Below are 809089 nucleotides of genomic sequence, written 5' to 3'. Positions count from 1 at the left end.
TTAATTTCTTTCAAAATGTTTTGCCGGTATTTCTCGTCGTATGAATGATGTTTGTGAAAGGTTACTTGAAACATCTATTCGGTATAATAATTATTTTCAAGTAAGTACAACTTAGTTATTTCAGTTCACAAGTAAACAAATTACTGAGACATTATCTGTTGTACTTAGTTTCCACTGTAAACTATTAAAACTATGTAATTCAGTTATGCCTGGTTGCACCAACAGATCTTAAGCTCCAGCTTAGCTAAGCTCTACTTATAGATAGGGCCTCCTTGAGTATCACTTACGTTGCACCATAATTTTAGATTCTTACCTTATTATCAATTATATCTATTATTATATTATGGTATTCTTATTGCAATATATTATAATTATATTATATTAATTCTTATGATATTCTTGACTTAAGCTTAAGTTCTGTTGGTGCAACCGGGCATTAAAAGCCTCAGCAATACTCAGCATTCAACACATTTAAACCTTACTAAATACATAATACTAGTTCAGTTAAAAGATGCGTCTTTATGTTAAAAGATGTGTAATTCGTTTAAAATTATGCAATCGGTATTTCAATACATTTCAAAAGAAAATAATTTTAGTAAACAAATAGTAAATACATAAGTACCTACTATTAGGTTGGATTATTTTAAATACTGTAAATCACAATCACAAACGAGTTCTTATTATTATCTGTTATTATTCCGTAGTGCGTACGATGTTGCCAGTTTACTAAAATTTCCAAACATTAAAATACAGGTATATGGAAAACAATGTTAACTTTTTTTTTGGAAACGGTTAACTTTAGAAAAAAATGGTATAGGACTTTTTTGTTCCAAATTGTGTATTCTCTCCATACCTTAAAGGAACGCACTATTTTCTGGGACACCCTGTAGACAATGTGAAAACGGCGGGTTCGTTAGAAGAAATATTCCCATGAGCATTTTTTGCATAATAACATTCGTGAGACACCGAAGAATAAGGTTCAAGAGGTCGCCCAGGGGAAAAGTGGTCCAATTTTTTTTAACAATTTTTTTTAATCAAATTGATAAAATCAATATTTTCGGCCCGGACAATTTTTTTTAGATTTTTTGGACCATTATGGACAGAAAAGGTCTCTTGTAATTTTTCTCTTAAGTTGATCGTGTTCGAGTTATAGTCGAGGCATTGATGGATTGAAGTGTCGATTTTTTTGCAGTAAGACGGATTTTAATGCGGATTGGTGCGTTGGATTCGTGAGGATGTCAGGAAATTTTGTGAACTAATGTAATGAATAAGAAATCTCAAATTGCATTGGTGCATAAGGAAAATGTATTTCAAAAATGCATTTCGGTAAATAGTGCGAAAAATTGGCTCAATTTTCTTACTCGAGGGGTTTTTGGGATCGCTGCAAACGAATATGAGGTCGGCGAGAGTGTGCAAACTACCTGGTGCCTGCAGCGGGTGTAATAAATGTCTTCCTCTGGAGTATTATGGTAATTTGTTAAATAATTGGCTCAAACTTGTAACCCGGGGGGTTTTTGGGGTCGCTGAAAATGAATATGAGATCGGCGACAGTGTGCAAAGTACCTGGTGCCTGCAGCGGGTGTAATAAACGTCTTCCTCTGGAGTGTTATGGTAATTTATCATATAATTAGTTTAAACTCGTTACTCGGGGGTTTTTGGGATAACCTATTTTCTTCGATGTAACTATAGTGATCGAAAAAGGTGGTTTTTGAAAATATTCTTATTTAGGCGCGATTCGATTGAGGGTAAAATTGTACATAAATCTGCGCGCCTGCGCAGACAGTATGTACACAGACAGTATGTAGTTCATTGCCAATCTTTCAAGATAGGTATGTATGTATCTGTAACCGTGCAAATAAGTCATTAAAAGAATATATTAGTGTTTTTAGGAAATGTATTATTTATTATAATTCTTGTGTTTTTGGATTTGTGTTTCTCTGTAGTAAAATATTAAAATATTATATAAGCATAATATTTTTACACTATATGTCGCCCTGTTGTGTAATTATATCCGAAACTTACATGTCAATTACAAGGACCTCGCTGGAGTAGTTGGTAATGCGTTAGCTCTGAGATTGGAATGACGCGGGTTCAAATCCTGGGCGATTCATATTTTTTTTATTTTTGGTTGTTTTAATAACAATTTTTTGAAAGTGGTAGATAAGAAAGTTAGTTTGATTTTTAAATAAAATACAAATAACCTGTTAAGTATATTTACTTCGTTTAAATTACCTATTATATAATAGAAGAATATCTTCTTACGTCCGTACAAAGTACACACACACATTCTTTTTTTATTATAAATAAACATAAATCGGTTAGCATTATTTGGACTCCATCGCACGTGGGTAACTGGAAGTCTGGAAAAACAACTGGAATAAAACAAACTCAAAACTCCATACTATTCAACCCAGAATACCTGCCTTAAAAATACCAGCACTTTGTAGAAGGGACAAAGTTGTCATGAGAAGACTAAGAATTGGACATTGCCGTCTTAGACATGAAGACCAAACCACCACTCTTAGTGATAATAGTAACTTTAATAATGTGATAATGTTTCTCAAAGACTCTCGCCATATACCTAAATGTTGTTTTTTATCATTTTGCTGATATTGTAATTTCTTAATTTAAATTCTTAATTTTCTTAATTCTTGTAATTTAAACATATTGTAAACCTTACTTTTGTAACCGTGTCAATAGCCTGCGTTGCTGAGACACGTTAATTTAAATAAAAAAAAAATATTTTTTACACTTCTTTATAATAAATTATTTAAATAACAGGTAAACAAAACAAGAAAAAAAAACGTGTAATGGAGATCCTGAAAAAAATAATCATGTTTTTTATATTAAATTAGAATTTAGTCGCTGCGATATTTATTTTCAGTGACCCCAAAGACCCCCAAGTAACAAGTTTGGGCCAATTATTTAACAAATTACCATAATAGTCCAGAGGAAGACGTTTATTACACCTGCAGGCACCAGGTAGTTTGCACACTCTCGCCGACCTCATATTCATTTTCAGCGACACCAAAAACCCCCCGAGTAATGAGTTTAAGCCAATTGTATGATAAATTACCACAATACTCCATAGGAAGACGTTTATTACACCCGCTGCAGGCACCAGGTAGTTTGCACACTTTTGCCGACCTCATATTCGTTTTCAGCGACCCCAAAAACCCCCCGAGTAAGAAAATTGAGTCAATTTTTCCCACTATTTACCGAGTTGAAAATTTTTAATAATTGCCTATTTCAAAATGCACTTTTGAAATGCATTTTTCTTATGCACAAATGCAATTTCAGATTTCTTATTTATTATATTAATTCACAAAATTTCCTGACATTCTCACGAATCCAATGCACCAAACTGCATTAAAATCCGTCTTACTGCGTCAAAAATCGACAGTAAGGCATTTTTTTGTGCTTCAATGCCTCGACTATTATAAGCAATTTAAAATTTGAAAAACGCAAAAATAGCCATTTTTAAGACTTAATAACTCGGTTAAAGATTATTATTATGGAAGTCAGAAAGTGACTAAATCAAATTTAAAGCCTCCCCTTCATGATCCTGAAGAAATTTGTGTCATTAATTTATTACTAAGCTGTTATTTTTATTTATTAATAATGAGCGGTAAGATCGTATTGACGCGCCTGTAAATGTGAATACGAGTGAGATGCTGAATGGCATCTCTTTCGCACTCATCATGGACGGCCGCCTAATACGTGCATATCGCTCATTATTTTTACTTAAAAATAACAGCTTAGTAATCAAATCTGTACCATCCGTGAATAAGTGGATAAGTCAAATTTTCGTAAAAACAAGATATCTCAATATTGAAATAGTTTTCTTTCAATTCCGTCAGGTGAATAAATGAGTAATTCAAATATGCAATAGCTTACTTGGTAGAAGCCCGTGAATATTTGGATTTGACGATTTATTAGGTATCAGAACAGGTATATCGACTTATCTAATATTGAAGTTTTAAATATTTGTTTGAAATAATGTATCTTAACTTGACCATCCGGGTACATAATATTCAGTCTGTGAATAACTAGGTATGCAGAAATACCCACTTGGGCACGTTGCATTTTGCTTTATTTTTCTCGGTATATTCAAATTACCTGTTTATCAATATAACAAAATAGTAGGGGGTTTTACATTTGAATCGGCAGTAACTAGATATTCAAGTCAAGTCTAGTCCGTCAGGACAAGAAAAGATTCCTACAAGACACAGGAAAAAGATCAAGACCATGTTTCAGTGGAAAACAAGCCAAATAGTACAGAAAAAAAGAAGAAACAGGGAAGGACACGAAAGCAAAGACAAGAAAGTAAAGAACTCAGAAATGCTGGTAAAAGTTACACTACTGAAAAAGGAAAGGTCGTAAAACCTAGAAATATCAGACCATTAAAAGCATGTCGTATGAAATGTAATGAAAGGTTTTCAGATGAAGACCGGGGTAAATGTTTTCAAAATTATTGGAACTTGGGAAGTCGGAATAGAACGGCGGCTAACTATATTGCTTCTCTAATTAACATTAATCCAAAGAAAACAGAAAAGCTAGGACCAAGAAAAAAATATAGAGAATGTTCATATAAATATAGCGACATTATTGCTGGCATACAAAAGCCAATTTGTAAAACTTGCCTCATTGCAACCCTTGGCGAAACTAAAGGATTTATTGAGGTAGTGGGTGAAAAGAAAAAAAATGCATTTTCTGGAATTATTTCTCCTGATAGACGTGGAATTGCGCCATCAGGTAATAAACTCTCTGCGGAAGAAATTCAAAATGCCAAAGATCACATTTTGTCATTTTCTAAATACGAGAGCCACTATTGCAGAAATAGGACATATAAAAAGTACGTGTCTAGTGACTTATTTATTGCTAAAATGTATGACATGTACAAAAAAACAGTAGACAAACCCGTTTCATTAACGTTGTACAAGAACTGCTTCTACAGTTTGTACCAAACACATTGCCTCAAATCACAGATAAGCTTCTACCAATTAGTAAGGAGAAAAAAAAGACCTACTTGATCTTTTGCCGCTCATCGATGAAGTTTTTCATAACTTTTACCGAAATTTGTCCACTACAGATATGCAAGACTTGGACCCTGATTTGGAAGAGTTTGATGCAGATAATAGAGAGTTATTGCCAACGTCTTTTAAGTCGACCTGTAATAAAAGATCCTTTATTTTGACATATAAGCATGCGCAGTATTGCGTCTTTTATTTTTGTCTTTTAATAAAATACAGGCCGCCTGTATTTAAGGAAAATTAGAGGACACCTTTATTTTAATAAAAGTTCCGTTATTTTGACATAACGTGTCAAAAATGTGAAGAAAGTTCTAACTTCACTTGTATTTTGAATTTATCTTGTCGCTTCTTTGGATTGATAATTTATGTATTGTGGGATTGATATTTGATTAATCTTTCATCATTAAAGTTGTATGTTGGGTTTTATTAAAAACAACTCTAAGTAATATTCTGAGATATAGATTATTGATGTTTTGACCCAAACGAATATAGAAAAGAACATTTTATTGAAGCTTGAGTTATTACAAGAAGTTGTAAAAAGGAATATTACGTAAATAATTTTAAATTGTTACTAATTACAATGATCAGACTTAAAATATCAGTAACTCATTTATTAAACTCAATATATTTTACATTTTTCTATAGAAATAAATATTTATTGAAGATATAAGAGACTGAAGATATAAGATCAATAAATTTTAATGAAAGTTAGGATTTGTTAAAATTCTAGATTCAAAATAGAGTTCTATTCAACAGATATATAACAACAGGTTAACAAAATAAAACAAAGGTTCAAGTATTTATTTTTGAAAATTTAATCTTTTATAGATTAGAATTTATAAAGTTTTTAATCAAAAGTATTAATACACTTTCATTTTCATGCCATCTTCTTCTTTTGGTTCTTATCCGTTTCGAATGTTGGAAATCATATAGCAATCGTAACCTTGCTAGCTGCGATTCGAAACAGTTCCATTAAAATTCTCCCTCTACCAGGTCTTCGCTTACCTTTGACTGTACCTTGCAATATGTACTGCAGCAGGGAGTAACGGTGCTGATTTATCATATGTGTCCCAGATACTGCAGTTTTATGCGTTTAATGGTAAACACAATCTCCAATTCCTTCTTCATTCCTCCTTGTTCGTGATCCATTTCATGCCATCAGTATTTGTTTATTTAAACATTGCCAAAAAAATTAATAAAAACCAGCATAAAGCTTAATTGTTCTATTATCTTTTTGTATATCGGGAAGTTTATCTGACAGATTAGAGGTCTTTTCATTTTCAGATAACTAATTATTGGGAAGTTTATATAACAGTATCCTTAGTATCTGTCTTTTCAGCTCCGGATAACTAGTTAACGGGAAGTTTTTCTCTGTCAGATATCTATTAGTATCTAATCTGTCAGATAAACTTCCTGATAACTAGTTATCCAGAGGTGAAAAGAAAGAAAGAGAGGGCCATAATGGATAAAAGATCAAACGCCAATAGCATGTATGTATATATTTATAAATTTATTATTTAAAACCTGCTAATGATCATAAAATACTTAAAATCAGTCACCAATATAATCTTTATATAAATTTATTAACAAACTGCAGGCCAATAAAAATAAAATTAGTTTAAGCGCTAGCTTTAAATGTCGAACAATAATTTTAAACAAACACACACACACAATTTAGTCGCATTAGATTAGCTCCTGGTTGAAAATGTACTGCCACAGCTTCTATATCAATATCAACAGCACACTCATTTGCCAGTATTTCAACGTTTTCTCTATTATGTACTACTGCAATATGTAAAACTGAACAAGCTGATATTATTCTTTGAATAAAAGGTAACTTGCATCTCATTACATATGGTAAAATGGGAAATCTCTTCACAATACCAAATGTTCTTTCAGTAACAATTCTTGAAGGGATTTGTGATGGATTATAAAAACACAACTTCTGTCTGAAAATTCTGGAATGGTGTCATTCGGTAGTTGTAGTTGAGGAATGGATATCCACTATTCCCTAATAATATATTCTCCAGAAATTCCCCATTACATATACCCATAATGCAAAAGTATTTAAAAACTCCTAAAATAGTATTTCCAATTTATTGCACTTCCATATTATTGAACGATGAGTATTATGGGATATATTATGTTGTTCTCTAAACATCTTTAAATGACAAAATAATTAAATTTAACGGTTTACTCTTCAATTATCTTATTTTAATTTATATCGACAAATGGAATTTTATAGGTTATTTTTTTTATATTTACAAAAATATTTCATGTCATTTGTCAAAATAAAAGATTCTTTAACTGCGTTTGCAATACCACTCTTTTAGACCCGTCCTGTATTTGTCCTTTATTAAAGTATCCTGTAATAAAGGATCCTTTATTTGCCGGTGGCAATAACTCTCTAATCAGTAGTTTTTTAGTTTCTTTTTCCGATTAACGTTGATGTTACTTTTTATAAAGAAATAAAGTATAAAAAAATGTTGAATTTTTTGTACTGAAAATTTACACTTAGTACAATAAGTCGGTAACTCAATAAGACCACAGAAATTTGGCGTGAATAAGTGGGTAAGTTAGATTTCTTTTAAAGTAAGTGACATGCTCAAAGCTCATAATTATGTACGTCATTCGTTGCATGATTACCCACCAATTTCTACGAAAACGAAACTGAACTTAAATTTTTTATTCTTCAAAACTAATAAAATGTTTAAAATGGCCATACTGAAAAGTTTGTATTTTTGATTTATCGACTTATTCACAGATGGTACAGAAATAATGACAAAAATTTCTTCAGGATCTTGTAGGGGGGGCTTTAAACTTTGATTTAGTCAGTTTCTGACTTTCATAGTAATAACTTTTAACCGAGTTATTAAGCATTGAAAATCGCCATTTTTCGTTTTTTTTTTTCAATTTTAAAATGCTTCTACCTCGAAAACTATCAACTTTAGAGAAAAATTATAAGAGACCTTTTTTATCCAGAATAGTCCAAAATACCTAAAAAAATATTGATGGCCCGGCCAAAAATATTGATTTTTGTAATTTGTTTAAAAAAATTGTTAAAAAAAATTTGGACCACTTTTCGCATGGGCGACTTCTTGAATCTTATTCTGGAATGTCTCACGAATGTTATTATGCAAAAAAATCTCGTGGGAGTATTTTCTCCAAGTTTTCGCCTTGTCTATTAATATGCATGTAGAAATTAAATAATTTAACTAATAATAATTAATAATAATTCCATTTAATTTATTCTTGTTATCTGCTACTCTTTCTGATTATTTCTGAAAGAATGGCAGACTTGGTACACTTTGGTTTCTCTACTTATTGATGTCTGATGTGTATTTTCTCTTCTAGTCTTTGGATATAAAATCAACTCCTCTCCCTTCGGGAACCCCAAGCCGTCTACATCACCGGTGATGCCACTACAAAGCCGACAACAGGATGCATCCAGCAGCTATCCACCATCCGCAGTTGCGGCAGGCAGACTCGCCAGACAACCAATAAACTAGAGCTGCAGTGACCTGAGGGCACAATATCTAGCCCAGGTTGAAAAGGCACCAGCTGTATCATCCGACATCAAGAAGTTACCATCGAACCAATACCAAAAGGCATAAGTATAATCCAGAATTGTTAGTTTTTGGCAAGAGTCTAAATATATATGTTATTGCATTTAATAAGTCATATTTTATTATATCTTTATGGAAAAATAAACATGATTAGTTAAAATATTGTTTTGTTTGCTTTCAATCCATATCTTTATTGTTCATATTTTTGATTAGGACAAGACGAACAGATACCTTGGGATTCTGAGCTAGGCCAGAGTAAGCAATAGGTATCGTGGATGATTCAAATATTATTGTACAGAACAAGTAAAAACTTCGTTCGTATAATGGTACAAAAAGTTTATTGAAAAACTATTAAAAAGTCATCCAAAAAGATTCAGAAAACGTTTTCGATCTAGATCAGATCATTTTCAGTGTGTTCTGCTTAGTAGATGAAACTAGCAACCTTATAGAATAGGTGACATCGAGAAATATGATTTACATTTCCAAAAACTGATGTTAGTAGCGACTCTTAAGTCGATGTTAAAAGATAAATTTAAGAGTGCTCAAAGGGCAACATGATTCACTGCTCGATGATAACGTGTGGTTCTTGCCAGTTCAATGGACACAGACCAACAGTCCATTTATGACAGATAACAAGATGGCGGCCTCCACAAAACGATACTTCAAAAACAAAGGCGCCGACGAGAGTCTCAGTACTGTTTGATATATACAGGGTGATTGATTCGTGGGGTAAAGCTCAATAGATCCGCTATAGTAATAGATAGCAATAAAAGTTAATAACAAAAATTTTAGCCACCTTTGAGCTTCACATTACAAAATTAGTTAGAATGTTACAGGGTGTTCGATAACACAGTGGCAGATCAAAGGACACCGCACACATCTTATGAAAAATATAATGTCACTCAAATTCAATAAAATTTATACGAATATATTCGTTTTAAATTAACGGTCAATTCTTATCATTGCGCCAACTCTTAATTATGTTTAATTACGGCTCAAATTGCAAATACAGTTTATCGAAATCACATTTTTGAAGTTCATAAAAATGTGATTTACAATCACTATTACTCTGGGTGCTATTCAAAACAGCTAAAACCCCGCTGGGCCTTAGCGGATTAGTGAAACTAAACCGCTGATTTATGGAGTACAGATAATTTGGGTATTTTAAAATATTTTTTCTCTCTCTAACTTATGTACGTACCCATTTGATTTCAGATTTATTTATATCAATTTCTGCTCTTATTATTGAAAATTCAGAGTTGGTGCAATGATAAGATTTGACCGTTAATTTGAAACGAATCTATTCATGTAAATTTTATTGAATTTGAGTGACATTATATTTTCCATAAGATGTGTGCGGTGTCCTTTATGTTTTTTTAAATAGAACACCCTATATTTTATTTTAAATTCGAAATCCTGTTAACTTCTCCATCACAAAAATATAAGGATATGTTATGTTATACAGGGTATTTACAAAGTTATAACCAATTTTATATGAAAGTCGTAACAAGTTCAACTCCCTGTATAAATAAAAATAAGCAAAACAGCAATGGTTTATTAATGCCACATTTTTTTTCATATTGTCAAAATTTTCAAGAATGATTGATACTGCTAATTTTCTTTATATCAAATACAGGGTGAGTCAAAACGCAAGTACATTATTTTCTAAGTAATTTTAAATGGAACACCCTGTATTTTATATCACTATTGAAAAGTGCCATTACCGTACTTTAGTTTTTAGATAATATTCCCTATGTCCAAATTTATTTTCATTTTTCAATGGACCAGTAGAATGGCCACCCAAATCACCAGAATTGGCCTGATTTTTTTGGGGTTACGTTATTAATGAAGTTTATAAAATACCTCCAACAACAAGGGATGCTATGAAAAATAGAATACAAAGTGTATTTCGATATGTTAATTTACAAATGCTACGTAGAGTAAGTAGCTCATTCAATGATCGTTTTTAGGCGTGCATAGATGTGTTAGGAGGTAATTTTGAACACCTTATGTAATTAAATATTAAAAATATTTTATTAAAACTAACTTCTAATTTTCTCAAACATGTTTTTTTTGCAAAATGTATTACTGATAAAATATTTTTTCTACAATCGAGTTGAAAAGGCAATCTTTAGCACTCCATACGAGCGTTAAAAATGCTACTTTAAGGCACTAGTGCTTTAAAAATTTTATGGCACTGCAGTTCGTATTGACCGTATAGGCAATTTTGATGTAATGTCAAAAAAATATAAAAATGGAATGTCAGTCAAGTTCAAGTAAAAGTTTTTGTAGATATTGTCCTGTAATTACGTTTGTAGAAAAAATACTGTATGATATGCGTGTTAGAAAGTACATGTTTAAGGCACTCATGTGAACTGCAGAACTCGCTTCGCTCACTATGCAAACTTTTACATGCGTGCCTTAAACGTGTACTTTTAACACGCATATCATAAATAACTATTTCGTTCTTTATTTGTTACATTATTACATTTACATACAAAAGTAGTGTTTAATTGTCTTCACAAAATGTTGTATTTTATGTTTGTGTGTTTTTTTTTGTGAAATTTATTACTAATTTTCTTTTTTATTTGTTACATTTACATAAAAAGTAGTTTTTAATTGTCTCAAAAATGTTGCATGTTGTGGTTGCGTTTTTTTTGTAAAATGTATTACTAATAAATTATTTTTATTTCTTTATTTGCTACATTGTTACATTGATTACCGGATTGATAATCAGTAATCGTCAATTGTCAATTCAGTCATGGCTTGCTTAAAATTTAGATAAATTTAGTCACCTAAAATAATTTGCTCTGAAAAATGAAAATATCTTGAAAAGTAATAAATTTGGACATAGGGAATGTTATATAAAAATTAAAGTACGGTAATATTAATTTTCAATAATGATATAAAATACAGTGTGTTCCATTTAACATTACTGAGAAAATAATGTACTTGCGTTTTGACTCGCCCTGTATTTGATATAAAGAAAATTAGCAATGTCAATAATTCTTGAAAATTTTGGCAATATAAAAAAATATTGCATTAATAAACCATTGCTGATGTGCTTATTTTTATTTATACAGGGAGTTGAACTTATTACGATTTTCATAAAAAATTGGTTATAGTAAATACCCTGTATAAGATAACAAACCTTTATATTTTTGTGATGAAGAAGTTAACAGGATTTCGAAAATAAAATAAAATATAGGGTGTTCCATTTAAAAAAAAACATAAGTTTGGTCTGCCACTGTGTTATCGAACAACCTGTAACATTTTTTTTCTCTGATTCTGGCCTTGGTTTAGAACTAGAACCTTTAGCCACGTAATTGTATAACTTATCACTAAGTCAGGTGTAATGTGTAGTGTATGTGTGTTGAGTAAGTGTCTTGTTACTTTGCAAAGTCGACGTCATTGTCTTTGCAAAGAGACGCTAATTGTATCCGAACGTCTGCGGTCCCTCCGCTGAGAGCCTGTAACATTCTAATTAATTTTGTAATGTGAAGCTCAAAGTTGACTAAAATTTTTGTTATTAACTTTTACTGCTATCTATTACTATAGCGGATCTATTGAGCTTTACCCCACTAATCAATCACCCTGTATTACTGGGCGAACAATAAGGAGAACTGCAGAAAAAGTCTAAACTTGGAACGAAGAAATAAGACGGTAACAAAATAATTACTGTAACAACAAATATTTACCACATCTCATCCCATGACCAAAAGAGGATACAATACGATATTTCGTAACTTTCTGTTACCATATTGTATCTTTCTTACCATTGTGTTCTTCCTTCTTTTAATCACCTCAACGTGCATTACTCTGTCCACACAGCATATTTTAACATCTTTCCGTAGTACCTGGTCTCAAATGCTCTTAATCACAAATTTCCATCTTTAACGTCCAGGTCTCCATTTCATAGAGTAGCACGGAAAATGCATAGAGGCGACAAAGTGAATTTAAATAACAAAAATTATCGTATAAAAATTAATCCATCGTCCAGCAATAACTTATGAAAAAGAAACATGGACATTATTCAAAAGAGAGGAAAGCAAAATTCAGATCGTAGAAATGTAGTATCGTAGATCGTACAAAGAGAAAGAAATTACATAGTTCCCAAATTACAGACGGGCTTAAATTGAATCTATTCTTGAGTTTACTGAGATATGACAATAGACAATTGAGCTGGAGGGGTCACTTGGTAGGGATGTATGACCAAAGACAAATTAAAAACGTTTATCATTAAAAAAACACAGTCATCAATATCAAAGGAAAATGCGAAAGATCAAGAGCAACCTAAATATTTAGTAACATGGGAGTAATATAGAATAAGCGAAAAACAATGGCACAAAATAGAAAGGACTAGAAGAAATTTGTACATGGTCAAAATTTAAACAAAATTTACCCCTCCTCTATCCCGTCGATTTGTATACAGAGTGGGCCAAAGAAAAGAGTCCATCTCAATATTTGGCAGTATTTATTAGATTTTAAGGAAATGACGAAACAGGTCGATTTTTGATCTAAGGGGGACACATTTTATCGGTACATACATCTGTCATTTGTCAACCCCCTCCCTTTCATTTCCCCCATAGGGAATAGGGTTTGTGTGCTAGCTCATTTGAAAGGTATTTCAATTCTCTTTTCAGTAATATAAACATTAACATAATTATTCATACAGTGTCAAATAGTTTTTTTTTTAAATTAAATTAATTGACACAAAAAGAAGAATGTACATAATTTATTTAATTCAAAATACATTCTAATGTTGTCACAAAATAGAAAAAAAAATGTTGTTTGATAAATAAACATTGCTTTTTGCTTAATTCCAATGTTCAAGCTGCCACCCATCTGCCTCTTGGTAGGTTGAATATTGAATTTAAGCAACAATGTTTATTTATCAAATAAACATGTATTCTGTTTTCTGTCAGCAGTAGAATGTATTTTGAGCTAAATAAATTACATACATTCTTCTTTTTGCGTCAATTCATTTAATTCAAAATAATTTTTAATACTGAATAGAAAATTGAATAAACTTTCAAATGAGCTAGCACACGACCCCTATTTCCTATTTCAAAATAAGGGGTGGGAAATGTGGAAGGGAGGGGGTTGACAAATGACAGATGGATGTACCGTAAAAATGTATCCCCCTTAGATCAAAAATCGACCTGTTTAGCCATTTCCTTAAAATCTAATAAATAGTGCCAAATATCGAAGTGGACTCTTTTCTTTGGCCCACTCTGTATATAAGTATTCACTTTTTAAAAAATACAAATGTACTAGGTGACTCACGCAAGCCTGGCATAGTTCATAAGCTTTATTTTTAATGAAACACCCTGTATATCGTCATATTTTTAAAAGCTCTTTAACAACCTGATCTAAACGAATGGTAGGGAGCCCAAGAGGGGATTTTTGCAGTTACACGAGCGCGTCGAATTATCACATGGGGAGAAACCTTGTACCCCGTAAATGTACCCTATGGCAATAGACAAAAAAGATGCAAATAATTCCTTCACGTTCCCCTAAATGTACTAACTATGAATGGATAGACACTTTTTTGCAAAATATCACCCCATATTCAGCAGATCAGGAAGTAAAGGATTTAGTAGATAACGCAGATGTTCAAAATGATTAATTTAATTGTCCTTTGAAATTTACGGAACTACAATTTGCATTAAAAAAAAGACAAGAATACAGATCCAGGTATGGATCAAGTTACATACGATATGATATGGAATTTACCAACTGTCGGTAAATTATTTATTTTAGAAATTTTTAATGATATTTGGTTATTCAACGCCGTCATTGAGGAAAGGAAAAATGTTGTAGTTGTACCAATCCCCAAACCACAGAAAAATCCCAACCTTGCAGAATCTTATCGGCCCATTTCCTTATTATCCTGTGTTATGAAAACTTTTGAACGGATTATTAAGCACTGGTTAGAATTTCATTTGACTAGCATTGCTTTTTTTCAATTAGAACAATTTAGTTTTAAAAAAGGGTTTAGTACTATTGACGCAGTATCTTATTTAACAACAGACATTAAGTTGTTTTTCAAATAACTATTACTTAGGTGCTGCATTTCTCGATATAAAGGTGCCTACGATGCAATTAATATCATTATGTTAAGAGAAAAATTGCTTCAGGCAGATGTTCCTTCAAGAGTGTGTAATGTCTTATTATACAGTGAGCACGTAAAGGTTGGAATAAATTCATTTTCTCGACAATGGACGATTTTGGAAAAAAATCCCAAAACAGGTCAATTTTTATTTTTAAAATGCGACTTTTTGGCATATGTATCATACTAGTGACGTCACCCATCTGGGCGTGATGACGTCATCTTAAAATTTTTTAAATGAGAATTGGGGTCGTGTGATAGCTCATTTTAAAGGTAATTTAATTCTCTATTCAATAATATAAACATTAACATATTTATTTATACAGAGTGTCCAAAACAAATTTTTTTGAATTAAATTTATTGACATAAAAAGAAGAATGTGTGTAATTTATTTAACTCACAATACATTTTACTGCTATCAAAAAACAGGAAGTAATGTTTATTTGCCAAATAAATATTGGTTTTTGCTTAAATTCAATATCAAAGCCGCCACCCACCTTCTTCTGGACAGTTTGAACATTTAGTTTAAGCAAAAAACAATGAATATTTTTCAAATAAACATTTTTTTTGGTTTCTGAGAGCAGTAAAATGTATTTTGGATTAAATAAATTACATGCATTCTTCTTTTTGTCAATAAATTAAATTAAAAATATGTTTTCTTGGACACCCTGTACAAATAATTATGTAAATGTTTATATTACTGAATAGAGAATTAAATTACCTTTCAAATGAGCTATCACACGACCCCTATTCCCATTTAAAAAAATAATCGATGACGTCATCACGCCCAGATGGATGACGTCACTAGTATGATATGTATGCCAAAAAGTCGTAATTTAAAAATAAAAATTGACCTGTTTCGGGATTTTTCTCCAAAATCGTCCATTCTCGAGAAAATGAATTTATTCCAACCTCTACGTGCTCACTGTATAATCTTCTCACACAAAGAAAAGTTTAAGTAAGGTCGAATAACAATTCTATAATAGGTACCAGACGATCATCCACAGGTTTACCACAGGGTTCTGTTATCTCTCCCCTTTTGTTTAATATTTTTACAAAAGAAATACACGATGGGATTAATAATTATAATATTATACAGTACGCTGATGATTTTGTCATTTATAACACTAATAAAAATTAGAAGCAGGCATAACTGAGCTCACGTCACATATACAGCTAATTACTTTGAAATTTGAATCGTTAGGTTTTTCCTTAACCCCTCAAAAATCTAATGTTACCATCTTTACAAGACATAATCTGCCAAATACTGATAATATTAATGTAAATGGTACACTATACCCAGTATCAAATAAGGTAACTTATATTGGAATTATTCTTGACATGAAGCTTAGCTTAGTCTGGGCTGATTATCGGAGAATAGGCCATTTTTGGGAAAAGTTATTTACCAGCAATTTTATTGCTGGAATCGAATCTTATGATTGTATATATTAATAATATAGATATGCAAAGTCCGCAGATACTGTGCTACTTATTTTATAAACAAAATGGCGCCCGAAAATCGTGTTTTTTTCAATTTTTGCTCTATAACTCCAAAGATTTTAACTTTAGACCAAAAACACTCAAATAAAAATTCACCGCAATTAAATTCTGCATAGAGACGTGTTTTTTCCGATTTACTTCGACGAAAACTTTCCCCGGAAAAAGCGGGGTTTTCCAATAAAATCTTTAATTTTCAACTAAACTTTTAGATAAGTAGTTGTTAATCAATAATTAAATAACTTAGTAATGTAAAAGCCCTTTCTGTATGTATTATAATTCCAGAAGGCGATGGAAATTGAATGAACAGTTTAGCAACAATTGAAATGTTAATTAAAAATTTACGGTCACTATAATAACGATAATAATTATGATGCATAAGAATAACTATGATTTTTTCATAAAAAGACACTATACCTATCTAATGTACTTTACAGAATTGAAATTGGACTATTTAAGCGGCCTCAGGAATATTTTAAAATTATAAACAATTTTTTTGCTTATAAAAAATAGAATATCTTGGGAAATATTAAACTAAACTAAATAGTGAAAACTGTATTCGAAAGACAGCGGCAGGATGCTTCTTTTAAAGAAAAAACGTTTAATTATGACGAGTGGTTCCTGAGATACAACCGTTCAAAGTTGGCCGAAATTTACGGCAAAGATATAAACAATAGGATCATAGAACCCTTTCCTTTTTATTTTTATCCTCTTTCTCCACCATATATTATTATAATAAAAACTATCGATAATACGTGTGAAAATTGCCAAAAATAGCAAAATTCCAATCAAAAATTAGGTTGGAGAAAATGTAACCCTCAAAGTTCAAAATCGGTACACGTTAAAAAAAATGCCTTTTCTCGGCTTCCCATGGAGCAATTTCCTTCATTCTTTTTTTGTTCCCAAGTAACTCGAGTAGAGCCATCGAACTAACGTATTATTAAATGTCAAACTTGCTTTTGTTTTGTTATAATAAATTTATTTATTTATTATAACACAATATTTTAATTTGTTTAAATAAAAATTGTTTAAATAATTATACAGCTTTCAAATGAGAATATTTATGTTTTTAACTTTAAAAGGTACACTTGTAGTAAGTTTATCTAAGAAAAAGCCTACAACTGGAAAAAATATGTAATTTTCTGTTCTTATAAATAAATTAATCTATTAGCGTCTCTTTGTAAAGACAATGACGTCGACTTTGCAAAGTAACAAGACACTTACTCAACACACACACTACACATTACTCCCCTGACTTATAAGTGATAAGTTATACAATTACGTGGCTAAAGGTTCTAGTTCTAAACCAAAGCCAGAATCAGAAAAAAAAAATTAATCTATTATGACAAAACAAAAGCAAGTTTGACATTTAATAATGCATTAGTTCGATTGCTCTACTCGAGTTATTAGGGAACAAAAAAAGAATGAAGGAAATTGCTCCATGGGAAGCCGCGAAAATGCATTTTGTTAACGTCTACCGATTTTGAACTTTGAGGATTACATTTTTTCTAACCTAATTTTTGATTGGAATTTTGCTATTTTTGGCAATTTTCACACGTATTATCGATAGTTTTTATTATAATAATATATGTTATGAGGATTTTAAAGATATGAAAAATGGTGCGGAGAAAGAGGACAAAAATAAAAGGTGATGGTTTAAAAATTATAATCCTATTGTTTATATCTTTGCCGTAAATTCCGGTCAACTTTGACCGATTGTATCTCAGGAACTACTCGTCATAATTAAACGTTTTTTCTTTTAAAAGAAGCGTTCTGCCACTTTCTTTCGAATACAGTTTTCACTATTTAATTTAGTTTAATATTTCCCGAGATATTTTATTTGTTTGTAAACCAAAAAATTGTTTATAATTTTAAAATAATCCCGAGACCGCCTAAATAGTCCAATTTCAATTCTGTAGAGTACATTAGATAGGTATAGTGTCCTTTTATGAAAAAATCATAGCTATTTTTATGCATCATAATTATTGTCGTTATTATAGTGACCGTAAATTTTTAATTAACATTTTAATTGTTACTAAACTGTTCATTCAATAATTTCCATAGACTTCTGGAATTATGATATATACGGAAAGGTCTTTTAGGTTACCAAGTTATTTAATTATTGGTTTACAACTACTTATCTAAAAGTTTAGTTGAAAATTAAAGATTTTGTTGGAAGAACCCGCTTTTTTTGGGGAAATTTTTCGTCGAAGTAAATCGAAAAAAAAAACGTCTCTATGCAGAATTTAATTGCGGTGAATTTTTATTTGGGTATTTTTGGTCTAAAGTTAAAATCTTTGGAGTTAGAAAGCAAAAATTGAAAAAAACACGATTTTCGGGCGCCATTTTGTTTATAAAAAAAGTAGCACACTATCTGCGGACTTTGCATATCTATATTAATAAAACATACAATAATAAGATTCGATTTCAGCAATAAAATTGCTGGTAAATAACTTTTTCTTGTATTTTGCTAATTAGCCCAGAGTAGCTGGAAACCATTAATTTATACAAAAAATAGGTACAATCAAAATGTTTAAAAGGTATAAATTTTTTAAAATTCATAAGAAGAACTTGGTGGGGAACAGATCCACAATCGTGTTTAACTTTCTACAAAGCCTTTATTAGGTCCATCCTGGATTACGGATGTACGTTGTATGGATCAGCCAGTCCTTATACCCTAAAACAATTGGAAATAATTCAAAATACTTTCATAAGACTCTGTTTGGGTGCAATGTGTTCAACGCCTGTAAAACCATTTCGGATTGAAGCACTTGAACCACAATTATTTTTGCGGAGGGAATGGTTGTCAGAAAAATTTATTATTAAGTCTTCTTTTAAAAATCCTACTCTGTTACATAAAATAGCTTTATTAAATAACCACGATTTAACAAACAAATATTGGTCAAAAAAACCTTCTCCTCCATTATGTATGGCTTTTAGAAATACAAGTCTTCACAGTAGTGCTTTAAAAAGACCTATTTCAGTCGATAAATCTGAATACTATTAGTTACTGGTTATCTGGCAACATGTAGAAGTTTGGATCAAAGAAAAGTACTTGTAGTCTAGGATTTTTTTCCTGGCTATCCAATGGCGACCTTTACTTTAACTTTGACCTTCAACGGCCCAAGTAGCAATTTTTCGACGCATTGGTTGTCAGTACAAACAAATGCACTGTATATAACGTTGCCACAGTGGACTTTCAGTTGTTTCGGCCAACGACCCCTAACCCGTCTGACATTACGATGTTACAACGTTAATGCTGGTCACTCACTTACGGATATCGAAGAGGCCATGGCATGCAGGCCAGGACCGAAGGCCGTTATTTGAGTAGTTAAGTTAATGAACTGCAGTTGAGACGCCACACACATGCAGTTTTGTGATCGAACGTGCCAACGCCTTTACGAAAACTGCGTGTATGTGGTGATTTTAGCTTCAATTAACCGCCTGTCAGTCGCTCGGCCTCTTCGATATCCGTAAGTGAGTGGCCACAGTAAGTAATATCTTTAGTTATATGGGCAACTAAGTTATTACTATTGTGACAACTACATATCACAGTTAAGTTTTTTCAACAATCGCAACTACTTAAAAACGTTATAATGCTAAACTAATTTACGCCCATGGGTTTTCTGGCCGACTAGGTAGTTGTCTCTCACGACCCCAGGGCCTTTTATAGTTCTATAGATGTGTGACACGTTTACGGCAACTTCAGGAGCAAAAAAAGAATTTACTTTATAACCTTAGTTTTTTCTTATTATTTTATATTTTATTTTTCTGGAAATTTTCGATTTATTTAACAACCTGTTTATTTGTTTTTTATTAGCTGGTTTCTCCATTGTCCATTGTTTTATCAGTAGATTTGATAAGCTTAAATCTTTGTATCAGCTTTGCTAGACAGGGTTGCCAGGCCAGTTCTTACTCTTTCAGTATTATATCCGTTGCAAGATAATTTGGCTGAAACTCCGACAAAATATGTACTTTTTGTACATATTTTGTCTGAATTCCATCCGAATTATCTTGCAGCGGATAGTAGTTTTGCTTTCAAAAAATCAATAGAAATCAGTAGATTCTTTTTAATAAATACATACAAATAAATACAGTAAAATCTGTGTTAACGGTTACCTGTCAAAATCGCCCGGTTTCATAATCAACTTAAAGTAAACATTAAGTAAAGTTCACTTTAAAGTTGACATTTACCCATATATGAATTGTGATAAAGGTAGGTACCAACTTACTTAAAATTTAAAAAACTGATTATGAAACCGAGCATTGCAATCATTTTGAAAATTCTCCAAACCAATTATATGAAGATCCACAAGGAAGAATTTCCTGTAGCTGGCTGTATACCATTAATTACAAGTAAAATTTAATAAAAAATTTTGGTCCTGGTAAAAGGTATATTATTTTTAAAAGCCCTATAGGGCTACAAACATCGAACAAAACGTTTTCGCTCTAAAAAGAGCATCATCAGTGTTGCAAGAACATGGTGAGCCAACCAAAAAATACGAAGGTGAAAGCCTTTCAAAAATGGACTAAAAGTCACATCAAAATGCTAACATAGCAAATTCCAAAGGATGGATATAATCCCAAAGGATACGGCCCTAGGATAACATATGACTCCCACACGTTGTAAGTGGGTCAAATGTAACAAATTAGGTCATTATGTTACAAGAGCTGACAGGCAACTGATGTGACTTTTAGTCCATTTTTGAAAGGCTTTGACCTTCGTATTTTTTGGTTGGCTCACCATGTTCTTGCAACACTGATGATGCTCTTTTTAGAGCGAAAACGTTTTGTTCGATGTTTGTAGCCCTATAGGGCTTTTTAAAATAATATACCCGTTACCAGGACCAAATTTTTTTTTTAAATTTTACTAATTATATGAAGATCTCCTTATTTAGATCTGGTATTTACCAGTTTCATTTCTCTGTCCATCTATTATCATCATCTACGTCCTGAATCTTATTTTCGGTAATGACATTGGGAAATTGTAACAAAATTTCTGAAAATTAATTTAGAAATGGGGTGAATACTATTAAAAAGCAAATTTTATTTTAGTGATAACAAAATATTGAAATATACCAAACATCTAATAAAAAACATTGCCTACTAGAATTTTTTAAATAATATCAAAAATATACCAAAACAGTAGATATCTACTAAATGTGGCAACGCTGTTAAGGAGAATGATGCACTTCAATTGCACTGGTCACATGACCTCTGTCACCCAATAAGAGGGTGCGTTCTAAAGTGGTTGGGATAGTCGGTCCAGGCCGTGTTTGGTCGGCGATTGGACTTCTCGGTTGTCTCATCCGTCTATGGTTGGTAATAAGGTATATTTTAAGTAATATTAGTAATGTTGTTTAATGCACCATTTTGGTTTTTTTGGGATGTAAAGAAAATAAAAACACAAAATATAAAAAATGCAGGCATTTTCTAATACCTTTAAAAGCACCATCAATACATTAAATTTATACAAAACATCTTTAACATAAATTCTGGCTTTTATATTAAAATTATATTTTTTAAATTTACATATTTTTTGTTAAAAAGGTGATAAAAAATGAGCGCGTGTGTTTTTTAAAGGTGGAATATCCATATTTGACGGTAATCTGAGATGCGTTTATAAATTTCACATCAGGTAATTTTGTTTAAGTCCTTATTTATGTATTTATATAAATTTAAATACCTGATATGATGTCAAAATAGTTTACTTTTTATATAGGTAAAAAAACATAACCAGTCCGACTCTTTGAGCAACCATTGCACGCAGGCACTTTTTATAGTCGCTTCAGTTGTCTTATGCAACGCTTAAGGTTGCCTAGGCAACGTCAAGACAACTCAAAAATCGTCCACCAAATTAGTGCAGAATTGGGTCGTCTTCTAGGCAATAACAACGTTGTAACAAAACGTTGCCACGCGGTAGACAACGTTGTCGCGTCGACAAATTGCTACTTGGGGGACGTCATCTTCTAGAGTTTTGAGGGTTTTTGGCATTAAATTTACATAAACATATTACTTATGAGTTTTTTGGATCGCTAAATACGAATATGCCATCAGAATTGACCATAGGAGCACGCGGTGGCCAGGGCCACTGCAAGGGAAGTCATCTTCTAGAGTTTCGATGGTTTTCGGCATTTAATTGATGCAAATGAATTACTGGAGGGTTTTTTGAGGTCGCTAAACACGAATATGCCACCAGAATCGACTCCCTGAGCACCTGGTTTCCAAGGTCAATGAAAGGGGCTCCTGGAGTTTCGAAGGTCTTCGGTACTACATTGATGCAAACGGATTACTCATAGGTTTTTGGAATTACTGAACACGAATACCCCATCAGAACAGACATCGGAGTACCTGGTGACTAAGGCATTCATGCTTTAGAGATTCGAGAGCTTTCGGCATTAAATTAATGCAGATGGGTATTACTCATGGGTTTTTGAGGATGCTGAACACAAATACGCCATCAGAACAGACACTGGGGTACCTGGTGACTAAGGCACGTCATCTTCTGGGGTTTTGAGAGTTTTCGGTACTAAATTAATGCAAGCGGATTACTTGTGTGTTTTTGGGGTTGCTGAACACGAATATGACTTACTTAGATAAAAGACTCTGGAATATCTAGTGACCACGATGAATAACACTATCAAAATAAAATATAGTAAATCGATCTTAAAATAAATGAAGGAAAAACATTGTCAGATATAAATTGATTTTATATTTATAAATAATTAAAACAATTGAATAGCACAACATAGTTATTTTAATAAAAATCTACAAATAGCAAAAACACTTTTCACCAATTTGTACGCTTTCTTTGAACAGTAACTCAGAAAACCTCCGAGTACTCTGTGTGTACCATTCCGTTTGCATCAATTTAGTACCGAAAACTCTCGAAACTCCAGAAGATGAAGTGCCAGCAACTCCAAAAAGCCATGAGTAATCCATTCTTATCAATTAAATGCCGAAATCTCTCGAAACTCAAGAATATGAATAACCTTAGACACCAGGTGCTCCGTGGGTTGGATCTGATGGCGTATTAGCATCCAGCTACCCCAAAAAGCCATGAGTAATCCGTTTTTATCAATTTAATACCGAAAACCCTAGAAACTCCAGAAGATGGAGTGCGGTTGGCACAATGTGATTCGTGGGTGGGAGCTGATAGTGTATGCATGTTCAGCAACCCCAAAAACCTAAGAGTAATCCATTTGATTGAAAACTCCAGAAGATAACCTGTCTTAGGCACCAGGTGCTCCACGTATTTGTGTCCAGCAACCCCAAAAACCTATAACTAATCCTTTTGTATTAAAGACCCTCGAAACTCCAAGAGTCCGTTTCATTGACCTTGGAAAACAGGTGCTCTGGGAGCCGGTTCTGGTGGCATTTTCGTGTTTAGCGACCTCAAAAAACGGTTATGTCCAATTCTCAACCTTCGAATGACTGCTTTTTCTTTTCTAGTCATAGTTGGGAGTTCAAATATATTGACAGTCTGCCGGATCTCGTGTAATGTGCTTTTGATTGTATTCCAGTGGATTTGCCAAGCGATATGTTGTTGCTGCTTAAACATCTGCTTTAAATCACTACGGATTTAAACATGTACTTTTGAGTGCTGACCATTTAGGGTAGAGGCTAGTTCGGCGACGTGATCTCCTTTTTCATTACCGGGGATGCCGATATGAAATGGTATCCAGATGATAGTAACAACTACGCCTTGAGAAGCAAGTGTACTATAGATGTTATGGATTTCGTGAACTAAAAGATGTTGAACATATAAACTTTTTATGGAGAACAGTGATGATAAGGAATCTGTGCATATTGCTTGGTTTTTACTATCGATTTCTAAGGATTTAAAAGCTTCTAATATCGCGTATAATTCTCCAGTATATACCATGCATACATCTGGTAATAAAAATGATTTTATTGTGTTATCAACTGTGGTAACAGCACATCCAGTTCCTATTTCACTTTTGGAAGCATCTGTGTATACAATTTTTTGGAATTGGTTCTTTTCTATGATTTCCTGAAAGTATTGCCTTATTACAATGCTCGGAGTTTCGTGTTTGTTGTAGGCCAACAAAGAAGTATTTAAATGTAGGATTGATCTGCTCCAAGGAAGGGTAGCTGGAATTGGATATGGAAGTGTTTTGGTAAGATCGATGGCATTTCTTGGTTGATTTCTGGATTTCAATAATTGATTGGATCGTTCTCAGTAAATCCGAGAGAGGTTTTGAATTTCCTTTTAGTTTGTTAATATGCTCTTTATAAGTTAGTCTACTATCAAAAGTTAAATCAAGTATTTTGTAGTGTGTTACAGTTTGCAATGGAATTTCGTTGAGATATACAATAGAATTTTGGCTACAAGGTCTTCTGCTAAATCGAATTAATTTTAATTTGGAAGATGATAGTATTAATCCTGTATTTTTAGCCCATTCGTTAAGTTGATTTACGGCGGTTTGCAGTACTTTACATGTGGTGGTTGTATTTTTTCCTTGACAATATAGAATAATATCATCCGCATACATTACATATTTGACTGGTAGACAAACACTCGAACATATATCATTTATTATTGCGACAATAAACAAGGTTGTACTGAGTACAAAATCTTGTGGGACTCCATTATATTGCGGGTATGTTGCAGATATTTCACCGTTTACTTTTACCTTGAAAGTTCTTTTTTTAAGGTTCTGTATGAAGAAATAAATATTGCCTGTAATATTGTATTGAAGAAGCTTTTGAAGAATGGCTGGTCGTTAAATGTTATCGAAGGCTCCTTCTATATCAAAAGCGGTAGCGATAACATTTTGTTTATTCGAAAATGCGGTAGCTATTTGTGTTTGCAGTAACACTAAATTATCAAGTGTAGAACGGTGGCGTCTGAAGCCAGAGTGGGCTTCGTTAATTATAGCATATTATTTTTCTAGAACCCAGGTTAGTCTTAAGTTAATCATTTTCTCGAGAAGTTTGCATGACGAGCGGGTTAGTGAAATTTCTTAGTAAGCAATATTCTATTGTACAGATTTAGAAGTTTTGCAAGGCTGGAATTAGATAAATTTTTTAAAAATATGTATGGAATATTATCTGGCCCAGCAGTGGAGTTTTTATAAGACGCTGGAGCTACTGTTAATAGTGTAAAAGGAAAGTTGATAGCGGCTATATCATGTCTACTAATTTGAGGAGTGTGAGAAGTTACCGAATTTTGCTCATTTAGATTTTGGTTATGCTCGAGTTCAATTCTAAATTTCAGTGCAAAACTTTCAGCCGTAATATGCGAAATTGTTTGGTTATCTGTAATTACTTTTCCTTCCTGTGTAATTGCTGGGATTTTTGGTGAAGATTTCTGTAGTTTCATTTGTTTTATTTTTTTCCACAACTGTGTTGGAGATTTATCACTGGTAAGAGTGGAAACAAAATTTTGTCAGGAATCTTTCTTACTTTTTTTAACAACATATTTAGCTTTAGCTTTTAGTCTTTTGAAGCAAATCAGGTTTTCTTAACTTCTCTTTCTTCGATATCTGTTAAGAGCAGTTTTACATTCTTGCACTATTTGTTCGCATTCTGGATTCCACCATGGTACAGCCTTTTTAGAGGGGCAGATTGTTATTTTCTGGACATGAGTTTCTGCAGCCATGATAATGCAATTATTAAAAAGAGTTATTGTCTCGTCAATATCTTCAGACTCTTGTACTAATGATAGTAGGTTTTCGGCACTACTTTTGAAATGATTCCAGTCTGCTTTAGCAATATTCCACTTAGTGACGGTGCAATGTTTTTTATGACCATTTGTTATGACTATCGGGAAATGATTACTATCGTATAGGCCATAGGCTATTTAACGTATACCATGAGAGTGAATCAGCCAACTTGGGATCACACATTATACTTAAGTCAATAGAGGAGTAAGTTCCTAATACGATATTTAAATATGTGTTAGCTCCACTGTTCATCAAACAAGCATTATTGAAACTCAATACGGTTTCTATGATTTTTCCACTTCCGAAAGTTTTCTTGGAGCCCCACATAGTATTATTGGCGTTAAAGTCTCCGACTAGTATAAATGGGCTAGGTAGTTGGCGGACTAAATCATCTACCTCGGTTTCAGTGAGGTTATAATTAGGTGGAATATAAATACTGCATATAGTTATTTTATCAGGACACTAGAGAGTTACTGCTATAGCCTCCAAATTAGTGGTTAGGATGTGATGCAAAGAAAATAAATCGTTAGACACGTAAATAGAGATTCCTCCACTTGCTCTAGTAAATGTTTTTCGAAGAAAATGGTAACCTTCAAAGTTTTTAAGCCCTCGATTATGAGAGTCTTTAAGATTAGTTTCTTGAAAGCAAGTATATCGGCTTGTGTATTGTTGATTAGCTGTTGTATGCGTTCTAAGCGAGGGTAAAACCCATCGCAATAGGGAACTTGCATAATTTTTTAAATTCGAAAAAAATGTTATAAATCACAACAGAACATAATTTAAAACATGTATCAAAGATAAAAAAAGTTTTGTTTGTCTTTCGTTTGGCCCCTAAAGACGATTAAAAATTCAAATTAAAACAGGTGGTCCAAAACGCATAGTGACGTCATATAGTTGTGCACGTACATTCTGCACCAACAAAGTAAACAAAATTGGATATAATTTTAAATTAGACACTATAAACGTCAGTAGAAAATACAGTTATGTAACGTCACAAGCGTTTTTGATCGTTTGAACTATTTTACATTGGCTAAGGGTTCTTCTAAACCAAGGCCAGACAACAGAAAAAATATATAGATTTTAAATTATCTTCTAAGTTATTATGAGGTTTTACCGAGTGAAAGTTTGGAAATATTACTTTTAAAGGAAACTGAATAATATTACGTAATAAAAAAATGTGTAAGTTCCCTTATAGGTTTGGCATTCGTTTTGACACTGACACTAAGTTTTATAAATATATTTGATAATTTATATTTCTGATATATTTGAGTGTTTTTAAGATATATTTTTTAAAATGACCGAAGAGGGTTTTTGTAAAGGGCAGTCTGATAACTTACCTATAGTTGATATGTGTATGGTGGCTACATATTTTCAAAAGAGTGAAAATTTTTCCGTCGGAGAAGTTCGGGGAGTTAAAGACGATAAGTAAGTACATATGTTATGTATATTATACTCCCATTATACCTACTAATTTTATACTGTGATTTTATTCTGATTATTATTCTCATAAGTATTTAACGATAAAACTTAGTAGGTACACACTTCCTATTAAGTATAGTGATCAAAAAATGTCATTACAATATAAATATTTTCCCATATTTCGCGACGATGCTGTGGCCAAATACCCAAGTAGGTGGAGGCCAATAAACTAAAGAAGAAGAAGAAGAATATACTTACATATAACCCTCCCACATCACTGATATAACCATATAAAAAACTAATGTAAAACTATGTGACGTCACGGGCCGTCTGAACTACTTTAAAATAAAGAAGACTTTAAATTTGTATTTCTAAGTTATTATGAGTTTTTGAAGCGGGAAATTTTGGAAATCTCATTTTATACAAAACTGAACATTATTATGTAATAAAAAAAAATGTGCAAGTTCCCCATTCCACTGAACTAGCGTGAAAGTAATGGCTTTAGGTAGTCAAGGAAGAGTCTGAGAGACAATCGTTATTATCACTGATTGATTGAGATATTGTACTTTCTATTTCTGTGTTATCTATATTTAACTGTTTTTTATTTTCTTAGTGACTCGTGTGAATCTATTTTTCGTTGTTCTGCCTTCAATTGAGGGGTATATTTTTGACATATCGTCAAGGAGTGCCTGGACATTTTGAGTGAACTCCTGTGCTTCGTGCAAGGGGTTATCACTGCCGAATGTATTTTCAAGGAAGGTTAGGAAATTTTCAACAGGAAGGGAAAATGATGAAAAGATTTTGGATAGTGTAAATTGTGGAATTTGTTAATTTAGACTTATCGGGGGAGTCTTCCTTAGATCTTTTGGCTTTATGCTTAGTGGGAACAATTACATTTGGTGTGGGCATTTCACTGATTATAGTGGGTGTATTTTTAGAAGTTTGTGTTTCTAAAGAGCTTGTATCACTGATGTCAGAACGACTTCGTTTCTGACTGGTGGATGGGGGAAGAAAATCAATATTTGGGGTTATGGAAGTAATGGGAACATCGACTGTAATTATTTGTTGACTAAGATCTAGATTATTTGTTGGATTTGATAGTGTGTCATTATTTGATATTGGGGAAGTGGGGATGGGAAGAAACGATTGTACATTTAGGGAAGGATTTCTAGGAGAATTTTGACAATTATTTGTTGTGTGACCGTGTTGTTTGCATAGAAAACATACCATTTTATCCGTAGAGAGAAATATTCTGTGAGAGTTGTTGTCAAAAGGGATTATTATTGAAGTTTGGAGCTCAAAGTTTTCTGTGGATGGAGTGATATATACTTGTTTTCTGAAACTCATGATATGGGTAAATACATCACCGGGGATTCCAGCTTTTAGATATGACACTGGTGACGCGAGTTGTAGACCTAGATCCTTAAGATGTTGTTCTATGATGTCGTGTGGAATTGATGGACAAATGTTGGAGATTATAAGCCTTTTAGCTGGGGTTACTAGTCTCCGTACTGGTAGTTCAACTATATTTATTTTAATTGTAGGATGTTCAGTAATAATTTGATCAAACAAGCTCAGAATTTGTTAGGTATAGATACAGATTCTGTTATTGGAAATTCTTGAGGCGAAGCAGATGTTTTTTGGATTAACAATATTACCTATGGCCTTGACATAGTCGAGTAGTACTAAATTTGGTCCTGCATGAATTAAAATAGCTTCGGTCTTCTTGGGATACTTCGGAAGTGGTTTAGTCATAGTAGCAGTTGCATATGAACTAGTAAGATTACTGGAAGAATTGGGTCTAGAGATGGTGTTGCTAACAGTGGAGGAACATTGATTTAAATTGTTACGCATGTAGTCAAAAGTAACTTGAATTTTTATTTTTATTAACGCTTTGGATGTCTGGAAATAAGTGATACATCGCTGTAATACTGGTTGCCTAACCGTTGGGCGGAATAGCAACAATGAAAAACTATTGACAGTTTGACACTGAGTGTGTTATAGTTGGAAGATTATTAAGTAAAAAATCTCTTACTGACCTAAGCTACAGCTTGTTCTTGATGACCAACACTTAACACAATTGTTATTAGTCACTATTTGAGCAAAAAATAATTTTAATAACTAGTATTTAGAGTGATAATTACAAACGTCACTAATTTACAGATCGATACATACACGTTCTGACGTTAGTTTGACAGTCGAATGTAATTTAAATTTGTTTAAAAAGCAACATCTCAGCATTTTCTATATTTTTTTTAAAGAAGCACAAAAATAATTTTATTTTTTCTTTTATTCTACTTATGTACTCGTATTTACTACCAATTTGGCATCGTCTTGAAAAGTGGCATCTGTATATCGATGTCACTTTACATTACCTTAATAACTTTTTCCTGTACTTGTTATAGGAAGTCTGATCAACTCGTTAGTTAGAGATTTGATTCCCTGATATTACTTTAAAATATCAGATTGATCCAAATAATAGCCTAGTGAAAATATTATATTATATATATTTAGTTCAATATTTTACCTTTTTGTATACACGTGAAAGGTATATCCCACTTTCATTAACAATCATTTTGGCATCAAAAAAATGGCATCGCTGTTGAATACATTTTCCACAACGAAATGGGCAATTATTTGAGAATGTAGGTATATGTTACAGTTTATGTGACAAATCCGGTAAGTATTAATAGTAACCTAGCAGTTGGTCAATGTTATTAATAATGCCTTTATAATTAGAATTACTGGCTATTATTAATACTTTCCTAAAATTCTGATTAATGTAATAAAAACGCATTTTGGCTTCACTCTTGTTTATTTATGAAATTTGATAATAAAGTTAAACAGTTAAACAGAATTTATTAATAAAAAATCTCAAGTAGACACCTTATAAGTAAAAACAAACTCATGCACACGTATTAGGCTTTAAGTTACTAGATTATAATTACTTGTTTTTATAGGAAAGTCTCTTGTGGTACTTAGAATTACAAAGAGCGCTTAATTTTTTGCGTTTGCAGCGTTTTTAATTGCATTGGCCACTACAATTGCAGTGGCGGAATCCTTGGTTGCATAAATTCGAATCTTTACAATCGCGTTCACTGAGACTTATCACTTAATTTAGGCGCTTCATTGACTGAAATAGGTGTTTCCGTGGAGGTGGTAAATTCGTTTCTGGCATGAAGTTGGTTTAAGATGCCATGACTATTGCCTAGCTTGTATAGCTTTTCATCTATAACTGAAATAATAATGGCAATAATGTTTCGGCTATCGACCTTAGCTCTATCATCTTCTGGAATTCGCACTTTAATACTTTGTGACCTACTTTTTCAACAGGAAATCTATCATTAGAATGCTTTAACATTCTGTCAGATGCTTTTACAAGTGACTGTTTAGCAATATCCCGAGTCTCCTGAATATTCTTTTGAAGTTTTGTCTATTGCTGTGCTATCTTATTCGTCTCTCTCATTTTCTTTAACGCCAATACTGGCATTGTCTTCCTCATTGACAGCAGTTATCGCACACGTATTATGTTCGATTGGGCTGTTAAGTGTTAACTGTATCTTCAACATGTACTGTTGAGTTACATTGTTTATTTAAATTTGTTAAATGTATTTGTTAAATGTAAGTAATAGATTATGGCAAATTAGTTAATAAATTGTAAAAATAGATTTAGTAGTTTAGTAAAAAATGTAAAAATATAAAAAAATATCTGTAATCCCATCAGGAAAAACGACCTGGATTAGTCACTAGAGGCCAGGTAATATGTATAAACAATAAATAAATAAAAAAATAAAATGTTGAGTTACATATTATACGTGTTGATCTCCGCAGTGATTAATAAATCTCCCTACACTCTGCAAGCTTCTACGCACTTAACGGTATTGAAATTTATCACATTTACCGTTCCAATCCGGGATATATTAATAATTACCGGTCGATGTGATTAATTCTGGCATATTTATTACTTTTACCTAGCTATTCGGTTTGTATTAATAGTAACCAGCAATTATTAATAATTTCCAATTAATCATACTTAGCGCAACATTTATATTGTCTTCATCAATAAATCATTCTGGTTTGATGTTGTGTTTAAAAGGAAGGCAATACGATATATTGGTCCAATTGGTTGAATCGTGACTTACAGCGCATCAAATGATACGATTTAACAAACAGAATATGTCACAAATAAGTCAAATACAGCAGTATATCAAAAGGGCTTTAGTGATGTATCTTCCTATTGTCCTTGTCCTATTGGACCAATCGTGACGTCTAGCACCTCAGATGATATGATTTAAATAACAGAATACGATGACATAGCGAAATCAAATAGGTGCTGTTACCTCAAATAATCGGATTGAACCAATAGAATACAATGATACAGAAAAATAAAATAAAGCAATATGTCAAAAAGGCCTTAGTTACGTATTTTCGCTTCTACTTGTGCAATCGTGACATAAAGCACCCTAAACCATAGGATTTGACAAATGGAATACAATGGCACGTAAATAAAATAATATAGCAATATATCAAATGCAATACATCAAAACCGGAATTAAATATTCGATCTCAACTTCTCACAGCACGTAATAGTTATTTTCCTAACTGGTGCGGAAAGTGATACTTTTACGCACGAGACTGCCGTTGACCCGAACGACGCGATAGCGGAGTTCGGACAAGCAGTCGAGTGCAGGGAAGACACTTTCCTCATGAGTTAGGAACAATATTTTTTCTAGAGCCGTACGTTTGGAAAAAAGCCACAACAAATAGAGTTATATCAATTTTTACTTAGGAGTGAAAATACACAAATTAATTCTTTGAAAAGGTTGTCAGAACCAATTTTTTAATATAATTGGTTACCATGACGACTATATTGGTTTCCATGACGACGATTCAAAACCTTTGTTATTGTCTACTGATTTGACTTTTTAATATCATGTCAAAATAATTCTATTTCAACGAATTATCAGTAGTAATTGCACAAGAGCTCTAAAATTTTATATTAATTTTAGAGATCTAGTGCTATTTGTTGCGATTATTTTATGAATTAAACTGTTCAACACCAAAATTTTATTGTAATTTATTTATGTAAGTACAAATTAGTACAATTAAACACATAGTTGTTATAAATATTTTACGGTTGAAAGTCATCACTTCTATAAATTTTAAAACTAATTGTCATTAATATCACTGAATGTATTTTTTCGTAGCAACGAAGGGCATCTGACGTAATATACTTGACGACGGGAAATTATCAAAAATTATCGGGTATAATATCACAAGAGAGTGAGAATAAATTGAAAATAATGCGACAGTTTTTCGAAAATTTGTTATCTGGCAATAGACACGAGAGCCCGCAGGGTTCGAGTGGCTATTGCCCAATGACAACAAATTTGAGTAAAAATGAAGCAATATTTTCTTATTTATTCTTACTGTCGTGTGATATTCCTAAGATTATTTTTTAATACGTATATTATGGATATTTTCTTAAATGTGACAGTTGTCAAAAGTAGGAAACTGGTTGCCATTAAGCAGAAACAATCTACTTAAAAAAATTCGATCGGTAATTTTCTACCGTAGATAATTCTCAGTAGTAATTGCACAAGAGCTCTAAAATTATCGAATTTTTCCCGAGTGACACTTTGACAGTTTTAATTTCACGACCCGAAGGGGAGTGAAATTATGTCAAAGTGTCACGAGGGCAACAATCCGATAATAATTTTAGAGATCGAGTGCAATTTTCTGCGATTATTTCATGAATTTAATTTAATAATAATAATTTAATTTTTCTGTTTAAAACCAAAAATGTATTATAATTTATTTATGTAAGTACAAATTAGTACAATTAAGGCTATGGGTACATAATTCGCAAATATTTTACGGCTATCCCTACCTTTTCTGTCTTCACATGGCAAATTACGTGTAGTAAAATTCACACTGGTATGGATATGTACATATTACTAGAATGTCATTCTACTTGACAATGTCATAACTAGCTTAAAGAGATGGCTTTTGAATATTCTTGGATAACTGTTATTTTTTGTATAATTGCAAATTATTAATTCAGTTAATAAATGTGATAATTTTTTCACTAGCTATGTATTCAGTGATTGTAATAATTTATATGTACCTACAACAAAAACTAATACTCAATCGAGAAAAGAGGAAAAGTGTTAAAGTGATATTTTATTAATATATTGTTACTATGGAACGTTTACAATTTTGAACATCTTTAACAACAAAATACTTGGATCACAGAATATATCTTGATGTATTCTCTGCTTCTATCTTCCATAAATATTTCACAATAAATAACTTTTTATAAAGTTCACCTCTTAAATCAATTATTTATCAAATACACTATACAGTGATGAGGGCGCTATTAACCGGCAAAATAGCACAAAAGATGGAAAACGTATTAAGTTGTGAGATGAAAAGAAATGAAACTAGTCGAGTTGGGAAATTTAGCGATATTAACCTAAAAAATTACTTTATATTGATTGTTTCCCACCTTTAGACGTATCGGAGGAGTTTAGCAACTGCCACTGTCCCAGTGACAGTTTTAGTAGACATACTCCACTGATACGTGTAAAGGTGGGAAACAAACAATAATGTAAATTTATATGTTAATGTCGCTAAATCTACCAGCTCGGCTAGTTTTATTTTTTTTTATCTCACAACTGAATACGTTTTCCATCTTTTGCGCTATTTTGCCGGTTATTAGCACGCTCACCACTGTATATCAATATTATTTAATCAACAAATAAAAATATTCCCGATTCATGTCAAATAATAATTTAAAATTGTCACTGATTGTCAGTGTCTGACTGACAATATTCTATTCGACTGAGTGCGATGTATGACAAAGATAGATTTGGAAAATATTACCACGGACATTGTGTTATTTTTATCGAATCCTGAAAAAACCAATAAATATTTTTGAAAAATCTAAATGCAGAATGAAAGACTAAATTATTACCGAGGGCCGAAAGTCCCTTAGAATAAATAAAAAGTTTATTTTGAATGAGATATTTGAAATTAAAAATAACACTAAATTTTCTCTTAGTTTTTCACCCCTGTAACTTATTAAAATAAACATTATAGAAGTTCTCAGGGACTTTCGGCTCTCGCTAATAACGTAATCTTTCATTGTGCGTTTAAATTTTAAAAAAATACTTATTAGTTTTCTCAGGATTCGAAAAAAATGAATCCCCATTTGAATAGCATTGCAGCCTAAAAAACGTACCGATCCTTTTAAACACACAGTTGTTATAAATATTTGACGGTTGAAAATCATCACTTTTATAACTTTTAAAACATTAATTGTCATTGTTGTCACTGAATGTATTTTTTCGTAGCAACGAAGGGCATCTGACGTAATATACTTGACGACGGGATATTATCAAAAATTATCACTTTAATTTTTATTTCTGTAGCTTTCTATTGGTCAAAATCTCCTATGAATAAATTAATCAGTATAATTTTAATCTGATTGGACAGAATTAAACAGGTGATCAAATATCTTACTATATGATTGGAAGTTAAAATCATTAAAAAATAATCAGCTTGATTTAGATTTCTGTAGCTTTCTATTGGTCAGAATCTCCTATGAATGAAATAATCGCGTTAATTTCACTAAAACATGAAGAAAATAAGATACATGTGAAATAAATTAGTAAATCATATCTAACTATTAGTTTATTGCACGTATTATAATGTATTATACAGTGAGCACGTAAAGGTTGGAATAAATTCATTTTCTCGAGAACGGACGATTTTGGAAAAAAATACTGAAACAGGTCAATTTTTATTTTTAAATTACGACTTTTTGACATATATATTATACTAGTGACGTTATCCATCTGGGCGTGATGACGTCATCGTTGATTTTTTTAAATGAAAATAGGGATCGTGTGATAGCTCATTTGAAAGGTAATTCAATTCTCTATTCAGTAATATAAACATTAACATAATTTTTTATACAGGGCGCCTAAAAAAAATTTTTTGAATTAAATTTATTAACATAAAAAGAAGAATGTGTGTAATTTATTTAATTCAAAATTCATTTTACTGTTATCAGAAAACAGGAAAAAATGTTTAATTGGCAGATAAATACTGTTTTTTGCTTAAATTAAATATTAAAGCAGCCACCCACCAGCCTCGTGAGAGTTTAGACATTTAATTTAAGCGAAAAGCCATGATTATTTTTCAAATAAACATTTTTCTGTTTTCTGAGAGCAGTCAAATGTATTTTGAGTTAAATAAATTGCATACATTCTTCTTTTTATGTCAATAAATTTAATCCAAAAAAATTTTTTTTGGACACCCTGTATAAATAATTATGTTAATGTTTATATTACTGAATAGAGAATTGAATTACCTTTCAAATGAGCTATCACACGATCCCTATGCTCATTTAAAAAAATCATCGATGACGTCATCACGCGCAGATGGGTGACGTCACTAGTATGATATATATGCCAAAAGGTCGTAATTTAAAAATAAAAATTGACCTGTTTTGGGATTTTTTTCCAAAATCGTCCATTCTCAAGAAAATGAATTTATTCCAACCTTTACGTGCTCACTGTATATACAGAGAGAGTCTGTAATTTGGAATAAATTCAATATCTCAAATACTAATTGTTTTTTTTTTAAATTCTTAGACCCGTCGATTAGTATTTCAAATTGTCCTTTTTGACATACAATAATAATGTATACAGGGTGTCCCAATTTAGAGATATGACGTCATCGTTGATTTTCTTAAATGGCAACACTGTCATTTTGATAGCTATTTTGATAGGGTGTGTAAAGTTATACACAACTGCAAAATATCAATTTTTTATTCTCTATCATTTTCAAGATAATAGAAAATAACCAAGTTATGTCTGTAATTTGGAATAAATTCAATAATAAAAATACTAATTGTTTTTTGAAAAATACTCAGACCCGTCGATTAGTAATTTAAATTGTCATTTTTGACATAAAATAATAATGTATACAGGGTGTCCCAATTTAGAGATATGACGTTATCGTTGATTTTCTTAAATGGCAACACTGTCATTTTGATAGCTATTTTGATAGAGTGTGTAAAGTTATACACAACTTCAAAATTTCAAATTTTTATTCCCTACCAATTACAAGATAATAAAAAATAAAATAATGAAAAACAAGTAATCAAATAATAATTGAATTTAATTATTTCAAATAAGCAAATGCTCATAACGTTGGCCATTGACAATTTGACAATAGTTGAAGGCAACATTATGAGTATTTGCTTAATTGAAATAATTAAATTCAATTATTATTTGATTACTTGTTTTTCATAACTTTGTTATTTTTTATTATCTTGTAAATGGTAGGGAATAAAAATTTGAAATTTTGCAGTTGTGTATAACTTTACACACCCTATCAAAATAGCTATCAAAATGACAGTGTTGCCATTTAAAAAAAATCAGCGATGACGTCATATCTCTAAATTGGGACACCCTGTATACATTATTATTGTATGTCAAAAATTATAATTTGAAATACTAATCGATGGCTCTGAGTACTTTTCAGAAAAACAATTATTATTTTAATTATGGAATTTATTCCAAATTACAGACATAACTTGGTTATTTTCTATTATCTTTTAAATGGTAGAGAATAAAAATTTGATATTTTGCAGTTGTGTATAACTTTACACACCCTATCAAAATAGCTATCAAAATGACAGTGTTGACATTTAAGAAAATCAACGATGACGTCATATATCTAAATTGGGACACCCTGTATACATTATTATTGTATGTCAAAAAGGACAATTCGAAATACTAATCGACGGGTCTGAGCATTTTTCAAAAAAACAATTAGTATTTGAGATATAGAATTTATTCCAAATTACAGACTCTCTCTGTATATGGACCGTTCACTCTTGTTAGAGTATAGGTCGCTCAAATACTATGAGCTCTTTTAATCCATTTCACGCGGTGGATTAGTCCGCAGTGTCCTTTAGGTCATCGTTCATAGGTTGTGATGTTTTTTTGCCTTCTCTACTATCTTCTTCCACTCACTCCGGTCCTGAATCTTTTCACTCCAGTTTGCAATTACCATCTTTGATATATCGTCTAGCAGTTGATCTTCCCATCTTATTTTTGGTCTTCCTCTTGGTCTATTTGTTACTGGTCTCCAGTTCACTATCTTCCTGATCAGTTCTTCTACCCCTCTTCTTTGTGTGTGTCCAAACCATCTGAGTCTTTGTGCTTTAATGAATTTTACTATATCTCCTCCTTCAGTTATATTTATTATTTCATGGTTCATGAGCCTTCTATATTCCCCTGTTTCTGTCATCACTGGGCCATGTATTCTTCTCAAAATTTTTCTCTCAATTATTCTTAACTTTTCTTAGTCTTTTTTCGTAAGGCACATTACTTCTGCTCCATAGGCTATCACTGGTCTAATTGCTGCTGTATATATTTTTGATTTTGTTTTTTTGCTCAGGTTTTTGTCCTTGAGTAGTCGGTGGTATTTCCAATATACTCTATTACCTGCTTTAATTCTTTCGTTGATCTCTATACTCCTTCCGTTTTTGCCGTCGACCATCATCCCCAGGTATTTGAAGCAATCTACTCTCTGGAATGTATTTTCACCTATCTTTATTTCTGTTATTCTGTTTACATTGTCTCTTGTGCTTATAAGGTATTTTGTTTTATTCTGATTGATTATTAATCCTCTCGTCTTTGCTTCTCTTACAAGAGTTAAAAGTGCCTCTTCTAGTCTTTTTTTATCTCGTGCTATCAGTCCTAGGTCATCCGCATATCCTATGATCTGTGTTGAGCTTTGAATAATTGTCTTTTTCAGGCCTGTGTCCATAATTACTCCTTCTAGAGCGATATTGAATAGTGTTGTTGACAGACTGTCTCCTTGTCTTACCCCAAGTTCTATTTTGATGTCGCTTGTATCTCCCTCATTTGTTTTAACTTTTGCTGTTGATCTTTCATTGTCATTCTAGTTAGTCTTATTACTTTTGCCGGTATCTCCATTTTTTTCATTTCTTTTAGTAATTGTTGTCTGTATATGATGTCTAAGGCCTGTTGGAAATCGATGTATGTGTAATTCTACGTCATGTTCATAGCTTTTTTCAATTGTTTGTGTTAGGACGTGTATTGCATCTATTGTTGATCTTCCTTTTCTAAAGCTCTGTTGGTATGATCCTATAATTTTTTCTGTGTATTGATTTAGTCGGTTTCTTATAATTGTGGTCAATATCTTATACGTTGTATTTAGTAGCATAATTGCTCTGTAGTTGCAGCACTTAGTTGGATCTCCTTTCTTAAAGATTGGTGTGATATGCCCATTTTTCCATTCTATGGGCATGCTTTCGTCCTTCCAAATTGTAACCATTAACTTGTGCATTCGCTTCGTGAGCTCCTCTCCTCCGTTGATGATCAGTTCGTTGTTGATTTCATCTGGCCCTGGCTTTTTGTTTACTTTTAGTTGTTTTAGTACCTCCATGAATTCCTGATAAGTAGGTGCACCTTCCTTTTCATCTCTGTTATCTCTTATATCCTCATCCTCTGCCTTGTTGTTGTTTTTGTATAGGTTCGTGAAATGTTTTTCCCAATCTTTTTTGTTTATTTTTGTGACAGTTTTTTTGGTGTTGTATTGTTGTTTTATGTATTCGAACAATTTCTTGTTGTCTTTATTATTCGATTCTAATTCTCGCATTTGTTCAATGATCCATGTGTTCTTCTTTCTTCTATAGAGTTTCAATGCTTCTTGTTTTTCTTTTCTATATTGGTCCAATTGTTCCTGTTCGGCACTCTGTAGCCATTTGTTTCTTGCGAGGTGCTTCAATTGACTTTTTTGGTGACATTCGTCATCAAACCATTCTTTCGATTCTTTGTTTTTTTGGAATCCTATTATTTGTTCTGCTGTCTCTATTCTGCTGTTCTTAATGTTTTTCCATTCCTCTTCTATTTCTATGTTCTCGTACCTGCCCAGTCTCTGTTCCAGTTGTTCTGTATATTGTTGCTTTTTTTCTTGCGTTTTCAGTTTGGCTATATTCCATTTCCTCCTTTTTCTTTCCTTATGATTATTTGCTTTGATTATTTTCATCTTAAGTTTTGCTATCAACAATATGTGATCAGTGTCCGCATTTGACCCTCTATATGACCTTACGTCTTGTACTATTTGTGTCCACTTTTTCGAAATTAGAATATGATCTATTTGGTTTCCATCCATTCTTCCTGGTATCATCCATGTTATTTTGTGTTCTTTTTTATGTTTATGCCTAGTACTAACTATATATGTGTTTGTTGCTGCTGCTAGGTTGCAGATTTTCCCTCCATTGTCGTTCGTAGTGTCATGAATGGTTTCTTTGCCCGCTATATTACTATTATAGTCCTCCTTTCCGATCTTTGCATTGAAGTCACCCAATATTATTAATATATCATTCCTCGGAATATTTTCACAGGTTTCTTCCAGGATGTCGTAGAATTCTGCTTTATCTTCTTGGCTTGCTTCTTCCGTGGGTGCATAGCAATTGACTATCGAGGTGTTGGCTTGTTTATTTTCTATTCTTATGTAAGATATCCTTCCATTAACTGCTTTGAATTCTATCACTTTTTCCCTCATTTTTTTGTTCACCATAAATGCCGTACCATTGGTTCCCTGTTTGTTTTCTCCCGCATAGTATATGCTAAAGTTTTTCTTCTCAATTTTTCCTTCTTTCTTCCATCGTATTTCTTGTAGGGCTAGGATTTCTAGTTCGTATTTTTTCATTTCAAGGGCTATTTCTTGCATCTTACCTACTTACTTACTTACTTTCCGTGTCCGGAACACCAACAACTTTAAATTCTGTATTTCCAATGGTTGGCCACATAGATGGCCCTGTCATTTGCTATAATTAAGTCTTGTTCTGTGCAGGTCTCTCTCATCTCTGTGCATGATAGTAGATGCCGGCTGGTCTGAACCGCGCCACAGTCGCAGGTATCCCCATTTTTTCAGGTTACTAGCACAACGTGAAACGCCGGTTCTTAGTCTGTTTAGCGCTTTCCAAGTCGGATACGGTAAATTGTGTCCAGCAGCCATTTTCTCCGAGGGAGGAAAATGTGTCGCGGTAGTTGACGCTTGCCATAGGTGTATTCGGCGCGTCTCTGGCGCTTCGGGGTTGGATCTTGATGTTTTCAGGAAGCTTTTCCGAGATCTTAGTCTGCTTGGCTGAGTTTGGTGGTCATATAAGGGGTGTCTTCGGTCCGTCTCCTGCTTTTTCCGTTCTACCTCTGACGTGACCTTCCTCCTGATTGGTGGTGGAGCAATTCCAGCAATGGGGTATACCTCTTCGATAGGTGTCGGTTTCAGGCAACCCGATATTATACGGACCGTTTCATTTAGAGCCACGTCGACGTTCTTTGCGTGAGCAGAGTTTGCCCATACTGGTGCTCCAAGCTCCGCGGCCGAAAAATATAATGCCAAGGTAGAAGTGCGGAGAGTGTGTGGTTGTGCTCCCCATTTTGTATTAGTTAGCTTGCGGATGATATTATTTCTGGCACTTACTTTCTTCTTGACATCTTGACAGTGGTATCGGTAAGAGAGAGTTCTATCCAGACGGACGTCAATGTATTTTGGCGTCTTGTTGTGTTCCAGCATCTGACCACGCCATTCCACCTCCAGCGACCTTCGGGCATGCTTGTTTCTCAGGTGGAAAGCACATACCTGGGTTTTTGTGGGATTGGGTTTCAGATGGTTTTTATCATAGTATAGAGCTAAGTCTCCCAGGGCATCTGTCAGTTTCACTTCGACTTCATTGAAGGTTCTTCCCTGAGCTGCCACCGCTGTATCATCAGCGTAAATAAATTGCCTTGTTTGTTGGTGTATGGGTTGGTCGTTGGTGTATATGTTGTATAGAAACGGCGCGAGGACACTTCCCTGTGGTAGCCCATTTTTTTGGTCCCTCCACCGACTGTTCTTGGACTGGAGCGTTACGTAGAAGCGTCTATTCTGGAGGAGACATTTCACTAACCTTGTTAGTCGGAAATCCTTTGTAGTTTCGTAGAGTTTTGCGAGTAGCCGTTGATGGTTAACTGTATCATAGGCGGCAGTTAGGTCTATGAACGCTACTCCTGTTATTTCCTTCCGTTCAAAACCATCTTCAATATGTTGGTTGGGTGAGATTAAGAATTTGACTGCAGCAGCACTTTCCGGGCCTGAATCCTGCTTGTTCTGGAATAATTTTAGTCTCCACATATTCTGCGATCCGGTTCAGTATCATTCTTTCAAAGGCCTTGAAAAGGTGGCACAAGAGAGATACAGGTCTAAAACTCTTTGTATCCGCCGGATCCTTCCCTGGTTTTAAGAGGGCTACCACTCTAGCTTTTCTCCAGATTTTGGGGATTTGTAATGTACGGATGCAGCAATTCATCATTTTTACGAGCCACTCTACGGTTTTTAGTCCAAAGTTCTTTATTTGCTCTGTTCGTATGTCGTCCAGGCCAGCCGCTTTATTATCTTTCATTTGATGGATCGCGCCTCTCATCTCCTCTAGACAAAAAGAGGTACCTAGAACATCTCTTTCTTCGTCGATATTCCGTTGAGCTCTCACCTTGTTCTTTCTTGATGTCGTCTTACTGTTCATTAGAAGATGATGGGCTATCTGATCGGGTGTGACTTCTGTCATGTTGACTGCCGGAGCAGCGGGATCGTTGCCAAGATTCCGAATCAGCTTCCAGGCACGTCTGCTGTTTTGTTTCATGTCCAGACTCGTGACCAGCTTGCACCACCTTTCCGTTCTGTTGGCGGATATCGCATGTAACATTTCCTCCCCAGCCTGTATTGTTGCTTCCGAGAAAGGGTCTTCTTCATATAGCTGTTCGTATCTTTTAAGTAGGGGTTTAGATTCTTCATTGAGCCCCGCTATGTACTCAGTTCGACAACCTCTAGGGATAAATTTCTGTGATACTTGCTTTACGATTTCTACAAATTTATCGTATGAATCAGGGCAAGGTTCTAGCTGGGAAACTTCTTGATCCAATGTTTCAGAGAATTTTTCCCATTTTGCTTTAGTAAAGTTGAACCTTCTCTTGAAAGGAACAATTTCGTATCTGATTGCCGCGTTGGAAAGACAAATTATCGGTCTGTGCTGTGTCTTTGGGAGGGCGCTTCCAACGATTTTTGTCACCTGGTCTCCAATTCTGTCGCTGACAAATATATTGTCTGGGTTGTAGCGCCATCTTCCGCTGTTGAACGACGCAGGCTGCTTTGGATCGTGAATAGGTTTTAGGTTCATGCTTTCAGCCCATTTTTCTAGTTCTTCGCCATTGGAATCTGTTTCGTTGTAACCCCACGCGACACTGTGACAGTTGAAGTCACCCAGTACGAATTTGATTTGCTGTGATTGAAAGTTATTCGGTTCCTCAAAAACAAAGTCAGCGTTTGGTGGTTTGTAGATTGACGTTACTGTACAGGAGTTTATCTCCACTGTGAGGATCTCGATGTCATTTTGATCTGTTAGAGATGTGGATGCTACGTCGATATCTGGTCTGACGAAGACTGCGCTACCATATTGGTCGTGTGGTCTCTCCAGTATAAGCTTCATACCCCGAATCCTTGGTCTGCGGCTTGCAGTACCTCTATGGGTTTCTTGAACCAGTAGAACATCGACACCATGTTCTCTGCACATATTAGACAATAGATCTTCTTTATCTCCTGATAGTCCTTCAATATTAATTGAGGTCGTCATCAAAAATGGCCTTGATAAAGACCGTTTTGATTTTGATTGCATCTGTGTTGTTGGTGCACCGGTGTTGAAAGGATTAGCCGACATTACTCGTTTCCAGGGGACGCCCGATTGTATTCACAAGTGATCACAATCTACGTGGAGGCTCCTTTCATGTCCCCCTACAGCTAGCATGGTTCTAATATTCCAAGATCCCATTCTAATGGGGTTCGTTCTTTTCTTCTTATTGAGATTCTTTCTTTCTTTTGTGTGCGTTATTTTGTTTTCGTTAACCGTTTGCATTGCCGAGTCTGTTTCCAGTGGTACTATCTTTTGATTTTCATCAGCTAGTTTTTTGGGAATGTTTCTACTTTACCGTCTTTTCTCCATCTCCATTTTTCATTACCATCCACGGTTAATCCATTGTAGTCCCTTTTAACATTTCTCCCCATGTCTCTTAATTCCTTACACTTTGCTCCTATTTCTTTCTGAATATTTCTTTCTAAGACTGTCATATCTTAGCTTATGAAAATCTTCTCCCCTTTGATATGTCTCAATTTACTTTTCTTCTTCATTACCTTATTTTTTCTTCTATATTTCCCATTTTCAATGGACAAGATCTGTCTCCCAGTTTAACTGCTTTCTTTATTTTTGTGTTCTCTTCCAAGTGCTGTTTGATGAAGTTTGTCATTTTTTCTTTTAGTTCAGCTTCATCATTCGCATCTATTTTGAGACCCGTTATTACTAGGTTGTTTTGCTTCATTTCTTTTTCACACCGTTCTACCCTAATTTCCAAAATATTTAGCTTCTTCTTTGTTTCCTCGAGTTCTGTCTTTACCATATTGTTTTCTTTCTTTTCATCTCTAAAAACCTTGTTTTCTTCCCTCGTTTGTCTAATTTCATTCAAAACTTGTTTCAGTCAGCTATTTGTTGTTTCTTGTTCTGTGTCCATTGTTTTCTCCATGTCTTCCGTTTTTCCCTTTGCGATTTGCAGATTTTTTGTTGGGTTTGGGGGAGATACTGATTCTCTGTCTTTTCTCTTGCGATATTCGATCAGCGGCTCGACTCGTCCCTTTCCAGCTCCAGCTTTATTAATTTTTTTTTACCTATGTAATATAATATGCCTAGTTTAAATTACGTACCTACCTACTATTTTTTAAATATATACAGATTTTAGAACTACTAGTTTACCAAACAACCGCGAAAAGGGTTAATTTCGGACTATCTCCGCGGAAAATTAACCCCTATCGGTTCTCAGTATGTTTTTATTTATTTTTTTTGTATTATCTATTCTCTATTTTTTTTGTTTATATTTCTCATGTAATCTTACAAAAAAGTTCTAATGATTGAAATTTTACTAACCGTTCCTTTGGAGCGTTGAATCCCACCTTTATATCTCCGCCAACACTTACAAGGTAAAGGTATTCTCCTTTTCATGAACATTTTTCAGTGCGTCACAAATTATAGAAAAAAAGGTAAGTCCGTGATAATACACATTTATGACATTTATTCTAACGTGACATTTTAGTTAAATCTGACAGTTGTCAAATTTTATTTTCAATTTGGAATAAAACCAAATCAATTGTGTCTATTGCATTTATAAAATGGTATTTTCTTTCATTTGTATAGTCTTATAAATTGTACAGATTATATTGATAATATTATTATTTTATTTAATAAATAATTCTTTTTTGATTATGGCGCCATCTATCGACAACTAGAATAATCACCGAACTAGAATAATTACCGAAGTATTCCCAGACGTGCCTTTTTTTCTGTCACATACAATTTAATGCGTTAGAGAGAAATCGAAAAACTGTGACGCACTGAAAGATGATCATGAGAAAAAGAATAGAATGTTTTGACACAAAAGTACTAAGTTTTATCACTATTCACTAATTACTAATTGTGTGTAATGTTTTTTGCCGAACAAAAACACTATTAAAAATACATAGATCTTTCTTAGGACGGTAACAGGAACCCTTGCACTTTCATAAACGTCCCATTTTCGTAAAATTGATAATATTAGATAATAATAAAACTCACGTTTTTGAACGCATTCAAATAAAATAAATAAATGTTTTTCTCGGATAGCTTGTTAACAGGTTTGTTTATCACAACTTTTTCGTAGAACCGTCCGCTTCGGCTGCTAATTGACGACTCTCCATTGACTCTCCGGTTGAAAGTCATCACTTCTATAAATTTTAAAACTAATTGTCATTGATATCACTGAATGTATTTTTTCGTAGCAACGAAGGGCATCTGGCGTAATATACTTGACGACGGGAAATTATCAAAATTTATCGGGTATAATATCACAAGAGAGTGAGAATAAATTGAAAATAATGCGACAGTTTTTCGAAAATTTGTTATCTGGCAATAGACACGAGAGCCCGCAGGGTTCGATTGGCTATTGCCCAATGACAACAAATTTGAGTAAAAATGAAGCAATATTTTCTTATTTATTCTTACTGTCGTGTGATATTCCTAAGATTATTTTTTAATAGGTATATTATGGATATTTTCTTAAATGTGACAGTTGTCAAAAGTAGGAAACTGGTTCCCATTAAACAGAAACAATCTACTTAAAAAAATTCGATCGGTAATTTTCTACCGTAGATAATTCTCAGTAGTAATTACACAAGAGCTCTAAAATTATCGAATTTTTCCCGAGTGACACTTTGACAGTTTTAATTTCACGACCCGAAGGGGAGTGAAATTATGTCAAAGTGTCACGAGGGCAACAATCCGATAATAATTTTAGAGATCGAGTGCAATTTTCTGCGATTATTTCATGAATTTAATTTAATAATAATAATTTAATTTTTCTGTTTAAAACCAAAAATGTATTATAATTTATTTATGTAAGTACAAATTAGTACAATTAAGGCTATGGGTACATAATTCGCAAATATTTTACGGCTATCCCTACCTTTTCTGTCTTCACATGGCAAATTACGTGTAGTAAAATTCACACTGGTATGGATATGTACATATTACTAGAATGTCATTCTACTTGACAATGTCATAACTAGCTTAAAGAGATGGCTTTTGAATGTTCTTTTTTTTTTTCTATTTTTAATGTTTATTAGGCAATCTGTTATAACATATAACAATAGGCAAATTTTATCTGAGAAATAATTACATGAAGAGATTGTGACCAGCGCCTTGAATGTTCTTGGATAACTGTTTTTTTTTGTATAATTGCAAATCATTAATTCAGTTAATAAATGTGATAATTTTTTCACTAGCTATGTATTCAGTGATTGTAATAATTTATATGTACCTACAACAAAAACTAATACTCAATCGAGAAAAGAGGAAAAGTGTTAAAGTGATTTTTTAATAATATATTGTTACTATGGAACGTTTACAATTTTGAACATCTTTAACAACAAAATACTTGGATCACAGAATATATCTTGATGTATTCTCTGCTTCTATCGTCCATAAATAATTCACAATAAATAACTTTTTATAAAGTTCACCTCTTAAATCAATTATTTATCAAATACACTATACAGTGATGAGCGCGCTATTAACCGGCAAAATAGCACAAAAGATGGAAAACGTATTAAGTTGTGAGATGAAAAGAAATGAAACTAGTCGAGTTGGGAAATTTAGCGATATTAACCTAAAAAATTACTTTATATTGATTGTTTCCCACCTTTAGAGGTATCGGAGGAGTTTAGCAACTGCCACTGTCACAGTGACAGTTTTAGTAGACATACTCCACTGATACGTGTAAAGGTGGGAAACAAACAATAATGTAAATTTATATGTTAATGTCGCTAAATCTACCAGCTCGGCTAGTTTTATTTCTTTTTATCTCACAACTGAATACGTTTTCCATCTTTTGCGCTATTTTGCCGGTTATTAGCACGCTCACCACTGTATATCAATATTATTTAATCAACAAATAAAAATATTCCCGATTCATGTCAAATAATAATTTAAAATTGTCACTGATTGTCAGTGTCTGACTGACAATATTCTATACGGACATTGTGTTATTTTTATCGTATCCTGAAAAAACCAATAAATATTTTCGAAAAATCTAAATGCAGAATGAAAGACTAAATTATTACCGAGGGCCGAAAGTCCCTTAGAATAAATAAAAAGTTTATTTTGAATGAGATATTTGAAATTAAAAATAACACTAAATTTTCTCTTAGTTTTTCACCCCTGTAACTTATTAAAATAAACATTATAGAAGTTCTCAGGGACTTTCGGCTCTCGCTAATAACGTAATCTTTCATTGTGCGTTTAAATTTTTTAAAAATACTTATTAGTTTTCTCAGGATTCGAAAAAAAAAATGAATCCCCATTTGAATAGCATTGCAGCCAAAAAAACGTACCGATCCTCTTAAACACACAGTTGTTATAAATATTTGACGGTTGAAAATCATCACTTTTATAACTTTTAAAACATTAATTGTCATTGTTGTCACTGAATGTATTTTTTCGTAGCAACGAAGGGCATCTGACGTAATATACTTGACGACGGGATATTATCAAAAATTATCACTTTAATTTTTATTTCTGTAGCTTTCTATTGGTCAAAATCTCCTATGAATAAATTAATCAGTATAATTTTAATCTGATTGGACAGAATTAAACAGGTGATCAAATATCTTACTATATGATTTGAAGTTAAAATCATTAAAAAATAATCAGCTTGATTTAGATTTCTGTAGCTTTCTATTGGTCAGAATCTCCTATGAATGAAATAATCGCGTTAATTTCACTAAAACATGAAGAAAATAAGATACATGTGAAATAAATTAGTAAATCATATCTAACTATTAGTTTATTGCACGTATTATAATGTATTACAATGCCATATTACAAGGTATTCCACTTTCCCGCACGCCGTGCGGAAAAGTGCAACTTTCGGAAACGAAATGCGTGCGTGAAAGTGGCTGTTGTAGCACGGCCGTAGAAAATAGTATATTGTGCAACAAGTGCAGAAAGGTACTAATTTCTCACGAGTTTGAAAAGTTGCGGTACGAGCGCAAGCGAGTGCCGCAATTCAAACGAGTGAGAAATTACCTTTCTGCACGTGTTTCACACTATACTTTTTCTACAAGCACAGTTTTTCCTAAAAATAAAAATCACAATTTCCAAACGACGATTAATTATAATAGGTACATATGTGATAAATTTTAAACTGTATTTAATTAATACCTACTAATCAATTTAAATTCCTTATACCTAAATAAATTGCACAGAAATCAGTTAAAAAATTAATACACTGCCTTAATTTGTTTAAATTTAAACAATTATTACACATTATTGACATTATATTTATGCAGTCACGGATTTACACAAAACCTTCTTCATTCGACGTCTCTTGCACAGGTTGCTAAATCCTTATTGGTTATTTGATAATTATAAAATGTTTAATAAGAATATACTTGTAAAATAAAACAGTTGTAACATCCATAATTTAGTTTCTATGCTATAGTTAAATATAATAATTGTCTTATAGGTTATATATTTGTCTAAAGTTTAACCACGGATGTAAACAGAATATAACGTTACTCAGAATGCGGTAGTCCACGGATGTAAACAGAATATAACGTTACTCAGAATGAGGTAGTCAACTGTGCAGAAAAGAACTTTGCGGCACAGAAACGTCACTTTGCGGCACAGAAACGTCACTTTTCTGCACACTAATGTCAAATATCTTATACTGTGAGAAAATATCAAGTTTGCTAACATAAAACCGTGCAGAAAAGTGCACTTTGAATAGTGGTTGTAGAAAAAGTATATTTTTCTGTTACTATAAATATGTGGTACTTACGGTTGCAACATTTTAACCGGAAGTGATGTAAAAACAGGATGCGTACATTTGCTCTCATCTTTCCTAAGTATGTCACGCACGGGGGTCTAAACTATAATATATTATAGATTTATTCGCGCAGCATACCCCGAACGTATCCTGAACTCACCCAGAGGGAGAACGCCTGGTTCTGGGCATGCTGCATCTGCAATAAAAAATGTGGATTCCTATTTAAGATTTTAAAGTTACCCCCACCTCACCTCCAGGGGGTGGAGTGGGGGATCGTGTTTGGTGTTATTCGATAGATTTTTGAAAAATATTGAACACGTATTTTTCGATCCCATGTTCATTCCGCGAAATATTCGACCCTTCCGCTACTTTTGGGAGACACTATATAAAAATATAATTTATTAAAATAAAAAAAGTATATGGGTGGTGGGGAATAGGACGCGATTGTCAGCATTGGAACCCACAATAAAAAAACTGGCCACACCTATGAGCACAAGTTTCGTGTATTAGCGCATTCATAACGAAAGAAACAACATTGAAAAAATTGTGAAAAATTTCTGATTTTTCCCGATTTTTTCCTGCTGTTTACAGAAATTAAAGTACTTAAAATTCTCTACTAATATCACTTTTATTTTTTTTTTCAGACGAGCCGTTCGGTCTTAAATTCGAGTTCAAAATGCGAAATTTTCAGAGGTTTCTGCAATACTCACTTTTTAGGCGAGAGAAATGTTAAAAATTTATTCGTCTATTAAAAAAAAGAAGGAATGGTTGTCAGAGAAACGAGTCAACATTAGTGATTGCAAAAAGACAAAAGATTTTTATTGAATTATTTATATATGGTTTTTCATTGAAAGTGTTAAGGCTGCTCATCTGGCTGCTGAGAAAATCCTTGTAGACCATTATTCCTACATGCGATCAGTAGTTGTGATCCTACTTCTGCATTGTTTAATCAGGGGAAACTGAAATTTCTTAAAGTCCTGCAGAAGAACACAGACTTGCAACCAACTTTGAGCCTTTCAAAGACCCTAATGCATATCAAGATGAGATTGTCACAGCAGGAAACATGTTTGTCATTGCTCTATATGGAAAAAAAGAGACCAGTCTGAATGATTTGTGATACAGACAATACGTATCTTTGACATACAAACATAAGACCAATATTTCCTCATTACACCCTATCGAGAGCTGCTGCACGAGAACATTCACTGAGAGTTTACTATCAGGCGCAGCACTGATTATCCTTATATCAAGCCACACCTGACGAGCCACAAAAAGATCCAAGTGTTGGGAACAAACTAAAAGTGGTCTCATCCCAGTGCCAACCACTTTATTTCATGTAAATGTAAAATGGTCTGCCAACGGAATTCTGGATGCCCCTGGAAGACATCTCTGACATATACGTAGAAGAAACTAAAGAAAGAGAAAGAGGTATGTAGAATCTCTCACAAGTTATTATGTAGTCATTCATCTTTCCTTGATATCTGATCACCACTGGTCAGTATCTCACCACCTTTTTTATTTTATAGGAAAACGAGCCCTGACGCTGACGATGGAGCAATCAGACCGTGAGTCAGAACACCATGCCATCGAAAAACCTCAGCACAATGCGGAAGGTATGTTTAATCTCACAATTTATATTGCAATCCTCATCTCTCCTTTAGAACTTACACCACCTCTTTTATTTTCCAGAACAAGCAGAATATGAATCGGGATCTATAGATCGTCTCCCGAGAGCTACAGCCAGGATCTTCAAAAAGACAACGGCTCATATGATTTTGTATTAAACAACATTTCGTATTATACAGGGTGGGCCAAAGAAAACAGTTCACCTCGATATTTCTTCTTCTTCTTGACTGGCTTTACAACTCGAGGTGAGTCTTCGCCGCATCCACTATGGCCCTCCATCGTCTGCGATCTTGCGCTTCGATTTGCCATTGCTGTACCCCAATCCTAGATAGATCGGTTTCAACATCATCCTTCCATCTTTTTCTGGGACGGCCCACTGATCTTCTACCGTCTGGTCTCTCGAAGAACACTGTCTTTAGCACTCTGTCTTCCTCTGATCTTACTACATGACCTGCCCATCTTATCCGATTAGCTTTTATATGTCTGACGATGTTTTCAATACCATATAGAGTCACCAATTCAGCATTGCGGCGCCTTCTCCACTCTCCTGTCAATTCATCTCTTTGAGGACCAAATATCATTCTGAGGACTTTCCTTTCAAATATCAGCAATTTATTTATTTCTCGCTGATATAGAGTCCATGTTTCACTCCCATATGTAACAACTGGGCGAATATTTGATATGTACAGTCTTAATTTAGATTGTCTTTTCAGCAGCTTAGATCTTAATAATGATGATAGGGAGTATAATGCTCTATTTCCCGCAGCTATTCTTGCTGAGACCTCTTTTTCTATGTGATTGTCCTCTGTGATTACTGCTCCCAGATATTTAAACTTTTTTACTACTTCAAAGTTGTGGTCATTAATAGTTACGTTCTGCCTAACTCTTGGTCTTGGATTTTTGGTCACCAGCATATATTTCGTCTTCTCTTCATTTATTCGAAGGCCCAGGTTACCTGTTTCCTCCTCGAGCTGTGAAAACACCTCCCTTACGTCTCTTGTAGAATGTGCGACTGCATCTAGATCATCGGCAAAGGCCAACAATAGTTTTGATCCTCGATTTGCGAATCCCCCTGTTAGTTCAGACGATATTTTACTTATTGCGTATTCTAAAGCCAAATTGAATAGCAATGGTGATAAAGGGTCTCCTTGTCTAAGCCCTGATGTTATACTAAATGGCATCGATGTTCTGTTTCCTATCTTTACCTGTGCATATGAGTCTGCCACGCACATTTGAGTGAGATGCACTAATTTTCTTGGTATTCCCATTTCTAGCATTGCTAGCCATAGTCTGCTTCTTTTTATCGAGTCATATGCTTGCTGGAAATCTACGAAGATTTGGTGTACATCTCGGTTGATTCCCAGTTTTTTTCTAATATTTGTCGGATGGTAAATATTTGATCTATTGTTGACCTTCCACTTCGAAAGCCGCATTGGTAGTCGCCTAGAATATCTTCCGAATACGGAGTGAGTCTCTTTATTAAGATAATTGATAGAATCTTATACGCTGTACTAATAAGCGATATGCCTCTGTAGTTTCGGAATTGCTCTTTATTTCCCTTCTTATGTATGGGTATTATAACGCTTCCATTCCATTCTCTAGGCATTTTCTGCTGTTGCCATACTCTGAGAATAATGTCATACAATTTTTGATGTAAAACGTTTCCTCCTTTTTTATCAATTCTCCATTTATACCATCATTTCCTGGTGCTTTGTGATCTTTAAGAGATGCTATTGCATTCTTTACTTCTTGGAGTGTTGGAGGTGGTATTTCCACATCTGCAGAATGAAATTTAGTCTCTGATTCCTCCATCTCACTTTCAATATTTAGTAAATTCCGGAAGTATTCCTTCCATCGCTCTACGATTTCTGTTTCCATCATTATCAGTTCACCTGCTTCATTTCTCATAGCTTGTGTTACCCCAACATTTCCACCTTGTCTGACTGTCTTCACTTCCCTAAAGAATTTTCTTATTTGATTCCTCTCGCCACTTATTTCCATTACTCGTATTTGCTGTTCTATGTAGCTTCTCTTTTTAGTTCTGAGTAGTTGCCTTGTGTGTGCCCTCGTTCTGTGAAAAACTGCTTTGTTCTCATCTGTAGGGTTTTGTAGCATTTTCATTCTTTTGTGAGTTTTTCTTTCTAGCATTTCTTCGCATTGTTTGTCAAACCATTTCTGTTTTGGGCGAGTCCTCTTTTTCCCAATGGTTTCTTTCGCTGCTTGTTCTATCACTGATGCCACTCGCTGCCATGCATCTCCTAGGTCTACATTTTGGACTTCCTCTCCCAGCAATTGAAATCTGTTGCTTATGGCTACTTGGTACTCCAGTTCTTTATTTGGTGTTTGAAGAGCTTCTATGTCCCATCTTTCTCTTTGTTCTTGTTGCTCCATCTTCTGTACTGATATTTGTGTTCTCAACTTTGATTTTACAAGAAAATGATCACTATCGCTGTCAGCTCCCCTCATACTTCGTGTATTAATAATGATACTAGAGTGTCTTGCATCAATGAGGACATGATCTATTTGGTTACGTGTTCTTCCATCATTTGACACCCATGTGACCTTGTAAATGTCCTTTCTTTCAAATTGGGTGAATTTAATGATCATGTTATTAGATATTGCGAATTGTCGATATTTGGCCATATTTATTAGATTTTAACAAAATGCCAAAACAGGTCGATTTTTATTTTTAAATTACAATTTATTGATATATATATATTTCATACAAGTGACGTCATCCATCTGGGAGTGATGACGTAATCGATGATATTTTTAAATGGGAATAGGGATCATGTGGTAATTCATTTGAAATGGTGTTCAATTCTCTATTCAGTAATGTAAACATTAATATCATTATTTATAAAGGGTGGCCGAAAAATATTCCGGATTCTATTGCTGTCAGAAAATAAAAAAAATGTTTATTTGGCAAATAGGCATTGCTTTTCGCTTAAATTAAATGTTCAATCTGCCAAGAGGTAGATGGGAGGCTCTTTGTGATTTAATTTAAGCAAAAAGAAATGTTTATTTGTGAAATAAACATTTTTTTTTCTATTTTTTTGAAAGTTGTACAATGTATTATTAAATAGTTAATAAATTACATAATTACATACATTCTTCTTTTTGCGTCAATTAATTTAATTAAAAAAAAATTTTTGGTCACCCTGTATAAATAATGATAATGTTTATATCTTGAATGGGTTGCATGTGAGAGTTCATTTTAAATGAAGTAAAAGTCAGACTTACTCTCAATCTTTATTATAACTTCCGACGACCGGTTTCGCTCTTTAAAATAAAAAAAGAGCGAAACCGGTCGTCGGAAGTTATAATAAAGATTGAGAGATAATGTTTATATTACGGAGTGAATAATTAAACACCCTTTAAAGGAGCTACCACATTCCCATTTAAAAAAATCATCGATTACGTCATCACTCTTAGATGGATGACGTCACTAGTATGAAATATATGCCAAACATTGCAAAATAAAAATAAAAATCGACCTGTTTCGACATTTTCTTAAAACCTTATAACTACTGCCGAATATCGAGGTGGACTCTTTTCTTTGGCACACCTTGTATAGAATTTATAATATTAATAATAACGATATTTTCTACTACAAGGTGACAAACCTCGGTCAAGAAACAATCGGCTACCGACAACAGCTGTATGCCGAATTTTGCAGGACGTACCCAGATATTCAAGTATCGGAGCAACGAGTATCAGACCAATACCGGGTAATTATAAGAAACAACCTTATCCCAGAGACTAGACGCAATATCATCAGAAGCGAAGTCGAACGGGAGATTCATAACGATGTTGTAATTGAAGATCAAATCCCCAATGAAGTTCATGAGCAGATTCCTGAGCTTGCCATACAAGAAACTCAACCTGACAATACAGAGCAGGAAAACAAAGAGCTACATGATAACCTAGTAAGCGAAATAGCACGTGCTGTACAAGAGTTTAATGGAACCAACCCACTTAGCAGACCACCGCTACCACGAATAAACTCTTGTAAGAGACTAGGTGTGCTGTTATAAATTGTGAACACTGAAGTCCTACCCAATTATGTAGTAGAAACCCACACATTAGAGTATCTGCACATGCTAGTCTACTGTGCAGCAACAGCAATTGCTAATGTAATGGGCATTAAGATCAGAACACGACGGGGTACTAATAATGGAAGGACTGGTAGCAGAACTGCACCCTGGGAAAAAAGACTGCTCGGAAAGATTGAATTGCTGCGTAGGGATATTGGTCAAGTCACAGAATATATACGAGGTATAAGAAGTACAAGAGTAATCAGGAGAGCTGAAGAAATAATACGGAACACTGCAAGACACTCAAGATACGATCCAGAAAACAACACAGCCCAACAGTGCCTGGATACATTAAAACAAAGACTCTCAGTTTATTCAGGACGACTAAGAAGGTACAAAGTGAGTAACAGTCGAAAATCCGACAATGCCCTTTTTGAGACTGCTGAGAAGGTGTTCTATCGAAAACTCAATTCCACCGTAGAAAATCTCGATAAGTCTTACCCAAGCCAAGAAGAAATTCATGAGTTTTGGGGAAATCAACTTTCCACACCAGCTGCTCTTAACAACAATGCTGGATAGATAGAAGATACGACACAGAACTGCCAACACTACACTACTACTCTCTACGAACCCTTCACCACTGAAGAAGTCTCAAATATCATCAAAGAGCTTCATAACTGAAAATCTCCTGGACCAGACGGAGTTCAAAACTTTTGGCTCAAGAAGTTTTGTAGTGCTCATGAATGCTTATCAACACTAATTAATCATGTTATTTCTAATCCGCAGGATATACCATCATTCCTAACTCAGGGAACCACTTATTTAATACCGAAGGATCAAAATAACACCCAAGATCCAGCAAAATACCGCCCAATTACTTGCCTTCCAACTTTGTATAAATTGGTCACATCCTGTGTAGCCCGGCGTATCTACCAACACTGTGCTCTGAACAATATCATAGAGCCTCAACAGAAAGGATGCGCTAAGGGTTCCATGGGTTGCAAAGAACAACTTATCATCGACTCAGTCATTTCTAATCAAGCATATTCCAAAAAGAGGAATCTATTTACTGCTTTTATTGATTACAAGAAGGCCTTTGATTCAGTGCCGCATGAATGGCTTGTAGATATATTGACAATATATAAAGTCGATGATAATATAGTGACCTTTTTACAACATATAATGACAGAGTGGAAAACTAGAATTCACCTTCAAATACCTTGTGAAAGTAACATCGAAACTGAAAATATCGTAATCAGCCGGGGCCTGTTTCAAGGAGATTCGTTGAGTCCTCTGTGGTTCTGTCTAGCTATGAACCCACTATCTCAGCTATTGAACTCTACAGATGCAGGTTTTAGCATCAAAAATAACAACAATGTGGTGGCGAAGCTTAATCATTTATTGTACATGGATGATTTGAAATTAATGGCTTCCACTCGAAACCAACTCGACGAGATGCTAAAAACTGTAGAAACTTTTTCTAATGATATTAGTATGCACTTCGGACTAGATAAGTGCCGTATTTTAAATATAGTCAGAGGAAAAGTACAACCCGGAGGATTCGATATGCAAAATGACCAGAACATCGAGGCCATGGGTGAAAACGATATGTATAAATATCTTGGAGTAAAGCAAGCGCGGAAAATTGACTATAAACAAATGAAAACAGAGATAACTACTGAGTTTATACGAAGGGTAAAACAGCTGCTTCGCTCACACCTTAACAGTAGAAATTTGTTTAAGGCACTAAACAATTACGCATGTTCCGCGCTTAGCTACTCATTTGGTATTGTTAAGTGGACAAAAACAGATATAGAAGCTCTTCAGCGAAAAGTACGAACACACCTCACAAAGGCACAAAAACACCATCCTAAAAGTGCAGTAGAAAGAACAACATTACCACGGAATATAGGAGGAAGAGGACTTATGGATATAGGTGAGCAATTAGATAAACAAATTGCTAATTCAAGAAGTTATTTTCAGATGCAGGCTGAGACATCTACTCTACATCGCGCTATCTGCGCAGTAGATGACACAACACCGATCAAACTGAGGGAACCAGAAATGCGCATAAACCACCTTACTAAGGAAGAAAAAGTGCGCGCCTGGATGGGTAAACCTCTGCACGGGCGACATCCCAATGAGGTCAGCCAAGATTATGTCGACAATATAGCGTCCAACTACTGGTTGACATCAGGAAAGATGTTCCCTGAGACGGAGGGTTCATTACTGGCCATTCAGGATCAGGTTATACCAACCAGAAATTACCTGAATTATAGCATCAAAGAGCCTCAGGTTCAAAACGACAGATGCCGATATGGATGTCAAGCCCAAGAAACCATCCAACATCTTACAGGGGGCTGCCAGGCATTTGCTGCAACTGAATACATGGAACGGCATGACGCAGTGGGAAAAATCCTTCATCAAGAGATAGCTATCAAGCTGGGACTTCTCCAAACAGACCATCTACCGTATTATCAATACGTCCCTGAGAGTATGCTTGAGGATGGCAACTACAAGCTATACTGGGACCGCACTGTGCTCACAGACCAAACAGTGGCACATAATAGACCAGATCTAGTACTAGTTAATAAATTAACAAGACAAACAACACTAATTGATGTGGCGATACCTAACAACAATAATCTACGTAGTAAATTTACTGAAAAGATCGCCAAGTACAGAGATCTAGAAATTCAAATACGAAGGCAATGGAGAATGCAAAGTACCCAGACGATATATACAGAGAGAGTCTGTAATTTGGAATAAATTCAATATCTCAAATACTAATTGTTTTTTTGAAAAATGCTAAGACCTGTCGATTAGTATTTGAAATTGTCGTTTTTGACATAAAATAATCATGTATACAGGGTGTCCCAATTTAGAGATATGACGTCATCGTTGATTTTCTTAAATGGCAACACTGTCATTTTGATAGCTATTTTGAAAGGGTGTGTAAAGTTATACACAACTGCAAAATATCAAATTTTTATTCTCTACCATTTACAAGAAGAATTTACATTCTCTACCATTTACTAGAAAATAACAAAGTTATGTCTGTAATTTGGAATAAATTCAATAATTAAAATACTAATTTTTTTTTAAAAAAATGCTCAGAACCGTCAATTAGTATTTCAAATTGTCATTTTTGACATACAATAATAATGTATACAGGGTGTCCCAATTTAGAGATATGACGTCATCATTGATTTTCTTAAATGGCAGCACTGTCATTTTGATAACTACTTTGATAGGGTGTGTAAAATTATACACAACTGCAAAATTTCAAATTTTTATTCTCTACCATTTACAAGATAATAAAAAATAACAAATTTATGAAAAGCAAGTAATCAAATAATAATTTAATTTAATTATTTCAATTAAGCAAATGCTCATAACGTTGTCCATTGACAATTTGATAATAACTCAGGGCAACATTATGAGTATTTGCTTAATTGAAATAATTAAATTCAATTATTATTTAATTACTTGTTTTTCATCACTTTGTTATTTTCTATTATCTTGTAAATGGTAGAGACTAAAAATTTGATATTTTGCAATTGTGTATAACTTTACACACCATATCAAAATAGCTATCAAAACGACAGTGTTGCCATTTAAGAAAATCAACGATGACGTCGTATCTCTAAATTGGGACACCCTGTATACATTATTATTGTATGTGAAAAAGAACAATTTGAAATAATAATGGACGGGTCTGAGCATTTTTCAAAAAAACAGTGAGTATTTGAGATACTGAATTTATTCCAAATTACAGACTCTCTCTGTATATATATAACCGGTTCTATAGCGTTCTACGCCTTCCGGTACCCAATCGCCAATCCTGTCGATCTAGCCAGTCATTTTCTTGAAGATTTCTTTCTGACATGGCTTTTGTAATTCCTTGTTTCCAGGAGGTCGGTGGCCTTCCACTTTTCCGTGTTTCTGGCGGTATCCATCTCATTGTAATTTTTGGTAATCTTTCATCTCCCATTCGTTGGACGTGTCCATACCAAGTACCAAGTTTCGTTGTACCTCGTCCACTATTGTTTTCTGCTTACCTACTTTTTCTCTGATCTGTTCATTTCGAACATGGTCCCATCTCGATATTCTGGCAGATCTTCTAAAAAAATCCATTTCAGTAGTAAGCAGCTTATTTTCGGATTTTTTTGTCATTTGCCTCACTTCGGAGCCATACGTTAAAATTGGTTTCAGAATAGCGTCGTACATCCTCATTTTTGTATTTAAATTTATGTTATGTTGCCATAAGACAGGGTTTAGGGCTCTAGTAACCTTTCTAGCCTTCGTCACTCTATCATCTATACTGGGTTCCGTTCTTCCACTATTTGTTAATTTAATCCCTAGATATATTGATGTGATCTTGATTATTGATATGAGATAATATTCTTATATGTCACTTAATTTAATCAATGTATTAATACTAATCCAATTAATTAACCAGATCACATATCAATATGTTTTCAATCTCAGGGCGAATTATAAATTAATTACTTACTTCCGTGGCTTCTAAATATTTCTTAATGGTTCCTAATCGGGATAGAAAAGAAAAGAGTAAAAAAAATACACATATGGGTCACAATTATAATCAAAATATTTTTTATTTTATTTAAAAGGCAATCAATGCTTAATATTTGCTATTTCTTATTATTCTTAAACATAACATTTACAAATGGGAATCTTATTTCCTTTTGGTTTTCAATTGAAAGTTTTTATTAACATTTAACTATTAGGAGTTATTAGGAACAACTCTATTTAAGTTTGATGAAGCTTTTCTGATATTATTGATTATGTTATTCAATTTTTTATGTGGAATTTAATACGAAAAACCCATACATTCATGTCCAAACAAATGAGACTGACCTTTTCCTGGTGAACTGAAAATGTCCTCACACAAGACCCTTTCCTGCTATCCTTGGCTGCGATCAAACCTCGTCCTGGCTTCCAGTGATGTTCTCCTTTGAAAAACTAGCTCGAATAGCTCTCGTTCCTGCTTTTGTCGTGATGCTGTGTTCTACCCTTTTCGAAACTGCTATCAGCTACCGGGACACTCTGGGCTCAAGGAGGTTCTTTTACTCTCGACCTGGCCTACTTCTCGTTCCACGATAGATACTCCACACTCACGGAACTACATCGGCTTTCTCACTCTCCGTACACTACCGTCTACTACTCGACTTCACTTCTCGACAGCTCAAAACATTCTGATCTCACTTTCTCATCCATTCCCCTACTTTCTAAATATCCCTTCCAGATTCACAAATCAATCTTCCACCACCAACTCTCATTCGTAATATTCCTCAAAACCAATTTTTAATCTTTCTAAATATGCTTAATGGATTTCAAAAGAAAATATTTAATTCCCATTCTAAAATACTTTCTAACTATTTACAAATTTTAATGACCTATTCTCTCTTTCAAATGAGTCTTATTTAGCATAGGCTAATGATCGAAACCTTCCGCGAAAAACGATAATGAACTATCATCTATTTCACTGAGTTTTATTTAGCATAGGCTAATGATCGACCTTCCGAGAAGAACGATAATGGTACGCGTCATTCACTTTGTTTATCTAAGCACATTGTTCCGAGTTTCGTACGCTTATTCTAATCACTTCTTAAAATTAAATATAACAATTTGTTGTATACAGGTTGTTCTAAATTTATATGCCCGAGGTTGAGAAAATTAAAAATATTTTATATTAAAGTGAATTTTGTTTATAATTATCAAATTTTAATTTTTATATCAAATAGAAATATAACAAATCCCCGCCTTGTATTCGATAAAATTTATCTGCATTTTTAAATAAATTTTCTCGAGGCAAAACCAACTCCCTGTATATTTCTTTACTTTAATCTACGTCTTATACCCCTTCTTCTTGTATTACTCTAATTAGTCCCACCTGTAGAGTAATTGTTTCCTTATTTTCAGTGTCCTCATCCTGTGTTAGAGTGTCGGCTATTATGTTGTCTTTCCCTTTTTCCCATATTAATCTTCTGTCTTTTTCCTCAGATTTTTCACATACTTTTATCGTGTATTCTGCATCCTCGTTTTCATATGCCTCCTCTTCAAATGCCACTGTTTCGATCATATCTTTTTCGCTTTCATTTTTTTGCTTTATTTCTTCTTCTCCTGAGCTCGTCTCTTCTTTTGAGGAATCCCAGGTTTCCTTTGTTTCTTATACTCTCAAATTTTCTTCTTCTGGGCTCAACTCTTCTTTTGAGGAGCCACAGGTTTCATTTTCTTTTGTCTTTTTCTGACTTTTTCTCCCTTTTCTTCTTTGTCCTTGCTTCGTTGCCAAATTCATTTCCACTGTTTGTTCTTTACCTGATTCGTCCGTATTTTGTTTCTCCTGTTCCTTGTCCTGTTCTTCTTCTTTTTCTTCCGTTAGATTCATCGTATTATTTTTAAAATCTATCACTATATGTTTTTCTGCCAATTCGTCAACTCCTACTATCATGTCATGTGACATGTTTGGCATTATTACACATTGTAGTGCATACATCTTCTTACCCAGTCGTACCATTACTCGTATGCCTTCATTTATAGTTGCCAATGTCCGTTTGTTTGCGCCCACTAAATTTACCCTAGGTATTTTGTAAATTAAATTTGTTAAGTTAACTTCTTCTATTAGTTTTCTGTTGACCAATGTTATTTCAGATCCAGTGTCTATCATAATTTTAATTGGTTTCTCGTTGATAAATCCATCCACAAATTTTAAATTAACTCCATTTTTCTTTTCGTTGTTTCTTGCCAATTTAATAAACTCCTTGGGGTTACAAAAGATTCCTGTTTGATTTTTGGTTTTTAGTGAGCGCCGTCGTGAAAAAACGCCGGTTGCTCATCGTTGTTTATATTTTCGTCATAATGTCTCTCTCCGTCATATCCATCTGTCTGGGTATTATTTACTTCTCTTCTATTTTCTCTTGGTCTGTCGGATCTGTTTCGGTTTTCTTGATATCCCTGTTCATTTTGTCTACCATTATTTCTGTTTTCTTGATTTGAGCGTGTGGTGTTTCTATTCTGGTATTCTCGATTTCTGTCCTCATTCCATTGCCTATTTCTTTGTTCATAATTTCCTCTTCCGTTGTCTCTATTTTCGTTTTCCCTTCTGGGATTAAAATCTCGTCTTGTATAGTCCCTCCTATTTTGATTTCTATCTCTGTAATCCTGTGTTTCTCGGGGCCTGTAATCTTCTCGCGACCTTCTTGATTTTGTTTCTCTTACACGTAATTCTCTTATTTGTAGGAATTGGCATAAACTATCTATGTCTTTGTAGTTTTGCAATGTGATATGGTCTTCCAGCGTTTCTTCGAAATGTCTTGCAATCAGTTCGACTAATTGTTCCGATGAGTAATTATATTGTAAATGTTTTGCGTTATAGTAAATTTGTAATGCATATGTCCTTTCTGATATACCCATCCTATCATTGTATTTCCCATTTTGCAATTCCTTGTTAATTTCCAATTGTTGGACTTTTCCCCAGAAATAATTCAAAAATTTTTGTTCAAATTGTTGCCAACTGTCAAATTCTTCTTCTTTGCAATCGAACCATAGGCTTGCTTCATTTTTGAGATGGTTTCTGATAGTTTCTTTTGCTGTTTCGAAATTTCCGATGTGCTGTATTTTCTTTTTCAGGCTATTTATGAACGGCACTGGGTGTAATCTTCTTACATCCCCGCCAAACCTTATCTTCACGTCATCTGTGCTATGTATAACCATTTCTCTTCTTTCTCCAACATTTTGTTGCGTCCGGTTTTCGGTGACTTGTTTTTCTATTTCTGTGATTCTTTTTTCCACTTCTTCTCTGTCTACTTGAATAGCATTTTCCAACTTATTTTCCAAATTTTCTAGTTCCTTTTTCTGGCCATTCGTTGACTCCTTTATTTTATCTTGAATTTTCATTTCATACTTTTCTATGCGTTCCTCCATTTTCTTGTTGTTCTCTTCTATGGCTTGTTTTGTTTCCTTCTGATTTTCTTGCATTATTCTTTTTGTTTCATCCATTTTTTGATCCAATTTTTGTTGTGTTTCATCCATTTTTCGTTGTGTTTCCTCCATTTTTTGATCCACTTTATCCATTTTCTTTGATGTTTCTTCCTGATTTTTCTCCATTGTTTGTTTTGTTTCTCTTTGATTGTCATCCAGTTTTTGTTGTGTTTCATCCATTTTCTGTTCCATTCTTTGTGACTGGAGTTGCATCATTTGTAATAATTTATCTATTCCTGATAATTCTTGCTGTTCTGATGCCATGATTGTCGTGTCTAAAATATCTTCTTGGTCTGAATGTTCTTTTTGTTTTTTGTTATCCTTGCTTTGGCTTCTTGTCACAGACATTTGTTTTCAAGAAGTATTATCCCCGCCAAATATGAAATTTTACTAGTATGTTACCAATACGACTTTTTTTTTACCCAAATATTATAAATTGTCAATAAATATATCAAATGTAAATATCGTAAAAATAAAATATTAAATCAGTTATGTAAAATTTGTACCTAAAGAGATCTAAAATTTTATGTTATCAAATGTAAGTATCTCACTTTTTACCACAGGCATATAAATTTTCAAATACCGGCTTTACTCTTTCTATCCTTCAAATTTGCCACTAGAAATACTTTACAATGCCCCACGTTGGGCGCCAGTTGATGTGATCTTGATTATTGATATGAGATAATATTCTTATATGTCACTTAATTTAATCAATGTATTAATACTAATCCAATTAATTAACCAGATCACATATCAATATGTTTTCAATCTCAGGGCGAATTATAAATTAATTACTTACTTCCGTGGCTTCTAAATATTTCTTAATGGTTCCTAATCGGGATAGAAAAGAAAAGAGTAAAAAAAAATACACATATGGGTCACAATTATAATCAAAATATTTTTTATTTTATTTAAAAGGCAATCAATGCTTAATATTTGCTATTTCTTATTATTCTTAAACATAACATTTACAAATGGGAATCTTATTTCCTTTTGGTTTTCAATTGAAAGTTTTTATTAACATTTAACTATTAGGAGTTATTAGGAACAACTCTATTTAAGTTTGATGAAGCTTTTCTGATATTATTGATTATGTTATTCAATTTTTTATGTGGAATTTAATACGAAAAACCCATACATTCATGTCCAAACAAATGCGACTGACCTTTTCCTGGTGAACTGAAAATGTCCTCACACAAGACCCTTTCCTGCTATCCTTGGCTGCGATCAAACCTCGTCCTGGCTTCCAGTGATGTTCTCCTTTGAAAAACTAGCTCGAATAGCTCTCGTTCCTGCTTTTGTCGTGATGCTGTGTTCTACCCTTTTCGAAACTGCTATCAGCTACCGGGACACTCTGGGCTCAAGGAGGTTCTTTTACTCTCGACCTGGCCTACTTCTCGTTCCACGATAGATACTCCACACTCACGGAACTACATCGGCTTTCTCACTCTCCGTACACTACCGTCTACTACTCGACTTCACTTCTCGACAGCTCAAAACATTCTGATCTCACTTTCTCATCCATTCCCCTACTTTCTAAATATCCCTTCCAGATTCACAAATCAATCTTCCACCACCAACTCTCATTCGTAATATTCCTCAAAACCAATTTTTAATCTTTCTAAATATGCTTAATGGATTTCAAAAGAAAATATTTAATTCCCATTCTAAAATACTTTCTAACTATTTACAAATTTTAATGACCTATTCTCTCTTTCAAATGAGTCTTATTTAGCATAGGCTAATGATCGAAACCTTCCGCGAAAAACGATAATGAACTATCATCTATTTCACTGAGTTTTATTTAGCATAGGCTAATGATCGACCTTCCGAGAAGAACGATAATGGTACGCGTCATTCACTTTGTTTATCTAAGCACATTGTTCCGAGTTTCGTACGCTTATTCTAATCACTTCTTAAAATTAAATATAACAATTTGTTGTATACAGGTTGTTCTAAATTTATATGCCCGAGGTTGAGAAAATTAAAAATATTTTATATTAAAGTGAATTTTGTTTATAATTATCAAATTTTAATTTTTATATCAAATAGAAATATAACAATATATACTCTGTACAACCCCTGATGTAGTCACTTCCGTCAAGATCTAGGTCCTCCTGTTGTATTTGGTTACCGATGTGTAGATATTGTGTTTTCCTTATGTTTACCTCTAAACCCCATTTCCTGTATTCTTCCATCAATTTTCTGGTCATATATTCTAAGTCTTCCTTATCTTGGGCAACTACCACCTGGTCGTCTGCGTAATTCAAAGTGTATAATGTTATGTCTCCGATTGGTATACCCATACCACTGCATTTCTGCTTCCAAAGTCTGAGAGCACCGTCGGTATATATATTGAAAAGAATGGGAGATAAGCAGCACCCTTGTTTAAGGCCTTTTGTTACTTGGAAGCTAGATGACAGATGGTTACCTCTCTTTACCCTTGACATAGAATCTTTATAGAGGCATTGTATGGCTTTGATGACAGTTGCAGATATGTGTGTATTGTCCAAAACCTCCCACAATTTTTTCACGGGCACTGTGTCGATTATTATGTCTACTACTGGAGTCATTCCGAAGACCCTCCTCGAAAGCATAAAAAAGCTGGGTCTGAATGAACATCTTTATAAGACTATGCAGAACAGGGCCGTGCGGTGCTATGATGCGGTGAGGCAGCCGCATCAGGCGGCATCACAAGGGGGGCGGCATAATCAGTAGAATCAAAATACAAATTGAGCCATTCAATAATTAAAAATATATATATGAGCAAGTGTCAGCCGAAAATATTTAACTGGTGAAGGTTTAACAGAACTTATTTTGACAAATTTGAAAAAATTAGGACAAGGCTATGATAACGGGGTTAATACGAACGGAATAAGAAAGGGTGTGCAAAACAGAATATTTGAAAAATATCCGAGGGCATTTTATGTGCCCTGCGCATGCCACCTTAATAATAAATGACGAAGCGTCTTTTTCTACAGAAACAACAACCTTTTTTTGTATTATACAAGAACTGTACACTTTCTGGTTTTACAAAGCGTTGGGAAGTTCTGAAAAAAAAAACAAAGTTTCACAACTAACACTAAAACCGTTGAGTACTTCTAGATGGTTAAGTCGAATACATGCATTGAAACCTCAAGATTTCAATTTTGTGAAATATATAATGCCTTATTCGAAATAATAGAAGACGTCAACAATGATTCAGAAACTAAAGTCAAAGCACGAGGATTAGTAAAAAATATTAAAAATTATAAATTTATATGCCGTGTAGTTCTTTGGAATGATATTTTATGTCATATAAATTCAGTCGAATATATGTTGCAACATGTAACTATAAATTTGTCAGATTGTGTAAAAATGTTGGAAAAACTATGGAAAAAATAAAAATTTACTGACAATTTGGCTATAAACAAATGAAAATTAGCGATAATGAAATTGCAGAAAATCTTGTAAATAAGTTCCAAATTTCCTGCTGAAAATGAATATTGAGGCAAAAGAAAAATGCGTCAATTTGATCTATGGATCAGCCCTCAACAGAGGAAGATAAATTTAAAGTAAATTTTTTAATCTATATTTTAGACAATTCCTTTAATTATTTGATTGATCGATTTTCGCTTTTAGAAACTCATAATAAAAATTTTAAATTGTTATATGATATTTTTAAATTGAGGGAAATATAAGAAAAGGGAAAAAGGAAAGATGATAAAATAAATACTAGAAAAATACTAGAACATCTTCATTCAATACTTTTCATAGCAAAAGAATCAGATATAGAGGCAAATGATTTTCTAGAAGAATTATTGCATGATTTATCCCAAATGATACCATACTCCATGAAACCTTTAGAGGTTTTGAACTATTTGTGCCAAAATATCCTAATTTTTTTATACCCAAATATAGTTGTATCACTAAGGGCCGGTATTATCTGTCCCGATTAAACCCCGACTAGAGAAATTTTGTCATGCGAGGTGCAGAAAGTACCGGTCCTAAGAATTTTATTAACACTCTCTGTCTCGGTAGCTTGGGGAAAGAAGTTTTTCAAAACAAAAAATGATTAAAAACTATTTACGAACAACAAAACTAAACTAAAAAAATTAGCACTTATTTCGATAGAGTCCTCACTAGCTGCTACTTTAGACTACACCAATCTGATTGACGAGTTTGCCAAAATTAAAATCATAAGGATAAAATTGTAATTTTCATAAATGTTAATACATATTTCATTTAATTTAAAGTATGTTTTGTTTTTAAAATAAAAGTTTTCGTTCATTTTGTGTAATTTCATTTAATAAAAATAAATGCTAGTATGTATTAAGTTTCAATAATATTTAGGGGGCGGCATTTCGAAGACTTGCGTCATATTGAAAAGATATACCGCTCTGATGCAGAAAGCTGTACTACTCGCGACGGCCAGATGCGTACGAAAATTTCTGGGGGATACACCTGCATTCCAAGTCACCTAGGGCTCGATAACACGGGAAGAGTCCCACCAGAGCTCAATCCTTTTGATACCGTAGGTATCTGGGATGACTCAATTTTCCCCTTAGAGGGAGTGTGAGCCGTATGGCTAAATCTGGACGATATTTTAAGATTAATTTCTAGTCCTACCTTTTGTGATACTGAATTTGTATAATTTCAATTTTTTTTTAATTACTAGGGCAGAAAACTAGGAGAATTTTATCAAATGACAGCATTCTAACAAAAAATAATATTTTGGAATGTAAAAAGTGGGTTTTGCAGAGATCTTTAAAAATTGCCAATTTTCAACCCGCACCTTAGACTGAACGGTTCGTTTGAAAAAAAAACTAAATATATAGTGATATTTGTAGAGAGTTGTAAGTACTTTAATTTCTGTTAACAGACCATTTACTAAAATTTAATAGTTTTCGAGATTTAAGCAAAAATGTTTCGGTAAAAGCCGAAATTTTTCGTCTTTTTAGCGATTTTTTTAATGTTGAGTCACGAAATTTTTTCAGCAAACCTCATATTCGGATTCAACACCCCAAAATACATGTAGAATGACAGAAATCAGAACTACCCCAACACTTTCCCACTAGGAGACTCCTAGAGTACAAATTGACTGAATTAATAGAAATTTTTAAAACATAAAACCCTATACACACTACTTTGGGTTTAGTCGCTGATACAATATTTTTATCTATGAGTGTATGTAAAGAAAATATGTGAAATACGACCTGTATTCCCACCACAGCCAGAATCAGTAGTGATCATATCTGTCTTTACCGGATATCTGACTCATATAATACTCGCCCCGGAAAACCATACCATGATAAGTTTCTATATCCAGTTGTGTTTTTACAAAAATGAAGCATGCATTGCAAATGTAAGTAAATAACATATTTTTTTATTTACTGCTTTATCAATAAAAAAAAATATTTTTCATACATGTTTGTCATATTCGGTTCTCTTTTTTAGAATAAGTTTTGAAACATAGTATCTAATTATAACGATTAAAACACTTTTAAAAATTCTCTGATTACTATTGTTGGTTTATCTTTTGCGCATCTTTTTAATCTCACATCCACTTCTCTTCTCAATGAGGTTCTCTCAATAATTAAATAGTGTTAAAAAAGCTCTAAAATAGTAGAAAAAGAAAGCCAAATTGCGAATATCATTTACAAATAAAACTGTTGTTATAGAAGATAAATTTTAATATGAATTGTCACTGTCATTTACTTGAATTGATTTCTTCTTCTAAAGGTGCCTGTCTCTTGAGATGTTTGGCGACCATTCTGATCCATCTTATTATATTCACAGCAGCTCGAAATAGATCAGTTGACGTTAGACCAGTCCACTTTCGTGACCTTAGACAAGGTTGACCAGCCAGGATATACATCTACGTCTAGGGTTTCTCTTGCCTTGAATTCTCGTGTTGTAGACATTGTAAAAGTCGATATTTATTTTTACGCATAATGTGGCCGAAGTATCCCAAATTTTCTGTTCTTTACGGTGTTAATAATTTCTTTGGTTTCTTAGACTTTGGAGGATAGTTACCTATGTTAGTTGTGTGGATTATGTATGAGACCCTCAACGTCGGTAGCACAACATTTCAAATGCCTCCAATCGTTTTATGGCATCTTATGTAAGAGTCCAGCTTTCTACTATCTTTTGATTCGTCCAAGGCCTCTCTAAAGATGTCTACAGAGTATACGTTGTTAAATAATGCTGGTGATAGTGTGCAGCCCAGTCTAACTCCTTTTTCGATTGTGAAGACCTCGGGCAGTTTATTTTCGAATTGCACTGTTGCATTTTGTTGGAGATATAAGTTTGAGGTTAGTGTTATATCCTTACCATTGAGTACAGATGTTTTTAGGATAACGATTATTTTTCCATGTGGTACTTTATCAAATGCCTTCTCAAAATCAATGAAATATGTATACACATAGCAGTTGACATCCTTGGCTCTCTATATTAAAATTTGTAAACTGAAGAGTACTTTATTCTTTTTTAATCCTGCTCTAAATTCAAATTGAACTTCACACAGGTGTTCTTCTAATTTGGTGTATATGCAAGAGTGAATGATGGCAGTAAGTACTTTAAGGGCATAGGCGCAAAGTGTCGCTTCAATCTGTTTTAATTGCATTCACTTTTTGCGAATCCTGAGAGACTAATAATTATTTTTAAAAGATTTAAACGCAGAATCCTTTTTCTTCTTCTTCTTCTTCTTCTTCTTTTATATAGGCAGTACTGCCTGTTTTTCTTCAACGGTGCCTTTTATTCTGTCCCTAAATTGTCATTCCATCTTTTCCTTGGGCGTCCTATACTTCTCCTGCCTAACGGTGACTTGTCCCTGGCTATTCTTACTATTAGACGAAGAGGCAGCGCTGAAAAATCTATTTGAATTTACTAAAGCTAGATTTTTCACAGTTGATTACTGTGAGTGTGTAGAGAAACATACTGCAGTCGGTCAAACGAAACGTAGAACAGGGGTTACTGAGAGGGTATCAAAGTTGCTTTTCTACGAAGGTAATTATTTCCATTTACTAAGGCTGAAAATCAGTACACACATTCTAAATTAAATATAAATAAAAGTTATTATAGTCGGTCAGCTGTATGACGGGACAGAGCCGGTCGGTCGGCCCCAATAGTCGATTGAGGAAATGAAGTATTTTGGCTCTCCATTTTTTCGTCCAGCATGGATTTACTTGGAATTTTTACAGAAGGTAGGGAATAGTCCAAGGATCATTTTCTATATCATGCCGCTATCATACGCTAAAACCTTGGGGGTGGTTCCCACCCCATCTCGGGTTTGGGAATTTTTTATTACATTTTAACCATGTAATTCGATGGAAAAAATGATTCTAAGAAAAAAATGTTTTTTACATTTTCTTCGTAAAACTAATAGTTTTTGAGTTATTCGCGCTTGAAAATAACAGTTTTTCGACGAAAAAATCGACTTTTTTAGAGGGTTTTTTGAGAGTACCTCGAAAAATATGCATTTAATCAAAAAAACTGTGGATATCGAAATTATATCTTTTAGTAACAAAAACCAAATTCTTTTCCTATAATATCTTTAAGACCAATACAAACCGAGGTATGGCATGTTTAAGGTTAGCTTTTTTCGTCAAATGCACAATTTGAAATATTCAAAACCAAATAATGGGAAAAATTTGCATTTTTCGAGGAAAACTTAAATAATCTTTTTTCAAGTATACAATTAGACCTTTCCAAAAAAAAATAATAAAAAGTTTCTTGCATGAAAATTAAGCGACTTGCAAAAAATGTCGGTACCTGCTTTTCTCTAGGAAAAAATCAGTGAAAACAACCACCTACCTACCTTCCTAATTCAAAATTGGTCTTCAACTTTCTGTAGTTCCTTTTATATTTACATTATCAATACACTTAAGAAGTTTGACCTATTTAAAATGCCTAATTTTGGAAAAATTGGAGTTTAAAAAATTTTTTTTTTTGCAATTTGGTATTTTTCACTTTTTACTTCAAAATATCTCCGAAAATACTAAAGATATAAAAAAAATTATAAACTACTAAATTGTAGCTTTCTTAATGAATAAAATTACTCTGTGCATAGATTTTCATTACAGTGAATAGTAAGCCAGATATAGCTATTTAAAACCTCTATTTACCAGCAAACACCCCCTCATTCGAGCCTTTTAAACCCGCCCCAATTAAAAACTAAGGTACCTTACGGAATTTAATTTACACAGTCTTATAGCTCTTTAAAAATCCCACAAAATCATTTTTGAGGGGTCTCATTACTGAGAGGGTATCAAAGTTGCTTTCCTACGAAGGTAATTAAATCCATTTACTAAGGCTGAAAATCAGTACACAGTTAGATATAATATTTTTCTAAAATTAGGAAGAAAAAAGGAACTACAGAAAGGTGAAGACCAATTTTAAATTAGGAAGGTAGAGGGTTGTATTCACTGATTTTTTCGTAGAGAAAAGCAGGTACCGACATTTTTTTCTGATTTTAAGTCGCTTAATTTTCATGCTAGAAACTTTTTATTATTTTTTGAAAGGTCTAATTATATACTTGAAAAAAGATTATTTAAGTTTTCCTCGAAAAATGCAAATTTTCCCATTATTTGGCTTTGAATATTTAAAATATGCATTTGACGAAAAAAGCTAACTTTTAACATGCCGTATGTCGGTTTGTATTGGTCTTAAAGATATTATTGGACCAGAATTTGGTTTGTGTTACTAAAAGATACAATTTTGATATGTACAGTTTTTTTGATTAAATGCATATTTTTCGAGGTATTCTCAAAAAAAAGTCGATTTTTTCGTCGAAAAACTGTTATTTTCAAGCGCGAATAACTCGAAAATTATTAGTTTTACGAAGAAAATGTAAAATTTTTTTTTTCTAGGAATCACTTTTTCCATCGAATTATATGGTTAAAATGTAATAAAAAATTTCCACCCCCGAGATGGGGTGGCAACCACCCCCAAGGTTGTAGCGTATGATAGCTGCATGATATAGAAAATGATCCTTAGACTGTTCCCTACTTTCTGTGAAAATTTTAAGTAAATCCATGCTGGACGAAAAAATTGCGAGCCAAAATGCTTCATTTCCTCAATCGACTATTGGGGCCGACCGACCGGCTCTGTCCCGTCATACAGCTGACCGACTATAATAACTTTTATTTATATTTAATTTAGAATGTGTGTACTGATTTTCAGCCTTAGTAAATGGAAATAATTACCTTCGTAGGAAAGCAACTTTGATACCCTCTCAGTAACTCCTGTTCTACGTTTCGCTTGACCGACCGCAGTATGTTTCTCTACACACTCACAGTAATGAACTGTGAAAAATCTAGCTTTAGTAAATTCAAATAGATTTTCCAGCGCTGCCTCTCCGTCTATATCCTTGCTTCAGACATCCTGCATATGTGCTCATTCCACTCTTCTTTTCTGTTCTTTACCCAGATATTTATATTGTCTACCCCACATATGCGTCTGATTTCCTCACTTCTTACCCTATCCTGTAGTCCTTTTCCAGCAATACTTCTTAAGATCTTCATTTCGTTGGTTTCCAGATGTCTTCGCGTTTTGCTTGTATCTGGTCTTGTTTCGGCCGTGTAAGTCATAACTGGCCTAATAACTGACTTATATATTCGGGCCTTTGTTTCCAATCTTAGGGTATTTGTTTTTCCAAATTGTGTCGTTTAGGCATCCGGCCGTTCTACTGGCTTTAATTATTTGGTCTTCTACCTCTTCTTCGACATTGTTGTCGGCTGATAGATTAATTCCCAGATATTTGCAAGTCATTACTTGTTGTATAATTTGATTGTCTAACTCCAATTTGCATCTTATTGGTTCTTTGGCAATTACTAAGGTTTTGGTTTTTTGGGCTGATATTTTCATATTCATTTCTTTTGCGTAAGGCAGAATTAAAGATTGCGTTATTACCGAGGGCAGCATTTAAATAGCACTGGACCAAGATTTTGCCTACCTCCTTAAGTACATGGGTCAGAACTGACTTGATTTAATTTATTTTACTACTATGAGGGATAAAACTCACTTATCCTAAGTAACAAATCTTTGATGTGAAACAATTTGTTTTCATTTCGCCTTCGTCTTCAAATCACATGGAACAGAATCGTCCTTGCCTTCTTATTCTTTAAGTGATGTCTCTCAATTGGAGGTGGGATATCCTCATCACTATCTCTACTTTATATACCGCTGATCTGAAAAGTTCTGTGGAACTACATTTAAACCAGTGCCTTAAATTTTTCAACCATGACACTCTCCTTCTTCCTATAGTCCTACCTCCTCTTATTTTTCCCTGTATTACAGAGTTTCATACCGCTGTCCGATCATTCGTGTCCCATATATTGTAACTTTTTATTTTTATTGTGTTGATTAGTTTATATCGACGGTTGAAAGGCAAAAGTTACCAAACGCCAATTTGGGCGATATTGACATATATATATATATATATATATATATATATATATATATATATATATATATATATATATATATATATATATATATATATATATATATATATATATATATATATATATATATATAAATGTAAAAAGTGAGTGAGGAGAAAATCTCACTGTAATTGAGGTTATCAGTCAAGGAGAAATAAAAAATGATCAAACTATTTCAATCTTTTTAATAGAATACGTTTCGTGCAGTATTCCTGCACTTCATCAGTTCTAAAATGATTGTGAAGTTAACATAAAGATGTAAAAAACAATGTCATAACAATGGTTTTTGACGTTATAAACTTAGTAGCTAAAAAATACATTAAAATTTCTTATGCTAAAGTAAAAAGCCAAAAAAGTCACAAAACTAAAAGTTTCAAAGTTACAATTACAAAAATTGGTTGAACCATGAGGCCAGGAGAAGAAAAAAAATTGTTTCCCATTTGATAGAGTTAGAATAATCAATTTAACACAATTATTTGCTGTAATGTGGAAAAGATAAAAAAACACCAAAAAAGTTTTAGGTAAAAAACAACCGTTGGTTCACAGATAATGATGAAACGGCATGCGACTCTAACAAAATACTGGATGTGTTTTAAATCAAAATTCTCATCCAACCCCCTTCGGTAACCTTCTAAGTATAGCATGAAAAGTATAGAGCTAATATTACGAGCACTTTAAAAATGGAAGTAAAGCATGTTGTCACCAAACGCCTCCAAATGAAGAACGTATCGTTTAAAAAATGACAATACTGTTGAAAAGTAACGGATTTACATTTAAACTGCAGCGAAATAATCTAATCTAATTTGATGGTATCTAGTTTTAGGTGAAATCCATGAACCTAAAATAGGTTAGGATTAATTAAATGTTAGTTATAAAAAAATACTGAATTACTTGCCTCATGATAGTAGGTTACTAACCACCAGACATGGAGTTAGTATGCCATGTTGGAAACAGAAGTTGGGATGAAATGAAAATAGGAAACTCTCATTACCAAACCAAATATCGGAGGTTCGTAGGTGGGAACTTTTTGGATGAAATAAAAACATAGGTTTTAGGCCATGCTTTGAACGGAATTATTCATGAACAATAATTTGGAATTTCAATAACTGACTGGGATTATGGGTTGTTAAGAAGTAAGGAGTGATATATAATGCTGAGATTGTCTATATCTGTGCGTTTATTCATGGAATCTTTCTCTCTTAATATGTGAGTCATCTCTAAAAAGGTTCTTTTATAAAAATTAGATTCTGAGCCTAAGGATTTGATGTTATCAAAATCTATTTGATGATTCAGTGAAATAGAATGTGAGCTAAGGGCACAAGAATGCTTGTTACATCTAATATCGCTTTTATGTGACGTCACGCGAGATTTCAAAGTTCTTTTTGTGTGGCCAATATATTTCAAATGACAATCTTTACAAGGGATGTTGTAAACTACATTAGATTTCTCCCAAATATCTATCGGTGTTTTAGTACGAGAAAAAAGGTTACCGACTGTTTTACAATTCTTAATACCAATTTTGGTGGATAACGGTTTAAATAATTTCGTAAGTTTCTCAGTTAGATGTGGGAAATAAGGTAAGGAGCAGTATCTTTGAGGGGACACAGATGTGGACACTTCATCCCTTTCATCAAATTAGATTAGATTATTTCGCTGCAGTTTAAATGTAAATCCGTTACTTTTCAACAGTATTGTCATTTTTTAAACGATACGTTCTTCATTTGGAGGCGTTTGGTGACAACATGCTTTACTTTCATTTTTAAAGTGCTCGTAATATTAGCTCTATACTTTTCATGCTATACTTAGAAGGTTACCGAAGGGGGTTGGATGAGAATTTTGATTTAAAACACATCCAGTATTTTGTTAGAGTCGCATGCCGTTTCATCATTATCTGTGAACCAACGGTTGTTTTTTACCTAAAACTTTTTTGGTGTTTTTTTATCTTTTCCACATTACAGCAAATAATTGTGTTAAATTGATTATTCTAACTCTATCAAATGGGAAACAATTTTTTTTCTTCTCCTGGCCTCATGGTTCAACCAATTTTTGTAATTGTAACTTTGAAACTTTTAGTTTTGTGACTTTTTTGGCTTTTTACTTTAGCATAAGAAATTTTAATGTATTTTTTAGCTACTAAGTTTATAACGTCAAAAACCATTGTTATGACATTGTTTTTTACATCTTTATGTTAACTTCACAATCATTTTAGAACTGATGAAGTGCAGGAATACTGCACGAAACGTATTCCATTAAAAGGATTGAAATAGTTTGATCATTTTTTATTTCTCCTTGACTGATAACCTCAATTACAGTGAGATTTTCTCCTCACTCACTTTTTACATTTAAATATTATACAGTCGTACTCCTTGATATATATATATATATAAATCCTACCATCATTGCTGCATCCTTTTACCATAGGTATGTTTGTGCGTCCACTCGAAAAATTGATGTATATCTATATTTTATAACATTGTTGGCTATCCTGCAACCATGGCTACTTCGGCATCAACTCAGTTTTCTATATACTCTAAGAATAATGGAGATGATTTTTACTTTCACTGCGATATCAATTTTGCATCCACATATTTTGCTATCGTTGAAACGTCCGAATATACCATATTACAGCATGCCGGCATTTCTGTGTCCGCAACGGGTATCATTGTTCATAGGAAAGCTATTTCTGCGTCCGCAACGTTGCCACTATCAAATACCTCGGTCCAGTTTATCATTTCATTTTGATGTGATCCTAAATGCTACCTGTACCCTGTTAGAACATGTCCGTGTAGAAAAGGTCATCTTATTTTCTCAAGGTTGTTTGCTAGATAATGAGTGGCAAGGTACAATACAAAGCATGCATTGTTTTGGAAAAATTCAAACAAACTTATATTTTTCTAAAATTTTTTTTTGTTAGTTTATATACATGTTATGGTAAAAAGTTCTTTTCAAAGATTTAGCCGCTAATTGTTTATTAATTGTTTAAATAATAACAATTTTTGTGTATAAATTATTTTAGAAACAAGTAAGTGGACTTCGTAAGTCCTAGCTTTTCACCCAAAGTAATCGAAAGTAGAAATGGAAGTCGATATTTGAACTCTTCGTGTAACTTTGCGTCGATTAATATACGATTTTACTAATTTTGAGTTATCTTTATTTACACTCATATCATATTTTATGTGACTTTAAAACAGTACTTACGATTGCTTAACTCTAAAACCGAAGTCCTGTATCAAATTTCTCATCTTTACTACTATCCTTGGCTTATAAGCTTTCATTCGACACCTTATTTGTCATTCCATCTGTATTAATAATGGAGGAGTTGTATTCGCGGAGGGACGGACCGACGGACAGACAGTCATGAAACCGAAAGTATATATTTGTTCTCGTTTTTAGAAGGCGCGTCGAATAATATATCACTTGTACTATTCCGGTGACTTTAAAACAGTACTTCCGGTCGAATTTTTAAAACCGGAAGTCCTAAGTCAAATTTCTCACCTTTAGTACCATCCTTGGATTATAAGCTTTCATTTGACACCTCATTTGTCAGTCTACCTGGTATAGTGACGAGCAGTCTTATTCGCGGTAGGACGGATAGACGGACAGACAGACTAGGTTAAATTTCTCACCTTGATTACCATCCTTCCAGGGCCGCCGCCATAAACAAAAGTAAGGGTCAAAATCTTTAACTCGATTTTCTATTCTAGAAATTAATGAAAAAACAAGAAAAATTTATGTTTAATAATCATCATAAGTGATTTATTTTCTGTTAACATTTCTGTTACCATTTTAACTAAACGTAAAATTTTGGATTGTCGTACAGTATTGTAAAATTTATTAATTGAGACGGATTTGTGTTATTTTAAGCTGTAATTATCCTCGGGGGTCGACGGATCCTTCGTTTACAAGCTATCATTTGACACCTCATCTGTAATTCTACCTGGTATACTGACGGAGGAATTGTGTTCGCAGACAGACAGAAGGATGTGTAATATAATTCTATGATTTCACATTTTTTTAAATGGATGAAAACAATGTGGTTGAATTCATTAATTTACTTTGATAAAATATGTTTCTATTTTGTTTTTGATTATCCTGAATCCGAATATGGCATTACAATTTGAAAATTTAAAAATTTTGAGCTACATATTATAAAGTATGTCTGCGTAACTAGGAACCATATGGGAAACTTTTTTATTACCAATCATACGAAAAAAAGTTAGGTATTCTTCATAAAATTCTCTGCATAGTCTAAAATCTAAAACTCAACCATCAGATATAAAATTTTATCAATTTTATACAATGTGTGTCAAAAATCAGAATCAACAATTTCAGAATATCAAAAATTGTTACTATGAAAAGTTGTTTGTAATTAAAAACTATGTTTTAATGTGCAATTACATCCTTCAAATTGAAAAAAAAATTGCAAACTTTTCTCAAATTACGGAGTCTTAACATCATTTTATTTCAATTATGATAGATAACTATTTTATTATCAATTTTACGAAAAAAGTTATTCTTCATAAAATACTCTAACTTGTCTAAAATCTAAGATGCAACCATCATATATCAGACTTTTTAAATTTAATACGAGGTATGTAAAAAAAATTTTCGTCAAAGGTTATGTTTGGTCGTAACTAATATATGGGGTAGAAGTTTGGACTCTAAAAGTAAAAAATTGGAGGCATTCGAAATGTGGCTATATAGGTGTATTCTGAAAATAGGACTGTAAAAGTCTCAAACGAAGAAGTGTTAAGAAGAATTGGACATGGCAAGAAGCTTATGAACACAACTAAAATAAGAAAAACATCGTATTTGGGCCATATACTTCGTAACGATAAATACTCTCTGCTACACGTCATAATGCAAGGAAGAGTAGAGGGGGAAAAAGGCTTGGAAAGAAAGAAGAAATCTTGGCTGAGGAATATCAGAGATTGGACTAACCTCAGTGTTGAACAGATATTTCATGTTGCAAAAGACAGAGAAGCGTTTAAAAAAGTGACCGCCAATCTTCGTTAGAAGACGGAACAAGAAGAATGTAAAAAAATATGAATTTCGCTTAACAGTTAAGTACTTTTATAGTTCACCATAATTGAATATTTAACCATAGTTTTTAATTCCAAACAACTTTTCTTAATAACCATTTTCGATATTCTTCTTCTTCTTCATGTGCCTTGTCCGTTGCGGACGTTGGCTATCATCATAGCAATTTTAATCTTGTTTTCGGCGTTTCTGAATAACTCGATCCATGTTGATCCACTCGTTCCAGTTGGACTATATGATATTTATCATGTCTCATAATATGACCGAGGTAGTGAAGGTTCCGTTTCTTAATTGTGAAAGAGATTTCTTTTTGTTTTCCCATTCGGCGCAATACATTTACGTTGGTGGTGTAAGTCGTCCAGGATATTTTGAGGAGACGTCAATACACCCACATTTCGAATGCCTCTAACTTCCTTATTAATGTCTCCGTTAGTGTCCATGCCTCTGCTCCATACAGCAAGACTGGAAATACATAGCATTTTAGCAGCCGTATTTTTAGTGGGAGAGATATGTCGGAATTGGTGCCTATATTTCTCATGCTGTTAAATGTTGCTCTGGCCTTGTCAATTCTAGATCGTATTTCTGTTGTTTGATCCCATTTCGAGTTGAAGACTGTTCCAAGGTATATATTTATACGAGGCAACGTGTTCAATTGATTGGTTTTTTATTTTCAATTGTCTGGCAGGTTTTTGAGTTTTGCTGACCAGCATCCATTTTGTTTTATTTATGTTGAGGTTAAGTCCTTTTTCTTCACTCGCTCTTTGTACCCTGTCCATAAGATACTGTAGTTCATCGATACTACTGGCAAGTACGACTGTATCGTCCGCATATCGGATGTTATTTGTCAATTCTCCATTGATTTTTATGCCTTCGTTTTCTGCATCCAGTGCTTTTTTAAAAAATTGTTCGGAGTAAATATTAAAAAGGAGAGGGGAGAGAACACATCCCTGTCGCACACCTTTCCTGATATCAATGCTCTCTATGGACGCATTGCCGACTTTTACCCTGGCTGTCTGATTCCAGTAGAGACTTGTCACAATCCGGATGTCCTTATCATCAATTCCTATATTTTGTAGAATTTCAATTAGTTGGTCATGTCTTACATTGTCAAAGGCCTTCGAGTAATCTATAAAGCACATGTAGATATCCTTGTTCATATCTCTACACCTCTGTACTAATGTTTGCAGATAAAACACTGCCATTTTGTGCCCAAAGCGTTCCTAAAACCAATTTGTGACTCGTTGATTTCCGCTTCACACTTGTTGTAGATTCTGTTATATATGATTTTGGTGAAGACTTGGTGATATGTGAAATATTTTCGATATTGTGAAATATAAAGGTACTTTACTGTTGAGCGAAATTCACATTTTTTTTACATACCTCGTATAAAATAATAAAATCTGATATCTCATGGTTGCATCTTAGATTATATACAATGCGAAGCATTTTATAAAAAACGAGGGATATAAACAGATTAGAAGCCTTCGAAATGTGGCTTTATCGCCGTGTCCTAAAGATACTATGGACAGAGAAAGTCACAAATGTAGATGTCCTTAAAATAATCAACCAAGAGCGCCACCTTTTCGAAAACATCAAGAAAAAGGAAAACGGCGTATTTGGGTCACATCATGCAAAACGAAAAAAAACCAGTTCCTTCAACTTATAATCCAGGGCAAATTGAAGGCAAGAAAGGAATAGGACGCAAGAAAATGTCCTGGCTCCGAAATATAAGGCAATGGACAGGGATTAACGACATAAAATATCTGATACGCATTGCAAGAAACAGAGAGTTAATGGAAAATGTGATCGCTAACATCCATTAGTGGATTTGCATCTAAAGAAGAAGAAGAGGAAAACTGCATGTGGATTCGGCGGCGAACTTCTTTTATATTTTATCGTTTCATTATTCCACCTTCAGCCAAAGTGAAGACGAAAGTTTCGCCGAAGGTTTTTTGCTGAAGATTATGCTGGCCGAAGCTGGCCGAAATCGATTAATCGGTCAGTCTCTAAAGGTTTCTTCTATCCAAGGAATTACATGAAATAAAGGAAATAATTTTCTGAACATTCTGAACGACTTCTTAGAATGTGCTTAGCATCTAGCAATTTTTTTCCATTCTCTTTTTTTAGCTTTTTCGTGGCGTATATGGTGTGAGACGTAATATTGTTCTTGAAAACTAATCCAGTGTTATTAGACTTCTCTAAATTTTCTGGACACAATAATACCTATATTACATATAATCTTTATTACCGGTGAAACATATCGATTTAAAGTAAAATATTTTCTTAGTGGTTTTCATAACATGCCTTCATCAGAGTCTACATCCGATTTATCAGGGATACGGTCTTGAACATTTGAGCATATTATTTCATTATTCGTTACAAAACTGTCATTCATTGAAACGGAAAGTAAAATAAAAAAATGTACCTATCAGTAAACATAATTGAACGCATCGTTTTCTTATAAAAACGCAAATGTTTTAAAGAATGCATTATTTTTCCTTATAAAAACAATTTTAACCCGCGAGTAGTTGCGCGGTGAGATAGAATCTCAATTTTTATCCTTTTTCGCGATAACTTGATGAAAAATTTTTCAATTTGGAAAAAAATTCGTAAGTGCCTCGAGGAAGGGTGTAGTAATGCGTACGAATTTTTTTTCTTCTTCTTCTTTTTGTGGAATTTATGGCTTTGGGGAGAGCCAATTAGGTTTAACCCGCGAGTAGTCGCGCCGTTAGATAGAATCTCACATTTCATCCTTTTTCGTAATACAGTAAAACCTGTCAGTAACGGCCACTAAAAATGAAAGAACTATTGGCCGATATAGAAAGGTGGCCGCTATTGTCAGTTTTTGTAGTCTACATATAATTGGTTTGGGAAATTTTTAAACTGGCCGGAGTGGCCGATATTGGCAGGTGGCCGTTAACACAGGTTTTACTGTACACTAAAATTTGTCAGCAACGGCCACTAAAAATGAAAGAACTATTGGCCGATATAGAAAGGTGGACGGTATTGCCAGTTTTTGTAGTCTACATAATATAATTGGTTTGGGAAATTTTTAAACTGGCCGTTAGGACAGGTGGCCGATGTTGGCAGGTGGCCGTTAACACACGTTTTACTGTACAGTAAAATTTGTCAGTAACGGCCACTAAAAATGAAAGAACTATTGGCCGATATAGAAAGGTGGACGGTATTGACAGTTTTTGTAGTCTACATAATATAATTGGTTTGAGAAATTTTTAAACTGGCCGTTAGGACAGGTGGCCGATGTTGGCAGGTGGCCGTTAACACAGGTTTTTTTAATAAAATTGTTAGAAATATATATTTTCAATATAAAAAGTAGATAAAAATAGTACAAAATAAAAATTTGTTTTAAATTCGTATTTTGAGATAGAATCTCACACGCGACTATCGACGTTACAGAAGTGAGCGCGACTACTCCAGGGTTAATTTGTACTTATTGAACTTATTTTTTTTAGCAAAGGCCTACCTGAGTTCTGTGATGACAATATTTCATTTTCGTTATCCATTTCTTCCGTTGATCCAATATCGACATTTAAAATACTTGTATAACGGTATTTCAGACGGTTACCAATGTTGCCAAATTGAGAAGACGCAGAATAATCGAAAGAATGAAAATAATATTCACCAATGAATTATACTCGATTGGTTCATGCGCCTCCTGAAGGAGATATCTTGAACTAATGTATACACAAACATTTCATGTTAATATTATTGTTGCGTCACTTAAAATCCTCAATAAGTTTTTTGCTGTGTATCACAACTCTATGAAAATTGGCCACATTACTTGTTTGGATTACTAGTGCCCCCTTATATTACCTAAGAGAAATTAGTAACGACCGTTACCGAAATATAAGCGATTGTAATACTGCGTCCGTATATTGACGCAACAATGCGGTGGATGCAGCATTACATGCAAAAACATAAATGTATGGACGCATCAATGTCTGGAAGATGTATATATATATATATATATATATATATATATATATATATATATATATATATATATATATATATATATATATATATATATATATTAGGGTGGATCGAAAAACGGGTTTTTTCTGTTATACAATTCTAATAGCACGGAAAACTTGCGCATAGACGTCATTAAAAAGGGAAAAATAATAAAAAAAATTTTTTTTCAAATTTGAAATCGCGCAGAAGGCATAAAGTTACAAAAAAAGACAAAATACCGGTAATTTTCAAAAACACGTAAAATTACAAAAAAAAGTCTGTTTTCGTTCTAATAGTGAAAAAAGTGTTGTCAAGAGTGTCCTTAATGCATACAAAAGATAATTAGACCCATTCCCGTTTAACTGAATTCGCGCAAAAAGCATAAAATTGCAGGTTGTTTCGTAAAATAACGATATTTCATTATTTTCGACGATTTTTAAACATGTGCCAAAACCATACAAATTGTATTTTTAATTTGTAATAGTGTAAAAACTATTAAAAATAGTTTTCCTAATCCATAAAAAATACTTTCGGACCTATTATTCCTTAACTGTATTCGCGCAATAGGTCTAAAGTGTAGTATACGTAAGTTGTACAGTCCCGTAAAAACGCGGTTTTCCATATCTGATGAGTGTTTTTTAACACATTAAGGTTTGTAATAAGACTATAACAAGTGATTTACAAACAAATTTATTAGCCAACACATCATATTGCAGCTCTCAGCTCATTTCAACATTTAATCTGTGCTGAAATGACCCAGGACTCACGACGAGGACGTGGCTGCAAGGCGAGGCCCACCCCCACCCTACCCAACCAACCAACCAGGGTGAATGTTATTTACAATACTTACAGTAATTATTTACTCTGTACTATGTATGTATTTGTTGTAGGCAAAAGGTTATTTACATAGAAGCCCCTTTAAATTCTGACTTTGAATTAAATGTGGGCATCAGTTGCCTTGATTTTAAAGTATAGCCCGAATATATCCATCTCGATTTTCAAGCCCGCACAATTTTTCTGCTGCCTCTATAACCAGTTTTACACACCTCTCAACTGACTGGGTGTGGGTGTGGCATGGGAATTTGAGGTATTTAAGCTCTGGTAAAATTTTGTCTTTCAATAAAGAAGTAATATGTGCAGTTGGTATCTTGGACAGTTGTGGCGGTGGTGTTAACTTACAGATTGACCAATCAATAAGTTCGGTATAGTCGTTTGCACTAAAATTTATTGAAGGTATTTTAAAGTCCCTAACGCATCCTTCAGCTGATGGCTCATTACTGGATTTTAGGATCCTCCTGTAGCCAAGTTCCCTAATGTGTGGTCTTTCATCCATTATGATAGCCAACATCATTTTTTCAGGGTGGCAGAAGAATGCGTTCCTTTGAACTACTGGATCAAGGATTTTCTTGATATTGTCCGGTAGATGTCTGGTTGTTTTAATACCTTCAAAATATGCCTCGGTCCATCTTTCACAGTGTAGTTTTTCTTTATATCACACCAAACAGGTGCATATGTCTTCACTATGTAATTTGCAAGAGTCTGTAACTCAATTGTTGGAGTAGTTTGGGAGACAAACAATCTTAAAACCCGGTTAGCACAGGTTAGCCAACCAGAGTGACTGATGCGTCCAGGATTCTTAGCAGCCAATTCTGGATTACAGATTCCTGTGTTGACCGCTCTGACAATATCTAGGAGTTACTGCTGATCTTTACTCAGATCGGTTTTAGTGATATCAATGACTTCTTCTGATTGGATCGGCCCAAAATCTAAAACAGGGAGTTTCTCACAGCCATGGAGTTGTTTTCCAATTGGACCGCTGAATGAAACTGGTCCTGTTGTCGTTCCATCCAAGTGATCAAACAAATGCCTATAAGGTAACTCGTTGAAATGTAGCAAGCAGATAAACCATTGTAAAGGACGACGACACTTAACTTCAATGTTATGTACAACACCGCTTTGTTATCCAGTGTTTGTGACTGTTCCATCACATCCGATGGCCTCTACTGCACTTATACCAAATTCCTTCCTTTCTAAGTGTTCGTAAATACTGTATGCAATTTCATTGGCGGTCCCTTTCTTTGGTGTGACATGACCAGTGTATTTACCACCTGGCTCACTGATCAAGTAGTAACGTGTGCGAGTTCAACTACGGGTGGGCGAGTCCACTCGGTGCCGGCGAAGGGGAATAAGCATTATTCTTTTGCGCGAATACAGTTAAGGAATATCAGGTCTGAAAGTATTTTTTATGGATTAGGAAAACAATTTTGAATGGTTTTCATACTATTACAAATTAAAAATACAAATGGTATGGTTTTGGAATATGTCTAAAAATCGTCAAAAATAATGCAATATCGTTATTTTACGAAACAACCTGCAACTTTAGGCTTTTTGCGCGAATTCAGATAAACGGGAACAGGTCTAATTATTTTTTGTATGCATTAAGGACACTCTTGACAACACTTTTTTCACTATTAGAACGAAAACAGACTTTTTTTTGTAATTTTACGTGTTTTTGAAAATTACCGGTATTTTGTCTTTTTTTGTAACTTTAGGCCTTCTGCGCGATTTCAAATTTGAAAAAAAAATTTTTTTATTATTTTTCCCTTTATAATGACGTCTATGTGCAAGTTTTCCGTGCTATTAGAATTGTATAACAGAAAAAACCCGTTTTTCGATCCACCCTAATATATATATATATATAATCACTGAAATCAGAAAATTTTTCTGCGTCGATTGGTTGTATCCTCATGCAGCTACGATGAATTTTTTGTCGCTTGGTTACTTAAAATAATTGACATTTTTAACAATTTTCGGCGACCAAGCGACTAGAATTTTGTAAATTTCAGAACAACTTTCATTTGGTACCTCTTCCATTTTAATCATTTACAGTTAGTAAGTTTTTATTAGATTGTATTTTAAATGTTTGGGCGCGTAGTGATTTTTTACAAACAATATCTAAAGTTTTTAAAATGCTTAAGAAATTTTACCCTACCCGAAAATTCTGTTTTTGTCATTTATTACTTTTTTTCGCACATTAATTGAATACCATTTTTGTTTAGTTAATTATATCGAGATGTAACTTTCTTAAAAAAGATCAATAGTTCCTTCTTTCTACCGAAAATAGGTCGAAGTTGTCGCTTGGTAATAATTTACCTGCCTTTTTTTTATGTTTTTGTTGCTTAGATATAAAGTGTTGCTTAGATATAAAAAAGGAAATTTTAAAAGGAAGTTTATCATTATTGCACTTAACCTGTATTGCCGTTTGGAAGGGCTCCAAATCATAGTTTGATTTGTAGTTAGTAACAGAATACCGGCAATGTGCTTCGAAATTGTGGAATAGCTAAAATTGATATTTTTTACTATTGGGTATTACTATTATAACTTATTTTTGAATCAACAGTATTGTTTTATTAATATAATGGAGAGTAGAAAACGAATACATAACATCCTAAACCTAGCTTTGGCAAGAGCAGGGGCATCTACGAAAGATTTACCTTCGGTAAGTACCCATATTTATAATATTTTAGTGTTTCTTATACTATATTAGTATTTGGTGTTACTAACTTTTTCTTCTTTAAGTGCCGTCTCCTAATCGGAGGTTGGATATCATCATCACTATATTCTATCTACAGCTGCTCTGAGGAGTTCTATGGAACTGCATTTAAACCAGTCCCTTAAATTCTTCAACCATGACACTCTTCTTCTTCCTATACTCCCTCCGCCTCTTATATGTCCCTGTATTATCAGTATGCCAAGAAATCAGTAAATATTTCAAATAAGAAATTTATACATTTCACTGATCATGCATGTCGTATGGATAAAGACGAGACGATTCAAAGTAAGGCCTGTTATTAGGATGATAATTACGGTAAATTATATTTTTTAGTTTTCTAGTTCAACCATTTTACCTGTTACAAAACATGAAAATACAAATATAATCTCAGAGCTGTTATACTCAAATCTAAAGGGGAGATCATCAAATAAAGAAATTTTCAATAAAAACGAAAAGTTTCGACTAAATCGAATATTATATGCTGTTGGGAAATTAATCGTAGAAAATATAGTCCTCGTCATATTTCTATAAAAGAAATTTTTCGCAGGTACAGGAAGGGCTACGTTCCGCAAAAACCACAAATTACCCCCTTTAAAGGGGTGAAAAGAAGGTTTCCGGGGCGAAATTTTTTAAGAAAAAGTTAGTCTCATAATAAGCACCCCTTGATATACCAGAAAAAAAAATAAAACCGGACTTGTGTCCATTTTGCAAGGTTCAACCTCTGTTTCCTTCAATAGTAATAGTTTCTGCTATTAGTATTGTGTCATCGGCTTATCTAATTTCACAAATGGGTAGGCCATTTATTTTTATGCCTGCTACTTCATCTTCTAATGCTTTTTTGAATATTTTTTCTGAGTATGCATTAAACAGTGATGGCGACAAGACACATCCCTGTCTAACGCCTCTTTTGATTTTTATTTTATTGGTGTTTAAATTATTTATTCTTATGACAGCTTTTTGTTCATAATACAGATTATTTATTATTCTTATATCCCGTGTGTCGATGTTCTTTCTTCTCATTAGTTTTATTAACGGATTATGTTTCAACGTATCGAATGCCTTGTTATAATCTAGGAAGCAGACAGATGTCCTGGTTTACATCTAAACATCTGTATTAGCACATTTACTGCAAATAATGCTTCTCTGGTTCCTTGAGCATTTCTAAATCCGAACTGAGTTTGTCCAATGTCTTGTTCTAACTTTTTGTATATTCTACGATGAATACTTAATCTTTAGAAATACTTTGAGTATATGGCACATTAGACTGATGGTACGGTGTTCGCAACATTGTCTGGCGTTTCTATTTTTCGGTATAGTCACGAATGTTGATAGAAGCCATTATTTAGGTAATATACTTGTTCTGTGTATGATATTAAATAATTCGACAATTACATGTATATTGCGGTCGGCTACAAGTTGCAATATTTTTGTCGGTATTTCGTCCGGTCCTACAGCTTTCCCAGTTTTCAGTTCTTTAATGGTGTGTTTTACTTCACTTTCTGTTATTTTTGGTCCATTTTCTTCAACGAAATATTCGTTATCTATTGTGTCTCGGTTGTCGTTAAACAGCTGATCTATATACTTTGTCCATACCATCAATTTGTTTTCTGTATCCATTACTATGTCTCCCTTTTCATCAACTAGTATATTTTGTTTATATTCTGGTTTTCTAGTTAATTATTTTATTTTCCTGTGTACATTAAAGCTGTCATGTTTATGTTGTAGCGTTTCTATTTCATCACATTTTTCTTTTAACCAATTTTCTTTTGCTATGCGAATTTGTCGCCGTATTTCGTTTTGTGTTTGCTGGTATAACGATTTATTTTTGTCCTTATATGCTCTTCTTTTGTTCATTAAGTTTAGTATTTCGTCTGTCACCCAATCTTTTTTCTTTTCTGTGGGTTTGCGTAGCTACTTTTTTGAAGGTTCTATTAAGTCAGCCTTTATTTTTTCTCAGTTTTGTTGATTTTTCTTCATTGTATTCCCCCTCAATCGGTACGGTATTTAGAAGTTCGTTGATTCTTTCTTTGATATTTTTTAAACAAAAACTGGAGCCCGCCAAAGCATTTCTGTTTTTTACGGCGCCACTGTGCCGTAACAGTTACTTACACAAAAATAATGCATAGAACCTTATTTGTAGATAAAATAGTGGTCTTTAATTCTGTATAAGTTTTGTTTTATAAAAATGCATAGGAAATGAGAAAATCGTAAAAACATGCCCTAAAAAGAATAGGGGTAGTTTCTGCAGTTTATGTTTTTTCAAGGATAGGGGTAGTTTCCGCAGGGATGTTGCAATAATCAAATACATTTATGAAAAACCCTATTGATTGAGTAAATGTCCATATGGGTCAAAAAACAAAAAAAAAATTTTCAACCTCCCTTTATTTATTTTTTTTGGCTACAGGATTCCAAGAAAATCACATTTTTTATCAATTTTTTTTATTTTGGGGCGGTGCGGGGAAAATATGGGGATGCATTATACAAATTTGTAAATATCACTAGTACATGGATAATAGCTGAAAGTTTTTTTACTCTAGCACAGGCGGTTCAGATGGTATAAAAAGGGTTTTTTATAAAATGTAACACCCTGTAATTAAAAAAAATTGCAATTGCCCTTAAATGAAACCTATACTAAAAAATCAGCCACTTATTTCTGATTAATCGCCGCAGGGTGTCTTCTTAATTTTCAGTACAGTTAGGGAAAAATAATTTTTTTTGCGCCACCCCCGCTAAACGGTGGCTGATAGACATATGCTGTTGGGAAATAAATAGTAGAAAATATAGTCTTCTTCATTTTACTATTAAATAATTTTTTTGCAAAACGTACAGGAAGGGCTATGTTTCGTAAAAACCACAAATTACCCCCTTTAAAGGGATGAAAAGAGGGGTTCCGGGGCGAAAATTTTTAAAAAAGTTGGTCTCATAATAAGCACCCCTTGATATACCAGAAAAAAAACGGACTTGTATCCATTTTGCGAGGTTGAACCTCTGTTTCCTACATTTATATAAAGTTGTTTAATTATAATAATTATCTAGGTTTTACAGCGCACCAAACTTGACCAGATTCTCGAATGCACATAGGGATACAATAAAAACAAAACATTAGGCTTACTTTTCTATCTATGTATTTTTTATTCATTTAGTTTATTATGATTTTAAAATTTCTCTTCTATTATTAAACTATTTTTGACCTTTGTCAAAAGGCCCAAGTAATTGTTTGAGGACAAATTCGCCGGTCCAGAAGAAGAATGGCGCAACCGCAAAATGCAAAATTCTTCAGAAGAACAAGAAAACGATTTTTCAATATTTAAAATAGGGATTAAATAAAGAGTAATCGTCCAGGAGCATCGGTATGGCGTTTTTTTTGACAACGATGGGTTTTATTTTTATCGATATTGGTTCGAATTTCATTATGTTAATTGCATCCCCTCATTTTTAAACCTACCTACGGTTGCGTCATTATGCATCTCAAACAAGGTCTAACATAGAGCGTGTTTCAATAACGACTCAACTACCCCATAGTAGGCTATTAATTATGTATTTTAGAAAGGAACTACAACGTTAACGGGGTTTTATTGTTTCATATAGTCAATGGACTTCTAAATATGAAAAACCCGCGGAGTGCTACCATTTAAAGTGGTGCGTTTTTGAGAAAGGGGTGAATTAGTCCCTAGGCACAGGGCGAAATAGGGTGAGTTATATGCACCTTTGGTACAAACACGTCTAAAGGAAAATTGTTCCAGGTTAAATTTACTATCGAAACGTCACATTTTAAAGTCAAAAATATTTATTTTTACAAAAATATATTCAAAAGAAAAGCTGGAAAAAAACAAGAACGATAGCAATTTTGTTTTTTGCCCCATAACTTTTTTCCACTGGGATATAGGTATAGACATTGCTTTACAGAAAAAGAAATTCCACTCTTCCTCTTTAAAATGGCGTTTAGCAGCAGTCTCTATGATTTACAGTTTTCACAATCTGATTTTTCAAAGTTCGCCACTCACAGCGATTTTGGCCCATTTTCCTTGTTACTTCTCAAACATTGTTCTGTAACTTTTTTCTACGTATCTTTAGGTATATCCAATGTTACATGTAATAGGAAGAAAAGTCAATTATCTTTAAAATGGTCTATTGTAGAAGGCTGTATGACTATTTTAAGCAAGATAATATGGTTGTTCAAAATTTTATACTTTGATGATACTGAATGATTTTTGCTATATTTTACGATTATTTTTAAATTTCTCATTATAACTTTTTTATTGTATAATTAAGTATATACATTGTACCATAAAAAAAAGCTTATTTTCTTTACTTTAAAATGGTGTATTGTAAAAAATTCGAGGACCATTTTTAAACAAGATATGCTTTTTCAAAAATGTGACGTATACCTACACATGTAATAAGTCCCACTAAGTTGGAGCCATATGGAAAACTTTTTTATTATTAACTTTATGAAAAAAATTATTCCTTATAAAATGCTCTGCATAGTCTAAAACCTGAGGTGCAATCATCAGATATAAAATTTTATCAATAGTGTACGAGAATGTTAAAAAATGTGAATTTCGCTCAAGAGTAAAGTACCTTTATATTTCACAATATCGAGAAATTTTATTAAGAAAAGTTATTTGGAATTAAAAATTATGTTATAATATGCAATTATATTCTTTTAATTAAAAATATTTAAAAAATTTTTAAATTGTTCTCAAATTGCGGATACACTTGGATATCCTACCGATGTTTTGTTTAAAAATAGTCCTGGAATTTTTTGCAATACACCATTTTAAAGTAAAGAAAACAAGCTTTTTTTATTCCACAATGTATATACCTAAATATGCAAGAAAAAATTCATAATGAGAAATTTAAAAAATTATTGAAAATCATCAAAAATTACTAAAAGTATAAAAACTTGAAAAAGCATTACTTGCTTAAATAGAGCCGTATAACCTTATAAAGTAGACCATTTTAAAGGTAATTGACTTCTTTTTCTACTAAATGTACCATTGCATATACCTATAAATACGTAGAAAAAAGTTACAGAACAATGTTTGCGAAATAATGGGGAAAATGGCCCAAAAATGCTGTGAGCGGCGAAATTTGAAAAATCCTAATTTGGAAACTATAAATCCTGGAGACTTTTACTAAACTCCATTTTAAAGAGGAAGGATGGAAGTTATTTTTTGCTAAAGCAATGTTGACCTATATCCCTGTGGAAAAGAGTTATGGGACAAAACACAAAATTGCTTTCTTTCGTGTTATTTTCTTGCTTCTCTTTTGAATATATTTTTGTAAACAAAAATATTTTTGACTTTAAAATGTGATATTTCCATAGTAAATCTAACCAGGAACAATTTTCCTGTAGACGTGTTTGTATCAAAAGCGCATAGAACTCACCCTAATTCACCCTGTGCCTAGGGACTAATTCACCCCTTTCTCAAAAACGCACCCATTTAAATGGTAGCACTTCGCGGTTTTTTCAAAAATAGAGGTCCATTGACCATAAGAGATAATAAAATCCCGTTAACGTTGTAGTTCCTTTTAGCTCTCTTATTTTGAACATAATCAATAGCCTATAGTAGTGGCTCAGCAGATTGTAATAGTTCTGTCGTTTTTGTATCATCTGTACATAGTATTTTAGAAGTTAATTACGAAATAAACAGGAATTGACAAAATTTGCAGTTACGTCATTCTTCTTTTGTACCGGACTGAACTGAACATCTGCCTGCTATTACTGTTATTATTATAATTGGGCCATGTTAAACAAAAAGCAACCAACCCTCAATTTGTAAATTAAGGGAAAATTAACTTTTTATGTTTTTCTAAATATTTAATTTTCCGTCGTATTTTTTTAAACGATAACTTCACTAATCGATAGTTTAATTTTAGAGCAATTTTATCATAGTAGTATCAAAATTATCCTAATAATTTTTTACAAACAAAATAGCCATATTGAGGGTTGGTTTCTTTTTGCTGTTGGAAATATATCTAATAAAATGCAATCTGCAAAATCCAACCAACCCACAAAATCCATGAATAAAACCGAATAATTTCAGTCAACTCAGTAATATCATACAGTAGAATTTCTACTATTAAACATAATATCAATACAAATAAAAAATATGCGATAATCAGTCAAAACAACAAACCATAATATTTAAAAAGTAAGATAAACATAGCCTTAATCCTAAAACTTACCATTTTCTGAAATTTCCCGAGCCGCTTTAATTATTTTAACAGTTCTTGATTTAAACATATTTTTCGCATTAAAGATTCAAAGATTTCTTCATAATATAATATAAACACTTCATAATATAAACACAACAAATATTTTAATATTTAAGCACGAAGTAATATTGGTTAGTACCTACATGTAAAAACAAAAAGATGCAACATTCCAGGAACCATAATCGGTATAACAATACCAACCCACTTGGCTGGTACTTTTCGACAGTGCAATGTAATAATATGTTCAGTCCAGTGATACACACAAACAATCCAAGAGGGTTGGTTGTCTTATGCGAAATCTTAAGTGAACTATTATTAAACAGAAATAATTTGGAGTAGTATTTTTCATGGTTTAATTTTTAGAATGGCTTGGTTGCTTTTTACACAATGTAGAATACACATTTTTAAAGCGACATGTGACATTACCTTGTTTTCCTCAAAAATGTGGGTTGGTTGCTTTTTGCATAACAAGGCCCAATTTATCCTTGGTGGCACAGCAGTCGGTTCCTCTCTGCTAAACTTATTATGTAGATAATACTATTGAGAGTCTTGTGGGTAAAATTTATATTTTTGTGATTAGATAACTTTGACTTTTTTGTAAGCGTGCATCATGAGTGGTGGTTATTTTATTTGTAAGATACCTCTGGGCAAAATTATTTGTCAGTGGAAAAGTCAAGCCATCTTTACTCAGTGTTGTTGGCGAACGTTTTTTCGTCTCTTTATATGGCGGAAATAAAGACGATTCTCTGGAAACCCTGAGATACAAACGATTCGCTAAAACAGTGCCAAAAAATGCATTTAATCTCTTCTCACTTCCTCCAACACAAGATGCAGTCCGTTTCCACAGACTCCGAGTGTATCACCAGATTCAGTCATGGCTCGGTAAACATTTTAATCCATAAAATTGGGGCTGGAAAAGCACGGAAAATTTTTGGAAACCAATCCAAACTTCCAAGCCTCCAGTACCCCCCAACTTATTAAATTCATCTTTTGCAGGTGCAATGGAAACTGGAAGTGCGTGTGGTTGCCGAACATCAGACCTCAAATGTTTAACATTGTGTTTCCATCGCGGTGGTGGTGAAAGCTGCAGCAACATCGTGGACATATCAATATTAATTATTGAAAAAAATAAATTGGTAGATGAATTACCGACAATGACGTCAACTCTAACTCTCGTTATACCACAAAACTTCACCTAGGATACTTATTCAGATCTTGACTCGCAGTCTGGACCATAGAAAAAAATGAAAAAATAATAACTATGATAGATCTTTTTTAACATATAAAAATAAAAAAAAGAATGTGGGTGTACTTTGTACGCACGTAAGAAATTATACTTCTATTATAATATAATTTAAACGAAATAAATATACCTACTTAACAGTTACAATACAAAAAATTAACAATAGTTATCAAAAATGAACCAAAACTTTACAATGCCAAATATTAAAAAAAAAAAGAAAAAAGTATGAATCGTCCAGGATTTGAACCCGCAATCTCGCGATTTTTTTATCTCTGGTCCAATGCTCTACCAGCAAGGCCATCAAGCCGCATGCTAGTTACCTTTCAGATATACATAATTATACATCACGGTGACAAGTGAAATATAAAAATAGATGTTTTATTATTATTTTACGCCCAAGGAAGACAAATCCAAAGACACAAAATTATAATAGAAAACCTTTTAAACCACCTTTTTCAAATTGCGCAAGTTGTATTATTAATATTAATGTTAATAATTGAAATATAAATATTTTGACGTTTCACAATTTGACAATTCACTTTTAACTGCAGTGCCTTAAAAATTTTAAAGCACTAGTGCCTTAAAGTAGCATTTTTAACGCTCCTATGGAGTCCTAAAAATTGTATTTTTAACACGTTTGTAAAAAAATATATTTAAAAACACTAATATATTCTTTCCACACCTTTTCTGGACTGATACATACATAAATTAAAACATTTTGAAGTATAACAAATGAAAAAGGTCAAAAATAGCTTAATAATAGCATAGGAATCTTAAAATCATAATAAATAAATATATAGATAAAAAGTAAGCCTAACGTTTTGTTTTTATTTTATTCCTATGAGCATTCGAGAATCTAGTCAAGTTTGGATCGCTGTAAAACCTAGATAAATAAATAAAATTAACAACTTTATAGCGAAAATTGTACGTTGAAAAATCCTCTACAAAATAGCTATGATGTTATTGTATTGTGAAATGAACGAAAAAAAAGTTATAACCACCAAAAGGAAACTTGTTACAAAATTTTTTTTAGTTTTGTTTATAACTTTTTTGTTGGTCACTTGACGACAAAAAGTAATGGAAATAAAATTGTAGAACATTTAATTTGCTACATTTTATCTGTAATTCAATTTTCTGTAGGGTTGCTAGTTTACGAGATACAGCGCGAACTTTGCACCCCTTTTTCCAAGATGGCGGCCGGGGGACAAGAGTGACGACCTCAAAAAACTTGATTAAGCTTCTACTAAGCCCCCATACAAATAAAGAAGATTTCCCCCCATTTTGCCCCCATCCAATGGAAAATTGCGGAAATTATCCTTATACAAAAATCAGGAAAACCTCCAAATGAGCCCACTTCATATCGACCAATTAGTTTAATGCCAGTAATGTCTAAGATCATGGAAAAAATAATAGAAAAAAGACTTCTACAAATACTAACAGATTTGGCTTTAGGAAAGAGCATGGTACCGTCGAACAAGTTCACAGAGTGGTCAACGTTATAAATAAAACCTTTGAAGAAAAAAGTTACTGTTCAGCAGCATTCCTCGATGTTAGCCAGGCTTTTGATAAAGTTTGGCATCAAGGACTGTTGTAAAAACTGAAAAAGAACTTACCAGAGAAACTATATACACTCCTTAAGTCGTATTTATCAGAAAGATACTTTCGAGTGAAGTTTGAGTCAGCCTATACAAAACTATATCCCATCAGATCAGGGGTACCGCAAGGAAGCGTTCTGGGACCACAACTGTATCTGATTTACACAGCCGACTTACCCACAAATCGTGATACAACGACCACCACCTTTGCAGACGATACTGCAAACCTAGCAGTACACAAAAATCTCGTCGAAGCTGCTGCAAAACTCCAGAGAGTATTAAATCAAATAAATACTTGGGCACAAAATTGGAGAATTAAATTGAATGAACAAAAATCAAACCATATTGTTTTTACAAAATGTCACGGTGAATCACCTACAGTAACAATAAATAATAAGGTAATTCCCTCAGTTACCTCTGTAAAATATCTGGGCATGCACTTGGACAGGGGATTAACCTGGAGAACCCATATATGGAACAAACGGAAACAACTGGGCATAAAATTTAGTAAGCATTATTAGCTTCTAGGGCGTAAGTCTAAGCTCACGACAAGAAATAAACTGCTAGTCTACAACACAATATTCAAATCAGTATGGGCTGCAGCTCTGGGGAACAGCATCCAAGTCGAATGTATCCATAATTGAGAGATTCCAGTCCAAGGTGTTACGTTCAATAATCGATGCTCCGTGGTTTGTTACTAATAGGGATATTTACAATGATCTGGAAACGAAAACCGTCAGTGAAGTGATAGTGGAGTTAAGTGCAAAATACATCGTACGTCTTGAAAGCCACGCGAATGTGCTTGCAATTAGTTTGTTAGACAACAGTCAGGAAACAAAACGGTTAAAGGAGAGAGACACCATTGGATTTACCGCACAGACATTAACATTGTTACAGTAGCTAAGTTAATATATTTGTGTAATACAGTAATTTAATATTATCTCTATAGAGATGTGTGGCGCTGGTCACAATCTCTCTTCATGTCATTATTTCTCAAATAAAATGTGCCTATTGTTATATGTTATAACAGCTTGCCTAATAAACATATAAAAAAAAATTGCCCCCATTTCAATGGACTAAGGGAGATTTTCAAGATCTTTTTACTAAAATAAAGGGATCAGCTTTATTTTGAGGGTTATTTTTTTAAGTTTTTTTGCAAGAAACTTTTGTTAAAAATAAAAAACAAAGATCTTTTTAATCTCTTATACTTACATCTACTTTTTTAAAAAACTTTTCCCGAAAAGTGCTTAACGTTTGGTTATTTCACGTTGAAATACTCGATTTGCAATTTGACGAATAAGAAAGTATTTTTCATGAGCTACAACTTTGCATTTTCTGGGTTTGTAGACTTCGTTAGTACACAATTTTTGTCTATGTTTTATAAGCTATACAATTTCGATAAAATATTTACATTTTGATTTTTTTTGGCGAAATAGTTATTTTCCGAACTAGTGCGGAAAGTGATACCTTCACGCACGAGACTGCCGTTGACCCGAACGACGCGATAGCGGAGTTCGGGCAAGCAGTCGAGTGCGGGGAAGACACTTTCCGCATGAGATAGGAACAATATTTTTCTAGGGCCGTACGTTTGGAAAAAAAAGCCACAAAAATAGAGTTATATCAATTTTTACTTAGGAGTGAAAATACACAAATTAATTCTTTGACAAGGTTGTCATAACCAAACTTTCAATATAACGGGTTACCACGACGACGATATTGGTTTCCATGACGACGATTCAAAACCATTGTAATTGTCTACTGATCTGACTTTTAAATATTATGTCAAAATAATTTTATGTCATCGAATTATCGCGCTAGTTTCATTAAAACATAAACACAATAAAATAAATTTGAAATAAATTAGTAAATAATATCTAAATATTAGTTTATTGCGTGTGTCATAATATATTATAATGCGATATTACAAGGTATTTTACTTTCCCGCACGCCGTGCGGGAAAGTGCAACTTTATCGACAAAATTATCGACTTACATAAAAAACTCCATAGAACGAAAGTGGCTTATAATAATTAGTCAATTTATCCCTTCCCGGACTTATGTTAGATGCACGTTTTTTTACCCACGAGAAGGGGTGACTGTCAGCCCCTAGTGGAGGGTAATTAGAACCTAAATCCAAATTTTCATGCAATTCAGAGTTGATCCTGAAAATTACACTACATAACGGTTATTTACTGGGCTAAAATATGTCCACAAACTACATAATTCCGCCCATACTCGATCGAAAAATCCTCGTTTGTGTCAAACAAGTAATATCTCAATAAGATCTCAATGATGTGAGATTGGCACTACCTACAAACCTACATATTATTTGTATACGTACATACAAATACAAGTAATTCGACTTCGTAAGTCCTAAGTTTTCACTCTTCACCCAAAGTAATCGAAAGCAGAACTGGAAGCCGATATTTCAACTCTTCGTTGTAACTTTGCGTCGATTGATATATACGATGTTACCAATTTTGAGTCGTTTTTATTAAATTTTGGTCATCATTGTTACAGAAATGACTTCAAAACCGGAACTAAAGATTTAAACTCGACTTTTCAATACGCTTGATCTGTTACATGTACTATTGTTGTGACTATAATATGCACTTCTGGTTAGAACTTCTTGGTTAGATCTTGCTAAGATACGTCGAATGATATATTGCGTATACTATTTCGGTGACTTTAAAACAGTACTTACGGTTCCAACTCTAAAACCGAAAGTCCGATGTCCAATTTATCATCTTTAATACCATTCTTGGGTTATAAGCTTTCATTCAAGGCCTCATTTATTTGTCAGTCTACCTGGTATAATGACGGAGGAGTTATATTCGCGGTCGGACGGACAGACGGACAAACAGCCTAGGTCAAATTTCTCAACTTTAGTACCATCCTTGGATTATAAGCTTTCATTTGACACCTCATTTGTCATTCTACCTGGTATAATGACGGAGGAGTTGTGTTTATGGACAGACAGACAGACGGATGTGAATAACTCAACGTTTTCACATTTTTTCAAAATAGTTGAAAACAATAAATATATCTTAAAATGTATTTAATTGGATTTTTAACTTCTATAATATTAATATTGTTTCAGAATATTGGGATTGCTGATTACTTTGCTAGTTAATGCTGATGATGCTAATGATGTCTTTATTATTGGCAATAACTTTTGTTTGACAAATGGCACATCAGCTATATATTTTACAGACAATAAGGGAGATCAAGGTAAGAATTTTATTTTTTTTTCACTATTATTAAAGTATCTACCAGCTATGATGTTCTTACTATCGCATTGACAAACTTCCAGACTGCTAGTCCAGAGAAATAAGGTTTTTGTCGGGACACTTGAGCAGCCAGGTTGCAAATGGGTTTTTTTGGTACTATATACCTAATACATTCTAAATACAAAAATGCCCGTCACAGTTCGGACGAGAATTTTAGTTATTAACAAATAAGGGCCAAAAATCACGATACAATGAGAACGAAGATATGGTCAACAGCGTGACCAAGTCTCGCCCGTTCTGCGGAGTGACGTCAGTGGAGAGTGGCGTTCTTAAAATACAAGGAAGAACTGCTTTAATTTCGTCAGTTTAAATGTTTTTATTATTTTTTTTACAATGAATGTGATATTAAACGCCGGATTAAGTATTTTTTGGGGCCGGGAACTAAATAGCAAGGGAGCCCATCGTTCATTAAGAACTGGTGATATTAAATCAAGGCTTTGGTATTTAAAACTAATTAATGTAAAAGTCTGCTGAGATTATTAAAAACTTCTTTTATTAGCGGATACAGCATGATTTTATTTCGATTATATTACAAATAAATAAAAGTAGTTTTATGTATCATGTACATGTACATATTTACATTTTATTGACATTTAAAATTAGAAATTAAACATCGTAATATTTTTAAATGGTACCTACATACATTATTAAAATAAGTCCATACAATTCACAAAAATATGAGGGGTAAAAACACTGATTATAATGATAAATATAATCAGCCTATGTAACAAAAACCTTGTCACATATGTAACAACATTTTTTTTAAGTCTTTGCAATAATTATATGGTCACTTGTTATAATAATATATGTTTTCGTACTTCAAAACAAATGAGGTATTTAGTACTTTTGGCTGTTTTTTAAATGCAAAATTATTAATTGGAAAAATTGAATTTTCAAGAATATTTAAGCGAAGAAAACAAATGGGTCAAAAATCAAAACTCGCCGTTGAATATAAACTGCTTCTGCATAAATCTATGATACAACTAATTTGGACCTATAGTGTTCTCTGGGGTTGTTCAAAGCCATCAAATATCAAGATAAAATAAAGAGTCCAGTCAAAAATATTGAGAATGATATATTCAACGCGCCCTGGTATGTAAGCAATAAAACCCTACACAAGGATTCAGCTACACCTTTGGTAGAGGAAGAAATTCAAAGAATCACAAAGAACTACTTTGATGGACTGAGAAGTCATTCAAATGATGAAGAGAGACTGCTAAACGCGCCTCCCGGATTGCAACTGACCAACAGACCTAATCAATTAAATTTATGATCTAATGTATTTGGGCCCATCCATTGCAATGATGGTTCATGGAGAATTAAAATGAACTACCAGCTAGATAAACTAATGCAAAGCCCAGATATTGTAAGAATTGTAAAGTCACAAAGAGTAAACTAGTTTCGTCACTTGGAAAGAATACTAGATAATCGATCTGTAAAAGTAATCAAGAAATGGAAGCAAAAGGAAATAGAACAAGAGGAAGACCCTATAAAAGATGGATAGACAACATAGGGAAAGATCTTAAAACCATGAACGTTAGGCAGTGGCGAAGGAAAGCATCTGACAGGGCAGAATGGAAGAACATTGTTAAAGAGGAAAAAACTCACAGAGTTATAACTTTAGTATGGTTCTGATTAATATTCGTTCTATAAGAAATAAAACTGACGAATTGTTTTTGTTTCTAGAGGAATTAGGATTTCCCCAGATAGTTGCTGTTACAGAACACTGGCTTGCAGTCAACGAGCCTTTTTTTGTAGAGAAATATACCACAATTGCTAGGTATGATCGTCCAAACTCAGCTCATGGAGGCACCCTAATTCTTTCTGCAAACAATGATTTTTCTCTGATAACAAAATATGACTTTTTGTTGAATGAAGCCTTCTTTGAATTTTCCTTAGTTTTTAATAAAAATCTTAATCTTTACATTATTTGCATCTATAGATCACCTGACTCTTCCGTGGGACTATTTTTTCAGAACCTGCTAAATTTGTTAGATGACTTGCCTCACAAAAGCAGAAAAATTCAATTGCACGTTAATTCTCCTACAAGGATTACAAAAACTACATCTACCATAATTGATTATATTGTCTCCGATTTCTCACCCCTTGATGTTTGCTCTACAGTTATTAATGCGGAACTATCGGATCATGAAGCAGTATATACGAAATTTAACATCTTCAGCAAACCCTCCTTGAAAACCCGACGTTTAGGTAGGATTTTTTCCGCTCGGAATTTTCATAAATTTCAAAATTTATGTTTAACTTCTGACTGGCATTTTCCTTCTACGGACGTGGACTATAATTTCAGCGATTTTTTGGAGAAGCTTGTTTGTATCTTCAATAAGGCATTTCCTTTAATTACGATTAAGCCAAAACGTCGCAAACCCTGGACTACCAAAGGTATCCGCATATCAGCAAAAAATATGCGTTTACTACTTTATATCAAGAAATTTACTACCAACGTCGCTGTCACTCAATATATCACCAATTACACAGTCACATACCTAAAACTCATCAAATGAGCTAAAAAAGCCAACTATCAAAATCGTCTGGGAAGCTCCAAAAATGTTGCAAAAGAAACTTGGTCCATAATAAACGATCTTCGAAATAAAACCCACGCAGTTCAAACATTTGCCCTTCCAGACCCTGAAAATCTAAACGAATACTTCATTAACGTGAGTAAAAATATAACATCAACTATTCAGTCTCAACAAGATCCCATTTCCTATCTCCCTAACTCAGAAATTGTCTCGAATTCATTCTTTATAAGACCAATCTATAAATCTGAATTGATCCAAACGATCAATAGTATCAAAAGCAAATCATCTTGTAGTACTGATGGACTATCCATAAAAATCTTCTCAAATCTCACAGATAATGTGTTAGAACTCCTCGTGTCACTAATTAATGATTCCTTTGAAAACGGTAAATTTCCAGAGTGCCTAAAGACAGCCATTATTATTCCTCTTCATAAAGGTGGCGAAAAATCTAATGCCTGCAACTATAGACCTATTGCCCTACTACCGGTACTCTCCAAAATTATTGAGAGGCTCATAAAAACCCGACTTTTATCACAAAATCAGTTCGGCTTCTTAACTAATAAATTTACAACTGATGCCATGTTTTCTGTACTTCACGAGGTTTACCAAGCACTAAACAATAATCTTTATACTACCACTGTTTTCTGTGACTATTCCAAAGCTTTTGATTGTGTAAATCACAACATTTTGATTAAAAAACTTAATTACTATGGAATTCGAGGTATTTCCTTGAATTGGTTCAAATCTTACTTAGATAATAGGAAACAATTGGTTAGAGCAAATGATACTGACTCTAGTCTCAAAAACATTATATGTGGAGTACCACAAGGTTCAGTATTGGGTCCTCTATTTTTCCTGATCTTTATAAATGACATCACTAATTTAAAAATCGATGGAAAAATTTTTCTTTTTGCTGATGATACCAGTATCACTTGGAGCAACTCAACTATTGCAACTCTTCATGCAACTATAACTTCTGATCTTCTTACGATAAAAACCTGGTCTGACTCTAATTTACTCTCCTTTAACGTGGATAAAACGGTAGCATTATCATATAAAGGTGCTCTTCAACCCCTGCTTGTGAATAGCAGCCAGATCTCTACCGTTGATTCTGTAAAATTTCTTGGTATTCTTTTAGACAGCAACCTCAAATGGTCCCTTCATATCGATTTGTTAAGTAAGAAACTCGCCTCGGCCTGCTATGCCATAATATCTGTTTCGAAGGAACTCAATTTAGCATCTTCTAAAATAACATATTTTTCTTTATTCGAGTCTCATCTTCGATATGGTCTTCCTTTTTGGGGGTCTAGTACAGCTGCCCAATTTGATGTTATTTTCAAATTACAAAAAAGAGCAATAAGATATCTGTTTGGCCTCAGAAGAACAACCCATTGCAGAAGTTACTTTAAAGATTACGAAATTTTAACTCTTCCATCTTTGTATATTTTAGAAACTGTTTGCTTAATTCGTAAACACATGCATGTCTTTCCAGCAAGGCCTCATCATGACTACTCCACCAGAAATTCAACTTTTGATGTCTATTTACCGATCCCGTCTTCTGAGTTAGTAAAGAAATCTATACTATATTCCGCAAAAAAACTATACAACCATCTCCCTTTACAACTCAAATCTGCAACATCCTTTCTCAAGTTCCGTAAAATGACAAAAGCTCATTTATCTAAAAGACCATATTATTCAGTAGAAGTTTCTTAATGACTAACTAAGAAATCACAGTAATGTACAAGTAACTAAAGTGTATTTATATATATTTGGGTGTCACATACAGCAGCTTAAACTTATTAGTTTCTTTGTTTGTGTTTTATTATATTATGTTGTATGTTCAATTTTGCAATTTATAGTAATTTTGCAATATATTGGTTTTTGTTTTTTTACTTCACTTTTTTAACTTGTTTATATTTTTTTTATTGACGATTTATCTAATTTTATAAAATTGTATTTGTTATTGTTATGTATATCTTTTTCGTGAATCTATGTTAAGCTTTGTCCATAAAATTGTATAATTTTCAGTGACAATAAAGCATATTTCTATAGAGCTAATAGAAGAAGAAGGGGACTATCTAATGTAAAAAATTAATAGGAGGGTTGTCATTGGGCAGCTTCTTCCTCATGTATTTACCACTTAAACTATTTACTTATAGCTTCGATGAAGCAGATTGTAAATTAAAATATGTAGCTAATATAAAAAATAAAAAGTCGTCTATTTATTAAAAAAAGATTACAATATTATTTTTGTAATGCAAAAGGTAAATGTAATGTAGGTACTGCATCTTCTTTTAAAGAACGGCGATTTTTAGAAGACACTCCCATAAGTTCATATTGCAAATCCCTCGTGAAACTATCTGCAGTAAAATGTTTTGAACAAATCCTTCCATTTTTAGGAAGAAACTGGTCCTTTCGTTTACATGCATCTACCCAAATTTTTGCCATCTTTGGATCGTTTGGAAACCGAAAAAACAGAATGTTTTTGTGAACCGTTTTACTTTGGTTGTCACTATTGCATAGAGCTATTGAACACCTCATCTTTAAATAACGAAAAGAGTATCTTTCGCTTACAAAAATTCAATGGTAAACCTACACTACACTAATAAATACTAGTTCGATAATCGAAAGTTTTAAAAACACACAATTACACTATTTAAACCTCTTAAAACACAAGAAAACATTCAAAATAAAAGCAAATGACACCTTCTTACGGCAATAAGCGTGCTAGATTAAAGCCAGATTAAGTTTTCACTCTCCACTTACGTCACAACGTCACACCATATAAACACGCCCACTTCACCGTCATCCGCATGATTATATCTTCTGTATTCTTTGTATCATGGTCAAAAATGGCAGTTTTTTCCTTTAAATCACTACAGGTAAAAATAGGGTTATTAAATATCTTATTTAGAGTATTCATCTTTTAGTAGATGAGCAAAGGTGTAAAATGGCAGTTTTTGAATTTTGATCCGATCATTTGTTGCTTCGCTAATTTCAAAAAAAGACTAAAATTTCGAAAATAAAAAATTTGCTATAACTTTTGCGAAAATGAACTTAAGACTTTAATATTGCACGAAAAGTTGAGTCAACCAGTACATATAATGCCCTAAAAATTATTTCAAGATTATTCGGCTATTAGTTTAAATTTTATTCAATTTGTTTATCCCAAAGAGCTTTTTGTTTGCAATGTTATTGTTTAGAAAATAATAACTATACAGCAATTCTGTGGAAACCTCTTGAAAGAAGAATACTTATGTTTTCTAAATGTTTAAAAAAATCAATAAAAAGTCATTTTTATCATTCTGAAAACATTTTACTAAAGTAAAGTCATTTTTGGCTCTTAAACAATTTGAATAACTTTGTTAATATTGACTGTAGAGTGTAGAGTAAATCTACTTTGGGATTTCAAATATTTTTACACAAATTTTAAAAAAAACTTTTGGCGTAGGTTAATTACAGTCGAATTCAGCCATTTTTATTATTTAATTCACAGTTACTTCTGTGTACATAAAATTTTCCTGTAACAGTGCTAGTTACCACACTCCTCCGAAACGGCTTAACCGATTTTTATTAAATTTTACACATATATCCTGTAGGACTGAAAATAGGTTTTAACCTATTTTTAATACCCATAACTGGTAAGGGGAGTTGCCACCCTGAGATTTTTTTTTTATTTTTTTGGACAAAATTGTCTATATAAATTTTTTATTACGTAGCATTAAAAAATATATATAACCCTTAATTTTCATCCTTCCATCCCCAACCACTATTTCTTAATAGCCATCTATATATTTACATCTATAAAATTCTCCTGCCGCAGAGTTAGTTGCCATACTTCTCCGAGACTGCTTGACCGATTTTTATGAGATTATATATGCATATTCGGTAGGTCTTAGAATCGGTCGTAATCGATTTTTCATATCACTGAGTGATAAAGGGGATTCCCCCTAACATTTTGTAATGTTTGGTAGGGGTATGTATACATGTATATACACCGTTCTTAGGCTTCAACGCCCTTCAGTAGGGATCTCTGGGGGAGTATCACCGAGCCGCAAGCCCTTATCCCTTGCCGTACTGCTCCCTCATAGGTCGATCAGATGCCTGCATATTCCAGTCTAAGCGCCAGATTCATATTTAGAATTTTATACTGACGCGTTAGCCTTTTTGTTTTTCCGATGGCTTGGCTTGGGCTTGAACTCTCGTACCTCACGGCGAAGTGTAGTTCGGGTCAGCCGCTAGTCGCACTGAGCTATCCGATCCGATCGGGTATGTATACATAACGTACTCTAAAGGACTACAAGTACATGCAATTTAAAAAAATTATGATCAAAATCCATCAACAACCTTCGGAGATATTAATCGCAGCATATGTTTGAAGAATCAATTTCATTTTTTGAGTGCACGGATTTTAATATTTCCCCTCCACCGACCACGAATCGATTTCGTTAGGACGTCATTTTTAAAGCTTTATGTACCACTCTGATTAAGATCAAAGTTTACTCAAATTTTTACACATAAACTATATACCTTTATCTTCAAAATGGCGCTAGTTAGGTTGCTTAATTATTATAAACATAGTAGCTGTGAATTAAATACAAAAAAGTGGATAACTTTGACCGTAATTAACCTAGGGACAAAGTTTATTCTTGAAAATTCGTGTAAAATACCAGCTTTTCAAATCTCAAAGCAGTTTTAACCTACAGTCAATATTAACAAAGTTATTCAAATTGTTTATAAGCCAAAAATGACTCTTCTTTAGTAAAATGTTTTCGGTATGATTAAAATGACTTTTTATTGATTTTTTTAAATACGTTGAAAACATAACTATTTTACTTTCATGTGGTTTCCACAGAATTGCTATATCATTATAATTTTTTGAACAATAACATTACAAAAAAAAAAGCTCTTAGGGATAAACAAATTGAATCAAATTTAAACTAGAAAGTCGTAAGGTCATTTTCGCAAAAGTTATAGCCAATTTTTTATTTTCGAAATTTTAGTTTTATTTTGAAATTTCCGAAGCAACAAATGATCGGACCAAAATTCAAAAACTGCCATTTTACACCTTTGGTCATCTACTAAAAGAAGGATCCTATTAGTAAGATATTTAATTACCCTATTTTTACATGTAGCGATTTAAACGAAAAAACTGCCATTTTTGACCCTTATTTGTTAATAACTAAAATTCTAGTCCGAACTGTGACGGGCATTTTTGTATTTATAATGTATTATGTACCTATATAGTACCCAAAAAACCCATTTGCAACATGGCGGCTTAAGTGTCCCGAACATGGTATATTTTTGCTTTATTTACCTGGTGTATGCCGTCGCTCCTGGGTTTGGCTAGTCAATCCTCAGGTCTGACTAACGGTCTTAGTCAAACCCCGAAATAAATTCCATTATCTGGATTTAACTGAAGTGTTTTTAGTCAAACGTAGGAGTGCGTAACGTTTTAGTCAAATTTCGAATGAGAAATAATCTTAAAAGTCAAAGTTTTCATCATAACAAAAATATTTATAAATATTTTTAAAAGACATTTAATTGAAAACTTATTGGACCATTTTTCGGGTAATACTTTTATGACGTCTAAAAATTGCAAGCCAGATGGATGCTGAAGCGATGAAGACAAGAGGGAATTCTAAAACTTGCAATTTACTACCCCGTCTTTCAGCGTGGTAAATTCCAACGGAATGGACCTATGTTACTCAAAGGAGTAATACTAATATAAAATAAAAATGCTGCAAAATACCGAAACGGAGACAAAATGGTTATTAACCCGGCACCTGCCACATGGCTTTGCAAGGCGCCAACTGCCACGTGGTGTGCTCACAGCACCCCTTAAAAATTTTATGTGATCTACTTCTTTTGAAAACAAAATAATGTGTTGAGTAACACAAGAATATAAATAAACATGTTTTATTAACTTATTAGCCACTAATATGTCATAAAAGTTAAAAAATAAAATGAAAAAGGTGTTATAAGCAAATTAGCAAGTACCAAGCCATGATAAATGAAGTCAAGTAAAATATCTAAAAAAATTAAGATTTAGTAAGTATAGAGTCTATATTAATAATTTAAATCAGTTATTTCAATAAAAAATGTAAATTTGACCTGTTTATCAAAAAAAATTTAAAATTTAAAGTGCCAGATGATGACACCCCAATTCGACTTTAGAGCTATAAGTTCAGAATGACACTAAATAACCACTTCAAACACTAACACATATATGCTATATAATATTATAGAAAGCTATTATGACGCACAGCTCGGTTACCAAACTTGAAATACCAAATATTTGATAAAAATGGGTTATGGGGTGCTGGTAGCACCCCACGTGGCAGGTGCCGGGTTAATAGAGACAGAAATAGATAGTGATGAGCGAGACTGGTCATGGTCTTGCTGCAAGACCAAGACCAAGACCGCCTTTTGGTTTGCAAGACCAAGACCAAGACCAGGTATTCAAGACCAAGACCAAGACCAAGACCGAACCTTGCAAGACTACGCAAGACGAAGACCAACCTGCAAGACTCTTGCAGTTTTTTGCGAAATTGGTTTTTTATTATTTAACTTTATTTTTTAGTTCAATAATACATATATACTGACATTGTAATAAACCTTAAACAATATCGAATTTTTAAAATACATACTATTTTGGTTATATTTTTGTCGTTTTGATTAAGTCAAACGGTTTGCATTTTATCAACCTTCGAAGTGTCCAGAAGGCAAGTTTTCACACGGCGACAGTTCAAGGACAATTATTGAAATTACTTGTAATACAAAAAAATGTAATTATAGATAGGGTAATCCATTTAAAAAAATACCATTAAAAACGTTATTTATGTAACAGTAGTTTTCGCTTTTTTGTCTAATAAAAATACTGACACTTATTTATTCTTTTCGCATAATCGAGGAAAAATGTTAAATTTAAAATGAATACCAAAAAATATCATAATAGATTTTAAAAAGGGATTCACAATGCTGTGAAAGCATTGTGGCCTGAATAAAAAATAACTGGTTGTCGATTGTAATGTGTCAAGCTTGGTATCGCAAGATCCAAAGCCTAGGTTCAGTTTCTGAATATAATGACAAAAATTCCGAACTGGGAAATTTTTAAAATTATTTTTTGGATTAATTTTTACAATCAACGAAAGTTGGAAGTTGAATTATTTGTGAAAATCCCGGATGACAAACGCGTAAAGAATTTTACTGATTTCATAATTGAAAACTATTTGGAAGAATCTAGGTTTCCCCAGAAAGGGCCAGTAATACAAATAGTATGTGCCGCATTTGAAATGCGAATCATTTCAGTGTGTTTTAAATTCTAGTTTTTACTACCCACATCCGAATATTTTCAACTTTTTAAATGTCATAATGGGTATTCAATTAAAAAATATGTGAAAATAAAAAGTGCGAATAACTCGTGCTACGAGAGCAATGTAGTTTAAATAAAATTAAAGAACTGCAAGATAACAAATTACAGAATTAAGCGTTTATAACTCCCCATTAGGTTTAGTTATTATGTTATAGTATTAGGTCTATAAATAGGTATGGTAAATATGTACGTATTTACTAACAATTATGTTTTAGTTAGTTTATAAAAATAGTTAATTATATTAAATAAAGTAAAAAATATTTGATTTTTGTGTTCTCTTAAAAAAATTTAATTTCTTATGTTCTTAAATTTGACCCTCGCCTCGTAGAATAAATACTACAGTGTTTGAGTGAAAGCCATATTTGTTTCTAATTGGAACTTAAAAGCTAAAAATATTGAAATTTTTTTGAGTGATACTGGATTCTTCGGAAAATGATTTTCTTTAGTTTTTCTATTTTCAGTTATTCTCTATTATGAACAGTTTCCGAGATATCGAGCTTTGTCACACTATACAGCCACCCTGTATATGCAGAATGTTTACTAAGTATGTGTACAAACTTTATAGGTTAAACGTTCATATGAACTGAAAATAATTTTTTTTTTATGAGAAATCAGTGTTCATGTTCGATACATCATTTCAATAGGAATTTTACATCTGATTAAAATTGAAGGTTTTTTTAAATTTTTTCTACACATAAAAACACAGTTTTGCTTTTGCCTTGTATACAGGGTGAGGCAGATAAAGGGCCTATTAGAAATATTTCGAGAACTAAAGCTAACAGAATCATGAAAATTGGAATACAAGGGTTTTGAGGTATAAACTATTTAATGAAAATATTTTGGTCTCTTTGCTACTTCCGGTTATACCGGAAGTTGATTGTAACTTCGTATTTTTAAATAGGACACCCTATATATTTTTACATTTATGGATTCTCCTCGATTTCTTCTTTCTTAAAATATAAGGTTTTGTAATATTATACAGGGTAGGTTAAAAGATAATTACGTTTTCTTATTAATTTCGTAGCAACATTCACATCCTGTATGATTATAGTAGTTTGACATAATAAACTCTGTTAATGTTCAAATGATTTTTAATATAGTCTAATATTGTTAAGAGTTATTGGTATAGTTAAATTTTTCATTTTAGTATACAGGGTTGGTCGAAACTCGGAATGAGTATTTTCTGAGTCTTCTTAAATGGAACACCCTGTATTTTATTATTGTAAAGAAATGTTATTTTATGGTACTTTTTAATTTATTAAGCATTCCCTATACCTAACTGCTGTAATTCGTGAGTTATTGGTGATTCAAGTCAAACATTAATTGCAACACAAAATAGGTGACATTGTATTAGGTTGGCCGTGAAAATATTCAATCACAAAAATTTTTTGGAAATAAATACATATTAATCTAGACTTATACTTAAAATTGCCAATAATGGTTAAGCTATCAAAATACCATCGAAGTTAAGATTGTTGGTGCGATTAACAATTAAGCACAAATTAAAGCAGTTAGGTATAGGGAATGCTTAAGAAGTAAAAAATTACCATGGAATATCATTTCATTACCATACTAAAATATAGGGTGTTCCATTTAGGAAAACTCAAAAAATACCCATTCCGAGTTTCGACCCACCCTGTATACTAAAATTAAAAATTTAGCTACACTAATAATTGTTAACAAAAGTAGACTATATTAAAAATCATTTGAACATAAATAGAGTTTATTATGTCAAACTATTACAATCCTACTGAAACCTCTATACTCTGGGTATAGAGATTTTTGAAGAGAAGAACTGACAAAAGATGGGGAAAAATAAATGAGAAGAGATTTAAGACGAAAAGAAGAGAGGCTTAGCTCAGGAAAAAAATTTAAAGGGCAGAGAGACACTAAATCTCAAGTGAGTATTCGGGCTTGCTTCAATACACCGAATATTGGCTTTAGAGATATAAAAAAAGATTTGATAATGAAATGATAGTAACTAGGAAGAAAATGAGACCTGTTAATACAAAAATGAAGGAAAATAGATAAGAATGCTAGAGATAAAATAATATCGAGGTACAACAAAGAAAGAAGAAGAAAAAAGGGTGCCAACTCGAACGAACAACTCGGCTCTCGGAACCAAGAAGTTGGAAAGGTTCGTGATTTTTTTGAAGTAACGAACGACAGGAACTCAATGACACTAGTTACAGCCACCTGAAATACAAAATATTAAATTCTAAACTTGTCTTGCTATATTATATACTGGTAATACAGACTGAAATAAAACATCAACCTTACTAATAACAAATATATTAACAATGAATGTTAAATATTAACAATTTACATATAGCGCAACGTAATAACAGTGATAGTGGATGGGGAAAAGATTAAATAGGACCGCAAAGGCCACTTAACAAGCAATTATCCACTATCACTGGCCAAACAAAGGTATTAATATCAAAATCCAAATCAAAAGTCCGTCAGAATAGCACTAAGTCCTTACAACTAAAAATTTAGTAATTATTTCCTAAATTGAACTAGCCTCGAGTGAGATAGGTACACGACAAGAACAGCTACGGTTGCAAAAAAAATGTATCTCACCTAGCAAAATTACTTATATAAATGAGTTATATAAATGAGTGAGTCAGTGACTCTATATACAATGTAAAAACCTACAAGACATATTCCCTATTTTAAAACCTCGACAAAATTTTACCCCCGATTCCCTATTAAATTTTAAGATACAATAATTTATAGTTATTATTAAAAGGAAGACCTGATTTTATTTATTTAAGCAAATTACTAATTATATAGAACCAAAGAAAGAAAAAACAACGACCTAAAACCTATCTATCACGAAAATATGTACCACTTAGTTCACCTGATTGTATGCATACAATAAGTTTACACAGTAACAAATCTAGATTACCCAAAGTAAATAATAAAAGTAAATAAGAACTTATCTTGTACAACAGCCGATGGTTAAAAAAAATGAAAGTCCTTAGGAAAAATCCTTTTGGCACAACAAAGCTAGTTGGCTGCTGTGGTGGGTAAGTCTTATTGGAGAATCCTGGATGTTGTCAACTCAGGTAGTGGTTTTCTTCAACAAAAACAGCACACTCTATGAGTGAACCATGGCAAAGTTGCTAATAATACTGCTGGTACATACTTCAAGTGAGGTAAGGTAACTAAATGACTAAACCACTAATTGACTACGTGGCTAAGTTACTGAATGAGTATGTGACGGAATCTAAAATAAAGTTTATCAAGTTTAATTATATTCTTAATAACAGTATGTATACAGTACAAGTTCACTGCCCTGAGATCCAAAACAAAAAACTCAGGTTAGGTATGTGTCATTTCAAAATTTATGAAGTTACTTCAGTGTGACATGACAGACTTGCGCGAAGCATGAACATGCGCAGAGTGCAGAAGGCTGTATAATACTTGTGGAAATTTTTTTGTATAAAAAAAAACGGCAAAAAGCATAATGGTAGCACTTGAAATAAATTGAAATTTAAATGTAACAATAAAATTTATGACCTTGACTGACTGTACCTTTGCAAATGGGAATGAATATCATTATTATAATATGAATTATATATAAATGTAGGTGGTAAATCAATCTAACGAAATACCTGACTACAATGATGTATTGAATATTACAAGGAAGAAATGCGAGATATAATATAAATGCATTATGTACTTATAGCCCAGTAAATGAACGGGAAATTCGGCGATACTGTGTGATTTTCAGGGGCAACTCCGAATTGCATGAAAATTTGGATTTAGGTTCTACTTACCCTCCACTTCAAAGTTGAAATTGTGCCGTTGGTTGCTTTTACTTGGGGGGTGACAGTCAACCCTTCTCAGAGGTGAAAAAACATACGTTCAAGATAAGACCGGAAATGGATCAATTGACTGATTTTAAGCAACTTTTGTTCTATAGAGTTTTTTTGCGTATGTCAATACTTTTCGAGTTATTTGCTGACTGAAAATGTTGATTTTTCGACAAAAAAACTACGTTTTTAGACGATTTTTCGCAAATAACTCAAAAAGTAAATATTTTATCAAAAAAAATATTCTTAGCAGAAATGTAGCTTATAAAAAACCCAAAAAATGGTGTATCAGTAAAGTCTATCAATTAAATAAAAATAAAGTTGTAGCTCATGAAAAATACGTTCTTATTCGTCTAATTCCAAATCGAATATTTCAAGGTGAAATCACCGAAAAATTAAGCACTTTTTGGGAAAAATCCATTTAAACTTTTTTAAAGTGTTTATAAAAAGCTTTGATTTAATTGTTAACAAAAGTATTAGCATTAAAAATAAGCGAGTTACGCTCAAAATAAAGTTGGCCCTCTTTTTTTTTTGTAAAAAATCATGAAAATCTCGCCCCTCAAATGAAATTAATCGCTACCGCTTTACAAACAATTTACTTACCTATCTATTTTTTATATGATATGTCAGTCTCACCGGTTTAAAGTGTTTATTTTTGATAGGGTTATAATTGAGAAAGCTTGAATGGGTCACTAATCACGAGTGTATGCAAATTTTGAACAGCCATATCTTAACCAGTTTTTGTCTTGCGGAGAAACAAAATGAAACTAGCATATTTATAATAGCAAAACCTACATTTTTTTGCTCTTTAAGATTTTTCTTATCACTAATAAGTTTTAAGTTATTTTGAAAAAATGAAATTTTTAAAAAATTTTTAGAATTTTTTTTTTACTATAAAACCAAATGTTTTTAAAAATAAGCACTTCAAACCAATCAAACTTACAGATCATATAAACAATACACATACAGTTAATATAATATATTATATAATAATATATAATACACATACAGTTAATATATTATATTAACTGTATGTGTATTGTTTATATGATCTGTAAGTTTGATTGGTTTGAAGTGCTTATTTTTAAAAAAATTTGTTTTTATAGTAAAAAAAAATTTCTAAAAATTTACATATTATGTAGATGGTAAAAGCCAAACGACTAATTTCATTTAGGGTGCTAAATAGAGTGAGGTTCTCACGATTTTTTTTACCAAAAAAGGGCCAACTTTTTTTTTTAGTGTAACTCGTTTATTTTTGACGCTGTAAACTTTTGTAAAAAACAGATAATAAGCTTTTTTTCGATACTTTAAAAATGTTGATAAGGTTTTCCCGAAAACGCTTCTTTCTTCGGTGATTTCGCGTTGAATAATTCGATTTGGAATTAGACGAATAAGAACGTATTTTTCATGACTTACAACTTTGCTTCTACTCAATTTGTAGACTTTACTGGTACACCATTTTTTTCGTTTTCTTATAGGTTACACTTTTGCTAAAAATATTTTTTTCGATAAAATAACTTTTTGAGTTATTTGGGAAAAACGGTCTGAAATCGTAGTTTTTTTTGTCGAATAATCAACATTTTAAATCGAGAATAACTCGAAAAGTATTGACTTAAGTAAAAAACTTTATAGAACAAAAGGTGCTTAAAATAAGTCAATTTATCCATTTCAAGCCTTATTTTAAAAACGCGTTTTTCACCCCCCGAGAAGGGATAAATGTCACCCTCCAAGTAAAAGCAACCAACGGCACAAATTCAACTTTGAAGTGGAGGCTAAGTAGAACCTAAATCCAAATTTTCATACAATTCGGAGTTGCCCCTGGAAATTACACTCCAAAACGGTCATTTATTGGGCTATTACTGAAACAGCGGACACGTCGCGTTGCCGGCAAATATAATTCTTTTATATGAATATGTTTCCAGATATATTTAAGTTTGATTTATTAGTTTTCCCACATGTATTGGGCGTTCGATTTCCTTTTAGTTAGATTTCATTTTGTTTCAATTCCGTCACAAACAATGAGAACAAATTCTCAAACGTGCCCGCGGCGAGTATACTGACCACACTAACTAAAGTCTCTCGCTTACGGGTTTTGCGTAGCGCAAAGCAAGTCCGAGGAGCGACCTCTGTTGGTTGCTCGGTAGCCATAGGCGGGCGGAGCCAAATTCTTGAAGGGCAACGGGTAACCGTTACAATACACTACAGGGTGTGAATATTGCTACGAAATTAATAAGAAAACGTAATTATCTTTTAACCTACCCTGTACAATGTTACAAAACGTTATATTTTAAGAAAGAAGAAATCGAGGAGAACCGAAAAATATAAAAATATACAGGGTGTCCCATTTAAAAAAACGAAGTTATAAGCCACTTCCGGTATAACCGGAAGTACCAAAGCGATGAAAATTGTTTCATTAAATAGATCAGGATTCAAAACCCCCTTATTCCAATTTTCATAATTCAGTTGCCTTTAGTTCTCGAGATATTTCTAATAGGCCCTTTATCTGCCTCACCCTATATAAGTATGTATAATTAAATAAAGCGCGTATTTCCTTCAAATAAAATAAAATGTAACTAATATAATACCTTTTTCTTTTTTTTCTTTTTTTTCACTTTTTTTTTCTTTTATATCATATGCTATTGAATGTATAAAAAGCAGGTTGTGTCTCAATTCAAATTGAAATTTGAAAATAAACCTTTATATTGGAAACATACTAATGAAATAATTAGGTGAATGTATAATGTTAAAATTGGTATCCGTTTGAAACTACATTCTACATTCTTTTAAAATTTGAAAGCAAAAAATATAGTTTCATTCTTCACATTTTTATTTATTTCAATGTACATTTTATTTGAAATTGTTTGGTTCAAATTATTACTACCAAAAAAGCAAGACCAGCAAGACTCTTGCAGCAAGACCAAGACCAAGAACAAGACCGGCTAGTGCAAGAACAAGACCAAGACCAAGACTGCCTTTTAGCTGCAAGGCCAAGACCAAGACCAAGCTTGAAAGAACAAGACCCAGACCAAGACTAGCCTGGTCTTGGTCTTGTTCTTATTTTGCTCATCACTAGAAATAGATAAGAGTCAAAAAGAAATTCTGAAACCAACCATATACAAAAAGAAACAATGGATGACCGAGAAAATCTTAGATTTAATGGAAGAAAGACGTCAATATAAAAACAAAGATAATCAAATGTACAAACATGTGGATAAACAAATAAAATCCAAAAGTAAGCAGGCAAAAGACAATGTTCAGAAATAGAAGAACATCAGAAAAGGCATGATAGTTTTAACACACATAAAAAAATTAAAGAAGTAACTCAGAACAACAGAAAAAGAAAACCGGGAATAGTAAAAATTACAAATGATATACTTGTGTTGATTACTAACGAAAAATTAAAGAGAGGGGCAGAATTCATAAACGGATTGTTTAAAGAAAATAGAAAAGAGCAGATGGAAGTCGAAGTAGAAGATGATGATATTATGGTTTTAAAGATATTAAAAAAGGAAATTAAATCAGCATTAAAAAGCAGCAAAAAGGGTAAATCAGTAGGTCCAGACCAACTCCTAGTAGAAAGCTTAAAATGCATAAATGATGAAAAATCTGACATTTGCCCTCATTTTCGGCTGTAAAAAACACTTTATTGTACTGAAGGAAGAATTTTACTTTACCTGCCGCGATTAATCAAATTAACCGAGATTGAATGTGAGTGGTCGATGACAGTAATCGAATGGCGAGTATTTGAGTGGACTTAAAATTTATTTCCTTTAATTATTAAAAATATTTCACAAAAAGTGAAATTCTGTAGTATTTTGCATTTTTGTAATTATATTCATATAAAATAAACTAAAACTTTACCGATTTAGTAATTATATATTTAATATTGATAACTATCGATTAAAAATCGAAAGCGTCTATGACGTCTAAAATTTAAAAAGTTTTTAAATTGTAAGTTGCAAGTAAGTGGTAAAACCAATAATAAATTATGTTAGCAAATATTATTTTATATCAATAAAACATATCTTAACCGATTATCAAATATTAGCAAGAAACCCATTATGAACGCCCAGTACGGCACAGCCCGGCACGGCACAGCACAGTCCGGCACGTCCAAAAACCCATTTGTAACGGCCGGCACCGGAAAAATGATCATATATTTTAAAAACTATCGTAAAATAAAAGTTTTTAAAAGACATAAACTACACAATTTTAATGAATATACATCATGTTAAAAAAACGAATTCATGGTTAAAAGATAATGTACGTACCTGTCCATTGATCAAAATTTTCGGATATTTGTACCTATGTATTGTCCTTTTTCTTAGGATCATGATAACTTGAGTTCGATGCATCATACAAAAATGGGTATTCTCTGACACTCTCAATAAAAAGCTCTTCCATATTATTTTATTTCAAAAGAAACAACGCGCTTTCAATTATTAAATCAACAATATATCTGCTTATTACCAACAATTATGACGCACTGGCGCCGACTGGCCGTTCAGGCCGTTCGACTTCAACGGATTTTAAGCAAGAAACCCATTATGAACGGCCGGCACAGCACAGCCCGGCCCGGCACAGGACAGTCCAAATTCATTTGTATAGTTTTAAATGCAACGTAACCCATTATGAGCGGCCGGCTCGGCCCGGCACAGGCCAGCACGCAAACGGAACGGCCAAAATTCTCCGAGGAGAATAAAATCCGTTGAAGTCGAACGGCCAGTCGGGGCCAGTGCGTCATAATTGTTGGTAATAAGCAGATATATTGTTGATTTTTTAATTGAAAGAGCGTTGTTTCTTTTAAAATAAAATAATATGGAAGAACTTTTCATTGAGAGTGTCAGAGAATACCCATTTTTGTATGATGCATCGGACTCAAGTTATCATGATAGTAAGAAAAAGGACAATACATGGGTACAAATATCCGAAAATTTTGATTAATGGGCAGGTACATACGTACATTATCTTTTAACCATAAATTCGTTTTTTTAACATGATGCATATTCATTAAAATTGTGTAGTTTATGTCTTTTAAAAACTTTTATTTTACGATAGTTTTTAAAATATATGATCATTTTTCCGGTGCCGTGCCGTGCCGGCCGTTACAAATGGGTTTTTGGACGTGCCGGCCTGTGCTGTGCCGTGCCGGGCTGTCCCGTGCCGGGCGTTCATAATGGGTTTCTTGCTATTAGGATTGAAAACTACTTCATCTTTCAATTGCCAGATGACGCTAGTCACCTAATACCTTCACTTTGGTTGCAATGGGTGGGAAAAACTCTCGGCGCTAGTCAGTTAGGGTATAGAGAACAGTGCCTACGTTCTTTCCGATGAGGCTCCAATAAGAGCCGAAAATCGCGATTCATCGGACTGGACTGCGCTCCGTATTCTAATTGAAAAGTAAGATTGTTTTGCCTTCGCATTGCAACTAAATAAAAATGGTATACATTTTTAGTTTATAGTCGTATTACTCCCTAGAGTAACCAGGTGTATTTTCCGTTGGAACTTTACCAAGCTGCAGACGGGGATGTGAACTGCATAGTGTAGAATTCTTTTCCTTTGTCTTCACTGCAGCATCCATTTGGCTTGCAAATTGTAGAAGCCTTGGAGGTGTCACCAGGGAAATGTACCAATAAGTTTTCAATTTAAAAATATTTTAGTAATATTTTTAATATTTTCAATATTAATAATTTTACTATTAGGATTGAAAACTACTTCATCTTTCAATTGCCAGATGACGCTAGTCACCTAATACCTTCACTTTGGTTGCAATGGGTGGGAAAAATTCTCAGCGCTAGTCAGTTAGGGTATGGAGAACAGTGCCTACGTTCTTTCCGATGAGGCTCCAATAAGAGCCGAAAATCGCGATTCAGAGGACTGGACTGCGCTCCGTATTCTAATTGAAAAGTAAGATTGTTTTGCCTTCGCATTGCAACTAAATAAAAATGGTATACATTTTTATTTTAAAAAATATTTCTTTGTTTTTTCCACAGCACACTACATACCTTTCCTTAATTTCCTTTACCGGTGACAGTAACAGTTATGTTTAAAATTTACACGTTTGTTAAGATATGTATCTCGAGATAGAAAAAGGGTATCAACATGCGGTTTTCGCTATTCTGTTGCTAATTTGATCTTATTTTGTAATACAGGATTAAAAATGCATTCGTGTATTTAATATTTTCTTAAGAAAACTAGATTTCTGAAAATAATTAAATAACGCCTCCTATAAAACTGCTTAGCTACACCATGAAAATGTGGGAGAGAGTAATTGATAGACGGATACGTGAAGAGACCGACATATCCGAGAATCAATTTGGCTTCATGCAGGGCAGATCAACAACAGACGCAATTTTCATTATAAGGCAGTTGATGGAAAAATACAGGAGTAAAGAAAGAAACGCTCATATGGTATTCATTGATCTTGAGAAAGCATATGATAGAGTTCCTCGAGAGATTCTGTGGTGGGCACTCAATAAGAAAGGAGTCCCTGGTGCATATGTAAAGATCGTGAGGGATATGTATGAGGGAGTAACGACTAGTGTTAGGACAGGTGTGGGAGAGACTGATAACTTTCATGTGAAAGTAGGATTGCACCAAGGCTCGATGCTTAATCCGTATTTATACTCATTCGTTTTGGACCAGATAACAGCGAAACTACAGGGTAACATTACATGGTACTTAATGTATGCTGATGATGTCGTGTTAGTAGGAAATAGTGAAAGAGACTTAGAACAAAAACTGGAACAGTGGACACGAGCTCTGATGGAAAAAGGTTTAAAACTTAGTAGGACAAAGACAGAGTATTTGGAATGTTCATTTAAAGATGGAGTTACTACAAATAAAATGGTATCTTTGGATTGTGAACTGACTGTAAAAAGCAATAGTTTTAAGTATCCGGGATCGGTATTACAGAGTAATGGAGAAATAGATGGAGATACATGCAGTAGAATTAGGGCTGGATGGATGAAGTGGAAGAAAGCGAGTGGTGTGTTGTGTGACAGAAAAGTTCCAATGAAGCTGAAAGGAAAATTCTATAAAACAGCCATAAGACCGGCTATGATGTACGGAACTGAATTTTGGGCAGTGAAAAAGAAAGAGGAACAACGAAGGCATGTGGCGGAGATGAGAATGCTTAGATGGATGAGTGGAGTGACAAAAAAGGATAAAATTAAAAATGAGTATATTAGGGGAAGTCTAGGTTTGGCACCAATTGATGCCAAAATGAGAAAGCATAGATTGAGATGATGGTTTTGTTATGTTCAACGTTGAGACGTTAATCATCCAATAAGAAGAGTAGCTGACGTGCAGATTCCTGGAAGGAGTAGGAGAGAAAAACCAAAGAAGACGTGGGGGGGGCAGACGATTAGGTAGGACATGTTGGTAAAGGGGATGAATATTGATATGACCCAGGATAGAATTGTGTGGAGAAATGCAATTAGGGAAGCCGACCCCGCATAGGGATAAGGCAAGGAGAATGATGATGATGAATTAAATAGCGCCTCCTAGCTGGCATATTACTTAATAGGCTGTTTCGAAATTTTAACTCTTACATTCACGAAAAAGAGCTGTTTTCAACAAAACCGAGTTTGCAAAATTCGATTTAGCCGAACCGGACTTACAGCCATTTTTTCATAACAAGGATTCCACTCACCCCCACCTCTTATTTGCAAAGGTAGACTTCAACTTGTGAAATCAAATATGCGCAGAATGTTATGAAGAATACGATGATCGGATTTCCAGTGCCCTTTCATTAGTCAAATTTTGTAAAATTTTGATTTTTTAATTTTTGATATTCAATTACGCCCTCTAGCGGTGAACCTACAATTACGAAAATAATTTCCAGGCTTCTCCCGAGGCAACTTTTGTTATAAATATTTTTTTCTCAAAGCTGTACTATAAACGGTTCCTGAGATATGGCCGAGAGCCATTCTTATTGGGACGCACATTCTTTTTTTAATATCATCATTTCTAGTGATAGTTGCACACTTTATTGTAATTTATAAGTCTGGCAAGGCCAAGAGCAACATTAAATTTTATATATCCCGTAATCTACTTACAAATGTAGTATTCTTGAAAAACTGTTACTGGATCATGATACTATGACAAGAAGATAAATCAATGCGCATGATGGTCTTGCATCCTTATCGCTCACTGTGACGTAAACCAGAGACAACTTTCCTAGCGCCAAGTTGAATTATTTATTTGTGTTCATGTTCATTCGTGTTAATACAATAGTTATCTCCCACGTGTTGCTTCAAAACGTATTGAATTAGATTTTTGTTTATTCGTTTATGTAGTAATAACTTTTATATTATATAGTTATATAAATTTTGTGGTGAAAACGTTCAGTTTACTGTGTTAATATCACCTAATTTATTTATCGAACGCAAGTTTTCTCGGCTATCTGTACCTACTTTATAAATAAGACTAATTTTTGTTTACCATGTATTGTGCAGTGGTGGGTTGTTTAAACAATAACAATAAAAAAGTAAAACTTTTTCGAAGTGTCGTTTTTTCGTGTTTCCTAGAGACAAACACATACGTAAACCAAGTGTTTTCAGCGAGACAAATTTAATGTAGATACCGCGAGAATAATATGCTCAAAACATTTTACAGAAGCTGACTATTGTTTAAAAGAAAAACTATTGGGATTACCTGACAAACAAGTGGAAGTTAAGAGTTGATGCAATACCTTCTCTTCATTTAACAAAGACTCCAAGTGCTAAAACATCGATTAAAAATACACGCAAAAGAAGAATAGCGATAAAAAATGTATTAAAAAACATGTATTTTGATTTTGTACATAATTTAACGACAGACAAAATGTTTCTATAGATTATAGATACTAATGGCCATTTTAATAGAACTCTGAATTCGAAGTAACACTTTATTTTTGATAGCTCCATAAATAACTCATTTTGGATGTATTCTTTACTACGAATATGGTAATGAAATGTGTTCTTTATATATTATTTACCTTTTATTACAGAGAAAAAACAAATGAACTACAACCTGAAATGTCAAATGTGTCAATCAGATTGCAAAACAAGCAGTAGAAGAAACTTGCGACACAAAATTTAGGGATATCGCTACTCAAATTGTACCTATTTTTAAAATCTAGGAATGTACATAATACATATTTGTTATGATCTACTTAAAAACTATACCCCATTCCACGAATATACGACCCTCTTGGATTATCGCGACAACGAATATTTTACTGTGCAAAATATGAAGAACGAAAGTAAATTGAAAATTATATTGTTGTTTATTGGAGTAATTATTATAGCAAACTACTTTCGTACTTCTTTTGTTGCACACTAAAATATTCGTTGTCGCGATAATCCAAAACAGTCGTATATTCGTGGAATACACAATATTTAATTTCAGTGAAAACGACATAGTCAAAAAGCCATGTAACAAATAGAGAATTTGCAAACTGAAAATAAAAAATTGAAATAACTTCTTAGTAGAGAGAAGGAGAAAAAAAGTAATTCTTGAAAGAATTTTTACTAAAGGGCAGTTAAAAAAATTAAAAACTAAAAAACAAATTAAGTGGTCAATTGAAGATATTGCTTCAGCAATTTCTTTGCACGCTGCAGGGGCAAGGTCCTATCGTTTATTAAAAAAAAAGAGGCTACCCTGTTCCAGCTGTAGGAACGTTAAGATGATGGGATTCCGGAAGCTTGGGTTTACTTGGGTAAACCACGTTTCTGATGGTGGTTTACTAAAACCAACCCTGGGATTTGTAACTAAATGTAGTGAACTGGAACATATTTTTCGTACTTATAATCGCAGAACATTACAAATTAGTAGGTAAACATTATCTGAAAAACCTATTATAGTGCGGCCGATATGTGAAACAATTGCACATTTAATGATACAAGCGTATAATTTGGACCACATATACTACACATATAAAGGTTCAAATTTAGATATGAGGCCATCTCAGATTTTGCATGCTACAAAAATGGCGGGCATTCAAAATGGCGACTATACCTGTGTGTTTAATAGTACCATAACTTTTGAACGAAAAGTCCGATTTCAACCAAATTTGGTACCTATATAGGTTATTTTTTTATATTACAAGATGGATGTGGTGAACCAGAAGACTCTGTTTACCATAAGTTGTGTTTTAACTGGTTGTTTATGTAAAAATATGTGTTTTTTTCAATTTTTTCCCTCTGTATATATTCATTTTTCAAAAAGGTAGTACCGCATTTGAAAACAGCGTAAAAATATTTTGTAGAAAATATATTGAACATTTTAGTTATGTTAATTACCATTTAATAAATGCATAACTTATCTTCACGTGTACCTATGTGTGGCAGATTCGTGCAAATATTATAAGAATTATTGTGCATTTAATCGTAGAAGCATATAATTTGGACCACATATACTACACACATCAAGGTTCAAATTTAGATATAAGGCCATCTCAGATTTTACTTTTTACAAAAATGGCGTGCAATCAAAATGGCGACTATACATATGTGACTAATAGCACGATAACTTTTGAACGAAAAGTCCGATTTCAACCAAATTTGGTATATTAGTTCTTCTTTTGATGTGTAAGACCAAAATCTTGAACCGGCAGAATCGATTTACCAGAAGTTGTGTTTTTCCTGATTTTTATGTAAACACATGTTGTTTTTTTAATAATCTTTCACCCTGTATCTATTAATTTTTCAAAAAGTTAATACCGGCGTTGAAAAGAGCGCAAAAAATTTTTAGGCAATATTTTGATTTCTTTAGTTATGTTAATTACCAATTAATAAATGCATAACGTATCTTCACATGTACCTATGAACCTATGTGCGGCAGATTCGTGCAAATAATATAAGAATTATTGTGCATTTGATTCAAATTTAGATATGTGGCCATCTCAGATTTTGTCTTTTACAAAAATGGCGGGCATTCAAAATGAATCTGACGCACACAGGTACATGTGAAGATACGTTAAACATTTATTAAATCGTAATTAACATAAACAAAAAGTTCAAAATCTTTCGTAAACATTGTTTTTACACTCTTTTCAATGACGGTATTACCTTTTTGAAAAATTATTATATATAGAGTGAAAGAATTGAAAAAAACAACAGAGTTTTACAGAAAAAACAGTAAAAACACAACTTCTGGAAAACCGATTCTTCCGGTTCAAGACCTCGATCTTATTCATCAAAAAAAGAACCTTGATGCCAAATTTGGCTGAAATCGGACTTTTCGTTCAAAAGCTATCGTGCTATTACTCACATATGTATAGCCGCCATTTTGAATGCTCGCCATTTTTGTAAAAGGCAAAATCTGAGATGACCTCATATCAAATTTGAACTTTTGTATCTGTAGTAGTATATGTGGTCCAAATTATATGCTTCTACCGTTAAATTCACAATAATTCTTATAATATTTGCACGAATTTGCCACACATAGATACATGTGAAGATACGTTATGCATTTTTTAAATGGTAATTAACATAACTAAAAAGTTCAAAATATTTTCTAAAACATATTCTTACGCTCTTTGCAATGGTGGTATAACCATTTTGAAAAATTAATATGTACAGGGTGAAAAAATTGAAAATAAATTATTTACATAATATAAAATAGTCTTACATAAAAAACCAGGAAAAACACAACTTCTGGAAAACCGATTCTTCCAGTTAACGACATAGATCTTATAAATCACAAAAAAAACCTATGTACCAAATTTGGTTGAAATGGGACTTTTCATTCAAAAGATATCGTGCTATTAGTCACATATCTACAGTCGCCCATTTTGAATGACCGCCATTTTTGTAAAAGGCAAAATCTGAGATGGCCTCACATCTAAATTTGAACCTTTATATGTGCAGTATATGTGGCCCAATTTATATGCTTGTATCATTAAATGTGCAATTCTTATATTTGCACGAATCCGCCGCACTATTAAAGCCTCAAAACAATAAATCACAGTGACAACGTAAAATTACTTTTTTTAGATGTAAAATGTATTTTAAAATAAGGATGCTAAATAAAAATATTAAAGATAATTATAATATACACAAGAGAAAAATCATACAAATTGTCAAATAATATCATAAATAAATAAATAATAATAAATAATATTCATAAAGTCTGAAGTATGACACGCTTTTCGTTTATTTTTCAAATTATTTACGTTTTATCGGCTTTGTGTAATATTTAATTTATGTCTTACAGCTTTATTTATTTTGTTTGTAATGTACACAATCAAATCGTAGATTCATATATTTCTATAATTAATTTTACAAATTAATTATGCATTTTCAAACCACGTATTCACATAAAGTAACTAGTTATGAATTCTTAGTGCAACATATGGCATCAAGGGCCACTCACCGCTAACAGTTCAAGTTTCAAGTTAATATTCATTTATAGTAATAAAACAGCGTTGCCATTTGATTCATCCTCAAAATAAGTTACACACAAGTTTCCTGGTTTAGTCTCGCAGTGACGTCATGCGCCAGTCGATTGAATTTAGAATTGCAAGTGTGTATATCTTCCTGTCATAGTATCATGTTACTGGATAGATTACAACTACTTACATTTTTGCCAACAAAATATTTGAGAAATCTGTACCTATCTTAATCCTACATATTACAAAGTCATTTTTGTATTTGAGTAGTATCGCTAAATATCGAGAGGTAAAAAGACTGAATAGCAGGTACAATAATTAAAAGCACAATAGATTTACAATAGATTACTTTCTATCTGTACCGGAAACTTAACCACACCATTCAAATATAAATGACTTTGTAATAAACTTAACACCCTCAGCGCCACGGCTAGTTCACAAAAATTTAGTTCTGGGCCAAAATGTTTTTTTGAATGAATAGAGTTTTTTATGTTATTTTAGAGCGACTGAAGTAATTTTTTTATTTATTTGCAGTTTATTTTTGTATTTTTCAAGTGTGTATCATTTTCGATACACTGGCCTAACATAAAGTTTTTCGAAGACTTTCGCGTAAGGGCCATGTGTATCAAAAAAGATACACAACTTGTTTTTAATATGTTTTTATTTCTTTTCAAGTTCTGACTGACCAACTTCTTTGGTTAGAACATTAACCATTCTACAAACACGAGTGTTCGCCTATAAAGATAAACAATTCGATAAAAACAAGAGTGCTGGAAAGTAAAAAACAATTCTACGAACAAAATAGTGTTATTGTGTACGTGTAAAGTACTTTAGTTGTGCTTTTACTGATTTAGTAGACTTTGATTAAGATGTATTATTTCTCAAGTGACGACTCTGAAAATGATGGAGACTTTGAACCGGATTTAGATTCAAGCAATGATAGCAACACCGATGACAGTGACCAATGTAATCAGCCGTCAACTTCCAGAAAGCGACACTATTCTTCTCCAGAACCTAATCGGGATGGCCAAAATTCTCAACGGCAGAATGAAGATAATCAGATATATTCAGAAACTGAATGGGTAAAACAAAAGATACAAAATAATGTCTTGGCCCATGCCCACTCACGATGATCCCCCGGCTATTGAAGTTACAGTACCGTGGTCCGGTATGAAAGAAATTTATGCAGGAATTCTAGCAGATGCCGACCCCATAGATTACTTTGAATTATTTGTGACTCCTGACATTATAACGAAGATATAGGAACAGACCAACTTGTATGCAACGCAATATCTTTTATCCACAGATATTTCTGATCAATCACGACTACATGGGTGGAAACCAGTAACTGTCGAGGAAATACGTTCCTTCTTAGCACTTATTGGTTGGATGGGTTTGGTGAAGCTGCCTTCTATACGAGATTATTGGAAAAGCCATATATTATACAATATACCTTTAGCACGCACAGTGATGGCCAGAAATCGCTTTGAAATTATTCTCAAATTTATACACTTTCCTGATAATGAAACTTCAAACAAAGAAGATAGATTGTATAAAGTTCGCGAAGTTATCGATATGTTTATCAGTAACTATCAGAAGGTTTTTACCCCGAGAGAGAAAATTTGTGTTGATGAGTCTCTAGTTGCTTGGAGAGGCAGGATGCTCTTCCGGCAGTATATCCCAAACAAGGCCGCAAAGTATGGCATCAAAATTTTTAAACTTTGTACTGAAAAAGGTTATACATGGAACCTTCTGGTTTATTGCGGCAAATCGAAAAACACTGAATCCGAAGTGTCAGAAAATACAGTTATGATTTTAGCCAAAGATCTCTTGGGCGGTGGTAGAACATTATATACTGACAGTTATTATACCAGTATACCTCTGGCTTATCGACTGAGGAAGAACAACACCCATTTGGTGGGGACAATTAGAGCAAATAGGAAATACATGCCAAAAGACGTGATGTGTGCCAAACTAAGACGAGGAGATTTCTCAGCCAAACAAACAGATGACGGGATTGTTGTTTTGAAATAACGTGATAAGAGAGATGTTCGAATGTTGTCAACAAAGTCCTCGGCATTGAAAACGCTCCCTAATGAAAGTCGAACGGGACGAACTATTCAGAAACCAATATGTATTTTTGACTATAACAATGGTAAGTCGTCCATTGATGTTAGTGATCAAATGGCTACGTATTCCTCTGCATTACGGCGGTGCACGAAATGGTACAGAAAACTTATGTTCGAAATTATTTGGGGGACGAGTTTGGTCAATGCTCATTTCCTGTATAACCAGAACACTATCCGTAAGAAGCTTACTATAACGGAATTTCGTGAACATGTTCTAACTTCAATGCTTGTAAAATGTTCTACACAAAACGTCACTATTGCTGGCCCACCTGGAACCATAAAACAAGATGTGCATCATCTAGTGACAAATGTCCAAGATGGCAAGAAAATCAGAGGGCGTTGTTCGGAGTGTTACAAGAAATACGGAAGGAAAGGAGTAAAAAAATGCCGAAGGAAAAATTGTGAGAGCATCTCAAGTAAACACCAAATGTTCTGTGTGTGACATCATTATTTGTAAAAAATGTTATAATGCAACGCACTAAATATCAAATCAATTTTTTCTAGTTTCATACATATTATATCTTTATTTTTATTTTAAGAATTTGTATATTTTTATTCTTTCTTTCAGAATAAATATAATTTTTATGAAGTGAAAACTCGTCGTTTATACCCCGTTTAGGCTTAAGCCTCTTCAGGGTGAAGGTTCCTCCTTTTCAGGAGTGTGGGAGATTGCGTGAGATTGCGTCGATGATGTGGAGAAGCAGAATTGCTAGTGGATTGGGTTAAGAAGGTGGTTTTAGCGCAGAAGCTGTAGGAGCGAAAGATAGAAATTGCCATGCTCAGCAAGCGACCAGTCAGTGAGGGGGTTCCAAATCTGTCACCTTAGAGGAACGGCTCTTAGATCAGCGTGTGGGGATGCAGTTATTTATCTGCGATACATTAGGGGAGTTTGTTCAAGTATTTCGTAGTACTCATCGGGAAGTTCGTTTCTGGCCAATTGTAGAAGATTGGCCGGAGGGAATGGAACTTTGTTTTTGGGAGTCCCGGTGAGTATATGCCCTCGCCGATTGCAAGGGGTGATTAGGACATTTTTAGCCCTTTGGTTGTTACCATTAATCGTTCGTATGACATATTTGTTGCTGAGAGAACGGATTCTCTCATTTATGGGGGGTAGTTTAGCGAGTGGGTGTACCAATACCGACGGATATCTCCAATGCTTCCTGAGGCACTTTCTGAGAATTCTACGCTCGCATCTGAGGATTTTGTTAGTATAATGTTGTTTTAGCGAAGCATAAAGGAGCGCTCTGTAGTCGATAATGGGCCTTATGAAGGTTTTATAGGTGTGCAGGAGAGTCTTGCTCGATGTACCTCCGAACGTTCCAGATAACGCTCCAAGGAGTTTAGCTTTGTTTCTTACCCTGTTTAGGGTGTGTTGGATGTCGATGTTCCAGTTGAGTGTCCTGCCAAAGTGGACTCCCAAGTAGACCACCGACGGACGATATTCAAGAGCTTCTCCTTGAAGGGTTATTCTGGTTGTTTCGTACCTAGCACTGCGAGGGTGTCTGAAGGCAATCATTTGTGTTTTGGCTGGGTTGAGGGTGACTCTCCATTTATTGCACCACCTCACTACCTTGTCTAATAGAGTTTGGGCCCTATCGAAGGCAGAGGGTCGCCCTAGCGTGCCTCGCGCAGTGCCTGCAGTGAGCAGTGCAGTATCGTCGGCGTAAAGTAGGATTGACTCAGTTCGATTAATGGGATGGGGGATGTCACTGTTGTACGCTGTGTATAGTATAGGAGCTAATATGGATCCTTGTGGCACTCCTGCTTGAGGAGTAAATGGGGTGGATAATTGGTTAGCGACTTTGTCGCGAATTGTTCGATTTGAGAGATAGGAATGAATAAGTTTGATAAATGTTATAGGCAGTCCAAATCGGTGGAGTTTTTCGACCAGGCCTGGGTGCCAGACCTGGTCGAAGGCCTTTTGGACGTCTAGGAAGATGCCTATAGCATATTTTCTATGCTCATTAATGGTTTGGGAAATGAAGGTGGCCGCTTCAATCAATGCGTTTTGTGTGGAATGTTCAGCTCTGAATCCAAATTGAAAACTGGGGAGAATGTGGTTTGTCTCTAGGAATTCTACGAGTCTCTCCTTGAGGATTCTCTCGTAGACTTTACCTAGAGTGTTAAGAAGAGAAATAGGTCTGTAGGATTCTGTGCTGGTAGGTGGTTTCCTAGGTTTAGGAATCATGACTCTGTTGGCTACTTTCCATGAAGTTGGAAAATAGCACAACCTGAGACATGCATTGATTGTGTTTGTAAGCAGGGGTATAATACTCTCTGGAAGTTTTTTGAGGCACCTTCTGTGGATACCATCTGGGCCAGGAGATGTGTTTTTTCCTATGTTACACATCTGCCTGACGGTTTCCTCCTCCATAGGAGCCACCATCGGATGAGGGTAGGCTGCCATGTGTTGGGGGTTTTGGAGTATTTCTTCCACTCTCCTTTCGACATTGCGTCTGTGTCGCTCGTTGAAGTTTGGGTTGTTGGGTGAGACGAAGGCTGTTTGGAGAGAGCTTTTAAAAGCTTCGGCCTTATCTAGTGGATTATTAAGGATGACGTTATTGACTACAAGATGTGAATGATGTTTAGATTTTTGTTTCGTTAGGATTTTGAACTTGTTCCAGAATTTACTCCCTTCTCTATAGTCCAGCTGAGAAGTAACATGCCTCCACTGAGCTTGTTTCAGCCTGTTGACCTCCAGCCTGATGGACGCTGAGAGTCGGTTGTATTCTGTTTTGATGAGGGGGTCTCGATATCTTTTATACTCTCTGATTAGTCGTCGCTTTGTTTTGATGTTAGCGATTATTCTGGGAGGTAGAGTTGGAGTAAAAAGATTGTATCGAGTTACTGGAATTGCTAAGGATGAGGCCTCCCGTAGAAGGCTCTCGATTTTAGAGATTCCTGTGTCAACTTCGTTGATGGTTGACATATTACCTAACTGAGGAATGTTATGATCGATATAGTCTTGGAATAGTTCCCAATTAGCTTTACGATAATCTTCACTATATATGACAGGTCTTATTTGCGGAGGTTCTGTGAAGTTAGTTTTAACTAACAAAGGAAGGTGGTCAGAGGTTATTGAGTCAGCAATGAAGCATTCATCGTCGAACATGCCCAGCACATTATCTGTGCAGAGGATATGGTCGACGATGGACATTCCAGCCGGCCCAAAAAACGTGACTTCGGAGTTGGTGATTCTGGATATTGGCAGATCAAGAAGTAGGTTTGAGAGCATTCTGCCAGCTGGATTTATTGTACTATCACCGAATTGGGTATGCCTGCAATTAAGATCGCCCATTAACACTGCTGAGTTGAGTGTGTAAAAATACTCTAACAGCAGGTTGGAAAGGGGTTGATTTGGATGCTTGTAATAGGAGATTATCGTAATTTTGATGTTATTTTGTACGTATATGTCAACTGCCAGGAAATCCAGGTCTGGAAATTGGATGTGGGGGGGGGGGGAAGGATGTGTGGGGAGGTGGGTATGCTGTTATGTATCAGCAAGCCGTTTCCACGGCTGACCTGGCTTTTGTGTAGGTGATATGAGGTATAGCCTGTAAAGTTAGGCGTGGTTTTGGACAGGGTATCGGTGAGGGATAGGATTTGTATGTTATTGTCAAAGAGCATTTGCTTAATTAAAGCTCTCTTTCTACCAATACCCTGACAGTTGACTGTACCCAATACACAGTTGAATGTGACTTATTTTGTTTAGCGGATGGGAACAAAGGTTATTTCTAACCCTTTGTTCTTAGGATGAGGTACCATACGGTGACCAAAGTAAGTTTCACAGAGTTGAGATGCGAACTTGCCAATGGAGTCTCTTCTGTCAGGAAGGACGTTGAGCAATCACCATGCTAGGTGATGATTTCCATCACCATTTTCGCATCCTCTGTTAGGTTGGCTGAGGGAACCTTTCTCTCAGCAACAATAGGTTTTAGCTCCTTATAAGAAGCAGCGGTTCCTGCCTTTTGGGGCAACTCGGATGCCAGGCAGGGTGTTTGCCCTTGCAATTCGGGCATGTAGGGTTAGATTGAGTAGGACACTCGGTGGACTTGTGCTCGCCACTGCCGCAATAAGGGCAAGTCACTTGTCTTTTGGTGCACTCCGCGATTTCATGGCCGCTTTTACAGCAACGGCTGCAATATTTGGTTACTGGGCGGACGAAATTAGGATTCCTTGGTGCCTCGCAAGGTCTGACCAGCCCGTCGATGATGATGCCGCTGGACAGTGCACTCTTGAAGTGCACCTCGGAATCGAGGAATAGCCGGACTAGCCTCGTAGGTTTGTCGAATTGTCTGGAGACGATTCGACGAAGTTTATTGAAAGGGAAATTGATTTCTTTGAGGCTTTGGCTTAAATCCTCTTCTGTGATATCTAGGTCGATGTCTGTGATGACTAATTGAAAGTCGGATAATTTAGTGGACGAATTTGGTTTGGTATTGTGGGACTGAGTAGGAGGTGAGTTTTTCAACTCTATAGCAATACTTGGGTCGCCAGTGCGTGCTTGTAACCTTCTGGTTACTTCCTTGAGGTCAACCGATTGGTTGGTCTCAAGGTACGCGATCTTGTCTTTAAAGACAAGTCTAATGTTGACCATGACACCCCTCAGAAGCTCGTGGGTATTAACCAGCAGAAAGAGCTTCCTCTGGGTGTCATAGGTTACTGGAATATTGATGATTTTGTAGTAAAAACGTTTTTCAGGCTGACTGGCTTCCTTCGCATTTGTCGAGGTCTGAGGGACCTCATTGACAGTAGTGGCAGGAAGGTTTGTTGAAGAAGAAGTTGAGGGTATTTGGGAATCGCCAGAGTGCGTCCGAGTGCTTTTCTTGGCTTTTTTGGAGGATTTACTTGATTTGGTTTTAGCTTGCTTAGGCAAACTAGTAGGTGTTTTTGACCCAGAACGAGTTCTAGGCCTAGAAGGTTTAGAAGGTGACTTCTTTGGAGATTTTGTTTCCTTGGATTTCCCCCTAGAGGTTGCGGCATCTCTTGATGGAGATTCCTCTTGAATGGGAGGGAGGGTAGGAAACACATCATTGTATTTGAAATCAAAATCTAGATCAATGAGTGGAGAAGATGCACGTGAACTGGTTCCAACCTCCGATGGTGTTGGAACTTTTTCATGGAGCATTTTGAAAATGCGTGGTAGTGCATTCGGGTATTTTTCATATGCCGAACACAAAGTTTGTGAGAGGTTTTGGAGGAATTTTTCCTCCTCGTCGACTGGTTCGCTTTCACTTTGCATGGTCTCTTGAGACGGGGTAGCCCCCTGAGACGATGGAGTCTCCATCTCAGGGGCCTGGATTATCTCGTGAGGCTTGCGCCTATATGGGGGGAGAATAGTTACGAAGAGCGGATATTTTTTTTATCTTTTCCTGCTAGCCGGTGGCAGACTCACCTAATACCGGCGACGAGAGAACCTCGTCAGGCTCGAAGAAGTCTTGTCCTTCGCAGGATGAGATTTAGCGCTCGCTAGGCGCCTACGACCCACGCGACCTATCTATGGACACCCTCGAGGGACGTCTAGAAGCAGCAAGCTGCCCCCAGACCACTACCCACGAAGATGACCAGACGTACACCCAGAACTCACCAGTTTGCTTTGAGATGCCTCCTATTTACTTGTCAGCGACCGTTACTTCCAACAGTTACAATGTAACAGTCCCAAGCAACGGCCACCTCTAGTGGTATTTTTGTAGGTGGATTCGTTATTGGTTAATTCAGGTGTTGTTAGCCTCTTCTGGCTAAATGGCTTTTTGGTATGGCTGTTTTCGCTGTCTTCGACTATCTTCTATAGCTTTTGTCTTCTACTAGCCTACTCTTGAGAGAGTGTGAGCTCAGTGACCCTCTTCTTTCGGCTATTCGATGTAGACTCGTTATAATTTTTATAACACATTTGAGTATATAAATAAAAACAATAATAATATCTAAATATTAACTGATTATTGCAAAAATGGGTTCAAATAGTTATGTACTGCAATAACATTTTTCATATGAATTTCTAGTTACATACAACCTATCTTTCATGTCTAAGGCCAAACCCAGTTATACCAGGAAATTGGCTTAGGCCATAACATTATTCTCTACATATAAAAACTGAAGAAACTGTGTTCTTTTAGGAGACACAACAGATCGAACACAACGAACCATGTGTATCTTTTTCAGTACACAGCGTTGAGGACAGTGTGTATCTAAAAGGATACACTGGCGCTGAGGGTGTTAAGTATAAATTTTAGCGGCAATATTTGATGGCGACTATACTTTAGTGATTAGTATATCACTATTTTTAATAACGGTGTTTTATCGTTAATAAAAATATTTCTTTTGATTTTAGAGACCAAGATATATCCAGATCCTCCAAAGTCACCAATTAACTGTGATTCTAAAACCAAGGAATGTAATCGGAATTGGAATATTTTGAACTGGGAGAGAAGGGATTCGTATATAACTTTTTCTCCTTCAATTATAACCGATAGACGATGGGAAAGTAAGTTTATTGTTATTTAGGTATGTTAACACTAACTTATACGTACTATATCAAAAGTGTTAGGTGACGTTTTATATTTTATCCTGGTTTATTTTTATCTGAAACTGAAGATTCAAAAATTTAAGACGACTAAAAATTTTGAGTTTATCAACATATTTTGCCACATTTTCAGTTTTAGTTTTGACTCAAATGATTGTAGATAATTCCAAATTCAACTTTTATTCATATTTTGTTAAGAAATGAAAAAACCTATAGGTTGCAAAATCTAGACCTGAAAAAATTAAAAGAAAATAAACAAATGTACAAGAAAAAGATCAAATATCTCTACGATTTGCTAACGATAATGCTCAATAAGAATGAACTCGTAACTAAAGTAATTGACGACATGAATGATATTTGAACCCTTTCCAGTAAAAATTATTTTTGGGTTTCGAAGTTTGGGTTTCGATGGTAGTCGTATCACCCGTATGAGAAGTAAAAATATTAAAGTAATATGCAATATATGTGGTAACACTGATGACAAATTCGAAGCTTTGAAAGAATTTTTTACAAATCTTATTGAAAATAAAATGCAAGAATTGGAAAGAAAATGGGCTACAATTAATTCATCGCTAACATCAGAGGCTCATGAATATATAATTCAGGAGGCAGTTGACCGCATAAACCATTCACATAATATAATTCTACATAATGTCCCAGAAACCAATGTCTTCTCTGGAAGGCAAAAATAAAGTAGATGAAATATTAATGTCAATACAAGGTAATGATGGGAACCAATTCAATTCATTTAAACTGAATTGTAACGTTCTAACAAAGCACGTCTGATTGAAGTGACTTTTTCATCACCATTTCATGCTAAGTTTATTTTACGTAAGAAGAAAAAATTAGCACACTCAACAATTTCTACTTCTGATGGTGAAACACCTACACAAAGAGCTAAGTTAAACGAACTTAGCAACGAGCTGAACCATAAAATGGATAATGGAGAAAATTATCTGACTATTAAGTTTATCAGAGGCATACCCACCATTGTAAAGAAACAGTTAAACTGAATATTATCCAACAGATCCACCATTGTAAAGAAACAGTTAAACTGAATATTATCCAACAGATCCAGGACATCTGATCTAGGCCATCGAGAACTTCCCAGCTACTATCTAAATGTTCGCGGATTAAATAGCAAAGTTCATTTGTTTAATCGTAATATAAGTGACCGTGACCCGTCAAAATGGCCCAGTCAAAACAGCCCCGTCAAAATAGCACCTCAAAATAGCCCGGATACAAAATAGCCTCGACAAAATAGTCCGTAAACAAAATATCCCCGACAAAATAGATCGCACACAAAATAGTCCCGGTCAAGACAGCCCCGGCTAAAACAGCCCCGGCGAAAACACCCCCAATAAAATGTTTTACCTTTTCACAAGGAAAAAGTTTTCCAGTAGTTTGCTGTATACCATGTAATACAAAAAACAGTAAATCCTTTATAAAAGGTATATATTTAAAATCCCTAAAAAGGGCTACATCACAATCGCATAAGTCATTTGCTACCAGACTTTTACCATGTAATCAAGTCAAACCACAGCTCAGATGTTACCTGGGGCATAATATTAAAATATTTTAAACACCCATGCTTTAATTGGCATTTTTAACCGATGTTTCCTTAATGGACCACTTATACAGGGCTTTGACCCACATATTTTTTGTTAAACTATATCTTGTTGGTTAGCATGTAAACTTCACGTAAGCACTGATGATGACTGGTAAACCAGTTGAAAACTAGTTATGTGATTGTGATGTAGCCCTGTTTAGGGATTTTAAATATATAACTTTTATAAAGGATTTACTGCATTTTTTTAACTTTTATTATTTTAAATCACTATTCTAATTAAGAAATAAGCCACAATTTAACTTAAAAAAATTATTTTATTAACGTTTCGACTTCCACTCCGTACGTCGTTGTCAAAATACACAATATTAATAAATTTTAAACAAAAATGTTGTTGCTTAGTAAAAAAATCTTCTAAAAATTTAATTTAATCTGACTCATTCCTATCGGCAATTCATACATATATTAGGTATACATTTTAAAGTAGACGACTTTAAAATAATATTGCCAATATTTATGAGTTGCGTTCCTGGGACGATTTTATTGAAATATAGTTCATTCGGATTACATGAAATCAACTTTAACTTAAGAAAATCCGTCACAAAACAATCATAGCATGTGATCCGTCTTTAAAAAGACAACCACACGCAATGGTAATAACAGTAAAATTCTCGTGTTAGTGATTCCACAGTAAATCACGAGGAAAAACCAGGAATTTTTTTTCCTGGTTTCTCCTAACAGAAAACACAGGGTTCGAGTTCTCTGAAAAGACCATTTTTATTTAATGTAGTTAAGATAAACATCTGAATACAGGATAATTACCATTTCCGAAAAAATGTATTTTTAAGGGATTATTTCATAATGAATTCTAAAGGGGGCTTTTTTGTCGGGACTATTTTGTCGGGGCTATTTTGTGGGCGAGCTATTGTTTCGTGGCTATTTTGTCTGCAGGCTATTTTGTCGGAGCTGTTTTGTGTGTGGGATATTATGTCGGGGCTATTTTGTCGGAGCTTTTTCGACGGGGCTATTTTGACGGGGTACCATAAGTGACAGTGATCATGGTACAAAGACGCCAGGTACGATAGCCGGAATATCCGAAATTCGGATGAGTTCGCGCATGACGTCACAATGAGAGTGACTTTAAATATTCCCCATTTAAAACATTAGCGCTCGGAACACAATTAGTCTTAAATTGGTCATAAAGAGTCATTTTAATAGATTAATTTAATTTCTGTTTAACTATTTAGGATTTATTGAAATGTAGGCATTTTATTATTTTGATTTAAAAAATTAATTAACAATACAATGAACAAAAATAAATTTCTAAAATAAATTTGTGATGTATATTCAATTTTTTTTTGTATTAGTCGCTTTTTAAATAAATTTTACGAGCTTGTTTTTGACTGGCTTGTCTTATTTGGGGCCAGTGTTAAGGAGGGGATCGAGCCATGGGCGTACATATAAAAATTTGTAGGGGGGCTAGACTTGAAGATATTGCACATTACATTTTGTATACTTTGGATGACAATATATAGTTTAAATCACCCGAAAAGCCATGGGGGCCACGGGCCCCCCTACCCATATGTATGGGCGCCTATGAATCGAGCCTTCATTTAGTTGCACGTAAACAGATGAAAATAATTAATTATTATTGGTGTAAAACAAAATCACAAAACAAATAAAACACAAGACTAAGTTACAATTTTCTTTAATTTTTTCATATTTTCTTTAAGTGTTAAGTTTAATTTCTTAATCTTAAAATACAGACCGAAAAAACAGGTGTTTGGTTTTGTAATCACATTCAATCTTTTCAGACAAATCAATAAGTATTTGCAAATAATTTTTCCCTGACTTTAACTGAAGTCCAGACCCATTAAAATTATTAAATATAGTATCCAATTGAAGCATTTTTACCACCAATTCTTCTGGAGGTTTCTTTAGGCCTCCTTCGGAGACTTGGTCAATCCACGTGTAAATGGAAGATATTTAATTACCCAATTTTTAACTGTACCGATTTAAACGAAAAAACTGCCATTTTTGACCCTTATTTGTTAATAACTAAATTTCTCGTCCGAACTGTGACGGAAATTTTTGTACATAATCGAGAGTTATCAAGTAACTCTATGAGAATACGGTAACGTTATAAATACATGTAAAGTATACAGTAAAATAGCGTTACCGTATTCTCCTAGGGTTACTTGATAACTCTCGAATAAGGTATTAGGTATATAGTACCCAAAAAATCCATTTGCAACCTGGCTGCTTAAGTGTCCCTACAAAAATCTTATTTCTCTGGAATAAAATGGCAGTAAGTATGTACATGTGGCAGTATCTAAATAGGTATTTACCTTTTTCATTGTCCAATGCCCAGCGAGGGTTGAGTCACTGTAAGATGATATTTATTTTTTATCTAATAACGTCCAGTCGGAACTATTGATAACTGATACGTATTTATGTCAGAATTTTATTTTGCGATAGGGCAAACATTTGATGAATAAATAATTATTACTTTGGTCTTCAATATAAAATACTTACCACAGCAATTTTGAAATTTGAACTATTTAGCGTAGGAAAATATTGAGTAGGTACATACCGACATATATAGCGTAAATTGTAATTAAGAACATTGGATATAATTTATATAGTATATCAAATCATCAATATTATACATAATTATATAGTTATCCATCTTTAAATTTCAATCATTTCTGTAAAATTCAATAATTTGTCGACCGAATGAAATTTCAGAACTAATTTGTACATTATTTATTTATTAACGGCATCCATTTACAAAAGTTTTAAGAAAGCTGTACTTTTTTTTTATTTTTATTTATCCGCATCAACCACTCGGGTTATTAGCGGTACATTTATAATACAAAATAGATAGACCAAAAGATACAGTTTTAGAATATAAGAATGACAAAAATATGGAAATTATTTAGAGTTTACAAAGAAAAAAAGAAATGAATCGTAATTTGTTATACAGTTTACAATGATTTACAAAAGATAAAACTTCATTGAATTTTGTGACCAGTGCTTCTTTCAGGCTGTTGGGTATCTTGAATATTGTTTTCGCTGAAGTGTATTCTGGACATTCTATTATTATATGGTTAATTGTGAGAGGTATTTGGCATCTTTGGCAGATTGGTGGCGGTTCCTTGGAGATTAAGTGGCTGTGGGTAAGTCGTGTGTGTCCGAGCCGGAGTCTGCTGATAATTACTTGGTCTTTTCTTTTTGGTGGCATAGGAAGATTTTTTGAAGATACGTCTGGTTTAATGGTTTTCAGATTTGTGTTTGGATACATGGAGAAACAGCATAATGATACCAATGTTCAAAAAAGGAGACAAAGAAGACCCCAACAATTATAGAGGTATAAATCTACTAAACACCGCACTTAAGCTAACCACAAAAGTCCTAACCAACAAAATCAATAAACTAACAACTTTATCAGATGAACAACAAGGATTCAGATCCGGAAGATCCTGCGTAGACGCCGTATTTGTACTGAGACAAATCACAGAAAAGGCCATTGAGTACAATAAACCAGCATATCTATGTTTTATAGACCTGACAAAAGCTTTCGATCGCATCCAAGTCGAAGACGTCTTACATTTACTGTATGGAAGAAACATACCAATCAATATTATACAAACCATCGAAAACATCTACTTTCATAATCGAATACAGGCAAAGATAAATGGAAAACTAACGCAGTTTATACCAGTACAAAGTGGAGTCAGACAAGGTGACTCATTAAGCCCACTGCTCTTTAATATAATAATGGACGAAATAATAGAAGCAGTACGTAAAGGTCGTGGTTACAGAATGGGGAAAAAAGAAATCAAAGTATTGTGTTATGCAGACGACGCCGCATTAATCGCCGAGACAGAAGACGATCTCCAAAGATTAACACACATCTTTAATACAACAGCCAAGAAATACAATATGATAATATCAGCAGAAAAAACCAAATGTATGACAACATCTAAATACCCACTACGATGTAAAATCGAAATTGATGGGAAAATAATAAAGCAGGAAGCAAGGTTTAGATATCTGGGAATTGATATAACCAGTTACGGAGATGTTGAAGAGGAAGTACGACAACAAAGCTTAAAAGCAAGTAAAGCGGCGGGATCTCTTAATGACACAATCTGGAAGAACAAACACTTAAGACAAGACACAAAAGCAAGAATCTATAAAGCAGCAATTAGACCTATATTAACATACACGGCGGAGACAAGGCCTGACACATCTAAAACGAGACGACTACTAGAAACAACAGAGATGAAAATACTCCGACGAATATCAGGGAAAAGTCTGTTGGATAGGGAGAGGAGCGAAAACATAAGAAGATCATGCAATATAGAAGACATAAATGGATGGGTGACAAAACGGAAACAGGAGTGGAACGAACACATTAGTAGAATGGCAGAGGATAGGATAGTGCGAATAGCACGAGATAAGTCACCAAATGGACGAAGAAGTATTGGCAGACCAAGAAAAAGGTGGTGCGATAACCTAAACAATTTAGGAGGATAATATTGAAGAAGAAACAGGCTTTAAAGCCTACATACAAGAAGGAAGAAGAAGAAGAAGATTTGTGTTTGTTTGATCCCATATTTCTTGTCAGATTTTGTTTACATGATTCTTGAATAAAGGTTTAGTGTCAGAGATTGGTATGCCTGCTGTAGTCGGAATGTTCACATTGTTTATCGCTTCGAACGCTGTTTTGTCTGCTAACTAATTACCAGTTATTCCTACATGGGATGGGACCCACATAAATGAGATGGTTTTCCCAGAAAATTGGAGCTGATGCAACGCGTCTTTAATTAGAAATAGATTGATGTGGGTAGGGTAAACATGTTTGATGGCCTGTAGAGAACTTAGTGAATCTGATAATATTAGTATTTGGTTTTCATTTGTATTTTTACAATGATTTAGTGTGTCAAGTATTCCTTGAAGTTCTGCAGTATAAATACTGCAGCCATCAGATAATCTAGTGGCGGAAATTACGTTTTCTGATACAGTAGCAGCAGCTATTCCGTTGCAACTTTTGGAGGCATCGGTAAAGAAAAGTTTGTAAGAAGAGTATTTGAGTAAATTTGTATGATATTGAAGCCTGATCTCAGCAGGGGTGTGTGAATGTTTGTTAGAATTATGTAAGGAGAGGTCTACTATTGGTAAAGAAACTGTCCAGGGGGGTGTCTGATATTTTTTTATGGATGCTAAGGTGTTTTGATTGATGCTATACGGTAATCGTTTAATACGTTCGTAAAATTGTATTGCCTTGGTGGTGTAATTTCTGTATTGTTCCGGTGGTTCTTCCGATACTAAACTTTGAAAGGTATTTTCCTTTGCGTTTAGAATTTTTGAATTGTAGCATAGTGATAGGTATTGTCTTCTGAGGTATAATGGTATTTCTCCTGCTAGAACTTGAAGGCTTCTTATTGGAGTAGTTCTAAAGGCTCCAAAGATTAGTCGTAAAGATGTGGTTTGAATGATATCCAGTTTTTTTTAGTTGATTTTTGTTTGCTGTTTCATAACACATGCATCCGTAGTCGAGCTTGCTTCTTATTAAAGTTTGATATAGCTTTAGGAGAATTCTAGTGTCTGAACCCCATTTATGATTGGATAACACTCTTAGTAAATTTATTCGTTGTTGACAGGATTGAATTAAATTGTTGATATGTGAAGTCCATGTGAGTTGTGAGTCAAATACTATACCTAAAAATTTGACTTCACGGACTTGTTTCAGAGAGTATCCATTTAGACACAGGTTTAAGTTGTATTCCTCTCTTCTTTTGTCAAAGATTATTACTTTAGTCTTCTCAGTTGAAAATGTTAAACCAGTCTCTAACGACCACTTTTCCAGGCTGTTTAATGTTCTTTGTAGAATTTGCCTAGCTAAACCTATATTTTTACTTTTAACATATATTACTAGATCATCAGCATAAATACTAGCTTTTACAGGAAGTTCTATGTAGTTTGTTATATTATTAATTGCGATTAGGAATAATATTGGGCTTAAGGCCGATCCTTGAGGAATTCCATTATGGAGTGATTTCGATGTTGATATGAATCCATTGGTTTTTACTTGTATGGACCTGTTTTGAAGAAAATTTTTGGTAAAAGCGAGAAAATTACCATCTATTTTCCAGTTTTTCATCATTTTGAGAATATAATGCGTCCATGTCGTGTCGGAAGCTTTTTTAATGTCAAAAAATATTGCGATTACTTTTTGTTGTTTTGTAAATGCTTTATGAATTTCCGATTCTAGTGCGACAATGTTATCAGTTGTCGATCTGTCTGAACGGTATCCGCTTTGTATTGGAGTAAAAAGGTTTCTGTTTTCCAAGTGCCATTTCAGTCTTTTACTTAATATTCTCTCCATTGCTTTGTATATATTACTGGTGAGCGATATTGGACGATATGAGGTTGGTAAGTTTTTTGGCTTATTTATTTTTAGAAATGGAATTATAATTGCTTGACGCATTGAAGGGAACTTTTTATTTGTGTAAATATTGTTAAAGATGTCGACTAAAATTTTCTTTGCCGATTCCGGTAATTTCTCAATAAATATAGTTGGAATATCATCAGGTCCTGGAGAAGTTTTTTTAGCATTACTTAGGCTTTCGTTAAGCTCGTCTAGTGTAATAGGCATATTGAGAGGGCATAAAATATCTTCTATTTCGATGTGTGACAATTCGTATTTTTCTTTGTGTTTTAAGAAAATAGAGTTATATTGGTCATTGCTTGAATGTAATTGATAGTGATCTGCTAAGATTTCTACAATTTCTAGTTTATTTGAAGTAATTAAGTTATCTGTAGTAATGGTGTCGATATGATTAACTTTGTTTGAGCCTTTTATTTTCCTTATTTTCTGCCATATATCACTTATTGGTGTAGATGAATTTATTGACGAGACATAATCGGTCCAGCTTTCTTTCTTAGATTTTTTGATTAGAAATCTGGATCTGGCTCTTAAGGCTCTAAATCTAGCTAAGTTGACTTCGGAATTGTGCTTTTTAAATATATTAAATGAATGTTTTGTTTGTTTCAAAGAAGTCTCTATTTCGATATTCCACCAGGGTATGGGTGTTTTAGTGGTTGCTTTAGTTTTTCCAATCGCTTCTCTTGCTGAATCAACTATAACATTATTAAAATTTGTTATTGTTGTGTCTACATCTTCTAATATTTTGAAGTCTTCCATTCGTGCAGTTACTAAACTAATGTACTTTTTCCAATCTGCTGACTTTAATTTCCATGTTTCATATGGTTTTGTATTAATTTTTGCGTCTTTAATATGAGTGATTAAAATTGGTAGATGGTCGCTGTCATATAAGTGTGAAAGCGTATTCCACTCAAATAGTGGTGCTAAAGTTGAATCGCTGAGGGATAAATCAATGGTTGAAAACGTGCCATTGTATGCGTTGAAACGGGTAGGCATTCCCGTATTTAATAGTACTAGTTTGAGGTTGTTAATTATTTCCAATAGAGTTTTGCCATTTTTGTCAGTTTTTTCAGATCCCCAAGATTCGTTATGACAGTTTGTGTCAGCCAGAATTAATTTAGGAGATGGAATTTGTTCTATCACTTTTTGTAGTTCTAGGAGTATGGATTCGTCTGGATGTGGTAAATATATACACCAAATGTTGATTTTGAAATGATGAAGTATTGACACTGCAACCGCTTCTAAATTTGTGTTTATCGGAATTTCTTTGGACTCTATAGTAGATTTCACAAAGATACCTACACCACCGCTAGCTATCTGCTGCACCGGTCTACATTTAGTGTAAGATGTATAGTTTTTTTAAATTTACTTTATTATTAGAAAGTCGCGTTTCTTGTAAACATATTACTAAAGGTGAAAATTCATTGATTAGTATTTTTAAGTTTTCGATATGGATGTAGAAGCCATTTAAATTCCATTGAACTATGAATTTGTTATTGAATAGGGTTACAGTCGCTTTCTTCCTCAGTAACAGAAGAGTAGTTGTCTGTTCCGTTTATCTTTTTTAAAATCCTTGAAATATTGTTTTTAAGGCGTCGGTCGTTTGCGTTTGCGTGCACCATTTGCAATTCAGCGCTAAGTCCTTCTAGGTCATTAGTATAATCCTTTGATATTGTTTCAGGCAATTTGGAGCCTATAGCATTTGTAATATAGTTACATAGTTCTGTATATTTTAGTGGGTAAAGAGTAGTGGCTGACGATAAAATGGCTTCTATAGGTTTCATTGAGGTTTCGATGTTAAATGCTTTTTTTATTCTTTTGGGTGCAGATTGCTTTGGAGCTGGAAGTATTATTTTTTGATTTTCTGACTCTATTATTTCAGGAGATGTTGAAATTTGTCTTTTGATAGAAGTATGTGCTACTATGTTGGTAGTATTAGATGATGATTCAGATAGGTTTTGTGAGTTGGAGGAGGCACTTGGTGGTGGTGGGTTGGTTATAGAAGTAGGAGGAGTACTGGATTGATGAGCAGTTGGAGACTCTGATGTAATGGATTTTTGATTTATTGGATAATTTTCTGTTTCAGAAATATTAACATTCATAGGTTGAGATAACTGGTCAATATTTTGTTCATTAATTGATTCAGTAGTGCAGTTTTCATCTTTATGCCCTATGGTATTACATTTAGAGCAATTTAGACCATCTAAGGAAAGATAAATTCTGTAAGCGGTGTTGTCGTGAGATATTAGAAGTGAATTTGGGAGAGACTTATTAATTGTTGGAGAAACAAATACTTGACGCCTAAAGCTCAATATATGACTGTATTCAGATTCAGGCATGCCAACTTTTAAAAATGTTATTTTAAACACTGCAGTAAGCTCCAATTTTTTAAGCTCTTCTTCGATTATAGTATTTGGAATACTGGGACAGACACCTGATATCACTAGTCGGCTTGCAGGAGTAATTAATCTTCTGATCTCTATGTCGTTTCCTTGTATTGAAACGGATTTGTGATTATGTAGTAAATTTTCTACGATTGTGGTGTTACTAAGATAGATACATACTCGGTTGTTTGAGATTCTGGACGCGAAGATGATATTTTTTGGTTGTACTAAAGTTCCTATTGCTGTTATGTTTTCATGTATTTTTATGTCTGGTACAGATGACAAAACGACTGCTTGTTGCTTGGTGGGGAAGTTAAACTTCGTTACGGCGTTGGAATAAGTAATTGTTGAAGATGTTGAAGAGGTAGTTTGTGTTGATAGTGGTTTGGTATGAGTTAAATTATCGCTATCCATTTTTAATTTTTGCTTTCTTCATTTGAAGGAAATTTTCTAGAGCCGCTCCTGACTTAATTTAAATAAGCCGGTTATTCGGCGTTTTTATTTTAAATAAAAATGGATTTTCTGTTGGTTAGGTTTCAGCAATATTCTTTAAGAAATGGTTTGATATGGTCGAAATGAAAATTGTACTTACAATTTTTCTTCTCTGTACTTAAAAACCACTTTAAACTTCACTCTTATTACAAACTTGTTTTCTAATTATTGGTATAAACCAACAAAAAACACGTTTAATCGGAGCTGAAATGTATCGATACTTTTATAACGAGTTCCAGGGCCGGAGTCCAAAGCTGTACTTTATAAACAATAAATTTTAAACTATCAAACATCTCAGAATTATAAACTACAACAAACTTATTTTAAGATACCCTTCAGTTGTTTTTTAAATAAACTAATTTTGGAGACAATACATTAAGGGGTAAATAATAATTCTTTCACTCTAACAAGCCTACTAATCAACTTAAATCTCACAAAAATCTCCTCAAAAGCTAAAAAATCGATAAAACTCCTATATAAACATATGTATTCCAACAGCGGCTACTCTCATTGTGACGTCGACAGAACGCGATCAGCTGATAGTCACATGCGCAATATCGTACTTGGCGTTTTTGTACCATGCGACAGTGATTACTATCTAATCTCTTTAAGTAAAACTCGGCTACACATTAATGTATCGAACTCTGAATTATTTCCTGATAATTAAATTGTTTCCGTTATAATTCCCGTTAATTGAGTTACTTATTGTTAAATCTCAAATTAAATATAAGAAATTTTATGTACTCGTAATTTATTTACCAGACAAACTGAGTTTACAAGAATTTGAATATTTTTGAGTGCTTGATACAACTTGATTATTTACATAACGATGTCTTAGTGTTAGGTGATTTTATCGTCCCCAAATTTATAGAAAATGACACTTCCGATGATAAAACTTCTATAATTTTAAGTTTCTTGCACTCTTTTGGTCTTGATAAATTTAACGGGATTGTTAATTACTTAGGTAGATTACTAGGTAACTTTTTGCCTGCAAAGTACACATTCCCTTTAGTCTATGAAGATGTCCACCACCTAGCTCTTATAATTAGCATTGCGAATATTTTTGTAAAGGAGTCTAGGTTTAGGTTTGGTTCTGACCAGGTAACTTACAATTATTTTAAAAAAGCAATTTTTTGTGATTTATTTAGGGAATTGTATGCAACGGATTGGGCTTTTCTCGATGACGCTCAAGTTGATAAAGTTGTACACATTTTTTATAATATAATTCTTCTCTTATTCAATAAGTATGTTCCTGTCTACAAAAACTTCAGCCACAAATATCTACTATTTGCTGTATCAAACTAAGATTTAAGTACAGGAAAAAATTTAGACAATAATATAAAAACCAAACTGATCTGAGTGAATTTCAGCGCTTAAGACATCTTTCAAAACTAAAACTTAAATTTGCATACAATGAATACCTACATTGAAAATATACAATCATCCATTTCTGTAAACCCTAGAAAATTTTGGTCATATATGTAAATGCTAAAAATAACACTTTACGAATTCCTGGTGAAATGAAATATCAAGGCATTGCTACTTCTGAACCACAAAATATCGTTGATATCTTTGCTGAATACTTAAATGACGTTTATCAAGCAGCTAATATAGTAACTAGCAATAATGTCATAGTGGTCAACATTGAATGTCTAAATTTTTCTCCTGTTCAAGAAACTAAAATAGTTTATGAACTATTTATAGTTTAAGAATAGTTTCTTGAACTTGACTAGCCAGCAAAAAATTTAAAAATAAGATGACTTATGGACCTGATAAAATACTTGAATACTTTATTAAATATTGCATAGGTTCTTAAGCCATTATTAAAAATTTTCAATTTGTGTTACATAAACAGTATCCAAGTATCTGGAAGGTATTAATATCTGGAAGGAATAAAGGTGTGATTAGGTATGACGTTCTAGATGTCTTCTTCTTCTCCTTCTTCTTCTTCTTCTTCTTCTTCTACTTCTTCTTCTTCTTCTTCTTCTTCTACTACTTCTTCTTCTTCTTATATTATGCCTATTGGCTTGTTCTTAACCGATTCTGAGCTTGTATTCGTCGCTGTGATGACTGCCAGCTATCTTGCCACCTTTTAAAGGGCCTTCCTATTGGTCTCTTGTCTGTTGACTTCGAATCTCTCGCTATACGGGCTATTCTCATCACATCCTGATTCCACTCTCCTCTTCTCTGTCTTCCACACCGTACTGTGTCTTGAATGTTACAGAGATCTCTTATTCTGTCGTTCGGTATTCTGTCTCTCAGTGTTTTCCCAGTTATTGATCTTAACAATCAACTATTTTTAATGGAAAATAAATCACAATTCTACTAAAAAACTGATTTTATTAACGTTTCGACTTCCAAATCGGATACCGTTGTTAAAATACAAAAATATTAATAAATTAAACAAAAATATTGTTGCTCAGTACAAAATTCTTCTAATAATTTATTTAGTCTGACCCATTTATATCGGCAATTCGGACATATATTATAAATTTTAAAGTAGAAAATTTTTTAATTAAATTAATTGACACAAAAAGAAGAATGTATGTAATTTATTTAATTTAAAATACATTCTACTGCTGTCAGAAAACAGAAATAAATGTTTATTGAACAAATAAACATTACTTTTCACTTAAATTCAATGTTCATACTGCCAAGAGGCAGATGGGTGGCAGCTTGAACATTGAATTTAAGTGAAAAGTAATATTTATCTGTTTAATATACATTTATTTCTGTTTTCTGACAACAGTAGAATGTATTTTGAAATAAATAAATTACATGCATTCCTCTTTTTGTGTCAATTAATTTATTTAAATTTTTTTTGGACACCCTGTATAAGTAATCATGTTAATGTTTATATTACTGAATAGGGAATTGAATAACCTTTCAAATGAGCTAGCACTCGACCCCTATTCCCATTTAAAAGAATTGGCGATTACGTCATCACGCCCAAATTGATGACGTCACTAGTACGATATATACAGTGAGCACGTAAAGGTTGGAATAAATTCATTTTCTCGAGAATGGACGATTTTGGAAAAAAATCCTGAAATAGGTCAATTTTTATTTTTAAATTACTTTTTGACATATATATTATACTAGTGACGTCATCCATCTGGGCGTGATGACGTCATCGATGATTTTTTTAAATGAAAATAGGGTTCATGTGATAGCTCATTTGAAAGGTAATTCAATTCTCTATATCAGTAATATAATCATTAACATAATTATTTATACAGGGCGTCCAAAAAAATTGTTTTGAATTAAATCTATTGACATAAAAAGAAGAATGCGTGTAATTTATTTAATTCAAAATTCATTTTCCTGCTATCAGAAAACAGGAAAAAATGTTTATTTGGCAGTTAAATATTGTTTTTTGCTTAAATTCAATATTAAAGCAGCCACCCACCAGCCTCGTGACAGTTTAAACATTTAATTTAAGCGAAAAGCCATGATTATTTTTCAAATAAACATTTTTTTCTGTTTTCTGAGAGCAGTAAAATATATTTTGAATTAAATAAATTACATACATTCTTCTTTTTATGTCAATAAATTTAATCCAAAAAAAATTTTTTTGGGCACCCTGTATAAATAATTATTCTAATGTTTATATTACTGAATAGAGAATTAAATTACCTTTTAAATGAGCTATCACACGACCCCTATTCTCATTTAAAAAAATCATCGATGACGTCATCACGCGCAGATGGGTGACGTCAGTGGTATGATATATATGCCAAAAAGTCGTAATTTAAAAATAAAAATTGACCTGTTTTGCGATTTTCTTCCAAAATGGTCCATTCTCGAGAGAATGAATTTATTCCAACCTTTACATGCTCACTGTATATATATGTCAAAAAATCATAATTTAAAAATCGAATAACTTTTGTATTTAATATTTTTTTCTAATTTTGTAAATAAAACAGTTTACAGAGGGGTCAAAATATAGTTAATAACCCTGTACATATGCTATTTTAAATTATAAATAATATTAATAATACATAGATATATAAATAATACTAAAATATAAAATATGTACTAGGTAACTTGATATGTTATTGACTTACAATCGTGATGTTTTCTAGATATTTACTTCCTCTTTTAGTGTGGGTTACCACATCCAACTGCATTCTACCGAGGAATTTCGACATAATTGATTTCATTTAGCATAATTAGAGCAGCTTCTTTGATTTGTCGCTTTTTATTATCTGTTTCTTTCAGGACAATGCTTGAATCTCTCCACTGAACTCTATGTTCATTATTCCATGCGTGTTGACATTTTTGGGATCTATCAAATTCTCTATTTTTAATATAAGACATGTTCACTTATTCTAAAGTTTAATGGTCTTGATGTTTCACCTAAATAAAATTGTTCGCATTCACAAGGTATTTTATAAATGTATAAAGATAAGGATATAAACACCCAATAGCGTTAAGGTATTTATTGATAGAACCGACACTAGGGTAATTCTACCCCGGGAGTACTTCCGAACACTGACTAATTACTGATACGCGATTAGCTAAAGACTGATGTAGACTCCTTTTCTAGGCCCCAGGACTTAGTTTTATAGAAGCTTAAATTGGGTCATTGATGACGTGAGGCCCGCGTGATTTGTATATCTAATTAAGGTAAATAATTCTACTTTTGTCAGCACTTTCGTGTCATTTCCAAATTATATTGTTGATAATTGACCAATTTGGATCTAAACTAATAATCTACGTGTGTGAATATAAAAACAAATAAATTCGTGCAATCTACTGGGTGATATAATTATTCTGTTCAATATCGGATATGAATTCTGAATATTTGTTATTGGACATACTGCCCGCCGGAAAAGCGGTCCCAAGTGTCAGTGTTCGAAGTTTACAAGTATAACATAAACATAAGATATAATAAGTATATTTCTAATATTACAACATAAATAGTTTATTAATAAATAGTTTAAGAATAATCAATATTTCTCCAACTGTTAACTTAGCTTTCAACGTCCGACTCTATATTTAGATCAAAATTGGGACTATTAGATGAAAAGGTGTTGAGAGGGATGTCGACTTTGGAAGTCGACGGGGAGTCGTCTTTCCGGTTACGAGCTAATGTAGGTACCTCGTGTTCGGGTTTCTGACTTAGGGCCGGTTGTTCGAACGCTAATCAACAATGATCATTATTAAATATTTAATTACTGTCACCAAAACTGTCAATGTCAACTTTGTTTGGGTTGCTGAAAACATAATTAATTACAATTATGAGATTTATTATTAATTATGTTAATAATTATTGTTATATTAATTGATTATAGTCTCAGAATTGTAATTAATTATGTTTTAACAATGGACATTGACAGTAATTAATTATTTGATAATGATCATTGTTGATTAGCGTTCGAACAACCGGTCCTAAGTGTTTTAACTGAGCGACATTTTCGTGTAACAGGACAGTATTTCCACAATATGAGCAGATAAATCACCACTGTCGAAGTAATGACCCCGGTGGCCGTTAAATAAGCCCATTGTGATTCGTGTATCTTTCGCCAAGGCGTATGCGCGACTTCTTGCTCCAGACTCTCTTCTTCCAATAGTATAGTACGGAACTCATCTCCTTGTGTGTTAATGTGTGTGGGTTGAGTCGTACTTAACTTACGTCGTGTCATCGTCAGCAACTGCGCTACGGGAGTGATCGGAGTCTTTAGGTAACTGGTTATCGCTGTCTCCACTCCACTGCTAGTGGGGAGTAGTGTAATGTTTTTCGTTTGGGCGATGCATCGGGGCGAGGGTTTCAGAAATGTGACTCGCTCCAGAACTCTTTCGTTTCGATTTCCATCACAGATAATGGACAGGTGTATCGGAATCGGTGTGATTATTAACCAGAGGTTGGGTGTACCCATCTTACTCCACTGAGCTTGATGTATTGCCCGGGTAACCACTGGACATGTGCTATTCTTAGATCGCTCATAAATTTCTTACAGAATACAGTTTGGTTTGGTATCCATGTTCATTACAGCCGTTGGGGAGCACGCAATCTGTGCCCGTGCCAACTGTAAGCATCTTGCTTTATCTTCTGCGGTCAATTCGAAGTAGTGGAGAGTGTTATAATCTACAATCAGTAGATTTCTTGGGGCGACAAATCAATGCAACACTGACCCTCGACCTTAAGTGGTATCGCGGTGACCTTGAGCATGTTGTAATTATTTCTCCCTGTCACTATGAAGTAGCCGATGACCTTTATATATTTGTCGTCATGGCTAACCTCCGTTTCTATAATGGGTTGTCGTCGTATTTCCACTCCTTGTGGTAGTATCTTCCCTGCTCTTTCTATTAACTTGGCTATTTGACCCGGCTTTATTATATCAATGAAATATCCGTGGTTGTAGTGAAGGTTTAATATTCCCTCGTAAAATTGAATATATTCGTTTATGAACTCCGTAACTTGTAATGCTATAGTTTGTATTCGTAACGTGCTATATTCGGTTTCTAATCTTTGTGATTTGTCCTCTACTTCGTTGAGACCTCTAGATATATCTTGTAGACCGGTTGTTAGTGCCTTTTGGAACTTATTCAGTTGTTCATTTATCCTCATCTCCGTGTGGTTTATTGACGTTATTGTCTCTAACATTATCTTTGCCTGATGCTGTGACCCCTTTATCAATTCTCTCTGGTTTTTGTCTAGTGTCTCAATGTCACTATAGGCTTCGTCGTTCACTCCAAATATTGGAGTGAACCAGGTTAATATTGTGCCTAATATTCCTCTTTTTTCTCTTCCTTTTATTTCTACTGTCAACGCCTCACTTACTGACTCCGCCTTCCTTCGTCCTTCCTCTAACTTCCCTATTATCTCTTTACAGTTTACGATTTTTGTCTCTTGACACAGATCCTGTATGCATTCTATCATACTTCCTATCAGTTGATGCTCCTTTTGAACTCTTCCTTTTTCGATTAGCACTTTTATTCGGAATGTTCCCCGGTCTATGTAAACCTCTCCAAGGTCTTCTGTAAATAACCCTGGTTCCGGATTGTATATTTTATACAGTTCTGCATTCATGGGTTTTAATAGTGTTAAAAACATTATTGCGATTAGTATTTTCTTCCATCTTGATCCTGATGAATTCTTTGGTTTTTCCTGTTTCTCTTCTTCCAATTTTATCAGCTTATGTATAGGCCTTTTTGTTATTTTCCCGTTTGCCTTTCTCACTGACACTACTCTGGTTAATCCCTCCGCTCCAGGGTGTGTTTCTATTACCCTTGCTAATGGCCATCTACCTGGAGGTGTATCCTCTTCCTTAATTATGACTATTACTTCTTTTTCTATGTTTGGGTGCGTTTTATGCCATTTATTCCTTTGTTGTAACTGTTGCAGGTACTCTTGCCTCCAAATCTTCCAGAAATCTCTTTTTATTTTTTCCAATATTCGCCACCTTGCTGGCATCTTCAAATACGTCGTGAGCTCTTCTTCCCGATTCGGTGATACGATTTCTTTCCCTATAAGGAAATGAGCTGGTGTAATTGCTATTTTCCCTTCTGGGTCTTCTGATGATCCACATAATGGTCTCGAATTCATACAGGCTTCTATTTGTGTTAGCACCGTACTCAGTTCTTCATATGTTAATACTGTTTCCCCTATGATTCTTTTCAAATGATATTTCATTATTCGCACTGCGCTTTCCCACAATCCTCCGAAGTGTGGCGCATATGCTGGTATGACATGCCACTGGGTGCCTAGTGCAACTAATCCTTGTTTTATCTCGTCCTCTATGTTTTGATTTTCCTTTTTTAGTATATTTGCCGTTCCTACGAATGTGGTTCCGTTATCACTGTAAATGTTGATGCACTGTCCTCTGTGTGCCGTAAATCTTTTGAATGCCGCAATAAATGCATCCGTAGACATATCACTTACTACCTCGAGATGTACTGCCTTTGTTGACAGACACACAAATACTGCAATGTATCCTTTATAACTCCTTTGTCCTCTGCCTTTCGTAGTACTTATTTTTATCGGCCCGGTATAATCTATCCCTGTATTCGTAAAGGGATGACTCGGGTTCACTCTGTCCTCCGGCAGGTCTCCCATTAACTGTTGTGCTACTTGTCCTTTATACCTCCTACACTTTATACATTTAGTTAATTGATTTTTCACGGTTCTTCTTCCGTTTATTATCCAATATTTCCTCTTTATGTACTGTAATGTCTGTTGTAGTCCGCTATGTATATTTCTTGTATGACTCTCCGATATAATTAATTTTGTTAGTGCACTGTCCTTAGGTAAAATTATAGGATGTTTTTCCGCGTACTGTAGCTTCGTGTGCCTCAGCCTTCCGGTGACTCTTAGAATCCCTTGTTTATCCAGGAATGGTACCAATGATGCTAATTTGTTATTCCTGTCTAGTTGCTGTTTCTTCTCCAGCTTATTGATTTCTTGCTTGAAGTTGTTGAGCTGTGTGAGCTTTATCACTTTTAACAATGTTTCCTCTAATTCTCGGACTGTAAGTTGTCCTTGATTTTTGTCCTTTCTGCAGTTGTTTGCAAATCTCATGCAATATGATACTACTCTTCTCATTCTTTCTAAATTCGAGAATCTCTCGCATATGTCCTCCTTTATCGTTACCATGTGCGCCGTTACTTTCGTTTTGACTTCCTCCTCATTTGTTTCAGGTATATCCTCTACCGTTAGCCTAAGTGCTTGTTTACTCGTCAGCCTAAGCAGAGTTATGTCCCTTCCACCATAACTCTGCTTCTAATAACTCTGATGCGGTACTTCCACGTGAGAGGATGTCCGTTGGGTTTTCTTTCGTATCCACTTTATGCCAATTTTCTGGTCCAATAACTCCTTTTATCTCCTCTACTCTGTTGGCGACGAACATTTTCCATCTTTTTGATGATCCCTTTATCCAAGCCAGGGTTATTGTTGAGTCCGACCAAGCATATATTGCCATGTTCTCCCTGTTCAATGCTTGTAGGGTTTTCTTCATTAAATTTGCTAATAGTACCGCGGCACACAATTCCAATCTTGGTAATGTCGTTTTCCCTTTCAATGGTGCGACTTTAGATTTTGCTATCACTAGATTCGTTTTAATTTCCGGGTCTAACACCCTTGAATAAATTACCGCTCCATATCCTTTCAGAGACGCATCTGCGAATCCATGTAGTTCTACTCTGCTTGTTTTATTTAAATTGTTCCACCTGGGTAATATTATTTTCTCAAGATTTATTAATTGTGCCTGATATGCTTTCCACCGGCTTTGTTGCGTGCTAGTTAATTCTTTATCCCAACTGGTCTTTTGCTCCCAAAGTTCTTGTATGAACATTTTCGTCTGAATTACTACTGGTGCTATCCATCCTAATGGGTCATATAGTTTTGCTACTTCTGACAGTATGTGTCTTTTTGTTATTTTCTTTGTCGTCGTTATTTCTATCTTGAATCTGATTGTATCTTCTTTAGGTGACCAATGTATTCCTAACGTCTTTCGTATTTCTTCTTGCTTGAATGCTTTTGAGTCTACATTCCTCATTTCTTCCGGTACGTTTTCCATTATTTTTTCTTCGTTGCTCAACCATTTTCTAAGTGTAAATCCACCTTTCTTGAAAATTTGCATTAGTCCCTTTTGGGCTGCTTCTGCTTCTTTTAACGTCTCCGCTCCTCCTAGTATATCGTCTACATACATATTTTCTTTTATTATTTTCGATGCTGTAGGGAAATTCCCTCCTTCATCCTCTTGTAATTGTTGTATTGTTCTTAACGCTAAAAATGGTACTGCGGCCGTGCCGTATGTCACCGTCTTCAATTTATATTCTTGCACTGGATCCTTTGTGTCCTTTCTCCAGAGTATTTTTTGATACATTTGGTCTTCTTCTGCCATTCTGATCTGTCTAAACATTTTCTCCAGATCCGCTGAGTATGCTACCTTATGGGATCTCCATCTAAATAGTATATCTGTCAAATCCTGTTGTAATTTTGGCCCCGTGTGCATAATATCATTCAAGCTTACTGTTGATGAGATTTTACTTGATGCATCAAACACGGCTCTTATTTTTGTTGTAGTACTGTCCTCCTTTCTCACTGGATGGTGAGGTAGGTAGTAACCGCCTCCCTGGTTTTCCGCTATTGCCATATGACCTTGGTTTTCATAATCTTCCATGAATTGTCTGTAATTCGCTTCTAACTGTTTGTCTTTTGTAAACGTCCTTTCTAGTTGCATCAATCTGGCGAATGCCTGCTGCTTAGATTCTCCTAACTTTGTGACGTCTTCCTTAAACGGAATTCTCACTTCGTATCTCCCTTCTTCATTTCTTTTTACTGTCTGTCGATACATTTCTTCACATTCTTGCTCTTCTACTGATAAACTTGTTTCTTGATTCACTTCTTCTAATTCCCAGAATTTCTTTATTTGTATGTCCATTTCTTGTCTGGATATCATACAGCATACTTCTGCTTTTGTAGTCTCCCTTTCTCGTGCTATCCCCGAAACTATCCATCCTAGTTTGGTGTTTTGACTTAGGAGTCCATTACTTATTCTGTGCATCCCTTCTGTCAATATGTAACTATATTCTTTTACTCCTAGCAGTAAGTCTATTTTTCCTACCCTGTAGTATCTTGGGTCTGCCAGTAGTACATTCTTCTCGTTATAGTCCTGTAGGATTATGTCCTGTTCCGGTAAATCCCTTGTTATTTTCGGTAGTACCAGTGCCTCTATTTCCATGTCGAAGTCACTTTGGTAATGATTTCCGATCAAAAGTTTCATACTCCAGTTGGCTGTCTTTTCCCCTGACGAGCCTATTCCGGATATGGTCGCCTGTATTGGCTGCCTTTTTGTTCCTAGCTCCGTCGCCGCTTGTTCCGTTATAAATGCACATTGTGACCCTTGGTCTATCAATGCTCTCATTATGTGAGAGATAAATTCGTGCAATCTACTGGGTGATATAATTATTCTGTTCAATATCGGATATGAATTCTGAATATTTGTTATTGGACAATAAATACAATTCTTTGTTCTTTCTTTTTCACTGTCAGGTTTAGTTTTAGATAGAATAGATCTCAATGTGTTTGTTATTTTGAATGTTGTTGAAATGTTGAATTTATTTCCTATTGTTTTAAGTTTCTCAGATAGTCCTTTTATATATGGTATTGATATTTTTCTCCTATTATTTCTTGTGAATGTCATAAGATCCCGTTCTAAGTTGTTCTGTTCCATTCGATCCAATCTTGACAATTTCTTATTTATAAACGATAAAGGATAATCATTTTTAATAAAGCAGATGTTAACAATAATTATTGTTTTTCTCCTAAGAATGAATTTTCGTTAGAACAAGTAAGTTTGGCTCTATCAAAAAATTAAAGAAGATATATCAAAAAAGAAGCAGATAGTAAAAAGAGAAAAATGAAAGAAGCGGCTCTTATGCTAAATGAAACAAATTGTGTCTCAAATTCTTCGGTAGAATGCAGTAGGATGTGGTTACCCATACTAAAAGAGGAAGTCAACAGAAAGAATATACCACGATTAGTAAGTCAATTACATGTCGAGTTGGTACATATTTTATATTTTAGTATTATTTATAAGATATCTATGTATTTTTAATATTACGTATAATTTAAACTAATATGTACACATTAAGGTCAGAATTTGGTATTAGTTTTCAGAGTAAACTAAAGTAAGATCGAATACTTATGATGTCGGGATAGTATCACGAGGTTTTTTCTTGGTTTTCCCTTGTGATTTACTAAGTATAGAATCTCTAACGCGAGAATTTTACTGTCACTGTTGCATGTGGTTGTCTTGTTAAAGACAGATCACATGCTATGATTTTTTTGTGGCGGTTATTCTTGAGTTGGGGTTGATTTCATGTAATCGAATGAACTATTTTTCAGTAAAGTCGTCCCAGGAACGCAACTAATAACTACTGGCAATATTATTTTAAAGTCTTCTACTTTGTAGTATAATAAAAATGTATAACATATGTCTGAATTGCCGATATAAATGAGTCAGACTAAATAAATTATTAGAAGAATTTTTTACTAAGCAACAACATTTTTGTTTAATTCATTAATATTTTTTGTATTTTGACAACGGCATCGGATTTGGACGTCGAAACGTTAATAAAATCATTTTTTTAGTAAAATTGTGGTATATTTCCCATTAAAAATAGTTAATTACAAAAATGCCACATGAAAATAGTTTCAGAACAAGATTGATCTTAACGTTCTCATTTCTGATGTTCTCAGTATCCTCTTGGTTTCTGCTGTGTCACATCTTGTTTCTATCGCGTCATGATCGGTATTACACATGATTTATATATGCGTACTTTCCCTTCCAGCCCCATAATTTATTTCTCCAAATAACATCCCTCAGGCATCCTGACACGTAATTGGCTTTATTTGCTTGCTTTCGGCCGCTCTCTTCTCAATTAGTTCGTTGTTAATTTACTAATTTGCATCTTATGGGTTCCCTTGACACTACCAGGGATTTTATCGTAGCTGTTGATATTTTCATGTTGTAGTTCTTCGCCGCTGTATTGAAAATTCTAGATTCTTAAATTCTATTATTCGCCACTGTTCTAGACCTCACCAGACATAAAAGTAAACAGTGCAACAAGCAACAAGTGGAGGTTCCAGGACTGTATTAGCTCAGTATACCCGTGTGTCTAGTAGGTTACGTTATAAAAAGTTTTAAAATTAGTTTATCGGACTGGCTATCTGATACCCAATTTTTGTCTGTCATTGCTATATTTGTATATAGGGTCCTTCAATCTATCACTTGTTATCCGTGTCCCAAATTTTGTAATCGCAAAATATAACCTGCCATATAGTCCGTTCTTTAACGGTAAAATATTGCAAAACCTCTAAATTTTAAAGAACCGCTTGGATTGACATGAAATTTGGCATACACATAGCTAACAAGTCAAAGAAAAAAAGTGATATTGTGCCGATATGTGCTTTTGCCCTGGGGGTGGTTTTCACCCCCTCTTGAGGGTGAAAAAATATTCGTCCAAAGAAAGTCAAGAAAAGGATAAACTGGCTAATTTTAAGTAACTTTTGTTCTATAGAGTTTTTTCACTAAGTCAATACTTTTCGAGTTATTTGGCAGTGAATATGTTCATTTTTTCAACAAAATAACCACGCTTTTAGACGGTTTTTCGCAAATAACTCAAATAGTAAGTATTTTGTCGAAAAAACATTGTTAACAAAAATATAGCCTGTAAAAAATTTAAAAAAATGGTGTATACATCACGTCTCTACACCTAGTAGAAGCAGAGTTATAGCTAATGAAAAATAGGTTCATATTCGTCAAATTCCAAATGGAATACTTTAACGTGAAATAACCAAAGATGGGGAAAACATTTCGGGGAAAACTCATTACAACTTATATAAAGTGTTTAAAAAAGCTTCATTTTTGTTTCATAAAAAAATTTCTAGCATCAAAATTAAACAATTACGCTCAAAATTAAGTCCCTTTTGGTTTTGGTAAAAAAATCGAGAATATCACCCCCTAATTAGTATCTTAAATGAACTTAATTGTTACGACTTCACAAGTTTCTTGACACATGTATATATGGTTTATATGATCTCTAAGTTTCATCAGTTCAAAGTCCTTATTATTGAAAGGGCTGTAGTTGAAAGGGGTTGAACGAGTCACTGATCACGAATGTATGCCAATTTAGAAACACCAAATCTTAATCAATTTTTGTCTAGCAGAAAAACAAAAAAATACATGATATTCAGAAAAGCAAATCTGACTTTTTTTGTTTTACAAGATTTTTGGTATCTCTAACAGTTATTTTGAAAAAAAGCATATTTTTCAAAATTTAAATTTTTAAAAATTTTACTTTGAAACCAAATTTTTTCAAAAATAAGCACTTTAAATCGATGAAACTTACAGATCATATAAACACAACATAAGTAAAATAATTTGTGGAGCGGTAACGATTTATTTCATTTAAGTTGCTAATTAGGGGTTGGTCTTCCCGATTTTTTTTTGCAAAGCAAAAGGGACTAACTTTATTTTGAGCGTAACTTGCTTAAATTTAATGCTAGAAACTTTTTGTAAAAACAGAAATAAAGCATTTTTAAAACACTTTAAAAAAGTTATAATGGGGTTTCTCCAAAAAGTGCTTAGTTTTTTGGATATTTCACGGCGAAATATTCTATTTGAAATTTGGTGAGTATGAATCTATTTTTCATTGGCTATAACTCTGATTTTATGAAATCCAGAGACCTAATGCGTACACCATTTTTTTAAATTTTTTATAAGCTATATTTTTGCTAAGAACGTTTTTTTCGAGAAAATACTTACTTTTTGGTTTACTTGCCAAAAACCGTCTAAAAATGTGGTTATTTTGTTGAAAAATGAACATATTTACTCGCAAATAACTCGAAAAGTGTTGATTTGGCGAAAAAGCTCCATAGAACAAAAGTTACTTAAAATTAGTCAGTTTTCCCATTTCCGGACTTATTTTGGACATATATTTTTTCACCCCCAAGAGGGGGTGAAAGTCACCCCCAGGGCAAAAGCACACATCGGCACAATATCACTTTTTTTCCTTGACATGTAAGCTATACGCATGCCAAATTTCATGTCAATCCAAACGGTTCTTTAAAATTTAGAGCAAAAACCGTGAAAGAATGGACTAATAAAACATACATATTTACGTTGTCGAACTAACGAAACGAGGCTGTAAATTTGTCGGACAAGAGATCGACAATCTTTAGTAATTAATTATCCGCTGTGAGCTCGTTATACTTAAAAGGCTCGGGGATACTTAAAAGTTCGTGAGCATCAGTAGTGACAAATCAATGAACTTTTGCTGGAAATTTGACATACATGCCAAAGTGATTCATTTAAAACATTGAAATTAAAAAACATTAATAGGAAAAAATATTAGTTGGCCAATTTTACTTCAAATACCTATTTGTAGTATTTTTAACTTTTAAATATGTACTGAAATTTGTTTTTTTCACACTTTATAATGGGTAGCGAGAAAGTATGGAAACACGGTGATTTCTCGGAAACCGCTCAAACGATTTTTATAAATTTTGGTGGGTAGGGGTGTCCTAATGCGGCCAATATTATAGTGGTAATTACATTGTTTTCAAATCTTTCGTTTTTCTAGAAATATAATGAACTTTCTTATTTTAAATAGAACATCTTGTATATTTTTTGCGTTTTGAAGTCCTTAAGAAATACATACATACATTTTTCATGTTATGTTCCCTATACCTAAATGCCATAATTTCGGAGTTAAATATTGCTATATTTATTAAAAAAAAATTTTAACAATTTATAAAAATCAATTTTTTCGGCCCAGGTAGACATTATTTTAGGTTCTTTGGATCATTGGGAACAAAAAAGGTCTTTTGTAATTTTCCTCAAAAGTTTATCATTTCCGAGTTATAAACAATTTAAAACTGAAAAAAAAAAATCGAAAAATGACGATTTTCAAGGTTCAAAAACACAAGTAAAAAAATCATTTTTAAAAGTACGATGTACCCAAAATTCAAGCTCAAACCTTGTTCTATCAGATCTCTATAACAATTTTTGGCATATTTTATTATAAAACATTGTTTTTTTTAATTGTTAATAAATCTCATATGCGAGGACGGGCTATCGGGCTGCATTAACAACTAAAAAATAATATTTTAGAATGAAATAGGACCGAATCACTAATCGGCATCTGATAAAATTAGGTTTAAACTTGAATTTAGGCACTTCATAGTTTCAAAAATAATATTTTTTACTTATGTTTTTGAACCCAGAAAATCGTCATTTTTCGATTTTTTTCAGCTTTAATATGTTTATAACTCGGAAACGATTAACTTGTGAGGAAAATTACAAAAGCCCTTTTTTGTTCCCAATGACCCAAAGAACCTAAAATAATATCTATCCGGTCAAAAAAAATAAATTTGTACAATTAGTTTAAATTTTTTTTTAATAAATGTAGCAATAACTCCGAAATTATAGCATTTAGGTATAGGAAACATAATATGAAAAATAATCAGTGTTTCTTAGGGACTTCAAAACGCAAAAAATATACAGGGTGTTCCATTTAAAATAAGAAAGTTCATTAGATTTCCAGAAAAACGGAAGATTTGACAACAATGTAATTTCCACTATAATATCGGTTGTATTAGAATACCCTTACCCACCAAAATTTATAACAATCGTTCTAGCGGTTTCCAAGAAATTACCGTGTTTCCATACTTTCTCGGTATCCTGTATAATTTATCTATGAATCCAAGCGATATCTGCACGATAATTGTGAAAGTATCGGAAGTAGGAAAGAAGGAAATTAATATTTAACGTCAAAATGTTAAGTAGAATCTTTAAAAAAAGAATGTGTGTGTACTTTGTACGCACGTAAGAAGTTAAACTTCTAATTATTAAACTAATTTTAATACTTACTAATTTCCAAAAATTTTTATTAAAACAATACGAAAAATTAAAAAAATAAAAGAATAAAACACGCGCAAACACATTGAAAAATAAAACCAAAGAAATTATTTCTGAACAATTGTTGAGAAAATTTTAACTAAATACGTATTTTCTGAAAAAAAATGTAATAAATATACTTACAATCATAAAATGCATAAAAAAATAAAAAAAAAAAATAAAAAAAATACAAATTTCCAGTGGGAATTGAACCTGCGTCTATCACGTTTAGATTATTTTGAACTCAACCCACGCAGAATTTAACTACCGAGACATTGTGAATGACGTGGGAAGGTATACCTAGCAACTAAATGTTTTAAATTTTTTTTGACAGTTTGTTGCTTATTCTGTTAGTTTAATCAATTAAGTTTGATCCTTTTGGAATTAAAATACGACAACATATAAACTAAAAAAGCAATATATTAGATGGAGTTTTTGGTTGGTTTATGTAAATCAAAGCATAACCTACTAACTAAAAATAGGTAGGTACATTTTCCAAATAGGTATTTACCTAATTTTTAATTTTTTATTACAATACTGAAACATTTAAAATAAGGTACGTACCTGTTGCTTTTAAAAACCATTTAAAGAGTCACTACAATAATTATTATAAACTTGCTTTTTGTCTGTCCTCACAACAATAAAAACTAATATACACAACATTTTGTTTATCCAGAATCTCCATTTGAACAATTATTGACAGATGATTTTACACACCCAATCAGATCCCGTATAACATTTCATACCATACTGTCAGTGTGCGCATGCGCCCAGTAAAAAAAATTACTTAGTCGTTTCTAAAGAAGTATAACTTTAAAAATAATCATAATCAATCATAAATTTTGTAATTACTGATATTAACCATCGATTACAATCTAACTGCTTCCTTGCGTTGTAAATATTACACGATAAGAATTAAATAATAAGTTTGAAATTTCCAGCCGAAGTTGCACTAGTAATCCGCTAGTTGGCGATACCAGCGAAGCTCACAGCGAATAAGTACTTTAAATTATTGATAATTAAGAGTTTTTTAATAACAAAACCGTACCGCGCTAGAGTGACATCTTGAAGATGTCGGACTCGACGATTGTGCCCTCTCTTTTGTCCGACAAAAATAATTGATTTTATTTTAACGTAGGTATAATCTTTTGACTAAAACTAAAAATTACAGTTTTGCAATAACAAAACATAACAGCGCTAGACCTACAGGTTTAGGCGTGGTGCGTGCGAAAACGCTTCCAACCTGCATTATCAAATTTTTCAGAAAGTGGTAGACTCGCTCAAACGAAGCAGTTAAAATAATTTTTAAGACCTTTGTAAAAATTTTCAAAAAAGGACGATGTACTGTGGTACTGTGGACTATTATGTTAAATCATACCTGGTACCAGTGGCGTAGCTGAAGATTGGGGCCCCCCGCCACAATTTTTGTGGGCCCCCTTATTATAAACATAACGACACAAAATCATAGGCGTAACCAGGGGGGGTTGGGGGTTATAACCCGACCCAATTTGGATGTACTTTGAGCTTAACACCATTACTATTCCATACCCCCAGAGACCATCCAGTAGTTGTAACCCCTCCCCCACCCCCCTAGGATCATCGTGATTACACAGTTGCACCAAATTACTTACAGTATAATTACTAAAATATGTGTAAAAGGCAATATTTGACCTTTCTTTAATAAGTCTTCATCCGTTAGTGTTAATCGATTTTTTGGGAATAGACATGAAAACCTATTATACATGCCTCTTAATCCGAAAAACCTATTATGTAGTAAGTTGTTGCAATATTATATCTAAATTTACATTTAAAACATTAACTTCAAAACTTTTTTTACTAGGTATAAGTTATTTTTTCATCACAGCTTTTCATCGCAGCTTTCATCGCATCGTAAAATTTTTTTTATACGTTTTATTCATTTATTTTTAAATTCTGGTATACCTAATACCCGACTATTCTGCTATTCCTGCCGCTTCTGCTAAAGTTTCGGAAAACGAATTTCTCATTTCTCGAAGATTAGTATAAGTTTTTTCAAAAAGTTGAAGGGCGACCGTTAACTCTGCCTGTTCAGAATGCAAAAGTTTTGATGTTAGATTAAGTTGAGTATTTTAGATTGAATTGTAATGTTAACAGCAAATTCAAAATTATTCATATGCTCTAATAATGGATTAGCTTCTAATTTTTCATCGTTTTTTTATATAGCAATGAAATTTTCGTTAAAGATTTCATTACTTGTCGGAATGCTCGACGCAAAGCCGTAACAGCATCATGTCTGGTTGACCACCGGGTTTCAAATAACCTTTTAAGTGTTGGCAAACGCGATGAATCCAAAGTCATAATAGTACATAGTACATCCCATCTTTTAATACTTGCGCTAAAAAATATATAATCTCTTAATCATATCGTAAAAAAACCAACTCTTGTTAGGGACGGTCACAAACTCGAGCTTAGCTCGGCTCGGCTCGTTTGACAAGCCGGCTTGTCTCTTGCGAGCCGAGCCGAGCTGAATTCGAAACGGGCCGAGCTTTCCTCAAAGAGCTTGTCAATATTTTAGCTAATGCTTAATACTTTTTTTAATTCATTTATTTCTGCTACAACTGATACTTTTGTTTGAGAATAAGTAATTCAAACTACAAAATATTTATGTTTTAATATATCTACATGTGTGTTCGTAAAATATGTAATAAGTTCCTACCGGCTCGAAATATTCGAGTCGAGCAGACACGAGCCACAAGCTTATCCGGCAGCTCGAAGTTAAAGCCGAGTTTCTATCTCGAGCTCGGCTCGATTCCGAGCCGAGGTTAAGTTGTCAAAAGCTCGGCTCGGCTAAAGCCCATCCCTAACTCCTGTACACCAGCAACGGCATCATTCAACACTAGGTTCAGATTATGGGATGCACAATGAACATAGAAAGCTGTTTTTTCAATGTCAGTTATGCGCCTTTGTACGCCTGAATATACGTACACCACTCATATCGCTTGCCCTAGCATACCGCTTTGTTCTGCAGTTGTGTACGGGAAGGTGCTTTGATTGTATAAATTTTAAAATTTTATTTACAAGACCGCACCGCCTGCAATTTGGTCCAAACTGCGAATAAATCCCAAAAAACTTTCAACGTCTTCTGTTTTGGAAGGTAAATGGTAAATTATTGTCATTGCAAGTTAGTTTTACATAACGGAAAACAAAACAAAACTAAGCTGATCGTGTTTTGAAATATCTTGAGTGGTATCAAGAATTATTGAATAAAAACAACTTATTGATCAATTTGTTTTCAGTTTCTTGAGCCAGCAAATTTATAACTTCGTCTTGTATTTGGGGGCTCAAGTTATTGTTTTTATCGATTAATTTAGCTGAAACAGGATCATATTGACCTAGTAAAAAAACCACCGACAAAAAATTACCTTTTTGGGATTTGCTTTCATCTAACTAAACTACCAACATGTCCACGAAACGCTAAATTGCACCCGGAAGGGTAAGTGTTACGTCAATTATCCGCTTCATTACTTCCTTCCAAATTCCCTATTTTAATGCTTATTAGGAAAATATGTTTTGGTCCCTAATTTAAAGAAAGTAGAAGTATGAAGCTTAAAGGCTTTAAGGGGCCCCTCCTAACGTCGGGGCCCCCAACCTTGCGGGCAATGCCGGCCTGTCAGCTACGCCACTGCCTGGTACGAACCTTGTAACGAAGAACCTCTATGGGAGTCAGATATAAAAACAATCGCATAGAATGTATCAGCTTCCAAGACATATTGGTATTAAATTTCATTACAATGTGGCCAGCAGTTTTTGCAAAATCGTAAAAATATGTAAATTGTTTTTTGTCCAACGCCCTTCATCTGAAAAAACGGATGGCGTTACAACAATTTTGAAATTAAACAAACCCCAATTATTTTACAGTTTTTACCTATATTAGAGAGGATTTTAACGAGTTTTTTGAAATAATCTGTATAATAAAATTAACACGATATTCAGTGGCGGCTCCTGATTTTTTCAATAGGGGAGGCTATACCTAACTGTAAATTATCTAGACAAATTTACACAAGCAAAAAAAAATCCGCCAAAAAATCTAATTTAAGGCCCCATTTTTTTGACCATTTTTTATGTACATTTTATAATATCATCATAATTCATAATTATTTCATAATATCATATCATTTTAAAAATAGTTAGTATAATTGTAAAAGTGTATTACCAAAGTTTGTGTCGTTTATTTGTTAACAATTTAATTTAATTTAATTCTATCTCTGTAAGTAGATATGCATATCAAAATAAATACAGATTTGAAGTTTTGCAGTCCATACAGGTTGAAGGTTTGCATTGTTTAAGATACTCAACTGAATTTTTTTAATTTTAAAAGCGGCTTACTCTGCGAATGCAAAAACACGGTAAATTAGCGATATTTTGCTTTGCATTACAGATATCGGAAAAAGTTATTTAAACAAGTTGTTCCAAATATTATTCTAATACCACATACCAAATTTCATCACAAAATTTGCACTTTTAGTTTTTTCATTATTTGTAGTCAGGATCCTAAAATCCGCAGAGGAGGCTACTGGACGAAAAATCCTACTTGCCCGATCTCCGGGCTGCGTGTGCATTAAGCGATGTGCACCTCTAAGGAGACTGGTAGTCTGGGCTGATTATCGGAGAATAGGCCATTTTTGGGAAAAGTTATTTACCAGCAATTTTATTGCTGGAATCGAATTATAAGATCCTATATATTAATAATATAGGTATGCAAAGTCCTCAGATAGTGTGCTACTTTTTTATAAACAAAATGGCGCACGAAAATCGTGTTTTTTTCAATTATTGCTCTATAACTCCGAAGATTTTAACTTTACAACAAAAATACTCAAATAAAAATTCACCGTGATTAAATTCTGCATAGAGACGCGTTTTTCCCGATCTGCTCTGACGAAAATTTTCCTCGGAAAATGCGGGTTTTCCCAACAATATCTTTAATTTTCAAATAAAGTTTTAGATAAGTAATTATCTACCAATAATTAAATAATTTGGTGACTTAAAAGCCTTTTTGGTTTAGATTATATTTCCAGAAGATGATAAAAATTAAGCGAATATTTTAGCAACAATTCAATTGTTAATTAATAATTTACAGTCGCAATAATAACCAAAATAATTATGATACACTGATCAAGCTTTGAAATCTTATAAAGATGAGATGCCTATTTAATATTTTGTCGACAAAATATGAATTTTTTATTTTTTTGCATAATCTTTAAATGTTTAAAAAAAAATAGTTATAAACAAATTAACGTTTCTCAGAAAGTTTTTATTATATTATAATTTTAAAAAATAGCTAAAATGCGCATTTTAAATATCTTTAAAATGAATGCTTTAAAACTTTTTTGCTACCATTTGTAAAAAAGTTATGAAACAGCAAAATAAACATACGATTACTACTGTGTTCATAATTTTTTTTTTAATTCTTTCAAAGCGTAGAAGTGAGTTTAAAGTACAAGCTAATTATTTACAAAAAAATATCGATTATCAGTTTAATGGCTATATTTTAATTAAAGATTATAGATATATTTTTTTGTAATTTACACGCGCGAAAGTAGAGTAACACAGTACTGTAGCTAAAATTTTCACTCGGAGCGACGGCTGGCCGCGTGATGTACACTTTTAATAATTAATGCATGCTGCGTGTCAGTCGCTTCGAGTGAACATTTTAGCTCCGACTCTGTATCAGGCCTACGTTTGCGCTAAAAATTACAAAAAAAAAGTATTTTTAATCTTTGATTAAAATATAACCATTGCACTAATTTTTGACATTCTTTGTGAGTAATTAGGTTGTACCATAGACTCACTTTTAAGCTTTGAAACAATTAAAACAAATTATAAACAACGGAGATTTCATATATTTACTTTGCTGTTTCATAACTTTTTTGCAAATGGTTGAAAATTTTTTTTAAAGCATTCATTTTCAAGACCTATGAAATACGCATTTTAAATATTTTTTTAAATTAGAGTATAATAAACAATTTCTGAGAAATGTTAATTTGTTTATAACAATTTTTTTTAAACATTTAAAGATTATGCAAAAAAATGAAAAATTTATATTTTGTCGACAAAATATTAAATAGGCATCACACTTTTATAATCTTTCTAAGTTTGATCAATGTCTCATGATTATTTTGGTTGTTATTGCGACTGTAAATTGTTAATTAACAATTGAATTGTTGCTAAAATATTAGTTTTATTTTCACCGGCTTCTGAATTTATAACCTATAACAAGAAAGCTTTTATTTCACCAAGCTATATAATTATTGATAAATAATTACTGGCCCAAAAAATGTATTTGAAAATTCGAGATTTTGTTGGGAAAACCCACATTTTCTGAGGAAAATTTTCGTCGGAGCAAATCGGGAAAAATATGCCTCTATGCAGAATTAAATTGGGGTGAATTTTTATTTGAGTGTTTTTGGTGTAAAGTTAAAATCTTCGGAGTTATAGAGCAATAATTGAAAAAAATACGATTTGTCGGCCCCATTTTGTTTATAAAAAAAGTAGCACACTATATGCGGACTTTGCATACCTATATTAATAATATATAGGATCTTATAATTCGATTCCAGCAATAAAATTGCTGGTAAATAACCTTTCTTTGTACTTTACTAATTAGACCAGCGTATTATAACTATTTTTTTCTAAAATTTAAAGATTAGGCAAAAAAAAAATTATATTTTGTCGATAAAATATTAAATAAGCATCTCATCTTTATAATCTTTATAAGTTTGATCAATGTATCATGATTATTTTGTTTATTATTGCGATCGTAATTTGTTAATTAACAATTGAATTGTTGCTAAAATATTCGTTTAGTTTTCACCGGCTTCTGGAATTACAATCTATACCAAGAAAGCTTTGATGCCACTAAGTTATTTAATTATTGATTAATAATTACTTACCTAAAACTTTATTTGAAAATTAGAGTTTTTGTTAGGAAAACCCGCGTTTTGCGAGGAAAATTTTCGTCGGAGCAAATCGTGAAAAACATATCTCTATGCAGAATTTAATTGCGGTGAATTTTTATTAAGGTATTTTGGTTGTAAAGTTAAAATCTTTGGACTTATAGAGCAATAATTGAAAAAAATACGATTTGTCGGCGCCATTTTGTTTATAAAAAAAGTAGCACACTATCTGCGGACTTTGCATATCTATAATATAGATATGCAGATATAATATAGATATTAATAATATTATTATTAATATATAGGATCTTATAATTCGATTCCAGCAATAAAATTGCTGGTAAATAACTTTTCCATGAATTTTGCTAATTAGCCCAGAGTATGGGTAGACCAGGACATTTAGTACTAAAAACACCCGAATAAATAAATTTTTAAATACAGCACCTAGAAACTTGCAGTTTTTTGCAATATGTTCAGGATGACGTCAGGAAAAAAGTCTACTATTCAAAAATGGGTGGAAATGCATAATTGCACTGTAAAATGCATCCAAAATTGCATAAATACAAAAATAAAGTCAAAATCAGTATACTAAGGAACATAATTTATTATTTTGGGGGGTTTTTGGGGTCACTGAATACGATTACGCCATCAGAACTGATCCCTGGATCACCTGGTGCCCAAGGTCACGGCAAGAGACATCATCTTCTGGAGTTTCGATAGTTTTCGGCATTAAATCGATGCAAACAGATTACTCATAGGTTTTAGGGGTGGCTAAATAAGAATATGATATCAGAATTGACCTCCGGAATACCTGCTGCCAAGGGTCGCTACTAAGGCACGTCATCTTCTGGAGTTTCGAGGGATTTCGGCACTAAATTGATGTAACTGAACTACTCGGGGGGGTTTTTGAGGTGATTTAACACGAAGATGTCATTAGGATAGACCTTAGGATCACCTGGTGCCCAAGGCCACGGTAAGGGACGTCATCTTCTGGAGTTTAGAGGGCTTTCGGTATCAAATTGATGCAAATGGATTACTTACGGGTTTTTGAGGTCGCTAAACACGAATATGCCATCAACACCGACTTCCTGTGCACTTGGAGCCCAAGCTCATTGCAAGGGGGGTCCTCTTCTGGAGTTTGAGAGATTTCGGCATTAAATTGATAAAAATGGATTACTCGGGGGTTTTTGAGTCGTTAAACACGAATATGCCATCAAAACAGACCTCTTGATCACCTGGTGCCCAAGGTCACTGCAATGGACGTCATTTTCTAGAATTTCGAGGGCTTTCGGTATTAGATTGATGCAAACGGATTACTTACGTGTTTTTGTGGTTGCTAAACATGAGTATGATATCAGAATTGAACTCCGGAATATCTGGTGACCAGGATCGCTACTAGGGCACGTCATCTTCTGAAGTTTCGAGTATTTTCGGCATAAAATGGATGCAAATGGATTACTCGGCGAGTTCTTAAGGTCGCTAAATACGAATATGCCATCAGAACCGAATCCCGGAGAACCTGGTGCCCAAGGTTATTGCTAGGTGCGTCATCTTCTAGAGATTCGAGAGTCTTCGGTACTAAATTGATGTAAACGGATTACTCATAGGTTTTTGGAGTTGTTGAACGCGAATACGCCATCAGATCTCACCCTCGGAGCACCGGGTGCCTAATGCAGGTCATCTTCTGTAGTTCCAAGGGTATTCGGCATTTAATTGATACAAACGGATTATTTACTAATCCGATTTTGGCGTTCTTGAACACGATTGCGTCAACAGAAGAGAAACCAGAGCACCTGGTACCTAGGGCACGTCATCTTCTGGAGTTTTGAGGGTTTTCGGTACTTAATTGATGCAAATGGATTACTAATGGGTTTTTGGGGTTTCTAATCATAAATACGCCGTCAGAACAGACACCTGAGCACCTGGTGCCTAAGGCAAACGGATTACTCTTGAGTTTTTGGGGTTGCTGAATATGAATATGCCATCAGACCCAACCCACGCAGCATCTGCTACTTAAGGTAGGTCATCTTCTAGAGTTTTGAGTGTTTTCGGTACTAAATTGATGAAAACGAATTACTCATGGGTTTTTCAGGTACCTGAACACGAAAACGCCATCAGAAGAGACACCGAAGCACCTGGTGCCTAAAGCACGTTGTCTTTTGGAGTTTCGGGAGTTTTCGGTACTAAATTGATGAAAAATGGATTAAATTTTGGTTTTGGGGTTGTTGAACACGGTTATGGCTTACATGAGGAATTCTAGAGTATCTAGTGAATACGGTAATCACTAATAATGTCATCGCATTATAAAACTCATGTAAAAAAATTAATTAGATCAACATAGTACAGTTCGTATTCCGTAAACCCAAAAACATATGAGGAATTCGTTTACATCAATTTAGTACCAAAATTTTTCTAAACTCCATGATATACCTTAGGCACCAGGTGCTCCGGTGTTTGTTCTGACGACGTATTTGTCTTCAGCAACCCCAAAAACCAATGAGTAATTCGTTTGAATCTATTTAATACCGAAAACACTCGAAACTCCAGCGGATAACGTGCCTTAGGCCCAGATGCTCCGGTATCTCTTCTGATGGCGTATTTGTGTTTAGCAACCACAAAAACCCGTGAGTAATCTGTTTGCATCAATTTAATACCGAAAGCACTCGAAACTCCAAAAGATGACGTCCCTTGCTGTGACCTTGGGCATCAGGTGATCTATAGGTCCGTTCTGATGGCATATTCGTGTTTAACCACCTCAAAAACCCCCGAATAGTCCAGTTGCATCAATTTAGTGCCGTAATCCCTCGAAACTCCAGAAGATGACGTGCCTTTGTAGCGACCCTGGGCACCAGGTACTCCGTAGGTCAATTATGATGGCATATTAGTACTTAGTGACCCCTAAAACCCGTAAGTAATCCGTTTTGCATCGATTTAATGCCGAAAACCATCGAAACTCCAGAAGATGACGTCTCTTGTCGTGACCTTGGGCACCAGGTGATCCGGGGATCAGTTCTGATGGCGTAATCGTCTTCAGTGACCCCAAAAACCCCCCAAATAATAAATTTTGTTCCCTAGTATAGGTACTGATTTTGACTTTATTTTTATATTAATGCACTTTTTGATGCATTTTATGCACTTTACAGTGCAATTATGCATTTCCACTCATTTTTGAATAGTAGACTTTTTTCCTGAAGTCATCCTGAACATAATGCAAAAAACTGCAAGTCTCTAGGTGCTGTATTTAAAAATTTATTTATTTTGTGCTAAATGCCCTGGTCTAGGGTCTCCTTAAATAAACCATCCTTAAACGCTGCTGGGCTACGCGGAGCATTAGCAAGTGAGATTTTCCGGCCAACAGCCTCCTCTGCGATTTTAGGATCCCGACTACAAATAATGAAAAAACTAAAAGTGCGGATTTAGTGCTGAAATTTGGTTACGTGGGGTTAGAATATTATTTGGAACAACTTTTTCAAATAACTTTTTGCGATGTCTCGAACGCGAAGTAAAATATCAAAGTAAACAAAACGGTGTAGCGTGTGTAAAAAATTTATGGGGAACTAAGCCTCCCTTGCCTCCTCTGACCAGCCGCCACTGACGATATTGCATTTTGTTAACAATTTTCGTCTAAACAATTGTTTTACTTTTAAGGTTTTCCTACAATAATAACACAACGATCTGAAGATAACAAAAACTATTATTATAAAGAAGTGGACGATATAGACGATAACATATCTATCGCATTTTCAGTAAAAGCAAAATTTGAAAGTCATATTTTTTTATGCGATTCAGCAATAACGTCAAATTGTTACTGGATAATGCTTGGAGGAAGCAGTGGAACAGTTTCAGCTATTCGAAAATGCTCAACAAATCCTGTTCCTGTATCTTTAAAAAATTATGCTGAGGGTTCTTGTAAATTAAATCATAATCCTATTAAGGTAAAGAAATAATTTGTGATGTTTTTTAGTATAGTTAATATTAAATTATGATAATTTGAAATTGATTCAAATCGATGGCTATGATTGTATTATTATTTTTTGAAGTTATACTTCTTTAGGCGCGATTGGGAGTGAATATTTATTATTCTGCGCTCGCGCACACCGACAGTATGGCGTTAGTTGCTAAATCTTTCAAGTTATGTATAAATATATAAGTGCAAAAAAGGCGCCAAAAAAATATATTAGTGTTTTTAGTAAATATATTTATTATAATTTTTGTGTCTTTGGATTGGTCTTCCTCGGGAGTAAGATATATATTAGTAAAACATCTATATTTATTATACTTCACTTCGTCTGTTTGTTACCGTGAATTTTCATTATGTCCGATGCTATCTGAACAGAGAGCTCGTAGAGTTATTGGTATAGCATTCGGCTAGAGATCGAGAGGTCTTGGGTTCAAATCCGGACCATTCCTCTTCTTTTTTTTATTTTTGGAAAGTGGTAAGCATTAAAATTAGTTTACTATTTAACTAAAATAAAAATAAACTGTTTAAAGTATATTTATTTCATTGAAATCATATAATAGAAGTATCACTTCTTACGTGCGTACAAAGTACACACACATTCTTTTTTTATTTAGAACATCGCATCGACCAAATTGCCATTAGAGACCAATTAATGGATTACATTACAATTACATTACAATTAGGTTTATTAAATTTTGTAGTACTTATTAATGTCTTTCAAAAAATGTAGAATACTGTGAAAGTTACAGTCTGCACCCAGAGCTTCTAGAAGTGTTACTGGTATCTTTTTGTTATTTCGTTGATTATTATAGAGACGACATTCACATAATATACAGTCGGAAAAATGAAAGAATACCCATGAACGATCATATCAATCACATATTTTATATTTATTTTGCTGTTTTTTTTTCATAAACAACAAACGAGAGAGATAGATTATTAGATAATAATCTGAATAATATGTGATTGATGTGATCGGTCATGGGTATTCTTTCATTTTTCCGACTGTACGTTTTATTGTTTTAGAAGTTTCACACCGCGACGATTCGCACTTTTTAATTAAATAATCATGCTTTAGCCTAGTATGAGTATGACCGAGCCTGAGGCGCGTTAGTATTTTCTTAGCTGCTCGAAGTGGACAAAACATTCCATTTATCTATGCTGGGTTTCACTTGTTTTAATTCTGAATTTGACGCACTCCATTTATTTTTCTACAGATTTAATATTGATTTTCTTTATATAGACAAGGCGAAAACGGCGGGTTCGTTGGAAAAAATATACCCATGAGATTTTTTTACATAATCATATTCCTGAGACACCCCAGAATAAGGTGCAAGAAGTCGCCCACGCGAAAAGTGGTCCATTTTTTTTTAACAATTTTTTTGTAATCAAATTGCAAAAATCAATATTTTCGGCCTGGACAACTTTTTTTTAGATTTTTCGGACCATTCCGGACAGAAAAGGTCTCTTATAATTTTCTCTAAAGTTGGTCGTGTTCGAGTTATAAGCAATTTAAAATTTGAAAAACGCGAAAATGGCCATTTTTAAGACTTAATAACTTAATAACGTTAAAAATTATTATTATGAAAGTCAGAAAAAGACTAAATCAAAGTTTAAAGTCGCCGCTACATGATCCTGAAGAAATCTGTGTCATTGATTTACTACTAAGCTGTTATTTTTAATTAATAACAATGAGCGGTTAGATCGTATTGACGCGGCTGTAAATGTGAGTGAGAGTAAGATGCACAATTGGACTGCTGGAATGGCTTCTCTCTAGCACTCAGCATTTACAGCCGCCGCACACGTGCATGGCGCTTATTATTAGTACTTAAAAATAACAGCTTAGTAATGAAATAATGACAAAAATTTCTTTAGGATCTTGTAGGGGGGCTTTAAACTTTGATTTAGTCATATATTGACTATAATAAGAAAAACGCGAAAATAGCCATTTTTAAGACTTAATAACTAGGTTAAAAATGATTATTATTATTATGAAAGTCACAAAGTGACTAAATTAAATTTAAAACCCCTCCATCATGATCCTGAAGAAATTTGTGTCATTAATTTATTACTAAGCTGTTATTTTTAATTATTAATAATGAGTGGTAGGATCGTATTGACACGGCTGTAAATGTGAGTGCGAGTGAGATGCGCCATTTGACTGCCTGAATGGCATCCCTTTCGCACTCATCATGGACGGCCGCCTAATACATGCACGGCGCTCATTATTTTTACTTAAAATAACAGCCTCATTATTTTTACTTAAAAATAACAGCTTAGTAATCAAATAATGACAAAAATTTCTTCGGAATCTTGTAGGGAGGGTTTTAAACTTTGACACAGTTACTTTCTGACTTTCATAGTAATAACTTTTAACCGAGTTATTAAGCCTTGAAGACCGCCATTTTTCGTTTTTTTTTTTCAATTTTAAAATGCTTTTACCTCGAAAACGACTAACTTTAGAGAAAAATTATAGGAAACCTTTTTTATCCAGAATGGTCGAGAAAAGCTAAAAAAAATTATTCCGGCCAAAAATATTGATTTTTGCAATTTGATTAAAAAAATTGTTAAAAAAAATTTGGACCACTTTTCGCGTGGGCGCGAAATCTTATTCTTGAATCTTATTCTAGAATGTTTCACGAATGTGATTATGCAAAAAAATCTCATGGGAATATTTTCTACAAAGAACCCGCCGTTTTCGCCTTTTCTACGTTTTTATATTCGTTGATACCGATGTGCTTACAATTTCGGAAACATCACTCACTATCGCGTCTTTCGCACTAATAGTCGAATTAGTAACGAAAGGCACCAAAATAAGAAAGGCAACAAAAGGCAATTTCGTTGCCTTTTATTCCTATATGAGATAGAATCCAGATGAAACTTATCTCATTTTGATTGATATGAGCTTGATGAAGGACAGCCTTAATTCCTTTTTCGCGGATTTTTAGAAACAGTTGCCGGATGCTTTGTATGGCATCTGAACATGCTGAACAGACTCACTATAGTCTGGGCAGGTTATCGGAGAATAGGCCATTTTTGGGAAAAGTTATTTACCAGCAATTTTATTGCTGGAATCGAATCTTATCAGTGTATAAATTAATAATATAGGTATGCAAAGTCGGCAGATAGTGTGCTACTTTTTTTATAAACAAAATGGCGCCCGAAAATCGTGTTTTTTTTCATTTTTTGCTCTATAACTCCGAAGATTTTAACTTTACACCAAAAACACCCAAATAAAAATTCACCGTAATTAAATTCTGCATAGAGGCGGGTTTTTCCCGATTTATTTCGACAAAAATTTTCTCCGGAAAATGCGGGAATTTCCAACAAAATCTTTAATTTTCAACTAAAATTTTAGATAAGTAATTGTTTATCAGTAATTTAATAACTGGGTAATATAAAAGCCCTTTTCGTATATATTATAATTCCAAAAGCCCATGGAAATTGAATGAACAGTTTAACAACAATTGAATTGTTAATTAAAAATTTACGGTCGCTATAATAACCAAAATAATTATGATACATAAGAATAACTATGATTTTTGTATAAAAAAATACCGTACCTATCTAGTGTTCTTTACAGAATTGAAATTGGACTATTTACGAGGCCTCAGGAATATTTTAAAATTATAAACAATTTTTTGGCTTATAAACAAATAGAATATCTCGGAAAATATTAAATTAAATTAAATCATGAAAACGGTATCGGAAAAAAAGCGGCCGGACGCTTCTTCTAAAAGAAAAAACGTTTAATTTTGATAAGCGTTTCCTGAGACACAATCGGTAAATTTGACCGGCATTTACGGCAAAGTTATAAACTATAGGATCATAATTTTCGAACCATCACCTTTTTATTTTTATCCTCTTTCTCTACACCCATTTTCATATCTTTAAAATACTCACAACATATATTATTATAATAATAACTATCAATATTACGAATGAAAATTGCCAAAAATAGCAAAATTCCAATCAAAAATTGTATTGGAGAAAATGTAATCTCTAAGTTACAAATCGGTATACTTTAAAAAAATACATTTTTTCGGCTTCCCATGAAGCAATTTTCTTCATTTTTTTTGTTCCCAAGTAACTCGAGTAGAGCCATCCAACTAACGCATTATCAAATGTCAAAGTTGCTTTTGTTTTGTTATAATAAATTAATTTATTTATTAGAACAAAAATTTTTAATTTGTTTAAACAAAGATTGGTTAAATAATTATACAGCTTTCAAATGAGAATATTTGTGTTTTAACGTTAAAAGGTACACTTGTGGAATGTTTATCTAAAAAAAGTCTACAACTGGAAAAAATATTGAAAAAAATATGTAGTTTTCTTTTCTTATAAATAAATTAATCTATTATAAAAAAACAAAAGCAAGTTTGACATTAAATGATGTTAGCGTTAGTTAGATGGCTCTACTCGAGTTACTTGGGAAAAAAAAAGAATGAAGGAAATTGCTACATGGGAAGCCGAGAAAATGCATTTATTTAACGTATTTATACCGATTTTGAACTTCGAGATTACATTTTCTTCAATCTAAGTTTTGATTGGAATTTTGCGTGAAGTGAAAATTTTTGGAAATTTTCACTCGTAATATCGATAGTTTTTATTATAATAATATATGGTGGAGAAAGAGGATAAAAATAAAAAGGAAAGGGTTCTATGATCCTATTGTTTATATCTTTGCCGTAAATGCCGGTCAACTTTTACCGATTGTATCTCAGGAACCGCTCATCACAATTTAACGTTTTTTCTTTTAAAAGAAGCGTCCTGCCGCTTTTTTCCAATATCGTTTTCATAGTTTAATTTAATTTAATATATCCCGAGATATTCTATACGTTTATAAGCCAAAAAATTGTTTATAATTTTAAAATATTCCTGAGGCCGCTTAACCTTTGGAGTACGATTATTTGACTTACTTAGATTACGATGATGGGTCAAGCGTGACCCATTCTCATTTTATTTATAAGGATGTTTTAAATAGTCATTAATCAGTATCTTTAATTAAAAAAAAAACAAACAAACATAACAATTATAATCCTAAATTATTGTATTTAAATTTTTTAAGATGGTTCCCATGGGCATACACTAGTTCGCTCCGGCGGCCATATTTTAATACCTTACAGAAAAAGGGCATAGGTAAATTCGCTCCGGCCATATATTTGAATAAGTATACCCGAATAAGTATACCCGTAAACAGAGACATCTACGATTTACGTGTACGTACAAACATATTGAAAATATTCTTCGAAATCCGAAGACCGGGTCAGGACGGACCCGGCATCATAGATGTTACGTAGAGGAAAAACTAATTTGGATGTTCACGAATTATATACGAAAAAATAGATTGAAACAAATAAGGAGAACTTACGATCAATCGGATTTGTAAAAAAATTATTTCATAAAATATTAAGAATTTATACAAAAATCATTTTTTTATATTTTTTTATTTTTTTATACAAAATATTTTTGTATACAAAAATCATAGTTATTCTTATGTATCATATTTATTGTGGTTATTATAGCGACTGTAAATTTTCAATTAACAATTCAATTGTTGCTAAACTGTTCATTCAATTTTCATGGGCTTCTGGAATTATAATCTACACGAAAAGGGCTTATATATTACCCAGTTATTTAATTATTATTGATAAACAATTACTTATCTAAAATTTTAGTTGAAAATTAAAGAAATCGGTAAAAACACGTCTCTATGCAGAATTTAATTACGGTGAATTTTTATTTGAGTGTTTTTGGTGTAAAGTCAAAATCTTTGGAGTTATAGAGCAAAAATTGAAAAAAACACGATTTGCGGGCGCCATTTTGTTTATAAAAAAAATAGCACACTATCTGCGTACTTTGCATACCTATATTATTAATGTACACAATCATAAGATTGATTCCAGCAATAAAATTGCTGGTAAATAACTTTTCCTTGTATTTTGCTAATTAGCCCAGAAGCCCAGAGTACTAAGTGAGTCTGTTCAGATAATAATATATTTGCCGTTTATGGTCAGATTGGCTAGTTCTATGGCGCGATAGAGAGCATATAGTTCAGCTGTATTACATTAGGTAGTTTGAACTTAAGAGGATCGGTACGTATTTTCGGCTGCAATGCTATTCAAATGGGGATTAATTTTTTTCGAATCCTGAGAAAACTAATAAGTATTTTTGAAAAATTTAAACGCAGAATGAAAGATTACGTTATTAGCGAGGGCCGAAAGTCCCTGAGAACTTCTATAATGTTTATTTTAATAAGTTACAGGGGTGAAAAACTAAGAGAAAATTTAGTGTGATTTTTAATTTCAAATATATCATTCAAAATAAACTTTTTATTTATTCTAAGGGACTTTCGGCCCTCGGTAATAATTTAGTCTTTCATTCTGCGTTTAAATTTTTCAAAAATATTTATTGGTTTTTTCAGGATTTGAAAAAAATGAACACAATGCGTGGCAATATTTTCCAAATCTATCTTTGTTTTACAACGCACTCCGCCGAATATAATATTGTCAGCATATATTGTCAGTCAGACACTGACAATCAGTGACAATTTTAAATATTTGACATTGCATCGGAAATATGTTGAGTTATTGATTAAATATTATTGATATATAGTGTATTTGATAAATAATTGATTTAAGACGTGAACTTAATAAAAAGTTATTTATTGTGTATAATTTGTGAAAGATCCAAGCAGAGAATACATTAGGATAATATATTCTGTGATCCAAGTATTTTGTTGTTAAAGATGTTCAAAATTGTAAGCGTTCCATAACAATATATTATTAAAAAATCACTTTAACACTTTTCCTCTTTTCTCGATTGAGTATTAGTCTTTGTTGTACAAATAAATTATTACAATCACTGAATACATAGTTAGTGAAAAACTTATCACTTTTATTAACTGAATAATAATTTGCAATTATAAAAATAACAGTTATCCAAGAACATTCAAAACCCATCTCTTTAAATTAATGATGACATTTTCAAGTAGAATGACATTCTAGTAATGTTTACATATCCATACCAGTGTGAATTTTACTACACGTAATTTGCCGTGTAAAGACAGAAAAAGTAGGGATACACGTAAAATATTTGCGAATTATGTACCCATAGCCTTAAAAACCTTCTCTGGAGTTACTACAGATGCTCCCATACCTTCAGTTGTTTTTTAACCATCAGTATATATCTAGGTATGATTTTTATAACGACTAAGGATTTTTCTAAAATGGGAAATAATAATTAAATCATGATTAGTGGAGTTTTTGTCAAATGACGTAAGCTCAATACGCATAATAATTTAGAAGTACAAATTTAAAGTCTTCTGTATTTTAAAATAGTTCAAACGACCCGTGACGGCACATAGTTTTACTAGATTGTTATGTTTATGGATATATTTAGGATTCTTCTTCTCCTTCTTTAGTTTATCGGCCTCCACCTACCTGGGTATTTGGCCAGTTCATCGTCGCGGAATAAAGGGAAAATATTTATATTCTAATGGCATTTATCGTATGTCATTGTAATAATATATACCAGTTTGTTGAGATTGGAGTTTGATACAGTTTTTGAAGGAAATGAAAGAAGATTTACTATGGAAAATAGAATCATTTTGTAAAAGTACAAGTTTTCTATGAATAGTTCAAACGATCAAAAACACTTGTAACGTCACATAACTGTATTTGCTACTGACGTTTATAATGTCTAATTTAAAATTATATACAATTATTGTGTTTACTTTATTTTTGCGGAATGTAAACATATAGCCTGATGACGTCACGATCCATTTTGAGCTGGCTGGTATAATTTGAATTTTTAATTGTCTTTAGGAGCCAAACGAAAGACAAACAAAACTTTTTTTTTTATATATGTTTTAAATTATGTTCTGTTGTGATTTATAACATTTTTTTCGAATTTAAAATTTTATGCAAGTTCCCTATTCAACTTTCTATCAAAAGTAACTATGTAATAGTAGTTTCAGTGGATCTTTTTGTTGTAGTGTTTGCTAACATAGATGCAATGAGATTGGTGTACTGACTTTAGAAGACTATACAGGGTGTCCCGAAAAGATTGGTCATAAATTATACCACACATTCTGGGGTCAAAAATAGTTCGACTGAATTTAACTTACCTTAGTACAAATGTGCTCATAAAAAAAGTTACAGCCCTTTGAAGTTATAAAATGAAAATCGATTTTTTTCAATATATCGAAAACTATTAGAGATATTTTATTGAAAATGGACATGTATCGTTCTTATTTCAGGAACATATTAAAACAAAATTATGTGAAATTTGTCCACCCCATAAAAATTTTATGGGGGGTTTGTTCCCTTAAATCCCCCCAAACTTTTGTGTACGTTCCAATTAATTCATTATTGTGGTACCATTAGTTAATCATAATGTTTGTAAAACTTTTTTGCCTCTTTCTATTTTTTCGATAAACCAGTTTTTATCGAGATGCGGCTTACTTTTTAATATATTTACATAAAAATTTTATGGGGGTTCTGTCCCCTTAAACCCCCCAAATGTTTGTGTGCGTTCCAATTAAACTATTATTTTGGTACCATTAGTTAAACACAGTGCTTTTAAAACTTTTTTGCCTCATAGTCTTTTTTTGGTAAGTCACATCTCATCGAGATGTGGCTTCTTTTTCAAAATATACCTAAAAATGTAAATTATAAATAAATTTTCAGATTATTAACAGGTCTCTATAATCGTACTTATCCATATACAAATATGTGGTGGATTTGACAAATATTCAAAATATCTCGATAAACAGTGGCTTATCGAAAAAGTACTAGGAGGCAAAAAAGTTTTAAAAACATTGTGTTTCACTAATGGTGCCACAATAATAATTTAATTGCAACGTACACAAAAGTTTGGGGGGTTTAAGGGAACAAAACCCCCATAAAATTTTTATGGGGTGCACAAATTTCACTTTAATTTTTATTTAAGATGTTGCTGCCATAAGAATGCCACATGTCCATTTTCAATAAAAAATCTCTAAGAGTTTTCGATATATTGAAAAAAAATCGATTTTTATTTCGTAACTTTCAAAGGGCAGTAATTTTTTTTGTGTGCACTATTGTATATAGGTAAGTGAGGTTCAATCAACCTATTTTTGAAACCAGAATCTGTGGTATAATTTATGACCAATCTTTTTGGGACACCCTGTATATTTAGTTTTAGTAGTTGAAAAGACAAATCCAGTTTCCTATAACCATTTTTCAATATCTAATAAGAAGTCCTGTGCAAGTTGTGAGAGGTTGGTTATGTTTTTGTTTTACCACTTTTTTACCTACTTTTACCTACTTTTTTTTTGGTTAAGTTTTTGCAATTGTGTTTACTTTGTTTTTGCGGAATGTAAACATATGGCCTGATGACCTCACGATCCATTTTGAGCTGGCTGGTATAATTTGAATTTTTAATTGTCTTTAGGAGCCAAACGAAAGACAAACAATAGCTATTTGTATAACAAGGGAGGAAAGTGTTACTTTTCCTCCCGAGAATGAAGTTTACTGCCCGACGCATAGCGGAGGGCAGTAATCATTCAAGGGAGGAAAAGGCACTTTACTCCCATGTTATACATATGGTTTTTCCACCTTCCTCATATAACAAGTCATTTTTTCATTTTTACTTAATTTATTTATGTAACTAACCAACAAAATTTATTAGAATTAAAACTAACAAGTAGGTACAATATAACTGTCAACTGTCAATAATAAGTCAAATTATTAATGTAAACATTGTTAAATCAAAATAACAATTTACTGTTTTTTACCATTCTGCAAAACACAGGGTGTTTTATAAATAAACGTTAAAATGTATAGACACTTCGTAATAGAAAATAGATATTGTACAGGGCGTCAATAAGTTATATTTCATGAATGAAATACCATGACGTCACTTTTACTTTTCCTCCCTAGGGAGGAAAAATATTTTCCTCCCTAGGGAGGAAAAGTACAACTTTGCTCCCTACAATCAGGTCCGGAAAATTAGACTTTCGGTAGAGGTAGGTGGAAAAAGTTTTTTTTTGATATATGTTTTAAATTATGTTCTGTTGTGATTTATAACGTTTTTTTTCGAATTTAAAATTTTATGCAAGTTCCCTATTCAACTTTCTATCAAAAGTAACTATGTAATAGTAGTTTCAGTGGATCTTTTTGTTGTAGTGTTTGCTAACATAGATGCAATGACATTGGTGTACTGACTTTAGAAGACTATATACAGGGTGTCCCGAAAAGATTGGTCATAAATTATACCACACATTCTGGGGTCAAAAATAGTTCGATTGAACTTAACTTACCTCAGTACAAATGTGCTCATAAAAAAGTTACAGCCCTTTGAAGTTATAAAATAAAAATCGATTTTTTTCATTATATCGAAAACTATTAGAGATATTTTATTGAAAATGGACCTTTAACATTATTATTTCAGGAACATCTTAAAACAAAATTATGTGAAATTTGTCCACCCCATAAAAATTTTATGGGGGGTTTGTTCCCTTATACCCCCCAAGCTTTTGTGTACGTTCCAATTAATTCATTATTGTGGTACCATTAGTTAATCACAATGTTTGTAAAACTTATTTGTCTCTTTGTATTTTTTCGATAAGCCTATTTTTATCGAGATGCGGCTTACTTTTTAAGATATTTACATAAAAATTTTATGGGGGTTCTGTCCCCTTAAACCCCCCAAATGTTTGTGTGCGTTCCAATTAAACTATTATGTTGGTACCATTAGTTAAACACAGTGCTTTTAAAACTTTTTTGCCTCCTAGTCTTTTTCTGGTCAGTCACATCTCATCGAGATGTGGCTTCTTTTTCAAAATATACCTAAAAATGTAAATTATAAATAAATTTTCAGATTATTAACAGGTTTCTATAATCGTACTTAACCATATACAAATATGTGGTGGATTCGACAAATATTCAAAATATCTCGATAAACAGTGGCTTATCGAAAAAGTAATAGGAGGCAAAAACGTTTTAAAAACATTGTGTTTCACTAATGGTGCCACAATAATAATTTAATTGCAACGTACAAAAAAGTTTGGGGGGGTTTAATTGAACAAAACCCCCATAAAATTTTTATGGGGTGCACAAATTTCACTTTAATTTTTATTTAAGATGTTGCGGCCATAAGAATGCCACATGTCCATTTTCAATAAAAAATCTCTAAGAGTTTTCGATATATTGAAAAAAAATCGATTTTTATTTCGTAACTTCAAAGGGCAGTAACTTTTTTTGTGTGCACTATTGTATATAGGCAAGTGAGGTTCAATCAACCTATTTTTGACCCCAGAATCTGTGGTATAATTTATGACCAATCTTTTTGGGACACCCTGTATATTTAGTTTTAGTTGTTGAAAAGACAAATCCAGTTTCCTATAACCATTTTTTCAATATCTAGTAAGAAGTTCTGTGCAAGTTGTGAGAGGTTAGTTAAGTTTTTGCTTTTGCCGAATATTACGAAATCGTCAGATATGGGCCTTTAAGTGGGAGTCTTAAATTTTTTAGAACATCATTTATGGCAATTTTAAATATAGTAGGACTTATAACAGATTCCTGAGGAATCCCATTTTCTAATTCCGATTCTAACGACAAGTTATCATTTACTCGAACTTTCCATACACTTTTCATATAAGAAGTTTTTTATAAATACAAGATAGTGTCCTTTAATTTCTATATCGTTCAATAAGCTGATTATACGGTGGCGCCAAGTTGTATCAAAGGCTCTTTCAATATCGAAGAATATTGCAATACAGCTTATTAAGAGAGAAGAGAGACGTCTTCATGTTCACAGCTTTCTAGGTCTATAATATTGTCTAGACTTGATCCGTTCTGTCACTTTTAGACCGGTCTAGTTAGACTCAAAAATAGGAGTGAGGTTACAATAATTACCATCAAGCTGAAAATTGGCAGGATTGTTCAAAATACCATCATAAATGAAATCTAAAAAGTCCTCATAAATCCAACGCGAGCTAAAAAATTTACGCGGGGTCAAAGGTCACCAAATATGGTTTTTAGCGATTTTTAGCGAAACGATGTTTTATCATAAAATTAGTTTTAACAAAAAATGTAGATTAGATAATTATCTATAAAAAATATTTTAATACTTCGTAAGAGCCAACGTTTTTGAGATACAACGATTCAAAGAGTTGAAAGAGTTCTAATCGTCATAATATGTATTAAATACACCACGTATATACATCACTGAAGCTCTATTACAAGTAAACATAATATTCCAGCGGTCAACTTAACTTATATTACACATGATAGCCAGAAGTGCCAACAAAAAAATCTTTACGAAGTGAATGTAACGCGAAAATAATAAGAATTATTATTTCAATTTTACGGCTTATTCCCAACAAAAATAGTAAATTGATATGACAAAGTATTAACTTATAATAATTCTTCTTACTTATTCAATTTCTAAAGATGGGTTTTGTCGGAATAAACACGTCCTATCGGTACGTCGGCTAATCTTATAACCCTACCTATTCTTTTCTCAGAAGGGTTTGAACATAGTAATGAAAGCCAACTTTCTAGCCAAAATGTTTATTGCTAAGTACTCATAAACATTTCAATGTACAATAAACTTCATGCAAATTTAGTTTGTTTACTATTATGCAAATTACACCGATATATTCCTGGGTGGCGAAATCCTTCAGGTAGATGACGTCCTCGAGGTATTAATTAGTCTTGAGTACTACTGCGGATTGAAAGTGTTAAACCTATTAACTTGAATGTGCTGAAGTTTAAAAAAAAATTAATTCAACTCCACAAGAAGTTATTTCCAACGAAATTAGCTTTCTTCTCTCTATGCCTAAAAAACTACGTGCTTAGATAAGTTTCGATATGCATGTTTCTTAAAAATACTCGAAATAAAAAACAAGTGCAATTATCTTCTCTTCCTCCAACCTCAGCGGCTTCTCATCAACATCTTTTTCCGGTATTTTACCAAGTTCAAGTGTTGCTTGTTTATCAGCTAGTTCCAAAAGACTGGGGATGGAAATTAAAATTCAAATTTTATTCCCACCTGCGCGCTGCACCGGAAAAACTCCTGAACACAATTTTTTGCAACTGTGAAAAGGGATGTAGCCCTAAATGTGGTTGCAAAAAAGTTTTGTTCGGTAGCATGCACTAATTGTCAAAACCGGTCGTGCTCCAATGTTGAATCAACAACAATTGAGGATTCATTTGATTCTATCGAGGAGCCATGCGATGTGTCAATATCGGGGCAATTTACTTGCACCCAGGATGAACAAGAAGAAGAAGAACAAGAAGAAAAGGAACTAGAACGTGAAGAAGAAGTAGAAGTACAAGGAAAAGAGGAAGCAGAATTATTAGAAAATTATGAATTAGTTGGAAAAATTTCCTTTTTTTTAATTTATACCGCTTTTTATAACTTTTATGATTCTAAACCCTTGCCAATATCAATTATTCAATAGATCCAATTAAACACAATAATAACAGATCCGTGGAATAGGCCTGCTGGGGAAACGACGTTTAAAAATGCGCTAAGTACACTACAAAGGTGGAAGGAAACGAGTGCGCATATTGGAATAGGCATACTGGGGAAACGACGTTAAAAAAACGCGCTAAGTACACTACAAAGCATTCATCCATTTTGATGCAAAACAAAATTCTAGTTTTATTTTAAAAGATTTTTCCATAATATTTGCTAAATTTGAAGTAAACGCGTCACAAAAGTTTAACTTTGATACAGGTTAAATTTTGAAACTCTTTTGTGGCGCATTTACTTCAAATTTAGCAAATATTAGGTATGGAAAAAATTTTTAAAAACTAGAATTTTGTTTTTCATCAAAATGAAAATACATTTTCGCGCCACGTAATATTCATATCAGATCTTTTGTGGCTGGAATATTTTATGTGCCACTCATTTTTACGGCGTTTAGCGGATTTTTATTCTTGTATCAGGAGTTTTTCAAAGTTATTTATAAATTAAATGTATGAATTTGAATGCATCGTTCCTCTATTACTCGTTAAACTTTATAAATGGTCACCTTTGTTGCATTATCTCCCAAATGATCTAGTGTCCATCGAATGTACACTAGATTTTTTTCTATTCGAAATAGATTGAAAAAAATATTGAGATGGCCGGTAAATGAAGTCGGATTGCCCGTTGCCAGATCAAATTTAGCGTCGTAACCACTACAACTACATAAGCCATTTCGGAAATAATCGTTAATTGGATTATACTTTTGTAGCTTAGTCACTTCTAAACGGCTTAACCGATTTTGATTAGTAAACATGAGTTTGAAACGTATTGACCAGTAGTATCTGATGGATCTAAGGTCAACTGAAGTTATTACAGGAATTATTGAGCTTGGGAAACCGTTTTTTCCGCAGGAAATAGATTTGATCATACTTATGAAGCCTAGAACTTAAAAATTTGAATTTTCCCAGATATGACGTATACATTGTTAGATTTCTCTCGAGTACTTCTACAAACGCTCAGTTATTGGCGCAATTCGTAGGTTGAAATTTTGAGTAATTGTCGAAAAACCAAAATTTTCAAAGTTTAATTTTTCAGTTTTTCAGCTATACTGAGCCCTGTGTATGTCTGATCCTAACAGCTTAGACACCATTTGAAAGCTTAACTCAACACTATTGACTTGCGGTTGTCCTATCTCTTTATGATCCGAAGATATATACCCCCAAAAAATACGCCGTTTTGTACCTACCAAGTCCTATAGCTGGCTTATGGGTGGTTAAAAGTGACAAACTACACCGGCTCTGAATCGGCCATGACCCCCTATTCAAACACAGAAAAAAAAAATTCAAATCGATTTAACTTTTAAACACACATACAGTAGGGAAAATGAAAGAATACCCATGAACGAACATATAAAACAGGCTGTATTTTCCTGTCACCGTGTCACACAAAAAATTGGCCAGCGCAAGTACATGTAATAATTATTATTACATGTATGTACTTGCGCTGGGCAATTTTCTTTGTGATACGGTGACAGAAAAATACAGCGTGTTTTATATGTTGGTTCATGGGTATTCTTTCATATTTCCGACTGTACATACATACATATCCACAAACATTTTCCCTTTTTTAAATAAAAATTGAGTCATATTTCTGAGCTCGGTAACTTTTGAATGGTATAACCGATTTTCAAAATTAGACATGCGTTGGAAAGATAATGATCAGTACCATTAGAATCCGCAAAGGTCGGACTTAAATTTTTGAATTTTTTGGGGTTTTGGGGACGAGAACGAAAAACAGACCCTAAATAGAAAGGGCCGTAAAATCCACACCCTTGGACCAAAATTGATGGTTTCCATAAGAATGGGTGAGTCTTTTCCTGAACTTTAAGATGAGACTTGGCCCATCTTTCAATTCAGTCAGATTTAGAAAATCGAAAATTTCGTGTATATACAGGGTGAGGCAAATAAAGAGCCTATTAGAAATATCTCGAGAACTAAAGGCAACACAATCATGAAAATTTAAATTAAGGGATTTTGAAGAGTCATCTGTTTAATGAAAATATTTTCATCTATTTGCTACTTCCGGTTATACCGGAAGTTGCTTATAACTTCGTATATTTTTACATTTTTGGATTCTCTTCGATGTCTTCTTTCTTAAAATATGAGGTTTTGTAATGTTATACAGGGTATTTTAAAAGATAATTACGTTTCTTTATTAATGTTGTAGCAACATTCACACCTTGTAGAATTGTAGTAGTTTGACATATAAAATTCTATTTACGTTCAAATGATTTTAAATTTACTCTACTATTGTTATGAAACGTTAGTATAGCTAAATTTTTAATTTTAATATACAGGGTTGGTCGAAACTCGGAATGAGTATTTTCTGAGTTTTCTTAAATGGAACACCCTATATTTTAGTATTGTAATGAAATGATATTTTATGATACTTTTTTATTTCTTAAGCATTCCCTATACCTAACTGCTTTAATTTGTGCTTAATTGTTAATCGCACCAACAATCTTAACTACGTAGGTATTTTGATAGCTAAACAATTATAGTATAGTACAGTTGATCCAAATGAATCCAAAGTTGATCCAAAGTGAAAGTTATCCATCAACACCAAATTGTTCTATATGGTCCACACAATGTCCAGAAAAAAGTCACACCATTTTGAGCGTCGGGTTTGGGGAGGAGAGGGGGGAGAAATCGGTAAATTCGTAGTTTTTTACGTTTTTCGACAATATTTCTAAAACTATGCGGTTTAGCATGAACAACCCTCTATACAAAATTGTTCTACATTAAATTTGAAATAGAAATAAAAAAGGCCCTATGCATAATATTTCTAAAATGAATGGTTCCAAAGTTACGGAGGTAGTATAATATAACTGGTCCAAAAAAAGGCCTAACCCAAACAGCCAAAGTAAAAGTTTTCCTCTAACACCAAATTGTTCTGTATGGTCCACATATTGTTCAGTAAAATGTAACACCATTTTGAGCATCCGGTTTGGGGGGAGATTGGGGAGAAGTCGGAAAATTAGTAGTTTTTTTTACGTTTTTCGTCAATATTTCTAAAACTATGCTTTAGCGTAAACAATGTTAGGTACAAAAATGTTCTAGGAGAAATTTAAAACAAAAATGTTCTATACACAATTGTTATAAAATCAACGGTTCCAGAGTTACGGAGGGTGAAAATTCAAGGTATTCGATACTTTTTACATTTTTTGGGCAATGTATGGTATAACTATGCCGAAAACCCAGACATCCAAAGTGAAAGTTATCCTCCAACACCAAATTGTTCTATATGGTCCACATAATGTTCAGAAAAAAGTCACACCATTTTGAGCGTCGGATTTGGGGGGGGGAGAGGGGGAGAAATCAGTAAATATAAAAAGTATCGAAAACCTCCACTTTTCACCCTCCGTAACTCTGGAACCGTTGAACTCTAGAACATTCTTTACGCTAATGCATAGTTTTAGAATTATTGAGGAAAAACGTAAAAAAACTAATAATTTACTGATTTCTCGCCCATCTCTTCCCCAAACCGGACGCTTAAAATGGTGTAACTTTTTACTGAACAATATGTGGACCATATAGAACAATTTTGTGTTAAAGGAAAACTTTTACTTTGGATGTCTGGGTTAGGCCCAGTGTAACCCAATACTCTGGGTATTGGGATTTGGAAGAACTGATGAAAGAGGGGGAAAATAGAAGAGAAAAGATTTCAGATAAAATGAAGGACGGCTTAGCTCAGAGGAACCAATTAAGACGGAGAGACACAAACTCTCAAGTGGGGGTTCGGGCTAGCTTTATTACACAGAATACTGGCTTTGAAATATGGAAACAAATGAATTTCCTGAAATACAAAAAAATCAAGAATTACCTTGTATTGCTATATTATATACTGGTAGTAGGAACTGAAAGAAAAGGAAAGATAGTAACAACAGATATATTTATAATAAATGATTTCAAAAAACAGTGTAAATATAAATAGTTTGATAAATATACATAAACATTATAATATCACATTATAATATCAATAATTTAACAGTACTGGTGCGCGTGGTAATGGGTATAACAAGACACCACTAATAAATACAAAAAAAATGATACACCACTACTGGACCAAATGACAAGGTATTAGAAATAAAACTGTTCAGTGTCCGTGTGAAAGCATAAGTCTAGTATAAGGTTAGTAACCGAATAATCCTGGGACTTGCAAGTGTCCCGACAACTAAAGTACCAGATCTATAGATACTGGGAAATATAAATACAAAACAAGATATGAGTCGATTCCAAAGACTCTTTAGTGAATCCTATTTAAGAAAAAAAACTTGAACAATAAACTTTGTTTTCATTGAAACCCTCAAGTATTTAACTTTAATTATTTCTTCCCTTGCGTACTTTTAAATTGATGTATTTTTAACTATTATTAGCCATTACCTACTTAATTATTATCTAAAATGCTACTATATTTAAAAAAATTACCTGTACCTGATTCATATGCATATAAAACAGTTACCCAGTATAACATTTGGTGTAAACGTGAACCACAATCAATACATTGATATAACAAAAAAAGAAAATATAAACAAAAACTTAACTTATCAAATAGCTACTCCAACGAAAACTAAGTCCTTTTAGGGTGTTTCCTCCAGGCATTTCAAAATTCAAAAGAAACGTGTGGAAGGCTGTTGGGCAGGAAGCAAAACTGCTGTGGTGTTCATAGTCCTAGGAAGTCAGGTAATGGTCTCGAACACAATTGCACCAATATAGGTAAATGGTTAAACAAGGTACATCAATCCACAAGTGTTAGGTGGATGGCTAAACAAGGTACATCAATCCACAAGGGGTAGGTGGTGAGTCTACAATCAAAATAACGTTTAAGAAATCTATGGCATTCTCATAGCAGCAGTTATAACCCCACCCATCCATTACACTTGTCCAAAGCAAACATTACTATACAAAAGTTCAATTAAATAATTCAAAATAAATAAATAAACATCTTGGTTAGGTCTTGTCAATTCAATGACTTAAAAGACACATGCGCATTTGCATGCGTCTGCGTGTTAAACGTTGAAACTTTTGTCCATCGTGAAGAAGAAAAAAGTTAAAGAAAAACCATAATGATGTACAAAAAATTTACAAGTGGAATGGTATTTTGACAATAAAAACTCTTGTTTTATCCTGTTCCTAACAAAATGGTTCTCGTTAATATAATATAAACTATGAATTTATGCTGTCTTCTAATAAAATAAAAGAAACGAGATATGTATTTTTATAGAGATAGCAGCCTGGATTTTATCCAAAAATAAATATGTATGCGACTAATTAGGTACGTACTTGAACTTAAAAGCGCAGCGAGCAACAGAGGGCAAAAACGGCTTAATTTATCCTATTTAATTGGCTGGATTCCCTTATGTATGTGTTTATTTCACTGTTGGCTATTACTGTCGATAACATTGACTTCTTATTTCATTGGAGGAATACAATTTATTCTTTCCACGTGTTTTCCGTTCAAACTCACCACCGCTAGGTGCTGCGCTTTCGACTTTCGACAGCAAGACTCTGAAACCTACTGATAGTCTAAGAGCTAGTGAACCCTCCGACTAACGGTCGTCCTGTAAGGCTAGAAATTTTTCTAGTGATAATTCATAGCACACCAAGGCTAAAAACCATGACCTGGCAGGCCTCAGCGGTGCACGTGTATCTACCAGGTGAATCGAAAAGTGCAAATTTAGGGGGTAAAATAAACTTTCTCCTGTAAGGTTTAAATTTAAGTATGTGTTTGAATAAGTCATTTAGAAGAAATGTGTACAATGACAGGCGATTCTGAAGAGCATAAGACCTTGCCAGGCGAGGGGAAAGATTAGGGTTTTTTCCTAAAATTATTCTTTTTGCATCGAACAAATTTTTTTCAGGTTTTTTGAATCGTTCCAAATAGAAAAGCTCTTTAGTGATTTTTCTCTTAAGTTAATAGTTTTTGTTATATAAGCGATTGAAAATTTTGAAAATTGCGAAATCGGCCATTTTTAACCCTAAATCGGACATTTATCTAAAAATTTCAAAGTTCCCAAGGTACGTCGATATTCTTTAAACATTGATTGATGAAATCCCAAAGAGTTTTTTGCAATACAATATCGGAAACACCTTTGGTTTTTAATTGCTAATCAAGCGGGAGCAACACTGTAGTATAAGGGAGGACGTTTGAGTTGGCATAAATTCATTATCTCGAGAATGGGCAAATTTCAAGAGAAATCCTCAGACAGGTCGATTTTTATTTTTAAATTAGGACTTTTTGGCATATATATAATACTAGTGACGTCATCCATCTGAGCGTGATGACGTAATCGATGATTTTTTTAAATGAGAGTAGGGGTTGTGTGATAGCTCATTTGAAAGGTTATTTAATTCTCTATTCAATAATATAAACATTAACATAATTATTTATACAGGGTGTACAAAAAAAATTTTTTTTATTAAATTAACTTTGATTAAATTTGACAAATAGAAGAAATTTTTTTTTGTACACCCTGTATAAATAATTATGTTAATGTTTATATTAATGAATAGAGAATTAAATAACCTTTCAAATGAGCTATCACACAACCCCTACTCTCATTTAAAAAAATCATCGATTACGTCATCACGCTCAGATGGATGACGTCACTAGTATTATATATATGCCAAAAAGTCCTAAATCAAAAATAAAAATCGACCTGTCTGAGGATTTCTCTTGAAATTTGCCCATTCTCGAGATAATGAATTTATGCAAACTCAAACGTCCTCACTTATACTACAGTGACGCGCCCGCTTGATTAGCAATTACAAAAACAAAGGGGTTTTCGATATTTTATTGCAAATAACTCTTCGGGATTTCATCAATCAATGTTTAAAGAATATCTACGTACCTTGGCAACATTGAAATTTTTAGATAAATGTCCGATTTAGGGTTAAAAATGGCCGATTTCGCAATTTTCAAAATGTTCAATCGCTTATATTATAACAAAAACTATTAACTTAAGAGAAAAATCACTAAAGATCTTTTTTGTTTGTAATGATTCAAAAAACCTGAAAAAAATTTGTTCGATGCAAAAAGAATAATTTCAGGAAACACCCCTAATCTTTCCCCTCGCCTGGCAAGGTCTTATGCCCTTCAGAATCGCCTGTCATTTTACACATTTCTTCTAAATGACTTACTCAAACACATACTTAAATTTAAACCTTACAGGAGAAAGTTTATTTTACCCCCTAAATTTGCACTTTTCGATTCACCTGGTAGATACACCTGCACCGCTGAGGCCTGCCAGGTCATGGTTTTTAGCCTTGGTGTGCTATGAATTATCACTAGAAAAATTTCTAGCCTTACAGGACGACCGTTAGTCGGAGGATTCACTAGCTCTTAGACTATGAAGATTTCGTTTGATTCCGTCTTCGTTTTTACGAAGATCATGCGCTGAGGTGTCAAAGCGGGTTTTGTCCAAAATTGGGAACCCAGTGGCGTTCCAAAATAGAATTGGTTAGGGATCGGTGAATGTACTGAATTTAAAGGGCCAGTAGCGTTACCGCTACACCAGGTTTTTTGGACCAATTATACTATACTTCCTCCGTAACTTTGGAACCGTTCATTTTAGAAGGGTTATGCATAAAATATTTTTTATTTCAAATTTAATGTAGCACAATTTTGTATAGAAGGTTGTTCATGCTAAACCGCATAGTTTTAGAAATATTGACGAATAACGTAAAAAACTACGAATTTACCGATTTCTCCCCCCTCTCCCCCCAAACCCGACGCTCAAAATGGTGTGACTTTTTTCTGAACATTATGTGGACCAAATAGAACAATTTGGTGTTGGAGGATAACTTTCACTTTGGATGTCTGGGTTTGGGTCTAACTATACCATACTATTATTAGTAAAAGACATCGCACACATCTTATGGAAAATATAATGTCACTCAAATTCAATAAAATTTATACGAATAGATTCGTTTTAAATTAACGGTCAAATCTTATCATTGCGCCAACTCTATATTTTCAATAATAAGAGCAGAAATTGATATAAATAAATCTGAAATCAAATGGGTACGTGCATAAGTTAGAGAGAGAAAAATATTTTAAAACACCCAAATTGTCGGTACTCCATAAATCAGCGGATTAGTTTCACTAATCCGCTTAGGCCCAGCGGGGGTTTTAACCTCTTTTGAATAGCAACCAGAGCAATAGTGATGGTAACTGACACTTTTACTGACTCAAAAAATGTGATTTCGATAAACTTTAATTGCAATTTGCGCCGTAATTATACGTAATTAAGAGTTGGCGCGATGATAAGATTTGACCGTTACTTTAAAACGAATCTATTCGTATAAGTTTTATTGAATTTGAGTGACATTATATTTTCCATAAGATGTGTGCGATGTCCTTTAAGCATCAGTCTGGATGTATTTATTTCTGAAAAGCTATTTGTGATTGAATATTTTCACGGCCAACCTAATAAAATTTTACGTATTTTTTGTTGTAATTGATGTTTAGCTTGAATCACCAATAACTCACAAATTAAAGCAGTTAGGTATAGGGAATACTTATAAAATAAAAAAGTACCATTAAATATCATTTCATTACGATAATAAAATACAGGGTGTTCCATTTAAGAAAACTCAGAAAATATTCATTCCGAGTTTCGAGCAACCCTGTATACTAAAATTTCAAAATTAGCTATACTAATGATTCGTATGAATAATAGACTATATTAGAAATCATTTGAACGTAAGCAGAGTTTTTAATGTCAAACTATTACAATTCTACAGGGTGTGAATATTGCTACGAAATTAATAAAAAACGTAAATATCTCTTAAAATACCCTGTTTAATATTACAAAACCTCATATTTTAAGAAAGAAGATATTGAGGAGAATCCAAAAATGTAAAAATATATTGGGTGACCCATTAAAAAAACGAAGTTATAAGCAACTTCCGGTATAACCGGAAGTTGCATAGAGATGAAAATATTTTCATTTAATAGATCATCCTTCAAAACCCCTTTATTCTAATTTTGATGATTGTGTTGCCTTTAGTTCTAGAGATATTTCTAATAGGCCAGTTATCTGCCTCACCCTATATAGCGTCGCGTGTAGGGGGTTGTTGGTGTGCGATACTGGCGAGAACTACCGTTCTCTGGTAATACACTATGTGTTCTTGATAAACATTAAGTAGTATGATATATTTATAATATTTTTTTAACATAGTATGTACATTAGCTGTAATGAGTAGGTAAATAAGAAGTAAAAACGCTGGACGGAAGGGCCGCCCGAGAACTTTATCGTACCGATCTATTATCGTTATGGTACTAGATACTGGCATTCTATAAAAATAACAAAGTTACTCGTTATTTTGATATTTTAGAATTTCAAATTAGTTCATGTTTCTGAGAAATTAATAGTTTACATTATTTACATTTCATTCTATTTCGATTATGCCAGTCAAGATATTATCTCCGAATTATCTCCTACTGCATGGATTTTAAGGAAATTTTGGGAGTAGCCCAATCTCCTAATTCAAAGTCAATCCTATATACTATGGCGCTTTTATCATGGGGGCGGTTCCCACCACTTCTCAGGGGTCAAATATTTTTATTTTCGAATTACATGGAGAAAAAGGAAGATTTTTAAGAAAATTTAAAAATTCATTCTATAATTTGATCACATTTTCTACAAAAACTTTAAACTCGTTCAACTTTTTGAAAGTAGAAGTAACACTATATTAAAAGGTATTGCAAAAGAAAAACAATACATTTAAATTATGTTGGATGGGGAGTTAAATGTATATACTTTTCATTTTTCCTTAAAGTACATTAGTCATATATTTTTTTACACCATATCTCACTTAATTTCTATGTAACCGACATTTAACGGTGCTCGTTTTAAACCCCTTTTCAAACACTACAAAAGGTGTTGGTAGCATTATACACCTAAAACCTACCGTTCCTCTGTTATTTTCAGTTGAATACACCAATTTGAGCATGCACCAAAAAACAAACTATTTTCACCTACCATATCTCTTTTTGTATTATAAATAGAACATTTACGAAGGAACGAATCTCTTTATTATTTATAATCTAAATAATGTTTTATATAGTGTTTTTAGTTCGATGCATAGTTTTTAAGGTATTCACAAAAAATCCGTCCGAAAAGGTGTCATTTTTCAATGAAAATGGCCAATTTTCAACTACGCATAATTCAAAAAGTATTGAGTTCTCAAAAAAAAAGTATAGACCAGTTTTTGCTTAGACATAGGTTCTTTAGCCACTTCCGTGCTTATTTTGACCAACAAATTTTCCACCCCCTTGAAGAAGTGGTAACCGCCCCAAGATAAAAGCGCCATAGTATATAGGGTAGATTTTGTTTCTTGAGCTATTCCCTACTTACTGTGAAAATATCAAGTACATCAATGTAGTAGGATGGAATTCGGAGCCAAATACCCTCATTGACTGCCCTACAATAATGCTTTGCTATGATCGCGTGAGAGAGGACACACTTAAGATTATAGCAAAATTTCTATATACCGTAACTTTTCGAGTTTTTGACGTACAGCAACGAATTTTATGTCATTGGAAAGTTAATTTTGCATTCTTTCAAAATATGTGAAAATATACAGGGCGCATCTAAAAAATTAAGATTTTTTATTCATTTTCGGTTCAACCGGAAGCCATATTTTTGGTAAAATTTATTGTGATAATAGATAATAAAGTACCATATATGTCTGCAAAATTTAAAATTTAAGTTTCTATTATGAAGGAAGTTACGGGCACTCAAACATTTTTTTATAAAAAATTCATAACTCGCCTCCTATAGGGAGTTAAGAAATCTGACTAATGTCATTCAATTTACCTCTAGGATATTAAAAACATATCAAAAATTAAAAAAATTCCTTGGAACCATTTTTGAGAAAATCTAGTTCAAATTTATGTAAAATTTTGACCCCTTAATTATAGGCAACCCGTAACTTTTTCTGAAAAACGATAACATTCTTCTTATAGCCCCATCTTTAGGCCATATAACGACGTTTTCAAATTAAACTTATCTTAAACAAGTTTTTAGATAGGTAGCGAAATGTGTCAGGTGGGCGGTCGGCCATGTTGGCCGCCATTTTGAATTTGGAAATGTCAAATTCCGTATTTTTATTTACCTATCGATGAGCTTACTTTGAGTTGAATTTCATTCATGTCGGTAAAAATTTGCAAAAATGGGCCCTAAATAACCCCCCTATTTCGGCCCCCCTTTGAGAGGTTTTTTTTAAAAGCTTAGTTTCTCGACAAAATTCTCTTAAACTTACTCATACCGAATTTCATCAAAATCGATCCGGTAGTTTTTGCTGGGCGGTGGCGACATACGTACGTACGTACATACGTACGTATTGTACGTACGTACGTACGTACGTAAATACTTCCGACATGTTTTTTTTATTTGCTTTTTAGACTCAGCGGGACTCAAAACGTCGAAAAAAAGTGAAATCTGAAAAAAAAATTTTTGCACGATCCTATAACTTTATCTATTATACTATACTACGTATATAGTACGATAAAGTAAAAATGGTAATATTATTATAATAACCATGTTTCACTAATTGGCAATATATTTTTAATACATTTACTTTTGATTGAAACTGGCTGAATGACTATAGTCCAAGTAAAAAAAAAACATACAAGACATAGTACGATGAGGAAGACAGAGAACACAAGAGTAGAATCAGCGTGTGACGAGAATGGACAGCGAGAGAATGGCCCGTATAGCCAGAGATTCAAAGCCAACAGGCAAGAGACCAATAGGAAGAGGTAACGTTAATTTGTAAAATTCGTTCCTCTATTTGCGTATGTGCAAGCAATGTCATATTGAATTTCGTGCCAAAATTTAAATCATGTGCAGTGGACCGATCACGGCTAAGAAAAATATAACAAATAATATTATTATTTCTTCCCCTACGAGATTTCATACTTTCATATAGTCCATGTGGTGAGACCGCTCCCGCCTGAAAAAAGTTTCTGATTCGGTTTCTTTGTGGAATCCTATTCAAAAATGTCCCCTTTAAACAAATCTGAAAGGTGCCGGGCGGAATTTTTGGGCAGAAATTGTTTAAATAATTTTTTAAACAAATACAAAAGATCATGTTTTTTGCTCTGGAATATATCTAGGGTGCTCGGTAAAAAGAGTATAAGTCAAAAATGGTCAAAATATTATTTTTGCAGAATAAGACTATAAAGGACTATATCTTTACCTTGGTATCAATAGAAGAGGTCAATATGCTAATATAAATTAAATAAAATTAATTGGTCTTTTTAGTACAACTACTTAAATGAACTTTAACTTGGTAAAAACAGTTTATGTCAACTTATACTGTTTATACACTTCGAGTTTGTGAACTATTCTTGGCTCTAATAGTACATGTCGACATATGTACTGTTTTGACCATTGATACTGAATAATATCCAAGTAAGGCGGTCGACTTATACTAAGACGATCGCTTTCAGATACGTGTGTCAAGCTTACTAAGCAAATATTACTCTTTTCTGTACGAGATTTTCAAGAAACAACTGATAACTATTCGCGTTTGGCTGATAACTAAACCGTGGGAATTTTACCAATTAAAGATTACACCTAATAGGGACAGCGAGAATAAGTAATACTAACTTCTTACGTAGGTTTAATTTGATAAAAATAGATGAGTAAGTGGTTTATTTTCTGGAACACTGTGCAATATGGGTGACCGTAACAAACGTGTTGCATATATTGTTAGCCTTATAGGCTCCGAACCACCTAAAACCACTAGAAAAAGGACCTTGGATCCGAATAAAGAAAAAGTTCGCAAAGTGGCTATTGTTTTTCATTTAAAGGTGAATGGCGCTAGAATTCAAGTTTGTAAAAAATGTTTTATGAACACATTTGACAAGACAAATATGTTTATTACACTGGCTCTTGCAAATAGGGATTCAAATATTTCAGGGAGAATAACTGATGACCAACGTGGTCGTGATCCTTCTGCTACAAGCATAATGAAGAAAAAATTAATGCAGTGAAGTCCCACATAAATTCTTTTCTCCTATATGAATCTCATTATACTCGACGAGAAAGTAGTAGATTGTATTTGCCATGCCATCTTAATCTTAAGATAATGTACAAATTATACTGTGAAGAAAATGAATCACCTGCCTGTAGACCTATCTATGAAAGAGAGTTCCATAAAATGAACATTTCATTTAAAAAACCTAAAGTAGATACGTGCCATAAATGTGATGTGCTGAGTAATAAACTCAAAGTTACTGAAAGCGAAGATGGTAAAACTAAAATAAAAGATGAGATAAGTATTCATCACACTGCTGCAGACAATGCATATGTTATGAAGAGCAACGATACAGAAAAAGCAGAATGTGGTAGTACTTTTAGATGCCTCAGTTTTGACTTGCAAACTTGTCTCCCAACTCCATATGTAAATTCCTCTGTTGCCTTTTACAAAAGACAGTTATGGACATACAACCTACCTACATATTCATGAGAATGGAGAAGGAAGTGTGGCATGTTACATGTTGCACGAAGGTGAAGGAGGCCGGGGAGGTAACAATATAGCTACATGTATTTATAAAGAATTAATATCACTAACACCACATGTTTCCAAAGTAACCCTGTACTCGGACACATGCGGTGGTCAGAACAAAAATTTACATGTTGCTATGATATTTTTAGTAGCAATGCAAAATATCTTAGAAGTTATTGACCATAAATTCATGGTGAGTGGGCACAGTCATATGGAGTGTGATATTGATCATGGATTGATCGAAAAGCAAAAAAAAACGGTGAAGTGTTCCAATAAACCATCCTCACGACTGGTATCAGCTTGTGAGAACTACAGGAAAAAAGAAGAAATTCAATGTTGTAGAACTTTACCATGGTGATTTCTTAAATTTTTCAGATCTTTTGAAAAGTAGCTGTCTCATGCGTAAAAAAGATACAAGAGGAAATCTTTTCAACTGGTTTGATGTGAAATAATTTCGTTATACAAGAGAAAATGGAATTATTGTTTATAAAACATCACTTGATGAAAAAGAGAAATTTCTGACGCTAAGTGTACTACGTAGAGGACAAACTAAAGCTAGGTTGGTACCCAGCAATTTGTATAAAAGCACTCTTGCTATAGCAGTGCAGAAGAAAAAGGATATTGAATCTTTTTCCTCTGATAAGTCCAGTATTTCACGACTTTTATAAAAATTTAAAGACAACTTATGCTGCTGATGTGATTCCAGATGATGAAGATTCATCTGACGCAGAGTAATACTTTTCTCCGTTACCATTATTCCTATGTTTTTGTATTGTTTTTTTAATAAATATTGCATAAATATGTTTTTGTTTATTTATTTTTTAATAAACAACAGCTTTTTTGGGCTGAACAAAATAGTATAAGTCATCTGGTACGTGTGGTCCAAATAATAGAAGTCACATTTTTTTTTGTAATTTCCATTTATTAAAAAAAAAAGATATACCATCTTCAAGATTAATGTTTACAAAGTAAAATAGGTAAATATAACAATTCTGTGTACTACGATTTAGGAGATATGACAATTAATTAGCTTCAGAACAAAATTATTTTTCGTTTTTTGCTTCTCCTGAAAAGTTGACTCAATTGACTTATACTTCTTTTAACGAGCACCCTAGATATATTTTTAGATTTTTTGGGTCAATCTAAACAAGAAAGGTATCTTGTAATTTTTCTCAGAAATTGATAGTTTTGGAGTTATAGGCGATTTAAAATCTGAAAATTGCGAAAATACGCATTTTCGAGGCTTAAAAACTCATATTTAAATTAGTATTTTTGAGGTCGCCAGATATTTAGATTGAACACTAAATATTCAGATTTACGATTCTGAAGAGTGATCGCGTCTAACTTTAATTTATACCGTTGTGTTTTAATTGTTAAATATGCGTCTTTATCCGATCTTTTTGCTGGTGCGGCGAGCTCCATTTCAAAAATCTCATATTTTCCTCCCAAAAATATTTTTTCTAGATTCTTTGGGACATTCTAAATAAAATAAGTATCCTGACATTTTTCTCAAAAGTTAACAGTTTTTAAGTTATAAGCGATTTAGTCCGTTCTTTAACGGTAAAATATTGCAAAACCTCTAAATTTTAAGGAACCGCTTGGATTGACATGAAATTTGGCATACACATAGCTAACAAGTCAAAGAAAAAAAGGGATATTGTGCCGATATGTGCTTTTGCCCTGGGGGTGGTTTTCACCCCCTGTTGGGGGTGAAAAAATATTCGTCCAAAGAAAGTCAGGAAATGGATAAACTGGCTAATTTTAAGTAACTTTTGTTCTATAGAGTTTTTCCACTAAGTCAATACTTTACGAGTTATTTGGCAGTGAATATGTTCATTTTTTCAACAAAATAACCACGCTTTTAGACGGTTTTTCGGAAATAACTCAATTAGTAAGTATTGTGCCGAAAAAACATTTTTAGCAAAAATATAGCTTGTAAAATATTTAAAAAAATGGTGTATACATCACGTCTCTACACCTAGCAGAAGCAGAGATATATCTAATAAAAAATAGGTTCATATTCGTCAAATTCCAAATGGAATACTTTAACGTGAAATAACCAAAAATGAAGCACATTTTGGGGAAAACTAATTACAACTTATTTAAAGTGTTTAAAAAAACCTTCATTTTTGTTTTATAAAAAAATTTCTAGCATCAAAATTAAACAAGTTACGCTCAAAATAAAGTTAGTCCCTTTTGGTTTTGGTAAAAAAATCGAGAAAATCACCCTCTAATTAGTATCTTAAATAAACTTAATCGTTACGACTTCACAAGTTTCTTGACTCGTGTATATATTGTTTATAATCATATTATGATCTGTAAGTTTCATCGGTTCAAAGTCCTTATTATTGAAAGGGCTGTAGTTAAAAGGGGTTGAACGAGTCACTGATCACGAATGTATGCAAATTTAGAAACACCAAATCTTAATCAATTTTTGTCTAACAGAAAAACAAAAAAAATCGTGATATTCAGAAAAGCAAATTTGACTTTTTTTGTTTTTCGAGATTTTTGGTATCTCTAACAATTTTTAAGTTATTTTGAAAAAAAGCACATTTTTCAAAATTTAAATTTTTAAAAATTTTACTTTGAAACCAAATTTTTTCAAAAATAAGCACTTTGAATCAATGAAACTCACAGATCATATAAACACAACATAAGTAAAATAATTTGTGGAGCGGTAACGATTAATTTCATTTAAGTTGCTAATTAGGGGTTGGTCTTCCCGATTTTTTTTTTGCAAAAACAAAAGGGACCAACTTTATTTTGAGCGTAACTTGCTTAAATTTAATGCTAGAAATTCTTTGTAAAAACAGAAATAAAGCTTTTTTTAAACACTTTAAAAAAGTTATAATGGGTTTTCCCCAAAAAGTGCTTAATTTTTTTGATATTTCACGTCCAAATATTCTATTTGAAATTTGGTAAATATGAATATATTTTTCATTGGCTATTACTCTGGTTCTATGAGATCCAGAGACCTAACGCGTACACCATTTTTTTTACTTTTTTATGAGCTATATTTTTGCTAAGAACGTTTTTTTCGACAAAATACTTACTTTTTGAGTTATTTGCGAAAAATCGTCTAAAAATGTGGTTATTTTGTTGAAAAATGAACATATTCAATTGCAAATAAAACGAAAAGTATTGACTTGGCGAAAAAGCTCTATAGAACAAAAGTTACTTAAAATTTTACCCAGTTTTACCCAGTCAGTTTACCCATTTCCGGACTTATTTTGGACATATATTTTTTCACCCAAATTGGGGGTGAAAGTCACCCCCAGGGCAAAAGCACACATCGGCACAATATCACTTTTTTCATTGACATGTAAGCTATACGCATGCCAAATTTCATGTCAATCCAAGCGGTTCTTTAAAATTTAGAGCAAAAACCGTGAAAGAATGGACTAATTTAAAATCCAAAACATGACAAAAAACGCATTTTTGGATTTTAAATCGCGTATAACATTAAAACTATTAACTTTTGAGAAAAATGTCAAGAAACTTATTTTATTTAGAATGTCCCAGAGAATCTAGAAAAAATATTTTTTGGATGAAAATAGAAGATTTTTGAAACGGAGCGCGCCGCACCTGCAAAAAAATCGGATAAACACGCATATTTAACAATTAAAAAATAACAGTATAAATTAAAGTTAGACGCGATTAAATATAAATTAACGAAGCTCTTCAGAATCTTGAAGCTGAATATCTAGTCTTCAATTTAAGTATCTGGCAACCTCAAAAATATTAATTTAAATATGAGTTTTTAAGCCTCGAAAATGCGTATTTTCGCATTTTTCAGATTTTAAATCGCCTATAACTCGAAAACTATCAATTTCTGAGAAAATTTACAGGATACCTTTCTTGTTCAGAATGACCCACAAAACTCAAAAATATATGTTCCGGAGCAAAAAACCGTGATCTTTTGTTTTTGTTTAAAAAAATTGTTTAAACAATTTCTGCCCTAAAATTCCGCCCGGCACCCTTCAGATTTGTTTAAAGGGGACATTTTTGAATAGGAATCCACAAAGAAACTGAATCTGAAATTTTTCCAGACGGGAGCGGTCTCACCACATGGACTAATAGTATCTAATTGTGCTTTTAAATAAATGTTAGGGTAGATTTTAATTACATTATTTATCTTTTAAATACGTGGTACAAACAGATGAAACAAGTTTAAACTATAAAAGATAGGTTAGGTTAAATAATATAATATTTTCAAATTTCAAATAGATTGGATAAGTAGATATGAATTAAAATGGACCGATGCCAACGGAAAAGACGGTATTATTTTATCAGATTGGACACTTTACTACACATTTATTTTAGAGTGTAGTGTACTTAAAGTGCAATTAAAACAATTGATGGATTCCATGGTTACTTGGTGGAAATTCATGTCTACCAATAAACACAAAACTTTTGTTTTCAGTCTTCCTACAAGATTTATTTAAAATATTTGTTGGTGTTAGTTCTGAAAGCTGGTGTTATTCCTTTCTTTTATGTGTTTGGCTACCTACATATTTGTTGATATCTTACCTGTAGGTATATGTGATAGAGCAGAAGGTAGGTGCTGGGTTTTTCTGTGATAATGGGAAGACTAATTTCAGGGCTTTTTTTATGCAGTTTTTGATTTTATATTTTGTTGTTTGTTCCTTGTACCAATTGTTTACTGCTATTTGTTGAATGATGTACAATTCTATCTTGAAGTTATTTATGGCATGGGTATTTCTGTCAGTGTATGTAACATATGTAGGCTGCCAATAAGTTTTTTTAGCCCTTCTCATTTGTTTAGAACTTCTGTTCATAATGTCGTATATTAATATTATACATGGATTATACGAACTATGAAAAGCTCGAACCAAATGTGAAGAGTTGAAAAGTCCTATTTATGTTGTATGATGGGATGATGAAATGTGTCAGTATTTTGTATTAGATCAAAAAATAGCAAGTTGCCCGAATCATCCATTGTAAATCAAAAACAGGGCTTTTGAGATATTAGACTTTGGGCATCCATTTATCCAACGCCATAATAGCCATGAGGAAAAGGACCAGAAGAAGAGAACAATACTTTGGGTAACTTGCTACTTTTTTATCTAATACAAAATACTGACACAATTCATCATCCGTCCAATCCTAACTATTAGGGTGGCTATTAGAGCCACCTCAGAAAATTTTACTTTTGTTTAATAATGGTATATACATTTTTTCTTTATACGATCCACGTTGCCTTTGAAACTTTTGAAATGGATTGTATGTTCCTGTTGGAGTGATTAGTGTTGAACAATAAAGTTTTTATTCCTGCTAATATTTTCCTTGGTGAGATGTCTTTGGCCTTTCCCATGATGTTCTGGTACCACTAGTGTAACGAACGTGCAATTTTTACTAAATTCTCAAAGTCCATTCTAAATGGAAACTCTCAAAGTCAATAACTCTAAACACCAAGAATACAAAATAAGAGGCACACGAGTACGAGTTGCAAGCTAGCTGGGCAGCACTGACAAACAATGTCATCTGAGTCACGCATTGCCACACACACGTTACCACTATTGTCAGACTATTATTTATTGCATTCATTAAGTGCAACAAGACAGTCAAATGGAAACAAACATATTAATACAGGGTGTAACAAAAATACAGGTCATAAATTTAATCGCATATTCTAGGACCAAAAATAGTTCGATTGAACCTAACTTACCTTAGTACAAATGTGCACGGAAAAAAAGTTACAGCCCTTTGAAGTTACAAAATGAAAATCGATTTTTTCCAATATATCGAAAACTATTAGATGTTTTTTATTGAAAATGGACACGTGGTATTTGTATGGCAGTAGTATTTTAAGAAAAAATTATAATGAAATTTGGACGCCCCATAAAAATTTTATGAGGGTTTGGTTCCTTTAAACTCCCCCAAACTTTTGTGTACGTTCCAATTTAATTATCATTGTAGAGCCATTAGTTAAACACAAGTTTTTAAAAACTTTTTTGTCTCTTAGTACTTTTTTCAAAAGTCAGTTTTTATCGAGATATTTGAATATTTGTCAAATCCACCACATATTTGTATATGGTAAAGTACGGTTATGGAGACTTGGTAATAATATGAAAATTTAATTATGATTTACATTTTTAAGTATATTTTGAACCATATTAAATAAGAAGCCACATCTCGATAAAAGATGCTTTATCAAAAAAATACAAAGAGGCAAAAAAGTTTTAAACACACTGTGTTTAACTAATGGTACCGCAGTAATAGTTTAATTGGAACGTTCACAAACATTTGGGGGATTTAAAGGAACAAAACCCTCATAAAATTTTTATGTAAACATATTAAAAAAGAAGCCGCAACTCGATAAGAACTGCCTTATCGAAAAAATACTAAGAGGCAAAAAAGTTTTAAAAATATTGAATTTAACTAATGGCACCACAATAATAATTTATTTGGAGCGGACACAAAAGTTTGGGGGGTTTCAGGGAACAAAACCCCCATAAAATTTTTATGGGGTGCACAAATTTCAGTACAATTTTTCTTTAAGATGTTCTTTCCATAAGAATGCTACATGTCCATTTTCAACAAAAAACCTCTATAGTTTTCGATATATTCAAAAAAATCGATATTCATTTTGTAACTTCAAAGGGCTGTAACTTCTTTTGTGTGCATATTTGTACTGAGGTAAGTTAGGTTCATTCGAACTATTTTTGGTCCCAGAATATGTGGTTTAATTTATGACCTGTATTTTTGTTACACTCTGTATATTATACACCTCAATGATATACCCTTTCTCTAAAACATGGAATTTTACTAGGTGGCTCTAATAATTTGATCACCCACTGTATGTTACATAGACTGACAGAAATATCCATGTCATAAATAACTTCTAGATAGAAGATAGAATTGTACATCATGCAACAAATATGTAGCAGTAAACAATGGGTACAAGGAACAAACAATTAACAGAATCTAAAATCAAAAACTGCATAAAAAAGCCCTGCGATTAGTCTTCCCATTATCACAGAAATAACCCAGTACCTATCTTCTGTTCTATCACAGGTAAGATATCAACAAATATGTAGCCAAACACATAAAAAGAAAGGAATAACACCAGCTTTCAGAACTAACAACAACTTAAAGAAATATTTTAAATTAATCTTGTGGGAAGATTGAAAACAAAAGCTTTGTGTTTATTGTTAGACATGAATTTCCACCAAGTAACCATCGAATCCATCAATTGTTTTAATTACACTTTAAGCACACTACACTCTAAAGTAAATGTGTAGTAAAGTGTCCAATCTGATATAGTTATTTTCCTAACAAGTGCAGAAAGTCATTATTTTCCGCACGTGACTGCAGTTTGCCGAACGACGCCAAGCGGGAGTTCGGCAAGCAGTCGAGTGCGGAAAAGAGACTTTCTGCAAGAGTTAGGAACAATATTTTTTCTAAGAGTATTTAAAAAATTACCAAATCTTAATCAATTAATTTAATTAATATGAAAAAATATATATATATATATATATATATATATATATATTTATGCACAGATATCAAAGTGAGGTCCTGACATTACGCGCACTTAGTGAGGACCGGTAGAAAACGTAGACATAATCGTTTCATCTCTTCATAGTGACCTTGACAAGTAAATAGCAATTAAAAAATGACCAGTATACACAAAAAAAATTACGTGTATTTGTCCCGTATTGTTCAAGTATATTGCCACCCAAGTGAGGCCATTATACCCAGCTATTAAAGCGAGACTGTATATAATTTTTTGTTATGCGCACAAAGTGAGGACAACTTTACGTGTATATTTTCTTACAGCTCATCAAGTGAGGACCATACAGTGTTGTCGGTAAATATGAGATTAGTCGTTTCTACCGACGTTTCCTGTTTCAGTCACTTGTAGTTATAAGAAGGATGTGGACGATTTGTTCTTGCTCGTACTGTTTGTTAATTTTATTTACAGGCAAAACACTTATTTGATTTCAGCTCCACTAAACTAACAAAAATAAAACTAACAAAATAAAGATAAACAAATTAATAACTTTAATACCTACAGGGTGTTTGGTAAAGAATGGGCCATAGCTTTACCTTAGATTCCTGTGAGCACTAAATAGGTCGATTTAAGCTAACTTACCTTAGTAGAAAAGCTGATATTAACCTAAATACAAGGTGTCAAAGTTAAACTTTTATTTTATTTATTTTTGAATATTTCCTGACAGGCATGGGACAACAACACGAAATTTGGTAAGTGGTGCTCTTATTGTATAATCTACTAAATTATGTGAAACAAACGTTTCTGGCTACTACCAGAGGCGTACGACAGAGAACATGGATGGTCGACCCTTCCCAAATTCTACGCCACTGGCGGAATTGCTATTTTAGTGCAATTCTTTGATTCTCCAACACTTTTTATGTAAAAAACATACTCTTCATTCGTAACGACAAAGCCATTAGTTTTCGAGATATTTAACGACAAAATAAGGGTGCCTTTTCATTTTTAAGTTCAAATATCTCGAAAACTCATGACTTTATCGTTACGAATGAAGAGTATATTATTTGCATATAAAGTATTAGAGAATCTAAAAATTATGCTAAAATAGCAGTTTTTCAGTGGCGTAGAATGTCAACCATTCACTTTCCCCTGTCGTAGGCCTCTGGTATTAACCACAAACGATTACTTAACATAATTTAGTAGGGTGTACAGTACCTACACTTTCTGTCAAGTACCATAAGGACATGTCAAATAGTTTTTAAAGTTTTAAATAAAGAATAAATTATTTAAAAAAATACTTTAAAATAATTTGACATCCATGTGATACTTGGCAGAAAGTGTAGGCACTGTACACCCTACTAAATTATGTTGAATAATCGTTTCTGGCTAATACCAGAGGCGTACGACAGGGGAAAGTGAATGGTTGACCCTTCCCAAATTCTACGCCACTGATGAAACTGCTATTTTAGCATAATTTTTAGATTCTGCAATACTTTCTCTGCAAATAATATACTTTTCATTCGTAACGGTAAAGTCATGAGTTTTCGAGATATTTGAAGTTAAAAATGAAAAGGCACACTTATTTTGGTTAATGTTTTATGCTCCTTCGTTTTACCTTCAAATATCTCAAAAACTAATGGATTTGTATAATAAAGTATTGGAGAATCAAAAAATTGCACTAAAATATCAATTCCGCGAGTGGCGTAGAATTTGGGAAGGGTCAACCATTCACGTTCTGCCGTCGGACGCCTCTGGTAGTAGCCAGAAACGTTCTTTTAAACATAATTTAGTAGATTGTACAATACCAGCACCATATACCAAATTTCGTGTTGTTGTCCCATACCTGTCAGGAAATATTCAAAAATAAATAAAATATAAAAGTTTAACTTTGACTTTCGGTGATTAACAACTTTTTTACCAAGGTAAGTTAGCCTAAATCGACCTATTCTAAGCTCAGGAATCTGAGGTTAAGTTATGGCCCATTCTTTACCAAACACCCTGTATATTCAATTAGATATAGATATGCACTAGTTTGATGTTAAATGTATAGTTATAAACCGCATTGTAATAGTGGTAGGGGAGCCCAAGCAGGGATTTTTGCAGTTACTCGAACGGGTCGAGCGAAACTTGGTACCCTGCAGATGTACCTCTACCGCATATTGGCTGTTAACACAGGGATGTTCGTTAAGAAGGATGTTCCGAAAAAATAAATCTATCCTTAAAAATACTCGAAATGTCAGATTAAGATAAGGTAAGTTCAGTACAAGCAAAAGAGTGTATATTTCAAAAATCTGATGATTTGAGCGGGGCGTAAGGAAATGGATGAGTCAAAAACTTTCACAAAAAAAGCGAATATTTCGCGAAGTGAACATCAGATCGAAAAACTAAAGAATACGTCTTCACTATTTTTCAAAAATCTATCAAATTAACATGACCCCCCCACGGAAAGGGGTGGGGGGTAAATTTAAAATTTTAAATACAAACCCCGCGATATTTCGCAAAATGAACATCAGATCGAAAAACTGCAAAATACACTTTCAAAGTTTTATTGAAAAATCTATCGGATGGTATCAAACACGACCCCCAACGGAGGTGAGGTGGGGGGTTACTCTAAAATCTTAAATGGGACCCCCAAATTTGTATTGCAGATTTGGATTCTTTGCGTAAAAATAAGCAACTTTTATTCGAGACATTTTTTCGAATTATGGATAGATGGCGCTATAATCGGAAAAAACGATTACCTATTGGAAATGGAAAAGTAAATTAAAAAATGGAAACTAAAGTGGAAAAATTTTTTTGGTTTTAGGACCTAATAGTCACAACCCAATTAGTCCTCATAACGCTCGAGTGACTGCAAATTTAGCATACTTTGCTCCCCCCCTATAGATTGCAACATTGTCTATAGACATGAATGCAGTAACAATAAATAAATAAATCGGAGATCCACACCCCGGATTTGAACTCGAAACCTCTGGTTTACGAATCCGAGGTCTACTCACTAGGTTATCGCTCTTATACAACAATGTTTCCTGTAACGTGGTTATATACTATTAACAGTAACTTCTTATAATACATAGACTCAAGTTTCTGAATATTTTTAATTGGCTTATTACACCAATCTAGTATGTATTTAGACCACAAACTTCAATAATATCATATTTAAAATATATTTTAGACAATAAAATGTAGTTTACTGTAAACTTATGCGATATAAATTTTGACAATGTCAAGTAATTTTATTTAGGTAGGTACCTAATAAACGTCAAAATCCTAGCTACCTATTGGTAGGGGAGCCCAAGCGGACAGCGGAGATTTTTGCAGTAACTTGAGCGCGTCAGATTATCACATGGGGAGATACCTGGTACCCTGTAGATGTATCTCTACCACACATTGGCTCTAAACACAGCGGTGTTCGTTAAGGGGGGCCGAAAAAAAAAATGTATCCTTAGAAAAACTCGAAATCATCAGATTACGATAAGGTAAGTTAACTACATGCAAAACAGTTTATATTTCAAAAATCTGACGATTTGGGCGGGGCGTAAGGAAATGGGTGAGTCACAAAGTTTCACAAGAAAAAAGCGAATATTTCGCTTAAATATTTGTCATAAATCTATCTAATGATACCAAACACGACTCCCCACGGAGAGGGGTGGGGGTAAAATTTAAATTTTTAATACGAAAAAGCTTAAAAATACACTTATTCGATATGTTTGAAAAATCTATAGAATGGCACCAAACACGACCCCAACGGAGATTGGGTTGGAGGGTTACTTAAAATTTTAAATAGGAGCCCCCATTTTTTATTGCAGATTCGGATTCCTTACGTACAATAAGTAACTTTTATTTGAAACAATAATTCTCCACTAAAACGGAAAACTACTTAATTTTTTTTGGTTTTAGAACCTACTCTTCACAACCCAATAGGTCCCCTAAGCGCTCGAGTGACTGCACATTTAGCATTCTTTCCTCCACTACTATATTATATGTAGTTTCATTTTTTAACTAGTGAAAAAAAGTAATACAATAAACTCGCTCTTAACGGACACCTCTCTTCGCCGGACAACTCCTCTGTACGGACGATTTTTAAAACAAAAATCATTCGACAATATGCGAACCTGTACTTTTTAACTCCTTTCAACGGACACTCTCAACAACGGACGCGGACAATAAATAATGGTACAAATGCGGACAGTAAAAAAATTTTTATCCAAATATTTTACATTATATTATGTTATAGAACTATGTACCTAGATTTACTATTTCAAATCAATACAGATGTCCATGATGAGTGATATTTGATATTACAAATGTTTAGGTTATCGGCACCAAGTAATAAAAGTTTGATGTTTCCGCTTCACATTAACAAACTGTACTGTATTAAGCAAAGCAAGTGAAATAATAAATATTACTAATGTCCTGTGTCAGCCGATGAAAAGAATGCCGATATGTACCAGGAACATTAAATTTTATAATAACGTTGTGTTTTGTCTAGAATACAATTTTAACGGAAATAGCAGATGAAGCATATTCAAAAATTCAAGTTAATTTTTGTTATTTTCCGATTAAGTTTCGCAATAGATTTTATCTGAACATCGAGCTATATAAAATTAAAGTAACTGAAATAATTTTAGTTTTAAAGGTTTTGCAACGTAAATAACATGGCGTCCACCAAAACCACCCTTTCTTTTAACTTGGTAAATAGACTGATATCTGTCAAAATATTCACGGGTTTTCGGATTAACGCCGAAATCATTCTACCGAGAATAAATTTTGTTAGAAACCTGGTTATAGGGGAAATAAAGAATCTTATTATTATTATAAATATATCTGATTTAGTGCCTATTTTATTGCTAAATATGCCTAATTTAAAGCATCCCTCACACAATACCGATCTCACTCCCCTGGATTCACAAAAATTGAAAATATGTAATTTAGTTTTAAGAGCAATACACACATGCGTCTTTCGTTGTTAATTTCTTGAAATACATAGTTGCTGTGTCTTTTATGAATGCACCTCCTTCCAAACCTATTGTAGCTTAAGTATAAAGCTAAAATATTTTTTGTTTTATTTTGGAAAAGAGTGAAGCAGTAAATTGAATTATTTTCCTTTTATGGACTGCAACGATGAGTAATAAAGACCATATTATGTATTATTTTATTTGGGAAAAGTTCACAATTTAAATTTAAATAAATAAGGAATAAATTAAATTAATTTGACGTTTCAACTTCCATTTCACTTGTTTAATATTGCAACGATTTTTTTTATTCGGGGAAAATGCCAAATGTTTTATTTTTCCAGCAATGTTTATTAAGCAAGTAGTTAGCAGCAGATACTTCAAATTCTAAACTGAATGCAGTACAGAGTACAGTTCTTTAAATTATTTATTAAATTATGCAAGAGATTAATTAATTGCAGATATGCGTCGTTCGGTTGTGTGTCTCGAGATGGAGAATTGCGAAACAACTTTATGCAATGCATTATTTGGATCCAAAAGTATGTATTTACCTACATCTTTCAAGTTTTTTTAATCAACTCTACTCTCCACACTCCGGACGGGTGATTTTTACGAACAATATTCCAGGAAATAAACAAAACTGGCGTCAAAATTGAATGTAGTTTATTTAAATTTGATTTTAGAGAAGCAAGTTTATTTGGAATTTGGTGGACAGAGGTGTAACCAGGATGATCCTTGGGGGGGGGGGGGGGGGTTACAACTACTTGATGGTCTCTGGGGGGTATGGAATAGTAATTGTGTTAAGCGTATACAGCTCAAAGTACATCCAAATGGGGGGTTATTATAACCCCAAACCCCCCCTGGTTACGCCTATGTTGGTGGATACTGACTTTTAGAAAACTGAGGAAGATTGATTTCATAATATCGACGTAAATTGCTAACTTTATAATTTTTGACCATAGGATTACAAATAACATAATGATTTTCCGTTATTGTCAATAAACATGAAATTCTTTTCCCACTCATTATTAGAATTTGTATTTCCTTGCTCGTATTTCCTTTTGTAATTCTGATCTCTGTCGTCTTATTTTTAAGAAAACTGAAAATAAATTAAGTAAAAAATTTAGAAATTACAAAGTGTCATATTTCCTTATACAAGAAAAAAATAGTAAAATATATAACTTCTTCATCCATTTGCCTATTCGTCAAATAGTTCATCGATTAAAATTTATTTGAACTATTTAGAATGGGAAATAAGCCACAATATTATTAAAAAATGATTTTTATTAACGTTTCGACGCCCAAATCGGGTGCCGTTGTCAAAATACAAAATACTATATAGTATTTTGTATTTTGACAACGGCACCCGATTTGGGCGTTGAAACGTTAATAAAAATCATTTTTTAATAATATTGTGGCTTATTTCCCATTCTAAATAGTTAAAATTGTAAAAATGCCACAAGAAAATAGCTTCAGAACAACATTAAAAAATTTATTTGATAAAAATTAATGAAACATAAAATATGAAACAAATCATTTATAGCTTTCCAAAGTTGCCAAAAATTCAAGATTACAATATCATTGTTTTTTAAACAATGTTATTTCTAACAAGTGTGATAAATCAATCTATACTGATAAGTGACTTTCATTCATACCGCGCCGCCCACTGTTTATTGCAGTTTTTGATGACTGAGGCAGTTCGTTCGAGACGAAAAAATGTATCTTACTACACACAACCTTGGCTTGATTCGTATTTCTTGTCAGCAATTTTAAACACATTTTCTACGCAATATCTAATATTTTTTTAAAATAATATAAATATAGCACAAAACTGAAAAGGAACTTGATAGTACATAAATATATATCGAGAGGCACAAAGAATCCTAAGAGCCGCTTTAAAGAACCTAAGTAAAATGTCAAATTAATATGCAGAATCCAAGTTTTATACGATTTATGCATCTGCTTTTGCAAATAAAAGTTTACCCGTGTAATCTGCATCTATCTAAGTTCCAAAGAGCTCTCAAGAAAACTAAATACGTAATACTAAAGTAAAAATTGGTAATTATAATTTATGATGACATTCTACTACGCTTTTTAAAATCTATTATTTCGTTGTATTTGACGTTCAGCTCATACATGCTTCGGTAATACAGAGTGAAATTGCAAAATACGGAACTAAACTTACGTCAAAAATAATGATGCTCAAAAAGCTTAAACAAATATCTAACAATGTCAACTATGATAATAATATATAGGTACTGGATGTTATTATATTTTAGAAGACAAATTCTCATAAAAGCAGCAGATACCTATTCCAGAACTATCTCCAACGATGAAAATAAGGTGAAGAAATATCTAACTGGATTTATTTGTTATACTATGATAAAGTAAAATGTTCTTTATGTAAAGAAGTGTGTACATATTTGTATCAGGTGAGGATGGGGTAGTTTTTAAAGGTTGGTCAATTTAGCAATTACTTACAATAAAATATGTCGCCAATATGGGCTCTGTACCTCTTTTCCTAGCCGAGATATAGGATGGGTGTTGTTAGCTTTACCGTACAGTCAGCGGCACCCACTGTTTCTCGGAAAGGGTTACAGCAATATTTTTGTCTTTCCGTAACAAATTAGCAATAAATTAAAAATTAATTCCTTGGAGTTGAATTTTAGAGTTTCATCATTTTTTCGGGGGTGAGTTTTACGCTTGGGGATGATGGGGTAGTTTTTCTGAATTGGTTGATATACCAATCAAGAGCAATTGATTAGCAATAAAATATGCCGCTAAAATGGGCCCTCTTCTCCTTTTCATTGCCGAGATATAGGTTGGGTGCTGCTAGCTTTACCGTAAAGCTAGCAGCACCGGAAATGGCTACAGCAATAAATATTTTCTTTCCGTAATAAATTAGCAATTAATTCCTTGGGGTTGAATTTTCGATTTTCATCATCTTTCCGGGGGTGAGTTTTACGTTAGGGGATGATAGGGTAGTTTTTGGGAATTGGTTAATATACCAATCAAGAGCAATTAATTAGCAATAAAATATGCCTTTAAAATGGGCCCTCTACTCCTTTTCATTGCCGAGATATAGGTTGGGTGCTGTTAGCTTTACCGTAAAGATAGCAGCAACCACTGTTTCTCGGAAACGGCTACAGCAATAAATTTTTTCTTTTCGTAATAAATTAGCAATAAATTAGTAATTAATTCCATGCTAATGAATTTTCGGATTTCCTTATTTTTTCGGGGGTGGGTTTTGCGCTAAGGGATGATGGGGTAGTTTTTCGGGATTGGTTAATATACCAATCAAGAGCAATTAATTAGCAATAAAATATGCCGTTAAAATGGGCCCTCTATTCCTTTTCATTGCCGAGATATAGGTTGGGTCCTGCTAGCTTTACCGTAAAGCTAGCAGCACCCACTGTTTCTCGGAAACGGCTACAGAAATAAATTTTTTCTTTCCGTAATAAATTAGCAATAAATTAGTAATTAATTCCCTGCTATTCAATTTTCGGATTTCCTCATTTTTTCGGGGGTGAGTTTTGCGCTAAGGGATGATGGGGTAGTTTTTCGGGATTGGTTAATATACCAATCAAGAGCAATTAATTAGCAATAAAATATGCCGTTAAAATGGGCCCTCTACTCCTTTTCATTGCCGAGATATAGGTTGGGTGCTGCTAGCTTTACCGTAAAGCTAGCAGCACCCACTGTTTCTCGGAAACGGCTACAGCAATAAATTTTTTCTTTGCGTAATAAATTAGCAATAAATTAGCAATAAAATATAGTCTTAGTCTGAATTCGGCCTTATAAAGTGGTGCTGCTGACTTTACAGACATAAAAATTAGTCTGATATTTAATTTTAAATATATCATTCAAAGAAACTTTTTGTTTATTATAAGGGACTTTCTGCCCTCGGCAATAATGTAGACTTTTATTCTGCGTTTAAATTTTTAAAAAATACCTATTAATATTCTCAGGATTCGAAAAAAATAAATGCGTTTAAAAAGAGTTCGACCGAAATTTTGGGCCTAAGCTCTCAAAAAGGATTAAAGTAGGTATTATACATTTTTGTACTGTTTGAATTTATTACGCGACGATCCACTGTTTTAAAGATTGGCTGAACGATGTTGCCAGTTGTATGGTCCTCACTATGTGTATCGTAAGTTATTCAACAGAGCATAGAATATACATGGTTAGAAAATATACGCCAAAGTCAGCGCCTCTATGCGGAAAATGTCTGAACTAAAAATTGATGTGGACCATACAAAATGAGGTCCAACTTTTTTTTGTAAAAAAACAGTGTTTGCTATCAGTACATGTCTAAGAAAAAGTCTTACATTGATTGACAAAGTGAGGTCCGTATACTGGACCTCACTTTGTATAGGACCTCACTTCAACCGCAGTTTCTTTTGATATGTGGCTCACTTCATACGCTGGGAGTAAATATATATATATATATATATATATATATATATATATATATATATATATATATATATATATATATATATATATATATATATATATATATATATATATATATATATATATATATATATATATATATATATATATATATATAATCGGTTCATAACGTTCTACGACGTCTTCCGATTCCCAATCGCCATTGCTCTCGATCGTAGCACATGTCTTCGTTCAAGCCTCTTTCTCCGATTTCCCTATGGATTCCTTCTATCCAGCTTTTCCTAGGTCTTCCTCTCTTCCGCCGTCCTTTTGGTGCCCATCGTAGCACTTGCTTGGGTAATCTGTCTTCTTCCATACGTTGTACGTGGCCAAACCATCTTAGTTGCTTTGTTTTTATATCGTCCATTATTGTATGCTTTACATCCATTATCTCCAATATTCCTGTATTTCTGATTTTTTGTATTCTTGATATACCAGCAGATCTTCTCCAGAAGTCCATTTCAGTTGTTCTGAGCATATTTTCGGATTTTTCTTTAAGTGGCCAAACTTCGCTGCTGTATGTTATAATGCTCTTAACAATGCTGTTATAGATGTTACGTTTATTTTCTTTGGAGATACTTTGGTCCCATAGGATTTTGTTCAATAATGCGATAGCTTTCCTTCCTTGTGTGCACCTTTCTTGGATATTCTTGTCCAACGTTCCATCTTGTGTAATTGTAAGACCCAAGTATTTATATTCCTGACAGTGATTAATAGTTATTTCATTTTCCAACGCTAGATCCTGCTGTATACCTCCAACGCACATATATTCCGTTTTCTTGGTATTCACTTCTAAACCCCAGTTCCGGTACTCTTCTATGATTTTTCGGGTCATATATTCAATATCGTGATAATCCTGGGCCATAAGAATCTGATCATCCGCAAATCATAGAGTGTATAGCATGTTATCATCATTTAGCGGTATACCCATATTCTTACATTTCCTTTTCCAGGATTTCAAAACTTGCTCCAAATATATTTTAAATAGTGTCGGCGATAGACAGCTGTTTAAGACCCTTATTCACTTCAAATCCTGACGAGATTTCCTTGCCTAGCTTAACTTTTGCTATATTATGTTGGTATAGATTTTTTACAGCTTTAATGAGGTTCAGACTGATGTTAGTTTTTTCGAGGGCTTCCCAAAGTTTACTTTGTGGTACAGTATCGTATGCTTTTTTTAAGTCTATGTACACTAAATGCAGTTCTTGATTGTAGGCTATTTGTTTGTCTATTAACTGTGTTACACAATATAGGTGGTCAGTGGTGGATCTGCCAGCGCGGAAACCGGCTTGCTCTTCGGCCTCTAAGTCCTTGTATTCTTCTTCTATTTTATTTTTGATAATTTTTCCGTAAACTCTGCTGATGGTGCTTGTGACAGGTATTCCCCGGTAATTATCGCATATATTTTTACTGCCTTTCTTGTGTATTGTAGAAATTACAGACAATTGCCATTCTTTTGGTATGACTTCGCCATTCATACATCTATTAAATAGATCTCTTAGGTATTCATACAGGGTGTTGCTACCGTATTTGAGCAGTTCTGGTGCTATGTCGCCAGGCCCTGTCGCTTTTCTATTTTTTAGGGATTTGCATGCATTTCGTACTTCTTCCAGTCTTAACCGAATCGGTGAGCCACTGACAATGACATTGAAACTTTCGTGATCTTCGTTTTTAATAAAATCTTCTCTATTTTCTACTAGTAACTGCTTGAAATAGCCATCCCACTTTTCCAGAGTAATCGGTGTTATTATATCCCTTTTGGTATCTGTTCTCAACGTTTTAAGGAATTTCCAGCTCTCTGTGTTTCTTGTCCCCCCTATATAGGCGTTAAGTTGATTGCACTTGTTTGTCCACGTTTCGTTTTTCTTCTGTGTGATTTTTTTCCGCACTCTTGCTTGTGCTGCTTTGTATAAAACCTTATCGGAATCTTTCTGTGTACTCATATATTTCCGGTACTTTTCTCTCTTATCGTCTATTTCGGTGGCTATTTCTAAGTCCCACCAGTATGGTTTATTTCTTATGTTGTCTTTGTATTCCCCCAATGCCTCATATGCAGCTTCGTGTATACATTGTGTTATATGTGTATGAAGATGTTCCGTATTTATAAATGTATATTGTCCTTTCAGTTTCTCGTCCAGTCGCTTTTCGTATAACGTTCTTATGCTTGTTTGTTGTAAGCTTTCTAGGTTGTATTTCTTTTTTGGTTCCAATTTGTTTCCTCCTTGTTCTCGTGGATTTAGATTTTTTTGAGATTTCATTCCGGGGAACAGTACTTCCGCTTTTAGAAGATGATGGTCACTGCCGCATGTTGCTCCTCTATAAACCCTTACATCGTTAATTTTCATTCGACTCCGTTGTTTTATCAAAAGATAATCAATTATACTTTTCTGGTTCATAGTAGGTTGGGTCCGAGTATATTTATGAATGCATCTATGCTGGAAGAAGCCGTTCATAATTCTTAAATTGTTCTGTTTACAGATGTTAATTATTCTTGTTCCATTATTGTTGAGTACTTCCTCGCCGTATCTGCCTACTACGTCATCCTGTTTTTTAGTGCCTGTTCTGCCATTTAGGTCTCCTAATAATATAATTTCTCTGGCATTTCCTATTTTGACGATTTCATCGTTGAGCTGTTCATAGAACTCATCTTTGTTAGCTACCAGTGCGTCCTCGTTTACACCATATACTCCCAAAATAGTTATTCTATAGCCATATATGTTCATGTTGACCTTTATCATTCTTTCATTTATTCCTTCCCACGATGTTATGTGCTTTCTTAATGTTCTGCGTATGAAGATCGATATTCCTTGTTGAGCTCTTATGTGTACATACACATACACAATATGAAAATACATACACAAATTAATTCTTTGACAAGGTTGTCAAAACCAAACTTTCAATATAATTAGTTAGCATGACGACGATCTTGGTTTCCATGACGATGATTCAAAACGACTGTTTTTCGTTGGCATCGGTCCATTTTAATTCGTATCTACTTATCTAATATATTTGAAAATACATATTATCATTTAACCTAACCTATTTTTATAGTTTAGACTTGCTTCATCTGTTTCTATCACATATCTAAAAGATAAATAATTTAATTGAAATCTACAGTAACATTTGTTTAAAAGCGCATTTAGATATTATGAATACTATGAAAGTATGAAATCTAGTAGTTGAAGAAAGAATAATTTTTTTTTAGCCGTGATAGGTCCACTGCACATGAGCACATGATTTAAATTTTGGCACGAAATTCAATATGACATTGCTTGCACATGCGAAAATAAAGGAACGAATTGGACAAATTAACGTCTCCTAATAGGGCTTTTCATTCACAGTCATTTGTTTCGAGCTTCTGTCATGTGTCACATAATATTAATATATCTACGTCATACGTTATTGGTATATAACAATGATACAAACTAGAGACGTATGACGTAGATATATTAATATTATGTGACACATGACAGAAGCTCGAAACAAATGGCAATCGATGAAAAGCCCTATAGGAAGACCCTTTAAAAGGTGGGGAGATAGCTGTCAGTCAACATCACAGATACGAATACAAGCTCTCAAAATCGGTTAAGAACAGGTCAAGAGGCCTAATATAAGAAGAAGGATATTATCTGGACCCGCACTAGTCTCTTTAAATGTGTTTTTCTACAAACGTGTTAAAAATGCAATTTTTAGCACTTTTTTAAGACACTGTAGTTAAAAGTGAATTGTCAAATTGTGAAACGTCAAAATATTTATATTTCATTTATTAACATTAATATTAATAGTACAACTTGCGCAATTTGAAAAAGATGGTTTAAAAGGTTTTTTTTAATTTAATTTAAACTGTATTTTTGCATTTTTAACACGTTTGTAGAAAAAACAAGTTTATGTAACGGTATAATATTTTCGCTAAGAATTTTTAGACATTCCCCTCGAGTGTAAACAACCAGTTCTACCTTTTAAGGGTCATAGGTTTCATGGTTTCAGCAATTAACAAAAATATTGTATTTTATAAATTTATAACGTTTGTACAAAAAAATATTGTATGACATACGTGTTAAAAAGTACATTTTTGAGCCACTCATGTGAATTGCAGAATGAGCGAAGCGAAACTTTCACATGCGTACCTTAAAATTGTACTTTTAACACTTATATCAAATAATTATTAATGCATATGTGTATTCATTTAGATTAAATTTGGAGTTTAAAGTATCTGTGTCATCTTCTTCTTCTTCTTTAGGTGTAGTGTCTCTATTCAGACGTTGGTCGTCATCATGTTTACATTTTTCTGAATCCTCTCTCTATCGGCTGCTGCGCGAAATAATTCTTCTACTGTGCAGCCACACCATTGTCTAATATTACGCAGCCATGAAAGTTTCTTTCTACCAATCCATCTCTTTCCCTCCACTTTTCCTTGTATTATAAGACGAAGCAGATGGTATTTAGGTGCTCGAATTATAAGGTCGAAGTATTCTGTTTTTCTCCTCTTTATGATGCTTATGAGCAGACGTTCTAAATTAATCATTTGAAGAACATCTTCATTAGAAGTGTGCAAAGCCCACGATATCTGTAGGATTCGTCGATAACACAACAATTCGAATGCTTCTATTTTGTTTAGCATTGTGGTTTTTAACGTCCATGTCTCACAACCATACAATAGAATAGACCACACATAAAATTTGAGGACCTTCTTTCGAATATTCATCGACAGGTTTCTGTTGCATAAAACTGGTTTCCAGGTGATAAAATCCTTCCGTGATATTTCGATCCTAGTTATTATCTCTTCATCAGAGTCACAATTTACATTTAACCAGCCAAGGTACTTGCCAAGGTACTTGAAATGATTCACTCGTTATAACTCCTCTCCATCAAGGGAGAGGAGTTATGTGTCATCTTTGTGTCATCTACAAAGTGTATAATTACATTGCATTCTTCGTTCTGTTTAAAATTAATAAAATTTTTATTATAATTACTTGTATTAGATCTATTGTTATACGTACATATTAGCAAATTCTTCTCCTATTTCTAGGTCATGTGTGATTACTTACTTACTTACTTACTTAGTCCTAAGCCTTTCTACCTTTAGGTGTAAGGCTGGTGGAGTTGAGTTTGGCATTGTAGTCTCCATGCTTTCCGATCTTGCGTTAGGTTTCTTGCACTTTCCAATGTCAATCCCTTCTTCTCGACTTCTTTTCTGATTTCATCTACCCACATAACTCTTGGTCTTCCTCTTTTGTTTTTCCCGTGCACTCTTGTTTCAAACACTCGTTTTGTTAGCTTCTCGTTCGACATTCTACACACGTGCCCGAACCAACTAAGTTGTCCATCTACTATTTTTTCATTGATTGGTTCTAGTTTTGGGTTTTGTCTAATTGTTTCGTTTCGTATTTTGTCTGTCCTCTTTCTGTTTGCTATTTTCCTCAGGAACCTCATTTCCATAGCACTGATTGTGTATTTTTGTCTCCCCGTCAATTTCCATGTCTCGCTGCTATACATGATTGTTGGTCTAACTACTGATTTAACGACTGCCGTTTTTACTTTCTCCGGTATCTCTTTTTTCCCCAAAAATGTTTTTCCATGGTGTTAAATAAGCTTCCTGTTCGTCCCATTCTCTCGTTCATTTCCATGTCTTGTTTACCATTTGATTCGATTATTACTCCTAGGTATTTAAAATATTCCCTGTGTGTCTTCCTCGTATTTGAAATTATCATTGTTTTTGTTTTCTCTGTATTAATTTTCATATTTATGTTTGATAGTTCTTCTTCTAGGATTTCAAGATTGTTCTGTAAGTCTTCTCTATTTTCTGCTATCAATACCATGTCGTCTGCAAATAGTAGCTCCGATGGTTGAGTCTGTTTCATTTGCCAGTATCCTAATGTTAGTTTTCTCATCCTTCTCTTGGTTTTCTTTATCGCTTCATCCAGTACCACTGAGAATAGCAGTGGACTCAGCACGCATCCCTGTTTGACGCCTTGACTTGTAGTAAATTCTCTGGATTCCTCGTTATTGGTTCTTACTGTATTTGAATTATTTTTGTACATATCCTTTATTATTCCTATTATGTGTCTGTCGACTCTCCTTTCTTTTAGTGTCTTCCATACGTCCTTCCTTTGGATTCTGTCAAACGCCTTTTCCAGGTCAATGAAGCACATATGTATCTCTCCATTCTTCTTGATTACCTTCTCACTTACTTGTCTTAATGTGAATATTAGGTCTTGCGTGCTTCTGTCCTTCCTGAATCCACACTGTGTGTCTTCCATAGTTGTTTCTATTTGGGTTTTTATTCTGGTCTCTATTCTTTTTGCGAATACCTTCCCAGGAAAACTTGATATGGTGATATCTCGGTAATTATTACAGTTTCTCTTGCCTCCCTTTTTGTGTATTATTAATATGTCTTTCTTCCAGTCCTTTGGTAATTCTGCTCTATTTATGATATTATTCATTAGTTCTTTCATGCTATCCATTCCCTCTGTCCCCATGAATTTTATCATTTCCGGGATGACATGATCTTTGCCTGGTGCTTTGCCCAATTTTACTCTTTTTACTGCTTTCTCTAATTCCTCTCTTGTTATGGATTCCACTTATTGTTCTCCATTCCTTTCTTGTATCTCCCCTATGTTGTCCGTGTCTGCATGAGTTAGCTCTTTGAAATGTTCTCTCCATCTTTCCATTATTTGTTTTTCTTCTGTTAGTACGTTTCCATTCTTGTGTTTTATATTCGGCATCATGTGCTCTTTCTTTTGTCTGAGTTGTTTTAATGCGCCGTAGAAGAGTTTTTGGTTTTCCCTATAATTTTTTGTCATCTTTTGTCCAAATCTCTTCCATGACCTTTCCTTTCCTGCTTTCACCGCTATTTTCACCTCTTTCTTTTTTTCTTTATGTCTCGTAATCTTCCGGGTGTTTTGTGCTTAGGTATCTCTTCCATTTGTCTTTTTTGTTCTTCATTTTCTCTTGTATTTCTTCCGTCCACCATTCCGTTCTCCTCATGTTAGTATTTGCTATTTTTGTTTTCCCGCAAGTTTCCTCAGCTGCTTTGATTATGCTGGTTTTTAGATATTCCCATTTTTCTTCTATATTTGTATTTTTTGCCCTACCTTTCAAAGTATTATCTAATTTTTATTGGAATTTATTCTTATATCTCTCCTCTTTTAATTTCTAACTTTTTATTTTTCCTTTACTACCTTTCTTCTCTTTTCTTCTTTTTCCTCTGTTGTTCTCATTCTCATTATTACTAGACGGTGGTCACTGCCAATCTCTGAGCCTCTTTTTACTTTCGTATCCTGTACTCTTTTCCATTTGTTGCTGCTTACCAAAAAGTAGTCTATGATTGATTTTTCGTTTCTGCTGTCTTGTACTCTCGTGTATTTGTGTACTTCTTTATGTTTAAATTTGGTATTTGTTATAACTAGTTTGTTCTCCATACATATTTCTATTATTCTTTCACCATTTCTGTTAAGTATTTCTTCTTTCTTTTCCCATGCACTCGTTTATTCCGCTGTTGTTGTTTCCGACTCTACCGTTTAGATCTTCCATTACAATTATGTTTTCTTCCCCATTATCAATTTGCATTTGGATCTCCTCGAAAAATTTATCTTTCTCTTTCTTTCTTGAATCTTCATTTATATATTTCTATTTTTTGTCTTATCATTTCTTCTACCAGTTCTTCCTCTTTTCCATTGATGCTTCTCACATTCCATGTTCCCATTTTTATCTCTCCTTTTTTCTGCAATCTAGCTTTCCCCTTCTTTTTATTTTCATCGTTGTTTACCTTTGCATCATCTTTTTCCCTATCGCTTTTCCCATTTATTGCCTTGGTCGTCATTGTTGTGGGTCCGGTCTCATTATTTTCTATTAGTTTTTTGGAGTCCTTTTCACGATATTTCTGTGAGTTTGTATAAGTTTCTCTTTATTATGGTCACATTTCCACTCCTTCCCATTGATCTCCAGTTTCATATATCCTATTTTCGTAGTATTACCTTTGTCTTTTTCTTCTTTTGCCATTTTCCTAATTTTTTCTTGTATTTCCCTTTCCTTTCTTGTTAAATCTGATTCTATATACACCTTTTGTCCCTGTAGATTGTTCAGTTTTCCTTTGTTTTTTAGTACACTTAGCTTATCCGTTAGGTTTTCCATTTCTGCTAAAAAGATTTGGTCTCCGATCTTCACCGTTCCTCTCAGTTTAACCTGTAATTTCAGATTTCTTCCTATGAAGTGTTCTACTGACTCCTTTACTGGCTTTCCGTCGGTAGGATCCAGTGTTAGGCCCTTTACTACTATATTATTTCTCCGTCTACCTTTTTCCAATTGTTCTATTCTTTTGTTTGCCATTTTTAAACCTTCTTCCAATTTTTCGATTTTTTCTTTTAGCTCCTTAATATATTCCATCGTTTCCTTTTGATCTTTCCTTATGGTTCTTATTTCTGCCATCATTTCATCATTTTTCCACATAACTTCCCGCATCATTTTTATCATCTCTTCATTTGTGTCGTTGATTTTATTCGGTGTTCGTCTCGTCATGTTACTCTTTTCAAAATATAATTTATTTTCTTTATATTTTTTCTTCTTAGATTCTTCGTCGCTACTATCAGTGATTACTTTATTATCTTTATATATAAGATGGTATTCCAGATATTTTTTGACGTTCTTCCACATTCCCTATTTCAGACATAGGTGTCCTGTTGTTTATACTGGACACAAATTGTGCCCACAATTTTTTTTCTAAGTGTTTATTGTCAGCTTTAAGTTTTTGAAATTCTATTTTATTGTTAGGCGTTCTATATATTTTGTATTATTTTTGTTAAACGCTTTTTTGGAAGCTTCGACCGATGCCTTACATTGTTCATTCCACCAAGGAACTGGTTTAAGTGTAATAATAAATGAAGTTTTCTTAATTGCTACCTCCGCTGCATCTAAGATGATGTTGAAGAAAGTTTCTATGTCTGTTAACATTGTTGGATATTTTACAGTTTGTTATATGTTCCTCTATGATATCTTCAAATAATTTCCAATTGGCTTCATTGGTTTTCTACTTAGCGGTGTGCTTTTCAATTTTGGGCTTGAACATGTTATTTGTAATTAATATTGGATAATGATAACTGTTATAAGTGTAGTCTAAACTGTTCCATGTCATTAATGCAGAGAAGTTATCCACTATCGCTATGTCCAACGGCGTTCATTCCTCTGCTTGTATATTGAATCTTGTAGGACTTCCATAATACAATAGTGATAATGTTGTACTGATCTATTAATTCTTCAATAATAAGTCCTCTTTTGCCATCACAATGCAGAATAGAATAGAATAGAAATATGTTTTATTGTCACTGAAAATTATACAAATTTTATGGACAAAGCTTAATATAAAGTCAGAAAAAATAAATAAATAATAACAATAACAAATACAATTTTCTGAAATTTGATAAATCGTCAATATAAAAAAATACAAGTTAATAAAATAAAGAAAAAAAAACAAAATCGATATATTGCAACAATTAATAGAAATTGAAAAGTGAACATACAACAAAGTAAACTACAAACATAGGAACAAATAAATTTAAGCTGCTGCATGTGACACCCAAATATAGATTATAAGTTTTGTTACTTGTACTTACTGTAATTTCTTAGTTAGTCATTAAAAAAGTCTTCTACTGAATAATATGGTCTTTTAGATAGATGAGCTTTTGTCATTTTACGGAACTTGGGGAAATATGTTACAGATTTGAGTTGTAAAGAGAAATGGTTGTATAGTTTTTTTGCGAAATATAATATACATTTCTTTACCAACTCAGAGGACGGGATCGGTAAATAGACATCAAAAGTTGATTTTCTGGTGGAGTAGTCATGATGAGGCCTTGCTGGAAAGACATGCATGTGTTTACGAATTAAGCAAACAGTTTCTAAAATATATAAATATGGAAGGGTTAAGTTACCGTGATCTTTGAAGTAACTCCTGCAATGCGTTGTTCTTCTTGAGGCCAAACAGATACCTTATTGCTCTTTTTTGTAATTTAAAAATAACATCTAATCGGGCAGCTGTACTAGAACCCCAAAAAGGAAGACCATATCGAAGATGAGACTCGAACAAAGAAAAATATGTTAGTTTAGAAGATGCTTAATTGAGTTCTTTCGAAACAGATCTTATAGCATAGCAGGCTGATGCGAGTTTCTTAGTTTATTACGTAACAAATCGATACGAAGGGACCATTTGAGGTTGCTGTCTAAAAAAATACCAAGAAATTTTACAGAATCAACGGTAGAGATCTGGCTGTTATTAACAAGCAGGGGTTGAAAAGCATTTTTATAGGATAATGCTACTGTCTTATCCACGTTAAAAGAGAGTAAATTAGAATCAGACCAGGTTTTTATCGTAAGCAAATCAGAAGTTATAGTTGCATGAAGAGATGTAATAGATGAGTTGCTCCAAGTGATACTGGTATCATCAGCAAAAAGAAAAATGTTTCCATCGATTTTTAAATTAGTGATGTCATTTATAAAGATGAGGAACAGTAGCGGACCCAATACTGAACCTTGTGGTACTCCACATACAATATTTTTGAGACTAGAGTCAGTATCATTTGCTCTAACAAGTTGTTTCCTATTATTCAAGTATGATTGGAACCAATTTAAAGAAATACCTCGAATTCCATAGAAATTTAGTTTTTTAATCAATACGTCATTAATCAATACAATCAAAAGCTTTGGCATAGTCGCAGAAAACAGTGGCAGTATAAAGATTATTGTTTAGTGCTTGGTAAACCTCATGTAGTACAGAAAACATGGCATCGGTGGTACATTTATTAGTTAAAAAGCCGAGCTGATTCTGTGATAAAATGTTGTTATCAAGGATAAAGGACATAAAGTCGAGTTTTAATGAGTCGCTCAATAATTTTGTAGAGTACCGGTAGTAAGGCAATAGGTCTAAAGTTGCAGGCATCAGATTTTTCACCACCCATCAGATTTTTCACCACCCTTATAAAGAGGAATAATAATGGCTGTCTTTAGGCACTCTGGAAATTTACCTTTTTCGAACGAATCATTCATTAGTGAGACGAGGATTTCCAACACATTTTCTGTAAGATTAGAGAAAATTTTTATAGATAGTCCATCAGTACTACAGGATGATTTGCTTTTGATACTATTGATTGTTTGGATCAGTTCAGAGTTATCGACTAGTCTTAAAAAGAATGAATTTGAGACCTTTCTTGAATTAGGGAGATAGGAAATGGGATCTTTTTGCGGCAGAATAGTTGATGTTATATTTGTACTCACCTTAATGAAGTATTTGTTTAGATTTTCAGGGTCTGGAAGGGCAAATGTTTGAACTGTGTGAGTTCTATTTCGAAGATCGTTTATTATGGACCAAGTTTCTTTTGTAACACTTTTAGAGCTTCCCAGACGATTTTGATACATAGTAGGCGTTTTTAGCTGATTTGATGGGTTTTAGATAGATTACCCTGTAGTTGGTAATATATTAAGTGACAGAGACGTTGGTAGCAAATTTCTTGATATACAATAGTGAGCGCATATTTTTGGCTGATATGCGGATACCTCTGCTAGCCCAGGGTTTGTGATGTTTTGGCTTAATTGAAATTAAAAGAAATACCTTATTGAAGATAGAGACAAGCTTTTCTAAAAAATCGTTGAAATTATAGTCCACATCCGCGGAAGGAAAATGCCACTCAGAAGTAAAGCATAAATTTTGAAATTTATGAAAATTCTGAGCGGAAAAAATCCTACTAAACGTCGGGTTTTCGAGGAGTGTTTGCTGAAGATGTTAAACTTCGTAAATACTGCTTCATGATCTGACAATCCCGCATTAATTTGTAGAGCAGACATCAAGAGGTGACAAATCTGAGACAGTATAGTCAATTATGGTAGATAAAATTTTTGTAATCCTTGTAGGAGAATTAACGTGCATTGAGAGACCATACGATTCAAATATGTTGACCAAGGACTTTTGGGTAGCACAAGCAGCATCATAAATTAATGTTGAAGTCCCCGCATAGAATTTTTTTGCTTCTATGAGGCAAGTCATCTAACAAATTTCGCAGGTTCTGAAAAAATAGTTCCACAGGAGAGTCAGGTGATCTATAGATGCAAATAATGTAAAGATTAAGATTTTTATTATAAACTAAGGAAAACTCAAAGAGGGCTTCATTCAACAGAAAATCATATTTTGTTATCAGAGAAAAATCATTATTTCTAGAAAGAATTAGGGTGCCTCCATGAGCTGAACTTGGACGATCATACCTTAGCAATTGTAATATACAGGGTGTAACAAAAATACAGGTCATAAATTAAATCACATATTCTTGGACCAAAAATAGTTCGAATGAACCTAACTTACCTTAGTACAAATATGCACATAAAAAAAGTTATAGCCCTTTGAAGTTACAAAATGAAAATCGATTTTTTCGGATATATCGAAAAATATTAGAGATTTTTTATTGAAAATGGATATGTGGCATTCTTATGGCAGGAGTATCTTAAAGAAAAATTATAGTGAAATTTGTGCTCCCCATAAAAATTTTATGGGGGTTTTGTTCCCTTAAACCCCCCCAAACTTTTCTGTACGGTCCAACTAAATTATTATTGTGGTACCATTAGTTAAATAAAATATTTTTAAAACTTTTTTGGCTCTTAGTATTTTTTCGATAAGGCAGTTTTTATCGAGTTGCGGCTTCTTTTTTAATATGTTTACATAAACATTTTATGGGGGTTTTGTTCCTTTAAACCCCCCAAATGTTTGTGTACGCTCGAATTAAACTATTACTGCGACACCATTAGTTAAACAAAATGTTTTTAAAACTTTTTTGCCTCTTTGTATTTTTTCGAGAAGGCAACTTTTATCGAGATATGGCTTCTTTTTTAATACGGTTCAAAATATACCTAAAAATGTAAATCATACATAAATTTTCATATTATTACCAGGTCTCCATAAACGTACTTAACCATATACAAATATGTGGTGGATTTGACAAATATTCAAAATATCTCGATAAAAACTGACTTTTCGAAAAAGTACTAAGAGCCAAAAAAGTTTTAAAAATATTGTGTTTAATTAATGGTACTACAATAATAATTTAATTGGAACGTACACAAAAGTTTGGGGGGTTTAAAGGAACTAAACCCCCATAAAATTTTTATAGGGTGTCCAAATTTCACTATAATTTTTTCTTAAGATTCTACTGTTACAAGAATGCCATATGTCCATTTTCAATAAAAAATCTTTAATAGTTTTCGATATATTGGAAAAAATCGATTTTCATTTTGTAACTTCAAAGGGCTATAACTTTTTTATGTGCATATTTGTACTAAGGTAAGTTAGGTTCATTCGAACTATTTTTGGTCCCAAAATTTGTGATCAAATTTATGAATTGTATTTTCGTTACACCCTGTATTTCTCTACAAAAAAAGGCTCGTTGACTTCAAGCCAGTAACCGCAACTATCGGGGGAAATCCTAGTTCCTCCAGAAACAAAAATAATTCGTCAGTTTTATTTCTTATAGAACGAATATTAATCAGAACCATACTAAAGTTGTCATCACTAAAATTATTCGAGGTTTCTAGTTCCTCAGAACACGTCGTATTATTTAAAAATTTCGTCTTTTAGAGCTAGTGGAATAATAATTTAGGTGACATTCCCTTGACTTTTTTTGATGTATGATTCTTTCTGAACTAAGAAAAGACCTAAAATCAGCAAGATCAGCTTCCACTTCAGCTGGACCAATTCCATAGTCGTCATTAAATTCTAGAAGAATTTTTCTTAGTTTCTCAGTCTTGGTAGGTAGTCCTTCGGAAGCCAACAATAGTTTTACACTGGTGTTGGTATATCCATCATAAAATACTGAGGCAGGCTGGTCGTGTAGAAAAGCAAGATGTAGCTTAATTGCTTTTAAGATATTCGGTTCCCTTAATCTTGCTAGAAGATATCCACTGTTCGAGTTATTAGTTAATCTAACTCTTGGTGGTGTTAAAGGATTAAAATTTATGGATGGTTCCAAAGTATCTATCTTAATGGAATTAATCTGGGAACGGAACGGATCTTAAATTTGCAAATTTCGATGGCCTGCTTGTCAGTAAGTATGTTTTCAACTTCATTTTTGTTTTTACTTGGAATGGTAATTGGATTTTCCAACTAACTGGGCTTCTGATGTTCTTCGGTTTCATATTTGCCTCAGATGAAGTTGATGGCTCGGAGCATGAGGATTCTGTAGACCATTTAATGTTTACACCAGGTGGCCAAATTTCCTTATTAAATAATAAGTCAATAGATGTTTTAGACTTAATACCTATTTTGAATGAGGACCCAGTTGCGTTGTTGGCATCTTCAAGAAGGGCATAACATCTTATAAATTCCTTGATACCTAGCTTCTCGTTAATGTAGTGGACTACTTGAATATGAGTGTAAATTGGGCTTAAGTTGCTAATAACGACAAGGTGACATTTATCTTCTGCACCTTTTGATTTTTTGACTGGACTAGCTTCGAAATGTTGAGTGTCTTCAGTTTGGGTACTTGAAGTGGCATACACTATGTTTCTCTTCGATACATCTTTCTTCGTTAGTATAGCAGGTAGTTTGTTTGAAAGATTACTCATTTGATTAGATATTTCACTTATGTTTAGAGAGCCTTTCTAATCCCAATTTTATCTCAGATGAATTCGAATCTTGGACTTGTACTCTTGTAAGCATTAAAATGAACCCCAAGTACTCTTGTAAGCATTAAAATCACCTATTAAAACACGTGGAGATGATATTTGCCTCACTTGGTTAAGTAGATCCTGTTTATCAATTTGTTGACCTGGATGTATTAAATCGTGCAAATATTATTTTTTTTGGTGGTCCCTTCTAGAGAAAGGCTACAGCTTCTAAATGCGTTTGTGGGGGAAACCTACTTGCGGTTAAATTGTCATTTACAAGGATTGTCACTTCACCACCTATTCTTTGGTTTACTTTTTTTTTAAATTAACATTATGTTAAGGGACAAACAGTGAGACAAAGGATATCTGGTGAATATTCTGAATGTGTAGAATTTTTAACATAGGTAAGTTATTTACGCCAGTTAAGGGGAGCAAGAATAGGATATTACCTCCTAATTCTATCCTACTGCATGGATTTTAATGAAATTTTGGGCCTAGCCCCTACTTATCACCTAATTCAAAGTCTACCCTATGCCGATGTGTGCTTTTATCTTAAGGGTGGTTCCCACCCTTCTGAGGGGTGGAAAATTTTTTGGTTAAAATTATCACGGAATTCGCTAGAGCACGGAATTCTAAGCAAAAACTGTTCCATAATTTTTTTTTGAAAACTCAATACTTTCTGAGTTATTCGTGTTTGAAAATTGACCATTTTCATTGAAACATACCTTTTCGAAAGGGTTTTTGCGAATACTTTAAAAACTATGCATCTAACTAAAAAAACTATATTCAACATCTTTGTAAGTTATAAAAAAACAGACACTTGCCTCCATAACTCTTCTAGTTATAATACAAAAGGAGATATGGTAGGTGAAAATAATTTGTTTTTTGGTACATTCTCAAATTGGTGTATTTAACTTGAAATAACAGAGAAACGGTCAATTTTAAATGTATAATGCTACCAATACCTAATGTAGTGCTTGAAAAGATCTTTAAACTAAGCTATATTAAAGGTCCATTACAATAAAACTAAACGAGATAATGTTGTTCTGAAGCTATTTTCTTGTGGCATTTTTATAATAAAGTATATTCAAATTGGAAATAAGCCACAATTTTACCTAAAAATGATTTTATTAACGTTTCGACGCCCAAGTCGGGTGTCGTTGTCAAAATACAAAATAATACTAAATAAATAAAAATGTTGTTGCTAAGTAAAAAATTCTTCTAATAATTTATTTAATCTGACTCATTTATATCGGCAATTCAGACACGTATTATACATTTTAAAGTAGACCACTTTAAAATGATATTGCCAATATTGACGAGTTGCGTTCCTGGGACGACTTTACTAAAAGATAGTTCATTCGATTACATGAAATCAATCCCAACTCAAGAATATCCGCCACAAAAAATCATAGCATGTGATCTGTCTTTAAAAAGACAACCAAATGCAACGGTGGCACTGAAATTCTCGCGTTAGAGATTCCATAGTAAATCACGAGGGAAAACCAGGAAAAACCTCGTGATACTATCCCGACATCGTAAGTATTTGGGTTTACATTTAGTTTACTCTCAAAACTAATACCAAATTCTGACTTGATATTTTAAATTTTAAATATGTACTAACTCGATATGTTACTGATTTACTAAATGTGGTATTTTCTTTCTATTGACTTCCTCCTTTAATATGGGTAACCACATCCTACTGCATTCTACCGAGGAATTTGCGACACAATTGGTTTCATTTAGCATAATTAGAGCCGCCTCTTTGATTTTTCTCTTGTTACTATCTGCTTAGGACTATACTTGAATCTCTCCACTGAACTTTATGTTCATTATCCCATGCGTGTTGACATATTTGCGATCTATCAAATTCTCTATTTTTTGTATAAGACTGATGTTTATTTACTCTAACGTCTAATGGTCTTGACGTTTCACCTATATAAAATTGTTCGCATTCACAAGGTATTTTATAAATACAATTCTTTGTTCTTTCTTGTTCACTGTTAGGTTTAGTTTTAGATAGAATAGATCTCAATGTGTTTGTTGTTTTGAATGATGTTGATATGTTGAATTTATTTCCTATTGTTTTAAGTTTCTCGGATAGTCCTTTTACATATGGTATTGATATTTTCCTCGTATTATTTCTTGTGAATGTTGTAGGATCCCGTTCTAAGTTGTTCTGTTCCATTCGATCCAATCTTGACAATTCCTTATTTATAAACGATATGGGATAATCATTTTTTAATAAAACAGATGTTAACAATTGTTTTTCTTCTAAAAATGAATTTTCGTTAGAACAAGTAATTTTGGCTCTATCATATAAGAATTTAATGATTCCCTTTTTAACGTTGATGTTATGATTTGATTTGTAATTGAGATATCTGTTGGTGTGTGTTGGTTTTCTATACACTTGAGTCTCATATCCAGTATCCTTCTTTGAGACCAAAACATCGAGGAAAGGTAGGGTGTTATTGTATTCCTTTTCCATTGTAAACTTTATTGTCTCTTCTTGATCGTTTATAATATTCAGGAACGTATCCAACAATTCCGATCTATGAGGCCATATGGAAAACACATCATCTACATATCTCCACCATACTGTGGGTTTTAAATTTTGTTTAGAAATGATATTAGTTTCGAAATCCTCCATAAATATATTAGCCAATAATGGAGATAAAGAAGAGCCCATTGCGAGACCAAAATTTTGTTTATAGAATTCATTATTTAGTTGAAAATAGGTATTATTAGTACATAATGTCAATAACTCCATTATAGCTGATACATTTAGTCTTGTCCTAGTTGCTAATGTATTATCATTTTCTAATTTCGTTTTGATTATGTTTAAAGTTTTATCTAATGGCACATTTGTAAATAAACTGTTTATGTCAAAACTTACTAAAATATTATTTGGATTAAATTCAATATTTGATAATTTGTTTAAAAAATGTTGTGTATTTTTTATAAATGTGTCATTATTATTTGCAAATGGTTTTATAATATTTAATAAAAATTTTGATAGTTCACTGCAAGGAGAATTGATGGTACTACAAATAGGTCTAAGTGGAATATTTACTTTGTGAATTTTCGGTACTCCATAAAAATGTGGTGTCTTACTGTAATGAGGTGTCATTAATTTTCTTTGATAGTACGTTAGGTCATTTTTAAATTTGAATAAAGTTCTATAGATTTTGTTTTCTAGTGTCTTCGTTGGATCCTTCGTTAATTTGGTATAAGGTCCATTTGTAATTAGATCTGTAATTTTGTCCTCATATTGTACTTTATCCATTATTACAGTTGCATTTCCTTTATCCGCTGGTAGGATTGTTATGGAGTCATCATTTTTTAAAGTTTTTAAAGCTTTCATTTCCTCTTTGCTGATGTTCTGTTAATTTTATTAGATTTTTCCAATTCAAGTTTGCATAGTACCCTATATTGTTCTTTTTCATGAGTTGGTAAACACTGGGATATTTTTTCCACTGCGCTAATTATGTCTAATTTTGGAATAAATGGATGAGTGACAGCATAGTTTAAACCTTTTGACAATACCAAATTTTCCGTTGCATTTAAATGTCTATTTGATAGATTGACAACTGTCGCTAATATGTCATTATTTCTATTTAGCTTATCAAAAGTATGTATACTATTTTGTTCTAAAAGAATATTAAATTTATTTAAATGTATATTTCTTTGTTTCTGATATGAATTTTGATAAATTATGTGTAAACTAAAAATAATTCGATCAAAATCAGAATTTGATATCATTCCGTAAAGCAAATCTTCAATACTTACGATGTCTTGTTCAATAAAAAATAAATTTGATCTATGAAATTGTAACCTTTCCCGGATCATTGACACACTGGCTCTATGTAAAATATTTTGGAGTCTTCTGCTTGAGTATGCTGGTCGTAACCTCAAGCCTTTTGGTATTAAATTGTTGTCTCTACATCGTCTTAAAAATTTAATTGAATTTTGACAGTGTGCCAATTTCTCGTACAAAGTTTCCAATCTCCTAAAATTTTGACAAACGCTAGGCCCATACCGGTTTCTTAATGTTGTTCTGAAGCTATTTTCTTGTGGCATTTTTATAATCAAGTATATTCAAATGGGAAATAAGCCACAATTTTACCTAAAAATGATTTTATTAACGTTTCGACGCCCAAGTCGGGTGTCGTTGTCAAAATACAAAATAATACTAAATAAATAAAAATGTTGTTGCTAAGTAAAAAATTCTTCTAATAATTTATTTAATCTGACTCATTTATATCGGCAATTCAGACACGTATTATACATTTTAAAGTAGACCACTTTAAAATGATATTGCCAATATTGACGAGTTGCGTTCCTGGGACGACTTTACTAAAAGATAGTTCATTCGATTACATGAAATCAATCCCAACTCAAGAATATCCGCCACAAAAAATCATAGCATGTGATCTGTCTTTAAAAAGACAACCAAATGCAACGGTGGCACTGAAATTCTCGCGTTTGAGATTCCATAGTAAATCACGAGGGAAAACCAGGAAAAACCTCGTGATACTATCCCGACATCGTAAGTATTTGGGTTTACATTTAGTTTACTCTCAAAACTAATACCAAATTCTGACTTGATATTTTAAATTTTAAATATGTACTAACTCGATATGTTACTGATTTACTAATTGTGGTATTTTCTTTCTATTGACTTCCTCCTTTAATATGGGTAACCACATCCTACTGCATTCTACCGAGGAATTTCGATATAAATGAGTCAGATTAAATAAATTATTAGAAGAATTTTTTACTAAGCAACAACATTTTTATTTATTTAGTATTATTTTGTATTTTGACAACGACACCCCACTTGGGCGTCGAAACGTTAATAAAATCATTTTTAGGTAAAATTGTGGCTTATTTCCCATTTGAATATACTTGATTAAACGAGATAATGCTGCAAACAATATTGATAACTAATGTGTTTTAAGAAAAAATGACAAGTAATTTTAACCCCGATCCACAAAAATGTAAATGCATCGTTTTCCTTCTACAGTACCTTTTACTGTAGTGTTATTTCTATGTTGTTGAAAAAAAGATCAAACTATGGAGAGTATTTTTAAATTTTCTTAAAAATCTTCCTTTTTCTCCATGTAACTTGAAAATGATAAGAGATACAGTAATGAAAAATAAAAATGAAATTTTTATCTGAAAAACCCTACATTTTTGTATGGTAACTTTTTTCTTATCTCTTATCATTTTCGAGTTATATGGAAAAAAAAGAAGATTTTTAAGAAAATTTAAAAATGCGCCCTATAATTTGATCTTATTTTTTTTAAACATTCATTTTAAACCAGTCCAACTTTTTAAACATATAAATAACAATATAATAAAAAGTATTGTAGAAGGAAACCGATGTATTTAAATTCTGATGGATAAGGGGTTAAATATACTTCTCATTTCTTCTTAAAATACATGAATCATCAACTTTTTTGCAGAATATCTCGCTTAGTTTGTATGTAATCTACATTTAGTATAGCTCATTTTAAAGACCTTTTCAAGCACTACAAAACTTGTAAGTACCATTATACATCTAAAATTAACTGTTTCTCTGTTATTTCAAGTTAAATACACCGATTTGAGCATGCAAAAAAAAACAAACTATTTTACCTACCATATCCCTCTTTATATTTAAACTAGAAGATTTATGAAGGAACTAATCTCTTTGTTTTTTTATAACCTACAGAAATATTTTATATAGTTTTTTGTTAGATGTATGGTTTTTAAGGTATTCACAAAAATCCGTCCGAAAAGGTGTCATTTTTCAACTAAAATTGCCAATTTTCAACCATGAATAACTCAAAAAGTATTGAGTTGTCAATACATAATTATTATTATAGAACAGTTTTTGCTTGAAATTAGGTTCTCTAGCCTCTTACGTGGCTATTTTAACCAAAACATTTTTCACTCCCGAGAAGGGGTGGGAACCACTCCCAAGATAAAAGCGCACATTGGCATAGGGTAGACTTTGTTTCATGAGCTATTCCCTACTTGCTGTGAAAATATCAAGTAAATCGATGTAATAGGATGGAATTCGGAACCCAATTATTATTATTATTATTATTATACAATAATATCGAGCCAAAGCAGAGCTTATATGGCTCAAAGTACAAAAATAATTGTAGGTCTTAAACTAAATAATATAACATAAAACAAATTCTTACAAAATAAAAATTAAATTAAAGTAAATATTCAAAAGAACTGGTTTTCATAAAAGTTGTTACAACAATAGCAAATTAAAAAAGATACAAAAACTAGAAAGTAAGTATACCTAAAAATTACAATTTTTTTTCTCATAAAAAAACATAAAATATATCCTTATATTTTACAACAACTATTTTAACAAAAATTGGTAACATTACACATACAATGTCCAGTTAGTTCTTATCAAACCTGTTTCTGAAACTATTTAAGCTAATAGCCCCTACGATGTCATCACTTAAACTGTTCCATTTATCAAAAACTCGATTTACCAAAAAGTTTTGCCTTACAGTAGTTTTAAAAGGTTCCTTTTTCAATTTATAGTGATGACCTCGTAGTTTAGCATCTTCGCTGATATTAAAAAAATTCGATGTTCCCCAAAATTCTCCCCTAAGAATTCTGTAAGTACATATTAAATCACCTCTCTCTCTTCTATGAGTCAATGGAGACAACTTAAGCTTTCTTAATCGAGTTTCATAGCTTAATTTTGCATAATTAAAAGGTAGCTTAGTAGCTCTTCGTTGTACTCCTTCTAATAAATTAATATCTCTTTGTAAATTAGGTGACCAAACAGATACCGCAAATTCCAGGTGAGGTCTGACATAACTTTTATAGAGTTTCAAAAACAAGTCTGGAGACATTCTAGGAAAAGCTTTTGATATGAGGTATAAAGCAGAGTTAGCTTTACCGACTACTTTTGCTGTTTGAGTAGACCAACTTAACGTTTGGTTGACCGTAACGCCCAAATCATTAACTTCCTGTACCGATTTCAGAGGAACTACATCCAAAAAATATGTTATATGTGGATTGTTATATCCACATTGAACAACACAACACTTACGCGAATTTAATGGAATAGCCCATTTCATGCTCCATTCTGATAGCTGATTAAGGTCACTCTGAAGAGTATTAACAATATCGGGACAGTAATATAACTTTAAATCGTCGGCATATGAAACTGATTTTGACTGCCATCCGCACGTTAAATCAGATACGTACAACAAAAACAGAATAGGCCCTAATATAGATCCCTGAGGGACACCACTGGCTACCGCACGTGGAACACTGCAGTCATTTTCCACTTTGACCGAAAAAGTTCTTTCAGAGAGGAAGTTTTCTAACCACAATAGCAACTCACCACGCACGCCGTAATGTTCTAGCTTCAGCATTAATTTTTGTATGGGTACCTTATCAAATGCACGGGAAAAATCTATATAAATAATGTCAATCGGTTCATATCGGTCCAAAGATAAAGTCCATTCATTAAGAGAGTGAAGAAGGTTGCTAGTTACAGAACGGTTCGGCAGAAATCCGTGTTGAGAGACTGGAATAACATTATGCTCTAACCAAAAGGATATTAATTTATTAGCTATTAATTTTTCCATTATTTTAACTGATGTTGGTGGAACTGTTACTGGGCGATAATTAGACGAAAGGAGTTTATTTCCACTTTTATATATCTGTGTTACTATACCAGATTTCCATGAAGCTGGTATTGAATTTGTTTGCAAAGATTTGGCCAATAAAGCTGCCATTGGAGCCGCTAGACTATCTGCACAATTATGATATAACAATGGTGAAATCTTTTCCGATCCAGGAGACGCAGTAGTCTTTAAAGAACATAATACCTCTCTAACCAATTCAGTAGAGATGTCAATTGTTGATAAACTCTCCATTATTCTATCAGTAGTGGGCAAACCTGAAAACGCAGCATCCGTGTCAACTGTAAAAGCAGTGGAAAAAGTCTCAGAAAATAACTCACAAACCTCTTCTTTTAAACATATTTCGCCATTAGATTTTTCTAATAAAGGAATACCAGTTTTTGTACAGAATTTTGATCTAACGTATTTGTAAAAAGATTTGGGACCTCTGGAGCTAACTCTGTTTTCATAATTACTTCTCGATAATCTCAACTCCTTTGTCAATCTATTGGAAAATTGTCTATGTGTAAGTATGTTTTCTTCCGATGGATTTTTTCTTACCCTTTTCCATAAAATGTTTTTTTCTTTAGTCATTGCGATCAGTCGGTTATCGATCCAAGGGCTTCTGGGATTAGTCCTAATAGTGTACTTTGAAGAACATTTATCAATACCTTTATATATAATTTCTTTATAGTTATTCCAAGAATCATTACATGAACAATTATCTAAATCCGGCCAAATTACTTCTCTAAAATAGTGATTTAATTTAACATAATCTATTTTACTAAACTCCTTAATAATTTTTTCATTAATTGCTCCAGTAATGTCCAATTGAGCTTGTGTCTGAAGAACTACATGGTCCGAAATACCTATTGGTGAAAGATAATGAATTTCACTGATAAGTTCTTCCTCATTAGTGATTATCAAATCTAAAATCGAAGGTGTATTACCTTGACGATATCTAGTAGGTTCTTTTACCAATTGGTTTAGATTGGTTTGAAAAAATAAATTGTAAAATGGAACACTCGGATTATCTCCAATAAGCGGAGTTTGAACTGGCCATTTTAAATCCTTAAAATTGAAATCTCCACAAATGATTAAATTTTCTTTTTCTCTACTACATTTTTCAATAAATTCACACATTGATTTGGTAAGAGTAAAAGAAATGTTTGGTTTATAGATAACAAGGAGGTGCAAAACAACTTTATTAGGAAAGATAATTTTAAACATAAGAGATTCTATACCTTCCAGATTATGACTTACAGTACTTATCTTAGATTTTTTAAAGAAGGTCTCCTGAAAGTAGACACATACTCCGCCACCTACACGATCAATGCGATCTTTACGATAAATTGAATAGCCATTAAGTTTTACAAAAGAATTAGGTATTCTGGGACTTAACCAGGATTCTGTTACAGCAAAAATATGAATATCGGGATTAGAAGATGAAAATGACAAAACATCAGCGAACTTAGCATGTAAAGAAGCAATATTAGTATAAAAAATATTTATTGTTGTCAACTTTATTCGTTTTTTGCGGTGGGTTGTTGGTTAGTACTAACAATGGTTGGAATCTTATTAATATACCTTATCGTTAGATCCTTATCTAGTATTTTTCGTTTTTACAGTTCCTCTCGCACTTTATGTAAATAGTTAATCTGATATTTAGTTAAATCATCCTTTAAAACAACTCTAGAAAATTGGGTACCTAGCAACCTCTTCTTATTTCGTAACATAAACAAAGGACTATCATTATCTAAAAATTTAACTTTTACTGGCCTAGGCTTATTATTGCTAACTTTTCCAATTCTAAAAACGGACGCAAATGAAGGATTTCGCGGTTTTATTGTATCTATAATCGTGGAAACTGTGAATACATCCTCCGCCTCCTTATCATCACCTTCTGGTTCTGGTAGATTATACAAAATTAGGTTAAACGATTTCTGATGACGAGCAATTGATTCCTGAACACAGTCCTCGAACTCCATTGGGCTAGTTCTCGAAGACTGTTCCAAAACCTCAAGACGCTCCTCAGTCGATGCAAATCTATCTGACAACTTAGAAATTAGATCAGTCAATTTATTGAACTTATCTTCGAATGTACAGCAACCGTTACAGACGATTCTTAGTGACTTTGATTTTGCCCTAGTTATTCTTATAACCTCCTCCTGTGCAATATCTAGACATTGAATATGAATCGGTAAATTGCACGACATACAATTAAGCGTATTCTTATTGTCAACAATCGACAACTTACAATTTGGACATTTGTTCATCTTTATTGGGATTCTGAAACTTGACTGGCCTAATATGTGATTACTGGTAATGACTTCTAAAATTCCGGTTCTATAAGGTACAGGTACAAGTACGACTATAGCAGATAATTATTGTTTTTATAATAATATCACTTGATACTTATATGTACAGTCGTAAATAATTGAAGAAACCACAATAAATATACTTGGGATGAACTCACCCTTTTACTGTAATATGCGTTTCTTATCACTTATTACTTTTGATTACTCCAATATTAATTTTAATTGAAAAAAAAAACACTCTTTTTACGAGAATTATACACAGCGATATAAATACGTTCAATCGCTTTAACGACCTTTTAACGATCCTCTCATTGACTGCCCTAATTATTGTATCTGTCTATATTCCATTGAATAATTGATTTAAACGACGCCATTTTTAATTTCTATTTGTAAAATAGTTTTAATTTAATTAGTATTCGTACCCCCTCTGTGGCTCAGTGGTAAGAGCGCCTACCTTTGGATCGAAAGATCCGAATGGTCGTGAGTTCTAATCTCACCAGGGTCAGAAATTTTTCGTTTATTATATAATAAATTAACAAATGAAAATAGTTTCTGTCCTTGTGGGATCGGTACTCATCGGAGGGACCGCAGACGTTCGGATACAATAGGCGTCTCTTTGCAAAGACAATGACGTCGACTTTGCAAAGTAACAAGACATATACTCAACACACACACTACACATGACAGCAGGTACCTAACTGTAAAAATTCATTGTACCTACCATGCCAATAGCCATTAGTTGTCGAGGCATTAGCTAAATAAAAAAAAATAAGATTCGTGATCTGTGTCATGTAAAATGTCATTTTCTTTGTTGGTAGATGGAAGTTCGCGAGTGAGGTGTTGTGTTATTCTTTTTTTAACTTTGGTAGGTATGTACATTTGATTTTGAGAGATTTATGTATTTGTTATAATATGAGCATATAAGATAGTAAGCATTACTATACTTACGTGCATAGAAATCGACCCACTTAAAAATTTGGTCATTTGATGTCTAATATTTCCTAAACCTGTTGGCCGATTTAAGTGATTTTTTTAACATCTTATAGCCTGATTTTTTAGCAATACCACTGTAATAACAATGTTGCTAAAGAGTTAAATTTTCATTGTATACCGGGTGTACCAATCAAACTGTGTTTTTTCTCAAAGTTCGCATCACCCTGTGGAATATTCTAGCATTCCTAAAATACTGAAATTAAAACCAAACTACAGCCTCTGGTTTTCTTAACATTCTGTTTTTTGATTCATTAGTTTATGTTGGATAATAAAAAAGTTAGGTACCTTAACAACTAGACATGTTCTTCATCAATAAACGGTGTTTCTAAATAAGTGCGACAAACTTTAAGGGGTAATTCTGCATGAAAAAATAATGACCGTTTGCATCATAAACGTATGTCTGCAAATGTTACGTTTACGAGATACGGGATGTTGAATTTTTTCTTACAAACTGACGATTTATTTATTGCTTTAATACCAGTTGAGGTATGCAAATGAAATGTGGTGGGTTTTAAGACGTAGTGATTGCACATTATTTGACATACAATTAACAATTTAATATTCACCATTAGCGCGCATACGTGTAATATGACCGATCATATTACCCGTATGCACGCTAATGGTGAATATAAAATTCTTAATTTTATGTCAAAAAATCCGCAATAACTATCTCTTAAAACTCACCAAATTTCATTCGCATATCTCAACTGGTTTTAAAGAAATAAATAAATCGTCAGTTTATAAGAAAAATTCAACATCCCGTATCTCGGAAACGAAACATTTGCGGACATTCGTTTATAAAGCCAACTTTCATTATGTTTTCATGCGGAATTACCCCTTAAAGTTTGTCGTACTTATTTAGAAACACCGTGTATTCATGAAGAACATTTCTAGTTGTTAAAGTACCTAACTTTTTTATTATTCAACATAAACAAGTATAAACAAGTAATAGTTACAAGAATAAAAAACCACTAAACGCCGTAAAAATGAGTGGCGCATACAATATTCCAGCTACAAAAGATCTGACATGAATATTATGTGGCGCGAAAATGTACTGTCATTTTGATGCAAAACAAAATTCTAGTTTTATTTTAAAATACTTTTCCATAATATTTGCTAAATTTGAAGTAAACGCGACACAAAAGTGTAACTTTGATACAGTTTGAATTTTGAAACTCTTTTGTGGCGCGTTTACTTCAAATTTAGCAAATATTATGGAAAAATCTTTTAAAATAAAACTAGAATTTTGTTTTGCATCAAAATGAAAATACATTTTCGTGCCACGTAATATTCATATCAGATCTTTTGTAGCTGGAATATTGTATGCGCCACTCATTTTTACGGCGTTTAGCGGTTTTTATTCTTGTATCAGGGGTTTTTCAAAGTTATTTATAAACTAAATTTATGAAGTTGAATGCAATGTTCCTCTATTACTCGTTAAGCTTTATAAATGGTCACCTTTGTTGCATTATCTCCCAAATAATCTAGTGTCCATCGAATGTATACTAGATTTTTTTCTATTCCAAATAGATTAAAAAAAATATTGAGATAACCGGTAAATGAAGTCGGATTGCCCGTTGCCAGATCAAATTTAGCGTCGTAACCACTACAACTACATAAGCCATTTCGGGAATAATCGTTAATTGGATGATACTTTTGTAGCTTAATAACTTCTAAACGGCTTAACCGATTTTGATCAGTAAACATGAGTTTGAAACGTATTGACCAGTAGTATCTGATGGGTCTAAGGTCAAGTACGATAACTGAAGCTATTACAGGAATTATTGAGCTTAAAAAACCGTTTTTCCCATAGGAAATAGATTTGATCATACTTATGAAGCCTATAACTTAAAAATTCGAATTTTCCGGGATATAACGTATACACCGTTCTAGAGTCGTTCTACAAACGCTCAGTTATTGACGCAATTCGTAGGTTGAAATTTTGAGTAATTGTCGAAAAACCAAAATTTTCAAAGTTTAATTTTTCAATTTTTTCGGCTATTGAGCCGTGTGTATGTCTGATCCTGACGGCTTAAACAATATTTAAAAGCTTAACTCAACACTATTGATCTGATGTGTTTGCGGTTGTCCTGTCTCTTTTTGATCCGAAGATATGTGCCCCCAAAAAATATGCCGTTTTGTACCTACCAAGTCCTATAGCTAGCTTATGGGTGGTCAAAAGTCACAAACTACACCGGTTCTGAATCGGCCCTGACCCCCTCTTCAAACACAGAAAAAAAATTCAAATCGATTTAACTTTTAAACACACATACATACATACATATCCACAAACATTTTCCCTTTTTTAAATAAAAATTGAGTCATATTTCTGAGGTCGGTAACTTTTGAATGGTATAACCGATTTTCAAAATTAGACATGCGTTGGAAAGGTAATGATCAGTACTATTAGAAGCCGCAAATTTCGGACTTAAATTTTTTAAGTTTTTGGAAGTTTTGGGGACGAGAACGAAAAACAGACCCTAAATAAAAAGGGCCGTAAAATCCACACCCTAGGACTAAAATGGATGGTTGACATATGAATAGCTGAGTGTTTTCCTGAACTTTAAAATGGGACTTGGCCCATCTTTCAATTCAGTCAGATTTAGAAAATCGAAAATTTCGTGTATATATAGTGTCGCGTGTATTGGGTCTTGGTATGCGCCACTGGCGAGAACTGCCGTTCTCTGGTAATAGTAGCGATCATATCTGGAGAACCCTGAACATAAATTGGTCGGGACTAAGGATAAATAGTATGTTCTTTATCGGTGAAATATTGCAAAACCTTTAAATTTTAAAAACCGCTTAGGTTGTCAAACAAAAAAGTGATATTGTACCCACTGTGTTTCGACATGCACGTTTGATCCGTGAGAAACGGATTTCGGCGTTCGCGCAAACTAGAAATACCCACAACCCGACTTGGGTAAAATAGATTACCCAAGTAGGGTTATGGGTAATATGCTTTTGCTCAATCTCCGTTGAACGTGTTTATTTCGGCAATTGAGTACTTCTGTGTATACACAACGCCTTCTGGACATTTCGCTTCGGCCAATGTCCGAATGAAATGCTTCCACGACGTGGGTAATTCACGTTGACCACATCGCGAATTGACTAAAAATTTCGGACATTGTCCGAATGCGGAGTTTGAATATGTATACTAATAATATAAAATTATTTTAGGACAATCCTCTGGACGAAAATAATTGGAAACATTTTGTTATCCAGAAATTTAGAAGTCGATTACGATTACTTATATACAGGGGTAAAAAAGATGGCTTAACTCCTTACTTGTTTCTAGATGATCAGTATTACATAATACCAAAAAAATTATTTGTCCATTACAAAGTTAAGACTGGTCACGCCCTTTGGAAATTTCATAAGTGTAAGTTATTTACTCATCATTTCTCTTTTTTCCATTACAGACAACAACTTTACAATATTTTAAATTTAAAACTTATTCATTCTAGGGTATGCTGTACCAAATTGCAAAATATATCTTAACAACATTAAAAAGGCTCTATTGTTTCTTTGATTATTGAAGTTTTTTTTTGAAAGGATAGAAGCAATTTTCTCTTAAGTATAAGTAAAAATATATCTTCTTTTTCTAGTGCTGTGTCGATTAATGAAAGTTAGCTATTCATCATCATCATCATCAGTAGCTCGACAACCCTTTTTGGGTCCTGGCTTATTCTAGGATTTTCCGCCATTCTGTTCTGTTCCTTGCTTTGTTCTTCCAGTGGGTAATCTCAAGTGTTTTCAGATCTTGCTTTACTTGTTCCATGTATCTAAGTTTGGGTCTTCCCTTTGACCTTCTTCCTACTGGTGTTTCGTCTCCAACATTCGTTCAACATGGCCCATCCAGCGCAGACTTCCGATGTTTATGGATGTTATGACGTCGGGTTAGTTGTATGCTGCGTATAGTTCAAAATTATATCTTCTGTGCCATACGTCATTTTCTTTCACCCCTTTATATATGTGTCTAAGGATTTTTCATCCAAACGTACTTAATACTCGTAAGTTCTCATCGCTTTTCGACCGTGTCCATGTCTCTGATCCATATTATAAGGACCGGTTTTATCAGGGTTTTGTATATTTTGCATTTGGTTTTTCTCGTGATGTTGTTAAGGCGGAGACAGATATCCGCGCCGCAAACTCCGTGCCGTGTGTGCGCCGCGCGTTCGTGGCGCGGTTATTGTTCGTTAAAATTTTTCATTTTGACGATCCAGAGGAAACTTACGAACGTTTAGTAATTGTAGATAATCATGTCTCTGTCCTGTACTTCTACTACATCTTATTTTGGTATTATTCTGAAACTATTTTCTTGTGTCATCTTATGCAATTTACTATTTTATGTGGAATAAGCCACAGTTTGGGAACATTTCGGGAACTACTTTTTCGCTTCCTGACAACAAAAATATAATGGTAGGGGAGCCCAAGCGGGGATTTTTGCAGTTACTCGAGCGCGTCAGATTATCATATGGGGAGAAACGTGGTACCCTGCAGATGTACCTCCACCATATATTGGCTCTTAACACAGGGGAGTTCGTTCAGGGGGGCCCGAAAAAAAATCTATCCTTAAAATATTCGAAATTGTCAGATTAAGATAAAGTAAGTTAAGTACATGCAAAAGAGTCTATATTTCAAAAATATGACGATTTGAGCGGGGCGTACGGAAATGGGTGAGTCAAAAAGTTTCACAAAAAAAAAAGCGAATATTTCGCGAAATGAACGTCAGATTGAAAAACTAAAAACTACGTGTTCAATATTTTTCAAAAATCTATCGAAAATTACCAAACTTGACCCCCCACGGAAAGGGGTGGGGGGTAAATTTAAAATTTTAAATACAAATCCCGCGATCTTTCGCAAAATAAACATCATATCGAAAAACTGCAAAATACACTTTATCAGTGTTTTTGAAAAATCTATCGAATGGTTCCAAACACGACCCCACACGGAGGTGAGGTGGGGGGTTACTTTAAAATCTTAAATGGTAGACCCCGTTTCTTATTGCAGATTTGGATTATTTGTATAAAAATAAACAACTTTTATTCGATTGAAGGAAACGCGTTTTCACTTATATATTTTTTTTAATAAATTTTATAAAAATTACCAATATCTTATTAGATTAGAATCGTTTTGTACTTTTTTATATAATATTTTTTGTTTTTCTAGAATTTAAACTTTTTTAGTAATTAAGATCTAAAGGCGGAGATACATATGCGCTCTGCTCGGTGTGCGAGCCGCTCGCGCGCAGCGTATTCGTCAGATTAGTACGTGTTTTCAAGTGACGCACAAACGGCACGCACACTGCGCACCACGATCTAAATTCTGTCGGTTTTTCAACAAACGCTTTGATGGTTCGCAATACGTATTTGGACGGGTTTGCGAGTGGTTTGTTGGTTTTGGCGCGCATGAGTTGAATATTTGTTAGTAATGGAATGGTCGGAACTGTCGGAAGGAAATTGATGTTTACCGTGGAAAATCATTATTGTGGGATCCTCAATAAAGAACCATTTAATTTAAAGAAACAACTTAAATCCGATCTGAACGGAAATAGAAGCTGAAAGAAAAAAATGTACATGCGGACCTTTTTAAAAAATGTTAGTTCATTGTTGTACTAAAAATAACATGTATTAAAAATAAGATTTACTATTTTATTTGGGCATAAGCCACAATTCGAGTTTGAAATCAAGTTTACTTGACCTTTCGACTTTCACTTCGCAAATAGTTATCAATATCAAAAAAACATTCATAAGCAGATATATATTATGTGTCACCGGAAAGCGAAATAGGTAACGCACAACTTGGAGAACCTATAGTTTTCTAACTTCGTGTCTGGTGAAGCAACGCAGTTGAAACAAGCGGATATATTATAATTGTGTCACCGGAAAGCGAAAAAGGTAAGGCACAACTTGGAAGATCCAATAGTTTTCTAACTTCACTTCTGGTGAAGCAACAGAGTTGGAACAAGCAGATATATTATAATTGGGTCACCGGAAAGCCAAAAAGGTAACGCACAACTTGGAAGACCCAATAGTTTTCTAACTTCGCTTCTGGTGAAGCAACGTAGTTGGAACAAGCATATATATTATAATTGGGTCACCGGAAAACGAAAAAGGTAACGCACAACTTGGAAGAGCCTATAGTTTCCTAACTTCGCTTCTGGTGAAGCAACGGAGTTGGAACAAGTACATATGTTATAATTGTGTCGTCGGAAAGCGAAAAAGGTAACGCACATCTTGGAAGAGCCTATAGTTTCCTAACTTCGCTTCTGGTGAAGCAACTGAGTTGGAACAAGCAGATATATTATAATTGGGTCACCGGAAAGCGAAAAAGTTAACACAGGGCTTGGAAGAACCTATAGTTCTCTAATTTTGTTTCTAGTGAAGCTACGCAGTTGAAACAAGCAGATACATGACAATTGTGTCACCGGAAAACGAAAAAGGTATCGCATGACTTGGAAATACCTATAGTTCTCTAATTTTGTTTCTGGTTGTAGGAACAAGCAGATATATTATGGTAGGGGAGCAAAGTATGCTAAATGTGCAGTCACTCGAGCGCTTTGGGGACCTATTGGGTTGTGATTATTAGGTCCTAAAACCAAAAAAGTTAAGTAGAATTTTCCATTTTAGTGGGGACTTCCCATTTTTTAATTTAATTTTCCATTTCCAACAATCTTTTTTCCGATTATAGCGCCATCTATCCATAATTCAAAAAAATGTTTCGAATAAAATTTGTTTATTTTTATACAAACAATCCAAATCTGCAATAAGAAACGGGGTCTACCATTTAAGATTTTAAAGTAACCCCCCACCTCACCTCCGTGGGGGGTCGTGTTTGGAACCATTCGATAGATTTTTCAAAAACATTGATAAAGTTTATTTTGCAGTTTTTCGATATGATGTTTATTTTGCGAAAGATCGCGGGATTTGCATTTAAAATTTTAAATTTACCCCCCACCCCTCTCCGTGGGGGGTCAAGTTTGGTATTTTTCGATAGATTTTTGAAAAATATTGAACACGTAGTATTTAGTTTCTCAATCTGACGTTCATTTCGCGAAATATTCGCTTTTTTTTTGTGAAACTTTTTGACTCACCCATTTCCGTACGCCCCGCTCAAATCGTCATATTTTTGAAATATAGGCTCTTTTGCATGTACTTAACTTACCTTATCTTAATCTGACAATTTCGAATATTTTAAGGATAGATTTTTTTTCGGGCCCCCCTGAACGAACTCCCCTGTGTTAAGAGCCAATATATGGTGGAGGTACATCTGCAGGGTACCACGTTTCTCCCCATATGATAATCTGACGCGCTCGAGTAACTGCAAAAATCCCCGCTTGGGCTCCCCTACCATTATATTTGTGTTGCCAGGAAGCGAAAAAGGTAGTTCCCGAAATGTTCCCAAACTGTGGCTTATTTCACATAAAATAGTAAATTGCATAAGATGACACAAGAAAATAGTTTCAGAACAATACCAAAATAAGATGTAGTAGAAGTACAGGACAGAGACATGATTATCTACAATTACTAAACGTTCGTAAGTTTCCTCTGAATCGTCAAAATAAAAAATTTAAACGAACAATAACCGCGCCACGAACGCGCGGCGCACACACGGCGCGGAGTTCGCGGCGCGGATATCTGTCTCCGCCTTTAGATTTTTAATGAGTTCATTATATGTTTTATTAGCAATATGTATTCTTCTCTTAAGTTCTTCGCTGATATTGTTATCTATGGTAACTAGTGAACCTAGATATGTAAAATTTTTTACGCTTTCGATGTTATAGTCTGCTATTGTCAGATTCTGTAGGTTTCTTTGTCTTTTGTAGAACATTCCTACTCCAGCGAATTGGAATATTGTTATCTAATATTTTATTGTTTCATGATACAGATTCCAGAAATCTGGAAGCGTGTACCAAACTATGTTATTAGTATTTTTTTGGGTTTCCCTATAATTTATAATAAAATTACTTCTGAGAGAATTTTAATGTCATGATTTTGTGTGGTTGTCTTTTTAGACAAATAACAGGATAGTATGACAAGCATTCTCAAGCTCCAACATAAGATGAAAGTAATGAAGACACAATAGATTTCTACGAGCAACTTAAAGATAAAGATGTTTATGAAAACGCACCCAACAACGATATTATGATGATTATATAAGACTTCAATCCCAAGCTTGGAAAAGAGGAAAATAATAGAGGGAAGCGTTCAAGTATTACGTATCGCGATTTTTGACCGCCCCCTACGTAACGCACTGTAATGAGCGTTTAACTATTATGTAACGCAATTTTTGACCCCCCACTACGTAACGCACTGTAATGATCGTTTAACTATTACGTAACGCAATTTTCACCCCCCGTTCTCAACCTGTGTTAGGTAATACTTGAACGGCCCCGAAGATATAGCGATAGACACAAAACTATGGAATTTAGCTTTGGCGACAAATACACTTATTGCCAGTACACAATTAATGTAAAAAGCAACATAAAAGAACATGACTATTCCCAGTCGGTCAAGGAAAAGGTAACCAGATAAATCATGTACTTATTTTAAACAAATCGCTAGGACTACCTAACACAATATGTCAGATCAAGATGACATCAAGTATTTAAAAATAGCTGCGCCCATTCTTTCGTAAACAACGGTTTTGTACTTTTCTTTTTTAGATTTTGTATGTTATATTTAATTATGTTTTGCTTAATCGTTTTCTTCCTAAACTACCACGTCAATTATCTACAATAAATGAGCAATTTTGACTTCGACAATTTTACTTTTCCAAGTCCACTTTGTAGTATTTTTTTTTTTTTCGAAAAGTGGCTTTGGCAGGGCAAATTAGCCAGACTTGTTTGTGATTGATTGCAGATTCATAGTCATAAATTTCTTATAAACATAAGTACATTCTACAATATTATTTTTATAGATACATTGGTACATTGTGTAGCTTTTTTTTTATTTTGTTTTTTTTTTTAAATTATTTTACTGTTTTTTTAATATATATTTTAATTTGTGCGAAACACTTTTTTCTTTTTTTTTTCTATTTTTTTTATTTTTGTTTCTATTTTTTTTTTCTTTTTTTTTTATTTATTATTTTTTTGTTATTATTTTATTATGTGTTTTTTTATGTATTATTATTTTTTTTTATTTTTTCAAACCACATTAACAAATTATGCCTATTATATTACGTTTACAACTTGTATTTACATAATTTAACATGTTTATAAATGAGATAAAGAATTTCCATATCATTTGTAAATATTAAAGTATTAAGGTTTATTGGGAAAAGACATTTTAAATATTTTAATTCCTTATAAAGGTCGTTTATGTTATTTATGTTTAAATGACATTCTAATATGACATGTGTTAGATCTCCGATTTTGCCACAAGTACAATTGGGAGTATCTGCCAAGGCGATCCTATGCATGTAAGATGGCGTAAGAGCATGATTGGCTCTCAACCGATTAATGGTCTTTATAAAATGTCTGTTATATTCTGTGTAAAACCATCTTTTTGAGAATATCCTAGGGTTACAATGAGCAAAATTTGAGCCAGTATTACTTTGTAGTAGTTTGGTGTATTGTATATCTATAATATGGTACATCGTGCTCTAGTAAACTGATTAACTGCAATTATCTATTATCTCAAAACGTTTTTGTTAAGTGCTGATGTGGACATTATAGAAATGTATTAGAAATTGTTTTTAAAATATTTTGTCTACGAGCGTGCAAAAATGTCTACTTTCGCGGACGCGTTTTAGTTTAGAAAGTTTTACTTTTCCGCACGCGTGTCACTTTTCCGCACGCGTTTTACTTTTCCGCACGCGTTTTACTTTTCCGCACGCGTGTTAATTTAGATATGTTAATATGGCCTTAAAGTAATTATTATAATACATGCAATAGTAATATGTAGATATTATTTACTAACTTATTTTAAATATATTTTATTGCGTTCATGTTCTAATGAAATTAACGCGAGAATTCGATAAAATATAGTATATTGTGCAACAAGTGCAGAAAGGTACTAATTTCTCACGAGTTTGAAAAGTTGCGGTACGAGCGCAAGCGAGTGCCGCAATTCAAACGAGTGAGAAATTACCTTTCTGCACGTGTTTCACACTATACTTTTTCTACAAGCACAGTTTTTCCTAAAAATAAAAATCACAATTTCCAAACGACGATTAATTATAATAGGTACCTATGTGATAAATTTTAAACTGTATTTAATTAATACCTACTAATCAATTTAAATTCCTTATACCTAAATAAATTGCACAGAAATCAGTTTAAAAATTAATGCACTGCCTTAATTTGTTTAAATTTAAACAATTATTACACATTATTGACATTATATTTATGCACTCACGGATTTACACAAAACCTACTTCATTCGACGTCTCTTGCACAGGTTGCTAAATCCTTATTGGTTATTTGATAATTATAAAATGTTTAATAAGAATAAAATTGTAAAATAAAACAGTTGTAACATCCATAATTTAGCTTCTATGCTATAGTTAAATGTAATAATTGTCTTATAGGTTATATATTTGTCTAAAGTTTAACCACGGATGTAAACAGAATATAACGTTACTCAGAATGCGGTAGTCCACGGATGTAAACAGAATATAACGTTACTCAGAATGAGGTAGTCAACTGTGCAGAAAGAACTTTGCGGCACAGAAACGTCACTTTGCGGCACAGAAACGTCACTTTTCTGCACACTAATGTCAAATATCTTATACTGTGAGAAAATATCAAGTTTGCTAACATAAAACCGTGCAGAAAAGTGCACTTTGAATAGTGGTTGTAGAAAAAAATAATTTTGACATAATATTCGAAAGACAAATCAGTAGACAATAACAGTGGTTTTGAATCGTCGTCATGGAAACCAAGATCGTCGTCAAGCTAACCAATTATGCTGAAAGTTTGGTTTTGACAACCTTGTCAAAGAATTAATTTGTGTATGTATTTTCATATTAATTAAATTAATTGATAAAAATTTGTTCATTTTTTAAAGACTCGTAAAAAAATATTGTTCCTAACGCTTGCAGAAAGTCTCATTTCCGCACTCGACTGCTTGCCGAACTCCCGCTTCGCGTCGTTCGGCAAACTGCAGTCGCGTGAGGAAAAGTATGTCTTTCTGCACTTGTTAGGAAAATAACTATTTTCTACAACCGTGTTAAAAATGCAATTTTTAGCACTCCATACGAGCGTTAAAAAAGCTCTTTAAGGCACTATAGCCCAGTAAATGAACGGGAAATCCGGCGATACCGTGTAATTCTCAGGGGCAACTCCGAATTGCATGAAAATTTGGATTTAGGTTCTACTTACCCTCCACTTCAAAGTTGAAATTGTTCCGTTGGTTGCTTTTAGTTGGGGGGTGACAGCCACCCCTTCTTGGGGGTGAAAAAACATACGTTCAAGATAAGACCGCAAATAGATAAATTGACTGATTTTAAGCAACTTTTGTTCTATAGAGTTTTTTACTTAAGTCAACACTTTTCGAGTTATTTGCCATTGAAAATGTTGATTTTTCGACAAAAAAACTACGTTTTCAGACGGTTTTTCGCAAATAACTCAAAAACTAAATATTTTATCGAAAAAAATATCCTTAGCAAAAGTGTAGCTTATAAGAAACCATAAAAAATGGTGTATCAGTAAAGTCTATCAATCAAATAAAAACAAAGTTGTGGCTCATGAAAAATACGTTCTTATTCGTATAATTCCAAATCGAATATTTCAAGGTGAAATCACCGAAAAATTAAGCACTTTTCGGGAAAAACCCATTTAAACTTTTTTAAAGTGTTTATAAAAAGCTTTGTTTTAATTGTTAACAAAAGTTTTAGCATTAAAAATAAGCGAGTTACGCTCAAAATAAAGTTGGCCCTCTTTTTTTTTGTAAAACATCATGAAAATCTCGCCGTGTTTAGCTCCCCAAATGAAATTAATCGCTACCGCTTTACAAACAATTTACTTACCTATCTATTTTTTATATGATCTGTCAGTCTCACCGGTTTAAAGTGTTTATTTTTGAAAGGGTTATAATTGAGAAAGCTTGAATGGGTCACTAATCACGAGTGTATGCCAATTTTGAACAGCCATATCTTAACCAATTTTTGTCTTACGGAGAAACAAAATAAAACTAGCATATTTATAATAGCAAAACCTACATTTTTTACTGTCTAAGATTTTTTTATCACTAATACTTTTTAAGCTATTTTGAAAAAATGAAATTTTTCAAAAATTTTTAGAAAAATTGTTTTTACTATAAAACCAATTGTTTTCACTTTAAACCAATCAAACTTACAGATCATATAAACAATACACATAGAGTTAAAGTAAATGGTAAAGCCAAACGATTAATTTCATTTAGGGTGCTAAATAGAGGGAGGTTTTCACGATTTTTTTTACCAAAAAAAGGGGCCAACTTTTTTTTCAGTGTAACTCGTTTAGTTTTGATGCTATAAACTTTTGTAAAAAACAAATAATAAGCCTTTTTCGATACTTTAAAAATGTTAATAAGGTTTTCCCGAAAAATGCTTCTTTCTTCCGTGATTTCGCGTTGAATTATTCTTCATGAGCTACAACTTTGCTTCTACTCAATTTGTAGACTTTACTGGTACACCATTTTTTTCGTTTTTTTATAGGCTACACTTTTACTAAAAGTATTTTTTTCGATCAAATATTTACTTTTTGAGTTATTTGGGAAAAACGGTCTGAAAACGTAGTTTTTTGTCGAAAAATCAACATTTTAAATCGCGAATAACTCGAAAAGTATTGGCTTACGTAAAAAACTTTATAAAACAAAAGGTGCTTAAAATAAGTCAGTTTATCCATTTCCGGCCTTATTTTAAACACGCGTATTTTACCCCCCGAGAAGGGGTAAATGTCACCCCCCAAGTAAAAGCAACCAACGGCACAAATTCAACTTTGAAGTGGAGGGTAAGTAGAACCTAAATCCAAATTTTCATGCAATTCCGAGTTGTCCCTGGAAATTACACTCCAAAACGGTCATTTATTGGGCTACTAGTGCTTTAAAAATTTTATGGCACTGCAGTTCGTATTGACCGTATAGGCAATTTTGATGTAATGTCAAAAAAATATAAAAATGGAATGTCAGTCAAGTTCAAGTAAAAGTTTTTGTAGATATTGTCCTGTAATTACGTTTGTAGAAAAAATATTGCATGATATGCGTGTTAAAAAGTACATTTTAAGGCACTCATGTGAATTGCAGAACTCGCTTCGCTCATTCTGCAAACTTTCACATGCGTGCCTTAAACGTGTACTTTTAACACTTATATCATAAATAACTATTTAATTAAGTTTAATCTACTTAATAACGTTTATTCTGCTCTAAAATGACATTAAACTGAATGGAATACAAATTAACGTAATTGACTTATTGCTGATAGAATTAAAAAATTGAAATCTCTCATAAAATAAAAAAATATGTAAATTTTTTTTGTAGATTGGAGAGTAAATGTAAATAGACAAATAGTAGGTCCATAAATGAACGTGAAATACGGTAATAGTTAAAGTCAATACGCTAATCTGAGACAATACTCTCTAGTGACGTTGGTAATTTTTTTTTGTGAGAAGTTAGGTTGCTAGACGGCACTGGAAATTAGTACACAACCAAACATACCTGCTCATAGCCAATATTATTATTAGTAAACAGACATAAATAACATAAACCTTACGCCAATCAATAATTATTTATTTATACCATTGTAATGTATTGATAACAATTGAGAAAATTATTCATTGTACAAAATAAAAATATTTTGCAGAAACAAATTCTGCAAAATTTTATTAGTTTAGTATACACTTCCTCTATTTCGAATAATTCTTTTTTTTTTAATCAAAAATTAAGTTGGTCTGAACAGTTAATAGTGTGAGATAGGAAGTTTTGTGTTGAATGTTTCCTATTCCGAGTGTGTCAAAATGAATCTTCGCTGAGCGAATTCAGTATACGGTGTAATTCTCCGTGTCACTACCGAATCGCATGAAAATTTTGATATAGGAAAAATCAAACAATAAGAAATGCACGTAATTTTCCCCTTGAAGGCCTGCATCGTACCAAAAAAAAGTTGATTATTAGCAAGCTGAAAATTTGTGAACGGTGTCTAGTCGGACAAACTTTGATGTATATTTATGGGAACACTGGAACACAGGAAGTTTTAATTATAGAACAGTTTAAAAATTCAGAACATCAGATTTAATTACGAAAACGCCGCATGTAAATTACTCGTCAAAAGTTAAGGATATAGAAAATTATGCTTATTTTCATATTTGATTTTTTAGTGAACAGATTAACGAATTTCGATATTTTTTTGATTATTTCCGATTTTTCTTTAGTATTTACAAAGTTGCGCAAAGGTTTACTCAAACTCCTTTTTTTATACCGGGTGTCTCAATAAGAATGGCTCTCGGCCATATCTCAGGAAACGTTTATACTACAGCATTGGGAAAAAAAATTTCTAACAAAAGTTGCCCCGAGAAAAGCCTGGAAATTATTTTCATAATTGTAAGTCCACCGCTAGAGGGCGTAATTGAATATCAAAAATTAAAAAATCAAAATTTTACAAAATTTGCCTCATGAAAGGGCACTGGAAATCCAATCATCGTATTCTTCATACAATTCTGTAAATATTTTACTTTACAAGTTTAAGTCTACCTGTGCAAATAAGAGGTGGGGGTGAGTGGGAACCTTGTTATGAAAAAATCACTGTAAGTCCGGTTCTGCTTAATCGATTTTTACAAACTTGGTCTTGTTGAAAACAGCTCTTTTTCGTCAATGTGATAGTTATAATTTGGAAACAGCCTAATACGTAATATGCCGGCTAGAAGGCGCTATTTATTTTTTTTTAGAAATCTAGTTTTCTTTGGAAAATATTAAATAGAAGTATGTATTTTTTTTCCTTTATTACAAAATTAGACCAAATTAGCAACAGAATACCGACAACTGCATGTCGATACCTTTTTGTCTATCTCGAGATATCTTAAGAAACGTGTAAATTTTAAACATAACTGTTGCTGTCATATAAGTGGAAATATATAGAAGCACGTAGTGTGCTATGGAAAAAAAACAAAGGAACATTGTCCAGATGTCACCGTATATAATGAATCAAAACAACAATAAGACAAATAACACTATAAAATATAACAAAAAAAGAGTGTGTGTAATTTGTACGCGAGGAAGAAGTTATACTTCTATTATTATGATTTTAACGAAATAAATATATTTTAAACAGTTTAATTTAATTTTTATTTAAATATTACACTAACATTAATATTTAAAATAATACCAAAAATAGCGTTAATATGTAAATTTTTATGAATTGTTGCCTCCGCGCATTTGCTTTTCTCTCGATGAATCGTAGAAAATGTAAAAACGTCAGATTTTCTACACAAATTTTTAATTTTTATTTCATTATATTTTAATATCAATTATCCTATTCACAACTAAGATAAATACATAACTGTTATTCACCGGTAAACTAAGTTAGGAAATCAAAGTGGAAACAAGTAGTGTGCTATGGAAAAAAATAGAACTATTAGAAGTATTAACTTCAAAAAGTCATAATGTGTCAAATTATGTGTCAAATCAGTAAAACATAAAAATTTGTTCATTGATGGTTTGTTGCGGTTTGTTTCTATTAAATTTTATATAAAATTTATACAGAGTGAAATTCAAGATGATTCTTGCAAACTAAGAAGCATTTGACATGATTCTTTTAATGCATAAGAAATGCAACTGTTGAGGCTAGAATATATGCAATGAAATATCCCCAAAGACGTCACCCCAGTAGTAGAGTTTTCATATTTTGTTTTGAATTATTATATACGGTGACATCTGGAAAATGTTTTTTTCCATAGCACACTACTTGCTTCTATATATTTCCACTTATATGACAGCAACAGTTATGTTTAAATTTACACGTTTCTTAAGATATCTCGAGATAGAAAATAGTTTATTGTGCAACAAGTGCAGAAAGATACTAATTTCTCACTTGTTTGAAAAGTTGCGGTACGAGCGCAAGCGAGTGCCGCAATTCAAACGAGTGAGAAATTATCTTTCTGCACGTGTTTCACACTATACTTTTTCTACAAACACAGTTTTTAATTATAATAGGTACCTATGTGATAAATTTTAAACTGTATTTAATTAATACCTACTAATCAATTTAAATTTCTTATACCTAAATAAATTGCACAGAAATCAGTTAAAAGTTAATGCACTGCCTTAATTTGTTTAAATTTAAACAATTACTTACACAAAATCTACTTCATTCGACGTCTCTTGCACAGGTTGCTAAATCCTTATTGGTTATTTGATAATTATAAAATGTTTAATAAGAATAAAATTGTAAAATAAAACAGTTGTAACATCCATAATTTAGTTTCTATGCTATAGTTAAATATAATAATTGTCTTATAGGTTATATATTTGTCTAAAGTTTAACCACGGATGTAAACAGAATATAACGTTACTCAGAATAAGGTAGTCAACTGTGCAGAAAAGAACTTTGCGGCACAGAAACGTCACTTTTCTGCACACTAATGTCAAATATCTTATACTGTGAGAAAATATCAAGTTTGCTAACATAAAACCGTGCAGAAAAGTGCACTTTGAATAGTGGTTGTAGAAAAAATGTATAGACATGCGGTTTTCGGCATTCTGTTGATAATTTGGTCTAATTTTGCAATACAGGAAAGAAATACATACTTGTATTTAATATTTTCCAAAGAAAACTAGATTTCTAAAAAGAAAATAAATAGCGCCTTCTAGCCGGCATATTACGTAATTGACTGTTTGCAAATTATAACTATTACATTGACGAAAAAGAGCTGTTTTCAACAAGACCAAGTTTGCAAAAATCGATTAAGCAGAACCGGACTTACAGCGATTTTTTCATAACAAGGTTCCCACTCACCCCCACCTCTTATTTGCACAGGTAGACTTAAACTTGTGAAATAAAATATGCGCCGAATTTTATGAAGAATACGATAATCGGATTTCCAGTGACCTTTCATTAGGCAAATTTTGTAAAATTTTGATTTTTTAATTTTTGATATTCAATTACGCCCTCTAGCGGTGGACTTACAATTATGAAAATAATTTCCAGGCTTTTCGCGAGGCAACTTTTGTTATAAAATTTTTTTCCCAAAGCTGTACTATAAACGGTTCCTGAGATATGGCCGAGCGCCATTCTTATTGGGACACCCGGTACTTATACCGGATCGAAGAAAATAAATGTTTTCCTTATGTTAAGCTTGACACACCTTGTAGGACGAGGGCGAGGTAAAAATGTTAGTAGATATCGGGATATTATTATAGTCTTATGTTTTATGAACATTTTGGTTTTTGAACGTCCCTGATATCTTTAGAAACAAAGAAGATATGTGGTTTTACTCTTTAACATGTGTTTTAACTGAAAGTAAACTAAATTAACAATAAAAAATAACAGTTAACACAACTTTAAAAACAGAAATGCACATAAGGTAAACAGTTCTTTTCGATATCTATAAGAGTTACTTGTCGACCAGAACCCGGATTCCGTGCACTGTAGATATCTACACCTCGCTTTCTATCGATGTCAATTTTCGTAAAAATATTTGAATTTTTAGCTTTAATTGAATTATTTTCTAGTTTTGCTAGGTTATACTCTAATTGATGCTGAAGTGACACTTAGTAAAACAAGAAAATATTTGAATTAAAACTAAAAATTCAAATATATTGACATTAATAGAAAGCGATCGGCGCGATGTCAATATATTTTAATTTTTAGTTTTAATTCAAATATTTTCTTGTTTTACTAAGTGTCACTTCAACATCAATTAGAGTATAACCTAGTAAAACTAGAAAATAATTCAATTAAAGCTAAAAATTCAAATATTTTAATGAAAATTGACATCGATAGAAAGCGACGTTTAGATATCTACAGTGCACGGAATCCAGGGCCAGGTAAGCGGTATGCACAGCGCAATATAAGATATATGAAATTTTTTAATGGAGGCTCTGTGACGTTTTAGGGTGGGATTTCCTTGAGAATAAGTACGGATTTGGTATCTACATGAGGCTCTTTAAATAGCGAGAGATACATTAGACAGATTTTTTTTAAACACTCGGTTCCTTTCGCACTATACCTATTTAGGAAATAATTTCATCTTAGCGGTATGATAAGACATGGCCTCCTCACGTATCGAATGTCGTCAGTTAAAACATATGTTAAAGACTAAAACCGTCTAGTTTTTGAAGTTATACTTCTTTACGATCGAGAGTGAAATTTTATAATGCCGGGCGCATGCGCACACAGACAGTATGTAGTTCGTTGCTATTCTTTCAATATATGTATGTATCAGTGCTGTCAGCGCAAATAAGTCATTAAAAGGTTGTATTAGTGTTTTTAGTAAATGTATTATTTATTATAATTTTCGTGTCTTTGGATTTGTCTTCCTCGGGAATAAAATATTTTATAATAATAGTAAGTATATTTAAAGTATTTTTATATACTTCACTATTAAATTTGTCAGTATGTATGAGAAATATTTTAACCTGTCAAAGCAAAAGGAATATAGCTCAGTGGTAAAGCGTGTGACCCGGGATCGAGAAGTCCCGGTTTCAAATCCCGGACGATTCATATTCTTTTTTTTTATTTTTGGTATCGTTTTAATAAAAAAAAATTAAAAGTGGTAGGTAGGAAAGTTAGTTTAATATTTAAATAAAATACAAATAACCTGTTAAGTATATTCATTTCTTTGAAATTATATAATAGAAGTATAACTTCTTACGTGCGTACAAATTACACACACATTCTTTTTTTGTTAATAAAGATATCAGAGAGATTAAAAAAAAAATTACAGGCACTCGTGGGAGTGCCGACAGAAGTGAAAACTTTTTATAGTATATAAATTACGAGCTCAATGCTTTTAACCCATCCTAAAAGAAGTGCTATACCTATACCATATATACGATATACGCGATGCGTATATGCCCTATGCTATTTGTGTATACATACACATAATTTATATATGTATAAAATTTATTTCAGCGAAGTGATGACGGTCGCAAATTCAATATTTTTCACCATCCAAGAAGTGCTCAACGTCCCTAAAGAAATTTTCAATTTAAAAAACTATTTCGTCGAATTGATAACGATCGCTAATTTACTATAGGTCTGTGTGTGTGTGTGTGTGTGTGTGTGTGTGTGTGTGTGTGTGTGTGTGTGTGTGTGTGTGTGTGTGTGTGTGTGTGTGTGTGTGTGTGTGTGTGTGTGTGTGTGTGTGTGTGTGTGTGTGTGTGTGTGTGTGTGTGTGTGTGTGTGTGTGTGTGTGTGTGTGTGTGTGTGTGTGTGTGTGTGTGTGTGTGTGTGTGTGTGTGTGTGTGTGTGTGTGTGTGTGTGTGTGTGTGTGTGTGTGTGTGTGTGTGTGTGTGTGTGTGTGTGTGTGTGTGTGTGTGTGTGTGTGTGTGTGTGTGTGTGTGTGTGTGTGTGTGTGTGTGTGTGTGTGTGTGTGTGTGTGTGTGTGTGTGTGTGTGTGTGTGTGTGTGTGTGTGTGTGTGTGTGTGTGTGTGTGTGTGTGTGTGTGTGTGTGTGTGTGTGTGTGTGTGTGTGTGTGTGTGTGTGTGTGTGTGTGTGTGTGTGTGTGTGTGTGTGTGTGTGTGTGTGTGTGTGTGTGTGTGTGTGTGTGTGTGTGTGTGTGTGTGTGTGTGTGTGTGTGTGTGTGTGTGTGTGTGTGTGTGTGTGTGTGTGTGTGTGTGTGTGTGTGTGTGTGTGTGTGTGTGTGTGTGTGTGTGTGTGTGTGTGTGTGTGTGTGTGTGTGTGTGTGTGTGTGTGTGTGTGTGTGTGTGTGTGTGTGTGTGTGTGTGTGTGTGTGTGTGTGTGTGTGTGTGTGTGTGTGTGTGTGTGTGTGTGTGTGTGTGTGTGTGTGTGTGTGTGTGTGTGTGTGTGTGTGTGTGTGTGTGTGTGTGTGTGTGTGTGTGTGTGTGTGTGTGTGTGTGTGTGTGTGTGTGTGTGTGTGTGTGTGTGTGTGTGTGTGTGTGTGTGTGTGTGTGTGTGTGTGTGTGTGTGTGTGTGTGTGTGTGTGTGTGTGTGTGTGTGTGTGTGTGTGTGTGTGTGTGTGTGTGTGTGTGTGTGTGTGTGTGTGTGTGTGTGTGTGTGTGTGTGTGTGTGTGTGTGTGTGTGTGTGTGTGTGTGTGTGTGTGTGTGTGTGTGTGTGTGTGTGTGTGTGTGAAAAAATGGCTTGGATGCGAGTCCGTTAGCCACAGATTTTTATTTTATTTTTACCTCAATTTATTAGTTTTGTTATATTTATACGTATTTCACTTAAATGATTATATTTGTTTCTTTCAAGTAGTTTATGAGTAATTTAAATATTTCCATTTTGTGACAACTTAGTAGATATTCTATACTAATTGGAAAATGAACTTGAGTTTGTCGTAAATTGTAATATAATTGATTATAGGTTATTTATATACTATAGGTCTGGATCCCGCGTGTTGAAAACAGCTCTTTTTCGTCAATGTAATAGTTATAATTTGCAAACAGTCTATTACGGAATATGCCGGCTAGAAGGCGCTATTTATTTTCTTTTTAGAAATCTAGTTTTCTTTGGAAAATATTAAATACAAGTATGTATTTCTTTCCTGTATTGCAAAATTAGACCAAATTATCAACAGAATGCCGAAAACCGCATGTCTATACATTTTTTCTACAACCACTATTCAAAGTGCACTTTTCTGCACGGTTTTATGTTAGCAAACTTGATATTTTCTCACAGTAGGTATAAGATATTTGACATTGGTGTGCAGAAAAGTGACGTTTCTGTGCCGCAAAGTTCTTTTCTGCACAGTTGACTACCTTATTCTGAGTAACGTTATATTCTGTTTACATCCGTGGACTACCGCATTCTGAGTAACGTTATATTCTGTTTACATCCGTGGTTAAACTTTAGACAAATATATAACCTATAAGACAATTATTATATTTAACTATAGCATAGAAACTAAATTATGGATAAAATTTAATAAAAAATTTTGGTCTTGGTAAAAGGTATATTATTTTAAAAAGCCCGATAGGGCTACAAACATCGAACAGAACGTTTTCGCTCTAAAAAGAGCATCATCAGTGTTGCAAGAACATGGTGAGCCAACCAAAAAATACGAAGGTCAAAGCCTTTCAAAAATGGACTAAAAGTCACATCAAAATGCTAACATAGCAAATTCCAAAGGATGGATATAATCCCTAAGGATATGGCCCTAGGATAACATATGACTCCCACACGTTGTAAGTGGGTCAAAGGTAACAAATTAGGTCATTATGTTACAAGAGCTGACAGGCAACTAAGATATGAGATATCAAAAGCGAATCTGTCTGATGCTTTTGATATCTCATATCTTAGTTGCCTGTCAGCTCTTGTAACATAATGACCTAATTTGTTACCTTTGACCCACTTACAACGTGTGGGAGTCATATGTTATCCTAGGGCCATATCCTTAGGGATTATATCCATCCTTTGGAATTTGCTATGTTAGCATTTTGATGTGACTTTTAGTCCATTTTTGAAAGGCTTTGACCTTCGTATTTTTTGGTTGGCTCACCATGTTCTTGCAACACTGATGATGCTCTTTTTAGAGCGAAAACGTTCTGTTCGATGTTCGAAAACGTTCTGTTCGATGTTTGTAGCCCTATCGGGCTTTTTAAAATAATATACCTTTTACCAAGACCAAAATTTTTTATTAAATTTTACTTGTAATTAATGGTATACAGCCAGCTACAGGAAATTCTTCCTAGTGGAAATTATGGATGTTACAACTGGTTTATTTTACAATTTTATTCTTATTAAACATTTTATAATTATCAAATAACCAATAAGGATTTAGCAACCTCTGCAAGAGACGTCGAATGAAGTAGATTTTGTGTAAATCCGTGACTGCATAAAAATAATGTCAATAATGTGTAATAATTGTTTAAATTTAAACAAATTAAGGCAGTGCATTAATTTTTAACTGATTTCTGTGCAATTTATTTAGGTATAAGGAATTTAAATTGATTAGTAGGTATTAATTAAATACAGTTTAAAATTTGTCACATAGGTACCTATTATAATTAATCGTCGTTTGGAAATTGTGATTTTTATTTTTAGGAAAAACTGTGTTTGTACAAAAAGTATAGTGTGAAACACGTGCAGAAAGATAATTTCTCACTCGTTTGAATTGCGGCACTCGCTTGCTCTCGTACCGCAACTTTTCAAACAAGTGAGAAATTAGTATCTTTCTGCACTTGTTGCACAATAAACTGTTTTCTATTTCGAGATATCTTAAGAAACGTGTAAATTTTAAACATAACTGTTGCTGTCATATAAGTGGAAATATAGCTATGTGTGTGTGTGTGTGTGTGTGTGTGTGTGTGTGTGTGTGTGTGTGTGTGTGTGTGTGTGTGTGTGTGTGTGTGTGTGTGTGTGTGTGTGTGTGTGTGTGTGTGTGTGTGTGTGTGTGTGTGTGTGTGTGTGTGTGTGTGTGTGTGTGTGTGTGTGTGTGTGTGTGTGTGTGTGTGTGTGTGTGTGTGTGTGTGTGTGTGTGTGTGTGTGTGTGTGTGTGTGTGTGTGTGTGTGTGTGTGTGTGTGTGTGTGTGTGTGTGTGTGTGTGTGTGTGTGTGTGTGTGTGTGTGTGTGTGTGTGTGTGTGTGTGTGTGTGTGTGTGTGTGTGTGTGTGTGTGTGTGTGTGTGTGTGTGTGTGTGTGTGTGTGTGTGTGTGTGTGTGTGTGTGTGTGTGTGTGTGTGTGTGTGTGTGTGTGTGTGTGTGTGTGTGTGTGTGTGTGTGTGTGTGTGTGTGTGTGTGTGTGTGTGTGTGTGTGTGTGTGTGTGTGTGTGTGTGTGTGTGTGTGTGTGTGTGTGTGTGTGTGTGTGTGTGTGTGTGTGTGTGTGTGTGTGTGTGTGTGTGTGTGTGTGTGTGTGTGTGTGTGTGTGTGTGTGTGTGTGTGTGTGTGTGTGTGTGTGTGTGTGTGTGTGTGTGTGTGTGTGTGTGTGTGTGTGTGTGTGTGTGTGTGTGTGTGTGTGTGTGTGTGTGTGTGTGTGTGTGTGTGTGTGTGTGTGTGTGTGTGTGTGTGTGTGTGTGTGTGTGTGTGTGTGTGTGTGTGTGTGTGTGTGTGTGTGTGTGTGTGTGTGTGTGTGTGTGTGTGTGTGTGTGTGTGTGTGTGTGTGTGTGTGTGTGTGTGTGTGTGTGTGTGTGTGTGTGTGTGTGTGTGTGTGTGTGTGTGTGTGTGTGTGTGTGTGTGTGTGTGTGTGTGTGTGTGTGTGTGTGTGTGTGTGTGTGTGTGTGTGTGTGTGTGTGTGTGTGTGTGTGTGTGTGTGTGTGTGTGTGTGTGTGTGTGTGTGTGTGTGTGTGTGTGTGTGTGTGTGTGTGTGTGTGTGTGTGTGTGTGTGTGTGTGTGTGTGTGTGTGTGTGTGTGTGTGTGTGTGTGTGTGTGTGTGTGTGTGTGTGTGTGTGTGTGTGTGTGTGTGTGTGTGTGTGTGTGTGTGTGTGTGTGTGTGTGTGTGTGTGTGTGTGTGTGTGTGTGTGTGTGTGTGTGTGTGTGTGTGTGTGTGTGTGTGTGTGTGTGTGTGTGTGTGTGTGTGTGTGTGTGTGTGTGTGTGTGTGTGTGTGTGTGTGTGTGTGTGTGTGTGTGTGTGTGTGTGTGTGTGTGTGTGTGTGTGTGTGTGTGTGTGTGTGTGTGTGTGTGTGTGTGTGAAAAAATGGCTTGGATGCGAGTCCGTTAGCCACAGATTTTTATTTTATTTTTACCTCAATTTATTAGTTTTGTTATATTTATACGTATTTCACTTAAATGATTATATTTGTTTCTTTCAAGTAGTTTATGAGTAATTTAAATATTTCCATTTTGTGACAACTTAGTAGATATTCTATACTAATTGGAAAATGAACTTGAGTTTGTCGTAAATTGTAATATAATTGATTATAGGTTATTTATATACTATAGGTCTGGATCCCGCGTGTTGAAAACAGCTCTTTTTCGTCAATGTAATAGTTATAATTTGCAAACAGTCTATTACGGAATATGCCGGCTAGAAGGCGCTATTTATTTTCTTTTTAGAAATCTAGTTTTCTTTGGAAAATATTAAATACAAGTATGTATTTCTTTCCTGTATTGCAAAATTAGACCAAATTATCAACAGAATGCCGAAAACCGCATGTCTATACATTTTTTCTACAACCACTATTCAAAGTGCACTTTTCTGCACGGTTTTATGTTAGCAAACTTGATATTTTCTCACAGTAGGTATAAGATATTTGACATTGGTGTGCAGAAAAGTGACGTTTCTGTGCCGCAAAGTTCTTTTCTGCACAGTTGACTACCTTATTCTGAGTAACGTTATATTCTGTTTACATCCGTGGACTACCGCATTCTGAGTAACGTTATATTCTGTTTACATCCGTGGTTAAACTTTAGACAAATATATAACCTATAAGACAATTATTATATTTAACTATAGCATAGAAACTAAATTATGGATGTTACAACTGGTTTATTTTACAATTTTATTCTTATTAAACATTTTATAATTATCAAATAACCAATAAGGATTTAGCAACCTCTGCAAGAGACGTCGAATGAAGTAGATTTTGTGTAAATCCGTGACTGCATAAAAATAATGTCAATAATGTGTAATAATTGTTTAAATTTAAACAAATTAAGGCAGTGCATTAATTTTTAACTGATTTCTGTGCAATTTATTTAGGTATAAGGAATTTAAATTGATTAGTAGGTATTAATTAAATACAGTTTAAAATTTGTCACATAGGTACCTATTATAATTAATCGTCGTTTGGAAATTGTGATTTTTATTTTTAGGAAAAACTGTGTTTGTACAAAAAGTATAGTGTGAAACACGTGCAGAAAGATAATTTCTCACTCGTTTGAATTGCGGCACTCGCTTGCTCTCGTACCGCAACTTTTCAAACAAGTGAGAAATTAGTATCTTTCTGCACTTGTTGCACAATAAACTGTTTTCTATTTCGAGATATCTTAAGAAACGTGTAAATTTTAAACATAACTGTTGCTGTCATATAAGTGGAAATATATAGAAGCAAGTAGTGTGCTATGGAAAAAAACATTTTCCAGATGTCACCGTATATAATAAATCAAAACAAAATATGAAAACTCTACTACTGGGGTGACGTCTTTGGGGATATTTCATTGCATATATTCTAGCCTCAACAGTTGCATTTCTTATGCATTCAAAGAATCATGTCAAATGCTTCTTAGTTTGCAAGAATCATCTTGAATTTCACTCTGTATAAATTTTATATAAAATTTAATAGAAACAAACCGCAACAAACCATCAATGAACAAATTTTTATGTTTTACTGATTTCACACATAATTTGACACATTATGACTTTTTGAAGTTAATACTTCTAATAGTTCTATTTTTTTCTATAGCACACTACTTGTTTCCACTTTGACTTCCTAACTTAGTTTACCGGTGACAATAACAGTTATGTATTTATCTTAGTTGGGAATAGGATAATTGATATTAAAATATAATGAAATAAAAATTAAAAATTTGTGTAGAAAATTTGACGTTTTTACATTTTCTACGATTCATCGAGAGAAAAGCAAATGCGCGGAGGCAACAATTCATAAAAATTTACATATTAACGCTATTTTTGGTATTATTTTAAATATTAATGTTAGTGTAATATTTAAATAAAAATAAAATTAAACTGTTTAAAATATATTTATTTCGTTAAAATCATAATAATAGAAGTATAACTTCTTCCTCGCGTACAAATTACACACACTCTTTTTTTTGTTATATTTTATAGTGTTATTTGTCTTATTGTTGTTTTGATTCATTATATACGGTGACATCTGGACAATGCTCCTTTGTTTTTTTCCATAGCACACTACGTGCTTCTATATATTTCCACTTATATGACAGCAACAGTTATGTTTAAAATTTACACGTTTCTTAAGATATCTCGAGATACACAAAAAAGTATCGACATGCAGTTGTCGGTATTCTGTTGCTAATTTGATCTAATTTTGTAATACAGGAAAAAAATACATACTTCTATTTAATATTTTCCAAAGAAAACTAGATTTCTAAAAAAAAATAAATAGCGCCTTCTAGCCGGCATATTACGTAATAGGCTGTTTCCAAATTATAACTATCACATTGACGAAAAAGAGCTGTTTTCAACAAGACCAAGTTTGTAAAAATCGATTAAGCAGAACCGGACTTACAGTGATTTTTTCATAACAAGGTTCCCACTCACCCCCACCTCTTATTTGCACAGGTAGACTTTAACTTGTAAAGTAAAATATTTACAGAATTGTATGAAGAATACGATGATTGGATTTCCAGTGCCCTTCCATGAGGCAATTTTTGTAAAATTTTGATTTTTTAATTTTTGATATTCAATTACGCCCTCTAGCGGTGGACTTACAATTATGAAAATAATTTCCAGGCTTTTCTCGGGGCAACTTTTGTTATAATTTTTTTTTCCCAAAGCTGTAGTATAAACGTTTCCTGAGATATGGCCGAGAGCCATTCTTATTGGGACACCCGGTATAAAAACGGAGTTTGAGTAAACCTTTGCGCAACTTTGTAAATACTAAAGAAAAATCGGAAATAATCAAAAAAATATCGAAATTCGTTAATCTGTTCACTAAAAAATCAAATATGAAAATAAGCATAATTTTCTATATCCCTAACTTTTGACGAGTAATTTACATGCGGTGTTTTCGTAATTAAATCTGATGTTCTGAATTTTTAAACTGTTCTATAATTAAAACTTCCTGTGTTCCAGTGTTCCCATACATATACATCAAAGTTTGTCCGACTAGACACCGTTAACAAATTTTCAGCTTGCTAATAATCAACTTTTTTTTGGTACGATCCAGGCCTTCAAGGGGAAAATTACGTGCATTTCTTATTGTTTGATTTTTCCTATATCAAAATTTTCATGCGATTCGGTAGTGACACGGAGAATTACACCGTATACTGAATTCGCTCAGCGAAGATTCATTTTGACACACTCGGAATAGGAAACATTCAACACAAAACTTCCTATCTCACACTATTAACTGTTCAGGCCAACTTAATTTTTGATTAAAAAAAAAAAAAAAAAAGAATTATTCGAAATAGAGGAAGTGTATACTAAACTAATAAAATTTTGCAGAATTTGTTTCTGCAAAATATTTTTATTTTGTACAATGAATAATTTTCTCAATTGTTATCAATACATTACAATGGTATAAATAAATAATTATTGATTGGCGTAAGGTTTATGTTATTTATGTCTGTTTACTAATAATAATATTGGCTATGAGCAGGTATGTTTGGTTGTGTACTAATTGCCAGTGCCGTCTAGCAACCTAACTTCTCACAAAAAAAAATTACCAACGTCACTAGACAGTATTGTCTCAGATTAGCGTATTGACTTTAACTATTACCGTATTTCACATTCATTTATGGACCTACTATTTGTCTATTTACATTTACTCTCCAATCTACAAAAAAAATTTACATATTTTTTTATTTTATGGGAGATTTCAATTTTTGAATTCTATCAGCAATAAGTCAATTACGTTAATTTGTATTCCATTCAGTTTAATGTCATTTTAGAGCAGAATAAACGTTATTAAGTAGATTAAACTTAATTAAATAGTTATTTATGATATAAGTGTTAAAAGTACACGTTTAAGGCACGCATGTGAAAGTTTGCAGAATGAGCGAAGCGAGTTCTGCAATTCACATGAGTGCCTTAAAATGTACTTTTTAACACGCATATCATGCAATATTTTTTCTACAAACGTAATTACAGGACAATATCTACAAAAACTTTTACTTGAACTTGACTGACATTCCATTTTTATATTTTTTTGACATTACATCAAAATTGCCTATACGGTCAATACGAACTGCAGTGCCATAAAATTTTTAAAGCACTAGTAGCCCAATAAATGACCGTTTTGGAGTGTAATTTCCAGGGGCAACTCGGAATTGCATGAAAATTTGGATTTAGGTTCTACTTACCCTCCAATTCAAAGTTGAATTTGTGCCGTTGGTTGCTTTTACTTGGGGGGTGACATTTACCTCTTCTCAGGGGTAAAATACGCGTGTTTAAAATGAGGCCGGAAATGGATAAACTGACTTATTTTAAGCACCTTTTGTTCTATAAAGTTTTTTACGTAAGCCAATACTTTTCGAGTTATTCGCGATTTAAAATGTTGATTTTTCGACAAAAAACTACGTTTTCAGACCGTTTTTCCCAAATAACTCAAAAAGTAAATATTTGATCGAAAAAAATACTTTTAGTAAAAGTGTAGCCTATAAAAAAACGAAAAAAATGGTGTACCAGTAAAGTCTACAAATTGAGTAGAAGCAAAGTTGTAGCTCATGAAGAATAATTCAACGCGAAATCACGGAAGAAAGAAGCATTTTTCGGGAAAACCTTATTAACATTTTTAAAGTATCGAAAAAGGTTTATTATTTGTTTTTTACAAAAGTTTATAGCATCAAAACTAAACGAGTTACACTGAAAAAAAGTTGGCCCCTTTTTTTGGTAAAAAAAATCGTGAAAACCTCCCTCTATTTAGCACCCTAAATGAAATTAATCGTTTGGCTTTACCATTTATTTTAACTCTATGTGTATTGTTTATATGATCTGTAAGTTTGATTGGTTTAAAGTGAAAACAATTGGTTTTATAGTAAAAAAAATTTTTCTAAAAATTTTTGAAAAATTTCATTTTTTCAAAATAGCTTAAAAAGTATTAGTGATAAAAAAAATCTTAGACAGTAAAAAATGTAGGTTTTGCTATTATAAATATGCTAGTTTTATTTTGTTTCTCTGTAAGACAAAAATTGGTTAAGATATGGCTGTTCAAAATTTGCATACACTCGTGATTAGTGACCCATTCAAGCTTTCTCAATTATAACCCTTTCAAAAATAAACACTTTAAACCGGTGAGACTGACAGATCATATAAAAAATAGATGGGTAAGTAAATTGTTTGTAAAGCGGTAGCGATTAATTTCATTTGGGGAGCTAAACACGGCGAGATTTTCATGATGTTTTACAAAAAAAAAAGAGGGCCAACTTTATTTTGAGCGTAACTCGCTTATTTTTAATGCTAAAACTTTTGTTAGCAATTAAAACAAAGCTTTTTATAAACACTTTAAAAAAGTTTAAATGGGTTTTTCCCGAAAAGTGCTTAATTTTTCGGTGATTTCACCTTGAAATATTCGATTTGGAATTATACGAATAAGAACGTATTTTTCATGAGCCATAATCAATTTATTTTCGTTGCCTGTAGCAGCAACGAACTTCCGCAGTCGAAGTCTTTCCAGCTTAAAATCCTGCTCGTCAATTTCGTCAGATGCGTAGTCTAGATTGCATTCAGTGTTGTCTGGATCTAATAACATAACCGGCATTAGATAAGCAAACTTATCCGTTAAATTCTGTAGCTGTTGAAAATGCTCACGAATTTCTACAATAACTCTATCTAACGAAGAAAACAGCTTTCGTCTCAAATCATTTTCACAAGACAAGTTAGCATCTCTAGTTCCGTCATCAAAAATAGGTTTTTTGCTATGCGCCTCCGAGGTTTTATAGAAACTTCAAGTTTTTCACACATATTTTTTGCATAACCTACAGCGCCATTTACCCATTCCTCTCTTTTCTCTGTCAATATCATCTGCAAAGCATTTACTTTCTGAGCGCACAATCTTATGTCAAGTCCCTTTGTTTGTAAATATTTTTGTGCATCATTCACTTCATGTAGCACCGGTTGCCACAGACCCAATAAATAAAGAAAGGAAAATGGCTGCATCGAAACTAGTAAAGCACCTGCATCTGTCCTAGTGTTTAAGCTTTCACCTGCCTCTGTCAGTTTTTCCAAAGTGACGAGAATGTCTTTGTAATGATGCCATGTCACATTTACGGCATCGCCTCTTACACTCCACCGCGTGTCTTGAATCCTTTTGCCTGTAGCTGCTATCAGAACTTCCCAACGATGTGTCGATGAGGAAAAAAAGAATAGCAACGTTCTAAAGTGCAAAAAAAAAGTTACTGAATCCACCTCAACTGATTTAATACGGGGAATTCCCTAGAGACATTTCCCACAAGTCAGTATAGACGTTGTTGCCAGTCGCTACACAATATCATTCAAAGAAACGAAATTCCCCGAATTCTTCACAAAATAAGTAATGAAAAATTCCGTGCTCCTTTCAGTAGGTCTGAATTTGTAGTTGCGATAAAAATATAAAATGGTTCAAATATTTATAAAATATTTTTTAATATTTATTGTTAAATTTTGCCGCTCCCTAAAAAGTGCCGCCCGGGGCGAGCTGCCCCTGCCGCCCCCACCTCGCTACGCCACTGGGAAGAATATGTAGGTGATATTATCTGTAGAATTTTCTTATTGATTTGAGTTATCCATTTTTAATAATCATTATTTGTTTGCAAGAAATTGGAGTACGGTCCTGGCAAACCTCCGTAAATCACTGTAGAACCAGTTTCCCTCCTCGTTCTATATTTTGTAGGATATTTTTGTTTACGTTTGGATATAATATTGATACATATAAGTAAAAACTGTTATGGTTTAAACTTAGTTATTGGTTTGGTTTGTTTATTTTTTGGTACTAGACTACCGTATTACTATTGAAAGAATTAATTTTTGGTATTTCACTAGTTATTTAATGTATTGTCACAGCTCGATTTTAAAACAAGTATTAGCTACTATGTTCAGAGTTGGACTCCCGAAAAAACTGCATATAATAAAAGTTACTTAAAATTAGTCAGTTGTTTATCTATTTCCGAACATATTTTGAACGCATGCCTTTTCACTGCTGAGAAGAAGTAGCTTTCACCCCCCAAGTAAAAGCAACCCTGGGCTTAATTCCAAAAGTAAAGTAGAGAGTAAGAGGTACCTAAAACCAAATTTTGAAAAAATTATACTCCAAATCGCTCATTTACTGGCCATAAAATCAATCTTAAAAATTTAACGACGTAATAAAAAAGACGAGAAATTCAAACAAGAAAAAGATGCCCTTTATTAATATAAAGAAGTCTACAGGAGAAATAGTTCAGTGGATAATAGAAAATAAACAATATTTTATAACAAAAAATAAATAAAATAACAAGCTGAAAATGAGAGCATTATCATAACGAAAACTTTGTTTATATACGTATTTAAATTCATAATATGTAAAATTGCTATTACGAAAAGTTGTTTAGAATTAAAAATTATGTTTTAATGTGCAAATATATCATTCTAATTTAAATGTTGTGAACTACACTGCGCGTCATAGAAAACGGGCACCCCAAAAAGTGGGTAATTTTTCATGTCTCGTATCTCGTAAACCTGTGGTCCGCTTTAAGTAATTTTTTCAATATCTTATAGCTTTATTCTTTAACAATATCGCTGTTTATAGTAATAATGTTGTTACTAAACAGGTAAATTTTCATTGTATACCTACCGGGTGTACCAATCAAACTGTGTTTTTTTCTCAAAGTTTGCAACACCCTGTGAAATATTCTAGCATTTATAAAACACTGAAATTAAAGCCCTACAATAGCCTCAGGTTTTCTTAACATTCTGTTTCATGATTCATTCGCTTATGTTGGATAGTACAAAAGTTATTAGGTACTTTAATAATTAGACATGGTCTTTATCAGTACAGGGTGTTCCTAAATGCGAGAACCAGTGCGACAAACTTTAAGGGGTAATTCTGCATTAAAAAATAATGACAGTTTGCTCTACAATCGTATGCCCGCAAATGCTTCGTTGCCGAGATATGGGATGTTGAATTTTTTCTTACAAACTGACGATTTATTGATTGCTTAAAAATTGTTTGAGATATGCAAATAAAATTTGGTGGGTTTCATGACGTAGTTATTGCACATTTTTTGACATACAATTAAAAATTTTATATTCACCATTGGCGTGCATACGTGAATATAAAATTCTTAATTGCATGTCAAAAAATGCGCAATAACTATTTCTTAAAATCCACCAAATTTAGTTTGCATATCTCAACCGGTTTTAATGCAATAAATAAATAGTCAGTTTGTAACAAAAAATTCAACATCCTGTATCTCAGAGGCGAAGCACTTGCGGACATATGTTTATAAAGCAAATGGTCATTATTTTTGCATGCAGAATTACCCCTTAAAGTTTGTCGTACTTATTTAGAAACACCCTGTACTGATGAAGAACATGGCTTGTTGTTAAAGTACCTAACTTTTGTATTATCCAATATAAGCGAATGTATCAATAAACAGAATGTTAAGAGAACCTGAGGCAATAGTTGTATCTTAATTTCAGTATTTTATAAATTCTAGAATATGCCACAGGTTGTTGCAAACTTTGAGGAAAAAACACAGTTTGATTCGTACACCCGGTATACAATCAAAATTTACGTGTTTAGCAACAATATTATTACAGCGATATTGTTAAAGAATAAAGCTATAAGATATTGAAAAAATTACTTAAATCGGAAGACAGGTTTAGGAGACACTTGACATCAAACATGATCCATTTTCTGGGGTGCCCGTTTTCTATGAAGCGCAGTGTATAAAGTTGCTTTACTCGAAATTCATATTTTTTATATACCGCGTATAAAATTAATAAAATTTGATTCGTGATAGTTGCATCATAAATCTTAGACCAAGAAGAGCTTTTTATGAAGAATAACTTTTCTTCGTCAAATTAAAAATACAAGATTTATAAATGAAAATGATGTTGGTATCCCTAATTTGAGAAAATTCGTCAAATATTATAATTTTTTATTCCAAACAACATTTTAAGAACAATTTTCAAATATTGTGAAATACATAATACATAAAGATACTTTTTACTGATGAACTGTAGTAGTACTTATGGAACAGTCTATTTATCATTAAAGGGGAGGCCGTATACTTACTCGTACAAAACTTTTGAAAGTTATTAATACATTATTGCTTTCAAAATATACTCAAATTGTATTTTTATACATTTATTACACATAGTATTTTATATAATAATTAAATCACTATAAAATATCATTTATATTTTATTAATAGCTAAATAATTTAAAATTTAGTTTGACATTCACGAAGTGTCAAACTCAAATGTAAATAATAACATTTGCTTTGCTTAACAAATTCAGATTAAAAAACAAGCTGAAAATGCGAGCATTGTCATAACGAAAACTTTGTATATTTACGTATTTTAATTCATAATATAGAAAATTTCTATTATGAAAAGTAGTTTAAAATTAATAATTATGTTTTAATGTGCAATTATAGCATTCTAATTTAAATGTTATGAACTATAAAGGTAATTTAATCTTGATCGAAATTCATATGTTTTATATACCTCGTATAAAATAAATAAAATTTTATACAAGGTGTCCCAAAAGTAGTGGAACGGTCGAATATTTCGCGAACTAAACATCGGATCGAAAAACTGAAAAATACGTGTTCAATAATTTTCAAAAATATATCCAATAACACCAAACACTACACCCCCTGGAGGTGGGGTGGGGGGTAACTTTAAAATCTCAAATGAAAACCCCTAGATTTTCTTGCAGATTTGGATTCGTTACGCAAAAGTACGCAACTTTTATTCAAGACATTTTTTTGAACTGTGGGTAGATGGCGCTATAATTGGGAAAAACGATTTATTCTGTTACCATAGGTAAATTATAGAAACGGTCTAATATCTCGAGAAATACACTTCCAAATGAGAAATTTTTTTTAATACTTTTCGAAAACCTATCGAATAACACTAAACATGACCCTCCAACCCACCCCGCAGGTGGGGTGGGGGGTAACTTTAAAATATTAAATAGCAACCCCCACTTTTTATTACAGATTCGGATTTGTCATGAAAAACTAAGCAACATTTATTCGAAACATTTTTTGAGAATTGTTGATAGATGGCGCTTTAATTGGAAAAATACGATTTATTAGCGCCATCTATCAGCATTTTTAAAAAATGTTTCGAATAACTGTTGCTTAATTTTTCATGACGAATGCGAATCTGCAATAAAAAGTGGGGTTGCTATTTAAGATTTTAAAGTTACCCCCCACCCCACCTCCAGGGGGTGGGTTGGAGGGTCATGTTTAGTGTTTATCGATAGGTTTTCGAAAAATATTAAAAACCTGTTTTTTGGTTTCTTATTTGGACGTGTATTTCTCGAGATATTAGACCGTTTCTATAATTTACCTATGGTATCAGGATAAATCGTTTTTCCCAATTATAGCGCCATCTATCCACAGTTCGAAAAAATGTCTTGGATAAAAGTTGCTTACTTTTACGTAACGAATCCAAATCTGCAAGAAAAACTAGGGGTTTCCATTTAAGATTTTAAAGTTACCCCCCACCCCACCTCCAGGGGGTGTAGTGGGAGTTGGTGTTTGGTGTCATTGGATAGATTTTTGAAAATGATTGAACATGTATTTTTCAGTTTTTCCATCCGATGTTTAGTTCGCGAAATATTCGACCGTTCCCCTACTTTTGGGACACCCTATATATGATGGTTGCATCATAAATCTTAAAACATGAAGAGCTTTTTATGAAGAATAACTTTTATTTGTTAAATTAAAAATAAAAGAGTTATAAATGAAAATGTTCTTGGTATCCATAATTTGAGAAAAATCTTCAAATATTTTTTTCCATTAGAAGGATGTACCGGGTGTCCCAATAAGAATGGCTCTCGGCCATATCTCAGGAACCGTTTATAGTAGAGCTTTGAAATAAAAATTTTTATAACAAAAGTTGCCTCAGGAAAAGCCTGGAAATTATTTTCATAATTGTGGGTCCACCGCTAGAGGGCGTAATTGAATATCAAAAATAAAAAAATCAAAATTTTACAAAATTTTCCTAATGAAGGGGCACTGGAAATCCGATGATTGTATTCTTCATCAAATTCTGCGCATATTTAATTTAACAAGTTTAACTCTACCTTTGCAAATAAGAGGTGGGGGTGAGTGGGAACCTTGTTATGAAAAAATGGCTGTAAGTCCGGTTCTGCTAAATCAAATTTTAAAAACTGGGTCTTGTTAAAGACAGATCTTTTTCTTAAATGTAAGCGTGATAATTTTGAACCATCCTAATAAGTAATAAGCCAGCTGGAAGGCGTTATTTAATTTTTTTTCAGAAATCTAGTTTTCTTTGGAAAATATTAAATACAAGTATGCATTTTTAATCATACTTTATAAAATTAGATTAAATTAGCAATAGAATAGCGAAACCCGCATGACGATACCTTTTTTCTATCTCAAGATATCTCGAGAAACGTGTAAATTTTATACATAACTGTTACTATCACCGGTAAGCTAAGTTAATGAAAAGTAGTGTGCTGTGGAAAAAAAACAAAATAATATTTTCCAGATGTCAACGTATAAAAATATAATTAATTAAAACAACAATATAAAGAGAGACAATACTATTAAAATTAAATATAACACAGAACAAGAAGAACTACTTAGTGACGACCTAAATATTCAAATTGTTGCCCATCATACACTACTCTAGGATACATTATCCAGAGAATACTAAACGCCATTCAAAGCATATCGAAAGCAGAAATTGAGACTGCTGTTCAATCTACTCTTGAAAGAGTAAATGTTTGCAACGAAAATGATGGGCAAAAATTTAAACGTTTATGTCATCACTAAATAGTTGTTTTTATTTCTTTGTAATAGGGCTTTTCAACGCTTCTCATTTGTTTCGAGCCTCTGTCATATGCCGTAAAATCCGTGTATAATATTAATATACGAGATATGAACGAGGCTCGAAACAAATGAGAAGCGTTGAAAAGACCTAATATGCGTTGACAGCTGGAAAATGTTTCTTTGTTGTTTCCATAGCACACTACTTTTAATTAATTTCATTTACCGGTGACAGTAACAGTTATGTTTTTAAATTTACACGTTTTGTAAGATATCTCCAGATAGAAAAAAGGTATTAATATGCGGTTTTCGCTATTCTGTTGCTAATTTTGTCTAATTTTGTAATATGGTATTAAAAATGCATGTTTGTATTTAATATTTTCCAAGGAACACTAGATTTCTGAAAAAAATTAAATAACGCCTTCTAGCTGGCATATTACTCAGTAAGTTGGTTGGAAATCATAACTTTCACATTGACGAAAAAGATCTGTCTTCAACAAGACCAAGTTTGCAAAATTTGATTAAGCAGAACCGGACTCACAGCCAGTTTTTCATAACAAGGTCCCCACTCACCCCCACCTCTTATTTCCAAAGGTAGACCTAAACTTGTCAAATCAAATATGCGTAGAATTTTATGAAGAATACTACGATCGCATTTCCAGTGCCCCTTCATTAGGAAAATTTTCTAAAATTTAGATTTTTTAATTTTTGATATTCAATTACGCCCTCTAGCGGTGGTCCCACAGTTATGAAAATAATTTCCAGGCTTTTCCTGAGGCAACTTTTGTTATAAAATTTTTTATTTCAAAGCTCTACTATAAACGGTTCCTGAGATATGGCCGAGAGCCATTCTTATTGGGACACCCGGTACACAGACACAATATTGGCTAGTGATTTTAGTCAATAATTTTGCGAATTCGACAAAAAATAATTTCTAAATCGTTAATAATTATTACTAAATAATTACTAACTTTGCCAATTTCGGCAAAATTCTCAAAAAACAAAAAAAAAAATACCTTCTACAATCACTAGCCAGTTGTGTCGAGCATGCCCCGCTAACTCTAATAAAAAACATGTAATCGTATTTATTTTCCTTCCGTTTAGTCAGAGGCGCTGATGTCGGCATTGTGATTGGTGGAACATGACTTTTGACAAATCCTGCGCTATCTGTGAATCTGTAATCTGTGTTCGTGTTCGTTCGTTCGTTGTCGGTTGTCGTTCACTTATTTTATATGGTCGGTTATAGGGCTTTTCATTCACAGTCATTTGTTTCGAGCTTCTGTCATGTGTCACATAATATTAATATATCTAAGTCATACGTTATTGATATAACCAATGATACAAACCAAAGACGTATGACGTAGATATAATAATATTATGTGACACATGACAGAAGCTCGAAAGAAATGACAATCGATGAAAAGCCCTATATGATGTGTTTGGTGTTTGTGTTTAGTTTGTGTCACCATAAAAAGCTGATATTCAGTCGTGTTTTTTGATATTTTTATTATTTCATAATCGAGTACCTTTTTAAAGGTAAATTTTTCTGATTGTAGGTACTGTTTATCCAACAGTTTTAAAATACACATTTTATTTCGCGTTTTGTTGTTGGGTCTAATGGCCGATCAGCTGTTGTGTGCAGCCGATAAATTCAACAAGTAAATATATATTTAATCGAAATTAAATACTCATATTTCTATGTAAAATGTCACATTGTATAAATAAATAATTAAGAAACAAAAGTTGTTTGTGTTTTACCTTTATTGTCCACTTGAATAAAATAATATTAAATATTGGAAGTACCGTATGGAGGCTATGGTGTACCTAGCGTGGAGGCTAGATAACGCTACCCTTCCTATCCAATCAACAGCAAGAACGTTTAAAATTTCACACCTATCATGTCGAAGCTACAGACCACTTATGTGGAGGCCAGATTTGTAGTATCCTTCCAATTTTCCAGGTGCTGAAATACGTGACATATTTTTTGAAGGGTAAGATCGCATTCTACCAAATCACACAACACTTTTTTCTATGGTGTCGAGTTAAATGGAACAGTCCATTTATACTAAAGGGGAGGCCGTATTTATACTGGTATAAACCTTTTTAAAACTGTTAATAAATTATTGCTTTTAAAATATTTATACTCAAATTGTATTTTTGAACATCTTATTTATTTTATATAATAATTAAATTCACTATCAAATGTCATTGATGTTTTATTAATACTTAATTTAAAATTTAGTTTGACATTCACGAAGTGTCAAACTCAAATGTAAATAACATATGCTTGGCAAATCGAGATTTAAAAAAAGTAGCCTACTTCCTAATCAACCATTTGAGCTGACGTTTAGTACGTCTGTAGGAGATAACCGGATTGTGACGTCACATTTTAGACTTTGAGGTCGATTATCTCGAAGACGCAGACGGTTAGATATATCGAAATGCCGTTTTCAGATTTGGATTCAGAAGGTAAAACTACATAAGAATCCATCGATACACCTGCTCTAAGTATTGCAGGAGCGGCAACGCAATAACACACACACTTTTGCAAATTTATAAACGAAAAGTTTTCGTTGAAAAAAAGTAGCCTACTTCCTAATCAAAGATTTCAGCTGACGTTTAGTGCGTGGTAGGAAATACCCGGATTGTGACGTCACATTTTAGATTTTGAAGTCGATTATCTCAAAAATGGTTAGAGCTATCGAAATTTCGTTTTCAGATTTGGATTCAGAAGACAAAACTACATACGAATCCATCGATACATCTGCTCTAAGTATTGCAGGAGCGGCAACGCAATAACACACAGACCTTTGCAAATTTATAAACGAAAAGTTTTCGTTGAAAATTTTAGAATATTGTTAATAATTGTTTTATGTATATATTTTCAGACTATAATTTCGAAAGCAAAGGTGAAGGTGTACTGTCCAGTCCGCCCTTTCAGGTACCAAATGGAATTATCTGTATATCGATGTTTGTGAAAACTTCTTCTAAAGGAACGTTATCGATACAAGTTAAAGATAGAAATGCACTCAATGCAATGGACACAAGAGAACTAAATACTAATGTAAGTAAGAAATTGTTTTTATACTCTATGGAATTCTATATTTATGATACATTTAGGTGGACAGGTCATAGGTACTAGAGGTTAAAAATTGTTGTCACTCGAGTTACTGATTTTTGGTATAACTGTTGGAAGTCAAACAATTCTCTAACCAAATTTTTTCGTTGGCTACTCGTCCCTCACGATCCGTGCGTTTTATAGAGTCCGATCCTGTTCTGGAATTCTCTACGCCGGCCCATAAAGAGCATATATGGATATAAATAAATCTAAAATCAAATGGAAATGTACTTGTGTCAAAGAGAGATATTCTAATGCGGTACTCCATAAATCATTCTGAGGGATTAAGGCAGAGGCTTACTCTTATCTTAGCTTCTTGTTATTGATAATAAAGTAGGTATAATTTGGTCAGTCGTATTTCCTCTAATCCTCTTATGTCATGCTGAGTAAACCCTTGTGAATAGCCACTAGACTAATATTATGTATGAATGACAGTTTTATGAACTTCAAAATGTGATTTCGCTAAATTTTAACTACAATTAACGCTGTATTAATAATAATAATTATTCAGAATTGGCGCAATGACATGAAATTCTTTAAGTTAGGAGACCAATCTATTCATGTAAATTTTATTTCCTCTGAGTGACATTAAATTTTCCATCATATGTATGCGGTGTCCTTTAGAATATATTACCAACCGGTTACAATTTCGTTTTCTTGTGTTATTTTTGGCCGCGAGTAAAATAATCAATTTCAATTTTAAGCCATATTTTTCAACCATTGGAAATGCAGCTCAGAAGATAACTATCAATTTCTTTTAAAGGTAGCCCTTTTCCATAATGCTCATAATTTTTTCTTTTAAACAACTTTGCACTAGATACATGTTTTTTTAAAAGCAAACTGATCCTTAACTTAATCTATAATATTATCGCAGGCTGCTCTTGAAGATAAATTAAAGTTCTCTTTATTTTGTACCCGGTTCTTCGGCACCCTCGATTCTTACATATTTTCGTTTAGGGTACGAACAGAACAAGTGGGTAATGATGTTGATTATAGTTACTTTCGAGTATTCGTTACAAATCGTTACTTTTGTATAAAGTAATAATTTAAAGTATTCGTTACTTTGATTACTTTTGTATTTGAGTACTGGCAATATTATCGAGAATCGCATTTCTAGGTACATATTTTGTATTAGTATTAGTAGGATACTTTGATTACTATGATTACTCTTGAATTTGAGTACCTACCGGCAATCATATCGAGAATCGCATTTCTCAGTATTTCGTATAAATATAAGATCCGATATAGATATAACGACCTAAGTCTAGTGCCGACCACTGGACTGGTAACACGCGTGCGAGCGGAGCGGAGCAGAGAAGCAGCGAAGAGAAGCCAACGAGTAGTGGGGATTGCTCGGCTGGGGACTTATTAGTCCTACCTTGAATGTAAGCGAGGTAACAGTTGAGCGTTTTGACTCTCCGAGGCGAGAAGACGCGGACGACAAGAAGCCAGACGGTGAAAGGGTTGTTTTCGGCTAGCAGGAATTCTCATTCCATCACGAATGTAAGCGTGATAGCGAAACCGTAACACTTTTTCGCCTTAGGCAAGAAGGTGAGGCAAAAGCCGTTCGTCTGGATGTGGTGAAACTTAGGGAATTTCTATTGAGTTCTCTGAGACGCCACAACTAGAGATCGGCTAGCGGAAAAAGAAATAGCGGGCTCGACGAGAGCCCGCTACGGGATATCTACTGTGCCTCCGTAAGGGAAGGGTGTAGTTTAAAACACTGCACCTCGACACTGCAGGGTGTAGCTTTTGAGAACCTACATTGATGCAGCCCCGGCCCCTAGGTCAGTAGATCGAGAAACTCAAGTGGAACCCGTACTCAGTTCTGTCTGGGTACGTGAACAACCGCGCTTGGTGCAGGGAGCCAACCCTGAAGTCGAGCTGGCGTCGGGCCAGTCGGCAGAAAAAAAGGCTTCATCCAAAATTAGGACCGTTCGCCCCCAACCCCAGACGATTGATCGAGCTAGGTCTCGATCACGCCCCCGATCCATGGCGCAATCCCCGCCAATCTATGAGAGCTCACGCAAAGTGGGCTCAAACCTGTTTCAGGAATTAAGTTCCGACACCGATGACTGCTCATCCATGGATGAAAATGGGTTCAAGAAACCTAGAAGCGAGAGGAAGAAGGAGAAATCCAAAAAGAAGAAAGAGGAGAAATCGAAGAACGACGCAGAAGCGAAGAAGGACGGAGAAAATCCAATAGCAGAGCCCATGGATGATGAGGCAGAGCAGGCAGTCAGAGGCACCACCAAACGAGCGAAACCGAAAGAGAGTGAAGCCGACGAAAACAAGAAAGAGAAGGTACTCAAGACGAATGAGCAAGAAGAGATGAGGAAAATGCTAGAGGCGATGACGGCAGAGAGAGACCAACAAAGAGCCGAAAACGAGAAACTAAGGATCGTAATCCAAGAACAAAAGGAACAGATGAAGGAAATGTCAACCCGATTGAAGGATCTGATAGATCAACAAAAAACAACGTCAGAACAACTAAAAATGATGACAGCACTCTTACAAAATCTCCAACAGAAGCCAGTCTCTGAAGTCGAGAAATCGCAGCCAATCCCTGAAGCCAAAAAGTCACCCGCAGAGGAGAGACTAAGGAAAATCCGAGAGGCACCAAAAAATAAAGAAGATTTCCCAAAACTGAAGACACCCATCTCAAAAGACGAGACGACATCATGGGAAAACCAAGCAAGAAACGCCATGAGAGCTGCTTCACCCCCACCAGAAGACTCCTTCAACCTACCCCGAGGAAACGCCCCACCAATGCATCCATCTACGAGCACGGGTGGAGATGCGCCTGCCGCACGGCATCCCAAGGATTCAGAGTCGAACCAAATGGAGACGAACCAACAAGAAGAAGCTGCCGCGTTACCTGAACAACAGTTAACCCGTCAACGTAAGCCGCCTGTAATTAAATTACAGAGCGTGAGCGAGACAGGGGCTATCCTCAGTATAGCCCAGAAACAAGGCGTAATCACGACAAATAAGATCTCCAGAAGCGGAAGGGAAACCCTCATCCAGGCGAAAAGCCCGGAAGATTATCGAAAGATGACCCACATTATTGAGGATTACGCAAAGAACATGACCCTAAAAGATCCCAAGAAGAGACTACAATGGATAGCCTTCCCATTCGAGGAAGAAGTAAAACCTAAAATGGTAATAAGAGGGCTACCAACGAATACCAAAGAGGAAGAGATCAAGAACGACATGGCAGATCAATATAACATTGACTGCCAAGCAGCAAAGAATATGTCAACAAGAGCCGGCCCAAGAAGACAGCTACCTATGTTCGTCATAACTCTGGATCAGGGGGACGTCGAGGCGGCGAGGCGCATAACCAACCTGTGCCACATGAAGGTCGTGGTAGAGGATCTCCGAAAAGCGACAGGACCCACGCAGTGTTTCAACTGCCAAGGCTACCACCACGCCCAGAACGCGTGCCACAAGGACCCCAGGTGTGTCAAATGCGGTGAGGATCACCCCACTAAGATGTGCAAAAGGGCCAAAGAAGTTAAAGCTGCATGCGCCAACTGTAAAGGCAGCCATCCAGCCAGCTACAGAGGATGCCTTAGATGCCCTACGTGGGGAAGACCCCCACCAAGGAGGCCGCAACAACAACAACCACAGGCAAGAAGACCACAAGCCACCGGCACCACCTACGCCCAGGCCACGCAGAACAACCAACATACATAGTCAGAATAGTGACTAGGGTAGTTAGAGAAGTTATACAAGGCATCAGGGAAGCGCAGAAGTAATGCTGACAGAAAGTCGTTTGAGGATAGGCTCCTGGAATCCGGGCGGTATATCAACGAACCAAAACATCATGGATGAAATCGCCAATAGATATGAGATGGACATCGATAAGCCAGTGTTTATCGAGATATTTTGAATATTTGTCGAATCCACCACATATTAATTTGTATATGGTTAAGTACGAGACCAGTTAATAATCTGAAACTTTATTTATAATTTACATTTTTAGGTATATTTTTAAAAAGAAGCTACATCTCGATAAAAGGTGACTTATGGAAAAAGACTAAGAGGCAGAAGTTTTAAAAACACTGTGTTTAACTAATGGTACCACAATAATAGATTAATTGGAACGTACACAAACATTTGGGGGGTTTAAAGGAACAAAACCCCCATAAATTTTTTACGTAAATATATTGAAAAAGAAGCCGCATCTCGCTAAAAACTGGCTTATCGAAAAAATACTAGGAGGCAAAAAAGTTTTAAAAACGTCGTGTTTAACTAATGGTACCCCAATGATAAATTAATTGGAACGTACACAAAAGTTGGGGGGGGGGGGGGGGTTTAAGGGAACAAAATTCCCATAGTCTTTTTATGGGGTGGAAAAATTTCGCTATAATTTTGTTTTAAGATTTTCCTGCCTTAATAATTATACATGTCCATTTTTAATGGTTTTCAATATATTGAAAAAAAAACAACAATGACAATAAATAGAGTAGTAAGGACGGCGAGAGACGGTTCCCCAATAGGAAGACGATCAGTGGAAAGACAACGAAAACGATGGAATGACAACTTACTGGAGGCACATTGAAAAACAGACAGAGTAATGTCTATATAAAAAGAAGAAGAAGAAGAAAAAAATCGATTTTCATTTTGTAACTTCAAAGGGCTGTAACTTTTTTTATGAGCACTTTTTTTGTATTAAGTATATACCCTAATAACACAAAACATTCCAGGAATGTTCCTAGAAGGTACACACAGGACATTGAAAACATTCCTGGAATGTCCCCAAAAGCACACGAGCGTCCCTGGAAAGTCCCAGGAAAGTGCTGTGTCAGCATTTTAAACATTCCTTGAATGTCTTGTTGGAACATTCCATGAATGTCTACGAATGTTCTTTGAACATTCACAGTATATTGTTTAGACTGAATGTCTTGTTGAAGCATTCCATGAATGTTCTTAGGACATTCAAAGTATATTTTTTAGACATTCTCTGAAATATATCGTCAGTGATGTGACAATACCTCCTATATGTCTTGAGTTTTGCAGGAGACGAAAAACATTTTTTACGGTCACCTCCTGTTTTCATACGTAAGTTTTGACTTGTTTTGTAGTAAATAGATAGTTGAATTTACTACAAAACAAATCAAAAAATATATGAAAACACGAGGTGGCCCAAACAAGTTTTTCATCTCCTACAAAATTCATGAAAAAGCAGATAGGAGGTATTGTCACATCACCGACGATATACCAGAAGTACAGTAGGAAAAATGAAAGAATACCCATGAACGAACATATAAAACACGCTGTATTTTCCGTCACCGTGTCACACAAAAAACTGGTCAGCACAAGTACATGTAATAATTATTGTTACTTGCACTGGACAATTTTCTTTGTGACACGGTGACAGGAAAATACAGCGTGTTTTATATGTTCATTCATAGGTATTCTTTCATTTTTCCGACTGTATATGTAGCCATACCAAATAATACATCCTTGATAAATATAAACATTTTTATTGCACAAAATCTTGTCATATATTTTTTTCCATAATCATCACTACGATGACGATTCATTGTATTGAATTGTTCATTAGAATTACAATCTGGTCATAACTCTGACCAATGAGCAATTTTAATTTAACCTAAATTACTACTGTTCCTTAAAATGAAGAGCTTACCCATAGCGTCTCTTATCTAATCTAACAGGCACACAAGCACTATGCTCTGCTTTTCTAACCGCACTATTCTAACATACACATGCACACAAGCATTATGCTCTGCTTTTCACTATCACTCAAACTAGTTCAAAAGGCTTTGTCCTCTTCAATCTTCTAGTTTGCCCAGTAGTATCCAGGAGCTGGATTTCCTCAATATTCTTGTAGGTACTTACGAAGTTGTTGCTTGTGACTTCCAACTTTAAAAACAAATCCAGCTGTAAAATATTTATGTGCCTGAAGGCTTTTGTATGCTTTCATCTATAATATCTATAATAGTAATTTGGTGGAATGCGCTTTATGGTAAAATCCAATTCTGACTGAATTGTATATTATGGATTTAAATCCCCAATTATTTTCAGCTTCAATAAATATCTAAAACAATAAAAGAAATAATGTTATTGCTTGCAAAATTCATCAATATTGATAAATATCAGAGAAAAATTAACACTGATAAAAATTGTTAGCCCTACCTTTCTCCAAACATCTGTTGTCTCCAATAATAATTTCCTTAAATAATCACTTTGCAGTGTGGTAAAGTTTATAAAGTTCACAAAATACAGCAAACGAAATCAAAATGAATCCAAAATATGACAATAAACAGTGAAATGATGAAAGGAAATGATATTACAAACATAACCTCTGTAACGTAACCTGTATGCCATGCCAACCAGAACCAGAAGTCACGTGGTTTGGATTGCCTAAATACATATACACGCGCAGCAAATTTGAAAATGAATGCAAATTGAATAGTAAATGGCCTCTCTTAAAATATAGGACATTGGTAGTATGTCCATAGAATGTCTTGTGGTAACATTCCACGAATAACTTAATCAGATATTCACCGAATGTTCCTTGAATGTCCAGTACATTCAAACATTAATAGAACTTTGATAGTACATTCCTGGAATGTTTTGTGTTGTGAGGGTATCTCTGTATAATGGATAAAAATTAAATGATATGTAATTGTTCTGTCATTGCAGCTCCACAATATTAGTAATCTCGAGTAATCGGTTTGCATCAATTAAGTGCCAAAAACAAACCCCCGAAACTCTAGGTGACGTACCTTAGCAGTAACCCTGGGCACCCAGGTGCTTAGGAGGTCGGTTCTGATTGCAAATTCGTATTCAGTGACCCCAAATACCCCGAAATAAGAAAATCTGGCCCTTAATATATCGATTTTAACATGTTTATGCATTTTTCGATTCGTTTTAAACACGTTGAAATGTAATAATGCATTTCCACCTATTTTTATATTGTAGACTTTTTCCCAGACGTTATATTAATCCTAAATGCAATGCAAAAAGTTGCAAGTCTCTATGTATGTACCTACTATATTTAAAAATAGATTTATTCCTATGTTTTTATTTATTTTTTTATTTGTTAACGGACCTTGCCTACTTTTAGTACAATTTAAGTGTTAAATGCCCTGGTCTAATAAAAACAATGCCATACCTAAATGTAAAATTAAAGTTGATGATCATAGTCTAGAAATATTATCATTTCTACATATTTTTCGGTCAATCTAAGCTATTTTTTCCAGGTCTAATAAGAATAGTGTGTATTTATTATTCAAATCTAATGTGTTGCATTTTTATTTTCAAAAGAACTAACATCTGTGAAATTCTGTGAATTATCTACCTCGACAAATCGTATAGACATCTGTTTCTGGGTGCATGCTTTGTTAAATGATATACCTCCCTCTGTTTCAGCTACTTCTCAGCGCCCTGTAATCCTGTAAAACTCTTCATAGCCTTCGCCCTTCATAGATAAAATTTTAGTTAACTGTACTGATACCTAACACTCGTGGAATACCGGTCCAACTCCGATATCAACCGATATCAACTGAGTAGATACAATACTCAAAATCAAAATAGGTACTCGCTCTGATACGATTGGTACGAAGTATCGAAGTAATCAGAATAATCAAAGTAACGATTTGCCTCTCTGTATACTAATCGTTCCTATCGAATTACTCAAAATTGTGGATACTGAATCTATTGACCCTCTTTTGGATTAATTTAACACCATATAATATATAACAGGTATAATACCTAAAGAATGGCTCCAATCGACATTTATACTGCTACCCAAAAAAGTCAATGCAAAGGAGTGCAATGAACATCGCACCATAGCCTTAATGAGTCATGTCTTGAAATTGTTTTTAAAAGTGATTCACAATAGAATACATAAGAAATTAGACGAAGGCGTAAGTGATACACAAATGGGATTTAGAAAAGGTCTGGGAACACGGGACGCACCGTTTGCAGTAAATGTTCTTTCGCAAAGATCCCTAGATATGAATCAGGAAGTATATGCCTGTTTCATTGATTTTGAGAAGGCATTTGACAAAATGCAGCATAATCGTCTCAAAGAAATTTTGTTAAATAAAAACATAGACAGTAGAGACATTAGAATTATATGTAACCTCTATTGGAATCAGACAGCAAAAGTGAAATTTGAAAATGAACTGACTGAGGATATCCAGATTCGTCGTGGGGTGCGCCAAGGGTGTATTTTATCACCATTGTTATTTAATTTATATAGTGAAGCCATCTCAGAATTAGCGTTGGCCGAAGTCAATGAGGGCCTAATAATAAACGGTGAGCCACTTAATAATATAAGATATGCTGACGATACCGTACTTTTAGTGGGAACACTAGAAGAATTGCAACACCTTGCTCAACAACTAAATATACATTGCAACGATTATGGACTAAAAATAAATTTGAAGAAAACCAAGTTCATGGTATTTACAAAAGCACAAAACATCAGAGTTAGACTAGTACTGGATAATACAGAAATTGAGCAAATATCTTCGTACAAATATCTTGGAGCATGGATCACAGAAGATACTGATCAGACAAAAAAATAAGATGCCGCATTAAAATTGCACGATCCATTTTTAACAGAATGAGGAAACTTTTCTGTAATCGCAATATCAATATAACGCTCCGGATAAGAATGCTTCGTTGTTATATTTTCTCCACCCTTTTGTATGGGGTTGAGGCATGGACACTAAAAAAACCAACATTAAAAACCTGGAAGCATTCGAAATGTGGTGTTATAGACGTATTCTGAAAATATCATGGACAGATCGTAAAACAAACGCACAAGTGCTCGAACAACTAGGAAAACAATGCGAAGTTTTAAATTCCATAAAGATCAGGAAGTTGGAATACTTGGGGCACATCATAAGAGGTGAAAAATACGAACTATTAAGGAATATAATGCAGGGCAAAATCAAAGGCAGAAGAAGCGTAGGAAGACGTAAAATCTCGTGGCTACGCAATCTCCGTCAATGGTTTGGATGCAGCTCAATTGAACTATTCCGGCGCGTAACCAACAAAATTATAATTGCCAGAATGATTTCCAATCTCCGATAGGAGCGGCACTTTAAGAAGAAGATAGTAATCGTTACTTTCGGTATTCGTAAGTAACGAGTTAGTCCATTCTTTCACGGTTTTTGCTCTAAATTTTAAAGAACCGCTTGGATTCTCCTGAAATTTGGCATACCTATAGCTTACATGTCAAAGAAAAAAAGTGATATTGTGCCGATGTGTGCTTTTGCCCTGGGGGTGATTTTCACCCCCTATTGGGGGTGGAAAAATGTATGTCCAAAATAAGTCCGGAAATGGGTAAACTGACTAATTTTAAGTAACTTTTGTTCTATAGAGCTTTTTCGCCAAGTCAACACTTTTCGAGTTATTTGCGAGTGAATATGTTCATTTTTAGACAAAATAACCACATTTTTAGACGGTTTTTCGCAAATAACTCAAAAAGTAAGTATTTTGTCGAAAAAAGGTCCTCAGAAAAAATATAGCCTACAAAAAAGTAAAAAAAAATTGTGTACTCGTTAGGTCTCTGGATCTCGTTAGGTCTCAGAACCAGAGTTATAGCCAATGAAAAATAGATTCATATTCACCAAATTTCAAATAGAATATTTCGACGTGAAATATCCAAAAAATTAAGCACTTTTTGGGGAAAACCCATTATAACTTTTTTAAAGTGTTTAAAAAAAGCTTTATTTCGGTTTTTACAAAAAGTTTCTAGCATTAAATTTAAGAAAGTTACGCTCAAAATAAAGTTGGTCCCTTTTGTTATTGCAAAAAAAAAATCGGGAAGACCACCCCCTAATTAGCAACTTAAATAAATTAATCGTTACCGCTCCACAAATTATTATGTTGTGTTTATATGATCTGTAAGCTTCATCGATTCAAAGTGCTTATTTTTGAAAAAATTAGGTTTCAAAATAAAATTTTTAAAAATTTAAATTTTGAAAAATATGCTTTTTTTCAAAATAGCTTAAAAATTGTTAGAGGTACCAAAAATCTCAAAAAACAAAAAAGTCAGATTTGCTTTTCTGAATATCATGTATTTTTTTGTTTTTCTGTTAGACAAAAATTGATTAAGATTTGGTGTTTCTAAATTTGCATACATTTGTGATCAGTGACTCGTTCAACCTCTTTTAACTAGAGCCCTTTCAATAATAAGGACTTTGAACCGATGAAACTTACAGATCATATAAACAGGGACGCGCCGTCCATATGGGCAAGGTCGTGCGGCGCACGACGGCGCCAAGGCGTTAAAGGCGCCCTTTGACTCGGCAAAGTTAAATAAATATCCAACTCAAAACTAAATATTTTTGAAGCAAAAAAACATTGCAAAAAATAACTAATGCCCGGTTGCACCAACAGATCTTAAGCTTAAGTCGAGAATATCATAAGAATTAATATAATATAATTATAATATATTACAATAAGAATACAATAATATAATACTAGATATAATTGATAATAAGGTAAGAATCTAAAATTATGGTGCAACGTAAGTGATACTCAAGGAGGCCCTAGCTATAAGTAAAGCTTAGCTAAGCTGGAGCTTAAGATCTCTTGTTGCAACCAGGCATTAGTCCACTCATTCCCAAACACTACTATTTCGTTACGTATATTATTAACTATTCTGTAGCTTCAGCCGTTCTAGCTAAGCGTTTATTTGAAAAACAACACATGTCCATTTTTCGAAAATTCGACTTTATGTATTGTTCTTATAGAATAGTAGTTTATTTCTCCAGTTCACACATTTGGTTCACATTGCATAGAAAATTTTGATAGTTTTAGAAAAACAACAGATGTCCATGCGGTTTTTTGTAAAAACAACACTTATCCCATCCTAGTCAACGGTAGTTGTAAGTGTGAATGATCTTATCCTTAAATTTATCAGTTGTGTGCATTCTTTGATAGTAATAATGTGAAGTTTGTTTCTTTTGTATTAGAAATATAGTTCAGCATAACAGAAACTATATGTACCTATAGTCCGTTCTTTAACGGTAAAATATTGCAAAATCTCTAAATTTTAAAGAACCGCTTGGATTGACATGAAATTTGGCATACACATAGCTAACAAGTCAAAGAAAAAAAGTGATATTGTGCCGATATGTGCTTTTGCCCTGGGGGGGGGGGGGTGAAAAATATTCATCCAAAGAAAGTCAGGAAATGGATAAACTGGCTAATTTTAAGTAACTTTTGTTCTATAGAGTTTTTTCACCAAGTCAATACTTTTCGAGTTATTTGGCAGTGAATATGTTCATTTTTTCAACAAAATTACCACGCTTTTAGACGGTTTTTCGCAAATAACTCAAATAGTAAGTATTTTGTCGAAAAAACATTCTTAGCAAAAATATAGCCTGTAAAATTTTTTAAAAATGGTGTATATATCACGTCTCTACACCTAGCAGAAACAGAGTTATAGCTAATGAAAAATAGGTTCATATTCGTCAAATTTCAAATGGGATACTTTAACGTGAAATAACCAAAAATGAAGCACATTTCGGGGAAAACTCATTACAACTTATTTAAAGTGTTTAAAAAAAGCTTCATTTTTGCTTTTTAAAAAATTTTTAATTTAGCATCAAAATTAAACAAGTTACGCTCAAAATAAAGTTAGTCACTTTTGGTTTTGGTAAAAAAATCGAGAAAATCACCCCCTAATTAGTATCTTAAATGAACTTAATCGTTACGACTTCACAAGTTTCTTAACTCGTGTATATGTTGTTTATATGATCTGTAAGTTTCATTGGTTCAAAGTCCTTATTATTGAAGGGGCTGTAGTTAAAAGGGGTTGAACGAGTCACTGATCACGAATGTATGCAAATTTAGAAACACCAAATCTTTAATCAATTTTTGTCTAACAGAAAAACAAAAAAATACCTGATATTCAGAAAAGCAAATCTGACTTTTTTTTGTTTTTCGAGATTTTTGGTATCTCTAACAATTTTTAAGTTATTTTGAAAAAAGCATATTTTTCAAAATTTAAATTTTTAAAAATTTTACTTTGAAACCAAATATTTTCAAAAATAAGCACTTTGAATCGATGAAGCTTACAAATCATATAAACACAACATAAGTAAAATAATTTGTGGAGCGGTAACGATTAATTTCATTTAAGTTGCTAATTAGGGGGTGGTCTTCCCGATTTTTTTTTGCAAAAACAAAAGGGACCAACTTTATTTTGAGCGTAACTTGCTTAAATTTAATGCTAGAAACTTTTTGTAAAAACAGAAATAAATCTTTATTTAAACACTTTAAACAAGTTATAATGGGGTTTCCCCAAAAAGTGCTTAATTTTTTGGATATTTCACGTCGAAATATTCTATTTGAAATTTAGTGAATATGAATCTATTTTTCATTGGATATAACTCTGGTTCTACAAGATCCAGAGACCTAACGCGTACACCATTTTTTTACTTTTTTATAAGCTATATTTTTGCTAAGAACGTTTTTTTCGACAAGATACTTACTTTTTGAGTTATTTGCGAAAAACCGTCTAAAAATGTGGTTTTTTTGTTGAAAAATGAACATATTCACTCGCAAATAACTCGAAAAGTGTTGACTTGGCGAAAAAGCTCTATAGAACAAAAGTTACTTAAAATTAGTCAGTTTACCCATTTCCCGACATATTTTGGACATATATTTTTTCACCCCCAAGAGGGGGTGACTTTCATCCCCAGGGAAAAAGCACACATCGGCACAATATCACTTTTTTTCTTTGACATTATAGCTGTGTGTATGCCAAATTTCATGTCAATCCAAGCGGTTCTTTAAAATTTAGAGCAAAAACCGTGAAAGAATGGACTACTATACAACACAATACCTCTCTATTTTCGAATATATTTTGGTAAGTTTGTACAATTATTTTGATATCCACATTTCTTCCAATGAATGTCTTAATAAAAGTAAGATTTGAAATAAATTAAAGCTGGGCAGTTTTACTTGATTTTCCAAAATTTTCATTTTTGGACAAGTGTTGTGTTTCAAATAAATGCTTCAATTACTTAAGATCTAGAATGGGTCAGGAACGGCTAGAAAATCTTAGTATTATTTCTACAGAATCTGAGTTTTTAAAGGACCTTAATAATGAAAATCTAATTAATGAATTTGTCAAAGGTAAAGCAAGAAAAGTTCAATTTCTATAAGAAATATCCGTTGGTTTTCATCATAATAAGTACATTTGTTTAAAAAATCGGAATATAAATATGTTTCATTTTTTGATCTTCAATCTTTTTTAATAAGTTTAAGTAATGCTGTATAACTTTAACATACATAGTTTTTATTCTGTTCTGTTTTATTATGCAGTATAGTTTAAAAAAATTATTTTTAACAACTACTACACTACTAGAAACAACAGAGATGAAAGTACTTCGACGAATATCAGGCAAAAGTCTGTTGGATAGTGAGAGAAGCGAAAACTTTAAAAGATCATGCAATGTAGAAGACATAAAATGGATGGGTGACAAAGCGGAAACAGGAGTGGAACACATTAGTAGAATGGCAGAGCATAGGATAGTACGAATAGCACGAGATAAGTCACCAAATTGACGAAGAATTATTGGCAGACCAAGAAAAAGATGGTGCGATAATCTAAACAATTTAGGAGACAAATATTGAAGAATAAACATGCTTTAAAGTCTCCATACAAGAAGGAAGAAGAATATATTATTTTCTATAACAGTACTGTGTACTTATTATTTCCTTAAAAAAAATCTGGGTAGACGTAGAAAAAATTTCATAGTTTTCCACGTTGAAATGTGAAGGAGTGATTGATATTTCTACCCTGGTAATTTTGATAAAGGCGCTTATCAATATTTTGCACGACGGCGCCGAAGTTACTTGGCGCGTCCCTGCATATAAACAATATATAAACGAGTCAAGAAACTTGTGAAGTCGTAACGATTAAGTTTATTTAAGATACTAATTAGGGGGTGATTTTCTCGATTTTTTTACCAAAACCAAAAGGGACTAACTTTATTTTGAGCGTAACTTGTTTAATTTTGATGCTAGAAATTTTTTTCATAAAAAAAATGAAGCTTTTTTTAAACGCTTTAAATAAGTTGTAATGAGTTTTCCCCGAAATGTGCTTCATTTTTGGTTATTTCACGTTAAGGTATTCAATTTGGAATTTGACGAATATGAACCTATTTTTCATTAGCTATAACTCTGCTTCTACTAGGTGTAGAGACGTGATTTATACACCATTTTTTTTTAATTTTTTACAGGCTATATTTTTGCTACGAATATTTTTTCGACAAAATACTTACTATTTGAGTTATTTGCGAAAAACCGTCTAAATGCGTGGTTATTTTGTTGAAAAAATTAACATATTCCCTGCCAAATTTTTTTTATTTATTAAATAAACAATGCAACTAATCTTAAGACTAACCAGCATTTTACATTTAACTTAATCTACTACTGTACTGTCCTAGGTATTCCCAACGGTTCACCTTAGAATTTAATAATTATTGTTGCACACATCACGGTTGTGGCTAGGTTCACTGTCCGAATTTAAACTGACACTGACATTTTTATAGATTTATCACTAGGGAGCGGATTTTATGCTAAATGCATATTGCATGCATATTTCGCATATTTGAGAACTTTACTAAATTTTGCATATTTTTAAAGAAACATGCATATTTTGTGCCTATTTAAAAACATTTAAGTCCAAAAAAAATTTTAATTAAAAATTTTTTAATTCGACACAAAATATTTCCCCGCTCAGGCTGTCGTATTATCTATTAATTCGAGAACTACCTGAAGAGAGACGGCTCATTCACTGCCTTTCATTTTTTCTTAGAAAATACCCGATCTTTACACAAAGTACTTGTTATAGTGCTTATAGTACGCCGTTATAAAATGATTGTAGGATAAAGATGGTTAAAGTGATGAAGGATGGTTCGGAAATCCGAATTTTATTTACTTTTATTATATTTAGTAGCTACCTATAACTCTGGTAATTCTTTTAAATCCTCTATTGTTAAGAGAATTTACACATTTAACCATAGTTTTACGATTTTCTAACGGAAATTAACAAGTTATTTTAAATACACCCAATTACTTCTATTGATGTTGAAAGGAGTTTTTCAAGTTATAAAAATATTTTATCTGATCAAAGAATATGTTTCCTCGTAGAGAATTTGGAAAAACACATTGTAGTGAATTATAATCGAAGATATATTTATAGTGATATTGTTGTTTTATTTTAAATAGGTAACTATTGGTAGCAGGTTTTGTAAAAACTGTGAATAAATTGCATATACAAAAAAAAGATTTTATTTGAAAGATAATAAATAAGATTGCCGCCCCCTATAAAAGAACCCCCTAGAATAGAATAGAACAGAAAATTTGTGGTTTCTCGAAATGCGCATTTTTTGAATTTTTGTGCATATCTTGCGCATATTTCGTAATTTTTTACCGCATATATATGCGCGTATTTCATCAAAATTGATCGCATATAAATCCGCTCCCTATTTATCACTATCACACAAGTTCAAGAGGTTTGGTGCGTTTGAGCCTGCGGACTAGGTTTTAATTATCTAAAAGTTCTAACACTTCCCTGTTTGTATGGTTGTGGAGTCGTTTTTCGTGACGCTTGGCAATCTTCTTTATTTCTTCTTTGATTGTTGCTATACGAAGTTCCCGATGTAGGTCTTTGTTGCGGATATACCATGGAGCGTTGCCTATGTTTCTTAGTATTCGGTTTTGGACTCTTTGAAGGCAAGCATAGTTACTCTCACTAGTACAGCTCCATAACTGTAGACCATAGGACCATACTGGTTGGAGCATTTGTTTGTAAACTAATACTTTGTTTTTGATTGTAAGTTGTGAGCTTCTACCTAATAACCAATATAACTTCTTGTACTTCAGTTTTAGTTCTTCGGTTTTCTTTCTGATATGTTCCTGCCACTTTAATTTGCTATCCAAATGTAGCCCTAGATATTTAACTGTTTTCTTGTACGGAACGATTTTATTGTTTATTCTAACTGGGTGACTATTTATTTTTTTGTAGGTGAAATCGATATGGGCAGATTTCCCTTCATTGATTTTTATGCGCCATTTATTATTCCAGGTGTTTATTTTGTTTACTGCATTTTGCAGGTGTCTAGTTGTTTCTTCGAATGTTTCACCGACTGCTAGTATTGCAGTGTCGTCTGCAAATGTTGCCAGTTTAATATTTTCTGTAACAGGTACGTCACAAGTATATAATAAATATAGTATGGGTCCCAGAACACTGCCCTGTGGGATTCCTGCTTTAATTGGCCGTAATTCTAAATATTCGCCTTCCTGTTTAACTCTAAAAGTTCTATCTTCCAAATATGATTGTATTAGATGTACACATTGGATGGGAAGATATCTTTTTAATTTTAGTAACAAGCCTCTGTGCCACACTTTGTCAAATGCTTTTGCTATGTCTAGAAAAATAGCTGAGCATATTTTATTCTCCTTCAGAGATCTCTCTATAATATCTGTTATTCGATGAATTTGGTCTATTGTTGAATGTTTATTGCGAAATCCAAATTGGTGGGAAGGAACCATTTTCGCTGTGGTCGAGTATAGGTTGCATTCGTGCTAGCAATATCCTCTCAAATAGTTTGGATAAAATTGGTAGCAGAGATATTGGTCTGTATGATTCTACCTTGCTGGTTGGTTTCCCTGGTTTGGGAATCATGATTAATTCAGATGTTTTCCACGTTATTGCTACATATTGCAACCTAAATACTGCATTTATAAGGTTTGTGACTTTTACGATGGCCTTTCTAGGTAATTGTTGTAGTATTTCTCCTGTTATTAAGTCAAATCCTGGAGCCTTTTTGGGATTGATATTGTTTTTGATTACGTTGGTAACCTCTTTAGGAGTAGTAGGCTTTATTATGTCTGATCAGTATTGTTCAAATCAATTTCAGTGCGTTCATCATCTTCGTTTTCGGCTTGATGATTATTTCCCATTTCGTTATTTTGGAAAACATTTTCCAAGTATAAAGCGAAAAGATTTGCTTTTTGTTTCATTTTCATGTTCCATTTTCTTTTCTAATCGGCGGAATCTGTTGCGTTGGTCTATTTATTCTTTTTGTACATTTCCACAACGAGTAGTCAGTGGTTTGGTCATCTGTCAGATCATTTAGGTATTGGTTTACTGATTCATTTTTAATTAAATCTATTTCCCTTCTTAACTGTTTTGTGAGGTTGTTTAATACATTTTTAGTTTCTGCAGTTCTGATTTTTTGCCAAGTCTTCCTGGCTTTTCTTTTTCTTTGCACCAGTTCTCGAATTTCTTTGGGATAATTTTGTCCTTTGGTTTTTCTTATAATTTGTTTGGTGTTATTCCAAGCTGCTTGTTGTATATTTATGGTTAGTGTCTCTGTTTCTTCATCAAGTTGTTCATTCGTTTTTATTGGTACATTAAGCTCAATTCTGTCACTTAACTCCTGTCTAAAGCTAGCCCAGTCCGTTCTCTTATTGGTCAATGTTGGGTTATTTTCTCTTAGTATTATATACTCACTGATTGTGAGTAGTATTAGAGAGTGATCAGAACTGGGACCATCAACTTCTTCTATTTTCATAAAATTTGTTGAAATTTTTCTTGAAATGAAAAAGTCAATTAAGTCTGGTATTTTATTTTGATCAGTGGGCCAATATGTTGATTTTCCAGTTGAGTGCCATTTGCCGTTTATCTTTTCTATTGCTGCATGTAGTTCTCTACCCTTTGTATTGGTTAACCTTGAACCCCATACAGTGTTTTTAGCATGAAAGTCTGCACCAATAATAAATTTTTCTCCAAGCGTGTTAAGCAAATGGACATAATTTTCTTTTTTTAGATTGTGTTTGGGTGGAAAATATGCAGCTGCTATTGTTACTTCATATTTTTTTGTTTTGACACTTATACTAGCTGCCTGGATGGCTTCAGTCTCTATATTTTCTCTTTCGAAGTGAATTAGATTATTCTTAACGATTATTGCTGCTCCTCTACTAGCTGTGTTTCTAGGGTGAAGAGCTTGATATATTTGGTATCCTCTCAGTTTAATATATGTTTGTTTAGTGAAGTGTGTCTCTGATATTAAACATATATCGATTTTTTGGTTATTTAAGGTAAACAGCATCTCCTACTGATGTTGCAAGAGGCCGTTTGCGTTCCAATGTAATATTCTTAACTCTTCCGCCATTTTATCGTCTTCTAGTTTCTATGCTATTTAATCTTTCTAGGATTTTGTTATTGAATTCTTCTTGATTGTTCATGCGTTCTATTAGTATGTGTAGCATGTTTGATATCGAATTGAGATCATTCTCTACTGGTTGTTTTGGCTCGTTAGAGACTATTTGGGCATATGTTTGGTTTTGGTTAACCTCTCTTGGATGGATTTGCGTAGGATTCTCCATGTCTGCTGCCTTGTTTTGTAGTTTGGTTGTAGGTCTCTGTTTGTTCCGTTATTTTTGAAGAGATATAGCAGTGGTGCAACCTCTATAACTAGCTGGGTGGGCACCACCACAGTGTACGCATTTGGGTTCTTTATCTTGTGGCTTCTTACAATCTTTTGTTAAATGTTTCCCGATGCATTTTACGCATCTCGGTTCTCTTCTGCAATAATTTTGTGTATGTCCGTACTCTTGACACCGTTTACATTGTGGAATCAAATTCGGTTTTCTGAAAGCTTCTATCGTCCCTTTCATGTTTAAAATTTCATACACTTTTTTTGTATTTTCCTCTTTACTAAAAGTAAGTGCAAAAAGTGGCAGTGGCGATTTGTCCTTTCCTCTTAGTAATTGGGTTACGTTTTCTATTTTATATTCCTTATTTTTTAGGTCTTCCGTTATGTTCTTAACTTGGCAAGTTTGATGCAATTTTCTTGCAACCACTTTTAGAGGTCTATTTTGTTTATCTTCAAACGAATACCATTCGAGATTTGTGTCATTTAGTGTCTTGGTTAGGTTTCTGTAGCTATTTTCGTCTTTGACATTAATTTTTATATTTCCACCTGCAAGCATGCTAGTTTGATAAGATATTTGCTTACCTGATAAGTGGCTGACTAGGGTGTCGTATTTTTCCAATTTGTTTATAATAACTGGTGGTGGTTTACGTGCCGTTTGTGTCTCGTCTGGTTTACTTCTCTGTTGGTGGGAGTGGGGCTGTACTTCCTTTGGGGAGTTGCTTATCTTCCTTTTTTTTTGAATTTTGGACTCGAATCCATTCCGCTTCTTTACTCAGTTCTTCGTCGTCTGTGCGATATTCTATATCTTCATTGTGCTGTTGTTTTTCTTCGCCTGTCTTCTTTTGTAGGGTATCTATTTGGATTTTCATTTGTTGTATGACGATATGTAGATTTTCTCTTTCTTGTTTTTCCTGTAACCAGGCGTCGTATAACATCTGCTCATTTTGACTTCTGGCTTGATTCTCAGTAAAGAGCACTTGATTTTGTTGAAAAAGTAATGTTTCCCTTGATGTTGTCGGTAGGGAAACCATATTGTCTTTTTCCATATTTCAGTACACCCATCTCACACTATGGCCGAGATTGCCTGGACTATTCCAGGCCATATATTCCATGAAATATTTAGCAGTGTAACTATTTATTTGTGCAGATAAAACTTTTGTATCTTATCACAGTTGAATTTTAATTTTGCAAATAAAAACTTTCTAACTTTAATAACAATCGGTTTTTAATTATCACCTTAATTACTGTAATTATGGCTTAATTCATTTGCTAACGATACGATGTGATGTTTACTTGTCGAAAGCCAAATGAATATTGTCCCTGCCAAATAACTCGAAAAGTATTGACTTAGTGAAAAAACTCTATAGAATTAAACTTACTTAAAATTAGCCAGTTTATCCCTTTCCTGACTTTCTTTGGACGAACATTTTTTCACCCCCTCTTGGGGGTGAAAACCACCCCCAGGGCAAAAGCACATATCGGCACAATATCACTTTTTTTGTTTGACTTGTTAGCTATGTGTATGCCAAATTTCATGTCAATCCAAGCGGTTCTTTAAAATTTAGAGGTTTTGCAATATTTTACCGTTAAAGAACGGACTAAGTACTTTGTAACGAATAGTTACTTTTTCAACATCACTACAAGTGGGTCGCGGTGGATGCGTCGATGTCGACAGCAAATATTATCAAGGAGGTTATCTGCGCTGCTTAGTCGAATTAAGACCACTGTCAAGTGAAGTAGTTTCATGAAATTTGAATGACAAAAAGATTGTGCTTTTGCGATATTCTCATTTGTATTTATTACCTGGGCCTCGATTTTTGACCCTTCGCTTCGTTATCGATCATTCGCTATCTGTACACTAAACAGATACGAAGGGAATACGTTCGATAACAAAGCGAAGGGTCAAAAATCGAGGCCCTGTCGTTCCAAGTTGAGTTCATATCTTCCTTCGCTCCTTTTCAAGAATATGCCTATTACCATGTGGCCTGTGTCTTCCTCCAGTCATTCACTACAATATGTTAGTCTTACACTGATGTCGACATCGACCGCGACCTCGACCTCCACCTTCACCGCGACCCACTTGTTCTGTTCGTACCCTAATTATTACGGTACGAAGAGAGGTCGCGATAGCAGTCGATGTCGACGTCCATGTAAAACAAACACATTGTAGTTAATGGAAGAGAACAGAGTAGGTAAGTCGTGGTTGAGGTTTAGCGCGATGCCATCCAGCAGGTCTACATCGATGCTTTTGAAAATCAAATAGGTTTGTTTTTACATGGATGCCTACTGCGATGCTTCCATGTGTTCATTTCATTTTCTAATGTGATTCATGTGATTCAGTTCATTTTTTAATTTCAAGTGCTAACTATGGAGGAGGATCTGATAGCAAATGTGCAGCTCACTTCCGTATTGTTGGACAAGATTCGGATGCACTGTTGGGTATATTACCTGTCAGTCACCATTTGATGACAGCTGACATTTCATCACTATAATCACTTACTGACACAACATCGCAAAAGCAGAATCCTTTTGTCATACTACTTCACTTGATAGTGGTCCTAGCTAGATTAAGCAGCGCAAGTAATCTCCTTGCTATGTTCTGTCGACATCGAGCGCGACTTAACTAGTAGCATCCACCGCGACCTCCACCTTCGCCGCGATCCACTTGTTCTGTTTGTACCCTAGGGTATAGACCAGGGGTCGGCAACCACACTACAGGAAAGAGCTACTAAAAAAAATCCCAAGCACCAAAGATCTACCTTGTTTTAAAAACCTTTATTATAGACGTACACTTAAGAGAACAGGAAGTAAAAACTAAACATGGTGAAAAAAAATACATACGTATTTTGTTTTAATGGGATGATTGACAGTCCATCATGTCTGTTATTTTTTTAACATCCGGTTGGTAGTTTGTTATTCCTAGTCTAATACACGAGTCCAAATGTTCATCCGTTAGTCGGTTTCTGTATTTGTTTTTAATGAACTTCATGTTTGAAAACGTTGATTCACAAAGGTAGGTGGAACAAAAAAGGGCACTAATTTTCAAAGCAACATTGACTAGGATTTGGTGTCTGTTTGGACACTAGACACCAACAATTTTCTTTTCCGTCAACGCTCTTCAAACACAAATCATTCTGCAGTGTGACTATTTCTAATTCAGTCTCTGGTCTGCTTTCGCTGAAATGCTGTTCGATGGTTTGGGATAAGCTTTCTGCATCGAGGGGCATGTACGGATAAGATACAAACTGAGCAATCGCTTTAATTTTGTTGAAGTCACTAAATCGGGTATCGAATTCATGCGTCAGTCTGCTCAACATTTCTATATGCCCCTCTCCTGTGTAAGGTTGAACGTTTACTACTTATTTTTCGATTACTTCTTTTAAACAAGGAAAATGTTTTAAATTTCCTTCCAGTAGATTTTTTCCCATAGTTCAAGTTTCGCAATGAATGACTTCGGAAATCATTTGAAGAATACTTTTTTCTTTACCCTGAAGCTGCAAATTTAGTTCATTCAGCTTTCCTATGACATCGGTCAAGATTCCAAAATCTCTCAACCATGCGGGTTCTTCTAATGTTGAGTAGTCTTCTTTACGCTCCTTAAGAAAAGCGATTAAAGCTGGTAGGAGCTCATAAAAGCGCCGAAGAATCTTCCCCTTGCTTAACCAGCGTATCTCTGCATGCAGAAGCAATTCTCCGTATTCTAGATTCATTTCTGCAATTAGAGTTCGGAACTGTCTTCTCTGCACAGCATGAGCTCTTACTTGGTTTACAAGTTTAACAACGACTTTCATAACATTGTCGGCATTTAAAAATTTACCACAAAGTGCTTGCTGATGCACGATGCAGTGGCATGTTAAAAAATTTGGAAACGTGTCATCTTTGCGGCAAAGGGCAATGAATCCGTTATGCACTCCAGTAAACGCTGGGGCTCCGTCAGTTATAATGCCAACCAGTTTCTGAAGTGGAATGTTTTCAGAGATAAAATAATCTTGAACGAAAGAAAATATGTCTTCACCTCGAGTCCGCCCTTTTAAAGGAATAATTTTAACAAGTTCTTCCTTAGCAGTCAAATAATCGAATATCATTCTGACAAATATGGCTAGTTGGGACGTATCACTAGTATCTGTGGACTCGTCAAATTGTAAGGAGAAGTAAATACATCGCTGTAAGTCCGTCTTCATCTGGGAAACAACATCTTCTGACATATTTTCCACTTGTCTTACGGTTCGCGCTGAAAGCTGGAGGGAGTTTATAGCCGACATTATTTCGTATTTATTTTTAAAACCTTCAAATAGGCAGCTTGCAGCTTCTACAAAACATTCCTTGATGTACTCGCCATCTTCAAAGGGTTTCTTCTTTTTGACACTAACTTGAGACACTTTGTAAGACGCTAGAGCGGTGGCTTTAGTTTTATCGCTGACTTGATTTTCGGATAATTTCGTGGACCATCGGATAGTTTTCGGATTGAACAATTTTTTGTATAATTTTGGATAATTCAAGGGTCTATCTATCTACTTTATATATGTTTATATAATATGTTATATTTTTTATTTTATTTGATTCGCACGACGAGCGACTCGAACTAAGGTTAAGATCGACTGGTCGATCGCGATCGACCTGTTGCCGACCCGTGGTATAAACCTTCATTTTCTTATGAGATCGCACACACCAAGAATGTGTCACTCGTTCACCCTCGCGACTTATCATCGCGGTTTATAGCGATGCTAATGCCAAAACAAAATAGTTTGTTTTACATCGCGATCGAGCTGCTGATCGCGTGGTAAATTAGAATTTATTAGTGGTTTTTAAACCACGTGATATTCGCCGGAGATACGGCTGGTATATTTATTCATTTCTTGTTGTAATCAGGTTGCGATAAGTTTTGGTTATATGGAAACCGCAAAGAACACTGAAGGGAAGGTATCTTCGGTATGCTCTGCCCGTCATCGATGTAAACCTCGATAGCGATCGCGATCTACATCGCGCTCATCCATGTATCTTCGGCATGTTCATACCCTTACATTGATGTCCACATCGACCGCGACCTCGACCTCCACCTTCACCGCGACCCACTTGTTCTGTTCGTACCCTTACAGGGGGTAAGTACGCTATTACTGTCGTTAATAACTATTTTTTAAAATCTGTTAATAGCATATTTAACACAGTTCGTTTCAATTATCTGCAGTTAGTTAAACAGTGTGTCAATAAGTGGCTGTATTTTGTAAAAGAAATCTAACCAATTAGACCAGGGCATTTAGCACTAAAAACACTGTAATAAACTGATTTTTAATACAGCACCTCAAGTCTACAATGGAGAAATGGGTGGAAATGCATAAGTATATTTACAGTGCGTAAAATACATCCCAATGTGCATGCAATTTTTGAGGCCATCTCGAGTTTTATCAAATTATGTCAAAATCAGTATATATTATAGTCCAGATTTTGTTACTTGGGGGTTGTTGTGGTCGTCTGCACCCGGAGCACCTGATGCGTAGGGTTATTTCTAATGCACGTTATGTTCTAGAGTTTTGAGGGTTTCCGGCCCTATATATTATATATCAGCAATTAACTAAAACAAAACCGTTATGTAGAGTAGTACTTAAACTTATTTTATAAATTTTTTTTTATAAAGATATATACTTATTTTGACAAATTTAGGAACTACAAAAACAAATACACGGGTCGACATAAAAACTATTAATATTTTGAGATAAGAACGGTAGGTATCAGGTAGGTATCAATAGTCAATCATATTCAGTTCAAACATGGCTTTATTTATCCTACCATCTTTGTTAATTTTTTCTTTTTGTATATGAAATATGAATTATTTATCTGTATAATATTAAGTCACACAATATACATTGTTTAGCTAAAACACGAAGAAAAATGCAACCAATGTAAAATATTATCAATGTAAAACGTTATTTTATACCTACTAACTTATTCAGTTTTCGGCAATAAAATTTCTTAACCGTTAAGATGTTTCTTTTAGACTAACTAATATTTCTTTATGACAAATAAATGAACAGAAAACATCCTCAGCATAGCACACGCCATGTTTGACATAACGTTTAATTGTAGGATTGTATATAGGAGACGATATATTCAAGAAACCTAATATTATAGTTTATACATAAGTCTACACATTTTTATAAAGGTACTTACCTGTATTATACAGTTCTACCATTTATGGAAGCCCCTAGTTGGTTAATAGCTCCTTTCAATATTGTTCTGAAACTTTATATTATATGATTCTCTCCGAGGTGGAAGTCGAAACGTCAATAAAATCATTTTTAAGTCAAATTGTGGCTTATCTCCCAGTTATAATAAGATCCTTTCTTTCAGAGTTGTCCATCATTATAGATATCTAAAATGCATATAAAGGTAATATTATGTTTCTTTTAGAATTACATATTCGGATATTAACAATATTATTATTACATCTTAAATTAATCAATTTACTTTTATTTAATACCTATGTACATACCTTCAAACTATCCCTTAGATTTTAAAGAAAACCAACAAATCCAAAATCCATCTATGAAAATGAACTAATGCCAGGCCATCTTGCCAAACACTGAGATTAAATCACAAATAGTGAATAATGGTTACTGCGCAATTCTTTTGTGGAAGAAAATCTCTTTGCAAGTAACATTTCGGCATTGATGATAAAGTTTTTATTTAATAACCAGTTACTACATAGGGTATTTCTGAAGAATTATTTCTTGTGATTTAAAATATTTATTTGATTGCAAGAAAATTTATTGTTCACAAATATAAATATGGATTAACTTAACATATATTTCTTATACTTCAAAATATTTGTAGTTTTCAATTTAAGAAACAAAAACTGTAGGATCAGAAAATTAAATTGTAACCATTACCTAATGCATTTCTTAGTATTGGAGAAATTATCTGTTAGAAATTATTGAGTTGTGTTTAAAAAACTCGTTTCTTTATATGTGAAGCGGTATGTTTAAGTTAATATGATATGGTAACTTTTAAGACAGATAGCTCAAAGAAATTAGTGTTTTAGGAGAAAAGAAATTGTTCTCTCGGTGTACGAAAACGTCCCATGTATTTTGCTGGACAGAATTTCCAATTGATTTGTTACCACTTCATTAAACTCTCATACAAAATTCAGACTGTTATTTATCATTAACTGGCCATTTTAATAAGCCCGACACGTAGAACATGTCAAATTACAGGAATTATGACATGTGATAAATAGCAGTCTAATTTTTGCATTAGAGTTTAACAAAAGGGTAACAAATCAATTGGAAGTTTTGTCTAACAAAACTCATGGGGCGTTTTCATAGTCTGGCGATCCAAATTTTTAACCTGTTCCACAATTAAAATCCCTGTTCTAATGTTCCCGTACATCAAAGTTTGTCCGACTAGACACCGTAAAGTCATTAACAAATTTTCAGCTTACTATTATTTAACTTTTTTTGGTACGCGGGAGCCACGCCTAGTACATGCAAAATGCACATAAACTGTTCAAATCCTTGATTAAAAAAAAACAAAGAGTTTTTTTTTAAGAACAAACAATATTATTTTACTTGGTTGTTCAATAAATTTTGCGGTTTTCTAAGAGCGGACGTTGCTAATAGCCTAATTTTTATTGTTAAATAATTAATTTATTTAGTATCGACGCGACGTGTCCAATATTTTTTACACTGAAACCAATCAATTATTTTATACCAGCGATTGAATATTTATTTATGAATGATTTAAAAGCAAAGGAAATTTATGAACGAATGTTGAAAGTGTATAAAGACTATTTGCCTTCAATTAGTACAGTAGAAATATGGGTTGCTGAATTTAAACGTGGGCGTACAAACCTTGACGTTCATCTACGTCAAGGACTTCCAAAAACAGCAATAACACTAGAAATCGTAGAAAATATACAGGATGTATTGGAAATTCGTCGAGTGACTGAAAAAGATTTAGTACAAGCCCTACGCATCTCATTGGGCGGCGTAAGCAATATTTTGACTGAAATATTGGGTTTCAGAAAGCTGTATTCACAATGGGTGTCGCATTCGTTAACAACAGAACAAAATTCGAATGCGACTTTCTCAGAAGCATCTAGAGCGTATTCTAAAGGATAAAGCAGATAGTATTTATCACTCTGTATAAAGGTATATTTAAGTCTTCGTGAAGTGTTTGATTAGTTACATACCATGGTGCATCCACTATTGATCTTAGAACTTTAGACTGAAATCTTTGGATGATAGATATTCAGTGATGTTGACTTTGCACAGCCCCAGAGATGTAGTCCGTAGTACCAAATTGGTTTGAGTATTGCTTTGTATAGAAGAATTTTGTTTTGGATGTTGAGTTTTGATCTGCGTCCAAGGAGCCAATACATTTGCCGAAATTTCAAGTCTAGTCTTCTTTTGGTCTGTATACAAACAAAAGTGAACAAAAGTTACTTAAAATTAGTCAGTTTACCCATTTCCGGACTTGTTTTGGACATATATTTTTTCACCCCCTAGAGGGGGTGAACGTCACCCCCAGGGCAAAAGCACACATCGGCACAATATCACTTTTTTTCTTTGACATGTAAGCTATGCGTATGCCAAATTTCATGTTAATCCAAGCGATTCTTTAAAATTTAGAGCAAAAACCGTGAAAGAATGGACTATTATTTGTAAAGAAAACTAGGAGAAATTTATCAAATGGCAGTTTCTAATAAAAAATAAGGTTTTGGAATGTAAAAGTGGGTTTTGCCGAGACCGTTAAAAATTGGCAATTTTCAACTTATACTTTGGATCGAACGGTTCGTCTGAAAAAAAAAAGTAAATAGTGATATTTGTAGATAATTTTAAGAACTTTAATTTCTGTTAACAGACAATTTACTAAAAGTTAATAGTTTTCAAAATTTGAGCAAAAAAGCGGCAGAAAGCTGAAATTTTTCGCGATGTTTTCAATGTTCCGGCAAGGAATTTTATCCGCAAACCTCATGTTCGGATTCAGCAGCCCAAAATCCACATATAATGAAAGAAATCAGAACTACCCCAAAATTTGCCTAGTCAAAACACAATTTTATTGAATCATAGCTACCTTAGGAAGCATCTTCGGACTAGGCCAGTGGTCGGCAAACTTTTTAGTCAAAGAGCCAAATATGAACATTACAACAATTTAAAAAAAAATTGGTAGCCAAATCTGCTTGCACAGCAAACTTTTATTACGCTAAATAAAACTATAGCATCTAGTCAGTCGGTGAAGATAGTGAAAAATGCTTCCAGCGATATTCCAGAAATAAAAGAACCACATATTCTACATCAAAAAGTATTTGACCAAAAAAATGTTTAAACTCCTAGTCCCATCCATAACCCCCCAAAAAATTTAAATGTGTTCTTTCGGCTTTTGGCGATATATATCTTCGTTTCTAATCATCGTAGAAACTTCTATTTTCTTTCGTTTTGTAGGGTTTTATTTCCTACAACACTGTATTTTTTACAAAATTTTTGGTGCAAAATCCATTTTTTTTTAAATGTTGATATGTAGAACCGAAAAGGGAAAGAAAATCAAACGTGAGCTATTTAAGCTGATCATAAGAATCAGAAATTTTATTCCAAGTGATGAAAATGATCATGTCTTCTTTCTCCAGGTCGTTCAAAGCAGACCACTTATTGTGTGTGAATATTTTTTCTTTTCCAATATTTCCAATGTAATACAAAGACGTTCGCATTTAAAGCGCCATACCTCCTTGTTGAAGTTATACTTCTTTACCGGCGATAGAGGGTGATTTTTTTATATCTTAAAACCTATCAGCCCGGCGCATGCGCATTATAACTTTGTTCTGATTGGATGTTCAAATGACATGTCAAAAATTATACGATATGGCAGCTGTGGTTTGGAGGTAAAGGTAAAGGTAAACAAATGTATAATATATTAGTTTTATTGTTGTGAGGACAGAAACAAAAAAGTTTATAATATTGTAGTGACTTTTAAATAGTTTTTAAAAGCAACAGGTACGTAATAATTGTTAATGTATCATGGGTATAAACCTACCTATTTGATCTGCCAAAATACATAGTATGTAATACTTTTATTTATATAATTTGATTACCATCAAAATTTCTATCAATATTCACCTAATATATTGTTTTTTTTTACTCTATGTTTTGTTGTATTTTTTCAATTCTAAATCATTTCAATTCAAAATTAAAATAATTTGATCAATTTTCAAAATATCAAAATATCACAAGTTTAATCCGTTTAGTTAGTCGATCTTCGTAAATAATGACACATAGTGTCCGTGGCTAAGCGGAGAAGGCGAATGAATTCCAATACCAACCGCTCTTATCAGCGCTGGTTCGAGTCCCAAAAAAAATTTCTTTTTTGTTTTTTTTTTTTAATACATTTTATGATTGTAAGTATTTTATTATATAATTGTATTTTCAGAAAATACGTATTTAGTTAAAAAAATTTTCGACAATTAATGTTCAGACATCATTTGTGGCTTGTTTAATGTGTTTGTGTGTGTTTTATTCTTTTATTCTTTTAATTTTTGGCACTGTTCTAATAAAAATGTTTGAGAAGTAGTAAGTATAAATTAGTTTAATATTTAAACAAAATATAAATAAAAAGTATATTAATTTCGTTTAAATCATATAATAGAAGTATAACTTCTTACGTGCGTACAAAGTACACACACATTCTTTTTTTTTTTAAATCCAGAAATTGTATTTGAAAGTTATTAATGCCAATTTCAAAAGGAGAAAATTTCAACTCGGTTGTTGTTGCATTAAGAGGATTTTGACAAATGCTAATGTTTGTAAGTTTGATAAAAGCTATTTTTAAGGAAAATATTATTGTGCTTTTCGTGGATATTTGTGCCAGAGTCGCACCTAAGGAGCCAAAGAGCCACATGCGGCTCAGGAGCCGCACTTTGCCGACCACTGGACTAGGCGAATTGGGTTAAATTATGTTAAAATTATCTGAGGAATCTCCGGTCTTCGTTTGTCGGAGGAGTTTCTGGACACCCTGTATAACTAATTAAACCAATGTCTCTTTAATTATTATTAGTCATTTTTAGAATACGTGGCAAGAGGTTGGGATGATTATAAAAGATGATAATAAGGAGAATAAATTATATCAAGTAAATTTTGTTCATTACGCGAGTGAAGAAGATACTTGTGCAGTTGATGGTATTAGGGAATGCAATGAAATAGGTATATATGATTTTTAATATATAAATAGATTACCCTTTTCTCGACACCTCACGGTAGAAGAAAACCGGATTATACAGGGTGTAACAAAAATACAGGTCATAAAATAGTTCGAATGAACCTAACTTACCTTAGTACAAATATGGACATAAAAAAAGTTACAGCCCTTTGAAGTTACAAAATGAAAATCGATTTTCTCGAATATATCGGAAACTATTAGAGATTTTTTTATTGAAAATAGGCATGTGGCATTCTTATGGCAGGAACATCTTAAAGAAACATTATAGTGAAATATGTGCACCCCGTAAAAATTGTATCGGGTTTTGTTCCTTTAACCCCCCCCCCCCACACTTTTGTGTACGTGCCAATTAATTTATTATTGTGGTACTATTAGTTAAATTCAATAATTTCAAAACTTTTTGCCTCTTAGTATTTTTTCGATAAGGCAGTTTTTATCGAGATGCGGCTTCTTTTTTAATACGTTTACAAACAAAATTTATGGAGGTTTTGTGCCTTTAAAGCCCCCAAATGTTTATGTACATTCCAATTAAACTATTATTGCGGTACTATTAGTTAAACGAAATCTTTTTAAAACTTTTTTGCCTCTTTGTATTTTTCGATAAGGCACCTTTTATCGAGATGTGGCTTCTTTTTATATGGTTCAAAATATACTTAAAAATGTAAATCATAAATAAATTTTCATATTATTACCAAGTGTCCATAATCGTACTTAACCATATACAAATATGTGGCGGATTTGACAAATATTCAAAATATCTCAAAAAAAACTGATTTTTAGAAAAAGTACTGGGATTCAAAAAAGGTTTTAAAACATTGTGTTTAACTAATGGTACTATAATAATAATTAAATTACGACGTATACAAAAGTTTGGGGGGTGTAAAGAAACAAAACCCCCATAAAATTTTTGAGGGGTTTCCAAATTCCACTATAATTTTTTCTTAAGATACTACTACCATAATAATGCCACATGTGCATTTTCAATAAAAAAAGCTCTAATAGTTTTCGATATACATATTGGGAAATATCGATTTTCATTTTGTAAATTCAAAGGGCTGTAACTTTTTTTATGTGCACATTTGTACTAAGGTAAGTCAGGTTCAATCAAACTATTTTTGGTCCCAGAATATGTGAATAAATTTATTTTTTTTATACATTTATTAGGCAATCTGTTATAACATATAAGAATAGGCACATTTTATCTGAGAAATAATGACATGAACAGATTGTGACCAGCGCCACACATCTCTATAGAGATAATATTAAATAACTGTATTACATAATATACTAACTTAGCTACTGTAACAATATTAATGTCTGTGCGGTAAATCTAATGGTATAGTATTTTTACTACAAAAACGTTATTACGTAGGTCAAAATTTTTGACGTAAGAGTCAACTGTCAAAACATTAGAATGTGACTTTTCATTATTGCTATGTTTATTATAAATACGGCAATAATGAAAAGTCACATTCTAATGTTTTGACAGTTCTCTTACGTCAAAAATTTTGACCTACGTAATAACGTTTTTGTAGTAAAAATACTATATCTGTCTCTTTAACCGTTTTGTTTCCTGACTGTTGTCTAACACATTAATTGCAAGCACATTCGCGTGGCTTTCAAGACGTACGATGTATTTTGCACTTAACTCAACTATCACTTCACTGACGGTTTTCGTTTCCAGATCATTGTAAATATCTGTATTTTTGTTACACCCTGTATATATGTTACAGTTCAAGTTGATTCTCAGTTAGAGTTGACTTTTCCTAGTTCGAGTCAACTCCAACTGAAACGAGCAGTAAAAGTTGATTTGAAAAATTTAAATCAACTTTTACTAGTTGAAGTTGACTCTTCCTAACCCTTGTTAGTAAAAGTAGATTATACAATTTATACGAGTATAATCTCACGTGCATTTTTGATGAGTGTGCGTCTCTTTGTTTTGACCGTTTCAACTACTTATTAGTCCAGGCTCTAACGTCGGCGTCGCCCCCGTTAGGTAAATTATTCTGATTCGATTTTTTTGCACAAACTTACTCAAACAAATACATCCTTATAACAAATATACAGTGTCAAATATACAAATTCACAAAAATAATTCTTATCTTACCTCATATTATGTATAAGTTTTTATTGTGTGAAAATTGTAAATATAGATAGCAGTACATGTAGTGTTTAAAGTTTGCCTGAAGTAATAATGTATTTTAAATGGGATTTACTTTTTCGCACTGTTTTTAGCACACTTTCATATAATCAAATATCCTTAACTTTGGGCTCGTCATGGTGATGACATGTGAGCAATAAATTACAAAAAAAAGTTTTGACAGTTTTGTGGTTTGACAGAAGTTTGAATTTTTAAATGTAAAAGTTCTAAAAAATTGTAAAATAGGAATATATTCCAGTGACGAAGAGTTGCAGTTTTTTTATTTGCTTTTTGGTAGATAAAATATTGTATGAAACTGTGCGTGAAGTACCTTTTGCACACTTAGGCGATGTATAGCACTCGGCCCGCTCGTGCTCTAAACATCGCGTGCGTGTGAAAAATGCATACTTCACGAACTGTTTTATAAATAACTAAGTATATCTTTCCGCACAAATTTTTTTGGATTATTTTGGTCATTCGAAGCAAAAAAGGCCTCTTGTAATTTTTCTCTAAAATTGATAGTTTTCGAGTTATACGCGATTTAAAATTTGAAAAATGCGATTTGACCATTTTTATGGCTTAATAACTCAATTAAAAACTATTATTATGAAAGTCAGAAAGTCACCTAATCAAAGTTTAAAGCCCCCCCTACAAGATCCTGAAGAAATTTTTGATATTATTTTATTAAATACTAAGCTGTTATTTTTAATTATCAACAATAAGCGCTAAAAGCGTATTGAGGCGGCCGTAAATGAGAGTGCGAGTAAGATCCTCCATTCCGACCGTCCAATGGTGCATCTCAGTCGCACTCACATTGACAGCCGCCTCAATACGCTCCTAGCGCTCATTGTTAATAATTAAAATTAACAGCTTAGTAATACAATAATGACAAATATTTCTTCAGTACCTTATAGGGTGGTCGTTAAAATTTTATTTGGTGACTTTCTGACTTTTTATAATAATAATTTTTAACTGAGTTATTAAGCCTTGAAAATGGTCATTTTCGCATTTTTCAAATTTTAAATCGCGTATAACTCGAGAACAATAAATTTTACAGAAAAATCACAAAAGACCTCTTTTGCTCCGACGGACCCAAATGATGTAAAAAAAATGTCCGAATTTAATTTTTTTTTGTGAATTTGTTTAAAAAAAATCTTTAAACAATTTTTCGATTACGGTACCAAATGACACAATGTGGATTCGTTATAAGGACCTCTTTTTGAGTAAGTTTGTGCAAAAGATTCGAACTGGAATAATTTACCTAACGGGGGCGACGATACAGCCTGGACTAAAAATATCACGATTTGAACATAATATACAGTAACATGTAATTTCTAGAATCAATTGGTTGTGTGAATCAACTTTTACTAAATGGCATTGGGAAGAGTATACTTTAACTAGTTGGAGTCTACTTTTACTAGTATATGTTGAATAAAAATCTTCATTTTATATTTATAATCAATTTTTACTAAAACCAGCCGTTTGAGTCGACTCGAACTAGGAAAAGTCAACTCCAACTGGATAATCAACTTGAACTGTAACATATATAAATAGATTACCCAGTAATAAACAATACTCCTAGAATATTTTTTATATAATTTTTGTTGTAGTGTTTATAAAGCCAATTAATACGGAAAATCAGTATTACTTACGGAAAAAATCAAACAGGACAGAACTTTTTACAATTTTATTAATAAGGGAGTCAATATAGCACGAAAACATGCATTGTTTCGGAATAATCCAAACGAGCTTATATTTTTAGGCAACAAGCTTAGACTGTTTTTGTTAGGTTATATATCGCACCTCCGCTGAAAGAGTGTCATAACTCAAAAAAATTTAAAATCAGTTTTATTACACCAACAATTTAATAAAACTATAAACTCCTATCTCACAAAGTGTCACGTCAATGTGTATTTATCGTTAGATGATACTAGTGTCATTATAGGATTATTCAAAGTCAACGACACACCGAACACAAACAGTGTCACATATCGACTTGTCCAAAGAATTTGTCCGTCTAAGATGTGTATAAAGCGTCGTTTGTCGAGTTAAGACAGTATAAGTGATTACTTTATTCAAAACAATCTGCGTATGTGCTTGAAAAAAGTGACATATTTAACACTTATTTATCTTTCATTTGAAATATTTGTCACATATCGACTTGTCCAAAGAATTTGTCCGTCTGATGTGTATAAAGCGTCGTTTGTCGAGTTAAGACAGTATATGTGATTACTTTATTCAAAACAATCTGCGTATGTGCTTAAAAAAGTGACATATTTATCACTTATTTATCTTTCATTTGCAATAATTTGTGTTTAATGTTGTTACTTGTATTTAAACTTATATCATTAAAAAGTATGTTAAGCAGATAATAATAATGATATTGTTACACTTCTTGTAAATATCTTTATTGAACTCGAACAGAAATTACAATACTTTAACAAACTGAAAATTGCAAATTTCAAAATCTGAATTCCAACTGAAACTGTAAAATGTCAAACACATATGTTTATATAGATTTCTGGCATTCTGGACGTCACCAGACATTTCTGGGTTATTCTTCTTCTTCTTCTTCAGTTTATTGGCCTCCACCTACTTGGGTATTTGGCCAGCTCATCGTCTCGGAACAAGGGAAAAATCCCTTATTCACTTACAATTTGGAGTTAGTACATTGTACAATTTGTTTCTTCTTCTTCTTCATCTTTTTCTTCTTCTTCTTTAGTTAACTAGAAATTTTGGTTGGTGTGGGACAAACATGACAAGATAAAAAAATTTCACGCTGCAACCTCTCTTTCCTTGTCTAAGGGGGCAACTGTCTATCAATACACAATGTTCTTTTTCTTCTTTGATTTAGGAGAAATTTTGAGTTGGCATGGGACAAATACAAAAACTGAACTTTTTTTTTCCAACGACATTAAACTTTACTCTCTCAAGGGCAACTGCCGACTACTACACAATCTTATTCTTCTACTTCTTTTTTAGTTTACTGGCAATTTTGAGTTGGCATGGGACAAATTCAACAAAGACACAAACTTTGCTCTCAGAGCAACAATTTCTGGGTTATTCCATGACATCCAGAACATTGTCGTACGTGACTACTTCTTCTTTTACGTCAAGGGACTATTTCTATGTAGGATCAATCTACGGAACTGCCATAACACTGCTCCCTCCTTTATAGTTATTCGCCTCGAATAACTGGTCTATCAGGGTCTGGTTGAAGCCAACAGGGTGGATCAGTTCCATGATATGGGGCTAATCTCTCGATATGAACTACCTTGGGTTTACTTCTAGCTGAAAACTGGATGCGGTAGACTAGATCATTTATTTTCTTCAAGACGGTGTACGGCGTACGGGCCTTCCCAGTTTCGTTGAAGTTTCGGACAAAGTCCTTTCTTGCGTGTGGGATTGTATAACTATACTGGGTCATCTCTTTCAAAAATTGTCCCAGTAGCATGCATATTGAGCCTGGACTTAGCTCTATCACTTTGAAGCTTCAAACCTTTACGAGCAAATTCGTAGGCTTTTTCCAATATTTCTTTTAAGTTTTCAACGTAGGTCAAGGATGAAGGTTCTTCTTCGCAGGGAGGCAATCTTCCGAAAGTAAGATCTTGAGGAAGCTTTATTTCTCTTCCGGTGATCATCATCAATGGAGAGTAACCAGTTGCTTCATGTTCGGAACTTCTGTAGGCTAACAAGAACAGAGGAATTAGGGTATCCCAATCTTTTTGATTATCAGCAACAAACATTGAAATATATTGACAAATAGTTATATTATGTCTTTCGATCATTCCGTCTGATTGTGGATGGAGAGGCGTAGTTCAAGTTTTCTTAATACCCAAGATTTTCATTAATTCTTGCCGTAATTCTGATTCAAAATTTCGACCTTCATCAGAATGCAACTCTGAAGGGACTCCATGTCTTAATACGACGTGTGTTATAAATGCTTCTGCTACTGTAGTCGCTTCTTGATTAGGAAGGGGTGAAATTTCAGGCAATTTGGAAAAATAATCTATTGCAACCATTAAGTACTTGTTTCCTCTCTCTGTCAGCGGGAGTGGACCGAGAATATCTACTGAAAGCCGTTCAAAAGGCTCTCCGGAAAGATATTGTGCCATTTTACCACGACTTCTTGTTCTAGGGCCTTTTCTACCGTTATATAAATCGTATTTCTTACACCAAGCTTCTACATCTCGGCGACAATTTATCCAATAAAATCTGTCTCGAATTCTGGCCAGTGTTCTTTTTACTCCAAAATGTCCTCCAGACAGGCTGCTATGAAGTTCTTGCAACACACTTTTAATGTGTGATTTTATACGTACTCCATCGGGACTTTCCCACTTCCGATATAACAGACCATTCGAAAAATATAGAGATTCCCATTGAGCCCAGTACGCCTTTATAGTTCCACTGTATTTGGATATTTCCGGCCAAATAGGGCGTACTCCATTTTTAACCCATTCTCTTATGACTCTTAAGTCATTATCTTTCTTTTGACTCTTCTTAATGTTTTCCAGGGAAGTCTGATCATTATCTCCATCCTGTTCAACCGTAGTCATGCAGAGACTTACTTCTTCGGAAACACTCTCTTTTTCTTCAAGTCTTTTACAGTACTGACATTGTCGTTCAAAACAGGGTCGTCTAGAAAGAATATCGGCATTGTTGTGGAGACGCCCTTTTCGATGTACTATGTCGAAGTTATACTGTTGGAGTTTCTCTATCCATTCAGCCACTTGTCCTTCTGGCTTTTTAAAATTTATTAGCCACTGCAAAGCACTATGGTCAGTTCTGATTGTAAAATTTCTGTTATAAAGGAAGGTATGAAAATGCTCAAGGGCTTTTATGATAGCGAAGAGCTATTGTTTTACTAAAATATGCAATACCTTTTTCTTCGCCTTCCTGTTCTTGTGATAATACGGCGCCAATACCATGCTGAGATGCGTCACAATCCAACAGAAATTTTCCATCTTCTCGTGGATAGGCTAGGATAGGTGCTGTTGTAAGTCGTTTTTTTTTAAATCTACGAAGGCATTTTGACAATCCGCTGTCAGTCCAGTCAAATTCAATATTGTTTTCGGTTAGTCAATGAAGGGGCTTAGCGATGCGGCCAAAATCTTTAATAAATTTTCGGTAATATGAACAGAGTCCAAGAAAACTTCTGATCTCTTTTTTATTTCCTGGTTTGGGCCAATCTTTAATAACTGAAATCTTCTCTGGGTCAGTTTTAATTCCTTATGCTGAAACAATTTGTCCTAGATAGTACGCCTCTCTTTGAAATAGTGAACATTTCTTATAATTTAGCGTCAAATTGGCGTTTATCAATCCGTCAAATACCTCCTTTAAGTTTTTAAGATGGTCATCAAATGATTTGGAATCATTATATCATCAAGGTATACTAGACATGTTTTCCAGGTAAGTCCCTTAAAACCATCTCCATCAGACGTTCAAACGTTGCTGGAGCATTACAAAGAGCAAATGGTAGAACCTGGAACCTATAGAGACCACGGCCAGTTGAAAAATCTGTTTTGTCTCGATCATCAGGATGTATTTCTACTTGCCAGTAGCCGCTTTTTAAATCTAATGTTGAAAACCATTTAGCACCTGATAAAGTGTTTAGTGTATCATCTATTCGTGGCAATGGATAACTGTCTTTTTGTGTAACTTGGTTTAATCTTCTGTAGTCTACAGAAAAATGAGTAGATCCGTCTTTCTTAGTTACTAAGACTACTGGTGAACACCAGGGGTCCGAAGCTTTTTCGATGATATCGGAGTTTTATCATATCTTGTGTTATGTTTTCAACTTCTTTTTGTCTAGCAAACGGTAATCTCCGTGGGGCTTGACAAATTGGTCTTGCATCTCCAGTATCAATTCTATGTTGAACTAAACTAGTACGCCCTGTAGCTTTATCTGATTCAAAAATGTCGTAGTTCTCATTTATAAATTCATTAACTTTTGCTAATTCTTCAGTTGTGATAAACATTTTTATGATCAACAAGTGATCAACAAGTGATCAACATTTTTAAATAATTGTTTCGCGAGGTTAGCGTCAACTTGGTAACTTAGAGCTGTATTCATTTTAAAATATTTTTCACACTTGATTACTTTTTCTATTGGCGTCCATAATGCTATTTGTTGTTCCTTCTTCAATTTAAAAGGCTTTTTAAACAAATTAGCAATTCTTACTGGAATCGTCTCATCTACGTTAACGAGGCATCTAGCTATCAAGATTCCGTCATTAACAAGTTCCTCGCTTTCCACAACGCCAAAATGTAGACCTTCAGGTTTTTGACTCAATCTCGCCAGGACGATATTTTCAGAATTTTGAGGAATTACTGTATCTTCGGTCACTATAACTCTTACTTGAGGTATCGAGTCTGTAAAATTTAGGACAATTTCTTCATTCTCAATAAACAAAATTTTATTTTGATGATCTGTGATAAATTTGTTCTGCATAATATCATCCCAAGAACGCATTCATCTTTAATATCAGCTACAAGACAGAGGTGTTTTATCAAGGTGTTACCAATCTGTATGGTTGCCGTTATTTTTCCATGAATTGGAATAGTGTGACCTGAAGATGTCTCAAGAACTAAGTTTGTTTTAGTTGGCTGTAATTTTTTCTTTAGAAGTCCGGTACGAATAAACGATTTTGTTGCACCGGTATCAATAATAAAGGTGCATTTTTGATTGTCAACGTGGCCCTTAAATAATAAATTCTGTTCATTTTTATTAAAAGTATAACTGCGAATTTGGGGGCTTTCGTTAGATACAGCCGACCCGCCCTTTAGTGTCGACTTTTATTCGTTTCTCTTGTCAGTGCTTGGACATCTGTGGTCAGTTGTGGGGGATCGATTCCTTAGATACCTATCTCTACTAGTATTTCTTATAGGACTATGTGATGGGCTTCTGGATGTCGATCTAGGCGATCTTCTGACCTCGGTATTTGGTTCTTTGCTTGACTGGGATCGGCTTCTGCAATTATTTTGGAAATGTCCCATTCTTCCGCAGTTAAAACATCTTCTGTTTTCATTTCGAGGTCTTTGTTGAACATTTTGTAGTATGCTTAAAATTTGGGATAAAATAGGTTGTTGATTATCTGAGGTTGTGACTTCTTCGTTTTCTCTAGATCTTATTTCTTTTAATTTTGAGCGAGATCTGGAAATACTTTTTGCCGCTTCAAACTCCTGAGCTGAGATTAGTGTTCCATTTAGTGTGTTGTGGTGTTGTAATCGTAGAGCCTGCTGCATTTCGATATCATGTAGTCCATCTATGAAAGCCTGTATCCCAATTTGTCCCAGAAAATCTTTAGGTGCCTGAGGGTACGCTAAATGCAATAATCTTTTTATATCGGCTTCGAACTCTTGCAGGCTTTCGTTATGTTTTTGATACCTAACTTTAGATGCTGCTGGCCATATCTTGTCTCTAAAGCTTGTACGAGCGACATATAACTAACTGCATCCAATCAGCCATTTCTTTCTCGGTCCATCCATTTGCTCTGGCTGTAGCTTCAAATTGGAAACGATACGTTTCCCATGCTGTTTGGCCATCGAAAGTAGGTGGTTTTAAAAGTCTGGTTATTCTAATTGCTGGTTCAACTATGTAATTTGATGAAGCTGTCTGTTCTGGTTCGATATTAGTTACTGAAATAATATTGGGCAAAGAATCTTGGGTATTAATCTTTCTATCTAATTCAACTATATGTCTTTCTAAATTAAATTTAAAATCGTTTTGTTGTTGTTTTATTTTTTCTAAATCGTCTTGTTGCCGTACTAGCCTATGGTCTAAATAATTTTTTTGTTCATCTATTTTGTTTGTTAAATCAGTCTTTAATTCGTTTTGTTGCTGTACTAGTATATTTTCAAAATGGTTTTGTTGTTCCTCTAATCTCTAATCTATCTATTCTACTAGTAATTTGACTTCCTCTAAAGTAAAGTTTTCGTTAAGTTGAAATAAACTATTTATTATTTCTACCTCTACTTGTCTACGCCTCTCCTCCTCTTCTTGTCCAAGCTTTTTCTCTTCTTACCTGCGCTTTTCTTAATTTTCTTTCTCTTCTTGCCTACGTTTTTCCTTCACCTCCCTACGCTGCTCCTTTTCCTCTTCCATTTTCAAAAACCATGCTGGTGGTCCCGACGTATCCATTTTTTTCTAATTTAGAGGATCTTGTATTTACCATAAACAATTATTCTCAAAATCTTCTTTAATATCTCTTGAATCCCACCGCTGTCGCCAATGTCACACTTCTTGTAAATATCTTTATTGAACTCGAACACAAATTACAATACTTTAACAACCTGATAACTGCAAACTTCAAAATCTGAATTCCAACTGAAACTTTAAAATGTCAAACACATATGTTTATATAGATTTCTGGCATTTTGGACGTCACCAGACATTTCTGGGTTATTTCATGACATCCAGTACATTCTCGTACGTGACTACTTCTTCTTTTACGTCAAGGGACTTTTTCTATGTAGGATCAATCTACGGAACTGTCATAACAATACTGTATTCTGTACTGCAAGTGTTACTTTTGATAAATACTATTTCGTAAATTTTTCGTTATGTTATCTGTATAGTGTCACAACTCAAAAAAACATTTTTTTTAAATATTTTTAATACATTTAATGCGCTATTTTATAGAGCTTCAAAAACCATTGTAATTAACTAAAATACTTATTATTCTACATAATTTTAATAATTTTTGAATTAAACCCGAAAACCCGTCGTTTTTTCGAAACTTTGCTTTTTTTTTGACTTATGACACTTTTTGAGCAGAGGTGGGATATATTTTAAAGTAAAAAGTTCTACTCACAGATTTTCCGCTAATTGTTCATTAATTATTTAAACAATAACAATTGTTTTATATAAATAATTTTAAAAATATCTTTGAAATCATAACTTAACTTTGATCAAATATGTTTCTATGTTGTTTTTAATTATGCCGAATCCGAATATTTGGCAATACAACTTGAAAATTCTTATACATTATGTCTGTGTAGCTAGGAACCATATGGGAAACTTTTTTATTATCAGTTTTACGAAAAAGAGTTACTCTGTAGGACTGTTTGAACAGATTCTGTTCAAACTTGAGTAATGCCGTCTTAAAGTGGTAGTAATTCTGTAAAACTACGATGTTTTCAAAAACTACATTTTTTGAGACGTCGTATACAGTCGAACCCGCTTATTAGAGTACCGCTTATAGGAATATCCCGGTTTAAGAGATAGAATTCTGAGGTCCCGAAACGTTTCTATTTACTCCTTAATAAATTTAACTGCTTATAGGAATACGTTTTTGTAAAATGGTACCGCTTATTAGAATATATTTTTCAAGTAACCAAAAACTTTTTATGTACAATTTCCCACGAATTTGAATGATTTCTGGTTTATAGGACCTATCGATAATAAACACTTAATTACGGGCACCAATTCTAACCTCCGCCAAATATTTACCGATCATAAACTAGGTACTTTTTCATTTGTGTAAATATTCTTATTGCTCACCCACCACCCACGTCGTTGTCTGTTTAGATTTTTAGAAACAGTTAATTTAGAAATCATAACCGCTTTATAATATGTATTAAATGAAGTTTTCTGGAGGGTAAAACCAATGTCAATTTTTTAATTATTATATTTTAAAGCAACAAGTGACTAATATTTTAGCTAACAAAAAAAAATTAGTCTCAGATTACCGATTATTTTTCCAGAAAAAAAGGAAGTCTGTTGTATGTATGGTAATAAGAAAATATGTGTAGGTACCTATATCTACATACTTATTATTGCATACATTTCATACCTACTTATTTGTGTATGTATGCAGAGATAATGTAGTTTGGTGTTTTAATGAAATAAGCAATAGTTATACTAGGTACTATTATTATTGCGTGACCCGTCAAAATAGCCCGGTCAAAACAGCCCCGTCAAAAAAGCCCCGTCAAAATCGCCCCAACACAAAATAGCCTCGACAAAATAGCCCACAAACAAAATAGCCCCGACAAAATAGATCGCACACAAAATAGCCCCGGTCAAAACAGCCCCGGCTAAAATAGCCCCGGCTAAAACAGCCTCTTATAAACAATTACATAATTATTTATACAAGGCGTCCAAAAACTTTTTTTTAATTTAAATTATTTGACAAAAAGGAAGAATGTATTTAAATTATTTAATTTAAAATGCATTTTACTGTTGCAAAACAGAAAAAAATGTTTATATCATAAATTAACATTGATTTTCGCTTAACTTAAATGTTCAAACTTCCAAGAGGCAAGAAAGACAGGACTCGAGTTCTCTGAAAAGACAATTTTTATTTAATGTGGTTAAAATAAACATCTGAATAGAGGATAATTACCATTTCCGAAAAAATGTATTTTTAAGGAATTATTTCATGATGAATTCTGAAGGGAGCTTTTTTTTCGGGGCTATTTTGTCGGGGCTATTTTGTCGGCGGGGTATTATTCCGCGGCTATTTTGTCTGCAGGCTATTTTGTCGGAGCTATTTTGTGTGCGGGATATTATGTCGGGGCTATTTTGTCGGGGCTTTTTTGACGGGGCTATTTTGACGGGGTACCGTATTATTGACATAAAAAGAAATAAAACCATATACATGTACATCACGTATGTATGTACATGTACATACATAGTATGTGGGTTGTACTATTATGACGTATATTCAGTACATTCATTTCTACTAGCCACCACTGATCGGTTATTAGAATATCCCGGTTATAGGAATATTTTTGTTTGGCATGAAGGCTATTCCAATAAGCGGGTTCGACTGTATTTTGAATTGAGTTTTTAAGATTTATTTTGAATGAAACAACATTTAGTAAAAGTTTGAAAGGTAAGTTTTGCAAATTTGAGAGTTTCATAGGTAAAATTGTAATTATAACCATAAGATTGCCTAATTGTTCTTCATTTATGTTCAATTTGTAAAATTTCATTAGATCCATTAGTTAAAGAATTATATTAAAACAACTCAAACGTGCGTTGTTTGTGAGAAAGGTGACTTTGGGGTTATAAATAAAAAATTATAGAAGCTATAGATATAATTTTAGAAAAATCTCTATATAAGGTTTTTTTTTGTAAAATTTTATGAATTTTTCTATGGTCAAGTCAGTTTTTTTCCAAGATTTATATTTTTTGAGTTATTTAGAAAAAAAAACTAGTTTCGCAGTTTATTTGTTTAATAAAAAATGAGGCACCCACCCTAAAAATGAAAAATGAACATGAGAAAAACAAAAATAATGACAAACACAGATAACCCGAGACGTGTAATTATAAATGGCACAGAGATAGAAAAAGTCCACGAATATATCTATGGGTGGTGCGAATAAACACATAAGTCAAAAAGAGCAACTTTTCAGGAAAACGTAAAAACTGATTAATTCCTACATTATGAGGCATCCGTTCATCAAATTTTATAACTTAACGTGATTTAATGTATCACATATATCTTGTAGAAAATAAATTACAAATATACATTTTTTCATGAGTTTTGATTGACTTATTCCAGTTGTCACCCACATTGAGTATAAAAAAATGACATGTGTTTTTTCACAATAAATGAAATATAACAAATTAACCAAAAATAATGTAATATTCTAAAGTAATCAAGAACAAAATCATCAAATTAACAATGCATTTTACAGAAAGTCCATATTTATGTTAAAAGGCATTTATACACATCAGTTGTTACCATCTTCATCAAATTCTTCTACATCGGGATCGGTTAATGTTGACTTTGAAGAAGACGGCAATTGTCTATAAAAATCATGAAAAACAGGTGGAATGTAGTCAAGTAGTGCCAAAAAATCCATTTTCTTTTCTTCAGAAATGGGCAATGGCATGTTTGTAATATGTGGAACATTGCTTCCTTCATCTAGCCATTTTTAAGCTGCGTTAATGCGTAAAAATGATATTTGTTGGTATGGTTACTGGTATGGTACTGAAAACATCATACAGGTTGCCATTTAAAGTCATTCTTTGCTACATCCTTCTTTCTTTTTACAAGTGGGCCTTTTAACATAGCTGAGAATGTTAAAAAGTCGGTCTGGGTCATTTCGACAACGGTAAACCTTGGTCCGCAAGAGCGGACCAATTGATACCAATCATAAGGATGACTGATTAAAGTATTGGTTTTTTTCTTTCTATAATAGCATGGTCACCATCCACTTTCATATGGGAATACCCAGAAACCATAAATTTATGTCCTATAACAGCGGTTCCCAACCTTTTTTCACTGCCGTACCCCTTGAGATAAATGTATTTCAAATTGTACCCCCAAGAAAAAAAAGTTGCAAGAACATTAATCATGGAAAGTAAATATTTAAGTTTTTTTTTATCTTTTATTTGACAATAAAGTTATTGTTCCAAAACTAGGCTTATATATGTTTCTAGTAAACTTAGTAAATTCTAAATACCAACTGTAAAAAATAATAACAAAGTAAATACAATATTTCTTATCACAAAAATCTACTAGAATTAGCAAATAACTTTATTGAAAAAAAAGAAATCAAAATTATTCTTAAAACAAGTCAAAACTGTTTTAGTGTGACCCTTGGGCCTGTTTTGTTGCACATAATATTTTGAAATCAATATCAAAGGTTGATAAATACACTCTTAAATCAGGACTTGCATTTAGCTTATTCCTATACTTATTCTTAATGAAAGCATAGGAAGAGAACGATCTCTCAACTAGTTCTGTGTTTGTAAAAGGAAGTAAAACCAGAAGGGCTTTTGTGGCTAAGGGTCCATATTCATCCCTAATGCTCACCCAGAATTGTCCAAGGGGTTTCTTCTTGATCTCAGATTTCAAGGAGGAGTCACTTAAAAGTTCTAGGAGCTTTTCCATCTCATGAACGGTCAATGTAGCAGTCTTGACGTTTTCTTCATTGAAAGGATCTGCAATCCAGTTCTCTCCGTCACCTCGTTTAGGAAAATACTTTCTAAAAGAGTCCTTCAGGTTTGTCAAATGTGTCACTATTTGATGTTTCACTTTGTCAGATATGGGCAGATTATTGCCACTCAAGAAATCATGAAGCGTGCCAAAAACTTCAGCTTGATTGTTTTGAATACAGGTTTTCCAAAAATCAATTTTCTTCAGCATGGATTCAATTTTATCAGCAACTTTGAATACTGTAATTGAGTTGTTCTGTAACTCTAAGTTGAGTTTATTGATCTGAGAAAAAATGTCAGCTAAATATGCAAGCTTTTGAAGCCAGTCACTATCATGAAACTTGGAGGCTAAATAAAAAGGATGCTCTTCAAAAAATACTTGCAGTTCATGTCTGAGCTCAAAAAGTCTTGTAAGAACCTTCCCGCGAGATAGCCACCTTAGTTCCTTGTGCAAAAGCAACGTGGAGTGAATGCCACCCATACCTTCACAAAGCACTTTGAACAGTCTGGAGTTTGTTGCATTGGCTTTAACAAAGTTGACTACTTTAACTGCTTCATTGAGAACATCATTCAAAGAAGACGGCAACTGTTTGGCTGCAAGACTCTGTCTGTGGATGCAAGAATGGCTCCATGCTACGTGGGGGGCCACTTCTTTTACGCGCCCTTGAAGACCGATATATATGCCAGACATTGATTTTCCTCCGTCAGTGCATATACCACACAATTTACCCCAGTCTATTTCTTTTTCACAGAAGTAGCTATAAATCACATTGAACACATCTTCCCCTGTAGTACGCTCAGTTAATGCATGGCACAGCAACAGATTTTCTTCAAACTCCTTGTTGGGATTTACATACCTTGCATTAACAAGTAAGATTGTTAGGGCAGCAATGTCCGTACTTTCATCAACTTGGATGGAAAAAAAATCACTGTCTTTTAATTGCTGAACCACTTTTTTTTCAATGTACTTAGAAATGTCTTGAATTCGCCGTGAAACTTTGTTGTTTGACAGCGGGATGGAGTTCACCTTACGAACAAAGTCCTGACCAAACATACACTGAACAGCATCTTTTATACAAGGGGCTATCAAATCCTCACCTATTGTGTGGTTTTTACCACTTTTTGCAATATGGTAGCTAATTTTGAAAGAGGTTTCCACAGCATTTTCATTATCTCTATTAACTGATGAGAAATAAGAAGAAACCACGCCATCTTTCCCATAATTTTTTGAAAGTCGTTCAAAATAGGTAATTTCTTTATTTTGGTGCTGGGCGTGTTTGGATTCAAGGTGGCGCAAAAGTAAGGAAGGTTTCATGCTACCATTACCTAAAACTTCTCCACAAACAACACATAGTGGGTTTTTACTTTCCTCCTCTCCAGTAAACGAAAAGCCATATTTCAAGTACTCATTTGAATATTTTCGTTTCTTTGAGGAAGTTCCAGTACTAGTACTAGATTTCTGAGGTTTACTATCACTGGTACTCACACAAGAAGAATGTTCTGCTGCTGAGTCCCGGGACGTACTAGGCTTACTAAGCACCTGACTTGCCGTATCAGTCTGATTTGTTTTAAACGATCCAGTTTTTAACCACTTTTCCATCTTCTTGATTACAGTTAAATCGTTTACAAATCAGTCAAAAACTAACACGCACAATAAGCAAGTAAAAAGTAAACTGAACATAAAATCACGTAATGATTTATTACGTAACGTACGACAAACACATAAAGTCCGCCATTACCAAATATTTTCGGCGTACCCCCAACCAGGTCGTTGCGTACCCCAAGGGGTACGCGTACCCCAGGTTGGGAACCGCTGTCCTATAACATCAAGATTTTGGAACTTTTGTAAGGTTAACGTTAACATCGCAGTCACAAATCAATTTTTGTTGTGTCCCCTGCAAGTATCTGAGTATATGATTACTTTTTAATAGTAGGGGTTTGAATATGGTTGTAAAGACATGACGCAATTTTGTTGGCTCCACGAGCTGCGATAGTCTCATACCACATGTAGCAAAATGACTTATCTGTTGTATTATCATGGATTGTTAAATTATACGTCCATAGCTGACGCTTATAGAATGAAATGGAATTAGTTAAAAATCGAGTAGCAAGGCACTGTTGTAAAGCCATCGTCAAGCAGCTAATATCTTCATTGGCTTTTGCTAGTTCTTTATCTTTTTGTTTTTGTTTGTAAGTCTCATCTGCCAAAAATAAGTGATAGTACTAATCATTCTCAGCAAGGTCCAGTTTCAATTTAAATTTATCGCATTCGTCACATATGTCTGCTTTTCTCTTTTTAATTGTCAAGTTTAAATGGTCAAATTCTAAGAGTAAATACACACAAGTCAGACTTATGTTTATATTCACAACAAATTGATATAGGCGTAAGAACACATAAGTCGACTTATGTGATAATACACTATCATTATTATTTCAGTTTGACTGATATGGATTTTCACAGTCATTTTTCATAGAGATATAATAAGTTTTTGACTTATATCATTTTACACAACCACGGGTAAGCATGGTTAGAAGAAGGATATGACTTAAATTTATTTTCATTTTTTGACTTATGTGCTTACTCCCACCACCCATAGATATCTACCTAGGCCAAATCCTGAAACTTGACAAAGAAAACCAAAGTGCTGAAATTACTAGGAGAGCATGGGCAGAATTTGGAAAACTTAGCTGGATACTTAAAAACCGCAAAATACCCCAATACTTGAGGAGCAAAGTGTTCAACCAGTGCATCCTTCCTATCATGACATATGGATGTCAAACGTGGACCCTAACCAAGGCAAATATGAATAAACTAGCCACAACAGAAAGAGCAATGGAAAGAGTAATGTTAGGTAAGTATACGACTAGTCCAGTCGGGTTAGACGAATAGCAGGCCTAACCTTGCATTAGTAGCTGCCCCAAATTTTATTTTTCTAATCTTTAGGGAGGGTTGATATTAGTATAAATTTAAAATCTCTACTGAATTCCACCGTTGCGTTAGCCGCCATCTTGATTTTAAACGAGAACCGTTTTTGCTCAATATCTCCGCCATTTTCAATTTTTTGACAAAAAGTGTAGAAACTGAAATTGTTGAAAATGCGATTTTATATAATTTTATTTATTATAATTTTTTTCGTGCGGTCGATATTTTCCGAGTTATGAGGGGAAAATAGTGACAGTTCGAGCATAATTACTGAATTATTGAATTATCTCGTTTATTATTAGTTTTACAACAAATATGTACCTATACAAAAATAAAGAGAATTAAATTCTACACAATTTTGGTTTCTTTCATTTTTTTGCTAAAATTAATATTTAAGGTAGTACGTATGCGGTAATGGCGCGAGCGTAAGACCGGATTGATTTTATAGTAATTGTTTTTGTTCAATATCTACGCCATTTTCAACTAAAATTGTTCAAAATATAATTTCCTACAATTTCTTTTTAACAATTTTTTTCATGCCGTTGATATTTTCCGAGTTACATGGGAAAATAGTAAAAAGTTGTGGGGGAAGCATAATTATTGAATTATATCCTTTAGGAGAGATCAATAGTAGTGTAAATTTAAAATCTCGACTGAATTCCGCGGTTGCATTAGCCGCCATATTGATTTTAAATGAGAACGGTTGTTGCTTAATATCTCCGCCATTTTCAAGTTTTCGACATAAATGGTGGGAAAGAAAATTGTTGGAAATGCAATTTCCTACAATTTCTTTGGCACAATTTTTTTATACGATCAATATTCTTCGAGTTAAGGGGGGAAATAATGGAAGCGGAGGGGAAGCATAATTATTGAATTGACTCATTTATTATTAGCTTTACGACATAATTGTACATAAACAAAAATAAAGAGAATTATATTTTATACAATTTTTGAAACTTCCATTGAAACGTCAACCAAAACTAAGTATATAAAAGACATAAAAAGACATTATATGCATTAAGTTCACTTAATTTTATTAAATAACGGGTTTTATTGGTTGAATTTGTCGGTCGATATTTTAAGTTTTATGTCAGCTAATATATCGTGATGTTTCAACAATTTTTTTTAATTTTGGACCCTGTTGGGGGGAATTTTCCCATTTCCCCCCCTTGTAGACCCGCCACTGGTTCTCTCGAAAAATTGTAGTAAATCGTAATTGCAACAATTTCAGTTCTTACACTTTTAGTCGAAAAGTTGAAAATGGCGAAGATATTGAACAAAAACCATTGCTACAAAATCAATCGGGTCTTACGCTCGCACTTTTACCACGTACGCACTACCTTAAATATTGATTTTATCAAAAAAATGAATGGCATCAAAATTGTACAAAATTTAATTCTCCTAATTTTTGTATACGCTGTGAGCTCGTACGTAGAGGGGATATTTACAAATTCGCGAGCGCCAGTAGTGGCAAGTCTGTAAACGTTTACCGGAAATTTGACATAAATGTCAAAGTGATTAATTTAAAATTAAAAGTAAAAACATTAATTATAAAAAATATTAGTTGGTCAAAGCCACGGTTCTTAGACATTACTACGGTAGCCTAAATCGACTAACCAATGAACATTAAGGGTGAGATTACGTCACGAGAGTTTACTGTCATTTGAATCGTAATATGATTTTTTTCGAATCCTGAGGAAACCAAGTATTTTAGAAAAATTTAAACGCAGGATGCAAGATTACATTATTACCGAGGGCGGAAAGCCCCTTAGAATAAACAAGCAGATTATATTGAATGAAATATTTGAAATTAAATATCACACTTCTCTTTCATTTTCAGCCCTGTAACTTATTAAAATAAACATTATAGAAGTTTTCAGGGACTTTCAGCCCTCGGTAATAATGTAGTCTTTCATTCTGAGTTTAAATTTTTCAAAAATATTTATTAGTTTTCTCAGGATTCGAAAAAAATGAATACAATTAAAACACATTGGGAATTTTGACATGCGTCAAGGTTTTGCATTAACTCAATGTAAAATTCTGAACTGTTGAATTCCAGCTTCCCTAATAATTATTTTACATCAAAAGACATTAGAAACTATTTGAAGAGGATTGAAATCTGTATTGGAAATAACTGTTAAAATTGGTCTACGTAATTAAACATATCCAAAAATTTTGTAAAAATGTAATACATTTTAGTTTTCAGCCCAAACTTAGGCCACACACAATGCAATAATCTTCACATTTTTGAACTGTCAATATTTTTATTTTATCATCTATTGTTTAAAAACAATACAGTTGATAAAATACCCTCAGTTGCGGAGAAAGGATTAATAATAAAGATTTTTTTATTCAGTCAATGGTGTGAGCACTGTCAGTTAAATAGTAACGTGTGGCCTTACTATTACACGTATACCTATTGTGGCAAATGTATCATATTTTTCAAAATTTTGGAATGCATTTAAATCGTAGAACAATTTTAACTTTTGATTTGAATACAGATTTTAATTCTCTACAAGTATTATCTCATGACTTTTGATGTAGAATAATTAGGGAAGCAGGAATTCAACAATTCAGAATTTTACATTGAGTTTCCTATGGCCCTTTTTACGATTCACCACCCGGTATAAGATAAAATGTGTACTATTTGTCTTATTATTTCATAATAACACAAATAATACACATATATACACAATAACACACATTCAATGATCGAAAATAATTTAAAAATATGGGAATGTAAACTCTTGTGACGTAAGGTCAAAAATATAAGTCTCCCCACCACCGTCGGACAAGACAACCGTAATAAAGTCTAATAACCGTGGGTCAAAGCTGTGGTATATATTTTTACCTTAAATATACTTACGTTTTAAATACTGAATTTATGTTTTTTATAATGTTCCGTAATATCGTTGATTGAAATAAACGGTAATCTTAGCGCCATCTACACGATAATTGTGAATGTATCCGAAGTAGGAAATTCATATTTTATCAATAGAACGTCAAAATGATTAGAAAAATCTTAAAAAAATCGATTACAATTTAATTACTTTTTTGCGTTGTAAATATTAAGCGATAACAATTAAATAATAAATTTAAATATTACCGGTGAAAGTTGAATTAGTAATCCGCCAGGAGCGCCACCAGCGAAGCTCAGAGCCTATACGCTCTGAGCTTCGCTGGTGTCGCTCCTAGCGGTTACTAATTCAACTTTTACCGGTAATTTTTAAATTTATTATTTAATTGTTATCGCTTAATATTTACAACGCAAAAAAGTAATTAAATTGTAATCGATTTTTTTAAGATTTTTCTAATCATTTTGACGTTCTATTGATAAAATATCAATTTCTTACTTCGGATACTTTGACAATAATTGTGTAGATGGCGCTAAGATTATAATAGATTATTTATAATTAGATATTACGGAACATTAAAAAAACTTAAATTCAGTATTTAAAACGTAAGTATATTTAAGGTAAAAATATATACCACAGCTTTGACCAACTAATATTGTTTATAATTAATGTTTTTAATTTTAATTTTAAATTAATCACTTTGACATTTATGTCAAATTTCCAGTAAAAGTTTACAAACTTGTCACTACTGGCGTTCGCGAATTTGTAAATATCCCCTCTACGTACGAGCTCACAGCGTATAGGTATATATTTGTTGTAAAGCTAATAATAAACGAGATCATTCAATAATTAAATAATTATGCTAAAACTGTCACTATTTTCCCCTCATAACTCGGAAAATATCGACCGCACGAAAAAAATTATAATAAATGAAATTATAGAAAATCATATTTTCAACAATTTCAGTTTATACACTTTTTGTCATAAAATTGAAAATGGCGGAGATATTGAGCAAAAACGGTTCTCGTTTAAAATCAAGATGGCGGCTAACGCAACGGTGGAATTCAGTCGAGATTTTAAATTTATACTAATATCGACCCTCCCTAAAGATTAAAAAAATAAAATTTGGGGCAGCTCCTAATGCAAGGTCAAATGCTATCCCGACTGGGCTAGACAATCAGATAAAAAGAGAAACGATTGGGTAATATCAAAAACAAAAGTCGAGGACATAACAACAAAAGTTGCCAAATTTAAATGGAGCTTCGCAGGCCACACTGCTAGACAAAAATACCAACGTTGGAATGCAGCAATACAACATTGGAGACCTTACCAAAGTAAACGACCGAGAGGAAAACCACAGATGAGGTGCGTTGATGGTATTAAAAGAGTACCCGGAACAAATTGGAAATATGTTGCTCAGGATAGAGATCGAAGAGAAGAAGAAGAAGAAACTTCTGGAGTACAACTTTTTAATATCTTGTTTCTTAAACATTTCTTAATCAGATTTAAAAAGTTCTATCTTGTTTGATTTTTTCCGAAGTCAAAATCTATATTGACTCCCCTATATCTGTATACCAACAAGCCTTATTGGTTTATTTGAATTTATTGTTTATCCGACACCTGAAAGGGCATAAGGAAGGAGAAAAAGAAAGAATTTATTATTTAGTTAACGTTTTACCTTACCTTGGTTAAGTGTAGGCGCAAAATGTCGGACCAATGCTTTTTAAATGCATTAATTTTTTTCGCATCCTTCGAAAACTACTAATTATTTTTGGAAACGCAGAATAAAAGATTATTACCGAGGGCCGAAAGTCCCTTAAAATAGACCAAAAGTTTCTTTTGAATGAGATATTAGTCTGGGCAGATGCATGTAGGAGATATTAGTCTGGGCATGTAATCTATTTAATTCAAAATACTTTCTACTGCTGTCACAAAACAAAAAAAAATGTTTTTGATAAATAAGCATTGTTTAATAAATAAGCATAAATAAGCAATGTTCAAGCTGCCACCCATCTGCCTCTTGGTAGGTTGAATATTGAATTTAAGCGAAAAACAATATTTATTTGTCAAAGAAACATTTTTCTCTTTTTTGTGTCAGTAGTAGAATGCATTTTGTGTTAAATAAATTGCATACATTCTTCTTTTTGTGTCAATTAATTTAATTCAAAATAAATTTTCTTGGACAGCCTGTATAAATAATTATGTCAATGTTAACATTACTGCATAGAGAATTGAATAACCTTTTAAATGAGGTAGCAAACGACCACTATTCCCTATTTAAAAATAAGGGGTGGGGGAAATGGAAGGGAGGGAGTTGACAAATGACAGATGTATGTACCGTAAAAATGTGTCCATCTTAGATAAAAAATCGACCTGTTTCTTCATTTCCTTAAAATCTAATAAATAGTGCCAAATAACGAGGTGGACTGTTTTCTTTGGCCCACTCTGTATATATCTAATGTACTTTACCTAATTGAAATTGTACTGTTTAAGCGGCCTTAGGAATATTTTAAAATTTTAAACAATTTTTTGGCTTATAAACAAATAACGGTTTCGGCAACTATTAAATTAAATTAAATTATGAAAACGGTATTGGAAAGAACGCGGCAGGACGGACGCTCCTTTTTAAAGAAAAAACGTTTAATTGCGGTGAGTTTTTCCTGAGATATAACCGATCAAAATTGACCTCATGTACGGTGAAGATATAAACAATAGGATGGTAATTTCTAAAACGTCACCTTTTTATTTCGGTCCTCTTTGTCCACACAAATTTTCAATGTTTAAAAGACTCATAATATATAAAAATCCATAAGGAAAAATTTCCTGTAGCTGGCTGTATACCATTAATTACAAGAATTGAAGAAAAATATCTTCTGTGTAAGAGGTATATTTATTTGAAAACCCCAATAAAGGGCCACATTAACAATCAGAACGTTTTCGCTTTAAAAAGAGCCTGATCAGTGTTCTAAGCCTAAAATAAGTATAAACCATGAAAACAAGAGTAAAAAATTTAAAGGTTGACCAAGATAAAAATTAGGTTATACTTACAAGATCTACATGCTAAGCCACCAAAAATGCATGCGTTAAAACCCTTAAAATGCCGACTAAAAGCCTTACATTGGCGTGTTTTATATTAAACCCTGGCGATGGGTGTATTAAAACTGCAGAAAATATGAGGCTCTTTAGGATTTGGTTATGCTTGCAGCCCCCAGGGTGACGATTAATGGACTTCTTCCATGGAACTCCCGCAGCACGCGCCAAGCCTACGGTACCATCAAAGATCACGAGAAGTTCGGAAATTGGGAGTACTTTCAATGTTGAAGGTTTTAAGCGAAGTCGTAGAGTCGTACCTTTTTTGGCCTAAAGGTACTTAACGGAGCATATCGATTTATATACGATGCGCAAAGCGAATTCGGCACTTGTGGATAATGTAAATTGATATGAAGCATTTATTTAAATTAGAAGACACACAAGGTTATTCTGCATCATCTTTACAGGGGGCAGACAAAAGTAACTAAATATACCTAATTATTAAATTATCAAATCTTATTCTACCCGAAATAAATAAATGAATGATTAAATTAATATAAAATAAATAAGGATTCCCGAACACTGGGTGAAATTTAAAAAGATAGATATACCTCAAAGCATCATATGACTATACCACGAGCATGTGGGTGGTTGAGTTGATTTCTCTGTCTTCACAAAGAGAAAGGTGAAAGCCAACTGATTACAGGTGACAAGTGTGAAAGCGTTTCTGACTAATGACAGCACGAGACAGACAGTGTGACATGAAGTTTTGTGAACTGATATGTAGTTAGGTACTAGCCACTAGTTATAAAGATTATTATTTGTGGTAAAATTCAATAATAACAACAAACATCATGTGCTGAGATTACAAGTATTCCCTGTTAAGCTAACAAGAATAATATACGGAGTGAAAATAACGTTATTTAAAACCAATTGTCAACGGGGTTCAAATAAGTGTATTACAAAGGATAGGCAACCGACCATACATGCGATATTTTAAAATAAAGATATTATTTTGTTTTAATAGTTATAAAAAGAATAATTTGCCCATATGATCAAATGCATTTAGGGCGGAGAAAATAAGTAGATTTTTTTTTTATTTTTTTAAACTATTAAACATGATGAGGGCAATGTCTAGGATGAAGTTGAAATTGCCATAAGTATGTAGTTATTTGACCTAAAACACAAAGATAGGTGATGTACCTAGCTGAATGAAATGACCTTTGGTGTAAAGTTAAAATCTTTGGAGTTATAGAGCCATAATTAAAAAAACAGATTTTAGGGCGCCATTTTGTTTATAAGTAGCAAGTAGCACACTATCTGCGGACTTTGCATACTTAAATTATTAATATATAGAATCATAAGGTTCGATTCTAGCAATAAAATTGCTGGTAAATAACTTTTCCATGTATTTTGCTAATTAGCCCAGAGTATAATATTTGAAATTAAAAATCACACCAAATTTTATCTTTTTTTTACCCCTTTAATTTATTAAGAAAAACATTATAGAACTTTTCAGGGACTTTCCGCCCTGGGTAAGAATGAAATTATTTTTTTTAATTTGTCAAAAATATTATTTTTCTACGAGCGTGCAAAAATGTCTACTTTCGCGCACGCGTTTTAGTTTAGAAAGTTTTACTTTTCCGCACGCGTGTTATTTTCCGCAGGCGTTTTACTTTTCCGCACGCCTGTTAATTTAGATATGTTAATATGGCCTTAAAGTAATTATAATACATGCAATAAACTAATATTTAGATAATATTTACCAATTTATTTCAAATATATCTTTTTGTGTTCATGTTTTAATGAAATTAACGCGAGAATTCGATGAAATAAAATAATTTTGACATAATATTCGAAAGTCAAATCAGTAGACAATAACAGGTTTTGAATCGTCGTCATGGAAACCAAGATCGTCGTCATGCTAACCAATTATGCTGAAAGTTTGGTTTGACAACCTTGTCAAAGAATTATGTGTATGTATTTTCATATTAATTAAATTAATTGATTAAGATTTGCTCATTTTTTTAAAGACTTGTAGAAAAAATATTGTTCCTAACGCTTGCACAAAGTCTCTTTTCCGCACTCGACTGCTTGCCGAACTCCCGCTTCGCGTCGTTCGGCAAACTGCAGTCGCGTGCGGAAAAGTATGACTTTCTGCACTTTTTAGGAAAATAACTATAGTTTTCTCGGGATTCGAAAAAAAAAATGAATGCATTTGACAAGTATTGCCCTGAATTTTGTATCTACGCACTTAACGTAAGCACATTATGTAATTTATTAATCTTACTATTATTTTAGAATATCGATATATTAAACATGAAGAAGGTGGCAGTTTAAGTTGTCAACGATTAGAAGATCCATTAACTGTGACAATAAAAAAGCTAACACCTACTACAAACAAAGGTAAATTTTATTCTGAAATTATTTTCAGGTGTAATTTCTTTTACTAACCTTTTAATTGAAAATATATTTATTTTGACATTATAAATCAAATTGTGGATAATTTGGTTTTCTATGTACTGTTATAATGTGAGTTAAAATATTACATCAACTATTTTGCCAAAACAAGATCCCATTGCCTATCTCCCTAATTCAAGAAAGGTCTCGAATTCATTTTTTATAAAACCAGTCGATAAATCTGAACTGATCCAAACAATCAATAGTATCAAAAGCAAATCTTCCTGTAGTACTGATGGTCTATCGATAAAAATTTTTTCTAATCTCCCAGAAAATGTGTTAGAAGTCCTTACCTCACTAATTAATGATTCCTTTGAGAAAGGTAAATTTCCAGAGTGCCTGAAGACAGCCATCATTATTCCTCTTCATAAGGGTGGTGAAATATCTAATACCTGCAATTATAGACCTATTGCACTACTACCGGTACTCTCCAAAATTATTGAGAGACTCATAACAGCCCGACTTATGTCCTTTCTAGTAGTTGAAAACAACATTTGTTAAATATTTAAAGGCAAATTCAGAATTTAATACATTTATTCTAATATCTAGGTACACATGTCTTTCTATCACGAAATACTATAATCGACTGACTCATTAAATACTTCAATATCCATATTCGGGCATCTATGCTGTTTGTCAGAACATCCATTTCTTTTAGTCATCCGTCAGGGCCGGCGTAGAAAATATTCTTTACAGTCGGTCACGCTTCCCTTATCCACGTCCTCGTGGATCCGATGCCACTGATTTACCTAGATCATAAAAAACATGTTAACTTTAAAAGACAAGACTATGAAATAAATAAGACACATGCCATATTAATAATGGGACTACTATCTAATAATTTTACATTAAATCTAACAGGAGTCATCCATCCAGTTCATCTTAAGTTGGACCTGAAATATTAGCTTAAGATCTACAGCTAGTAAATTTCTTTTAAAAAAAACATGCTACACCCATAGTAAGAAAACAACTCTTATAAGTTCGCTTCTAAATTATGCAATAAGAAAGCAACTCTCATAAGTTCGATTCTTTAGTAAATTATATTAAAAACAACATGCAATAGGTAAACATGCTATACTAATAGCAAGACAACAACTCTAAGAGTTGTAAGATAAGAGTATAAGACCATAAGAGTACAAGACTTATAAGTTCGCCTCTAAAATATGCAATACCTGCAATAAGAAAACAACTCTTATAAGTTCGCCTCATTAGTAAATTCCATTAAGCAAAACATGCAATAGGTACCTATAGTAAGAAAACAGCTCTTATAAGTTCGTTTCTTTAGAACTTGCCCTCTCCAAACCCCTTACCATGGGTTGGAAGAGCCGTGGTCTACGAGCTAGTTTCTTATACTTTTGTGGTCAACCACCTTAAGAGATCCGTTTCGTTAGGACCCTTATAAGTTCGTTTCTTTAGAACTCGCCTAGGACTCTTTAAGAACTCGTTTCGTAAGAGTTCTGTTGCTAGCTATCTTCGAGATCCGTTTCGTTATGACTCTTATAAGTTCATTTCGTTAGAACTCTTGTAGCTAGCTAACGTGTGATCCAAAATTATTGCCATCACAGGTGGCTCTAAATTACAGAGATAGCTATACAATGCATGTCTATTCTTAATTCAGATATATTTTCCAGTTTGCGTCAACTTTGCAGTGTACGTCAACTTAACAAGAAAAGTTTGGTTATGTAGATGTTGGCGATGGACATATACAGCATCTTGTTTGAGTGTATTTATTATTGTTACTTATAATTTCATTAATTCTTTTTATTTTTGACTTAAGTTCTGTGTTAAAGGTTTTGACTAATTTTTTTATGTTTTATAATATTAATCAAAATTAATTGATAAACCAATGATATAAATTCAGATTAAAACAAGACATACGTAATTTTTTTGTACAGCTAGCCCTGATCACAATAATTGTGGATCGCTCGTTATCTTGGAGATCCGTTTCGTTAGGATCCAAATCCCCTTTGGATTCAGAACTGACGTCAGTATTGAAAGGTTTCATCTTATCGTTAGATGACACACCTTCATTTTTCTTTTGAGATCTCACGGAACCTTGAGGATCCTCGATTACGTAACGATCATGATCTAAAACCCTTTTTAATGATATAAGGATCAGGTAATTAGGGAGTCATTCGTTTGACGTCCTCTTGAATTCTTCGTTGAATTCAATCACTTTGTCAAATGTTTGCTTTTATTTGACCTGGTTTGCATCAGTCATTCGTTTGACGTCCGCTTGAATTCTTCGTTGAATTCATTCACTTTGTCAAAGGTTTGCTTTTATTTGACCTGGTTTGGATCAGTCATTCGTTTGACGTCCGCTTGAATTCTTCGTTGAATTCAATCACTTTGTCAAATGTTTGCTTTTATTTGACCTGGTTTGCATCAGTCATTCGTTTGACGTCCGCTTGAATTCTTCGTTGAATTCATTCACTTTGTCAAAGGTTTGCTTTTATTTGACCTGGTTTGGATCAGTCATTCGTTTGACGTCCTCTTGAATTCTTCGTTGAATTCAATCACTTTGTCAAATGTTTGCTTTTATTTGACCTGGTTTGCATCAGTCATTCGTTTGACGTCCGCTTGAATTCTTCGTCGAATTTAATCACTTTGTCAAATGTTTGCTTATATTTGACCTGGTTTGGATCAGTCATTCGTTTGACGTCCGCTTGAATTATTCGTTGAATTCAATCACTTTGTCAAATGTTTGCTTTTATTTGACCAGGTTTGCATCAGTAATTCGTTTGACGTCCGCACATATTTTCGATAGATCGCCCCGGTCTGCCTCCTGTAATGACACTTTGTTGGCCAGAACAGCATCGGCTATACCTCTTGGTTAGTAACCCAACATTACTTCGTAGGGCGTTTTTTTTTGTGGTTGAATTCTTCGTTGAATTCAATCCCCAATTTGGAACGAATTCATCTCAAGTAATCTCGTCTTCACTGCAGGATGATAAAGAAGCTACTATTGTACAATTATACCTTTCCACTTGTCCGTTTACTTTAGGAGCAGCAGTGGAATTCAGAACATGTTTTATATTAAGTGATGTACAATAATCCTTGAATCGTTGGGAAGTATAGCAAAAACCTCCATCGCTAATTATTCTTCGCTACACCAAAGTTTTCAATTGCACTTTTCAAAAAAGTAATCACCGGGGTAACTTTGGTGGACTGCACAGCCTTCATAAAAAAAAGAACTTAGTGAAAGCATCGACGATGACAATGAGATAAGAGTTCCTTCGTTTTGACTTTACAAATGGACCTAGATGATCTCTATGCAGTGTATCAAAAGGTACTGCAACCTTCTCAATAGAATGCACAAGTCCAGGTTTTTGCTTTTCACCAGGTTCCTTATTATATAAGCCTTCTGAAGTTTTTCGATATAGTCGATTGTTTACAATGCAGTAGTTTTGATGGATATCTTTTTCTTCCTTATCTGATGGAGATTTTGACAGCAGATCTATGATAGTGTTGCATCTTTCATCTTTTAATTGGGCATGTAAGATCCAATCTTCTTGATCGATGTTCACAAGGTTTATCTTAACCGTGAGTGCCTCCTCTGGAATTTTTGCGACAGTATCTCTGCTTAGAGCATGTGGCATTTTCGTACCTGGACGGTATTCAATGTCCAAAGTAAATTCTTGAATGGTTAACCACCATCTTTCAATTCTGGGAATTATATCTCTTTTGGTCAATGTGTTCCGCACTACATTACAATCTGTAACCACCTTAAAATGGATTTCGATGAGATAAATTCGAAAATGTAATGAATTTACTACTACCATGGTTTCTAACTCCAGATTGTAAACAGCAAGGACAGGCCTCGAAGTCAATTTATTCTTGAGGGTTTCGAAAGCACACGTTGTTCGTCATCCCATACAAATTTGACATCTTTTTTCGTGAGAAGTGTCAAAAGTCTTGCGATCGTGGCAAAGTCCTTTACATATTTTCTGAAGTAACTTGACAAACCCAAAAATTGGCGTGTAGTGTCGACATCAACAGGTTCTGGAAATCGTTCAATTGCTTCTGTTTTCAGCTGTAAAGTCGTGAAATACATACAATCTTTTAATTTTTCTAAGAACTCGTCTGCACGTGGAAGTGGAAATCGATCCTTAACAGTCTTCGAATTCAATGCACGATAATCTACACACATTCGATTTTCTCCATTTTTCTTTTGGACTAATAGCATCGGACTTGAATAAGGTGAACTAGATCCTTGAATTACTCCATTAGCCTGTAAATCATCTACGATAGTATGTACAACTTTTCGTTCATTGTAAGACAAACCATAAGGACGATACACGACAGGACGATCATCAGTAAGATGGATTTGCATTTTAAGAATATCTGTTTTACCCAATTCACTAATGTTTTGTGAAAAACAACACCTAAATTGATTCGGTAAGTCAAGGAGCTTTACTGCTTACTCCTCAGATAAATTTGAATTACATAACACATAATTTTTGGAAAACAAACAAAAATTGTGTAAAGAACGGGTCATTATACTAACATCAGTAGAAACACTTTTATCTTCAACACAATCAACACCTCTAGCTACAATTTGAGTTTCACTTACGTCAACTAAGGTGAGATGTATTCAAATTATTGTACCCTGTTCTAGCCAATCCTCTCAACCTGATTTACATGTGGAATATCATAGCAGTTCGTTCCAGTCACTAATAGATCCCAACATCCCAAAAAAAAATTCAGGAATGCACTCCGGCTCCACAAATGTTCCATTAACCGCATCGTTTGGTTGTGCTTGGTGCTGGATGAGCCCTTTTTGACTAGTAACTCTAATCTATCGAGTCTATCACTAACATACATTTCGAGTAGTGGAGGAGTGTTGAGACTCTTTTACTTGCTGAAGCTACCCGAACGATGTTCGTTTCTCTAGATTTGGGAATCTTGGAACTTGTCTGATGATGTAAATGATATTGTCGGTTTTATCTTGTAATCATAGTCGTTACTACTACTGCTAGATTCGGATGTTGAACTTGAACTTAGTCTGGATCCTTTCCTTCAACCCATTGCTTTTGTTTCCTTTTTATATACTATACTCATATAATAATATATACCTACTTATATTCATGCTTTTCAAATAAAATTGCGAAGTTAAATTGAGAGAAGGTTGTTGCTACACGTTGAACAATGAACAACCTCTCGAACTTAAATAATGCAATATAAGCTCAATACTACACGTTGAATAGCTTATACAGAGCGTTCACCAATCAACCAGACATACCACTTCGAAGGAAGCGCCAAAATGGGCAACACTGTCTATTATTCCACTATAGTATCGATGCGTAATCGTCCATCGACGGACTTAAACAAATAATACTTTAGGTTCTGAAATTACTAATCTACAATGAGTAGGTGACGTAATATGGTTGTTAAATTACCGGCAAGTGGGTAAATAAACCGGTTGCTCAAATTCCTCAAACATTTATTACCAAACATTTAAAATTAATTTTTAACTGTTAAAGATGTTCAAAACTCATCTACTCGATAGTAACAGTATGTTATTAAAATCGCTTTATAAATTTTTCTCTTTTCTCGATTATTAGTTTTTATTGCATAGTATATAAATTATCGTAATGACTGAATAAATAATTAATTTAAAATAATGCTATTAATGTAAATTAATAAATAATTCACGCAATTAACAAGTAATGATTTAAAAGAATATTCAAAAACTAAAGCCATAGTCACCGCTATTTTAAAAATGACATTGACACTCTACGACTATACCGTCTACACTCTAAATATTTATAAATGCATGTGTATAAATTATAACAATAACGCATACCTTATTAAATGTGGAAAAACCGGCAGTGCTCACACCTCAAGCGCGCATATCTAATTGAAACCCAAACGCAGTGTATATTCTTATAAATATTTTAATCTATTTTAAATTTAAATCTCGAAATATAAATATTACTAAACGTCGAATAGTTTATATCTCCCTATAGATATTTTAATCTATTTCAAATTCAAATACCAAAATATAAGTCTATTATCTACACTTTGAATAGCTTATAAAAATATAATACATTATTAATATAATAAAATTGTGAAGTTAATAAAAGAGAAGTCTGTTGCTACACGTTGAACAGTTTCTCAAACTTAAATAAGGTAATATAAGCTTAATACTACACGTTGATTAGCTTATATACTATCCTTATAAATATTTTAACTTATTTTGAAATCAAATCGCGAAATATAAGTCTATAATCTACACTTTGAATAGTTTATAAATATATTCCGGTAAATATTTTAACCTTTTTCAAAATCAAATCGCGAAATATCAGTCTATTAGCTACACTTTGAATAGCTTATAAAAATATTCCGATAAATATTTTAATCTTTTTCAAAATCAAATCGCGAAATATGTCTATTAACTACACTTTGAATAGCTTATACATCACGATAAATATTTTAATATCTATTAAATAAACTATCTGATAAATACATACAGTTCAATCCTCTTAACCCCATCAGACACAAGTTCGAAGTTCCAACAGACATCCTGTCATAAAAAATATGTGGTACAATGTACATCATTGGCAAAGAAACAGCACAAATTGATCCAAAAACAACTCATAAAAACACCCAGGTGATTCACCGTACTTTAAATATTATTTACACGTCGCATTTAGTGCAAATTCCGGATAAAATTCCACGTAAAACACTTTAACGTAACAACACTTCACAAGTTCACTTCTTGCAGGAAAATTCCATTGCTATTTTTGTCACTTTCGAAACATTCACATACGATTATACTATTACTGTGTTTTTAAACAAATATCACTATTAAATAAGTATAAATATAACTTAACACTTGTTATAGCACATGGATAATATCCTACCGCTGCTTTGTTAAATATTTAAAGGCAAATTCAGAATTTAATACATTTATTCTAATATCTAGGTACACATGTCTTTCTATCACGAAATACTATAATCGACTGACTCATTAAATACTTCAATATCCATATTCGGGCATCTATGCTGTTTGTCAGAACATCCATTTCTTTTAGTCATCCGTCAGGGCCGGCGTAGAAAATATTCTTTACACATTTTATCACAAAATCAGTTCGGCTTTTTAAATAATAAATGCACCACTGATGCCATCTTTTCTGTACTACATGAGGTTTATCAAGCAATGAACAATAATCTTTACACTGCCACCGTTTTTTTGTGACTACGTCAAAGCTTTTGATTGTGTAAATCATAACATTTTAATAAAAAAACTAAATTTCTACGAAATTCGAGGTATTTCTTTAGATTGGTTCCAATCTTACTTGGAGGAAACAACTGGTTAGAGCAAATGATACAGACTCTAGTCTCAAAAACATTGTATGTGAAACATTGTAGTGGGGTACCTCAAGGTTCAGTATTGGGTCCTCTACTTTTCCTTATCTTTATTAATGACATCACTAGTTTAAAAATCGATGGAAAAGTCTTTCTTTTTGCTGATGATACCAGTATCATTTGGAGCAACTCAAATATTGCAACTCTTCATGCTACTATAACTTCTACAATAAAAACCTGGTCTGACTCTAATTTACTCTCGTTTAACGTAGATAAAACAGTAGCATTGTCTTATAAAGGAGTCCTTCAACCCTTACCTCTTAATAACAGCCAGATCAGTACCGTTGATTCTGTAAAATTTCTTGGTATTTTTTTAGACAGTAACCTTAAATGGTCCCACCATATCGATTTGTTAAGGAAGAAACTATCCTCAGCTTGCTATGCTATACGATCTGTTTCGAATGAACTCAATTTAGCATCTTCTAAAATAACATATTTTTCTTTGTTCAAGTCATATCTTCGTTATGGTCTTCCTTTTTGGGGTTCTGGTACAGCTGCCCAATTCGATGTTATTTTCAAATTACAAAAAAGAGCAATTAGATATCTGTTTGGCATCAGAAGAACAACACATTGCAGAAGTTACTTCAAAGATCACGGAATTTTAACCCTTCCCTCTTTGTATATTTTAGAAACTGTTTGCTTAATTCGTAAATATCTACATGTCTTTCCACCAAGACCTAATCATGACTACTTCACGAGAAATTCTACGTTTGACGTCTATATGCCGACCCCGTCCTCTGAGTTAGTAAAGAAATTTATATTATATTCCGCAAAAAAAAACTTTACAACCATCTCCCTCTACGTTGTTCTGAAGCTATTTTCTAGTGGCATTTTTACAATTTTAACTATTTATAATGGGAAATAAGCCACAATATTATTAAAAAATGATTTTTATTAACGTTTTGACGCCCAAATCGGGTGCCGTTGTCAAAATACAAAATACTACTGAAAAAATAAAAAAATAAAACGTTAATAAAAATCATTTATTAATAATATTGTGGCTTATTTCCCATTATAAATAGTTAAAATCTCCCTCTACAACTTAAATCTGCAACATCTTTCCCCAAATTCCGTAAACTGACAAAAGCCTACCTATCTGAAAGACCATATTATTCAGTAGATTTTCTTAATCAATAACTAAGAAATTACAGTACCCTTTGCACAAGTAGTATTTTTATTATCATTTTTTGTCTATATTTGGCTGTCATATGCAGCAGCTTAACTTTTAAACTTATTAATTACTAGGTAGACTATGAATTTGCAATTTACTTAAATTTTGCACTTGATTATTTCTGTTTAACTTCATTATTATTGTTATTATTGTAAATATATTGACGATTTATGTAATTTTAGTACATTGGATTGTTATTGTTTTGTTTTCTTGACTTTTTATAAGCTTTGTCGATAAAATTGTGCAATTTTTCATGACAATAAAGCACATTTCTATTCTATTCTATTCTATTCTATTCTATTCTATTCTATTCTATTCTATTCTATTCTATTCTATTCTATTCTATTCTATTCTATTCTATTCTATAAAACTGTCTTTACTAATTTATTATTTATGTTTTTAGGCACTAAGTTTAATGTTGAAATTACTTATATTTATTTTTAGACACTAACTTCTAAACAAATGAATGACACTGAATTTATATCTTTTATTTTACAAACTACGATATCTAATTTATTTATTACACCAAAACTAACAATTTACTTACATAATTACAAATTTGACTTATCTACTTTAAATACACATAATACATTTCAAAACCCGATCACAACGTAATAATATTCTCGCGTCGAAAATATTAACTGACTCCGTCTCACACGATCCGTGCTTATAAAGAGTTGTGTACGGTTCTGAACTTTTCCATGCCAACACATTCAAGTAAACAACTTGATCCGTACAGTGCTTGAAGAAATAGAAGGGATCCCGTTATCTCTCGTCTAACGGGCGGTTCAGGGCCGAACTCAGTGAGAAATTCATAACATTGCCCCCTCCTCAAGAGATGGTTCCTCCTGGAACTTGGTCGGAACTCGAACTGGGTGCTGGTATCGGCAACTGGGCCCTCTTTTACAACTTTCAGTTGTATGAAAGTGGCAGACGACGGTCTTTGCTCCGCACCAGTAACTATGCGGATTGCAACAGACTAACACTTGGACCACGGTGTCTTTAAAAATTTCTTCCACCATATTGCGGATATTTCTCCAGTCTAATTGGCGGCATTCTAACTTTCTCATGGCTAACTTTTACGCGCCGAACTCCAACACGTGCTCTCTCAATTGGAATAATGCATCCCATACATCTTGGTAGGTAGGTTGGTCATGGACAGTGTCTTTTGTTACCAGATAGAATAGGTAACGTGATGCATTTTGGAGTTTCAATGCTTTGCCGGGAGCTAGCAGTTGGCATTGAAGTTCTGCAACTCGACCAAACTTCCTTCGAAAGGCGGATGCCAACCCCCGTGCGTCTTTGATACTGGCCGGGATGGTATGGGCCAGTGAATAGTCATCGGGAAGTGCAAGTAGTTCTCGCTTTTCTTCAGTGGTAACACCATATCTCGCTTTACCGGTACCTCCATAGGCCCCCATGAACTCGTCAAACGTGAGATCAGGTATTTCTCGAACTTGATTTACTTCCCCTTCTTCATCTGCGTCGTCGTCTCCCTGGTACGGCGCCAACCGGTTATGGTGGACTATCATCGGCTTTCCCCTAGGAATCTTGCTTATTCGGTAGATAACGTCATTAATTTTCTTGACAATGAGGTACGGGTCTTCCCAGAACTGCTGCAACTTGGGAGAACAACCTGTTCGCTTCTTTGGATTATAAAGCGAGACTTTGTCGTTCTCCTTGAAACATCCCTACTCGGCTTGGGTATCGTATCGTTTCTTCATTCGGTCGCTAGCGTTCTGAAGATGGGAACGGACCAACTCCTGTATATCGTCCATCCTTCTTCGCAATTCATTCACATAATCCTCACCAGCCACATTTTCTCCAGGTCGACATCCAAACTCTAAATCACAGGGTAGACGCATCTCGCCTCCAAATAGGACTTTTGCTGGTGTTTGGCCCGTTGATTCATTAACAGCGGATCCATACCATCTTTGTCAAATACTTGCCGATTGTCTTATTCATACGCTCCACCATTCCATCCGATTGCGGGCGATAGGCCGTGGTTCTTGTCTTCTTCATGCCTAGTTTATCACAGATTCCCTGAAATAGATCGCTCTCAATGTTCCTTTCTTGATCACTATGGATCTCCAGGGCCACTCCAAATCGGCTGATACAGTCTTTAATTAGCACATCTGCAATAGTGGCGGCCTTCTGGTCCGGAATTGTGTAGACCTCAACCCATTTCGTGAAGTGATCCATTACGACCAACATGTATTTGCATCCATTTTCACTTTCTGGAAATTGCCCGTCAATATCCAAAGCTATTATTTCAAACGGACTTCCAACATTGTATTGTCTCATAGGAGCCTTTCTTTTCCGATAGGGTCCGTTACTTGTAGCACAGGTAGTACATTTCTTACACCAGTCCTTTTCTACATTTCTTTACATCGTCGGAACTATTCATCCAATTAAATCGTTCCCGAATTCTGTGAAGGGTTGGTTTTCTTTACACCAAAATGCCCTCCTGATGTCGTGTAGCTGACGAAGTGCTTCGGCTACTCTGCTCTTTGGAATCACCAACTGTGTTTTCCTCGCTGAACCATCATCATTTTCCATTACTCGTTTAAGCAAGCTGTCTTCCAAGATAAATGAGTCCTACTGGGCCCAATACGTCTTAACTGCTGAGCCTAGACTTGATATTTCTTGCCAAGATGGTCGAAGATTTTCTTCTTTCCATTTTCGAATCTTCTGTAAAACTGGATCTTTCTCTTGCTCTTCCTTGATCTTGGTAGGCGTCCACTCGTCGTTGACCACGTTATCCTTAGTACTGCTGTTTCCTTCGACTCTGTTTTGTTGCAATGGGAACACTCTGCTGGGCACAGCCTTCTAGATAGAGAATCGGCGTTCCTGTGGCTAACTCCGGCTCGATGCTTAATCTCGAAATCATATTCTTAAAGTCGTTTAATCCATCTGGCTATCTGATCCTCTGTTCTTAAACTGCATTAACCATTTAAGGGCGGCATGGTCGGTTAGGATTAGAATCTTTCTTCCATAGAGGTATTGATAGAAGCGTTCCACTAATTTTACTACTGCTAGAAGTTCTCTTCTTGTAACGCAGTAATTTCGTTTAGGTTTTGAAAGCACTTTACTAAAATATCCCAGAACTCGTTCCTGTCCTCCTTAAATCTGAGACAGCACTCCTCTAATTCCCATATTACTTGCATCCGTATCTAAGATGAACTATCCTTCTGGCAGTGGATACCCTAGTATTGGCGCTGTAATTAAATGCCTCTTCAAGGTTTCAAAGGCCGTTTGGCAGTCTCCATCCCAGCAATAATCCCTTGCTTCCTTTGTAAGTCGCGTTAATGGCTTAGCGATATCTGCAACCTTCTTAATGAATCTCCGGTAGTAAGTACATAGTCCCAGAAAACTTCTCACTTAATGTTTATCAGCTGGTTCAGGCCATTCCTTAATGGAATCGATTTTTCCTTTATCCACGGCCACTCCTTCTTTGCTGACTATATGACCTAAATAATTGACTTTAGTTTGAAATAGCTGGCATTTCTTGGGGTTAACATTAACTGGCAGCTTTAAATCGATTAAAAACGTCTTCTAAATTCTTCAGGTGGTCTTCAAACGTCTACCTCAAAACGATTATATCGTCTAAATACACCAGGCACGTTTTCCAAGATTACCCTCTCAACACATTTTCCATAAGCCTCTCAAATATCAGGAGCATTACAGAGTCCAAACGGTATAACGTTGAATTCTTATAATCCAGATCCTGAAGTGAAGGCCATCTTCTCCTTGTCCACTGGATCAATTTCTACCTGCCAATGTCCAGACTTCAAGTCCAACGTAGAAAACAACTTGCTTCCAGCCAATGTGTCCAACGTGTCGTCGATCCGAGGCAGAGGATAACTATCTTTCTTGGTAACATTATTCAACAAACGGTAGTCTACACAGAACCTCGCAGTTCCATCTTTCTTCTTGACCAGGACCACCGGAGAGACCCGTGGGCTCGTAGAAGGTTCTATCACCCCGTCTTTCTTCATTTCTTGAACAATCCATTCAGCTTCCTCTCTCTTCGCCTGTGGTAATCGTCGAGCTGTTTGACGAATTAGCCTGGCGGTACCAGTGTCAATTCTATATTTGACGAATGTCGTTCTTCCTGTCTTTCCTCCTTTCAGTACCAATATGTCACGATATTGCCGAAGAAATTCCCTTAATTTCCTTTTCTCCACTTGGTTTAGAGACTGGCCTCCAACTGCAACCATTTGGTCGAACTTGTCGTTGGAATTATCTGATGTTGTCGTCTGGCGGATTATGGACGTCACTGGTACATAAGTTGTTACTATTGTCTCCCTCTTGATGGTCACCGGGTAGTCATTGACATTAATCAATCTCACGGGAATTTCTTTAGCAGAAGTAACCAATTCCTTTCCAGTTATGATTCCTCGGCCAACCTCCTCGTCGTGGTTCCAACGCTCCATCATAACAGGTGTTCCTTCTTCTACAATTCCCTGTAGCCGCGCTACGATGATCGTTTCACTCCTCGCAGGCACAACTGTATCTTCTTTAATGGCTGCTAGCACAGTGATGTCAGCATGTTGATGAAGAAATACCTCCTCGTTGCCAACTTTGATTACTCTGCTCTTAAAATCCAATTGAAATCCATGCAAACTCATTACGTCCATTCCTAATATAACATCTTCTTCGATGTCTGCAACTATGACAGTATGGACGAACTTTTCTGCTTCAATCCCTAAGTGTATCTGGATTTCTTCGTGGATGTTGGCATTTTCACCTGTGGCAGTTCGCAGTCGCAACCGCGTTGGTAAGAGCTTTTTACGACTGTTTATAACTGACGGTCGTATAATGGTCCTGGTCGCTCCGGTATCCACCAACAATGTATACTTTTTACCATTTATTTCTCCATCTACATATACACTATTTTCACGACATTTCAAAGAAGCTATTAGTATAAGAGGGTCTTTGGAAAACTTGGGGGTCGAAGCTGCCCCCCTAAGGCCGACTTGTTCTAGTTTTCCTGCTGGTGAGTTTCTTGATTGCTATTGTACCTAGGGTACTTTCATGAACTCCGTACGTGTCCCATTTCACCACAATTCCAGCACCTTATGGTCTTTGTTTTCTTGGATGCAATGTCTTTCATTATATTAACAAGCTGGTCAAGTTTGTCCTCATCCTGTTCCTCTTTCACAGTCCTAACTTTACTGTATCAACCAGAGGCTTGGGTAGCTGATTCGTATTCGAGGGCGGACAAAACATCGACCAGCGTCTTGTGACGAGCTAATCGCACTGTTCTTTGCATTTCATGATCACGAAGACCATAAATGAATGTTTGAACAGCCAACTTTTCCATCATGTCTTCGGGAACTATCGGCCGTGGCTCCAATTTGTGTTTGGTTTCATTAGCTTCATTATCGCAGTGTTATTTGCATTTCATGATCACGAAGGCCATAAATGAATCAGTTTGAACAGCGAACTTTCCCATCATGTCTTCGGGAACTATCGGCTGTGGCTCCAATTTGTATTTGGTTTCATTATCTTTAATGTCTGTTAAGATGGGTTCCATCCCTTTGTCTACTTTTTCCGTTTCCTCCATTTTCTTTTCCATTTCTTTGATCTTTTCTTCAAAAGTATATTTTAGGGATGATATCTTGTCGTCAAAATCAGAGCTGACTTTAGAGATGCTAGCAGAGATCTCGTTAGTCATCTTGCTTTCAAGGGATGAAATATCACCCGAAACTTTCAAAATCTCACTAGAAACTTTATGTTCTAATGATGTTGTATCCGCCGAAACTTTGTTGTCTAACGATGTAATGTCTCCAGAAACTTTGTTCTCTAACGATGAAATGTCTGTCGAAACTTTCGCAATCTCCCCAGAAACTTGAGAGATTTCACCAAAAACCTTGTTCTCTAACGATGTAATGTCTGTCGATACTTTCGAAATTGACGAGATCATAGCAGCATGCTTGTCTTCAAACAAATAGGTTTCTGGATATTCGTTCTGGATCTGCGTTCTTTAGACGTTCGAGTAGATCAGCCTTTTTCCCAGTAGTGTCCATGTCTCTCTCTTCTTACTCGTTGCGTAGCTCCTTAACGAGCAGATCAGTAATTTTTTCCTTATGCTTTGAAGACATCGTCTCACACTTTATTTATTACGATTTATGATACGACTCGGCCAGCGAGTCTTATTCATTCTTTTAACGTGCCCGAACCATGTCAGCTGTCTCTTTTCAATATCGTCCATTATAGTTTTTTCCACCTTCATACGTTCTCTAATTGTTTCATTTATTTTTAAAGATTCCAAACTGTATTTACGCGAATTTAGGTTAATTTTATTTATTTAAAATATTCCCACTTCTGATCACCACTGTTATAAAACTGTCTTTACTATTTTATTATTTATGTTTTTAGGCACTAAGTTTAATGTTGAATTTACTTATATTTATTTTTAGACACTAACTTCTAAACAAATGAATGACACTGAATTCATATCTTTTATTTTACAAACTACGATACCTAATTTATTTATTACACCAAAACTAACAATTTACTTACATAATTACAAATTTGACTTATCTACTTTAAATACACATAATACATTTCAAAACCCGATCACAACGTAACAATATTCTCGTGTCGAAAATATTAACTGACTCCGTCTCACACGATCCGTGCTTATAAAGAGTTGTGTACGGTTCTGGACTTTTCATGCCAACACATTCAAGTAAACAACTTGATCCGTACGGTTCTCGAAGAAATGGAAGGGATCCCGTTATCTCTCGTCTAACGGGCGGGTCAGGGCCGGACTCAGTGAGAAATTTATAACAGTACACTGCGCGTCAGAGAAAACGGGCACCCCAAAAAATGGGTCACTTTTGATGTCTCGTATCTTCTAAACCTGTTGTCCGATTTAAGTCATTTTTTAAATATGTTATATCCTTGTTTTTTAACAATTGCTGTTCGTGTGTTTTGCTAAACTCGAGAATGGCTGGACCAATTCGGTTAATTTTGATGTTGAATTATTTGTAGAAGTTCAGGGAAGGTTTATACGGTTTTATATAGTAATCACCAAAATGTTTACATTTATATGTATAAAATGCTCCTTTTACAGTGTTTGTTGCCATACTCCTCCGAAACGACTTTACCGATTTTTATGAAATTTGGCAGGTATATTCGCCCGGACTGGGAGTAGGTTGTTATCTATATTTCATACCCGTACGGCATAAGGGCGGTTGCCCCGCTGATATTTTTTTCTTTTTTTCGGACAAACTCTTTTTTTTTAGTTTTATATGATGTGGAACGAAAATATAGATACAACCCTAAATGTTCACTTTTCTATCACTAACCGTTATTTTTTTGATGGCCATTTAAATATTTTACGTCTATATAAACAAAAGAAAGTCGTGTTAGTTACCAACACATAACTGGAGAACGACTGAATAGATTTTTATAAAATTTTCCACGTATATTTGACCGGACTGAGAATAGGTTGTTATTTATTTTTCATATCCCTACGTAATAACGGGGGCTGCCCCCTAATATATTTTTTTATTTTTTTTTTGGCAACATCTTTTTTCTTAATATTGTGTGATGTGGAAGGGAAAGGTAAATACAACCCTAAATTTTCACTTTTTTAATAAAAATCAATTGCTGTTCGTGTGTCTCGCTAAAACTCGAGAATGGCTGGAACGATTTGGCTAATTTTGATGTTGAATTATTTGTAAAATTTCAGGGAAGGTTTATACGGTTTTGTATAGTCATTTTAGTAGCCACCAAAATTTTTACATCTATATGTATAAAATGCTCCTTTTACAGTGTTTGTTGCCATATATATATATATATATATATATATATATATATATATATATATATATATATATATATATATATATATATATATAATGGATTTCTACGGCTGTCGCCGCCTCTCCATACCCAGCTTCCAATTTTTTCTATCGTAACACGTGTCTTCATCTAATTGCCTCGAATCCATTGCGTCCTGAATATTGTCCCTCCAGCTTCTCCGTGGTCGTCCCCTTCTTCTTCCCTCCGGTGGGACCCACTCTAATATTTTTCTCGGCCAGCGAGTCTCATTCATTCTTTTAACGTGCCCGAACCATGTCAGCTGTCTCTTTTCAATATCGTCCATTATAGTTTTTTCCACCTTCATACGTTCTCTAATTGTTTCATTTCTTACATGTTCTAATCTGGAAACCTGACATCTTCTCCTCAAGAAGTCCATTTCTGTACTAAGTAGCTTCTTTTTATTTCTTGCACTTATGTCCCAAAATTCTGCACCGTAGATTGTAGCGCTCTTCATTATACTTTCATATATTCTTTTCTTTGTTTCCTTCCTGATATCTTTGTCCCATAAAATTGAATTGAGGGATCTAGTGATGCTTCTACCTTTATTGATCCTGTGTTGTATTTCATCTTCACTATTTCCTCGTTTGTTAAATATAGCTCCCAAATATTTGCATTGTTTCACACCAACAATATGTCCTTGTTCCAATGGTAGGTTTTCAATGTCTTCGTTTCCCACTATGAAGTATTCTGACTTATCCATATTTATTACTAATCCTGCCTGTTGGTAATGCTCATTTAGCTTCCGTATCATATAGCTTAAGTCATCTTGATCTTGGGCTATTACAACTTGATCGTCCGCAAAGTATAATGTAAATAGGGAGTCATCTCCCACTTTCAGTCCCATCGGTTTTACTGCTTTTGTCCACCTCTGTAAGGATTGGTCAAGGTATATTTTAAAGAGAGTGCTAGATAGACAACATCCTTGTCGGAGGCCTTTTGAAGTATTAAATGCCTCAGTGAAATTTTTGCCGTTTTTGATTCTGGTGTTAGTGGTCTCATACAACATTCTAGTTGCTTGTATGAGTTTTCCATCGATACCGATGTCTTTCATTGAATTCCATAGTTCTATAATGGGGACACTATCATAGGCTTTTTCTAGGTCGATAAGAGCGATGTGGGTTTCCTGATTTCTTTGTATTCTTTTTTCTAGTGCTATTTTTAAAGTGAAGAGATTGTCTACCGTTGAACGTCCCGCACGAAAACCAGCTTGTTCTTCAGCTTGCTTTCCTTGAATTTCTTGTTCTATTTCATTTCTTAATAGCCTGGAGTATAATCTTCCAATGGTGCTGATGACTGCAATTCCCCTATAGTTTTTGGGGTTATTTTTAGGTCCCTTCTTATGTATGGGAGCAATATGTGATGTTAGCCATTCATCTGGTACTTTTTCTCCATTCAGGCATCTTTCTAAAAGATTTTTAAGCATATCCCATAGTTTGGGTGGTCCATATTTTATTAATTCAGGATTAATTCCTCCAGCTCCGGGTGCTTTCCGGGATTTCATATTTTTAATAGCTTCTTCCACTTTGGTTTTATCTAGTTGTATTTCGTGTTCACTCTGTATATCATTCTCTTTTTCTTGTATTTTTGTTATGTATTGTGGTCGTTTTTCTACCAATAATTCCTTAAAATGTTGTTCCCATTCGGCATCAGATATACTCTTAATTGTGTGTCCACCTTTATGTGATGTTCTGACATTCTTTATCATCTTCCATGCTTCTGAACTCCTAGTTCCTCCTAATTGTTGATCTATGTATTCACATTTTTTGATCCAGGTTGCGTTTTTTCTTTTAATCACTTCTCTTTTTACTTCTCTATTTAGGTCCCTGTATTGTTGTTGAATCTCAACGTTTTCCTGATTTTGTAGACGTTGTAGGTGAAGTTGTTTTTTCTTCTCTATTTTCTCTTCGATATCTTTATCCCACCATTCTGGTTTCTTTCCGTTTTCTAAGTTTCCTAGTGCTTCTTGTGCTGCTTGTTTTATGCATGCTTTTATGTGATTATATTCTTCTTGGGTTGTTCTTTGTTCTTGACTTAGTTTCTGTTCAAGTCTGTTACGGTACAGATATTGTGTACTTTCATGTTGTAAGCTATTAATATTATATTTTTCTATTTCTGGATCATATGAATTCCTCTTGTGTTCTTTTTCTTCGGAGTTATTTTGTTTTGGTATAAATGGAACATAAATTTTACCGATTACTAAGCAGTGGTCTGATCCGCAATCAGCCCCTCTAAATTTTGCATTTTGTCTCGAGATTAGATAGTCAATGATTGACTTAAGTCCACGTGTATGTTGGTACCAAGTAAATTTATGGATGTCCTTATGTTCAAAGAATGTGTTGTATATTTTAAGTTCATACTCCTCGCATAGATTGATCAACCTTATCCCATTGTCGTTAATTCTTTCTTCTCCATATTTTCCCACTACATTACTGTGGTCTTGTTTGCCTACTCTGGCATTTAAATCTCCTGCTATAATCAATTCGTGCGTATTCGGAACCTGTTCTATTTGATCTTTTAATATTTCTTCAAAATTGTCTTTTACTGCTATCTGGGCATCGTCATTGGGAGCATATACCCCTAGGATTGTAATCGTTCTTCCTCTAATTGAGAGGGTCAGTTTTATTATTCTTTCGTTTATAGCATCCCATGATTGTATTTGGTTTTTCCATCGTTTGTTAATCATTACTGATATCCCTGCTTTCGCTCTTTCACTTTTTAATACTCCCGTGTAGCAGTGTATATAATTCCTAAGATCTTCACAGGCGTTTCCCTTCTTCTTTGTTTCCGAGAGGATAATCAGGTCCAAGTTTCTTTTTTCTACTTCCATAAGAATTTCTCTTTGTTTATTTCTAATTCCTTGTATATTCCAAAAACCAATATTCAATGTCCATTTTCGTTGCCGTGTTCGTCTTTGATTAAAACTGTCCCGTTTCCGAGGCCAATTTCTGGGTGTTTTAGCTTTTGTTTATTTTTTTACGGGTGAAGGGTTGCTGGCCCTACGACCTAACCCTCCTCCTTTTTCCAGGCTTGGGACCGGCAAAAATGACCGTCAAGCTACTCAATCCACCCAACAATCATTCCAGGCGGAGTTGATTTGTTGCCATACTCCTCCTAAACGGCTTTACCGATTTTTATGAAATTTGGCAGGTATATTCGACCGGACTGGGAGTATGTGTTACCTATATTTCATACCCGTACCTCGTAAGGGGATTTCCCATGACACCATAATTCTCACAATAATGACGTGAAAAATACGAAATTAAGTAGGTTAACAAATTTCATCGAAGAAAAGTGCAACTGTTTAACTTTTGGACTTAAATTGGGCAAAATATGAGTTTTTTAATCTTTCGAAACTTTCCAAAAATATCTCTAAATCGAACTTTTCTGACCAACGGCAAGCAGGAGAAAAGTTCTGAACACACGAAAAGAACGAGCAGCAAATTAAAAATTTTTATTAAATTTTAATTAATTTTGTTTAATTTTATTTAATTTAAGTATGTATCTTATTTATTTTCGTTTATTTTATTTCATTTTTTAATTTTATTATTTTTTGTAATTTATTTATTATTTTTATATAAGTTTATTCAGTTTTATTTGTTTTTACTTACTTTTATTCAATTTAATGAAATTTTATTTAGTTTTATTTCATTTTATTTAATGATATTTAATTTTAATTTAATTTTATTTTGATTAATCAACACCTATATAGTTGGACAACCCCGAACTCAATAATAAATACAGGGTTGTTTTGAATGTAAATAAAATAAAGCTGTTATATTCATTATAAGATAAACAAATTTAAGATTGTGACTGTTGCACTACAAACTTTATTTTGTTACTTCGAACTAAACTTTATTACTTCAAAAATCATGTGTAATTCATTAAAAATAATAATAAAAACTCATTCACATCGAGCATTTTTTGTTTATTAATTAAGCAATTCCTTTTGTGTATTTTAAGTTTATTGTTTACAAAAGTTTGTTTTATCTATTGAGGCAGTACGAAGTATGCCGAAGTCAGCTAGTGTATAATACATATTTACGTATACACATACATATGTATTATACCTACTATTCGCGGTGTGAAAGTACTTGGAAGGGATACGCGAAACGATCGTGCGCGAATAGCGGAGAAATATTGCAACTTTCTTAAATAATTCATATTGTCAACTGAAATTGTCAAATTGACGTACATTTCATACCTATTGTCATTTAAGAAGAAAAATTATATATTGCTTCACAATATTGATATGATATGCAATTATTATATAAAGGTAAATTTAATTAATTTTATTTTACTTGCAATACTGCATTTTAATAACAAATTTTATTTACTACATACAATTGTTTACCTTTGAATAACACAACCTAAATCTTAATTTTTCTTCTTATTATTTTTTTTGGACTATGGCCTTGACAATTATCCAGTAACCAGGACCATATGATTGGCCAATATAATTAAAAGTGCGAATAAAAGTTCAGAGCGTAGAAATAGGTGTCGCTTTTCCGAACTTGCACGGTCCCAATAAAAAGATAACAGGAAAAATAAATCTTTCATTATGAGTCTCTCTTTCGTCATACAGAGTTTCCGTTAAGTGATTTACGATAACGCTATTTTGATAAAACCTCAAAAATTCAACTTGTGTAATAGAAAATCATAGCACGGATAATCCGCAGCACGGATAACCCGCACCCGGATAATCGGTGTTCTACTGTACTATCAAAAACAATCATTTTTATACATAGGCGCGAAATGTTGCCAAGTCAGTGACGTTCGATTTCTTGTTATAAAAAATCGATTTTTAGTAGTTCCAATGTGACACAAAATCTAGGCACGGGATAAAAAAAAGTTTATTTAAAGAAAGTGTATTTTTTTGTCTTTCTTAATGGCAGTACAGGCTCCTTTTTTCAATATTTTATTTAGTTATAGAGTAATTTTCACATACTAACATATTTCTGAAATTGGGCTCTGTACCGCCATTCTTTATTATATTACGAATATCTGTGCCAAATATCTCGACAAAATATTCAAAATTAGGACCGCAATCTTGGAACGCGTTTGTTGCTACCTGTTGATCGTTATATCGAAATATTAACACTTTAAATTTTCTTGTATTTTCTTGTAGTTTTTTTTTTAATTGGGGCACCATACGTTGTAAATCATCTTTACTTTGAGAGATTATTATTGCATCGTCTGCATAGCAGATTATTTTAAGTTGTTTCTTTCCCATCTGGTATCCTTTTTTAGTTCTTACTGTTCTTTATTATTTCATACATGATCAGGTTGAAAAATAGATAACTTAGGGAAACCCCTCATCATTCAGCCTATACTTGTCCACTGCTAAACGTAGACCTCCCGTAGTTAACCCCACAAATCAAGGGCGGATCCAGGACCGATTTTCGGGAGGGGCCACGAACTATTTTGGGGAGGGATACCGGGCGGTAATTTTTAAAAATTAGGGTTACAATGATGAGTTTAAAGGCACTTTTCACACACTTTTGAGTGCCATAAAGACATTCAAAATTTATCGTTACCAAAGTATGTATTAATAAAGTCAGTACCGATTCCTACACATTTCTTCGGATCCAAGTGCAGTTCTTTCAACAAGTTTAATACTTATTTTTCCCAATGCTTCTCCTACCAGGCCAATTATTTTTGTTCTCATAAGCGTCAATCAACTTGACAAAGTCTTCGCGAATGTTGTTATTGTGTATGTATCTCAAATTTAAAGAAAGCTGTTCCACGTGGATTACGTCGGTACTAGTTTCTTTAAATATGACAGAGTAATAATTTGCACTTTGAGCCTGATTCATTATTTGTTCAATTATTTCTTCATTACACCATGTTATCAATAATTAATTTTGACTGGTGCTATTAATTTATGTTGCTCAGGAAGATGCTGTAAATAGGTGTTGTTTAAGTCTTATCTTTTGATGCGACTTTAAACCTGAACAATTCCCCTCACTACTAATTCCAGCACCTTCGTCCAGAAGCAGAAGGCCATCATCACGATGGCCTCTTAGAGGAATATTTTGTCAACCTAAAGAACACTATAGACTCTACTATTTGTCGTCCTTTCTCTATTTTCCTATATATCTGTTTAGACCTCTGAGAGTCTATCTGGTTACTGACTGACTTTTGCGGGTTGCGATAACTTTGTAGAAAATCTAGCCCAACCTGAACGCACTCCTTGTGATATGAGGTTTTTTCATGGGTGTGTATGGTGATAGATGCTAAAGGTTTCGTGACAAGGCTTTGGTCTGTAATCTCTTTATTCTGACCATATTTCTCATTAGAAAAATAAAACGCAGTGCTTGCAGAACAATCCCTTCTGCATGTGCGAAATACCAACCAATTCCTTTGTTCCAAGTGCTGGTGAACCAAGTAACGCTTCATTTCGTTTTTATTCTTTGTGTGTACAGAATATGGAAATTGATACAATTTTGATGGCTGTCAAGGTCAAGGTCGTTCTAACATTTTGATTGACAAAACATTCTATGTCATTATTGAAGTTTCCGTTACTGCTTGAGTTAAATTTTAGTCCAGAAGACATATTATGTACTTAGCCCCTGTTTTGTACATATACATATGTTTGAAACTAAAAACATTTGAACTGCAAATATTTAAAGTTATATATTTTTTTTTATTCTCGGAGGGAGCCATGGCCCCCATGGCCCCCTCGAACCAATTCCAATTGTCACAAATTCCTGTCCTAAGCTGCTTGCATCCAATTTTGGTATATCCGCTTCAGGTCATCCCCTAGTCTTATTTCATTGCCAGCTTCAATTGGGTAAGTTTGTTCTTCTTCTACTGCATAATATTAAGAAAAACATTAAGGCTATGGGTACATAATTCGCAAATATTTTACGTGTATCCCTACTTTATCTGTCTTTACACGGCAAATTACGTGTAGTAAAATTCACACTGGTATGGATATGTAAACATTACTAGAATGTCATTCTACTTGAAAATGTCATCATTAATTTAAAGAGATGGCTTTTGAATGTTCTTGGATAACTGTTATTTTTATAATTGCAAATTATTAATTCAGTTAATAAATGTGATAATTTTTTCACTAACTATGTATTCAGTGATTGTAATAATTTATTTGAACAACAAAAACTAATACTCAATCGAGAAAAGAGGAAAAGTGATTTTTTTAATAATATATTGTTATGGAACGCTTACAATTTTGAACATCTTTAACAACAAAATACTTGGATCACAGAATATATTATCCTGATGTATTCTCTGCTTGGATCTTCCACAAATAATACACAATAAATAACTTTTTATTCAGTTCACGTATTAAATCAATTATTTATCAAATACACTATATATCAATAATATTTAATCAATATTTCAAAAATATTTCCGATGCAATGTCAAATATTTAAAATTCTCACTGATTGTCAGTGTCTGACTGACAATATATGCTGACAATATAATATTCGGCTGAGTGCGTTGTAAGACAAAGATAGATTTGGAAAATATTGCCACGGCATTGTGTTCATTTTTTTCAAATCCTGAAAAAACCAATAAATATTTTTGAGAAATTTAAACGCAGAATGAAAGACTAAATTATTACCGAAAGCCGAAAGTCCCTTAGAATAAATAAAAAGTTTATTTTGAATGAGATATTTGAAATTAAAAATCACACTACATTTTCTCTTAGTTTTTCACCCCTGTAACTTATTAAAATAAACATTATAGAAGTTCTCAGGGACCTTCGGCCCTCGCTAATAACGTAATCTTTCATTCTGCGTTTAAATTTTTTAAAAATACGTATTAGTTTTCTTAGGATTCGAAAAAAAATGAATCCCCATTTGAATAGCATTGCAGCCGAAAATACGTACTGATCCACTTAAGAGATCCACAAAAGAGTGAAAACAGCAGAATGGTGATCTGGTGATAAGGTACTAGTCACAACAGTAAAATAGTTATCTGCTGCCTAAAAAAAAGATACAGTGGTAAGTGAAAAACTTCCATAGAGGTACTAATGCACCAACGAACTGAGGAAGAATAAAATGAAATCAACTTATTTTAAGTTTATTTTTTTACTACCCGGTTGTATAACAATTATTTCATATATTGTGTTTATCAACAGGACATAGAAAGTTTTTTTGAAGGGAAAACTTCTTTAGGGACGTTGAGCGATTTTTGGATAGGGGAAAAACATTGAATTCGCGACCGTCATCGCGACCGTCATTTCAACCGTCATCGCTTATGCTATATATTATTTGTATGTATATATGTATAATTAATTATGCTACATATTGTATAAAAGTATTTAAATTTAAAATAAATGTAAAACCTATTTTTGGATGGGGAAAAAGGATTAATTTCGCGACCGTCATCGCGACCGTCATCTCTTCGACGAAATAAATTTTGTACGTATATTATTTATTGAAGTGAAAACTTCTTTAGGGACGTTGTGCACTTTTTGGATGGAAAAATGTATTAAATTGGCGACCGTCATCGCTTCGAAGAAATAAATTTTTGAAGTGAAAACTTCTTGAGGGACGTCGTGCACTTTTTGGATGGGGAAAATATTAAATTAGCGACCGTCATCGCTTCGACGAAATAAATTTTTGAAGTGAAAATTTCTTTAGGGGCGTTGTGCACTTTTTAGATGGGAAAAAAAGAATTGAATTAGCGACTGTCATCGCGACCGTCATCGATTCGGCAAAATCAATTTTTGGAGTGAAAACTTATTTTGGGGACGTTGTGCACTTTTTAGACGGGGAAAAAGTATTAAATTAGCGACAGTCATCGCTTCGGCGAAATACATTTTTAAAGTGAAAACTTCTTTAGGGACGTTGTGCACTTTTTGGATAGGGAAAAAGTATTGAATTAGCGACTGTCATCGCGACCGTCATCGATTCGGCGAAATCAATTTTTGTAGTAAAAACTTCTTTTGGGGACGTTGTGCACTTTTTAGACGGGGAAAAAGTATTGAATTAGCGACCGTCATTACTTCGACGAAATAAATTTTTAAACTGAAAACTTCTTTATGGACGTTGTGCACTTTTTGAATGGGAAAAAGTATTAAATTAGGGACCGTCATCGCGACCGTCATCACTTCGATTAAATTGATTTTTAAAATGAAAACTTCTTGAGGGACGTTGTGCACTTTTTGGATGGGGAACAATTATTAAATAAGCGACCGTCATCGCTTCGACGAAATAAATATTTGAAGGGAAAACTTCTTGAAGGACGTTGTGCACTTTGTGGATGGGGAAAACGTATTAAGTTAGCGATTGTCATCGCTTCGACGAAATAAATTTTTGAATTGAAAATTTGTTTAGGGACGTTGTGCACTTTTTGGATGGGAAAAAGTATTAAATTAGCTACCGTCATCGCAACCATAATCGCTTCGACGAAATAAATATTTGAAGTAAAAACTTCTTGAGGGACGTTGTGTAGTTTTTTAATGGGGAAAAAGTATTAAATTAGCGACCGTCATCGCTTCGACGAAATAAATTTTGTACTTATATAAATTACGTGTATGTATACATAAATAGCATAGGGCTAAGGGTATACGCATCGCATATATAATATAGGTATAGCACTTCTTTTTGGATGGAGAAAAAGCATTGAGCTCGTCATCTGCTTACTATAAGAAGTTTTCACTTCTGTCGGCACTCCCACCAGTGCCTTCAATTTTTTTTTATAAATTCTTAGCTTTTAAGGATACTTTTTTTTAGAAACAAACTGCAGTGAATCAACATTTGGAGAGAACTGTATTCCATGTGGTATATTTGGTGAACCGTACTGTAAATCATTTAACTATTGTGAATTGAGGACCCTGAAATGCTTCTGTACTGCAGGTTACCAGAATGATAACTGTGAAGGTAAGGTGGTATAAAATAATAAATATTAATACTTGCTTCATACTAAAATTGGGATGTAAGTTTTGCTTCTTGAAATAAAACATTTTTCAGTTTGGTTTAAGAATCCCATATTTCTTTTTTTGTTTGAAAGTTTTATATAGAGCATTTAGCGTTAGAGAAAAAGACCATACGGAATCATTAAATTTGTATGCTATTCGTCAACCTACGGAAAGCTTACGATAGCGTTAATCTGAAGAAACTGTGAAAATCAATGGAAAGTACGAATGTGGCGACACGTTTCAATTATTATTTTGCTATTTTTTTAAATTACCGCTTTTAAATATTAACTTTCCTTTCTAAACGAAATAATATGGGTCATTTAAAATGCACATGTGTTTTGGCTCCTAAATTACAAAACCAGAATGTATAAAATTAATAGCTTTTTCATGGGAAACACAAATTTCATAATAGATTACTGTACCAGATTAGCCACCCTTTTTATGTCAACTTCTTAAAAACCACAAAAATGTTTTCAGTTTTTAAAACGCAGATCTAATAAATTGTCGCCTATCTGGCCATATGGTAGAACACCAGACAGATTAGTGTTTGTCGTCTAGTTTCGGTGGATATACAGCCCCCAGTCAGTTCACACAACCCAGCAGGCGTCGGTCGGTCATAAAACCCTCGATGGGCAAAACAACAACAAACCCTTACGAGATATAAGCAAAACACGTTTTTTTACCAATAATAAAGAAGTATATTATTGACATTTGTTTGCGTTTTATTCTAATTTTATTAAAGTGTTTCCGTCAACAGCAACGGAACATTGGTGACCCCGTGAATAAATAAAACGACGCGAACTTTTAAAAATAGTGTTAGTAATATACTTTTACCGGTTAAAACAGTGAATAGTGAAAATGACGGACGGTGCCAATAACAGTGCTTCTGGAGTTGATCGGATTTCAGTTAAAATCCCACCGTTCTGGGCCAACGATCCCGAAATTAGGTTCTTGCAAGTAGAAAACTAATTTACACTTGCAAACATTACAAGTGATCCAAAAAAATTCAACTATATAGTTGCTAATCTCGAAACAGCTTACATATCAGAAGTTAGGGACGTCATTGTGTCACCACCAGCTACAGAGTGGTATGTAAAATTAAAATCAGAATTAATTAAGAGACCTAGTGCATCTCAACAACAAAAAATTAAAAGACTACTTGAGCATAAAGAATTGGGCGTCAGAAAACCTTCCCAATTGTTACGACATTTAGAGTCTTTAGCAGGCACAGCGGTACCAGACAATATTATAATATCTTTGTGGTTTGGTAGACTGCCATAGACCGTATCCTAGAGACAGAAGCTACAACAGGGAACGTAATAGTGACATATATTGGTATCACTACCGTTTTGGTGACAGGGCGCAAAAGTGTACACCTCCATGCAAGCATCAGGAAAACATTGCGGGCAGTCGGTAAGTACGGCATCCGATCCATGCCCAGAGTCTCGCCGCCTTTTCGTAACAGACTATGCAACCAAAAAACAATTTTTAATCGATATTGGTGCCGATTTGTGCGTTTTTCGACGAAAATATGTACGGGGTGCGCGCGAAAAGACTACATACGAACTATACGCGGCCAATGACACTAAGATCGCGACATACGGTTATGTGAACTTGACTTTAAATATCGGATTAAGGCGTGATTTTACGTCGCGATTCGTAGTGGCGGACATTTCAAAGCCTATCAGAGCTGATTTTCTTTCTCATTTCGCTGTCCTAGTGGACATTGCTAACCAGTGCTTATTAGACAGTACGACAACCCTTTGAACAAAGGGACTCGTTAAAGATTGTTTCGATAGCAGCGTAAACACTATCGCGGAAGTGTCGCGTTACCATGAACTTTTAATACGATTTCCGGAAATCACGCGAGCCGCCAATATCGTGAAAGACATTCAGCATCAAACTAAGCACCACATCGATACAACACCAGGTCCACCCGTTTTTTTCTAAGCCGCGACGATTAGCACCTGACAAATTGCAATGGGCTAAAAAAGAGTTCGAAAATCTTCTACGACTAGGCATCATAAGACCATCAAAAAGTAACTGGTCTACTCCACTACTTACATATGATCCCGAAGAAAGGTGAGAAATGGAGATTGTCGACGTCTAAACCAAAGGACAGTTCCAGATCGATATTCAATTCCGCACATCGAAGATTTCGGTCAGTCGCTAGCTAGTAAGACAATCTTCTCTACAATAGATTTAATTAAAGCATACAACCAGATGCCAGTAGCCACCGAAGACATACCAAAGACCTCCGTTACCACACAATTTGGGCTGTACGAATATTTATATATGCCTTTTGGTTTACGAAACGCAGGATGCGTTTCATAGATGAGATTTTACGTGGTCTAGATTTCGCCTACGCCTACATCGATGACAGTCTCATTGCGTCAGAATCCGAACAGCAGCATATGTCGCATTTAGAAGAAATTTTCAAAAGGCTTAAGCAGTTTGGCGTTGTTATAAACCCAGCAACGTGTCAATTCGGCAAAAACGAGATTAGCTTTTTAGGATATACAGTATCAGATGAAGGACTCAAACCTCCCCAAGAAAAAGTAGCAGCTGTACAAAATCTCACTCATCCAAAAACAGTGAAAGACCTACGCAGATTTTTATTTATGTTAAACTTCTACTGAAGGTTAAGAGAGAAAACATCGTGAAGGTAAGGAGAGAGGTTAAGAAAGAAAACATCGTTACAAATAAAGAAAATACGGTTTTATGAACAAAACGTAAGTTTATACTGTGGCATATCAACATCTACAGCCAGACCATTTGTACCGAAACCACTCCGTATGGCAATTTCTCGCACCATTCATAACCTAGCACATCACGGAATCAACAGTTCTGTGAAGATGATCACACAGCGATATGTTTGGCCTTCCATTAAATAAGATGTGAGGAAATGGACTCGAGCGTGTCTACAGTGCCAAAAATCAAAAATATCGCGCCACATTGTTTCACCTACTGGAAGTTTTCTACCACCTTCCAGACGATTCGAACACGTCCACATAGACATTATAGTAATGCCGATTTCAGAAGGAAACAGATAGTGTCTAACATGTGTCGATCGTTTCACACGTTGGCCAGAAGTTTTTACAGTGCCTAATCAAGAAGCAGACACAGTAGCTAGAACATTTTTTTTCTGGTTGGATAGCATGTTTTCTTCTCATCTCTCTCATATCTTCAAATCAATCTGCAAATTAACTCGAACAACCCATTTAAGGACAACCGCCTATCATCCTCAAGCAAATGGTATAGTAGAAAGGTTTCATCGACAGTTAAAAGCAGCAATTCGATACCATGAGAATATCCGATGGACCGAAAGCCTACCTTCAGTGTTACTGGGCATACAAGCAGCGTGCAGAGAAGATTTAGGTACTTCATTCGCCAAACTCGTTTATGGAGAACCATTCTGTTTGTCAAATGAACTATTTTTTTCGTCGCAAAGAAACACCGACAACAGTGCTCACATTTATTTAAACACTTCGAAACCATTTCAAAAATCTCCGTCATAAGCAACCGTCGCAACATGGGTCCAAAATCACCTTTATATTCAAAGACATGAAGACCACCTATCACCTTTTCGTCCGCCGTGGTACAACCAAAAGCATCTTAGGAAACCCATATCACGGTCCTTTTCCAGTTATTAAGCGAGGAAACAAGACTTTTGTCGTCCGTGTAAATGGAAAAGAAGTAACAATTTCCATAGACAGATTGAAACCTACGTACGAGCTTTACGAAAATATCCATCACGAGCCAGGGAAAATGACAGTGTCCAGTAAAATGAACACAGACAATGACAACAGCAGACCGAAGAGAAAAACAAGATTCACTGGAAGATACCAAGCAAGTGTCGATTAAAACATTTTTTAGTGAATTCAGTGATTTTTTTCCTAGTATAAACATTGCGTTGTGTTTTCTTTTATTTTAAATTTTAATTATATGTATATATGTATTATCTACCGTCTTATATTCTCAAAAGGGAGTGTTGTGGCTACACGTTTCAATTATTATTTTATTATTTTTTTTAATTGCTAATTTTAAATATTAACTTTCCTTTATACACGAAATTATATGGGTCATTTAAAATTCACATGTGTTTTCGCTCCTAAATTACAAAACCAGAATGTATAAAATTAATGACTTTTTCATGGGAAACACAAATTCCATAATATATTACGGAAATAGACTAGCCACCCTCTTCATGTCAACTTCTTAAAAACCACAGAAATGTTTTCAGTTTTTAAAACGTCAGATCTAATAAATGGGCCATATGCTAGAACACCAGACATATTAGTGTTTGTGGTCTAGTTTCAGTCGATATACAGCCCTCAGTCGGTTCACACAACCCAGCAGGAGTCGGTCGATCATAAAACCCTCGCTGGGCAAAACAACAACAAACTCTTTCGAGATATAAGCAAAACACTTTTTTTACCAAAAGTAAATAAACATATTATTGACAGTTGTTTGCGTTTTATTCTAATTTTATTTAAGTGTTTCCGTCAACACCAATGGAACACGAATATTATAAGAATTAATAAAAGCCGTCATAATACTATGCTACATTCCATGTCAAATCACTCAGACAGAAACTTTTGGCTATCCGATTTGTCTGAAACATGTTGTATAGCTTCTGTTTACCGTAAAAAATTTAACCCGGCACTGGTCGCTATATGAGATTTTCTCTCATGGTTTCAGAAAATTGCGCACAACTATTTTTCTGGGAAAGTGGACTCGTCCACTCAGATAGTGACTCAGTTGACTTAGTATCACCAGATTGCTGAGTCAGTGCGCTTTATGTGAGATATTCTCTCATCGCGCGACCACCCACGCCACCAACTGTGTATAAAAATTAATTTTATTTTGGCACTTACAACCTGAAATAATTTTATAATATAAGAAAAGGCGCCGTGGATGTGGCCGATGAAACCCTATTCCATTTCACGGGTTAGTTGTAGATGGCCACTTACCATATATTTTTCAATATTAAATTTTGGCGGCATTACCAGTCACATTATATACACTGTGTCCGTAAAGTATGGAACAAATTCTTTTTTAGCTAAACAGACCATTTTAAGAAATAATCCTTAAACACATTGATTTTTGATTTTAGTTTACCGTATTTTAAAATAATATTTTAATATACAGGGTGAATTACTTTTGAGTAATGACGTCACCGTCATTTTTTTTAAATGGAACACCCCCATTTTGTCTCAATTTTCGGATTACTCTAGCTGAGCTGATTCCAAAAATGTATCACTTGTTGATTCAAATTGGTACAGGGTGGACAAAAATACAATAGTTTTGTGTGTGCTCATAAAATAAGGCGTTAGTAAAATTAACAATATCAGGTCACCAGATTTCAATCCTTTGGATTATTTTATGTGGGGCCATCTGAAGAATGTTGTGTATCAAACGAAACCAGCAAATATTAAAGAATTAAAACAGAGAATTCTGACAGCAATAAACAATATTTCTCAAGACACAACAAACAAGGTTCAACAAGAATTTGTACAACGTTTGGGTTGCTGTCAAATACAGCAAGGGCTGCAGTTCGAACATTTATAAAGTCATGTATTTCATCATATTCTGTCCGCTAGACAATAAGTATTTTTGATAATATTGTTAATTTAACTAACGCGTTACTTTATGAACACACACAAAACTATTGTATTTTTGTCCACCCTGTACCAATTTGAATCAACATGTGATACAATTTTTGGAATCAGCTCAGCTAGAGTGATCCGAAAATTGAAACAAAATGGGGGTGTTCCATTTAAAAAAAATGACGGTGACGTCATTACTCGAAAGTAATTCACCCTGTATATTAGAATAATATTTTAAAATACGGCAAATTTTTTTTTATATGGCCTTGGCATAGCCAATTAGCCAGAATACGGCAAATTAAAATCAAAAACCGACGTGTTTCAGGATTATTTCTTAAAATGCTCTGTTTAGCTAAAAAATAATTTGTTCCATACTTTACGGACAAAGTGTATAAAGATAATAATAATAATGCAGAAGAACGTCGTGTCCTTTTAAAGGAACTGGCTTTATCGTTAATAAAACCTCATCTTATAAATCGTTGGACAATTTGAAACTTAACTTTAAGCCTTCTGAATTATATTGCAAGAAATGCCAAAATAACATTACCGAACTCATCACGACCTGAACCATCGGATATTCAGTTTTGTTTATTTTGCCCTTGTTGCAAAAATAGAAAAGTAAAAAAAATGTAATTCTTGTCATCAACCAATTTGTCCAGAGCGTTCTTGTTATACTTGTGTTAAGTGCGGTGCCGTAAATTATAAAGATACGGAGATTGATTAATATTGGTTTAATCCCGATCATTTTTTTGCATTTTATTATATTATTATCTATATTATGTTATATTATCAGCTAAGAAAAAAAGTTTAAAAGCTGTTTTAAAAATTTTATTTTGTAAAAAAAGGCAAAAGTTGGATATGTGAAAGAAAATCTCACGCGCGACCACTCGCGTACTAGCCTACCTAGCGACCAATGCTGGGTTAAGCTCAAAAAGTCTTCCTTTTTTCTCAAAATACCATTTTAAACGATTTTACAGTGGTTTGGTATTTATTTAAACTTTGCATTTCTTATCGTAAATATCAATGGAAAAAATAATGTTTTAATAGTAAATGTAATTATAAGCCATAATAACAAGTTATTTTTATTCAGAACATATTTTTGATCAAATTTTTAGTGTAGAAAACGTTAAAATACCGTTTTTTTTACATTTTCCTCCATTCCCAAAATACATGGCCTTTGATTTGGCTGAAAATTTGCCAAAAGATCACCAAAATATAGTACTAATACTCCGGTCAACTTATACATCCGAGGGTACAAGTTAAAAATTGGCAGGATTGTTCAAAATACCATCATAAATGAAATCTAAACAGTCCTCATAAATCCGACCCGAGTTAAAAAATTTACGCGTGGTCAAAGGTCACCAAATATAGTTTTTAGCGATTTTCAGCGAAACGGTAAGTTGTATCATAAAATTAGTTCTAACAAAAAATGTAGATTAGATAATTATCTATAAAAAATGTCTTATTACTTTTTTTCCTAAGAGCCACCGTTTTTGAGATACAACGATTCAAAAACTTGTAATCGTCATAATTTGCGCACACGTTTCCGCACCACCTTTTCGCGTTTTTTAACGTGGTTTCTCCAGTAGGCCTATTCCACGGATCTGTTATGATTCTGTTTAATTTGAAGCTATTGAATAATTGATATTCATCATCATCATCATCAGACCATACTCGTCCACTGCTGAACATAGGCCTCCTCGAAAAACTTCCATTCAGATCTATCCTGCACTGCTGCAATCCAGTTGGTACAAATCCTCTTTATGTCGTCAGTCCATCTTGTGGGTGGTCTTCCCGGGTTTCGTCTTTTCGCTCTCGGTCTCCATTCCAAGATTTTTTTGGTCCACCTATCATCTCTCATTCTAGCGACGTATCCTGCCCAGTTCCATTTAATTTTGGCTATGTGTTTTATTATGTTTTCTACACCTCTTCTTCTATTAATTTCTTCGTTTCTTACCCTATCTCTTAACGTTATGCCCAACAATGATCTTTCCATTCTACGTTGCGTCAATTGTAGTTTTCGTGCAGATGTCCTTGTTAGGGTAAGTGTCTCTGCGTCATATGTAAGAACAGGCAGGACACATTGATTAAAGGCTCTTCTTTTTAAGCTGATAGGTATATCACCTTTAAAAATATCACGTAGTCTTCCATATGCTGTCCATCCCAGAGTTATTCTTCTTAGCAGCTCAGCAGTTTGATTGTCTCTGCTAATTTTTACCGTATGTCCAAGGTATATGTAGCTGTCAACAACTTCAATTTCGACGTCTTCTACCTTTAAAGGATGGCTCGGAACTAAATTTGTCATCATTTTGGTCTTTTGGTAATTAATATTTAGACCTACTTTACGTGCTGCATCGCGGAGTTCATTCAACATATCATTGGCAGTTTTTAGGTCATCTGAAATCAGAACAATATCATCTGCGAATCGTAGATGACTGTGCATCTCACCATCGATATTTATTCCTTTATTTTCCCATTCCAGTGATTTCAAAGCATGTTCAAGTACAGTAATGAATAACTGAAGTACAGGCTACATAGTATCTCCCTGTCGAATACCTCTCCTGATATATATCTTATTGGTAGGACCGTGCAGATTTATAGTTGTTGTAGCATTTCTGTATATATTTTCTATAATATTGGTGTACCTATGATATCATAGGTACACCAATTGATATTGGCAAGGGATAAAAATGATAAAAGTTTTAAAAAGCGGTATAAATTAAAAAAAAAGGGAAATTTATCCAACTGCTTCATAATTTTCTAATACTTCTGCTTTCTCTTCTCCTTGTTCTTCTTCTTCTTCTTTTTCACCTTCTAGTTCTTCTTGTTCTTCTTCTTCTTGTTCATCCTGAGTGCAAGTAAATTGCCAAAATAAGGACACATCGCATGGCTCCTCGATAGAATCAAATGAATCCTCAATTGTTGGTGATTCAACATTGGAGCACGACCGGTTTTGACAATTAGTGCATCTTCTTCTTCTTCATGTGCTCTAAGAAGGTAGCCAACCATCACGGCCATTCGCACTTTCGATACCGCTGCTCTAAAGAGATCAGCAGAAGTGCAATTAAACCAAGCTCTCAAATTGTTTAACCAGGAGATGCGTCTTCTTCCGCGAATCCTTCTATCCTGTATTCTTCCTTGTATTATTAGTGCATGCTACCGAACAAAACAAACCAACTTCTTTTGCAGGTGGGAGTAAAGTAGTAAAGTTTAAATTGGTTCTAATGAACTGTCGACTAATTTCCATCCCCAGTCTTTTGGATCTAGCTGATAACCAAGCCACACTTGAACTTGGTAATATACTCGAAAAAGATGTTGATGAGCAGCCACTAAGGTTGGAAGATGACAAGATAATTGCAGTTGTTTTTTATTTCGAGTATTTTTAAAGAAACCTGCATATCGAAACTTATCTAAGCACGTAGTTTTTTTAGGCGCTCCATACATAGAGAGAAGAAAGCTAATTCCGTTGGAAATAACTTCTTGTGGAGTTAAATTAGTTTTTTTTAAACTTCAGCACATTTAAGTAAAATTAGGTTTAACACGTATATTCACTCCGGAGTAGTACTTAAGACTAATTAATACCTCGACGGTGTCATCAACCTGAAGGATTTGGCTACCCAGGAAGATAACGGTGTAATTTGCATAATAATAAACAAACTAAATTTGCATAAAGTTTTTTGTATATTGAAATGTTTATTAGTACTTAGCAATAAACGTTTTGCCTAGACAGTTGGCTTTCATTATTGTATTCAAACCCTTCTGAGACAAGAATAGGTAGGGTGATTAGATTAGCCGACGTACCTATATAACGTGTTTATTCCGGCAAAACACATCTCATCTTTACAAATTGAATAAGACGCATAAGTAAGAATAATTATTATAAGTTAATACTTTGTCATATCAATTTACTATTTTTGTTGGGAATAAGCCGTAAAAACGAACGCATTAGATAAATAGTTGGAATCAAACGAACAATTACAGATCACTTAACAAAATAAATTATCTGGTTCGGGCATGTACAAATAATGAATGAACAACGAATACCAAAGGAAATACTAAAATGGCAACCAGAAGGAAAGAGAAAAACGAGGTAGGCCGAGAAGAATGTGGAGTAAAGCAATAGACAAAGATATGAGAGAAAGAAACAAGAAACAACCGGGCAATGGAAATTAGAAGTCAGAAAATGGCGGAGAACGTTATAAAATGTAGTAGTAATTTAGTGTTAGCCATTTTTTTCTATATTTCTCGAAAAAAGTTCATATTTGGAGTTGTATGTAAAAACGACAGATGCTTAGTATCTCACTCAGAGATCGACAAACAAACGAAGCAACCCGAAATAAAACAACAGTAAGGGACGCCGTGGAACAAGCAGCTAAATTAAAATGGAAATCGGCTGAACACAACGAACGTCTCGAAAATGGTACTTCTTCTTCTACGGCACTACAGCCCAAATTGAGCCTTGGCCTCCTTTATTTTTTGCCTCCACCCTTGCCTGTCTGTGGCTGCTCTTCTCCATATAGTGCAGTGACTGAAGGTTTTCACCTCCGATTTCGTTGAACCTCCATCGATTTTCATGAAAATTTGTGAGTAATTAGAGGATACCTCAAGGAACAAAGGTGATGTGATGCCAACTTGCGCTTTTACCATGGGGGTGGATGCCACCCCTTCTCGGGGAAGGAAATTATTTTATTAAAAATAATACCATAAGTCGATAGAGGGACAAATTATAAGCAAAATTTGTTATATAAAGTTATTAAAATAGATCAACACTTTTTGAGTTATTAAAGATTTTATTTTTTCGTAAAAAAATGCATGTTTTAAATCGGTTTTTCACGTATAAATCAAAAACTGTAAGCTTTTACAAAAAAGTTATTATTACTGAAATTGAAGATAATAAAAAACTGAATACATTCCTCTCATAAAACACTAAACTAATGTTAGTTAAAAGTGAGTTATTGGCAATTGAATGTGTATTATTTTCGACGAGTACTCAATTCTAAGTATTCAAGTTTAAATAATGGGAAAACGATGCAATGTATAAAATATTCCTGTTAAACATTTGCCAAAGTACTTTGGAATACCTATTAAATGAGCTTCAGAACAAGGTAATAGCGTCAAAATTAAGCAAGTTATAATGAAAATAAAAGAACCGTTTCGAATTTTTTAGGAAAAAGTGAAAAATAAAGCAACGCCATTTCCACACAAATTAAAATTTATATTATTCCTTACAAGAACTTCTTTATATTAGCATAAGTAATGTTTTAGATAATTTTGACCTGTATAGAATGCATATTTTTGAAAAAAAGATATAATTTAAAAAAATCATAATTTTTAAAATTATTATAATTCTCATATTCTTTTGATAATAACTCCAAAAATACTCAATACATGTAAAAAATTATATTTAACCAAATTTTAGTATTTTTTGTGCCAATTATTTTACCTGTTTTACTATTTCTATAGGGTAAAAAATAACCGAGATAGAAACGTTTAAATCTTAAATTTTGCTGTGGGAACCATGCAACAGGTGGGAACCATGCAACAGGGGTCATTTAACCTTTTATTTTTAAAAAAGTAAGGAGTTTAAAAGATTAGGTTTAACGTGGTTAAATAGCACTTGGAATTAGCTTTCAAATAGTTTTTAGGTGAACCCGATATCGTAAACACGAACGGAGTTATTAAAAAAAACACTAACATTTTTTGGAAAAATGTTAGGATAAATTTTGAAAAAATTTTGGAGCATAAATTTTAACGCTATCAACATGTCCATGGGCTCATTTTATAGATATTTTTAAGTACTTTGGCAAATATTTAATAAGTTTATGTTATAAATTGCATCAATTTTCCGTTATTTCAGCTTGAATACTTAGAGTTTTTTACTCGCCGAAAAAAATATACATTCAATTACCTATAACTCACTTTTAGTTAACACTAAAACGTTTTTATAGTAAGGGGTTTATTTAATTTTTTATTAGCTTCAATTTTGATAATAATAACTTTTTTTGTAAAAACTTACACTTTTTGATTTATTGATGAAAAATTGGTTAAAAACATGCATTTTTCTCAAGAAAAATTAAAATCTTTGATCTTTAATAACTCAAAAAGTTTTGATTTATTTTAATAACTTTATATAACAAATTTTGCTTGAAATTTATCCCTTTATCGAATTATGGGGTTATTTTTAATAAAATAATTTTCACCCCCGAGAAGGGGTGGCATCCACCCCCAGGGTAAAAACGCAAGTTGGCACCATGTCACCTTTGTTCCTTGAAATATCATCTAACCACTCACCAATTTTCATGCAAATCGATGGAGGTTCAACGAAATCGGAGGTACTAGATAATCCACCTTCAGTGACTCCACTAATACACGGACTCCTAAAAAGGCTTGTGCGGACGCTGTTTACTGTGTCTTCCCAGCGCTTTCGTGGCTTCCCAACCTTTCTCTTTCCTTGCATTCTAGCATTCAGTGCTCGTTTTGGTAGCCTATCCTCTCCCATTCTTATCACATGTCCGGCCCATTGCAATCTTTGTTTTCTAAGGAAATCAATCTTTGTATTTCTGAAAATGGTACACGGAACAAAAAAGGTGGAAACTGGCGACCGTACGAAGCGAAGAGACCAAGAGGAAAACCTCAAAAGCGCTAGAGCGACATCAAAAGAATCGCAGGACCAATGTGAAAACGCCTCTTATACAACAGGGATGAATGGTGAGAAATGGGAGAGGCCTTTATTCGACATTTAGAATAGAAAAAAGGCTATACAAAAAAATGTAAGAAAGAGCAATCCAGAAAAGATGCTTACAGAATAATGATAAAAAGACCGCGGCACTTAAAGACTACCGACAGAAGTAAATTCTTCTTATAGCGCGTTATTACTATATGAGGACAATGAAATTTTGTCTACTTATTACTGAATTGTTAGTATTTTTTAAACTAACGCCACATATTTAAGTATGTCGAAGCGAAGATCGGTGGGATATGCGCATTTTATCAATGAAATTTGATATTTTAAGACATTCCAGAAGCCGCTACAGATAAAATGTTTTAAGAACCTATTAATCATTCAGAATTACTTGACGGGTATTAGTACAGTTAAAATAATTGAGACGATAACCGGACAATAATGATTTAATGAGTAAAATTTAAAGTTTTTTTTTTACTTTAATGACAAAAAAAGCAAGCCCATTAGCAGAACCCAATAAAAAATTATTTTGCACATCATATTTGAAACATTATTTGGTTGAAAAATCTCATTTTTGTTGGCAAAAAAATATATTAATTTGTTTGGAGTAAATTACAGTTGTGTTTATCTTAAAAACGATATGTTACTATCAACATTCACACAGTGTTGCCAAACTGAATTTTGTTATTTTGAGTGGAAATTTTCCCAGCGATCTCCGAGGGTACAACTTTAAAATGTGTATGTTTGTATAGCGTTAACAGGCCTTTTAGCCCCATTTACCTCTAAAATATAAAAAAAATTAATTTTAGAAATTTTTAAAAATTATTAAATAAATATAGAATTATTTGCATTTTCATTCTTATATCTGTATTTACCTTAAATTATTTTATTTTAATTATCATTATATTTCATTAGAATGGATTAAAAATAACAAAAAATTTCTCCTAGACGAGGAATCAAACTACAGACATTCGCGTGACGAGTAAAAAAAGTAAAAAGACATGAAGATAGCCACGGTTTTAGAGACGTCATGTCAATCCAAAAGAGTGTAATATCTGTTTGTATGTGTAAATAATAGGGGAGCAAAGTATGCTAAATGTGCAGTCACTCGAGCGCTTTGGGGAACTATTGGGTTGGGATTATTAGGTCCTAAAACCAAAAAAAGTAAAATTTTCCATTTTAGTGGGGACTTTCAATTTTTTAATTTAAATTTCCATTTCCAACAATCACTTTTTCGGATTATAGTGCTATCTATCCATAATTCGAAAAAATATTTCGAATGAAAGTTGCTTATTTTTACGCAAAGAATCCAAATCTGCAATGAAAAATGGGGGCTCCCATTTACGATTTTGACGTAACCCCCCACCCCCGTGTGGGGTCGTGTTTAGTATGAATGGTCGAAGCGAAGATCGGTGTGATATGTGCATTTTATCAATGAAACTCGATAATTTTAAGATATTCCAGAAGCCGCTACAGATAAAATGTTTTAACAACCTATTAATCATGCAGAATTACTCGACGGTTATTAGTACAGTTAAAATGATTAAGACGATAACCGGACAATAATGATTTAATTAGTGAAAATTAGTTTTTTTTACTTTAATGACAACAAAAAGCAAGCTCATTAGCAGAACCCAATTAAAAATTATTTTGCACATCATATTTGAAACAATATTTGCTTGAAAAATCTCATTTTTGTTGGCAAAAAAAATTTATTAATTTGTTTGGACTAAATTACAGTTGTGCTTATCTTAAAAAGGATATGTTACTGTCAACTTTCACACAGTGTTGCCAAACTGAATTTTGATATTTTGGGTGTAAATTTTTTCCACGGATCTCCGAGGGTACAATACCACTCGATAGATTTTTCAAAAATATTGAATAAGTGCATTTTGCAGTTTTTCGATCTGATGTTTATTTTGCGAAATATCGCGGGATTTGTATTTAAAATTTTAAATTTACCCCCAACCCTCTCCGTGGGGGATCATGTTTGGTATCTTTCGATAGATTTTTTAAAGATATTGAACACGTAGTTTTTAGTTTTTCGATCTGACGTTTATTTCGCAAAATATTTGCTTTTTTTTGACTCGCCCATTTCCCCCGCTCAAATCGTCAGATTTTCGAAATATACACTCTTTTGCATCTACTTAACTTACCTTATCTTAATCTGACAATTTCCAGTATTTTTAAGGATAGATTTTTTTTTGTGTCCTCCTGAACGAACTTCCCTGTGTTAAGAGCCAATATATTATACAGATACATCTGCAGGGTACCACGTTTCCCCCCATATGATAATCTGACGCGCTCGAGTAACTGCAAAAATCCCCGCTTGGGCTCCCCTACCATAACATTGTTGTTTCCTTTCCGTTAAAATAAACCAAATTTCACTAAAAATGTTTGTATATTACAGAGTGCCCAGATAAGTTTTATGGACATGGATGTAAAAAGTTTAGTCGTTGCAAAATATGGGATAAATATAGTAATATTAATGGATATTGTTCCAAAGGATATTGTGAATATCCTTATATTGGTAACAGGTGCCAGGATGGTAAGTGTTCTGCATATTATACTTGAAGCATTATTAGATTAAGACATCTCATTTTTGGTGGTAAACAATATATTGATTTGTCTGTACTAAATGTAGTACTCGTTTGAATCTACCCATATTATAGTGGAATAATAAGCAATATTTTAGAGCTTCCTTCACTGCGGTATATCTAATTAAAAAGTAAACGCTCTGTGTCTCCCACTCAATACCAAGTGAAGTGTATTGTGTTAAAATTTTATTTATATTTACCAATATACTTTTGTTTTTAGTTGAATTCCCGTTTTTTCTAAATCCTCCCACGATATATAAAGTTACTACAAGAGGATTTACCATTGTACAAGATAATTTAACGAGGGAAGGATATGCTGAATCTTACCATTTTCAGTATTCGGAAGCTGGCAAGGTAATTTTAACTGATAGTAATAAGTACACTAAAAACTTAAAGCATTGTTGTTGATTGTTATTTATTTAAGTAATATCGGTCAACAAACAATACTACTATGTTCTTCGTCTTCTTTCAGTACCCTGTCCGATTATATAGAACGTTGGCGATTATATTGGCAATACCAGCTTTGTTTGCGCTAGCTCTAAACAGATACTCGCAGATATTTCGCACTGTTGATACCACTAAAGAGATTTTGGAACCAAAATGTTCTTCTTCGGACTGGGCCCCTTCTTACGGCGACTTGTCCTATATTATGGGGTGTAGAAGGTTATAGCTCTCTGGATATCTCATTATATAACCTACATATTGTTACTTTCAAATTTTTATGTTTTTTAAAAGGGTAAACCCTGTAGTAGGCTGTATACCTTTGTTAAAACAACGTAGAATGAAGTAAACACTTCTGTTGTATATAGGTATATAAATTTATTAAAAAAATTTTAAAATTCATCCACAAGGGAGTGGTTGTACAAAACGTTTTCGGTCAAACTGACCATCCTCAGTGTAAACCTGGAAATAAGTGAACCACTTAGATTGAAATGCAAAAGGGTGAAATTTTGACAGTTAAAAAAAGAAAATGTGGTTACTTACGTCCAGTGTACAAGTAATTGAAACTAGCCACTTGAATAGGTGTAAAACCTCAAAATAACATTATTGCTACATTATGAGCTGCATTATTATATAGCTCATAATGTAGCAATAACGTTATTTTGAGGTTTTACACCTATTCAAGTGGCTAGTTTCAATTACTTGTACACTGGACGTAAGTAACCACATTTTCTTTTTTTAACTGTCAAAATTTCACCCTTTTGCATTTCAATCTAAGTGGTTCACTTATTTCCAGGTTTACACTGAGGATGGTCAGTTTGACCGAAAACGTTTTGTACAACCACTCCCTTGTGGAGGAATTTTAAAAAATTTTTAATAAATTTATATACCTATATACAACAGAAGTGTTTACTTCATTCTACGTTGTTTTATGTTTTTGTTATTTCGGTCCTTTTTTCATTCGATGTTAAACTATTTCAACGTTTATTCGATCAATCCGACTTATCCGTAATATTCGTCGATATATCCACATCTCAAAGACCTCCAATTTTTGAAGTTATACTTCTTTACGGGCGTAATGACGGTGAAATTTTATATGGTAAAACCTAGCGACCGGGCGCATGCGCATTATAACTTTGTTCTGATTGGATGTTCAAATGACATGACAAAAAGTATCCAATATGGCAGCTGTGGCACAGTGGTTTGGTTATAATGTATGCTTGTTGCGTTTTAAAATTTGTAGGAAGAGAAACAACAAACAAAAAGTTAGTTAATGGTTATACTGCCTTTTTAAATAGTTTTCATATTATATTTTTGGACTTACTTGCATAGAAGAGATGATTGTTGCATGCCAATGTGAAAGCTCATCAAACTGTAACTAGTATGAGTGCCGCAGATCTCGCTTATTCAAAGCTAAAGCTGCATTATTATATAGCTCATAATGTAGCAATAATGTTATTTTGAGGTTTTACACCTATTCAAGTGGCTAGTTTCAATTACTTGTACACTGGACGTAAGTAACCACATTTTCTTTTTTTAACTGTCAAAATTTCACCCTTTTGCATTTCAATCTAAGTGGTTCACTTATTTCCAGGTTTACACTGAGGATGGTCAGTTTGACCGAAAACGTTTTGTACAACCACTCCCTTGTGGATGAATTTTAAAAATTTTTTAATAAATTTATATACCTATATACAACAGAAGTGTTTACTTCATTCTACGTTGTTTTATGTTTTTGTTATTTCGGTCCTTTTTTCATTCGATGTAAAACTATTTCAACGTTTATTCGATCAATCCGACTTATCCGTAATATTCGTCGGTATATCCACATCTCAAAGACCTCCAATTTTTGAAGTTATACTTATTTACGGGCGTAATGACGGTGAAATTTTATATGGTAAAACCTAGCGACCGGGCGCATGCGCATTATAACTTTGTTCTGATTGGATGTTCAAATGACATGACAAAAATTATCCAATATGGCAGCTGTGGCACAGTGGTTTGGTTATAATGTATGCTTGTTGTGTTTTAAAATTTGTAGGAAGAGAAACAACAAACAAAAAGTTAGTTAATGGTTATACTGCCTTTTTAAATAGTTTTCATATTATATTTTTGGACTTATTTGCATATAAGAGATGATTGTTGCATGCCAATGTGAAAGCTCATCAAACTGTAACTAGTATGAGTGCCGCAGATCTCGCTTATTCAAAGCTAAAGAATCTTTCACTGGTAAGGGTTTTATAAATAGTTGATCAAATTTTGTTATGATATTTGAACATAGCAACTTGGCACGACGCAAGTGATTGCGAAATTTATTAGTCGTTATACGGGCTCCGATACCTACCTTGAACCTACCAAAATACATAAGTAGTATGTAATACTTTTATTTACATAATTTGATTACCATCAAAATTTCTATCAATATTCACCTAATATATTGTTTTGTTACTCTACGTTTTGTTGTATTTTTTCAATTCTAAATCATTTCAATTCAAAATCAAAATAATTTGATTTACATAAATTAAAAATGTCAAAAGGTTAATCTGTTTAGTTAGACGATCTTCGCACATAATGACAAGCTGTCTCTGTGGCGAAGTTTTAATGCGAGTGAATCCCAATACAATGCAAATACCAGCCGCGTGGTAAGTTGGTTCGAATCCCAATAGAAACTTTTATTTTTTTATTTTTTTTTTATACATTTAATGATTGTAAGTATATTTATTATATAATTTTATTTTCAGAAAATACGTATTTAGTTAAAAATTTTTCCGACAATTAATGTTCAAAAATCATTTGTGGCATTTTTAATGTGTTTGTGTGTGTTTTATTTTTTTATTATTTTAATTTTTGGCACTGTTTTAATAAAAATGTTTGAGAAGTAGTAAGTATAAATTAATTTAATATTTAAATAAAATATAAATAAAAAGTATATTAATTTCGTTTATAATCATATACATAATCATATAATAGAAGTATAACTTCTTACGTGCGTACAAAGTACACACACATTCTTTTTTTATTAGTATATCTGTAAGGGTCCAGCTCTTCATGCCATACAGCAATGTGGAGAATATGTAGCAACGGCTTAATCTGATTATAAGGCTTACTGTAATGCCTCTATTAATAAGAATTTTATTTAGTTTATTGAAGGCGGCTCTGGGTTTTCTAATGAGTATTCTTATTTCTTTATTTATATCCCAATTATCGTTAACGGTGGCGCTCTAATAGGCGCCAACTTCATTCCATACGCTCTGATGTTCATTGTTGGTAACTCCATTTTGCTGACAACCATAAGTTTTGTCTTAAGAGTATTAAGTTTCATAAATATAAAAATATTAAGAGAGACGCCGTCAGGAAGACAGGGAGTTATAAAAAATAAATTAAAGTGACAAAAGAAGACATGATTACAGAAATTGAAGTTAAAAAAATTGAAGCTAGATTCAAATTTAAAATGAAATTAAAGTGAGATCTAGTGAAGAAAAGATGTGATGGTCGTGGTTTTTATTATTTTCTTTGTGACGCTGATGATCGATTGTGCACCAAAATTTGGTAATAAGTAAAGTAGGTAGGTCATGACGTAACTAAGTAAAATATCCAGGGGCGGAACGCTGCGTAGCCGACAAAGGGGTGGGGGCAGGGGTGCATATAAAAATTATAAGTGGTTTTTTGTAACGTTCGAGGTAGCACACCAAAATTTGGGAATAAGTAGACCATGACATAACTAAGTAAAATCCTAGAGGCGGAAACCATAGTGGGGGACGAGGGTAGTTATAAGAGGTCAAAATCGCGGTTTTTATTATTTTTTTTTTGTGACGCTTATAATCGAGATGGTGCACCAAACTTGGGAATAAGTAGGTCGTGACGTAACTAAGCAAAATCTCAAGGAGCGGAATGTAGCGAGGCCGACAAAGGGGTGGGGGCAAAGGGAATATAAAAATTAAAAGCGGTTTTTTGTGACGTTCGTGATCGAGATAGAGCACCATAATTTGGGAATAAGTAGATCAGGGCATAACTAAGTAAAATCTCCAGGGTCGAAAAGCTGCATGGGGGACAAATAGGTGGGGGCAGAAATGAATATAAAAATTATATGGGGTTTTTTTGTGACGTTCGTGATCGAGATAGTACATCAAACTTATGGAATAACTAGATCATGACATAACTAAGTAAAATCTGCAGTGGCGGAACGCTGCTTGGCAGACAAAGAGGTGGTGGGCAGGGGTGAATATAAAAATATAAAGGGTTTTTTGTCCCATTAGTGTCCCATGGCATTAGTGATCGAGATAGTGTACCAAAATTTGGGAAAAAGTGGGTCATGACGTAACTAAGCAAAATCTCTAGGGACGGAACGCTGCTTGGCGGACAAATGTTTGGGGGTAGGGGTGAATATAAAAATTATATAAAATGGTGTATGGTAAAATGGTAAAATGGAATATAAAAGGTGTTTTGTGTGACCTCAGTGACCAAGATAGTGCACTAAAATTTGAGAATAAGTAGTATTTCCAAGAGATTTGTGTCGGAACTAATCCAAGCGGAAGATTCCGCAGGAATTTCAAAATTTAATTTGAGGAGGAAAATTTAAATATAGCTTAAACTATTTATATACAATGTTTTTAAATTTGTACATTTTTAAGAGAAATTACCCCACCTAGCTGCACGCCATTTTGGATTTTGATTATAGATATTTATATGAATCAATTGTGCAAGTTGCGGACACATTCTCGACGACAAGCATCACCCAAAAGGTTTGCATATTGACCTATGCCCACCACTCGTCCCCCCACGCAGCATTACGTCCCTGGAAATTTTGCTTAGTTACGTCATGATCTACTTATTCCCAAATTTTGGTGCATTATCTCGATCACGAACGTCACAGAAAACCTCTTATAATTTTTATATTCACCCCTGCCCCTACCCCTGTGTCCCCCACACAGCGTTCCGCCCCTGGAGATTTTGCTTCGTTGCGTCATGATCTACTTATTCCCAAATTTTGGTGCACTATCTCGATCAACAACGTCACGAAAAAAATAATAAAAACCGCAATTTTGACCCCTTATAACTACCCTCGTCCCCCACTCTGGTTTCCGGCCGTTGGGAAAAATCATGTACACAACCAAATCAACATATCCCCGTATAGTTTGTCCATATTACTTCTCACGAGCAAAATCCGCTTCTATCTCCCCGATTACAATGATTCTTCAATGGCCTACGCAATGTAGACCTCCAGCAAATATTACGACTAGGAAGAGAACGCTACCAAATATTGAAGAAAACCATTGTTGCCGCCTTGGAATATGAAGCTGTCAACAATAATTTGTCTCACCATCAACGCGAAGTCCATAAAGTAAGAGATGTTGCCGAAGTGTAAGAAGACGACCGAAATACTTTATACCGGGTATGGGCTATCCAATTTGGAAAAGCATTTCGGTCCAATATGTTTGATATAGTCAGTAATTTGTTATTTTTTAATCATAAATTTGCAATATCTCGGCCTCTAATGGATTTTAATCTTTCAAAATGTGTTTGGTTCGGTTTTTTTAAAGAAATTAAGCATGATTTGAAAAAGGGTATATCTTTATTAGTTTATCAGTTATAAGCATTAAAACAATTAAATAGTTACAAAGAAATTCCCTTCCAAAAATTCGGTTTATCATGTTGAAGATTCGGATTCAGAGGGTTAAAATACATAAAAGTCGGTTATAAATTTTAATGAACCTCAATCGGTAACGAAACCCCCTTTGATCCTAGACTATTAATACAACGTAAACATTTACAGGAAGACTGGAAAAGAATCAATCCAGATATTTCTGTTGACATTTCCCAAGCAGTAGAAGTCTATAATGGTGATATTTCTATAGAGCCTGATACAGAATATATAGTGAGAGCCATCCTTAAGAAGGAGAAGGGGGGGAAATCTTTGAGGTCAAAATCTAATACGACTGCAAATGTCTTAACTGGATGCATTGGTAAGTATAAAAATGTAATATAACCGCAATGAGTGCATTCTTTTAAATTTTAACTCGCGATCACCCGCACTGTGAAATATTAAAGGACAATTTAGATTTTTTTTTATAACTATCTTCTTCTTATTTTAGTGCCGACTCCACTAATGAAGGTTGGCTATAACCATTGCAAATTCGTCTGTATCTTCTGCTTTTCTAAAAAGCGTCTGTGTGTTCATCCCTGTCCAGTCGCGAATGTTTTTCAGTCAGGATATTTGTCGTCTACCAGGAACCTTTTTTTCTTCGATTTTACCTTTCATAATCAGCTGTAGTAACTCTTATTTATCATTTCTAAATCATCATCATCATCAGGGCTTTTCATTCCGGGTGGAATGTTTGCCGCCCTTACTTAGAGCTCTCTGATTCGCTTATTGCGGTGAATTACTCCGCATTCCACTTATATGTTGTCAAAGTTTGTTTTTACTCTGGGCTAATTAGCAAAATTCATGGAAAAGTTATTTACCAGCAATTTTATTGCTGGAATCTAATTATAAGATCCTATATATTAATAATATAGGTATGCAAAGTCTGCAGATAGTGTGCTACTTTTTTTATAAACAAAATGGCGCCGACAAATCGTATTTTTTTTCAATTATTGCTCTATAACTCCGAAGATTTTAACTTTACAACAAAAACACCTTAATAAAAATTCACCGCAATTAAATTCTGCATAGAGATATGTTTTTCACGATTTGCTCCGACGAAAATTTTCCTCGGAAAATGCGGGTTTTCCTAACAAAAACTCTAATTTTCAAATAAAGTTTTAGGTAAGTAGTTATTAATCAATAATTAAATAACTTAGTGACATCAAAGCTTTCTTGGTATAGATTGTAATTCCAGAAGCCGGTGAAAATTAAACGAATATTTTAGCAACAATTCAATTGTTAATTAACAAATTACGATCGCAATAATAACCAAAATAATCATGATACATTGATCAAACTTATAAAGATTATAAAGATGAGATGCTTATTTAATATTTTATCGACAAAATATAAATTTTTCTTTTTTTTTGCATTATTTTTAAATTTTGAAAAAAAAAAAATAGTTATAATACGCTGGTCTAATTAGTAAAGTACAAAGAAAGGTTATTTACCAGCAATTTTATTGCTGAAATCGAATTATAGGATCCTATATATTATTAATATAGGTATGCAAAGTCCGCATATAGTGTGCTACTTTTTTATAAACAAAATGGCGCACGAAAATCGTATTTTTTTCAATTATTGCTCTATAACTCCGAAGATTTTAATTTTACACCTAAAACACTCAAATAAAAATTCACCTCAATTTAATTCTACATAGGGGCATGTTTTCCCCGATTTGCTCCGACGAAAATTTTCCTCGGAAAATGTGGGTTTTCCCAACAAAATCTCGAATTTTCAAATAAATTTTTTGGGCCAGTAATTATTTATCAATAATTATATAGCTTGGTGAAATAAAAGCTTTCTTGTTATAGATTATAAATTCAGAAGCCAGTGCAAATGAAACGAATATTTTAGCAACAATTCAATTATTAATTAACAATTTACAGTCGCAATAACAACCAAAATAATCATGAGACATTGATCAAACTTAGAAAGAATATAAAGGTGTGATTCCTATTTATTATTTTGTCGACAAAATATAAATTTTTCATTTTTTTGCATAATCTTTAAATGTTTAAAAAAAATTGTTATAAACAAATTAACATTTCTCAGAAACTGTTTATTATATTCTAATTTTAAAAAATACTTAAAATGCGTATTTCATAGGTCTTGAAAATGAATGCTTTAAAAAATTTTTCCAACCATTTGCAGAAAAGTTATGAAACAGCAAAATAAATATACGAATTCTCCGTTGTTTATAATTTGTTTTAATTGTTTCAAAGCTTAAAAGTGAGTCTATGGTACAGTCTAATTACTCACAAAGAATGTCAAAAATTAGTGCAACGGTTATATTTTAATCAAAGATTAAAAATACTTTTTTTTGTAATTTTTAGCGCGAAAGTAGGCTTGATACAGAGCCGGAGTTAAAATGTTCACTCGAAGCGACTGACACGCTTAAACTCGCGCGAGTTGTGTATGTGGGCGGGTAGCTACGGTACTGTATTATTCTACTTTCGCGCGTGTAAATTACAAAAAAATATATTTATAATCTTTAATTAAAACATAACCATTAAACTGATAATCGATATTTTTTTCTAAATAATTAGCTTGTACTTTAAACTCACTTCTACGCTTTGAAAGAATTAAAAAAAAAATATAAACACCTTAGTAATCGTATGTTTACTTTGCTGTTTCATAACTTTTTTGCAAATGGTTGCAAAAAAGTTTTAAGGCATTTATTTTCAAGATATTTGAAATGCGCATTTTAATTATTTTTTTAAATTATAATATAATAAAAACTTTCTGAGAAACGTTAATTTGTTTATAGCTATTTTTTTTAAACATTTAAAGATTATGCAAAAAAATAAAAAATTCATATTTTGTCGACAAAATGTTAAATAGGCATCTCATCTTTATAAGATTTCAAAGTTTGATCAGTGTATCACAATTATTTTGGTTATTATTGCGACTGTAAATTATTAATTAACAATTGAATTGTTGCTAAAATATTCATTTAATTTTCACCAGCTTCTGGAACTATAATCTAAACCAAGAAGGCTTTTTATTCACCAAATTATTTAATTATGGGTAAATAATTACTTATCTAAAAGTTTATTTGAAAATTAAAGATTTTGTTGGGACAACCCGCATTTTCCGAGGAAAATTTTCGTCGGGGCAGATCAGAAAAAGCAAGTCTCTATGCAGAATTTAATCACGGTGAATTTTTATTTGGGTGTCTTTGTTGTAAAGTTAAAATCTTCGGAGTTATAGAGCAAAAATTGAAAAAAACACAATTTTCGGGCGCCATTTTGTTTATAAAAAAAGTAGCACACTATCTGAGGACTTTGCATACCTATATTATTAATATATAGGATCTTATAATTCGATTTCAGCAATAAAATTGCTGGTAAATAACTTTTCCCAAAAATGGCATATTCTCCGATAATCAGCCCAGACTATTTATGACTTGGCTTTCGTTACAATTTTCTTACACTCATTTCGATATGTGCATAGTTCCCTCCAGTTTCCCACTTCCAGAATTTTAATATCTCTCATGACCTGGTCCTCCCATCTCTCTCTGGCATCATTTCTAAATATATGCCCCAAATTTGCTGTTTTCTCTTTTTAATGGTGGTTAAAAGTTGTCTCTGTCTCCTCCCATCCAGTAAAACATCATTTCGTTCGTAATATGATCGGTCCACAGTATTTTACATCTAAACTACATTACATCTAAAAAGCTTCCAGCTTTCTCATTAATTCAACATTAATAGTCCAAGCTTCGACACCATAAAGAAGAATAGAGTGGATATAACATTTTACCATGCGATATCGGATTTGCAGTTTGAGTATTTGGTTACTCAGAATTTTCCTCATCTTCAAAAAGGCTACTCTGGATTGTTCTATTCTTGATCGAATTTCCAATTTCGGATTTAGATCTTCTGTAATCCAGACTTCTAAGTGTTTCATTGTGTCCACTTGTTCGATGTCTTTATTTTTTATCTGAATCCTTGTTACGACTTTACCCCTCTTACTGATCAAGTGATCACCATGGTTTTTGTTTTCTTTTTATATATTGTTAAACCAAACTGTTCCCCAGTATCATAAATTGTATTGAGTTGCGTCTGCAGGTCTTTGTCACTTTCAGCGATCATGACTGTATCGTCGGCACAACGGATGTTGTTTATATTTTCACCAATTAGCTTGATACCTTGTGGACTGTTTTCAAGTGCTTGTGTAAATAACTCTGTAAAAAATGGTAATGGTGAAAGTACACAGGCCTGTCTCACTTCTCTACTTATCTGTTGCGCATCCGTGCTATTTTCATCTAATGTTACAACAGTCTGTTGGTTCCAGTAGAGATTTCTCACTATGTTAGTGTCATTTTTGTTGAGTCCTTTTCGCTTTAGACATTCCATACGAATGTATGTTTAACTTTCTCGAAAGCTTTCTCATAGTCTATAAATACAACGAAAAGATCATCTTGTTGGTCTCGACATTTTTTGGCAAGAGTTGTGAAACCATACAGAGCTTCTACTCGGCCGAAGCCCCTGCGAAAGCCAAACTGTTTATTACTCATAATTCACACTTTCTGAATATTCTTGCATGTAATATCCTGGAATTTGACCTCGGTTGTTCAGTTGTAAGTCATCAGCAGTGTGTGTTTCCTGAACTGTGGCTATGTCAATGCTATGTTTTGCAAGGAGTTTGCTGATGTATTCGCTCCTGCTTCTGCTAATACCTTCAATGTTTATTCGGCATACTCGGATTGTTGGTCCAATTGTCAGATGATTCTGAGAAGAACCGTTTTTTGTTTGTTGTATGGTTGTGCTGCAATGTGTTCGCCAGGAGATCTGAAAGATGGTCTGGCGGTTGGATGTTACTGCTCATTTAGCGTTACCCAGGGTGCACCACGAGTAGGCGAGACAGCTATGCACCCCAGAGCTAGAAGTGCAGATATACGACAGAGATAAAAGGTGGACAACATTAATAACTGGGCGAAAAACAGAAGAGTACAATGAAACGATTACATAAGCCGAATCACATTAAACAGAGTAGTATGGACAGCGAGTAACTGTTCCCCAATAGGAAGACGATCAGTGCGAAGACCACGAAAACGATGTAATGACAACTTACTGGAGGCACATTTAAAAACAGACAGAGTCATGTCGACAAAGAAAAATATGAAAAAGAAGAAGTTGTATGAGAGTGATAATAACATTTCTGTATAATTTTTACAAGAATCTACAGGTCGAGCAAGTCTCGTAAATTTCACGATTGCGAGCCACGCTTCACGCAACCGTGTTTGCGTACTTGTGTTTCGAGTTGCGTGGTCGTGCGGAGTTATAATTACCAATTCGCGCAATCGTACTTGAGACGCTGTGTCAGGTGAGGTGTTTGAAAATTTGTGTAACTTGATTGCTTGATTCTGTGGTGTGAAGGTGGTTAAACTTTTGTTTTATTTTTTTTTTGTTTTGTTTGTTGTTGTTGTTGCGAATATATCGCAGAAAGTTTTTAGATGAAGTAATTGTATGATGAAGATAACACAGAAAATACAAGAGGGCAGCATACTTTGCAAAACAACTGTTACAATTTGAAATCAACAATTTGTTAAGTTGTTGTCTTGCAGGTAAAAAAAGTGACTTTTTAAAAAATTATATCTTGGAAACTAAAAACTATTTTTATTTATAATTGAAACATGTAAAAGTATAGTACTCTCAAAAAAATTTCAGCCAAAAATATTCATTTTTGTAGAGTTGACTGCAATTTTTCGACAACAGCCCTTTTTTGCCGTGAGCAGCATAACAAGTCCAGTCTCATCTGAAATCAAAGTTTCTTGTAGTTTATACCTCTGGCTAGTGAATGAACAAAGGATTTTTTATTAGATGAGGTCATTTTTGTTTTATAAAAAAAACTACTTTAAAAATGAGAAAAATTGGGGTCAAAAATGTGTTTAAACTTATGTAAAATCTTCAAATTTCATTTTTTTTAATTCCTTCGTTCATATTCTAGCCAGAGGTATAAACTACAAGAAACTTTTTGATTTCAGATGAGACTGGACTTAGTTATGCTGCCAACGCAAAAAAACTTAAACTCTACAAAAATGAATATTTTTGGCTGAAACTTTTTTTGAGACTACCTTAAGTACTATACTTTTACATGTTCCAATTATAAATAAAAATAAATTTTAGTTTTCGAGATATAATTTTTTTAAAAAGTCACTTTTTTTACCCACAAGACCTATGTAACCCCTTAAAAAAATGTTTGGAAGAATATGTTTGATGGCCAAGATGCATACATATATTTAGAAGGAAAGTTCCTGATTTCTGTAGTATAATACATAATACCGAAGAGGAAGTAGCCCTAAGCGCCGGACTCCACTTGCGATTTGTAGTTGTGAAGATTGAACACATTCTTTCAAATAGAAGTCAATCCATGATTATTTAGTCACAAATGGATTGACTTGTATTTGAAACAATGTGTTCAATCTTCCTGATTACAAATCGCAAGTGGAGTGCGGCGGTAATAACACCAAAATATTCCATATAGGTCCATAGAAGGTACACAGACATTGAAAAATTCCTGGAATATCCCCGAAAACATGTTCCCTGAACATCCCAGGAAAATCCTGTGTCAGCATTTTAAACATTACCTGAATGTCTTATTGGAACATTCCATGAATGTCCACGAATGTTCTCTGGACATTCAAAATATATTTTGTAGACATTCCCTGGATATACCAGAAATACAGTGATGAGCGCTCTAATAACCGGCAAACTAGCACAAAAGATGTATTAAGTAGTGAGATAAAAAGACATGAAACTAGTCGAGCTGGGAAATTTAGCGATATTAACTTATACATTTAGATTGTATTGATTGTGTACCACCTTCAGACGTATCAGACGAGTTTGGAAACTACCACTGTCACTGTGACAGTTTTAGTTGACATACTCCTCCGATATGTGTAAAGGTGGGATCAATATAACGTAAATTTAAAGGTTAATTTCGCTAAATTTCCCAGCTCGACTAGTTTCATTTCTTTTTATCTCACAACTAAATATGTTGCCCATATTTTGCCGGTTATTAGGGCACTCATCACTGTACATCCTTGCTGATGTGACAATACCTCTTATCTGTTTTTTCATGAGTTTTGTATGAGAGATGGAAAAACATGTTTTAAGGTCACCTCCTGTGTTCATATGTAAGTTTTGACTTGTTTTGTAGTTCATAGATAGTTTAATTTACTACAAAGCAAGTCAAAAAATATCATATGAAAACAGGAGGTGACCCTAAGACAAGTTTTTAGTCTCTCTTACAAAACTCATGAAAAAACAGATAGGATGTATTATTACATCACTGACGATATGTGGCCAAACCAAATAATACATCCTTGATAAATATAAACATTTTTATTGAACAAAATCTTTTCATACATTTTTTTAATGCAATTTACTGATATTCCTAAATATTTCAAAAAAATTTGTCACATTTGCTTTGTAAACCTTTCTTTTGCCTTTCATAGCCACATATTCCGTTTCCTTCCTGGTTTTTTGTAGACCACTTCTCTCAGCTGATTCTAAAAAAAATAAAATAAATGGTAATTTTTCTATCCTTTACAATTAACAATCAGAAGAAATATTATTATATGCATAATAATAATAGGTTTGTTCTAGCATCAGTTTGAAACCATCAGCGAATAGTGGACCAGCGCGAGTAGAGGGGATCGCACTGGTGACTGTATTATGTTCTTTTACTGACCAACTGTTTGCTGATGGTTTTTGACTAGTTTGACTGTTTGCTAGAACAAACCTAATAATAATGAATATTTTGTACTTTGACAATGACATCTGATGTGGAAGTCAAAACATTAATAAAATTATTTTTTCAAGTTAACTTTCACATGCGCGTCTTAAAATTGTACTTTTAATACTTATATCATAAATAACTATTAAAACTAGCTTAAGAGGAAACAGTATCGATCAACAGGTAGCGAAAATGTGTTCCAAGGTTGCGGCTGTAATTTTGAATATTTTTTCAAGATATTTGGCACACATATTCGTAATATAAGAAAGAATGGCGGTACAGAGCCCAATTTGAAAAATATATTAATATGTGGAAATTACTCTGTAATTAAATACAATATAAAAAAACGAGCTTGTACCGCCATTAAGAAGAACAAAAAAATACACTTTTTTCAAATACAACTTTTTTATCCGATTTTGTGTTATTTTGGAACTACTAAAATTTTTTATTTCATTAGTAGTTCCAAAATTACACAAAATCTAGGCATCGAATAAAAAAGTTTATTTGAAGAAAGTGTATTTTTTTGTTCTTCTTAATGGCGGTACAGGCTCGTTTTTTAAATATTGTATAATTACAGAGTAATTTCCACATATTAATATATTTTTCAAATTGGGCTCTGTACCGCCATTCTTTATTATTTTACGAATACGTGTGCCAAATGCCTCGAAAAACTATTCAAAATGACAGTGACAATCTTGGAACACGTTTTGGCTACCTGTTTATCGCTACTGTATTACCTTAAAACATTGTAATTTGCTAAACCAGTATATTTTACTCTACTACTACTCTACTAGCTACCTCATTTTCCACTGTTTCTAAAGACTTGTTTACATGGGTAGAGTTTTGAGGAGAGTAGAGTAGTGGTAGTACTCTACCAAAAATGGCTTGATACCATTCACATGAGGAGAGTACAAGTATAGTACCGATGCTAGTATAGTGAAACCGATTTTTGTATTTTTAAACACTCTTGATTATAAGTGCACCTTAAATTCTTAATTTTTTGCTTAAGCTTGTTTACTCCAAAGCCCCCTTTGCCATTCTTTCGACGATTTCATCCTCCGCAGCTTGCTGCAAACTTTTATTTCTGTAGTATACACTACCTAAATTCCATAAACACTGGTATTCGCCATATTATAGCTCTACAAGTTTTAAAGTTTCATCTTCGGTGAACTTCATTTTCACTATTTACACAAAACACAATTCCAGCCAGAATGACAGCGCCCCCATGTACTCTCCTACCTACTCTATTCTGCCATAATTGAGCGTGTTCCATGGGTAGAGTGTGCAGCCGAGTAGACATTTTGGCAGTAGTGGTGGTCATAGAGTAGTTACTTTGCCATAGGTTGCTAGTCACTCTACTTTAACTCCAACTATACACTCTACCAGCTATTCTACTGTGCTGAGCATTTTTACAGGTAGAGTTACTCTACTCTATCAAGTACTTGCATCATTACTCTACCCGTGTAAACAAGTCTTAAATCTACTGAATGAAAATCTACTTAATCTTAATCTACTCTTAATGAAAAATGTCTAAAATCATTTACCCACCTAGTATTATTGTAGAATTTAAGACAGTCCAGTGCCTTATAAATAATTTCAATATGAATATTTTTCCCTTTAATTCTCCTTTGATACCACTCCATTTTAGATTTTGGGGAACTTATTTCATTGTGTTTATAGACCATATTTATTGAAGGAACCCAATCTGGAGATTGTTATTATCGATTAAGTCGGCTGGTTTTCCTATAAGATTAAAATGTTAACATCTTCAAAAATCGTTACTGTTGTAATTGTAACTTACCAGATATAAAATGATTACAGCAGACAGGACAGGAAAATTTTCATTTCGCTAGTAAAACCTGTACATTGTATTGCATTTAACCATTGTTGTCTCTCAGATACCTTATTTAGTTCAGTTTAAAAGTGAACTTTATCTTGACTTTATCACAATTACTTTGCATTTCACACTTCAAAGAACAACACCAATGAAGCATATTATCTTTCTAAATTAATACTTCCAGAGAACATGTTAAATTAATCTTTGTACAACACAAAATTACAAAGAAATACAACTAAAATTATCTAAAACTCATTAAGAACAGATAGAATAAGATTTATCTTTTACACCCAGTAGCCATATTGACATACATATTGATTTAATTTTGAAAACGATTATATTTAAATTTGGTAAATATAACTCCGCACGACCACGCAACTCGAAACACAAGTACGCAAACACGGTTGCGTGAAGCGTGGCTCGCAATCGTGAAATTTACGAGACTTGCTCGACCTGTAGATTCTTGTATAATTTTTGCATTGTGCGACTACTCACTTTAACAGTCAAATACGAACTCTAGTACTAAATCGTTAGAGAATAGTTGGTCGATATTTGCTAGTCTGCGCTCCCTTCACCAACCTGACTGTTTAGTTGGCTCTGCATGCGCATTAACTATCGGCAGATAAAAAGTTTGACTTAACGTTCCCGAAAACGGAGTCGGATAAGCCGAACTGAACCGACTACAAACACAACCAGATTGTAGATCTTTCGATGTATACGCGGTATGGATGGTACGAATAGATTATTATAAGTATTTTAAAAGTTTAAAACTTCTTAAAATCTTAAAGTTTTAAAAGTATTTAAAACATTGTTTATTTTAAATCATTGTTCGCTATCACCTAATATATTATTCTGAAGGTATTTCTTTGTGGCATTTATGTAATTTATTATTCTAAACGGGAAATAAGCCACAATTTAACTTAAACAATGTAGACGAGGGCGTTTAGCACAAAATAAATAAATTTTTAAATACAGCACCTAGAGACTTGCAGTTTTTTGCATTATATTTAGGATGACGTCAGAAAAAAAGTCTACTATTCAAAAATAGGTGGAAATCCTTGTTTCGCCTTTTTAAGTATGTTAACCTATTATGTCTCTGTTCTAACAAATCTTTTTCTAAGAATCACTATCATGTGATTGTAACCATTTTTTTTGGCCTTTTGTATTTTAGTTTTTATTTGTCTCGATCTGAAACTTGTACATTATTTTGTTGTTGTTCTTTGTTGTTCTTTCTTCGATAAGTTGCAGTATAGTGTCATTCATCTAAATCTTTCTCTTCTCTTTCTTTTCTATTGCATGTTCTTCTCTGATCTTGTTATTAAAGATTTTACATATATTTTATTACATACACTATTATTTTCACTTTTATATAAGCTACTTATATTTTTGCTAAGAATATTTTTTTCAATAAAATAAATACTTACTTTTTGAATTATTTGCGAAACACCGTCCAAAAATATGTTTTTCTTTTGTTAAAAATGAACATATTCACTCGCAAATAACTCAAAAAGCACCTACCTATTGACTTAGTAAAAAAACTCTATAGAACAAAAGTTGTTTAGAATATTAATAAATCATTTTATCCAATACCGGACTTATTTTAAATGTATATTTTTCACCTCCGAGAAGAGGGAATTCCCCTCCACTTTTGTAAAATGGAGGGAATGTAGAACTGTAAACTTTTTCTTCTATAATCATAGACAATTTCAACTACCTATTCCCAAATTTTCATCCTTCCTTTATTTTTTTTGGTCAGATTGTTCTTTGATCGGGCTATGTAGCAAATAAAGAAAGACAAATAATTTATTAGTAATAATTTTACAAAAAAAAAAAAACACAACCACAACTTTTGAAACACTTAAAAACTACTTTTGTTGTATGTAAACGTCTGATGTGGAAGTGGAAACGTTAATAAAATAATTTTTCAAGTTATCTTTCATCTTTCATTTTTTTTGGGTCAGATTGTTCTTTGATCGGGCTATGTAGCAAATAAAGAAAAACAAATAATTTATTAGTAATAAATTTTACAAAAAAAACACAACCACTACTTTTGAAACACTTAAAAACTACTTTTGTATGTAAATGTAACAAATAAATAAAGAAAAATAATTTATTCGTTATAAATTTTACAAAAAAAAAACACAATCACAACATACAACATTTTTTAAACACTTAAACATTTTCTGAAAACAGTTATTAAAAACTACTTTTATATGTAAACGTCCGAAGTGGAAGTGGAAACGTTAATACAATCATTGTTTAAGTTAAATTGTGGCTTATTTCCCATTTAGAATAATAAATTACATAAATGCCACAAAGAAATACCTTCAGAATAATATATTAGGTAATAATGAACAATGATTTAAAATAAACAATACTTTTAAAGTTTATAAGATTTTTAGAAGTTTTAAACTTTTAAAATACTTATAATAATCCATCCGCCCTATTCATACCGCGTATACATCGAAAGATCGACAATCGACAATCTGGCTGTAGTTGTTGCCTTGTATTCTTGTTCTCATGATCATTTTTCAGTGCGTCACATTTTTCGATTTCTCTCTAATGCATTAAGTTAGATGAGACGGAAAAAGCGGTAGCTCCGTGATTAAACACAAAAATAATGCAGCATTACAATGGTTATATACATAAGATATCTATTCCTAACCTACGTTTGATTCGTTGATATTTAGAATGCACGTTTTTTCTAGCCAATCAAATACACGTATTACGAACATTTGACGAAAACTTCGTCCATTTTGGCCATTTTTTAGAAGTGTCAAAGAGTCAAGTGACGGTTATTATTCAGTAGGGTGGAACGAAAAAGTTCAAAAAAATAAAAGATAAGAAAAATTCTTGTGGCTATCGTTTAAAAGTTGTGTCAGGTGATGAAAACAATTGGTGCGACAGCATTTTAAAATAAAAACATATCTTGAGGTTCCATATTGGATTTGAAAAATGAAAAAACAAAAAAATTATTTTTGTCGAAAAAATCAATATGGCTCTGATCAAATTTCAATGATCGTGTTTTACCAACTAAGTGTGACATTCTAAAGTGCTTTCTCTTTATTCGTAATGAACTTAAGTTGACAAATAATAATAAAGATCCATCTATCGCCGACGTATTGAATGCCGTTGCAACGAAAGTAGAACAAATATGAATAAAAGCTTCTATTCCAACATTATCGCATAAGTGCATTCAAGATATGATTAAAAATATTTATAGAGAGTGTCAAAATCTCAAGCGGTACACAAAAACTCAGTAAGAATCTGATTCATAAATAGAAAAGATTTGCCAGATTCGAAAGGAGTGTAAACTGTGTGTGTGTACTTATGATAAAATCAAGAAAGTACCACAAAATGAGCGAGTTTTTCTTCAAGATCAACAATTCTGTTGAAAAACTACAACTGGACCAGTAGATATTGCAGCATCTGCAGCAATAAGGAAGAAAATGGAAAAAACCATGAAAGCAAAGGCAAGTTCTCAAAAATATAATACTGACGAAATTGTTCTTAAAGCATGTACCGTTAATTCCTCTAATTCTTTCATAAGTAGCAGGTTGTCTGATCAAATTCTTCTGATGCAGATGATCATGAAGAAGAATTCATTGCTCCTTTGTCAACAGTTAGTCGAACTATCTACGTCACAAATGCTGCGGCACTTCACTTCAATGGCTAGTGTGCTTATTTCATTGCAATGAGCTACCTCTACGTCATTTAATTCAACAGTTACAGTTGAGTCCGGGAATCTTTACCCATACGTCACCATTTAAAGCATACGAAATAAGTCGATGATAAGTCGGAAATTGAAATTTACTAAACTCAACAGCAAGTGACAATGAGCGACTTAGTGTTGCGTTTAGTAAATTTCAATTTCCGACTTATCATCGACTTATTTCGTATGCTTTAAATGATGACGCACGGGTAAAGATTCCCGGACTCAACTGTAGATGGACGCACCAGTGGACCACTTGGTTTTTCAGGGCCAATAGGGAAATTATTCATAATTTCTACCAGTTGACCAAAGAAAAATTGTCGATGCCATTATCCAAAGGAATGCTTATTTTGCCCATCCCGAAAATGTATTACTCGGTATGATGATAGATGAACGAAAACATATACGGGAGCTAGGACTACGCAGAGTGCCGAAAGCTAGAGAAAGTCAGAAAGAGAAAAAGATCCGGAGATCCAAAATACCAACATTAAATTTTAATGCTGCATATTATAATGACTTAATTTCTATTTCTGGATTCAAAGTTACGGCTCCTCCTTTGCTAAAACATATTTCCAATGAAGATGTAAGGCAGTGGTTCCCAACCTTTTTCGGCCTACCGCCCATTTTTCCAAAAACAAAATACTTAACGCCCCCCTTAAAAAACTCTTCCATTCTTAAAATTAGTAACGCACTTTCATTCACAATTGTTTTACCTTTTTGGGGTCAAAGGCTATCTTAAATATGATTCGACGGCCCCTTAACTAATCCAAGCAACAACAAATTAAAAAAAAATGTTTTATTCAAAAATACAGTATTCATGTATTAATCAAACTTTAACTTAAATACATATCATAAAAAACAATAAAATAATAATATAACATTTTTAATGAGAAGGCAGAGCTTGATGTAATGATAGTAATCTGTCAATATTTGGTTCCATACTTATCAGCAATCTTAAATCACCGCGCTCCACTATGAACAGTCTATTTCTCTTCTTTGTTAATAAATTGCTGACTATGCTAAATCCTCTTTCGGCTAAATACGATGAAGAAAAGGCAATGAAAAACTTCTTTGATGCAGCCCATAAAGCTGGATATAATACTGAAATTTGACATTGCAGCCAAAATTCTTGATATCCATTTTTAAATTTCACTTTTAACTCTTCATTTGTTGACAATTCTATCAATTCCTCCTGTAGTGATAATTCTGCTGTTTCTAAACTTGAGAACGGTTCTAGCACCCAATCTGGAATAATCAAACCAAGGATATCCTGAAATCTATTTCTAAAATCTTCTTGAACTGCTTCCAAGTGCTGGCAATATACCAGAATGTCTTCATCATTTGTCTCCACAGAGGAAAGATTTTGAAACTGATGAAATTGTCTCTGACCCAAATTTTGCCTATACAAATTAAGTTTTGACACGAACGAGGAAATAGTTCCTTTTGCTTTGATCAAATTCAAATTATCACCTTGTAGCTGTAGGTTTGTTTCATTAAATTTATCGTATAAATCAGTTAAATAAGCAATATCGCTCTTAAATTTTAATAAATTGTCTCTCAAAGAATCATCTTTGCTTTCAAAAAACTCTAAAACTGAGTCAAAGAGATCATAAAATCTTTTAGACAGGTACCCTTCGAAAGCCGTCGAACTTCTGTGTGAAACAATAAACGATTAAAATTCTCGTCGTTTTCATCACACAGTTTTCTAAACAATCTATCATTGAGAGCACTGCTTCTGATCTTGTTAACTGCAGTAATTACATATTGTAGTGAACAATGAAGGCGATCACTAAGATTTTTTGCAACTAAATGCTGTCTGTGAATTACACAATGCACGGCGAGTATATTTGGTACCGCTTTTTTCAAATATGCTATCAGTCCGCGGTGTCGTCCAACCATTGCCGGAGCACCATCTGTAGCAACAGTTATGACATTTTCCAGAGGTATACCTTTATCTGTAAAATAGTGTTCCAGAACATCAAATATCGATTTGCCTTTAGTATCTGTTTCCAGTGTTTTTACAAATAACAGTTCTTGACAGATTTTTTCACTTTTTATGAAGCGAACGTACGCAAGAAGTAAAGACTCATTGTTTGGCAGAGTTGATTCATTAAGCTGTAAAGAAAACTCAGTAGTCTTTAAATAATCAGTTAGAGAACGCTCCACATCCTCAGTCATTTCGTCAATTCGTCTCTGTACCGTATTATTGCTTAATGGAATTTTTTTAATAATATCAAATGCCGGCTGGTGCAGTACAGTCCGCAAAACTTCACTTACAGCTGGCAGTATTAATTCTTCGCCAATAGTATGGGGTTTTCCTGATTTAGCTATAAGTAAGGAAATGTTATAAGAAGCACGTAGCCCATCATCGTCTTGCTTTGATGCTGCTGAAAAGATACTAGCTAAAGTTGGACGTTTGAAATGTTGTTTTTTGAGCATTTCAAAATATGATAAATTTCTGACTTTTCTGTCGGGATGTATTTTGGTCAAATGTTCTTGTAATAGTGAAGGTTTTATGGCTTCATTTGAGAAAACTCTCTGGCAAATTAAACACATTGGTAATGCCTTATTAGAAGGCGACTGAATAAAACCATACTTCAAATATTCGACATTGTATTGTCTGCACTTTTTCTTTGGATCGGACATACTGTAGGTATATCTGTAAAAATAAATATGCTGTAGCCACCGCTTTGATAATTTTAAATAATAAACTTTTAAATATTTTTTTAGTTAGCAAAATCAATATTTCAGAGTGGCGGAATATCCAAGCAAGTAATCGAGAAATTTAAAACATGCCACGAGTAAATAAATATACACTGAGAGAAGAATTTGAGGAAAAATTACAAAACAACTTATTAAAAATTACCATACTGTACACATATTATAAAAATAACTTTATATTCAGTAAATAGTTTATTTTTGGCAGTCTATGATCAGATTACTATTCAGTATAGGAAATTTTATTAAGATTTTTTGTACTTTTTCCCCAATTCTTCTCTCAGTGTAGGTAGGTCCTAATTAACTTTTTACTTTGATCCAGTTTGTGCAAGTTGGTACTTTTTGAATATTTTACAATAACTATACATATAAGGAAACAAATTTAGATTTATTACATTTTTACAAATACCTCGTAAATTTCGATAGGGAAAAATAATAAAGAATTATAGTAAGTGATATAAATGCCACGTAGATACTTACCTTTGTGACAAATATGTATTACAATAAAATATATTTCTAATAAATGCACTGCAACTTTCTGCAAATAACACACAGAAAATTCACCACCCTGCTTTAGCGAAACAATCTCGAATGATTAAGTTATGCCTGACCATGCCGCTGCGCGAAGGAGGAGCCAAAATTCACTTAAAGCAGAAAGGTTCTACTCGAAGTGGAATTATACTAACCAAACTGAAACGTTCGACTGCAACGTCGAAATTGTTGCAGTGTTGGACTGAGTGATAAATAAAAAATTGCACGGTGCATAACCAAAATGCATTTTGTGCATTTCGTTTATATTTTCGGATTCACCTTCTCTATTTCTGTGTGAGAAGCGAAAAGCAAAGTTGTTAGAAGCAAAGAAGCAATGAGTTACTTTAGGGGGGCGGCAGCTGTTCCTCAACGCCCCCCAAATTTTCCTTGGACCCAAAAAGCCCCCTTATCTCTCTTCAACGCCCACCGGTGGGCGGTACCGCCCCCGTTGGGAACCACTGATGTAAGGGATATGATTGATTCTGGCAATTACAACAACATAGAGGTCTTAAACTGCCCTTGTCATACAAAATCCGTGGAAAGAACTGTTAAGTTGGTAACTGAAGCATCAGCTGCTGTTTGTGGACCAGAATCAAGGGATGGCATTATTCGTTCAAGGTTGCAGTTTAGAAATATTATGCCGTTTTTTAACACAAAATCAGACTACCAATCTTAAAATGTATATTGTATCATAATAAAATTATTTAGATTCAAAGAACTGATAAAAAAATTAATTTTTTAAATTTTATTTTTTTTTTGTTATTCCCAAAAATTTAAATTTAATATGGAACCTGAAGATAGGGTCCAATACAAAAAAGATTTCTTACAGTTTTATTATACATAAAAACACAACTTTTTCGCACTAGCCCCATAAAAAATAACGACTTCGAATTTTTCGTTCCACCCCATTATTCAGGTCAGTATTTTGTGTACCTGTCATTTTGAAATTTCGAATTCGACTTCCCTTGTGTTTCACAACGTTTTTGTGCATTATTTTGTGTTTTGGTTTAGAATTTAGTTCGTTAAAAGTTGGTTTTGTATTTTGGTTTAGAATTTAGTTCGTTAGAATAAATATATTCTAATACTCCAGGTAATTATGCAAGAAAAAGATCCATAGTAAGGAGACGTAACTCATGGTTGAAGAACCTTAGGAACTGGTTTGGATGTAATAACAATGAATTATTTAGAGCCGCGGTTTCAAAAATAAAGATCGCTCTGATGATTGCCAACTTTTGAAGCGGAGACAGCACCTAGAGAAGAAGATAAAAACACAGTTTATGGATAGTTTTGTGTAATTTTTTAATGTTTCCATATTTATAAATGTAATTAATATTGTTTACTTTTTAATTTTATTCCCCTTTATAAAAAATACCTACATGTTAACATGTGTAAAAATCAAATCTACTAAATTACTAATTAGTTTAATTCCACAAGCTTTTCACCTATAGCTAAGTACGATTCTTGCATCTGTCAGATTCGTCAATAATTGCATGAAATAAGTCTCGACACACCCAGTACAGTCTATGACGTCATAATTAATGACGCACTGAAAAATGATCACGAGAACAAGAATAGTCGCTTTAGTTCGGCTTGTCCGACTCCGTTTTCGGGAACGTTAAGTAAAAGTTTGCAGTCTGCAGGGGCTCTTAGGTTGACTGTAACAGTCAACTACTGTGGCTACTGTTAGTTCTATGAAAGGAAGACCTTTCTGCAGTATGCCGAATTAGGTATGTTTAAGATTCTATTTAATCCCTGCGAAAACCGGTCTCTTGCAGGATGAGAAGTGGTCCTACTGCAGATGATGGAGAAGTTAAACCTTTTTTTTATTAATTTTATTTTCTTTGATTATTTTTTATTCTTTCTATATATTATACAGGGTGTCCCGAAAAGATTGTTCATAAATTATACCGCAGATTCTGGGGTCAAAAATAGGTTGATTTAACCTCATTTACCTATATAGTATATACAATAGTGCACAAAAAAAGTCCCTACAGCCCTCTGAAGTTACAAAATGAAAATCGATATTTTTTTCATATATTGAAAACACTTAAAGATTTTTTATTGAAAATGGACATGTGACACTCTTATGGCAGCAACATCTTAAAAAAATTAAAGTGAAATTTGTGCACCCCATAAACCTTTTATGGGGGTTTGGTTCTATTAAACCCCCCAAACTTTTGTGTACGTTCTAATTCAATCATTATTGTGGCACCATTAGTTAAACTTAATGTTTTTAAAACTTTTTTGCCTCTTAGTACTTTTTTCGATAAGCCAATGTTTATCGGGATATTTTGAATATTTGTCGAATCCATCGCATACCAGTATAGGGTTAGGAACGAGTATAGAGACCTGTTAATATTCTGAAGATTTATTATTTATAATTAAGATCTTAGGTATATTTTGAAAAAGAAGCCACATCTCGATAAAAGGTGACTTAATAAAAAAAGACTAATGTCAAGTTGCACCAACAACAAATAAATCAATAAAACATTTCCCTAAAGACCAATAAGGAGATCGAACATACAGTAGAGCACCTAAACTTAGTTATACAACAAGCTGCCTGGGACTCAACAACACCCAGCAACAATGAAATGAAGAGTGAATACACTTCAATGTCAATAAGAGAGAAAATAGCCCAGAAAAGAAAACTCAGAAAACAGTGGCAAGCACCTAGAGCACCACAAACAAAAACGCAGTTGAACAATGCTGTTAAGGAGCTAAAAGAAATGATAGCAACAGAAAAGAGTCTACAATTCAGTGAACACATAAAACAACAAGATACAACTGAACAAACAAACTACTCCCTATGGAAGGCTATTAAAAAATTAAAAAGACCCCAATACAATATTCCACCATTAAAAAAAGAGCAAGGCGGATGGTTTAAAACACCAAAGGAAAAAGCAGAGACATTTGCAAACCACCTAAGAACTGTGTTTATTCCCAATGAAACAACTAATCCATACCAAGAGGAAACAATAAACCAAGCAATTGAAGAATCATACCAGCTAGAATTACCAGAAAAAAGATTCAAAAAAAGTGAAATATAGGCCACAATAAAATTCAATACAACCCTAAAAAAGCTCCAGGGTACGACCTAATCACAGGACCAATATTACAAGAACTGCTCGAAATAGGATATACATACCTAACACAATTATTTATGTAATTCAATCATGAAAATCAGCTATTTCCCGCAACAATGGAAAATAGCCAAATAACACCCATTTTAAAACAAGGCAAACCACCTGAAAGGGTAGAATCATACCGGCCCATCAGTCTACTACCTGTGCTATCCAAAGTGTTCGAAAAACTTTTATTAACAAGACTAACACCTCTACTAGAAGACAAGGGAATAATTCCATCTCACCAATTTGGATTCAGGCAGAAACATTCTACCATTCAACAAGTACTTTTTTTTTATTTATTTAACATGCTCTACAGGCCTTGGAGGCCTAGGGCTTTACAACTTAACAATAACAATTTTACATAATACAAATGACAATATATACTAATGTCTTATATTTATTATATAATTTGATTTAATGTCTATGTAAAAATTGCTGCACTATGTTTCTCCACTGTATCCTGTTTTTCGCTTTCTCTTTCCAGTCTGTAATTTCCATCGATCCTATATCTTCTTGAAACTTTTCGTGCCATCTTTTTCTTGGTCTACCTCGTCTCCTTGTCCCAACTGGTTTTCTTAATAGTATCTTCTTTGGCATTCTTGACCTATCCATCCTCTCGACATGACCTGCCCACCTGATTCTTTGTGCCTTTGTGTATCTTGTTACAGTTGGTTCCTTGTAAAGCATCCTTAATTCTTGATTAGATCTTCTTTGCCAACCATCTGCCGTATTTTTTCCCCCGAAAATAGTCCTCAGTACCTTGCGTTCCCATCTCTCTATCATTTCTTCTTCTGTTTTGTTTAGTACCCATGTTTCACATCCGTAGGTGACTGTTGCTCTTATTACAGTTTGGTATATTCTAATTTTCGTCTTTCTTGATACATAATTTGACTTTAATAATTTTTTTAAACTGCCGACCTTTCGGTTACCTTTAGCTATCCTGTGCTTTAGTTCGTTTTGCTCGTGTCCTTTTTCATCTATAATGGCACCTAGATATGTAAAGTGATTTACTCGTTTAAATTTATATTCTTTTCCATCGAACGCTGTTAACTTTAGCATATCTACAGGTTCTCTTTCTGTGTTGCCTAGCACCATATACTTCGTCTTTTCTTCATTTATTTCTAGGCCGAATTTTTTTGCCTCTCTGACCAATCTTCTCATGATTTTCTTTAATTCGGTATTAGTTTTTGCTAGCAGTGTAAGGTCGTCGGCGTAGGCCATGCATTGGTGTTCGTTACGGTAGATCGTTTCTTGTGTTTCTATTCTGCTGTTCCTTACAATTGTTTCCAAAACTAGGTTAAATAACACAGTTGATAGAGGGTCACCTTGTCTAAGTCCTTTTTTGACTATAAACTCTTCCGATTTGTGACTGTTCTACACTATTTCGTTAGATGTCATATTTAAGGTAATTCTTATTAACTTGATTAGTTTTTCTGGTATTTCCATTTGCCGTAGGGCTTCATACATTTTTTTCTATTAATTTTGTCATAGGCCTGCTTAAAATCTATGAATAGTGCATATAAAACCATTTTATGTTCGTAGCAGCTTGTTTGGATTTCTTTTATGTTAAATATTTGCTCTGTCGTCGATCTATTGTTTCTAAAGCCTGCTTGGTATTCTCCTATTAGTTTCTCTGCGTATACCTCTAATCTTTCTCTTACAATCCTAGCAAATATCTTATAGCACACGTCCAGCAAAGCAATACCCCTGTAATTCTGCACCATCGTTGCATCCCCTTTTTATGTAATGGGATTATCCAGGCTCTGGCCCACTCTTCAGGAATCTTTTCTTCTTTCCATGTAAGTTCTATCAGTTCATACACCTTTTCCAGTAGTTTTCTTCCCCCTGCTTTCAGCATTTCTGCACTTATTTCATTTGGACCTGGACTTTTATTGTTTTTCAATTTGCTTACAACTCTTTGCACTTCGTCTTTGGTTGGTTCGGCTATTCTTATATCTGCACCCTCTGTTCTGTCTTCGTCCTCTCCCTGATCTTCATCATCACTGTTTAGTAACGTTTCGAAATACATTTTCCATTCTTTCATAACTTTTCCCGGCTCACTTACTAGCTCTCCTTCTATGGTCTTTATGTAGCTTGTTTTGCTTTGGTAACCTTTTTCTACTTTTTTTACCTCTTGATAAAATGATCTTATTTCATTGTTTTTAAATTTTTCTTCTATCTCCTGCAACTTTTTTTCATTGAATTCTCTCTTTTTCTTCCTGCAACTTTTCTTTAACTGTTTTCGTACGTGGTTATACTCTTCTCTGTTTTTGTCGTTAGGGTTGGTCAACATACGTATTCTTAACTTTTTCTTCTCTTCTGATAGCTCTACACACTCCCTATCAAACCACTCCTTAGTTCTTGTCTGTTTTTTAATTCTGGGTATCAATTTTCTGCTTACTTCTTTTGTAATGTGTTTTATTTGTTCCCATCTTTCTTCTACATCTGTGGCTTCATTCTTTGTTTCCAAAAACAATTTTTCTATTTCTTCTTGATACTTTTGCCTGGTTGTTTCTTTTTTCAGTTCAGCTACTTCGTATGATTTTGTTCTTTTTGCATCCTTTTTTACAACTATTTTTTCTTCTACTTCACTTTTACATTCAATTTTTACTAAAAAATGGTCTGAACTGCAGTCTGCTCCTCTCATACTTCTGACATTTGTAATAAATTCCGTGTGTCGTTTTTCTATCATTACATGATCAATTTGGTTAACGGTTTTTCCGTCCGGAGATGTCCACGTACCCTTATGTATCTCTTTCCGCTGTAGCTGTGTACTTCTTACCACCATATTTTTTTCCATTGCAAAACTTATCAGTCTCTGTCCGTTGTCATTTGACTCGTCGTGTTTGCTATGCTTTCCTACTGTATTTCTGTAGATTGCCTCTTTCCCCACTTTTGCATTTACGTCTCCCATTATAATTTTGACGTCATGTTTCGGTATCCTTTCATATTCCATCTCCATTTTTTCATTATATATGTCTTTTATCTCTTCATCTTTTTCTTCGGTAGGGGCGTGTACATTTAAAATGCTTATATTTCTTTTTTTTCCTTTTAGTCGTATATAACACATCCTCTCCGATATGGGATTAAAACTCATAATATTTTCTTTTAGACCTTTTCTTATAATAAAACCTGTTCCCAACATCCTATCTGCTCCTCCACTTTTGAAAAAAACCACATTTACTAATTCCGATATTTCTGACCTCAATTGTTTTGTTTCTTGTACCGCTACAATATCCAATTTATATCTTCCTACTTCTTTTACTAATTCCTTCATGGCTCCTTCCTCATAGGTGCCGCGTACATTCCATGTTGCCATTCTTATTTTCTCTTTTTTCCTTTTTTCCACTCTTCTTTTTTCTTTACCCATTTCTTTACCTTTTTCATCATTCTCTACGGAGTCAGACTTTTGATCTCTTGGCTTTTCTGTCTTATGGTTTTGTTTTGCCTCGTTATCTTGTTTATACTTCGTATTATCATTTTCCAATCTCATGTACTTGTCCGTTGCTTTAGTCGTTATAATTATTGGAGTCTTTTCTGCATTCCTTTTTAGTTTTTTGGGAGTCCTCTCTGGCTGTTATGTGTGCTTTCTGTCAGTTTACCATTATCCTTATCCCATTTCATATATTTTCCATTAATATTTAGCTTCATATACCCTATTTTTGCTGTATTACCCTTATCTTTTTCCTCCTTCGCTATTTTCCTAATTATAGCCTGTATTTCTCTTTCCATTTTTGTCATGTCAGACTCTATATATACTCCTTGTCCTGTTATGTTTCTAAGTTTACTTTTGTTCCTTAATACCGAGATTTTATCCGTCATATTTTCCATTTCTGCCAGAAATGATTTATCACCAATTTTATTTCCTTCCCTCAGTTTAACCTTTAGTTGCAGATTTGCTTCAATAAACTGTTCTAGTTTTTGTTTAGTAGACCTGTTATCATTGCTATCGAAAGTTAATCCTTTAATTATTATGTTCTTTTTTCTTTTATCCTTCTCAATTCGTTCTATTCTGTCATTTGCTTCATTGAGTCGTTTTTCTAACTCCTTATTCTTTTTCTCCAGCTGTCTGACACAATCCAATGTTTCTTGTTGCTCTCTGCGCAAGTTTTTTATTTCCATCATCATATCTTCATTTCTTGACATAATTGTCTGCATCATTTGTATAATCTGTTCATTTTGGTTATCACTCTTAGTCGGTGTTCTCCTCGTTACCTTGCTTTTTCTGAATAAATCTTCCGCATCGTACCCATCCCTACTTCTCTTATTCCCGTTCTCTTCGCTGCTGCTTTCATACTCCACTCTTGCCGGTTCCGTCTTCTTAATTGCTCCACCTCCACCACTGGCCATTTTTAAGGATTATATTAATTTGTGAATTTATTTATCAATAATTATGTAGTTAAAAATCTAATTGTTTACTTTTTATTTTGTTGGGTATCGATTAGTTGTTTTTGGTGTTTTTGTGGATTATCCGTCACCCAGCGCGCAGCGCCAGGATTCCTAGTGTCTAATGTATAATATGTTGCCTATTAATTGGTGCTAATTATACTCGCAAATGAGGCCTTTGGAATGTGTATGCAATTACTATACAGGTCTAGTGTAAAATGTGTTGCCTATCGACCAGCGCCAAAAATTACCCACAATTCAACCTTGCGGATGAGTAATTTCTACCAATCGACGTCACAACACCTTATATTCACAAAATTTCTTAACTTTTCGTCCTTATTCGATGGTTTATTTGTTCACTAACACTCTCACTAATAAGTTTTAATATTAACTTTTTCCCTAAAACACTTTTGCAAATTAAAAAGCTCGTTACTATCCGAAATACGGAGAAAATAGCGGAGCAAATAATTTGCAATGTTTATCGATACAGTGGCGTTCTCGAGTCTCATTTTTACAAGTCTCAACGAGTCTCAACAAGTACACCGAATAGTAAACAGAATCCATAAATACCTCGAAGCATCCACATATAGCTCCGCCCTGTTAATAGATATAGGACAAGCGTTTGACAACGTATGGCACCAGGGGTTGCTCTATAAGCTGAGGAGTTGTTTGCCTCTAAATTATTACACACTACTAAAATCATACCTTACAAATAGACGCTTTAGAGTCAAATACGACAATGAAATATCAGAACTCCAACCCATAACAGCGGGTGTCCCTCAGGGAAGTGTACTGGGTCCTGTCCTGTACCTACTCTACACTGCCGAACTTCCAACATCACCTGCCACAACAACAGCTACATTTGCAGATGATACTGCGATCTTATACTCCAACAAGAATCCAAACATCGCATCAGAGTTACTACAAAATAACATAACTGAAGTCGAAAAATGGTTACAAAAATGTAGAATTAAACCAAATGAACAAAAGTCGATACATGTAACATTTACAACCCGTAGAGGAACCTGTCCACCTGTATGTATTAACCGCAAACAAATACCACAAAAAGATGATGTAAAGTACTTTGGGATTCACCTGGATAGAAAACTGACCTGAAAAAAACACATATTTTTCAAACGAAAACAACTGGGACATAAAGTGGCTAATAGGAAAACAATCCCAGTTATCAACACAAAATAAATTACTCCTATACAAAGCGGTGTTGAAACCAATTTGGACCTATGGAATAGAACTGTGGGGAACAGCCGCAAATTCCAATATAGAAATTATACAAAGGTTCCAATCCAAAATATTAAGGATGATTTTAAATATACCGTGGTATATCACCAACAACGCCATACATCGAGATGCAGAGGTAACTCATGTAAAGGAAGAAATTACATATCGAATAAAAAAATACAAGGACCGATTGGGGGAACACCCAAACCACCTAGCAAGGAACTTGATGCAAATGTGTAGAGTGCGCAGGTTAAAACGTAAAGTGACTAGTGATCTAGTGTGAGCTAAAAACAAGTGTAGTGCTGATTCATGTTTTCCCACAACCAATAATAGTTTAGTAGACTAACATTAAGAGCGGCATATTAATGGGTATGTTCGCCACATGTCAATAGTTTAGTCGCCATAAATATTACTTAATGCTTATTACTTTGTAAAAAACGGCAGATTGTAATAAATTAGGATGTCAATATAAAAAAATAAAAAAAATGCGTTATAGTAATGTTCAATAAACAAATAAGCAAATATGGTTCTGATATAAAAAAATTCTCTCCCTTCTGACAAATGATTCGACTAATCTTTTTGTTTCTTCACTTCCTCTTTTTCCGGATTGCGTGGTCCTCGATGCTCCTACCGTACTCTCTGGATGTTGCGAAAAGGTCCCTCTCGTCCACACTGCTTCCACAACAACACACAGGAACTTGCTCAAATTCTCTGACTCAATTTTCTCCTTGCTCGATATCTTGTGCAAATAGATATCAATCAGCTACTCGTTCTAGACAAAACAAAGGAATCTCCCTCGGACCAGGAATATTAACTTTTCAACCGGTCGACGATTTGGTTTTAACTTGATTCTGCTCGCAAAGGCCGATCACAACACTATACACTGATTTCTCACTCTTGAAAATTGGACTGCTCTCATCAGATATCAATTATACAGTGACCCTCTCTTCTCTCGCAAATTCCAACTCCAACTTTCTTATCCCTTCTACCGTTCTTTTCCACCCAATCAAAAACAAGCCTCTCTCAAAACCTTTCCTACCCATTTCTCAAGAACCAAATATTTTTCTATATAACTTTCCAATTTGTCAAATTTTAAGAAATATCATAATTAGATTTCCACATACCACTTCTACCTCTAAAAACTAAAATAAAGTGTTTACAATCATTAACCTTCCCGGAAACCTTTTAAAGAAATTATTGTTCTTGCCAAACGGTATGTCCACTGTCTAATCCCGAAATTGTTTGTTTAGTGTACCAATTCATTTCGTCGAATCATTATCAATAATCGTTTTCACTTTCCCGAAACACTGTCTAATAGCTAAATTAGATTGGGATGAGAATCTATGATCTAATGGTCTTTGATATTTTAATTTTCTTTTTAAATGATGAACTATAATTTTTTTGAATTTAAGAAAAAAAAAACAATTCTACAACAGTATATACATACATACATTGTAAATCCCAAATCATGATTTCCATTACACATTGTAAATTATGATTCTGGAGTGCTCCTAGTAGCATTTAACGTGTCTTGATTTGTTTATTTCTACTGCATTTTGATTGTAAATTTAGTATAGCTTTTAAACCAAAACGTTTGATTTGTTTTACTATAAAGTCGTTAAAGACTTTGGCTTTCGTATTTTTCCTTTGTTTATTACCCTGTTTAGCTATTGTGTATTCAAGGAGCTGGTAATATTAGCTGGTTCTACCTCTTCTTTTCTATTTTTTTTCTGGTACTTATTTTGGAAAGTTTTTGTTGAAGTCATCTGTTTTCTATCAGCTGGTTAGATGTTTAATTGGCACTTACAGACACACGGTCTAGAAAATATGTACGATGGCGGTTTAACTCACGAGAACGCTTCAAGCTGGATGGCATCTTCTGATGTAGAATCTCCAGCTTTCTTTTTTAGCAGCTGATACTGCATTAATTAGTTTTGACACGACTCAATAAACACCTTCTAGAACTAGGTTGTCTTGAATTCTATTTTATAATCGACCGATATTCTGATGATATTTATTAATATTTTTTATTCGTACAGCATTAAAATGTTTGAAATATAATGTAAAGCCTTTTGATTTTCTGAAAATAACAGTATTTATTCTAACCACAAAAGTTTGATTCTTATTTTATTTTTTAGATCTGACTGAAAACGAGATTCGCATTACTCCTGAAAACACCACAGCGCACATAGAACTACTCGTAAGTTGAATCAATTTAAAACATATATGTAATAGTATAGTATCTACCCCTTTCGTTAATGATTACTGAATAGAGTTTGGTATTTTCACTTTTACGTTAAAATAAATTATACTAGTAATAGCCCAGTAAATGAACGGGAAATTCGGCGATACCGTGTAATTTTCAGGGGCAGCTCCGAATTGCATGAAAATTTGGATTTAGGTTCAACTTACCCACCACTTCAAAGTTGAATTTGTGCCGTTGGTTGCTTTTACTTGGGGGGTGACAGTCACCCCTTCTCGGGGGCGAAAAAAGATACGTTAAAGATAAGACCGGAAATGGATAAATTGACTGATTTTAAGCAACTTTTATTCTATAGAGTTTTTTACGTAAGTCAATACTTTTCGAGTTATTTGCCATTGAAAATGTTGATTTTTCGACAAAAAAACTACGTTTTCAGACGGTTTTTCGCAAATAACTCAAAAAGTAAATATTTTATCGAAAAAAATATCCTTAGCAAAAGTGTAGCTTATAAAAAACCGAAAGAAAAGGTGTATCAGTAAAGTCTATCAATCAAATAAAAACAAAGTTGTAGCTCATGAAAAATACATTCTTATTCGTCTAATTCCAACTCGAATATTTCAAGGTGAAATCACCGAAAAATTAAGCACTTTTCGGGAAAAATCTTTTTTAAAGTGTTTATAAAAAGCTTTGTTTTAATTGTTAACAAAAGTCTTAGCATTAAAAATAAGCGAGTTACGCTCAAAATAAAGTTGGCCCTCTTTTTTTTTGTGAAAAATCATGAAAATCTCGCCGTGTTTAGCTCCTCAAGTAAAATTAATCGCTACCGCTTTACAAACAATTTACTTTTCTATCTATTTTTTATATGATCTGTCAGTCTCACCGGTTTAAAGTGTGTATTTTTGAAAGGGTTATAATTGAAAAAGCTTGACTGGGCCACTAATCACGAGTGTATGCAAATTTTGAACAGCCATATCTTAACCAATTTTTGTCTTACGGAGAAACAAAATGAAACTAGCATATTTATAATAGCAAAACCTACATTTTTTTTACTCTTTAAGATTTTTCTTATCACTAATACTGTTTAAGTTATTTTGAAAAAATGAAATTTTTCAAAAATTTTTAGAAAAATTTTTTTTACTATAAAACCAAATGTTTTCAAAAATAAGCAATTCAAACCAATGAAACTTACAGATCATATAAACAATACCCATACAGTTAAAATAGATGGTAAAGCCAAACGATTAATTTCATTTAGGGTGCTAAATAGAGGGAGGTTTTCACGATTTTTTTTACGAAAAAAAAAGGGGCCAACTTTTTTTCAGTGTAACTCGTTTATTTTTGATGCTGTAAACTTTTGTAAAAAACAAATAATAAGCTTTTTTTCGATACTTTAAAAATGTTAATAAGGTTTTCCCGAAAAACCCTTCTTTCTTCGGTGATTTCGCGATGAATTATTCGATTTGGAATTGGACGAATAAGCACGTATTTTTCATGAGCTACAACTTTGCTTCTACTTAATTTGTAGACTTTACTGGTACACCATTTTTTTCGTTTTTTTTATAGGCTACACTCTTGATAAAAATAGTTTTTCGATAAAATATTTACTTTTTGAGTTATTTGGGAAAAACGGTCTGAAAACGTAGTTTTTTTGTGGAAAAATCAACATTTTAAATCGCGAATAACTCGAAAAGTATTGACTTACTTAAGAAACTTTATAGAACAAAAGGTGCTTAAAATGAGTAAATTTATTCATTTCCGACCTTATTTTAAACACGCGTTTTTCACCCCCGGAGAAGGGGTAAATGTCACCCCACAAGTAAAAGCAACCAACGGCACAAATTCAACTTTGAAGTGGAGGGTAAGTAGAACCTAAATCCAAATTTTCATGCAATTCGAAGTTGCCCCTGGAAATTACACTCCAAAACGGACATTTATTGGGCTATAATTGTTACGTTAAAAATCAAAAATCTACTTAAACTCAACACTCCGGGTCATAAAAATTAACTTCATTAAGAACCATGAATCTCCAAGCGGATTCTCTTTACTTAGGAAAATTCCCTCGTAGGTTCAAAATCAATACACACCCCAATAAATAATCTATTGTAGAAGCATTGTGGACAAACTCACTTCTATCCAATCGACAAAAAACCTAAACCACATTGAGATAGAAATTAAGAGTCTATTATGACATTACTTCCTCGGGCAGTTCAATTATTATTTGTTGGGTAAGAGGACATTCTGGAATATTAGGAAATGAAGAAGTCGACAAATTAGCTAAATCTGCCGCATTAACCAAACGAAACATAAACAACATACTTCTACCCGTAACCGATATGGATAATATCAGTAAAAACAATTGCAAAACAAATTGGCAACGTTTGTACAACCAAAGTACAACGGGAATAAATTTTAGAAATTGCCAACCCCTAATTCCCAATGAGAGATGGTTTAAAAATGAGTCCAATAGGTTATTTAGAAAAACATTAAATAGAATAAGATCAAATCACGCACTAACCCCAGCATACAAACACAGCATAGGTATCAGTGACAACCCATATTGCGCCTGTGGTGGAATTGGAGATCTACAGCACCTCATATTGGAGTGTGAACAGTACAGACAAAATATTGAAATAATATATGAAGAGTTAGTTGATCTAAATTGCCCTTTACCTATTAATTTAAATGAAATTATTTTTTCAAATAATAAGCAGACGTTAAAATGTCTTTGGCACATTTCATGTCAAATCACTTAGGCAAAAAATTTTGGATCTCCGATTTGTCTGAAAATTTGTATATAGCTTCTGCGGGACGTAAAAATAAGATATTTAAGGTCAAAAAATCTTTTTTTCTCAAAATGTTATTTTATGCGATTTTACAGTGATTTGGTGTTTATTTAAACAAATTTGCATTTTCTGTCGTAAAGTATCAATGAAAAACAAAATATTTTAATAGAAAGGACTCAAAAATGTCATTATATGGCATTATAACAAGTTATTTTCAATCAAAACAAGTTTTTGATCAAATTTTATAGTGTAAAAAACCTTAACATACCGTTTTTTACATTTTCCTCCATTCCCAAAATACGTCATCATCGATTTGGCTGAAAATTTGCCCATAGATAGCCAAAAGATAGGACTTTAAGTGGTTAGAAGGATTTGAATTATATTACAATACCAAAAAAGTTATATGCAGTAGAATCAGACTCAAAAGTATATATTAGTCCAGTCGGGATAGCATTTGACCTTGAATGCCGAGCTGCCCAAAATTTTATTTTTCTGATCTTTAGGGTAGTCAATAGTAGCCTAAATTTAAAATCACGAATGAATTCCTCCGTTACGTTAGCTGCCATCTTGATTTTAAAGGAGAACCTGTTTTGCTCAATATCTCCGCCATTTTTAACTTTTCGACAAAAATGGTAGGAACTGAAATTATTCCAAATAAATCGTATTTACAATTATTACAATTTCTTTTTAACAATTTTTGTCGTGAGGTCGATATTTTCGAGTTAATTGTACTTACATTAGACGCTTATATTTTTGACTATAATATTGCATGTAACTTTTTTGGTATTGTAATATAATTCAAATCCTACTCACCACTTAAAGTTCTATTTTTTGTCTATCTGTGGGCAAATTTTTAGCCAAATCGATTATGATGTATTTTGGGAATGTAGGAAAATGTAAAAAACGGTATTTTAACGTTTTCTACACTATAACATTTGATCAAAAGCTTGTTTTGAATCAAAGTAACTTGTTATAATGCCATATAATGACATTTTTGAGTCCCTTCTATTAAAATATTATGTTTTCCATTGATACTTTACGATAGAAAATGCAAAGTTGTATAAATAAACACCAAATCACTGTAAAGAGAGAAAAGAAAGAAATTTTGAGAAAAAAGAAGAAGAAGATTTTTTAACCTTAAATATCTTATTTTTACGTCCCGCAGAAGCTATATACCAATTTTCAGACAAATCGGAGGTCCAAAATTTTATTTGTTTCAAAATTGAGTGATTTGAAATGGAATGACCCCTTTACAAATATGTAACGTCCTGTAAATTTAAATTTTAAATAGGCTTAGGTAATAAAATTAAAAATAATTGTAAGCATATCACACAAAATTGAAAAATGTATCCATGAATATTATAACACACTGTAAATTTAGAATATAAGTAGGCTTAGATGATTAAATTAATTGTTATTGTAATACCATACAAAAAACAAATAGTCTGGCTAATTAGCTAAGCCAAATAGTCCTGTCGCCAGGGGGGGTACAACGGCCTCGTTAATTCGGATGGACTTACCCAAATTTTTTTTATGTATTTTGACCCGTAGAACACGAATTTTTTGGGTAACAGTTGATCCGGATGTCGATAAGATTGTTATAGACCAAGAACTTGAGGAATCAAATAACAGCGATTTTTGGCAAAACAAAACAATATTTTGTATTTTTTGGGTCATTTTAAGCAAAAAATATTTCTACAAGTTTTTTAGTAGGATGCACAGTTTTCGAGATAAACGCGGTTGAACTTTCAAAAAATCGAAAAACTGCAATTTTTAAACCCGAATAACTTTTGATTAAAAAATAAAATAGCAATTCTGCTTAGCGCCTTTGAAAGTTCAAGTCAAATTATGTCGGTTTTGATTATTTGCATTGCTAAAAATTTATTGTGTTATTGCTAAACAAAGCTACAAACAACTAGTGCGTGAGTGATGTTTCTATGATTTCTCATTTAAAATCGAACGAGTAGGTAGAATAGGTACTAGTGCAATCAAGACTATTTCTACGTTACATGCGTTAAAACGCATGTAAAAGCACGGGAAACCCTACGTGTTTATAGCTTTGTTAAACAATAAAAAAATAAATTTTTACCAATGCAAATAATCAAAACCGATATAATTTGACTTAAACTTTCAAATGCGGTAAGCAGACTTGCTATTTTATTTTTTAATCAAAAGTTATTCGGGTTCAAAAATTGCAATTTTTCGATTTTTTTAAAGTTCAACCGCGTTTATCTCGAAAACTGTGCATCCTACGAAAAAACTTGTAGAAATATTTTTTACTTAAAATGGCCCAAAAAATACAAAATATTGTTTTGTTTTGCCAAAAATCGCTGTTATTTGATTCCTCAAGTTCTTGGTCTATAACAATCTTATCGACATCCGGATCAACTGTTACCCAAAAAATTCGTGTTCTACGGGTCAAAATACATAAAAAAACTTGAGTAAGTCCATCTGAATTAACGAGGCCGTTGTACCCCCCCTGGCGACAGGACTAAAAGCCATTATAAAATAAAAAAAAAATAATCTATTAATGCCATGTATTAATTTACCAACCTAGGAATACCTCCAGGTATCTAAACACGCACTTGATATCAAAACACATCCGAAAACATAATATTTATGGTTCATGGGTGGTCAGTGGCGTAGCTAGCATGGGTGACACCCGGGTGCATCTAAACATTCCGTATATGTATTTGGAACCTAGGAGTTTTCTATTGGTTCGTTGCAGCACGCGGTAATATTTTAACCAATGGCGGCGAGGTTCCAAACGCATATACGGAATGTTATTCGGTCCCAAATTCATATACGGAATGTTAAATATTCGTACCCCGAAAAAGATAAGTTTTTATTGGAGTCTGTTAAAAGGAGATTGATTTTAAAATACTTGTTGCTGTAGTATTAAATAAAAATAAAACAATTATAGTATTTGGAATGTTATTTGGTACGAAATAGGTAAAGAGAAGGAAGTTGAACTTACAAGTAAAAAAAGAAAACTACAGTACCTCGGACATGTGATGCGGGGCGAGAAGTATCGCATCCTCCGACTCATAATGCAGGGAAAAATAGATGGCAGAAGAAGTATCGGCAGAAGACGAATTTCATGGCTGAAGAACCTCAGAGAATGGTTTGGATGCAGCTCAAAACAACTGTTTAGAGCTACTGCCTCAAAAATTAAAATAGCTATGATGATTGCCAACCTCCGTAGCGGAGATGGCACCTGAAGAAGAAGAAGAAGAAGTATTTGGAATGTTATTTGGTGCGAAATTCATATACGGTATGTTAAATATTCGTAGAACAAAAAGACGATAAAACCAGTTAAAATGAGACTAGTTTTTAATAGTATATTATGTAACGAGCATTTAATGATGGTCGTTATGAAGCGAGTATAAGGGATAAAACCAGCCGCCTAGCGGCGAGTTTCGTATAGAGTGCGAGCGTCATAATGATAATTAAATGCAAGTTGTATACACGATTTTTTCTATGATCATTCACAAAAAAAAATATATTCAAATTTATTAATTTTGTAACGCAAACAAATTAAGTAGTTTGTCAGTTTGACAGTTTGTTTACATATTGAGAACTGTCAAAGCGTATGTATTTGACTCGCCATTAGTTATTGCGCGTGTGCCACCTTTATCGCGAATATCATATCGCGATTCTATTGGTTAAAAATCTGTATATTAATGAAAATCTCTATCATAATGAAGTTCATTATAATACAGGTAGTGACATCATAATTGATATTATATTTATTATAGTATGAGAACAGAAAAAATATTGTTAATGTATTATTAAAGATCCACAAGAAAAAAGGTTTTCCTGTAGTTGGCTGTATACCATATAATACAAAAAAACGAATAAAGTCCTTTATAAAAGGTATATGTTTAAAATCCCTATGCAGGGCTACATCACAGAACTAGTTTTCAATTGGTTGACCAATCATTATCAGTGCTTTCCTAAAATGAATTTAACCTGATAAAATGATGCAAAGGTTTTAAAATTTTGACGGTTAAAAAAAGTTGTAGGTTATACTCATGTGACCTTACCATGCTAACCACCAAAATATAATATTACAAATTTTATTTACATATATTACATAATTACAAATATTTTGATGGTTAGCATGTAAGATCACGTGAGTATAACCTACAACCTTTTTTGACCGTAGTCAAAATTTTAAAACCTCTGCACCATTTTATAACGTTATATTCATTTTAGGAAAGCACTGATGATGATTGGTCAAACAATCGAAAACTAGTTCTGTGATGTAGCCCTTTTTAGGGATTTTAAATATAGATCTTTTATAAAGGACTTTATTCGTTTTTTGTATTATATGGTATACAGCCAACTACAGGAAAACCTTATTCCTTGTGGATCTTTCTATTGTGATTTTTCTATTCTCATACTATAATATATCAATTATGATGTCACTACCTGTATCATAATGAACTAGAAAAAATTGTGTATATAACTTACATTTAATTATCATTATGACACTCGTACTCTATACGAAACTCGCTTCATAATGACCATCATTAAATGCTCCTTGCACAATATACTATTAAAAACCAGTCTCATTTTAACTGGCTTTAATAAAAATCGTCTTTTTGTCCTGCGAATATTTATCATATCGTATATGACTTTCGCACGAGATAACATTCCAAATACTATAATTGTTTTATTTATATTTAATAATACAGTAACAAATATTTTAAAATCAATCCCCTTCTAACAGACTCTAATAAAAACTTATCTTTTTCGGTGTACGAATATTTAACATTCCGTATATGAATTTGGGACCGAATAACATTCCGTATATGCGTTTGGAACCTCGCCGCCTATTGGTTAACATATTACCGTGTGCTGCAACGAACCAATAGAAAACTCCTAGGTTCCAAATACATATACGGAATGTTTAGATGCCACCCGGGTCATCGATGGTGTCACCCCGAATTCTAAAAATAAAGATTGTTAAAATCACTAGCGCTAGGGTATAAGGTGCCCGTCTGCAAAACTAGCGTAGGTGCCTTTCTGTTTTGTTTTTAACCCTATAGTGAGCAATAATTTGTATTGTAATAAAAAAAACATTTTTAATTGCATTATGGTATAAACTTATGCTTAAAAATAATAAAAAAATCTAACTTTCAAAAAAACTTTAATTTTTTGAAAAATCTTGTTGTATCATATGTGATAATGTGATACATAGCGGAAATTTTTACAAAACAAATTTCAATAGATTATTATTAAGTATAATATGTTATAACAACTAAATAACTAAATTGAATGGAATTTATGATAACAATTATTATTTTTGTTCAGGCAAAGATGTAGTTCACATTTTGAACATTGAATATACGGAAAAGAAGTACACTTTGGCATCTTGCATCTCTGCTATTTTTTTGCTTTTTTTGCTATTTCTTTTTCAAGATCTGATGGCCTTCCTCTCTTCACCAAACGATTACTTCCAATGTTGCATAAGCAATATGCTACTTCAGCCCGAAATTCGGCAAGTTTCATACAGTTCTCTGTCTCGTTTTCTCTGCAACATCGACGGTAAAGAAGCCAAGAATTTACAAGCGTCATATCAAGAAGATGATAGAATAGCCTCATATACCACTTTTTGGATTTAATTTTGATTTTGTAGCGCCCAATGAGGTTATTTATAAGATCCGCCCCTCCCATATGTTGGTTATATTACTGAACCAACTTAGGGCATTCAATATTGATTTTTTGCTTTCTTCTTCTATCAAGTCTGTCAACATTTCCTTTCGGCTATTCTCCAGAATCTGTTGACAACAAACAAACAGTCTTGTTGTCTCTCCAGGCCACTGACGATATTTCCACACCTTCAAAGTCACAAACATACTCAGATGGCAACTTACAGGTGGGAATACGGTTTCGTCTTACAGTGCCTTTGTTAGCAAGATAACGGAGTAAAGGAAATGACGTATAATAGTTATCAAAGTAAACAATATAAATCTGATTGTCCGGGATAATCCTAGATAATCTGACAATTACATTGGAACTTGCTCCTAGGTCTGCTTCATATACCCGACGATTATCTTCTATCGTTTTCTGTACCAGTGTATATTTCGAAATTGTAGGAATATCCACTAACACCGCATAAAACGAAAAGTTTGTATCCCCACTTGTGGGGTTTGGCAGGCATGTATTGTTTTATATAGTGTCTTCCTTTTAAGGCACACATCTGCTCATCTACTGAAAGATTTTGTTCCAATGGTATGCTTTGGAATTTGTTATTCAAATGATCGACAAGGGGCCGTAATTTATGAAGACGATCTCGATCCACATCATTTTGATCCAAACTCATATTGTCGTTGAAATGTATACATTTCCTGATAAATTCGAATTTTTTCTCACCCATTACGTTTTTTATTTGCGGATAGCCTAGGCTAGGGAATTGGACCAATAACTACGACAATTAGGCGTGTGAACTAGGGACATATACATAAATGCAAATTCCTAGGTATTGATTTATATCTGCGGTGGTCAGTCAGTCCATCAGGTTTACTCGGATCCTTGTGAATAACGTAGGTATTGGACTCTGATAGAATTTTTTCGATCAACTCATTGTCAAAAAAGTAGTTGAAAAAAGCATACGGTTTTGACAAATCCATTATAGCATTAGGAAGTTGTATTTCCTCTAAAAGTCTTCGCTACTTCATCAATGGATAGGTTTTTTTTCTTCCACACTATATTTCTGATTCGAGTAGTGATTAGTTCAACCTCCACATTAACATTGACGATAGTTGGCTCCTCAATAGGTTCTATTGGTTGGTTTGGAAACTCTGTGACAATAACCCCTTCAAACTCTACTGATAAGCTTTGAATATCAATATTCTCATCAGGATCTAAGTTGGTCTCATCTCTAAAACATTCTTCAGAGTCGCTATTTTCCAAGTCGTCATCACTGTTCCAAAAATTTGCTGCTAACTCCTCTAATTCACGCTCCGACAAATGTTTTTTACCATACATAATGACCCTGTAACAAACGCAATGTATCAGATCTGATACAACCGTAAAAAGAGGCAAATTTTGAAGAAATTACTCGTAAAACTATAAATTAGCTCGATCTATATTCATATTACTTACCTTCTAAACAAAGTTCATGCAGCCAAAATAAAAGAATTACGAAAAGACGAATAATAGACCTGTCGCCAGGGGGAGTACAACGGCCTCCTTAATTCAGATGGACTTACCCACGATTTTTTTATGTACTTTGACCCATAGAACACGAATTTTTTGGGTAACAGTCTATCCGGATGTCGATAAAATTGTTATAAACAAAGAACTTGAGGAATCACATAACAGTGATTTTTCGCAAAACAAAACATTTTTTGTACTTTTTGGGCCATTTTAAGCAAAAAATGATTTTACAAGTTTTTTCGTAGGATGCATAGTTTTCGACATAAACGCGGTTCAACTTTCAAAAAATCGAAAAATTGCAATATTTTTGCACCCGATTAACTTTTGATTAAAAAATAAAATAGCAATTCTGCTTACTGCTTACTGCTAACAAAAGTTCATGTCAAAGTCTATCGGTTTTGATTATTTGCATTGCTAAAAATTAAGTTTTTATTTGTTAAACAAAGCCATAAACACATGCGTTTTAAGGTGATACAGTAGCGATCAACAGGTAGCCAAAACGCGTTCCAAGATTGCGGCTGTAATTTTGAATATTTTTTCGAGATATTTGGCACACGTATTCGTAATATACTAAAGAATGGTGGTACAAAGCCCAATTTGAAAAATATATTAATATGTGGAAATTACTCTGTAATTAAGTACAATATTAAAAAAACGAGCCTGTACCGCCATTAAGAAGAACAAAAAAATACACTTTCTTCAAATAAACTTTTTTATTCGATGCCTAGATTTTGTGTAATTTTGGAACTACTAAAATTTTTTATTTCATTAGTAGTTCCAAAATGACACAAAATCTAGGCATCGGATAAAAAAGTTTATTTGAAGAAAGTGTATTTTTTTGTTCTTCTTAATGGCGGTACAGGCTCGTTTTTTTAATATTGTACTTAATTACAGAGTAATTTCCACATATTAATATATTTTTCAAATTGTGCTCTGCACCGCCATTATTTATTATATTACAAATACGTGTGCCAAATATCTCGAAAAAATATTCTAAATTACAGCCGCAATCTTGGAACGCGTTTTCGCTACCTGTTGATCGCTACTGTTTCCTCTTAATGTACTTAATCTACGTAGAAATTAGGGATGGCGATTTTTGATAAAACACCGGTTTTCGGTTATACCGGTTTTTTGCTTATGGTTTAACTTAGCGGTTATAACCGGCCAAAAAACCGGTTTTTGGAAAAACCGGTTTTCGTTTTTTTTTTAATCCAATAGGTTACAAAGTTACATTTACAATACACTTTAGTTTGCGATATTCCATTCGACTTAATATCAATATGATCAAAATTAGTACTATCGAAAGAACACGTATTACTGTTAACACGTTTGTATATTTGTAGAATAGGTACATTTTAACTCATTTAATACTTCCTTTATGAATGTATCCTTTTGAAAACGTAGCGAAATTCTTGGAGATTCGTATTCGTAATCAGTAATTCGATATTCATAGTCAGAGCATTATTTTTGGTAATCAGGAAAAGTCATTCACCCACTCTCAATGTCAAGAGTTAAGTGTGAAAAATAGATGATGTTTGCGTCTTATTCAACCAGATCACTTCTTATGTAAATATTACGATTACAAATACCTTTTCAAGGAAATATTATAATAAAACTTAATAATTGTTTCTGGCTGATGCGCGATTGCACTTTCAGTTTGCTTCTGTATTTTATAAAATAAAATTTTAATTATGGTTTTGTTTGGAATAATTACTTGATAATAATAATTATGATTGGGATCGAAAATAATACCTAACCTAATCCTAATCACCGTAAAAACCTAATAACCGGTTTTTACTTTAAAAAGAAAAAACCGGTTATAACCGGGACAAAAAAACCGATAAAACCGATTATTGCGAAGTATAAAAACCGGTTTTAGGTTTAAACCGGTAGGTTTTTCCCATCCCTAGTAGATATTATATGTATGCGAGCCTACTCGTTCGATTTCAAATGAGAAATGTATTGAAAACATCATTCAATCACTATGCGTTTGTAGCTTTGTTTAACAATAAAAAATTAATTTTTAGCAATGAAAGTAATCAAAACCGATAGAATTTGACTTGAACTTTCAAATGCGGTAAGCAGAATTGCTATTTTATTTTTCAATCAAAAGTTATTCGGGTTCAAAAATTGCAATTTTTCGATTTTTTGAAAGTTCAACCGCGTTTATGTCGAAAACTATGCATCCTACGAAAAAACCTAAAAAATAATTTTTTGCTTAGAATGGCCCAAAAAATACAAAAATATGTTTTGTTTTGCGAAAAATCGCTGTTATGTGATTCCTCAAGTTCTTTGTTTATAACAATCTTATCGACATCCGGATCGACTGTTACTCAAAAAATTCGTGTTCTACGGGTCAAAATACATAAAAAAACTTAGGTAAGTCCATCTAAATTAAGGAGGCCGTTGTACCCCCACTGGCGACAGGACTATAAAAACCAACCAAAATCTGAAGAGCTACAACATGTGCTCAACGTGAATAGGCACTTGCCAGACAACTAACAAAATTCACGCGCGAACTAAAACGATTGCCGGGTATGTAACCCTATTTCCTAGTACGTAAGGACGTATCAGACTTAATACGAAGCGCAGCGATGGTTTTAAACACACACAATCTAAGGAAGCGATTATTTAAATAGGTTGTAGCAGATCTGCTACATTGCGCAGTATAGAGGTAATTAGTATTTTGTATAATACCATCCAGAAAAAGCTCATTTTGGAGCTCTCCAATCTCCAAGCAGGCGCGCCCGCCTGCAGTGCATCCCTTGCAGGCCCGTTATCGCTGGCCCTGGATAAAATAAACCAAAATCCGATAAACGTGTGTTTTGAATAATGAAAAAATTAAGAATTATAGTTAATGAATCTGCAGTAAATAGTATATCATCATCATCATCACCATCTAGCCGTTATCGTCCACTGCTGAACATAGGCCTCCTCTAAGTTTCTCCACGTCTACCACCATCTAGTTCCCGGCAGTTCTATATAACAGTTTATTTACTTTTTTGGTTTACATTATGTAAATGAATTAAATTTTTTTTTCTAGCTCTAGATACACAAATGGTCATTAACAATTTTAATACGACCATTAAGTTTGGGTGAGATTACATGAAATCCCATTCCACAGTGAATTTGAAAAAGTCTCCAGCTAAACATTTAGATGCTGTAATATTTGCCACTGGTAAAAGTCTTCTGAGCCTTGGTATTTCTAGCAGGAGGTCTGCTTCTGATACCTCTTCATGGTAAAAGTCGCAAAATGTTGAAACAGCTAATTTCAACTGTTCACTGTGGGTGAAAAGCAAAGTTTGTGTCTGCACAACCTCGAACAATGAAATCATATGAATGCACTTTGATCTGGTTTCGAGTTCAACATTGAATAGGTCAAAACATTCCAACATATCTATTTGACGTTCGGCTCGAAGTTTAAGTCCTATATCGGTAGATAACGATAGGAAGAATAAGAAAACGAGCACAGAAAGAGAAAGAAGAAGGAAAGAATGTAAAAATTGGTTTCCAGAAACTGACAGTAAACGACGAAGTCTGGAAGTGGAACGCCAAGGTGAACCGCTTTGAGGTGAAGCAAAGTTCAAAAAACTAAAAACGGTATGTAACAGTAAAACGACCGAGGCAACGATTAAGGCAAATGAGAAAGATATACGCAAAATAAACTTTGGAACTTGGAATGTGAGAGGGACATATGCTGCAGGCAATCTGAAAGAACTAGTAAGAGAAGTCAAGAAATATAAATTGGACTTGCTTGCAGTACAAGAAACCAAATAATTAGGAACTGAAATAGTGGATGTAGAGGGCACAATCTTTTTTAAAAGTGGTGGAAAAGACAGAACCAGAGGAACAGGTTTCATACTACAGGAAAACTTGAAATCAAGGGTAATAGCTTTTAAGCCTATATCTGACAGACTGTGTTCTTTAAGAATGAAAGGGGAAAGAAGAAATATAAGTATTATAAATGTGCATGCTCCCAAATAGGATGCGGATGAAGATGAGAAAGACATGTTCCATGAGCAATTAGAGGAGGAATACGAAAAAACACCGAAATACGATATGAAAATAATAATGGGTGATTTCAACTCAAAGATTGGAAAAGAAAATATATATGAGAACATAGTAGGGAAACATAGCAAACATGACATAACAAATAATAACGGGCACCGAGCAGTATGTTTTACAATGGAGAGAAATATGGTAATAAGAAGTACACAACTCCGCCGGAAGGAAATTCACAAAGGGACATGGAAGTCGCCCGACGGAAAAACAATTACCCAAATAGATCATGTAGTAATAGATAAAATGGACATGAATTTTATATCAAAAATAAAAACCATGAGAGGAGCAGAATGAAATTCAGACCATTACCTAGTAAGAGTGACATGCATGAGAAACTTGGGTGCGACCGGGAAGGGAAAAAGGAAAAGAACGGAAGGTAAGAGAAAATACAATTCGACCCTATTGAAAAGTGAAGAAGTAAAAGATAAATATAAAGAGAAAATAGAAATAGAACTGGCAACATGCGCACAAGAAATGGAAATCGAAGAAAGATGGGAGAAAGTAAAAGCATCAGTAATGAAGGCAAATGAGGCAGTTCTAAACAGTACAGTGAGAAAAGGAAAAGTAAATGACTGGTATGATGAAGAATGTGAAAAAGCAGCTGAAGCAGTTAGGAGAGCTAGACAAATAATGCTATTAAAAGAAAATGAGAATAACAGAAATGTGTATATAGGGACGCAAGAAGGGAAATGAAAAGACAATGTAGGAGAAAGAAGAGAATATCCAAAGAAGATAAGCTAAAGGAAATTGAAGAAAAATTTCAAACTAAATAAATAAGGTCATTTTACCAAGAGGTTAAAAGAATGGACAAAGGATATCAGAGCCGAAGCATCTATATTAAGAATGAAGAAGGATTACTAATAAGTGAAACAGCGCAGGTGCTAGCAAGATGGAAAAATTATTTTGAAGAGCTATTAAATAATATTGAAGAGGACGAGATGGACATAACACAGAACATGGAAGAAAACGATACGATAGTGGGGACGCCAACAAAACAAGAGGAAATGAAAATAATCAGCCAACTTAAAAACAACAAAAGTCCAGGAGCGACAGAAATAATAGCTGAAATGTTAAAGGCCGGAGGAGAACAACAAGATAATAGCACAATGCATACGTGGAAGACTGAACGAATACATGGAGGATACTGTGGGAGAGTACCAGGCAGGCTTTCGATCCAACCGTAAGGTAACAGACCAGATTTTCACGCTAAAAGAATTACAAGCAAATTGCTATGAGTACAAAACGACCCTGTATGCGCTGTTCGTAGATTTCAAACAGGCATATGATCGTATAAATAGAAAAGAAATGTATCGTGCTCTGAAACAACTACAAATCCCCAAAAAATTGATTAGCTTGATTGAAATGACGTTGGCAAAAACGAAAAGCGAAGTAGTGTGGAAAGACATCTCAGAGGACTTCGAAATCAAACAAGGACTCAGGCAGGGTGACCCGATGTCAACCACGTTGTTCAATCTTGTTCTTGAAGTAATAATGAGGAATTGCAGCATAAAAATGGAAGAAACCATATTTAAAAACGAACATCAATGTATTGCTTTTGCGGATGATCTAACAATATTAGCAAAATCAAAGAAAGAATTGAAAAGAATTGTGAAAAAGATAGAAAAAGAAGCAAATAGGTTTGGTCTAAAGATAAATGAAAAGAAAACTAAATACATGATAATGGATGATACACAGCAAGACAATGAAGAGTTTATAAAAATACAAGGGGAGAAAGATTACATATACAGTTTTGACAGAGTGGAAGAGTTTACTTACCTTGGTGTGAAAGTAAAGGAAAATGGACATGAAGATAAAGAAATAGAATCCAGAATTACAAAATAGCTGAAATGTTAAAGGCAGGAGGAGATCAACAAGATAATAGCACAATGCATACGTGGAAGACTGAACGAATACATGGAGGATACTGTGGGAGAGTACCAGGCAGGCTTTCGATCCAACCGTAAGGTAACAGACCAGATTTTCACGCTAAAAGAATTACAAGCAAATTGCTATGAGTACAAAACGACCCTGTATGCGCTGTTCGTAGATTTCAAACAGGCATATGATCGTATAAATAGAAAAGAAATGTACCGTGCTCTGAAACAACTACAAATCCCCAAAAAATTGATTAGCTTGATTGAAATGACGTTGGCAAAAACGAAAAGTGAAGTAGTGTGGAAAGACATCTCAGAGGACTTCGAAATCAAACAAGGACTCAGGCAGGGTGACCCGATGTCAACCACGTTGTTCAATCTTGTTCTTGAAGTAATAATGAGGAATTGCAGCATAAAAATGGAAGAAACCATATTTAAAAACGAACATCAATGTATTGCTTTTGCGGATGATCTAACAATATTAGCAAAATCAAAGAAAGAATTGAAAAGCATTGTGAAAAAGATAGAAAAAGAAGCAAATAGGTTTGGTCTAAAGATAAATGAAAAGAAAACTAAATACATGATAATGGGTGATACACAGCAAGACAATGAAGAGTTTATAAAAATACAAGGGGAGAAAGATTATATATACAGTTTTGACAGAGTGGAAGAGTTTACTTACCTTGGTGTGAAAGTAAAGGAAAATGGACATGAAGATAAAGAAATATAATCCAGAATTACAAAAGGCAACCAGAAATACGGAATGCTGAGATCCTTAATGAAGTCGAAGTTTGTTTCAAGAAAAACAAAAGAAAGAATTTACAAGACAGTGATTAGAGCTACGGTTGTATATGGAGCTGAATTATGGGTTTTAAGAAAGCTAGATGAAGAAAGATTAGAAAGATGGGAGAGGAAAATTCTCCGATCAATTTACGGCGGCATAAATACACAAATGGGATGGAGAACAAGGACAAATAAAGAGTTGGAGGAGCTGTATACGGAACCAAAAATCACCGCAATAATAAAGGCGCATAGAATAAGATGGCTGGGACATGTGCAAAGATTGGAAAATCATAGAATGACCAGGATGATATTGAACAGGAAACCAGTAGGGAAAAAAGGAAAGGAAGACCCCGTAAAAGATGGTTTGACAGCGTCCAAACAGATTTACGAGAATTAAAAATAGATAACTAGAGAAACAAGGTATTAGACCGAAAAGAATGGAGAGGAGTGGTAAGAAGAGCGCAAGAGAAATTGTAACAGAAGAATGTGCCATGAATTGTAAAATGAGAGCTATATATATGTATATATTTATATGATGTATTTTTTAAATAGACAAATTAATATTGTATATTGTAGATATGTATAGTAAAAAAAAAAATGTAATTGTGTTTTTCACGCCCACGGCCTACATGGCCTGTTGAGCAAAATAAATATATATCGGTAGATAACTCACCATCCATTCATTTTTGACGTCAAATTCGTTTTTCGGTTCAAATGTTGTCGTCCTCATATTTTGTCGTGGCAAAATCTATGTATTGCTTCATTTATAATATGACTACGTTTTTCTTTAATACTAAGACGAAATTCGAAAAAAAAAACAAAAAAAAAAAAAAAAAAAAAGACGAAATTCCCGTATTTTGGTCGCCGATTGATCAACGGTTATGACTTTACTTTGCAATTCAATTTGACAGAAATTTATTTCTCTTAGTACATCATTCCAAAAAAAGACAACAAATAAATGTGAAATTACAGACAGTGGGCATATGGTTATGTGTAGCACCTCTGGTATATAAATTTTCTTGTTGGTGACATAATTCCTCAATTGCAGCAACAACACTATAAAAATGTTTTGCCAATAGGTACTTTAACTGCAGCCAGCATAGTGAGCGGTGACTAAGCACTCCAACGCGTTGTGGAAAGTCGTTTGATGCTTTACTGTTTTTAATAAGCACTTCCCAGCAGCTAATGAAAACAAATAAAAAAAATTAAAAATTGCTTCTGTAATTTCGAAAAATTTGACACAAGATGTGTTTTGTTCAAAAGAGTGCTGGCCACATAAATTAATTAAATGACCAATAGATCCGACAAAAATAGTCTTTTTGATTTTTTATTTAATAATAGCTTGTATTCCTCCATGTACGCCGCTCATAGCAGCTGCATTATATATTATCGTATATACCTGTCAACGGCACTTCATAATATTTCTAAACCATCAATTTCAAGCTTCTTGAGAATTTCGTTACTTAGATTAACTGTTTTTTTTCCTATTAACGGAAACAATCCAAAAAATATCTCTTTGATCTGGACTTTCTCGGTTTCGCGTGTTCACAAAATTATATCGAATTGTATTTAGATTGTTAAGTGAGTAACGTCACAAATTAACGATTCGTTCTTTTGTGATCTGGTCTCTCGGGTGTCACCCGTAAACGGGTGACACCCGGGGCGGACCGCCACATCCGCCTTACCCTAGCTACGCCCCTGTGGGTGATTCAAATTTTATCTCTGCTTTTTGCTGAATTGTTAATAATTTTAATGTCAGACTGGTATTATATTATTTGACAAATATTGATATGATTTCGAAGTCAGTTAAGTATGATGTAATGCCCAAGGCGTTATTTTAAAAAAATATCACCCTAGGGCATCAAAATTAAATAACCAGTTAAATACGGTCAGGTTGACAAATAAAAACCCAAGTAAAACTATGGTTACCACAATTACGTTACGACTAGTGCTGGTAAATGTACTTATTTGAAAACTAATTATTTCAAAATTCATTAAATTTTTTTGCATATAGAGAATAATTTAGTCGGACATTAAACGTTGAAGGCACCACAGGAATTATATATAAGAGCACTTTCAGTCAACGTTTATCCCTCGGGCCATAGGCCCTCGGTATACAGGGTGAGTCACCTCTAACGGGACGGAAGATTACAGCGAAATGGTAAAAGATTTAAAAAAAAATTTAAATTAGTAGTTTGTAAGTTCATAAAATCTACAGTTTAAAATTATTTAGAAATATACCGGGTGTGCCAATAAATGGCGGCTTATCAAAGTTATATTTTTTCTTATGAAACATCCTATATTTTATTGCATTTTTTAATTGTCCGCAAAAATAAGGTATAGTTTCATACGGCTTCCCTATACCTATGTACAGAGTGTTCTGAGTTATGGTGACTTTTCTTAAAATGTAAAGTTTTAAAAGAAGGCTTATTCTCAAGTTATTTAAGAGATTATAGTCTAAGAGCTAGTGAGCCCTCCGACTAACGGTCGTCCTGTAAGGCTAGAAATTTGTCTAGTGATAATTCATAGTACACCAAGGCTAAAAACCATGACCTGGCAGGCATCAGCGGTGCACGTGTATCTACCAGGTGAATCGAAAGTGCAAATTTAGGGGGTAAAATAAACTTTCTCCTGTAAGGTTTAAATTTAAGTATGTGTTTGAGTAAGTCATTTAGAGGAAATGTGTACAATGACAGGCGATTCTGAAGAGCATAAGACCTTGCCAAGCAAGGGGAAAGATTAGCGGTTTTTCCTAAAATTATTTTTTTTGCATCGAACTAATTTTTTTTTAAAATCCACAAGGAAAAGAAAAAGTTTTCCTGTAGTTGGCTGTATACCATCAATCACAAAATTGGAAAGAAATCCTTTGTAAAAGGTATAAAATTTTGTTTTATTAAAAATCCCTTAAAAGGGCTACATCACAACAAAACGTTTTCGATTTTTATAAAAAATCATCATCAGTGTTCGATCTAAAAATAAGTATAACCGATTTAATGAATATAAAGTTATTATTTAAATTTTGACAAAGGTTAGAGCAAGTTGGTTATACTTACAAAGTGGATGCTAGCTGAGCCACAAAAGAAAAATATCTGGGTAAAAACCCTTTACATAAAATAAAGATGCCTTAAAAGTGCATACTTCAATAAAAAGGCCTGTGATGGTCACATGGCAAACAGGATAATGCCCTAAGGTAAATTATACAGGTTTCCCAACACGTGGGATCCAAATTGAGTTGATCACATTTCAATGACTTAATGGCAACTGAATGCGAAATGAGTGATGTTTCTGAAAGGTGTCAAAAGACAGATGGACAACGTGACGTGGAATTTACCCTGTATTACGACAGCCAACTAATTGTTAGTAAAATATTTAATGAAAATTTACATAGTAATAATAAACATCAACAAAGTTGTGGCTATAATTACATTTTAAGTAAGTACCTTGAATATGTAAGATGAACGTGGAGTATGAAATGATTTTTATAATGAGAATTAGCCAGAATCTATGCAGCCATCTATACATAATTCAAAGGTTGATGAATTCGGTTCCTATTCAAATTGAAGTAAGTCCAACTGTGCTGTTGAAAATTTAATTTACTATGAATTATAAGGAGTGTTTGGTTTAATTGTACCAATGGCAGAGTAAATTAGAGAGTATGTAGTAAATGGAAGTTTGATATTAAAGTAGTGTTGAAATTAAGATAAGTTGTATGAGTCACAGGAGGAAACTGATATGATATAATGATATGTGAATTAATTGGTTAAGGTACCTGAGTGTTGGTATTGGAAGTGAAGAAGAATATCAATTGAACTAATAACCTGGCAAAAGTATGAGGTCCTTTTATGTAACATAGGCATCTAGGACTAAACATGTTTATGAAATAGGGATTTTTTCTATTTTTTATTTTTTATACCAAGTTATCGAGTTGAATTGAAAAGGTTTAAAACTGGATGGATGTATGAAGGTGTATTGGAAAACAAGCAATATGTGTAAAATTAGAAGGTAGTGAATAATTTGTGATTTGATATCAGAATTGTTTACTGTAATGAGGTGTGATGAAAAAGGCTGGGCGCCCCAGAAACCCAGCGCCCAGACTTTTTCATCACACCTCATTACAGTAAACAAATCTGATATCAAATCACAAATTATTCACTACCTTCTAATTTTACACATATTGCTTGTTTTCCAATACACCTTCATACATCCATCCAGTTTTAAACCTTTTCAATTCAACTCGATAACTTGGTATAAAAAATAAAAAATAGAAAAAATCCCTATTTCATAAACATGTTTAGTCCTAGATGCCTATGTTACATAAAAGGACCTCATACTTTTGCCAGGTTATTAGTTCAATTGATATTCTTTTTCACTTCCAATACCAACACTCAGGTACCTTAACCAATTAATTCACATATCATTATATCATATCAGTTTCCTCCTGTGACTCATACAACTTATCTTAATTTCAACACTACTTTAATATCAAACTTCCATTTACTACAGACTCTCTAATTTACTCTGCCATTGGTACAATTAAACCAAACACTCCTTTTAATTCATAGTAAATTAAATTTGCAACAGCACAGTTGGACTTACTTCAATTTGAATAGGAACCGAATTCATCAACCTTTGAATTATGTATAGATGGCTGCATAGATTCTGGCTAATTCTCATTATAAAAATCATTTCATACTCCACGTTCATCTTACATATTCAAGGTACTTACTTAAATGTAATTATAGCCACAACTTTGTTGATGTTTGTTATTACTATGTAAATTTTCATTAAATATTTTACTAACAATTAGTTGGCTGTCATAATACAGGGTAAATTCCACGTCACGTTGTCCATCTGTCTTTTGACACCTTTCAGAAACATCACTCATTTCGCATTCAGTTGCCATTAAGTCATTGAAATGTGATCAACTCAATTTGGATCCCACGTGTTGGGAAACCTGTATACTTTACCTTAGGGCATTATCCTGTTTGCCATGTGACCATCACAGGCCTTTTTATTGAAGTATGCACTTTTAAGGCATCTATATTTTATGTAAAGGGTTTTTACCCAGATATTTTTCTTTTGTGGGTCAGCTAGCATCCAGTTTGTAAGTATAACCAACTTACTCTAACCTTTGTCAAAATTTAAATAATAACTTGATATTCATTAAATCGGTTATACTTATTTTTAGATCGAACACTGATGATGATTTTTTATAAAAATCGAAAACGTTTTGTTGTGATGTAGCCCTTTTAAGGGATTTTTAATAAAACAAAATTTTATACCTTTTAAAAAGGATTTCTTTCCAATTTTTTAATTTTTTTTAGGTTTTTTGAATCATTCCAAACAGAAAAGGTCTCTAGTGATTTTTCTCTTAAGTTAATAATTTTTGTTATACAGGGTGTCCCGAAAAGATTGGTCATAAATTATACCACAGATTCTAGGGTCAAAAATAGGTTGATTGAACCTCACTTACCTATATACAATAGTGCACACAAAATAAGTTACAACCCTTTGAAGTTACAAAATTAAAATCGATATTTTTTCATATGTCGAAAACTCTTAGAGATTTTTTTTTGAAAATGGACATGTGGCATTCTTATGGCAGCATCATCTTAAAAAAAAATTTAAGTGAAATTTGAGCACTCCATAAAATTTTTAGGGGGGTTTTGTTCCCTTAAACCCCCCCAAACTTTTGTGTACATTCCAATTAAATTATTATTGTGGCAGCATTAGTTAAACACAATGTTATTAAAACTTTTTTGCCTTAAGTACTTTTTCGATAAGCCAGTGTTTATCGAGATATTTTGAATATTTGTCGAATCCACCACATATTTGTATATGGTTAAGTACGATTATAGAGACCTGTTGATAATCTGAAAATTTATTTATAATTTACATTTTTAGGTATATTTTGAAAAAGAAGCCACATCTCGATAAAAGGTGACTTATCAAAAAAAGATTAAGAGGCAAAAAAGTTTTAAAAAGACTGTGTTTAACTAATGGGACCACAACAATAGTTTAATTGGAACGTACACAAACATTTGGGGGGTTTAAAGGAACAAAACCCCCATACAGTTTTTATGTAAATATATTAAAAAAGAAGCCGCATCTCGATAACAACTCGCTTATCGAAAAAATACTAAGAGGTAAAAAAGTTTTAGAAATGTTGTGTTTAACTAATGGTACAACAATAATGAATTAATTGGAACGTAGACAAAAGTTTGGGGGGGGGTATAAGGGAACAAAACCCCCATAAAATTTTTATGGTGTGGACAAATATCACTATAATTTTATTTTAAGATGTTCTTGCTATAAAAATGATACATGCCCATTTTCAATAAAAAATCTCTAATAGTTTTCGATATATTGAAAAAAATCGATTTTCATTTTGTAACTTCAAAGGGCTGTAACTTTTTTTATGAGCACATTTGTACTAAGGTAAGTTAAGTTCAATCGAACTCTTTTTGAGTCCAGAATGTGTGGTATAATTTATGACCAATCTTTTCGGGACACCCTGTATAAGCGATTGAAAATTTTGAAAATGGCGAAATCGGCCATTTTTAACCCAAAATCGGACATTTATCTAAAAATTTCAAAGTTGCCAAGGTAGGTAGATATTCTTTAAACATTGATTGATGAAATCTCAAAGAGTTTTTTGCAATACAATATCGGAAACCCCTTTGTTTTTTAATTGCTGATCAAGCGGGCGCGACACTGTAGTATAAGTGAGGACGTTTGAGTTGGCATAAATTCATTATCTCGAGAATGGGCAAATTTCAAGAGAAATCCTCAGACAGGTTGATTTTTACTTTTAAATTAGGACTTTTTGGCATATATATAATACTAGTGACGTCATCCATCTGAGCGTGATGACGTAATCGATGATTTTTTTAAATGAGAGTAGGAGTTGTGTGATAGCTCATTTGAAAGGTTATTTAATTCTCTATTCAGTAATATAAACATTAACATACTTATTTATACAGGGTGTACAAAAAATGTTTCTTCTATTTGTCAAATTTAATCAAAGCTAATTTAATGAAAAAAAAATTTTTTGTACACCCTGTATAAATAATTATGTTAATGTTTATATTACTGAATAGAGAATTAAATACCCTTTCAAATGAGATATCACACAACCCCTACTCTCATTTAAAAAAATCATCGATAACGTCATCACGCTCAGATGGATGACGTCACTAGTATTATATATATGCCAAAAAGTCCTAATTTAAAAATAAAAATCGACCTATCTGAGGATTTCTCTTGAGATTTGCCCATTCTCGAGATAATGAATTTATGCCAACTCAAACGTCCTCACTTATACTACAGTGTCGCGCACTCTTGATAAGCAATTAAAAAACAAAGGGGTTTCCGATATTGTATTGCAAAAAACTCTTTGAGATTTCATCAATCAATGTTTAAAGAATATCTACCTGCCTTGGCAACTTTGAAATATTTAGATAAATGTCCGATTTAATGTTAAAAATGGCCAATTTCGCAATTTTCAAAATTTTCAATCGCTTATGTAACAAAAACTATTATCTTAAGAGAAAAATCAGTAAAGACCTTTTCTGTTTGGAATGATTCAAAAAACCTAAAAAAAATTTGTTCGAGGCAAAAAAATAATTTTTATATTTATTTTTATAATTATTTTTAATAAGGTCTTATGCTCTTCAGAATCGCCTGTCATTGTACACATTTCTTCTAAATTACTTACTCAAACACATACTTAAATTTAAACCTTACAGGAGAAAGTTTATTTTACCCCCTAAATTTGCACTTTTCCATTCACCTGGTAGATACACGTGCACCGCTGATGCCTGCCAGGTCATGGTTTTTAGCCTTGGTGTGCTAAATCATGAATTATCACTAGACAAATTTATAGCCTTACAGGACGACCGTTAGTCGGAGGGTTCACTAGCTCTTAGACTATTATGAAAAAAATACTTTTACATCGAAATAGTTGGATATTGGTTGAATGTACTCCATGATTAATTATTACACAATTATTTACAGGTTGTTCAACATTTACAGTTTCATTACTGGATTATTCAATGTGTCATATGATGCATATTTTAAATAGAACACCATGTATATTCATACACCATTTACTAAACGGAGTCACCTCTTTCGAATGGTATATGGATGTCCTATACCTAGGTCTAATAGTTTTTGCGTAATTTACAATTATTTAAATTCTTAATCTGTAAATCGAGTTTATAACAAAAGATGTATCTCATTGTGTGACATCTTCATTTTATGACAGTACGGTCTGGTAATTATCACAAATATAAATATCCGTGTATGATATTCAAATTTAATTGTTCCTTAAAATGAATAATCACGTTATCTACGAAATAGTAGACATGGTACTTTGCATTGGGGAGTATTTGCAAAATTGTATCTTACCTTCTTAAGTTTACGCTAAAAGTATCCTGATAGAAGACACCCAAAAAAGGACGTTTTTGAGAGATTTCAATAGATTCCGTGCTACTGGTAATGTTGCATACGGAAAGTTAAATAAAAATAAACCATTTATTTGTAATGACGTCAAGGAGCTTGATGTCCTGCTTTCTGTCAAGGAAAACCCAAATACTAGCAAAGAAAAAAATTTCGGGTGAATTGTAAATCAGTCAAACGACTGTTAGAATACTTAAAACCACTATTATCCGTTTAAAACTCAACTACACCAGTATTAGACCAAACAGAATTATGATAAATATTTAACTTATCGTTTATGGACTTTAGACTTTATAGAAGATCCTGAATTTTTTTAATGTATTGTATACAGACCAATATGCCTACTTTTCATAATAATCGTCTAGTATATAGACATAATTTTCATTTCATTATGATACAGTAAACAAATGTTTATTTTGTACAGTTTAAAAATCAAGAGTGACTATAAATATTATTATTAAAATCAATTTACCGTTTAAGAAAATTGGAAATTACGCAAAAACTATGACTCCTAGTTATAGAACATCCCTATACCATTCGAAAGAGGAATATGTGCTTAGTATAATAATTGATTAATATACATTGTGTTTTATTTAAAATAAGCATCCTATGACACACTAAATAATCCAGTAATGAAACTGTACATTTTGAACACCCTGTGAATAAATGTGTAATAATCAATCTTGGAATACCTTCATTATAAAATAATTACCAGACCGTACTCTCATAAGGTGACAATGTCATACAATGCCATTAATTAACTACATCTTTTGTTTTAATCCGTTCCGACGCGCATCTAAACATTCCGTATATGTATTTGGACCATAGGAGTTTTCTATTGGTTCGTTGCAGCACGCGGTAATATTTTAACCAATAGGCGGCGAGGTTAAAGATGCATATACGGAATGTTAGTCGGTCCCAAATTCATATACGGAATGTTAAATATCGCACACCGAAAAAGATAAGTTTTTTTAGAGTCTTTTAAAAGGAGATTAATTTTTAAATACTTGTTACTCTATTATTAAATAAAAATAAAACAATTATAGTATTTCGAATGTTATTTGGTGCGAAATTCATATGCAGAATGTTAATTATTCGTAGACCAAAAAATGGGACTTTTTATTAATCAGTTAAAGGAGACTGATTTTAGAATACCTATTTTAATAATGTATTATTAAAGAAAAATAAAACAATGATTAGGTACCTATTTGGTGCGAAATTCATAAATGGGATGGTATATATTTGAGAGACATATTTCTTTATTTGACTATTAGTAAGGTTTCGCTTTCTCAGAATTTTTAATGGCTTGCACGTGTTGTTAAGTATGTTTAGATCTGTTTCAGCTGTGTTGTAAGTGTGTGTGATTATATTCAGATGAATATAATGTTATAAAATGGTGCAAAGGTTTTAAAATTTTGATTACGGTTAAAAAAAGTTGTAGGTTATACTCACGTGATCTTACATGCTAACCACCAAAATATTTGTAATTATATAATATATGTAAATAAAATTTGTAATATTATATTTTGATGGTTAGCATGGTAAGGTCATGTGAGTATAACCTACAACTTTTTTTAACCGTAGTCAAAATTTTTTAAAATCTTTGCATCATTGTATCAGGTTATATTCATTTTAGGAAGGCACTGATAATGATTGGTCAACCAATCGAAAACTAGTTCTGTGATGTAGCCCTTTTTAGGGATTTTAAATAAATACCTTTTATAAAGGACTTCATTCGTTTTTTTGTATTATTAAATAATTAAAGAGAAATAACACAATACAATAGGAAATAAAACAAAATATATTTACAGAAATAATACAGTAACAAGTATTTTAAAATCAATCTCCATTTAAAAGACTCTAAAAAAACTTATCTTTTTCGGTGTACGATATTTAACATTCCGTATATGAATTTAGGACCGACTAACATTCCGTATATGCATTTGGAACCTCGCCGCCTATTGGTTAAAATATTACCGCGTGCTGCAACGAACCAATAGAAAACTCCTATGGTCCAAATACATATACGGAATGTTTAGATGCTTCCGGCGCCATTTACATCTTTAACCCTGTTTCAAGTAACTGGTGTCGATGTACACTAGCCCAGGGGGACCGACGGCTTAACGTGCTCGCCGAGGCATGGTGAGACGGCTCGTGTCATTATTGGAAATGAAAATGGTTTGTCTTTGGCAGGGCTCGAACCCACGTGTACTGGCGTATGAGGCCAGCGATTATGCCGTTACTCCACGACCGCTCATCTTTTGTTTTAAAATCGATTTACAGATTAAGAATTTAAATAATTGGAAATTACGCAAAAACTATGAGACCTAGATATAGGACATCCATATACCATTCGAAAGAGGTAAAATTGTTTAGTATAATTATTTATGAATATACATGGTGTTCCTTTTAAAATAAGAATTATATGACACATTGAACAATCCAATAATAAAACTGTAAATTTTGAACACCCTGTAAATAAATGTGTAATAATTAATCATGAAATACATTCAACGAATATCCAAATATTTAGATGTAAAAGTAATTTTTTTATAATTTCTTAAATAAATTGAGAATAAGCCTTCTTCTAAAACTACATTTTAAGAAAAGTCAACATAACTCAGAACACTTTGTACATAAGTATAGGGAATCCTTATGAAACTGTATCTTATTTTTTGCGGACAATTAAAAAATGCAATAAAATATAGAGTATTCCGTAAGAAAAAATATAAGCCGCCATTTATTGAGACACCCTGTATATTTCAAAATAATTTTAAAATGTAGATTTTATTAACTTACAAACTACTAATTTAAAAATTTTTTCAGATCTTTTACCATTTCGCTGTAATCTTCCGTCCCGTTATTGGTGACTCCCCCTGTATACACCATTGACCTCAAGCGTTATTATTCTGATTATTTCATTCATAAGAGATTCTGACAAATAGAAAGCTACAGAAATCTGAATTAAATCCATAATTTTTGATAATCTCCCGTCGTTAAGTATATTACGTCAGATGCCCTTCGTTGCTACGAAAAAATACATTCAGTGACAATAATGATAATTAATGTTTTAAAAATTATAAAAGTGATGACTTTCAATCGTCAAATATTTATAAAAACTGTGTGTTTAATGGTACTTACATAAATAAATTACAATAAAATTTTGGTTTTAAACAGTTCTATTCATGAAATAATCGCAACAAATTGCACTCGATCTCTGAAATTAATATAGAATTTTTGCTCTCGTGACACTTTGACATAATTTCACTCGCCTTCGGCTCGTGAAATTAAAACTGTCAAAGTGTCACTTGTACAATTACTACTGATAATACCCTTGGTACCTTAATAACTATAATATCTACTCTACACATTTTAGTTCTTTAATTCAAAAATCCCAATTTTTCGATTCGATTCTATCTGATTCAATTTTATTGAATTTTATTTAATTCTATTTAGTTTTATTTATAGATGAGATAAAATAGGTAAAAAAGGAATATGTAAAAGAAGACAGCTGACAAAAAAATATGACTGGTACTACACAACATTGAAAAAAGTAAATATAGATATCCACCGATCAATCCGAAACGTTATCTTCTTCTTTTGGTGCCTATTCGTTTCGACTATTGGCAATCATTTCTGGCTATAAAATTATTTTATTACCCGATGCTTTATAAAGATTAGTTGTTGTTGTGGAGAACCATTTCCTCAGGTTCTCTAACCATGATATTCTTCTTCTCCCAATTCCTCGGTTTCCGAATACTTTTCCTTGAAGGATTACCTTCAGTAATCTGTATTTAGTGCCCTTTCTCAATATGTGTCCGAGATATTTTAACTTTCTCCTTTTAACAGTATACATCACCTCCCTTTCTTTCCCCATTCTTCGTAATACGGTCTCGTTGATTATCTTGTCCGTCCATGATATCCTTAGGATTCGCCTGTATAGCCATATCCCGAAGGCGTCAAGTTTTTCTCCATCGCGTACAAGTGTGCGTCCAAGATTCAACTCCGTAATATAACATTGAGAAGATATAACATCGTAGGAGCTTTACTTTTATCTCCAGATTAAGGTTGTTACTTTGAAAGAGTTTGTCCATGTTTAGTACGTTCTTTAAAGGTAAAATATTGCAAAACCTCTAAATTTTAAAGAACCGCTTGGATTGACGTGAAATTTGGCATACACATAGCTAACCAGTCAAAGAAAAATAATGATATTGTGCCGATATGTGCTTTTGCCCTGGGGTGGTTTTTACCCCCTCTTGGGGGTGAAAAAATAGTTGTCCAAAGTAAGTCCGGAAATGGATAAACTGACTAATTTTAAGTAACTTTTGTTCTATAGAGTTTTTTCACTAAGTCAATACTTTTCGAATTATTTGCCAGTGAATATGTTCATTTTTTCAACAAAATAAACACGCTTTTAGACGGTTTTTCGCAAATAACTCAAATAGTAAGTATTTTGTCGAAAAAACATTCGTAGCAAAAATATATCCTGTAAAAATTTTTAAAAAATGGTGTATATATCACGTCTATATGCCTAGTAGAAGCAGAGTTTTTTTTTTGAAAAATTTCTTTGGCAGAGCCAATTAGCCAGACGTTTCTGATTGATTGCAGATTCAGTCATAAATTTCTTATAACATAAGTACATTCTGCAATTTTATTTTTATAGATACATTGGTACATTGTGTAGCTTTTTTTTATTTTGTGTTTTTTTTAATTAATTTACTGCGTTTTTTTTTAATATATATTTTAATTTGTGCAAAACACTTTTTTTTAACTTTTTTTTTATTCTTTTTTATTTTTGTTCCTTTTTTTTCTTTTTTTTTGTTTATTATTTTTTTGTTATTATTTTATTTTGTGTTTTTTTTAATATTATTTTTTTTTATTTTTTTAATTTTTTCAAACCACATTAACAAATTATGCCTATTTATTACATATTACGTTTACAACTTGTATTTACATAATTTAACATGTTTATAAATGAGATGAAGAATTTCCATATCATTTGTAAATATTAAAATATTTAGGTTTATTGGGAAAAAACATTTTAAATCTTTTAATTCCTTATAAAGGTCGTTTATGTTATTTATGTTTAAATGACTGTTGAAATTACAACATACTTTTGTTTCCCCTGTATACTTAAATTCTACCAAATGAATAAAATCTCGGTTACACACAACCAACGGGAACTATTATAATAAAACATAATTAGTCAAAGCCCCTTATTGATTCATAAAAATATAAAATCCATTTTAGTACCATATTCGTCAAAACCATGAACAATCATTTCCTTTTCTTTGGTAGTAAAAAATGAGTTAATATCTACACATGTCCCATTCAGTAAATTAAAATTAGGTCTCGTTCGCTTTTTCCGTAAATCGACATAAAATAAGGGGAATTTAAAAACACTCTCATCTCAATCGCCAAACAGAACACACACACATTCTTTCACTTTCACGCATTTTTAAATCATAAAGACAGTCTCTATTTTATAGTGCGATTTAATTAAGTTAAATAAGTTGTACGGTAAATTAGTGTAATATTAAACATTCTCGCTTTATAAATAAAGTTTAGTTTGCATCTGGTGCTTTAATTTGGGTATTGGTGACAGTTTACCAGTAGCAGAAATCGACTCATTCTTATGTGTGGAAATTAATTACAAGATCCGCACATAATTTGGTACCCCTGGTGGGACACACACAGACACAGGAGAGCTGAATCCCGAGTCTTCTCTCAAGAATTCATGGTACCCCTGGCATAGGCAGTCAGAAGCTGTTATCACCTACAACCACTGTATAGCTGCTACCACCCCCAGGAGGCAGACAACCAGAGGCATCTTTCTTCTCATCGGAAGTGCTCATATTCAAAAGTTTTACTCAAGGTAACTTTCGAACTATTATTATTAACAGTTCTGCATACGCTCGAATTTTTATTCGCTCAATTATTATTAATATTGTATCGTTTTATTGTTTGCATTATACTCCCATTTTATTCGCTACTTTTTATTAATATTTTTTCTCTTTTACACTCATAATTATTTTTTACACTTTCTTCATTTATCTTTATTTACTGTTATTTCACTTACATATCATATTTTCGCATATATCGCACTGATAAATCTCTCTTTAGTTACCTATTACACAACAATTTTTGTATAATTTCACATTAGTGCAGTGCAATAAACCTTTTGAGTGAACTTTTCCCCTCATTATCGTTATATTTTGTCTAAATTAAAATGGATCAATTAAAGAGAGAAAAATCAACAACCAAATCAGCCATAACTCGCGTATTAACTTGGATCACTAAGTATCTTGATGCTCAAACAAACTCCTTTGAAATAGACGTCAGAAACTCAATGCTAATTAGCTCTTTTAATAATTATAATCAAATTTGCGATAATATTGAATCATTAGAAGGTGGCGATTTGGTTGCTGAAAACAGAGACGAAGTCGAAACTAATTATTGTTCTGCCATGGCAAGATTAGAAAACAAATTACACAGTCTTGCTCAGTCTCAATTCAACTTATCTCTGGCTTCTGAACGTTACCCTTTTATTCCCTCAAACGTAAAGTTGCCCCCCATATCAGTCCCCACTTTCCACGGGGAGTACTCCAAATGGGTTTCCTTTTACCAATTATTTACCTCTCTCATCACGGATAATCAGTCCATCTCAAATGCTCAAAAACTAATCTACTTAAAATCTGCTCTTCTTGGTGAACCCCTGACTCTTATCGAATCTCTCGAAATCACAAACGATAATTTTGACTTAGCACTAGACATTTTAAAGAAAAAATATAGTAACGATTTGGCAATTATCAACTCTCACATTAACTCTATCGTTGACTACCCTTTTTTCTCTAAAAGTAACCGTCAAACACTAAGTGAGTTCATAAATGAGTCTAAAAAGCATGTTGACTCACTGAAGTTATTAAATGTGCCTGTAAAAACTTGGGATTTAATTTTAATTAATATTTTATCTCGCAAATTAGACTTTGCTTCAAAACGCTATTACGGAGAAAGAAGAAATCGCAGCTCTCAGCCAACATTAACCGAATTTTTCGATATTCTTAACGAACGCTGCAATATTTTATCTGATTTAACTCATCTCCCTGAATCTAAAAGGGATTCACACTCACAAAAATCCCACTTAGCCTTTCTCCCTGAACCTAACAGGGAACCACATTCGCAAAAAGCTCACACTAAAACACACTTTACCTCTCTACATTCAAATACCTCACAATCTACGCAGCAAACTTATACTCACCCCAAGTGTTCATATTGTAATGCCTTCTCACACAGAATATATTCTTGTCGGCAATTTTTAGCTCTATCTCATGATGAGAAACATAATTTTATTCGCTCAACAAAAATGTGCTCTAATTGTTTGGGCACTAAACACTCTCACAATGACTGTATTTCTAGAGGTTGTTCAATTTGCAACCGAAGGCATCATAGTCTCCTTCACCAAGATTCTTCTGAGCAAAATCGCAACCCTTCTGCCCCACGCTTTCAAACTCAATACAATACACGTTCTAATGTGAATTATCCCAAACATTCCACTCAGAAAGACATCGCTAACAACAATGTCAGAAACGAAGATATTAATGAATCTCGTAACGTGCAACGTACCTCACCAAATTCTCTACCATCCAATAGTTCAGAAGGCACTCAAATTAACTCTCATAGGCCTTCACATCATGCCCCAATCAATGACAACACCCATAGCTCATCATTAAGTGCTATGAGCGACACTTTAACTAATTCGTATGTCCTTCTCGCCACTGTAAAATTCACTCTGTTCACGAAATCAGGTAAAACTATTCAAGTTAAAGGTTTATTGGATAGCGGAAGCCAGAACTCTTTCATCACTAAAAGTCTGGTAAACAAACTTAATTGCGAAACATACGCAAGGACTTTACAAATTTCTGGAATATATCAAAGCCCGATCACTTCAAATCTCACTGCCAAAATTACTCTCTTTTCTGATCAGTCAGACAACCAACTTACTTTGAACTGTGCGATCATTCCGATAATAACTTGTAAATTACCTCAAACGAACATTTCTCTAAGTAGCATACATATTCCCGAACACCTCAATTTGGCAGATGATAAGTTCTTTGAATCTTCCGATATTGACATTTTAATTGGCGCGGACAAATATTATGAAATTCTTCAACCTGGTCACTTTAAATTAGGAACAAATCTACCAGTTCTCTTTAATACCATCTTTGGATGGGTGATCGCAGGAAATTTTCCCATTAATTCTCGCTCCCAAGAAAATTTAACTCTTTCGGTACAAACAACCGAAATTCTTCCCAATGATAATGATTCTCGTCTTGATGTAGTCCTTGCTAAGTTTTGGGAAACTGAAGAATGCCCCACCACTAAAAAACTGTCCGAAGAAGACGAACTGGCTGAACTCAACTTCACAACTTGTCATAAAATTCTGGAAAATGGTCGCTTTCAGGTTGATTTACCGTTGAAGTCCCCTTCCGAGCATCTTAAACTCGGCAATTCATTTTATGTAGCAAAGAAACGATTTGAGTTACTTGAAAGAAGATTCAAAAGCAACCCTACGCTCTTTAATGAATAAACCTCCTTTGTGTGGGTGGTCGATTAAGTAACGCTAATATAGCTGATCAACAAAAGTATCCCATACTACTACCCGCTAATTCTCTTGTCACTACTCTATTACTCTCCCACGAACACAATCGTTTGGGACACGCTGGACCTCAGACTACTCTATCAAATGTTAGGCTAAAATATTGGCCTTTAAATGGTTTACGAACTATCAAAAAAATCGTAAATAATTGCCACATATGCTTTAGGTTTCGTGCCAAACCTTTGCAACAAATTATGGGTGCTTTGCCCAGACTAAGAGTCACCCCTTCTCGTCCATTTCAGAATGTTGGATGCGACTTTGGTGGACCTCTCTTTATAAAATCCTCCAATTTACGCAAGGCAAAGTTGATAAAGTCTTATATATGTGTATTTGTTTGCTTAGCTACAAAAGCCGTGCATATAGAATTAGTATCTTCCCTTTCCAGTGAACACTTTCTACTTTCCCTAAATAGATTTTTATCACGCCGAGGACTTCCTTCATTGATATACAGCGATAATGCTACAAATTTCACTGGATCCAAAAATCAACTCCGAGATTTGTATAACCTGTTCAAAACCCCTTCTTTTACAAAAGATTTACAGAATTTCACCAAGGAACATTTCATAGAATGGAAATTTATTCCTCCCCATAGTCCCCATTGGGGAGGTATTTGGGAGGCTGCCATTAAGAGTGCCAAATACCATCTCCGCCGCATTTTCGGTAATGCCCACTTCACGTTCGAAGAACTCAGCACCATCCTCTCACAAATTGAAGCAATTCTTAATTCGCGACCGCTATGCCCCTTATCAAATGATCCCTCAGACTCACAATGTCTTACTCCTGGACATTTTCTTATAGGGGAGAATCTTACTTCTTATCCTGAAAAGACATTGATTGATCTACCCGTTAATAGATTAAATTTTTTCCAACGATGCACTAAGATCCAGCAATCCTTTTGGAAGCGCTGGTCCGTTGAATACCTAAGTAGGTTACATAGTAGACCCAAATGGTCCCAAGTACGATCTGATGTCAAGGAGAATGATCTTGTTTTATTAAGAACCGATAATTCTCCTCCTCTGAATTGGCCCACTGCCAGGGTAATTAAATTAATGCCTGGCTCTGACGGCAGAGTAAGGGTCGTAAAATTAAAAACATCAACGGGCGAATTAATTCGTCCTATCACTAAATTATATATACTACCACAATAGTTTTTCAATTTCCTTAATCATCTCTCCCCTTGTTTTATAATTCTCTATCTTTAGCTCTTTATCGTTTCACAACCACATAATTTCCCATTTCCCGTGGGGGCCCAGTTATGTTGAAATTACAACATACTTTTGTTTCCCCTGTATACTTAAATTCTACCAAATGAATAAAATCTCGGTTACACACAACCAACGGGAACTATTATAATAAAACATAATTAGTCAAAGCCCCTTATTGATTCATAAAAATATAAAATCCATTTTAGTACCATATTCGTCAAAACCATGAACAATCATTTCCTTTTCTTTGGTAGTAAAAAATGAGTTAATATCTACACATGTCCCATTCAGTAAATTAAAATTAGGTCTCGTTCGCTTTTTCCGTAAATCGACATAAAATAAGGGGAATTTAAAAACACTCTCATCTCAATCGCCAAACATAACACACACACATTCTTTCACTTTCACGCATTTTTAAATCATAAAGACAGTCTCTATTTTATAGTGCGATTTAATTAAGTTAAATAAGTTGTACGGTAAATTAGTGTAATATTAAACATTCTCGCTTTATAACTAAAGTTTAGTTTGCATCTGGTGCTTTAATTTGGGTATTGGTGACAGTTTACCAGTAGCAGAAATCGACTCATTCTTATGTGTGGAAATTAATTACAAGATCCGCACAGACATTCTAATATGACATGTGTTAGATCTCCGATTTTGCCACAAGTACAATTGGGAGTATCTGCCAAGCCGATTCTATGCATGTAAGATGGCCTAAGAGCATGATTGGCTCTCAACCGATTAATGGTCTTTATAAAATGTCTGTTATATTTTGCGTAAAACCATCTTTTTGAGAATATCCTAGGGTTACAATGAGCAAAATTTGAGCCAGTATTACATTCTCTGTAATGTAATTGCCAAGCAAGGTTATAGCTAATGAAAGTTTAGAAGCAGAGTTATAGCTAATAAAAAATATGTTCATATTCGTCAAATTCCAATTGGAATACTTTAATGTGAAATAACCAAAAATGAAGTACATTTCGGAAAAACTCATTACAACTAATTTAAATTGGTAAAAAAAGCTTCGTTTTGATTTATAAAAAAAATTCTAGCATCAAAAGTAAACAAGATACGCTCAAAATAAAGTTAGTCCCTTTTTTTTTGGTAAAAGAATCGGGAAAATCACCCCCTAATTAGTATCTCAAATGAACTTAATCGTTACGACTTCACCAGTTTCTTGACTCGTGTACGTATTGTTTATATGATCTGCAAGCTTCGCCGGTTCAAAATCCTTATTTTTGAAAGGGCTGTAGTTAAAATGGGTTGAAAGAGTCACTGATCAGGAATGTATGCAAATTTAGAAACACCAAATCTTAATCATTTTTGTCCAACAGAAAAACAAAAAAATACGTGATATTTAGAAAAGCAATGCTGACTTTCTTTGTTTTTCGAGATTTTTGGTATCTCTACCAATTTTTAAATCATTTTAAAAAGAGCATACTTTTCAAATTTAAAATTTATAAAAATTTTATATTTAAACCAAATTTTTTCAAAAATATGCACTTTGAATCGATGAAACTTACATCATATAAACAAAACGTAAGTAAAATAATTTGTGGAGCGATAGCGATTAATTTCATTTAAGTTGCTAATTAGGGGGTGGTCTTCCCAATTTTTTTTGGCAAAACTAAAGGGACCAACTTTATTTTGAGTGTAACTTGCATAAGTTTACGGCCAGAAACTTTTTATAAAAACAGAAATAAAGCTTTTTTTAAACACTTTAAAAAAGTTAAAATGGGTTTTCCCCAAAAAGTGCTTAATTTTTTGGATATTTCATGTCGAAGTATTCTATTTGAAATTTGGTGAATACGAATCTATTTTCATTGGCTATAACTCTGGTTCTACGAGGTCCAGAGACCTAACGTGTACACCATTTTTTTTTTTTACTTTATTACAGGCTATATTTTTGTTAAGAACGTTTTTTCCGACAAAATACTTACTTTTTGAGTTATTTGCAAAAAACCGTCTAAAAATGTGGGTATTTTGTTGAAAAATGAACATATTCACTCGCAAATAACTCGAAAATGTTGATTTGGCGAAAAAGCTCTATAGAACAAAAGTTACTTAAAATTAGTCAGTTTACCCATTTCCGGACTTATTTTGGACATAGATTTTTTCACCCAAAAAAGGGGGTGAAAGTCACCTCCAGGGCAAAAGCACACATCGGCACAATATCACTTTTTTCTTTGACATGTAAGCTATGCGTATGACAAATTTCAGGTCAATCCAAGCGGTTCTTCAAAATTTAGAGCAAAAACCGTGAAAGAATGAAATGTACTTGCACTCCTGGCCTTCTCTATTCTACATTTTATTTCTTGTGAGTGATCCCATTGTTTGTTTACTATTGTTCCAAGATAGGTATACTATTTTACTCGGTCCACTGGTGTATTCACACACACACACACACACACACACACACACACACACACACACACACACACACACACACACACACACACACACACACACACACACACACACACACACACACACACACACACACACACACACACACACACACACACACACACACACACACACACACACACACACACACACACACACACACACACACACACACACACACACACACACACACACACACACACACACACACACACACACACACACACACACACACACACACACACACACACACACACACACACACACACACACACACACACACACACACACACACACACACACACACACACACACACACACACACACACACACACACACACACACACACACACACACACACACACACACACACACACACACACACACACACACACACACACACACACACACACACACACACACACACACACACACACACACACACACACACACACACACACACACACACACACACACACACACACACACACACACACACACACACACACACACACACACACACACACACACACACACACACACACACACACACACACACACACACACACACACACACACACACACACACACACACACACACACACACACACACACACACACACACACACACACACACACACACACACACACACACACACACACACACACACACACACACACACACACACACACACACACACACACACACACACACACACACACACACACACACACACACACACACACACACACACACACACACACACACACACACACACACACACACACACACACACACACACACACACACACACACACACACACACACACACACACACACACACACACACACACACACACACACACACACACACACACACACACACACACACACACACACACACACACACACACACACACACACACACACACACACACACACACACACACACACACACACACACACACACACACACACACACACACACACACACACACACATACACACACACACACACACATACACACACACACACACACACACACACACACACACACACACACACACACACACACACACACACACACACACACACACACACACACACACACACACACACACACACACACACACACACACACACACACACACACACACACACACACACACACACACACACACACACACACACACACACACACACACACACACACACACACACACACACACACACACACACACACACACACACACACACACACACACACACACACACACACACACACACACACACACACACACACACACACACACACACACACACACACACACACACACACACACACACACACACACACACACACACACACACACACACACACACACACACACACACACACACACACACACACACACACACACACACACACACACACACACACACACACACACACACACACACACACACACACACACACACACACACACACACACACACACACACACACACACACACACACACACACACACACACACACACACACACACACACACACACACACACACACACACACACACACACACACACACACACACACACACACACACACACACACACACACACACACACACACACACACACACACACACACACACACACACACACACACACACACACACACACACACACACACACACACACACACACACACACACACACACACACACACACACACACACACACACACACACACACACACACACACACACACACACACACACACACACACACACACACACACACACACACACACACACACACACACACACACACACACACACACACACACACACACACACACACACACACACACACACACACACACACACACACACACACACACACACACACACACACACACACACACACACACACACACACACACACACACACACACACACACACACACACACACACACACACACACACACACACACACACACACACACACACACACACACACACACACACACACACACACACACACACACACACACACACACACTCACACACATTTTCTTTTAATTTGGTATCATATTTGATGTTAATTTGCAAGAGCCTTCTCATCATTTCAAATAATAGACTAAGAGCCGCTATAGGTGAAAATTCTTAATCATTTTAGGCACGACGAGACCCTATAACTTAAATAGTAGAACCTAAAAGAAAACGTTTGAGCACTGTGCCGTCACTTTTCAGTGGCACATGCGTCTACAGTGGCGCATCAAACTTTCCACTTATGGACGGGATACATAAATTAAAAAATACGCTCCCTCATTACCAGAATTTAATTTTTTTCATTTTTTTAAGTTTTATGTGATTAAGACATAAGATTCATCGTAATTTTAACCCACCACCCTCTTCCCCCTTCCCCCCCATCAAAAACTTTATTTTTCGATTTTATTTTTTTTTGGTGGGATGCAATCAATTTTAAAATTTCAAAAAAATTACACGCATAGTTAAGGCTTTTATAAAACACTTCTATTTTTTATAGACCTGTAGGTTGAATGTACATAACCTCAAAAAAATTTTAAAATTTTTTTTTTTTGAAAAAAAGTATATAACTTTTTTTTGGGGATAGCTGCAGATCTAATTTTTTCTTAGTCTTGTGTATTTTATCAAACACTATATTTCTAATTTTTTTCAGATTTTTCTGTAACGTTAGTCACCTTCAAAAATCCAAAAAACTGTTTTTTAAGGGGGTTTTGGGGGGTTTGAACGTGTTTTTCTGATTTTTAAATATTCTAAAGAACTTAGTTATTTCAAGTTACATATAACCTATAAAAACAAAATTGATTTGATATATTATGAAGTCTATAAAAGAGGGAAAATCCCCCAAAACCCCCCAAAAAACAGTTTTTCGGATTTTTGAAGGTGGGGAGACTTACGGAAAAATCTGAAAAAAATTAAAAATATAGTGTTTGATAAAACACACAAGATTAAGAAAAAATTAGACCTGCAGCTATTCCTCAAAAAAAGTTATATGCTTTTTTGAAAAAAAAAATTTGTTTTAATTTTTTGAGGTTATGTACACTCTACCTATGGGTCTATAAAAAATAGGCATGTTTTATAAAAGCCTCAACTATGCGTGTTAATTTTTTGAAATTTTAAAATTTATTGCATCCCACCAAAAAAAATAAAAACGAAAAATGAAGTTTTTGATGTTGGGGGCAGGGGGAAGGGGGTGGTGGGTAAAATCACGATGAATCCTATTGTTAATCACATAGAACTTAAAAAAATAAAAAAAATTTAATTCTGTTAGTAAGTTCTGTTAACTTTTAATTTATTTATCCCGTCCATAAGTGGAAAGTTTGATGCGCCACTGTCGACGCATGTGCCACTGAAAAGTGACGGCACAGTATTCAAACGTTTTCTTTTAGGTTCTACTATTTAAGTTATAGGGTCCCATCGTGCCTAAAATGATTAAGAAATTTCACCTATAGCGGCTCTTAGTCTATAAGGGGAGTGTATTACACAGGTTTATGTCCTATTTATAATTTTGTACTTAAGGTTGTTATAAAAATTGTATTGGTTTTACTTTAAATATTTCAAATATTCAATTGTAGGTTTAATGAAGATTTATTTTGATTTCCAGTTTTCCAGCGATCATTGCCAATATCAAAAATATCAAGTGAAGGTGGACAATGGGGAATACAAATATATAACTTCTTCTTTAGATGTTGACAATTTTCATGTTAAAAACTTAAAGCCCTATACTCCACATACATTTTATGTGAAATACACTTCAAATAGCAAAAATGCACTGATTATAAAAAAAGATTTTATGACTAGACAAGCAAGTAAGTAAATTTAAAGTATATTAATTTATTAAACTACACGCATAAGATAAATACTGTATGTCAGCGTTTTCAGAGCATCTAAAAAATCATCGTAATCCCGAGCGTCGTACATAATGTGCAGCCCCTCATCAATTATTCTTGAAAATAAATGCCTAAATAATTTATTATTATTCCACAGTAGTGGTTCCACAGTAGAAGAATTATTGCGCGCAGCAGTCGATAGATAAGGGTTTCAGGAAATTATAAACATGATAACGGCCAAGGTCTGACAGTGTTTGACTACCTGCTTTAGCTTTTGCTATTGCTACTTTCGCTTGCTTTTTGGCGACCATACGGTTTTGAAGCTCTATGTCCGAACCATTTTCTTGCAGATTTTTGTATAATTTTCTCTTCTCTTTATTTCTTCTTATACTTCGTCTGACCACCACCAAGGCTCTTTATCCTCAAACTTCTTTCCTGGCGTGTTCCAAAGTTTCAATAGGTGGTTTCCAATCTCTAATGGTGGTGGTGATGTTCCTCCAAATTAGATTAAAGCTTTCTTTCATGTTCCAGCACATTATTTTTGGCATCCTTGCCCTGAATTCTCGTCAAACGTATTAGAACAAAAACAATGATATCATCCAAATGGTAAAAAACATAAGACTCAAATTCAGAAACGAAGTTTGAATCTACCAACCTTCGTTGGGTTTATACTGAATTAGATAATCCAAAAGGACCTAAAGAAATTGAAGCGATCACTACGTCCAATCACAGCAAAAGCAGTCCTCTTTCGTGAAGTAGGGTCCAAAGTAATCTGCCAAAAATCTTTTCTAAGATCAATCGAACTGATATATTTTACACCTCGAAGCAAGGATAATACACCATCAATATTAAACACAGAATAAGCATCGTGACGAGTAACTTTGCTGAAAATTCTGCAATCGAAATAATCAAATTAGCCAGATTTCTTTTGACAAGGAGGACTGGAGAGCACCAAGGATTGATAAAATTCAACAACTCTAAGACGCCATATTTCTTCAAACACGTCATTTAAAATGACTAAGAATAATGTGATCAGCAAATTGTCACTTGCTGAATCCACAATAGTGGATGCCAAGTTGTCACTCCAGGTATATAATACGAAGGTATTACCTTGGCTAAAACCTTTACCAAGGCAAATTTTTTCGTTGCCTTTATCGGGTTTTTCGTCTTCATTGAATTTGATGTGAAATGTGGCCTGTTCATAAATGTTTTTAATGGGTGTAGTGTACTACGTGAGTCTATTCGAGCAACCCATAGGGCTGATAAAAAGGATCAAGTTTCAATACTATCGAAAACCTTGTAAAAGTCAAATTATATTATATAAAGGTACATTATATTCCGTGGTTTTTTCTACCAGTATTCTGATGGTTTGTAAGTGATCATTAGTATCAAACCCTTTTCCAAATCCCGCCTGTTCAACTGGTTGATATAAATCAAGTGTTTGTGTTATACGGTTGGTTATTATTATTGATAACAATTTGAATAAGTGTGACAACAAACTTATAGCTCTGTAGTTTTCAATATTAGTAGTGTCTCCTTTCTTGTGCAAACGTATTATTTCGGCGTTTTTCCACAGGCTGGGTATATTTTTTTTCTGTTACACTTATTCAGCAAGACTTCCACAACCTCTACAACGATGTTGATGCCTTTTTAACATTTCAGACGTTATACGATTCTCGTCAGAAGCTTTTTTGTTTTTCATTTGCTGTAATGTAGACTATGGTGACTACATACAATCTTAGGTAGACCAAAATGAGAAAGATGTTCCTTAAATTTACTAATGGCGGTTGAGCACCAATACTCCTCGTAGTAAAAGATTTAATCCACAAAAAACCCATTTTAAACTATTTTACAAAAAATAGTTCCATATAAATTACTAAAAAAGTCTTCGGAATAGCACTGTGGTTAAGGCGCGTACACATCTGGCGAACGCATGTGGCCGAAGCCTTGCGACCAAACGCCTTCGGTAAATGTGTACGCCCCAACAAACGGTAGCAAAAGTGTCGAACGTCGTCGCAATTTTGTTTTGATTGTCAAATTTGGAATCATGGAATATAAAAATTCTTCTAGTTTAAAACTTATTGGTTTATATCGGGAGCGGGAAATTTTATGAAATCCAGTGCATACATATTACAAAATAAAATAAAGGAAATGGATGCCTGGAACGACATCAGCAAAATTATGGAAGGCGATACAGGGGAGATCAAAAAGAAAATTGGAATCATTATTAACGCCATGCCGACGTGAGAAATGAAAACAAAATATCTCTTTTAAAACTGGTTCAGGAACCGACTCACTTTTTAAGTCTAGCTGGTTTGCTTTTGGAAAATTTTGAAAAAGCCCCCCGTATTCCATTTCAGCTTTTGGATCATTAAATAAGTAGACAAATATCCCTCTATACCGACTTCTGCTTTTGAACAATGATGTCCACCAGCGCCGTTTTCGTCGTCCTTGGGGAGGTCTTTCACTGCCTCGGCCTCCGCCTCAAAAATAATAAAATACGACGCCCTTGCAATAATTATAACCTCATTTGATGTAATATTTACAATTAACATCAAATAAATAACTGCCGCGCCACGAATCGCCAAAAATACCCGCGAAACTGAACGAATGAGTGCAAACGAATTCGTTCGCTGTAATGTGGACGAAAGACCAAATTTTTCATCAAACGCCGAAAACATAGTAGTCCAGAAAGCCACTGCGCATCCGCTAGGGAAAATATTCTAATTCGGATTTTTTGCACAATCTTACTCAAAAAGGACTCCTTTTAACAAATTTGCATGTTGCCAGGACCAAAAGGTGGTCAAAAATTTTTTAAACGTTTTTTTTTTGTTTTTTTCCTAAGATTATTTTTTTTGCATGGAAAAAAGCTTTTTAGGTTTTTTGGATCATTCCAAACAGAAAAGGTCTTTAGTGACTTTTCTCTAAAAATGATAGTTTTGCGAAATCGGCCATTTTTAACCCTCAAAAACTATGTGAAAACTGAAAATTTAAATGTTGCTAAAGTAGGTAGATATTCTTTAAACATCTATTGATGAAATCCCGAAGAGTTTTTTGCAATACAATATTCAAAACTACTTTGTTTTTTAATTGCTATTCAAGCGTGCGAGACACTATTTTCCACCGACAGTATGGTGCAAATGAAAGGAATAAATTCGTTATTTCGTTAACTGGCGACTTTCAGGAAAAATCCCGAAACAGGTCGATTTTTATTTTTAAGTTGTGATATTGTGGCATATATGGTATACTAGTGACGTCATCCATCTGAGCGTGATGACGTAATCGAAGATTTTTTTAAATGAGAATAGGGGTCGTGTGCTAGCTCATTTGAAAGGGTCTTCAATTTTCTATTCATTAATATAAACATTTATATAATTATTTATACTTCTTCTACTTCTTCTACTTCTACTTCTTTTTTTGTCAAATAATTTAATTTAATAAAAAATTTTTGGACACCCTGTATAAATAATTATGTAAATGTTTACATTGCTGAATAGAGAATTGAAGAACCTTTCAAATGAGCTACCACACGACCCCTATTCTCATTTAAATAAATCATAGATTACGTCATCACGCCCAGACGGATGACGTCACCAGTATACCATATATGCCACAATATCATAACTTAAAAATAAAAATCTACCTGTTTCGGGTTTTTTCCTTGAAGTCGCCGGTTTACGAAATAACGAATTTATTCCTTTCATTTGCACCATACTGTATACACATGCAACGGTGTCGCGCACGCGTGATTAGCAATTAAAAAACAAAGGAGTTTTGAATACTGTATTGCAAAAAACTTGAATTGGGATACACAGCATCTCAGTAAACATCATATTAAAAATAAACCTTTTAATAATTAAACGCCCGTGGTAATGGTTGTTTTAATAAATACGATTAACCTAGTTTTTCCATCGATGCATGCTAGTATTTGATACAAGGTCGAGTTGCAATAATATTCAGTGGGTGTTTATTAACAGTCAGCACTTTGAATCACGGTCACCTCGGCTTACCAAAACAGTAAATAAACAATAACCGACTTTAATTATATTTTTACGAGAACAGATACATCAATTAGCAGTTGAGATTCGACGGGGTAACATCGATTTCAAGTAAATAATATACCACCAGTTACTTTCTGTGATATATTCAACGTGTAAATAAATGTCTTAACAACGAACTATATTTACTACATCAACCCTCATAGTCGGGGTAACCACCCCTAAGTATCCAGGGTGGCTCAGAAGACAGGAGCCACCATATGGCGATCCAAGACCAGGGAAGAACTCAGGACTGGTAAACTGGAACAAGGATGGGAGGAAAGTCGTCCAAGGATGAACTCCAGGAGAATGGAGTAGTGAACAACAACTTTATCGTCAAGAGTAAGGACGTCAAACCCGATACGGAGCTGAAGGTGCTGCTTTACATAATTACGGCTGTTCTGATTCTTAGATTGGCGTGGTCATTATGGAAGGCCCACAGAAGGAACCTCAAAAGGAACATTCATCGTGGACTGGCGAGATCTACAGCGAACACAGACGTGTAAAAGTGGTGAGTCCATACTATCTATTTTTATGGTATTTCCTGATTCGTATAATATAAAGTATAAAGTACAAAGTAATATTAACGTAATTATCATTTAAGACGCACATTACCTTTTAAGTTTTACCTATTTTTACTTAATTATTCTATTTTAATTTCCTTATGACACCAATATTTATCAAAATATACAGAATTTTTTAACCCTGATATTAGTTATTATAGGACGTAATGATACACTTTATTTGATACTGGTTTTTATATGATTTTTTTATATATTTACCAACATATTTTATCTTTGGGCTGATTTTTATCCATTTATTATTTGACTACTGATTTTTTATTACATTTTTATTGGCTAAGCAGTAGACCCCTTTTTAATGGTGATTTATATTGATTGATATAATGATTTTTTATTGCAATTTACTATATTTTTTACTAATTTTGACATAATATTTTTCATATATATTTACTATACCTCGTAAGACTGTCAAATTTATGCGTTCGTTACGGGTACAGGAATAAGAAAATTATGAATAAATGAGTAGCAACAAAGTTACTTGGGAAGATTTCATCAAAATAGTTGAGGAGATTACGCAAGAAGTAACAAGACAAAGTAGAAGGGTCTTGAAGAAGAAAGTACCTAAATCTAAAGATATACAAGAAGAAGTAACGACACAGCTAATTAAATTGTATAACAAATTCACACATTTAACGAAGAAAAATTGGGAAGCGCTATCGGACAAACAAAGAGAAGCGTGCAACAAATATTTCGGAAAAATAAGAGACAAAGTTATACGCTCATTTCAAGCTGTAAACTTAAGGACAGTAGTTCCAAGTTCAATACACCAACTAATCGACAAGGAAATAGAGGAAGAACAAAGCGACGAAGAAGTAGAAGAGGAAAAAAGTGACGAGGAGATAGAGGAAAAAATTGACGAGGAAATAAAAGAGGGAAAAAGCGACATAAAACAAGAAAAAAATATTAAACATGGCTCTGACAATCAACGAATTTTTGAATATTGCAAGCAAGGTATTGCCCAACGAGTTTGATGGAAGCGCAGGGAAATTACAACCATTTTTAGACGCATTAGAGTTACTTGGAAAAATAGCAGAAGTACATGAAGAAACAGCAATAACATTAATAAAAACAAGATTGACTAATAAGGCTAGAAATCTGATAACTACAGAGGATACGATCCCACTTATAGCAGCGGCACTGAAGAAGGAATTAAGAGGTGACAATCCGAAAACGATAATAGACAAGTTAGCAAAGAAAAGGCAAGGAAACAAAGATGCAGCAGTGTACGCATCCGAAGTAGAGGAATTAGCGGTACAGTTAAAGGTAGCATACATAGCGGAAGGAATGCCATTGGAGCTAGCGAAAAAATACACAACGGAAACAGTTGTAGCAACAATAAAGCGAAACGTTAATACGGATAGAGCAAAGTTAATACTGGAGGCAGGTAATTTCACAACACCGCAGGAAGTAGTATCTAAATTTTTATCGATTGATACGACAGAGGAGAACACACAGGGAAGAGTGTTCAATTATAGGACGAATTATGAAAATAGGAGAGGACAACAGCAATACCGAAGAGGATACCACAACAAATACGACAGAGGAAGAAGAAATAACTTCGGACAACGGAACGGAGGAGAAGAAACAGGAAACCAACGGAATTATTCCAACAGAGGATATAGACAATTCAACAACCAAACATACAGAGGAAACCAGAGAGGAGGACGAAACAGAAACGTAAGGCTACTTGAGTTAGAAGACAGCCAAGAGGAACCAGAAAACCAGCAGTTGGGGTTTTGAATGAACGAAACAAGGAAAGTACACAGTCAGAAGTGGAATATAATATTTACAACTTCGACTTAAACCTAACGAATTTTGTACGAATGAAAACAGGAATCCTAGAAAACACAAATACCTTTATCATAGACACAGGAGCTGATATTTCAATACTGAAATGTTCACAAGATTTTATGAAGGAACATGTGAAACCAAACACAAAAGCGAAAATAAAAGGAGTAACTAAAGGAGAATTACAAACAATGGGAGAAGTTGAAACAACGCTAGAAGTAAAAGGATCTCGATTTGAGCATATCTTTCAATTAGTGGAACCTAGCTTTCCTATTCCAATCGACGGAATCATTGGGAGAGACTTTATTTCAAATTTTCAATGCATACTAGACTACGCTAACCTTAAAATGCACATTAAAGAGGACAACGATTGTTACATTAGTACAAACATTTTGGATAATATAGATAATGACACGATAATAATACCGCCTAGATGTGAAATTTACAGAATCGTAAAAATTTTTCAAACGCTGAAGAACGACAGGATAGTGGAACAACAAGAAATACAACCAGGAATATTCATAGCGAGAGCAATTATTTCAAGTAATAATCCGTACATCAAAATTTTGAACACAACCTACGAAACAGTAAAAGTAGATACAAACGAAATCAAAACATTAGACATTAAATTATTCAACATATATAGACTGATCAACGACAGCAAGGATAGGAAAAAGGAATTACGGGAATCATTGAAGTTAGACATTCCAGAATACATACGCGATAAGTTAGTATCTTTATGTGAAGATTATTCAGATATATTCGCCCTAAGGCATGACATGCTAACATGTAACAACTTCTACGAGCAGAAACTCAGAGTTAAAGACCAAACTCCGGTATACATTAAAAACTATAGGACACCTCATGCACAAACAGAGGAATTAAACCGGCAAGTGCAAAAACTGAGAGACCAAGGAATAATAGAACCGTCTACATCAGAATACAACAGCCCAGTACTACTGGTACCGAAAAAGGCGATAGATGGAAATAAAGCATGGAGATTATGCATAGATTTTAGACAACTGAACAAGAAAATAGTCACAGACAAATTTCCTTTACCAAGGATAGACTCGATACTAGATCAACTAGGAAGAGCAAAATGGTTTTCAGTTATAGACTTATAGCCGGTTTCCGAAACGTTATTCAAATCTCCGATCATCTAATCGGCTGTCAGATTTGATCAACTGTTAACCAGTGATGGGTTTCTCAAACGCCAATTATTGTAAAATTACACGATCATAGATCATGTAATCGATGATCTGACATACAATTTGTTATCGATACTGTCACAATTGACTGTTATCCTTCAAAATTTCAATTATATTAACCTCTAAATCCAAACTTGTATCTTTGTATCTCTAAAGGTGCATTCTCTCTTACGTACTGTCACTTTTGTTTGGAGCAAGAATTGAATGATAGCATTTTAAAAATGAGGCTAGATAATTTCAAAAAGAATAAAACGCATTAAATTTATGTTATGAGATTTGGAGATATAAAACAGTTTATTTATGATCTATAATATTTTATACTCATATTTTTATTTTTGGTCTATATAATTACTTTTTGTATTTAATTTTAATTTATTTACCGGCTGTTTTATTGTCTTCAAAGTTAGCTGCTATAATTTCACACACGTTTTCCCTCTTATTTACATCGCTATTATCATTATGTTCTGCTTTTTAGAGCTCTGGCCTCTCAAAAAATAGCTCTATGAGTCTAGCATCGTTGTTATCTTACATTTTTAAACGAAAAAAATATAAATTATATAATCAAATATACAAAAATATCCGAGATATCCATGTTCTGCAAGTTAAATAAATTTTTTAAATTATTTCTTCCATAAAAAAACTTATGTTTATTGAATAATATGATTTATCTCATTTATATATGTGTTATTTGACAATTTTTTCCCGGTATTTGTTAATAACAGTAATTAAAAAACTAAAAAAACTCTTAACAGCCCGTTAATCGACGGATAATCTCATATTAGGTACATTTTTACCGCCGTTTGACAAGCGAAACTGGTTAATCGACCTTTCAGAGACTCAAAATACTTATGATCGGCTGTTAACAAGCGATTAATCTTCTGTCAGGTGATCTACTGTTGTTAAAACTAGTTTGTTTGACGTTTCTGACGCATTTAATCCATTGTTAATCGTCGATTACATAATTTTTGAGATGATCATCCTTTCGGAAACCGGGCGTTAATGTCAGGTTTTCATCAGATACCATTAGAAAAATCATCGAGAAAATACACATCGTTTAGTACAGAAAATGGAGCATTTCGATTTACCAGATTACCTTTTGGATTAAATGTAAGCCCAAATAGCTTTTCAAGGATGATGTCAATAGCATTTTCGGGATTAACACCGGACAAAGCATTTCTTTACATGGACGATATAGTAGTGATAGGAATATCTGAAAAACATCACCTAGACAACCTGAAAAAGACATTCGAGACATGTCGAAAATTCAATTTGAAACTTAACCCAGGAAAATGTCAATTTTTTAGAAGAGAAGTAACATATTTAGGACATGATCTTTCTCGGGAAGGAGTATCACCAGACAAAGCGAAATATGCAACGATTGAACAATACCCGACACCTAAGACAGCGGAAGAAACAAAAAGATTAGTAGCATTTTGTAACTATTATAGACGTTTTATTCAAAATTTTGCTGAAATATGCAGACCACTCAACAGATTATCAAGAAAAGGAGTAGAATTTTTTTGGTCAGAAGAATGTGAAAAAGCATTCAATAAGCTTAAATCATCTCTGATGAAGCCACCGATCCTAAAATATCCAGATTTCAATAAACAATTCATCCTAACAACAGACGCATCCAACGAGAGTTGTTCAGCAATTTTAAGTCAAGATTATAACGGAATAGACCTACCTATAGCATACGCATCAAGAAGTTTTAATAAAGGAGAATGTAATAAACCTATAATCGTTAAGGAATTACTAGCGATTCATTGGGGAATTAATCATTTCAAATGTTATTTATATGGAGCACCAACATTTTTAGTAAAAACGGATCATAAACCACTCACACATTTATTCGCAATGAAAGAACCAACTTCGAAACTTACAAGAATCAGATTAGATTTAGAGGAATACGATTTCGAAATAGAATACATAACAGGGAAAAATAACTATGCAGATAGTCTTTCAAGAATAACATTACATCAACTAAAGAACCTATACATAGACAATACCCATATATTAGCTATAACACGAGCTCAAGCAAGAGAAAATAAGAAGGAAGCAAGGCAAACGAAGGCAGAAAGCGAACTCGCACTACAGCCAGAAGCCCACAAACAGACAGTAAGAAATAGGTCTGGATCCCGCGTATGAAAAAAAAGTTGATTAATAGCAAGCTGAAAATTTGTTAATAGGTTAAGGGTGTCTAGTCGGATAAACTTTGATATGTGGGAACACTGAAACAGCGGCAGTTTTAATTGTGGAACAGGTTACAAATTTGGGACGGTCAGACCACGAAAACGGCACATATATTTTGTCCGACAGAATAGACTTAAACTCTCCGAACAGAGATTAAACTCTCATGCAAAAATCAGACTGCTATTTATCACCTGTCATAATTCCTGTCATTTGAAATATTCTACATGTTCCACTCATTAAAACGCCCATTTGGTGACAAATAGCAGTGTGATTTTTGCATGAGAGTTTAATCTCTGTTCGGAGAGTTTAAGTCTATTCTGTCGGACAAAATAAATTTGCCGTTTTCGTGGTCTGACCGTTCCAAATTTTTAACCTGTTCCACAATTAAAACTACCCCTGTTCCAGTGTTCCCATTTATCAAAGTTTATCCGATTAGACACCCTTAAGCTATTAACAAATTTTCAGCTTGCTATTAATCAACTTTTTTTTCATACGCGGGATCCAGACCTAAAAGGTACTAAATAATTTAGAGGCGCATAGACTACCAATTTTGTCTTTTGGAGCAGAACTAATCTCACCAAGGCTGAGCATTAGGGTCAAAAACAAAATAAAGTGCAGCAAGAGCATAGCCACAGGATTCAATCGTTTCGATTTAAACCCAATGTTGGCACAGCTTGATAAGCTGGCGGTAGAGAATGCAGTACGTAAAGTAAAAATGGTAGGGGAGCAAAGTATGCTAAATGTGCAGTCACTCGAGCGCTTTGGGGACCTATTGGGTTGTGAAGAGTAGGTCCTAAAACCAAAAAAAGTTAAGTAAAGTTTTCCATTTTAGTGGGCGCTTGCCATTTTTAAATTTAATTTTCCATTTCCAACAATCGCTTTTTCCGATTATAACGCCATCTATCCATAATTCGAAAAAATGTTTCGAATAAAAGTTACTTATTTTTACGTAAGGAATCCAAATCTGCAATAAAAAATGAGGGCTCCTATTTAAGATTTTAAAGTAACCCCCCACCCCACATCCATGTGGGGTCGTGTTTGGTACCATTCGATAGATTTTTCAAAAATATTGAATAAGTGTCTTTTAAAGTTTTTCGATCTGATGTTCATTTCGCGAAATATTCCGGGATTCGTATTTAAAATATTAAATTTACCCCCCACCCCTCTCCGTGGGAAGTAGTGTTTGGTATCATTCGATAGATTTTTAAAAAATATTGGGCATATATTTTTTAGTTTTTCGATCTGTCATTCATTTCGCGAAATATTCGCTTTTTTCTTGTGAAACTTTGGGACTCACCCATTTCCTTACGCCAGGCTCAAATCGTCAGATTTTTGAAATATACACTCTTTTGCATGTACTTAACTTACCTTATCTTAATCTGACAATTTCGAGTTTTTTTAAGGATAGATTTTTTTTTTCGGGCCCCCCTTAACGAACTCCCCTGTGTTAAGAGCCAATATATGGTAGAGGTACATCTGCAGGGTACCAGGTTTCTCCCATATGCTAATCTGACGCGCTCGAGTAACTGCAAAAATCCCCGCTTGGGCTCCCCTACCAAAATATACGTAAACGATATTATTTTTAAAGTGTGCACAATTGAGGAATTTATTAAACAAGGAAACAAAATATTAAAGAATGTTGAAATATACATATGTGAAGTACCAGAAACAATAGAAGAAGACAAAGAAAAACACAGGCTAATAGAAGAATATCACAATCATCCGATGTTTGGAGGACACGTAGGAAATAACAGACTCATAAAGAAGCTAAAAGCAAGATTTAGATGGAAAAATTTGGAAAAAGACGTAAGAAAATACGTTAAACAATGCCATAAATGTCAAATTAATAAACCGAATAGAACACATGTCAAAGAAGACGTGATATCGGACACTTCTTCGAAACCAGAGGACACAGAATACATAGATACGATAGGTCAATTCACTAGAAGCAATGCAAGCAAGGAAGACAAAAAAGAGCGGCAAGAAGAAAATAAGCCCAAAACAACATCACAACACTTTAAAATAGGAGACCTAGTCCTGGTAAAAAGGGAAGAGAATGGTAAGTTTGATAGTCTTTATGTAGGCCCTTTCACAATAACAGAGGTAAATAATGTTAATTGTAAGATCAGATCGGAAAACAATAAAATCAAGGAAATACATACGAATAGATTATATGCTTACAATCCGAGAACACCGTGAGTGACAAGTGAAACGGGAACAGTCTAGATAACGAACATTTTCACTTTTATTTTTTGTATCTAATTAGTATTTATAGGAAAAATGTATATATTGTACTTCGTAAAACGCAGCAAGTAATTAGTGGTACTATTAGAAAAATTTTCTTCCTTTTCCGTAGTCGGAAAATTTTCGGGGGAAGGGGAAGATGAATTGGGATACACAGCATCTCAGTAAACATCATATTAAAAATAAACCTTTTAATAATTAAACGCCCGTGGTAATGGTTGTTTTAATAAATACGATTAACCTAGTTTTTCCATCGATGCATGCTAGTATTTGATACAAGGTCGAGTTGCAATAATATTCAGTGGGTGTTTATTAACAGTCAGCACTTTGAATCACGGTCACCTCGGCTTACCAAAACAGTAAATAAACAATAACCGACTTTAATTATATTTTTACGAGAACAGATAAATCAATTAGCAGTTGAGATTCGACGGGGTAACATCGATTTCAAGTAAATAATATACCACCAGTTACTTTCTGTGATATATTTAACGTGTAAATAAATGTCTTAACAACGAACTATATTTAATACATCAACCCTCATAGTCGGGGTAACCACCCCTAAGTATCCAGGGTGGCTCAGAAGACAGGAGCCACCATAAACTTTTCGAGATTTTATCAATCGATGTTTAAAGGATATCTACCTACCTTGGCAACATTCAAATTTTAAGTTTTTCACATATTTTTTGAAGGTTAAAAATGGCTGATTTCGCAATTTTTCAATTTTTAATCGCTTATATGTCAAAAACTATCATTTTTAGAGAAAAGTCACTAAAGACCTTTTCTGTTTGGAATGATCCAAAAAACCTAAAAAAACTTTGTTCCATGCAAAAAAAAAATAATTTAAAATTAAAAAATAATTAGAATATTTTTGCTAGCGGATGCACAGTGGCTTTCTGGACTATAGAATGAATTCGGTTGAATAGTGCAGTTACTGAAGGAGGATATGAGCTATTAGCTGCGATTTCGTTGAACCTCCATCGATTTGCATGAAAATTGGTGAGTGGTTAGAGGATATCTCAAGGAACACAGGTAACATGGTGCCAACTTGCGCTTTTACCCTGGGGGTGGATGTCACCTCTTCTCGGGGGTGAAAATTATTTTATTAAGAATAACCCCATAATTCGATAGAGCGACAAATTCTAAGCAAAATTTACCATATAAAGTTATTTAAATAAATCAAAGCTTTTTGAGTTATTAAAGATCATAGATTTTAATTTGTCATGAGAAAAATGCATGTTTTTAACCGATTTTTCACAAATAACTCAAAAGCTATAAGTTTTTACTAAAAAGTTGTTATTACCAAAATTGAAGCTAATAAAAAACTAAATAAACTCCTTACTAGAAAAATCTTTTAGTGTTAACATAAAGTGAGTTATAGGTAATTGAACGTATATTTTTTTCGGCGAGTACCCAAATCTAAGTAGTCAAGCTTAAATAACGGGAAAATGATGCATTTTGCAACATAAACTTATTAAGGCGATACAGTAGCGATCAACAGGTAGCCAAAACGCGTTCCAAGATTGCGGCTGTAGTTTTGAATATTTTTTCGAGCTATTTGGCACACGTATTCGTAATATAATAAAGAATGGCGCTACAAATCCCAATTTGAAAAATATATTAATATGTGGAAATTACTCTGTAATTAAATACAGTATTAAAAAAACGAGCCTGTACCGCCAATAAGAAGAACAAAAAAATACAATTTCTTTAAATAAACTTTTTTATCCGATGCCTAGATTTTGTGTCATTTTGGAACTAGGTACTAATGAAATAAAAAATTTTCGTAGTTCCAAAATGACACAAAATCTAGGCATCGGATAAAAAAGTTTATTTGGAGAAAGTGTATTTTTTTGTTCTTCTTAATGGCGGTACAGGCTCGTTTTTTTTAATATTGTATTTAATTACAGAATAATTTCCACATATTAATATATTTTTCAAATTGGGCTCCGTACCGCCATTCTTTATTATATTACGAATACGTGTGCCAAATATCTCGAAAAAATATTCAAAATTACAGCCGCAATCTTGGAGCGCGTTTTCGCTACCTGTTGATCGCTACTGTTTCCCCTTAAACACTTGTCAAGAAACAGATGTACTTAGAAATATCCTATCAACTGAGTACCCGCTCGAGTCGACGGCATTAAAATTTATGCTCCAAAAAGTTTTCAAAATTTATCTTTTAAAAATTTTTCCAAAAATGTTATTGTTTTTTTTTTAATAACTCCGGTAATTTTTATGATATCAGGTTCAACTAAAATCCATTTGAAAGCTAATTGCAACGGCAATTAAAATGAGTTAAATTTAATCTTTTAAACCCCTTACTTTTTTAAAAATATCTGGCTAAATGGCCTGATTACATAGTTCTCGCAGCAAAATTTAAGATTCAAACGTTTCTATCTCGGTTATTTTTTACCCTACAGAAATAGTAAAAACGGTAAAATATTCGATACAAAAAAAAACTAAAATTTGGTTTTATATCATTTTTTACGTATATTGAGTATTTTTGGAGTTATTATCAAAAGAATATGAAAACAACGATAATTTTAAAAATTCTGATTTTTTAAATTACATCTTTTTTTCAACAATATGCATTCTAAACCGGTCAAAATTATTAAAATAATTACTTATGCTAATAAATAAATTCTTTTAAGGGTTACTATAAATTTTAATATTTGTGGAAATGTCATATGTTTTATTTTTCACTTTTTCCTAAAAGATTCGAAAAAGTTCTCTTATTTTCATCATTACTTGCTTAATTTTGATGCTGTTAATTTCGTCTGGAGCTCATTTGATAGGTATTCCAAAGTTTGATAGGTATTCCGAAGTGTTTAAAAGATATATTTTATAAATTGCGTTTTCCCGTTATTTAAGCTTGAATACTTAGATTTGAGTACTCGTCGAAAAAAATATACATTCAATTTCTCATAACTCACTTTGGGTTAACATCAGTTTAGTTCTTTAAGTGAGGAGTGTATTCAATTTTTTATTGTCTTCAATTTTAGTAATAATAACTTTTTTGAAAAACCTTATAGTTTTTGAGTTATACGTGAAAAACAGCTTTAAAACAGGCATTTTGTTAGGAAAAAATAAAAATTTTGATCTTTAATAACTCAAAAAGTATTGATTTATATTAATAACATTATATAGCTAATTTTGCTTAAGATTTGTCCCTCTATCGACTTATAGTATTATTTTTATTAAAATAATTTTCACCCCCGAGAACGGGTGGCATCCACCCCCAGGGTAAAAGCGCAAGTTGGCATCATGTCATCTTTATTCCTTGTGGTATCCTCTAACTACTCACCAATTTTCATGAAAATCAATGAAGGTTCAACGAAATCGGAGGTGAAAACCTTCAGTGACTGCACTAGAAGGGCTTCGGTCACATGCGTTCGCCAGATGTGTACGCGCCTTTATGTGCCACATAACGGCACGGGGTGTAGCAGAGCAGACTTTGGGAATCAAAGCAGACTGGTCTAGAGTTTAACCGGCAAAATAACGCAAAAGATGGAATACATAGTACACTGTGAAATAAAAAGAGATGAAACTAGCAGATGTGAAAATTATCGATATAAACGTATAAAATAACATTACATTACATAGTGTCCCAACTTTAGACGTCTGTGACAGGAGTATTTTTATGAAATTCTCCTGTCACACTGACAGTTGTCATAATCCTCCGATACGTCTTAAGGTAGGAAACTATGTAATGTAATGTTAATTTATACGTTTATATCGATTGTTTCATTCATAGAGATACTGACTGGCCAATAGAAAGCTACAAGAATAAAAATTACAGCGGGAATTATTTTCGATAATTTGCCATCTTCAAGTATTACGTTAGATGCCCTTCGTTGCTATGCAAAAATGAACATTCAGTAATATTAGTGACAATTAATGTTTTACAACTTGTCAAATAGTGGAGTCACTGAAGATGGATATGAGCTATTACCTCCGATTTCGTTGAACCTCCATCGATTTGCATGAAAATTAGTGAGTGGTTAGAGGATATCTCAAGAAACAAAGATGACATGGTGCCAACTTGCGCTTTTACCCTGGGGGTGGATACCACCCCTTCTCGGGGGTGAAAAATATTTTATTAAAAATAACCCCATAATTCGATAGAGGGACAAATTTCAAGCAAAATTTGGTATATAAAGTTATTAAAATAAATCAAAACTTTTTGAGTTATTAAAGATCAAAGATTTACCTTACTAGAAAAACCTTTAACCCCTTACTAGAAAAACCTTTTAATATTAACTAAAAGTGAGTTATAGGTAATTGAATGTATATTTTTTTCGGCAAATAAAAACTCTAAGTAACTATTCAAGCTGAAATAACGGGAAATTGATGCATTTTATAACATACATTTATTAAACATTTGTCAAAGTACTTAAAAATATCTATCAAATGAGCCCCTGAACATGTTGATAGCGTTAAAATTTATGCTCCAAATTATTTTCAAAATTTATCTTTTAAAAATTTTTCCAAAAAATGTTATTTTTTTTTTAATAACTCCATTCGTGTTTACGATATCAGGTTCATCTAAAAACTGTTTAAAAGTTAATTCCAAGTGCTATTTAAAAACGTTGAACTTAATCTTTTAGACCCCTTACTTTTTTAAAAATAAAAGGTTAAATGACGCCGGTTGCATGGTTCCCACAGCAAAATTTTAGATTTAAACGTGTCCATCTCGGTTATTTTTTACCCTATGGAATGAGTAAGACAAGTAAAATATTTGGCACAGATAAAACTAAAATTTGCTTATATATAATTTTTTACGTATATCGAGTATTTTTGGAGTTATTATCAAAAGAATATGAGAATTACAAAAAATTTTAAAAAGTACGATTTCTTTAAATTATACCTTTTTTTCAAAAATATGCGTTCTAAACCGGTAAAAATTATTAAAAACATTACTTATGCTAATATAAAGAAGTTCTTTTAAGGATTACTATATATTTTAATTTTTCTGGAAATAGAGTATGTTTTATTTTTCACTTTTTCCACGAAAAAGTTCGAAACGGTTCTTTTATTTTAATTATAACTTGCTTACTTTTGACGCTATTACCTTGTTCTCAAGCTCATTTGATAGATATTTGGAAGTACTTTGACCAATGTTTAGCAGAAATATTTTATACATTGCATCGTTTTCCCGTTATTTAAGCTTGAATAGTTAGATTTGAGTATTCGTCGAAAATAATACACATTCAATTGCCAATAACTCACTTTGAACTAACATCAGTTTAGTTCTTGATGTGAGGAATGTATTCAATTTTTTATTGTCTTCAATTTCAGTAATAATAACTTTTTTGTAAAAGATTATAGTTTTTGATTTATACGTGAAAAAGCTATTTAAAACATGCATTTTTTTATGAAAAAATAAAATCTTTGGTCTTTAATAACTCAAAAAGTGTTGATTTATTTTAATAACTTTTTATAACAAACTTTGCTTATAATTTGTCATTCTATCGATTTATGGTATTATTTTTAATAAAACAATTTTCACCCCCGAAAAGGGGTGGCATCCACCCCCAGGGTAAAAGCGCAAGTTGGCATCATGTCACCTTTGTTCCTTGAGGTATCCTCTAATTACTCACCAATTTTCATGAACATCGATGAAGGTTCAACGAAATCGGAGGTGAAAACCTGCAGTGACTGCACTAAAAGAGAATACCATGAACAGATTTAGCAAATATTCAGGCGAAGATATCAATAAAATTTTAAAAAACTCTAACATGAAGTAAAAACCACTTTTATGTAATTGGTATATTTATTAAAATTTAAAAGTCCCAATGGATTGAATAAAATGTGTCCAATTCAGAACGTTTTCGGACCTATCGGTCCATCATCAGTGAATCTACAATAAAATAAGTAATCCCACTATTAAAATTGAAAGATGGTTGAAATTTTGAAAGTTAAAAAATGTGGTTATGATTACTTACTTGAATAATTGCTAAATAGCCCCAGAACCAAACAATGGTTGAATTTATAATTCGATTTACATTATGTCAAAGTAATATGAAAAAGGCTAAACGCCGATGTTAAAAGATATAACCTCCGGGAACATGGTGAAACTGACTCCGACTGACATTGACAGTAGAGAAAAAGGTTGTCGATTTTCAAAGGTTTTTAACAAAAGGTCATGATCCAAAACATTGATAATATGATAAAGATTTTAATTTCTGAAAATTCTAACATTTAAATCTATTGTTTTTTTGAAAAGAGAATTGTGTTTTACAATTTTTTTTAAATATAAAATTATTTTAATTTGACTGTATACTATAAAATTAAATTAATCCAATTAATTAAATGGGAAGTATGAGCTGCTATTAATAATGATAAAAAAGGTAAAACAGATGATGGTGAGAGAGGAGAAAGAATAAATTGTAGATTTGAATATTATTATACAAAGGAATTGACAGGTTGGCAAAGCTATTTATATCTATATTGTATTGGTGGTTGTATACAGGGTGAGGCAGATAACTGGCCTATTAGAAATATCTCGAGAACTAAAAGCAACAGAATCATGAAAATTGGAATACAGGGGTTTTGAAGGATGATCTATTAAATGAAAATATTTTCATCTCTTTTCAGCTTCCGGTTATACCGGAAGTTGCTTGTAACTTCGTTTTTTTAAATGGGACACCCTGTATATTTTTACATTTCTGGATTCTCTTCGATGTCTTCTTTCTAAAAATATGAGGTTTTGTAATGTTTTACAGGGTATTTTAAAAGATAATTACGTTTTTTTTATTAATTTCGTAGCAATATTCATACCCTGTAGAATTGTAGTAGTTTGACATCTAAAACTCTACTTACGTTCAAATGATTTTTAATATAGTCTACTATTGTTAAGAATCATTAGTAGGTATAGCCACATTTTTAATTTTAGTATACAGGGTTGGTCGAAACTCGGAATGAGTATTTTCTGAGTTTTCTTAAATGGAACACCCTCTATTTTAGTATTGTAATGAAATGATATTTTATGGTACTTTTTGATTTCTTAAGCATTCCCTATACCTAACTGCTTTAATTTGTGCTTAATTGTTAATCGCACTAATAATCTTAACTACGTAGGTATTTTGATAGCTAAACCATTATTGGTAATTTTAAGGATCAGTCTGGATTAATATGTATTTATTTCGGAAAAATTATTTGTGATTGAATATTTTCACGGCAAACCTAATAAAATTAAATGCACAAATTAAAGCAGTTAGGTATAGGGAATACTTATAAAATAAAAAAGTACCATGACATATAATTTCATTACAATACTAAAATACAGGGTGTTCCATTTAAGAAAACTCAGAAAATATTCATTCCGAGTTTCGACCAACCCTGTATACTAAAATTTCAAAATTAGCTATACTAATGATTCTTAACAATAGTAGACTATATTAAAAATCACTTGAACGTAAGCAGAGTTTTTAATGTCAAACTATTACAATTCTACAGGGTGTGAATTTTGCTACGAAATTAATAAAAAAACGTAAATATCTCTTAAAATACCCTGTATAATATTACAAAATCTCATATTCTAAGAAAGAAGATATTGAGGAGAATCCAAAAATGTAAAAATATACAGGGTGTCCCGTTTAAAAAAACGAAGTTATAAGCAACTTCCGGTATAACCGGAAGTAGCAAAGAGATGAAAATATTTTCATGAATTCAAACCCCTTTATTCGAATTTTCATGATTCTGTTGCCTTTAGTTCTCGAGATATTTCTAATAGGCCAGTTATCTGCCTCACCCTATATGTAAAAGGACAAAATTATTATTTTTATTTAAATGTAAATGGAAATTGATAAAATAATGGATTGGAGTTACGATACAGTCAATATAATAGTATGTAATATGTAAATGATGAAAATTGTAATTATTATGAGATATTTTTAAAATTTTGAGAGAATTTTTCTGACAAAGTGGTTGTATGTGAAATTGAAGATAAAGAATTGTATGATTATAGTCGAGTCCAGTTGATACAAAAATGAAATTAAAATGAAATTGATATTGAAAAATGTACTGAATAAAATAAAATTAGTAAAACCAAAGTAAGAAAACGAATATTGATATAATTGAATAATTGTAATAGTAATGGGTCTGAATGTGAGAACTGAAATTAAGTGATGAAATGTTAATTGGAGAGGTAAAATATATTTGGAGACAGTCAAAGACAAAAAGTAGAGGACTGTGGTGTAAGGTAGAAGGAAAAGTGTAATAGGGGAAAGAAAGGGATTGAGAAAAGATGGGGTGTGGATTTAAAAAAAAATAAAACACAATTCTCTTTTCAAAAAAACAATAGATTTAAATGTTAGACATTTTCAGATATTAAAATCGTTATCATATTATCAATGTTTTAGATCATGACCTTTTGTTAAAAACCTTTGAAAATCGACTACCTTTTTCTCTACTGTCAATGTCACTCCAAACAATTCCTTACAAACTTTTGACACTTGTTATTCAATGTTGGCCTAAGATGGTTGTTTTAGTTTCCTGGTAGGGTTTTACCATGTTCCCGGAAGTTATACCTTTTAACATCGGCGTTTAGCCTTTTCAATATTACTTTGACCTAATGTAAATCGAATTATAAATTCCACCATTGTTTGGTTCTGGGGCTATTTAGCAAGTATTCAAGTAAGTAATCATAACCACATTTTTTAACTTTCAAAATTTCAACCATCTTTCAATTTTAATAGTGGGATTACTTATTTCATTGTCGATTCACTGATGATGGACCGATAGGTCTGAAAACGTTCTGAATTGGACACATTTTATCCAATCCATTGGGATTTTTAAATTTTAATAAATATACCAATTACATAGAAGTGGTTTTTACTTCATGTTAGAGTTTTTTAACTAAACTGCGCGTCATGGAAAACGGGCACCCTAAAAAGTGGGTCATTTTTGATGTCGCCTATCTCCTTAACCTGTTGTCCGATTTAAGTGATTTTTTGAATATGTTATAGCCCTATTCTTTGTCAATATCCCTGTAATAATATTTTTACTAAACAGTTAATTTTCATTGTATACCGGGTGTAAGAATCAAACTGTGTTTTTTTCTCAAAGTTCGCAACACCCTGTGGAATATTCTAGCATTTATAAAATACTGAAATGAAATCCCGGCTATAGCCTCAAGTTTTATGAACATTCTGTTTTTTGATTCATTCTCTTATGTTGGATAATACAAAAGTTACGTACTTTAACAGCTAGTCATGTCATTCATCAGTATAGGTTGTTTGTAAATAAGTGCGACAAACTTTAAGGGGCAATTGTGCATGAAAAAATAATGACCGTTTGTTTTATAAACTTATGTCCGCAAATGCTTCGTTTACGAGATACGGGATGTTAAATTTTTTTTACACACTGACGATTTACCGGTTGAGATATGCAACTGAAATTTGGTAGGTTTTAAGATAGTTATTGCGAATTTTTTGACTTGCAATCAAGAATTTTATATTCACTATTGACGTGCATATGGGTAATATGACCAATCATATTACCCGTATGCACGCCAATGGTGAATATGAAATTCTTAATTGTATGTCAAAAAATGTGCAATAACTACGTCTTAAAACCCACCAAATTTCATTTGCATATCTCAACCGGTTTTAAAGCAATAAATAAATCGTCAGTTTGTAAGAAAAAATTCAACATCCCGTATCTCACAAACGAAGCACTTGCGGACATACGATTATAAGGCAAACTGACATTATTTTTTAATTCAGAATTACCCCTTAAAGTTTGTCGCACTTGTTTAGAAACACCCTGTACTGAAAAAGAGCATGGCTAATTGTTAAAGTACCTAACTTTTGTATTATCCAACATAAGCGAATGAATCAAAAAACAAAATGTTGAGAAAACTTAAGGCTATAGTTGAGTTTTAATTTCAGTATTTTATAAATGCTAGGATATTCCACAGGGTGTTGCGAATTTTGAGAAAAAAACACAGTTTGATTCGTACACCCGGTATAAAATGAAAATGTACCTGTTTAGCAAAAATATTATTACAGAGATATTGACAAAGAACAAAGCTATAACATATTCAAAAAAACCACTTAAATCGGACAACAGGTTTGGGAGATACGTAACCTCAAAAATTACCCATTTTTTAGGGTGTCCGTTTTCTATGACGCGCAGTGTAAATGGTATACAGCCAACCTAGGTTTTAGTTTAACAAAAATATTAGTTAAAATGATTTAAAAAACAGTTTTATTCATGAAATATTCTTATCGAATTAATCTCTAGCCCATAAAAATTACCGATTTGTTGTGCCCTGACACTTTGACATAATTTCGCTCCCCTTCAGGTCGTGAAATTAAAACTGTCAAAGTATCACTCAGGATACAAATCGATAATTTTAAAGCTCTCGTGTAATTACTACTGATAATTTCAACCTCTACTAGTTTCATCTCTTTTTACTTCACAATATATTATGTTTTCCATCTTTTTGCGTTATTAGCGCGCTCATCACTGTATATTAGGGTGGAACGAAAAAAATGTTTTTATAATTTCAATGTGTAATAGTGATAGAAAGTTGTCTATAGCCATTGTTAAGCCACAAATAAGATATTTTTCCAAACAAAATATTTTTAGAGGTGCCGCAAAAGGGTTCAAAGTTAGACTTTTTAGTTAAATGTTGTGAATTTTGATAATTGTGTTATTGTAATGTCTTAATTCCTATTTGAAATGATAAATACACACTCTAAAACTACCCTTTCACGATAAATTCAACAATCCAATATTTATGTTTACTGAAACTGGCAAAGTTTGAACTTGAATTCCACATTTATTATAGAAATATTTAATAGTAAATATTTCTTTCATTCCTTAATATAATTGAACATTCTAACTATACTAGAAGAGCACATTTTAATAGTAGAGGAACCTGGATCACTTTTCCTATGGCATATAACTCCTGCTTCCGGAACAGGTGAAGTTATAAAAGATAGCATAATGGAGCATTTTCAAGGTGACAATAATTCTTTGAACATTTCCAATATAACAGCTGTCGGATGTGATGAAACTGCCACTAACACTGGTGTTAACAATGGCGTAATTACTTTAATAGAAAAAAAAACCTAAATAAGCCTCTGAAGTAGCTGATTTTTTTGTTCTATACCAATGAATTGCCTTTGCGTCATTTGTTTTGCAAATTGGATGGAAAACTAAAGACCCTAATGAATTTGGAGGGCTTTCAGGCAAAGAACTTGAAATCTGTAACCAGCTTTCTGTGGTTAATTTCGTTCCCATACAAAATAACCTCCCTATTCTAGAGATTAAGGATGATCTAAAAACAGATCAAAAATATTTACTTGAAATGTGCAAAGCAATATTAAGTGGTGTGTGCCCTTCTGATCTTTCTTTAAAAACCCCTGGGAAATTATCTCATCCACGATGGCTTAAGTTGGGCAATCGCCTTCTTCGGTTATATGTTGCAACAGAGAATCCTTCAAATAATCTGGAAACTTTAATTATGTGTGTGATGAAAGTGTATGCCCCAGTCTGTTTTCATATTAAACTAAAACCATTTTGTGTAAATTTTCACGTTATATTTGTGAGGAACATCTCCAAATAAATTATCCAGTAATTCAAAGGAACAGTTATTTCTCTCACCCATAAAATTTGCTTCTCTCCATGTTATGTGACTAGAGAAAACACACAAGAGAGCTAGGTCTGCAGCGACTTTTGAAGGCAAGATGGGAACTCATAAATGGTGTAAGGAAGTTTGTTGTTCCGAAGTTTAACTTTAATGCCAATGACTACATTGATATAATTAACTGGGCGGAAGAACAAATTACTGAGCCTCCTGTGACAAAACATATAACTGACGAGGACTTAAAAAAGTATATAAGTGAAGCAAGAAACCCTAGTGGTCAGGTGCAGTGTGTGGAATTTCCGTATTTTCCCTGTCATACACCGGCAGTGAAAGGAGTCATAAAGCTCCTGACTGAGTCATCTCTTGGTGTCTCTGGTCTTGAAGCAGAAATAGCTTTGTTAGAGCAAAGACTGCTTCCCAAAAGATTATGCCCAAATTTGAGACGAGAAAAAACAATTTATTTAATTATCAAGATGAATATTGTAACTAATCTTATAGCAATGTGTACATATAGCAATGATAGCAATGTTAACTGTTATTAGAAACAATATTTGACTAAAAATATTAGCTACGGCACCAGGTTAAATATATAAAATATTTGAAATTTTCTGTATTCCCTCTAAAAAACCTATCTTTTCAAAGCTCTTGCGGCACCTCAAGATGTAAACCTAGAACAAAATTATTTTGTAGTTTTATTGTAGACATCATAAGGCAACTTTCGAGTGCTATTAGAAAGTTGTTCGAAAAAAAAAATTGTTTTCCTATCCTTTCGTTCCACCCTACTGTATATGTTACAGTTCAAGTTGATTCTCAGTTCGAGTTGATTTTTCCTAGTTCGAGTCAACTCCAACTGAAACGAGCAGTAAAAGTTGATTTGAAAAATTTAAATCAACTTTTACTAGTTGGAGTTGAGTATTCCTGAATCGATTCAGTAAATGTTGATTGTATGAGTATAATCTCACGTGCTTTTTTGATGACTGCGTCTTTTTGTTTTGACCGTCTCATCTACTTATTGCAGTACTTATCATGATTTGCATGTATAGGCCAGTAAATGGAGCTGAAAAATGGCAAAACCTCGCAATTTTTTTGTCCAGCATCGATTTGTACAAAAATTTTGGGATTAGGCTCATTTTACCCTTTAGTTCATTTTCTATATTGATCCGTTGTACGCTTTTGGTTTTTTAAGGGTTATAACTACCTCTAATTGTAAAAAAATTATAAAATAGCATTTTAAACTTTAATACGATCAACATTTGGTTTTTATTAGTTAAATAATGATTGTTTTATGCTTTAAGATATAGTATCACAATATTTCAACTCTTAAAACCACCCTTGTTGGACGGTGGGAGGGATATATTTTATTTTTAAACTCCAATTTTTCTAAATTTTAAACAGGTCAAACTTCTTGGTTGTATTGATGATACATATATAAAAAGAATTACATACGTACACACACCGGCAAAATTAGCCGAACACGTTAAAAATGGGACATATTTGATGTCGCAAATTTCCTAAACCAGTGGTCCGATTTGAGTGGTTCTTTTAGTATGTTATAGCCTTATTATTTAAGAATATCGTTGTAATAATATTGTTGCTAGACAGGTAAATATCATTTTATACCGGGTGGAACAATGATACTGTGTTTTTTTCTTAAAGTTCGGAACACCCTGTGGAACATTCTAGCACATATAAAATATTGAAATTAAAACTCAATTATAGCCTTAGGCTTTCTTAATAGTTTTTTTTATTCATTTGCTTATATTGACACATAAAAAAGTTATGTGCTTTAACAACTAACCATGTTTTTCATCAATACATCCTCATAGTAGGGGAGGAAAGTATGCTAAATTTGCAGTTACCGGAGCGTTATGGGGACCTATTGGATTGTAAAGAGTGAACCAAAAAAAGTTAAGTTAAGTTTTCCATACAGGGTGGAACTCTCCATTTTTTAATTTAATTTTCCATTTCCACCAATCGTTTTTTCTGATTATAGAGCCATTTATCCATAATTGGAAAAAATGTTGCGAATAAAAGTAACTTATTTTTACGTCAAGAATCCAAATCTGCAATAAAAATTGGGGGCTCCTGTTTAAGATTTTAAAATAACCCACCACCCCACCTCCATGGGGGTTCGTGTTTGGTGCCATTCGATAGATTTTTGAAAAATATTGAATACGTGTATTTTAGTTTTACAATCTGATGTTCATTTCGCGAAATATCGCTGGGTTCGTATTGAAAATTTTTAATTTACCCCCCACCCCTCTCTGTGGGGTATCATGTTTAGTATTATTCGATAGAGTTTTGAAAAATATTGAACACGCATTTTTCACGCGTTTTTCGATCTGACGTTCATTTCGCGAAATATTCGCTTTTTTTGTGAAACTTTGTGACTCGCCCATTTCCTTACGCCCCGCTCAAATCGTCAGATTTTTGAAATATACATTGTTTTGCATGTACTTAACTTATCTTAACCTGACAATTTCGAGCTTTTTTAAGGATAGATTTTTTTTTCGGGCCTCCTTTAACGAATTCCCCTGTGTTAAAAGCCAATATATGGTAGAGGTACATCTGCAGGCTACCAAGTTTCTCCCCATATGATAATCTGACGCGCTCGAGTAACTGCAAGAATCCCCGCTTGGGCTCCCCTACCAATACACTATTTTCTATGTACTTAACTTACCTTATCTTCATCTGACGATTTCGAGTTTTTAGAAGAATAGATTTTTTTCGGTCTCCCCTTAATGAATTCCCCGCTGATAAGAACCAATATATGGTATAGGTACATTTACAGGGTACAATATTTCTCCACATGTGATAATCTGACGCGCTCGAGTAACTGCAAAAATCCCCGCTTGGGCTCCCCTACCTGCTTAGTTTAATAAACAAGCCTAAAGTAATTTAATAAAAATAAATAAATTAGGTACTAAGCGATGTAAGCGATGTCACAATGACGACCTCCCGTGGATTTCAGCTGAACTAGCTTCGAGGGGGGTTTTAATGTCAAACGCTGAGCGCACATGCATTTGAATCAAGTATGTAATTAGACCAGGGCACTGATTCTAATTCATTTCGACAGTCGCAATTTCATTTCGACACCGCTATGACAGCCGCAGAGTATAGCGATTCTTATTCATTTCGATATTAGTTACAACTGGGGATATTAACCTTATCATGTTGAGACTGCTCAGAATTTGGGTTGGCGCTCCGGTTTATTGGAATTTGTTAACGAGAATAGTCTGGGAAAATTATCGAAAAAATGCAATTTTTGGGAAAAATTATTTACCAGCTATTTTATTGCTAAAATCGAATCTTAAGATTGCATATATTAGTAATATGGGGTATGACAAGTCCGCAGAAAGTGTGTTATTTTATTTATAAACAAATTAGCACTCCTAAATCTTCTTTTTTTTTCAATTAGTGGTCTGTAACTCCTAAAATTTTTCCTTTCGAGCCAAAAACACTCAAATAAAAATTCACCCTAATTTAGTTCTGCACAAAGTTATTTTTTTTCCGATTTCCTTCAAAAAAATTTTACTCAGAAAATCCGAGTTTTCCCAAAAAATCTGCAATTTTCAATTAAAATTTTAGGGAAGTACCTAATTATTTATCAATAATTAAATAATTGATGACATGAAAGATTTATTATAGTAGATTATACAGAGGGGCTAAATTATGGAATAAATTCATTTCTTTAAAACGGACGATTTTGGAGCAAAATCCCGAAAGAGGTCGATTTTTATTTTTAAATTACAATTTTTTGGCATATATTTCATACTAGTGACGTCATCCATCTGTGCGTGATGACGTAATCGATAATTTTGTTAATGGTAATAGGGGTCGTGTGGTAGGTCATTTGAAAGGGCGTTCAATTCTCTATTCAGTAATATAAACATTAATATCATTAGGTATTTATACAGGGTTGCCAAAAAAATTTTTTTGAATTAAATTAATTGGCGCAAAAAGAAGAATGTATGTAATTTATTTAACTCAAAATACATTGTACTGCTGTCAGAAAATAGAAAAAAAGGTTTATTTCACAAATAAACATTTCTTTTCGCTTAAATTAAATCACAAACAGCCTCCCTCCTACCTATTGGCAGTTTGAACATTTAATTTAAGCTAAAAGCAATATTTGCAAAATAAACATTTTTTCTATTTTCTGACAGCAATAGAATGTATTTTGAGTTTAATAAATTACATGTATTCTTCTTCTTGCGCCAATTAATTTAATTCAAAAAATTTTTTGGCCTCCCTGTATAAATAATGATATTAATGTTTATAATACTAAATAGAGAATTGAACGCATTTGTAAATGAGCTACAACACGAACCCCTATTCCTATTTAAAAAAAATAATCGATTACGTCATCACGCTCGGATGGATGACGTCACTAGTTTGAAATATATGCCAAGAAATTTAATTTAAAAATAAAAATCGACCTGTTTCGGGATTTTTCTCTAAAATCGTCCATTTTAGAGAAAATGAATTTATTCCATAATTTAGCCCCTCTCTGTATATCAGGAGACCGGCGACAATCTAACCAATAGTTTAGCAATAATTAAAATGTTAATTAAAAAATTTCGATCGAAATAATAACCAGCAAGATTATGATACACCAGAATAACTATGATTTTCGTATAAAAAAGCACTATACCTATTCAACGTACCTTACAGGATTGAAATTGGACCATTTGAGCGGTTTCAGGAATGTTATAAAGAATCAATTTTTTGGCTTATAAACAAATAGAACCCCTCAGAAAATATTAGATTAAATTAAATTAAGTTAACGCTGTTGAAAAGGGCACGGCTTCTGTGTCCTTTTCGAAGAAAAACAAATTGAATTGCGAGGACTGATCCCAGGTACAGCCGGTCAAATTTGACCGGCATTTGCGACCGAGTTATAAACAACAGGATTTTAATCTTTGAACCATTAGATCCCTTTTAATTCCGGTCCTCTTTGTACATACAAATTTTCATATCTTCAAGATACTCATAACAAAAAAGATTTATGTCACTGTCACCAAATTATTTAATTATTGATAAATAATTACTTCCCTCAAATTTTAGTTGAAAATTAAAGATTTTGTTTGGAAAACCCGAATTTTCCGAGGAAAATTTCCGTCGAAGGAAATTGGAATAAATTATCAATGTGCAGAATTAAATTACTGTCAATTTTTATGTGAGTGTTTAGGTTTAAAGTTAAAATTTTCGGAGTTATAGAGCAATAATATAAAAAAAGATTTCGGAGCGCTAATTTGTTTATAAACAAAATAGCACACTTTCTGTGGACTTTGCACGTCTATATTACTAATATAGGAAACCTTAAGATTTGATTTCAGCATGTCCAGCAATAAAATAGCTGGTAATTAATTTTCCTTGTTTTTTACTAATTTTCCCAGATTATTACCTTACATCTTTCATTGAGTTGATGATTCATGTTGTGGACATTCTCAATTATTATATTTCTAATTTAATACTATTCTATCTAATTCCTCAAAACAAGCAAATTTCAATTAAACCCAGCTATATTATAATACCTTTTGCTTTAGTTTTCCTTGCAAGAAATAAACAAAACACATCTAAACTAAACCTAACCTCGCTTTTGGCCATTCATTCATCTCCGTGTCAAATAATTTCGACAGTCGAAATTATAATATCAACATCCTTTTTAAAGTCGCTATTAATTTCGATAGTCGCTATTTCATGACCGTCACTTCGTTAGTTCAACTAAAATCCACAAGGCTCGCACAATCGCATTTCAACCGTCGCCATATTGAAAGCGACTTGTTTTTGGTCGAAATTTGATTTAGAATCAGGGCCCAGGGCGCATCTGTAAAAATATTAGTACATTTGGACGTTGAGAGGTGACTCAAATTTTTTTGCAGAAATTGCTTGAAAATAAATCAAATAATAATATTTGAGTTATCCTCCCTCTCAAAAAGGTCCGGAACATTGTTTAAATAATCAAAATGTCAAAAATTGAAGGAAAAATTGGATTTTTTTCTTCGTTTTTTGATTATAACTTTAAAAGTATTCATTTCCGAGAAAAGTTGTATTGACATAAAAGTTGCATATTTAAATTTCCTACAATACAGAGTTAGCTAAAAATTTAAACAATAGTCACCCTAGTTGCAAACTAGCAATAATTGCGAAAAAACCATACAAAAACAAGTACAATGGAACCTCGATAACTCGGATTAATCGGGACCGCGGCCGATCCGGGTTATCGAAAATCCGGGTTAGCCGGAGAGCATTGTAAAAATTAATAAAATACGGTATACTTATAGATAAAGTCCGTTATAATTAAAATAACATGAAATATATATGCACAGTACACATCTAACTTACCTATTATAGTTGTATATTGTATAGAGTATAGTATAGACCGGAATGGGACGTTTCGATGCCGCCGGTTCATCGCCGGCCGTTTCGATGCCGCCGGTTCATCGCCAGTCCATTTCATCGCCGTCATATCTCGCATTTCCTAGAATTCCTAATTAATACTAAAAATAACTAATAATTGTAACTGTCGAAAATTCGGAAATATATCAGATATCCATTAACTGAGTGGCGATGAATCGGCCGGCATCGGCATCGAACTGGCGGCATCGAAACGGCGGCGATGAAACGTCCTAGACCCGTATAGACAGTATAGATAGAGTATTGTTCATTTCTAGGTAAAAAAAACTCAGTCAGTTTCGGTTGTATCAATTTCGTCTGCCATTGAACGATGTTTTGTTATTTAAGAACAGTGGCTCTTTCATTGTTTAAAGTTTAAAAGACCATTGTTCTAAAAATAATTTTTTAAAAGACAGTTGAAAATAAATAAAGGAATAAAAGGTGCCTGTTGTTTGCGATAGCCCGATAATGGATAATGATCTGCCGCCATGTGCCATGAGTTATTTTTATGGTATAGTTCAAATTACATACACAAATACCCATTATCTCTCAAATATTATATTATGGTCCAAGCCAAGTTTTATCAATGAAACTCGATATTTTTAAGACATTCCAGAAGCGGCTACAGATAAAATGTTTTAACATAATACATACATTTTTATTGTTGAAATGTTTGTCTGATGAAAATCGGTCCGGGTTAACCGGACTTCCGGGTTATCGGGGGCCGACTTATCGAGGTTCCACTGTATTCGCATTTTACGTTTTTCAACCATTTATGCTAGACTTAGGACCTTCATATTTCACCCTGAAAAACTTTATGATACAGTAAAATAATACTATAAATTTCATTAAGATCGGTTCAATAGATTTTGCAAAATAAATTTTGCAATCCAGCTTTCGTAAAAAAAATTCATTTTTTCAAAATGTTACAGGACTGAAAATAAAGCAGATAACAAGTTTAAAATTTTTTTACATATAGAAGTGTACTGTACCTTTCATTCGCCATTTTGCAAAATTAAAATCGATTAACACCACGGCGTCAGGAATTTTTTTAAATAAACATTAATTCTTGGTTCTACGCGCAGGACAACGGATAGTTTGCTCTGATTGGGCATTCCAATGACCTTTGATAATGATTGATACATTTTAATTTTTATTACATTTCGATATAAATAAATAAATTTATTTATTGCAAAATAAAAACACATACTCTATCCTTTGAAATAAAACTTTTATTAGCAAAAACTTTCTTTGTTCATATATTTTAACTTAAATAATAAAAGTTTATTATTTTTAAACATATGCAATTGTTTAAACAATATTTCACAAACAATAATAAAATTAGTTTGATTTTTGTGGAATTAAAATATTAAAATACAACAAAAATAGAGTAAGAAAATAATATATTAGATAAAGATTGGAAGAAATTTTGGCGGAAATCAACTTGTGTGAATCGAACACCGCTGTCCTGCGCGTAGCACCAAAAATTATTGTTTATTTCAAAAATTTTCTGACGCCGTGGTAATTAATCGATTTTAATTTTGAAAATTGCAAATGAAAGGTACAGTACACTTCTATAAGCAAAATAAATTTCAACTTGCTATCTGCTTTATTTTCAGTCCTGTAGCATTTTGAAAAAATGAATTTTTTTTGCGAAAGCTGGATTGCAAAATTTATTTTGCAAAATCTATTGAACCGATCTTAATGAAATTTATAGTGTTGCTTTACTGTATCATAGAGTTCTTCTGGGTGAAATATGAAGGTCCTAAGTGTAGCATAAATGGTTGAAAAACGTAAAATGCGAATACTTGTTTTTGTACCTCATAACGCCATTTTAGTGTACAATAATACATTGATATATGTTATTGTACTTGTTATCAAATTAGCTTATAGAATATGTAATTCTGATTGTTAATAAATGCTTACAAAAAAAAAAACTCGTTTTTGTATGGTTTTTTCGCAATTATTGCTAGTTTGCACCTAGGGTGACTATTGTTTAAATTTTTAACTAACTCTATGTTGTAGGAAATTTAAATACGCAACTTTTATGTCAATACAACTTTTCTCGGAAATGAATACTTTTAAAGTTATAATCAAAAAACGAAGAAAAAAATCCAATTTTTCCTTCAATTTTTGACATTTTGATTATTTAAACAATGTTCCGGACCTTTTTGAGAGGGAGGATAACTCAAATATTATTATTTGATTTATTTTCAAGCAATTTCTGCAAAAAAATTTGAGTCACCTCTCAACGTCCATCTCAAAACAGATGCGCCCTGGACTAAATATTCAGTATTTATTTTGCATGTTTTTTTTACAAATTTTATATACAACATCGACGCCAACATTTAATGATTTTACCAACTTTTCGATTGGTAACAATTTGACATCTAAACACACCTTTAAATTTAAATGAACAATTGAATGCTCCACACCATAACGGCCGGTTTCACAAGTCGAAGTTAACTTGTGGTTAAGAGATAACCAGAAGTTACCCCGAAATATGTGTTTCACAATATCAGGTCAACGGCGAAGTTGTGGTTAACCGACAGAATTTTTAACCAGAGCTTGGAGTGATGGTTAAGCTCTTAACCAGAGGTTATCCTAACCTAATTTCGTTTTATTGACAGGACAGAGTGTATACACGTAAATTATTAATTACAGATATAAATTTATATGATGTACTTAAATGCGTTTAGCATTTCAGCGGCCAATAATTGTTCGATTTTTAAATGATTTGCTTCCTGGGGTAATTATTAATACATACTATAGTCTCTTGCTTGCTTCATGTTTTTATATTAACAATTTAATTTTAACAATATTGGCGAAAGACCTCAAAACAAATATTCTTAAACAAAACTTAAAATGTATAATGTGCATGTAATATACAGTGTGTGTACTTTAGTTGGCCACGTATGGGAAGCATTTTTAATATTAATTTTACGAAAAAAAGATACTTCAAAAAAGTTTTGCATAGTAATTTTTATGGTCCAAAATCTAAGATGCAACCATCATGTATCAAATTTTATTAATCCCATAGGAGGTATGTTAAAATATATGAATTTTTAAAGCAAGCAAGGTAGCAAGAATCAACATCAAAAATATGATTATCCAAATCAACCACAAGTCTGACTGAATATCCTAACCACACATATACACACATTTATTTTTCCTTAATCAGCAAAATAAACTCCACAACTAAATATAAAATCCTTAAAAAATATATACAACAAATTAATAGTCATAAAGAAATATAACAATTTATTGAATTTATCCTAATAAAAATCAATGGAAACTCATCTGACTGATCAGCTGATTTGATAATTCTTCCATAAAAATGTTATTTCTGGTGATCATTGTCCATAATTTCCTACCAACATAAGAAAAATAAAACAAAACTTACGGTCAACTAACCATGATTGAATCTGTGGTTGTGAAACAGCAACTGTCAGTTAGACTGTGGGTAAAGGTTAGTTGACCGCTAGGGTTAACCACAGATTGTGAAACCGGCCGTAAGAGTTTTAAATGTCAAAATGTCAAATTAATTTTTTATTTGAGTTGTATTTTACATTTTGTAGTTTTTTTATCTGTTAATTGTAGTCCTTTTATCTTTTATCTTTTATCTTTTATAAGTTATTTTGTTTGAGTTTGTTGCAAGTGACTATTTTTTATTTGTTTTAAACAATGGTGTTCTAATTGCAAAAAACAAGTACAAATGGGTGATTTAATACCGACTGATATTGCTTGGGCCGCAACAATGGTCGAAAATGGTAGAACATACAGGGAAGTCGCTGCAATATTTGGTAAATCATTATCAACTATCCATCATTGCGTAAGTCGTTGGAGACAAACCGGGGAGTATGTAAGAAGAAGGGGGCAAGGTAGAAAACGTTTAAGCACGGTTGTAGATGATCGATTTATAACGTTGCAAACATTACGCAATAGACGTCAAACGTCAGCTCAAACCAAAAACCTGTTACAAAATTTTCGTGGAGCTACCATAAGTGAGCGCACAGTAAGAAGGAGACTTAAAGAAGCCGGTCTCAAGTCATGTGTGCCAATAAAAGCTCCCAGACTCCAGATATACCATCGTGTAGCGCGACTACAATTTGGTCGAGTATATCAAAATTGGAATGATAACCAGTGGAGTCAAATTCTATTTACGGAGGAGAGCCGTTTCTGTGTAAATTTCATCGACGGTAGAGAAAGATTGTATCGACGACAAGGAGAACGAAATGCCCATTTCAATTATACTAGGACCGTACCTTTTGGTGGAGGTTCAATTATGGTGTGGGGTGGTATATGTTTGGGAGCACGAACAGAGTTAGTGGTGATTGATGGTGGAGCATTAACAGCAGATAGGTATATCAGGGACATTCTCCATGTGGTACCTTTTGCACCATACATTGGAGACAATTTTATGTTAATGCAGGATAATGCGCGCCCAGACATCGCAGGCTGTGTAAGAGACTTTTTATCAGAAGTGGGTATAACAACAATGGATTGGCCAGAGTGTTCCCCAGACCTAAACCCAATAGAGCATGTATGGGACATGCTAGGCAGAAAACTGAGGGCACGGGTTCCTGCTGTTTTAAACAGAGAGGAAGTCAGAATAGCCTTGATTGAGGAATGGGCGAGACTGCCACAAAAACTGATTGATAACGTTATCAGAAGTATGACAAGAAGAATGACTGCAGTTGTAAGGGCTCGTGGGGGAAACACACGCTATTAAAGCAAAAAAAATGCATAAAAATATCATTTAAGTTCAAATTGTAGAATATAGTTTACTTTACTTTACTTAATCAGTAGACCCATTAGTACCTTTCGGTGTAGGGCCATTTATAATACAATTCATTAAATAACAATTCAATAAATTACAATATTTTACAATCTTCTGAATTGTCCTAGCTCTTAACGAACTTTCTCCATTCCTTCCTATTGGATGCCATCTGTGTTGCTTCCTGCCAAGTCTTACCCTTACTCTGCAGTATCTGCGAAATGTCACTGTTCCATTCTTTGATGGGCCTTCCTCTTCTATTCTTACCTATTGGTTTGGCTTCCCACACTCTTTTCACTTGTCTATCATTGTCCATCCGGGTTAGATGTCCGAACCATGCCAATTTTTTCTTCTTGATTGAGTCGAGTATCGGCTTGATTTTGAGTCTTTCTCTTATTTCTTCATTTCTGATTCTATCTGTTCTTTTTACTCCTATCGTTCTTCTGAGGTATTTCATCTCTGCTGCCTGTATTCTGCTCTGGTGTCTTTTGTTTAATATCCAATTTTCTGCTCCATATGTCACCGTAGGTCTATATATTGTTTTGTATATTGTCATCTTGGTCTTTGTTGATATTTCTTTGTTATTAAGGAATCCTCTATTTAGTGCTTCGAATAGTTTTCCTGTGTTTTCCATTCTGTTGTTAAGATCGTCCTCTATGTCTCCTTTGTTGTTGATTACTGTTCCTAAGTATTTGTATGAATTTGTCTGTATTAATTGATGTTGGTCTATCATTATTTCTATTTGATCTTCCGTCCCTTGTTTCCTTGATATTTTCATTATCTGAGTCTTCTCTTTGTTTACGTTTAAGTTGTATTTGCTTGCTTCTAGGTTCCATTTCTCTAAGTTGTATTTCAGTTTTTCTACTGTTTCCGCAATTAGTACTATGTCGTCTGCAAATATACATATCTCAGCGTTTATCATTTGCATTCTGTTCCAACCGATGCAGTATTTCTTGAAAGTTTTCTTACATTCTTTCACTATCTCATCTATTACATTTATGAATAGCACTGGGCTGAGACTTCCCCCTTGTCTAACTCCTTGAGTTGTTTCAAATGGTTCTGACTGTATATTTAACATTCTTACTGTATTTGTTGTTTTCATGTATATACTCTTTGTTGCTTCTATCAGTTCTTCGCTTACTTCCTTCTTCTTTAGGCTTTCCCATATATCTTTTCTTTTGACTGAGTCGAAGGCTTTTTCCATGTCTATAAAGCTCAGGTATATTTCTCTATTTTTCTTTAATGCTTTTTCTATTACTTGTTGCATGGTAAATATATGGTCTTGTGTGTTGTGTCCTTTCCTGAATCCACTTTGTACGTCCTCTAATTTATGTTCTATTTCTTTTCTGATTTTCCTTTCTATTATGGTTTCGTATACTTTTGCTGCTACACATAGTAGTGATATACCTCTATAGTTCTTACAGTCTCTTGTGTTTCCTTTTTTGTATATAGGTATAATTACTGCATTTGTCCATTCTCTGGGTATTACTTTTCTCTTCCATATTAGGTTATATATGTATAACAATTTTTCTTTTGCTTTTATTCCTATATATTTCATCATTTCTGGTGCTACTTCATCGCTTCCTGGTGCTTTTCCAATCTTTATCTTTCTTATTGCTTCTTCTAGTTCTTCTTTTTCTATAGTTTCTGGATTTTCCGTGTTTCTTATGGATACTCTCTTTATGTGGCTTTCCTTCTCCATTGTGTTCACTTGATTTCCATTCAGTAACAGCTGGAAATGTTCCCTCCATCTTTCCATTATTGTTTTATCGTCATTTATTATTATTCCTTCCTTGTTCATTATTTGTTTCAGTTTCGTTTCTTTGTTGCTTCTTAGGTTTTTCAGTGTTCTATAAAATAATTTTACGTTTTCTGTGCTGTTTTCTTCCATTTTTTCTCCAAATTTTTCCCAACTTTTCTTTTTCTCTTTCCTAACTATCTCTTTAACTTTTGTTCTTTTTCTCTTATAATTTTCATATTTTTGTTGTGTTTTGTCTTGTATGTATTCTTTCCATAATTTCTTCTTTTCTTTTATTTCTCTTTTCACTTCATCGTTCCACCAAGACGTTCGTTTCCCTCTGTTGTTATTTCTTGTGGTTCCACATATTGATTTAGCTGTTTTTATCATCGCATTTTTAAATTTTCCCCATTCTTCTTCTATTGTTTCTGTTATTATATGTTCATTGTCTATTTCTTTCTCTAGCCCTTCTGTGTATCTTATTTTCGTTGTTTCTTCCCTTAGTTTATAAATTTTTATTATTTCTTTGTGTTCTCTGTTTATGTTCTCATTTCTTTTTATTTCTTTTCTTTTGCTTTGAGAATATAGTTAATGTGTTAAAATCCGTATTTTGTTTGATTCTCACATCTTTGTGTTTTATTTCTTCTTAAACAGATTTCATATTGTACTACCATTGTAATACAAATTCAAAATACTTCACCAATGTGTATTATGATGTTACCTAAACAATATTATCAATACATAGACTAGAGAGAAAATACTTAAATTTTATGGTTCTTCCTTAAAAAGCCGGTGTGGGTATTAAAATTGTTAATTTCTCATAGCCCAGTTTAGGATTCTTTATTAAACTGAGCAGAAAATGATGGTAGGGGAGTCCAAGCGGGGATTTTTGCAGTTACTCGAGCGCGTCAGAGTTATTGATGGAAAACATGGCTAGTTGTTAACGCACATAACTTTTTTATTATCCAACATAAGCAAATAGTGAGAAACCTTGTACACTGTAAATGTACCTATACCATAATATTGGTTCTTAATACAGGGGAGTTTGTTAAGGAGGGTCCGAAAAAAATCTATCCTTAGAAAAATTCGAAATCGTCAGATTAAGATAATGTAAGTTAAGGACATCCAAAATAGTGTATATTTAAAAAATCTGACGAGTTGAGCGGGGCCTAAGAAAATGGGCGAGTCACAAAGTTTCACAAAAAAGCGAATATTTCACGAAATGAACGTCAGATCGAAAAACTAAAAGATACGTGTTGAATATTTTTCAAAAATCTATCGAATGATATCAAAAACGGAAAGGGATGAGGGGTAAATTAAAAATTTTAGATACGAACCCTGCGATATTTCGCAAAATGAACATCAGATCGAAAAACTGCAAAATACACGTATTCAATATTTTTGAAAAATATCGAATGGCACCAAACACGAGCCCCCACAGAGGTGGAGTGGATAAAATCTTAAATAGGAGCCTCCAATTTTTGTTGCAGATTTGGATTCTTTACGTAAAAATAAGCAACATTTTTTCGAATTATGGATAGATAGCGCTATAATCGGAAAAAAACGATTGTTACAAATGGAAAATTAAATTAAAAAATGAAAAGTCCCCCACTTTATGGAAAACTTAACTTAACCTTGTTCTAGTTTTAGCATATACTCTGCACAATCCAATAGGTCCCCATGACGCTTGAGTAACTGCAAATTTAGCATACTTTCCTCCCCTACTATGACGATTTCGTGATGAAATACATGGATAGTTGCTAACGCACATAACTTTTTTATTATTCCACATAAGTAAATGAGTCAAAAAGGAAAACGTTAAGAAAGTCTAAGACTACAACTGAGTTTTAATTTTAATATTTTACATATGCTAGAATATTCCACAGGGTGTTCCAAACTTTAAGAAAAAAACACAGTATGATTGGCACACCCGGTATAAAATGATATTTAACTGTCTAGCAACAATAATATCACAAGGATATTCCTAAATAATAAGGCTATAACATACTAAAAGAATCACTCAAATCGGACCACTGGTTTAGGAAATTCACGACATCAAACATGTCCCATTTTTAACGTGTTCGGCTAATTTTGCCGGTATATATATATATATATATATATATATATATATAAGATGTAGATCTTTGAAACACACTCAGTGAACCAAAGATCCAAGGTTATTGGTTTAACGACCACTCGTACGAAATCAAATAGATGAAATAGAGAATGTGGAAAAATCCCCTTACGAACAATTCACACATCCACCATTTCGGGGATGTATATATATATATATATATATATATATATATATATATATATATATATATATATATATATATATATATATATCAATCGGTTTTAAATCGTCTTGTGACGTTGTCCGATGCCTAATTGCCATGACACTCTATCATCCCATTGGCCCTCTCTAAGATCTCTTGCGCTCATCGCCTTCGTTACTCCCTCTCTCCAAGATTTCTTGGGTCTTCCTCTCTTTCTGCGGCTTGGTGGTACCCATTGCATAATTATTTTAGGGAGTCTTGAGTTATCCATCCTCTGGACGTGTCTGTACCATATCAGCTGTTTTCTTTCTATGTCTGTTGTTAGAGACCCGTCAACCCCCATTCGCTGTCTTATCTCATCATTACGTATTCTCTCTCTGCGTGACACTCCTACTGATCTTCTAAAAGCGTCCATTTCTACTGCCTCCAGTTTTCTTCTGTTGTTTTCGGTTATCCGTCAAGTTTCTGCTCTGTACAATAGACTGCTTTTAATAAGAGATTCGTAGATATTGTGTTTTCTTCTTTTTCCTATTTCATGACTCCACAGTACGCTGTTTAGACAACCTATTGTTTTTCTGGATTGTGTTATTCTTCTCTTTATTTCTTCATCATCTTTCCCCGTTGTGTGAAAAACGATTCCTAGGTATGTGTAATGGTCGCATGGCATGATGATTTCATTATTTTCTAATGTGATGTTTGATAGTTCGGTACCTATTGGCAGGTATTTTGTTTTTTCTGTATTAATTTCTAGTCCCCACTTTCTATATTCTTTTTGTAATTTCCTTGCCATGTACTCTAGATCATCTTTATCGTTTGCTGTAACAACCTGGTCATCAGCAAACTGCAATGTGTATAAGCAAATCTCTCCAAGGTCTACCTCCATGCCTCTGCATTTTCGTTTTCACTCTTTCAATGCTTTTGCAACATATATTTTAAATAAGGTCGGTGATATACAACACCCCTGACGTAGACCTTTATTAATTAGGAAGCTTTGCGATAATCTGTTTCCAGTTTTTATTTGTGATGTTGACCCTTCATACAAATTTCTTAAGGTTTTATTAAGGTGACACTAATATTCGTCTGTCGTAACACGTCCCAGAGTTTGTTTAGAGGAACTGTATCGTACGCCTTCTGCAAGTCAATAAACATGAGGTGGGTTTCTTGATTTGTGCTTAATTTTTTTTCTATTATTTGTTTGAGGCAGAAGATATTATCAGTACAGCTTCTTCCTGTTCGAAAACCGGATTGTTCTTCTTCCTCTTGGTCTTTGTACTCCTTCTCAATGCGGTCTCTAATTATTCGTCCATACAAACGGCTGAATGTACTAGTGACTGATATCCCTCTATAGTTTTCACATTTAAGCTTATCTCCTTTCTTATGGATCGACGAAATATAAGCAATTTTCCACTCGTCGGGTACGGGAGAACCATTTATAAATTGATTTATGCACCAAGTGACGGTTTTAAACCATTTTTGTTATCCACATTTTATTAGTTCGGCTGGGATATCCCCTGTATCCCCTGTATTTTTCAGTTCTTTTATAGCTTTTCTAATTTATGTCACTTGTATTGTTATATCTTCTCCTTCAATGTTAACCTCTGTTGGTGATTGAGTTAAGTATTCGTCCCTATTTTCTGTCAGTAGTTCCTCATGGTACTTTTCTCATTTTTGTGTGGATATTAATTGAATGTTTGTGCTCTTCCTTTTGTTAGTTCTTATTTTACTGAGGAACTTCCATGTTTCTGTACATTTTCTGCCTCCCAGGTAGGTATTAATTTCCTGGCACTTCTTATCCCACATTTCTCTTTTTGCTTTTACTGTTGTCCTTCTTGTTATTCTTTTGAGTGCCAGGTATTCATCTCTATCTTTTTGTTGTGTACTGCTCAGCCATCTGATATACGCTTGCTTTTTCTCTTCTACGAGTGCTTCTATTTCTTTGTTCCACCATAGTTTTTCACTTTGTCTTTGAGTGTTAGAGCCGAGTGCTTCTTCTGCAGCTTTTTTAACGCTAACGACTACGTTTTTATATACCTCCTCTACTGTTGATATTTCAGTTATATTCATTAGTTTGCCATCCAGTCTTTGTTGATATAGTATCCTTGTATTCTCTTGGGTCAAACTATCCAAATTATAACTTCTTTTTTTGAAAGTTTCTTCTTGTTGGGGTTGACAATTTGATGTTTGATTACAATTTGGGGGGGTTGACAATGTTTGATTATGTGTTATTTTATATCTAAATGGACAGGTTACTTTTGATTTTACGACATAATGATCTGAACCGCATGTTATTCCTCTGTATGCTCTTGTGTCCTGTACTTGCAAAGTAGTATTTTGTTTTATGATGATGTAGTCTATAATTGATTTTAAATTTCTTGTAGTTTGGGTCCAGGTGTACTTGTGTACATCTCTATGTTTAAAAAATCCATTGGTTATTTTTAATTGATGGTTTTCACATATTTCAATTAGCCTCTCACCATTATCATTCTGGTTTATTTCTCCGTAGGGACCTACCACCTTATTGTCCACTTTACGACCCACTCTACTGTTCAGGTCTCCCATAACTACCAATTCTCTTCTATTTCCAATTTTCATAATTTCGTCGTTAACTTTAGCAAAGAACTCATCTTTGTTATTGTAAGGTTCATCATCACTGATTGCATAAATCCCAAGTATCGTAATAGGTGTTTCTTTTATCTTTATGTTTACTCTTATTATATTTTCGTTTATTGCTTCAAAGTCAGTGATTTTATGTTTATGTTTTTTGTGTATTAGAACGGATAATCCTCTTTTCGCTCTCTCGTGTTTTGAAACTCCGCTGAATATATGTACATAATTGTTTACTTTTTCTATACCTATTCCTTTCTTCTTTGTTTCGGTTAAGACAACTATATCCATATCTAGTTTTTTAATTTCTTCAGTTATTTCTTCCATCTTTCCGCTGATACTCTGCACATTCCAGGTGCCAATGTTCATAATCCTTTTCCGTCGCCGAAGTCGTTTATTATTTAATCCGTCCGAGATTCCGAGGCAATCTTAAGGCTTTTTGGTATTTTTCTAATTTTTACAAGTGACAGGGAACCAGCCTGACGTCTTAACCCCCTACCTGGAGGACCGGGTAATTTGTAATTAAGATTTTCTTCCTTTAGATTTGTTGTCTTACAGGACTAAAGAGCCCAATCTGCTCCTTTTCTTTCGCCGTCGATGTTTCTTCGCCAACCAGAATCCACAACTGCCCATTTTAGATCAGACTCTGCAGTAGTATGCCAAAAAACAGGCCTGCCACTTCCGCCATTGACGCCGAACCGAAGATCCTCTTCTACGCCGTCTCTGCCGTTGTGGTCTTCACCCGTATCCCTGGGCAGGAGTCCGCGTTATACCCCACAGAACTGGGTCACTACCTGAACTTCGCCACCTGTTCACTCCTGCCTACTGAAGTGAGAGGTGCCCACCCCCGCGTACCCGTAGGAATTACCCATGTGAGTGTTAGAGAAGATGGCTCTAAGTGCCGGCGCAAATTGAACCTAAGCGAACACAACCTGGCACCGGCGGGACGGGTGGCGAATTTACAAAACCTATACCATTTCAGTCATGGCAGCGACTGAATTCGAATAGGGTTTGTATGCAGAATATTAGTTACATATCCTATACCATTTCAGTCATGGCAGCGACTGAACTCGAGTAGATTTTGTATGCAGAATATTAGTTACACATCCTATGCCATTTCGGTCCAGAAATTAACTGTAATGGTGTAGGATTTGAAACCGAAATTTTTTATTATTATTGAGCAAATGTCTATACTGTTTCAGTCATGTAAGTAAAACTAATCAAATATTTACTTAGTGCATTTATTATTATATCATAAAATTTAGATATGTTTTGAAAATTAAAACTAATAATATATATTTCGATAATATTAAAAATTAAAAACAAATTAGTAATTACTAATGTACGAATATATGTATACAGTATGTCCCTGTAAGTTGGAACCATATGGAAAACAGGTCGATTTTTATTTTTAAATTATAATTTTTTGGCATATATTTCATAGGTACTAGTGACGTCGTCCATCTGAGCGTGATAACGTAATCGATGATTTTTTTTAAATAGGAATATGGGTCGTGTGGCACCTCATTTGAAAGGGTGTTCAATTATCTATTCAGTAATATAAACACAAATATCACTATTTATACAGGGTGGCCAAAAAAACAATTTTTGAATTATATTAATTGACGAAAAAAGAAGAATGTATGCAATTTATTTCAATCAAAATACTTCCTATCGCTGTCAGAAAATAGAAAAACTGTTTATTTGGCAAATAAACACTGGTTTTTGGCTTAAATTAAATGTTCAAACTCCCAAGAGTTACGTGGGACCGTGGGAGGCTGTTTGTGATTTAATTTAAGCAAGACGGAATGTTTATTTGTGAAATAAATATTTTTTTTTCTATTTATTGATAGCAGTAAAATGTATTTTGAGTTAAATAAATTACATACATTCTTCTTTTTGCGTCAATTAATTTAATTAAAAAATTATTTTTTTGGTCACCTTGTATACATAATGATATTATTGTTTATATTACTGAACAGAGAATTGTACACACTTTCAAATTAGTTGCCACACGATCCCTATTCCCATTTAACAAAATCAACTATTACGTTATCACGCTTAGATGGATGACGTCACTAGTATGAAATATATGCCAAAAAATTGTAATTTAAAAATAAAATCGACCTGTTTCGGGATTTTTTCCCAAGTCGTCCATTTTAGATAAAATGAATTTATTCCGTTAGCCCTCTCTGTATAAAGATCCTTTACTCTTGACAGAAATTCATATTTTTTGACATCTCTCATATACTATTAATAGAACTTAATATCAGATGATTGCATCTTCGGTTTTAGACCATGCAGAACTTTTTATGAAGAATATCTTTTTTGCGTAAAATCGTTAATAAAAAATTTTTCCATATGGTTCCAACTTACAGGGATATACTGTATACATTCATACATTAGTACTTATTCATTTGTTTTTAATTTTTAATATTATCCAAATATATACTATTCATTTTAATTTTCAAAACATATCTAAATTTCATGATATAATAATAAATACACTTAGTAAATATTTGATTAGTTTTACGTACATGACTGAAACAGTATAGACATTTGCTCAATAATAATCAAAAATTTCGTTTGCAAATCCTACACCAATACAGTTAATTTCTGGACCGAAATAGTATAGGATATGTAACTAATATTCTGCATACAAACCCTATTCGAACTCAGTCGCTGCCATGACTGAAATGGTATAGGATATGTAACTAATATTATGCATACAAACCCTATTCGAATTCAGTCGCTACCATGACTGAGATGGTATAGGTTTTGTAAATTCGCGGACGGCGACCTGTGTAGTTATTTTTCTAGCGCACCGCATATTGTTCACAACAAAACCCAACCGTTGGCTGTCTCTGCAACGAATAGAGGGACGGACATAATCAGTGCGGACGTGTAACGGTTACTTTTGATACCGGGTCTCAGTGGTAGATACTGAGTACAAATACTGATTACAAAATACTGATGTATCTGTATCTGATGTGTTTCATAGATTATAACAAGGCCTTTGATAAAGTGCGGCATGATCATCTAATCAGACTCCTGGCAGAAAAGAATTTAGATAAACGAGATATCCGACTAATAGCAAATATGTACTATAATCAGAAAGCAGTAGTGAGAGTAGAGAATAATACCACTGAAGAAATTGAAATAAAGCGAGGTGTGAGACAAGGGTGTATACTGTCACCATCCCTGTTTAATCTCTATTTCGAAGACTTAACGAATAGAACACTCTCTGAGCAATCCATAGGTATTAAAATAAATGGTGTTAGATTAAAAAATCTGAGATTTGCCGACGACACCAGAAAACTGTGTTTCGATGACAAACGTTCGCATGTGTAGACCTGGCACTGTATTCACTGATATAGGATGCGCAGAACTCTCTACGCAACTCGCCGGTGCCAGGTTGTGTCTGGCTTAGGATCAATTTGCGCCGGCACTAACTCTACATGGGCCGAGTTAATGAACATGTGTGATCCCATGCTCAAAAGCAATATTAGTTTTACAAATTACAGAAGTCCGAAGATCAATTTTAATTAGGTGGGTAGTTAGGGAGTTGTTTCCACTGAATTTTCGTAGAACAACTAGGTACCGACTTATTTTGATCGTAAGTCGCTCAATTTTTATGCTAGAAACTTTTTTTTTGAATGGTCTAATTATATACATGAAACAATATTCTTTTCCTCGAAAAATGCAAAGTTTTTCTGTTATTTGGTTTTGAATATTTCAAATTACGCATTTGACGAAAAAAGCTAAGCTTTAACATGCCATATCTCAGTTTCTATTGGTTGTAGAAAAATTAAAAAAAAAGGATTTTGTTTGTGTTTCTAAAAGATACAATTTTAAAGCTACAGTTTTTTTATTAAATCTATATGTTTTGAGTTACTCTCAAAAAACCCTCTAAAAAGTCGATTTTTTCGTCAAAAAACTTACTTTCAACCGCTATAACTCGAAAAATATTAGTTTTACGAAGAAAACGTAAGAAACATGTTTTTGTTAAAATTACACATTCCATCGATTTCCATGGTTAAAATGTAATAAAAAATTCCCGCCCCCGAGATGGGGTGGCAACCACCCCTAAGGTTTTAGCGTAGAGCGACATGATTTAGAAAATGATCCTTGGGTTATTCCCTATCTTTTGTGAAAAGTTCAAGTAAATCCATGTTAGACGAAAAAATTGCGAGCCAAAATGCTTCATTTTCTGGCCCAATCTCTTACTGAAACCAGCCGTTTGAGTTGACTCGAACTAGAAATAGTCAACTCCAACTGGATAATCAACTTGAACTGTAACATACATATCAAATCACGGTTGACTCCACTTTTTATTTTATTAATTTAATATTTTAGCGCTTATAAACAGTAAGGAATTATACATTTTTCTGATGGCATTTTATTTTAAAATTTTTAGAACCATCAGAAATTACAAACTATAAATCCAGTGCTACATCCACAACAGTTTCCTTGTCATGGGAAAAACCGGATAAAGCAAATGGTATTATATCTGGTTATGTAATAAGATATAAAGTAAGTATTGTAGCATATAAATGGTAAATGTAATGAAATAAACGTAACTGAATCACAAAAATTATAATTAACGGGTTTTGAAGAATGAAATGGGCCATGAAAATATTTTTTCTACGACCGTTTAATAACATGCTCATTATTCGCTATTTTTTAATAGATAATAGCACCCATTACTTTACCCGTGAGTAATAGTTCATTACTCAGGGGCTGAAGTTACTCACGGATCATTACTCACGGGCTGAAGCTAGATTCAAGTGGCCCATGCCACTTTTAAGAGGATCGGTACGTATTTTCGGCTGCAATGCTATTTAAATGGGGATTCATTTTTTTCGAATCCTGAGAAAAGTAATAAGTATTTTTGAAAAATTTAAACGCAGAATGGAAGATCACGTTATTAGCGAGGGCCGAAAGTCCCTGAGAGCTTCTATAATGTTTATTTTAATAAGTTACAGGGGTAAAAAACTAAGAGAAAATTTAGTGTGATTTTTAATTTCAAATATATTATTCAAAACAAACTTTTTATTTATTCTAAGGGACTTTCGGCCCTCGGTAATAATTTAGTCTTTCATTCTGCGTTTAAATTTTTCAAAAATATTTATTGGTTTTTTCAGGATTCGAAAAAAATAAACACAATGCCGTGGTAATATTTTCCAAATCTATCTTTGTCTTACAACGCACTCAGCCGAATATAATATTGTCAGCATATATTGTCAGTCAGACACTGACAATCAGTGACAATTTTAAATATTTGACATTGCATCGGGAATATGTTGAGTTATTGATTAAATATTATTGAAATATAGTGTATTTGATAAATAATTGATTTAAGACGTGAACTTAATAAAAAGTTATTTATTGTGTATTATTTGTGGAAGATCCAAACAGAGAATACATCAGGATAATATATTCGGTGATCCAAGTATTTTGTTGTAAAAGATGTTCAAAATTGTAAGCGTTCCATAACAATATATTATTAAAAAATCACTTTAACACTTTTCTTCTTTTCTCGATTGAGTATTAGTCTTTGTTGTACAAATAAATTATTACAATCACTGAATATATAGTTAGTGAAAAAATTATCACATTTATTAACTGAATTAATAATTTCCAATTATAAAAATAACAGTTATCCAAGAACATTCAAAACCCATCTCTTTAAATTAATAATGACATTTTCAAGTAGAATGACATTCTAGTAATATCAATACCAGTGTGAATTTTACTACACGTAATTTGCCGTGTAAAGACAGAAAAAGTAGGGATACACGTAAAATATTTGCGAATTATGTACCCATAGCCTTAATATTAATCGTATATAAACTGCAAATAAAATTACTTAGACTTGTTTATTTAAGGTGATACGGTAGCGATCAACAGGTAGCCAAAACGCGCTCCAAGACTGCCGCTGTAATTTTGAATATTTTTTCGAGATACTTGGCACACGTATTCGTAATATAATAAAGAATATAGGTACAGAGCCCAATTTGAAAAATATATTAATATGTGGAAATTACTCTGTAATTAAATACAATATTAAAAAAAGGAGCCTGTACCGCCATTAAGAAGAACAAAAAATACACTTTCTTCAAATAAACTTTTTTATCCGATGCCTAGATTTTGTGTCATTTTGGAACTACTAATGAAATAAAAAATTTTAGTAGTTCCAAAATGACACAAAATCTAACAAAATCTAGGCATCGGATAAAAAAATTTATTTGAAGAAAGTGAATTTTTTTGTTCTTCTTAATGGCGGTACAGGCTCGTTTTTTTAATATTGTATTTAATTACAGAGTAATTTCCACATATTAATATATTTTTCAAATTGGGCTTTGTACCGCCATTCTTTATTATATTACGGATACGTGTGCCAAATATCTCGAAAAAATAATATTTAAAATTAGAGCCGCAATCTTGGAACGCGTTTTCGCTACCTGTTGATCGCTACTGTTTCCTCTTAATACAATAATAATTATTGTAATTTATATCAATAAGTAACTTTGAAAATTTTTAAAGAAATTTTAACTGTAACAGTGACAGTATATTTTTACGTTTAGGTATATCTTGTTTACTAAAAATTTTGACGTTTATCATTTATTTTAGTTACAGTGACATTAGCTCATTTTGTTTGTGTTAATTGTTGGAATTTATAACTAATATTGTGTTTATTTTCAACGAAAACTTTTCGTTTATAAATTCGCAAAGTGTGTGTTATTGCGTCGCCGCTCCTGCAATACTCAGATCAGATTTATCGATGGATTCTTATGTAGTTTCTTCTTCTGAATCCAAATCTGAAAACGGCATTTCGATATCTCCAACCGTCTCACAGTGGTGAATTTCGCCGAAAACCTGGCCGAAATGCAAAAATTTAAGTTTATATATTCCCGGAAATTTTATATGAACCTTGTTTAGTAGGTTTCTGAGTATCATAAACGGCCGTTACGGTAGAACAATAAAAGCAGTTCACATATTTACATTAGTGCAAAGTTGGGATTGAACGACAACGGACCGAATAAAATTTAAGTGTGTTATACAATTGAGGTATTGTTCGGATTTAATTTAAAACTATAGACGTGTATTATTTTGTTATTTTATAGTGGATACTATTTCTGGGGGTAAGTGGAGTATTTTAATATACTTTTTAGATTTTTTTTCCTAAAGTAAACTTTATTTACAACGTATTTACAAAATAGTGGCAAGAATTTTCAATATTTTTCTGTTTTCCAAGTTTTAAAAAGGGAAAAGTAAAAAAGTCAGCCTTGGTCAGAAAAGATTTTTTGCGTAATAAATAGTTCAATATGTATATAAATAATCCCCAACAAAATCACCTGCAGCAAGTTGCAACCTTAGCGGAATTTTTCATTCAAAAAAAATATAACATGCTTCAGACTTTCTACATTAAGAGACTTTAATGTTATGGTTAGTTAATAAAGTAAGAACAAAATATGAAGCATCTTATCCAGTAAATGTACAGTTCTTTTTAAACAAGAGCCGCCGTTTTTTTTAGTTTTTTTTGCTTTCTTCTTCTTTTTCTTAATCTTTCAGTCATTTTCCGTTATGTATAGGCCTATCTGTTTGCATTCTTATGTATATTATTTTTTAATAATTTTGGTCGTGTGAGACTTTTTTAAAAAATGACATGCATAAACGAAACTTTGTATTAAGAACCCAAAAATTGCTAGGTCAACTTTTAATACATCTAATTTTTTGTAAATGGATCCGATTAATTATAATTATTTATTGCAGGTTTAAAATGACGCATATTGTTTTTACCAGAAATGAAATGGTTGAATTTCTAAGAAATTGTCCATTTAAAAGTTTTAAAGGCAAATATGATTACCTGTGCCAAAAAGTGAATATATCCATGAAAAGTGACGAACTATCTGAAGATTCGATGAAAAAATTGGAAAATTTTATTAAGCAGTATAAAACTAAGTGGGATTTATCATCGAGATCTTATCAGAGATTCTGTAAAAAAAATCAAACTTGGCTAGAAACTACTCTGGAATTCTCTGCGAATATCAGTAAAACTTCTCATGGGAGACCACAGCTAGATTTTTCTTCATCAAGTGAACGATCAAAAAGAAGGAAAACAGAAAATGTTCGTTCCAAATTGAGTTCCCAAGAACTAACATATGCAGCCCAAATGCAGTTTAGAGCTAAAGGTGAGGTAGATACAGCAATTGTAATGAAAGATATTGCTTTTACTAGTCCAACTCGGGCAAAGAAATATAAAGAAGCTTACAGTAATGCTAAACAAAACATTAAAATATTGACTTCAGATGAGGCGTTATCGATGGTGGTTGAGGGGAAATTAACAAAATCTCAGTATAACCTCATTAGAAATACCGCCAGAGAGCACAACAGTAATATGTACCCCAATTATGAGGCAATTATATCAGCCAAAACTAAGTGCTATCCTGATAATCTACATATCACTGAATCCGTTGCTGAAGTTTCTTTGCAAAACTTATTAGATCATACAGTGTCTCGACTATTTCTTAGTATTGAGGAAGTTACTGAATATTTGAAGCCTAAGGTATTGAAAACCCTTTACCTTATCACAAAATGGGGTTGTGATGGAAGTTCTGGTATGAGTGAATACAAGCAAAAATTTTCAGATTCCAATGTATCTGATAGTAATATTTTTCTCACTTCTATTGTTCCTATACAATTAATATCAGGTAATCCTAAAATAAAAGGAAATGTTGTTTTATGGCACAACCCTCGTCCATCATCTCCAAGATACTGTAGGCCAATCCGCGTGCAATTTCTTCATGAAACGACATACTCTACAATTCAAGAAGGGAAATATATTGAAAACCAAATATCGCGGCTACAACCCACATCAGTTACGATCAACAACTGTAAGATAATTGTTAACCATGAACTAGTATTTACAATGATAGATGGGAAGGTGTGCAATGCAGTATCTGAAAATTCATCAACACAAAAGTGCTATTTGTGTGGTCTTTCATCAAAAAATTTTAATAACATTGAGTTAGTTATGAAAACTCAAGTAATAAATAAAGAACATCTACAATTTGGATTATCCTCGTTACATGCTTGGATTCGCTTCTTCGAGTGTATTCTCCATTTGGCTTACAAACTTGTCATTCGTAAATGGCAAGCTCGTGGCAAAGAAGATAAACAAAAGGTTGCTGAAAATAAGAAAAAGATTCAAGAAGCATTTAGACAGGAAATGGGTTTATTGGTTGATAAACCAAAACCAGGATATGGCAGCTCAAATGATGGCAATACTGCTCGACGATTTTTTGGTGATCCCGAAACTTCTTCAAAAATCACTGGGGTCAACAAGGATCTTATTTCCCGTTTTAAAGTGATTTTAGCAACAATTTCTTCTGGGCACAAGATAAAAGTAGAACCATTTAAAATTTACTGTCTGGACACTGCTACAAGATTTACGGAACTGTATCCCTGGTATAATATGCCAACCACAGTTCACAAAATATTGATTCATAGTGCTGAAATTATTTCATATGCCATTTTACCGATTGGCCAACTTGGAGAGGAAGCCCAAGAAGCACGCAACAAGGATATTAAAAGGTATCGAGAGAGCTTCTCTAGAAAATTTTCTAGACAGAAAAATATGGAGGATGTTTTCCATCGCCTTTTGATATCCTCAGATCCCTATATTTCTAACTTAAGAAAACTAATCCCCAAGGAATTTAGTAAATATCCTGCTGAAGTAATACATTTCTTGGAAGAGCCTAATGTTAACCGGGAACTTGCAGATGAAACATCCACTTCTGACACACAGTAAATAAACATTTGTTTGAGCATGATATTAACACTGTAATTTCAAAAAATTAAAATTTATTTGATACATTAAAAATAGGTAATTTTTAATTATTTAAAAATCCCTACAAAACTGTAATAATAATATTATGTTCAAAGTAAATTTCAAATGAAATATAAAAACGGGACATTCTGTATATATACATTTTCAAAACTAAAAGAATATTCTTTTATGAAGGTATATATCTATACTAGGTAGGTACTATATATATATATATATATATATATATATATATATATATATATATATATATATATATATATATATATATATATATATATATATAGGTACATAATATATAATATAATATAATACTTTGCAAACACAAAAACAGATTCAGTAATTAGACAAGAACAAAAGTTTGGGACGCTCTGTATACTGCAGATATTTCAAAAACACAATGCATCGTACCTTTACTTAATCTGCATTAAATTAGCTTTCAAACAGTATATAAATTTTAAAAATCCGTTTGGTAGTTATGGAGAAAAAGATTTTGGCCATGTTTTCGGCGAAATTCACCACTGTGCGTCTTGAGATAATCGAATTCAAAGTCTAAAATGTGACTTCACAATCCATTTATTTTCTGCCGACACACTAAACGTCAGCTGAAATCGTTGCTACTAAGTAGGCTAGTTTTTAATCTCGATTTGTTAAGCACAGCATAGGTTATTTACATTTAACAAAACCCAAAAAACGGGCATGAGGGGCCCACATCCTCGAGCGCCGAGTCACCGAACTGGACATAGCCCAGTTCTGGACATAACCCGGCGCCCGAGCAAGCAAAACAGATCGAAGATAAGTCACTAGAGATAGCGGGAATAGAGCGCCTCACGCTGGCCTGCATTGATCGGGGTAGGATTTCATATGGGAGTCCGTGTACCCAAGACTCCCATATGATGAGCACTTTGCTGATTGAGAGCCCCTATAGAGCATCAGAGTGCTATCGGGGGGTAAGTGGATGGTCTGGAGCATTGAAGCGGGGTGGAGCGATTCCTGCTTACGGGAGTTAATCCTCCTCGACTTAATGAATTGTATCAGCCGAATGTCATTGTCTAGGGGTAAGCAAGTCTCTCAGGCTGGGTTAAATCATTATGCTTGATTGCTTGTTTGGTTATTTACATTTGAGTTTGACACTTGGTGAATGTCAAACTAAATTTTAAATTAAGTATTAATAAAATATCAATGACATTTGATAGTGAATTTAATTATTATATAAAATAAATCTGTGGCTTGGTCTAAAAGGGCCAATGTCAATATTTCACTTTTTTGTACAGCTTTGTTTAAAATTTAATATTGACAAAATAAAACGAAAAAAATTGACATTGGCCATTTTAACACTGAGCCACAGTATGTAACTTAAAATGGTCAATGTCAATTTTTTACGTTTTGTTTTGTCAATATAAAACTTTAAATAAAGCTGTACAAAAAATAGTGGAGTCACTGAAGGTTTTCACCTCCGATTTCGTTGAACCTTCATCGATTTTCATGAAAATTGGTAAGTAGTTAGAAGATACTTCAAGGAACAAAGGTGACATGATGTTAACTTGCGCTTTTACCCTGGGGGTGGTTGCCACCCCTTCTCGCGGGTGAAATTTTTTTATTAAAAATAATACCAGAAATCGATAGAAGGGCAACTTCTAAGCAAAATTTGTGATATAAAATTATTAACATAAATCAATACTTTTTGAGTTATTAAATATCAAAGATTTTATTTTTTCTTAAAAAAATGCATGTTTTAAAGCTGTTTTTCACGTATTACTCAAAACTATAAGCTTTTGTAAAAAAGCTATTATTACCAAAATTAAAGATAATAAAAAATTTAATACACTCCCTACTTAAAGAACTAAACTAATGTTATTTTAAAGTGAGTTATGGGTAATTGAATGTATATTTTTTTAGACGAGTACTCAAATCTAAGTATTCAAGCTTACATAACGGGATAACGATGCATTTTATAGAATATACTTGTTAAGCACTTGTCAAGTACTTCGGAATACCTATCAAATGAGCTTCAGTAGAAGTTAATGGCATCAAAATTAAGCAAGTTATGATGAAAATAAGAGAACCCTTTCGATTTTTTTAGGAAAAAGTTAAAAACTAAGCATACGCCATTTCCGCAAAAATTAAAATTTGTACTAATCCTCACAAGAATTTCTTTATCTTATCATAGTTAATTATTTCAACAAATTTGACCGGTTTAGAATGCATATTTTTGAAAAAAAGGTATAATTTAAAAAAATCAGAATTTTTAGCATTATCGTACTTTTCATTTTCTTTTGATAATAACTCCAAAAATACTCAATATACGTAAAAAATAATAAATAACTAAATTTTAGTTTTTTCTGCAACAAATACTTTACCCATTTTACTATTTTCGTAGAGTAAAAAATAACCGAGATAGAAACGTTTAAAATTTCAATTTTGCTGCGAGAACCATGTAATCGGGGCCATTTAACCTTTAATTTTTAAAAAAGTAAGAGGTATAAATGACTATTTTGACGTTTTTTAATAGCTCTTGGAATAAAATTTTAACCAGTTATTAGATGAACTTGCTACTTTAAAATTTAACGGAGTTATTTACAAAAAAACAATAACATTTTTTAGAAAATTTTTTAAAAAATACATTTTGAAACATTTTTGGTGCATAAACTTTAATGCTATCAACTTGTTCAAGCACTTATTTGATATATATTTCAATGAACTTTGACAAATGTTTAATAAGTTTATGTTATAAAATGCATCATTTTCCCGGTATTCAAGCTTGAATACTTAAATTTGGGTACTTGACGAAAGAAATATACATTCAATAACCTATAACTCACTTTTAGTTAACACTGAAAGGTTTTTATAGTAAGGAATTTATTTGATTTTTTATTAGCCTCAATTTTGAAAATAATAACTTTTTTGTTAAAACTTATAGTTTTTGAGTTATTTATGAAAAATCGGTTAAAAACATGCATTTTTCTCACGAAAAATTAAAATCTTTGATCTTTAATAACTCAAAAAGTTTTGATTTATTTTAATAACTTTATATAACAAATTTTGCTTATAATTTGTCGCTCTATCGAATTGTGGGGTTATTTTTTATAAAATAATTTTCACCCCTGAGGAGGGGTGGCATCCACCCCCAGGGTAAAAGCGCAAGTTGGCACCATGTCACCTTTGTTCCTTGAGATATCCTCTAACCACTCACCAATTTTCGTGCAAATCGATGGAGGTTCAACGAAATCGGAGGTAATAGCTCATATTCACCTTCAGTGACTGCACTAAAAGTGAAATATTGACATTGGCCCTTTTAGAACCAAGCCACAGAAATAAGATGTTCAAAAATACAATTTGAGTATATTTTAAAAGCAATAATTTATTAACAGCTTTAAAAAGGTTTATACGAGCTACCATTTCATAATAAATGTACTGTTCCACTTGTAATGAAATGAAAATTGTTATTATAGTCGGTTCGCTAAACTCAACACAACTGACTAGTGATTTTAGTAGGTAATTTTTTTGTTTTTTGCAAATTTTGCCAAAATTGGCAAAATTACTAATTATTTAGTACTAATTAACTATTTAGTAATTATTTTTTTTTTGACAAATTGGCAAAATTATTGATTAAAATCACTAGCCAGTTGTGTCTGAGCGAACCGACTATATGAAATAATATTGTTTGGAATAAAAAATTATGGTCTGATATGTGCAATTACATCCTTCTAATGGAAAACAATATTTGAAGATTTTTCTCAAATTATGGATACCAACATTTTCATTTATAACTCTTTTATTTTTAATTTGACGAAGAAAAGTTAGTCTTCATAAAAAGCTCTTCATGTTCTAAGATTTATGATGCAACCATCATATGTATTATTCTGATCTACTTTGACTAATTAATCAATTAATTATCTCATTAATCAAACAAATCAAACATAAATAAATTGGAAATCTCAGGGCTAAATTATGCTATCAATACTTATTTTCGTGGCTTTAAAATAATTCTCAGTGGCTTGCTAATAGGGATAAATAAAAGAGAATAAAATAATACACATATGAATTTCAATTGGAAATTATAAAAGTCGTTTATTTTATCAAACGGAAATAAATGTTTATTATTGCAAATTTTATTTATTCTTCTATCTTTATTTTATCTAACAATTATGAAAATAGGAATCTTATTTCTATTTGTCTCCAAATTTGTTTTTTAAATAATTAACTATGAATCTCTTCATCTCTGCTATACAGGATGTTCTACCTGTTCAAATTTTTTTGATATAAAAAAAATTATTTTATCAATATTATTGTATATAACAAAATCAACTGTAATGATTTATAAGTAACCAAATTCATTGAGGTTTGATGATTTTATAATAGTGAAATGTGTAGTTCAATATGCACTGTGGTATTTAATACTCAAAACCATCCATTCATGTCTCAACAAAAAAATAAAACTGACCTTTGCTGATGATTCGACAATGTCTTCACACAAAACACGTTTCCTTCTTTGATGGTATTGCGATCCAAAGAAACTCGTCCACGTTTTCCAATAATGTTACTGCTTCTCTGCAAACTCGTTCTCCCTTTCCTGACTATGCCTCGTACCGTACTCCTTCCGGCTTTCTCCTGATGCAGTATTCCAACTTTTTTGAAACACTTAAACAAACACTGGATACTTTAGACTCAAGGAGTTATATCATCTCTCGACTTGGCCTATTACTCGTTCCACGATATGATGCTTGTCACCTTTCCAAAACCTAACCGGCGTTTTACTTTTTTGTACACTACAATCAAACTGGACTCCTCCTTTCGATCCAACAAAACACACTGACCCACTCTCCTCATTCATTTTCATCCTTCCAAATCGTTCCCCTCCAGAATTAATTTTCCAACCAATCAAAACAACTTTCAATCATGTCTTATTTACCAAAAAACTCTTTCCTTTTTCTAAACATGTCTTTATGGATTTCCAAGAAAAAATAATATTATGACTATTTTAATTCTATTTTCTACAATTCTACACTAATCATATTTTTATCTAAGTTTAAGAATCTTAATACACAGGTATATTTTAGCTGTCTATTATGTATCGTGAGGCTAATGAATTTCCTACCCGCATATCTTGAAAAACTTAATGACCTATTCTTTTGTTTAATAAAATATATTGTCTGTGGTTTTGATAAACAGTTCAAAGAACACCTTCTTAAACCATCACCCTAATTGCTTACTTAAATGCATTGCTCATGGGGCTAGTAAACACTTCTGCGAAAACACTTTCTTAAAAACTAGCTGTAACTATTGTTACAAAATTTGTCTTGTACAGGGTGTTCAAAATTTATATGCTCGTGATTGAGAAATATGAAAATTTTTATTTTAATTTGAATTGTATATATAAATATAGTCTTTTATTTCTTATGTCAAATAGGAATATAACAGTATATAAATTGTTGTTCTGAAGCTATTTCCTTGTGGCATTTTTATGATTAATTATTTATATGGGAAATAAGCCACAATTAAAATGAAAAAATAATTTTATTAACGTTTCGACGCCCAAATCGGGTGACGTTGTCAAAATACAAAATATTACTAAAATAAACAAAAATGTTGTTGCTAAGCAAATAATCACATGCTATAATTTTTTTGTGACGGATATTCTTGAGTTGGGGTTAATTTCATGTAATCGAATGAACTATCTTTCAGTAAGTCGTCCCAGGAACGCAACTCATAAATATTGGCAACATCATTTTAAAGTCTTCTACTTTAAAATGTATAATATATGTCTGAGTTGCCAATATAAATGAGTCAGATTAAATAAATTATTACAAGAATTTTTTACTTAGCAACAAAATTTTTGTTTATTTTAGTAATATTTTGTATTTTGACAACGGCACCCGATTTGGGCGTCGAAACGTTAATAAAATTATTTTTTCATTTTAATTGTGGCTTATTTCCCATATAAATAATTAAGTATATAAAATTTTATTAATTTTATACGAGGTAGTATATAAAAAATATGAATTTCGGTCAAGAGTAAAGTACCTTTATAGTTCATAACATTTAAATTTTTTTTTTGAGGCCTTGGCCGAGCCAATTAGCCAGATATTTTGTTATTTTAAAAACAAACAAATTTGATTTTTCAATCAGAGGAATTTTTTCTGTATTTCTAACTCTAAATACATAACAAACTAACATTATTATCTACAATTATTATCTAAATAATACTCTGTTTTGGTTGTTCATTTTTTTTTTGTATTTTTTTTGCATTTTTTTTATATTGTTAATTTGTTTTTTTTTATTAATTTTTTTATTATTTTTTATAAATTGTTTTTTTTTACTACGCTAAGACGTAAACCCGATTCATCCTCGCGGAGGTTTACATCTTCTTAGTTTTTTTTTTGCATTTTTTATTTTTTTTGTTTTTTTTTTTTGCATTTTTTATTTTTTTTTTGTTTTTTTTTCTTTTCTTTTTCTCTTTTTTTTTTGTTCTTTTCTTTTTTCAATTATAATATACAATAATTACTTAAATCTACAGGATTTAAAACAAAATAACAACAAAACAAACATGTTTGTTTTGTTTTAACAAAAATGCCTGCTTTGTTTTAACAAAATTTCTTAAATACAGGGTAAATTTTATTGCTACAATCTATATTTACAATTTTTGATATGTTCGTAAATTGTTTTTAATATATTAATCTCTTCAGAAAAAATCAAATTGTTCAGGTAGACGGGAAGTGGAATTTTTAATATATTAAGATTATCATAAAATTTGTTTATATTTACTGATTGATGTGAACATTCGAGGAGAATATGTAGTAGATTACCTTCTTTTCCACACTCACAGTTAGGTGACTCTGTGAGACCCAGACTGTACATATGAAGGGGGGTAAGAGCATGATTACATCTCAATCTATTTATAACTCTTATGAAATGGCGATTTGATACAGAATGAAACCATCTTTTAATGGGAATTTCAGGTCGCATTTGTTTGTAATTACTACCAGTTCTCGTGTTTCGATAATACCTTTGCCAATTTTCTTTTTGGTGTCGTCTACTAATAATATCAATATCCGAAATGGGTAGTAAGTTCATGGGAAGTTCTTCGCCTATTTCTAGGGCGGATTTGGCTAGCCTGTCTACTATTTCGTTACCCCTAATGCCTGCGTGTCCCTTTATCCATGATATAATGATGTTTTTTCCTAAATTTGCAATTTTATTATAAAGAGTCATAATTTCCAGTTCTATATGATTGATATAATTAATTCTATATGATTGATATACATTTAAATTAGAATGATATAATTGCACATTAAAACATAATTATTAATTCTAAACAACTTTTCATAATAGCAATTTTCCATATGAATTAAAATACGCAAATAAACAAAGTTTTCGTTATGATAATGCTCGGATTTTCAGCTTGTTTAAGTTATATTGTTTTAAATATGTTAAATATAACATATTAGAGTGTGTCCACGGATGGGGTGCCCAAGAGGAAAAACTTTTTTATTTTAAATTTTAGCGAAAAATGTCGTACTTTTTAAAAAGTTTTGCTAACTTATTTATTTATTTAGCGTATGGCAATTTGATACACCACACATATGTTATAGTCTAACATCTAATGTATTAATATATTCAATCGACGCTGGTGTTGCAGAGGCGAAGTCCAGAGGATCTCCATCATACTTCCTCCGAGGGCATTCGGCAATCATATGCTGGATGGTCTGTTTCTCGGCGCCGCAGTCGCACTCAGCAGAGGTTCTCATTTTCCATTTATAAAGGGAATCTGCGCAGACTCCATGACCCGTTCTTATCCTGTTAAGAGTTGACCATGATTTTCGGGGGAGGTCAAAACCTGGTGGAGTTTCTGTGATGCATGGTGTGTTTCTCATTATTAGGTTCGGTCTGTCGCTCTGCATGTTCTTCCACTGGGAGTTCATTTGGAAATTGTTGGAACTCAAGTTTATTGCATCTCTAGTCGGAGGTTTTCTGGAGCGCAATCGATGTGAGTTAGCGTCGGCGACATATGTGTGTATAGGTAACTGCGGGTTGTTAAGCAGCTTTTGGAATTCTCTAAGCAGAGCATGCTGACGACGAAGGTTAGGTGGAGGTATGTGGCTCAGTAGTGGAAGCCACTCCACAGGTGTAGACTTGATCGTTCCAGATATGAGACGCATGGCGACATTGAGCTGAGTATCTATAATTTTTGTGTGAACGCTGTTCAGCCAAACAGGGGAGCAGTATTCAGCTGCGGAGTATACGAGTCCAAGGGCTGAACACCGAAGTGTACTTGCTGTTGAACCCCATGTAGTCCCGCAAAGCTTCTGTATGATGTTGTTACGGGTTCTCAGCTTTGCTGCGGTGTTCTCAAGATGTTTCTTAAAGGAGAGTGTTCTGTCCAGGGTGACGCCGAGGTACTTGGGATTATAGTTGTGCGTGAGCAGTTGGTTATCAATGTACACTTTAAGTTTTGTGTGGGCCATATTGTTGTTCAGGTGAAAACAGCTAACCTCGGTTTTTTTGGGGTTAGGTTTAAGTCTCCATTGTTTAAAGTACTTAACCAGGCGTTCCAGATCTTCCGTTAGGATTGCCTCGGAGTTTTGTATTAAGGAGTTTTGAGTTGCAAGTGCCCAGTCGTCTGCATATCCAAATTTTTTAGATCTGGTAGGGGGCATATCAGCTATATACATACTAAATAGCAGCGGTGCAAGTACGGAGCCCTGGGGGAGGCCGTTGTTAAGCGTTCTCTGTTTGCTCACTGTAGTTCCCATGGTTACACGAAAGTTTCTACTGCTCAGCATAGTATTTATGAGTCGGGCGGTTGCTTTGCAGGGGATTATTTTCAGGAGCTTATAGATGAGGCCATCTTTCCAAACCGTGTCATATGCAGCCGATAAATCGATGAATGCCACAGACGTCTTCAGTTTTCTTTGGTAACCTGCCTCTATGTAGGTAGTTATAGAGAGCACTTGGTCAGTGGTGCTTGGTTGAGGCCTGAATCCTGCTTGTTCAATTGGTATTTTTTGAAGTAGCTTTGGGCCGATTCTGTTCAGGACCAGTCTTTCGAGTAGCTTGTAAGCTGAACTGAGTAAAGCGATGGGGCGGTAGCTCGCTGGGTTGTCTGTTGGTTTTCCAGGTTTTAGAATGGCTATGATTTTTGTTTGTTTAAAGATGTTTGGTAGGTTACCTGTTTTGAGTATATCTGTATAGAATTTAGACAACCAGGTTTTTGCAAATTTCCCACAATGGATCAGGAATTCGGGAGGTATACCATCTGTACCAGGAGCTTTGTTAGGTTTAATGTCTTTAATGGCGTTTGACACTTCTTCTGGAGTGAACGGTGCGGAGTACTCTGTATCTGATGGACAGGCAGCTTTTAGATGTTTAAGCTCCCTTTTTATAGTAGTGGTAAACTTTTTATCACATGCTCCTCTGGAGGTGGCAACTATATGTGATGCAATTTTATTAGGGTTGAAGTCGTGGATTTGTCGTGTTGTCAGTTTGTCACTTCCGAGTTTTCTTAGGAGCGACCACGCTTTACGGCTAGACTTTTTGAAATCTAACGATTCGACTTCATTTGTCCATTTCTTCCTTCTTGCTACATCAAGGCTCAGGAGAAGTTCGTCCGCAATGTCACTTTCACCGGTTTCAAAATATTCTTCGTAGAGGTTTTGGCTTTCCTCACTCCATCCTGGTATTGACATTATTGCTTTAAGTGAGACCTGGTTGAACAAGGATGTGTCCAGTCTAGAGTTGTTTCCTGATCAATACGATGTGTATAGAAAGGATCGAAAATTTGATGTTGTAGATAAAACCACTGGGGGAGGCGTCTTATTAGCGCTGAAGACGGAGATTAAATCGTCTGTTATCGATGTATCCACATACGATCTACAGTTTCCCCTAATCGATATGTTAGCTGTAAAATGTTGTGTTGGTTATAGAAAATTTTATGTTTTAGTTCTTTATATTATTGATAAGTTAAGTTCTGAAGACTTCGAATACTTTTTTGAATGTTTAGAACAACTGGATATATTTAATGAAACCATTGTTATATTAGGTGACTTCAATGTACCCAAGTTTGTAGATCAAAGCAGATTAGATATAAAAACATCAACTGTATTAGATTTTTTAAGTTTATTTAATTTAGTTCAATACAATGATGTGCCTAATAACTTAGGTCGTTTGTTGGATTTAGTAATGTCATCAGAGAAATGTGATATTATTCATGATGATTCTTCACTGGTTAAAGAAGATGGTCATCATCCTGCACTTATGATAAGGATTAATAATTTGGGAAAAAAGGAAATTAGGTTTTTACCAAATTCTAATTCGAAAATGTATAATTTTCGGAAAGCAAATTTCACTTCTCTGTATTCTGAACTATTACAAACTAATTGGGACTTTTTAGATAATTACAATGATGTAAATATAGCATTAAAGCAATTTTATAATATATTGTATACAATAGTTGATAGATATGTTCCGGTATACAAAAATTATAAACATAAGTATCCAAATTGGTATCACTCAGATATTATTAAAAATATTAAACTCAAAGCCAAAAACCGTCAAAAGTATAGAAAAACAGGAAACGAAATATATCACATAGAATTTAAAAGATTGCGCAAAGTTATTAAACAGCAAATTAAAACTGCATATAACAATTACATTGAAAACATTCAAGACAGTATTACCATTGAAACAAAATCATTTTGGTCTTATGTACATACTAAAAATAAGTCATCGCGAATTCCAGGTGAAATGTGCTATGAGGGAAATACTTTTGATAATTCCCAGGATATTGTCAACGCTTTTAAAACATTTTTTGAAAAAGTATATGTATCTACTGAAAATAATGAACCAGAGGACATCAGCGTTCAGGGTTTTAATTTACCAACCATTAATTTTTTGAAATTTGAAGAAAATGAAATTCTGGAAGCTATTAAAAGATTAAAAAATAAAATGACGACTGGTCCAGATAATATTCCAGCATTTCTAGTTAAAGATTGTACACGAATATTTGTCAAACCGCTTCAAAAACTGTTTAACTTGTCTTTGGAAACTGGAAAATATCCTGAAATATGGAAAGAGTCAAAAGTATGTCCTATATTTAAAAATGGAGTTAAATCTGATATATCTAATTACAGACCTGTCTCTCTGTTGTGTAACTTCTCAAGGATTTTCGAGATTGTTCTGTATAATCGTATATATCCGTGTGTTCGCGGCTATATTGCACCTTTTCAACACGGATTCATAGATAAACGATCTACCGTCACAAACCTGGTAGTGATGACACAATTTATTTCTGAATTATTAGATGAACAAGGACAAATTGATGTCGTATATACAGATTTCTCGAAGGCATTTGATAAGGTGGTTCATCCGTATTTATTATCCAAGTTATCAAATTTAGGATTTTCTGTTAATTTAATTAAATTCTTTGGTAGTTATTTAATAGGAAGGAGACAGTATGTATTCTATAATGGCTTTAAGTCAGATTTAATTCTGTCTAAGTCTGGTGTTCCGCAAGGCTCCAATCTAGGACCGTTATTATTTTTACTTTATATTAATGATTTGTTTCAAGAAATTAACTGTAAAAAATTGTGTTTTGCGGACGACTTGAAAATTTTCTGTAAGATCGACACTATTGGCGATTGTTTAGAACTTCAGCGTAACTTAACTGCTATTGATACATGGTGTACTAATAACAAACTACTATTAAATTCTGCAAAATGTAAAGTAGTGAGTTTTTGCAGGAAATTGACGACAGTTAACTTTAACTATATAATTCAGAACTCTGTTTTGGAAAAATGTAATAGCCTCAAAGACTTAGGTGTCATTTTTGACTGCAAGTTAACTTTCAATTTGCATATTGAACAAAAAGTTTCTGAAGCTATGAGAATGTACGGTTTCATTATTAGGAATTGCAGAAACTTCACCAACATAACACCAATAAAATTATTATACTATTCTCTAGTACGTCCAAAATTAGAATATTGCAGTTTAGTTTGGTATCCTATATATAATTGTTATACAAAAGATATTGAAAAAGTACAGAGAAAACTTATAAAATATCTGATATTTAAAATTGATGGAATCTATCCTAACCGTGGATGTGATAATAATACATTATGTTGTAGAGTTGACATGGTTAGTTTAGAATTAAGGAGAGAAATTAGTTCATTAACATTTTTGTATAAATTATTACATAACAGTATTGACTGTAGTGATTTATTAGCACAAATTAATTTAAATGTTCCTCGAGTTAGATCTAGATCAAACGTTTTATTTAAGTGTCCAAGAGCAAGAACAAATATATTAGTTAAATCGCCTCTTTTTGTCATGTGTAAGAATTATAATAGTATTTGCAATCATTGTGATATTTTTTCGTGCTCACTTAATGATTTGTTAAAAATGGCTTCTCTTTACTTAGATTAGGTCTCTACTATTACTTTGTAGATGTTATACTAATGAATTATGTGATTATTTTTTTTCTGTATTTGTCCTATAAATGGGAAACTGTTGGGCAATAAAGCTATTATTATTATTATTATTATTATTATTATTATGTATTGCTTACGATGGCCCCTGGGAATGTGTTTCTTTGCTGTAGCAATTATTGCCCCTCTAAACCTTTCATAATTTTTGTATGTTGGTGGAATCCATCGTAGGATTTTATCGAGTTCGTTGGTAAAGGCGGGCCAGTTACCTTTGTTAAAGTTCCAGCGTGGTCGTGGAATGGTTGTGACTAGTGGGATTTGGATACCAATCTCAATAATGATCGGCCTGTGCTGGCTATGCGGGAAGTCATGAAGTACTCTTCTCTTGGTTGGTAAGGGGTAGCTTTTCTGGTTTTTGCTCACAAAACATAAATCTGGATTGTACTCTTGTTTCCATGCCGCCGATTTAAAAGTGCCCCGGTCTTTGGCATCGAAGACGTGATGCAGGTGGTTACTCTCTGCCCAGTCTAGCAGAGTCTCCCCATTTTCATCGTTATTTCTGTATTTCCATTCTTGATGATGGCTGTTAAAATCACCTAAATAGATGGCGGGATGGGGCCTTATGTCTATGACGTGGCTTGGCCATGTAATACTTGGGGGTTTATAAACATTTGTCACTTCCATTTCACCTATTTTGGTAACGGTCAAATGTATATTATCTTGCATGGTGGCAGATATGAGGTGAGCGTTTTCTACGGAGTTTTTTACGTAGTTGGCGGTACCATAAGCATGGTGATAGGTTGCTCCCAGAAGATCATAGCCTGGAATTTTGCCTCTACTTGCGAGTTGTTGTTCGTTCGCAGCATGGGTTTCCTGTATGACTACCAGGTCGATGTCGTTAGAAAGTAGTATGTTTGACAGCATTTCGCTTTTGGATCGACTAATGCCTTCAATATTTATCTGACAAATCCGGACAATGGGTCCCAGAGTTCTAGTCGCTTGGTTCTCATAAGAACCATTTCTTGGTTGGGCGTTCATGTTTGCAGTTGTGTATTGGCCAGGAGATCGTTAGATAGTTTGGCCGCCTGTTCGTTCTAGCTCATTTAGTGTTAACCAGAGGGCACGTGCAGAATTCTTCTGCGGACGCGAGCTAGTTTACCCTCCGATGCTACCCTGCTAACTTTAAAACCCCATGATTAATTATTTGTATGGGAAATAAGCCACAATTAAAATGAAAAAAATAATTTTATTAACGTTTCGACGCCCAAATCGGGTGCCGTTGTCAAAATACAAAATATTACTAAAATAAACTAAAGTGTTGTTGCTAAGCAAAAAAATTCTTCTAATAATTTATTTAATCTCACTCATTTATATTGGCAATTCAGACATATATTATACATTTTAAAGTAGAAGACTTTAAAATGATATTGCCAATATTTATGAGTTGCGTTCCTGGGACGACTTACTGAAAGATAGTTCATTCGATTACATGAAATTAACCCCAACTCAAGAATATCCGTCATAAAAAATTATAGCATGTGATATGTCTTTAAAAAGACAACCAAATGCAACGACAGTAAAATTCTCGCGTTAGAGACTTCATAGTAAATCACAAGGGAAAACCAGGAAAAACCTGTGATACTATCCCGACATCGTAAGTATTTGGTCTTACATTAATTTACTCTCAAAAAATAATACCAAATTCTGACTTGTAACATGTTTAAATTATAAATAATATTAATAATACTAGATATATAAGTAATACTAAAATATAAAATATGTACTAGCTCGATATTATTGACTTACTAATCTTGGTATTTTCTTTCTATTGACTTCCTCTTTCAGTATGGGTAACCACATCCTACTGCATTCTACCGAGGAATTTGCGACACAATTGGTTTCATTTAGCATAATTAGAGCCGCTTCTTTGATTTTTCTCTTTTTACTATCTGATTCTTTCAGGACTATACTTGAATCTCTCCACTGAACTCTATGTTCATTATCCCATGCGTGTTGACATATCTGAGATCTCTCAAATTCTCTATTTTTAATATAAGATTGATGTTCATTTATTCTAACGTCTAATGGTCTTGATGTCTCACCTAAATAAAATTGTTCGCATTCACAAGGTATTTTATAAATGCAATTCTTTGTTCTTTCTTGATCATTGTTAGGTTTAGTTTTAGATAGAATAGATCTCAATGTGTTTGTTGTTTTGAATGTTGTTGAAATGTTGAATTTATTTCCTATTGTTTTAAGTTTCTCGGATAGTCCTTTTATATATGGTATTGATATTTTCCTCGTATTATTTCTGGTGAATGTTGTAGGATCCCGTTCTAAGTTGTTCTGTTCCATTCGATCCAATCTTGACAATTCCTTATTTATAAACGATAAAGGATAATCATTTTTTAATAAAACAGATGTTAACAATTGTTTTTCTGCTAAAAATCTAAAACTAAACCTAACAATGATCAAGAAAGAACAAAGAATTGCATTTATAAAATACCTTGTGAATGCGAACAATTTTATTTAGGTGAGACATCAAGACCATTAGACGTTAGAATAAATGAACATCAATCTTATATTAAAAATAGAGAATTTGAGAGATCTCAGATATGTCAACACGCATGGGATAATGAACATAGAGTTCAGTGGAGAGATTCAAGTATAGTCCTGAAAGAATCAGATAGTAAAAAGAGAAAAATCAAAGAAGCGGCTCTAATTATGCTAAATGAAACCAATTGTGTCGCAAATTCCTCGGTAGAATGCAGTAGGATGTGGTTACCCATACTGAAAGAGGAAGTCAATAGAAAGAAAATACCAAGATTAGTAAGTCAATAATATCGAGCTAGTACATATTTTATATTTTAGTATTACTTATATATCTAGTATTATTAATATTATTTATAATTTAAACATGTTACAAGTCAGAATTTGGTATTATTTTTTGAGAGTAAATTAATGTAAGACCAAATACTTACGATGTCGGGATAGTATCACAGGTTTTTCCTGGTTTTCCCTTGTGATTTACTATGAAGTCTCTAACGCGAGAATTTTACTGTCGTTGCATTTGGTTGTCTTTTTAAAGACATATCACATGCTATAATTTTTTATGACGGATATTCTTGAGTTGGGGTTAATTTCATGTAATCGAATGAACTATCTTTCAGTAAGTCGTCCCAGGAACGCAACTCATAAATATTGGCAATATCATTTTAAAGTCTTCTACTTTAAAATGTATAATATATGTCTGAATTGCCAATATAAATGAGTGAGATTAAATAAATTATTAGAAGAATTTTTTTGCTTAGCAACAACACTTTAGTTTATTTTAGTAATATTTTGTATTTTGACAACGGCACCCGATTTGGGCGTCGAAACGTTAATAAAATTATTTTTTTCATTTTAATTGTGGCTTATTTCCCATACAAATAATTAATCATAAAAATGCCACAAGGAAATAGCTTCAGAACAACATTAAAACCCCATAAAACGAAATCAAATTCAAGTTTTACAAAACCTGCTTAATTTTGTAGCAAATTTTGTGTAAATCTCTATAAAATTTGGCACTAAGTTCGAAATCTTAAAAATAATCTAGCGTTGCTAACTACAATGTAGCTGAATAACTGTCATCTCCGATACATAATTTAATTAAATTTGCGATAAGATCTTTTAAATAAGATAATGTTAACCATCCAACAAATAATTTATATTGAAAAGTGTTATGGAATTGAAGCTGTTTCGTACCGACATGCGATTAAAACATTCAATGAAAAATATCGAGATGTACTTGTTTCGCGGAATGGATTGAAGAAACTGATATTCAAGAAAGAAATTCAATGAGACAGGATCTGTTGAAAACAGAAAAACAGACAATTATACTGCCACACTAATTTAAGATATTTTTATATAATAGAAGTATAATTATTATTACTTCTTACCTTTTATTTATTTTTATATTAGGTCGAAATATTTCATATCCTTTATTAGAATACGGGATTATAATGAAATATTGCTAAAATATAACAAAATGATAAATTTTGCATCTTATTTTTGATGTTTTTGTTGCAATGACAATTGATATTGACATAATAAAATGTGCGAGGTTGCGAATTTTTGTCGTAGCTTTAACTCAGTTTCGAATATTGATGGGAATTTTAATCAAAATATTGATAAGAGTTGACAAAAAGGAAATAGTATATCCGCAGTACAGCAGTGGGAGCACGCCAAATAGAATTCTATTTTGCTGACGTCACAAAATAGAATTTCATAATGGGAGAATCGACGGTTGCTAGGCAACGTGACGTCACTAAAATAGAATTCTATATGGCGTGCTACCGCACCAGTTGTAAAAAAACAATGGATTTTAGGGTTACATGATATTATATTAAAAAGGGGGGTATATAATTTACTTAAAAAGTAGAAAAGGCGAGGTATTAGTGGATATTATTAAACGACGCGTCCGGGAAGGAACAGAAATTTGGACAGATCAGCGGAAAAGTTACTCCAATTAAAAAATAATGTGGCTATATTCACAAAAACTGTGTATAGTATATTGATCAGTTTATGTAGAATTCATTATATGACAGCGATTCTAAAGATATATTTGAATATAGTAGAAGCCATTAACCAGAAATATAAATGATTCGACGCCCGTAGGGCGCCGGGGTCTATTGTTCAATGCAGACGGCCGTAGGACGTCTACGTGTATTGCTCCGTAGGAGCAATATACCCACATGTTTTATCTTAATTAATTTTGTTTAGGTAAGGTTGGGTTTAGTTAGGTTTGGTTAGGTTAGGTTTGGTTTGGTTAGGTTTCGTTATGTTAGCTTAGATTCCCTCAATGAGCCGTGAGATAACCTACCGATTCAGGGTTGCCATATGAAATTTCTGGATCTTCCTAGACGGAAGCTTTAATGTCCCCTGGAAATCCCTAACCCAATTCACAAGCACAGAACATACAATTGTTTACTATTCCGTCTATGATACAACAAAAAGAAGAAGGAATTATCATCATCAGCTTTCAATCTCAACAAAAAAAGAAGAAGATGTCATTGTCAGATGTCAATCTCAACAAAAAAGAAGAAAACGTCATTGTCAGCTGTCACTGTCAACAAAAAAGAAAAAAATGTCATTGTCAGCTGTCAATATCAACAAAAAAAGAAGAAAATATCATTGTTAGCTGTCAACGTCAACAAAAAAAAGAAGAAATTGTCATTGTCAGCTGTCAATCTCAACAAAAAAAGAAGAAAATGTCATTGTCAGCTGTCAATGTCAACAAAAAAAGAAGAAAATGTCATTGTCAGCTGTGAATGTCAACAAAAAAGAAGAAACTGTCGTTACCATTTGTCAGCTGTCAATGTCAAGAAAAAAAAAAAGAAATTGTCATTGTCAGCTGTCAATGTCAATTTGTAAGACAACATTAAACGTATTGTTAAATTTGAATTCTATTTTTCATTTTAATTCTACTTTTAGTGTTTTAATCTATAAAACTATGAAGAATATTGTGCTTTAAATTTTTAATTTGAGTATGCAGAAATCTAGAAACAATATAATAATCGACATCTGCAATAGTATTTTGATGTGTATTAAACTGTATGTATCGATCTGTAAATTTGTGCCGAAACTTGTAATTATTACTGTAAATACTAGTTATTAAAATTAGTTTTGTCTCAAATAGTGACTAATAACAATTGTGTTATGTGTTAATCATCAAGAACAAGCTGTAAATTCGGTCAGTAAGAGATGTTTTACTTAATAATCTTCCAACTTAAACATATTCAGTGTCAAACTGTCAATAGTTTTTCACTGTTGCTATCATGTCCCAACGGAAGCCAACGTTTAGGCAACCGGTATTGCGGTGATGTATCCAAGGTTATCACTTATTTCCAGACATCCAAAGCGTTAATACAAACAAATTCAAGTTACTTTTGACTACATCAGTAACAATTTAAATCAATGTTCCCCAACTGTTAGCAACACCATGTCTGGACCCAATTCTTCCAGTAATCTTACTAGTTCATATGAAACTGCTATTATGACTAAACAACGTCCGAAGTATCCCAAGAAGACCGAAGCAATTTTATAATTAGTTGTACGTCTCTATAGTATCCAATTATTGAATATCCATTTTTTTTTCTTCATAATTTTTACCTAATGTTATTTAAGATTTAGAAATTAACTGTTATAATAATTAGTTTTAAGTCCTTATTGTAATTAATTATTGTATAACCAATATTGTTTGTGTCAATGGCCATTGCTGCCGAGACACATAAATTTAAATAAAAAAAAATTCGTTTTTTATTTAAACTAATGGATATTTCGCAAAAAATTTTTTTGATAATGGCTTAAAATAATGTATATTTGCATATTTTTCACAAAAATTTCCCGGATTCCTGTGGCAGCTTAATCGTCCGGCACCAAAGATCGAAAACAACGTATAATGATGCAGCTACTGCCCTAGCTATGTAGTCTAGTCAGTAAGGGAAAATCCAAAGATAAGTTTACGAAAAAGAGCAGCGGAAGTTGGCTTTAGCTAAAGTCACTTACAGAAAATATTCGAGCAAAACAATATTCATCCCTTCAAACCAAAATTTCTTCACACCTTACAATATTGTGATTATGACATGAGGCTTGACTTTTGTGCAATCATTGGTGAAAAACTTATGAATGACCGCTTCTTTCACTACAATATTCTATTTTCCACGTTATATTGAAGTCTTTGTTGAACGCTTAGCATTGTCGAAAAAAATGACAATTCACAAATTATTTACCGGAGTTGACAGTTACTAAGCTACATTGTAGCTTAGCAACACTAGATTATTGTTACGATTTCGAACTTAGTGCCAAAATTTATAGGGATTTATATAAAATTGGCTACAAAATTAGGCAGGTTTCGAAAAACTTGTAATATTATTTCGTTTTATGGGCTTTTAGAACAAGAAAAGCTTTTCATCAAAAATGACATTTTTTGCTTAAATTGAAAATAAAAACCTTTTTTATCTTGGGCACCCCATCCGTGGACATACTGTATATGTAGAGTTATACAGTATGTCCCTGTAAGTTGTATCCATATGGAAAACTTTTTTATTATTAATTTTACGAAAAAAAGTTATTCTTCATAAAAAGCTCTGCATGGTCCAAAACCTAAGATTCAACCATCAGATATCAAATTTTATGAATATTATACGAGGTATGTCAAAAAGTTTGAATTTCACTCAAGAGAAAAGTAGCTTTATTTTTCACAATATTGAAAATTGCTATTATGAAAAGTTGTTTGGAATTAAAAACTATATTCTAATATGCAATTACATCCTTCTAATTGAGAAAACAAATTTTTGAAAAATTATGGACAACTAACAATATTTTCAGTCATTTTAATTCTAATAACTCTTTTACTATTAATTTTACGAAAAAAGTAATTCGTAATAAAAAGTTCTGCATGGTTTAAAATAATCTAAAACCTAAAATACAACCATCTTATGTTAATTTTATACGAGGTGTGTCAAAAAAGATAAATTTAGATTAAAAGTAAAGTACCTTTATAGTTCAAAATATTTCAATAAGAAGGATGTAATTACATACTGAAACATGGTTTTTAATTCTTAATAACTTTTCATAACAACAATTTTCGATATTGTGAAAAATAAAGGTATTTTACTCTTGAGCCACATTCATATTTTTGACATACCTTGTATAAAATTGATAAAATTTGAGGTAAGATGGTTGTATTCTAAGTTTCAGACCATGCAGAACTTTTTATTAAGAATCAGTTTTTTTGTAAAATTAATAATAAAAGAGTTATCAGAATTAAAATAACTGAAAATAAAGTAAGTTATCCATAATTTTTCAAAAAATAAATTTTCAATTAGAAAGATGTAATTGCATATTAGAATATAGTTTTTAATTCCAAACAACTTTTCATAATAGCAATTTTCAATATTGTGAAAAATAAAGCTACTTTACTCTTGAGTAAAATTCAAACTTTTTGACATACCTCGTATAATATTCATAAAATTTTATATCTGATGGTTGAATCTTAGGTTTTGGACCATGCAGAGCTTTTTATGAAGAATGACATTTTTTCGTAAAATTAATAATAAAAAAGTTTTCCATATGGATACAACTTACAGGGACATACTGTATAATTGTATTATGATATAGTTAAATGTAAATGTACATTATAATTTTATGAAATACGTCCACCAATAATAGCCATTTCTTATTAATTAGATTCATTAACAGTGGGTAAACATTTACGCTTATAATGTTTCGAAAACAAATAGAACTTGAATTGACTATTTCTTGTTGTATTTTTACAATACATAAAAATTTGGTAATAGTAAAGTATAGTTATAGTAGGCAACCAATTATTCAGCCACGTACTAGGGGTAAGCAGCATTTAGGTATTTTTGTAAATTATTATAATTTAATTTTCGAGTAGTTGAGAATTATATTTTTTACTAATTAAAATAAAAAAAGGTCGTAGAAAAAGTATAGTATTCTACTCGCATGTAAATGCTATTACTCACTCTGATAAATGCGAACTCCATCATCGTGAGTAAAAGCCATCATTACATGCTCGTTAAATAATATACTATTATCCACATAATATTTGCTACTTAACGGCTGAGTGTAATAAATTGAGATGTCAATAATTAAAAAAATATATATTTGCTACTTTTCGTTATATCGGAAGATATTATGCTTATAACTTCGTTTTTTAATGAGATACCCTATGTATATTTACATTTTTTAATTCTCCTCGATGTCTTCTTTCTTAAAATATGAGATTGTGTAATATGAGGGACAATTTAAAAGATAATTACGTATTTTATTAATTTAGTATTAATATTCACACCCTGTAAAATTCAAATGCATCTGTTTCATTCAGATGAACTTTAAAATTTAGGCTCTAACTAAACGTTAAACTGTTATTTTTTTTATCCTACAAAAATAATAAAATTTTTATGACAAAACAATTAAAATTTGGTTCTCTATCATTTTTTATGCAAATCTATACTTGCAGTTCAAAATCAAAGATTTATCAAAAGAAAAGAAAATTTACGAAAATTTGAAAAATTCTGATGTTTTTAAATCATTTTTTTAAATATGCATTCTGCAGCGGTCAAAATTTTTGACGTCATTACTTATGCTAAAGTAAATAAACTCTTATAGGGACTACTATAAGTTTTATTTTTGTGGAAATGGCGTATTTTATTTTTCCATTTTTCCAAAAACAAACAAAAGTAGTGTTCTCTTATTTTCAACTTAACCTAATTAATTTTGATGCTAATAACTTGGATAACTTATATTTGTGTATTTGTCGGAAAAAATGCACTAGGTATATACAGGGTGCGTGGGGACGAACGCCCCAAACTTTAAGACTGTGTAATATACGTAATAATAATAATTTAAAATAACTCATATTTGTTGTTATTCGATTTTCACTTGTTTGTGAGATACGGGGTGTTAAAAATTTTCTTACAAACTGACGATTTATTTATTGCTCTAAAACTGATTGAGGTGTGCAAATAAAATTTGGTGGGTTTTAAGACGTAGTTGTTGCGCATTTTTTGACATCCAATTAAGAATTTTATATTCACCATTGGCGCTCGTAGATACGTTTAATGGTCTAAAATTGTTTAAAGAACGAAAAAATAGTACGCCATTGAGATATTTTAAATTAAAAAATATTTTTGAATTCCCCGTCCAATTTTTGACAAACAATCTATGTTCCCGTTTGTTCATACGACGCGACGCTTCGTTTTCATGCAAAAAATAAAAAATTATCTTAACGCTTACAAAGTATTCTAAATAAGTTTTTCACATTCATCGCCAAGGAAATAAGGAAAAATATATCATGTTCGGGACACTTGAGCAACCAGGTTGCAAATGGGTTTTTTGAGTACTATATTACTATATACCTAATACATTATAAATACAAAAATGCCCGTCACAGTTTGGACGAGAAATTTAGATATTAACAAATAAGCTTCAAAAATGGGAGTCTGTTCGTTTAAATCGCTACAGTTAAAAACAGGGTTATATCTTATTTATAATATTTTTCTTTTAGTAAATGAGCCAAGGTTTAAAATAGCGCTTTTTGAATTTTGGTCCGATTATTTGTTGCTTCGGATATTGCAAAATAAAACTAAAATTTCTTAAATAAAAAATTTGCTATAACTTTTACGAAAATTAATTTAAGACTTTCATATTGCATGAAAAGTTGAGTCAAACAGTCCACACAATGCACAAAAATTTTAAGACGATTCGTCAATTAGTTTAAATTTTATTCAATTTGATTATCCCAAAGAGCTTTTTTTCGCATTGTGTTGTTCAGAAAATAATAATGATATAGCAATTCTGTGGAAACATGAAAGAAGAATAGTCATATTTTAAACGCATTTAAAAAAATCAATAAAAAGTCATCTTTTTATCACTCCGAAAACATTTTACTAAAATAGAGTCATTTTTTTCTTACAAACAATTTGAATAACTTTGTTAATATTGACTGTAGGCTAAAACTACAATGGGATTTGAAAAACTGGTATTTTTATACGAATTTTCAACGAAAACCTTTTCGTCTAGGTTAATTACGCTCACAGTTAGCCTCTTTTTAAATTTAATTGACGGCTACTTTGTTTATAACAATTAAGCAACATAACTAGAGCCATTTTGAAGTTGAAGGTATATAGTTTATGTGTAAAAGTTTGAGTAAACTTTAAACCTCAACAGAGTGGTTAATAAAGTTTTAAAAATGGCGTTCTAACGGAATTGATTCGTGGTCGGTGGAGGGGAATTATTAAAATCCGTGCACTCAAAAGATGAAACTGATTCTTGAAACATATGCTGCGATTAATATCGCCGGAGCTTGTTGATGAATTTTGATCATATTTTTTTTAATTTGTATGTACTCGTAGTCTTATAGAGTACATTATGTACACACATCCCCACCTAGCATTACAAAATGTTAGGGGGAACTAAGCTTATCACTCAGGGATAAGAAAAATAGATTACTACCGATTCTAAGACCTACCGAATATACATATATAATTTCATAAAAATCGGTAAAGCGGTCTCGGAGGAGTATGGAAACTAACACTGTGACAGGAAAATTTTATAGATGTAAATATATAGATGGCCATTAAGAAATAGGGGTTGGTGATAGAAGAGTGAAAATTAAGGGTTGTATGTATTTTTGAATTCTATCATATAAAATTAAGGTAGATAATTTTGTCCAAAAAAATTAAAAAAAAATGTCAGGGGGGCAACCGCCATTATAACTTATGGGTATAAAAAATAGATTAAAACCTATTCTCCGTCCTATAGAATATACGTGTAAAATTTCATAAAAATCGGCCAAGGCGTTTCGGAGTAGTACGGTAACTAACACTGTTACAGGAGAATTTGATGTATATGTTACCGGCCAAACCCGATTTCAGGACAAACTAGTTTGGTCTAGGCCAAACTAGTTTTTCCTAACCGCGTTAGGATAAACTAGTATAGCCTAGGCCAAACTAGTTTATCCTATCGCGCGTAGTCCAAACTAGTTTATCCTGATTTAAATAACCACACTTCAGGCCAAACTAGTTTGGCCTAGGCCAAACTAGCTTATCCTATCGCGCGTAGGCCAAACTAGTTTATCCTGATATAAATAAACACACTTCAGGCCAAACTAGTTTATCCTGATATAATGAAGACTCACATTTCAGGATAAACTAGTACGGCCTAGTTTAAACCAATTTAGCCGAGTCGAAAGTAATTTAAACTAGTTTGGCCTGAAGTATGTTTATTTATTTCAGGATAAACTAGTTTGGCCTACGCGCGATAGGATAAACTAGTTTATCCTAACGCGTCCTATCGCGGTTAGGACAAACTAGTTTGGCCTAGGCCAAACTAGTTTGTCCTGAAATCGGGTTTGGCCGGTAACATATACATGGTGTCCCAGACTAATTTAGCCAGGCTATATCTCTTAAACGAATAGAGATTTTTGAATAGGACAAAAACTGATCTATTCCATTTGTAATATACTTTAATACGGCGTAGAAAAAATCATCCCCTAAATATTCATCCCTTAGTTACAACCCTTAACTTTAATTTTTTTAACAGCACCCTGTATATTTTTTTATACTTTTGGATGTGGTCTGTTATGGTCTAATTAGCAGATTTTTTAAAAATAAATCGGTTATTAAATAGTCAAAAAATATCAGTTTATTTTTTATTTCTTTATATTGTTCTGAAGCTATTTCCTTGTGGTATTTTATATGATTAAATAAACATATGGGAAATAAGCCACAATTAAATTAAAAACATAATTTTATTAACGTTTCGACGCACAAATCGGGTGTCGTTGTCAAAATACAAAATACTACTAAATATAAACAAAAATGTTGTTGCTAAGTAAAAAATTCTTGTAATAATTTATTTAAGAAAATTCATTCACTCATTTATATTGGCAATTCCGACATATTATACATTTTAAAGTAGAAGACTGTAAAATAATATTGCTAATATTTATGAGTTGCGTTCCTGGGACGACTTTACTGAAAGATAGTTCATTCGATTACATGAAATCAACTCCAATTCAAGAATATCCGTCATAAAAAAATCATAGCATTGTGATCTGTCTTTAAAAAGACAACCAAATGCAACGATGACAGTAAAATTCTCGCGTTAGAGATTTCATGGTAAATCACAAGGGAAAACCAGAAAAAAAAACCTCGTGATACTGTCCCAACATCGTAAGTATTTGGTCTTACATTTAATTTACTTTCAAGAACAAATACCAAATTCTGACTTTAATATGTGTTAATTATAAATAATATTAATAATACATAGATATATAAGTAATACTTTTGGTATTTTCTTTCTATTGACTTCCTCTTTCAGTATGGGTAACCACATAATACTGCATTCTACCGATGAATTTGCGACACAATTGGTTTCATTTAGCATAATTAGAGCCACTCCTTTGATTTTTCTCTTTTTGCTATCTGATTCTTTCAAACTTGAATCTTGAAGCTCTCCACTGAACTCTATGTTCATTATCCTATGCGTGTTGACATATTTGTGATCTATCAAATTCTCTATTTTTAATATAAGACTGATGTTCACTTATTCTAACGTTTAATGATCTTGAGTTTCACCTAAACAAAATTGTTCGTATTTATAAGGTATTTTATAAATGCAATTCTTTGGTCTTTCTTAATCATTGTTAGGTTTAGTTTTAGATAGAATAGATCTCAATGTGTTCGTTGTTTTGAATGTTGTTGAAATGTTGAATTTATTTCCTATTGTTTTAAGTTTCTCGGATAGTCATTTTATATACCGGGTGTCCACTTATATTTTCCCCCATTTGAACTGCCTATAACTTCTAAACTCTTCAAGATAGAAATATGCGGTTTTCGCTGAAATGTTTTATTTTAGTAAAAGTTTTGTCTGAATGGATTGAATTTTTTATATCGCTTTCAAATACGAAATAAAAAATGGCGGATTTTTGAAAACAACTTTGTTGACTTTTTTTTTAATGGAACACCCAGTATATTTTTTTGTAAATTAAAAGAAAGGTCATTCACCTATCCAGCGATATAAAGTTTTTCAAAATCGGTTGTCAAATCACTGAGTAATTAATTTTTAAAATGAGGGTTGCAACGAGGATATCACATACATAAACAACATAACTGAGAAAAATTATATTATGTTATGTGATTTCCACATTGCATCTCTCATTTTAAAAATTAATTGCTCGGTCATTTGGCAACCGATTTTAAAATTTTTTATATCGCTGGATAGGTAAATGACCATTTTTTCAAGACTCAAAAAATATACTGGGTATTTTAATAAAAAAAGTCAACAACGTTTTTTTTTCAAAAATTCCCCCCTTTTTTTGTTTAAAAGCGATAAAAAATGGTAATTTACGTAAAAACTAGAAAAAACGGTCATTTATCTATCCCGCGATATAAAAAATTTTAAAATCGGTTGTCAAATGACTGAGCAATTAATTTTTAAAATGAGAGATGCAATGTGGAAATCACATAACTTGCTTAGTTATGTTATTTAGGTATGTGATATCCACGTTGTACCTCTCATTTTAAAAATTAATTACTCAGTGATTTGACAACCGATTTTGAAAAACTTTATATCGCTAGATAGGTGAATAACCTTTCTTTCAATTTACAAAAAAATATACTGGGTGTTCCATTAAAAAAAAGTCAACAAAGTCCTTTTCAAAAATCCGCCATTTTTTATTTCGTATTTAAAAGCGATATAAAAATTCCATCCATTCAGATAAAACTTTTACTAAAATAAAACATTTCAGTGAAAACCGCATATTTCTATCTCGAGCCGTTTAGAAGTTATAGGCAGTTGAAATGGGGGAAAATATAAGTGGACACCCGGTATTATGGTATTGATATTTTCCTCGTAATATTTCTTGTGAATGTTGTAGGATCCCGTTCTAAGTTGTTCTGTTCCATTCGATCCAATCTGGGCAATTCCTTATTTATAAACGATAAAGGATATTCATTTTTTAATAAAACAGATGTTAACAATTGTTTTTCTTCTAAAAATGAATTTTCGTTAGAACAAGTAATTTTGGCTCTATCATATAAGGATTTAATGATTCCCTTTTTAACGTTGATGTTGTGATTTGATTTGTAATTGAGATATTATAATAATTATAATAATTTTTTTATGTGACTAATTATTTATCCAGGCCATATCTCTTAAACGAATAGAGGTTTTCGAGTGGGACAAAAACTAATTGTGCAATACACTTTAATATGGCGTAGAAAAAATCATCCCCTAAATATTCATCCCTTAGTTACAACCCCTAACTTTAATTTTTTTAAAAGCACCCTGTATACTTTTATATAGTTGTATGTGGTCTTCTATCGTCTCTATTCAACAGATTTTTTTAAAGATAAAATTGGTTTGTAAACAATCAAGGAAATATCAGTTTATTTTTTATTTTTGTTAATTATGATTTAGTTATTAGGAATTAAAGTTAGGGGTTGTAACTAAGTGATGAATATTTAGGGGATGATTTTTTCTACGCCGTATTAAAGTGTATTATAAATGGAATATATGAGTTTTTGTCCCATTCGAAAATCTGTATTCTTTTAAGAGATATAGCCTGGAAAAATGAGTCTGGGAGACATAACAAAAATAAAAAATAAACTGATATTTTCTTAATTAATTACAAAACGATTATATAAAAAAAATAAAGTTAAGGGTTTAACTAAGGGATGAATATATAGGGGACGGTTTTTCTAAGCCATATTAAAGTATATTACAAATGGAATTGATCAGTTTTTGTCCCATTCGAAAATCTCTATTCGTTTAAGAGATATAGCCTGGCTAAATTAGTCTGTGACACCCTGGATAGAAGTAACTGAATTAAATAATAAAAGTGGCTAACTTTGACCCTAATTAACCTAGGCAAAAAAGTTTTTCTAAAAATTCGTGTAAAACTACCAGCTTTTGAAATCCTAAAGTACATTTGCTCTATAGTCAATATTAACAAAGCTATTCAAATTGTTATAAGCCAAAAATGACTCTATTTTTCTAAACTGTTTTAGGAGTGATAAACACGACTTTTTAATGATTTCTTTCAGCACTTTGAAAACATAGCTATTTTTCTTGCATGTTGTTTTCACAGAATTGCTACATCATTATTATTTTCTGAACAATAACATTGCGAAAAAAAAGCTCTTTGCGATAAACAAATTGACTAAAATTTAAACTAATTGACAAATCGCCTTAAAAATGTTTGTGCATTACACTAAATGTTTTACTCAACTTTTCTTGCAATACGAAACTCTTTATATTCGAAACTTTATTTTTGAAATTCTAGTTTTATTTTGCAATTTCCGAAGCAAAAGATGATCGGACCAATATTCAAAAAGTGTCATTTTAAACCTTGGCTCATCTCCTAAAAGAAGAATATTATAAATAAGATATTTATTGACCCTATTTTTACCTGAAGCGATTTAAACGAAAAAACTGCCATTTTTGAACCTTATTTGTTAATAACTAAATTTCTCGTCCGAACTTTGACGGGCCTTTTTGTATTTATAATGTATTAGGTATATAGTACTCAAAAAACCCATTTGCAACCTGGCTGCTCAAGTGTCCCGACAAAAACCTTATTTCTCTGGACTAATAGAAACTTCGTCAAACACTTTGTAAGCGTTAAGATGTTTTATTTTTTGCATGGAAACGAAGCGTCGAATGAAGAAAGGGAAAGATAGATTTTTGTGACAAATTGAAAGAGGAAATCATGAAAGATTTTTAATTTGAAATATCTCAGTAGGGTACCATTTTTATCTTTAAACAAAATCATACCCGTACGCGCGCCGATGGTGAATATGAAATTCTTAATTGTATGTCAAAAAATGCGCAATACCTACGTCTTAAAACCCATCAAATTTCATTGGCACACCTCAACCGGTTTTAGGGTAATAAATAAATCGTCTGTTTGTAAGCAAAATTTTAACACCCTGTATCTCGGAAACGAATGAGAATCGAATAACAACATATGAGTTATTTTTAATTATTATTACAGTGGAACCCCGATAAGTCGGCCCCCGATAACCCGGAAGTCCGGCTAACCCGGACCGATTTTCATCAAACAACAATTTAACAAATAAACAATTTAACAATTTTATCAAATAAAAATGTATGTAGGTCAAATAATATTTGAGAGATAATGTGTATTTGTGTAATTTGAACACATATAAGTACAACAGTAAAAATGATTCATGCACACGGCGGCAGGCAGAGCGACCGTCTCAGCTTATCGGAAAGAACAGGCACCTGTCTGTATTCCTTTTCCGTTATTGATGTCAAACTGTCTTAGCATTGTTTAAAATAGACGTGACTATTTAAAAATTCTTTTTTAAAACAATGGCCTTAGTCTGTTCTTAAATAACAACATTGTTTTAATCACTTCCGTTCTGTAATCGTGCTTCAGATTGTGCCTGAATTTTGTCTACGTAATGGTAACAAAACTGTAATGTTAACAAAACGTAAAAATGTTGTGACAATGGAAAAGAAACTAGAAACATTAGGTAGGATTGATAAAGGCGAATCTTTAAAATAAATTTATTGCAGCATCATAATATGATATTATGATACCATAGGTCTGGATCCCGCGTATGAAAAAAAAGTTGATTAATAGCAAGCTAAAAATTTGTTAATAGCTTAAGGGTGTCTAGTCGGATAAACTTTGATATATGAGAACACTGGAACAGGGGCAGTTTTAATTGTGGAACAGGTAAAAAATCTGGAACGGTCAGAACACGAAAATGGCACATTTGTTTTGTCCGACAGAACAGACATAAACTCTCCGAACAGAGATTAAACTCTCATGCAAAAATCAGACTGCTATTTATCACCTGTCATAATTCCTGTCATTTGACATATTCTACATGTTCCACTCATTAAAACGCCAATTTGGTGATAAATAGCAGTCTGATTTTTGCATGAGAGTTTAATCTCTGTTCGGAGAGTTTAAGTCTGTTCTGTCGGACAAAATACATGTGCCGTTTTCGTGGTCTGACCGTTCCAAATTTTTAGCCTGTTCCACAGTTAAAACTTCCCCTGTTCCAGTGTTCCCATATATTAATGTTTGTCCGACTAGACACCCTTAAGCTAATAACAAATTTTCAGCTTGCTATTTATCAACTTTTTTTTCGTACGCGGGATCCAGACCTACCATATTATGGTGTCGGTACATCTCTACAGTATGACTGAGTTTTTTACCAAGAAATGAACAAAACTCTACACTCTATACAACTATACGTAATTTAGATGTGTACTGTGCATATGTGTTTCATGTTTTTGTAATTATAATGGAGGTTATTTATTAATTTTTACTATATTCTCCGGCTAACCCGGATTTTCGATAACCCGGATCGGCCGCGGTCCCGATTAATCCGGGTTATCGAGGTTCCACTGTACTTATATGTTACAGTTTTGGGCGTTCCTCCCCACTCACCCTGTATATTCAATTAGCTATAATTTACTTGGACTTAATACTAAAAGGTTTTTTAAGTAAGAAATGTATTCGAATTTTTATTAGCTTCAACTTTTGTAACAATAACGTTTTTCTAAAACTTATGTAACATGCTTAAACATGCATTTTTTCACAAAAAAATATTATTATTTAATAACTCAAAAAGTATTGATTGTTTTAATAAATTTATTATTTAACAAATTTTGCTTAGAATTTGTCCCTTTTTCGACTCATGAGGTAATTTTCAATAAAATAATTTTCACTCCCACGAGAAGGTGTGGCATCCACCCGTAGGGTAAAAGAACAATTTGCACCATGTCACTTTATTTCCTGAGGTAAGCAGGACTGCAGTGACTGCACCATTTGTGCTATAGAGGTTTCGGAATTATAATAATAGACCAGGACGCATCTGTAAAAATATTAGTACATTTGGACGTTGAGAGGTGACTCAGATTTTTTTCCAGAAATTGCTTGAAAATATCTCAAATAATAATATTTGTGTTATCCTCCCTCTCAAAAAGGTCCGGAACATTGTTTAAATAATTAAAATGTCAAAAAATGAAGGAAAAATTCGATTTTTTTCTTCGTTTTTTGATTATAACTTTAAAAGTATTTATTTTCGAGAAAAGTTGTACTGACGTAAAAGTTGCGTAATTAAATTTCCTACAATATAGAATTGGTTAGAAATTTAAAAAATAGTCACCCTTGTTGCAAAATAGCAATAATTGCGAAAAAACCATACAAAAACAAATATTCGCATTTTACGTTTTTTAACCATTTACGCTACACTTAGGACCTTCATATTTCATCCAGAAAAAATTTATAATACAGTAAAACAATACTGTCAATTTCATTATGATCGGTTCAATAGATTTTGCAAAATAAATTTTGCAATCCAGCTTTCGAAAAAAAAATTCATTTTTTCAAAATGTTACAAGACTGAAAACAAAGCAGATAGCAAGTTGAATTTTTTTTGCGTAAAGAAATGTACTTTAACTTTCATATGCAATTTTCAAAATTAAAATTGATTAACTACTACGGCGTCAGGAATTTTTTTAAATAAACATTAATTATTGGTGCTACGCGCAGGACAGCGGATAGTTTGCCCTGATTGGGCATTTTAATGACCTTTGATAATAATTGATACATTTTAATTTTTATTGCATTTCGATATAAATAAATCAATTTGTTTATTGCGAAATAAAAACACATACTCTATCTTTTGAAATAACACTTTTTTTAGCAAAAACTTTCTTTGTTCATATATTTTAATTTAGAGAATAAAAGTTTATTATTTTTAAACATATGCAATTGTTTAAACAATATTTCACAAACAAAAATAAAATTAGTTTGATTTTTGTGGAATTAAAATATTAAAATACAACAAAATATAGAGTAAGAAAATAATGTATTAGATAATAGTCGAGGAAATGAAGCCTTTTAGCTCGCAATTTTTTCGTCCAGCATGGATTTACTTCAAATTTTCACAGAAGGTAGAAAATAGTCCAAGGATCATTTTCTATATCATGCTGCTGTACGCTAAAACCTTGGGGGTAGTTGTCACCCCATCTCGGGGGTGAGAATTTTTTAATACATTTCAACCATGTAAATCGATGTAAAAAGTAACTTTAAGAAAAAACTGTTTTTTACATTTTCTTCGTAAAACTAATATTTTTCGAGTTATTCGTGGTTGAAAGTAACAGTTTTTCGACGGAAAGATCGACTTTTTAGAGAGTTTTTTGAAAATAACTCGAAAAATATGCATTTAATCAAAAAAACTGTAAATATCAAAATTGTATCTTTTAGTAACACAAATAAAACTGTGTTTCTATAATATTTTTACGACCAATACAAACCGAGATACGGCATGTTAAAGGTTAGCTTTTTTCGCCAAATGCATAATTTGAAATAATCAAAGCCAAATACCGGGAAAACTTTGCATTTTTCTAGGAAAACTTATATCATGTTTTTTCAAGCATACAATAAGATCTTTCAAAAAAAAAATAATAAAAATTTCTAACATAAAAGTTGAGCAACTTGTGATCAAAAAAAGTCAGTACCTGTTTTTCTCTTCGAAAAAAACAGTGAAAACATCCCCCTAACTGCCCTTGTAACTAAAAATTGGTCTTTGCTTTTTTGTATTTCCTTTTATATTTATATTATCAATACACCCAAGAAGTTTGACCTATTTAAAGGCCTAATTTTAGAAAAATTGGAGTTTAAAGGAAAATTAATTTTTTGCAATTTTGCATTTTTTATCATTTTCTTCAAAATATCTCCGAAAATACTAGAGATACGAAAAAAATGATAGACTACTAAATTGTAGCTTTTTTAATAGCTAAAATTTCCTTATGCATATATTTTCATTATAATGAACAGTTAACGAGATATAGTTGTTTAAAACATCTATTTACGAGCAAACATCCCCTTATTCGAGCCCTTTAAACCCACCTCAATTAAAAATTAAGAGATCTTACGGAATTTAATTCACACAGTCTTATTACTCTTCAAAAATCCTACAAAACTGTTAGTAAAAAAATGTTTATAAAACTAATTTTTCTTTTTTCGAAAAATTCGTATAGTCATCTTATAGAGCATTTTTAATGTACCTATATAATACCACAGAGCCGGTTCGTACACTGGATGACTAAAAAACTATTTGTATGTGTATTTTTATATATTTCTTCTTTAATTCTACTTTTTTTTCTGTATAGATCTATTAAATTTTCTACTTATAAAAATTGCAATGTTATTAAGGGGGGTTTTTAAGGGTTGAAATATTGGATATATCCTAAAGCATAAAACAATCATTATTTAACCAGTGAAAACCAAATTTTACCTATATTAAAGTTTACAATGTTTTTTTATAATTTTTGACAATAAGGGTAATTTACACCCCTAAAAATAATCAACGCCCTTGAGCATGATATAAAATATGAAGTACAGGGTTAGATGATCCTAACCCCAAATTTTTATGTAAATTGATGCAAGCCGAAATTATTTTTTTAGGATAAGTAAACTTTTCATATATAACTCCAACAAGGGTGGTTATAAGGGTTGAAATATTGTGATATTATTATCTTAAAGCACAAAACAATCATTATGTAACTAATAAGAAACAAATCTTGACAATATTAAAGTTTAAAATGTTATTTTATAATTTTTTACAATTAGGGGTGGTTTTCACCCTTAAAAAACCAAAAGCGTACAATGGCTCAATATAGAAAATGAACTAGAGGGTGAAATGAGCCTAATCTCAAATTTTTGTACAAATCGATGCTGGACGAAAGAATTGCGAGGTTTTGCTATTTTTCCAGCTTCATTTCCTCGACTAATAAAGATTGGAAGAAATTTTGGTAGAAATCAACTTGTGTGAATCGAACACCGCTGTCCTGCGCGTAGCACCAAAAATTAATGTTTATTTAAAAAATTTCCTGACGCCGTGGTAATTAATCGATTTTAATTTTGCAAATTGCAAATGAAAGGTACAGTACACTTCTATAAGCAAAAAAAATTAAACTTGCTACCTGCTTTATTTTCAGTCCTGCAACATTTAAAAAAAAATGATTTTTTTTGCGGATGCTGGATTACAAAATTGATTTTGCAAAATCTATCAAGCCGATCTTAATGAAATTTACAGTGTTGTTTTAGTATATCATAAAGTTTTTCTGGGTAAAACGTGAAGGTCCTAAGTGTAGCGTAAATGGTTGAAAAATGTAATATTGGAATACTTGTTTTTGTATGGTTTTTTTCGCAATTATTTCTATTTTCCAACAAGGGTGATTATTTTTTAAATTTTTAACCAATTGTGCGTTGTAGTAAATTTAATTACGCAACTTTTATGTCAGTGCAACTTTTCTTAGAAATGAATAGTTTCAAAGTTATAATCAAAAAACCAATAAAAAAATCGAAATTTGCTTCATATTTTGACATTTTGATTATTTAAACAATGTTCCGGAATATTTTGAGTGGGAGAATAACTCAAATATTATTATTTGAGTTATTTTCAAGCAATTTCTGCAAAAAAAATTGTGTCACCTCTCAACGTCCATCTCAAAACAGATGCGCCCTGGACTATAAAGGTTTACTATGATTTTAGGTATTAAGAAACCTGGCGTGTAAAAAAGATAAGGAAAGTACATTTTCTAATGTAACAACATCAGAAACGTCATTGACTTTAAATTATTTAGAACCTTACACCAGATACAATGTGCACATTCAAGCCAAAAACGATGAATTCCTAGGAGAAATTTTTTCAGCAACTGTAGAAACTCTGCCTTTAAACAGTATGTATTTTTCTAATTTTTTTTATTATGAATATTTCTCTACTAAACTTACATCCTACATTTAATGACAAGAAAGACTACTTCTTGTATTTGTCTAGATTATTCGAGATAGGTACGTAGATATTGTCTAGAATAGTTGTTGCTGTACCGTCTTTCAAAAATTGTATGAAGGCACTCGATAATCAATGGGGAACTTGGATATATGTTTAAATATTAAAATAATATTAAAACATATAAGTGCGATGTCACATCATGCGTTTTGACTGGATGCGGTGAAGACTCATCCGTTTCCAACACTACCGGACCGACCTGTCACACTATGCGTTTTGACTGCATGCGATGGAAACGCATCCGGTCAAAACGCATAATGTGGCATCGCACTAAGGTAACATGATCTTAAAACCCAGAAGTAGTCGCGCTCACTTCTGTAACGTGAAGAGTCGCGTGTTAGATTTCATCTCAAAATACGAATTTTAATACGAATTTACAACAAATTTTTATTTTATAGTATTTATACTCCTTGTAATGGTATTTAATGGTAAGTAATTTCCTATAGAAATAACTCCTTGTAATGGTATGTAAGTAAAACAGGTTTACATTGCATAATCGCAGAGTGCATACATCTGCATGCGTTTGCGAGCATAAGAGCGTTTGTTTTTGCCAGCATGTGTGCATACGTATATGTATTTTTTTAAATATTGGCTTTTTTATTGATTTTATAGCATCTTTTTTACAAACATTCAATGTTATAACTCTGGTTTTTATTTGTAGCATTTAGTATACTTGTAACTGTTGACCTGATAATGCTCTACATATTGTAGAGGGCGAAACCGTTCCTCGGAAGTTAAACAGTAAATGATTGCGAGTACGTCTGTTCTTTACTGATATAAAACTAAGATATAAAACTGATGAATTATTTCTGTTTCTAGAGGAATTAGGGTTTCCACCGATAGTTGTGGTTACTGAGCACTGGCTTGAAGTCAACGAGCCTTTTTTTGTAGAAAAATATTCTACTATTGCTAGGTATGACCGTCCAAGTTCAGCTGATGGAGGCACCCTAATTCTTTCTACAAATAATGATTTTTCTCTGGTAACAAAATATGACTTCCTATTAAGTGAAGCATTCTTTGAGTTTTCCATAGTTTACAGTAAGAACCTTAATCTTTATATGATTTGCATTTATAGATCACCTGACTCTTCCGTGGAACTATTTTTTCAGAACCTGCTTAATTTGTTAGATGACCTGCCCCATAAAAGCAGAAAAATTTTAGGCGGGGACTTCAACATAAATTATGCTGCTGCTTGTGCTATACAAATATCCCTGATCAACATATTTGAATCATATGGTCTATCAATGCACATTGATTCTCCTACAAGGGTTACAAAAACTTCATCTACCATAATTGATTATATTGTCTCAGATTCCTCACCCCGTGATGTCTGCCCTACAACTGTTAATGCGGGACTCTCTGATCATGAAGCGGTTTTTACGAAGTTTAACATCTTTAGAAAGTCCTCCTCGAAAACTCGACGTTTAGGCAGGATTTTTTCCGGTCGGAACTTTTGTAAATTCCAAAGTTTATGCTTAACCTCTGAGTGGCACTTTCCTTCTATGGACGTCGATTATAATTTCAGTGGTTTTTTGAATAAGCTAGTCTGTATCTTCAATGCAGCATTTCCTTTAATCACAGTTAAGCCCAAACATCGCAAACCCTGGACTACCAAAGGTATCCGCATATCAGCCAAAAACATGCGTTCACTATTGTACATCAAGAAATTTACTACCACCGTCTCTGTTACTGAATATATCACCAAGTACAGGGCAATCTATATAAAACCTATAAAATCAGCTAAAAAATAGTACTATCAAAATCGTCTCAAAAGCTCTAAAAGTGTTGCAAAAGAAACTTGGTCCATAATAAACGATATTCGAAATAAAACTCACACAGCTCAAACATTTTCCCATCCAGACCCAGAAAATCTAAATGAATACTTTGTTAATGTGAGTAAAAATATAACATCAACCATTGTGTCACAACAAGATCCCATTTTCTATCTCCCTAATTCAGGAAAGGTTTCGAATTCATTCTTTATAAGACCGGTTGATATATCTGAACTGATCCAAACAATCAATAGTATCAAAAGCAAATCTTCTTGTAGTACCGATGGACTATCCATAAAAATTTTCTCCAATCTCCCAGACAATGTGTTGGAAGTCCTCATCTCTCTAATTAATGATTCTTTTGAGAAAGGTACATTTCCTGAGTGCCTAAAGACGGCCATCATTATTCCTTTTCATAAGGGTGGTGAAAAATCTAATGCCTGCAATTATAGACCTATCGCATTACTACCGGTACTCTCCAAAATTATTGAGAGACTCATAAAACCCCGACTTATGTCCTTTCTCGTTGATAACAAGATTCTATCACAAAATCAGTTCGGCTTTTTAAATAATAAATATACCACCGATGCCATGTTTTCTGTAAGTACTACATGAGGTTTATCAAGCATTAAACAATAATCTGCACACTGCCACTGTTTTTTGTGATTATGCTAAAGCTTTTGATTGTGTAAATCACATTTTGATAAAAAAACTAGATTTCTATGGAATTTGAAGTATTACTTTGAACTGGTTTCAATCTTACTTGGATAATAGGAAACAACTGGTTAGAGCAAATGATACAGACTCTAGTCACAAAAATGTTGTGTGTGGGGTACCACAAGGTTCAGTATTACGTCCTCTACTTTTCCTTATCTTTATTAATGACATCACTAGTTTAAAAATCGATGGAAAAGTTTTTCTTTTTGATAACAATACCAGTATCACTTGTAGCAACTCAAATATCGCAACTTTTCATGCTACTATAACTTCTGATCTACTCACAATAAAATCCTGGTCCGATTCTAATTTACTCTCTTTTAACGTAGATAGAACAGTAGCATTATCCTATAAAGGAACTCTTCAACCCTTACCTCTTCATAACAGCCAGATCAGTATCGTTGATTCCGTAAAGTTTCTTGGTATTTTTTTAGATAGCAACCTTAAATGGTTCTTTCATATCGATGTGTTAAGCAAGAAACTATCCTCAGCTTGCTTTGCAATAACATCTGTTTCGAAGGAAATGAATTTAGCCTCTTCCAAAATAACATACTTTTCATTGTTCGAGTCCCATCTTCGATATGGTCTGCCTTTTTGGGGTTCTGGTACAACTGCCCAATCCGATGTTATTTTTAAGTTACAAAAAAGGGCAATAAGATATCTGTTCGGTCTCAGAAGAACAACACATTGCAGAAGCTACTTGAAAGGTCACAGGATTCTAACACTAGACAAGACCTAGACATGGCTATTCCACCAGAAATTCTACCTTTGACATCTATTTACCGATCCCATCCAGTGAGTTAGTAAAGAAATCTATATTATATTCTGCAAAAAAACTATACAACCATCTCCATCTACAACTTAAATCTGCAACATCTTTTCCCAAGTTCCGTAAAATGACAAAATCCTATTTATCTAAAAGACCATATTATTCAATAGCAGAGTTTCTTAACCATTAACTAAGAAATTACAGTATTCTTATGTATAAGTAGAATCTTAACCTATATTTGAGTGTCATATGCAGTAGCATAACTTATTAAATTTGTTAAGGTAGATTACGCAATTTGCATTTTTGAAGTTATACTTCTTTACGGGCGTAATGACGGTGAAATTTTATATGGTAAAACCTAGCGACCGGGCGCATGCGCATTATAACTTTGTTCTGATTGGATGTTCAAATGACATGAAAAAATTATCCAATATGGCAGCTGTGGCACAGCTGTGGGACTGTGGTTTGGTTATAATGTATGCTTGTTGCGTTTTAAAATTTGTAGGAAGAGAAACAACAAACAAAAAGTTAGTTAATGGTTATACTGCCTTTTTAAATAGTTTTCATATTATATTTTGGGACTTATTTACATAGAAGAGATTATTGTTGCATGCCAATGTGAAAAAAAAATAGTATGAGTGCCGCAGATCTCGCTTATTCAAAGCTAAAGAATCTTTCACTGGTAAGTGTTTTATAAATAGTTGATCAAATTTTGTTATGATATTTGAACATGGCCACTTTGCACGACGCAAGTGATTGCGAAATTTATTAGTCGTTATACGGGCTCCGATACCTACATTGAACCTACCAAAATACATAAGTAGTATGTAATATTTTATTTACATAATTTGATTACCATCAAACTTTCTATCAATATTCACCTAATATATTGTTTTCTTACTCTATGTTATGTTGTATTTTTTCAATTCTAAATCATTTCAATTCAAAATCAAAATAATTTGATTTACATAAGTTAAAAATGTCAAAAGGTTAATCTGTTTAGTTAGACGATCTTCGCACATAATGACAAGCTGTCTCTGTGGCGAAGTTTTAATGCGAGTGAATCCCAATACAACGCAAATACCAGCCGCGTGGTAAGTTGGTTCGAATCCCAATAGAAACTTTTATTTTTTTATTTTTTTTATACATTTTATGATTGTAAGTATATTTATTATATAATTTTATTTTCAGAAAATACGTATTTAGTTAAAAACTTTTCCGACAATTAATGTTCAGAAATCATTTGTGGCATTTTTAATGTGTTTGTGTGTGTTTTATTTTTTTATTATTTTTGTATATTTATGTGTGTATTATTTATGTGTGTTTTAATAAAAATGTTTGAGAAGTAGTAAGTATAAATTAATTTAATATTTAAATAAAATATAAATAAAAAGTATATTAATTTCGTTTATAATCATATAATAGAAGTATAACTTCTTACGTGCGTACAAAGTACACACACATTCTTTTTTTTTTTTTAATTTTGCAATAGATTGTTACTTATTATTATTTCACTTTATTATGTTTTATTTATATTGACGATTTGTATAATTTTAGTAAATTGTATTTGTTATTGTTTTTATTTATGATTTGTGTAAGCTTTGTCTATAAAATTGTTAAATTTTTCATTACAATAAAGCATATTTCTATTCTATTCTATTCTATTCTACTTCATATTTGCATATCTTTGTGTAGATCCTACATTATAATTTTTTCCGCAAATCGCCAGGAAATTTTGACATTCCTGTCAAAATTTCTTGAAGAAAAAGTCAGGACTTCCTTACTGTAAGGAAATGTCATTTCCTTACTGTAAGGAAATGATATTTCCGTACAGTTGTTAGTGTTCTACATAAATGATAGAAAATTATTAATAATCCATAAAACGTCTGTATGCATTTTCGTACTTTTCTCTTGATTTCTTTGGCAATAATTCTAATGAAGCAGTATTCACTGCCTCAACCAGCTCTGGAGGAGTCCCAGGAATGGAAATTTCATCATCACTTATCATTTTACTTTCGAGAACACCAGCAATTAAATTTATAAGCGTCAAGTTTGACAATTCAACCTCAATACGTTTCCATAGTAACCCAAGTAATTTTATTAGGAATTTCAAAGCACCATTTATTTGGGAATAAAATTATCGCGTTTTTTTTAAATCAATCAATATCTGTCGAATTTTAAACGATTTGCGGAAAAATAGTATGTTTACCTCGTAGGAAAAGCCACATTCCTGGACTCTGTGTTGCTAAGTCTCGGCTTGCGCCTCGACTTAGCAATCTTCACAGTCGTCCAGGAATGTTAAGCTTTTCCTACCCGGTAAACAATGTACTATTTCTAAATCAAAATTTAATAGGAAATTGTCATGGGACAACTTTTTGCACGTTAATTGTAAAATAATTACACAATTTACTTTATTGTAATATTACTACACGTTGTAAATAAATAGGAAGTCAAAAAGAAAAAAGTTTTCCATACATATTTTTAAAATTGGTTACAGAGGTAATGGTGTTTTTAATTCGGACAGGCGCTGTAAAAAATAATTTATAACATTATTTAATAATCTCTTTGTAAGTATACACCGGTATTTTAGGCGTCAACGCCCATCCGGTAGGGATCTATGAGGGAGTATCACCGAGCCGCAAGCCCTTATCCCTTGCTGTACTGCTCCCTCATAAGCTGATCAGATGCCCGCATATTCCAGTCTAAGCGCCAGATTCATATTTACAATTTTAGACTGTCGCGTTAGCCTTTTTGTTTTTCCGATAGCCTGGCTGGGCTTGAACTCACATAGATCACGGCGAAGTGAAGTGAGGGTCAGCCGAGTCGCACTGAGCTATCCGATCGACTTAATAATCTATTTGCCATTGAAAATTGACAGCTAATATCTATGTTCAGCAACTCTATTGATATCATGTATGTGCAATACATGTTATATGATATACAGTGAGGACGTAAAGGTTGGAATAAATTCATTTTCTCGAGAATGGACAATTTTGGAAAAAAATCCCAAAACAGGTCGATTTTTATTTTTAAGTTACGACTTCAATGTTTGTTCAACACATAAATTTGAGTATCGGTCGTTTGCATCCAATGAAACTTGGAGAAAAACTACTTTCGCTATCTAGTTATGATAAACATATTATTGAAATTGTTAGTGTAGGTAAAAATCGCATTAAAATTCAAGTCGATTCAGGTGCTGTTGCGAAAAAATTAGTAAATGAAGATTTTTTCGGGAAAAATAACCTAATTGCATATATTCCAAATTATTTAACGGAAAAAAAGGGTCTCGTTCGCGGAGTGGACACTACTCTAACTGAGAGTTCACTACTTAATACTATTAAATCTAATATTCCCATAAAAAAAGTTCATAGAATGACTAGAATAGTTCAAAGTGACGGTGTATCAGAAAGAGTTCCTAGACAAATGGTTATTATTAGCTTTGAAGGTAAATTAATTCCCCAGTATATTTACATCAACAAAGTTAGGTGTCCAGTTGAAATATATGTTAGTCCGGTTATGCAATGTTTCAACTGTCTTCGTTATGGCCATTCCACGACTCAATGCAAGTCAAAAAAAGGTGTAAGAAGTGCGGTAATGAAGGTAACACTGATTGTCCCGATAAATGTATTACATTTTGCGTTTATTGTAAAAATAGTAGCCACGAGTCAGTTTTTAAAAAATGTCCCGAATATTTAAAACAAAAAAAACTAAAGAAGCTATGGCTAACTTAAATATTTCATTTAAAGAAGCCGAAAAAGCTATTGAAAATCCATGTTGCTTCAGTTTAGTCCAAAAAAATAAATTTGCACCTTTAATGACCTGTAACACAGACTTTCCTCCATTAAAAAGCTCCTCCCCTAAACCTTTAAATTCCACCACTACTTATAAAAATAATAATCACCTAAATATAGCCCCACCTATCCCTAACCCCCCCAAAAAAGGAAAACTACTGATACAACTCCTAATTTTCCTCCTGTGCTTAGGGAATACCCGACCAATTTCTGTTCGGGATCTGTATTTCAATTTGGAAACCATGAACCTCGTAATGAATTTGATATATTTATAGGTCAGCTCAGTGCTTCACTCAAAAAATTGATCAAACAGAGTATCCATGACTATTGTAATTCTTCCTCAAATGTAGAAACTAATTTTAAAAATTACGAAATTGAATTAGAAAATAAAATTAAAGGTATTATAGGTAATATTTTTACATGACATTAATGGCTGACAAAAGTATTAAAATTATTCAATGGAATATTCGTTCGCTAAATGCGAACAGATATTCTTCACAGCAATTACTGTCTGAAGAACGTTTCGACATAGCTCTTTTATCAGAAACTTAATCAAAACCATCTGATACTGTTTGCTTCAATAATTTCAATGTAGTTAATAAAAGTAGAATTAGAGGATATGGAGGAGTTGCCATAATTTTAGCAAATAACATTATTTATAATCCCATTTCATTTGTTAATAATTTCAATCCTAATTTAGAAGTTTGTGGTGTAGATATTAAAATTGACCAAAAATGTATACTATCTTGAGTGTGTACCGTCCATCAAATGTTAGAGTAACAGTGCAAGATTACGTTAGTCTTTTTTCTCAAATTGGCAATGATTGTATTATTACCGGAGATTTTAATGCACATCATGGATTCTTCTCTTCTTCTTGTGCCACTCCTATCGGAGATTGGAAATCATCAAGGCTACCCTGACTTTGTTTGCTGTAAACAAAGTCAGTGTAAACATCATGGATTATGGGGATCAAATTCATGTTGCGTCGATGGTAATATACTAGTAGAAGCATTAGATTCCTTTCCTAATTTAATTGTTGTAAATGACGGGTCGGCTACTAGAGCTACTCCTCCAGGCCATATGAAATCTGTTGTAGATCTTACTATTATATCCTCTAGTTTATGTCCATCCTTTGACTGGACTGTTCTTCCAGATACCTATGGATCAGATCATTTTCCAATTAGACCTTCTGTGCAGAATATGAAAATTGAAAATAGAACTTTTATATATTCGGCTAAATGGTCGATGTCTAATGCAAACTGGGATAATTATAGAAACAACGTATAAAGTGCCTTCAGATACGAACCAAATACAAACAAAACAAACGAAATGATTTTCTTTTTATTAGATTCTATTACTGATGCAGCCAACAAATATTTTAAAATTATCAAACCCTCAGTCAAATCGCCACCATGGTGGGATGATGAATGCCTCACTTCTTCTAACGCTAGAAAAAATTCCTTTAAAATTTATAAATCTAATCTTACCATTTCATACTTCATGGAATATAAGAAGAATGAAGCTATATATAAACGAACTTTCCGCTCTAAAGCTAAATCTAGTTGGGCTCGGTTTTGTTCCTCACTTACTAGGCAAACTTCACCTTCAGAGCTTTGGAAAAGGGTAAAAAAATTCAAGGTAACAAAGAGTACACCACTAATGATAAATGTATGGTAGAAAGGCTCTTTACAAAAATATCCCCGGATTATGTCCATTTACCACTATTTATGCCGAGCAGCTCTACTAATTACCACTTTTTACTAACCCCCATTTCAGCTGATGAACTTAAAGCAAATATCAAGAGTTCTAAAAATACAGCCCCTGGTATTGACGGCATTAAATATAGTATGCTATTAAACCTACCTGTAATTGCTATATATTATTTGTGCAAAATATACAATAATATTCTAATTAAAGGAGATAATTGTGACGCCCTCAAACAATGCCTTGTTATTCCTATACCCAAACTTAACCAGCCTACCGACTTAAGACCTATCTCTCTCATGTCCTGCTTGCTTAAAACTTCTGAACGAGTTATGATAAGCAGATTAGAATGGTGGTGTGAGAACAAAAATATATTTCCAGTAACTCAGTATGGCTTTCGTAGAAATAAAGGAAATATTGATTGTGTTTCTCAATTACCAACTGATATTCAGTTATCATATTCAAATAATAATTATCTATCTGCCATTTATCTTGATATTTCTGGGGCTTATGATAACGTCAATTTAAATCTATTGTTCGAAAAACTGAAGCACATAGGTATTCCACCTTTGTGTGCTTGCGTATTAGTAAACCTATTCCTTAATAGAGAGGTATTTATTCGATGTAATGATAGATTGATTGGCCCAAGAGTAGTGCATCAAGGTTTACCACAAGGCTCAGTCCTCAGTCGCTTGTTATTTAATTTATACACTCTAGATCTTCACAGTATAAGAATTAAATGCAGTATATTACAAGACGCAGATGATTCACGCTTTTACACTGTGAATAAGTTGTATCAACAATGTATTAATTCAACTAAGATGATATTGCGTGACGCAAGAGAGTATTTTTTTAAACAAGGATTTGAACTTACTGAAAATAAATCAGCGGTGGTGTTTTTCACGCGACATCGCTTACCAGATATGCCCAGCATTGTGATTAAAAACCTAAGTTTACTCGTTCATAAACACTATACTTATCTTGGTATTACATTGGACACCAAGTTAACATGGGATGAACACATTAATAAGTGCTTAATAAAACGTGAGAAAAGTTTAAATATTCTTAAAGTAGTTAATCGCTATCGATGGGGTGCTGACCCTAAAATTAATATAATGTTTTATCGTGCATATACCAGATCCATTCTCGACTATGGAAGCATTCTATATGGATCTGCCACAAACAGTCGCCTTAAAAAACTAGATCGCATTCAATATAAGGCTCTACGGTTAGTTCTAGGTGTGCTCAAGTCTACGCCTATAGAGAATCTTTTAGCTGAATCCATGGAGCCTCCTTTACATTTAAGACGACTAATTTTAGCCGAAAAATTTATTCTTAAATGCCAATCTTACAACCAAACTAAACTACTACAAAGAATATGTGACATCTCTGTTTCTAATCTTGTCGACAAATGGTGGCATAACAGGAATTCTCCTATTTTAGCAGTGGCATACTCGAACGTCTCTCAGCACTTAAACAGTCCAGGTGAATTAACTTTCTTTAAATCGAGTTTTCATATATCTTATGCCAATGTTAATGTTTGGTTCCCAAATTTTGACACTGAGAATCCAGGTGACTTTCAGCAACATATAGCCAAGCTTGATAATCCTTGCAGGATTTTCACGGATGGTTCAAAATCAACATTGGGAGTTGGATCTGCTGTATATATTCCGGATCATCAAGAATCCTTGATGTTCAAGTTAGATAAACAATGCTCCATATACTCTGCAGAAATGTTCGCGATTTATCAACCTCTAGAATGGGCTGTCAACAAAAAAATTTCTAACAAGCAAGATGTAATTATGTCAGATTCAAAGTCCTCGTTATTATCTCCAGAAAACTCACGTAACCATTTATTTAAAAATAGCCTTGTCGTCAAAATTTTAGAAAACCAACTAAAGCTACTGGAAAACCAGACTTCTGTAACTTTCGTCTGGGTAAAGGGACACATTGGTATTTCCGGTAACATGAAAGCAGATTTTTTTTGCTAAAGAGGCAATCTTAAAAGGATCGGAAATAATTTGGCTAGATAAAAGCGATCTAACAGCTACTCGCAAGAAAAGTCTGAAACAAAATTGGGATATTGAGTGGTACCCTTTCTGAAATCGAAGCAACAATTTATACACCAAAATTCATCCTATTTTACCTACTGAGCCTTTTGCGTTCAGAAGTTATCCCAATAGAAATCTATATTCCATGTTTATTAGATGTCTCTTTAATCATGCCATTGTCAAGATATACCTCTATAGATTTAACCTATCCGAATCGGATATTTGCGATTGCAATGGATATGTTGATGATATTAATCATTGATTGTTTGAATGCAAACACAATTATGATGCAGTTAAGTATTTGATGATTAAGTATATCTGATTCAAGAACAAATACCTTTCCCACAAAATAATGCTTCTCTTTTATATTTGTCTCGTCGAAATTCTAAAATTAAACAAATCATCTGGGAGTTTTTAAAAAGGACTAAGAGGAAAATTTAACTTGAACTGAATCAGTCTGGTTGAATGTGTTTAGCAATAATTATTGTTTGTTTTATGTTTATACTTTTGTAATATTGTCTACCTGTGAAATTTTATTAAGTAAATTTTACAGGGAGGTTATAAGAATAAAATTGTATAAAAATTTATATTGAAAAAATAAAAAAAAAAATTAAAAAAACAAGTAAAAAGAAAAAAAAATAACAAAAGAAAAAAAAACAAAAAAAAAAGTATAATAAATTAAAAAATTAAAAAGAGAAAAAGATTAAAAACACAAAGAAGGTCTAAACCTCCGCGGTGTCGAACCGGGTTGAAGCCTCAGCGCTGTGTTAAAAAAAAAAGAATGTGTGTACTTTGTACGCACGTAAGAAGTTATACTTCTATTATATGATTTCAACGAAATCAATATACTTTAAACAGTTTCGCTACTACTTTCCAAAAAATTTTTATTAAAACAATACCAAAAATTAAAAAAATAAAAGAATAAAACACACACAAACACATTGAAAATGCCACAAATGATTTCTGAACAATAATTGTTGCCAAAAATTTTAATTAATTACGTATTTTCTGAAAAAAATTATATAATAATATACTTACAATCATAAAATCTATAAAAAAATAAAAAAAATGATATAACTTGCATTGGGCTTGAACCTACTTCCCGTGTATCCCGCCGTACGAGAGTCGGAGCGATTTCAAACTGCACCACATTCGCGTATACGTCATGTTGACATTTTGTTTATATGAATTTTTATTAGTTTGATTTTTGTCGAATTAAAATACAACAATATATAGAGTAAGAAAACGAACGATACATTAGATGAAAATTTGTAGAAAGTTTGTTCGTAATCAGATTATGTAAATTAAAGCATTGCCTACTAGGGGTATAGCATAGCAAGTACTAGGTAAGTACATTATTTTTTTACATTTTCCAAATAGGTATGAAGATAATTTTTTATTGGAATACAACTGAAACATTTAGAATTACGTACCTGTGGCTTTTCAAAACTATTTAAAAAGTCACTATAAACATAAATTTGATTTTATTTCTGTCCTCACAACAATAAAAACTAATATATTATACAACATTTTTGTTTATCGATAACCTCCATATTGAACAATTATTGACAGATCATTTCAACACCCAATCAGAGCCCGTATAAAGACTAATACCAAACTGTCGGTGTGCGCATGCGCGCAGATCAATATAAATTCACCCTCAATCTCAATCGCGCCTAAAGAAGTATAACTTCAAAAAAACATATATTTGTTAGCATTTAGTATTAGTATTAAGTATTAGCATTTAGTTTTTTGTCAATTTCATTTAGTGGAGTCAATGAAGGTTTTCACCTCCGATTTCGTTGAACCTCCATCGATTTTCATGAAAATTGGTAAGTATGTAGAGGATACCTCAAGAAACAAAGGTGACATGGTGCCAACTTGCGCTTTTACCCTGGAGGGGGAGATGCCACCCCTTCTCGGGGGTGGAAATTATTTTATTAAAAATAATACCACTAATCGATAGAGGGACAAATTATAATTAAAATTTTTTATATAAAGTTATTCCAATAAATCAATAGTTTTTGAGTTATTAATGATCAAAAGTTTTGATTTTTCCTGAAAAAATCCATGTTTTAAAACAGTTTTTCATAAATAACTCAAAAACCATAAGTTTCTTCAAAAAAGTTGTTATTGCCAAAATCGAAGATAATATAAAAATAAATGAGCTCCTTATTCCAAAAATCCTTTATTACATACACAAAGTGAGTTATATGCAATGGAATGTATATTTTTTTCCGCGAGTACTCAAATCTTAGTATTCAAGCTTAAATAACAGGAAAACGATGCACTTTGTTAAATATAGACACTAAACATTTTAATAAAGTACTTAAAGTTAACTATCAAAAAGCTATATAAGAAGTCGATAGCATCAAAATTAAGCAAGTTATGATGGAAATAAGAGGACCCTTTCAGATTTCTTAGGGAAGAATGAAAAATGAAACATACGTCATTTCCACAAAAATTAAACTTTATAGTAACCCATTAGAAACTTTATTTATTTTAACATGAGTAATAACTTCAACAATTTTGACCGGTTTAGAATGCATATTTTTGAAAAAAAATACGATTAAAAAAAAATTAGAACTTTTCAAATTTTCGTGAATTTCATTTTCTTTTGATAATAACTCCAAAAATACTCGATATACTTAAAAAATGGTAGAGAACAAAATTTTAGTTTTAACTTTATTTAAGCTTTTTCTTTTTATAATATTTTTTTACGACAAAAAATAACCGAGATAGAAACATTTAAAACCTAAATTTTACTGCGAGAACCATGTAAGCGGGGCCCTTTCACCTTGTATTTAAAAAAAATAAAGGATTTAGAAAATTATGTTTAATACAGTGTTATAGACCTTTTACTTAGCTTTGTAATGGTTTTTGGATAAATCTCATATTTCAAAAATTAACGGAGTTATTAAAAAAAAACCAATAACATTTTTTTGAAAAAATTTTGTAGCGGAGATTTTGTATGTATACAGGTTGTGGGAAGTCCAATAATTAGTCGTTTGTTGTAGGAGATACGAAAAAAGTTTATTAAGGTTAGATTCGGGCATAGATTATATCAGAATTTAAATACATTTCCAAATATACAGGGCCACCCATATTGACAGGGTGAAACAAAATTATCTTTTGTTTAATGGAACACCCTGTATATTTTTACATTTTTGGATTCTCCTCTATGTTTTATTTCTTAAAATATCAGGTTTTGTGATGTCATACGAAGTATTTTAAAAGATAATTACGTTTTTTTTTCAAATTTCATAGCAATATTCACCCCCTGTATAATTGTAGTGATTTGACATCAGAAAATCAATTTATGTTCAAGTGATTTTTAATATAGTCTATTATTGTTAAAAATTATTATTCTAGCAAAACGTTTAATTTTAGCTAATACAGGGTTGGTCGAAACTGAATTAGTGTTTTCTCAAAGTTTGAGAGTATGAGTTTTCTCAAACGGAGCAGCCTGTAATGTCTGTAATGAGCATTGTAATGAAATGCTATTGTATGGCACTTTATTATTTCCCACCCTGCCAGTGAGAACTGAATTTATTTTTGAAATCCCTAACTTTATGTCTTTAATTATTTTAAATATTGTAAACGATTAAAAAACAATCAAATTAAATTGAAATGAATAACCAGTGTATATCTTCCACATTTACTTCATATTTAACGTAGCCTGTACCATAACATTGCACAGATTATTATCCCTGTATAACAACGGTATACCATGAATGTGACTTCATATTGAGAAATGTGCTATATCCAGTCTCACAAAAAAAGGGATTCCTCAAACATAATATATATGCAGACAAAATCAGCCAAAGTGATTCGCGATATCTAATTAAAGGCCGTACCAAGTTGGTTTTGTTGAATATAGCATGAAAGCACGACGATACTTTAGTGATAAGCGTATTTTTCGTAGTAGCTATAGTATGTTTTTTTATATTATGTATTACCTATATTAAATTAGTTTTAGTATGTTTCGTTTATCTAAAAAAATGTAAAATAAACAAAAATCCTGTTTTTCTTGTAGTCGTTTTTTCGTATAGATATTGTTTTATATTGTAGTAAATTGAATTTAGTTTTAGTATGTTCAGTTTGTTTGTAGAATTATATTTAATTAGATTTGCTTTAATTACTAAAATAAATAAATTTTCAATTATATTTTACGTATTTGTGGAAAAGAAAACCTAGCATTAGCGGCCACATTTCTATAACGGCCAATTGTTTTCTATTTTTAGTGGCCGTTATTGTCAGGTTTTACTGTACCAATAATATTTTATTAAATTATGAAACTTATTTAAATAAAAAATTTTTAAACTTGATAAAAGAAAGTTTGCTTAGAATTTACTCCTCTATCTAATTATAGGATTATTTTTCATAAAATAGTGTTCACCAATGAGAAGGGGTAACATGCACCCCCAGGATAAAAGCGCAAGTTGGTACCACATCATTTTTGTTTCTTGAGGTATCCTCTAACTACTTACCAATTTTCATGAAAATTGATGGAGGTTCAACGAAATCAGTCACCTTCAGTGACTGCCTTTTTGGGAATATAAAAGAATAATTTTTTTCGTGATTGTCGATTTGCTAATTTTCTGATTTTTGGTTGCTATAAGGTTTGAAAAATTAATAAAAATTATAAATCATGCACATAAATGTAAAAAACTATTTATTTTACTTAATTTAACGAGATTGCTTGAGCCAGAATGCTGAAATCTGCATTTTTATAATTTAAAAAAAAGGTGGATTTCACCCCTAAAATGCAGAAAGCGCAACTTGGTGCCGCATCACTTTTGTTTTTTGAGGTATCCTCTAACTAATCAACAATTTTCATGAAAATCAATGAAGGTTCAAAGAAATCGTGGGTGAAAACATTCAGTGACTACACTTTCAGAAATATAGAAGAATAAGGTTTTCGTGATTTTCGACTTGTTAATTTTCGGATTTTTGGTTGCTATAAGGTTTGAAAAATTAAAAAAAAATGTAATTCATGCACATAAATATAAAAAAAAACATTTATTTTTCTTAATTAAACGAGATTACTTGCGCGATAATGCGGAAATCTGCATTTTTTACAATTTAAAAAGTAGGGGTGTATTGCACCCCTAAAATGCAAAAGCGCAAGTTGATGCTATATAACTTTTATTGCTTGAGGTATCCTCTAACTACTTACCGATTTTCATGAAAATCGATGAAGGTTCAACGAAATAGGAAGTGGAAACTTACAGTGACTGCACTTTCAGAAATCTAAAAAATAATTTTTAAAAAAGGGGTGTATTTCACCCCTAAAATGCAAAAAGCGCAAGTTGGCACTATGTCACCTTTGTTCCTTGAGGTATTCTTTAACCTCTCACCAATTTTTATGAAAATCGATGGAGGTTCAACGAAATCTGAGGTAATAACTCCTATCCACCTTCATTGACTCCACTAATTATTTGTAAATTAATTTAAGTTGGTTAGGGCCATGAATGTAGAGTATACCTGCCGGTCAATTTAATGTTTCCACCTCCTTTTTTATTTTCTTTGCTTTTTATTGATTTCAGTATCTACCTATGTATGTTTGTGCGTGCATAAGTATTATGTATGTACGTAATCTTATTATATTTGAAATATTGTAGCAAACAGTAATTTAGTATCTAACGTGGCTGAATGGATCAAGTAATCCAAAGCCAATAAAGGAAAAAAAAATTACGACTTTTTGTCATATATATCATACTAGGGACGTCACCCATTTGGGCGTGATAACGTCATCGATGATTTTTTTAAATGAGAATAGGGGTAGTGTCATAGCTCATTTGAAAAGTAATTCAATTCTATATTCAGTAATATAAACATTAACATAATTATTTATAAAGGGTGTCCAAAAAAATTTTTTTATATTAAATTTATTGACATAAAAAGAAGAAGCTGTATAATTTATTTAGTTCAAAATACATTTTACTGCTATCAGAAAACAGGAAAAAATGTTTATTTGACAAATAAATATTGTTTTTTGCAAATTCAAAATTAAAGTAGCCACCCACCTGCCTCTTGACAATTTGAGCATTTAATTTAAGCGAAAAGCAATGCTTTTTTACAAATAAACATTTTTTTTTTCTATTTTCTGAGAGCAGTAAAATGTATTTTGAATTAAATAAAGTACACGTATTCTTCTTTTTATGTCAATAAATTTAATTCAAAAAAAATTTTTTTTCGACACCCTGTATAAATAATTATGTTAATGTTTACATTACTGAATAGAGAATTGAATTACCTTTCAAATGAGCTATGACACGACCCCTATTCTCATTTAAAAGAATCATCGATGAGGTCACCACGCCCAAATGGGTTTCGTCACTAATATGATATATATGCCAAAAAGTCGTAATTTAAAAATAAAAATTGATCAGTTTCGGAATTTTTTTCCAAATTCGTCCATTCTCGAGAAAATGAATTTATTCCAACCTTTACGTGCTCACTGTATATGCAGTATGAATATATCATATAACATAAATAATTATATGTAATACAATGAATACCGTAACTATAATGCTTTTTTATTTATTTTTTTTTTGTAAAGAATAAAATTTTCAGCAGAAACAGTTTGAGGTAGAATTAATTCCCATCAGTTCCTATTACTTTGTTCAGTACAATATTTTTCATTTTAGTTATCACCGAACAAGAAACCTTGTCGATTAATAACATCATCCCAAAATCTGATGGCGCAACTGTTACCATTAAGGATTTAATCTGTTCATCATTGTTTGGACCACTAGATATACAATTCGAGGTAACTTGTCTCAGCAATTGGTGTAGAACCGAAGCACCTACAAATTTTAATAGATCGTATGATCCGAATAATTTTCGGTTCGATGTAAGCGGCTCTTCCATTCTACCTTTCACAGATTATGTTATGGCGGTGAAAATTCACAGAAATAGCGCTTGGAATTATAGTGAATATCGAAATTTTACAACTCTACCCTCAGGTAAATATAAATCTAACTGTTGGTACATAATATAAAGAGTGAGGCAGATAAACGGCCTATTAGAAATATATCGAGAACTAAAGACAACAGAATCTGAAAAATGAAGTGAAGGGGTTTTCAAGAGTGATCTATTTAATGAAAATATTTTCATGTATTTGCTACTTCCGGTTATACCGGAAGTTGCTTATACCTTCGTTTTTTTAAATGGTAACCCTGTATATTTTTACATTCATGGATTCTCCTAAATGTCTTTTTTCTTAAAATATGAGGATTTGTAATGTTGGACAGGGTAGTTTAAAAGATAATTACGTTTTTTTCCTACTAAATTTCGTAGCAAATATTTACACCCTGTAGAATTGTAATAGTTCGACATCAAAAACTCTATTTATGTTCAAATTATTTTTAGTATAGTTTACTATTGTTAAAAATTATTAGTAGAGCTAAATGTTCAATTTTAGTATACAGGGTTGGTCGAAACTCGAGATGAGTATTTTCTGAGTTTTCTTAAATGGAACACCCTGTATTTTAGTATTATAATGAAATATATTTTCTGGTACTTTTTTTATTTCTTTAGCATTCCCTATACCTAACTGCTTTAATTTGTGAGTTATTGGTGATTCAAGCCAAACATTAATAATTGCAACAATAATGTATGTTATGAAAATTTATTAGGTTGGCCGTGAAAATACTCAATTACAAATAATTTTTCGAAAATAAATGTATATTAATCTAGACTGATCTTTAAAATTACCAATAATGGTTGACCTATCAAAATACTTACGTAGTTAACATTGTTGGTGCGATTAACAATTAAGCACAAATAAAAGCAGTTAGGTGTAGGGAATGCTTAAGAAATAAAAAAAATACCATAAAATATAATTTCATTACAATGCTAAAATACTGAAAATTATAGCTAAAATCGGGTGTTTCATTTAAGAAAACTCAGAAAATACTCATTCGGGGTTTCGACCAACCCTGTATACTAAAATTCGACATTTAACTATACTAATAATTTTTAACAATAGTAGAGTATGCTTATAACTTTTAACAATAGTAGACTATACTAAAAAGCATTTGAACATACATAGAGTTTTTGATGTCAAACTAATACAATTCTACAGGGTGTGAAAGTTGCTAAGAAATTAATAAAAAAACGTAATTATCTTTTAAGCTACACTTATAACATTACATAACCTTATATTTTAAAAAAGAAAACATCGAGGAGAATCCAAAAATGTAAAAATATACAGGGCGTCCCATTAAAAGAATGAAGTTATAAGTAATTTCCTGTATAACCGGAAGTAGCAAATAGATGAAAATATTTTCATTAAATAGATCCCTCTTCAAAACCTCTTGATTTAAATTTTCATGATTAAGATGCCTTTAGTTCTCGAGATATTTCTAACTGGCCATTTATCTGCCTCACCCTATAATATACATTGTGAATCACTACTAACGAAGCATGCTTATACAGTTTTAGAAATTTTATTTTTGAACTAGTTTGTACGTTGATAGAGACTACACCGAGAGAAAAAAATTCTTGACATAAAGAAACTTTATTAATATTTAAGAAAGATCGACTTGGCATATTGCCTAAGAAATATATCTTTGTATGTAAAATATAATTTTCTAAAATATTTCAAATAAATTCTACTATAGCCAAAGAAATATTTCTTAAACATGATTGAACTATCACTTTCTGGCAAACTTCAAACCCATTTATCACAAAGAAATTACACTTGATGTTAATTAATTTTATTAGTCATAAAAATATATTTTCTACACATTAGAAAACTATTCTTTCTGAGCAATAATATTTCTTAGTAAGGACTATTATTATTTTACTATTAATAATTTATTTATTTAATGTTAAGAAATATATTTCGCAGAGATAAACGTATATTTAGAGTTAAGTTAATATTTCTTGAAAATAAAGTGATATTACATACGGCGAAATAAATCATTGTGTTAAGGTAAAATCATTATTTATTAATAAAACAAGATATAAAACGTTATTATTACATACAAATATTTTCTCCACCCTTAAACCACTGGCTTCTACACAACAATAAAAGGATGGAGAGGCAAATCCAACTTCCTCAAATTTTACTTCTTTTGTTAATAGCACTTTGTATATCAGCAATTCACTAAAACAAAATCGTTATGTAGAAAGAGTAAACTTACTTTAATAAAATTTTTTTTATAAAGATATAGATATTTATTTTGACAAATTTAGGAAATACAAAAAAAAATAAATACACGGCCCCACGTAAGAACTATAAATACTAATAATAATCAATCATATTTAGTTCAAACATATGGCATTATTTAACCTACATATATTTGTTTATTTTTTTCTTTTTGTTAATGAAATATTAATTATTTATCTGTATAATATTAAGTCGCACAATAAACATTGTTAACTAAAACAAGAGGGAAAATACAACCAATGTAAAACATTGAAGCAGACATAAAAATATGTAATTTTCTTACTTTTTATAATCTAAAAGAGACAGCATACCTAATCATTAAGAAATTTTATTACGGGAAAGTATTATTAGTTTACATCTAAGTCATTTAATACATATTAACTAATTCACGGTTTTCGGCAATAACATTTCTTAACCATAAACATATATTTCTTTTAGACTAACTGATTTCTTTATCTCAAATAAATTAACAGAAAAAATCCTCAGCGTTGCACCCGCCATGTTTGATATAGCGTTATATTGTATATTTTTATAGAAGACGATACATTCAAGAAACCTATTATAGTTGATACATAAGTATACACATTTTTAAAAAGGTACTTACATGTATGAAGTTCTGGAAGGTCCCGCAGTTGGTTAATAACTCCTTTCTTAATATTGTTCTGAAGCTATAAATTATATCATTCTGTCCCAGCTTTAAATTGTGGCATATTTCCCAGTTAGAATAATAAGCTCCTTTATTTCAGAGTCGTCCATCATTATACCTAAAAAGCATATAAAGATACTATTATATTTCTTTTTTACCCATTCGGATACGTAACAATATTATTATTACATCTTAAATTACTCAATTTACTTTTATTTAATACCTATATATGTACGTACCTTCAAAATATCCGTTAATTTTTAAAGTACACCAATAAATCCAACATCCATCTATATGAACATGAACATATCACGCCATCTTGACAAACACTGACGACTAAATCATAAATAGTTAATCTGCGCAATTCTTTTGCGGAAGAAAATCTCTTTGCAAGTAACATTTCGTCATTAATGACAAAGTTTTTATTTTATAACCACAGTTACTACAGAGGGTATTTCTGAAGAATTATTTCTTGTGGTTTAAAATATTTATTTGATTGCAAGAAAATTTCTTGTTCACAAATATAAATATGGATTAACTTAACATTATATTTCTTATACTGCAAAATATTTGTAGTTTTCAATTTAAGAAATAAAAACTTTAGGATAAGAAAATTAAATTTAACCATTATTGTATTTCTTAGTATTGAAGAAATTATCTGTAAGAAATTATTGAGTTGTGTTTAAAAAACTCGTTTCTTTATATGTGAACCGGTATGTTTAGGTTAATAGGATATGTTAACTTTTAAGAAATATTGCTCAAAGAAATCGGTGTTTTAGGAGAAAAGAAATTGTTCTCTCGGTGTAGAGACCTTATTTAAAAAATATTAATATTGCAATAATAAATGAGAAATACTTATTAGAGGTAAGCCATCCGCACACACAGTCACTGCCCATGTATTTTAATGAGTGTCCGCACACAGCGTTACTAGTTAGCAGCCGATCTATAATGCGGAAGTGATCAGTCGAAAGCGGACTGGACGTGCAGGTCGCTTAGGGACTAGTTTCTAGCCTTTTGTGATAATTTATTAAAGTTTAACACGCGAAATTGGCAGAAGAGTCCTTTAATATAAAATTAGTGCAAGAAGTCGAAAACATCCCTGCTTATATAAACCTAATTAACTAGTTTTGATGGGAAATAAGCCACAAATTTACTAAAAAAATTATTTTATTAACGTTTCGACGTCCAAATCGGATGCCGTTGTCAAAATACAAAAAAAATTAATGAATTAAACAAAAATGTTGTTGCTTAGTAAGAAATTCTTCTAATCATTTATTTAATCTGACTCATTTATATCGGCAATTCAGACATATATTATACATTTTAAAGTAGAAGACTTTAAAATGATATTGCCAATATTTATGAGTTGCGTTCCTGGGACGACTTTACTGAAAGATAGTTCATTCGATTACATGAAATCAACTTCAACTCAAGAATATCCGTCACAAAAAAATCATAATATGTGATCTGTCTTTAAAATTACAACTATTACATGTAACGGTGATAATAAATAATAACAACAATATCATTTTAAAGTCTTCTACTTTAAAATGTATAATATATGCATGAATGCCGATATAAATGAATCAGATTAAATAAATTATTAGAAGAATTTTTTACTAAGCAACAACATTTTTTTAATTCATTAATATTTTTTGTATTTTGACAACGGCATCCGATTTGAACGTCGAAACGTTAATAAAATAATTTTTTAGTAAAATTGTGGCTTATTTTCCATCAAAAACTAGTAAATTACAAAAATTCCAGCTTCAGAACAACATATTATGTAAACTTAAACACCACCTAACTAAGCTATTCAGAACAAAGTACAGTCAAGAAGTGACTCGTTTTATTAATTTTCAGTAGCGTAGTGTGCGAGACATAGTTGATAACCAGTTGATAATTCTAGTTACCAACTAGTTTAGTTTCTTTTTAGTAGCTGTGTGTGCGAAAGGCCTTAGTAACTTTAGTTACCAGTCAGTTAGTTAGTAGTCACTGCCCATGTACTTTAATGAGTGTCAGCACACAGCGCTACTAATTAGCAGCCGGTCTATAATGCGGGAATGATCAGTCACAGCGGACTGGACGTGCAAGTCGATTGGGGACTAGTTTCTGGCTTGTTTGTGATATTTTTGTTAAGTTTAACACGCGAAATGGCGAAATTGGCGGAAGAGTTGTGTAATATAAAATTAGTGCAAGAAGTGGAAAAACATCCGTGCCTATATAACTACATATTACATAATTCTTCGAATATTTTGAGCCCAAACTCAAGTATTTCTAAAGATAGACAAGCCTCGACAGAAGTCGAATGTGCTTATTTACCGACCCAGGACGTAAATACCTCGTTTCTTCACAGTACACAACATCCAAACAAAGTATATTATGAAATTGTGGGAAATATAATAAATACAAATAATACTAATGTTTAATTTAGCTACGACTGGCCTAATCGAGCTAGAACGAGTTATTTCGCATTGGACGACCTCTGTAATATTTTGCAGTTTTGGTGGAAAAAAAGTTGATGTTAATTGATAGGAGTCAGAGTGAAGTGAATTTATTGTGTTGTGCCCCTGCTGGTGATATTTCGGTGAGTGAAATTTAGTTTTACTGCACTTACTGGCACTAACTATAAACATTCACAACACCATATTTGCTAAACAAGTTTTTGCTTCTCTTATCAATAATCACAACAAACCTATTGTTGGAACAACTAATCAGCTGTCGATAGGCAGCCAGAATTACGATGAGTAATTACTGGTTGCTGAATATAATATACACAAATAGAAGCCAAAAATAAAAGATCATCTCTAGGGTTGCTTTTGACTACGAGGGCACCCTAAATAAACAAATATGAGTTCACCAACCGAAGATACCACCACAATGACAAACACCTTACAGCCTTCCACTTCGTACACAGCAGCAGTAAAGAAAAATATACAACCGAAAGTATCCTTCCCCAGCAAACAGCAAGCCGTAGTGATGCACTCTGAAGAAGACCTTAAGTTATACGACTACGTCAAATCCATAGGAGACATTATCGGACCACGAAATATATGCTTCGCCTCAAGGATCTCAAACAGCAGAATATGTATTTATTTAACCAAAATCGACCTAGTTGAGCAGCTTATATCCACAAACCCTACTATTGATATCGGAAGCCATGTCCTGTCAGTAAGAAAATTAGTCACACCAGCAAAACGACTGATCATATCTAATATATGTCCCTCAATACCACATGAAATGTTAGAGACCGCCCTGAAAAATATAGGACTTCAGCTAGTTTCTCCAATATCATTTCTACGAGCTGGTATTCCAGGAGATGAATACAACCATATTTTGTCCTTCTGTAGGCAAGTATATTTTGTGCCACCCCATGATAATCCTGAAGTTGAAACATCCCTGATTATTCCATTTGACAATCTTGATCATAGAATATTTTTATCCACAGATAAAATGATTTGCTTCTTATGTAAAATACCTGGCCACACTGCATCAAATTGCTCCACTCCTGAATCTAATCAATTAGAAAATTCGAACAAAACACCTTCCCCTCCTTCTGATATTTTCCAAGTTGCAAGTCTAAACACACCACCGGTAGCTCCACAAGACCATAATTCGGAAACTCCCAATGACACGCAAAAAATGGATATAGATTCAAAAGGTGCAAAGAGACCAAAGTCATCGGACTCGTCAGAAATAGAACAACCAACTAATTCAGAGTTTATCAGACCAGAGCAAGCCACAAAAAAAGCAACTCAACCCAAAAAGAAACTCAAAAGGGACTCTTCAATTCACGATGACTGCAAAATATCTTTGGAATCCAAGAATGCAATCAGAGACCACTACCAAAAATATTCTTTTATGTTACCGGTCGATAACTTCATAGCTTTCTTAGAGAATTGTTACGGTAAATCCAGCCCACTGAGTGAAGCACTTCTGTTTACAAAAAATATAGAAGATCTCCTCTCTGATATTCCAAGATCCACAAATCACTAACAGATAGATCTCTCAAAAATCGACTCACTAGAATTATTAAAAAAATTAAAATGGAACTAGGATCAAGTAATTCTGATGCAGAAAGCATAATCTCGGTATCCTCACAGGACAATTTCGAAGAAGACCATTTCTCTGAAGGTCCAGCCACATCAGAAATATAATGTAATCATTTTCAATTTAATCCAATGGAACTGCGACGGATTTTACCCCCGTCTAGAACGTATTCAACAATTAATTATGGACACGAATGCTGACAATATCTGCCTACAAGAAACAAACTTCAAGCAAACGGACAAGGGTTATCTTAATGGTTTTGAATCACATCACTTTTTAAGAACAAATTACATTAGAGCTAGCGGAGGCACTTCGATATATATTTCTAAAGACTACTATTGTCAAGAAGTACACTTAACCACCACACTAGAAGCCATTGCGGTTACTCTTTGGTGCCCAAATATAATTGCTATCTGTAGCATTTACATACCACCTTCCCACAATCTTACTGAATCTGAACTAATAAATTTAATTAATCAACTGCTAGCCCCCTTTATTTTAGTAGGTGATTTTAATGCCCATAATTCACTTTGGGGATCGGAAAAAACATTTGGTAGAGGAAAAGTCGTTGAAAATGTTCTAAACTCCTCGAACATCTGCATCTTAAATACTGGATCCAAAACACACTTCACCATTTCTAGTGGTACTTTCTCCTCAATTGATCTCAGCTTATGTGATCCAAGGTTAACACCACTTCTAACTTGGACCACAATGGACTGCCTTTATGATAGTAACTACTTTCCTATCTTGATTTCTAATTCTATCAGCAAACCCAGAGCAAAAATTTCAAGATGGAAATTATCTCAAGCTAACTGGAAAAATTTTTCAGACTTCATTGAAAACAAGATCAACCAGGTACAACTGTCAGAAGATCCTGATACAGCACTAGACTCCTTAGTGAGTTTAATCTCCCTAGCCGCTGAAACACACATTGGAACATGCACAATATCGGCTTCTCGAAAAACTGTACCCTGGTGGAATACTGAATGTAAGAACGCTATCCGAGAAAGCAAAACGGCATTAAATAAATATCGTAGAACCAGAACCGAGGCAAACCTGATCAAATTCAAACAACTAAAAGCTATAGCGCGACGAGTCATAAAACAAAGTAAAAAAGACTGCTGGAATAAATATATATCTTCCATATCTGTTGATGCTCCTTCCGGTCAAGTTTGGAAGAAAATCAAACAAATGCATGGGAAAACAACACACTTGTCAATTTCAGCCCTTAGTTTTCATAATTCAATAGTAACGGAAGATGACCAAATTGCTAACATCATGGCAACTCATTTTCAAAATAACAGCAAAGATGACCACTACAAAAATACTCTAATTCCCCATAAAGTTATTTCTTCTAATACAGATCTGTCAGATGACCTTCACGCTTTAAATTCACCTTTTACCTTTCAAGAGCTTACTTTTGCGATATACACGCTAAAAAATTCTGCGGCAGGAACTGACAATATTCCATCCATATTCCTCAAAAATTTAGCTATCAATGGACTTACAAAATTACTTTCATTTTATAATTCTCTTTGGATCAACGGAAAGTTTCCTAACCTATGGAGACAATCAATCATTCTTCCAATTAAAAACCCGACAAACCTTCAATAGAGCCATCCTCATATAGACCCATCTCATTAACTTTTTGCATGTGCAAATTAATGGAAAAATTAATCAATAATAGACTTATCTGGTTTTCTGAAAAGCATAACATAATTAGCTCGGTTCAATCGGGATTCAGACCACAACGAAGCGCAATGGACAATTTAGTATTACTACAAAATCATATAACCGAGAATTTCAATAAGAAACATGATACAGTTGTGGCAGCCTTCGATATTGAAAGCGCCTTCGACAATATTCCAAAGAATGTAATATTACAGAAACTCATCGATAATAATATTACAGGCAATATTTACGCATTCATAGATAACTTTTTAAATTACCGTAAATTTAAAGTTAGAATAAATGGAAGTGAGTCGCATGTTCTCCAACAACTCAATGGTGTACCTCAAGGCTCTGTTTTAAGTTCAACTTAACAATTAATGATATTTCAGAAGAAGTTAACCAACCGGTAAAAGCTCTACTATACTCTGATGATCTACTTATTTACTGTAGTGGAGCAAGCATATCCAGTACATCAAATCTTATTTAAAATGCTGTAAACAACGTATATTCCTGGTCAACACAACATGGCATCAAACTCTCCAACTCAAAATCTAAAATACTAAGATTTACCAGAAAGCAATCAAGTGCTCATAACCCGGAAATATATCTAAACGATGTTGCTTTACCCACAGTAAATCATCATAAAATCTTGGGGCTAGTATTCGATCAGAAGTTAAATTGGAAAATACACTTAAAAAATCTAAAGGACAACTGTGCTAGTAAACTAAACATCTTGAAAACACTTGCACATCATCAATGGGGAGCAGAAGAGAAAATGATGCTGATAATATACAGATCCCTGATTCGTTCCAGGTTAGATTATGGTTGTTTTTTGTACATGACTGCATCAAAATCTGATTTAAAGAAGTTGAATCCGATACACAGCAGTGCTCTGAGGCTATGCTTGGGAGCATTCAGATCCAGTCCCTCAGATAGTTTACACGTTGAAGCTGATGAAGCTCCACTTTGGGTCAGACGCCAGCAGCTACTACTTAACTACGCTGCTAGGATATCAGCCACTCCCAGTAATTTAGTACATTCTTTGATAGCTAACCCCCAAGAAAATATTGGTCTTACTTCGGACAAACTACCCACGATTCGACAGCTACTCTCACCGCTTTTACAAAATATAGACTTGACAGCTACTTCCCCCAATAAGATCTCCTCCGTTCCTCCTTGGAATAAAACTATCCCCAAAATAAATACTACCTTAAGTCAATATTCCAAACATGAAACTCATCCGTTAATTCTCCAACACATGTTCCTAAATATTGTTAGCCAATTACATTCTGACCTAATAATATACACCGATGGCTCCAAGAATAATGGCAGAGTTAGTTGTGCAGTCACAACGTGAACAAAAATCATCAAAACATCGACCCTCCCATCATTTTGCAGCATTCATACAGCTGAATTAGTAGGAATACTTCACGCAATAAACTCTTTATCACATAACCACGCATCTCCAGCAATTTGCACTGACTCCTTAGCATCTATTAATTCCATAAAAAATATTTTCACAAGACATCCAATTGCTAAAGCCATCCATGACTCAATTAACTCACTGACCTCCCAAGGAGTCTTTCCGACAATCATCTGGGTACCCTCCCATGTAGGTATTCAGGGAAATGAAAGATCAGACGCCGCAGCCACATCAGCACTGTCATCAACCAGTGATTCTGAATGTATCCAAATAGACAAAGATTTAAAATGTCATTTTAAACATTTAACAGGCAATTGCTGGCAAACCCATTGGGATAGGCTGCCTTCGAAACTGAAAGAAATTCAACCGAATATTGGTACATTTACACCGCCGAAGATCTGCAGAAAATCAACCGTAGTACTTAGAATACTGAGAATTGGGCATACCAGACTAACCCACGGATATTTAATGGCTTCTGAAGACCCTCCTATGTGCCAATATTGCCAATGTCAGCTGTCAGTGAAACATATCCTATTCGATTGTCCAAAATATCAACATGAACGACGATTTCATGGACTAAAGAGTAGCCTGAATGAAGCACTAAACTCGCCAACTGATTTTATCCACACCATAAGCTACCTAAAAAGCATAAATATTTTCAATAAAATATAAATGTTCATGTAACGTAAATCACTAGTATCTATGTATTAATTGTATGTATGTATTGTTCAATAATGTATAATTGTACCTGTGTCAATGATCATTGTAATCGAGACACGTTAATTCAATAAAAAAAAAAATTTAGCTACCGATATCTTAAGTAATTTTTGCTTTGTGAAGTTTGTAATAAAATCGGTGACCTGGACCACATATTTTTTTATTGCCAAAAATATAGGGCTCAATCAAATGAGCTGTTCAGAAAACTTCTAAAATTGAACATTGAAAGCCCATATAACATAATGCATCTTCTTGCTTTAAACAGAAAAGAAATTTACGATTGTCTGTTATATTTCGTCAGAATAACAAAAATACAAATTTATTAATACCTTTTGCAGCTACCTTATGTCTTTCCTTAATGTATAATATACCTTATCTATCCGAGGCCTACCTTTGATCGTTTATAAAATGCCCTGATCGGCCCCGGGCGAGAAGAGTGTAATCCTTGTGTCAAATCCTTGCCCTCTCTTTTACAAAATTTGTATCTGGCTGTGTGGGTTTTACCTTACAGCCAAAAAAAAAAAGTAATTTTTGTTTAGTAGTTTAAATAGTATTAGCATTGTTGAAAAAAGACATGGTACACAATGGTAGTGGATTTTCCCAATAATTCCAGATTTGTAGTGGATTTGAAAGTTTTCATTTAAATAAATGTTATTTCCTTACCTGAGGCTTAATAAAATCGTTTCTTCCGCTCCAACACATTCTCGCATTGGAGGTACAAGCAATTGTACTAAATGTAAATAGGATTCTTTTGACATCCCATAAAATGCAAGAACTTTAGCATCACTTTTTTGCAACTCCTTTGCAGCAACAAAAGCTCTGCAATTTATATTTTTTGCAATGTAGGGATGAACGCAATACCTCCTCTTTTTTGCCGTTTGCGTCTTCTGTTATAATAATAAACAATAATATCGTCATCACTTGAATCACTAGACATATTTTAATGCGATAATACATAATAATATAAAGGTCTAACACTCAATAATAAAAAGGTTTAAAACTTTAACGCCGTATAACAACGACAGTACAAAGTACAGTCAAGAAGTGACTCGTTTTATTAATTTTCAGTAGCGTAGTGTGCGAGCCATAGTTGATAACCAGTTGATAATTCTAGTTACCAACTATACCTCGTCCAATTTACTTACCGTTGCGCGTCATCCGCGCCATAGTCTGTGACACGATACCAACTCGAAATATTTAGGCGGTGAGCGTGTTCTTTTTTAGAATCAAAATTATTCTAAAGGGGAACACACCTACCGCCTAGATATTTCGTGTTGGTATCGTGTCACGGGCTATGGCGCGGATGACGCGCAACGGTAAGTAAATTTTACGAGGTATAGTTTAGTTTCTTTTTAGTAGCTGTGTGTGCGAATGGCCGTAGCCTTTCAGTCACTCTCAAAGCTCTAAGCTCCAGCTGTTTGCCAACATAGAGAGCGAATAAAACCAAATGCAATATTTTTCGACCTCTTACCCAGCGGTTCTGCTTTTGTTGAGGAAAGTAAATGAGTTTGAGATCTAACAATCAGAGCTAGGTGTGAAAGAATAAGAATGACGTACCTGCAAAAAGTAAAATTTCTCAGGAGAACAAAAAACGATTTTTAAATATTTAAAATAGGGATTAAATGAGGACTAATCGTCCAAGAGCATATGTATGACGTTTATTCTTACAATGTTGTCTTTTGTTTTGATCCCTATTGGTTGGAATTTCATTATCCTAATTTAATCCCCTCATTTTCAACCCTTTTTACAGTTGCGTCATTCTTCATCTAAAATTTTTTAAATATTTAAAATAATGATTAAATAAAGAGTAACCGTCCGGAGTTAGACCAGAGAAATTAGCAATTAAATGGGCTCTTTCGTGACATCCGTTGATAGTAGTCCCGGCCCCAGGGGTGGGCGAACTGGGCGGCCGCCCAGGGCGGCCAATTTTAGAGGAGACAGCCAATTTTTGAATTTGAAGAAATAATAAATTATGTTTTTAATATGATAAAAAAACAATATTATGAACAAGAGGGGCAAAAATGCAGCTGTAGAAACGAGAATTAAATAAGTGAAACAATAATAATTGCAAGGTTCATTCGACGGGAAATCGACAACACCGCCTTCTACTTCATCGCCTAATAATACTGGGATCAGAACTTAATTAAGTTCACTGAAATTCACTTAAAATTAAATTACTGAAAATGGATATAATAGTTGGAAACATGTGGCTGAAGCTTTGTCCAGCCACGCTAAGTCTCCAGCTCATCTACAGTCACAGCGACAGTGGTAGAACTAGCAATTAGACTAGAATCGGGCAAAACCATAGACGAAGAAACACAAAAAGTTTTAAATTCAGAAACTCGTCATTGGAGAAATGTAATAGAACGACTTATATCAATAATACAGTTCTTAGCACAATAGTGTCTTCCATTGAGGGGCGATTCTGATAAACTTTTTCATCACAACAATGGTAATTTTTTAAAGCTTGTTGAGCTATTTGGAAAATTTGATTCTGTTTTACAAGAGCATATTAGAACAACGAATGTTACTAACAAGCAGCATCACTACTTGAGAAAACGTATTCAAAACGAAATTATTCAGCTCCTCCATGACCAAATCAAAAATAAAATTTTAAGCTTTTTGAAATCAGCAATGTATTATAGCATAATTTTAGATTGTACACCTGATATGTCTGTGGAACAGACAGATTATTATTGTTGTACATTTTGTCGATTTAGGTTCCTGTTCACAAAGTGTTAAAATTGCAGAACATTTTCTTCGATTTGTGCCTGCACTGGAATTCACTGGCTTGGGACTTACAAACGTTATTTTGCAAGAACTGAATGAACTGAGAAAACCTTTGTAAGATATGAGAGGACAAGAGTATGATAATGGGGCAAACATGAGAGTGAAGAACTTTTTGTTCCATGTTCTAGTTCTAGCCATTCAGCCAACTTAGTCGTGAACGATGCTACCAAAGCCGCACAGTTTGTAGTTTCTTTCTTTTCCTTAGTGATAAAAATCTACAACTTTTTCTCAGCATCTATTCATCGTTGGACTATACTGAAAAATCATATATCTAGCATAACATTGATACCTTTGACCGCAATTAGATGGAAACTGGATGATTATTGATGCAATTTTACTCCGATCAGATACCAAATTGAAGAAATCTGCGATGGTCTTGTAGAAATCGCTGTCAATAAAAGCAATGATAAAATGGTTGCTCATGAGCAAGCTGTTTGACAAATCAAATCTGTGATTTTACTTTTCTTTACTCTATGGTAATATGGCATGACATTTTATTTCACATCAACATAGTCAGCAAATCAGTGCAGAGTATTGACATAGGAATGTATCAAGCTGTCATTTTATTAGAAAAAACGGAAAACCATTTTACGTTTCTCAGAAGTTATTTAAAATTCCAGGGCTATTCGACACACACAAAAGAGACGCATGATTTATCAGATAAATGTTTTAAGCTATGTGATGCTTTAGATCTAAATTATGCTGACCTAAAAGATGAACTCAAAGTACTTTCCACGATTGTGAAGCCCAAGAGTACACCTCTAGAGACCCTGAAAATGATTAGAGGGTATGATTTTGATTTCGCACCCAACGTTAGGATTACTTTGAGGATTTTATTAACCCTACCAGTGACAGTGTCCTCTGGAGAGAAAAGCTTTTCAAAGCTAAAACTAATAAAAAATTACTTAAGATCAACTATGTCCCAGGAACATTTGAGAGCTCTAGCGACAATCTCTACTTATTGAACACGAAATAGCCGAGTCACTGGATCTTGGAGAATTAATAAAAGACTTTTGCCGTGCCAAGATAAGAAGAGTGCTACTTACTTCAAAAAGTAAGTGTGTAATTATGGATGTGGATAGTGAGTTTTTGGATATTAAAACATGTTAATATACAGTAATGTAGTAAAATCTCATGAAAATATTGCAAATACATATATGTGTTTTTGAGCGTGTATCCTTCAAATACAGTAGAAAATGGCATCTTGCCATTGACACATCATATATGACACATCAATAAAAATACAATCTTAAGTAGGGGAGGGGGCGGGGGGCGGCGTTCGCCGATCTTGCCCAGGGCGGCAAAATCCCTAGGGCCGGGCCTGGTTGATAGAGCTATCTAAGAACTGCTTTGGATAAATTTAGTTACAACAATATCCAATATAAAAATTATGCAAAAGATTTACCGTACTTTTTAACTTATAAACAATATAGGATCAAAGATGAACCGACCTTTCCGTCCCCGCTTAGCATAAACTGGCGGATATGTCTAAATTAGTCCTGTGGTGGAAGGTTATAGTCTAATGTGTGACTGCGCGCTACCGCCTGTTCTCTAATGACTTGCAGCCGGTTACTGTGGCGATGAGCGAGAGAGTAGTGCCATATTCGGTTGCACAACGCATTGTTATCAAATTTCTTGCAGAAGAAAATGTTGGCCCCGCTGAAGTTTGGCGAAGACTAAAAAATCAATATGGAGAATCAACACTGTCCAATACACAAGTGAAATTTTGGCATAGACAAGTTCATGAAGGACGAGATGCCTTAGAAAACAAAAGTCATCAACGACGTCCAAAAATCGTCCGATAAAAGCGAGGACTCATTTGTCTGCAGGCAAAGTTTTAGCGACATGTTTAGAATTATCGTGGCGTTTTGTTGCTTAATTTTCTTCATGAGAGACGAACCATTAATGCAGCTTATTACTGTAGTCTTTTGGACCGTGTTCGAGTTGCCTATGGGTCCAAAAGACGGGATGTCGTATACGAGGTGTGCTGCTCTTGCATGACAACGCTCTACCGCATACAGCTGACAAGAAAAAATAGCGGAAATGCATTGGACTCTCGTTGAACATCCTGAATACAGTCCTGATCTTTCACCATGTGATTACCACATGTTCGGTCCATTAAGAGATGCACTAGGCGGAGCGCGTTTTGATGAAGATAATAAAGTGGAGCAATTCGTGTGCAATTGGTTAGATACCCGCCCTCATTCTTTTTATGAAAATGGAATACAGAAACTTTCTAGCGGCTGGGAAAAATACATACAGAAGGAAGGAATGTATATAGAAAAATGGAGTATTGTTTAATTGTTGCAATTATAATTCAATAAAAAGTTATTAGCAAAGGTCGGTTCATATTTGATTCACCTCTCGTATAAACAATTAAAAATCTCTGTTTGATTTTAAATACAAAAGGTGGAGACCGGTAAATTATATGAAATAGTGACACAATTTTTCTGAAGAAGCATAGACAATTCTTTAAAATGAGAGTTTGCAAAGTTATTTTTGTTAATTTGTTGCTTAGTTATTGGGAAAAGAGCTCCAAAAGTCGAATATTTGAAAATTATTAATACCTTTTCTGAAAATAAACCAAAAACTTTAATTTTGCGTCAGAGTAGGAACAATGTTACAAGCATTTTGTTACTAAAATTTTAAGAAGGTTCACTTAATAGCTAAGGCAAAATTGCATTTGTTTTTCCCAAAAAGATTTTATCTACAACGTTATTATACGTAAACTGTTAGGTTTACGTAAATTCTAAAGGCAGAGAATTAAAGAAAAAAGATCATTTTACTAAACTGAATCATTTAATGGTTATAAAATCGATGATAAACATTGTAAAATATTTTTGAAAAAGTGGTGTGAGTTTAAGCTTATAATCAATTAGAATACCTCCGACGCATTAACATGTAGGAAATTAATATTTTTTATTTGACATGTTGGAATTTTTATACAAATTAAAAAAAAAATTAATTCCCTAAGGCCTTTAAGACCCGAGTTAACCATTTTTTTTTATAAACATTAGGAAACTTAAAAAGTAACGTTTAAAAGAATAGAAAAAAAAATCAAAACTATTCTTCTAAAAGTGAGCCGTCCATGATGCGCCAAAATTGCAAGGTTTAAAAACAAAGCGATTGTTTGACTTTACTGTCGAAAAATGAATTCACAACTACACATTTAATTTACAAAAGTCGCAATAACTCCGGTTTTAATCAACGAAAATTGATGTTCTTTGTTTAATTTGGGGTGCCTCGGTGCATATATTATAAAAATACGATCAGTTAATTTGTGATTTGTTTATTTAAGCCATTATTTTGTTTAAACCATTTAAAATAAATATTTTTTTGCCAAATTTGACATTTTTATTATTATTATTAATATAAAATTTACTGAAATGATAGGTAACATAAATATTGATGTATTACGGTTATAAATAATATTATTTAACAATAAATTTTACAAAAAAATATTAATTTTTACTTAAAATCAAATGTATGCATTGTAAATTTTTCTTGAGGTATGCTTAGGTATATTTTTTGTGACAATTACTTTTATGACTAAACCCTACAAGGCTACAAATATTATAAACTTCGTATAATTATAAAATATGTTAAAATAAAATTAAGTCGTGTCAATTTTAATGGGTTCATTATAATACACTCACCGGCAGAGAAAACGGGCACCCCAAAAAATGGGTCATTTTTAATGTCTTGTATTTCCTAAACCTGATGTCCGATTTAAGTAATTTTTTTAATATGTTATAGCCTTATTCTTTATCAATATCGCTGTAATAATATTGTTGCTAGACAGGTGTATTAAATAGTGTGATGTTACTGCCTTCTGGTCCCAATTAATTAAAACTCTATTGTTTGGTTCAAATACATTATATTTACAATCACCTTCATCAACGACTAACCATAACAATATGTTTACATATAACAGTAACGACCTACTACAACAATAATTACTAACTGAGTACAATAATCTTTCTCCACCGAGTTAATGTTTATATACACATTTAAATAATAACAAAACATGACAATTCAATGTTACTTGCGGTTATTGATACAAGAACAGATACTACATGGATTAATGACTTTGAATGAGTTTTAAACATATTTTGTACAGGGTGATATTATAATACCACACCTCCCCGTTTTGTTAAAATTACATATTTTTAAAATAAGATTGATTGTCTATCATCGCCGTTTAAAAAAAAAAAAGAAAGTCCTAAGAAGAGAAGAAGAATATCTGAGTGCATATCCCTCTTTCCCTTTCACAGAGTGTTTATGATTACCTAATACTATTTTCAAAAATTAAATTTCCTAACTATCCTAACTAACTGTAACATGGTACATTTCAGATCAATCGATTTTTCCCTAAACATGTATATTCTTTTTCCTATTTTACACAAAAGTTCATATTTTCCCTATACTAAAACTGGTATTTTATAACCTATTACTAGTTCACGTACTTTCACGTCGTGTCTTTTCGTCCTTTTTTTTTTCGTTCACTAATTCACTTCATCAAAACAGTGTCCACAGTGAATGAAATTGATCCTAACTTTTAAATAGTCTTTTAGTGCCTATCAGCCGTAACTAATCTAATTGTAATAAAATCTCGACTTTAATACTTCCTAAGCTAAGCTAAATATTACCTAAACTTCTATTAAATGGTATATAAAAAAAAAACAATTTAACGTTACTTTACTATTTCTTCTTATTATTTCAGTCTTATTTTGATTTATTTATATACGCCTTACTAACTTTAAAATATTGTACCTATAATAAAAATGTAATCTCTCTAAAAAACTTCTAATGTGTCTCTAAAAAACTTCTAATAACTCTCTTGTACCTATAATAAAGATTTAATCTCTCTAAGAACTTCACTTTTTGCGTCCCTTTACTTACTATCTACTAACACTATTGTAAGATATTGTCTATCCTTAATTCAAACACTTCCATTTTCCGCGAAAATTTAACCTGAATTCATTATCTACATTTAAAAATGAGTTATTTATAATTTACGTTACTTTGGAGAAAAAAAATTTCAACTTTAATTCTTAGACAAAAATTCAATGATTAGCTACTTATTTGCTTAGTATCTTCTTAATTTTGCTTGTTTATTTTGGCATTTTTTATGTTTCTTCTTTCATTTTTCCCACATATTTTATTAAAAATTCTCTTTTTTTCTCTTCTTCTTCTTGTCTGGTACTATAACTATATTTCTTCATTTTTCTCCACATAATAACACTTCTACAGTGTACATAATTCATCTTCATATAACAATCATTTGTCATTTAATCATCAATATATCATTTCATAATATAACATCATAATAATCAATTCATATACTAGCTCCGATACCTTCGTTTTACCTTAATAAAAGAGGTTTCACTCGGATGTCTTAGTTCTCCGCCAATATTAACCCGAATTTTCGCCCTGATCTGTACGCACTATTAAGGTGGTGTAGTTAACTCAAAACACGAAATAGGTATTTTATGCGGTTCAAATTCTTCTAAAAATATCACAACCTCAATCCCTTGCTTTGAGGCCGTTGTTTATTCACGAATAATCATGAATAAAATAGGTACCCTTCAAAACACAGAGTGGGTCTTTAATAAGCGTTCAAGCTTCTATAAATCACTTAGTACCTTCCTAATTTGACAAGAGCCGTGGGTTTCTTATTGTCTCAAGTTGCCTCATAATATTTAGCTTATAATATTGTTAGTTCTTCTTCTAATCTATATAGTTCTTCTTCAAATTCCTTATCTCGACTCATCAGGTCGGTTCGTTAAAAGTATATTTCTTGCTTACAGTAATGTTTATCTTAAGCTCTTATATCAACGTATGTCATCACTAATCATTATTTATTAAAAAAAAAATCATTTATATGTCATTAGTCACACAAAAATTATTAATTCAGGTTCATATCATACAAAATTTAACACAAAATCGATAAAAATGTATCTAAAAGATCAATAACAAAAACAACTGGCTAATAAAATTCAATAATAGTATACATATTCGAAAAAAAAAATTCAATAAAAAAATAGCATATGCAAAAGTTAGATAAAAATATTCAAAATAAGTTTATATCTCATACTTCGATAGAAATTTTTGGAAAAAATTCGATATTCCATAAAATATTCAAAAATAACCGTACTAGAAATAGAAATCGGATAGAGATTTTTCAAATAAATTCGATAAAATTCAAAATTCAATAATAGCATATATAATAAACTTTGATAAAAATATTCTCAAAAATCACTTCATGTTTCAAAATTCATAGATATTCTTAAAAAAAATCGATACTTCATAAATTATTCAAAAATCAGCAAAGATAAATATTCAATGTTCAATAATAATATAAAAACGAGGGAAGCATTTTTAATAAAGATAGACATTCTTACTTACATTTTATCACTTTGTCTTTGTTCCCTGGGTTCTCTGCATCTTCGTCCTGGTCCATCTTCGCCGTCTCCGTTTCCAAGCTGGTGCCGCCATCTGTGCTCCTTTCAGAAGACCTCCTCTAGTCTGCAGGATCAGCCATGTATTAAATAGTGTGATGTTACTGCCTTCTGGTCCCAATTAATTAAAACTCTATTGTTTGGTTCAAATACATTATATTTACAATCACCTCCATCAACGACTAACCATAACAATATGTTTACATATAACAGTAACGACCTACTACAACAATAATTACTAACTGAGTACAATAATCTTTCTCCACCGAGTTAATGTTTATATACACATTTAAATAATAACAAAACATGACAATTCAATGTTACTTGCGGTTATTGATACAAGAACAGATACTACATGGATTAATGACTTTGAATGAGTTTTAAACATAATTTGTACAGGGTGATATTATAATACCACACAGGTACATTGTCATTGTATACAGGGTGTACGAATCAAACTGTGTTTTTTTCTCAAACTTTGGAACACCCTGTGGAATGTTCTAGCTTTTATAAAATACTGAAATTATAACCAAACTATAGCCTCAGGTTTTCTTAACATTCTGTTTTTTGATTCATTCGCTTATGTTTGATAATAAAAAAGTTAAGCACTTTAACAACTACCCCTGTTTTTCGTTAATACAGGGTGCTTTTAAATAAGTACGGCAAACTTTAAGGGGTAATTCTGCATGATAAAATAATAACAGTTTGATTTATAAACGTATGCCCGCAAATGCTTCGTTTCCGAGATAGGGGGTGTTGAAATTGTTCTTACAAACTGACGATTTATTTATTTCTCTAAAACGGTTTGTGATATGCAAATGAAATTTGGTAGATTTTAAGAGGTAGTTATTGCGCATTTTTTGGCTTACAATTAAGAATTTTATATTCACCATTGGCGTGCATACGGGTATAAATATTTTAGATATATCCGCATCAAAAAAAGCTGGTACAACTCTTATAATCGAAAATCGCGTTTTTCAAGTTGTGTAAGTTGATCTTGTCAAATGTGTAATTCTAATTTCTAGGGCAACGTTGCCGGTCATGTCAATTAAGTACCCATACATTGATTCGTGTTTTGTTATAATTTATGAAAATATTTCAATTCAAAAATAATGATTGTTAATAAATCTAGAAATAACTTTAAATTATTATCTTTAAATTAAAATCGAGAAGCGTGATTTGTTTCTCGTAAATTGTACCTACTGTAAATACAATACTATTGAGTTGTGGGATACTAGAATAAACACACGGGAAAAATAAAAAAATTGATTTGAAATTAATACAATATGAATAACTTTTATAGTGAACAAGTGTGGAATTTAAATATATGTATTACAATTCGAAACTGCCGAAATATTAATATTTTGTCATAGCTTAATTATATTATTAATCACTTCTTGTAATATTCTGGCCACTTAACTGAGAAATAAATTTAGTTATAAATTTTCATCTTCGTCCAAGCTTTCCTAGGTGTCTTCAATCATGATCAATTGGTAGTGATAAAAATAATACCTATCTAAAACCTTTATACATTTTTAAATGTCATTTTTTTGTATTTAGATTTAGTACAATTCCGTTATCTGTTATGGCAACAACGAAGTGATTCACGAACTATTGTATCCAGTCTGAACACAGGTTTACATTGGGAAAAAAAGTGTACCAGTTTTTTATGATGGGAAGTGTACATCATGTGGCATATCATTTAAAAGCTTTTCAAATATTGATTACAATAATGTAAAGCAGTTAATTCTTTTTGAAAGCGTAGGCGCAAACTTTCGGTCGAATTATATTTAAATCCATTAATTTTATTCGAATCCTAAGAAAACTATTAAGTATTTTTGAAAAACTTAAACGCAGAATGAAAGACTATATTATTACCGAATACCGAGGACTAAAAGTCCCTTATAATAAACAAAAAGTTTCTTTTGAAAGATATTTTTAAAATTAAAAATCACACTAAAATTTCTCTTTTTCACCCCTCTAACTCTTTAAAATAAACATAGCAGTTCTCGGGGAACTTTGACCCTCGATAATACTGTAATTTTTTATTCTCAATTTAGATTTTTCAAAAAAAAAGTATGTATTACTTTTCTCAGGATTCGAAAAAAAAAAATGAATAAGTACATTCGAAAAAAAACTTGACCGAAATTTTGCGCCTACGCTCTCAAAAGCAATTAAAGTATTATACATGTTTGTAATCAGTATTTCAAACGCTTTTAAATGATATGTCACATGATGTTCTTTCCCATTTAAAAAAATCAAAATTATCACTGTCACCTAAAGAGGGATGCGCAAAGTTCGAAACATTGATGCTATAATATACTATGAAATTTTAAAAATCGACCTGTCCGGGCGTTTTGATAATAAAAATAAATAAGTTAATTAGGGGGCAACAATTATTCCAGTGCACTCTATGTATTGTATTGTTTCCACGCCGTGAGGGAAAATTTACTTTCACTCACGCCGTGCGGGAAACTTTCGGAAACGAAATGCGTGCGTGAAAGTGGCTCTTTTAGCATGGCCGTAGAAAAATAATTTTTTTTGTAAATTTTATTGTTAACCACTTAATGCACATATAAATTTCGAGGTGACTGTCAAAAAATGATTTATTTTTTCATTTTATGATTCGGTTATGCGTTATAAGGTAATTAAAAAAACAATTATCAGGGGCGTAGTAAGTGTATTATTCATGACAAAGGCGTATAAAAAAATGAAAAATTTTGAGTATTTTTAATTTAGTAAATTAAATGACCTCAAATGCGCTGGAGCGATGACATCAAAAGAGTCGCAGGACCAATGTGGAAACGACTCACACACAACAGAGATGAATGGCGAGAAATGGAAGAGGCCTTTATTCGATATTTCGAATAGAAAAAAAGGCTATAAAAAAAAGAATGTGTGTGTACTTTGTACGCACGTAAGAAGTTATACTTCTATTATATGATGTCTTAAAAATAAATATACTTTAAACAGTTTGTTTTAATTTTTTTTTAAACACCAAACTAATTTTGTGCTTACCGCTTTCAAAAAAATAAAAAAAGTATAGGATTGCACTGGATTAGAACTCACGACCTCTCGATCTCTGGCCGAATTAGTCGAGGCATTGAAGCACAAAAAAGGCCTTACTGTCGATTTTTGGCGCAGTAAGACGGATTTTAATGCAGTTTGGTGCGTTGGATTCGTGAAAATGTCAGGAAATTTTGTGAAATATTGTAATGAATAAGAAATCTGAAATTGCATTTGTGCATAAGAAAAATTCATTTCAAAAGTGCATTTTGAAATAGGCAATTATTATAAATTTGCAACTCGGTAAATAGTTGGGCAACATCCCGATTAATTATTTTAATTATTTTTAATCATTTTAAAGTCCATATAATAATAGTCTAAGATGTCAATAACCATTAATAATAAACAAAAAAGTTTTCCTTATGGGGGAATCGAACCAAGTACTAACAGGTCCGTAACTAGATATACATACCGCTAGTCTACGCAGACACTTGCTGGACAAGGGCGATATCAGGTATAAACAAAAACAAATAGGTAAGTAAAAATTGTAAAGAAAATTACTACATACTTAAATGTATTATAAAATTAATATATTCCTAAATTTTAGAAGAAATATTCGTAAATAGGTATTATTAATATCTATTAATGTTAATAAGTGAAATATAAATATTTTGACGTTTCACAATTTGACAATTCACTTTTAACTGCAGTGCCTTAAAATTTTTAAAGCACCGGTGCTTTAAAGTAGCATTCGTAACGCTGCTATGGAGTGCTATAAATTGCACTTTTAACACGTTTGTAGAAAAATATATTTAAAAACACTAATATATTCTTTCCACACCTTTTCTGGACTGATAAATACATAAATTAAAACATTTAGTAACGAACTCCATACTGCCTGTGTGCGCATGCGCGCAGATTACTAAAATTTCACCATCAATGAAATCGCGCCTAAAGAAGTATAACTTCAAAAAATTAAATGTATATATTTTAAGTATTTTTATATTAGAAAATTTAATTGTACAACTAAAAGCAAAGATTTATAGGGACGTAGAATTATAGTAAAGGCATAAATAAAAAAAAGTTTTGTTTAAGTCTGATGATACAGTTGTAAAAAGTTCAAAAATATTTTGTGCACCGCTCTGTAATATTGTAAACACTGCAACTGTAGATAATACAATAAAGATCTACTACCTGACAGTAACGAAAATAAAATAAACTGTAAATATTACAAACACAATACAAGAAACATTATACACAAATACCAGCTGATAGAAACGAAAATAACCTAATAAATTCGTTATAAACCAAAAACGGCCTTAAAACATTTCAACGAAAGTACAGTTACCATTAAAAATAACATAATACATTCGTAATAGAAAATAAACCAAAAACAGCCATGCAATATTTGAATGGCACTGTACTACGGTAGCCCGTGTAAGACACGTGAAAGTCCCAAATTTTTCGGCAAGCTGCTCCGTGTCAGACACGGTATAATGCATTAAATGCTTAAAATATATTATTTATAACTGTTATAGATACATTTTAGGATATTTTTCACTTGATTAACTTTTAATACTACTAATAATAAGCGAGATGCAAAATTTGGCAAAAAAAAATATTTATTTTAAATGGTTTAAACAAAATACTGGCTTAAATAAACAAATCACAAATTATCTGATCGTATTTTTATATTCTATGCACCGAGGTACCCCAAATTAAAAAAAAGAACATCAATTTTCGTTGATTAGAACCGGAGTTATTGCGACTTTTGTAAATGTGTAGTTGTGAATTGTGAAACCTTGCATTTTTGGCGCATCATGGACGGCTCACTTTTAGAAGAATCGTTTCGATTTTTTTTTGCTTATACTTGAACTTCTATTCTTTTAAATGTTATTTGTTAAGTTTCCTAATGTTTATAAACAAAGCCACGGTGAATTTTTGAAAAAAAAAATGGTTAACTCGGGTCTTAAGGGACTTAGGGCATTATTTTTTTTGTTTTAATTTGTATAAAAATTCCAACATGTCAAATAAAAAATATTTACTTCCTACATGTTAATGCGTCCGAATTATTCTAATTGTTTATAAGCTTAAAATCATACCACTTTTCAAAAATATTTTACAATGTTTAGCATACATTTTTTAACCATTAGATGATTCTGTTTAATAAATGGATATTTTTTCTTTAATTTGGTACCTTTAGAATTTATATAAACCTAAAAGTTTATGCATAATGACATTGTAGATAAAAGCTTTTTGGGAAAAACCAATGCAATTTTGCAATAACTATTAAGTGAACCTTCTTGAAATTGTAATAACAAAATGCTTGTAACATCGTTCTTACTATGACGCAAAATTAAAGTTACTTGTTTAGTTTCAGAAAAGTTATTAATCATTTTCAAATAATCGACTTTTGTAGCTATTTTCCCAAAAACTAAGCAACAAATTAACAAAAATAACTTTGAAAACTCTCATTTTAAAGAATTTTCTATATTTCTTCAAAAAAATTGTGTCACTATTTCATATAATTTACCGGTCTCCACCTTTTGTATTTAAAATCAAACAGCGATTTTTAATCGTTTATATATTGTTTATAAGTTAAAAAGTACGGTAAATCTTTTGCATAATTTTTATATTGGATATTGTTGTAACTAAATTTACCCAAAGCAGTACTTAGATAGCTGTATCAACAGATGTCACGGGAAAATCCTTTGTTCTCTGGCCTAAGTAGGGATGGCGGATGTTGACAAAACACCGGTTTTCGGTTATACCGGTTTTTTAACCTACGGTTTAACCTGGCGGTTATAACCGGTCAAAACAACCAGTTATTACAAAAACCGGTGTTTTTTTTAGTCATAGCCAATACACAATATGTTACATTTACGTTGCGCTTTAGTTTGCAATACTTCACTCAAATCGATATCAATCCATATCAGTATATAATTCACTCATCAATGTTGTAAAATCGGTTTCAGTCAGCTTAAAGTTTCTCATTTATGAGCTGGTGTCGAAAAAATTTCCCATTTTTTCTCTGAATTCAGTATTTTTTCACTTATCCGGTTTTTTACCGGTTACTACTTGCAAAAGAAAAAACCGGTTATAACTGGGACATAGAAACAACCGGAAAATCCGATTATTGCAGATGAAAAAACCGGTTTTAGGTTATAACCGGGGGACATATGTTTATAGAGCCAACCGGCATTATTTTTTCATGTAGAATTAGCCCTTAAAATGTGTCATACTTATTTACTAACACCGTGTATATTAATTTTGGTTTGATTATTTCATCATAGAGAAATCATTCGCCCCCTGCATAAAATACCGTTGTGATTACCATTTTTGTCGAGTTTGAGTTACAGTGTTCTTCTTGTACAACTTTTTCTGCTCTATCTTCCAATATGATCGGTGTGGCTGTAACTGCATTTTAAAAAAGATTCCGAATGGAGTAACACCGTAAACACAAAAAATATTTGAATTGTTTGTAGAATAACGGAATGACTACAGTAGTTGTTACAATTTTATTCGCCGCACTGTTTCGATAATTTTGTGCCCGATAAGAACATCGTAAGTGCAGTTACAAGATTATCCGATGAAAGCAATAAAAAAATCCTCTAATAAAAAAAAAGTAGATCTTATTCTAAAAGAGAAGTTCAACATTTATAAGTAATTACTTACTTCTTACACTGAAATATCACATGCATTTAAAAAAATCCAAAGAAATTGGTATCTTTTTTATCATTTCTAAAGGATATCATAAATGCTGGTTACAATCTTATTCTTTGCAGGGGTCGATATTATCTACACTGAAATTAAAATTAATCATTGCTGACTAATCAGGCATTATAACCGTACGCCTCTTTTTTTTTATATGTGTATGTACATATATGGTGTATACCCCAAAATCCCGACAGCCACAATCCCGACGGCCAAAATCCCGACACGCCAGAATACCGACAGGCCAAAATCCCGACACGCCAGAATCCCGACAGATTTGATAAATTTCTTTTTAACATATAATTACATTTATTTCTTGTTTTTTGTTTATGGCCATCTGTTTTTTTTTTTTTGTTACTAAACAAAAGTATTTTGTATTAAATTATTAAACAAAAGTCGGAATTTTTATTATGCGAGGATTGTTGCATGTCGGGATTTTGGACTGTCGGGATTCTGGCGTGTCGGGATTCTGGTGTGTCGGTGTTTTGGCCGTAGGGATTTTGGCTGTCGGGATTTTGGCTGTCGGGATTTTGGGCGGCACCGACATATATGTATATGTATATGAGAAAATAACTTTGTGTTTCTTAGACATTTTGGATGTGTTTATTATGAGATTTCTAAAAATAACATCTACGTTATTTATAAAAAATATAATTTTAAAGATATTTTCTTTTTGTAATAGTTGCCAATAAAATTTATGGCGTAGAGAAGTATAACAATAGTGAAAACTCAATTTCCTTGCGTTGGAAACCGCCCTACCCTCCCACTGGAATTTTAGAGAAATATTTTATTATATATGGTTGGAGATCTACATCTGAAGAAGTAGCTATTAAAGAATGTACATTTTGGAAAGGGTATCATTGTGCGACGATCGACAAACAAATTTCCTTCAAAACAACATACCAGATACAAGTAAGTAAATCTTATTGTTTTTGTAAATCACTAGCTCACCTGGCGAACTTTGTACTGCCTTAGAATTAATAAACGTGTCGATTATTTCCATTGAAGTTACAGTAAAATATTTTTCAGTTATTTTTGAAGTGAAAATTTCTTTGGGGCCGTTGTGCGATTTTTGGATAGGGAAAAAAGCATTGAATTCGCTACCGTCATCGCGACCCTCATCGCGACCGTCATCGCGAGCGTCATTGCGACCGTCATCGCTTATTCTATATATTATTTGTATGTATATAATAAAAATTATATAGAAGTATTTAAATTTAAAATAAATGTAAAACCTATTTTTGGATGCGGAAAAAGGATTTATTTCGCGACCGTTATCTCTTCGACGAAATAAATTTTGTACGTATATTTATTGAAGTGAAAACTTCTTTAGGGACGTTGTGCACTTTTTGGATGGGGTAAAAGTATTAAATTAGCGACCGTCATCGCTTGACGAAATAAATTTTTGAAGTGAAAACTTCTTTACTGACGTTGTTCACTTTTTTGATGGGGGAAAATTATTAAATTAGCGACCGTCATCACTTCAACGAAATAAATTTTTGAAGTGAAAACTTCTTTTGGGGACGTTGTGCACTTTTTAGATGGGTAAAAAGTATTAAATTAGCGGCCGTCATCGCTTCGGCGAAATAAATTTTTTAAGTGAAAAATTCTTTAGGGACGTTGTGCACTTTTTTGATGGGGGAAAATTATTAAATTAGCGACCGTCATCACTTCAACGAAATAAATTTTTGAAGTGAAAATTTCTTTTGGGGACGTTGTGCACTTTTTAGATGGGTAAAAAGTATTAAATTAGCGGCCGTCATCGCTTCGGCGAAATAAATTTTTTAAGTGAAAAATTCTTTAGGGACGTTGTGCACTTTTGGATGGAAAAAAGTATTAAATTAGCGACCGTCGTCGCTTCGACGAAATCAATTTTTGAAGTGGAAATTTCTTTAGGGACGTTGTGCACTTTTTGGATGGGTAAAAGTATTGAATTATGGACCGCCATCGCAACCGTCATCGATTCGACGAAATAAATTTTTGAAGTGAAAACTTTTTTAGGGGCGTTGTGCACTTTTTGGATGGGAAAAAGTATTAAATTAGCGACCGTCATCGCTTCGACGAAATAAATATTTAAAGTAAAAACTTCTTGAGGGACGTTTTACACTTTTTGAATGGGGAAAAAGTATTAAATTAGCGACCGTCGCCGCTTCGATGAAATAAATTTTTGAAGTGAAAATTTCTTTAGGGACGTTGTGCGCTTTTTGGAAGGGAAAAGTATTAAATTAGCGACCGTCATCGCGACGATCATCGCTTCGACGGAATGAATATTTGAAGTGAAAACTTCTTGAGGGACGTTGTGCATTTTTTGGATAGGGAAAAAGTGTTAAATTAGCGACCATCATCGCTTCGACGAAATACATTTTTGAATTAAAAATTTCTTTAGGGCCGTTGTGCACTTTTTGGATAGGAAAAAGTATTAAATTACCGACCGTCATTGCGACCATCATCGCTTCGACAAAATAAATATTTTACGTGAAAACTTCTTAAGGGACATTGTGCACTTTTTGGATGGGTATTAAATTAGCGACCGTCATCGCTTCGAAGAAATAAATTTTTGAATTGAAAATTTCTTTAGGGACGTTGTGCACTTTTTGGATGGGAAAAAGCTTAGCGACCATCGTCCTTTCGATGAAATAAATATTTAAAGTGAAAATTTTTTGAGGGACGTTGTCTACTTTTTGGATTGGGAAAAATATTAAGGTAGGGAACTTCATCGCTTCGACGAAAAAAATTTTGGAATTGAAAATATCTTTAGGGACGTTTTGCACTTCTTGGTTAGGGAAAAACTATTGAATTTGCGCCCGTCATCACTTCGCTGAAATAAATTTTGTACGTATATAAATTATGTGTATGTATCCATAAATAGCATAGGACATACGCATCTCGTATCTGATATAGGTATAGCACTTCTTTTTGGATGGGGAAAAAGCATTGAGCTCGTAATTTATTTACTATAAGAAGTTTTTACTTCTGTCGGCACTCCCACGATTGCCATCAATTTTTTTATGTTTTTTAGTCAATAAATTTAATAATCAATGATTGCTCTTCTCATTTATTTATTGTCATGGCGAATGTAACACGAGTCGGATATTCATTTAATGGAATGGCACATCGGTTGGTATCATCGAACATCAATGCGTCATCAATATTGGTTCGGGAGAGAGTATCACAACCTGTTTTTCGAAAGTTCTGCAAAACTTTAGCAACAGTGCGTCGGTGGTATTTGACAGGCTCAATATTGTGACAATATACTCATAGACGCCCTAATTGGAAGCAATGGAAAACAATTTTATTATTAGTAAATAAATATTTATGAAAATAAACAAAAATAAAATAAACCGAGCTCTAGTTTTAAGATTTACTATAAACGTACATATCAAATACACCAAGAATCAAAATTAACGCACCACCTTAAAAATGGGACATTTTTGATGGCTCGTATTTCCTAAACCTGTTATCCGATTTTAGTTATTTTTTTAGTATATTATAGCTTTATTCTTCAAGAATATCGGTGTAATAATATTATTGCTAAACAGGTAAGTGTCATTGTATACCGGGTGTAACAATGATAGTGTGTTTTTTCTTCAAAGTTTGGAACACCCTGTAGAATATTCTTCTTCTTCTTCTTCTTCTTCTTCTTCTTCTTCTTCTTCTTCTTCTTCTTCTTCTTCTTCTTCGTCTTCTTCTTGTAATAGGACCATGTCCTGTTTCTTCTGTTACAGTCTTTGCTGCGATCCAGAGCTCCAACTCTCGTACCATCGTTTTTTAGATCTTCCTATGGGTCGCTTGGTGTTGGGCTTCTGTGTTTTCGCCCAATGCGCCATACGTTCAGGGTCCATCCGATCTACGTGGTCTCTCCACATGAGTCGCCGCGCTCTTGTCCATCTCACTACGTCTTGAACGCCTAGCTCTCTCAATGTGTCTTCGTTTCGTATTCTATCTCTGAGTGTGATACCCCTTATGGATCTTAGGGTTTTCATCTCTGTTGTTCTCATGATTTGTTTGGTCTTTGTTGTCTCGGCCCTAGTCTCAGCTGCGTATGTCAGTACGGGTCTAACACATGTCTTATAAATGCGAACTTTGCTTTCGGTGCTCATATATTTATTCCACCAGATTATATCCCTCAGGAAACCAGATATTATCGCTGCCTTCGTTGCCTGCTGTCTTATTCTTGCCACAGATGCCTGTTGCTGGATATTTCCACACCTAAAGTACCTACAATCCATTACCAGTTCGATTATATGGTCGTCCACTACTAATTTACATCCAATTGGGTTCCTGGATATTACCATCGATTGGGTTTTCTCTTTGGATAGTGTCAGGTTATACTTTTCGGCAGTTATTTTGAATTTTTGTAGTAGGTGTTGTAAGTCATCTTCGTTTTCGGCTATTAAGATTGCACCATCTGCGTAGCAAAGTATTCTCATGGTTCTGTTACCCATTTTGTATCCCTGATTCATTATGTTAACACTACCTATAACTTCCATAAGTAAAAATTTCCCGTAACTGGCTGTATACCATTAATTACAAAAATTGAAGAAAGACTTCTGTGTAAAAGGTATATTTATTAAAACCACAATAAAGGGCTACATTAAAAGACAGAACGTTTAAATGTTTTACTATTGTCTTCACTAATTATGGTTGTAGTTATTTTAGGCTTAGAACACTGGTGATGCTCTATTTAGAGCGAAAACGTTCTGTCTTTTAATGTAGCCCTTTATTGGGGTTTTAATAAATATACCTTTTACACAGAAGTCTTTCTTCAATTTTCACCTATAACTTCATCCATTATTAAATTAAATAGGCATGGACTGAGGCTGTCCCCTTGTCTAATGCCTGCATTGATTTTGATTTCTTCCGTGTTTCTTTCTTTCATTGCCCGTGTGTGGTTTTAATTCGTGTTTTGTTGGATCTATTGAGCTCTTTAATTATGTTTCTATACCTCTGACCTATGTTTTTCTTTTCAAGGATAGTGAGCACGTCCTTTAATCGTACTCTGTCGAATGCTTGTTTCAGATCTACAAAGCATGTGAACATGGGCTTGTCGAATTCTGTTGATTTCTTAACTAATTGTCACATTACGAAAATAGCGTCTATTGTAGATCTGTTTGGGCGAAAAACCTGTTGTTCTTCCGATACACCGGCTTTCTTATATATTTTTTGGGATAGAATTTTTGTCAATAGTTTTGATGTAGAATTGAGTAGTGTAATTCCTCGGTAGTTCGTAGGATCTGTCTTTACGCCTTTCTTGTAGATGGGTATTGTTATACTCTCTCTCCATTCCTCTGGTACTGTCATGTTGTTTACAATTTTTTGGAATAATGTTGTTATCTCTTCTAATATTTTGTGTACCTCCGTATTAAATTAATTCATTTGGTATATTATCCGGACCTGGTGATTTTCTATTTTTTTATCTATGATTGCTTCGTTTACTTCTTCTTGGGTGATGTTGTCATTCTCTGTTTCTTCTTGGTGAATGTTTTGTAGGTCATTTCTTTGTACTTCATTATTATCGTCTTTGTATAAATTCTCGAAATGAGTTACTCATTCCTCTGGTTTTATTGCGTTAATTTGTAATTCTTCGGTAACCGGCTTCTTCCTGTTCCTCAACATGTTCCATACCTTCCTGTGACCTCCCCTCGTAAATCATGTTCCATGTCATTTGAGAATTTTTCCCAATATATTTGTTTTAGATTTTTGATTCTGTTAGTTGTTCTATTTCTTTCTGATTTATACCTTTGATACTCTTCTGGGGTCCTATTGTTAATATATCTTACGTATGAATCGTTCTTCTCTTTTGCTAAATCTTTACTTCCTGTGTGAACCATGGTTTTTGGTTTCTGCCGCTGTTTAAGTCAATTGTTCTTTCTCCAATGTCTTCTTTTGCACTACTAGTTAGTTTGACCGGCTTATAATGGTTAGTTTTTTTTAAAAAAATGGAGTTAAAACGAATAACGAATTTTTGTAGTTTGGTAAAAAATGCTCTTTCCTTCAGAATAGAAAGGATAGCATCAGAGATACAAAAAAATTTTTCAATATAAAATTGCAGCTTATTTCTAATTCCCAAGAAATTGGTTTGCAAAAATTTTTTCTTAGGTAAAAATTGAGTGATCTATTGACAATTAAAACTTGTAACAACATGCAAAAACCACCTTTACCAACCCTTTCAAGGTCACATCTTTTTGCGACTGAGGATTTTTAAAAGGATTTAATATTCTACAAAATTCTACAAAAGGATTTTAAAAGCCTACAAAATTCTTTTTTGTCAAACTTTCTAAGATAAATAATGAAAAAGTTACGGTTAAAACATGAACATATTCTTTGAAAAAATAAAAGAGAAATCCAATTGGAAGCATAATAATGTAAGTGTGTTTTTATTCATTGGCTTTATTGATTCTTCTTTATTTATGTATTCTTAATGGATTCTAGAAGTTTGACTGGCTTACAATGATTGGTTTAAAAAAACTGGAGTTAAATGTGAACAACAAATTTATGTAATTTGGTAAAAATGCCATTTTCTTCAGAATTGAAAGATTAGCATCAGAGATACGAAAAAATGTTTTAATATGAAATTGTAGGTTATTTAGTTCCCAAAAAATTGGTTTAAAAAAATTGTTAATACGTCGAAAATTGAGTAAATCGTAAATGAGTATATATCGAAAAACATCGATTTTTTCGATATAAAACTCACACTTTCGATAGCGAATAAATCAAAAACTATTAATTTTATCAACAAAATGTATAAAACATTTTTTGCTAGAATGAATGTTTGTATCAACTTTTGTGGTAAAAATATAATAAAAAATTTCCACCCTCGAGATGGGATGGCAACCACCCCATGGTAAAAGCGCCTTCCGGCATGATATAGATTTTGATCCTTGGACTATACACTACTTACTCTAAAATTTTCAAGCAAATCGGTCCATTCTGTAAAAATTGCGAGGTGAAAAGCTTCGGTTCCTGGACTATACCTGAAAAAATTGGTAAAGTCCTTTTCATGAGCATTTTTCAGTGCGTCACAGTTTTTCGATTTCTTTCTAACGAATTAAAGTGTATATGACAGAAAAAAGGCACGTCTGTGATTACAGACATTTATAACATTTAATCTAGTTATTCTAGTTGTCGATAGATAGCGCTATAATCGAAGAAAAAATTATTTACGAATTATATAATATATCTACGAATATAATCTGTACAATTTATAAGACTATACAAATCAAAGAGAATACCATTTTATAAATGCAATAAACACAATTGATTTGTTTTTATGCCAAATTGCAAATAAAATATGACAACTGTCAGATTTAACTAAAATGTCATGTTAGAATAAATGTCATAAATGTGTATTATCACGGACTTACCTTTTTTCCTATCATTTGTGACGCACTGAAAAATGCTCATAAAAAGGACTTTATTTGTACGGTAGTCTGGATTTCTGTACCTAAATATAGATTTATTACGAATTTCATTTTCATGGAAAACAACTTTTTACACTTTTTTATTTATGGCAACAATAGATTATAGGTCTGGATCCCGCATATGAAAAAAAAGTTGATTAATAGCAAGCTGAAAATTTGTTAATAGCTTAAGGGTGTCTAGTCGGACAACCTTTGATATATGGGAACACTGGAACAGGGGAAGTTTTAATTGTGGAACAGGTTAAAAATTTGGAACGGTCAGACCACGAAAACGGCACATGTATTTTGTCCGACAGAACAGACTTAAACTCTCCGAACAGAGATTAAACTCTCATGCAAAAATCAGATTGCTATTTATCACCAAATGGGTGTTTTAATGAGTGGAACATGTAGAATATGTCAAATGACAGGAATTATGACAGGTGATAAATAGCAGTCTGATTTTTGCATGAGAGTTTAATCTCTGTTCGGAGAGTTTAAGTCTGTTCTGTCGGACAAAATAAATGTGCCGTTTTCGTGGTCTGACCGTTCCAAATTTTTAACCTGTTCCACAATTAAAACTACCCCTGTTACAGTGTTCCCATATATCAAAGTTTATCCGACTAGACACCCTTAAGCTATTAACAAATTTTCAGCTTGCTATTAATCAACTTTTTTTTCATACGCGGGATCCAGACCTATTACTTCTTATAGTTACATTATTAAAATTTGTGAAGGCTCTAATTTCGATTTTTGCATAGTAATACCACGGTTTTTACTGTAATTTTGACATTTCTAGAATAAAAAATCCTACTAAAACTTTTTATACTCGCATTAGAATTTTTATTAAATTTAAAGTTTTTATAATTTTATAATTTTAGAATTTTAGAATTTTAGAATTTTAGAATTTTAGAATTTTACAGTTTTTACGTAAAATATACTTAACTATAAAACTGACAATTAATAATAACCTTTTTCTACAACCGTGTTAAAAATGCAATTTTTAGCACTCCATACGAGCGTTAAAAATGCTACTTTAAGGCACTAATCCTTTAAAATTTTTAAGGGACTGCAGTTCGTATTGGGACCGTGCAAGTTCGGCAAAGCGACCCCTATTTCTACGCTCTATACTAAAATTCGCACTTTTAATTTTATTGGCCCATTATATTAGTCCTGGTTACTGGATAATTGTCAAGGCCATAGTCCAAAAAAATAATAAGAAGAAAAAATAAGATTCAGGTTATGTTATGAAAACGTCAACAATTGTATGTAGTAAATAAAATTAGTTATTAAAATGCAGTACTGCAAGCAAAATAAAATTAATTAAATTTACCTTTATATAATAATTGCATATCATATCAATATTGTGGAGCAATATATAATTTTTCTGCTTCATTGACAGAAGGTATAAAATATACGTCAATTTGACAATTTCAATTGACAATATGATTTATTTAAGATAGTTGCAATATTTCTCCGCGACTCGCGCAGGGTCGTTTCTCGTTTCCCCTTCCAAGTACTTGCACACAGCGAATTGACCGGAAATTTTGATGTAATGTCAAAAAAATATAAAAATGGAATGTCAGTCAAGTTCAAGTACAGTCAAACCTGCCATATCCGGATCAATATGGCGACAGACCGATCCGGATATGAAAAAATCCGAATATCAAGACCACTACTTCTTTTAGCCAAGCCGCACACCAAAGAAACATGAAACGAAAAACATGAAACATGAAAGGAAAAACATGTTTCATGAAAAGAAAACACTGCTAAAAAAATCTCAAAGTCCGCCTACTAATGAAACGAGTGTGATTCATGCTCATGGCACATTTTTATATTCGGAGAGTCTCATAAATGGCCGGATATATATTTGTTTAGCAGTGGTTTATTTCCATGAAACGTAATTTACGTTTCATGTTTCTTTGATGTGCGGCTGGGCTTACAGTCTCTGAAACGTTTTCTCCTTCATACATTCCAGTAATCAACGCCGTCAATAACTTTCGTCGTTAGACACGTTTTATAGATTCTGTAATACAATAAGTGCGTTCGCGGTAGCTTGTCGGCGACAAATTAGCAGCAAAACGCATGCGCACTTGAAAATGATATAAATAATATCGTTAATAGATAAATATACAAGCTATATTTACCTAGTATAATTTAATAATTAGTTATTAATATTAATTAAATTTAAATATACCTTGTATATTTATCTAATAACGGTATTATTTATATTAAGTGAGGTTAGAAATTGTCGGCGACAATTTGTCAACGGTACCCGCGAACGGAACTATTAAGTGCGTTCGCGGGTGCCTGTCGGCGACTAGTCGGCGACAAATTAGCAGCAAAACGCATGCGCACTTTAAATGATATAAATAATATACTTAATAGATAAATATACAAGGTAGATTTACCTAGTATAATTTAATAATTAGTTATTAATATTAATTAAAAGTAAATATACCTTGTATATATATCTTTTAACAATATTATTTATATTAAGTGAGGTTAGAAATTGTCGGCGACAATTTGTCCACTGTACCCGCGAACGCAACTATTATTTCGTCATCTTTTAGTTCTCCTTTTAGTGCGTTGTCCAACAGCGGGACTGCCTTTCTCGGTAGATTTCGGTAGAGCCGGACGGCGCAGAACCGTCCGGATATGAGGAGGTCCGGATATGACAGGTCCGGATATGGCAGGTTGTACTGTAAAAGCTTTTGTAGATATTGTCCTGTAATTACGCTTGTAGAAAAAATAATGTATGATATGCGTGTTAAAAAGTACATTTTTAAGGCACTCATGTGAATTGCAGAACTCGCTTCGCTCATTGTGCAAACTTTCACATGCGTGCCTTAAACGTGTACTTTTAACACTTATATCATAAATAACTATTTTTTCAAATAGTCTGACAACTAGTTCGATTACACAAAAATATAATAAATTAATTATAAACAAACTATACTTCCCTCATGGATCAACACTAACGAATTCCAATATCTTAGAAACGAATACACTAATGCACTGGACATATTTATATCGATACAGATAACAGAACAGGTAAGAGGATCATACTATGGTCCTTTTCATGAGCATTTTTCAGTGCGTCACAAATGATAGAAAAAAAGGTAAGTCCGTGATAATACACATTTAGAACATTTATTCTAACATGACATTTTAGTTAAATCTGACAGTTGTCACATTTTATTTTGCAATTTGACATAAAAACAAATCAATTGTGTTTATTGCATTTATAAAATGGTATTTTCTTTGATTTGTATAGTCTTTTAAATTGTACAGATTATATTCGTAGATATATTATATAATTCGTAAATAATTTTTTGTTTCGATTATAGCGCCATCTATCGACAACTAGAATGAATGTTATAAATGTCTGTAATCACCGACGTGTCTTTTTTCTGTCACATACAATTTAATGAGTTAGTCAAGTTTGTCAAAATGACAAACTGACTATTTCTCTATGTCGCCTAATCAGTTATTGGTTATAATTATAATATTTTCGATTTCTTGCTATAGATAATAAATTTTAGCAGTTCCAATGTAACACAAAATCTAGGCACGGGATAAAAAATTTAATTTGAAGAATGTGTATTTTTTTGTTCTTCTTAATGGCGGTACAGGCTCGTTTTTCTAATATTTTATTTAATTGTAGAGTAATTTCCACATACTAACATATTTCTCAAATTAGGCTCTGTACCGCCATTTTTTACTATACAGTGGTGAGCGCGCTAATAAACGGCAAAATAACGCAAAAGATAGAGAACATATGAAGTTCTGAGATAAAAAGGAATGAAACTAGTAAAGATGTGAAAGTTCAGCGATAAAAACCTATAAATTTACATTTATTTTTTCCCACCTTTAGACGTATTGGACGAGTTTGGCAACTGCCATTGTGACAGTGACAGTTTTAGTTGACATACTCCTCTGATAAGTCTAAAGGTGGGAAACAATAAATATAATGTAACTTTATACGTTTTTATCGCTACCCAACTCTACAAGTTTCGATTTGTTATCTCACAACTTATGTAATGATATGCTTTCCATCTTTTGCGTTATTTAGCCTGTTATTAGCGCGCTCATCACTGTATTACGGATGTGTGTGCCATATATCTCAGCAAAATATTCAAAATTAAAGCTGCAATCTTGGAACGTGCTTTCCCGTTTTGATGACTCGCTGATGTAGCCTCTTAAATTGTCCATTGAGTATAGTCATAACATGGCGCATTGTTATATTTCTAAGAAGTTTTCACAACACCAAGTTACATACATTTAGTCGAGGAAATGAAGCTGAAAAAATGGCAAAACCTCGCAATTTTTTCGTCCAGCATCGATTTGTACAAAAATTTGGAATTAGCCTAATTACACCCTCTAGTTCATTTTCTATATTGAGCCGTTGTACGCTTTTGGTTTTTTAAGGGGGAAACTACCCCTAATTGTAAAAAATTATAAAATAACATTTTAAACTTTAATATTGTCATTATTTGTACTTATTAGTTACATAATAATTGTTTTATGCTTTAAGATATACTATCATAATATTTCAACCCTTAAAACCACCCTTGTTGGAGCTATATATAAAAAATTTACTTAAACTAAAAGAATAATTTCGGTTTTCATCGATTTACATAAAAATTTGGGATTAGGATCATCTCACCCTGTACTTCATATTCTATATCATGCTTAAAGGGTTTGATTATTTTTATGGGTGTAAACTACCCCTTATTTTAAAAAACTATATAAAAACATTGTAAACTTTAATATGGGTAAAATTTGGTTTTGATTGGTTAAATAATTATTGTTTTATACTTTAGGACATAATATCATAATATTTCAACAATTAAAAACCACCCTTAATAACATTACAGTTTTTACAAGTAGATATTTTAATAGATTATACAGAAAAAAAAAGTAGAATTAAAGAATTACAAAAATAGTCCTGTCGCCAAGGGGGGTACAACGGCCTCCTTAATTCAGATGGACTTACCCAAGTTTTTTTTATATATTTTTACCCGTAGAATACGAATTTTTTGGGTAACAGTTGATCCGGATGTCGATAAGATTGTTATAGACAAAGAACTTGAGGAATTACATAACAGCGATTTCTTGCAAAACAAAACATCTTTTTGTATTTTTTGGGTCATTTTAAGCAAAAAATATTCCTACAGGTTTTTTCGTAGAATGCATAGTTCTCGAGATAACCGCGGTTGAACTTTTAAAAAATCGAAAAGTTGCAATTTTTGAACCCGAATAACTTTTGATTAAAAAATAAAGTAGCAATTCTGCTTACCGCATTTGAAAGTTTAAGTCAAATTATATCGGTTGTGATTATTTGCATTGCTAAAAATTAATTTTTTTATTGTTAAAAAAAGGTATAAACATCTAGTGTTTCCCGTGCCTAATACATACGTTTTAACGCATGCTACGTAGAAATTGCCTCGCTTGCACTTGTAGCTACTCTACCTACTCGTTCGATTTTAAATGATAAATCATTGAAAACATCACTCACGGACTAGGTGTTTATAGCTTTGTTTAACAATAAAATAATAAATTTTTAGCAATGCAAATAATCAAAACCGATATAATTTGACTTATACTTTCAAATGCTGCAAGCAGAATTACTACTTTATTTTTTTAGTCAAAAGTTATTCGGGTTCAAATATTGCAATTTTTCGATTTTTTGAAAGTTCAACCGCGGTTATCTCAAAAACTATGCATCCTACGAAAAAACTTGTCAGAACATTTTTTGCCTAGAATGACCCAAAAAATACAAAAAGATGTTTTGTTTTGCGAGAAATCACTGTTATGTAATTCCTCAAGTTCTTTATCTATAACAATCTTATCGACATCCAGATCAACTGTTACCCAAAAAATTCGTATTCTGCGGGTCAAAATATATAAAAAAAACTTGTGTAAGTCCATCTGAATTAAGGAGGCCGTTGTACCCCCCCCCCCCCCCCCCTGGCGACAGGACTAAAACATTTAATTACACAAAAATACGAATTTACAAATATGTACAAATACAAATACAAAATAGTTTTTAAGTCATCTTCCAGTATACGAACCTTTTCTGTGGTATTATACATACATTGAAAATTATCCATAAGCGGACTATCCAAATTTTTAGAAAAAAAAAATTCGTTTTTTAAACAAAGCTCCTTCATTTTTGGCGATAAAAAGTTTTTTCAATAATGACTTTGTAGGAGTTTTGAAGACTTATAAGACTGTGTAAACTAAATTCCGTAAGATCCCTTAGTTTTTAATTAGGGTGGGTATAAAGAGCCCGAATAAGGGGGTGTTTGCTCGAAAATAGAAGATTTAAATAGCTATATCTCGCTAACTGTTCACTGTAATGAAAATCTATGCACAAAAGAATTTTAGTTGTTAAAAAAGCTACAATTTAGTGATTTATCATTTTTTTCGTATCTTCAGTATTTTCGGAGTTATTTTGAACTAAATGGTCAAAAATGGGAAATTCCAAAAAATTAATTTTCCTTTAAACTCCAATTTTCCTAAAATTAGCCCTTTTCAATAGGTCAAACTTCTTGGTTGTTTAGATGATACAAATGTAAAATGATTTACAGAAAAGTAAAGACCAATTTTTAATTAGGAGGGTAGTTAGGGGGTTGCTTTCACTAATTTTTTCATAGAGAAAAGCAGGTACCGACTTTTTTTGATCATAAGTCGCTTAATTTTCAGGCTACGGACTGCTAATTATTATTTTTTAAAAGGTCTGACTGTATACTTGAAAAATATTAGGCAAGTTTTCCTCTAAAAATGCAAAGTTTTTCCGTTATTTTACTTTGAATATTTCAAATTATGCATTTGACTAAAAAAGCTAACTTTCAACATGCCGTATCTCAGTTTGTATTGGTCTTAAAGATATTAAAGAAAAATAATTTGGTTTGTGTTACTAAAAGATACAATTTTGATATCTACAGTTTTTTTGATTAAATGCATATTTTTCGAGGTATTCTCAAAAACCCTCTAAAAAAAGTCGATTTTTTCATCGAAAAACTGTTACTTTCAATCGCGAATAACTCGAAAAATATTAGTTTTACGAAGAAAATGTAAAAAACATTTTTTTCTTAGAATTACTTTTTACATCGATTTACATGGTTAAAAAGTAATTAAAAATTCCCGCCCCCGAGATGGGGTGGCAACCACCCCCAAGGTTATAGCGTACAGCGGCATGATATACGCCTTCTTGGTTTAGATCATAGTTCCAGAAGCTGATGAAAATTAAATGAATATTTTAGCAACAATTGAATTGTTAATTAATAATTTACGGTCGCAATAATAACCAGAATAATTATGATACACATACACCGATCAAACTTTGAAATCTTATAAAGATGAGATGCCTATTTAACATTTTGTCGACAAAATATAAATTTTTTGTTTTTTTGCATAATCTTTAAATGTTTAAAAAAAATAGTTATAAACAAATTAACGTTTCTCAGAAAGTTTTTATTATATTGTAATTTTAAAAAATAGCTAAAATGTCTTGAATATCTTGAAAATGTCATTAAACTTTTTTGCAACCATTTGCAAAAAAGTTATGAAACAGCAAAGTAAACATACGATTACTACGGTGTTTATAATTTTTTCTTATAATTTAATAAGTTAGTTTAAGTTACATGCTAATTATTTACAAAAAAATATCGATTATCAGTTTAGTGGTTATATTTTAATTAAAGATTATAAATATATTTTTTTGCAATTTACACGCGCGAAAGTAGAATAATACAGTACTGTAGCTAAAATTTTCGCTCGGAGCGACGACCGGCCGCGCGAGACGTACACTTTTATAAATAATGTATGCTGCGTGTCAGTCGCTTCGATTGAACATTTTAGCTCCGACTCTGTATCAGGCCTACTTTTGCGCTAAAAATTACAAAAAAAGTATTTTTAATATTTGATTAAAATATAACTATTTCACTAATTTTTGATATACTTTGTGAGTAATTAGATTGTAGCATAGACTCACTTTTAAGCTTTGAAACAATTAAAACAAATTATAAATAACGAAGAAATCGTATATTTACTTTGCTGTTTCATAACTTTTTTGCAAATGGTTGGAAAATTTTTTTAAAGCATTCATTTTCAAGACCTATGAAATACGCATTTTAAGCATTTTATAAAATTAGAATATAATAAACAATTTCTGAGAAATATTAATTTTTTATAACAATTTTTTTAAACATTTAAATATTATGCAAAAAAATGAAAAATTTATATTTTGTCGACAAAATATTAAATAGGCATCACACCTTTATAATCTTTCTAAGTTTGATCAATGTCTCATGATTATTTTAGTTGTTATTGCGACTGTAAATTGTTAATTAACAATTGAATTGTTGCTAAAAAATTTCTTTTCATTTTCACCGGCTTCTGAATTTATAATCTATACCAAGAAAGCTGTTATTTCACCAAGCTATATAATTATTGATAAATAATTACTGGCCCAAAAAATGTATTTGAAAATTCAAGATTTTGTTGGGAAAACCCACATTTTCCGAGGAAAATTTTCGTCGGAGCAAATAGGAAAAACGCTGGAGAACTTTATCGTACCGATCTTTTATCGTTATGGTACTAGATACTGGAATTCTATAAAAATAACAAAGTTACTCGTTATTTTGATATTTTAGAAACACCTACTGTACTTAAAGTATTTTATGGTTCTACGCATCATTAATTCCTGCATTTGAGAAAATGTTCGATGCCATATTTCGGGGACACACTATAGATGTGTAGATTATTGCATAAATCAATAGAATATTATAGTCATACTTTCATTTCAAATTAGTTCATTTTTCTGAGAAATTAATAGTTTACAATATTTGCATTTCAATCTATTTCGATTACGCCAGTCAATGCGCGAGATTAAGAACAAGATATTATCTCCAAATTCTATCCTACTGCATTTTAATGAAATTTTGGGAGTAGCCAATCTCCTAATTCAAAGTCTATCCTATATACTATGGCGCTTTTATCATGGGGGAAGTTCCCACCACTTCTCAGGGGTGAAATATTTTTATTTTCGAATTACACGGAGAAAAAGGAAGATTTTTAAGAAAATTTAAAAATTCATTCTATAATTTGATCACATTTTTTACAAAAACCATTAATTTTAAACCCGTTCAACTTTTTGAAAGTAGAAATAACACTATATAAAAGGTATTGTAGAAGGAAAACAATGCATTTAAATTATGGTGGATGGGGAGTTAAATGTATATACTTTTCATTTTTCCTTAAAGTACATTAGTCATATATTTTTTTGCACCATATCTCGCTTAGTTTGTAAGTAACCGACATTTAACGGTGCTCGTTTTAAAGGCCTTTTCAAACACTACAAAAGGTGTTGGTAGCATTATACACCTAAAACCTACCGTTCCTTTGTTATTTCAAGTTGAATACACCATTTTGAGCATGCACCAAAAAACAAACTATTTTCACCTACCATATCTCTTTTTGTATTATAAATAGAACATTTACGAACGAACGAATCCCTTTATTATTTATAATCTAAAAAATGTTTTATATAGTGTTTTTAGTTCGATGCATAGTTTTTAAGGTATTCACAAAAAATCCGTCCGAAAAGGTGTCATTTTTCAATGAAAATGGCCAATTTTCAACTACGCATAACTCAAAAAGTATTGAGTTCTCAAAAAAAAGTATAGACCAGTTTTTGCTTAGAAATAGGTTCTTTAGGCACTTCCGTGCTTATTTTGACCAACAAAATTTTCCACCCCCTTGAAGAAGTGGGAACCGCCCCAAGATAAAAGCGCCATAGTATATAGGGTAGATTTTGTTTCTTGAGCTATTCCCTACTTACTGTGAAAATATCAAGTACATCAATGTAGTAGGATGGAATTCGGAGCCAAATACCCTTATTGACTGCCCTACAATAATGCTCTGCTATGAACGCGTGAGAGAGGACACACATAAGATTATAGCAAAATTTCTATTTACCGTAACTTTTCGAGTTTTTAAGCTATAGCAATGAATTTTATGTCATTGGAAAGGTAATTTTGCATTCTTTCAAAATATGTTAAAAGATATAGGGAGTATTTAAAAAAATTAAGATTTTTTATTCATTTCCGGTTCAACCGGAAGCCATATTTTTGGTAAAATTTATTGTGATAATAGATAATAAAGTACCATATATGTCTGCAAAATTTCAAATTTTAGTTTTTATTAAGAAGGAAGTTACGGGCACTCGAATATTTTTTTATAAAAAATTCATAACTCCCCTCCTATGGGGAGTTAAGATATATGACTAATGTCATTCAATTTACTGATAGGATATCAAAAATACATCAAAAAATAAAAAAATTCCTTGGAGCCATTTTTGAGCAAATCTAGTTCAAATTTATGTCAAAATTTGACCCCTTAAATATAGGCAACCCGTAACTTTTTTGAAAAACGATAACATCATTCTTATAGCCCCATCTTTAGGCTATATAACGACTTTTTCAAATTAAACTTATCTTAAACAAGTTTTTAGATAGATAGGGAAATGTGTCGGGTGGGCGGTCGGCCATGTTGGCCGCCATTTTGAATTTGGAAATGTCAAATTCCGTATTTTTATTTACCTATCGATGAGCTTACTTTGAGTTGAATTTCATTCATTTCGGTCAAAATTTGCAAAAATGGGCCCTAAATAACCCCCCTATTTCGGCCCCCCTTTGAGAGGTTTTTTTTAAAAGCTTAGTTTCTCGACAAAATTCTCTTAAACTTACTCATGCCGAATTTCATCAAAATCGGTCTAGTAGTTTTTGCTGGACGGTGGCGACATACGTACGTACGTACATACGTACGTACGTACATACGTACGTACGTACATACTTCCGACATGTTTTTTTTATTTGCTTTTTAGACTCAGGGGGACTCAAAACGTCGAAAAAAAGTGAAATCTGAAAAAATTTTTTTTGCACGATCCTATAACTTTATCTATTATACTATACTACGTATATAGTACGATAAAGTAAAAACATGCTTCTATGTAGAATTAAATTGGGGTGAATTTTTATTTGAGTGTTTTTGGTGTAAAGTTAAAATCTTCGGAGTTATAGAGCAATAATTGAAAAAAATACGATTTGTCGGCGCCATTTTATTATAAAAAAAGTAGCATACTATCTGCGGACTTTGCATACCTATGTTATTAATATATAGGATCTTATAATTCGATTCCAGCAATAAAATTGCTGGTAAATAACCTTTCTTTGTACTTTACTAATTAGACCAGCTAATTATAACTATTTTTTTTTTCAATATTTAAAGATTATGCAAAAAAAAGAAAAATTTATATTTTGTCGATAAAATATTAAATAAGCATCTCATCTTTATAATTTTTATAGTTTGATCAACGTATCATGAATATTTTGGTTATTATTGCGATCGTAAATTGTTAATTAACAATTGAATTGTTGCTAAAATATTCGTTTAATTTTCACCGGCTTCTGGAATTACAATCTATTCCAAGAAAGCTTTGATGTCACTAAGTTATTTAATTATTGATTAATAATTACTTACCTAAAACTTTATTTGAAAATTAGAGTTTTTGTTAAGAAAACCCGCATTTTCCGAGGAAAATTTTCGTCGGAGCAAATCGTGAATAACATATCTCTATGCAGAATTTAATTGAGGTGAATTTTTATTTGAGTGTTTTTGTTGTAAAGTTAAAATCTTCGGAGTTATAGAGCAATAATTGAAAAAAAATACGATTTGTCGGCGCATTTTGTTTATAAAAAAAGTAGCATACTATCTGCGGACTTTGCATACCTATGTTATTAATATATAGGATCTTATAATTCGATTCCAGCAATAAAATTGCTGGTAAATAACTTTTCCATGAATTTTGCTAATTAGCCCAGAGTAATGGTTTTTAGAGGTCAAATCTGCCTTTTAGAGGTCGATTGGACTAATAATTCTCTGGCAATTGCTTTATATTTTTGCAAAATTTTGAAATGTGTTTAATTCGAAGAAAAATTACATTTGTTTTTAATACAGATTTCAAGTCCTCTACAAATAGTTTCTGATGACGTTTGATTTAAAATAATTAGGGAAGCAGAAATTTAAGAGTTTAGAATTCCCCATTGTTTCCTATGGCCGTTTGACTTTTCAACACCCGGTATATTTGTGTGTGTATGTGTATGTCTGTGTGTATATGTGTGAGTGTGTATACATATCATATACATACTCACACATATTAAAATATATGAAAATCCGATTATACAGATAAAGAAAATTAAAGAAAACAGGAAAAATAATAGAAAAAATCTTCTTCTACGCATGCGCAAAAAAGTGCCCCGTAGCCGGTTTTAATTTTGACGTATTTTTGATCTACAAGGGATAATGCAAACATAAAAGCAAAAGAAATAGGGGGTTCGATCAACTTTTATTTAGATTTTCTCTTGAACACCGTGCGTAGTCTAATTTCGAGTTTTATTCGGGAATCACATAGCAGTTTTTTAATTTTTTCGAAAGATTTTCTGGCCTGTTGTATTCTCGATTTTTTTTTCTATATCAGGATTTAGGCTTCTATTGAGTCAACACCTTAGGTACTTAAATTTGTTGACCTCTTTTAAAATGTGCCCGTTTATTGGGCAAGGTTGAGATACATTCTCGTATTTGGGATTGTTATTACCTTGATTTCCTTAAGTTTATTTTCATGTCGAATTGCTAATAAATCGAGTTGCTCCTATCGATGAGTCGTTGTAGATCCAAGACGGAATTAGGGCTTCCAACCCCGGAATACCGAGCTCTCGGTATTGCGGGATCCCGCGTCATTTTTCATTCCCGCATGATGCGGGATTACAAGCGCGGGATCCGCGGGATTTGCGGGACTAAAAAAGCGTACACTCGACCTCTCGCCAACGCTATTGCCTGGTGATTTTTGTGAGTTTTGGTGCTTTATTAAATCTAAAAAATATCTTGAAGCCGGTAAAACTTGCTGTCGAACTCCTTTGCCGTCAAGATGTCAACCTCATTACTGCTGAAGATACGCTCAAATTTATTGTCAAGAAACTAGAAGATAATAATTCAACGTTAGCTTCAGAATTAGCTTTGTCTTTGCGCTGACCTATTTTACAACAACGTAAAAATGTGACTGCACTACTGATTTATCACGCGTCGTGTGACGAAGAGGCTGAAAGCAATGATGACGAAGAGGCTGATCAAGTAAGAAATCCGGGGAAATCATGGGGTTCCGATCTTTATCTTACATTGCAAAAGGAGTTAGAGTTAACTTTATCGTCAGCATGTAAGGGGGCATTCAAGTATTACGTAACGCGATTTTCGACCCCCCCCTCCCATCAGTCTGCGTTACGTAATACTTGAACGGCCCCTAATGTACTTTACCCGTCACCATATCGAGCTAATACATTTGAGCCCATTATAAAAAAGAAATGACTCTATGAATCTGGGGGTCAATAATATAGCAACTAAATAAGTAAAGTAAACTATGTCAATTTTAAGTTGAAAATGTGTTTTTTTTGTTGATTTTTAAAACTTGGTGGATTTTTAGAAGAAATTGATTTTTTGTTTTTTCAGTACATATTTGTTACTGTTTTTCTGAAGAATAAACGGTGTAATTTGATTGATCTCATACTAATAGTAATACGGTATGCGGCAAAATAAATAGTACTGAAATGCGTATGCCTCCAGGTTGTATGTGTCGTATACTCCAAAACGTACTGAGTGGTTTTCGAAGGTAGCGTCGTTATAACATATGTAAATGTCGTGTTAATGTTAGGTGCTTCTAATGGATCTAAGTTTTGGAGAAATTTTTTTTATGGTGGGGTGCTATTTTCGGTAATACGGAAAAAGTCACGAAAACGATCCAAGCTTAAAATCAACAATGGTTTTAGCAGGACGGGGCAACCTGTTACACGGCCACGGAATCTCTTAGAATACTGCGTGATTATTTTTGGAAGATTGCCACTCACCAGGCCTAACGCGACCTGATGCATACATTTGGGAAATGCGACCTGATGCAATGAACGCGAAATGCCATCCACCATTTGGCATTCCGGAGCTGTAGACTAGAATTAAAGTTTTTCTCATGACAAAGGGCATTTTGAACACATGTTTTATGGAGAACGTCATCGTGAATTATGGTTACAAGTCTATATCATGTATACTAAATATTTAAATAATCACAAACATTTCAATATTCATTTCAGTACATACTGTTTATTTTGCCACATATTGTATTTGAATAAATGTGGAGTTAGTTGAATAGTTCATTGTTTTATTTGCCTTATACAAATATTACTATTTTCAATACCCAAGAAAATCCGGGTCTCGCAAGTACCGAGATCCCGCGGGATTGAAAATTGGTAGTCCCGCAAATACCGAGATTGAACTCAGGCTGCGGGATTGGAAGCCCTAGTCGGAATCCGCAATCAACGCCGTCACAGATTAACCCAACGTTGTTGGGTTAATCTGTGATGCCGTGTAATCGGCGTATCTGATGCTATTTCCGATTAGGCCATTCACCTTGACCACACCTTGACTCCTTGACGTCCTTGACGTCCTTGGAATCGCCATTTCCTCATTGAATAGAAATTCGGAATAAATCTTAAATAACAGGGGTGACAAAACACATCCTTGTACAAATACTGTATATTCCAATGTATATAGAATAATTGAAACGAGACTAGTGTGGTATGCTCACGTGAAATAAATAATTAATGAAGAGAGATGGCCAAATAAAGCTTTAAATTACATACCACAACAAAGAAGAAGCAGGGGAAGGCCTTTATTTGCATGGGAAGAAAATGAACGGCACATGATGAGAGATAAAGCTATCAAAGAAGACGAATGGATTGTCAGAAAATGATGGCGGTTGAAATGCGAGAAGCGAGAGAGGCTGTAGGAGCTTCGTTTATAGATAGATAGACAGATAGATAGTATGATACAATAGATCCAAATAATGGCATAATCCAGATATCCAAAGTGAAAGTATCCTCCAACACCAAATTGTTTTATCTGGTCCACATAATGTTCAGAAAAAAGTGACACCATTTTGAGTGACACCGTCAGGTTTGGGGTGGTGAGGGGGGGGGGAGAAATGATATTAAATTTGAAATAAAAAAGGTCCTATGCATATTCCTTCTAAAATGAACAGTCTTAAAGTTATGGAGGTAGTATAGTACAACTGGTCAAAAAAAGACCTAACCCAAACATCCAAAGTAAAAGTTTTCCTCCAACACCAAATTGTTTTATATGGTCCACATATTGTTCAGTAAAAAGTTACACCAGTTTGAGCGTCCGGTTTGGTGGGGAAAGGGAAGGTGGGGCCGGTGGGGGAGAACTCAGTAAATTAGTAGTTTTTTACGTTTTTCGTCACTATTTCTAAAACCATGCTTTAGCATAAACAATATTCTATACAAAAATGATTTACATAAAATTTAAAACAAAAAAGGTTTGATACATAATTGTTATAAAATCAATGGTTCCAGAGTTACGGAGGGTAAAAAGTGGAGGTTTTCGATACTTTTTATATTATTTGGGCAATTGATGATTTTGAGTGGTGAGGTTGACGTTTATTCAAGGGCTTATCACTAACATACCATCGTCCAGTGAAAGAGCAAATTTTATTTACAAAACACAATCCTGTTAAAGAAAATTTATTTCATCAGTAATAATATTATAAATTCCCCAAAAAATATAAAACGTATCGAAAACCTCCAATTTTCACCCTCCGTAACTCTGGAACCGTTGATTTTATAACAATTATGTATCGGACCTTTTTTGTTTTAAATTTCGTGTAGAACATTTCTGTATAGAACATAGTTTACGTTAAAGCATAGTTTTAGAAATATTGACAAAAAAACGTAAAAAAACTACTAATTTACCGAATTTTCCCCCATCTCCCCCCAAACCGGACGCTCAAAATGGTGTAACTTTTTACTGAACAATATGTGGACCATATAGAAGCATTTGGTGTTAGAGGAAAACTCTTACTTTGGATGTCTGGGTTAGGCCTTTTTTTGGACCAATTATACTATACTACCTCCGTAACTTTGGAACCGTTCATTTTAGAAGGATTATGCATAGGGCCTTTTTTATTTTAAACTTAATGTAGACTTTTGTATAGAATGTTGCTCACGCTAAACCGCATAGTTTTAGAAATATTGACGAAAAACGTAAAAAACTACGAATTTATTGATTTCTCCCCCCCTCCCCCCCCAAACCGACGCTCAAAATGGTGTGAGTTTTTTCTGAACATTATGTGGACCATATAGAAAAATTTGGTGTTGCAGGATAACTTTCACTTTGGATGTCTGGGTTTGGGTCTAGTTATACCATACTAATAGATATTCATTTATAGGTCTGGATCCCGTGTATGAAAAAAAAGTTGATTAATAGCAAGCTGAAAATTCGTTAATAGCTTAAGGGTGTCTAGTCGGATAAACTTTGATATATGGGAACACTGGAACAGGGGCAGTTTTAATTGTGGAACAGGTTAAAAATTTGGAACGGCCAGACCACGAAAACGGCACATTTATTTTGTCCGACAGAATAGACTTAAACTCTCCGAACAGAGATTAAACTCTCATGCAAAAATGCTGCTATTTATCACCAAATGGGCGTTTTAATGAGTGGAACATGTAGAATATGTCAAATGACAGGAATTATGACAGGTGATAAATAGCAGTCTAATTTTTGCATGAGAGTTTAATCTCTGTTCGGAGAGTTTAAGTCTGTTCTGTCGGACAAAATAAATGTGCCGTTTTCGTGGTCTGACCGTTCCAAATTTTTAACCTGTTCCACAATTAAAACTGCCCCTGTTCCAGTGTTCCCATATATCAAAGTTTATCCGACTAGACACCCTTAAGCTATTAACAAATTTTCAGCTTGCTATTAATCAACTTTTTTTTCATACGCGGGATCCAGACCTATTAATTTCACTGTACTTTTACCCCAGGCTGTGGGTGAAAAATAGGTCGATTTCATGATATAATTCAGGAATTTTTGAAACCTCTCAGGTGTTGTAAATGACGATTCCAGGAATAAGTTCTACTAAAATGTAACCAAAAATATTGTGCGCTTTTTTTTATATTGCGATTTTCATTTGTTAAATTTGCAATTTTTAAAGATTTTTAATTTTGCAGCTTAGGATATTGATTTTAGAGAAAAACTTTTTAATAGAAAGTTGTAGTAAATTAAAAAACCTACAATTTGAGCTATGGTAAGTTTAATTTCGTTTATTGGTTATTGCAAAACAGCCTGCGAAATGTCCAAAATGGCCGTTTTTTACAATTGCATTATTTATTGTAAAAATCATTTTTTTTTATATTTTTTTAAAGCTTTAAAATGAAGATCTTTCAATTCCAAACATAAAAAAAAGTTGTAAAGCCAGATTAACGAATTTTTTGCTTAGATATTATAAATTGTTTATCCCAAGAGGTCAAATGTCGAAGACTATAACTTTTTGAAAAAAAATCGTAGAGAGTTGGTGAAACATCCAATCTCCTTCTAAAGAGTTATGTTTTCATATTCTGATGTAAATAAATGCGTAAATAATTTTTAAACCTCTAATTTTTGGGTTTGAAAATAAGGGGGCAAAATTCGTTATAAACATTTAGAGCTGAAGCGGCCCTGTAGATCCTATGAGTTTTTAACTTACAGATTATTGTTGCTGAAGACGAAACGAAGATTTGTAAAAAAAATAAAAAAAATCTACGACCAACTGAAGCCGAGATAATTTTTGGGCTTGAAAATAAGGGGGCAAATTTCGTTATAAACATTTAGAGCTGAAGCGGCCCTGTACATCCTATGAGTTTCTAACTTACAGATTAAAGTTACTGAAGTCGAAACGAAGATTTATAAAAAAATATAAATTTTCTACAGCCAACTGAAGTCGAGATAATTGTTTCTTTTTTTCTTAAATCGTAGTGCATTTATTTATAACAATTAAGAAATTATTTTAGTCATGGGCTAAAGAAAGACTTATATTATGTTAAAATAAAAATTATTATAAAATATAATTACATTTAATTATTAAAAATTATTTTTAAAATCGGTGCTTTTGCGAACGGCCGAATTTTGCAAATCGCCCGGCTCGCTTCAAATACGCGCTCTCGGAATATTTTTACGTAACTTAAATTTAATAATATTACCATTATAATATACAGTCTGTTTACCACTGTACTTATTTGTTTTTCTTGATAAACTTTTATATGTGAAATCTCATTTCTGAAAATGTAATATTACAAAAATAATATATGAAATATGAAATAATATATAACTATATTTTTAATTTTTTCATTGTTATATAAATATAATACTTACAGTAGAATCTCGATTATCCGTCAGGGCACCGGACCAAGGGTATGACGGATAATCGAAAAGACGGTTAACAGAACATTAAAAAGTAATAAAAATTGATAATAAAACTCTCAAATTTTATTTGTATGTTTTGTTTGATGATATAAGAGAAATTTGTGTTCGTCTTAATATTGTCGAATTTGGTTTAAAATATTCTGAAATCTTTGTTTGTTTTACTGATGCTTCACATTTTGCGATTTTCTTATTCGGCGTAAGATCATGCAATCTACTTTATTGGATTCTTTTTGTCGAGAATACCACTAGATGAATGGTTGCATGTGAGATGCAGCTTCTCTAGCTTCTTTAGGCAAATCTTTGTCAGTTGCAAAAGCATCATCGACATCGTTACCGTCAAATTCCAAGTTTGTGTCAGCTTCTACATCTGTTTCGTCAGCCTCTGTTTTGCCATTTCAACAATTTCATCATCTGTCAGCAATCGATAGTCATTTGCGTCCTCATCACAAATTAACCATTCGTCATATTTAGGCAACGAAAACAAAACAGTTGATTCAGCCATAACTTCATTTATGACTGTACATTTCAGCGAATTTCGTTTGGCTTATCACAACGCTAAAAAAAATAAATTGATGACTAAATTTTTTGCTTATGTACTCAATACAACTTATGTTCGGACCCTGACGGTTAACAGAGGTGACGGTTAATGGAGAGACGGATAATCGAGGTTCCACTGTATAATGTTACTTCTTATTATACAATATAAAACTTTTCTTCTTGTAGTGACTATCCGTTGGCGAACATCCAAAACGGATAGTCACTACAAGAAGAAAAAGTTTTATATTGTATAATAAGAAGTAACATTATTATTATTATATTTATATACCAATGAGAAAATTAAAAATATTGTTAGTTATATGTTTCATATATATGTATCATTTTTGTAATATTATTTCTTCAGAAATGAGATTTCACATATAAAAGTTTATCAAGAAAAACAAATACAGTGTTAAACAGACTGTATGTTATAATGGTAATATTATGAAATTGTTTTCTGTCAAAATTTAATACAAGTTACGTAAAAATTTTCCGAGCGCGCGGATTTGAAGCGAGCCGGTCGCTCGCAAAAGCACCGATTTTAAAAATAATTTTTAATAATTAAATGTATTTATATTTTATAATAATTTTTATTTTAAGATAACATAAGTCCTTTTTTAGTCAATGACTGTAAAATAATTTCTTAATTGTTATAAATAAAGGCACTACGATTTAAGAAAAAAAAACATTATCTCGGCTTCAGTTGGTTGTAGAAAATTTTTGTTTTTTTATAAATCTTCGTTTCGTCTTCAGCAACTTTAATCTGTAAGTTAGAAACTCATAGGATGTACAGGGCCGCTTCGGCTCTAAATTTTTATAACGAAATTTGCCCCCTTATTTTCAAACCCAAAAATTATCTCGGCTTCAGTTGGTCGTAGAATTTTTTTATTTCCTTATAAATCTGGGTTTCGTCTTCAGCAACAATAATCTGTAAGTTAAAAACTCATAGGATGTACAGGGCCGCTTCAGCTCTAAATGTTTATAACGAAATTTGCCCCCTTATTTTCAAACACAAAAATTAGAGGTTTAAAAATGTTTTACGCATTTATGTATATCAGAATATGAAAATATAACTCTTTAGAATGAGATTGGATGTTTCACCAACTCTCTACGATTTTTTTTTCAAAAAGTTATAGTCTTCGAGATTTGACCTCTTGGGATAAACAATTTATAATATCTAAGCAACAAATTTGTTAATCTGGTTTTACAACTTTTTCTTATGTTTGGAATTGAAAGATCTTCATTTTAAAGCTTTAAAAAATATAAAAAAAATTATTTGTACAATAAATAATGCAATTGTAAAAAACGGCCATTTTGGATATTTCGCCGGCTGTTTTGCAATAACAAATAAAGGAAATTAAGCTTACCATAGCTCAAATTGTAGGTTTTTTAATTCACTATAAATTTCTATTAAAAAGTTTTTCTCTAAAATCAATATCCTAAGCTGCAAAATTAAAAATCTTTAAAAATTGCAAATTTAACAAATGAAAATCGCAATATAAAAAAAGCGCACAATATTTTTGGTTACATTTTAGTAGAAGTTATTCCTGGCATCGTCCTTTAAAACACCTGATAGGTTTCAAAAATTCCTGAATTATATCACGTTTTTTCACCCACAGCCTGGGGTATTTAGTGTCTCTTTTATAACGGAGTCATATGATCCATGTGAGAAAGAACAAAGCAATTAAGACGTCTGTATACTTCTGTTCTGGACTGTACTTTAGACCAGTTAAGTGAAGATTGATCTGATTATAATCTACTGAAATAGATAAGCAGGAATAATAAACATGGAAAAATCAATTGCAACTCAGTACATTTTGCTACGAAGCACCGCGATTGTAATGCAGACGACTGGAGAAATGTGATGTTTACCGATGAGTCCAGCTTTTCTCTACATACCCCGGATGGTCGCAGAAAAGTCTAAAGAAAAGATGGAGAACGATATTTCGAGTGCACTTTTAGTTCCAGGTGAGTTTCCAAAGAGGTTAAGTTATGGTGTAAGCTGGTGTATCTTCTGAGGCCTGTAAACAATTGTACGTTGTCCATATGGGATCTCAGACCGCTGATGGGTGCATAAATGAGTTACTGTAATATTATGTTGTCCCATGTACGTAAACCGTTTACTGTAGAAAACTTCACACTTATACATGACAATGCATGCCCTTATGCCTCCAGCATTGTCATAGGATACTTAAATTAAGTTGATATTATCCGTATTTCATGGCCGATTTAAATCCCTTCGAGCATGTTTGGCACAAGCTTGGCAGAAGTAGTCAATGCTGAATAGATGCTGCTCTTAGATTATGTCAGCTCAAAGTGGCTCTTTTAGAGGAATGGGAAGCAATTCCACAGAATGGAGATTTCAACTTAGTTAGCAGTATGCCCAACAGAATTAATAACATTTTTTAGGCACGTTGAGGTAATACGAGGTAATTCTTAAATCAAGAAGTAATTTTTTGTAGGTTTCCTTGATATTTTAATTTTGTCTTTATTTTGTATTTATGTTGTTTGAAAATATTTGAATATGTATTATATCAATTTGTTATTTTACTTTTTTCAACGAAAACTTTTCGTTTATAAATTTGAAAAAGTGTGTGTGTTATTGCGTTGCCGCTCCTGCAATACTTAGAGCAGGTGTATCGATGGATTCCTATGTAGTTTTGGCTTTTGAATCCAAATCTGAAAACGGCATTTCGATATATCTAACCGTCTTCGAGATAATCGACCTCAAAGTCTAAAATGTGTCGTCACAATCCGGTTATTTCCTACAGACGCACTAAACGTCAGCTCAAATGGTTGATTAGGAAGTAGGTAGGCTACTTTTTTTTTAAATCTCGATTTGCCAAGCATAGGTTATTTACATTTGAAATTGACACTTCGTGAATGTCAAACTAAATTTTAAATTAAGTTGTAATAAACCATCAATGACATTTGATAGTGAATTTAATTATTATATAAAATAAATAAGATGTTCAAAAATACAATTTGAGTATAAATATTTTAAAAGCAAAAATTTATTAACAGTTTTAAAAAGATTTATACCAGTATAAATACGGCCTCCCCTTTATGATAAATGGACTGTTCCATTTGCTATAAAATTAATGGGTCTATTGAATAAAAATAAGTATTTGCTTTTACTTACAAATAGTTAAGTAATAACTTAATACTAATTGAATAAAGTCATTTCTTTAATGCTTTGTTCAATTACTATTAGTAAATACTTAAATACGAGGAAATAAAAGCAAAGACATCTTTTTATTCAATAGACCCAAAATATTATGTATCCAGTCGTTCCCTAAACTCGACACAACTGGCTAGTGATTGTGGAAGGTAATTTTTCTGTTTTTTGAGAATTTTGCCGAAATTGGCAAAATTACTAATTATTTAGTAATACTTATTAACTATTTAGAAATTATTTTTTTGTCGAATTGGCAAAATTATTGACTAAAATCACTATCCAGTATTGGGTCTGTGTACATCCTTCTAATGGAAAAAAATATTTGAAGATTTTTCTCAAATTATGGATACCAAGAACATTTTCATTTATAACTCTATTATTTTTAATTTGTCAAATAAAAGTTATTCTTCATAAAAAGCTCTTCATGTTCTAAGATTTATGATGCAACCATCATGTATAAAATTTTATTAATTTTATACGAGGTATATAAAAAATATGAATTTCGATCAAGAGTAAACTACCTTTATAGTTCATAACATTTAAATTAGAATGACATAATTGCACATTAAAACATAATTATTAATTCTAAACTACTTTTCATAATATAAATTTTCCATATTATGAATTAAAATGCGTAAATATACAAAGTTTTCGTTATGACAATGCTCGCATTTTCAGCTTGTTTTGTATTAATTTGTAAATTTGTAGATTTTTAAACTATTCTAAATGGGAAATAAGCCACAATTTAATTTAAAAAAATGATTTTATTAACGTTTTGACGCCCAAATCGGATGTCGTTGTCAAAATATTTTGAAAACGACAGCCGATTTGGGCATCGAAACGTTAATAAAACCATTTTTTTTTGTTAAATTGTGGATTATTTCCCATTTAGAATAGCTTATTACAAAATACCACAAGAAAATAGCTTCAGGACAACATTGTAGAGTTTTCTTTAAATAAAAGGTTTTCGCGCGCATTTCCTTTCTAAAATGTACCTTAAAACCCTCTATCAGAACATGCCAATCATCGATAAAAGATACAATAAAAAATAAACTGTGTATCGAAACATTTTTATCAAAAACTCAAGGAGTGCCTGTTTTTCGTGACGGTCAGTGTATAAAACTTGTTTTCAAATTTATTTTAAAATAGTTTAACTGGTAGGTACCGACTTATGAAATAATGCCGCTAATTTTATTTTTAGGTTTCTGCAATAAATAAGGATCAAGGATATGGGCCCTACTCAGATCCCATCAAAGTATATATAGGAGAAGAGGGTAATATGCAATAATTTATTATTTTGTATGTCAAATTAATTCGTCATTCATTCATCAAAATTTTTTGTCGGTAGTTTATTTAGAAATTCTTTATTTTGTGATATATCTTCAAAAATAGATTAAGTTGAAAATTACACTTATATTTTCACGCATTTAAAAAAAGTGAATTATCCATGTCCGTCGTCCGTCTGTCCCAGGGGCTTTGTAAACTTTGTAAAATCATCCGTCATTATATCAGAAAAATGAAAAGCGATGTGTCGATAAATATTAAGGTGAGGAATAGTTCAAGCTATATAGGGTGAGGCAGATAACTGCCCTATTAGAAATATTTAGAGAACCAAAGGCAACACAGTCATGAAAATTGGAATGAAGGGGTTTTGAAGGGTGATCTATTTAATGAAAATATTTTTATCAATTTTCCACTTCCGGTTATACCGGAAGTTGCTTATAACTTCGTTTTTTTAAATAAGACACCCTGTATATTTTTACATTTTTAGATTCTACTCGATGTCTTCTTTCTTAAAATATGCGGTTTTGTAATGTTATACAGGGTAGTTTAAAAGTTAATTACGTTTTTTTATTAATTTCGTAGCAAATTTCACACCCTGTAGAATTGTAGTAGTTGGATATCAAAAACTCTATTTATATTAAAATGATTTTTAATATAGTCTACTATTATTAAAAATTATTAGTATAGCTAAATGTTAAATTTTAGTATACAGGGTTGGTCGAAACTCGGAATGAGGATTTTCTGAATTTTCTTAAATGGAGCACCCTGTATTTTAGTATTGCAATGAAAAGACATTTTATGGTACTTTTTTATTTCTTAAGCATTCCCTATACCTAAATGCTTTAATTTGTGCTTAATTGTTAATCGCGCTAAGAATGTTAACTACGTAGGTATTTTGATAGCTCAACCATTATTGGCAATTTTAAAGATCAGTCAAGATTAATATGTATTTATTTCCGAAAAATTATCAGTATTGAATATTTTCACGGCCAGCCTAATAAAATTTCACGTATTTTTTGTTGAAATTAATGTTTGGCTTGAATCACCAATAACTCACAAATTAAAGCAGTTAGGTATAGGGAATGCTTAAGAAATAAAAAAATAGCATAAAATGTCATTTCATTACGACAATAAAATATAGGGTGTTCCGTTTAAGAAAACTCAGAAAATACCCTTTCCGAGTTTCGACCAACCCTGTATAGTACAATTCAACATTTAGCTATACTAACAATTTTTAACAATAGTAGACTATATTAAAAATCATTTGAACATAAATAGGGTTTTTGATGTCAAACTACTACAATTCTACAGGGTGTAAATATTGCTAAGAAATTAAGAAAAAAAACGTAACTATCTTTTAAACTACCCTGTATAACATTACAAAACTTTATATTTTAAAAAAGAAGACATCCAGGAGAATCCAAAAATGTAAAAATATACAGGATGTTCCATTTAAAAAAACGAAGTTATAAGCCACTTCCGGTATAACCGGAAGTAGCAAATCGATGAAAATATTTTCATTAAAGAGATCACTCTCCAAAACCCCTTCATTCCAATTTTCATGATTCTGGTTATTTTAGTTCTCGAGATATTTCTAATAGGACTTTTATCTGCCTCACCCTGTATATTACTCGACGCACCTTAACAGGAAGTACTGTAGGTAGGCACTTCTGGTTTATATCTCTCTTCCGGTTAAAATGGCGGAACCGGAAGTGCCACATTATAGTCGCAGAAGTACTCCATGGAATATATCAATCGTTGCTTATTTAAAAATCGATCTGGATTATTTAGTTCCGGTTTTGATATTATTTCCGGTTAAAAAGTTAAGATCGGAAGTTGTGCAAACATGACTCAAATTTATTAAAATCGTATATCAATCGACGCAAAATTACACGAAAAGTTCAAATATCGACTTGCGGTTCCACTTCCGGCGACAACAACTAACTAGCGAATTAGTTATAATAGAGAAATATACGAGCAATATAGCGAACCAACTCTAGCACAATACACTAAACTGCAGAGATTACGGTGGGCAGGGCACGTGGTCCGCATGCATGAGAATAGAATCCCCAGAAAATTGCTAAATGCAAGAATACAGGGAAAAAGACCTGATGGAAGACCTAAAAAGAGATGGGAAGCCGAAGTCGATGAGGATGCCAGGAACTTCCTGGGAACGCGTTCATGGAAAAAAAAAAACAGCGGTAAATCGAAATAATTGGAGAAGCTTGTTGAAGGAGGCCAAGGCTCGATTTGGGCTGTAGTGCCATTGGATGGATGGATGGTTCCACTTCCGGTCACTTTGGGTGAAAACCTAAGCCTTACGAAGTCCAATAGCTTGTACTGATTAATCCTTTGGCAGCGGGCCACTGTGAGCAGCTAAAATAAGTTTTTCGGAAATAACACGATTTTCATAAATATTGACTAGCGGCAAAATACGTAGTTCAGGAAGACATTATAGAATAAAAGTAAGGCGATATTTTAATAACCGGTTTCCTAGGAAATGGTTTAGAAGCAGAGGTTTTATTTAATGGCCAGCAAGATCCCCCGATTTAACTCCCCTGGATTTCGTTGTATGGGATTATATAAAAAGCAAGAATTACCGATAATACCATTTTTGCTTTATTTGAAGAATAACTAAAACGATGAAAAGTGCATAAATAATGTAGTCTAGTAGTCCCTAATATGCTTCAAAATTATGTAGTACATAATTGGTTTATTAGTTTAAGATTTAGTTAAATTTACTACATTTCCTATTAATGTTGTAAATTTCTCTTTAATGTAGTTTTTGACATGACCGGGAAACATAAAACTATAAATTTTGGTTTAAATGTAAAACTGTTAGTCTAACATCCGAATATACGTCGACTTGCACCCATCTGCTTTCCGGATGAAACATTTTTTTTATTAAATTTCATACATAGATAAATACGACTTGCATGGGTTGCCTATTAAAATCGTGTCATAGCTATCCTTAAGGGGATTACGTAGGTTTTTTAATCCATATTTCAAGCACATTTTTGTGATTTTTTTTAAATACGATAGATTTATTTTATTTTTAAATTAAATAAGCATATTCAGTATAATAGGGAACTTGCAAAAAATTTTAAATATTAAAATGATATTAAAAAACATAAGGTAACATGATCTTAAAACGCTTGCATGCGAAAAAAACAAATATTTTTAACCCGTACGCTAATTACGACGTTTTGAAAATGCTATAAAATTCAAATATCTTAGGAGGCTCTTGAACGTCCTTCTATTGGTTCGACGTCACCGGCCACGGTGAACCGGCGGAAACAACGCGATTAAGGTAGGTATCACGGGTATATTACATTTTAATCGACTTTAATGAAAAAATCCTAGGTATTATTTATGTTCATCTTATATATTGTAATAAGTAGTTCCCCAATCAGCTTAGTTTTAAACTGAAATTGATAAAGTTGAGTGCTACCTTGTAAAGAGTTTAAAACGCATAATATGACGGGCGAGGGTTTTTCAAAAGGTCAATCTGACTAACTTACCTACCGTTGATGTCTTCATCGTGGCAACTTTTATAAAAAGTAGTAAAAGCTATTCTACTGGAGAAATGCGAGGTGTCAAGGCAAATAAGTAAGAGTTATTAATAAGCATGTTTAAACCGTTTATAACAATAGTTTGGTACCATTATATTATAGTACTTATACGGTTTACTCCGTGGGTTTGATCTACCTACCTCTAATCGAAGGATTTCGTATATCCTGGAAAAGATTACGGTGTAATTTGCATTATAATAAAGATTATATTTTATTGTAATGTTTATTAGTACCTACTGGAGCCTTTCATTATTGTGTCCAAAGCCTTCTGAGAAAAGATTATGGTGATTAGCAGCAACAAAATCCTTCTTTACAAAGGTAATAATAATACAATAGGTAAATTTTACAAGTTAATATCTTTATCATCTCAGCTTATACTTACACCGCATCCCTCGGTAGACCGCAAGCTATAGTAGAAACCCGACTGTAGACCGCATACTATAGTAGCACCAATAGTTTTTAGTTACTCTTACTTTTATTACTAAAAGTTTTGTTTATTTTTAAGTTACTTGTTTCTTCTTTGTTCTTCAACACAAGAAACGATCAAAGAAAGAACTTTCATAAAAAAGAACTTTTTGATACATATGTCAACAAAGATAAAATGTTAATATTTTGCCTGTCACAGAAAAAATCATTTTTGCCACAGAGTAAAACAAGATATTTCAACTATATTATTTATCTATGGGCAAACTTCATTAAATGCAATGGCCCACCCCGAACGGAAAAACGATACGAGTGGCCTGTGACGTCAGACCTCAGGTCTCGCTTTTGAAGTTGTTTAAAACGGAAATTTTGGGCGCGGAACTTTGATTAGATGTTGTACGTACACTATTCATTGTTAAGACGTAATATTTTGAATATAACATTTTAAACCATAAATTAACAATTTTATGCAAAAATAGTGTAAGTTCCCTATTCAAAAAAATATTTAAAAAAATTTTTAGGAAAAATATTGAAAAATAAGCCAACGGTGGCAAATTTTTAAAGACACCTCAAAAAGAATGGATTTTGCGGTGGACATCAGAACTCATCAGTGGATCATGTAAAACAAAAAGATTAAAAATATTTTGTGAGCTTATGAGTTTGTCGAAGTAGCTCTGTCAAGTTTTTTGACGAGTAGTTATAACGATTTTTGACTTTTTGGTATCACTCAGAACTCGAAACAACGACATTTTTTGCACAAAAAAGGGTGAAAGTCAACATATTTATTATTGTTAAATAAAAAATAAGCATAAAATAAAAAATATCTCGACAGTGTTACCTCACGGAATGTCTAACGAATATACAGAGTGGGCCAAACAAAAGTATCCACCTGGATATTTGTCAGTATTTATTAGATTTTAAGAAAATAAAAAATAGGTCAATTTTTGATCTAAGGGGGACACATTTTTACGGTACAAACATCTGACATTTGTCAACTCCCTCCCTTCCACTTCCCCCACCACTTATTTTTAAATAGGGAATAGGAGTCTTGTGATAGTTCATTTGAAAGGTAATTCAATTCTATATTCATTAATATCAACATTGACATAAACATTTATACAGGGTGTCCAAGAAAAATTATTTTGAATTTAATTAATTTTGACACAAAAAGAAGAATGTATGTAATTTATTTAATACAAAATACATTCTACTGCTGTCACAAAACAGAAAAAATGCTTTTTTGATAAATAGACACTGTTTTTCGCTCAATTTCAATGTTCAAGCTTCCACTCATCTGCCTCTTGGTAGGTTGAATATTGAATTTAAGCAACAATGTTTATTTATCTAATAAACATTTTTTCATTTTTTCTGTCAGCAGTAGAATGTATTTTGAGTTAAATAAATTACATGCATTCTTCTTTTTGTGTCAATTAATTAAATTTAAAATATTTTTCTTGGACACCCTGTATAAACGTTTATGTCAGTGTTGATATTAGTGAATAGAGAAGTGAATAATCTTTCAAATGAGCTATCACACGACCTTTATTTCCTATTTAATAATACGGGGTGGGGGAAGTGGAAGGGAGGGAGTTGACAAATGACAGATGTTTGTACCGTAAAAATGTGTCCCTTTGGATAAAAAATTGACCTGTTTTTTATTTTCTTAAAATCCAATAAGTACTGCCAAATATCGAGGTAGACACTTTTGTTTGGCCCAATTTGTATAATCAAAATTTTAGCCAGATCGGTCTAATAGTTTTTAAGTTACAATGTCTACCGTCTTTGAAAAAACAGTTTTGAGAAAAAGGCATTTAAAGTATTGTCAACTTTTATTTTTAATTTCTTTTTTGTGTGTCAAATTGTAAAGTGATGCACACCATACTGTGTTTTTGAATCTCGAAGCTATTTATAAAAAAAATGGAAACAGCTGTTGAACATTTCTCACTAGGCCCAAGCCCGCTGGGCAAGGCATGTTGAAGGTAGGGAGATTCAACATGCTGTATTTCCGGTACTTTCCCTCCAATCAATTTAAAATTTTCAGAGAGTATTCTTGAAGTAATATACTTTCATCTAATATAACAAAAAGAAATCCAGTTTCAAAATTTTCAAACCAAACCCCATTAAATAAAAAAATTTTGCTTAGCAAATTTTACAAATTTGTTTACAATTCAAATTTTATTTAAGGGGAGGGTGCAACGGCTTGTTTTATTTAGATGGACTTACCTAAGCATTTTTTATGTATTTTTACCTGTAGAACACGAATTTTGTGGGTAACAGTTCTTACGTAATATTATGTTCTTACAAGTTTTTTCCTAGGATGCATAGTTTTCGAGATAAACGCGGTTGAACTTTCAAAAAATCGAATAATTGGAATTTTTGAACCCGAATAACTTTTGATTAAAAAATAAAATAGCAATTCTGCTTAAATCACTTGAAAGTTTAAGTCAAATTATACCGGTTTTGATTATTTGCATTGATAAAAATTCATTTTTTTATCGTTAAACAAAGCTATTTGTTTCTAAGCCAAAAAATTGTTTATAATTTTAAGACATTCCTGAGACCGTAATCCGATTTTAATTCCGTAAAGTGTATTAGATAGGTAGAGCACCCCTTTATATGTAGAAAAATTATCCAACTTCTAAATGGTCTAGTTTTTTTCAGAAAGTTTTTAAAAAATTTGAACTTTTGAAAAAAATTAGATTGCAAATTTATTATGCAAAATCTATTAGGTCGATTTTAATGAAATTTGGTAGACGGCTTAAGTATGCTAAAGAAAGTAGAAACAAATCAATGTTTTTCGAAATTTTTAAACATTTTAATTTTTTTATTAATGTTCCGGGCCTGTTTGAGAAGGACCATAAGTCAATTATTATTATTGAAGTTGTCACATTATTATTGAACTTTATCTGCAAAAATCCGAATGCAACCTCTCACATCCAAAAATAGACGTTTTTTTACAGATCAGCCCTGGTCTATAACAAGTTTTGCAAAGATTTTTTGCAATCAATACAGACCCCTCTATTGATTGGCGGGGTTACGTTTAATAAAGTAATTTTCACCAACGAAAAAGGGTGGCAACCATACCCAGGGTAAAAGCGCAATTTGGCACAATATCACGGGAATTGCACGTTAGAATGAGAATTCATGCCGTTGGTTTATCTTCTTGAACTGATGTAACTGTTGTCACCGAATTGCCAGATTGAATTTTGCACGAGAACGCTTGGTTTGGACCTTGGACAATACATGAGTGGAGTCGTGTATTGCATTCGGATTCTGAAGATTATGGCGATGTCCATGCGAGAGATAGGCTCAAGCATGTGTTGCCGAGCTATTTGTTGGGGTGTCAGTTATGGCATGGAGAGAAATAAGGCGCTCAGAGCAACAGTGGCCTATCCCCAAAAACGAAGTTTCGAGATAAATGCAATCTTTGAATTCATATTTCCATTATGCTTATGGGATGGCGCTTCAAATTATGTAGCGCCATTTGTCCAAATATATAAGTAGGTTTTGTAGACCCTTGCAAATCCGAAGATTTAATGTTGCTGCTTTTATTGATATCTTCTTCTTCAGGTGCCGCAGGCCCGGCCCTAGGTATTTTGCCGCCCTGGGCAAGATCGGCGACCGCCGCTCCCCTTAGTATACCCAAAAAACTCAATAATTTCACCATGGCTCTTAATTTGCTAAAATCTTTTACTTAATGCATTAACGGTTGTGTCTATAATTTTTAAATATAAGTCAACTTTATATCGTGTCTCTGGATCTAGGTCCATACTTTCATCTTCAGCCTCATGGCCAAATTGTCCTTTCACTTTCCTGTTTCTGGCTATTTCTGTGCCTCCTTTTCGGGTTCTTAATTTCTAACTTTGATGAGCTCTTTTGCGTCTGTCAAATAGCCCTGGAATTTTAAATCACTTCTGAGAGACTTAAAATAGATTTCCGATTTTTCTAATAAACTTATAGTTTGATACGCTCCCATATCAATAATCTGCATACGCTACTACGTTGATGTGAAGTAAAATGTCATGCCATATTACCACAGAGCAAAGAAAAGTAAAATCATGGATATGATTTGCCAAACAGCTTGCCTCATGAGCAACCATTTTACCGTTGTTTTTATTCACAGTGATTTCTACAAGAACATCGAAAATTTCTTCAATTTGGTATCTAATGGGAGTAATTTCATCAATTATTTTACTTTCCCATCTAGTTTCGGACAAAGGTTTCAATATTAGTCTAGAAATATGATTTTTCAGCATAGTCCAACGATGAATAGATGTTGAGAAAAATTTGTAAATTTTTGTCACTAAGGAAAAGACAGAAACTGCAAACTGTGAGGCTTTAGCGGCATCGTTAACGACTAAGTTAAGTGAATGGCTAGAACATGGGACAAAAAACGCTCCAATATTCATTTTCAAAATTCTGTTTTGAAGTTAACTCCCAAGTTCTTCTCTTCCATGTTTGCCCCATTATCATACCCTTGTCTTCTTCTATCTTCCAAAGGTAATTCCAGTTCATTCTGGGACTCTGTAACTCCCAAGTCAGTGGTTTCCACTACAGGCACAAATCCAAGAAAATGTTCTTCAATTTTAACACTTTGTGAACAAGAACCTAAATCGACAAAATGTACAACAATAGTCATCTGTTCCACCCCAGCAATATCAGATATACAATCTAAAATTATGCTATAATACTTTGCTGATTTCAAAAAGTTTAAAATTTTATTTTTGACTTGGTCATGGAGGAGCTAAATAATTTTTCGTTTTGAATACGTTTTCCCAAGTAGTGATGCTGCTTGTTACTCCCATTAGTTATTCTCCTAATGTGCTCTTGTAGAACAGCATCAAAATTTTTGAAGAGCTCAAAAAGCTTAAAAAAATTACCATTGTTTTGATGAAAATGTTTATCAGAATCGCCCCTCAATGGAAGACACTGTTGTGCTAAGAACTGTATTATTGATATAAGTCGTTGTATTACATTTTCCCAATTACCAGTTTCTGAATTTAGAATTTTTTGTTTCTTCATTTATGATTTTGCCCGATTCTAGTCTAATTGATAGTTCTACCCACTGTAGCTGTGACTGTAGATGAGTTGGAGACTTAGCGTGGGGCTGGACAAAGCTTCAGCCATACGTTTCTGATTATTATATCCATTTTCAGAAGGTAATTTTAAATGGATTTCAGTGAATTTAGTTTAGTTCTGCTCCTACTATTTTTATGCGATGAAGAAGAAGGCGGTGTTGTCGATTTTCCGTCGAATAAATCTTGCAATTTTTATTGTTTCAGTTACTTAGTTCTCGTTTTTACAGTTGAATTCTTGCCGCTCTTGTTCATAATATTGTTTTTTAAGATATTAAAAACATGTTATTATTTCTGCAATTTCAAAAATCGCCTGTCCTCTAAAATTTGCCGCCCCTGAATTTGCCGCTCTGGACGGCCGCCCAGTTCGCCCACCGCTGGGGCCGGACCTGAGGTGCCGTGTCCGTATTCAGACGTTGGCCGTGTCCGTATTCAGACGTTGGCCGTCATCATGTTTACAAGTTCCTGAAACCCCTTGATATATTAATCTAAAAATGCTTAATTTGTGGGTTTTAGGTCACTGTTGCTCTGAGCGCCTCAAATATCGTTTGACGCTCGCACGAAGTAGGCAGTTATGGAGAATGGGATATTAATTGTACATAGGAAGGAACCTGTCACAGGTTCTAGAAGAACATTTCTTACCGTTTATCGTCATTCTTTGAGATGATGTAACATTTCTGCATGACAATTGTCATGCATCTACGGTAGGGATGGCGGTTTTTGACAAAACACCGGTTTTCGGTTATACCGTTTTTTTTTTTGCTTGCGGTTTAACCTGGCGGTTATAACCGGCAAAAAACCGTTTTTAGAAAAACCTGTTTTCGGCTTTTTTAATCCAATAGGTTACAAGAAATGGGATTTAAACAAAATAATATCAACATAAATATTTTACTTAAAAATAAATTGGATAATGCAATTTGTCTTTTATTTTTACTACCATCAAAAAAAAAATTATCATGTATTAATACTTTTAACACGTTTGTATATTTGTAGAATAGGTAGATTTTAACTCATTTAATACTTCATCCTCCTGTATGGGTGTATCGTTTTGAAAACGTAGGGAAATTCTTAGAGATTCGTATTCCTAATCAGTAATTCGATATTCATAGTCAGAGCATTATTTTTGGTGAAAAAATCATTCACCCACTTTCAATGTCAAGAGTTAAGTGTGAAAAATAGATGATGTTTGCGTCTAATTTAACCAGATCACTTCTTAGGCAAGCCGCACACCAAAGAAACATGAAACGAAAAACATGAAACATGAAACGTGAAACATGTTTCATGAAAATAAAACACTGCTAAACAAATCTCACAGTCCGCCTACCAATGAAACGAGTGTGATTCATGCTAATGACACATTTTCATTTTCGGAGAATTTCATAAATGTCCGGACGTATATTTGTTTAGCAGTGTTTTATTTTCATGAAACGTAATTTACGTTTCATGTTTCTTTGAAGTGCGGCCTGCCTTATGTAAATATTATGATTACAAATACCTTTTGAAGGAAATATTATAATAAAACTTAATAATTGTTTCTGGCTGGTGTGAGATTGCACTCAGTTTGCTTCTGTATTTATAAAATAAAATAAAATTTGAATTATGGTTTTGTTTGGAATAATTACTTGACAATAATAATTATGATTGGGATCCAAAATAATACCTAACCTAATCCTAATCACCGTAAAAACTTAATAACCGGTTTTTACTTTAAAAAGAAAAAACCGGTTATAACCGGCACAAAAAAACAACCGGTTAAACTGGTTATTGCGAAGTTAAAAAACCGGTTTTAGGTTTAAGCCAGGAGGTTTTTTCCATCCCTAATCTACGGTCCCAAACTGCTCGGATAGTTAACTGAATATCTTGCCAAGTTTCAAATCACACAATTTGTTTGGCCTGCACGCAATTCTGATATCAACCTTATAGAACATGTTTGGATGAGCTAAAGAGAAGTCTACGAAGCCATGTGCTGGCCTTCAGAAATTCAAGAGAGCTTAGCGACAATATTGGTGCCGGAATGGAACAATCTTCCGCAGAATGCTATCCAAAATGTGATCCAAAATATGCCTCGTCATTTGCAAGTTGTTTTTTCTAAATATTTAGTATATCAACAAATACATTTTTCATTTTCATTACTTCCAATAATCTGTGGAGGACAAAAACATTATTTTCTTTAAGCAATCCGTTAGTTAACCATGTTACAACCGAAAATTAAAAAGAAGAATAATTTCTAAAATAAATTCAAATTACGGGGTGACCGTGATTTTATGCTCGGCAGTACATTTTAAAAGAAAACTGGGTAAATAATGTTTTGATTTTAGCACCATCAGTGGTATATAATCTGGAAGCTATGTGGACGCCAAAAAATGATTTAAATATTTCATTTTATCATCCCAACGACACTAATGGACAACTTCGAAGCTTTGAAATAATAATGAATGATAATTATAATTTTCCGATAAGGCAATTCGTTACAGAATATATGCCTATATACCAATATCAAGTAAGTAAATAATTATATATTACTACTACCTACCTATTTGTGAGATCACTAGAATTCATTTTCACAATTTTCAATTGTTAAATATTTTAATTTGTAAAACATCATTATACAGGGTGTAACAAAAATACAGGTCATAAATTTAATCACATATTCTGGAACCAAAAATCCAAAAATAGTTCGATTGAACCTAACTTACCTTAGTATTAATATGCACATAAAAAAAGTTACAGCCCTTTGAAGTTACAAAATAAAAATCAATTTTTTCGAATATGTCGAAAACTATTAGAGATTTTTTAACGAAAATGGACATGTGGCATTCTTATGGCAGTAGTATCTTAATAAAAAATTATAGTGAATATTAGACACCCCATAAAAGTTTAATGGGGGTTTTGTTCCTTTAAACCCCCCCAAACTTTTGTGTACGTTCCAATTGAATTATTATAGTAGTACCATTAGTTAAACACAATGTTTTAAAAACTTTTTTGCCTCTTAGTACTTTTTCGAAAAGTCGAGTTTTTATCGAGATATTTGGATATTTGTCAAATCTACCATATATTTGTATACGGTTAAGTACGATTATGGAGACTTGTAGTCTAAGAGCTGGGAGCGGATTTTGTGCGTGATAAGTAATATGGAAAAACTATACGGGGATATGTTGAATTAGTTGTGTACATGACTTTCACCAACGGCCGGAAACCAGAGTTGGGGCCGAGGGTAGTTATAAGGGGTCAAAGTCGCGGATTTTATTATTTTTTTTATGACGCTGATGATCGAGATAGTGGACCAAAATTTGGGAATAAGTAGGTCATGACGTACATAAGTAAAATCTCTAGGGGCTCAACTCTGCGTGGCCGACAAAGGGGTGGGGGTAGGGATGAATATAAAAAATATAACGGGTTTTTTGCGACGTTCGTGATTGAGATAGTACACCAAAATTTAGGTATAAGTAGACCATGACATAAATAATTAAAATCCCCAGAGCCGGAAACCAGAGTGGGGAAGCAAGGGGTCAAAGTTCCGTTTTTTATTATTTTTTTTGTGACGCTCATGATCGAGATAGCGCGCCAAAATTTGTGAATAAGTAGGTCATGACCTAACTAAGTAAAATCTCCAGGAGTGCAACGCTGCGTGGTCGACAAAGGGGTTGGGCAGGGGTGAATATAAAAAAATGCAAGGGGTTTTTTGCGACGTTCGTGATTGAGATAGTGCACCAAAATTTGGAAATAAGTAGACCATGACATAACTAATTAATATCCCCAGAGGCGGAAACCATAGTGGCGGACGAGGGTAGTTATAAGGGGTAAAAGTCGCGGTTTTATTATTATTTTTTTGTGGCGCTCATGATGGAGATAGTGCATCAAAATTTGGGAGTAAGTAGGTTATGACGTAACTAAGTAAAATCTTCAGGGGCGGAACGCTGCTTGGGGTACAAAGGGGTGGTAGGCAGGGGTGAGTATAAAAATATATGGGGGTTTTTTGCGACGTTCGTGATTGAGATAGTGCACCAAAATTTGGAAATAAGTAGACCATGACATAACTGATTAATATCCGCAGAGGCGGAAACCAGAGTGGCGGACGAGGGTAGTTATAAGGGGTAAAATCGCGGTGTTATTATTTTTTTGTGGCGCTCATGATGAAGATAGTGCACCAAAATTTGGGAGTAAGTAGGTTATGACGTAACTAAGTAAAATCTTCAGGGGCGGAACGCTGCTTGGGGTACAAAGGGTTGGTAGGCAGGGGTGAGTATAAAAATATATGGGGGTTTTTTTGCCGTTCGTGATCGAGATAGTGCACCAAAATTTGGAAATAAGTAGATCATGACATTACTAAGTAAAATCTCCAGGGGCGGAACGCTGCGTTGGGGACAAATGTTGTGCCGGGTCACAAAAAAAATAATACACACTGCCACTTTGACCCCATAAAACTATCCTCATCCCCAACTCTGGTTTCTGGCTCTGGGGATTTTACTTAGCCAAGTCATGGTATACCTATTCCCAAATTTTGGTGCACTATCTCAATCTAGCACGTCGCAAAAAACCCCTTATATTTTTTATATTCACACCTACCCCGACCGCTTTATCGCCCAAGCAGCGTTCTACCCCCTGGAGATTGTACTTAGTTACCTCATGACCTACTTATTCCCAAATTTTGGTGCACTATCTCGATTATGAGCGTCACAAAAAAATAATAAAAACGGCGATTTTGACCCCTTATAACTACCTTCATGCCCAACTCTGGTTTCCGGCTCTGAGGATTTTACTTAGTTATGTCATGGTCTACTTATTCCCAAATTTTGGTGCACTCTGTCAATCACGAACGTCGCAAAAAACCCCTTATATTATTTGTATTCACCCCTGCCCCACCCCTTTGTCGGCCACGCAGAGTGCCACCCCTGGAGATTTTGCTTAGCTACGTCATGACCTACTTATTCCCAAATTTTGGTGCACTCCCTCGATCATGAGCGTCACAAAAAAAAATAATAAAAACGGCGAATTTGACCCCTTATAACTACCCTCATCACCAACTCTGGTTTCCGGCTCTGGGGATTTTACTTAGTAATGTCATTATCTACTTATTCCCAAATTTTGGTCCACTATCTCAGTCACGAACGTCGCAAATACCCCTTTATAGTCTTTATGTTCACCCCTACCCCCCCTTTGTGGGCCACGCAGCGTTCCGTCCCTAGAGATTTTACCTAGTTACGTCATGACCTACTTATTTCCAAATTTTGGTGCACTATCTCGATCATGAGCGTCATAAAAAAAATAATAAAATCCGCTACTTTGACCCCTTATAACTACCCTCGGCCCCAACTCTGGTTTCCGGCCGTTGGTGAAAGTCATGTACACAACTAATTCAACATATCCCCGTATAGTTTTTCCATATTACTTATCACGCACAAAATCCGCTTCTATCTCTCCGACTATTGGTAATAATATAAAAATTTATTTATGATTTACATTTTTAGGTATATTTTGAACCATATTAAAAAAGAAGCCATATCTCGATAAAAGGTGCCTTATCAGAAAAATACAAAGAGGCAAAAAAGTTTTAAAAACACTGTGTTTAACTAATGGTATCGCAGTAATAGTTTAGTTGGAACGTACACAAGCATTTGGGGGGTTTAAAGGAACAAAACCCACATAAAAATTTTATGTAAACATATTAAAAAAGAAGCCGCAACTCGATAAAAACTGCCTGATCGAAAAAATAATAAGAGCCAAAAAAGTTTTAAAAAAATTGAATGTAACTAATGGTACCACAATAATAATTTAATTGGAATGTACACAAAAGTTTGGGAGGGTTTAAGGGAACAAAACCCCCATAAAATTTTTATGGGGTGGACAAATTTCACTATAATTTTTCTTTAAGATGTTCCTGCCATAAGAATGCCACATGTCCATTTTCGTTAAAAAATCTCTAATAGTTTTCGATATATTCGAAAAAATCGATTTTCATTTTGTAACTTAAAAGGGCTGTAACTTTTTTTATGTGCATATTAGTACTAAGGTAAGTTAAGTTCATTTGATCTATTTTTGGTCCCAGAATATGTGATTTAATTTATGATCTGTATTTTTGTTACACCCTGTATAAAACATCTTCTTTTATAATTTTAACCTGGCAATAATTGTCAATTTTTAAATTTTAATTTTAAACTTGTAAATGTCTACCCGTTCTGAGACATATCGCCGGCCCGGGAAAATAATGACATCACTGCAAATTTTGTCAATTCCTGTTTATTGCGTAATTAACCTCTAAAATATTGTGTACAGATCATACAATAACCACAGAACTATAACTATTTTCTGAGCCACTACAGGGTAGTTGGCGAAACTGTAGATAGGGTTGAAAATTAGGGGATTAAGTTAAGATAATGAAATTCGAACTATTAGGGATGAAAATAAAAGCCACCGTTGTAAGAATAAATGCCATACTAAACATATAAAAATCATTTTTTCGTACAGAAAAATTTTAAGAGAAACAATGCCGTAACTGTAGAGAGAGGTTTGAAAATGGGATATTAAATTAACACAATAAAATTCGAAGAGATAGGAATGGAACAAAAGCTATCATTGTAAGAATAAACGCGATGCCTATGTTCCTGGACGATTACACTTCATTTAGTCACTATTTAAATATTTAAAAATTTTATGAACAATGACAATTTTATGAAATTTTAAGATAATGAAATTCGAACCAATAGGGATAGTAATAAAAGTTGTAAGAACATAGTTGTAACAACAAACGCCATACCGATGCTCCTAGACGATTACTCTTCATTTAATCCCTATTTTATGTTTAAAAATCGTTTTTGCACTCCTGAAGAATTTTACTTTTTGTAGTTACGTCATTCTTCTTCTGTACCGGCGATATTAATGTTTAAAATGTACTAACATGAGAAAAAAATGTCGTCTAATAACATTCTGTAATAATACTACCTACTTAACATTCTTATAATAATACTAACAACAGAGGCGTGCGGTCCATGGAAGCGGGGGAAGCACCGCTTCCCTATACTTCCATATAAGAAAATACATATATTATTAATTAGTATTTAATTAACAACAATGTTTCCCTAATCTAAGTAATCTATTATGTAACTAATAGGCATTGAAACATTATTAAAAATTGATCGCATACGAACGGTCTCAAATAAGCACACAATTCAACGATTCAGTCCGGTCCTGACGGAAGCGCATCTAAAAATCGCTGCTTGTCATGAATTTGTCCGGTTAAAAAATTGGTCAGAGTTTAACAACCTCACCCGCTAGTCATGTTCCTTTCACGCGAATTTAATACGCCTGGAAGCGCTCGTTCGACCGATTCCGAAAACGAGATGCGGGGTCGGTTACTGCTGCTATAAGGGGTAGATATTTAGGTACAAATGGCTCGATTTAAATTTTTTGCTTAATATTTTTACTAATATTTTATTTGACATTTTGAGATTTTTCCTTTTACTGATATTTTATAGTACCTACGACATTTTACAGACGAAGTCAAGTGACATTGCATTTTGTATAAGACAATTTGATGACTTATGATGATTAAAAAAATGAGCTGTTTAAAAATATTTGGGATAAAGCTGAAAATATGGGCTTTGAACCTAAAAGAAAAATAATGATGATTGATATTATCGGCGAAAGAGAGACCTATCGACGATTATACATCGAAATTTTTGATAATATTCTACAACAAATAAAATGAGTTATCACTTTGAAAATTTTAAAGAAATAAAATATGTAGAATTATGTAATTTTAATATGTCTAATAATAATTCATTAAAATCTCCCACAGAGGTATGTACCTATTTAATTCAGTAGGATTAAATTATGATTTTTTTTGATAACCTAGCTTTGCATTCTCAGTTAAATGTCATTTATAAAACACCTGAAATTAGTGATAAAGAAATACTTAGGAATCGGTTGAATTTTTTGAATACTACTGGTTTAAATCAGTCTCTGTGTGAAGTGGGCAAGTTGTGTGAATTAAGTAGTAGGTACTAAGTATCCCAGCTACAAGTGCATCAGTTGAACGAAGTTTTTCAGTATTAAAACGCATCAAAAGTTTTACAATAAATTTTACAAGTGAAGACAGACTTTCCAAGTTAGCCCTATTCTCCATTGAAAAAGAGTGCATTTATTAAACAATTATCAGAAAATCCAAAATTTTACGACGATGTTATCGACAAAAAATTTGCATTGGTTGATAAGAGAATAGGACTCAAGTATAAGTAAATAAGTGTCATATTGTTGAAAGTTGTGTGTTATGGAAGGTGATTCGAAATCGGAATATAAAAATAATTTTGAATAGAACTCTTCTTTTTATGTTTAAAGAAACCAAGCCTGGAGCAGGGACTCGACCCTTAGCAAGCAGTACAGATCGATGATAAGTCACTAGATATACGATATACTAAGTCACTAGAGTCACTAACCTGCATTGATCGGGGTAGGATTTCGTTTGTGAGTCCTTGTATCCAGGACTCCCACATAATAAGCACTTTGCTGATAGAGAGCCCATATAGCGCATCAGAGTGCTATCGGAGGGGAAGTGGATATTATGAAGCATTGGGGCGGGATGGAGTGACGCCCGCTTATAAGAGTAAATCCTCCTTGCCTCAATGAATTTGTATCACCCGAATCTCATTCTCAAGGCGTGTGCATGTCTCTCAGACTGGGTTAAACACTATACCTAATTTTTTGTAGTTCTTGTTTTTAGTCGATATAAGTTAACAGGCAATACATTAGGTATACACCTATTAAGTAGGTATATATTTTGATCTCGACTCTCGTAAGAAAATATTTGTTAAACCCTTATTGAATCCCTTCCTCTTCCGAAAATGTCACCGCACGCCACTGACTTACAACGTCCTAAAATAATTGTATGTGGCTTCCCCTTTTGGAAACATATTTAAATTCTTTTATCCGATATTGGTGCGTATGCTTGTATTAAATTAACATTAAAGTGATGACCAACAGGCACATCTTTCACATCTAGAGCAGCATATATTTATAGATTCGTCTATTATAATAGCAACACCATGATGACGATTATGTTCCTTTGCCTTGCTTTATAAGTAGAATATGTCACATAATTCCACTCAAACCAAGATGCCGACATAAAGTATTTTTATTTCTTTGACCACATATTTCTGAACTTGCCAGAATGTAGTCTAATATCCGAATATAGGTCGATCTGCACCCATCTGATTTCCGGATGATACATTTTTTTACTAAATTTCATACATAGACAAATTTTTCTAGCATGGGTTGTCTATGAAAATCGTGTCATAGCTATCCTTAAGGGATAGCTATGATGAAATAATGTGCTTGAGATATTGATGAAATCAATATCTCAAGCACATTTTTAAAGTATGGTAGAATTTTTTTAATTTTAAATTAAATAGGCATATTCAGTACAATGCATGGATTATTCAAGAAAACATATTGAAAAATAAACAAACGGTGGCAAATTTTTAAAAGACACCTCAAAATTTAATGAATTTTGCGGTGGACATCAGAACTCATCATGGTAAACAAAAAATTCAAAAATATTTTATTAGCTTATGAGTTTTTCGAGGTAACGTTGTCGAGTTTTTTAATTTATTGACTTTTGATTTTTGATATCACTCAGAAGTCAAAACAACGATTTTTTTTTGCAAAAAGGTAAATATCAACATATTTATTATTGTTAAACAAATAATAAGAATAAAATAAAAAATATCTCGACAACGTTACCTCAAGGAATGTCTAAAGAAAATATATAAAAAATTCCAACAGTGGGTCGGTCAAGTAGTTTTTGAGTTACAATGTTTACTTTGAGGAAAACGCATTTAAAGTATTGTCAACTTTTATTTTCAATTTCTCAATTTCTTTTTTGTCTGCAAGTCCGTAACGTGATGCATGCCGGAATATGATTTTGAATCGCGGAGTAATTTACAAAAGAAAATGATAACAGCTGTTGACCGTTGTTCATTACGTTCAAGTGTGCTGGCGCGAACCTGCTGCAAAGCGAGTCAAAGGTAAGGATATTCAACACTATCTCCCTAGTGCCTAGTTTCCTACCTTCGACTCGCTTTGCAGCAATTTCGCGCCAACGCGCTTGAGCGTAGTGGGAAACGGTCAACAGCTGATATTATTTTTTTTTGTAAATTATTCCGCGACTCAAAAACATATTCCGGTGTGCATCACTTTACGACTTGACAGACAAAAAGAAATTGAAAATAAAAGTTGACAATACTTTAAACGCGTTTTTCTCTAAACTGCTTTTTGAAGTTATACTTCTTTAGACACGAGGCTAACTGGCGCATGCGCACTCCGACAGTATGTTGTTAGTTGCTAAATCATCCAATTTATGTATGTATCAGCTCAACTAAGGTTTGAAAATAATATATTAGTGTTTTTAGTAAATATATTTATTATAATTTTTGTGTCTTTGGATTTGTCTTCCTTGGGAGTAAGATAATGAGTATTTTAAACATTTTTAGATTTAATACTTCAATTGATCTATTTGTCACCGTCGTTTGTAATTACGACCCAGAAGCCGTAAAAACAAAACCCTAATGGGTTATTGGTAGAGCATTCGACTGCATAACGTGTAGGTCCTGGGTTCAAATCCTGACGCGATTGTTATCCTTTTTTTTTTAATTTTTGGTGTTGTTTTAATAAAAAAAATTTGAAAGTGGTAATATCAAAATTATTTTATTAATTAAATAAAATACAAATAAACTTTTAAGTATATGTATTTCGTTGAAATCATATAATAGAAGTATAACTTCTTACGTGCGTACAAAGTACACACACATTTTTTTTTAAAGGCTGTAGAAATTGTAACTCAAAAACTACTTAGCCAACCCACCTGGAATTTTATATATGTACAGGGTGCGCCAAACCTCTGGTCTTCTTTGATTACGGCTAAACTATGAGATATACAAAAAAATGTTTATAACAAAACTAATGTGTATCAAAGAGGGCTATAATTTAAAATTATTTTCAATTATACAGGGTGAGTCAGAACGACGGTATGAACCAAAGTTGTATTTTTTTAAATGGAACACCCTGTATATTAAATGATTTTTGAATATATTATTCAAAAATGTGAAAAATTTGTATAAGGTCTTATAGGCCTAAAGTTAATTATTTTCGAAATATTTACATTTTTATTGAGAAAAATGGTAATATTTATAGGGTTGTGGATTATGTTTCAAAGGAAATAAAAATTTAGGTGATAGGTCAAAGTTTTTAAAATATAGTGTTATTTTTAAATAATTTAATATTTTTTACTTCTAGCCATAAAATATATAGTGTGATCACTATTTGCAAATACAAAATTTTCTCATTTTTTTTTAAATAGGACACCCTGTATATTAGTTTTGCGTTTTGTAGTAAATATTACAACCTATCTTTTGGTATAAGGTTGTATGTACCTAGCATGCTTCGTTTTGTAGATATTTTAAAAAAAACTATAGATTTTACGTTTTTGCTGATTTTTTGTTTAAAAATTTTTTTGCAAAAGAAATAATTATAATCTGGTTTTAGAAATATACACTAAAATATAAAATATGAAAATAAAAACGTAATTAAAGATTAAAATAAATCGTATGCTACTATAATTCAATTGAATTTAATAACTTTAAATTATTTTACAAAAAATATTTTACCATATTAATGAATGCATAAATTAGTTACTAAATTAAATAAACAACCAAATTTTAAATCAACCGTAGTAATTTTTCTACTACAGCAACTTTCCTGTACCAAATTAATTGTTAGTTAAATTGTATTTAGTTAAACTTTTAATTTACCTTTTAAATTTACTTGAGAATATAAAAATTATTATAAAGTATGCTTTGAAACAAATGAATGTTAAATGTATCAGCCAAATTATTTATTATTTTAAATAGTATTTACTGGTGTCACAAAAGCTGGTAATACTTTTGTAGTTGAAATTTTTGTAACAATTTTTTATATTTTAAATTTTAATTTTTTAACCGAACAATTTTTGGATATGACATTTGTTTTGGGCGAAACCATTAGAAATTATTACCAGCTTTTGTGACACGAGTAGGTACATAGATACTATTTACTTCTTAATATACTTCCATAACGTTCATTTGTTTCAAAGCATACTTTATACGTTCTCAAGATGTAGGTAAATTAAAAAGTTATTAACTGATCTTACTCGTAAATACAATATAACTAACAAATAATTTGGTACAGGAAAGTTGCTGCGGTAGAAGAATTACTACGATTGATTTAAATTTTGGTTGTTTATTTAATTTAGTAACTAATTTATGTATTCATTAATATGGTAAAATATTTTTTGTAAAATAATTTAAAGTTATTAAATTCAATTCGTACTAGCATACGATTTATTTTAATCTTTAATTACGTTTTTAATTTCATATTTTATATTTTAGTGTATGTTTCTAAAACCAGACTATAATTATTGTTTTTTGCAAAAAAATTTTTAAATTAAAAATCCGCAAAAACTTAAAATCTATAGTTTTTTTAAAATATCTACAAAACGAAACATGCTAGGTACATACAACCTTATACCAAAAGAAAGGTTGTAATATTTACTACAAAACGCAAAACAAATATACAGGGTGTCCCATTTAAAAAAAATGAGAAAATTTTGTATTTGCAAATAGTGATCACACTGTATATTTTATGGCTAAAAGTAAAAAATATTAAATTATTTAAAAATAACACTATATTTTAAAAACTTTGACCTATCACCTAAATTTTTATTTCCTTGGAAACATAATCCACAACCCTATAAATTAATATTACCATTTTTCTCAATAAAAATGTAAATATTTCGAAAATTATTAACTTTAGGCCTATAAGACCTTATACAAATTTTTCATATTTTTAAATAATATATTCAAAAATCATTTAAAATACAGGGTGTTCCATTTAAAAAAATAAAACTTTGGTTCATACCGTCGTTCTGACTCACCCTGTATAATTGAAAATAATTTTAAATTATAGACCTCTTTGATACACATTAGTTTTGTTATAAACATTTTTTTGTATATCGCATAGTTTAGCCGTAATCAAAGAAGACCAGAGGTTTGGCGCACCCTGTATATTTTCTAAAGGTAACATGTTTGAGATATTTTTTGTTTTATGCTTATTTTTTGTTTAACAATAATAAAAATGTTGATTTTCGACCTTTTCTGCAAAAGTATTCATTGTTTTGACTTCTGAGTGATATCAAAAAGTCAAAATTCGGTAAAACTAAAAAACCTCAACAGCGTTACCTCGATAAGCTCATAAGCTAATAAAATCGTTTTGAACTTTTTGTTTACCATGATCAAATGATAAGTTCTGATATCCACCAAAATTCATAATATTTTGAGGCGTCTTTTAAAAATTTACCACTGTTGGCTTATTTTTCAATATTTTTCCTAGAACTTTTTTCTTGAATAATCTATGAATTTTACTGAATATGCCTATTTAATTTAAAATTAAAATAATTTTACCATACTTTCAAAAAAATGTGCTTAAAATATTGATCTCAACCCCTATGCCTCCCCTTGGATAGCTATGACGCGATTGTGATAGGCAACCCATGCTAGAAATATTTGTCTATTAATGAAATTTAATAAATAAAATGTTTCATCCGGAAAGCAGATGGGTGTAAGTCGACCTATATTCGGATCCCGTACTACTGACACAGTGTTCCGATACTCGAAATTGTTAGTTAAAAATTTTCTTCTTTTTGGTATTAGGCTTAGTACTTTTCCCACATTTAGAAGTCTGTGACAGGAGTATTTTATAAAATTCTTCAGTCACAGTGACAGTTTTCGTACTCCTCCGATACCTCTAAAGGTGGGAAACTATGTAATGTAATGTTAGTTTATACGTTTATATCGATAATTTTCCCCTCTATTGGTTTCATCTCTCTTTACTTCACAATGTATTAGGTTTTCCATGTTTTGCGTTATTTTGCGGTTATTAGAGCTCTCATCACTATATACATAGTATAATTATTCACAAAATAGTTTTTACTGAAGTTGTGTTTATGACAATATTAGGTATCTGAAAAATAGTATTGGTTAAAAGTTTTTTTAGATTAGCTTTTTAGAAACCATTAGCTTTGCTCGGTTTGCTAGTCGGATTGCATAGCATTTGAGATGCTAGCCTATCCGAATAGCAATCGCTGCTCTCAGGTTTCTGAGCTTGATAGTGAGCAATTGTCAACCGGCAACGTTAGACTGGGATCCAAGTCTGGCGCGGAATCTATGCGACTGCTCCAAATTGTTGAAGCCATTAAACTAACAATATCGAATAACTGTGTCAGGCTGACAAATTCAAAAATCTGGTAAAAGAAATAATAACACTTCATATCAGCACCTTTGTAATATGGTACGTTAACCCTTAGCATTGAACAAAAGTTCTACGTAACAAAATGTAATATAGTTTACATTAGGGTACATATGATCGGCATTGACCGCTAGTAACCATGCATGTTGTGATTTAGAATTGTATATAGAAAGCAACGAGAAGACGGGACGATTCATTGATATCCATTGTTAGTCATTCGATGAAGCAATAATACACTAAACGTGACATTGTTATGATTTACATATAAACCGTTGTTATGGTTAAATGAACACTGTGAAGTTCAAATATAATTATAGTGAAAAATGAAGGTAGTTTATTATACATCCAATGAATACCGGAATTAGGACGCTATAGCTCTGCCACCAGATGTACTACTGACACACTTTGGCGTGAGTCGAATTATGTGCTATATTACTCATAAAGCTAAGCAAAGGAACCTAATCATCATCATGGTGTTGCTATTATAATAGATAAATCTTTAAATATACGCTGCTGCAAATGTAACAGATGTGCCTGTTATAGTTAGTTGTCATCACTTTAAGGTTAATTTTATACAAGCTTACGTACCAACAGCGGATAAAAGATAAGAAAAAACAGAAGACTTCTGCCAACATATAAAAAGACATAAACATATTAATAATAAGTGACTTTAAGGCCAAAATAGAAAAGAACAGATTCCAAAAATAAAAGGGGAGCAAAGGAGAGAATAATGAAGGGAGAAAAAGGTTGAGCATGGATCAAGAAAAAGCATTAGTTGTTTTTAATACTTTTTTAAATTGCTTTCAATGAGATATAGTTGGAAGCCTCCACAACAGTGGCGGCTCGTCAGATGAGGCAAGGGAGGCACAGCCTCCCCATAAATTGTTTACACACTCTACACTGTTTTGTTTATCATGAATCGCGAAAACAACAAGCAGTCTCACTATTATACAACGTGTAAATTTCATATTATCACTAATTATCCAAACGTACGGAGCATTAGCATTAGAACGCATGATCGCGTCTCAGTTTTATTACATATTATTGTAGGCAGGACACTGGGTTATCCCGAGATTCATGAATGGAGCCGAGAAGCCCAGCAGACTCCGTTGCTAATGCTCTGTGCAGCGCAGCAGGCGTTTAAGGAGACCCGGTCTCCTAACAGTGGCATCTACGGTGCCATCACACGCTGCCCGGAGATATACCAAGGGAGGCAGAGTAGCTTCTCGGCTCCGTTGCGTGGTTGCGTACGTCTCGGGACAACGAATTTTAGGGTCCTGACTAAAAATAATGAAAAATTTAAAAGTGAGAATTTTGTTATGCAATTTGGTATGTGGGGTTATAATAATATTTGGAACAACTTGCTGAAAAAACTTTTTCCGATATCTCTAACTCAAAGCAAAATATCGGTAATTTACCGTGTTTTTGAATTCGCAGTAGGCCGCGTTTAGAATTAAAAAAATTCAGTTGAGTATCTTAAAAAATTTGAAGCTTCATTATGTATGGACGGCAAAACTTCAAATCTGTATTTATTTTGATATGCATAGGTATCTATTTACAAATAGATGGAATTGTTAACAAATAAACGACACAAACTTTGGTATTAAACTTTTACAATTAGACTAACTTTTTTTAAAATGATATGATATCATGAAAATTATGAATTAGGATGATATTATGAAATGTAAATAAAAATGGTCAAAAAATGGGGCCTTAAATTACATTTTTTGGCGCATTTTTTTGCTAGTGCACATTTGTCTAGATATTTTGCAGTTAGGTATAGCCTCCCCTATTGTAAAAATCACGAGCCGCCACTGCTCCACAAGATAGCCCAGAAGAATCATAAGAAACAAAATTAATTTTTTCTTGGTTAATTTTAGATTTTCAAAATGCATGAAATCTGTTAAAATCTACTCTGGAGCAGCCATGGGTTGGACCACAACCTTCTCGTAGCTCAAGTAAGAATCAGACTGAAAAAAATCAAAGACCACATTGAGATATACATAGATGGGATGTAGCCCAATAAAGATACAGTAAAGAAACTAAATCAGAAAATCCTTAAAAAAGCAAATAAATAAAAATGAAATGTAAACGGTTGCATTATCACTGAAATTCTACAGCTGATAGAAGAAAAACGACTATAGCAAATAACAAAGAAAGATGTAATAGCATCAACAATATCAGTAATATACAAAACCAAAAAGTCGTAGAAAAATGGAAAGATGAACAGTGTAAGGACATAGAAATACCTACAAGACATATTATATTTTCAGTCTGTGTAAGAAGACTAAATAGATAACACATACTTATAAACACAAAAAACTAGCAATACTTATCGATGAAGACAAAAAATTGATAATGGACAACCAGACTGTTTCTTGCAATCTCATAAATTTAATAATAACTCAGGCGGTCATGCAAGTTCTACAAAATTGATGTTTCTACTCTCATGCTTTAAGAGGCTACATGAGCGCGTCATCAATATTTTTTTTCCAAAGTTCTACGAAGTTTCAACAGTGTGGTAACAGTGCGTCGGCAGTACGACAGTGACAGTGATACTGTAGATACAATATTGTAATAACAATAATAATTATAAATATTATACTCATAGGTGCGCTACATGTTGCCAAGTCCGTCAAGTTCGATTTCTTGTTAAGATAAGCGATTTTTAGTAATTCCAAGTAGTGCAGTCACTGAAGGTGGATATGAGCTATTACCTCCGATTTCGTTGAATCTCCATCGATGTGCTGGAAAATTGGTGAGTGGTTAGAGGATATCTCAAGGAACAAAGGTGACATGGGGCCAACTTGCGCTTTTACCCTGGGGGTGGGTGCCACTCCTACTCGAGGGTGAAAATTATTTTATTAAAAATAATCCCATAATTCGATAAAGGGACCAATTCTAAGCAAAATTTGTTATATAAAGTTATTAAAATAAATCAAAACTTTTTGAGTTATTAAAGATCAAAGATTTTAATTTTTCGTGAGAAAAATGAATGTTTTTAACCGATTTTTCATAAATAACTCAAAAACTATAAGTTTTTCCAAAAAAGATATTATTACCAAAATTGAAGCTAATAAAATATGAAATAACCCCTTACTAAAAACTTTTAATGTTAACTGAGTGAGAGTTAGAGGTAATTGAATATATATTTTTTCCAAATCTAAGTATTCAAGCTTAAATAACGGAAAAATGATGCATTTTATAGCATAAACTTATTAAACATTTGCCAAAGTACTTAGAAATATCTTTCAAATGAGTCCTCGAAAAAGAAGTTGATACCCTTAAAATTTATGCTACAAAATTTTTTTCAAAATTTATCTTTTAAAGTTTTTCCCAAAAAATGTTATTGTTTTTTTTAAATAACTCCATTAATTTTTAGGATATCAGGTTCGCCTAAAATCCATTTGAAAGCTAATTCAAAGAGCAATTAAGCGACGTTGAATTTAATCTTTGAAACGTTATCGTAGCAAAATTTAAGCTTTAAACGTTTCTATCTCGGTTATTTTTTACCCTAGAGAAATAATAAAAAAAGTAAATTATTTGAGAAAGAAAAAATCAAAATTTGGTTATTTATCATTTTTTACGTATTTTTGGAGTTATTATCAAAAGAAAATGAAAATTACAATCATTTTAAAAATTCAGATTTTTTTTAAATCATAATTTTTTGAAATTATACTTCTTTAGGCGCGATTTCATTGAGGGTGAAATTTTATTAATCTGCGCGCATGCGCACACAGTCAGTATGGAGTTAGTTACTAAATGTTTTAATTTATGTATGTATTAGTCCAGAAAAAGTGTGGAAAGAATATATTAGTGTTTTTAAATATATTTTTCTACAAACGTGTTAAAAATGCAATTTATAGCACTCCATAAGGAGCGTTAAAAATGCTACTTTAAAGCACCACTGCTTCAAAAATTTTAAGGCACTGCAGTTAAAAGTGAATTGTCAAATTGTGAAACGTCAAAGTATTTATATTTCATTTATTAACATTAATATTAATAATACAACTTGAAAAAGGTGGTTTAAAAGGTTTTTTTAAAATTTAATTTTAACTGTATTATTGCATTTTTAATACGTTTGTAGAAAAAAACTATTAAACTTTGTTAGAATATACAAAAATAAAAGTAGAAACTTTCACATACGTGCCTTAACATTGTACTTTTAACATTTATATCATAAATAGGTAACTATTATTATAATTTTTGTGTATTTGGACTTGTCTTCCTCGGGAATAAGATAATAAGTAATAATATTTAAAGATTTTATAATTCACTTTGTCTGTTTGTCACTCAGGGCCGGTTGTTCGAACGCTAATCAAAACTGATCATTATCAAATATTTAATTACAATTATATTTGATTAAGCGTGCTTCTGACAGATGTCGCATTTTGAGGTTATGTTGACTGAATTATTTTATTAATTTGGTTTTAATTTAAAATAAAACATAGTTAAACTCTTTCTGATGTTAATTTCTTGTTTTTACGTACAAATCAATAATAATAATAAGCAATTTTTAATAATTTAAGAGCTGCGGCTATATTTTAATTACTGTTTTACCTACAATCAATAACTGATTAGTGTTTTACATGTATTTTTCATGTCGCGACTTGATTCCCATCAAGAAAATTGGTTACAATAAATGATTGATTATAATCAACTTCTTGATTAGCGTTCGAACAACCGGCCCTAAGTCTGACACAAACCATACATAGACGTTTCACGTAAATTGTCAAGGTCAAGACAGCAAATTAGTTACCATTCCAATCCAGAGATGTCGCTGTCATTCAATTCTCTTGTCATATTTAACAACTGACAATTGACAATTAAATTAATTTCATAGATGAGGGGGTGATTAATTTGTTATTTACTTTTTATTTTACAGTTTGTGGTTTAAATATTTTATTATAGTGGTGTCACGTTTTTAATTAGATTTAATCACAATTTTAATCAATTGTATTAACCTCCTCTCCGTTTTTGTGAGTAGAATTTTTAGTTTACATTGATCATCCCGTGTTGTGTTTCTCCACATTTAAAAAACAATATAATAGATCCTGAAACAGTTTATTTCAATAGACAACTGTGTCATCAACATTTCGGGCCTATATATTTTTGGAAGTTTGTAAAAGATTATAAGGTATTTATCTAAACAATCATCCTACAAGATTCTTTCAAAAATTTTCATTCAACTCAATATTACACGTCAGTGCTTTCACGTGACATATGGCAGTAGTGTTTATAGCATTTTGAAAACAAATTGGAACATTTGAAGTTTTCAGTAAAACATTGAATTGTCTTTCTGTTGTTTTAATTTCCTGCGAAATTTCATCAAAAATCCCGCAAAATTTATAATTTGAAATTCCTACATAACTAAAATTTGTCAATTTAGTTCCCATGTCAATCAAGAGAAGGCGTTAATTCGATCCAAAAGATTAACATGGTCGTGAAACGTCTATGAGTATGTATGGTTTGTGATGTCTGAGAAATATTGTAGCCCGGATAAACAAAAGGGTATAGCTCAGTGGTAGAGCGTTGGACTGGAGATTAAGAGAACCCCGGTTCGAATCCTGGTGTTTTCTAATCTTGTTTTAATTTTTGGTATTGTTTTAATAAAATTTTTTGGAAAGTAGTAAGTAAGAATTAATTTAATCTTTAAATAAAATACTAATAAACTGTCCGAAATTATATTTATTTCCTTGAAATCATATTTAGAAGTATGACTTCTTACGTGCGTACAAAGTACAGCCAAGTAGCAATTTGTAGACGCGACAACGTTGTCTACCGCGTGGCAACGTTTTGTTACAACGTTGTTATTGCCTAGAAGACGACCCAATTCTGCACTAATTTGGTGGACGATTTTTGAGTTGTCTTGACGTTGCCTAGGCAACCTTAGGCGTTGCAAAAAGTTGTAAAAAGTGCCTGCGTGCAATGGTTGCTCAAAGAGTCGGACTGGTTATGTTTTTTTACCTATATAAAAAGTAAACTATTTTGACATCGTATCAGGTATTTAAATTTATGTAAATACATAAATAAGGACTTAAACAAAATTACTTGATGTGAAATTTATAAACGCATCTCAGATTACCGTCAAATATGGATATTCCACCTTAGTCCAGAAAGCCACTGCGCATCCGCTAGGAAAAATATTCTAATTCGGATTTTTTGCACAATCTTACTCAAAAAGGACTCCTTTTAACAAATTTGCATGTTGCCAGGTCCAAAAGGTGGTCAAAAATTTTTTAAACGTTTTTTTTTTTGTTTTTTTCCTGAAATTATTTTTTTTGCATGGAAAAACGTTTTTTTAGGTTTATTGGATCATTCCAAACAGAAAAGGTCTTTAGTGACTTTTCTCTAAAAATGATAGTTTTTGACATATAAACGATTAAAAATTGAAAAATTGCGAAATCGGCCATTTTTAACCCTCAAAAACTATGTGAAAAACTGAAAATTTTAATGTTGCCAAGGTAGGTAGATATTCTTTAAACATCGATTGATGAAATCCCGAAGAGTTATTTGCAATACAATATTCGAAACTCCTTTGTTTTTTAATTGCTAATCAAGCGTGCGCGACACTATTTTCCACCGACACTATGGTGCAAATGAAAGGAATAAATTCGATATTTCGTAAACTAGCGACTTTAAGGAAAAATCCCGAAACAGGTCGATTATTATTTTTAAGTTATGATATTGTGGAACATATGGTATAATAGTGACGTCATCCGTCTGGGCGTGATGACGTAATCGATGATTTTTTTTAAATGAGAATAGGGGTCGTGTGGTAGCTCATTTGAAAGGTTCTTCAATTCTCTATTCAGTAATGTAAACATTTACATAATTATTTATACAGGGTGTCCTTCTACTTCTTTTTTTGTCAAATAATTTAATTTAATAAAATTTTATTGGACACCCTTTATAAATAATTATGTAAATGTTTATATTACTGAATAGAGAATTGAAGAACCTTTCAAATGAGCTACCACACGACCCCTATTCTTATTTAAAAAAATCATCGATTACGTCACTGGATGGATGACGTCACTAGTATACCATATATGCCACAATATCATAACTTAAAAATAAAAATCGACCTGTTTCGGGATTTTTCCTTAAAGTCGCCGGTTTACGAAATAACGAATTTATTCCTTTAATTTGCACCATACTGTCGGTGGAAAATAGTGTCGCGCACGCTTGATTAGCAATTAAAAAACACAGGAGTTTTGAATATTGTATTGCAAAAAACTCTTCGGGATTTCATCAATCGATGTTTAAAGAATATCTACCTACCTTGGCAACATTAAAGTTTTCAGTTTTTCACATAGTTTTTGAGGGTTAAAAATGGCCGATTTCGCAATTTTTCAATTTTTAATCGCTTATATGTCAAAAACTACCATTTTTAGAGAAAAGTCACTAAAGACCTTTTCTGTTTGGAATGATCCAAAAAACCTAAAAAAACTTTTTTCCATGCAAAAAAAATAATTTTAGGAAAAAACAAAAAAAAAACGTTTAAAAAATTTTTGACCACTTTTTGGCCCTAGCAACATGCAAATTTGTTAAAAGGAGTCCTTTTTGAGTAAGATTGTGCAAAAAATCCGAATTAGAATATTTTTCCTAGCGGATGCGCAGTGGCTTTCTGGACTACCTTTAAAAAACACACGCGCTCATTTTTTATCACCTTTTTAACAAAAAATATGTAAATTTAAAAAATCTAATTTTAATATAAAAGCCAGAATTTATGTTAAAGATGTTTTGTATAAATTTAATGTATTGATGGTGCTTTTAAAGGTATTAGAAAATGCCTGCATTTTTTATATTTTGTGTTTTTATTTTCTTTTCCCAAAAAAACCAAAATGGTGCATTAAACAACATTACCAATATTACTTAAAATATACCTTATTACCAACCATAGACGGATGAGACAACCGAGAAGTCCAATCCGACCAAACACGGCCTGGACCGACTATCCCAACCACTTTAAAACGCATACTCTTATTGGGTGACAGAGGTCATGTGACCAGTGCAATGAAGTGCATCATTCTCCTTAACAGCGTTGCCACATTTAGTAGATATCTACTGTTTTGGTATATTTTTGATATTATTTAAAAAATTCTAGTAGGCAATGTTTTTTATTAGATGTTTGGTATATTTCAATATTTTGTTATCACTAAAATAAAATTTGATTTTTAATAGTATTCACCCCATTTTTAAATTAATTTTCAGACATTTTGTTACAATTTCCCAATGTCATTACCGAAAATAAGATTCAGGACGTAGATGATGATAATAGATGGACAGAGAAATGAAACTGGTAAATACCAGATCTAAATAAGGAAATCTTCATATAATTGCTTTGGAGAATTTTCAAAATGATTGTAACGCTCGGTTTTATAATCAGTTTTTTAAATTTTAAGTAAGTTGGTACCTACCTTTATCACAATTCGTATATGGGTAAATGTCAACTTTAAAGTGAACTTTACTTAATGTTTACTTTAAGTTGATTATGAAACCGGGCGATTTTGACAGGTAACCGTTAACACAGATTTTACTGTATTTACAGGGCCTAAAAAGAATCTACTGATTTCTATTGATTTTTTGAAAGCAAAACTACTATCCGCTGAAAGATAATTCGGATGGAATTCAGACAAAATATGTACAAAAAGTATATATTTTGTCGGAGTTTCAGCCAAATTATCTTGCAACGGATATAGTACTGAAAGAGTAAGAACTGGCCTGGCAACCCTGTCTAGCAAAGCTGATACAAAGATTTAAGCTTATCAAATCTACTGATAAGACAATGGACAATGGAGAAACCAGCTAATAAAAAGAAAATAAACAGGTTGTTAAATAAATCGAAAATTTCCAGCAAAATAAAATATAAAATAATAAGAAAAAAGTAAGGTTATAAAGTAAATTCTTTTTTTGCTCCTGAAGTTGCCGTAAACGTGTCAGACATCTATAGAACTATACGTAAAGGCCCTGGGGTCGTGAGAGACAACTACCTAGTCGGCCAGAAAACCCATGGGCGTAAATTAGTTTAGCATTATAACGTTTTTAAGTAGTTGCGATTGTTGAAAAAACTTAACTGTGATATGTAGTTGTCACAATAGTAATAACTTAGTTGCCCATACAGTGTGTCAATTTTAAAACTTACAATGGCCATATCTCACGAACAAAAGCTGATATCGAAAAATGCTTGAAATCGTTTCTAGGAGAGTAAGGGGGAACTAAAATGATATGAAAGAGAACTCACCCCCGTCAACCCCCTAGGCCCCACCCATCACAACCAAAAAAGTTTAAATTGCAAACCTCTACTTGTGGTACATCATTGAAGAGGCTACAAAAAATGCTATTCAATGGTATAAATAATAATTATACAGGGTGAAGCAATAATTGTGAAACTTTGGCTTAAATGAAAAATTTAATAAGGATTTGTTGAATTACATATTTATTAAAAAGTCAATTAAGTAAATATTTAATGCGAATTCCGTTGTTTGGTAAACAATAATACAGCCTATTTTCAAATTCTGCACGAAATTTAGCAAATGTTCCAGTAATAGGGCGACATGTTTTAGTAATTCTTTCTCGCAATCCCTTAAGTGAAGCAAGTTAAGTTTTATAAACAACTGATTTAGGGTAACCCCATAGAAAAAAGTAATATACTATCCTACTATAAAACGTACTATCCAATGGTATAAATAACAATTATACAGGGTGTTAATATCAGCTGGCTTACTATGACTTTTGTATTTATAATGCTATCTCCCGGACTATTATTTTAAATGGTAAGTGTCCGCTCGTACTTTTTTTTGTTAATTAAAACTTAATTTGCCATTTTTGCCTTAAATCAGTTGTTTATAAAACTTAACTTGCGTCACTTGGGAAATTGCAAGAAATAATTACTCAAGCATGTCGCCCTAGTACTAGAAAAACATTTGTCAAATTTCTGGCAGAATTTGAAAATAGACTGTATTATTGTTTACAAAACAACGGAACCCACTTTGAACATTTAATTAATTGACATTTTTATCAAATTTGTAGTTCAACAAAACCTCATTAAATTTTTCATTTAAGCCAAAGTTTCACAATTATTGCTTCACCCTGTATAATTATTATTTATACCATTGGATAGCATTTTTTTTAGCCTTTTCAATGATGTATCACAAGTAGGGGTTTGCAATTTAAACTTTTTTGGTTGTGGTGGGTGGGGCCTAGCGGGTTGATGGGGGTGAGTTCTCTTTCATGTCATTTTAGTTCCCCCTTACTATCCTAGAAACGGTTTCAAGCATTTTTCGTTTTCAGCTTTTGTTCGTGAGATATAGCCATTGTAAGTTTTAAAATTGACACACTGTATAACTAAAGATATTACTTAACGTTGTAACATCGTAATGTCAGTCGGGCTAGGGGTCGTCGGCCGAAGCAACTGAAAGTCCACTCTGGCAACGTTATATACAGTGCATGTGTTTGTACTGACAACCAATGCGTCGAAAAATTGCTACTTGGGCACACACATTCTTTTTTTTTCAAAATTATTGAAATCGTTCCTTATGCTAATATAAAATAATTATTGTAAGGATTACTATAAATTTTAATTTTTGTGGAAATGTCGTATGTTTTATTTTTCACTTTTTCCTAAAAAATTCAAAAGGGTTCTTTTATTTTCATCATAACTTGCTTAATTTTAATGCTATTAACTTTCTTTGAAGCTCAATTGATAGGTAATTCGAAGTGCTTTGACAAGTGCTTAACTGGTTAATGTTATAAAATGCATCGTTTTCCCGTTATTTAAGCTTGAATACATATATTTGAGTACTCGTCGAAAAAAATTTACATTCAATTACCAGTAACTCACTTTGACTTAACATTAATTTATTTCTTTAGTAAGGATTGTATTCATATTTTTATTGTCTTCAATTTTGGTAATAATAAATATTTTGGAAAAGCTTATAATTTTTGAGTTATACGCGAAAAACAGCTTTAAGCATGCATTTTTTTACGAAAAATATACGATAAAATCTTTGAAAAAAAAGATTTTTATAAAATCTTTGATACTCAATAACTTAAAAAGCATTGATTTATATTAATAATTTTATATAACCAATTTTGCTTAGAATTTGTCCTTATATCGATTTGTGGTATTATTTTTGATAAAATAATTTTCACCCCCGAGAAGGGGTGGCTTCCACCCCCAAGGTAAAAGCGCAAGTTTGCATCATGTCAACTTTGTTGCTTGAGGTAATAAGCTATTCTAACTACTCACCAATTTTCATGAAAATCGATGGAGGTTCAACGAAATCTGGGGTGAAAACCTCCAGTGACTCCACTAAAGGTGACACAAAATCTAAGCATGGGATAAAAAAGTTATTTGAAGAAAGAGTATTTTTTGTTCTTCTTAATGGCGGTACAGGCTACATTTTGTAATATTTGTTTTAACTATAGAGTAATTTCCACACACTAACCCATTTCTCAAATTGGGCTCTATACCGCCATTCTTTAATAAATGTAATTTTTAATTTACTCAACAATTATTTATATATGTTTTTCTACTATTCTGAGTACGAGGGACTCATCTTCGCTGGAATTTTAGCAGCTAGACAGGCGAGCAGTGAGATGCAACTATTTAGATCTCCCTCGGCCTTTTTTGCTCCGGCAATTCGTTGGTTTGCAAATTTTAGAAACCACGAAGGTGTTACCAAAAGATTGGTCTCAATTTTTTTAAAAGTAAAACTTACACTTGTTTTCAGCAGATGTCGCTACGACACCCACACCATCAGAATTGTTTCGTTATGAATGGAGGCTGGCCGACCGAAATTTGGTTGTTCAGAGAGAATCAAACATGCGCTCTCTGAGGAAACCCTAACAAGGAATGAAACCGGTCAGAGTACTTTTGGTGCTCTCTGAACTAACCAAAAATAAGACGGCCGTTGTTTTCGCTTTGCAACGAAATAATTATTTATTGGTTAATTTATTAATTTGATTTTGAGAACGATTTCCGAAGGGGAAATCGAAACCTCACAATAAACTTATTTTAAAATTTTATTAATTTTAAAATTGTGACTCATTCGCAATAAAAATAGTAAATTGTATTAATATTCCGCAAAACATAGCTTAAGAACAATATTTAAAAAATGTGTTTTTTTTAGATTGATTCTCCGAAATTTACCGAATGTGATACATTACCATTAAAAGTTCGAGCCCATAATATACATAACCCAAGCAAATTCGTATCTATATCGGTTGACACACCACCATCCTTACCGGAAGATATTGAAAAAATTGAGGGGAACAGTACCAATACTACAATAACATTGGGAATTAAAATAAAGGAAACAATGAAAAGGGTGGACATGTGTAATATTTTTGTGTCCACTAACCAAATGGAAGAGGAGGGTACTCAGACACTGACCGTAGAGGAGTTTAATAAGTATTTTTCCAGAAATAACACGAGAAGGGTGTACACATCGACAAAAAATGTCAACTCGACTATCAACTTAATTATTGGAGATAATGATGATGCGGAAAATATCGCCTTAAATCCAGGAACGAAATATAGTTTGATAGTAATCTTATCTAATAAATGTAAAAATAATAATTTGACCCAAAGTCGCATTAAGCAAATTTTTATACAAACTATGGGAAATTATGTAAAACCAATAATTGTAACAACGACTGAAACTCCTACTACTGGAAAATCTGAAAATGTTGCAGTTAGTGGTCTCTGGGCTCTTCTTCTGTTGTTGATACTTCCCATTGCGCTTATCTGGTAAGTTTATACACATACTTCGATTCGAACATCACCGGTGTCCCGACGCGTTTCGACTCATATCAAGTCGTCATCAGTAGACACTAGGTGTGTGTTCAGACCAAACTGAAATGCAATTTCTTCTTGGTGGTTTTATAAACTAAACCGACTGGAGTATGCTGAGCACGACATCTATATGCGAAGCGAGAAAGAAATTATTCTCTTGGTAGCTCGGTGAATTGTAAATTCAAGCTTTAATAGTAAAGTCAAGAGCTATTTTCGTAGAAAATTGAGAATCAAGGTCGATTTCCTTGAAAATTTGGATTTAGGTAGTATTTATAACCTTTGTCAAAATCTCCCCTACGCCGAAGCGGGCTTTTGCCCTGGGGGTGAAAACAACCCCATCAGGGGGATGAATTTTTTTAATCAAATTAACTATGGAAGTCGACAGAATTGCCAATTCTGAGTAAATTGTGTTCTATAAAATTCTCTTGCAAAGTTGATACTTTCCAAGTTATTAGCGATTGAAACTATGCAGTTTTAATTGAAAAACTCACGTTTTGTAACCGTTTTTCATGAATAACTTAAAAAAGTTTAATTTTATTGAAAAAAACATTAAGAATAAAATTGTAGTTAATAAAAAAAACAAAGAGATTCGCGTTGGAAAGACCTATGTAAACCCAATACCGAGTAAGGGCTGAGTTATTGCTCTTTAAGAGATGGTTATTTTCGAAGAACCTCGAAATGGAGAACTTTCAGTCTCAAATAACCCCAAAAGTGGTGCAATTTTTGGGGGAATATTTAGAAAGATCGTTTAAAACTCATTAAACAACCTTTCAAATGAGCTTTGATGAAATTTTGGCATAAGAACTGACTGACATATGACGAAAATAATGTCGCTCAATGCTTTTTTTTAATGTCCTCGTCATCGAAAGACCCTCGTCATTACAATCCTAAAAAAATGAATAGCTTCCCACTTGGAATTAACTTTATTTAGATGTAATTGATACTATTCATATGATTTAACCGGTTTGGAATGCTTAGATTATAAAATATGTACAGTGGATTAAATCGAAAATGACATTTGTATATTAAAAAAAAGTTCATTTTTCTCCAATAAATCTAAAAATATTCATATTATGAAAAAATGTTTGAAATATTAATTATTCTAGGATTTTTTTACGGACAATTTTTATTTTTTGTTTGTTTTTGTATCATGAACACTTTTAGGTTTATTTAAGAAAATTTCACTTATTTTTTACTTATAAAAATGTCGTTTTCAATACTTAATCAACTATTTTTTCTAAACTAAGCATTTCAAAGCGATCGAATCACATGGATCGTATTTATATCAATTATACCTAAATAAAGTTAATTTCAAGCGGGAAGCTATTCATTTCTATTATTATAGTCTGGGCGCATTATCGGAGAATAGGCCATTTTTGGGAAAAGTTATTTACCAGCAATTTTATTGCTGGAATCGAATTATAAGATCCTATATATTAATAATATAGGTATGTAAAGTCCTCAGATAGTGTGCTACTTTTTTTTATAAACAAAATGGCGCACGAAAATCGTGTTTTTTTTCAATTATTGCTCTATAACTCCTAAGATTTTAACTTTACAACAAAAACACCCAAATAAAATTCACGGTGATTAAATTCTGCATAGAGACGTGTTTTTCCCGATCTGATCCGACGAAAATTTTCTTTGGAAAATGCGGGTTTTCCCAACAAAATTTTTAATTTTCAAATAAAGTTTTAGATAAGTAATTATTTCCCAATAAATAAATAATTTGGTGACTTAAAAGCCTTATTGGTTTAGATTATAGTTCCAGAAGCTGGTGAAAATTGAACGAATATTTTAGCAACAATTCAATTGTTAATTAATAATTTACGGTCGCAATAATAACCAAAATAATTGTGATACACTGATCAAATTTTGAAATCTTATAAAGATGAGATGCCTATTTAACATTTTCTTGACAAAATATAAATTTTTAATTTTTTTGCATAATCTTTAAATGTTTAAAAAAAAATAGTTATAAACAAATTAACGTTTCTCAGAAAGTTTTTATTATATTATAATTTTAAAAAATAGCTAAAATGCGCATTTCAAATATCTTGAAAATGAATGCTTTAAAACTTTTTTGCAACCATTTGCAAAAAAGTTATGAAACAGCAAAATAAACATACGAATACTACGGTGTTTATAATTTTTTTAATTCTTTCAAAGCGTAGAAGTGTGCTTAAACAAGCTAATTATTTAAAAAAAAATGTTGATTATAAGTTGAATGGGTATATTTTAATTAAAGATTATAAATATATTTTTTTGTAATTTACACGCGCGAAAGTAGAATGATACAGTACTGTAGCTAAAATTTTCACTCTAAGCCACGACCGCGGCCGCGCGACGTACACTTTTAATAAATAATGTATACTGCGTGTCAGTCGCTTCGAGTGAACATTTTAGCTCCGACTCTGTATCAGGCCTACTTTTGCGCTAAAAATTACAAAAAAAAGTATTTTTAATCTTTGATTAAAATATAACCATTGCACTAATTTTTGACATTCTTTGTGAGTAATTAGACTGTACCATAGACTCACTTTTAAGCTTTGAAACAATTAAAACAAATTATAAACAACGGAGAAATAGTATATTTACTTTGCTGTTTCATAACTTTTTTGCAAATGGTTGGAAATTTTTTTTAAAGCATTCATTTTCAAGACCTATGAAAAACACATTTTAAGTATTTTTAAAAATTAGAATATAATAAACAATTTCTGAGAAATGTTAATTTTTTTATAACAATTTTTTTTTAAACATTTAAAGATTATGCAAAAAAAATGAAAAATTTATATTTTGTCGACAAAATATTAAATAGGCATCACACCTTTATAATCTTTCTAAGTTTGATCAATGTCTCATGATTATTTTGGTTGTTATTGCGACTGTAAATTGTTAAGTAACAGTTGAATTGTTGCTAAATAATATTCGTTTCATTTTCACCGGCTTCTGAATTTATAATCTATACCAAGAAAGCTTTTATTTCACTAAGCTATATAATTATTAATAAATAATTACTGGCCCAAAAAAATTATTTGAAAATTCGAGATTTTGTTGGAAAAACCCACATTCTTCGAGGAAAATTTTCGTCGGAGCAAATCGGGAAAAACATGCCTCTATGTAGAATTAAATTGCGGTGAATTTTTATTGGTTTTTGGTGAAAAGTTAAAATATTCGGAGTTATAGAGCAATAATTGAAAAAAATACGATTTGTCGGCGCCATTTTGTTTATAAAAAAAGTAGCACACTATCTGCGGACTTTGCATACCTATATTATTAATATGGAGGATCTTATAATTCGATTCCAGCAATAAAATTGCTGGTAAATAACTTTTCCATGAATTTTGCTAATTAGCTCAGAGTATTAGGATTGTAACGACGTGCGTTTAATTATTACATTTCAAAAAAAAGCAGGGAGCGGCTTTATTTTTGTCATATAAGTCAGCCGCTTCTAAGGCAAAAAACTTTTATCAGAGCTTATTTGAAAGATTTTTATTGAACTTTAAAAGATGTCTGTTAAGTTTTCCGACTTAAGACGAATTTTCCGATTTCCGTCAGTTTAAGGGACGAATTGGTTATCCCGAACGGTGATTTGTTGATGTATTGCCGGAAAAAAGATTACGTTACTTTGCTTTCATAACTTTTCGTTTAAAGCTTGAATTTTCAATTCACCGGGCTATCAAGAGAATAATTTCTTTCTCGCTTCGCATATAGATATATTGCTCAGCATACTGCTAGTCTAAGAGCTGTGAGCGGATTTTGTGCGTGATAAGTAATATGGAAAAACTATACGGGGATATGTTGAATTAGTTTTGTACATGACTTTCCCCGACGGCCGGAAACCAGAGGGGGGGACGAGGGTAGTTATAAGGGGTCAATGTCGCGGTTTTTTTTATTTTTGTTCATGATCGAGATAGTCCACCAAAATTTGGGAATCAGTAGGTCATGACGTAACTAAGTAAAATCTCTAGGGGCGGAACGCTGCGTAACCGACAAAGGGGTGGAGGTAGGGGCGAATATAAAAATATAAGGGGTTTTTTGCTACGTTCGTGAGATAGTGCACCAAAATTTGGGAATAGGTAGACCATGACATAACTAATTAAAATCCCCAGATCCAGAAACCAGAGTGGGGGACGAGGGTAGCTATAAGGGGTCAAAGTCACGGTTTTTATTATTTTTTTGTGACGCTCATGATCGAGATAGTGCAACAAAATTTGGGAATAAGTAGGTCATGACGTAACTATGTAAAATCTCCAGGGGTGGAACGCTGCGTGGCCGACCAAGGGGTGGGGCATGGGTAAATATAAAAAATATAATGGGTTTTTTGCGACGTTCGTGATTGACATCCAAAATTTGGGAATAAGTAGACCTTACCATGACATAACTAAGTAAAATCCCCAGAGGCAGAAACCAGAGTGGAGGGACGAGGTAAGAGTCGCGATTTTTATTATTTTTTTTTGTGACGCTCATGATGGAGATAGTTCACCAAAATTTTGGAGTAAGTAGGTAATGATGTAACTAAGTAAAATCTCCAGGGGCGGAACGCTGCTTGGGGTACAAAGGGGTGGTAGGCAGGGGTGAGTATAAAAATATAAGGGGTTTTTTGCCGTTAGTGATCAAGATAGTGCACCAAAATTTGGGAATAAGTAGATCATGACATTACTAAGTAAAATCTACAGGGGAGGAACGCTGCGTGGGGGACAAATGTTGTGCTGCATTACAAAAAATAATACAAACTGCGACTTTGACCCCTTAAAATTACCCTTATCCCCAACTCTAGTTTCCGCCCCTGGAGATTTTGCTTAGTTATGTCATGATCTACTTACTCCCAAATTTTGGTTCACTATCTCGATCACGAACGTCACAAAAAATCCCTTATAATTCTTATATTCACCACTGCCACCACCCCTTTGTCGGCCGCGCAGCGTTCCGCCCCTGGAGATTTTACTTAGTTACGTCATGAACTACTTGTTGCCAAATTTTGGTGCACTATCTCGATCATGAGCGTCACAACAAAAATAATAAAAACCGCGACTTTGAGCATGTCAAGTACCCTCGTCCCCTACTCTGGTTTCCGGCTCTGGGGATTTTACTTAGCTATGTCATGGTCTACTTATTCCCAAATTTTGGTGCACTATCTCAATCACGCACGTCACAAAAAACATTTTATATTTTTTATATTCACCCCTACCCCCACCCCTTTGTCCGCCACGCAGCGTTCCGCCCCGAGAGATTTTACTTAGTTACGTCATGACCTACTCATTCTCAATTTTTGGTGCACTATCTCGATCATGAGCGTCATAAAAAAATAATAAAAACCGCGACTTTGACCCCTTATAACTACCCTCGTCCCCACTCTGGTTTCCGGCCGTTGGGGAAAGTCATGTACACAACTAATTCAACATATCCTCATATAGTTTTTCCATATTACTTATCACGTACAAAATCCGCTTCTATCTCTCCGACTATGCCGTCGGTTTAGTTTATAAAACAACTAATCAGAAATTGCATTTCAGTTTGGTCTGAAGACTCATACCTAGTGTCTCCTGATGGCGACTTGATATGAGTTGAAACGCGTCGGGGCATCGGTGAGGTTCGAATCGAACTGAAATGTAATTGTCTATTTTTCATTTTACTATATTCTCCAGTAAGGGACGAATTGATTAGCCCGAACGGTCATTTCTTGATATGTATTGTCGGGAAAAAGATCCCGTTATATCGCTTCTTTATAGGCCAGTAAATGAACGTGAAATAAGACGATTCCGTGTAATTTTCTGTGTGCACAACGGAATTGCATAAAAATTTGTATAATATAGGTTCCTCTTGCCCTTCACTTCACTTTTGGATTTGCGCCTTTGGTTGCTTTTACTTAGGAAGTGAAAGCCATTCCTTCTCAGCACGATTACTAGCAAAAGTGTATCTTATAAAAAATCTAAAAGATGATGTATATACGAAGTCTGTAGATCCTGTCGAAGCAGATCTGTAGCTCATGAAAAGTAGGTTCTTATTCGTCAAATCCTAAATCAAATATTTTGACGCGAAATAACAAGAAAATTAAGCACTTTTCGGGGAATATTTATTAAAACTTTTTTAAAGTGTTTTTATTTTGTTTTTATAAAAGTTTCTAGCGTCAAAACTAAGCGAGTTGGTCTCAAAATACAGTTGATCCCTTTTTTCTTGCTAACAAAAAAAACGTAAAAATCACCCCCTAATTATCATTCCAAATGAAATAATTGTTACTGCTTTAATATTTACTTTACTTATGTGTTATTTATATTATCACTGGTTCAAAGCGCTGATTTTTGAAAGGGTTGTATGTAGTTGAAAAAGCAAACGAGTCTCTGATCACGAGTGTATACCTACAAACTTTGAACAGCCATATCATAACCAATAGGGAACTTGCATGAATTTTTAAATTCGAAAAAAATGTTATAAATCACAACAGAACATAATTTAAAACATGTATCAAAGATAAAAAAGTTTTGTTTGTCTTTCGTTTGGCCCCTAAAGACGATTCAAAATTCAAATTAAAACAGGTGGTCCAAAACGCATCGTGACGTCACTTGGTTTTACATTTACATTTTTCCCACAAAGTAAACAGAATTTTAAATTAGACGTTATAAACGTCAGTAGAAAATAAATTTATGTGACGTTACAAGTGTTTTTGATCGTTAGACCTATTCATAGAAAATTTGTACTTTTACAAAATTGTTTTATTTTCAATAGTAAACCTTCGTTCCTTTCCTTCAAAAACAGTAAAAAACTACAATTTTAACAAAACGGTATATATTATTACAATGATATACGATAAATGTCATTAGAATATAAATATATTTGACTTATTCCACGACGATGAGCTTGCCAAATACCCAAGTAGGTGGAGGCCAATAAACTAAAGAAGGAGAAGAAGAATATACCTAAATATAAGGTTGTGTCTAGGTATACGCTAACGTGTACGCAAATAAAAAAGTTAGAGTGTCAGTGATTTCTTATTTTTTATTTGTTTAGTGTTTGTTTTTAAATTAACTACGGAGTGTGGACAATTATTTAGTTCTTTTAATGAGTCTAAGAACATTTTAAAACAGTACCAAAAAGATAAGAGACTATAAATTAATATATATATTTTTTAGTTATAAATGAAATAGTATTACCGTAAAAGATTAAAATAAAAGGAAGACCTAAAGCTTTCACAATAATAATTAACTTGTTCTGAAGCTATTATCCTTGTGGCATTTTTGTAATCAACTATTCTAAATGAGAACTATATTACTGTATTACTAATTTAACTAAAAAATTGATTTTATTAACGTTTCGACTTCTAAACCGGATGTCGTTGTCAAAATACAAAATATTATTAAATTAAACAAAAATGTTGTTGCTTAGTAAAAAATTTTTTCTAATAATTTATTTAATCTGACTAATTTTTGTATTTTGACAATGACATCCGATTTGGACGTCTCAACGTTAATAAAATAATTTTTTTAGTTAAATTGTGGCTTATTTTGCATTTAGAATAGTTGATTATAATAATTCACTTAAGTATAAAAATTATTTTAACAATATTTTATACCTACATGTCATGTAAACTAAATACATATAATTATTTTGCTAACCTAAATATATACTTTTATATATACATTGATTTATTACAATTAAGTTTGAAACATCTGAATAGTTCTGCTTCCCTTCCCTTAACAAATATGTTTCTATCAAACAAACACTAAACATATCAAAATAGCATGTACCAAAATATATAGTCACTGCGCAAGCTAAATAATGACGTCACTGGCTTGATGAAGTTTAATTCGCGTCTACCTAACTTTTTTATTTTCGTACACGTTATCGTGTACCTAGACACAGCGAAATATAACCATAATAAAAACTAATGCAAAACTATGTGACGTCACGGGCCGTTTGAACTACTTTATACCGCAGAAGACTTTAAATATGTATTTCTAAGTTATTACGAGTTTTTGAAGCGTCAAATTTTGGAAATCTCATTTTTAAACAAAACTGACCATTATTATCTAATAAAAAAAAATGTGCAAGTTCCCTATTATTGTCAAACAGAAAAATAAAATAAAACCAAAATATTCATAAACGCAAAACCTCCATTTTTTACACTTTTAGATTTTTCGTATCACTAATAGTTTTTAAATTATTGTGAAAAAAAGAATTTTTATCCAAAATAAAGAAAATATACTCGTAAAACCAATTTTTGTTCAAAAATTAACGCTTTGAACTTACTACAGATAATATAGGGTGTCCCAAAAGTAGCGGGCCTGCCAAATATTTCGCAAAATTAATAAAAAAACTGAAAAATACGTTTTCAAGATTTTTCAAAAAACTATAGAATGACACTAAATACGATTCCACCACTCCACCCGCTGGTGGTGGGGTAGGGGGTAACTTTAAAATCTTAAATGGAAACCTCCATTTTTATTGCAGATTTGGATTTCATATGTAAAAATAAGCAACTTTTATTCGCGATATTTTTTCTATTTTTGGTTAGATGGCGCTATAATGGGCAGAAACGATTTTAGCGTGATACAATAGGTAAATAATAGAAACGGTCTAAAATCTTCAGAAACACACTTCCAAATGAAAAACCAAAAAATACGTGTTTAATATTTTTCAAAAACATATCAAATGATACCAAAGACAACCCCCCTCACCTTAGAGGTGGGGTGGGATGGGGTATAATGCCATCTATCAACAATTCTAAAAAATGTTTCGAATAAAGGTTACTTCTTATTCTTTTATGACGAAAACTGCCATAAAAATTGGGGATTCCTGGTTAAGATTTAAAAGTTACCCCCCACCCAACCTCCAGGGGTGTTTGGTGATATTCGATTGGTTTTTGAAAAGTATTGGAAATGTATTTTTTGGTTTTTCATTTGGAAGTATATTTTTAGAGATATTCGACCGTTTCTAGACCTAGATTACCTACGGTATCATAATATTTCATTTTTTTTTCCGATTATACCGCTATCTATCCACAAATCGAAAAAATGTCTCGAATAAAAGTTGCTTATTTTTACGTAAGATATCCAAATCGGCAATAAAAATGGGGGTTTCCATTTAAGATTTTAAAGTTAACCCCACCCCACCTCTAGGTGGTGGAATGATGGGTCGTGTTTAGTGTCATTCGAATGGTACAGCGGTAACGATTAATTTCATTTGGGGTGCTACATAGGAGTAGATTTTCACGATTTTTTTACCAAGGGAAAGGGCCAACTTTATATTGAGCGTAAGTTTTGATGTTATAAACTTTTATAACAAAAATACAATAAAGTTTTTTTAACACTTTAAAATATGTTTAATGAATTTTCCCCAAAAAGTTCTTTTTTATGGTTTTTCCAAGTAGAAATATTCGATTCTGAAATTTGAGTTTAATTTAAAAATTATTGACTTAGTTTCACAAACTCTATAAAACAGAAGTTGATTAGAATTAGTCAATTTATTCATTTCCGGACTTATTTTAAACGTATGTTTCTCACCACGGAGAAGGGGTGACTTTCATCCCCCAGGAATCAATCAATGGCACAAGTTCAACTTTGAAGTGGAGGGTAAGTACCTAGAACCTAAATCCAAATTATGAAGCTAATCGTTCGTGACGCTAAAAATTACACCCCAAAACGATCATTTACTGAGCTACAAACAAAAACACAACCTTTAAGGGGAACATAGCAAAATGCAAAATTTTGACGCATGTCAAAATTTTCAATGCGTTTTAAATGTATTCATTTTTTTCGAATCCTGAGAAAACTAATAAGTATTTTTGAAAAATTTAAACGCAGTATGAAAAACTACTTTATTACCGAAGAAGGGCTGAAAGTCCCTTAGAATAAATAAAAAGTTTCTTTTGAATGAAATTTTTGCAATTAAAAATCATACTAAATGTTCTCTTTTATTTTCACCCCTGTAACTTAAAATAAACATTATAGAAGTTTTCAGAGACTTTCGTCCCTCGGTAATAACGTAATCTTTCATTCTGCGTTTAAATTTTTCAAAAATATTTATTAGTTCTCTCAGGATTAAAAAAAATTAATACATTTAAAACACATTGGAAATTTTGACATGCGTCAAAATTTTGCATTTTGTTCCATTCCCCTTAAAATAAAAATAATGTGTTTATCACGGTATAATTAATTGATAAAAATGCTTATTGAAGAAATTGCTTATTATAATGGTCTAATTATTAAATATTGTAGGTACATCAAGAAAAAACATCCAAATATTCCGCAAATGATAAAGCCCCAACGTAAGTACTTAATTATTTTTAAATTCTCTTAACGTTTTCTGATAACACTAAAACCATGTTTTCTAAGTCAATCTCTCTATGAGCCAACTGTATGTTTAAACAAGGTACTCTCCTGTAAGCACTAATTTAAAATAGCAAGTTTATGACAAAACCGTGATTTAATTGTCTACTGACAAAATTTTAAAATGGATGATGACTATAGAAAAATGCGATAAAAGTAAAATCACAATAACTAAACAATTATTGGCACAACAATATACAGATAGATTACACAGAAAATTCGAGTAAAAGGATTGGACTGGGGTTTCCGAATAATTCACCATACCTTTTAATCTCTCAAATAACAATAGCCTTGAGGGACCTAACGGAAATCTACAAAAGAAAATCTTCATCATCCTGGTAGGAGGTACTACTCGAACCAAAAACCTGGATGAGACGGAAAAGTAAATGTATCCCTTTAGGACATTCTAGGTAGCCCTTATAGTGGATATGCAATAATATCCCTCAGCACAAGGTTGTGAATTGAAATAAAGAGTAACCTGAATCAAGGAGACACGCCGTTACCTCTTCTCTTTAATATAATCCTGGAGAAACTAGTAGAAACAGCAGACATTAGAATAGAACTACTGACAGTAAATTCTTCTTCTTCACGTGGCATCTCCGCGACGAAGGTCGGCAATCATCATAGCTATTCGAACTTTAGAGGCGTCTGCTCTAAAAAGTTAATTTGATGTACATCCGTACCATTCTCTCAGGTTGCGCAGCCACGATATTCTGGCGCCTCCCTATACTTCTTTTTTCTTAAATCTTTCCCTGCATAATGAGCTAGAGCAAGTTGTACTTCTCACGTGTAATATGTCCGAGATATTCCAATTTTTTGGTTTTGATTTTATTTAAGACTTCTGTTTCTTTATTCATCTTTCTCAGAATCTCTTTATTTGTGACTTGTTCTCTCCATGATATTTTCAGTATTCTTCTATACACCCACAACTCGCATGATTCTAGTTTTTTCATTGATGCCGCCTTCAAGGTCCAAGCTTTCATTCCGTAAAACACAGTCGAGAAACGTAGTACCAAGCCAACCTTACTCTTAGCTCTATCTTCAGATCTCTTGAGCAAAGCACTTTTCTCATTTTGTTAAACTTCGTTCTAGCCTTTTCTATTCGAATTTTAATTTTCTGGAAGTAATCATTTGTGGATTTGATCATTGTTCCAAGATATGCATATTGGTCTACTCGTTCTAAATTGGTTTCGTTTATGAGGAGATTCTCGTTATTTCTTTGCGTTTCAGATATTCTCATAAATTTTGTCTTCTTGATGTTCATTGTTAGAACGTATTCTTGGCTATACATCGTTATTCTGTTCCAGTTTCTGAAGATCTTCAATATTTTCGGCTAAGATGACAGTGTCATCCGCATATCTAATGTTGTTACTGGGATCTCCATCTACCTTTATTCCAGCTGTTTCGCTCTCAAGTTTTTAGGATCTGTTCTGAGTAGGCATTACAAAGAACTGGCGCCAATACGCATCCCTGTGTCACCCCACGTCTAATTTCAATTTTATTTGACAGCTGTTCGTTAACACGTACTTTTGCTCGCTGCATATATTAGATATAATACTGAGGTCATTTTAGTCTATCTTCTTTGATGTCAGGACATTCATTAATTGTTCATGTCGTACTTTATCGAAAGCTTTATTATAGTCAATAAAACACACATATATATCTTGCCTGATGTCTAAGCAACCTTTTATTAGGATATTAAGCGAGAAAACAGATTCACGCGTTTCTAGGCCTTTACGAAATCTAAATTGTGTATAATTAATGTACATGTCCAGTTTATGATATATTCTTTATGAAACTGGCTACAAGTGGCCCAGTATAGAGAACTGGAAAGAACTGAGGGAGGCCTATGTCCAGCAGTGGATGTGATTGGCTGATTGATGATGAATGTAAAGGAAGCTTTCAACAAATTAGAGATAGAGGCAAGAAGAGCGGGTCAAAGGATCAATGAAGAGAAAACCAAATATATGTGCATTAATAGACAAAAGAGACGAGATAAAGTAGTGCAAAATGTTGCAATATGCCATATATAACTTTGAAAGAGTGGGGAGTTTTAATGTCGGAGTGAAAATCAGAGAGTGTCGAAGAGATAAAACACAGAGCAAACAGATGTAAGTACGTATATCCTTCACAACACTAATAAATCCAAGAGCTTTGCCCATGTATGAGTGTGAGATATGGACGCTGACAAAAGCAATGGAAGAAAAAACTCAGATGTTTTGAGTGAAACTCCTCAGAAAGAGCATCAGATCCTATCACGACCCACATACCAATACCGAATCAGAACAAATGCCGAGGTCAAACAGATGTATAGGACCTGCGATGTAGTCCAAGAGATTAAATCTCAACGTTTAAGATGGGCTGGTCATGCCCATAGACTCTCTAATAACTGACTTGAATACACGCATGGACAGCAATACATATTGTATATTTTAAAATTATCATCTGAAGTGAAATTTTTTGTAGTGTAATCCTTAGCCCCCGCGTTATAGGAATAGGATTTCTTTTTCGAATGCGATGTTTTAAGGTATCGTATCAATTGCAACGAGTGAAGAATTTGGTCTGTCACTTCTTCTTGCAGTACCGTCTCCTATCAGAGGTTGGTTACCACCACAGCAATTTTAACTTTGTTGGCTGCAGCTCTGAACAATGGTATTGAACTGCACCCGTCCACTCCCTTAAATTTCGCAACCAGAAAATCTTTCTACGTCCCACATTTCTTTTTCGTGAGATTTTTCCTTAGATTGTCAGCCTTAGCAGGGTGTACTTTTCGCCTCTCATTATGTAGCCTAGATATTCCAGTTTTCTCGTTTGTATTGTTTTTATGACTTCACATTCCTTCCCCATCTTTAGCAAAACATCTTGATTTGTCACCCTATCTGTCCATGGTATTTTCCACATTCTCCTGTAGCACCACATCTCGAATGCCTCAATGTTTTTGATTTTTATCTTTTTCAGTGTCCAAGCTTCCTTGTCGTACAACAGTACGGAGATAACATAGCACCTTAACATTCTTGTTCTTAATTTCAAATTTGTGTCCCGGCAGCATAGGAACTTTTTCATTTCTGTCACTAAACATAAATAAAACAAAATTCATGGTTATATGAAAGAAAAATATTAGAAACATCAATATACATGTCAACAATAAGACGATAGAACGAGTTCAGAATTGGACAAACATTAATGAAACAAACGATTATACCAAAGAAATCTAAATTAGAATAGAAAAGGCTAGAAGTGCCTTCACTAGACAGTGCATGCACAAAGACGAAGAGGAAATAGAACAATTCTATATTAACTTAGAAGAGGTGATGAGAACAACAAAGAAACAACCAATTAACATAGTAATGAGCGATCTGAACGCTGAACGCCAAGGTAGGTCGGGGTGAAGTTGGAGAAAATGTCGGTGAATACGGCTTCGGTAATAGAAATGAAAGGGGAGTTCGTTTAGTTCAGTTTTGTCAAAGCGAAGATTTAATAATAACTAATACATTCTTTAAATTACCCCAAAGGCGACTGTATACGTGGACGTCACCTCAACACACACAAGAAAAAGTAATCAGAAACCAAATAGATTACATAATGGTGACAAAAAGATACCGTAATGCAGTGAAATCTACTAAAACTTGCCCTGGAACTGATATCGGTTCGGATCATAATCCAGTAGTATTTGTGTTAGAAGCTAGACCAAAGAAACTGAGAAAAACCATCATCCCAGCGTTAGACTTAAGCCAGCTTAAAAGTGAACACCGATGACAAACAGTGCGAGAAGAAACCAACACCAGCCTCAGTGTAGCAGAAAACCAAATACGCAGAACAGACAACATAGATGAAAAACTGAAGTATATAAACACTATAATAAGAACTACGGGAAAGAAACACCTAACCAAATCTACAAAGAAACATAAGGTGTGGATGACACCAGACATACTAGAACTAATGGATGAAAGACGCAAATTGAAGAATAATTCAGAAAAATACAGAGAGGTTGATAAGAACATAAAGCAAATAATGAAGAAGGCCAAATAATCATGGATTAAAGAACAATGTGTAGAAATGGAAGACTACGAAAGAAAGTATGACACATTCAATATACATAAAAAAATAAAAGAACTTACAGGAACCCAAAGAAGACATCAAATAAGTTTGCTTAAGGACAAAGACGGAAATATTATTATAAGCTTAACAGAAAAAATTAATAGATGGAGTGAATACATAAGAGAATTGTTTGAGGACAACAGAAATAACATTGCCCAGGTAAATGGTGAAACGGGACCTGAAATCCTAAAATGTGAAGTAGAAATGGCACTTAGAAATTCCAAAACAGGAAAGGCAAATGGACCCGATGAGGTTCCAACTGAATTACTAAAGCTCTTGAATGATGAATCAATAGGTATAACATTGCACTTATTTAACACAGTATACAATACTGGTATTATACCTCAAGAGTGGCTGCTGTCTACATTCGTTACATTGCCATAGAAATCCAATGCAAAGGAATGTTCAGAACATCGAACAATATCTTTAATGAGCCATCTACTAAAGATATTTCTAAAAATCATCCACAACCGAGTTTATCAAAAGGTGGAGTCAGATATTAGTAATACGCAGATGGGGTTCAGAAAAGGACTAGGTACTCGAGAAGTTCTCTTCGGTTTGAATGTTCTTACACAAAGATGCCTAGACGTTAATCAAGAAGTACATGCATGTTTTATCGATTTTGAAAAAACGTTTGACAGAGTACGCCACGATTGGATAAGAGACATTCTTGAAAGAAAATACATAGATTAAAGATCTGCGAATAATTCTCAACTTATATTGGAATCAAAAAGCTAACATCAAAATAGAAAATGAGATATCAAAAGCAATAGAAATGCGTAGAGGAGTACGACAGGGATGCATTTTGTCACCACTGCTATTTAATGTATATAGTGAAAGCATCTGCCAGGAAGCCCTTTTGCAAGCAAATGAAGGAATCGTCATCAATGGAGAGGTTGTAAATAATATTCGATACGCGGACGACACTGTACTAGTTGCAAGAACAGTAGAAGAATTACAACGGTTACTTACAAACGTAAATAATGCTTGCAACAATTATGGCATAAACATTAATATCAAAAAAACCAAGTATATGGTCTTCAGTAAAATCATGACACAACCAGCACATATTAGTATAAACGGCATTCAATTTGAAAAAGTATCAAGTTACAAATACTTGGGAACTTTAATAAACGAAACTGAAGACCAAAGCAATGAAATAAAATTGCCAGGGACACCTTCATAAAGATGAGAAAATTCTTCTGCAAACAGAGATATAAGCATCGCTCTACGATTAAGAATGCTAAGAGGTTACGTATTTAACACGCTATTATACGGTGTAGAGGCCTGGACTCTCAAACAGAACAACATAAAAAATATTGAAAGTTTCAAGATGTGGTCTTTTTCTTTTTAGCCTTTTTTCTATTCGAAATGTCGAATAAAGGCCTCTCCCATTTCTCGCCATTCATCTCTGTTGTGTGTGAGGCGTTTCCACATTGGTCCTGCGACTCTTCTGATGTCATCGCTCCAGCGCAGCCGTCTTCCTCTTGGTCTCTTCGCTTCGTACGGTCGCCAGTTTCCAACTTACTTGCTCCATCTACCATTTTCGAGACGTTCGTTGTGTCCAGCCCATTTCCATTTTAATTTAGCCGCTTGTTCCACGGCATCCCTTACTTTTGTTTTGTTTCGGGTTGCTTCGTTTGTTTGCCGATCTATTAGTGAGATACCAAGCATCTGTCGTTCCATGGCTCTTTGAGTTTTTCTAATCTTGTCCATGTTCATTTTTGTGAATGTCCAGGTTTGAGCTCCGTAAGTGAGAACGGGAAGGATACAAGAATCGAACACTTTGGTTCGAAGGTATTGTGGTATCTTTTTGTCTTTTACTATATATGAGAGTTTTCCGAATGCAGCCCATCCCATTCTTACTCGTCTGCTTATTTCGGTAGTTTGATTTTCTTTGTTTACCTTGATATTCTGACCTAGATATATATATTCTTTTACATGTTCCACTTTTGTTCCTTGGATGGTTATCGTTGGTTGATCATCTTTGTTAGACATTAGCTTAGTTTTGCTCAAGTTCATTTTTAGTCCTTTTTTTTAAGGATTCTCTATGAAGCTCATCGATCATCACCTTCAGTCCTTTCCAGCTGTCGGCTATTAGTACCACGTCATCTGCATATCTTAGGTGGTTTAAATACTTTCCATTTATCGAGAGTCCCTTTGTTTCCCAATTTAATGATTTAAAGATGTCTTCAAGTGCGGCAGTAAATAGTTTTGGAGATATGGTGTCTCCCTGTCTTACTCCTCGGTTGATTTTGATTGGCCTAGTTTTCATGTCGTTATCCATCGTGACTACCATTTCAGCATGTTTGTATATATTATGTATTAATATCCTATATCTAGAATCGATTCTGCTATTGACCAATGCTTCCTCAATAGCCCATAATTCTATGCTGTCAAAAGCTTTTTCGTAATCTATAAATGCTAAGCAGATTGGTAAGTTGTACTCGTTAACTTTTTCCATTAGGATCTTTAGTGTGTGAAGATGGTCGCATGTACTGAAGCCTTTTCTAAAACCGGCTTGTTCTGCTGGTTGATATACATCGAACTTTGTTGTCAATCTATTTGTAATTATTTTTGTGAATGTTTTATAAAGTTGTGATAGTAGTGATATTGGACGATAATTTTTCAGATCTGTATTGTCACCTTTTTTGTGTATTAAGATTGTGTTAGCAGTATTCCATTCCTTTGGTATGTTTCCTTCAAATAGGCATTTATTGAAAAGTATTTTTAGGTATCTGATAACTTCCTCACCGCCGTCTTTCAGCATTTCTGCCAGAATTCCATCGTTACCCGGTGCTTTATTTCTTTTCATTTCTTTAAGTGCATTTTCTATTTCTGCTTCGCTTATTTCGGGCATTAATTCAGAGTTTACCTTTGTTATTTGCCTTTTCAGATTTTGCTTTGAACAGTCGGGGGATCGTTTTTTGAATGGTATAATTCAGTATAGAAGTTTTCAATTATCTTCGATATCTGAGCTTTGCTTGTTTCTAGTTGGCCTTGTTGATTTTTTATAGCTATAATATTTTTCTTGCCTAATTTCGGTTTGGTATATTTCAGACTTCGATTTTTCTCTATCACTTCTTCTATATGGTCTTCTTGCTGTTTTCTAATGTCGTCTTTTATCTGTTTTCGTATGGCTCGGTTAAGTTCCTTGTATTCTGTGGTATTTCTTTTGTTTCGTGACAAGAGCTCTCTTCGTTGTTTCAGCATATTCTGCGATTCTGCACTTATTTTGGATTTTTTATTTTTATGACGGGTCGCTATTTCAGAGCTGGTATTCAATAGTTCTTTTGTTATAACTGAGTTAATTTTATTTATGCTGAGTTGTTCTAGATTCAGTGCTTGGGCGGTTTTTAATTTACTAGCATATTTTTCTTTATCGGCTTTTAGCTTTTCTGTATCTATTTGTGTCGTGTTCTTAAAGTTAGTTCTACGTTTGCTATACCCAATTCTTAGTTTAGCTCTAACCATTCTATGATCGCTTCCCAGAGAGACCGAATTTATTACTGTTACATCTTCTACGATATCTTTCTTGTTACACATGATGTAATCAATTTTGTTCCGTGTTTTTCCGTTTGGTGATAACCACGTCCACTTCCTTTGCGGTTTTTTCTTATAAAATGTGTTCATTGCAAAATATTTGTTGCTATGTAGGAAGTTCACAAGGGTTTCTCCTCTATCATTTCTAACACCATAGCCGAATTCACCAATATAGGTTTCAGTTTCTTCTAGTCGTTGTCCGATCTTAGCGTTGAAATCGCCTATTATTAGTGTATAGGTGCTGTGATAGCACGTGTTGGTTTCTATTATTTTCTCGTAGAACTCATCTATCTCTTCATCGGGTGGTGCTACCGTCGAATGCTGAAGATAAGTTGGGTTGAAAGAATCACAAACCTTGAAGTAATACGAAGGATAGGAATAGACCCAGAAATTTTGTTAACTATAAAACGAAGAAAACTCGATTATTGGGTCACCTGATGAGAGTTCATAAATACGCGTTACTTCAAAATATAATGCAAGGAAAAATAGAAGGAAAACGGAATCCAGGCCGTAGAAGAATGTCATGGTTGCGGAATTTGAGAGAGTGGTTTGGCTGCACCACTAATGAACTTTTAGGTCAGCTGTAAACAAGGTCAGGGTAGCATTGATGATTTCCAATCTCTGACAGGAGTGGCACAAGAAGAAGAAGAAGAAGCATTCGCTAATATTAAACAAATATTATGTAGTAGAGACCTTAGCCTAAATATTAGAAAACGAATACTAAAGTGTTATGTGTTTTCTGTTCTTTTGTATGGCGTGGAGAAATGGACTCTTAATAAACAATGTCTCAATAGATTATATGCATTTCAAATTGGACATATCGAAGAATGCTGAGAGAGAATCTCCTGGAGAGACAGAATAGCCAATAAAGATGTATGTACTAAGAAGAATAGAGAACATCAGGGAGATACTGGATTCCATCAAAATAAAAAAACTGCAATAATTGGGTCATATAACACGTGGAGACAGTTATCAACTCCTAAAATTAATAATGCAGGGAAAGATTCAAGGAAGACGCAGCATAGGTAGAAGAAAAATTTCCTGGTAGAGAAATCTCAGAGAATAGTTTGGGTGCAGCTCAACTGAACTCTTTCGGGTTGTTGTAGTGTCAAAAGTTAGAATAACAATGATGATTGCCGACCTTCGTCACGGAGATGGCACGTAAAGAAGAATATCAATTCTGGATTGGATTTAAATCTGATATATTTTAGCCAATATAATTTTTATAATGAATCATCAGCTATCATTCACCCAATCACTTCCACAAGTTCGGTATTAGTAAGGTATAACTAGACCCAAAAACAGACATCCAAAGTGAAAGTTATCCTCCAACACCAAATTGTTCTACAGTCGGAAAAATGAAAGAATACCCATGAACGATCACATCAATCACTTATTTTGTATTTGCTGTCTTTTTCTATTGGGACCGTGCAAGTTGCGCAAAGCGACACCTATTTCTACGCTCTGCGCTTTTATTCGCACTTTTAATTGTATTGACCAATTACGTTAGTCCTGGTTGCTGGATAATTGTCAAGGCCATAGCCCAAAAAAATAATAAGAAGAAAAAATAAGATTCAGGTTATGTGATGAAAACGTAAACAATTGTATGTAGTAAATAAAATTAGTTATTAAAATGCAGTACTGCAATCAAAATACAATTAATTAAATTTACCTTTATATAATAATTGCATATCATATCAATATTGTGGAGCAACATATAATTTTTCTCCTTCAATGATATTAGATATGAAATGTACGTCAATTTGACAATTTCAATTGACAATATGAATTATTTAAGAAAGTTGCAATATTTCTCCGCTATTCGCGCACGATCGTTTCACGTATCCCTTCCAAGTACTTGCACACCGTGAATAACAAAAGTTTGTCATTTATAGAAAAAGATAGCAAATACAAATATTATACCGGGTGGTGAATTGGAAAGCGGGCCATAGGAAACTCAATGTAAAATTCTAAGCTGTTAAATTCCTGCTTCCCTAATTATTTTACATCAAAAGTCATCAGAAACTATTTGTAGAGAATTGAATTCTCTATTGAAAACAACTGTTAATATTGTTCTATGAACAATAATTATTCAAAATTTTGTAAAAATATAATACAATTTTCAGAGTAATACGCCAAAGCTAGGCCACACACAATACAATAATGTGTATAAGATTGCATTTGTTGACAATGAATTTATTATATTAACAATTAGAACTGTCAATTTTTTTAATTATTTTATCATTTTTTGTTTAAAACACAATAAAGTTGATAAGATACCCTTAGTTAAGGAGAAAATATTAATAATAAAGATATTTTCTTCAGTCAATAATGTGCTCACTGTCAGTTAAATAGTAACGTGTGGCCTAACATACCCACACATACCTACTGCGGTAAATACATTATATTTTTCAAAATTTTGGAATGTGTTTAAATCGTAGAACAATTGTAACTTCTGTTTTTAATACAGATTTCAATCCTCTACAAATAACTTCTCATGACTTTTGATGTAACATAATTAGGGAAGCAGGAATTCAACAGTTTAGAATTTTACATTGAGTTTCCTATGGCCCGTTTTCCGTTTCACCACCCGGTAGATAGTGATTGACGTGATCGTGCATGGGTATTCTTTCATTTTTCCGACTGCATATGGTCCACACATCAGAAAAAAGTCACACCATTTTGAGCGCCGGGTTTGGGGGGAGAGGGGGGAGAAATCGGTAAATTCTTAGTTTTTTACGTTTTTCGTCAATATTTTTAAAACTGTGCAGTTTAGCATGAACAACCTTCGATACAAAAATATTCTACATAAAATTTAAAATAAAAAAGGCACTATGCATAATCCTTCTAAAATGAACGGTTACAAAGTTACGGAGATAGTATATTATAATTGGTCCAAAAAAAGGCCTAACCCAGACATCCAAAGTAAAAGTTTTCCTCCAACACAAAATTATTCTATATGGTCTACATATTTTTCAGTAAAAAGTTACACCAATTTGAGCGTCCGGTTTGGGGGGAGATGTAGGAGCAGCCGGTAAATTAGTAGTTGTTTTATGTTTTTCGTCAATATTTCTAAAACTATGCTTTAGCGTAAATTATGTTCTATACTCAAATTTTCTACATAAAATTTAAAACAAAAAAGGCCCAATACATAATTGTTATAAAATCAACGGTTCCAGAGTTACGGAGGGTGAAAAGTGGAGGTTTTCGATACTTTTTATATGTTTGGCCAATTTATAATATTATTACTGATGAAAGAAATTTTTTTGTAAATAAAATTTGCTACTTCAGTGGACGATGGTATATTAGTGATAAGCCCTTGAAGAAACGTCAACCTCACCACCCAAAATCATCATCAATTGTCCAAGTAATATAAAAAGTATGGACAACCTCCACTTTTCACCCTCCGTAACTCTGGAACCGTTGATTTTATAACAATTATATATCGGACCTTTTTTGTTTTAAATTTTATGTAGAACATGCTTGTATAGAACATTGTTTACGCTAAAGCATAGTTTTAGAACTATTAACGAAAAACGTAAAAAACTACTAATTTACCGACTTCTCTCCCATCTCCCCCCCAAACGGGACGCTCAAAATGATGTAACTTTTTACTGAACAATATGTGGACCATATAGAACAATTTGGTGTTGGAGGAAAACTTTTACTTTGGATGTCTGGGTTAGGCGTTTTTTTGGACCAATTACAGTATACTACCTCCGTAACTTTGGAACCGTTCATTTTAGAAGGATTATGCATAGGACCTTTTTTATTTCAAATTTAATGTAGAACATTTTTGTATAAAAGGTGGTTCATGCTAAACCGCATAGTTTTAGAAATATTGACGAAAAACCTAAAAAACTACGAATTTACCGATTTCTCCCCCCTCTCCCCCCCAAACCCGACGCTCAAAATGGTGTGTAACTTCCACTTTGGATGTCTGGGTTATGCCATTATTTGGATCAATTTTATCATACTATATGTCCTTTACAAGAAATACCACCACCAGAAATGCAGCCACGACCAAAATTAACGCTCTGTTTGAGGTTAAATGATTTTGAAGAAATCAAATTGTAATTGTAATAAATCAATCAAAACCTCACGCACAAGTTGTACATATAACTTCAGTGAGGAACTGAGTTTATTTTATATGTATTTATTTGCTACAAATAAACTCCATTATTATTATTATTATTATTATATCTGTATATCAAAAAGATATAGAAATGCTATCTTATCCTCCAAAACATATCCAGGAGCGGATGTACCCTCCAACCACAACTTACTAGCAGCTAAAGTATTACTTAAATTTAAAAAGATAACAAAACCCAAAATATCTCCTAGGGTCAGCAAAGATAAACTTTCAAATGCGGAAGTGAAAGAAATAATAACCGATAAATTAGAAGATCAGTTTCAGAAATTGGGAAATAAAAATTGAGAAGAACAATTATGGGAGTCATTCAAAGAAATATTGGAAAAAGTCCAAGAAGACCATCTAATGGAAAATCAACGTAGGAATAAGCAACAGTGGATGACAGAAGAGATATTGAATTTAATGGATGCTAGAAGAAAATATAAGAATGCTAATCTGACAGAATACAAAAAGCTAAACAGTATGATTCGAAGAAAAATAAGATCAGCTAAATCAGAGTGGCATAAACAACAATGTAAAGAAATTGAGAACTACGAGCGTATCTCTGACTCATTCAATATGCACAAAAAACTGAAAGAAGTTGCAGGTCTGAATAAAAAATGTAAACCTCCACTAATCGAAGATAAAAACGGAAAAATTATAATCGATATCGAAGGTCAACTAATACGATGGACTGAATATATAAAGGAATTATTCGATGATGAAAGAAGCGAACTAGAAACGCTAAATGACATAAACGGTCCTCCAATAAGTAAGGGAGAAGTGCAATACGCTATAAATAACGCAAAACATGGCAAGGCGATCGGACCAGATGGGATTTACGTAGAAACACTAAAGTTTTTAGGTACCGAGGGCATTAAGATACTTACGAAATTATTCAACTTAATCTACGAAAGCGGAAAAATTCCTAAAGATTGGCTTAAATTCTCATTTGTTGTACTACCAAAAAAACACAGAGCCACAAAATGCAGTGACTATCACACCATCAGCCTAATGAGTCATGTATTGAAAACTTTTCTCAGAATAATTCATCAAAGAACATATTTATATAGAAAAATTGAGGAAAGAATCTCAAGTACTCAATTCGGTTTTCTCTGTCGCCTTGGAACGCGTGATGCACTATTCGCAACCCAAGTTTAAATTCAAAGATGCAGAGATGTAAATCATGACGTTTTCATGTGTGCGATTGATTTTGAAAAGGCCTTTAATAAAGTTCGCCATGAAAAAATGCTACATATTCTCAAAACTACCGGTCTGGACGGTAGGGATATTAGAATAATCTCAAATTTGTATTGGGGCCAGGCTGCATGTGTTAGGGTTGGGAATCAATGCTCTGAAGAAGTAAAAAATCAAGCGTGGAGTTCGACAAGGCTGTACATTGTCACCAATGTTGTTTAATCTTTACGCTGAAACAATCTTAAATGAAGTGTTGGAAAACGCAAAAGAGGGCCTAATCATTAATGGTATGCTTATGAACAATATCAGATACGCAGATGACACCTTGTTAGTGACAGGATCAATTGAACATCTTCAAGCGTTATTGCACCGAATAGTGGCGTTCTGCGCGATATATGGACTCAAACTCAACGCAAGAAAAACAAAGTTTATGGTTATTAGTAAACAGGCAACCGTAAATAATAATAACTATAACGTAACAATCGGTAATGACTCAATTGAACGATTAAGTAATCTTGTATATCTGTGTACTCATATTAATGAAAGCTGGAACCCTAGTACATAAATAAAAAGTAGAATTGCCAAAGCAAGAGCAAGTTTTATGAAATTTAAGAAAATCCTGTGCAGGCATGAACTAAATTTGGAACTTCGCATAAGAATGGTTCGATGTTATATATTCCCAGTACTACTTTACGGGGTTGAAGCATCGACCCTGACAGAATCGCTTTTAAAAAACGTAGAAGCATTTGAGATGTGGGTCTACCGCCGTATTCTGAAGATAAGTTGGGTAGAAAGAGTCACAAACGAAAGGGTTTTGCAACGTTTGAATAAAAGTTGCGAAGTAGTGAACACGGTTAAAAGGCGCAAATTGGAATACTTTCAGCCCCCAGAAAAATATGACACACTTCACCTTGTCATGCAAGGTAAAATAATGGGAAAAAGAAGTGTGGGCCGCCGTACAACTTCTTGGCTTAAAAACCTACGCCAATGGTTAGGGAAAACTAGCACTGAACTATTTCGTGCGGCTGTAAATAAGACAGTGATTGTTAATATGCTGGTCAACATGAGAGCCAACGATCGACAAGCGGTCTCGGCACCTTAAGAAGAAGATGAGGTTACAACTGGCATACCGTTCACCATATTATGGAAGCATGAATGAAAAAACTTCATGTAGAGAAGTTGGCGAACGGTGTGCCAATTATAACCTTATACACAGCGTTAATTTTTGTGGTGAGGCAAAGTTCTATGTTATGGTATTTATTTGAAACGGCATACCATTTAACAACATATAACATTTTAGAAGATCATGTTTTGCCATTTGCCAGCCGTATTGGATATGACAGATTCGTGCTAATGCACGTTAACGAATGACTTCATGTATAATAGTAAATACTTACCTTGATAAGACTGAATTTATAAATTAATATTGCCTCCATGATATAGCCTAGATCGGAGTTAAATCTGATCGAGCATTTATATGACACTAAAACATCGCATTCCTAAAACTTGGAAAAGGGGGAGGGAGGAAGGATTGCAGTACAAAAAATTCTACTTCACATGATAATTTCAAAATATGCAAAATTTTTGTTCGTGAATGTATTTATAGAGAAAACATTTTTATTTATCGTTATTTATGTTTGTTTGCTATCTAGCATAACATACAGTTGAGTCCGCAAGTCTTTACCCGTTCGTCATTAATACCTGGCGAGATAAAACACATACTTTTTATCTAGCATCATTCTCTTCCACGCATGAAACTAATGACAAACCAGCTGCCGCCTGTTATTAAGTACAAACACATGTTATTTTTATGAACGATCTAGACTTAGTGCATTCAAAAGAGATAGGTACAAAGAAAGACGATTGGGGATGTTTTCACATATTTTAAGTACAATTTCTGACGTTTTGATTTGTTTACTTTTTTGGCTGTCAGTTTGTTGAATTTTTGCTGTTATTTTGTCGAATTTTTGCATTTTGAAGTTTCTTAAAGTATACCTACAAACAATTGTTTTCACAACTAATTTTATATTGGAGTTTTATGATTGCTTACTTGCTTGCTTGGTTATTGGCCTTGCTTGCAATTTGGCCAGCTCGATCAGGTTGGCGGTCACGACGTGCGACGTTGATTGGCTCATGATCATGTCGGGCCCACCGAATATGTCTACTTCTTGATTTTTTTAAGTAAATTGGCTATGGTGGTAACTTTGACTAAATATTTAATTTTTGTACAAGGTACAATAACAAACACAATCTATTAGTAATAAGCATGAATTAGAAATAAGTTGTAGCTAGTTGAGCATTATAATTTTATTCTGTTTATGCTAAGAAACTTCATAATTGCTCTGATTGATTCTTCATCTACGTTATGTGAAATTGAATATATTGTTATCTGAGCTGGAAGTCCTTTATTGGCGAAAAAATTGTAGATATCCCAGTTTGGAATGGAGTTAATAGGGCATTCAAAAAATATGTGATTAAGATTTTCTATGGACCCACATTCGCAATAGGGATTGTCTGTCAGGTTCATCCTATGCATGTTTTCTTTTGTTAGACAGTGCCCTTTATGTAACCTAATAATTGTAGTGATGTGTCTTCGATCTATAAATGGAAGAATGGCAAACCATTTATTTTTAGGAAAGTTAGGTTGTACTTTTCGGTATTGATAGTCTTTGATTCTGATTAGGTTGTTCCATTTATTTCTGAAATCATCATACACTTTAAATTTAATGTCAGTATATATGTCTTGGACATCGAGGGGCATGGCCATTGGTATGTTCAAATTTTATTCCTATATTAGCTAGAGTGTCAGCTTCTTCGTTACCCGGGATATTTGAATGTCCTGGTATCCATGCTAATCTGTCACAGCCATTCTCAGTTGCATGAACTACAAGTCTTTTTGTTTCAATAGGCCAAAACTCTGATATATTTTTGACTGCACAACTGCTGATTTTTTCAATTGCACTGCTGGAATCCGAAAAAATAATTATTCTGAATAAGTTTTTCCTAAGTGCTAATTTAATTGCCTCATAGATTCCTGTAATATCCGCCTTATATGTGGAGAGGTGATGTGGTAACTTTGAGCTGTATTTAATGTTGATATCTGGTATACTGATTCCAAACCCTGTTGTAAGATCTTTCTTCGATGCATCAGTGAATATAAAGGTATGGGTTGCTTTATATTTTTCTGTCTTTTTTAAAAAATTGTTCTTTGATCATGGGATCATTTTTTATGATTATGTTATTTTACGATAAATTTTGACAACGTACAAATAACCTCATTGTTGACACATTTAAGGAATGCTTGTGTTTAATGTTCCGCCAAAGTGAATAAAATAACAAAAAGAAAATATGTTATCGAATTTTTTTATAAATTGTTTATTTATTTATTAATCAGTGATAATAAAATAATTTATTGAGCTACTTCAAATGTAGCTGTAATTATTAACCAAAATTTTAAAGCAAAACTTAAATTTGACTTGACATTCTATTTATTCGATAACGTCAAATTTTATACTATAACTCGTGATTGGAATTATACCCACTTTCTGTTCACTTACTGTTGCGTTTAGTAAATTTCCAACTTATTTCGTATGCTCTAAATCAGTGATACTCAACCTGCGGCCCTCTAGCGTTTTTTATGCGGCCCGAAGGCTAACTAAAGGGCCCTGTGATCAAATTATTTGTCAAATTTTACTTGTTTTTCAAATTATTTGATAGTATGCCGATGTGTTTGAGGCGTGTTTGGGCGTGAGGCAGACAATTTAATGATTTTCATTTTAAATTATATTGAAATTTTTAAGAACTCTGATTAAAAAGCAGGGTATTATTAACTTTTAATCATAAATTATTAAAATTAATGAACAAATACTCATTTTAAAAATAGTCAATACTTATTTACTACATTTCAACGACCCATTTAGTAATCACAAGAAAAATTCAGGTCCGGATTAACAAAACAAAAATTATTATAATTGTGACTTTGAAACAACACCCTGTATACTAAAGTTTTCAAAATTCGTCTGCGCATTTGAAAAGAGCACAAATAACTAAGTTTAATTGCTCGCTTCAATTTTTTGCCCAGATAATTTAATGACATTAATTTTAAAATTATATCGAAATTTTTGTTTTGAAAGTTCGAGTTCTTAAAAATTTCGACATAATTTCAAAATTAAAGTCATTGAATGGTCTGCGCAAAAAATGGAAGCTCCATTAAAGCTCTTTTCAAATGTGCAAACGGGTGATGTTGTTTCAAGATCACAATGGATTTATAATTTTGTTTAATCCGGACCTGGATTTTTCTTGTGATTAGTCGTTGGGTGGTTTGGGTTCTAAATGTGACATATGTGTACCAAATATCAAAAAAGTAAAAAAGTTGGTTATAAAGTTATGGGTCCAGAAAGAAATGGGCAAAATCGATAAAACACCCTATAACTCGGTTATAAAGTCGGTGGAGCCATAAATTTAGTACATATGTCTAGAACCGCCTCATTTTCCTCTATTCACCATTCAAGTATTTCCGTTTCCCAATGAAACACCCTTTATACTACTTCATCTTGATTGCGGCCCGCAAGCTGTGACAATAGCTACTATGTGGCCCAGGAAAAAAAAAGATTGAGTATCGCTGCTCTAAATGATGACGCACGGGTAAAGACTCGGGGACTCAACTTGTAGCTAGCATAAAAATAATAGCTAGGATTTAATTTCAATTATTTTTCAGCTAAACTTCCTCAAGAGGATCAAATTGTTCTTACTGATACTCCTCTAGTGACCAAGCCAACAATTAAGGCCATTAAACCGACACCAAGTGTAATGGTGCAGGTAAAAAAATCAACTATTCATTTCTGAAACTCATTTCTATTCATCTCTGAAATATTGTTGTGATTATTTTAGGGCCCTAAGACAAAGAATTCCAAAAAAGTGAAGATTATCGATCTAGAGACATATGTAAAAGAATCAATTACAAATGGGGAGTTTCAGAGACAACATGAGGTAAGTACTTGATCATATTTAACATAGATGGTGAGGTATACACTTCTAGTTGTATTCTCTCCGTGCGTGACCATGGTGGGGATACACGAAACTACGCCAGCGCCCATAGCGGCGAAATTTGAAAATTTTGGCGAATAATGATTGAATAATACTTTTTATTTCAATAGATTTTCCGCTTACCTACCTTATTATTGCCGTTTTGATTTTTATTATTTATATTTATATTTATATTTATATTTATATTTATATTTATATTTATATTTATATTTATATTTATATTTATATTTATATTTATATTTATATTTATATTTATATTTATATTTATATTTATATTTATATTTATATTTATATTTATATTTATATTTATTTATATTTATATTTATATTTATATTTATATTTATATTTATATTTATATTTATATTTATATTTATATTTATATTTATATTTATATTTATATTTATATTTATATTTATATTTATATTTATATTTATATTTATATTTATATTTATATTTATATTATATTTATATTTATATTTATATTTATATTTATATTTATATTTATATTTATATTTATATTTATATTTATATTTATATTTATATTTATATTTATATTTATATTTATATTATATTTATATTTATATTTATATTTATATTTATATTTATATTTATATTTATATTTATATTTATATTTATATTTATATTTATATTTATATTTATATTTATATTTATATTTATATTTATATTTATATTTATATTTATATTTATATTTATATTTATATTTATATTTATATTTATATTTATATTTATATTTATATTTATATTTATATTTATATTTATATTTATATTTATATTTATATTTATATTTACATTTACATTTACATTTATATTTATATTTATATTTATATTTATATTTATATTTATATTTATATTCATATTCATATTTATATTTATATTCATATTTATATTTATATTTATATTTATATTCATATTTATATTTATATTCATATTTATATTTATATTTATATTTATATTTATATTTATATTTATATTTATATTTATATTTATATTTATATTTATATTTATATTTATATTTATATTTATATTTATATTTATATTTATATTTATATTTATATTTATATTTATATTTATATTTATATTTATATTTATATTTATATTTATATTTATATTTATATTTATATTTATATTTATATTTATATTTATATTTATATTTATATTTATATTTATATTTATATTATATTTTATATTTATATTTATATTTATATTTATATTTATATTTATATTTATATTTATATTTATATTTATATTTATATTTATATTTATATTTACATTTATATTTATATTTATATTTATATGTATATTTATATTTATGTTTATATTTATATTTATATTTATATTTATATTTATATTTATGTTTATATTTATATTTATATTTATATTTTATATTTATATTTACATTTACATTTATATTTATATTTATATTTATATTTATATTTATATTTATATTTTATATTTATATTTATATTTATATTTATATTTATATTTATATTTATATTTATATTTATATGTATATTTATATTTATATTTATATTTATATTTATATATATATTTATATTTATATTTATATTTATATTTATATTTATATTTATATTTATATTTATATTTATATTTATATTTATATTTATATTTATATTTATATTTATATTTATATTTATATGTATATTTATATTTATGTTTATATTTATATTTATATTTATATTTATATTTATATTTATATTTATATTGATATTTGCATACTGACTTTCTTTCTTTCCCCGATCTAATGGTATATTCTTATAGTCATATACACTAATATACAGATACAGTGATGAGCGCACTAATAACCGGCAAAATAGCGCAAAAGATGAAAAACATATTAAATTGTGAGATAAAACGAGATAAACCTAGTGGAGGTGTTAAATTTAGCGATAGTAACTTATAGATTGACATTATATTATTGATTTTTTCCCACCTTTAAACGTATCAGAGGAGTATGTCAACTAAAACTGTCACTGTGACAGTGGCATTTCTCAAACTCGTCCGATACGTCTAAAGGTGGGAGACAATTAATATAATGTCAATCTATAAGTTACAATCGCTAAATCTAACACCTCCACTAGGTTCATCTCGTTTTATCTCACAATTTAATATGTTTTCCATCTTTTGCGCTATTTTGCCGGTTATTAGTGCGCTCATCACTGTATACCGGGTGGTGAAACGGAAAACGGGCCATAGGAAACTCAATGTAAAATTCTAAACTGTTGAATTCCTGCTTCCCTAATTATGTTACATCAAAAGTCATGAGAAGTTATTTGTAGAGGATTGAAATCTGTATTAAAAACAGAAGTTACAATTGTTCTACGATTTAAACACATTCCAAAATTTTGAAAAATATAATGTATTTACCGCAGTAGGTATGTGTGGGTATGTTAGGCCACACGTTACTATTTAACTGACAGTGAGCACAATATTGACTGAAGAAAATATCTTTATTATTAATATTTTCTCCTTAACTAAGGGTATCTTATCAACTTTATTGTGTTTTAAACAAAAAATGATAAAATAATTAAAAAAATTGACAGTTCTAATTGTTAATATAATAAATTCATTGTCAACAAATGCAATCTTATACACATTATTGTATTGTGTGTGGCCTAGCTTTGGCGTATTACTCTGAAAATTGTATTATATTTTTACAAAATTTTGAATAATTATTGTTCATAGAACAATATTAACAGTTGTTTTCAATAGAGAATTCAATTCTCTACAAATAGTTTCTGATGACTTTTGATGTAAAATAATTAGGGAAGCAGGAATTTAACAGCTTAGAATTTTACATTGAGTTTCCTATGGCCCGCTTTCCAATTCACCACCCGGTATACATTTTGTGTTATACACATACAAAATTAATAGATCAATAGACCCAACTAATGTTAAAATCTGGTACTAATAATTCACACTGCCTAATTGCTTTCAATGTATACTTAACATCGACAACTAAACTATAACGAAAACGTGAAGAAAAACCCTTAAAATTTATATTTTCTTCAGAGAACTTCCAAATATCCGCTTTTTAATTTGACGTTTATTTGACCCTCGAACTTATTGTTTGTATAACAAATTTGATCAAAAATGATAAATAAATATTACATATTAACGTCAAATATGTCATATGTGTATCATTATGTTTAACGTCAAATTGTGGTCGCCAAAAATGTCAGGCGACTACGCTAGGTGTCGCGTCAGCCACGGAGCGAATAGCACCCTCATACGCTTCGTGTGCTTGTTTTTTTTGTATATTTCTTTATTTTTCCATAAAGCTAACTATCCTATTTTAATAACTAACCCGTTCTAAATACTTCACTTGCTAGGTCCAGTGCAATGTCAACCCATTAGTCCAATTTCCTATTATGTGACTTACCTATTTCATTCTTCTTGTTGATATCCTTTGCTGTCTGGGTATTCTGCGACTCACCGGTCTGTTTTCGTTATAGAATGTCAAGTTCCTAAGGGATTTGTAAGAATAAACTACCACAGAGAATTAAAATACTATTCTAAAATAATATTTCAATCAACTGTGATAGTTATCGTTTATGCCAGCCTAGCTCAATCCCTCAGGTTGTAAGTACGTCTTGTCTTAATCCAAAATATGAACGACGTAGATTTAGATGGAGGCAAATAAAACAATAAGTTAACGTGCCGGATTAGCCATCATCGGTGTATCAGTATCATCAGTGCCGGATTAACCATTAGGCAAAGTAGGCAGTTGCCTAGGGGCCTCGGCCCCAAAGGGGGCCTCGCGGGGACCAAAACGAAAAAATGTTGAAAGATTCAAACATCGCGCAATACCATAAAAGTTATGGTGGACGTATAAAGCTACATTACAATGCATACTTTTGTTCACATAGAAAGTATATGCTGTGTGAATACATCTCTAATGAATGCCCTTTGGTAGAAGTACCAGTACTACAGATGGAAACAAGAATCGAAAGTAAGCAAAAAAACACAAGAAAAATCAGGACAAAGAAACGATCCTTAATAAAAATCCAAAACAGAATCAAAGCTTATTTAAACTCAGTTTCACACGGAAATCCATAGCTAGTGAAGCAGCAACCAATGAAAATGCACGTGATGGAATAGAAATAACTGAGGGAAACATAGCTTCCCTAACTGAAGAAGATGAAAAAACATGTATCGACAGTTCTACTCCAGTTCAAGAAGTTAAAGAACCAGAAACCGAAACTAAGTTAAAAATTGAAGTTAAAGATAAATAGGGTCCTAAATTCGGAAAACGGCATAGGATTACGGAATACGGTGACTAAAGAAATATGGATATTTTGGATTGGGAAAGGTCTTCAGAATGTAAAAACCTTGATGGAAGTGTTTCAGCGTCAAGAAGAAATTTTGAAGGCATTACAGGATTTTATACAATCTATGGTTTTTCGAAAACAAATCAGTGGAACAAAAATTAAAAGAGATTGGCTGACGTATTTTCCCTCAAATAGAATATCGTATTTTGGGTTTGTTCAGTCTGCGTATAACTTTTTTTCATCCTCTACCCACCACCTATGGGAAGTTATGATAAAATGCTTAAATGAAACTAAACTAAGCGATCTCATTCGCCACGATCTAGTCCTTATAAGAACAAGTAGCACATGCCATAAGACCTTTGCCTAAAGGATAAAACGCATTCAAATCTGCTCTTCATACTCTTGCTGAAGACACTAATCAGCAAGCTGAAACAGTTCATGAGGCTAAGTATTTGTTGAAAGAAATGTCAAAAAAAGAAGAAACATTCATAATGAATGAGTTTTGAGTAACAATTTTAGAACGCATCAACGCTGTCAGTAAATCATTGCCGAGAGAAAAGATTGAACTTCAAACTGCAGTTCAGCTTCTAAATTCACTTTTGGAGTCCGTAAAATTCCAAAAATATAATTTTGCTTATTACGAGCAGAGGGCCTGCGACCTACAATACTCTGAATATTCTCTACTATACTCTAATTGACTAATATTAATGACTAGAAAGCTATCCAAATGCCCTGGCAATAAGCTTGCTTGATAATAGTCAACAAACTCACAGACTAAAACGTAAACATCCACTGGACCTTATTTATAAATAAGTTTTATAACTCACTGTAATTGTGTTTATATTTTAGATATATGTATTGTTTGTAAATGTAAAATGTATGTTTGTTCCATACTAGAGGTCCAGTCATGGGACTGACCTCTCTAACGTCAATTTTTTTTACTTCAAACCCTAAAGATGCTTATTGTTTGAATTTTTATAACTAACAGATTGCTGAATAAACGTTACAAAAAATAAATTATACTCTAATTACTGAGCTGAGTCGTGGGTTGACAGTGTACGGGTCAACGAACTCAGTATTTGGTCTTTTGTGTTTTTCCAACATTGAGTGATACTCAAATAAAGCAGTGTGCCTCAAAACTACATGAAAACTATCCTGATTATATTGAATCTGAACTTGAAAATTAACTAAAACAGTTCAAATATTTTATAGCCCAGCTTAAAACTTGCAGGGAAAACAATTTATTCCTGCTTCACAGTCATTTTGGGTTATTTCGCAACAGGCTAACGGACATTTTTAAAAATAAAAATTATTAAAAACGGAGAAACCTAGGTTTCTTAAGGGGCCTCATAGCTTGGGTTGCCTAGGGGCCTCAGGATTCTTAATCCGGCACTGCTAATCATAAACTATAAATCATAACTAATCATACCTCAATAAACAAAAGTGACATGGTGCCAACTTGCGCTTTACCCTGGGGGTGGATGCCAACCCTTTTCGTGGGTGAAAATTGCTTTATTAAAAATAACCACACAAATCAATAGAGGGGCAAATTTTAAGCAAAATTTGTTATAAAAAATTATTAAAATAAGTCAATACTTTTTTAATTATCAAAGATCAAAGATTTTGATTTTTCTTGAAATAATGCGTGTTTTAAAGCGGTTTTTCATAAATGACTCAAAAACTGTAAGTCTAGTGTCATATTATGCTAATACCAATAAGGGGTATTTCCGAGCTTTGTCCTCAGATGATTCTCCGTATTGTGATATATCTGAAAATGAACACTTTTAATAAATACATATATGCACTTATAAAATTTATCCATATGCAAGTATGCACTTAATATGCATTTTGCATATTTCCCGAGCTCTAGTCATCTAGATTCTTGTTTAAGCTCCTTTAGCATCTTCTGTAAACTCTGTATTATTGCTCGTGACTACTATATGTCATCGGGACATCTTAGATGACTTAAAAATTTGGCATCAATTTTAATTCCTCGTTCCCAATTTAACTTCTTGAACACATCCTCTAATGCAAGAGTACACAATTTTGGAGAGATAGTGTTTCCCTCTCTAACTCCTCTATCTGTTATTATTTTGCTTTTTGTTAGGTCTTCTGATACATTTATTTGCATAGTTTGTTGTATATGTATTTTAGGAGTATTTTATATCTGGAATCAGTTCTTGCGTTATTCATTCCTTCTAATACGTCTCACAGTTTTATGGAATTGAATGACTTATTGTGATCCACAAATTCCAAATGAAGAGGTTCATTAAATTCGTTACATATTCGATAAATATCCTGATTGTATTTAGGTGTTCTATGCTGTCCTATTGTCTTCAACAATGCTAACAATTCAATTTATTTCACAATTCAATTGTTGCTAAACTGTTCATTTAATTTCCATCGGCTGCTAGAATTTTAATCTATACGAAAAGATATTTTATTTTACCAAGTTGTTTAATTATTGATAAACAATTACTTATCTAAAATTTTAGTTGAAAATTAAAGATTTTGTTGGAAAAACCCGCACTTTCCGGGGAAAATTTTCGTCATAGTAAATCGGGAAAAACACGTCTCTATGCAGAATTTTATTACGGTGAATTTTTATTTAGTTGTTTTTGGTGTAAAGTTAAAATCTTTGGAGTTATAGAGCAAAAATTGAAAAAAACGCGATTTTCGGCCGCCATTTTGTTTATAAAAAAAGTAGCACACTATCTGCGAACTTTGCGTACCTATATTATTAATATATACAATCATAAGATTCGATTTCTGCAATAAAGTTGCTGGTAAATAACTTTTCCCAAAAATGGCCTATTCTACGATAATCTGCCCAGACTATAGTTACATTTTTGTATGATTCCTACATGCATATGTTATAGTCAAACCCCAAAGTTCCGGCACTCCTAGGCTTGACTAGTCAATCCTCAGATCTGACTACCTGTCAGTCAAACCCCGAAATATATTCCCTTTTCGGCATTTGATTGAAGGGTTTTTAGTCAAACGTAGGAGTGCCTAACTTTTCAGGGAAATGTCGAAAGAACAATAATCTATTTATGGATTTACCTAGGCAATCCTGGATGCGACTCAGAGAATCGGTCAAACGTCGATCTGCTGTATACCTACTGCCAGATTCGATAAAAAAAAGGTTCTTCAGACAGTGGAAAAGTTAAAAAACGCTATCAATTCGTCTGGTGAACGCAAAATTATACTGATGATACTATTAAGTGGCAACTTTCTCATTAAGTGCTAAAATTTAAGATTTTAACTATTGATTTCAATAATGCTTCTTTTATAACTTGCAGACTAAATTGTTTTACAATACATTTACTAGACCGTGTAAGTGCCTTGGTCTTGCGTTACCTAGAATCTTTAAAAATTTCATAAAAAAACATTTCAACTTATTCAAATAAAATTTTTATTTTTCTCAAAAATATAAGATGGGAATACCATCGTCAAAACTGTGAAATCAGATACTTCAATAGGAGACAAATTAAGGATCACCACACTGACAAATCCTCTGGTCCGTCGTGCGTCGTCACTAAAAGGAAGAAAATTGTTCAGTAATTGAGATTACTTCGTCAGATGTGGTTTGTTATATCAAAAAGATGCATTTATGCATGCATTGTACACAGACATAAAATATAAAAATAAATAAAGAAAAGGCGATTGAAGGCAGTGGCGGCCGGTCAGGGTCGGCAGGGTCGGCAGGGTCGGCAGTGCCGACCCACACATTTATAGATATAGATTTTTTAAATATTTGTATCTGTGAAATAAAAAAAAATCTATCAGATAATACAGACTATCAATCCAGACTATCTACAGAATTTGATCAATCCGAGCGTTAAGTGATCCCTGCGCATAACAGACTTCTCAAAAAATGAATGATCCGAGCCATTTATCTGACTTTTCGGCTACCCGTCCCTAACATCCGTACCTTGACAATTTACAGGTAAAACTCAACGACATAACAAGTCGATGAGCAAGCGAACATTACTTCTCTCCGTGGGCAATAGCAGATACGGCATGGCAGGTTAAGAGGCAAGTACGGCACATTTCGGTCTGCCGGTCGGTGTTTCATTTGGAAGCATGCATCGGTAGAAATTGTCAAAAATAATCACGCCGTTTTACGTCGTTTAATTGATATTGTAATTTTTTTAAGTTGTCAGGAATTATCATTTAGTGGACATGATGGATCGAAGCATTTGTTAAAAATCAAAGTAATTATAGAGAATTAATAAAATTCTTTTAGAAATACCTATTTACTTTCTGATTCGAAGTGTATTCGTAATACAGAATGAACTAATACATATAATCAAATAGTTAAATTTTGAATAACGTTGTTGAAGCTGAGATTTAGAAAACCATTTGCTTTTCACTGAAAGTAGATGAAACTTTGATTATCATGTCATTCACAATTATCAATTATTTTGTTCGATACGCGTTACGTGGTAATATTTATGAGAGGTTTTTAGGTTTTAGAGATGTGAGTAAAAGCAATAAGGCAGAATATATTTTTGGTGTTTTAAAGAACAGATTCAAATTTTTTGATACCAAAAATAAATTGCTAGGGCAAACTGGGGCAATCCTATGACGGCGTTGCTGTGATGAGTGGTGAATTGAATAGTCTCCAGGCAAAAGTTAAAACTTTTGCATCACAAGCTTTATTTACTCACTATTATGCGCATATAATGAATTTAGTTTTACATGATACGTGTAAAACAATAAAGAATATCGTCTTTTCTTGCCAGTTTAGCTCACCTAAACGGATTACTGCTTTAGAACAAATTTGTTTCGAAAAAAAAAGCGAACAGTTTGTCAGACGCGATGAAATTTTAAATCTCGGTTAGTTTTATCTAAGCAGATTATCTCTTATAGTTTTAGTATCTGTAGCAGATTTTCGTGAACAGCTTTTGGAAGTTTTTGATTTTATTATCGAAGGCGATGATTTTGAAAGTGCAATCGGTTTGAGAACTTTATTAAATACTAATGACTCTTTCAATAGTTTTTTAAATATTTTTAAGACAGAGTTTGCCCAAGATATTCCTTGTTGTTCAAAATCAGTCAACTGACATTATTTATTCTAAAAATAGAATACGAAAGCTGGTGCAAAATCTCAGAGATTTTCGTAATGATAGTAGTTTCCAATATACAGTGAGCACGTGAAGGTTGGAATAAATTCATTTTCTCGAGAATGGACGATTTTGGAAAAAAAAAGAATTTTTATGACTTATTGGCATATATATCATACTAGTGACGTCACCCATCTGGGCGTGATGACGTCATCGATGATTTTTTTAAATGAAAATAGTGGTCGTGTGATAGCTCATTTGAAAGGTAATTCAATTCTCTATCCAGTAATATAAACATTAATAATAATTATTTATATAGGGTGTCCAAAAAAAAATTTGAATTAAATTTTTTTGACATAAAAAGAAGAATGTGTGTAATTAATTTAATTCAAAATACATTTTACTGCTATCAGAAAACAGGACAAAAATGTTTATTTGGCAAATAAATATTGTTTTTTGCTTAAATTTAATATTAAAGCCACCACCCACCAGCCTCGTGACAGTTTGAACATTTAATTTAAGCGAAAAGCAATGATTATTTTTCAAATAAACATTTTGTCAGTTTTCTGCAATTGTAAAATTGTAAAATGCATATTCAATTAAATAAATTACATACATTCTTCTTTTTATGTCAATTAATTTAATCCAAAAAAAAATTTTTTTGGACACCCTGTATAAATAATTATGTTAATGTTTATATTACTGAATAGAGAATTGAATTACCTTTCAAATGAGCTATCACGCGACCCCTATTCTCATTAAAAAAAATCATCGATGACGTCATCACGCCCAGATGGGTGACGTCACTAGTATGATGTATATTCCAAAAAGTCCTAATTTAAAAATAGAAATTGACCTGTTTCGGGATTTTTTTCCAAATTCATCCATTCTCGAGAAAATGAATTTATTCCAACCTTTACGTGCTCACTGTATACGCAGTGACGTTTTGGATTCGCTTGATATTTCCGAACCACCCCAAAAAAGACAACGACATGATAAATATCTCGAAAAACGAGTAAGTATATCTTGAAATTTTGGATACCTACTATTTTATGCAAATTAATAGATACTCGTTTTTCGAATTTTGAAGATTTGCAAATGTTTGACCTCTTTGACGATTTAAAATTTAAAAGTTACGTTCGCCAAAGAATTTCCAAGATATTTATTATTACAAGTTAGGTACTTAAAAATTATGCTAGTCCAAATATTTTCAGAAAGTGGGATAAGTTGCACAATATGTATGTATAATTCTATGTAGTAAGTACTGCAATTCATTACAACAAACTGTTTATCAATTTTCTTATTACCACCAATTTCTGCCTAAAAAAAACGGGATTCACCTTGTCTCAAAAGAATCAACACGTATTGTCGAAACACCATGAAACAAGAGAGAATGTCAAGTACATCAAATAAAAAAAAAGCAAAAAACAACAAAATCTCCTATGATGAATTAAGCCTTTTAGTTTGATGGTATACCTATATGAGGAGACAAAAAAACCTTGCCGACCCTGTCTCCAAGGCCACGAGCCGCCACAAATTGAAGGTCTTCTTGATCAGACTAACGTTACGAGAAAATTAAATAACTGAACAAAAAATTTCAGTCGGTTACGATCGACAAAGCTGTAACTATACCTATTCTCACCCGTGTTGAGCTGGCCCCCCCCACTTGCAAAAATTAAAAAACAAATAGCCCTGATTTATGAGCTATTTATGAGCTCTCATATTCCGCAAACTAAAAATTTTGAGCTCGTTCCACTGAGCAGGAATTTAATACCCTAGTGGGGGGGGCTGAGTCAGCCCCCCCCACTACTTAAAAATAGAAATATTGAATCGGCTTTTGCGGCAGAATTACGAGCTATTTATGAGCTCTTGAAATTATATAGTTTCGATTTTTGAGCTCATCCCCTTCACCCCCAAACAACCCTTTAATTGATTTAACTTAAGAGAAAGATGCTGAGAAAACTTAAAATATATCGTATTGCGGATATAATTCCTATAGCTTATATACTCTAAGAATAAACTATTAAATCAAGGGCATTTCGATTATTGAGCTACAACCCCTTCGCAAGAAAACCACCCTATCTTCCCGGCTTAAGAGAAAGTTGTACTTAAAATGCGTTAAACTAATTATTTGGCGACTACATATCATTTAATAATTTATAAGCTTCCAAATTACGCGCATTTAGATCAGTAAATTGCAATTTATTTTGTATAGTGCAGTCACTGAAGGTAAAAATCAACGATTACCTTCAATTTCGGTGAACCTTCATCGATTTTCACGAAAATTGGTCAGTGGTTAGAGGATACGTCAAGAAACAAAGGTGACATGGTACCACCTTGCGCCTTTACCCTGAGGGTGGATATCGCCCCTTCTCGGGGGTGAAAATTATTTTATAAAAAATAACTGCACAAATCAATAAAAGAACAAATTAAAAGCAAAATTTATTATATAAAGTTAATAAAATAAGTCAATACTTTTTAAGTTATTAAAGATCAAAATTTTAATTATTTATGAAAAAAATGCATGTTTTGAAGAGGTTTTTTGTAAATCACTCAAAAACTGTACGTTTTTACAAAAAAGTTAATAGTAGTTTAATTCGTATAGCTTATATTCTAAGAATAAACTCTAAAATCACGCGCCTTTCGATTATTGAACTACAACCCCTTCGCAAGAAAACCATCCCATATTCCCGGCTTAAGAGAGGGTTGTACTTAAAATAATTTAAATTAATTATTTGTCGACTATATATTGTTTAATAATTTATGAGCTCGCAAAATATACGCATCTCAATTATTGAATTGCCATTTTCTTTCTATAGTGCAGTCACTGAAGGTAAAAATCATTTTCACGAAAATTGGTGAGCGGATTTTGATACTATCAACTTTTTCTGGATCTTATTTTTGATGGGTATTTCTAAGTACTTTGACAAGTATTTAGTACCTAAGTGTTATAAAATGCATCTTTTTCCCGTTATTTAAGCTTGAACCTTTAGATTTGAATAGTCGCGGAAAAAAATATACATTTAATTACCAATAACTTACTTTAAATTAACATTAAAGGTTTTTCAAGTAAGTAATTTATTATATTTTTTATTAGCTTCAATTTTAGTGATGAAAACTTTTTTTGTAAAAACTTACAGTTTTTGAGTCATTTATGAAAAATCGCTCTAAAGCATGCATTTTCTTTCCAAAAATTAAAATATTTGATCTTTAATAACTCAAAAAGTATTGATTTATTTTAATCACATTATATAACAAATTTTGCTTAAAATTTGTCCCTCTCTCGATTTGTGGGGTTATTTTTAATAAAGTAATTTTCACTCCCGAGAAGGGGTGACATATACCCCAGGCAAAAACCCCAAGTTGTTATTGTCAATTCGTGAAAATAAATGGAGATTTACCGAAATCGAAGGTAATAGTTGATTTTTACCTTCAGTGACTGCACTATAGAAAGAAAATGGCAATTCAATAATTGAGATGCGTATATTTTGCAAGCTAATAAATTATTAAACGATATGTAGTCGCCAAATAATCAATTTAAATTATTTTAAGAACAACTCTCTCTTAAGCCGGGAAAATGGGGTCGTTTTCTTGCGAAGGGGTTGTAGCTATATAATCGAAAGGTGCGTGATTTAAGAGTTTATTCTTAGAATATAAGCTATACGAATTAAACTACTATTAACTTTTTTGTAAAAACTTACAGTTTTTCAGTGATTTACAAAAAACCTCTTCAAAACATGCATTTTTTTCACAAATAATTAAAATCTTTGATCTTTAATAACTTAAAAAGTATTGACTTATTGTATTAACTTTATATAATAAATTTTGCTTTTAATTTGTTCTTTTATTGATTTGTGCAGTTATTTTTTATAAAATAATTTTCACCCCCGAGAAGGGGCAGTATCCACCCTCAGGGTAAAGGCGCAAGGTGGCACCATGTCACCTTTGTTTCTTGACTTATCCTCTAACCACTGACCAATTTTCGTGAAAATCGATGAAGGTTCACCGAACTTGAAGGTAATCGTTGATTTTTACCTTCAGTGACTGCACTATACAAAATAAATTGCAATTTACTGATCTAAATGCGCGTAATTTGGAAGCTTATAAATTATTAAATGATATGTAGTCGCCAAATAATTAGTTTAACGCATTTTAAGTACAACTTTCTCTTAAGCCGGGAAGATAGGGTGGTTTTCTTGCGAAGGGGTTGTAGCTCAATAATCGAAATGCCCTTGATTTAATAGTTTATTCTTAGAGTATGTAAGCTATAGGAATTATATCCGCAATACGATATATTTTAAGTTTTCTCAGCATCTTTCTCTTAAGTTAAATCAATTCAAGGGTTGTTTGGGGGTGAAGGGGATGAGCTCAAAAATCGAAAGTATATAATTTCAAGAGCTCATAAATAGCTCGTAATTCTGCCGCAAAAACCGATTCAATATTCCTATTTTTAAGTAGTGGGGGGGGCTGACTCAGCCCCCCCCCCCCCACTAGGGTATTAAATTCCTGCTCAGTGGAACGAGCTCAAAATTTTTAGTTTGCGGAATATGAGAGCTCATAAATAGCTCATAAATCAGGGCTATTTGTTTTTTAATTTTTGCAAGTGGGGGGGGGCCAGCTCAACACGGGTCCTATTCTCAGCTTTGATAGAGCTAAAAGAGATGCTCGATATGTTTTGAACTTTGAAGATACTCCTGCAAAAACAAACAGAAAACCTGTTAACAAGAAGCTGCAAGACGTAACAGACATAATACTTTTACAAAAATTATTCATTGTAGCCTCTAAACTCGGCTTTGATACCAAAATATTAGCATCTTATGAAATATTAGACCACTACAAGTATCTTTTTAATAATAATGGATTTTACAGGAAAGTCCCAAAATCACAACTAACCCTTGAAATTAAAAACAGTTATAACTATGTTACAAAGTTGAAGCAAGGCATTATAAATCTAAATACTGCGAAAGTTTACATTGCTGATAGTATGGCACTTGTTTATGCAGTTAAAAAAGTTCAAGACTTTTTTTTGGCGATTTTGCTGAGGCTTTTTTCAAAAAAATCATACCATCTGAATGGAATAGAGCCAAAACAATTCTTCTGCACAAAAAAGGAGAAAAAACTGATCTGGAAAATTACCGACCAATCAGTCTGTTAAACCATCTTTATAAACTTTTCACGAGAGTAATCACCACAAGATTAGACAAGAAATTAGACCTGTATCAAAGTAGAGAACAAGCTGGATTCAGAGCAAACTTTGGAACCAACGATCACCTCCAAACAATAAAACAACTCATCGAAAAATCCATAGAATATAACAAGCCCTTAGTTTTAGCACTCGTAGATTTCCACAAAGCATTCGACTCAGTAGAACTCGACAGTGTTATAGAAGCACTAAACGAGAGCCGCATTGATAGCCGATATTCGAGGCTAATATGTAATATATAAAAATGCGACAAGCTCGATACAACTACAAGCTAACAGCAAACAAATAAAAATCCAAAGAGGTATCCGTCAAGGGGATACGTTGTCACCTAAACTTTTCATATCGGCTCTAGAAATAGCGATCAAAACCCTCGAATGGGGTGATAAAGGAATAAATGTAGACGGAGAGATGCTACACCACCTAAGCTACGCAGACGATATAGTCCTGATTGCAGACGATTTGGGACAAATAAAGAAAATGTTGGAAGAACTTGGTACGGCATGTCATAAAATAGGCTTAAAAATGAATATAACAAAAACAAAATATATGACGAACTTAGTACCAAGTAAACACCTTGAAATACAAAATGAACAAATAGAACTGGTAGACAAATATATACATATATCTGTACCACAGCTATTTCTCAGTCGGAATTATTATTTTTAATAAGTTGGTTTGATTTAGAGCATGAGACATGACAGTTCAAATAAAACACTAGATAACTATGGAGAATGTAATGTCAACATAAATTTAAGTCCCTTTTTACATATAGGTAAATATTAATTTTGATTTCAACAGTTTATAAGTATAAAAGTAAGTAATTAATTTAACAAAAAAAAATAAACCAGAACCAGCTGTTTCCCTCACATAAATATAAAAAAACTTGTTATTTTAGTCCCCTTTTTAGACCCATTTAACCCAAACTAAATTGTACCTTGTTTCTTCTTGTTTTCTCCCATAAAATAAAATAAAATCTGTTACCGTCCTTATTTCCTTCAATAACAAATCATTTGCCTGGATAAACACACTGCAATCTTCTTTAAATTTTGTCAAAATATCAAATGGTTAAACGTCAAATACAAAACTGCTAAATAAATAAATGTACTTCTATTACAACTTCTTCAAAGCCCCAGGATCGATAAACACATACAATTATTGTACTACCGGAACACCCTTTCAAAATGGTCCATTAAACAACTCTCAGCCTGGCCATTAACAAACATTAAATTAATCTTCTGAGGTTTTTCAAAAATAAAATCTTCACGTGCCCCAAATTTCCAGCACACCAACGGAGACCTCAATAAAAGAATTCCCAACACATCCCATCAAAGGATCGAAAAACTACCATTTTCAATTAAAAACTGGGAATTCAATTCGCCGGACAGGCTTTAAGTGCTTCCTCAAAATATCTTTATTGAAAAAGAATGAACGTTGTTGATTTGCTACCAAGACGTTCAAAAACAAAAACTCTACAACAAAAATCTTCTCTCACTGACACACAAAAAAACATACAAACTATACATCCAAGGACAAAATAATCGGTAACTAAACCAAAATTCAACAAACGTTACTACCAAATTTTCAACCGTAATACCTATCTGGGTCACGAAATTAAGATAGGTAAGGACAATCAAACAACAGAAGTATCCAGAAGAATAATACAAGGATGGGCAGCATACGGAGCTCTTAGGGACATTTTTAAGAGTGACATTCCAACTAACACGAAGAAAAAAGTTTTCGACCAATGCGTGCTACCGGTGATGACCTATGGTGCAGAAGTATTATCGCTTGCAAAGAAAAACGCATAAAAAATAAGAGTAGCGCAGAAAAGAATGGAGCGATCAATGATAGGGGCCACTCTGCGAGACAGGATTAGAAACGAGGATCTACAAGCTTAGACCAAAGTCATAGACGTCATTGAAAGAAGCTGTAATTTAAAATGGAAATGGGCTGGACACATTGCCAGAATGAAGGACGGAAGATGGACTCGCAAACTAGTTGAATGGAGACCAAGAGCCGATAAACGTAGCAGAGGAAGACCACCAATACGATGGCAAGACGACTTACGAACGACAACAAAAAACTGGATACAGAAAGCACAAGATAGAACACTTTGGAGACAAACGGGGAGGCCTATGTCCAGCAGTGGATTGAGAGAGGCTGATGATGATGATGATAAAACATAATATTATGTTCTAAAAACATGAAACTGAGTCGGAATCGGCAAAAAATTTGAAACTTTATTGTTTATTTATGAAGCATAACGTAAACAATTAACGTAAAAAGTGAAATTATGTATAGTTCATATAATTAGCTACAATTTGTAAACGTGTCAAATTTCTTCATTATAAAAAACAAGAGAGTTTAAGCGTTTTCCATTAAAATCGTTTTTTTCTATTTAAACAATTAATAGGTAAACATAAAAAAAATATTATTGACTATTCGTGTATTGTTTCTGCGAATGCATATGTCTACAAATTGTCATTCATTTGCATTGAATAAAAGGTAGTCAAATTAACGTCTAAAGATTTGACCCAAACGATTGAACTAAAGAAAAGCGTTTAAGAGGATCGGTACGTATTTTCGGCTGCAATGCTATTCAAATGGGGATTCATTTTTTTCGAATCCTGAGAAAACTAATAAGTATTTTTGAAAAATTTAAACGCAGAATGAAAGATTACGTTATTAGCGAGGGCCGAAAGTCCCTGAGAACTTCTATAATGTTTATTTTAATAAGTTACAGGGGTGAAAAAACTAAGAGAAAATTTAGTGTGATTTTTAATTTCAAATATCTCATTAAAAATAAACTTTTTATTTATTCTAAGGGACTTTCGGCCCTCGGTAATAATTTAGTCTTTCATTCTGCGTTTAAATTTTTCAAAAATATTTATTGGTTTTTTCAGGATTTGAAAAAAATGAACACAATGCCGTGGTAATATTTTCCAAATCTGTCTTTGTCTTACAACGCACTCAACCGAATATAATATTGTCAGCATATATTGTCAGTCAGACACTGACAATCAGTGACAATTTTAAATATTTGACATTGCATCGGGAATATTTTGAGAAATTGATTAAATATTATTGATATATAGTGTATTTGATAAATAATTGATTTAAGACGTGAACTTAATAAAAAGTTATTTATTGTGTATTATTTGTGGAAGATCCAAGCAGAGAATACATCAGATATATCCTGTGATCCAAGTGTTTTGTTGTTAGAGATGTTCAAAATTGTAGGCGTTCCAAAATAACAACATATTATTAAAAAATCACTTTAACACTTTTCCTCTTTTCTCGATTGATTATTAGTTTTTGTTGTACAAATAAATTATTACAATCACTGAAAACATAGTTAGTGAAAAAATTATCACATTTATTAACTGAATTAATAATTTGCAATTATAAAAATAACAGTTATCCAAGAACATTCAAAAGCCATCTCTTTAAATTAATTATGACATTTTCAAGTAGAATGACATTCTAGTAATGTTTACATATCCACACCAGTGTGAATTTTACTACACGTAATTTGCCGTGTAAAGACAGAAAAAGTAGGGATACACGTAAAATATTTGCGAATTATGTACCCATAGCCTTAATAAAAATAAATAACTATTTGTCTTGCTTGAACAACATATTGCTATTTAAATCCTTTTTCTTCTAGTGCATATCTTATAATTAATAAAAAAAGTATTTATTATATTTTCTTACCAATAAACAACCCATTATCAATGTCGACTCGATTCATTTCACTTATTCCCCGTTAGAGGGCGTTCTAACCATACTACGGTATAAATAGTTTTATTTTTGTACCGAGAACTACCGACGTTTTGGTAAATTTGTCTTCTGCATAGCCTCCTGGACAACAGGTAGACCTAGAAATAGTACTATCAAGGGATGGCAGGAGACAGATTTAAATCAAAACGAAACCGTAGATTTTCTAACCCATTATCACTTTTATCATTAGAAGAAACTATAATGACTTCATTCCATGTAGGTATTCCATTAATTTCCTTAATTAGTATGAAGAGAGTGGATAAAAAAAGTTTGCACCAAAAAATTATTAAAAGATTCGGATTCTTAATGTATAAGCTATTCTTAACTCAAATCCATCGGTGGTATGTGGTCCTCAGGTTTTGCATGCTTATTCAAATACTTCTGTGTGTTGAGCATCCTCACCGGTCCAGACTTCCGAAACATTTTTGACTCCTTGTGATTTTTCTCGGTGTACGTTACCGTCAGGGTTCAACGGCACCTCAACAGTTTAGACTGCAAGAAAACTCAATCGGCAAGCAAAATATGCTTGACCAATGTCAATATTTTATTATTTTCATTTTTTTTAAGTAATAAAAACAAAATAAAAGTAATATTCTATTGTTTATGTTATTTTGTATTTTTTCAGCTCTTTCCAAAAGGATTATTAAAACCGCATAGTGTAGGATCGACAGCAGAAAATAAGATCAAAAATCGTTACAAAAATTTAGTAGCATGTAGGTAACATTCATATTTTTAATACGAATAAGGGTTTATTTTATTTTCCACAACTCATTTAATCCCAAGTTGGTCAAACACAATAATCTTCTCTTTCTTATTACTCTAACGTTTTAAACTGATATAAAAATACCTATAAACTAGAAAGCTAGTACATAAATATACAGGGTGCGCCAAACCTCTGGTTTTCTTTGATTACGGCTAAACTATGGGATACACAAAAAAATATTTTTAACAAAACTATTGTATATCAAAACCGTCTATAATTTAAAATTATTTTCGATTATACAGGGTTAGTCAGAACGACGGTACGAACTAAAGTTATGTTTTTTAAATGGAAGACCCTATATATTAGATCATTTTTAAATATAGTTTTTAAAAATATGAAAAATTTGTATTAGGTCTTATATGCCTAAAGTTAATGATTTTCGAAATATTTACATTTTTATTGAGAAAAATGGTAATATTTATAGGGCTGTGGATTATTTTTCCAAGGTAATAAAAATTTAAGTGGTAGGTCAAAGTTTTTATAATATAGTGTCATTTTTAAATAATTTAATATCTTTTACTTATAGCCATAAACTATACAGTATGATCACTATTTGCAAATACAAAATTTTCTCATTTTTTTAATGAAACACCCTGTATATTAGTATTGCATTTTATAGTAAATATTACAACCTTTCTTTTGGTATACGTTGTATGTACATAGCATGTTTGGTTTTGTAAATATTTAAAAAAGAACTATAGATTTTACGTTTCGCGGATATTTTATATCCGCGATAATTTTTATTAAATTCTTTGCAAAAAAAAATTATAATCTGATTTTAGAAACATACACTAAAATATCAAAGATGAAAATAAAAACGTAATTAAAGATTAAAATAAAACGTTGCAAGTGCAACTTAATTGAATTTAATAACTTTAAAATTATGTTACAAACAATATTTTACCATACGAATAAGTAATTAATATGCATAAATTAATTATTAAATTAAACAACCAATTTTAAAATCTACCCTATAAGAAATTTTTCTACCCTAGTAACTTTATTGTACACAATTTTGTTAGTTAAATTGTATTTATGAGTAAGATCAGTTAATAACTTTTTAATTTACCCACATCTTGAGAACGTATTAGTCCAGAAAGCCACTGCGCATCCGCTAGGAAAAATATTCTAATTCGGATTTTTTGCACAATCTTACTCAAAAAGGACTCCTATTAACAAATTTGCATGTTGCCAGGACCAAAAGGTGGTCAAAAATTTTTTAAACGTTTTTTTTTGTTTTTTTTCATAAAATTATTTTTTTTGCATGGAAAAAAGTTTTTTTAGGTTTTTTTGGATCATTCCAAACAGAAAAGCTCTTTAGTGACTTTTCTCTAAAAATGATAGTTTTTGACATATAAGCGATTAAAAATTGAAAAATTGCGAAATCGGCCATTTTTAACCCTCAAAAACTAGGTGAAAAACTGAAAATTTGAATGTTGCCAAGGTAAGTAGATATTCTTTAAACATCTATTGATGAAATTCCGAAGAGATTTTTGCAATACAATATTGAAAACTCCTTTGTTTTTTAATTGCTAATCAAGCGTGCGCGACACTATTTTCCACCGACAGTATGGTGCAAATGAAAGGAATAAATTCGTTATTTCGTAAACCGGCGACTTTAAGGAAAAATCCCGAAACAGGTCGATTTTTATTTTTAAGTTATGATATTGTGGCATATATGGTATACTAGTGACGTCATCCATCTGGGTGTGATGACGTAATCGATGATTTTTTTAAATAAGAATAGTGGTCGTGTGCTAGCTCATTTGAAAGGTTATTCAATTCGCTATTCAGTAATATAAACACTTACATAATTATTTATACAGGGTGTCCAAAAAATTTTCATTAAATTAAATTATTTGACAAAAAAAGAAGTAGAAGGACACACTGTATAAATAATTATGTAAATGTTTAAATTATTGGATAGAAAATTGAAGAACCTTTCAAATGAGCTACCACACGATCCCTATTCTCATTTAAAAAAATCATCGATTACGTCATCACGCCCAGAGGGATGACGTCACTAGTATACCGTATATGCCACAATATCATAACTTAAAAATAAAAATCGACCTGTTTCGAGATTTTTCATTAAAGTCACCGGTTTACGAAATAACGAATTTATTCCTTTCATTTGCACCATACTGTCGGTGGAAAATAGTGTCGCGCACGCTTGATTAGCAATTAAAAAACAAAGGAGTTTTGAATATTGTAGTGCAAAAAACTCTTCGGGATTTCATCAATCGATGTTTAAAGAATATCTACCTACCTTGGCAATATTCAAATTTTTAGTTTTTCACCTAGTTTTTGGGGGTTAAAAATTGCCGATTTCGCAATTTTTCAATTTTTAATCGCTTATATGTCCAAAACTATCATTTTTAGAGAAAAGTCACTAAAGAGCTTTTCTGTTTGGAATGATCCAAAAAACCTAAAAAAACTTTTTTCCATGCAAAAAGAAATAATTTTAGGAAAAAAACAAAAAAAAACGTTTAAAAAATTTTTGACCACCGTTTGGTCCTGGCAACATGCAAATTTGTTAAAAGGAGTCCTTTTTGAGTAAGATTGTGCAAAAAATCCGAATTAGAATATTTTTCCTAGCGGATGCGCAGTGGCTTTCTGGACTATATAAAGTATGCTTTGAAACAAATGAACGTTATAGAAGTATATTATGAAGTAAATAATATCTATGTAGTCGTGTCACAAAAGCTGGTAATAATTTCTAATGTTTTTGCCCAAAACGTCATATATTTCGTCATATTTATATCCACCAATTGTTCGGTTGAAAAATTAAAGTTTAAAATATAAAAAATTGTTACAAAAATTTCAACTACAACAAGTATTACCAGCTATTGTGACACCATTTAATACTATTTATATTACGTTTGTTCCAGCAAACAGTCAAACTAGTCAGAAACCGTCAGCAAACAGTTGGTCAGTGAGAGAACATAATACAGTCACCAGTGCTATCCCCTCAACTCGCGCTGGTCCACTATTGGCTGATGGTTTCAAACCGTTTGAAACTGATGCTATACGCTGTGAGCTCGTACGTAGAGGGGATATTTACAAATTCGCGAGCGCCAGTGGTGACAAGTCTGTAAACCTTTACCGGAAATTTGACATAAATGTCAAAGTGATTAATTTAAAATTAAAATTAAAAACATTAATAATTATAAAAAATATTAGTTGGTCAAAGCTGTGGTATATATTTTTACCTTAAATATACTTACGTTTTAAATACTGAATTTAAGTTTTTTTAATGTTCCGTAATATGTAATTATAAATTAATCTATTACTCTTAGCGCCATCTACACGATAATTGTGAAAGTATCCGAAATAAGAAATTCATATTTTATCAATAGAACGTCAACATGATTAGCAAAATCTTAAAAAAATCGATTACAATTTAATTACTTTTTTGTGTTGTAAATATTAAGCGATAACAATTAAATAATACATTTAAAAATTACCGGTGAAAGTTGAATTAGTAGTCCGCTAGGAGCGACACCAGCGAAGCTAAGAGCGTATAGAATAGAACAAACCTATTACAGTCGGAAAAATAAAAGAATACCCATGAACGATCACATCAATCACTTATTTTGTATTTGCTGTCTTTTTCTATAAATAACAGACGTTTGTTATAGAAAAAGACAGCAAATACAAAATCAGTGATTGATGTGAACATTCATGGGTATTCTTTCATTTTCCAACTGTAATAAATAATTTGGCTGATAAATTTAACATTCATTTGTTTCAAAGCATACTTTATAATTATTATGTTCTCAAGATGTAAGTAAATTTAAAAGGTAAATTAAAAGTTTAACTGATCTTACTCGTAAATACAATATAACTAACAATTAATTTGGCACAGGAAAGTTGCTGTGGTAGAAAAATTACTAGGGTAAATATCAAATTTGGTTGTTTATTTATTTTAGTAACTTATTTATACATTCATTAGTATGGTAAAATATTTTTTGTAAAATAATTTTAAGTTATTAAATCAATTGAATTGTACTAGTATACGATTTATTTTAATCTTTAATTACGTTTTTATTTTCATATTTGATATTTTATTGTATGTTTCTAAAACCAGATTATAATTATTTTTTTTTTGCAAAAAAAATTTAAATAAAAAATCCGAAAATCGTAAAATTATAGTTTTTTTTTAAATATCTACAAAACGAAACATGCTAGGTACATACAACCTTATACCAAAAGAAAGGTTGTAATTTTTACTACAACAGGAAATATTAATATACAGGGTGTCCCATTTAAAAAAATGAGAAATTTTGTATTTGCAAAATTAGTGATCACACTGTATATTTTATGGCTATATGTCAAATATGTTATTTTTTTAAAAATAACAGTATACTAAAAAAACTTTGACATGTCATTTAAATTTTTATTACCTTGAAAGCCTAATTCACAGCCCTTTGAATATTTGGTAATTTGGAATATTCAGGTAAGAAAACCAGAGGTTTGGCGCACCCTGTATTATTCTTCAAACCCAGTATTTTCTGGACGATAAACAGGGATTTGACTAGTATAGATCGATTGAATTTTCATCAAGGCGCCAAAATTGTGGATTACTCTAAATATAGAGCACAAATCTCACGATAATTATCAAGAAAAATATAACAGACGGTCAAATCTACGTCAACCAGACCCCAGTAGAAAGAACAATGTACTAAAGCTACCTCGGCACTATAACGAAAGAACAATGTATCTACTAATAACCAGGATATAGGGCTACTGCTTTTCGGAAAGAAAGAGATAGATTAACATTTAAATTCATACAGATAACTTTAAATTATAAAATATTATGTATTTGTATATTTTTTCTTCAGATGATCACTCAAGAGTAAAACTGAAACGATCTTCGGGAGATAACCAATCTGACTACATAAATGCAAACTATATCGATGTAAGTAATTCTATTTTTACATATAATTTTATCAACCATTTAATATACACTGACCGGCACAAAAAACGGCCACGCCAAAAAATGGGTAATATTTGATGTCTTGAATTTCCTAAACCTGTTGTCCGATTTAAGTGATTTTTTTAATATGTTATAGCCTTATTCTTGAAAAAAATTTCTGTAATAATATTCTTGCTGGACAGGTAAACTATCATTGTATACCGGGTGTACCAATCAAACTGTGTTTTATTCTCAAAGTTCACCACACTTTATTGAATATTCTAGCATTTATAAAATACTGAAATTAAAACTGAACTATAGCCTCAGGTTTTAATAACATTTTGTTTTTTGATTCATTCGCTTATGTTTTTTTTTATGGCATTGACTTGGGTGTCAATTAGCCAGTCACAACTTTTTTGTTTTCTATTCATACATAAAGAAGGCAATGAGGTCCTTAGAGTTCCATAGCAAACTCTTCCACAGCTCTCTACTCAGTTCAAAAGCTGCAGCTGGCCGCTATGGACTATCCAAGTTGCTCACCACATTTTTCCATTATACATCTTCTTCTTCTTCTTTTTTCATATGTACATAATATATCAAATTATCAGGATTAATAAATTTAGAGGTTAATTTTAGTTTCAGAGATAAATTTTATTAAACAATCATATATATTTTTGCTGTTCAGAGACAATAGATAGGATATATTGAAAGGTGGAAAAACATTACATTTTATTAAATCTTCGATTAAATTATAGGTGTATGGAATGTATTTTGTGAACGCAAAGAAAGTGTGATTCAAATCACCCACCTTCTGACATTCAGTACAAAGATTTGAATCAAAAACTTTAATTCTTGCTAGATGTAGAGGGAAACATGCATGTCCAAACTTCATTCTGATTAATGTTGTTATATATCTTCGAGGTACTACATAATTTTTAAACCAATATATATTTGGAACAGAAGGTTGAATCAGTGAATACTGAGATTTGGATTGTTTACTAAGATCTCGCCATGATTGACTCCACTGATTTTGAACTCGATGCTTAATAGTGTTAACTAAATCAGATGTGCAAAACTTACGATTATTTGTAGTACCATACTCAATAGCTTTTTTACCCAAACTATCAACATATTCATTATGCGTTAGTCCTATATGAGCCTTAACCCATAAAAAGTTCACTCTTCTTTTATTTTTATGAATTTCAAAAATGATTTTCTTAATTAGTAGGATATAAATATTTGAATTGTTATTGGGAAAATCTATAGTTTGAATAGCAAGAAGAACAGAGAGTGAATCGGAAATAATTGTTGCAGATATATCTTCTGATTCTTTAAAATATTGCAGGGCTTCATAAATTGCTATGGCTTCAGCACTGAAGATAGAAAAATCATGGCCTAACTTAAACATTTTTTTTGTTTTAGTAGCAGGTATGTAAAAGGCACATCCAGTGCTAACTAACGTCTTAGATGCATCTGTATATATATATTTACAGAGACTGGCCAATTCTCTAAGAATGTTCTTAAGATGTTAGAGCTAATATCACTGTTTTCATGGTAACTTGGTTTTACTAATTTAACTGTATGTAAAAAAGAATGAAAATCTTCAAGTCCAAAGCTATCAATCACGTTATAATCACAGTCAAAATTTGACAGATCTCGAAAAGCCTCGCAAAGTGGAGGCGAGTTCTTTAGCTTCCAGTATTTATTAGTTAAATCCGCTACATTCAGCTTGTTAACATTTTGGTAAAGACCGATATTTAGGTAACGAATTTTCTTTAAAAATTTCTGGATGAGATATTTCCTTCTATAATTGAGTGGAATTTCTAAAGCTTCTACATGCAAAGCTTTATTTGGAGTTGATTTCATAGCTCCCAAACAGATACGGAGTACTAAGTTCTGTACAACGTCTACTTTGTTTAAAATATGTTTAGGAGCTGAGCCATATAGAATAAATCCATAATCAATTATAGATCTAATATATGATCGATAGAAAAGCAAGGAAGTTTCAACATCAGCTCCCCACCAAGTCCTTGAAATTGCTTTAAGAAAATTAAGACCCTTATTACATACATCGATTTATCATAAAGTCAATATGTAATTTCCAAGTCAATTTACCATCCAAAATCATTCCCAAATATTTAATGGAAGAAGAAAATGCGTAGTCGTAGCAATTAAGTTTTAAATTCTCTATTTTTGGGATATTATGTCGAGTGAAAATACAGACAGTAGATTTATTTTGAGCTATTTCGAATCCGTTTTGATTGAACTATGAATTAACACAATATTTAATTCGTCCTAAGGTTTGTACCGAGTTATCATAAGTTTTGGCCTGTGAATACAGAAGAAAATCATCAGCATATTGTATTATTTGAAATTTAAAAATGTCAGTAGGGACTTTATGCAAATCCGCAGTATACATATTAAACAAAAGAGGACTCAATACTGATCCCTGTGGTAGTCCTAAATTTTTATATCTAGGACCTATCAGTTTATTATTATGATTTCTCAGATATATCTTTCTGCAGGAATAAAAATTATAAAGAGCTTCAGCCAACTGAGGCGGTATATGAAAATGTTTTATCAATTTTTCCCTTAAAATGTCAAGACTGACATTGTCATATGCACTTTCAATGTCTAAGCATATTGTAGGTAAATAAGTGTTGTTGGAAAATATGTTTTGAATATCTGTTACTAGTGTAGAAAGTGCGTCTAAAGTACCGTAAAACGGGGTTACTTTGCACTGAGCAGGGTAACTTTGCACCGAACGTGTAAAAGTATATTTTGTGTAAATATACGCTCAATTTTGTTTAGATATTTGTACTACCTTTAGAACACATAGGCAACATCGCAATACATCAGTAAGACGCGCGCGATTGTCCCTGCGGTCGTTAGTTATTCATCAGTAACGATTCGAATATCAACCTTAAAATTTTATTATTTTCTGGCTTTGCAAAATCATACAGTACAGACAGTCACAGCGGTCAAAAATTGGTAAGTACACATCTAATGATATATACCATAACCGATTGCGATTTTTAGTTGTTAAAATAACGGTTTTAAACGAGGATAGCAATAACAAAAAAAACATTGTTAACATGTGCACTTAAGACGTGAAATTGGGTATACTTTGCACCGCCAACTTGCAAGTGGTGCAAAGTATCCCCAGGAGTAAAAGTTAAATAGAAAAATTGTTTTAGGAAATGCCCAGACATTATAAAAGGAAACTGGGATCTCGCAAATGCAGACTACACAGAAGAAGATCTGAAGGCATGTTTGTCAGCCATAAAAGATGGCATGAACACAAGAGTTGCAGCTGAAACCTTTAAAATCCCAAGGAGAACTATATTTTATAAATTAAAAGGAGTACACGCTGGAAAACCAGGATACCCAACAATATTCTCGTACGAAGAGGAAAGGTGCTTCGTACAATGTATTCAGCGCCTTGGTGATGCTGGTTTTCCTGTTACTGGGATGGAATTGCGGCAAATAATAAAGAGCTATTTAAATCGCCAAGGAAAAAATATTACTCGCTTTAAGGATAATACTCCAGGTATCGATTGGGTCAAATCATTTTTAAGTCGCCATAAGGACCTTACTGCAAGGATAGCCTCAAACATTAAACGAAGCAGAGCAGCACTCAATGCAGACCAAATGACTGAATACATTGAAAATTTAAGACAAACTATAACTGATGTGGAGCCACATGCTATTTTTAATTATGATGAGACTAACTTAACAGATGATCCCGGAAAAAAAAAGGTATTAACTAAACGTGGGGTTAAATATCCTGAACGAATTTGTAACTCTTCAAAAAGTAGCATTTCTCTTATGATGTGTGGAAATGCAGCTGGTGAGCTACTACCTCCTTATGTGGTGTACAAATCCAAGAATTTGTGGGACACCGGTACTGAAAATGGCCCCTCTGGTAAACGTTATGCAAATACTGCCTCTGGTTGGTTCGAATCACAGACATTTGCAAATTGGTTTAACACCATTCTATTTCCTAGGCTTAAAAAAATTCAGGGAAAGAAGGTCCTTTATATTAGACAATTTGTCTTCTCATATTAATGTTGAAGTCCTGGATTTGTGTCGAAAACACAACATTCATTTTATATATTTGCCTCCGAATAGGACCCCCGTTACACAACCGTTAGATGTTGCATTCTTTGCTCCAATGAAAAAGGCCTGGAGGGAAATTTTATCTCAATATAAGGAAACTCATGTAGGCAGTAGATCAAATGTACTTGAGAAACAGCATTTTCCAACGCTTTTACGGTCATTAATCGAAAAAATACAAAAGAATGGCGATCAGATATTAAAGTCCGGTTAAGAAATGCGGTATCGTTCCTTGTGATGTAACACCGCTCTTGGAGCGGTTAAAAACAACTAAGCGATCTAATGTGATAACTGATAGTGATTCAACAAATAATAAATCAAGTTCGTCGGATATCGAAAACACTTTCATTCAGTATTTAGAAGATAAAAGAAAGGAAGCCACAAAGTTTAAGACACAAGGGAAGAAAAAGAAAATAACTGTTCCGGCAGGACAAAGTATTGCCCATTCTGAAATTAGTTTAAAAGATCTAACTGAAGCATCTACTTCCACACCTCATAAAGCTGTTGAGCCAGAAATCGTAGATGATTCAGAGGAGAACAATGTTTTGGACGACCACTTTCCAGTAGGCAGGGATTCATCAGACGATGAAATAAATGAGGTGCAAGAGATGGAAGAAGAAAGCGAATTTAATGAAAAACTCGCCATTGGTGCCATAAAACCTCCCAAAAAAATTTCCAGACGAGGATTGTACATTGTTCCAGAATGCGACAAATTGTGGTGGGATTAGTTTCAAACTTCGTATTTTCACTATTGCCGTTATAATAAAGTTTATTCATTTAAAATGTAGCAATGTTTTTCCTTTTATGCTTCTTTCATAAATGTAGGTAGGTTTAAATTAAAAAAATTGGCCACTGAACATTTTTTTGCATTTAATTGGTGCAAAGTTTAAAATCCGGTAGGATTACTATGCACCAGTAAGCATATTGTAGCCAAATATTATTAAAATATCGAGTGGTGCAAAGTATGACTCTTCTAGGGTATACTTTGCACCACTAATAAAACTAGGTTTTTCTTTTAATTATGCAATATACCTAAAAAATAGCTAAAATAAAAGCTATATTACGACCTGTTCAATAGATGTATATAATAAAAAGTTCAGATCTTCTTTCAAGTAACTTTATATCCACTCTAAGAAAAAAAAATAATAATAAATGGTGCAAAGTAACCCCGTTTTACGGTACCACATCCTTTTTTATAACCAAATTTAAAATCTGGAAGAAGTTTATTTTTTTCTACCCACCATTCCAAGCTGTGTTTTATCATTCGTTCTAGAGTTTTCAACATGCAGGACATAAGAGAAATCGGTCTATATGACTGAGCCAAATTTGAGTTTTTTGACATTGACATGAGTTTTGACCCGGTTTTAATATTGGTAAAACAATTACATCGTGAAATTGATCAATAACTGATTTATTGCTGATTACACGATTAAAAATATCCAACATTAGAAGTTTGGCAATTTTAGGGAGATGTTGAATCATTGGATATTTAATATTATTAAATCCTGGACTCGTGTTATTTCGATATTTTAGAACATATTCTAGTTCTGTAAGATTAAAAGGTTCTAGTAAAAAATGGCTTTCCTTCTCTGGAATATAATTATGAGTATTAGGTGGTTTAACAGATGGCGGAGCAATTTTATCAAAGATTTCATCCTCTAAGGTGTTATCCTAATTGTATGCATTTGGAATTGATTTTCTATTTAGTTTTCTGGCTTGCTTTCACAACGTTGTAGTTGGAGTATTTTTGTTTAGAGAAGACACAAAATCTTTCCAACTCTTTTTAGCTATTAATTTTAGATTCTTCTTAGTTTTAGCCATGCTAGCTTGACACTTTATATAATTTTCAAAATTAGTACACATTCTGTATTCCACCAAGGTGGGGAACAACGAATTTTATTTTTAAAAGTTTTGTATTGCGGGATTGAAATGTGCGCAGCATGATTCATACTATGTATTAGAAAGCTATATATTTATCAGATGTACTGTCCATTTCGTAAACGCTATTAAAAAAATTTTCAACTGAGGTTGTGTATAAAGTCCAATTAGCTTTTCTAATGTTCCACTTACTTCTGGGTATAAATTCTTCAGTTGTAGTATTATCTAATATTTCCATATTGATAATAAAATGATTAGAGCCTAGTGTGTCAGAATGTATGTACCAGTGGATTTTATTAGCTATGTCAGGAGTAACAAAGCTTACATCAATTGCTGAACTGTTTTGATCTGGTCTAGTTAAAACAGTAGGCTCACCGTTATTTATTACGATAAGGTTGAGATCATCTGCAGTATTAATAAGTTGTGTTCCAACTGTGTCATTGTAACTAGATCCCCAAATAGTATGATAAGCATTAAAATCTCCTCGCTTATGTTGGATAATAAAAAAGTTAGGTACTTCAACAACTAGCCATGTTCTTAATTAATACAGGGTGTTTCTAAATAAGTGCGGCAAACTTTAAGGGGTAAATCTGCATGAAAAAATAATGGCCGTCTGCTTTATAAACACATGTCCGCAAATGCTTCGTTTCCGAGATATTGGATGTTGAATTATTTTCTTACAAACTGACGATTTAGTTATTGCTCTAAAACCGGTTGAGATATGAAAATGAAATTTGGTAGGATTTAAGATACAGTTATTGCATATTTTTTGACATGCAATTAAGAATTTTATACTCTCCATTGGCGCGCATACGGGTAATCATCATCATAGTCATTAACATCTTAGTAGATGTGTTGTGGTTCATAATTGGGCTTCAGCAGCTCGGACAGTTTGATTGATAATATTTCTCCACTGGTCGCGGTCATCAGTCACATGTATTGCCTCAGTATACTGTTTGTTGAGAAGCTTTTTAGTATTGTCCGCCCATCGCTGTGGAGATCTTCCGCGTTGGCGTTGAGTCTGAGGCCTTCCTTGGACCACCAACCGCTCCATTTTGTGATCACTTCGATGGATATGACCAAAGAACTTTAAAATTCTAGAGTAAACGGTACTGGAGAGATGCTGATCCGGTTTAATTTCATCCAGAACCGAGATATTTGTAGGCGAGCCGTCCATGGAATTCGAAGCAGGCGTCTCCATGTCCACATTTCAAAGGCATCTATCTATACGTCGTCTATCTGATTCTTTGACTGTCCATGTCTCGCATGCATAGTAAAATGTGGAAAAGACCAGAGTTGAAACGAGTCTCTTTTTGTTTGTCATAGTAATGTGACGATCACGCCAGACCCCGTTTAGTTCACTCATTGCTGCTCTTGCTAGTTGCATGCGTCTTCTAATTTCGGATTCACAACTGCCTGTGTTGTTAACTAGAGCTCCAAGATATATCATAGATGAGACTACCTCGCATCCCGCAATAGTTTGGGTTTCAGGAAACTGTTGTTGGCGATCAATAATTATGATTTTGGTTTTGTTGTAGTTAACCATGAGTCCAAATTTAGCACTTTCTACCTAGAGTCTTTTTAATAATTAAGTAATTTCTTCTGGAGTAGAGGCTAGAAGTGTAGTCTCGTCTGCGAAACGCAAGTTAGATATCTTAACACCACCTAGGTTTACTCCTCCCTCCCAACCATCCAAGACTCTGAGCATTATGAACTCCGAATAGATGTTAAATAACAAGGGAGATAAAACGCATCCTTGGCGTACTCCCTTCTCCAAAGTGCATTTGTCAGACAGGTATCCGTCCATTCGAATATATGCCAGGTTATCTTGGTACAGTTTGTTAATAAGGTGAGTCAAGTGTTTAGGTACACCCATTGTCGTCAATATGTTCCATAGTTTGTCCCATCTAACATTATCAAAGGCCTTTGTATAATCGACGAAACATATAAATCCCATAAACATATAAATATTACCCGCATGCACGCCGATGGTGAATATAAAATTCTTAGTTGTATGTCAAAAAATGCGCAATAACAACCTCTTAAAACCTGCAAAATTTTATTTGCATATCTCGACTGGTTTTTAGAGCAATAAATAAATCGTCAGTTTTTAAGAAAAAATTCAACATCCCGTATATCGGAAACGAAGCATTTGCGGGCATATGTTTATAAGCAAACGGTCAATATTTTTTTATGCAGAATTATTCTTTAAAATTTATCGCACTTATTTAGAAACACCCTGTATTAATGTTTGCCATACGCTGCCCATCCTAAAGCTATTCTTCTAGATAATTCGCATGTTTGGTTGTCTCTACTTATTTGTATGTCGTGGCCCAGATAGATGTATGTGTGAACTGTTCGGATATGGCAGTTTTCTAGTGTCAGTGGTCCGCTAGGTACTAAATGGGTCATCATTTTAGTTTTCCCAAAGTTTATTTCCAACCCTACTTTTTGAGAAACTCATTGTAGTTCTTGCAGCATTTCGTGGGCGTCCTTTAAGTCGTCGGTTATTACAACTATATCATCTGCAAATCGTAGGTGGTTCAGCCTTTCGCCATCGACATTCAAACCTCTGTTTTCCCATTCTAACATTTGGAATGCATGCTGCATTACGGCATTGAATAGTTTTGGTGACATGTTTTCTCCTTGTCTAACTCCCCTTTTTAGTTTTGTTTTTTGAGTTTGGGTATAGAGGTTTATTGATGTTGTGGCATTTGCATATATATGTTGAATAATGTTGGAATATCGGTAGTCAATTCTACAATCTCTCAAAGCTCTTAAGATGGTTACCATTTCGATAGTGTCAAAGGCTTTTTCGTAAGTGCAAACTAAGAGACGTGTTCAAGGAAGACATCCCAATAAAGCTAAAAAAAGAAGCATTTAACCAGTGCGTACTTCCGGTGCTTACTTATGGAGCTGAAATACTGACATTGACTAAAACATCAATAAGAAAATTACAAGTAGCACAACGAAAAATGGAAAGATCCATGCTTGGCCTAACTTTGAGAGACACAATACGAAATGATGAGTTACGGCGAAGAACTGGAGTGGAAGACAGCATAAAGAGCATTACGAAGTTGAAGTGGAAATGGTCAGGACACGTCGCAAGACAGAGAGACAACAGATAGACAAGGAAAATCTTAGAGTGGCGGCCAAGGGCGGACAAACGAAGTCGTGGAAGACCACCTACCAGATGGACCGACGATATTAAGAGAATAGCGACAAACTGGATTGCAGCTGCCCAGGACAGAGAAGGGTGGAGACATCTTGAGGAGGCCTATGTCCGACAGTGGACAAATTTGGCTGTGTGATGATGATGATGATGATGATGATGTATTAATGAAGAACATGGCTAGTTGTTAAAGTACCTAACTTTTTTATTATTCAACATAAGCGAATGAGTCAAAAAACAGAATGTTAAGAAAACCTGAGGCTATAGTTGGGTTTTAATTTCAATATTTTATAAATGCTAGAATATTCCACAGGGTGTGGTGAACTTTGAGAATAAAACACAGTTTGATTGGTACACCCTGTCGGATAATTTACCTGTCTAGCAACAATTTTATTACAGCGATATTGTTAAAAGATAAGGCTATAAAATATTAAAAAATCACTTAAATCGGACAACAGCTTTAGGAAATTCAAGACATCAAAAATTGCCCATTTTGTGGGTTGGCCGTTTTTTGTGCCGGTCAGTGTAGGTAAGTAAAGACTATCTATAACTATAAAAAAACTTGTGTAACATATGATTGAATAATATAATTTTAAAAACTATGATACGTTACATCACCCAATGCATACTAACTAATAGGAATATTTGTTGAAATGTCAAAATAATGAGAATTTCAATAAAAAAGTTGGTCATCACAAAATATAGTGGTAATGAAAACAAAAACAAAATTAACATAAAATATGAAGTCCACCTTGATTCATTACGGCTCTACATCTGTCGTTCATAGGCAAAAAATGCGATTGTTGCTATCCTGCTGAGGTACGTTTGTCCATTCTTCTATCAAACGCTCTCGCAAACGAAACGGCGTTTATATGTTGCCCATATGTGGAGTAATTCTTCGCTGAAGTATGTCTTATGCATGGTCGGTGGGATTCATGTCGGGGGATTGTGCTGGCAAAGGGAACATATCAATACCGTCGTTGGTAAGCCAGTCTGTCACTGCGCGTGTGACATGTGAACGAACATTATCATGCATGAGGTGGAAGTTTGGACCAACCGCACTAGCAAACGGTACCACCTCTGTATGTGTAAACGTCCTGGACATGTTTTAAACGTTCTGCATTTCCAGATCGTCCTTACCCTCTTACTCGTCGAGAATCTGGATGTAATCCAAATCTAGATTCGTCGTAGAATAAAGCTATAGCCCAATCATCTGCAGTTCGTTGTCTTCTAGAAGTTAACACGAAAAATCGGTCTTGAGCTGCAGTTGTAGCGCAATCAGGTCATACATTCCCATACGCTTAGCTACATTAGTTTGCCGCATGACACAATGAAGAAGGCTTACAGACTTGTTGATCTCATCCAAAGTTAAATGAAGTCGTTCCACGATAAAAAACAATATCTACAATACACTAACTAAACAAGAACTTTATATCATGAAAAAAATCGAAACTAGCAGAATATTTCATCATCATCAATGGTGCTACAGCCCTATGAAAGAGCCTCGACCTTCCCAAGTCTATTACGCCAGTCAGTCCTATCCATTGACAACCGTTGCCAGTTTGCTGCGCCTATTTTTCTCCCATCCTCATCCACACCATCCTTCTATCTGAGTTTTGGCCTACCCCTATTTTTACTTCCCACAGGTTGTGACATAAGGATTCTTCTAAGAGGGTTGTTCTGCTGTGATATTGCGTCTTCCTATTCTTATAAGAGATACTACGTCTTTACCACCAAATATATGTTTATATCTGTGGTATACCTCCTAGTTGTACCTCCTCCCCCAAACACCATTTTCACAGATGCCACCAACTACTCATCTCAGGATCCTTCGTTCAAAAATAAGCAGGAGGTTTTCATCTGTCTTGGAGATGGTCTATCTCTCCGATCCGTATGTTAAATATCCACCTTATACTGATTGTATAAGGGTTTTATATATGGTTATTTTTGTTTTTGACTTAAGTTTCTGCCTCTCATATGTCTACTCAGTCCAAAATAGCATTTGTTTGCTAGGATTATCCTTCGGTAACCTATTGGCCGATGTTTCTGGCTGTATTGTTTTCTTGTTGATGCCATCATCTTAGTTTTGTCTTCGTTTACTTGCAGACCCATATTCTTTGAGGCATTTGAGAAGGTGGTATACATTTCTTCTAGCTTGCGTGTTGTGCGGGCCGCTAGGTTCACGTCATCTGCATATGCCAAAATTTCGGATGATTTATTAAAATATTTCTGCAATACCCGAATATTTACTGCAGTATATTATCTATAGTTTTTCCTCTCCTGTTAAAAACTTTGTCAAAAAATATTGGTTATCATTTTTGCCGTCATTTTTCACTAACAAAAATGTACAAGATGAGCAACTGTACAAATTCAATTGGATTTCAACGACCACGTGAATTTATTTTTATAGCGGGCTGAAAAGTTCGTAGGCTAACATAGAAAGACCTTTTTGAAGTTATACTTCTTTAGGCACGAGGGTCATTCCCTGGCGCATGCGTACACCGACAGTATGGTATTAGTCGCTACATCTTTTAAGTTATGTAGCGCAAATAAGGTGTGCGTGAAAAGAATATATTATTAGTGTTTTTAGTAAATATATTTATTATAATTTTTATGTCTGTGGATTTGTCTTCCTCCTAATAAGTATTATTGAAAATGTTTATTTTCAATTAATGTATCTGTCACCGTGATTGTAATTATGTCGAGAGGTCCCCTGGTCCACCTAGGGATCGAGAGGTCCCTGTTCAAATCCGGACAAAGGCATATGTTTTTTTTTAATTTTTGGTATTCTTTTGGTTCTTTTTAAAATTAGTTTAATATTTACATACAATACAAAAAAACTGTTTAAAGTAGATAGGTATATTGATTTCGTTGAAATCATAATATGAAGGTAGATTATATTATAATAGAAGTATAACTTGTTACGTGCGTACAAAGTTCACACACATCCTTTTTTTTTGATAAAATTTGATTTAATTTTGCAATAGTTAGCAATTTTGCAAAAATTGACAAAATTACTAACTATTTGGTAATTATTAACTATTTAGTAATTATTCTTTTGCCAATTTTACTAAATTGTCAAAATTATTTACTAAAATCACTAGCCAGTTGTGTCTGAGTTTAGCGAACCGACTATACCTTTGAGGGTGATACAACGATTATGGCGGTCATACAGCTTTTCAATACCATTTTTATAATACAATTTGTCTTTAGCCTCAAAATAAACCTAAGTTTCGGCTATTAACTCTTCATTGGTGCTAAATTTCTCTCCAGCGAGCATTCTATTGAGGTCAGCTAACAGGTAGTAGTCGCCGGGAGCCATATCTGGCGAATACGGTGGCTGCGGAGGCAATTCGAAGCCCAATTCATAAAATTTTGCCATTATTTTCATTAATTTGTTACACGGTACGTAGTCTTGATGAAACAGCACTTTATTTTTCTTCAAATTTTTAAGCGATTTCCTTCTTTAAACGCTCCAATAACGCAATTTAATAGTCGCTCTTAATGGTTTTTTTCTTTTCAAGATAGTCGATGAATATTATATTATGCGCATCCCAAAATACTGATACCATAACCTTGTCAGTCGACTGTTGCGTCTTTCCATGCTTTGGAGTCGGTTCATCATGTGCAGTCCACTCGGCAGATTGTCGATTGCACTCTGGTGTGAAATGATAAAGCCATGTTTCATCCATTGTATATCGACGCAAAAATTCGGTTTTATTACGATTGAATAGCTTCAAATACTTCTCAGAAACACCAATTTGTTGTTGTTTTTGATCGGTTGTGAGCTCTCGCGGCACCCACTTTGCACAGAGCTTTCGCATACCCAAATATTCATGCACAATATATCCATCACGTTTCATTCATATTTTTACAGTATCATTTTTCTCAAACAACTGCACTTTATGGTCATCCAAAATTATTTTGTGGACTTTTTTGATGTTTTCATCGGTATCAGCTTTTTTGGGGCGTCCACTGCATGCATCGTCCTCGGTGCTTATTTCGCCTCGTTTAAACTTAGCAAACCATTTCTCAACGGTTGACTTTCCTGGTGCAGACTCTGAATATTGTTTATCAAGCCAAGCTTTGGCTTCAAAATTATTTTTTTCGACAAAAAGCAATCAATTATTAAGGTACGAAATTCCTTTTATTTTTTTTTAAACTAACATAAGTTGCTTCACTTAAAATGCTACATCTTTTAAACTAATAGTTCGACAGCTGTCAAATTTAAAAACGCATTTTTTGAATGTTGGGGCTGACTACAAATCATATGAATTTAATACCAGTAGCGCCATCTATGTGTCAGCCTACGAACTTTTCAGCCCGCCGATTAAACAGGGTAGCGAGAAAGTATGGAAATACGGTCATTTTTCGGAAACCGCTTGAACGATTGTCATAAATTTTGGTGGGTAAGGGTATTCTAATACGGCCGATATTATAGTGGTAATTACATTGTTGTCAAATCGTCCGTTTTTCTGTAAATCTAATGAACTTTCTTATTTTAAATGGAACACCCTATATATTTTTTGCGTTTTGAAGTCCTTAAGAAATACTGATTATTTTTCATGTTATATTCTCTATACCTAAATACCATAATTTCGGAGCTATTACTACATTTATTAAAAAATTTTTTTTAACAAATTATACAAATTTATTTTTTTGGAGCGGGCAGATATTATTTTAGGTTCTTTGGGTCATTGGGAACAAAAAAAGTATTTTCTAATTTTCCTCAAAAGTTAATCGTTTCCGAGTTATAAACATATTAAATCTGAAAAAAATCGAAAAATGACGATTTTCTGGGTTCAAAACCATAAGTAAAAAATATTATTTTTGAAACTATGAAGCACCTAAATTTAAGTTCAAACCTTATTTTATCAGATGCCGATACGTGATTTGGTCTTATTTCATTCTAAATTATTATTTTTCGTTGCCAATGATCCAAAGAATCTAAAATAATGTTTACCTGGGCCGAAAAAATTGATTTTTATAAATTAATTGTTCATTTTTTTTTTAATAAATGTAGCAATAACTCCGAAATTATGGAATTAAGGTATAGGGAATATAACATGAAAAATAATCAGTATTTCTTAAGGACTTCAAAACGCAAAAAATATACAGGGTGTTCTATTTAAAATAAGAAAGTTCATTAGATTTCCAGAAAAACGGAAGATTTGACAACAATGTAACTACCACTATAATATCGGCCGCATTGGGAAACCCCTAGCCACCAAAATTTATAAAAATCGTTCCAGCGGTTTCTGAGAAATCACCGTGTTTCCATACTTTCTTGCTACCCTGAATAAAGACAGTTAAGATTTAATTTGTTTCAGAGACCACCACCCTGTTTACAGTTTTAACCTCTTGGTATAATCAGAGGTAAGACCCCATTTTAACAGTCCCTGTTTCAGCGGTTCTCGATTCCACCGACCCTTTTCAGCAGTCCCCGGTTCAGCGGTACCCATTTCAGCAGTCCCCGTTTCGGCGGTTCTCGATTCCACCGACCCGTTTCAGCGGCTCTGCAGCGGTTCTGCAGCATGCCGTTTGAGAGGCATCGTTCAGGAAAATGAGTAAAAACAGGACCCTCTTGGGGACAGTAGTTTTAACAATAAAAAATGAACATATAAAATTATTTTTTCTTTTTTTATATGCATTTTTTCATCAGCTTTTCATTGAGCCTACATACAAGCACGGAACATAAAAAATATCTAAGTTATTCTAATTGTTTATAAGCTAAAAAGTCAGGTCTTTTTCAAACAGTTTTTTTAATAACAATTTCAATAAAATGTTAAAATTTTTTTAATACGTCTTAAAATTAGTCTCAAATAATCGACTGCGATCTGCTAAATATCTCACAGAGTCACTGTAGGGCAAGAACAGTTGTATAAACAATTGCTCTCTGGGATAAACAAATTGAATAACTTATAAACTATTTCGTCGATCTGGTTGAAATTTAGCACACTTAAATAACTGATTAATTGTCATAATTTAAAGTCATTAAATTTTACGTCATTGTGCAAAAAATAAAGTTATTAATATTTATAATTTACTGCAAAAATGAGGGTTTTTTGCAATTATCTCGGTCAATTGTTTATATATTACAATATGCTTACCACCAAATAAAAGAACTTTTTAAGATCTACATTTATTTGAAACATTTTTCTCTAAAATGTACAAGAAACGTTTTATAGTCAAAAAACTGCTTTTCTCATTCTTTGCAATTATTTAAAAAAAAGCAAAAACGGCTGTACTTCTTCACGGAATTATCATCAGTTATCCCTCATCTAACGTTTAAAACTTTGAAAACCCTGTAGAACATTTCTACCTGAAATCGATGATTTTTTTCCCTATTAACTGGGGTATATACCAGATACTTAGATATTACCTGTATATTTTCAACCAAGAATTGGTTAAAATAATATCCTACAATAAAACTAATTACTTATCATTGTCATATTATTATTTTCTTATTGAGACCGCTCTATTGGGGACCGCGTTTATGGGGACCGCTGAATCGGGCACCGCTGAATCGGGGTACCGCTGAAACGGGGACCGCTGTATTGAGACCGCTCAATCGGGGACCGCGCTTATGGGGACCGCTGAATAGGGGTGAAACCATAATCAGAACAGCCTGTGGTGTGCTCTGTATTTAAACTAAATTTAACTGTCAAGTAAGCAAAGTAAGATATATTTTGCAGCTTAAAGGTAAAGCTGGTTGTCGGTGCTGTGGAAAATGTCCAATATTATCAAATTACACTTATACTTGCAGCTACTACTTGACTAGATATATCGCTTAAAGGTCTTCCCCGTTTTCGGTTAATTGAAAGAGTTGACTTTATGAGGGCTTCACCAACTTTCATCGTAAAGTGTAGAAGGTCCATGATATCTTTTTGTGGAATTTGTACTTCTCTGTCTTACCGGTATTTCGTTTTCGCAATCATTTGTCATAACCAACACATCCTTCTATGTCGGACCGTTTTTCTAGCTCTTCTAGCAATTATATCTCCATTAAATATTTTTTTGGAGGCATTTTACTCTTTAAATAAAAGTAACACTTAGTAACATTTTGGGTACAATTGTGCCCATTGAATTTGGGGTAAACTTATCTATTAGACAAAGTAAAATTTCAATAATGTGTGTGTGTGAGAGATCCTGGCATCAGACAAAATCTATTTGCCACAAAACATGTAAATTCTTAATTACATTAAATGTCTTCATGTTGTCTATTTCTAAACTATACCGCTATTTTTGAATTTCTGATAAAATTAATGATGGAATCTAGTATCGATTTATCTGAGGAAGAAAGGAGAGCTGTAATATTGAGCGGCAATGGACACTCGTGATGAATTAGTTCTTGATAAAGAATTGAAGAAGATTGAGAGTTCAAAGAACATTCTAGAAATATATGATTTAGATCACCAAAATTTCAATAATATATTCACAATTAGTAAGAAGTGAAACTACTTTCAATATTGCACTGAAATATAAACCGCGATTAACTTTTATTCAAACTGATATTTGAAGAAACAAGTACATTTACCTCTTACCAACAATGTAATTGCCGCCATATTGCTTTTGACATTAATTTTCTTTTAGAATAAAACCAACAATGCGCTACCTGGGTGCAAAACGCATAAGTGTAGTACTTATAGAATATGAATTTCTTTAAACTAGTTTAAGTTACATAATCCTCTAGAATTATATATGCATTAAAATTAATGGGTACAATTGTACCCGACATGACTTAAAAGGGTTAATTCCATTTATTTCTAGGGCTACCGACAACGAAAAGCATATATAGCCACACAAGGACCGAAAGCTAATACCTTAACAGATTTCTGGATGATGATCTGGCAGAAAAACGTAAGGGATATAATAATGTTGGCAAATATATACGAGAACGGCAAGGTAAGTGTAATTTATCACAGATCGTACCTATTCTACTGTTATTAGTATTGAAAAATGAATGTGTCCATCATTTTACATATCTCAGTTTTGATATTTTGTTTGATATTATATAAATTTTCATTATTAATGCGACGACTAAATGGTTATTCTACTCGCTGTAGGGTCGTGGAGTTGGAATGTATAGGTTTCTGTATTTGGAAATGACGTGCACTCTATTTTTCATCTTACTGGAGGCTGAACGAGTTTTACAGTATTTAATAAATACCCCAATATATGAGTAAAACCACAAAATGCATTAATACTTACATAATATACAGAGTGTTCCGAAAAGATTGGTCATAAATTATACCACAGATTCTGGGGACAAAAATAGGTTGATTGAGCCTAACTTACCTTAGTACAAATGTGCACACAAAAAATGTTACAGCCCTTTGAAGTTACAAAATTAAAATTAATTTTTTCCAATATATCGAAAACTATTAAAGACATTTTATTGAAAATCAACATGTGGTTTTCTTATGGTAGTTTCATGTTAACAAAAATTTAAGTGAAATTTATGCACCCCATAAAAATTTTATGGGGTTTGTTCCCTTAAACCCCCTAAACGGGTAGGGGAGGGGTTTAAGGGAACAAAACCCCATACAAGTCTTATAGCCACTTTACACGATGCAAGTAATTGCGAAATTTATTGCACAAGTTCTTGCAGCAAGAACTTCTGCAATAAGTTGCAACTAGCTTTCTGCAATAAAGTGATTACACGGTGCAAGTAATTATATAAACTGACATGAAATGGACAGAAACTTTGACATACCATAAATTTTAGGTTATGTTGTTTTTATAAATTAAAAATGTAATTTTTTGAGTAGAGTTATCAGATATATTAAATTAAAAATGTTAGATTATAATTTGAGAAAATTATAATATGTATTATGTATAACAAAATCAATTAACACCTAATACAAGTATACCTATAATACGACATTATTCATTTACAAAAGGAAACAAGTTGTTAAATACAAAAGAAATAGAAAATAGTTTCTTTAATCCCTATGTTGCATAATTAAAGTTATCCACCAGAATTATGTTATCTGTGAAGCGTGAAATTGGTAAAAAATTCCTCTAGTTTTGTCAAAAATTGTTTAGTTTGAAATTTACAATGACAGAATGTCAAAACAAACAGTGTAGCCTTAAAAGTTACTAAAAATATAACCAAATTGCAGAAAAACTTGCATGAAAAATAGGACATGTTCTATTTAGCTGCAACTACTTGCAGCAAGAAATTGCTGCAAGAAGTTGCAGCTTTTCTGTGCAATTCGCGTATGACACGATGCAATTTCTATTGCTGCAAGAAATTGTGCAATAAATTTCGCAATTACTTGCATCATGTAAAGTGGCTATTATGGGTAGGGGTCGACAAGACAAGAATTCTTGTCTTGACAACAACTTCTTGTCTTGTCTTGAAAAAAAAATCAAGAAATTTAAAAAAATCTTGTCTTGACGTTTTCTTGATATCTTGTATCTTGTCTTGACTCAAGAAATTTCAATATCTTGAAATTTCTTGATTACCCGGTCCGGTGATCCACCGGCGACCTTTTTATTGCGTTGCGTAATAACACGGCCTCCATTGTTACTGGGGAGAGTCTCCGATCTGCATTTGTTTCCTGACGAAAGCAAAATTAATATATAGTTGCATGCTTAAAATAAGCAATTTGTATGTTTCGCACATATTCTAAACTTAGCTGTCCAGGATTTCATAAAAAATTTTGAACCAAGTCGAAACAGTTTAGACATCGAAAAAGACTTTGATTATTTGGAGAACAAGACCGAAGTAGAAAATGATATATTAGATACTGCTTTAGGTTTCAACTCTTCTGTAAGTAAAATTAAATATATATCGGTTTTAGAACGTTTTTCGATCGAACGTTGTCTGATGTCTAACTTCCACGTCTTTCTATCATCCCATTGGCCATCTCTAAGATCCTTTGTACTCATTGCTTTTGTTATCCCTTCTTTCCATGTATTTTTGGGTCTTCCTCGTTTTTTGCGGTTTGGTGGTACCCACTGCATAATCTTTTGGGCAATCTTGTGTCTTCCATTCTTTGAACATGACCCACATCAACTGTTTCTTCTCAATGTCTGTTATTAAGTAACCATTTATTCCAATTCGTCGTCTTACTTCCTCATTTCAAACTCTTTCCCTGCGGCACATACCTAACGATCTTCTAAACACATCCATTTCTACAGCTTCTAATTTTTTTCTGTTGTTCTCGGTTATTCTCCAAATTTCTCCTCCGTAAAGTAGGTTGCTTTTAATCAGTGATTCATAGATATTGTATTTTTGCTTTATTCCTATTTCGGAGCTCCAGAGTATTCCATTTAGGCAGCCAATTGTTCTTCTAGCCAGTGGCGGATCCAGAAATTTTGTTTGGGGAGGGGCCATGGGTCTTGAGAATGATTTAATTACATATCTCTGATGCAAGGTCACTTAGTCTTACCAACCCTAGGATACGTGGGTCTACAATTATGGGGGGGGGTCATGACCCCCCCGTGACACACCCCTGGATCCGCCACTGCTTCTAGCTTGTGTTACTCTTTTCTTTATTTCCTCATTGTCCTTTCCTGTTCTATCGAAAATTACTCCCAGGTATATGTATTCACTACAGCATGTGATTTTTTCATTATTCTCTAGTTCGATATTGGTTAACGCAGCTGATATGAGTAGGTATTTAGTTTTTTCCACATTAATTTCCAAGCCCCTCTGTTCATATTCCTCCTTTAGTTTTCTTGCCATATACTCTAAACTCTAGATCGTCGTAAAATTAAATACCCTGTAAAAAAAAATAAAAAAACTCGGGTCAAATGCAACTTAACAGTGCTGACAATCTTGGAAGTAGTGAATAGTGAAATTGAAAAATACTTAAATGAGCCTAGATCAGAAGATTCTGAGAATATACTTGATTGCTGGAGAAGACACGAAAATACCTACCCGTCATTACCGAAAATAGCCAAGGATTTTCTCAGAACGCCAGCAACGTCTGTACTTGCGGAAAGACTATTTTTAAGAGCAGCTTTAGCAATAAATAAGCCAAGTGTTATCTGCCCTAATTCATAGCTTATCAATTTCGATTTAAAAATGTGCTAAATTTGATATTTAAAATAAAATTTAGTTTGAAATTTTATTTTTAACAGGATTAAGTAAGTATCATTAATTCTGATTTTTAATTTAAAATTTTGTAAATCGTTCTAGGAAAAAAGTGTTCAATAAATTCAAATATGTTATGTTATGTTAACATAGTGTTATCTTTTTCACAAATAAATACATTTTTTCTACAACCGTGTTAAAAATGCAACTTTTAGCACTCCATATGAGCGTTAAAAATGCTACTTTAAAGCACTAGTACTTTAAAATTTTCAAGGCACTGCAGTTAAGAGGAAACAGTAGCAATCAACAGGTGGCGAAAACGCGTTCCAAGATTGCGGCTGTAATTATGAATATTTTTTCGAGATATTTGGCACACGTATTCGTAATATAATAAAGAATGGCGGTACAGAGCCCAATTTGAAAAATATATTATTATGTGGAAATTACTCTGTAATTAAATACAATATTAAAAAAACGAGCCTGTACCGCCATTAAGAAGCACAACAAAATACACTTTCTTCAAATAAATTTTTTTATCCGATGCCTAGATTTTGTGTCATTTTGGAACTACTAATGAAATAAAAAAATAAAGTAATTCCAAAATGACACAAAATCTAGGCATCGGATAAAAAAGTTTATTTGAAGAAAGTGTATTTTTTTGTTCTTCTTAATGGCGGTACAGGCTCGTTTTTTTAATATTGTATTTAATTACAGAGCAATTTCCACATATTAATATATTTTTCAAATTGGGCTCTGTACCGCCATTCTTTATTATATTACGAATACGTGTGCCAAATATTTCGAAAAAATATTCAAAATTACAGCCGCAATCTTGGAACGCGTTTTTGCTACCTGTTGATCGCTACTGTATCACCTTAATATTAATGTTAATAAATGAAATGTAAATATTTTGACGTTTCACAATTTGACAATTCACTTTTAAGGTGATACAGTAGCGATCAACAGGTAGTAAAAACGCGTTCCAAGATTGCGGCTGTAATTTTGAATATTTTTTCGAAATATTTGGCACACGTATTCGTAATATAATAAAGAATGGCGGTACAGAGCCCAATTTGAAAAATATATTAATATGTGGAAATTGCTCTGTAATTAAATACAATATTAAAAAAACGAGCCTGTACCGCCATTAAGAAGAACAAAAAAATACACTTTCTTCAAATAAACTTTTTTATCCGATGCCTAGATTTTGTGTCATTTTGGAATTACTTTATTTTTTTATTTCATTAGTTGTTCCAAAATGACACAAAATCTAGGCATCGGATAAAAAAATTTATTTGAAGAAAGTGTATTTTGTTGTGCTTCTTAATGGCGGTACAGGCTCGTTTTTTTAATATTGTATTTAATTACAGAGTAATTTCCACATAATAATATATTTTTCAAATTGGGCTCTGTACCGCCATTCTTTATTATATTACGAATACGTGTGCCAAATATCTCGAAAAAATATTCATAATTACAGCCGCAATCTTGGAACGCGTTTTCGCCACCTGTTGATCGCTACTGTTTCCTCTTAATAGTACAACTTGCGCAATTTGAAAAAGGTGGTTTAATAGTTATTTATGATATAGGTGTACACGTTTAAGGCACGCATATGAAAGTTTGCAGAATGAGCGAAGGAAATGTATATGAATTCACATGAGTGCCTTAAAAATGTAATTTTTAACACGTATATCATTCGCTTCGCTCATTCTGCAAACTTTCACATGCGTGCCTTAAAATTGTACTTTTAACACTTATATCATAAGTAACTATTATAGTTTACATTATTAGTCAAGATATTTCAAGATTTCTTGTTTTCTTGACAAGAAATCTTGGTACTGACATAAAATGACTTCTTGTCTTGACAAGATCTTGAAATTTTCAAGAAGTTGGCGACCCCTATTTATGGGGTGTACAAATTTCACTGTTGTTTTTTTTGACGTTCCTGCCATAAGAATGCCACATGTCCATTTTCAACAAGAAATCTCTAAGAGTTTGTCGTCGATATATGAAAAAAATCGATTTTAATTTTGTAACTTCTAAAGGTTGTACAGTCGGAAAAATGAAAACATACCCATGAACGATCACATCAATGACATATTTTGCATTTACTGTTTTTTTCCATAAATAACAAACGAGAGAGATAGATTATTAATAATCTGAATAATATATGTGATTGATGTGATCGTTCATGGGTATTCTTTCATTTTTCCGACTGTAACTGTTTTTGTGTTTTTGTGTGCACTATTATAAATATATAGGTAAGTGAGGTTCAATCAACCTATTTTTGACCCCAGAATCTGTGGTATAATTTATGACCAATCTTTTCGAAATACCCTGTATATTCCTTGAAATTGATCTTGGGTCGTAAGATTCTTCACATTTTCCTTTTTTATTAACCTGTCTTGAGAAAAATGTCTTTGATCTGTATTGTCAACCTCTTGGCTAACCCCTCTTTTTTCTGATCCCGAATAACTATTGAGTAGACTGTAGACAGGATGACAAAGCAGCAGCCCCCGATAATATTATACAAGCAGATCTAGTCAAACTTATGGATGACGAATCAATACCAATAATCACAAAGACACTCAACATATGAAAAAACACTGGAAAATTACGAACAGAATAGCTGAATTCTGAGTTTATTGCACTTCCCAAAAACTAAGAGAAAAAAAAGCATTAGTCGAGGAAATGAAGCATTTTGACTCGCAATTTTTTCGTCCAGCATGGATTTACTTGAAATTTTCACAGAAGTTAGGGAATAGTCCAAGGATCATTTTCTATATCATGCTGCTGTACGCTAAAGCCTTGGGGGTAGTTGCCACCCCATCTCGGGGGTGGGAATTTTTTATTACATTTTAACCATGTAAATCGATGTAAAAAAGGATTTTAAGAAAAAAATGTTTTTTAAATTTTCTTCGTAGAACTAATATTTTTCGAGTCATTCGTGGTTGAAAGTAACAGTTTTTCGACGGAAAAATCGACTTTTTTAGAGGGTTTTTTAGAATAACTCGAAAAATATGCATTTAATCAAAGAAACTTTAGATGTCAAAATTGTATCTTTTAGTAACATAAACGAAAATGTTTTTCTATAATAATTTTACGACCAACAAACCGATATACGGCATGTTAAAGGTTAGCTTTTTTCGTCAATGCATAATTTGAAATAATCAAAGCCAAATACATAACGGGAAAAATTTTTGAAAGCATTTTTCCAGGAAAACTTAGATGATGTTTTTTCAAGCATACAATAAGATCTTTCAAAAAATAATAATAAAAAGTTTCTAGTATAAAAATTGAGAAAATTATGATCAAAAAAAAATCGGTACCTATTTTTCTCTACGAAAATAACGGTGAAAACAACCCCTAACTACCCTTGTAACTTAAAATTGGTCTTCGCCTTTCTGTAATTCCTTTTATATTTATATTATCAATACACCCAAGAAGTTTGACCTATTTAAAAGGCTTAATTTTAGAAAAATTGGAGTTTAAAGGAAAATTGATTTTTTGCAATTTTTCATTTTTTAACATTTTCTTCAAAATATCTGCGAAAATACTGGAGATACGAAAAAAATCATAGACGACTAAATTGTAGCTCTCTTAATATTTAAAATATGCATAAATAAAATATTATGCATAGATTTTCATTACAGTGAACAGTTAGCGAGATATAACTGTTAAAAACATCTATTTACGAGCAAACATCCCCTTATTCGCGCCCTTTAAACCTACCTCAATTAAAAATTAAGGGATCTTACGGAATTTAATTTAAACAGTCTTATTACTTTTCAAAAATCCTACAAAACTGTTATTGAAAAAACTTTTTATCGCCAAAAATAAAGGAGCTATGTTCATAAAACTAATTTTTTTTTTCGAAAAATTCGAATAGTCCCCTTATAGAGCATTTTCAATGTACCTATATATAATACCACAGAGCCGGTTCGTATACTGGATGATTAAAAAACTATTTGTATGTGTATTATTATATATTTGTAAATTCGTATTTTTGTGTAAATATGTAAATGTTTTTGTAATTTTTTTATTCTACTTTTTTTTCTGTATATATCTATTAAATTTTCTCCTTATAAAAATTGCAATGTTATTAAGGGTGGTTTTTAAGAGTTGAAATATTATGATATTATGTCCTAAAGCATACAATAATCATTATTTAACCAGTCAAAACCAAATTTTACCTATATTAAATTTTACAATGTTTTTATATAATTTTTAAAAATAAGGGTAGTTTACACCCCTAAAAATAATCAACGCCATTGAGCATGATATAGAATATGAATTACAGGGTAAGATGATCCTAACCGCAAATTTTTATGTAAATTGATGCAAGCCGAAATTATTATTTTAGGATAATAGTCCAGGGCGGATCTGTTTTGAGATGGACGTTGAGAGGTGACTCAAATTTTTTTGCAAAAATTGCTTGAAAATAAATCAAGTAATAATATTTGAGTTATCCTCCCTCTCAAAAAGGTCAGGAACATTGTTTAAATAATCAAAATGTCAAGAATTGAAGGAAAAATTCGATTTTTTTCTTCGTTTTTTGATTATAACTTTAAAAGTGTTCATTTCCGAGAAAAGTTGTTCTGACATAAAAGTTGCATAATTCAATTTACTACAATATAGAATTGGTTAAAAATTTAAAAAATAGTCACCCTAGTTGCAAAATAGCAATAATTGCGAAAAAACCATACAAAAACAAGTATTCGCATTTTACGTTTTTCAACCATTTATGCTACACTTAGGACCTTCATATTTCTTTCGGAAAAACTTTATGATACAGTAAAACAATACTGTAAATTTCATTAAGATCGGGTCAACAGATTTTGCAAAATAAATTTTGCAATACAGCTTTCGCAAAAAGAATTCATTTTTTCAAAATGTTACAGGACTGAAAATAAAGCAGATAGCAGATTGAATTTTTTTGCTTATAGAAGTGTACTGTGCCTTTCATTTGCAATTTTCAAAACTAAAATCGATTAATTACCACGGCATCAGAAAATTTTTGAAATAAACAATAATTTTTGGTGCTACGGGCAGGACAGCGGTGTTCGATTCACACAGGTTGATTTCCACCAAAATTTCTTCCAATCTTTATCTAATATATTATTTTCTTACTCTATATTTTGTTGTATTTTAATTTTTTAATTCCACAAAAATCAAACTAATTTTATTATTGTTTGTGAAATATTCTTTAAACAATTGCATATGTTTAAAAATAATAAACTTTTATTATTTAAGTTAAAATATATGAACAAAGAAAGTTTTTGCTAGTAAAAGTGTTATTTCAAAGAATAGAGTATGTGTTTTTATTTTGCAATAAACAAATTTATTTATTTATATCGAAATGTCATAAAAATTAAAATGTATCAATCATTATCAAAGGTCATTGGAATGCCCAATCAGAGCAACCTATCCGCTGTCCTGCGCGTAGCACCAATAATTAATGTTTATTTAAAAAAATTCCTGACGCCGTGGTGTTAAGCGGTTTTAATTTTAAAAAATTGCAAATGAAAGGTACAGTACACTTCTATAAGCAAAAAAATTTTCAACTTGCTATCTGCTTTATTTTCAGTCCTGTAACATTTTTAAAAAACGATTTTTTTTTTACGAAAGCTGAATTGCAAAATTTATTTTGCAAAATCTATTGAACCGATCTTAATGAAATTTACAGTATTTTTTTACTGTATCATAAAATTTTTCAGGGTGAAATATGAAGGTCCTAAGTGTAGCATAAATGGTTGAAAAACGTAAAATGCGAATACTTGTTTTTGTATGTATTTTTCACAATTATTGCTATTTTGCAACAAGGGTGACTATTTCTTAAATTTTTAACCAATATAGCTCCAACAAGGGTGCTTTTAAGGGTTGAAATATTGTGAAATTATATCTTAAAGCACAAAACAATTATTATGTAACTAATAAGAAGCATATCTTGACAAAATTAAAGTTTAAAATGTTATTTTATAATTTTTTATAATTACGGGTGGTTTTCACACTTAAAAAACCGAAAGCGTCCAACGGCTCAATATATAAAATTAACTAGAGGGTGAAATGATCCTAATCCCAAATTTTTGTACAAATATATGCTGGACGAGAAAATTGCGAGGTTTTGCCATTTTTCCAGCTTCTTTTCCTCGACTATATGAGTCATGTCCTAAAATTGTTTTTAAGATAACCCATAAGAGAATTTACAAGTTATCTAAAAGTCGAAATTCTCCCAACCAGTTCGGGTTCATAAATGCGATTCGTACTCTCTCGGCTTTTAAACCGGAAGATATTAACAGAACTTCAACCACGATTTTCTAAGTCCTGTCCTTTGCAATACTGGAAGGCTAGAAAAGGTACTTACCATTTATGGAAAAATCCACGGGTTTCCTGTGGCATTTTCCTGTGAAAATTAGATTTTCCATGAGTAAAAAAATGGGGAGTTGCGATGAATTTCTGAGTCCTGCCATATCCATAGAATGACAGGATACTATCAATTTTATGAAGAAAATTTTTTGGGCAGGAGGGTTGCAAAAGAACTAAGAATGTATATGGATATACGACCATGTAACGAAAATAATGAAATTTACCTGTAATAATGAAATAACCCTTTTTAATGAAATTTTCATAATTTTCTGAGTCCTGCCAACTTAATAAATTAAACATAATTATTTGAAAATGATCGAAAAAAAAATGTTGGCATGACGTCTCCTAACGTTTAACTGCACTTTTCCCTTGGAAAGTTTTGTGGAAAATTTTTACCCTGGTTCCGTGATTTTCTGAGTCATAAAATAAATTGTATTATAAAATAAATAATTTAAGTAGACATTATTCAAAGTGGCAGGATGTTTAGTTACACCTTTTTTACTACACATAGTTAAAAATGTGTAAGAAAATTCGTAGAAAGTTACACGATTTTCTGAGTCATGCCATTTTGGACATATCTCAAGAATGTTGATATAAAGCTATTTACAAAGAGGCAGGATAGTTGTGTAGTTATTTCGTATATAAAAATAAAATTTTAAGTCAGTAAAATTATTGCAGGTTGTTATACAAACATATTCATATCACCACAATATTCTGAGAAATGCCATGTCAAGTATGCTTAAAAAACACTAATCTAAAACCGTTTACAACGTGGCAGGATAACCGCAAAGATATTTAATATATAAAAATTAATCTTTATATCGTTAAAAGAATCGTACGGTATTAAATATTATTTTCCTGAGTAATGTCTCGGATTTTTACACACCTTTCAAATCTAATACCAAACTGTAATCTATTTATTTTAAGCGGTTAGATCATATATTTGTATCTAAGTAAACGTAATAAAAGTAATAGGAAGAAGATCAACAATTTTACAATTAATTGGTTATAGTAGGGATTGTACCTATTATACAGGGTGTCCAGAAACTCTTCTAACAATCGAAGCCCGGAGATTCCTCAGATAATTTTAATAAAATTTAACTCAATTCACCTCGTTCGAAAATGCTTCCCAAGGAAGCATAGAAAAAAGAAAACTGGTACACCTATTTATCTTCCAGAGATAAATCGATCCCTTCATTTGTCAATTTTTAGTACCGGTCATAGGCGTCCGTTTAGGGTAGGGAAACGGATATTTTATCGCATAACTTTTCTGTTTAACTTTTAAGCATTTTTGATACTGGATTATTAAACTATGGGGTATTCTTGTACTAAAAGGTACTCTTGCTTTAAGTCGGTAGGATAAGCCGTGTTCTAGAAAAATCGAATTGAAAATTTTTTCGGTTTTTGAATTTGAAAAAAAAATAAAAAAAACTATAACCCTGTATACGAAATAACTATAAAACCATCCTGCTTCTTTGTAAATAGACTTATATTAAGATTCTTGAAACATATGCAAAATGGCATGACTCAGAACATCGTGGAATTTTTCACGAGTTTTCTTATAAATCTAGGACTCCTGCCATCTTACAAGAACCGTTTAACCTTCCTGCCGAGTACCGAAAAAGTATTGATTGCATTTGAGCATTATAACTTTTTAAAGGCAGGACTCAGAAAATCACGGAATCAGGGTAAAAATTTTGCGCATAATTTTCCAAGGGACAAGTAGACTTAAACAGTAGGTGACGTCATGCCAACATTTTTTTTGATCGTCTTGAAATAAATATGTTTAATTTATTTAGTTGGCAGGACCCAGAAAATCATGAAAATTTCATTATTTTCCTTACATGTTTGTATGCATATATACTCCGTTAGCCCGTTTGCAACCCTCCTGCCCAAACAATTGTCTTCATAAAATCCATAGTATCCTGTCATTCTACGGATATGGCAGGACTCAGAAATTCATCGCAAAACCCTATTTTAATTTTTTGGGAAAATCTAATTTTTACATTAAAATGTCACAGGAAATTTGTGGATATTTCCACAAATTGTAAGTACCTCGTCTACCCTTCCACTATTGCAAAAGGCAGGACTTATAAAATCGTGGCTGAACTTCTGTATAATATCTCCCAGTCTATTTGTTCTCAATAGAAGTTTTATTCCATAGATGGAGAGACGTCAATTTCAACATATACGAATGTCTGGTTGATTACGAGAAGGTGTTTGAACGAGTACAGCAGGTCAAGGTGATGCAAATACTAAAAGAAGCAGAAATTAACCACCAAGATCTGAAAATAACTAGAAACCTTTACTATAAGCAGACTGCAAGCCTCATAATTAAAGGTGAACAAACCGAATACGTAAAAATTATGCGTGGAGTGAGGCAAGGCTGTATTTTGTCTCCTCTAATCTTCAATCCTTTCTCTACAAGAGTATTTATCGAAACATTGCTGGAAACTGAAAAAGGTGTATCACTAAATGGGGACCGGCTCAATAACATCAGGGATGCAGATGACCCATAGTATTTTTGAGGACAACCCAGAAGACCTACAAGTCCCTATAAATAAAATCACGTATTACAGCAAACAATATAGACTCAATATAAACGTAAAAATGACAAAGCTTATGATCATTAGCAAGAGAAAAAGATAACAGAATATCAACTCTACTTACACCAACCAAACCCCTGTAGAAAGAGCGGCGCACTACAACTACCTTGGCACCATAATAAATGAAGAATGGACCAACAACCAAGAGATAAAGGCACGCATCAGAGAAGCTAGATCCACCTTCAATTGAATGGATGCCCTCTTCAAGAGCCACAAACTCTCTCTGGACATAAAAGTAGGAATGCTGCGATGCCTTTTTTAGGTGTTGAATATTGGACTTTGATCTAAGATATGTACAGAAAATTGGAAGTATTTGAGATGTGACTATATTGGAAAATACTTAAATTCCCCTTGACTGACCGGGTCACAAGGTTTTTTTACTATTTTCTTCACTTGTGCATAGCCATGTGTTTTGCCTTGGAAACAGTTTATTTTTATTTATCTTTCTTTTTTCAAAAACTTCTTTATTTACAGGTCTCTCTCTCTCTTTTGAATACCAGATTATGTTTTAAAAGATTTCTATCTTTGGTAATTTTTTTAAGGGCGTAGATATTTGAAATTAAAAATCACACTAGATTTTCCCTTTCTTCCCCTGTAACTTATTAAAATAAGCATTATAAAAATTTTCGGGGACTTTCGGCTCTGGTTAATAATGCAACCTTTCATTTTGCGTTTAAATTTTTCAAAAATACTTATTAGTTTTCTCAGGATTCGAAAAAACGAATGCATTCCTGTAATTTTTACTTCCCTTATTGTTGGGAATATGCCTGGTGATCCTTGGTTTTCTATCTTTTTTTGGATGATGAGTCTCTTCATGTTTTTGTATTTTATTTCAGAATATTAATTTAATTTTTAGAGATGGACTTTGAGGGAGAATCGTTTACTCATCGTTAGTTCTCTTAAAACTGAATTATTGTTCCTATAATCGGTCGACGTTTGTAATATTCTTCTCCAACAAAACATTTTAGTGGCATTTATCTTTCTTCTTTCACATTTTCTCAGGGTATAAGATTCGCATCCATATGTCAGTATTGAAAATATTAAATAGTTGATCAACCTTTTTTAGAGTTAATGAAATTTGAGAATCGTTCCATATTTTGGTTAATTTTCTTACGGCGATCTTTGCTAGACCACATCTACGTTGTATCTCCGTGTGTAGTGACCTTATATTTGTTAAACCATATGTTAAATCTTGTGATCAATAGTTTTGTTTCTTGGTTGATTTTTGTCTTTAATATGTTTAACTGCAGGCGAAATTGGACCTTCGTTTTTTAATATACAAGACATATTATATTATGTTCAACTTTCTTCAACTTCATTATTTTCTATGATATAAATGTTTATACTTGTTTCTAATAGAAACAAGTATTTGTTTGTATTAGATAGGTACCTTGAATCCTCCTGCATGCTTTTGTTTATGTACTATTAAATATATTTTAATTATACGTTAATGTATACATTAATTGCACTATGTACCTATAATACATTAAATGTTTTCTGTTTCAGAAAAAGGTGGAAAAGTATTGGCCAGAAATAAATGAAGACAAACACTATGGAGATTATAAAGTTCACTACGTGTCCTCTTCTGTTCATGCAAACTTTGAAGAAAGGAAGTTTACACTCTCACATAACAACGAACAAAGACAGGTAGGTATAGTACCTCTCAAAATGTTTTAGAAACCCTAATTTTAAGCTTATTACACAGTTATTTGTATTTGAATGGTGTGGTTTAGCTTTCGACCCAGGTAGAAATTAATAAATTTTAATCTATTGTATATATATATATATATATATATCGGTTTTAAAACGTTCTCCTACGTCTTCCGATGCCTAGTCGCCATTCACTTCGGTCCATCCAAAGGTCTTCATCCAATTCTCTTTCTCTCATTTCTCGATTTATGCCTTCTCTCCAACTAAGGCGGGGTCTTCCTCTTTTTCGTCTACCATGAGGGGTCCACGTTAGGATTTGTTTCGGGAGTCGTTCTTCGTACATTCCTTGTACGTGTCCATACCATCTAAGCTGTTTGGTACTAATGTCATCTACTATTGTGTGTTTCACATTCATTATTTCCCTAATTCTGTTGTTGGTTACCCTTTCTAATCTTGATTTTCCTGCTGAGCGCCTCCAGAAATCCATTTCTGTTGCTTCAAGTTTTCTCTTGTATCTTTCTTTTATTTGCCATACTTCACTGCTGTAAGTGATTATACTCTTAACAATTGTATTGTATATTCTTTGTTTGTTGTTGTTTGATATTGACTGGTCCCACAGGATGCTATTGAGAAGAGTAATTGCTTTTCTTCCCTGGTTGTTTCTTTCTTCTATCGTCCGGTCTACGTTTCCTTCTTGTGTGATGGTCATACCCAGGTATTTATATGCGTCGCAATGTTTAATAATTTCGCCATTCCCCAGTGTAAGGTCCTGCTGTGCCCCACCGATACACATATATTCGGTCTTCTTTATTTTTATTTCCAAACCGCCTTTTTTGTACTCCTCTATTAATTTCCTTGTCATATATTCTATATCATCGTAGTCTTGCGCTAGTACAAGTTGGTCGTCTGCAAATGACAAAGTGTATATTGTATTGTTGTTGATCGGTAATCCCACGTTTTTGCATTTGCGTTTCCAAAGTTTTAGAGTTTGCTCGAGGTAGATCTTAAATAATGTCGGTGAAAGGCAGCACCCTTGTTTTAGGCCTTTGCTAATTTGGAATCCTCTCGATAGCCTGCTTCCAACTTTCACCCTTGCTGCAGTTTTTGTATACAATTGTTTCGTCGCTGTTATTAAATTTGCTCTTATATTGGTTTTCTCTAATGCTTCCCATAGTTTGTTTTGTGGGATGCTATCATACGCTTTTCTTAAGTCCACATATAACAGATGCACCTCCTGGTTGACGGCCAGTTTCTTCTCAATAATCTGTGTAATACAAAACATATGGTCAACCGTTGATCTCCCTGCCCTGAATCCTGCCTGTTCTTCAGCTTCTATATCTTTATATTCGTTTTCGATTTTATTTTTAATCAGTTTTCCGTATATTCGGCTGATCGAGTTCGTTACAGCGATGCCTCTGTAGTTGTCACATTCATCCCGTCTGCCTTTTTTATGTATGGTGGATATCCATGATGTCTTCCATTCTTCTGGGATTTCCGCTCCGTTGATGCACCTTTGAAAGAGTTTAGCCAGGTTTTCATATAATTTTGTTGTGCCATATTTTATTAGTTCAGCTGGTATGTTCCCTGGTCCTGGTGCTTTGTTATTTTTTAAAGACTTACATACTTCTTCTACTTCTTTTGTTGTTACTCGTAATGGTGAGGCTAAGATATTTACATTGCTGGTATCACTGTTATTTAAAAATTCCGCTCTGTCCTTATTTAGGAGTAATTCGTCCCATTGATCCGGTGTGATTGCTGATATTATATCTCTTTTCTTTTCCTGTCGTAGCGATTTTAATACTTTCCAACTTTCTGTACTTCTCCGTCCTCCTAAATGTGTGTTAATCATGTTACACTTTTGCTCCCAAGCCTCATTCTTCTTTTGGCAAATTTTAATCTATTGTACTTTTAGTTATTATACCTGCTATTCAGTATGACATGAGCACCTCTCGAAATTTAACAATTCTACTCAGATATAAATGAGTCTAAAATAAGTTTTCTAAAATATCTTGAAAGATACTATAACTGAAGTTTCATTCGTTTCACAAAAATTGGCCAAAATTATAGAACTATAACATACAAAAAGGATTTTTGCTAAATTTTTAGGTAATTTTATGCATTTGAGAATCATAATATGGTAAAATCTCTCTGCAATAGCACTGGGTTAACGTATTTGATGATGGATTGATAAATTTTGGAAAGACCCAATACATGATAACCGTGGTACCAAGCGAAAATCCAAAAGTCTATTCCAACGAAATAGCATTGGTTCATAAACATAAATACTTAGGGCATGATATCCAAATTGCCAGGGACAATCACACTGCCGAACTACAAAGAAGAATCACTTTAGCATGGGCCGCATATGGAGCTCTATCAGACATCTTCAAGAGCAACATGCCAAATTCAGTGCCGGATTAACCATTAGGCGGACTAGGCGGCCCCTAGGGCCCGGGCACTTGATGGGGCCCGCATCCCACACAAATGCATTAATTAATATTTAATTATTTAAAAAAAAATTAAAATGTTACGTTTTTTTTTTTCAATTTCTACCCACCGATGGGCCTTATAGTCCATTCACTCACGGTAAAATATTGCAAAACCTCCGGATTTGAAAGAACCTTTGGATTTGAAACAAGAGCTTAAATTGACATCAATTTGGTATAAGCATAGTTAACATGTCAAATAAAAAAGTGATATTGTGCCAATGTGTGTTTTTGCTCTACGGTTGAGTCCACCCCTTCTCGGGGGTGAAAAAATATATTGTCAAAATACGTCCGGAAGTGGATAAACTGACTAATTCTAAGCAACTTTTGTTCAATACAGTTTTTCCAGGGCTGGTAGGTTTAAACCAACATGCTTAAAACCTTGGTTTAACCATGGTTTAAATCAACTGGTTTTTTTAAGAAAAAAACCTGGTTTTTTTACTGAACCTCCAAACTGGTGTTTTTATTTAAAGTTTTTTTATACAGCTGCCGCAAATGAAGAAAATTAAATTAAATAAATTCTATTTTTTACTTTCGAACTTAGCTATTTTGAATATGTTTTGATACGTTTGAAGGTGTTTTTTTTTGTTATTTTAATTTTTTGTGTGTGTAAATAAAAATAAAAGTTGTCTTAATCATTTTTTTTATTGTTTATTACTATCATTTTATAAAATAATTTATTAATTTTTAAAGTATTTAGACTTATGATACTTTGTATCAAATAAACCTGGTTTAAACAAAAAATCCTGATAATTTTGGTTTTTTTTTGAAAAATCCTTTGGTTTTTGCTTACCCTGGTTTTTTCATCAAGTCAATACATTTCGAGTTATTTGCAAGTGAATATCTTCATTTTTCAACAAAAAATAACACGTTTTTAGACGGTATTTCGTAAATAACTCAAAAAGTAAGAAAAAAAGTATCGAAAAAATATTCTTAGCAAAAATATAGCTTTTAAAAAATTGAAAAAATGGTGTATGTGTGCAGTCTGTAGACCCAGTAGAAGCAGAGTTGTAGCTAATGAAAAGTAGGTTCTTATTCGTCAAATTCCAAATCAAATATTTCAACGTGAAATAATCAAAAAATGAAGCACTTTTCATGGAAAACTCATCATAACTTGTTTAAATGTTTTAAAAAAGCATGATTCTTGTTTTTTAAAAAAATTTCTATCATAAAAAGTAAGCAAGATACGCTCAGAATAAAGTTGATCCCATTTTGTGGGTTAAAAAAACTGGTGAAAAGAACCCCCTAATTACTAATTAGCATCCCAAATGAAATTAATCCTTACCGCTTCACAAGCTACTTTACTTGTGTATTGTTTATATACTCTGTAAGTTTCATCGGTATAAAGTGCTTATTTGTAAAAGAGCTGTAGTAGAAAGGGCTTGAACAAGTCACTAATCACGAGTGTATGCATTTTTTTTATTTAGCTTAATGCCTCGACAACTAATGGCCATTGGCATGGTACAGTGGATTTTTCCAATCAGGTACCTAGTGTAGTGGGTAGTGTGTGTGTGTGTTGAGTAAATGTCTTGTTACTTAGTAAAGTCGTCCTTGTTCTTGCCAACAGACGCTAATTGTATCCGAACGTTTGCGGTCCCTCCGGTGAGTACCGATTCTACAGATCCCACAAGGATAGAAACTATTTTCATTTATTAATTTTTAATAAATGAAAAATTATGTACCCAGGGTATGCAAATTTTGAACAGTCATATCTTAACCAATAATTTTTATCTTCCAAAAAAGCAAAAATCTGAAATATTCAGAAAATCAAAACCTATATTTTTTACTTTTTAAGATTTTTGATACCACTAATAATTTTTAAGTTATTTTGAAAAAAAGAATACATTTTATTTTTCAAAATTTCAAAAAATTTGTTTTACTTTAAATCCCAATGTTTTAAAATATAAGCACTGTGAACCGGTGAAACTTATAGATAATATACATAATATACTTATAAGTTTTTTCAAGATTTTCATAAATTTTCAAGATTTTTGTGCCAAAAAAAGGAATCAACATTATTTTAAGCTTTACTTACTTAATTTTGATACTTGAAACTTTATTAAAAAAAAACAAAAATAAAACTTTTTTTAACACTAAAAAAAATATGAAGATTTTTCAGCGAAAAGTGCTTAATTATTTGGTAATTTACGTTGAAATATTTGATTTGGAATTTGTCGAATAAGAATCTACTTTTCGTTAGCTCCAGTTCTGCTTATACTGGGTCTACATACTTCATACATACACCAGTTTTTTAAATTTTGTATAGGCTATATTTTTGCTAAAAATACTTTTTCGATATCATACTTAATTTTGAAGTTATTTGCGAAAAACTGTCTAAAAAGGTTTTTTTTTTTTTGTTGAAAAATGAACATATTCACTCGCAAATAGCTGAAAAAGTATTAATTTAGGGAAAAAACTCGATAGAACAAAAGTTACTTAGAACTAATCAGTTATCCATTATTTTGAATGTATGTTTTTTTACCCCGAAGGGGTGGCACTCATACCCAGGGCACAATCACATATCGACACAATATCCCTTTTTTTCTTTGGCATATATTGAATATTAATGAGCAGTTGTTGCGAAATGTAAAAAAAAGAAAAATGATCTTTCTTACATTGTCGTAATTTATTTTTGCAGTAACTACTTCCCAAAACAACATAAATATCTGTAAATTTGTTTTAAGTAAATGGTCGATATAAAGGGGCCTACTTCTTATGGCCGCCTAGGGCCCCATGATGCCATAAACCGTCACTGGCCAAATTATCTGAAAATGAAGACGTTCGACCAATGTGTGCTTCGTCATGGCTTACGGTATAACATTATCTTTAACCCAGGCCACAGCAACCAAACTTAGAGTTGCCTAAAGAAGAATTGAACGGTCACTACTTGGACTTACTCTCTGAGTCACGGTTAGAAACGAGAAAATCAGAATAAGAACAGTGGTCACAGATGTCATAGAGCGAATAGCATGGCTCAAGTGGAATTGGGCGGGCCATGTAGCCAGAATGAAGAATGGGAACTGGACCCAAAAATTACAGTGTGGAGACCACGAGCAGACAGAAGAAGTAGAGGTAGACCACCTACACTATGGACAGACGACGTCAAAAGTGTTGCTGGGAATTGGTTGCAGGAAGCTATAGACCGGCAGAACTGGAAGAAATTAGGGGATGTCTATATTCAACTTTGGATACAGAAGGCTGGATGATGATAAACATCTTTGAGAAATTTGTCTTTCTACGTGGCCATCTTCAGGAGATGTAATTAATTTTGATTACTTGTTCAATAATGATACCATCGATTTCTGGTCATCTACTGGTTGATGTAAGTTGGAACCATATAGAAAACTTTTTTATTATTAATTTTACGAAAAAAGTTATTCTTCATAAACAGCTCTGCATTGTCTAAAACTTAAGATGCAACCATCAGATATCAAATTTATGAATATTATACGAGGTATGTCAAAAAATATTAATTTCGCTCAAGAGTAAAGTAGCTCTATTTTTCACAATATTGAAAATGGATATTTTGAAAAGTTGGTTGGAATTAAGAACTATATTCTAATATGCAATTATATCGTTCTAATAAAAAAAAAAATTTAATTATGGATAACGAACATTATTTTCAGTTATTTCTATTATAACCCTTTTATTATGAATTTTACGAAAAAAATTGTTCATAAAAAGTTCTCCATGGTCTAAAACCTAAAATACGACCATCTTATATCAAATTTATCAATTTTATACGAGGTATATCAAAAAAGATGAATTTCGATCAAGAGTAAAATAACTTTAAGTTTCACAAAATTTCAATTAGAAGGATGTCATTACATATTGGAACATAGCTTTTAATTCTAAACAACTTTTCATTATCACAATTTTCGATATTATAAAAAATAAAGGTATTTTATTTACTGTTGGGCGAAATTCATATTTTTTTACATACCTCGTATAAAATTGATAAAATTTGATATAAGATGGTTGTACATTGGGTTCTAGACCATGCAGAACATTTTATAAAAAATAATTTTTTTTCGTAAAATTAATAATAAAAGAGTTATTATAATTTAAATAACTGAAAATAATGTTGTTTATCCATAATAAAAAAAATATTCAATTTTTTTTTATTAGAAGGATGTAAGTGCATATCAGAATACAGTTCTTAAATCCAAACAACTTTTTATAATAACCATTTTCAATATTGTGAAAAATAAAGCTACTTTACTCTTGAGCGAAATTCATATTTTTTGACATACCTTGTATAATATTCATAAAATTTGATATATGATGGTTGATCTTAAGTTTTACACCATGCAGAGCTGTTTTTGAAGAATAATTTTTTTTCGTAAAATTAATAATAAAAAGTTTTCCATATGGTACCAACTTACAGGGACATACTGTATATATAAAAATACGAATATTTTTCAATATTATTGTAGTACTTATTTTTATCATGTTAATATCTATTTAAAAACGATTATTGTATGTTTTAGATTACACAACTACACTTTACCACATGGCCTGATCATGGAGTTCCATTGTATTCTCAAAGTTTAGTGCCGTTCTTACAAAAAATTTTAAAAATACCTTATAGTGCCCAATCACCAATGATAGTGCATTGCAGGTATGGTTTTTATGATAACGTAGTGAGTGTATAGTATACTAAATGTATAGTAGACTAATACTAATAAAGGCAAGATTCTTTTCCACAGTTATAAAAGAAAAAAATTAAGACTTGGAAAGAAGCATGGATTACTCCAATTCGCAGAAAAGGTCCAAAAGATATTTGCGGAAACTACTGGTGCATCTCGGTCACTAGTACCTGTAGCAGGCTGTTTGGTAAAATCTTTAAAAAATGATGAAGCAAGAATACGAACATCACGGAATTGAAAAGCAAGCAGGTTTTAGAGCTGGAAGATCTTGCGTAGACTACATATTTACCCTAACAGAACTTAATGTAAAGACAGTTTCAAGAAGCCAGGAACTACATATTTTCTTTGTGTATATCACAAAAGCATATCACAGGATTCTTGTGACAAAGCTGTGGCGAACGATCTTCCTGAACGATCAACACGGCAGTCAAACAATTATACAAGAAAGCAACATCAAAAATAAAACTAAACAACACCTTATCAGAAGAATTTTCAGTAAAAAAAAGCATTACGACAAGGATGCTGCCTCTCTCCAATACTATTTAAGATATATTTAAATGAAGCACTAAAACACTGGAGAAGAGCTGATTCTGGGATGGGAATTCAACTTGACGACGATACAACTTTGTATGCGCTACATTTTGCGTTTGCGGATGAACAAGTCGTAGTAGCAACGAATAAGAAACATTTATAATTCATAAAGAGACGATTATTTCAAGCATATAATGAGTGGGGCTTTTCCATAAATAGAAACAAAACGCAATACTTATGTATCGAGAATGAAGTAGATCTAATAGTTAACAAACATGAAACAATAAAGAACTGTGTGGAATATGTATATTTAGGAACAAAAATCAACAAGAGTGAGCGCACCGAAAAAGAGATAGAGCAAAGGATCGTGAAATGAAAAAGGGTGATTGGATGTATAAACCCGATGCTATGGTCACAAGAACTATCTAATATAAGAAAGAATCTCATCTTTAACTCCATCTTTAAAAGTAGTCTGGGCTGATTATCGGAGAATAGGCCATTTTTGGGAAAAGTTATTTACCAGCAATTTTATTGCTGGAATCGAATCTTATGATTGTATATATTAATAATATAGATATGCAAAGTCCGCAGATAGTGTGCTACTTTTTTTATAAACAAAATGGCGCCCGAAAATCGTGTTTTTTTCAATTTTTGCTCTATAACTCCAAAGATTTTAACTTTAGACCAAAAACACCCAAATAAAAATTCACCGTAATTAAATTCTGCATAGAGACGTGTTCTTTCCGATTTACTTAGACGAAAACTTTCCCCGGAAAAAGCGGGTTTTTCCAACAAAATCTTTAATTTTCAACTAAACTTTTAGATAAGTAGTGGTTAATCAATAATTAAATAACTTGGTAACGTCAAAGCCCTTTCCGTATATATTACAATTCCAGAAGCCGATGGAAATTTAGTGAACTGTTTAGCAACAATTGAAATGTTAATTAAAAATTTACGGTCGCTATAATAACGACAATAATTATGATGCATAAGAATAACTATGATTTTTTCATAAAAGGACAATATACCTATCTAATGTACTTTACAGAATTGAAATTGGACTATTTTAGCGGCCTCAGAAATATTTTAAATTTATAAACAATTTTTTGGCTTATAAACAAATAGAATATCTCGGGAAATATTAAACCAAATTAAATTGTGAAAACGGTATTCGAAATACAGCGGCAGGCGCTTCTTTTAAAAGAAAAAAACGTTTAATTATGACGAGTGGTTCCTGAGATACAACCGGTCAAAGTTGACCGAAATTTACGGCAAAGATATAAACAATAGGATCATAATTTTCACACCATCACCTTTTTATTTTTGTCCTCTTTCTCCACACTAATTTTCATATCTTTAAAATCCTCATAACATATATTGTTATAATAAAAACTATCGATAATACGTGTGAAAATTGCCAAAAATAGCAAAATTCCAATCAAAAATTAGGTTGACGAAAATGTAATCCTCAAAGTTCAAAATCGGTATACGTTAAAAAAATGCATTTCTCGGCTTCCCATGGAGTAATTTCCTTCATTCTTTTTTTGTTCCCAAGTAACTCGAGTAGAGCCATCGAACTAACGCATTATTAAATGTCAAACTTGCTTTTGTTTTGTTATAATAAATTAATTTATTTATTATAACACAATATTTTAATTTGTTTAAATAAAAATTGTTTAAGTAATTATACAGCTTTCAAATGAGAATATTTATGTTTTTAACTTTAAAAGGTACACTTGTAGTAAGTTTATCTAAAAAAAAAAGCCTATAACTAGAAAAAATATGTAATTTTCTGTTCTTATAAATAAATTAATCTATTATAACAAAACAAAAGCAAGTTTGACATTTAATAATACGTTAGTTCGATGGCTCTACTCGAGTTATTAGGGAACAAAAAAATAATGAAGGAAATTGCTCCATGGGAAGCCGAGAAAATGCATTTTGTTAACGTATATCGATTTTGAACTTTGAGGGTTACATTTTCTCCAACCTAATTTTTGATTGGAATTTTGCTATGTTTGGCAATTTTCACACGTATTATCGATAGTTTTTATTATAATAATATATGTTATGAGGATTTTAAAGATATGAAAATTGGTGTGGAGAAAGAGGACAAAAATAAAAAGGTGATGGTTTGAAAATTATGATCCCATTGTTTATATCTTTGCCGTAACTTCCGGTCAATTTTAACCGGTTGTATCTCAGGAACCACTCGTCATAATTAAACATTTTTTCTTTTAAAAGAAGCGTCCTGCCGCTATCTTTCGAATACCGTTTTCGCAATTTAATTTAGTTTAATATTTCCCAAAATATTCTATTTGTTTATAAACCAATAAATTGTTTATAATTTTAAAATATTCCTGAGACCGCTTAAATAGTCCAATTTCAATTCTGTAAAGTACATTAGATAGGTATAGTGTATTTTTATGAAAAAATCATAGTTATTCTTATGCATCATAATTATTGTCGTTATTATAGCGACCGTAAATTTTTAATTAACATTTAAATTTTTGCTAAACTGTTCATTCAATTTCCATAGACTTCTGGAATTATAATACATACGGAAAGGGCTTTTACCTTACCAAGTTATTTAATTATTGATTAACAACTACTTATCTAAAAGTTTAGTTAAAAATTAAAGATTTTGTTGGAAAACCCCGCTTGTTCCGGGGAAAGTTTTCGTCGAATTAAATCAGAAAAAACACGTCTCTATGCAGAATTTAATTGCGGTGAATTTTTATTTGAGTGTTTTTGGTCTAAAGTTAAAATCTTTGGAGTTATAGAGCAAAAATTGAAAAAACACGATTTTCGGGCGCCGTTTTGTTTATAAAAAAAGTAGCACACTATCTGCGAACTTTGCATATCTATATTATTAATACATACAATAATAAGATTCGATTCCAGCAATAAAATTGCTGGTAAATAACTTGTATTTTGCTAATTAGCCCAGAGTATATTGCTCTATGGATGCGTAACATGACAATTTACTAAATTCCTGGAACGACGCCTACTTGCACTGGAAATGCACTTCTGGAGAAGATCGGCTAGAAAATGAAGTCTTGAAAGAATACAAAATGACCAAATCAGAAATATAATGGGAGTCAATTCAACCATCATAGACGAAATTCAAAGGAGGCAACTGATCTGGTATGGTAATGTAGGAAGAATGGACGACGACAGGCTACCACAACAAATTTTAAAATGGACGCCAAAGGAAAGAAGGAAGAGAGGATGGACAAAACGATCCTGGCTTGGCGGAATTCAGAAGGCAATGTCGGAAAGGAATCTTCACCCTGGCGAATGGAACGACCGACGAAACTGGAAACTGGAAACCGGAAGGCGAAGAATGCTATAACTAACCGGGATAGTAATATTAATAATAAAAGAAAAAATAGAACAGCGCAAGGATCATTAAGACGGAAACCAAGCCGGGTTCCGAAAAGCCAGACCATGTCTAGATAATATATTTATCGTGAAACAAGTGTTATTGAAAATAAAAAAGAGAAAAATATTAAAATAGATATGACCTTTAAAGTCGTATGCTTTCTCGAGTTGGAGAAAGTATACGATAGCGTACCCAGGAAACAACTGTGGGAAGCAATGAGAAGAAATCACGTTAGAGAGAAATGGGTGGACACAAAAACAGTATAAAGGAACACAGGTACAAATAAAGTTAGGCAATGAAATAACAAAAACAGTCATCACAACAAAAGAAGGCCTCAAATAGAGATGTGGTCTATCAGCTACACTGTTTAACTTCGATCAGACTTTAAAAAAATGGTATAAAAAATGTGGAACAATTAGTCATTGATATACCAGCACAAGAGAATATATTAATACATTCATTACTTTTCGCCGATGAGCAAGTGATTTTTGCACATAACAGGGAGGACATGGAATTATGACATGGAATTATGATAACGAAATTAAAGAAAGAGTATGAGCTATGGGGATACAAGATATGGCAAATATGTGTAAGATCGAATACTTATGTATTGGATCCGAGGTTTCAAATTTGAACTTAAGTTTAGAAGAGACTATTAAGAGTTGTAAGAATTAAGTATTTAGGGTCAATGATAAGCCGAGATGTTACCTGTATGAAAGTTATAGAAATAAAAATAGCACGGGGAAAACAAGCCACGAAAGTACCGCGTGGAGTAATGTAGACCAATATTCTAACCAAAGAAAACAAAAACGGATCTTTCAGAGCACTTTCTCCCCTTCCTTATACCCTTTCAGGTGTCGGATCTTTCAGAGCACAGTGCTGAATATTACCCTATATGGAGTGGAGCTATGGAAAATGACAAAAACAATACGAAATAAAATACTGTTACGAGAGTTTAGTAGATTGATCGTACATAGAAAAAATCTCTTGACGTGAAAGAAGAAGTAGTCACGTACGAGAATGTTTTAGACGTCATGGAATAACCCAGAAATGTCTGGTGACGTCTAGAACTATCTCTCTAGTGGATATAGTGGATCTATATCCACTTCTTGGAGAAGGGCAAAACGATCACAGGGCTTTACTACATTATTCCCTCCATTCCATACCGACTTTCAGACAAAAAAAAAGCACCAATTAAGGAAGAAAATATACTCTTCCACCATGATAACGCTCCGACACACCTTCGCCATCGCCATGTCCAAATTTGTCGAATTTGGCCACAAACTGCTATTCCATGCAACGTATTCTCCAGATTTGGGCCTGTATGACTTTTTTGTTTCCAACCTTGAAAAAGTCACTCGCTGGGCAGAAATTTAAGTCGAATAAAGAGTTTATCACTGCCACGGAAGTCAACTTTGCAGACCTCGAGAAAAGGTATTTTTCAGACGGGTTAAACACAGCGGAGCATCGCTAGGTTAGGTGTAGCCAGCTAAAAGGAGACTATGTTCAGAAATAAATCGCCACTTTTCCAAAATTTTCGTTTTCCTTGTAAAGCTAAGTACTTATCGGACCGCCCTAGTAGATTGTTTAAGTTTAAACTATTCTCGACAACAAAACTGAACGACAGTGATTTTGATTAGAAAACCTAGTAATGTAAGATCCGAATAGGAGGTCGAAATGTACCCATCTGCTTGCCGGATGAAACATTTTTTTCATTAAATTTCATACATAGGCAAATATTTCCAGCATGGGTTGCCTATCAAAATTGTGTCATAGCTATCCTTAAGGGGGGCCGTAGCGGTTGAAATCAATATTTCAAGTTCAAGCACATTTTTGTGAATTTTTTTTGAAAGTGTGATAAAATTATTTTATTTTTAAATTAGATAAGCGTATTTAGTATAATTCAAAAAATACTCAAAAAAAATTCAAGAAAACATATTGAAAAATAAGCCAACGGTGGCAAATTTTTAAAGACACCACGAAAAAAAAATGGATTTTGTTGCGGTGGACATCCGAACATTGGATAGTGGTAAACAAAAAATTCAAAAAGATTTTATTATCTTATATATTTATCGAGATAACTCTGTCGAGATTTATTAGTTATAACAATTTATGACTTTTTGGTATCACTCAGAAATCAAAACAACCAGATTTTTTTCACAAAAAAGGTCGAAAATCAACATATTTATTATTGATAAAAAATAAGCATAAAACAAAAAATATATTGACAGCGTTACCTCAAGGAATGTCTAAAGAAAATATATACAAAATTCCAGGTGAGCCGGTCAAGTAGTTTTTGAGTTACAATGTCTACGTCTACAGTGTTTGAAAAAAGTAGTTTTGAGGAAAAAGCGTTTAAAGTATTGTCAACTTTTATTTTAAATTTCTTTTTTGTCTGCCAAATCGTAAAATGATGCACACCGGAATTTATTTTTGAATCGCGGAGTAATTTACAAAAGAAAATGAGAACAGCTGTTGACTGTTGTTCATTAAGTTCAAGCGTGCTGACGCGAATCTGCTGCAAAGAGAGGGAGATTCAACACTATCTCCCTAACTTCGACTCGCTTTGCAGTATCTTCGCGCCAGCACGCTTGATCGTAGTGAGAAACGGTCAACATCTCTTCTCATTTTCTTTTGTAAATTACCCCGCGATTCAAAAATATATTCCGGTGCGCATCACTTTACGATTTAAGAGACAAAAAAAGTTGAAAATAAAAGTTTTTTTTTCAAAAATGGCTTTGGCAGAGCCAATTAGCCAGACTTGTTTCTGATTGATTGCAGATTCATAGTCATAAATTTCTTATAACATAAGTACATTCTACAATTTTATTTTTATAGATACATTGGTACATTGTGCAGCTTTTTTTTATTTTGTTTTTTTTTTATTATTTTACTGTGTTTTTTTAATATATATATTATTTTGTGCGGAACACTTTTTTTTACTTCTTTTTTTTCATATTTTTGTTCCTTTTTTTTTCTTTTTTTTTGTTTATTATTTTTTTGTTATTGTTTTATTTTGTGTTTTTTTTAATATTATTTTTTTTTTAATTTTTTCAAACCACATTAACAAATTATGCCTATTTATTACATATTACGTTTACAACTTGTATTTACATAATTTAACATGTTTATAAATGAGATGAAGAATTTCCATATCATTTGTAAATATTAAAGTATTTAGGTTTATTGGGAAAAAATATTTTAAATCTTTTAATTCCTTATAAATGTCGTTTATGTTATTTATGTTTAAATGACATTCTAATATGACATGTGTTAGATCTCCGATTTTGCCACAAGTACAATTGGGAATATCTGCCAAGCCGATTCTATGCATGTAAGATGGCGTAAGTTGTAATAAAAGTTGACAATACTTTAAAAGGGTTTTTCTCAAAACTGCTTTTTTCAAAGACTGTAGACATTGTAACTCAAAAACTACTTGACCAACTCACCTGGAATTTTGTACATATTTTTTTAAACATTCCTTAAGCTAACACTGTCGAGATTTTTTTGAAGTTATACTTCTTTACCGGCGATATGAGGGTGAATTTTTATATGTTAAAACCTATGATTCCGGCGCATGCGCATTATAACTTTGTTCTGATTGGATGTTCGAATGACATGTCAAAAATTATTCAATATGGCGGCTGTGGTACAGCTGTAGTTTGATTATTTATGGTTGTTGCGTTTAAAAATTTCTGTGAAAAGAAACAACAAACAAAAGGTAGTTAATAGTTATACTGCCTTCTTAAATAGTTTTCACATACCTATATTTTTGGACTTTTGGACTATTTTGGACAAGGAAAACTCATTCTAATTTGGTAAGTAATTTTTATTATAATCATATTGTAATTATACATTTGGATTAGGTTGAAATACAGTAGAGCGTCGATTATCCGAACTAATTGGGGGACATAGGTGTTCGGAAAACCGATTTGTTCGGATAATCGAACTACAATATATTGATACATATTTATAGTCATACATATTTATCCACAAGTGAATAAAAGCCATATTTATATACCTACATATTTATTTATATCTTGATAATGGCAACTAGCAACTAAACAAAAAAGTGCAGTCTTTGCAACAACATAATTATTTTTGGATACAATATTGAAGAAAATTGAAGATATTTTAAGCGTCAATTACTAACGCTTGCTCAGTATTCGAGTGCGGGACGCGGGAGTCGATAGTTCGAATAAGCGGTCGTTCGGTTGATCGACGTTCGGATAATCGACGCTCTACTGTACATTTATTTTCTCAAGAATGGGGATTTTAGAGAGAAATCCCAAATTAGGTCCGATTTTTATTTTTAAATTATGATTTTTTGGCGTAGATTTATTTATCTAGTAGGTATGTAATGCTTTGATTAACATACTTAATTTGATTACCAACAAAAGTTCTACCAATCTTCATCTAATATATTGTTTTCTTACTGTTACATAATTTAATTATATTCAAAACAACTGTCAAACAGTAAAACGTTCAGTTACCCTATTTTTCCACATGACAAATAATGTGGAATTGGACGAGTGAGTCTAGGCTTCGATTACGAATCAAAGCGCCCCGAAAGTCACGGGTTCGATTCCCGATGCAAGTTTTTACTTTTTTATTTTTTTATGCATTTTATCGTTGTAAGTATATTTGTTATATAATTTTTTTTTTTCAGAAAAGGCGTATTTAAAATTTTTGCCAACAATTATTATCGTTCAGAAATCATTTGTTTCTTTGTGGCATTTTTCAATGTGTTTGTGTGCGTTTTATTCTTTTATTTTTTTAAATTTTTGGTATTGCCTTAAAAATCACATAATATGTAGTAGAAGTATAACTTCTTACGTGCGTACAAAGTATACACACATTCTTTTTGTTTTATGCTTATATTTTGTTTAACAATAATAAATATGTTGATTTTCACCCTCTTTTTCTGTAAAAAAATTGGTTGTTTTGATTTCTGAGTGATACTAAAAAGTCAAAGATCATTAAAACTAAGAGAAACTTGACAGCGTTTTCTCGAGAAACTCATAAGCTAATAAAATATTTTTGAATTTTGTGTCTACCATGATCCAATGATAAATTCTGATGTCCACCGTAAAATTCATTGGTGTCTTTAAAAATTTGCCACCGTTGGCTTATTTCTCAATATTTTTTCTTGAATTTTTTTTTAATATATTTTGAATTACACTTAATATGCTTATTTAATTTAAAAATAAAATTATTCTTTCATACTTTAAGAAAAAATTCACAAAAATGTGGTTAAAATGTTATTTGCACCCCTACGCCCCCCCCTCAAGGATACCTATGACACGATTTTGATAGGTCGTGCTTGTCTATGTAACAAATTTAATAAAAAAAATGTTTCATCCGGCAAGCAGATGGGTACATTTCGACCTCCTATTCGGATCCCGTACTCATACTATAGGAATATATGTAGGGTCGGAAAACTAAAGCACATAAGTCAAAAACTATAGATTTTCAGAAATCGAATAAAACCGTATAAAAAAATAATTCAATATTTCTTAAAAACATCTATTGCATTTTATGAGCGTGTGTATAACATCCTTACTTGTAGCTAAGTATGACTCTATAAAAAAGTATGGAAAATTGTTTTTCCTGACTTATGTTAAAAAGAACACAAGTATATATGACTTATGTCTAACAGCACAACTAGGAATTTTAGTTTGTTACAACACAAGATTTTCTTCCATCAATCCATATTAGCTACATTTTCCTTACTAGGCAAATCTATATAAAATTTATGGAAAACATTAATTTGGTATTATTGTTAGTAGAGAAACTAAGTCATCTTTTTGTCTTTTGATATAGTTAAAGGCAATAGTGATATAATTGGAATGTTATTAGGTACCTATAAAGGATGGGTGCGACCCAAAAGATTAACTGTCATCAACACGCTTAACTTCACGCGCAACTTTGATATATCAAAAAAGCATAGGCTCCAAGTTGGATACGACCTATCATATTCACAGTAACTCGGATACATAATATTAAGAAAAATAAATATTTAGAATATTATAGAAATTGAATCAATGATGTATCAAAGTTGCGCGTGAAGTTAGGCGTGTTGATGATAGTTGAGATTTTGGGGGCAACCCATAAAGGATGCCCTCCATCTTAAATGTATCTTGTGAAAATTTGATTCCATTTGTAAGGTGTCTTTGTAAGATACCATTCTAAATTCCGTATCATAGCGGAGCCACCTTTTGTCCAACCATTTAAACTGCTTTCCATCTACATCTTTATTTCTTAATACCAAAGTAAAAGTCCAAAAATCCAAAAAGTCAGTATTTCCACAACTTGAAATTTGTTACTGCTGGCCTAATAAGTTGACTCCAGTTATGAGGAAGATATATTTGGATTTCTGTTTTCTTTTTTCTTTCTATTATTCCATGAGCTGTTTAACTTCTAAATGGCTATGTTCGGGAACCATAAATTGATGGTTGATTCTCTCTACTGTAAGTTATGTACAACCCACGTAAACATAGAACCCACGTGAGAATTTCTATTCTGACCTCCACAGGTATTAGAGAAAAATATTACACTTCTTGTGTTATTAGGTAGGTTTGTTTGAAGATGTTTAAAGAGACAAGATGCAATCTGATTCGCTCCTCGAGCAGTAGTAGATTCATACCACACATATCATAAAGCTCTTCTAGTCTTATTGTCATATACGGTCAAATTGAACGTCCACGATTGACGTTTGTAAAAAGCTCCAAAAGAAGTTAACCACTGTTGTAAATCACATGTATTGTATGCACTTGTACGGTACTATCATTTTGATACATCCGTGTGTCGTTTTTTAGATTCGTAAGCTTGATCTGGTTTGATCTGGTCTGAAGGAGGTTTGATAGACAAATAGTTGATATATTTTGGTGATTGTTAGGAGGGAAGGCAAATACTTCTTTGATGTACTCTTTTGGTGTAGTGACTTTCTTACGACGGAAGAGACAAGATATGGTTTTTTATTTCCTTCTTTTGTCCTCGGATATTTTATTTTTAGGTACAGTTGTTCCACGTATATCATTAATTTTTGTACCACCTACTGAAGATCGTTTCTTCATTGCCACCCCCTACAAATAGCTTAACGCAGTACATCTATTACAACAAAATATTTATACGTCTTCATACGAAATCTCTGTCTTCAGGTTCTATTTCGAGTTGTCTTTGAGAGGTTTTTCCTACAATCTCTATTAATGATGACATGTAAGCAGACTTTTTTTTGTACAGTCGGAAAAATGAAAGAATACCCATGAACGATCACATCAGTCACTTATTTTGTATTTGCTGTCCTTTTCTATGGCAAACGTTTGTTATTTATAGAAAAAGACAGCAAATACAAAATAAGTGATTGATGTGATCGTTCATAGGTATTCTTTCATTTTTCCAACTGTATATACCCATTACCCAATATTCATTGAATATCGCTTCTCTCTTAGCCATGTTTAAAGTAGGTACCTAAACTTAAATATCTGTATATTCTTAAACAAGGAAGACGATAACATCAAGTACTTGATGTACCTAACAACTTAAGTCATGCTTTTATTGACGATTTATCTAATTTTATAACGTTGTATTTGTTATTGTTATGTATATCTTTTTCGTGAATCTATGTTAAGCTTTGTCCATAAAATTGTATAATTTTCAGTGACAATAAAGCATATTTCTATTCTATTCTATGCTTATAAATCAGCAAAACTGAATATATCAGTTGCACTTTTTCACTTAAGTCAACTTATGTTCTTTATAATGTCTAAAGATTTATAGTAATTGAAAGGTTGAAAAAGTACGCTACTTAAAATCAATGTGAAATAAACGTGTATGACGTATGTGCTTGAGTCAGTCGGTGGAGAAAAAATATATGGACATGTGCATGTACAAAAAGAAAAATCGGTTTTTTTGACTTATGTGCTTTAGTCTGCCGGCCCTAGATATCAGTTACTCAATAACTTACAATAAATTGTTCTAAAAAGATTGATTAAATTAGTACAGTATATGAAATAGAACATTTTTATACCCTAATTTAATCTTTTCTTTTTGTTTTTAGTGCCGGAGTTGGCAGGACAGGAACAATCATTCTAAGTGATATTATTCTCCGTATGGCTGCAGCAGAAAATTCTGTAGATTTTCTGGCCTACCTAGAGATAATTCGGGACCAAAGATCGAACCTTGTGGATAATCTTGAGCAATACAAACTAGCACATTTGGTGGTACTTGAATGCCTTTTCGGCATGCGTACTTCAATTATGTGTAACGATGACATGCGTACTATCGTAGAAAATACTATTAGCAATAACGGCATTAGAACCCAAATGAAATACATTGAAGAAACTCAATGGCAGGATTCTGCTATGGAAACTATTTTGGATAATGAAGAAGTCGCCCCGATTTACGATGAGAAAAATAGGTTTAAAGATATTATTCCAGGTAGGAATTTTGTGCAAATAATTAACTTAAAAACTAAAAATTGTCCTCATTTTAAAAATTTATTTTCTTTTGAATGGATTAACGGATTAACGGATTCCGCTATTTTTTTTATTATTTTAGGGTTTTCTTTTGTATTTGCACTGTTGGATAAATGTTAACTCAAACTTTAACTTTTTTAAACTTATTCCTGATGGAAGAAAAAAAAATATAATGTTTTCCTTGTGTTAAGTTTTAGACACCCTGCAGAGAAAAAAAGGTACAAAGGTCGAAAATGTCGTAGAAATAATGTTAAAGCCTTATGTTTTTGAACATTTTATTTTTTTTATCTCCCTGATGTCATTAAAAACAAAGAAAATAGATGGTTTTCGGAGAGAGGGGGAATGGGAGCCACCTAAGGAAATATTTTTATTTAAGAGGCAACAGTAGCGCGCAGAAAACGCGTTCCTAGATTGCGGCTTTAATTTTGAATATGTTGTCGAGATATTTGTAACACATATTCGTATTACAGGGTGTCCCGAAAAGATTGGTCATAAATTATACCACAGATTCTGGAGTCAAAAATAAGTTGATTGAACCTCTCTTACTTATATACAATAGTGCACAAAAAAAAGTTACAACCCTTTGAAGTTACAAAATAAAAATCGATTTTTTTCATATATCGAAAGCTCTTAGAGATTTTTTATTGAAAATGGACATGTGGCATTCTTATGGCAGCAACATCTTATAAAAAAATTAAAGTGAAATTTGTGCACCCCATAAAAATTTTATGGGGGTTTTGTTCCTTTAAACCCCCCCAAACTTTTGTTTACGTTCCAATTAAATTATTATTGTGGCACCATTAGTTAAACACAATGTTTTTAAAACTTTTTGCTTGTTAGTACTTTTTCGATAAGCCAGCGTTTATCGACATATTTTGAATATTTGTCGAATTCACCACGTATTTGTATATGGTTAAGTACGATTATAGAGACCTGTTAATGATCTGAAAATTTATTTATAATTTGCATTTTTAGGTATATTTTGAAAAACAAGCCACATCTCGATAAAAGGTGACTTGTCAAAAAAAGACTAAGAGGCAAAAAAGTTTTAAAAATACTGTGTTTAACTAATGGTACCACAATAATAGTTTAATTGGAACGCACAAACGTTTGGGGGCTTTAAAGGAACAAAGCCCTCATACAATTTTTATGTAAATATATTAAAAAAGATGCCGCATCTCGATAAAAACTGGATTATCGAAAAAATACTAAGAGGCAAAAAAGTTTTAAAAACGTTGTGTTTAACTAATGGTATCACAATAATGAATTGATTGGAACGTACACAAAATTTTGGAGGGTTTAAGGGAACAAAACCCCCATAAAATTTTTATGGGGTGGACAAACTTTACTATAATTTTGTTTTAAGATGTTCCTGCCACAAGAATAATACATGCCCATTTTCAATAAAAAAATCTCTAATAGTTTTGGATATATTGAAAAAAATCGATTTTCATTTTGTAACTTTAAAGGGCTGTAACTTTTTTATGAGCACATTTGTACTAAAGTAAGTTAGGTTCAATCGAACTATTTTCGACCCCAAAATGTGTGGGATAATTTATGACCAATCTTTTCGGGATGCAACGTATCTTTTCGGTATAACAAGAATGGAGGCACAGAGCCCAATTTGAGAAATATGTTAGTATGTAAAAATTACTCTATAATTAAATAAAATATTTCAAAAATGGGTGTGTGGAGCCATTAGGATAACTAGTTATAATAGAATCTAAAAAAAAAAAATAAAAAAATATTTGGCTCCCATTACTCCATCATGTGGGTAATGGGAGCCATCACTTATTTAATAGCAAAAGTAGAGACAATTCCTAACAAAAGTAACATAATAAACTAAATCTAAGGAAAATGATAAAACAAGAACACAAATGATAAAAAACTATAATCCTGCTTATTCCAATAAAAAACACAAACATATCCTTTAGATCTTTGTGTATAGATTTTCCATTAGGGATTGTATAATTTTTTGTTGGTCTTTACACCACTTTACACTTTACATTATTACTACCACTATACAGGGTGAGGCAGATAAAAGTCCTATTAGAAATATCTCGAAAATTAAAGGAACCAGAATCATGAAAATTGGAATGAAGGGGTTTTGAAGAGTGATCTCTTTAATGAAAATATTTTCATCGATTTGCTACTTCCGGTTATACCGGAAGTGGCTTATAACTTCGTATTTTTAAATGGAACGTCCTGTATATTTTTACATTTTTGGATTCTCCTGGATGTCTTCTTTCTTAAAATATGAGGTTTTGTAATGTTATACAGGGTAGTTTAAAAGATAATTACGTTTTTTTTTCTTAATTTCCTAGCAACAATCACACCCTGTAGAATTGTAGTAGTTTGACATCAAAAACTATATTTATGTTCAAATGATTTTTAATAGAGTCTACTATTGTTAAAAATTGTTAGTGTAACTAAATGTTGAATTGGACTATATAGGGTTGGTCGAAACTCGGAAAGAGTATTTTCTGAGTTTTCTTAAATGGAACACCCTATATTTTATTATCGTAATGAAATTATATTTTATGCTCCATTTTTATTTCTTAAGCGTTTCTTATACCTAACTGCTTTAATTTGTGAGTTATTGGTGATTCAAGTCAAACATTAATTTCAACAAAAAATACTTGAAATTTGATTAGGTTGGCCGTGAAAATATTCAATCACAAATAATTTTTCAGAAATAAATTCATATTAATCTTGACTCATCTTTAAAATTGCCAATAATGGTTAAGCTATCAAAATACCTACGTAGTTAACATTCTTGGCGCGATTAACAATTAAGCACAAATTAAAGCATTTAGGTATTATAGGGAGTGCTTAAGTAATAAAAAAGTACCATAAAATGTCTTTTCATTGCAATACTAAAATACAGGGTGTTCCATTTAAGAATATTCAGAAAATCCTCATTCCGAGTTTCGACCAACCCTGTATACTAAAATTTAACATTTAGCTATGCTAATAATTTTTAATAATAGTAGACTATATTAAAAATCATTTTAACATAAATAGAGTTTTTGATATCCAATTACTACAATGCTACAGGGTGTGAAAGTTGCTACGAAATTAATAAAAAAGGAAATTACACCTTAAAATATCAGAGAGCATCCATTAAACAATCTCGTCTCTCTTATGTTGCGCTGTGTATACCGCTCACCTGGTCGACAAATAACTCTTCTCATAAGTGCCGATCAAGACTGTTTACATTATGTTAACTGTTATTGTTTATTGTCCATTTACTAGTTTTTCAGTGAAAACACATATTGCAGAATAAAACCGTCTATTTTCTTTGTTTTAAAGATATCAAAGATGTTTAAGAAAAAAAATTTTCACAACGCATAAGAACATGATTTCGATCGTTGCTTCTTGTCCTTAAGGAGCAAGGATCCTACAGGGTGTCTCAAACATGACATAAGAAAAACATTTCTTTTCTTCCTCCCAGTATGATCTCAAAAAGAAGTTTGAATAATCTTTTGTCCAGCAGTGTACATATAAAAAAAACTAAATTAGTAAAAAAATTAGCGTAATCCGTTCACGAAAAGATTAACTTTTAAAATGCACAATGGTCAAAAATCACGTGCACAGTCAAAATTTTTGATGGTGCAAAATTTTGCGGTTAAGTTTATGTGCATTTTTTGCTTATACGCTGTGTTCCAACCAAAATTTTGACCCCCCCCCCAGAGACTCAGAAACCAAGAACTTCTTCAGAATTGAAAAGAAAAACACGTCGATTTACACTGGGAGGGGGACGAATTTTCATGCAAAATCCATGCCCTCAAATGTAACCAGTTACTACCCCGCATCAACTCCCAGTTTTTTTAAATAGCAAGTGTGGTCGAGTGTTACATCATTTGAAAGATATTTTTTCTACACAATGCTATTTTTTTTTAACTTGCGGAATAACTTTGAAGATAATTTTGGATTTAACTAATTTATTGGATGAACATCATTAATAAGAAAAAACATAAAATTTCATCAAATTAACCAATTAATTGTTAAAAACAACCTCCTCTGACCTCCTTTACAATAATACAGTCTATTTTCAAAGCTTCTTCGTACATTTACAAACACCTCAATATTAATATTGAGATTGGATATTCAACCAATTAATTAGTTAATTCCAAAATTATATTCAAATTTATTACGAAAATTAAAAAATTAGGACGTCGTGTAGAGAAAAAAATTAACTTTCAAATAATGTGCCACTCAACCACACTTGCTATTTAACCCTTATCCATGCAACACATTTTACTTCCGTAACCGGGGAACCCGGGTCCGTTAGGCCCACCACTGTTCTTGAATGTATTATTCATATTTACCCATATATTTTCTAATATTCGTTTTTGATTTTTTATTAAAGTTAAATTTAACACGTTAAGCCCCGGACCATCATGACATAATTTTTCTGTCAGACCGGAACATTTTTTTAATAATTTTGAAATAAGAATGTGTATAACTATTTATTTCTATTCTAAAATAAAAACAAAATACATTTTTTAAGTAAAAAAACAGCATGTACCAACAGGGTACACACGGTCTATTTATAATTATTTTTGTAATTTGTTTTAATGTGGACCATGTGTGCCATATTGGCTCACACCAGGAAGATAATCAAATACCTTCTCCCTAAGATATTTTAAGTTTAAAAATACAAAAACAATTTATTTTTTCAAAGAACATGTATGAATATTCACAAAACACTTAACACACATATATGCGGTATTAACGGCACATGCCGGACAAAAAGTGTATACCCTTTTGGCATTCTTCATCGCTGATGCTCTTCCTTCACGGTTCGAAAAGTTCTTGTAACATGCTGAACACCTTCCCCTTTTCTCTTTCTCGTCCAACGTATGCAGAGTTGTTAAAGAGTTTTCAGAAGTTGTTAAAGAGTTTTCAGAAGTTGTTTGAGGCATTAAAAGACTTTGAACAATCTGTTCACGGAACTCAGTCATTGAGAGATGTTTGCCAGTAACAGATTTGTAGAGAACTAAAGAGTTCACAAGTGCGGTATTTGTTAGTAATTCCACAGCCAATTTACGATACCACTTCATACTTCGTCGAACAGGGGAATTATATGCAGACTTTTGATCCGACACATCGATAAAAGATTTTGCAGAATTATAGTCAACAATGGTCGATGGTTTGGGAACAGGTCCACGTTTTGTTTGAACATCTATCATCAAAGGAATATCCTTGGTCGTTAAAAACAAAACGTCCCGTTTATCTTTCCATTTTCCGATAACAACTTTTGTATTACTCTGTAGATACTTCATGTCACCTCTTTAATTTTGCATTGACTACCGCTTTGGGATTATGTTTCCTATTGGAACGTAATGTTCCGACTAAATGGGTTTTCCTATTATTTAAATCATGAGCCAAGTCAACACTCGTATAAAAATTATCAGTATATAAACTTCTGCCTGTATCTAGAAGCGGTTGCATAAGTCCCATCACCACTCTGGATGCTAACGACTTTTCAGATGGTTGCATCTCTTTTCCACCGTACACTTTAACGGCGTACGTATATCCATCTGCGACGCAAAGTTTAAACAATTTGACTCCATATTTGTGTCTTTTTCCAGGAATGTATTGCAAAAAACTAAGTCTACCACGAAATGGCACCATAGTTTCGTCAATACATAACGATTCTCTAGGAGTACACATTTTCTGAAACTTTTCATTTAGTATTTGTACAAGAGGAGAAATTTTGTAGAGTCTGTTTCCAGGTGGGCAGCTCTCGTTATCTGAAATGTGAAAGAAGTGTAATAATATTTCAAATCGACTTCTACTTATTTCACACATTTTAGAAACTTCATTTTTGTAAAGTAAATTGTTACTCCAATAATTTCTGAGTTTCGGTTTTCTGTCTAACCCCATCCAAATAATGAGAGCCAAAAATCGAAGCAATTCTTTTCTGTCAATTGGTCTCCAGTTACTCATAAGCGAATGTTTCGTTATTGACTCATTTACAATACCAGCGATTATGGTTTGTTCGGCGTATTTATTAGTTTCAGTAACCAACAAATCTTGCACTTGACGGTCGATAAACAGTAGGTAGAAATCTATTGGTTTGTGGTCTGTAAGTTTTGCGAGTTCTTCCTGATTTATTCCTGAAGTAAATGATAGTTCGAACTTATTTAGATCATCTGGATTTGGCACATCGCTCCATGTTATTTTATTTCTTGATACAACATCGTCAATAACAGCTTCCAGGCTAACGTTTGCAGATTCAGCTTTTTCTACAAAGCAAAAAAAAAAGTAAACTACAAACAGAATTTGTGCATTCCTAAATAACTTACCTATCCTTCTTGTATCAGCCTCCTTTTGGATACAACTAGGACCTGCAGTTATTTTATTTCTTAATACATCGTCAATAACAGCTTCCAGGCTAACGTTTGCAGATTCAGCTTTTTCTACAAAGCAAAAAAAAAGTAAAGTACAAACCGAATTTTTGCATTCTTAAATAATTTACCTATCCTTCTTGTATCAGCCTCCTTTTGGTTAGAACTAGAACCTGCAGTAAATTCTTTGCAATTTTGTGTTTGTTTGCAAATTTTAGCTTTTTTTCTACGAGACTCATATTCACTACTGTATGAGTCTGAATAACCATCAGTAACATTTTCATTGTACACTGGATCGGCATCAGAATCATAAAACGTACTTTCAGACATACTACTATCACTAAAGTCACTCTCTTCAGCAAGTCTGCGAAGTTCGTCTTCCGATAGTCCTTTACGGAACATTATCTTATTTTTTAGTTCCACTTTTTAACAAAAAACTGAAGAGAAAATAGTGTTAGCCTCGTTAGACGTTCGAACCGATACTGACTGAAGAATGTTAGAAATTATAACCTAACCTGTTTGTGAACACGTGGTTTAACGGACCAACCTCTGATTTTGTTTACCACAGACCGTTTACACACATTTATACATAAGAAAGCACGGCAAATGCGATCCTCGACGAGCCACTGCATTAGGAACACGACACTTCGCTGTGGCCTGATAGGTACACACGGTCCCAGATAAAACTAGAGTGTGTGCCAGTGTGGTACACATGGGGCTTAACGTGTTAAATTGTCTAGATTAAAAAAAGGTGCTACTATAGTATGCGGTCTACCTAGAGGGTGCTTACACTTATCTGGCTTTAAATATACGGCCTTGAAAGGACACCTACCTCGATACGGAACAAGTTGCTCATCTACCGTTATATTTTTTCCTGGTAAATAGTGTATTTCTGAAAGTTTTGGTTGACTTGATTCCACACATCGCGTATTGCTGCTAATTTTTCGTTCCTTCTTCGTTCAGACCTCGTGTCCTTATAGTCAAATCGAACAAATCTTACCAAATTTTTGAATCGTTTTAACCCCATGGTAGCTTTAAATATAGTAGGTCCATAAAACTTATGTATATAGGGTAAGACAGATAACTAGCCTATTAGAAATATCTCTAGAACTAAAGGTAACAGAATCATAAAAATTGGAATAAAGAAGTTCTGAGGGATGATCTATTAAATGAAAATATTTTCATCTCTTTGCAACTTCCGGTTATACCGGAAGTTGCTTATGACTTGGTTTTTTTAAATAGGACAACCTGTATATTTTTACATTTTTGGATTCTCCTCAATATCTTCTTTCTTAAAATATGAGATTTTGTAATATTATACAGGGTATTTTAAAAGATATTTACGTTTTTTTATTAATTTCGTAGCAAAATTCACACCCTGTATAATTGTAATAGTTTGACATTAATATCTCTGCTTACGTTCAAGTGATTTTTAATATAGTCTATTATTGTTAAGAATCATTAGTATGGCTAATTTTGAAATTTTAGTAAACAGGGTTGGTCGAAACTCGGAATGAATATTTTCTGAGTTTTCTTAAATAGAACACCCTGTATTTTAGTATTGTAGTGAAATGATATTTCATAGTACTTTTTTATTTTATAAGTATTTCCTATAACTAACTGCTTTAATTTGTGAGTTATTGGTGATTCAAGCTAAACATTAATTGCAACAAAAAATACGTAAAATTTTATTAGGTTGGCCGTGAAAATATTCAATCACAAATAATTTTTCAGAAATAAATTCATAATAATCCAGACTGGTTCTTAAAATTAGCAATAATGGTTTAGCTATCAAAATACCTACGTAGTTATGATTGTTGGTGCGATTAACAATTAAGCACAAATTAAAGCAGTTAGGTATAGGGAATGCTTAAAAAATAAAAAAGTACCATAAAATATCATTTCATTACAATACTAAAATACAGGGTGTTCCATTTAAGAAAACTCAGAAAATACTCATTCTGAGTTTCGACCAACCCTGTATACTAAAATTAAAGATTTAGCTATACTAATTATTCTTAACAATAGCAGACTGTATTAGAAATCATTTGAACGTGAGTAGAGTTTTAGTTGTCAAACTACTACAATTCTACAGGGTGTGAATATTGCTACGAAATTAATAAAAAAACGTAATTATCTTTTAAAATACCCTGTATAACATTACAAATCCTCATATTTTGAGAAAGAAGACATCGAAGAGAATCCAAAAATGTAAAAATATACAGGGTGTCCCATTAAAAAAACCGAAGTTATAAGCAACTTCCGGTATAACCGGAAGTTGCAAAGAGATGAAGATATTTTCATTTAATAGATCATCCCTCAAAACCCCTGTACTCAAATTTTTATGATCCTGTTGCCTTTAGTTCTCGAGATATTTCTAATAGGCCAGTTATCTGCCTCACCCTGTATAAGTATATCTAAATTATGGATGTTGGCACTCAGGTGCCCTGCTGTTAGTAGTAGTCAAATAAAGGCCTATAGCTCTGTAGAGTCGTAATATTTCCAGTTCCCTATCCTCAGCACTTTTTCGGCTTCTTTATTTGTAAATACACTTCACTATTTCGTTCACAATTTTTCCGTCCACAAACAAACAAAAGGAATCAACAGGACCATCTACATTTTGTCCAGGGGCTAACATTACTTTGTGCACTTTGCTTTTTATTATGTCGCAGGATCGCATACGTCCTGTTGGTTGTGGTTGACTCTTCCAGTTAATTCCATCCTTAGTTTCAAAAATTACACACTCTGAAATCTGTGAACTTGTAGCTACATATTCTTCTTCATTATCACTCAATACTACTTGCTGATTATCCTCTTCACTTGCTTCTGAAAGATAATCTTCAATTTCAGAGTCACTTTCAATGCCACCTACTTCAGGAGATCCTTCATCATCGAAGTCCCATAAATTATTAGCAATATCTTGCAGTTCTGCAGCTGATAATGGAATTCGGGACATTTTATTCGCACTATGTACTTTCACTGTAATTTAATATAATTTTAGGAGTTTAGTTGTAGACACTAACATCGATATTTAAACGACTGATAGCAGATGCATTATTTATTTCAAAATATGTATAGGTACCTACCTAACAATATTATTGTATTTCAACAATGATTATCAGTTTTTAAAATTCATTTAGAATAGATATAACACCTATTGTAGGCATATTTTTGATGTTTACATCAAAGAGATGATTACATTGTTTGTTACACGTTTAGACTTTATTATTGGATTTCCGGAATCATAAAAGTCGTTTAGATAATCCACAAAAACATAACCTGACTGTCAGATTAACTTCTGTAACAAAGATTTAGACTTTAGGTATAAATACAAATAGTGTCCGCCGGGTCTTGCCCCTTTACGTGACAAAATTCTTTAGATGTAATAAATTCAAAAATGATAATGAATATTTTAAATAGCTCATGACTATGTTAAAGGAAACATACGTCCAAACAAATTCAGTGATGCATAAAATTCAATAAACTTTTTTATCAGTTTATGATGAAATAGTTGGCATCTCGAGCCGTTGGACCCACCTTGCCCGGATAAGGGTTAAAAAAACTGGGGGTTGATGCGGGGCAGTAGAGCGTTACATTTGAGGACATGAATTTTGCATAAAAATGCATCCAGTATAAAATGACGTATTTTTTTTTATTTTGAACTCTTGATTTCTGAATTTCTGGGAGGGGGGTCAAATTTTCGTTAAAACACACTGTATAATATGGTGTTTAACACATACTTCCTTATAATAATCTTCTTTGCTTTACAGAACATTACAGAGTTTTTGTCACTCGATATCCTCATGATGATGAGACTTCTTCGTACATCAACGCCATTTTGGTGGACGATTTCCGAAATCCTGGAAGATACATAGTGACACAACAACCGATGCCTAATACGATTGGAGACTTTTGGCGAATGGTGTTAGAGAGGTCGTGCAATGTGATTATATCCCTAAATACTATCGACCTCAAAGATGAGGTAAAACAATTATTCTATCTATTACTTACACTATTTATGTTGTGTAAAAAGTAATGTGATATTTGGATTTCTGATACAGAGTGTTTACTTTTTAATTAGATGTACCAAAGCGACGGAAGCGCTTAAATCATCAAAAGTGCCTACTATTCCATTATGGTACCATTGCGCAATATACGTAATCGTCCATCGGCAGATTCAAACAAATATTTTAAGTTCTGAGATGACTAACTTGCAATGAATAACCTAATGCGATTGTTAAAATACCGACAAGTGGATATCTACAAAGCGGCTACTCAATTTTCTTAAACTTGTATACCAAACATTTCAAATTCTATTTTAACTGTGCAAGATGTTCAAAATTTATCTATTCGTTCCGATAGTAACAATATATTAACCCGGCGTTGGTCGCTATATGCGATTTTCTCTCACGGTTTCAGAATATTGCACACAATTTTTTCCCTGAAAAACTACACATGCTGTAGTTTCTTCTAGTCTCCTAACTATCCTTCCTCTACAATCGCATCGACTCGTCTGCTAAGATGGTAGTACAGTTGACTTAAGGCGGGTTCTCACTTGTCCGTTTAGCTGACGCAGTCTAACTGATTCAGTGATCCTGAACAAATAATGAACATGAGAACACCTTTTTATTTTAAATGATCAGTACATTCATACTTTCAGTTAAAGTGAAAGCCAGTTCTACTTTTTATCATTATTGACTGATCATGGTCGGATAATGAATAGAAACTGAAGCGCGAGAACATACATTTTCGTGATTTGTTCAATCTGGCACGTTTTGAGAGCAATTTTGGAGCAATTTTTTGCAGAATCTTTTGAAATTTGTCTTCATTCTTAAGTGGATTGTATATGAATCACAATCTTCCAAAGCTAATTCTTTCAATATACATAGTTTCACTAGCACCCCATATATTTCTGTGAAATACTCAGGACCTGCCCCAACATCTACGACGTTTTCTTTTCTTTCAATTCACTGGAATATTCTGTAATTCATTTACTAATCATTGTAAACATACTTCCCGAACAGCTGGTTTCAATTTTTTTAACCATTTTCATTACCGCGATATAAAATGTTTGGACTAACTAAGGACTGAATGGAGCAAAACATGAAACGTGTGAATGCAATGGTCACTTTTTATTTTTCATTATTAATGAATCAGCCAGACTGCGTCAGCGAAACTGACAAGTGACAACCCGCTTTTAGTATGGCCCGTGAGTGCGCTTGTGTATTAGTACAAATTTGAAATTTATATTGAAATATTAAAATTACTATTATTTCTACATCTTGAGGTTGGAGTAAAATGTACAAGCACATCAACAGTCACATTGTGTAAAGCTAATAATAACTTTATTATCTAAATTTAAAATATATTTTAAAAATTTTACTTCGAAAAAAAAACAAAATTTGTATGTGTGAGACAAAATCTCACGCGCGAGCACTCGCGTAATAGTCAACCTAGCGACCAATGCCGGGTTAAAATCACGTTATCAATTGTTTTATTTTCCCGATTATTAGTTTTTATTGCATAGTATATAAATTATTGTAATCACTAAATTGTATAGTTAGTTAAAAATAATACTATTAACCTTTAACTACACGCGCTGGCTTATTTTGTATGCCAGATATAAGAATTCCACTGCAAATAGATTTAAAAATTTAATTTTTGACCTTGTTTATCTCTCTAAACTCTAACCTATCACTGGAATGTGCTTTACAATTTGGTTTTAGTTTCGTTATAATCGGCATTCTGTATTATTCGGTATTCGGCAATCGGTATTATTTGTTATTTCCGGTGGTGGACAATGTACGCCACGATTATATTAATATAAATAATAATATAAGTACATATTTCAATTGTTTTTTAGTCATTACGACACAAAATATATTTTTCTTTATAAACAATACCTTTTCTCCTGTAACAAATCACATTTCAAAAAAAATTTATTAGTAATTTTATTTATCATGGAATCCAGTTATTCCATGATTCCAGTTATAAATCCCAATTGGCTTACTGAGAAGGAACTCCAAGTATTCACCGATGCCGAATAAGGTTTATAACAAACAACTAAGTGTACTTTTTCAAAAAAAAAAATCCGCTGTTTTTAAGTGTATTTTCTTGTGGCGTATAAAGTACGCCACGCGTGTAGTTATGTTATAACTTGATGCGCGGGTAGTTAAAGGTTAATCTAATTAATAAATAATTTATGCAGTTAACAAGTAGGTAACGAATGTCCAAGAATATTCAAAAACTAACCGCAATAACCATCTTTATTTTGCAGATGAAATTGATACTGTATGATTTTATGCTGTCGCCTACACTGTTAATCTTGATGTATCTATAAGTTATAATAATAGAGCATAGCTTACTAAATTATAGTATGTAGGAAGCCGGCAATGTTGCCATTTAAAGTCCGTATATCTAATTGAAAACTAAACGTAGTGTATAATAAAAACTGGTTTTTAGTAAGAGAAATCCTTAGACTAAATTGTACAGGTGGTCAAGCCATTCCCGTAAGAAAAATATTTCTGATTCAGTTTCTTTGTGGATTTCTGTTCAAAAATGCCCCCTTTAAACAAATCTGAAGGGTACAGGGCGAAATATTGGGTAGAAGTTGTAAATTTCTTAAGGAAATTGAAAATCTCACCCTTTTTGTCCCGAAAAACATTTTTAGTTATTTTTCGGTCATTTTAAACACAAGAGCAAGAGGTCTCTAGTAACTTTTCTGAAAAGTTGATAATTTTCGAGTTATAAGCGATTTAAAAATTTGAAAAATGCAAAAATGCGTATTTTAGAGACTTGTATATGTATACACTATATGGCGCGTCTCTGTTGCACTTATACATATTATACGTACTTGGACGAAAAATTCCCAGAAAACTTTTTACATTTATTACACATTACACCAGATTTTGGAAGTGGTTTCAAAAAACGTTTCATTTTCCGAAACTATATAAATCTTTCAAGACCAATCATAGCCTTTTCCACTTAGCATAATCGAACGTTAGTGTAATTCAGATGATAATACACAATGCTAAAAGTATCTAAAATATATTTTAGGTATACTAAATACATTATGGGCCATTCCACGAACATACGCCTGTTTTGGATTACTTCGACAACGAATATTTTACTGTGCAACATAAGAAGTACGAAAATAAATGGCGCTAATAATTATTCCAATAAACAACAATGTAATTTTCAATTTACTTTCGTTCTTCTTATTTTGCACAGTAAAATATTCGTTGTCGAAATAATCCAAAACAGGCGTTTGTTCGTGGAATAGGGTATACTAAATATGTATGAATTTTTTACATTATTTTCTTAATTTTGTTCATTTTTAGACTGTCTGTCAAGTTTGGCCAGAAAAGAACGAGGAGCTGAATCCAGTAGATTTTATTAAAATTGTACATAAAAAGACAAGGCGTTTAGAATTTTATTCTATTATAACTGTAGAATTAGTAACCCAACTTACGGAGGTAAGTAAACTTCAAATCCACAAAAGATTGTTAAGTTTGTAGTTTACATTATAATAGTGTCTCGATTTGAAAAGGTGCCAACCTTTTTAGTTTGGTCCCTATGGAAAATATAAAAATACTGCAAAAACACGTCAAATTTATTTGTGAGGGGGATATTTTGTAGACCAGTTTTCAACTTATGTTTTATCAGCAAAGCATACGTTTGAGTTTGACACATCCGTCACTGTCAAACTAAATTAGGTACGAATAAAATCTAAGTGACATTTGACAGTGAATTAAATTATTATATAACATAAATAAGATGTTTAAAAATAAAATTTGAGCATATTTTGAAAGGAATAATTTATTATCAATTTTAAAAATGTTTGTACACTTTTGTATAACGGCCTCTTAATAAACTAATAGTATAAACAATCACCTCAGATATTGCGATGATATGTATTGTTCTTATTACAACCAACCAAGAAGAACTAGTCACAATGCTGACTCAACTAGCACAAGCATCAGAGAAGATAGGATTAAAAATTAACATGAGTAAAACAAAAATCATGACAAATACAAATGACAGAATAAATATAAATATAAATAATGTAGGTAAATATTGAGCTTGTTGACGAATACATATACCTGGGTCAAATAATCAAAGCTAGTAAAGAGAACCAAACAATTGAAGTACAAAGAAGAATCAGATTGGCGTGGGCTCATGGGCAGAGTTTGGAAAGTTAAGATGGATATTAAAAAGCACAAAAATACAACAATACCTAAAAACCCGTGTATTTGACCAGTGCATCCTTCCTGTTCTGACGTATGGCCCAGAAACATGGACATTAAAGGCCAACATAAACAAAATAGAAATAACTCAGAGAAAAATGGAAAGATCCATGCTCTGAAAAAAATTTCAAGACAGAAAAACAAACAAATGGGTAAGAGAGAAAACATAAGTAAAATATGTAGGTAACTGAACATATAACAAGGTTTAAGTGAAGATTTGCGGGCCACAATGCGAGACAGGAAGACAAAAGATGGAATGCTGAAATACAAAACTGGAGACCGTGGACAGGAAGAAGAGGCAGAGAAAGACACCTCAGCTGCGATAAAAAGAGGATATTGTAAAAGCTGCAGGAACTCTCTGGAAAAGCGCAACCAAGAACAGACAGATATGGAAAGATTTGGAAAAGGCCTATGTCCAAAGTTGGATAGAAATTGGCTAAAGAATATAAACTAATAAAAATAAACTTATAGAGTACCTAATAATAAATGGACTCTTCCGTCTATTGTTGACGATTCAAAACACGAAATATTTACTATACCTTATCAGTAATTTAATTTTTCGCCAAATAAAAAACACATTGATACTTTATTAAGAAAATAATTAAAAGCTTTATGAAACTATATTTATAGGTACTTATTTACTTGGTTTAGATGTATCTATGTAAGGGCAGCCGCACACCAAAAAAACATGAAACGTAAAACATGAAGCATAAAACGTGAAACACGTTTCATGAAAATAAAGCAATGCTAAATAAATAGAAGTCCGCATACCAATGAAACGAGTGTGATTCATGCGTGTGAAACATTTTTATCTTCGGAAGGCGCACACCAAAGAAACATGAAACGTGAAACACGTTTCATGGAAATAAAACACTGCTAAACAAATAGACGTACGCATATATATGAAACGAGTGTGATTCATAGGACGTGTTCTATTTTTCGATATCAGTTTCATTGTTTTGAATAATCAATTACGTGCGTAAAATGAATGTCGACCAAGAATTTAATATTGTATTGGTTTATGTTGTGGAGCAGAACGAAGAGTTGTACAATTATAACCTGGAGTGGTACTCGAATAGACAATAACAAAAAAATATCGTTTTTTTTTAACCAAGACCCACAATAAAACAATGTAAATGTTTGAATACTCATTCTATAAAATTATTGAAATTTAGCAAGATGATTATTTAATTCGTTTGCAACCAATTTTTTTTTAAAATAACGCTTATAAAGAATTAAAGAACACTACTTTCTCTACCAATAAGGTCCTACGCATTTTTTTCGTATAAGCAACCGTTACGGCACAGTGGCCCCGCAAACCTCAGAGATGCTTTGGCGGGCTCCAGTTTTTGCTTTTTTGTAGTCACCTATTCATTTTATTAATAAAATACTGATGACAAATAAAAGAACACACTGTCTGTTACATGTTATGACCTATACATATTTTACTTTCTTTGCACCTTAAAGCAACAGTGATGGCCCAGAGTCAATTTTTGCATATTTTATGTATTCATTTTCCTTTGTTTGGGTGGTTTCAGGGAAAATATGGGGGTGAATTATACAAATATGTAAATAATACTTGTACATGGATAATCGCTGAAAGTCCTTTTACGCTAGCATAAGCGGTTCAGATGGTATATATAAAAAGGAGCTTTTTAAAAATTAATACCCTGTAATAAAAAATGGACAATTGCCCTTAAATGAAACCTATACCAAAAAATCATACATTTATTTGTGAATAATTGCCGCTAGATTGCTTCTTGATTCCCATTACAGTTAGGGAAAAATATTTTTTTAAACATCCTTTTTAAAAACTTGTCAAATTTGGGGCGCCACCTCCGCTAAACGGTGTGTGATAGATATGCTATCGCGGAATAAATTGTAGGAAATATAGTCCTCTTCATATTTATATTAAGGAATTTTTTGCAATAACGTACAGAAGGGGCTACGTTTCGCAAAAACCACAAACTACCCCCTTTAAAGGGGTAAAAATGGGTGTTCCGGGGCGAAATTTTTTAAGAAAAAGTTAGTCTCATTAACAGCACCCCTTGATATACTAGAAAAAAAATAAAACCGGACTTATTTGCAAAGTTAAACCTCTGTTTCCTACACTATATAACAGGGGTGGTCAAACTGTGGCTCGCGAGCCACAGTTTGGATTTTAAGCTTTTAAGGGTTATTTGTGGCTCTCAATAAATGTCCTTGAATTACTTTTAATTTTTGTTTCAAAATGTGGCAACAAATATAAAAGACTAAGCGTAACATCAGGACTTGGCCAATGAGACCCCTTATCACTGTTGCTATTCAGTGTTGCCTTAGAATATCTAATAAGTAAAAAAATTATCTGAGCTGACAGGAGGATTTGCGAATCGAGGATTAAAACTATTGTTGGCCTTTGCTGATGATATAGGTGCAGTCGATCATTCTACAAGAGATGTGAGAGAGGTGTTTTCACAACCCGAGGAAGAAATGGGTAGTCTGGTTCTTCGAATAAATAATTAAAGAACACGAAATACATGCTAGAAATGACCACAACTTCGAAGTAGTAAAAGAGTCTAAATATCTAGGAACAGTAATCACAGATGACAATCACATTATAAAAAGAGGTCTTAGCAAGGATAGCTGCGTGGAAGAGATCATTATACTCCCTTTCATCATTACTAAGATCTAAGCTGCTAAGAAAACAACCTAAATTAAGAATATACAGCCAATTATTCGCCCAATTGTTAAATATGGAAGTGAAACTTGGACTCTACATCAGTGGGAAATTAATCTTCTTCAGATACAAATCGACTACTGGATGCTAACGATCGCAATTTTCATTAACTCTCTGTTTCTTGCAAAATGTATTAGATATTGATTGTCGTTAATGCATGTCCATTGCCTTATGTTTCGGAGCCAGAAAATTTTCTTGCGTCCCATTCCTCTCTTGCCTTAAATTGTACCCTCGATTATAAGTTGGATTAACTACTGGTATTTTTCTTTTCGCATGGTGCGAGCTTGATACACAGTTTTTCTTTCCTTGATGGTTTTGAAAAGTTAGCGTTCTTGGTTGATTCTTTTAAGGACATCTACATTTGTGACTTTCGCTGTCCATGGTATCTTTAAGATATGGCGATAAAGCCACATTTCGAAAGCTTCTAATCTGTTTATATCCTCCTTTTGAGTGTACAGCCCTCTACGCCATATAGCAGCACCGATCATACGTAGCACTTAGTAAACCTTAGTCGCAGTTGAAGATCGAACTCTGAACAGGTAAGTACCTTCCTGATCCGACCTTATACTTCCCTGTCCGATGCCCAGTCTTCAAAAAGCCAAGTTCCCAGGTATTTAAGTTTGCTCACTTTTTCAATAGACAGTATTCAGTGTTATTGTGGAGTTTTAAAGTGCATCCATGTTTCTGCAGATGACATGAATTTGGTCTTTTTGGCATTAATCTCTAATCCCATTCTCTTACTGTATTCTCCGATTATAGTGACAAGTTGTTAAAGATCGGCTATGTTGTCACAAATTAAATAAATAAGCTACTGGGAAAAAAATAAGCTATTGGTATTTGAAAGCAAAGTCCTTAGAATGATATTTGGTCCTCAAAGAGATGACCTGGCGGGAGAGTGATACTGAAAACATCGTCAGATATACAAAAGCTAAGACAAGACGGGTAGGCCATGTGGTAGATCAGAGGAAGACAGAGTGTTAAAGACGTTTTTTTTTTGAGAGGAGATAGAAGATCAATAGGCCATCTCAGAAAAAGATGAAGAATCGAAGTATCCTGAATTAGTAAAGGCTGCTTGTAGAATTATTTGCATATTTGAAACAACGATGTGAACCATTTTATTTCACTTTAAAATTCGTGAACTCCAAACAGTAAGAGAAAAATTTAATACCTTTTATATACTTTTTAGATAATTGCTAAATTGCGGCTCGCGAAAAATTTCAAATTTGGCAAAAAGGCTCGAACTATCAAGGATCTTGGCCACCCCTGCTATATAACATGAAACGGTTTCATTCTTCACAATTTATTTGTTTCATATTTCACGTTTTAAGTTTCACGTTTCTTTGACATTAAAAACCAATTAAAGAGCAGCGCCGACAGCAACGACCACTTCACTACCCATTGTCGACTATACAAATTTTATTTTTGTTTCAACGATTAGCTTATCACATGAAAAGGTTACTTTTTTACAATTTATTTGTTTCATGTTTCACGTTTAATGTTTCACGTTTCATGTTTTTTGATGCCTAAGCCAAGCCGCACACCAAAGAAACATGAAACGAAAAACATGAAACATAAAACGAAAAACATGTTTCATGAAAAGAAAACACTGCTAAACAAATCTCAAAGTCCGCCTACCAATGAAACGAGTGTGATTCATGCTCATGACACATTTTTATTTTCGGAGAGTTTCATAAATGGCCGGACATATATTTGTTTAGCTGTGGTTTATTTCCATGAAACGTAATTTACGTTTCATGTTTCTTTGATGTGCGGCCTGCCTAAGACGTCTATTATTTTAAAAATTTGAAATGAAAATTATTTTGAAAGTTTGTGAATTCTAAAATTAACGGTAAAATCACTATATATCACTATATCACTATATATATTTATTATACATATATTAAATTTGGTATACATTAATATTATATCATTGTAGGCACAATATAACATATTAAATAAAATTAACCTAACTGAATGGAATCGAACCGAATATAGACCGATATAATAAGAACTATTCACTCCTGTCGGCACCTCGCAAGTACCACGCTTAAATTTTGTTATATCCTTGCTACTTATCATTTATTTAAAGAAAAATTTATCGACAAAAAGTCGTAAAATTTATGACAGGCGCCCGATTATAAGAAATGAAATGGCGCGCCCCATGAAAGGTTAAGGTTAATTATGAAAAAGAAAATAATCGTTTTCGTTTTGATTCAATTCGAGTCTCTTGCCATCCTCTGACACAGTGTTTCTGGGTCTCTACCCTTTATCGAAGAGGCTATTGCAAGTAGACTGAATTGAATCAACTCGAGACGAAGAAGAACTGCATATATTAAAATATCTGCAGTATATTGTGGTTAGACTGTCCTCTAACGGGGAATGACAAAATAAATAAAATAAATTTCGACCAAGAGTCAGGATTCTGTTAACCGAGATACGATAGTATCAAGCGGCGCCGCTAGGAGGAGCTTCTCCAACAATGCGTCTCAGAATACCTTAAGAACACTTGGTCATTTTGTACTCTAAACCGAGTAAAGCATGAAAAAGAAAAAGAAAATAATCGTTTTCGTTTTGATTAAATTCGAGTCTCTTGCAATCCTCTGACACAGTGTTTCTGGGTCACTACCCTTTATCGAAGAGGCTATTGCAAGTAGACTGAATTGAATCAACTGGTATCTCGGTTAACGGAATCCTGACTCTTGGTCGAAATTTATTTTATTTATTTTGTCATTCCCCGTTAGAGGACAGTCTAACCACAATATACTGCAGATATTTTAATAGATGCAGTTCTTCTTCGTCTCGAGTTGATTCAATTCAGTCTACTTGCAATAGCCTCTTCGATAAAGGGTAGAGACCCAGAAACACTGTGTCAGAGGATGGCAAGAGACTCGAATTGAATCAAAGCGAAAACGATTATTTTCTTTTTCATGCTTTACTCGGTTTAGAGTACAAAATGACCAAGTGTTCTTAAGGTATTCTGAGACGCATTGTTGGAGAAGCTCCTCCTAGCGGCGCCGCTTGATACTATCGTATCTCGGTTAACAGAATCCTGACTCTTGGTCGAAATTTATTTTATTTATTTTGTCATTCCCCGTTAGAGGACAGTCTAACCACAATATACTGCAGATATTTTAATAGATGCAGTTCTTCTTCGTCTCGAGTTGATTCAATTCAGTCTACTTGCAATAGCCTCTTCGATAAAGGGTAGAGACCCAGAAACACCGTGTCAGAGGATGGCAAGAGACTCGAATTGAATCAAAACGAAAACGATTATTTTCTTTTTCTTTTTCATGCTTTACTCGGTTTAGAGTACAAAATGACCAAGTGTTCTTAAGGTATTCTGAGACGCATTGTTGGAGAAGCTCCTCCTAGCGGCGCCGCTTGATACTATCGTATCTCGGTTAACAGAATCCTGGCTCTTGGTCGAAATTTATTTTATTTATTTTGTTAATTATGAATTTTGTTTTAGGTTGAAAATACAACCGTTAATATAATTGCTCTTGACAACTGGAGACACGAAGATTTGTTACCAAATAGTATTGAAGAATTTTTAGCTTTTAAGGATGCTGCAGAGGCTTTATCACGTACATCGGAAAGTATTCTGGTGATGTGCTAGTAAGTTTTTTCCTATTATTAATCAAATATTTGCCACTAAATTTAAGCTTCAAGTCGTCGCGTGGCGACATTTTTGTCGCTAACTTAAATTCAAGTGAGTGTATCTTTTTAATAAAAAATATTTGAATAATCAATCATCCAATAATTGAAAAGATTAAGTTTTCACTCTAATGGCATATAACATATCCCACCAGAATGAAAACAATGGGAACCTTCTCTGGTTACACCTCCGAGGCTTCTACAATTTGCAAGCCATACGGATGCTGAGACTAAGGAAGATGAGGGAATTCTACAATTTACAATTCACGATTTTCATTTACTCTGTGTGGAGTATGAAGGGAACCAGTCTCGTTGGAACTTTACCGCGCTGAGCAGATGTGACGTGAATTGTAAATTGTAGAATTCCCTCATCTTCCTTAGTCTCAGCATCCGTATGGCTTGCAAATTGTAGAAGCCTCGGAGGTGTAACCAGAGAAGGTTCCCATTGTTTTCATTCTGGTGGGATATGTTATATGCCATTAGAGTGAAAACTTAGTATTTTGCTAGCAGTTGCCGCTAGGGCATCTATGCCATTTCGTTCGTTGCAATTCGGGACTGCACGCTGGAGTTTGTTTTGGTTGGATCAGGGAGAGCAGCATATGTACCTCCTGATGAGAGACTAATACGTTTCGAAACCGGTAGAGGTGCTTGCAGCACTCTCTGATTGGACTGGAATATGGTTCGGCTGTATTTTCGTTTTGCAACGAAATTGAAAATGGTTATTCATTCATCCAATAATTATTTAGACTAGTCGAAAACGGCGGGTTCGTTGGGAAAAATATTCCCATGAGATTTTTTTGCATAATCACATTCGTGAGACATCACAGAATAAGGTTCAAGAAGTCGCCCAGGTGAAAAGTGGTCCAAATTTTTTTTAACAATTTTTTTTAATTAAATTGCAAAAATCAATCTTTTTGGGCCGGACATTTTTTTTAGGTTTTTTTGACCATTCTGGACAAAAAAGGTCTCTTATAATTTTTCTATAAAGTGGATCTTTTTCGAGTTATAAGCAACTTAAAATTTGAAAAACGCGAAAATGGCCATTTTTAAGACTTAATAACTCGGTTAAAAATTATTATTATGAAAGTCAGAAAGTGACTAAAATAAATTTTAAGGCCCCCAATACATGATCCTGAAGAAATATGTGTCATTAATTTATTACTAAGCTGTTATTTTTAATTAATATCTAACAATGAGCGGTTAGATCGTATTGATGCGACTGTAAATGTGAGTGCGAGTAAGATGCACAATTGGACTGCCGGAGTGGCATCTCTCTCGCACTCAGCATTTACGGCCGCCTAGCACGTGCATGGCGCTCATTATTATTACTTAAAAATAACAGTTTAGTAATAAAATAATGACAAAAATTTCTTTAGGATCCTGCAGGGGGGGCTTTAAACTTTGATTTAGTCACTTTTGACTTTCAGAATAACAACTTTTAACCTAGTTGTTAAGCCTTAAAAATCGCCATTTTTCTTTTTTTTTAATTTTAAATGGCTTATAACTCGAAAACGGTCAACTTTAGAGAAAAATTATAGGAGATCTTTTTTATCCAAAACTAGCTGACCCGGTGAACTTCGTTGCACCTTAGATAATGTGTCATAATTAGATAATGTGTCATAATTTTAATTCTAGATCAATTTATCGAACGCAATTGCTAGAGATCAATAACTCAAAATCAACTGCTCGAAAATGAATTGCTCGATATAAAAATTGATCGAAATAAAAATTGCTCGAATAAAAAAGAAAATTATATGTCCAAATATTTATTCACAATAATGCAAAATTTGTAGGTATATAAGAGAGGTACATTTAATAGGACAAATTATTTAATATTCTACGTATATAATCACAGATATTAATTTGTGGTTCATAATATGATGGTTCATAAAAGATGGCGTCAACTGAGAAAGACGTGTTAAGTTGTTTGTGCATTCAGTGTTCTAAAAAAGTGAGAAATGGGCTAAAATGTGTGAAGTGTGCCTTATTAGCTCATCCCAGCTGTGCTGAACGAATGAAAAATGTTAGAATTGTTGAAGAAGGAATGATCTGTTGTGACACAAATTTAAAGGTTGACAGTGAGATTAGTGCTGAAAGTGTAATTACTGAAGATCTGAATATTTCTGAAGAACATATCTTAAAGAGGGAAGTAGAATACTTAAAAATTATACTTAGTCACAAAAATTATATAATTCGTGAACTCCAAGAAAAAATTAAATTAATCCAAAATAATACAGCAAAAAACGTAAACAACCAGTTTCCCCTTTCCCCTCTGCCAGGCGAAACCTCAGTTAACATTGGCAATTTAAGTGACCTCCAACCAAGCTTAAGGTCAATGAACGCTAAAGTTTTTAAAAATGGTAACACAGTGTCAGATATGGATGCAAAACCTAGCCATTCCAAGTCCACTTCACCTGACATTACTGTCATTAGTGATAATATCGGAGAGGTTAAAAGTCGACTTAAAACAGCTGATAACAACCAGGTTGTAAACAATAATAGAAAGCATATATTTAGCAAGAAAGATGTTAGCTACGCTATCCATGATGCTGTAAATCAACAAAAGTTTTTGGAAATACAAAATTTAGAAGAAACTAATGATGAAATTATGAGAGGTGAGTGGCTGACCCAGAATCGTCGTAAGCGTAGGCGTCAATATTTAATTGGTGGAAATGAGGTGGAAAAATCGGTGGAGACCGTCCCAAAATTTGTGTCTCTGCATGTCACACGTCTTAAACCGCAAACAACCCCTGATAACCTACATAAAATGTTAGCTGTATCATTTCCTGAAGTCCAATTTGTGGTACACAAATCAAAAATGCCAGAAGCATATAGTTCTATGAAGGTCACCATTAATCAAGAAAACCTAAAGAGAGCTTGGAACAAAGATGTTTGGCCAAAGGGTGCAGTGGTGTCTAAGTTTTTTGTGAAGAGGAGGGTGCCAATTTAACTGGATCCTCTGTAAAAAGTATTTCAGTATTTCAGGCAAGTAGTTCAGAGATAAATAATAATCATTTTAAAATCATTTGTGTAAATTCACAGTCAATAGCTAACAAAACAAGTGCACTTGAGCTAATTTTAAATAGTAACTGTCCGGATATTGTTTGTGTTACTGAGACATGGTGTAATGAATTAAGTGTAAATAGTATTAATTTTGAGAATTATTGTCAAGCTGCCTCATATAATAGAATTGAAAAAATCCACGGTGGTGTCCTGATATTTGTCAGACAGACAATGTCATTTAAAGTACCAAAGTATTTAAATAGTTTAGCAGAAGAAATTAATTTCGAGTGTTGTTGTATAACCTTCAATTTAAATGTAAGTACATAGTGTTTGATAAACATATATAGAGCACCCAGTGGTGATGTAGAGATTTTCATGAACAAATTATTTTTAGCGTTAAACTATTGTTATGATCATTTTAAGTATGTTATTGTAAGTGGTGATTTTAATATTAATTATCTGAGTGTGTCTCGGGAAAAGTCTTTACTGAATGACATTATTGAAAGTTTTAATTTAACTTGCCAAAACTTAGAACCTACTAGGATTTTTACAGATAAAAACGGCAGAACAACAAAATCTAAAATTGACTATTTTATTACAAATTATCCCCTACCATATGAGGAAACAGTTAGAGATTTTCATATTGGAGATCATAGTGGATTGGAACTTATAATACCAAATGTAATTTCAAAAGCAAATCACCACACAAATGACATTACTGATACTATAACATTTAGAAATTTGTCTGAACCAAATATATCAACATTGCAAACAAGGTTGAATCTTGAGGATTTTAAGGGTGTTTATGAAAATCTCGACAATATTGATTCTGCTTATACTGATTTTGTACATATTCTATTATATCATATTGAAATATGTTGTCCTATGGTTGTAAAAAAATTAGGTCAAAATAATAATAATAACTGGATCTCTAAAGAAATCTTGAAGATGGGAGTTGATTTAAAAAACCTTTTCTGGTTGACAAAAAATTCGACAGACCCTGATGTACAATTCAAATATAAAGAAGACAAAAAGAAATATACTCATAAAATTCAGGAAGCAAAAAAGCACTGGTTCCAGAATGTTTTTCATAACAAAAATAACCATCAAAAGCAAAAATTTATTTGGAAAACAGTTAATATAAAAACTGGAAAAAAAAGACAGTATAACAACATAGAAAAAATCGAGCACTCAGGAAGTTTTATAAACGATAAAAAAGAGATGGCAAATGCTTTCGGCGTATTCTTTACATCATTTTCAAAAAATGCATTAAATACCAAATATGGGGATTCACAATTTAAAAACTATACGACTTTAAATGTTGGCCAAACATTCTACTTCTATCCTATAGACTACAGCGATGTTGCTGAAGCTGTTTCATCCTTAAAAAATGTAAATTCAGTGGGTATTGATTGCATTTCCACAAAGCTAGTTAAACATATGAGCGTATACATTATTCAACCGTTAACTGATTTAATAAATAAATCTGTGGAGATGGGTGTTTTTCCCACCGATTTAAAAGTTGGTATAGTTTCCCCAATATTTAAAAAAGGAAACAAAACTATGTTAGAAAATTATAGACCAATTACCGTACCAACTGTCTTGTGTAAGGTTATTGAAAAATGCATTCATAAAAGGATGTTGTCATTTCTTAGTAAATATAACATAATAAGTTCATTTCAAAATGGGTTTCTTCCGGGTAAATCAACTGAGAGTGCATCAACAACATTTTTTAAATTCATTTATAATTCATTAGATCAGAAGAAGTTTGTTGGAACCCTCTTTTTTGATTTAACTAAAGCTTTTGACTCTATAAATTTAAATGTAGCAATTTGTAAACTAAACGGCCTTGGATTTCGAGGTAATTTTTTAAAGTGGTTACAATCATATCTAGAATGTCGACAGATGTATGTCAAAATCGGACATTATCAATCAGATTTGTATGACGTTGATCTTGGCGTTCCACAAGGATCAATACTGGGTCCTTTGTTATTTCTTTGTTATATTAATGATATGCCCAAATACATGAGTACGGAAAATATTTTTTTATATGCTGATGACACGACTTTAGCGACATCTGCAGAAAATGCTGAGGAATTGAGGTTAAAACTCAATACCTTAGCCCATGAGTTTACGTCTTGGTGCAAAAAAACTCCTTAATAGTAAATTCGAGTAAAACAGTATGTATGCAATTTTATATAAAAACTCCAATTAAGGAAAATTTCTCTATCAAAGTCGACAACGATTTTATCACTTTATCCGATACTACAAAGTTTTTAGGACTACATCTTAACAGTAATATGAGCTGGGAGGCACATATTAATCATGTATGTTGGAAAATTAATTCTGGATACTATGCTCTTTTGCAACTTAAATACTTATTCACAACGGAACAGATACCTAATGTTTATTACGCTATCATCTATTCACATTTGTCATACAATATTGTTCTATGGGGCAGTGCAACAAATGTCTCAAAAGTTTTTATAGCCCAAAAACGCATAATCCGCTTGATTTTTAATTTACCATATGGACATACGTGTAGAGACCATTTTAGAAAATACCAAATACTTACTGTTCCCTCAATTTTTATATACAGAAGTATTCTGTACATAAAAGCTAATATTAATTCATTGACATCAAATTCAGATGTACACAATTATCGTACTAGACAAAAAGATTTCTTTAGGGCTCCTAAACATTACACTTCCATGTTTGAAAAAAGCCCTGAATATAGCGGCATAAGGTTTTTTAATAAGCTCCCATCCAAAATAAAAAGTGAGGCAGATGATGTTGGAATATTTAAGAATAAATTGAAGACTTATCTCATTGAGTCATGTTTTTATAGTGTCTCGGAATTTATGTCTTAGTATGTTGTTTCTATGTTTATGTTTATATTGTATAGGTAGTCTTTAACTTTTTGTCTATATTCTTTACTTTGACATGTCCTATATTATGTAAATAATCTGTAAGGATGAATAAAGTATTATTATTATTATTATTATTATGTAATTGTTTATTAAACGCAATAACCTATCAACACTATCTCTATATCTTCTATGATCATTTTGAGGTTGTTTGCCACTTATGGATACTCGTTTTCAGAGGCATCTTTCAGTGCATCACAGGTTTTCGATTTCTTTCTAACGCATTAAGTTGGAAGTGGCAGAAAAAATGGTACGTCCGTGATCACAGTTTGTTATAACATTTATTCTAGTTGTTGATAGATGGCGCTATAATCGAACAAAAAATGATTTAGGAATTATATATACGACTATGATCTGTACAATTTATAAGGCTATACAAATCAAAGAAAATAACATTTTATAAAAGCAATAAACACAATTGATTTGTTTTTATACCAAATTGCAAATTAAAGGGTTAAACTGCAATACCCTTTTCATATTTGGCTGATTACGATTCTGACAACTGTCACAATTAACTTAAATGTCAGATTATAATAAATGTTATAAATGTGTATTACCACGGACTTACCTTTTTTGCGGTTACTTGTGACATACTGAAAAATGCCTCTGAGAAGGACCACACTGTTCAATTTTTAGTTCATTTAAACTTTGTTCTTGTTCTAGAGCGGAAATAAATTTCTGCCGTTATTTTTGTTATATTTACAAAGCTCAAACATATTTAAGATTTATAATAAAGATGTTTTCAGCATAAATTAATATACGATTATATATGTGGAATATCATATAATTTGTTCTATTATACTATCTTTCTTATGTCTATATTTTGTACTATTGTGAATAAATATTTTAGATATACAATTTTCTTTTTCATTCGAGCAATTAACTTTGAGTAAATGTGACCTTTCGGCAGTTGCTTTTCTCTGTAATAATTGTATAAACTCTAAAAAACGTAGGTGTTCTACAAAATATTTTATAGAAAAATTTTTTGATCAACAATAGAGTTTGATTTTATGCTTCAAAATTTTGATTATTATACCAGAGACATGGTCCTTCGGCAAAATTTTGAAATATTTTTGGTACATTAAAAATAGTAATCGATAAATTAACAACTTCATAATTTCACGGATGTTAGTACAATTTTCGCCCGTTCTTCTCGTGTGCTTAATGTCGTCTCTCGTGCTCTCGTGTTGTCCTACGGGCTCGTTTTGTTATCTCGGAAACTAATTGAGCTAGAGAGACGATTTATATACCGTTGGATAGCGAACATCAGGGAGTATAACTGCCAAATTTCATAAAAATCGGTCTAGTAGTTTCGGAGGAGTATGGCAACAAATACTGAGAAAGAGAATTTTTTATATATATATATATATATATATATATATATATATATATATATATATATATATATATATATATATAGATGTTAAATATTTAAATGGCTATTAAAAAATAACGGTTGAAGATAAAAAAGTGAAAATTTAGGATTGTGTGTATATTTTGGTTCTACATTGTATAAAATTAAGAAAAAAAAATTTGGCCAAAAAAATTTAAAATAATTTTGGGGGGCAAGCCCCCTTTTCACTTAGGTAGACCGTTCCACTTCAGAAACCATCCCGGGTTCATGCACAACAACTTTGATTAAGGTCATCATACGATCAAATGCATAGTTTGCGAGTCTATACGGAACATACATACATACAAACATTCATTTTTATTTATATAGAAGAGGTAATATTTAGATGGCTATTAAAAATTAACGGTTGGAGATAAAAAAGTGAAAATTTAGGATTGTATGTATATTTTGGTTCTACATCGTATAAAATTAAGAAAAAAAAATTTGGCCAAAAAAATTTAAAATAATTTTGGGGGGGCAAGCCTCCTTTTCACTTAGGTAGACCGTTCCACTTCAGAAACCATCCCGGGTTCATGCACAACAACTTTGATTGAGGTCATCATACGATCAAATGCATAGTTTGCGAGTCTATACGGAACATACATACATACAAACATTCATTTTTATTTATATAGATGGTCCAAAAAACCTAAAAAAAATTGTCCGGGTCAAAATATTGATTTTTACAATTTGATTAAAAAAATTGTTAAAAAAATTTGGACCACTTTTCACGTGGGCGACTTCTTGAAGCTTATTCTGGGATGTCTCACGAATGTGATTATGAAAAAAAAACTCATGGGAATATGTTTTCCAACGAACAAGCCGTTTTCGCCTTGTCTAATTCCTTTATATGCCAGTCAATTAGAGCAAAAACAGGTTATTACCCCCGAATTCTATCCTACTGCATGAATTTTAATGAAATTTTGGAAAAACTCAAATTCTACTATATAGTGGAGCTTTTATCTTGGGGGTGGTTCCCACTCCTTCTCCGGGGTGGAAAATGTTTTGGTCAAATACCCACGGAAGTGGCTAGAGAACCCAATTCTAAGAAAAAACTGTTCTATAATTTTTTTGGAAACTCAATACTTTTTGAGTTATTCGTAGTTAAAAATTTGCCGTTTTAATTGAATAATGACACTTTTTGGACGGTTTTTTTTGCGAATACCTTAAAAATTATGCATCGAATGAAAAAAAAACTATATTATAAAACATTTGTGTAGTTTATGAAAAATCAAAAAGATTCGTTTCTTAATAAATCTTCTACATAGATATAATACAAAAAGAGATATGGTAGATGAAAAGAGATTATTTTTGATGCATGCTCAAATCGGTGTATTCAACTTAAAATAACAGACAAATGGTTGATCCTTTAAAACGAGCGCTCCATTATATTCAAACTGAGCGAGATATGGGGCAAGAATATTGGTGCACCCGAATTTAAATGCATTGTTTTACTTCCATATTACTTTTTATTACAGTGTAATAACAATGTAAAGTTTTTATAAAAATGTAAGGTTTTTGAAAAAAAAAAAATAGGATCAAATTATATCTAGAGCGCATTTTTAACTTTTCTTAAAAATGTTCCTTTTTCTCCATGTAACTCGAAAACGATAGGAGATACAGTAATAAATACAACAACAAAACATCAAAAATTTTACCTAAAAAAATTTTACTTTTCGGTACTATATCTGTTTTTCGTATCTCTTATCATTTTGCAGTTACATGAAGAAATAGGAAGAGTTTGAGGAAAATTTAAAAATGCGCTCTGTAATTGGCTCTATATTATGAAGCTTTTTTACAGCATTTTTAGGCCCAGAGCTTTGATGTTCTTTTCCATAGCTTTCTGTTACTTGTCATCTTCTTCCAGTCTGTTATTTCCTTTTTTAGGTCCTCTACTACCGCCTCTCTTCATTCCTTTCGTGGTCTGTCTCTCTTTCTTTTATAATCTGGTACTCTCCATGTTATTTTCTTGACTAATATGTTATCGTTCATTCTGTCTATATAGCCCAGCCACTGCAACCTTCTTGATTTTATTACGTTATCTATTTGTGGTTCTTTGTAAATATTATAAATTTCCTCATGTGTCATTATTATATTATATCCTTCCTCAGTTCTCTTCCCTCCTAATATTCTTCTGAGTATTTTCCTTTCCCATCTTCTTACTGTTTCTTTTGTTGTTTGGTTGAGTATCCATGTCTCACATCCGTATATCGCTGTTGGTCTTATTATAGTCTTATAAATCCAGAATTTTGTATACCAGACAGCTGCTTTGATGTTAGTAAATAATTCATGGCTCCCGCAGATCGACTGGCTTTACTTAACCTGGAATCAATTTCTTTTATTTTTTCACACTTGTTTGTTATCCTTGATCCTAGATATACAAATTCGCCATTTCCTCAAACTCAAACTCAAACTCAAACTCAAACTCTCCTAATTGTTTGCTTACCTTGAAGTTTGTCCCATTCCCCCTGTCTCTTCCTACTTTAATAACCTTGCTTTTCTTTTGATTTATTTGTAGACCTAGCTTATACGCTTCATTTACTAATGTTTCTGTTATCTCTTTCAGTACCTTTTCACTCGTCGCTACAATTGCCACATCATCTTCATATCCCACTAATTGATGACTCTTGTACAATATGTGCCCATTTATATTTAAGTTGCTGTTCCTAATGATCTTTCCTAGTATCATGTTTAATATTGGCGTTGATAGCGGGTCTCCTTGCCTAAATCCTAATGTAACTGCAAAATCTTCTGAGGTTCCCTCTTTTACTCTTACGTTGTAGGTGGTATGCTTCAATGTCATCGTCACTAATTTCTTTAGCTTCGTAGGTATTTCAAATTCTTCCATAACTTCCGCAATTTTTTCTCTCGTGACAGAGTCATACGCCTTTTTAAAATCTATGAATAACACTATTGCCGGGATTTTGTATTCATAACAACTAGTCAGTACCTCTTTCATTATGAATATCTGATCGGTTGTTCCTTTGCCTGTTCTAAACCCTGCTTGATATTCCCCTATCTGTGGTTCAACTACTAGCTCCTACATAATTTGCTCTTATTGTTTTTAAAAACCATTCATTTTAAACCTGTTAAACTTTTTGAATAGAGAAATAACACTATCCCAAGTAGCAATTTTATGACCTGCAACCAATTTTGTCCTAATAGGACGTTAAATTTAAGGACAAAATTGGTTCACAATAAGCCTTAACCAAGGACAACGTCTGTTTTTCCTATGGACCAACGTTGCTGCTAATAAGTAATATAATCTGATGTTAAGCCGACGTCGGTCTTAACCTATCTGTAGTATAAGTGCAATTAAGTGGCATACATCAACGACTACTCAACGTCGGGAATTACAACGTATTTTTTAGGATAGATGCCAATGTTCACGTTGGTGTTTTATCGAGTATGGTAGACGTATTTTTCGGGAAGACGACAACGGCAATTCAACGTTGAGAATACGAACGTTAATTATTAGGTTAAGGTTTAAACTTTAAGCTGACGTCGGGTATAACCTCTATACTACAATGTAATTTACTGGAAGACATTTAACGACTGCTCAACGTCGGGGATTACAGAGTACATATTTATTAGTATCGAACCCAACGTTCAGGAGACTTCGGGTGTTTTCTCAGTAGGTATATGGTAGATTGCTGCGTGTACTTGCGGGAAGGTGAGAACGATAATGCAACGTAGGTAATAACAACGTAGTACTTAAGTAAAGTTGTATACGTTAACCTGACGTCAAAGTTTTTTTTATAAGATACCTGTAATTTACTAAAAAACTTCGACGACTATCCAACGTCAAGGTAAATTTTCGACAATTGGTTGTTTAGTTTCCAACTATAAAACGACGTAAAAATTTGCTGATTAGGGCTTATCTGACTTGACTCATCTTGACTTATATGACTATAATATGACAGATATTACATTGCATAACATAACTTTACTTTTTTACACTTGGTTTTTTTAGTTTTTCTATTAACAGTTAGTTAACAATAACAATTATTTAATTATTTAAATTATTGTTAACAATAACAATTTATTAAATGAAAAACCTATATAGTTAAAAAAATGTCAATCTCAAATCGTCCACCCGATTAAGGCGTGTTCACGACGATGGCCAGTCGTCGGGAGTCTGTCGTCAAGACCAGGTTGTTTACGCTTACTTTAGGACGTATTAGGTACACCAATAGGTAAATTCGAGGTGTGCAAGGTAAAAATAGGTTATACTATAGGTCGGCAGGGGGTGTCCTTGTCCAAATCAGTTAAAATGTAGTGCAATTTAGGTCGCGAGTCAAATCCGCCATTAATGAAAGATCGCCATGGTTCAGCCATTTTTTGAAACATTATGTTTGGCAAATTTTTTGCTAGATTTTAATGAATATTTGACTTTAATTAACGAATTTTGTTTATATATAAATCATGAATAATTTTGTATGGGTCTAGACATATTAATATGTTTTTTTAATTACGATGGTTATTTCTATTTTTACCGTTTTGTTCGATTTAACCTGTAAATTTCTGAGGCGCTTTCAGTTTTTAGCAATTTTTATACCTAGTTTAACAGTACACTTCCTTGCGTTTGTAAATTTTCGACCGCATTATGCAATGAGGCAGATGATTAATAAAATAATTATACAAGTCACTTAGGTTATATTCTGAATAGAGTAGGAACCTACTTAAATAAGTATCAACAGGCTGTCATGCATCTTAGTTTCTGACGATTTAATATCCTCCAAGATTATTAACCTATTTGGTAAAAATGAAGTGTGTCGGCCGTACTTCTGTGGTAGAGAATTTTATACTAAGTAATACTTTACAAGACCAAAGTCCTAAAAATTAACGTAATTTTACGATAAAATACCTCGAGCTGAGAAGTCGAGAGGGTGACGTCGAATCAACCAGTATTTCTATTCCCCACTTAGGTGCAAATAGCGGTTTTCTGACCGTCGTCGCAACGTTGCGTATTAACGTTGGGGCATTTAATCCAACGTTAAGACGTGGTAATATTACGTCCAATTGCTTCTTGGGATATTAAAAGGTATTGTAGAAGGAAAATGATGGATCTAAATTCTGGTGGATAAGGGGATAAAAAATATACTTCTCATTTTTTCTTAAAACACATTAGTCATAAACATTTTTTGTACCATATCTCGTCGAGTTTGAATGTAATCGACATTTAACAGTGCTCGTTTTAAAGGTCTTAAGAACTATAAAAGGTATTCGAAGCATCCATTATACCTATAAAATCGACCATTTCTGCTATTTTAAGTTAAATTCACCAATTTGAGCATGCACCAAAAAAATTTCCTTTCACCTTCCATATGGTATATACAGTGATGAGCGCGCTAATAACCGGCAAAATAGCACAAAAGATGGAAAACGTGTATTAAGTTTTGAGATAAAAAGAAATAAAACTAGTGGAGTTGGGAAATTTAGCGATATTAACCAATAAATTTACATTACCTATATTGATTGTTTCATACCTTTACCCATATCAGAGGAGTATGTCAACTAAAACTGTCACTATGACAGTGGTAGTTGCCAAACCATAGATATAACAGAATAGATTAGGCCAGTTCGAAAAATAGCGTAACGCGGAACAGTTCGGGTCGGTGGTCTATCTATCTCTCTCTACCGGCGCTTAGCTTTCTCTCTCTAGCATATGATGACCGCCGCCAGTGTGTCACTGTCGTTCCGTTATTCCCACCTCTTGATAGATACGCTCACACTCGCACGACAGACAAAGATAGCTAGACCACCGCACTTGATATCGGCGTTACACCCCGATGCATTGAGTGGCATATGACTAGCCTGATCTATTTTCTTTACATATCTCTGTGCCAAACTCGTGCGATGCGTCTAGAGGTGAGAAACAATCAATATAATGTAAATTTATAGGTTAGTGTCGCTAAATTTCGCAACTCGATTAGTTTCATTTCTTTTTATCTCAAAAATTAATACTTTTTCCCTCTTTTGTCCTATTTGGCCGGTTATTAGCTCGCTCATCACTGTATTGTTTCATAGAAAGATGCCTCTTTACCTGGTCTAACTGAATTTAATTTTTTCAGATAGTCTTTACGTTGTAAGATTTTTTTTTCTTTTCCTTTTTTTCTCTATTCCTTTATTTTTTTTTTCATATTTTTTATAATTTTTTCATTCTTATGTTTTCCAATCTCCCATCTGATGGCTTTAGATAATTATTTATCTATGGTGTTTATTTTGTGTTGATTAATATATTATATTTCCCTCAATTTTCAGTATTATACGATCTTCAATTTTTTATTTCGTTTCTTTACTATTTTTTTCTTTCTTATGTTTGTAGCCGAACTTTTCTTGGACTTGTGTCATTGTATATATTATTATTATTTCATCAGTTTTTAATGCTAATGTTTTTCAAAGTCAAGTCCATTGGTTAATGTAGGTATCTGAGATTTAATTTTTTTAATTTCTATAATATTTTTTCTTGTTTGTATATCCAAATTTAATTTTTTATTTTTAGCGACGGTGCAAAAGCCTCAGGGCTATATCTGGCATTGTCCTTCATTATAGAAAAAATGAAGCTGGAACAAGAATGTGATGTTTGTTTAGCTGTTCGAACTGTGCGACACAGTAGGAAACAATTTGTTACCACAGAGGTTTGTATACATAAATATATTAGATTAAATAAAAGATCATCAAGGTCAACAGACATCAAAAGAATAATGCCGGGTATACACAACAACGATTTATCGTAGTGACGTGACTGTGAAGTTCGTTTGTGCAGTTTATCAAACGTCCATTGAGTGTCTACATTTCTACAAAATTTGCATCGATCATAAGTTCTCTGCTGAAGCCCAGACTATAAAGCAGGCCGCGCACTGAATCGGCATAGAGCGATCGGCTCGGCTAAGAGCAATCGGCAGATTTTGCTATACATGGAAATAAATGAGCCACCGCGCACCGCCTAAGAACGTTCGACTGTTGAACATTCTTAGGCGGTGCGCGGTGGCTTATTTATTTCCATGTATAGCAAAATCTGCCGATTGCGCTTAGCGATTGCGCTTAAAATCGATGCCGATTCAGTGCGTGGCCAGCTTAAACATGTTATCCGCGATAGAAGGTGACGACTCATTTGCGATAGCCTTACTCAATTTGTGCAAAAACAGAAGAAAATCAAGGAGGCTGTAGTGTAAGGTTTGACTTCTCTGGAAAAGAAAGTCATACTCTCACCTAAAGGCCATAGCCGGATAAGATGGTCAAAGCTGAACCCGCAACGATCAGCCCCGCGATTTGTGATTTTGATAAAGCATATAAAGACATGCTTTCATATTATAACGTTTTAGCTTACCAGATGCCATTATGGCCTGGCCATAGAACATATTGGATCGAGACAAGTAGCTTTTTTGACTTTATTTTTTTTAGCGCATTTGAACCTTAAAGAATCTGAAAAAATTCAAGAAGAGGTATCTTGATTTTTGCCTGAATTTTAACAAATTTTTAAATTGAAAATTGGGCATAAACAGTAATTTATTGTGTATTTTTTTTTCTTTTGGATGGCAGAGGACAAATTTTAAATTTCTAATCGGAAAGGAAAGAGAAATCGAAAAAAAAAATGTTTTTTACCAAACTAAATACATTTTACCAAAAACTATTAAACAGCTATAAATAGTTTCAAAAAAGTTATAAAAAAATATCTACTGAAACATTCCTTTTACTGCTCAGAAGAACATATGACGTTTTATACAGGGTGTTTGGTAAAAAATGGGCCATAGCTTAACCTTAGATTCCTGAAGTTAAAATAGGTCGATTTAAGCTAACTTACGTTTGTACAAAAGTTGATAATAACCTAAATACTTTTAAATACCTCAAAGGTAAACTTTTTATTTTCTGTATTTTTGAATATTTCCTGATATGCATGGGACAACAACACGAAATTTGGTAAATAGTGCTGGTATTGTACAATCTACTAAATTATGTTAAGCAATCGTTTCTGGCTACTATCAGAGGCATACGACGGGGAAACATGAATGGTTGAACCTTCCCAAATTCTACGCCACTGACTGAATTGCTATTTTAGTGCAATTTTTTTATTCTCCAATACTTTCTATCTAAAAAATATACTCCTCATTCGTAAGGATAAAGCCATTAGTTTTCGAGATATTTGAAGCTAAAGACGAAGGAGAATAATACATTAATCAAATTTTGTAAATACAAAATCACATTTTTAACTTCAAATATCTCGACTAATGACTTTATCGTCACGATTGAAGAGTATATTGTTTTCATAGAAAGTATTGAAAAATCTAAAAATTATGCTAAAATAGCAGTTTCATCAGTGACGTAGAATTTGGGAAGGGTCAACCATTCACTTTCCCCTGTCGTACGCCTGTGGTATTAACCACAAACGATTATTTAACATAATTTAGTACGGTGTACAGTACCTACACTTTCTGCCACGCACCATAAGGATATGTTAAATAGTTTCATAGTACCGGGCGCACATAGTTCTTAAAGTTTTAAATAAAGAATAAATTATTAAAAAAAATATTTTAAAATAATTTGACATATCCGTGTGATACTTTGCAGAAAGTATAGGCACTGTACACCATACTAAATTATGTTCAATAATCGTTTCTGGCTACTACCAGAGGCGTACGACAGGGGAAAGTGAATGGATGACCATTCCCAAATTCTACGCCTCTGATGAAACTGCTATTTTAGCATAATTTTTAGATTCTCCAATAATTCTATGCAAATCATATACTCTTCATTCGTACCGATAAAGTCACTAGTTTTCGAGATATTTGAAATTAAAAATGAAAAGGCACACTTATTATTTTGATTAATGTATTATGCTCCTTCGTTTTTAGCTTCAAATATCTCGAAAACCAATGGCTTTATCGTTACGAATGAAGAGTATGTTTTTTACATAGAAGGTATTGGAGAATAAAAAAATTGCACTAAAATAGCAATTCCGTCAGTGGTGTATAATTTGGGAAGGGTCAACCATTTCCGTTCCCCCGTCGTACGCCTCTGGTAGTAGGCAGAAATGTTTGTTTAACATAATTTAGTAGATTGTATAATACCAGCTGACTAACATATTAGAGGAATACCAGATAGTAAACACCTTTGTCTATCTCGGGTCTAGTATAAGTAACGATGGTAACTGTGAAGCAGAAGTTCGGAGACGTATTGGTATGGCAAAAAATGCGATGAGTCGCCTAACAAAAGTTTGGAAAGACAGATCTATCTCTCAAAATATCAAGATCAGACTGGTGAATGCTGTTATGTTCTCAATATTTCTATACGGAGCAGAGACTTGGACTCTTCGCGCATGCGAACGCCAAAAAATTGATGCCTTTGAGATGTGGTGCTGGAGAAGAATGCTGCGCATACCTTGGACAGCTCATAGGACAAACGTTTCCATTCTAAACCAACTCAATATTAAAAAAAGGCTGTCCACAATATGTCTGCAATGAATTCTGCAATTCTTTGGTCACGTGGTTCGCAGAGGTGATGACAGTTTGGAGAGATTATTTGTTTCTGGAAACATTCCGGGGAGAAGATCAAGAGGACGATCACCAACTAGATGGTCTGACCAAATAAAGGATTCAGCTGGAAACTCATTCTGCGAAGCTCTTAGAGCAGCTGAAGATAGAGACCAATGGAGAAACATTGTTAGGAATATTGGAAGAAATCACGATCCTCAGTAATGGGGAAACGACAGGAGAGAGAGATAATACCAGCACCAGTTACCAAATTTCGTGTTGTTGTCCCATGCCTGTCAGGAAATATTCAAAAATAAATAAAATAAAAGTTTAACTTTGACACCCTGTATTTCGGTTATTATCAACTTTTGTACTAAGGTAAGTTAGCTTAAATCGACCTATTTTAAGCTCAGGAATCTAAGGCTAAGGTATGGCCCATTCTTTACCAAACACCCTGTATAAGTATTTCTTTTTTTGTATACTAGGTTTTGTACTTAACTGAACTTTTGGAAATAACATTCGTATTTGTAAACATTTTAAATAAACAAATCAATCAACCAAAATCAAAAGCGTTGAGAACGACCTGAATGATTAGTCCAACTTCCGTCTACTTCTTCTTCTTCTTCAAGCACCATCTCCGCGACGAAGGTGGGCAATCATCATAGCTATTCGGATTTTAGAATTCCAATTTTCTGGTTTCAATTGTATTTAAGACTTCCATTTCTTTATTCATCTTTCTCAGTACATCTTTGTTTGTGACGTGTTCTGTATATGAAATTTTCAGAATTCTTCTCTATACCGACAATTCGAATGATTACAGTTTTTTCATTGATTCCGCATTCAAGGTCCAAGATTCTATTCTATAAAACTTAGTCGATAAAACGTAGCATTTATCGAATAAATTTCGTTCCTGCCTGCCAATCGTTTGCACCAACCTAAAATATTCGCCGATTTCCGTACACACTATCGATAAACCTGCACAAACGACCTGCGCAATTCTTCGCAAAGATGAATACCTCGAAGGATAAATTGTTGTCGTATATACCGGGCATAAAGTAAAGGAACATAACTATAAATGATCATAATTTGGAGGTTATCAAAGAATTCAAATACCTAGGAACAACAGTTACCAGTGACAACACAGAAGAACCGAAAGTTGAAATACGAATGCTGGCGGGGAATAAATCTTTCTTTGCCGTTCAACATCTAATGAGGTCAAAGCTTTTCTCAAGACGTGCCAAAATACAAATGTATGTAGAAATGTAGAAACCCATAATACTACCAGTAGCGACATATTGTATTGAAACATGGACATTGAGAGAGAAAGAAATCAATAAACTTTTAGTATGGGTCGCAAAATCCGGCGAGTTATATAATATGGTTCTTGCATAGACAGTGTGACAAGTGAAAGGAGGAGAAGATACAACAATGAATAATTAGAGCCTGGGAAACATCGTGAGATACATAAAAGCCGATGGACTAAGATAAGCAGGCCACGTGGTGCGGAGTAATGACAGACTGATTAGCAATGCGTTTTTTTTTTGGGAAAGACCAGAGAGTAAAAATCGCCAGGATGGCCTAGAAAATGGTGGAAAGATGCAGTCAGAGAAGACCTGGAGAAAATGGAAGTGAAACCATGGAAAATAGTAGCACAGGATCGGAACTAATGGTGCCGGATTTAGGGTACTTACGGCCCGAGGCCAAATTACCCCGAGGGGCTCCTGAAAACTTAACTATTATGTAATTAAAGCATAAAGCATATTTCATATTAATATATAACGGTTATTTTAATTTTACATTTTAAAATTGGTACAACATACAAAGCATAACATAAATGAATAAAAATGCCACTAATGTTATATTTGAATACGGTACATAAATAGGTTGAAATGTTGTACAGTAAAACCTCCGTTAACCCAAACCTTTTTAACCGAAACAGCTGACGGTTTCAATAATTTTGTCCATAATAAGTAAATTTTTATCGCAAAACAGAAACAATTCGATGTTAATTTGTCAAAATCGTCAACATTGCTCGAATCGAATGAGGCAAAACCTTATGACGAACATTACGAAATCACCTCATAGTATCTTTTAATACCAATTTTAACTAAGAATGCTATGTAATTTGATACAAGAAGAATACAAAAAACAATGTTATTTTTAACCGAAATTCTTGTTATCCGAAACGGCCTCCCCCCCAATTATTTCGGTTAACAGAGGTTTTACTGTATTCACTAATTAAATAATCTTTGTTTATAATGGAGACACTGAAGGTGGATATGAGCTATTACCTCCGATTTCGTTGAACCTCCATAGATTTGCATGAAAATTAGTGAATGGTTAGAGGATATCTCAAGGAACAAAGGTGACATGGTGCCAACTTGCGCTTTTACCCTGGGGGTGGATGCCACCCCTTCTCGGGGGTGAAAATTATTTTATTAAAAATAACCCCATAATTCGATAGAGGGACCAATTTTAAGCAAAATTTGTTATATAAAGTTATTAAAATAAATCAAAACTTTTTGAGTTATTAAAGATCAAAGATTTTAATTTTTCTTGAAAAAAATGCATGTCTTTAACTAATTTTTCATCAATAACTCAAAAAGTGTAAGTTTTAACAAAAAAGTTATCATTATCAAAATTGAAGCTAATAAAAAATGAAATAAACCCCTTACTACAAAAACCTTTTAGTGTTAACTAAAAGTGAGTTATAGGTAATTGAATTTTTATTTTTTTCGGCGAGTAAAAAACTCTAAGAATTCAAGCTGAAATAACGGGAAATTGATGCATTTTATAACATAAACTTATTAAACATTTGTCAAAGCACTTAAAAATATCTATTAAATGAGCCCCCGAACATGTTGATAGTGTTAAAATTTATGCTCAAAATTTTTTTCAAAATTTATCTTTTAAAAATTTTTCCAAAAAATGTTATTGTTTTCTTTTAATAACTCCGTTCGTGTTTAGGATATCAGGTTTATCTAAAAACTGTTTGAAAGTTCCAAGTGCTATTTAAGCACGTTGAACCTAATCTTTTAAACCCCTTACTTTTTTAAAAATAAAAGGTTAAATGACCCGGTTCCATGGTTTCCACAGCAAAATTTAAGATTTAAACGTTTCTATCTCGGTTATTTTTTTCCCTATAGAAATAGTAAAACAGGTAAAATATTTGGCACAGAAAAAACTAAAATTTGGTTATATATAATTTTTTACGTATTTTTGGAGTTATTATCAAAAGAATATGAGAATTACAATAATTTTAAAAATTATGATTTTTTTAAATTATACTTTTTTTTGAAAAATATGCATTCTAAACCGGTCAAAATTATCGAAAACATTACTTATGCTAATATAAAGAAGTTCTTGTAAGTATTACTATAAATTTTAATTTTTGTGGAAATGGCGTATGCTTTATTTTTCACTTTTTCCTAAAAAATTCGAAACGGTTCTTTTATTTTCATTATAACTTGCTTAATTTTGACTCTGTTACCTTGTTCTTTAGCTCATTTGATAGGTATTCTGAATTACTTTGGCAGATGTTTATTTATTTATTTATTAAGCTCAACAAGCCGTGAAGGCCTAGGGCTGAAAGATTTAATTTTTCCTTACAATTACTATTACATATTTATATATAATGCTATATCCTATAATGATTTTATATATCTATCTATCCCAGATGTTTAATAGGAATATTTTATACATGGCATCGTTTTCCCGTTATTTAAGCCTGAATACTTAGATTTGAGTACTCGTCGAAAAAAATACACATTCAATTGCCAATAACTCACTTTGAACTAACATTAGCTTAGTTGTTTATATGAGCAATGTATTCAATTTTTTATTATCTTCAATTTCAGTAATAATAACTTTTTTGTAAAAACTTATAGTTTTTGATTTATACGTGAAAAACCGATTTAAAACATGCATTTTTTTACGAAAAAATAAAATTAAAATTTTTGGTCTTTAATTACTCAAAAAGTGTTGATTTATTTTAATAACTTTATATAACAAATTTTGCTTAAAATTTGTCCCTCTATCGACTTATGGTATTATTTTTATTAAAATAATTTTCACCCCCGAGAAGGGGTGGCATCCACCCTCAGGGGAAAAGCGCAAGTTGGCATCATGTCACCTTTATTCCTTGAGGTATCCTATAATTAGTCACCAATTTTCATGAACATCGATGAACGAAATCGGAGGTGAAAACCTTCAGTGACTGCACTATTTTAAATTTGGCTAAAATCCCAAAACAGCTCTAACAACAATTTCTATAATTAATTATAGAAAATATATAGTTCAAAAATTTATCAAACAGCAGTTATTTGTAAAATTATTAATATTGTTAAAATTTTTATTATTGAAAGCCGAGTTGAAAAGACATTATAAGTAAAAGAACATGCAAAATAATATGAATTGTAATAGTTATAGGCTACGGCGCTACGGTAATAAAAAATAAAAATATTAAGTTACAAGAAATAAACTTCTAGATCGTTCAATTTATGTTCTTAATTTGGATAACGTTGAATTAGTGATTAACAAAAGCTCAGCATTTGAAACAAAACTAGCAAAACTAGACAATATTGCTAGAATCTTCGTCAGAAGTGGAGTTCCTCAAGTAGTTTTTGATTCTTTCCAACACGCTGAATGATCTTTCTGAGATGCGTTAGAGGTCATCATGCAATCAACTGTACACACTCTTCTTCAAAGCCACCATATATGTCGATTCGATACTTTTTAGCCAAAATCGAAGCTTTCCCCTGATTTCTTTAATGGAAATTGACGTTAAGTTGTTTAAAAATCCACATTCTTCATTAAGACTGAAATAAACTTCGGACCTTTCATTCAATTATTAATAAAGCCTGTCAATTACGACATTGCATGTATTAATCTTTAAGTCTTCTTTGTCATTAAAGTGGGGTTCAGTGGATGCATCTTGTTTGTCTTTTCCAGGAAGAACTTTTCTTTTCGGGCGTCTTTTTATTTCAAGAATATAGGTTTTATTTTTAGACAACTCTTTTCCTCTTGTTTCATAGGAATTAAAGTTGTCTCTTAGACTCAATACGTAATACGTACTCCTTTAGAGATTTGTGTATGTATGTTGCTAGTCACATTCAAGTCTTTGCAGCCTTTTGCAATGTTTTTCTACTCTTGTCAATGTTTTGCTACTTTTTACAAAACGCTGCGGCCCTCTTTGCTTGCGGCCCTAGGCCGCGGCCTAGTCGGCCTAGTGGTAAATCCGGCACTGGAAAGACTCACTAAGAGTTGTAAAATACAAATAAGAAATATTTTTTTCGAATCCTTCGAAAACCAGTAAGTATTTCTGAAAAATTTAAACGCATTTACATTATTACCGACGCGCGACGACCGAAAGTCCCTTAGAACAAAAAGTTTCTTTTGAATGAGATATTTGAAATTAAAAATCACACTGAATTTTCTCTTCTTCTTCACCCCTGTAACTTAATAAAATAAACATTATAGAAGTTTTTAGGGACTTTCGGTCCTTGGTAAAAATGTTATCTTTCATTCTGCGTTAAACTTTTTCAGAAATATTTATTAGTTTTCTCAGGATTCGAAACAAAAATGAATGCATTTAAAATGCAGGCTTAAAATTTTACGGCTACACTCTTAAAATAGTTTTTGCATTATAGTCCAGAAAGCCACTGCGCATCCGCTAGGAAAAATTTTCTAATTCGGATTTTTTGCACAGTCTTACTCAAAAAGGATTTCTTTTAACAAATTTGCATGTTGCCAGGACCAAAAGGTGGTCAAAAATTTTTTAAACGTTTTTTTTTGTTTTTTTCCTAACATTATTTTTTTTGCATGGAAAAAGTTTTTTTTTTAGATGTTTTGGATCATTCTAAACAGAAAAGGTCTTTAGTGACTTTTCTCTAAAAATGATAGTTTTTGACATATCAGCGATTAAAAATAGAAAAATTGCGAAATCGGACATTTTTAACCTTTAAAAACTATGTGAAAACTGAAAATTTTAATGTTGCCAAGGTAGGTAGATATTATTTAAACTTCGATTGATGAAATCCCGAAGAGTTTTTTGCAATACCATATTCAAAACTCATTTGTTTTGTAATTGTTAATCAAGCGTGCGCGACACTATTTTCCACCGACAGTATGGTGCAAATGAAAGGAATAAATTCGTTATTACGTAAACAGGCGTCTTTAAGGAAAAATCACGAAACAGGTCGATTTTTATTTTTAAGTTATGATATTGTGGCACATATGGTATACTAGTGACGTCATCCATCTGGACGTGATGACGTAATCGATGATTTTTTTAAATGAGAATAGGGGTCGTGTGCTAGCTCATTTGAAAGGTTCTTGAATTCTCTATTCAGTAATATGAACATTTACATAATTATTTATACAGGGTGTCCAAAAAATGTTTATTAAATTAAATTATTTGACAAAAAAAAGAAGTAGAAGGACACCCTGTATAAATAATTATGTAAATGTGTAAATTACTGAATAGAGAATTGAAGAACCTTTCAAATGAGCTACCACACGACCCCTATTCTTGTTTAAAAAAATCATCGATTACGTCATCACGCTCAGACGGATGACGTCACTAGTATACCATATGTGCCACAATATCATAACTTAAAAATAAAAATCGACCTGTTTCGGGATTTTTCCTTAAAGTCGCCCGTTTACGAAATAACGAATTTATTCCTTTCATTTGCACCATACTGTCGGTGGAAAATAGTGTCGCGCACGCTTGATTAGCAATTAAAAAACAAAGGAGTTTTGAATATTGTATTGCAAAAAACTCTTCGGGATTTCATCAACTGCAGTTTAAAGAATATCTACCTGCCTTGGCAACATTCAAATTTTCAGTTTTTCACATAGTTTTTGAGGGTTAAAAATGGCCGATTTCGCAATTTTTCAATTTTTAATCGCTTATATGTCAAAAACTATCATTTTTAGAGAAAAGTTACTAAAGACCTTTTCTGTTTGGAATGATCCAAAAAACCTAAAAAAACTTTTTTCCATGCAAAAAAAATTATTTTAGGAAAAAAACAAAAAAAAAACGTTTAAAAAATTTTTGACCACGTTTTGGTCCTGGCAACATGCAAATTTGTTAAAAGGAGTCCTTTTTGAATAAGACTGTGCAAAAAATCCGAATTAGAATATTTTTCCTAGCGGATGCGCAGTGGCTTTCTGGACTATTAGGAATATATTATTTGAAAGTTATAATTACTTTTATTATACAAAATCATTTACTATTCACAAGGAAGAATTTGTAGCTGGCTGTATAGGTACCATTAATTACAAGTAAAATTTAATAAAAAAATTTTGGCTTGGTAAAAGGTATATTAGTTTAAAAAGCCCCTATAGGGCTACAAACGTACAAACAAAACGTTTTCGCTCTGTAACAAGAGCATCATCAGTGTTACAAGAACAGACATGGTGAGTCAACCAAAAAATACAAAGGTCAAAGCCTTTCAAAAACAGACTTAGTCTTACATAGATCTTTAAAAAGAGTCTTACAAAATCCAAAGGATGGATAAGATTCCTATGGCTACGGCCCTAGGGCAACCTTTGAATTTTTTGGTTGGCTCACCATGTTCTTGTAACACTGATGATGCTCATGTTACACAGCGAAAACGTTTTGTTTGTATGTTCGTAGCCCTGTAAGGGCTATTTAAACTAATATACCTTTTACCAAGCCAACTTTTTTTATTAAATTTTACTCATTTACTATTCGTATATTATGATCCGACAATAATTCGATTTTATTTTTTTGTTTTAGGAACAATACGAATTTCTCTACAGAGCTTCATTAACATTCATTACGGGATTTCAACCATATTCAAATTTTGCTTGAGGTTAATCTTATGCTTTAAATTAATTAAACTAAGTAGTAATCTATGTATAACTAACAAATAAATAGTCTAAATTATATGGTAGTAGTTTTATTACATCAGAAAATGCTTAACAGATTTCCCATAGTTTTCTCGCGTTCTTAAACTCCGGCAGTTTTGAATTGTTTATGTTATGTGTGGAATAATTAAGAACAAATTCAAAACTTGCGTCATTGCTTCCTCAGCTATTAAAAATTCATTAACATTTTTTTTAATAACGTGTTGTATTTTTTTTACTCTATTGATGTAAAGTTCTTTTCCGATGCATTTTTGCATGCTCATTAACAACTGAATTAGATTTTTGTTATCTGTAGCTACGACGAAAGGAAATACGTGTACAAATACTTATTATTTTTAGAGGGGCACGTAACAAACAACAATGCAGATTGCATCTTCTTTTTTTTGTATAGAAATGACGTAAACTTGTTTTATACTAATGTTAAAACTGTGATCAATAAAATATAAATTGACTCACGATCGTATTTATAATACTACACTAAAATCGCAATAAATATGCACTAGAAATAAACAAAAAAAACATGTTACGAGGAGCACGCCCGAGTCATGATTTACAATGTATAAACTTTGTAAATCATGATTTGGGATTTACAATCATATGTTACCGCGAAGTCATAAGTTCATATGAATCATAAGTCCGAAGTACCCGCGAGGTATTGCTGATATCCGATAGTATGTAAGTCCGAAACATAATTTAAATAGTTCCAATTTTGGGCTTTACTCGGGTGAAACATTCTTCTCACTGTCATTTGGTTAAATACTTAATTGGATATACTAGTAATGAGAAGGCCGTAATTGTTTGAAAGATATCTTAAATTTAAGAAAAACCCGCATTTTACAAAAGTAAGAAAAATAAAACTATAAATACTTACTGCAAAAATAATAGTTATTTATGTACCAAGTCAGTAAAGTGACTGTTTATCGAACGAGTCTCATATTACGAGCAGAGGGAGCGAGGCGAGTAACAGACGAGTTGATTCCTGTCATTTGACATGTTCTTCGTGTTCCACTCATTAAAATATCCAGTTGGTGATCAACTGAAAATTCTGTCCGACAAAATACATGGAACGAATACATAGAAGGGTACTACTGCCCTGTAACGTTTCAGCATAGGATTTTGTGCACCAACTGAGTTGGTGCATGTCAGTGGCGGCTCGTGATTTTTACAATAGGAGAGGCTATACCTAACTGTAAAATATCTAGACAAATTTGCACTAGCAAAAAAAATTAGCCAAAAAATCTAATTTAAGGCCCCATTGTTTTGACCATTTTTTTTATTTACATTTTATAATATCATCTTAATTCACAATTTCACAGCCTAATTGTAAAAGTGTATTACCAAAGTTTGTGTCGTTTATTTGTTAACAATTTTATTTCTGTAAGTAGATATGCATATCAAAATAAATACAGATTTGAAGTTTTGCAGTCCATACAGGTTGAAGGTTCACATTTTTTAAGATACTCAACTGAATTTTTTTAATTCTAAAAGCGGCCTACTGCTAATCCAAAAACACGGTAAATTGCCGATATTTTGCTTTGCATTACAGATATCGGAAAAGGTTATTTGAGCAAGTTGTTCCAAATATTATTCTAATCCCACATACCAAATTTCATCACAAAATTCGTACTTTTAGTTTTTTCATTATTTGTAGTCAGGATCCTAAAATCGCAGAGGAGGATGCTGGCCGATCAGCCGCCCTTGCCCAATCTCCGGGCAGCGTGTGCGTTAAGCGATAATGCAGGTCTAAGGAGACCGGGTCTCCTTAAACCATCCTTAAACGCTGCTGGGCTGTGCGGAGCATTAGCAAGTGAGATTTTCCGGCCAGCAGCCTCCTCTGCGAATTTACGATCCTGACTACAAATAATGAAAAAACTAAAAGTGCGAATTTTTTGAGGAAATTTGGTATGTGGGGTTAGAATATTATTTGGAATAACTTGTTCAAATAACTTTTTCCGATATCTCTAACGCGAAGCAAAATAGCAAAGTAAACAAACAGTGTAGCATGTGTAAAAAATTTATGGGGAGGCTAAGCCTCCCTTGCCTCCTCCTCTGACCAGCCGCCACTGGTGCATGTGACCTGACAATGACTACGGTATTTTCAAGGGACAAATAAACGTGACCATCTGTTTCATTCAAACTCTTCTTCTAGGAGAGTATATATTCTTTGATATTATGTAGGCTGTGTTATGAATAATACAGGGTAAAATTTTGAAATTTTATTGTATGAAAACCTCCTACGGAATAAAATTAGTCGTCTTCTTATTTTAGAAAATTAAAAAAAAAGGCTAAGAAAGGCCTTTTTTAAATTCAAATACGTACTGTTTAAACATAAATTTAAATATACAGGGTGATTCACGCAAGTCTAACATAGTCCATGATCTTTAATTTAAATGAAACACCCTATTTTTTTATGGTTTTAGAGGCTGCTACCCAGTGGCGTAGTTAGGGTGGGGCGGAGGGGGCGGTCCGCCCCGGGTGTCACCCTTTCGGGGGTGACACCCAAGAGACCCGATCACAAAAGAACGAATCGTTAATTTGTAACTTTACTCACTTTACAATCAAAATACAATTGGATATTAATTTATGAACACACGAAATCGAGAAAAGTCGAGGTCAAATAGGTATTTCTTGGATTTTTTACGTTAAAAGGAAAAAAGCAGTTGATCTAAGTAACGAAATTCTCAAGAAGCTTGAAATTGATGGTTTAGATATTATGAAGTGCCATTCACAGAGATACGATAATGCAGCTGTTATGAGCGGCGTAGGTACATGGGGGACTACAAACTATTATTAAAGCAAAAAACAAAAACGCCATTTTCGTTGGATGTATTGATCATGTAATTAATTTATGTTGCCAGCACTCTTTTGCACAAAATTCATCTAGGGTAACATTTTTCGGAACCATAGAGGCAATTTTTAATTTTTTTTTTCTGCTTCCACTAGCTCCTGGGAAGTGCTTATTAAACACAGCAAAGAATCTGTTAAACAACTTTCCACAACGCGTTGGAGTGCTCTCTATGCGGCAGAATTTGACAGAACATTTTGATTGTGTTGTTGCTTCAAATGAGAAATTATGTCATCATTTCTTTTGGAATAATGTACTAAGAGAAATACATTTTTGTCAGATTGAATTGCAAAGTAAAGACATAACCTTTGATCAATCAGCGACCAGAATAGGGGCACTTCGTCTTCATAAAGCAATAGATTTTGCCACGAAAACATATGAGGACGGCAACATTCCCACGAAAAACTAATTCGACGTAAACAAGGAATGGATGGTGAGTTAACTACCGATACAGGACTCACATTTCAAGCCTAACTTCAAAAGGATATGCTAGAATGTTTTGACCTATTTAATGTTCAATGTCCATTCATGTACTTTGATCTTGTGTCTTGCTTTGCTTTTCACGAACAGTTGAATTTAGCTGTTTCAACATTTTGTGACTTTTACCATGAAGAAGTATCAGACGCAGACCTCCTGCTATAAATACCAAGGCTCAGAAGAGAAGCGGCCAATATTATAGCCTCTAAATGGTTAGTTGTAGACTTTATAAAATTCATTGTGGAATGGGATTTCATGGAATCCCTCTCAAACTTAATGGTCGCATTAAAATTGTTTATGACCATTTGTGTATCGGTTGCTTTATATCAGAGAAGTTTTAGTAAGCTAAAATTAATCAAGAAGCGAGCAACAGTGGCGCAAACAAGGCTAAATAACCTCGGTTTATTAACTTACTATCGAACATGAAGCAACACAAAACATAAATAAGATTTATAAAAAATATGATTTCAGATTTTGCCGCTAGTAAAGCTAGAAAAAAATATTTGAATATCTTCCCCACCGTACTACATAATATATCTTGTATGTTACAGAGATCTCTTATTCTGTCGTTCAGTATTCTGTCTCTCAGTGTTTTCCCAGTTATTGACCTCAACGTTCTCATTTCTGATGTTCTCAGTATCCTCTTGGTTTCTGCTGTGTCACATCTTGTTTCTATCGCGTACGTCATGGTCGGTCTTACACATGATTTGTATATGTATGCGTACTTTCCCTTCCAGCCTAATATCTTTGTTTCTCCAGATGACATCCCTTAGACATCCTGACACGTAATTGGCTTAATTTGCTTGCTTTCGGACGCACTCTTTAACATCTCCATAACTACATATTTCGACTCCCAGATATTGGAATCTCGAGACTTGTTCAATCAGTTCGTTGATAATTACTAATTTGCATCTTATGGATTCCCTTGACACTACCAGAGAGTTTGTCTTAGCTGTCGATATTTTCATGTTGTAGTTTTTCGCCACTGTATTGAAAGTTTGTGCCATTCGCTGTAGGTTATCCACATTATCGCTATAGCCAATGCTCATAGAACCGATTACCAAGCCTCGGATACCGGATAGAAACATTTTTCAAGACTATTTACTACAATTTCATTAACTATAATTCTTAATTTTTTCATTATTCAAAACATACGTTTATCGGATTTTCGTCGATTTTAACAATCTTTATTTTTAGTATTTGGGGTGACACCATCCATTACCGCCCCGGGTGTCAACCATGCTAGCTACGCCACTGCTGCTACCAACCTCATCTCAAAAAAGTGTATTTTGTAGGGTCTACTATGAATAATGCTAAGTGAAATTTTAAAATTGTGTATAATTTTTTTCAAGAAAATTAATAATTAATCATACTTTAAATATTGGTGTATTATTTTTCTCTTCTTCTTCTTCCTCTTTATAAGCAATTCTGCTTGTTCATTGGCGGATTGATACCTCTATGGAAGGTTGTCGCTCCATCTTTTGCGCGGTCGGCCAATACTTCTTCTGCCGATTGGTGATTTATCTCGTGCTATTTTGACCACACGTGTCTCCCCCATTCTGGTTATATGGTTGTTCCATTCTTTTTTTCTATTTAGTGTCCATTCGTTTATACACTGTACGTTACATTGTCTTCTAATATCTTCGTTCCTCTTTCGATCTCTCAGTGTATTTCCTGTAATTCTTCTCAGTACTGTCATCTCTGCCGTTTCCAGTAGTCTTTGTGTTGTGGCTGTATCGGGTCTTGTTTCTGATGCATATGTCATTATTGGTCTTACACTGGCTTTATAAATTCTTGACTTCATCTCAGTGTTAATATGTCGGTTTCGCCATATAGTGTTATTAAGGCATCCTGCCAATCTATTTGCTTTTTGTACTTGATTTCTCACTTCTTTGTCTAGGTCTCCGTAACTTGACAATGTAATTCCAAGGTATTTTACTTCCATTACTTGTTCAATACTGATACCATCAATTTCTATTTTGCATCTGATTGGTTCTTTACTGATTACTAAAGTTTTAGTTTTTTGAGATGAAATTGTCATATTGAATTCTTTTGCTCTTATGTTGAATCTGTGGACTAATCTTTGCAGACTATCTTCATCTTGGGCTATCAATATTGCGTCGTCTGCGTAGCAGAGTATTTTTACTTCTTTGTTTCCCATTCTATATCCTCTTCCTTTGTTGACGTTTTTGATGATTTCATCCATGATTAAATTGAAAAGCAGAGGACTCAATGAGTCTCCCTGTCTTATTCCGCTGCCTATATCTACAGGTTCTGTAAGTTGTCCATCTATTCTGACTTCCATCTTGTTATTTTGGTAGATGTTCTCAATAGTTTTTATGATATCTAGAGGGATTTCTCTATTATACAGAAGGTGGATTACATCCCTGAGTCTTACTCTGTCAAATGCTTTCTTTAAGTCAATCAGACATAGAAATGCTGGTCTATTATACTCTAGTGATTTCTCAGTAATTTGCTTTATGACGAATATTGCATCTGTACACGATCTTCCAGTACGAAAACCCTGTTGTTCATCTGCTAAACTTATCCTCTGATTCATTACGTCTTGTAAGATTTTAGTTGTAAGTTTTAGGGTAGTATTTAACAAGTTGATACCTCTGTAGTTCTCTGGCTGCTTTTTATCTCCTTTTTTGAATAGTAGGATTAGTTCGCTCGTTCTCCATTCTTCCGGTATTTTACCGTGTATTATTTTTCAAATTAGATAAATAACGACATACATTTTCTAAACTAATTGTGAATCTATTGGGTTTGGTATTTTCTATCTTAATGAAATTTATAAATAATTTTAAAATTTCATTGATGTTATTAATAATTGATTGTACATATACACTTTTTAAGATAAGGTTGAAAAGTAGCTTCTCAAAACATAAAAATATATAGGGTGATTAATTAAAACTAAAGATCGTGGACTATGCTAGACTTGCGTAAATCACCCTGTATATTTAAATTTATAATTAGGAAGCGTCCATTAGAATTTAAAAGTTGACCGGTTCTAGTATTTTTTATAATTTTCTAAAATAGGGACAAAAACAATTTTATTCCATAAGCGGTTTCCATACTTTATAGTTTCAAAATTTTACCCTGTATTACTCATAATTCACCCTTTATAATATATGTAGTCCGTTGAGATCAGGTTCTTAAGGAGTTTTTAAAAATATAAAAATATATAGGGTGTTCCATTAAAAATTAAGCTTATGTACTATGCTAGGCTTGCATGAATCACCCTGTACATTTACATTTATGTTTAAAAAATGCACATTTACATTTAAAAATCGACTATTCTCAGCGTTTTTTATAATTCTTTAAGACAAGGACAGAAATAATTTTATTCCATATGTGCCTTCCACAGTGTATATTACAAATACATGCAATAAACTGTGCTATTCGCTGTGTGCAAGTACTTGGAGGGGATACGAGAAACGATCGTGCGCGAGGAGCAGAGAAATTTTGCAACTTTCTTAACATATTTCTTAAATAAATCATATTGTCAAATTGACGTATATTTCTGCCATTGAAGAAAATGGGATAAATTGTAAAAATTGTATGTTGCTCCACAATATTGATATGATAAGCAATTCTTAAAGTGAATTTAATTAATTGTATTTTGCTTGTAAAACGAACAAAAAGGAATGAACAATGAAAGCAACAAAAAGGAGACAAATAAGAGGAATTAGAAATGAGCGAAATGAATTGAAAATAAAACATACAGGGATAAGCACTATAAAGAAAAATTCGAGGCAAGCAACCAACAAAATGAGGACAGAGGACAGCAGGAAAGAGAAGAGGATAGGGACAATCGAGTAGACGAAATTGATATCAAAGATATTGAAGAAGGATTGGCAAGAATAAAGATTGGAAAAGCGGGAGGTGCAGATGACATAGATCCGGAGATAATGAAGTACGTGGGAGAACGAGGCAAGTTTTGGCTACTGGAAATAATGAGGGAAGCATGGAGAACAGAAAAGATACCGAAAGACTGGGAAGAAAATTTATTGATACCAATACACAAGAAAGGAGATGAAGCGGAATGTGATAACTATAGGGCTATATGCTTATCCTCAGTGGCATATAAAGTCTACACCGGGATAATAGAAAGGAAGCTGCTTTTGATTCTATAAATAGAGAAGTAATATGGTCAGTAATGAAAGACCTGCAAATCCCGCAAAAGATAGTAAGCGTGGTAAAAAGTACATATAGAAACGTACTTGCTAAAGTACAAATAAACGGAAACAGATCGCCAATAATAAACCTAAGGAGAGGAATAAAACAAGGGGGCAGACTCAGCCCAGCTTTGCTTATATTAGTAATGGATACAGTAATACAGAGCGCTAAAAGAAAGTCAAGGCAATTACAGTCAACAATAGAATACAGCAATTAAGTACCAGTGAGAATGGAGGGACTACTATATGCAGATGACCTAGTAATAATAGCAGACAATAAAAAGAAAATGCAAAAATTAATCGATATCTGGGTGGAAGAAATAGAAAATTTAAAAATGGAGGTAAATGTAAAGAAAACGAAGACCATGATAGTAGCCCAAAAGAAAAGGGAAGAAATAAACCAAACGATATTTAGGTGCAAAAACGAAATAATAGAAACAGTCTCGACGTTTGAATACCTGGGAATAATAATATCAGAGGATGGAAAGCTAGATCAAGAAATCTCATACAGGGCGAAAAAAATCAAATAAGATCTATTATGCACTAAATAAAACAATACTTGGAAAGGAAGAAATATTAGATAAAGAAATAAAACTGAAGGTATACAATGCAATATCTGTACCAACTTTAATATATGCAAGTGAGATATGGGTAAACAATGCAAAAATAGACAGTACAATAAACGCAGTGGAGATGAGTCAGCTGAGAAAAATAGCAGGAAAAACGAAATTGGACAGAATAAGGGATAAAGGTATTAGACAAAGACTGAAACAGGAATCGAAAATAACCAAGATCCAAAAAATAAAATTAAAATGGTATGGAGACATTAACAGAATGGATCAAGGAAGACTACCAAAGCAGGTGATGGAATAAAGAAGATATGGTAAAAGAAGGAAAGGGAGGCCAAGGAAGAGATGGATCGATCAGATTATGGAAATTGGACAGGAAAAGGGAAAAATACTTCAACAAATGAAAGAGTTGGACCGCAAGAAATGGAAGATATGGATAGAGGATGAATAAAACCTCCGACGCTCCTGAGGGGCATAAGGAGTTTCGAGAAAGAAAAAGAAGTATTTTGCTTGTATTACTGAATTTTAATAATTTTTATATACCACATACCTACAATATTTACCTTTTAATACGTAAAAGGTAAACATTAAATAACATAACTTCAATCTTACTACTTTTTCTTCTTATTCTTTTTTTGGGCTATGGCCTTGACAATAATTAGCCAGTAACCAGGACTAATATAATTTGCCAATATAATTAAAAGTGCTAAAAATGTTGCTGAGCTATGAAACCAGGTGTCGCTCTACCCAACTTGCACGGTCCAAATCGCGTCGTTCGGGCGAATGGCAGTCGCGTGCGGGAAAGTATCACTTTCCGCACTAGTTAGGGAAATAACTATTTCCACCTACCTCTACCGAAAGTATACTTTTCCGGACCTAATTGTAGGGAGCAAAGTTGTACTTTTCCTCCCGAGGGAGGAAAAGTAAAAGTGACGTCATGGTATTTCATTCATGAAATATAACTTATTGACGCCTTGTACAATATCTATTTTCTATTACGTAAGTATCTATACATTTTAACGTTTATTTATAAAATACCCTGTATTTTGCAGAATGGTAAAAAACAGTAAATTGTTATTTTGATTTAACAATGTTTAAATTAATAATTTGACTCATATGTGACAATTGACAGATATATTGTACCTACTTCTTAGTTTTAGTTTTAATAAATTTTGTTGGTTAGGTACATAAATAAATTAAGTAAAAATGAAAAACGACTTGTTATTAATTTGAGGAAGGTGAAAAAGCCATATGTATAACATGGGAGTAAAGTGCCTTTTCCTCCCTTGAATGATTACTGCTCTCCACTACGCGTCGGGCAGTAAACTTCATTCTCGGGACCTCGGGAGGAAAAGTAGCACTTTCCTCCCTTGTTATACAAATAGCTTTGCAGGGGCGAAAACGTTTTGTTTTTTTTTTAATTTTTAATTTATGAATTTGTTTAAAAACTGTTTAAATAATTTAAACAATTAAAATTAAAATAATTAAAATTTTTGAACAGAAATCCGCAAAGAAATCGAATCATAAATATTTTCCATACGGGAGCGGTCTCACACTATGGACTATCCAGCATTTAAAAGAATCTCTGTAAATATTAGTTTTATTAAAAAAAATAAATTTCTTATCATCCCCATCCGCAATAAGAAGCTCATTAATGTCAATCACATTTCTTGTCTACCAAAAAAAAAGGACTGCGAATAGATCTCTTGAATAATCAGTCTTATTATTGTATGAAATTAACAGGTTACGTAGGTTACGTGTAATACTTTCAGTGCAGTGAGAAATTGAGAATTTACATTTAGTAATTCTCAATTGCAATTTGTTATAAATTGGTAATTCTAAATAAAAATAATTTCTCTCCTTGTGGGGTCGGTACTCACCAGTACCGCACGAAAATTAGCTTCTCTGTGTAAAGGCAATGATGTCGACTTTACTAAGTAACAAGACATTTACTCAGCACACACACTGTAGACTACACTAGGTATCTGATTCTGATTGCGAAATCAACTGTACCATGCCAATAGACGAGGCATTAGTTGTCGAGTCATTTAACCTTAATTCTCGTTAGGCGGTGCGCGTTTGCACATGCACCCCAAACTTTCATGTCCATTTTTTTATTCGCATTAAATTCAATTCTAAACGTATTTCCCCAATGCAGCATTTAAATCAAGCCACAAAAGTGACTGTGGGGTGCAAATGCAAATGCACCCCGCACCGGCGTTCGTTTGGTATATTTTAAAATTAAAGTAATAATAATTACTCAAGTGCGATCTAGAGAGAATTATGCTACAGTTGAGGCGCTCACAGCAACAGTGGCCTAATAGACCAGGGCGCATCTGTAAAAATATTAGTACATTTGGACGTTGAGAAGTGACTCAAATGTTTTTGCAGAAATTGTTAAAAAATAACTCAAATAATAATATTTTTGAGTTATCCACCCTCTCAAAAAAGTCCTGAACATTGTTTAAATAATCAAAATGTCAAAAAATGAAGGAAAAATTCGATTTTATTCTTCGTTTTTTGATTATAACTTTAAAAGTGTTCATTTTAGAGAAAAGTTGTATTGACATAAAAGTGGTGTAATTAAATTTTCTACAATATAGAATTGGTTGAAAATTTAAAAAATAGTCATCCTTGTTGCAAAATAGCAATAATTGCGAAAAAACCATACAAAAACAAGTATTCGCATTTTACGTTTTCCAATCATTTATGCTAGACTTAGGACCTTCATATTTCGGCCAGAAAAACTTTATGATACATTAAAACAATACTGTAAATTACATTAAGATCGGTTGAATGTGTTTTGCAAAATAAATTTTGCAATCCAGCTTTCGCAAAAAAAATTCATTTATTCAAAATGTTACAGGACTGAAAATAAAGCAGATAGCAATTTGAAATTTTTTTTACATATAGAAGTTTACTGTACCTTTCATTTTAAATTTGCAAAATTAAAATCGAATAACTACGACGGCGTCAGGAATTTTTTTTAATAAACATTAATTATTGGTGCTACGCGCAGGAGAGCGGATAGTTTGCTCTGATTGGGCATTCCAATGACCTTTGATAATTATTGATACATTTTAAAATTTTTATTACATTTCGATATAAATAAATAAATTTGTTTATTGCAAAATAAAAACACTTACTCTACCCTTTGAAATTATACTTTTTTTAGCAAAAACTTTCTTTGTTCATATATTTTAACTTAGAGAATAAAAGTTGATTATCTTTAAATATATGTAATTGCTCAAACAATATTTCACAAACAATAATAAAATTAGTTTGATTTTTGTGGAATTAAAATATTAAAATACAACAAAATATAGAGTAAGAAAATAGTATATTAGATAAAGATTGGAAGAAATTTTGGTGGAAATCAACTTGTGTGAATCAAACACCGCTGTCCTGCGCGTAGCATCAAAAATTAATGTTTATTTTAAAAATTTCCTGACGCCGTGGTAATTAATCGATTTTAATTTTGCAAATTGCAAATGAAAGGTACAGTACACTTCTATAAGTAAAAAAAAATTCAACTTGTATCTACTTTATTTTCAGTCCTGCAAAATGTAAAAAATGAATTTTTTATGTGAAAGCTGGATTGCAAAATTTATTTTGCAAAATCTATTCAACCGATCTTAATAAAATTTACATTGTTGTTTTACTATATCATAAAGTTTTTCGGAATAAAACAAGAAGATCCTAAGTGTAGCATAAATGGTTAAAAAATGTAAAATGCGAATACTTGTTTTTATATGGATTTTTTCGCAATTATTTCTATTTTGCAACAAGGGTGACTATTTTTAAAATTTTTAACCAATTTTATATTGTAGGAAATTTAATTACGCAACTTTTATGTTAGTACAACTTTTCTGACAAATGAATAGTTTTAAAGTTATAATCAAAAAGCCAATAAAAAATTCGAATTTTTCCTTCATATTTTGATATTTTGATTATTTAAACAATGTTCCGGACCATTTTGAGTGGGAGGATAA

General features: G+C 32.9%; 1 protein-coding gene and 1 long non-coding RNA gene across 3 annotated transcripts; one reads left to right on the top strand and one right to left on the bottom strand.

The window, feature by feature from the left end:
- The first annotated feature begins 67718 nt into the window (after positions 1-67718).
- LOC114335080 (tyrosine-protein phosphatase 69D-like) lies at positions 67719-797046 on the top strand. Of its 2 annotated transcripts, XM_050654333.1 has the most exons (35): positions 67719-67812; positions 97620-97750; positions 132379-132531; positions 170457-170743; positions 243475-243676; positions 278844-279019; positions 308576-308711; positions 334869-334973; positions 361116-361262; positions 376002-376139; positions 376409-376542; positions 382403-382592; positions 409703-409764; positions 450818-451022; positions 496911-497026; positions 536884-537070; positions 554638-554955; positions 582326-582555; positions 612329-612401; positions 623800-623981; positions 647950-648569; positions 658829-658878; positions 676627-676727; positions 676800-676898; positions 695943-696030; positions 700925-701001; positions 717935-718069; positions 731690-731830; positions 738810-738940; positions 750944-751323; positions 761488-761699; positions 765058-765192; positions 772149-772294; positions 786162-786297; positions 796895-797046. In XM_050654333.1, exons 1-35 carry the CDS (start codon positions 67793-67795, stop codon positions 796967-796969), a joined length of 5718 nt encoding a protein of 1905 aa, XP_050510290.1. In that variant the 5' UTR covers positions 67719-67792; the 3' UTR covers positions 796970-797046. The 2 variants fall into 2 exon arrangements, with proteins under 2 accessions (XP_050510290.1, XP_050510291.1); XM_050654334.1 differs by lacking the exons at positions 67719-67812; positions 97620-97750 and having other exon boundaries at positions 132379-132551.
- On the bottom strand, positions 389673-392001 carry LOC114333070 (uncharacterized). Its single transcript, XR_007698926.1, has 3 exons — positions 391818-392001; positions 391565-391759; positions 389673-389789 (listed from the first exon to the last, which is right to left on the bottom strand). It is a non-coding gene; the product is annotated as an uncharacterized LOC114333070 (long non-coding RNA).
- Positions 797047-809089: the final 12043 nt, after the last annotated feature.

The sequence above is a fragment of the Diabrotica virgifera genome, chromosome 6 (assembly GCF_917563875.1).
Source record: "Diabrotica virgifera virgifera chromosome 6, PGI_DIABVI_V3a".
Taxonomy (NCBI): domain Eukaryota; kingdom Metazoa; phylum Arthropoda; class Insecta; order Coleoptera; family Chrysomelidae; genus Diabrotica; species Diabrotica virgifera.
This window is presented reverse-complemented; position numbering and strand designations above follow the sequence as displayed.

Coding starts and splice junctions, on each gene's coding strand:
- LOC114335080 (XM_050654333.1), top strand. CDS start 67,793: ATGAAGCATGCATTGCAAAT. Junction 279,020..308,575: donor CAAGAGAACTAAATACTAAT/GTAAGTAAGAAA, acceptor AGTCATTTTTAG/AATACGTGGCAAGAGGTTGG. Junction 751,324..761,487: donor GTTTAAAGATATTATTCCAG/GTAGGAATTTTG, acceptor TTTGCTTTACAG/AACATTACAGAGTTTTTGTC.